The sequence below is a fragment of the Microtus pennsylvanicus genome, chromosome 14, assembly GCF_037038515.1.
Source record: "Microtus pennsylvanicus isolate mMicPen1 chromosome 14, mMicPen1.hap1, whole genome shotgun sequence".
In the NCBI taxonomy this organism is placed as follows: Eukaryota; Metazoa; Chordata; class Mammalia; order Rodentia; family Cricetidae; genus Microtus; species Microtus pennsylvanicus.
Window position 1 is genome coordinate 4483464 of NC_134592.1, and position 1153433 is coordinate 5636896.

Below are 1153433 nucleotides of genomic sequence, written 5' to 3' on the forward strand. Positions count from 1 at the left end.
CTGTCTCACCTATGTTAAGTTCTAGCTCTACCACTGCCACTCACAGTAAACAGATTATGCACAACAAATTGTTTATGCATGTAAACTATGAGATGCCAATACATAGGAAATTTTGGATGTTCTCCAGAATCAGACAGAGAAGGTTGGTTATAGCTCCTCATTTCCTTTCCCTGGTGATTTACATTACCAAGAATTTACATTACTGTGCAGTCCCATGTCTTCCATGGTTATCCTCACCACAAGGCAAGGTTCCACTGTCATATTTTCCAGAGTCATGTGAGGATCAGCTTACAAGTTTGCTCCTGAAATGGATGAACAGAGTAAAATTTTAATGAATTTGTTGAACCTAAAATATATCAGAACCAATACCTCTATTCTAATTTCAGGTTTTTACTTTTGACCAAGAATATCCAGAACAAATATGTCTCCATAGCAGTCACTGAGAGGAAGACAAACAGTAAAAAGGAACATCCCATTAGCAAGATTCCTGGGGCCATATGATAGCCCCGACAAGAGCTGTGTAAAATTCAGAAAAGTTTTAAGTGTTCCTGTCACAGCAAAGGAATTCTACTTAGTGTGATCCTATGCAAGTTCGGCCTCAGGAAGAAGCCATGTCCAGCTTTAGGACAGAGCTAATATCTAGAAACACATGTGTTTGTAGAGATTTTAAATTTTACATTGATCCTAAAGAGACATGAATGTGTAGAAACACAACGTTCTCTATGCCTGTGGTGGAAAAGAACTAAATAGTGTAGTGAATTCCTAACAAGGAAAATGTTTACACAGAGCTACATTAATGCTTCAATTTTTATAACTCTCATCAGTTTGTATGATGTCTTATATCTGCACTGAGTATTGTCTTCTGCCCAGGTCCAGCTCCAGATCCTGTTATGGCAGGAAATATGCAAATACGGCTTCTTTGTGCCCATAAAAACCAGTCCTGCCCTGACCCTGCAGCTCTGGCAGAGGAGACAAGCCCTGGATTCTCAAGTCCTCCCAGACAGGGTTCAGCATTCAATACAGGACACACACCATGGACTTAGGGCTCATATTGGTTTCCTTTGTCCTTATTTTAAAAGGTAATTCATAAAGATGAGATGCTGTGTGTTGTGTGGACATGAGAAAGAGAACAAAATGTCTTCTGTGTCAGTTTTCTAACTAGAATTATCTGTGTTTACAGGAGTCCAGTGTGAAGTGCATTTGCTGGAGTCTGGCGGACGCTTAGTGCAGCCTGGAAAGTCTCTGAAACTCTCCTGTGCAGCTTCTGGATTCAACTTTGGTGACTATGCAATGAGCTGGGTCCGGCAGGCTCCAGGAAAGGGGCTGGAATGGGTCGCAAAAATTAATCAAGGTGGTGGTACCACCAGGTATACCGATGCTGTGAAGGGCCGGTTCACAATCTCCAGAGACAATGCCAAGAACACTCTGTACCTGGAAATGAACAATCTGAGGTCTGAGGACACTGCCATGTATTACTGTGCCAACAGACACAGTGAGTGAAAGCTACTGTGAGCTCACACACAAACACCGCTGTGGGGAACACGTGACCAGCAGGGGGCGCTAAGAGCACTTAGAAATCAGGTTCACAGAAGACACTGTTCTGAGAAGCATAGAAGACTGGAATTCTCTGTGTCTGCACTGCCTCTCTATATCACACTTAGGGATTTTCTCTACAGGTATAGTGTGTAGTAATCCTTGAATGTCCAAATGATTATTCAAATTTCTGTTTCAAATTGCGTTGTATGTGTTTGTTTATTACAGTGTTTCTCGTTTCCCTTTAACTCTTTCTGTCTACCTGTCTCTCTCAAAGTCTCACTCTTTCTCTCTCACTCTCTCTTTCTCTCTCTCTCTCAATCTTTCTCCCTCACTTCTCTCCAGGTGTGTGTGTGTGTGTGTGTGTGTGTGTGTGTGTGTGTGTGTATGTGTGATGACATATGATGCACTTTTCTTACAATCTGCACCACTTGTTTTGACAAAAAAAAAATCTATCACTAGGCCTGGATCTCAATGTCTGGATAGTCTGGTTGTCCAGTGAGTCCCAGTTATTGTTCTATCTTCACATTCCTTATATGGAATATCTGGTCGGCTACCACACCCATTTCTCTTTTTTAGTTATGTATTCTGAGTACTGTGATCAGAACCCACTGACAGGTTCTTGTGTGGCAAAATCTTGAATTTCACAGCCCCATTATATTTGTTTTTTTTTAATTTAAGGATGTGCTTTTATCTAAATGACATGCAAATTATCACACAGCACAAAATTATCCATTTTAGTGATCAACATCACTTCCCGAAGAAGCCAAAGAAGATGGTAAACCCTAGAAGACACAGGCAGCTCATAAGCACATGTGATTCTAGAGGACCTTGTGCCTCCTGTTTATCTCCATGAGCATGACACTACCCACAAAGAAGTTTATAACTCTAATTAAAGCAGTGTATTTTGTTAGCTTTTAAGTGTCCTTTATTTCCCTAATTTTTATACACAAAGATGTCAGAATGACACTGGATATTCTTTTGATCTCTAGTCCTTGTGCACACTGATGAAACAATACAATACATTTGAAACACATTCTACAAATTGTAGAAATACATACAGTTTATTGTAGGGAAGCATACCTGCATGTCATAAGAACAGACGAGGACTAAAGATATCACTGAACAACTGGCATTTCAGTACCGCGTTTTGCTATTTGTAAGTTCTCTGAAACAGACACATTTTTCTGAGGGATGTTTTCTTATACTCATTTTTTTTTTATATTTTTTATTGAAAAAATTTCTGTCTCCTCCCCACCTCCCATTTCTCCCCTCCCCCACTTCTATACCCCTCTCCCACTCCTATATCCCTCCACCCACTCCTCTCCATCTCCCCCCAGTCCTCTCCCCCTCCCCCCACTCCTTTCTCCCTCCCTCTCCAGTCCAAAGAGCAGTCAGGGTTCCCTGCCCTGTGGGAAGTCTAAGGTCCTCCCCCCTCCATCGAGGTCTAGGAAGGTGAGCATCCAAACAGGTTAGGCTCCCACAAAGACAGTGCATGCCGTAGGATCAAAACCGAGTGCCATTGTCCTTGGCTTCTCATTATCCCTCATTGTTCGCCAGTTCAGAGAGTGAACATGAGCAAGGAAAACAGTGTATTTTTTAAAAAGTTCTCATTAAATGCTGTGATTAGCTCAATGGTCTATTTCTTTTTTGTTGTTGTTGTTTATTTATTTTTTAGTTGTTGAAAAAAATTTCCACCTACTCCCCATTTCCCATTTCCCTCCCACTCCTCCCACACATTGCCCCCTCCAACCAATCCCGTCCCCATCTTCCCACTCCTCTCCCCTCTCCCCACTTCTCTCCCCGGCCCAATCCATTCTCCCTCTCCCTCCAGACTGAAGAGCAGTCCAGTTTCCCAGCCCTGTGGGAAGTCCAAGGTCCTCCCACTTCTATCCAGGTCCAGGAAGGTGAGCTTCCAAAAAGGCTAGGCTCCCACAAAGCCAGCTCATGTATTAGGATCAAAACCTAGTTCAATTGTCCTTGGCTTCTCAGCAGCCCTCATTGTCCGCCATATTCAGAGAGTCTGGTTTTATCCCATGCTTTTTCAGTCACAGTCCAGTTGGCCTTGGTGAGCTCCCAATAGATCAGCCCCACCGTCTCAGTGGGTAGGTGCACCCCTTATGGTCCTGACTTCTTTGCTCATGTTCTCCCTCCTTCTGCTCCTCATTTGGACCTTAGGAGCTCAATCTGGTGCTCCAGTTTGTGTCTTTGTCTCCACCTCGATTCATCACCAGATAAAGGTTCTAAGGTGATATGCAAGATATTCATCAGTATTGCTATAGGATAGGGTCATTTCAGGTTCCCTATCCTCAGTTGCCCAAGGAACTAGCTGGGGACATCTCCCTGGACAGCTGCGAGCCCCACTAAAGTCAAGTCTCTTGCCAACGCTAAGGTGGGTCCCTTAATTAGGATATATATTTCTCTGCTCCCGAATCCACCCTTCCTTTATCCCAACCATCCCATTCCCCCAAGTTCCCCCCATCCTCCCCTTCTCAAGTTTCTCACCTCATTTCTCTTTAGCCCCATGCCACCTCACCCCCAAGGTCCTAGTTTTTGCCTGGATATCTTGTTTACTTCCTATACCCAGGCAGATGACTATATGTTTTTCTTTGGGTTTACCTTCTTATTTAGCTTCTCTAGGATCACAAATTATATGCTCAATGACCTTTATTTATGGCTAGAAACAAATTATGAGTGAGTACATCCCATGTTCATTTTTTTGGGTCTGAGATGCCTAACTCAGGATAGTGCTTTCTATTTCCATCAATTTGCATGGAAAACTCAAAATGTCATTGTTTTCTACCACTGAGTAGTATTCTAATATGCATATATTCCACACTTTCTTCATCCATTTTTCCATTGAAGGGCATCAGGATTGTTTACAGGTTCTGGCTATTGCAAATAATGTTGCTATGAACATAGTTGAACAAATGCTTTTGCCATATGATAGAGCATCTCATGGGTATATTCAAAAGAGTGGTATTACTGGATCCTGGGGTAGGTTGAACCCGAATTTCCTGAGAAACCGAAACACTGCTTTCCAAAGTGGTTGCACAAGTTTGTATTACCACCAGCAATAGATGAGTGTACCCCTTACTCCACAACCTCTCCAGCAAAGGCTGTCTTTGGTAGTTTTGATTTTAGTCATTCTGACAGATGTAAGATGGTATTTCAAAGTTGTTTTGATTTGCATTTCCCTGATCACTAAAAAGGTTGAGCATGACCTTAAGTGTCTTTTGGCCATCTGAGTTTTTAATGTTGAGAATTCTCTGTTCAGTTCAGTGCCCCATTTTTTAGTTGGGTTAATTAGCATTCTAAAGTCTAGTTTCTTGAGTTCTTTGTATATTTTGGAGATAAGACCTTTGTCTGTTGCAGTGTTGGTGAAGATCTCCCAGTCAGTAGGTTGTCTTTTTGTCTTAATGACAGTGTCCTTTGCTTTACAGAAGCTTCTCAGTTTCAGGAGGTCCCATTTATTCAAGGTTGCCCTTAATCTGTGCTGCTGGGAATATATGTAGGAAGTGATCCCCTGTGCCCATATGTGGTAGAGTACTTCCCACTTTCTCTTCTATCAGGTTCAGTGTGTTCAGACTGATATTGAGGTCTTTACTCTATTTGGACTTGAGTTTTGTGCGTAGTGATAGATATGGATCTATTTTCATTCTTCTACAGGTTGACAACCAGTTCTGCCAGCACCAAATGTTGAAGAGGCTTTCTTCCGTTGAATACTTTTAGCTCCATTATCAAAAATCAGGTCTTTATGGGTTTGTGGGTTAAAATCTGGGTCTTCTACTCAATTCCATTGGTCGACTTCTCTGTTTTTATGCCGATACCTAGCTGTTTTCAATACTGAAGTTCTGCAATAGAGTTTGAAGTCAGGGATGGTAATTCCCCCCAGAAGTTCCTTTGATTGTTTTGGCTATCCTGAGTTTTTTTGTTTTTCCATAAAATGTTGATTATTGTCCTCTCAAGATCGGTGAAGAATTTTGATGGGATTTTAAGGGGGTTTGCATTGAATCGATAAATTGCCCTTGGTAGAATTGCCATTTTTACTATGTTGATCCTCCCAATCCAAGAGCAAGGGAGTTCCTTCCATTTTTTGGTATCCTCCTCAATTTTTTTCTTCAAAGACTTAAAGTTCTTGTCAAAGACATCCTTCACTTCCTTGGTTAGAGTTACCCCAAGATATTTTATGCTATTTGTGGCTATTGTGAAAGGTGAGGCTTCTCTGATTTCCCTCTTTGCCTCCTTACCCTTTGTGTATAGGAGGTCAACAGATTTTTTTTGGAATTGATCTTGCATCTTGCCATGCTACTAAAGGTATTTGTCAGCTGTAGGAGTCCTTTGGTGGAGTTTTTTTTTTTTTTTTTTGTCGCTTAAATACATTATCGTATCATCTGCAAATAATGGAAGTTTAGCTTCTTTCTTCCAATTCGAATCTGTTTGAACACCTTATGTTGTCTTATTGCTATTGCTAGAACTTCAAGCACTATATTGAAGAGGTATGGAAAGAGTGGACATCCTTGCCGTGTTCCTGATTTTAATGGGATGGCTTTGAGTACCTCTCCATTTAATTTGATGTTAGCGATCGGTTTGCTATAAATAGCTGTTATTATAGTTCGGTATGACCCTTGTATCACTAATCTCTCCAAGACTTTTATCATAAAGGGATGTTGAATTTTGTCAAATGCTTTTTCAGCATCTAATGAAATGATCATATGGTTTTTTTCTTTCAGTTTATTTATATGATGGATTATATTGATAGATTTTCATATGTTGAACCAGACCTGCATCCCTGGGATAAAGCCTACTTGATCATAATGGATAATTTTTCTAATGTGTTCTTGGATTCGGTTTGCCAGTATTTTGTTGAGGAGTTTCACATTGTTGTACATGAGTGGGATTGGCCTGTAATTTTCTTTCTTGGTTAAATCTTTGTGTGGTTTTGGTATCAGGGTAACTGTAGCTTCATAAAAGGAATTTGGCAATGAGTTTTCTGTTTCTATATTGTGAAATACATTAAGGAATATAAGTATTAGGTCTTCTTGGAAGTTCTCATAGAATTGTGCATTGAAACCGTCTGGACCTGGGCTTTTTTTGGTAGGGAGGTTTTTTATAAGAACTTTTAATTCTTCACAACTAACAGGTCTATTTATATTGTTCACCTGGTCCTGGTTTACCTTTAGTATACGGTACTTATCTTTAAAAGTGTCCATTCCTTTTACATTTTCGAATTTTGTGGCATATATGCTTTTGTAGTAAGATCTAATGATTCTCTGAATTTACTCTCTCTCTGTAGTTATGTCCCCCTTTTCATTTCTGATCTTTTTAATTTGTGTATTTTCTCTCTGCCATTTGATTAGTTTGGATAGGGGTTTATCAATCTTGTTGATTTTCTCCAAGTACCAGCGTTTTGTTTCATTGCTTCTTTGAATTGTTTTCTGTGTTTCTATTTTGTTGATTTCAGCCCTCAGTTTGATTATTTCCAGTCTTCTACTCCTCCTAGGTGAGTCTGCTTCTTTTTTTTCTAGAGCTTTCTGGTGGACAGTGAAGTCTCCAATGTGTGCTTTCTCTGTTTTCTTTAAATGGGCACTTAGTACTATGGACTTTCCTCTTAGCACTGCTTTCATAGTGTCCCATAGGTTTCGTATGTTGAGTCTTTATTTTCATTAAATTTAAGAAAGACTTTAAATTCTTTCTTTATTTCTTCCTTGACCCAAGTGTGGTTCAGTAGTTGACTGTCCAGTTTCCATGAGTTTGTCAGCTTTCTGGGGGTAACAATGCTGTTGAATTCTAACTTTTAACCATGGTTATTCAATAAGACACAGGTGGTTACTAATATTTTTTGTAACTGTGTAATTTTGCTTTGTTACCAAGTATGTGGTCAATTTTCAAGAAGGTTCCATGAGCTGTAGAGAAGAACGTATATTCTTTCTTAATTGGGTGGAATGTTCTAGAGATATCTGTTAGGTCCATTTGATTCATTACCTCCTTTAATCCTCTTATTTTTCTATTAGGTTTCTTTCTGATTGACCTGTCCATTGGTGAGAGAGGAGTGTTGAAGTCTCCTACTATTAGTGTGTGCTGTTTGATGTGTGCTTTGAGGTCTAGTAATGTTTCATTTACATAAGTGGGTGCTTTTATATTAGGGGCATAGATATTCAGGATTGAGACATTTTCCTGATGAATTGTTCCTGTTATGAGTATAAAATGTCCCTCTTCATTTCTTCTGATTGATTTTATTTTGAAGTCAACTTTGTTAGAAATTACTATGGCCATACCTGGTTGTTTATTAGGTCCATTTGCTTGATAAACCTTTTCCAAGCCCTTTACTCTGAGTAGGTGCCTGTCTTTGTGGTTGAGGTGTGTTTCTTGTAAACATCAGAATGTTGGATCCTGTTTTCGTATCCAATCACTTAGCCTGTGCCTCTTTATAGGCGAGTTGTGTCCATTGATATTAAGTGATATTAATGACCAGTGGTTGTTAACTCTGGTATTTTTTCTTTTTTTTTTTTTGTGGTAGAGTTTGTGTGTTTCTCTTCTTCGAGTTGTGCTGGTGAAGGGTCATTAGATGTCTGAGTTATTGTGGGCATTGTTATTGTCATTGTTGGACTCCTTGGGTTGTGATGTTCCTTCTGTTACTTTCTGTAGGGCTAGATTTGTGGCTATATATTGTTTAAATTTGTTTTTATCCTGGGAAATTTTGTTTTCTCCATTTATAGTGAATGAAAGCTTGGCTGGGTATAGTAGTCTGGGCTTGCATCCATGGTCTCTTAGATTCTGAAGTACATCTATCCAGGACCTTCTGGCTTTCATGGTTTCCATATAGAAGTCAGGTGTAAGTCTGATAGGTTTTTCTTTATAAGTAACTTGACCTTTTTCTTTGCAGCTCTTAATATTCTTTCTTCATTCTGCATGTTTTGTGTTTTGATCATTATATAGCAAGGAGATTTTTTTTTTTGATCCAGTCTATTCGGTGTTTTGTATGCTTCTTGAACCTTCAAAGTAATATCTTTCTTTAGGTTGGGAAAGTTTTCTTCTATAATTTTATTAAATATATTTTCTGGACCATTGAGCTGTACTTCCTCTTCTTCTTCTACTCCTATTATTTTTAGGTTTGGTCTTTTTATTTTGTCCCAGATTTCCAGAATGTTTTGTGTTGAGAATTTGTTGGTTTTGTTGTTTTCTTAGATCAGTGTGTTTATTTGCTCTATGGTATCTTCAGTGTCTGAGATTTTCTCTTCTTTCTCTTGTAATCTGTTGGTAGTACTTGTCTCTGTAGTTCCTGTTTGTTTACCCAGATTTTTCATCTCCATCCTTCCCTGGTTTGTGTTTTCTTCATTACTTCCATTTCGTTCTTCAAGTCTTGAACCGTTTCCCTTACCTGTTTGACTGCTTTTTCTTGTTTGTCTTGGTTCTTGGGTATCTTTGAGAGATTTATTCATTTCCTCTACTTTTTTGTTTGTAATCTCTAATTTTTTATGGCAGTTTTTCACCTCCTGTTTAAGGTCCTCTATTATTTTCATATAATTCACTTTTGAGTCGATTTCTTCTAATTCTTCTGGTGTAGGGTGTACAATTCTTCTTATTTTGGGATCCCTGGATTCTGGTGATGTCATGTTGCCTTTCAGGTTGTTGGAAGAATTCTTGCATTGGCTCCTTCTCATCTCTTCCTTCAAATGGAGCCAGGAGAGGCCTGGTGTCTTGTTTCAGTCTTTGCTGTAACTGACTCTCTAGGTGTATCTCCTCAGCGTAGAAGCAGGAACCGTTCCTATCCAGATGGAACTCCTCAGCACTGAAACATGGATGACAGGTAGTCCAATGACCTTTGGACAAAAATGTGAATTTGTGGGTGGGAGAGGACGGGGTCGAGTAGAACACAGGAGACCCTGCAGAGCAAGGTGAAAGTGCCCATGCTCCCTTGCGGGGGCGGGGGGGTCGTTGAGGCCTGCCCTGTAGGCAGGCACTCACCGCTCTGGCTGTGTACCCTTAGTGAAGGAGCAGGAAACTGTTTCTGAGCAAAGGACCTTGCAGACAAGGCAGGCTTGGGGGGTGGTCCTGTGTAAGAAAGACAGCCCTGCAGCAGGAGCTGGGGGAGGGGGAGCTTGTGCTCTCTTCCGTGACAGTCTGCCCCTGGATAGCACACACTCACCAGTCCAGATAGAACTCCTCAGCACCTAAACATGTATGCCTGGTAGCCCAATGAGCCGGGGACAAAAGGAAGCTCAATGGTCTATTTCTTGTGTCGTTTATATGAGAACTTGATTCAAATGGTAATATTTTAAAATATATTTATCATTGTTATTAATAAATACTGCATTTGAAGCATCACTACCCCCTGTTAAACTTTATAACATGGTTTCTGTCATTCAAGAGAACAATTCAATTTTTCTTTCCAAGAAAACGTCCTTTCTCTCACTACTCTAAGTTTTGAATCAGAGGTTAACAGATAGCTCTGGGAATGCAGAGTTGAGAGGTGATGTCCTCATGAACACACCTTGTTCTGCCCTACATCTTCTGATTGGGATGCTTCACCTTGACCTGACACAGAGCAGAAAATAATGTTCAGGTTTTGAAGTGCATTGAAAGGTAAGGAATATGAGCAGTCATATCACCAAGCTTCATCTCCTATTAGTGACTGTTAGCCAAACCTGAGGAAATGGGATGAGAGGCTTCATATATGGCATAAAAGTGGTACTTGAAACTTGGATTAGATCTGATGTCTTCTAAGCCGCATCTTCATCTCCACATACACAGTGAAAAGACAGTTTATCCCATAATTAAATTTTGTGAATATGGAAAATATGACCATATAGTAATTTGGTAAAAAGAAAAGAGGTGCCATTAAAGGTGAGCCCTAATACAAAACTACATTACAAGTTTTCAAGACCAGAAATTGGTGATTGATTGAATGAAGTAAGTGGTAGTGTATTTAATAAACTATTCTTCATATCCTGGTGTGAATAATACTGAATTCTTTCCATGCCTTCCAATGCTTTCTCTGTACTCTAGTGTCTTTGCTACTCAATACCCTATACCACCAATCACAGTCTAAAGCTTGACATGTTTGCTGAAACTCTGAGAAAAGAATAAAAAAAATCAGAATTCTTTGGAGAGGGCTTTATTTAGACTTGACTCCAAGTCAAACTGTCAAATAGTGAAGTAGGGTGTATGATGATAAGGAAATCAACTCTTAATACACAGGGCTGTGTAGGTAATCTTAGACACCTCAAAACTGAGTCCTTGCAGTTGGCTCATCACATATCTCCTCCCATCATATTGTCACACACATGCCCCAAGTAGGCTGTGAGCTATGTCAGTGTAAAAAGAATAGATTTGTTCCATTAGAGAGGTGATATGGGATGTTGTGGATCCATCAAGTGTTGCCAACATCACTCAGGGAATTTGGAGCAGGGTGGGGGTTGACAAGAAGCACTAAAGGCAATATCATAGGATTTTGAACATGGAAGAAAATCAAGAATTCTATGGGGTTCAGCAAAATTAGTAATATCAAAAGTACAAGACAGTCCTGGGCACTGCACCAAAACATATACAAACTAACAAGAAGATGGTGGGTCTATAAAAAGGAAGATAGGTAAGTCATAGATGTCTTTATAATAACACTAAAGATCACATGCTCTTTTCTAGACTCCTGCATCAATGTTGGAACTGTTATTTCATCTTTAAAGAAATGTGAGGAGTCAATTTTTACCCCCTGACTTACAAATAAATGGGTGACCTTATGTATGAAAGTTTATCTTCCAGTTCTGTTATATCCTTTCCTGGGCTATGGGATAACATAGGCTGTGGGATCTCAAAGCTCTCTCAAACACATTCCTGACCACAGTTCAATCATATAGGGTAGTTGTCTACTGATGAGAGTATTGGATCTTCTCCTTTAACTGGTGACAACACCCCAAGGTGAGTGTTACAATTTCACACATATGTCAGTATAGAGGTTTTAATAGGAGATAATTAATAGTGACTATTTTTTTTCTTATACTCAGGTGTGTTGCCCCAGGTGAAGCTTCAGAAGACAAGACTTAGAATGACTAAGTTCTCACACTCATTGTCCCTCACCTGCACTGGGATTTGACAGCTCTAAGGGAGGACCTAGAGTTGGTGAGTTACATATTAGTGGTGGTGGTGGTGGAACTGGTTATATTCCATCCTTCAAGGGCTAACAGTTCATCATTAATGAAACATCTGAGAAACAGTTCTTCCTGAAACTCTACTCTGTGACCACTGAGAACACTTCCATGTGTTGTGAAAGAAATGTTGTGAGGGCCCTTCTGAGTGAGCACTGGCACAAAATTTCTTTCAGAGGAAATTATGACCAGGAGGGCACAATCAGTAGACAATAAAGCCAAGCATTCAAATTCAGAACAGACATGAGGAAAAAACTGGGGATTTTACTCTACTCTGTATTTCTCATTTTGGTTAAAACTGGTTAAAACAGAATATAATTGCAGCTTATGGCTGTGTGCATGCTTTCTCTCATGTGATAGACCATACTTAACAGAATTTGTGCACATACAGATGCATCAGGTTGTGCAGTCATGTTTGTCGTTGATGCTTCAGATGTGATAACTTACTGCTATGAAGAGGTCAGTTTAATTTTAAGGAAATGTTTCAGTGAGAAATTTGTATGTGCACCCAAAATTAAGAGAAATGTGGATAGAAAGCTGAGCATGGTTCCACCTAACACATCATGGCCAGAGATAAAAGATGCCCAAGTCTATGTCTGTGTTCTGATATATACAAATATCAAATACTCACACATTCATCATGCATCATAGACATCTGTGATCTAACTATGTATCTATCAATTACAAATATTTCATAACAGTTATGCACCTACCTGTCTACCATCTATCTATCTATCTATCTATCTATCTATCTATCTATCTATCATCTATCTATCTTATATCTATGTACCAACTGACATAAAATTAATCTGTCTATATTAACTGACTTAATTAGATGGGAGCAGAACTAAGTTTACTATGTAAAAACTGATGTTTCCATATGTTAGTAAACACATAAGAAGCATTGAATTATTGTTACTACAGTGTTAAAATTTTATCATTACCCTTTAATAGTTCCTGTTCTATATTTCTTCCCTGCGTGAAGGTTAAACTTAATTTTAGGGGACTTTTCAGCACACTCTACAAGTTGCTACTACTGAGCTTGGGCTGTACATTGAAGCTACAGAGACTTCCCTTCTGCATAAAATTGTAATGAATAATCTTGGTTTTCAACTTGAAAGAATTTGAAATTAAATAAAATGTTGTCTACTAGGAATTCCCGTAAGGAACTTTTTCCTTCTTTCTTATATTTTTTGTAAACTTCACACAGAGACTATTATTTATATCATGTTTATCCCTCCCTCTCCCATCTCCAATGGCAACTTCACCACAATCCTTCTATCATTCCTTGTGTCTTCTAGATCATATTATTTGAGAAAAGTCCTACTTAGATGAGTGTGGGCAGCACTGTTAGATAACAGATTAGATAAAAGCACACGAAAAAAGTTATCTAAGTTTTTATCTTTTTGTTTTCACTCCTAGCAAGTTCATCTATCCTTAACTGGAGCATTCATGTGCAGATATTAGAACCAGTGTCTTCAGGCTTTCAACATACAGTGAAAACAAGTAGTTTTCAAGGAATCCTGCAGGAGTTTGGAGTGAGATTGGAGCTGCTCAGGTACCTGAATTGTAGTCTGAACAATTACCAGATTCCCATCTTCTCCAATGTGAGACTCTACTTTTATACTACTCAGACCATATTCTCTAAGGAATTTCATTAATCACTTTTTATATGCCCTTTTCCACTACTTTAGAAAAACATGACTACATTAGAAAGCCCTGTGATCACCACTTACTATTTTTTCTTCTCATCAATCAAATGACAGTCATCCTCCTCTTCAGTTCTTTCTGTGTGTTTATGCTATTTTACTGCACATACAGGTAAATTCTTAAGTCAGTTCTATTCTGGATCATGATGTTTCTGCTCAATGTAGAGTCCATAAGATGATGAAAAATCAGAATTTCGTGCTTTCTGTAAGGTTATATTATTTCATACATGCATATGTACACACATACAAACACACACTTGCATCAATTTTATTACCCCATTCTTTCTACAATTAATATGAATGTCATTCCTATGTGTTACCTACAGTAAATATTTCTACTATGAATAAGAGATTGTGGACATATGAGACACTATTCAACATTCATTCATTTTCTACTTCTTGATTAAGGATGGTAGAAACCAACTCCTTTAAGTTCCTGTTGTACTGAGTCTCTGTCATGATGAACTGTGCTGTTGAAGTTTGACACAAAATAAATATGTTCTCCTTCTCATTGATTTTTTTCAGGAAATTTTATAACTACAAAAGGAAACAAATAAAATTTTCATTTGAGACTCTTAGGAGGGAGTGTTGCCTGTTTACCCTTAACAACGGCATAATCTACAAAGATAACAAGGTTGAAATTCAGCTTTGCACTTCTGTTCCATGGTGGTTTATATTATCAAGAATCAGAACAAAACCTTCATCTCCTACAAACTTTCTATACTGATCCTCAACTCAAGACACTCAAGTCCCCATGTATAAGCATGCCCTCCTCTTCACTACTTGCCATCATCTTGGTTCTGTCTTTTTTATTACCTCAGTTAACATAAAACTCAGGCATGGTGGCATTCCATTGCTTTTTAAGAAGTTTTATTACCCGGGTAGAAGTTTCTTCTGTTTGTGTGTTGTTTTCATTGTTTAATGAATAAAGAAACTGCCTTGGCCTAGTTGACAGGGTGGAACTTAGGAAGGTGGAGAAAACAAAACTGAATGCTAGGAGGAAGAAGGACAGATTCAGAGAAGCCATGGATCTTCTGATGGAGATGTACACCAGTTAGAATCTCAGAAGATGAGAGATCCTTTGTATTGCCTCCAGGCAAATATGGTTTCATGGATGAAGGCCTCTTGAAAGGTCACCATCAACACCCTCAAAAGCTTACTTCTTCCAACTGCTGACTGACAAAAACCTACAACACAGGATACACCATGAAAGACTTGATTAACAGTGCCCCCAATTAGCATGAAGCAGTATGGATAAATCTCTGCCCATATTTCTAAATATCATGTATATGTTCATTTACATTTAAAGGGGGATATGATATAGATATAAATAATTTGCATTGGTATGGATCTTGATTTATTGATACAATTTTAAGGTCAATTTTGTTATATGTATATTTCTGCTCTTGATTACAGTATTGTGATTATATAGTTCATTTAAAAATGTAATGTATAGGGGCCTGAGAGATGGCTCAGAGGGTAAGAGCATTACCTGCTCTTCCAAAGGTCCTGAGTTCAATTCCCAGCAACCACATGGTGGCTCACAACCATCTGTAAAGAGGTCTGGTGCCCTCTTCTGGCCTGCAGACATGCACACAGACAGAATATTATATACATAATAAATAAATAAATATTAAAAAAGTAATGTATATAAAAAGGTTAATAGATAATCTATAATAGTCATTTATAGTCATGTTTGTTAGATTTTCTAGAAGTATAGAGATACATTTCAGTTAGGTAAGTATTCTTCAAATCTTTCATAGACCTACAAAATATGACATTTAAATGTTTTAATAACTTAGGACTTTTCATGACAATGAGTGACATCTGCTCCTGGAAGCACCAAGTTGGTTCAAGAGGAAGATAGAAATAAAGGAGCTCCTTATGGAGTTGGTTAGACATTTCGGCAAGAATCTTCTCTTGCCTGAACTGTTAGACTGGACATGCAGTACCCACAAAAAAATGACTGCTGAACTTGACTAAAGGTGAGATGATCTTTTGGGGTTTCTGCTTCATGAAAGAGTCTGCAAGACATTTTGCAAGATACAGAAGAAAGTGACTAAACTGTCTTTAAAATCTCCTGCTTCATGAAAAAGTATGCTGGATATTATGGCTTGTAGGCTGAAGATGGATGCCCCAATGGTATAGAACTTTGAGTGACTGTGAAGGCAGCAAGATGCCTCTGTCAATTCTAGAGTTTTGTAAGTTGTTTATAATGCAATTCCAGTTTACATAGATAATATTATATCCTTATAAAGTCTTGATGGAGTTAAAGAATTTATAGCTTTCCTTAGTTACGATAAAACAAAAATTAGATAGAAATATTGTAGCTATAATTCTTGCTTGATAACTATTTTATTATATGTAATTTTACTATGTTGAACCTAAAGCCTTCCTTTTTATTTATTTTTTTATTTATTATTTTACTGAAAAAATTTCTGCCTCCTCCCCACCTCCCATCTCCCTCCCACTCCTCCCCCCTCCCCTTACTCCTTTCTCCCTCCCTCTCCTGTCCAAAGAGCAGTCAGGGTTCCCAGCCCCGTGGGAAGTCCAAGGTCCTCCCGCCTCCACCCAGGTCTAGGAAGGTGAGCATCCAAACAGGCTAGACCCACATTGGAGCACTGGACTGAGTTCCCAAGGTCCAAAGGAGGAGCAGAAGCAAGGAAGTCAGGACCGCAAAAGGTGCACCCACCCACTGAGACAGTGGGGCTGATCTATTGGGAGCTCACCAAGGCCAGCTGCACTGGGACTGAAAAAGCATGGGATAAAACCGGACTTGCTGAACATGGCAGACAATGAGGGCTGATGAGAAGCAAAGGACAATGGCACTGGGTTTTGATCTACTGCCTTCCTATTTGTTTAAACAAAAAAGGGAAAATGGTGTAAGAGTTCCTTCTGTTTACATGTTGCTTTCATTGGTTAATGAATAAAGAAACTGCCTTGGCCTAGTTGATAGGGTGGAACTTAGGTAGGTGGAGTAAACAGAACTTAATGCAGGGAGGAAAAAGGGCAGAGTCAGAAAAGCCATGGATCTTCTGCCGGAGATGTACGCTGGTTAGAATCTCTAAGGATGAGTACCTGTGCATTGCCTCCAGCCAATGTGGTTTCATGAACCAAGGCCTCATGAAAGGTTGCCATCAACACCCTCAAAATATTACCTCACCCAACTACTGACTGAGATATACCTAGTATACAGGATATACCATGAAAGACCTGATTAACAGTGCCCCCAATTAGCATAAAGAAGTATCGATAAATCTACATGCATATTCCCAAATATCATTTGTAAATGTTCTTTTACAATTACCCATGAATCTTCTGACATATCAACAATGCATTAATCATGCTTAGAAACATGATTTTGTTATATGCTACAAGATGAAGAGGAAGACAGTGAAGGATCGATAAAATATATTTAGATAGATAGACAGTGAGACTGGAATAAAGAGGTACAAAGACTCGTCCCTAGGTATGATGACTGCAATGTAAAAGGGAACAGTCTAAACCTAGTGTGATGCACCCCAATAACTTTTTTGGGTCTCCACTCAGATAAGTATCTGAAAAGCACTAAATGTTAGTGAGCTGCTTCCTCACAAGCTGGATCTTTAGATGAGTGGCAGGAATAAGGTGTCTCCACTAACACCAAAAAGAAGAATTCTGAGTCATTTCTTAAGCAGTATTTCTGATTCCTATGACCCTAATGCCATCTTAGATCCTCTGCTGGAAGTTACACAGTAGTAAAAGTGCATTTAGGACATGGCACACTATTTTCTCCGAACTACATGAATGCAGACTCATGATAAATATTCCCTTGTTTTGCTTCTAAAAGATTCCCTGGTTTTCCAGCATTGGAAATGCAGACTGGGCAAAGATAATGTTGCTGAGTATACAGTTATTTTCATCAAAGAAGCACAAGGCAAAAACCAGTCATTTGGAAGAAAAAATGCAAGCCCTGTGCTTTCTTTCATTCTGTCAGATATCTTCCCCAATTTAAAGCAGGCCTCAGGCTCAGGCTGAAAACCCAGGCCTATATCCTCCAGCAGAGAATTGTTGGCCTGGCACTGTTACTCTACCTGGTTACTTATCCTAGTTGTAATTATTTTGAGGATTCAGAAGAAGCACCTAGACATGTCATCTTCTACAGCATGCATGACTGATAGCTTGTCCCTAGATGCCACAGGTTCATCTGACAGAGATAGGACCTGTTCCTGTACATCCCTCATAGACCCTGTCTCTGACCTGCACTGTTTTGGGGTTCTCATACACCAGGTATAGTGTAAACTGATTCTGCAAGTCTCTGAAACTAGATCTAGAGTGAATGGAAGGAATATGAATTGGTAGAAGCAATGATTATAATTCAGCTCTCAAAGCCCATTTCAATACTAACAGGGACACCTCCAAGGCTAACCAAACAATCTGCAAACTGAAGGTGCAGCCCCTTTTTCTCTCTGCCAGTGTCAGTAATCCCTACAGAGACACTCGTGAGCAGCAGAGGGCTCTGAAGACAAATAGGGACATTGCAGAACCATTAGACAAATGTTTCAGAAGCTATGAAGTTCTGGAATATGCTGCACAAGCCAGTGATCTAGTGTTAGAACCTATGACTTCCTCATAACTAAGGAATTCTTCTAGCAGCCCCTGTCATATCTGTTATATTCTGATAAACTTGTTTTTATTGTTACACTAAACATCTGTTTTTTTTCCCACAAACCCTCTAAGCTAATCTTTTGTTTCTTGCTCTATACAAATCAGAACATGAGTTTTATATATATATATATATATATATATATATATATATATATATATATATATATTGTGTGTGTGTGCATGTGTGTGTGTGTGTGCGTGATTGTAGACACATGCATTTTAACAGAAGTCAGTAATTATGACAGTCATTGTAAGCTCAGTAAGGAAACTCAGAAATTTTAAATAATCTCTAATTTACCCACCTTATTTTTCACATGCAATAGACAAACCACAAATTCCCTGAATTAATGTGATTTTCCAAAATTAGATTGGAAAATGTATTATCCACAGTTTCCTATTTCTAAACATATAGGATTCAATAAAATTATACGGTGATTATTATTTTTGCAAAATTCAATTATTAAACATTTGCTGTTTGATAAAAAAATTTCCTTCCACTTGGAGTTCAATGTAATGATTTCTCTGTAGGTGTAGTGTGTGCCCTCAGACACAAAATTCTCAGCCACTTTTGTGCCCATTCTAGCTGATGTCAGCTGCTTTCCTGTACTCATCTCTCATAAGTCCTGGTCTCTGTGTTTTCTGTAGTCATGGATTGTTTGTCTCCAGGATTTCTGGTAAAAATTCCTGTTTCTTAAAACATGGGAATTTTATGTGTCTTTATTTACAACTTTGCGGACAAATGGATGGAGCTAGAAAACACCAATTTGAGTGAGGTAACCCAGACCCAGAATAACAATTATCACATGTACTCACTCATAAGTGTCTTTTAAATATAAAGCAAAGAAAACCAACCCACAAATCACAGTCCCAGAGAACATAAACAATAATGAGGATCTTAAGAGAGACATACATATATCTAATCTACATGTGAAGTAGAAAAATACATGATTTTCTGAGTAAATTGGCAGCATGGGGACATTGGGAGAAGGTTGAAGGGGAGAAGAGAGGCAAGGAGGGGAGCAGAGAAAAAATGTAGAGCTTAATAAAGATCAATAATTTTTTTTAAAAAAAGACGTTAGGTAACATCTTTTTTCCCCACTGTCTTGAAATTGAGGAGGTACTCAAGAACTTTTGATTAACTGTATTTTAATAAATATATGAGACATAAAAAAATATGCTTGTCATTCTCTCCCTCCCAGGATCCTACAACTATCCCATAGGTCTGGGATGCTACTCAGTACTGATGCTCCTCCTCAGCAACCTTGCCAGTATGGAATCCCCAAGCCTTTATCCATTGTTCAACCAAAGTCTTGTATTTCTGCCCCCAATCCCTCTTAATTTACACTTCCCAATTCATATCACAGACTTGCATGTACTCATTGTTTTTCTCACTAAGTCAACACACCAACATAATGACCTATCTTGCACGTATCACTCCCATAACCATTCCCTAAAAGATGCCACAAAGCCCCACTTGCCAGTAACCTGATGCTCTGTGTCTCTTCTCCCAGCCTCTCTCTGTCTGGAGTCTCTAAAGTTCTGCCTTCACAGTGCAGGGACACATCAGTTGCACAACCTAGCTAGAAAATCCAAGAGTAAATATGTTCCTCTTCTTGACCTCTGATCTCTTCTCAAAACACAGTTATCAGCCCATCTATTATCCTGGGCATGATCTACTGATTCACCTACACTCAAATTGCCCAGTGTCCTACTTTCTACCTGACAGATGACCCATGTATGCCTAAGAGAACATATGTGTTGACTTTGCAAATCCTTACTATTCCCTGGGCACCTCCACACGCACCATCAACCACCTCAGGTCTGTAGCTCCTCTCCTAGACCCCATATGTCAGCATTTGAGATGGTTCCATGCTGGATTTATTATCTAGGTACTTCAGTGTAGTTAGATATAAAGTGTGGATAAACCTTTATCACCATTTCTATTTCTAAAGGTTGCCTTGCCAACCCATTTCTTTCATATTTAGTAGTATCTTCCTTAAGCATTTTCTTTGTGGATTTATTTTCAAAACAATTCACTATTTAATGGGTACTATTCTTTGTTCATTTAGAGAAACTGCATACTCAAAATATATACAATTAAATATAATCACAGTGGCATCCTATTTCCCTTTCAGCTACCAATAATCATCCTCAAAATAAATGTTTCACAACTTATTGACTTCTGTAAGCCGAGTTGATGCTGCCCATGTGTGTATGCGAGTGTAGCCAGGCACCGTAGAATAAGAAACCTACTAATGATCACATTCACAAAAAGAAAGTGTCTCAGTTTTCAGGAAAGATCTATATCCAACAGATCATCAGTAAGAGTGAAGTCCTGAAAACTAATTTACACAATGGTTTTGACTGCCTTGGTCTTAGGTATGCTTACACAGAAAACAACTGCCTTTATGAGTTCATGATATGAGAGCCATGTCAAATACAGGATTCAGCAGTTAACAGTGCTCTTCTTTACGCTCAGCCTCTTACTTCTTTCCGTCTACTCTCCTCAGTGTTCTCTGGGTCTTGGAAGAATGTAGTGGGAACTGGAAACTGTTATGTCATAAACTATAACAAATATTGAGAAGGACACAGACTACCTGATTCTTTCATATCCAGAACCTAGATTTATTGTGTTAAGTGTTCTGGCATCTGCTTTATAGACCTTGTAACTAGAACGTGAGCCCTAGGAAAGGAAGACATCTTAAGTGAGGGGCAAAGAGAATGAAGCACAGGGTAATGTTGGTGCTGTTAAAGCAAAAGCTGGAAGTGATGATTGAAAGTTGATGAGTAGGAGGGAAACAAGAAAACTGCTTAAATAACAATAAGTTTTTCCTAAAACTTAATAAAAATTATGGTTTTGACAATTATTAGGTAAATGAAAACTATTCTAACACAAAATAAAGACAGTCATGAGTTGTCTCGAGTAATGAGGACAGAACGTATCACTGGAGTGGGCATTTAAAGGAATCAAAGAGAGAATGGAAAAAAGAGTATTTGATGCTAATGGAAATACGTTTCCTTAGCAAGTGCAAAGAAGGGAGAGAAAGAGTGACAAGGGATATCTCACTTCCAATTCTCCTATAGCATGAGGACAACATGATCTCAAAAATAAGTAAAATTCAGAAAATTCCCAAGTGTTCTTGCAACAAAGACTGAGTTATGCTAACAGCATCTGAATGTTGTGACCTTGTCAAAGAGCCACATCAGGGAGGATCCATTTCCATGCCAGAAAGTAGGAAAAACGGAGCTCCTGTTTTTGGCAGACATAATTTCATATTTGTACTAAGAGACCTGATCGCAAATATCCACATGTTCTGTGCACACACACATAAAGAAACTAACTGGAGTGCTGTGAATTCTTTCTTCACAAGGAAAATGAGAATCCAGAACTACAACTTTATTTCAAATTCTGTAACTGGCATCGTTGATTTTGATGCCTTATATCAGTTATGAGCACTGCCTTCTCTCAAGGCTCCAACACCAGAGCAACTAGAGCAGGAAGACATGCAAATGAGGGTTCTCTGTTCCAATGAAAACCAGCACTGCCCTGACCCTGTAGCTCAGACAGAGGAGCCCAGACCTGAGTTCCCTGGTCCTTCTAATCACAGATCACCACTGATCAGACACCATTCACCATGGACTTGGGGCTCAGTTGGCTTTTGCTTGCCATTGTTTTAAAAGGTAATGGAGACCAGATGCTGTTTGCATCTGTGTATATGAGGATGAAGAAAATTAGATTCTGTGAGAGTTTTCTAATCAGGAATCTCTTTGTTTGCAGGGGTCAAAAGTGAGGTTCAGCTTGTGCAGTCGGGAGGAGGCTTGGTGCCACCTGGAAAGTCCCTGAAACTCTCCTGTGTGGCCTCTGGATTCACCTTCAGTAATTATTGGATGAGCTGGGTCCGCCAGGCTCCAGGGAAGGCCCTGGAGTGGGTTGCATATATTTATGATAGTAATAGCATCTACTATGCTGACGCTGTGAAGGGCAGATTCACCATCTCCAGAGACAATGCCAAGAACACCCTATACCTGGAAATGGGCAGTCTGAAGTCTGAGGACACAGCCATGTATTATTGTGCAAGAGACACAGTGAGTGAAAGCTACTGTGAACTCACACACAAACCTCCATGCAAAGTGCTCAGGACCAGCAGGTGGCGCTGAGAGCACACAGAGCTCTGGGCCACAGAGAAGCCTTATCAGAGAGGCATAAAGAAATGGACTCCTCTGTGTCTGGGCTACATCCCCAAATACCATTCTAAGATTCTCTTTACAGTAATTTTTGAAGTGTTCACAGTTTTATTCAAATATCTATTTTCCATTGTGACATGCTTTTCTGTTTGTTTATTGTACTGTTTTTGCCCCTTGCTTCTTTTAGTCTCTCTTTTACTCTCCCTCACTTTCTCCTTCTGACACTGCTCTTCCTCTTTCTGCCTCCTCTCTCCCTCCCTTCCTCCCTCCCTCCACCCCCTGAACATGATGACCTATGATGTATTCCTCTATTAATCTGCAGTATATATTTGACACAGTTTTTAGAACTAGGCCTGAAAATTTGCCAACTGGCTTGACTGGTTGTCCAGTGAGTCCCAATGATAATGCTATCGACACATCCCTTAAATAGGACAATTTCTTGGCTGACAAACCCATTCATTTTGCAGTCATAAAGATCAAAGCTCAAAGTTAGATTCTATTCAGTTTTTCTTCTGTGGCAAGAAATTGAACTACAGAAGAGTTTTCATGGTTCTATTACCAGAATGCATTCTTACCAGAAGAAAATCATCAAGCAAGGCAGACGTAATTATGTATAGTAAAGTGTATCAGACACTTTTTTATTTATTTATTTTTTATTGAAAAAATTTCAGCCTCCTCCCTGCCTCCCATTTCCCTCCCCCTCCTCCCAATCCTCTCCCCCTCCTTCTTCCTCTCCCCTTCCCCCCTCCTCTCCCCCTTTCCCCACTTCATTCCTCCTCCCTCTTCAGTCTGAAGAGCAGTACAAATTCCCTGCCTTGTGGGAAGTCCAAGGTCCTCTCCCCTCCATCCAAGTCTAGGAAGGTGAGCATCCAAACAGGCTAGGCTCCCACAAAGCCAGTTCATGCAGTAGGATCAAAACCCAATGCCATTGTCCTTAACTTCTCATCAGCCCTCATTGTCTGCCATGTTCAGAGAGTCCGGTTTTATCCCATGCTTATTCAGTCCCAGTCCAGCTGGCCTTGGTGAGCTCCCAATAGATCAACCCCACTGTCTCCGTGGGTGGGTGCACCCCTCGTGGTCCTGACTTCCTTGCTCATGTTCTCCCTCCTTCTGTTCCTCATTTGAATCTTGGGAGCTCAGTCCGGTGCTCCAATGTGGGTCTCTGTCTCTATCTCCATCCATCACCAGATGAAGGTTTTATTGTGATATGTAAGGTATTCATCAGTATGGCTATAAAATAGGGTCATTTCAGGCTCACTCTCTTCAGTTGCCCGAGGAACTAGCAGGGGACATCTCCCTGGACAACTGCGAGCCCCTCTAGAGTCAAGTCTCTTGCCAACCCTAAAATGGCTCCCTTAATTATGATATATACTTCCCTGCTCCCATTTCCACCCTTCCTTTATCCCAACCATCCCATTCCCCCAAACTCCCCCCATCCTCCCCTTCTCACTTTTCTCTCCCCATTTCCTCTTACCCCCATCCCACCCCACCTCCAAGTTCCCAGTTTTTGCCCAGCAATCTTGTCTACTTCCCATATCCAGGGGGATGACTATATGTTTTTCTTTGGGTTTACCTTCTTATTTATCTTCTCTAGAATCACAAATGATAGGCTTAATGTCCTTTATTTATGGCTAAAAACCAATTATGAGTGAGTACATCCCATGTTCATCTTTTTGGGTCTGGGTTACCTCAGTCAGGATAGTGTTTTCTATTTCCATCCATTTGCATGCAAAATTAAGATGTCATTGTTTTTTACCTCTGAGTAGTACTCTAATATGGATATATTCCACACTTTCTTCATCCATTCTTACATTGAAGGGCATCTAGGTTGTTTCCAGGTTCTGGCTATTACAAATAATGCTGCTATGAACATAGTTGAACAAATGCTTTTGTCATATGATAGGGCATCTCTTGGGTATATTTCCAAGAATGGTATTACTGGGTCCAGGGGTAGGTTGATCCAGAATTTCCTGAGAAACCGAAACACTGATTTCCAAAGTGGTTGCACAAGTTTGCATTCCCACCAGCAATGGATGAGTGTACTGCTTACTCCACAACCCTCCAGCAAAGGCTATCATTGGTGCTTTTAATTTTAGCCATTCTGAGAGGTGTAAGATGGTATCTCAATGTTGTTTTGATTTGCATTTCCCTGATTGCTAAGGAGGTTGAGCATGACCTTAAGTGTCTTTTGGCCATTTTAACTTCTTCTGTTGAGAATTCTCTGTTCAGTTCAGTGCCCTATTTTTTAATTGGGTTAATTAGCCTTTTATGGTCTAGTTTCTTGAGATCTTTATATATTTTGGAGATCAGACCTTTGTCTGTTGCAGGGTTGGTGGAGATCTTCTTCCAGTCAGTGGGTTGCCTTTTTGCCTTAGTGACAGTGTCCTTTGCTTTACAGAAGCATCTTAGTTTCAGGAGGTCCCATTTATTCAATGTTGTCTTTAATCTGTGCTGCTGGGGTTATACCCATGCACAAAACTCAAGTCCAAAGGGATTAAAGACCTCAATATCAGTCTGAACATACTGAACCTGATAGAAGAGAAAGTGGGAAGTACTCTACAACATATGGGCACAAGAGACCACTTCCTACATATAACCCCACACAGCAGCAGGAAGTGGGACGTGGGGAGTAGGGGGGGAAGAGAGGCAGGGAGGGGGCAGAATTTTTTAATAAAAAAACAGTGATTATTTTTAAATATCATTTCTTTAAAAAAAGCTAGGCATATTCCTTTGTTTTTAAGGTGTTTGTCTAACATGTGTAAGGTATTTATTAAGGTCAAGAACCAAGTCCAAGTAAAAAAAGATCAGTATTGTAGACAGAAGGATATAATTTCCCAAATTAATAGACTTAAAAGAGGTGATCTCATGACTGCAGAGGGAAGGGCAATCACTAGAGTAGAAAGAGCTGTTGGAACAAGGTGGAGATGGAACAAGTTCACAGTGCATTACAAGAGTTTTGTTCTAGATTTACACAATAGCAGCTTAGGAACTTGACACACTTCAGCTCTTGACATAGTTCCATGACATGACATCCATGAATAGTTCTAAATATCTACAAACTATGAGTTCAATCCAGGAATAAGGATATGTTTGAATGAATGAAAAGCTCATTGCTGATACTGTGTCTGCATATGTGTATATTTGCATATGACTGTGGAGGCCACATGTTGATTCTCCTAATGTTGATTAGGAGAGTCTTCCTCAAATGCCCATTAACTTATTTTTTGACATAGGCTCTCACACTGAAATTGGAACTCATATGTTTAGATAGAATGGTTAGATATATGTTCCAAAGAGCCTCCTGTCACAATCTATTCACGATGAGACTATAAGGATAAACCATCATACCCAGGTTCTTAGTTAAGTACTGAGGATCAAACTGAGATACTCATATTGGGAAGCAAGCACCTTACTTCCTAGCCATCTCCTTAGTACTGGATATTATCATTATACATTGTATACGTTAATAAGAATACTGCAATCTATAAAAGAAATAAATGTATAATGACTTTAAAGGAGAAATATTTTGGTAATTATGGATTTTTAAACCATTTATTGCCTAGATGAAAATGAAAACCATGAGGCAATTCCCTTCAATGTCCTCAAAATTCTTCCAGTTAGGCAACTGGTCAATGTGTGAGAGATGAAGGACCTGGGAAGGAATGAAATAGAGAAAGAGTAATCAGAACATATTTTGTGAAAATATTTTCAATAAATAAATATTTTTTAAGACTCTTCATATGAATGTCAGGAATAGTGATGCATGCATTTAATCCAGTTACATGGGGGCAGCGGCTAGAAAAGATTTCATAGTTCAATATCAGCTTGGTCTACATACTGAGTCCAACCAAAAAAAACCGTGCCAGTCAAAGAAACATAAGAAAGAAAGTCAGCCCTCTACCAGTGCATATGTTTTTGGATGTACATTTAATGGGTGTCTGCATGTGTGTGTTTGTGTGTGTGTGTGTGTGTGTGTGTTTGATAATGTGTTTGTGTGTTGTGTTGGGATATGTGACTGTATTTATAAGTGTGACTGTATGTTTGACTGTGTTTGCCATGTCTGTCCTCTAAACAAAAGAATTTTAAATTATTCCAGACTATAATTTTTTAACTGATGAAAACCATGCCCAAAGACATCATGGGAAGGGAAGGTATAATATCATCTTAGCTCTCACAGATCATTATAGAGAAAAATCAAATTATGTAAGAAGGCAGGAAACTGGAAGTGGGGACTGAATCAAAAATCACACAAAAATAATGCTTACCAGCTTGCTCTCCATGGTTGTTCGGTATGCTTTCTTATAGAACCCAGCAACGCCTGTTCAGGAATGGTCCTTTCTAATCTGCCTAAGCCTTCCAAAATCAAATTTTTAATCAAGAAAATGCCCTACAGTCTTGCCTGATACTAATCTGTTGGAGGTATTTTCCCACCTCTTACATTCTTCCAGCCTCCCCTTCCTTAGTGTTCTCTGAGACTTGGAGGAACATGAATAATTCTGAAGTCTTTGATGTATTGATTGTGTTTATTAGATTTGTGCTCCAAACACCTTACCTTTGTTTGTAGCTGGGTTCTCAAGCCATGCACCATTAAGTATCGCATCACCCATTCCCAGGTAGGCTTTGCACTACTAGTTATAGATAAAATATTTTAAACTTATTGCTGCGTTGGTTGCTTTCCTGTTCTGTGAAATATTCCTAATAGGAAGCCACTGCAGAAACAAAGGGTCTATTTGACTGAAGATGGTAGGGGCACAGTCCATCATGACAGGAAGGCATGGCACACCTGACTTCTCACACTGCACCTGCATTCTGCAAGTAGAGAATAAATCAGAGAGAACTGGTGTATAAGAATTCAAGATGCACACCCAGTGACACAGTTCCTCCTGAGGCACCACCTCTCAAGCATTCCACAACATCTCTAAAGAACACCATCAGACAGAGAACAAAGTTTAAACATATGACCCATTGGAAGCAAGTCCACTTTCAAGTGACTACACATACTCAAATAGTGCATTTATTCAGTTGAAGTTTTGATATTATTTACATTACCTGAGCGAAATGTATTATAAATTATGAATTTTAAGCCATTCTTTGTATATATGAAAAACAATTTCCAAGAGTTCAATACTTAAATGCCTTTATAAATGGTCCTAAGACCTCTGCCTGTCATTATTTGGATCAGATGGATGCTGGGGAGACTCTCAGATGAGATGAGGGAAGGAAAACAGTGCTCAGAATACACTCTGTGGATAAAGAAACTACTTTCAGTGAAATTGAAACATTATATTTTAAAAATCTGTGGTTGACAATCAGGCACAGTACCACATACCTTTAATCTGGGCACTAGGAAGACAGAGGCAAAAGTATGTCTTAAAGTTCAAGACCAGCCTGGTCCACAGTGATTCCAGGCCAGACAGAATGGACCTGTTGAAAGTTCCATCCCTGGAACTATAAATGGAGATGTTTCTGAGTCTGGCTTTGGTGCTATGTGTCAGTTTGTGAGTGTGCATGTATGAGGGGGTGTGGTTGTATGTGTGTGATGGGATTTTGGACTGCAACTGTGTTTGTAACTATTCTTTGTAAGTGTGTGTATTGGGGTGTTACTTATCTGGGAGTGTGAATATGTGTGTGCCTGTGATTATGTGAATGCGAGTGCATGTGTGTTGGGATTGTGACTATATCTATAAGTATGAATTTTGGTATGTGTGTTTGTGTGTATTCAGATATTAGAACTTAACTGTAAGTGTTACTCTGTGGTGTGTGTGTGTGTGTGTGTGTGTTTTGGAATGTGGAACTGTATGTGTAAATGTGATTCTGTGTGGCTGTGGTTGCAGTTGTGCAGTCTATTACCTCTCTCACATCCACCCTCTCATCAGAAGCATTTTAGGCCCATGCTCCTCATATGTGAACTTCTGAGTCCTTCACACCATGTCCCAGGAACACCAAGTCCACCCAAATCAAGGTCTCACAGTCAGAAATCTGAAGTTTCAAAAAGCTTCCCAAGAGAGTGCTCATCTCTTCTCTGAATCAAGATAACTGTGCCATCGTCTATGAATATAAAATCCATCTGTGCTGTGTTTTTATTGATTGTCTCCCAAACTTTAGTACAATTTAGATTCCCCAGGTGCAGAAGGAAGCCACAATTAAGTGAAAGGGATTTATTGATATGTCATTCTAGGTCAAAATATAAGAAAATAATGAATAAAGGAAGGAAGTTTAAAAAAACAGAGACATTTGCAAGTCCAAGAGGAGCCTCAGGCTTGCATTGGCCTCAGTAGAGGGAACAAATTCATTGTCATCACCCCAAAATAATATTTTAGATACATTGGCTACAGTACATATCTGCTCCCATGGCCATGTCACATGCATGCAAGAGAGTGTACCTCATGGCAGTATGCAAAAAATGGCTGGAGACCTTGGGTAAGATGGCAGGGAAGCTGAGTGTCCAGGTGGTATTCTCATCTTGTGTTCCTTATGCAGTCCACAGGGAATATGGGGCAAGAAGCAGGTGTGGACCATACATAACAACAATGTGATATGGTAACAAGCTCAGCAAGACAAGAACAAATCCTAGTTATGATAACAGGGAAGGAAGCAGGAAATGTGCTTCAGTCACCCATGAAAAAGCAAGTTTGAAAACATGAGATGATATCTGACACTGGCCTTGGGTCTCAAAAATAAGTATCACAACCTACAATAGTAAAGAGCCTGACAATGTATGCACATTGGTTCAATAGTGCTGTGAATGTTTTGGGAATGACTAAATATTTCTTATTGAATTTAAGGCCCACTCCCCAAAACTTGAAATTATATCTGGTTCCAAGAACCAGACCAGTAACCCATGACATGGTAGATCATAAGCTCTAGGAGAGAATTTAGCACTATTATTCTGTTAAATGAACATTGTATTAAACAACCCCTTAAGAATTTAAAATTTATACTATATATCATTGCATTTCTACAGCTAAATCAAAACTTTGATTTTTGGAGGTATTGATTAATACAGAGACCTAAAACTAGTCCACATTTAGAGAATAGGAGGCCCTGAAGTCCTTAGTCTAAATGGGACATTTCAACCATTCCTTCACTTTCCAAGATTTGGGGATCAATAATAGAAGAGAAATAATAAAGAGCTTTAAGGGGAAGAATGGAGGGATGATGTCAGTGAAACAGTGTTTTCCAGGCATGGCAAGGCTGCCACAGTTGTGAACTTACAACAGCTGTAACTACATGGACAAGTCCATACTAGCTAACATTCCAGCATGGGATGTCTAACTCATGAACTCACAGCATCTGTAACTACATGCACAAGATCATACTAACCGCCATAGCATGGGATGTCTAACTCATGAACTCACAGCATCTGTAACTGCATTCACAGGATCATATGAGCCAATAACTTAGCATGGGATGTCTCAATCATGAAGTCACAGCAGCTGCAACTGCATGCACAAGATCACGCAAGACTGAGGGGCCACTGGCATGGCACGGGGATTTATCTCTAATGCATCTACTGGTTTTTGGGATTCTATCCTCTTTGGATGTACACCTTGCTCAGCCTAGATATGATAATGAGGGCTTTGGACCTTCCACAAGGCAATGGGCCTTGCCCTCTCTGAGGATTAGATGGGGGTAGGTTGGGAGGGTGTGTGGAGGTAATGGGAGCAGGGGAGGAAGTGGGAACTTGGATTAGTAGTTTTTTTTAAAAAACTAATAAATTTAAAAAACTAAATAAGTGAAGGACTCCACCAGTTCTTAGCTGGATGAGAAGATGGTGACAGATAAAGTTGCCTGCCAAGTTATTTGATATTTACCACTGTTCCTTAATCATTTGCTTTCTGAATTTATTGTTTCGAGCCCCAGTTATATAGTTTATATTATTTTCCTTTATTCATTAGGATCTCTACATGTGATATTATTTCATCCAGCTCCTCCTAAATCTGGCAAGCATGGGGCTGTATCAACCTTATACTTATTTAAGCACAGTAAGTGCTGCCCATGTGTGCATGTATGTGAACCCATGGACTGCAATATTGGAAGCATACCAGTGACCATACCCTCAAAAAAGAGGGACTATGTCCCTTGTCCAGAAAATACATTTCCACCTGCTCCTCTATAAGAAGTAGGGTCAAGAAATTATCAGACCTATCTATACCAGGCTGGTTTGGCCATAGTTAGGATTATACAGACAACAGCAGCCATTATGAGTCCATGAGTGTAATATCCATGACCTGTCCAGAAGACAGCATTTCACAGCACCTTTCCCTGTGTTCCACTCCTCACATTCTTCTCACATCCTCTTCACCAGTGTTCTCTGAGCCTTGGAGGAAGTTGAATAATTTTGAAAATATTATATCACACAACATATTGAAAATTGGGAAGGACATTTTCTGCCTTATTGAAAATCCAGATTGTGTGTTTGAGACTCTGTGTATGTGGTTTTCTGACTTCTGTTTTGTAGGCTCGGAAATAGAATGGAAGTCAAGACAGGAAAAGGCATTTTAAGTGAGGGACAAAAAGGAAGGAAATGACACAGGGTAGGACAGAGGTCTTAAATAAAATATTGGGTGTAATGAGAGAAAGGGGATGAGAGAGTAGAAAGCATGAGAATACAGGAAAATAAAAACAGTTGTCTGACAATACCAAACTGATGCCAAAGTTCGGTGTTTTGTTATAAAAACTTATTAAGTTCCTTCATTATGCTGATATAAATATGCAGAAATAAAAACTGACATAAGACAACATGAAAACAACCATGTGTTGCCTAGTATCAAGTTGGGAAAAAGAAAGGCACAGTGGGAAGTAGAAAGTGACCATAGGAAAAATTTCAGAATGCAAAAGATTACATGCTGCAAATATAAATATATCACCATAGCAATCACTGATATGAAGAATGACAAACACAAGGAATGTTTCATTTGCAAACTTCCAGTGATCATAGGACAGAATTTCTCAGAACTGAGGAAAAATCAGAAAAGTCTCAAGTGTTTCTGTCACAGAGAAGGAGTTTTACTCAGAGGCAGGTGTCACCCTACCCAAATTCCACCTCAGGAAGAAGCCATGTCCAGCAGAGACAAAGGGAAAGACAGAGATAATATCTAGAAACACAGCAGTGTGGAGCTTTTCAATTTCACATTGATCCTAAAGAGACATGACAGTGTGGAAACACAAAAATTTCTATGCATATGGTGAAAAGGGAACTAAGTACAGTGTAGTGAATCCCTAAGAAGGAAAATATTTACGCAGACCTACATTAATGCTTCAATTTCTGTAACTGTCATCGGTGTGTATGATGACTTATATCTGTGCAGAGTACTGCCTTCTGCCCAGGTCCAACTACAGAGCCTGCTATAGCAGGAAGATATGCAAATAAGACTTATTTGTTTCCATAAAAACTCGGCCTGTCCTGACCCTGTAGCTCTGGCAGAGGAGATCAGCCCTGGATTCCCAAATCCTCCTAGTCAGGGTTCAGCGCTGAACACAGGCCACTCACCATGGACTTAGGGCTTATACTGGTTTTCTCTGTCCTTATTTTAAAAGGTAATTCACAAAGATGAGATGTTGTGTGTTGTGTGTACATGAGAAAGAGAAAAAAATGTCTTTTGTGTCAGTTTTCTAACCAGAATTCTTTGTGTTTACAGGTGTACAGTGTGAGGTGCAGTTGCTGGAGTCTGGGGGAGACTTAGTGCAGCCTGGAAAGTCTCTGAAACTCTCCTGTGAAGCCTCTGGATTCACCTTCAGTAGTTATGCAATGAGCTGGGTCCGCCAGGCTCCAGGGAAGGGGCTGGAGTGGGTCGCAACTATTAGTAGTGGTGGTGGTAGCACCTGGTATACCGACGCTGTGAAGGGCCGGTTCACAATCTCCAGAGACAATGCCAAGAACACTCTGTACCTGGAAATGAGCAGTCTGAAGTCTGAGGACACAGCCATGTATTACTGTGCAAGAGGCACAGTGAGTGAATGCTACTGTGAGCTCAGACAACAACACCCCTGTGGGGAACACAGAACCAGCAGGGGGCGCTGAGAGCACTTAGCTATCTGGGTCACAGTAGAGCCTGCTCAGAGAAGTGTGGAAGACTGGACTTCTCTGTGTCTGTTTGTACTGCCTCTCCATATCACACTTAGGTATTTTCTCTACAGGTATAGTGTGTAGTAATCCTTGAATGCCCAAATGATTATTCAAATTTCTATTTTCAGTTGTGTTGTGTGTGTTTATTTATTATAGTGTTTCTCCTGTCTCCCTATCTCTGTCTATGTGTCAGTCTTTCTCGCTTTCCCCCTTTCTCTCTCTCTCTCTCTCTTTCTCTCTCTCTCTCTCTCTCTCTCTCTCTCTCTCTCTCTCTCTCTCTCTCTCTCTCTCTCTCTCTCTCTTTCTCTCTCACTCCTCTCCATGTATGTGTCGGGGGGGGGGGGCGCTGTTGACATATGATAAATTTTTCTAACAATCTGCAGCACTTATTGTGAGGCAAATTCTATCACTGGGCCTGGATTTCAATCACTAGATAGTCTAGTTCTCCAGATATTTCCAGTGATTGTTTATTTTCCATATTCCCTATATGGTACACCTTGTTGGCTGCCACACCCATTTCTTTTTTGTTATGGATTCTAAGTTCTGTGTTTAAAACCCACTGAAGCATTCTTATGTGGGAAAAACTTGATTTTACAGCCCCATTTTAGTTACTTTTAAAATTTAGGATGTGCTTTTACCTAAACAAAATGCAGATCATCACAGAGAGCAAAATGATCCTGTTTAGTGACCAGCATCAGTTCCTGAAGAAGCCAAAGAAGATTTTAATCCCGAGATGATGAAGGCAGCTCAGAGCCACATGTGAGTCTAGTGGACCCTGTTGCTATCTGTTTATCTCCGTGAGCACTACACTACCCACACAGAAGCATATATCCCTAATTAAAATAGTGTGTTTTTTTTAAAAAAAGTTCTCATTCAATGCTGTGATTTGGCTCAATGGTCTAGTTTTTGTCTAGTTTTTATGAGACCTTGATTCAAATGGTAATATTTCAAAATATATTCCTCACTTTGATTAATAAATACTGAGTTTTAAATATCAGTACTCCCTGTTAAAGGTTATAACAAGGTTTCTGTCATCCAAGAGAACAGTTCAGTTTTTCTTTCCAGGAAAAACCCTGTTCTCTCACTTCTCTAAGTTATGAGTCAGGAGGTTAACAAATAGCTCAGGAAACCCAGAGTTGAGAGGTGATGTCCTCATGAACACACATTATTCTTCCCTGCATCTTGTAATTGGGATGCTTCACCTTGACCAGTGAAAGTGGGCAGAAGAGGTTGAATAGAGCTAACATTTTTAATAACCACAGAGATTCTTAAACCAAAAAGAATTAGTTGCCTGTAACCAATGATATGAGTGCAATTTATCTAAAGAAAGACGGAGGCAAGTGTTATGTAAATAGAGGAGAAGGGATGCTTGTGCTGTAGAAATGGGAATGTAGTTCTACTAAGACATTATGAAAACTGCGGGGTCCTTCAGAGAATTACACAAAATGATGTTACCCAGAAATCTTACTTCTGGAGGAGCAGACAAAAGAAGCAGAGTTGTTGTAGGAAATCAGGAACGGATGGAGGAGAGAAAAGAAGATACTTGAGAGTAGGAAAGGACAGAGGGTTAAAGAAGTAAAAAAGAAGACAGGGGATAGTGGGATAGATGAATCAGTGTGATCACAGTACATTATGAATGAGCATGGTGATTTGTTTTTAAGTAAAATAAATAGCATAGATGGAAAAAAATATTTTCAGGTATCATATGATCTTAATATATATATCTGCCATTGTATGTGTCTTGGTGAAGGATTGTCTCTGTTGTTATATGTCTGTGTGTATATGTCTGAGTGTCTGTGTGTTTGCTTCAGAGATGTATACTTTCTCATCATCTATAAATAATTTACATTACAGAGGTGACCACAACATCATATGACCACAGAAACCCACTTTAAGATCAGGTGAGCAGAGAAGCTGGGATTCAAGGTTTGACTTCAGGCTCTGAGACTCTCTTACTCTGAGCAAGCTTGTGAAAACATTCCAGCTCCCATTCTTTATGATTCCAATGATTCACAAAGCACCAGAGGCAGAGAACACAGCTCAACAGAACCTGTCTTTCTCTTTTAGATGTGTGACAGACACTGTTACTCATATGTGCAGTCTGCTCTCATTTTCACCTTTTCATTCAGGTGTGGGAGTTGAACATGAGTAGTGAGATTCCAGCACATGCTGTGGTTCAACTACACAGTAGTCTTGAAAAGATCATGGAGTCCAGACTCAGAATAGGAATCACTAGCTGAGGGTGAAGTTTCTCTCTACTTCTCCTTGTATTCTTCGCTCTGTTTTCTTTGTTTGGTTTGATTTATCCTCTCAGCCCCAACATTCTCAAAATCTATGCTCTGTAAATTGATCCCTTTTCTTTGGGGGGTTTTGTTTTGTTTCTGTGTATTTGAGATAGTGTTTTTCTGTAGCTTTGGAGTCTGTTCTGGAACTAGCTCTTGTAAACCATGCTGGCCTCAAACTCATTGAGATCTGCCTGCCTCTGCCTCCCAAGTGCTAGGATTAAAGATGTGCACCACCACTGCCTTGCAGTAAATTGATCCTTTATAGAATCAGTTATAAGTGCTGGGTGTCAAGGAAGAAGTAATTTTGTTTGCTGGTGTATATGTCAGTAGTGGATAAATGCAGTTATCAAAAAATACTTTCTGTAGAAAAATGTGATGTTTTAAAAGGCTAGCTAGGCTTGTAGCTCTGTGGTGGAGTGCTTTGTGATCATGTGAAATGTCTTAAATTTACGAACCAAACTCACTTAAAAACAGGAATTAAGCACTTAGATAAATATCATTTGTTACTTTCATAGTCTTGAATGAGTCATTCTATGACTGGAAAAGGAATGGAAGTGCCCACAGTAAGAAGTGCAGGTAGAAAGCTGTGGAGAGGAAACAAGTCTACAGGAGTTCGTCTCTTGGCTTCCATGGCAAGCAGTTCATCCAAGGTCTACAGCATCCGTGGCACAGTTTTGAATAGCTACAAACCATGAATCCAATGCCAAGTAAAGACAATGTTCAAATGACTAGAAATACTAATTGGCTAGACTGTGTGTGCATAGTACATGGTTTGCCCATATATCAGGAGGTTAGAGAGGAGTTTGAGTATGTTTACCAGATGATTTATCTTATTATTGAGTAAGGATATCATAGTGAACCTGGAACACAAATACTCAGACAGAATCGTTGGCTGGCAAGACTTAGAGAATCTCCAGTCACAATGCCTGCAGTGCTGGAATATAGGATAGACCATCTCACCCAGATTCTAAGCTAAGTGTTGTGAATCAAGCAAAGATTTTAACACTGGGAGGCAGGTGCCTTACCACTGAGCCAACTTTTGAGCCTTGAATATCATCACTGTACATTGATAGAATTGTAATTTGTAAAAGCAAATATGTATATTGTATAATAATTTTTAAAAGAGAAAATGTATTGCTAATTATGAATTTTTAAACTATTAACTGTCTATATGGAAATAAATACTTCATGTACAAACCCTTATATGTCCTCATAAATGACTCTTAAAATTTGACTTTTTATAAAAATCTGGAATCGGGGAGATGGGCAGGATCTGCAAAAGAAGATAGAAAGTAAATAATTATCAGAATATATTGTGTTGAATGTTTTTCAAGAAAATTAATTCATTAATTATTGAAAACACTGCATTTGATGATAGGGCATGGTGAAATATAGTCTTAATCTATTCAGTTGGGAAATAGAAGCAAGATTCAGTCACCTGAAATAGAAAGGGAAACCTCCTGGCTTCCATTATCCTTTCAGGAACCTCCCCAAATGCAAAGTAGCCCTCAGGCTCAGAATGAAAGCCATGGCCTAGCTGAGAGGCCCATCTCCTTCTCACTGGAGCTCCAGCAAAGCATGGCTGTCCCGGTGCTGCTCCTCTGCCTCTTGACCTGTCCAACCTGTAAGTGTTTCATAGTTTCAGGAGAGAGAACCAGGTACATCATGTATGGAATATTTGACTGATGGTGATGTTGCTTTTCCCCAGGTGCACTGTCCCGGGTCCAGGTGAAGGAGTCAGTACCTGAACTGGTGCAGGCACCACAGCAGACCAAGTCTCTGTCTCTCACCTGCACTGTCTCTGTGTTCTCATTAACTAACTGTCATGAACACTGGTCCACCAGTCTCTAGAAAAGAGTCTGGAGTTAATAGGAATAATACAGGATAATGAAAACACTGATTATAATTCAGCTTTCAAATCTTAGATCACCATCAGCAGGACATCTCCAAAAGCCAAGTTTTCTTAAAACTGAACAGTCTGCAGACTGAGAATAAACCCATATACTACTCTCCCAGAGACACTGTGATGGAATTCTAGTGTGAACCTGTATAAAACCTTCCTACAGAGAGCTCAGGACCAGCTGGCAGTACTAAGGGCCAACAGAGACCCACCATTACAATATTCTTGATCTTAGTTTTTATTAATTTTTAATGCATCTGAATATTTTTGAAGTCCTTTTTTCCACTGCAATGTTTATTTTTCTACACAATTTGTGATCTCATATGAACAATATAGCAATAAACAGGGCAGACACAGCTATGCTGTGGGTACCAGGATCAATTTGGAAGAGATTCAGAGATCAATGGGATTGGAGTCCCTAGATTTGTAAGAGAACTTCAGTTAATTCTCCAGTTAGAGTAGAATTTAGGATTTTAGTAAGAGCCAACAGGTCATGCAGGAACACCCTGGTAGGACCTATAAACCATTAACCTTGATTTCCTTTATCTCTCTATCATCCTCACATGAAACTTGAATATCTATTTCATCGTTGATCTTTGCTATACTCTGTATTTATACCACGGAACTAAAGCAGCTAGAGATAGCAGCTGAGCTTCAGGAGCCTGCAGGATGTTCTTGGCTAACATCCTGTTTATGGTGTCCTTGAACCTCAAGTCCCTTTCTGGAAATGCTTTCAAATCACATTTTAATTTGTAGGTCTTAGGATCTATTCTGGTCTTATCAGGTCCCTGGTGTGTAATCAATTTTTTTGTGGCTAAAATAAAATACCCTACTTCTACCAAAGTATTCAAACACACTTTAAAAGTTTACAGAATTTTAATTTTATCATGTAGATATATTTCTCTCTTTATTGTTTCCTCCACTGACTTATTACTTACACTGGCGAATAGTTCTTTGGTCTGTGCAATGTTATCTGAGTCACAGATCCTTGATCTGAACATCAGATATCCCAATTTGTGGCATTCAGGGATTCGAGGAAAGGCTTGTACATTGTGGGCTATCCTCCATCACATTGTGGTATAGGACGTCTTTTGTTTATGTATTGCTTTCATTTGTTAATCAATAAAGAAATTACTTTGCCTGATAGGGCAGAACTTAGGTAGGTAAGAAGACAAAACTGAATTCTGGGAGGATGAAATCAGACAGAGAGCATGCCAGGTCAGACAAGCTAAACCTTTCCCTGTAAGCCACAACCTCGTGGTGAACACATTAATAGAAATGGGTTTAATCAAGATGTGAGATATAGCCAATAGGAGGCTGGAGCTAACGGCCAAGCAGTGTTTAAATTAATACAGTTTCTATGTGATTATTTTGGCTATAAGCCAGCCGGGCAGCAGGGACAAACAAGAAGCCACCCCCCTCCTTGTGGAAAGTCCAAGGCCCTCCCTAGTACATCTAGATTGAACAAGGCATACATCCAAAGAGAATAGAATTCCAAGAAGCCAGTACATGCAGTAGAGATGAATCCCAGTGTCACTATAAGTGGCCCCTCAGTCAGCCACAACTGTCACCCACATTCAGAAGGACTTGTTCCCATGGTCATTCACTCCCAGTCCAGTTGGAGCTGGTGAACTACCATTAGCGCAGGCAAACTATCTCAGTGAATGAACCTCTCATAGCATTGAATTCCTTGCTCATATTCTTACTCTTTCCACTCTTCAGCTGGATCTTGGGAGCGCAGTCCAGTGCTCCAAATGTGGGTCATTGCCTCTGTTTCCACCTGTTTTTGGATGAAGGTTCTCTTAAGTCCTCTCAGTAGTGGGGCAGGCTGTGTAGCAGGGTTCTACTGAGCTCACAGCCCTATGGTCCATATTCTATGTGTAATTAGCATTGAGCTTGCCCATGAATAAAAGTTGGAACAGAATTTTAAAAAGAAATCTATGGAGGTATTTTCAGAATACTACAATCTCTGATTACTAATGTATATCTTGATGTACATCAAAATAGTTGTCTTGTGAATAAACACTGGTAAAACCATTGTACTCTAAGATAGTAATACCTTCATTTCTCCCCGATGTTCCCACCAATATTACATCATAAAAGTTTACTAGTAAAAAAAAAAAAGTTAAAAAAAAAAAAAAAAAAAAAAAAAAAAAGTTTACTAGTCACTTTGAGGTTTATATACTGAAATATTTAAGTTTCTGGATGATTTTTCCTGGCTTTTTCCTCCTTAGAGGGATGCTAACTGAAAAATATATAATGGATTTTATGATTTTTATAATTTTCTATACTCATAGCTTGTTTGCCTTCAGCTTTCCTGGTCAAACACCTTTGTCTTCTATGGTGGGGAATCTATGGCATAAATGATCTTTGCTTTCCATTTTCTTGAAACACAGAAGATATTCAAGCAATGTTAATTAGATGTGCTTTTAAAAATTCATGAAATATAAAAATTCATGGTTGTTGTCATATGCCTCCTCTAGAGATCCTACAATTGTCACATAGGCCTAAGTGGCCCAGCAACATACCTCCTCCTCCTCCTAAGAACTCTTACTGATAGGAATCCCAAATCCTCATCAACTCTTCAACCAGTATCTTGTATTTCTCTTCCTGGTACCTCTTTATTGAGCAGTGCCCAAATAATAAGCACAGACTATCAAGGGTTCTCCATTTGTGTCACTAAGCCAGCACAACAATACAATGAATGATCATACACATTTTATTCTGTGCACATTTCCACTAAGGAATATTCTCAGGAATATATTCTCTCTCTCTCTCTCTCTCTCTCTCTCTCTCTCTCTCTCTCTCTCTCTTTCTCTCTCTCTCTCTCTCTCTCTCTCCCGTCCTCCCTCTCCCTCTCTGTCTGTCTCTCTGTGTGTATCTAGTTTTGTACTGTCCCAAGCTGAGTTTATTATCATGGTACTGCAGTGTAACACCTGTAATAATGTGTATTACACCTTCATTAGCATTATTTTTACTGAGGGTTGCCTAGACGACCCCCTGTATATGACATTTAGCAAAATCTTACTTAAGCATTTTTTTTTTTAGATTTCCTTTGCCTTTAAACCATTCAGTTATTAATCAGGTACTATTTTTCTTTATTTTAAAGAATTGTGTACTCTGCTTGTATACAACTAAATATGATCACACCTCTATGCTATTTCCCCTTCATGTCTCTTCAATATCCTCACCAATGTAAGTTTCTCGCCACTTCATGACATGTAGAAGGCCAGTTAATGTTGGCCATATGTACATATGTGTGGAGACAAACATTGCCACATGGGAAACTACCAATCACTATAGCTTCAAAAAAATGAAGAATTCTTCTTCTCCAGGAATTGTCTACATCCAACATCTCCTCAGTAAGTGGTAAAGTAAGTGAATAATCTCCCCTAGAATTTTAACTAGCTTGGTCTTATGTAGGGCTTAAACATGAAACAGCAGCCATTATGATTCATAAATGTGATTAACATGTCCAGTAGACAGGATTTTCCAGCTCTGTTCCCCATAGTCCACCTCTTACTTTCTTTCTGCCTCTTCTTTCTCCTCTTTCTCTGTATTCTCTGAGCATTGGAGGGATATGAATAGGACTAGAAAATTTATATTTCAAACAATATAATAAAGATTAGGGGAATTTTGGGCAAATTCAAAACCTAGATTATGTGTGTTTTGCGTTATGGCTTCAGTTTTGCAGATTTTGGAACTAGAATGGAAAACCTAGGAAGGGAAGACATCTTAAGTGAGAAACAAAGGGGATAAATGGAAGAGGAATATAGATGATGTGAAAGCAAAAGTGAGTTGTGCTGAGAGAAAGGGAATGAGTAAGAAGGAAACAACAGACTTAAAAAATATTAAAAACTTAAAAACAACAAGGTCATCCTAGATCTTATTCAAAAGCCCAGGTTAAGCTAATTATATTAATTGGAGAAATGAAAATGAAGCTAAGACAACATAAAGGGAGTCATGAGTTTCATGGTTTAAACAAGTGAGAAGATAACGGCAGAGCATTTAAAAGAATCAAAGAGAGAACATCAGGAAGCAGAAAAGTGAGTTTGATGAAAACAGAAATATGTCTACATAGTAACCACAAAGTGGTAGAGAGACAGTGACAAGACATGTCTTACTGTAAGTGTCCTGTTGCCTAAGGACAGCATTGTCTCAGACGTGAGAAAATTCAGAAAATTCCAAACTGTTCCCATCACAGTCGTGGAGTTCTGCAAACATTACCTGGAGAGTCAGACCCTATCCAGAAGACACACCAGGGTGAAGACATGTCCAGACCAGACAGAGGGACAGACTGAACTCATGTCACACAGACCTGAGTGGAACTACTTAATTATACATTTATACAAAGAAGACATGCCATCATGGAAAGAAAGCAAATTCTGTGCATATGCACAAAAAAGTACAAAACAAAGGGTGATGAATCCTTAATCAGGAAAGTATGAATACCAAACTTCAATAATGTGTTGATTTCAATAAATGTCATCATTCCAAAATACTTTTATTTGCTCTGAGAAATGCCTTCCTCTGAGATCCAACTCCAGGGCTTAGTATAGCAGGAAGACATGTAAATAAGTCTTTTCTTTGACCATGAAAACCAGACCTGCTGACCGTACAGCTGTGACAGTGGAGACTGGTCCTGGATTCCCAAGTCCTCCCATTCAGTGATCACCACTGAACACAGAACACTCATCATGGACTTGAGGCTCAGCTGGTTTTTCCTGGTAATTATGTTGAGAGTTATTTTATAGATATAAGATGATGTGTGTTGTTTGAACATGAGAAAGGAAAATGGCTCCTGCACAGTTTCATCACCAGATTTCTCTTTGCTTTCAGGTCTCCAGTGTGAGGTGCCCCTGTTGGAGCCTGGGGGAGAGTCCCTGTGACTCTCCTATGCAGACTCTAGATACACCTTCAATAACTACTGAATTAATGGGTCAGCCAGGACCCAGGGTTGGGGCTGGAGTGGTTAGCATGCATGAATGGTGGTAGTAGACAATCTACTCTGTTGATTCCATGAAGGGGCAATTCACCTTCTTCAGAGACCATTTCCAGATCACTCTGGGATCTGAGGACACTACCATATATTATTCAGCAAAGCACACAGTGAGTGAATATGACTGTGAGCTCCAATACAAACTTCACTGCAGAATCCTAAGGATCAGGAGGGGGTGCTAAAAAGCTCACAGAATTCTGGTTCACAGAAGAACCTCTTCAAAGAGACATAAAATCTGGACACCTCTGTGTCTTGTCTCCATCTTCACATAACATTCAGGATTCTCTCTACACGTGTAGCATATAGTAATTCTTGAAGTGTCTAAATGTTTATTCAAATTTCTTTTTTCTAGTGTGATATGTGTTTTTTTAATTATTTATTAAACTGTTTTCTTTCCCTCTCTCTACCTTCCTTTCCCCCCCATCTGTATATGTGTGTATTTGTGTACATTTAGATATGTGATTCATTCATCTATCAGCCTGCACCATATTTATAAAGAGAACTTCTATCGTGTGGCCTGGATCTAACAAAAGGCTAGACTGGTGGACCAGTAAGCCCCAGTGATTATTTCATCTGTGCATCCCCCAGATCAGATAAATTGGTTGCCATACAGCTCTTTTTTGCAGTCTTGGAAACCTGAAATCGTAGTTTAGATCTGAATCAACAGTTCTACTGTGGAATAATCTGAAGCACAGTGCTATTGTCCCAGTTCCCTTAAATTGGCTTTTTAAATTTATGATATGCTCTGATATGTACAAAATGCATATAATCACGCAAGGTATATGTGATTCTGTAGTGACCAGCAAAAGAAGCTGAAGAACCTGTAGACTGTAAATCCTATACTCAGGGCATCTCATAACCACACATGAGTCCCAAGGACCCTGTGACCTCTGTTTTTCTCCACTATCACTGCAGCATTCACAAGAAGCATATACAAATAATTTAAAATAAAACATTTATTTAAAAGTTTCTCATTCATTCCTGGGAGATAGCTCAATGGGAGAGTTCTGGTGTAATATATATGAAGCTTTTATTCAAAAAGTACCATTACTCAAGAGGGGTAAGTGTGTGTCCGCCTGGGAATGGAGTACAGGGCCCCTCCAACTCCTGCTGCAGGGGCTTCTCTGTTCCACACTATCCTGCCCCCCCATGTCTGCCCTCTTGTCTGCAAGGTCCCTGGCCCAGCAAGAGTTCCTGCTCCTGTACTGAGGAGACCCATCCTGAGGGGTAAGTTTGTGCTAAACTGGCCGGAAAGTTCCAGAAACAGAGTACAGGGCACCTCCAGCTCCTGCTGCAGGGGCTTCTTTGTTCCACATGACCCTGCCTCCCCCAAGTCCGCCCTTCTGTCTGCAAGGTCCTTGGCCCAGCGAGAGTCCCTGTTCTTGTACTGAGCAGATCCATCCAGAGGGGTAATTGTGTGCCCACCCAGCTGGATATTCCCAGGAACAGAGTACAGGCCCCCTCCACATACCTAAACATTTCCGGCCATTCAGCAGGATGTCTCCCAGGTTATGGGCATTCACATGTTACCCTATCTCATTTTTGGGGGGGGTTAACTATTTTTTTTTTTTGAGAAAAGGAAAAAAAACAAGTTCCTGCCTCCTCCCAGCCTCCCATTACCCTCCCACTCCTCCCAGGCTTCTCCCCCTCCCCCCACTACTTTCCCCCTCCCTCTTCAGTCCAAAGAGCAGTCAGGGTTCATGCCCTGTGGAAAGTCCAAGGTCCTCCCCCCTCAGTCCATATCTAAGAAGGTGAACATCCAAACTGGCTAGGCTCCCACAAAGCCAGAACATGAAGTAGGGTCAAAACCCCGTGCCTTTGTCCTTGGCGTCTCATCAGCCCTCATTGTTCGCCATGTTCAGAGATTCCAGTTTTATCCCATGCTTTTTCAGTCATAGTCCAGCTGGCCTTGGTGAGCTCCCAATAGATCAGCCCCACTGTCTCAGTGGGTGGGTGCACCCCTCGTGGTCCTGACTTCCTTGCTCATGTTCTCCCTCCTTCTGCTCCTCATTGGGACCTTGGGAGCTCAGTCCAGTGCTCCAGTGTGGGTTTCTGTCTCTATCTCCATCCATCAACAGATGAAAGTTCTATGGTGATATGCAAGATATTTGTCAGTATTGCTATAGGATAGGGTCATTTCAGGTTCCCTACCCTCAGCTGCCCAAGGAATTAAATGAGGACATCACCATGGGCTCCTGGGATCCACTCTAGGTTCAAGTCTCTTGCCAACCCTAAGGTGGCTCCCTTAATTAAGAATTGTGCTTCCGCGCTCCACTATGCAACCTTCCTTTATTCCAATCATCCTTTTTCCCCAAGTTCCCCCCATCCTCCCCATCTCTTTTTTCTCTCCCCATCTCCCCTTACCCCCATCCCACCCCACCGCCAGGATCCCAATTTTCTCCCCAGCAAGTGTCTACTTCCCATAGCCAAGAGGATAACTATAGGTTTTTCCTTGGGTTCACCTTATTTAGCTTCTTTAGGTTCACCAATTATAGACTCTGTGACCCTTATTTATGGCTAGAAACCAATTAGGAGTGAGTACATCCCATGTTCATTTTTTGGGGTCTGGGTTACCTCACTCAGGATAGTGTTTTCTATTTCCATCAATTTGCAGGCAAAATTCAAGAAGTCATGGTTTTTTACTGCAGCATAGAACTCTAATGTGTATATATTCCACACTTTCTTCATCCATACTTCCATTGAAGGACATTTAGGTTGTTTCCAGATTCTGGCTATTACAAATAATACTGCTATGAACATAGTTGAACAAATGCTTTTGTCATATGATAGGGCATCTCTTGGGTATATTTCCAAGAGTGGTATTGCTGGGTCCAGGGGTAGGATGATCCCGAATTTCCTGAGAAACTGAAACACTGATTTCCAAAGTGGTTGCACAAGATTGCATTCCCATCAGCAATGGATGAGGGTACCCCTTCCTCCACAGCCTCTCCAGCAAAGGCTATCATTGGAGTTTTTTATTTTACCCATTCTGACAGGTGTAAGATGATATCTCAAAGTTGTTTTGATTTGCATTTCCCTGATCCCTAAGGAGGTTGAACATGACCTTAAGTGTCTTTTGGACATTTGAACTTCTTCTATTGAGAATTCTCTGTTCAGTTCAGTGCCCCATTTTTTAATTGGGTTAATTAGCATTTTAAAGTCTAGTTTCTTGAGTTCTCTATATATTTTGGAGATCAGACCTTTGTCTGTTGTGGGGTTGGTGAAGATCTTCTCCCAGTCAGTAGGTTGCCTTTTTGTCTTAGTGACAGTGACCTTTGCTTTACAGAAGCTTCTCAGTTTTAGTAGGTCCCATTTATTCAATGTTGCCTTTAATGTCTGTGCTGCTGGGGTTATACATAGGAAGTGATCTCCTGTGCCCATCTGTTGTAGGATACTTCCCACGTTCTCTTCTATCAGGTTCAGTGTGTTTGGACTGATATTGAGGTCTTTAACCCATTTGGACTTGAGTTTTGTGCATGGTGATAGATATGTGTCTATTTCCATTCTTCTACAAGTTGACATCCAGTTGTGCCAGCACCATTTGTTGAAGATGCTTTCTTTCTTCCATTGTATACTTTTAGCTCCTTTATCAAAAATAAGGTGATCATAGGTTTGTGAGTTAAAATTCAGGTCTTCTATATGATTCCATTGGTCGACTTCTCCGTTTTTATGCCAGTACCACACTGTTTTCAATACTGTAGCTCTGTAATAGAGTTTGAAGTCAGGGATGGTAATGCCTCCAGAAGATCCTTTACTGTATAGGATTGTTTTGGCTATCCTGGGTTTTTTGTTTTTCCATATAAAGTTGATTATTGTCCTCTCAAGATCTGTGAAGAATTTTGATGGGACCTTGATGGGGATTGCATTGAATCTATAAATAGCCTTTGGTAGAATTGCAGTTTTTACTATGTTGATCCTCCCAATCCAAGAGCAAGGGAGGTCTTTCCATTTTCTGGTATCCTCATCAATTTCTTTCTTCAATGCCTTAAAGTTCTTGTCAAATAGATCTTTCACTTCCTTGGTTAGTTTACCCCCAAGATATTATATGCTGATTGTGGCTACCGTGAAAGGTGAAGCTTCTCTGATTTTCCTCTCTGGTTCCATATCCTTTGTGTATAAGAGGGCGACTGATTTTTTGGAGTTGATCTCATATCCTGCCACATTACTAAAGCTGTGTATCAGCTGTAAAAGTTCTTTGGTGGAGTTTTTGGGGTCGCTTATGTACACTATCATATCATCTGCAAATAACGAAAGTTTAACTTCTTCCTTTCCAATTCAAATCCCCTTGATCCACTTATGTTGTCTATTGCTATTGCTAGAACTTCAAGCACTATATTGAAGAGGTATGGCGAGAGTGGACAGCCTTGTCGTGTTCCTGATTTTAGTGGGATGGCTTTGAGTTTCTCTCCGTATAATTTGATGTTAGCTGTCGGCTTGCTGTATATAGCTTTTATCATATTTAGGTATGACTCTTGTATCCCTAATCTCTCCAATACTTTTATCATAAAGCGATGTTGAAATTTGTCAAATGCTTTTTCAGCATCTAATTAAATGATCATATGGTTTTTTCTTTCAGTTTATTTATATGATGGATTACATTGATAGATTTTCATATGTTGAACCATCCCTGCATCTCTGGGATGAAGCCTACTTGATCAAAATGGATATTTTTTCTAATGTGTTCTTGGATTCGGTTTGCCAGTATTTTGTTGAGGATTTTTGTGTCGATGTTCATGAGTGAGACTGGCCTGTAATTCTCTTTCCTGGTTGAGTCTTTGTGTGGTTTTCTTATCAGAGTAACTGTAGCTTCATAAAAGGAATTTGGTAATGACTCTTCTGTTTCTATATTGTGAAATACATTAAGGAGTGTAAGTATTAGGTCTTCCTGGATGATCTGGTAGAATTCTGCATTGAAACCATCTGGTCCTGGGCTTTTTTTGGTAGGGAGTTTTTTTGATAACCGCTTCTAATTCTTCGCGACTAACAGGTCTATTTAGATTGTTCACCTGGTCCTGGTTTAACTTTGGTATATGGTATTTATCTAAAAAAAAAGGTGTCCATTTCTTTTACATTTTCCAGTTTTGTAGCATACAGGCTTTTGTAGTAAGATCTAATGTTTCTCTGAATTTCCTCTGTGTCTGTGGTTATGTCCCCCTTTTCTTTTCTGATCTAATTAATTTGCAAATTCTCCCTCTGCCGTTTGATTAGTTTGGATAGGGGCTTATCAATCTTGTTGTTTTTCTCCAGAAACCAGCTTTTTGTTTCATTGAGTCTTTGGATTGTTTTCTCTGTTTCTATTTTGTTGATTTCAGCCCTCAGTTTGATTATTTCCAGTCTTCTACTCCTCCTAGGTGAGTCTGTTCAGAGGTTAGTATGGCCACATCTGCTTGTTTCTTATGTCCATTTGCATGATAAGCCTTTTCCCAACCCTTGACTCTGAGTAGGTGCCTGTCTTTGTGGTTGAGGTGTGTTTCTTGTAAACAGCGGAATGTTGGATCCTGTTTTCTTATCCAATCTCTTAGCCTGTACCTTTTTATAGGTGAGTTGAGTCCATTGACATTAAGTGATATTAATGACCAGTGGTTGTTAACTCCAGTCACATTTTTAGTCGTAGAGTTTGTGTGTTTCCCTTCTTTGAGTTGTGTTGGTGAAGGGTCTCTAGAAGTCTGAGTTATTGTGGTCATTGTTGGACACCTTGGTTAGTGATTTTCCTTCTATTACTTTCTGTAGGGCTGGATTTGTTGCTACGTATTGTTTAAATTTGTGTTTATCTTGTAATATTTTATTTTCTCCATTTATAGTGAACGAATGCTTTGCTGCATATAGTAGTCTGGGCTTGCATCCATGGTCTCTCAGTTTCTGCACTACATCTATCCAGGACCTTCTGGCTTTCATGGTTTCCATGGAGAAGTCAAGTGTAAGTCTGCTATGTTTACCTATAAAAGTAACTTGGCCTTTTTCCTTTGCAGCTCTTAATATTCTTTCTTTATTCTGTATGCTTTGTGTTTTGATTTCTTTATGGCTAGGGGATTTTTTTTTTGATCCAGCCTATTCGGTGTTCTGTATGCTTCTTGAACCTTCATAGGTATATCTTTCTTTAGGTTGGGAAAGTTCTCTTCTATAATTTTATTAGATATATTTTCTGGACCATTGAGCTGCAGTTCTTCTCCTTCTTCTACTCCTATTACTCTTAGGTTTGGTCTTTTTATTGTGTCCCAGATTTCCTGAATGTTTTGTGATAAGAGTTTGTTTGACTTGCTGTTTCCTTTGATCAGTGTGTTTATTTTCTCTATGGTATCTTCAGAATCTGAGATTCTCTCTTCTATCTCTTGTATTCTGTTGGTTATGCTTGTTTCTGTAGTCTCTGTTTGTTTACTTAAATTTTCCATGTCCAGCCGGCCCTCTGTTTTTTGTGTTTTCTTCTTTGCCTCCATTTCAGTTTTCAATTCTCGAACTGTTTCCATTATTTGTTTGATTGTTTTTCCTTGGTTTTCTAGGGTATCATTCACTGATTTATTCAATTCTTCAAACTTTCTGTTATATTCTCATCCATTTCTATAAGGGCGTTCTTTACTTGCTGTTTAAGGGCATCAATCACTTTCATGAAGTCAATCTTTTCTACTTCTTCTTTATTAAGGTGTTCATGTGTTCCTGTTGTGAGTGCGCTGGTTTCTGGTGACTTCATGTTGCTTTTCAGATTGTTTTGTGAATTCTTGCATTGGTGCCTGCCCATCTCTTCCTCCGAATGATCCCCTATGGATCTTCTTTTACAGGATCAGGTCTCCTTGCCTACTCATGTACCTTTCCAGTGACAGCTCTCCCCAGTGATGGCTCTCCTGGTGCCGAGATCAGATCTCCATACCCAATGATGGCTCTCCCCAATGCTGGCTCTCCTGGTTCTGAGATCAGGTCTCCTTGCTGGTTGGGTAGCTTGTAAACAAAGTGCCTACCTTGCTTGGTGCAGGCAGGCTATTGAAACAAAGGAACATCTGCCTGCTTGGTTGCCCTGAGGATTCGGACCCAGTGCCCAGACAGGCTGAGCTGGGTGATGTTATGTGCCCAAAGAGGGCAGGATGGCCGAAGTGGGGAGGGTTCTGTATGCAAGCTGGGTGGGATAAGAAGAAAGAGGCAGTATGCAGGGAGTAGAGGCCCTGCAGAGAGCCCAAGAAGGATAGGGGTTTGAGGAACTTCTGAGTTTCCTGTCCTGGGATGCTGCGGCAGGGTCAGAAACTCACCCCAATGTTGGCTCTCCTGGCACCGAGATTAGGTCTCCCACCCCATCTCATCTTGCCTCCAAGCATGGCTTTCCATCTACAGGGTCCTTAGATCCACCATCACAGTATGCTTCAGGGCAGAGGGCATCTGATAGCCAGCTCCATTGCTGAGGGGTGCTAAGGGAAGGCAGACCAAGACAATCCCAAAAGCACACAGTCAGTCACAGCATGGATTGGACCAAAACGTCATGACTCTCCTGCCTGCATTTGAAGGAAGACATGGGCAGGCACCAATGCAAGAGTTCCTCCAAGAAACTGAAAAGCAACAAGACCACACCAGAATCCATTGAACACGTAACAGGAAGACTTGAACACCCTATTCCAGAAGAAGTAGAAGAAATAGACTTTAAATGTAACATCATGAAAATAAAAGAAGCCCTTAAACAAGATGTGAAAAACTCCTTTAAAGAAATGGAAGAGAAGACAAACAAAAAGAAGAAATTAACAAATCCCTCAAAGATACCCAATAAAACGAAAAGGCTATCAAACAGGTAATGAAAACAGTTCAAAACTTGAAGAAAGAAATGGAGGCAATAAAGAAAACACAAACTGAGGGACGCCTGGATATGGAAAATCTTGGTAATCAAGAACTACGAAGTCAAATATATTCAACAGAATACAAAAGTTAGAAGAAAGAAATTCAAGAGCTGAAGATACTGTAGAGGAAATAAACTCACTGATCAAAGAAAGCAGCAAATCCAACAAATTCATAACACAAAATATCCAGGAAATCTGGGACACCATGAAAAGATCAAACCTAAGGATAATAGGGGTAGAAAAGGAGAATTATAGCTCAAAGGCCCAGAAAACATATTCAACAATATTATAGAAGAAAACTTTCCCAAAATAAAGAAGGATATTCCTATGAAGGGACAAAAAGCATAAAGAACACCAAATAGACTGGATCAAAAAGATTATAGGATAAACAATGATACCCAGCTTCTAAACTAAGTGCTGTGAATCAACCTAAGACTTTAATACTGGGGGGGGCAGATGCCTTACCAGTGAGCCAACTCTTGAGGCCTGAATATTATCACTGTACATTGATAAAAGAATTGTAATCTGTAAAACAAATATGTGTATTATACTATAATTTTAAAAGAGAAAAAGTATTACCATATATGGAGTTTTGAACCATTAACTGTCTATATGGAAATGCATGCCTCATGTCCAAACCCTTATATATCCTCATAAATGATGTTTAAAACTCTGACCTCTTAAAAAAAATCAGGAATTAGAGAGATGGGCAGGATCTGCAAAAGAAGATAGAAAGTAAATAATTATCAGAATATACTGTGTTGAAAGTTTCTCAAGAAAATAAATTAATTAATTATTGGCAACATTGTTTTTGATGGTTGGGCATGGTGAAATCCATTCAGTAGGGAAACAAAAGCAAAAGTCAGTCACCTGAAAAACAAACGGAAATCTCCTGGGCTTCCTTTATCCTTTCAGGAAACTCCCCCAATGCAAAGTAGCCCTCAGGCTCAGAATGAAAGCCATGGCCTAGCTGAGAAGCCCCATCTCCTCCTCAATGGAGCCTCCACCAAAGCATGGCTGTCCTGGTGCTGCTCCTCTGCCTCTTGACCTGTCCAACTTGTGAGTGTTTCAGTGTGTCAGGAAAGAGAACCAGGCACATCATGCATGTAATATTCAACTGATGGTGAAGTTGCTTTGCCCTAAGTGCACTGTCCCAGTTCCAAGTGAATGAGTTAGAACCTAACCTAGTACAGCCATCACAGCAGACCAAGACCCTGTCTCTCACCTGCACTGTCTTGTGTTCTCATTAATGAGCTGTCATGTACACTGGGTCCACCAGTCTCCAGGAAAGGGTCTGGAGATAATGGGAATAATATGATATAATGAAAACACAGATTATAATTCAGTTCTCAAATCTTAGATCACCATCAGCAGAACATCTACAAAAGCCAAGTTTTCTTAAAACTGAACAGTCCACAAACTGAGAACAAACCCATATACTACTCTACTGGAGACAATGTGATGGAAGTCCAGTGTGAACCTGTATAAAACCTTCCTACAGAGAGCTCAGGACCAGCTGGCAGTACTAAGGGCCAACAGAGATCGCCATTGCAATATTCTAGAATTTAGTTGGTACTAATTTTTAGTGCATCTGAATATTTTTGAAGTCATGTTTTCCACTGTAATATTTATTTTTCTACATAATTTGCAATCTCATCTGAACAAGATGGAGAGCAAAAAACAGGGCAGACATGATACTGTGTATACCAGGATCAATTTGGAAGACACTCACAGATTATTGGGAATGGGGTCCCTAGATTTGTAAGAGAGCTTCAGTTAATTCTCCAGTTAGAGCAGAATTTAGGATTTTAGTAAGAGCCAACAGATCATGCTGGAATACCCTGCTAGGACTTATATATCATTAACCATGATTTCGTCCATCTTTCTATCATCCTCACATGAAACATAAACATCAGTTTCATCATTGATTTAGTTATACTCTGGTACTTATACCATGGAACTTAAGCTTGATTTTACAAAGATGGTCATTTTCTGCAAAAACAAGAAAAGAACCCTGCCCCAACTCTTATGAACTTTTCTTACAACCTATAGTATTGTCATCTCTGTGCATGAGCTGTCATTTATGTTTATCATGAGGTTTCCCCTTCCCAAACATAGCACATCTGCTGGTTTTCATTCTGAGGTCAATACATCCTTGGAATATTCTGACTGATTTAACTCAGAAGTATTCTTTATTATCCATTGTCTTTATGCAGCTGCTGTTCTATTCTCATTAGCATTAAAAATGGAAGGTTAATAGAGCATTATGCAATCTATTTTGGCAGCGTTTATCATTACTTTCTGTTAGTTTGGCATATTCTTTATAGTTCAATTTGATCTTTCTATAACTGCCTGATTTGTAGGATTATGTGCTATACCTGTAATATATGCTACATTATAATAAGAATAAAACAGTTTCATTTTCTTAGAGACATATTCTGGACCATTGTCTGTATTTGTGCTGGTATACACATAATGGTCATAACTTCTAGCAAATGTGTGATACTGAATCAGTCTTTTGTGAACTCAAGGCAGTTGCCCATTGTGAATGTGAATAGTGAATATGTATCAATGGTGTGGTGTACCATACTTTAATCTTCCAAATTCAAACAAACAAACAAACAAACAAAAAAACCATCCACCTTCCAAATTTCATTCCTTTGAATATTCCTTGGGTTTCTTCCTGCAGGGAGTGGTGTTTGGTTTTAAAAAAGAACAAATACAGCATCTCCTTATAATTCCCTTGTCTTGTTGTCATGTAATGAAAAAGTCCTTTCTTAAATCTATACCAGAAGTTCTAAAGCCTGTAGTTTCTCTATCTCTACTTTTAAAAACCATTATTTAACCAATATAGATTTTTTTTTTAGTTAACCATTTTAAAGTTAGGGCCATTGGTTTCTATAAGAGTTTGCCAGTTTTTCTGTGTGTTTGGACCACCTGAATGTTCAGTGTCTGTTTTTTATAGTAATTAAAAGTATCCTTTCAAAAAGTATAAGTTGGTGTGTTGTCTGTTCTGAGATTGCATAAATGTTTATCTGGGTATTCCATTGTAAAAGATCACAACCCCATAGAGTCTCTACTATATCAGCCACATATGGCCTCAGTGTATCTCTCTGTCTTCCTGGACCTGGGCAATCAGCCTAACTCATGTTTGATTTATCTGAGAAAGGTTTCCAATTCTTAAGAACTTAATTCTGCATGCTATAGAGGCTAAATCAGATGCTAAGATTCTGTAGTAATAATAGTCACATCTGCCCCCGTGTCTAATAATCCTTCAAATATAAAGTTATTTATTTTTATTCTTAGCTTTTTTTCTGTGATCATTTATAAGTCTGCCAAAATGTACTTTTTTTCAATTTCCTGTTATAATTTTTGATTTTTCCTCTATGATTATTCTATCATTTAGAAAAGTACATTTTCATGACAGGAATTCAATTTTCTCATTTTCCTTGGGAGGCATGTTCTCCACAGTGACTGGGAATGACTAGACCACGTTTGACTTATGGTCTTGCAAGAAGCCCCTCTAAATTTTCCCAATGATAATGGGTTGCCTTATTTGTCTGTTTTTGCTCTACACTCATTGGTCCATTGTGAGCCTTTGCCATATTGTTTACATAACACAGAAGTTTGGGGGGGCATCTATTTGGGTAATTTCAAGACAAAACATTGTTTATAGGTATGTAATGTCTACAATCCCTTCTCGGGTGACCTGTTATACCACAGTTAAAGCATGTGGAATTTTGACATCTCCTCACAGTTTTGGAAATCACTCCTTCTACATAAGCCTCAGTGTTAAAGTCAAAGAACTCAACCTTGCCTATGTATAGCAACCATTTGTATATTAGTACTGATTTTAGCTTCAAGGATCCAAGTATCTTTTTGCATTGTAAATTATAATTTTTCAAAGCCAAAGATTCAATGAGTACTCATCTAGCTTCTGGATCTGCTACTTCTATTTGTACAGCTTTTGTTAATCTTTGCAAAAAGTCACTAAAGTTTTCTCTTGAGCCTTGTATAACACTAACATATGATTCAATTCTTTGTCCTTCTTTGTCCTAGTTCTTGCATCTTGTCCCAAGCAGTCAAGACTGATGCATGGCATAGGGACAATATGTATGCATTCTTTGCACCTTGGTATCTGGATCAGAATAAGGGCCCACACCAAGAATTTGATCTTATGATGTCTCAAAACTTATGACTCTACTACGACTGAGACTAGTTGAAGCCAATTATATGGAGTGACCTTATTTCTTGAAGCCCATGTCTTTACCAACTCCCTCACATATGAATAATATATATTATATCATAGTATGCCATATGATACTACTACTGGCTTAATATCGTTTAGATCATTTTAACATATAGGTTCCCATTTGCATTCTGTATGTCTTTTGGGTATGTAATATTTGCTGGCTTTTCAGAGTGGTAAGAGGATAAGTATCTACAACACTTGGTAAGTCATCTCTGATTTTAGAAGGACTGGCAATGCTAAATCTTTACTGTCATCTTTTGCCTGTATCTCTTCTCCTTGTTTATCAGTTACAACAAGTTTCTCAATCAGCTCAGATCTCTTTATCACTGTCACTTGTAAAGTCTGAAGCTCTTGATCTGTAAATATTTCTAATGATTTCATCAAATCAATTAATTTCTGGTTCTTATCATGTACACATGACAAGATTTTTTTTTAATTTTTTCATTAATGATATCTTCTTATTCTTAGAGATAATTTGGATGACATGTAAATAGCCTTCCAGAAGTGATGTTCCATCAGCTAGCTTGCCATAATTTATAACAGATTTTGATTGTCAATTTCAAAACTATGGATCCTTTCAGATAATCTCTCATTTTCTAAAGTTTCATAATCCATTAGCATGAACTTAATTTTTCCAGTCAAATTAAGGTTGCCATTTTCAATGGTATGAAACCTTTCAGCTAACCTCTCATTATCAGTTTGTAAAGACTGTACTATTTCTAAAATTTCACATTATTGACTCTGTTATCAAATGATTTCTTAAAAGATATAATATGGATTGTCAAACTGATAGCAGCTATGGGTGATAATGTATGTGTCCCAGGTATGTCATATATTCTCCTAGAATTGAATCAATAATATAAATGAAAAGGTTACTAAATTCCTTAATGGAGACCTGCATGGTGGTAATGTATTCCTTTAATCACAGCACTTAGGAGGCAGACATATGTTGATCCCTGTGAGTTTGGGGTCAACCCGGTCTATTAGACTTATGTCCAGGACAACAAGGGCTGATACACAGAAAAACTCTGTCTCAAAAAAGTGAAAAAAAAAATCCTAGGTGGGGATATTACCTGACATCATCTTAGGAATGGTTTACAAATTGCATAAAATTAAAAAAAATAGTTAGCAGATGACTTATCACTGTTAAAAACCTGTTTCAGATGATACTTTTAAGGTGTAATAATGATGTGGGCCAAGAAAATCTGTGGATTGTCCATGCAGAACTAAAATCCAAACTGAACAGAATTTTGTTAGATGCAAGCCATTGGAAGCCATTCAACAGTGGGGTATGGGACACAGGTGTCAGGCGAAACTGTGGTGGCCACATGGGAGCTGCATGTATGTGGGACTTAGAGCAAGTTATGGGGATCTGGGAGCCACAAGAAGTTCTGGGACAGTGCAGGTAACCATGTGGATGGCACATAGGTGGCAGCAAGGGTGGGTGCACCAGGAGAGGATGCTAAATTGGGATACATTATAGTTGGAAGTTCTAGTTCCTACCCCAAAACCTGATGGCTAGGTTTGGTTCCAATTCCTAGAGCTGGAATTCCAATCCCTGCTCTGGCCTGATGGCTAAAAAAACTCTGACAAATTGCTTTTTGATGAATTTGTAACCCAAATTTGAGCAGCAAATGTAACATGATTAATAAAACTCAGAGACAGAAATAGGGGTTATACCTGAAGGTAAGAAAAGCAAAGCATCCAGCTACTGGTTCTTACCTCTACCTCAGTCCAAAATGATGGTCATATTTCCAGGAATCTCAGAATGAGACAGAGTCTGAGAGCTGTCTCTTTCCACTATATAATCCTCTCTAGTGCTGAGATTAAGGGCGTGCACAACTACTGCTTGGTTTCTAAGGCAAGCTAGTGTGGCTGCTGGAATTAAAGGTGTGTGTCATTGCTGACTTCTCTGTAAGGCTGGCCATTTTGTTCATTTTTCATTTCTGAACCTCAGGTAAGATATAGTTATTAAAGTAGAAATGAAAGGCCACTACACCCTTCAATGGGAACATGGTTCTGCTAGACATTGGTTAATAATGTGTAGGATCTTCAGAGAATTAGAAACAAAGGCCATGTGATCAACAATAGATGAGTTGGGTGGAAATGGAGTAGGATTTTCATTTGGAAAAGATTTTTTTTGCATTTCCATGTTTATTTCTTGATACCACAGTTACACTATCTCTTAATCTAGATTCTCTGTCTGAAAGCCTGATCCTCATAAAGTCCCATAAAAACCAAACAATGAATGATGTTTCTACCTCTCACATTCCCACAGTCCTTATACTATGTGTCATTAGCGTGGAGCTTTTCCTTGAATGAAAGTGGGTACTTGAAATGAACCAGCTCAGCCAGGACACTAGGATTGATGGGACAGGGTCTCAGGAATAGGTGGGTAAGGAGTCAGTGAATGACAGATACAAGACTCAAAGGAATTGCATTTGAATGCAATTTTAATAGGCATAAGGCTCATTGTTTATACAGAAAAAAATGCTTAACAGCATGGATTCTTTTTCATATGATACAGATTATTCTTAGAATCATTATATCAGATACACAAGAATAGATTTTCATCAGACAGATGTTGCAGGGTTGGTCCTGCTAGACATGGCTTGTCATTAGTTTCGATATAAAACTTTATCTAGGTTATGAATTCAAAGCATTCTGAGCTGAGGGCAAGCAGTTGCTGTTAATAGTCAAATAGTCTACAGTCTTTTTATATTTCTGCAATCTATGCAGAAGAACTTCTTTTCTTCTCCTCCATGTTTTTAATTCCTTTTAAAACCTTCCCCCAAACCATTCTTGAGATATTACAGTTACTCTCTCTTCTTATATTTATTCAATCTTTGCTGAATCTGTCTTAATTCCTTAATTATGTTTGCATTTTGTCCTTTATTTACTAAGAACCATATTAAACCTGGAAACTTTTTTCTCTTGAATGTTATCCCATTGTCTTCCATTAGCATGATATACTCCTTTATGGAGCAATGGCTCATCAGTAGACTCTGGAAACATAAACATACAATATTTTTCCTTCCAGAAGAAATCAGACTGTATTCCTTAGAACATAAGCAGGTAATGCCAAAAGTTCAAGGGTTCCAATGCAGGAAGGATAGTACATGCACACTTTCTCTGCAGGTACTCTTCCTTGAAGATTGTGCCACATCTTACATGAGTGAGGAAGCAGACTCTGCAGGAGGTGGCATGACAAGAACCTAAGCTACATTAGTCAGAATGTTAAAAAGAAATTTACTGAGGTATTTTCAGCACACTACCATCTCTGCTTACTAATGCATATCTTGATGTACATTACAAGAGTTGTCTTGTAAGTAAACACTGGTAAAACATTCATTTCTCTCCTGAAATTCCCATCAATATTCCATCATACAATTTTTAAACCACTTTGAAGCTCATGTATTGAAATGTTTATGCTTCTGGATGAGTTTTCCTGGTCTTTTAGTGCTTAGAAAGAAGCTCACTGAAATTTTATAAAGGATTTTATAATTTTTTATAATTTTCTAATCTCATAGATTGTTTGTCTTCAGTCTTCCTGGTCAAACACCTTCAAGAGTGTGTAATCTAGGTTATGAAGCATTTTTGCTTCCTACTATCTTGAAACTTAGCAGATATTCAAGAAATTTTAATTAAATGTGCTTTTTACAAATTCATGAAACATAAAAGTTTATAGTTATTGTCCTTTTCTTGTTCCAGAGATCCTACAATTATCTCATAAGCCTGTAAGGCCCCATGAATACACCTGAACCTCTTAATCACTCTTACCAATAGGGAATTCCCAAATCCCCATTCACTGTCCAACCAGTATTTTGTATTTCTCTTCCTGGTCCCTCTTTATTGAGGCATCCCCAAATTTCAAGCACAGACTATCAAGGGCCCTCTACTTTTCTCACTAAGCCAGCAGATCAATACAATGAATGATCTTACAACTTTTACTCTGTGAACATCTCCACTGAGGAACATCATAAAGTCCCACTTGCCAGTGCCCCACTATTCTGTCTCAGGCCCTCTCTGCTAAGAGTCTCTATAGTTATATTTTCAGCAGTCATTCATCCTCAGTTGCCCCATGTGTCAAGGAAGTAGAAGTGGTAAATTTTCATTTCTTCCTGGCCCCCATGCTCTTCCTCAAACTCAGCCATCATCCTTTACCCTGCACATCTCCTGGTTTTCTACATTTTAAATACCCTCAATGTCCTGCTTACAGTGTATCTGTGGTCCTTAGATGGCTAAGGTAACCCATTTAGTGACCTAGCTATACTCATTGTACTCTTGCCATCTCCCTAAACATCATCCAGTGAGGAACACTGCCTATTTTGATCATTTTTAGAACCTAGATTATGTATTTGGTGATTAGCACTAAAAAAAAATGCCACTCACCATGGACTTGAGGCTTAATTTACTTTTTCTTGTCATTATTTTAAAAGGCAATTTATAGAGATGAGACAATGTGTCATGTGTGTGCATGAGAATGAAAAATGGATTTTGGTCAGTTTTATGATCAGATTTCTTTGTGCTTTTAAATGTCAAGTGAGAAGTGCAGTTGGTGGGGTCTTGGTATTCTTACTAAAGCCTAAGAAGCTCCTGAGACTCTGTGGATGCACCTTCAGTAACTATAATATGAGCTGGGTCTGCCCAGCATGAGGGAAGCAGCTGGAGTGGTTTTCATCCATTAAACGGTGGCAATAGTTCAACAACTACTATGCTAATGCCATGAAGATATAATTCACCATCTCCAGAGACAAGGACAAGAACACTCAGTACTTGGAAATAGGCAGTCTGAGGTCTGAGGACACAGCCATGTATTACTCTGCAAAATACACAGTGAATTCTACTGTGAGCTCAGATGCAAAAGTTCCTAAGAACCAGTAGGGGGCACTAAGGGCACATAGAGCTCTGGGTCACAGAAGAGCCTGTTGAGAGAAGCAAAAAGGGTGCTGTTCTCCAAATCACACTCAGGATACTCTCTACAGGTTTGGTGTGTAGCAATCCTTGAAGTGTCCAATTGTTTATTTAAATTTCTGTTTTTCATTTTGATAAATGTTTTTGTATTTATTTTATTCATATTTATTTTATAAAATCATATTGTATATGTATGATTTTGTTATGCTGTTTTTTCTTCTTCTTGCTCTTTCTTCCTCTAACCCCACTCCCATGTATGTGTGTATTTCTGTACATTTGGATATGTGATTCATTCATCTATCAATGTGCACCTTATTTTAAAGACAAGCTGTATCACATAGCCTTGTTGCCAGAGGCTGTTTGTTCATTTTCCAGTCTCTCAGACTTACAAAATAATCACACAGAAACTATATTATTTAAATCACTGCTTGGCCAGTCACTTAAGCATGTTGATAGTTAGCTCTTATATCTTTGGTTAATCAACATCTATTTACTTTATATTTTACCATGATGTGCATGCCCTACTGGCAAGTTTCTGGCTGGTGGCTCACATCTTTCTCCTCTCGCAGTTACATGGAGCCTCACTGACTCTGCCTAAGATCACTACATATAAAACTCTTCCAATCTGGTTATATTCTGTTAAGTCATAGGTCAAAAGCAACTCATTTATTAACCAATACAAACAAGATGTAGACAAAAGGATGTCCTGTACCATGGCCTGGATATCAAAAATGGTTAGACTAGTTTTAGTGAGTTCCAGTGATTATGCTGGCTCCATATCCCATGAATGGGAAAACTTGTTTGCTGATACACACCTCTTTTATTATCCTTGAAGACTTGAGCTCATAATTAAGATCCCAGTTGAATATTCTGCTTCAGCAAGTACCTGAACTGCAGAGCTAGTTCCCTTGCCCCATTTAAGTTGCTTTTTAAATATAGGGTGTATTCAGACATGAACAAAAGGAAAACTGTCATAAAGGGTGGAACTGGTTCTGTGGTGACCAGCATCAGATCAGAAAGAAACATAAGAAACTAGAGATTGTAAACCCTAGACTCAGGACAGTTCATAACCACATGTGAGTTCAGAGGATCCTGTGGCCCCTGTTTGTCTCCATGATCACTACACCATCCACACAGAATCACGTATGCACAACACAAAATAATGTATTTGCCTGGTGGTGCTGGCACACATCTTTAATTCCTGCACTCAGAAGGCAGAGACAGGCTGATCATTAAGTTTAAGGCCAGCATGGTCTGCAGAGCCAGTTCCAGGACAGCTAGAGAAACCCTGTCTTGAAAAAAACAACAAAAAGTATTTATTAAAAAAAATACTCATCTACTGTTGGGAGTTAATTTGATGGAAGAGTTCTTATGTAGTATAAATGCTGTTTTGATTCAAAAAATACATTTCAATTATTAATTCCTCATTTTGATTAATATATGCTGTGTTTGACTCACCACTACCCCCTGTTTAAGGTTAGGACATCTTTTCTCATGAAAAGTACTGTCTCATTTTCTTCTCAAGAGCAATTCATTTCAGTCGCTTCTCTGATATTTCAGTCCACAGAACAACACGTAGCTTAGGGAATATAGGGTCATCCAGAGTAGGATTCAGGAGAGGAAGAGTATTGGGATGTATCAATATTATCAAGCTAAATTATGAATGAACATGATTTTTTAAGTAAAATGAGTGACATTCAAATAACATGTTGATATACATATATCTGTTTGCTCTAGGATATATATCTTCGTGTAGGTTTCTCTCTGTTATTATTTGTCTGCATTTCTCTGTCTATGTCTGAGAGTTTGTGTGTTTGCTTAAGAGAGGCATATTTTCTCATACTATGTTAATACTTTGCATTACAGGGATTACCACAGGATCCTCTGACCACAGGGCCAAGGTAAGGTGTCAGGTGCCCTGGGAGACTTGGGGATTGACCACAGTCAGGGCCTCCCTTCCCATTACAAAGGCAAGAAACACAACCCACGTCCACTTTCTGCTTAAGATCCAAAGTGACAATCAGAACATCAGTGAGTGAGAGCACAACTCAGTAGCCCCTGCCTTCCTCAGTTCAGTGGGTTGCAGACAATGTGTTGTTCATGTGCACAGTCCATTGTTATATTTTACCGTTTCATTCAAGTGTGTGGTGTTGAATTAAATAGGGAGATTCCTGCATGTTCTATGAATCTTTACAGTACATGATGATTTCATATTTAATGTACTCTAGATTGTGGATGGGAGTCACAAGCTGGAAAGGAAGTTTCTTTCTCCTCGCCTCATTTTATTTCTTTGGTTTTATTTGTTCTTCCTACTCTACATTCTGGACATTGATGCTCAAAATATTGATCCTATACTTTTTTTCTGCTGTGTTATATGCAGTCATAAGTGCTGGTTATAAAGTAGAACTTAGAGTGGCTGGTTTTGTTTTGAGTGTTATAATCAAAACATTACTTTCTGATGAAAATGTGATGTTTTAAAGAATGGGAGGGCTTGGCTAGCTCTGAGTTATAGTGTTTGCATTCCATCTACAAGATATTAAGTTTAAGAACCTAGTTCAAATTAAAAAGAAAAATATCAGAATTATATACAAAAATATAATTCTCACATTAATACACTTAAAACAAGCAATATTATGACTGGAGAAGGAATGATAGTTCCTAGAGTAGGAAGGGCAGATGGAAGTTTTGGAGTGGGAATAAGTATGCAGTGAGTGAGAGGAGTTCTGCTCTTGCTTCCCATAACAATCATCTCTACTTAAGTCTGTAGCTCCCATGACTTGCTTCTAAATAACTATAAACAATGAGCTCAACACATGGAAAGGGAAATGTTTGAATGAAGGGAAACACTAATTATCACAGTGTATGTTTGCACATGTGTGTAGAGGCCACAAGTTGATTCTGGGTGTATTCTTCAGTCGACAGCTACCTATTTTTTGAGGGCCTCACATTAAACCTGAAGTTCAGGAGGGTCAGATAGAATGTTTGTATAGCAAGATCCAGAGAAGCTCCTTTCACTACCTCACCAGTTTTGACAATATAACGATAAATCTTCACCACCAGCTTAAGAGTTAAGTGCTGAAAATCAAATTGAAGCACTCAGTATGTGAGGCAGGCACCTTACTACTGAGTCATCACCTCAGCCCTGAATTGTAGCACTATCCGTTGTAAATATTAATAAAAATGTTGTAGACTATGAAACTAGCATATACATCATATAATAATTTTTAAAAGAAAGAGCATTGTCAATTCTGGGTTTTCAAACCATTTATTGTCAATATGAAAATGAATGTCACGAGTCTGGTCCCAAAATTGGCTGTAAAGGGTGAGCCCTTATTTCAAACAAAAAAAAAGGGGGGGGGGAATATAGAAGAACAGCTTACCAAAGAAACATAGGAAGAAAAAAATAATTTGACCTAACAAAATTATAACTTGTAAAATCAACATAGCTATGTAAACTTAATTACTGATTAAAAAAAATTGAACCACTTCTAGGATGTGAAATCTGACAAAATTTATACTTTACTGATATAAGGTATGAAAAGACAAATCACGGCACACAAACACACATTATTTGGGACTGTGTTTCTTTGTGTAGTCTTGCCTCTTCTAGAGCTAGGTCTATTGACCAGGATGGCCTTGAACTCACAGCAAACTGCTTCTAGCTTCCCTAGGGATGGGATTAAAGACTTGAGCTACCACCACTGTCAGTATTAAGGCATCTGTACTAGCACAACCTTGGAGTTCTGATAGGATACCTCCTCAATTGCAGCCACGACAGCACCTCCTCTGCACATTCACTATGTTCCCTTTTAAAAGAGGAGCCTGCCTACTTCACATTTCTCTTTGTCTCTGTCTGTCTGTCTGTTGCTCTCTCTCTCTCTCTCTCTCTCTCTCTCTCTCTCTCTCTCTCTCTCTCTCTCTCTCTCTCTCCTCCCTCTCTGCCTGTCTTTGTCTCTCCCCTTCTTCCTCTTTCTTTGTTTCACCCTGATTGCTCAGATATTAAGATTGTGCCAAAAACACCTAGTGCTATTTAATTTTTTAAGTAAAGCTTCAGTGAGTGTTTCAAAATTTATTGATTTTAGCATTTTCATTTCTATAAATGATCCACTGACTCCATTTAGATATATATAATAATAATTTATATGTTAACATTATCATAATATCACATTGAAAATATTTCATGTGTTGTTCATCATTCCATAGATGTAACTTTACAAGTTTTATGTTTTTCATAAGGTTTTCTTATCTTGAAATGTGTCAAGGTTTTATTATATTTATTAATTCTACTCTGGAATAAAAAAATTAAAAAAAACAAAATTGGCTGTAAACCATGCCTGTTATGGAGTTAGGCAGGTTGTGAAATAAGAAAGTCAAGGATAGAGATGAGGGAACAAAATAATAATCAGAATTTATTATATGAGAAAATATTTCAAAGTTTAAGAACTCTGTGTAAGATGTTTGGGAGTGAAGGTGCACACCATTGATTTAGTCACTAGGGAGAGAATAACATGGTTCAATACCAGCTTGGTCTACATAGTGAGACCAAGTCAACCAGAGTGGCCCTGTGAAAAAGACAGGAAGAAAGAAATTCCACCCCTCTGCTTATGAATAAGTATTTCTACATGTGGATGTGATAGTGGTGTAGGTGGTGGTGGTATGTTATGTGTGTGTCTATGTGTGCATGCATGTGTATGCATCTGTGTCAGTGTGTGTGTTTGGATGTGTAATTACATTTGTGACCATATCTGTAAGTGTGCTTCTGTGTGAGGGTGAATGTGTTTGTTGTGGAGTTTGGCTGTACCTAAAAATGTAACTGTATGTGTGACTATGGTTGCAGTTGTACACACTGTCACCATTTTCAACCCATTCTCTCATCAGAAAAAAATTAAACTGTCCATTCTGCGATTTTGATGTGATTAGCAACATGGAAATGAAATGGTTTGTGTAATCTTAAAGATTACAGACCATCATGGAGGAAAATTTGGATGTGAAATCAAGACAGAAACCTGAAAGTGGGAACTGAATCAGAGATGACAAATAAACTCAATTCATAGGCATGTTCTCTATGATTGTGCAGCCTGCTTCCTTATACAATGCATAAACACTACCTGCCCATGGATGGCAATGTCTATATCTGTCTGGACCCTCCTACATCAGTTATTAATCAAGACAATTAAATCACAGTCTTGCCTGCATATCAATATAATATAGGAATGTTTTTCCAAATAAGATTCTTTTTCCGTGATGACTTTAGTTTATATCATGTAAAAAGATTCTGACCACCACATAAGTGGACAGGCTGGTACTGTTAATTCTACATGACCCATTAAGGAAGTATCCATCTATCCACTTTAAATAATTAAACAAATGACTGAATAAACCCTTAAGAATAAGGATACACCTCTCAAATAGAAGATAATAATAAATAATGTGTGACTTTACCATGAATGAATTCCCTTTGCAAATGCTGTTTTCCCAGTGACTTCCTTCTTGAGAGTCTCATGGAAAAAGAGAAACCCAAGGAGTAAGAGAGTATGGAATATGGACACAAACTCTCTGTGGGAGTTTGAATGAAATTGGACCACATAATATCAAAGGGAGTGACACTCTTAAGATAGGTGGCATTACTGGAGTGGGCATGTCCTGATTGGAGGAAATGTGTCACTATGGAAGGTAGGCTTTGAGGTTTTCTATGCTCAGAATGCTGCCCAGTCTGTCTGTTAACTTCTTGTTCCTTGCAAGATGTTGGACTCTCAGGTATTCCTCCAGCACTATGACTTACTGCACGCAGCCATTCTTCCTGCCATGATGAGAATGGTCTGAACTTCTGGACTGCAAGAAAGTCCCCTAAATTATACGGTTTCCTTATAACAGTTGTGGTCATGGTGTCTTTTCACAGAAATGGAAACCTAACTTAGACAATATCTCTGAAGTAACTAAAGACAAAAAAATATTTGAAATAGTGGATTTATACCTATTTCCCCTATATAGTATACGAAATGTGCCTTTATTTCTGAGATACTCCTTTCCAGATTATTGTAAACACAATGAAAATATCAAACAAACCCAAGATGAAACAACTAAGCATCATGTCTGAAAAATATCTTTTTATAATCCTGAAGCATTCAAAGATGCAGGGAACATTGAACTCATACTGTATATGATGATCAATGTTTTCACAGGTTGGCTGTCTCCCTAAAGTGAAGAGCAGTTTTACCACAGCAACTCACAGTAAAAAGTGAAAAGACTATGCATAAGGAAATAATGAACACAAATTGTGACGTCTCTAATGCCATGTTAGACAGACATTTCCTGATCTTAAATGAACAGGTTAGTTCCACGTGTACACTTCTCTTCCCTGGTAATTTGCAATAATAAGACACAGGAAAAAACACTAGAAACTCTTGTTATCTGTACCTTAACTATCATTAAAGTCACAGGGTTTCCAATGTCCATATCTGCCTTCCAGTCCACTTCTTGTCATCACTTAATGTTCTCTGTCTTGTTATTACTTCAGTGAACATAACCCTCAAACCTGGCTGTATGCTTTTGCGTTTTCTGAAGTGTTATAAGTAGCTGAGCTTCCCATAACTTACCAAAGCAACAATCATATTTAGGAACCTGTGACTGGCTGCTTGCAGAAGAGAGTGACAAATATATATATATATATAAAAGAACAAGGATAGACTGACATAAATCATTAGGAATGAAAACTAGTGTCCAGATAGGATGTTCCTACGTGAGAAGGTAAAATCTGAACCTAATAAGATGGGACACAAATCAGTACTACAGATTTACTTACAGATAAACATGGGAAATCACATGTATGAAATGTGTGTAAGCTGCTTCCTCACAAGTTATTTCCTGAGAAGTTATAAAAATGAGACAACTCCACAGACACTAACAGAAAGAATTTTAAGAGGTTCCTTAAAGAGGATCTGATCACCAAAAGTACCAATACCACTTGAATTCTCTACTGGAAGTTAAAGAGATACATAAATCCATTGAGCACTTGATATCCTCCTTTGCCTGAACTGAATGAATTTGAACCAAGTTAATGTAAACACTTCCATGGTTTGCTTATAAGGCTTGTATTGTATGACTAAATATTTCCTGTTTTTCTGGGATTGGAAATCCAGACAGAATTACAGAAATGTTCCTGAGGTTCAATATTCAGTACCTCTAAGATGCACAAAGCAAATCTCAGTTTCCTGGAGGAGAAAATGGAAACATTGCCTGTGCTTCCTTTTATGCCCCCTGGGACCTCCCCCAATGCAAAGCAGTCCTCAAGCTCAGGATGAAATCCAAGACCAAGCTGAGAGGCCCCATCTCCTTCTGACTAGAGCCTCCAACACAGCATGGCTGTCCTGGTGCTGTGCCTCTGCCTGGTGACATTTCCAAGCTGTAAGTGCTTCAGGGTTTCAGGAAAGGGACCCAGGTTTTTCATCTATGGGTTCTATGACTGTTGGTGATGTTGCTTGTCCCTAGGTGTCCTGTCGCAGATACAGCTGAAGGAGTCAGGACCTGGCCTAGTGCAGCCATCACAGACCCTGTCGCTCACCTGCACTGTCTCTGGATTCTCATTAACCAGCTATGGTGTACACTGGGTCCGTCAACCTCCAGGAAAGGGTCTGGAGTGGATGGGGCAATATGGAGTGGTGGAGGCACAGATTATAATTCAGATCTCCAGTCCCGAATTACCATCACCAGGGACACCTCCAAGAGCCAAGTTTTCTTAAAACTGAACAGTCTGCAAACTGAGGACACAGCCATGTATTACTGTACCACAGTGAGAGAACTCCAGTGTGAGCCTGTACAAAAACCTCCATATGGAGACACTCACGACCAGTAGGGGGCGTTGGGGACCAACAGGGTCTCCCTAGACCAGTATGTGGTTGCTTAATAAGATAAGAAGTTCTAGACTATGCTGCATGAGAATATGTTTCAAAATTAGAATCTGTGTTTTCTTCTTCCATACACAAATAAGAAAAAATTCTCTTGAAGTGTCTCTTCACTGTCATAGTCTAATAAACTTCATATTTGTTCAAATAATATAACAAATAGCTGTCCCACAAGCCCTGTAAGCTAATAATCTGCTTCTTGCTATTAGACAGAATTACATATAACTTTGTATGTTTTACATACATACATACATACATACATACATACATACATACATACATATTCACACATTATCTTAGTATATTTTAAAGGAGTCAGCAGTTATGATACTTGTTGGATGTTAGGTTCAGTTATAAGCTAGAGAACTTTAAAAGAGCTGCAATTTGTCGTCTATGTTTTTGCACCTGTGATAGAGAAACCACAACTTCCCTAATTTAAAGTCATTTTCCAACAACACCCTGGAAACTGAAATACCCACAGTTTCCCTCTATACCAAGAAGGTCCCATAAAAGGATAGAATTGATTATTATTTTTGACAAATCGAATTTCATGTATTTGCACCTTGGTAAAAATTACCTTTCCCATCAGACTTACAAGCAGTGGTTCCTCAGGCAAAACAAATAGGTATTGTTTGTGGGTCAGTCTAACTTTAAAACTGACTTTCTCCATATTTGAAACAGGATGTGTTCTTATTAACTTTGGTCATCTTCCATATAACTTATTATTTGGGATAATCCTTCCCAACTACTGATTAATCTTCTCATTCTACACTGTCCAAACTATGATCAGACTTCACTATTTACTATTCCTAAAATGAGCGTCTTAGTTTCCACAGATTAAGTGGTCATTTTGTCCTCTTGATGCCTGGCTGTTCTGATACAAGGCCCTCCATGTTCATGCAGATTGGTTTGATATTTCAACTGTTGAGAACTGAGCTGCAGCAAACATTAAAGGAGAGGTTGCCACTGCTCATCTGTGCATTCGGGAAGCAGCTCAGAGGTTCAGAGGGCACACTGTTCTTGCAGGGAAACAGTTTCAATTTCTGGCACCTGCAATGTTAAGTCATACCTACCTGTGAGTCTGGAGAATCATGGTCTCTACTTGTCCCCATGCACACTACACTACTCACACAGAAACATACACACATAATTAAAAACAAAATATTTCATTTTTTCATCCACTCTTGAGAGTTAACCCAATGTGAGTGCTCCATAGCTTATATGAAGCTTTGATACATATAGAAAATTTCAAGAAGTAAAAGGTTAGGATGTTTAACTCCTCACATTTTTGTCTCATCAAAGAGATCAGTCTCAATTTTTTTTCTCAAATATAACTCATTTCTATCACTTGTCTGAAATTTGAGTCTAAAGATAGCACATAGCTCTAATGCCCCCATGAACAGACCTTTGCCTGCATGCCATCCTCTCCTTTGGTTCTTCCATCTTGACCAATGCATGTGGGCAGAGAAGGTTGCATGGAACAAGCATCTTTGATCAACATAAAAATGAAAGTTAAAGCCAAAATATAAGGTGCCTCTAACCAATAATTTAAGACCCATTTACTAAAGAAAAGAATTGAATCACAGAGTTATGAGAATGGAAAGTAATGGGCCCTGTGCCTTGGAAATGGGAACATGGTTCTGTCACATTACTGTAAAGGAGTTTGGACAAACTACAAAAATTTCATATGCAAGAACACATGCTCAACATTCTCACTTCTATGTGAGGATCAGAAGAAAATAACATTTTCAATTAAAATAGATTATTGCATTTTAATGAATATTTCCATATCCCACTGTTATACTGTCTCTCATTGCTGGACTCTCTACAAGTGAAGCCTGAGGTGTCACATCTCACAAACATGATTAATTGTGATTGTAGTTATCACATCCCTATAATTTTGAATTAATTGTTTTCAGTATGGCAATTGTCCATAAATAAAAGTGGGCACAGAAGTTACATTGGTTATATTTCTGTAAATTAATTTAATGAGTTAATGTGTTCATACAATAATTTGTGCATTCAAATATCAGCATCCTGCAAAGTTTTCAAGTGAGTGAACAGCTCTGAAAATATACTGTAAGACAGGAAAAAGAAAAATATCCGTGTTCCCTTGAAGCCCCTTTCATGATTGCCTCATCTCATTATTTTAGGGAACATGGGGTATTTTTATTTACAACAGTTACGCTCACTTGAGTAGTTCACTGCATTGCTCACTGGAACTGGCCTTTGTTGCACTTGGACAGACATTGATTGGTTTATTTTTTTCTAATTGAAGCAGACTCTCCTAGTCACTGTGTCCATTGTAGTTGATTATTCTTCTCCAGGTTCTCACATTCATCTTCTGTCTTAGGCACAAGGAATATCTCTTAAACAATATCTATTTATATCCATGGTATTGAAAATAAGCACAAAGCATGTATCTGATAAATTTATTTATTAATAAATTTAAAATAAATTTAACAGATACATGGAATACAAAAATTTTCATGTTGCTGTTGTTCCCCTGTGAGACATCCTCCAACTGCTCCATAAGCCTGGGCAACAGAGATAACATCTCTGTCTCTTTTTGACACCACTGTGAAATCCTAAAATTTTCATCTATTATCCACAACCTGGGGCACTCTGACATGAAGCCCTAGGATTTGTCATAATGCACAGAATTACTTGTATTCGGAATGAATTTTTGGATGTGGACATTGGGTCCTATTTGCAGGCTTTATCAGAGAAAACCATGCTGTAAATATTGGGCTGCAATTTGGTCAAGGTTAGGCACCAGTTCTTATGTTTTCCTGATTCTCAGAGAGTTTAGAGACAGTCAGTCCTGTTTATTCACATGAGGCAAAATTATCCAGAAAATTTGAAATATAATGTTTGGATTCTCATTGTTAAAATACATTCTAGTAAACATGCAATATATAACATTTTGTGGTTATAAATTTTGTAACTGCTACCCCTCACTTTTCTCAACAAGGAAGCTTCTGCATGTTTTAAGTTCAGATGATTTTAATGATTCTTGATTTGTAAAATAGACAAATTTGTGCAATTTACTATTTTATAAATTACGTATAGATTTTTCTGTAAATAGATCTTATACAATAACTGAAGAATCTGACCAGTTCACTACTGTTCCAGAAGATGATCCCAGAATAAGTGTCTGAGCCTGGTTCAGTTGAAGCAGACATGAAAATACATTTCATCAGTGGCTGGTATCCCCAAATATATGATATTCTTTTCCCACTTTAAATAATTTTATAACTATTTTTACTATGAACTTGTTAGAGTGAGTCATAGACTTTGTAAATTTATTCTTACTAGGTAAAAAATAAAATTATTGATATCACAAAGGATAGTAATTGATTAGAAGAAATCCAGGAATTGAAAAGTTGATTGATTAAAATTATAATTATGAATCTAACAGTAGTATAATTAAAAATATAATAAATTATTGGTTACATCTTAAAATTTTTAAACAAGCAAATGGTGCTATAATTTAATAACAAAATAAAAATTTGTACAGTTGACATTTATGAAGAAACCTCACTAGAGTATGATATAACCTATAACCAGAGAGATGTTCATAATGCATTTATTTTTCTTCTGCCTGTACTTTTAGTAATGGTCCTACACTTGAAACTTTATTTACCCTGTCCAACATTATGTTGTCACATATGTGTACTCTGTTGAGTGACTACACAGTTATTGTTTGGGGGATATCTCAGAATATAAGCTTACTCCATATATGAAGAACATAATATCATATTAACTGTGGTCAATATCCATACAGTTCATTGTTAGAATAATCTTTCCAATGTAACTGTTTACACATCTCAATCTACAGTGTGAAAGCCAGGGTCAACCTTCCCTCAGTGTTACTTAACCTGAAGTTAGTTTTCTCGGATTCAACATGATAAGAACTCCTTTTGTCTTCTTAGTGTCTGGCTTTCACTCAAACAGAGTCTTTCAGCTTCATTCAGCTCAATGTCATATTTAGGCTTTTGTAAACAGAACTGGAAAAAACATGACAGGAAAGACTTTGATTGTTCATCCAAGTACTGGAGAAACACATCCATGGTTCAGCGAACATACTGTTCTTGTAGAGGATCAGCTCCAGTTTCTGACAACCACAATTGGCAGCTCATAACCACCTGCAATTCTTGAGAACCTAGTAACATTTTTTGAATTCCATGAATACTGTTCTACCCATAATCAGCATTATTATGTTCATAAAGAAAAATATATGAGTTATCAAAAATTAAATATTTTCTTAAAACTTGCTTGAAGAGTTCTTGTGTAGCATATAAGGCCTTAATTCAAATGGTAATATTTAAAAAATATGTTCATTATTTTCAGTAATAAATATTGTGTTTGAATTATTACCCCCTGATAAAAGTTAGAATACTGTTAGTGACAACCAAGAGATGGGTTTCATTTATCTTGTCAAGAAAAATTTATTTTTATTATTTTTCTGAGATTTGAATCCAAAGAATAACATATAGCTTAGACATCACATGAATGAGAGGTGTTGTCCCCTTGCACAAAAATCTTCCTGGATTGGCTCTTTTATCTTGGCCAATCCATCTGGCTAGAAGAAATTGTATCAAGTCATCATATTGGGGAAGAGGTCACATCTTTATTTCCATAGAAAACAAAAAGTTATAGATTCACCTTCAGTATCTATAGGATGCATTGGATCTGCCAGGTTCCAGGGAAGGGACAGGAGTGTTGACATCCATTAACATTAGTAACAGGTATATATATTATGCTGATGCTCTAAAGAACAAATTCACCATGTCCACAGGCAATGCATATAACACCCTGTACCTGGAAATGAGCAGTCTGAGGTCTGAAGACACAGTAACATATAACTGTGCAAGAGACACAATAGGTAGATGCTACCGTGAGCTCAGACTAAAACTCCCTGCAGCAAATTAGGAAAAGAAGAGAGCTCCGGGAACACAGGGCTGGACTACTCTGGGTTCAGGCTGTGAATCCATATCACATTCAGGGATACTGTCTAGAGGGAGTGTGTATTAATCCTTGAAGTTTCCAAAGGTTGTATGTTGTTTCTTTATTTTCATTGAATTCCAGGAAGACTTTAATTTCTTTCTTTATTTCTTCCTTAATCCAGGTATGGTTCAGTAGTTGGCTGTTCAGTTTCCATGACTTTGTAGGCTTTCTGAGGGCAGCATTGTTGTTGAATTCTAACTTTAATCCATGGTGATCTGATAAGACACAGGTGGTTACTAATATTTTTTGTAACTGTGGATGTTTGCTTTGTTACCGACTATGTGGTCGATTTTCGAGAAGGTTCCATGAGCTGCAGAGAAGAAGGTATATTCTTTCCTATTTGGGTGGAATTTTCTATAGATGTTTGTTAAGTCCATTTGATTCATTACCTCCATTAATTCTCTTATTTCTCTGTTAGGTTTCTGTCTGATTGACCTGTCCATTGGTGAGAGAGGAGTGTTGAAGTCTCCTACTATTAGTGTGTGCGGTTTGATGGCTGCCTTGTATTTTAGCAATGTTTCTTTTATGTACGTGGGTGCTTTTATATTAGGGGCATAGATGTTCTGGATTGAGACTTCATCCTGAAGAATTGTTCCTCTTATGAATATAAAATGTCCCTCTCCATCTCTTCTGATTGATTTAAGTTTGAAGTCAACTTTGTTAGAGATTAGTATGGCCACACCTGCTTGTTTCTTTGGTCCATTTGCTTGATAGGCCATTTCCCAGCCCTTTACTCTGAGTAGGTGCCTGTCTTTGTGGTTGAGGTGTGTTTCTTGTAAACAGCAGAATGTTGGATCCTGTTTTCTTATCCAATCTCTAAGCCTGTGCCTTTTTATAGGTGAGTTGAGTCCATTGACATTAAGTGATATTAATGACCAGTGGTTGTTAACTCCAGTCATTTTTTTTTAGTCGTAGAGTTTGTGTGTTTCCCTTCTTTGATTTGTGTTGGTGAAGGGTCTCTAGATGTCTGAGTTATTGTGGTCATTGTTGGACTCCTTGGTTAGTGATTTTCCTTCAATTACTTTCTGTAAGGCTGGATTTGTGGCTGTGTATTGTTTAAATTTGTTTTTATCCTGGAAAATTTTATTTTCTCCATTTATAGTGAACGAAAGCTTGGCTGGGTACAGTAATCTGGGCTTGCATCCATGGTCTCTCAGTTTCTGCAGTACATCTATCCAGGACCTTCTGGCTTTCATGGTTTCCATGGAGAAGTCAGGTGTAAGTCTGATACGTTTACCTTTGTAAGTAATTTGGCCTTTTTCCTTTGCCGCTCTTAATATTTTTTCCTTATTCTTTATGCTTTGTGTTTTGATAATTATATGGCGAGGGGATGTTTTTTTTTGATCCAGCCTATTCGGTGTTCTGTATGTTTCTTGAACCTTCAAAGAAATATCTTTCTTTAGGTTGGGAAAGTTTTCTTATATAATTTTATTAAATATATTTTCTGGACCATTGAGCTGCACTTCTTCTCCTTCTTCTACTCCTCTTATTCTTTTTTTTTGGTTCCACTGTTCCATTTTATTTTATTTATTTATTTATTTTATTTTTAGATTTTTTTTACTTTATTTATTTATTAAAGATTTCTGTCTCTTCCCCGCCACCGCCTCCCATTTACCTCCCCGTCCCACAATTAAGTCCCCGCCCCAGTCCGAAAAGCAATCAGGGTTCCCTGTCTTGTGGGAAGTCCAAGGAACCCCTACCTCCATCCAGGTCTAGTAAGTTGAGCATCCAAACTGCCTAGGCTCCCACAAAGCCAGTGCGTGCAGTAGGATCAGAAACCCATTGCCATTGTTCTTGAGTTCTCAGTAGTCCTCATTGAAAAAGCATTTGACAAAATTCAACACCCCCTTATGATTAAAGTCTTGGAGAGATTAGGGATACAAGGGTCATACCTAAATATAATAAAAGCTATTTACAGTAAGCCATCAGCTAACATTAAATTAAATGGAGAATAACTCAAAGCCATCCCACTAAAATCAGGAACACGACAAGGATGTCCACTCTCTCCATACCTCTTCAATATAGAGCTTGAAGTTCTAGCAATAGCAATAAGACAACATAAAGTGATCAAGGGGATTCGTATCGGAAAAGAAGATGTTAAGCTCTCGTTATTTGCAGATGATATGATAGTATACATAAGCGACCCCAAAAACTCTACCAAATTTGGTAGAGTTTTTGGGGTTGCTTATGAACTCCTACAGCTGATAAACACCTTTAGTAATGTGGCAGGATACAAGATCAACTCCAAAAAATCAGTGGCCTTCCTATACACTAAGGATAAGGAAACAGAGAGGGAAATTAGAGAAGCATCACCTTTCACGATAGCCACAAATAGCATACTCCTATTATTCTTAGGTTTGGTCTTTTTATTGTGTCCCATATTTCCTGAATGTTTTGTGATGAGAGTTTGTTGGACTTTCTGTTTTCTTTGATCAGTGTGTTTATTTTCTCTATGGTATCTTCAGAATCTGAGAGTCTTTCTTCTATCTCTTGTATTCTGCTGGTTATGCTTGTTTCTGTAGTCTCTATTCGTTTACCTAGATTTTCCATGTCCAGCCAGCCCTCAGTTTGTGTTTTCTTCTTTGCCTCCATTTCAGTTTTCAAGTCTTGAACTGTTTCCATTATCTGTTTGATTGTTTTTCCTTTATTTTCTAGGGTATTATTCACTGATTTATTCAATTCTTCAAACTTTCTGTTATATTTCTCATCCATTTCTATAAGGCCGTTTTTTACATGCTGTTTAAGGGCGTCAATCACTTTCATGAAGTCAATCTTTTCTCCTTCTTGATTAAGGTGTTCATGTCCTTCCGTTGTGAGGTTGCTGGTTTCTGGTGGTTTCATGTTGCTTTTCAGCTTGTTGGGCGAATTCTTGCCTTGGCTTCTGCCCATCTCTTCTTCCAAATGCTCCCTTATGGATCTTCTTTTACCGGATCAGGTCTCCTTGCCTACCCAACGTGGCCCCCCCAATGTTGGCTCTCCTGGAGCCGAGAGATCAGGTCTCCGTGCCCAATGCTGGCTCTCCTGGTGCGGAGAGATCAGGCCTCCGTGCTGTTTGGGCGGCTGGCAAACAAAGTGCCTACCCTGCTTGGTGCAGGCAGGCCATAGAAACAAAGGAACTGCAGCCCGCTCGGGCGCCGCGAGGACTCGTATGCAGCGCCCAGACAGGCTGGGCTGGGCGATGCCACGCGCCGAAAGAGGGCTGTGGGGCCGAAGTGGGGAGGGCTCTGGACGGAAGCTGGGTGGGCCAGGAAGAAAGAGGCAGCACCCAGGGAGTAGAGGCCCTGCAGAGAGCCCAAGAAGGACAGGGGGCCAAGGAACCCCCGTGCTCCATGTCCCAGGCTGGCGCCACGGGCCAGAAACTCACCCCAAGGCTGGTTCTCCTGGCGCTGAGAGATTGTGCCTCCGTGCTGGTTGGGCAGCTCGCAAACAAAGCGCCTATCCCGCTTGGTGTAGGCAGGCCACAGAAACAAAGGAGCTGCAGCCCGCCCAGGCGCCCCGAGGACTCAGACTCAGTGGCCAGACAGGCTGGGCTGGGCGATGCCATGCGCCGAAAAGCGAATTCTTATCTTTTACAAATAATTTGCTTAGCAACTTTCTTTAGGGAATGCAAGGAAAAGGGAAACCCAATAAGCAAGAATGTGCAGAGTACAGACACAAACTATCTCTGAAGTAACCAAAGGCCAAGTTCTCCAATATAGTATGAGAGATACACATTTATTTATGTAATACTCCTTCCCAAATTTTTGTTAACACAATGAAAATATCAGATAAACCCAAAGAGGAAACATGCTGAGAATAATATCTGAAAAGTATTCTAAATTTCAGAGCAAAGAACATGTGAAACACAGTACTCATAGTGGAAGTGACCATCGGAGCTTGCACAAGATGGCTGAATCCCTAACGTTAAGACCTGTCTCTACCATTGCCACTCTAGTACAAAGATTATGCACACAGAAATAAGGGATTTAAAATGTGAGATCTCCAATCCCAAGTAGTACACAGACATTCTCTGAATGCTGATTCATCAGTGTGGGTCCAGCTCTGCACTTTATTTCCCCTATTGGTTGTATTACCAAGGCATGGATGAAAGCTCTACAAACTCTTGTCCTCTATTGTGATCCACAACTCAATGCATGGGGCTCCCCATATTACTATCTGCCTACTTCTCCACTTTTATAATGATTCAGCTTCTCTTCCTTATTTTTTACTTTAATTAACATAACTCTCAGGACTAGTTGTAAACAACTGTGCTTCCTGAAGTTTTATTGACAGCCAAATTTCCCATCCCTTATTAATGCAATTATTATGTATAGGAACCTGGGTTTTTCTGTATTACTGGCTAAAAAGAAAGATAAAAGTACATAGAGAAAGGTAGACTGACATAAATCAGGAGGTACTAAAACCAGTACCTTAATATTGTGTTCCCAAATCAGAAAGTGAATAGGTTGAGCCACATGATGTAGGAACCAAATAAGTCTCTTGGGTATCCTCTCAGATAAACACTTGAAATCACACATAATAATGTTAGTGAGCTTTATCTTCACAAGTTATCTTCTAGACATGTGATGAGAATAAGAATGATTTCATTGACACCAAGTGAATAAATTTTAAGTCATTCCTTAAAGTAGGGTTTCTGATAACTAAGAGGCCCAATTCCATACTAAATTCAGTGCTGCAATTTATAAAGATATACAACTGCATTTAGGTTATGGTACACTGTTCTGCCTGCACTGCATCAATGTGAACTCACTTAGTATAAAGACTCCTATGTTTAACTTGCCAGGTCTACACAGTGTGATTCATACTAATTCCCATTTGTCACGGTTTGGAAATACAAACAATAACAAGAAAATGTTCCTGAGTTCCCATATTCAAATACTCTAAGAAACATAAGACAAATCTCTTTCACCTGAGGGAAGTGGAAACCAAGTCCTGTGGTTTCTTTTATCCCCCGCCCCCAGGAGCATGTGCCAATGCAAAGCAGCCCTCAGGCTCACTATAAAAGCCCAGGCCTAGCTGAGAGGCCCCATCTCCTTCTCACTGGAGCTTCCAGTAAAGAATGGCTGTCCTGGTGCTACTCCTCTACCTGGTGACATTTCCAAGTTGTATGTGTTTCAGGGTTTCAGGAGAGGGACCCAGGCATGTCATCTATGTAATGTATGACTGATCGTGATATTGCTTGTCTCCAGGTGTCTTTTCCCAGGTACAGCTGAAGGAGACAGGACCTGGTCTGGTGCAGCCCTCACAGACCCTGTCTCTCACCTGCACTGTCTCTGGATTCTCATTAACCAGCTATGCTGTACACTGGGTTCGCCAGCCTCCAGGAAAGGGTCTGGAGTGGATGGGAGTAATATGGAATCATGGAGGCACAAAGTACAATTCAGCTCTCCAATCTCGAATCACCATCAGTAAGGACAACTCCAAGAATGAAGTCTTCTTAAAATTGAACAGTGTGCACACTGAAGACACAGCCATATATTACTGTGCCAGACACACAGTGAGGAAACTCCCATTTGAGCCTACACACACACACAAAAAAAAAAACCTCCTTGTAGAGACATCTGCGACCAGCAAAGGGCACTAAGGATGTACAGGGATTCCTCAAAACCAAAAGTAAGGTTCTCCTCAGAGGCTAAGTAAGGCTTCATGACTTCAAATTTTAATACCAGAACCTGTGGTTTGCTCTTCCAGCAAGCATATCCTGAGGCTCCTATTCTTTGTCTTATTATATTCAACCTTCTATGTGTGCAAACATGAGATCAAATTTTTTACATACTCTCTAAATTATCCAATTGCTTTTGATTAACAGAAAGAATGCATATAATTTAATATATTCTGTGCTGTTCTCTCTGTCTCTCTGTCTCTCTGTCTCTTTGTCTCTCTCTCTCTCTCTCTCTCTCTCTCTCTCTCTGTGTGTGTGTGTGTGTGTGTGTGTGTGTGTGAAATAATAATTCAAAAGGAGTCTGTAATTGCTACACTTGTTGACTTAAATTTCAATGTAAAACTTTGGAATTTTGAATATTTTGTAATTTATTCTCTTTGTTTTGGAACATGTGATGGAGAACCTGCAGCTTCTCTGTAAAATACACTTTCTAAGGGTAGATTTGAAAATGAAATATATGATATTTCCTTCTTCTAAACCAAGAAAACTTAAAAGATTACACTTTGTTATCATTTGTGAAAGGTTCTAATATTAACCATTGGCTTCTTGTTAAAATTAGTATGCACCATAATTTTCAAGAAATTATTCCTCAGTAGTTTTATTTGAATGCTCTTAGTGTACAAAATTCTCAGCTACTAGTGTGCACATCCTTACTGGTATAAGCTTCATTACTGCCTCCAACTGTCACCAGCCCTTTCCATAGCATCTGAGTTCTATGAAAACTGAGTTTCAGTTTGCAATTTGTTGATGCTTTTACTGGTAACAAAGATTCCTAGAGTTTCATGCTTCTCCTAAGCAACCTTACCTATAAAGTATTCCAAATTCCTATCCACTGTCCAACTACTATCTTGTATTTTTCTTCCCGGTCCTTCTTTATTGAGGAGTCCCCAAATAAAAAGCACAAACTATCAAGGGCCCTCCATCTACAAAATATTTATAAAAAACAACTTCTATCACTTTGCCTGAGTCTCACAAATGGCTAGACTGGTGAACCAGTGAGCCCCAGTGATTATCCCATCCCCACATCCCTCAGATAAGATAGGGATGTCTCTAGCATTCATAGAGACAGTACAGATTTAAAGGACTTCAATTTGTAGAGGTAGGAAGGCACTGCTGGTGAGCCAGCTGCTCATCAGGACATTGGTGTACAAGGCCTTTAATACAGTGATGGAATTTTAATACACCGCACTACTTTGAAAAGATTTTTTTAAATATGTTTTTGAGAACTAATACACATTTGCAATGTATCTTGGCCATACCCTCACTCAACTTTTTCTTCCCATTCCCTGTTCTTGGCCCTCCCAAAACATTTTGCTCCAAAATTCATGTCTTCATTTTATGACTCAACAAATCCAAACAGTATTAATCATAACCCCATTGGGGTGGACAAAGGCAAAAACCAATAGCTACACCTGCACGTAAAATGAATCTTGATCCCCTATCAGCCTTCACTGAATGCAGAGAGTTTATGACTGTTCACTCCTGAGAATAGACAACTGTGTGAGGGCTTCTCCACAGACAGAATGTCTATATCAAAACTTCCTCATCCCTCACTTCCGTACCCCTCCATATGCCTCCCACAAGGCACAAGTAACATCACTGAAGAGTGGATTGAAAGAATGAAAGTACCATAAAATGGGAAAGAGTTCTGTGGGATGGTTACCTCTGGACATCACATGGTCATTACACACATAAACTGTTTATGTTCATGTACAATATATCTACAAAACCTAGCGACTTAAATGGTCAAGCATGTAGAGGAGAGGGACAGCACACACCACACAAACCTGAGATGTTCCATATATTTTACTGAGATTATCATCCTTCAAAATTAAAACATATTCCAACATTTAAAAAATTAGAACACAGAAATGTTCAAAAATCAACAGTACAAAGGTCACAGTGCTATGAGGAAATCCACTATTGGTGTTTTGTCAGGGAGCATATGCTAAAACTGTCTTCTATACTTACATCAATATGTTAGTGCTTCTCTCAGCCTTGATCAGTGAAGTCTTTCTAAAGTGTGTGACATGTAAAGTATGTACCCATGACTGCCCTAATACTGAAAATAGGTGACTGTTGGATACTCACCCCAAACAAACATATTATGTATGTTCTGAAGACCAAGAAAGGTAGTAAGAGACTTCTGGAGGAATGTGATAGAGTTGGCTGTGGCCTTTTAGATCCAGTGTAGCCATAACAATTATGCACATATAACAGAAACAACTTGCTGCATATAGCCAGAAAAAAAGGAAATGGAAGGAAGTGATCAAAAAAAGGATGTGGGAGAGAGTGAGAGGGAAGAGGAGAGAGGAAATGAGGAAGCAGAAGTTTATCAGGAAAACGGAGATAGGAGAAGAAGGAAAGGAAAGAAGAGACATGAGAGGAGGAGGGGCCAGAAAGGGTCATCAGAAGTGAGTAGCAGATGCAAGAGGGTAGCAGGAATGACTGATTCATAGATTAGCTTTAAAAAGTGGTCCTTGGACTTCCCACAGGGAAGAGAACCCTGATCACTCTTTGGGCTGATGAGGGAGGGGGACTTGATTGGGGGAGGGGAGGGAAATGGGAGGCGGTGGTGGGGAAGAGACAGAAATCTTTAATAAATAAATACATTTTTAAAAAAATGATAAAAACGTTCTATTTTATCTAAATCTTCATAAAATTTCTGCTTTTGCAGTAAATTCCCTTTTCCTGTTTCAAATGAAATATTTTCCAGGTCCTTCCTCAAAAACGTGAAGGAAATTGCGCCATTCTAATGTTAAAATGCTGCTAGAGGCTCGCTTACAGGCTAGTTTGGTAGGTTCATTTTCTTCCAACTGAGGTTTGCTGTACCCAGATAATCATAGCTTTTATCTGCATGGAGACATTTCTAACTATCATAAGAATATAAAATATTGTACTTTCATTGTAAGAGGAGCCATTAACTAAACGTCTATGAGTCCACTAGGCATAACTGAATAAATGACTGAACAAACTCAAGTATAAGGATGCAGCTATCAAATAGAAGATAATTGTCAGTAATGGGCTGCTTTACTCTAAAGACATTCCATTTGAACACTTTTTACTTAGTGATTCCTTCTAGAGAGTTTCATGGAAAAGAGGACCCCTAGAAACATGAGAAAACAAAATGTGGACACGAATTCTGTCTGATATAACCAAAGGAAAAAAAATGAGTAAGGGATCATGTACCAGTTCTCCAAAATTGTATGAAAAATAAGTAATTATTCTTGTGAACTTTTGCAAGATCCAAAAACCACAATGAAAAATCAGACAAACCAAAGATGAGACACACTGTGCATAATGTCTAAAAATGTTCTATCAAACAGTGCATCCTGAACAAGGTTGACAAAGTACTAACAGGGGTGGATGTCCATCAGATGTGGCATAGGATGGCCATCTTCCCAGTGTTAAGACCTGTCTCCACCACAGCTACTCACAGTACAGAATATGCTCAGAGGAATAAGGAACACAACATATGCAATGTCCAAAGTGGAAGAATTGGTTGATATTCTCTGGGATTTACTGAACAGATTGTTTTGAGCTATTTTTTACCATTCCCTGATGGTTTACAGTACCATGGCATTGAGAAAGACCTGAATCCCTTTTCTCTACAGTGATCTTCACGACAAGACAATCAGTTCCCATTGTTCAAGCAAGTCCTCCTCTCTACTACTTGTCATCACTTAAAGTTCTCTGTCTTTTTATTGCTTCTGGTAACGTAACACTCTAGACTGGTTCCAATTAACTGCTTTTTACAAAGTGTCATGAAGAGCTGACCCTCCATTCCTCACCAATGCAACAATCATATTTAGGAACCTGATTTTGCAATGTGCTTCAAGTGGTAAAGAGGCAAAAAAGGAAATATAAAAGTACATAGTGACAGAGACACAGAAAATAGGAACTAAGAAATATCCAGGTATGGTGGCCCTGAATGCGCAGGTGAGTACTCTGAGACTTATGTGTATGACAATCAATCCCATGAATTGCCTCTCAGATAAAAACATGAAATAGCATGCACTAAATATTTGTGAGTTCCATTCTCACAAGTTGGAATTTCAAGGTGAGTGATTAAAAAAAATAACTTCAATGACAACAGAAAGGATTTTAAGTAGTTCCTTAATCCTGATTTCACATCAGGAAGAGGCTGAAGTGCATCTTATGACTCAATTCCATCTAAACACTCTGCTGGGATTTACAGGGATATGCACTGAGGATGTGGTATCCTCTGTTACCTGCACAGCGTGAATGTGGAGTCACTTAATGTTTTCCATCCAAGGTCTGCACAGTGTGAATCATAAAATTTCCGATTTATTTGCAAGTGGGAATCCAGTGTTACTGATTTTCTTTCACCAGGTCCTCTAAGAAACACAAGGGCAATTGTACAAAACCTGAGGAAAAATTGTAAACATTGCCCTGTGCTTTTTTTATCCTCTCAGGAACCTCCCTGAATGAAAAAGAAGCCCTCCTGCTCAGGCTAAATTTCAGGCCTAGATGAGTGGCCCAGTCTTTTTCTCACTAAAGCATCCAGTAGGGCATGCTTGTCCTGGTGCTATTCCTCTGCCTGGTGCCCTTTCCAAGCTGTGAGTGTTTCAGGGTTTCAGAAAAGAGACTCAGTCATGTCTTCTGTGGAATGACTGTACCATGATTATTGTACCTGTTCTCAGGTTCCTGTCTCAGAAGCAGCTGAAGGAGTAAGGAACTGGTCTAGTTCAGCCCTCACAGACCCCGTCCCTCACCTGAACTGTCAGTGGATTGTCATTAACCAGTTATGGTGTAAGATGTGTCTGTCATACTCCAGGAAATTGTCTGAAGTGGATGTGAAGAATATAGAGTGGTGGAAACACAAATTAAAATTCTGATCTCAAATCACAAGTTAACATCAGTAGAGACACCTCCTATTTCATGAATTCTAATTGTTCTTAAAGATAAAGAGCCTGAGTCAGCTATCAGAGGCAAAAGCTGAAGGATCAGAAAAGCAGAGTATTCAGCCACTAGAGAGTTCTCACCTCTATCAGTTCTCAGACCAAATTGGGAAGATCCTATCTCTGCAAAACCTCTGACTAAATGCTGTCTTTCCAATACTGCAGACTGCCTCTCAGAGTGAATCTTCAGACTCTATCTGAGCTCTTGCCTCCTCCTCTCTAATATTCCTCTCTCTGCCCATCCATGTCACTCCTGTGTCTCTTTCTTTTGTGCTGAAATTAAAGGCATATGATCTTAGGTGCTGGCATCAACTTTGTGTGAGCTGTGTTTCTAATTTGCACAGATTAATCTCTTGTAGCCCAAGATAGGTTTGCACTCACAGGGATTAGTCCACCTCTGTCTTCCTAGTTCTCAGATTAAATGTTTGTGCCAGCATTGCATAGCCTCTGTGGCTTACAAATGTCTTAGCTCTGCACCCTGATCTTCAGGATGCTTTACTTGTTAGATCACAAACAAAATATCAATCCACATCCAAGAACTTATGTTTTCATAAAACGAAACAATCTTCAAACTTCAGACATGTATTACTGTGCCAGCGAAACAGTGAGAGAACTCCAGGGTGAGCTTGGACAGAAACCTCTCTACTGGACCAGCATAGAATGTGGATAATGAACAGGTACTGCCAGAAACAGTGGTCATCTGGAATATGCAGCATTTGCAACTGTTTGATGTCAAACTTTTGGTTTTTGCCTTTTAAAATGGTAATCCTCTAGAGTACAGTTTACTTGTCCTATTTATCTTGCTTTTTAATTATACACTAATCATCCGTGTTCCCACACAATCCTGTAAATGTCTAATTTCTCCTTGTCAAACAAATCAACACATTATTTATGTCTATATCTATATTTATATCTATATCTATATAGATACACATAGATAGATAGACAGATAGACAGACAGATAGACAGATGATAGATAGATAGATAGATAGATAGATAGATAGATAGATAGATAGATAGATAGATGATAGATAGATAGATAGATAGATAGATAGATAGATAGATAGATAGATGATAGACAGATAGATAGACAGACAGATAGGAGTTTGAAATTATGAAACTTTGTAAAACAGCTTTGTAAGAATTTTGAATAATCTTTAATTCATCCTCTATTTTTTTGGGGGAGGGTTCGAGACAGGGTTTCTCTGTGGCTTTGGAGCCTGTCCTGGAACTAGCTCTGTAGACCAGGCTGGTCTCGAACTCACAGAGATCCACCTGCCTCTGCCTCCCGAGTGCTGGGATTAAAGGCGTGCGCCACCACCACCCAGCTATATACTGAATTTTCTTAATGCTAATGGGAAAGGAACAACAAAAGCAGAGACATGTTGGATAATAAAAATGTCTTCTGAACTAAAACAGCCAGTATATTTCAAGGATGTTGACCTCACAATGGAAACAAGGAGATGTGCTATGATGGGAAAGGGGTTTTGCTCTTGTTTCCACAGGAAAAGAAAAGCTGTGTATACCATAAAAGTTAATAAAGATTCAGTTTAAAAAAAGAGAAACCTCTTGAGAAAGAGAAATGGCAGCTCATCCACAGAGGTGATAATCATACAGGTGGTAAGAAAACATTATAAGGTTTGGGGCAGGATTCTGCTATTGTTTTTACAGGAAAATACACATCTTAAAAATTCAAGAGACCCTTGCTGTTTGGATGCTGACAGAAAGAAAAATAACTATCCAATAAGGATCATCGAGAAAAGGGAATATGACTTGTAAGGACAGGTGATCAAAACATAGACATTTAAGCACACACACACACACACATATGAATATATATATATATATATATATATATATATATATATCTGGCTTTGAAGTTGGAAATTGCTCTGTCCTTCTCTAAGTCCAAGCAAGTTATTAAAAGAAAAATTAAGAGTTTCTGTCTCATGTCAAGAACCATCTGGTAAGAGACAGAAAGAAGAAAGAATTTAGAGAAAGTTTTACCTTTCTTCACACCTATTTTTGTCTCTATCTTTGAATATATATGTCTGAATATGTCTACATAAATATTGTTTAAGTTTTCCACAATGAGCAAATGAATTTTCCTTCAGTAATCTTTGAAGTTTCCATGAAGAAGATGGGGTCCCACAACAACTCAACCTGGTTGATATGACGTCATGATGCTGATAGTACTACTATAAGACCTGCTTTGGGTACCAGCTGCTCAAGATGGCTCCAACTTGGTTAGATGAAGCGGTATACTTTTTTACAACATTCTGCCCAGAAATTCCAATATGAACCTCAAAAAAAAACCCTACTGAAAACTCAGAGACTATTTGCAGTTATACCAGACAGTAATCTTGGAACTTATCCATCATTTTACTTTCACAGGATCCCATAGAAAGTACATCACCTCTATGACAGCGGGAAGTAATTCTAGAAGACAACAGTCCCTTTCCCAACAAAGTTTGTTCTCCGGGTTAGGGACATCATTTAGCAGTTGATTATAAATAGAATAGGATTTGGGGTTGGGGAAAACATTTTTTAGACTAAGGGACCTCTTTGAAAAAAAGGGGGAAATTAAAAGGGATAATAGATTAGTGTGAGCTTACTCAGACTAATAATAATAGTGAGTAATAGAGTGAATACTTGTGAGCTATCATTTGTAGGCAAATTACATTGGTATAGATTCTTGTATATTGATACAAAACTAAATTATATTAAATATGTTCCTTTTTTTATCTGTAATATTTGTATATCTAGGTAAAGTTATTTTGTCATATTGTGTGCATGCATGGTTCTACCTCTGCTTAAAACATTTTTGTATACTGATACAATTTTAGGATATATTTATTATATTACAATGTACATTTCTACCGCAGATATTTTTGTAGATTGCTTACATTTGTGTGTAGAGCTTTTAAATTTCACATCGATCCAAGAGTCATGACAGTGTGGAAGCACATTTCCCATGCATATGGTGAAAAGAGAACTAAATATGTATGGTGAATTCCTAACAAGAAAAATGTGTACACAGAGCTACATTAATGCTTCAATTTCTATAACTGTCATCAGTGTGTATGATGTCTTATATCTGCTCTGTGTACTGCTTTCTGCCCAGGTCCAACTACAGAGTCTGTTATGGCAGGAAGATATGCAAATAAGTCTTCTTTGTGCTCATAAAAACCAGCCCTGTCTTGACCCTGCAGCTGTGGCAGAGGAGACAAGCCCTGGATTCTCAAGGCCTCCCAGTCAGGGTTCAGCACAGAACACAGGCCACACATCATGGCCTTAGGGCTCATATTGCTTTCCTTTGTCCTTATTTTAAAAGGTAATTCATAAAGATGTGACACTGTGTGTTGTGTGGACATAAGAGAAAAAAAGTCTTTTGTGTCAGTGTTCTAACTAGAATACTTTGTGTTCACAGGTGTCCAGTGTGAAGTGCAATTGCTGGAGTCTGGGGGAGAGTTAGTGCAACCTGGAAAGTCCCTGAAACTCTCCTGTGCAGCCTCTGGATTTACTTTTGGTGACTATGTCATGCAATGGGTCCGCCAGGCTCCAGGGAAGGGGCTGGAGTGGGTCGCATCCATTAGTGAGAGAGGTAGGAATATCTTCTATGCCAACGCTGTGAAGGGCCGGTTCACAATCTCCAGAGACAATACCAAGAACACTCTGTACCTGGAAATGAGCAGTCTGAAGTCTGAGGACACAGCCATGTATTACTGTGCAAGAGACACAGTGAGTGAATGCTACTGTGAGCTCAGACAAAAACACCACTGTGGAGAACACAGGACCAGCAGGGTGCGCTGAAAGTACTTAGAAATCAGAGTCAGAGAAGAGTCTGCTCAGAGAAACATGGAAGACCTGACATCTTTGTGTCTGCTCTGCCTCTCCATATTACACGTTAGTATTTTCTCTACAGATATAGTGTGAAGTAATCCTTGAAGGTCCAAATGTTAATTCGAATTTCTGTTTCCTGTGATGTGTGTGGTTATTTATTACAGTGTTTCTTCCTGTTACCCTTTATCTCTCTGTCTACCTGTCTCTGTCTCAATCTCTCTCCTCTCTCTCTCTCTCTCTCTCTCTCTCTCTCTCTCTCTCTCTCTCTCTCTTCTCTCTCTCTCTCTCTCTCTCTCTCTCTCTCTCTCTCTCTCTCTCTCTCTCTCTGTGTATGTGTGTGTGTGTGTGTGTATGTGTGTGTGTTGACATATGAAGCCTTTTTCTAACAATCTGTAACACTTATTTTGAGGCAAATTCTATCTGTGGGCCTGGATCTCAATGACTGGATTGTCTGATTTTTCAGTCATTCCCAGTGATTGTTCAATCTTCACATTCCCTATATGGTATACTTGGTTTGCTGCAACACCCACTTTTTTCTTTCTTTTATTCTTTCTTTTTTAGTTATGGATTCTGAGTTCTGTTTAGAACAACTGAAGGGTTCTTGTGTGTCAAAAACTTGATTTTCACAGCCCTTCTTCTAAATTTAGGATATACTTTACCTGAACAAAATGCAGATCATCATACTGAGCTAGAGTGATCCTTTCTTTTGAACTGAATCATTTCCTGAAGAAGATTGAAATCTTACATGACACAGGAAGCTCAAAACAACATATGACTCTGTGCCATCTGTTTGTCTCCATGAGCACTACACTACCCACACAGAAGTAAATGCCCCTAATTAAAAGAGTGTATTTTTAAAAAGTTCTCATCCAATTCTGTGATTTAGCCCAATGGTCTAGTTCTTGTGTAGTTTATATGAGACCTTGACTCAAATGGTAATTTGAGTTTTCAACAACAGTATTTATTATTCAATAGGAGAAGCCCCATCTCCTCTCACTGGAGCCTCCAGCAGAGCATGGCTGTCCTGGTGCTGCTCCTCTGCCTCATGACCTTTCCAACCTGGAAGTGTTTCAGGGTTTTAGGAGAGAGACCCAGGTTCACCATGTATGGAATATATAACTGATGATGATGTTGCTTGTCCCCAGGTGTACTGTACCAGGTCCAGGTGAAGGAGTCAGAACCTGACATGGTTCATGCATAACAGACCCAGACCCTGTCTCTCCCCTGCACTGCTCCTGTTATGTGCACTGGGTCCATCAGACTCCAAGATAGGGTCTGTAGTTAATGGAAATAATATGGTGTAATGAAAACACTGATTATAATTCTGTTTTCAAATCCTAAGTCACCAGCGGCAGGAACACCTCCTAGTACCAAGTTTCCTTAAAACTGAACAGTCTGAAAATAGAGGGCACAGCCATATATTACTCTACCAGAGACACAGTGATGGAACTCCTGTGTGAACCTGTAAAAACCTTCCTACAGAGACCTTGGGATGAGCAAGTGGTACTAAGGGCCAACAGAGACTCCACAGCACTAGCACAAATCATTTCAGAGTGCTGAATCAAAGCAGTTGCACAATCCTAAGAAGGAATGGCTTCTCTGTTTCTTAGCTTGCTATGTGCATCAAAGTCATGTTTCTCATTACACTAGTCTAGAATTTAGTCTGTCCTAATCTTTACTACATCTGAATATATTTGAAGTCCTGTTTTCTACTGTAATATTTATTTTTCTATATAACTTACAATCTCATCTGAACAAGATAGATAGCATCACACAGGTAGACATGGCTGTGCTGTACGCACCAGGCTCAATCTTGAAGAGACTCAAGGATCATTGGGAGTGGGGTCCCTAGATTCCCAACAGAGCTTCAGTTAATTCTCCATTTAGAGAAGAATTTAGAATTTCATTAAGAACCAACAGATCATGTAGGAATACCCTGGTATTTAACCTTGATTTCCTACCCTCCCTCCATCATCCTCACATAAAACATGAACATCAATTTCATCATTGATCCTGGCTATGCCCTGGTACTCAGACCATGGAAGTAATTAAGCTAGAGACAGTAGCTGAGACTAAGGAGCCTGTGGGAAGTTTCTGGCTGACACGCTGCTTAAGGTGGCCCTGAGCCTCATGTCCCTTTCTGAAAATGCTGTTAAACCAAAATGTAGTTTGTAGTTCTTAGAATCTATTCTGGTCTTCTCAGATTGCTAGTGTGTAATCAATTTGTTTTTGGCTAAAATAAAATACCCTAACTCTACCAAGGTATTTAAATATATTTTAAAAGTTTACAGGATTTTAATATCATCATGTAGATAAATTTTTCTCTCCATTGTTTCCTCCACAGAGTTCTCACTTACACAGATTCACTTGCAAATAACTATTGTGGTCTCTGCAGTGATATCTGAGTCATTGATTCTTGATCTGGATATCAGATGTTGCTGTGGGACAATGGTCTGTATCCTGTCAATTACATCTTAAATAAATGCTCATTGGCCAGAGCCAGGCAAGGAATATAGGCAGGACAACCAGACAGGAAGTAGAGGTGTATGAACGAGAACTGGAAATTTTGGGGAACTCAGCCACAGAAAAAGCAAGTTGTGACTGCCTCGCCAAATAAGGTACCAAACCACGTGACTAACATAGATATGAAATGAATAATGGGCTAATGTAAGTCATAATATTTAGTAAATAAGAAGTCTGAGCTACAATCCGTTTATAACTAATGTAGGCCAATGTGTGATTTTTTTAGGGGGTACTTTATGACTATGGGAACTGGGCAGGACAGAAAATCTCAGACAGCAGAATGGTGCCCAACATGTGAACAACTGCATCCACATAAAACCCGAGAGAGCTTGGGAAGTAATTCCAGACATAAATTAATAGAGTCAAGCGTGGCTTATTGATAGGAGCACTTTCTCTCGTGGGCTCTGCTTGCTAGAGGCAAGGCCTCTTATTTAAGAGTGCTTTAGCTGTAAAACCTTGCACCTGTTTTAAGAGGTCCTGCCATGAAATACTTAAATGATTTTGATGAAAATCTGACTGCATGCTTTTTGGTTTTTAGCCATATCAGGAAAAAATACACACCATTTTAAAATGCTGGCTTTCTGAGTCATCCTGCCAGTGCTAACTCTGACTCTTTCAGACACGAGGTTCAGCAATAGAGCATTAGAGTGTGGTTTTTGAGCACACTGTTGTAGCTTGCTTGCTGGCAAGGACCTTCAAATACCATAGAGCTGGGACATTAAACATGGCTACAGCCAGTACCTCTGCCATGAAGCTGGAATCTCAGAAAACTAAGGAATGATCTTGATCCAGCCATCAAAGCAACGGCTTTAATCCTCTCCATATTGCTTAGCAAATTAAAGATGCATGTGGTCAGAAAAAGAGAGATATACAGTAAAGATAGATTAAAAGACAAAAGCTCTAAATGAATTACAGTGTGTTTAAAAATATGTGCAGGCTTGGGAGAGAAAAGAACATGGTTAAATTCCTTAAAATAAAAAAAAGAAAAAAAGAGTAGTTGGACGTGGTGGTACACACCTTTAATCCCAACACTTGGGAGACAGACACAGGTAAACATTTTTGAGTTTAAGGTATGGCGGCACACACCTTTAATCTCAGCACCTGGGAGGCAGAGACAGGCAGATTTCTGTGGGTTCAAGGACAGCTTGGTCTACAGAGGAAGTTCCAGGACAGCCAAAGATACACAGAGAAATCCTGTCTCAAAAGCCAAAAATTAAAAAAATAAAATAAAATAAATAGATGTTAAAATAAAGCAGTTTAAAGATGAAAAATACACAGAGCTTCTGGATACTGTATGTTATTATGTTCTCCTTGAATTTCTGAGGAAGGAGCAACAGCTACTAAAAGATATTTGTTTATAAAGCCTGCTGAATTAATCCAAGACAGGTATTTTGAAAATATTCTGACTTCCAAATTGGAGTCAAAAGGCATGTTACTTTGGAGAAGAGGTTTTGTTTTTGTTTCCATAGGAAATGAGAGGCTGTGGATTCATTCTATATAAGAAAAATCAGATTTGATCAAGAAAGAACACCTGAGAAAATATTGGTAGGAACAGATGGCCCAGATGTCTGAGTTCTACATCCAGAACAGATTCCAGACTGCTGCCTGAGATGATTAAGCCTCATAAGATACTCCAGTCAGGACTTGATCATAATTCTAAATTTTCTTTAGGTCCCCATAAGAATATCAGCGTCCCCAAACAGCAGAAAATAGCCTGGAAAACTATGCCCACATTTCCCAAAAATGTACTATGAATATTTTTCTTTGTTTAGAATGTTGGTTACAAGTTGTTATGGATAACTGTAAGGAAAAAAGCTAAACAAAGGATATTAAATTCAGAGTTCTTGCTTTTTTTTAAAAAAAAAAGGGAAGTGCTTTTGTATTTGTGGAGATGAAGCCACATCTTCATCTCCACACATACAATGAAGAAACAGTTTATTCCATAATTGACAGGATCTCGTGTCAATTATATTTTAAATAAACGCTAACTGGCTAGTAGCCAGTCAGCGAGTATAGGTGGGACAACCAGACAGGAAGTAGAGGTGGGTGAATGAGAAAGGAAGATTCTGAGAAGAAGGAAGTTTTAGTCTGCAGACGTGACCCAGCCACAGAAGAAGCAAGATGTGACTGTCTCACCAAATAGAGTACAAAATCACATGGCTAATATAGACATGAAATGAATAATGGGCTAATATAAGTTATAACAGTTAATAAAAAGTCTGAGCTACTAGGCCAATTAGTTTATAGTTAATGTAGACATCTGTTATTTCTTTGGGACTTAAAAACTGCGGGAACTGGGAAGGACAGAAAACCTCGGACAAGATGCCCCAGCATGTGGCTTCTCTCAGATTCAGGGAAAGGCTTGTGCATTGGGAGCTATCCTCCATCACATTATTGGAACCTTCTGATTGATCTCATTGTAGAAGAACAAGCGGATATTCAAAACAAAGAGATAACATTTGTCAACTCAAATGTGATGAAAATAAGGATCTGTTGTTGGTCTGCTCACATTGTCATGGAGTCTACAGCATGGTACTCCTCCTCATTCTCTGGAACTTACATGTTCTCCATTCTCTCTACTAGGTATTCTTTTGGCATGGAGGAGGTGACATAGATACCCACTAGACCTGAACACATACATGGGTTCTAAAAAATTTGAAAAGTTATGTGTCTCAGAATTAAGCATCTCTCCACTGCAAAAAAAGCTATTGGAAGAAGGCAGAGATCAGCACTAACTATGTGTTTAAACACAGATATTTTGAATAAATTTATTAATATGTCCAGTTAGCAAAAAAGAAATGTAGTAGGTTCTTCTCTAAGAACTATGACCTCCCCAAGCCTGAGGGTTTATAGTATCAACCATGGATTCTTTCATGTAAATTAGGCTATTTTCAGCTTGATTCCTCAAACTGTGTGTAACGATGTCTTCAGTAAAATCATTCTTTCTCTATTTCTGGTAGGAAACTAGAGACACTGTCAATAACTTGTTTTGTTTGAGGAGCCTTTCCTAATGAGTAAACTCCCATTCCTGACACAGAGCAGGAAATAATGCACAGGTCTTGAAGTTCATTTAAAGATAAGGAATATGAGTAGTAAAGTTTCATCTCTATTAGTGACAGTTAGCCAAACTTGGGGAAATGGATGGGAGCCTTGATATGTGGCACAAATGTGATACTTGAAACTTGGACTAGATCCCATCTCTCCTGAGCCACATCTTCATCTCCACACATACAATGAAGAAACAGTTTATTCCATAATTGAATTTTGTGAGGATGGAGTACATGACTTTATAGTAGTTTGGATAAAGAGAAAGAGAGAGAGAAAGAGAGAGAGAGAGAAAGAGAGAGAGAGAGAAAGAGAGAGAGAGAGAGAGAGAGAGAGAGAGAGAGAGAGAGAGAGAGAGAGAGAGAGACCAGCAATGTGAGCCCTAATACAATACTCCATAACTGGTTCCCAGTACCAGTAATGGGTGTTTGGTTGAATCAAAGGGTAGTAAATACAATATACTATTCCTCGCATCCTGATGTGAAGAGTGAATTCCTTTCCTGTCCTCCAATGCTTTTCCTGGACTCTAGTGCCTGGCTATTCCATTCTCTATATCACCAATCACAATCTGAAGCTTGGTGTTTATGCTGAAACCCTGAGAAGCAGAATCAAATCCAAAATTCACTAGAGAAGGCTTTGCTTAGACTTGACTCCCAAGTCACACTGTCAAATAGTGAAGCAGGGATGTATGATGGTAAGGACATCATTTCTCAAATACACAGGGCTGCGTAGGTGATCTCAGACTCCTCACCCTGAGTCCTTGTAGTTGGCCCAGCACAAACCTCCTCCCATCTTGTTGTCACACACATGCTCTGTGTCGGCTGTGAGCTAGGTCATTGTGTAAAGAATGAATTGGTTCCATCAGAGAGGTGGTATGGGATGTTGAGAGTCTATCTAATTTCACCAGCATCACTCAGTAAAATTGGCGCAGGGTAGGTGTTGACCTTATATAACTAGAAGCACTAAGGGAAATGTGAACACATCATAGGATTTTTAATGTGAAAAAAATCAGGAATTCTGTACAGTTCAGTCAAATTAGTAATATCAAAAGTACAAGAGAATCCTGGGCACTGCCCTAGAGCAAATTCAGACTAACTACCAGACGGTGGGTCTATGAAAACGAAGATAGGTACAGTCATAGATGTATAATAACACTAAAGGGTTACTTTATAATAACACTAAAGACCACATGATCTTTTCTAGATTCATGCATCAATAATGTTGGGACAGTTATTTCATCTTGAAAGGAATGTGGGGAATAAATTTTCACCCCCTGACTTATAAAGAAAAGGCTGGCTTTCTGCATGGACATTTATCTTCCAGTTCTATTATATCCTTTACTGGGCTGTGGGATCTCATAGCTGTCTCACACACATTCCTGACCTAAGTGCGAAAAAGAGTGTTGTCTATCGATGAGGCTTTTGGGTCTTCTCTTATGACTGGTGACAACACCCCAAGGTGAGTGTTACCATTTTACATATATGTCATTATAGAGGTTTTAACAGCAGTTAATTGATAGTGGCTATATTTATTTATACGCAAGTGCATTGTCCCATGTGAAGCTTCAGGAGACAAGACCTAGACTGATTAACTCTCACACTAATTTTCCCTCAGCTGCATTGTCAATGGTTGGTTACTCTATCACTAGCCTGGGTCTGGTTTTGACAGCTCCAAAGAAGGTCCTAGAGTGGGTGAGTTATATTAGTAGTGGTTGGTGGTTGTGGCACCATTTATAGTCTTTTCTACAAGAACCAATGGTTCATAATTAGTGAAACATTTGAGAACCAGTTCTTCTGCAACTATACTCTGTGACCACTGAGGACACTGCTACGTATTGCTGTGAAAGATGCACAGTGAGGGCACTTCTGAGCCCAGGCACAAACCTTCTTGCCGAGAAACTTATGACCAGAAGGGCACAATCAGCAGACAACAAACCCAAGGATTCAAATTCAGAACAGACATGAAGAAAATACTGGGAATTTTCTCTAGACTTTATTCTCATATTGTTTGGAACCTGTTCACACAGAATATATTTGCAGGTAATGACTGTGTGCAAGCTCTATGAGATAGGATGAACTTCACAGAATGTGTGCACATACAGATGCATCAGAGTGTGCACTTACTTTTGCTGCTAATCCTTAGGTGTTATTACTTACTGACATTACAAGGTTTAATTTCAAGCAAATGTTTCAAAAAATATTATATGTGCATGCAATCTTAAGAGAAATATGGAAAGAAAGTTGAGTATGATTCCACAAAACACATCATGATCAGAAAGAAAAGATTCCCAAGTCTATGCCTGTGTACTGATTTATACAAATATCATCTATTCACATATTCATCATATATAATATACACATATGATTCAACTATGTATATACCATTCACAAATATAGTAGTATACTCATCCACAAATCAATAGCTATACCTGCAAATAAAATGTGTCTCCATCCACCAGAAGCCATCTATGATTGCAGAGAGGTCCATGACTGTTCACTGCTAAGAACAGACAATTGTGTGAGTGCTTGTCCACAGATAGAATGTCTATATCAAAGCTCCCACATCCCCCATTTCCCTACTTCTCCATATTCCCCCCACAAGGCACAAGGAAGATCACTGAAGAGTGGGTTGAAAGAATGGAAGTACCATAAAATGGGGAGGAGTTCTGTGATATGGTTACCTCTGGACACTGTATGGTCATTAGGCACATAAAATGTTATATGTTCCTGTAAAAGATATGTACAAAACCAAGGCAGTTAAATGGTCCAGCATGTAGAGGAGAGGGGCTGTAAATGCTACACGAAACTGAGATTCTGAATATTTTTACTGAGATAATCATATTTCAAAATTAAAATATTTTAAATAATTAGAACACAAAAATGTTCAAAAAATCAAAGTACATTTTTCTCTCCCCATCTTTCCTCACCCCCATCCCAGCCCACCACCAGGATCCCAAATTTCTCCCCGGCAATTTTGTCTACTTCCCTTAGCCAAGAGGATAACTATATGTTTTTCCTTGGGTTCACCTTCTTATTTAGGTTCTTTAGGTTCACCAATTGTAGACTCCGTGACCCTTATTTTTGGCTAGAAAACAATTATGAGTGAGTACATCCTGTGTTCATGTTTTTGAGTCTGGGTTACCTCACTCAGGATAGTGTTTTCTATTTCCATCCATTTGCATGCAAAATTCGAGAAGTCATTGTTTTTTACCACAGCATAGTACTCTAATGTGTATATATTCCACACTTTCTCCATTTATTCTTCCATTGAAGGGCATTTAGGTTGTTTCCAGGTTCCAGCTATAACAAAGAACATAGTTGAACAAATACTTTTGTCATATGATAGGACGTCTCTTGGGTATATTCCCAAGAGTGCTGGGTCCAGGGATAGGTTGATCCCGAATTCCCTGAAAAAACGAAACACTGATTTCCAAAGTGGTTGCACAAGATTGCATTCCCACCAGCAATGGATGAGGGTACCCCTTCCTCCACAGCCTCTCCAGCAAAGGCTATCATTAGTATTTTTTATTTTAGCCATTCTGACAGGTGTAAGATGATATCTCAAAGTTGTTTTGATTTGCATTTCCCTGATTGCTAAGGAGGTTGAGCATGACCTTAAGTGTCTTTTGGCCATTTGAACTTCTTCTGTTGAGAATTCTCTGTTCAGTTCAGTGCCCCATTTTTTAATTGGGTTAATTAGCATTTTAACTTGGGGAAACAGGATGATTGTGATAAAGGAAGGTTGGATAGGGGAGCACGGAAGCACAATTCTTAGTTAAGGGAGCCACCTTAGGGTTGGCAAGAGACTTGAACCTAGAGTGGCTCCCAGTAGCCCAAGGCAATGTCCCCAGTTAGTTCCTTGGGCAGCTGAGGATAGGGAACCTGAAATGACCCTATCCTATAGCAATACTGACGAATATCTTGCATATCACTATAGAACCTTCATCTGGTGATGGATGGAGATAGAGACAGAGACCCACACTGGAGCACTGGACTGAGCTCCCAAGGTCCCAATGAGGAGCGGAAGGAGGAAGAAGATGAGCAAGGAAGTCAGGACCACGAGGGGTGCACCCACCCACTGAGACAGTGGAGCTGATCTATTGGGAGCTCACCAAGGCCAGCTGGACTGTGACTGAAAAAGCATGGGATAAAACCGGACTCTCTGAACATGGCGAACAATGAGGGCTGATGAGAAGCCAAGGACAATGGCTCGGGGTTTTGATCCTACTTCACGTTCTGGCTTTGTGAGAACCTAGCCAGTTTGGATGTTCACCTTCCTAGACATGGAGGGAGGGGGGAGAACCTAGGACTTTCCACAGGGCAGGGAACCCTGACTGCTTTTGGACTGGAGAGGGAGGGGGAGAAGAGTGGGGGAGGGGGAGAAGGTTGGGAGGAGGGGGAGAGAAATAGGAGGCTGGGCGGAGGCGGAAACATTTTTTCCTTTTCTTAATAAAAAAAAAAAAAGAAGAAAAAAAAGAAAACTAAAAAAAAAATCAAAGGACAAAGGTCACAATACTATGAGGAAATATACTATTGGTGTTTTGCCAAGGAACATATACTAACACTGTCTTCTTTACTTTTACCAATATGTTAGTGCTTCTCTCAGCCTTGGTCAGTGAAGCACCTTCTGAAGTGTGTGATATGTAAAGCATGAACCCATGACTGCCCTAATACTGAAAATAAGTGACTGTTGAATACTCACCCCAAACAAACATATTATGTATGTTCTGAAGCTCAAGAAAGGTATCAAGGGACTGCTGGAGGAATGTGATAGAGTTGGCTCCTGCCTTTTAGATCCAGTGTAGCCATAACAATTATGCACATATAGAAGAAAAACATGTTGCAGACAAAGGAAATAAAAGAAAGTGATTGAAGAGAGGATGTGGGAGAGAGTGAGAAGAAAGAGGAGAGAGGAAATGAGGAAGCAGAAGTTTAGCAGGGAGGCAGGGAGGGCGGGGAGGAACAATAGGAAAGAAAAGACATGAGAGTAGGAGGGGCCAGAAATGGTCCTCAGAAGTGAGTAGCAGGGGAAAGATGGTAGTAGGAATGACTGATTCATAGATTAGCTTGAATAAGTTTAATTCTTTCTAAATTTTCATAAGAATTCTGCTTCTGCAGTAAATTCTTGAGTAAGAGGTCACATACCAGTTCTCCAGGATAATATGAAATATATGCAATTATTCCTGTGATCTTTCTCAAGATCCAAAATGCACAATGAAAAATCAGACAAACCAAAGATGAGACACACTGAACATAATGTCTGAAAATGTTCTTCTAACAAAGAGTGCATCCTGAACAAGGGAGACAAACCACTTACAGGGGTGGGTGCCCTTCATAGGCAGAGGATGGCGGGTTTTCCAGTGTTAAGATCTGTATCCACCTCTGCTACTCACATGCAGAGTATGCTCAGAGGAAAAAGAAACACAACATCTGGGGTGTCCAATATGAAAAAATTGGTGGATATTCTCTGGGATTTCCTAAACAGATTATTTTGAGCTATTCTCTGCCATTCCCTGTTGGCATGAGAAAAAAGCCCTAAATCCCCTTTCTCTATGGTGATCTTCACAGCACAACAAACAGCTCCCATTGTTCAAGCAAGTCCTCCTTTCCACTACTTGCCGTCACTTAGGTTTCTCATTCTTTTTATTGCTTCATGTAACATAACTCTGAATACTGGTCCCATGCAACTGCTTTTTATGAGATGTCTATCCCTCACCAATGCAGCAATCATATGTAGGAATCTGCATTTGCAATGTGCTTCAAATGGTAAAGAGTCAAGCAAGGAAATAAAAGTACATAGTGACAGAGACACAAACGAAGAGAGACTAGGAACTATCTTATCCAAGTGTGGTGTCCCTAAATTGGCAGGTGAATAATCTGAGACCACTTATGTGGATGGAAATCAATCCCAAGAATCTCCTCTCAGATAAAAAGTTAAAAATCATATGCACTAAATGTTTGTGAGTTGCCCTCTCACAAATTGGATTTTCTAGGTGAGTGATAAAAAATTAACTTCAATGACAACACAAAGGATTTCAAGTATCTCCTTAATCCTGATTTCACATCAGGAAGAGGCTGAAGTGCATCTTATGACTAATTTCCATCTAAACACTCTGCTGGGATTTACAGGGATATGCACTGAGGATGTGGTATCCTGTTGTCTGCACAGCATGAATGTGGAGTCACTTAATGTTTTCATCCAAAGTCTGCACAGTGTGAATCACACAACTTCCTATTTATATGCAAATGAGAATGCAGTGTCAGAAAAATGTTACTCATTTTTTATCTCCAGGTCCTCTAAGAAACTCAAGGGGAATTCTGAGAAACCCGAGGGAAAAGTGCCGGCATTGCCCAGTGCTTCCTTTTATCCTCTCAGGATCCTCCCTCAATGCACAACAGCCCTCCTACTCAGACTAAAAGCCCAGGCCTAGCTGAGAGGCCCCTTTCCTCTTCACTAGAGCATCCAGTAGGTGCTGCTCCTCTGCCTGGTGACCTCTCCACACTGTAAGTGTTTCAGGGTTTCAGGAATGAGACCTGGACATATCATCTGTGGGATGTATGAATCATGAAGGTTGTACTTATTCCCAGGTGCCCTGTCCCAGAGGCAGCTGAAGGAATAAGCCCCTGGTCTAGCACAGCCCTCACAGACGCTGTCCCTCATCTGAAATGTCTGGATTCTCATTAACCAGCTATGGTGTAAGCTGTGTCTGTCATCCTCCAGGAAAGTGTCTGAAGTGGATGTGAAGAATATGGAGTGGTGGAAGCACAAATTACATAGGTCTCCAATCCCAAGTCAAAATCAGCAGGGTCATTTGCTGTTGTACAAATTCTAGTTGTTCTTAGTGGTAAAAATCCTGGGTCAGCTATCAGGAGCAAAAACTAAGGATCAGAAAAGAAGAGTATTCAGTCAGTAGAGAGTTCTTATCTCTACCAATGCTCAGACCAAATGGGGAAGATTCTGTCTCTAAAAATCCTCTAACTGAATGCTGTCTATCCCAAATCTCAGACTGACTCTCAGACTGAATCCTCAGACTGCATCTGATTTTTGATCCTCCTCTCTTATATTCCTCTCTGCCCATTCAAGTCACTCCTGTGTCTGTTTCTCTTGTGCTGAGATTAAAGGCATATAATCCCAGGTGATGGGATCAACTTTGTATGAGCTCTGTTTCTAATTTACACAAATTCAATCTCTTGTCGGCCAAAGTAGATTTGCACTCACAGAGATCTGTCCATCTCTATCTTCCTAGTGATTTGGATTAAAGGTTTGTGCCAATACTGCCTGGCTTCTATGGCTAACTAGTGGCTTAGTCTGCACTCTGATCATCAGGAAACTTTATTTGTTAGATCACAAACAAAATATCACTACACCTCTGTAGCTATGTTTTCATAAAACTGAAAAATCTTCAACCTTCAGACACAGCCATGCATTACTGTGCCAGATACACAGTGAGAGAACTCCAGTGTGAGCTTGGACAGAATCCTCTCTACTCAGACCAGCAGGGGATGTGGAGGACCAACAGGTATTCCGAGAAACAGTGGTCATCTGGGATATGCTACATTTGCAACTGTTTGATGTCATAATTTTGCTTTATTTCTTTTATGCAAGAAAATCTTCTAGAGTACCCTTTACTTGTCATAGCCTATTAATCTTGCTTTTTCATTACACATTAAACATTTGTGTTCCCCCACAATCCTCTAAGATGTCTAATTGCTCCTTGTCGAACAAACCAGTTATATATCAGATATATATATATATATATATATATATATATATATATATATATATATATATATATAGAGAGAGAGAGAGAGAGAGAGAGACATACAGATAGACAGGAGTCTGAAATTATGAAATTTTTTAAGACAGCTTTGTAAGAATTTTGAATAATCTATAATTCATCCTCTTTATTTTGAAACTTATGATAGAGAAAACACAACTTCCTTGAATAGATGTTACTTTTCAAAGTTAGCTTAAAAATGAACTATCCACAGTTTCCTACTTCTAAACTAATAGGACCTTATAAAAGTGTACAGTTATTATAACTGTTACAGGATTATATTTTTGAACATTTGCACTTTGGTAGAAATTACCTTGCACATTGAAGTCCAAGCTAATGATTCCTTTACAGGCATATTGTGTGACTCAGACCACAAAATTCTCAGCCACACATATGTACATCCTTCAGACATCAGCTGTGGTCCCTGGTCCGTAACTCTAGCCCTTCCCACAGCAGCTGAGTTTTCTGATTTTCACGTTTTGTGTTTTTGTGAGTGCTTTTATTGCTCCCATAATTATTCCTCTGCAGTCTCTGGTGTTGATTTGTGTTTGGTGTTCTGACTTCTGTTTTGTAGACTTGGAACTAGAATGGAAGTAAAGACAGGAAAAGACATCTGAAGTGAAGTACAAAATGGAGAAAGCACAGGGTAATACAGAGGTTTTGAAAGGAAAAGTTGGGTGTAGTGAGAGAAAGGGGCTGAAGAGAGTAGAAAGCATGAGAATTTGGGAAAATAAAAACAAAGTCTTGTTAAAAAAACAAAATTGATCTAAAGGTTTTGTGTTTTATTACAAAATTGCATTAAATGTCCCCATTATATTGACTATATAAATATGCAGAAATAAAAACTGACCTAAGACAGCATGAAGACAGCCTTCTGTTGCCTGCTTTTGAGGTGGGAAAGGGAAAGTAAGAATGGGGAATAAAAAGTAATTATAGGGAGAAATTCAGAATGCAAACAATTGAGTGCATCAAATATAAACTTGTCTCCATAGCAACCACTGAGAGGAAGACAGACAGTAACAAGAGACATCACATTTACAAACTTCCTGAGGCTATAGGACAGCATCTCTAAGAACTGAGTAAAATTCTCCCTCCTTCTGCTCTTCAGCTGGACCTTGGGAGCTCAGTCCAGTGCTCCCATGTGGGTCTCTGTCTCCATCTGTCACCTGATGAAGGTTCTCTGGTGATATTCAAGATAGTCATCAGTCTGACTATGGGATCAGTAAGGACTGTGAGGGTTTGGTTCACCCACTGAGACAGTGTTCCTGAGCTAATGGGAGCTCACCAACTCCAGCTAGACTGGAAATGAACAAGCATGGGATCAACCTGGACCCTCTGAATGTGGTTGACAATTGGGGCAGACTGAGAGGCAAATGATAATGGCATTGGGATTTGTCTCTACTGCATGTACTGGCTTTTTGGGATCCTATTTTTTTTTTGGATACATACCTTCCTAAGCCTGGATGTAGGGGGGAGGACCTTGGACTTCCCATAGGGCAGGGTGCCTTACCCTCTATTAGGACTGAAGGGGGTGGGGAGAGGGTAAACCAGGGAACAGGAGGGAAGTGGGAGGAGGGGAGGTAGTGGGAATTTTGACTGGTATTATTTTTAAAGTAACAAAAAAAGAGAAAAAAAGAACTGAATAAAACTACCATCAGTGAATTCTCAAGTGTTCCTAAAACAGTGAAGGAGTTCTACTTAGAAGCAGGTAAGACTCACCTCAGGAAAAAGCCATGTCCAGCAGAGACAGAGGGACAGACAGAGCTAATATCTAGAAACACAGCTGTGTGTGGAGCATTTTATTTTCACATTGATCCTAAAGAGACATGACAGTGTGGAAACACAGCATTCCCTGTGCATATAGTGAAAAGGGAACTAAATATAGTGTGGTGTATCCCTAACAAGGAAAATGTGTACACAGAGTTACATTAATGCTTCAGTTTCTATTACTGTCATCAGTGTGTATGGTGTTTTATATATGCACTGAGTACTGCCTTCTGTCCAAGTCCAGCTACAGAGCATGCCATGGCAGGAAGGTATGCAAATAAGGCTTACTTGTGCCTATAAAATCCAGCCCTGCCCTGACCCTGCAGCTCTGGCACAGGAGACAAGCCCTGGATTCTCAAATCTTCCTAGTCAGGGTTCAGGATTGAAGACAGGACACTCACCATGGACTTAAGGCTCACATTTGTCTCGTTTGTTCTTATTTTAAAAGGTAATTCATAAAGATGGGATACTGTGTATTGTGTGGACATGAGAAAGAGAAAAAAAGTCTTCTGTTTCAGTTTTCTAACAAGAAATCTTTGTGTTTACAGGTGGACAGTGTGAGATGCAATTGGTGGAGTCTGGGGGAAGCTTAGTGCAGCCTGGAAAGACCCTGAAAATCTCCTGTGCAGCCTCTGGATTCACATTCAGTAGCTTCTGGATGAGCTGGATCCGCCAGGATCCAGGGAAGAAGCTGGAGTGGGTCGCAAACATTAATGAAGGTGGTGGTACCACCATCTATACTGACGCTGTGAAGGGCCGGTTCACAATCTCCAGAGACAATGCCAAGAACACTCTGTACCTGGAAATGAGCAGTCTGAAGTCTGAGGACACAGCCATGTATTACTGTGCTAAGACACAGTGAGTGAATGCTACAGTGAGCTCAGACAAAAACACCGCTGTGGGGAACACAGAACCAGCAGGGGGCGCTGAGAGCACTTAGAAATCTAGGTCACAGAAGATCCTGCTCAGAGAAGCATGGAAGACTGGACTTTTCTGTGTCTGCACTGCCTCTTCATATCACACTTGGGGATTTTCTCTACAGGTATAGTGTGTAGTAATCCTTGAATGCCCAAATGATTATTCAAATTTATATTTCCAGTTGTGTTGTGTGTGTTTATTATAGTGTTTCTCCTGTCTCCCTATCTCTGTCTATGTGTCAGTATTTCTCTCTTTTCCCCTTTCTCTCTCTCTCTCTCTCTCTCTCTCTCTCTCTCTCTCTCTCTCTCTCTCTCTCTCTCTCTATCTCTCTCTCTCACTCCTCTCCATGTATGTGTCTGGTGGGGGGGGGGCTGCTGACATATGATGAAATTTTCTAACAATCTGCACCACTTATTGTGAGACAAATTCTATCACTGGGCCTGGATTTCAATCACTAGATAGTCTAGTTCTCCAGATATTCCCAGTGATTGTTTATTCTCCATATTCCCAATAAGGTACACCTTGTTGGCTGCCACACCCATTTCTTTTTTTAGTTATGGATTCTGAGATCTGTGTTTAAAACCCACTGAAGCATTCTTATGTGGGAAAAACTTGATTTCCCAGCCCCATTTTAGTTACTTTTAAAATTTAGGATGTGCTTTTACCTAAACAAAATGCAGATCATCACAAAGAGCAAAATGATCCTGTTTAGTGACCAGCATCAGTTCCTGAAGAAGTCAAAGAAGATTTTAATCCCGAGAAGATGAAGGCAGCTCAGAGCCATATGTGAGTCTAGTGGACCCTGTTGCTATCTGTTTATCTCCGTGAGCACTACACTATCCACACAGAAGCATATATCCCTAATTATAATAGTATGTTTCTTAAAAAAAAAGTTCTCATTCAATGCTGTGATTTGGCCCAATGGTCTAGTTCTTGTCTAGTTTATATGAGACCTTGATTCAAATGGTAATATTTCCAAATGTATTTCTCATTTTGATTAATAAATACTGAGTTTTAAATATCAGTACGCCTTGTTAAAGGTTATAACAAGGTTTCCATCATCCAAGATAACCATTCAGTTTTTCTTAAGAAAAACTCCTTTCTCTCACTTCTCTAAGTTATGAGTCAAGAGGTTAACAGATAGCTCAGGAACTCAGAGTTGAGAGGTGATATCCTCATGAACACACACTATTCTTCCCTGCATCTTGTAATTGGGATGCTTCACCTTGACCAGTGAAAGTGGGCAGAAGAGGTTGAAAAGAGCTAACATTTTTAATAACCACAGAGATTCTTAAACCAAAAAGAATTAGTTGCCTGTAAGCAATGATATGAGTGCAATTTATCTAAAGAAAGACTGAGGCAAGTGTTATGTAAATAGAGGAGAAGGGATGCTTGTGTTGCAGAAATGGGAATGTAGTTCTACTAAGACATTATGGAAACTGTGGGGTCCCTCAGAGAATTACACAAAACAATGTGACCCAGAAATCTTACTTCTGGATGGGCAGACAAAAGAAGCAGAGTTGTTGTAGGAAATCAGGAAAGGATGGAGGAGAGAAAAGAAGATACTTGAGAGTAGGAAAGGACAGAGGATTAAAGAAGTAAAAAAGAAGACAGGGGATAGTGGGATAGATGAATCAGTGTGATCACAGTACATTATGAATGAGCATGGTGATTTGTTTTTAAGTAAAATAAATAGCATAGATGGAAAAAGAATATTTTCAGGTATCATATGATGCACTTGTATGTGTCTTTGTGAAGGATTGTCTCTCTTGTTATATGTCTCTGTGTATATATGTCTGAGTGTCTGTGTGTTTGCTTCAGAGATGTATACTTTCTAATCATCTATAAATAATTTACATTACAGAGGTGACCACAACATCATATGACCACAGAAACCTGCTTTACGATCAGGTGAGCAGCGAGGCTGGGATTCAAGGTTTGACTTCAGTCTTAGGGACTCTATTAATTTGAGTAAACTGCTGAAGACATTCCAGCTCCCATTCTTTATGATTCCAGTGATTCACAAAGCACCGGAGGCAGAGAACACAGCTCAACAGAACCTGTCTTTCTCTTTTAGATGTGTGACAGACACTGCTACTCATATGTGCAGTCTGCTCTCATTTTCACCTTTTCATTCAGGTGTGGGAATTGAACATGAGTAGTGAGATTCCAGCACATGCTGTGGTTCACTACACAGTAGTCTTGTTTTTTTTTTAATTGAGAAAAGGAGAAAAAAAAACAAGTTTCCACCTCCTCCCAGCCTTCTCCCCCTCCTCCCACCCTTCTCCCCCTCCCCCCACTCCTTTCCCCCTCCCTCTCCAGTCCAAAGAGCAGTCAGGGTTTTCTGCCCTGTGGTAAGTCCTAGGTCCTCCCCTCTCCGTCCATATCTAGGAAGGTGAACATCCAAACTGACTAGGCTCCCACAAAGCCAGCACATTACGTGGGATCAAAACCCCGTGACATTGTCCTTTGCATCTCATCAGCCCTCATTGTTCGCAATGTTCAGAGAGTCCAGTTTTATCCCATGCTTTTTCAGTCACAGTCCAGCTGGCCTTGGTGAGCTCCCAATAGATCAGCTCCACTGTCTCAGTGGGTGGGTGCACCCCTCGTGGTCCTGACTTCTTTGCTCATGTTCTCCCTCCTTCTGCTCCTCATTGGGACCTTGGGAGCTCAGTCCATTGCTCCAGTGTGGGTCTCTGTCTCTATCTCCATCCATCACCAGATGAAGGTTCTATGATGATATGCAAGATATTCGTCAGTGTTGCTCTAGGATAGGGTCATTTCAGGTTCCCTATGCCCTATCATATGCCAAAAGCATTTGTTCAACTATGTTCATAGTAGTATTATTTGTAATAGCCAGAACCTGGAAACAACCTAGATGCCCTTCAATGGAAGAATGGATGAAGAAAGTATGGAATATATACACATTAGAGTACTACGCTGCGGTAAAAAACAATGACTTCTCGAATTTTGCATGCAAATGGGTGGAAATAGAAAACACTATCCTGAGTGAGGTATCCCAGACCCAAAAAGATGAACATGGGATGTACTCACTCATAATTGGTTTCTAGCCATAAATAAGGGTCACGGAGTCTACAATAGGTGAATCTAAAGAAGCTAAGTAAGAAGGGGAACCCAAGGAAAAACATATAGTTATCCTCTTGGCTAAGGGAAGTAGACAAAATTGCCGGCGAGAAAATTGGGATCTTGGGGGTGGGGTGGGATGGGGGTAAGGGGAGATGGGGAGAGAAAAGTTAGAAGGGAAGGAAGTGGGGCCTTGGGGAAACAGGAGGATTGGGATAAAGGAAGGTTGGACAGGGGAGCACGGAACCACAATTCTTAATTAAGGGAGCCACTTTAGGGTTGGTAAGAGACCTGACCCTAGAGGGGCTCCCAGGTGCCCAAGTCGAGGTCCCCAGTTAGTTCCTTACACAATAGTCTTGAAAAGATCATGGAGTCCAGACTCAGAATAGGAATCACTAGCTGAGGGTGAAATTTCTCTATTCTTCTCCTTGTACTCTTCCCTTTGTTTTCTTTGTTTGGTTTGATTTATCCTCTCAGCCCCAACATTCTCAAAATCTATGCTCGGTAAATTGATCCCTTTTTTTGTGTTTTGTTTTATTTCTGTGTATTTGAGATAGGTTTTTTCTGTAGCTTTGGAGTCTGTTCTGGAACTAGCTCTTGTACACCATGCTGGCCTCAAACACACTGAGATCTGCCTGCCTCTGCCTCCCAAGTGCTAGGTTTAAGGTGTGCATCACCACTGCCTGGCAGTAAATTGATCCTTTACAGAATCAGTTATAAGTGCTCGGTGTCAACGAAGAAGTAATTTTGTTTGCTGGTGTATATGTTAGTAGTGCATAAAAGCAGTTATCAAAAATATTTTCTGCAGAAAAATGTGATGTTTTAAAAGGCTGAGCTAGGCTTGTAGCTCTGTGGTGGAGTGCTTTGTGATCATATGAAATGTCTTAAATTTACAAACCAAACTCACTTAAAAATAGGAATTAAGGCCGGGCGGTGGTGGCGCATGCCTTTAATCCCAGCATTCAGAAGGCAGAGGCAGGCGGATTTCTGTGAGTTCGAGGCCAGCCTGGTCTAGAAGAACTAGTTCCAGGACAGGAACCAAAAGCCATGGAGAAACCCTGTCGCGAAAAATAAAAAAAAAAATAGGAATTAAGCACTTAGACAAATATCATTTTTTCACTTTCATAGTCTTAAATGAGTCACTCTATGACTGGAAAAGAAATGGAAGTGCCCACAGTAAGAAGTGCAGGTAGAAAGCTGTAGAGAGGAAACAAGTCTACAGGAGTTCATCTCTTGGCTTCCATGGCAAGCAGTTCATCCAAGGTCTTCAGCATCTGTGGCACAGTTTTGAATAACTACAAACCATGAATCCAGTGCCAAGTAAGGACAATGTTCGAATGACTAGAAATGCTAATTGGCTAGACTGTGTGTGCATAGTACATGGTTTGCCCGTATATAAGGAGGCTAGAGTGGAGTTTGAGTATGTTTACCAGATGATTTATCTTATTTTTGAGTAAGGATATCACAGTGAACCTGGAGCACAAATACTCAGACAGAATCTTTGGCTGGCAAGACTTAGAGATTCTCCAGTCATAATGCCTCCAGTGCTAGGAATATAGGATAGACCATCACACATCTTTAAAAGATTTTTTTAAATCTTTTTTTTATTGAGAAAATGAGAAAAAAAACAAGTTTCCACCTCCTCCCAGCCTCCCATTTCCCTCCCCCTCCTCCCAACCTTCTCCCCCTCCTCCCAACCTTCTCCCCCTCCTCCCACCCTTCTCCCCCTCCCCCCACTCCTTTCCCCCCCTCCCTCTCCAGTCCAAAGAGCTGTCAGGGTTCCCTGCCCTGTGGAAAGTCCTAGGTCCTCCCCCCTCCGTCCATATCTAGGAAGGTGAACATCCAAACTGGCTAGGCTCCCACAAAGCCAGCACATTAAGTAGGATCAAAACCCCTTGCCATTGTCCTTGGCGTCTCATCAGCTCTCATTGTTCGCCATGTTCAGAGAGTCCAGTTTTATCCCATGCTTTTTCAGTCACAGTCCAGCTGGCCTTGGTGAGCTCCCAATAGATCAGCTCCACTGTCTCAGTGGGTGGGTGCACCCCTTGTGGTCCTGACTTCTTTGCTCATGTTCTCCCTCCTTCTGCTCCTCATTGGGACCTTGGGAGCTCAGTCCATTGCTCCAGTGTGGGTCTCTGTCTCTATCTCCATCCATCACCAGATGAAGGTTCTATGATGATATGCAAGATATTCGTCAGTATTGCTATAGGATAGGGTCATTTCAGGTTGCCTGTCCCCAGCTGCCCAAGGAATTAACTGGGGACCTCGGCTTGGGCACCTGGGAGCCATTCTAGGTTCAAATCTCTTGCCAACCCTAAGGTGGCTCCCTTAACTAAGAATTGTGCTTCTGTGCTCCCCTATCCAACCTTCCTTTATCCCAATCCTCCTTTTTCTCCAAGTTCCCCCATTCCTCCCCTTCTCCCTTTTCTCTCACCCAGATTCTAAGCTAAGTTTTGTGAATCAAGCAAAGATTTTAACACTGCGAGGCAGGTGCCTTACCACTGAGCCAACTTTTGAGCCCTGAATATTACTACTGTACATTGATAGAATTGTAATCTGTAAAAGCAAATATGTATATTGTATAATAATTTTTAAAAGAGAAATGTATTGCTAATTATGAATTTTTAAACCGTTAACTGTCTATATGGAAATGAATACTTCATGTACAAACTCTTATATGTCCTCATAAATGATTCGTAAAACTCTTGACTTTTTATGAAAATCTGGAATCAGGGAGATGGGCAGGATCTGCAAAAGAAGATAGAAAGTAGATACTTATCAGAATATATTGTGTTGAAAGTTTTTCAAGAAAATAAATTCATTAATTATTGAAAACACTGCATTTGATGATTGGGCATGGTGAAATAATAGTGTCAATCCATTCAGTTGGGAAACAGAAGCAAAATTCAGTCACCTGAAAAAGAAAGGGAAACCTTCTGGGCTTCCTTTATCCCTTCAGGAACCTCCCCAAATGCAAAGTAGCCCTCAGGCTCAGAATGAAAGCCATGCTCTAGCTGAGAAGCCCCATCTCCTTCTCACTGGAGCTCCAGTAAAGCATGGCTGTCCTGGTGCTGTTCCTCTGCCTTGTGACCTGTCCAACCTGTAAGTGTCTCAGAGTTTCAGGAGGGAGAACCAGGTACATCATGTATGGAATATTTGACTGATGGTGATGTTGCTTTTCCCCAGGTGCACTGTCCCGGGTCCAGGTGAAGAAGTCAGTACCTGAACTGGTGCAGGCACCACAGCAGACCAAGTCCCTGTCTCTCACCTGCACTGTCTCTGTGTTCTCATTAACAAGCTGTTGTGAACAGTGGTCCACCAGTCTCTAGAAAAGAGTCTGGAGTTAATAGGAATAATACAGGATAATGAAAACACTGATTCAGCTTTTAAATCCTAGTTCACCATCAGCAGAACATCTCCAAAAGCCAAGTTTTCTTAAAACTGTACAATCTGCAGACTGAGAATAAACCCATATACTACTCTCCCAGAGACACTGTGATGGAATTCTAGTGTGAACCTGTATAAAACCTTCTTACAGAGAGCTCAGGGCCAGCAGGCAGTACTAAGGGCCATCAGAGACCCACCATTACAATATTCTTGATCTTAGTTTTTATTAATTTTTAATGCATCTGAATATTTTTGAAGTCTTTTTTCCACTGCATTTTTTATACACAATTTCTGATCTCATCTGAACAATATAGCAACAAACAGGGTAGACACGGCTATGCTGTGGGTACCAGGATCAATTTGAAAGAGATTCAGAGATCAATGGGCGTGGGGTCCCTAGATTTGTAAGAGAGCTTCAGTTAATTCTCCAGTTAGAGTAGAATTTAGGATTTTAGTAAGAGCCAACAGATCATGCAGGAACACCCTGGTAGGACCTATAAACCATTAACCTTGATTTCCTTTATCTCTCTATCATCCTCACTTGAAACTTGAATATCTATTTCATCTTTGATCTTTGCTATACTCTGGTATTTATACCAAGGAACTAAAGCAGCTAGAGATAGCAGCTGAGCTTCAGCAGCCGGCAGGATGTTCTTGGCTAACATCCTGCTTACGGTGTCCTTGAACCTCAAGTCCCTTTCTGGAAATGCTTTCAAATCGCATTTTAATTTGTAGGTCTTAGGATCTATTCTGGTCTTCTCAGGTCCCTGGTGTGTAATCAATTTGTTTTTCGCTAAAATAAATTACCCTACTTCTACCAAGGTATTCAAACACACTTTAAAATTTTATAGAATTTTAATTTTATCATGTAGATATATTTCTCTCTTTATTGTTTCTTCCACTGACTTCTTACTTACACCGATTCACTGGCAAATAGTTCTGTGGTCTGTGCAATGTTATCTGAGTCACAGATCCTTGATCTGAATATCAGATATCCCTATTTGTGGCATTCAGGGATTCGAGGAAAGGCTTGTACATTGTGGGATATCCTCCATCACATTGTGGTATAGGAGGTCTTCTAGTTATGTATTGCTTTCATTTGTTAATCAATAAAGAAATTACTTTGTCTGATAGGGCAGAACTTAGGTAGGCGAGAAGACAAAACTGAATTCTGGGAGGATGAAATCGGATAGAGAGCAACCATAGAGATGCCAGGTCAGACAAACTAAACCTTTCCCAGTAAGCCACAATCTCGTGGTGAACACATTAATAGAAATGGGTTTAATCAAGATGTGAGAGTTAGCCAATAGGAGGCTAGAGCTAACAGCCAAGCTGTGTTTAAATTAATACAGTTTCTGTGTGATTATTTTGGGTATAAGCCAGCCGGGCAGCGGGGACAAACAAGAGGCCACCTCCCTCCCTGTGAAAAGTCCAAGGCCCTCCCTAGTACATCTAGATTGAACAAGGCATACATCCAAAAAGTATAGGATTCCAAGAAGCCAGTACATGCAGTAGAGACAAATCCCAGTGCCACTATCAGTGGCCCCTCTGCCTGCCACAACTGTCACCCACATTCAGAAGGACTTGTTCCTATGCTCATTCACTCCCAGTCCTGTTGGATTTGGTGAGCTCAGGCAAACTATCTCAGTGAATGAACCTCTCATAGCATTGAATTCCTTGCTCATATTTTTACTCTTTCCACTCTTCAGCTGGATCTTGGGAGCGCAGTCCAGAGCTCCAGTGTGGGTCATTGCCTCTGTTTCCATCTGTTTTTGGATGCGGGTTCTCTTAAGTCCTCTCAGTATTGGGGCAGGCTGTGTAGCAGGGTTCTACTGAGCTCACATCCCTATGGTCCATATTCTATGTGTAATTAGCATTGAGCTTGCCCATGAATAAAAGTTGAAACAGAATTTTAAAAAGAAATCTATGGAGGTATTTTCAGAATACTACAATCTCTGATTACTAATGTATATCTTGATGTACATCAAAATAGCTGTCTTGTGAGTAAACACTGGTGAAACCATTGTACTCTAAGATAGTAATACCTTCATTTCTCCCCTGATGTTTCCATCAATATTACATCATACAAGTTTACTAGTCACTTTGAGGTTTATATACTGAAATATTTAAGTTTCTGGATGATTTTTCCTGGCTTTTTCCTCCTTAGAGGGATGCTAACTGAAAAATGTATAATGGATTTTATAATTTTTATAATTTTCTATGCTCATAGCTTGTTTGCCTTCAGCTTTCCTGGTCAAATACCTGTGTCTTCTATGGTGGGGAACCTATGGTATGAATGATCTTTGCTTCCCACTATCTTGAAACACAGAAGATATTCAAGAAAAGTTAATTAGATGTGCTTTTAAAAATTCATAAAATATAAAAATTCATGGTTGTTGTCATATGCCTCCTCTAGAGATCCTACAATTGTCACATAGGCCTAAGTGGCCCAGCAACATACCTCCTCCTCCTCCTAAGAACTCTTACTGATGGGAATCCCAAATCCTCATCAACTCTTCAAATATTATCTTGTATTTCTCTTCCTGGTACCTCTTTATTGAGCAGAGCCCAAATAATAATCACAGACTATCAAGGGTCCTCAATTTGTGTCACTAAGCCAGCACAACAATACAGTGAATGATCGATACCCATTTTCTCCGTGCACATCTCCACTAAGGAATATTCTCAGAATTCGTCTCTCTCTCTCTCTCTCTCTCTCTCTCTCTCTCTCTCTCTCTCTCTCTCTCATCCTCCCTCTCTCTCCTCTCTTCTCTCTTTCTCTCTCTCTCTCTCTCCTTCGCTGTCTGTCTCTCTGTGTGTGTCTAGTTTTGTACTGTCCCAAGCTGAGTTTATTATCATGGTACTGCAGTGTAACACCTGTAATAATGTGTATTACATCTTCATTAGCATTATTTTTACTGAGGGTTGCCTTGACGACCCCCTGTATATGACATCCAGCAAAATCTTAAGCATTTTTTTGATAAATTTTTTTATTGATAAAAGGAGAATAAAAAAAAATTTCCACCTCCTCCAAGCCTCCCATTTCCCTCCCCCTCCTCCCAACCTTCTCCCCCTCCTCCCACCCTCCTTCCCCTCCCCCCACTCCTTTCCCCCTCCCTCTCCAGTCCAAAGAGCTGTCAGGGTTCCCTGCCCTGTGGAAAGTCCTAGGTCCTCCCCCCTCCGTCCATATCTAGGAAGGTGAACATCCAAACTGGCTAGGCTCCCACAAAGCCAGCACATTAAGTAGGATCAAAACCCCTTGCCATTGTCCTTGGCGTCTCATCAGCTCTCATTGTTCGCCATGTTCAGAGAGTCCAGTTTTATCCCATGCTTTTTCAGTCACAGTCCAGCTGGCCTTGGTGAGCTCCCAATAGATCAGCTCCACTGTCTCAGTGGGTGGGTGCACCCCTTGTGGTCCTGACTTCTTTGCTCATGTTCTCCCTCCTTCTGCTCCTCATTGGGACCTTGGGAGCTCAGTCCATTGCTCCAGTGTGGGTCTCTGTCTCTATCTCCATCCATCACCAGATGAAGGTTCTATGATGATATGCAAGATATTCGTCAGTATTGCTATAGGATAGGGTCATTTCAGGTTCCCTATCCTCAGCTGCATTTTTTTTGGAGATTTTCTTTGTCTTTAAACCATTCAGTTATTAAGCAGGTACGATTTTTCTTTATTTTAAAGAATTGTGTACTCTGCTTGTATACAATTAAATATGATCACACCTCTATGCTATTTCCCCTTCATGTCTCTTCAATATCCTCACCAATGTAAGTTTCTCACCACTTCATGACATGTAGAAGGTCAGTTAATGTTGGCCATATGTGCATATGTGTGGAGACAAACATTGCCACATAGGAAACTACCAATCACTATAGCTTCAAAAAAAAAAAAGAATTCTTCTTCTCCAGGAATTGTCTACATCCAAAATCTCCTCAGTAAGTGGTAAAATAAGTGAATAATCTCCCCTAGGGTTTTAACTAGTTTGGTCTTATGTAGGTCTTACACATGAAACAGCAGCCATTATGATTCATAAATGTGATTACCATGTCCAGTAGACAGGATTTTCCAGCTCTGTTCCCCATGGTCCACCTCTTACTTTCTTTCTGCCTCCTCTTTCTCCTCTTTCGCTGTATTCTCTGAGCATAGGAGGGATATGAATAGGACTAGAAAATTTATATTTCAAACAATATAATAAAGATTGGGGGAATTTGGGGTAAATTCAGAACCTAGATTATGTGTGTTTGGTGTTACAACTTCAGTTTTGCAGAATTTGGAACTAGAATTGAAACCATAGGAAGGGAAGACATCTTAAGTGAGAAACAAAGGGGATAAATGGAAGAGGAATATAGATGATGTGAAAGCAAAAGTGAGTTGTGCTGAGAGAAAGGGAATGAGTAGGAAGGAAACAACAGACTTAAAAAATGTTAAAAACTTAAAAAAAACAAGGTCTTTTTAAAAACCTAGATCTTATTCAAAAGCCCAGGTTAAGCTAATTATATTAATTGGAGAAATGAAAATGAAGCTAACACAACATAAAGGGAGTCATGAGTTGCCTGGTTTAAACAAGTGAGAAGATAATGGCAGAGCACTTAAAAGAATCAAAGAGAGAACATCAGGAAGCAGAAAAGTGAGTTTGATGAAAACAGAAATATGTCTACATAGTAACCACAAAGTGGTAGAGAGACAGTGACAAGACATGTCTTACTGTAAGTGTCCTGTTGCCTAAGGACAGCATTGTCTCAGAAGTGAGAAAATTCAGAAAATTCCAAACTGTTCCCATCACAGTCATAGAGTTCTGCAAACATTACCTGGAGGGTCAGACCCTATCCAGAAGACACACCAGGGAGAAGACATGTCCAGACCAGACAGTGGGACAGACTGAACTCATGTCACACAGACCTGAGTAGAACTACTTAATTATACATTTATACAAAGAAGACATGACATCATGCAAATTCTGTGCATATGCACAAAAGAGAACAAAACAAAGGGTGATGAATCCTTAATCAGGAAAGTATGAATACCAAACTACAATAATGTGTTGATTTCTATAAATGTCATCATTCCAAAATACTTTTATTTGCTCTGAGAAATGCCTTCCTCTGAGATCCAACTCCAGGGCTTAGTATAGCAGGAAGACATGTAAATAAGTCTTTTCTTTGACCATGAAAACCAGACCTGCTGACCATACAGCTGTGACAGTGGAGACTGGTCCTGGATTCCTAAGTTCCCCCATTCATTGATCACCACTGAACACAGAACACTCATCATGGACTTGAGGCTCAGCTGGTTTTTCCTGGTAATTATGTTGAGAGATATTTCATAGATATAAGATGATGTGTGTTGTTTGGACATGAGAAAGAAAAATGGCTCCTACATAGTTTCATCACCAGATTTCTCTTTGCTTTCAGGTCTCCAGTGTGAGGTGCCCCTGTAGGAGCCTGGGGGAGAGTCCCTGTGACTCTCCTATGCAGATTCTAGATTCACCTTCAATAACTACCGAATTAATGGGTCGGCCAGGACGCAGGATTGGGGCTGGAGTGGTTACCATTTATTAATTGTGGTAGTAGACAATCTACTCTGTTGATTCCATGAAGGGGCAATTCACCTTCTTCAGAGACAATTTCCAGATCACTCTGGGATCTGAGGACACTACCGTATATTATTCTGCAAAGCACACAGTGAGTGAATATGACTGTGAGCTCAAATACAAACTTCACTGCAGAATCCTAAGGATCAGGAGGGGGTGCTAAAAGCTCACAGAATTCTGGTTCACAGAAGAACCTCTTCAGAGAGACATAAAATCTAGACACCTCTATGTCTTGTCTCCATCTTCACATAACATTCAGGATTCTCTCTACAGGTGTAGCATATAGTAATTCTTGAAGTGTCTAAATGTTGGTTCAAATTTCTTTTTTCTACTGCAATATGTGTTTTTTAAATTATTTATTAAACTGTTTTCTTTCCCTCTCTCTACCTTCCTCCTTCCCCCCGTCTGTCTATGTGTGTATTTGCGTACATTTTGATATGTGATTCATTCATCTACCAGCCTGCACCATATTTATAAAGAGAACTTCTATCGTGTGGCCTGGATCTAACAAAAGGCTAGACTGGTGGACCAGTAAGCCCCAGTGATTATTCCACCTGTACATCCCCCAGATCAGATAATTTGGTTGCCATACAGCTCTTTTTTGCAGTCTTGGAAACCTGAAATCGTTGTTTAGATCTGAATCAACAGTCCTGCTGTGGAATAATCTGAAGCACAGTGCTATTGTCCCAGTTCCGTTAAAGTGGCTTTTTCAATTTAGGATATGCTCTGATATGTACAAAATGCATATAATCACACAAGGTAGATGTGATTCTGTAGTGACCAGCAAAATAAGCTGAAGAACCTGGAGACTGTAAATCCTAGACTCAGGGCATCTCATAACCACACATGAGTCCCAAGGACCCTGTGACCTCTGTTTTTCTCCACGATCACTGCAGCATTCACACAGAAGCATATACAAATAATTTAAAATAAAGCATTTATTTAAAAGTTTCTCATTCATTCCTGGGAGATAGCTCAATGGGAGAGTTCTGGTGTAGTATATATGAAGCTTTTATTCAAAAAGTACCATTACTCAAGAGGGGTAAGTGTGTGCCCGCCTGGGAATGGAGTACAGGGCCCCTCCAACTCCTGCTGCAGGGGCTTCTCTGTTCCACACTATCCTGCCCCCCCCACTCGTCTGCCCTCTTGTCTGCAAGGTCCCTGGCCCAGCAAGAGTTCCTGCTCCTGTACTGAGGAGACCCATCCTGAGGGGTAAGTTTGTGCCAAACTGGCCGGAAAGTTCCAGGAACAGAGTACAGGGCACCTCCATCTCCTGCTGCAGGAGCTTCTATGTTCCACATAACCCTCCCTCCCACAAGCCTACCCTTTTGTCTGCAAGGTCGTTGGCCCACAAGAGTCCCTGTTGCTACACTAAGAAGAGCCTTTCAGAGGGGTAAGCGTGTTCCTGCCTGGCCCACTGGTCCCTGGAACAGAATACAGGGCCCCTCCAGCTCCTGCTGCAGAGGCTTCTTTGTTCCACATGACCCTGCCTCCCCCAAGTCCGCCCTTCTGTCTGCAAGGTCCTTGGCCCAGAGAGAGTCCCTGTTCTTGTACTGAGCAGATCCATCCAGAGGGGTAATTGTGTACCCACCTGGCTGGATATTCCCAGGAACGGAGTACAGACCCCCTCCACACACCTAAACATTTCTGGCCATTCAGCAGGATGTCTCCCAGGCTACGGGCTTTCTCATGTTACCCTATCTCATTTTTTTTTTGGTTAACTATATTTTTTTATTATTGAGAAAAGGAAAAAAACAAGTTTCCGCCTCCTCCCAGCCTCCCATTTCCCTCCCACTCCTCCCACCCTTCTCCCACTAGCCAATACTCCTCTCCCCCTCCCTCTCCAGTCCAAAGAGCAGTCAGGGTTCCATGCCCTGTGGAAAGTCCAAAGTCCTCCCCCCCTCCGTTCATATCTAGGAAGGTGAACATCCAAACTGACCAGGCTCCCACAAAGCCAGAACTGGAAGTAGAATCAAAGCCCCGTGCCATTGTCCTTGGCTTCTCATCAGCCATCATTGTTCGCCATGTTCAGAGAGTCCGGTTTTATCCCATGCTTTTTCAGTCATAGTCCAGCTGGCCTTGGTGAGCTCCCAATAGATCAGCCCCACTGTCTCAGTGGGTGGGTGCACCCCTCGTGGTCCTGACTTTCTTGCTCATCTTCTCCCTCCTTCTGCTCCTCATTAGGACATTAAGAGCTCAGTCCAGTGCTCCAGTGTGGGTCTCTGTCTCTATCTCCATCCATCGCCAGATGAAGGTTCTATGGTGATATGCAAGATATTCGTCAGTATTGCTATAGGATAGGGTCATTTCAGGTTCCCTATCCTCAGCTGCTCAAGGAACTAACTGGGGACATCACCTTGGGATCCTGGGAGCCACTCTAGGTTCAAGTCTATGCCAACCCTAAGGTGTCTCCCTTAACTAAGAATTGTGCTTCCGTGATCCCCTATCCAACCTTCCTTTATTCCAATCATTCTTTTTCCCCAAGTTTCCCCCATCCTAGCCATCTCTTCTTTCTCTCACCATCTTCCCTTACCCCCATCCCACCCCACCAACGAGATCCCAATTTTCTCCCCAGCAAGTTTGTCTACTTCCCATAGCCAAGAGGATAACTGTATGTTTTTCCTTGGGTTCACCTTCTTATTTAGCTTCTTTAGGTTCACCAATTGTAGACTCCGTGACCCTTATTTATGACTAGAAACCAATTGTGAGTGAGTACATCCCATGTTCATCTTTTTGGGTCTGGGTTACCTCACTCAGTATAGTGTTTTCTATTTCTATCCATTTGCAGGCAAAATTCGAGAAGTCATTGTTTTTTTACCTCAGCATAGTACTCTAATGTGTATATATTCCACATTTTCTTCATCCATTCTTCCATTGAAGGGCATCTAGGTTGTTTCCAGATTCTGGCTATTACAAATAATACTGCTATGAACATAGTTGAACAAATGCTCTTGTCATATGATAGGGCATCTCTTGGGTATATTCCCAGGAGTGGTATTGCTGGGACCAGGGATAGGTTGATCCCGAATTTCCTGAGAAACCGAAACACTGATTTCCAAAATGGTTGCACAAGATTGCATTCCCCCCAGCAATGGATGAGGGTACCCTTCCTCCACCGCCTCTCCAGCAAAGGCTATCATAGGAGTTTTTGATTTTAGCCATTCTGACAGGTGTAAGATGATATCTCAAAGTTGTTTTGATTTGAAATTCCGTGATCGCTAAGGAGGTTGAATGTGACCTTAAGTGTCTTTTGGCCATTTGAACTTCTTCTGTTGAGAAGTCTCTCTTCAGTTCAGTGCCCCGTTTTTTAATTGGGTTAATTAGCATTTTAAAGTCTAGTTTCTTGAGTTCTCTATATATTTTGGAGATCAGACCTTTGTCTGTTGTGAGGTTGGTGAAGATCTTCTCCCAGTCAGTAGGTTGCCTTTTTGTCTTAGTGACTGTGTCCTTTGCTTTACAGAAGCTTCTCAGTTTTAGTAGGTCCCATTTATTCCATGTTGCCCTTAATGTCGGTGCTGCTGGGGTTATACATAGGAAGTGATCTCCTGTGCCCATCTGTTGTAGGGTACTTCCCACTTTCTCTTCTATCAGGTTCAGTGTGTTCGGACTGATATTGAGGTCTTTAATCCATTTGGACTTGAGTTTTGTGCATTGTGATAAATATGGGTCTATTTTCATTCTTCTACAAGTTGACATCCAGTTGTGCCAACACCATTTGTTGAAGATGCTTTCTTTCTTCCATTGTATACTTTTAGCTCCTTTATCGAAAATTAGGTGTTCATAGGTTTGTGGGTTAAAGTTCGGGTCTTCTGTATGATTCCATTGGTCGACTTCTCTGTTTTTATGCCAGTACCACACTGTTTTCATAACTGTAGTTCTGTAATAGAGTTTGATGTCAGGGATGGTAATGCCTCCAGAAGATGCTTTACTGTATAGGATTGTTTTGGCTAGCCTGGTTTTTTTTTCATATAAAGTTGATTATTGTCCTCTCCAGATCTGTGAAGAATTTTGATGGGATCTTGATGGGGATTGCATTGAATATATAAATTGCCTTTGGTAGAATTGCCATTTTTACTATGTTGATCCTCCCAATCCAAGAGCAGGGAGGTCCTTCCATTTTCTGGTATACTCCTCAGTTTCTTTCTTCAATGCCTTAAAGTTCTTGTCAAATAGATCTTTCACTTCCTTGGTTAGAGTTACCCCAAGATATTTTGTGCTGTTTGTGGCTATCGTGAAAGGTGAAGCTTCTCTGATTTCCCTCTCTGCTTCCATATCCTTTGTGTATAAGAGGGCGACTGATTTTTTGGAGTTGATCTTGTATCCTGGCACATTACTAAAGCTGCTTATCAGCTGTAAAATTTCTTTGGTGCAGTTTTGAGGGTCGCTTATGTACACTATCATATCATCTGCAAATAACGAAAGTTTAACTTCTTTCTTTCCAATTCGAATCCCCTTGATCCCCTTATGTTGTCTTATTGCTATTGCTAGAACTTCAAGCACTATATTGAAGAGGTATGGCGAGAGTGGACAGCCTTGTCGTGTTCCTGAGTTTAATGGGATGGCTTTGAGTTTCTCTCCATTTAATTTGATTAACATCAAAGCTGTCGGCTTGCTGTATATAGCTTTTATTATATTTAGGTATGACCCTTGTATCCCTAATCTCTCCAATACTTTTATCATAAAAGGATATTGAATTTTGTCATATGCTTTTTTCAGCATCTAACGAGATGATCATATGGTTTTTTCTTTCAGTTTATTTATATGATGGATTACATTGATAGATTTTCGTATGTTGAACCAGCCCTGCATCTCTCAGATGAAGCCTACTTGATCATAATGGATAATTTTTCTAATGTGTTCTTGGATTCGGTTTGCCAGTATTTTGTTGAGCATTATTGCATTGATGTTCATGAGTGAGATTGGTCTATAATTCTCTTTCTTGGTTGAGTCTTTGTGCGGTTTTGGTATCAGAGTAACTGTAGCTTCATAAAAGGAATTTGGAAGTGCCTCTTCTGTTTCTATATTGTGAAATACATTAAGGAGTATAGGTATTAGGTCTTCTTGGAAGTTCTGGTAGAATTCCGCATTGAAACCATCTGGTCCTGGGCTTTTTTTGGTAGGGAGGTTTTTGATAACCTCTTCTAATTCTCCGTGACTAACAGGTTTATTTAGATTGTTCACCTGGTCCTGATTTAACTTTGGTAAATGATATTTATCTAAGAAAGTATCCATTTCCTTTACATTTTCCAGTTTTGTGGTATATAGGCTTTTGTAGTAAGATCTAATGATTCTCTGAATTTCCTCTGTGTCTGTGGTTATGTCCCCCTTTTCATTTCAGATCTTATTAATTTGCAAATTCTCCCTCTGCCGTTTGATTAGTTTGGATAGGGGTTTCTCAATCAGGTTGATTTTCTCCAGGAACCAGCTTTTTGTTTCATTGAGTCTTTGGATTGTCCTCTGTGTTTCTATTTTGTTGATTTCAGCCCTCAGTTTGATTATTTCCAGTCTCCTACTCCTCCTAGGTGAGTCTGCTTCTTTTTTTTTCTATAGCTTTCAGGTGGGCTGTTAAGTCTCCAATGTGAGCTTTCTCTGTTTCCTACAAGTGGGCACTTAGTACTATGAACTTTCCTCTTAGGACTGCTTTCATAGTTTCCCATAAGTTTGAGTATGTTGTTTCTTTATTTTCATTGAATTCCAAGAAGACTTTAATTTCTTTCTTTATTTCTTCCTTAATCCAGGTATGGTTCAGTAGTTGGCTGTTCAGTTTCCATGAGTTTGTAGGCTTTCTGGGGGTAGCATTGTTGTTGAATTCTAACTTTAATCCATGGTGATCTGATAAGACACAGGTGGTTACTAATATTTTTTTGTAACTGTGGATGTTTGCTTTGTTACCGACTATGTGGTCGATTTTCGAGAAGGTTCCATGAGCTTCAGAGAAGAAGGTATATTCTTTCCTATTTGGGTGGAATGTTCTATAGATGTCTGTTAAGTCCATTTGCTTCATTACCTCCATTAATTCTCTTATTTCTCTGTTAGGTTTCTGTCTGATTGACCTGTCCATTGGTGAGAGAGGAGTGTTGAAGTCTCCTACTATTAGTGTGTGCGGTTTGATGGCTGCCTTGAATTTTAGCAATGTTTCTTTTATGTACGTGGGTGCTTTTATATTAGGGGCATAGATGTTCGGGATTGAGACTTTATCCTGATGAACTGTTCCTGTTATGAATATAAAATGCCCCTCTCCATCTCTTCTGATTGATTTAAGTTTGAAGTCAACTTTGTTAGAGATTAGTATGGCCACACCTGCTTGTTTCTTAGGTCCATTTGCTTGATAGGCCTTTTCCCAGCCCTTTACTCTGAGTAGGTGCCTGTCTTTGTGGTTGAGGTGTGTTTCTTGTAAACAGCAGAATGTTGGATCCTGTTTTCTTATCCAATCTCTTAGCCTGTGCCTTTTTATAGGTGAGTTGAGTCCATTGACATTAAGTGATATTAATGACCAGTGGTTGTTAACTCCGGTCATTTTTTTTTTTAGTCGTAGAGTTTGTGTGTTTCCCTTCTTTGATTTGTGTTGGTGAAGGGTCTCTAGATGTCTGAGTTATTGTGGTCATTGTTGGACTCCTTGGTTAGTGATTTTCCTTCAGTTACTTTCTGTAAAGCTGGATTTGTGGCTGCGTATTGTTTAAATTTGTTTTTATCCTGGAAAATTTTATTTTCTCCATTTATAGTGGACGAAAGCTTGGCTGGGTATAGTAATCTGGGCTTGCATCCATGGTCTCTCAGTTTCTGCAGTACATCTATCCAGGACCTTCTGGCTTTCATGGTTTCCATAGAGAAGTCAGGTGTAAGTCTGATAGGTTTACCTTTGTAAGTAATTTGGCCTTTTTCCTTTGCTGCTCTTAATATTTTTTCCTTATTCTGTATGCTTTGTGTTTTGATAATTATATGGCGAGGGGATGTTTTTTTTGATCCAGCCTATTCAGTGTTCTGTATGCTTCCTGCACCTTCATAGGTATATCTTTCTTTAGGTTGGGAAAGTTTTCTTCTATAATTTTATTAAATATATTTTCTGGACCATTGAGCTGCACTTCTTCTCCTTCTTCTACTCCTATTATTCTTAGGTTTGGTCCTTTTATTGTGTCCCATATTTCCTGAATGTTTTGTGATGAGAGTTTGTTGGACTTGCTGTTTTCTTTGATCATAGTGTTTATTTTCTCTATGGTATCTTCAGAATCTGAGAGTCTTTCTTCTATCTCTTGTATTCTGCTGGTTATGCTTGTTTCTGTAGTCTCTATTCGTTTACCTAGATTTTCCATGTCCAGCCGGCCCTCTGTTTGTGTTTTCTTCTTTGCCTCCATTTCAGTTTTCAAGTCTTGAACTGTTTCCATTATCTGTTTGATTGTTTTTCCTTGGTTTTCTAGGGTATCATTCACTGATTTATTCAATTCTTCAAACTTTCTGTTATATTTCTCATCCATTTCTATAAGGGCGTTTTTTACATGCTGTTTAAGGGCGTCAATCACTTTCATGAAGTCAGTTTTTTCTACTTCTTCTTGATTAAGGTGTTCATGTCCTCCTGTTGTGAGGTCGCTGGCTTCTGGTGGTTTCGTGTTGTTTTTCAGATTGTTGGGTGAATTCTTGCATTGGCGTCTCCCCATCTCTTCCTCCCAATATTCTCCTATGGATCTTCTTTTACAGGATCAGGTCTTCTTGCCGACTGATGTACCTTCCCAGTGATGTCACTCCCCAGTGATGTTTCTCCTGGAGTCCAGTTTGGATCTCCGAGCTGCTTGGTTAGCTCGCAAACAACAGGCCCACCCTGCTTGCTGCAGGCAGGCTATGGGGACAAAAGAGCTACCTAGCTCCCCTTTACCCTCCGCTTTGGGTTAGGACCCAAAGCCCAGGCAGGCAGAGCAGGGAGGCCTCTGCCACCAAGGAAGGGAGGGGGAGAGGGAGACAAGGGGTGGGGGGATCTGGATGTAAGCTGGATGGGATAGGAAGAGAGAGGAGGTACCAGGCAGTACAGCCCCCATAGGTTGATCAGGAAGTGTAGGCGGGCTGTTCCCGGGTGCTGCAGCACTCACTCACCACAATGATGTTTCACTAGGTGCCCTGATCGAAACTCCTTGCTGCTTGGTTCGCTCGCAAACAATGGGCCCACCCTGCTTGCTGCAGGCAGGCTATGGGGGCAAAGGAGCTTCCAAGCTCCCCTTTACCCTCCGCTTTGGGTTAGGGCCCAACGCCCAGGCAGCTAGGTATTTTTAAATGTAGGATATACTCTGATTTGAACAAAATGTAGATCATCACACAGGGAAGAATAGGCCATATGGGGGCCAGACTCAGATCCTGAAGAAGCAAAGAACCCTTAGGATTGTGTAATCCTAGACTATGACCAGAGACTCAGTAATATTCCCTACTTAGAGCACTGTGTTGTTTAATGTCAGAGCCAATAAGGGAATTAGTCACTGTTAGGGAACCATGAACACAGATTATCTATAGTCTGTATGTCATGTCATCATCACACAGACTGGGAAACAGACCTAGCCTTGAATCAACTGTAGTTCTAGTAACAAAATGTGTGTCGTGCTCCAGCACTGATATTGTGAGCTCAATGTATCTAGTGATACTCACTGAGCTTCAGTTAGTTGAAAATAGATCCTAACCCACTCATACATCACATGATTTCTTGGCTTCTTTCCTGTTTGTGTGTTAAAGTTCACCTTGTGGAATTCCAGCAGAGTTTAATGGGTGCAATGAGTTTTCTTTCCTACAAGTTTCTAAGAGTCTTATTTACACTATTGTTCAAAAATTATGGTGTATAACACCTCTGGCTAATTCTGAACTGAGGTTCTTTATCTAGAGCTCTGATGTATTCAGATTACAAAAGTCAGAAGAAAGCAATATTCTGAATAGCATGCTGGAATCATATAAAGTTTCATTATGAAAGAGTAGGTGGGCATTGGAAGCCAAGTGATTTTGTTTCTTCAATCAAAGCACAATGTCATCTGTGAAATGATCTAGATTTTTCAAGAAATCATGAACATTTTTTGCTTTTAATGATGGAATACCTGTGGCTGTAACACATTCGCATCCTGTGAGTTCTGAATAAATTGCAAGGAGAGGGCTGTGTATTCATAGGTTCAACCATTAGGCAAAGATCTGGAAGATGCAGGCATGAATCAAATCTTTTTTTTTTTTTTGATTTTTCGAGACAGGGTTTCTCTGTGGCTTTAGAGCCTGTCCTGGAACTCACTCTGTAGACCAGGCTGGTCTCGAACTCACAGAGATCCGCCTGCCTCTGCCTCCTGAGTGCTGGGATTAAAGGCGTGCACCACCACCGCCTGGCTCATGAAAAAAAATCTTATAGTCCATCATGTAGGTATATCAGTACATGAAATCATAGCAATAACCTGAAGGTGGGAACTGAATAGAAAACCATAAAGAACACTGTTTATTGGCCTGCACTCCCTGGTTGTTCAGCATACTTTCTTATACAAGTCAGGAACAAGTTCCCATGGATGCGACCACCCTGTGTGTCTAAACCCTTCCTCATCAATCATTCCTCAAGAAAATAACCCTGCATTCATTCATAAAGAACAACCTGGTGGAGGAGATTTTTTTCCAAATGAATTTCCTTCTTCTCTGATGACTGTAGCTTGTATTATGTTCATGGTATTCTAACAACACCACAAATGTACAAGCTGGTACTGCCATTATAACATGACCCATTAAGTGTGTCTCCATGTGTTCACCAGATATAAGTAAAAACAAATAACTGGTAAAAGACTTATGGATAAGAATTTACTTATCAAGTAGAATGTAATTATATGAACCAAATAAGTTTCTTGGGTATCCTCTCAAATAAAGACTTGAAATCACATTAATCATTATGTTAGTGAGCTTCTTCTTCACAAGTTATCTTCTAGACATGTGATGAGAATAAAAATGATTTCACTGACACCAAGTGAATAAATTTTAAGTTGTTCCTTAAAGTAGGGTTACTGATAAGTAAGAGGCCCAATTCCATACTAAATTCAGTGCTACAATTTACAGAGATATACAAATGCATTTAGGTTAGGGTACACTGTTCTGCCTTCACTGCATAAATGTGGACTCAGTGTAAACACTCCTATATTTGGCTTGCCAGGTCTTCACAGTGTGATTCATACTAATTCCCATTTGTCACGGTTTGGAAATACAAACAATAACAAGAAAATGTTCCTGAGTTCCTATATTCAAATACTCTAAGAAACATAAGACAAATCTCATTCACCTGAGGGAAGTGGAAATCAAGTCCTGTGCTTTCTTTTATCCCCTCAGGAGCATGTGTCAATGCAAAGCAGCCCTCAGATTCACTATAAAAGCCCAGGCCCAGCTGAGAGGCTCCATCTCCTTCTCTCTAGAGCTTCCAGCAATCATGGCTGTCCTGGTGCTGCTCCTCTGTCTGGTGACATTTCCAAGTTGTAAGTGTTTCAGGGTTTCAGGAGAGCAACCCAGGCATGTCATCTATATGATGTACGACTGATCGTGATGTTGTTTGTCTCCAGGTGTCTTTTCCCAGGTACAGCTGAAGGAGACAGGACCTGGTCTGGTGCAGCCTTCACAGACCCTTTCTCTCACCTGCACTGTCTCTGGATTCTCATTAACCAGCTATCATATACACTGGATTCGCCAGCCTCCAGGAAAGGGTCTGGTGTGGATGGGAGTAATATGGCATGATGGAGGCACAAAGTACAGTTCAGCTCTCCAATCTCGAATCACCATCAGTAAGGACAACTCCAAGAGTGAAGTCTTCTTAAAACTAAACAGTCTACACACTGAAGACACAGCCACATATTACTGTGCCAGAGACACAGTGAGGAAACTCCAATTTGAGCCCACACAAAAAAACAACCAGACATTTGGGACCAGCAGAGGGCACTATGAACCAACAGGGACTCCTGAGAAATAAAGGGTTCACTTTAGAGGCTAAGAATATCAGAAATATGCTACATGACATTGAATTTTAATATCAGAACCTATGGTTTCCTCTTCCAGCCAAGCATATTCTGAAGCCCCTCTCATTTTCATACTATATTCAACCTTCTATGTGATCATAGATCATTTTTTTCTACATACCCTCTAAGTTTTCTAATTGATTCTGATTACCATAAAGAATGGCTTCTAATTTAATATCATTTTGTTGTGGTGTGTGTGTGTGTGTGTGTGTGTGTGTGTGTGTGTGTGTGTGTGTTTGCCAATTGAGATTTCAAAAGGAGTCTGAAATTGTGACACTTGTTGACTTAAACTTCAATGAAAAGCTGGGGAATTTTGAATATTTTTAATTTATTCTCTTTGTTTTTGTGTGTGACAGAGAAACTGCAGCTTCTCTGTCAAATTCACTTTCCAAAGGTAGATTTAAAAATGAAATATACAATATTTTCTTCTTCTAAACCAAGAAAACTTAAAAGAGTATACTTGGTTATCATTTGGGAATAGTTCCAATTTTAAACATTTGCATCTCGTCAAAAATTAGTATGCACCTTAATTCTCAAGAACTTATTCCTCTGTATGCATATTTGCATGCTCTCAATGTACAAAATTCTCAGCCACCAGTGTGCACTTTCCATCTGGTGTAAGCTCCATTTCTGCTTCCAAATGTAATCATCCCTTCCCATAGCAACTAAGTTTTATGAAAACTGAGTTTCAGTTTGTGATTTGTTGCTGCTGTTATTGCTTACAAAGGCTCCCAGAGTTACTCTACTACTCTGACACTCTGTTGCAGATGATGAAGAGCATAGTGTCTCATGTGTGAGCTAGAAAAGTGTCTTTCAGAACAGCAATGTTGACTGTGGACTCCATCTTAATGGATAATCAACTTGAGGCAGCCTCCAAAAGGAAAAGAAGATGTCCTCATCTGAGGCTGATGCCTCTCTGGAAACTCTGGCACTGACACCAGTAGTCCAGGATTATGCTTAGAGAACAGATTGACTAGATTATTGGAATCCTAAAATGAGGACACATGACTTTGAACTGAACAACTCCACATGATGCTTAAAGAAAAGGATCCATTGTTCTGTTACCTTAACTCAAACCAAGGAGCAGCCAAAACCTGTCCTGGGAAACATGATTAACAGGGACAATCTTTTAAACAAAGTTATTGGATAAAATATGCTAACATCAAGAGCTCTAATTTCCAGTGACCTCAGTTTTTACCAAGAACATCATGGTGTGTTAGTGATATTCTAACACAATGTACAAATGGATGTTCCATAGACCATGCTGAAGTAAGAAAATGACTGTTCAAATAACTGAAGACAGAAATCCACCTCTAAAGTTTGGCAGAAGTATCAATAATGCATGGAGATACCCTTGGAATTTCTCCTCTTTATCATGCCCTCTCTTTGTTTACAGAATTACAATAAAAGAGGCACACAGACAACATGAGTGTAGAAACCTGGCACACACTATATCATCCAAAACACAAGATAGGGTTTATAGCATGTGTGTTTGATAGTGTGACAAAACTGGTACATGACATGGGTTCCTGTGATATTTTCCCTAATTCTGACATATGAACAAGTACCACCTTAGTGAGAAGTGTCAACTAAGTAAATGTAAATGATTATTTTACAAAACATGTGTAGATTTTCTTGTGAAATGATTATATAAAATAAGTCATGGACCCTGCCAGTTCACAGTCAGTCAGGCTAGTGGTCTCAGATAAATTGTATCATCCTTGTACAGACATGAAAGATGTTAAAATAAAATTCAAACGTGCCTGATAGCTTCAAATCTGACATTATATTTTCATACTTAAAATCAGATTATTAGCAGTTTTACTATTTAATTGTTTGAGTGATTAACAAACTTATTCATTATTTACTTATTTGTAAAATTAAACTTTTGAGACTGCTAAAGTATTCTAATTAATCAGGAGGATCCCATAAATTTGGTAAACTGTTGATCCACATTATCATAATGAAATTAAGAGTTTAATAATTATGTGATATACTTATTTTACACTTTAGATTTATAGTTTAAATAAAGTAACTCATAATCTAATAGTGCAAAATAGAAACAAGGATTTGAATTGACATTTAACATGAATCCTCAGTGCAGCACTGTATGAGTTAACACCACCAAAAATGTTTTGGTAATGGGTTCATTTTGTTCCTATCTACATTTATAGTACAATGAACTATTCTTTATTTTACTTAAATGAAGGTGAAATGTTTGTATTCTGACTGTGTTAAAGTCTGTGTTTCTCTGACAGTCATGGAAGATAAATAAGGGAGTTGTTCTCAAGACACAGGATCCATAGAAGATCCTTTCCCTAGAACTAGATGTGACTAGTGTTTTTGAGGAGCTCAGGTTCCATGAGAAGTGGAGGATGTGTTCAACACAAAAGTTACACTGTCAGGACCTATTGAAGAAAAAAAAATCAAAGATGTGGTTGACGCAAGTGTTATTGGACATTATCTAATTTTCAAGGACTTAAGTTTGTAATGGAAGGGAGTCATTGTTGGTGAACCAGATGTTCATAAGAACATTAGAGTTGGAGACCTTTAATGTTCTAAGGTGATGGATTTTACATGTTTGCAATGTATTTTGGTCATACCCTCATGCAAAACTTTCCTTCCTGTTTCCCTACCTCTGGCCAACCACATACAACTTCCTAACAAATCCAGGTCCTCTTTTTTACACAACCAATCTTGTTAATGCTGACTACATTCTTGTGTGTGTGGAGTCACCCAAATGACAATGGCAACCCGGAGTAGCCACATCCTCACATAAGATTACATCAGCAGCAACTGTTAAATGCAGAGACTATGACTGTTCAGTACTAAGAATAAACAACGATGTGAGTTTTTATTCACAGATAGAATCACTATATCAAAATTTATACATGATCTTCTTCCCTATCCCTCTATATACTTCCTACCTAGACACAAGAACATCACTAAAGAGTGGTTTGAAGCCAGGTGGTGGTGGTGCACTTCTTTAATTCCAGCACTTATCAGGCAGAGGCAGGCATATCTTTGTGAGTTCTAGGCCATCCTAGTCTACAAGAGGTAGTTCCAGGACAGGATCTAAATCTACAGAGAAACTCAGTCTCAAAAAAAAAAGTGAGTTAAAAGAAGTACCAAAGAATGGGGAGGAGTGCTTGGAGACTGTAATCTCTGGACATCACACACTTGAAATTACAATAGCTATAACTCTCCCTATAAGACATATGCAAAAACAAGCAAAATAAATGGTCTAGCAATTAGAGGAGAGGGGTCACTCATGCCCCACCAAACTAATATCTTCAATAATTTTTGTGAGCTAATTATGCCATGGGTTGTTTGATCCCATGGGAGACCTGCCCCTTTCTGAATAGAGACAATAGATGAATATTAGATGGAGGGATTGAAGGGATACTGAGGGATGAAATGAAAAGAGAGAGGGAAAACTGTTGTCAGTATGTAAAATAAATGTAAAAAATTAATAAAGGAACTAATTTTCACCACTTCCCATGTCACAAAATATAAAAAATTAAATTAATATTAAAACACTTTCAGTTACAACATAGAAATATTTTAAAATCTACAGTACAAAGGTCACATGACAATAGTTACTAGTTGTATTTTGCTAAACAGCATACACTTTAACTGTCTTCTAATTTTGTACCTATAGATCATTTATAGCTTGGACAGAGTAATTCTTTCTGAAGCATATGACTTCTATAGCAGTATCAATACCTGGGTAATAATAAGAATAAATGACTCTCACCACGTGTGTGTGTTTGTGTGTGTGTGTGTGTGTGTGTGTGTGTGTGTGTGTGTATGTGATGTACCAACTGGAGCCTAAGTAATATAGCCTCAGACAGTTGGAGGAATACTGTTGTGTTGGGCAAGGTCTAATAGATACAATTTATCTAATGCAATTATGCACATGGAGCAACAGCAAATTTCAGCATATTGCCAGAAAAAAATTAAAGGATGGAAGTGTTTGAAAAAATGATGTGGGAGTGAGAGAGAAGGAAGAGAAGAGAAAAGAAATAAAGAAGGATTGTTGTCAGGAAGACAGGAAAAGAAGAGAGGAAGAAAAGAATAAATGAGACATGAGAGAAGGAGAAGCAGGAAGGCTCATCAGGAATGAGAGGCAGAGGAAAGATGGAAGTAGGAAGGAATGATTCATGAAAACTTTTGGGTAAGCTTTAATCTAGCTTGATTGAGAGAGAATTCATAAACTGTCTTTCACAATAAATTCCCTTTGCCTGTTTCAAAGTAAATATTCTCCATCTCCTTAATAAAAAGATAAAGGAAATCGTGTCATTCCCATGTTTCTAAAATGTCACTCCAGGCAGGTTTGTTAGAGGCACTTTCTTTAAAATTGAGGTTCCCATTTTTCAGATGATTACTGCTTTAGCTACAATGAAAAATATCTCACCACCATAAATGTCTACAAACATTTCCTGTACCATTAAATGAGTGTCCACGGGTCCCCTACACATATGTAAATTATTAACTGAACAAGCACTTAAGTATAAGGCTTTACCTCTCAGATGGAAAATAATTATAAATAGTGTATTTTTAATTTGAACTCTTTCCCTGCGAAAGTAATGTTTTCTTAATGACTTCCTGGTTATTTTTCAACTATTTCCTCCAAGAAGCACAAGGCAAATATCAGTCACCTGAGGGAAAATTGTAACCCTTGCTCTGTTCTTACTTTTATTCTCTCAGGGACCTCCCCCAGTGCAAAGCAGTCCTTAGACTCAGGCTAAAAGCAAAAAGCCTAGCTGGAAAGTCCCATCCCCTTCTAACTAGAGCCTCCAGGATAGCATGGTTGTTGAGGAGCTGCTCCTCTGCCTGGTGATCTCTCAAATCTGTAAGTGTTTCAGGGTTTCAGGAAAGACATATAAAAGATTGTGTAAATGGGTTGATTAGCCTTTTACGGTCTAGTTTCTTGAGATCTTTATATATTTTGGAGATCAGACCTTTGTCAGTTGCGGGGTGGGTGAAGATCTTCTCCCAGTTAGTGGGTTGCCTTTGTGTCTTAGCGACAGTGAGCTCACCAAGGCCAGCTGGCCTGGGTCTGGAGAAGCCTGGGATAAAACCGGACTCTCTGAACATAGCGGACAATGAGGACTACTGAGAACTCAAGAACAATGGCAATGGGTTTCTGATCCTACTGCACGCACTGGCTTTGTGGGAGCCTACGCAGTTTGGATGCTCAACTTACTAGACCTGGATGGAGGTGGGGGTTCCTTGGACTTCCCACAGGACAGGGAACACTGATTGCTTTTCGGGCTGAGGGGGGGGGGACTTAATTGGGGGACGGGGAGGGAAATGGGAGGCGGTGGCGGGGAAGAGACAGAAATCTTTAATAAATAAATAAATTTAAAAAAAGATTGTATAAATGATGGTAATGTTGCTTTTCCCTGGGTTTCCTGTCCTAGGTTCAGCTGTCTCAGACACCGTCCCTCACCTGCACTGTTCCTGGATTCCCATTAACCAGCTATCATATACACTGTGTTTACCAGCTACCAGGAAAGGACCTGGAGTGCATGGGAGCAATATGGAGCAGAGGATGCACTGATTATAATTCAGGTCTTAGATTGCAAATCAACATCAGCAGGTCCAAATACAAGAGCCAGGATTCAAAAAAAATTGAACATTCTGCAAACTAAAGACACAACCGTGTATTACTGTGCCAGAGACACAGAGAGGGAACCCCAGTATGAACTCGCACAAACGCTCCCTTATAGAGACACTATGGTCACGCAGGGGGCAAGGAGGACCAGCATCTTTCTTGAGGACCACCAGTAAGGTTCATTTCAGAAGCAAGAAAACTCTGGACAATGCTACATCAGCATGAGTTTTAATGTCAGAACTTGTGGTTTCCTCTTTCAGCCAAGGATGTCATTTGAGCCCCCTCTCCACTGTCATATTCTATTCAATTGTCTATGTATGCACACATTAAAATAATTTTTTCTCACATGTCCTCTAAGCTATCCAATTGCTGCTGATTACCAGATACATTTGATGGAGAAACTACAATTTCACTTTCCAAAGGTAGATTTGAAACTGAAATATCCATTATTTCCTTCTTCTAAACAAAAAGAACTAAAGAAGTATACTTGGTTATCATTTGTGGAAAAAATGTTTTTAAACAATTGCATCTTGGCAAACTTAGCTTGCATTTCAAAGTCCAAATTAATTCTTCTGTAGATAAATTTGTGTGCTCTCAAGCTACAAAGTTCTCAGCCACCCATCTGCATATTTCATCTGGTGTCAGCACTATTCCTGGTTCCATCTCTCATCAGCCCTTTCCATAGACAGCTGAGTTCTATGCTTTTGTGTTTGTGATTTGTTGATGCTTTTGCTAACAAAGGCTCCCAGAGTTACACCTACTCTCTGTGGCTGATAATGAAGAGCCTGCTGTCTTATGTGTGAGCTAGAGAAGTGTCATTCAGAGACAGACATTCTCTGAGTCCTGACTTATCATGTTGGCTCCAGCTCCCCACTTCCCTTCCCCTGTGGTTTATTTTACCAATGCATGGAGGAAAGCTCTTGTTCCCTGTGGTGATCTATACCTCAAGGCACAGGATTCCTAATGATCCTGTCTTTCCTTTTTTTCAATTCTTGTCATGATTCAGCCTCTCTGACTTTTATTTTACCTTTGATAATATAACTCACAAGACTAGTTGCACAATATTTTGTAGTATGAAGTTTAGTTAACAACTAAAGTTGTTATCCCTTACCAATGCAATAATCATATTTAGGAATCTGGGTTCTTCTGTATTACATCCTAAAAAGAGAAACAGAAAGTATCCAGGGAAAGATAGACTGTCAAAAAAATTAGAGGTCCTAAAGCTTGTCTCCATATATGGTGTTCCCAAGTGAAAAGGCGAATAGGTTGATCTAAGTGAGCTGGGAACCAAATCATCTCTGGGGTCTCCTCTCATATAAACATACAAAATTACACATACTAAATATTAATGAGCTGATTCCTCACAAGTTATTTTCTAGATGGTGATGAGAATAAGAATGATTCCATTGACCAGAAGAGAATAAATTTTAAGTTGCTCATTAAGCAAGGTTTCTGATTAATAGGAGGCCCAATTCCATCCCAAATTCACTGCTGGAATTTATAGAGATGTACAAATGCATTTAGGACATGGTACCCTGTGCTGCCTGTATTATGTGAATGTGGGTTCGCTTAGTATAAACACTCCTAAGTTTATTTGCCAGGCCTGCACAGTGTGATTCATACTATTTCCTGTTTTTCAGGGTCTGGAAATCCAGACAATAACAAGGAAATATTCCAGAGTTTCCATTGCCAGTCCTCTAAGAAGCACAAAGTAAATCTCATTCGGCTGAGGAAAGTGGGGAAACCTTATGCTGTGTTCTTCACCAAAACCTCCACAAATACAAAGCATCCCTGAGGCATAGAATTTCAGGCTGGAATTCTTCGCATACCTGAGAAGCCCCATCTTTTTCTCACTAGAGCCTTTATCAGAGCATGGCGGCCCTGGTGCTGCTCCTCTGACTGTTGACCTTTCCAAGCTCTGAGTGTTTCAAGGTTTCAGGAGAGGGTCCCAGTCATTTCATATATGAGATGAATTACAGATGATAATATTGCTTGTTCTCAGATGCCCTGTCCCAAATGCAGATAAATGAGTCAGGACCTGGCCTGGTGCAACCTTCATAGAACCTGTCTCTCACTTGCCCAGGCTCTGGGTTCTCATTAACTATTTTTACTGTACACAGGTGCTGTAGGATATCCTATAGCCAGTAGTAACCCACCCACTGGGGCGTGGCCTCTTATGCTATTTATGCCAATGTGGAGCATGCATCCTGCCTCTTTTCTGGCTGTGGGATTCGTTTTATAATCTCCATTCAACCAGAGAATTATGATTTATGAGTCTACTCGTAAATCAATAACCATCTATTTCTCAGTTCTGAGGTAGGGTGGGATTTCTTTTAAGTGTCCTTCTTCATCTGTCACCCACGTTGATTCGGATGCCGCACCTACCATGTGGATAGCCTAATGGCATAGCTGGTATACGGCCCAAGAAGCCTCCCAAACCTGCCTACTTGGCTTGCTTTTACCTAAGAAGCTTTTTGTAGAACCCCACCACAGCAGAGCTTACTGCCTGTGGCAACTTGGAAGTTTCCCAAGCTGCACAAACAAATGCCGTGTTCCTTGGCGCAGTGCCGTGGAGCAGTTCCTTGCCATGTGGCGTCTTGTACAGGTTCTGCTTTCTGAAACCTGCCCATGAGTTTTGGGTTTCTTGCTCCATGTATGGAATTGACTTAATTGCTTTTAATTTGTCTAGCAAAGCATATTTCTCAATATTTAATAAGTACCAAGCCAGGAAACTGAAGGAGCTCAGAAACTAAAGTAGCTCAGGATCATTGCTATCACCACCATGACTCTCCAACCATGACATCTGCTGGACAATAAAGATCACAGTTTACTGGATCACATCAGAGGTGTTATGTGAGATAAAATGGAAAATTACGCTAATATAGACATTTTAATAACTTTTTGCTAATACTATGGTGTTTATTATGTGAGGATTATAGGGTTATGGTGATAGTTCAATGTATTGGGTATTGGGACTCGGGTTTTTTTTCTTCATATTCTATCACTAAGGAAGAATATGGCACCTTTAGGAACATACAGTTTTTACAGTTTAATAATTAACAGCTAATTAACAGAATTAATACCATCAGTATACAAAAGTTATCTGAAAAATTAATACTATTAGAAAGGATAACATTAATTTGACAGAAAAAAAAGAATCCATGTCAAAGGGTACTAAGAAGTTATCTGAAAGAATTCATACTGTTAAATTTGACAATCAAAATTTGTTGAAAAGTTATGCTAAGTTATCAGATAGAGTATCTCTCCAGGATGGCAATCTGCTTACTATTAAAGTTATGTCCTAGGATGAGATGCTATTTTTAAGCTTTCTTTCTTTCTTTCTTTCTTTCTTTCTTTCTTTCTTTCTTATTTATTTATGTAAACTTTCTACCTCCTACCATCCTCCCATTTCCCTTTCCCCTCCCCCCACTCCCCCTCTGTCTTCCTCTCCAGTCCTAAGAGAAGTCAGGATACCCTGGCCTATGGGAAGTCCAAGGCCCTCCCCCCTCCATCCAGGTCTAGGAAGGTTTTGATTCTACTGCATGTACTGGCTTTTTGGGAACCTAGTCTGTTTGGATGAGATGCTATTTTTAAATGGGAAACTTCATACCTTTCAATCACATGTGCAGAATGGGGGCCAGAGGCTAGGTCCCTCAATGAAATCACTAGAAATATATAGAGGCCAAGAGATTCAGGCTGTACAAAAGACAATAGTAAAAAGAATTAAATAATTGAGGAAATTATTGGAGCTGATGAACAGGGAAATAAGGCATTAGGACAGGATTCAACATTTCCAGCAGCTGTCACAGATGACTTATCCAGGGTTTTAGCTTCCTACCCTGTAATCTATTCTGACAAAGCATCAAGTTCTAAAGGCCCAAGAGGATCCAAGGAAGGAAGATGGATACTTGTAGGAATGAATGTTATAACAAAAATTAAGCAAGCTCTTGTAACTTATGGCTTGAATTCCACATTTGTTAAGGAGATGATAAAGACATGGTCTTCTAGCATCAAAGCAATGCCACATGCTTGGATTCAGTTAGTTTCAGCAGTCTTGGATGATGGTCCTCAATTAATGTTTAGAATTTATTTCAGAAAAGAAGCAAAAAGTATTGGAACAACAGGGAAAAGCAAAAGGCCTTGAGACTTTCCAAAATCAAATTCTTGGTGAAAGCACGTATGCTGACCCAGAGGTTCAAGCTCTTTATGATGAACAAAACTTTTGCCTATGTCACAAGGCAGTCTTAAATGCTTGGGACAGGATTCAAGAACCAAGAAAATAAATTAAATCATATACCAGGGTTAAACAGGGCCAGAGAGAACCCTTTACTGACTTTTTATAAAGATTAACTAAAGCTGTACAAATAGGAGTAATGTACCCAGATTCAAGACGAGTACTTATTGAATCTCTGGTTTTTGAAAATGTCAACTTAGAATGCAAAAAATATACTTGGGCCTTTAAAGGTTAAATCAGCACCAATGGATGAATGGATCCTGCATACAATGAATATTCAAACATTTGACTATAACACTGATTCTTGTGTAGGAGGAGCAATTTCCAAAGGAATAAGGAAACATCAGAATTTTAAATGTTTAAATTGTGGTAAAATAGGACATCTGAGAAGGAATTGTAGGCTAGGAATTCCTAGGAATAATATCTCCTCTGGGAATGGCAAGAATAAGATGACTCAGCCTTCATGTTTATGTAGAAGGTGTGGCAAAGACCAATGTTAGACCAATGAATGTGGATCAACAACAGAGAGACAAGGCAATCTGAATTACAACTAGGTGGAACCTCTGAGTTAGAAGCACAATAACCTTGAATGAACTAAATAACCTCAAACTCACCTACCTAAAGCAAAAGCCTGAGGATCCAAGTAAGTTCCAGTTCCCTTTATGGAAATAACTTGTGATTCCACCCAGTGAGTGGTTTGCCTTCAGAGTGTTTGGTCTAAAGCATGAGTCAAGGGCTTGAGCAGTGAATGTACCCAGTGGTTTTCAATGTGTATGTTAATGCAGTCCTTTTGTCTTACTCCTGCCTTTTGGGTCAGGAGTATATCAACCAGTTGGAAATTAAACATGGGCAAATTTCAGTACTCATTGAAATTCCCTCCAGATATTATCCTATATGGTTCTGCATTTTATTATTTCCATTCGTATCTTCCTATCCTTTACTATATTTCGAGGCTGACGCCCAACACTGCTCAGCCCCAAAATAATTACACAGAAACTTTATTAGTTAAATTGCTGCTTGGCTCATTAGCTGTAGCTTCCTTTTTATAGGTTAAATAACTTATGTGGAAAGTCATTGATCCTGAGAAGGCTTCAGCATGGATACTAGAAGAACAATGCAGCTAATGATGGCAGTTGAGCCTCAGGTATTTGTCCTACTCCCCAGGTAAGGCATCTTTGTGTCTCACCTCCCTTTTTAAGAAAGCTGTTGTATCTCTCTGTTGGTTGGAGTTTGCAGGATCTTCTGTGATATGTGTGGGAATAATTTCTCCTTTCATCTTTCTTTTATATAATTTTGCATATGCTTTTTCACTACAGACCACTGAATTTACCAGCACTAAAGAATTTTCCTTGTAACATAAATTCATTCTCTCCCTTAGGTTTTCTCTTTCACACACCTTCACTTCATATCTGTTCCCGTGAGGATGGACTGTGTAGTGTCTATGTAGGAACTGAAGGCTCAGGTCCTTAATCTAAACATAAAATCATATTTTAATAAACTATGATATACATTATTCATATCTTTGCTGAAGGTGATGGAACTTCTCAAGTTCAAAAAATGTATAATTTTGATATCTGTTCATTTGTAACAAAAATAATTAAAAAGGAAGGATGGAAAGAAAGAACGAAAGAAAGAAAGAAAGAAAGAAAGAAAGAAAGAAAGAAAGAAAGAAAGAAAAGCCTTGCTTTCTTCATTTTGAAAATAATCATAGATAGGGGAGGAAGAACTTGTAGCAGTTGTGAGTATCCAAAGAAATATTGACAGATTGGAGCAGAAGGAAGGAAAGTGAGAAGAACCTTCCTTAGAGTCTGTGTATCTCCTGGAGTTCTAGGAATTAGTTAAAGGAATTGTGCTCAAGGCACAGTAGCCAATGGAATTTAAATATACTATACTATTTTGAAAAGAATTTTTCATATTTTTAGGGAAGTCATATACAATTTCAAAGAATCTTGGCCATATTCTCACTGAACATTTTCCTTCCAGTGTCTTCCCCTTTGCCCTCCCAACACGTTTTCCTCCCAAATTCATGTTCTCTTTTTATAACTCAACAAATCCAAATAATATTGACCATATGCCCATGCATGTTTACAAAGACAAATAACCAGTAGCTACACCTGCAAATAAAATAAATCTCCATCCCCCAGCTTCTGTCATTGAATGCAGAGAGTCCATGACTGTTCACTGCTGAGAACAGACAACTGTGTGAGTGCTTGTCCACAGACAGAATGTCTACATCAAAACTCCCACATCCCCTACTTTCTTACTCCTCCATATTCCTCCCGCAAAGCACAAGGGACATCACTGAAGAGTGGGTTGAAAGAATAAAAGTACCATAAATGGGGAGGATTTCTGTGAGATGGTTACCTCTGGACATCACATGGTTATTACACACTAGAATTTTTATGGGTTCCTGTACAACATATGTACAAAACCAAGCCAATTAAATGGTCCATCATATAGAGGAGAAGGACTGTACATGCCACATCTACCTTCCTGAGATCGTCAATATATTTTACTGAAATAATCATGCTTCAAAATTAAAACATTTTCAACATTTTAAAAATTAGAACACAGAAATGTTCCAAAGTCAACAGTGCAAAGGTCACAGTGCTATAAGGAAACCTACTAATGGTGTTTGGCCAATGAGCATATGCTTATACTGTCTTCTATATTTGTACCAATACACTGGTGCTTCTCTAAGCCCTGGTCAGTGAAGCCTCTTTCTGAAGTGTATGACATGAAAGTATATAAACGTGACTGCTCTAATACTGAAAATAAGTTACCTCTGAATACTCACTGCAAAACAAACATATATATATATATATATATATATATATATATATATATATATATATATATTATGAAGGTCAAGAAAGGTAGCAAGGGACTGCTGGAGGAATGTGATAGAGTTGTTGCTGCCTTTTAGATCCAATGTAGCCATAACAATTATGCACATATAAAAGAAACAACATGCTGCATATAGTCAGAAAAAAAGGAAATGGAAAGAAGTATGGAAGAGAGGATGTTGGAGAGAGTGAGAGGGAAGAGGAGAGAGGAAGTAAGGAAGCAGAAGTTTAGCAGGGAAGCAGGGAGGGGGGAAAGGAAAGAAAGAAAGAAAGAAAGAAAGAAAGAAAGAAAGAAAGAAAGAAAGAAAGAAAGCAGGAAAGAAAGCAGAAAAGAAGGAAAGAAAGAAAGAAAGAAAGAAAGAAAGAAAGAAAGAAAGAAAGAAAGAAAGAAAGAAAGAAAGAAAGAAAGGAAGGAAGAGAAAAGGAGGAAGGAAGGAAGGAAGAAAAGAAGAGGAAAGAGGGTAGTAGGAATGACTGATTCATAGATTAGCTTGAATAAGTTTTATTCTGTCTAAATTTTCATAAAATTTCTGCATCAGCAATAATTTCTCTTTTCCTGTTTCAAATGAAATATTTTCCAATTCCTTCCTCAAAAATATAAAGAAAATTGCACCATTCCGATGTTGCTAAAACGCTGCTAAAGACTTGCCTACAGGCCAATCTAGTGGGAGCATTTTCTTCCAACTGAGGTTTATAATTTGCAGATTAATATAGCTTTTTCTACATTGAGAAAGGTCTAACTATCATTTGAATACAAAATATTGTACTGACATTGTAACAGGAACCATTAACTGAATATCCATGAGTCCACTAGACATTACCGAACAAATGACTAAAAAAACTCAAGTATCGAGATGCACCTCTCAAATATAAGATAATTGTGCTTAATGTGAAGCTTTACCCTAAAGACATTCCTATTGAACATTTTTTCTTAGTGATTTCTCCCGGAGAATTTCATGGAAAGAGAACCATTCAAAGCACGACAGAACAAAATGTGGACACAAACTCTGTCTGATGTAAGCAAAGAGCAAATTCTTGACTAAGTGGTCACATACCAGTTCTCCAGGATGGTATGAAAAATATGCAATTATTTCCCAAGACCTAAAAAGCACAATGAAAAATCAGACAAAGCAAAGATGAGACACACTGTGCATAATGTCTGAAAATGTTCTTCTAACAAACAGAGCATCCTGAACAAGTTCAGGAGAGCACTTATATTGGCAGGTGCCAATCAGAGCTTTCAGAAGATGGCAGGCTCCACAATGTTAAGACCTGTCTCCACCACGGCTACTCACAATACAGAATATGAACAGAGGGAAAAGGAGCACAATATATATGGTGTCCAATGTGAAAGAATTGGTGGATATTCTCTGGGATTTACTGACAGATTGTTTTGAGCTATTCTCTACCATTCCCTGATGATTTATATTAACAAGGCATGGAGAAAAGCCTTAAATCCCTTTTTTCTATGATGATATTCACCATAAGACAAACAGTTTCTATTGTTCAAGCACCTCCTCCTCTTCACTTCTTGTCATCACTTAGGGTTCTCTGTCTTCTTATTGCTTCAGGTAACACAAGGTTCAAGACTGGTCACATGCTACTGCTTTTTATGAGTTGTCATGAAGAGCTGACCCTCAATTCCTCACCAATGCAAAAATAATATTTATGAACCTGCTTTTGCAATGTGCTTCAAGTAGTAAATAAACAAGGAAGGAAATAAAAATGTACATAGTGATAGACACAAAGACAAACAGAAAACAGGAGCTAGGAAATATCCAGGTGTGATGTCCTTGAGACCACTTATGTGTATGAAAATCAATCCCTTGAATATCCTATCAGATAAAAAATTAAAATCACATGCATCAATGTTTGTGAGTTGCATCCACACAAGTTGGATTTTCTAGGTGAGCAATAAAAAAATTAACTTCAGTGACAACAGAAAGGATTTTAAGTAGTTCCTTAATCCTGATTTCACATCAGGTAGATGCTGAAGTGCATTATGACTAATTTCCATCTAAACACTCTGCTGGGATTTACAGGGATATGCACTGAGGATGTGGTATCCTCTGTTATCTGTACAGCATGAATGTGGAGTCACTTAATGTTTTCCATCCAAGATATGCACAGGGAAATCATACGATTTCCTATTTATATGCAAGTGGGAATCCAGTGTCAGAAAAATGTTATTCATTTTTTATCACCAGGTCCTCTAAGAAACGCAAGGACAAGGACAATTCTCAGAAACCTGAGGAAAAAGTTTAAACCGTGCCCTGTGCTTCCTTTTATCCTCACAGGAACTTCCCACAAAGCAAAGCAGCCATAAAGTCCAGGCCTACATGAGAGGCCCCATCTCTTTCTCACTAAAGCGTCCAGTAGAGCATGGTTGTCCTGGTGCTGCTCCTCTGCATGGTGCTCGTTTCAAGCTGTAAGTGTTTCAGGGTTTCAGAAAAGAGACCCAGTCATGTCATCTGTGGGATAACTGTACCATGATGATTGTACCTGTTCCCAGGTTCCCTGTCCCAGGTGCAGCTGAAGGAGTAAGGAACTGGTCTAGTTCAGCCCTCATAGACCCTTTCCCTCACCTGAACTATCTCAATCATTATAACTAGATTCTCATTATCCAGTCATGGGGTAAGCTGGATCTGTCAAACTCCAGCAAAATGTCTGAAGTAGATGTGAAGAATCTGGAGTGGTGGAAGCACAAATTAGAATTCTGATCTCAAATCCCAAGTCAACATCAGCAGGGACACCTCCCGTTGCACAAATTCTAATTGTACTTAATGATAAAGAGCCCGAGTCAGTTACCAGGGGCAAAAGCTGAAGGATCAGAAAAGCAGAGAATTCAGCCATAAATTCAGTCATAAAAAAAGGAAATGGAAAGAAGTATGGAGGAGAGGATGTTGGAGAGAGTGAGAGGGAAGAAGAGAGAGGAAATGAGGAAGTAGAAGTTTAGCAAGGAAGCACGGAGGGAAGGAGAAACGGGAGAAGGGAGGGAGGAAGGGAGGGACGGAGGGAGGGAGGGAAAGGAAGGAAGGAAGGAAGGAAGGAAGGAAGGAAGGAAGGAAGGAAGGAAGGAAGGAAGGAAGGAAGGAAGGAAGGAAGGAAGAGAGTAGGAGGAGACAGAAACAGTCATCAAAAGTGAGTAGAAGAGGAAAGAGGGTAGTAGGAATGACTAATTAATAGATTAGCTTGAATAAGTTTTATTCTGTCTAAATTTTCATAAAATTTCTGCTTCAGCAATAAGTTCTCTTTTTCTGTTTCAAATAAAATATTTTCCTGTTACTTCCTCAAAAATATAAAGAAAATTTCACCATTCCAATGTTGCTAAACTGCTGCTAGAGACTTGCCTACAGGCCAATCTATAGGAGCATTTTCTTCCAACTGAGGTTTGCCATTCCCAGATTATCATAGCTTTTTCTACACTGAGAAAGTTCTAACCATAATATGAATATAAAATATTGTACTGACATTGTAACAGAAAGCATTAACTGTACATCCATAAATCTAGGAGACGTGACTGAATAAATAACTTAGCAAACTCAAATATAGAGATAGATCTCTCAAATAGAACATAATTGTGACTAATGTGCAGCTTTACCCTAAATGCATTCCATTTGAATTTTTTTCTTAGCAATTTCTCCTGGAGAGTTTCATGGAAAGAAACCATTAGAAGCATGAGAGAACAAAATGTGGACACAAACTCTGTCTGATGTAAGCAAAGAAAAAAATTCTTGACTAAGTGGTCACATACCAGTTCTCCAGGATGGTATGAAAAATATGCAATTATTTCACAAGACCCAAAAAGCACAATGAAAAATCAGACAAAGCAAAGATGAGACACACTGTGCATAATGTCTGAAAATGTTCTTCTAACAAACAGAGCATCCTGAACAAGTTCAGGAGAGCACTTATATTGGCAGGTGCCAATCAGAGCTTTCAGAAGATGGCAGGCTCCACAATGTTAAGACCTGTCTCCACCACGGCTACTCACAATACAGAATATGAACAGAGGGAAAAGGAGCACAATATATGTGGTGTCCAATGTGAAAGAATTGGTGGATATTCTCTGGGATTTACTGAACGGATTGTTTTGAGCTATTCTCTACCATTCCCTGATGATTTACGTTACCAAAGCATTGAGAAAAGCCTTAATTCCCTTTTTTCTATGGTGATCTTCACCATAAGACAAACAGTTTCTATTGTTCAAGCAAGTCCTTCTCTACATTTCTTGTTAACATTTAGGGTTCTCTGTCTTCATATTGATTCAGGTAACATAACCTACCATGAAGACGGTTCCATGCAACTGCTTTTTATGAGGTTTCATGAAGAGGTTACCCTCAATTCCTCACCAATGCAACAATAATATTTAGGAACCTGCTTTTGCAATGTTCTTCAAGTAGTAAAGAGACAAGGAAGGAAATAAATACGTATATAGTGACAGAGACACAGACAAACAGAAAACAGGAACTAGGAAATATCCAGGTGTGATGTCCCTGAGACCACTTATGTGTATGAAAATTAATCCCTTGAATCTCCTATCAGATAAAAAAAATAAAATCACATGCACTAAATGTTTGTGAGTAGCATCCTCACAAGTGGAATTTTCTAGTGAGCAATTAAAAAAAATTAACTTCATTGACAACAGAAAGGATTTTAAGTAGTTCCTTAATCCTGCTTTCACATCAGGTAGAGGCTGATGTGAATTATGACTAAATTACATCTAAACACTCTGCTGGGATTTACAGGGATATGCACTGAGGATGTGGTATCCTCTGTTATCTGTACAGCATGAATGTGGAGTCACTTAATGTTTTCCATCCAAGATATGCACAGGGAAATCATATAATTTCCTATTTATATGCAAGTGGGAATCCAGTGTCAGAAAAATGTTACTCATTTTTTATTATCTGGTCCTCTAAGAAACACAAGGGCAATTCTCAGAAACATGAGGAAAAAGTTTAAACCATACCCTGTGCTTCCTTTTATCCTCTCAGAAACTTCCCACAATGCAAAGCAGCCATAATAGTCCAGGCCTACATGAGAGGCCCCATCTCTTTTTCACTAAAGCATCCAGTAGGCATGGTTATCCTGATGCTGTGCCTCTGTCTGGTGCCCTTTCCAAGCTGTGAAAGTTTCAGGGTTTCAGAAAAGAAACCCAGGCATGTCATCTGTGGGATGACTGTACCACGATTATTGTACCTGTTCCCAGGTTCCCTGTCCCAGGAGCAGCTGAAGGAGTAAGCACCTGGTCTAGTACAGCCCTCATAGAACCTGTCCCTCACCTGAACTGTCAGTGGATTGTCATTACCGAGTCATGATGTAAGCTGGGTCTGTCAACCTCCAGGAAAGTGTCGGAAGTGGATGTGAAGAATCTGGAGTGGTGGAAGCACAAATTATAATTCTGATCTCAAATCCCAAACCATCAGCAGGGACACCTCCTATTGCAAGAATTCTAATTGTACTTAACGAAAAAAATCCTGAGTCAGCTACCAGAGCCAAAAACTGATGGATCAGAAAAGCAGAGTATTCAGTCACTAGAGAGTTCTCACCTCTACCAATGCTCAGACCAAATGGGGAAGGTCCTGTTTCTATAAAGCCTCTGACTGAATGCTATCTCTCCAAAACCTCAGACTGCCTCTCGTACTGAAACCTCAGACTGGATCTGAGTTCTTGTATCCTCCTGTCTTTAATTCCTCTCTCTGCCCACCCATGTGAAACCAGTCCCTGCTACCCTAGTGCTGGGATTAAAGGCATATGATTCCAGGTGCTGGGATCACCTTTGTGTGAGCTCCATTTCTGTTTTACACAGATTCAATCTCTTGTATCACAGTGTAGTATTGCACCCACAGAGAACCATATAACTCTGTCTTCCTAGGGCAGAATTTACAGGTGTGTGCCACCATTGCCTGACATCTATGGCTATCTAGTGACTTGGTTCTACTACACTCTGGTCCTCAGGAAGCTTTATTTGTTAGATCACAAACAAAATATCACTACCCCTCCAAGAGCGATGTTTTCATAAAACTGAACAATCTGCAAACTTGGAACACAGCCATGAATTACTGTGCCAGAGGCACAATGAGAGAGAACTCCAGTGTGAGCTTGGACAGGAACCTCTCTACTCAGTCCAGCAGGGGATGCTGAGAACCAATGGGAACTCTGAATACCAGAGGTGGTGACTTCAGAAACTAGGAACTTCAGAAATATGCTTCAATCATACCTGTTTGGTGCCATAACCTTTGATTTTTCTTCTTTTACACAAATACTCTAGAGTACACTTTACTTGTCATAGCCTATTAATCTTGCTTTTTAATTACACACCAATCATCTGTGTTACAACACAATCCTTTAGGACGTTTAATTGCTTCTTGTTAGACAAAACAGCATATTCATTTTATATATTCCATATATACATTTCATCAAATATACATATATTTATAAATATATATAAATATACACACATATATAACATATATGTAATATTATATATATATAAAATCAGTAATGTGAATTGCAAAAGTTGTTGATTGCCAATTTTATAATACAGTTTAGTAATTTTGAGTAATCTTTCATTCATCCTCTTTATTTTTAAACTTGTGATAGAGAAACCACAACTGCCCTGTATTGATGTTAATTTCCAAAGTTACTTTAGAAAATGAACCATCACCATTTTTTTATTTTATTTTTTTATTTTATTTTTTATTTTTTTGGTTTTTTGAGACAGGGTTTCTCTGTGGCTTTGGAGCCTGTCCTGGAACTAGCTCTGTAGACCGGGCTGGTCTCGAACTCACAGAGATCCGCCTGCCTCTGCCTCCCGAGTGCTGGGATTAAAGGCGTGCGCCACCACCACCCGGCCCATCACCATTTTTTTTACTTTTAAACTAATAGGACCTTATAAAAGTATACAGTTGTTATAACTGTTGCAAAATTCTATTTGAACATTAGCATTTTGGTAAAAATTAGCTTGCACTTCGGAATCCAAGCAAATGATTCCTCTATAGGCATATTGTGCAACTCAGACCCACAAATTTCTCAGCCACAATTAAGCACATCCCAACAGACATCACCCCAGTTCCTGGTTCATATCTCTTTAGACTTTCTCATAGACAACTGAGTTCTGTGATTTTAAGTTTGTGCTTTTGTTGCTCCAAAAATTACTCCTCTGCACTCTCTGTTGTTGGAGACATGAAGAACGAGTGTCTCATGTTTGAGCTTGACAAGTGTCTTCAGAGGAGCCATGTTGGCTCCATGTTAATGGATCCCAGACTTGGAGCAGATTTATAAAGGAAAAGCGAATCTTTTCACCTGAGGCTGAGACTTCTCCAGAAATTCAGGCAATGACACCAAGAGTGTGTGATGAAGCTTTGGAGACCACATTGACTACACTCTTAGAATCCTGACAGCAGAACACATAACCGTGAATTGAATAACTCCACACAATGTTGAACTCAAAGATTCCATTTTTGTATTTTCCAGTGTCAGTGTGAGGATCACCTTACATGGTTGCTCCTGAAATGAATGAATAGGGTAAAAGTTTAATGAGTTTGTTGGACTTAAAATATATCAGGACCAATACCTCTAATCTAATCCCACGTTTTTACTCTTGACCTAGGTTATCCAGAACTTTTTATGGAGAGAGTACAAATATGAATTAAAAGATTTCACATATTCATAATAAGGTAAATAAATTATTAAACAAATAGGCACAGGCAAAAGTTTTCCTCTGGAGTAGAAAAGAAGTAACAATTGTTTATAGAAATGCTCTTGAATTTCTCTTCTCTTCAGTGTGTCCTCTGATTCGTTACAGATGATTTTAAAGAAGAGGGTACCTAAATTATACATACACATTATCTAACACCAGAATAACTGTTCCTGCAGCATGAGCCATGAAAGGGTGGGGAAATAATGGTATGTTTTTCCCCTAATTCTGATTGATGATGGAATATTGTCATCTTAGAACAAAGATGTGAAAAGATATTTTACAAATTATATATAGGATTATCTGCAAATAGATTTTTCATACATAATTGAAGGACCCCACCATTTCTTAGCTGGATGGGAAGATGGTCCCAGATAAAGTTGCCTACCGAATTATTTGATATTTACCAATATTCCTTAATCATTTGCTTTCTGGATTTTTGTTTTAAGCCTCAGCTATATAGTTTTTATTATTATTCTTTATTCCTTCTGTTTATGATCCCTACATGCAATGTTTTCCACCCAGCTTCTCCCACATCTTCTTACATTCGTCCCTACCAACCTTATACTTACTTAAGCACAGTTAGTGATGCTCATATCTACATGTATGTGAACCCAAGCACTGCAACATAGGAAACATACAAGTGACCATACTCTCAAAAAAGAGTGACTATATCACTTGTCCAGAAAAATATATTTCCAGCTGCTCCTCAGTAAGAAGTAGGACCAAGGAATTTCAGCCCTTTTTGGCTGACTTGGCCCTATTTGGGTTATACAGACAATAACAACCATTATGAGTTCATGATTGTGATATCCATGTCATATCCAGAAGACAGCATTTCACAGCACCCTTCCCTGGGCTCCACACCTTACAATCTTCCCGCATCCCCTTCATTAGTGTTCTTTGAGCCTTGGAGGAATTTGAATGATACTGGAAATCTTACGTCACACAACATATTGAAGATTGGGAAGGACAGTTTCTGGCTTATAGAGAATACAGATTGTGTGTTTGAGACTCTGTGTGTTTGGTGTTCTGGCATCTGCTGTGTAGGCTTGAAACTAGAATGACAGTCAAGACAGGAAAAGATCTCTTAAGTGAAGGATAAGAGGGAAAAACAATGGTTTTCAAAGAAAAAGCTGGGTGTATTGAGAAAAAGGGACTGAGTGGGTAGAAAGCAAAGCACGAGAGTTTGGGAAAATAAAAACAAAGCCTTCTGAAAATACAAAATTGATATAAAAGTTTTGTGTTTGGTTATAGACACTTGTTAAATGTCCCCATTATGATGAAAATATAAATACTCGGAAATAAAAGTGACCTAAGACAACATGAAGCCAGCCATGTGTTGCCTGGTATTGAGTTGGGATTGGCAGAGTGGGAAGAACAAAATAATCATAGGGAGAACTTCAGGATGCAAACAACTAAGTGCTGCAAATACAAATATGTCTCCACTGAGAGGAAGACAGACAGAACAATGAATGTATCATATGCCAAAGTCCATGGGGCATATAATAGCACCTCTCAGAACTGAGTAGAATTCAGAAAAGTTTCAAGTGTTCCTGTCAGGATTCACCTCAGGAAGAAGCCATGCCCAGCAGAGACAGAGGGACAGACAAAGCTTATATCTAGAAACACAGCTATGTGTGGAGCATTTCTATTTCACATTGATCCAAAAGAGACATGACAGTGTGGAAACACAACATTTTCTATGCATATAGTGAGAAGAGAACTAAATAAAATGTGGTGAATACGTTAACAAGGATATTATGTATACAGAGCTACATTAGTGCTTCATATTCTATAACTGTCATCAGTGTGTATGATGTCTTATATCTGCTCTGAGTACTGACTTCTGGCCAGGTACAACTACAGAGCCTGCTATGGCAGGAAGATATGCAAATAAGGCTTTTTTTGCTTATAAAAACCAGCCCTGTCTTGACCCTTCAGCTCTGGCAGAGGAGATCAGCCTTGGATTCCCAAGTACTCCCAGTCAGTGGTCAGCACTGAACAGGTCACTCACCATGGATTTAGGGCTCATATTGGTTTTCTTTGTCTTTATTTTAAAAGGTAATTCATAAAGATGAGATGCTGTTCATTGTGTGTCCATGGAAAAGAGAAATATATCTTCTATGTCAGTTTTCTAACCAGAATTGTGTGTGTTTACAGGTGTCCAGTGTGAGGTGCAATTGCTGGAGTCTGGGGGAGACTTAGTGCAGCCTGGAAAGTCCCTGAAACTCTTCTGTGCAGCCTCTGGATTCACCTTCAGTAGTCATGCAATGGCCTGGGTCCGCCAGGCTCCCAAGAAGGGGCTGGAGTGGGTGGCAACCATTATTTACGATGGTACTGTCACCTACTATCCCGACACTGTGAAGGGCCGGTTCACAATCTCCAGAGACAATGCCAAGAACACTCTGTACCTGCAAATGAGCAGTCTTAGGTCAGAGGACACAGCCGTGTATTACTGCACAAGAGACACAGTGAGTGAATGTTACTGTGAGCTCAGACAAAAACACCACTGTGGGGACATAGGACCAGGAGGGGGCGCTGAGAGCACTTAGAGATCTGGGTAACAGAAGAGCCTGCTCAGAGAAGCATGAAAGACTGGACTTCTTTGTGTCTGCACTGTCTCCTCTTATCACACTTAGAGATTTTTCTCTACAGGTATGGTTGTAGTAACCATTGAATGTTCTGGTTCCAGTTTTGAATTTATTTATTATAGTGTTTCTCCTTGTTTCCCTTTATCTCTTTCTATCTCCCTATTTCTGTCTATGTCTCATTCTCTCTCTCTCTCTCTCTCTCTCTCTCTCTCTCTCTCTCTCTCTCTCTCTCTCTCTCTGGGTGTGTGTGTGTGTGTGTGTGTGTGTGTGTGTGTGTGTGTGTGTGTGTATGCTGACATATAATGCATTTCTCTAACAATTTGTACCACTTGTTTTGAGACCATTTCTCTCACCTGGCCTGGATCTCAACGACTGTATAGTCTGGTTGTCCAATGAGTCCCAGTGATGGTTTTGTCTCCACATTCCCTGGTTGACATTCACACCCATTTATTTCTTTAATTAAGAATTTTGATTTCTGTGTTCAGAAACCACTGATGGGTTCTTGTGTGGTAAAAACTTGTTTTTCACAGTTCCATTATAGTTGCTTTTTAAACTGAGGATGTGCTTTTACCTGAACGAAATGCAGATCACCACACAGAGCAAAATGATCCTGTATAGTGATCAGCATCAGTTCCTGAAGAAGCCAAAGAAGAAGGTAAACCCTAGAAGAGTCAGGCATCTCAGAACCACATGTGAGTCTAGAGGACACTGGGCCATCTGTTTGTCTCCATGAGTACTACACTACCCATACAGAAGCATCAACCCCTAATTAAAACAGTGTATTTTTTAAAAATTTCTCATTCAATTCTGTGATTTATCCCAATGATATACTTCCTGTGTAGTTTACATGAGACCATGATTCAAATGGTAATATTTCAAAATATATTTATTATTTTGATTAATAAATACTGCATCTGAAACATCACTACTCCCTGTTAAAATTATAACAGAATTTCAGTCATCGAAGAGAACAGTTAAATTTTTTTTCTTTTCAAGAAAAACTCCTTTCTTCCACTTCTCTATGTTTTGAGTCAGGAAGTTAATAGATAACACTGGGAACCCAGTGCTGAGAGGTGATGTCATCATGAACACACATTGTTCTGCCCTCCATCCTCTCATTGGGATGCTTCACTTGACCAGTGGGCAAGAAGAGGATGCATAAAGCTGATATTTTTAATAACCACAGAAATGGATCTTAAACCCAAAAGAATTGGTTGCCTGTAACTAATGATATAAGTGCCATTTACCCAAGGAAAGAATAAAACCGAGTGTTATTTAATGGAGGAAAAGGAATGTCTGTGCTAGGGAAAGGGAATGTGGTTCAACTGAGACATTATAGAAACTGGGGGGGGGGCACTCAGAGAATCACACAAGGTGATGTGACCCTGCAATCTCACTTCTTGATGAACAGAAAAAGAAGCAGAGTTGGTGCAGAAAATCAGGAAAGAATGGAGGATAGAACAGAAAAGACATGAGAGCTGAGAGGCCAGAAGGGTAAAAGAAGTGAAAGAAAAAGGAGAAAAGGTAGTGGGATTAAAAAATGTAACCACGGTGCATTATAAATGAGCATGCTGACTTGTTTTTAAGAAGAATAAATAACAATATGAGGAAAAAGAATATTTTCAAATATCATATGAAGTTAATATATATATATATATATATATATATATATATATATATATATATATATATATAATATCCATCTGCCCTTGTAAGTGTGTTTTTGGAAAGGATTGTCTCTTTTGTATATTTCTTTGTGTGTATATGTCTGAGTGTTGTGTGCTTGCTTCAGTGATGCAAGCTTTCTCATCATCTATAAATAGTTTCCATTAGAGAGGTTACCATAGCATCATCTGATGACAGAAAGCTGCTCTGAGGTCAGGTGAGCAGCAAGGCTGGGATTCAAGGTTTGATTTCAGGCTCAGGGCCTCCCTTACGCTGAGCAAGATTCTGAAGACATTTCAGTTTCCATTCTTCCTGAAGAGCCCAATGATTCCCAAAGCATCAAAGGCAGAGAACACAGATCAACAGGACCTGTCTTCTTTAAGATGTGTGATAGACACTGTTACACATATGGGCAGTATGTTCTTATTTTTCTTTTCATTCAGGTGTGTGGTGTTGAACATGAGTAGTGAGATTCCAGCACAATCTGTGGTTCCACTACACAGTAGTCTTGAAAAGGTCATGGCGTCCAGAATGAGAATAGGAGTCACCAGCTGAGGGTGCGGTTTCCATACTTCGTGTTCTCTTCCTTCTGTTTTCTTTGTCTGTTTTGATTTATCCTCAGTACCCCAACATTCTCAAATCTATGCTCAGTAAATTGATCCTTCTGTTTGTTTGGTTTTGTTTTTGTGTATTTAAGATAGGATTTCTCTTTAGCTTTGGAGTCTATCCTGGAACTAGCTCTTATACACCACACTGGCTTCAAACTCACAGAGATCTGCCTGCCTCTGTCCCAAAGTGCTGGAATTAAAGGCATGTGCCACCACTGCCTGGCAGTAATTGATCCTTTGCAGAATCAGTTATAAGTGCTGGGTGTCAAGGAAAAAAAATTGTGGTTCCTGTTTTTTTGGTAGTGCATAAATGCAGTCATCAAAAATTATTTTCTATAGAAAAAAATGTGATGTTTTAAAAGACTGAGCTAGGCTTGTAGCTCTGTGATAGAGTTCTTTGTCACCATGTGAAAGATCTTGGTTTAAGAACCAAACTCACTTAAAAATAGGAATTAAGTGTAGGGATAAGTCCCGCCCCTTAGGGGGCGTGTTCGCCTCGGGCTAATGTCTGCCTATAAATTTGGCGAGCGTGCTCCGAGCTTCCTCTTCTACTTTCCTGGTCTCCGCGGGAACGGTGGTTCTGTAAGTCTATTTCTGCATTAAAACTATATATATATTTTTACAAACTGTCTGCATTCGTTTACGCCTCTACATTTTGGCGTCCAACGTCGGGCTATTTTGCCCTCGACTCAAGCGGGTAGCCCGCTAGCTAACACAGCACCCTCCTGGGTGCTGTTTTTCAGTTCGTGACTCCGGCCCCAGTGCCGAGTCCGAGACATACTCGGCCACACAGGCCCATTCTGCCTGCCTTGGCTAAGTTTTACAGCGGAACCCCACTGCCTGAATTAGCGGAAGCTTAAGTACCTGCGGTTTTGCAACAAAAGCTGCCACAGCGGCAGATTTGGTCTGACACAAAGTGACTTGGCAGGGCAGTGGTGGCGCACGCTTTTGATACCAGCACTTGGGAGGCAAGGGCAGGCGGATCTCTGTGAGTTTGAGGCCTGCCAGGCAGTGGTAGCACACGCCTTTAATCCCAGCACTTGGGAAGCAGAGGCAGACGGATCTCTGTGAGTTTGAGGCCTGCCAGGCAGTGGTAGCACACGCCTTTAATCCCAGCACTTGGGAGGCAGAGACAGGTGGATCTCTGTGAGTTCGAGGCCAGCCTGGTCTACAAGAGCTAGTTCTAGGACAGGCTCCAAAAACACAGAGACCAACAACTGGCAGGAACCGATCATTGCAGGTAAAAATTTTTTTTTTCTTTTATAAATAAAATGTCTGAACACATTACTGTTCAAGAATTTAACAGTTTTTTTAATTGTACCATGTGGGAGATTTTACAAGAGGTGTCTATCACGCCACCTCTATGGATCCTTCTGGGATTCGTAGTTTTCATTGGCACCAAATGGTTTGATAATAGAAATATGATAAAGTCTTTACGAGATGAATCCAGGATTCTTAAGGCAGAAATAGAACGCTTAAAAACAATTGAGAATGATAACAATCTTCTCAAGAATCAGTTTGAAGTTCTCCAGACTGATAACAATCTTCTCAAGAATCGGTTTGAAGTTCTCCAGACTGATAACAATCTTCTCAAGAATCAGTTTGAAGTTCTCCAGACTGATAACAATCTTCTCAAGAATCAGTTTGGAGTTCTCCAGACTGATAACAATCTTCTCGAGAATCGGTTTGAAGTTCTCCAGGCTGATAACAATCTTCTCAAGAATCAGTTTGAGGCTCTCCAGGCTGATGTTAAGGAGAAATTCATTACTATGGAAGAGGGAACAGCTGATCTGGATCGTAAGGTTCAGTCCCTCTCTGTAGGAACTGAAACATTAGTGGCTGATATTAAGGAGAAATTCATTACTATGGAAGAGGGAACAGCTGATTTGGACAATAAGATTCAATCCCTTTCTGTAGGAAATGAAACATTAACTGAGAGAATCAAAACTGCTGAATGTGACAATTGGATTTTGTCTAAAGCTTATGACAAATTGATGGAAAGAGTGTCAATACAAGAAGGCACAGTTTATGCCATAAAAATTATGTCCAAAGATAAGATGTTATCTCTAACGGACAAACTTCATACTTTAGAATCCTCAATGAAGGCTTTGGAACATAATTCTGGACAGGAGATTCAGACATTGCAGAAGGCAATAGTGAATAGAATTGAAAAGATTGAGGAATTTCTGAATTCTGATGAAGAAGAGCAAAGGGTAGAAGGGCAAATTTTAACTACATCTGTGGGTAAATCTCTCCGGGACAATTTCCACAAAGCTCTACCGACAGCTCTACCTGCCTTTCCAGTAATAACAACAGAGAAGGTGGTTGGTTCCAGAAACCCTAGGGTCATCAAGGAGGATACATGGGAGCCTGTCCGTATGAATGACCTCAAGGAAATTAAACAGGCTGTCATGACTTTTGGGATGCAAGCCTCTTTTGTTAAAGAGATGCTAAGATCTTGGGCCACGACAAACAGAGCAACCCCCTTGGACTGGCTCCAGCTGAGCTCTGCAGTACTTGAGAGTGGACCGCAATTGAAATGGCAATGCTTATTCAGGCAAGAGGCTAGACTCTTAGAACAGCAGGAAAAAGCAAAGGGAATTGACATTTCCCTAGATAAATTTCTAGGTGAAGGGCTCTTTTCCGACCCTCAGGAACAAGCTAATTTGGATGAAAACACACTCTCCATGTGTACTACAGCAGCCTTAAGGGCTTGGGACAGGGTACAAGACCCAGGACAGAGAATAGAATCATTTGTCAGAGTTAAACAGGGTCAGAGAGAACCCTTTAGTGACTTTTTACAAAGATTAACTAAGGCTGTACAAATAGGGATATCTGACCCAGAAGCAAGACGTATAATGATTGAGTCTTTGGCTTATGAAAATGCAAATGTGGAATGCAAAAGGATTTTGGGGCCTTTAAAGCTCAGATCAGCGCCTTTGGAAGAATGGGTCTTGCATACACTCAATGTTGATACATTTGATTATGGCACTGAAGCATGGGTAGAAGAAGCAATTTCCAATGGTAAAAGGAGACACCAGAATACCAAATGTTTTAATTGTGGCAAAATGGGTCATATGAAAAGGAATTGTAGACAACGGATTTTCAGAAATAATAATAATAATAATGCATCTTTCAGAAATAATAATAATAATGCATCTTCTAGAAATAACAGAAATAGGAGGACTCAGCCTTCAGGTTTATGTAGAAGATGTGGAAAAGGCAGACATTGGACGAATGAATGCAGGTCTACAAGAGATAGACAAGGCAACCTGATACAGTCGGGAAACGTGAGAGGGGGGGCCTCACAGGCCCCCATGGCAAACATGGTTCAGTCATATCCAGTTTCTGCAGAGAACGTGCCTCATCAGGACAATTAGGAAGCCCCATGCCTACTGTTACAAGCAATAATGATCAGAAAGATAAGTTACGTGTGTTTTGGCAAACTTCTATAAATGATCAAAGACCTAAACTGAGAGTGTGTGTAAATGGCATTTTTATTACTGGCCTGCTGGACACAGGTGCTGATGTAAGTATCATTACCCCAGAATCTTGGCATCCGTATTGGCCTCTTCAGAATGTAAATGTTCAGCTCCTGGGAATTGGAACCCTATCTCGAGTAAGGCAGAGCACGAGATGGGTTGAATGTATAGGGCCAGAGGGACAAATAGGAAAATTAAAGCCATATGTAGCCAATATCGCAATGAATTTATGGGGTCGTGACCTATTACAACAATGGAATACCGAAATTAACATTCCTGCTACTTCTAGAGCCTATAGTTCTGAGAATAATATTAAAAGATATTTCAAACGGAGAAAACCGGCCATTCGGGCTGTACAAGAACAAGCAATTGATGTCCCTTCAGAGATACCAACAGCCTTGCCTCTAAAATGGTTGACTGAGAAACCAATATGGACAAAGCAATGGCCTTTAGCTGAGGAAAAGTTACAGGCTTTAGAACAGCTGGTACAAGAACAATTAGATGCTGGACATATAGAAGAATCTACCAGCCCTTGGAATTCTCCTGTATTTGTGGTTAAGAAAAAATCAGGTAAATGGAGAATGGTGACAGATCTCAGGGCCATCAACAAGGTTATTCAACCTATGGGCCCTCTGCAATCTGGAATTCCTTTGCCCTCTTTATTACCAAAAGGATGGCCTCTCATAGTTATTGATTTAAAGGATTGTTTTTTCACTATACCTTTGCAAAAAGAAGATAGAGAAAAATTTGCCTTCACAGTGCCTACTTATAACAATTCTCAACCTTCGAGGAGGTACCACTGGACCGTTCTCCCCCAGGGTATGTTAAATAGCCCCTCCCTGTGCCAATATTTTGTGAACCAACCATTGCAAATAATACGCAAGAAATTTCCCAAATCTATAGTATACCATTACATGGACGACATCTTGTTATCCGATTCAAACATGGATACCTTGAACAGACTGTTTGAAGAAATAAAGATACTTTTACCTAAATGGGGATTGCAAATCGCTCCTGAAAAGATTCAGAAGGGAGATTCTGTTAATTATTTAGGTTATAAAATAGGTTTGCAAAAAATTAAGACACAAAAAGCACAAATTAGGAGAGATCGCCTACGGACTCTTAATGACTTTCAAAGACTGTTAGGAGACATTTCCAGTCTACGACCAGCTATTGGAATAACACCTGATCTAATAATTCATTTGAACAAAACCTTGGATGGTGATAAAGATTTAAACAGTCCCAGAGAATTAACAGCTGAAGCAGAAAAGGAACTGACAATGATTGAGGAAAAATTACAACAGGCACATGTGGACAGGGTGAATCCAGAGCTCGATTGTATTCTTGTCATACTACCATCAAAAATTTCTCCTACAGGAATTTTAATGCAGAGAGATGATATTATTTTGGAATGGATCTTTTTACCACATAAACCAAGTAAGAAACTGAAAACTTATGTGGAAAAAGTCTCTGAGTTAATTATAAAAGGCAAGCTGAGACTTCGTCAACTAGCAGGCATAGACCCAGCAGAAATTATAGTGCCCTTCACTGCTGATGAACTAAAGAAATTATGGGAAGATAATGAACCATGGCAAAGAGCTTGTGCTAATTTTTTGGGAGACATTAATAACAACTATCCAAAAAGCAAGCGGCTTAACTTCATAAAGAGAACTTCTTGGATTCTTCCTCGAATCGTCCGTGATGCTCCAATAACTGGAGCCCGTACATTCTATACTGATGCCAATAAATCAGGGAAGGCAGGTTACAAATCAGAAGACTTGGATAAGGTGGAACAAAGTCCGTATAATTCTGTCCAGAAGGCAGAATTATATGCCATTCTTATGGTGCTAAGGGATTTTAAAGAACCTATTAATATAGTTACAGATTCACAATACGCAGAAAGAGTTATTTTACATATTGAAACTGCTGAATTTATACCTGATGATACTGAACTAACCTCATTGTTTCTCCAGGTTCAAGATTTGATCAGAAACAGGCTTTGCCCTATGTACATAACACACATCCGATCCCATACGGGTCTGCCAGGTCCTCTAGCACAAGGTAATGCAGAAATTGATCAATTACTGATTGGTAGTGTGCTACAAGCCTCTGAATTTCATAAAAAACATCATGTTAATAGCAAAGGTTTGAAGAAAGAGTTTTCAATTACATGGCAACAAGCTAAGGAGATTGTAAAGAAATGCCCTACTTGCTCTTTCTATAACCAAACGCCACTGCCTGCAGGGGCTAATCCAAAGGGCACCCAAAGGAATGAAATCTGGCAGATGGATGTGTTCCACTTTGCAGAATTTGGCAAATTAAAATATGTTCATCACACCATTGACACTTATTCAGGCTTTCAGTGGGCAACTGCTTTAAGTTCAGAAAAAGCTGATTCAGTAATCACTCATTTATTAGAAGTCATGGCTATCATGGGTATACCTACACAAATAAAAACGGACAATGGTCCTGCTTATGTTTCTAGGAAAATGAAACGGTTTTTTGATTATTACAATATCAAGCATGTTACAGGTATACCATACAATCCTACAGGTCAAGCAGTCATAGAAAGATCAAATCGAACTATAAAAGATATGTTGAACAAACAGAAAGGGGTGGAAAACACCCCCAGAAATAGGCTACATAATGCTTCGTTAACCTTGAATTTTCTCAACGCTAATGAGAAGGGAACAACGGCTGCAGAAAGACATTGGATAATGGAAAAGTCTACTGAACTAAATCAACCAGTTTATTTCAAGGATGTGCTGACCTCACAATGGAAGCCAGGATATGTGCTACGTTGGGGAAGGGGTTTTGCTCTTATCTCCACAGGTGAGGAAAAATTGTGGATACCATCAAAATTAATAAAGGTTCGGTTTGAAGAAGAGAAGCCACTTGGAAAAGATAAATAACAATTCTTTCATAAGGATGGCGAACATACTGATGGTAAGAAATACAGATAGGTTTGGAGGCGGGGTTCTTTTCTTATCTCCACAGGAAAACACTCATCTTCAAAGAAATTAAGGAACCCTGAATATTTAATTACTGATGGATGGACACATTTTGTAAGTATTAATTTTTATTTATATATCTTATTAAACATTTCTTTATAAATATATAGAGCTGGTTTTGAAGTTGGACTCTGGCTCAGTCCTTCTCCAATTCCAAGCCTGTTAGTAAGAGAAAAACCCAGAGTTTCTGGAGTTTCTGTCTCATGTCAAGAGCCATGATATGGGACAGAAAGAAATATGAGTTTAGAAAACATCCTTGCTTTTCTTCATATCTATCATACTTTTCATTGAATATATATATCATGCCTTTTATTGAATATATATATGTATGTATATATATGTCTATATGATTAATGTTTAAGTTTTTCACAATGAACAATGAGTTTTTCCCGAAGTGACATTTGAAGTTTCCAGGAAGAAGATGGGGCCCCACAACAACAACTCTACCTGGTTGAGATGACGTCATGATACTGATAGCACTACTACAAGACCTGTTTTGGATACCAGCTGCACAAGACGATCCCAACTTGGTTAGCTGAAATGGTGCACATCTTGTACAACATTCTGGCCAGACCTCCACAAAATACTCAGAGACTATTTGCAATTTTAAAAGACATTGATCTTGAAATTTAACCATCATTTTACTTTCACAGGATCCCCCAGAAAGAACGTCGCCCCCATGACAGCTGGAAGTAATTCTAGAGGACGACGTCCCCTCTCCCAGTAAAGTTTACCCCTGGGTTTAGGGACATCATTTAGGGGTTGGGAGGTTGGGGGAGGAATTTTATAAGCTCAGGGATCATTTTGAAAAAAAAAAAAAGAGGGAATGATGGGATTATAGATTTATAATTGTGAGTTACTGCTTTTAGACAAATATATTGGTATCAATTCTTGTATATTGAAACAAAGTTAAATTATATTGACTATTGTATGCATGCATGTTTCTATGTCTGTTTAAAACATTTTTATATATTGACATATATTGTATTGATATATATATTGTATACATTTACCATATTGCGATGTACATTTCTACCTCTGATTAAGATACTTATATAATGTTTGTGCATTGATATATATTTACCATATTGCAATGTATATTTGTACAGTGTTTATATTTGGAGGTCATTATCCTCATTTGTTACACAGTTGTTTATTGTCTTTGTCTTTAAGTTAGATAGATATTGAGAATTATATAGATAAATAGTCATCTAAGTTTGTCATTTATAATCAGACTAATCAGGTTCTTTAGATATATAGAGATTATACTCAGTATAGATAGATAATCTTCAACCTCTTCAAAGAGCTGTAGAAAATGGCCTTTAATCTAACTCAGAGTTTCGTGATAGTGAGACACAATTGCTCCTGGCAACACCACTCCATTCCCGAGAGAATGTTGAGCACCAAAGACACTCCACCTGGAGCCTTTCTATTTGGCAGAACTGGCCTTTGGGCAAAGAAATGCCTATACCTCAACCACTGACACAGATACAGAGCGTGCATCAAAAGATAAAACAGGACTGTCATATCCTGCCAAGACAGGGTAAGATAGTTTTGAAAAGTTCCTTGCCTTTAATAATGGTATGTCAGTTATGTTAGGCTTTAGCCAAAATTGGTTGACTCAACATTGCAAACGAGACTTTGGGTGATTGCCCAGGTAGTCAGTTGTCTGTCAATTGTTGCACATTTTGGATATATCTCGTTTGTTGAGTAGTGTTTATTCCCTTCTCAGATCTTTGACTGAGTTGAAGATTATATAATTGTAGTTACTCTTTACATTATTTGGACTCCTTGAGATAGAATGTTTAGCAAAGCTTTTGTTCTCAATATTGTTTGTTATATTTAGTATTTGTTGTTATTGTATGTAGTTGTATTTGGTTTAGTTCTGTCTTATTTAGACAAAAAGGGGAGATGTAGGGATAAGTCCCGCCCCTTAGGGGGCGTGTTCGCCTCGGGCTAATGTCTGCCTATAAATTTGGCGAGCGTGCTCCGAGCTTCCTCTTCTACTTTCCTGGTCTCCGCGGGAACGGTGGTTCTGTAAGTCTATTTCTGCATTAAAACTATATATATATTTTTACAAACTGTCTGCATTCGTTTACGCCTCTACAATTAAGCACTTAGAAAAATATCATTTCTTGCTTTCATAGTCTTAAATGAGCCACTCTCATGGCTGGAAATTGAATGGAAGTTCCCAGAGTAGAAAATGCAGTTGGGAAGTTGTGGAGAAGGGATAAGTCTACAGGAGTTTATCTCTTGGGTTTTACAGCAAGCAGTTCATCAAGGTCTGCAATATCCAAGGCACAGGTCTAAATAAATACAAATTGTGAATCCCATGCAGAGTAAAGGCAATGTTTGGATGGCTGTAAATGTTAATTAGCTATACTGTGCATGCATAGTACATGGTATTTACATGTGTTTGAAGGCTAGAGTTGAATTTGTGTATATTTATCAGTTGTTTTCTATCTTAGTTTTGAGTTAGGATATCACAGTGAATGTGGAGCACAGATATGCAGATAGTGTCTTTGGAGGGACTCTGTGTGTGTCTGAGAATGAAGTTGGACAGCCTGTCATGTCTCCTACTTCCTTAATTTCATGAGAAAAAGTTTCAGTTCTGCTACCTTGTGATTTTTTAATGTAATCAACACTTTGAACAAAAACAACATGGGAATGAAAGGGTTTCTGTCATGTTAACTCTTACAATCCATCATGAGGAAAATCAGGACATCAAATCTAGATAGAACCTGAATGTGGGAACTGAGTCAGAAACTCTGATTTACCAGCCTGGTCTCCATGGTTGTTCAGTCTGCTTTCTTATACAAACCAGGAATACCTTATCATTGATGGCATCTTCAACACCAGCCTGGGGCTCTCTCACACCTGTCATTAAACAAGAAAATAATTCCCAAAGTCTTGCATGCAGACCAAAATGATGAAGGCATATTTCCTAGCTGATGTTCTTTGTTTCCTGTTGACTCTATTTTATATTATGTTGATGGAATTCTAAGTACAACACAAATGGACAGGCTGATATTGTCATGATGTGTCCCATTAAATGATTGCCATTTGTCCACCACATAGAAAAAATGACTTATGAAACTCTTAAGAATAAATATCCACCTCTCAAATAGAAGATAATAAAATATAATGTGTGACTTTACCATCAACTCATTCTTTTTGCAAATGACTTTTGCTTAGTAACTTCCTTCTAGGCAGATTCACAGGAAAGAAAAACCCAAGGAGCAAGAGAGTAGAGAATACAGATAGAAAGTATCTCTGAAGTTACCAAAGTCAAAAATACCTGAATAAGTAAACAAAAAGCAAGTTCTCAAATGTAGTGTCAGAAATGTATCTGTGATATCCTTTCCCAATTTTTGTAACCACAATGAAAATACCAGACAAACCCAAGATTAGACATAGTAAACATTTCTGAGAAATATTCTTTTAACCTCCCAAATATCATAAATAAGAAGAACACAACACTCATAGTGTTGTTTTTCAATCAGTATTTGCAAGGATGACTGTCTCATCTATCTTATGTTTTAGCTCCACCACTACCACTCACAGTAAACAGATTATGCACAACAAAATGAGGGGCATGAAATATGGGGTATAAATACATAGAAAATGGTGGATGTTTTCCAGGATCTGACAGGGCCGGTTGGTTACAGCTCCTCATTTCCCTTCCCTGGTGATTTACATTACCAAGGCATGTGAAAATAGCAGAAAAGTGCCTTATCCTCTATGGCTATCCCCACCACAAAGTTCAAGTATGTCCTCCTTCCATGTCTTGTTATCACTATATCGTTTTATTACTTCAGATCACTTAACCCTCAAGCCTGGCTGCATGCTACTTCTTTTCAAGGGGTGTTATGAACTGCTGGATTTCTCCGGTATCACCAATGCCATAATCACAAATCCTGGGTTCTTATATGCTACAACCTGAGGACAGAGAAAGTGAGATATAAAAATGCAAAGAGAAGATCAGACTGAAGTAAATAAAGATGTTCAGGGAAAAGTGCCCATGTACGGTGTTCCTAATTAGGAAGGTAAATAGTGTGAGCTTAATAAGATAGGGTCCAAGTCAGTAACTTGTGTTTTTTTTTTCCCAGATGAACACATGAGATCACATGTACAAAATTTTAGTAATCACAAGTTATCTTCTATATGAGGGACAAGAGTAAATTGTCTCGACTGACACCAAAATAATAAATTTTAATTTTTGTTAAGTAAGATTTCTAATGACTATGAGCTCAAATTACATCCTTAATCCACTTTATTAATTACCTGAGAAATTCAAATGCATCAAGTAATTGTACCCTGCTCCATGATCATTGAATGAATGTGGACTCACCATGAACATTCCTATCTTTTGCCTGTCATGTCTGCACAGTGTGACTCAAAAAATTTCTTATTTGTCAGGGATTAAAAACCCACCCAGAACCAGGAAAATATTCCTTAGCATCCATTTCCATTTCTACTAAGAAGCACAAAGAAAAAGTCAGTCATAAAGGAAAGGAAACTTTCTGGGCTTCCTTTATCCTCTCAGGAACTACCTCCAATGAAAAGCAGCCCTCGGGCCCAGAATGAAAGCCAAGACCTAGCTGAGAAGCCCCATCTCCCTTACACTGGAGCCTCCAGAAGAGCATGGGTGTCCTGGTGCTGCTTCTCTGCCTCTTGACCTTTCCAACCTGTAATTGTTTCAGGGTTTAAAGAGAGAGAACCAGGTATATCATGTATGGAATATTTAAATGATGGTGATATTGCTTTTCCCCAGGTGCACTGTCCCAGTTCCAGGTGAAGAAATCAGAAATTGATCTGGTGTAACAATCACAGACCCAGAACCTGTCTCTCACCTGCACTGTCTCTGTGTTTTCATTAACCAGCTATCATGTACACTGGGTCCACCAGTCTCCAAGATAGGGTCTGGAGTTAATGTGAATAATATGGTATAATGAAAACACTGATTATAATTCATTTCTCAAATCCTCGGTAACCATCAGCAGGAACACCTCCAAGAGGCAAGTTTTCTTAAGACTGAATTCTGAAAACTGACAACACAGTCATATATTACTCTACCAGAGACACGGTGACTGAACTCCAATGTGAACCTGGATGAAACCTTCCTACAGAGAACACGGGAACAGCAAGCAATAATAAGGGCCAACAGAGACTTGCCAGTCCTATGACAAGACTTTTCAGAGTCTTGAATTAAAGCAGGTGCTCAAGCCCATGAAGGGTTGTCTTCTCAGATTCTTGGCTTGCTCTGTGTATCAGAGATATTTTCTCATCACAATCTTAATGTATCTGAATATTTTTGAAGTTCTGTTTTCTTTGTAATGTTTATTTTTCTATACAGCTTGTGATCTCATATGAACAAGATAGAGGGCATCACACAGGGAAGACCTAGCTATGCTGTGGGCACTGGGATCAATCTTGAAGAGACTCAGGAGTCATTGAGATTGGGGTCCCTAGATTCACAACAGAGATTCAGTTAATGTTCTAGTTAGAGAAGAATTTAGGATTTTGGTTAGAGCCAACAGATCATGTGGGAATATCCTGGTAGGACAATTAACATTGATTTCCTACACTCTATCATCCTCACATGAACCATGAACATAAAATTTATCATTGATCCTGGCTATACTCTGGTACTTATAACATGGAAGCAAATAGCATCTCAGCTTCAGAAGCCTGCAGGAAGTTCTTGGCTAACACCCTGCTTAAGGTGTCCCTGAGTTTCATAACCCTTTCAGGAAATGCTGTCAAATTGCATTGTAATTTGTAGGTCTTAAATTTTATTCTGGTCTTCTCAGATTCCTGGTTTGTAATCAATTTGTTTTTGGCTAAAATAAATATGCTACCTCTACCAAGGTATTTAAACACACTTTAAAAGTTTACAAGATTTTAATTTCATCATGTAATACATTTCTTTCTCCCTTGTATTTTTCAAAAGAGTCCTTCCTTACACTGATTCAGTTGCAAATAATTTTGTGTCTCTTCAGTGATAATCTGAGTCACAGATCCTTGATCTGAATATCAGATGTCCCTGTTTGTGGCACCTGTATGATTTAGGGAAAGTCTTGTGTGTTGTGGGATATCCTCCAACACATTATTGGAACCTTCTGATTGTTCTCACTGGAGAAGACCAAGTGGGTATTCAAAGCAAAGAGAAAACTTTTGTCAACTCAAATATGATGAAAATAAGGATCTCTTGTTGGTCTGCTCACATTGTGATGGAGTTCTACAGAATAGGACTCCTCCTCATTCTCTGGGCTTTACATGTTTTCCACCCTCTCTACTGAGGTATTCTTTTGGCTTGGAGGAGGTGACATATATGCCTACTAGAGCTGAACTCATTAACTTTTTCTAAGAAATGTGAAAAATTATATGCCTCAGAAGTAAGCATCTCTTTACTGAAAAATAAGCTAATTGGATGAAGGCAGTGATCAGCACTAACTATGTGTTTAAACATAAATATTTAGAACAAATTTACTAATATGTCCAGTTAGCAAAATGGCTGAGTATGTTCTTTTCTAAGAACTATGACCTCCCCAAGCCTGAGGGTTTAGAGTATCAGCCATGGATTCTTTCATGTAAATTAAGCTATTTTCAGCTTGATTCCTCAAACTGTGTGTAATGATGTCTTCAGTGAAATCATCTTTTCTCTATTTCTGGTTGGAAGCCAGAGTCAATGTCAATGACTTGTTTTGTTTGTGGAGCCTTGAGCCTTTTCTAATGAGAAACCACTCATAAGGAGCCTTCTTATCCTTGACACAGAGTAGGAAATAATGCCCAGGTCTTGAAGTGCATTGAAAGGTAAAGAATATGAACACTCATATCACCAAGTTTTTCTTCTATTAGTTACTGTTAGGTGAATGGGATGGGAGCTTTAATATATGGTATAAAAGTGATACTTGAAACTTGGAATAGATTCAATGTCTCCTGAGCCACATCTTCATCTTCACATACACAATGAAGAAACATTTTATCCCGTAATTGAATTTCGTGAATATAGAGAATATGACCATATAGTTATTTGGTTAAAAAAAAAAGATGTGCTGTCAACATGAGCCCTAATACAAAAGTACATGGAAAGTTCCTAAGACAAGAAATCGGTGAATGTTTGAATGAAGAAAGTGGTAGTATATGGAATAAACTATTCCTCATATCCTGATGTAAAGAGTGAATTCCTTCCATGACCTCCAATGCTTCTCTGTATTCTAGTGCCTTTGCTACTCAATTCCCTATACCAGAAATCACAATCTAAAGCTTGACATTTATGCTGCAACTCTGAGAAATAGAATCAAAACCAAAATTCTCTAGAGAGAGCTTTGTTTAGACTTGACTCCAAGTCAAACTCTCAAATAGTGAAGTAGGGATGTATGATGGTAAGGACATCACCTCTACAAATACATAGGGCTGTGTAGGTGATCTCAGATCCCTCTCCCTGAGTTCTTACAGTTGGCTCATCACATATCTTCTCCCAAAATACTGTCACGCAGGTGCCCTGAGTAGGTTGTGAGCTATGTCAGCGTATAAAGAATGAATTGGTTCCATTAGAGAAGTGGTATGGGATGTTGAGTATCCATCAAGTGTCACCAACATCACTCAGGGAAATTGGAGCAGTGTGGGTGTGGACTTCTTATAACAAGAAGCACTACGAGCAATGTGAATACACCATAGCATTTTGAACATGGAAGGATATCAGGAATTCTATGGGGTTCCCCAAAATTAGTAATACCAAAAGTACGAGAGAATCCTTGGCACTGCCCTAAAACATATGCACACTAACTAGAAGATGGTGGGTCTATAAAAAGGAAGATAGGTACAGTCATAGATGTCTTTAAAATAACACTGCAGACCACACGCTCTTTTCTAGATTCATGAATCAATAATGTTAAGACAGTTATTTCATCTTGAAAGGAATGTTGGGAATCAATTTTTGCCTCCTAACATACAAAGAAATGGCTGACCTTATGCATGAAAATTTATCTTCTAAGCCGGGCGGTGGTGGTGCACGCCTTTAATCCCAGCACTCGGGAGGCAGAGGCAGGCGGATCTCTGTGAGTTCGAGGCCAGCCTGGTCTACAAGAGCTAGTTCCAGGACAGGCACCAAAGCTACAGAGAAATCCTGTCTCGAAAAACCAAAAGAAAAAAAAAAAGAAAATTTATCTTCTGTTATATCCTTTCCTGGACTATGGGATACCATAGGCTGTGGGATCTCATAGGTCTCTCACACACATTCCTGACCACTATGCAAACAAACAGGGTTCTTGTCTACTGATGAGACTATTGGATCTCCTCCTGTGACTGGTGACAATACCCCAAGGTGAGTGTTACTGAATGCTGGAAGGAAGGAGGGCAGAGTCAGAGAAGCCATGGATCCTCTGCCAGATATGTACATTGGTTAGAACCTCCAAGGATGAGAAACTGTGGATTGCCTTCAGCCAATATGGTTTCATGGACCAAGGCCTCATGAAAGGTTGCCATCAACACCCTCAAAAAATTACTTCACCCAACTGCTGACTGAGATAAACCTAGTATACAGGATATACCATGAAAGACCTGATTAACAGAGCCCCCAATTAGCATGAAGCAGTATGGATAAATCTACACCCATATTCCCAAATATCATTTATAAATGGTCTTTTATAATTACGCATGAACCTTCTGACATATCAACAATGCAATAATCATGCTTAGAAACATGATTTTGTTATGTGCTACAAGCTGAAGAGGAAGACAGCAAAGGATAGATAAAATATATTTAGATAGATAGACAGTGAGACTGGAATCAAGAGGAACAAAGACTAGTCCCTAGGTATGATGACTACAATGTATAGGGGAACATTCTGAACCTAGTGAGATGAACCCAAATAACTTCCTTGGGTCTCCACCCAGATAAGCATCTGAAAAGCACTAAATGTTAGTGAGCTGCTTCCTCACAAGCTGGATTTTTAGATGAGCAGCAAGAATAAGTTGATTCCACTGACACCAAAATTTTTCTGAGTCATTTCTTAAGCAGTATTCCTGATTCCCAAGGCTCTAATGCGTCTTACTTAGATCCTCTGCTAGAAGATACACAGTAGTAAAAGTGCATTTAGAACATGGCACACTAAGTACATGAATGCAGACTAATGATAAATATTCCCTTGTTTTGCTTCTAAAATGTTCCCTGGTTTTCCAGTATTGGAAATCCAGCAGAGATAATGTTGCCGAGTATACAGCTATTTTAATCAAAGAAGCACAAGACAAAAAACAGTCATTTGGAAGAAAAAAATGCAAGCCCTGTGTTTTCTTTCATTCTGTCAGAAATCTTCCCCAATTTAAAGCAGGCCTCAGGCTCAGGCTGAAAACCCAGGCCTAGATCCTCCAGCAGAGAATTGTTGCCCTGGCACTGTTACTCTACTTGGTTACTTATCCTAGTTGTAATTATTTTGAGGATTCAGAAGAGGCACCTAGACATGTCATCTTCTACAGCATGCATGACTGATAGTAATGTTGCTTGTCCCAAGATGCCACAGGTCCATCTGACGGAGATAGGACCTGTCCTTGTACATCCCTTATAAACCCCGTCTCTCACTTGCACTGCTTCTGGGTTCTCATAAACCAGGTATAGTGTAAACTGATTCTGCAAGTCTCTCGAAATAAGTCTGGAGTGAATGGAGGAAATATGAATTGGTGGAAGCACTAATTATGATTCAACTCTCAAAGCCCATTTCAATATTAACAAGGCCACCTTCAAGACATAAAACCAAACAATCTGCAAACAGACATCCCTACAGAGAAACTCGTGAACAGCAGAGGGCTCTGAGGACAAATAGGGACATTGCAGAACCATTAGCTGAATGCTTCAGGAGCTATGAAGTTCTGGAATATGCTGTAAAAGCCAGTGTTCTAGTGTGGGAACCTATGACTTCCTCATAACTAAGGAATTCTTCTAGCAACCCCTCTCATATCTGTTATATTCTGATAAAATTGTTTTAATTGTTACATTAAACATCTGTTTTTTTCCACAAACCCTCTAAGTTAATCTTTTGTTTCTTGCTCTATACAAATCAGAACATGAATTTTAAACATGTAAATATATATACATATATATGTGTGTGTGTGTGTATGTGTGCGTGTGAGTGTGTAATTGTAGATACATGTATTTTAACAGAAGTCAGTAATTATGACAGTCATTGTAAGTTCATTAAGGAAGCTCAGAAATTTTAAATAATCTCTAATTTACCCACCTTATTTTTCACATGCAATAGACAAACCACAAATTCCCTGAATCAATGTAATTTTCCAAAAATAGATTAGAAGATGTATTATCCAGTTTCCTATTTCTAAACACATAGGATTCCATAAAATTATATTGTCATTATCATTTTTGCAAAACTCACTTATTTTTTTCTCAAAATTTTTTTCATTGAGAAAAAAAAATTTCCGCCTCCTCCCAGCCTCCCACTCCTCCCCCCTCCCCTCTTCCTTTCCTCCTCCCCCCACTCCTCTCCCCCTAACTCCACTCCTCTCCCCCTCCCTCTCCAGTCTGAAGAGCAGTCAGGGTTCCCTGCCCAGTGGAAAGTCCAAAGTCCTCCCCCCTCCATCCTGGTCTAGGAAGGAGAACATCCATACTGGCTAGGCTCCCACAAAGCCAGGACATGAAGTAAGATCAAAACCCAGTGCCATTTTCCTTGGCTTCTCGGCAGCCCTCATTGTCCGCCATATTCAAAGAGTCCGGTTTTATCCCATGCTTTTTCAGTCACAGTCCAGCTGGCCTTGGTGAGCTCCAATAGATCAGCCCCACTGTCTCCGTGGGTGGGTGCACCCCTCGTGGTCCTGACTTCCTTGCTCATGTTCTCCCTCCTTCTGTTCCTCACTGGGACTTGGGAGCTCAATCCAGTGCTCCAGTGTGGGTCTCTGTCTCTATCTCCATCCATCGCCAGATGAAGGTTCTATGGTGATATGCAAAATATTCATCAGTATGGCTATGGGATAGGATCATTTCAGGTTCCCTATCCTCAGCTGCCCCAGGAACTAACTGGGGACCTCGCCTTGGGCACCTGGAAGCCCCTCTAGGTCTAAGTCTCTTACCAACCCTAAGATGGCTCCCTTAATTAAGATATGTTCTCCCCTGCTCCCCTATCCAACCTTCCTTTATCCCAATCATCCCGTTGCCCCAAGTTCTCCCCATCCTACCCTTCTCACTTTTCTCTCCCCATCTCCCCTTAAGATCCCAATTTTTGCCTGGCAATCTTGTCTACTTTCCATACCCAGGAGGATAGCTATATGCTTTTCTTTGGGTTCACCTTTTTATCTAGCTTCTTTAGGATAACAAATTATAGACTCACTGACCTTTATTTATGGCTAGAACCCAATTATGAGTGAGTATATCCCATGGATACCCAGACGCAAAACTCACTTATTAAACATTTGCTATTTGATAAAAAATTTCCTTCCACTTGGAGTCCAATGTAATGATTTCTCTGCAGGTGTAGTGTGTGCCCTCTGACTACAAAATTCTCAGCCACTTGTGTGCACATTCTAGCTGATGTCAGCTGCTTTCCTGTATTCATTTCTTATAAGTACATGGCATAAATAACTGAGTTCTATTATTTTTGCTGTGTTTGCTTTTGTTAGTGCTTTTGCTTTTTACAAAGTCTCCCAAAATTACAGCTCTGGAATTCTCTCTTGCTGTTGACTGGAAGGAACTGGTGTCACTTGTGTGACCTAGAGAAGTGTCATTCAGAGAAGATATGTTGCATAGGAACTCCATGTTAATAAGTCATATGCTTGGGGAAGACTGACAAAGGAAAAGAGAATCTATTCATCTGAGGCTGAGGATTCTCTGGTATATCAGTCTGTGACACTAATAGTGTGATGAAACTTTGGAGACCACTTTGATTACATTCTTAGAATACTGACGGAAGGACACATAACAGTGAATTCAATAACTGCACATTGAACACAAAGGTTCCACTGTCATATTTTCCAGGGTCAGTGTGAGGATCAGCTTACATAGTTGCTACTGAAATGGATGGACTGGGTAAAATTTTAATGAGTTAGTTAGACCTAGTCTATATCAGGACCAATAACTCTATTGTCACTATAAGGATTTTACTTTTGACCGAGAATACCCAGAACTTTTTTGGAGAGCTTACCAATATAAATGAAAAGGCTTCCCATATTCGCATTAAGGTAAATAAATCATTGAAACAAATAGGCACAGGCAAAGTTTTCCCTTTGTCATAGAAAAGAAGCAGCAAATGTTTATAGAGATGCCCTTGAAATTCTCTTCTCTTCATTATGTCCTCTGATTCATTGTAGATAATTTTAAAGAAAATGGGATACCTAAAAGACACATACGTATAATCTAACACCAGAATAACTGTTCCTGCAGAATGAGAACTGAAAGAGTATGACAAGAATGGTATGTTTCCCCCTAATTCTGAATGATGATGGGATAGTTTCATGATAGAAAACAGTACCATCTAACCAAATGTGGAAAAATATTTTATAAATTATGTATAGGATTGTCTGTAAATTGATTTTTTTAGAAATAAGTGAAGGACCCCTCCAGTTCTTTGTTAGATGGGAAGGTGTTTCCAGATAAAGATACCTACCAAGTTATTTGATATTTTCTAGTGTTCCTTAATTGGCTTCTGAATTTATTTTTTTTGAATCTCAGTTATACAGCTTTTACTATTTTTCTTTATTCTTTAGGATTCCTACATGTGATAGTTTTCCATCCAGCTCCTCCCTCATTTTAAAAACATGGGGCCCTACCGACCTTATTCTTATTTAGGCCCAGTTATTGTTGTTCATATCTGCATGTGCTTGAACCCTAGCCCTGCAACATAGGAAATATACCAGGGACCATGCCCTTTAAAAAGGGTGATTATATCCCTTGTCAAGAAAAATAAATTTCCAACTCCTCTCAGTAAGAAATAGGGCCAAGGAATTGTCAGCCCTATCTATACCATGGTTTTGGCTGTTTTGAATCTAGTTGGGTTCATAAAGAAAACAGCAGCCATTATGAATCCATGATTGAAATATCCATGACATGTCCAGAAGACAGCATTTCACAGCACTATTCCCTGTGTTCCACTCCTTATATTATTCCCACATCCTCTTCATCAGTAATGTCTGATCCTTGGAGGAACATGAATGATACTGGAAATCTTATATCACAAAATTATTGAAGATTGGGAAGGATAGTTTCTGCCTTATAGAGAAACCAGAATTTGTGTTTGATACTATGTGTGCTTGGTGCTCTGGCTTCTGTTTTGTAGGTTTAGAACTAGAATGGAAGTCAAGAGAGGAAAAAACATCTTAAGTGAAGGGTAAGAGGGGAAAAGTACAGGGTAATACAGGAGTTTTGAAAGGAAAAGTTGGGTGTAATGAGAGAAAGGGACTGCTGGGTAGAAAGCATGACAATTAGGGAAAATAAAAACAATGCCTTCTGAAAATACAAAATTGATGCAAAAGTTTTGTGTTCTCTTACAAAACTGCATTAAATGTCCCCATTGTGCTGACTATATAAATATACAGAAATAAAAACTGACCTAAGACAGCATGAAGACAGCCGTGTGTTGCCTGGTATCGAGATGGGAAAGGGAAAGGCAGAGTGGGGAGTAAAAAGTGATCATAGGAAGAATTTCAGGATGCAAACAATTTAGTGCTGCAAATATAAATATGTCCCCACAGCAACCACTGAGAGGAAGACAGACAGCAACAAGAACATTTTCCATGCATAATTTGAAAAGAGAACTAAATAAAGTGTGGTGAATCCCTAACAAGGAAAATGTGTACACAGAGCTACATTAGTGCTTCAATTTCTGTAATTGTCATCAGTGTGTATGGTGTTTTATATCTGCTCTGAGTACTGCCTTCTGCCCAGGTCCAACTACAGAGCCTGTTATGGCAGGAAGGTATGCAAATAAGGCTTCTTTGTGCCCATAAAATCCAGCCCTGTCCTGCGCCTGCAACTTTGGCAGAGGAGACAAGCCCTGGATTTCCAGGTCCTCCCAGTCAGGGTTCAGCACTGAACACAGGCCACTCACCATGGACTTATGGCTTATACTAGTTTCCTTTGTCCTTATTTTAGAAGGTAATTCATAAAGATGAGATGCTGTGTGTTGTGTGGACACGAGAAAGAGAAAAAATGTCTTTTGTGTACGTTTTTAACCAGAATTCCTTGTGTTCACAGGTGTCCAGTGTGAGGTGCAGTTGCTGGAGTCTGGGGGAGGCTTAGTGCAGCCTGGAAATTCCCTGAAACTCTCCTGTGCAGCCTCTGAATTCACCTTCAGTAATTATTACATGGTCTGGGTCCGCCAGGCTCCAGGGAAGGGGCTGGAGTGGGTCGCAGGTATTAATCCAAATGGTGATAGCGCTTGGTATACTGACGCTGTGAAGGGCCGGTTCACAATCTCCAGAGACAATGCCAAGAACACTCTGGATCTGGAAATGAGTAGTCTGAGTCAGAGGACACAGCCATATATTACTGTAGCAGACACAGTGAGTGAATATTACTGTGATCTCAGACAAAAACATCCTTGTGGGGAACATAGTTCCAGCAGGGGGTGCTGAGAGCACTTAGAAATCATAGTCACAGAAGATCCTGCTCAGAGAAGCATGGAAGACTGAACTTCTCTGTCTGCACTGCCTCTCCATACCACACTTTGGGATTTTCTCTGCAGGTATAGAGTGTAGTAATCCTTGAATGTCCAAATTATTATTCAAATTTCTGGTTCCAGCTGTGTTGTGTGTGTTTGTTTATTATAGTGTTTCTCCTTGTTTCCCTTTATCTCTCTCTGTCTCCCTAACTGTGTCGGTGTCACAGTCTCGATCACTCTCCCTCTTTCTCTCTCAATCTTTCTTCTGAGTGATAGGGTTAACAGATAGCTTTGGGAACCCAGAGATGAGAGGTGATGTCCTCATGAGCACACAGTGTTCTGCCCTCCATCCTCTCTTTGGGATGATTCACCTTGACCAGTGAAAGTGGAAAGAAGAGGATGCATCAATTTGACATTTTTAATAACCACAAAAATAGATCTTAAACTCAAAAGAATTAGTTGCCTGTAACTAGTTATATGAGTGCCACTTAACAAAGAAAGAATGAGACCATATTATGGGAATGGAGGAGAAGAGATGCCTGTGCTGTGGAAATGGCAATGTAGTCCCACTAAGACATTATAAAAACTGGGAGGTTCCTCAGTGAATTACACAAGATGATTGGTCTGTGCAATTTCACTTCTTGATAAGCTAAAAAAGAAGCAGAGTTGGTATAGGAAGGCAGGAAAGAAGGGAGAAGATAAAAGAGACATCACAGTCAGAGAGGACAGAAGGTTCAAAGGAGTGAGAGAAAAAGGAGAGACGGTAGTGGGATGAATCAATGTAATCGCAGTACATTATTAATAAGCATGGTTATTTGTTTTTAAGTAGAATGAATGACAAAGATGGGAAAAGAATATTTTCAAAAATCATATGAAGTTAATATACATGTATCCATCTGTCCTTGTAAGTGTGTTTTTTGTGAAGGATTGTCTCTGTTGTTGTATATCTGTCTGTGTGTGTGTATATGTGTGTGTGCTTGTTTCAGTGATGCATACTTTCTCATCATCTATAAAAAAAAGTTTACATCACAGAGGTCACCATAACATCATCACCACAGAAACCTGCTCTCAGCAACACTGGGATTCAAGGTTTGCCTTCAGGCTAAGGACCTCCATTACCCTGAGCAAGCCTCTGAAGCATTCCAATTCCCATTCTTCCTTAAGATCCCAGTGATTCCTAAAGCATCAAAGGCAGACAACACAGCTCAAGAGGACCTGTCTACATCTTTTAGATGTATGACAGACACTATTACTCACATGTGCAGTATGCTCTTATTTTTCTTTTAATTCATGTGTATGATGTTAAACATGAGTTGAGAGATTCCAGCACAATCTTTGTTTCAACTACACAGTAGTCTTGAAAAGGTAATGAGTCCAGAATGAGAATAGGAGTCACCAGCTAAGAGTGCAGTTTCCATACTTCTCCTTGTTCTCTTCCTTTTGTTTTCTTTGTTTGTTATGATTCATCCTCAATACCTCAATATTCTTGAAATCCATGCTTAGTAAATTGATCCTTTTGTTTTTTTGTTTTTTATTTTTTGTGAGATAGGGTTTCTCTATAGATTTGGAGCCTGTCCTGGAACTAGCTCTTGTACACCACACTGGCTTCAAACTCACAGAGATCTGCCTGCCTCTGCCTTCCAAGTGCTGGGATTAAGGGCATGTGCCACCACTGCCTGGCCATAATTTGATCCTATCAGTTATAACTGCTGGTTGTCAAGTAAAAGAATTTGTGGTTCCTGCTGTTTATATTAGCAGTGCATAAATGCAGTCATCAAAAAAATATTTTCTGTAGAAAAAATGTGATGTTTTAAAAGATTGAGCTAGGCTTGTAGCTCTGTGGTAGGGTGCTTTGTCACCATGTAAAAGATCTTAAGTTTAAGAACCAAACTCACTTTTAAAAAAGGAATTAAGCACTTAGAAAAATATCATTTCTCACTTTCATACTCTTAAATGAGCCACTCTCATGGCTGGGAATGGAATGGAAGTCTCCAGTGTAGGAAGTCACAGTTGGACAGTTATGGAGAGGGAACAAGTCTACAGGAGTTCTTCTCTTGGGAATCCATATCAAACAGTTCATCCAAGGTCTGCAACATCCTTGACACAGTTCTAAATAAATACAAATTGTGAATCCCATGCAGGGTAAAGGCAATGTTTGGATGGCTGTAAATGCTAATTGGCTAAACTGTATATGCATAGTATACATGGTTTTCACATGTGTTTGGAGGCTAGAGTTGTATTTGCATATGTTCACCAGTTGATTTTTATCTTATTTTGAGGACAGATATCACAGTGAATCTGGAGTACAAATATGCAGATAGAATCTTTGGATGACAAGACTTACAGTACCCCCAGTCACAATGCCTCCAGTAATGAGAATATAGGATATACCATAACACCCAACATCTAAGCAAAGAGTTGTGAATCAAGCTAAGATACTAATACTGGGAGGTAGGCACTGTACCACTGAGCCAACTCTTGAGCCCTGAATTTTATCACTATACATTTATAAGTGAAATGTAATCTGTCAAATCAAATATATATTGTATAATAATTTTTAATTATTTTAAATTAATACTCTTTAATATTGCCATTTTAAATATTAATAACATTTAAGATAGAAAATGTATTGCCAATTATGGATTTTTAAAGCATTAACTGTCTATCTGGAAATGAATGCCTCATGTCCAAACCCTAATATATCCTCATAAATGACCATTAAAACACTGACTTTTTATGGAATTCTGGAATTGTGGAGATAGGCAGGATCTGTAAAAGAAGAGAGAAAAGAAATAATTACCAGAATATATTGTATTGAAATTTTTCAAGAAAATAAATTCATTAATTATCGACAACACTGCATTTGATGTTTGAGCATGGTGAAACATAGTCTTAATCCATTCAGTAGGGAGACAGAAACAAAACTGTCTCTCATATCTTGGTCTATAAAGAAAGTCCAGGCCACCCAGATGACCTTGTCAAAAAAGAAGAAAGTCATTCCCTCTACCTGTATATTGGAGAGTGTTTCTGACTGTGGGTGTGTAAGATGGGTATAGGACTGTATCAGGAAGTGGGACTCTCATTCTCTCTGTATATGTCTGTGTCTGTGTATGTTGGAATGTGTGGCTGTATCTGGAAGGGGGACTCTGCGTGTGGCAAAGGATGAAGTTGGACAGCCTGTCATATCCTCTATTTATTCATGAAAATAATTTTTAATTGTCCTACCTTGTGATCTTTTAATGTGAAAGACACTGTGAACCTAAACAACTTGAGAATGAAAGGGTTTCTGTCATGTTAATGCTAACAATCCATCATGAGGAAAATCAGGACATTGAATCTAGATACGAACCTGAAGGCAGGAACTGAATCAGAAACTCTAATTTACCAGTTTGGTCTCATGGTTGTTCAGCCTGCTTTCTTATACAAACAAGGAAGAGCTTCTCATGGATGGCATATTCAACATCAGCATTGGCCCTCCCACATCAGTCATTAAACAAGAAAATGGCTCCCCCAATTTTGCCTAAAGACCAAAATTATAGAGGCATATTTTCCAGCTGAGTTTCTTTATTCCCTGATGACTCTATTTTGTATTATGTTGACGAAATTCTAACCACAACACAAATGGACAGGTTGGTATTGTCATGATAACATGGCCCATTAAATGAGTGCCATTTGCTTACCACATAAGAAAAAAAATGTAACCAAAGTAAAAAAAATATCTGAATAAATCAACCTATACCGTATAAAGTGCCCAAATGTAGTATCAGAAATGTTTCACTATTTTTGTGATAATCCTCCTCCCATTTTTGTAACCACAATGAGAATACCAGACAAACCCAAAATGAGATATGCTAAACATGTCTGAAAAATATTCTTCTAACTTCCTGAACATCATAAATAAAGAGAATACATCACTCATAGTCTTGGTTCCCCATGAGTATTTGCAAGGATGACTGCCTCACCTAGGTTAAGGTCTAGCTCCATCACTGCCACTCACAGTAAATATAGTGTGCACAACAAAATAATGGACATAAAATGTGAGGTACAAATACATAGGAAATGGTGGATGTTCTCCAAGATCTGACAGGGCAAGTTGGTAACAGCTGCTCATTTCCCTTACCTGGTGATTTATATTACCAAGGCAAAGGGGGAAGTCCTGCAGTTCATTGTCCTAAGTGGTTATTCTCACCACAAGGCAAACAGTTCCCACTGTTCAAGGATGTCATCCTTCCATGTCTTGTCATCACTCTCCCTTCTTATTACTTCAGACCACATAACCCTCAAGCCTGTCTAGATGATACTACTTTTCATGGGGTGTTATGAACTGCTAACTTTCTCATCCCTTGACAATGAAATAATCATAAAACCCGTGTTCTTTTGTGCTACAAAGTGAGGATAGAGAAAGTAAGGTATAAAAATACAAAGAGAAAAGCAGACTGCTGTAAATGAGTATGTTTAATGAAAAGTGCCCAGGTATGGTGTCCCTAATTAGGAAGGTAGTCTGAGCCTAATAAGACAGGATCCAAGTCAGTAACTTGCATTATTTCCAGATGAATACATGAGATCTCACGTACTAAATGTTAGTAATCACAGGTTATCTCCTTGATGAGGGAAAAGAATAATATGTCTGTACTGACACCTAAATAATAAATTTTAAGTTTTTATAAGTATGATTTCTGATCATTATGAGCCCAAATTCCATCCTAAATCCACTTTTTGAATTTTTAGAGACATTCAAATATATTGAGTAAGTGATACCTTGTTCTACCATCATTAAATGTGGACTCACCATAAATATTCCCATCTTTTGCCTGACATGTCTGCATAGGGTGACTCAAAATATTTCTTGTTTGTCAGGGATTAGAAACTCAATCAGAACCAGGAAAGTGTTCCTGAGTATCCATTTCCATTTCTACTAAGAAGCACAAAGCAAAAGTCAGTCAACTGAAAGGGAAATTAAAAGCTCCTTTGCTTCCTTTTATCCTCTCAGAAACTTTCCCCAATGCAATGCAGCCCTCAGGTTAAGGATGAAAGCCAAGGCCTAGCTGAGCAGACCCATCTCCTTCTTACTAGAGCTTTCAGCAAAGCATGGCTGTCCTGGTGCTGCTCCTCTACCTCATGACATTTCCAACATGTAAGTGTTTCAGAGTTTCAGGAGAGAGTACCAGCTACATCATGTATGTAATATTTGAATGATGGTGATTTTGTTTTTCCCGGGGCACTGTCCCAAGTCCATGTGAAGGGATCAGAACCTGACCTGGCTCAGCTATCACACACCCAGATCCTTTCTCCTGCCTGCACTGTCTCTGTGTTCTCCTTGACCAGCTCATGTACACTGGGTCCGCCAGTCTCCAGGAAATGGTCTGAGGTTAATGAGAATATGGTATAATGAGAACTCTGATTGTAACTCAGTTCTAAAAACCAAGGTCACCATCAGCAGGAACACCCCCAAGAGCCAAGATTTCTTAAATCTGAATAACTGCACGCTGAGAACACAGCCATATATTACTCTACCAGAGATGTAGTTATAGAACTGAAGTGTGGTCCTGTATAAAACCTTCTTACAGAAACCTGAGGACCAGCAGGCAGTACTAAGGGCCAACAGAGACTTACCATTATTATCGCAAGTTTTTTCTTGCTGAATCAATGCAGGTGAACAAGCCCAGGAATGATTGGCCTCTCAGTTTCTTGGCTTGCTCTGTGTATGAAAGATATTTTTCCCATTGTAATCTTTTATAACTTAGTGTGTATTAATTTTTAATGTATCTGAATATTTATGAAGTGCTGTTTCCATTGTAATATTTATTTTTCTACACAACTTCCAAACTCATCTGCACAAGATAGAGAGCATCATACATGGCAGACCTGGATATGCTGTGGGTACCAGGATCAGTCTTGAAGAGGCTAAGAGATCATTGAAACTATGGTCCCTAGTTTCACAACAGAGCTTCCATTAATTCTCCAGTTAGAGCAGTATTTAGGATTTTGGTAAGAGCCAATAGATCATGCAGGACTGGATAGACTGATAAACCATTAACCTGGATTTCCTCTACTCTCTCTATTATCCTCACACGAAACATGAACATCAGTTTCATCATTGATCCTGGTTATACTCTGGTACTTATACCATGGATCTAATGCAGCTAGAGACAGCAGCTGAGCTTCCGGAGTCTGCAGGAGGTTCTTGCTAACACACTGCTTAAGGTGTCCCTGAGTTTCATGTCCTTTTCTGGAAATGCTGTCAAGTCACAATGTAATTTGTAGGTCTTGAGATCTATTCTGGTCTTCTCAGGTTCCTGGCATGTAATCAATTTGTTTTTGGATAAAATAAAGTATCATATCTCTACCAAGGTATTTAAACACATTATTAAAGTTTATAGGATTTTAATTTCATCATGTAGATACAACTGTCTATTTGTTTGAGATGGGTTTCTTGTTTGCCACAGAAAGATGGATTCTATTTTGTTATCAAACCTGTTAGCCTGTGTCTCTTTATAGGTGAGTTGAGTCCATTTATATTAAGGTATATTAATGACCAGTGATTGCTACCTCCTCTTATTTTAGTTTTTATTCCTGGTGATGTTATTATGTGTGTGTTTCTCTTCTTTGGGACTTGTTTCTGTGAGATCATCTATTTTCTGTGTTTTTGTGGATGTAGCCAACTTCCTTGGGTTGATGTTTTTCTTTTGTAGGGTTCTGTTTGTGGCTAAGTATTAGTTAAATCTGGTTCTGTTGCAAAATATCTCGTTTGTCCCTCTATGGTGATTGAAAGTTTTGCTGGGTATAGTAGTCTGGGCTGGCATCCATTGTCTCTTAATATCTGCATAATACTTGACCAGGACCTTATGGGTTTTATTGCTTTCATTGAGAAGTCAGGTATAATTCTGATAGGTCTGGCTGTATATGCTACTTGGCCTTTTTCCTTTGAAGCTATTAATATTCTTTCTTTATTCTGCATGTTTGGTGTTTTGATTAATATGTGGCAAGATGATTTTTTTTGATCTATTCTATTTGGTGCTCTGAAACATTCTTATATCTTCATAGGCATGTCTTACTATAGGTTGGAAAAGTTTTCTTCTATGATATTGTTGAATATATTTTCTATGCTTTTAAGTTGGACTTCCTTTCCTTCTCCTTTAACTATTGTTCTTAGGTTTGTTCTTTTCATTGTATCACATGATTCCTGGATGGTTTTATATAAGCTTTTGTTAGATTTAACATTTTCTTTAACCAATGAGTCTGTTTCCTCTATTGTATCTTCATTTCTTAAGATTCATTCTTCCATCTTTTATAGTCTGCTGTTTATGCTTCCATTTGTGGTTCTTGATAAGTTTCTTATTATTTCTTTTTCTATAATTCCATTGGTTTGTGTTTTCTTTATTGTATATATTTCAGTTTTCAAGTCTTGAATAGTTTCTTTCATATGTTTGATAGCTTTTTCTTGGTTTTCTTTAAGAGATTTGTTGATGTCTTCCAATTTTTTTGTCTTTTATTCCATTGAGAGAATTGTTCATTTCCTTTTTAAGGACCTCAAATATTCTACTAAAGTTATTCAGAGGTCATTTTCTTTTGCTCTATCTACATTTGGTTGTTCAAGTCTTGCTGGTATAGGGCCACTACTTTTTACTAGTTTTTCTTTGTGATGTTGCATGAGTTCTTGTCTACCTCTCTTTTCCTCTGATTGATGTAATTGGGGCTACAACATTCTTTTTACTGAGGGTTGTCTTGACTACCCCCTGCATATCACATTTGGCAAAAGCTTCTTTAAACCATTTAGTTATTCAGTAGGTACTATTTTTCTTTCTTTTAAAGAACTGTATACTCTGGTTGTATACAGTTAAATATGATCACATCTCAATGCTATTTCCATTCAACTCACTTCCATATTCTCCCCTATGTAAGTTTCTCACCACTTCATGGCAAGTAGAAGGTCACTTAATGTTGGCCATATGTGCATGTGTATGGGCACAAGCACTGTAACATAGGAAACTACCAATGACTACAGTCTCAGATGAGAAGCATTCTTCCTCTCCAGGAATGGTCTACATCCAACAGTGCCTCAGTAAGAGGTAATGTCTGAAAATAATCTCCACTAGAGTTTTGGTAGACTTGGTCTTATGTAGGGCTTACACACAAAACAGCAACCATTATGAGTTCATGAATGCAATTACCATGTCACATCCAGTACACAGGATTTCCCAGCACTGCTGCCCATGCTCCACCTTTTATATTCTTCTGCCTCCTCTTCCTCTGTGTTTATTCAGCCTAGGAGGAACATGAAAGACACTAGAAATTCATGTGTCAAACAGTAGAATAGAGATTGATGGGAGAGGAACACTGCCTGTTTTGATCATTTTAGAACCTAGATTATGTGTTTGGTGTTCTCACTTCTGTTTTGTAGATTTTGGAACTGGAAAGAAAACCCTAGGAAGGGAAGACATCTTATGTTAGAAACAAAGAGTACCAAAGGAAGAGTGATAGTGATGATGTGAAAGCAAAAGTGAGCTGTGCTGAGAGAAAGGGGATGAGTAGGGAGGAAACAAGAGAATTTAAGAAAATGTTAACAACTGAAAAAAAGCAAGGTCATCCTAAAACTTAAGCAAAATCCCAGGATATGCTAATTATATTAATTGGATGAAATAAAAACCAGGCTAAAACAACATAAAAGCTGTCATGAGTTGCCTGGTGTAAACATGAAGAAGATAATGGTAGAAAATTTAAATGAATCAAATGAATTAAAATGAATAAAGATGCAGAATGTGAGTTTGATGAAAATAGAAATATGTAACTGCAAAGTGGTAGTGAAACAATGAGAAGACTTGTCTCATTTCTAAGTCTCCTCTTGCCTGCAAAGAGCATTGTCTCAGAAATAATTAAAACTGAGAAAATACCCAAGTATTCCCACAACAGACAAGGAACTCTGCAAAGATCACATTGCAGGTCTGACCCTATCTAAGAGACACATCAAAGAGTAGAAATGTCCAGCACAGACAACAGGAAAAGATGAGCTTGTGTATAGAAACAGAGATATGTGTGGAACTCCTTAGGTATACATTTATACAGAGGAGACATATATCATAGATATAAAGCAAATTCTGTGCAGTTGAACAAGAGAGAAAAATAGGTGATGAATCCTTAACCAGGAAAGGATGAATACTGAACTGCAATACTGTGTCAGTTTCTATAAATGTCATCATTGTCTTTGATGACAATTATCTGCTCTGAGAAATGCTTTCCCATGATACAACTCCAGTGCTTCCTATAGCAGGAAGACATGCAAATAAATCTTCTCTGTGGCTATGAAAAAGAGCAATGCCCTGATCCTGCAGCTCTGGCAAAGGAGCCCAGCTCTGAATTCCCAGGCCTTCCCATTCAGTAATTAGCACTAAAAACAGGCTACTCACCATGGACTTGAGGTTTAGTTCACTTTTTCTTGTCTTTATTTTAAAAGGTAATTTATAGAGATGAGAAGGTGTGTCATGTGTGTGCATGAGAATGAAAAATGGATTTTGGTCAGTTTTATGACCAGATTTCTCTGAGCTTTCAGGTGTCTAGTGAGAAGTGCAGTTGGTGGTGTCTTGGGGAGTCTTAGTAAAGCCTGAAAAGCTCCCGAGACTCTGAGGATGCACCTTCAGTAACTTTAACATGAACTGGGTGTGCCCAGCATGAGGGAAGGGCTGGAGTGGTTACCATGCATTAAGGGTGTTAGTAACTCTAACTACTATGCTGATGCCATGAAGATCTGATTCACCATCTCCAGAGACAAGGACAAGAACACTCTGTACCTATAAATAGGCAGTCTGAGGTCTGAGGACACAGCCATGTGTTACTGTGCAAAGTACACAGTTAGTGAATACTACTATGAGCTCAGATGCAAACCTCTCTGCAGTTTCCTAAGGACCATCAGTGGGCACTAAGTTCACACAGAGCTCTGGGTAAGAGTAGAGCCTATTGGGAGAGGCATAAAAGGCAGGACACATCTTTGTCTGTGCTGATTCTCCAAATCACAATCAGGAATTCTCTCTATAGGTGTGGTGTGTAGTAATTCTTAAAATGTCCAAATGTTTATTTAAATTTCAGTTTTGTAAATGTTTTCATATTTATTTTATTCAGCTTATTTTATAAATTTTTTCTATACATGTATGTATTTGTTATACTGTTTTTTCTTCCTCTCTCGCCCTTCCTCTAACCCTGCCCTCATATATATGTGTGTATTTGTGTACATTTTGATATGTGATTCATTCACCTATCAATCAGCACCTTATTTTAAAGACAAGTTGTATCAGATGGCCTTGTTGCCAGAGGCTGTTTGTTCATTTCCCAGCCTCTAAGCCTCCCAAAATAATCACACAGAAACTATATTATTTAAATTGCTGCTTGGCCAATCATTTAAGTGTATTGATAGTTATCTGTTATATCTTTGGTTAAGCAACTATTTCTATTTACATTTTACCACATTGCTCATGTCCTCCCTACTGACAAGATTTCAGCTGGTGGCTCATGTCTTTCTCCTTTGGCAGCTACATGGAGTCTCACTGACTCTGCCTACTCTTGATATCATCCTGGCTATATTCTGTTAAACCATTAGCCAATTGCACTTTCTTTATTAACCAATAAAAGCAACACATAGACAGAAAGCTTCCTACACAACTCATGGCCAGGCTATCACAAATGGCTAGAATGGTTGATCAGTGAGTCCCAGTGATTATGCTGTCTCCACATCCCATGAATGGGAAAACTTATTGGCTGCTGCACCGCTTTTTTTGTAGCCTTGCAGTCTTGAGCTCCTAGGTAAGATCCCAGTAGAAGAATCGGCTTCAGCAACAACCTGAACTGTAGAGCTATTTTTACTGCCCCATTTAAGTTGCATTTTAAATTTAGGGTGTACTCAGACATGATGAAATGAAAACTATCATACAAGGTAGAACTGATTCTGAGATCTGAAAAAAAAAAAACTAAAGAAATAGGAGATTGTAAACCCTAGATTCAGGGCAGTTCATAACCACATGCGAGTCCAGAGGATCCTGTGATCTCTTTTTGTCTCCATGATCACTACATCATACACACAGAATCACATATGCATAACTCAAAATAATGTATTTGTCTGGTGGTGGTGGTGCACATCTTTAATTCCAGCACTCAGAAGGCAGAGGCAGGTGGATCATTTGAGTTCAAGGCCAGCCTGGTCTGCAGAGCCAGTTTCAGGACAGCTAGGACTGTTACACAGAGAAACCCTTCCTTGAAAAAAACAACAGAAAGTATTTATTAAAAAAAATACTCATCTAGTGTTGGGAGTTAATTTGATAGAAGAGTTCTTGTGTAGTATAAATGCTGTTTTGATTCAAAATGAAACTTTTCAAAAATTAATTCCTCATTTTGATTAATAAATGTTGTGTTTGAATCATCACTACCCCCTGTTGAATGTTAGAACATCTTTTCTCATGTAAAGATCTGTCTCATTTTTCTTTCCAAGAACAATTCATTTCAATCATATTTTCTTAAACTATGTTAATAGTTAGCATTACTGAGGTTACCAGAGCATCCTCAGATCCCAGTGCCCAGCTCAGGTGTCAGGTGCACTGGGAGACTTGGAGGATTGACTTCACAGTCAGGGCCTCCCTTCCCATTATAAAGGCTCTAAACAAAACCCAGATCAACTCTCTGCTTCAGATTCAAAGTGACAATCAGAACACCAGTGATGGAGAGCACAACTCAGTAGCCCCTGCCTTCCTCAGTTCAGTGTGTTGGAGACAATGTGTTTTCATGTGCACAGTGCATTTTTAGTTTTTACCATTTCATTCAAGTATGTGGTGTTAAATATAAATAGGGAGATTCAGGCGTATTTCATGAATCTTTACAGTACATGATGATTTCATTATTTAATGTACTCTAGATTGTGTCTGGGAGCCACAAGCTGGGAAGGAAGTTTCTTTCCCCTGGCCTCATTTTATTTCTTTGTTTTTTTTTAATCTAAATTTGGACATTGATGCTCAAAATATTGATCCTATACTTTTTTTCTGCTGTGTTACATGCAGTCATAAGTGCTAGTTATCAAGCAGAACTTGGAGAGGCTGGTGTTTGTTTTTGAATATTATAATCAAAACATTATTTTTTGATGTAAAATGTGATATTTTAAAGAATGAATGGGCTAGGCTAGCTCTGAGTTATAGTATTTGCATTCCATCTACAAGATATTAAATTGAAGAACCAAGTTCAAACTAAAAAGAAAACTATCAGAAAGATATAATATCTCACATTAATACCCTTAAAACAAGCAATCTTATGACTAGAGTAGGAAGGGCAGATGGAAGTTTTGGAGTGGGAATATGCATGCAGTGAGTGAGAGGAGTGCTGCTCTTGCTTCCCATAACAATCAGCTCTACCTAGGTCTGCAGCATATATAACTTGTTTCTAAATCACTATAAACTATGAGCTCAACACATGGAAAGGGAAATGTTTGAATGAATGGGAACACTAATTATCACAGTGTATGTTCGCACATGGGTGTAGAGGCCACAAGTTCATTCTTGTGTATTCCTCAGTTGACATCTACCTTATTTTTGAGGGTCTCACACTAAACCTGAAGTTCAGGAGGGTAAGATAGAATGGTTGGATAGCTCCTTTCACTACCTCACCAGTTCTGAGACTATAAGGATAAATCATCACCACCAGATTCAGAGTTAAGTGCTGAAAATCAAACTGAAACACTCATTCTGTGAGAGAGGCACCTTACTCCTGAAAAAAATAATGATCAGAAATTATTATATTAAAAAATTATTTCAAAGTTTTAAGAACTCTGTATGAAATGGTTTGGAGTGAAGTTGCACACCTTTGATTCAGTCACCACATGATTCAATATCAGCTTGACCTACATAGTGAGACAAAGCCAACTAGAGCGACCCTGTGAAAAAGAGAGGAAGATAGAAATTCAGTCCCTCTGCTTATGAATAAGTATTTCTACATGTGGATGTGGTAGTGGGGATGGTGAGGGTGGTGTTGGTGGTAGTAGTGTGTCTATGTCTGTGCATGCTATGTATGCATCTGTGTCTGTGTGTGTAGTAATGAGGCAAGCAAACCTGCTTTTTGTTTCACCCGGCTCCTGCACAGCTAGCTTTACACCCGAAATAACAATACACAAATTGTATTTTTATAAATACTGCTTGGCCCATTAGCTCTAGCCTCTTACTGGCTACTTCTCATATCTTAGTTTACCCATTTCTATTAATTAATGAAGCCACGAAGTGGTGGCTTACCAGGAAGATTTTAACCTGCTTCTATCTCAGAGAGGAGATGTATAGCGTCTGCCTCACTGCCTTCTTCCTCCCAGCATTCTCTTCTGTCTTTCCCACCTACCTATGTTCTGACCTACCAGGCCAAACAGTTTTCTTTATTAATTAATCAATGAAACAACAGATAGATAGAAGACCCAGCTACATCATGTGTGTGTGTTTGGATGTGTAGTTATATTTGTGACCGTATATGTAAGAGTGATTCTGTGGGAGTGTGAATGTGTGTGTTGCGGAGTGTGGCTGTACCTAAAAGTGTCACTGTATATGTGCACACTGTCACAATTCTCAACCCATTTTTTCATCAGAAAAATTTTAAACTATCCAAGTCTGCTACCTATTGATGTGGTCAGCAACATGGAAAGGAAAGGGTTTGTGTAATCTTAAATATTACTGACCACCGTGACAAAAATTAGGACCTGAAATCAAGACAGACACTTGAAAGTGGAAACTGAATCAGAGATCACAAGTAAACTCAATTTATAGAATTGTTCTCCATGGTTATGTAACCTGCTGCCTTATACAATGCACAATCACCACCACTGTCTATGGATGGGAATGTCTACGTCTGTCTGAGTCCCCTTACATCAGTTATTAATCATACAAATATAATGTAGATATTCTTGCAAATAAGGTTCCTTTTTCCATGATGACCCTAGTTTATATCATGCAAAAAGATTCTGACAACCACACAATCAGACAGGCTTGTACTGTTAATTCTTCATGACCCATTAAGTGAGTATCTATCCACTTTACATAATTAAACAAATGACTGAATAAAGTTTTAAGAATAAGGATAAACCTCACAAATAGAAGATAATAATGAATAATATGTGATTTTACCATGAATGAATTCCCTTGGCAAATGCTGTTTTCCCAGTGACTTCCTTCTTGACAGTCTCATGGAACAAGAGAGACCCAAGAAGTAAGAGAGTATGGAATATGGACACTAACTCTCTGTGGGAGTTTGAATGAAATTGGACCACATAATATCAAAGGGAGTGACACTCTTAAGATGTGTGGCATTGGTGGAGTGGGCATGACCTGATTGGAGGAAATGTGTCACTGTGGAGGGTAGGCTTTGAGGTTTTCTTTGCTCAGGATACTGCACAGTCTGTCAGTTGACTTCTTGTTCCTTGCAAGATGTTGGACTCTCAGCTATTCCTCCAGCACCATGACTTACTGCACACAGCCATTTGTCCTGCCAGGATGAGAATGGTCTGAACTTCTAGAGCTGCAGCAAAGCCCCCTAAATTATACGGTTTCCTTATAATAGCTGTGGTCGTGGTGTCTTTTCACAGAAATGGAAAACTGACTTAGACAATATTTCTGAAGTAACTAAGGACAAAAAATATTTGAATAAGTGGATTTATGCCTACTTCCCCAATATAATATAAAAATAGGATTTATTTCTGAGATATTCCTTCCAAGATCATTGTAACTACAATGAAAATATGAAACAAACACAAAATGAAAAATACTAAAAATAATGTCTGAAAAAATCTTTCTATAACCCTGAAACATTAAAAATACAGGAACATTGAACCCATAATGTACATGATGATCAGTGCTTTCACAGAATGACTGTCTCCTTAAAGTGAAGAGCAATTTCTACCACAGCAACTCACAGTAAAAAGTGAAAAGACTATGCATAAAGAAATGATGAACATAAATTGTGATGTCTCTGATGCCAAATTAGACAGACATTTCCTGAGTCTTGAATGAACAGGTTGGGTCCAGCTCTGCACTTCTCTTCCCTGGTGATTTCTATTAACAAGACACAGGAAAAGACACTAGAAACTCTTGTTATCTATACCTTGATTATCATTCAAGTCACAGGGTTTTCCAAGTTCGTATCAGCCTTCCAGTCCACTTCCTGTCATCACTAAATGTTCTCTATCTTGTTATTAATTCAGTGAACATAACCCTTAAACCTCGCTGCATACTGTTGCTTTTTATAAACTGTTATGTGTAGCTGAGCTCCCATCACTTACCAAAGCAACAATCATGTTTAGGAACCTGTGATTGGCTATAAGCTTAGGAGAGTGACAGACAAAGATATAAAAGTACATGGATAGACTGACATAAATCAAGAGGAATGAAACCTGGTGTTCAGGTAGGATGTTCCTAAGTGAGAAGATGGAATCGGAGCCTAATAAGATGGAAACCAAATCAGTCCCAAAGATTTCCTTACAAATAACCGTGCGAAATCACATGTATGAGATGTGTGTGAGCTGCTTCCTCACAAGTTATTTCCTGAGAAGTTATAAGAATGAGACAACTCCACAGACACCAAGACAAAGAAATTTAAGGAGTTCCTGAAACGGGATTTCAGATAACCAAAAATACCAATACCGTTTAAATTCTCTATTGGAAGTTACAGAGATACATAAATCCATTGAGAACCTGCTATCTTCCTCTGCCTGCACTGAATGAATGTGGACCCAGTTAATGTAAACACTTCCATGTCTTGCTTCTAAGACCTGTATAGTATGACTCTTAATATTTCCTATTTATCTGGAATTGGAAATCCAGACAGCATTACAGAAATGTTCCTGAGGTTCAAAGCAAATTCAGTTTCCTGGAGGAGAAATTGGAAACTTTGCCTGTGCTTCGTTTTATGCCCCCTGGGACCTCCCCCAATGCAAAGCAGTCCTCAAGCTCAAGATGAAATCCAAGGCCAAGCTGAGAGGCCCCATCTCCTTCTGACTAGAGCCTCCAACACAGCATGGCTGTCCTGGTGCTGCTCCTCTGCCTGGTGACATTTCCAAGCTGTAAGTGCTTCAGGATTTCAGGAAAGGTATGCAGGTTTTTCATCTATGGGTTATTGACTGATGGTGATGTTGCTTGTCCCTAGGTGTCCTGTCGCAGATACAGCTGAAGGAGTCAGGACCTGGCTTAGTGCAACCATCACAGACCCTGTCTCTCACCTGCACTGTCTCTGGATTCTCATTAACGAACAATGTTGTACACTGGGTCCGCCAGCCTCCAGGAAAGGGTCTGGAGTGGATGGGAAGAATATGGAGTGATGGAAGCACAACTTATAATTCAGCTCTCCAGTCCCGAATCACCATCAGCAGGGACACCTCCAAGAGCCAAGTTTTCTTAAAACTAAACAGTCTGCAAACTGAGGACACAGCCATGTATTTCTGTGCCAGATACACAGTGAGAGAAAGCCAGTGTGAGCCTCCACAAAAACCTCCATATGGAGACATCACAACCAGCAGGGGGCATTGGAGAACAACAGGCTCGCCCAAGACCAGTATGTGGTTGCTTAATAAGATTAGTTCTAGACTATGCTGCATGAGAATATGTTTCAATATTAGAATCCTTGTTTTTCTCTTCCAAACCAAATAAGAAAACAAAATTCTCTAGAAGTCTCTCTTCACTGTGGTAGGCTAAAAAATTCCTATTTGTTCAAATACTGTAAGAAATAGCTTTCTCACAAGCACTGTAAGCTAACAATCTACTTCTTGTTATAGACAGAATGACATATAACTTTATATGTTTTACATACACACATATATGCATACATATCGACACATTTTCTTATATATGCAGATATTTTAAAGGAGTCAGCAGTTGTGACAATTGTTGCATGTTAGGTTCAGTTATAAGCTAGAGAATTTTAAAGAGCTTTATTTTGTCATCTTTGTTTTTGCACCTGTGATAGAGAAACCACTGCTTCCATAATTTGAAGTCATTTTCTCACAACATCCTGGAAACTGAAATATTCATAGTTTCCTTCTACAACAAGAAGGTCACATGAAAGGATAGAATCAATTATTGATTTTGACAGATCCTACTTCATGCATTTGCATCTTGTTAAAAATTAGCTTTCCCATCAGATATATAAGCAGTGGTTCCTCAGGCTAAATGAATAGTGATTGATTGGTGGTCTGTCTAACTTTAAAACTGCCTTTCTCCATATATGAAAACAGGATTGTGCTTATTAACTTTGGTCAACTTCCATATAACTCATTATTAGGAATAATTATTCCCAACTAACTCATTAATCTTCTCACTATACACTGTCCAAACCATGATCAGACTTCCATAAATTTACTTGGTTTTAGGTATGCCTTACACCAAAAGCAACAGCCATAAAGGGTTCATGATTATAAGAGCCAGGTCAAGTTGAGAATTCAGCAATTCACAGTGCATTTCCATATGCTCAATGTCTTAAATTCTTTCCACGTCTTCATTCTAAGTGTTCTCTGACACTTGGAAGAATGTACCTGGGACTACAAATCATTGTGTCAAAAAATATAACAAAGATTCAGAAGAACAAATATTGTCTGTTTCTGTAATAGTCAGAGCCTAGGTTCTATGTGTCAGGTGTTCTGGTGTCTGTTTTGTAGACCGTGTAACTAGAATGGGAATCCTAGGAAAGGAAAACATCCTAAGTGAGGGACAAGGAGAATGAAGAACAGGGTAATACTGGTGCTGTGAAAGCAAAAATTGGCTGTGTTGAGAGAAAGTTGAGAGTAGGAGGGAAACCAGAGAACTGATAAATAAGAAACAAGTTATCCTAAAACTTAATCAAATCCAAGTAAGGTTAATTACATTAAGTATGATAAATTGAATCTCATGTAACACAACTTAATGACACTCACGAGGTGCCTGGTGTAAAAGTCGAAGAAGATAATAGTGGAGTTGGAGGCTAAAGGAGACAAAGAGAAAACTCAAGACCAGGTGAACAATTTAAATAGACCTATAAGTTGTGAGGAAATAGAAGCTATCATAAAAAACCTCCCAACCAAAAGAAGCCCAGGACCAGATGGTTTTAATGCAGAATTCTTTCAGAACTTCCAAGAGCTAATACCTATACTCCTTAATGTGTTTCACACAATAGAAACAGAAGAGCCATTTCCAAACTCTTTTTATGAAGCTACAGTCACCCTGATACCAAAACCACACAAAGACTCAACCAAGAAAGAGAAATACAGACCAATCTCACTCATGAATATCTATGCAAAAATTCTCAATAAAATACTGGCAAACCGAATCCAAGAACACATCAAAAAATTTTCCGTTACAATCAAATAAGCTTCATCCTATAGATGCAGGACTGGTTCAACATATGAAAAATCTGTCAATGTAATCCATCATATAAATAAACTGAAATAATTTTATTTATTTCATAAATAAAATGAAAGGATCATTTTATTAGATCCTGAAAAAGCATTTGAGAAAATTCAACACCCCTTTATGATAAAGGTCTTGGAGAGAATAGGGATACAAGGATCATACCTAAATATAATAAAATCAATATACAGCAAGCCAACAGCTAAAATCAAATTAAATGGAGAGAAACTCAAAGCCATTCCAATATAATCAGGAACAAGACAAGGCTGTCTACTCTCTCCATATCTCTTCAACATAGTGCTTGAAGTTCTAGCAATAGCAATAAGACAACATAAAGAGATCAAGGGGATTCAAATCAGAAAGGAAGAAGTCAAACTTTCGTTATTTGCAGATGATATGATAATGTACATCAGTGACCACAAAAACTCTACCAAAGAACTCGTACAAATGATAAATACTTTCTGTGATGTTGCAGGATACAAGATCAACTTAAAAAAAAAAAACAGTAGTCCTCCTATACACAAAGGATAAAGAAGCAGAAAGGGAAATCAGAGAAACATCACATTTCACGATAGCCACACATAACATAAATTATCTTGGGGTAACACTAACCAAGAAAGTGAAAGATTTATTTGACAAGAACTTTAAGGCTTTGAAGAAAGAAATTGAAGAGGACGCCAGAAAATGGAAGGATTTCCTATGCTCTTGGATTGGGAGGATCAACATAGTAAAAATGGCAGTTCTACCAAAGGCAATTTATAAATTCAATGCAATCCCTATCAAAATCCAAACAAAATTCTTCACAGACCTTGAGAGAACAATAATCAACAAAAAACCCAGGATAGCCAAAACAATCCTATTCAATAAGGGTACTTCCAGAGGCATTACCATTCATGACTTCAAACTCTATTACAGAGCTACAGTGATAAAAATAGCTTGGTATTGGCATAAAAACAGAGATGTTGATCAATGGAATTGAATCAAAGACCCGGATATTAACCCACAAACCTATGAACACCTGATTTTTGACAGTGGAAATAAAAGAATACAATGGAAGAAAGAAAGAATCTTCAACAAATGGTGCTTGCATAAATGGATGTCAACCAGTAGAAGAATGAAAATAGATCCATATCTATCACTATGCACAAAACTCAAGTCAAAATGGATTAACGACCTCAATATAAATTCTACCACACTGAACCTGATAAGAGAAAGTGGGAAGCAGTCTGCAAAACATGGGTCCAGGAGACCACTTCCTCCATATAACACCAGTAGCACAGACAATAAGATCAATAATGAATAAATAGGACCTCCTGAAACTGAGAAGCTTCTGGAAAGCAAAGGACACTGTCGCTAAGACAAAAAGGCATTGTACTGTATGAGAGATCTTCACCAATCCCAAATAATACAAAGGTCCGATCTCCAAAATATATAAAGCACTCAATAAACTAGACATTAAAATTCTACATTGAGAAATTTCTAACCATCATACAAATATAAAATATTATACTTTCATTGTAACAGGAGCCATTAACTGAACATGAGTCAACTAGACATGACTAAATCAATGACTAAACAAATTCAAGTATAAGGATGTATCTATCAAATAGAAGATAATTGTGAGTAATGTGCAGCTTTACCCTGAAGGCATTCTGGTTGAACCTTTTTTTTTTCTTAGTGATTCCTCCAAGAGAGTTTCATGGAGGAGAGGACCCCTAAAAGCATGAGAAAACAAAATGTGGACACAATCTGTCTGATGTAACCAAATAAAAAATTATTGAGTAAGGGGTCACATACCAATTCTCCAAAATTGTATGGAAAATATGTAATTTTTCTTGTAATCTTTCACAAGATCCAAAAATCACAACAGTACCAAGGCATTGAAAAAGCCCTGAATCCCTTTTCTCTATGGTTATCTTCACCACAAGACTAATAGTTCCCATTGTTCTAGCATATCCTCCTCTCCACTACCTGTCATCACGTAGGGTTCTCTGTCTTTTTATTGCTTCAGGTAACATAACCCTCAAGACTGGTTCCATGCTACTGCTTTTTACGAGGTGTCATGAAGAGCTGGCCCTCCATTCCTCACCAATGGAACAGTCATATTTAGGAACCTGAGTTTTCCATGTGCTTCAAGTGGTAAAGAGACAAGGAAGGGAATATAAAAGTACATAGTGACATAGACGAACAGAAAGCAGGAACTAAGAAATATCCAGGTGTGGTGTCCCTGAGACCACTTATGTGTATGAAAATCAATCCCTTGAATCTCTTCTTAGATAAAAAATTAAAATCACATGCACGAAATGTTTTTGAGTTGCATTCTCAGAAGTTGGATTTTTCAAGATGAGTGATAAAAAATTAACTTCAATGACAACAGAAAGGATTTTAAGTAGTTTCTTAATCCTGATTTCCCATCAGGAAGAGGCTGAAGTGCATCTTATCTCTAAATTCCATCTAAACACTCTGCTGGGGTTTACAGGGATATGCACTGAGGATGTGGTATCCTCTGTTATCTGCACAGCATGAATGTAGAGTCACTTAATGTTTTCATCCAAGGTCTGCACAGTGTGAATCATACAATTTCCTCTTTATATGCAAGTGAGAATCCAGTGTCAGAAAATGTTACTCATTTTCTATCACCAGGTCCTCTAAGAAACACAAGGGCAATTCTAAGAAACCTGAGGAAATATTGTAAACCTTGCCCTGTGCTCTTTTATCCTTTCAGGAACCTCCCTCAAAGGTTATTTTTGTTATACACTATATACATTTCTACACTTATTTGAGGTACTGTGCATATGCACCTCATTTAATCATGTATTATAAATTCCTAGTAATTATAAATATTAATGAATTAATGGTAGCACTAATTATATAAATTCTAGAAATGAATTTTGTCTAACACAAGCATAAAGACAGTTATTTGCAACCTGGTGGAGAGATGAAGAGAGTAGTTAAAGGAATCACAGAGAATAGCGAAATGCAAACAAGTGAGGTTGCTGCAAACAGGATGTCTTCACAGCAAACACTGGGTGGCAGACATTGACAAGGAATGCCAGATCTGCAAGCCTCTGATGGCCTAGGCATACTGCTCTTTCAACAATGAGCAAAAATCAGAAAAGTCTCACATGTTCTAATCACAAAGAAGTAATTATGACAGAACATGTAGGATGGTCTGATCCTGTTCCAGAACCTCACCATGGAAGAGCCATGTCTAACCCAGAGAACCGTAAAAAAAAAAAAAAAAAAAAAAAAAAAAAAAAACTTGAGCTCGGGTATGGAAACAATTGAGGAGACATACTTGTAAACACAGCATATTCTGTGTACATGTACTAAGACAACTAAATGAAAGATTCTGAAGCATTAACATGGGAAAAGTGTACATGGGGTTGCCACCACTGCATAAATTTCTGTAACTGACATAATGGTCTTTGATGGCTCATATCTACTCTGAGAACTGCCCTCTGCCAAGTCAATTGCAGAGGTGGCAATAGGAAGAAGACATGCAAGTAGAAAACCTCTTTGTCCATAAAAATCAACCTTGCCCCCTCCCTATAGCTCTGGCAGAGGAGCTGACTCTTGGATTCCAAGATTCTCCCATTCAGTGATTAACACTCAACAGAGACTATCTTTATAAATTAGGGATCAACTTGGATTTCTTTTACTATTTTAAAGAACAATTTATGGAAATGTTATATTGTATGCCTGTTGGACATGAAAGAAGGAAAAATTGTTTTCAGTAACAGTTTTCTGACCAATATTCTCAGTGTTTGCAGGTTTTCAATGTTAGGAGGAGATGTTAGAGACTGGGAGAGAATTAGAACTGCCGGGAAAGTCCCTAAAACTCTCTCATGCAACCTCTGGATTCACCTTCTGTAGCTACAGAATGAACTGGGTCTCCAAAGCTCCAGGGAAGGGATTGAAGTGGGTCACACACATTAGTGGTAATAGTGATATAATCTACTATGCTGACACTTTGAAGTGTCAATTCACTATCTCCAAGGACAATGACAAGAACACTCTGTACCTGGAAATGAGCTGCCTGAGGACTGTGGACACAGTCTTGTATACAGTTCAAGATACACAGTGGGTGGATGTTACTGGGATCTCAGACACACACCTCCCTGCAGTGAATTCAGGACCAACAGAGGGCACTGAGAGCACATAGAGCCCTTGGCATACTGGAATGGACTCCTCTTTGTCTGGGCTGCTTCTCCATATCACATCCAGGTATTTTCTCTACAGGTGTAATGTATAGGAATACTTGAAGTGCACAAAGGTTTATTCATTCAAATTTATTGATTTAAATTTTAGTTTTCTGCAGAAATGTGAGTCTGTGTGTTTATTGTTTATTATAGTGTTTCTCTAGACCAATCTCTGTATTTGTATGTGACTGTGTGTGTATTTGTGTCTGTGACTGTGTCTGTCTGTGAACATGTTGTCATGAGATTTCTTCCTTTGGAAATATACATGATAATTTTGAAATGAATTCTGTCACTGGGCGTGGATCTCAACAACTGCCTAGACTGGTTAGCCAGTGAGTTCCAATGATAATACTGTTTCCACTTACCATATATTGGATTGCTAGCTGACTAATACATCTTCTGATTTTTGTAATTATGGAAAACTATACAAATTTCTTTGTTCTTGTGTGATTACAGTTTAAACCACAGAGCTTTTTCCAAAGCCCAATTTTAAATGTATTTTTTAAATTTAGTATATACTCTGACTTGAACAAAGTGCAGGGCATCCTACAGGGCAGGTAATTCAGTATGGAGAGCAGCATCAGATACTGAAAAAGAAAAAATCCCTGAAATTTTGGAATCGTAGACTCAGTACAGAAACTAAGTAAGACTGAATTAATCACCATGTGGGATTCAAGTTAGAACCAACAAATTAACCAGGCAGGGTCAGTAACACATGAAACCAGATGACCTTTACACTGCCCATTATCCTCATGCGAATTATGAAACCCACTGACCCAACTGTGCTGCTTCTAATGAAATGTGTGTGTAGCTCCAGCACTGAGGCTGTGAGCCGAAATTATCTAGTGACCCTCACTGAGCTTTAGTTATCAGCAAAGAGACCCTAACCTGCTTGTGGGTGGTATATCTTTTCTTTGCTTCTTTCCTATTTATCTGTTAGCATATAGATTGTGCATTTCCAGCATACTTTAATGGGTGTAATAAATTTTCTGTTAACATAATTATTCCTTTTCTTTCTCCTAGCTTCTTTGGGTCTAAGTGATATTTCTGTTCTGGGGAAATAACATGAACAGGGTTCTCTATTCATCTGTTCAACCATTACACAGAGATGTGAAAGGAGTAGGTACAAACCAGGGCAGTTTCTCCAAAGAGACTGTACTTTCTCTGTACTGCTCTGCCATTATCTGGTCCATCCACACATGTGAGGACAATGTTTCTAAGAAGGAATGGAGACTTTCATATCGTGCCCACAACAGCTTCACAGATTTCACAAGAGTATTAAATGACCAAGTAACTGAAAACTGTTATGTGGAAAGACTTATGCCTGGGACTTGCAATTTTTGTGATTTCTTCTCAATTTCCACCAGGTCTTATTCAAACAACTCTAAAATATTTGATGGTGGATGTCTTCTGAGAACCAAAGACAGAAGATCTTATAATTTGTGTACATTTGCAAAGTAGATGTGCCTACTTGTAGAGAAATGGACAGAACCTGATGGGGAGGGATGGAAGACTGAAATACTAAAGCAAATAAAAAGGAAAGTTTAGATAGGAGTTCCTGTCCTGCCTGCTCCCGCAGTTGTTCACTCCCCCCAAAATACACAGAGGCTTATATTACCTTGAACTATTTGGCCTATTAGCTTGTGCTTATTATTAAGTAGTTCTTTCATCTTAAATTAGACCATAATTCTTGTCTAAGATTAGCCACATGGTTTGGTACCTTTTCTCAGTAAGACCTTCTCATCTTGCTTCCTCTGCTTCTGCCTTGTGACTGTATCTCTGCCTTTCCTCTTCTAAGAATTTTCCTACTCTTTTTGTCCCACTTATCCCACAGTAATTCCCCTTTTCTCTTTTCAAATCAAGAACCCTGAATCTAATCTTCTTTTTAAAGCTTCTTCCTTACCACTATCCATAATAACTTGTAACAAGCACTCTAAACAATGATAAACATTCATAATCCAAATTTTGGTTACAGGTATAGTTTTCTAGGCTAATTCCTGAAGATTTAGGGCACTTACAAACTTATGGGGACCCGAGGAAAATATAGGATTATGGCCAAGTCTGGCCTGGAGTATTCTGTGAGGTTGGATCATTAGAGTCAGCAGTCTTGAAGGTATGCTGGATGTAAAACTCAGAGGAAATTACAACAAAGCTGCTCTAAATCATTGGATCATATGGGTTATCCACTCCTATTTTAGATTTTTCAGGAGCTTTTCTTGATCAAAACTTATTTGTCTTAAACTAGAATGCACCTACCAACTCTTGCACCCACCCTATCCAAGATAGGTCCCAAAAGCTGCCTGAACTGTTCACGAGACAAAGACCCTCATTATATGACTCATCTCCCTATCTTGATGCCCAATCCCTGAAAAATGGAGTCCCAGAATGTGTGCTTAACTCACATAAATCACAAATGTTTATCTCACTACAAATTTTCACTGATCATCTCAGTTCCTTCAAGCTTTCATTCACAGTATCCTAGTGAAAGAAAGGAGGCATCAGCAGGTTGTCATTTCACAAGAGTCTATGAAAAGCATGTATTTGACCAAAGTGAATGGTCCACGAATTTTGTGTTTCTAGTTTTCACATCTGTGAGTGATGAACTAAATTCAAGATATGTTTATTATTCTCATTTCCTGTGTGTTCCCAGAGATTCAGAGTCAAGGATAGAAACAAGTACCTGATGAAGAAGGAGGCTCCTGCTGTGACCATACTCTGAGTTCATGTGCTCCCAAATTATACCAGGGGATTCTACATGGTCTGAAAGCTTCAGTTTCAATATATTAACCAAATACAGGAACATTATGCAGGATCCACAACTACACTGGCAAGAACCATTGGGTTGTTACACTGAAGCCTCAAGTAAGTAGACTTTTCTCTGCTTTCAATTTGTCATTTTCCTAAAGAACAAACATGTTTGGAACACAGTTCCAACATTCTGTGCTGATATCCTCTACAGTAGCTCCTGTCTCCAGGTTCCTAGATTGCTTGATTACCTCTCCTAACTTCCTGTTATGATGAACAGAGATGTATAATTGTAGTCAAATAAAAAACTTTCCTTCCCAGGTTGTGTGTTTATAATATATCACAGCAACAGTAACCCATATTAAGACAGCTTATTCTCCTGCAGACATGGCAGGTAGTCTTTTTGGTAAAAGCCCAGGATCAGGGTCTTCTATCATATCTTCCCTGGTTACTTCATATCTGAAAATAGAAAGTGGTTCTCATTTTCAGTAACTTTATTAAATTACTTCTTGTTAAAAACTTCTGAGAGACAAAATGGAAAAAAAATGTATTGCATATGTGTTTCTTTTTCTTTCTTTCTTTCTTCTTCTTTTTTTTTTTTGGATTTTCAAGACAGGGATTCTCTGTAGCTTTTTGGTTCCTGTCCTGGAACCAGCTATTGTAGACCAGGCTGGCCTCAAACTCACAGATATCCGCCTGTCTCTGCCTCCCTAGTGCTGGGATTAAAGGGTGTGCCACCACCGCCCGGCCGCATATGTGTTTCCATAAGGAAAGTATGCATCCTTCAAGGTAAATGAGAGAGGGAGATGGGACCCTCGGTACTAGAAACCTTCCTGATGTAGGAGATGTTGGGGATAATTGAATGTTTCTATGCTTCTGAATTCATATATAAAGAAGTTCAGCAATGTGAGAAAGCAGTCCTTGGGACACAAGTGACCCAAAGAATTCCATGCCCACAGTTCTGTCTCTGCTTCAGTGTCACTGCAGAGTTTCACTCAATGAATGATAATGCCAATGAAGTTTATTCAGTACACAGTCACCAAATATGTTTGACACTCCATACAGAAACAAAGAAACAAATCTGAGTCTAGTGTGCGTTGAATGCAGGGTATGTTTAAGGTGACTTCATCTCATCAGTGAAAGAAGATCAGAATTGAAAAGTCAGGCTCATATCCAGTGATTAAGAGGGAGTAGTCTCACTGATTTGATGGGATGAAGACTCTGCCGAGATGATCAAGGCTCTCACTATAATGTGAGAACACTTTGTCATTTCTTGCTCTCGTAGAGAAAATGGTCATCACATCCTCACTGATAAACTTTGTAAAAAGCAGTATATTGCCTCTAATATCTGACATTTGAGAATTTAATGCAGATTTGTCTCACTGATAGATATTGGTGAATTTGATTATTCACTCATTCTATCTTTGAAAAGTCTCATGACTAGTAGAATTATTATAATCCCAAATCCATTTACAATATAAAGAAATGTGTCCCACAGTTCAGATTAGCACAATTATTTCATGGGACTCTCATATGGACATTTCAATGCATTTGTGTATTGGTTGGTTTTGTTTGCCCACTTGAAATGCCATATTCTGAAGTCTTTGAAAAATTTGAAGAATTCCAATCCATCTGAAACTAACATGACTATAAGTTTGACTATTATAGATGACTCTCTATTGACCCATATTTCTTAATTATACATTACATTATTCAATTCTCTATATGCTTTTCCTTTTCTTTCCCAATTCTATATGGAATCGACACTGTGACCCATTTAGAGGTCTTTTATATCCGTATCCGAATCTGACCTATTGTATATCTGTAATTCTTTACTTCAAGGAGCACTTCTTAAATAGCTAAGCACTTCTTATGAACTTAAGCTACGCCATTCCTAGGGGAAAATTGGCACTGCTCGCTTGCCCCGACCAGTCTAACATGGCGGAACTGGTCGCTGTCTCTAAGAGCCATGCTCACAGCCCCATTTTTAGCCACACAGCGTGTTTAAGTTACCATTAAGCAAGGTGTAGCGCTCTGACCAACACTGTGACCTATTTTAATGCTCCATAGCCGGACCTCCAGAGTCAGAAGTTTCACTGGCAGCAAAGCCCAGAAAGCCTGCATTTCAAAGCTGAGGCTTTTCTACTCCCTCTGAATCAGGAAAACATCTCTTAAAAGATCCATGCCTCTGCTTGCTTTGAGAAAGCAGAGCCAACTCAAGAAAATGCCACTACCTAACCATGCTTAACTCTGTCCTTTTGTGTCTAGGATTTCTTTTCAAGTTTTCTTAGATTTTACACACATTTAGTTTATCACATTGGCAGGGCAATTTGTTGGAGGATACCACTTTTCAAAATAACAAGCAAGTCAGCCTATGTCTACAGCTTCCATGAATTGCTTCTAAAGAGCTACAAAGTTCAAGACAGAGGTAGGGAAATGTTTGAATGAATGGAAACACTCATTGTCACAGTGTATGTTTGCACACGGTTGTGGACATCATAAGTTGAACCTGGGAGTATTCCTCAGTTGACATCTACCTTATTTGTTTTTTTTTTGTTTGTTTGTTTGTTTGTTTTTTTTTTTTTTGCTTTTTCGAGACAGGGTTTCTCTGTGGCTTTGGAGCCTGTCCTGGAACTAGCTGAGATCCGCCTGCCTCTGCCTCCCGAGTGCTGGGATTAAAGGCGTGCGCCACCATCGCCCGGCTACCTTATTTGTTGAGAGTCTCACACTGAACCAGGAGCTTGGAGATTCAGATAAGATAGTGGGATGGCGAGTCACAGAGAGTTTTCTGTCACCACCTCCCCAGTTATGGGAATGCAGGATAAACCATCACACCCAGCTTCATAGTGAAGTGCTTAGAATACAACTAAGGTACTCAAATTAGGAGGTAGGTGTATTAATCATGAGCTATATCATCAGTCCTGAATTTTGTTGCTATATTTTGTGCACATTAATAAAACATTTAAACTATAAGACAAATACATGCATTATATAATATTTTTCTATGATAAAATGTATTGTCAATTATACTTTTAAACCATTTGTTGTCTGTTCAAAAATGAATGCCATGAGGCTGACCTCTTAAATCACCATAAAACTCTGCCTTTTATGGGGTTGGGAAAGTTGGAAAAGAGGAAGGACCTGGGAAGTGATGAGGTTAGGAAATAACCTCATCTGTGTATACAGATGACCTTGAATTTCTCTTCTCTTCACTATGTCCTCTGATTTGTTATATATAATGTTAAAGAAAAGGGAATACCTAGAAGACACATATGTATAATCTAATACCAGAATAACTGTTCCTGCAGCATGTGCCCTGAAATGGTAGGGCAAGAATGAAGTTTTCCCCTGATTCTGACTGATGATGGAATATTGTCAGCTTAGAGTAACGTAACAGCTAACTAAATCTGAAAAGATATTTTATAAATCATGTATAGAATTATCTGCAAATGAATTTTTTATACATAATTGAAGGACCCCACCAGTTCTTAGCTGGATGGAAGATGGTCCCAGATAAAGTTGTCTACCAAATTATTTGATATTTACCAATATTCCTTAATCATTCACTTTCTGAATTTTTTAAGCCTCAGATATACAGTTTTTTTTACTAATTTTCTTTATTCTTTCTGTTTAGGATCTTTGTGTGGGATGTTTTCCACCCAGTTCCTCCCACATCTTCCAAACATGGGTCCATACCAACCTTATACTTCCTTAAGAAGCGATAGGGATGCCCATATCTGCATGTATGTAAACCCAAGGACTAAAACATAGGAAATATACCAGTGACTATAACCTTAAAAAATGACTATTTGCCTTGTCTTGAAAAATATATTTCCAACTGCTCCTCAATAAGAAATACAACCCAGGAATTTTTGGCCCCATCTGTACCAGGGTTTTGTCTGACTTGGTCCTATTTGGAATCAAAGAAATCTTGAGTGAAGGGCAAGAGGGAAAAAGCACAGGGTAATACAGGGGTTTTCAAAGGAAAAGTTGGGTGTAGTGAGCAAAATGGACTGAGTGGTTAGAAAGCAAAGCATGAGAATTTGAGAAAATAAAAACAAAGCCTTCTGAAAATACCAAATTGATGCAAAAGTTTTGCGTTTGGTTAGAAACACTTATTAAATGTTCCCATTATGATGAAAATATAAATATGGAGAAATAAAAAGGACCTAAGACAACATGAAGCCAGCCATGTATTGCCTGGTATTGAGTTGGGAAGGGCAGATTGGGGGATACAAAGTGATCATAGGGAGAACTTCAGGACATGAGCAGCTCAGTGCTGTAAATACAAATATGTATCCATAACAATCACTGAGAAGAAGACAGACAGAACAAGGAGTGTATCATTTGAAAAATTCCTTGGGGCATATGACAGCACCTCTCAGTATTGAGTAGAATTGAGAAAAGTTTTAAGTGATCCTATCAGGAATCACCTCAGGAAGAAACCATGTACAGCAGAGACAGAGGGACAGACAGAGCTAATATCTAGATACACAGCTGTGTGTTTAGCTTTTAAGCTTCACATTGATCCTAAAAAAACATGACAGTGTGGAAACATAACATTTTCCATGCATATGGGGAAAAGGGAACTAAATACAGTGTAGTGAATCCCTAACAAGGAAAATGTTTAGAGAGAGCTACATTAATACTTCAGTTTCCATAACTCTCACCTGTGTATATGATGTCTTATATCTGCTCTGATTCCTGCCTTCTGCCAGATCCAAATACAGAGTCTGCTATGGCAGGAAGATATGCAAATAAGGCTTCTTTTGCCCATTAAAACAAGCCTTGCCCTGACTCTGCAGCTCTGGCAGAGGAGAGCAGCCCTGGATTCACAAGTTCTCCCAGTCAACGGTCAGCACTGAACACAGACCACATACCATGGACTTAGGGCTCATATTGTTTTTCTCTGTTCTTATTTTAAAAGGTAAATCATAAATATGAGAGGCTGTGTGTTGTGCGGACATGAGAAAGAGAAAAAAATGTCTTCTATGTCAGTTTTCTAACCAGAATTCTTTGTGTTTACAGGTGTCCAGTGTGAGGTGCAGTTGCTGGAGTCTGGGGGAGACTTAGCGCAGCCTGGAAATTCCCTGAAACTCTCCTGTGCAGCCTCTGGATTCACCTTCAGTGATTATAACATGCACTGGGTCCGCCAGGCTCCAGGGAAGGGGCTGGAGTGGGTCGCATACATTAGTAGCGGTAGTAGCTACATCTACTATGCGGATGCTGTGAAGGGCCGGTTCACAATCTCCAGAGACAATGCAAAGAACACTCTGTACCTGGAAATGAGCAGTCTGAGGTTTGAGGACACAGCCATGTATTACTGTGCAAGAGACACAGTGAGTGAATGCTACTGTGAGCTCAGACACAAACCTCTATGTGGGGAACACAGGACCAGCAGGGGGCGATGAAAGCACTTAGAAATCTGGGTAACAGAAGAGCCTGCTCAGAGAAACATGGAAAAATGGACTCCTCTGTGTCTTCACTGCCTCTCCATATCACACTTAGTGATTTCCTCTACAGGTTTAGTGTGACGTAATCCTTGCATGCCCAAATGTTTATTTGAGTTTCTTTTTCCTGTTGTGTTGTGTGTGTTTATTTATTACAGTGTTTCTCCCTGTTTCCTTTTATCTCTCTATCTACCTGTCTCTGTCTCAGTCTCTCTCACTCTCCTTCTTTCTCTCTTACTACTCTCTGTATGTGTGTTTGTGTTTACATATGCAGCATTACTCTAAAAATATGCGAATTCTATCCAAGGGCCTGGATCTCAACGACTGGATTATCTGATTTTTCCAGTGAGCCCCAGTGATTGTTCAGTCTCCACATTCCTGATATGGTATACCTGGTTGGTTGCCACACACATTTCTTTTCTTTTCTTTTTTTAAGTTATGGATTCTGACTTCTGTGTTTAGAACCAAACGAAGGGTATTTGTGTGTCAAAATCTTGATTTTTCACAGCCCCATTATAGTTGCTTTGAAATTTAGGATGTACTTTTTCTGAACAAAATGCAGATCATCATACTGAGCTAAAGTGATCCTTTATTTTGACCTGCATCATTTCCTGAAGAAGCCAAAGAAGATTGAAACCCTAGATGACAGAGGGAGCTCAGAACCACATGTGAGTCTGGAGGACTCTGTGCCATCTTTTTGTCTCCATGAGCAATACACTACCCACACTGAAGTAAATGCCCCTAATTAAAACAGTATAATTTTAAAAAGTTCTCATCCAATTCTATGATTTAGACCAATGGTCTACTTCTTTTGTAGTTTATATGAGACCTTGATTCAAATGGTAATTTGAGGTTTCAACAACAGTATTTATTATTCAATAGGAGAAGCCTCATCTCCTTCTCACTGGAGCCTCCAGCAGAGCATGGCTGTCCTGGTGCTGCTCCTCTGCCTCATGACCTTTCCAACCTGGAAGTGTTTCAGGGTTTTAGGAGAGAGACCCAGGTTCACCATGTATGGAATATATAACTGATGATGATGTTGCCTGTCCCCAGGTGTACTGCCCCAGGTCCAGGTGAAGGAGTCAGATCCTGACATGGTTCATCCATAACAGACCCAGACCCTGTCTCTCACCTGCACTGTTCCTGTGTTCTCATTAACCAGCTGTCATATACACTGAGTTCATCAGACTCCAAGATAGGGTCTGGAGTTAATGGAAATAATATGGTATAATAAAAACACTAGTTATAATTCTGTTCTCAAATCCTAAGTCACCATCAGCAGGGTCACCTCCTAGTGCCAAGTTTCCTTAAAAGTGAACAGTCTGAAAAGAGGGCACAGCTGTATATTACTCTACCAGAGACACAGTGATGGAACTCTTGTGTGAACCTGTAAAAACCTTCCTACAGAGATCTTGAGATGAGCAAATGCTACTAAGGGCCAGCAGGGACTCCTGAGCACTAGCACAAATCATTTCAGATGCTGAATCAAAGCAGTTGCACAAGCCCATGAAGGGATGTCTTCTCTGTTTCTTGGCTTGCTATGTGCTGAATCAAAGTCATGTTTCTCATTGCACTAGTCTAGAATTTAGTCTGTACTAATCTTTAATAAATCTGAATATTTTTGAAGTCCTGTTTTCTACTGTGATATTTATTTTTCTATATAATTTGCAATCTCATCTGAACAAGATAGATAACATCACACAGGCAATTATAGCTGTGCTGTATGTACCAGGATCAATCATGAAGAGACTCGGGGATCATTGGGAGTGGGTTTCCTCAATTCACAACTGAGCTCCAGTTAATTCTCCAGTTAGAGCAGAATTTAGGATTTCAGTAAGAGTCAACAGATCATGTAGGAATACCTTGGTATTTAACCTTGATTTCCTCTACTCCCTCCATCATCCTCACATAAATTATGAACATCAATTTCAACATTGATCCTGGCTATGCTCTGGTACTCAGACCATGGAAGTAATGCAGCTAGAGACAGCAGCTGAGGTTCAGGAGCCTGTAGGAGGTTTCTAGATAAAACACTGCTTACGGTGTCCCTGAGCCTCATGTCTCTTTCTGAAAATGCTGTCAAATCAAAATTTCATTTGTAGGTCTTAGAATCTATTCTGATCTTCTCAGATTGCTAGTGAGTAATCAAATTGTTTTTGGCTGAAATAAAATACCCTACCTCTACCAAGGTATTTAAACCTATTTTAAAAGTTTACAGAATTTTAATTTTATCATGTAGATACATTTCTCTCTCCATTGTTTCCTTCATAGACTTCTTACTTACACAGATTCACTTGCAAATGAATTTTGTGGTTTCTGCAGTGATATCTGAGTCACAGATCCCTGATCTGAAAATCATATGTTGCTGTGGGACCATGGTCTGTATCCTGTTAATTATATTTTCAATAAATGCTGACTGACCAGTAGCCAGGCAGGAAGTATAGACAGGACAACCAGACAGAAAGTAGAGGTGAGTCAATGAAAACAGGAAAATTTTGGGAAGAAGGAAGTCCTAATCTGCAGTTTTGACCCAGCCACAGAAGAAGCAAGAAGTGACTGCCTCACCAAATAAGGTACAAAACCACATGACTAACATAGACATGAAATGTATAATGGGCTAATATAAGTTATAAGATTTAGTAAATAAAAAAATCTTAGTTACTAGGCCAGTTTATAAGTAATGTAGACCTATGTGTGATTTCTTTGGGACTTAATGACTGGAGGAACTGGGCAGGACAGAAAATCTCAGACAGCAGAATGGTGCCAGCAACATGTGCACAAGTGCATCCACATAGAGCCTGAGAGAGCTTGGGAGGAATTCTAGACACAAAATAATAGAGTCAAGCATGGCTTTTTGATAGCAGCACTTTCTCTAGTGGGCTCTGCATGCTAGAGGCAAGGCCTCTAATTTAAGAGTGTTTTAGCTGTAAAACCTGGCAGCTGTTTTAAGAGGTCCTGCCATGAAATACTTAAATGATTTTGATGAAAAGCTGACTGCATGCTTTTTGGTTCTTGCCACGACTTTAATCCTCTCCATATTGCTTAGCAAATTAAAGATGCATGTGGTCAGAAAAAGAGAGATATAAAGATAGACTCAAAGACAAAGAAAACCTCTAAATGGATTACAGTGTGTTTAAAAATATGTGCAAGCTTGGGAGAGAAAAGAACATGGTTAAATTACTTAAAATAAAAAAGAAAGAATAGTTGGATGTGATGGTACACACATTTAATCCCAACACTGAGGGTCTAGAGTATCAACCATGGATTCTTTCACGTAAATTAGGCTATTTTCAGCTTGATTCCTACAACTGGGTGTAATGATGTCTTCAGTAAAATCATCTTTTATCTATTTCTGGTAGGAAACTATGTTGAAATAGGAGCGGCGGGGCTGCGTCCCCGGCACCCGGCGGCCCCCATGGCTAGCTTTACTCGAAATAATTACACAGAAACTGTATTCTTTTAAACACCTCTTGGCCCATTTCTATCTAGCCTCTTCTAGGCTAGTTCTCGCACCTGGACTAGCCCATTTCTAATGATCTGCTGTAGCCCATGAGCCGGCTTACCAGGAATGATCTTAACCTGCATCTGTCTGGAGTGGGAGAATCATGGCGACTCCCTGACTCAGCTTCTTTCTCCCAGCATTCTGTTCTGTTTACTCCACCCACCTAAGGGTGGGCCTATCAAATGGGCCTAGCAGTTTCTTTATTGCTTAATCAATGAAATCAACAGATTGATATATGACACTCCCACATCAAAACTAGAATCAATGTCAATAACTTGTTTTGTTTGAGGAGCCTTCCTAATGAGTAAACTCCCATTCCTGACACAGAGCAATAAATAATGTGCAGGTTTTAAAGTTCATTTACAGGTAAGGAATATGAGTAGGCAAGCTTCTTGTCTATTAGTGACTGTTAGCCAAACTTGAGGAAATGGGATGAGAGCCTTGACATATGGCACAAATGTGATACCTGAAACTTGGACTAGATCCCATCTCTCATGAGCCACATCTTCACCTCCACATACACAATAAAGAAACAGTTTATTCCATAATTGAATTTTGTGAAGATGGAGTACATGACCTTATAGTAGTTTGGTTAGAGAGAGAGAGAGAGAGAGAGAGAGACAGAGACAGAGAGACAGAGAGACAGAGACAGAGAGACAGAGAGAGACAGAGAGAGACAGAGAGAGACAGAGAGAGGGGGGGGCATCAATGTGAGCCCTAATACAATACTCCATAACTGGTTCCCAGCACCAGTAATGGGTGTTTGGTTAAAGCAAAGGGTAGTAAATTCAATATACTATTCCTCACATGCTGATGTGAGGAGTGAATTCCTTTCCTCTCCTCCAATGCTTTCCCAGGACTCTAGTGCCTGGCTATTCCATTCTCTAAACCACCAATCGCAATCTGAAGCTTGGTGTTTATGCTGAAACCCTGAGAAGCAGAATCAAATCCAAAATTCACTAGAGAAGGCGTTGCTTAGGCTTGACTCCAAGTCATACTGTCAAATAGTGAAGCAGGGATGTATGATGGTAAGGACATCATTTCTGCAAATACACAGGGCTGTGTAGGTGATCTCATACTCCTCATTCTAAGTCCTTACAGTTGGCCCATCAGAAACCTCCTCCTATCATGTTGTCACACACGTGCCCTGCGGAGGCTGTGAGCTAGGTCACTGAATAAAGAATGAATTGGTTCCATTAGAAAGGTGGTATGGGATGTTGAGAGTCTATCTAGTTACACCAGCATCACTCAGTGAAATTGGAGGAGGATGGGTGTGGACCTCCTATAAAAAAAGCACTAAGGAAAATGTGAACACATCATAGAATTTTTAACATGAAAGGAAATCAGGAATTCTATAGAGTTCAGTAAAATTGGTAATATCAAAAGTACAAGAGAATCCTGGGCACTGCCCTAGAGCATATTCATAATAACTACCAGATGGTGGGTCTTTAAAAAAGAAGATAAATACAGTCATAGATGTATAGTAACACTAAATTGTTACTTTATAGTAGCACTAAAGACCACATGGTCTTTTCTAAACTCATATGCATCAGTAATGTTGGGACAGTTATTTCACCTTGAAAGGAATGTGGGGAATCAATTTTCACGCTCTGACTTATAAAGATAAGGCTGGTTTTCTGCATGAGCCTTTATCTTGCAGTTCTGTTATATCCTTTACTGGGCTGTGGGATCTCATAGCTGTCTCACACACATTCCTGACCTCTGTGCAAAAAGGAGTGTTGTCTATCAGTGAGGCTTTTTGGTCTTCTCCTGTGACTGGTGACAACATCCCAAGGTGAGTGTTACCATTTTACACATATCTCATTTTAGAGGTTTTAACAGGAGGTAATTGATAGTGGCTATATTTTTTTTTTTATCTTCAGGTATGTTGTCCCAAGTGAAGCTTCAGGAGACAAGACCTAGACTGATTAACTCACACAAATTTTTCCTCAGGTGCATTGTCAATAGTTGATTGCTCCATCACTAGCCTGTGCCTGGTTTTGACAGCTACAAGAAAGGTCCTAGATTGGATGAGTTATGTAAGTAATGGTTGGTGGTTGTGGCACCATTTATAGCCCTTCCTACAGGAGCCAACGTTTCATAATTAGTGAAACATCTGAGAACCAGTTCTTCCTGAAACAGTACTCAATGACCACTGAGGACACTACTTTGTATTTGTGTAAAAGATAAGCAGTGAGGGGACTTCTGTTTGAGCCCAGAAACAAACCTTCTTGCAGAGGAACTCATGATCAGAAGGGTACAATCAGCAGACAACAAACCCAAAGATTCAAATTCAGAACAGACATGAAGAAAATATAGGGAAATTTCTCTAGTCTTTATTTTCATATTGTTTGGGACCTATTCACACAGACTATATTTGCTAGTAATGGCTGTGTGCAAGCTCTATAAGATAGGATGTACTTAACAGAATGTGTGCACATACTGATGAATCAGACTGTGCAGTCATATTTGCCGCAGATGCTTAGATGTGATTACTTACTGACATTACGAAGTCAGTTTAATTTCAAGCAAATGTTTCAGTAAAAAATATTATATGCATCCAATCTTAAGAGAAATGTGGAAAGAAAGTTGAGCATGATTCCAAAAAACACGTCGTGATCAGAAAGAAAAGATTCCCAAGTCTATGATTTATACAAATATCATGTATTCACACATTCATCATATATAATTGACACCTATGATTCAACTATGTATATACCATTCACAAATATTTAGTAATATAGTCATCCACAAATCAATAGCTACACCTGCAAATAAAATGAATCTCCATCCACCAGCAGCCGTCATTGAATGCAGAGAGTCCATGACTGTTCACTGCTAAGAACAGACAATTGTGTGAGTGCTTGTCCACAGACAGAATGTCTACATCAAAACTCCCTCATCCCCCATTTCCCTACTCCTCCATATTCCCCCCACAAGGCACAAGGAAGATCACTGAAGAGTGGGTTGAAAGAATGAAAGTACCATAAAATGGGGAGGAGTTCTGTGATATGGTTACCTCTGGACACTATATGGTCATTAGGCACATAAACTGTTATGGGTTCCTGTACAAGATATGTACAAAACCAAGCCAGTTAAATGGTCTAGCATGTAGAGGAGAGGAACTGTACTTGCCCCACCCACATGAGTGATATCCTCAATATATTTTACTGAGCAAAACATGTTTTAAAAGTAAAACAAGTTTTAACATTTTTAAAAATTATAACACAGTTATGTTCAAAGATCAACATTACTATGAGGAAATCAGTTATTGGCTTTTATATACTAACACTGTCTCCTGTACTTGTACCAATAATTTAGTGCTTCTCTCAGCCTTGGTCATTGAAACTTTCTGAAGTGTGTGACATGTAAAGCATGAACCCACGACTGCCCTGATACTGAAAATAAGTGACTGTTGAATACTCACCCCCAAATATACCTATTATGTATGTTCTGAAGCCCAAGAAAGATAGCAAGAGACTGCTGGAGGAATTTGATAGACTTGGGTGCTGTCTTTTAGATACAATGTAGCCATTACAATTATGCACATATAGCAGAAACAACTTGCAACATGTAGCAAGAAACAAGGGAACTGAAGGAAGTGATGGAAGAAAGGATTTGTGAGAGAGTGAGAGGGATGAGGGAGAGGAAATGAGGAAGCAGAAGTTTAGAAAGAAGGCAGGGAAGGAGGGGAGGGACAAACAGAAAGAAAAGACATGAGGGTTGGAGTGGCCAGAAAAGGACAGAAATGAGTAGCAGAGTAAAGAGGGAAGTAGGAATGACTGATTTATAGATTAGCTTGAATAAGTGTTATTCTGTCTAAATCTACATAAAATTTCTGCTTCTGCAACAAATTCCATTTTCCTGTTTCAAATGCAATATTTTCCAGTTCCTTCCTCAATGATAAAAAAGAAATTGCGTCATTCCAATGTTGCTAAAATGACCCTAGAGACTTGCCTACAGGCCAATCTGGTGGGAGCATTTTCTTCCAAATGAGGTTTGAAGTTCCCAGATGATTATAGATTTTTCTACAAAGACAAATTCGAACCACCATACATACATAAAATATTGTGCAGTCGTGTAACAGGAGCCATTAACTGAACATCCATGAGTCCAGGAGACACGAGTGAATAAATGACTGGACAAACTCAAGTATAAGGATGTAGCTATCAAATAGAAGATAATTGTAAATAATTTGCAGTTTTACCCTGAAAGTACTCCTGTTGAACACTTTTTTTCTTAGTGATTCCTTCTAGAGAGTTTCATTAAAAAGGGGACCTCTTGAAGCATGAGAGAACAAAATGTGGACACAAACTCCGTCTGCTGTAACCAAAGAAAAAATTATTGAATGAAAGGTCACTTCTTTTTTTAAATTTTATTTATTTATTTATTAAAGATTTCTGTCTCTTCCCCGCCACCGCCTCCCATTTCCCTCCCCCTCCCCCAATAAAGCCCCCCTCCCTCGTCAGCCCAAAGAGCAATCAGGGTTCCCTGCCCTGTGGGAAGTCCAAGGACCACCCACCTGAATAAGGGGTCACTAGTACTCCAAAATCGTATGAAAAAATGTGCAATTATTCCTGTGATCTTTTGCAAGATCTAAAAAGCACACTGAAAAATCAGACAAAGCAAAAATGAGACACACTCAACATAATGTTTGAACAAGTTTGACAAAGCACTTACAGGGTGCCCTTCAGAGCTGGCACAGGATGGCTGGCTCCCCACCACTGATACTCACATAGAGAATATGCTCAGACAAAGAAGGGACACCACATATGGGGTGTGCAATGTGGAAGAATTGGTGGATATTTTCTGGGATTTACTGACAGAGTATTTGGAGCTAATCTCTGCCATTCCCTGATGATTTATATTACCAAGGCATAGAAAAAGCCCTGAATCCCCTTTTCTCTATGGTGATATTCACCATAAGACAAACAATTTCTGTTGTTCAAGCACCTCCTCCTCTTCACTTCTTATCATCACTTAGGGATCTCTGTCTTTTTATTGCTTCAGGTAACACAACCCTGAAGACTGTTAACATGCTACTGCCTTTTACAAGCTGTCATGAAGAGATGACCATCCACTCCTCATCAATATAACAATAATATGTTGAAACCTTGTTTTGCACTGTGATTTAACTGGTAAAGAGACAAGGATGGAAATGTAAAAGTACATAGTTACAGAGACAGAGAAAATAGGAACTAGTAAATATCCAGGTATGGTGTCCCTGAGTGGGACAGTGAATACTCTGAGACCACTTATGTGTATAAAAATCAATCCCTTGAATCTTCTATCAGATAAGAGATTAAAATCAAATGCCACTAGAAAATTCTTATCTCTACGAATGCTCAGACTAAATGGGGAAGATCCTGTCTGTACAAATGTTCTCACTGAATGCTGTCTCTCTGATACCTCAGACTGCCTCTCAGACTGAATCCTCAGACTGCATTGAGCTCTTGTCTCCTCCGGTCTTATATTACTTTCTCTGTCCAGCCATCTCACTCCTATCTCTACCTTCCTAGTGATGGAATTAAGGGCATATGATCCCAGGTGGTGGGATTGCCTCTGTGTGAACTCTTTCTGTTTTGCACAGATTCAATCTTTTGTACTAAGGATAGCATTGCACTCACAGAGATCCATCCACCTCTGTCTTCCTACTGCTGGATTTACAGGTGTTTACCACCATTGCCTGGCCTCTATGGCTAACTAGTGGCTTAGCAACGCAGTCTCATCTTCAGGAAGCTTTGTTTATAAGATCACAAACAAAATATCACTACAACTTTAAGAGCTATGTTTTCATAAAGCTGAACAATTTGCAAACTTAAAGACAGCCGTGTATTACTGTGCCAGAGACACAGTTAAAGAACTCCACTGTGAGCTTGGATAGAAACCTCTCTACTCAGACCAGCAGGGGATGCTGAGGACCAAGTACTCCCAGAAACAGTACTGGTCAGAACTTCAGAAACTAGGAAGTTCTGGAATATGTTGCATTTATACTTCTTTAATGCTATAACCCTTTTTTCCCTTTTACGCAAAGTAATCTTCTAGAGTACACTTTACCTGTAATAACCTATTAATCTTGCTGTATAATTACACACTAAACAACTTTCTTCCCCCACAATACTCTAAGATGTCTAATTGCTTCTTCTCAGACAAATCAGCACATTACTTATATATATTCCATATATACATATATAAATATATATGTACACATATATGTCATCAGGTGTCTGAAATTATGAAACTTGTTGACTGTAAATTTTGTAAGACAGCTTGGGAATTTTGAATAATCTTTAATTCATCCTGTTTCTTATTAAATATGTGGTAGAGAAACCACAACTTCCCTGAATTTATGTTAATTTCCACAGTTAGTTTAGAAAATGAGCCATCCACAGTTTTCTACTTCTAAACTAATAGGGCCTTATAAAAGGGTATAGTTGTTAAAATTGTTGAAAGATTCTACTTTTGAGCCTTTGCATTTTGGTAAAAATTAGCTCACACCTTGAAGCCCAAGCTAATGATTTCTCTATGGACATATTGCGTAACTCAGACCACAAAATTCTCAGCCAAAATGTGCACATCCCAGAAGACATCAGCTCCAGTCCCTGTTTCATCTCACTCAATCCCTTCCCATGGGCAACTGAGTTCTATGATTTTCACAGTTTGTTGGTACTTTTTTTGCTCTCAGAATTACTCCTCTGCACTCTCTGATATTGGTGACAGGAAAAGTCTAGTTTCTCATATGTGAGCTAGAGAAGTGTCTTCAGAGAAGCTGTGTTGGCTGTGGGCTCCATGTTAATGGATCATAAATGCGGGGCATGTTTAAAATGGAAAAGAGAATCTTTTCATTTGAGGCTAAGGCTCCTCTGGAAATTAGTGCATTGACACCAATAGTATATTGGTGTAGGAGGTTCTTCCGTTTATGTGTTTCATTTACTGGTTGAATAAAGAAACTGCCTTGGCCTTTTGATAGGGCCAGACTTGGGTAGGTGGAGTAGACACAACAGAATGCTGGGAAGAAGGATAGACAGGCAGACACTATGAATCTCCTTCCTGAAACGGACATAGGTTAGAATCTTGCCAGTAAGCCACAATCACATGACACAGATTTAATAAAAATGGGTTTATCAAGATGTGAGACTTAGCCAGTAAGAGGCTAGAGCTAATGGGCCATGCAGTGATTTAATTAATACAATTTCTGTGTGATTATTTTGGGGGTTAAGCTAGCCAGACAAGATGGAACAAAAGGGACCGAGCTCCCTGTTACAGTATGTGATGATGCCTTGGAGACCACATAGACCACATTCTTAGAATCCTGACAGCAGAACATATAACAGTGAATTGAATAACTCCACACTATGTTGAACCCAGAGGTTCCACTCTCATATTTTCCAGGATCAGTGTGAGGATCAGCTTACATGGTCGCTCCTGAAATGGATGAACAGGGTAAAACTTTTAATGAGTTTTTTGAACATAAAGTATATATAAAAATACATCTAATTTAATAACAAAGGTTTTACAGTTGAACAAAAATATCCAGAACATTTTATGGAGAGCCTACCAATATTAATTAAAAGACTTCACATATCCACACTAAGGTAAATTAATTATTGAACAAATAGGCACAGGCAAAGTTTTACCTCTGGAGTAGAAAAGAAGTAACAGTTGTTTATAGAGATGCCCTTGAAATTCTCTTCTCTTCAGTGTGTCCTCTGATTCGTTCTAGATAATTTATAGAAAAGGAGATACCTAGATGAGACCAGACTAACTGCTATTGCAGCATGAGCCCTGAAAGGGTAGGCAGGATTGATGTGTTTCCCCTAATTCTGAATGATGATGGGATAATGTCACCTTAGAGTAAAGTCATAACTAAACAAATTTGAAAAGCAATTTTACAAATCATGTATAGGATTATCTGCAAATAAGTTTCCCGAAACTGAGAAACCTCTTTAAAGCAAAGAACACAGTCAATAAGATAAAAAGGCAGCCTACTGAATGGGAAAAGATCTTCACCAACCCCTCTTCAGACAAAGGACTGATCTTCAAAATATATAAAGAACTCAAGAAATGAGACATTGAAATTTGAAATAACTAATTAAAAATGGGATACTAAACAGAGAATTCTCAACAGAAAATTTTCAAATGCCCAAAAGATACTTAATGGTATGTTCAACATTCTTAGCTATCAGGGAAATGCGAATCAAAACAATTCTGAGATATCGTCTTACACCTGTCAGAATGGGTAAGATAAAAAACACTAATGGTAGCTTATGCTGGAGAGAAAGTGGAGCAGGAAAACATTCATCCATTGCTGGTGGGAATGCAAAATTGTACAAACACTTGGGAAATCAGTATGGCAGTTTCTCAGAAAATTGGGAATCAACTTACCTAAGGATCCAGCAATACCACTCTTGGGCACATACCCAAAAGATGATCAATCATACTACAAAAACACTTGTTCAATTGTGTTTATGGGAGCAGACAGTGATAATATTTAGAAACACAGCTTTTCAATTTCACATTGATTCTAAAGAGTCGTGACAGTGTGGAAACACAGCATTTTCTATGCATATGGTGAAAAGCAAACTAAGTACAGTATAGTGAACCCTTAACAAGGAAAGTGTGTACATGGAGCTGAGTTAATGCTTCAGTTTCTATAACTGACTTATATCTGCTCTGAGTACTGCCTTCGGCCCAGTCAAACTATAGGGCCTGCTATAGCAGGAAGATATGCAAATAAGTCTTCTTTGTGCACATAAAAACTAGGCATGCCCTGACCTTGCAGTTCTGGCAGAGGAGAACAGCCCTAGATTCCTAAATCCTCCCAGTCAGGATTCAGCACTGAACACAGAACAGTCACCATGGACTTAGGGCTCATATTGTTTTTCTCTATCTTTATTTTAAAAGGTAATTCATAAAGATGAGATACTGTGTGTTGTGTGGACACGAGAAAGAGAAAAAATGTCTTTTGTGTCAGTTTTCTAACCAGAATTCTTTGTGTTTACAGGTGTTCATTGTGAGGTGCAGTTGCTGGAGTCTGGGGGAGACTTAGTGCAGCCTGGAAATTCCCTGAAACTCTCCTGTGCAGCCTCTGGATTCACCTTCAGTAGTTATGACATGAGCTGGGTCCGCCAGGCTCCTGGAAAGGGGCTGGAGTGGGTCGCATACATTAGCTATGGTGGTGGTAGCACCTGGTATACTGACGCTGTGAAGGGCCGGTTCACAATCTCCAGAGACAATGCCAAGAACACTCTGTACCTGCAAATGAGCAGTCTGAAGTCTGAGGACACAGCCATGTATTACTGTGCAAGAGACACAGTGAGTGAATGCTACTGTGAGCTCAGACAAAAACACCCCTGTGGGAAACACAGGACCAGCAGGGGGCGCTGAGATCATTTAGAAATCAGGATCAGAGAAGATCCTGCTCAAAGCATGGAAGACTGGACTTCTCTGTGTCTGCACTGCCTCTCCTTATCACTAATGTCCAAATGTTTATTCCAATTTCTTTTTCCTGTTGGTTTGTGTATGTTTATTTATTACAGTTTATTCTTGTTTCACTTAACTCTTTCTACCTGCCTCAGTGTCTCACTCTCCCTCTTTCTTTCTCTCTCACACTTTCACTCTATCTACTCTCTCTCTCTCTCTTTGTGTGTGTGCGTGTGTGTGTGCGTGTGTGTGTGCGTGTGTTTGTGTGTGTGCTGACATATGATGTTCAAGCCTCTGTCTTCCTCTTTTCAATGTGTGACAGACTCTGTTACTCATATGTGCAGTCTGCTGTCATTTTTCCTTTTTCATTCAGTTGTGTGAGTTGAACATGAGTAGTGAGATACCAGCACATGCTGTGGTTCAACTACACAGTAGTCTTGAAAAGATCATGGAGTCCACACTCAGAATAGGAGTCACTAGCTGAGGAAGAAGTTTCCGTTTACTTCTCCTTGTACTCTTCCTTCTGTTTTCTTCGTTTGGTTTGATTTATCCTTAATTTACCCCAACATTCTCGAGTTCCATGCTCAGTAGCTTTATCCATTACAGAATCAGTTATAAGTGGTTGGCATCATAAAAGAAGAGTTTGTGGTTCCTGGTGTTTATTTTAATAGTGTATAAATGCAGTCGTCCAAAATTATTCTCTGTAGGAAAAAAATGATATTTTTAAAAGATTGAACAAGGCTTCTGTGGTAGAGTGCTTTCTGATGATGTGAACGGTCTTATGTTTAAGAAATACACTCTCTTAGAAATAAGAATTAAGCACTTAGACAAATATTATTTCTCACTCTTTTAGACTTAAATATTTCACTCTCATGGCTGGAAAAAGAAAGAAAGTCCCCAGAGTAAGAAGTGAAACAAGTCTACAGGAGTTCATCTCTTGGGTTCCACAGCAAGCAGTTCATCCAAGGTCTGCAGCATCATGGCACAGTTGTAAATAACTATAAACCGTGAGTCCAATTTATGGTAAGGACAATGTTTGAATGGTTGTAAATGCTATTTGACTAGACTGAGTGAATAGTACATGGTATGCAAAGGTATCTGGATGCTAGAGTTGAGTTTGAGAATTTTTTTTAAAAAAAAACATTTTTTAATTAAAAATTTTCACCTCCTCCCACTTCCCTCTCCTTCCCTTACTCTCCCTCCCTCTCCAGTCCAAAGAGCAATCAGGGTTCCCTGCCCTGTGGGAAGTCCAAGGTCCTCCCCTCTAACCCAGGTCCAGGTAGGCGAGCATTCAAACAGACTAGGCTCCCACAAAGACCATCCATGGAATAGAATCAAAATCCAGTGCCATTGTCCTTGGCTTCTCAGTCAGCCCCCACCTTCAGCCACATTCAGAGAGTCTGGTTTGATTACATGCTCCATCGGTTCCAGTCCAGCTGGCCTTGGTGAGCCCCCATTAGATCAGTCCCACCATCTCAGTGAGTGGATGCACCCCTCATGGTCTTGACTTTCTTGGTCATGTTCTCTCTCCTTCTGCTCCTCATTTGGACCTTGGGAGCTCAGTCCAGTGCTCCAATGTGGGTCTCTGTCTCTATCTCCATCCATTGCCATGGCCAAATGAAGGTTCTATGGTGATATGCAAGATATTCATCAGTGTGGCTATAGGATAAGGCCAGTTCAGGCACCCTCTCCTCTACTGCCCAAGGAAAAAGCTGGGGACATCTCCTTGGGCACATGGGGACCCCTCTAGAGTCAAGTCTCTTGCCAACCCTAGAATGGTTCCCTTAATTAAGATATCTACTTCCCTGCTCCCACATCCACCCCTCCTCCATCCCAACCATCTCATTCCCCCATCTCTCCCCATCCTCCCCTTCTTCCTTCTCTCTCCTCATTTCCCCTTACCCCTACCCCTGCGCTACCCCCTTGCTTCCAACCCCTGCCTGGCAATCTTGTTCACTTCCAATATCCAGGAGGATAACTATATGTTTTTCTATGGGTTCACCTTCTTATTTAGCTTCTCTAGGATCATGAATTATAGGCTCAATGTCCATTATTTATGGCTAGAATCCACTTATTAGTAAGTACATACCATATTCATCTTTTTTGGGTCTGGGTTATCTCGCTCAGTAAAGTGTTACCTATTTCCATGTATTTGCATGCAAAATTCAAGATGTCATTGTTTTTTACTGCCGAGTAAAACTCTAAAGTGTATATGTGCCACACCTTCTTTATCCATTCTTCTATTGAGGGGCACCTAGGTTGTTTCCAGGTTCAGGCTATTACAAATAGTGCTGCTATGAACATAGTTGAACAAATGCTTTTATAGTATGATTGGGCATCTCTTGGGTATATTCCCAAGAGTGGAATTGCTGGGTCCTTAGGTAGGTTGACTCCCAGTTTCCTGAGAAACCGCCACATTGATTTCCAAAGTGGTTGCACAAGTTTGCAGTCGCACTAACAATGGATGAGTGTTCCGCTTACTCCACATCCTCTCCAGCATAAGCTATCATTGGTGTTTTTGATTTTTAGCTTTTCTGACTGGTGTAAGAGGGTATCTCAGAGTTGTTTTGATTTGTATTTCCCTGATCACTAAGGAGGTTGAGCATGACCTTAAGTGTCTTTTGGCCTTTTGAACTTCTGTTGAGAATTCTCTGTTCAGTTCAGTACCCCATTTTTAATTGGGGTAATTAGAGTTTTAATGTCTATTTTCTTGAGCTTTTTATATATTTTGAAGATCAGACCTTTGTCTGATGTGTGATTGGAGAAGATCTTCTCCCAATCAATAGGTTGCCTTTTTATCTTAATGACACTGTCCTTTGCTTTACAGAAGCTTCTCAGTTTCAGGAGGTTCCATTTATTCATTGTTATTCTTATTGTCTGTGTACTGGGGTTCTACATAGGAAGTGGTCTCCTGTGCCAATGTGTTGTAGACTACTTCCCACTTTCTCTTCTATCATGGAAACTGAACAGTCACCTACTGAAGTACCTCTGGGTCAGGAGAGAAATAAGAAAGAAATTAAAGTCTTCCTTGAATTCAATGAAAATAAAGACACGTCATACCCAAACCTATGAGACACTATGAAAGTAGTGCTAAGAAGAAAGTTCATAATACTAAGTACCCACATAAAGAAAACAGAGAAAGCTCACATCTGTCACCTAACAGCACACCTGAAAGCTCTAGAAAAAAAAAGAAACAGATTCACCCAGGAGGAGTAGAAGACTGGAAATCATCAAACTAAGGGCTGAAATCACCAAAATAAAAACACAGAAAACAATCCAAATCAATGAAACAAAAAGCTGGTTCCTGGAGAAAATCAACAAGATTGACAAACCCCTATCCAAACTAATTCAACGGCAGAGAGAGACCACACAAATTAACAAGATCAGAAATGAAAAGGAGGACATAACCACAGACACAGAGGAAATTCAGAGAATCATTAGATCTTATTACAAAAACCTGTATACCATATAATTGGAAAATGTGAAAGAAATGGACACTTTTTTAGATAAGTACCACATACCAAAATTAAATCAAGACCAGGTGAACAGTTTAAATAAACCTGTAAATCATGGGGAATTAGAAGCTGTCATCAGAAACCTCCCTACCAAAACAAGCCCTGGACCAGATGGTTTCAATGCAGAATTCTACCAGAACTTCCAAGAGGAGCTAATACCTATACTCCTTAATATGTTTCACAAAATCAAAACAGAAGAGCTATTGTCAAACTCCTTTTATGAAGCTATAATCACCCCGATACCAAAACCACACAAAGACTTAACCAAGAAAGTGAATTACAGACCAATCTCACTCATGAGTTTGAGAATGTTTATCAGTTGATTTCTTATTTTTGAGACAGGATCTCACAGTGAACCTGGACCACACATGCTCACAAGAATCATTGGATGACAAGTCTTAGACTACCTCCATTCACATCCTCTCCAGTGCTGGGAACATAGGATGAACCATCACACCCAGCTTCTAAGCTAAGTGTTGTGCCTCAAGCTAAGATACTAATACTGGGCGACAGGCGCATTACCACTGATTCAGCTCTTGATCCCTGGGTATTATAATGTACTATACATTGATAAAAAGACATGTAATTTGTAAAAGGAAATATGTGTATGGCACAATAATTTTTAAAAGAGAAAATGTATTGCCAATTATGGATTTTTAAACCATTAACAGTCTCTATGAAAATTATTGCCTTGAATCCAAACATTTTATCTCCTCATAAATAACCCTTAAAACTCTGACTTTTTATGTAATTCTGGAATTGTGGAGATGGGCAGGATCTGCAAAAGAAGAGGGAAGGGAAATTATCATCAGAATATGTGTGTTAAAAGTTTTTCATGAAAATAAGTTCATTAATTATCATAAACACTGCATTTGATGGTTGGGTGTAGTGAAACCAGTCTTAATCTATTCACTAGGGAGGCAGAGCAAGAAAATCTCTCATAGCTTGGTCCATATAGAGAGGCTACCTAGATGACCCTGTGAAAAAAAAAAGAAATTCATCTCCTCTATCTATGAATGTGAGAGTGTTTTTTTATGTGCGTGTGTAGGTTGGGTATCCATGGCACAGATCTAAATAACTACAAACCATGAATCCAATTCAGGGTAAGGACTGTAACTGGAAGTAGAACTCTCATTTGCTCTCTGTGGGTCTCTGTCTGTGTATGTTTTATTTATTTATTTATTTAAGATTCTGTCTCTTCCCTGACACCGCCTTCCATTTCCCTCCCCCTCCCCTAATCAAGTCTCCTCCCTAGTTAGCCCAAAGATCAATCAGGGTTCCCTGCCCTGTGGGAAGTCCAAAGACCTCTCACCTCCATCCAGGTCTAGTAAGGTGAGCATCCAAACTGCCTAGGCTCCCACAAAGCCAGTATGTGCAGTAGGATCAGAAACCCATTGCCATTTTTCTTGATTTGTCAGTAGTCCTCATTGTCCGCTATGTTCAGCGAGTCCAGTTTTATCCCAGGCTTTTTCAGACCCAGGCCAGCTGGCCTTAGTGAGTTCCCGATAGAACATCCCCATTGTCTCACTGTGTGGGTGCACCCCTCATGGTCCTGAGATCCTTGCTCGTGCTCTCTCTCCTTCTGCTCCTCATTTGAACCTTGAGATTTCTGTCTGGTGCTCCAGTGTGGGTCTCTGTCTCGGTCTCCTTTCATCGCCAGATGAAGGTTAATATTCAGGAGGATGCCTATATGTTTTTCTTTGGGTTCACCTTCTTATTTAGCTTCTCTAGGATCACGAATTATAGTCTCAATTTCCTTTATTTATGGCTAGAAACCAAATATGAGTGAGTACATCCCATGTTCCTCTTTTTGGGTCTGGCTTACCTCACTCAGGATAGTGTTTTCTATTTCCATCTATTTGTATGCAAAATTCAAGGAGTCATTGTTTTTTACTGCTAAGTAGTACTCTAATATGTATATATTCCATACTTTCCTCATCCATTTTTCCATTGAAGTGCATCTAGGTTGTTTCCAGGTTCTGGCTATTACAAACAATGCTGCTATGAACATAGTTAAGCATATACTTTTGTTATATGATAGGGCCTCTCTTGGGTATATTCCCAAGAGTGGTATTGCTGGGTTGTTAGGTAGGTTGATCCCGAATTTCCTGAGAAACCGCCACACTGCTTTCCAAAGTGGTTGCACAACTTTGCATTCCCACCAGCAATGGATGAGTGTACCCCTTTCTCCACAACCTCTCCAGCAAAGGCTATCATTGGTGTTTTTGATTTTAGCCATTCTGACAGGTGTAAGATGGTATCTTAAAAGTTGTCTTGATTCGCATTTCCCTGCTTGCTAAGGAAGTTGAGCATGACCTTAAGTGTCTTTTGGCCATTTGAACTTCTTCTGTTGAGAATTCTTTGTTCAGCTCAGTGACCCATTTTATAATTGGGTTGTTTAGCCTTTTATGGTGTAGTTTCTTGTGTTCTTTCTATATTTTGGAGATCAGACCTTTGTCAGTTGCGGGGTTGGTGAAGATCTTCTCCCAGTCAGTGGGTTGCCTTTCTGTCTTAGTGACAGTGTCCTTTGCTTTACAGAAGCTTCTCAGTCTCAAGAGGTCCCATTTATTCAATGAGGTCCTTATTGTCTGTGTTACTGGGGTTCTACATAGGAAGTGGTCTCTTGTGCCCATGTGTTGTAGAGTACTTCCCACTTTCTCTTCTATCAGGTTCATCTTCTCCAGATCTGTGAAGTATTTTGCTTGGATTTTGATGGGGATTGCATTGAATTTATAGATTGCTTTTGGTAGAATTGCCATTTTTACTATGTTGATCCTCCCAACCCAAGAGCAAGGGAGATGCTTGTCTGTGTACATTGCAGCAGTTATACATTTTAAATGTCCCTTACTGGTTCCCAGGTGTCCAAGAAGATGTCCCCACCTAGGTCCTTGGGCAGCAGAGGAGGGGGTGCTTGAACTGGCATTATCCCATAGCCACACTGATGAATATCTTGCATATCACCAAAGAACCTTCATCTGGCAATGGATGGAGATAGTGACAGAGAACCTTCAGCTTGTGATGGTTGGAGATAGAGACAGAGACCCACATTGGAGCACTGGACTGAGCTCCCAAGGTCCAGATGAAGACCAGAAGTAGGGAAAACATGAGCAAGGAAGTCAGGACCACGATGTGTGTATTCACTTACTGAGATGGTGGGACTGATCTAAAGGGAGCTCACCAAGGCCAGCTGGAATGGGACTGAACGAGCATGTGATCAAACCTGACAATGAGGGATGACTGAAAAGCCAATGATAAAGGCACTGGATTTTGATTCTGCTGCATGTACTGGCTTTTTGGGAGCCTAGTCTGTTTGGATTCTCACCTTCCTAAACCTGAATGGAGGGGGGGAGTGCCTTGGACTTCCCACAGGGCAGGCTACCCTGACTTTTCTTAGGACTGGAGAGGGAGGATTAGAGGGAACGCAGAGAGTAGGAGGGAAATGGGAGGAGGTGGAAATTTTTAATTAATAAAAGTTTTTTTAAAAAAAAGAAAAAATGTCCCTTACTTTCCTATTTTCATGAGAAGAATTTTCAGTTGCTCTACCTTGTGATCTATTAATGTGATCTACACTATGAACAAAACCAACATGTAAATGAAAGGGTTTCTGTCATCTTAACTCTCCCAATCCATCATAAGAAAAGTCAGGAAATTAAATCAAGGTAGGAATGTGAAGGTGGGAACTGAATTAGAAACCAGGAACTCTGTTTATCAGCTTGCTGTCCATGGTTGTTCAGCCTGCTTTCTTGAACAAACCAGGAATACCTTTTCATGGATGGCATCTTCAACATCATCATGAGGCCCTTCCACATCAGTCATTAAGTAAGAAAATTGCTCCCAAAGTCTTGCATTCAGACCAAAATGATGGAGCAATATTTTCTAGCTGAGGTTCTTTGTTTCTTAATGACTCTATTTTGTATTATGTTGATGAAATTCTAACAACAGCTCAAATGGAGAGATTGGTATAGTTGTGATAACATGGTCCATTATATGATTGCCATTTGTTCAACACATAGAAAAAAAAACTGATGAAATACTTAAGAATATTGATCCACCTGTCAAATGGTAGATAATTATAAATAATGTGTGACTTTACCATGAATTCATTCCCTTTGCAAATGACTTATTCTTAGTGACTTCCTTCTAGACAAATTCACAGAAAAGAGAATCCCAGGGAGCTGTAGAATACAGAATACAGATACAAACTCTCTCTGCAGTAACCAATGTCAAGAATTCCTCTATAAGTCGATCAATAACAAGTTCTCCAATGTAGTACAAGAAATGTATCTTTATTTCTGTGATATTCCTTTCCTGATTTTTCTAACCACAAAGAGAAACAGACAAACCCAAAATGAGACATAGTAAACATGTCTGAGACATATTCTTATAACTCTTGAACAACATGAATAAGAACACAACACCATAGTGTTGATTTCCCAACAGTATTTTCAAAGATGACTTTCTCATCTATGTTATGTTCTAGTTCCACCACAGCTAATCACAGTAAACAGATTATGCACGAAGAAATGAGGGACATAAAATGTGCGGTACCAATACATAGGAAATGGTGGCTGTCAGGATCTGACAGGGCTGATTGATTACAGTTCCTCATTTCCCTTCCCTGGTGATTTACATTACCAAGGCATGGGTAAAAGCCCAGCGGTTCCTTGTCCTCTATGGTTATCCCCACCACAAGGCAAACAGTTCCAACTGTTAAAGCATGCCCTCCCTCCATGTCTTGTTATCACTCTGCCTTTTTATTACTTCAGATCACATAACAATCAAGCTTGCCTGGATGCTACATCTGTTATTGAGATGTTATAAACTGCTGGCTTTCTTATCTCTTGCCAATGCAATAATCATAAAACCTGGGTTATTATGTGCTACAACATGTAGACAGAGAAAGAGAGAGATATAAACATACAAAGAGAAAAACAGACTGACATAAATAAAGATGTTCAAGGACAAATACCCATGTACAGTTTCCCTAATTAGGAAGGTAAATAGTCTGTGCCTAAAAAGATAGGACCCAAGTACGTCACTTAAGTTTTTTTTTTCAGTTTAATCTCAAGCAAATGTTTCAGCAAGAAATTTGTATGTGAACCCAAAATTAAGAAAAATGTGAATAGAAAGCTGAGCTTGGTTTCACATAACACATCATGACCAGAGAGAAAAGATGCCCAAGTCTATGCCTGTGTTCTGATATATACACATATGAAACACTCACACATTCATCATGTATCATAGACATCTGTTATCCAACTTTGTATCTACCATTTATAAATATTTACTAACACAGTCATCTACCTACCTTCCTATCATTTATCTATCACATATCTATCCATCAACTGACATGACATTCATCTGTCTATATTAACTGACTTAATAAGATGGGAGCAATACTAAGTTTGCTATCTAAAAACTGATGTTTCCATATGTCAGTAAACACATAAGAAACATTGAATTAGTCTTACTACAATGTTAAAATTTTATCATTACCCTTTAATAGTTCCTGTTCTACATTTCTTCCCTGCGTGAAGTTTAAACTGCATTTTAGGGGACTTTTCAGCATATTCTACAAGTTACTGCTACTGAGCTTGGGCTATACATTGAAGCTACAGAGACTTCCCTTCTGCGTAAAATTGTAATGATTAATCTTGGTTTTCAACTTGAAAGGATTTGAAATTAACTAAAATGTTGTCTAGTAGGAATTCCCGTGAGAAACTCTTTCCTTTTTTCTTACATTTTTGTAAACTCCACACAGAGACTATTGTTTATATCATGTTTATCCCTCCCTCTCCCATCTCCAATGGCAACTTCACCATAATCCTTCTATCATTCCTTGTGTCTTCTAGTTCATATTATTTGAGAAAAGTCCTACTTAGATGAGTGCGGGCAACACGGTTAGATAACAGACTAGATAAAAGCACATGAAAGAAAGGAATCTAACTTTTTATCTTTTTTTTCATTCCTGGGAAGTTCCTCTATCCTTAACTGCAGCATAAACACCCAGATATTAGAACCAGTGTCTTCAGGCTTCCAACATATAGTGAAAAACAATAGTTCTCGAGGAATTTTGCAGGATTTTGTCATGAGAGTAGAGCTGCTCAGGTACAACAGCATAATCTACAAAGATAACGAGGTTTAAATTTAGCTTTGCACTTCTGTTCCATGGTAGTATACATTATCAAGAATAAGAACAAAGAACTTCATCTCCTACAAACTTTCTGTACTGATCCTCAACTCAAGTCCCCATGAATAAGCATGTCCTCCTCTTCACTACTTGCCATCATCTCAGTTCTGTCTTTTTTATTACCTCAGTTAACATAAACCTCAGGCCTGGTGGCATGCTATTGCTTTTTATGAAGAGTTATTACCTGGTGTAGAAGTTTCTTCTGCTTGTTTGTTGTTTTCATTAGTTAATGAATAAAGAAACTGCCTTGGCCTAGTTGACAGGGTGGAACTTAGGAAGGTGGAGAAAACAAAACTGAATGCTGGGAGGAAGAAGGGCAGATTCAGAGAAGCCATGGATCTTCTGACAGAGACATACGCTGCTTAGAATCTCAGAAGATGAGAGATCCTTTGGATTGCTTTCAGGCAAATATGGTTTCATGGATGAAGGCCTCTTGAAAGGTCGCCATCAACACCCTCAAAAGCTTACTTCTTCCAACTGCTGACTGAGATAAACCTAGTACACAGGATACACCATGAAAGACGTGATTAACAGTGCCCCCAATTAGGATGAAGCAATATGGATAAATCTCTGCCCATATTTCCAAATATCATTTGTATGTTCATTAACATTTAAAGGCGGATATGATATAGATATAAATAATTTGCATTGGTATGGATCTTGATTTATTGGTACAATTTTAAGGTCAATTTTGTTATATGTATATTTCTGCTCCTGATTAAGATATTGTGATTGTATAGTTCATTTAAAAATGTAATGTATATAAAAATAGGTTAATAGATAATCTATAATAGTCATTTGAAGTCATGTTAGTTAGATTAATGAAAAAGTATGCTGGATATTATGGCCTGTAGGCTGAACACTGATGCCTAGATTGTAAAGAAGAACGTTGAATGACTGTGCAGGCAGCAAGATGTCTCTGTCAACTCTAGAGTTTTGGAAGTTGTTTATAATGCACTTCCAGCTTACACAGGTAATATTATATTCTTCTGAAGTCTTTGATGGAGTTAAAGAATTTATAGTTTCCTTAGTTATGATAAAACAAAAAGTAGATATAAATATTGTAGCTATAATTCTTGCTGGATAACTGTTTTGTTATATGTAATTTTACTATGTTAAAGTTAAAGCCTTCCTTTTTGTTTAAACAGAAAGGGGGAATGCTGTAAGAGTTCCTTCTGTTTGCATGTTGCTTTCATTGGTTAATGAATAAACAAACTGTCTTTGCCTAGTTGATAGGGTGGAACTTAGGTAGGTGGAGAAAACAGAACTGAATGGTGGCAGGAAGAAGGGCAGAGTCAGAGAGGCCAAGAATCCTCTGCCGGAGATGTACGCTGGTTAGAATCTCCAAAAATGAGTACCTGTGGATTGCCTCCAGCCAATGTTCTTTCATGGACCAAGGCCTCATGAAAGGTTGCCATCAACACCCTCAAAAAATTACTTCACCCAACTGCTGACTGAGATAAACCTAGTATACAGGATAAACCATGAAAGACCTGATTAACAGAGCCCCCCAATTAGCATGAAGCAGTATGGATAAATCTACACCCATATTCCCAAATATCATTTATAAATGGTCTTTTCCAATTACCCATGAATCTTCTGACATATCAACAATGCATTAATCATGCTTAGAAACATGATTTTGTTATGTGCTACAAGCTGAAGAGGAAGACAGGGAAGGATCGATAAAATATATTTAGATAGATAGACAGTGAGACTGGAATCAAGAGGAACAAAGACTAGTCCCTAGGTATGATGACTGCAATGTATAGGGGAACAGTCTGAACCTAGTGAGATGGACCCAAATAACTTCCTTCGGTCTCCACTCAGATAAGCACTAAATGTTCGTGAGCTGCTTCCTCGAAGCTGGATTTTTAGATGAGCAGCAAGAAGAAGTTGACTCCACTGACACCAAAAATATTCTGAGTCATTTCTTAAGCAGTATTTCTGATTCCCAAGGCTCTAATGCATCTTAGATCCTCTGCTGAAAGTTACACAGTAGTAAAAGTGCATTTAGGACATGGCAGACTATTTATAAATATTCCCTTGTTTTGCTTCTAAAAGGTTCCCTGTTTTCAAGCATTGGAAATCAAGACTGGGCAAAGATAATGTTGCTGAGTATGCTGCTATTTTCATCAAAGAAGCACAAGACAAAAACCAGTCATTAGGAGGAAAAAATGCAAGCCCTGTGCTTTCTTTTATTCTGTCAGAAATTTTCCCCAATTTAAAGCAGGCCTCAGGCTCAGGCTGAAAACCCAGGCCTAGATCCTCCAGCAGAGAATTGTTGCCCTGGCACTGTTACTCTACTTGGTTACTTATCCTAGTTTTAATTATTTTGAGGATTCAGAAGAGACACCTAGACATGTCATCTTCTACAGCATGCATGACTGATAGTAATGTTGCTTGTCCCCAGATGCCACAGGTTCATGTGACCGAGATAGGACCTGTCCTTGTACATCCCTCATAGACCCTGTCTCTCTCCTGCACTGTTTCTGGGTTCTCATAAACCAGGTATAGTGTAAACTGATTCTGCAAGTATCTGGAAATACATCTGGAGTGAATGGAGGAAATATGAATTGGTGGAAGCACTAATTATGATTCAGATCTCAAAGCCCATTTCAATATTAACAGGGCCACCTTCAAGACATAAAACCAAACAATCTGCAAACTGAAGGTGCAGCCCCCTATTTCTCTACAGAAATCCCTACAGAGACACTCGTGAACAGCAGAGGGCTCTGAAGACAAATAGGGACATTGCAGAACCATTAGATGAATGCTTCAGAAGCTATGAAGTTCTGGAATATGCTGTAAAAGCCAGTGTTCTAGTGTGGCAACCTATGACTTCCTCATAACTAAGGAATTCTTCTAGCAGCCCCTGTCATATCTGCTATATTCTGATAAAATTGTTTTAATTGTTACATTAAACATCTGCTTTTTTCCACAAACCCTCTAAGCTAATCTTTCATTTCTTGCCCTATACAAATTATAACATGAATTTTAAACATGTAAATATATATACACATATGTCTGTGTGTGTGCATGTGAGTGTGTGATTGTAGATACATGTATTTTAACAGAAGTCAGTAATTATGACAGTCATTGTAAGTTTATTAAGGAAGCTCAGAAATTTTAAATAATCTCTAATTCATCCACCTTATTTTTCACATGCAATAGACAAACCACAAATTCCCTGAATTAAGGTAATTTTCCAAAAATATATTAGAAAATGTATTATCCACAGTTTCCTATTTCTAAACACATAGGATTCCATAAAATGATACAGTCATTACCGTTTTGCAAAACTCAATCATTAAACATTTGCTATTTGATAAAAAAATTTCCTTCCACTTGGAGTCCAATGTAATGATTTCTCTGCAGGTATAGTGTGTGCCCTCAGACCAAAAAAATTCTCAGCCACCTGTGTGCACATTCTAGCTGATGTCAGCTGCTTTCCTGTATTCATTTCTCATAAGTACATGGCATAAATATCTGAGTTCTATGATTTTTGCTGTGTTTGCTTTTGTTAGTGCTTTTGCTGTTTACAAAGTCTCCCAAAATTATAGCTCTGGAATTCTCTCTTGCTGTTGACTGGAAGGAACTGGTGTCACTTGTGTGACTTAAAGAAGTGTCCTTCAGAAAAGACATGTTGGATAGGAACTCCATGTTAATAAGTCATATGCTTGGGGAAGACTGACAAAGGAAAAGAGAATCTATTCATCTGAGGCTGAGGATTCTCTGGAATATCAGGCTGTGACACTAATAGTGTGTGATGGAACTTTGGAGACCACATTGATTACATTCTTAGAATACTGACATAAGAACAAATAACAGTGAATTCAATAACTGCACATTGAACACAAAGGTTCCACTGTCATATTTTCCAGGGTCAGTGTGAGGATCAGCTTACATAGTTGCTACTGAAATGGATGGACTGGGTAAAATTTTAATGAGTTAGTTAGACCTAGTCTATATCCGGACTAATAACTCTCTTCTCATCATAAGGATTTTACTTTTGACCAAGAATACCCAGAACCTTTTTGGAGAGCTTACCAATATAAATGAAAAGGCTTCCCATATTCGCATTAAGGTAAATAAATCATTGAACAAATAGGCACAGGCAAAGTTTTCCCTTTGTCATAGAAAAGAAGCAGCAAATGTTTATAGAGATGCCCTTGAAATTCTCTTCTCTTCATTATGTCCTCTGATTCATTGTAGATAATTTTAAAGAAAACGGGATACCTAAAAGACACATATGTATAATCTAACACCAGAATAACTGTTCCTGCAGAATGAGAACTGAAAGAGTATGACAAGAATGGTATGTTTTCCCCCTGATTCTGAATGATGATGGGATAATTTCACATTATCCCACAGAGAACAGTAACAGCTAACCAAATGTGGAAAAATATTTTAAAATCATGTATAGGATTATCTGTAAATTGATTTTTTTTACAAATAAGTGAAGGACCCCTCCAGTTCTTTGTTAAATGGTAAGACGTTTCCAGATGAAGATGCAAAATAATTTATTTTTGATATTTGCTAGTGTTCTATAATTGGCTTCTGAATTTATTGTTTGAATCTCAGTTATACAGATTTTACTATTTTTCTTTATTCTTTAGGATTGCTACATGTGATAGTTTTCCATCTAGCTTCTCCCTCATTTTAGAAACATGGGGCCCTACCAACCTTATTCTTATTTAAGCCCAGTTATTGTTGTTCATATCTGCATGTGCTTGAACCCTAGCACTGCAACATAGGAAATATACCAGGGATCATACACTTTAAAAAGGGTGACTATATCCCTTGTTAAGAAAAATAAATTTCCAACTCCTCTCAATAAGAAATAAGGCCAAGGAATTATCAGCCCTATCTATACCATGGTTTTGGATGGTTTGAATCTAGTTGGGTTCAAATAGTAAACAGCAGCCATTATGAATCCATTACTGCAATATCCATGACATGTCCAGAAGACAGCATTTCACAGCACTCCTCCCTGTGTTCCACTCCTTATATTAGTCCCACATCCTCTTCATCAGTAGTGTCCGATCCTTGGAGGAACGTGAATGATACTGGAAATCTTATATCATACAATATATTGAAGGTTGGGAAGGACAGTTTCTGCCTTATAGAGAATCCAGAATTTGTGTTTGAGATTCTGTGTGCTGGGTGCTCTGGCTTCTGTTTTTAGGTTTAGAACTAGAATGGAAGTCAAGAGAGGAAAAAACATCTTAAGTGAAGGGTAAGAGTGAAAAAGTACAGGGTAATACAGGAGTTTTGAAAGGAAAAGTTGGGTGTAATGAGAGAAAGGGACTGCTGGGTAGAAAGCATGACAATTTGGGAAAATAAAAGCAATGCCTTCTGAAAATACAAAATTGATGCAAAAATTTTTGTGTTCTCTTACAAAACTGCATTAAATGTCCCCATTGTGCTGACTATATAAATATACAGAAATAAAAACTGACCTAAGACAGCATGAAGACAGCCGTGTGTTGCCTGGTATCGAGATGGGAAAGGGAAAGGCAGAGTGGGGAGTAAAAAGTGATCATAGGAAGAATTTCAGGATGCAAACAATTTAGTGCTGCAAATATAAATATGTCCCCACAGCCATCACTGAGAGGAAGACAGACAGCAACAAGAACATTTTCCATGCATAATTTGAAAAGAGAACTAAATAAAGTGTGGTGAATCCCTAACAAGGAAAATGTGTACACAGAGCTACATTAGTGCTTCAATTTCTGTAATTGTCATCAGTGTGTATGGTGTTTTATATCTGCTCTGAGTACCGCCTTCTGCCCAGGTCCAACTACAGAGCGTGTTATGGCAGGAAGATATGCAAATAAGGCTTCTTTGTGCCCATAAAATCCAGCGCTGTCCTGACCCTGCAGCTCTGGCAGAGGAGACAAGCCCTGGATTCCCAAGTCCTCCCAGTCAGGGTTCAGCACTGAACACAGGACACTCACCATGGACTTAGGGCTTATACTAGTTTCCTTTTTCCTTATTTTAAAAGGTAATTCATAAAGATGAGACGCTGTATGTTATGTGGACATGAGAAAGAGAAAAATGTCTTCTGTGTCAGGTTTCTAACCAGAATTCTTTGTGTTTACAGGAGTCCAGTGTGAGGTGCAGTTGCTGGAGTCTGGGGGAGACTTAGTGCAGCCTGGAAATTCCCTGAAACTCTCCTGTGCAGCCTCTGGATTCACCTTCAGTAGCTACTGGATGCACTGGGTCCGCCAGGCTCCAGGGAAGGGGCTGGAGTGGGTCGCAGGTATTAATCCAAATGGTGGTAGCACCTACTACACCGACGCTGTGAAGGGCCGGTTCACAATCTCCAGAGACAATGCCAAGAACACTCTGTACCTGGAAATGAGCAGTCTGAGGTCAGAGGACACAGCCATGTATTACTGTGCAACAGACACAGTGAGTGAAAGCTACTGTGAGCTCAGACAAAAACCTCCATGTGGGAAAACAGAAGCAGCAGGGGGCGCTGAGAGCACTTAGATATCTGGGTCACAGAAAATTCTGCTCAGAAAAGCATGGAAGACTGGACTTCTCTGTCTGCACTGCATCTCCATATCACACTTAGCCATTTTCTCTGCAGGTATAGTGTGTAGTAATCCTTGAATGTCAAGATTATTATTCAAATTTCTGGTTCCAGCTGTGTTGTGTGTGTTTATTTATTATAGTGTCTCCTTGTTTCCCTTTATCTCTCTCTGTCTCCCTAACTGTGTCGGTGTCACAGTCTCGATCACTCTCCCTCTTTTTCTCTCAATCTTTCTTCTAAGGGATAGGGTTAACAGATAGCTTTGGGAACCCAGAGATGAGAGGTGATGTCCTCATGAGCGCACAGTGCTCTGTCCTCCATCCTCTCTTTGGGATGATTCACCTTGACTAATGAAAGTGGAAAGAAGCGGATGAATAAAGCTGACATTTTTAATAACCACTGTAATGGATCTTAAACCCAAAAGTATTAGTTTCCTGTAACCAATGATATGAGTGTCATTTACCCAAGAAAGAATGAGACCATATTATTAGAATGTAGGAGAAGGGATGCCTGTGCTGTCGTAATGACAATGTGGTTTAAATAAGACATTATAAAAACGGGGGGTGGAGTCCTCAGAGAATTATGCAAGATTATGTGACTCTGCAGTCTCACTCCTTGATAAGCAGAAAAAGAAGCAGGGTTGGTATAGGAAGGCAGGAAAGAAGGGAGAAGAGAAAAGAAGGGACCTGACAGCAGGAGAGGACAAAAGGTTCAAAGGAGTGAGAGAAAGAGGAGAGAAGATAGTGAGAGAAATCAATGTAATTGCAATACATTTGTAATGAGCATCGTTATTTGTTTTTTAAGTAGAATGAATGACAAAGGTGTAAAAGAATATTTTCAAATATCATATGAAGTTAATATACATGTATCCATCTGCCCTTGTAAGTTTGTTGTTTGGAAGGATTGTCTCTGTTGTTGTATATCTGTCTGTGTGTATATGTGTGTGTGTGCTTGTTTCAGTGATGCATACTTTTTCATCATCTATGAACAGTTGACATTACAGAAGTTACCATAACATCATCACCACAAAAACCTGCTCTCAGCAACACTGGGATTCAAGGTTTGCCTTCAGGCTTAGGGCCTTTACTACCCTGAGCAAGCCTCTGAATACATTCCAGTTCCCATTCTTCCTTAAGATCCCTGTGATTCCCAAAGCATCAAAGGTAGAGAACACAGAACAAAAGGACCTGTCTACATCTTTTAGATGTGTGACACACTGTTACTCATATGTGCAGTCTGCTATTATTATACTTTTCATTCAGGTGTGTGGTGTTGAACAAGAGTAGTGAGATTCCAGCACATGCTGTGGTTCAACTACACAGTAGTCTTGGAAAGGTCATGGCGTCCAGAATGAGAATAGGAGTCACCAGCTCAGGGTGCAGTTTCCATACTGCTCCTTGTTCTCTTCCTCCTATTTTCTTTCTTTGTTTTGATTTATCCTCAATACCCCAATATTCTCAAAATCTATGCTTAGTAAATTTATCCTTTTTGGTTTTTTTTTTTTTTTTTTTTTTTTTTTTTGTATTCGAGATAGGATTTCTCCGTAGCTTAGGAGCCTCTCCTGGAACTAGCTCCTGTACACCACGCTGACTTAAAACTCACAGAGATCTGCCTGCCTCTGCCTTCCAAGTGCCTGGATTAAATGCATGTGCTACCACTGCATGGCCGTAAATTGATCCTTTACAGAATCAGTTATAACTGCTGGGTGTTAAGAAAGAAGAATTTGTGGTTCCTGCTGTTTATTTTAGTAGTGCATAAATGCAATCATCAAAAATTATTTTCTGTAGAAAAATGTGATGTTTTAAAAGATTGAGCTAGGCTTGTAGCTCTGTGGTAGAGAGCTTTGTCACCATGTAAAATGTCTGAATTTTAAGAACCAAAATCACTTAAAAATAGGAATTAAGCTCTTAGAAAAATATCATTTCTTGCTTTCATAGTCTTAAATGAGCCACTCTAATGGCTGGAAATGGAATGGAAGTCTCCAGAGTAGTAAATACAATTGGAAAGTTGTGGCGAAGTAACAATTCTACTGGAGTTCATCTTTTGGGTTCCGTATCAAGCAGTTCATCCAAGGTGTGCAACATCCATGACACAGTTCTAAATAAGTAAAAATTGTGAATCCCATGCAGAGTAAGGACAATGTTTGGATGGCTGTAAATGCTGTTTGGCTAGAATGTGTATGTATAGTACATGGTTCTCACATGTGTTTGGGGGCTAGAGTTGAATTTACGTATGTTCACCAGTTGATTTCTATCTTATTTTTGAGGAAGGGTATCACAGTGAATATGGAGCACAAATATGCAGATAGAATCTTTGGATGTCAAGACTTACAGTACCTCCAGTCACAATGCCCCCAGTGATGGGAACATAGGCTAAATCATAACCCCCAGCTTCTAAGCAAGGAGTTGTGAATCAAGCAAAGATACTAATACTTGGAGGCAGGCACTGTACCACTGAGACAACTCTTGAGCCCTGAATTCTATCACTATATATTGATAAATGAATTGTATTCTGTGGAATCAAATATGTGTATTATATATTTTAAAATTATTTTGAATTAATACTGTTTAATATTTTTAATATTAATAACATTTAAGAGAGAAAATATATTGCCAATTATGGATTTTTAAAGCATTAACTGTCTATCTGGAAATGAATGCCTCATGTCCAAACCCTAATATGTCCTCATAAATGACCATTAAAACTCTGACTATTTATGGAATTCTGGAATTGGAGAGATGGGCAGGATCTGCAAGAGAAGAGAGAGAAGAAATAATTACCAAAATATATTGTATTGAAATTTTTCAAGAAAATAAATTCATTAACTATTGACAACACTGCATTTGATCATTGGGCATGGAGAAAGATAGTCTTAATCCATTCAGTAGGGAGACAGAAACAATAATGTCTCTCATAGCTTGGTCTATAAAGAAAGTCCAGGTCACCCAGATGACCCTGTCAAAAAAGAAGAAAGTCATTCCCTCTACCTGTATATGGAAGTGTGTTTCTGACTGTGGGTGTAAAGTATGGGTATGGGACTGTATCTGGAAGTGGGACTCTCATTCTCTCTGTATGTGTCTCTGTGTATGTTGGAATGTGTGGCTGTGTCTGGAAGGGGGACTCTGTGAGTGGCTGAGGGTGAAGCTGGACAGCCTGTCATGTCTCCTATTTTCCTAATTTCATGAGATGAATTTTCAATTGTCCTACCTTATGATCTTTTAATGTGATCGACTCTATGAACAAAACCAACATGGGAATGAAAGGTTTTCTGTAATGTTAACTCTCACAATTCATTATGAGGAAAATCAGGACATTAAATGTAGATAGGAACCTGAAGGTGGTAACTGAATCAGAAATTCTGATTTACCAGCTTGGTCTCCATGTTTGTTCTGCCTGATTTCTTATACAAACCAGGAACACTTTCTCATGGATGGCCTCTTCAACATCAATATTGGCCCTCCATACCAGTCATTAAACAAAAAAAGGCTCCCATAGTTTTGCTTGAAGATCAAAATTATAGAGGCATATTTTGCAGCTGAGGTTCTTTATTCCATGATGACTCTATCTTGCATAATGTTGACGAAATTCTAACCACAACAAAAATGGACAGGTTGGTATTGTCATGATAACATGGCCCAATAAATGAGTGCCATTTGGTTACTGCATAAGAAAAAAATGACTAATGAACCATTTAAGAATAAGGATCTGACTCTCAAATATAAGATGATTATAAATAAAGTGTGACTTTACCATCAACTCATTCCTTTTACAAATGACTTTGCCTTAGTGATTTTATTCTAGACAGATTCACAGAAAAAAGAAGCTTGGGAATCAAGAGAGTACAGAATATAGATACACACTATCTCTGCAGTAACCAAAGTAAAAATACCTGAATAAATCAACCTATACCAAGTGCCCAAATGTAGTATCAAAAATGTTTCACTATTTTTGTGATAATCCTCCTCCCATTTTTGAAATCACAATGAGAATACCAGACAAACCCAAAATGAGATATGCTAAACATGTCTGAAAAATATTCTTCTAACTTCCTGGACATCAGGAATAATGAGAACACAGCATGTATAGTCTTGGTTCCCCATCAGTATTTACAAGGATGACTGCCTCACCTATGTTAAGGTATAGCTCCATTGCTACCACGCACAATAAACAGATTATGCACAACAAACTGAGAGACATAAAGTGTAGACTACCCATACGTAGAGATAACATATGGAGATCCCATGGTGTTGAGATCATTCCTTTGCCTGACGTGCAGTTGGTGATGATCATTTCTCATTCAGTAGGCTCCACAGTGACTCGGAATGACTAGACCATGTTCATCCTGGAACCTGTGAGAGGTCTTTCAAGGAGTTTACCAATGATAATAGTTTGACATTTTGTCTCTTTTTGTTCTACACTTATTGGTCCAGTGCTGATCTTTGACACACCTTCTGCATAACCTAGAAATCTGGAGCCTTCAATAGTGGTGAGTCCCAGAAGAAACATTATTTCTAGGAAATCCCAGTCTACAGTCCCTTTCCCAGATAGCCTATTCTACCATAGTTAAAGCATTTGGTATTTTGATGTCTCATTATACCTTTGGAAATCACTTCTTTTAACTAAGCCTCACTGTTATATTCAAAGGATTTAAGATTGTCTATTTGTAGGATCCATTTGACCGTTGGTGTTAATTTGACCTTTAGGGACCCAAGTAGGTTTTGCATTCTAAATTTGCATTTTCCAAAGCCAGAGATTCAATGTGGACTCATAAGGTTCTGGATCTGCTACACTTAATTGTACAATTTTAGTTAATCATTACAAAAGCAACTAAAGAGTTGTCTTGGGGCTTGTATAACCTTAGTATATGATTCAACACTTTTTCCTAGTTCTTAAATCTTGTTTAACCAGTCAAGGCTGTTGAATGACAGAGGGACAATATGTGTTCACTGGATATACTTTGACTACCTAGATCACCACAAGGGCCCTCACAAAGAATTTGATCTTAGGAGGCCTGAAAAACTTCTGAAACTGCCTTCTTGCCCACGACCTTAGCTTGTTCTCTCCAGTAACTCTTCTACTGATACTGGGGACCATGGTCTAGTACAGATGAGACTAGTTGAAGCCAATTACGTGGAGTAACCTTGTTTCTTGAAACCCATGTCTTTCCCAACTCTTTCACATATGATGAATGCATGCCACAAGATACTACTGCATGCCCAGTATCTTTCTGATCTTTGATATGTATAGGCTTCCACTTGCATTCTACCTGTCCTTTTGGGTATGTAATATTTGCTGTTTTTTCAGAAATAATAACAGGAAAATTGGCAAAAAAAAAAACATCTGTAAGTCATCTCTTACTCTGAGAGATACTGGTGATGCTACATCTTTGCTATTGTCTTTTGTCTGTTCCTCCTCTTCTTGTTTATCAGGTCTGACAAGTTCTTCAATTGATTGAAATCTTTTTATCATTGTCTTTTGTAAAGTCTGAATTTCTTGACCTGTGGCTATTTCTAAATATTTCCTCAAATCAATTAATCTCTGGTTCTCATCATGTACATATGATTCTAAGTTTTTAATTTTTTTCATTAATGACATTTTCTCACCCTTAGAGATTATTTGGATGGCAGATAGATATTCTTTCAGGAGTGTTGTTCTATCTGCCACCTTGATATGATTTTTTAACAGATTTTGATTGTCAATTTCAACAATATGAATCTTTTATATAATCCCTCAGTATCATTTTGTAAGGTTTCATTGCCCATTGATATGGGTTGAATTTTTGTCTGTCAAATTAAGATTATCATTCTAAATGGCATGAATCTTTTCCAATACCTTAGCATTACCAGTCTGTAGAGATTGCATGATTTCTAAAAGTTTCTCATTTTTGACTCTGTAATCAAACCATTTCTGTAAAGATATCATATGAATTACTAAACAGATGGGAGCTATGGGTAAGAATTATAAGTCCCAGGTAGGTCACATTCTTCTCCTAGAATTCTATCAAGAACAGAAATGAAAAGGTGACTAAATTACTGGATTGGGATCCAGGAAATGAGTGGGGCACATGTCTTTAATCCCAGCACTTGGAAGCCATATGTATGCAAATCTCTCTGAGTTTGAGGCCAGCCTGGTCTTAAAGAGCTAGTTCTAGAACAATAAGGAGTGTTACATGGAGAAACTCTGTCTTAAAAAAATAATTCTGAATTGGGATATTATCTTAGGAGAGGTTTACAAATAGCAAAAAATTGTGTTTAGCATATGATATATCTCTCTTAAAATCCCGGGTGGAATATTTAAGTTGTAATAACACTGGGACAGAAAAACTTGCAGATTTTCTAAGCAGAACTCAAAACCAAACTGAACAGAATTTTATTAAACATACACTGGTCAGGGCAGCTATAGAGAAGTTGCAAACATGTCGCAGGAGTCAGGGCAACCTATGGTGGCCAAAGGGGATGCATGTACGTGAAGCTGGGGAAAAGCTTCAGGATGCTGTGTAACACCTCAAGAAGCTGTGTGGATGCCCGATGGAGTGGCAGCAGGGACAGGGGCAGCAGGAGAAGAAGTTAAGTTAGGAGGATGGGAGCTGGGAGCACTAGTGCTTCTCCTAAATCCAGGTGGCTAGATTTGTGCTCTAACTCCTAGAGCTGGAATTCTATTCCCATCTCTGGCCTGAGCTGGTGCCCAAGAAGTCTCAGGCAAATAGTTCTTGGTGAATGTGTATCCCTAATGTTGGGCACCAAATGAAGCATGATATATAAACTCAGAGATAGAAATTGTGCTTAAACATGAAGGTCAGAAAAGCAAAACAGGCAGCCACTGGCTCTATTTCAGTCAGAAATTGTGAACCTGCCTCCAGCAAACTCAGAATGAGACTGAGACAGAAAACCGTCTCTTCCTGTCTTATAATTCTCTCTAGTTATGGGATTAAGTGTGTGCACCATTACTGTCCTTTTTCTATGGTAATCTACTTTGGCTATTGGGACTACAGGTGCATTTCATTGCTGCCTGTTCTGTAAGGCTAACACATGTATTACCCTTCTATTCCTCAGCCAAGATTTACTTATTAAAGTACAAATTAAATGCCACTACACCATTCAGTAGGAGCATAGTTCTGCTTGACATTGGTAATTAAAGACCTTCAGATAATTAGAAACAAAGACCATGTGGCCAGCAATATCTAAATGAGTAGTGTGCAAATGGGCTGGCATATTCATTTAAAATAGATTTTTTTATTCCGGTGTTCATTTCCTTATACCACCATGACACTGTCTCTACGTCTTCTCCCAGAAGCTCTCTCTCTGTCTCTGTTTCTCTCTCTCTCTCTCTCTCTCTCTCTCTCTCTCTCTCTCTCTCTCTCTCTCTCTTTCTGATTTTGTACTGGTGCCAAGCTGAATTTATTATCATGGTAAATGCAGTGTAGCACATGAAATAATGTGTATTACACCTTCATCATCATTCTTTTTACTGAGGGTTGTCTTGACTACTTCCTGCATATCACATTTAGCAAAAGCTTCTTTAAAACATTTAGTTATTCAGTAGGTACTATTTTTCTTTTTTAAAAAAAAAAGAATTGTATACTCTGTTTGTATATAGTTAAATATGATCACATCTCTATGCTATTTCCATTCAACTCCCTTCCATATCCTCCCCCATGTAAGTTTCTTACCACTCAACACTTCATGACATGGAGAAGGTCACTTAATGTTGGCCATATGTGTATGTGTATGGAGACAAGCACTGTAACATAGGAAACTGCCAATAACTACAGTCTTAGATGAGAAGCATTCTTCCTCTCCAGAAATGGTCTACATCCAACAGCTCCTCAATAAGAGGTAAAAATAATCTCCACTAGGGTTTTCGAAGACTTGGTCTTATACAGGGCTTACACACAAAACAGCAACCATTATGAGTTCATGAGTGTGATCACCATGTCACATCCAGTACACACTGTTTCACAGCACTGCTCCCCATGCGCCACCTTTATATTCTTTCTGCCTCCTCTTCCTCTGTTTTCATTCAGCCTAGGAGGATCATGAATGACACTAAAAATCTGTGTGTCGAACAGTAGAAAAAGATTGGTGGGGGAGGAAGACTGCCTGTTTTGATCATTTTTAGAATCTAGATTATGTGTTTGATGTTTTTGCTTCTGTTTTATAGATTTTGGAACTAGAATGAAAACCCTAGGAGGTAAAACATTTTATGGGAGAAATAAAGAGTACCAAAGGCAGAGTTATACTGGCGATGTGAAAGCAAAAGTGAGGTGTGCTGAGAGAAAGGGGATGAGTAGGGAGGAAACAAGAGAATTTAAGAAAATGTTAAAAACTGAAAAAAAGCAAGGTCATCCTAATACTTAATCAAAATCTCAGGATATGCTAATTATATTAATGGGATGAAATAAAAACCAGGCTCAAACAACCTAAAAGCAGTCATGGGTTGCCTGGTGTAAACATGAAGAAGATGGTAGAGAATTTAAATGAATCAAAGCGAGAACATTAGGATGCAAAAAGTGAGTTAGATGAAAATAGAACCATGTAACTGCAAAGTGGTAGTGAAACACTAACAAGACTTGTCTCATTTCTAAGTATCCTGTTGACTGGAAACAGTATTGTCTCAGAAATAATTAAAATTGAGAAAATTCCCAAGTATTCCCATAACAGACAAGGAGTTCTGCAAAGATCACATTGCAGGTCTGACCCTATCTAAGAGACACAAAATGGAGTAGAAATGTCCAGTCCAGACAACGGGAACCGATGAGCTTGTGTATAGAAACAGAGATATGTGTGGAACTCTTTAAATTTACATTTATATAAAGAAAAACTATATCATGGAATGAAAGCAGGTTCTGTTAATTTGCATAAAAGAAAACAGTAGGTGATGAATCCTTAACCAGGAAAGGAGGAATACTGAACTACAAAACTGTCAATTTCTGTAAATGTCATCATTGTCTTTGATTACTATTATCTGCCTTGAGAAATGCCTTCCTATAGCTGGAAGACATGGCAATAAGTCTTCTCTGTGCCCATGAACACAAGCACTATCCTGTAGCTCTGGCAAAGGAGCCCAGCCCTGAATTCCCAGGTCCTCCCATTCAGTAATTAGCACTAAAAACAGGCCACTCACCATGTACTTGAGGCTTAGTTCACTTTTTTGTCTTTATTTTAAAAGGTAATTCATAGACATGAGAAGGTGTGTCACGTGTGTGAATGAGAATGAAACAAAAATGGATTTTGGTCAGTTTTTTTATCAGATTTCTCTGCCCTTTCAGGTGTCTAGTAAGAAGTGCAGTTGGTGGAGTCTTGTGGAATTTTAGTAAAGCCTAAAAAGCTTCTGAGACTCTGTGGATGCACCTTCAGTAACTATAACATGAACAGGGTTCTGCCCAGAGACGGGTAAGGGGCTGGAGTGGTTTCCATGCTTTAGTGGTGGTAGTAGTTCCATCTACTATGCTGATGCCATGAAGATCTGATTCACCATCTTCAGAGACAAGGACAAGAACACTCTGTACCTGGAAATAGACAGTCTGAGGTCTGAGGACACAGCCATGTGTTACTGTGCAAAGTACACAGTTAGTGAATGCTACTATGAGCTCAGATGCAAACCTCCCTGTAGGTTCCTAAGAACCAGCAGGGGGCACTAAGTTCACACAGAGCTCTGGGTCACAGTAGAGCCTATTGGAAGAGGCAGAGAAAGCCATAGCATCTTTGATGTGCTGATTCTCCATATCACAATTAGCAATTCTCTCTACAGGTGTGGTGTGTAGTAATCCTTAAAGTGTCCAAATGTTTATTCAAATTTTTGTTTTTAAGTTCGGTAAGTGTTTTTGTAATTATTTTATTCATTTTTATTTTATAAAATTGTATTTATATATGAATATATTTCTTATACTGTTTTTTTTCCTCTCTCTCCCTTCCTTTAACCCTGCCCTTACATATATGTGTATTTGTATACATTTTGATATGTCATTCATTCACCTGTCAATCAGCACCTTATTTTAAGGACAAGTTGTATCAAATGGGCCTGTTGCTGAAGGCTGTTTGTTCTTTTTCTGGCCGCCCAGACTCCCAAAATAATCACTATCAAGCGTATTAGTAGGTACTTCTTATATCTTTAGTTAACCCATTTCTATTCATTTTATATTTTACCAAGATGCTATTCACAAGGTTCAAGCAGGTGGCTCATGTCTTTCTCGTCTGGCAGATACATGGAGTTTCACTCACTCTGCCTGCTCTCTCTCTCTCTCTCTCTCTCTCTCTCTCTCTCTCTCTCTCTCTCTCTCTCTCTTTCTTTACCATGAATGAATTCCCTTTTCAAATGCTGTTTTCCAAGTGACTTCCTTCTTGAGAGTCTCATGGAAAAAGAGAAACCGGAGAAGTAAGAGAGTATGGAATATGGACACTAACTCTCTGTGGGAGGTCCCACAGAATATAAAAGGGAGTGACACTTTTAAGATGTGTGGCATTGGAGGAGTGGACATGACCTGATTGGAGGAAATGTGTCACTGTGGAGGGTAGGCATTGAAGTTTTCTATGATCAGGATGCTGCCCACTCTGTCAGTTGAATTCTTGTTCATTGGAAGATATTAGACTCTCAGCTGTTCCTCCCACCATGATGCCATTCTTCCTGCCATGATGAGAATGGTCTGAACTTCTGGAGTTGCAGGAAAGCCCCCTAAATTATATGGTTTCCTTATAACATTTGTGATCATGGTGTCTTTTCGTAGAAATGGAAACATAACTTAGAAAATATCTCGGAAGTATCTAAGGACAAAAAATATTTGAATAAGTGGATTTATTATTTATAAATTTATAGTTCCCCAATACAGTATAAGAAATGTGCATTTATTTCTGAGATACTCCTTTCCAAATTATTGTAACCACGATGAAAATATCAAACAAACCCAAGATGAAATATACTAAGCATCATGTCTGAAAAACTTTTTTGGTAATCCTGAAGCATTAAAAATTACAGGGAACATTGGAAGATCAGGGCTTTCAAAGGATGGCTGTCTCCTTAAAGTGAAGAGCAGTCTCTACCACTGCAACTCAAAGTAAAAAGTGAAAATACAACGCACAAATAAATAATGGAAACAAATTGTGACGTCTCTAATGCCAAATTAGACAGTCATTCCCTGAGTCTTGAATGAACAGGTAGGTTCCAGCTCTGCACTTCTCTTCCTTAGTGATTTGCATAACAAGACACAGGAAAAGACACTCATTCAAGTCACAGGGTTCCCCATGTTCATATCTGCCTTCCAGTCCCTTCTTGTCATAACTTAATGTTCTCTGTCTTATTATTACTTCAGTGAACCTAACCCTCAAACCTGGCTACATGCTGTTACTCTGTATGAAATGTTATGGGTAGCTGAGCTTCCCATCACTTACCAAAGCAACAATAATATTTAGGAACCTGTAATTGGCTACAAGCTTAGGAGAGCGACAGACAAAGATTTAAAAGTACATGGATAGACTGAAATAAAACAAGAGGAATAAAAACTAGTGTCCAGTTAGGATGTTCCTAAGTGAGAAGGTGAAACCTGAGCATAATAAGATGGCACACAAATTAGTCCCACAGATTTTCTTACAGATAAACATGTGAAATGACATGTATGAATTGTATGTGAGCTGCTTCCTCACAAGTAATTTCCTGAGAAGTTATAAGAATAAGACAACTCTACAGACACCAAGAGAAAGAATTTTAAGTAGTTCCTTAAACAGGATTTCTGATCACCAAAAGTACCAATACCGTTTAAATTCTTTCCTAGAAGTTACAGAGATACATAAATATATTGAGAACCTGATATTCTCCTCTGCCTGCACTAAATTAATTTGGACCTAGTTAATGTAAACACTTCCATGTTTTGCTTCTAAAGCCTGTATGGTATGACTAATAATATTTCCTGTTTCTCTGCAATTGGAAATCCAGACAGCATCACGGAAATGTTTCTAAGGTTCAATATTCAGTACCTCTAAGACACACAAAGCAAATCTCAGTTTCCTGGAGGAGAAAATGGAAACATTGCCTGTGCTTCCTTTTATGCCCCCTGGGACCTCCCCCAATGCAAAGCAGTCCTCAAGCTCAGGATGAAATCCAAGACCAAGCTGAGAGGCCCCATCTCCTTCTGACTAGAGCCTCCAACACAGCATGGCTGTCCTGGTGCTGCTCCTCTGCCTGGTGACATTTCCAAGCTGTAAGTGCTTCAGGATTTCAGGAAAGGTATGCAGGTTTTTCATCTATGGGTTATATGACTGTTGGTGATGTTGCTTGTCCCTAGGTGTCCTGTCGCAGATACAGCTGAAGGAGTCAGGACCTGGCCTAGTGCAGCCATCACAGACCCTGTCGCTCACCTGCACTGTCTCTGGATTCTCATTAACCAGCTATGATATACACTGGGTCCGCCAGCCTCCAGGAAAGGGTCTGGAGTGGATGGGAGTAATATGGGCTAGTGGAAACACAAAGTACAATTCAGCTCTCCAGTCCCGAATCACCATCACCAGAGATACCTCCAAGAGCCAAGCTTTCTTAAAACTGAACAGTCTGCAAACTGAGGACACAGCCATGTATTTCTGTGCCAGAAACACAGTGAGGGAACTCCAGTTTGAGCCTGTATAAAAACCTCCATATGGAGACACTCATGACCAGCAGGGGGCGCGGGGGACCAAGAGGGTCTCCAAGACCAGTATGTGGTTGCTTAATTATATAAGAATTTCTAGACTGTGTTGCATGAGAATCTGTTTCAATACTAGAATGTGTGTTTTCCTTTTCCAAAAACAAATTGGAAAAAATAATCTCTAGAGTCCTCTCTTAACTGTCATAGTCTAGTAAACTTCCTATTTGTTCAAATACTATAACAAATAGCTTATAAGCTAACAATCTGCTTCTTGTTATTAGACAGAATGGCATATAACTTTATATGTTTTAATTACACATACATATATACATACATATTCACACATTTTCTTATATATGCAGATATTTTAAAGGATTCAGCAGACAATTGTTGAATGTTAGGTTCAGTTATCAGCTAGAGAACTTTAAAAGAGCTGTAATTTGTCCTCTTTGTTTTTGCAACTGTGATAGAGGAAACCACAGCTTCCCTATTTTAAAGTCATTTTCACACAACACCCTGGAAACTGAAATACCCATAGTTTCCTTGTACACCAAAAAGGTCCCATAAAACAATAGAATTGATTATTGCTTTCGACAGACCCCATTACATGCATTTGCATCTTAGTAAGAATTAATTTCCCATCAGACTTATAATCAGTGGTTTCTCGGGCTAAATGATTAGTTATTGTTTGGGGGTCTGTCTAACTTTAATACTGACTTTCTCAGTATATGAGAACAGGATGGGTTCTTATTATCTTTGGTCAACTTTCATATAACTCATTATTTGGGATAATCCTTCCCAACTAACTGATTAATCTTCTCACTGTCCAAGCCATGATCAAACTTCTCTAATTTTACTTTTCTAAGATGAGCTTCTTAAGTTGCAAGGGTAAGTGGTCATCTTGTCCTTTTGATGCCTGGCTATTACTGATACAAGGCCCTCCGTGTTCATGCAGATTGGTTTGATATTTCAACTGTTGAGAACTGAGCTGCAGCAAACATAACAGGGAAGGTTGCCACTGCTCATCTGTGCACTGTGGAAGCAGCTCAGAGGTTCAAAGAGGATACTGTTCTTGCAGGGAAATAGTTTCAATTTCAGGCACCCACAATGGTTAAGTCACACCTACCTGTGAGTCTGGAGAACCATGGTCTCTACTTGTCCCCATGCACACTACACTACTCACACAGAAACATACACACATAATTAAAAAACAAAATATTTCATTTTCTCATCCACTGTTGAGAGTTAACCCAATGTGAGTGCTCCATAGTTTATATGAAGCTTTCACACATATAGTAGATTTCAAAAAGTATTCCTCATGTGTATTAATGAATATTGTTTTTGAAATACCAGTACTCTTTGTAAAAAGGTTTGTACCTTTAGCACGTAACATTTTTGTCTCATTCAAGAGATCAGTCTCATTTTTTTCTCAGATATAACTCATTACTATCACTTGTCTAAAATTTGAGTCTAAGGATAGCACATAGCTCTAATGCCCTCGTGAACAGACATTTTCCTGCACGCCATCCTCTCCTTTGGTTCTTTCATCTTGGCCAGTGCATGTGGGCAGAGTATGTTTCATAGAACAAGCATCTTTGATCAACATAAAAATGAAAATTAAAGCCCAAAGGATAAGTTGCCTGTACTCAATAATTCAAGACCCATTTACTAAAGTAAAAAAAAGAAAGAAAGAAATCACAGTGCTATGAGGAGGGAGAGAAATGGGCCTTGGGCCCTGTAAAAGAGAACATGGTTCTGTTACTTTTCTGTAAAGGAAATTGGGCAAATCACAAAAATTTATTATATAAAAACATATGCCCAGCATTCTCACTGCTATGTGAGATCGAAGAAAATGACACTTTGAATTAAATTAGATTATTCCATTTCAATGATTATTTAGATTAAATTAATCTAATTAAATTAGATTATTCCATTTCAATGATTATTTAGATTAAATTAATCTAATTAAATTAGATTATTCCATTTCAATGATTATTTCCATATCCCATTATTATGCTTTCTTTTCACTGCTGGACTTCGATAAGTGAAGCCTGAAGTGTCAAATCTCACAGAAACGCCCACAATTAATTGTGATTGTAGCTATCACATTCCTATAAAAGTGGGCACAGAAGTTACATTGGTTATATTTCTGTAAATTGATTTATTGAGTTAATGTGGCCATATAATAATTTGTGCATTCCAATATCAGCATCCTGCAAAGTTTTCAAGTGAGTAACCATCTATGAAAATATTATACTGTAAAACCAAAAAAAGAAAATACTCATTGTTCCCTTGAATCTCCTTTCATGATTGCCTCAAAAGATTATTTTAGGGAACATGGGACATTTTTATTTACAACAGTTGTGCTCAGTTAATGAGTTTGCTGCATTGCTCACTGTCCACTGGTCTTTGTGGCACTTGGACAGACATTGACTGATTTTTTTTTCTAATTGAAGCAGACTCTCCTAGTCACTGTGTTCTCCATTCTAGTGGATTATTCTTCTCCAGGCTCTCACATTCATCCTCTGTCTTCAGGCATAAAAAAATCTCTCTTATACAATATCATTTTGTATTCCATGTTATTGAAAATAAACACAAGGCATGTATCTGTTAAATTTAATTATTAAATGAATTTAGCATACATGTAGAATATAAAAGTCTTCATATTGCTATTGTCCACCTGTGAGACAACCTCCAACTGCTCCATAAGCCTGGGCAACAGAGATAACAACATCTCTAAGTCTCTTTGCTGCAACTTACCAAGGGGAAATCCTGAAATCCCCACCTACTGTCCACAACTTATGGCACTCTGACATGAAGCCCTAGGATTTGTCTTAATACACAGACATACTTGTATTCTGAATGAATTGGAGGATGTGGACTCTGGGTCCTATTTGCAGACTTTATCAGAGAAGACCATGCTGTAAATACTGGCCTGCAATTTGGTCAAGGTTAGGCAACAGTTCTTATGTCTTCCTGAATATCAGGCAGTTTAGAGAAATTCCTGTTTATTCCCATGAGACAAAATTATCCAGAAAATTTGAAATATAATGTTTGGATTTTCATTGCTAAAATACATTCTGTTTTTATTAAATAAGCAAGATAAAACATTTTGTGGTTATAAATTTTGTAACTGCTACCCCCTCACTTTCCTCAACAAGGAAGCCTCTGCATCTTTTAAGTTAAGATGATTTTAATGATTCTTGATTTGTCACCTAAAATATATTTCAAACTGTTAATTTTTGCCATGTTCACTTTAATTTTATCATCTTCGTTTCTTCCATGTACATTAAAATAAAAACTTGTTCTTCTAACACCTTCACAGTGACTGCACCTGTAGCCGCTGCAGTTTCAGAAAGTGATTGTGACTGCACAGATACTAACCAGTCCATGCCTGAGTCAATCAGATCCAAACCTGCCACTTCCACAAAATGTAGTTTGTAACAAATTCTCTAATGTTCTGTTTCCCAATAAAGACTCAGAGGCCAGAAGGTGGGCTGGCAAATCTCTAGCTCAGAGAGTTGAGGAGCTGAAATTTCCTCTTCATCATCGTCTCAGAATTGAGAGCATCCTACTACTGCATCAACTCAAAAATGATGGGCACAGTCAAAGTCTCTTCCATCTTCCTGTGCATCTCTGTATCTGTGCAAATATAATTCAGTTCTCAAATCCTGAGTCACCATCAGCAGGGACACCTCAAAGAGACAAGTTTTCTTAAAATGCAGCACTCTGCAAACTGAGGACACAGACATGTATTACTGTGACCGACACAGTGAGGGAACCCAGTGTGAGCCTTCAGAAAGCCCTCTTCAGAGAAACTTGGAAACAGGACGGGATGCAAAGCACCAACAGGAATTCCAAGACCATTAGGGGTCACATCAGAAGTATGGAAGTTATAGACTGTGCTGGATCAACTCTTGCCTTAATTTTAAAATATGAGGTTTCTTCTTCCAGTCAAAAATCTAGCTGAGGTCCCTCTCATCTATTGAAGCCTATCAAGCTTCCTATTTGTTCGCAAGCTAGAACCAATGTATTATACCCACAAATCAATCATCTGAGCTATACATTTGCTTCTTCTTGTCAGACAGATTGACATATAATTTTATATGTGCCATGAATTTACATATACATTTCCGTTTAATTCCATTCAATACATTGTGTGTATGTATGTAAATGTGTATTTCAAAAAGAGACTGTAAGTTAGGATACTTGTTAAATATACATTCATTAAGTATGCTTTGGAATTTACAGTAATCTGTATTTTTTTGGAATTTTTTATAGATATGATGGAAAAATTATTTGTAGCCTGAATTAATGTTTCACAAGACATCTTGGAAATTTAATATTCATTGTTTTCTTTTTTCAAACCCACCAGGATGTAGAAGTATTCACTTCATTATCATTTCTGACAATTCACATTATTATGTATTTCCCTCTTCGTAAAATTTACATTTCACATCAAAATCCAAAGAATTGGTTCCTCTGCAGGTGTGTCCTGAACCCTCAGATCACAAAATTCTCAGCCTCCAGTGTGTATGTTTCACCAGATGTCAGCTCCAGTCCTTGTCCCCTCTATCATCAGTTTTTATCATAGACAGCTGCAGTGACACCAGCAGTGAGTGTTGAAGGTTTGGATAGATACAGAAGTGTCTAGATTCTTAGAATCCTGACATTAAAACTTATAACAATGAATTGCATAATTACACACAAAGCAGAAAACAGCTTATTCAGTTCATGTTACCCTGGGTCAGGCTGAGGATCAGAATTCATGCCTGCTGGGGATTAGATATGAGCAGGGAGAAAGTTTTAAACAATTCGGTTAGAACTAAAATATACCAAAGCCAATAACTAGAGCTTCTAATTCTAAGCATTTACACGATTATAAAAGTATCCATTACAGGACATTAAGATTCTAACACTATATCCCAAATTACTGCTCACATATCCATATTAGTGTCAGTAAATTAATAAACAAAAAGTAGAAGTATCTTACTCTTAAATACAAAAGAAAAATTAAGAGTACATGGAAAGTCCCTTGAATTAGTCTGCTCTTGACTGTCTATGGATTGTTCTAGGGAGTTATAAAGGAAACCATAGCTAGATGTTATGAGTGCAGAATCATGGAATGTGCTATCTCAAGGTCAGAAATACTGGAGTAGATATTCTTATAACATGTGTCCTTATAGTGTGTGACTAGAGCACATAGATTCTTATGCTGTTCTTTCCTTAATTCTGTCTGACAATCAATTTGGTGTCAATTGTAAAATAAATAAATTCATGCAAATAACTATTTTATAAATTATGTATAATTTTTTTTGTAAATAGGTCTTATACAAATAGCTGAAGAATCTGACCAGTTCCCTATTGGTCCAGAAGATGGTCCCATAATAATTGGCTGACCCTGGTTCAGTCAGAGCAGACATGAAAATACATTTCATCAGTGTCTGGTAGCCCCAAATAATATATATATATATATAATTTTCCCACTTTAAATCATTTTATAAATATTCATACTATAAACTTGTTTGAGTGACATTTTTTAATTTTTTTCTTACTAGGTAAAAAATAAAATTACTGATATCTGTAAAGTATTGTAATTGATTAGAAGAAATCCAGGAATGGAAAGGTGATTGATTAACATCATGGTTATGAATATAATAGTAGTATAATTTAAAATATAGTAAATTATTGTTTATATCTTAAAATTTTTAAATATATGCAAATGGTGCTATAATTTATTAATGTAAAATAAAAATTTGTACAGTTGATATTTATGAAGTAACCTCACTAGAGTATGATCTAACTGATAACCAGAGAGATGTTCATAATGTATTTATTTCTCTTCTGCCTGTATTTTTAGTAATGGTCTTATACTACTGTGTGGTTCTTGAAACTTTATTTACCATGTCCAACATTATCTTCTCACATATGTGTCCACTGTTAGTGATTACACCGTTATTGTTTTGGGGGATATCTCAGAAGATCAACTCACTCCATAGATGAACATATTATCATATTAACTGTGGTCAATATCCATACAGTTCATTGTTGGAATAATCTTCCCAATATAAATGTTTAGACATCTCAATCTACAGTGTGTAAGCCAGGGTCAACCTCCCCTCAGTGTTACTTATAACTGAGGGCAATCAGTTTTCTCAGATTCCACTTGATAAGAAGCCATTTTGTCTTCTTGGTGTCTGGCTTTCACTTAAACAGTGTCTTTCAGGTTCATTCAGATCAATGTTATATTTAGGCCTTTGAGAACAGAGCTAGAGAAAACATGACAGGAAAGGCTTTGATTGCTCATCCAAGTAGTGAAGAAACACTTCAGTGGTTCAGAGAACATACTGTTCATATAGAGGATCAGCTCCAGTTTCTGACACCAACAATTGATAGCCCTTCTGCAATTCTTGAGGACCCAGTACCCCTTTTTGACTTCCATGAACACTCTTCTACCCATAATCAGCACTATATTGTTCATACAGAAAAATATATGTTATCAAACATAAAATATTTTCTTAAAACTTGCTTAAAGAGTTCTTGCATATTATATAAGGCCTTGATTCAAATCGTAATATTTCAAAAACATGTTTATTATTTCATTAAAAAATATTGTGTTTGAATTATTACCCCCGGTTAAAGTTTAGAATACTGTTAGTGACATCCAAAAGATGGGTTTCATTTATTTTGTCAAGAAAACTTTATTTTTATCACTTGTCTGAGATGGGAATCCAAAGGATAACATATAGATTAGACATCACATGAGTGAGAGGTGTTGTCCTCTTGGGCAAACATCTTCCTGCTCTCAATCTGGAATGGGCCATTTATCTTGGCCAATGTGTTTGTGTAGAAGTGGTTGTATCAAGACAACATCTTGGGGGAGTGGTCACATCTTTATTTCTATAGAAAACAAAAAGTTATACATTCACCTTCAGTAGCTATAGAATTCATTGTGTTTGCCAGGTTCCAGGAAAGGGATTGGAATAGGTTATATCCATTAACATTAGTAGTAGGTATATCTAGTGTAGGAGGTCCTTTTGTCTATGTGTTGCTTTCATTAGTTGAATAAAGAAATTGTCTTGGCCTTTGAATAGGGCAGAACTTACATAGGCAGAGAAGACAGAACTGAATTCTGGGAGGAAGAAAGTAGAGATCTGCCAGGTCAGATATGCTAAATCCTTCCCCGGACAGGGATTGGAGTTTACAATCCAAATCAGCTGTTCCCTCCTCCACTGCCGCGAATCTCTCCTTAATATCAGACTGTACCTTTTCTAACTTTTGCTCGGTTGACAGAGTCATATTAGACAAAGATCTATTCTCTTCCTTGAGAACTTCAAACTCTTTCTTGAAAAGGTTGGTGTCAGTCTAAATTGTCTTTAAGCATTCACCCTCTGCCCTAAGAATCCTGGATTCATCCTGTAAGGACTTTATCATTTTTCTATTGTCTAACCATATCATAAAGAAAAGACCAAAAACGAGACAAATAGCAAGCCCTATAAATATCCAAGTCAGGGGTATATCATATGTATCCTGCAATATCTCAGCCATAGTACTATTAAAGAGGCTATAGAAGCCTTCAACGGTGATATTGTCAGACATTTTCAATAAAATCTGTATTTATTTTATTTATTTATTTATTTTTTAAGCAAAAGAAATTTTACCTGTAATGACCGTTGCCTGCCAGTAGGTGGCAAGGTGCACCTAAATCCACGTGGCCAGGAAAGTCAGAACCAGGGAAAAAATCCTGAAAAATATAAACTCCCAGACCATGTGCTGTGTGGGTTATGGCTACAGGAGGGCACTGCCCGAGGGGGTAAAGTGGCCACAAGGGCATACTCAGCTTGAGAGTGCGGTCCGTTTACTGGCTTGCTCACACCTTACTTCCGCCCTCATGGCGCAGGCAGTAATGGCTTGTAAGCCACGGTGCTGCGGGCAGAAACCAGCAGTCACCACCCAAAAGGCTCTGAGGTGGGGGCGGGTATCCGAAAAGCCTCACGTTTGGAGCCAAACTGTTGGGAAGTGGTCAATAGAATTAACCAGACTAGCTTTAATATAAAATATTCGGCTTTAATAAAGGGAAGAAAAGGGAAACTTACAAAGCCAGAGTTCCCGTGAAGCACAGGAAAACAAAGAGGGAAAACAAGCACACATTGATGGTTTTATAGACTATTTGGGGCCCTGGGGGAACACACCCCAAAAACAAGGTGATTGGTTGAGATTCCCCAACAAATTGTATTCAAAATCCTCGATTAAGCTAATTATATTAATTGGAGAAATGAAAACGAGGCTAGCACAACATAAAGGGAGTCATGAGTTGCCTGGTGTAAACAAGGGGGCTGATAATGGCTGAGTGTTTAAAAGAATCCAAGAGAGAACATCAAGAAGCAGAAGAGTGAGTTTGATGAAAACAGAAATGTGTCTACATAGTAACCACAAAGTGGTAGAGAGACAGTGACAAGACATGTCTTACTGTAAGTGTCCTGTTGCCTAAGGACAGCATTGTCTCAGACGTGAGAAAATTCAGAAAATTCTAAATTGTTCCCATCACAGTCGTGGAGTTCTGCAAACATTACCTGGAGGGTCAGACCCTATCCAGAAGACACACCAGGGAGAAGACATGTCCAGACCAGACAGAGGGACAGACTGAACTCATGTCACACAGACCTGAGTGGAACTACTTAATTATACATTTATACAAAGAAGACATGACATCATGGAAAGAAAGCAAATTCTGTGCATATGCACAAAAGAGAACAAAACAAAGGGTGATGAATCCTTAATCAGGAAAGTATGAATACAAAACTACAATAATGTGTTGGTTTCTATAAATGTCATCATTGATTTTGAATACTTGTATCTGCTCAGAGTAATGCCTTCCCCTGAGATCCAACTCCAGGGCTTAGTATAGTGATGTAGGTGGGTCTTCTTTCTAGCTGTTGCTTTCATTGGTTAATTAATAAAGAAAACTGCTTGGCCTGATAGGGCAGAATTTAGATAGGTGGAGTAGACCCAACAGAATGCTGGGAAGAAGGGAAGTGAGGCAGATGCTATAGCTCTCCTCTTCAAGATAGATGCAGGTTAAGATTCTTCTTGGTAAGGCACCACCTAGTGGTGCTATACTCATTAATAGAAATGGGTTAATCAAGATGTGAGAGTTAGCCAGTAAGAGGCTAGACCTAATGGGCCAAGCAGTGTTTAAAAGAATACAGTTTCCATGTAATTATTTCGGGGAAAGCTAGCCGTAGGCCTGTAGCTGAGCGGTGGGAAGCGGCCCGCAGCTCCATCTACAGTATAGCAAGAAGACATGCAAATAAGTCTTTTCTGTGACCATGAAAACCAGGCCTGCTAACCCTACAGTTCTGACAGTGGAGACCAGTCCTGGATTCCCAAGTCCCCCAATTCAGTGATCACCACTGAACACAGAACACTCACAAAGGACTTGAGGCTCAGTATGTTTTTCTTTGTCATTATGTTGAAAGGTAATTCATAGAGATAAGATGCTGTATTTTGTTTGGCCATGAGAAGAAAAAATGGCTCCTGGACAGTTTCATCACCAGATTTTTCTTTGCTTTCAGGTATCAAGTGTGAGGTGCCCCTGTTGGAGCCTGGGGGAGACTTAGTACAGCATTGAAGGTCCCTATGACTCTCCTATACAGACTCTAGATTCACCTTCAGTGACTAATGAATTAATGGGTTGGTCAGGACGGAGGGATGGGGCTGGAGTGGTAAGCATTTATTAATGGTGGTAGTAGTTCAATCTACTATGTTGATGCCATGAAGGACCAATTCACCCTCTTCAGAGATAATTTCCAGATCACTCTGTACCTGTCAATGAGCACTCTGGGTTCTGAGGACACTACCACATATTCCTCTGCAAAGCACACTGTGAGTGAATACTACTGCGAGCTCAAACACAAACCTCACTGCAGAATCCTAAGGACCAGGAATGGGTGATAAAAGCTCACAGAATTCAGGTTCACAGAACCTCTTCAGAGAGACATAAAATCTGGGCACCTCTACGTCTTGTCTCTCTCTTTACATAACATTCAGGATTCTCTCTACAGGTGTAGCATATAGTAATTTTTGAAGTGTCTGAATGTGTATTCAAATTTCTGTTTTCTAATGTGATATGTGTTTTTAAATTATTTATTAAACTGTTTTCTTCTCCCCTCTCTATCTTCCTCCCTCCCCCTCTCTGTGTATGTGTGTATTTGTATACATCTTGATATGTGATTTATTCATCTATCAGACTGCACCATATTTATAAAGACAACTTCTATCACCTGGCCTGGATCTAACAAAAGGCTAGACTGGTGGACCAGTAAGCCCCAGTGATTATTCCACCTGTGCATCCCCCAGATCAGATAATTTGGTTGCCATACAGCTCTTTTTTGCAGTCTTGGAAACCTGAAATCGTAGTTTAGATCTGAATCAACAGTCCTGCTGTGGAATAATCTGAAGCACAGAGCTATTGTCCCAGTTCCGTTAAAGTGGCTTTTTCAATTTAGGATATGCTCTGATATGTACAAAATGCAGATAATCACACAAGGTAGATGTGATTCTGTAGTGACCAGCAAAATAAGCTGAAGAACCTGTAGACTGTAAATCCTAGACTCAGGGCATCTCATAACCACACATGAGACCTCTGTTTTTCTCCATGATCACTGCAGTGTTCACACAGAAGTATATACAAATAACTTAAAATAAAGCATTTATTTAAAAGTTTCTCATCCATTCCTGGGAGATAGCTCAATGGGAAAGTTATGGTGTAGTATATGTGAAGCTTTTATTCAAAAACCATTAATCCAGAGGGGTAAGTGTGTGCTCTCCTGGAAATGGAGTACAGGGCCCCTCCAGCTCCTGCTACAGGGGCTTCTCTATTCCACACTATCCTGCCCCCCCACATCTGCCCTTTTGTTTGCGAGGTCCTTGGCCCAGCAAGAGTTCCTGCTCCTGTACAGAGGAGACACATCCTGAAGGTAAGTTTGTGCCTGACTATCCAAAAAGTTCCAGAAACAGATACAGGGCCCCTCCATCTCCTGCTGCAGGGGCTTCTTTGTTCCACATGACCCTGCCTCCTCCAAGTCCGCCCTTTTGTCTGCAAGGTCCTTGGCCCAGCAAAAGTTCCTGCGCTTGTACTGAGGAGATCCATCCAGAGGGGTAATTGTGTGCTCACCTGGCTAGACATTCCCAGGAACGAGTACAGGCCCCCTCTACATACCTAAATATTTCTGGCCATTCAGTGGGTTGTCTCCCAGGCTACTGACTTTCTCTAGTTATCCCATCTCATCTTGCCCCCAAGCACTCCTTTTCATCTACAAAATCCTTAGATCCACCATCACAGCCTGCTTCAGGACAGAGGGGATCTGAAAGCCAGCTCCAGTGCTGGGGGATACTAAGAGAGGGCAGACCAAGAAAATCCCCCAAGTACAGTCACTCACCACAAAGATTTGACAAAATGCCAAGACTCTCCTGGCTGCATTTGAAGGAAGAAATAGGCAGGCATCAATGCAAGAATTCCTCCAACAACCTGAAAAGGAACATGACAACACCAGAATCCATTGTACAAGCAACAGGAAAAGGTGATCACCCTATTCCAGAAGAAGTAGAAGAAATAGACTTTAGACATAACATCATGAAAATAATAGAGGCCTTTAAACAAAATGTGAAAAACTCCTTTAAAGAAATGGAAGAGAAGACAAAAAAAGTTAGAAGAAATTAATAAATCCCTCAAAGATACCCAAGAAAACACTATCAGACAGGTAATGAAAACCATTCAAGACTTGAAGAACAAAATGGAGGCAATAAAGAAAACACAAACCAAGGGACGCCTGGATATAGAAAATCTGGGAAAACAAAAAGGACCTACGAATTCAAGTATATTCAACAGAATACAAGGCCCTTAAAAAAGATGTGAAAAAATTCCTTTAAAGAAATGGAAGAGAAGACTAACAAAAAGTTAGAAAAAATTAATAAATGCCTCAAAGATACCCAAGATAACCAAGAAAAGGTTATCAAACAGGTAATGAAAACAGTTCAAGACTTGAAGAACGAAATGGAGGCAATAAAGAAAACACAAACCGGGGAATGCCTGGATATGGAAAAACTGAGTAAATGAACAGGAACTATGAAGGCATGTATATTAAACAGAATACAAGAGATAGAAGAAAGAATCTCAAGAGCTGAAGATACTATAGAGGAAATAAACTTACCGATCAAAGGAAACAGCAAATCCAACAAATTCTTAACACAAAACATCCAGGAAATCTGGGACACCATGAAAAGACCAAACCTAAGGATAATAGGGGTAGAAGAAGGAGAAGAATTACAGCCCAAAGGCCCAGAAAATATATTCAACAAAATTATAGAAAAAAAAAAACTTTCCCAACCTAAATAAGGATATTCCTATGAAAAGACAAGTAGCATACAGAACACCAAATGGACTGGATCAAAAAAAAAACTGGCCATATAATAGCCAAAACACAATTCATACAGAATAAGAAAAGAATATTAAGAGCTGCAAAGGAAGTGGTCAAGTAAGTTATAAAGCTAAACCTATCAGAATTATACCCGACTTCTTTATGGAAACCATGAAAGCCAGAAGGTCTTGAATAGATGTGCTGCAGACACTAAGAGACCATGGATGCGAGCCCAGACTACTATACCCAGCAAAGCTCGCATTCACCATTGATGGAGAAAATAAGATATTCCAGGACAAAAACAGATTTAAACAATATGTAGCCACAAACCCAGGCTTACAGAAAGTACTAGAAGGAAATCCAAATCTACGGAAGCCAATGACACCTGTAATAACACAGACATATGACAACCCTCCACCAGCACAATCCAAAGAAGGGAAACACAAACACTACCAACAAAAAAAAATTGACTGGAATTAACAACTGGTCATTAATATCCCTTAATATCAATGGACTCAATTCAGCTATAAAAAGGTACAGGCTAAGAGACTGGATACAAAAACAGGATAGAACATTCTACTGTTTACAAGAAACACACCTCAACAACAAAGACAGACACTACCTCAGAGTAAAGGTTTGGGAAAATGTTTTTCAATCAAAGGGACCTAAGAAACAAGCTGATGTGCTATCCTAATATCTAACAAAATTGGTTTCAAATTAAAATCAATAAGAAAAGTTGGAGAAGGATACTTTATACTCATAACATGAACAATTCTTTCGGATGAAGCACATTCCGGAATATCTGCGCCCTTAGGTTCCACTGTTATAATATCCAGGGTCAGTGTGAGGATTAGCTTACATGGTTGCTCCTGAGAAGGATGAACAGGATAAAGTTTTTAATGAGTTTTTGGACATAAAATATATCAGAACTAATACCTCTATTCTAATCCCAAGGATTTTACTTTTGAACAAGAATATCCAGAACATTTTATGCAGAGTCTACCAATATTAATTAAAAGACTTCATATAGTCACACTAAGGTAAATAAATTATTGAACAAATAGGCACATGCAAAGTTTTCCCTCTGGAGTAGAAAAGAAGTAGCAGTTCTTTATAGAGATGCCTTTGAAATTCTCTTCTCTTCAGTATGTCCTCTGATTTGTTCTAGATAATTTATAGAAAAGGAAATACCTATATGCGACCAGAATAACTGTTATTGCAGCATGAGCCCTGAAAGGGTAGGAAGGATTGATATGTGTTTCCCCTAATTCTGAATGATGATGGGATAATGTCACCTTAAAGTAACAACTAAACAAATTTGAAAAAAGAGATTTTACAAATCATGTATAGGATTATCTGCAAATAAATTTCCTGAAACTGAGAAGACTCTTTAACACAATGGACACAGTCAATAAGACAGAAAGGCAGCCTACTGAATGGAAAAACATCTTGACCAACCCCACTTAAGACAAAGAACTGATTTTCAATATATATCTCAAGAAATTAGACATTAAATTCAAAATAACCCAATTAAAAATTGGGTACTGAACTAAACAGAGAATTCTAAACAGAAGAATATCAAATGGCCAAAAGATATTTAAGGGAATGTTCAACATCCTTAGCTATCAGGTAAATGCAAATCAAAACAATTCTGAGATACTGTCTTACACCTATCATAATGATTAAGATTAAAAACACTAATGATAGCTTATGCTGGAGAGGATGTGGAGTAGAGGAACACTCATCCATTGCTGGTGGGAGTGCAAACTTATAAAACCATTTGGGAAATCAGTATGGTGGTTTCTTAGAAAATAGGGAATCACCATACCTCAGGATCCAGCAATACCACTCTTGGGCATATACCCAAAAGATGATCAATTGTACTACAAAAGCATTTGTTCACCTATGTTTATAGCAGCATTATTTGCAGTAGTCAGAACCTGCAAACAATCTAAATGCCGCTCACCTGAAGAATGGAAAAAGAAAATGTGGTAAGTTTACACATTAAAATACTACTCAATGGTAAAAAATCAATGGCATTTTGAATTTTGCATGCAAATGGATGGAATTAGAAAACACTATACTGAGTGAGGTAACCCAAATTCAAAAAGATGAATATAGTATGTACTCACTCATAAGTGGATACTAGCTATAAACAAAATACATTGAGCCTATAGTTCATGATCCTAGAGAGGCTAAATAATAAGGTAAGCACATAGAAAATATATATACCCACCTGGAAATTGGAAATGGACAGGATTGACTGTCAGGGTTGGGAGCATGTTGGTGGGGGTAGAGAGAGGGGAGGGTAGAATGAGAAGAGAAAGGGAGAGGTGGAGGGTAGAGCAGAACTTGCAGGAATGGAATGGTCGAGATGGAGGAAGACAAAGCAAAGATGAGAGCAAGGAAAGAGATATCGTAATTGAGGGAGCCATTATAGGGTTAGCAGAAACCTGAATCTAGAGAAATTCCAAGAAATCAAAAAGAATGACCCCCCTAGGACCCTGAACAATAGAGGAGTGTCCGAACTTCACTTGCCCTGTAGTCAGACTGCTGATTATGTTAAATATCACCATAGAGCTTTCATCCAGCAAATGATGTAGGCAGAGGCAGAGACCCACATTGGAGCACTAGACTGAGCTCCCAAGTACAGTTGAAGAGTGGAAGGAATAAGAATATGAGCAAGGTGGTCAAGATCATGATGGGTTCAACCATTGAAACAGTTTGCCTGAGCTGATGGGAGCTCACCAACTCCAGCTGAAATGGGAAGGAACAAGAATAGAACAAAACCAGTTCCACTGAATGGAGGTGACATTTGTAATACTGGGGAAGACTGAGGCATGGCACCAGGATATATCTCTACTACATATACTATTTTTTTTGGGATCCTATTCTCTTTGGGTGTATACCTTGCTCAGCCTAGATATGGTAGGGAGAGCCTTGGACCTTCCACAGGCAATATGCCTTGCGCTCTCTGAGGATTAGATGGGGGTAGGGTGGGAGGGTGTGTGGAGGTAATGGGAGCAGAGGAGGAAGTGGAAACTTGGATTGGTAGGTTTTTTTAAAAAAAACAAAACTAATAAATTTTTAAAAACTAAATAAGTGAAGGACTCCACCAGTTCTTAGTTGGATGGGAACATGGTCCCAGATAAAGCTGCCTGCCAATTTATTTGATATTTACCAGTGTTTCTTAATCATTTGCTTTCTGAATTTATTGTTTTGAACCTCAGTTATATAGTTTATATTATTTTCCAAATCTGGCAAGCATTGGGCCATATCAACCTTATACTTATTTAAGCACAGTAAGTGCTGCCCATATGTTCATGGATGTGAATCCATGGACTGCAATATTGGAAGCATACCAGTGACCATACCCTCAAAAAAGAGGGACTATGTCCCTTGTCCAGAAAATACATTTCCATCTGCTCCTCTGTAAGAAGTAGGGTCAAGGAATTATCAGCCCTATCTATACCAGGCTGGTTTGGCCCTAGTTAGGATTATACAGACAACAGCAGCCATTCTGAGTCCATGACTGTGATATCCATGACATGTCCAGAAGACAGCATTTCACAGCACCTGCGCTGTACTCCTTACATTCTTCCCACCTCTTCTTCATCTGCATTCTCTGAGCCTTGGAGGAACTTGAATGATTTTGAAAATCTTATATCACACAACATAGTGAAGTTTGGGAAGTACATTTTCTGCCTTATTGAAAATCTAGATTGTATGTTTGAGACTCTGTGTATATGGTTTTCTGACTTCTGTTTTGTAGGCTCGCAACTAGAATAGAAGGCAAGACAGGCAAGAGGGAAGGAAATGGCACAGGGTAGGACAAAGGTTTTAAATTAAATGTTGGATGTAATGAGAGAAGGGGGATGAGTGGGTAGAAAGCATGAGAATTCAGGAAAATAAAAACAGAGTCTTCTGACACTACCAAACAGATGCCAAAGTTTTGTGTTTTGTTATAAAAATTTATTAAATGCCCCCATTTTGCTGATATAAATATGCAGAAACAAAAATTGACATAAGACAACTGAAGACAGCCATGTGTTGCCTGGTATCAAGTCGGGAAAAAGAAAGGCACAGTGGGAAGTAGAAAGTGATCACAGGAAAAATTTCAGAATGCAAAAGATTAAGTGCTGCAAAATATAAATATATCTCCATAGCAATCACTGATAGGAAGAAAGAAAAACACAAGGAATGTCTCATTTGCAAACTTCCAGTGATCATAGGACAGAATTTCTCAGAACTGATGAAAAATAAAAAAAAGGCTCAAGTGTTCCTTTCACAGAAAAGGAGATTTTCTTAGAGACACGTGTCACCCTACCAAATTCCACCTCAGGAAGAAGCCATGTCCATCAGAGACAAAGGGAAAGACAGAGATAGTACCTAGAAACACAGCAGTGTGGAGATTTTCAATTTCACATTGATCCTAAAGAGACATGACAGTATGGAAACCCAACATTTTCTATGCATATGGTGAAAAGGGAACTAAGTGCAGTGAAGTGAATCCCTAAAAGGAAAATTTTACACAGAGCTACATTAATGCTTCAATTTTTGCAACTGTCATCAGTGTGTATGATGACTTATATCTGCGCAGAGTACTGCCTTCTGCCCAGGACCAAATACACAGCCTGCTTTAGCAGGAAGATATGCAAATAAGTATTCTTTCTGCCCATAAAAACTAGGCCTACCCTGACCCTGTAGCTCTGGAAAAGGAGACCAGGTTCAGCACTGAACACAGGCCACTCACCATGGACTTAGGGGTTATACTGGTTTTCTCTGTCTTTATTTTAAAAGGTAATTCATAAAGATGAGATACTGTGTGTTGTGTGAACATGAGAAAGAGAAAAAATGTCTTCTGTGTCAGTTTTCTAACCAGAATTCTTTGTGTTTCAGGTGTCCAGTGTGAGGTGCAGTTGCTGGAGTCCGGAGGAGACTTAGTGCAGCCTGGAAAGTCTCTAAAACTCTCCTGTGCAGCCTCTGGATTCACCTTCAGTAGTTATGCAATGAGCTGGGTCCGCCAGGCTCCAGGGAAGGGGCTGGAGTGGGTCGCATCCATTAGCAATGGTGGTGGTAGCACCTGGTATAACGACGCTGTGAAGGGCCGGTTCACAATCTCCAGAGACAATGCCAAGAACACTCTGTACCTGCAAATGAGCAGTCTGAAGTCTGAAGACACAGCCATGTATTACTGTGCAAGAGACACAGTGAGTGAATGTTACTGTGAGCTCAGACAAAAACACCTCTGTGGGAATCACAGGACCAGCAGGGGGCGCAGAAAGCATTTAGAAATCAGGGTCTTTTGGGAGAAGAATGGAAGACTGGACTTCTCTGTGTTTGCACTGCCTCTCCATATCACACTTAGTGATTTTCTCTACATGTATAATAGTAATGTAACAATGTAGTAATCCTTGAATGTCCAAATGTTTTTTTTCTAATTTCTTTTTTCTGTTGGGTTGTGTGTGTTTATTTATTATAGTATTTCTCCTTGTTTCCCTTTAACTCTGTCTACCTGTCTCACTCTTTCTCTCACTCTCATTTCTCTCTCTCTCTCTCTCTCTCTCTCTCTCTCTCTCTCTCTCTCTCTCTCTCTCTCTCACTTTCTTTCTAACTACTTTCCATTTCTGTGTGTGTGTGTTTGTGTGCTGACATATGATGCTCGACATAACCTGTCTTCACTTTACAGTCTGTGACACACACTGTTACTCATATGTGCAGACTGCTCTCATTTTTACTTTTTAATTCAGGTGTGTGAGTTGAACATGAATAGTGTGATTCCAGCACATGCTGTGGTTCAGCCACACAGTAGTCTTGAAAAGGCCATGGAGTCCTTACTCAGAATAGGGGTCATCAGCTGAGAGAGAAGTTTTCCTCTACTTATCCTTGTCCTCTTCCTTCTGTTTTCTTTGTTTGGTTTGATTTATCCTCAATACCCCAACATTCTTGAGATCCATGATCAGTAAATTGATCCTTTACAGAATCAGTTATAAGTGCTGGGCATCAAGGAAGAAGAATTTGCTGTTCTGGTGTATTTTTTAGTAGTGCATAAAAGCAGGCTTCAAAAAATATTTTCAGTAGAATAATGTGATGTTTTAAAAGATTGATCTAGACTTGAAGCTCTGTGGTAAAATGTGTTGCGACCATGTGAAATGTGTGAAGTTTAAGAACCAAACTCTCTTAAAAATAGGAATTAAGCACTTAGACAAATTTGATTTCTTACTTATAGAGACTTAAATGAGCCATTCTCATTGCTGGAAAAGGAATGGAAGTCCTCAGAATTGCAAATGCAGTTGTAAAGTTGTGGAGAAGAAACAAGTCTACAGGAGATCATCTCTTGACTTCCATAGCAAGCAGTTCATCCAAGGTCTGCAACATCCATGACATAGTTCTAAATAACTGTAAACCATGAGTCCCATGCAGGGTAAGGTCAATGTTTGAATGGCTTGAAAACCTAACTGTCTAGACTGTGTGTGCATTGTGTATGGTTTGCACATGTATCTGAAGGCAAGAGTTGAGATTGAGTGCGTTTATTGGTTCATTTCTACCTTATTTTTGAGACAGGATCTCACAGTAAACCTGGAGCACAAATGTGCAGATAGATTCTTGGGATGGCAAGTTTTAGAGAACCTCCAGTCACAGTCCCTTCCAGTGCTGGGAATATAGAATAAACTATCACACCCAGCTTCTAAGCTAAGTGTTGTGGATCAAGCTAAGATACTAATACTGGAAGGCAGGAATCTTACCACTGAACCAACTGTTGAGCACTAGATACTATTACTATACATTGATAAGAGAATTGTAATATGTAAAAGCAAATACATGTATTGTAAAATACTTTTTTTAAAAGAGAAAATGAATTGGCAGTTATGGATTTTTTAAACTATTAACTGTCTATATGAAAATGAGTGACCTAGTCCTCATAAATAACCCTTAAAAATTACCATTATGGAATTCTGGAAAGGAGAAATGGGTAGGATCTGCAAAAGAAGAGATAATATAAATAATTATCAGAATATATTGTATTGAAAGTTTTTCAAGGAAATAAATTCTTTAATTATCGACAACAGTGCATTTGATAGTAGGGCATGGTGAAATACAGTCTTAATACATTCAATAGAGAGACAGAAGCAAAATAATCTCTCATACCTTGGTCTATATGGAAAGTCCCCATAACCTAGATAGATGACCCTGTCAAAAATGAAAAAAAGTCATTCCTTCTAACAGGGAATGTGAAAGTGTTTCTGACTGTCGGTGTGAAGGATGGGTATGGAACTGTATATGGAAGTGGGAATCTCATTCTCTTTGTGTGTCTTTGTCTGTGTATGTGGGAATGTGTGGCTGAGGTTGCAGAGAGTTGAAATTGACTGATGAAACATTTAAGAATAAAGATCCACCTCTCAAGTAGAAGATAATTGTAAATAATATGTGACTTTACCATCAACTCATTCCTTTTGCAAATGACTTTTGCTTAGTGAATTCCTTCTAGACCCATTCACAGAAACAGAAACCCAGAAATTAAGTGAATACAGAATACAGACGCAAACAATCTCTGCAGTAGACAATTTCAAAAATATGTGAATAATAAGTTGACCTATACCAATTTTCCAAATGTAGTATCAGAAATGTGTCTTTATTTCTCTGATATTCCTTCCCTCATTTTTGTAACCTCAATGAGAATATCAGACAAACCCAAGATGAGACAAACTAAACATCTCTGAAAAAATATTCTTTTAAGTTACTGAACGTAGCGAATAAGGAGAACACAGCACTCATAGTGTTTGTTCCCCATCAGTATTTTTAAGGATGACTATCTGACCTATGTTAAGTTCTAGCTCCCCCAGTGCCACTCACAGTAAATATAATGTGCACAACAAATTGAGGAACATTAAATGTGGGATTCCAATAAAGAAAGTGGTGGATGTTCTTTGGGATCTGACAGGGCAGGTTGGTTACAGCTCCTGATTTCTCTTCCCTGGTGATTTATATTACTAAGGCATTGGACAAAGTTCTTCGGTCCCTTGTCCTCTATGGTAATCCTAAGCCCAAGGCAAGCAGGTCCCACTGTTCAAGTATACCTGATTCCATGTCTTGTCATCACATAGGTTTCTCTGTCTTTTTATTACTTCAGATCACATAACCCTTAAGCCTGGCTGGACGGTACTTCCTTTCATGAGGTGTTATGAACTGCTGGCTTCTCATCCATTAACAAATAATCATAAAACCTGGGTTCTTATGTGTTACAACCTGAGGACAGAGAAAAAGAAATATAAAAACACCAAGAGAAAAAAAGACTGATGTAAATAAAGATGTTCAAGGACAAGTTCCCAGGTATGGTGTCACTAATTAGAAAGGTAAATAGTCTGAGCCTAATAAGGTCAAATCCAAGTCAGTCACTTGTGTTTTTCCCCAATGAACACATGAGATCACACATACTAAATGTTAATAATCGCAAGTTATCTTATAGATGAGGGATAAGAATAAGATGCCTCTACTGACACCAAAATAAATAAATAAATTCTAAGTTTTCATAAGTATGATTTCTGATCACTATGAACCCCAATTCCATTCTAAATCCAATTTATGAATTTGCAGATACATTCAAATACATTGAGTAAGTTATACCGTTTTACCCTCATTGATAGGATGTGGACTCACCGTCCATTTCCATCTTTTCCTGGCAGATCTGCACAGTGTGACTAGAAAAATTTCTTGTTTATCAGGGATTGGAAACCCAGCCAGAACCATGAAAATGTTCCTGAGTATCCATTTCTATTTCTACTAAGAAGCAGAAAACAAATCTGAGTCACCTGCAGGCGAAACAGAAACCTCCTGTGCTTCCCTTTACACTCTCAGGAACCTCTCCCAATTCAAAGAATCCCTGGGATTCAAGTTAGAACCAATAAGGAAAGCAGGCAGGGTCAAAGACCCAAGAACACTGATGGCCTTCACTCTCACCTTCATCCTCACAAAATATGTGCACATCAGACACAGGTATAGAACTGATAATAAAATGTATGTGAACCTCTGTCATTGAGACTGTGAGACCAACGCTGCCAGTGTCACTCACTGATCTTCAGTTAGCTGCAGACAGTCCCTAATCTACTAAACAGATAGCATGCCTTTTGTTTTCTTCTTTAATACTTTTTGCTAATGTTACTCATATATTTCCTTAATTTAATGGGCCTAGGGAAATTTCTTTTATCGTGCTCATCCATTTTTTCCCTGTAAGCTCCTTCTTATGGCTTATTTATACTGCTTCTCAGCAAACATGATGTATAGTTCCTGATGTAAAATCTGAGACATATTCTTTATCTGCAACTCAGGTCTACTCATGCTTGGATTCTACAGGAACCTGGAATAACTAATGATTCCTCACTGTATTCTGGGATCCTATTGACAGTGTCACTGAGAAAGAACACATAAGCATTGGAAACCAGAGTATGTTATTTTTTTCAGTGAAAATATGATGACACCCAGGAACTGATCAAGGCATGCTCAGATTGTCTTGAACTTTTCTCACCTTGATGATGTCATAACTGAGCCTGGGGTGCTCTGGTGTTCTGTGAGCTCTGTCTGGAAAAATGGAAGGACAGGAGCTGTGTATTGATAGTTCAGCCATTAGGCAAAGCATTTGGAAGTTGCATACAGGTGACAAGACTCCTCCCACAAGCAATTGCATCTTCTCTGCACTGCCCTTCCAGAATCAGGTCCATATAATTCTGTGAGGACGTTGTCATGACCAACAGAAAGCCAAGACTTCTGTCATGGCTATGACAGCTCACAGTCACAGCAGGGCCTAGTTAATGACTCAATAACTAGAAAATGGTCCAGCCAGGATGATGCCTGAGACTGGTGACTGTTGTGATTGCCTCTTATTTCCAAGATACCTTGGTTAACTCTTTTTAAAACCTTTGTTAATGGATTTGTTCAGAGAACTAAACACCACAGGTCTTATACTTCCTATATAAATAAAAAGTAGATGTGGATCCTCAGAGGGAGAGACTGAGGCAACTGAGAGCATAGGGTGGAAGACAGTTACTCCAAGGTAAATAAAAAGTGAAGTCAACTATTACTAAATAACCGTGTTTGCAAAGAGAGTTCAATAACTATAATAACTAGGCTGAGTTGTCCATGAGGCATATGTTCCCATTACAGGCCCCATCTTCTTTACTTGACTCTGATGCCCCTGAGCTCAATTGTTGGTAAACTCAGTGCTAGAATGTGTTGATCCTTCCTGAGATGTTCATCTCAGGTCCTAGATTCCTAGATAGAAGAATCATCCACATAGTTTTATATCACAAAAGGATATGATGTATATGTTTACCTAAATGAAGATTCCAAGACTTTAATTTGCTGGTTTACAGATCTGTTAGTGATTAGCTATATTGTGAAAATTCCCTTCCACTTGGATGTCTTCTGTGCACCTACGGTTATACATCCAAGGACAGATATGTGTATGTGATGAAGGAGATTTCTGATGTGCACCTACGGTTATACATCCAAGGACAGATATGTGTATGTGATGAAGGAGATTTCTGATGTGCACCTACGGTTATACATCCAAGGACAGATATGTGTATGTGATGAAGGAGATTTCTGATGTGCACCTACGGTTATACATCCAAGGACAGATATGTGTATGTGATGAAGGAGATTTCTGATGTGCACCTACGGTTATACATCCAAGGACAGATATGTGTATGTGATGAAGGAGATTTCTGATGTGCACCTACGGTTATACATCCAAGGACAGATATGTGTATGTGATGAAGGAGATTTCTGATGTGCACCTACGGTTATACATCCAAGGACAGATATGTGTATGTGATGAAGGAGATTTCTGGTGTGGCCACACTCTGAGATCACGCTCTCCCCAAACTAGACCATGGGGTTCTACATGTTCTGAGAACACCAGGTTCAATATAGTCTTAGCCAACTATGTGTGGATATAAGAAATTTAAGACATGGCATAAAAAATTTCATCCTGATATTTCTCAAGGGGGCAATATGAGTTGCCCAAATATGGGAAGGAATACAGGAAAGCCTGTGGCTTCTCTCAATATCCAGAGAAGAGTTAGATAAAACACTGCTCTATGACTCAGGTTTTCTTCTTAAGAAAATTAATATTAGGGTGTTTTCAATAATTATAAACATGATTGTCTGATAACCAGTCTTCCTTGCTGAACTGCAAACACGTAACTCTGTTATCTAGGAGACATAATGGTATAAAAGAGCTTTAGGATGTTTACGTGTTGAATATTTACAGGACACAACAACATTAAGGGTAGATTTTCTTTTTTATTTATATTTTAAATAAAACAATTATCTTTTATCATTTTACATACCAGTCCCAGTTCCTACTCCCTTCCCATCTCTCATTTCCTCCAACTACACCCTACCACACCTTGTATCTACTCCTCAGAGAAGGTAAGGTACATTGCTTTGGGAAAGGTCCAAGCCTCCCTTCTATATCTAGACTGAGCAGAGTATCCATTCAAAGAGAATGGGTTACCAAAACCCCAGGAAAAACAGTCAGGATAAATTCTGGTGCCACTGTCAGTGGCCCTTCAGTCTCTTTCAACCATACAACTGTCGCCCACATTCAGGGTGTCTAGTTTGGACCTATACTGTTTCCTTCCTCTCTGGCTGAAGATGGTGAACTTCCATTAGCTCAGATAAACTGTTTCAGTGGGTGTTTCCATCATGGTCTTGATCTCTTTGCTCATATTCTCACTCCTCCCACTCTTCTACTGAACTTGGGGATCTCAGCCCATTGATTCATGGCAGGTTTCTTTCCCTGTCTCCATCAGTTGTTGGATGAAGGTTCTATGTTGTCATTTAAGATGTTCATCAGTCTGATTATAGTACAAGGCCAGTTTAGGCACCCTCTTCCCTATTGCTTAGTTTCTTATCTGGGGTCATCCTTGTAGATTCTTGAGAATTTTTCAAGTGTCAGGTTTCTTGCTAGCCCCATAATGGCTCCCTTAATGAAAATATCCCTTTCTTTGTTCTCATCTTTGTCCCTGCTCTATCTCAGATAGCCCATTTCCTCAAGTTCACCTCCCAGTTTCCTCTCTCTGTTCCTTTTCTCCTTCTACCATCGCTTTTCCCCAAAACCCCATGCTCCCAATTTTATCAGTCAGTCTTGTCTATTTTTCCTTTCCAGGAAGATCTATGTATGCTTTCCTTAGAGTTCACCTTGTTACTTAGCTTGTTTAGGATTATGAACTATAGGTATATTATCCTTTGAATTACAGCTACTATCCACTTCAACCTACCTCGGGACACAGAAATAACACTCTTGGGCATATACCCAATATGCTTACTAATACTACAAGGATATTTGTTCATTGGTGTTTTTGATTTTAGCCATTCTGACAGGTGTAAGATGATATCTCAAAGTTGTTTTGATTTGCATTTCCCTGATTGCTAAGGAGGTTGAGCATGACCTTAAGTGTCTTTGGGCCATTTGAACTTCTTGTGTTGAGAATTCTCTGTTTAGTTCAGTGCTCCATTTTTTAATTGGGTTAATTAGCATTTTAAAGTCTAGTTTCTTGAGTTCTCTATATATTTTGGAGATCAGACCTTTGTCTGTTGTGGGGTTGGTGAAGATCTTCTCTCAGTCAGTAGGTTGCCTTTGTGTCTTAGTGACAGTGTCATTTGCTTTACAGAAGCTTCTTAGTTTTAGTAGGTCCCATTTCTTCAATGTTGCCCTTAATGTCTGTGCTGTTGGGGTTACACATAGGAAGTCTCCTGTGCCCATCTGTTGTAGGGTACTTCCCACTTTCTATTCTGTCAGGTTCAGTGTGTTCGGACTGATATCGAGGTTTTTAATCCATTTGGACTTTAGTTTTGTGCATGGTGATAGATATGGGTCGATTTTCATTCATCTACAGGTTGACATCCAGTTGTGCCAGCACCATTTGTTGAAGATGCTTTCTTTCTTCCATTGTATACTTTAGCTCCTTTATTGAAAATGAGGTGTTCATAGGTTTGTGGGTTAAAATCCGGGTCTTCTATACAATTCCATTGGTTGACTTCTCTGTTTTTATGCCAGTACCACACTGTTTTCATTACTGTAGCTCTGTAATAGAGTTTGAAGTCAGGGATGGTAATGCCTCCAGAAGATCCTCTATTGTATAAGATTATTTTGGCTATCCTGGGTTTTTTGTTTTTCCATATAAAGTTGATTATTGTCTTTTCAAGATCTGTGAAGAATTTTGATGGGACCTTGATGGGGATTGCATTGAATCTATAAATTGCCTTTGGTAGAATTGCCATTTTTACTATGTGGATCCTCCCAATCCAAGAACAAGAGAGGTCCTTCATTTTCTGGTATCCTCCTCAATTTCTTTCTTCAATGCCTTAAAGTTCTTGTCAAATAGATCTTTCACTTCCTTGTTTAGAGTTACCCCAAGATATTTTATGCTGTTTGTGGCTATCGTGAATGGAGAAGCTTCTCTGATTTCCCTCTCTGCTTCCATATCCTTTGTGTATAAGAGGGCGACTAATTTTTTGTAGTTGATCTTGTATCCTGCCACATTGCTAAAGCTGTTTATCAGCTGTAAAAGTTCTTTGGTGGAGTTTTGTGGGTCGCTTATGTACACTATCATATCATCTGCAAATAACGAAAGTTTAACTTCTTCCTTTCCAATTCGAATCCCCTTGATCCCATTATGTTGTCTTATTGCTATTGCTAGAACTTCAAGCACTATATTGAAGAGGTATGGCGAGAGTGGACAGCCTTGTGGTGTTCCTGATTTTAGTGGGATGGCTTTGAATTTCTCTCCGTTTAATTTGATGTTAGCTGTCGGCTTGCTGTATATAGCTTTTATTATATTTAGGTATGACCCTTGTATCCCTAATCTCTCCAAGACTTTTATCATAAGTTGAATTTTGTCAAATGGTTTTCAGCATCTAATGAAATGATCATATGTTTTTTTTTTCTTTCAGGTTATTTATATGATGGATTACATTGATCGATTTTTATATGTTGAACCAGCCCTGCATTACTGGGATGAAGCCTACTTGATCATAATGGATAATTTTTCTAATGTGTTCTTGGATTCCGTTTGCCAGTATTTTGTTGAGGATTTTTGCGTCCATATTCATGAGTGAGATTGGCCTGTAATTCTCTTTCTTGATTGAGTCTTTGTGTGGTTTTGGTATCAGAGTAACTGTAGCTTCATAAAAGGAATTTGGCAATGACTCTTCTGTTTCTATATTGTGAAATACATTAAGGAATATAGGTATTAGGTCTTCTTGGAAGTTCTGGTAGAATTCCGCATTGAAACCATCTGGTTCTGGGCTTTTTTTTTTTGGTGGGGAGGTTTTTGATAACAGCTTCTAATTCTTCACGACTAACAAGTCTATTTAGATTGTTCACCTAGTCCTGGTTTAACTTTGGCATATGGTATTTATCTAAAATAGTGTCCATTTCTTTTACATTTTCCAGTTTTGTGGCATACAGGCTTTTGTAGTAAGATCTAACGATTCTCTGAATTTCCTCTGTGTCTGTGGTTAGGTCCCCCTTTTCATTTCTGATCCTATTGATTTGCATATTCTCTCTCTGCCATTTGATTAGTTTGGATAGGGGTTTATCAATCTTGTTGATTTTCTCCAGGAACCAGCTTTTTGTTTCATTGATTCTTTGGATTGTTTTCTGTGTTTCTATTTTGTTGATTTCAGCCCTCAGTTTGATTATTTCCAGTCTTCTACTCCTCCTAGGTGAGTCTGCTTCTTTTTTTTCTAGAGCTTTCGGGTGGGCTGTTAAATCTCCAATATGTGCTTTCTCTGTTTTAAGTGGGCACTTAGTGCTATGAACTTTCCTCTTAGGACTGCTTTCATAGTGTCCCATACGTTTGAGTAGGTTGTTTCTTTATTTTCATTGAATTCGAGGAAGACTTTAATTTCTTTCTTTCTTTATTCCTTGATCCAGGAGTGGTTCAGTAGTTGACTGTTCAGTTTCCATGAGTTTGTAGGCTTTCTGGGGGTAGCATTGTTGTTGAATTCTAACTTTAATCCATGGTGATCTGATAAGACACAGGAGGCTACGCTTATTTTTTTGTAACTGTGGAAGTTTGCTTTGTTACCAAGTATGTGGTCAATTTTCGAGAAGGTTCCATGAGTATATTCTTTCCTATTTGGGTGGAATTTTCTATAGATGTCTGTTAAGTCCATTTGATTCATTACCTCCATTAATTCTCTTATTTCTCTGTTAGGTTTCTGTCTGATTTACCTGTCCATTGGTGAGAGAGGAGTGTTGAAGTCTCCTACTATTAGTGTGTGCAGTTTGATGGCAGCCTTGAGTTTTAGTAATGTTTCTTTTACGTACGTGGGTGCTTTTATATTAGGGGCATAGATATTCAGGATTGAGACTTCATCCTGATGAATTGTTCCTGTTATGAGTATAAAATGTCTCTCTCCATCTCTTCTGATTTATTTAAGTTTGAAGTCAACTTTGTTAGAAATTAGTATGGCCACACCTGCTTGTTTCTTAGGTCCATTTGCTTAATAAACTATTTCCCATCCCTTTTTTCTGAGTAGGTGCCTGTCTTTGTGGTTAAGGTGTGTTTCTTGTAAACAGCAGAATGTTGGATCCTGTTTTCGTATCCAATCTCTTAGCCTGTGCCTTTTTATAGGTGAGTTGAGTCCTTTGACATTAAGTGATATTAATGACCAGTGGTTGTTAACTCCGGTCACTTTTTTAGTAGTAGAGTTTGTGTGTTTTCCTTCTTTGATTTGCACTGGTGAAGGGTCTCTAGATGTTTGAGTTATTGTGGTCATTGTTGGACTCCTTGGTTTGTGATTTTCCTTCTATTACTTCTGTATAGCTGGATTTGTGGCTACGTATTATTTAAATTTGTTTTTATCCTGAAAAATTTTGTTTTCTCCATTTATAGTGAACGAAAGCTTGGCTGGGTATAGTAGTCTGGGCTAGCATCCATGGTCTCTTAGTTTCTGCAGTACATCTATCCAGGACCTTCTGACTTTCATTGTTTCCATAGAGAAATCAGGTGTAAGTCTGATAGGTTTACCTTTATAAATAACTTGGCCTTTTTCCTTTGCAGCTCTTAATATTCTTTCTTTATTCTGTATGTTTTGTGTTTTGATTATTATATGGCGAGGAAATGTTTTTTTTTTTTTTGGTCCAGTCTATTCGGTGTTCTGTATGTTTCTTGAACCTTCAAAGAAATATCTTTCTTTAGGTTGGAAAAGTTTTCTTATATAATTTTATTAAATATATTTTCTGGACCGTTGAGCTTTACTTCTCCTTCTTCTATCCCAATTATTCTTAGGTTTGGTCTTTTTATTGTGTATCAGATTTCCTGAAAGTTTTGTGATGAGAATTTGTTGATTTTGCTGTTTTCTTTGATCAGTGTGTTTATTTTCTCTATGGTATCTTCAGTGTCTGAAATTCTTTCTTCTATCTTTTGTAATCTGTTGGTAGTACTTGTCTCTGTATAACCTGTTCGTTTACCCAGATTTTTCGACTCCATCCTTCCCTCGGTTTGTGTTTTCTTCATGACTTCCATTTCATTCTTCAAGTCTTGAACCGCTTTCCTTACCTGTTTGATTGCTTTTTCTTGTTTCTCTTGGTTTCCTTGGGTATCTTTGAGCGATTTATTCATTTCCTCTACCTTTTTGTTTGTGATCTCTAATTGTTTATGGCAGTTTTTCACCTCCTGTTTAAGGTCTTATATTATTTTCATATAATTCACTTTTGAGTCGATTTCTTCTAATTCTTCTGGAGTAGTGTGTACAATTCTTCTTATTTCGGGAATCCCTGGATTCTGGTGATGTCATGTTGCCTTTCAGGTTGTTGGAGGAATTCTTGCATTGGCGCCTTCCCATCTCTTCCTTCAAATGGAGCCAGGAGAGGCCTGGTGTCTTGGTCCAGTCTTTGCTGTGACTGACTCTCTGGGTGTGTCTCTTCAGTGTAGAAGCAGGAACCGTCCTGTCCAGATGGAACTCCTCAGCACCGAAACATGGAGGCCTGGTAGTCCAATGACCCGCGGACAAAAGGGAGAACTTGTGTGGCAGGGCAGGGACTAGTAGAAAACAGGACACCCTGTTGCAAAAGCTGAAGGTGCCCTGGCTCCCTTACCAGGGGTCCTTGAGGCCTGCCTGGTAGTCAGGCACTCACTGCTCTGTGTGGGTAGCCTTAGTGAAGGAGCTTAAAACTGTTTGTGAGCACTGGTCCTAGCATACAGCAGGGCAGTGTTGTGGGGTGGTGCTGGGGGGCTGGGTTGTGTGTAAGAAAGACAGCCCTGCAGAAGGAGCTGGGGGAGGGGGTTTATGCTCTTACGGGACAGTCCGCCTCTGGACAGCACACACTCACTCGTCCAGATGGAGGTCCTCAGCACCTAAACATGGACGCCTGTTAGTCCAATGACCCGTGAACAAAAGGGAGAACTTGGGAGACAGAGCGGGGACAAGTAGAACACAGGACACCCTGCCGCCAAAGCTGGAGGTGCGCGTGCTCCCTTTCGGGGGGGGGGGTCTCTGAGGCCTGCTCTATAGGCAGGTACTCACTGGTATGGGTGGGCAGCCCCAGTGTAGGAGCAGAAAACTGTTCCCAAGCAAAGGACCCAGCAGAAAACGCAGGCTTGGGGGGGGGGTCGTGTGCAAGAAAGACAGCCCTGCAGAAGAAGCTGGGGGAGGGGGGACTGTGCTCTCTTCCGGGACAATCCGGCCCTGGATAGCACACACTCACCCTTCCACAGCACCTCTCGTGTTTTCTTTTTCTTTTCTTTTTTTTTTTCATGCATGGTAGGTTTTTTTTTATTTATTTATTAAGGATTTCTGCCTCCTCCCCGCAACCGCCTCCCATTTCCCTCCCCCTCCCCCCGATCAAGTCACCCTCCCTCATCTGCTCGAAGAACAATCAGGGTTCCCTGACCTGTGGGAAGCCCAAGGACCGCCCACCTCTATCCAGGTCTCCTAAGGTGAGCATCCAAACTGCCTAGGCTCCCCCAAAGCCAGTACGTGCAGTAGGATCAAAAACCCACTGCGATTGTTCTTGAGTTCTCAGTATTCCTCATTGTCCTCTATGTTCAGCTAGTCCGGATTTATCCCATGCTTTTTCAGACCCAGGCCAGCTGGCCTTGGTGAGTTCCCGATAGAACATCCCCATTGTCTCAGCGTGTTTTCTTTTATATATTTATTTGTATGCTTTTTCAATACAGAACAATGAATTCACTAGCACAAAAGAATTTGCCTTTTAATATACATTCATTCTTTCCTATATGTTTTCTCTTTCATACATATTCACTTTATATCTGTTCCCATAAGGATGGGCTGTGTGGTCTCTACATAAGAATTATAGGCACAATTACTTAATCTGATCATTAAAATTATTTTTTAAAAAATATGATGTTTATTATTCATGTTTTTGCTGAAGGAGATGAATCTTCTCAAAGCAAAATACATTTAGTTTATATATGTATCCCTTGAAAAGAAAAAGATATGAAAAGAAGGAATGCAATAAGGAGAGAGAGAGAGAGAGAGAGAGAGAGAGAGAGAGAGAGAGAGAGAGAGAGAGAAAGCCTTGCTAGCTTCATTTGAGAAAACCACAGAAAAGAGAGGAAGAAGTTGGAGATTCTCTGAGTATCCAAATAAAGATTGACAGCCTCGAGTGAAAAGTAAAGCATGGACCCATGACTTCCTTATATACTGAAAATAAGTGACTGCTGAATACTCACCCCCAAAATATGCATATTATGTATGCTCTGAAGACCGAGAAAGGTAACAAGAGACTGCTGGAGGAATTTATAGACTTGGATGCTGTCTTTTAGATAAAATGTAGCCATTATATTTATGCACATATAGCAGAAACAACTTGCAACATGTAGCAAGAAACCAGGGAACTGAAGAAAGTGATGGAAGAAAGGATTTGTGAGAGAGTGAGAGGGATGAGGGGAGAGGAAATGAGGAAGGAAAAGTTTAGCAAGAAGGCAGGAAAGGAGGGAAGGAACAAACACAAAGAAAAGACATGTGATGTGGTAGTGTCATATATCAATCTGTTGATTTCATTGGTTAAGCAATAAAGAAACTGCTAGGCCCATTTGATAGGCCCACCCTTAGGTGGATGGAGTAAACAGAATGGAAGGCTGGGAGAAAGAAGCTGAGTCAGAGAGTCGCCATGATTCTCCCACTCCAGGCAGACGCACGTTAAGATCATTCCTGGTAAGCCAGCTGGTGGGCTACAGCAGATTATTAGAAATGGGCTAGTCCAGGTGCGAGAGCTAGCCTAGAAGAGGCTAGATAGAAATGGGCCAAGCGGTGTTTGAAAGAATACAGTTTCTGTGTAATTATTTCAGGGCATAACATAGAGCTAGCCATGTGGGTGGCCGGGTGCCGGGAACACAGCCCCGCCACTCCAACTACAACAGACATGAGGGTTGGAGTGGCCAGAAAAGGACAGAAGTGAGTAGCAGAATAAAGAGGGAAGTAGGAATGACTGATTCATAGATTAGCTTGAATAAGTTTTATTCTCTCTAAATCTACATAAAATTTCTTCTTCTGCAACAAATTCCATTTTCCTGTTTCAAATGAAATATTTTCCAGTTCTTTCCTCAATGATATAAAATAAATTGAATCATTTCATGTTCCTAAAATAGAGGGTTGCCTACAGGCCAATATGGTGGGAGCATTTTCTTCCAACTGAGGTTTGCAGTTCCTAGATAATCATAAATTTTTTCTACAATGATAAATTCTAACCACATGCAAACATAATATATTCTGCTGTCATTGAAACAGGGGCCATTACTGAACACCTATGAATCCAGGAGACATGAGTGAATAAATGACTGGACAAACTCAAGTATAAGGTTACAGCTATCAAATAGAAGATAATTGTGAGTAATGTGCAGCTTTACCCTGAAAGCATTCTGTTGAAGGCTTTTTCCTTAGTGTTTCTTTCTAGAGAGATTCACGGAGAAGGAATCTCTTGAAGCATAAGAGAACAAAATGTGGACATAAACTCGCTCTGATATAACAAAAGAAAAAAAATCCTGAATAAGGGGTCACATACTACTACTCCAAAATGGCATGAAAAATATGCAATTGTTCTTGTGATCTTTTCCAAGATAGTAAAAGCTCACTGAAAAATCAGACAAAGAAAAATGAGACACACTGAGCCTAATGTCTGAACAAGGTTGACAAAGCACTTATGGGGTGGGTGCCCTTCAGAGCTGGCACAGGATGGCAGGCTCCCCACCATTGCCACTTACAATGCAGAATATACTCAGAGGAATAAGGAACACCACATATGGGGTATTCAATGTGAAAGAATTGGTGGATATTCCCTGGGATTTACTGAACAGATTGTTTTGAGCTATTCTCTGCCATTCCCCAATGATTTATATTACCAAGGCATGGAGAAATGCCCTAAATCCCTTTTCTCTATGGTGATCTTCACCACAAGACAAACAGTTTTTGTTGTTCAAGCATGTCCTCCTCTCCACTTCTTGTCATCACTTAGGGTTCTCTGTCTTTTTATTGCTTCAGGTAACATAACCATGAAGACTGGTTCTATGTAAATGCTTTTTACAAGGTGTCATGAAGAGCTGCCTTTCCATCCCTCACCAAAACAACAATCATATTTAGGAACCTGCTTTTGCAATGGGTTTCAAGTGATAAGAAGACAAGGAAGTAAATTAAAAGGTACATAGTGTCAAAGACACAGGAAAACAAAAAATAAGAACTAAGAAATATCGAGGTGTGTTGTCCCTGAGACCACTTATGTGCATGAAAATCAATCCCTTGAATCTCTTCTCATATAAAAAAATTAAATAACATGCACTAAATGTTTGTGCATAGCGTCCTCACAAGTTGGATTTTCTAGGTGAATGATACAAAAAATCAACTGCAATGACAACAGAAAGGATTTTAAGTAGTTCCTTAATCCTGATTTCACATCATGAAGAGTGCATCTTATGACTAAATTCCATTTAACCACTCTGCTGGGATTTACAGGGATATGCAATGAGGATGTGGTATCCTCTGTTATCTGCACAGCATGAATGTGGAGTCACTTAAAGTTTTCCATCCAAGGTCTGCACAGTGTGAATCATACAATTTCCTATTTATATGCAAGTGGGAATCCACTGTCAGAAAAATGTTACTCATTTTCTATCACCAGGTCCTCTAAGAAACATAAGGGCAATTCTAAGAAACCTAAGGAAAATGTGTAAACCTTGCCCTGTGCTTTTTTTTATCCTCTCAGGAACCTCCCACAATGCAAAGCAGCCCTCATGCTCAGGCTGTAATTGCAGGCTTAGATGAGAAGCCCCATCTCCTTCTCAGTGAGGCCTCCAGTAGGGCATGGTTGTCCTGGTGCTGCTCCTCTGCATGGTGCCCCTTTTAAGCTGTAAGTGTTTCAGGGTTTCAGGAGAGGGACCCAGGCATGTCTTCTGTGGGATGACCGTACCATGATTATTGTACCTGTTCCCAGGTTCCCTGTCCCAGGTACAGCCCTCACAGACCCTGTCCTTCACCTGAACTGTCTGTGGATTGTCAATATCCAGTTATGGTGTAAGTTGGGTCTGTCAACCTCCAGGAAAGTGTCTGAAGTGAATGTGAAGAATCTGGAGTGGTGGAAGCACAAATTATAATTCTGATCTCAAATCCCAAGTCAACATTAGTAGAGACACCTCCTGTTGCATGAATTCTAATTGTTTTTAACGATAAAAATCCTGAGTTAGCTACCAGGGACAAAACCTGAAGCATCAGAAAAGCAGAGTATTCAGCAACTAGAGAGTTCTCACTTCTACCAATGCTCAGACCAAATGGGGAAGATCCTGTCTCTACAAAGCCTCTGACTAAATGCTGTCTCTCCAAAACCTCAGACTGCCTCTCAGAGTGAATCCTCAGACTGCACCTGAGTTCTTGTCTCCTCCTCTATAATATTCTTCTCTCTGCACATCCATGTCACTCCTGTGTCTGTTTCTCTGGTCCTGAAATTAAAGGCATATAATCTTAGGTGCTGGTATCAACTTTGTGTGATATCTTTTTCTAATTTGCACAGATTAATCTCATGTAGCCCAGAATAGGTTTTTACTCACAGAGATCCGTCCACCTCTATCTTCCTAGTTCTCAGATTAAATATTTGCCTAGCCTCTGTGGCTAACAAATGTCTTAGCTCTGCACTCTGATCCTCAGGATGCTTGTTAGATCATAAATAAAATATCATGCCACATCCAGTAGCTTATGTTTTTATAAAACTGAACAATTTTCAAACTTCAGACATGTCTTATTGTGCCAGAGGAACAGTGAAAGAACTCCAGTGTGAGCTTGGACAGAAACCTCTCTCCTCAGACCAGCATGCGATGTGGAGAATGAACAGGTACTCCCAGAAACAGTGGTCATCTGGAATATGCAGCATTTGCAACTGTTTGATGTCAAACGTTTATTTTTTGCCTTTTACACATGGTAATCCTCTAGAGTACACTTGACTTGTCCTATTCTATTAATCTTGTTTTTTAATTATACACTAATAAACTGTGTTCCCACACAATCCTCTAAGATGTATAATTGCTCCTTGTCAAACAAATCAGCACATTATTTATATCCATATCTATATTTATATCTATATCTCTATATAGATAGATAGATAGATAGATAGATAGATAGATAGATAGATAGATAGAAAAATAGATAGAATCTGAAATTATGACACTTTGTAAGACAGCTTTGTAAGAATTTTGAATAATCTTTAATTCATCCTCTTTATTTTTAACTTGTAATAAAGCACAAATTCCTTGAATTGATGTTACTTTTCAAAGTAGCTTAAAATATGAACCATCTACAGTTTCCTACCTGTAACTAATAGGATCTTGATAAAAAGTGTACAATTGTTATAATTGTTGTATGACTGTATTTTTGTACATTTGCATTTTCATAAAAATTAGCTTGCATATTGAAGTCCTAGCTAATGATTCCTCTATAGGCACATTGTGCAATCAGACCACAAAATTCTCATCCACAACTATGAACATCCCAGCAAAAATCAGCTCTGGTCCCTGGTCCATCTCTCTTCAGCCCTTCCCATAGACAACTGAATTCTATGATTTTCACAGATTGTCCTTTTGTTGGTGGGGTTTTTTTTTGCCTAAAAAGATTCCTAAATTTATTCCTCTGCATTCTTTGTTGTTGCTAACTGGAAGAAACTGGTGTCTTATGAGTGAGCTAGAAAAGTATCCTTCAGAGAAGTCATGTTGGCTAGGGACTCCATGTTAACAGGTCATATGCTTGGGGCAGGAAAAGAGAATCTATACATCTGAGGCTGAGGATTCTCTAGAATATCAGTCTGTGGCACTAATAGCGTGTGATGAAACTTTGGAGACCACGTTGATTACATTCTTAGAATACTGACGGAAGAACACATAACAGTGAATTAAACACCTACACACAAAGTTCCACTGTCATATTTTCCAGGGTCAGTGTAAGGAACAGCTTACATAGTTGCTACTGAAATGGATGGATGGACATAGTTAACATTTTATTTTTTATTATTTTTTATTGAAAAAATTTCTGCCTCATCCCTGCCTCCCATTTCCCTCCCTCTCCTCCCACTCTTCTCCCCCTGCCCCCACTCCTCTCCCCCTCCCTCTCCAGTCCAAAGAGCAGTCAGGGTTCCCTGCCCTGTGGAAAGTCCAAGGTCCTCCCCCCTCCATCCAGGTCTAGGAAGGTGAGCATCCAAACAGGCTAGGCTCCCACAAAGCCAGTGCATGCAATAGGATCAAAACCCAGTGCCATTGTTTTTGGCTTCTCATCAGCCCTCATTGTCTGTCATGTTCAGAGAGTCCGGTGTTATCCCATCCTTTTTCAGTCCCAGTCCCTCTGGCCTTGGTGAGCTCCCATTAGATCAGCCCCACTGTCTCAGTGGGTGGGTGCATCAGTCACGTTCCTGACTTCCTTGTTCATGTTCTCCCTCCTTCTGCTCCTCATTTGGGCCATGGGAGCTCAGTCCAGTGCTCCAATGTGGGTCTCTGTCTCTATCTCCATCCATCACCACATGAAGGTTCTATGGTAATATGCAAGATATTCATCAGTATGGCTATAGGATAGGACCATTTCAGGTTCCCTCTCCTCAACTGTCCAAGGAACTAGCTGGGGACATCTCTCTGGACCCCTGGGAACCCCTCTAGAGTCAAGTCTCTTGCCAACCCTAAGATGGCTCCCTTAATTAAGAAATATACCTCCCTGCTCCCATATCTATCCTTCCATTATCCCAACCATCCCATTCCCCCAAGCTCTCCCCATCCTCCCCTTCTCACTTTTCTCTCTCCAATTACCATTTCCCCCATTTCACCCCACCCCAAGTTCCCAATTTTTGCCCGGCAATCTTGTCTACTTTCCATATCCAGGTGGATAACTATGTTTTTCTTCAGATTCACCTTCTTATTTAGCTTCTTAAGGATCACAAATTATAGGCCCAATGTCCTTTATGGCTAGAAATCAATTATGAATGAGTACATACCATGTTCATCTTTTTGGGTCTGGAATCCCTCACTCAAGATAGTTTTCTATTTCCATCCATTTGCATGCAAAATTCAAGATGTCATTGTTTTTTACCACTGAGTAGTACTCTAATATGTATATATTCCACACTTTCTTCATCCATTCTTCCATTGAAGGGCATCTAGGTTGTTTCCAGGTTCTGGCTATTACAATAATGCTGTCATGAACATAGCTGAACAAATGCTTTTGTCATATGATAGGGCATCTCTTGGGTATATTCCCAAGAGTGGTATTGCTGGGTCCTGAGGTAGGCTGATCCCGAATTTCCGGAGAAACCACCACACTGATTTCCGAAGTGGTTGCACAAGTTTGCATTCTCACCAGCAATGGATGAGTGTGCCCCTTACTCTACAACCTCCCCAGCAGAGGTTATTATTGCTGTTTTTGATTTTAGCCATTCTGACAGGTGTAAGATGGTATCTCAAAGTTGTTTTGATTTGCATTTCCCTGATTGCTAAGGAGGTTGAACATGACCTTAAGTGTCTTTTGGCCATTTGAACTTCTTCTGTAAAGAATTCTCTGTTCAGTTCAGTGCCCCATTATTTAATTGGGTTAATTAACATTTTAAAGTCAAGTTTCTTAAGTTCTTTATATATTTTGTAGATCAGACATTTGTCTGTTGTGGGGTTGGTGAAGATCTTCTCCCAGTCAGTAGGTTGCCTTTTTGTCTTGGTGACAGTGTCCTTTGCTTTACAGAAGCTTCTCCATTTCAGGAGGTCCCATTTATTCAGTGTTGCCCTTAATGTCTGTGCTGCTGGGGTTACACCTAGGAAGCGATCTCCTGTGCTCATATCTTGTCCTTTTTCACAACATTTCACAGCACCCCTCCCTGTGTTCCACTCCTCATATACTTCCCATATCCTCTTGTTCAGCATTCTTTGAGCCTTGGAGGAACTTGAATGACACTGGAAATCTTATATCACACAACATATTGAAGATTGAAAAGGACAGTTTCTGCCTTATAGAGAATCCAGATTGTGTGTTTGAGACTCTGTGTTTTTTGTGCTCTGGCTTATGTTCTGTAGGCTTAGAACTGAATGGAAGTCAAGACAGGAAAAGACATCTTAAATGAAGAGTAAGAAGGAAAAAGCACAGGGTAATGAAGAGGTTTTGAAAGGAAATTTGGGTGTCAGGAGAGAAAGGGGATGAGTGGTTAGAAAGCATTAGAATTTGGGAAAATAAAAACAATGTCTTCTGAAAATACAAAATTGATGCAAAAGTTTTGTGTTTTGTTACAAAATGCATTAAATGTCTCCATTATGCTGACTATATAAATATACAGAAATAAAAACTGACCTAAGACAGCATGAAGACAGCCGTGTGTTCCCTGGTATCGAGATGGGAAAGGGAAAGGCAGAGTGGGGAGTAAATGTGATCATAGGAAGAATTTCAGGATGCAAACAATTTAGTGCTGCAAATATAAATATGTTCTTACAGAAATCACTGAGAGGAAGACAGTCAGCAACTAAAACATTTTCCATGCATATGGTGAAAAGAGAACTAAATAAAGTATGGTGAATCCCTAACAAGGGAAATGTGTACACAGAGCTACATTAATCCTTCATATTCTATAACTGTCATCAGTGTGCATGAAGTCTTATAACTGCTCTGAGTACTGCCTTCTGCCCAGGTCCAACTACAGAGCCTGTTATGGCAAGAAGATATGCAAATAAGTCTTCTCTGTGCCCATAAAATCCAGCCCTACCTTGACCCTGCAGTTCTGGCAGAAGAAAACAGCCCCTGGATTTCCAAGTCCTCCCAGTCAGGGTTCAGCAGTGAACACAGGTCACTCACCATGGACTTATGGCTCATATGGGTTTCTTTTATCCTTATTTTAAAAGGTAATTCATAAAGATGAGATGCTGTGTATTGTGTGGGTATGAGAAACAAAAAATATGTCTTCTGTGACAGTTTTCTAACCAGAATTCTTTGTGTTTCCAGGTGTCCAGTGTGAGGTTCAATTGCTGGAGTCTGGGGGAGACTTAGTGCAGCCTGGAACGTCCCTAAAACTCTCCTGTGCAGCCTCTGGATTCACCTTCAGTGATTATTACATGAACTGGGTCCGCCAGGCTCCAGGGAAGGGACTGGAGTGGGTTGCAAGGATTAATCCAAATGGTGGTAGCACCTGGTATACTGACGCTGTGAAGGGCCGGTTCACAATCTCCAGAGACAATGCCAAGAACACTCTGTACCTGGAAATGAGCAGTCTGAAGTCTGAGGACACAGCCATGTATTACTGTGCAAGAGGCACAGTGAGTGAATGCTACAGTGAGCTCAGACAAAAACATCCCTGTGGGGAACACAGAACCAGCAGGGGGCGCTAAGAGCATATAGATATCATAGTCACAGAAGAGCCTATTCAGAGAAGCATGGAAGACTGGACTTCTCTGTCTGCACTGCTTCTCCATACTACACTTAGGGATTTTCTCTAAGGTATAGTGTGTAATAATCCTTGAATGTCCAAATTATTATTTAAATTTGTGGTTCCAGTTGTGTTTTATGTTTTTATTTATTAAAGTGTTTCTCCCTGTTTCCCTTTATCCCTATCTCTTTTTTTTCTTTTTTAAAAAATATTTATTTATTTATTATGTATACAATATTCTGTCTCTGTGTAAGTTTGCAGGCCAGATCTCATTACAGATGGTTGTGAGCCACCGTGTGTTTGCTGGGAATTGAACTCAGGACCTTTGGAAGAGCAGGCAATGCTCTTAACCACTAAGCCATCTCTCCAGCCCCACAACATTCTTTTTTTATGCCTGTATCTTTTTTTGGTTATTTTATTTTATTTGATTTATTTATTAAGGATTTCTGCCTCCTCCCCGCAACCGCCTCCCATTTCCCTCCCCCTCCCCCGATCAAGTTACCCTCCCTCATCTGCTCGAAGAGCAATCAGGGTTCCCTGACCTGTGGGAAGCCCAAGGACCGCCCACCTCTATCCAGGTCTCCTAAGGTGAGCATCCAAACTGCCTAGGCTCCCCCAAAGCCAGTACGTGCAGTAGAATCAAAAACCCACTGCGATTGTTCCTGAGTTCTCAGTATTCCTCATTGTCCTCTATGTTCAGCTAGTCCGGATTTATCCCATGCTTTTTCAGACCCAGGCCAGCTGGCCTTGGTGAGTTCCCGATAGAACATCCCCATTGCCTAAGTGTGTGGGTGCACCCCTCGCGGTCCTGAGGTCCTTGCTTGTGCTCCGTCTCCTTCTGCTCCTGATTTGGACCTTGAGATTTCTGTCCCGTGCTCCTCTGTCTCTGTCTCCTTTCATCGCCTGATGAAGGTTAATATTCATGAGGATGCCTATGTGTTTGTCTTTGGGTTCACCTTCTTACTTAGCTTCTCTAGGAACATGCATTATAAGCTCATTGTCCTTTATTTATGGCTAGAAACCAAATATGAGTGAGTACATCCCATGTTCCTTTTTTGGGTCTGGCTTACCTCACTCAGGATAGTGTTTTCTATTTCCATCCATTTGTATGCAAAATTCAAGAAGTCCTTGTTTTTTACTGCTGAGTAATACTCTAATATGTATATATTCCATACTTTCTTCATCCATTCTTCCGTTGAAGGGCATCTAGGTTGTTTCCAGGTTCTGGCTATTACAAACAATGCTGCCATGAACATAGTTGAGCATATACTTTTGCTGTATGATAGGGCCTCTCTTGGTTATATTCCCAAGAGTGGTATTGCTGGATCCAGGGGTAGGTTGATTCCGAATTTCCTGAGAAACCTAAACACTGCTTTCCAGAGTGGTTGCACAAGTTTGCATTCCCACCAGCAAAGGGTGAGTATACCCCTTTCTCCACAACCTCTCCAGCAAAGGCTATCATTGGTGTTTTTTATTTTAGCCATTCTGACAGGTGTAAGATGGTATCTTAAAGTTGTCTACCAAAAGCAATCTATAGATTCAATGCAATCCCCATTAAAATCCCATCAAAATTCTTCACAGATCTGGAGAAGACAATAATCAACTTTATATGGAGGAACAAAAAACCCAGGATAGCCAGAACAATCTTATACAATAAAGGATTGTCTGGAGGCATTACCATCCCTGACTTCAAACTCTATTACAGAGCTACAGTATTGAAAACAGCCTGGTATTGGCATAAAAACAGAGAAGTCGACCAATGGAATCAAATAGAAGACCCTGACTTTAACCCACAAACCTATGAGCACCTGATTTTCGATAAAGGAGCTAAAAGTATACACTGGAAAAAAGACAGCATTTTCAACAAATTGTGCTGGCAAAACTGGATGTCATTCTGTAAAAGAATGAAAATAGATCCATATCTATCACCATGCACAAAACTCAAGTCCCAATGGATTAAAGACCTCAATATCAGTCCGAACACACTGAACCTGATAGAAGAGGAAGTGGGAAGTACCCTACAGCACATGGGCACAGGAGACCACTTCCTACGTATAACCACAGCAGCACAGACACTAAGGGCATCATTGAATAAATGGGACCTCCTGAGGATGAGAAGCTTCTGTAAAGCAAAGGACACTGTCACTAAGACAAAAAGGCAACCCACTTACTGGGAGAAGATTTTCACCAACCCCGCAACTGACAAAGGTCTGATCTCCAAAATATATAAAGAAATCAAGAAACTAGACCGTAAAAGGCTAATCAATCCAATTATAAAATGGGGCACTGAGCTGAACAGAGAATTCTCAACAGAAGAACTTCAAATGGCCAAAAGACACTTAAGGTCATGCTCAACTTCCCTAGCGATCAGGGAAATGCAAATCAAGACAACTTTAAGATACCATCTTACTCCCTATCTCTTTCTATGTCACAGTCTCTATCCCTCTCCCTCTTTACTCTCTTCCTCTATCTCTCTTACTTCTCTCCGTGTGTGTGTGTGTGTGTGTGTGTGTGTGTGTGTGATGACATAAGATGCATTTCATTAAAAATCTGCACCACTTGCTTTCAGACAGATTCTATCGCAGGGCCTGAATCTCAATGACTGAGTAGTCTGGTTGTTTACTGAATCCCAGTGATGGTTCTGACTCCACATTCCCTAAATGGTATATTGCTTGGCTGCTACACCCTTTTCTTTTTCTAGTTAGGTATTCTTAATTCTGTGTTCAGAAACCACTGAAAGGTTCTTGTGTGGCAAAAATTCATTTTTCACAGCCCCATTATAGTTGCTTTTTAAATTTAGGATGTGCTTTTACCTGAAGAAAATGCAGATCATCACATAGAGCAAAATGATCCTGTTCAGTGATCAGCATAAGTTCCTGATGAAGCCAAAGATGATTGTTAACCCTAGAAGATGAAGGCAGCTCAGAGCCACATGTGAGTCTAGAGGACCCTGTGGTATCTGTTTATCTTCATGAGCACTACACTACCCACACACAAACATATACCACTAATTAAAACAGTGTATTTTTTAAAAAGTTCTCATTCAATATTGTGATTTCGTCCAATGGTCTAGTTATTGTGTATTTTATATGAGACCTTGATTCAAATGGTAATATTTCAAAATATATTTATCATTTTTATTAAAAATACTGAGTAAAAACATCAGTACTCCACTTTAAAGTTAAAGGTTATAACAAGATTTCTGTCATCCATGAGAACAGTTTAAATTTTCCTTCCAAGAAAAACTCCTTTCTTTCACTTCTCTAAGACTTGAGTCAGGAAGTTAACAGATAGCTCTGGGAACCTAAAGTTGAGAGGTGATGTTCTCATGAACACATTGTTCTGCCCTCCATCTTCTGATTGAGATGCTTCACCTTGACCAGTGAAAGTGGGCAGAAGAGTTTGCGTAAAGCTAACATTTTTCATAACCACAGAAAAGGATCTTAAAACCAAAAGAATTAGTTGTCTGTAACCAATGATATGAGTGTCATTTACCCAAGGAAAGAATGAGACCAACTGCTATGGAAATGAAGAGGAAGGGACGCTTGTGCTGTGGAAAGAGGAATGTGGTTTTACTAAGACATTATGAAAACTGTGGAGCCCCTCAAAAAATTATACATCTGGATGAGCAGAAAACAGAAGCAGAGCTTGTGCAGTCAATCAGGAAAGGAGGGAGGAGAGAAAAGAAGAGACATGAGAATAGGAGAGGACAGAGTGTTAAAGAAGTGAGAGAAAGAGGAGAGAGGGTAGTGGGATACATCAGAGAATTTACCATATATTATGAATGAGCACGGTTATTTGTTTCTAAGTAGAATAAATAACATAGGTGGAAAAAGAATATTTTCAAGTATCATGTGATGCTTATATACATATAACTATCTGCCCTTGTTTGTGATTTTTTAAATCATAATTAAAGTTTTTATTTATTTTTTCATCCAAAAATTTAAATTTCTTCCCCTCCTCCCACTTCCCTCCCACTCCACCACTCACCCTCCTCCTTCACCCTCCCTCCTTAAGAGAGGGCATGGAACCCTGACCTGTGGGAAGTCCAAGTCCCTTCCCCCTACATCCAAGCCTAGAAAGCTTTGCATCCAAATAGACTAAGGTCCCCCCCCCAAAAAAAACAGTACATTCAGTAGAAACAAGTCCCAGTGCCTTTATCAATGACTTCTCAGTTAGGCCCCATTGTCAGCCACATTCAGAGATTCTGGTTTAATAGCATGCTCATTCAGTCCCAGTCCGGATTTGGTGAGTTACCATTAGAACAGGCACACCATCTCAGCGAATGGACCAACCCCTCGCAGTCCAGACTTCCTTGATCATCTTCTCTCTCCTTCTGCTCTTCAACTGGACCTTGGGAGCTCAGTCCATTGGTCTGATGAGGGTCTCTGTCTCTATCTCCGTCTGTCGCCGAACAAAGATTCTATGGTGATATTCAAGATAAACATCAGTGTGATAGTGAGGCCAGGCCAGTTCAGGCACCCTCTGATCTAGCTGGGGACATCCCTGTGGACACCTGGGATCCCCTCTAAAGCCAAGACTCTTGCCAACCCTAAAATGGCTCTTTTAATGTAGATATCTTTTCCTTGCTCCTATATGGGCCCTTCCTCCATCTCCACCCTCCCACTTCCCCAAGCTCTCTGTAGTTTTTCCTTTCTCCCTTCTTTCTCCCCCTCTCCCCTTCTCCCAACTCCATCCCCACCCCTACCCCTACCATCATGCCCCCAACTTTTGCCTGGCAATCTTGTTTGTTTCCAATTTCCAGGAGGATCTATGTATGTTTTTCTTTGGGTTTACCTTGTTATTGGGCTTCTCTAGGCTTGGGAACTATAGGCTTAATGTCCTTTGTTTACATCTAGAATCCATTAATGAGTGAGTACATCCCATGTTCATCTTCTTGGGTCTGGGTTATCTCACTCAGGATAGTGTTTTCTATTTCCATCCATTTGCATTCAAAATTCAAAACATCACTGTTTTTTACCACTGAGTAGTACTATAATATGTATATATTCCACACTTTCTTTATCCATTTTTCCATTGAGGAACATCTAGGTTGTTTCTAGTTTCTGGCAATTAAAAATAATGCTGCTATGAACATAGTTGAACAACTGCTTTTGTAGTATGATTGGGCATCTAATGGGTATATTCCCAAGAGTAGTATTGCTGGATCCTGAGGTAGATTGATTCCCAGAGATGCAAGACTGATTCACATATGAAAATCTATCAATGTAATCCATCATAGAAATAAACTGAAAGAAAAAAAACATATGTTCATTTCATTAGATGCTAAAAAAGCATTCAACAAAATTCAACACCCCTTTATGATAAAGGTCTTGGAGAGGTTAGGGATACCATAATCATATCTAAATTTAATAAAAGCAATATACAGCAAACCAATGGCTAATATCAAATTAAATGGAGAGAAACTCAAAACCATTCCACTAAAATCAGGAACAAGACAAGGCTGTCCACTCTCACCATATCTCTTCAACATAGTGCTTGAAGTTCTAGCAATAGCAATGAGACAACATAAGGAAATCAAGGGGATTTGAATCGGAAAGAAAGAAGTCAAACATTCGTTATTTGCAGATGATATGTTTGCATACATCAGTGACCGCAAAAACTCCTCCAAAGAACTCCTTCAGCAGATAAATACCTTCAGTGATGTGGCAGGATATAAGATCAAATCAAAAAAATCAGTAGCCCTTCTATACACAAAGGATAGAGAAGCAGAAAGGAAAATCAGGGTAACTTCAACTTTCACAATAGCCACAAATCACATAAAGTATCTTAGGGTTACACTAACCAAAGAAGTGAAAGATCTATTTGACAAGAACTTTAAGGCTTGAAGAAAGAAATTGAAGAGGACACCAGAAAATGGAAGAACCTCCCCTGCTCTTGGATGGTTAGGATCAACATAGTAAAAATGGCAGTTCTACGGAAGGCAATCTATAAATTCAATGCAATCCCTATCAAAATTCCAACAAAATTCTTCACAGACCTTGAGAGAAAAATAAATCAACTTTATATGAAACAAAAGCCCAGGATAGCCAAAAGAATCTTATATAATAAAGGAACTTCCAGAGGCATTACCATCCTTGATTCAAACTCTATTACAGACCTACAGTAATGCAAACAGCTTGGTATTGGCAAAAAAACAGAGATGTTGACAAATGGAAATGAATTGAAGACCCAGAATTTAACCCACAAACCTAGGAACACCTGATTTTCGACAAAGAAGCTAAAAGTATACAATGGAAGAAAGAATGCATCTTCAACAAATGGTGCTGATATAACTGGATGTCAACATGTAGAAGAATGAAAAAGAGATCCATATCTATCACTATGCACAAACTCAAGTTCAAATGGATTGAAGACCTCAATATTAATCTGACCACACTGAACCTGATAGAAGAGAAAGTGGAAAGTAGACTGCAACACATGAGCACAAGAGACCAATTCCTACATATAACCCTAGTAGCACAGACAATAAGGGCAACAGTGAATAAATGGGACCTTCTGAGACTGAGAAGCTTCTGTAAAGCAAAGGTTACTGTCATTAAGACAAAAAGGCATCCTATTGAATGGGAGAAGATCTTCACCAACCCTGCATCAGACAAACATCTGATCTCCAAAATATATAGAGAACTCATGAAACTGCACATGAAAATTCTAATTAACCCTATTAAAAATGGAGTACTGAACTGAAAAGAGAATTTTCAACAGAACAAATTCAAATGGCCAAAAGACACTTAAGGTCATGTTCAACCTCCTTAGCGATCAGGGAAATTCAAATAAAAACAACTTTGAGATGCCATCTTACACCTGTCCGAATGGCTAAATCAAAAACACCAATGATAGCCTTTGCTGGAGAGGATGTGGAGTAAGGGGTACACTAATCCATTGCTGGTGGGAATGCAAACTTGTGCAACCATTCTGGAAATCAGTGTGCCGGTTTCTCAGAAATATGTGTGTGTGTGTTTTTAGGAAGGATCGTCTCTGTTGTATATCTATCTGTGTTTATGTGTCTGAGTGACTGTGTGCTTGCTTCAGAGATGCATATTTTCTCATCATCTATAAATAATTTACATTAATGAGGTTACCAGAGCATCATCTGACCACAGAAACCTGTTCTGAAATCAGGTGAGCAGCGAGGCTGGGATACAAGTTTTACTTCAGACCCAGGGCCTCCTTTACCCTGATCAAGCTTCTGAGGCATTTCAGTTCCTTAATATCCCAGTGACCCTCAAAGCACCAGAGACAGAGAACCCAGCTCAAGGGACCTGTCTTTCTCTATTAGATTGCGGCAGACACTTTCACTCATATGTGCACTCTGCTCTCATAGAGGTGTGTGGTACTGAACATGAGTATTGAGATTCCGGCACATGCTGCATTTCAGCTACACAGTACTCTTGAAAGGATCATGGAGTTCAGACTCAGAATAGCAGTCACCAGCTGAGGGTGAAGTTTCCCTTTACTTCCTCTTATACTCTTCCTACTCTTCATTTGGTTTGATTTATCTTCTATACCCCTACATTCTCAAGAACCATGCTCAGTAAATTAATCCTTTTCTTTGTTTGGTTTTGTTTTGGTGTATTTGGAATAGGGTTTCTCTGAAGTCTCAGAGAACTAGCTCTTTCTACAGCATGCTGGCTTGAAACTCGCAGAAATCAGCCTGCCTCTGCCTCTCAAGTGCTGGGATTATAGGTTTGCGCCAACACTGCCCAGCAGTAAATTGATTCTTTACAGAATCAGGTATAAGTGCTGGATGTCAGGGAAGAAATAATTGTGTTTCCTGGTGTTTATTTTAGTAGTATATAAATGCAGTCATCAAAAATTATTTTCTGTAGAAAAATGGGATGTTTTATAAGATTGAGTTAGGCTTGTAACCTTGTCGTAGAGTGCTTTGTGATCATGTGAAAGGCCTTAAGTTTAAGAACCAAATTTACTTAATAATAGGAATTAAGCACTTAGACAAGTATCATTCTTATATTCATAGTCTTAAATGAGCAACTCTCTGGAAAAGGAATGGAAGTGCCCACAGTGAAAAGTGCAGTATTAAAGCTGTAGAGAGGAACCAAGTCTACAGGAGTTCATCTCTTGGATTCAATGGCAAACAGTTCATCCAAGGTCTACAGCATCCGTGGCACAGTTGTGAATAACTACAAACCATGAATCCAATGACAAGTAAGGACAATGTTAGAATGGCTAGAAATGCTAACTGGTTAGAGTGTGTGCACATATGTCAGGAGGCTAGAGTGGAGTTTGTATATGATTAGCAGTTGATTTCTATCTTATTCTTGAGTAAGGATGTCACAGTGAACCTGGAGCACAAATGCTCAGACAGAATCTTTGGCTGGCTAGACTTAGAGTACCTCCAGTCACAATGCCTCCAGTGCTGGGAATATAGGATAAACTATCACACCCAGCTTCTAAGCTGAGTGTTGTAAATTAAGCTAAGATTTTAATACTGGGAGGCAGGTGCCTTACCAATGAGCCAACTCTTGAGGCCTGAATATTATCACTGTACATTGATAAAAGATTTGTAATTTGTAAAAGAAAATGTGTATATTGTGTAATAATTTTAAAAGAGAAAATGTATTGCTAATATGATTTTTTAAACTGTTAACAGTCTATATGGAAATGAATACTTCATGTACAAACCCATGTCCTTATAAATGACTCTTAAAACTCTGACTTTTCATGAAAATCTGGAATTGAGGAGATGGGCAGGATCTGCAAAAGAAGATAGAAAGTAAATACTTATCAGAATATATTGTGTTGAAAGTTTTTCAAGGAAATAAATTCATTAATTATTGAAAACACTGCATTTGATGGTTGGGCATGGTGAAATAATAGTGTCAATCCATTCAGTTGGGAAACAGAAGCAAAAGTCAGTCACCTGAAAAAGAAAGGGAAAGCTCCTGGTTTCCTTTATCCTTTCAGGAACCTCCCAAAAATGCAATGTAGCCCTCAGGCTCAGAATGAAAGCCATAGACTAGCTGAGAAGCCCATCTCCTTCTCACTGGAGCTCCAGCAAAGCATGGCTGTCTTGATGCTGCTCCTCTGCCTCTTGACCTGTCCAACCTGTAAGTGTCTCAGAGTTTTAGGAGAGAGAACCAGGTACATCATGTATGGAATATTTGACTGATCGTAATGCTGCTTTTCCCCAGGTGCATTGTCCCTGTTCCAGGTGAAGAAGTCAGTACTTGAACTGGTGCAGCCATCACAGCATACCAAGACCCTGTCTCTCACCTGCACTGTCTCTGTGTTCTCATTAACCAGCTGTCATGAACACTGGGCCACCAGTCTCCAGGAAAGGGTCTGCAGTTAATTGAAATAAGATGGTATAATGAAAACACTGATTATAATTCAGCTTTCAAATCCTAGATCACCATCAGCAGAACATCTCCAAAAGCCAAGTTTTCTTAAAACAATGTGCAAACTGAGAACAAACACATATACTACTCTACCAGAGACACTGTTATAGAACTCCAGTGTGAACTTGTATAAACCTTCTTACAGAGAGCTCAGGGCCAGCACACAGTAGTACTAAGGGCTCACAGAGACTCACCGTTGTAATATTCTAGAACTTAATTTTTACTAATTTTTAATGCATCTTAATATTTTTGAAGTCCTGTTTACCACTGTAATGTTTATTTTTCTACACAATTAGTGATCTCATCTGAACAAGATAGCAACAAACAGGGCAGACATGACCATGCTGTGGGTACCAGGTTCAATTTGGAAGAGATTCAAAGATCAGTGGGAGTGGGGTCCTTAGATTTGTAACAGAGTTTCAGTTAATTCTCCAGTTAGAGTAGAATTTAGGAGTTTAGTAAGAGCCAACAGATCATGCAGGAATAACCTGGTAGGACCTACAATCCATTAACTTGATTTCCTTCATCTCTCTAACATCCTCACACGAAACATGAACATCTATTTCATAATTAATCTTTGCTATACTCTGGTACATATACCATGGAACTAAAGAATCTAGAGATAGCAGCTGAGCTTCAGGAGCCTGCAGGATGTCCTTGGCTAACATCCTGTCTAAGGTGTCCTTGAACCTCAAGTCCCTTTCTGGAAATGCTGTCAAATCACATTGTAAGTTGTATGTCTTAGGATCTATTCTGGTCTTCTCATATCCCTAGTGTGTAATAAATATGTTTTTGGCTAAAATAAAATACCCTACCTCTACCAAGGTACTAAAACACATTTAAAAGCTTACAGGATTTTAATTTTATCATGTAGATACATTTCTCTCTCTATTGTTTCCTCCACAGACTTCTTATTTACACTGATTTACTTGCGAATAAGTTTTGTGGTCTCTGCAATGATATCTGAATTACAGATCCTTGATCTGAATGTCAGATATCCCAGGTTGTGGCATTCAGGGATTTGGGGAAAGACTTGTATATTGTGGGCCATCCTCCATCACATTATGGTATAGGAGGTCCTTCTGTTTATGTATTGCTTTTATTGGTTAATCAATAAAGAAACTACTTGTACTGATCGTGTTGAACTTAGGTAGGCAGAGAAGAAAAATCTGAATTCTAGAGGGAAGAAAGCAGACAGAGAGCCACCATGGAGATGCCAGGTCAGACATGCTAAACCTTTGCTGGTAAGCCATGACCTTGTGAACACAGATTAATAGAAATGGGTTAAATCAAGATGTGAGAGTTAGCCAATAGGAGGCTAGAGCTAATGGCCAGGCAGTGTTTTAATTAATACAGTTTCTGTGTGATTATTTCAGTTGTAAGCCAGCCAGGAAGCAGGGACAAACAAGGGGATGCCACTCCCTTAATAGGAAAGACCAGTACCCTCCCTACTACATTTAGGTTGAGCAAGGTATACATCCAAAGAGAACATGCAGTAAAGACAAATCCCAGTGTCACTATCAGTGGCCCCTCAGTCTGCCACAACTGTCACCCACATTCAGAAGGACTAGTTCCCATGCTCATTCACTCCCAGTTTAGTTGGACTTGGTGAGCTACTATTAGCTCAGGCAAACTGTCTCAGTGGATGAACCCCTCATAGTATTGAATTCTTTGCTCTTACTCTTACTCCTTCCACTCTTCAGCTGGATCTTGGGAGCTCAGTCCAGTGCTCCCATGTGGGTCATTGCCTCTCTTTCCATCTGTTGTTGGACGAAGTTTCTCTTGGGTCCCCTCAGTATTGGAGCAGGCTGTGCAGTAGGGTTCCCAGAGCTCACAGCCCCATAGTCCTTATTCTATGTGTCATTAGCATTGAGCTTCTCTGTGAATAAAAGTGGGAACAGAATTTTAAAAAGAAATACTGTTGTATTTTCAGCATACTACAATCTCTGATAACTAATGTATATCTTGCATAACATCCCAATAGCTGTCTTGTGAGTAAACACTGGTGAAACCACTGTAGTAACACCATCATTTCTCCCCTGATGTTCCCACCAATATTACATCATACAATTTTACTAGTCACTTAGAGGTTTATATACTGAAACATTTAAGTTTTTGGATGTTTTCTCCTGACTTTTTCCTCCTTACAGGAATGCTAACTGAAAAATTTGTAATGAATTTTATAATTTTTATAATTTTCTATGCTTATAGCTTGTTTCCTTCAGCTTTCCTGGTCAAACACCCAGATGTTTTAATGTCTAATTTAAAAGCAAGATAAACAGACTATGACAAGTAAAGGGAACTCTAGAAGATTTCCTTGTGTAAAAGAAGAAAAAAAACAAAGGTTATGACATCAAACAGGTATAAATAAAGCATATTCCAGAACTTCCTAGTTTCTTAAGTTACCACCTTCTCTTCAGTATGTCCTGTGATTCATTCTAGATAATTTTAAAGAAAAGGGATACCTAAAAGATATATATATATATAATCTAACATGAGAATATCTGTTCCTGCAGCATGAATCCTGAAAGGGTAGGGCAAGAATGATATGTTTTCCTCCGAATACTGATTGATGATGGGATATTGTCACCTTAGGGTAAAGCCACAACTAATTGAATGTGAAAAGATATTGTACAAATCATGTATAGGATTATCTAAAAATATATGTTTTAGAAGTGAAGGATTCCACTCGTTCTTAGCTGGATGGGAAGATGGTCCCAGATAAAGTTGCCTACCAAGTTATTTGATATTTACCAATGTTCCTAAATCATTTGCTTTCTGAATTTTTGTTTTAAGTCTCAGCTATACAGTTTTAACAGATTTTTTTAATCTTTCTGTTTAGGATCCCTATGTGAAATGTTTTCCACCCAGCTCCTCCCACATCTTCCGAACATGCATCCCTACCAACCTTATACTTACTTAAGCACAGTTACTGATGTCCATATGTGAACCCAAGTATTGCAACATAGAAAACATACAAGTGACCATAACCTCAAAAAAAGAGTGACTATATCCCTGTCCAGAAAAATATATTTCCAACTGCTCCTCAGTGAGAAGAGTGACAAGGAGTTATCAGTCCTGTATTAGCAGGATTTGGCTTGCTTAAACCCAGGCGGGGTTATACAGACAACAGCAGCCATTATGAGTCCATGATTGTGATATCCATGAGATGTCCAGAAGACAGCATTTCACAGCACCTTTCCCTGGTTCCACTCCTCACATTCTTCCCTCCTCCCCTTCATCAGCGTTCTCTAAACCTTGGAGGAATTTGAATGGTGCTGGAAATTTTATATCACACAGCATATTGACGATTGGGAAGGACAGTTTCTGCCTTATAGAGAATCCAGATTATGTGTTTGAGACTCTGCGTGTTTGGTGTTCTGGCTTCTGTTATGTAAGCTTGGAACTAGAAGGGAAGTCAAGACAGGAAAAGACATGTTAAGTGAATGACAAGAGGGAAAAAGCACAGGGTAATACAGCGGTTTTCAAAGGAAAAGTTGGGTGTAGTGAGAAAAAGGGACTGAGTATGTAGAAAGCAAAGCATGAGAATTTGAGAACTAAAAACAAATCCTTCTGAAAACACAAAATTGATGCAAAAGTATTCTTTTTGGTTATAGACACTTATTAAATGCCCCCATTATAATTAAAATATAAATATACCTCAGAAAAAAACCATGTCCAACAGAAACAGAGGGACAGACAAAGCGTATATCTAAAAACACAGCTTATATCTAGAAACACAGCTATGAGTGGAGCTCTTCTATTTCACATTGACCCTAAAGAGATATGACAGTGTGGAAACACAACATTTTCTATGCATATAGTGAAAGGGAACTAAATAAAATGCAGTGAATCCCTAACAAAGAAACTATGTACAAAGAGCTACATTAATCCTTCAATTTCTATAACTGTCATCAGTATGTATCATGTCATATATCTTCTCTGAGTACTGCCTTCTGCCCAGGTCCAACTAGAGAGCTTGCTATGGCAGGAAGATATGCAAATAAGGCTTCTTTTGCTCATAAAACCCAGTCCTGTCCTGACCCTGCAGATCTGACAGAGGAGACCAGCCCTGGATTCCCACGTCTTCCTACTCAGAGGTCAGCACTGAACACAGGCCACTCACCATGGACTTAGGGCTCATTCTGGTTTTCTTTGTCCTTATTTTAAAAGGTAATTCATAAACATGAGATGGTATGTGTGGTGTGTACATGAGACAGAGAAAAAAATTTCTGTTTTCTAACCAGAATTCTTTGTGTTTACAGGTGTCCAGTGTGAAGTGCAGTTATTAGAGTCTGGGGGAGGCTTAGTGCAACCTGGAAAGTCCCTGAAACTCACCTGTGCAGCCTCTGGATTCACCTTTAGTAGTTACCCAATGAACTGGATCCGCCAGGCTCCCGGGAAGGGGCTGGAGTGGGTCACATCCATTAGTAGTGAGGGTGGTATCACGACCTATATTGACACTGTGAAGGGCCGGTTCACGATCTCCAGAGACAATGCCGAGAACACTCTGTACCTGGAAATGAGCAGTCTGAGGTCTGAGGACACAGCCATGTATTACTGTGTGTTAAGGCACAGTGAGTGAAAGCTACTGTGAGCTTAGACACAAACACCCCTGTGGGGCACACAGAACCAGCAGGGGGCACTGAGAGCACTTAGAAATAAGGGTCACAGAAGAGCCTTATTAGAGAAGCAGGGAAGACTGGACTACTCTCTGTCTGTACTGCCACTGAATATCACACTTAGGGATTTTCTCTACAAATATAGTGTGTAGTACTCTTTGAAGGTTCAAATGATTATTCAAATTTCTGTTTTCTGTTGTGTTGTGTGTGATGATTTATTATAGTGTTTCTCCCTGTTACCCTTTATCTCTCTGTCTACCTGTGTCTGTCTCAATCTCTCTTGCTCTCACTCTTTCTCTCTCACTACTCTCTCTCTCATTTGTGTGTGTGTGTGTGTTGATATATGAAGCATTTCTCAAACAATCTGCAATAATTGTTTAGAGGCAAATTCTATCACTGGCCCTGGATCTCAATGACTGAATAGTCTGATTTTCCAGTTATTATCAGTAATTGTTCAATCTCCACATTCCCTATATGGTATACCGGGTTGACTGCTACACCCATTTCTCTCTCTTTGTTTTTCTTTCTCCTTCTCTTTCTTTCTTTTCTTTCTTTTTAATTATGGATTCTGAGTTCTGTGTTTAGAACCAACTAAAGGGTTCTTGTGTGTCAAAAATTTGATTTTCACATCCCCATTATAGTTGCTTTTAAAATTTAGGATGTCTTTTACTGGAACAAAATGCAGATCATCACACTGAGTTCGAGTGATCCTGTCTTTTGACCTGTATCAGTTCCTGAAGAAGCCAAAGATGATTGAAACCCTAGAAGACGCAGGCAGCTCAGGACCATATGTGACTCTGGAGGACTCTGTGCCTTCTGTTTGTCTCCATGAGCACTACACTATCCACACAAAAGCATATACCCCTAATTAAAGCAGTGTATTTTTAAAAAGTTTTCATCCAATTCTGTGATTTAGCCCAATGGTCTGGTTCTTGTGTAGTTTATATGAGACCTTGATTCAAATGGTAATTTTTAATAATTATATTTCTCATATTGAATAATAAATACTGTTGTTGACTCCTCACCCTGTTAAAGGTTATGGTTTCTGTCATCCAAGAGAATAGTTTAATTTTGGTTTCCAAGAAAAACTTCTTTCTCTTACTTCTCTAAGTTCTGAGTCAGAAGGGTAACAGCTCTGGGAACCCAGAGTTGAGAGGTGATGTCCTCATGAGCACACACTGACTGCCCTCCATGCTCTGATTGGGATGCTTTACCTTGACCAGGGCATATGGGCAGAAGAGGTAGCATAAAGCCAGCATTTCTAACAACCACAGAAATGGATCTAAACCCAAGAATTAGTTGCCTGTAACCAAAGATATGAGTGCATTTACCCAAGGAAAGAATAAGACCAAGTGTTATGGGAATGAAGGAGAAGGGACAACTGTGCTATGAAATGGGAATGTGGTTCTGTTAAGACATTCCAAATACTCTGGGGTCCCTCAGAAAATTACACTAGATGCTGTGACCCTTCAATCTCACTCCCGGTAGAGCAGACAAAAGAAGGAGAGTTGGTGTGGGAAATCAGGAAAGAAGGGAGGAGAGAAAAGAAGAGACATGAGAGTAGGAGAGGACAGAATGGTCAAAGGAGTGAGAGAAAGAGGAGAGAGAGATTTGGGATAAATCAATGAATTCACTGTACTTTATAAATGAGCGTGGTGATTTGTTTTTAAGCAGAATGAATGACGTAGGTGGGAAAAGTTTCAAATAGCATAGGATGTTTATATACATATAGCCATCTGCTCTTGTATGTTTGTGGAAAGAATTGTCTTTGTTGTTGTGTATCTGTCTGTGTGTATATGTCTGTGAGTCTGAGTGCTGGCTTCAGAAATGCATACTTTCTCATCATCTATATATAGTTTACATTATAGAGGTTACCACAGCATCATCTGACCATAATGTGTGACTTTACCGTCGATTCATTCCCGTTGCAAATGACTTTTGCTTATCAGATGTTGCTGTGGAACAATGGTTTTATCCTGTCAACTACATTTTAAATAAATGCTGATTTTTCCAGTTACCAGGCAGCAAGTATAGGAAGGACAACCAGACAGGAAGTAGAGGTGGGTCAATGAGAACAAGAAAATTCTGGGAAGAAGGAAGTCCTAGTCTGCAGTCATGACCCAGCCACAAAAGAATCAAGACGTGACTGCCTCACAAAATAAGGTACCAAACCAAGTGACTTACATAGACATGATATGAACAATGGACTGATATAAGTTATAAGAGTTAAAAAGAAGTCTGAGCTACTAAGCCAATCAGTTTATAGTTAATGTAGACTTCTATGTGATTTCTTTGGGACTTAAAATATGTAGGAAATGGGCAGAACAGAAAACCTCAGACAAAAAGATGCCCCAGCTTGTGGCCCATGTAGGATTCAGGGAAAGGCTTGTGCATTGTGAGCTATCCTCGATCACATTATTGGAACCTTCTGATTGATATCACTGTAGAAGACCAAGTGGATATTCAAAGCAAAAAGATAACATTTGTCAACTCAAATGTGATGAAAATAAGGATCTGTTGTTGGTCTGTTCACAATGTCATGGAGTTCTACAGCATAGTATTCCGCCTCATTCTCTGGGTCTTACATGTTCTCCACCCTCTCTACAGAAGTATTCTTTTGACATGGAGAACGTGACATAGATGCCCACTAGACCAAAGCAAATTAATTTATTCTAAGCAATTGGAAAAGTTGTGTTTCTCAGAATTAAGCATAACTCTACTGAAAGAAAAGCTTATCCAATAAAGGCTAAGATCAGCACTAACTATGTGTTTAAACATAAATATTGAGAAAATATTTTCCAATATGTCCAGTTATCAAGATGACTATAATAGGTTCTTCTCTGAGAACTATGACCTCCCCAAGCCCGAGTGGTTAGAGTATCAGCCATGGATGCATTCCTATAAAATAGGCCATCTTCAGCTTGATTCCTCAAACTGTTTGTAATGATTTCTTCAGCAATATCATTTTTATCTATTTCTGGTAGGCAACTAGAGTCAATGTCAATAACTTGTTTTGTTTGAGGAGCCATGGGTCTTTCCTTATGAGTAAACGTCCATCCCTGACACAGAGCAAGAAATAATGCAGATGTCTTAAACTTCATTTAAAGGTAAGGAATATGAGTAGTCAAGCTTCATCTCTATTAGTGACTGTTAGCCAAACTTGAGGAAATGGGATGGGAGCCTTGACATATGGCACAAAAGTGATACTTGAAACTTTAACTTGATCCCACCTCTCCTGAATCACATCTTCATCTCCACACACACACAATGAAGAAACAGTTTAATTGAATTTTGTGAAGATGGAGTACATGACCATATAGTAGTTTGGTTAAAGAAAGAGAGGGGGGCATCAATGTGAGCCCTAATACAATTCTCCATGACTGGTTCCCAGTACCAGTAATAGGTGTTTGGTTGAAGCAAAAAGTAGTATATTCAATATGCTATTCCTCACATCCTGATGAGAGGAGTGAATTCCTTTTCTGTCCTCCAATGCTTTTTCTGGACTCTAGTGCCTGACTATTCTATTCTCTATACCACCAATCACAATCTGAAGTTTAGTGTTTATGCTGAAACTCTGAGAAGCAGATTCAAAACCAAAATTCACTAGAAAAGGATTTGCTTAGACTTGACTCCAAGTCAAACTGTCAAATAGTGAATCAGGGATGTATGATGATAAGGATATCATTTCTCAAATACACAGGGCTGCGTAGGTGATCTCAGACTCCTCATCCTGAGTCCTTGCTATTGGTCCATCACAAACCTCCTCCCATCATGTTGTCACACACATACCCTGCGTAGGCTGTGAACTAGGTCACTGAATAAAGAATAAATTGGTTCAAATAGAGAGATGGTATGGGATGTTGAGAGTCTATCTAGTTTCACCAGCATCACTCAGTAAAATTGGAGCAGGGTGGATGTGCACCTCCTATAACAAGAAGCACTAGGGGAAATGTGAACACATCATAGGATTTTTATCATGAAAGAAAATCAGGAATTCCGTAGGGTTCAGTCTAATTAGTAATATCAAAAGTACAAGAGAATCCTGGGCACTGCCCTGGAGCATATTCAGACTAACTACCAGATGGTGGGTCTTTAACTAGAAAGATAGGTACAGTCATAGATGTATAGTAACACTAAAGTGTTACTTTATAATATCACTAAAGACCACATGCATCAATAATGTTGAGACAGCTATTTCATCTTGAAAGGAATGTGGTGAGTCAATTTTCACCCCTGACTTATTAAAAAAAAAGGCTGAATTTGTGCATGGACATTTATCTTCCAGTTCTGTTATATCCTTTCATGGGTTGTGGGATCTCATAGCTGTCTCACACACATTCCTGACCTCAGTGCAAAAAGGAGTGTTGTCTATCAATGAGGCTATTGGGTCTTCTCCTGTGACTGGTGGCAATACCCCAAGGTGAGTATTACCATTTTGCCCATATGTCAGTATAGAGGTTTTAACAGCAGTTAATTTATAGAGGCTATATTTTCTTATACTCAAGTGTGTTGTCCCATGTGAAGCTTCAGGAGACAAGACCTAGACTGATGAAGCTCTCACACTCATTTTCTCTCAGCTGCATTGGCAATGGTTACTCCATCAGCAGCCTGGGCCTGGATTTGACAGCTCCAAAGAAGGTCCTAAAGTGGGTGAGTTATGTAAGTAGTGGTTGGTGGTTGTGGCACCAGTTATAGTCCTTCCTACAAGAGACAACATTTCATAATTAGTGAAACATCTGAGAACCAGGTATTCCTAAAACTATACTCTGTGACCACTGAGGACACTGCTATGTATTGCTGTGAAAGATACACAGTGAGGGAACTTCTGTGTGAGCCCAGGCAGAAAACTTCATTCAGAAGAACTCATGACCAGAAGGGCACAATCAGCTGACAACAATCGCAAGGATTCAAATTCAGAACAGAGATGAAGAAAATACTGGGTATTTTCTCTAGACTTTATTCTCATATCATTTGGGACTTCTTCACACAAAATATATTTGTAGGTAATGGCTGTGTGCAAGCTCTATGAGATAGGATGTACTTAACAAAAGGTGTGCCCCTACAGATGCATTGGAGTGTGCAGTCATGTTTGCCACTGATGCTTGACTTACTGACATTATGAAGTCATTTTAATTTCAAGCAACTATTTCAGTAAAATAATTTATATGTGCACCCAATCTTAACAAAAATGTGGAAAGAAAGTTGAGCATGATTCCACAAAACGCATCATGATCAGAAAGAAAAGAATCCCAAGTCTATGCCTGTGTACTGATTTATACAAATATCATCTATTCACACATTCATCATATATAATTGACACCTATGATTCAACTTTGTATATACCATTCACAAATATTTAGTAATATAGTCATCCACAAATCAATAGCAACACCTGCAAATAAAATGAATCTCCATCCACCAGCAGCCATCATTGAATGCAGAGAGTCCATGACTGTTCACTGCTGAGAATAGACAATTGTGTGAGTGCTTCTCCACAAATAGAATGTCTATGTCAAAACTCTTGCATACCCCACTTTCCTACCACTCCTTCTTCCTCCCACAAGCCTCAGGGACCACCACTGAAGAGTGGGTTGAAAGAATGAGCCATGTGGCTAACACAGATAAGAGGAATGGGTTGATATAAGTTATAAGAGTTAATAAGGAGCCTAAGTTAATGGGCCAAACAGTTTATAACTTATGGAAACTTCTGTGTGATTTTCTTTGGGAGTTACCATCTATGGGAAGTGGGCAGGACAGTAACCCCCAAAGAGCAGGCCCATCATGCTACACTCCGGTTCAAGATATAATCAGAAATAGGTTTTGGCCCATATACATAACACACAGCCAACCCCATTTAGGTCTCTACCAGGTCTTCTAGCACAAGGTCATGAAGAAATTGATTAATTATTAATTGGAAGCATGTTGAAGGCCTCAGAATTCCTTAAGAAACATCATGCCAATAGCAAATATTTTTTTAAAAAAAAAAGAGTTTTCTATTACATGGCAACAAACAAAGAAGATTATAAAGAGCTGTTTTACTTGCTCTTTCTATAACCAAAGACCTTTTTCTGCAGGGACTAACCCAATAGGTACCTAAAGGAATAAAATCTGGCAGATGGATGTTTTCCACTTTACATAATTTAGAAAATTAAAATATGCACACCACACCATTGACATTTATTCAGGTTTTCAGTGGGCAACTGGTTTGAGCTCAGAAAAGGTTGATTCAGTTATCACACCTTTATTTCAAATTAAGGATATTGTGGGTATACCTGCACAAATAAAGACAGAAAATGGTCCAGCTTATGTCTTTAAGAAAATGAAAGAGTTTTTTGCTTATTATAATATGAAGCATATTACGAGTATACCACACAATTCTACAGGTGATACAGTTGCAGAAAGATTAAATTGAACTATAAAGGATATGTTAAATAAACAGAAAGGAATGGAAAATACCCACCATGAATAGATTGCATAATGCTTTATTAATCTTTAATTTTCTTAACACTAATGAGAAAGGTACAACAGCAGCAAAGAAACATTGGATAATAGAAAAGTCTTCTGAATTAAATCATTCAGTGTATTTCAAGGATGTGTTGACCTCACAATGGAAACCAGGAGATGTGCTATATTGGGGATGGGGTTTTGCTCTTGTTTGCACAGGAGAAGAAAAACTATGAATGTTATCAAAATTAATAAATATTCAGTTTGAAAAAGAGAAAACTCTTGAGAAAGAGAGATGACAGCTCACCCACAGGAGTGACAATCATACAGGTGGTAATAAACCTCATAAGGTATGGGGCAGGGTTCTGCTCTTGTTTTTACAGGAAAATGCACATCTTCAAAAATTCAAGAGACCCTGGATGTTTGGATGCTGACAGAAGGAAAAATAGCTATCCAATAAGGATCATCAAGAAAAAGGAATATGACTTGTAAGGACAGGTGAGCAAAACATATCCATTTAAATATATATAATTATAAGTTCAAAAATATTCAGAGTTTCTGCCTCATGTCAAGAACCATCTGGTATTGGACAGAAAGAAGAAAGCATTTAGAAAAAGTAATTTTACCTTTCTTCATACCTATTTTTGACTGTATTGTACCTTTCGTTGAATATATATGTCTGTATATGTCTATATAAGTGTTGTTTAAGTTTTACACAATGAACAATGAATTTTCCTGAAGTAATCTTTGAAGTTTCTAGGAAGAAGATGGGGCACTACAACAACTCCACCTGATTGATATGACACCGTGATGCTAATAGTGCTATTATAAGACCTATTTGGGGTATCAGCTAGCTGCACAAGATGATTCCAACTTGGTTAGCTAAAATGCTGTACTTTTTTACAACGTTCTTCCCAGAACTCCAAGTAGAAACCTCAGAAAAAAATCCTACCAAATACTCAGAGACTATTTCCAATTATACCAGGCAGTAAACTTAGAAATTAACCACCATTTTACTTTCACAGGATCTCATAAAAACTACATCACATCCATGACAGCTCAAAGTAATTCTAGAAGACGACATCCCCTCTCCCAACAAAGTTTGTCCCCAGTGTTAGGGACATCATCTAGGGGTTAATTATAATTGGTATAGGGTTGGGGGTTGGGGAAAACATTTTGTAGATCAAGGGATCTCTTTGAAAAAAAGGGGATATTGGATGGGACAATAGATTACTCACTATTAGCAAGCTCACACTAATAATAAGAGTGAGTAATAGAGTGAATACTTGTGAGCTATTATTTATAGGCAAATTACATTGATATAGATTCTTTTATATTGATACAAACTTAAATTATATTGAAAATGTTCCTATTTTCATCTACAAAATTTGTATATGTAGGCAAAGTTATTTTGTTATATTGTATGCATGCATGCTACTACTTCTGCTTAAAACATTTTTGCATACTGATAAAATTTTAGGATATATTTATCATATTACAATGTACATTTCTACCTCCTGTCATGATACTTATACATTGCTTACATTTTTAGGTCATTGTCCTCATTTGCTGCACTGTTGTTTATTGTATAATATTCTAATATAAAGTCTTAGTCTTTCTGTTATATAGGCATTATAGATGAGTTTATCTATAATTCATCTATATATCAGTAATTATCTATGTTTGTCATACTTATAGTTAGAGTAATCAGGTTCTTTATATACATAGAGATTTTATTATGCATAAATAGGTAATCTTCAACTACTTCAAAGAACTGTAGAATAACATAGGGTTCTGTTTAAGAGAGACACTATTGCTCCTGGCAGCACCAATATAATTCCCAAAAGAATGTTGAGCATCAAAGACACTCCACTTGGAGCTTGTTTTCTTCTTGGCAAACCTGGCCTTTGTGCAAGGACTGCCCATGTATTGACCATATGCATGATGTCTGGACAGGACAAGCAGGATACAAAAAAGAAAAGACTGTCAAAACTTGGAAATACAGGGTAAGAAGGTTTTGAAAAATTTCTTGCCTCAGAAAATGGTCTGCCAGTTATTCTTGGCCTTAGCCAAAGTTCCTTGCTCCAACATTGAAAATGAGACTTTGGGTGATTGTCCAGGTAGCCATTTGTCTCTGTCACTTGTTACACAGTTTGAAAGTTGCTTAATTACACTTCCTTCTCTTTCTTGTAATATTTCCCTTCTCAGATCTTCAATGAGGTGGAAGACTACATAGTTGTAGAGACTTTTCTCTCATGACTTGGCCAAGTTATTTATTATACAAGACTTAAACTCAGCAGGATAGGATAATTATTGAAATATTTATCACATTTTTGTGACTTGATATATTTGTTCCTATTTTATATAATTTTGTATTAGGCTTAGAAAACAGGGAAATGCTGTAGGAATATCTAACAACAGTAGCCTTTATATTACTAGCTCGCTCTTATTTATACTATTTATGCCAATGTAAAGTGTGTTTGGCCTCTTTTCTGGCTGTGGAATTCATGCTCCTATCACATCAAAGGATTTTACTTTGATGAAGGTGTGATCCTAATCATAATCCACCTCAGAATGAAGCCTTGTCCAGCAAAGACAGAGGGACAAACAGAGAGAATATCTAGAAACACAGCTGTGTGTGGAGCTTTTCTATTTCACATTGATCCTAAAGAGACATAACAGTGTGAAAACACAACATTTTCAATGCATATGGTGAAAAGAGAACTAAAAGTGTGGTGAATCCCTAACAATAAAAATATATACACAGAGCTACATTAATGTTTCAAATTCTATAACTGTCATCAGTGGGTATAATGTCTTATATCTGCTCTGAGTACTGCCTTCTGCCCAGGTCCAATTACAGAGTCAGTTATGTCAGGAAGATATGCAAATAAATCTTTGTGCCCATAAAATCCAGCCCTGCCTTGACTTTGCAGCTCTGGCAGAGGAGACAAGCCCAGTCAAGGATCAGCATTGAACACAGGATACTTGCCATGGATTTGGGGCTCATATTGGTTTCCTTTGTCCTTACTTTGAAAGGTAATTCATAAATATGAGATGCTGTGTGTTGTTTGGACATGAGAAAGAGAAAAAAGTCTTCTGTGTCAGTTTTATAACTAGAATTCTTTGTGTTTACAGGTGTCCAGTGTGAGGTGCAATTGCTGGAGTCTGGGGGAGGCTTAGTGCAGCCTGGAAATTCCCTGAAACTCTCCTGTGCAGCCTCTGGATTCACCTTCAGTAACTACTGGATGATGTGGGTCCGCAAAGCTCCAGGGAAGGGGTTTGAGTGGATCGGATTCATTAATCCAGATGGTGGTAACACCTACTATACCGACGCTCTGAAGGGCCGATTCACAATCTCCAGAGACAATGCCAAGAACACTCTGTACCTGGAAATGAGCAGTCTGACGTCTGAGGACACAGCCATGTATTACTGTACAAGAGACACAGTGAGTGAATACTACTGTGAGCTCACACAAAAACACCCCGTGGGTAACACAGAACCAGCAGGGGGCGCAGAGAGCACTTAGATATCTGGGTCACAAAGAGCCTTCTTAGAGAAGCATAGAAGACTGAACTTTTCTGTGTCTGCACTGTCTCCTCTTATCACACTTAGAGATTTTCTCCACAGGTATGGTTTGTAGTAATCCTTGAATTTCCAAATGATTATTGAATTTTCTGTTTCCAGTTTTGTGTTTATTATAGTGTTTCTTATGGTTTCCCTCTATTTCCCTGTGTCTCCCTATTTCTGTCTCTCTCTCTCTCATCTCCATGTATGTGTGTGAGTGTGTGTATGTATGTGTGTATGCTGACATATGAAGCATTTCTCTAATAAACTGTAACACTTCTTGTTGTGGGGAGCTGCGGGTTGCATTCCGCCACCCAGCTCCCGCCATCGGCTAGCTTTACCTGAAATAACAACACACAAACACTGCTTGGCCCATTATATCTAGCCTCTTCTAGGCTAATTCTCACATATTAATTTAGCCCATATCTAATAATCTGTGTAGCACCACTAGGTGCGCTTACCGGGAAAGATTCAGCATGTCTGACCTGGCGGTTTGCTTCATCATCTCTGGCTCTGAGAGGAGCTGCATGATTTCTGAGCTCACTTCCTCTTCCTCCCAGCATTCTGTTCTGTTTACTCCTCCCACCTATGTTTTAACCTATGAGGGCCAAGCAGTTTCTTTATTGTAATTAACCAATGACCCTCCTCCATCAACTTGTTTTGAGACAAATTCTCTCACTGGGCCTGGTTCTCAATGACTGGATATTCTTTTTGTCCACTGAGTCCCAGTGATGGTTTTGTCTCCACATTCCCTATGTGGTATACTTGGTTGGCTGCTACTCTCTTTAATTAAGGATTTTGAGTTCTGTGTTCAGAACCCACTGTTGGGTTCTTATGTAGCAAAAACTTGTTTTTCACAGCCCCATTATAATTCCTTTTTAAATTGAAGATGTGCTTTTACCTGAACAAAATGCAGATCATCACACAGAGCAAAATGATCCTGTATAGCGATCCTTCCTCAGCATCATTTCCCTGGAGAAGCTAAAGTAGGCGGTAAACCCTAGATGAGTCAGGCAGCTCAGAACCACATGTGGGTCTTGTGGCCCCTGTGCCATCTGTTTGTCTCCATGAACACTACACCACACACAAAGAAGCATATACCCCAAATTAAAACAGTGTATTTTTAAAGAAGTTCTCATTCAGTGCTGTGATTTAGCCCAATGATCTAGTTTCTGTGTAGTTTATCTGAGACCTTGATTCAAATGGTAATATTTTTAAATATATTTCTCATCTTGATTAATAAATACTGCATTTAAAACATTACTACTCCCTGTTTAAAGGTTATAACATGGTTTCAGTTATCCAAGAGAACAGTTTAATTTTTTATTCTTTCCAAGAAAAACTCCTTTCTTCCACTTCTCTAAGTTTTGAGTCAAGAAGTTAATAGATGACACTGGGAACCCAGTGCTGAGAGGTGATGTCATCATGAACACACATTCATCTGCCCTCCATCCTCTGATTGGGATACTTTACCTTGAACAGTGCATGTGGGCAGAAGAGGTTGCATAAAGCTGATATGTTTAATAACCACAGAAATGGATCTTAAATCCAAAAGAATTAGTTGCCTGTAACTAATGATATGAGTGCCATTTACCCAAAAAATGAATGAAACCAAGTGTTATTGGAATGGAGGAAAAAGAATATCTGTGCTGTGGAAATGGGAATGTGGTTCTAGTGAGACATTATAAAAATTGAGGGGACACACATGGAATTACACAGGTGATGTGACCCTGCGATCTCATTTCAGGATGAGCAGAAAAAGAAACAGAGTTGGTGCAAAAAATCAGGTAAGGAGGGAAGAGAGCAAAGAAGATACATGAGAGTAGGAGAGGCCAGAAGGGTCAAAGGAGTGGGGGAAAGAGTAGAGAGTCAGTGGTATAGACCAATGTAATCACAATGCATTATCGATGAGAATGGTGAATTGTTATTAAGCAGAATGAATAACAATATGTGGAAAAAGAATATTTTCAAGTATCATATGAAGTTAATACACATATATCCATCTGCCCTTGTAAGTGTGTTGTTTGGAAGAATTGTCTCTGTTTTGTATATCTGTCTGTGTGTATATGTCTGAGTGTTGTGTGCTTGCTTCAGTGATGCAAACTTTCTCATCATCTATAAATAGTTTACATTTCAGAGGTTACCACAGCATCATCTGACCACAGAAACCTGCTCTGAGGTCAGGTGAGCAGCAAGGCTGGGATTCAAGGTTTGACTTCAGGCTCAGAGCCTCCCTTACCCTGAGCAAGCTTCTGAAGACATTCCAGTTCCCATTCTTCCTTAAGATTCCAGTGATTGCCAAAGCATCAAATGCAGAGAACACAGCTCAACAGGCCCTGTCTTCCTCTTTTAGATGTGTGACAGATACTGTTATTCATATGTGCAGTATGCGTATTTTTCTTTTAATTCAAGTGTGTGGTGTTGAACATGAGTAGTGAGATTCCAGCACAATCTGTGGTTCAACTACACAGTAGTCTTGAAAAGGTCATGGCGTCCAGAATGAGAATAGGAGTCACCAGCTGAGGGTGCGGTTTCCATACTTCGTGTTCTCTTCCTTCTGTTTTCTTTGTCTGTTTTGATTTATCCTCAATACCCCAACATTCTCAAATCTATGCTCAGTAAATTGATCCTTCTGTTTGTTTGTTTTGTTTTTGTATATTCAAGATTGGGTTTCTCTTTAGATTTGGAGCCTGTCCTGGAACTAGCTCTTGTATACCACACTGGCTTCAAACTCACAGAGATCTGCCTGCCTCTGCCTCCTGAGTGCTGGGATTAAAGACATGAGCCACCATTGCTTGGCAATAAGTTGATCCTTTACAGAATCAGTTATGAATGCTGGTGTCAAGGAAGAAGAATGTGTGGTTCCTGGTGTTGATTTTAGTAGTGTATAAATGCAGTCATTAAAAATCATTTTCTGTAGAAAAAAATGTGATGTTTTAAAATATTGAGCTAGGCTTGTAGCTCTGAGGTAGAGTGCTTTGTCACCATGTGAAAGATCTTAAGTTTAAGAACCACACTCACTTAAAAGTTGGAATTAAGCATTTAGAAAAATATAATTTCTTGCTTTCATAGTCTTAAATGAGCCACTCTCATGGCTGGAAATTTAATGGAAGTCCCTAGAGTAGGAAGTGCAGTTGGGAAGTTGTGGAGAAGGAACAAGTCTACAGGAGTTCATCTCTTGGGTTCCATAGCAAGCAGTTCATCCAAGGTCTGCAACATCCATGACCCAGTTCTAAATAATACAGAGCATAAATCCCATGCAGCATAAGGACAATGTTTGGATGGCTGTAAATGCTAATTGGGAAGACTGTGTATGCATAGTACATGGTTTTCACATGTGTCTGGAGGCTAGACATGAACATGAGTATGTTTACCAGTTGATTTCTATCTTATTTTTGAGAAAGGATATTACAGTGAACCTGGAGCCAAATTTGCAGATAGAACCTTTGGACAGCAAAACTTAGCGCACCTCCAGTCACAACGCCCACAGTTGTGTGAATATAGGATAAGCCACAACACCCAGCTTCTAAACAAAGAGTTATGAATCAAGCTAAGATACTAATACTGGGAGGCAGGCACTGTACCACTGAGCCAACTCTTGAGCCTGAATTTTATACCTTGAAAAATGAATTGTAATCTGTAAAGGCAAATATGTGTACAATAAGTTTTAATTATTTGTAATTAGTAATTTTTAATATTAATAGTTTTTAATATTAATAACTTATCAAGAGAAATTTTTGCCACTTATGGATTTTTAAATCATTAACTGTCTATTTAAAAATGAATGCCTTATGTCCAAACCCTTATATGTCCTCATAAACAACCCTTAAAATTCTGACTTTTTATGGAATTCTGGAATTGGGGAGAGGGGCAGGATCTGCCTAAGAAGAAAGGAAATAATTACCAGAATATATTGTGTCGAAATTTTTCAGTAAATAAATTTATTAATTATCAACAACACGGCATTTGATGGTTGAGCATGGTGAAACATAGTCTTAATCCATTCAGTAGGGAGACTGAAACAATATTGTCTCTCATAGCTTGGTCTGTAAAGAAAGTCCAGGACACCCAGATGACCCTGTCAAAAAAGAAGAAAGTCATTCCCTCTACCTGTATATGGGAGAGAGTTTCTGACTGTGGGTGTGTAGGATGGGTATAGGACTGTATCTGGAAGTGGGACTCTCATTCTCTCTGTATATGTCTCTGTCTGTGTATTTTGGAATGTGTGGTGGTATCTGGAAGGGGGACTCTGTGTGTGGCTGAGGAAGTTGTACAGCCTTCCACGTCTCTCACTTCCGTACTTTCATGAGAAGAGTTTTCAATTGTCCTACCTTGTGATCTATTAGTGTGATCAACACTATGAACAAAACCAACATGGGAATGAAAGGGTTTCTGACATGTTAACTCTTAGATCCATCAATTATTTTCTGGTTCTCATCATGTACATATAAGTACAAGTTTTTTATTTTAACTTTTAATTAAACTGCCTTAGAGCTTATTCGAATTATTAGTTTGTTTATTTGAATCTAATCCTTAGACATTATTTGAATTCCATGTAAATAGCCTTCCAGGATTGATGTCCTATCTACTAGCTTGTCCTAACTTTTAAATGAATTTGGTTATCAATCACAACAATATGAATCTTTTCAGACAATCTCTCCATAACATTTTTTAAGGTTTCATTACCCATTGACATGGATTGAATTTTTTGTCTGTCAAATTAAGGTTATCATACTAAATGGTATGAATCTTTTCTGTTAACTTCTCATTACCAGTCTGAAAATATTGTATGAATTCTAAGAGTTTCTCAGTCTTGACTCTGTTCTCAAACCAATTCTTTAAAGATAGATAGAAGCTATGAATAGGAATTATATGTCCCATGTAGATCACATACCTCTTCTAGAATTCATTCAGTAATAGAAACTAAAAGGTTATCTATCATATTACTGGATGGGTTGCCAGTAGTGGGTCACATGCCTTTAATCCCAGGTCTTGGGAGACAGTTGCAGGCAAATCTCTGTAAGTATGAGGCCAACCTGGTCTATAAGAGCTAGTTCTAGGACAGCTAAGAGTGTTGCAAAGAGAAACTCTGTCTCAAAAAATCCTGGATTGGTATATTCTCTGCAATTATTTTAGAAGAGGTTTACAAATTGCAAAAAATATTCTTAGCAGATGAACTACCTTGTTAAAACTCCTGGTTTACTTGAATCTTATAAGGTATAATAACAATGGGCCAGAAACCCTGTGGATTTTCTAAGCAGAATTCAAAACCAAACTGAACAGAATTTTATTAAACAGACCTTGGTCATGGAAGCCATGTTGTGCACAGGTCACATTAGTCAAGGAAAGTTGTTGTGGCAACAGCGAAGTTGGGTGCATTTAAGGCTCGGGGTAAGCCTCAGGACTGCACGAGCCACAGAAAGTTGTGGAACATCTCAGGAAGCCATGTTGATGTCCTATGTGGTAGCAGCAAGGACAGGGGCAGCAGGAGAAGATGTTAAGTCTGGAGGATTGAAACTGGGAGCACTAATGCTTGTCCCACACACACGTGGCTAGATTTATGTTCTAATCCCTAGAGTTGGTATTCCGATCCTAGGTCTGGCCTTAGCTAGTGGCTAAAAAGTCTCAGGAAAATAGCTGTATGATGAATTTGTACTCCTAAAGTTAGTCATCAAATGTAGCATGATTATTGAAACTCAAAGAGAAATATTGGGGTTAAATCTGAATGTCAGAAAAGCAAAACATCCAGCCACTGGCTCTTACTTCTATTTCAGTTTGAAATGGTGACTCTGCCTCTATGAATCTCAGAATGAGAATGAGGTTGAAAACTGTCTCCTCCATTTTATAATAGCTCTCGGATTAAGGGTGTGAACCACTATTGCCTGGTTTCTATGTCAAACTAGGGTGGCTAATGGGATTACAGGTGTTTGTCATTAATGCCTGGTGTGTAAGGATGGTCAGTGTAGCTGTTTTACTCTTCTGTTTCTCACCCAAGATTTACTTATTAAACTATAAATGAAACACCACTACACCTTTCGATGGGAAAATGCTTCTGCTATACATTTGTAAATAAGGCCATGTGATCAGCAATCTCTAAATGAGTAGTATGGAAATGGGCTGGCATTTTCATTTAAAATAGATGTTTTTATATTCCCGTGTTCATTTCCTGATACCACAGTGACACTGTCTCTCCAGCTGGATCCCCTGTCTGATAGACTGAGGTGTGAAGCCCCATAAAGGAACCCTCAATGAATGATGCTTCTACCTCTTACGCTGCCTGTTTTGGCCATATTCAGAATCTAAATTATGTGCGTTTGGTGTTATGGCTTCTGTTTTGCAGATTTTGGAACTAAAATGGAGACCCTAGGAAGGGAAGACATCTTAAGTGAGAAACAGAGAGGATCAATGTTAGAGGCACATAGATGATGGAAAGCAAAAGTGAAGTGTGCTGAGAGAAAGGGGATGGGTAGGAAAGAAACAAGAAAACTTAAAAAAAATGTTAAAATCTTAACAAGGAACAAATCCATCCTAAATCTTAATCAAAAGCCCAGGTTATGCTAATTATATTGACTGGAGAAATGAAAACTAGGCTAACTCAATATAAAAGCAGTCATGACTTCCCTGGTATAAGCAAGGAAGAAGATAATGGCAGAAAATTTAAATAAATCAATGAGAGAGCAAAATAGAAAATAGAAATATGTCTATATAGTAACCACAAATTGGTAGAGGGACAATAACTAGATATTTCTTATATTAAGTTTTCTGTTGCCTAAGGACAGCATTGTCTCAGAAGGAACAAAATTTGCAACTGTTCTCATTTCTGTCAAGGAGTTTTGCAAGCATCACTTGGGAGATCTGAAAAAGAGACACACCAGGGAGAAGGTATGTCCAGCTCAGACTATGGGAATGGCTGAGCTAATGTATAGAAACAGACATAGGTGTGAAACTACTTAATTATCCATTTATACAAATGAGACATGTATCATGAAAAGAAAACAAATTCTGTAGATATGCACAAAAGAGAGCAAAACAAAGGGTGTTGAATCCTTAACCAGGCAAGGGTGAATACCAAACTACAATACTGTGTCAATTTCTATAAATGTCATCATTGTCTTCGATGGCTTGTATCTGCTCTGAGAAATGCCTTCCACTGAGATCCAACTCCAAAGCTTAGTATAGCAGAAAGACATGCAAATGAGGCTTTTCTCTGACCATGATAAACAGCCCTGTTGACCTGGCAGCTCTTACACCAGAGACCAGTCATGGATTCCCAAGTCCCCCCATTCAGTGATCACCACTGAACACAGAACACTCATCACAGACTTTAGGCTCAGTTGGATTTCCTTGTAATTATGTTGAAAGGTAATTCACAGAGATAAGATGCTGTGTGTTGTTTGGCCATGAGAAAGAAAATATGACTCCTGGATAGTTTTATGACCAGATTTCTCTGTGCTTTCAGGTATCCAGTGTGAGCTGCCACTGGTAGAGTCTGGAGGAGACTTAGTATGATGGGGTGTAAACGACCGGCAAATAGGATTAATCGGGCTAGCATTAATATCAGCTTGATTAAGGGGAAGAAGGGGATAACTTACAAAACCAAGGTTCCAACGAAGAGCAGGAAACAGAAGGCAAGGTGGGGAGAACACCCGCAAGATTTATAAGTAAATATTAGCTCAAGGGGATCCCGCCCTTCAGGCAAGGTGATTGGTTGGGCTTCCCCTACATTCGTACAGCGTTGAAAGTCCCTGAGACTCTCCTGTGTGGACGCTAGATTCATGTTCCGTGATTGTGGATTAACTGGGTCTGTTAGGTGCCAGGGATGGGGCTGGAGTGGTTAGCATGCATTAATGGTGGTAGTAGTTCAATTTACTATGCTGAGGTCATGAAGGGCCAATTCACCATCTCCAGAGACAATGGCAAGTACTCTCTGTACCTGGAAATGAGCAGTCTGGAGTCTGAGGACACAATCGTATATTACTCTGCAAAGCACAAAGTGACTAAGGTGGGCTCAGAAACAAACCAACTTGCAGGGTCCAAAGGACCAGCAGGTGGCGCTAAAAGCACAAAGCTCTGGTTCACAGAAGAGCCTATTAAGAGAGGCATAAAAGGCTGAATGACCTCTGTGTCTTGGCTCCCTCTTCCCATCATATTCAGGGATTCTCTCTACATGTGTACTGTGTAGTAATTCTTTTTTTTGTTTGTTTGCTTGTTTTTACTTTAAATTTTATTTACTCTCCATGATTATTTTTTTTATTGAGAAAAGGGAAAAAAAAGTTTCCCCCTCCTCCCAGCCTCCCATTTCCCTCCCCCTCATCCCACCCTTTCCCCCATCCCCCCACTCCTCTCTCCCTCCCTCTCCAGTCCAAAGAGCAGTCAGGTTTCCCTGCCCTGTGGAAAGTCCAAGGTCCTCCCCCCTCCGTCCATGTCTAGGAAGGTGAACATCCAAACTGGCTAGGCTCCCACAAAGCCAGAATATGAAGTAGGATCAAAACCCCATGCCATTGTCCTTGGCTTCTCATCAGCCCTCATTGTTCGCCATGTTCAGAGAGTCCGGTTTTATCCCATGCTTTTTCAGTCACGGTCCAGCTGGCCTTGGTGAGCTCCCAATAGATCAGCTCCACTGTCTCAGTGAGTGGGTGCACCCCTCGTGGTCCTGACTTCCTTGCTCATGTTCTTCCTCCTTCCGCTCCTCATTGGGACCTTGGGAGCTCAGTTGTGGGTCTCTGTCTCTATCTCCATCCATCACCAGATGAAGGTTCTATGGTGATATGCAAGATATTCGTCAGTATTGCTATAGGATAGGGTCATTTCAGGTTCCCTATCCTCAGCTGCCCAAGGAACTAACTGGGGACATTGCCGTGGGTTCCTGGGAGCCACTCTAGATTCAAGTTTCTTGCCAGCCCTAAGGTGGCTCCCTTAACTAAGAATTGTGCTTCCGTGCTCCCCTATCCAGCCTTCCTTTATCCCAATCATCCTGTTTCCCCAAGATCCCCCCATTATCCCCTTCTCACTTTCCTCTCCCCATCTCTCCTGACCCCCAACCCATCCCACCTTCAAGATCCCACTTTCCTCCCCGGCAATTTTGTCTACTTCCCATAGCTAAGAGGATAACTATATGTTTTTCCTTGGGTTCACCTTCTTATTTAGCTTCTTTAGGTTCACCAATTGTAGACGCCGTGACCCTTATTTATGGCTAGAAACCAATTATGAGTGAGAACATCCCATGTTCATCTTTTGGGGTCTGGGTTACCTCACTCAGGATAGTGTTTTCTATTTCCATCCATTTGCATGTAAAATTTGAGAAGTCATTTTTTTTTACCGCAGCATACTAATCTACTGTGTACATATTCCACACTTTCTTCATCCATTCTTCCATTGAAGGACATCAAGGTTGTTTACAGGATCTGGCTATTACAAATAATACTGCTATGAACATAGTTGAACAAATGCTTTTGTCATATTATCGGGCATCTCTTGGGTATATTGCCAAGAGTGGTATGGCTGGGTCCAGGGGTAGGTTGATCCCGAATTTCCTGAAAACCGAAACACTGATTTCCAAAGTGGTTGCACAAGATTGCATTCCCATCAGCAAAGGATGAGTGTACCCCTTCCTCCACAGCCTCTCCAGCAAAGGCTATCATTGGTGTTTTTTATTTTAGCCATTCTGACAGGTGTAAGATGATATCTCAAAGTTGTTTTGATTTGCATTTCCCTGATTGCTAAGGAGGTTGAGGATGACCTTAAGTGTCTTTTAGCCATTTGAACTTCTTTTGTTGAGAATTCTCTGTTCAGTTCAGTGCCCCATTTTTTAATTGGATTAATTAGCATTTTAAAGTCTAGTTTCTTGAGTTCTCTATATATTTTGGAGATCAGACCTTCGTCTGTTGCGGGGTTGGTAAAGATCTTCTCCCAGTCAATAGGTTGCCTTTTTTTCTTAGTGACAGTGTCCTTTGCTTTACAGAAGCTTCTCAGTTTTAGTAGGTCCCATTTATTCAATGTTGCCCTTAATGTCTGTGCTGCTGGGGTTATACCTAGGAAGCGATCTCCTGTGCCCATCTGTTGTAGGGTACTTCCCACTTTCTCTTCTGTCAGGTTCAGTGTGTTCAGACTGATATTGAGGTCTTTAATACATTTGGACTTGTGTTTTGTGCATGGTGATAGATATGGATCTAATTTCATTCTTCTACAAGTTGACATCCAATTGTGCCAGCACCATTTGTTAAAGATGCTTTTTTTCTTCCTTTGTATACTTTTAGCTGCTTCATCAAAAATGAGGTGTTCATAGGTTTGTGGGTTAAAATCCGGGTCTTCTATAAGATTCCATTGGTCGACTTCTCTGTTTTTATGTTTCATTACTGTAGCTCTGTAATAGAGTTTGAAGTCAGGGATGGTAATGCCTCCAGAAGATCCTTTATTGTATAAGATTGTTTTGGCTATCCTGGGTTTTTTGTTTTTTCAAAAAAAGTTGATTATTGTCCTCTCCAGATCTGTGAAGAATTTTGATGGGATCTTGATGGGGATTGCATTGAATCTATAAATTGCCTTTGGTAGAATTGCCATTTTTACTATGTTGATCCTCCCAATCCAAGAGCAGGAGAGGTCCTTCCATTTTCTGGTATCCTCTTCAATTTCTTTCTTCAATGCCTTAAAGTTCTTGTCAAATAGATCTTTTACTTCCTTGGTTAGAGTTACCCCAAGATATTTTATGCTGTTTGTGGCTATAGTGAATGGTGAAGCTTCTCTGATTTCCCTCTCTGCTTCCATATCCTTTGTGTATAAGAGGGCGACTGATTTTTTGGAGTTGATCTTGTATCCTGCCACATTACTAAAGCTGTTTATCAGCTGTAAAAGTTCTTTGGTGGAGTTTTGGGGGTTGCTTATGTAGACTATTATATCATCTGCAAATAACGAAAGTTTAACTTCTTCCTTTCCAATTCGAATCCCCTTGATACCCTTATGTTGTCTTATTGCTATTGCTAGAACTTCAAGCACTATATTGAAAAGGTATGGCAAGAGTGGACAGCCTTGTCATGTTCCTGAGTTTAGTGGGATGGCTTTGAGTTTCTCTCTGTTTAATTTGATGTTAGCTGTCGGCTTGCTGTATTTTGCTTTTATTAAATTTAGGTATGACCCTTGTATCCCTAATCTCTCCAACATGTTTATCATAAAGGGATGTTGGATTTTGTCAAATGCTTTTTCAGCATCTAATGAAATGATCATATGGTTTTTTTTCTTTCAGTTTATTTATATGATGGATACATTGATAGATTTTCACATGTTGAACCAGCCCTGCATCTCTGAGATAAAGCCTACTTGATCATAATGGATAATTTTCCTAATGTGTTCTTGGATACGGTTAGCCAGTATTTTGTTGAGGATTTTTGCATCAATATTCATGATTGAGATTGGCCTGTTATTCTCTTTCTTGGTTGAATCTTTGTGCGGTTTTGGTATCAGAGTGACTTTAGCCTCATAAAAGGAATTTGGCAATGACTCCTCTGTTTCTATATTGTGAAATACATTAAGGAGTGTAGGTATTAGGTCTTCTTGGAAGTTCTGGTAGAATTCTGCATTGAAACCATCTGGTCCTGGGCTTTTTTTGGTAGGAAAGTTTTTGATAACAGCTTCTAATTCTGCGTGACTAACAGGTCTATTTAGGTCATTCACCTGGTCCTGGTTTAAGTTTGGTATACGGTATTTATCTAAAAAAGTGTCCATTTCTTTTACATTTTCCAGTTTTGTGGCATACAGGCTTTTGTAGTAAGATCTAAAGATTCTCTGAATTTCCTCTGTGTCTGTGGTTATGTCCCCCTTTTGATTTCTGATCCTATTATTTTGCATATTCTCTCTCTGCCATTTGATTACTTTGGATAGGGGTTTATCAATCTTGTTGATTTTCTCCAGGAACCAGCTTTTTGTTTCATTGATTCTTTGGATTGTTTTCTGTGTTTCTATTTTGTTGATTTCAGCCCTCAGTTTGATTATTTCCAGTCTTCTACTCCTCCTAGGTGAGTCTGCTTCTTTTTTTTCTAGAGCTTTCAGGTGGGCTGTTAATCTCCAATGTGTGCTTTTTCTATTTTCTTTAAGTGGGCACTTAGTGCTATGAACTTTCCTCTCAGGAATGCTTTCATAGTGTCCCATAAGTTTGAGTAGGTTGTTTCTTTATTTTCATTGAATTCGAGGAAGACTTTAATTTCTTTCTTTATTTCTTTCTTGATCCAGGTGTGGTTCAGTAGTTGACTGTTCAGTTTCCATGAGTTTGTAGGCTTTCTGGGGGTAGCATTGTTGTTGAATTCTAACTTTAATCCATGGTGATCTGATAAGACACAGGAGGTTACGAATATTTTTTTTGTAACTGTGGAAGTTTGCTTTGTTATTCAGTATGTGGTCAATTTTCGAGAAGGTTCCATGAGCTGCAAAGAAGAACGTATATTCTTTCCTATTTGGATGGAATGTTCTATAGGTGTCTGTTAAGTCCATTTGATTCATTACTTCCATTAATTCCTTTATTTCTCTGTTAGGTTTCTGTATGATTGACCAGTCCATTGGTGAGAGAGGAGTGTTGAAGTCTCCTACAATTAGTGTGTGCGGTTTGATGTCAACCTTGAGTTTTAGTAATGTTTCTTTTACATACGTGGGTGCTTTTATATTAGGGGCATAGATATTCAGGATTGAGACTTCATCCTGATGAATTGTTCCTGTTATGAGTATAAAATGTCTCTCTCCATCTCTTCCTTTATTGTATAGGATTGTTTGGGCTATTCTGGGTTTTTTGTTTCTCCATATGATGATTATTTTTCTTTCATGGTATGTGAAGAATTGTGTTGGGATTTTGGTAGGGATTACACTGAATCTAAAGATTGCTTTTAGTAGGATTGCCATTTTTATTATGTTGATTCTACCTATTCAAGAGCATGGGAGATTTTTCCATTTTCTGATATCTCCCCAATTTCTTTTTTCAAAGTCTTAAAGTCCTTGTCAAATAGATCTTTTACTTCATTTGTTAGTGATACCCCAAGATACTTTGTTGTGACTATTGTGAAAGGTGATGTTTCTCTGATTTCTTTATCTGCTTCTTTATCATTTGTATGTAGGAGTGCTACTGATTTTATTTTATTTTGAGTGGATCTTGTATCCTGCCATATGACTGAATCTATTTACCAGTTGTAGGAGTTCCCTGGTAGTGTTTTTGGGTCACTTATGTATACTATCTTATCTTCAGCAAATAATGAATGTTTGACTTCTTTCTCTCCAACTTGAATCGCTTTGATCCCCTTTAGTTGTCTTATTGCTGTAACCAGAACTTCAAGAACTATGCAGAATAGATATGGAGAGAGTGAACACCCTTGTCTCATTCCTGATTTTAGTGGAATTATTTTGAGTTTTTCTCCATTTAATTTGATGTTGGTTGTTGGCTTGCTGCATATTGCTTTTATTAAATTTAGATAACTTCCTTGTATTCCTGATCTAAGACCTTTATCATGAAGGGGTGTTGGATTTTGTCAAGTGCTTTTTTAGTATCTAATGAAACACTATGCTGAGTGAGGTAAGCCAGACCCAAAAAGAGGAACATGGGATGTTCTCACTCATATTTGGCTTCTAGCCATAAATAAAGGACATTGAGCCTATAATTCGTGATCCTAGAGAAGCTAAATAAGAAGGTGAGCCCAAAGAAAAACATATAGGCATCCTCCTGAATATTAACCTCATCAGGCGATGAAAGGAGACAGAGACAGAGACCCACATTGGAGCACAGGACTGAAATCTCAAGGTCCAAATTGGGAGCAGATAGAGAGAGAGCACGAGCAAGGAACTCAGAACCGTGAAGGCTGCACCCACACACTGAGACAATGGGGATGTTCTATCGGGAACTCACCAAGTCCAGCTGCCCTGGGTCTGAAAAAGCATGCGATAAAACCGGACTTGCTGAACATAGCAGACAATGAGGACTACTGAGAACTCAAGAACTATGGCAATGGGTTTTTGATCCTACTGCACGTACTGGCTTTGTGGGAGCCTAGGCAGTTTGGATGCTCACCTTACTAGACCTGGATGGAGGTGGGTAGTCCTTGGACTTCCCACAGGTCAGGGAACCCTGATTGCTTTTTGGGCTGAGGAGGGAGGGGGACTTGATTGGGGGAGGGGGGGAAATGGGAAGCGGTGGCGGGGAGGAGGCAGAAATCTTTAATAAATAATTAAAAAAATAAAGCTATAGTAGGAAGATCAAAAGAAAGAAAAAAGATCATATGTTTTTTTCTTTCAGTTTAGTTATATGATCAATTGTGTTGATATATTTTTGTATATTGAACCATCCCTGCATCTCTGGGAGGAAGCCAACTTGATCATGGTGTATAATTTTTTTGATGTGTTCTTGGATTTGGTTTGCTAGTAATTTATTGAGTAATTTTGCATCTGTGTTCATGAGTTAGTTTGGTCTGTAATTCTCTTTTTTGGTTGAGTCCTTGTGTGGTTTTATGCCAAGGTAACTGCAGCCTCATAAAAAGAGGTTGGCAATGTTTCTTTTGTTTATATTATGTGGAACACTTAAGGAGTATAGGTTTTAGCTCTTCTTTGAAGTTCTGGTAAAATTCTGCATTAAATCAATCCTGCCCTAGTTTTTTTTTTCCTCCTTTGGGAGGCTTTTGTTGAAAGCTTCTGTTTCCTCGCATTTTATACTTCTATTTTGATTGCTCACCAGGTTTGATTTAATTTTGGTATATGGTATCTATCATATTGTTCATTTCTTTTACATTTTCCAATTTTGTGGAGTACAGTTTAAGTAGTATGACCTAATGATAATCTGCTTTTCTTCAGTGTCTGTTGTTATGCCCCCACTTTTCATTTCTGATTTTATTAATTTGGGTGTTCTCTCTCTGCCTTTTTGATTCATTTGGATAAGCCTTTGTCTGCTTGTTGATTTTCTCAAAGAATCAGCTCTTTATCTCATTGATTCTTTGTATTTTCTTTGTTTCTGTTTTATTGACTTCAATCCTCAATTTGATTGTTTCCTGTCATATACTCATCCTGGTGAGTCTGCTTCATTTGTTCTAGAGCTTTCATGTGCACTGTTAAATCACTAGTGTGAGCTTTCTCGACTTTTCTTATGTGGGTACTTCCTGCTATGAACTTTTGTTTTAGCACTGCTATTATGTCCCAGAGTTTTGGGTGTTGTTCCTTTATTTTGCTTGAATTTTAAGAAGACTTTAATTTCTTTCTTGACCCAGGGGTAAATCAATATTTCACAGTTCAATTTCCTTGACTGTGTAGGCTTTCTAAGAGTAGTGTTGTTGTTAAATTCTAACTATAAACCATAGTGATTTGATAAGATACAGGGGGTTACTCCAATTTTTCCATATCTGTGGAGACTTGTTTCGTTACAAAGTATGGGGTTAGAGAAAGTTCTATGAGTATCTCAGAAGAAGTTATATTATTTTGTGTTTGGGGTGGAAAGTTCTGTATATGTCTGTTAAATCCATTTGAGTCTTGACATCTGTTAATTCTCTTATTTCTCTGTTAAGTTTCTCTTTGGTTGACATGTCCATTGGTGAGGGTAGAGTGTTTAAGTTTCCTTCTATTAGTGTATGAAGTTTAACATGAGATTTAAGCTTTAGTAATGTTTCTTTTACATAAGTAGTTGCTCTTGTATTAGGGGCAAAGATGTTCAAGATTAAAACTTCAGCTTAATGGATTATTCCTATTATGAGTATAAAGTGTCCTTCTGCATCTCTTCTGATTGACTTTAGTTTAAAATAAATTTTGTTAGATGATAGGATAGCTACATCCACATTTTCTTAGGACCAATTGATTGGAAAATATTTTCCCATAACTTTATTCTGAAGTAATGTCTGTCTTTGAGGTTTAGGTATGTTTCTTGGGCACAGAAGAAGGCTGGATCCTGTTTCCATATCTATTCTCTTAGCCTGTTTTTTTTTTATAGGAGAAACAACTTCATTGATATTAAGCAATATTAATGACCACTGGTTGTTAATTCCTGTTATTTTTAGGTCATAGTGTGTGTTTCCCTCCTTGTATTTTGCTGTTGGAGGTTTTCTGCTCCTGTGTTTTTGTGTGTGCAGTTAGCTTCCTTGGGCTGGGCTTTTCCTTCTAGTACTTTCTGTAGGGCTGGTTTTGTGAACAGATATTTTTTTTTAAATCTGGTTTTGTCATGGATATTTGTTTTCTCAACTGACTGTGATTGGAAGCTTTGCTGGGTAGAGTAGTCTGGGCTTGCATCCATGATGTAATAGTGTCTGCAATACATTTGCCCAGGACCTTCTGGCTTTCATGGTTTCCACCGTAAAGTTGGGTTAATTCCTATAGGTCTACCTTTAGATGATAATTGACCCTTTTCCTTTGCAGCTCTTAATATTGTTTCTTTATTCTATATGTTTTAAATTTTAATTATTATATGATGAAGGGAGTTTTTTTAAATCTTGTCTATTTGGTATTCTATAGGCTTGTTGTACCTTCATAGGGATATTTTTTTATGTTGGAAATATTTATTTCTATGATTTTGTTGAATATATTTTTGTGCCTTTACGTTGATGTTCTTCTCCTTCCTCTATCCATATTATTCTTAGATTTGGTCTTTTCATCATGTCCCAGATTTCCTGGATGGTTTGTGATAAGAGTTTCTGAGATTTACTGTTTTCTTTAACCAATGAATTGATTTTCTCTATTGTATCTTCAACAATTGAGATTCTTTCTTCCAACTCTTTTATTCTGTTGGTTATGCTTATCTCTGTAGTTTTTTGTCATTTCAGATTTTCTATATCCCAAATTCCCTCTGTTTGTCTTTTCTTTATTGTCTGTATTTCAGTCTTCAATCTTGAATTGTTTCGTTCCCTTCTTTTATTGCTGTTTCTTGGTTTTCTTGTGATTCTTTGAGTAATTTATTAATTTCTTCCAATTTTTTGTGTGTCTGTTTCTCCATTTCTTTAAGGGAATTTTTCATTTCCTCTTTAAAGGTCCCCATAATCTTCATAAAGTTACGTTTAAAATAATTTTCTTCTGCATCTTCTGGGTTAAGATGATCAAGTCTTCTTATTGTACGTCCACTGGGTTCTGGTGTTACAGTGTTGCTTTTTAGATTGTTGTAAAAATTCTTGCATTAATGCCTACCTACCTCTCCCTTTAATTGATACAGGCAATGTCTTTTCATCTTGGTCCAATACTTGCAGTGGCTGACTGCATCTTTGGGATTTTTTTTTGTCTGCTCTGTTCTGTCAATGTATGTGTGTCAGAGAGCCACTGGGGTCTCTCTTAGTCTGCTTTCCTGGTTTGCTTTTGGCCCACTCTGTGAAGTCACAGCTTGTGCTTTAGATTTCCTCTCTTTGTCCTTTCTGTGTAGTTGCAGCTTGTGTTTAAGCACCCTCTGATGTTGTGGGGTCAGTGGGTTGGAGTGTTTGTGGGTGAAGTTGGACTTGTATCTTTTATTGTCTGATGGATCACCTTTCCATGTGCAAGGTATTAAATGCAAGAAACAAGCCCAATTTAAAAAGAAAAAGATCAGAACTGTATAAAGAAAAATATCATTTCTCACATTAATACACTTAAAATATGCAATTTTATGGCTGGAGAAAGAATGACAACCCCTATGTTAGTAAGGGACGATGAAAGTTTTAGAGAGGAACAGGTATACAATGAGTCACAAGAGTCCTGTTCTTTTTGTTGTTGTTGTTGTTCTAAATTCAGCCTTTAATCCAATAAGAAAGTAGTTTATTACTCCTAACACATTTTTGCTACTATTACACAAATGAAAATAATTTTTCCAGGGTAGTTATTTTTATACTTCACAGGGTTCAAAGCCACATAAGACTGCTGATTGCACATACCCCCGTCCAAGGAGCATGCCTTGTACTTTCTAACACTGTAAAAAGCCAGTCAGTAGCCTCCCATGGCTAGAAACTGTCCTCTAAAATTATTTTACCTGTACCTCAAAGATATGGTTAGATGTGGTTTCAGTTACATATAATTCTAGGAAATTTTTTTCTTTTTTTTTATTGAGAAAAGGAAAAAAAAGTTTCTCCCTCCTCCCAGCCTCCCATTCCCCTCCCCCCACTCTTCTCCCCCTCCCCCCACTCCTCTCCCCCTCCCTCTCCAGTCCAAAGAGCAGTCAGGGTTCCCTGCCCTGTGGAAAGTCCAAGGTCCTCCCCCCTCTGTCCATGTCTAGGAAGGTGAACATCCAAACTGGCTAGGCTCCCACAAAGCCAAAACATGAAATAGGATCAAAACCCCGTGCCATTGTCCTTGGTTTCTCATCAGCCCTCATTGTTCACCATGTTCAGAGAGTCCGGTTTTATCCCATGCTTTTTCAGTCATAGTCCAGCTGGCCTTGGTGAGCTCCCAATAGATCAGCCCCACTGTCTCAGTGGGTCCTGTTCTTGCTTCCCAGAATAACAAGCCAGTCAGCCTAGGTCTACAGCTTCCATGACTTGCTTCTAAACAGCTACAAAGTTCATCACAGGGAAAAGGAAATATTTGAATGAATGGAAATGTTAATAGTCACAGTGTAGGTTTCCACATGGTTGTGGATGTCAGAAGTTGATCCTGAGTGTATTCCTCAGTTGACATCTACCTTATCTGTTGAGAGAGGGTCTCACACTGAACCTGGAGCTCAGAAGATAGAATGGTGGGATGGCAAGTCACAGAGAGTTTCCTGTCACCACCTCCCCAGTGCCTGGATTGAAGGTTGAATCATCACACCCAGCTTCATAGTCAAGTGCTGAGAATGCAACTAAGTTACTCATACAGGTAGGCAGGCTCAGTTCTGGATCTTGTTGCTATATTTTGTGGACATTAATAAAACATTTAAATTATAAGACAAATACAAGCATTATGTAATGGTTTTCGAAGATAAAATATATTATTAATTATTGATTTTTAAACCATTTATTGTCTATTTGAAAATGAAAGCCATGAGCCTAACCCCTAAAATCACCATAAAACTCCACTTGTTATAGAATTGGGCAGTTTGAGAAAGAGGAAGGACCTGGAAGAAATGAGGAAGTAAATAATAATCAGAAATTTTTCTATAAAAATATTTCAAACTTTAACAAAATCAGCATGAGATGCTCAGAAATGTAGTGCATACTTTTAATCCAGTCACTAGGGAAACAGTAGTAAGAGAACCTCTCATGGTTCAATATCAGCTTGGTCTATATAGTGAGTCCAAGCCAACCAGAGTGACCATGTCAAAAGACAGGAAGAAAAAAATCCAATCCCTCTGCCAGTAAACATGTTTCTACATGTGGAAGTGATTGTGTGTACATATGTGTGTGAGAGTGAGTGTTTGAATGTGTGAATATCAGAAAGTGTGACTACATGGAAGGTAATTGGATTGGTGACTGTGTCTGTAAGCGTGAGTCTGTGTGTATGATTGTCAGTGTGTGCGTTGGGGTATATGGCTACATCTAAAAGTGTAACTGTGTGTATATGATGGGGTTGAACGTTCACCATCCCTCCATCGATCCTTTCATCAGAACAATTTTAATTTGTCCCTGTCTGTTATCTACTGATGTGGTCAAAACCATGACAAAAGTAGAGCAGCAGCGACAAGGTTGTGTCATTTGTAAGTCTTTTATGGCCTGAGAACAGTATTGTCTCATAAATATGTAAAATTCAGAAAATTCCAAGGTGCTCCTGACATAAGGAAGGAGTTCTGCTAACCTCTCCCGGTAGGCACGACCGTGTCCAAGATCCACATTATGGAGAACCTATGTCTGTTCCAGAGACTGGGAAAGACAGAGTTCCTACACAGAAACACAACAGTGTGTGACTCTTTTAAATTGCATAGATATACTAAGGAGATACAACAGTTCAGACACACAGCATGTTCTGAACACCTGCATGAGAGAGAACCAAGTGTGGTGAATCCTTAGCTAGAAAAAGCTCACTTAGAGGATCTTTACTATGTCAGTCTCTGTAACTGTCGTCATGGTCTTTGATGCCTTATATCTGCTTGGAGCACTGCCTTCTGCCAAGGGCCCAACTCCAGAGCTTGCTACAGGAGGAAGACATGCAAATAAGGCTTCTCTGTGCCCATTAAAACCACCTCTGCCTTGACTCTGCAGGTCTGGCAGAGGAGTCCAGTTCTGGATTCCCAGGTTCTCCCATTCAGTGATCAGCATCCAACACAGATCACTCACCATGGACTTGTGGCTTATTTGGCTTTTCCTTGCTGTTATTTTAAGTGGTAATTAATGGAGACGAGATGCTATCTGTGTGTTGTGTGGACATGAAAAAGAAAACATAGCTTCAGTGACAGTCGTTTGATTAGCATTTTGTGTGTTTCTAGGTGTCCATTGTGAGGTGCAGCTGGTGGAGTCTGGAGGAGACTTAGTGCAGTCTGGAAAGTCCCTGAAACTCTCCTGTGCAGCCTCTGGATTCACTTTCAATAGTTATGAAATGAGCTGGGTCCGCGAGGCTCCCAGGAAGGGGCTGGAGTGGGTCGCATCCATTAGTGGTAGTGGTGGTAGCACCTGGTATAACGACGCTGTGAAGGGCCGGTTCACAATCTCCAGAGACAATGCCAAGAACACTCTGTACCTGGAAATAAGCAGTCTGAAGTCTGAAGACACAGCCATGTATTACTGTGCAAGAGACACAGTGAGTGAATGCTACTGTGAGCTCAGACAAAAACACCCCTGTGGGAAACAGAAGACCAGCAGGGGGAGCAGAGATCACTTAGAAATCAGTATCAAAGAAGATCCTGCTCAGAGAAGCATGGAAGACTGGACTTCTCTGTGTCTGCACTGCCTCTACATATAACGAATGTCCAAATGTTTATTCCAATTTCTTTTTCCTGTTGGTTTGTGTATGTTTATTTATTACAGTGTTTCTTCTTGTTTCCCTTTAACTCTTTCTAACTGTCTCAGTGTCTCTCCCTCTTTCTCTTTCTCACTTTCTCTCTAACTACTCTCTCTCTCTCTCTTTGTGTGTGTGCGTGTGTGTGTGTGTGTGTGTGTGTTTGTGTGTGTGCTGACATATGATATTCAAGCCTCTGTTTTCCTCTTTTCAATGTGTGGCAGACTCTGTTACTCATATGTACAGTCTTTACTCATTTTTCCTTTTTCATTCAGGTGTGTGAGTTGAACATGAGTAGTGAGATTCCAGCACATGCTGTGGTTCAACTACACAGTAGTCTTGAAAAGGTCATGGAGTCCAGACTCAGAATAGGAGTCACCAGCTGAGGGAGACGTTTCCGTTTACTTCTCCTTGTGGTCTTCCTTCTGTTTTCTTCGTTTGGTTTGATTTATCCTCAGTACCCCAACATTCTCGAGTTTCATGCTCAGTAGCTCCAATGTGGGTCTCTGTCTCTATCTCCATCCATCACCACTGCCAAATGAAGGTTCTATGGTGATATGCAAGATATTCGTCAGTGTGGCTATAGGATAAGGCCAGTTCAGGCACCCTCTCCTCTGCTGGCCAAAGAACAAGCTGGGGATATCTCCTTGGACACATGGGAATCCCTCTAGAGAAAAGTCTCTTGCCAACCATAAAATGGTTCGCTTAATTAAGATATCTACTTCCCTGCTCCCACATCCACCCCTCCTCCATCCCAACCATCCCATTCCCCCAAGCTCTCCCCATCCTCCCCTTCTTCCTTCTCTCTCCCCATCTCCCCTTACACCCACCCCAGCGCTACCCCCTTGCTCCCAACCCCTGCCTGGCAATCTTGTCCACTTCCAATATCCAGGAGAATAACTATATGTTTTTCTTTGGATTCACCTTCTTATTTAGCTTCTCTAGGATCATGAATTATAGGCTCAATGTCCATTATTTATGGCTAGAATCCACTTATGAGTGAGTACATACCATATTCATCTTTTTGGGTCTGGGTTATCTCACTCAGTAAAGTGTTACCTATTTCCATGTATTTGCATGCAAAATTCAAGATATCATTGTTTTTTACTGCTGAGTAAAACTCTAAAGTGTATATGTGCCACACCTTCTTTATCCATTCTTCTATTGAGGAGCACCTATGTTGTTTCCAGGTTCTGGCTATTACAAATAGTGCTGCTATGAACATAGTTGAGCATATACTTTTGTTGTATGATTGGGCATCTCTTGGGTATATTCCCAAGAATGGAATTTCTGGGTCCTTAGGTAGGTTGACTCCCAGTTTCCTGAGAAACCACCACACTGATTTCCAAAGTGGTTGCACAAGTTTGCATTCCCACCAACAATGGATGAGTGTTCCTCTTACTCTACATCCTCTCCAGCATAAGCTATCATTGGTGTTTTTGATTTTTAGCTATTATGACAGTTGTAAGATGGTATCTCAGAGTTGTTTTGATTTGTATTTCCCTGATCACTAAGGAGGTTGAGCATGACCTTAAGTGTCTTTTGGCCATTTGAACTTCTGTTGAGAATTCTCTGTTCAGTTCAGTACCCAATTTTTAATTGGGTTAATTAGAGTTTTAATGTCTAGTTTCTTGAGCTTTTTATATATTTTAGAGATCAGACCTTTGTCTGATGTGGGATTGGTGAAGATCTTCTTCCAATCAATAGGTTGCCTTTTTATCTTAATGACAGTGTCCTTTGCTTTACAGAAGCTTCTCAGTTTCAGGAGTTTCTATTTATTCATTGTTATTCTTATTGTCTGCGTTACTGGGGTTCTACGTAGGAAGTGGTCTCCTGTGCCCATGTGTTGTAGACTACTTCCCACTTTCTCTTCTATCATGGAAACTGAACAGTCACCTACAGAAGCACCTCTGGGTCAGTAGAGTAATAAGAAAGAAATTAAAGTCTTCCTTGAATTCAATGAAAATAAGGACACATCATACCCAAACCTATGGGACACTATGAAGGCAGTGCTAAGAGGAAAGTTCATAGCACTAAGTGCCCACATAAAGAAAACGGAGAAAGCTCGCATCAGTCACCTAATAGCACACCTGAAAGCTCTAGAAAAAAAAGAAACAGATTCACCCAGGAGGAGTAGAAGACTGGAAATTATCAAACTGAGGGCTGAAATCAACAAAATAGAAACACAAAAAACAATCCAAAGAATCAATGAAACAAAAAGCTGGTTCCTGAAGAAAATCAACAAGATTGACAAACCCCTATCCAAGCTAATCCAACGGCAGAGAGAGAACACGCAAATTAACAAGATCAGAAATGAAAAGGGGGACTTAACCACAGACACAGAGGAAGTTCAGAGAATCATTAGATCTTACTACAAAAAAACCTGTATGCCATATAATTGGAAAATGTGAAAGAAATGGACACTTTTTAAGATAAGTACAACATACCAAAATTAAATCAAGACTAGGTGAACAGTTAAAATAAACCTGTAAAAAGCGAGGAATTAGAAGTTGTCATCAGAAACCTCCCTACCAAAACAATCCCTGGACCAGATATTTTCAATGCGGAATGTGGAGCTAATACCTATACTCCTTAATGTGTTTCACAAAATAGAAACAGAAGAGCCATTTCCAAACTCCTTTTATGAAGCTACAATCATCCTGATACCAAAACCACACAAAGACTTAACCAAGAAAGAGAATTACAGACCAATCTCACTCATGAGTTTGAGAATGTTTATCAGTTGATTTCTATCTTATTTTTGAGACAGGGTCTCACAGTGAACCTGGACCACACATGCTCAGAAGAAACATTGGATGACAAGTCTTAGAGTACCTCCATTCACAGCCTCTCCAGTGCTGGGAATATAGGATGAACCATCACACCCAGCTTCTAAGCTAAGTGTTGAGCCTTAAGCTAAGATACTAATACTGGGCGGCAGGCGCATTACCATGGAGCCAGCTCTTGATCGCTGGATATTATCATTATACATTGATAAAAAGACTTGTAATTTGTAAAAGGAAATATGTGTATGGCATAATATTTTTTAAAAGGGAAAATGTATTGCCAGTTATGAATTTTTAAACCATTAACAGCCTCTATGAAAATTAATGCCTATAATCCAAACCTTTTATGCCCTCATAAATAACCCTTAAAACTCTGACTTTTTATGCAATTCTGGAATTGTGGAGATGGGCAGGATCTGCAAAAGAAGATGGAAGAGAAATTATCATTAGAATATGTTGTGTTAAAAGTTTTTCATGAAAATAAATTCATTAATTATCATGAACACTGCATTTGATGGTTGGGTGTAGTGAAACCAGTCTTAATCCATTCACTAGGGAGGCAGAGCAAGAAAATCTCTCATAGCTTGGTCTATATAGAGAGGCCACCTAGATGATCCTGTGGAAAAAAAAGAAATTTATCCCCTCTATCTGTGAAAGTGAGAGTGTTTCTTTCTGTGTGTGTAGGATGGGTATCCATGGCACAGTTGTAAATAACTACAAACCGTGAATCCAGTTCAGGGTAAGGACTGTAACTGGAAGTAGAACTCTCATTTGCTCTCTGTGAGTCTCTGTCTGTGTATGTTTAAATGTGTGTTTGTATCTGGAATGAGGACTCTGTGTGGCTGAGGTTGCAGTTGTACATTTTAAATGTCCCTTACTGGTTCCTAGGTGTCCAAGAAGATGTTCCCAGCTAGGTCCTTGGGCAGCAGAGGAGGGGGTGCTTGAACTGGCATTATCCCATAGCCACACTGATGAATATCTTGCATATCACCAGAGAACCTTCATCTGGCAATGGATGGAGATAGAGACAGAGAACCTTCAGTTGGCGATGGTTGGAGATAGAGACAGAGAACCACATTGGAGCACTGGATTGAGATCCCAAGGTCCAGGTGAAGAGCAGAAGGAGGGAGAACATAAGCGAGGAAGTCAGGACCACGATGTGTGTATCCACCCACTGACACAATGGGACTGATCTAATGGGAGCTCACCAAGGCCAGCTGGAATGGGACTGAACGAGCATGTGATCAAACCTGACTCTCTGAATGCGGCTGACAATGAGGGATGATTGAGAAGCCAATGATAAAGGCACTGGGTTTTGATTCTACTGTATATACTGGCTTTTGGGGAGCCTAGTCTGTTTGGATGCTCACCTTCCTAGACCTGGATGGAGGGAGGAGGGCCTTGGACTTCCCACAGGGCAGGACACCCTGACTTCTCTTAGGACTGGAGAGGGAGGAGGAGAGGGAGTGGGGAGAGTAGGAGGGAAATGGGAGGAGGGGAGGAGGTGGAAAATTTTAATTAATAAATAAATTTTAAAAAAAGAAAAAATGTCCCTTACTTTCCTATTTTCATGAGAAGAATTTTCAGTTGCTCTACCTTGTGATCTATTAATGTGATCTACACTATGAACAAAACCAACATGTGAATGAAAGGGTTTCTGTCATCTTAACTCTCACAATCCATCATAAGAAAAGTCAGGAAATTAAATCAAGGTAGGAACATGAAGGTGGGAACTGAATTAGAAACCAGGAACTCTGTTTATGCTTGCTGTCCATGGTTGTTCAGCCTGCTTTCTTAAACAAACCAGGAACACCTTTTCATGGATGGCATCTTCAACATCATCATGAGGTCCTTCCACATCAGTCATTAAGCAAGAAAATGGCTCCCAAAGTCTTGCATTCAGACCAAAATGATGGAGGCATATTTTCCAGCTGTGGTTCTTTGTTTCCTGATAAATTATAATTTTATCATTACAATTTAATAGTTCCTGGTCTATATTTTTTCTCTGTGTGAAGCTTAAACTGCATATTAGCAGACTTTTTAGCACACTCTACAAGTTACTACTACTGAGCTCGGGCTGTACATTGAAGCTACAGAGACTTCCCTTCTGCATAAAATTGTAATAATTAATCTCGGTTTTCAACTTGAAAGGATTTGAAATTAACTAAAATGTTGTCTACTAGGAATTCCCATGAGGAACTTTTTCCTTCTCTCTTATATTTTTTGTAAACTCCACACAAAGAATATTATTTATAACATGTCTATCCCTCCCTCTCCCATCTCCAATGCCAACTTCACCACAATCCTTCTATCATTCCTTGTGTCTCTTTGATCATATTATTGAAAAAAGTCCTACTTAGATGAATGTGGACAGCACTGTTAGATTTCAGACTAGATAAAAGCACATGAAAGAAATGAATCTAACTTTTTGTCTTTTGATTTTCACTCCAGACAAGTTCATTTATCCTTAACTGCAGCATTTATGCACAGATATTAGAACCAGTGTCTTCAGGCTTCGAACATACAATGAAAAACAGTAGTTCTTGAGGAATCCAGCAGGATTTTGTAGTGAGATTTGATCTGCTCAGGTAGTCTGAACAATTACCAGATTCCCATCTTCTCCAGTGTGAGACTCTACTTTTGTACCTCTCAGACCATATTCTTTATGAAATTTCATTAATCTCCTTTTATATATCCTTTCCACTACTTTAGAAAAACCTGAATACATTAGAAAGCCCTGTGATCATGACCTACCATTTTGTCATCTCATCAATCAAATGACAGTCGTCCTTCTCTTCAGTTCTTTCTGTGTGTTTATGTTATTTTACTGCACATACAGGTAAATCCTTAAGTCAGTTCCTATTCTGGATCATGAAATTTCTGCTCAATGTAGAGTCCATAAGATAACGAAAAATCAGAATTTCTTGCTTTCTGTAAGGTTATATTATTTTTTACATACATATGTACACACATACAAACACACACTTGCATCAATTTTATTACCACATTCTTTCTACGATCAATATGAATGTCATTCTTGTGTGTTACCTCTAGTAAATATTTCTACTATGAGTAAGAGATTGTGGACATCTGAGACACTATTCAACACTCATTCATCTTCTAGTTCATGATTAAGGATGGTAGAAACCAACTCCTTTAAATTCCTGTTATACTGACTCTCTGTCACCATGAACTGTGCTGTTGAAGTTTGACACAAAATAAATCTGTTCCCCTTCTCATTGATTTTCTCAGGAAATTTTAAACCACAAAAGGAAACAAGGAAAGGTGTCATTTGAGACTCTTAGGAGGGAGTGTTGCTTGTTTGCCCTTAACAACAGCATAATCTACAAAGAAAACAAGGTTTAAATTCAGCTTTGCACTTCTGTTCCATTGTGGTTTACATTATCAAGAATCAGAACAAAGACCTTCATCTCCTACAAACTTTCTATACTGATCCTCAACTCAAGGCACTCAAATCCCCATGTATAAGCATGTCCTCCTCTTCATTACATTCCATCATCTCTGTTCTGTCATTTTTATTACCTCAGTTAACATAAACCTCTAGCCTGGTGGCATGCTATTGCTTTTTATGAAGTGTTATTACCTGGTGTAGAAGTTTCTTCTGTTTGTGTGTTGTTTTCATTGGTTAATGAATAAAGAAACTGCCTTGGCCTAGATGACAGGGTGGAACTTAGGTAGGTGGAGAAAACAGAACTGAATGCTGGGAGGAAGAAGGGCAGATTCAGAGAAGCCATGGATCCTCTGCAAGAGATATACGCCAGTGAGAATCTCAGAAAATGAGAGAGCCTTTGGATTGCCTCCAGGCAAATATGGTTTCTTGAATGAAGGCCTCTTGAAAGGCTACCATCAACACCCTCAAAAATTTACTTCTTTCAACTGCTGACTGAGATAAACCTAGCACACAGGATACACCATGAAAGACCTTATTAAGAGTGCCCGCAATTAGCATGAAGCAGTATGGATAAATCTCTGCCCATATTTCCAAATATCATTTATATGTTCATTTACATTTAAAGGGGGATATTATATAGACATAAATAATTTGCATTGGTATGGATCTTGATTTATTGATACAATTTTAAGGTCAATTTTGTTATACGTATATTTCTGCTCCTGATTAAGATATCGTGATTGTATAGTTCAATTAAAAGATGTATATAAAAAATAGGTTAATAGATAATCTATAATAGTCATTTGTAGGCATGTTAGTTAGATTTTCTAGATGTATAGAGATACATTTCAGTTAGGTAAGTATTCTTCAAATCTTTCATAGACCTTCAAAATATGGCATTTAAGTGTTTTAATAACTTAAGACTTTTCTTGACAATGAGTCACATCTGTTCCTGGAACACCAAGCTACTTCAAGAGGAAGATAGACATCAAAGTGCTCCTTATAGAGTTGGTTAGTCATTTGGGCAAGAAACTGCTCTTGCCTGAACTGCTAGACTGAACATGCAATACCCACAGAAAAATGACTGCTGAACTTGACTAAAGGTGAATTGATCTTTTTGGGTTTCTGCTTCATGAAAGAGTCTGCAAGACATTTTGAAAGATACAGAAGAAAGTGACTGAACTGTCTTTAAAATCTCCTGCTTCGTGAAAAAGTCTGCTGGATATTATGGCCTGTAGGCTGAAGAGAATGCCCCAATGGTATAGAAGAACTTTGAGTGACTGTCCAGGCAGCAAGATGTCTCTGTCAACTCTAGAGTTTTGGAAGTTGTTTATAATTCACTTCCAGTTTATATAGGTAATATTATATCCTTCTGAAGTCTTTGATGGAGTTAAAGAATTTATAGCTTTCCTTAGTTATGATAAAACAAAAAGTAGATATAAATATTGTAGCTATAATTCTTGCTTGATAACTATTTTGTTATACGTAATTTTACCATGTTAAAGTTAAAGCCTTCCTTTTTGTTTAAATAGAAAAGGGTAAATGCTGTAGGAGTTCCTTCTGTTTGCGTGTTGCTTTCATTGGTTAATGAATAAAGAAACTGCCTTGGCCTAGTTGATAGGATAGAACTTAGGTAGGTGGAAAAAACAGAACTGAATGCTGGGAAGAAGAAGGGCAGATTCAGAGAAGCCATGGATCCTCTGCAGGAGATGTACTCTGATTAGAATCTCCAAGGATGAGACCTGTGGATTGCCTACACCCAATGTGGTTTCATGGACCAAGGTGTCACGAAAGGTTGCCATCAACACCCTCAAAAAATTCCTTCACCCATCTGCTGACTGAGATAAACCTAGTATACAGGATATACCATGAAACACCTGATTAACAGAGCCCCCAATTAGCATGAAGCAGTATGGATAAATCTACACCCATATTCCCAAATATCATTTATAAATGTTCTTTTACAATTACGCATGAACCTTTTGACATATCAACAACACAATAATTAAGCTTAGACACATGATTTTGTTATGTGCTACAAGCTGAAGAGGAAGACAGTGAAGGATAGATAAAATATATTTAGATAGATAGACAGTGAGACTGGAATCAAAAGGTACAAAGACTAGTCCCTAGGTATGATGACTACAATGTAAAGGAGAACAGTCTGACCCTAGTGAGATGGACCCAAATAACTTCCTTGGGTCTCCTCTCAAACATCTGAAAAGTACTAAATGTTAGTGAGCTGCTTCCTCACAAAGTGAATTTTTAGATGACTAATGAGGATAAAGTGTCTCCACTAATACCAAAAAGAATTTTGAGTCATTTCTTAAGCAGTATTTTTGATTCCCAAGGCTCTAATGCATCTTAAATCCTCTGCTGGTAGTTACACAGTTGTAAATATGCATTTAGGACATGGCACACTATTTTCCCTGCACTACATGAATGAAGACTCATTATAAATATTCCCTTGTTTTTCTTCTAAATGGTTCCCTGGTTTTTCAGACTTGGAAATCCAGACTGGGAAAAGATATTGTTTCTGAGTATACATTTATTTTTTTTAATTTATTTATTTATTAAGGATTTCTGCCTCCTCCCCGCAACCGCCTCCCATTTCCCTCCCCCTCCCCCGATCAAGTCACCCTCCCTCATCTGCTCGAAGAGCAATCAGGGTTCCCTGACCTGTGGGAAGCCCAAGGACATTTATTTTTATCAAAGAAGCATGTGACAAAAACAAGTCATTTGGATGAAAAAATACAAGCCCTGTGCTTTCTTTTATTCTGTCAGAAATCTTCCCCAATTCAAAGCAGCCCTCAGGCTCAGGCTGAAGTTCCAAGCCTAGATTCTCCAGCAGAGAATTGTTGGCCTGGACCGGTTCCGCTACCTGGATACTTATCCTAGCTGTAATTATTTCCAGGTTTCAGAAGAGGCACCTAGACATGTCATCTGTAGCATGCATGACTGATAGTAATGTAGCTTGTCCCCAGATACCATGCCACAGGTTCATCTGACTGAGAAAGGATGTGCCCTAGTGCATCTCTCATATCCACTGTCTCTCACCTGCACTGTTTCTGTGTTCTCATAACCCAGGTATAGTGTAAACTGATTCTTCATGTCTCTGGAAATAAGTCTGGAGTGGATGGAAGCAATATGAATTGGTAGAAGCACTGATTATAATTCAGCTCTCAAAGCCCATTTCAATATTAACAGGGATACTGCCAAGATTTAAAACTGAATAATCTGCAAACTGAAGACATAGCCCCCTATTTCTCTGCCCATGATATTATAAGCTTGAGCAGAAACCTCCTTACAGAAACACTCAGGAGCACCAGAGAGCTCTGAGGACAAATGGGGACATTGCAGGAACATTAGATGAGTGCTTCAGAAGTTATGAAGTTCTAGAATATGATGCACAAGCCAGTGTTCTAATGATGGAACCTACGACTTCCTCTTTTAACCAAGGAATTCTAGCAGCCCCTGTCATATCTGCATATCTGTTATATTATTATAAACTTGTTTTTATTGTTACATTAAGCATCTGTTTTTTCCACAGATTCTTTAAGCTAATCTTGTTTCTTGCTCTATACAAATCAGAACATGAAATATATATATATATATATATATATATATATATACATACATAATCACACACACACATACATGTGTGTGTATGTGTGTGTGTGTGTGATTGTAGATACATTCATTTTAACAGAAGTCAGTAATCGTGACAATCATTGTAAGTTCGGTAAGGAAACTCAGGAATTTTAAATAATCTCTAATTCATCAACCTTATTTTTCATATGCAATAGACAGGCCACAAATTCCCTGAATTAATGTGATTTTCCAAAATTATATTGGAAAATGTATTATCTACAGTTTTCTATTTCTAAACACATAGGATTCCATAAAATGGTACAGTCATTATCATTTTTCAAAATTCAATTTTTAAACATTTGCTTCTTGATAAAAATTTCCTTCCTCTTGGAGTCCAATGTAATGATTTCTCTGTAGGTGTAGTGTGTGCCCTCAGACCACAAAATTCTCAGCCATTTGTGTGCACATTCGAGCTGAAGTCAGCTGCTTTCCTGTATTCATCTCTCACTAATACTTCCCATAAACATCTGAGTTCTATGATTTTCACAGTGTGTGCTTTTGTTAGTGCTTTTGCTGTCTACAAAGTCTCCCAAAATTACAGCTCTGGAATTCTCTCTTGCTGTTGACTGGAAGGACCTGGTGTCACATTGTGTGAGCTAGAGAAGTGTTATTCAGAGAAACAGTATAGGCAATGGTCTCCCTGTTATTGGATCATGAACTTGAATCTAACACTATGTCCACAAGATTATCCATATGTGCATACTGACATAAGTAAATTATGGGATAAGCAGTAAGAAAAGAATCCTCCTCTGAAATAGAAAGTAAGTACCAATAGTACATGGATTCATTTGAACTTCTTTGCTCTCTGTATATCCCATGATTATATTTGATAGGAATAATTGAAATACCCCCAAGACAGAAGTCTCAATTTTCTCCTCAAGAGTAACTCATTTTTTAACATTTGCCTGAGGTGAGTCCATAAGATAACACTTAGATCAGGAAAAGAGAAGACAATTAATGTTTTCTTGGGTGAACATTTTACTGCCTTCCACCCTCAGATCCTAGGATCTTTCATTTTGGCCAAGGCATGTGGGCAGAAAAGGATGCATGTAATCAACATTTATAATCACCAAAGTAATCTAAATTAAATCCTAAATGATGAATTTCTTCTTAACCAATTGAAGGACTGTCATTGACTAAGGAAAAGAATGAGAACAAGTAATATGGGCATGGGAGAAAGGGTTCAATCTTCTCTATCAATGTGAAAATGGTTCAACAATGAAATTGTCAAATAATGTGTTGGATACTCAGGGAATTAAAATAAAGATTATGTTAATCAGCAGTCTCATGTCTGGGTGGGTAAACAAAAGAAATGACATTTTCATTTAAAATAAAGTTTTGTATTACGCTACATTTCCGGATACCACAGTCAAACTGTCTCCCACTGCTGGATTCACTGTCTAAAGGACTGAGGTATGAAGTCTCATGAAGAAACCTTCATTAAATGCTGATTCTAGCTTTCACATCCCTATGGTCCTTCTCTGATATGTCATCAATGTGGAGCTGGTCCATGAGTGAAAGTGGGCATCATAGATATGATGAGGAACTTCCTTCAACCAATAACCTTAGAGAGCCTGGACCTAGTTAGGTACCAAAAACCTTGAGTACCAAAAAATGTGGACCCTCCCATGCGTTCTCACTCTTGCTTTCCCTTCTCACCACACCTGGATGTTGAATTCCATTACTGTTCCCCATTGTGATCTTTGAGTTCTCCTTTAATTAAAGAACCCATTATTACACCTTATTTAAAGGAAGTGTGGGATTATTTGATCTTGCTCATTTCATTTCTTATGGCATGTTTCCCTTCTTCTGGCACCCATGAGGGAATATTTATTGGAACCCCCACCACACTCCTGGTTTGCCAGCCAAAGCACATTTCGTCCCTGCAGCCCACCTGTCACTGCCTAATAACTTGATATCCCCTGCTGCAGCATGCCATTTTTTTTCACATTGTGATATTTATGGTGTCACATTGGCCAGATGCACAGATTGGGGCTCATGGCTGATAGAAAATTTGGAGTATCTACCTTATTCTTGCCACCAAAATCGCTCTTTGTCTATGTAATCACTTTAATTGTCCTTAGTAGCTGCTCTTATTCTGTTAAACAAAGCATATTTGATTTGGGGAATTCATACCTTTTTAATATTTTTCCTTAAGAAAATGGTTTGATAACAGATTCAAGAATGAGGTACTTTTAGATATGATACACTCTTTACAGAGTAATAATGAACAGCTATCTAAAAAACTTAATACCTTTGGAAAGGAGAACATTAATTTGAAAGACAAAATTCAAACCATGTCACAAGGTGCTGATAAATTATCTGAAAGAATTCATAGTGTTGAATTTAACAATCAAAACTTGTTAAAAAGTTGTGATGGGTTAATGGATTGGGAATCTCTCCAGGAAGGCAATATGCACGCCATTTATATGTACAATGATGATACATTATCTTTAACAGAAAAATTTCATACTTTGGAATCATATGTGCAGAATAAAGACCAGAAGGTAAATGTACGAATGAGGGCACTAGAACCTTACACAGGACAGGTGATTCAGACTTTACAAAATGCAGTGGTAAAAAGATTTGAAACAATTGAGGAAATTATCAGAATTGAAGAAAAGGGCTAGAAGATAAAAATAGGACTTTGCCTCATCAATACATGTCAGAGTCCAGGATAACTTACCCAGAGTTTTAGTTAGTTGTCTGGTAATCTCCTCTGATAAACCATCTGGTACTAAATACCCTAGAGTATTCAAAGAATATAAGTAGCAATGCATAGGCATGAGCAATCTAAAGGAAATTAACTAAGAAATAGTATCTTATGGCTTGTAGCCATCATTTGTTAAGGAAATGGTGAAAATGTGGGCTTCAAGCCATCAGGCATCTCCACATGATTGGCTTCAATTAGTTTCAGTGGTCCTCAAAGACAGACTGTAGCTGCTATGGAAGTGTCACTGGAAAGAAGGGGCAAAACTTAGAACAAAAGGGAAAAGCAAAAGGATATGAGGCTTCACAAGATTCAAACTCTTGGTGAGGGCAATAACTCAAACCCACAGGACTGGGCTCTATATGATAAACACTCCTTGTACAAATGCCACATAGCAGTTTTAAATGCTTGGGATAGGATTCAGGAACTATAAAAAAATTGAATCATATACCATTAAACAGAGACAGACAAAACCCGTTAGTGACTTTTTACAAAGATCAATTCAGACTGTAGAAATAGGAGTAACAGACCCAGAAGCTAGATTAGTACTTATTCTATCTCTGGCTTTTGAAAATATCAACTTAGAATGCAAAAGGATACTTGGAGCTTTAAAGGTCAGATCTGCACCAATGGATGAATATATTTTGCATACAATGAATGCTGAGAATGAAATCTGGCAGATGGATGTGTTTCACTTCACAGAAATTGGAAAATTAAATATGTGCATCATCCCATTGACACTTATTCATGTTTTCAATGGGCAACTGCCTTGACTTGGAAAAGACTGATACATTAATCACACATTTATTAGAGGTTATGGTTCATGTAGACATATCTGCACAAATAAAGACTGATAATAATCCAGCATATATCTCTAAGAAAATGAAACATTTTCTTGCTTATTATAATATAAAACATATTACAGGTGGCTCACATCAAACTCTAAAGGATAAGTTAAATAAAGAGAAAGGAATGGAAAATATCCCCAGAAATAGATTGCATAAAGCTTTATTAACCTTGAACTTTTTTAATGCTAATGAAAAAGTAACAATGGCAGTAGAGGTACATTGGATAGAAGAAAAAAATTCTGAATTTTGTATGTCAAGGATATGTTGAACTCAGAATGGAAACCAGGAGATGTGCTATGTTGGGGAGGGGGTTTCACTCTTGTTTCCACACGATGTGAAAAAAATATAGATACCATCAAAATTAATAAAGATTTTATTTGAAAAGGAGAAACCTCTCGAGAAGGAGAAATGACATCTTATTTTTAGAGATGACAATCATACAACTCTTAAGAAAACATCATAAAGCTTGGAGTTATTTCTTACCTTTGTGGGAAAATATTCATCTTTAAAGAGTCAAGAGACCCTGGACAGCTAATGCCTAAAGAGGAAAAAATAACTATGCAGAAAGGATCACCAAGCAAAGAGAATTATAACTCATAAAGACAGGTCATCAGCATGGTCAGATTTCATTCTCTGTATATATATTATTCTCCTGGGTAGTATATATATATATATATATATATATATATATATATATATATATATATATATATAGAGAGAGAGAGAGAGAGAGAGAGAGAGAGAGACTCTTGTTTATTCCTTAATATTGTTTATGTTGATTGTAATTCTAATTTTTATACTTCATATCTGTTCTTTTTTTTAGATATAGGGTTTCTCTGTAGCTTTGGTGCCTGTCCTGGAACTAAATAGACCTGCCTCTGCATCCCAAGTGCTGGGATTAAAGGCGTGTACCACTACTGCCTGGCTTTATCTGTTCTTACTGCATATAGCTTTGCATTGGTTTTGGAACTCTTTTATTTAGTCAAAAGAGGGGGTGATAAGCAACCTTCTTCAGGAAATGGCCTTTGTGAGGCTCGACCATGTTTGGCATGGCCTTGGGAACCTAAAAGATATAGTTCCCCCCCTCTTTCTCTTGCTATTCCTATTCTCCACAGCTGGATGTTAAATTCAGTTCTTGTTCAATATTTTGATCTGTGAGATTCCCTTTAATTAAAGGCATAATCCCCTTATTATGCCATACTTGGAGCTAGTGTGGCATTATTCATATTGTGAATCTCCCTTCATCTGGCAGGTTCTGCTTCAAAGTTACATTAGTCAGATTTTTCAAAGAAAATTTATTGAGATATTGTGAGCATACAATAATCTCTGCAAGCAAGCAGGCCTTGAAAAGTTTCCAGGTAAGTAAACACCCATGAAACCACTACACTGTAAGATAATAAAGTGTTTATTGCTTCTCTGAAGTTTATATCAACATCCCCCATATGATTATATTAACCATTTTGAGGAATAGATACTCACAATATTTATGCTTTCTGGGTGAGTTTCCCTAAAGATGAGAGTCCCTAAAGTTATGCCTTTACTGTACAGGGACTTCTCAGTTGCACAACCTGGCTAGAAAATCCAAGTAGTAAATTTATTCCCCTTCTTGACCTCTGATCTCTTCTCAAAATGCAGCTATCACCCCTTCTATTACCCTGGACATGTTCTACTGATTCACCTACACTGAAATTGCACAGTGCCTTGGTTTCCACCTGACAGATGACCTATATATGCCTAAGAGAACCCCTGTATTTACCTTGCAAATCCTTACAATCCCTGGGCACCTCCACAAACACCATCAACCACCTCAGGTCTGTAGCTCCTCTCCTAGACCCCATATGTCAGCATCTTAGCTGGTGCCATGCTGGATTTATTATCAACGTACTTCAGTGTGGTTCGAAACAAAATGTGGATAAACCTTCATCACCATTTCTATTTCTAAAGTTTGCCTTGACTGCCCATTTTTTCATATTTAGTAATATCTTCCTTAAGCATTTTCTTTGTGGATTTATTTTTAAAACAATTCATCTATTCAATGGGTACTAGTCTTTCTTCATTTTGAGGAATTGCATACCTAAAATATATACAATTAAATATAATCACATTTGCACCCTATTTCCCTTTCAGCTACCCCTAATCATCCCCAAAATAAGTGTTGCACAACTTATTGACCTCTGTAAGCCGAGTTGATGCTGCCCATGTGTGTATGCATTTGTAGCCAGGAACCGTAGAATAAGAAACCTACTAATGATCACATTCTCAAAAAGAAAGTGTCTATGTTTTCAGGAAAGGTTTATATCCAACAGATCATCAGTGAGAGGGAAGGCCTGGAAATAATCTACACAATGGTTTTGACTGGCTTGGTCTCAGCTATGCTTACAGAGAGAACAACTGCCATTATAAGTTCATGATGTGAGAGCCAGGTCAAATCCAGAATTCAGCAATTAACAGTGCTCTTCTTTATGCTCAGCCTCTTACATTCTTTCCACTCCCTCTCCTCAGTGTTCTCTGAGACGTGGAAGAACGTAATTGGAATTGGAAAGTGTTATGTCATAAAATATAACAAATATTGAGAAGAACACAGACTACCTGATTCTTTCATATCCAGAACCTAGATTTGTTGTGTTAGGTGTTCTGGCATCTGCTTTATGGAACATGTAAGTAGAAGGGGAACCCTAGGAAAGGAAGACATCTTAAGTGAGGGGCAAGGAGAATGAAGCACAGGGTAATGTTGGTGCTGTTAAAGAAAAAACTGACAGTGATAATGGAAAGTTGGTGAATAGGATGGAAACCAGACAAATGGTTAAATAACAACAGGTTCATCCTAAAACTTAATCAAAATCTCAATTTGATAATTTATTATTAGGTAAATGAAAACTATTCTAACACAAAATAAAGACAATCATGAGTTTTCTGGGGTAATGATGACAGAAGATGACAGTGGAGTGGAGATTTTAAAGCAATCAAAGAGAGAACTTCAGAATGGAAAAAAGTGCATTTGATGCTAATGGATATAGGTCTGCTTAGCAAGTGCAAAGCAGCGGAGAGAAAGAGTGACAAGGGATACCTCACTTCCAATTCTCCTATAGCATGAGGACAGCATGGTATCAAAAATAAGTAAAATTCAGAAAATCCCCAAGTGTTCTTGCAACAGAGAGTGAGTTATGCTAACAGCATCTAAATGTTGTGACCTTGTCAAAGAGCCACATCAGGGAGAATCCATTTCCAGGCCAGAAAGTAGGAAAACTTGAGCTCCTATGCAGAAACAAACCTGTGTTTGGCATATTGAATTTCATATGTGTACTAAGGAAACCTGATAGTATATATCAGCATGTTCTGTGCACATGCACATAAAGGAAGTAACTGAAGTGTTGTGAATTTTTCACGAGGAAAATATGAATCCAAAACTACAATTCTATGTCAATTTCTATAACTAGCATCGTTGATTTTGATGCCTTATATCTGTTATGAGCACTGCCTTCCCTCAAGGCTTCATCTCTAGAGCAACTAGAGCAGAAAGACATGCAAATGAGGGTTTTCTGTTCCAATGAAAACCAGCACTGCCCTGACCCTGCAGCTCAGACAGAGGAGTCAAGAGCTGAATTTACCTGGTCCTCCCATTAGTGATCACCACTGATCAGAGACCATTCACCATGAACTTGGGACTCAATTGGCTTTTCCTTGTCATTGTTTTAAAAGGTAATTTATAGATATCGTATGCTGTGTGTATTTGTGTACATGAGGAAGAAGAAAATTGGATTCCGTGAGAGTTTTCTAATCAGGAATCTCTGTTTGCAGGTGTCCAGTGTGAGGTTCAGCTTGTGGAGTCAGGAGGAGGTTTGGTGCAACCTGGAAATTCCCTGAAACTCTCCTGTGTGGCCTCTGGATTCACCTTCAGTAACCACTGGATGAGCTGGGTCCGCCAGGCTCCAGGGAAGTCCCTGGAGTGGGTTGCATCTATTTATAATAGTAATAACATCTACTACACCGACGCTGTGAGGGGCCGATTCACCATTTCCAGAGACAATTCCAAGAACACACTATACCTGGAAATGGGTGGTTTGAAGTCAGAGGACACAGCCACATATTACTGTGCAAGAGACACAGTGAGTAAAAGCTACTGTGAACTCAGCCACAAACCTCCATGCAAAGTACTCAGGTCCAGCAGGTGGCGCTGAGAGCACACAGAGCTCTGGGCCACAGAGGATCCTGATCAGAGAGGCATAAAGGGATGGACTCCTCTGTGTCTGAGCTGCATCTCCCTATCACACTCTAAGATTCTCTCTACAGTAATCCTTGAAGTGTTCACAGTTTTAATCAAATATCTATTTTCCATTGTGACATGATTTTCTGTTTGTTTATTATACTAATCTTGCCGTCTGCTTCTTTTACTCTCTCTTTTACTCTCCCTCTCTTTCTCCTTCTGGCAGAAAAACGGTGCTCAGAATACACTCTGTGGATAAAGAAACTACTTTCAGTGAAATTAAAACATTATATTTTAAAAATCTGTGTTTGACAGTCAGGCACAGTGCCACATACCTTTAATTTGGGCACTAGGAAGACAGAGGCAAAAGTATGTCTTGAAGTTCAAGACCAGCCTGGTCCACAGTGATTCCAGGCCAGACAGAGTGGACCTGTTGAAAGTTCCATCCCCGGAACTATAAATGGAGATGTTTCTGAGTCTGGCTTTGGTGCTATGTGTCAGTTTGTGAGTGTGCATGTATGAGGGGGTGTGGTTGTATGTGTGTGATGGGATTTTGGACTGCAACTGTGTTTGTAACTATTCTTTGTAAGTGTGTGTATTGGGGTGTTACTTATCTGGGAGTGTGAATATGTGTGTGCCTGTGATTATGTGAATGCGAGTGCATGTGTGTTGGGATTGTGACTATATCTATAAGTATGAATTTTGGTATGTGTGTTTGTGTGTATTCAGATATTAGAACTTATCTGTAAGTGTTACTCTGTGGTTGTGTGTGTGTGTGTGTGTGTGTGTGTACGTGTGTTTTGGAATGTGGAACTGTATGTGTAAATGTGATTCTATGTGGCTATGGTTGCAGTTGTGTAGTCTATTACCTCTCCCACATCTACATCAGAAGCATTTTAGGCCAAAGCTCCTCATATGTGAATCTCTGAGTCCCTCACCATGTCCCAGGAACACCAAGTCCAGCCAAATCAAGGTTTCACAGTCAGACATCTGATGTTTCAAATAGCTTCCCAAGAGAGTGCTCATCTCTTCTCTGAATCAAGATAACTGCACCATGGTCTATAAATATAAAATCCATCTGTGCTGTGTTTTTATTGATTGTCTCCCAAACTTTAGTACAATTTAGATTCCTCGGGTGCAGAAGGAAACCACGATTAAGTGAAAGGAATTTATTGATATGTTATTCCAGGTCAAAATAATAAGAAAATAATGAATAAAGGAAGGAAGTTTAAAAACAAACAGAGACCCCTGCAAATCCAAGAGGAGCCTCAGGCTTGCAGTGGCCTCAGTAGTAGGAACAAATTCACTGTCATCACCCCAAAATAGTATTTTAGATACATTGACTACAGTACATATCTGCTCCCACGGCCTTCTCACATGCATTCCCGTAAGAGAGTGTAACTCATGGCAGTATGCCAAGAGTGTGTGGAGACCTTGTGTAATATGGCAGAGGAGCTGAGTGTCCAGGTGGTATTCTCACCTTATGTTCCTTATGCAGGGATGATGGGGCAAGAAGCAGGTGTGGACCACATATAACAACAATGTGATATGGTAACAAGCTCAGCAAGACAAGAACAAATCACAGTTATGATAACAAGGAAAAAAGCAGGAAATGTGCTTCAGTCACCTATGAGAAAGCAAGTTTGAAAACATGAGAGGATATCTGACACTGGCCTTGGGTCTCAAAAAAATATCACAACCTACAATAGTAAAGGGCCTGACAATGTATGCAGATTGGTTCAATAGTGCCGTGAATGTTACAGGAATGACTAAATACTTCTTATAGGATTTAAGGCCCACTCCCAAAAACTTGAAGTTATATCTGGTTCCAAGAACCAGACCAGGAACCCATGACATGGTACATCATAAGGCCTAGGAGATAATTTAGCACTATTATTCTGTTAAACGGACATTGTATTAAACAATCCCTTAAGAATTTAAAATTTATACTATATATCATTGCATTTCTTCAGCTAAGTCAAAACTCTGATTTATGGGGGTGTTGAAGAATACAGAGACCTAAAACTAGCCCACATTTAGAGAATAGGAGGCCCTGAAGTCCTCAGCATAAATGGGACATTTCAACCATTCCTTCACTTTCCAAGATTTGGGATCAATAATAGAAGAGAAGTAAAAAGAGATTTAGGAGGCAGAACTGAGGGATAATGTCAGTGAAACAGTGTTTTCCAGGCATGACAAGGCTGCCACACTCATGAACTCACAGCAGCTGTGACTACATGCACAAGTCCACACTAGCCAACATACCAGCATGAGGTGTCTAAATCATGAACTCACAACATCTGTAACTGCATTCACAGGATCATATGAGCCAACAACCAAGCATGGAATGTCTCAATCATGAAGTCACAGCAGCTGCAACTGCATGCACAAGATCACGCAAGACTGAGGGGCCACTGGCTTGTCACTGGGATTTATCTCTAGTGCATCTACTGTTTTTTTTTTTTGGATCCTATTCACTTTGGATGTACACCTTGCTCAGCCTAGATATGGTAATGAGGGACCTGGACCTTCCACAAGGCAATGTGCCTTACCCTCTCTGAGAATTAAATGGGAGTAAGGTAGGAGGGTTGTGGAGGTAATGGGAGCAGGGAAGGGTGTGGGAATTTGGATTGGTAGTGTTTTTTTTTTAAAAAAAATCTAATAAATTTAAACAAACTAAATAAGTGAAGGACTCCACCAGTTCTTAGTTGGATGGGAAGATGGTCCGAGATGAAGGCCTACCAAGTTATTTGATATTTACCAATGTTCCTAAATCATTTGCTTTATGAATTTATTGTTTTGAGCCTCAGTTATATAGTTTATTTTTTTCATTTATTCTTTAGGATCCCTACGTATGATATTATTTCATTCAGTGCCCCTCAAATCTGGCAAGCATGAGGGCCATATCAACCTTATACTATTTAAGCACAGTAAGTGCTGCCTATGTGTGCATGTATGTGAACCCATGGACTGCAATATTGGAAGCATACCAGTGACCATACCCCTTAAAAAGAGGGACTATATCCCTTGTCATGAAAATACTTTGCCATCTGCTCCTCTTTAAGAAGTAGGGCCAAGGAATTATCAGCTCATTCTATACCAGGGTTTTGGCTGGCTTGGCCCTAGCTAGGATTTTGCAGATAACAGATGCCATTATGAGTCAGTGATTGTAATATCCATGACACGTCCAGAAGACAGCATTTCACAGCACCCCTCCCTGTGCTCCACTCCTTACATTCCTCCCTCATCTTCTTCATCAGTGTTCTCTGAGCCTTGGAGAAAGTTGAATGACACTGGAAATCTTATATCACACAACATATTGAACATTGGGAAGGACATTTTTTGCCTTATTCAAAATCCATATTGTGTGTTTGAGACTCTGTGTATGTGGTTTTCTGACTTCTGTTTTGTAGGCTCAGCACTAGAATGGAAGTCAAGACAGGAAAAGACACTTTAAGTGAGGGACAAGAGGGAAGGAAATGATACAGGGTAAGACAGAGGTATTAATTGAAATCTTGGGTGTAATGACAGAAAGGGGATGAGTGAGTAGAAAGCATGAGAATTCAGGAAAATCAAAACACAGTCTTCTGACAATACCAAACTGATACCAAAGTTCTGTGTTTTGTTATAAAAATTTATTAGGTGTCCCCATTACGCCGATATAAATATGCAGAAACAAAAACTGACATAAGACAACATGAAGACAGCCATGTGTTGCCCGGGATCAAGTTGGAAAAAAGAAAGGCACAGTGGGAAGTAGAAAGTGACCATAGAAAAAATTTCAGGATGCAAAAGATTACATGCTGCAAAATATAAATATATCTCCATAGCAATCACTGATAGGAAGAAAGACAACCACAAAGAAGGTCTCATTTGGAAACTTCCTGGGGTCATAGGACAACATTTTCGAAACTGAGGAAAAATGAAAAAAGTCTCAAGTGTTCCTGTCACAGAGAAAGAGTTTCACTTAGAGACAGGTGTCACCCTATCCAAATTCCACCTCAGGAAGAAGTCATGTCCAGCAGAGACCAAGGGATAGACAGAGATAATATCTAGAAACACAGCAGTGTGGAGCTTTTCAATTTCACATTGACCCTAAAGAGACCTGACAGTGTGGAAACACAGCATTTTCTATGCATATGGTGAAAAGGGAACTAAGTACAGTATAGTGAATCCCTAAGAAGGAAAATGTGTACACGGAATTATGTTAATGCTTCAATTTCTATAACTGTTATCAGTGTGTATGATGACTTATATCTCCTCTGAGTACTGTGTTCTGCCTAGGTCCAAGTACAGAGCCTGCTGTAGCAGGAAGATATGCAAATAAGTCTTCTTTGCGCCCTTAAAAACTAGGCAGGCCCTGACCCTGCAGCTCTGACTGAGGAGACCAACCCTGGATTCCCAAGTGCCAGTCAGGGTTCAGCGCTGAACACAGGCCACTCACCATGGACTTAGGGCTTATACTGGTTTTCTCTGTCCTTATTTTAAAGGTAATTCATAAAGATGAGATGCTGTGTGTTTTGTGGACACGAGAAAGAGAAAAAATGTCTTCTGTGTCAGTTTTCTAACCAGAATTCTTTTTGTTTACAGGTGTCCAGTGTGAAGTGCAGTTGCTGGAGTCTGGGGGAGGCTTAGTGCAACCCGGAAAGTCCCTGAAACTCTCCTGTGCAGCTTCTGGATTCACCTTTGGTGACTATGCAATGAGCTGGGTCCGGCAGGCTCCAGGGAAGGGGCTGGAGTGGGTCGCATTGATTGGTTATGGTGGTGGTACCATCAGGTATACTGATGCTGTGAAGGGCCGGTTCACAGTCTCCAGAGACAATGCCAAGAACACTCTGTACCTGGAAATGAGCAGTCTTAGGTCAGAGGACACAGCCATGTATTACTGTGCAAGAGACACAGTGAGTGAATGCTACTGTGAGCTCAGGCAAAAACACCCCTGTGGTTAACACAGGACCAGCAGGCGGCGCTGAGAGCACTTGGAAATCTGGGTCACAGAAGAGCCTGCTCAGAGAAGCAATGGAAGACTGGACTTCTCAGTGTCTGCACAGCCCCTTCATATCCCATTTATGGATTTTCTCGACAGGTATAGTGTGTAGTAATCCTTGAGTCCAATTGTTTATTAAATTTTTGTTTCCTGTTGTAATGTGTGTGTTTATTTCTTATAGTGTTTCTCCCTGTTAACCCTTTATCCCTTTGTCTATTTCTGTTTCAGTCTCTTTCACTCTTCCTCTTTCTCTCACTACTCTCCGTGTGTGTGTGTGTGTGTGTGTGTGTGTGTGTGTGTGTGTGTGTGTGTGTGTGTGTGTGTGTATGTGTGTGTGTGTGTGTTGACATATGAAAAATTTCTCTAAATCTCTGCACCACTTGTATTGAGACAAATTCTATTGGTTGGCCTGGATCTCAACAAATGGATAGTCTAGTGAGTCCCAGTGATTGTTCAGTCTCCACATTCCCTATACTTTATACCCGGTTGACTGTCACACCCATTTCTTTCTTTCTTTATTTTGTTAGTTATGGAATCTGAGTTCTGTATTGAGAACCAGTTGAAGAGATCTTGTGTGTTAAAAACTTGATTTTCACAACCCCATTATTGTTTCTTTTCAATTTAGGATGTGCTTTTATCTGAACAAAATACATATCATCACACTGAGCTAAATCGATCCTGTCCTTTGACCTGCATTGGTTCCTGAGGAAGCCACAGAAGATTGTAAACCCTAGAAGACACAGGCAGCTCAGAACCACATGTGAGCCTAGACGACTTTGTGCCATCTCTTTGTATCCATGAGCACTACACTACCCACACAGAAGCTTAACCCCTAATTAAAACAGTGTATTTGTAAAAAAAAGTTCTCATCCAGTTCTGTGATTTAGCCCAATGGTCTAGTTCTGTGTAGTTTATATGAGACCTTCAATCAAATGGTAATTTTTAATAACTATATTTCTCACATTGAATAATAAATACTGTAGTTGCAACCTCACTACTCTCTATTAAAAGTCATAACATGGTTTCTGTCATATAACAGAACAGTTAAATTGTTTTTTCCAAGAAAAACTGCTTTCTCTCACTTCTCTAAGTTCTGAGTCAGGAGGTTAACAGATAGCTCTAGGAACCCAGAGTTGAGAGGTGATGTCCTCATGAGCACACATTGTTCTGCCCTCCATGCTCTGACTGGGATGCTTTACCTTGACCTGCGCATATGGGCAGAAGAGGTAGCACAAAGCTAACATGTCTAAGAACCACAGAAATGGATCTTAAACTTAAAAGAATTAGTTGCCTGTAACTAAAGAGTAGAGTCACTTGCAAACCCTAAAATGGCTCCCTTAATTAAGATATATACTTCCCTGCTCCCATATCGACCCTTCCTCCATCCCAAACACCCTATTCCCCCAAGCTCTCCACATCTTCCCCTTCTCACTTTTCTCTCCCCATCTTTCCTTATCCCCACCTCACCCCCACCCCGAAGCTCTCAATATTTGCCTGGCAACCATGTCTACTTCCGTTATCCGGGAGAATAACTATATGTTTTTCTTTGGGTTCACCTTCTTGTTTAGCTTCTCTAGGATCACGAATTATAGGCTCAATGTCCTTTATTTATGGCTAGAATCCAGTTATGAGTGAGTACATACAATTTTCATTATTTTGGGTCTGGGTTACCTCACTCAGGATAGTGTTTTCTATTTCCATCCATTTGCATGCAAAATTCAAGATGTCATTGTTTTTTACCACGGAGTAGTACTCTAATGCATATATATTACACACTTTTATTGTCCATTCTTCCATTGAGGGTCATCTAGGTTGTTTCCAGGTTCTGGCTATTTCAAATAATGCTGCTATGAACATAGTTGAACAAATACTTTGGTAATATGATAGGGTATTTCTTGGTATATTCCCAAGAGTGGTATTGCTGGATCCTGGGGTAGGTTGATCCCGAATCTCCTAAGAAACTGCCGTGCTGATTTCCAAAGTGGTTGCACAAGTTTACATTCCCACCAGCAATGGATGAGTGTTCTCCTTATACCACATTCTCTCCAGCAAATTCTATCATTAGTGTTTTTGATTTTAGCCATTCTGACAGGTGTAATATGGTATCTCAAAGTTGTATTGATTTTCATTTTCCTGATAGCTAAGGAGCTCGAGCAGGACCTTAAGTGTCTTTTGGCCATTTGAACTTCTTCTGTTTAAAATTCTCTGTTCAGTTCAATGCCCCACTTTTTAATTGGGTTAATTATGATTTTAAAGTCTAATTTCTTTAATTCTTTATATATTTTGGAGATCAGACCATTTTCTGTTGTGGTTTTGGTGAATTTTTTAATGTATTCTTAGACTCAGTTTGCCAGTATTTTATTGAGGATTTTTGCATCCATGTTCATGTGTGAGATTTTTCTGTAATTCTCTTTCTTGGTTGAGTCTTTGTGTGGTTTTGGTATCAGGGTAACTGTAGCTTCATAAAAAGAGTTTGGCAATGACTTCTGTTTCAATTATGTAAAACACATTAAGAAATACAGGTATCAGCTCTTTCTTAGATGTTCTGGTAAAATTCTGTATTAAAACCATCTGGTCCTGGGCTTTTTTTTGGTTGGGAGATTTTTGATGACAGCTTCTATTTCCTCACAACTTATAGGTCTATTTAGATTGTTCACCTGGTCTTGATTCAATTTTTTATATGTTATTTATCTAAAAACAAGTCCATTTCTTTTACATTTTCCAACTTTGTGGCATATAGGCCTTTGTAGTAAGACCTAATGATTGTCTGAATTTCCTTAGTGTCTGTTGTTATGTCCCCTTTTCATTTGCATGTTCTCTCTCTGCCTTTTGATTAATTTGGATAGGGGTTGGTCTACCCACTGAGACAGTGTGCCTGATCTAATGGGAGCTCACCAAATCCAGCTGGACCAGGACTGAACGAGTGTATGATCAAAATGGACTCTTTGAATGTGGCTGCCAATGGGGGAAGACTGAGAAGCCATTGATAATGGCACTGGGACCTGTTTCTACTGCATATACTTTTTTTGGGACCGTAGTCTATTTGGATGCACACTTTCCTTGGCCTGGATGGAGGGCTGGAGGGCCTTGGACTTCCAGTAGGGCAGGATATCCTGTCCTTTCTTAAGAAGGGAGGGGGAGGTAAGAGGGGCAGTAGGGGATTGGGAGGGGAATGGGAGGAGGGGAGGAAGTGTAAATTTTTGAATGGAAAAAAAAACTATGACTTGCCCAAGCATGATGGTTTAGAGTATTAGCCATGGATTCATTCCTGTAAATTAGGCCATTTTCAGCTTTATTTTTCAAACTGTGTGTAATGATGCCTTCAGCCATATCATCTTTTATGTATTTCTGGTAGGAACCTAGAGGCAATGTCAATTACTTGTTTTGTTTGAGGATCCTTGGGCTTTTCTTTATGAGCAACCTTCCATCCCTGACACAGAGAAAGAAATATTGCCCAGGTTGTGAAGTTTATTGAAAGGTAAGGAATATGAACAGTCCTATCATCAAGTTTCTTCTCTATTAGTGACTGTTAGCCAAACTTGAGGAAATTGTATGGGAGACTTGATTTATGACACAAAAGTGATACTTGAAACTTTTACTATATTTCACCTCTCCTGAGCCACATCTTCATCTCCACACATACACAATGAAGAAACAGTTTATCCCATAATTGAATTTTGTAAATATGGAGGACATGACCATATAGTAGCTTGGTTAAAAGAAAAGAGGGCCATCAATGTGAGTGTTGATATAAAACTTCATGACCGATTCCCAGGACCAGTAATGGGTGATTGGTTTAAACAAAAGGTATTATATTCAATAAACTATTCCTCATATCCTGATGCAAGGAGTGAATTCCTTTATTTCCTCCAATGCTTTTCCTGCACATTAGTCCCTGATTATTCTGTTCCCTATATCATCAATCACAACCTGAACATTGATGTTTATGCTGAAACCATGAGAAGCAGAATCAAAACTGGAATTCATTAGAGAGGGTTTTGTTTAGACTTGACCCCAAGTCAAACTGTCAAGTAGTGAAGTATGCATGTATGATGATGGCCCGACCTGTGTGAAACAAATTGGGGTCCCCGGTAACCTGAAAGAGAAAGGAATGGAGGGGAAAAAGACAGAAGTGGACAGCAAGTCTGTATTTCTGATCAAGCTGCCACCTTTATTTTTTTCTCAGGGGCAGTTATACATCAAACAAGCAGGGAAAGGTTAGGATGCTGGAACGCCAGGTCTGGAGGCAGCTCTAGCTGACAGAAAGACATTAAGGAGATACTGAGGGTAGGTGACCTTTAACTAACAAAGGGAAGTTTAATTAATTCTGAAGACTGGCATCTGCAGGTCTCACAGGGAGATAAGAAGAGAAAAGGTTCTTTCCTAGGCCTGGAACTTGCCCTACAGAGCCTTCTGAATAGCTTACTTAACTTGTGAACTTAAGATGGCTATAACCAAAATACAGATCTTTGCTTCTGGCATGATGGTAAGGGCATCACTCTGCAAGTATGCAGGACTGTGTAGGTGATCTCATACTCACTTTGAAGTCCTTGCAGTTGGCCCATAACAAACCTCCTCCCATCACATTGTCACACAAATGTTTTGAGTAGTGTAAGCTACACCAGTGTATAAAGAATGAATTGATTACATTAGAGAAATTGTACTGGATGCTGAAGGTCCTGTTAGTTTCATCAACATCACATAGGGAAGATGGAGCAGCATGGGATTGGTAGTCCCATAACAAAAAGCACTAAGGGAAATGAGAATATATCATAGGATTTTTAACATGGGAGAAAATCAGGAATTCTATGACTTTCAGTCAAATTAGGAATATCAAAAGTACAAGAGAATCCTCAGCAATGTTCCAGTGCATATGCAGACTAACAGGAAAATGGTGGGTCAATAAAAAGGAAGATAATTACAGTCATATATGTCTTTACAGTAACACTAAAGACCACATGCTCTTTTCTAGACTCACGCATCAATAATATTGCGACAGTTATTTCATCTTGAAAGAACTTGGGGAGTCAATTTTCACCCACTGACTTGTAAAAACATGCTGACTTCCTTCATGAAAATTTATCTTCCAGTTCTGATATATTCTTTCCTGGGTTGTGGGATCTCATAGATCTCTCACAGAAATTATTGACCTAAGTACAACAGGAGTGTTGTCTATTGATGAGACTGTTAGGTCTTCTCCTGGGACTGTAATACCAGTATACAAAGAAGTAAGGAGATATGTATTTTTAAGTAGAGACATTTTACCCTGAAGAGGATATTGGCATCATAAGTCAGATTTATCTTTGCTTGGTGATTCTTTCTGGATAGCTATCATTTCTTCGTTAAGCATCTAGATGTCTGAGATCTCTTGATTTTACAAAGATGGTCATTTTTCTGCAAAGACAAGAATACAACCTTGCCCCAACTCTTATGAGCTTTTCTTACAACCTGTAGTATTGTGATCTCTGTGGATGAGCTGTTATTTACATTTATCAAGAGGTTTCTCCTTCCCAAAAATAGCACATCAGCTGGTTTTCATTCTGAGGTCAATACATCGTTAGAATATTTTGACTGATTTAACTCAGAAGTTTTCTCTGTTATTCAATGTCTTTATGTAGCTGCTGTTCTATTCTCATTAGCATTAAAAATTCAAGGTTAATAGAGCATTATGCAATCTATTTTGGCAGTCTTTCTCATTACTTTCTGTTCATTTGACATATTATTTATAGTTCAATTTGATCATTCTATCACTGCCTGACTTGTAGGATTGTGTGCTATACCTGTAATATATGCTATATTATAATAATAATAAAAACTGTTCCATTTTCTTGAGCATTGTCTGTTTTTATTTGTGCTGGTATACACATGATGGACATAACTTCTAGCCAATGTGCGATACTGAATTAGCCTTTCTTGAACTCAAGAGAGTTGCCCATTGAAAATGTGAATAGGTATCAATGGTGTGGTATACCATACTTTAATTTTCCAAATTCTAAAAATAAAACACAACCACCTGCCAAATTTCATTCCTTTGAATACTCTTTGGGTTACTTCCTGCAAGAAGTGGTGTTTGGTTTAAAAAGTACAGCATCTCCTTATAATTCCCTTGTCTTGTTGCCATGTAATGAAAAAATCCTTTTTTAAAGCTTTACTCTAGAAATGACGGGGTTATTTTGTGAAATTCTGAGATGTTTAGCACATTTCCAATCAATAATTGATCTATTTCTGCATTACCTTGTGCTAGAGGAACTGGAGGATCCATGAATAATTTGATGTGTGTGTGTAATGAAGTCTATTCCTGATTAAATCTTGAGTTTGGATGAATACTAAAGTAAATTTTGTATCATCTGATATAAATTCAGGGGTTTCAATATGCAAAACGTCTCTTTCTGTGTATTGTGGATGAGTAACTATACTGAAAGTTTCTTAAAATCTTTTAGCACCATGAAAGTAGCATATAATTATTAGATTGGAAATGTCTCCTAGCATTTTTTGAAAGTAATAAAAAGTCTGTAATTGATCTCTCCTAAATTACAACTTTTATGATCTAATTTCCGGTAAACCTATTTTATAACCCAAATAATAATTAAATAATCTCTTTACATTTTTTTCAGGAGCAATGTGTAATCCTCAACAAGGTAAAATTTTGTTTACTTCTTCAAACATTCTTTCTAAAGTATCCACATATGAATCAGATATTAAAATGTCATCAATGTAGTGGTAAACTTAAGATTTAGGAAACAGATTACATATCTTTTCCAATGGATTACAACAAAATATTGGTATGGGGTAGGTCTATTTAACATTCCCTGTTGGAGAATCTACCACTGATATCTTTTAGCAGTCTGAGATTTATTATGAGTAGGCACAGCAAAGTCAAATATTTCTCTGTTTTTTTCTTGTAAAGATATAGTGAAGAAACAAACTTTTAAATCAATGACTATAAGAGGCCATCCTTTAGACAATAGGGAAGTCAAAGGAATTCCAGATTGAAGAGAGGCCATTGGTGGAATTACATTATTAAGAGATCTTAGATCTGTTACCATTCTCCATTTCCCAAATTTCTTTTTAACAGCACATACAAGAGAATTCCAAGGACTAGTTGATTCTTCAATATGCTGAAAATCTTATTGCTTCTATATCAGATGTTCTAAAGCCTGTAGTTTCTCTATTTTTAAAAGCCATTGTTTAACCGATATAGCTTTCTTCATTATTCATTTTAAAGTTAGGGCCATTGGGTTCTATGAGAGTTTGTCAGTTGTTCTGATTTTTGGACAGCATGAATGTTCGGTGTCTGTCTTTTATAGTAATTTATAATATCCTTCCAAAAAATAAGAGTTTGCTTGTGGTTTGTTCTGAGATCCATAAATGTTTATCTGGGTATTCCCTTGTTGTAAAAGATCACAACCCCTTAGCATCTCTACTATATTAGCCACATATGGTCTCAGCCTCTCTCTCGGTCCTCCTGGCCCTATGCAATCAGCCTAACTCATGTTTGTTTTATCTGAGAAAAGTTTCCAATTCTTAAGAATTGAACTCTGCCTTGTATTATAGAGGCTAATTCAGATACCAAGATTCTGTAGTAATTGTAGTCACATCTGTACCTGTGTCTAATAATCCTTCAAATTTAAAGTTATTTATTTGTATTCTTAGATTTTGTCAGTGATCATTTATGAAAGTTTGCCAAAATACATTTTTTCAATTTCCTGTTATAATTTTTGATTTTCCTCCATGATTATTCTATCATTTAGAAAAGTACATTTTTTTTATAAAAGAAATTGAATTATCTGATTTTTCTTGTGAGGCATGTTCTCTACAGTGACTGGGAATGACTAGACCACATTTTACCTGGGGGCTTGCAAGAAGCCCCTCAAAGAGTTTCCCAATGATAATCGGTTGCCATGTTTGTCTCTTTTTGCTCTACACTCATTGGTCCATTTGAGCCTTTTCCATATTGTTTACATAACACTGACATTTGGGGCCTTCTGTTTGTGTGATTCCAAGACAAAACATTGTTTCTAGGCATGTAATGTCTACAATCCCTTCTCAGATGGCCTGTTTTACCACAGTTAAAGCATTTGGAATTTGACATCTCTTCATAATTTTGGAAATCACTTCTTATACCTAAGCCTCAGTTTTAACATCATGGGATTCAACCTTGCCTATGTGTAGGATCCATTTGTACACTGGTACTAATTTTAACTTCAAGGATCCAAGTATCTTTTTGCATTGTAAAGTATCATTTTTCAAAGCCAAAGATTCAATGAGTACTCATCTAGCTTCTGGATCTCCTGCCCCTGTTTGTACAGCTTTCGTTAATCTTTCCAATAAATCACTAAAGTTTTCTCTTATGCCTTGTATAACATTAATATATGATTCAATTCTTTATCTTAGTTCTTGCATCTTGTCCCAAGCAGTCAAGACTGTGGTATAGCATAGGGATAATATGCGTGCATTCTTTGCACCTTGGCTATCTGGATCAGAATTAGGGCCATCACCAAGAATTTTATCTTATAAGGTCTCAAAATTTCTGACTCTATGATGTTCAATGACCTTAGCTTTCTCTCTAAAATAGCACTTCTCCTGAAGTTGTGGATCATGGTCTCGTAAAACTGAGACTAAATGAAGCCAATCATATGGAGTGATCTTATTTCTTGAAGCCCATGTCTTTACCAAGTCACATACATATGATTAATATATGCCATATGATACTACTGCTGGCTTAATATCTTTTAGATCATTTTAACATATAGGTTCCCATTTACAGTCTGTATGTCCTTTGGGTATGTAATATTTGATAGCTTTTCAGAGGTAGCAACAGGATATGTATCTACAACACTTGGTAAGTCATCTCTGACTATAAAGGGACTGGCAATGCTAAATCTTTACAGTCATCTTTTGCCTGTACTTCTTCTCCTTACTTATCAGTTCCAGCAAGTTCCTAAGTTGGTTCAGATACCTGTCTATTGTAAAGTCTAAAGCTCTTGATCTGTAAATATTTCTAATGATTTCTTCAAATCAATTAATTCCTAGTTCTCCTCATGTACACATGACAAAGTATTTTTTTAATTTTTCCATTAATGATATCTTCTTATCCTCAGAGATAATTTGGATGACATGGAAATAGCCTTCCAGAAGTGACGTTCCATCTGCTAGCTTGCCATAACTTTTTAACAGATTTTGATTGTCAGTTTAAAAACTATGGATTCTTTTAGATAATCTCTCATTTTCTAAAGTTTCATAATCCATTAGCATGAATTGAATTTTGCCAGTCAAATTAAGGTTGCCATTTTCAATGGTATAAATCCTTTTGGCTAACTTCTCATTATCAGTTTGTAAAGACTGTACTATTTCTAAAATTTCACATTATTGACTCTGTTTTCAAATGATTTCTTAAAAGATATAATATGAATTATCAAACTGATAGCAGCTATGGGGAACAATGTATGTGTCCCAGGTAGGTCACATACTCTCCTAGAATCCAATCAATAATATAACTGAAAACATTACTAAATTCCTGGATGGAGACCCAGGAGGTGGTCGTGTATTCCTGTAATTCCAGCACTTAGGAGGAAGACATATGTAGGTATCTGTGAGTTTGGGGTCAGCCTGGTCTATTAGACCTATGTCCAGGACAACAAGGGCTGATACACAGAGAAACTTTGTCTCAAAAAAATGCTAGGTGGGGATATTATCTGACATTATCTTAGGAATGGTTGACAAATTGAAAATAATAATAATAATAAATAGTTAGCAGATAACTTACCTCTGTTACAAGCCTGTTTTAGTTGATATTTTGAAGGTGTAATAATGATGTGGGTCAGAAAAATCTGTGGATTGTCCGTGCAGACCTCAAAACCAAATTGAACATAATTTTGTTAGACACCAGCCAGGGAAGCCATCCAACAGTGGTGTATGGGACACAGGAGTTTGGGGAAACTGAAGTGACCACATGGGAACTGCATGTATGTGGGACTGGGAACAAGCCATGGAAATCTGGGAGAGAAGTTCTGGGGCAGTGTAGGAAACCATGTGGATGGCATGTGTGTGGTAGCAAGGGCGAGTGCAGCAGGAGAGGAGGCTAAATTGGGACAGATTATAGCTGGGAGTGCTAGTGACACCCCCAAACCCCGATGGCAAGGTTGAGTTCCAATTCCTAGAGCTGGGATTCCAATCCCTGCTTTGGCTTGATGGATAAGAAGCCTCTAACAAATGGCTTTTTGGTGAATTTGTACCCCAAATTTGAGCACCAAATGTAACATGATTAATAAAAGTCAGAGACAGAAATAGGAATTAAACCTGAAGGTCAGAAAAGCAAAACAGCCAGCTACTGGCTCTTACTTCTACCTCAGTCCAAAATGATGATCCTGCCTCCAGGAATCCCAGAATGAGACAGAATCTGAGAACTGTCTCCTCCTTTTTTATATATAATTCTCTTTAGTTCTAGGATTAAGGGTATGTACAACTACTTCCTGGTTTCTAAGGCAAGCTAGAGTGGCTACTGGGATTAACGGCATGTGTCATTGCTAACTTGTCTGTAAGGCTGGCCACTGTGTTTGTTTTACTTTTCTGGTCCTCGGGTAAGGTATAGTTATTAAAGAACAAATGTAATGCCACTATACCTTCCAAAGGGAACATGGTTCTGCTACACATTGGTTAATAATGTGTAGGATCTTCAGAGAATTAGAAACAAAGGCCATGTGACCAGCAATAGATGTGTTGTGTGGAAATGGAGTAGGATTTTTATTTGAAATAGATATTAATTTTGCATTTCCATGTTTATTTCCTAATACCACAGTTACACTATCTCTCCATCTGTATTCTCTGACTGAAAGCCTGAGTCCCATAAAGTTCCATAAAGATCCCCTCAATGAATGGTGCTTCTACCTCTCACATTGCCACAGTCCTTATGCTATGTGTCATTAGCATGGAGATTTTCCTTGAATTAACGTGGGTACTTGCAATAAACCGGCCCAGCCAGGGCACTAGGATCAATGGAACAGGGTCTCAGGTGGGAAAGGAGTCAGTGAATGATACATACAAGACTCAAAGGAATTGCATCTGAATGCATTTTACTAGGCCTGAGGCTCATCCTTTATACAGAAAAACAATGTGTAGCAGCATGTATTATTTTTTCATGTGATACAGATTATTCTTAGAATCATTATATCAGATACATGAGATTAGGTTGTTCCTGGTATGAGTCTGCGATTGGTCATGCCAGACATGGCATGGCATTTGTTTTGATATAAATCTTTACCTAGATTATGATTTCATTGCATTTTGAGCTAAGGGCAAGCAGTCTGGGTTAATAGTCAAATAGTCTATTGTCTTTTTATAATTCCGCTATATATGCATAAGAACTTCTTTTCTTCTCCATGTTTTTAACTCCTTTTCAAACCTTCTTCAAAACCAATCTCAAGCCATTACAGGCATTTATCTCTCTCTTCTTATGCTTACCCCATCTTTCCTGATTCTGTCTCAATTCCTTAATTAAGTTGGCCTTTTGTTCTTTATTTACTAAGCACTACATTAAACCTGGAAACTTTTTTCTCTTGAATGTTAACCCATTGTCTTCCGTTAGTACCATATAATCCGGTATAGGGCAATGGATCATCAGTAAACTCTAGAAACATAAACATACTATATTTATTTCCAGGAGAAATCATACTGTATTCCTTAGGACATAAGCAGGTAATGCCAAAAGTTCAAGGGCTCCAGTGCAGGAAGAACAGCACACCTTCTCTGTGTGTACACTTCCTTGAAGATGGTGCCACATCTTACATGAGAAACCACCAAGACTCTGCAGGAGGTAGCATGACAGGAAGTGAAGTTACATTAGTCAGAATGTTAAAAAGAAATTTCCTGAGGTATTTTCAGCATACTACCATCTCTGCTTACTAATGTATATCTTGATGTACATTACAAGAGTTGTCTTGTGAGTAAACACTGGTAAAACATTCATTTCTCTCCTGAAATTCCCATCAATATTCCATCATACAATTTTTTTAGCCACTTTGAAGCTCATGTATTGAAATGTTTATGCTTTCTGGATGAGTTTTCCTGATCTTTTCTTCCCTAGAAAAATGCTCACTAAAATTTTATAATGGATTATATATTTTTTATAATTTTCTAATCTCAAGGATTGTTTGTCTTCAGTCTTCCTGGTCAAACACCTAAGTCTTCAAGGGTGTGGAATCTATGTTATGAAGTATCTTTGCTTCCCACTATCTTAAAACCCACAAGATACTCAAGAAATTTTAAGTAAATGTGCTTTTTACAAATTCATGAAACATAAAAGTTTTCCCCCTCCAGAGATCCTACAATTATCTCATAAGCCGGTAAGGCCCCATGTTTACACCTAAACCTCCTAAGCACTCTTAGCAATAGGGAATTCGCAAATCCCCATTCACTGTCTATCCAGTATTTTGTATTTCTCTTCCTGGTCCCTCTTTATTGAGGCATCCCCAAATTTCAAGTACAGACTATCAAGTGCCCTCTACTTTTCTCACTAAGCCAGCAGATCAATACAATGAATGATCTTACAATTTTTACTCTGTGAACATCTCCACCTAGGAACATCATAAAGCCCCACTTGCCAATGCCCCACTATTCTGTCTCAGGCCCTCTCTGCTAAGAGTCTCCATAGTTATATTTTCACCAGCCATTCATCCTTCAGTTGGCCCATGTGCTAAGAAAGTATGAGTAGTAAATTTTCATTTCCTCCTGGAGCCTGTGTTCTTCCCCAAACTCAGCCATCATCCTTTACCCTGCACATCTTCTGGTTTTCTACATTTCAAATATCTACCATGTCCTGATTTCAGTATATATGTCGTCACTAAATGGGTTACCTTATCCATCAAAAGACAAGACAAGATGGTACTCTTGCCATCTCCCTAATCATCATCCAGTGAGGAACACTGCCTGTTTTGATCATTTTTAGAACCTAGAATATGTTTTTGGTGATTAGCACTAAAAACAGGCCACTTACCATGGACCTGAGGCTTATTTCCTTTTCTTGTCATTATTTTAAAAAGTAATTTATAGAGATGAGATGGTGTGTCATGTGTGTGCATGAGAATGAAAAAATGGATTTTGGTCAGTTTTATGATCAGATTTCTCTGTGCTTTCAGGTGTCTAGTGAGAGGTGCAGTTGGTGGAGTCTTGGGGAATCTCAGGAAAGCCTGAAGAGCTCCTGAGACTCTGTGGATGCACCTTCAGTAACTATAACAGGAACTGGGTCTGCCCAGCACAAGGGAAGGGGCGGGAGTGGTTTTCATGCATTCAGGGTGGTAGTGGTTCCATCTACTATGCTGATGCCATGAAGATCTGATTCACCATCTCTAGAGACAAGGACAAGAACACTCTGTACCTGGAAATAGGCAGTCTGAGGTCTGAGGACACAGCCATGTGTTACTGTGCAAAGTGCACAGTTAGTGAATACTACTGTGAGCTCAGATGCAAACCTCCCTGCAGGAACCTAAGAACCAGCAGGGGGCGCTAAGAGCACACAGAGCTCTGAGTCACAGGAGAGCCTTTTGGAAGAGGCAAAAAGGGCCAGACACCTCTGTGTCTGTGCTTCTTCTCCAAATCACACTCGGGATACTCTCTACAGGTTTGGTGTGTAGCAATCCTTGAAGTGTCCAAGTGTTTATTTAAATTTCTGGTTTTCAGTTTTTGTATTTATTTTATTCATTTTTATTGTATAAAATGTATTTATAAAATTATATTTATATATGTATGTATTTGTTATACTGTTTTTTCTTCCTCTCTCTCCATCTAAACACGCCCCATGTATGTGTGTATTTCTGTACATTTTGATATGTGTTCATTCTTTTATCAATGCACCTTATTTTAAAAACAAGCTGTATCACATAGCCTTATTGCCAGAGGTTGTTTGTTCATTTGCTAGTCTCCCAGACTCCCAAAATAATCACGTAGAAACTATATTATTTAAATCACTGCTTGGCCAACCACTTAAGCATGTTGATCGTTAGCTCTTATATCCTTGGTTAACCTATTTGTTTACTTTAATTTTACCACGATGTTCATGCCCTACTGCCAAGATTTTGGCTGTTGGCTCACATTTCTCTCCTCTGGCAGCTACATGGAGTCTCACTAACTCTGCCTACTGTTGCTACATATGTATCTCTTCCAGTCTGGCTATACTCTGTTAAGCCATTGGCCAAAATAATCTTATTTATTATCAAATAAAAGCAACACATAGACAGAAGGCCTTCCTGCACCATGGCCTGGATATCACAAATGGTTAGACTAGTTTTTGTGAGTTCCAGTCATTATGGTGTCTCCACATCCCATGAATGAGAAAACTTGTGTATTCCTCAGTTGACTTATACCTTATTTTTTGAGGGTCTCACACTAAACCTGAAGTTCAGGAGGGTCAGATGGAATGGTTAGATAGCAAGATCCAGAGAAGCTCCTTTCAAAACCTCACCAGTTCTGAGAATATAAGGATAAATCATCACCACCAGCTTCACAGTTAAATGCTAAAAATCAAACTGAAACACTCATTCTGTGAGGCAGGCACCGTACTACTGAGCAGTCTCCTCTGGCCTGAATTGTAACACTATTTATTGTAAACATTAATAAAAATGTTATAAACTATAGAACAAACATATATTTCATAAAAAAATTTTAAATGAAAAAGTATTGTCAATTCTGGATTTTCAAACCATTTATTGTCAAAATGAAATGAATGTCATGAGTCTGGTCCCAAAATTGGCAGTAAAACTATGTTTTTTATGAAGGTGAGCAAGTTGTAAAAGAGGAAATACATGAGGGAAGAGAATAATGATCAGATTATTATATGAAAAAATAATTTCAAAGTTTAAAGAACTCTGTATGAGATGGTTGGGAGACAGTGACATGGTTCAGTATCAGCTTGGTCTACATTGTGAGACCAAGCCAACAAGAGTGGCCCTGTGAAAAAGACAGGAAGAAAGAAATTCAACCCCTCTGCTTATGAATAATTATTTCTACATGTGGATGTGGTGGTGGTGGTGGTGTGTGTCTGTGCGTGTGTGTGTGCATGCATGTGTATGTATCTGTGTCTGTATGTGTGTTTGAATGTGTAATTGTTATGCCCAAATCCTCGGGGTCCCCACAAAAGCCAAGAAAGGACACTGAGCCTTTATTTTAATCAAGTTTGCAAACTCTGTCTTTCCTAATGTCCAAGATATTGGAATGTCCAGAGAGCCTTGCACTCAATTAGAATAGGGGTTTTATAGCAATAGAGGTGGGGGAGATGGGCTTCTGAGGTTTAGGACCCCTGATTGGCTGACATTTGTGTAAAGGTGTCCTGGTGAGGTGCTCTGGCAGGTGGTTCTATCTACAGTGGTTGGAATGTCAGGCATTACCTTTGAATGGTCTGCCCTTGGGTGGGGGTTAGATTATCTCAGTTTGTGGTTCTTTCCTGCTAACAGGTATTTCTTCAGGGTAATCTACTGAGACTCGGACATCTTACTTAAATTTCTCAGTGGCTAGAGTCCCAGGTGATGTTGACTGGAAGAACTTCCTTTGGGTGACCTGTTCAGACTTCAATTAGCATGGCTTGCACCCACATAATTTTATTTGTGACCATATCTGTACATGCGATTCTCTGTGAGTGTGTGGTGCAGAGTGTGGCTGTACCTAAAAGTGTAACTGTATCTGTGATTATGGTTGCAGTTATACACACTGTCACCATTCTCAACCCATTCTTTCATCAGAAAAGTTTTAAACTATCCCAGTCTGCTACCTATGGATGTGGTCAGCAACATGGAAAGGAAAGGGTTTGTGTAATCTTAAATATTACAGACCAGCATGGAGGAAAATTAGGATGTGAAATCAAGATTGAAACCTGAAAGTGGGAACTTAATCAGAGATCACAAATAATCTCAATTCATAGACTTGCTCCCATGGTTGTACAACCTGCTTCCTTATACAATGCACAAACACCACCTGCCCATGGAAGGCAATGTCTATATCTGTCTGAGCCCACTTGCATCAGTTATCAATCATACAAATATAATGTAGGTATTTTTTTTTCAAATAAGGTTCATTTTTCCATGATGACCCTAGTTTTTATTGTGTAAAAAGATTCTGACCACCACAAAAGTGGACAGGCTGGTACTGTTAATTCTACATGACCCATTAAGTGAGCATCCATCTACCCACATTACATAATTAAACAAAAGACTGAATAAACCCTTAAAAATAAGGATACACCACTCAAATAGAAGATAATAGTGAATAATGTGTGACTTTACCATGAATGAATTCCCTTTTCAAATGCTGTTTTCCTAGTGACTTCCTTCTAGAGAGTCTCATGGAAAAAGAGAAACCCGAGGAATAAGAGAGTATGGGATATGGACACAAACTCTCTGTGGGAGTTTGAATGAAATTGTCCCACACAGTCTCAAAGAGAGTGACACTTTTCAGATATGTGGCATTGCTGGAGTAGGCACAGCCTGGTTGGAGGAAGTGTGTCACAGTGGAGGGTAGGCTTTGAGGCTTTCTATGCTCAGGGTGCTGCCCAGACTGTCAGCTGAGTTCTTGTTCCTTGCAAGTTGTTGGACTCTCAGCTATTCCTCCAGCATCATGACTTCCTGTACGCTGCCTTTCTTCCTGCCAGGAAGAGAATGGTCTGAACTTCTGTAGCTGCAGGAAAGTCCCCTAAATTATACAGTTTCCTTATAACGGTTGGAGTCATGGTGTCTTTTCACAGAAATAGAAACCTTAGACAATATCTCAGAATTAACTAAGGACAAAAAATATTTGAATAAGTGAATTTATACCTAGTTCCCCAATATAGCATAAGAAATGTGCATTTATTTCTAATATATTCCTTTCCAGATTATTGTAACCATAATGAAAATATCAAACAAACCCAAGATGAAACATACCAAGCATTATGTCTAAAAAAAACTTTTTATAGCCCTGAAGAAATAAAAAATACAGGGAACATTGAAATCATACCACATATGGTGATCAGGGCTTTCACAGGATGGCTGTCTCATTAAAGCGAAGAGCAGTTTTTACCACTGAAATTCACAGTAAAAAGTGAAAAGACTATGCATAAAGAAATAATGCAGACAAATTGTGATGTCTCTAATGCCAAGTTAGACAGACATTTCCTGAGTCGTGACTTTACAAGTTGGTTCTAGCTTTGTACTTCCCTTCCCTGTTGATTTGCATTAACAAGACACAGGAAAACACACTAGAAACTCTTGTTATCTCTGCCTTGACTATCATTCAAGTCACAGTGTTCCCCATGTTCATATCTGACTTCCAGTCCACTTCTTGTGATCACTTAAAGTTCTCTGTCTTGTTATTACCTCAGTGAACATAACCCTCACACCTGGCTACATGTTGTTGATTTTTATGAAGTGTTATGAGCATCCTATAACTTACCAAAGCAATTTAGGAAACTATAATTGACTACCTGCTGAGGAGAGTAACAGAGAAAGATATGAAATTTCATGCATAGACTAAAATAAATTAAGAGGAATGAAATCTAGTATACAGTTAGAATGTTCCTAAGTTAGAACGTGAAATCTGAGCCTAATAAGACGAGACCCAAATCAGTCCCACAGATTTCCTTACAGTTAAACATGTGAAATCACATGTATGAAATGTGTGTGAGCTGCTTCCACACAAGATATTTCCTGAGAAGTTATAAGAATGAGACAACTCCACAGACACCAAGCAAAAGAATTTTAAGTAGTTCCTTAAACAGGATTTCTGATCACCAGTATAGCAATACCAATTAAATTCTCTACTAGAAGTTACAGAGATAAATAAATCCATTAAGAATCTGGTATTTTCCTCTGCCTTCACAGAATGAATGTGTACCTCATTAATGCTTCCATGTTTTGCTTCTAAGGGGTGTACCATATAACTTTTAATGTTTCCTGTTTCTCTGGAATTGGAAATCCAGACAGCATCAAGGCAATGTTACTGAGATTCAATATTCAGTACCTCTAAGAAGCACAAAGCAAATCTCAGTTTCCTGGAGGAGAAATTGGAAACACTGCCTGTGCTTCCTTTATTGTCTCTGGGACCTCCCCCAATGCAAATCAGTCCTCAAGCTCAGGATGAAATCCAAGGCCAAGATGAGAGGCCCCATCTCCTTCTGACTAGAGCCTCCAACACAGCATGGCTGTCCTGGTGCTGCTCCTCTTCCTGGTGACATTTCCAAGTTGTAAGTGCTTCAGGATTTCAGGAAAGGTATGCAGGTTTTTCATCTATGGGTTATTGACTGATGGTGATGTTGCTTGTCCCTAGGTGTCCTGTCGCAGATACAGCTGAAGGAGTCAGGACCTGGCTTAGTGCAACCATCACAGACTCTGTCTCTCACCTGCACTGTCTCTGGATTCTCATTAACCAGCTATCATATGCACTGGGTCCGCCAACCTCCAGGAAAGGGTCTGGAGTGGATGGGAGCAATATGGAGTGGTGGAAGCACAACTTATAATTCAGCTCTTCAGTCCCGAATTACCATCACCAGGGACACCTCCAAGAGCCAAGTTTTCTTAAAACTGAACAGTCTGCAAACTGAGGACACAGCCATGTACTACTGTGCCAGAGACACAGTGAGAGAACTCCAGTGTGAGCCTGCACAAAAACCTCCATATGGAGACACTCACGACCAGCAGGGGGCGTTGGGGACCAACAGGGTCTCCGAAGAGCAGTATGTGGTTGCTTAATATGATAAGAAGTTCTAGACTATGCTGCATGAGAATATGCTTCAATATTAGAATCTGTGTTTTCCTCTCCAAACACATATAAAAAAATTCTCTAGAGGTGTCTCTTCCCTGTCATAGTCTAATAAACTTCCTATTTGTTCAAATACTATAACAAATAGCTTTTCTCCCAAACCCTGTAAGATAATAATCTGCTTCTTGTTGTAGATAGAATGACATATAACTTTACATGTTTTACACACACACACACACACATATGCATACATATTCACACATTTTCTTATATATGCAGATATTTTAAAGGAGTCAGCAGTTACGACGCTTGTTGGATGTTAGGTTCAGTTATAAGCTAGAGAACGTTAAAAGAGCTGTAATTTGTCCTCTTGGTTTTTCCACTAGTGATAGAGAAGTCACAGCTTCCCTTATTTAAAATCATTTTCACACAACTCCCTGGAAACTGAAATATCTGTGGTTTCCTTCTACACCAAGAAGATCCCATGAAAGGATAGAACTGATTATTGCTTTTGACAGATTCCATTTCATGCATTTGTATCTTGGTAAAAATTAGCTTTCCAATCAGACTTATAAGCAGTGCATCCTCAGGCTAAATGAAAAGTTATAGTTTCAGAGTCTGTCTAACTTTAATACTCACTTTCTCAGTATATGAAAATAGGATGGGTTCTTATTATCTTTGGTCAACTTTCATATAACTCATTATTTGGGATAATCCTTCCCAACTAACTGATTAATCTTCTCACTGTCCAAGCCATGATCAAACTTCTCTAATTTTACTTTTCTAAGATGAGCTTCTTAAGTTGCAAGGGTAAGTGGTCATCTTGTCCTTTTGATGCCTGGCTATTACTGATACAAGGCCCTCCGTGTTCATGCAGATTGGTTTGATATTTCAACTGTTGAGAACTGAGCTGCAGCAAACATAACAGGGAAGGTTGCCACTGCTCATCTGTGCACTGTGGAAGCAGCTCAGAGGTTCAAAGAGGATATTGCTCTTGCAGGGAAGTAGTTTCAATTTCAGGTACCCACAATGGTTAGGTCATACCTACCTGTAAGTCTGGAGAACTCGTGGTCTCTACTTGTCCCCATGCACACTACACTACTCACACAGAAACATACATACATAATTAAAAGCAAAATATTTCATTTTCTCCTCCACTGTTGAGAGTTAACCCAAAATGTGAGTGCTCCATAGTTTATATGAAGCTTTGATACATATAGAAAATTTCAAAAAGTAAAAAGTTAGGACCTTTAACTCCTAACATTTTTGCCTTATTCAAGAGATTAGTCTCATTTTTCTTCCCAAATATAACTCATTTCTATCACTTGTCTGAAATTTGATTCTAAGGATAGCACATAACTTTAATGCCCTCATGAACTGACATTTTCCAGCACGCCATCCTCTCCTTTGGTTCTTTCATCTTGGCCAGTGCATTGTGATTGTAGTGATCACATCCCTATAATTTTCACTTAATTCTTTTCAGTATGGCAACAGTCCATAAATAAAAGTGGGCACAGAAGTAACATTGGTTATTTTTCTGTTAATTAATTTATTAAATTAATGTGGCCAAATAATAATTTGTGCATTCAAATAACAGTCTCCTGCAAAGTTTTCAAGTGAGTAAACACCTATGAAAATATTATATTGTAAGACAGGAAAAAGAAAACTATTCATTATTCCCTTGAAGCCCCTTTCATGATTGCCTCATATGATTATTTTAGTTAACATGGGGCATCTTTACTTACAACAGTTATGCTCACTTCATGAGTTCACTGCATTGCTCCCTGGCCACTGGACTTTGTTGCAACTGAACAGACATTGACTCATTTTTTTCTAATTGAAGCAGACTCTCCGAGTCACTGTGTTTTCCATTCTAATGGATTATTTTTCTCCAAGCTCTCATATTTATCCTCTGTCTTCAGGCATAAGGAATATCTCTTATAGAATATCTTTTTGTATCCCATGGTATTGATAATAGCCACAAATCATGTATCTGTTACATTTATTTATTAGTAAATTTAAAATAAATTTAAAAGATACATGGAATATAAAAATCATTCATGTTGCTATTGTTCGCCTGCAAGACAACCTCCAACTGCTCCATAAGCCTGGGCAACAGAGATAACATCCTAAATCTCTTTGTTGCCGCTTACCAATGGGAAATCCTGAAATCCTCACTACTGTCCACAATCTGGGGCACTCTGACAAGAAGCCCTAGGATTTGGCATAATGCACAGGAATACTTGTATTCAGAATGAATTGTAAGGTGTGGACACTGTGTCCTATTTGCATATTTTATCAGAGAAGACCATGCTGTAAATATTGGGCTGAAATTTGGTCAAGGTTAGGCACCAGTTCTTACGTTTTTCTGATTCTCAGGCAGTTTAGAGACATTCCTGTTTATTCACATGATACAAAATTATCCAGAAAATTTGAAATATAATGTTTGAATTTTCATTGCTAAAATACATTCTGTTTTATTAAACAGGCAAGTTATAACATTTTGTGGTTATAAATTTTGTAACTGCTCCCCCTCACTTTTCTCAGTAAGGAAACTTCTGCATGTTTTAAGTTAAGATGATTTTAATGATTCTTGATTTGTCACCTGAAATGTATTTCAAACTGTTAATTTTTGCCATGTTCACTTTAATTTTATCATCTTCGTTTCTTCCATGTATACAAAAATAAAAACTTGTTCTTTTAACACCTTCACAGTGACTGCACCTGTAGTCGCTGCAGTTGCAGAAAAGTGATTGTGACTCCACAGTTACTAACCAGCCCATGCCTGAGTCAATCAGATCCAAACCTGCCACTTCCACAAAATGTAGTTTGTAACAAATTCTCTAATGTTCTATTTACCAATAAAGACTCAGAAGCCAGAAGCTGGGCTGGCAAATCTCTAGCTCAGAGAGTTGAGGAGCTGACAATTCCCCTTCATCATCGTCTCAGAATTGAGAGCATCCTACTACTGCATCAACTCAAAAATGATGGGCACAGTCAAAGTAACCTCTTCCATCTTCCTGTGCATCTCTGGATCTGTGCAAATATAATTCAGTTCTCAAATCCCGAGTCACCATCAGCAGGGACACCTCAAAGAGACAAGTTTTCTTCAAATATAATACTCTGTAAACTGAGGACACAGGCATGTATTACTGTGACTGACACAGTGAGGAAATCCAGTGTGAGCCTGCAGAAATCCCCTCTTCATAGAAACTTGAAAACAGGAGCGGATGCAAAGAACCAACAGGAAGTCCAAGACCATTCGGCATCACTTTAGAAATATGGAAGTTATAGACTATGCTGCACCAACTCTTGCTTTAATATTAAAATGTGAGGTTTCTTCTTTCAGTCAAAAAAGTCAAGAGGTTTTTCTCATCTGTTGAAGCCTATCAAGCTTCCTATTTGTTCCCAAGCTAGAACCAATGGATCGTACCCACAAATCAAATCATCTGAGCTATAAATTTGCTTCTTCTTGTCAGACAGATTGACATATAATTTTATATGTGCCACGAATTTACATATACATTTCCATTTAATTCCATTCAATACATTGTGTGTGTGTGTGTGTGTGTGTGTGTGTGTGTGTGTGTGTGTGTGTGTGTGTGTGTGTAAATGTGTATTTCAAAAGAAGTCTGTAAGTTAGGACACTTGTTAAATATAAGTTCATTAAGTATGCTTAAGATTTTACAGTAATCTGTAATTTTTTGGAATATTTCTTGTAGAAATGATGGAAAAACTATGTGTAGTCTGTATTAATGTTTCACAAGACATCTTGGAAATTTAATATTCATTGTTTTCTTATTCAAAACCACCTGGACGTAGAAGTATTCACCTCATTTCATTTCTGACAATTCACATTATTATGTATTTCTCTCTTGATAAAATTTACATTTCACATCAAAATACAAGGAACTGGTTCCTTTTCAAATGTGTCCTGAACCCTCAGATCACAAAATTCTCAGCCTCCAGTGTACATGTTTCACCAGATGTCAGCTCCAGTCCTTGTCCCCTCTATCATCAGTTTTTATCACAGACAGCTGCAGTGACACCAGCAGTGAATGTTGAAGGTTTGGATAGATACAGAAGTGTCTAGACTCTTAGAATCCTGACATTAGAACTTATAACAATGAATTGAATAATTAATAATGAATAATACAGAAAATAGATTATTCAGTCTCATGTTACCAAGGATCAGGCTGAGGATCAGAATTCATGACTGCCGGGGACTAGGTATGAGCAGGGAGAAACACTTAAACAATTTGGTTAGACCTAAAATATACCAAAACCAATAACTAGAAGTTCTAATTCTAAGCATTTAGATTTAGATTAAAAATATCCATGACATGTTATTAAAGTTCTAACATTATATCCAAAGAACTGTTTACATATTTATATTACTGTCAGTAAATTAATAAACAAAAAGTAGAAGCATCTTCCCCTTAAGTAAAACAGAAAAATTAAAAGTACATGGGAAGTTCCTTGAATCAGTCTGCTCTTGACTGTCTAGGGATTGTTCTAGGGAACCATAACTAGATGTTGTGAGTACAGAATCATGGCATGCACAATCTCAAGGTAAAAAACACTGAAGTAAGTATTTTTATAACGTGTCCTGATAGTGTGTGACTAGAGCACATAGATCCCTACACTGTTCTTTTCTTAATTCTGTCTGACCATCAATTTGATGTCAATTGTAAAATAGACAAATTTGTGGCAATAACTATTTTATAAATTATGTATATATTTTTCTGTAACTAGGTCTTATACAAATAACTGAAGAATCTCACCAGTTCCCTTTTGTTTCAGAAGATGGTTTCAGAATAAGTGGCTGAGCCTGGTTCAGTCACAGAAGACATGAAAAACATTTCTTCAGTGCCTGGAAGTCCCAAATATATTATGTTCTATTCCCACTTTAAATCATTTTATAACTATTCTTACTTTTCAGTTGTTTGAGAGATTTATAGATTTTGAAAAATTTTATTTGGTAAAAAGTAAAATCATTGACACAGAAGTGACAAGATTCTTTAAATCTTGATATTAGGACTTATAAGAATGAATAGAATTTTTTCCACACAAAGCAGAGAGCAGCTTATTCAGTTCATGTTACCCAGGGTCAGGCTGAGGATCAGAATTCATGACTGCTAGGGACTAGGTATGAGCAGGGAGAAGGTTTGAAATAATTTGGTTACCAAAAACAATATCTAGAGGTTCTAATTCTAAGTACTTACACTATGATATAAAAATCTATGACATGATATTAAGATTCTAACACTATATCTCAAAGTACTACTCATATTCATATCAGTGTAAGTAAATTAATAAACAAAAAGTGGAAGTATCCTCCTCTTAAGTACAACAGAAAAATGACAAGTACATGGGAAGTCCCTTGAATTAGTGTGCTCTTGACTGTCTAGGGATTGTTCTAGGGAGTTATAAAGGAAACATAACTAGATGTTATGAATGCAAAATCATGGCATGCACAGGCTCAAGGTCAAAAACACTGGAGTCTGTATTCTTATAACATGTGCCCTGATAGTGTGTGAGTAGGACACATAGATTCCTATGCTGTTCTTTCCTTAAGTCTGTCTGATCATCTATTTGGTGTCAATTGTAAAATAGACAAATTCATGCGAATAACTATTTTATAAATTATGTATAGATTTTTATGTAAATAGGTCACATACAAATAACTGAAGAATCTGGCCAGCTCCCTATTGGTCCAGAAGATTATCTCAGAATATGTGGCTGAGCCTGGTTCAGTCAGAACAGACATGAAAATACAATTCATCAGTGCCTTGGAGCCCCAAACATATTATGTTCTTTGCTCACTTTAAATCATTTTATAACTATTCTTTCTATAAACTTGTTTGAGTGAGTCAGAGACTTTGTAACTTTTTTTCTTACATGGTAAAAGATAAAATTATTGATATCTCTAAAGTATTGTAATTGATTAGAAAAAATCCAGAAACTGAAAAGTTGATTGATTAAAATCATAATTATGAACCTAATAGTAGTATAATTAGAAATAAAATAAATTATTATTTACATCTTAAAAATTTTAAATATAAGGAAATGGTGTTATAGTTAAATAACATAAAATAAAAATTATTAGAGCTGATATTTATGAAGGAACCACACTAGAGTTTTATAAGTTTGAACATCAGAGAGATGTTCATAATGCATTTATATCTCTTCTGCCTGTATTTTTAGTAATGGTCCTATACAACTGTATGGTGCTTGAAACTTTATTTACCCTGTCCAACCTTATATTCACATATATGTGTCCACTGTTGGTTGACTACACAGTTATTGTTTGGGGGATATCTCAGAAGATCAACTCATTCCATATATGAAGAACATAATATAATAATAACTGTGGCCAATATCCATACAGTTCATTGTTAGACATCTCAATCTACAGTGTGTAAGCCAGGGTCTATAGTAAGATGAGCTGCGTGGGCTGCATCACACCCAGCTTCCGGCCGCCCGGCTAGCTTACACCCGAAATAACCACATGGAAATTGTATTAATTTAAACACTGCCTGGCCCATTAGTTCTAGCCTCTTATGGGCTAACTCTTACATCTTGATTAACAAATTTCTATTAAACGTGTGTGTCACCATGTGACTGTGGCTTACAAGGAGAGATTCAGCATGTCTGACCTGGCAGCTGGCTCCATGGCAGTTCTCTCAGCCTGCCTTCTTCCCAGCATCCTGTTCTGTCTACTATGCCTACCTAAGGGCTGCCCTATCAAAAGGCCAAGGCAGTCACTTTATTTAAACAATGAAAGCAACAGAAATGCAGAAGGTCCTCCTACACCATTTCCCCTTTTTCTATTAAACAAAAAGGAAGGCTTTAACTTTAAATAAAATTACACATAGCAAAACAGTTCTCAAGCAAGAATTACAGTTACATTATTTATATCTATTTTATCTTTCATTATAACAAAGAAAATCTGTAACTATGACTATCTATTCTTCCACTCCATCAAAGACTATAAAAGGATATATTACCTAAGTAAACAGGAAGTACATTGTTAGCAGCTTCCAAAACTCTAGAAATGACAGAGACACCTCACTGCCTATACAGTCACCCAAAGTTCTTTTGTACCATAGGGACATCCATCTTCAGCATACAGGCCCATAGTATCCAACAGACATTTCCATGAAGCAGGAAATTCCAAATACAGATCAGTCACTTTCTTTTGTGTCCTGCAGAATGTCTCTCAGACTCTTTCATGAAACAGAAACCCTGAAGGAACATCTCACCCTTAGGCAAGTTCGTAGTCCTCTCTCTGTGGGTTCTTTGTGTTTAATTTATGCAACAGTCCAGGCAAGAGCAGTTTCTTGCCAAATGGCTATCAGACTCCATAAGGAGCCTCTTCGATGCCCATCGTCCTCTTGAAGTAACTTGGTGCTGCCAGGAACTGATATGTCTCACTGTCAAGGAAAGCCCTAAGTTATTAAAACATTTTAAATGCTATATTTTGTAGTCTTTGAAAGATATGAAGAATGCCTATCTAATTGAAATATATCTTTATATATCTACAAAATCTAACATGACTAGAAGCTTGACTATTATCAATGATTATCCATTAACAACCTATATTTCCTAATTGAACATTTTTGAATGAACTACACAATCACAATATCTTAATCAAGATCAGAAATACATATACATATAATGAAATTGACCTTAAACTTGTATCAATAAATCAAGATTCGCATCAATACAAATTATTCATATCTATATCATATCAAATGTAAAAGAACATTTATAAATAATATTTGGGAATATGGGCGTAGTTCTTTCTCTCCAAACTGCTTTGTGCTGTATGGGGGTGCTGTTATTTAGGTCTTTCACCGTGTAACCTGAGTGCTAGGTTCATCTCAGATGGCAATTGAGTGAAGTAATTATTTTTTTGCATTTCCTTTTTTTATTAAAAATTCCACCTCCTCCCCTCCTCCCATTTCCCTCCCCCATCACCCCACTTCCCATGCCCCTCCCTCTCCAGTCCAAAGAGCAGTCAGAGTTCCTGCCCTGTGGGAAGTGCAGGGTCCTCCCACCTCCATCCAGGTCTAGGAAGGTGAGCATCCCAACAGACAAGGTTCCCACAAAGCCAGTACATGCAGTAGGATCAAAACACAGTGCCATTGTCATTGGCTTCTCAGTCAGCACTCATTGTCTGCCACGTTAAGGGAGTCGGTTTGATCACATGCTCCATCAGTCCCAGTTCAGCTGGCCTTGGTGAGCTCCCATTAGATCAGCCCCAACGTCCCAGTGGGTGGGTGAACCCCTCGCGGTCCTGACTTCCCTGCTCATGTTTTCCCTCCTTCTGCTCCTCATTTGGACCTTGGGAGCTCAGTCCAGTGCTCCAATGTGGGTCTCTGTCTCTATCTCCATCCATCACCTGATGAAGATTCTATGGTGATATTCGAGATAATCATCAGTGTGATGGCGGGGAAAGGCCAGTTCAGGCACCCTCTCCTCTTCTGCCCAAGGACCTAGCTGAGGACATCCCCGTGGACTGAGCTCCCAAGGTCCAGTTGAAGAGCAAAAGGAGGGAGAAGGTAAGTAAGGAAGTCAGGTCCGCAAGAGGTTGGTCCACACACGGAGAGAGGGTGCCTGATCTAATGGGAGCTCACCAAATCCAGCTGGCCCAGGACTGAATGAGCATGTGGTCAAACCGAACTCTCTGAATGTGACTGCCAATTGAGGCAGACTGAGAAGACATTGATAATGGCACCGGGACCTGTTTCTACTGCATGTACTGGCTTTTGGGGACTTTAGTCTATTTGGATGCACACCTGGATGGAGCGGGGAGATCTTGGACCTCCCACAGGGCATGGTACCCTGCCCTCTCTTAAGGAGGGAAAAGGAGGGAGGAGGGTGAGTGGGGGAGTGGGAGGGGAATGGAAGGAGGAGAGGAACTGTAAATTTTTGAATGGAAAAATAAAAAATAAAGCAAAACCATAAACATTATCTTTGGCTTTTTATAGAACCTTGACAAATACCATTTTACAACTTTCTTCAATAGGAAATACAGATTTTCTTCATGAGCAGCCCTAAAAAACAAAATGGCAAATATAACCATTTTGTGCAATCACTTATTCTCTTTCATACTTACTATGATTTATAGCTGGAAATCTAATTCATGCTTAAATAAACAATAAAAGTCATGTAAATAAAAAAAATCTTAACGGTGCAAAACAAATTCATTTTCTGCAAATAGGAATGTGTCCCCATATCAAACGCAAAGCAACAGAGAAAGTGACCAACAGTAGCTCAGATGCTAGACTACATTAGCCTGGGGGCAGCATCATCTTAGAAATAAGGAAACGTCAGAAAATACCCACCTTTTCTCACCATGGGGAATGAGATATGGTAATATAATCTGTCAGCTGTGATCATGTCCACGAGCTACATCAGTGACAAGCCATTTCTAGTCCAGAAAGTGAGAAAGCTTGAGCTCCTATGTAGAAACACAGCTATGTGGTACTTTCAATATCATACTTGTACTAAGGAGAAATGACAGTATATATTAGCATGTTCTGTGCACACACACACACACACACACACACACACACACACACACAGAAGAGAACTAACTGGAGTGTGCTGAAGCCTTAACAAGGAAAATGTGAATCCAAAATTGCAATTTTGTGAGAAGTTCTATAACTGTCACTATGACCTTTGATGTGTGAGATATATTCTGAGCTCTGTATTCCCACAAAGGTCCAACTCCAGAGCCTGTTATAGCAGGAAGACATGTAAATAAGTCTTCTCAGTGCCCATGAAAACCAGATTTTTTTCTGACCTTTCAGCTCTGGCAGAGGACCCCAGATGTGAATTCACACGTCCTCCCATTCAGTGATTATTGCCGAAAAGAGGCCACTCATAATGGTCTTAAGACACAGCTTGTTTTTCATTGTCATTAAAAGGCAATTAGTGGAAACGAGGTGCTGTGTGTTATGTGAACATGAGAAAGAAATATTCGTTTAATATGACAGTTTTCTGACTAGAATTCTTTTTGTTTCCATGTGTCAAGTGTGAGGTGCAGATTAGAAGGAATCTTGACGCATCCTGGAGAGTCCGTTAAACTCACCTGTGCAGTCTCTGGATTCACCTAAAGTGATTATAACTTACACTGGATTCTAGGGAAGGGCTGGAGTGGGTCGCATACATTAGTAGTGGCAGATCTTACATTAAATGATCGAATGTCATGAAGAATCAATTCACCATATCCAGAAACAATTCCAAGAACAGTCAGTACCTGTAAGTGAACAATCTGAAGTATGAAGATACAGACATGTATTACTGTACCAGAGGCACATAAATATAGTACTGTGAGCTCAGGCACAGTGACCACAGTGTCATCAAGACCACCAGGGGGCGATGAGAGCACACAGATATTTGGGTCATGGAAGAGCCTGTTAGAGAGGCATAAAGGGTTGGACTCTGTTTATGGACTACTTCTTGATAGCACATTCAGTGATTCTTTTTAGAGGTGCAGTGTGTAGTAATCCTTAACGTGTCCAAATGTTTATTCAAATTTGTTTTCCTATGCTGTGTGTTTGGATTTTTTATTATATATATAGATATAGGTAGATAGATAGATAGATAGATGGATAGATAGATAGATATAGATAGATATAGATATATCTTCCTTCTTCTCTCTCTGTACCTCTATCTCAGTCCCTCTCAGTCTTTTTATATTTATATTTATGTGTTAATGTGTTTTTCTGCCCATGTTGACATAATATTTTTCTATCAACCTACACCTTATTTTTTGAGTTAAAAAATATTACTGCATCTGGATATCACTAACCGACTAGACTAGTTGGACAGTGTTCCACATTGATGACACTGTCTCGATATCCTAGAGGTAGGACTCCTTGTTGACTGCCTCACCTAGCTTCTTGCTTTTATAAACAACTAGGAATATAGGTCTCACTCAGGAATTGTTGTACGGTGAGAGCTAGAAATATGGAGCTACCCCCATAGCCTTTTAAGGGTAATTTTTTATAATATATGATACACTCTGATCAGACCAAATGTAAAGCATCAAATATGGAAGAAGTGATTCTGTATGGGGATCATGATCAGATTTTGGGTGTAAGCTAGTGGGGTGTTTAGGAGGACAAGCAGCCCACTCACTCCCTGTTATGGACCAACAAGTGGCCTCCTTGTTACAGGGCTGGATATTCATAAGTTCAGCCATTTGACAGAGCATCTGGAAGTTGCAGACAGGATATAAGTCTGCTCCTACAAAGCATTTTATTCTTCTCTGCACTGCCCTTCCAGCATCAGGTCCATGCAATTCTGTGAGGACTTTGTCCCTGAATAAAAGGAAGTTGAGACTTTAAACATCATGGCCACAATAGCTCACAACCACAGCATGACTAGTGAGTGACTCAGTAACTGGAAATGTGATCCAGCCAGGCTGATGCTAAGACTGGCCATTGTTTTTATTCTCTCTTATTTCCAATAAACCTTGGTTAATTCTTCCTAAATAAAATCTTTGTTAATGGGTATGTTCTGAGATCCACAGACCACAGTTCTTGTATGAACATAAAATAGATTAGCGTCCTTAAAGGGAGGAGACTGAGGGAGCTGAGAGCACTGGATTCCTACTCTAAAGTAAATGAAGAGAAGAGTCAAATATTACTAAATCCCCATGTTTCTACAAGAGGTCAAAAAAGAGGCAGAGTTGGCCATAAGTCCCACTTTTGTATCACAGACCTATTGCTTTTCTTGACTCTGTTCCCTCTCTGCTAAATTGTGGGTGAAAGGGGTCCCAGAATGTGTGTTTGTCACAAAGGTTTACCTGATTTGCTTCCTAGTAGTCATCTCAGTTGCCTCAGGCCCACTTCTCATATTGCCCTATTTGTAGATAGAAGAATCATTAACATATTTTCATGTCACAAAGGCTGTAGAATATATATTTCACCTAATTGACTAGTCCAAGAATTTATATCGATGAGTACAGATCTGTGTCTTGATGTTGGATTCCCCTTTGTATGCTGTGAATATATTTTATTACCATTAGTTAATAAAGAAACTATTTTGTCCTATGACATGGCAGAATAGAGCTAGGCAGGAAAACTAAACTGAATGCAAGGAAAAAGATGGCAGAGTCAGAAAGACGCCACAGCTGCCGAATGAGAAAAATGGTGGAACTTTTCCAATAAGCCACAGCCTCGTGGCAATACACAGATTAATAGAAATGGGACAAAAAATGCATTCAAGATACAGTATACTCTGCTGTCTGCACAGCATAAATGTGGACTCACTTAATGTTTTCAATCCAAGGATGACACATTGAGACGCACAATATTTCCAATCAGGGTTTGGAAATCCAGACAGAAACAGAAAAAAGAATGTCCTGAGTCAGCACTTGTGTTCTATAACAGACAATTTAGCCTAGGTCTGAAACACCCATAACCTGATTCAAAATAACTACAAACTATGAGTTCAACACAGAGAAAAGGAAATGTTTCAATGAATGGAAATTCTAATTACTGAGATTTTGTGTGCATATTCATGTGTTTGCACATGAATGTGGATGCCACAGATAGGTTCTGAGTGTCTTTCTCAATTGATTTCTACCTTATTTTGTGAGACAGGGTCTCACACTGAACCTGAAGCTCACGAGTTCAGATAGTATGGTGGGATGGCAAGTTTCTATAGTCTCCTGTCACTACATCCCCAATGTTAGGAATATAGAATAAATTATCACACCCTGTTGCGGGAGGTCCTCCCACTCCTCCAGCCTATCGCCGCTGAGATACCAGCCCCTTGGGGCGTGGTCTCTCTCCCTTTAAAAAAGCGGCCACTTCCCTCTCCTCTCTCTCTTCACTTCCTGCTCCGCCGGCGACTAGACTCCTGGTTGCGTCGCATAGAGGGCCGTTGCCTGGGACAGTGATCTGTAAGTTTTTTCCCCTTTAAATAAATATCACCCTATAAATCATAATCCCACATTGGTGTGGCATTGTTTGTGATTTACGCCTTCATTTTGGCGCCCAACGTGGTTTACATTTAAAGGGGGATATGATATAGATATGAATAATTTGCATTAGTATAGATTTTGCTTTATTGATAGAGATTTACGGTCAATTTTGTTATATGTATAAATGTTTCTGATGTAACTTTTACTTGATAACTGTTTTGTTATATGTAATTTTGCTATGTTAAAGTTAAAGCCTTTTTTTGTTTAAACCGAAAAAGGGGAAATGATGGAGGAAGGTCATTGGTTAAAATAAAAGAAGCTGCTTGGCTCTCATTGGTTAGGAGATAGGTGGGAGGAGTAAACAGAACAGAATGCCGGGAGGAAGAGGAAGTGAGCTCAGACCCGACAGCTCTCCTTTCGGGAGCAGACATGCTCCCGGCTCCTGGGCAGACACACGCGATGAAGCTCTGAACTAGAATCTTCCCGGTAAGACCGGTACTCACAGATTGTTAGAGATGGGTTGATTGGGATATCAGAATTAGCCAGTAAGGGCTGGAGCTAAGGGCCAAGCAGTGTTTAAATGAATACAGTGTCTGTGTAATTATTTCGGGGCATAAGCTAGCCGAGCCGGGCGGCTGGGGTATTGGGGACGCAGCCCTGCCGCCGCTCCCCATATTACTACAACACCCAGTGTCATCGTTAAGTACTGAGAACCAAACTGAGACACTCATAATTTATCCCTGAGCCATTTCCTCTATTCCAAATTATATCACTACACATTGTATACTTTAATAAAAATATGCAATCTATAAAATAAATATGTACATTATACATGCTAAAAGTATATTTTAGTCAGGGACATAACTACTTAAACTATATTGGCTTTTGGTTCAGGAACATACATAATATCTCATTATATATATACATATATATATAGTATATATGTATACTATATATATATGTATATAAAACACTGTATTTTTCCAAAAGTTTACAATGGTGGTTATATTTGAGAATTAAGGATTCTGTTTGCTAACTCTGTACTTCTACTTATTTTTATGTAGATATTACATATTAAGTAAACATTTATAAGCCCACCTGAAATATACAATTATATACTTTCTACATATCAATATTCAAAATGGAAACTAAAATAGGGGTAAAGATATTTGATCAAGTAGTGTTTAAAAACACATATTCAGAATGCTACATGGAGATAATTGACTTCTATTGAGGATATGTTAGCATAATGAGGATTTCATTAGTTAAAAGGGGACTCTCAGTAACCACATACTACTCCATGTAAATGTGATTGTACCTCTGGTATCCAAAGAATATGTTGAAGTTCTGATTGTGCTACAAGACTGTATTTCACCTTAAGACATATGAATTAACATGAGGGAAACTGAAGCTCAATTATTTTGGGCTGGAATGACGACAGAACTAAGGATGGCCTTGGAGTCACCAGAGACAGGTTTGTTAAAAAGAGGCTCCAGATATGTTAGACACTAGACAAACCATACATTTAGGTCATGTACTGTGTAGAAATAAAATTAAATTATTTTCATTGATTTATTGATTGTTTATTCATTTTACATTCCAAACATAGTTCTCCCACTCACAACCTTACCTTTCCCCCATTGTCTCCTCTCTCCCAAAGGATAAGGTTTCCAATAGGGAGTCAAAAAAGTCTTGAAGATTAAGTGGAGGCAGGAACAAACCCCTCTCCCTACATCAAGGCAGAGTGAGTCATCCCATCATAGGGAATGGGTTGCAAAAAGCTATGTTATCTACCGGGGATAGGTTCTAATTCTACTGCCAGGGGATTATCAAATAAACCAAATTAAACACTGTCTACCACATAAAAATGGCCATTTTTGTTCCATTGAGGCTCACCACTATCTGTCTAGAGTTCGTGAGTTACTAGGAGCTTGAATAGCTGTTTCTGTAGAATTCCTCACCGTGACGTTGAAACTCCCACCACACACACTCATATAATCCCTCTTCCATCTATTTGACTGGAATCCAATAGCTTGTCTTGGTTCTTGGCTGTGGATCTCTGCATCTTGTGTGGTCAGTTCTTCTGTATATATGCTGCTTTCATTGGCTAATGAATAAAACTGTTTCAGCCAGGAACCTGGAAGTATAGAGCTAGGCAGGAAAGCTAAACTGAATGATGTGAGAGGTCCTTCTGTATATGTGTTGTTTTTGTTGGTTAATTAATAAAGAAAATGCTTTGGGCCTATAGCACAGCTATTGGGGAACAGAGATAGGTAAAGGAAAACTAAATGAAATGCTGGGAGAAGGAAGGCAGAGGGTAAGAAGCCATTGAACTTTTGGAGACAGCCTTACTGAAACTTTTCTGGTAGGCCACCACCTCATGGTGATGCACAGATTACTAGAAATTGGTTAAATTAATATGTAAGAGTTAGCCAATAAGAAGTTGGAGCTAATGGAACAAGCAGTGATTTAATTAATACAGTTTTGTGTGATTATTTCAGGTCCAAGGTAGCCAGGCAGATGGGAACAAACAAGCTGCCTCCTTGCAACAACTGAATGCTGGAAGAAAGAAGGCAGAGTCAACAAGAAGCCATGTATCAGCCCACAGGAGACAGTTGACTCCTCTGGAGCCCACTGAAAATTTGCCAGTATGCCACAGGTCTCATGGTAAAATATATAATCATAGAAATGGGTTAATTTAAGATGTAAGAGCTAGCTAGAAATACACTTAAGGTATAGGCCAAACAGTATTGAAAATAATATAGTTTATGAGTGATTATTTTAAGTCTAGGCAGTCAGAAAGTGAACTAGCAGCCTTTGTCAACATGCATCTATTTTAGTCACTAACTGGATGAAGGCTGTATGATGACAGATGTTGTATTCATCAATCAGATTACAGAAGAAGGACAAGTTGGGCACTCTCTCCACTGTTGCTGAAGTCTTAGCTGGGATATTTCATGTATTTTAGGGAATTTTCCTAGCACCAGGTTTCTCCCTATCCCCATAGTGGCTCCCTCTATGAAGATATCTCATTTATTGTTCTTCTACTCAGACCCTCCCCCAACTCAACCATGCAGTTCCCTAATGTCTTCTTCCCCATCACATTTTTGCTACCACTGCTCTCATCTCCCATTTACCTATGATATCTCATACAATTCCTTTTTCCAAGACAACCCATGTATCCAGTAGCACAGAAACTGTAAACAAAAATTAATAAATGGGATCTCCCGAAATGGTAAAGCTTCTATAAGGCAAAGGACATGGTAAATAAGACAAAAAAAACAGCCTTCATAATGGGAAAGAATCTTTGACAACCCCACATCTGACAGTGTTAATCTACAGCATATATAATGAAGTCAAGAAACTAGAAATCAAATACTAAATAATCTTATTTAAAAATGGACTACCTATCTAAAAAGAGTACTCTCAACAGAAGAATCTGAAATGAATCAAAGTCATTTAAGGAATTGTTCAGCATTCTTAATCATCAGAAAATGCAAATAAAATCCCTGTGAGATACCATCTGTTACCTGTTAGAATGACTAATTTCAAAAATACTAATGATAGCTTATGTTGAAAAGGATATGGAGTAAGGAATCATGAATCCATTGCTGGTTGGAGTGCAAACTTAATCAGCCACTTTGGAAATCAGTATGGTAATTTATCAGAAAAGTTAGATCAATCAACCAAAAGACCCAGGTATACCACTCTTAGGAACACACCCAAAGGATGCTCAATCATACCACAAGGACACTTCTTCAGCGATGTTCATGTCAGCATTATTCAAAATAGCTAAAACTTGGAAAATACGTAGATGTCCCTCATACAAGGAATGAATAATGAAAATGTGGTATATTTATGCTATGGAGGATTACTAAGTAGAAAAAAATGACAACACAAAAATTTGCAGGCAAATACATGGAACTAAAAAAAAATCATACTAAATTAAGTAACCCTGACTCAGACAAATATGGTATTCATTCACTCATAAGTGGATACTATATGTAAAGGAAAGTATAATCACTACAATCCACAACTCCAGAGATTACTAGGTAACAAAGAGTACCCTAAGAGCAAATGATTTTGAAAAGACAAATCCATTGTCAATATGGAATTTTAAGCCTATATGAAAGTTAATGTCATTGAGCCAATCTCTTAACTGTCCTTAAAATTTTGATGGTAATAGAAATGGCAGCTTGAGAGAGAAGGAGGTTCCAAGAAAAGAAAGGAAAAATTATCAGAATAGATTGTATGAAAATATTATTATTCAAAATATTAGTTAAGGAATGAACTTTTAAAAAAACTTTATGTGATGGTCTGGAGTGTTGTACACACCTTTAATACAGTAACTGGAGAAGCAGTAATAAGAAAATCTCTCATAGTTTAATTCCAAATGGTCTAGACAGTGAGGGCAAGCCAACCACAGTGACCCTTAAAAAGAAAGGAGGAATGTTAGTTAACTGTTTTACCTGTGAATATGTGTTTCTGCAGTGGAGGATATGGTGTGTGTGTGTGTGTGTGTGTGTGTGTGTGTGTGTGTGTGTGTGTGTAGAGGTGTATAGATGCTGAAAAAGCATTTAACAAAATTCAACATCCCTTTATGATAAAAGTATTAGAGAGATTAGGGATACAACGGTCATACCTAAATTTAATAAAAGCTATATACAGCAAGCCGACAGCTAACATCAAATTAAATGGAGAGAAACTCAAAGCCATCCCATTAAACTCAGGAACACGACAAGGCTGTCCACTCTCGCCATACCTCTTCAATATAGTGCTTGAAGTTCTAGCAATAGCAATAAGACAACATAAGGGGATCAAAAGGATTCGAATTGGAAAGGAAGAAGTGAAACTTTCGTTATTTGCAGATGATATGATAGTGTACATAAGCGACCCCCAAAACTCCACCAAAGAACTTTTACAGCTGATAAACAGCTTTAGTAATGTGGCAGGATACAAGATCAACTCCAAAAAATCAGTCGCACTCTTATACACAAAGGATTTGGAAGCAGAGAGGGAAATCAGAGAAGCTTCACCTTTCACGATAGCCACAAACAGCATAAAATATCTTGGGGTAACTCTAACCAAGGAAGTGAAAGATCTATTTGACAAGAACTTTAAGGCATTGAAGAAAGAAACTGAGGAGTATACCAGAAAATGGAAGGACCTCCCTTGCTCTTGGATTGGGAGGATCAACATAGTAAAAATGGCAATTCTACCAAAGGCAATTTATAGATTCAATGCAATCCCCATCAAGGTCCCATCAAAATTCTTCGCAGATCTTGAGAGGACAATAATCAACTTTATATGGAAAAACAAAAAACCCAGGATAGCCAAAACAATCCTATACAATAAAGGATTGTCTGGAGGCATTACCATCCCTGACTTCAAACTCTATTACAGAGCTACAGTGATGAAAACAGTGTGGTACTGGCATAAAAACAGAGAAGTCGACCAATGGAATCTTATAGAAGACCCGAATTTTAACCCACAAACCTATGAACACCTCATTTTTGATAAAGGAGGCAAAAGTATACAATGGAAGAAAGAAAACATCTTCAACAAGAGGTGTATGTTTGGATGAGTGAGATATGTGTGTCTGTGATTGAAATTGGGCAAACTGTCACTGACTCCACATCCATCCTTTCATCAGAAGTAACTGAAATTATCCTAGTCTTCATTCTGTCCATGTCATACCATCATACCTAAGCAGCATGGGAAGGTAAAGGTTTCGGTTATCTTAAATCTCACAGTCCATCATGTAGGTATATCAGTACATGAAATCAGAACAGGAAACTTAACATAGGAACTGAATTGAAAACCATAAAGAACCCTGTTTATTGGCCTGCCTTCCCAGGTTGTTCAACATGTTTTCTTATACAAACCAGGAATGATTTCCCATGGATGGAACCACCCATCTGTCTAGATCCTCCCCATAAATCATTACTCAAGAAAATGAATGCCTAGTCATTCTTCTAGAACAACCTAATGGAGGAAATTTTTCCAAATGAAGTCCCTTATTCCCTGATGACTATAATTTGTATTATGTTCATAGAATTCTAACCACAACACAAATGTACAACCTGGTACTACCATTATAATATGATCCATTAAGTGACTCTCTGTGTGTATACTAGACATAAGTAAACACATAACTGATAGAAGACTTATGGGTAAGAATTTACCTATCAAGTAGAATATAATTATATGTAATGGGTGGATTTACCATGAATTCTTAACCTCTACAAATAATTTGCATGGTGCTTTCCTTTTTGGAAGGCATGGAAAACGAAAACCCAATGAACATGAAAGTGCAGACACAAACTATCTCTGAAGCAACCAAAGCCCAAATTCACCAATACAGTATGAGAGATGCGATACACATTTATTTATGTAATACTCCTTCCCAAGTTTTTGTTCACACAATGAAAATATCAGATAAACCTACAATGAAATATGCTGAGAATAATACCTGAAAAATATTCTAACATTCAGAGCAAAGAACATGTGAAACACAGTACTCATAGTGAAATTGACCATCGGAGCTTGCACAAGATGGCTGAATCCCTAATGTTAAGACCTGTCTGTACCACTGCCACTCTAGTACAAAGATTATGCACACACAAATAAGGGATTTAAAATGTGAGATATCCAATCCCAAGTAGTACACAGACATTCTCTAAATGCTGATTGATCAGTGTGGGTCCAGCTCTGCACTTTATTTCCCCTATGGGTTGTATTACCAAAACAAGGATAAAAGCTCTACAAACTCTTGTTCTCTATGGTAATCTACAACACAAGGCACAGGGTTCCAACATTCATAACTGCCTACTTTTCTACTTTTTGCAATGGTTCAGCTTCCCTTCCCTATTTTTCACTTTCATTAAAACATCTCTCAAGACTAGTTGCATACTACTGTGCCTCCTGAAGTTTAATTGACAGCCAAATTTCCCATTTCTTATAAATGCAATAATTATATATAAGAACATGGGTTTTCTGTATTACTGGCTAAAAAAAGAGATAAAAGTACATAGAGAAAGGTCGACTGACATATGTCAAGAGGTACTAAAACCAGTCCCTTGATACTATGTTCCAAAATGAGAAAGTGACTAGGTAGAGCCACACGAGGTAGGAACCAAATAAGTTTCTTGGGTATCCTCTCAGATAAACACTTGAAATCACAAATAATAATGTTAGTGAGCTTTATCTTCACAAGTTATCTTCCAGACAAGTGATGAGATAAGAATGATTTCACTGACACCAAGTGAATAAATTTTAAGTTGTTTCTTAAAGTAGGGTTACTGATAACTAAGAGACCCAATTCCATACTAAATTCAGTGCTGCAATTTATAGAGATATACAAATGCATTAGGTTATGGTACAGTGTTCTGCCTGCACTTCATAAATCTGGACTCACTTAGTGTAAACACTCCTATGTTTTGCTTGCCATGTCTACACAGTGTGATTCATACTAATTCCCACGTGTCAGGGTTTACAAATACAAAGAATAATAAAAATAATGTTCCTGAGTTATAATATTCATCCTCTAAGAAACATAAGTCAAATCTCATTCACCTGAGGGAAGTGGAAACCAAGTCCTGGGCTTTCTTTTATCCTCTCAGGAGCGTGTGCCAATGCAAAGCAGCCCTCAGGCTCACTATAAAAGCCCAGGCCCAGCTGAGAGGCCCCATCTCCTTCTCACTAGAGCTTCCAGCAAAGCATGGCTGTCCTGGTGCTGCTCCTCTGTCTGGTGACATTTCCAGGTTGTAAGTGTTTCAGGAGAGGGACCCAGGAATGCCATTTATAAGATGTATGACTACTGATCATGATGTTGCTTTTCTCCAGGTGTCTTTTCCCAGGTACAGCTGAAGGAGACAGGACCTGGCCTGGTGCAACCCTCACAGACCCTGTCTCTCACCTGCACTGTCTCTGGGTTCTCATTAACCAGCTATTATATACACTGGGTTCGCCATCCTCCAGGAAAGAATCTGGAGTGGATCGGATTAATAAGGAATAATGGAGACACAAAGTACAGTTCAGCTCTCCAATCTCGAATCACCATCAGTAGGGACACCTCCAAGAGTGAAGTCTTCTTAAAACTGAACAGTCTGCACACTGAAGACACAGCCATATATTACTGCGCCAGACACACAGTGAGGAAACTCCAATTTGAGCCTACACAAAAAAATACCTCCTTGTAGAGACATCTGTGACCAGCAGAGGGCACTAAGGATGAACAGGGATTCCTGAGAACCAAAAGTAATGTTCACTTCAGAGGCTGAGGCTTCATGACCTTGAGTTGTAATATCAGAACCTGTGGTTTGCTCTTCCAGCAAACATATCCTGAGGCCCCTCTTCTTTGTCTTATTATATTCAACCTTCTATGTGTGCAAACATGAGATCAATTTTTTTTACATACTCTCTAATTTATCCAGTTGCTTCTTACTAACAGAAAGAATGGCATATAATTTAATATATTCTGTGGTGTTCTCTCTGTCTTTGTCTTTCTCTCTTTGTTTGTGTGCATCTGTGTGAAATAATAATTCAAAAGGAGTCTGTAATTGTGACACTTATTGACGTAAATTCCAATATAAAGCTTGGGAATTTTGAATATTTTGTAATTTATTCTCTTTGGTTTTGAATATGTGATGGAGGAACTGCAGCTTCTCTGTAAAATACACTTTCCAAGGGTAGATTTGAAAATGAAATATACAATATTTCCTTCTTCTAAGCCAAGAAAACATAAAAGATTATACTTCGTTACCATCTGTGAAAGGTTCTAATATTAAACATATGAATCTTGTTAAAAATCAGTATGCACCTTAATTTTCAAGGTATTATTCCTCTGTAGGCATATTTTCATGGCCTTGATGTACAAAATTCTCAGCCACTAGTGTGCACATGCCTACTGGTATAAGCTTCATTACTGCCTCCAACTGTCACCAGCCCTTTCCATAGTATCTGAGTTCTATGAAAACTGAGTTTGTGTAGTGGGGAGCGGCAGGGCTGCATCCCACCACCCAGCTCCGGGCCACAGGCTAGCTTTACCCAAAATAACTACATGGAAACTGTATTCTTTTAAACACTGCTTGGCCCATTAGCTCTTGCCTCTTACTGACTAACTCTCACATCTTGCTTTAACCCATATTTAGTAATCTGTGGAGGACCACAAGGTGGTTGCTTACCAGGAAAGATCCTAACCTGCATCTGTCTCAGAGAGGAGAATCATGGCAACTGCTTTCACTGCCTTCTTCCTCCCAGCATTCTGTTCTGTTTACTCAGCCTACCTAATTTTCTGTCCTATGACGGCCAAGGCAGTTTCTTTATTAATTAACCAATGAAAGCAACAGATATACAGATGACCCTCCTCCATCAAGTTTGTTTGTGATTTGTTAATGCTTTTAGTGGTAACAAAGATTCCCAGGGTTACATGCTTCTCCTAAGCACCCTTACCTGTAAAGAATTCCAAATTCCCATCTACTGTTTAACCACTATCATGTATTTCTCTTCCTGGTCCCTCTTTATTGAGGGGTCTCCAAATAAAAAGCACAGACTATCAAGTGCACTCCATCTACAACATATTTTAAAAGACAGTTCTATCATCTGGCCTAGATCTCACGAATGGCTAGACTGGTGAACCAGTGAGCCCTAGTGATTATCCCATTCCCAGATCCCACAGATGGGATAAGTCTTTGGCTGCCACATAGCTCTTTTTGCAGTCTTGGAGACCTGAACATATAGTTTAGATCCCAGTGACCATTCATTCTTGCTATGGCAAGAACTTGAAGCACAGAGCTATTTTCACGGCTCCATTAAAGTTCTAAATTTAGGATATGCTCTGAAATCAACAAAATGCAAATCATCACACAAGGTAGGAGTGATTCTGTGGTGATCACCATAAGATTGGGGAGAAGCTAAAAAACCTAAATAATGTAAATCCTGGACTGAGGGCACCTCAAAACAACATGTAAGTCCAGAGGATCCTGGGACCTCTTGTTCTTTCTCCATGATCACTATACCAACCACACAGAAACATATACACGTAATTAAAAATAAAGCATTTATTTAAAAGTTTCTCATTCCTTGCTGGAACTTAGCTTAATGGGAGAGTTCTGGTGTCGTACATATGAAACCTTGATTCAAAACATACCATTTCAAGTGTGTATTCCTCATGTTGATTAATAAATACTGCATTTGATTCATCTATACTGTCTGTAAAAGGTTATGACACTTTTTTTAAAGACTGCTTTATTTTTTATGATTTATTTATCTCATTTTATGTGCATTGGTGTGAAGGTATCAGATCCCCTGGAACTGGATTTTCAGACAGTTGTGAGCTGCTATGTGGGTGCTGGGAATTGACCTGGGTTCTCTGGAAGAGCAGTCACTGTACTTAACTGCTGAGCCATTTCTCTAGCCCCTGGTTATGACACTTTTTTCTCATAAAAAAAACAGACTCATTTTTCTTCTCAGAAACAACCCTTTTCTTTCACTCATCCGAGGTCCTGTGGAATCAAACCTCAGGGAACACAGCATCATCTGGTGTAAGATGCAAATGACAAAGGGTACTAAGATACATTATCAAGGTATATTGTTAATGAGGTAGAATTTTTTAAGTTGAATGAGTGACATAGGCTAAAAGAAATGTTTTCAAATAACTTAAGATGTTAGCATACATATATCTGTTTCTCCAAGTATGTGTGTGTTTGTGTATCTTTCTCTCTGCTGCTATTTGTCTATTTTTCTCTGTTAATATGTTGAAGTTAGCACGTTTGCTTTATAGAAGCATATTTTCTCATACTATGCTAATAGTTTACATTACAGAATTTACCACAGCATCTTCTGACTACAGAGTTCCTCTCAGGTGTCAAGTGTCCTGGGAAACTGTGACTTGGGGGATTTCTTCAGGGTCAGGGCCTCATTTCACATTATAAAGGCTCTAAACACAGCCAACTCCACTTCATGCCTAAGGGTCAAAGTTACATTCAGAACACTAGTGGTTGAGAACTCAGATCAGGAGCCCCTGCCTTACTCATTTCAGTGTGTGGCAGATACCATGTTGCTTATGGACACAGTCCACTCTTATTTTTAGATTTAACTCAGGTGTGTGGTTTTCAAGATGAATAATGAAATTCCAGCAAGTGCTATGGGTTTTTACAGTAGATAATGATGTCATCATATCATTTGGTCCAGATTCTCGACAGATGACACAAGCTGTTTCTCTCTCTCTCTCTCTCTCTCTCTCTCTCTCTCTCTCTCTCTCTCTCTCTCTCTCTCTCTTTCTCTCTCTCATTCCTTTGATTTTATTTGTCCTTCATATCCTACGTTCTTGAGATTAATGCACAGAATATTGACCCTACATTTTTTCCCATCTAACATACAGTCAAAAGTGTTGACATCAAGAAGAATTTTGGGGAGGCTGGTGTTTGTTTTAGCAATGAATAACCAAATGCTGTGATAAAAATGTTATTTTCTGCAGTAAAATCATGTTTCAAAAGATAGGAGAGCTAAATCTATAGCTCTGGGTTATAGTGTTTGCTTTCCATGCGCAAGGTCTTAAATTAAAGAACCAAGAACAATTTGAAAAGAAAATATCATAACTGTATACAGAAAAATATATCTCACATTGATAGACTTAAAATAGGCAATCTTGTGACAGAATAAGGAATGACAATCCCTAGAGAAGGAAGGGCAGATGAAAGTGGTGGAGAGGGAACACGTATACAGTGAGTCACAAGAGTTTTCTTCCTTCTCATAACAATCAGCTCAATGTAGGTCTGCAGCTTCCATGTCTTGCTTTAAAGTTCAATACAGGAAAAGGGAAATGTTTGAATGAATGGAAACACTAATTGTCACAGTGTATGTTTGCCCATGGTTTTGGAGGTGAAAAGTAAATCATGATTGTATTCCTCAGTTGACATCTACCTTATTTGTTGAGAAAGGGTCTCACATTTAACCTGGAGCCCAGAGGTCAGATAGAATGGTGGGACAGCAAGTCACAGAGAGTTTCCTGCCACCACTTCCTTAGTGCTGGGAGTACAGAATAAAGCATCATACCCAGCTTGATAGTTAGGTACTAAGAACTTAACTGAGACAGTCTTACATGGAGGCAGGAAACTTAACACTGAGGCATCTCATCAGTCCTGAATTTTGTTGCTATATATTGTACACATTAATAAAAGCATTTTACACTATAAGACAAATGTATACATTATAGAATGATTTTATAAGATAAAATGTTGATGGAGGAAGGTCATTGGTTAAATAAAAAGAAGCTGCTTGGCTCTCATTGGTTAGGAGATAGGTGGGAGGAGTAAACAGAACAGAATGCCGGGAGGAAGAGGAAGTGAGGTCAGACTCCGCAGCTCTCCTCTCCGGAGCAGACGCAAGAGAGACGCCATGCTACCTGCTCCAGGGAAGACGCACGCTATGAAGCTCCGACCCAGGATGGACTTAGGCTAGAATCTTCCCGGTAAGACCGGTGCTATACAGATGATAAGAAATGGGCTAGTCCAGGTGGGAGAGTTAGCCTAGAAGATGCTAGGTAGAAATGAGCCAAGCAGTGTTTAAATGAATACAGTGTCTGCGTAATTATTTCGGGGCATAAGATAGCCGGGCAGGCGGCTGGGGTATTGGGGATGCAGCCCCGCCGCTCCTTATTACTACAAAATGTATTGTCAATTATGCATTTTTCCTTTTTATTTAATTTTTTTGAAAAACAAAACAATCTTTTTTTCATTATACATACCAATCCAAGTTCCCACTTTTTCCCCTCTCCCCTTCTCTCCACATGCCCTCCCACACCACCCTATCCAATCTTCAGAAAGGGTAAGGCACATTGATTTGTGGAAAGTCCTAGGCAGTCCTTATTAATATCTAGGGTTGAGCAAGGTATTATCCAAAGAGAATAGGTTACCCAAAATCCAGTACATGCACTAGGGATAAATTCCAGTGCACTGCCAGTGATCCTGCAGTCTGTCCCAGTCATGCAACTGTCAACCATATTCAGAGGGACTAGATTGGTCTTATGCTTGTTCCTCCCTAGTCCATAGGTGTTGGTGAACTCCCATTAGTTCAGGTAGACTGTTTTAGTGGGTGTACCCATTATGGTATTAAGCTCTTTGCTCATATTCTCATACCTATCTTTCTTCAACTGGACTTTGGGAGCTCAGTCCAGTGATATAATGCGGGTCTCTGCCTTTGCTTCATCAGTTACTGGATGAAGGTTCTGTGGTTATATTTAGGATATTCATTAGTCTGATTACCAGGCAAGTCAAGTTTGGGTTTTTTCTCCTCTATTGCTTAGGGTCTTATATGGGGTCATCCTTGTAGATTCCAAGGCATTTACCTAGAGCCAGGCTTCTTGGTAACTCTAAAATTGCTCCCTCAATGAAGATATCTCTTTCCTTGCTCTCAACTCTGTTCTTCCTCGTAATCAACTAACCCTTTGCCTCAAGTTATCCTCACCCCTCCCTTTCTCTACTCCTCTTCCCCTTCTATGCTCCCTTCTCCACTCAGCCCCATGCTCCCAATTTGTAAGGCATTCTTGTCTGTTTCCAACTTCCATGTGGACATAAACATTTTTTATTTGTTTGTTGGTTTGATTTTGGTTCACCTTATTATTTAGCTTTTCTAGGATTATGAACTATAGTTTCAATATCATTTGTATCCACTTATGAGTAAGTATATACCATATTCATCTTTTTGAGTCTGTGTTACCTCACTCAGGATAGTGTTTCATAATTCCATCCATTTGCATACAAAATTCAAGATGTCATTGTTTTTGACCACTGAGTAGTAATCTAATGTGTAAATGTGCCACATATTTTTTATCCATTCTTCAGTTGAGGGGCATCTAGTTTGTTTTCAGGTTCTGGCGATTACAAATAATGCTGCTATGAATATAGTTGAACAAATGCCTTTGTAGTATGATTGAGTATCATTTGGCTATATGTCCAAGAGTTATATTGCTGTATCCTGATGTAGGTTGTTTCCCAATTTTCCGAGAAACCACCATACTGATTTCCAAAGTGGTTGTAGAAATTTGCATTCCAACCAGCAATGCACAGTGTAAATCATACAATTTCCTATTTATATGCAAGTGAGAAACCAGTGTCAGAAAAATGTTACTCATTTTTTTTTATCTCTAGGTCCTCAAAGTAGCACAAGGGAAATTTTCAGAAACCCAAGGGAAAAGTGTAAACCTTGCCCTGTGCTTCCTTTTATCTTCTCAGGAACCTCCCTCAATGAAAAAGAAGCCCTCCTACTCAGGCTAAACTCCAGGCCTAGATGAGTGGCCCCATCTCTTTTTCACTAAAGCATCCAGTAGGGCATGGTTGTCCTAGGCTCCTCTGCCTTGTGAATTCTCCAAGCTGTCTTTCAGGGTTTCAGGAAAGAGACCCAATCATGTCATCTGTGGGATAACTGTACCATGATGAGTGTACCTGTTTCAAGGTTTCCTGTCCCATGTGCAGCTGTAGAAGTAAGCACTTGGTCTAGTACAACCCTCACAGACCACGTCCCTCACCTGAACTCTCTGTGGATTCTCATTAATCAGTTATGGTGTAAGCTGAATTTGCCAACTTTCATGAAAATGTCTGAAGTGGATGTGAAGAATCTGAAGTGGTGGAATCACAAATTATAATTCTGATCTCAAATCCCAAGTCAACCTCAGTAGAGACACCTCCCGTTTCATGAATTCTAATTGTTCTTAATGATAAAAAGATTGAGTCAGCTACCAGGGGCAAAAGCTGAAGGATCAGAAAAGCAGAGTATTCAGCCAGTAGAGAGTTCTTATCTCTACCAATGCTCAGACCAAATGGGGAAGATCCTGACTCTACAAATGTTCCGACTGAATGCTGTCTCTATGTAACCTCAGATTGCCTCTCAGACTGAATCCTCAAACTGCATCTGAGCTCTTGCCTTCTCTTGTCTTATATTCCTCTCTCAGCCCAATCTATCAATCCTGTCTCTGCACGACTAGTTGGGAATTAAAGGCATATGATCCCTGGTGCTGGGATCGCCTTTTGTGTGAGTTCTGCTTCTCTGTTGAACAGATTGCCCAGGGTAGCTTTGCACTCACAGAGATCCATCCAATTCTGTCTTCCTAGTGCTGGGATTAAAGGTTTGTGCCACCATTGCCTGGTCTCGATAGCTAACTAGTGACTTAGCTCAGCACTCTGAACTTCAAAAAGCTTTATTTGTAAAATTACAAAAAGTATCCCTACACCTCCAAGAACTATGTTTTCATAAAACTGAAAAATCTGCAGACTTCGAACACAGCCATGTATTGTTCTATCAGAAGAACAGAGATAGAATTCCAGTGTAAGCTTGGACAGAAACCTTTCTACTCAGAGCAGCAGAGGATTATGAGGAACCAACAGAACTCCCAATACCAGTGGTGGTCATTTAAGAAACTAGGAAGTTCAGGAATATTCTACATTTATACCTGTTTGATGATATGACCTTTGATTTTTTTCTTTTAGAGTAGGAAATCCTCTAGAGTAGGCTTTACTTGTCATAACATATTAATCCTATTTTTTTAATTATACACTAAACATCTGTGTTACCACACAATCCTCTAAAATGTCTAATTGCTCCTTGACAGACAAAAATAAACACATTAATTACATATATTCCATATATACATTTATATATATGTGTGTGTGTGTGTGTGTGTGTGTGTGTGTGTGTGTGTGTGTGTATCATCAGGAGTCAGAAATTATGAAATTTGATGATTGCAGAATTTGTCAGACAATTTAGGAGTTTCAATTAATCTTTAATTCATCCTCTTTATTTTTAAACTTGTGATAGAGAAACCATAATTTCCCTGAATTGATGTTAATTCTAAAGTTACCTTAGAAAATGAAACATCCACAATTTCCTATTTCTAAACTAATAGGACGTAATAAAAGTGTACAGTTTTTATAATTGCTATGGGATTCTATTTTTGAACATTATCATTTTGGTAAAAAATTAGCATGCTCTTTGAAATCCAAGCTAATAATTCCTCTATATTCATATTGTGCAACTCAGACCACAAAATTCTCAACTACAAATATGCACATCCCTGAAGACATCAGTCTAGTCCCTGGTTCATCTCTCTTCAGCCCTTCCCATAGACAATTGAGTTCTATGATTTTCACTGTTTGTGATTTCATTGGTGCTTCTGTTGCTCACAAAACTGCTCCTCTGCACTGTCTGATGTTGATTGGAAGAGCCTGGTGTTTCATGTGTGAAGTGTCCTTCAGAGAAGCCGTGTTGGCTGTGGACTCCATGTTAATGGACTGTAGGCTTGGGGCAGGTTTAAAAAGGAAAAAGAAACTTTTCATTTAAGACTGGGGCTTCTCCTGAAATTCAGGCATTGACACTAATCATGTGTGATGAAGTTTTGGAGACCAAATTGACTACATTCTTAGAATCTTTAACAGTGAATTAAATAATTGCACACAATGTTGAACTCAAAGGTTCCACTGTCATGTCTTCCAGGGTTAGTGTGAGAATCAGCGTACATGGTTGCTCCTGAAATGGATGGACAGGGTAAAATATGTAATGAGTTTGTTGGACCTAAAATATATTAGAACCAATAACTCTATTCTATTCCCAGGGATTTTACTTTAGAAGAAGTATATCAAGAACTCTTTATGGAAAGCCTAACTATATGAATTAAAAGACTTTAAATATTCACATTAAAGTAAATAAATTAATGAACAAATAGGCACAGTCAACATTTTCCCTCTGGTGTAGAAAAGAAGTAGCAATTGTTTATAGAGATGCCCTTGAAATTTACTTTTCTTCAGTATGTCTTCTGTTTTGTTTTAGATGATTTTAAAGAAAATGGGATACCTAGATGACACATATGTATAATCTAACACCGGAATAACTGTTATTGCAGCATCCGCCCAGAAATGGTAGGGGCAAGAATGATATTTCCTCTTAATTCTCATTGATGATGAGATATTGTCATCTTAGTATAAACTAAGTGTGAAAAATATTTTACAAATCATGTATAGGATTATCTGACAATAGATTTTTCATACGTAATTGAAGGACCCCACCAGTTCTTATTTGGATGGGACTATTGTCCCAGATAAAGTTGTCTACCAAGCTATTATTTGGATGAGAAGATGGTCCCAGACAAAGTTGCCAACCAAGTTATTTGATATTTACCAATATTCTTTATTCATTTGCTTTCTGAATTTTTGTTTTAAGCCTCAGCTATACAGTTGTTTACTAACTTTCTTTATTCTTTCTGTTTAGGATATCTACGTGTGATGTTTTCCATTCAACTCCTCACACATCTTCCAAACATGGGGTTCTACCAACCTCACACTTATTTTAGCACAGTTATTGCTGCCCATATCAGCATGTATGTGAACCCAAGCACTGCAATATAGAAAACATACCAGTGACCATACATTCAAAAATGTGTGAGTCAATACCTTGTCCAGGAAAATAAATTTCCAACTGCTCCTCAGTAAGAAGTAGGGACAATGAATTATCAGCCATATCTGTACCAGGGTTTGGGCTGACTTGACCATAGATAGCAGCCCTTATGAGTCCATGATTGTAATATCCATGACACGTCCAGAAGACAGCATTTCACAGCACCCCTCCCTGTGTTCCACTCTTTACATTCTTCCCTCATCTTCTTCCGCAGTGTTCTCTGAGCCTTGGTGGAACTTGAATGGTGCTGGAAATCTTATATCACACAACATATTGAAGATTGGGAAAGACAGATTCTGCCTTATAGAGAATATAGAATGTGTGTTTGAGACTGTTTATGTGGTGTTCTGGCTTTTGTTTTGTAGACTTGGAACTAGAAAGGAAGTAAAGACAGGAAAAGCATCTTAAAAATAGGGAAAAAGGATTGCATTGAATCTATAGATTGCTTATGCAATCCCCATCAAAATCCCATCAAAATTCTTCACAGACCTTGAGAGGACAATAATCAACTTTATATGGAAAAACAAAAAAACCCAGGGTAGCCAAACCAATCTTATACAATAAAGGAAAGTCTGGAGGCATTATCATCCCGGATTCAAACTTTATTACAGAGCTTCAGTATTGAAAACAGCTTGGTACTGGCATAAAAACAGAGAAGTAGATCAATGGAATCGAGTAGAAGACCCGGATGTTAACCTACAAACCTATGAGCACCTCATTTTTGATAAAGGAGCTAAAAGTATACAATAGAAGAAATAGAGCATCTTCAAAAAATGGTGCTGGCAGAACTGGTTGTCAACCTGTAGAAGAATGAAAATAGATCCATATCTATCACCATGTACAAAACTCAAGTCCAAATGGATTAAAGACCTCAATATCAGTCTGAACACACTGAACCTGATAGAAGAGAAAGTGGGAAGTACTCTACAACATATGGGCACAGGAGACCACTTCCTACATATAACCCCAGCAGCAAAGACATTAAGGGCAACATTGAATAAATGGGACCTCCTGAAATTAAGAAGCTTCTGTAAAGCAAAGGACACTGTCACTAAGACAAAAAGGCAACCCACTGACTGGGAGAAGATCTTCACCAACCCCACAACAGACAAATGTCTGATCTCCAAAATATATAAAGAACTCAAGAAACTGGATGTTAAAATGCTAATTAACCCAATTTAAAAAATGGGGCACTGAACTGAACAGAGAATTCTCAACAGAAGAAGTTCAAATGGCCAAAAGACACTTAAGGATTCCAACAACTAAGTGCTGCAAATACAAATATGTCTCCACAGCAATCACTGAGAGGAAAACAGACAATAACAAGAAACATCACATTTGCAAAATCCCTGAGTCTCTATGATAGCACCTCAGAACTGTGTAAAATTCAGAAAAGTTTCAAGTGTTCCTGTCACAGAGAAGGAGTTCTTCTTAGAGCCAGGTGTGACCCTAAGCAAGATTCACCTCAGAGAGAAGCCATGTTCAGTAGAAACTGACAAACAGAGTTAATATATAGAAACACAGCTGTGGAAGGAGATTTTAAATTTCACATTGATCCTAAAGAGACATGACAGTCTGGAAATACGACATTTTTTATGCATATGGTAAAAAAGGAACTATATACAGTGTACTGAATCCCTAACAAGGAAAATATGTACAGAGAGCTACATAATGCTTCAACTAATAACTGTCATCAGTGTCCATGATGTCTTATATCTCTGCTGTGTATTGCTTTCTGCCCAGGTCCAACTACAGAGCCTGCTATTGCAGGAAGATATCCAAATAAGACTCCTTTGAGCCCACAAAAACCAGTACTGTCCTGACCCTGCCGCTCTGGCAGAGGAAACCAGCCCTGGATTATCAGTCCTCCCATTCAGGGTTCATTATTCAATACAGGCCACTCATCCTGGACTTGTGGCTCATGTTGGTTTTCTTTGTCCTTATTTTAAAAGGTAATTCATAAATATGAGATGCTGTATGTTGTGTAGACAAGAGAAAGAGAAAAATTATCCTCTGCATCAGTTTTCTACCCTGAATTTTTTGTGTTTACAGGTGTCCAGTGTGAGGTGCAGTTTCAGGAGTCTGGGGGAGGTTTAGTGCAACCTGGAAAGTCCCTGAAACTCTCCTGTGCAGCCTCTGGATTCACCTTTGTTGACTATGAAATGAACTGTGTTCGCCAGGCTCCAGGGAAGGGGCTGGAGTGGGTCGTATACATTAATAAAGGTAGTACTAGCTACTATACTGACACTGTGAAGGGCCGGTTCACAATCTCCAGAGACAATGCCAAGAACACTCTGTACCTGGAAATGAACAGTCTGAAGTCTGAGGACACAGCCATGTATTACTGTGTTAGAGACACAGTGAGTGAATTCTACTGTGAGCTCAGACACAAACACCTCTGTGGGGAACACAGGACCAGCATGGGGCACTGAGAGCATTTGCTCACAGAAGATCCTGCTCAGAGAAACATGGAAGACTGGACTTCTCTGTGTCTGCACTTCCTCTCCATGTCACACATAGTGATTTTTCTCTACAGGTATAATGTGTAGTAATCCTTGAATGTCCAAATGTTTATTTGAATTTCTCTTTTATGTTGTGTTGTCTGTGTTAAATATTAAATTTTAATATTAAAAATCATTAATTGATGTTTTTGTTTATAATTAAACTCACAAAGCTTAAGATCTGCTTGTTGGTATGTGGGCAGGTTTGCTCAGTTTCATCATACATTTATTTCTTTTTTTATTACTTAAAAAAATACCAATCCCAATTCCCACTTCCTCCCCTCTTCCCATTCCCCTCCCTCACCCTCTACAGACCCTCCCCCACCCTTCCTACCCTAAGGGAGAGCCATGTACCCTGCCCTGTGTAAAGTTCAAGGCCCTCCCTACTACATCTAGGTCGAGCAACGTTTACATCCAAAGAGAAGAGGATTCCATGAAGCCGATAGGTGCAAATAGAGACACATCCCATTGTCACTATCTGTGGCCCCCTCAGTTGACCCTAGCTGTCAACCCCCTTCAGAGGGACTTGGTTGTTCTCATGCTCATTCACTCCCAGTCCAGTTGGAGTTGGTGAGCTCCCATTAGCTCAAGCAAACTGTCTCAGTGGATGACCCCCTCATGGTCTTGAATTCTTTGCTCATACTCTCATTCCTTCCACTCTTCAACTGGATCTTGGGAGATCAGTCCAATGCTTCAGTGTGGGTCATTGCCTCGGTTCCATCTATTGTTGGATGAAGGTTCTATAGTGATATTTAAGATAATTATCAGTCTGACTACAGGGTAAATTCAGTTCAGACACCCTCTCCTCTATTGCTTAGAGTCTTAGCTGGGGTCATCCCTGTGGGTTCTTGGGCATTTTTCTAGAACCAGATTTCTTGCTAACTCCATAATGGCTCCCTCAATCAATATATCTCTTTCCTTGCTCTCATATCTGTCCTTCCTTCATCTCGACTATCCTATTCCCTCAAGTTCTCCTTAACCCTCCCCTTCTCCCCTTCCTTCTAGCCCCCACCCCCATGCTCCCAAATTTTTGTCTGATTCCATTTTCCAGGTGGATCTATATACGTTTTTCTTTGGGTTCAACTTATTATTTAGTTTCTCTAGGATCCTGAACTATAGGCTCGTTGCCCTTTGTTTATGAATAGTATCAACTTATAAGTGAGTACATACCATATTCTTTTTGGGGGGTCTGTGTTACCTCTCTCAGGATAGTGTTTTCTAATTCTATCCATTTGCATGCAAAATTCAAGGTGTCATTTTTTTACTGCTGAGTAGTACTCTAATGTGTAGATTGCCACACTTTATCCATTCTTCGGTTGAGGAACATCTAGGTTGTTTCCAGGTTCTGGATATTACAAATAATGCTGCCATGAACATAGTTGAACAAAAGCTCTTGTAGTATGATTGGGCATCTTATGGATATATTCCCAAGAGTGGAGTTGCTGGATCCTGAGGTAGGTTGATTCCCAGTTTTCTGAAAAACTACCACACTGATTTCCAAAGTGGTTGCACAAGTTTGCATTCCCACCAGTAATGGATGAGTGTTCCCCTTACTCCACAACCTCTCCAGCATAAGCTACCATTAGTGGTTTTGATCTTAGCCATCCTGACAGGTGTAAGATGATATCTCAAAGTTGTTTTGATTTGCATTTCCCTGATGGCTAAGGAAGAAGAACACGTCCTTAATTATCGTATCATTTGGCCATTTGAAATTCTTCTGATGACAATTCTCTGTTTATTTCAGTACACCACTTTTTAATTGGGTTATTTAGAAATTTAATGTCTAATTTCTTGAGTTCTTTATATGTTTTGGAGATCAGTCCTTTGTCTGACTTGGGTTGGGAGTGATTTTTTTTCTCACTCAGTGGGCTGCCTTTTTGTCTTATTGAGTGTGTCCTTTGTTTTTCAGAAGCTTTTCAGTTTCAGGAGGTCCCATTTGTTTGTTGATGCTCTTATTATCTGTGTTACTTGGGTTATATTTAGGAAATGGTCTTCTGTGCCCATGCATTGAAGGTTACTTCCCACTTACTTCTTTATCAGGTTCAGTGTGATCGGATTTATATTGAGGTCTTTAATCCATTTGGACTTGAGTTTTGTGCATGGCGACAGATATGGATCTATTTTCATTCTTCTATAGGTTGACATCCCGTTATGCCAGCACCATTTGTTAAAGATGCTTTCTGTTTTCCATTGTATCTTTTAGGGCATTTTTATTAAAAATCAGGTGTTCGTAGGTGTGCTAATTAATTATCTGGGTATTCAGTTTGATTCCATTGGTCAACATCTCTGCTTTTATACCAATACCAAGCTGTTTTCATATGGTACCTCTGTAATACAGCTTGAAGTCTGGGATGGTAAGGTTTCTGGCAGTTCCTTTATTGTACAGGATTGTTTTGGATATCCTGGGCTTCTTGTTTTTCCATATGAAGTTGAGTATCATTCTCTCAAGGTCTGTGAAGAATTGTGTTGGGATTTTGATGGGGATTGCATTGAATCTCTAGATTGCCTTCATTAAAATTGTCATTTTTACTATATTGATCCTTCCTATTCAATAGCATGGAAGATCTTTCTATTTTCTAGTATCTTCTTAAATTTCTTTCTTCAAAGACATAAAGTTCTTGTCAAATAGGTCTTTCACTTCCTTGGTTAGTGTTACCCCAAGATATTTTATGTGATTTGTGGCTACTGTGAAGGGTGATGTTTCAGTGGTTTCCTTCTCATCTTCTTTATCCTTTGTATATAGGAGGGCTACTGATTTTTTTTGAGTTGATCTTATATTCTGCCACATCACTGAAGGTATTTATCAGCTGTAGGAGTTCTTTGGTAGAGTTTTTGGGGTCACTTATATAAACTATAATATCATCTGCAAAAGACAAAGTTTAACTTCTTCCTTTCTAATTTTAATCCCCTTGATCTCCTTGTGTTGTCTTATTGCTATTGCTAAAACCTCAAGAACTATGTTAAAGAGATATGGATAGGGCAGACAGCCTTGTCTTGTTCCTGATTTTAGTGGAATCACTTTGGGTTTCTCTCCACTTAATTTAATGTTAGCTGTCAGCTTGCTGTATATTGTTTTTATTATACTTAGATATGATCCTTGTATCCCTAATCTCTCCAAACCTTTACCATGAAGGGATGTTCAATTTTATCAAATGTTTTTTCTCATCCAATGAAATGATCATAAAGTTTTTTCTTTTAGTTTATTTAGATGGTAAATCACATTGATTGATTTTTGTTTATTGAACCAGCCCTGTATCTCTGGGTTGAAGCCTACTTGGTCATGATGGATGATTTTTTTTTGAAGTGTTCTTGGATTCGGCTTAACAGAATTTTATTGAGAATTTTTGCATCCATGTTCATGAGTGAGGCTGGTCTGTAATTCTCTTTCTTAGTTGAGTCTTTGTGCGGTTTTGGTATCAGGGTAACTGTAGCTTCATAAAAAGAGTTTGACATTAAGCCTTCTGTTTCTATTATGTGGAACACTTTGAGGAGTATAGGTATTAGCTCTTCTTGAAAGTTCTGGTAGAATTCAGCGCTAAAACCATCTGGCCCTGGGCTTCTTTTGGTTGGGAGGTTTTTGATGGCAGCTTCTATCTCCTTGCGACTTATAGATCTACGTAAATTGCTCACCTGGTCTTGATTTAATTTTGGTAGGTGGAATCTGCCTAAAATATGACCATTTCTTTTACATTTTCCAGTTTCGTGGAATACAGATTTTTGTAGTAGGACCTAATTATTCTCTGAATTTCTTCAGTGTCTGTTTTTATGTCCGCCTTTTCAGTTCTGATTTTGTTAATTTGGATGTTTTGTCTCTGCATTTTGTTTAGTTTGGATAAGGGTTTGTCAATCTTGTTAATTTTTTTCAAAGAACCAGCTCTTTCCTTCATTGATTCTTTGTATGTATTTTTTGTGTTTCTATTTTGTTGATTTCAGCCCTCAACATGATTATTTCCTGTCTTCTTCTCCTATTCAATGAGTCTGTTTCTTTTTTTCTAGAGCTTTTTGCTGTTAGGTCATTTTGCTGTTAGATCATTTTTCTGTTAGGTCATTAATGTGAGCTTTCTCCATTTTCCTCATGTGGCACTTAGTGCTATGAACTTTCCTCTTAGCACTCCTTTCATAGTGTCCCATAGGTTTGGATATGATGTACCTTCATTTTCATTGAATTCAAGGAAGATTTGAATTTCTTTCTTTATTTCTTCCTTGACCCAGGAGTGGTTCCGTAGTTGACTGTTCAGTTTCCATGAGTTTGTAAACTTTCTGGGATTAGGATTGTTGTTGAATTCTAACTGTATTCCATGGTGATCTGATAAAATACAGTGGATTACTTCAATTTTTGTATCTGTGGGAGTTTGCTTTGTTACAGAGAATGTCATCAATTTTAGAGAAAGTACCATGAGATGTTGAGAAGTAGGTATATTCTTTCCAGTTTGGATGGAATGTTCTATAGATGTCTGTTAAGTCCATTTGTTTCATTACATCTGTTAGTTCTCTTATTTCTCTGTCTGTTAAGTTTCTGTTTGTTTGACCTGTCCATTGTCGAGAGAGGAGTTTTGAAACCTCCTACTATTAGTTTGTGGGGTTTGATGTGCTTGTTCAACTTTTAGTAATGTTTCTTTTACATATGTGGGTGCTCTTGAATTAGGGTCGTAGGTATTCAGGATTGAGTCTTCATCTTGATGAATTGTTCCTGTTATGAGTATAAAATGTCCTTCTACATCTCTTCTGATTGATTTTAGTTTGAAACTAATTTTGTTAGATATTAGAATATCCACACCCACTTGTTTTTTAGGTCCATTTAATTGGAAAAACTTTTTCCGTCCCTTTACTGTGAGGTAATGTCTGTCTTTGAGGTTGAGGTGTGTTTCTTGTAAACAGCAGAATGCTGAATCCTATTTACATATCCATTCTCTTAGCCTGTGTCTTTTTATAGGAGAATTGAGACCATTGATATTAAGTGATATTAATGACCAGTGGTTGTAGCTACAGTTATCTTTCAGTAGTAATGTTTGTGTGTTTCACTTCTTTGGATTATGCTGGTGGGGATTTATCAGATGCCTGTGTTACTGTGGGTATAGTTAGCTTCCTTGGGCTATGGCTTTCCTTCTAGTACTTTCAGTAAGGCTGGGTTTGTGGATACGTATTGTTTTAAATCTGTTTCTCTCATTTGAATATTTTGTTTTCTCCATCAATTGTTGTAGTGAGGTGGTGAGCTGGCCTGCTTTTCATCCCATCCGGCTTCTGCACAGCTAGCTTTACACCGAAATAACAACACACAAATTGTATTCTATTAAACATTGCCTGGCCATTTGTATCTAGCCTCTTCTTGGCTAACTCTTACATATTTGTTTAACCCATATCTAGTAATTTATGTAGCACCATGAGGCGGTGCCTTACTGGGAAGATTCTAACCTACATCCATCTTGGGCCAGAGCTTCATCGTGTCTGCCTGAATCTGTTTCTTTCTCCCAGCATTCTGTTCTGTTTACTCTGCCCACCTAATTTTCTGTCCTATCAAAGGGCCAAGGCAGTTTCTTTATTAACAAATGAAATTAACACATAGACAGAAGATCCACCTACATCAAATGGTGAATGAAACCTTTGCTGGGTACAGTAGTCCGGGCTTGCATCCATAGTTTCTAGTGTCTGCAGCACATCTATCCAGGACCTTCTGGCTTTCATGGTTTCCATTCCATCGATTCACCATTCCATTCAGGTGTAACTCTGATAGGTTTTCCTTTATGTGTTACTTGACCTTTTTCTTTTGCAGGTCTTAATATTCTTTCTTTGTTCTGTATGGTTTGTGTTTTGATTATTATATGGTAAGGGGATAGCTTTTTTTTGATCCAGTCTATTTGGTGTTCTTCTGTAAGCTTCTTGTACCTTCATAGGTACATCCTTCTTTAGGTTGGGAAAGTTTTCTTTTATAATTTTATTGAATATATTTTCTGGGGCTTTGAGCAGAAATTCTTCTTCTACCCATATTTTTCTCACATTTGGTCTTTTCATGGTATCCCAGATTTCCTGAATGTTTTGTGTTAAGAATTTGTAGGATTTACTGTTTTCTTTGACCAATGAGTCTATTTTCTCAAGAGAATCTTCAGTGCCTGAGATTCTTTCTTCTATCTCTTATATTCTGTTGGTTACACTTGTCTCTGTAGTTCCTGTTCATTTACCCAGATTTTCCATTTCCAGAGTTCCCTCACTTTGTGTTTTATTTATTTATTTTTTCTTTATTAAAAAAGCCTCACATTTATTTCACTTTCTGACTCTGCACTTGTGCCTTCAACACTTTCACAACAATTTTCTGCTCCTCAATAAGGAAAGCCCGCTTGATCCTGTCACTGACACACTTGGCACACATCGAGCCACCATAGGCCCTGCTGACATGCTTCTTTGTCTTCGACAATCTCATTAGGACTTTTGGTCTCAACAGCACGAACCCCTTGGAGTCGACAGGAAAACTGAACTGAATAGTGTGGGAGGTCCTTCTATCTATGTGTTGTTTTTATTGGTTAATGAATAAAGGAACTGCTTTGGATCTACATTAGAGCTATTGGGGAACAGAGACAGGTGGAGGAAAACTAAGTGGAATGCTGGGAGAAGAAAGGCGAAGAGCGAGAAGCTCCCAGAGACAGACTTACTGAAACTTTGCTGGTAAGCCACCACCTCGTGGTGATGCACAGATTACTAGAAATGGGTTAACATGTAAGAGTTAGCCAATAAGAAGTTAGAGCTAATGGGACAAGCAGTGATTTAACTAATACAGTTTCTGTGTGATTATTTCAGGTCCAAGCTAGCCAGTAAGATGGGAACAAACAGCCTCCTTACAATTGAATGCTGGAAGAAAGAAGGCAGAGTCAACAAGAAGCCATGTATCAGCCCACAGGAGACAGTTGCCTCCACTGGAGCCCATCAAAAATTTGCCAGTAGGCCACAGGTCTCATGGTAAAATATATAATCATAGAAATGTGTTAATTTAAGATGTAAGAGCTAGCTAGAAATACACTTAAGGTATAGGCCAAACAATATTGAAAATAAAACAGTTTCTGAGTGATTATTTTGAGTCTGGGCAGTCAGAAAATGAACTAGCTGCCTCTGTCAACATGTATCTATTTTAGTTACTAACTGGATGAAGGCTGTATAACTGCAGATGTTGTATTCATCAATCAAATTATAGAAGAAGGTCATGTCAGTAACTCTCTCCACTGTTGCTGAGAGTCTTAGGTGGGTTATTTCATGTATTTGGTGGAATTTTCCTAGCATGAGGTTTTTCCCTATTCCCATAGTGGATCCCTCTACCAAGATATCTCATTTATTGTTTTCCTACTCAGACCCTGCCCCAACTCAACAATCCCTTTTCCTATTGTCTTCATCCCCCATCACCTTCCCGCCACCACTTGTCCCACCTCCCATTTACCCATGACATCTCATACAATTCCTTTTTCCAAGACAACCCATGTATCCAGTAGCACAGAAACTGTAAACAAAAATTAATAAATGGGATCTCCCGAAATGGTAAAGCTTCTATAAGGCAAAGGACATGGTAAATAAGACAAAAAAAAACAGCCTACAGAATGGGAAACAATCTTTGACAAATCCACTTCTGACAGAATGTTGATCTACAGCATATATAATGAAGTCAAGAAACTAGAAATCAAATACTAAATAATCCTATTTAAAAAAAATGGACTGCCGATCTAAAAAGAGTACTCTTAGCAGAAGAATCTCAAATAAATCAAAGACATTTAAGGAACTGTTTAGCATTCTTGATCATCGGGAAAATTCAAATAATATCACTGTGAGACATCATCTTATACCTGTCAGAATGGCTAATTTCAAAAATACTAATGATAGCTTATGTTGGAAAGTATATGGAATAAGGAATCACGCCTCCATTGCTGGTGGGAGTGCAAACTTAACCATCCACTTTGGAAATCAGTATGGTGATTTTTCAGAAAAGCTAGATAAATCAACCTAAAGACCTAGCTATAACACTCTTGGGAACACATCCAAAAGATGCTCAATCATACCATAAGGACATGTCTTCAGCAATGTTTGTGTCAGCATTATTCAAAATAGCTAAAACCTGGAAATGTCCCTAAACCAAGAAATGAATAAAGAAAATGTGGTATATTTATGCTATGGAGGATTACTAAGTGGAAAAAATGAAAACATGAAATTTGTGGGCAAATACATGGAACTAAAAGAATCATAACGAATTAAATAACCTAGACTCAGGCAAATATGGTATTCATTCACTCACAAGTGAATACTGTATGTAAAGCAAAGGATAATCAACACAATCCACAATTCCAGAGATACCAGGTAACAAAGAGTACCCTAAGAGCAAATGATTTTTAAAGCAGAAAATCTATTGTCATTATGGAATTTTAAACTTATATGAAAGTTAATGTCATTGAGCCAATCTCTTAACTGTCCTTAAAATTCTGATGGTAATGGAAATGGCAACTTGAGAGAGAAGAAGGTTCTAAAAAAAGATAAGTGAAGGAAACAATTATCAGAATATATTGTATGAAAATATTATTTTCCAAAATATTAATTAATGAATCATTTTTTAAAAAAATCTTCATGTGATGGTCTAGAGTGTTTTACATACCTTTAATCCAGTCACTAGGGAAGCAGTAATAAGAAATATCTCATAGTTTAATATCAGACTGTTCTAGATAGACAGTGAGTGAAAGTCAATCAGAGTGACCCTTAAGAAATGAGGAATGTTAGTTAACCCTTTTACCTGTGAATATGTGTTTCTGCATGTGGAGGATACGATGTGTGTGTGTGTGTGTGTGTGTGTGTGTGTGTGTGTGTGTGTAGGTGTATGTTTCGATGAATGACATATATGTGTCTGTGGTTCAAATTGGGCAAGTTGTCAGTGACTACACATCCATTCGTTCATCAGAAGTAATTGAAATTATTCCTACTTTTCATTCTGCACCTGTCATGACAATCATACCTAAGCAACATGGGAAGGAAAAGATTTATGTCATCCTAAAATCTTACAGTTCACCATGTAAGTATATCAGCACATGAAATCAGAGCAGGAACCTGAAGATGGAAACAGAATTGAAAACCACAAAGAACCCTGTTTATTGGCCTGCACTCCCTGGTTGTTCAGCGTGCTTTCTTAAACAAACCAGGGACAACTTCCCATGGTTGGCACCACCCCATCTGTCTAGACCCTCCACCATCAATTATTACTCAAAAAAAATGACCCTTCCAGAAGAACCTGATAGAGGAAATTTTTCCAAATGAAGTCCATTATTCCCTGAAGACTAAAATTTGTATTATGTTCATGGAATTCTAACCACACCACAAATATACAAGCTGGTACTGCCATTGTAACATGACCCATTAAGTGAGTATTCATGTGTCCTCCAGACATAAGTAAACAAATAACTGATAAAAGATTTATGAATAAGAATTTACCTATCAAGTAGAATATGATTATATATAATAAATGGTTTTACCATAATTTCTTAACCTTTACAAATAATTTGCTTAGTGACATTCTTTATGGAATGCATGGAAAAGGGAAACCCAATGAACAAGAATGTGCAGACACAAACTCTCTCTTAAACAATCAAAGGCCAAATTCTCCAATATAGTACAAGCGATGCACATTTATTTATATAATACTCCTTCCCAAATTTTTGTTAACACAATGAAAATATTAGATAAACCCATGATGAAACATGCAGGGAATAATATCTGAAAAGTATTCTAACTTTCAGAGCAAAGAACATGTGAAACACAGTACTCATAGTGAAATTGACCATCAGAGCTTGCACAAGATGGCTGAATCCCTAATGTTAAGACCTGTCTCTACCATTGCCAATGTAGTACAAAGATTATGCACACAGAAATAAGGGATTTAAAATGTGAAATATCCAATCCCAAGTAGTACACAGACATCCTCTAAATGCTGATTGATCAGTGTGGGTCCAGCTCTGCACTTTATTTCCCCTATGGTTTGTATTACCAAAGCAAGGATGAAAGCTTTACACATTCTTGTTCTCTATGGTGATCTACAACTCAAGGCACAGTGTAGTAATAAGGGCGGCGGGGCTGGGTCCCCAAAACACCCCAGCCGCCTGCCCTGCCCGGCTAGCTTATGCCCCGAAATAATTACACGGACACTGTATTCTTTTATAAACTGCTTGGCCCTTAGCTCTAGCCCTTACTGGCTAATTCTGATATCCCAATCAACCCATCTCTAACAATCTGTGAGCACCGGTCTTACCGGGAAGATTCTAGCCTAAGTCCATCCTGGGTGGGAGCTTCATAGCGTGCGTCTTCCCTGGAGCAGGTAGCATGGCGTCTCTCTGAAGGCGTCTGCTCTGGAGAGGAGAGCTGTCGAGTCTGAGCTCACTTCCTCTTCCTCCCGGCATTCTGTTCTGTTTACTCCACCCACCTAAGGGTGGGCCTATCCAATGGGCCTAGCAGTTTCTTTATTGCTTAACCAATGAAATCAACAGATTGATATATGACATTCCCCCATCACTTCCCCTTTTTCTGTTTAAACAAAAAAGAAAGGCTTTAACTTTAACATAGTAAAATTACATATAGCAAAACAGTTATCAAGCAAGAATTACAGTTACAATATTTATATCTATTTTATCTTTTATCATAACTAAGGAAAACTATAACTATCTATTCATTCTTCAACTCCAGCAAAGACTCCAGAAGGATATAATACTACCTAAGTAAACAAGAAATAAGAAAACTCTAGAAATGACAGAGACATCTCGCTGCCTGGACAGTCACCCAAAGTTCCTCTGTACCGTTGGGGCATCCATCTTCAGCCTACAGGCCCATGGTATCCAGCAGACATTTCCATAAAGCAGGAAAATTAAAAGTTAGTTCAGTCACTATTTGTTGTGTCCTGCAGAATGTCTCGCAGACTCTTTCATGAATCAGGAACCCCGAAAGATCATCTCACCTTAGGCAAGTTCAGTAGTCCTCTCTCTGCGGGTTCTCTGTGTTCAGTTTATGCAATAGTCCAGGCAAGAGCAGTTTCTTGCCCAAATGGCTATCAAACTCCATAAGGATCCTCTTCAATGCCCATCTTCTTCTTGAAGTAGATTGGTGCTGCCAGGAGCAGAGTGTCTCATTGTCATGAAAAGTCCTCAGTTATTAAAACATTAAATGTCCTATTCTATAATCTTTGAAAGACATGAAGAATGTCTATCTAAAATATATCTCTATATATCTAGAAAATCTAACCAACATAACTACAAGCTTTACAATTATCAATGCTATCAATAAAGCAAAATCTATACTAATGCAAATTATTCATGTCTATATCATATCCCCCTTTAAATGTAAAAGAACATTTATAAACCATTTTTGGGAACATGGGCGCAGTTTTTTCTCTCCAAACTGCTTCCTGCTGAATGGGGGCGTCGTTAATTAGGTCTTTCATGGTATAACCTGTGTGCCAGGTTCATCTCAGTTGGCAGTTGAGCGAAGCAATTTTCTGAAGATGTTCACAGCAACCCTTCAGGAGGACGTGGTCCATCATACCAAATCGGAATAGAAGAAATCCATAGAGTCTCATCCTCTGTGAAAACAAAGGAAGACTCTCTCCAAAGCATCAGATCCTTAGACCCAAATTCTGAAATCGTAATACCCTTATATCCATTCTGGTTTAGCTTGGCAGCCCATGTAATGAAATGTCTCTCTGTACTTAGCTCCTTCACAGTCAAAAATTTTAAAGAAAACACAATAATACAAAGAATCCAGACTCTCTGTGAATTTTTCATCTTTACGCGGCTTATTTTTACTCTATCACTTTACTTTATTCTGTCTCTTTAAAGACTTTACCTTTTTTTTTTAAACCATTAACTTTATTCTCTATATTCTTTTTCTTCTCTGTCCCAAGCCTACGTACATTCATCCAACAGTGTGACTCATTTAGTGGTCTGAATCTGTCCTATTGTGAATCTGCAATTTTTTACTATCCAGGAGCACTTTTGATTTGCGCCTTTAAATCACTAGGCGCTTAAGAATCTAAGCTGTGGCATTTCTAGGTTAACTTTTTGCTTTTTGAGCGTATATCTTTGACCTGGAATAACCCTGTAGACCAGGCTGTCCTCGAACTCTCAGAGATCCGCCTGTCTCTGCCTCCCAGGCATTGGGATTAAAGGCGTACACTACTACACCTTGAACTCACAGAGATCTGTTCGGCTCTGCCTTCTAGGCACTGGGATTAAAGGCGTGTGCTACCACACCTTGAAGTCACAGAGGTCTATCTCCCTCTGCCTCCCAAGTGTTGGGATTAAAGGTGTATACACACAACAACTCTCTTCCTTTTTTGTTTTTTGCTTTAAGAACTTTAACTTTCAGCTTGCATATATTTTTAACACACAGTAAATCATTTAAAATTTTGCTTTGTCTTTGACGCTCTCTTTACTGTATATCTCTCTTTTTCTGACCACAAGAGCCTTTAAATTACTGAGCAATATCAGTAGGACTAAAGGCGTGGCTTTGCCAGCTAGATCCAGTCCATTCCTTAGCTTTTCAGCCTCTTGGCTGAGGTACTGGCTGTAGCCATGTTTATAGCATTTCAAGGTCCCTGCCAGCCAGCAAGCTACAACAGACAACACTCAAGTCCTCTCTCTGTAGCCGGCCCTCCTGCCTCAAACAGTCAGAATTTGCCCTGGCAGGATGGCCCAGAAAGCCGGCATTTTTAAATGGCACAGCTTTTTTCCTGCTACGGCTGAAAACCGAAAAGCATGTGTTCAGCTTTTCATCAACACCGTTTAAGTGTTTCGTGGCAGGACCTCTTAATGAGCTGCAGGGATTTGCAGCTGAAGCTGAGTCAGGAAGCCTCTCTTAGATGAGGCGCTTGCTTGCCTCTGGCAAGCAGAGTAGACCCAAGAGATTGCCATAAGAAACATGCTTTACTCTATTCTTTTCCAAGCTTTCTCAGGCTTTCTGTGGACTCAGTTAGCCACACGTCTGGGCGTCATTTGTAGTAATAAGGGGCGCGGGGCTGGGTCCCCAAAACACCCCAGCCGCCTGCCCTGCCCGGCTAGCTTATGCCCCGAAATAATTACACGGACACTGTATTCTTTTATAAACTGCTTGGCCCTTAGCTCTAGCCCTTACTGGCTAATTCTGATATCCCAATCAACCCATCTCTAACAATCTGTGAGCACCGGTCTTACCGGGAAGATTCTAGCCTAAGTCCATCCTGGGTGGGAGCTTCATAGCGTGCGTCTTCCCTGGAGCAGGTAGCATGGCGTCTCTCTGAAGGCGTCTGCTCTGGAGAGGAGAGCTGTCGAGTCTGAGCTCACTTCCTCTTCCTCCCGGCATTCTGTTCTGTTTACTCCACCCACCTAAGGGTGGGCCTATCCAATGGGCCTAGCAGTTTCTTTATTGCTTAACCAATGAAATCAACAGATTGATATATGACATTCCCCCATCAGCACAGGGTTCCCCATATTCATATCTGCCTACTTCTCCACTTTCTGTAATGATTCAGCTTCCCTTTCCTATTTTTCACTTTCATTAACACAACTCTCAAGACTAGTTGCATACTATTGTGCTTCCTGAAGTTTTATTGACAGCCAAATTTCCCATCACTTATAAGGCAATAATTATATAAAGGAACATGGGTTTTTCTATATTACTGTCTAAAAAGAGAGATAAAGGTACACAGAGAATGGTAGACTGGCATAAGTCAAATGGTACTAAAACCAGTCCCTCAATACTGTGTCCCAAAATGAGAAAGTGAATAGGTTGAGCCACATGAGGTAGGAACCAAATAAGTCTCTTGGGTATCCTCTCAGATAAACACATGAAATCACTTGTAATAATGTTAGTGAGCTTAATCTACACAAGTTATCTTCTAGACAAGTGATGAGATAAGAATGATTTCACTGACACCAAGTGAATAAATTTTAAGTTGTTACTTAAAGTACGGTTACTGATAACTAAGAGGCCCAATTCTATATTAATTCAGTGCTACAATTTATAGATATATACAACTGCATTTAGGTTATGGTACACTGTTCTGCCTGCACTGCATCAATGTGAACTCACTTAGTATAAAGACTCCTATGTTTTACTTGCCAGGTCTACACAGTGTGATTCATACTAATTCCCATTTGTCACGGTTTGGAAATACAAACAATACAAGAAAATGTTCCTGAGTTCCCATTTTCAAATCCTCTAAGAATCATAAGACAAAACTAATTCATCTGAGAGAAGTGAAAACCAAGTCCTGTGCTTTCTTTTATCCCCTCAGGAGCGTGTGCCAATGCAAAGCAGCCCTCAGACTCACTATAAAAGCCCAGGCCTAGCTGAGAGGCCCCATCTCCTTCTCACTGGAGATTCCAGCAAAGCATGGCTGTCCTGGTGCTGCTCCTCTGCCTGGTGACATTTCCAAGTTGTAAGTGTTTCAGGGTTTCAGGAGAGGGACCCAGGCATGTCATCTATATGATGTATGACTGATCATGATGTTGCTTTTCTCCAGGTGTCTTTTCCCAGGTACAGCTGAAAGAGACAGGACCTGGCCTGGTGCAACCCTCACAGACCCTGTCTCTCACCTGCACTGTCTCTGGATTCTCATTAACCAGCTATGCTGTACACTGGGTTCGTCAGCCTCCAGGAAAGAATCTGGAGTGGATGGGAGTAATATGGGGTAGTGGAAGTACAAAGTACAGTTCAGCTTTCCAATCTCGAATCACCATCAGCAGGGACACCTCCAAGAGTGAAGTCTTCTTAAAACTGAACAGTCTGCACACTGAAGACACAGCCACATATTACTGTGCCAGACACACAGTGAAGAAACTCCAATTTGAGCCTACACAAAAAAAATACCTCCTTGTAGAGACATCTGTGACCAGCAGAGGGCACTAAGGATGAACAGGGATTCCTGAGAAACAAAAGTAAGATTCACCTCAGAGGCTAAGGCATCATGACCTTGAGTTTTAATATCAGAACTTGCGGTTTGCTCTTCCAGCAAGCATATCCTAAGGCCCCTCTCCTTTGTCTTATTATATTCAACCTTCTATGTGTGCAAACATGAGATCAAATTTTTTACATACTCTCTAAATTATCCAATTGCTTCTGATTAACAGAAAGAATGACATATAATTTAATATATTCCGTGCTGTTCTCTCTGTCTCTGTCTCTCTCTCTCTTTGTGTGTGTGTGTGTGTCTGTGTGAAATAATAATTCAAAAGGAGTCTGTAATTGTGACACTTGTTGACTTAAATTTCAATGTAAAGCTTTGGAATTTTGAATATTTTGTAATTTATTCTCTTTATTTTTGAACTTGTGATGGAGAAACTGCAGCTTCTCTGTAAAATACACTTTCCAAGGGTAGATTTGAAATGAAATATATGATATTTCCTTCTTCTAAACCAAGAAAACTTAAAAGATTACACTTGGTTATCATTTGTGATTGGTTCTAATATTTGCATCTTGTGAAAATTAGTATGCACCCTAATTTTCAAGAAATTATTCCTCAGTAGACATATTTTCATGCTCTCAATGTACAAAATTCTCAGCCACTAGTGTGCACATTTCTACTGGTATAAGCTTCATTACTGCCTCCAACTTTCACCAGATCTTTCCAGAGCATCTGAGTTCTATGAAAACTGAGTTTCAGTTTGTGATTTGTTGATGCTTTTACTGCTAACAAAGATTCCCAGAGTTACCTGCTTCTCCTAAGCACCCTTACCTATAAAGAATTCCAAATTCCTATCCACTGTCCAACTACTATCTTGTATTTCTCATCCTGGTCCCTCTTTATTGAGGAGTCCCAAATAAAAAGCACATCTACAAAATATTTATAAGAAACAACTTCTATCACCTTGCCTGGATCTCACAAATGGCTAGACTGGTAAACCAGTGAGCTCCAGTGATTATCCCATCCCCACATCCCTCAGATAAAATAGAGATGTCTCTAGCATTCATAAAGACAGTACAGATTTAAAGGACTTCAATTTGTGGGGCTAGGAAGGCACTGCTGGTGAGCCAGCTGCTCATCAGAACGTTGGTGTACAAGGCCTTTAATGTTCTACAGTGATGGACTTTTAATACACTACACTATTTTGAAAAGATTTTTTAAATATGTTTTTGAGAACTAATACGCATTTGCAATGTATCTTGGCCATATCCTCACTCAACTTTTTCATTCAATTCCTTCTCCTTGGCCCTCCCAAAACATTTTCCTCCAAAATTTATGTCTTCATTTTACGACTCAACCGATCCAAACAGTATTTATCATAAATTCGTTGGTGTGGACAAAGGCAAAAACCAATAGTTACACTTTCAAGTAAAATGAATCTCCATCCCCCATCAGCCATCACTGAATGCAGAGAGTTTACTACTGTTCACTGCTGAGAATCGACAACTGTGTGAGGGCTTCTCCACAGACAGAATGTCTAAATCAAAACTTCCGCATCCCTCACTTACGTACCTCTCCATATGCCTCCACACACAGCACAAGTAACATCACTGATGAGTGGGTTGAAAAAATGAAAGTACCATAAAATGGGAAAGAGTTTTGTGGGATGGTTACCTTTGGACATCACATGGTCATTACACACATAAACTGTTTATGTTCATGTAAAATATATCTACAAAACCTAGGGACTTAAATGGTCAAGCATGTAGAGGAGAGGGACAGTACACACCACACAAACCTAAGATCCTCCATATTTTTTTTACTGAGATAATCATACTTCAAAATTAAAACATATTTCAACATTTAAAAAGTTAGAACACAGAAATGTTAAAAAACCAACAGTACAAAGGTCACAGTGCAATGAGGCAATCCACTATTGGTGTTTTGTCAGGGAGCATATATTAAAACTGAATAAATGGGACCCACTGAAACTGAGAAGCTTCTGTAAAGCAAAGGACACTGTCACTAAGACAAAAAGGCAACCTACTGACTGGGAGATGATCTTCACCAACCCTGCAACAGACAATGGTCTGATCTCCAAAATATATAAAGAACTCAAGAAACTAGACTGTAAAATGCTAATTAACCCAGTTAAAAAATGAGGCACTGAACTGAACAGAGAATTCTTAACAGAAGAAGTTCAAATGGCCAAAAGACACTTAAGGTCATGCTCAACCTCCTTAGCGATCAGGGAAATGCAAATCAAAACAACTTTGAGATATCATCTTACACCTGTCAGAATGGCTAAAATAAAAAACACCAATGATAGCCTTTGCTGGAAAGGTTGTGGAGGAAGGGGTACCTTTATCCATTGCTGGTGTGAATGCAAACTTGTGCAACCCCTTTGGAAAGCAGTGGGGCGATTTCTCCGGAAATTTGGGATCAACCTACCCCTGGACCCAGCAATACCACTCTTGGGAATATACCCAAAAGATGCCCTATCATATGACAAAAGCATTTGTTCAACTATGTTCATAGCAGTATTATTTGTAATAGCCAGAACCTGGAAACAACCTAGATGTCCTTCAATGGAAGAATGGATGAAGAAAGTGTGGCACATCAACACAGTAGAGTACTACGCTGCCATAAAAAACAATGACTTCTCGAATTTTGCATGCAAATGGATAGAAATAGAAAACACTATCCTGAGTGAGGTAACCCAGACCCAAAAAGAGGATCATGGGATGTACTCACTCAAAATTGGTTTCTGGCCATAAATAAAGGTCACTGAATCTATAATTTGTGATCCTAAACAAGCTAAATAAGAAGGTGAACCCAAACAAAAACATATAGTTATTATCTCTGATATGGGAAATAGACAAGATTTCTGGGCAAAAAATTGGGATCTTGGGGATGGGGTGGGATAGGGGTAAGGGGAGAGAAAAGTGAGAAGGGGAGGAGGGGGGGAACTTGGGGAAAGGGGATGATTGGGGATAAAACAAGGTTGGATAGAGGAGCAGGGAATCACATAACTTAATTAAGGGAACCACCTTAGGGTTGGTAAGAGACTTGAACCTAAAATGGCTCCCAGGTGCCCACGGCAATGTCCCCAGTTAGTTTCTTGGGCAGCTGAGGATAGGGAACCTGAAATGACCCTATTCTATAGCCATACTGATGAATATCTTGCATATCACCATAGAACCTTCATCTGGCGATGGATGGAGATAGAGACAGAGACCCACACTGGAGCATCGGACTAAGCTCCCAAAGTCCCAATGAGGAGCAGAAGGAGAGAGAACATGAGCATGGAAGTCAGGACCACGAGAGGTGTACCCACCCACTGAGACAATGGGGCTGATCTATTGGGAGCTCACCAAGGCCAGCTGGACTGTGACTGAAAAAGCACGGGATAGAACCGGACTCTCTGAACATGGCGAACAATGAGGGCTGATGAGAAGCCAAGGACAATGGCATGGGGTTTTGATCCTACTTCATATTCTGGCTTTGTGGGAGCCTAGCCAGTTTGGATGTTCACCTTCCTAGACATGGACGGAGGGGGGAGGACCTTGGACTTTCCACAGGGCAGGGAAACCTGACTGCTCTTTGGACTGGAGAGGGAGGGAGAGAGGAGTGGGGGGATGGGGGAAAGGTTGGGATGAGGGGGAGGGAAATGGGAGGCTGGGAGGAGGGGGAAACTTTTTTTTCCCTTTCTCAATTAAAAATAATAATCATGGAGAGTAAATAAAATTTAAAGTAAAAACAAGCAAACAAACAAAAAAAAAAGAATTACTACACAGTACACATGTAGAGAGAATCCCTGAATATGTTGGGAAGAGGGAGTCAAGATACAGAGGTCATTCAGCCTTTTATGCCTCTCTTAATAGGCTCTTCTGTGAACCAGAGCTCTTTGTGCTTTTAGCGCCACCTGCTGGTCCTTTGGACCCTGCAAGTTGGTTTGTTTCTGAGCCCACCTTTGTGCTTTGCAGAGTAATATACGATTGTGTCCTCGGACTCCAGACTGCTCATTTCCAGGTACAGAGAGTACTTGCCATTGTCTCTGAAGATGGTGAATTGACCCTTCATGACCTCAGCATAGTAAATTGAACTACTACCACCATTAATGCATGCTAACCACTCCAGCCCCATCCCTGGCACCTAACAGACCCAGTTAATCCAGAATCACGGAACATGAATCTAGCGTCCACACAGGAGAGTCTCAGGGACTTTCAACGCTGTATGAATGTAGGGGAAGCCCAACCAATCACCTTGCCTGAAGGGCGGGATCCCCTTGAGCTAATATTTACTTATAAATCTTGCGGGTGTTCTCCCCACCTTGCCTTCTGTTTCCTGCTCTTCGTTGGAACCTTGGTTTTGTAAGTTATCCCCTTCTTCCCCTTAATCAAGCTGATATTAATGCTAGCCCGATTAATCCTATTTGCCGGTCGTTTACACCCCATCATACTAAGTCTCCTCCAGACTCTACCAGTGGCAGCTCACACTGGATACCTGAAAGCACAGAGAAATCTGGTCATAAAACTATCCAGGAGTCATATTTTCTTTCTCATGGCCAAACAACACACAGCATCTTATCTCTGTGAATTACCTTTCAACATAATTACAAGGAAATCCAACTGAGCCTAAAGTCTGTGATGAGTGTTCTGTGTTCAGTGGTGATCACTGAATGGGGGGACTTGGGAATCCATGACTGGTCTCTGGTGTAAGAGCTGCCAGGTCAACAGGGCTGTTTATCATGGTCAGAGAAAAGCCTCATTTGCATGAGGGGGAGAGGAGTAGGGGGAGGGGGAGAGAGGCAGGAGGAGGGCGAGGGAAATGGGAGGCTGGGAGGAGGCAGAAATTTTTTTTCAATAAATAAATAAATAAAAAACTGTCTTCTATACCTACACCAATATGTTAGTGTTTCTCTCAGCCTTGATCATGAAGCTTTTCTAAAGTGTGTGACATGTAAAGTATGTACCCATGACTGCCCTGATACTGAAAATAAGTGACTGCTGAATACTCACCCCCAAATATACCTATTATGTATGTTCTGAAGCCCAAGAAAGGTAGCCAGAGACTGACAGAGAAATGTGATAGAGTTGGGCTGCTGCCTCTTAGAAATGGTGTAGCCATAACAATTATACATATATAACAGAAACAACTTGCTGCATATAGCCAGAAACAAGGAAATGGAAGAACGTGGTGGAAGAAAGGATGTGGGAGAGAGTGAGAGGGAAGAGAAGAGAGGAAATGAGGAAGCAGAAGTTTAGCAGTGAGGCAGGGAGGGCAGGGAGGAACAAAAGGAAAGAAGAGACATGAGAGTAGGAGGGGCCACAAAGGGTCCTTAGAAGTGAGTAGCAGGAACAATCGCAGTGGGTTTTTGATCCTACTGCACGTGCTGGCTTTGGGGGAGCCTAGGCAGTTTGGATGCTCACCTTTGGAGACCTGGATAGAGGTGGGCGGTCCTTGGGCTTCCCACAGGTCAGGGAACCCAGATTGCTCTTCAAGCAGATGAGGGAGGGTGACTTGATCGGGGGAGGGGGAGGGAAATGGGAGGCGGATGAGGGGGGGAGGCAGAAATCCTTAATAAATAAATAAATAAAATAAAATAAAGAAAGAAAAAAAATAAAGAAAGCTAAAAATTCCAGAGACAGAACATAAAAAAAAAAAAATGAGTAGCAGGGGAAAGAGGGTAGTAGGAATGACTGATTCATAGATTAGCTTGAATAAGTTCTGTTCTATCTAAATCTTCATAAAATTTCTGCTTCTGCAGAAATTCCCTTTTCCTGTTTCAAATGAAATATTTTCCAGTTCCTTTCTCAAAAAATATAAAGGAAATCGCTCCATTCTAATGTTGTTAAAATGCTGCTAGAGGCTTGCCTAAAGGCCAATCTGGTGGGCACATTGTCTCCTAACTGAGGTTTGCCATGCCCAGATAATTATAGCCACTTTCTACATTGAGAAAATTATAACCATCATATGAATATAAAATATTGTACTCTGATTGTAACAGGAGCCATTAACTGAATGTCCATGAGTCCACTAGACATGACTGAATAAATGACTAAACAAACTCAAATATACGGATGCAACTCTCAAATAGAAGATAATTGTGAGTAATGTGCAGCTTTATCTTGAAAGCATTCCCATTGAACACTTTTTTCTCCTTAGTAGTTCCTTCCAATGGGTTTCATGGAGAAGGGGACACCTAGAAGCATGAGAAAACAAAATGTGGACACAAACTCGGATGTAACCAAAGAAAAAATTCTTGAGTAACGGGTAACATACCAGTTCTCCAAAATTGAATGAAAATATGTAATTATTCTTGTGATCTTTCACAAGATCCAAAAGCCACAATGAAATATCAGACAAACCAAGGATGAGACACACTGAGCGTAATGTCTAAGAATGTTCTAACAAACAGCGCATCCTGAAAAAAGTTGACAAAGCACTTCCAGGGGTGGATGTCCATCAGAGGTGGCACAGGATGGTGGGCTCCCCAGTGTTAAGATCTGTCTCCACCATGGCTACTACATATAGAATATGCTCAGAGGGACACAACTTATGCTGTGTCCAATGTGAAAGAATTGGTGGATATTCTCTGGGATTTACTGACAGATTGTTTTGAGCTATTCTCTGCCATTCCCTGATGATTTACATTACCAAGGCATTGAGAAAAGCTCTGAATCCTTTTCTCTATGGTGATCTTCACCATAAGGCAAATAGTTCCCATTGTTCAAGCAAGTCCTCCTGTCCACTTCTTATCATCACTTATGGTTCTCATCTTTTTGTTGCTTCAGGTAACATAACCCTCAAGACTGGTTCCATGCTACTACTTTTTATGAGGTGTCATGAAGAGCTGACCCTCCATCCCTCACCAATGCAACAATCATATTTAGAAACCTGCATTTGAAATGTGCTTCAAGTGGTAAAGAGACAAGGAAGGAAATATAAAAGTACGTAATGACAGGGACAAAGACAAGCAGAAATGAGGAAATAAGAATATCCAGGTATAGCGTCCCTGAGACAACTAATGTGTATGAAAATCAATCCCATGAATCTCCTCTCAAATAAAAAATTAAAATCACATGCAATAAATGTTTGTGAGTTGCATCCTCAAAAGTTGGATTTTCTAGATGAGTGATAAAAAATTAACTTCAATGACAACAGAAAGGATTTTAAGTAGTTCCTTAATCCTAATTTCACCTGAAGTGAATCTTATGATTAAATTACATCTAAACACTCTGCTGGGATTTACAGGGATATGCACTGAGGATGTGGTATCCTCTGTTATCTGCACAGCATGAATGTGGAGTCACCTAATGTTTTTTATCCAAGGTCTGCACAGTGTACATCATACAATTTCCTATTTATATGCAAGTGGAAATCCAGTGTCAGAAAAATGTTACCTTTTTTTTATCACCAGGTCCTCTAAGAAATACAAGGACAATTCTCAGAAACCTGAGAGAAAAGTGTAAACCTTACCCTGTGATTTTTTTTTTATTCTCTCGGGAACCTCCCTCAATGAAAAAGCACCCCTCCTGCTCAGGCTAAAAATCCAGGCTTAGACGAGTGTCCCTATCTCTTTCTCACTAAAGCATTTAGTAGGGAATGTTTGTCCTGATGCTGCTCCTCTGCATGGTGCCCTTTCCAAGCAGTAAGTGTTTCAGGGTTTCAGAAAAGAGACTTGGGCATCTCATCCGTGGGAAGCCTGTACCATGATTATTGTATCTGCTCCCAGGTTCCCTGACTCAGAAGCAGCTGAAGGAGTAAGCACCTGGTCTAGTTCAGCCCTCACAGACCCTGTCCCTCACCTGAACTGTCAGTGGATTGTCATTAACCAGTTATGGTGTAAGTTGGGTCTGTCAACCTCCAGGAAAGTGTCTGAAGTGGATATGAAGAATCTGGAGTGGTGGAAGCATACATTATAATTCTGATCTCAAATCCCAAGTCAACATCAGTAGAGACACCTCCTGTTTCATGAATTCTAATCATTCTTAATGATAAAAAGCCAGAGTCAGCTACCAGGGCAAAAGCTGAAGGATCAGAAAAGGAGAGTATTCAGCCATTATAGAGTTCTTACCTTTACCAATGCTCAGACCAAATGGGGAAGATCCTGTCTCTACAAATGTTCTGACTGAATGCTGTCTCTCCAAAACCTCAGACTGCCTCTCAGACTGAATCCTCAAACTGCACCTGAGCTCTTGTCTCCTCCTGTCTTATATTCCTCTCTCTGCCCATCCTGTCAAACCTGTCTCTGACTCCCTAGTCTTGGAATAAAGGCATATGATCCCAGATTCTGGGATCACCTTTGTGTGAGTTCTGCTTCTGTGCTGCACAGATTGTCCAGGGTAGCATTGCACTCACAGAGATCCATCCAATTCTGTCTTCCTAGTGCTGGGATTAAAGGTTTGTGCCACAATTGCCTGGCTTTTATAGCTAACTAGTGAACTTCAGGAAGTTTACTTGTAAAATCACAAACAAAATATCACTACACCTCCAAGAACTATGTTCTCATAAAACCGAAAAATCTGCAAACTTTGAACATAGCCATGTATTGTTCTGCCAGAGGAACAGAGAGAGAATTCCAATGTAAGCTTGGACAGAAACCTCTCTATTCAGACCAGCAGGGAGATGCTGAGGACCAGCAGGAACTCCCAATACCAGTGGTGGTCACTTAAAAAACTAAGAAGTTCAGGAATATGCTGCATTGATACCTGTTTGATGACATAACCTTTGTGTTTTTTTACACTAGGAAATCCTCTAGAGTAGGGTTTACTTGTCATAACCTATTAATCTTGTTTTTTTAATTACATACTAAACATCTGTGTTCCCACACAATCCTCTAAGATGTCTAATTGCTCCTTGTCAAACAAATTGGCAAATTATATCTATCTATCTATCTATCTATCTATCTAGGAGTCTGAAATTGTGACACTTTGTGAGAGCTATGTAAGAATAATCTTTCATTCATCCTCTTTACTTTTAAACTTGTGATAGAGAAACCACAACTGCCCTGAACTGATGTTAATTTCCAAAGTTACCTTAGCAAATGAAACATCCACACTTTCCTACTTTTAAACTAATAGGATATTATAAAAAGTGTACAGTTTTTATAATTGCTGCAGGATTCTATTTTTGAACATTATCATTTCGGTAAAAAATTATCTTGCTCTTCAAAATCCAAGCTAATGATTCCTCTATAGGCATATTGTGCGACTCAGACCACAAATTCTCAACCACAAATATGCACATCCCAGCAGACAAGAGCTCCAGTTCCTGGTTCATCTTTCTTCAGCCCTTCCCATAGACAACTGAGTTCTGTGATTTTCACAGTTTGTGCTTTTGTTGCTCTCAAAATTACTCCTCTGCACTCTCGGTTGTTGTCGACATGAAGAGTGGGTGTCTCATGTGTGAGCTAGTGAAGTGTCTTCAGAGAAGCCATGTTGTCTGTGGGCTCCATGTTAATGGATCATAGACTTGGGGCAGGTTTAAAAAGGAACAGAGAATCTTTTCACCTGAGGCTGAGGCTTCTCCTGAAATTCAGGCAGTGACACCAATAGTGTGTGATGAAGCTTTGGAGACCACATTGACTACATTCTTAGAATCCTGACAGCAGAACACATAACCGTGAATTGAACAACTCCACACTATGTTGAACTCAAAGGTTCCACTGTCATATTTTCCAGGGTCAGTGTATGAATCAGCTCACATGGCTGCTCCTAAAATGGATGAATAGGATAAAATTTTAATGAGTGTGTTCGACCTAAAATATACCAGAACCCATACCTTTATTCTAATCCCAAGGATTTTACTTTAGACCAAGTATATCAAGAACTTTTTATTGAGAGCCTACCTATATGAATTATAAAACTTCACATATTTACATTAAAGTAAATAAATTATTGAACAAATAGGCACAGCAAAGTTTTCCCTAGGAGTAGAAAAGAAGTAGCAATTGTTTATACAGATGACATTGAAATTTACTTCTCTTCAGTATGTCATCTGATTAGTTCTAGATAATTTTAAAGAAAGGGGAATACCTAGATGACACATATGTATAATCTAACACCAGAATAATTTTCTCCTTAATTCTGATTAATGATGGAATATTATCAGCTTAGAGTCAAGTAACAGCTAACAAAGTGTGAAAAGATATTTTACAAATCATGTATAGATTTACCTGAAAATTGATTTTTTAGAAGTTAAGTACCCCACCAGTTCTTAGTTGCATGGGAAGAAGGTCCCAGATAAATTTGCCTACCAACTTAATCATTTGCTTAATCAATATCCCTTAATCATTTGCTTTCAGAATTTTTGTTTTAAGCCTCAGCTATACAGCTTTTTATTACTAATTTTCTTTATTCTTTTTGTTTAATTCCTCCCATGTCTTCCAAACATGGCACTCTACCAACCTCATACTTATTTAAGAACAGTTATTGCTGCCCATATGAGCATGTATGTGAACCCATGCACTGAAATATAGGAAACATACCAGTGACCATACCCTCAAAAATGTGTGACTCAATACCTTGTCCAGAAAAATGCATTTCCAACTGCTCCTCAATAAGAAGTAGGGACAAGGAATTATCAGCCCTATCTGTACCAGGGTTTTGGCTAGCTTGGCCCTAGTTAGGATTATACAAACAACAGCAGCCATTATGAGTCCATGACTGTGATATCCATGACATGTCCAGAAGACAGCATTTCATAGAACCCTTCCTTGTGCTCCACTCCTTACATTCTTCCCACCTCCCCTTCATCAGTGTTCTCTGAGCCTTGGTGGAATTTGAATGGTACTGGGAATCTTATATCACACAACATATTGAAGATTGGGAAAGACAGTTTCTGCCTTATAGAGAATACAGATTGTGTGTCTGATACTCTGTTTATGTGGTGTTCTGGCTTTTGTTTTATAGACTTGGAACTAGAAAGAAAGTAAAGACAGGATAAGCATCTTAAAAATAGGGTAAGAGGGAAAAAGCACAGGGAAATACAGGGGTTTTGAAAAGAAAAATTGGGTGTAATGAGAGTAAGCAGCTCAGTGGGTAGAAAGCATGAGAATTTGGGAAAATAAAAACAAGGTCTTCTGAAAATACAAAATTGATCACAAAATGTTATGTTTTGTTGTAAAAAACTTACTGGAGCTGGGCAGTGGTGGCACACACCTTTAATCCCAGCATTCAGGAGGCAGAAGCAGGTGGATCTCTGTGAGTTCAAGGCCAGCCTGGTCTACAGGAGCTAGTTTCAGGTCAGGCTTTAAAACTAAAGTGAAATTCTATCTCAAAAAACAAAATAAATAAATAAACTTATTAAACACCCCCATTATGATGAACATACAAATACGAAAAAAAAAACTGACCTAAGACAACATGAAGATAGCCATGTGTTGCCTGTTATTGAGGTGGAAAAGACAGAGTAAGCATAGGGAGAACTTCAGGAAGCCAACAACTAAGTGCTGCAAATACAAATATGTCTCCAAAGCAATAACTGAGAGAAAGATAGATAGTAACAAGGAACATCTCATTTTCAAAATCCCTGGGGCCCTATGGCAGCACCTCTCAGAACTGCATGAAATTCAGAAAAGTCTCAAGTGTTCCTGTCACATAGAAGGAGTTCTTCCTAGAAGCAGGTGACCCTAAGTAAGAATCACCTCAGGAAGAAGCAATGTCCAGCAGAAACAGACAGACAGATCTAATATCTGGAAACACAGCTGTGTAAGGAGCTTTTAAATTTCACATTGATCCTAAAGAGACATGACAGTGTGGAAACATGGAATTTTCTGCGCATATAGTGAAAGGGGAAGAAAAAAACAGTGTGATGAATCACTACCAAGGAAAATATGTACATAGAGCTACGCTAATGTTTCAATACCTATAACTCTCATCAGTGTATACGGTGTCTTATATCTGCTCTGAGTACTGCCTTCTTCCCAGTCCCAACTATAGAGCCTGTTATGGCAGGAAGATATGCAAATAAGGCTTCTTTGTGCCCATAAATACCAGCCCTGTCCTTTCCCTGCAGCTCTGGCAGAGGAGACCAGCCCTGGATTCCCAAGTCCTCCCAGTCAGGGTTCAGCATTGAACACAGGCCACTCATCATGGCCTTTGGGCTCATATTGGTTTGCTTTGTCCTTATTTTAAAAGGTAATTCATAAAGATGAGAGGCTGTGTGTTGTGTGGACACGAGAAAGAGAAAAAAATGTGTTCTATGTCAGTTTTCTAACCAGAATTCTTTGTGTTTACAGGTGTCCAGTGTGAAGTGCAATTGCTGGAGTCTGGGGGAGAGTTAGTGCAACCTGGAAAGTCCCTGAAACTCTCCTGTGCAGCCTCTGGATTCTTTTTCAGTGATTATTACATGAGCTGGGTCCGCCAGGCTCCAGGGAAGGGGCTGGAGTGGGTCGCACGTATTAGTTATGGTGGTACAACCTACCATGCGGACGCTGTGAAGGGCAGGCTCACAATCTCCAGAGACAATGCCAAGAACACTCTGTACCTGGAAATGAGCAGTCTGAAGTCTGAGGACACAGCCGTGTATTACTGTGCAAGAGACACAATGAGTGAATGCTACTGTGAGCTCAGACAAAAACACCCCTGTGGGGAACAAAAAATCAGCAGGGGGCGCTGAGATCACATAGAAATCAGGGTCAAAGAAGAACCTGCTCAGAGAAGCATGGAAGACTGGACTTCTCTGTGTCTACTCTGCCTCTCCATATCACACTTAGGGATTTTCTCAACAGGTATAGTGTGTAGTAATCCTTGAATGTCCAAATGATTATTCTAATTTTTGTTTTTTGTTGTGTTGTGTGTGTGTTTATTTATTATAATGTTTCCCTTTATCTCTCTCTGTCTACCTACTTCTCTCTATCTCAGTCTCTCTCACTGTCTTTCTCTCTCATAATCTTTCTCTCTCACTACTCTATGTGTGTGTGTGTGTTTTATTGAAATATGTGTTTTACTGAAATTTCTCTAAAAATCTGCACACCGTGTTTTGAGACGAATTCTGGGCCTGGATCTCAATGACTGAATAGTCTCATTGTCCACTGAGTCCCAGTGATGGCTCTGTCTCCACATTCCCTATATGGTATACCTGGTTGACTGCCACACCCATTTCTTTCTTTTTTTAGTTGTGGATTCTGAGTTCTGTGTTTAGAATACACTGAAGGATTCTTGTGTGACAAAAACTTGATTTTCACAGCCCCAGTATAGTTGCTTTTAAATTTAGGACGTGCTTTTCATTGAAAAAAATAGAGATCATCACACAGGGCAAAAGTGATACCATGTAGTGACCAGCATCAGTTCCCGAAGAAGCCAAAGAAGATTGTAAACCATAGAAGATGCAGGCAGCTCAGAACCACGTGTGAGTCTAGAGGACCCTGTGCCCCCTGATTATCTCCATGAGTACTACACTACCCAGACAGAAGCTTATGCCCCTAATTTAAAACAATGTATTTTTTAAAAAGTTCTCATCCCATGCTGTGATTTAAACCGATATTCTAGTTCTTGTGTAGTTTATGTGAGACTGATTCAAATGGTAATATTTTTAAATTACATTTCTCATATTGAATAATAAATATGGTGTTTGAAAAATCACTATTGCCTGTTAAAGGTTATAACATGGTTTCTGTCAACCATGAGAACATTTTAATTATTCTTTCCAAGAAAGACTCATTTCTCTCAGATATCTAAGTTCTGAGTCAGGATGATAATAGATAGTTCAGGAAACCCACAGAGGAGAGATGTTGTCCTCATGAGCACGCATTGCTCTGCCCTGCATCCTCTGAAGGGGTTGCTTCACCTTGACCAGTGCATGTGGGAAGAAAAATGCATAAAACTAACATTTCTAACAACCAGAGAAATGGATCTTAAACCCAAAATAATTAGTTGCCTATAAACAATGAAATGAGTGCCATTTACCCACAGAAAGAATAAGACCAAGTGTTATGGGAGTGGAGGAGAAAGGGTGCCTGTGCTGTGGAAATGGGGATGTGGTTCTACTGAGACATTATGAAAACTGTGGGGTCCTTCAGAGAATTATACAAAACGTTGTGACCCAGCAATCTCACTTCTGGATGAGCATACAAAAGAAACAGAGTTGGTTCAGGAAAACAAAAAAAGGATAGAGAAGAGAAAAGAAGAGACATGAGAGTAGGAAAGGAGAGAAGGGTCAAAGGAGTGAGAGAAAGAGGAGCAAGGGCAGTGGGATGAATCAATGTAATCACAGTGCATTATAAATGAGCAAGGTGATTTGTTTTTAAGTAGAATGAATAACAAAGGTGGAAAAAATTTTCAAATAGCATAAGATGTTAAAATGCATATATCCATATGCCCTTGTATGTGTGTCTTTGTGAAGGATTGCCTATGTTTCATGTCTGTTTCATGTCTGAGTGTTTTCTGTGCTTGCTTCAGAGAAGCATACTTTCTCATCATCTATAAATAGTTTACATTGTAGAGGTTACCACAACACCGTCTGCCCACAGAAATCTGCTCTGAGGTCAGGTGAGCAACAAGGCTGGGATTCAAGATTTGACTTCAAGCTCAGGGCCTCCCTTACACTAAGCAAGCCTCTGAAGACATTCCAGTTCCCATTCTTCTTTAATTTCCCAGTGACTCTCAAAGCATCAGAGTCAGCTCAACAGCTTCTGTCTTCATCTTTTAGATGTGTGGCAGACACTGTTACTCATATGTGCAGTCTGCTCTCATTTTTACCTTTTCATTCAGGTGTGTGAGTTGAACATGAGTAGTGAGATTCCAGCACATGCTGTGGTTCAACTACACAGTAGTCTTGGAAAGGTCATGGAGTCCACACTCAGAATAGGAGTCACCAGCTGAAGGTAAAGTTTTCCTCTACTTCTCCTTGTCCTCTTCACTTTGTTTCTTTTGATTTATCCTCCCAACCCCATATTATTATGTTATCGACAATGGAGCATATGTACTGGCAATGTTTATGGTTTACAGACTAGTTCTGGCTTTTCCCTTTGGAAAGGTGTTGACTGACTTACTGAATTTTTCAAATGGTAGCCAAACTTCCTGGCGTTTCTATTGCTTTATATCTGCAGCACAGCATCTGCATCTGATCCTATCTCTGCCTCAGCCACTGCCTGCACCTCTGCAGCCACCACTGCTACTGCTGCGCTGCTGTTGCCATGGCTCAGTGGAGCTTTTGCCTCCCATAGCCATTGACTCAGTATGGAGTCATGTGCAGAGTTGATGTTGTTTTGACTAATTCTATGTCTTTTTATTTTACCAATAAAGACTCAGGAGCCCTGTGAGATACTCGAGTGAAAAACCTGCAGAGAAAGCAAGAAATCAACCAGGCGACTTTCTGCCAAAAGAATGCTGTCCTCTATACCATAAAAAACTCCTTCAACCTGATGTCCTTCCCTTCTACTTCATCTCCCTCCACACCCCCTCCTCTCTCTCTCCAACTTCCCCTCACTCTCCATAATTACTTTCACTCAATTGGTTTCTTGCTCTGCATATTGACATATGATTGATTTTATTTAAGTAACACAATCTTGGATTTTCAGTGTGGTCAAATATGCCACAACATTACACTCTTTTGTATAAATAAAAAGGAAATATTTTAAATGTACTATAGTCAAACTATTCACAATAATGGAGCTATTTTGCCAAGCATTCTAGAATGTGCATCTTAGTTGTATTTGTCAGTTTTAGTAGTAAGTATTTCAGAGTTCAAAGTTCTGTAAAATGTTTATGTCCGTTTCATATGAATGCAGGGATTTGAATGTCCTGGGTAGTTTGTAGGCAGGAACTGAACTTTTTGTACTGTTTGTCGTCTTAGAGACACTATCACAATCTAGGTGGATTCCTCATTGCAAAGCCCCATCATCTTCTTGGAGAACACAAAGGAACCCCCTGTTTACAAAGAGCCTGGTTGTAGAAGAGGTTGGAGGTGTGTTGTACCACATGAGCAATTTACTCTTTTCTCAGGTACATTTTCTCCTTTTTTGCATTAAGTATATTTTTATTGTGCTATACATTTTTCTCTGCTTTCCTCCCTTCCTCTCCACTACTCAGTGGTAAAAAACAATGACATCTTGAATTTTGCATGCTAAAGGATGGAAATAGAAAACACTATCCTGAGTGAGGTAACCCAGACCCAAAAAGATGAATATGGTATGTGCTCACTCATAAGGGGATTCTCGCCATAAATAAAGGACATTGAGCCTATAATTTGTGATCCTCGAGAAGCTAAATAAGAAGGTGAACCCAAAGAATAACATATAGTTATCCTCCTGGATATTGGAAGTAGACAAGATTGCCAGGCAAAAATTGGGAGCTTGGGGGTAGGGGTGGGGTGGGGGTCAGGGGTGATGGGAGGAAAAATGTGAGAAGGGGAGGATGGGGAGAGCTTGGGGGAATGGGATAGTTGGGATGGAGGAAGGGTGGATATGGGAGCAGGGAAGTAGATATCTTAATTAAGGGAGCCATTTTAGGGTTGGCAAAAGACTTGAATCTAGAGGGGTCCCCAGGAGTCCAGAGAGATGTCCCCAGCTAGTTCCTAGGGCAGCTGAGGAGAGGGAGCCTGAAATGGCCCTATCCTATAGCCATACTGATGAATATCTTGCATATCACCACAGAACCTTCATCTGTTGATGAATGGAGATAGAGACAGAGACCCTCATTGGAGCACTGCACTTCTCTCCCAGGGTCCAAATGAGGAGCAAAAGGAGGGAGAATATGAGCAAGGACGTCAGGACAGTGGGGGGTGCACCCACCCACTGAGACCGTGGGGCTGATCTAATGGGAGCTCACCAAGGCCAGATGGACTGGGACTGATGGAGCATGTGATCAAACTGGACTCTCTGAACGTGGTGGACAATGAGGGCTGACTGAGAAGCCAAGGACAATGGCACTGAGTTTTGATCCTACTGCATGTACTGGCTTTGTGAGAGCCTAGTCTGTTTGAATGCTCACCTTCCTAGACCTGGATGGAGGTGGGAGGACCTTGGACTCCCCACAGGGCAGGGAACCTTGACTGCTCTTTGGACAGGAGAGGGAGGGGGAGGGGAGTGGAGGGAAAAGGAGGGAAGGAAGGGAGGAGGTGGAAAATTTTAATTTAAAAAAAAAGATAAATTAGATACAAAACTTTAGACTTGCAAAGACAGGACAGAGGGTAAAATATTTTCCTTAATTTGCTAAATGTAAATAGACTAAATATTATAACTATAATTTTTGTTTGGTAACTGTTTTGTTGTAAATATTAATATATTGAAGTTACAAACTTCCTTTATACCTAAACAGTAAAGAGGAGATGATGTGGGATTTTTTTGTATAAATAAGTTGCTTTGGCTTATGGCAGGGCAGATTATAGCCAGGCTGGAAGGAATTTTGCTGTGGGAGCTCCTTTGGCCAATAGCCTTTAAGATACTAGCCCACTTGGACATGATCTCTTATACTATAAACACAGCTGTAAAGAGTGCACTTGCTCTCTTGTTTCCAGCTCTCTCTTCTGCCTCTTAGACTCTGTTCCTGCTCCTCATGCAGGCTGAGGGCTGTTGTCTAGGATGTTATCTGTGAGTCTCCCCTAAATAAATAACCTTTTATTATACATAATTCTGAACTAGTTTGGGATTATTTTGTAACTTCCATAATCATCTAGCACCCAAATGTGGGGACCAGTCCACAATTTTGGAATCAGTCCACCAGCTTTTTACTCTGTCCTCTTTATAGAGTAGATAGAGGATTCATCACCAGAGTTTCATGTCAAAAAATGCTATGAAATATATATTGAACTAAATAAAGAGTCAAAGAGTCTATGATCCTTGCATGCAAATATGTAAATTATTAACTACATTGTGATATTTTCCTTCCTATTTGGTGTTTTTTATACGCCAATGTTGTGGATCTAAGGATAAATACGTATGTGTGATGAAGAAGGAGACTCCTGGTGTGGCCATACTCTGAGGTCATGTCCTCCCCAAGGTACACCATAGGATCCTACATTGTCTGAAAATGTAGTGTTAGGCAACATTGTAAGGATAAACTTAAAATAAGACACGGCATGGGAAAATTTCACCCTGATATTTCCCAAGGGAGCAATTTGAAATGACAAAACTGTGAAAAGGCCTGTGGCCTCCCTAAACATCTAGAAAAGAATTACAGAAAATGGTGTTCCAATGACTCAGATTATCTTCTGATGAAAAATTATATCATGGTGCTTTCAATAATTGTACACATGATTGTATGAGAACTAGGCTTCATTGCTGAACTGGAAACATGTAACTGTCTTATCTAGGAGCCATAATGATATAAATGAGCCTTGGGATATTTGAGTCCTGAATTTTTTCAGGACACAACCACATTAAGGGTAGGTTTTCTTTTTTAATTTATTTTATATTTTAAAAAAAGAAAACAATCTTTTTCATACTAATCCAATTCCCACTCTCCCCTAATCCTATTCCCTCCACATACCCCCCATGCCACACCCACCCACTCCTCAGAAATGGTAAGGTACATTGCTTTGGGGAAGGTCCAAGACCCTCCCTAACATATAGAGGCTGGTCAATGTATCCATTCAAAGAGAATGGGTTCCCAAAAAGCCAAGAAATATGGATAAATCATGGTGACACTTTCAGTGGCCCTGCAGTCTGTTCCAGTCTTACCACTGTCACTCACATTCAGAGGGTCTTCTTTGGACCTATTCTATTTTCTTCCCTATCCAACTGGAGTTAGTTACCTCCCGTAGCTCAGGTTAACTGTTTCAGTGGGTGTCCCCATCATGGTCTTATCTCTTTGCTCATATTTTTACTCTTCCCACTTCTCAATTGGACTTTGGGAGCTCAGGCCAGTGTTCCACTGTATGTTTCTGCTTGTTTTCATCAGTTGTTGGATGAAGGTTCTATGTTGACATTTAAGATACTCATCAATCTGACTACAGGACAAGGCAATGTTGGGCACCTTTCTTCTCTCTTGCTTAGTGTCTTGGCTGGGGTCATCCTTGTGAAGTTCTGAGAATTTCTCTATTTCCAATTTCTTGCTAGTCCTATAATTGTTCCCTCAATCAAAATATCTCTTTCCTTGATCTTATCTCTGACATTCCTCCATCTTGGCTAACCCTTTCTCTCAAGTTCTCCTCCCTCTCCCCTTCTCCACTTCTTACCTTCTTCTTCCCTCTCTTCTCCACCCCATCCCATGCCCCCAATTTTATCAGGCAATCTTGTGTATTTACCCTTTTCAGGTGGATCTATGTATGTTTTTCTTACAGTTCACTTTGTTACTTAGTTTCTCTAGGATCGTGAACTATAGGCTTATTATCCTTTGCTTTACAGCTATTATCCACTTCAAATTAGCTCAGGAGACAGCAGTACCACTCTTGGGCATAAACCTTAAAGATGCTTAATTATACTACAAGAACATTTGTTCAACTATGTTCATAGCAGCATTATGTGTAAGAACCATATCCTGGAAATAACCTAGATGCCCCTCAACCCAAGAATGCAGAAAATTTACACTATGGAGTACTACTCAGTGGTTAAAAACAAACAAACAATGAAGTATTGAAATTTGCATGCAAATGGATGGAACTAGAAAAAACACCCTGAGTGAGGTTATCCAGATCCAGAAAGATGAACATGGTATGTACTCACTCATAAGTGTATAGAGGGTAGGTTTTCTTGAATTATTAGGTCATCGCTACAGTGACCACTATCTTTGCTGAGTAAAGCCTCCCTTTTGAGCTTATGTCAAGAAAATATACATATCAGGAAAATGCAAACAGGACCTCATTCTGCTCAGGAAAATCAGCCCAGTCTTGACCTGCAGCTCTGGAAGAGGATCCCAGTCTACGATTTCCAGGTCTGTCCATTCAGTGATAAACACTGAACATAGACCATTCAACATGGAATAGAGTATGAATTATGTTGTTCCTGTTGCTCTCTTACAAGGCAATTTAGGACAAAGAAGAGATGCTGAGTTTGTAATTGGATATGAATGAGAGGTAAGGTAGCCATGTTTAACAGTCAACTGAACAGAACTTTGGTATTTGCAGGTATCCTGTGAGAAGTGCAGATAGTAGAGCCTGGGAGAGAATTGTTGCATCCTGGAGCAACCTTGCAACTTTCCTAGATTCACCTTCAGTGATTACTATGTGCACTGGTTCTTCAGTGCTCCAGGGAAGGGACTAGAGTAGATCTCATACATGTAATAATGGTGTCTCAAAAAGCATACAAATTCTGTCAAAAACCAATTTGCGATATCTCGAGACAATTACATGAACATTCTATACCTCATAATAGATAGTCTGAAAGTTTATGATACAAACGAGTATTACTGTGTCAAAATGCACATTAAGGAGAATAAATATGAACCTAGACACAAACCTCCCTGCAGGGAGTCCTTATGAACAGAAAGGAGCAAGAAGAAAGCTAGCATGTCAAAGTGACACTGAACATGAGCAGAGGGACATGAAGGGCTACAATCCATATGACTGAGCTGTCCTTGTAAATCACACAGAAAATTTCTCTATAACTGTAGTTTCTAGACATATTTGAATTGTTCAAATACAAAAGAGTATTTTCAACTGTGATGTATATATTTAAATTTAGGTGTACTCAAAACCTGTATTTGATTCAAATGAAATGGAGACCATCACACAGGGAAGAACTGATTCTACTGTTTTCAATAGGATAAGATGTGAAATAATTTAGAAATCTAGATGCCCTTCAATGGAAGAATGGATGAAGAAAGTATGGAATATATACATATTAGAGTACTACTCAGCAATAAAAAACAATGACTTCTTGAATTTTGCATGCAAATGGACAGAAATAGAAAACACTATCCTGAGTGAGGTAAGCCAGACCCAAAAAGAGGAACATGGGATGTACTCACTCATAATTGGTTTCTAGCCATAAACAAAGGACATTGAGCCTATAATTCGTGATCCTAGAGAAGCTAAATAAGAAGGTGAACCCAAAGAAAAACATATAGTCATCCTCCTGGATATTAACCTTCATCAGGCGATGAAAGGAGACAGAGACAGAATCCTACATTGGAGCACTGGACTGAAATCCCAAGGTCCAAATCAGGGACAAAAGGAGAGAGAGCACGAGCAAGGAACTCAGGATCGCGAGGGGTGCACCCACACACTGAGACAATGGGGATGTTCTACCAGGAACTCAGCAAGGCCAGATGGGTCTGAAAAAACATGGGACAAAGCCGGACTCGCTGAACATAGAGGACGATGAGGACTGCTGAGAAGTCAAGAACAATGGCACTGGGTTTTGACCCTACTGCACATACTGGCTTTGTGGGAACCTAGGCTGTTTGGATGCTCACCTTACTAGATCTGGGAAGAGGTGGGAGGTCCTTGGACTACCCACAGGGCAGGGAACCCTGACTGCTCTTCAGTCTGATGAGAGAGGGGGAGTTGATTGGGGGAGGGGGAGGGAAATGGGAGGCGGTGGCCGGGAGGCAGAAATCTTTAATAAATAAATAAATAAATTTAAAAACAAAGAAATCTAACAAGTTGGATTCCTTAGACACAGGCCTGGTTTCTCATGTGCGAGCTAGACATGTATCCTTCCGGGAAGCCATGTTTCCTGTGGGCTTCATGTTAACTGAACATAGGCTTGGGGCAGGTTTAAAAAGTAATCGAGAATCTTTTCATGTGAGGCTGAGGAGTCTCCTGAAATTCAGGCATTAACACCAATAGTGTGTGACAAAGCTTTGGAGACCACATTGACTAAATTCTTACAATCCTGACAGCAGAACGCATAACCATGAATTGAATAACTGCAAACAATGTTGAACCCACAGGTTCCACTGTCATATTTCCAGGGTCACTGTGAGGATCAACCTCCATGGCTGCTCCTGAAATGGATGAGCAGAGTAAAATTCTTAATGAGTTTTGATGTGGGACAATGGTCTGTATTCTGTCAATTATATTTTAAATAAATGCTGATTATCCAGTAACCAGGCAGGAAGTATAGGCAGGACTACCAGGCAGGAAGTACAGGCAGGTTAATGAGAACAGGAGAATTTGGGGGAAAAGTCAGAGTCTGCAGTCCTGATGCAGCCATAGAACAAGCAAGATATGACTGCCTTGCCGAAAAAGGTACCAAGCAACATGGCTAACATAGACAACAATAATGGGCCCTTATAAGTTATAAGAGTTAATAAGAATCCTGGGCTAATGTGCGAGAGACAACAGAGGTTGTTATGCCTAAAATATATCAGAACCAACACCTCTATTCTATCCCCAAGGATTTTACCTTTGATGGAGAATATTCAGAACTTTTTTTGGAGTGTCTCCCAATATGAATAAAATAAAAGATTATGTGAATAAAAAATTCACATAATCACATAAAGGTAAATACATTATTGAACAAATAGTCACAAAGTTTTTTCTCTGGAGTAGAAGGAATGTAACAAATGTTTATAGAAACGCCCTTGAAATTCTCTTCTCTTCAATATGTCCTCTGTTTTGGTCTAGATAATTTTAAAGAAAAGGCGACCCTTAGATGACACATATGTATAATCTAACACCAGAATAATTGTTATTGCAGCATGAGTTCTTAAAATTTAGAGATAGAATGAAATGTTTTCCCCTAATTTGATTGACGATGGGATAATGTCACCTTAGAGCAAAGTAGCAACTAAACAAATATGAAAAGAGATTTTTACAAATAATGTATAGAATTATCTACAAATAGATTTTTTTGTTTAGAAATAACTGAGGACCCCACCAGTTCTTAGTTGGATGGGAAGATGGTCCCATATAAAGTTGCCTACCAAGTTATTTGATATTTACCAGTGTTCCTTAATCATTTCCTTTCTGAATTATTTTTTTAAATCTCAGCTATAAAGTTTATACTAATTTTCTTTATTCTTTAGGATCTCTACATGTGATATTTTCCCATCAAGCTCCTCCCACACATTCCAAAAATGGGGCCATAACAACCTTGCACTTTTATAAGCACAGTTAGTGCTGGCCATATCTGCATGGTGTGAACCCAAGCATTGCAACATAGGAAACATACTTGTGACCATACCCTCAAAAATGTGTGACTCAATGCCTTGTCCAGAAGAATATATTTCCAACCACTCTTCGGTAAGAGGTAGGGCCAAGGAATTATCAGCCCTATCTACCAGGTCTTTGGCTGGCTTGGCCCTAGTTAGGATTATACAGACAACAGCAGCCATTATGAGTCCATGGCTGTGATATCCATGTCATGTCCAGAAGACAGCATTTCACAGCACCCCTCCCTGTGCTCCATTCATTACATTCTTCCCTCTTCTTCAGTGTTCTCTGAGCCTTGGAGGAACTTGAATGATACTGGAAATATTTTTTAATTTATTTGATGTTTTAAAAATATACCAATTCTAGTTCCCACTCCCTCCCCTCCTACCTTTCCATCCACATAACCTCTCTATCCACCTCCATCTAATCCTCAGAGAGCGTAAGTCACACTGCCCTGTTTAAGGTCCAAGGCCCTCCCTACTTTATCTAGGCTGAGAAAGGTACACATTCCAAGAGAATAGGATCTCAAAAATCCAGTACATGCAGTAGGAATAAATCCTGGTGCCAGTGCCAGTGATCCAACAGTCTGCCCCAGCCATGCAATTGTCAACCACATTCAGAGGGACTAATTTGGTCCTATGCATGTTACTTCCCAGGCTGTCTGGAGTTGGTGAGCTCCTATTAGCTCAGGTAAGCTGTATCAGTGGGTGAACCCGTCATGGTCTTGACCTCTTTGCTTATATTCTCATTTCTTCCAATCTGCAATTGGAGTTTAGGAGCTCAGTGTAGTGCTCCAATATGAGTTTCAGCCTCTGTTTCCATCAGTTGCTGAAAGATTGTTCTATAGTGATATTTAAGATAATCATCAGTCTGACAAGAGGGCAAGTCAAGATCTGCCCCCCCCCTACTCTATTGCTTATGGTTTTAGGCATTATCATCCTTGTGGATCCCTGGGAATTTCTCAGGAGCCAGATTTCTGCTAGCCCTATAATGCCTCACTCAATCAAGGTATCTCTTTCCTTGCTCTCATATCTGTCCATCCTCCATCTTGACTATCCCATTCACTCAAGTTCTTCTCAAACCTCCTTTTCTCCCCTCTTCTTCCCCTTCTACCCTCCCTTCTTCCTCCACCCTCATGCTCCCAATTTTGTCAGGCGATCTTGTCTGTTTCCAATTTTGAGGTAAGTCTATATATATTTTTCTTTGACTTCACCTTATTACTTAGCTTGAATAGGATCGTGAACTATAGGCTCAATAGCCTTTAGTTATAGATAGTATCTACTTATGAGTGAATATATACTATATTCATAGTTTTGGGTCTGGGTTACCTCACTCGGAATAGTGTTTTCTAATTCAGTCCATTTGCATGCAAATTTACTGAGTAGTACTCTAACGTGTAAAATGTGCCACATTTTCTTTATCGATTCTTTGGTTGAGGGGCAACTAGTTAGTTTCCAGTTTCTAGCTATTAAATAATGCTGCTATGAAAATAGTTGAATAAATGCTTTTGTAGTATGATTGAACCTCTTTTGGGTATATGGCCAAGAGTGGTATTGCTGGATCCTGAGGTAGGTTGATTACCAATTTTTTGAGAAACCACCGTACTGATTTCCAAAGTGGTTATACAAGTTTGCATTCCCACTAGCAATAGATGAGTGTGCCCCTACTCCATATCCTCTCCAGCACAAACTATCATTAGTGTTTTTTATCTCAGCCATTCTTTCAAGTGTAATATGGTATATTAGAGTTCTTTTGATTTGCATTTCCCTGATGACTAGTGATGTTCAACATTCCTTAAGTATCTTTTGGCCATTTGAGATTCTTCTGTAGAGAATTCTCTGTTGAGTTCAGTACCTCATTTTTAATTGGGTTATTTAGAATTTTCATGTCTAATTTCTTGAGTTCTTTATATATTTTGTATACCAGTGCTTTGTCTGTTGTGGTATTGGTGACGATCATTTCCCAATTTTTGTCTTATTGACTGTGTTCTTTGCTTTACAGAAGCTTCTCAGTTTCAGGGGGTCCCATTTAAGTATTGTTGCTCTCAATATCTGTGCTACGATACTAGAAATCTTACATCATACAACATACGGAAGGTTGGGAAGGACAGTTTCTGCTTTATAGAGAATCGAGATTGTGTGTTTGAGACTCTGTATGTGGTGCTTTGTCTTCTGTTTTGTAGGCTTAGACCTAGAATGGAAGTAAAGACAGGAAAATTCATCTGATGTGAAGGACAAGAGGAAAAAAAGCACAGAGGAGTACAGAGTTTTTGAAAGGAAAAGTTGGGTGTATTGACAGAAAGGGGCTGAGAGGGTAGAAACCATGAAAATTTGGTAAAATAAAAACAAAGTCTCTTGAAAATACAAAATTGATGCCAAAATTTTGTGTTTTGGTATAAAAATTTATTCAATGTCCACAGTATGCTGACTATATAAATATGCAGAAATAAAAACTGGCCTAAGACAGCATGAAGACAGACCTATGTTTCCTGGTATTGAGGTGGGAAAATGAAAGGCAGAATGGGGAGTAATAATTGATCATAAGGAGAACTTCAGAATGGAAACAATTGAGTGCTGCAAATATAAATATGTCCCCAAAGCAATCACTGAGAGGAAGACAGACAGCAACAAGAAACATTTCATTTTCAAACTTTCTGGGGCTATAGGACAGCATCACCCAGAAGCGAGTAAAATTCAGAAAAGTCCCAAGTGTTGCTGTCATAGGGAAGGAGTTCTGCTGAGAAGCAAGAGTGACCCTAGCCAAGACACTCCCTAATAAAGAAGCCATTTCCAACACAGACTAAAGGACAGATTGATGGAGGAAGGTCATTGGCTAATAAAGGAACTGCCTTGGCCCTGTGGGTGGAGTAAACAGAACAGAATGCCGGGAGGAAGAGGAAGTGAGCTCAGACTCCACAGCTCTTCTCTCCAGAGCAGATGCCTCAGAAAGAGACACCATGCCCCACTCCCAGGCAGACACACGTGATGAAGCTCTGACCTAGAATCTTCCCAGTAAGACCGGTGCTCACAGATTATTAGAGATGGGTTGATTGGGATATCAGAATTAGCCAGTAAGGGCTAGAGCTAAGGGCCAAGCAGTGATTAAAAGAATACAGTGTCTGTGTAATTATTTTGGGGCATAAGCTAGACGGGCAGGTGGCTGGAGTGTTGGGGACGCAGCCCCGCCGCCGCTCCTATTATTACAACAGATAGAGATAATATCTAGAAACACAGCTGTGTGTGCAGCTTTTAAATTTCACATTGACTCTAAAGAGACATGACAGTTTGGAAACACAACATTCCTTGTGCATATGGTGAAAAGGGAACTAAATAGTGTGGAGATTCCCTAACAAGAAAAATGTGTACACAGAACTACGTTACTGCTTCAATTTCTATTACTGTCACCAGTGTATATGATGTCTTATATCTGCTCTGAGTACTGTTTTCTGCCCAGGTCCAACTACAGAGCCTGATATTGCAGGAAGATATGCAAAAAAGGCTTCTTTGTGCCCATAAATACCAGCCCTGCCCTGATCCTGCAGCTCTGGCAGAGGAGACCAGCCCTGGATTCCCAAATCCTCCCAGTCAGGGTTCAGCACTGAACACAGGTCAGTCATCATGGACTTAAGCCTCATACTGGTTTTCTTTGTCCTTATTTTAAAAGGTAATTCACAAAGATGAGATTCTGTGTATTATGTGTATATGAGAAAGAGGAAAAAATGTCTTCTATGTCAGTTTTCTAACCAGAATTCTTTGTGTTTACAGGTGTCCAGTGTGAGGTGCAGTTGTTGTAGTCTGGAGGAGGCTTAGTGCAGCCTGGAAAGTCCCTGAAACTCCCCTGTGCAGCCTCTGGATTCACCTTCAGTAGTTATTCAATGGGCTGGGTCCGCCAGGATCCTAGGAAGGGGCTGGAGTGGGTCGCATCCATTAGTGGTAGTGGTGGTAGCACCTACTATACCGACGCTGTGAAGGGCCGGTTCACAATCTCCAGGGACAACGCCAAGAACACTCTGTATCTGGAAATGAGCAGTCTGAGGACTGAGGACACAGCCATGTATTACTGTGCAAGAGACACAGTAAGTGAATGCTACTGTTAGCTCAGACAAAAACAGGGCTGTGGGGAACACAGGACCAGCAGGGGGCGCTGAGAGCACTTAGAAATCTGGGTCACACAAGAGCCTTCTCAAAGAAACAAGGAAGACTGGATTCTCTGTGTCTGTTCTGCCTCTCCATATCACATTTAAGAATTTACTCTACAAATATAGAGTGTAGTAATCTTTGAATGTCTAAATGGTTAATCGAATCTGTGTCCTGTTGTGGTGTGTGTGATTATTTACTACAGTGTTTCTCCCTGCTTCCCTTTATCTCTCTGCCTACCTATCTCTGTCTCGGTCTCTCTCACTCTCCTTCTTTCTCACTCTCTTTCTCTCTCATCGTGTGTGTGTGTGTGTGTGTGTGTGTGTGTGTGTGTGTGTGTGTGTGTGTGTGTGTGTGTGCTGACATATGATGCATTTCTTTAACAGTCTGCACCACTAGTTTTGAGTCAAATTGTATCACGGGGCCTTGAGCTCAAGGACTGAACAGTCTGGTTGTCCAGTGAGTCCCAGTCACTGTTCTGTCTCCATTTTCCCTGTATGGTATACCTGGTTGTCTGTCACACCCGTTGATTTTTTTTCTTCTTTTATTTCTTTCATTCTTTTTTTTTCTTTTTCTGTAATGAATTCTTCTTAGTTCTGTGTTTAAAACCCACTGAATGATTCTTTTGGGGCAAAAACTTGATTTTCACAGCCCTGTTATAGTTGCTTTTTAAATTTAGGGTGTGCTTTTACCTAAACAAAGTGCGGTTCATCTCAAAGAATAAAAGTGATCCTGTGTAGAGTCCAATATCATTCCCTGAAGATGACAAAGAAGATTGAAAATGCTAGAAGATGCAGGCAGCTCAGAACCACATGAGTCTAGAGGACCCTGTGCCACCTGTTTGTCTCCATGAATACGACACTACACCCACAGAAGCATATACGGCTAATTTAAAACTTCGTGTTTTTTAAAACATTCACATTCAATGCTGTGATTTAGCTCAAAGGTCTAGTTCTTGTGTTGTTTATATGAGGCCTTGATTCAAACGGTAATATTACAAAATTATATTTATCATATTTAATAATAAATACTGTGTTGGAAAACATCACTACTCCCTGTTGAAGATTATAATATGATTTTTGCCAACAAAGAGAACAGCTTATTTTTCAAGAAAAGCTTATTTCTCTCATTTCTCTAAGTTCTGAATCAGGATGTATACAGATGGCTCAGGGAACCCACAGTGGAGAGATGATGTACTCATGAGCACACAGTGTTCTGCTCTCCTTCCCCTTACTGGGATGCTTTACCTTGACTAGTGCATGTGAACAGAAGAGGTAGCATAAGGCTAACATTTCTAATAACAACAGAAATGGATCTTAAACCCAAAAGAATTAGTTGCACGTAACCAATGATATGAGTGCCATTTATCCAAGGGGAAAAAAATGAAACCGAGTGTTATGGTAGTGGAGGAAAAGGGATGCCTGTGCTGTGGAAATGGGAATATGGTTCTATTAAGACATTATGAAAACTGTGGGGTTCCTCAGTGAATTACACAAGAATATGTGACCCTGCAATAACATTCTGGATGAGCAGAAAAAGAAGTAGATTTGGTGCAGGAAAGAAGAGAGAAGAGAAAAGAAAAGACTTGAGTGTAGGAGAGACCAGAATGGTCAAAGGACTGAGAGAAAGAGGAGAGAGGGTAGTGGGATGCATCGATATAATCACAGCACATTATAACTGGATGTGGACATTTGTTTTTAAGTAGAATGAATGACATACATGGAAAATGAATATTAACAGGTTGTTAATATACAAATACCCATCTGCTCCTGTATGTGTGTTTTTGTAAAGGATTGCCTCTGTTGTTTTATGTCGCTGTGTGTATATATGTCTGGGTGCTTGCTTCAGAGATGCATACATTCTCATCATCTATAAATAGTTTACATTGTGGAGGTTACCACAGCAACGTCTCACCACAGACACCTGCTCTGAAGTCAGGTAAGAATGAGACTGGGATTCAGTGTTTGACTTCAGGCTTACGACATCCCTTACCATGAACAAAGTTCTGAAGACATTCCAGTTCCCATTCTTTTTTAAGATCTCAGTGATTCCCAAAGTACCAGAGGCAGAGAACACAGCTCAGCAGGACCTGTCTTCCTCTTTTAGATGTGTGGCAGACAATTTAACTCATATGTGCAGTCTGCTCTCATTTTTACCTTTTCATTCAGGTGTGTGAGTTGAACATGAGTAGTGAGATTCCAGCACATGCTGTGGTTCAACTACACAGTAGTCTTGAAAAGGTCATAGAGTCCAGACTCAAAATAGGAGTCACCAGCTGAGAGAGAAGTTTTCCTCTACTTCTCTTTGTCCTCTTCACTTTGTTTTCTTTGTTCCTTTTGATTTGTACTCCCAACCCCATATTACTATGTTATCCACAATGGAGCTAATGTACTGACAATATTTATGCTTTACAAACTAGTTCTCCTGGCTTTTCCCTTTGGAAAGGTGATGACTGAATTACTGAATTTTTCAAATGTTAGCCAAACTTCCTGGCGTTTCTATTGCTTTATATCTGCAGCACAGCATCTGCATCTGATCCTATCTCTTCCTCAGCCACTGCCTGCACCTCTGGTGAAGATGAGATCTTCACCAACCCTGAAACAGAAAAAGATCTGATCTCCAAAATATATAGAGAACTCAAGAAACTAGACTTTAAAATGCTAATTAACCTAATTAAAAAAATGGGACACTGAACTGAACAGAGAATTCTCAACAGAAGAAGTTCAAATGGCCAAAAGACACTTAAGGTCATGCTCAACCTCCTTAGCAATCAGGGAAATGCAAATCAAAACAACTTTGAGATATCATCTTACACCTGTCAGAATGGCTAAAATCAAAAACTCCAATGATAGCCTTTGCTGGAGAGGCTGTGGAGGAAGGGGTACCCTCATCCATTGCTGGTGCGAATGCAATCTTGTGGAACCACTGTGGAAATCAGTGTTTCAGTTTCTCAGGAAATCCGGGATCAACCTACCCCTGGACCCAGCAATACCACTCTTGGGAATATACCCAAGAGTTGCCCTATCATATGACAAAAACATTTGTTCATCCATGTTCATAGCAGTATTATTTGTAATAGCCAGAACCTGGAAACAACCTAGATGCCCTTCAATGGAAGAATGGATGAAGAAAGTGTGGAATATATACACATTAGAGTACAACGCTGCGGTAAAAACAATGACTTCTCGAATTTTGCATGCAAATGGATGGAAATAGAAAACACTATCCTGAGTGAGGTATCCCAGACCCAAAAAGATGAACATAGGATGTACTCACTCATAATTGGTTTCTAGCCATAAATGAAGGTCACAGAGACTACAATTGGTGAACCTAAAGAAGCTAAAAAGGAAGGTGAAACCAAGGAAAAACATATAGTTATCCCCTGGCTATGGGAAGTAGACAAAATTGCCAGGGAGAAAATTGGGATCTTGGGGGTGGAGTGGGATGAGGGTAAGGGGAGATGGGGAGAGAAAAGTGAGAAGGTGGGGGGGAACTTGGGGAAACAGGAGGAATTGGATAAAGGAAGGTTGGATAGGGGAGCACGGAAGCACAATTCTTAGTTAAGGGAGCCACCTTAGTGTTGGCAAGAGTCTCAAACCTAGAGTAGCTCCCAGGAGCCCATGGTAATGTCCCCAGATAGTCCCTTGGGCAGCTGAGGATAGGGAACCTGAAATGACCCTATCCTATAGCAATACTGACGAATATCTTGCATATCACCACAGAACCTTCATCTGGTGATGGATGGAGATAGAGACAGAGACCCACACTGGAGCACTGGACTGAGCTCCCAAGGTCCCAATGAGGTTCGGAAGGAGGGGAAGATGAGCAAGGAAGTCAGGACCACGAGGGGTGCACCCACCCACTGAGACAATGGGGCTGATCTATTGGGAGCTCACCAAGGACAGCTGGACTGTGACTGAAAAAGCATGGGATAAAACTGGACTCTCTGAACATGGCAAACAATGAGGGCTGATGAGAAGCCAAGGACAATGGCACGGGGTTTTGACCCTACTTCATGTTCTGGCTCTGTGGGAGCCTAGCCAGTTTGGATGTTCACCTTCCTAGACATGGACGGAGGGGGGCGGACCTTGGACTTTCCACTGGGCAGGGAACCCTGACTGCTCTATGGACTGGAGAGGGAGGGGGAGAGGCGTTTAGGGGAGGGGGAGAAGGGTGGGAGGAGGGGGAGGGAAATGGGAGGCTGGGAGGAGGCAGGTACTTTTTTTTCTTTTCTCAATAAAAAAATTAAAATAAATAAAAATTTAAAAAAATCTAAAAATCAATACAAAAAAAAAAAACTTGCACCGAGGCATCCAGTGCTCAGGTTGTGACACAAGCTCTGCCCACAGGTGAAACCCATCATGTCCACTGCTCATCAAGAAGGCTCTGAGGCCCTGAGAGGACTTTGAACAAGTTAGTATCACAGCGGGTATGACTGGAACTACCACTCTAAGAAAAGCAGTGGCCAGAACTCAGCCCGCGGATCCAGACTCTGCCTGGCTATGTGCTAAACCCAACCACTTACCTGCCCTTGAGTGTCTGCATTCCTTGGTAACTCAAGGGAAACATCTTCTCCACATTTCCAGTAACAAAAGCTCTTCCTTCCAGTTTGTGTTTTTGGTGTCATGGTGTCCCAGGGACTGTGGTGTGTCTGTTGTTCCTGCAGGCTTTACTGCATGTCAATGGCTCACACCTGGAGTCGCCTGCCCACAGTCATGGTGGTAGCAGCGGGCTGATCCTGCCTTCCTGTAGCGTCTCCCCTAGTAGAGTCCAGTAGCAATGTCTGGTGGTTCTTGGTGAGCTGTCCTGCTCTCCAGTCAGACAGAGTCTGTTTGCTGCATCTGAGCTCCACAACCTGGACAATCGGTGCATGTCTGCCTTTCAGCTTACCCTACTGATTCTCTTTAGTGATGTCGGCACTAACTTTTAAAAGAACTATTATATGGTATTGAAGCAGGACTGAGAACATTGCCTAGTAGTCTAGCATTTACCTGTCATGCACATGGCCCTTGGTTCAATAAACAGCAGTCAGTCACACAGTGCTAAAGTAGGTTTCATAGGTGGTATATTAATATAAATAGTTTGTGGACAAAGAATAGATACTCCACACACAAGTACTCCTGGGCACTGCCTGCCAGATAACCTGCAGAGTCCCTTGCTATTCCTACACTATGTCAAAGCTCAATCTGGCTTGCTTCTCTCTCTTTACTTGTAACGTGGTATGATCCACAGCTTCCCCTTTTCTGATGCAATGCATGTTCTTTGGTCTATCCTTCTATATATCCCTGTATGGGAAATCTCAGGACAGAAGGTATTTTCACAGTTTGCTTGGCAGATATTACTTAAGGACCCAGTTCTTCTATGGTTTAGGGGTGTCAGGGTCTGGGCCACTGTGAAAGCAGAGAACCTGATTTTTTTGCAATAATCGTACTGTAACAAAGTCTACCCCCCCCAAAGGCTCACATGCTTGGTGTTGTCTTTGGGTACATGGCTTGGCTTAGGAACAGATCTGCAGTAGAGATGCTGTTGCTTCTGATATGCTTTGACTCAGAGATGAAGGACTCAGGCCTCTGTGAGAGGCCATCCTGGTCAGTTCCTGCTGCTCTTGGGACTGAATCTTGATCTACAAGAGGGAACTCCTATTGGGATAGACAAACTTATCTCTCTCATACCACTTTGGTATCTGACAGGGCTCTTGGATGGGGTTTTCTTACTAATGCCTGGGGTGGGGACTTTGTGCCTCTCTCCAACTCAAATTTGTCCCACATATAGTCATTCAGTGTCCATGTTCCCAAATTGTCCAGAAAGGTTTAGTTCCCTCCTCCCCAATCTAGTATTTAATAGTAGCAGTCATACTCAGTATTTCCCTCAGCTAGGACTTGGTAGTAACACAGGCTAAGTGAATATAGAGATGTCAGATTTCAATTCTCTTTTCCAATTGTGGGCCAGGTGATCACACATCTCCTTTTGAGTCCTGGATTGGTGAGTGACTGTCTAGGCACTCAGTGACACAGAAGCCTAGTTTCAGAATCTATTTCTTCTGAGGGCTGATTTTATTTCTTTGAAGACTTTAGGCCTACACAGATGTCTGGTTGTCTTGGAGTCCTGTGCCTGCATTTTCCCACATGACTACTGTTTAAAAGTAGTTATGGAGGATTGTAATACCCGACACCAGGATTCTGAATTCTTATGGAGTGCAAGGGACACAGAACTCCTGTCCTGATGTGGCCTTGTGAAGGGGAGTATGGGGCCCACAAAGATTCTCTTAAGACATAGGAGACATAGATATTACAGATGAGAATTCATAGTTTAAAGCATCTTCAACAGGCTTGTCAAGAGTAGGAGTTAGGTATCATCTGGTGGTCAATTCTCTGACTTCACAGGTTGGTTTCAGCAACTGAGATGTCCTGGGAAATAGCATAAAACAAGCTTCACATCCTTGAAAGCTGTGTACCTAAACTGCTGAGTTGAACTCAGTCAAGAGACGCTCTTCTAAAAGGTTCTGCATATCTCTGCCTTTCTGTGCAGCAACTGGAGACAGTTGCTGAAACCTCAGAGATGACCTGGTAAGCCAAGCTTAGAGTAGGGGATGCACCAGCGCTTCCATGGGAATAGCTGGGAAATGTTAGTAGTGTCAGTGGCTTATTGGGAATTATTAACAAATTTACTTTCGGTTCAAGTGGCCATGTTTGAGGAGTAAATTGAAGATTCTTGAGGCTGCACTGTTGGAAACAAGGGGACATATTTTTAGAGACTAAGAGGGTACTTGGAGGACATGACACGCTTCAGCTCCTGCTTGCCCACTCCTCTTCTGTAGTATGGAAGCAGAGGAAAAACTATCAAAACATCTGTTTATGGCAGATTGATTTGGGACCATGGGTCAACAGAGAGCCCATTACAGGTGAGGGTTTGTGGCTGTGGATGAGACAGGGCTTGAATCACTGAGAAGACATGAGGATCTGGAAGACTAGAGTCTACGTGGGACAGAGGCACATGAGGAGCACAAATGGGGAGGCTCTTTCCAAACAGACTTGGCAGGGAGCCTGCTGTCTTTGAATGCCACAAGGACATGTTCACCGGAAGCTGGAAATGGAACAGTGATAGCGTTGGGTTAGTACTGAGTGTTTGAAGCCATCATGAAAACTCAGTCCCTTTATTTTCACCAGTAACTGCAGTCATCTACAATCCACCCCACAACATATTTGAACACTTGTGCTGTAGATATCAGAGGTCAGGGATTGGAACAGAACTGTATAAATATTTAACATTTTCTGTCTCTGTCCCTTTCCCTCCTCTCATCTCTCACCTTTCTCTGCCTGTTTTATGTCACTTAAACCTGAGAGTCCACTTGGTTGGGCGGTGCCAATTCTCTGGGTTTGTCTAGGCAGATCTTGCAAAGATGTATCTGGTCACAAGGAGACATCTGAGATCTGCTCTGTAGTCTGTGCTCTGTAATCTGCTGATGTGATCTGCCTTTGCGATCTGACTCCAAGGTGCTCTGACCAACCACGTGGTTGGGCCTGGGGTAGTAGTGTAGGGTGACTTGAGATGTTGGCTCTAGCAATCCCTAGTTGAGTAGATAACCCATCAATGTAGTGATATGTAGTGATGAGGAAAGCAGCTCTGCTTTTCATCCCACGTGGTTCCCACATGATTAGCTTTACACCCAAAATAACAACACACAAATTGTATTCATTTAAACACTGCCTGGCCCATTAACTCTAGCCTCTTACTGTCTAACTCTCAAATCTTGATTAACCCATTTCTATTAATGTGTTTAGCACCACGAGTTGGTGTTTTTCCAGAAAGATTCTAACCTATGTCCATGTTTGGCTGGAGCTTCATGGTGACTGCCTCACTTGGCTCTCTTTCTCCCAGCATTCTGTTCTTCTTCCCCGCCTACCTATGTTCTGACCTATCAGGTCAAGCAGTTTTCTTTATTAACCATTTAAAGTAACACATAGACAGATGACCCTCCTACATCAGTGCTTGTGCTTGGTGGGGTCATATGCCCACACAGGACATGGAAATCCAGCCTGGTGATATAGACCCTTAGAGTAATGATAAGGTAGTCATGAGTCTTGAGAGGCTTTTCCCAAATTGGTGACCAGTGATAGAGTACATAATCTCTTTCTCCATAATTCATGAGCAAGCATTCAGCTTCTGTTACTACAACCTGACACAGGTGCAGTCACTTCCTTCAGCACTCCTTAAAGAGCCACCAGGTGACATTAGGTGTAGTGATGCTGGTGGCCACATTGGGAAGCAGAGGTTTATTTATGAGCTCCGGTTGGTTAGTAGGATAGAGGCTGGTGTTGGGAAGGTACAATGTGGCCCCAGTCATTCTGAGGTGGATTATCTGCAGTGGATTATCTGCAGTGAAAGGAGATAAAAAAATTTTTGAGAGGAGGTAATTCAATAAAACCCAATGTTATCCTCAAATTTATAAGATAGCTGCTGCTGTTGAACTTACCTCTGTGACTATAGGTTTTGTCCATGTATCTGAGCCAGGGCTTTTCGGGGACACTGTGGTGATGTTAGTCTGTTCTCACTTTCTTTAATGAGCTTTTTGAAGGAACCAAGAGGCTGATTTTCCTTCTACAAAAATAAAAGATGTGAATGCACTAATGATAAACAAGGGGGAGGTGTGTGACATACTTCTTAGATATTCACAGCAAGGGTGGGTACTGCTATTCCCCACTGAGAACTGATCAGCCTGTGAGCCTGAAGAAATCCCAATGGCAAAGAATGGAATATACTGCCCCTCCCTTCTGCCTCCCCTCTTTGGGACCATACCATTTCCCAGCTCAGCCTATTTGGGCACTGGCACCAAGTCATGAGTGCAACCGGGTGGGCAGGAGTCCCTTTGTTTCGATGACCTGCCTGCAGCAAGCAAGGTAGGCCTTTTGTTTGCAAGCTGCCTGGCCAGCAAGGAGACCTGATCTCACTACCAGAAGATATGTCAGTGGGGTGAGTGAGTTGCTGACCTGCGGCAGCAGCCTGGAGACAGAGCCCAGATATTCCTCATTGCCCTATACTTCCTAGTCTTCCTGCGGGGGCTATTAACCCCAGATACTGCCTCTCTCTTCCTCTCCCAACCAGCTTGCATCCAGAAATCCCCTACCTTCTGCCTCCCCTCTTTGGGCCCATAAGAGCCCCCAACTCAGCCTGTTTGGGTGCTGGGACCAAGTTGAGTGCGACCAGGCCAGTGAGAGTACTAGTGTTTCAATAGCCTACCTGCAGCTAGGTAGGCCTTTTGTTTGCGAGCTCCCTGGCCAGCAGGAGACCTGATCCTATAAAAGAAGACCCATAGGGGAGCATTAGGAGGAAGAGATGGGCAGGGGCTAATGCAAGAATTCCTCCAACAATCTGAAAAACAACATGAAATCTCCAGAACCCAGCGAACTTACAACAGGAGGACTTGAACACCTTAATCAAGAAGAAGTAGAAAAAATTGACTTTATAAAAGTTATAGAGGCCCTTAAACAGGAGGTGAAAAACTCCATTAAAGAAATGGATGAGAAGAATAACAAAAAGTTTGAAGAATTGAGTAAATCCATGAATGATATCCTAGGAAACCAATGAACAACAATCAAACAGATAATGGAAACTGAAAAGGAGGCAAGGAAGAAAACACAAACCGAGGGAAGGCTGGAGATGGAAAATCTGGGTAAATGAACAGAAACAACAGAGACAAGTATGTAGTAATAGGAGCGGCGGCGGGGCTGCGTCCCCAAAACCCCAGACACCTGCCTGGCTAGCTTATGCCCCGAAATAATTACACAGACACTGTATTCATTTAAACACTGCTTTGGCCCATTCCTATCTAGCCTCTTCTAGGCTAATTCTCACATATTAATTTAGCCCATTTCTAATCATCTGTGTAGCGCCCCTAGGTGCGCTTACCGGGAAGATTCTAGCCTAAGTCCATCCTGGGTCGGAGCTTCATCACGTGCGTCTGCCTGGAGCAGGTATCATGGCGTCTCTCTGAAGGCGTCTGCTCTGGAGAGGAGAGCTGTCGAGTCTGACCTCACTTCCTCTTCCTCCCGGCATTCTGTTCTGTTTACTCCACCCACCTAAGGGTGGGTCAATCCAATGGGCCTAGCAGTTTCTTTATTGCTTAGCCAATGAAATTAACAGATTGATATATGACACTCCCACATCACAACAGAATACAAGAGATAGAAGAAAGAATCTCAGACACTGAAGCTACAATAGAGAAAATAAATGCACTGATCAAAGAAAACAGCAAATCCAACAAATCCTCATCTCAAAACATTCAGGAAATATCGGACAAAATAAAAAGAGCAAACCTAAGATAATAGGGGTAGAAGAAAGAGAAGAAGTACAACTCAACGGTCCAGAAAATATATTAAATAAAATTATAGAAGAAAACTTTCCCAAGCTAAAGAAAGATATTCCTATGAAGGTTCAAGAAACATACAGAACACCGAATAGACTGGATCAAAAAAACTCCCCTCGCCATATAATAATCAAAACACAAAGCATACAGAATAAAGAAAGAAGAATTAGAGCTGCAAAGAAAAAAGGTTAAGTAAGCTATAAAGGTAAACTTATCAGACTTACACCTGACTTCTCTATGGAAACAATGAAAGCCAGAAGGTCATGGATAGATGTACTGCAAAAAACAAAACACTCATGAACATCGATACAAAATTTCTAAAAAACAATACTGACAAACCGAATCCAAGAACACATTAGAAAAATTATACATTATGATCAAGTAGGCTTACTCCCAGAGATGCAGGGCTGGTTCAACATATGAAAATCTATCAATGTAATCCATCATATAAATAAACTGAATGAAATAAACCATATGATCATTTCATTAGATGCTGAAAAAATCATTTAACAAAATTCAACACCACTTTATGTTAAAGGTCTTGGAGAGATTAGGGATACAAGGGTCATACCTAAATATAATAAAAGCTATTTACAGAAGGCTGACAGCTAACATCAAATTAAATGGAGAGAAACTCAAAGCCATCCCACTAAATTCAGGAACAAGACAAGGCTGTCCATTCTCTCCATACCTTTTCAATATAATGCTTGAAGTTCCAGCAATAGCAATAAGACAACATAAGGGTATCAAGGGGATTCTACTTGGAAAGAAGAAGTTAAACTTTCATTATTTGCATATGATATGGTAATGTACATAAGCGACCCCAAAAACTCCAGCAAAGAACTCCTACAGCTGATAAACACCTTTAGTAACGTGGCAGGATACATGATAAACTCCAAAAAATCAGTTGCCCTCCTATACACTAAGGATAAGGATGCAGAGAGGGAATTCAGAGAAGCATCACCTTTCATCATAGCCACAAATAGCATAAAATATCTTGGGGTAACTCTAACCAAGGAAGTGAAAGACCTATTTCACAAGAACTTTAAGTCTTTGAAGAAATAAATTGAAGAGGATACCAGAAAATGGAAGGTTCTCCCTTGTTCTGGATTGGGAGGATCAACATAGTAAAAATGGCAATACTACCAAAGGCAATTTATAGATTCAATGCAATCCCCATCAAGGTCCCATCAAATCTTCACAGATCTTGAGAGGACAATATTCAACTTTATATGGAAGAACAAAAAACCCAGAATAGCCCAAACAATCTTATACAATAAAGGATCTTCTGGAGGCATTACCATCTCTGACTTCAAACTGTATTACAGAGCTACAGTATTGAAAGCAGCTTGGTATTGGCATAAAAACAGAGAAGTTGACCAATGGAATTGTATAGAAGACCCAGATTTTAAACCTCAATCTTATGAACACCTGATTTTCGATAAAGGAGCTAAAAGTATACAATGTAGAAAGAAAGTATCTTCAACAAATGGTGCTGGCATAACTGGATGTCAACCTGTAGAAGAATGAAAATAGATCCATATCTATCACCATGCACAAAACTCAAGTCCAAATCGATTAAAGACCTCAATATCAATCTGAACACAGTGAACCTGATAGAAGAGAAAGTGGGAAGTACTCTACAACATATGGAGATCGCTTCCTACAGCATCACAGACATTACAGGCATCATTGAATAAATGGGACCTCCTGAAACTGAGAAGCTTCTGTAAAGCAAAGGACACTGTCACTAAGACAAAAAGGCAACCTACTGACTGGGATAAAATCTTCACCAACCCTGCAACAGACAAAGGTCTGATCTCCAAAATATATAAAGAAATCAAGAATTAGACGTTAAAATGCTAATTAACCTAATTAAAAAATGGGACACTGAACTGAACAGAGAATTCTCAACAGAAGAAGTTCAAATGGCCAAAAGACACTTATGGTCATGTTCAAACACCTTAGCGATCAGGGAAATGCAAATCAAAACAACTTTGAGATACCATCTTACACCTGTAAGAATGGTTAAAATAAAAAACACCAATGATAGCCTTTGCTGGTGAGGTTGTGGATTAAGGGGTACACTCATTAATTGCTGGTGGGAATGCAAACTTGTGCAACCACTTCAGAAATCAGTGTGGCGGTTTCTCAGGAAATTCAGGATCAACTTACCCCAGGACCTATCAATACCACTCTTGGGAATGTACCCAAGAGATGCCCTATCATACAACAAAAGCATTTGTTCAACTATGTTCATAGCAGTATTATTTGTAATAGTCAGAACCTGGAAACAACCTAGATGCCCTTCCATGGAAGAATGGATGAAGAAAGTGTGGTAGTACTCAGCGGTAAAAAACAATGACATCTTGAATTTTGCATGCAAATGGATGGAAATAGAAAATACTATCCTGAGTGAGGTATCCCAGACCCAAAAAGATGAACATGGGATGTACTCACTCATAATTGGTTTCTAGCCGTAAATAAAGGACATTGAGCCTATAATTCGTGATCCTAGAGAAGCTAAGTAAGAAAGTGAATGCAAAGAAAAACATAGTTATCCACCTGGATATTGGTAGTAGACAAGATTGCCAGGCGAAAATTGGGAACTTGGGGGAGGGGTGGGATGGTGGTTATTGGAATAGGGGAGAGAAAAGTAAAAAAGGGAGGATGGGGAGAGCTTGGGGCAATGGATGGTTGTGATAAAGGAAGGGTGGATATGGGAGTAGGGTGGTATATTTCTTAATTAAGGGAGCCATCTTAGGGTCGGCAAGAGACCTGACTCTAGAGGGCTCTCGGGTGTCCATGGAGATGACCCCAGCTAGTTCCTTGGGCAGCTGAGGAGAGGGAACCTGGGGTGGCCCTATCCTATAGCCATACTGATAAATATCTTGCATATCACCGTGGAACCTTCATCTGGCGATGCATAGGGATAGAAACAGAGACCCACATTGGAGCACTGGACTGAGCTCCCAAGGCCCAAATGAGGAGCAGAAGGAGGGAGAACATGAGCAAGGAAGTCAGGACCTTGATTGATGCACCCACCCACTAAGACGGTGTGGCTGATCTTTTGGGAGCTCACCAAGGCCACCTGGACTGTGATTGAAAAAGCATGGGATAAAACCGGACTCTCTGAACATGGCAGACAATGAGGGCTGCTGAGAAGCCAAGGACAATGGCACTGGGTTTTGATCCTACTGCTTGCACTGGCTTTGTGGGAGCCTAAGCTATTTGAATGCTCACCTTACTAGACCTGGATGGAGTGGGGAGGACCTTGGACTTCCCACAGGTCAGGGAACCTTGACTGCTCTTTGGACTGGAGAGGGAGGGGGAGAGAAGTCTGGGGGAATGGGGGAAGAGAAATGGGAGGCGGGGAGGAGGCAGAAATTTTTCAAAAAAGAATGGAATATACTATGGGTTGGAGGTGACCAACTGGTAGAACTCAGACAAGGTAAGGGATAAATCATGTTCACAAGAGACTGAATTTATAAAATTTCTAGAGATCAGATATATGACAGATAGAACTCTCAGGTTGAAAGTTATTACCATAACAGGTCTCCTTCCAAGGAATGACCACATCTGAGGAAATATTGTACCACTGGGGACAGCCTTGAAAACATTGGCTTGGAAACAAGAGCAGCACCCAGAATGTACAGCATTGGAGAAAATCCATCATGTGGAAATCTCAACACTCTCAAGGAATATCCAAAAAGTTTAACCCATTATAAATACCTTATCTACAAACTCAAATGAAAATATTTTTGAATAATAAAAAAACCACTGTTAAAAGGCTAATTAATGTCCACAGTATTTACCCACAACATCAAAAAATGTGAGAAATAGGAGGCAAAATAAAAAGAGAATTTTAATTCTAGAAACAGACCCAGAGTAACATTGGTTACAAATACATTCAGATGACTGAAAATGTGTTCATGATATTTGTATGTCAGGAAATATCAGAAAGGATTGAGACTGTCCAGAGGAGACACTCTGGCTTCTTCTGCCTTTTCTCTCCCAGGTGAACTTGTAGATGTTGCTTTTGACCCTATTTCACCTCAACCTCAGCTAACATTTCCTGACTCACTCCTGCCACACCCAGTAACTGTTACCTAACTCCTCAAGTTGCCTGGGTAACCAGCAGGGCTGGGAGCCTGAAGAAGCCCTTTGTCCACTACCAGTGTCTCCCATGCCAGGCAGTAGCCACAACTGAGAGTTTTAGCCTAGCTTCATCCAGGATGTTATCTCTGAGCTGGGGCATGAGGCTGGTAGAAAGACCAGTGATCCCCAGGGCCCCACTCTTGCTGGTTGCACTCTGGGTGTTGGTCCTGGCTCCCAGCCAGGGTTTTCAAGGCCCTCCCACCTGGCGTTACATCTCATCGGAGGTGGTCATTCCTCGGAAGCAGATCTACCATGGTAAGGGATTTCAAGCACCAGGACGGCTCTCCTACAGCTTGCGTTTTAGGGGCCAGAGACATATCATCCACCTGCGAAGAAAGACACTTATTTGGCCCAGACACTTGCTGCTGACAACTCAAGATGACCAAGGAGCTTTACAGATGGATTACCCTTATTTTCCTGTAGATTGTTACTATATTGGCTACCTGGAGGGGATCCCTCAATCGACGGTCACTTTGGATACTTGCTATGGGGGCCTGGATGGGGTCATGATGTTGGATGACCTTGCCTATGAAATCAAACCCCTCAATGATTCACACAGGTTTGAGCACCTTATTTCACAGATAGTAGCTGATTCTGCTGCAGTGGGGTCTATGAACCAATGGAAGCACTTGGATCAGAGCACGGGCCCCTCTTTATCTAGACCAAATTCCAATGTGGCTCCCAGAATGTCTAGTAGAGACTACGCTTCACATCCAGCTGCTATAAAAGGTCATATGTTAGCAACCCTCAAGGTACATGTTGTAACCCAAAATGTTACAAGGACTACCCATTATTTGTTTTCACTAGCCAGTTTAATGGACAGCTATCTAAAGAACATTCATTTGCGGTACTATGTTTTTCTCTTTACTGTGTTTAACTACAGGGATCCAGTTGAGAGCATTTCATGGGGCACAAAAAGATGTGGTGCGTTTAACAAATACTATCAGGACAATTTTTATATGACATTTAGGCCTGATGATGCAAACATCATTAATCAACATGGGCCAACTGAAGAAGATGGAGATCCAGCAACGCATTCTGTATGTACTCAAGAAGGTTTAGGCTGTATTGGTAAAAATGACCGATACTATGTATTTGTGTCTGTTGTGTTAAGCAATCGTGTTGGGAGGAAACTGGGTCTCAATTTTGATGATGAGACTTACTGTTATTGCCAGAGAAGGGCCACCTGCATTATGTTCAGGAGTCCTCTGCTAACTGATACTTTCAGCAATTGTTCCCTTGCAGAGCTAAATGAAATACTCAGTACCCCCGGTAAGATGCCTTGCCTTTTCTATGACTATCACACTTATTATAATAGAACAATATCCTATGATTTTTGTGGAAACTACAAAATAGATAAAGGTGAGCAATGTGATTGTGGCTCATTTAAAGAATGTTATGCAAATTCCTGCTGTAAGCCAAACTGCAGATTCACACCAGGTAGCATTTGTGATAAAGAATCATGCTGTGTAAACTGCACCTACAGTCCTTCTGGGACACTTTGCAGAAGTATCCAGAACATATGTGATCTTCCCGAGTACTGTAATGGGAGTAAACTCACTTGCCCAACAGACTTTTATCTGCAAGATGGAACACCATGCTCAGAAGAGGGGTATTGCTATAAAGGAAACTGCACCGATCGCAATATACATTGCAAGGAAATCTTTGGTGTAAGTGCCCGCGCAGGAAGTAAAGGGTGCTATGACATCAATAAGGAAAGCTATAGATTTGGACATTGTTGGAGAAGACAAGAAAGCCTCATATTCACAGCTTGTGCCGATAAGGATAAGATGTGTGGAAGGTTGCAGTGTACGAATGTCACCTTCCTTCCACACTTGCAGGAACACGTTTCATTCCATCAGTCAGTTATTTCTGGGTTTTCCTGTTTTGGGCTCGATGAGCATCGAGCAACAGAATCAACAGATGTTGGACGTGTGAGATATGGTACTCCCTGTTCCCAAACTAATTTCTGTGATCGAGGATCTTGCAATGGATCTTTAGGTAAACTGGATTACGACTGCACCCCAGAAAAGTGCAATTTCAGAGGAGTATGCAATAACCATCGGAACTGCCATTGTCATGTGGGTTGGGACCCTCCAAACTGCATAGGAGATGGACCTGGAGGGAGTGTAGACAGTGGACCCCTTCCGCTTAAAATGCGCACGATAAGACAGAGACAACAACCAGTGGTATATTTAAGAATAATCTTTGGTCGTATTTATGTCTTCATAGGCTCACTCCTCTTTGGGGTGGCCTTTCGTGTAGCAATGATTAAGCTTATCAAGCCTGAAGACTTGCAAACTGCTTTATTTCGTGGGCATGGACATGGGCATACTCCTGGACCCAGTATGCCAAAGTAAAAATGAGTTAGCCTCCTGGATCCTGTAATATAAAGAGAATGAAAAGAAAATACATATGCCTTAAAGAGAAAAATAAAACCTCAATTCCACAGTTCTGAAGAGCTTGGGTCTATTTTTGGGAACACAGGAGGTGTTCGATTCTGATACCACCTGTCTTTGATAGGTTGCTGAGGCTCACACTGGAATACATCTTTCAAAATTACAAATTGGTGTCTTTTGTAATGTTGGTAAGTTGTTTGGAGCTGCACCTAGCTTGCTCCTTTGTTGGTCAGAGGAGACCTTGAGCCAGGAACCCTCTAGGTCCTGAACTTAGGTCTTTGGGCTAAGGATTAATGGGAGTTGTCTACATCTCGTTTAAGAACGTATCTAGGATGGTACTATAAAATGTGGTTCCTGAGCTCTGACCCTTTCCCACTCCTTATCACCATGTTGTCAGTGGTCCTCTCTCCTCCAGCTTGTGGATAGGATTTTCAGTGGCCGAGCTTAGAGGAATGGAGGGAGCAAGGCAGACTTGGGATCCAGGTGAGGAAGTTGTATAGGAGCCCAGAAGCATCATGCCATACGAAGCCAGGGAACTGATGTTTAGAACATCACCATTAACACAGATCTATGACTCACTAAGTGTACTACCCACCCCTTATGGACACAGACTTTCCAGGGCCCCACTGCCAGAACATTGCCGAGAACCCAGTCTGGTGGAAGGGTAATGCTGAGTCTCGGGAAGGAAGGTTCTGAGAGCACAGGGCAGATGCTGGTAGCCGTGCCAGAGAAGCAGCAGGTGGCTATTGAAGTCCAGGTGTCAGCCCATCATGAGGAGAATCCCTGATGGGTGAAACTTAGTTAGGCAAGGCCTGGAGACCAGAGTCTCCAGAATGTCTTTTTCTTCTGCTGTGCTTGCAAGTGTTTGCCGCTGCAGTCGTTCTCTGGTATCTGGCATGGTGGGAACGGCCGTGAGGAGATCTCCACTGCCTGCAATATAGTGTGTTTATCTCATGGGGACATCCCATCCTACTGGGCATTGCATGTGTTTGCCGCTGCAGTCATTCTCTGGTATCTGGCATGGTGTGAACGGCCGTGAGGAGATCTCCACTGCCTGCAATATAGTGTGTTTATCTCATGGGGACATCCCATCCTACTGGGCATTTTTACCAGTGGATTTTTATGAAGATGATCTCTTAATATCCTGTATTTTCTTATTGATAATTATGTTAGTTTAAATAGAGTTTAATGATAAAAGATAAAACAAAGAAATGTCACACAGCTAGAACACATGAGTTTCCTTGAGGAGCCAAAAAGGCTGTGTCTTGGTTTAATGTTTAAGAAAAACACATTGTCTTAGTAACTCGACTAGTTTAAATTCCACTAATCTTAAAATTGCAAGACTTGTTCACAGGTTTCAGAGAGCATTGAAGCTGAAACAATGCTTTGTAGAAAATTTAAAGTTAGACTAAGATGTTTTGGCAAATAGCTTCGAGGTGTAACCCTAGAAGGCAATCTAGAGTTTTATCAAGGCACACAGCTGAATGTGGAACTTATTACAATCAGGGAATAAGAACAGGGAAGCCCAATTATCATTAGTTGATATATTTTTTTGCTAGGATTGATGACCAAAGAGCATGATTAATTCTTTATATATTTTTGCCCTTAATTTCCTGATGTAAAAAAAAAACTATTGATGAGTAGGTATGCACCCTAGAGATCAAAAGTAGATTTGAATAATTCTTTTTCATATAAAAGTTTAGATTTGTGAGTTCTTTAAGATTTCTTCTAAGCTTACCTTTCAAAATAAGTAGTAAAGTGATTGGTCCTTTCATTGTAACTGCAAAATTCAGATTGCCAGTAAAAGAATATTTTGCTTGCTTACACACTGCTTATCTATAAGAAGTTGATTGGGTATGAATGTATGTGGGTTCTTGGGATAATTTGATTTGTTTTTTACTTGCAATACGTAAAATGTTAAATCATGTAAGGGCTATGAAAATGCTTTTTTTTTACTTTATTCATTATAACAATTCATTTGAATTGTTATAGACTGTATCCAGGCTTTGTCCTTAAGACTGATAACCACAGTCCTTTAGTGGGAAATCATCTGTCCTGGAATGTGTAGAGGTTTCCTTTACAGCTGTGAGAGCACCCCAGATGTTGACACAGTCCCCATTTACAGTTTCTAGGAGAAGTTGGACACTCAGTGGATTTGTGAGAATGAAGGGACCTGCCCTCCTTGCCTGCTTCACCCTACCGTCTGTTGCAAATTCGCAGAGATGTGGCATTTTATGTGTGTGGGATAAATAGCAGTCTTCTGTGAACTGCTAAGGTGCCTCCTGGAAACTTGGTGCCTGTGATCCCTAGAATGTCACCTCCTTCTTGAGAGGACTAGTGGAAAAAGCATTGCTGTGACATTTGGTCAGGGTTTATGCAGACAACTGGAAGTAGAAAGGGGGAGCTTTTGCTGGTCTGTGTTCCACCCCAGAGAAGAAGCAGCAGTGTCAAACTCACTTCCTTGAGTGATGAGTTTTCACTCCCTGAAAGACTCCAATGGTTTTCAGAAATCCTAAGCCTTCTGGTAAGAGCTCTGATCAGTAGGCTATGGTGTGAGTCCAGGAAACGTGGTGAATTGACTTCAGTTCCCTCTGGGGTAGCTCATCCCTGCTGCATTACAGAGCCGAGTCAGGTCTTACATGATGTATTAGTTTCATTTCTGCTGCTGTAATAGAACACAGTGATCCAAAGCAACTTTGTTTTTGTGGATGTACCCAGAAGAAGAGTCCATAACTGTGGTGAAGAAAGGTTCTATGGTTCAGCCGAAAAGTGTGGGATGGGTCTTTGCTGTTTTGACCACAACAGTATCAGCTTTTAGATACTGAAATGCTTTTTGGGAGTAAGCAACACTTTAATCATTCTCTACTTGTAGTGATATCTCATTTGTATTTTAATAATGCTTGCCTGAGTTCAGAGAGTAAAATAGCCCCTCTGATCAGGCTTGCAGATCAGGCAGTGCTGACACACACATTGAATCCCAGTAGACACACTAGTTTGCCACAGAAATCAGGTGATAGTGATGCATAACTAATCTTAGCACTAGAGTATAAGACAAGAGGATACAGCTTTCAGACACAGTCACATCTGAGATCCCTGGAGGCAGGATTGCCTTTTCAGACTGAGGTAGAGGTAAGAGCAGTGCCAGAGGCTGACTGTTTTGCTTTTTTTGTTGTTGTTGTTGTTTTTGTTTTTCGAGACAGGGTTTCTCTGTAGCTTTGGTGCCTGTCCTGGAACTAGCTCTTGTAGACCAGGCTGGCCTCGAACTCCCAGAGATCCGCCTGCCTCTGCCTCCCGAGTACTGAGATTAAAGTTGTGCGCCACCACCGCCCGGCTCTCCGAGATTTTATGAATTGTGCATCATTTCTTCTCTGCCACATCTCTTCCCAAATTGAAAGTTTAGCGGGGTGGGTTCTCGTCCTTCCTTTTGTTCCAGAGCAGAGCAGGCCTCCCCTTTGTGGTCCCTACCTCCTTAAAGCTACAGCCTCTCTTTCAGCACATGTGCTGGCTGTAACAATTAGCTTTCTCATTCTCTGTTCTTCCAAAACTGTGTAACTGTGTTCTTTCTATCCAGCTTGATATTTTTCACTGTTGGGCTGCCTAAGGTTTAGTGGTAATAACCTTGACCCAGACTCAATTTTACTTTATTTATTGTTGAAAACAGATTCTTTTACTATTCAACATCACCTTTTTACAGTTTCCCCTCCCTCTACTTCTTTCAGTTCTTCCTCCCCTACTCTCCCTTCCAGATCTACTCCCTTTCTGTCTCTCATTAGAAAAGAACAGGTTTCTAAGAGATAACAACCATACATGACAAAATAAAATATAAAAAGATAAAACAAAACCATGACATCGAGGCTGGATAAGATAAGCTGACAGAAATAAAAGAGACCAATAACTTTCACAAGAAGCAGAGACCCAATCATTCACAAACTCAAGAGTCCCATAATAATACTAAGCAGAAACCCTTATGTGCAAAGGATGTAGTTCAGGCTCATGTTGTTTGGTCAAATGTGAGGCCCCAGTCCTCAAACACCCCTATATCCAAGAGGCTGAAATGTAATATTGAGTTGGAAGTATCACTCCAAGCCTCCCAAGTGCTGGCCAATCCCACAGGGTATTTAGTATCACGCAGGAACAAGGAACATGTGGTTTCTGGATTTGCATGTGTGCTCCCTCTGTCTTTCCCTCAGCATGCTCTCCCAGTCACCCAGGAGTGTGCCGCTATTAAACATGAGTATTTAATTGGGCTTATCTGGTCTGATTGGGTTTCTTTGCACCAACAAAGATGCTTGTCTTAAGATGTTTTCCTAACAGATGGAGGTCCCCCGGGGGCAGCCTTTCCCACAGTCCTATGGCCACATGTTGGAAGCTCCCTTATCCCCTGAGCTCTCTGGCTAAAACTGGCTCCCAGGTTAGACCAGCAGTGTCTTGGTGAGCCCCCTTTTCTTATCCTTGCTACTAGGGTTTTAGGTGACTTGTTCCTGTTTACTTTTGTTGATTATCAGGCTTTTGTGAAAGACACGGTCTGCACCAAAAGCCTGATCCAAGCAGCGAAAGCTGAGACTTTCACTGATGTGGACTTTGTTTAGGGATGCATAACATTCAATTTTCACAGCCCCATTCTGACCCAAGAGCTATTTCAGCAGACATGCTTTAATAGACTTGAGCCACACAATTGGGCATAGACTTTTAAAATGGGTGCTTGCAATTCAAAGCCAGATTTGCTATCAACCCTGGAATGCCTCTTACAAAATACTTTTAAATTGAGGCTGTCTAACCTAAATTAACAATTTCCACCATTTTTAGATGTGCTCAGTTGACTCAGAGGACTTTGTTCTCCTGGTGTCCTCCAGTTCCTATGACCCTTGCACTCTTTCTGCCTACTCTTCCAAGGGTTTCCTGAACTCTGAGAGGAGGGATTTTAGGGAGACATCCATTTAGAGGTATGTGTTCCAAGGACTTTCTCTCTCTGTGTAATGTATGTCTGTAGGTCTCTGCATTGCTGTATCTGCTTGCATCTGCTTCAGGAGAAAGCTTCTCTGATGATGACTCAATAATGCACTGATCTATAAGTATAACAGAATATCATTATTTTATTGATACTTAAAAACTAGACCAGGGTATCTGGGCTACCTAGTCTCTAGTTTTTGGTCACCCAAGCAGTTTTGCTTATGGGTTCCATTTCATGGAGAGTTCCTTAAGTCAAATCAGACATTGCTTGACTATCCCACAATCTCTGTACCACCATTGTCCTAGCATATCTTGGAGGCAGGGCAGATTGTAGGTCAAAAGTTTTGTTACTGAGATGGTGTTTACATTTCTTCTTTGGTAGGTAGCCTGCAGAGTGCCTTCCCAAACCAACGACACAAGGACATAGGGGTGAATGCTTCGTGTAGACCCCAGTGTGAGTTCTCCATGTTCAGTTCGTTGTGTAGGTGCTGTCCTCAGCAACAAGGCCCAGTTGTTAATTTGCAGAGAGCAATCTAAGGTCTTGGTAACAGCCTGGGTGGTTGGGGAATTTCCATGGGACCCCTTTGACCAACAACCCAATTGAATGCAACCCAGAACTGGAAGCCTAAAGAGATGGCCAGTTGGGACTTTCTTCTCCTCCCCATTGTTAGGAGATTTTATTAGAATTACTTTCATTTTTTAAAAATTACTTATTTATTTTTATTGAAAAAATTTCTGCCTCCTCCCCACCTCCCATTTCCCTCCCCCTCCTCTCCCTCCTCTTCCCCTTCCCCCACTCATCTCCCCTGCCCCCCACTCCTTTCCCCCTCCCTCTCCAGACTGAAGAGCAGTCAGGGTTCCCTGCCCTGTGGGAAGTCCAATTACTTTCACATATTTTAAAGAAGTTTCCACCACACTAGGGTCTGACACCATCTCTCAAATGCCCCTCCATTCCTGCTGTCTCTCCCTGCATTCCCTCCCTCAACACTATCTCTTCCCTGCCCCACCTTATCTTCTCTTTCCTGTCCCCCTGCTCATCCCCAGTCCACCCTTAAAATCTATTTCCCCTCCCAGGGATATCAATATATCTCCCCTCATTCCCTCATCAAAACCTAGCCTCTCTTGGTCTACAGATCGATTCTTAGTTATTATTTATTTAATGGATAATATCCATGTGTAAGTGAATACATACTTTATTTATCTTTCTTGGTCTGGGTTATCTCCCTCAGATTTATTTTTTCTAGTTATATCCATTTACCTGTAAAAATTATGTTGTCAGTTTTTCAAGAGCTGAGTAATATTCCATTGTGTAAATGCGCCACGTTTCTTTTTTGATTCTTCTTTTGAGGGGCATCTATTTATTTTCAGTTTCTAGCTATTAAGAATAGAACAGCAATGAACATGGTTGAACAAGTGTCAAGTATGTAGTTGGAGGAAGCATTCTTTGGGCATACACCCAAAAGTGTTATAGCTGAATATTGAGGCAGATCAAGCCCTGCTTTTCTAAGGATTCACCATAGCTATATTGATTCCCAAAGTGCCTGTATAATTTTGCACTCCCACCAGCAATGGAGGTGTTCCCTTTGGTCCACACCCTCACTAACATGAGCTGTCACTTGTGTTATTGGTCTTATCTATTCTTCTTGATGTGAGATGGAATCTCAAAAGCAGTTTTGATTTGCATTTCCCTGAGGGCTAAGGATGTTAAACATTTCTTTTAGTGTTTCTCAGCCATTTGAGCTTCCTCTGTTGAGAATTCATTTACCTATACCTTTGTTAGAGGCTTGTTTGCCAGACTCCTAGTAGAAGTTAACCTTGTATATTCTTTTAGAAAACTTGAAAGATAGTAAAGATTGGACTCTCAGCTCCTTGGTGTCCAGAAAGTGCCTAACCTGCAGGTTCACTGAACTCATCCTGTTTCACCGACAGTCATCTAGGCTGATCCTCACCATGACGTGAGAAACATACTCATGGAACACTTAGTTTTACTGAGCTCCATGTGTATGCCCTGATCTCAGGAAACCAGTGCCATAGTCACCTTGGTATCCAAAACTTTTTTACATCCAGCTGGTATCAGTGTAACAGTTTCCAGAGAAGTCTCAGTCTCGTGTCTTCAGATTCAGTTTTCTTTTTGACAGCTGTATCAAATTGTTTATCAACACTGAGCCCACTACTAACACCACTTCTCTCAATTACACTGACCACATAGAAGATACACTCAACCTCTTACAGTGAGCAGCAACAGAGAGTGCCATACACGTGTTCCTGGGGCCATTGTAAACAAAAAAATAAACATTAACAAAAAAGCACAGACTATGAAAACCATGAAACTTAGTTGCCCATGCGAAAAGCTTATGAGAGTTGAAGGAAGAAATAGGATTGATGTCAGCTGGGATGTGAGTCAACCTTACTGAAGCCAACAGGGCACAAGGCATATGCCAAAGAAACACTGCTTTGGACTTTGGGGCCCAAACAAACTTTTGTCAACACACAGATATTCAAATGTGCAAAATTCAACGTCGTATGGATGTTTTTGCACTAAAACACCAAAAATGGGTCAGTTCCTTGCTTATGTATGGAATATGACATTGATGCAGGGAATCTGTTGCTTCCTCCTGAACTGAGGGCCAGCAAGTTTTAAAGTGCAGACCTTTGTTGAAAACAAGGCCTAGAAAAACCTAATTTTATTAGTTTGCAGTTTGAGCATACTTGCCCCTCCTCCAGTGTCTCTAGGTCCACCTCTCTCTTCTTGTCCACCCATATTTATGTGCTCTTCTCTTTAAAACATCTTGTCTTATGTGTGCTGCCCATATGTTCTTGGGTGTATGGTCACTGACTGGAGTGTGGTTGATCTACCTGAGTGACACTATTGAAAAAAAATCAACGTTTCCTCTTTCAGTGGATACCAATTGCTATTAGATGTTCTGCTCTGGGTGGAATTCTGCCCACATCTCCTCTCCATGCTGGGATTTTGCCTGGCCTGAGACTTACTCTTACATGTAGTTCCATCCGGTAGAAACAAATAGACACATTAGGTGCATCAAAGTGGAAAGGAATTTAAAATTGTAATTTAAAAATAGCCTTTTCTTTATTTTTGAGAATTTTAAGCTTATGCGAATGAAATTTAAGACGTTGCTGTGGCATTTGAATTTACTGGGATACACCAAACTTAGACTCAACTCAGTTGAGATGAAGTGAATTTATTCTCTGCTAGCAGAGAGACTTTAGCCTTAGAGCCAACACAGCACTTCATGTGGAAGGGGATGGGCAAAGGCAGTTTGAAAGGTGGACATCAGAAAGATGCACATTACAACTACCCATGGAACCATAGCTGGGCAGGAACACTCTTTTCTTCCCTCAGTTGTCTTTTCCTTTCCTCTCTACAGTAATAAAAAGACCATTTCCTCCCTTTCCCACAATGATAAGTAAGTTTTATCGAAGCAAAGGTAACTCTTAATACATCACAGCCTATTATCCAATTCTTGTCTTACCTTTGGGCCACTAAGATCTCCCAGGCACTCCACAGAAAAGGGTCAATGGCCCTTAAGGGATACCTTTCTCTTTTTTAAGTTTCTTTAGCCATCTCAGGGGAACTGTATAAATTATAACTCAGGTCTGAGCACTCTCATGACTGTGATAGTTCCATCAGGTTAGGGATATCTGTCCTGTCCCCACAACACAACTGCTCCAACTTATGACTGAGAAGGTTTTCATTGTAGATATGAGGAAGAGTTCAGCTGGAAGAATCCAGAAGAGTCCAGACTGAACTGCATCATGAGAGGAGAGATATAGAGAGAGAGCGAGGAAGAAGGGAAGAGAAGAGAGAGAGAAGAGAGCAAAAGACCAAAGAGGCCAAGAACAAGCCAAGAGGAGCCAAGAGATTAAATGCCCAAAATGTAAGGTTTTTTTTTTTATAGGAATGAGGATATGGGGGAAGGAAAGAGAAGCCCCTGGACTGGAGATGTTTGGGACAGGGTGTGGTAAGAAGAGCAGAGAAGAACACAGGTATTGAGTAAGCTGCTGACTAGTGTGAGCTTTGGTATGCCCATAGACATCTCAATCACTTCCTGAGATTCTCTGGGACCTGACCATATGTCCAACTGTACTGGGTCACCCCTATTTCTCTCTTCCAGCCTTCCCATACACCTTCTAACTTGTATCCTTCCAACTTTATGCCCTTTTCTTTTTTAAGCTAATTGAAATTTTCATAGAATAAGTGAAGTGAAGAGAGAGCAGGGGGAGCCACCACTCATTCTGTTGTGTAGTTTGAGACTATTGGGAAGGACTACCTGAACTCTTCTGAGTTTTTGTTTTTAAATAACAATTTTTTCATTTACTTTACATATTCACCACAGTTTCCTCTCCCTCCTCTCCTCCAAGTCCCCCTTCTCCCCCCCCCCCGCTTCCCATTTAATCCCCTCCCCTTCCACTCCTCCTCCATCAACATTCAGAAAGGTGCTGGCCTCCCATGGGCTTCACCAAAGAATAATACATCAAGTTTAAGGAGAAAGAAGCTCCTCCCCTTCTATCCAGGCTGGGTAAGGTAATCCAGTATGGAGAACAGGTTTCTAAAAGCCAGTTAAGCACCATGGAAAGGCCCTGATCTCACTACTAGGTGCCTTACAAAGACACCAATCTACACAACTGTCACACACACATGGAGAGTGTAGGTTGGTCCTGTGGATGCTCCCTGTTAGTCCAGTGTCCATAAGCCTCCTTGAGCTCAGCTCAGCTGTCTCTGTGGGTTCCCCCACCATGAACTCCTGACTTTTAAATCACTCCTCCCTTTTTTCAACAAGACTTCCAGAGCTCAGCCCAGTGCTTGGTTTTGGATTTCTGCATCTGCTTCCTTCAGTTACTGGATAGAGTATCTCTGATGACAAGCAGGGTAGTCACCAATATGATTACAGTAGATGTCCAGGTAAGGTACCCTCTCAACTCTTCCTAGGAATCTTAGCTGTTAACATTGTGAATTCCTGGGGTTTTCCCTGGTGCCAGGTTTCTCCCTAACATCAAAATTACCTCTGAACAAAACATCTCTTGAGTTACTCTCCTCAACCCTCCACTTCCCACCTCCAACCCACTTCCTGCCCCCAGGCCATCTAATCAGCTCCCTCAAGATCCCATCCCTCCATTCCCTCTCCTTATCCAAATTTACCCAAGAGATCCCTTCTGTTTCCTGTTTCCAGGGAATTCCATTCATCTCTCTTTGGTCCTTCCTTGTCATCTAGCCTCTGAGAGACTTTGAGAGACTTTCAATTGTAGGTTGGTTTCCTATACTTTACTCCTAAAATCCATTTATGAGTGAGTACATATGCTATTTGTCTTTCTGAGTCTGGGTAACCTCATTAAGAAATCTTTTTTTTTAGTTCTACCCTTTTGCCTGCAAATTTTATGATGCCCTTGTCTTTTGTAGCCAAGTAATACTCCATTGTGTAAATGTACCACATTTCCTGTATCTATTATTTGGTTGAGAGGCATCTAGGTTGTTTCCAGGTTCTGACTGTTAAAATTAAAGCTGCTATGAACATAATCAAGCAAGTGTCCTTGTGGTATGATTGAGAATCCTTTAGGTATATTCCCAATATTGCTATAGCTGGGTCTTGAGATAGATTGATTTCTTATTTTCTGAGAAACTGTCATATTGATTTCCAAAGTAACCATACAGGTTTGTACTACCACTAAGTAAATGTTCCCACTAATGGGAACATTTCTACACATCTCTACAACATAAGATGTCATCAGTGTTTTTGATGTTAGCCATGCTGACAGGTGCAAGACGATATTTCAGACTCGTTTTGATTTGCAGTTCCCTAATAACTAAGCATGTTGAGGAGTTACTTAAACATCTTTTAGTCATTTAATATTCTTCTGTTGAAAAAAATGTGTACCCCATTTTTAAATTGCTTTATCTGGTATTTTGATATTTAGTTTCTTGAGTTATTTATATATTTTGTAGTTCAACCCTCTGTCAGATGCAGAGTAGGTTAAGAACTTTTCCCATTCTGGAGGCTAATGTTTTGTCTTTTTGATAGTGGCCTTTGCCTTACAGAAGCTTTTCAGTGTCAAGAGGTCCCATTTATTAATTCTCGATCTCAGTGTCTGTCCTAGTGGTGTTATATTCAGGAAGTGGTCTCCTGTGCCAATGTATTCAAGGCTACATCCCACTTTATCTTCTATCAGATTCAGTGTAACTAGATTTTAATTTGATATTGGCTGTAGTCTTGCTGTATATTGCTTTTATTATGTTTAGATGTGTTTCTTGTATTCCTGATCTCGCTAAGACCTTTACCATGAAGAGATGTTGGATTTTGCCAAATGCTTTTTTAGCATCTAATAAGATGATCATGTGTTTTTTCTTTTAGTTTATTTATTATCACATTGACAGATTTGACAGATTTTCATATGTTAAATCATCCCTGCATCTCTGTGATTAAGCCTACTTGGTCATGGTGGATAATTTTTTTGATGTGTCCTTGTATTTGATTGGTCAATATTTTATTGAGTATTTTTTGCATCAATGTTTGTGAGTGAGATTGATCTGTAATTCTCTTTCTTTTTTGTCTTTGTTTAGTTTGTGTATCAGGGTAACTGTAGCCTCATAAAAAGAATTTGGTCATGTCCCTTCTGTTTCTATGACCCACGCTGCCACCCAAACCAACCAACCCCATCATATTCTCTTTCACCAACCATCAAACACATTAGTAACCCCTATACAAGTACTACCTACAAAAGTTGGAAGATCAGGAGAAAGACTGTTTCCTCAAGCTAAACTGTTCCAATCTCCTGGTCCCCAACCCAAGGGCAAATCCTATGCTCCACCCTCCCACCTCAGCTTCAGGAAGGCAAATGGGCCCTTCACCCACTCTGGTGGATGTCCACTGCTCTTGAGCTGTCCGCAGCAGCTGACCTATATGCAGGCTACACCAACATGCCTAACACCCATGGGTCTCTGTAACCTCTACAATCCACTATGCCACCCAGACTCACCAGTTCATCAGTCCCTTGGACAACCATTAATCACACATCAGCAGCTCCTATACAAGCACTATCTACTCCAGCTGAATGAGTAGCAATGCCTATAAGGCACCAGCACCACCTACACAACTTAGAAGACGTTTCCATTGGCACAGGTACAACCTACACCAATATGAAGAACAAACTCCATGGGCACAAATAAAGCAAACACAAGCTAGAAGAACTGGAGGATATGAAACATTTAGGCATCCAAACTCCTATTAACCTAAGCTGAGAAAACTCTGCTTGAACTGAGGACCAGTCAACTACCAGAAACCTTGTATATATAAGATATTCATCAGTCTGAAATAATGACTATCTTAAATATCACCATAGAACCTTCACCAAGCAACTGATGGAAACATCGGAGAACTGTACTGAGCTTGCAAAATCCAGTAGAAGGGTGGGAGGAATGAGAGCATGAGCAAAGAAGTAAAGGCTGTGATGGGTATGCCCACTGAAACAGTTTATGTTAGCTAGTGGAACTCACCACATCCAGCCAGACAGGGAAGGAATAAGCATCAGACCAAACTAGTCCTTCTGAATGTGGTTGACAGTTGCATGGCTGGGGCAGACTAAAGGGCCGGGAGCAGTGGCAGCAGGATTTATCCCTACTGCTTGTACTGGCTTTTTGGGAATATGTTCTAGTTGGATGTAAACCTTGATCTGCCTAGATATAGTATGGAGGGCCTTGAACCTTCCCCCAAAGCAATGTGCCTTACACTCTATGAGGAGTGGATTGGGGGTGGGTTAGGGGAGAAAGAGGGTTAGGATGGAAAAAGGGGAGGGAGTGAGAACTTGGATTATTATGTATAATGAAAAAAGATAGTTTGTTTTCTTTTAAATAAATAAATAACCCTAAAAAATGGAAAAGGAATAGAAATAGATGCATTGCAATCACTGTGCACAAAACTTAAGTACAAGTATGTTGTAATAGGAGCGGCAGGGCTGCGTCCCTGGCACCCCGGCTGCCTGCTAGCTTATGCCCCGAAATAATTACAAGGAAACTGTATTCCTTTAAACACTGTTTGGCCCATTATATCTAGCCTCTTCTCGGCTAACTCTCGTACCTGGACTAGCCCATTTCTAATGATGTATAGCACCGAGGTGCACTTACCGGGAAGATTCTAGCCTATGTCCATCCTGAGTTGGAGCTTCATCGCATGTGCCTCAGAGAGCAGAGCTATTACATCTACCCGGGAGAGGGGAGCATGGCATCTCTGCTCCAGAGAGCAGAGCTGTCGAGTCTGAGCTCACTTCCTCTTCCTCCCAGCATTCTGTTCTGTTTCCTCCACCCACCTATGTTTTAACTTATGAGGGCCAAGCAGTTTCTTTATTGCTTAACCAATGAAATCAACAGATTGATATATGACACTCCCACAGCACAAGTGGATCAAAGACCTCAACATAAATCGAATTACAGTGAACCTTATAGAACATAAAGTAGGAAGTAGTCCTGCATGCACTGGCATAGGAAACAACTTTCTGTATTGAATACTGATGGAGGAGGGTCATCTGTCTATTTGTTACTTTCATTGGTTAATAAAGCAACTGCCTTGGCCTTTGATAGGACAGAAAATTAGGTAGGTGGAGTAAACAGGACAGAATGCTGGGAAGAAGGGAAGTGAGGCAGACACTATAGCCCTCCTCTCCAAGATGGACGCAGGTTAAGATCCTTCCTGGTAAGCCACCACCTCATGGTATTACACAGATTATTACAAATGGGTTAATCAAGATGTGAGAATTAGCCAGTAAGAGGCTAGAGCTAATGGGCCAAGCAGTGTTTAAAAGAATACAGTTTCTGTGTAAATATTTTGGGTAAAGCTAGCTGGTGGCTGGGAGCTGGGAGGTGCGAAATGGCCTGCTGCTCCTTCCACAGAATACCAGTAGCACAGACACTGAGATTGACAATTAATAAATGGTACCTCCAGTAACTGAAAAGCTTCTGTAAGGCAAAGATACTGTCAATAAGACAAAATGTCACTCTATAGAATGGGAAAAAAAATCTTCACCAATCCCACATCCAGCAGAGGTCTGATCTCTAAAATATGTAATAAACCAAAGAAACTAGTCTTAAAAAAATCAAATGAATCAATTCAAAATACAGTTCAGTTCTAAACAGAGAATTCTCAACAGAAGAATCTTAAATGACTGGAACATGTTTAAGGAATTGCTCAACACCCTTAGTCAGCAGAGAAATACAAATCAAAATGAGTCTGAGATACCATCTTGAAAGTGTCAGAATAGCTAAGATCAAATGTACTAATGACACCTTATGTTGGAGATAATGCGGAGTAAGACGAACACTCCTCCACCGCTAGTGGAAGTGCAAACATCTATGACCACTTTGGAAGTCAGAATTTTCTGAACCAATCTAGCTCAAGTCCCAGATTTAACAACCTTGGACATATAACCAAAGGATGCTCAATCATACTACAAGGACACTTGCTCAACTATGTTCATAAAAGGTTTATTTGTAATATCTAGAACCTGAAAACAACCTAGATTCCCTTCAACTGAATAATAGATAAAGGAAATGTAGCACATTTACACTCAGATCTTAGAAAAAAAGTGACATCATGAAATTTGGAGGCAATTGGATTGAACTAGACAAAAATCATCCTAAGTGAGGTAACCCAGACCTATAAAGACAAACATGCTATGTACTCACTCATAAGTGAACATTACCTATAAATTAAATGACAACAAGGCTACAATCCCCAGCCCTGGAGAGGTGAGGTAACAAAGTGGGCCCAAACAAGGACATAGGAATTTTCCTGAGAAGGGGAAATAGAAGAGATCCCATGGGTAAGCTGAGGGTTGGGTGTTGTGGTGTATGGGGTATGGGAACATGAGTGATTGGGTTGGGTGAGTTGAAGAAGGGACAGAGGAGAAGAGCAATGGAAGAGATGTCTTGCTCAGGGGTGCCATCTCAGGGTTAAGGAAAAACCTGCTGCCATGGAAACTCCCAGGAATCCACACAGATAACCTGAGCTAAGACTCCTGGCAAAATGGGGAAAGTGCCTGAACTGACCTTTAATCAGGTTGCTGACTACCCATTGTCATCATTGAACCTCCATCCAGTAACTTATGGAAGAAGATGCAGAGGTCCACTGCCAAGTGTTAGGCCAAGCTTTAGGAATCCTGTGGAAGAGCAAAGAAGGGATTGTGACCCAGAAGCGTCAAGGTCTTGATGGGAATTGACAGAGACAGCTGACCTGAGTCTTGGGAGCTCAAAGAGTCTGAACTGACAGCTAGAGGGGTTGCATGTAACCACTTTAGGCCATCTTCTTATATGCAATAGTTATTTAGCTTGCTCTGTATATATGGCTCCTAGCGGTGGGATCAGGACCTGTCCTTGGTGATTAAGATGCTTTTGGGAACCAATTCCCCATGTTTGCTGCCTTGCCTACTCTTGATTCAGGTATCATGGGGAAAAGGATATTTTTGATGACAGCCATAAAAGACCTACATTTTTGAATAGAGATGGAGAAGTGGATGGGGGAGAGTTAGGGGAGGTGGGGGAACGGAACTGGAGGAGAAGAGGGAGGGAGAACTGTGATCAGAATCTAAAACAAATGAAAATTTTTAATTAATAAAACATAAAATAAAGATGTATTTATTATGTATACAGTGTTCTGCCTACATGTATATCTGCATGCCAGAAGAGGGCAACAGATCTCATTACAGATAATTGTGAGCTTCCTTGTAGTTGCTGGGAATTGAACTCAGGACCTCTGAGAGAACAGCCAGTGCTTTTAACCTCTGAAGCATCTCTCCAGCCCCACAGCAATACATCTTAATAAAAGTTTGGCTAGATACTCAGATGTCCTTTCCCTGTTGTTAGTGGTCACATCCAAAACTAACAAGGACAAGAATGATGTCTCTCTTCACTGCACACACACTCCAGCTTCAGATGCCTCTTTGGATCTACTTATCCTGATGAGCATGTCCTTGCTTTATTAACACAAAACCTTTGCAGAGAATGGCTTGGGAATGTGACCAACTGTTCTATGGGTGGCCACACATTACTGTAGCTGTGCTGCTCTCCACTAGAGGGCATTCGTCTGTGTCTGCACATGATCTGGGTAGTGTCAGTTATGAAGGAATTCTGCTGGCCTCTTGTCAGTAGCCACCACTAGGATTTTCAAACATCCTACAGTGTGTGAGACTCTCACCCCTTATTGTCTAAGGAATGAGAATTTCCTAGCACAATGTTTTAAAATTAGAAACACAGTCCAGTGCTTTCCTTCAACCTTCCCACCTGAGAAATTCCAAAGCACAAGGACACTCAGCCAGCCACCTGGTGATAAAGACAAGCAGAATAACCTTGCTCTTCTTGTAGTATCACCTTTTAATAACTAACCCCACAAAGGAAGTTTTTAACTTCTTTGTCTACCTTGCTGTTTCAGGGTATTGGAGGAAAAGTTCCTGGATAGCCTGTACTTGCAATAAAGAAGTTAAACCTTGCATTTTTCAGTCCAGTCTGCTCTCATTTCTGGTGGTTTCTCTCTGGGGGTCATGATCCGGCACAACATTTGGTGCATTGGCCAGGAACCCCCTCCAGGGATCCCACCCAGATGAGAGTCCGGCAATTCAGCTTATTAACGTCTGCCGGAAAGAGAGCTCTCTCTTTGTCTTTTGTCTTGTCTGGGTGGCTGTTTTGTTACTTTCATTTTTTTTTATTTATTTTTATTGATCTACTGATTTGGCATTTTGCAATTGGCAGGTTCTCTGGAATAGACATGTTCAGACAGTGAACCTGAACAGGAGAGGAATGCCTCATTCCCCATTTTTAGACAGGGGCCCACCCAGTCCTGGGTCATTTGTAGACAGAGACCCACCCAGTCCCGGATCATTTGCAGAAAGGGATCCATTTGCCAGTCCAGGGTCATTTATGGCCTCCTCAGAGGCGGCCGTTTGGTTTCAGATACCTCCTCTGGGAAGCGACCAGGAGCCTCTCCTGATCATTCAGTGGCCCATTAGGACTGTATCTGAGTATATCCACCCACCAAGGGAGGAAGCGCCACCTCGTGATTCATCGCAGGAACTTGTCAAAGCTTTCCTGTGTCTTGTGGTAATTTGTTGGTGTGTTTTCCATTTTTCTTAGCTTTTTTTCTTAAACCCTCCTCTTCAGTAATGGGAAATGCCCAGTCAACACCCTGAGCTTAACTATCACACACTGGCAGGATGTGAGGGACACTGCCAACAACCACAGTGCAACTGTCAAGAGAAAGAAGTGGGTCACCCTTTGTACAGATGAATGGCCCACATTCAATGTCGGGTGGCCAGCCGGTGGAACCTTTGATGCAGCAACCGACCGCCAAGTGGAGGAGCTAGTTTTCGGCCCCCATAGTGGCCATCCTGACCAAGTCCCTTATATTGTCACCTGGCAGGGGCTAATAGATAGAATAGGAGCCCCCCTCCCTTAGATTGTACCACTCTTAGTTCCACAGCAGACCCAAGTGTTGGCTGCTAAGACCAGGGCTCCTCCAGTAGGTACAAAGGAGAACAGAACAAAGCCTGCCACTGAATTCCAAGGAGAAACAGCGGAGACAAAGATTTTTCCACCACCCTATTTCCCCTCAGCGGTGCATCCCACTGTTCCTGTAGAAGAGGCCCCAGCCCTGCAGCTGTCAGGGGTGGAGGGAGGAGAGCCATTTGCACTATGTACCCATAGCAGGAGGGCAGGGACCCCACACCCAGACTCCACGGTGGCCCTTCCCCTCAGACCCGTCGGCCTTCCTGATGATTCAGGGAACCAACCCTTCCATTATTGGGCTTTTGCCACCAGTAACTGGAAGGCTCAGAATGCACCATTCTCCAAGGACCCATAGGATTTGATTAACCTGTTGGAGAACTATATTTTTTAACCATGCCCTGACGTGGGACGACTGCCAGCAGTTGTTGGGAGTTCTCTTCATGACTGAGGAAATAAACAGGATCCTAAAGAACGCCCGGAAGCTGGTCCCGGTACCTACAGGTGTCCCTCTAACAGACCCTGTGCTAGCTGCGGAAACCTTTCCAGCAACCCACCCTAACTGGGACTTTAACACGACAGACGATAAGCAGAGTTTCCGTATCTACCATCAGGCCCTGTTGGCTGGTCTAAAAGCAGCAGCACTCAAACCTACTAATATGGCAACAATTTATAATGTAAAGCAGGGGAAGGATGAGAGCCCGACTGGAGAGGTTGGTGGGGGCTTTTAAACAATACTCCCCCTACAACCCGGAGTCTGGGGAAGCGCAGCAGGCCATTATCTTAGCCTATGTCAATCAAGCAGCACCAGACATTGAGAGAAAATTACAGTCATTAGAAAGACTAGGAGAAAGAAGTATATGAGATTGAGTGGCAGTGGTGGAAAAGGTTTACAGTAAGAGAGAAACAGGACCAGAAAGAAGAGAGAAGAGAAAGAGAAGATCAAGAAAGGGAGGAAAAGAGAGACAAAAGGCAAGCGAGGAACCTAACCAAAGTATTGGATAGACAGCAAGTTCAGATGGAAAAGTACTCCTCACCACTGAGGCAGGAGGACAGCAGAGAAGAGAATCAGTGTAAGTACTGCAAGGACGAAGGACATTGGCTCAGAGAGTGCCCCAAAATAAGAAACAAAAGAGAAGCTTCTGCATGATTGGGAAGGAAACCAACCCCCATCCTTGCTGCCTCGGAGGAAGACAGTGACTAGGGGTGACAGGGTTTAGCCCCCTCCCCGAGCCTAGGGTAACCTTAAGAGTGGAGGGGAAACCTATCCAATTCATGGTGGATACAGGGGTGGAAAGTTCAGTACTTTTGACACCTGAGGGCCGCCTGTCTAGAAAACAGACCTGGGTGCAGGGTGCAACGGGCACCAAACCCTATAAATGAACTACCCAAAGAACAGTGGACTTGGGAGTGGGATGGGTAACCCCCTCATTCTTAGTCATTCCTGAATGTCCATATCCCTTGTTGGGACTTGACTTGCTCACCAAAATGAGAGTGCAGATCCATTTTACTGATGCAGGCGCACACATCAAACACCCAGATGGAAAGGCCGATGGAGTGTTTTTAACAACGCCTTTGGAGAAGGAGCACCGCCTCCATAAACAAAAATCTACCCCAACCTAGATATGGACACCTGGTTCCGAGAATTTCCAACAGCTGGGCAGAGATGGGGGAATGGGGTTGGCCAGACATCAGCCTTCAGTATATGTGGAACTGAAGGCTAATGCAGATCCTCTGAAAATTCGCCAGTACCCCATGACTCTAGAAGCCTAAAGGGGAATTACTCCCCACATGAAATGGCTTCTATGGAAGGGGATCTTGTGGTCTGTTCAGTCTGCATGGAACACGCCCCTCCTGTAAGTTAAGAAACCACACACCAAAGATTATGGAGCTGTTCAGGACCGCAGAGAAGTCAACAAAAGGGTAATGGATCTCCATCTCACTGTACCTACCCTTATACCTTGCTGAGTATGCGCCCACCAGAAAAGGGGTGGTATACAGTTCTTGATTTAAAAGATGCTTTCTTTAGTCTACCACTTGCCCTGAGCAGCCCCAAGTATTTTGCTTTTGAATGGCACTATCCAGACATTGGAGTAAGTAGACAGCTGACCTGGACGAGGCTACCACAAGAATTCAAGAACTCTTCTACCATATTTGATGAAGCTCTTCATGAGGATTTGAGTGAGTACCAATCTCTACACCCTCATGTCTCCCTTTTACAATATGTAGATGACATATTAATAGCCACCAGGTCAGCGGAAGAATGCCTAAGCAGAACCAGAGACCTTTTAACAGCTCTGGGAACATTAGACTAGCTGGTGTTAGCAAAGAAGGCCCAGATCTGCAGGAAGCAGGTGCCTTACCTCGGATATATACTAAAAGAAGGCAAGAGATTGCTGTCTGAAGCTAAAAGAGAGACTGTGTTAAAAAAAAAAAAATACCTGTACCTAAGACAGTGAGACAAGTCAGAGAATTTCTGGGCTCTGCAGGATTTTTCAGACTTTGGATTCCAGGGTACACTGAAATTGCTCGCCTTCTCTATGAGGCCACAAAGGAGAAAAATTTAACTTGGAACTCAGAGAGACGGATGGCTTTTAATACCATCAAGCAGAGACTGTTGGAGGCTCCACCCTAGGCCTCCTTGACCTCAATAAAGCCTTCATTTTATACGTGGATAAAAAGGGAATAGCAAAGGGAGTATTGACTCAGAACATTGGACTGTGGAAAAGGCCAGTTGCCTACTTATCTAAGAAACTGGACACTGTGACCTCTGGGTGGCCTCCATGCTTAGGCATCATTGCGGCCATGGCACTGCTGGTCAAAGATGCTGATAAGGTGACTTTGGGACAAAATCTTGAGGTATGTACCCCACATGCTTGGAATCTGTTTTAAAGCAGCCTCTTGAGAGGGGCTAAGTAATGCCAGAGTGACTCACTACCAAGTTCTTCTCTTAAACCCTAGCAGGATAACCTTTCAAACACCAACTACCCTGGACCCAGCTACTGTGCTGCCTGACCTAGAGGCTCTCCTCCATGACTGTGCTGAAATTCTAGCTCAGGCATATTACATTTGATCTGACCTCCGTGATATGCCATTAACACATGCAGAAGAAACTTGGTTCACTGATGGGAGCAGTTTCGTGAGAGACGGAAACAGCTATGCTGGGACTGCAGTGACAACAGCCCACGCGCTAATCTGGGCGGAGCCCCTGCCCACTGGTGCCTCAGTCCAGAAGGCTGAACTGGTAGCATTAACAAAAGCCTTGCGTGTAGGAAAAGACAAATGAATCAACGTTTACAAGGACAGCAGGTACGCATTTGCCACCTTGCACATCCATGGGGCGATTTACATGGAGAGGGGGCTGCTTACTGCAGAGGGAAAGACTATCAAAAAACAAACAAGAAATATTAGAATTGCTAAAAAAGCGCTCTGGCTTCCAAAGAAGCTAGCAGTAATGTCCCGGACACCAAAAGAGAACAAATGTTATCTCTAGGGGAAACAATCTAGCAGACCAAAAAGCAAAGGAGGCAGCTCTGATCACAACAGTGACTTTACCCTTACTAACTGATCCAGGTCCTCGTAGCTTGCCTCCCCAGCCGAACAATAATTCAAATGAAGAAATCTGGGCTGCCCAAATAGAGGGAGCCTATAAAAGAGATGGATGGTGGAGACTCCCAACAGAAAAGGTGCTCCTTCCAAAACTATCAGGGAAGCATCTACTCCAAAAATTTCACTGAACCTTCCACTTGGGAACCCGAAAGCTTAGAGTGGTGCAGGAAGGCCTGCAACCTGTGGTTACCCGCCTACTGGAGCGTGACCTCTTATACGATATATGTGGATGCAGAGCCTGTGACCACCCCTTTTATCCTTCCTCCTTTTTGCCAGCTGCTCGTTCGGATTGTTTGATTGAGGGATTTGATCTCTGTCCACCGTTCAAGCAGAAAATTCTGATTTGTGAGTTTACCCCTAAATAAATATCTATTTCTCACTTCTGAGCTAGTGTGGGATTTCTTTTAAATGTCCACTCATCACTTTGGTTCATTCTTCACTTGGTGCCCACGTGGATTTAAACTCCACGCCCACCAGGTGGACGGCCTGCTCATTTCACCGTCCAGACAGGCTTGCTTTTGCCTAAGCATTTTTTTTTTTGTAGAATCCCCTTCACAGCAGAGTTTGCTGTATGTGGTGACTTGGACACTTCTCAAGTGCACATACACAAGTCCTCTGTATTCCCAGGGCGGAGCGATTCCTTGTCATGTGGCAACTTGTGAAGCTCCCGGTTTTCTGCTCCCCGCCACTAGATTCTGGGTTTCTTGCTCCGTGTATGGAATTGATTTAATTGCTTTTAATTTGTTAAGCAACACATATTTCTCAGTATTTAGCCAGTACCAAGACGGAAACTAAAGCAGCCTAGGACCATTCCTATCACCAATGTCGGTTGCATTGCTTCTAGTCTAGATGGTATTTCAAGAGTTGTTTTGATTTGCATTTCCCAGATGGCTGTTGAACATGTCTTAAAGTGTCTTTTGGCCATGTGAGATTCTTTTGTTAAGAATTCTCTATTGAATTTTGTACCCCAATTTTAATTAGATTATTTGGAATTTTGATGTCTAATTTCTTGAGTTCTTTATATATTTTGGAGGTCAGTCCTTTGTCTGATGTGGGGTTGGTGAATATCTTTTTCCATTCAGTAGGTTGCCTTTTTGTCTTATTGACTGTGTCCTTTGTTTTACAGAAGGTTCTCAGTTTCAGGAGGTCCTATTTATTAATTGTTGCTCTTGGTGTCTGTGCTACTGGAGTTATATTTAAGAAGTGGACTCCCCTGACCACACATTGACAGCTATTTTCCACTTTCTCTTCTATCAGGTTCAGTGTGATTGGAATTATGTTGAGGCCTTAATGCCATTTGGACTTGAGTTTTGTGCATGGTGATTGATGTGATTGATATGGATCTATTTTCATTCTTCTACATGTGGACATCTGGTTATGCCCACACTGCTTATTGAAGACGCTTTTTTCTGTTGTTTATTTGTAGCTTCTTTGTCAAAATCAGGTGTTTTTAGGTGTGTGGATTACTGTCCGGGACTTCAGTTTGATTCCACTGGTCAACCTTTCAATTTTATGCCAATACCAAACTGTTTTCATTACTGTAGCACTATAGTACAGTACAGCTTGGTGTCAAAGATGGTGATGCCTCTGGAAGTTCCTTTATTGTACAGGATAGTTTTGGCTAACCTGGGGGTTTTTTTTTGTTTTTCCGTATGAAGTTGAGTATTTTTCTTTCAAGATTTGTGAAGAATTGTGTTGGGATTTTGATGGGGATTGCATTAAAACTATAGATTGCTTTGTGTAGTATTGATTTTTTTTTACTGTGTTGATTCTATATATCCCAGAGCATAGGAGATCTTTCCATTTTCTGGCATCTTCTTCAAGTTCTTTCTTTAAAGATGTAAAGTTCTTATTGAACAGTTCTTTCATTTCTTTGATTACTGTTATCCCAAGATATTTATGTTATTTGTGGCTATTGTGAATGGTGACGTTTCTCTGATTTCTTTCGCAACTTCTTTATCATTTGTTTTTATGAAGCTACTGATTTTTTTCATTTGATCTGTGTTCTGCCACATTGCAAAAGGTGTTTCCCAGCTGTAGAAGTTCACTAGTAGAGGTTTTGGGGTCACATATGTATACTCTCATATCATCTATAAGTGGCAAAAGTTTGACTCCTTCCTTTCCAATTTGATTCCCTTTGATCTCCTTTTCTTGTCTTATTGCTATAGTCAGAACTTCAAGAACTATGTTGAAGACATATGGAGAGAGTGGACAGCCTTGTCTTGTTCTGATTTTAGTGGAATCACTTTGAGTTTCTCTCCATTTAAGTTGATGTTGGCTATCAGCTGCGAGTTTTTCTTTTGTTTAGCTATGTCCCTTGCATCCTTCATCTCTCCAAGACCTTTATCATAAAGGGGTATTGGATTTGATCTAATACTTTGGAGGCATCTAATGAGGTGATCCTATTTTTTTCTTTCAGTTTCTTTATATGATAGATTACATTGATAGATTTTTTTTTTTATATGCTGAGCCTTTCTTGTATCTCTGGGATGGAGCCGACTAGATCTTGGTGGATAATTTTTTGACGTGTTCCCACATTCTGTTTGCCAGTGTTTTATTGAGTATTTTTGCATCTATGTTCGTGAGTAAAATTGGTCTGTAGTTCTCTTTCTTGGTTGATTCTAAGTGTGGTTTTGGTATCATGGTAACTGTAGCCTCATAAAAAGAGTTTTTCAATGTTCCTTCTGTTTCTATTATGTAGAACACTTTGAGAAATATAGATATTTGCTCTTCTTTGAAGTTTTGGTAGAATTCTTTACTGACACCATTGGGCTCTGTCCTTTTTTTCATTGTGAGGCTTTTGAAGACTGCTTCTATTTACTTGTAGGTTATAGGTCTACTTAAATTATTCACCTGGTCTTGATTTTATTTTGGTATGTGGTACCTATCCAGAAAATTGTCCATTTCTTTTACATTTCCAATTTTGTGGAATACAGGTTTATGAAGTATGATTTAATGATTCTCTGTATTTCCTCCATGTCTGTTGTTACATCACACCTTTCATTTCTTATTTTGTTAATTTGGATGTACTCTTGCTGCCATTTGATTAGTTTTGATAAGGGCTTGTATACCTTGTTGAATTTCTCAAAGAACCAGCTCTTTAATTCATTGATTCTGTGTATCTTTTCTTTTTTTTAATTGATTTCAGTACTCAATTTGATTTTTTTTTTGTCTTTAACTTCTTCTGGGTGAGTCTACTTCATTTGGTTCTAAAGTTTTCAAGTATGCTTTTAAGTCACTGATGCGAGCATTCTCCATTTTCTTTACGTAGGCACTTAGTGCTATGAACTTTCCTCTTAGCACTACTCTTAGCTACTAACAGGTCTATTTAGATTGTTCACCTGGTCCTGGTTTAACTTTGGTATATGGTATTTATCTAAAAAATGTCCATTTCTTTTACATTTTCCAGTTTTGTGGCATACAGGCTTTTGTAGTAAGATCTAATGATTCTCTGAATTTCCTCTGTGTCTGTGGTTTTGTCCCTCTTTTCATTTCTGATCTTATTAATTTGCATATTCTCTCTCTGCCGTTTGATTTGTTTGGATAGGGGTTTATCAATCTTGTTGATTTTCTCCAGGAACCATCTTTTTGTTTCATTGATTCTTTGGATTGTTTTCTGTGTTTCTATTTTGTTGATTTCAGCCCTCAGTTTGATTATTTCCAGTCTCCTACTCCTCCTAGGTGAGTCTGCTTCTTTTTTTTCTAGAGCTTTCAGGTGGGCTGTTAAGTCTCCAATGTGTGCTTTCTCTGTTTTCTTTATTTGGGCACCAGGACTGCTTTCATAGTGTCCCATAAGTTTGAGTAGGTTGTTTCTTTATTTTCATTGAATTCAAGGAAGACTTTAATTTCTTTCTTTATTTCTTCCTTGATCCAGGTGTGGTTCAGTAGTTGATTTTTCAGTTTCCATGAGTTTTTAGGCTTTCTGGGGGTAGCATTGTTGTGGAATTCTAACTTTAATCTATGGTTATCTGACAAGACACAGGAGGTTACGAATATTTTTTTGTAACTGTGGAAGTTTACTTTGTTACCAAGTATGTGGTCAATTTTTGAGAAGGTTCCATGAGCTGCAGAGAAGAAGGTATATTCTTTCCTATTTGGGTGGAATTTTCTATAGATGTTTGTTAAGTCCATTTGATTCATTACCTCCATTAATTCTCTTATTTCTCTGTTAGGTTTCTGTCTGATTGACCTGTCCATTTGTGAGATAGGAGTGTTGAAGTCTCCTACTATTAGTGTGTGCGGTTTGATCGCAGCCTTGAATTTTAGTAATGTTTCTTTTATGTACGTGGGTGCTTTTATATTAGAGGCATAGATATTCAGGATTTAGACTTCATCCTGATGAATTGTTCCTGTTATGAGTATAAAATGTCCCTCTCCATCTCTTCTGATTTATTTAAGTTTGAAGTCAACTTTGTTAGAAATTAGTGTGGCCACACCTGCTTGTTTCTTAGGTCCATTTGCTTGATAAACCTTTTCCCATCTTTTTACTCTGAGTAGGTGCCTGTCTTTGTGGTTAAAGTGTGTTTCTTGTAAACAGCAGAATGTTGGATCCTGTTTTCGTATCCAATCTCTTAACCTGTGCCTTTTTATAGGTGAGTTGAGCCCATTGACATTAAGTGATATTAATGACCAGTGGTTGTTAACTCCGGTCACTTTTTTAGTAGTAGAGTTTGTGTGTTTTTTTTCTTTGGGTTGTGCTGGTGAAGGGTTTCTAGATGTTTGAGTTATTGTGGTTATTGTTGGACTCCTTGGTTTGTGATTTTCCTTCTATTACTTACTGTAAGGCTGGATTTGTGGCTACGTATTGTTAAAATTTGTTTTTATCCTTGAAAATTTTGTTTTCTCCATTTATAGTGAACGAAAGCTTGGCTGGGTATAGTAGTCTGGGCTTGCATCCAAGGTCTCTTAGTTTCTGCAGTACATCTATCCAGGACCTTCTGGCTTTCATTGTTTCCATAGAGAAATCAGTTGTAAGTCTGATAGGTTTACCTTTATAAGTAACTTGGCCTTTTTCCTTTGCAGCTCTTAATATTCTTTCTTTATTCTGTATGTTTTGTGTTTTGATTATTATATGGTGAGGAGATGTTTTTTTTGGTCCAGTCTATTCGGTGTTCTGTATGCTTCTTGAACCTTCAAAGGAACATCCTTCTTTAGGTTGGGAAAGTTTCCTCTATAATTTTATTAAATATATTTTCTGGATCGTTAAGCTGTCTTTCTTCTCCTTCTTCTATCCCAATTATTCTTAGGTTTGGTCTTTTTATTGTCTCCTAGATTTCCTGAGTGTTTTGTGATGAGAATTTGTTGGCTTTGCTGTTTTCTTTGATCAGTGTGTTTATTTTCTCTATGGTATCTTCTGTGTCTGAAATTCTTTCTTCTATCTCTTGTAATCTGTTGATAGTACTTGTCTCTGTATTTCCTGTTCGTTTACCCGGATTTTCCATCTCCACCCTTCCCTCGGTTTGTGTTTTCTTCATTACTTCCATTTCATTCTTCATGTCTCGAACTGCTTCCCTTACCTGTTTGATTGCTTTTTCTTGTTTCTCTTGGTTTTCTTGGGTATCTTTGAGCGATTTATTCATTTCCTCTACCTTTTTGTTTGTGATCTCTAATTGTTTATGGCAGTTTTTCACCTCCTTTTTAAGGTCTTCTATTATTTTCATATAATTCACTTTTGAGTCGATTTCTTCTAATTCTTCTAGAATAGGGTGTACAATTCTTATTCAGGATCCCTGGATTCTGGTGATGTCATGTTGCCTTTCAGGTTGTTGGAGGAATTCTTTCCTTGGTGCCTTCCCATCTCTTCCTTCAAATGGAGCCAGAATAGGCCTGGTGTCTTGGTCCAGTCTTTGCTGTGACTGACTCTCTGGGTGTAACTCTTCAGTGTAGAAGCAGGAACCGTCCGGTCCAGATGGAACTCCTCAGCACCGAAACATAGACACCTGGTAGTCCAATGACCCTCGGACAAAAGGGAGAACTTGGGGGGCAGGGCGGGGACGAGTAGAACACAGGACACCCTGCCACAAAATCTGAAGGTTCCCGGGCTCCCTTTCGGGGGTCCTTGAGGCCTGCCCTGTAGGCAGGCACTCACCTCTCTGGGTGGGTAGCCTTAGTGTAGGAGCAGAAAACTATTCTTGAGCACTGGTTCTAGCATACAGCAGGGCAGGATTGGGGGGGGGTGCTGGGGGGCTGGGTTGTGCGTAAGAAAGACAGCCCTGCAGAAGGAGCTGGGGGAGGGGCGTTTGTGCTCTCTTCCAGGACAATCCGCCCCTGGATAGCACACACTTATCCGTCTAGATGGAACTCCTCAGTACCTAAACAGGGCCGCCTGGTAGCCCGATGATCCGGGGACAAAAGGAAAAACCCGCCAGGCGGTGCGAGATCCAGGAGAGCACAGGCACCCCTGGAGCACAAGCTGAAGGTGCCTGGGCTCCCTTTTGGGGGTCTTTGAGGCCTGCCAGGTAGGCAGGCACTCACCTCTCTGTGTGGGTAGCCTTAGTGTAGGAGCAGAAAACCAGTTTTCAATTCTTGAACTGTTTCCATTACCTTTTTGATCATTTTTTCTTGGTTTCCCAGGATATCATTTATGTATTTACTCATTTCTTCAAACTTTTTGTTATACTTCTCATCCATTTCTATAAGGGTGTTTTTTTTACATGCTGTTTAAGGGACTCTATTGATTTCATAAAGTCAATTTTTCCCACTTCTTCTGTGTTAGGGTGTTCAAGTCCTTCTGTTGTAAAATCATTGGGTTCTGGTGTTTTCATGTTGTTTTTCAGAATGTTGGGTAAATTCTTGCCTTGGTGCATGCCCATCTCCTCTATTGATGCTATCTAATGGGTCTTTTAAAACAGGATCAGGTTTCCCTGCTGGCCAGGGGCCCCACTTACAAAATGCCATCGCTCCATTTCCTGGCTCCCACCGAGGGCCAAGATCCCTCTCACCACTCAGAAGTGTCTTTGGGAACAGGACCAGGCTCCCCATTCGCTAGGGACCTTGCCAACAAAAGGGCTACCACTCTGCAGGCCAGCCACCAAAACAGAGAAACTCCCGCTGCCCTCTGCCCCGAGCTCCCGACCCAGCACTCAAACAGGCTAAACTGGGTGATCTGCAGCCCTGCGGAAGGGAGGGAGAATGAAGGAGGCCCCTGGGTGCAAGCTGGGACGGGCCAGGGAGAGAGAGGTCACAGCAGAGGAGGAGCAGCCCCAGCAGAGTGGGCCAGCCCTTGCAGACTAACCGGGAGGTCAAGGGGGTTGGGGAACGCCCCCGCTCCATTTCCTGTGTCCCGCCACGGGCCAAGAACACTCTCCCCACTCAGGAGGGTCTTCAGGGACAGGACCAGGCTCCCGGTTCGCCAATAAAAGGCCTACCACCCTGCAGGACAGGCCACAAAAGCTGTGACAGATGTGCAAGAACTGACCACAGGGCACCCTGCCTTTGTGAGAATTCTTCACGGAGGGAGGCATAAATAACATGACCCCTCCTTATAAGGTTTCCCTGGGTCAGGACCAGCTGGCCGTTGTTCAGTGACAGGGTCCTGAGGGGAAGGACTGAGATGAGAAAATAAAGAAGACAGGAAAGGTGTGTGTGTGTGTGTGTGTGTGTGTGTGTGTGTGTGTGTGTGTGTAATACTTAAAGGCTCAGACATGTTATTTTATTTAAAGGGAGGGTAATTGTCCAATGGGAAAAATGTGATCTGGGAAGGAGCAGTCATCTCCCTAGGGATTAAGACCCAGTTGGGGATCTTCTGGGGTAAACACACTGAGTGTGAAGTAGGAAGACCAAATTCCCAGCGCAGGGTCAGCTTCTCTGCTCACACAGCACCGGACAATCTGGCAATGGCAGATATTTTGATGGGGAAGAGAGCCATTAGCCCAATTAGCTTCTGAGAGAGAGAGAGAGAGAGAGAGAGAGAGAGAGAGTTTGGGAAATTAGGGTTAGAAATTTGAGCAGGTAAAATCTTATAGGCAGAAAAGAAGTGAAGGCAGGAGCAAAATAGAAAAGAGACTTCTGTCTTATTTGGGGTCTTATTGCTGTGAAGAGACACCATGACCATAGCAACTCTGTTAAAGGAAAAAATTTAATTGGGACTGACTTCCAGTTCAGAAGTTTAGGCCATTACCATCATGGCAGGAATCATAACAGCAAGCACGCAGACATGGTGCTGGAGAGGTAGCTGAGAGTTGTACATCTGTATCCACAGGCAGCAGAAAGTGGATGTCACATTACACCTGGTTTGAATATTTTAGATCTCAAAGCCCACCCACCCCCTAACGATGCACTTCCTCCATCACAGCCACACCTACTCCAACAAGACCACATCTCCTAATAGTGTTACTCGCTATGAGCCTCTGGGTGCCAGTTTCTTTCATTTCCTACTTGATATGGGAAGTAGATCTTTTGTCATCTCAACTCACGATGATGTTTGAGTTAGTGTTCACCCACCCCACAGGCACTTTTCACTAACTCTGCTTGGCTCCCTCTAGATGCCAGCAGCAAAACTGGGGGTGGGTTGGTTGGAGCGTTGGGTGGAGCTCTCCTCCTGGAGGAGCAGGTGTCTGGTTGTCATGTTAGACCACCTGCCAGCTCTCTGCTCTGGGCTTGTGAGTCTGGCTTTCCTTATATTCATATTTATGTCTTTCATACTCAAGTCCCTATCTAGGTGCCAACTGACCTGGGCCAGCAGGCTTTTTTTTTTCGTCCAGTGAAACGGTGCTGGGTGGGAGGACCAAGTATGACAAAATAAAGAAGACAGGTGAGTTGGGACCAGAAAGTCTTGCATAAGCTGATCGCTTAGACCAGCAAAGTTTGGTAAGAAGCACAGCAACTCACAAACAGCTTGCATGGTAAAATGGGACAGAATCAGCAGAAAGCTATTATGGAAGGAGAAAAAGTCATCAGGAAGTTAAGAAATGCGGGAAGCAAGCACAGGAAATCACAAGTGCCTCACAGACTATCCATACTTTGTCATTGGGACTGATAACCACAGTCCTTTAGTGGGAAATCATCTGTCCTGGACTGTGTAGAGGTTGCTTCTACAGCTCTGAGAGCACCCCAGATGTTGACACAGTCCCCATTTACAGTTTCTAGGAGAAGTTGGACACTCAGTGGATTTGTGAGAATGAAGGGACCTGCCCTCCTTGCCTGCTTCACCCTACCGTCTGTTGCAAATTCGCAGAGATGTGGCATTTTATGTGTGTGGGATAAATAGCAGTCTTCTGTGAACTGCTAAGGTGCCTCCTGGAAACTTGGTGCCTGTGATCCCTAGAATGTCACCTCCTTCTTGAGAGGACTAGTGGAAAAAGCATTGCTGTGACATTTGGTCAGGGTTTATGCAGACAACTGGAAGTAGAAAGGGGGAGCTTTTGCTGGTCTGTGTTCCACCCCAGAGAAGAAGCAGCAGTGTCAAACTCACTTCCTTGAGTGATGAGTTTTCACTCCCTGAAAGGCTCCAATGGTTTTCAGAAATCCTAAGCCTTCTGGTAAGAGCTCTGATCAGTAGGCTATGGTGTGAGTCCAGGAAACGTGGTGAATTGACTTCAGTTCCCTCTGGGGTAGCTCATCCCTGCTGCATTACAGAGCCGAGTCAGGTCTTACATGATGTATTAGTTTCATTTCTGCTGCTGTAATAGAACACAGTGATCCAAAGCAACTTTGTTTTTGTGTATGGAAGAGAGAAGCCATGGATCTTCTGCCTGAGACAGACACTGGTTAGAATCTTTGCCGGTAAGCCACAGTCATGTGTCGATACACAGATTAATAGAAATGAGTTAAACTAAGATGTAAAAATTAGCCAATAAGAAACTAGAGATAATGGGCCATCAGTGTTTTAATGAATATAGTTTCTGTGTGGTTATTTTAGGGGCTAAGCTAGCTGGGGCAGGGACAAACAAGGGGCCCCACTCCTTGTAACATATGGATCCAGAGGAAGAGTCCATAACTCTGGTGTAGAAAGGTCAGATGGTTCAGCTGAAAGTGTGTGATCCACCCTCCCTGCTTTTACCACAATAGAATCAGCTTTTGTCTGTGTTGAAATGTAACTTTTTGAAGAGAGCAACACTTATGTTTTCTCTTTCCTCAATTTGTAAGCTAATTGGCTGGGTTCTGGTCCTTCCTTTTGTTCCAGTACAGAGCAGGCCTCCCCTTCATGGTCCCTACCTCCTTAAAGCTACAGCCCCTTTCGGCACATGTGTTGGCCATAACACTTAGCTTTCTCATGCTCTGTTCTTCCCAAACTGTGTAACTTTGTGTTTCTTTCTATCCAGCTTGATCTTTGTCATTGAGGGTTCCATAAGGTTTAACAGCAATAACCAAGCCACAGACTCAATTTTCATTTAATTTTTTTTGTTGAAAACAGATTCTTTTCTTATTCAGCATCACTGTTTAGTTTCCTTCCTCTTTATTCCACCCAGTTCTTTTCCCCCTTACTATGACTTCCACATCCACTTTCTTTCTGGCTCTCATTAGAAAGAACAGGCTTATAAAAGACAACAACCATACATGACAAAATAAAATATAAACAGACTGTGCATGTCTCCTTTAGCATCTTCCTTGGTTCCTAGCTTCTCTGGGGTTGGGGACTGCTGGCTGGTTACCTTTTGTTTTACATCTAATGCTCATTTATGTGTGATTACATATCTTGTTTGTCTTTCTGGGTCTGTGTTAACTCACTCAGGATGATTTTTATCTAGTTCTGCAAATTTCATGATGTCATTGTTTGTAACTGCTGATTAATAATCCATTGTGTAAATGCACCACTTTTTTTATCTGCTCTTTGGGTAAGGGGCACTTAGTTTGTTTCCATATTCTGGCTACTCTGAATGATGCTGCTATGAACACAGTTGAGTAAATGTTTGTGGTATGAGTGTGTATCTCAGTCTATGACAAAGAGTGATATTGCTGGGTCTTTTTTATCAATTAATTAATTAACCAATTAACTTTAAAACAATATTTTCTTATTTTAAGTGCCAATCCTCGTTCTCACTCCCTGCCCTCCTCCTGGTCCCTCCCCACCTTCCTCCCACATTCCAACCCCATCTAGTCCTCAGAGAAACTCAACAAAGTCTAGCACACTGCATGAGGCAGGACCAAGTTCCTCCCCACAATATCTAGGCTGATCAAGGTATTCCTCCAAATAGAATGGGTTCCAAAAAGCCAATAAAAGCATCAGAGATAAATCTTGGTCTCACTGTCAGTGGCCCCACAGTCTGCCTCAGACACACAACTATCACCCACATTCAGAGAACCTGCTGAGGGCTGAGGGGACTGCAGAGCCAGTGGGAAATGTTCCTGCCACTAGGCCTTCTTTCTCCCATCCCATCCTGCCCCCAAGACTGCCTTTTTGTCTGCAAGGTCCTTAGAACCCTGCAAGAGACCTGGCTCCCATGCTGAGGGGAACCAGAGAGGTGAGCAATAGCCCAGACAGCCTGAAGTGCCACTCTCTGGGACAGTCCCAGTGTGGGAGGGACTGAATCCAGCCCCCTCCAATTCCCTAAGCTTTTCTGGCCATCCATCAGGGTGTGTTCCTGCTGCTGGCTTTTTTGTAATCCTACCTCACCCTCCCCCAAGCCCACCTTTTTGTTTGCAAGGTCGTTGGAACCCCCAACACAGTCTGCGTCAGGGATAAGGGGACCGGAGAGCCAGCAGGGAGTGTTCCTGCCACTGAGCCTTCTTTCTCCCATCCAACTCTGCACTCAAGTCCACATTTTCATCTGCAAGGTCCTAGGAACCCTGCAAGAGACACTGCTCCTGTGCGGAGGAGAACCAGAGAGGAAGAGATTGGTAGTTGCTAATGCAAGAATTCCTCCAACATCCTAAAAAGAAACAGTGTAACATCAGAACCCAGTGGGTACACAACAGGAAGACTTGAACATCCTAACCCAGAAGAAGTAGAATAAAATGACTTTAAACTTATTAACCTTATGAAAATGATGAAGACCTTTAAACAGGAAGTATAAAACTCCCTTAAAGAAATGGAAGAGAAGACAAACAAAAAGTTAGAAGAAATTAATAAATCCCTCAAAGATACCCAAGAAAACCAAGAAAACGCAATCAAACAGGCAGAGGAAACAGTTCAAGACTTGAAGACTGAAATGGTGGTAATAAGAAAACATAAACCGAAGGATGGATGGAATTGGAAAATCTGGGTAAAAGAACAAGAACTACAGAGACAGTTCCGTGGGACCCATCAGAGTATTTGGTGAGTGTGTTCTTGACCCGTGGCAGGAGCCTGGAAACAGAGCAGGGACATTCCCTGACTCCCTTCACTCCCCGGTCTTTCAGCAGGGGCTGCTCTCCTCTCTGCTGGGGCCTCTCTCTCCCTAACCCATCCCAGTTTGCACCCAGGTACCTCCTCCCTTCTTACTCCCTTCTGTGGGGCCACGGGATGCACCAGCTCAGCCTGTTTGGGTGCTGGGATGGGTGATGAGGGCAACGGGGCCAGCTGGAATTGCTTTGCTTCAATAGCCTGTCTGCAGCAAGCTAGCCCCATTGTTAACGATGTTCCTGGCCACCAAGGGAACCTGATCCTGTTCCATTAGATCCATAGAATAGTATTTGAAAGAAGAGATGGGCAGGCACCAAGGCAAGAATTCCTCCACCAAACTGAAAAAAAAACATGAAAACACCAGAACCAAGTGATCAGACAACAGAAGGCCTTGAATACCCTAATCCAGAAGAAGGGGAAAAATTGACATTATGAAAGTGATAGAGTCCCTTAAACAGCATGTAAAAAACGCCCTTATAGAAATGGATGAGAAGTATAACAAAAAGTTTGAAGAAATGAATAAATACATAAATGATACCATGGGAAACCAAGAAAAAACGATCAAATAGGTAATGGAAACAGTTTAAGAATTGAAAACTGAAATGGAGGCAAGGAAGAAAACACAAACCGAGGGCCAGCTGGATATGGAAAATCTAGGGCAAGGAACAGAGACTACAGAAACAAGCATAACTAATAGAATACAAAAGATAGAAGAATGTCAGACTATGAAGACACCATTGAGAAAATAAACGCACTGATCAAAGAAAACAGCAAATCCAACAAATTCTCATCACAAAATATTCAGGAAATATGGGACACAATAAAAACACCAAACCTAAGAATAATAGGGGTAGAAGAAGGAGAAGAATTATAGCTCGTAGGCCCAGAAAATTTATTTAACAAAATTATGGAAGAAAACTTTCCCAACATGAAGAAAGATATTCCTATGAATATTCAAGAAGCATACAGAACATCAAATAGACTGGATCATAAAAGAAAACATCCCCTTGGCATATAATAATCAAAACACAAAACATACAGATTAAAGAAAGAATATTAAGAGCTGCAAAGGAAAAAGGCCAAGTAACTTATAAAGGTAAACCGATCAGACTTACACCTGACTTCTCTATGGAAACCATGAAAGCCAGAAGGTCCTGGATAGAAGTACTGCAGACACTAGGGTCCATGGATGCAAGCCCAGACTACTATACCCAGCCAAGCTTTCGTTCACTATAAATGGAGAAAACAAAATATTCCAGGATAAGAAAAAAAATTAAACAATACGTAACCTCAAATCCAGCCTTATAGAAAGTAATAGAAGGAAAATCACAACCCAAGAAATCCAACATTGCCAACACTGCCTATAATAACTCAGACAACTAGAGACCCTTCACCAGCATAACTCAAAGAAGGGAAACACACAAACTCTACTACCAAAAAATAATAACTGGAGTCAACAACCACTGGTCATTAATATCACTTAATATCAACGGACTCAATTCACCTATAAAAAGGCACAGGCTAAGAGATTGGATACGAAAACAGGATCCAACATTCTGCTGTTTACAAGAAACATACCTCAACCACAAAGACAGGCACCTACTCAGAGTAAAGGGATGGGAAAAGGTTTATCAAGCAAATGGACCTAAGAAACAAGCAGGTGTGGCCACACTAATTTCTAACAAATCTGACTTCAAACTAAAATCAATCAGAAGAGATAGAGATGGTCATTTTATACTCATAACAAGAACAATTCATCAGGATGAAGTCTCAATCCTGAATATCTATGCCCCTAATATAAAAGCACCCACTTATGAAAAAGAAATATTACTAGAACTCAAGACAGACATCAAACCACACACACTAATAGTAGGAGACTTCAGCACACCTCTCTCACCAATGGACAGGTGAATCAGACAGAAACCTAATAGAGAAATAAGAGAATTAAAGGAGGTAATGAAGCAAATGGACTTAACAAACATCTATAGAAAATTCCACCCAAATAGGAAAGAATATACCTTCTTCTCTGCAGCTCATGGAACCTTCTCGAAAATCGACCACATAGTCGGTAACAAAGCAAACATCCACAGTTACAAAAAAATTGGAGTAACCACCTGTGTCTTATCGGATCACCATGGAGTAAAGTTAGAATTTAACAAAAATACCACCTCTGAAAGCATACAAACTCATGGAAACTGAACAGTCAACTACTGATCCATCCCTGGGTCAAGGAAGAAATAAAGAAATTAAAGTCTTCCTTGAATTCAACGAAAAGGAAGACACATCATACCCAAACCTGTGGGACTCTTTCGAAGCAGTGCTAAGAGGAAAGTTCATAGCACTAAGTGCCCACATAAAGAAAATGGAGAAAGCTCACATTAGAGACCTAACAGAACACCTGAAATCTCTAGAAAAAACAGAATCAGACTCAACCAGGAGGAATAGAAGACTGGAAATAATCAAACTGAGGGCTGAAATCAACAAAATAGAAACACAGTAAACAATTCAACGAATCAATGAAGCAAAGAGCTGGTTCTTTGACAAAATTAACAAGACTGACAAACCCCTATCCAAACTAATCAAAAGGCAGGAGAGAACATGCAAATTAACAAGATCAGAAACAAAAAGGGGTCATAATAAGAGACACTGAAGAAATTTAGAGATTCATTATGTCTTACTACAAAAGTATGTGCTCCATAAAATTGGAAAATGTAAAAGAAATGGACAATATTTTAGATAGATACCATATACCAAAATTAAATCAAGACTAGGTGAGCAATTTAAATGGACCTATAAGTCATGAGAAAATAGAAGCTGTCATCAAAAACCTCCCAACCAAATAAAGCCCAGGGCCAGATGCTTCTGGTGCAGAATTCTATGAGAACTTCTAAGGAGAGCTAATACTGATACTCTTTAATGTGTTCCACATAATAGAAACAGAAGGGTCATTGCCAAACTCTTTTAATTAAGCTACAGTTATGCCGGTACTAAAAGCACACAGAGACTTGACCAAGAAAGATAATTACAGACCAATCTCACTCATGAACATCGACGCAAAAATTCTCAATAAAATACCGGCAAATCGAATTCAAGAATACATCAAAAAAAATCATCCATCATGATCAAGTAGGCTTCATTCCAGAGATTCAGGGCTGGTTCAACATATGAAAATCAATCACTATAATCCATCATATAAATAAACTGAAAAAAATATGATCATTTCACTGGATGCAGAAAAAGTATTTGACAAAATTCAATACCCCTTCATGATAAAGGTCTTGGAGAGATTAGGGATACAAGGGTCATATCTAAATATAATAAAAACAATATACAGCAAGCTGACAGCTAACATCAAATTAAATGAAGAGAAACTCAAAGCGATTCCACTAAAATCAGAAACAATACAAGGCTTTCCACTCTTTCCATATTTCTTCACCATAGTTCTTGAAGTTTTAGCAATAAGACAACATAAGGAAATCATGGGGATTCAAATTAGAAGCAAAGAAGTTAAACTTTTATTATTTGCAGATGATATGATAGTGTATATAAGTTACCCCAAAAACTCTACCAGAGAACTCCTATTCTTTCAGTAAAGTGGCAGGATACAGTAGCAATTCAAAAAAATCAGTAGCCCTTGTATACACAAAGGATGAAGAAGCTGAGAAGGAAATAAGAGAAACATCACCTTTCACAATAGCCACAAATCACATAAAATATCTTGATTTAACACTAACAAAGGACGTGAAAGACTATCTGACAAGAACTTTAAGTTTTGAAGAAAGAAATTGAAGAAGATATCAGAAAATGGAAAGATCTCCCATGCTCTTGGATAGGAAGGATCAACATAGTAAAAATGGCAATCTTACTGAAGGCAGTCTATAGATTCAATGTAATTCCCTTTAAAATCCCAATGACCCTACCCTAGAGCAATACTGACGAATATATTGCATATCATCCTAGAACTCGCATCTGGCGATGGATGGAGATAGAGACAGAGACCCACACTGGAGCACTGGACTGAGCTCCCAAGGTCCCAATGAGGAGCAGAAAGAGTGAGAACATGAGCAAAGATGTCGGGACCACAAGGAGTGCACCCACCCACTGAGACAGTGGAGATGATCTACTGGGAGCTCACCATGGCCAGCTGGACTGTTACCAGAAAAAGCATGGGATAAAACTGGACTCTCGGAACATGGCGAACAATGAGGGCTGATGAGACGCCAAGGACATTGGCACGCGGTTTTGATCCTACGCAATGTGCTGGCTTGGTGGGAGCCTAGCCAGTCTGGATGTTCACCATCCTAGATATGGATGGAGGGGGGAGGACCTAGGACTTACCACAGGGCAGGGAACCCTGACAGCTCTTTGGACTGGAAAGGGAGGGGGAGAGGAGTGGGGGGAAGGGGAGAGGGGTAGGTGGAGGGGGAGAAGAGTGGGAGGAGGGGGAGAAGAGTGGGAGGAGGGGGAGGGAAATGGGAGGCTGGTGGGAGAAGGTGGAAATTTGTTTTTTTTTCTTTTCTTTATCCTCCTTTTATCAATAAAAAAATCTTAAGAAATGAAAAAAAAATAAAATAAAATCCCAACATGATTCTTCACAGACCTTGAAAGTGTGATACTCAGCTTCATATGGAAAATCAAGAAACCCAGAATGGCCAAAACAATCCTATAAAATAAAGGAACTGCCATAGCATTACCATCCCTGACATCAAGCTCTATTACAGAGCTACAGTGATGAAAACAGTGTGGTACTTGCATAAAAATAGAGACGTTGACCAATGGAATCAAATTGAAGAGCCGGATATTAATTCACACACTGATGAACACCTGATTTTTGACAAAGAAGGAAGAAAGATACAATGGAAAGCATCTTCAAAAAATGGTGCTGGCATAACTGGATGTCAGCACGCAGCAGAATGAAAATGGATCTGTACCTATCACCATGCACAAAACTCAAGTCCAAATGTATTAAAGACCTCACTATAAATCTGACCACACTGCACCTGATAGAGGAGAAAGTGGGAAGTAACCTTCAATGCATGGGCACAGGACACTGCTTCCTAAATATAACCCCAGCAGCACAGACAGTAAGAGCATCAATAAATAAATGGGACCTACTAAAACTGAGAAGCTTCTGTAAAGCAAAGGACACTGTCACTAAGACAAAAAGGCAACCTACTGACTGGGAGAAGATCTTCACCAACCCTGCAACAGACAAAGGTCTGATCTCCAAAATATATAGAGAACTCAAGAAACTCAACTTTAAAATGCTAATTAACCCAATTAAAAAATGGGGCACTGAACTGAACAGAGAATTCTCAACAGAAGAAGTTCAAATGGCCAAAAGACATTTAAGGTCATGCTCAACCTCCTTAGCGATCATGGAAATACAAATCAAAACAACTTTGAGATATCATCTTACACCTGTCAGAATAGCTAAAATCAAAAACTCCAATGATAGCCTTTGCTGCAGAGGCTGTGGAGGAAGGGGTACACTCATCCATTGCTGGTGGGAATGCAATCTTGTGCAACCACTTTGGAAAGCAGTGTTTCGGTTTCTCAGGAAATTCGGGATCAACCTACCTCTGGACCCAGCAATACCACTCTTGGGAATATACCCAAGAGATGCCCTATCATATGACAAGAGCATTTGTTCAACTATGTTCATAGCAGCATTATTTGTAATAGCCAGAACCTGGAAACAACCTAGATGCCCTTCAATGTAAAAATGGATGAAGAAAGTGTGGAATATATACATATTAGAGTACTACGCTGCGGTAAAAAATAATGACTTCTCGAATTTTGCTTGTAAATGGATGGAAATAGAAAACACTATACTGAGTGAGGTAACCCAGACCCAAAAAGATGAACATGGGATGTACTCACTCATATTTGGTTTCTAGACATAAATAAGGGTCACGGAGTCTACAATTGGTGAACCTAAAGAAGCTAAGAAAGAAGATAAACCCGAGGAAAAACATATAGTTATCCTCTTGGCTATGGGAAGTAGACAAAATTGCCGGGGAGAAAATTGGGATCTTGGGGATGGGGTGGATGGGGGTAAGGGGAGAGGGGGAGAGAAAAGGGAGAAGGGGAGGATAGGGGGAACTTGGGGGAAAAGGATGATTGGAATAAAGGAAGGTTGGATAGGGGAGCACGGAAGCACAATTTTTAGTTAAGGGAGCCACCTTAGGATTGGCAAGAGACTTGAACCTAGAGTTGCTCCCAGGAGCCCAAGGCGATGTCCCCAGTTAATTCCCTGGGCAGCTGAGGATAGGGAACCTGAAATGACCCTATCCTATAACAATGCTGACGAATATCTTGCATATCACCATAGAACCTTCATCTGGTGATGGATGGAGATAGAGACAGAGACCTACACTGGAGCGCACTGGACTGAGCTTCCAAGGTCCCAATGAGGAGCAGAAGGAGGGAGAACATGAGCAATGAAGTCAGGAAGGACCACGAGGGGTGCACCCACCCACTGAGACAGTGGGGCTGATCTATTTGCAGCTCACCAAAGCCAGCTGGACTATGACTGAAAAAGCATGGGATAAAACCGGAATCTCTGAACATGGCGAACAATGAGGGCTGATGAGAAGCCAAGGACGATGGCACGGGGTTTTGATCCTACTTCATGTTCTGGCTTTGTGGGAGCCTAGCCAGTTTGGATGTTCAACTTCCCAGATATGGACGGAGCGGGGAGGACCTTGGACTTTCCACAGGGCATGGAACCCTGACTGCTCTTTGGACTGGAAAGGGAGGGGGAGAGGATTGGGTGGAGGGGGAGAAGAATGGGAGGAGGGGGAGAAGGGTGGGAGGAGGGGGAGGGAAATGGGAGGCTGGGAGGAGGCAGAATTTTTTTCCTTTTTTTCAATAAAAAATATATATATAAAAAGAAAATAAAAGAACCTGAAGCCACATAAAAAGAAAATAATAAATATTATTGAACAGATAATACTGACAAGACAGTAACCAATCTTCCAAATATTCTTTAGACAATACCATTTTATTTTAAAGGTGACATTCTCTATTTGAATTCTAAGGAGATCAGTTACTTGGTATTCTGGTCTTGTTCAATATTGTTACATAGCCAAACACAGTAAGGTTTCTATATTTTTACTCAAACAAATCCTTTTCCTCATTAGGTACTTGTTTCTTTTATTATTTTTATATGTCATTAACTGTCTTTGTATAGCACTTTCTTATATTCAACCACAAATTTTAGGAATAATCAGCTCCTTTGATTTCTGAATATATGCTGCTGATAGTCATTTTTTTTATTTCCAAAGTTTCCAAAGGTATGCAACTTTAAAATTACTTAATAGACATTAATTAGCAACATTTGGATAATCATGAGTGGATGTGTGTCTTTAATACATGCTCTGAGTGTCTGTGGATGACATTTGGGGTATGTAATTCATTGAACACATTTTTATTATAAATGAAAAAGAAGCTAGTCATTAGTTAAGAGCATTTATGAGATTTTAAATGGTCTACATATTGTCCATCCTGGGTAAGAATAGTATCATGACCAATTGTGCACAGTAATTCTATTTTGTGTGGACATCGAAATTCCATTCCATAATAGCTCTGCCATAGCTGAAATATAAAACACGTACATTAAAATTGTGCATCATTTATTTCAGTTTCATTGTTTTTAGTTTTGTTTGAAAAAAATGTTTATTTTTTACTTAACCACTGGTTTCTCTTATTAAGCATGTCACTCCCTTCCGTGGTTCCAAAATTAAAATCTCAGAGTTGTTTTGATTTGCATTTCCATGATGACTAAAGATGTTGAGCATTTCCTTAATGTGTCTTTCACCTCTGTTTACATCTGCACTCCATTTTTAGTTGGATTATTTTATATTTGGATATTTAGTTTCTTGAGTTCTTATTTTATTTTGGATATCAGCCCTCTGTCAGATGTGGGATTGAAGACCTTTCTCCATTCTTCAGGCTGCCATTTTGTCCTAGTGACTGTGTCTTTTGCCTTACAGAGGCTATTAAGTTTGAGAAGGTTCCATTTATTAATTGTTAATCTCAGTGTCTGTGCTACTGGTGTTATATTTAGGAAGTGGTTTCCAGTGCCAATTTGTTCAAGGATGTTTACCACTTTCTCTTTTATCTTGTTCAGTGTAGTTGGGTTTATATTGATGCCTTTGATCCATTTGGACTTGAGTTTTGTGCATGGCGATAGATATGCATCTATATGCATTCTTCTATATATTGACATCCAGTTATGCCAGCACCATTTGTTAAAGATACTTTCTTTTTTCCATTTTATAATTTTAGTTTTTTTGACAACAATCAAGTATCCATAGGTGTGTGGATTAATACCAGGGCCTTCAATTTGATTCCATTGGCCCATCTGTCTATTTTTATCCCAATATCATGCTGTTTTCATTACAAGAGCTCTATAGTATAGCTCTAAGTCAATAATGGTGATGCCTCCAGAAGTTTCTTTGTTATAAAGAATTGTTTTGGCTATCCTTTTTACATATGAAGCCAAGTACTGTTCTTTCAAGGTCTGTGAACTACTGTGCTGGGATTTAAATAGATTGCATTGAATCTGTAGATTGTTTTTAGTAAGATTGCTATTTTTACTGTGTTGCTCATACCTACCCAAGAAAATAAAGGATCTTTCCATTAAAAAAAAAGAATTGAAAACTGAAATGGTAGCAAGAAAGAAAACACAAACTGAGGACCATCTGGATATGGAAAATCTATGTCAATGACCGTAAAAGGCTAATCAACCCAATTATAAAATGGGGCACAAGCTGATCAGTGAATTCTCAACAGAAGAAGTTCAAATGGCCAAAAGACACTTAAGATCATGCTCAACCTCCTTAGCGATCAGGGAAATGCAAATCAAGACAACTTTAAGATACCATCTTACACCTGTCAGAATAGCTAAAATAAAAAAACACCAATGATAGCCTTTGCTGGAGAGGTAGTGGAGAAAGGGGTACACTCATCCATTGCTGATGGGAATGCAAACTTGTGCAACCACTTTGGAAAGCAGTGTGGCGGTTTCTCAGGAAATTTGGGATCAACCTACCTCTGGACCCAGCAATACCACTCTTGGGAATATACCCAAGAGATGCCCTATCATACAACAAAAGCATATGCTCTACTATGTTCATAGCAGCATTATTTGTAATAGCCAGAACCTGGAAACAACCTAGATGCCCTTCAATGGAAGATTGGATGAAGAAAGTATGGAATATATACATATTAAAGTACTACTCAGCAGTAAAAAATAATGACTTCTTGAATTTTGCATGCAAATGGACGGAAATAGAAAACACTATCCTGAGTGAGGTAAGCCAGACCCAAAAAGAGTAACATGGGATGTACTCACTCATAATTGGTTTCTAGCCATAAATAAAGGACATTGAGCCTAAAATTAGTGATCCTAGAGAAGCTAAATAAGAAGGTGAACCCAAAGAAAAACATATAGGCATCCTCCTGAATATTAACCTTCATCAGGTGATGAAAGGAGACAGAGACCCACATTGGAGCACCAGACTGAAACCCCAAAGTCCAAATCAGGAGCAGAAGGAGAGAGAGCACAAGAAAGGAACTCAGGACCATGAGGGGTGCACCCACACACTGAGACAATGGGGATGTTCTATCGGGAACTCACCAAGGCCAGCTGGCCCGGGTCTGAAAAAGCATGGGATAAAACCAGACTCGCTGAACATAGTGGACAATGAGGACTACTGAGAACTCAAGAACAATGGTAATGGGTTTTTGATCCTACTGCACGTACTGGCTTTGTGGGAGCGTAGGCAGTTTGGATGCTCACCCTTACTAGACCTGGATGGAGGTGGGTGGTCCTTGGACTTCCCACAGGGCAGGGAACCCTGATTGCTCTTTGGGCTGAAGAGGGGGGGAGTTGGTTGGGGGAGGGGGAGGGAAATGGGAGGCAGTGGCGGGGAGGAGGCAGAAATATTTAATAAATAAATAAATAAAACTTAAAAAAAAGAAAAAGTCCTAAGGTGAACTTTCTATGGTCTGGTTTAAACCAATTAATGGGCTTCTTGGCCTCTAGATGGATGAACTTCAGACTCTACCTGCATATGGTGCTCCACATTCACACCAAAAGTCAATCCCATTATCCTCCTTGTGTGGTGATCCAGTGTTAACTTTATGTTGCTAGAACTACCTTTGCTGGGGTTGAGAATCATTAGGAAGAGCAGGAGCATGGTCAGAGCAGCAATCACTATGGCATGTCCCTCATTCCTACAGTAGTGGGGTGTGAGACAACTCCTGTTATTCCAGGAGGGAACCTGGGATGAACAGAGCCAAAGGGAATGAGATAGACTCCAGTCTAACGCTGCAGACAACTTTGCTTTATTTTTGTGTACTTTTGTATGTGGATGCAACAAAGAAGGCAGCGACTCTGGGAAGGTTATTTGACTTCAGAAAAACATGTGAATTCAAGTAAATTTAGCACATACTAAATACTAAAAGAGCAGACCTTTCACTGAAAATGATTGTCTGGAATGTACTACAGATTATATCTCAAGGAACATGAAAGCAAGACAAAAGGCTATATGCAGAGATAGGGTACACTGAAGATGAGTTCCCTTTGCGCAGGGCTCAAAGGGAACTTATAGAGTTGGCACATACTATGATTTTTTTATCTGAGGGCATTAGGGAAAAGGACAGTCAATTTCCATCTTTATTGTCTAGTCTTCTACTATATACTTTTTTTCTTCAACCTGTAAATCACAACAAAATCTTACAAGCAATATAAGAATTAAAATGTAGCTGCATATCCTTCCACCAGACTGGGTTCTCAGCAATGTTCTGTCAGTGGGGCCCTGGAAAGTCTGTTTCGATAAGGTGTGGGCAGTACACTTAGTGAGTCATGGATCTGTGTTAATGGTGATGTTCTAAACATCAGTTCCCTGGCTTCGTATGGCATGATGCTTCTGGGCTCCTATACAACTTCTTCACCTGGATCCCAAGTTTGCCTTGCTCCCTCCATTCCTCTAAGCTCGGCCACTGAAAATCCTATCCACAAGCTGGAGGAGAGAGGACCACTGACAACATGGTGATAAGGAGTGGGAAAGGGTCAGAGCTCAGGAACCACATTTTATAGTACCATCCTAGATACGTTCTTAAACGAGATGTAGACAACTCCCATTAATCCTTAGCCCAAAGACCTAAGTTCAGGACCTAGAGGGTTCCTGGCTCAAGGTCTCCTCTGACCAACAAAGGAGCAAGCTAGGTGCAGTTCCAAACAACTTACCAACATTACAAAAGACACCAATTTGTAATTTTGAAAGATGTATTCCAGTGTGAGCATCAGCAACCTATCAAAGACAGGTGGTATCAGAATTGAACACCTCCTGTGTTCCCAAAAAATAGACCCAGGCTCTTCAGAACTGTGGAATTGAGGTATTGCTTGTCTTCTTTCTGACATTTGTATTTTCTTTTCATTTCTCTTTATTTTACAGGATCCAGGAGGCTAACTCATTTTTACTTTGGCATACTGGGTCCAGGTGTATGATCATGCCCACGAAATAAAGCAGCTTGCAAGTCTTCATACTTGATAATCCTAGTAATTGCTACACGAAAGGCCACCCCAAAGAGGAGTGAGCCTATGAAGACATAAATACGACCAAAGACTATTCGTAAGTATACCACTGGTTCTTGGCTCTGTCTTATCATGCGCATTTTAAGCGGAAGGGGTCCACTGTCTACACTCCCTCCAGGTCCATCTCCTATGCAGTTTGGAGGGTCCCAACCCACATGACAATGGCAGTTCCGATGGTTATTGCATACTCCTCTGAAATTGCACTTTTCTGGGGTGCAGTCGTAATCCAGTTCAGCTAAAGATCCATTGCAAGACCCTCGATCACAGAAATTAGTTTGGGAACAGGGAGTACCATATCTCACACGTCCAACATCTGTTGATTCTGTTGCTCGATGCTCATCGAGCCCAAAACAGGAAAACCCAGAAATAACTGACTGATGGAATGAAACGTGTTCCTGCAAGTGTGGAAGGAAGGTGACATTCGTACACTGCAACCTTCCACACATCTTATCCTTATCAGCACAAGCTCTGAATATGAGGCTTTCTTTTGTTCTTTGACAATGTCCAAATCGATAGCTTTCCTTATTGATGTTATAGCACCTTTTATTTCCTGCGCGGGCACTTACACCGAAGACTTCCTTGCAATGTATATTGCGATCGGTGCAGTTTCCTTTATAGCAATACCCCTCTTCTGAGCATGGTGTTCCATCTTGCAGATAGAAGTCTGTTGGACAAGTGAGTTTACTCCCATTACAGTACTCGGGAAGATCACATATGTTCTGGATACTTCTGCAAAGTGTCCCAGAAGGACTGTAGGTGCAGTTTACACAGCATGGTTCTTTATCACAAATGCTACCTTTTGAAAATTTGCAGTTATTCTGACAGCACGGATTTGCATAACATGCCTTGTTTGAGCCACAGTCACATTCCTCACCTGTATCTATTTTGGAGTTTCCACAAACTCTATAGGTATGTGTTTCATTATAATAAGTAGTAAAGTCCGAGAAAAGACATTCCAACTCACCAGGAGTATTGAGTATTTCGTTTAACTCTGCTATGGAACAATTGCTGAAAGCATCTGTTAGCTGAGGAACCTTGAACATAATGCAGGTCGCTCTTCTCTGGCAAAAACAGTAAGTCTCATCATCAAGACTCACACCTATGTTCCTCGTAACACGATTGGTTACCACCATAGACATAAATATATAAGCTCGGCCATTTTTACCAATAAGGGTTAGGCCATTGGTACTACATACACCACGTGCAATTGGAGTAGCCTTGTCATCGCTGGGGCCCCAATCGTTAATTAAGCTTGATGCATCAGGCCTAAATCTCTGGTAAAAGTTTGACAAATAGTAATTATGAATTACCCCTCCCGGCATTGTGAAGTCATGTCTAAATGGATCTCCGTGGTTATACACAGATAAGAGCATAACATAGTAACGCAAATTAATGTTGGACATAAAAGTGTCCATTAAGCTGATTAGTGAAAACAAATATCTGGATGTCCTTTCAACAGTCCTGGCTATAACATGTACGGAATAGGTGGCTTGAAAATGGCCTTTTATAGCAGCTGGATGTGAAGCGTAGTCTCTACTAGACATTCTGGGAGCCACACTGGAGTTTGGTCTAGATAAAGAGGGGCCTGTGCTCTGGTCCAAGTGCTTCCATTCGTTCTTAGGCCCCACTGCAGCAGAATCAGCTACTATCTGTGAAATAAGGTGCTCAAACCTGTGTGAATCATTGAGGGGTTTGATTTCATAGGCAAGGTCATCCAACATCATGACCCCATCCAGGCCCCCATAGCAAGTATCCAAAGTGACCATCGATTGAGGGATCCCCTCCAGGTAGCCAATATAGTAACAATCTACAGGAAAATAAGGGTAATCCATCTGTAAAGCTCCTTGGTCATCTTGAGTTGTCAGCAGCAAGTGTCTGGGCCAAATAAGTGTCTTTCTTCGCAGGTGGATGATATGTCTCTGGCCCCTAAAACGCAAGCTGTAGGAGAGCCGTCCTGGTGCTTGAAATCCCTTACCATGGTAGATCTGCTTCCGAGGAATGACCACCTCCGATGAGATGTAACGCCAGGTGGGAGGGCCTTGAAAACACTGGCTGGGAACCAGGACCAACACCCAGAGTGCAACCAGCAAGAGTGGGGCCCTGGGGATCGCTGGTCTTTCTACCAGCCTCATGCCCCAGCTCAGAGATAACATCCTGGATGAAGCTAGGCTAAAACTCTCAGTTGTGGCTACTGCCTGGCATGGGAGACACTGGTAGTGGACAAAGGGCTTCTTCAGGCTCCCAGCCCTGCTGGTTACCCAGGCAACTTGAGGAGTTAGGTAACAGTTACTGGGTGTGGCAGGAGTGAGTCAGGAAATGTTAGCTGAGGTTGAGGTGAAATAGGGTCAAAAGCAACATCTACAAGTTCACCTGGGAGAGAAAAGGCAGAAGAAGCCAGAGTGTCTCCTCTGGACAGTCTCAATCCTTTCTGATATTTCCTGACATACAAAATCATGAACACATTTTTAGTCATCTGAATGTATTTGTAACCAATGTTACTCTGGGTCTGTTTCTAGAATTAAAATTTTCTTTTTATTTTGCCTTATATTTCTCACATATAAAGGTGAAGGTAAATACTGTGAATATTAGAATTTTAGCACTGATATTTTTGTTCTCCTAAACACATTTTATTTGAATTTATTGTTAAACTATTTACAAATGGCTTTAACTTTTGGGATATTACTTGAGGGTTTTGTGATTTTCACATGTTGAATTTTCTCAAATACTATATCTTCTGGATGCGGCTCCTGGTTCCAAGCCAGTGTTTTCAAGGCTGCCCCACATGGTGCTATATCTCATGGGAGTCTCAGAATAGTGTCTACAACGGTAAGGGATTTCAACATGACAGTTACAGCTGTAATGTTTCAGAACTATAGAATTTTTAAAAATTCCATCCTGTTGAACACTTTATCTCTGACCCTGTGTTAATTCCAGTTGTTACTCCCCTCCAACCCTTAATATATTTCTTTCCTGACCATTGAAATTTCTTCAAGCATGCAGGCTGATCTGTTTTCAGCAGGGATAGCAGTAGCCACCCTTGGTATAAATGTCTAAGAAGTATGCCACATACTTTCCCCAGGTTTATCATTAGTGCCTTCACATCTATTACTTTTGTAGAAGGAAAAGCAACCTCTGGGTTTCTTCCAAAAAGCTCATTGAGGAAAGTAGGAACAGACTAAAATCACTACAGTGTTCCTGACAAGCCCTGACTCAAAACATGACCAAAATCTGCAGCCACGTAAATAGATTGTACGGCAGCGGGAATCTTATTTATGAGCAAAACATTGGGTTTTAATGATTCACCTCCTCAGCCGGGCGATGGTGGCACACGCCTTTAATCCCAGCCCTCGGGAGGCAGAGGCAGGCGGATCTCTGTGAGTTCGAGACCAGCCTGGTCTACAGAGCTAGTTCCAGGACAGGCTCCAAAGCCACAGAGAAACCCTGTCTCGAAAAACAAAACCAAAAAAAAGGAATGGTTCACCTCCTCTGAAAAGTCTTTATCTCCTCTGCGTGTACGGGGGGGGGGGGGGGGGTCCTCTCTCTACAGGACCACTGGAGTCCTGTAGAGAATTGCACCTTCCCAGCTCACGCATCCAGCAGGAGGCCATAAATAAGCCTCTGCTTCCCCCTGTGGCCACCAACATCACTGCACCTAGTGACACCAGGTGGCTCTTAGCAGAGGGAGGGAGGAAGTGGCTGCCCTGTCATGAATTAGGGTGAAAGGGATCATGTGCTCTATCATTGGTCACAAATTTGGGGACACGGGCTTATACTGCAGTTTGGGAAAGGCTTCTCAAGGCTCATGACCACCTTATCATTACTCTGAGACTCCTCATATCACCAGGCTGGATTCCCAAGTCCTGTGTGGACATATGACCTCAGCGAGCACCAGGGGGAATTACAACTAAAGAGACGAGTGTTGATGGGGTATCTACACAAGTAGGGAGTGCCAGAGCCAGCGTCTCAAGCCACTCCACAGTCCAACTCCAGGCACAACCATGTGGGTTGGTCACAGCACCTTGGAGTCAGATGGCAAAGGCAGATCACATCAACAGACTACAGCGCACAGACTACAGAGCAGATCTCAGATGCCTCCTTGTGACCAGATTCATCTTTGCATGATTTGCCTAGACAGACCCAGAGAATTGGCTCCTACCCAGCCAAGTGGGCTCTCAGGTGCAGGTGACAAAAAACAGGCAGAGAAAGATGAGAGGTGAGAGAAGGGAGAAGGACAGAGACAGGAAATATTAAATCTTTACACAGTTCTGTCCCAATCCCCGACCTCTGATACCCACAAAACAAGTGTTCAAATATCACAATGTGGGGTGGGGCATAGATAAATGCAATTACTGGTGAAAATAAAGGGACTGAGGTCTGGAGTTTTCAAGATGGCTTCAAACACTCAGTACTGACCCAACCCTATCACTGTTCCATTTCCAGCTTTTGATGAACATGTCCTTGTGGCATTCAAAGACAGCAGGCTCCTTACCCAGTCTGTTTAGAAAGAGCCTCACCATTTGTGCTCCTCATGTGCCTCTGTCCCACGTAGACTCTAGTCTTCCAGATCCTCATGTCTTCTCAGTGATTCTGGCCCTGTCTGCTCCGTAGCCACAAACCCCCACCCGTAATGGGATCTCTGTTGACCCCTGGTCCCAAATCAATCTGCCTTAAGCAGGTGTTTTGATAGTTTTTCCTCTGTTTCCATACTATAGAAGGGAGTGGGCAAGCAGGAGCTGAGGCATGTCATATCACTCCAAGTACCTTCTCAGTCTCTAACAATATGCCCCCTTGTTTCCAACACTGCAGCCTCAAGAATCTTCAATTCACTCCTCAAACATGGCCGCTTGAGCTGAAATTAAATTAGTTAATTATTCCCAACAAGCCAATACACAACTAACATTTCCCAGCTATTCCCATGGAAGCACTGGTGCATCCCCTACTCTAAGCTTGGCTTACCAGGGCACCTCTGAGATTTCAGCAGTTGTCTTGTTTTTCAACCTGAAAAATCTCCAGCTGCTTAACAGAAAGGCAGAAATATGCAGAACCTTCTGGAAGAGCAGCTCTTGACTGAGTTCAGCAGGGCAGCTTAGGTACTCAGCTTCCTCTGGGCCCAGTTTCTGGCAGTTGCACTGGTCAGGCCTGGTGCTGTGCCCACTTAGCACTCCCACAGTGCCCACCCAGTCCAGAGCTGATAGAAGAGGCAGCAAGAACCTCTAGGCAGACAATGCAAGAGCTGCCTGCACCAGCGAGGTTCTCATTACACTGCAGTCCCATGGTCCAACCACTTTGTACCGGGTCTCCTCACAGCAGACCACAACCAATGCAGTTGTCAACCCTCAGGCAAGTCCCTCCTCAGCAATGCCAGTAGAACACATGCCTCTTGCCCCCACGCATTCCAACTCTCAAAAACAAACTCCCTCAAAGCTCCTTCACAGACACAACCAGATTACACAAAGCTTCCAGCAAAATGAAGCTAGCCCTATGCCACTTCCCAGGACATCCAAGCTACTGAAACCTACCTGTCAAGTCAGAGAACTGACCACCCAGATAATATTTATGCCTACTCATGAGGCATCTGTAGAAGAGGCTTTCTGGGATGTATTCTCACCTGAAGCATCTATATTTCCTAAGTCTTAGGAGCATCTTTATGGACATCATACTCCCCTTCACAATGCCACATCAGGAGAGGAGATCTGTGTCCCTTGCTCTCCACAAGAGGTCAGAATCCTGATGTCAACCATTACAATCCCCCAGAACTACTTTTAAACAGTAGTCATGGAATCCTCACTGTGGGAAAATGTAGGGCTAGGCTACAATACATCCAAGCATCTGTGAAGGCCTCAAGTCTTCAAGGAAACAAAATCAATCACCAGAAAAAGTAGATTCTGAAACAAGGCTTCTGCGCCACTTGTAGCCTAGACAGTCACTCACTAGTCCTGGGTAGGGAAAGCACTGAGAACGGCCCTTCTGCAGAGATAGAGAAGGTGAGCAGTCACTCACACCCAGACAGGGCTTCCTGACTGCCCTAAGCCTGTCTTGGGAACAGTAGCAATGGTCTCCAAATTTCCCATGTCCCATGAGGGCAGTGGGGCCCCGGCTGGAAGGAAAGCCCATGGAGCACAGGTGGGAAGCAGGTGAGTCAGTACGCTAAGCAGACTTCCAACCTATGCCCAGGGCCAGAAATGAAAGCCTTTCCAGAGACACCAGGACCCATCATTCCTGGTTGTTCCTAGCATCAGTTTCACAGGGGCCATTCCTACTCAGACCTTAAAAGGAGATGTGTGGTCACCAGGCCCACAATTGGGGAAGAGAACTGAAAGCTGACACCTCTGTGTTCACTTTGCCTGTGTTACCCCTGATGCCTCAGGTCCAAGCTGAGGATCTATACACAGCCACAGGGTAACTGCCACTATTAAATACCAGACTGGAGAGGAGGGAGCAACACCTTTAAGGACATTTTGGGAATATGGAATCTGAAAGATAGCACGTAGGACCAAATTAAGATGGAGAGAGACACGAAATCCACAACCCAGGCATTAGTAAGAAAACCCCATCCAAGAGCCCTGGAAGACACCAAAGTCAGGAGCCAACCAGGATCCCACTGGAGAGCTCTGAGTCCTTCATCTCTGAATCAGAACACATCAGAAGCAACAGCATCTCTACACAGATGTGTCCCTAAGCAAAGCCATGTACCCAAAGACAACACTAGTGATGCAGGACTTTGTGGTGAGTGTGTCACAGCAGGAGTATTGCAAAAAAGAAAGAGAGAGAGAGAGAGAGAGAGAGAGAGAGAGAGAGAGAGAGAGAGAGAGAGAGAGAAAGAGAGAGAGAGAGAGAGATTAGGCTCTCTGCTTACACAGTGGCACAGACTCTGATCCCTGTAAACCACTGTAGGGCTGGGTACTTGAGTACCATCTGCCAAGCAAGTTGTGAAAATAGACTCTGACCTGAGATCCCTCATAAAGGGGAATATAGAAAGATAGGACAAAGAGCATAATTCATTGCAACGGAAAAGGAAAAGCTGTAGATCACTCCAACTTACAAACGAGGGGAAGGGAAGCAAACCACACTGGGTTTTCACATAGTGTAGGAATAGCAGGGGACTCTGCAGGTTATCCAGCAGGTGGCGCCCAGTACATGAGTGGAGAGTGTATACACTTTTGTCTACAACCCACCTTGCATTTATATTATCAATGTAGCACTTGCCACCGAACCTAGCTTAACATTGTGTTGCTATCCCCCAAGCCAAGGGCCAGGTGTCTGCCAGGAGAATGCTCAAGTAGTAGACCACATTCTCAGTCCTACCTCAACACGATACAACAGTAATTTCAAGTTAATGTGGACATCACTACACAGAATTTGTGAGGGTGGCCTGAAAGGCAGAACTGCACCAGTTGTCCAGAATGTAGAGCTCAGAAGCAGCCAGCAGAACTTGTCTGACTAGAGAGCAGGACAGCTGGCCAAGAACTAGCAGGCATTGTTACTGTGCACACTGGAACCTCTCCTCCATCAGCAATGGAGCCCTAAGTGCACCTGCATAATAGTTACACAGCAGCATATCTGCAGCAGCCTCCAACAGAAACAGACAAATGCCCCTCCATGGAAGAACAAAGTCTGACACATTTGCTCGTGGGAAGCATAAAGAAGGCTTATGAGGGTAGAGCATCACACAGAGCAACACACTGGGATCAGCTTCATGCTGAGAAGGAACAAGGGAAAACAGAAAAATAAGTTCTTTCCATAGGATTCCCTCTCACTCACCCCTGACAATCCTAATGAGCAAAGTCTGAACACTCTGTTGAGGAGAGAAAGGAAAGCCTGTGCCCTGTGTTCCAGGGTCAGGTCCCTGCTGTCAGGCAGTGGGAAATACCAGGGTGACCCCCAGGAACAGAGGGTGACTAGGCAGGAGACCATTAGGGAAGAACTGTCATGACATCACATCAGTGCTGTGAAGGGAAGAATAAGAACTTGTAAGAGCAGACAGGGGCCGAAGGGCAGCAGATGCGCCACACAGGCAGACAGGGAGACAACGGGTCTGTAAAGCACAAAGTCTGGATTCTCTTGACATTGCTTGCAGCATCTGCCCTTTCTCTGCCCACATGTCAGGGTCTCAAGACATCATCACCATCTCCTCCAGGGGACAAGGCAGCATGTCAGTCATGAAGCCACTCAGAGACAGGTTTTTCCAGAAGTCCCTGTCATCTCTCCATCAGCAGCCTCCCCAGCACCATCCAGGAAGGATCGCATTGAGAGACTAAGTGATGTAGGAAGATACATCTGTGGCAGCACCAGGCCCTGCTTCCCAAGACTTCCTGCAGAGATACAATCACAGGACAGCAGGCTAGACTTCTGCTCTAGATGTCCCTTGAGTCTGCACTGCTGCCTGTGCTGCCACTGGACGCTAGTCCTGCAGATACCAAGGCCCTTCCACAGGCAGGGCTTTTTGTGAAGGGATCTTCTACTGTGTTACTACGGTAGCTACCACAGTGGTATAGCCAGCAGCAAAAACCCACTGGGAACCTATGGGCCCCAGCAGAGTCGTCAGCTCCAAAAACAGTGGACCTAGAGGAGCAGACACCTCAGAGTCAGTTTCTGATTCTGAACCACTGAGTCCCAGTGATTGATGGTAGCCCCCACATGGCATTTCTCACAAAACACAGAGTTCTCAAAGTACCCTATTATCTGCTCCCAACATCCCCTCTCTCAGAAGCCAGGGATTCCACCAGAAGCCACTTAGTTCTTCACCTGAACCAATATCCCCTTCCTATAGGAAGAGCTCTAGAGATCTTTCTGTAATACTTGGAAACATTCCAAACTAGGGTCAGACAGCCTTAAACAAATAGCCAGAAACCTTGATTTGGAAATCCTGATCTGGCACTCACAAGAGAAAGTACCTGCACCACAGTCTCATCGGGGGGGGGGGGTCACCAGGCACTTGGGAACTACAGGGTACGTGTGCTTGTTTTTACCTGGACCGTTGCAAGACTAATGGGAGCAGGTTCCTGAAGCTGGGACTGACTTCTGCATAGGAGCCTGTGGCCGTACAAAGGGCAGAAGGATCTCTCGGACTACTGATCTCCCAATAAAGGTCCTGTGCCCCACTCTTGGACCATCAGAGATCTGTTAAGGAATGAAATGCCTGAGGCTCCACACCCAGAGGCCCCGCCTTATCCTATTCTGTGGTGGGACTGCCCACTCTGAACTTGTCCTGCCTATGGCTACAGAAGACCAGGGAGACCATGCCAAAATCTCTCCCTCTGGCTCCTGATGGGAACTTGATTGGCCACTTTGGTTCCTTGGGAGATTACTACTTCTCTCCACGGATCCCTGTCCTGAGAAGCCCCTTGTAGAGCCCAGCACATACTCGTTGCCCCCTCTCCTTTCCCTTCATCTCTCCAGCCATAGAAGCACAGAAAAGGTGGGTTGAGCATGCACATCTGGACCATGAGGTGTGAGGTTGCGTCACTGTAAAGCTATAGTGTGTTTCTCACTAGGGCACTAATACCAACAGGTCCTGTATTTTCGCTGAACTGACCCCCAGGGCCTATGAACCATCCTGTCATTCCTCCAAATATGGCCCAGTGCTGACCACAGGACATCTCCCTGCCACATATCCCATCTGTCCTAGAGCCACAGGGCAGCTATGGGCAGAAAGCCATTACAGGAAGTGCAGAGGGCCCCTGGAGAGGTTTCAGACAAATGAACCATCACAATATGACAGGAGGAGAATTCTGTGTGAGCCTCCTTCTCTATGAATACCTTCCACATGGTTCAGATCAGTTCCAAAAGCCCTGGATCCCTTAACTACACTGGCTAGCCAGGAAGGATATGTGGGACCCTAAGCTGGGCCAGGGGTCTCAGCTTTGAGCCTATACAGCCACAGCAAGTAAGGGTTGATAGCCCCAGGCTCTGGTGTAACCATACTGTTAGTGCATCTATAAGAGTACCCATGGCATGATCAGACAGCTGGCCTCTATAGTGCCCCCACCTAACATGATACAACCCCACACAGAGACAGAGCCATTGTGCAGATCAGGAAACTTTGATCTTTGCAGAGAAGAACTCAGGGTTGAAGGATTCACACTATAAGGTAAAATAGACGCCAGGGGACACTGAATCCTACCAAAGTGAAGGAGCCGCAAGCCAAGAAGTTTCTGCTAGAGTCTTTACCATGGAGAGTTTGGGGAACTTGGCTCCACAGTGACACTCAGAGAGCCAGAAAAACACCTAGGCTTTCCTAGATGAACGAGGCTATCCAGGTAAGCAGATACCTCCTGGAGGCCTCAACACCTCACTCTCAATTCTAAGAGGACAGGAACAATCCAAGTAGGGACACGAGCCAAGATATACATACATACATACATACATACATACATACATACATACATACACACATACAATACATACACATACACACATACATGCACACATACAATACATACACATACACACATACATGCACACACAAAAAAAACCATATCACAACTGGAAAGGGAACCCTCTAGCCGTGCCCTCTCATGCTATCCCTCCCATAGTAGAGGACTAAGGACATCTCCTATCAATGTTACCCCCGGGGGACCCTGCTATGAAGACGCCTGGAAGCAGTCAACAGTGGAGGGAATTTGTGCCAGCCTGAGGCACTGTGGTTACTATAGTGGATATACACACAGTGTCACACATCACACATAAAACTTGCCCCAAGGACCCATTGCTCAGGTTGTGACACAAGCTCTGCCCACAGGTGAAACCCATCATGTCCACTGCTCATCAAGAAGGCTCTGAGGCCCTGAGAGGACTTTGAACAAGTTAGTATCACAGCGGGTATGACTGGAACTACCACTCTAAGAAAAGCAGTGGCCAGAACTCAGCCCGCGGATCCAGACTCTGCCTGGCTATGTGCTAAGCCCAACCACTTACCTGCCCTTGAGTGTCTGCATTCCTTGGTAACTTGGGGTTAGTAATCCTTACTCTGTCATCTTATTTCAGGATTCTCCATCAAAGCTCAACTTTCAGGGGAGATGCTACAGGCACACAGGATCAGCGGGCTCCTGCCACCATGATGCGGGCAGGTGACTCCAGGTGTGAGCCTGTAACGTGCAGTAAAGCCTTCAAGAGCAACAGACAGCCCACAGTCCCTGGGACACCATGACACCAAGGACCCAAACTGCCATCTGCTCCACATTGATAGCAACAAAAGCTCTACCTGGTCTGTCCTCCAGTCGGATCTAGAGGGGAAGCTCACAGCAATAGGCATGAGAATCAGTCCTATGGTGTCAGTACCAATCAGAAATCTTTTCAGAAAGGCTATATGAGTAGCTTTTCAGCAAGTGGCGGTCAAGGTGACGTCAGATCCATGGCTGGCACAAAGGCCCATACTGAAAGAATGCTGCAAAAATACCTGTGCCCCTTTGGACAGTGTACCCAGCCACTGTCATCCCCAAGGAAAGATTCTTCATTAGGTTCCACAATATAGTATACTCCACCTCATACCCACCTGGGACCCATTCACTGCAGACATTTGGAACCTGGCATAGCTCACCTCCAGACTTGTTTATAAGTCTACAATCCACCCAGTCAGTAAGCCTGAGTCCATCCCAGGAAGGTCTGGATCCTCCAACTATCACTGGTGACTCTGAGGATCTCTCATCTACCTCCAGCCATGGGCTCCTTATCCAGCAATGATCCCAGAAGATCTACTAGACTACAGCATCCAGTGTGTAGAGGTGCTACACACTCACAAACTTACACACCAGATGGGAGAGGAAGTGAGAGGAGAGAAAGAGAAAGAGGGGGGAGTAAGAAAGTCAAAACCAGCAATGATATACAAATTCAGAAATCCTCCCTGGAGTGGTAAGAGTCTCTTTTGTATACCAGTGAGATGGCTATTCTTGCATGCTTCCTGCCCATCCTTCTCCCTTGAGCTTTAAGAAGGCTGGAGGTGTTCTAACAGTGTCAGTATAACCTTGCAACTGCCCTACAAGGCCACCCCAAACATGGTCCTCCTGGAGTCTTCTGTTTGGTGGTTCTCCACTCCTCTGAAACCACATACATCCTTCCTTCCTTCCTTCCTTCTCTCCAGTCAAGACCCAGAGCTCTCCGTGCCATACTCAACCCCTGCTTGTACCAAGTCCCCTTTAGAGTTAAAAGGCAGTACCTTCTCTCACACTGCTCACCCTGATCTACAAGGGAGAAGCTACCAGAGGTTCCAGAAATTTCCTTGATGCCCAAAAGAAAATGATCCCAAACAATCACTGAAGCATGATTTATAAAAACTCAGGGACAAAAATTGGGGTTCAACCTGAAGACCAGAAAAGGTAAAGAAGCCAGACACTGGCTCTTACCTCATCCTCAGTCCGAAAATGGTGGACCAGTCTCCAGAAAGCTCAGAAAGAGATCATGACTGTGAGCTGTCTCCTCCTGTTTATAATCCTTTCTAGGGCTGGGATTTCTAACTGTCTGGTTACTATGGCAACTAGTGTGGCTACTAGTATTAAAGGTACATGGTTCTACTGTCAGCTTTGTTTTTATTTTTCATTTTTTATTATTATTTTATCTTATTACTTTAAAAATAGCAATCCAAATTTCCACTCCCCTCCACTTCTTCTCCTACATACGCTCCCCCCACCTCCTTCCAGTCATAAGAGAGGGCAAGGTACTCTGCCCTGTGGAAAGTCGAAAGCCCATCCCACTACATCTAGGTTGAGCAAGGTATACATCCAAAGAGAATATGATCCCAAAAACCCAGTACATGAAGTAGAGACAAATCCCAGTGCCACTGTCATTGGCCCCTCAGTCTGCCCCAACTGTGAGCCACATTCAAAGGGACTAGTTTGATCCCATGCTCATTCACTCACTCCCAGTCCAGTTGGAGTTGGTGAGCTCCTATTAGCTCAGGCTCAGTGGGTGAGCCCCTCATGGTCTTGACCTCCTTGCTCATATTCTCATTCCTTCTACTCTTCAACTGGACCTTGAGAGTTCAGTCCAGTGCTCCTATGTAGGTCCCTGCCTCTGTTTCATCTGTTGTTGGACAAAGGTTCTATGGTGGTATTTAAGATAATCATTAGTCTGACTACAGGGCAAGGCCAATTCAGACACCCTCTACTCTATTGCTTAGGGTCTTAGCTGGGGTCATCCTTGTGCATTCCTGGGAATTTTTCTAGAGCCAGGTTTCTTGCTAACCCCATAATGACTCCCTCAATCAGGATATCTCTTTCCTTGCTCTCATATCTGTCCTTCCTCCATTTCTACTATCCCATTCCCTCTTCTCCCCAACTCTCCTTCTCCCCTTTTCTTTCCCTTACCCCTTCTTTCTACCACCCGCCCCCATGTTCCAAATTATGTCAGGCAGTCTTGTCTGTTTTCAGTTTCCAGGTGGTCTATTTATGCTTTTCTTTGGGTTCACCTTATTACTTAGCTTTTCTAGGATAATGAAAGATAGGCTCAATGTTCTTTGTTATGGCTAGTATCCACTTATGAGTGAGTACATACCATATTCATTTTGGGGGGTCTGGGTTACCTCACTCAGGATAGTGTTTTCTAATTTCATCCATTTGCATGCAAAATTCAATATGCCATTGTTTTTTACTGCTGATCTGTAGATGTGCCACACTTTCTTTATTCATTCTTCAGTGGAGAGGCATCTAGGTAGTTTCCAGGTTCTGACTATTACAAATAATACTGCTATGAACATAGTTGAACTTGTATAGTATAATAGAGCATCTTTTGGGTATATGCCCAAGAGTGGTATTGCAGGATCCTGAAATAGGTTGATTGACAATTTTCTGAGAAACCACCACACTGATTTCCAAAGTGGTTGCACAAGTTTGCATTCCCACCAGCAATGGATGAGTGTTTTCCTTACTTCACATCCTCTCCATCATAAGCTATCATTAGTGTTTATGATCTTAGCCATTCTGACAGGTGTAAGATGGTATCTCAGAGTTGATTTGATTTGTATTTCCCTGATAGATAAGGAAGTTGAACATGTCCTTAAGTATCTTTTGACCATTTGAAATTCTCCTGTTGATAATTCTCTGTTTAGTTCAGTACACCATTTTTTGATTGGGTTATTTAGAATTTTAATGTCTAATTTCTTGAGTTCTATATGTATTATTTTGGAGATCAGTCCATTGTCTGATGTGAGGTTAATGAAGATCTTTTCCCATTCAGTAGGCTGCCTTTTTGTCTTATTGACCGTGTCCTTTGCTTTACATAAGCTTCTCAGTTTCAGGAGGTCCCATTTATTTATTGTTGTTCTTATTGTCTGTGTTACTGGGGTTATATTTAGGAAGTGGTCTCCTGTGCCCATGCATTGAAAGCTACTTCCCACTTTCTCTTCTATCAGGTTCCGTGTGGTCAGATTTATATTGAGGTCTTTAATACATTAGGACCTGAGTTTTATGCATGGCAATAGATATGGATCTATTTTCATTCTTCTACAGGTTGATATCCAGTTATTTCAGCACCATTTGTTGAAGATGCTTTATTTTTTCCATTGTATAATTTTAGCTTCTTTGTGAAAAATCAGGTGTTTATAGGTATCTGGGTCTTCAATTCAATTCAGTTGGTCAATGTCTCTGTTTTTAGGCCAATATCAAGCTATTTTGATTACTGTAGCTCTGTAATAGAACTTGATGTCAGGGATGGTAATGTCTCTGGAAGTTTCTTTATTGAACAGGATTATTTTTGGCTATCCTGGGTTTTTTGTTTTTCCATATAAAGTTGATATTGTTCTTTCAAAGTCTGTGAAAAATCTTGTTGGGACTTGGATGTGGATTGTAGTGAATCTGTAGATTGCTTTTGGTAGGACTGCCATTTTTACTATGTTGATCCTACCTGTCCAAGAGCATGGGAGATAGTTCTATTTTCTGGTATCTTCTTCAATTTCTTTCTTCAAAGACTTAAAGTTCTTGTCAAATAGGTCTTTCACTTCCTTGGTAAGTGCTAACCCAAGATATTTTATGTTATTTGTGGCTATTGTGAAAGGTGGTGTTTCTCTGATTTCCATCCCAGCTTCTTTATCCTTTGTGTATAGGAGGGCTACTGATTTTTTTTTTTGTAGTTGATCTTGTAACCTGTACCATCACTAAAGTTATTTATCAGCTGTAGGAGTTCTCAGGTAGAGTTTTTGGGATCAGTTATGTACCCTATCATATCATCTGCAAATAATGAAAGTTTGACTTCTTTCTTTCCACTTTGAATCCTCTTGATCTTCTTATGTAGTCTTATTGCTATTGCTAGAACTTCAAGCACTATGTTGAAGAGATATGGAGAGAGTGGATAGCCTTGTCTTGTTCCTGATTTTAGTGGAATTGCTTTGAGTTTTTCTCCATTTAATTTGATGCTAGCTGTTGGATTTTTGTATATTGCTTTTATATTTAAATATAATCCTTGTATTCATAATCTCTCCAAGGCCTTTATCATGAAGGGGTGTTGAATTTTGTCAAACACTTTTTCAACATCTAATGAAATGATCATATGGTTTTTATCTTTCAGTTTATTTATATGATGGATTACATTGATAGTTTTGCGTATGTTGAACCAGCCCTGCATCCCTGGGATGAAGCCTACTTGATCATAATGGATAATTTTTCTAATGTGTTCTTGGATTCGGTTTGCCAGTATTTTATTGAGAATTTTTGCGTCAATGTTCATGAGTGAGCGTAGTCTGTAATTCTCTTTCTTGGTTGAGTCTTTGTGCAGTTTTGGTGTCAGGGTAACTTTAGCCTCACAAAAAGAGTTTGGTAATAACCCTTCTGTTTCTATTATGTGGAACACATTAAGGAGTATAGGTATTAGCTCTTCTTGGAAGTTTTGGTAGAATTCTACACTAAAACCATCCTGCCCAAGCTTTTTTTGTTGGGGGGTTTTTGATGACAGCTATTTTCTTGCAGCTTATAGATCTATTTAAATTGCTCACCTGATCTTAATTTAATTCTGGTATATGGTACCTATCTAAAGAAATTTTTTCATTTCTTTTAAATTTTCCAATTTTGTGCAGTATAGGTTTTTGTAGGAAGATGTAATGATTATCTGAATTTCCTCAGTGTCTGTTATGTCACCCTTTTCATTTCTGACTTTGTTAGTTTGGATGCTCTCTCTCCTCTCTCTGCCTTTTGATTAGTTTGGATAAGGATTTGTCAATTTTGTTGATTTTCTCAAAGAACCAGTTCTTTGTTTTATTGAATCTTTGTACTGTTTGCTGTGTTTCTATTTTGTTGATTTCAGCCCTCAGTTTGATTATTTCCAGTCTTCTGCTTTTCCTTCGTGAGCCTGCTTCTTTTTTTTTCCTAGAGCTTTCAGGTGTGCCGTTAAGTTGCTAATGTGAGCTCTCTCCATTTTCTTTATGTGGGCACTTAGTGCTATGAACTTTACTCTTAGCGCTACTTTCATAGTGTCCCATAGATTTGGATATGTTGTGCCTTCATTTTCATTGAATTCAAGAAAGACTTTAATTTCTTTCTTTATTTCTTCCTTGACCCAAGGGTGGTCAGTAGTTGACTATTCAGTTTCCATGAGTTTGTAGGCTTTCTGGGGGTAGTATTGTTGCTAAATTCTAACTTTACTCCATGGTGATCTGATAAGACGCAGGAGGTTACTCCAATTTTTTTTTGTATCTGTGGATGTTTGCTTTGTTACCAAGTATGTCATCACTTTTAGAGAAGGTTCCATGAGGTGCTGAGAAGAAGGTATATTCTTTCCTATTTGGGTGGAAGGTTCTATAGATGTATGTTAAGTCCATTTGATTCATGACATCTATTAGATTCATAACATCATGTTTGATTCATGACATTCTCTTTTTTCTCTGTTAAGTTTCTGTATGGTTGACCTGTCCATTGTTGAGAGAGGAGTGTGGAAATCTCTTACTATTAATGTGTGGCACTTAATGTGTGATTTAAATTTCAGCAAGGTTTCTTTTACATATGTGTCTGCTTTTATATTAGGGACATAGATATTCAGGATTGAGACTTCATCTTGATTAATTGTTCCTGTTAAGAGTATAAAGTGTCCTTCTCCATCTCTTCTGATTGATTTTAGTCTGAAATCAATTTTGTTAGATATTAGTTTAGCCACACCCACTTGTTTCTTAGGTTCATTTGATTGGAAAACCTTCTCCCAACTCTTTACTTTGAGGTAGTGTCTGTCTTTGAGGATAAGGTGTGTTTCTTGTAAACAGCAGAATGCTGGACCCTGTTTTAGTATCCATTCTCTTAACCTGTGTCTTTTTTTCCGTTTATTTATTTATTAAAGATTTCTGTCTCTTCCCCGCCACCTCCTCCCATTTCCCTCCCCCTCCCCCAATCAAGTTCCCCTCCCTTGTCAGCCAATAGAGCTATCAGGCGATGAAAGGAGACAGAGACAGAGACCCAATTTGGAGCACCGGACAGAAATATCAAGGTCCAAATCAGGAGCAGAAGGAGAGAGAGTACGAGCATGGAACTCAGGACCGCGAGGGGTGCACCCACACACTGAGAACATGGGGATGTTCTATCGGGAACTCCCAAGGACCACCCACCTCCATCCAGGTCTAGTAAGGTGAGCATCCAAACTGCCTACGCTCCCACAAAGCCAGTACGTGCAGTAGGATCAAAAACCCATTGCCATTGTTCTTGAGTTCTCAGTAGTCCTCATTGTCCACTATGTTCAATGAGTCTGGTCTTATCCCAGGTTTTTTCAGACCCAGGCCGGCTGGCCTTGGTGAGTTCCCGATAGAACATCCCCATGTTCTCAGTGTGTGGGTGCACCCCTCGCGGTCCTGAGTTCCATGCTCGTACTCTCTCTCCTTCTGCTCCTGATTTGGACCTTGATATTTCTGTCCGGTGCTCCAAATTGGGTCTCTGTCTCTGTCTCCTTTCATCGCCTGATGGAGGTTAATATTCAGGAGGATGCCTATATGTTTTTCTTTGGGTTCTCCTTGTGCTGGCAAAACTGGATGTCAACCTGTAGAAGAATGAAAATAGATCCATATCTATCGCCATGCACAAAACTCAAGTCCAAATGGATCAAAGACCTCAATATTAGTCCGAACACACTGAACCTGATAGAAGAGAAAGTGGAAAGTACTCTACAACACATGGGCACAGGAGACCACTTCCTACGTATAACCCCAGCAGCACAGACACTAAGGGCATCATTGAATAAATGGGACCTCCTGAGACTGAAAAGCTTCTGTAAAGCAAAGGACACTGTCACTAAGATACAAAGGCAACCCACTGACTGGGAGAAGACCTTCACCAACCCCGCAACTGACAAAGGTCTGATCTCCAAAATATATAAAGAACTCAAGAAACTAGACGGTAAAAATCTAATCAACCCAATTATAAAATGGGGCACTGAGCTGAACAGAGAATTCTCAACAGAAGAAGTTCAAATGGCCAAAAGACTCTTTAGGTCATGCTCAACTTCCTTAGTGATCAGGGAAATGCAAATTAAGACAACTTAAAGATACCATCTTACAACTGTCAGAATGGCTAAAATAAAAAACACCAATGATAGCCTTTGCTGGAGAGGTTGTGGAGAAAGGGGTACACTCATCCATTGCTGGTGGGAATGCAAACTTGTGCAACCACTTTGGAAAGCAGTGTGGCAGTTTCTCAGGAAATTTGGGATCAACCTACCCCTGGGCCCAGCAATACCACTCTTGGGAATATACCCAAGAGGAGGCCTTATCATACAATAAAAGTATATGCTCTACTATGTTCTTAGCAGCATTGTTTGTAATAGCCAGAACCTGGAAACAACCTAGATGCCCTTCAATGAAAGAATGGATGAAGAAAGTATGGAATGTATACATATTAGAGTTCTACTCAGCAGTAAAAAACAAAGACTTCTTGAATTTTGCATACAAATGGATGGAAATAGAAAACACTATCCTGAGTGAGGTAAGCCAGACCCAAAAAGAGTAACATGGGATGTACTCACTCATATCTGGTTTCTAGCCATAAACAAAGGACATTGAGCCTATACTTAGTGATCCTAGAGAAGCTAAATAAGGAAAACCTGTGTCTTTTTATAGGTGAATTGAGTCCATTGTTATTATAAGATATTAATGACCAGTGCTTGTTAACTCCAGTTATTTTTTGGTGGTAGTGTTTGTGTGTTTCCCCTCTTTGGGTTATACTGATGAGGGGTTATCAGATATCTGTGCTATTGTGGGTGTAGTTAGCTTCCTTGGGTTGAGGTTTTCCTTCTATTACTTCCTGTAAGGCTGTTTGTGGATACGTATTCTTTAAATCTGTTTTTGTCATGGAATATCTTGTTTTCTCCATCGATGGTGAAAGAAAGCTTTGCTAGGTATAGTAGTCTAGGCTTGCATCCATGGTCACTTGGTGTTTGTAGCACATGTATCCAGGAACTTCTGGCTTTCATGGTTTCCATTGAGAAGTCAGGTGTAGTTCTGATTGATTTACCTATATGTTTCTTGACCTTTTTTCCTTTGCACCTCTTAATATTCTTTATTCTGTATGTTTTGTGTTTTGATTATTATATGGGTAGAGGATCGTATTTTGTTTTTTTGGGTTTTTTTTGGCTTTTTTTTTGATCCAGTCTATTTGGTGATCTATAAGCTTCTTGTACCTTCATAAGGATATCCTTCCTTAGGTTAGGAAAGTTTTCTTCTATAATTGTGTTAAATATATTTTTGTGTGCCTTTGAGCTGGAATTCTCCCTCTTCTACCCCTATTATTCTTAGGTTTGGTCTTTTCATGATGTCTAGATTTCCTGGATGTTTTGTGTTAAGAATTTGTTGGATTTAATGTTTTCTTTGACCAATGAGTCTATTTCCTCTATCGTATCTTCAGCACCTGAGATTCTTTCTTCTATCTCTTATAGTTCTGACTATCTCTGTAGTTCTGACTCATTTACCCAGATTTTCCATATCCAGAATTCCCTCGGTTTGTGTTTTATTACCTCTATTTCAATCTTCAAGTCTTGTAATGTTTCCTTCTCCTGTTTGATTGTTTTTTTTCTTTGTTTTCTTGGGTATCTTTGAGGGATTTATTAATTTCTTCCAACTTTTTGTTTGTCTTCTCTTCCATTTCTTTAACAGCGTTTTTCACTTCCTCTTTAAAGGTCTCTATAATTTTCATAAAGTTACGTTTAAAGTCATTTTCTTCTACTTCTTCTGGGTTAGGATGATCAAATCTTCCTGTTGTGTGCCCACTGGGTTCTGGTGTTACTCTGTTGCTTTTTAGGATGTTGGAGGAATTCTTGCATTGGCGCCTACCCATCTCTTCTTTCATATGAGCCTGACAGTGTCTTGGCATCTTGGTCCAATTCTTGCTGTGGCTGTCTGAGTACTTGAGAGTTTTTCTTGGTCTACCCTCTTTTAGGTCATCTCAGTTTTGGAGAAAGCTCACAGGTGATAAGGCAGGATTGGGGGCCAGGTGGGTTGGGGGATAGCCCAGCGACAGGAAAACTCCCTGTTAGCTGGCTAGAACAGACGAGGGAGTTGGGGAAAGGCCCCTGGGTTTTGTCCTTCTGGAGAGGTCCCAGAGAGTGGGGTATCCAGCTGTCCAGCCCTATGGCTGCTGACTCACCTCTTGGGTCACATCAGCACTAGAGCAAGATGTGTTCCCACTGTCAGGTTTGTAAGGCTGACCAGTGGGGTTGTTTTACTCTCTGATCTTCTAGCAAGCTTTATTTATTAAAATATAAATGAAATGCTACTACATTTCCCTTTTTGTCTAAAATTAAAAGGAAGCTATAACTAATACAAGAAAAACTATATACAATAAGTACAATAACTATATGCAATATATATGCAATAAATACATCAAAAATGTCTAGTCCATTGCATAAGCTGTAAGATAAAATAAACCCTTTTCTCATTATATTGCCTTTGGTCATAGTGTTTTATCACAGTAATAAGAACCTAAGACACACACTGTGTAAATGCCTATGCATCCTTATAAAAAAGAAGACATGATCTAATAATTATGTGCTCAATAACACTAGTATTCAAATACATTTTTCACATGTACAAACTTAAGGATTTTTTCCTTGAATCCAACTTCACTGGATAAGTTTTACATGAATATGCAATTATATTTATGAATTTGCTTGTATATTTGACACGTAAGACATATTTTATTGCTGTGTATAATACAGAATATTGACTGAAGATTATTCTGTTCCACCTAGATAGAAATCATAGGTTGACCAAAAACTTTTCAAGTTTTGATCTCTGGTAGCTTCCTTTTCACTCTTCATCTGTCAGTACACAACAGCAAACAGACAGACGCAGCAGCATGTAACACTCTGGAAAGCTGCAGTCTTCATGCAGGATTCAAGTATGAGGACTCTTATCTATAGCCAGTGTTATAACTTTCAGTCGGGGATTAGAGATCCTTGACCTTGAAGATGATGAACTCTTGTGTAAACCAATGGTCTACAGAATTTTATCAGCTTTGCCTTCTCTGCTTCCACTTCTCTTCTTCCAGCACTGCTGCTCTCAGACTGTTCAACTGTTGATTTCATTGTCAGTGGCTGCCTGCAGGACTAAAGATATCTGCCTCTGTTAAAAAAAAAAAAGGCTGAAGAATCCAAGGCACCAGAAGGCCATCCAGGACCGAGCACTGAGTGCAGCCAGAATCATGCATGTTCAAGCATCCCCTTCCACCTTTCTCAGTGGATGGGATATCCATGTAAGATCAAAGAGTAATCTGGATGGTGATTGGATTCAGGTGGGTGAGTACTGACCATGGACAGGTCCAAAGCCTTCACAGAGAGCAACTTCCAGGCTGTAAACCACAGGTTACCAGGGCTTTGTGCTAGGTTCTCTAGGATTGTGAATTATAGGCTGGTTTTTCTTTGCTTTATGTCTAAAAGCCACTTATGAGTGAGTGCATGTGGTAGTTTTCTTTCTGGATCTGGGTTACCTCACTCGATATGATGTTTTCTAGATCCATCCATTTGCCAGCAAATTTTAAGATATCATTGGTTTTTTTCTGCCATGTAGTACTCCATTGTGTAAATGTACCACATTTTCCTTATCCATTCTTTGGTCAAGGGGCATTTAGGTTGTTTCCAGGTTCTGGCTATGACAAATAATGCTGCTGTGAACATAGCTGAACACATGTCCTTATGGTATGATTGAGCATCCTTTGGATATATACCCAAAAGTGGTATTGATGGGTCCTGAGGTAGGTTGTTTTCTACTTTTCTGAGAAATCACCATACTGATATCCAAAGGGGCTGTACCAGGTTGCATATACACCAGCAATGCAGAAGTGTTCCCTTTACCCCACATTCTCTCTAACACAAGCTGTCATCAGTGTTTTTGATCTTGGACATTTTTACAGATGTAAGATGGAATCTCAGAGTTATCTAACCATCTTTCAAACCCATATCTCCACATCCCATAGGGGCACCCACAGCTCACCAACTGCTCTCAGCAGCTCTACAATGAACCTTCTCTGACTCATACGTAAGATGAATGTACAGAGTGACTTTTACACCTACCTGAATGTCTAGTCCTCAACAGAGCTCCAAGTCCCATTCAGAGTACTCAAGCCGAGAACTAGGTACTTGGGACAGAATGTGTTAAAGTGTGGAGTTGAATAAGCAAGGTAGGACAGGGTGAAACCTGTCAGAACAGAATCTGAAAGAATACGGTTAGGCAGGATAGGGTACCTGGAATAGGGTCCTAGAAGACTCCAGCCATGAGGCAGAGGCTGGGAGACCAACTCAACCCTAGCAAGTAGGCCCAGCTCTGGCCATCTCATTGTACAGATCCAGTTTCCTTACCTGGCTATTTCTAGGGCACTTGTCTACAACACTATAATGACTAATCCTGGTTATCAACTTGACACACTTGGAAGGATAAAAACCTCTATTAAGGAATTTCCTGCATCACATTAATCTAGGGGAATGTCTGTGGGCCTTTTCTTGACTGGTAACTAATGTAGGAAGGCCAAGCTCACTGTGGGTGGTACCATCCTTAGGCAGCTGGGCCTGGACCATATAAGAAATATAGCTGAGCAAGCCAGAGGCAGCAAGGCAAATAAGCAGCATTCCTCCATGATTTTTGTTTCATCTCTGCCTATGATTCTGTCCTGGCTTCCCTAAGTGATAGATTTTAAGTTATAAGATGAAATAAATCCTTTCTTCCCCAAGTTGCTTTTGGTTGTGATGTTTATCATAGCAACAGAGAAGCAAACAAGAACAACTATGTATTTTTCCTGGCACATGTCCCTAGTACGTAGAGCAGAAATCTTCAGACTTAGACCATGGATACTGTGGAAGAGGCACACAGAAAGCAGAAGTGTAGATAGGTGGATTTATTGTGTGGTGGTGATCCACACTAGCTCTGCACAGCTGAGAGGTGACAGAAAGGTCCAGAGCTTCCTCCTGGGATGTCATATCTTGTCACACTGCAGCCTACAAGGCATATTGTGCCACGGGAGGTGACTAAGACCCAAGCAGGCAATAGTCCTATTGTTTAGCTAGACCTCTGCAGTGAGTAGTAAAGAAAGCCTATGACTGCTCAAACTGTAGACTGGGAAGTCCTTAAATACATCTTCCACTCCCTTATCAGAAACTGAGGAACTCCAGCAGGAGCAGGTGTTCCCTGGAAGACCTGGGGCAGCCCTATGCCTCTCCTTTTAAGAGACCACCTAGATAGACTTGAGAGAAAAGAGATTCTGGGAAGTGATGGGGCTTGAGGGTCCAAGACCTAGAACTCCTCCACACAGCAGGACCCCAGCCAAGAGAGCAAGAAAGGCTGGCGCTCTACTGGCTCTCACTCTTGAGCGGGAAATCCTAGGCTATGGCCCACTCCCCCTCCAGCTCATCCCACCTTCCCATGTCACCAGGTCACCAAGTCAGACACCACCTTTCCTGTTCATCTACCCCACCTGTATCCCAGGTCCCCAGGCCACGGTCACCTCCCCTCCTGATCGTCCCGTACCATCTATGTCCCCAAGGTTCTTACTTACCAGAGTCTTATGCCTAGCTTGGAGCTACAAACCTCTATACTCCCTAGGCACCCACTGCTAACCTGTAGAGCCTAGCTCTGAACAAAGTCATATATGTAAAATAAAGACTCTTCCCTACCTTAGGATCTACACCACCCATTCCCCCCCGGGTCAGGAGAATACCACTGGCAAAGAACTTTATCTTAGAGCACTGAACTGCTCCCCTGTACCACCCAGAACAGCTAAGACCTCTTGCTGAGAACCAGAAGCTCTGGTGAAGACCAAGAGGGGACACATCCTCGCTGGGCGTGGGTGACACAGCACCAACAATGCTGCTCCTTCAGGACCATTGCCATGGCACGTTAGACTTTAATTTAGGTCACTTTCCTGTTGTACAAATCGGATCAGAAAGCAAAGGACAGCCTGAGTGCTTGACAGGCACCCAAGAGCACCTCAGAGGTATCCAGTCATGGATAAAGTACCTCTAGGGCTGCCCAGGGAGGGGCAGTGCCCCCCTCCACCATCACAGACCTTTCTCCATGGCTGATAAACAACTCAAATACAGGTGAGTGACAAATAGAGGTAGTCCCAGCTCACATCTGCTCCTGAACTTTAATAATTGTTTTGAGAAAAATCATTGCCCCCCACCTTACAGGAGAGATGACTGGCAGTTTGGGGGTTGGAATCTCCATACTCTGTGGCTAGTGTGAGGTTTGAGAGTCAAGGTCCCTGTGGTCTGTGGCTGGTACAAAGGTTTTGGCTGAGCAGAGAACCACAGTGCTAACTGGAACCACAGTGACTCATGGTTCAACAAAAACCTTCTGTTTGGAGTTTCCTAGGGGCAGCCTGGGAGCTTGAGAAAGCTGAGGGAGAAAAGAGTGGGTCTGAGAGGGAGGGTAAGGTTCTGGAGGGCAGGAGACAGTGCGGACGGAAAGAGAGCTACTGTGGACAGGTCCTGGGCTCCTAGGGCAGGAAAGCATGAGAAAACACAGGCAGCTGAAGGCGGCAGCACTCTGCCAAGGACTTGGGAGAGGATCCCAGGCCAGCGGTAGGCAGGTGAGATTTGCTAAGAATACAGGGTAGGCATGGCTTCCTCTCTCCTTTCTTTGCTCCTTCTCCTGTTTTCTTCTCTCTTTAAAGAGTCTCACTATGCTAGCTCACTCTAGCCTAAAAGATACCATCCTACAAGCATGCCCCGTTCAGCTGAGCTAAAGTGGAGGTCTCTCCAAACAGCTAAGTTTCTGGGGTTTGGAGCCCCCTAAGGACTCCAGGAGACTTTGGGCTGGGTTTTATTATGGCCCTAGATGTAGGGTTACCTCACTGTGTCTATGGTTACTTCGATGTCTGGGGTCAGGGGACCCTAGTCACCGTCTCCTCAGGTAAGTAACTCATCTGGGAACTGGGATTCCAAGTCAGGCTGTTGTGAAGGTTTTAGTTCAGGAGCAGAGGCAGAGCACAGGCTGTGTGGCTGGAACTTAGATGTCTGGGGTCAGGGGACCCTAGTCACCGTCTCCTCAGGTAAGTAACTCATCTGGGGACTGGGATTCCAAGTCAGGCTGTGGTGAAGGTTTTAGTACAGGAGCAGAGGCAGAGCAGAGGCTGTGTTACTTACTGGTACTTCGATGTCTGGGGTCAGGGAACCCTGGTCACCGTCTCCTCAGGTAAGCTCTCTGTTCACTCCCACCTTCTCTGGCTAAGTCTCTGGGGTCTCTAGATGATCTGTGTTAGTCCAGATTGGGGGTCAGGTTTTTGTTTGGGCAACCGTAGGGATCATGTCCCTGTGCAATGTTTTTGCTGTCTGGGGTCAGAGGACCCTAGTCACCCTCTCCTCGGGTAAGCTGGCTTTCTTTCTGCATCCTGCATTCTGAATCTGGGGAAGATATTCACAGATTTCCCCAAGTTGAGCCATCTGCAGATGTCTTTCTGTAAGGCTGGAGTCTTTGCTCCCAGGATAAGAGGCAGTCAGAGGCCTCAACCTGTGGGACAGTGGCAGTCATAGGAAATGTGGCTTGGGAGGAAGGATAGAGGTTTGTGTACACCCACTAGAGGGGCTTGTGACAGTGTGACTACTTTGATTACTGGGGCCAAGGAACCATGGTCACCGTCTCCTCAGGTGAGTCCTTCCAGCCCCTCTTTTCTACTCAACTCAGACAGATTTTGCTGCATTTGTGGGGGGAAATGAGTATATCTGAGTTTCAGGTCATGAAAACTAGGGACAACCTGGGAGTCAGGAAGGGTCTTCATGGGCCCTGGCTGACACAGGCAATCACCTTCAGCTCCCAGACTTTACAGCCAGGGGTCTATGGGGATCCCAGCCACTCTTGCCGCTAGAGTCCCCTTATCCCCACTATCCTTGTCCCTCACTGGGCTCCATCTGAGATGATATTGGGGCTGTTATCAAGAGCCGTTTATTGTCTGGGATCTTATCATGTTTGTCACAATGTGACAACTGGTTTGCTTACTGGGGCCAAGGGACTCTGGTCACTGTCTCTTCAGGTGAGTCCTACCTTTTCCCATTCTAAATGTACTTAGGGGGACTCTGAGCTATCCGGACCAAGACTCCCTATAAGTGGGTGCTGAGATTTAATCCCTTTGCCCCCAAATTGAGACAGACAGGTCTGGGTCAGGGCTCTCTCCCCACCGGTCTGTGGAAGTGTGAGGAAGGGTCTGCCAGAACTTGCAGTCTGGGCAGGCTTCCATCTAGGATTTATCAGACGCTGGTGTGAATTAGAGGCTGCCAGCTTCTGGTGCCAAGTCCAGAACCAGTGGTTATTTGGTTTCACAGAGGTGAGGCTGGAACATCGGTCACTTTGAAAACTAAAGAGAGGTCCAGGGACGTTTGCCCAGGCAAGGATTGGAGTAGGGGACAGTGACTTGAATGATTGATTTTTGTGGGGCACTGGGAGTCAACATAGTGCCTGAGTAGCCCGGGGGCCACTCTAGTCAGGCTCGGGGGGTTTTTGTGTGGTATGGATGGAAATCTCACCGTTGTGATTACTATGCTATGGGCTACTGGGGTCAAGGGACCCAAGTCACCGTCTCCTCAGGTAAGAATGGCCCTCTGGGCCTTCATTTTTAACCTTTGCCTATGAAGTTTTCTGAGCATTGCAGACTAGTCCTGGAGATTTATTCCTGAGGGAACATGGGTGGCTGGCTGGCAGAATGAAGCGGGGGACTCACTGCCTAGGGATCACAGAGCCTTTTGAATATTTCTAAACCTTTGAAAGACTATTAGGGAAGGACCTGTCTGATGGAGACCCTGGATGATGGGGTAGGGGACTTGAGAGTCTCATTTGTGTGAGATGCTGTAATGATCCATGGCTAGAAGAATAGTTTGAGATGTGGTAGGAGGCATTCAGTTTTTGGAATCACAGGGATGGCTGAGAAATGCGCTTCGGGACGGTGTCTGTGTGAACATTTGCGCATCGGCAAACTGCTCAGTGCAGGGAGAAGAGCCGAGCACTTTCCTTAGGCTTGTGAGGCATGTTCTGCACTTGACTGTTTAAAACTTTCTTTGTTGGAAAAAGAACTGTCTGAGTGAGTAAATCAAGCAAGGACGGCAGCTAGCCTTGGTCTTAGAGATTCACAGTGGGCTCATCTCAGGAAGGTAGCCGGGGAGCCTACAGAAGTCCAGCATTCCAAAGAAACACAAAAGTGTGCCTATGGAATATTAGAGGGTATCGTTTTTATCTTTAAAGTGGTTCCTGAGAAAAATAGCTAGAATACTATGACTTTATAATGTGAGAGATTTTTGAAGTATTCGTTTTTTTAAATGTCCAAGAATCAAAAATTCTAGTCACTCAATTTGAAGTAATGTTTGTCTGTAATTGGCATTGCCAAAAGTTCAGCAAAGGAAGGGGGGAATGAGGGTCTTTCATATCCTATTCAGAACTGACTTTTAATAATAATAAATTAAGTTTAAAATATTTTTAAATGAATTGAGCAAAGTTGAGTTGGAGTCAAGATGGCTGACGGGTCCAGGACACCTGCTGCAGCTCACAGGAAGCAGATCATGTGGCAAGGCTATTTTGGGAAGGAAAAACAAAGCCACTAGGTAAATTTCTAGCTGCGGTTTGAAGAAGTTTTGAAATGTTTTGCCCAGCCAGGCAGAACTGAAAGTCCAGACTGAGCAAAACAACACCTGGGTAATTTGCATTTCGAAAATAGGTTGGGAATTCAGCCGAAACTGGAAAGGCCCTCTTTCTTCTAACTTAGTAATCTTTCAGTTTTACCTTGTAAAGTTCTAGTTTTCACAAACTTAAATTTATCAGCTTCTAAGGTGTATTCATTTTCGAAGTTAGACTGAGTCAGAAACTGTGTAAGAAATTTCTAATGTATTTAGAAAATTTTTTGAAATTACTTAATTATTCTTCATATTATCATTATTGTTGATCTCAACTCAGTTCTTTTTCCAATACCCAAAGCACTTACAGTGGCTTTGTTCATGATTTTTTTAAGCTAGTTGGTTTTGCCTTTATGATTAAGAAAGACTTTGACTTTCTGGTAAAGATGGCTCCTTTGGCTCCCTAAGTCTTTTTCAAGACCTCTTCCTAAGTATTCATTTTAAGAGAAAGCATTTAAAAATGAATGCAGTTGGTGCCCGAGAGGACACTCGGTCAGATAGTGCAAAAGAAAGAAGGCATCTAAGTCAATCCACAACAGACATGGTCTCTTTGAACTCCTTCTGACCTGGCTTCTTGTTGAAGAACTGGCCAAAATTCTGAGACTGGGTTTCTGCTGGGCAGACCTGGACCTTGGGTCTCCCAGGACCACCCAGACCTGGGAATGTACAGTTTTTGTGGCTTCTGCCACTCATTCACCTGGCTGCCTATGGACCAGCCAGTCTCGATGGCCTTGAAGTACCAATTCCACTCAAAGACCCTGGACCTCCCCAAGACCAGGCATCCTAAACGGTAAGCCAGAGGCAGCCACCATTGTGGCTGCTGCTCTTAAAGCTTGTGTTTGATGACTGTTTCTGCTTGAGAGGGACTTAGTCTTCAGTCACTGCTTTAGGAGGAGAAAGAAACATTTGTGTGTCTTTTGAGTGCTATTGTCTGGGTCACTTACATTTAACTTTTCTTTTAAAAACCTGTAAAAGAAAAAGGTTATAGATTATGGGTCTCTGGTATTTTAAGGAAATCTTAGAGAAAGTTTATATGATCATCTGGAATTATTTCAGTTAAGTGTGTTACTTGGGTTACTAGTGCTGTCTCTGCCTCAGTTACACATGTGACTTTGAATTTTGGGTCAATACTGCCTTGTCTTAAGCCATAGATAAAATGGATGCCCAGGTGGTTGTTAATCATGGTTTTAATCTAGAAGGAACTTAAAGTGGAAGCTAATTGAGACCCAGTAAGAAAGTCCCAGGCTAATGCTAGGATTCTGGAGCAAAGGATGTTTTTAGTTTTTATAGAAAACATTACTACCTTCTTGATCTTCATCTCAAGATGGTCTAATGAATTTGAAGTTGCCGGTAAACATACTTCATGGTTGTTAAAGAATGGTATCAAAGAACAGTGCTTTGAAGCTAAGGTCAGTGTGAAAGGACAGGGATCAGAGTGTGGATACTCAGAATGAAGGCTGGACAGAAATGAGAACGACAGGTTGGCTGGGCTAAATCTCCTGGTCTTCAGGATCCCAGCCACAGTAAAGAGCTGTACAGAGAAGGCTGAACTAACAAAGCTGACTGAGCAGAATTCCATGAACAAGGTTGAGAGCCTGGTAAGCAAGGCTCTAGCAAACAAAGCTGGGCTGAGACAGATGACCTGAACCGGAAAAGGCTCAGCTTCTCTGAGCTCTTCTAAGATGTACCAAGCTGAGGTAATCATTCTGGGGCAAGCAAGCAAAGCTGGACTGGATGAGCTGGAGTGAGGTAGACTGCGCTGAGTTCAGATGAGCCGGGCTAGCTTAACTGAGATGAGTCAAACTGCATTAAGTGTGACTTAGCTGAGCTGGGGTGAGCTGATCTGATCTGGGGGTGAGCCGAGCTGAGCTGGGGTGAGCCGAGTTGAGCTGGGGTGAGCTGATCTGAGCTGGGGTGAGCCGAGCTGAGCTGGGGTGAGCTGAGCTGAGCTGGGGTGAGCTGATCTGATCTGGGGGTGAGCCGAGCTGAGCTGGGGTGAGCTGAGCTGGGGTGAGCTGAGCTGGGGTGAGCTGGGGTGAGCTGAGCTGAGCTGGGGTGAGCTGAGCTGAGCTGGGATGAGCTGGGGTGAGCCGAGCTGAGCTGGGGTGAGCTGATCTGAGCTGGGGTGAGCCGAGCTGAGCTGGGGTGAGCCGAGCTGAGCTGGGGTGAGCTGATCTGAGCTGGGGTGAGCCGAGCTGAGCTGGGGTGAGCTGAGCTGAGCTGGGGTGAGCTGATCTGATCTGGGGGTGAGCCGAGCTGAGCTGGGGTGAGCTGAGCTGGGGTGAGCTGGGGTGAGCTGAGCTGAGCTGGGGTGAGGTGGGGTGAGCTGAGCTGAGCTGGGGTGAGCCGAGCTGAGCTGGGGTGAGCTGAGCTGAGCTGGGGTGAGCCGAGTTGAGCTGGGGTGAGCTGAGCTGAGCTGGGGTGAGCTGAGCTGAGCTGAGCTGGGGTGAGCTGAGCTGAGCTGGGGTGAGCTGAGCTGGGATGAGCTGGGGTGAGCTGAGCCGAGCTGAGCTGGGGTGAGCCGAGCTGAGCTGGGGTGAGCTGAGCTGAGCTGGGATGAGCTGGGGTGAGCTGAGCTGAGCTGAGCTGGGGTGAGCTGAGCTGAGCTGGGGTGAGCTGAGCTGAGCTGAGCTGGGGTGAGCTGAGCTGAGCTGGGGTGAGCTGAACTGAGCTGGGATGAGCTGAGCTGAGCTGGGGTGAGCCGAGCTGAGCTGGGGTGAGCCGAGCTGAGCTGGGGTGAGCCGAGCTGAGCTGGGGTGAGCCGAGCTGAGCTGGGGTGAGCTGAGCTGAGCTGGGCTGAGCTGAGCTGAGCTGGGGTGATCTGAGCTGAGCTGGGATGAGCTGGGGTGAGCTGAGCTGAGCTGGGGTGAGCTGAGCTGAGCTGGGGTGATCTGAGCTGAGCTGAGCTGGGGTGAGCTGAACTGAGCTGGGGTGAGCTGGGGTGAGCTGAGCTGGGATGAGCTGGGGTGAGCTGAGCTGGGATGAGCTGGGGTGAGCTGAGCTGAGCTGGGGTGAGCTGAGCTGAGCTGGGGTGAGCTGAGCTGGGGTGAGCTGGGGTGAGCTGAGCTGAGCTGGGGTGATCTGAGCTGAGCTGAGCTGAGCTGGGGTGAGCTGAGCTGAGCTGAGCTGGGGTGAGCTGAACTGAGCTGGGGTGAGCTGGGCTGAGCTGAGCTGGGATGAGCTGGGGTGAGCTGAGCTGAGCTGGGGTGAGCTGAGCTGAGCTGGGGTGAGCTGGGCTGAGCTGAGCTGAGCTGGGGTGAGCTGAACCGAGCTGGGGTGAGCTGGGGTGAACTGGGGTGAGCTGAGCTGGGATGAGCTGAGCTGAGCTGGGGTGAGCTGGGCTGAGCTGAGCTGAGCTGAACTGAGCTGAACTGAGCTGGGGTGAGCTGGGGTGAGCTGAGCTGGGATGAGCTGGGGTGAGCTGAGCTGAGCTGGGGTGAGCTGAGCTGAGCTGAGCTGGGGTGAGCTGGGCTGAACTGAGCTGAGCTGGGGTGAGCTGAACTGAGCTGGGGTGAGCTGGGGTGAACTGGGGTGAGCTGAGCTGGGATGAGCTGGGGTGAGCTGAGCTGGGGTGAGCTGGGGTGAGCTGAGCTGAGCTGGGGTGAGCTGAGCTGAGCTGGGGTGAGCTGAGCTGGGGTGAGCCGAGCTGAGCTGGGGTGAGCCGAGCTGAGCTGGGGTGAGCTGAGCTGAGCTGGGGTGAGCTGAGCTGGGATGAGCTGGGGTGAGCTGAGCTGAGCTGGGGTGAGCTGAGCTGAGCTGGGGTGATCTGAGCTGAGCTGAGCTGGGGTGAGCTGAACTGAGCTGGGGTGAGCTGGGGTGAGCTGAGCTGGGATGAGCTGGGGTGAGCTGAGCTGGGATGAGCTGGGGTGAGCTGAGCTGAGCTGAGCTGGGGTGAGCTGAGCTGAGCTGGGGTGAGCTGAGCTGGGGTGAGCTGGGGTGAGCTGAGCTGAGCTGGGGTGATCTGAGCTGAGCTAAGCTGAGCTGGGGTGAGCTGAACTGAGCTGGGGTGAGCTGGGGTGAGCTGAGCTGGGATGAGCTGGGGTGAGCTGAGCTGAGCTGGGGTGAGCTGAGCTGAGCTGAGCTGGGGTGAGCTGGGCTGAGCTGAGCTGAGCTGGGGTGAGCTGAGCTGAGCTGGAGTGAGCCGAGCTGAGCTGGGGTGATCTGAGCTGAGCTGAGCTGGGGTGAGCTGAACTGAGCTGGGGTGAGCTGGGGTGAGCTGAGCTGGGATGAGCTGGGGTGAGCTGAGCTGGGATGAGCTGGGGTGAGCTGAGCTGAGCTGAGCTGGGGTGAGCTGAGCTGAGCTGGGGTGAGCTGAGCTGGGGTGAGCTGGGGTGAGCTGAGCTGAGCTGGGGTGATCTGAGCTGAGCTAAGCTGAGCTGGGGTGAGCTGAACTGAGCTGGGGTGAGCTGGGGTGAGCTGAGCTGGGGTGAGCTGGGCTGAGCTGAGCTGAGCTGGGGTGAGCTGAGCTGAGCTGGGGTGAGCCGAGCTGAGCTGGGGTGAGCTGAGCTGAGCTGGGGTGAGCTGAGCTGGGGTGAGCTGAGCTAGGATGAGCTGAGCTGAGCTGGGGTGAGCTGAGCTGAGCTGGGGTGAGCTGAGCTGAGCTGAGCTGGGGTGAGCTGGGGTGAGCTGTACTGGGGTGAGCTGAGCTGGGGTGAGCTGAGCTAGGATGAGCTGAGCTGAACTGGGGTAAGCTGAGCGGGGGTGAGCTGGGGTGAGCTGAGCTGAGCTGGAGTGAGCTGGGGTGAGCTGAGCTGAGATGAGCTGGGGTGAGCTGAGCTGAGCTGGGGTGAGCTGAGCTGAGCTGGGGTGAGCTGGGGTGAGCTGTACTGGGGTGAGCTGAGCTGGGGTGAGCTAAGCTGAGCTGGGGTGAGCTGAGCTGGGGGGAGCTGAGCTGAGGTGGGGTGAGCTGAGCTGGGGTGAGCTGAGCTGGGGTGAGCTGGGGTGAGCTGAGCTGAGCTGGGGTGAACTGAGCTGGGGTTAGCTGAGCTGAGCTGGGGTGAGCTGAGCTGAGCTGAGCTGAGCTGAGCTGGGGTGAGCTGAGCTGAGCTGGGGTGAGCTGAGCTGACCTGGGGTGAGCTGAGCTGAGCTGGGGTGAGCTGAGCTGGGGTGAGCTGGGTGAGCTGAGCTGGGGTGAGCTGGGGTGAGATGAGCTGGGGTGAGCTGAGCTGGGGTGAGCTGAGCTGAGCTGAGGTGAGCTGAGCTGGGGTGAGCTGAGCTGGGGTGAGATGAGCTGGGGTGAGATGAGCTGGGGTGAGATGAGCTGGGGTGAGATGAGCTGGGGTGAGCTGAGCTGGGATGAGCTGAGCTGGGGTGAGCTGGGTGAGCTGGGGTGAGCTGAGCTGGGGTGAACTGGGGTGAGCTGAGCTGGGGTGTGCTGGGGTGAGCTGAGCTGGGGTGAACTGAGGTGAGCTGAGCTGGGATGAACTGGGGTGAGCTGAGCTGGGGTGAGCTGAGCTGGGGTGAGCTGAGCTGGGGTGAGCTGAGCTGGGGTGAACTAGGGTGAACTGGAGTGAGCTGAGCTTGGGTAAACTGGGGTGAGCTGAGCTGGGGCGAACTGGGGTGAGCTGAGCTGGGGTGTGCTGAGCTCAGGTGAGCTAGTCTAACTGAGCTGGCATAAATTGGGATTAGCAGGGTTTACATGAGCTGGACTGAACTATGCTGAGCTGGACTGGCTGAGTTAGCCTGGGTTGAGCTTAGTTATATAGGACTGAGCTTAACTAGGCTGGTTGAACTGGACTAGACTGGTCTGACTAGGGCTAAACTGAATTAAACTAAGATCAGCCAGGCTGGGATGAACTAAAATGAGTTTAGACAGCTAAACTGGTATCGTAACCAGATCTGAGCTGGGACGAGATGTGCTGGCCAACAGGCCTGAGCTAAACTGGGCTGGCATGAGCTAGGCTTACCTTTGCTTGCATCAGCTTAACTAGGCTAGGCTGGGCTAGGCTGTAGTAGAATGAACTGAGCGGGGCTGAGCTGGGTTAATGTAAACTAAGCTGAACTTAGCTAGACTCAGGCTAGTTTAGTTAAGATAGCGTGAGTGAGCTGGGGTGAGCTGGGGTGAGCAGGAGTGAGATGGGGTGCGCTGGGGTGAGCTGGGGTGAGCGGGGGTGCGCTGGGGTGAGCTGGGGTGTGCTGGGCCTGAAATAGTTTAGCTAGACTGGGATGAGCAGGTCTGGGATGGAAAGAGTAAAGCTGGATTGAATGAGTTTCACCAGGTCTGGACCAGCTTGGCTAGGATTTTGTTCTGGGCAAACGTATGCCAAGGTGAAGTTTCAAGATGATTCCATGAGTTCCCCCATGATAACCCACCTTGCTCCTACCTGACACACCTTGTCTGCTTGGCTGGAGAGGTTTCAGAACAAGTAGCAATCTTGATTTTTACTACCGCGTGAACCAAGCAACCTGCTCTCCCAGTGTGAGGATTCGGTTTTGTGCGGTGATATGAAGCCTGAGCCCCTCCCCCACCACCTCTACCTCCTGATGGGATTCCTATTATTATGGAATGAGAAGGCTTCTCCCAGCTGCTGTCTCAGAGGAAAGCAGGGCAAGGCAGGGCCAAGCCTACCTGAGAAGCTGGGGACTAGGATTGTCCCTGAGAAACGGGGGTCAGGGTTCCTGGAGCTGGCTGGTGTTGGCTGACGGGCCAGATCCACCCACTCTAGGAGACATCTCTCCATGTCCATGAAGGCTTCCAATGTTCCAGCCATGTTGGCTCCATAGCTTTGTCCAGTAGGCCAGGCCCATCTACTACCATATCTAGCCCTGTCTGCCTTAAGAACACCAGCCACAGAGGCAGAGGAGTGTACAGATCGGACTGGCAGGGGACAAGAAGACAGACTCTCACTCCTCCATTTCTCTTTTTTTATCCCTCGCCGGTCCTCAGAGAGTAAATCCCCCCCGATTCTCTTCCCCCTCATCTCCTGCGAGAGCCCCCTGTCTGATGAGAATTTGGTGGCCATGGGCTGCCTGGCACGGGACTTCCTGCCCAGCTCCATTTCCTTCTCCTGGAACTACCAGAACAACTCTAAAATCAACCAGGGTGTCAGAACTTTCCCGACTATGAGGACAGGAGACAAGTATATAGCCACCTCGCAGGTCTTCCTGTCTCCCAAGAATGTCCTTGAGGGTTCAGATGAATACCTGGTCTGCAAAGCCCACCATGGTGAAAACAACAAAGATCTACATGTGCCCATACCAGGTAAGAACCAAGCTGTCCCGGTGGGGGCAGAGACCCAGGCATGGCCCAGGGGGAGCAGAGGGCTGGGGCTTAGGCCAAGCTGAACTCATACCTTGTCTTTTCACTCTAGTTGTCAAAGAGATAAACCCCAATGTAAGTGTGTTCATTCCACCACGGGATGCCTTCTATGGCCCTGCACCACGCAAGTCCAGACTCATCTGCGAGGCCTCCAACTTCAGTCCCAAACAAATCACAGTGTCCTGGCTACATGACGGGAAGCTTGTAAAGTCTGGCTTCACCACAGAGCCAGTGACTGCTGAAGACAAAGGATCTGGACCCCGAACCTTCAAGGTCATAAGCACATTAACCATCACTGAAAGCGACTGGCTGAACCTGAATGTGTACTCGTGCCGTGTGGATCACAGGGGTCTCACCTTCTGGAAGAATGTGTCCTCCTCATGCGCTGCCAGTGAGTACCATGTCCTAAACCCAGTGACTAGCCCTCCCAGATCAGGGCAACCCTCTTATAGGTATGGCTAATGCACCCTAACATGGCTCCTTGCTCCTTGAGCCTTGGCTTCAAGGGCCAAGACCAGTGTCTTCCCTTAAGCAGAGATTCGGAGGCTCAGTAAATCAGTCAGTACTATTTAGGGGACAGAAACTAAACTTTTCTCTGACTTCACAACTCGACAGTCACTGACACAATCTTCTCTTGACTGCAGGTCCATCCACAGACATCCTAGCCTTCCCCATTCCCCCCTCCTTTGTTGACATCTTCATCAACAAGTCTGCCAAGCTGACCTGCCTAGTCACCAACCTGGCAACCTATGACACCCTGAATATCTCCTGGGCTTCCCAAAATGGTGAACCACTGGAAACCAAGACCACACTCACTGAAAGCCACCCCAATGGCACCTTCAGTGCCAGGGGTGTGGCCAATGTTTGTGTGGAAGACTGGGATAGCAGGAAAGAGTTCGTGTGTACCGTGACCCACAGGGACCTGCCTTCACCACAGAAGAAAGTTATCTCAAAGCCCAGTGGTAGGTATTTCCCCTTTCCTTCCCTTCTAGTACCAGTGCCCTTCCTCTATCTCATGGGGATGGCAGGTCCCCTTCTACCCTTATCCTCACCACTGTCTCTGCTTACAGAGGCGGCCAAGCACCCACCTGCTGTGTACCTGCTGCCACCAGCCCGCGAGCAACTGATCCTGAGAGAGTCAGCCACAGTCACCTGCCTAGTGAAAGGCTTCTCTCCTGCAGACATCTTTGTGCAGTGGCTTCAGAGGGGTCAACCCTTGTCCCCAGACAAGTATGTGACCAGTGCCCCAATGCCAGAACCACAGGCCCCAGACCGTTACTTCACCCACAGCATCCTGACCGTGACAGAGGAGGAATGGAACTCCGGGGAAACCTACACCTGTGTTGTAGGCCACGAGGCCCTGCCACACATGGTGACCGAGAGGACCGTGGACAAGTCCACTGGTAAACCCACACTGTACAATGTATCCCTAATCATGTCTGACACAGGCAGCACCTGCTACTGACCACGCTAGCCCCTTACCAGGCAGGCTCTGGGGGTCTAGTTGCTCTGTGTTTGCGAACTAACCATGTCAGAGTAAGATGCTGCATTTTATAAAAATTAGAAATAAAAAAAAATCCATTCAAAAGTCACTGGTTTTGATTATGCAATGCTTTTGCCTGCTGAGGCAACAGCTATGTTGTGTTGTATTTGCCCTGCACACACCCTGCAGACTTTCCTCCACCTTGACCCTTCCTCTACCTTGCCAGTTGCCTCCTTCTGTGTGAACTCAAAAGGACTTACAATAGACAGAGTGTAAGCATGCCATCCCTCCAGCTATTTCTAGATATATGGCTGGAAGCTTTGCTACCCTGTTGAGTTCAGGCACATGTACAGACACACACACAGAGACATACATTTGCACACAGATATAGGCACACATGTGTGGACACATGCACAAATATGTATTCACTCATAAAAGTATACACAGATCCACCCTCACACTCAGGAACACATGCATGCACATGAGCACATGCACACATACTTGCATGGACACATACAAATATCTTCAGAAACATACAAATGGACATAGACACAGAGCCACACACAGAAACAGATACCAACACACACGGACATGTATACACCGAAACAAAATATAGACAAATATAAACAACTGAACCACGTAGGCACAAAGACATGCATGCACAGGCATGTACAGAAGCATCTAGCTAACTAAATGTCCATACTAACAACTGCACAGGCACGGCACACAAGTACACCTGGACTCTGACCAAGGCCATAATCTCCAGGGCTCAGGGCCCAGAGAGCCCACACTAGGCTGGGTCGCTGAAGCTTCTCGGGGAACTCAGTCTATGCTTAGGGGAGATAGCTCCAAGCAAAGAACATGCCTTCCTGTCCCAGCACCATAGGACAACCTTCTGACCACCTATGACAGATACAAGACTCTGTGCCCAGAGAGAGCACTTGGTGTTCAAATCCACCCAAAAGGCAGAAAGTTGCCCTTGACTGTGCCTCCATTAGTAGAACGCCTCAGGAGATCAATGGGAGAGTGCCTATCCCACTCACAAATACCCTGGCCCCAGTCCAGAATGCAGAAGACATAACGCAATTGTCCAGAAGAAGCTGAATCCCATCAGCATGGGTCATTGGAGTCCCTGTAAGGACCCAATAACACTGTCTCATTGGGCCAGCATCCTGGAAATTCTTCATGTTCTTAATAATTTGAGGCCTGGGCTTTAGCTATTCCCACTGACTCATCTTTACAGGGGTCAGAGACCCCAATAAATGCCCTGGTCCCACTGTCTCCCTCACTGTCTGTCCGTCTCTTGGTACCAAGACCTAGCATTGCTAGTAGGAGAAGGACAAGCCACCCACAGGAACTCTGCTCAAAGAGGAGCATGAGATGCTGAGGCTTTCAGGAAGTAAGGAAGGACAGTCTCAGGTGCCCCATGCTCTTCTTCCCAAAGCCTGGAGACAGAACCCTACACTAAATTTTCAGTCTAAGCAGTCCTGACGTTGCCACCCGCTCAGAGGAAGTCCAGAGCACACCAATGCCATTATGACAGGGTTCCTGACTCTGCCTTCATCCCATGTCCATGTGCTGTGCCTGTCTTGCTTGCCTCTGCTGCCCCAGTGCTCCCAGTATAAGGCCCCAAGTTGGTGCCTCCTTCACTTTGACCTATGCTGTGCCTCTGTCTAGCTTGAACTGTTAAGGGAACCAGTCAAAACTGGCTAAGACTCTCCAAACCTCAGGGAGTTGTTCAACCACCCCAAGGCTTGGCTTGACCCTCCCTCTGTGTGTCCCTTCACAGAGGGGGAGGTGAATGCTGAGGAGGAAGGCTTTGAGAACCTATGGACCACCGCCTCCACCTTCATCGTCCTATTTCTCCTGAGTCTCTTCTACAGCACCACTGTCACGCTGTTCAAGGTAGTGTGGTTGTAGGGCTGAGTACACAGGGCAGGGAGCCACCGGTTCTCATTGCCCATACCTCTGATCCCTAAAAATGGACAGCAATTTACACTGTCTCTGTCACCTGCAGGTGAAGTGACTCACAGCGCGGAAGGACATCAGAGACCAAGAAACCCTCCCGCAAGGGCATTACCTCTGGGCCTGGGGTGGGACTGCCTGTAGGACTAGTAAACTTATTCCTATCTTTCTTGTATCACCCTCCGGCTTGGAGCTCTGAGGTGGACTTCTGGGTCAAGGACTTTGTCAACCTGTGTACCCTGAAGCGGGGTCTGGACCACATACGGCTGTACTGACTACAGATGTTGTTGGAAATAAATACCTTATCTTGTGAACTCAGTTTATTGTTTTATTTTCAAACATGTCCTGAAGTGTTGACATGGCAAGGATTGTCTGGAGGGAGTTCGAGAACTGGCAATGGAATGGTCTGGCGGGACTTCAGGGAGAAAGAGGGAAAGGAGAGGTGGAAAAGGGGAAGGAGGGAGGGAAAGAGAGAAAGAGAGTGAGCTCTGACAGCAATGGTAGCACTCTGTCTTATACACCCTGATGGAAGAAAGGAAGCAGGGCAGAGAAAATCCCACGCCTGATCTCCCCCAAAGCGTTCGGAATCTGGAAACTAGCCTCCGGTTTGGGTCTGTGCTCTGGAGGCCAGCCCACCACATTGCACTGGTGCTGCTCCCAGCTATCACGATACTTTGGGTCTTATCCCAAAAGTTTGTGGTATGTTGGGTGTACCTTATGGGAGCTGACTGAGATAAACAGGATGTGTGTACCTCTCCTGCAATGCGCCAGGCCCTGGAGATCAGTCAATAACTCAGAACTCAAACTCTCTGTTTATGGTAACTGCTGGAAAGATATGAAGAAACAGGATAAAGGCCCTGCAGTCACTCAAGAAAGACAGATAAAGGCCTGGCCACAGAACAAGAGTAGAAAGAAGAGAGGTGTGGGTCATGGGCCTCAGCTCAGAGAGGAAAGACCTGCAAATACAAGATGAGGGCAGTGCAGGGTACTTCCTTGCTCATGGTGTGAACAGCTGGTGAAGCCCACAGACATAGGAAGTCCAGGCTAACTGCAGGAAGAGGAAGGCCTGGGAGCAGAGCCGGAGAGAGAACAGCAGGTCCTGGGAGAAAACTATGTAGATAACAAGCTCCTAAAGAGACATTAAATGAGTCTGGGATAGCACCTCGATGATGGCCCCTGAGCTGGGATTCACGTGGGTAGCTGCAGGGCACAGAGAACAGCAAGCTTTTGAGAAGCCACTGTAGAAATGTCAGGGCTCATCACCAAATTCCAGATCTATTTGAGGCATTGTCACCTCAGCATCCTGCCTCTCAGACCAGCATCTGTGTTAGTTTCCTTGGGCTGCTGGGGGAACGTGCCACACGTAGACTCTTGAGCAACAGAATTCTGTTCTTTCCCAGTTCTAGAGGCAAGGAGTCTGGGCTACAGCAAGCTGGGATCCTCTGTGCCACAGGGAGAGCTTATCACAGACTTCTAGCTCTGAGATCATAGTGGGTGATCTAGTTGACAGGAGCTCATGCTGGATCATCAAACCCAGCAGAATGGCGTTCTTGAAACATGGCAGTAGGTGCACAGGCATATACATGGAGAAAGAAGCAGGAAAGTGAGACAGTGACTGGGGTGTTGGTGCCAAGAGACAAGGGTCGGCCAAAGGCCATGACTTCAGAGCTAGAAGTCTCTGACAGACGCTCTGTGGCACAGAGGTTCCCAGCTTGCTGTAGCCCAGACTCCTGGCCTCTAGAACTGGGAAAGAACAGAACTCTGTGCTCAAGAGTCTACGTGTGGCACGTTCCCCCAGCAGCCCAAGGAAACTAATACAGATGCTGGTATGAGAGGCAGGATGCTGAGGTGACAATGCCTCAAATAGATCTGGAATTTGGTGATGAGCCCTGACATCCCCACAGTGGATGCTGGAATTCCAGGCTTAGAATTTCAGCAAGGAAATCTGCTAGAGGGCACAATTTATCCCACATAGTCTGCCCCTATGTATCCTCCACACGTCTCTGGAAAATGGGAAGTGGAACACTGAAAATATATGACATACCAGACCTGAGAAGGAAGAGTAGCCCAGAGAGACCCAAAGCATGCTCTGCTCAGGTGCTCTAGGCTACTTGAGAGGTTCTGAGGATGTAGAAGGTTAGTTGTTCCTGTCAAGGTCGTGGGAGAATTATATCCAGGAGGGATAGGGCCACTGGTGTTTGGAAGAGGAGGGGGTAGGTCTCTTCCCAAGAAAGCTGAGGAAGGTTCAGAAAAGAGATGATGGCGGGAGAGAGATGGACACTCCTGAGACTGGCCAGAGGGCTTCAAAGCCCTTCTTCCCAGCCTACCTGGGACTGAGTCATGTTTATGAATATGGCATGGTGTCACCATTGTTTCCAGTCCCATGTCCTCAGGACTCCCCTGTCTGTCTCACAGAATCTCCCAACGACCCTCAAGTGTTCCTCCTCATCTCAGAGTGTGAATTCTCAAAGAAAAACCAGTCGGTGAGCCTGGCCTGCTTGGTAATTGGAAACCATCCACTGGAAGTCAGCTGGGACTCAACCGCGAAGTACACGACTAAGAGGACCTTCCCCCTCAAAAAGAATGATAAAAATTACACGATGAGTAGCCAGCTCTCTTTGTGGACCTCAGAACTCAACAGCACCCACACTTGCTGCATAAAAAACAACTCCGAACTTGCTATTGAAAGGACTTTCCAATTGCCTAGTGAGTATCCCTGAACCATGCAGAAAGATCTTATGGGGCTTCCCACAGCTATGCTCAAAGACTAATTGAAGCAAGACCCCCACCTGTGCTCAAGGAGCACCTCCCTTGGTCCCTCCCTTTCTTTACTCTTCCCCCATCCCTCTCCTCCCTGGGGACTCTGTACTAAAAGTGCAAGGAGGCAGCTGGGCGAGCAAAGGCAATGGCTGAGCACAGAGCTCTCCACACTAGTACCCTTCCATCCTGCGGCCTCCCCTTTTGCTGCTTACCACTCCCCTGGGTACCTCAGGAAACCCTGTTTTCTCACTTTTACTTTTTGTCCATCATTTCTTTGATTCCAGGAAAATGGATTGCTCAATCCTCGCAGAAAACTACTTTACCTCCCCCAGTGGAAGTCACCAAAGCTACTAACACCAGAAGGGACACAGTGGGTAAGAAGTCCAGTGCACTTCATCCCAACTCATCTGTTCAATCTTACACCTCCTCCTCAGGGAAACTCTCCATGACCCCTACTCTGAGCTGTCAATGTACATCCTAGGTAGAAAGGGTGACTAAAATGGCTTTTGTGCCTGTTGCAATCCAGGCCCCAGCAGGTACCAACAGATGCCACCACCTAACCCTGTGAATGCATCATCCCTTTTTGAGATAAAGATGAGCTAATGCTAAACAGATGAAGGACCAGTACAAGGGTCTACCTGCCCATAGACCTGAGCTCTGTGTATCTGAACCAAACTGTGAGCTTCTCATGGACTCTGAAGGCATATGACCAGACAGACAACAGAACTTCTCTGAGATACATAAGAATCCCATTAGCGGGCCAGGGGACCATCACACCTAGACTCCAGGACTTTCTTAGCCCCACAGGCTTCCCTCATCTCCTCCTAACTCTACTGTCTCACTGTATCAATTCCTGACTGGGCTAGCCCTAAGTCTCACCCTTATTCATTTGCCACCTCAAGAAAAATGGCCTAACTAGAAGTTCTGTTTGTAGAAACTCAAGGTTTGTGATTCTCCCCAGCCTGAATTCCTATGTAGGTGGTCAGCCTGCCGTGTACTGAGAATAAGCCCAGGTCCCCATGTAACAAAGTCAAAAGACAACATGTAGATTTACAGAAATATTTACAAATCATACATACAAGTTTAAAATGAGAAAATATCTTAAAAGATTATCTATCAAAAATGTTCAATGTCACTAGTTATCAGATAAACTCAAGTCAAAACTAAAGCGAGCTGTCACCTGACACATGTAAGAATGTCTGACGAACTTCACCCTGGGGGGGGGGCGGTGCTGCCCCAAGTCACATGACCTTCAAAGTGTAAAGCTAAAGCTACTGTGCAATCCAGAAATTCTGCTTCTGAGTGTAAGCTCAAAAGACAGATTTCAGCAGTTGCCCTTACTCCTCTGTTCAGTGTAGTGCGATCAACTCAAGGGCCCATCAGTGGGTGGATAAAAGAAATATTTGAGACTCTCTTCTACTGAAGAAAGAAATCCTGTCATTTGCTGTGTAAATATGGGGAAAGTCCTGTCTCCAACTATAAATAAGCTGAAAGAAGAGCTAAGAAGGGAAAGGCAGAAAGAGGAGGAAAGAGGCCTTGTGTTGTAATTGACCCTGGACTTCTGCAGATTTGTAGCTTAGTGGTTTATTAGCTGTATGAACCTGAAAATACAGGTCTAAGTTTTAGAAGAATGTTCTTGAACAATGAGAAACTTGTGACCCCTAGGAACATCCAACAGGGCCTACTGGGTCTCTGCTAGAACAAGAACTAGAAGATCCACAGAGAAAGCATGAAAGGCATATTTATGGAAAGAAGGGCTCTCTTAGGACCTCCAAAGCCAGTGCCACTTCCAGAACTGAAAGACAGGTTCCCTCACCTTTCAGGCTAAGGGAGGATCTGAGGGCTCTGTGGGAAAGGCCAGAGCAGTCTCCACAGCTCCAGGGTGACCGTAGCCTGAGCACATGTATCTCATAAGTACAGGAGAAGGAATGTTTCACCCCCATCCACAAATTCACTGGCAATGCCCACCACCACAGCACACACACACACAGGGAGAGAGAGAGGGGGGGGGGGGGGGATCACCAGGTTGCAAGATAGAAAGCCTAGGATTAGTCTGGCCTTCAAAATACAAAATGTTGGCCATGGAGAGTAGACAAGGCACCAACTAAACAAAGCCTGGGTCTATTCGGGAGGCACTGGGTGTTCCTAGACACTGAACTAGAAAAGGGACCAGGAGAAGCAATGTCTTCAGCATAGGCCTTTACTTACCAAGCCCTTGGGTCCCAAGCAGAGGCAACTTTGTGACCCAGGTGAAAACTCTCCCCACCCCACCTTAAGGCTGTCCAATGCCCCTCCTACCCATATGTTCTCCTTCCTCCAACAGTGCTCAGGCCATCGCTGTAGTCAGATAAGAAAAGAGGGTGTCTCCATCCTCTCAAAAGTTTCTAGATACTTCCAGGTCAAGTGTGACAAGATAATACACCTCTTACCACTTCTCCTTGCAGAGGCACCCAGTTACCCCTCTGTGAACTTTCTGGCCACATCCACCTATCCTGAGATGTCATCGTGGCTCATGTGTGAGGTTTCCGGCTTCTTCCCCCAAGACATCAATCTAATATGGCTGAGGTTCCAGAGTAAAATAGACACTTCGTACTTTGCCACTGCCCAACCCACCCGAGAGCCTGGGGGCAACACGTTCCAGATCTGGAGTGTCTTGAGAATACCAGTCACTCTAAACTCTTCACTTGACACCTACACATGCGTGGTGGAACATGTGGCCTCACGGACCAAGCTCAATGCCAGCAAAAGGCTGGGCATAAGTGGTAAGTCACAACTGGGTAAGAATGACAAGCAAGTCCAGCACTGGGTGCCTGTGATAAAGAAATATTCCTGTTTGGGGAGGAGAGGTCTGCACTGTCTGCAGAAAAGGGACATGTGCTTATCTGTTTCAGTTCAGAAGAAAGAGCTGCACAACACTTCCTCCTCCCTACAGCTCTTACATTCTTTCTGCCCCTTCCTCCATGGTGTTCACTGAACCCTGGAGAAAGTGATGCAAGTGTTTACCTACTTTCTTGGGCTACTTTCCACAGCAGCTTGACCAAGTATGAATCTCCCCAGTAACCACTACTGCTCACTGTGTAGTGAAACTTCCCTCCATAAGTGAGGTTGATAGTACTAGTTGTCTGTAGACATAAATGCAAATGCTTGCTATCCGGTTTTACAAGTTTGTGGCATCCATTTAACAAACAATAGCAGTTGCTTCTCTACTGGAGCCTATGACCTCCCCAGCCATGAGTCATTTCCCTGGCTTCTGATACCAAACATGAATCTCCTACTATAGAGCAGAGCTTAAATCCAACAGGAAAGAAGTAGGTTGCACCCATAACTGTCATGCCACTATTGCACCAGTAGGCAGATCTTAGATGGCATAGTCAAGAACAACTGCTGACCTATATAACATCTTCCAGCACTGCAAAGGCTAGCCAGAAGGTAGACAGCTTCTACCTCAGTCCTAGCCTCTTTTCTCTGTCATGCAGCCAAAGTTTATGGAGTCATTAGCAGTAGGAATTTGCCATCTAGCTCTGGCATGGAACTAACATCAGTGATGTTAGCCTTTGTGGTTTATGGCTTCTCAAGGGCATCTCTCATTAATGATTAATAAAGAGGTAGCCCACCCCAGCACTGGGACTTTCATTCAATGAACTCTAGATTTTGGGAGTTCCATGTGCCTTCCATGTCTAAACTCTGTGACTCCTCTTAATGACTCATTGTTTTCTTCTATCAACCTTCTATCAAGGTTGTAAGGTAGGTGGAAGTATCATTGACTCTGGCTGTTCTCAGTCACTTTCTTCCTAACAATGTTTGTAAAATTATTGCCCCTCTTATTGCCAATTCTCTATGAGTGCCTATATATAAAACACTGTGTTGGGTGAAACCCTTACTGGTGGCTTTTCCCACTGCATTCTTATATAGAAGGCCCATGACAGCATTCACAGAGGCTAGAACACACTTACATTCCTCACTGAGAGGCATAGACTTTTATGAAGTCCACCTGACAACCCCATATGGTACAAATAGATGTACATATTTGCCCATTATGCATCCATCATGTATAGATGTCAAATCAGGAACAGACCTCACCAGTTTGTGGAGCATGCAGAAGGTCAGAATATTTCAAGAGTATGCCAGAAGCTTTCATTGTTTTCTAGCCTTCAAAATTCACAAGCACAGAATTTGGCTTTTTTTTTCCTTTTTTTTTCTTTCTTTCTTTCTTTATTTATTTATTAAGGATTTCTGCCTCCCCCCCTCATCCGCCTCCCATTTCCCTCCCCCTCCCCCGATCAAGTCACCCTCCCTCATCTGCTCGAAGAGCAATCTGGGTTCCCTGACCTGTGGGAAGCCCAAGGACCGCCCAACTCTATTTTGTGAACGTTTTTCTCTGGAAACTTTAGCTTAACACAAATTTTGCCATATTTTTTTAGCGACTTGTACAATTCCCACTTTCTGCTCCCCCCTTTTTAATATCCTCCCAAATGTTTTAGCACCTCACAAACCATACTTACTCATTTTTCTGAATCATTCAGGTCTACCAGAGTCTCGCCTAACTCTTAAAGTTCGTATGCCATAATGGAGCTCAGCAAAGTCACGGAAGCCTAATACCTGAGTTAATCCCTGTTGAGTCAACCCCCCTTCTTAACATTTCAATAAACTCACTCTTACCACTTCAATGAATTGGGCATTAAACGATATTTCTCATGTGTTTAGTTTCTACAGCAAGGACTTTAAATTGTCTTTGAGTCCTGTCTGACATATATGTAGACCTCAGTCAGTAATAACCAAGAATCCCTAATGTGCAAGTCTATTCTGCTTTTATCCCAGGAAAGGCTGTTTAGCACAGGTCTAATATGTTTCTCACTCCCTTACTGTGTGGCTATTTCCTTTGAATTTAAAACATTCCCTCTTGGAGGGAGCTAGATATTGATGGAATGGTTTTCCATGTATCACCTCGGATAAATGCAACCTTTGTCTCAAGGAAGGATGAATAGTTCAGTTTCTCGATTTTCCACTTTGTGCCACTGATCCTGTCCTCCCTCGTGCACTTTGCCTCCAGGCTACGAATCTTTCCCCCTTCACTGTCTTATTTTCTTCATGGGTTCCAAGTTTTCAGATCTCTTTAGCAGAGATCTAATCTGTACTGTCTTTCCTTTAGCCCCTGCCAGCTCTAAGTAACAGCAAGCCAGCATCTCATCATATTCTTTTCTCTGTTTTTCCTTCAAAATCAGAGACCAAAGTGGAAGGCAGCATCGGTGTGTCTTTTTTTCCATTGTATTCTTTCTTTACACAATCAAGATTTTCTAGAGGCAGTCAGCTTAGCCATAGTCACACGTCTTACCTCACACGGCCAAGACCATGCAACATGCACCACAATCAGCTTGCCATGCCATTCCAGGAGTTACAAAATGTCCTCTAGTCTAGCATCCATTTGAGTAAAACCACACACTGTAGACCCAGTTCAAGAATGCATATCACCTCACACCATGTAAAAGACGATGATCAGCCAAGAGTTCCTCCAAAAATGTTCCACTCTTGGACAACCCAGATTTGGTGACAGGAGCTCCTGTCACCCCCAGAAGAGAGAAAACACCAACTGCTGCAACAGGAAACGTGCCATCCCACACCACAAAGATGTTATGTCTTTGATACCTTAGATCTGGAAGCAGTCATTTATCTCATTCCTCTCTCTCATCTGCTGGAGAGCCTACAGGACCATGACTCAGGGTTGCTGTAAACTTCACATATGCTGGGGCTGGAAGCATCCAGACAGGCTTCACCTGCAAGCCCCTAAGTATGAGTATGGTAGGGATAGAGCAGGCTGTGGAGGCATCTGCAGGCATCTTCATATGCAGTCAAGTTGTGCCCTCAACATATCAATTTTAGGTAAGCCCTGTTTTCAGTGTGGCCTTCAGAGCCTGGGCCCAGATCAGCTATACTCCCCACTTAGGGCTTGACACAGTACATCCACAACCCCCTACAAAGGGACACAAAATTAAATAACAGGGTGGGCCTACAGCAACCAGATAAGACCATGCCAGGCCCAGGCAAGCTGCCAGCCTGCCAGCCTTGGCTCTAGCCCTTGAAAGCCTGGTCTGTTGTCTATGCCTCAGGATCTCGGGGTCCTAGCAGTGAGAAAGTCCTGAAAAGGCCACTCTTATTGTCTGGCTGCACTGTATTGACTGAGGAAAGAAACTACACCCCACTGCCTCTCATGGGCCAACCTCCTGCCAGGTGAGGGAGTCTAGAACTATTCCCCTGGTGTAGAAGCCTCATGACTGCTAAAAGGGGCCTGCCCCCAAATCAGTCTCTTCTTTTCTCCTGTGGCATTCCCCCCCCCAAGCACACTAAGGTGATCCCTCACTTGCCTCCCTCAGGATCTCTCTGAAGACCTTGACAGGTTACCCTTAGTTCTAGGGTTAGACCAGCATCAGTACCCTGCTGCACACACTCACAGAGCATGCTTGGGAAGCCCAGGCGTGCTCTGTGGTCCTCCTCATTAGAAAAGGCCACCCCAAGCATACCTCTCTATGTCCTCTCCCACTTCCCCTCATCCTGCCCTTTGGTCTGTCCCTATGCCATGCTTTCCACGTCATGAGACAGCTACATCCGCCTAAGTCCCACACAACAGTCCTGTCACCCCGGCTCCGGAGCACTGCAGTGTTCTTACTCTGACACCAGCACCTCTTAGCTCTCCACCAATGCCTCTGTGAATCCCGTTCTGCCCCTCCCACCCTTCCATCACTCTGCGGCCAAGGCAATCTCTTAAACATTGTGTGTCTGCATAGATATGGAAGGACATTTGATTAGGCACTCAGGTCATGGCAAAAGAAATGTACCAAGTAAACTTTTAACATCACAATTTTATTTAAAATTACTAGTGAGCCAAGGAACCAAAAAAGCTCAGGGAGACTGCATTCCCAGGTAAGGAGAGAGGGCTCCTTCATTCTGTCCTACTAGGCACAGACAGGCAGAACTACGGACCATATGAAAGAGGACATCAAAAAATCGACCAAAACTTTAATGAATACCTTAACTGGCAAGAGGAATAAGAACACAGAAAAGTCCAAGATTCTGAGCTAATCACCACTCACCCAACCTCCCACATAGGAGGACACCGTTAGCAAATAGACCCTGGGAGCAGAGCTTGGGAGTAGCCGATTGCCAGTCTTGCACCAGCTCCAAGGCCTGCTAATGTAACAGACTGACTCTATCCCAAAGCACCTAGAGCCAGCAAACCCAGTTCAGTTCCCAGTTCCAAAGAGCAGGCCTTCTCTGCCTGATGGAGGAGGGGATGTGCACCTCTGTTTCACCCCTAGACTCTGAAATTCCCGTGTATACAATATCTAGCATGTAATCAGCAATTATAAGATACAAAGTGATTGATAACCAAGACAAAAACAGTACATAGAATTAGACCTTGGAAGTATGAATTATTAGAACATTCATAGTTTTCTTTAGAATATTAAATCCCAGACCTTTGAGGGTGTGACAGAACTCAACCTCTCCCTCTGGAAAGTCTTCTCTGAGCACTTTTTGTCCACAGTAGGCCCCAGAGAGATTCTACTATTGGAGAACCCTCTCACCCAGCCACCTGCCACTATTTCTCACTTACATGAGTTCTTCCCATGATTCTAGGACTCCACTGCCTCCTGGCAGAGTCAGACAGCCCTCCCAGGAGCTCTCCTGTTCTTGCCCTGGCCTAAGACCTTTCTATGCTGAATGACCATCATTGTCCACCGTCTGGTTGGCTCACTTACCTCTGTATTCAGTTGCCTCGTACTGCATGTGGCAAAGAAAGTTGCTTTTTCTATGTTCTCAGTAGAGTGTAGTTACAGTAAGACATGATCACCAAATAAATGAAATGAGCAAACACAAGCAACCATTTTACTTTCTCTTATCTGTGGGAACTGTCCCAAGGCCTCCAGTGGATGTCTGAAGCCATCGGTGTTGTCAAGCTCTGTGTTGCTTCAGCAGTCAGCCTGTGGCTGAGGTGGGTCCTGACTGACAACAGACAGGCATGCAGGCAGCTTGAAGGGCAGACAAAGTGGGGGCTGCCATTCCAGGCAGAGCAAGAGCCCATCCCACTGCTCCAAACCGTAATTCAAAACAAGTGACTGCTCAATGTCATGTTCTCCAACCATAGGTAATTGAAACTGGAAACTATGGGTAAAGGAGACTGCTGAGTGATTCTTATGCTAAGATTCAGTGGTCTATAATGCTCACATGATTTCAGTACTTACCGCCGTTATCTGGTGAAATGACTTCAGGCCAGCCCATCCACAGACACCGCAGTGACTCTGCCTAGTACTTATAGAGTGGACAACCCAGGCAGCCCTGTGACCCACCTGCCTTGGTCTTTCACACCTTGAGTTGGGTTGTGCTCTCTATGGAAGTGCATTTTCCTAGATCTGCACACCAGCCGTCACTCTGTCTGGTCTTGGACCACTCTTCAGTCTCCAGCTGGGATTTCCATACAAACGTTTAGTTATGACAGTACCTTCCTTAACATCTTCTGTTCCCTCCTATTACCCTTAGGGTTAGGTTACCATGACTAGGATGCTTTCAGATCTCTGCCTCCACCCGCCAAGGCTCAGAGGCCCCTTCTGACTCCCAGGATAATGCTCTTTCCTAATGTTTGCACCATGCACACTATTTTTCTTTGAGCGACACTCCTCCTTCTCTGCCTCTTTCACGTCACATGAGAAGGCCTCTGCTGGGCAGCCTGCCTCCTCTGGCCACCATTTCTAGGTCTTCTGAAGTAGCAACCCATCTCCTGCACCATTCAGGTGGCAGAGGCTTGCATTCACATCAGGTTTAGATTCAGATCTGCCTAATCTCACACAGACGAATCTATGAGTGAGACTCTAGGAACCAGCAGGCTATAGCGAAAGGTAGGGTGGAAGGGCCCTGTGGGGCAAAACAGTTAGCAGGCACCTTTGAGGGAAGGTGGTAAGTCCTGGTGAGGAAGGATATACAAGCAAAATGTTGCTGCTGGGAAGGACAGCTGTAGCCTCAGCTTCGGTGAACAGGAGAGCTGGTTAATAAGGAGTGGACCTGTTGCTGCATGGAGGCCTTCTCATGTGCACTATTTCTTCCCCAGGCATGCCCAACACCTTCCCCGACTTGTGCATCAGGGATGAGCAAACCGACAGCTACCTGGACATAGATGAGGAGAATGGCCTGTGGTCCACACTGTGCACCTTCGTGGCTCTCTTCCTGCTCACACTGCTCTACAGTGGCTTTGTCACTTTCATCAAGGTGGGCCTCCTAACCCCTCCCTCTCCACCATCTCTGGTGGAAGTGTGGAAGGTGCTCTTGCAGAGACATCCTGAAACCCGTCAGCATTTCTGGAGTGGCTGGGATGGGGTAGGGGATATACCTATAATGGGGGTGGGAGGGCATGGTCACTGTCCAGCTTCTGGGTCCTATTCTAGCTCCTGGGCCCTGCTCTGTTTCTCAGACCAAAGCCCCTATATGACCCCAAGGTTCTCTGGCAGGTGAAATAGACCAGGACAGCAGCATCCTGCAACTAAAGAAATAAAGTGCTTTCCCTCAGCATGAAGCCCACAAAGAGGATGTCTTCTACACAGAGAAGCTCCAGGCTATCCTCCCAACCCCCTGCTCTCCACCCAGCCTCTCAGACACAAAATGACTGACATCCTTGGCTATAGGCAAAGCAGGTGACATGCTGCACGAGTCCTACTCCCGATATCCTCTCCCTCCTGTCAAGCCCCCATCCTCACATGAACATGCATGGTGCACTCCACCTGCCTCCTGCTTTTTTGTTTCCATGGTCTGGATAAACTCAGGTCACAGCACATAGGATCTGAGGCAAACAGTGGAAGGAAAGGTCACTCAGGAGGGGTGTCAAGGACACACTGAGTAAAACTGTTTAGTGAATTTAGGCATTCCCCTCCCACCCTAAACACACAATTGAATTCACACATATACATAAGCATGGATGCACACACATGCATATGTTCACATCACAGTACCTCAAACACAATATATACACACACACACACATACACACACATATGCATACATGTATATACCTACTCACATGCACACAGACTCACATCAGGGCCTTAGATGGCAGAAATGATAACTGTGGTCATTTGAATAAGAATGGCCCCTACAGGCTCATATAGTTGAATGTTTAGTCCCCAAGAAGTGGAACTCTTTGATAGAATTCGGAGGATTCAAAAGCTCATGTCAGGCCCAGTGTCTATCTATCTCTCTGCCTATGGATCAGGATATAGACTCTCAGATGTTTCTCCAGCACCATGTTTGCCCACTGTGATGACAATGAACTAACCTCTGAAACTGTAAAGCAGCCCCAATTAAATGCTTCTTTTATAAGAGTTGACCTGGTCATGGTGTCTTTTTACAGCAATGGAACAGTGACTAAGACAGAATCTATTCCATATGCCAATCCATGTGTTTTGGCTCCTCATCTTACTACCTGTACAAGACCCTGAATCCCTGTATTTCCAGTTCCTCCATCACAAACATTGAAAGTACACAGCTATCTAAACTGAGGTGGGAGGGTCAATGTGAAAGGGACTCAACAAAGAGGTTGGTATTAGACAATATGTGGGAAATGCCACCTTCTTGTTACCTGCTGTGGACTGATTGTGTCCCCTAAATTCATGCTGATATCCTTCCCTCAGTGTATCAGAAGGTAATGAGACCATGAAGACAGAGTCCTCTTAATTGGGATTAGTGTCTTCATCAAACAACTCAGGAGACCCTTTGCCCAGACACAGTGAAGCAGAGCTATCCATAAACATGGAAATCAGTACTATAATACCTGGAAACTTCTGGAACCTTTGTCTCAGACCTCCTGCCTCAGAATTAGAAGTATATTTCTGCTATTTATGATCCTTCGGTTCAAGGTATATTTCTGTATACCTTAATGTGCACCCAAGCACACTAAGGCATCAGCCAATATCCTTAGGTGTGATGATGAGTCTAAATGAGACCTGACTCATTCTTTTTTCATGTTCTATTATTTATTTATTTTATATCCTAACCACGGCCTCTCCTCCCTCCTCTAGTCCCATTCCCTTCCCCCACCTCCCCTTCGCCACCTCTTCAGTCCTTTTCTCCACTGTTTCTGTTCAGAAAGCGAGAGGCCTCCCCTGGGCATAAGATGGCGTATCAAGTTGCACTAAGCATAAGCACATCCCCTTGGATTTAGGCTGGGCAAGGAAATCCATTATGAGGAATAAGTTCCCAAGAGGCAACCAAAACACTAGGAACAATCCCTGCTCCTATTGTTGGAGTCCCACAAATAGATCAAGCTATACAACTGTCACATATATGTAGTAGGTTTAGGTCGATCCAGCGCAGGGCCCTGGTTGTTGGCTCAGACTCTATAAGCCACTTGGGATTTGTTGTTTCTGTGGATTTTCTTGTGGTATTTTTGACCTTGCTAGCACCTAAAATCCCTCCACCTTCTCTTCAGCAGGATTCCCCAAGCTCAGCCTAACATTTGTTGGAGGTCTCTGCATCTGTTCCCATCCGTTACTGAATAAAGGCTCTCTACTGACAACTGGAGTAGTCTCAAGTCTGACCACAGGAGACTGCCAGTTCAGCCTACATATCCACTATTGCTAAAAGTCTTAGCTGGAATCACCCTTGTAGATTCATGGGAGTTTCACTTGACTTTTCTACCTGACTCTTAAAAGTGCCTGCCTCTTTCCAGTCATCTCTTTTACTACTCTCTCCCTCCACCCACCCCTAAACAGATTCCTCAAGTTCCCATCCCCACACCCTCAGTCCACCCAGGAGATCTCCGCTATTCCCCTTCCCAAAGAGATGGATGTGTCCCCCACCTTGGGCCTTCCTTACTACCTCGTCTCTCTGTGTCTGTGGATTGGAACGAGGTTATCCTTCACTATCCATTTGTGAGTGAGTGCATACCACGCTTGTCCTTCTGGATCTGGGTTGCCTCACTCCCACTAGCAATGGAGGAGTGTTCCCCTTACTTCACATCCTCTCCAGTGTAAACTGTCATTTGTGTTTTCGATCCTTGCCATTTTGACAGATATAAGATAGAATCTCAATATAGTTTTGATTTGTATTTCCCTGATGGCTGAGGATGTTGAACATTGAAGTGTTTCTCTGCCATTTGAGATTCTTCTGTTGAGAATTCTCTGTTTAGTTCTATAACACATTTTAATTGGATTATTTGGTTTTTTAATATGTAGTTTCTTTTTTCTCTTTTTTATTTTTTATTTATTTTTATATTATTTAATTAAAAATTTCCACCTCCTCCCATTTTCCTCCCACTCCCCCATCCCTTTTCCCCTCCCTCTCCAGTCCAAAGAGCAGTCAGAGTTCCCTGCCCTGTGGGAAGTCCAAGGTCCTCCCCCTCCATCCAGTACTAGGAAGGTGAGCAATGTGTAGTTTCTTTAGTTCTTTATATATTTTAGAAAGAAGCCTTCTGTTGAAAGTGGGGTTGGTGAACATCTTTTCCCATTCTGTAAACTATCGTTTTATTCTATTGACAGTATTCTTTGGCTTACAGAAGCTTTTCGGTTTCATGAGGTCCTATTATTAATTGTCAATCTCAGTGTCTGTGCTATACTGGTATTCTATTTAGGAAATTGTCTACCATGCCAATGTGTTCAAGGCTATTCCCCACTTTCTCTTCTATCAGGTTCAGTGTAACTGGATTTATATTGAGTTTTTTGATTCATTTGGACTTAAGTTTTGTCTAGGGTGATAGATATGGATTCATTTACATTCTTCTACATGCCAGCACTCAATTATGCCAGCACCATTTGTTGAATATGCTTTCTTTTCTCCGTTGTATAGTTTTGGCTTCTTTGTCAATAATCAGTTGCCCATAGGTATATGGATTTATGTCTGGGTTTTCAATTCATTTCCATTCATTAATGTGTATGTTTTTATGCCAATACCATGCTGTTTCTATTAGTATAATCTGTAGTAGAGCTTGAAATGAGGGATGGTTCTTTTATTGTACAGGATTGTTTTAGCTCTTCTGGCTTTTTTGTTTTTGTTTTTTCATATGAAGTTGAGTATTGTTTTTTCAATGTCTATAAAGAATTGTGTTGGATTTTGATGGGGATATTATGAATCTGTAGATTGCTTTTGGTAAGATGGACATTTTTACTATGTGAATCTACCAATCCATGAGCATAGGGGATCTTTCCATCTTCTGATATTTTCTCTAATTTCTTTCTTCAAAAGCTTGAAGTTCTTGTCATACAGATCTTTCACTTGCTTTGTTAGAATTACCCCCAGGATAGTCTATATTGTTTGTGGCTATTGTGAAGGGTGTTTGTTTCCTTGATTTCTTTCTCAGCCCTTTTATCACTTGTATATAAGAGAGTTACTGATTTTTTTTTTAGAAAATTTTTATACAGCTACTTCACTAAAGGTGTATTAGATGCAGGAGTTCCCTGATAGAATTTTTGGGGTCACTTATGTATACTATCATGTCATCTGAAAATAGTGATACTTTAACTTCTTCTTTTCCAATTTGTATTACCTTGATCTCCTTTTGTTGTCTTATTGCTCTAGCTAGAACTTTGGGTATTATAGTGACTAGATATGGGGAGAGTGGACAGACTTATCTTGTTCCTGATTTTAATGAAATTGCTTTGAGTTTCTCTCCATTTAATTTGATGTTGGTTGTTAAGTTGCTGTATATTACTTTTATCATATTTAGGTATGTTCCTTATATCCCTGATCTCTCCAAGACTTATATCATAAAGGGGTGTTGGATTTTATCAAAGGTTCTTTTGGCATCTAATGAGATGATCATGTGAGGTTTTTTTTTCTTTCAGTTTGTTTATATGGTAGATTACATTGTTAGATTTTCTTATATTGAACCATTCCTACATCTCTGGGATGAAGCCTACTTGATCATGGTGGATGATATTTTTAATGTGTTCTTGATTTTGGTTTTCCAGTATTGAGTATTTTTGCACCATGTTCATGAGGGAAATTGGTCTGTAATTCTCTTTCTTGCTGAGTCTTTGCGTGGATCTTTAATCCAGGTCATCGTGGATTAAAGTTGGAGTTCAACAACAGCCCAAACTACAGAGTGAGAGAAGAGGAGAGGAAGCTTTGGTCAGGATATAAAATAAATTAATTAATTTTTAAAAGATAACAGAGGGTTATTCAATTTTTTTGTAAGTGTTAAGACTTGCTTTGTGTCCAAGTTATGTGGTCAGTTTTGGAGAAGGTTTCATGAAGTACTGAGATGAAGGTATATTCTTTTGTGTTAGGATAAAACTTTCTGTAGATAGGTTAGTTCAATTTGAGCCATAATATCTTTTAGTTCTTATATTTCTTGTTTAGTTTCCATCTGGATAACCTGTCCATTCGTGAGAGTAGAGTGGTGAAGTCTCCCACTATTAATGTGTGGAGTTTGATATGTGATTTAAGCTTCAGCAATGTTTCTTCTACAAATGTAGGTGCCCTGGTATTTGAGACATAGATGTTCTGAATTGAGACATCATCTTGGTAGATTTGCCCTTTGATTAATATGAAATATTCTTCTCCATCTCTTTTAATTAATTTTGGTTTGAAGCTTATTTTGTTAAATATTAGGATAGCTATACCAGCTTGCTTCTTAGGTCCATTTGATTGGAAAATCTTTTTCCAACCCTTTACTCTGATGTAATATGTCTGTCTTTGATTTGAGGTGTGTTTCTTTTATGCAGCAGAAGGATGAATTCTGTCTTGTGCCAATTCTTTTATCCTGTGTTTTTATATTGGTGAATTGAGTCCTTTGGTACTGAAAGATATTAATGACCAGTGATTGTTAATTCTTGTTATTTTTGTTGGTGTTGTTTTGTTGGTGGTGGTGGTGTTGGTGGTGCTAGTAATGGTGGTGGTGGTGGTGGTGGTGTGTGTGTGTGTGTGTGTGTGTGTGTGTGTGTGTGTTGTTTCTTTGGGTTTTGCTGGTGTGGGATTATCTGTTGCTTGTGTTTTCATGGATGTATCTAACTTCCTTGGGTTGGAGTTTTCCATTTAGTACCTTCTGTGGAGCTAGATTTGTAAATAGATACTGATTAAGTTTTGATTCTTCATGAAATATCTTGTTTTCTCCATCTATAGTAATTGACAGTTTTGCTGGATATAGTAGTCTGGAATGACATCTATGATATCTTAGAGTCTGTAAGATCATTTACAGACTTTTATGGCTTTTAGAGTCTCCTTTGAGAAGAGATCTTGACTCATTTCTTACATCAACAGATGATGACGTAAGATGATGGGAAGGATCACAATTTCAGCCAGATTCTCCCACCACCAACACCCTTAACCTATCCTCTGCCATGGGAGGAACAGGAGCAAGGGTCCTTTATGGAACAATACCTTCCTATGACCATTCTTGCTATTCCTCTCACTGGCTCCTTTGGCACCCGTACACACAGATCACATCTCAATGTACTGTGGTCTCACATTCCACATGTTGGCCTTGGCGTCAACTTCATGTTTTCTGCTCAAACCATTAAAAGTGGGGTACCTATATGTGCTTTAACCATGGCCCTCAGAGATACTCTTGTCCTAGATCTTGAGGTTATGGACCTGAGACCTACTGTAGATGTGATTGACTAAAGGACCTTGAGGTGAGGGTTCCAAGTGGCCATGAGTGTGATCACAAGAGTCTTCATGGCAGACTGTAGGAGACATGGTACCACATGATGTGATATCAAAGCCAGAGGCTGTGTTGTTGGTTATGAGGATGGACCAAGAAGACACAGACCATGGAATATAGTACCAGAGGTGAGTGGGGACCTACAACTCTCTCTCTCTCTCTTTCTCTCTCTCTCTCTCTCTCTCTCTCTCTCTCTCTCTCTCTCTCTCTCTCTCTGTCTGTCTCTCTCTCTCTCTCTCTCTCTCTCTCTCTCTCTCTCTCTCTCTCTCTCCCTGTCTCTCTCTCCATTCCTGACTCCCTCCTCCCTATTGTCCTATCCCAGCCTTCTAGGTATTCAGGCTCCTGTTAATGCCCACAGTACTCCTCTTTCTCTTCTCTGTCCCTCTTCATCATCTCAGTAGATTCCACTTGCTTTCTTCAGTCTATACAGATAGCTGCAAACCTGTGTCCTCCAAGGCCACCAGCTTCCTGTGAATGTCATGATGGCAGGTCATTATTGGAACTCAGGACATTGAATCTGCCTCTATCCTGGATCCTTTTATGCACTTTTGACACAAGTTAAAGTCATCTGAGAAAAGAGGACCTCAATTTAAAAAAATGTCTCCACAAGATCAGGCTATAATTCCTATAAGGAATTTTCTTAATTAGTGACTGATGTGAAAGGACCCAGTCTACTGTGAAAGGTGCTAGCCTTGGGCTGGTAGTCATGGGTTCTAGAAGAAAGCAGGCTGAACAAGCCATGAGAGGCAAGTCAGTACTCAGCATCCTCCATGGCCTCTGCATCAGCTCCTGCCTCCATGTTCCTGCCCTGCTTGAACTCCTGTCCTGGCTCCCTTCATTAATGGGATACAAAGTGGAAGTATAAGCCTAATAAACCCTTCCTTTCCCAATTTGCTTTTGGTCACAGTGTTTCATCACAGCAATAGGAACCCCAACTAAGACATAACCCAACCCCAGATTTTCCTCTACCTGCTCTTGGGGTACACATAGCACATATAGCCCTTATTATTCCCAAGCATCCATAATCCCATGGTAAGCATTATGTTATCCCCAGTTCTATGAAACCAACTGACTGCCCTAAGTTCAGCAGAGCTCTTGTCCCACTCTTCCTGTGAGCATTCTATTCTGATCCCAGGTTTCCACAAGTATTTAACATATACTCTTGACAGGGAGATCTGTGATGCTCCTAAAATGTTTATGGGTTAAAATCACAAGTACACCTTCCCCCATTCCGACCATAGACATGCCAAATCTCTTCTACTTGATTCTATGAGGATATTCTTCTCTGTGATCCAGCAGCAACAATCAGCTACCAAGCCATCCAACAAGACTCCAGAGACTTCCACCCAAGACCTTGCTCTCCCTAGAGCATTGTCCATTCTCTCATAGGCTGCCATGGAGGACACCAGCCTCCTGATCTGTACATGCCCCATGGGTCAACATGGTCCTTTCAAAGTACCCATCTGTTAAGGCGACTCACTGCATAGACAGAAATTAAATCCTTCAGCCCAGTGGCCTAGGGACCTGAGTAACTTTTAAATTACAGGTCCTGCTTACCTCGTAAGGCCCCCACACTTTAAGAATCAGCACCCACACCACCTCCCTTTACAATGTGTCAGCGACCTCTTTATCCCTGGGCATTACCTCTGACACTGCTCCTTCTGTCATTTGTCTATCTGCTTCCTACTCTGGCTCCATGACCCAGAGGGCAAGGGGTACACATCCAAACTCAGGAAAACCAGAGAGATGGATGAATGAATAAATGACACAATGAATGAGCAAACTAGTGACATTAAGGGAAGGATGCACTGGCTTCAGAGCTGCCCTGAAACTACCCCGTTCAACCTTCTAGAGTAAGCCATTAAAATAATAGCAGTCACCACTCCCACTGTCCCCAAGCCATGGTGCAATGGTTCCCAGTTTCCTTTCTGATTTTGTGCCTCAACAGAGCCAATAGGTCCCAAATGGAATGTGGGTTGCCAAAACCCAAAGCCCAAGTCCCAAGACCTCTCCTGAGAGTCTATGTTGTTTGGTTCCTTACAACTTTTCTCAAACTAGGAGACCTAATGAAAAGCACACAGTGATGCTCATGGTTCTGGTCCAACATAAAGAGCCAAGGTTTGAGGAGCACAGTCCTAGCCCTGTCATGGGAGCTCATACACTTGTACCCAGAACATGCCTCCCATTCTCCTCATGCCTCCCCTTCCTTGTTTCAGGAGTTTCAGTTTAGACTACATTGCAGAAATCTATCCACTGAAGCCATGTGATAGGCTTGTGATCTCTTGGTCCCCTTCAGACCAGTGGGTTGACACCATTCCCACCACCAAAGCCACAAGCAATAAATCATTCCTATCTCCGAACTTCAAAGCTCACTCCTACCAACAGCCTCCTCACAGGCAGCTTCTAATTAGAACATCTGTTTCCAGCTGTGATAAAACAGGTGACAAACAGGACATACTCCTACCCACACTGAAAACAAAGCCTCCTCCTGCCACCTGCCTGGGACCCAGCAGACCCCTCTCTCAGTTTGCAGACTAGTGTCTAAATGGCAAACAGACTGAGAAAGAAATTAGGAAAATAATACCTTCCAAATTTGCCTCAAAAGTATCTTAAGATAACTCTAACCAAGTAAGTAAAAGTTTTACATGATAAAAACTTTAAGACATTGAAGAAGGAAATTGAAGAAGATAACAGAAGATGGAAAGATCTTTATAATAGATCAGTAGGATTAATACAGTAAAATAATCATCCTACCAAAAACAATCTACAAATTCCATTCACTCCCCATCAAAATTCCAAGATAATTCTTTACAGCAATTAAAATTGAAAGGATAGCTAAAACAATAATGAAAACAAATGAATAGTTCAAGGTGCAATAATCCCCAACTTCAAATTGCGCTACAGAGCTAGAGTAATGAAAACAACATGACACTGGCATTAAAAACAGACGCACTGATCAATGGAATCAAACCAAAAACCCAGACATAACTCCACACACCAAGAACACCTGACTTTTGATAAATAGGCCAGAAATGCACACTGGGAAAAAGAACGGCATCTTCAATAACTGGTTGAAGATCCATCTTCAACTGGATGTGTGCATATACAATAATCCAAATAGGACCATATTTATCTCCCCACACAAAACAAAACTTGGAAAGGATCAAAGACCTCAACATAAAACCAGATACACTGAACCTGATAGAAGAGAAAATGGGGAACAGCCTTAAACTCATTGGCACTGAAAAATACTTTATGAACAGAATACCATTAGCACAGGCACTAAGATCAATAAATGGGACCTCATGAAACTAAATATTTTGTATGACAAAGGACAGCATCGTGTGGACAAAGTGACAGCCTGCAGAATAGGAAAAGAGTTTTACCAACTACATACCTGATAAAGGGATGATACATAAAATATGCAAAGTACTGAAAACACTAGACATCAAGAAAACAAGTGACCCCATTAAAAACTAGGCTACAGATCTAAACAAAATAGTCTCAAAACAGGAAACTCAGATGGCTGAGAAACCCATAACAAAATGTTCAACATTCTTGACCATCAGGGAAATGCACATCAAACTACTTTGAAATTTCATCTTATATCTGTCAGAATGGCTAATATCAATAAAACAAATGACAGTTCATGCTGGCAAGGCTGTGGGGTAAGGGGTACAGTTATCCATTGCAGATAGAAATGCAAACTTATACAACCACTGTGGAAATCAGTGCAGTAGTTCCTCAGGAAGATGGGACTCAATCTACCTCAAAATTCAGCTACTCTTGGGCGAAAGATGCTTCATCCTACAACAGAGACACTTACTCAATTATGTTTATTGTTGTTCTATTAATAATCGCCAGAAACTGGAAACAACCTAGATGTTATTCAACAGAAGTATGGATGAAGAAAATGTGTTAAAATTTTCTTTAAAGAAAATTTTCTTTCTTTTAGTCATTAAAATGAACAAAATAATAAAACTGTCAGGTAAATGGATGGAACTAGAGAAAATCATCCTGAGTGGATATAACCCAGACCCAGAAAGACAAATGGTATGTGTTTACTTGCATGTGGATATTAGGTATTAAGTCCATGATAACCAAGCTACAATCTGTAGAACCATAGAGGTTAGAGTTAGGGACTGTGGGGACAGATCTTGTTATGAAAGAGAAATAGAATGAATCATTATGGATGGATGGGGAGGTGGAATGGAAAGATCAAGTGAGGAGGGGAAAGGGAAGGGGCACTAAGGGGAGAATAAGGGGAAAGAGAGCTAAAATTAAAGTCCATTTGAGGGGTAGTATGGAAACTTAATACAGTTGTAGAAGTTTCCTAAAATATATACATATATGAAGGCAGATATAAATGAAATTTCCCAATAATGGAGGAGACAGAGTCCCAGTTGGCAATCTTTTGTCTCCAAATAAAGCCTTCGGTACTGGTATTAGGTTACATCTAATTGGGTTGTTGGCTAAAAGCCCCCCTCCAAAAAAAAAACAGGCTGTTGCCAAGACTATAGTTTGCTCTCTGCAAACTGACAGCAAGACTCCATTGCTGAACACAATACCTATAGACACAACACATCGTGTAAAATGGAGAAGTTGAGCTGGTGCCTACATAGAGCCTTCACCCCTACATCCTAGCATTTTTGGTACAGGAAGGTACTCACACACTACCATAAGAGAAACATAAACACCAACCCTGCTTCAAATCTTTAATCTATAATTAGGTCCAGCCTACAAGATATGCTAAGGCAATGGTGACACCAAGTTTGTGAAGTAATCAGTGTCTGATTTGACTTTAGGCCCACTCCACTGTATGAAACCCATACACAACACTGCTTGGGTGACTAAGAATTTGAGAACAGATAGCCCAGAGACCTAGTGTAAAACCGAATGGTGCTATTCTAAAAAGGGGGGGGGGAGATAAAAAAGGATAAAAGAAAAGAAAAAAGCAGTAAAATGACTCCTAATGACATTCTGCTATACTCATAGATCAGTGCCTTGTTAAGACACAATCAGAGAAGCTTCCTCTTGCAGCAGATGGGAACAAATACAGAGACCCACTGCCTGACATTACACAAAGAGTGAGATACTTTGGAGTATTCGGCCCTAAATGGGATGTCTCCATCAAATCCCTTCCCTCGGGGCTCAGGGAAGCCTGCAAAGGGGCGGCAGAAATTGTGTAAGAGCCAGAGGGGACAGAGGACACCAAGAAAACAAGACTCTCTTAATCAACACAATCAATGCACATGAACTCAGAGTCTGAGGCAGCAGCACAGAGCCTACAAATGTCTGCATCAGGTCCTCTGCAGATGTGCTGTGGCTTCCAGTTTAGTGTTTGGATGGGATTAATGAGTGTGTAAACAAGTAGGTTTCTATTTCTTGTACCTGCTCTTGGGCTCTTTTCCTTTCTTTGTTTTGTCCAATTCCAATGTGCTAGCTTTTGGGTTATCTTATATTTTATTTTGTTAGTTTTTAAAAAGCATTTAGCACATTTGTTATCTAGACCAGTGGCTGAACAATGATCAGGCCCTCTAGACTGGCCAATTTCACAACCAAGATTAACTACCACTTAGTTCAAGTGGTGGGTATCAGAAAAACACAATGAAGGAAACAAACTTGACCTTAAAGGAAGCAATTTTCATGGTAGACCATTTCCAGCAAAGTAAAAAGCCAGAAAATAAAGCATGTGGGGGCTCTTGTACCACAAATCACTACAGGGACATCAGGTACCAAGCATCCATCCGAGTGTCAAATGGACATTCACACGTAACACCATGCATGTGCTCCTGGACACAGTGGCTCAAGTGGGGTTGGGTGAGAACAATGAAACACAGGCAGGTGCTCCACAAAGCTTGGTGGAGCTGCTTGAGGAATTGGAAGAGCCGAGGTGTTTATGACTTTTCCTCTTGAAGGACCTCCTTCATGGGGCAGGAGAGGAGCAGTCTAGGTAGATGGAGCAGGAAGTGAGGTCTGTGACAGAAATATTCTTCATAAGGAAGTGGAGCAATAGGAGGATCAGCAAGAGAAGCAATGGGCCCAAAGAAATGAGGAAGTTAGGACAGCAACAGGGACCAGACATGTCCTAAGACAGAAACCACCCTGGAGCGATGTGGGGAGAAGTCTGAAAACAGTCTTGAACTGGATGTCCCTGGAAAGTGTGCTTTCCTAGGAAAAGGTTTAGTTCAGTTGCTCAGCAGGATCTATGAAGCCATCCTGATGGAAAACCCAAAAGAACATGGAAAAGCATTCAAAAAGACAACGATTCTCAAATGTTTAAAACTAACAAAAACAATTTAAAGATATTATCAAAGAAAAACAAGTTACTAAAAAAATGTACATCCAACTACACTCACAGCATACATAAATCAGGCTTGTTACAATGAATCATAAGTTCACAGAAAAAATGTAGTTTTTATAAAGATGCCAGATGTTGGCTTCTGTTAAGGGCACACAGGAAACATGAGCCCTTCCTATTGAAGAACAGGAAACCTGGAAATGTATTTTTAAATTCTGTTTGGTGAAATAGCCCAGCAACCCTACTACAGTAGACCCTGAGTAATGAATGCAGCATAGCCAAAGCACAAAACAGCCTCAAATAGTCTTTATGAATATGCTCAAGGACCTTAAGAAGACATGAATGAAATCTATGAATGAAATCTATGAAAACAGAAACAAACATAAAATAATGAAAAAATGTTTAAGATATGAAGTGGAAATTGAATCACTAAAGAAAGTCCAAACAGGGCCAAAACCAGGAGGCAGGAGCTGATGCAAAAGCCATAGAGGAGTTGCTGCTTACTGACAGCTGTGCCCTGAATGCCATGGGAGTAACCAAACATTTCTCCAAAAGACTGAAATTATCTCTGATGCTATGGACTGGACCAGGAACCCATAACTAGATAGGTCATAGACCCTGGTAAGGAATTTAGCATATTATTTTGTTAGATGTACATTATATTAAACAGTTGAACCAAAGAAAAGCTGAAAACCAGTGAGGCAAACTTTAAACTCTGCCTCTTCATGTCTGATGTCAAAGCAGTCTTCAGATCTCCAGCTCCCGTCAGATTTGTTGACTGTAACACACATCTTTCTCTTGGGCTGATTCTACTTTCCATCAGCAGCTTTCCCCAGTAGGCATCCCACAGCTCTGGCATCTCCAAAAATTTTGGAGGATCTCCAAAGCATTCCAGGCTTCAACTTCACAGCTTTATGCAACGACCTCACTAGGCCTCCATTTGGGGACAACACTGGCACACGTCTGTCCTCATTGGCTTTGCTTAGTCATGGAGGCAAATTCCAGAACCCCTTTCTTCTATTCTAAACTCTAAAACCGGAACCATGCGGCTGAAGCTGCCGAGGTCTGCTGCTTGCTGGAACTGAAACATAGCCCCTTTGTTTAGTTACATTTTCACCAGCTTTCTGTTTTCTATGGTTACCTTCACTGCCTAAGCTTGGCTGTCCTGGAAATTGCTCTGTAGATCAGGCACACCTCAAACTCAGAGAGATCCACCTGCCTCTGGAGTGCTAGAATTAAACTCTATGCTTTTCCTTAATTTCCTGTTCACAACTTAGAAACTTAGCTGGGTGGGACCTTGTCCTGAGGTCACCACTCCCTTTATTCCATTTCTTAATCTGTTTATCTCCTTGAACACAGGACTTGGCTCTGTTCTATTTCCTCATGCTCCTTTTCTCCTCAAATTATACATTTTGTAATTTACACAGCTCACCTTGCCTCTTTCTTTAAATAGTCATTAGAGTCACCATACATCAGAGTCTGTAATAGGCTGTTTTGAGATTTCCTCCACCAAGGGAATTAATCCAAAACTCTTCACTTTGGCCTCAGGCAGACTTTTCAGACAAGGACAAAAAGCAGACACACTCTTCACCTAAATATCACAAGAAAGATCTCTAGGCAACATACTAAAATTCTTCTCTGAAACCTCTTGATCCTGGCACCCACAATCCATCATCTTTCGTACTCCTACTGCCTTAGCCAATTGAGTTTCATTTCAAGCATTTAACTGCTTTTCTAATCCATAGTCCCAAGATCCACATTCCTTCCAACAAAAGCACCATCAGGCCTACCACAGCAGCACACCACTCTCCATACCAATTTCTGTCTTACTTAGGGTTTCTATCACTGCAAAGAGACACCATGACAATCGCAACAAAGGAAAACACTTAATTGGGATGACTCACTGTAATGAGTCTTTCTTTGTCCCACCAGCCAGATCTCAAATAATAACACATAGACTTCTTATTAATTATGAAAGTTGGGCCTTTTACCTTAAGATTGTTTTTTAGCTAACCCTTATGATTTAAGTTAACCCGTATTTTTATTAACCTATGTTCTACGACATGGCTTTTACCTCTATCCCATTCTGTGTCTCTGACTAGTTCCACATCTGGCTGGCTTCTCTTGCACACTCTGATTGTCTCCTCTTCCTCCCTCAACCCAGAAGTCCCTCCTGTCTCTCCTGTCTAGCTATTTGCCATTTAGCTTTTTGTTACACCAATCACAGGCACATATCTTCACACAATGTACAAATATCCTACAACATCTCCCCTTTCTGTCTAAATAAAAAGGAAAGGTTTTAACTCTAACACAGTAAAACTATATAAAACAAGAACAATTATCAACTAAGAATTACACTTACGATATCCAGTCTATTTGCATTTGGCAAATTTGGAGAAAGTACTGTATTATTTATCCTATCTTGGTGAATCTAAAGTTTTATACCTAACTCACTTTTTATCAAAACTTTTATTACCACCATAAAAAATATTTTCTCAACCTTAAAACATCTTAGATAAACAACTTAAGTTGTTAATTTCTCAAGCTTATAAACTTTATATCACTTATGTAATTTTTTCTGAATTTGGTGCAAGGAAGATTGTAATTATAATTATCTCATCTTCAACTCCTTCAGAGACCTAAGAAGGATGTAACATTACCTGAGTAAACAGGAAGTCCAGAGTAAACAACTTCCAAAACTATAGAAATCAAGAGGTATCTGACTGCCTAGACAATCACCCAAGGTTCATCTATAACTTTGGGGCATATATCTTTGGCCCACAGGCCTAGAATATCTGTTGTACATTTTTGTGAAACAGGAATTTTGAAGGACTATGTTACTTTGTCTTGGCAAAGTTTGGCAGCTCCCTTCTCATCCAATTTGTATATCATACTGGCAGCAGTCAAAGCAAGGTCAGCTAATTGTACAAATGGTAGCATTTCCATGTCAAAAGCAAACTCCTATGGAGGTTTTTTTCTATGTCCATTACCCTTTTGTGAAGTAAATTGGAACTGTCAGGAACATATGTGTCTCTCACTGCATTGGAAAACATCTTAAATACCATATTCTGTAGATTCCCGAAGTGTTTGAACACTATTTAAAACATATCTGTTTGACCATGAAAACATACCAAAAATGACTATAAGTTTGATTGTTACAGATGACTATTAACCTTTCTTTATTAGCCTAAATAACATTCAGTACTAAAACTTTTCATTACACTTTAAAATGAGCTGCATAGATACACTACCTTAAGAGTAGAGACATATACATTATAACAAAAAGAACTTTAAATTTATAACAATATACAAAAATCCATACCAATGTAAAATACTTGAGACTACTGATTATTGAAATATATACCCAACAATTCACCCTTTTATTCCTTCATTTCTTTACTATATCTCCCCTTTTTCTCTTCAGGAAGAGATCCCTGAATCTAATCTCCTTTGTTCAGCTTTTTTCCTAACCATGACCAATAAAAACTTGCAACCAACTCCAAAATGATGACAAGCATCCACTAAATAACTGAAAACCAACCACCTCTACCTCTTGGGAATGTGGGTATCATGTTCTCTAGACTATTTCCTGTTGTCTCGTGGTGACAGCATCTTTAGGGAACGCTTAGAAAATTGGGATAATGGTCAAGTCCTAGAAAAGCTAGCTGTATTATTTTTTGTTTAATCTCTGTATGATGGGAAAGTGTAGAGCTTATCTGAAGTCTTGGCTAGATAGCTTGTGAGGCTGGACCATCTCAGCTAGCAGCTAGAAGTTGTTCTGGATTCAGAATTTTAAAGAAACTGCAATGGAGGCATTCTGAGAGGCTGGATCACCTCGGCCACTTGTCTTCATTGGTCTGTGTTCTTTTTTCTGAAAACACAATTTTTTTCTCTGATATTTTTACTACTTTATAAATAATAGGAATCAAAATTTCCACTTCCTCCCCTCCTCCCACTTTCCTCCCGCTCCTCCACGCACCCTCTCCCCCTCCCCCTCCAGTCCTAAGAGAGGGCAGAGTACCCTGTCCTGTGGGAAGTCCAAGGCCCTCCCTGCTCCATCTAGGCTTAGGAAGGTATACATCCAAATAGACTAGGATCCCAAAAAGCCAGTACATACAGTAGAGACAAATCCCAGTGCCATTATCTTTGGCTTCTCTGTCTTCTCCAATTGTCAGTCACATTCCAGAGGGTCCAGTTTGATCCCATGCTTATTCAGTTCCAGTCCAATTGGCTTTGGTGAGCTCACATTAGTTCAGGCACACTGTCTCAGTGGGTGAAACAACCCCTTGTGGTCCTGACTTCCTTGGTCATATTCTGCCTCCTTATGCTCTTCAACTGGACCTTGGGAGCTCAGTCCAGTACTCCCATGTGGGTCTCTGTCTCTGTCTCCATCTTTCACCGGACAAAGGTTCTATGGTGATATTCAAGATAGTCATCAGTCTGACTACGGGACAAGGCCAGTTCAAGCACTGTCACCTCCACTGCCAAGGGTCCTAGCTAGGGACATCCCTGTGAACATCTGGGATGCTCTCTAAAGTCAAGCCTATTGCCAATCCCACATTGCCTTTCTTAATTAAGATATCTGCATCCTGCTCCCATATCTATCCTTCTTCCATCTCAACCATCCTATTCCCCCAAGTTCTCCCCAATGTTTCCCTTCTCCCTTCTCTCTCCTCCCTCTCCTTCTCACAGCTTCACCCCCATCCCCATGCTCCCAACTTTTGCCTGGTGATCTTGTCTGCTTCCAATTGTCAGGAGGATCTATATATGTTTTTCTTTGGGTTCACCTTATTACTTAGGTTCTCTAGGATTGCAAATTATAGGCTCAATGTCCATTGTTTATGGCTAGAATCCACTAATGAGTACACACCATATTCGTATTTTTGGGTCTAGGTTATCTCACTTAGAATAGTGTTTTCTACTTCCATCGATTTTCATGCAAAATTCATGATGTCATTGTTTTTTTACTGATGAGTAGTACTCAATGTGTACTCAAATATGTAGTATTTTATTGAGAATATTTGCATCTATTTTCATGAGTGAGTTTGGTCTGTAATTATCTTTCTTGGTTGAGTCTTTGTGTGGTTTTGGTATCAGGGCAACTATAGCTTAATTAAAAGAGTTTGGCAGTGACTCTTCTGTTTCTATGATGTTGAACACATTAAAGAGTATAGCTATTAGCACTGCTGGGAAGGTCTGGTAGAATTCTGCACTAAAACAATCTGGTCCTGGGCTTTTTTTGGTCGAAAGGTTTTTGACAATAGCTTCTATTTCCTCATGACTACAAGGTCTATTTAAATTGCTCACCTGGTCTTGATTTAATTTTGGTATATGATATTTATCTAAAAAAAATGTCCATTATTTTACATTTTCCAATTTTGTGGAGTTCAGGTTTTTGTAGTAAGACCTAATGATTCTCTGAATTTCCTAAGTGTCTGTTGTTATATCCCCCTTTTCATTTCTGATTTTGTTAATTTGCGTGTTCTCTCTCTGCCATTTGATTAGTTTGGATAGGAGTTTGTCAATCTTGTTAATTTTCTCAAAGAACCAGCTTTTTGTTTCATTGATTCTTTGGATTGTTTTTTGTGTTTCTATTTTGTTTATTTCAGCCCTCAGTTTGATTATTTCCAGTCTTCTACTCCTCCTGGGTGCTTCTTTTTTTCTAGAGCTTTCAGGTATGATCTTAAATCTCTAATGTGAGCTTTTTCCATTTTCTTTATGTGGGCACTTAGTGCTATGAACTTTCCTCTTAGCACTGCTTTCATAGTGTCCTCTAGGTTTGGATATGTTATGCCTTTATTTTCATTGACTTCAAGGAAGACTTTAATTTCTTTATTTCTTCCTTGACCCAGGAGTGGTTCAGTAGTTGACTGTTCCGTTTCCATGAGTTTGTAGGCTTTCTGGGGGTGAAATTGTTGTTAAGTTCTAGCTTTACTCCATGGTGATCTGAGAAGACACAGGTGGTTACTAAATTTTTTTTGTCTGCGAATGCTTGCTTTGATCACAGAGTATGTGATCAATTTTCTTTTTTTTATGTACATACAATTTATTTTTATGTACATATGATTTATTTTTTTAATTTTTTTCCATTCAAAACTTTACACTTCCTCCCCTTCTCCCATTCCACTCCCACTCCCCCACTTACCCTCCTCCCTTCCCCTCCCTCCTTAGAGAGGGCAGGGAACCTTGCCCTGTGGGGAAGTCTGAGACCCTCCCCTCTACTTCCAGGCCTAGAAAGTTTTGCATCCAAATAGACTAGGGTCCCAAAAAGCCAGTACATGCAGTAGAAACAAGTCCCAGTGCCTTTATCAATGGCTTCTCAGTCAGCACCCAATGCCAGCCACATTCAGATAGTCCAGTTTGATCGCATGCTCATTCAGTCCCAATCCAGCTGGATTTGATGAGCTCCCATTAGAACAGGCACACTGTCTCAGTGGGTTGTAGTGATGAGGCAAGTAGGCCTGCTTTTTGTCCCACCCGGCTCCTGCATGGCTAGCTTAGCTCCGGAAATAATAACACAGAAACTGTATTCTTTTAAACACTGCTTGGCCCATTATATCTAGCCTCTTCTTGGCTAACTCTCATATCTTCATTAACCCATTTCTAATAATCTGTGTAGCACCACAAGATGGTGGCTTACCAGGAAAGATTCAGCATGTCTGACCTGGCAGCTGGCTCCATCCCATCTCACCTCACTTCCCTTCTTCCCAGCATTCTGTTCTGTCTACTCCACCCACCTAATTTTCTGCCCTATTAAAAGGCCAAGGCAGTCTCTTTATTAACCAATGAAAGTAACACATAGACAGATGACCCCTCCCACATCAGTGGGTGGACTAAGCCCTTGCAGTCTAGACTTCCTTGCTCATTTTCTCCCTCCTTCTGCTCCTCATTGGGACCTTGGGAGCTCAGTCCAGTGCTCCAGTGTGGGTCTCTGTCTCTATCTCCATCCTTCACCAGATGAAGATTCTATGGTGATATTCGAGATAATCATCACTGTGATAGTGGGGCAAGGCCAGTTCGGGAACCCTCTGCTCTGCTGCCCAAGGACCTAGCTGGGAACATCCTGTGGACACCTGGGATCCCCTCTAGAGCAAAGTCTCTTGCCAAACCTAAAATGGCTCCCTTAAAGTACATATCCTCTTCCCTGCTCCTGTATCCACCCTTCCTCCATCTCCACCCTTCCACATCCCCAAGCTCTCTCCAGTCTTTCCTTTCTCCCTTCTCTCTCATCCTTTCCCTTTCCCCAAATCCTACCTCCACCCCTACCCCTTCTCCCATGCTCCCAACTTTTGCTCAGCAATCTTGTTTGCTTCCAGTTTCCAGGAGAATCTATATGTTTTTCTTTGGGTTCACCTTGTTATTTGGCTTTTCTGGGCTTGCAAACTATATACTTAATTCCTTTGTTTATGGCTAGAGCCCACTAATGAGTGAGTACAAAACATATTCATCTTTTTGGGTCTGGGTTATCTCACTCAGGATAGTGTTTTCTATTTCGATCCATTTCCATGCAAAATTCAAAATGTCATTATTTTTTTACTGCTGAGTAGTACTCTAATGTGTATATATTCCACACTTTCTTTATCCATTCTTCCATTGAGGTGCATCTAGGTTGTTTCCAGGATCTGGCTATTACAAATCAAATAATGCTGCTATGAACATAGTTGAACAAATGCTTTTGTAGTATGATTGGGCATCTCTTGGGTATATTCCCAAGAGTGGTATTGCTGGATAGTGAGGTAGATTGATTCCCGATTTCCTGAGAAACTGCCACACTGCTTTCCAAAGTGGTTGCACAAGTTTGCATTCCCACCAGCAATGGATAAGTGTACCCCTTACTCCACAGCCTCTCCAGCAAAGGCTATTGTTGGTGTTTTTGATTTTAGCTGTTCTGACAGGTGTAAGATGGTATCTCAAAGTTGTTTTGATTTGCATTTCCCTGATCACTAAGGAGGTTGAACTTGACCTTAAGTGTCTTTTGGCCATTTGTATTTCATCTGCTGAGAATTCTCTTTTCAGGTCAGTACCCCATTTTTTAATTGGGTTAATTAGAATTTTCATGTCCAGTTTCTTGAGTTCTTTACATATTTTGGAGATCAGACCTTTGTCTGATGCTGGGTTGGTGAAGATCTCCCATTCAGTAGGATGCCTTTTTTTCTTAATGACAGTGTCCTTTGCTTTACAGAAGCTTCTCAGTTTCAGTAGGTCCCATTTATTCACTGTTGCTCTTGTTGTCTGTGCTGCGGGGGTTATACATAGGAGGTGGTCCCCTGTGCTCATGTGTTGCAGTCTACTTCCCACTTTCTCATGTATCAGGTTCAGTATGGTCGGATTTATATTGAGGTCTTTAATCCATTTGGACTTGGGTTTTGTGCATGGTAATAGATATGGATCTATTTTCATTCTTCTACATGTTGACATCCAGTTATGCCATCACCATTTGTTGAAGATGCTCTCTTTCTTCCATTGTATACCCTAGCTCCCTTGTCAAAAATCAGGTGTTCATAGGTTTGTGAATTACTATCCAGGTTTTCAATTCGATTCCATTGGTCAATGTCTCTGTTTTTATGACAATACCAAGCTGTTTTCATTACTGTGACTCTGTAATAGAATTTGAAGTCAGGGATGATAATGCCTCTGGAAGTTCCTTTATTGTATAGGATTGTTTTGGCTATCCTGGGTTTTTTGTTTTTCCATATAAAGTTGATTATTGTTCTCTCAAGGTCTGTGAAGAACTTTGTTGGGATTTTGATAGGGATTGCATTGAATTTATAGATTACATTTAGTAGAACTGCCATTTTTACAATGTTGATCCTACCCATCCAAGAACATGGGAGATCCTTGATGGGGATTGCATTGACTCTATAAATTGCCTTTGGTAGAATTGCCATTTTTACTATGTTGATCCTCCCAATCCAAGAGCAAGGGAGATCCTACCATTTTCTGGTATCCTCTTCAGTTTCTTTCTTCAAAGCCTTAAAGTTCAAGATCAAATAGATCTTTCACTTCCTTGGTTAGTGTAACCCCAAGATACTTTACACTATTTGTGGCTATTTGTCATAGGTGAAGTTTCTCTGATTTCCCTCTCTGCTTCTACTTCCCTTGTGTATGGAAGGGCTACTGATTTTTTTTAATTGATCTTGTATCCTGCCACATCACTGAAGGTATTTATCAGCTGTAGGAATTCTTTGGTAGAGTTTCTGGGGTCACTGATGTACACAATCATATCATCTGCAAATAATGAAAGTTAGACTTCTTCCTCTCCGATTCTAATCCCCTTGATCTCCTTATGTTGTCTTATTGCTATTGCTAGAACTTCAAGCACTATGTTAAAGAGATATGGTGAGAGTGGACAGCCTTGTCTTGTTCCTGATTTTAGTGGAATGGCTTTGAGTTTCTCTCCATTTAATTTGATATTAGCTGTTGGTTTGTTGTATATTGTTTTTATTACATTTAGATATGATCCTTGTATCCCTAACCTCTCCAAGACCTTTATCATAAAGGAATTTTGAATTTTGTCAAATTCTTTTTCAGCATCTAATGAAACAATCATATGGTTTTTTTTCCTTCAGTTTGTTTATATGATGGATTACATTGATAGATTTTCATATGTCAAACTAGCCCTGCATCTCTGGGATGAAGCCTACTTGATTGTAATGGATTTTTTTATGTGTTCTTGGATTCTGTTTGCCAGTATTTTATTGAAAATTTTTGCATCAATGTTCATGAGTGAGATTGGTCTCCATTTTCTTTATGTGGGCACTTAGTGCTATGATCTTCCTCTTAGCACTGTTTTCATAATGTCCCATAGGTTTGGGTTTGTTGTGTCTTTATTTTCATTGAATTCAAGGAAGACTTTCATTTCTTTATTTATTTCTTCCCTGACCCAGGGGTGGTTCAGTAGTTGACTGTTCAGTTTCCATGAGTTTGTAGGCTTTCTGGGGATAGAATTATTGTTAAATTCTAACTTTATTCCATGGTAATCTGATAAGACACAGGTGTGTTACTAAAATTTTTTTGTATCTGTGGAAGTTTGCTTTGTTACCGAGTATGTGATCAATTTTTGAGAAGGTTCCATGAGATGCTGAAAATAATGTATATTCTTTCCTATTTGGGTGGAATGTTCTATAGATGTCCTTTAAGTCCATTTGATTCATAACCTCCATTAGTTCTCTTATTTCTCTGTTAGGTTTCTGTCTGGTTGACCTGTCCATTGGTGAGAGAGGAGTGTTGAAGTCTTGTACTATTAGTGTGTGCTTTGAGTTCTAATAAAGTTTCTTTGGTGCTTTTATATTAGGGGCATAGATATTCAGGATTGAGACTTCATCTTGATGAATTGTTCTTGTTATGAGTATAAAGTATCCTACCTTATCTCTTCTAACTGATTTTAATTTGAAATCAATTTTGTTAGATATTAGGATAGCCACACCCACTTGTTTCTTAGGTCTGTTTGATTGAAAAACCTTTTCCCAACCCTTTACTCTGAGGTAGTGTCTTTGTGGTTGAGGTGTGTTTCTTGTAAACAGCAGAATGTTGGGTCCTGTTTTCGTATCCATTCTCTTAACCTGTGTTTTTTATAAGTGAATTGAGCCATTGACATTAATGACCAGTGATTGTTAACTCCGGTTATTTTTTCGGTGGTAGTGTTTGCGTGCTTCCCTTCTTTTAGTTGTGTTGGTGGAGTCTTGCCAGATGTCTGTGCTATTTTGGGTGTTGATGACTTCCTTGGGTTGAAGTTTTCCTCCCAGTACTTTCTGTAAGGCTGGGTTTGTGAATAGGTATTGTTTAAATCTGTTTTTGTCATGAAATATCTTGCTGTCTCCATCAATAGTGAAAGAAGCTTTGCTGGGTATAGTAGTCTGGGCTTGCAAACATGGTCTCTTAGTGTCTGCAGCACATCTATCCAAGACCTTCCGGCTTTCATCATTTCCATTGAGAAGTCAGGTGTAATTCTGATAGTTTTACTTTTATATGTTACTTGACCTTTTTTTTGCGGCTTTCAATATTCTTTCTTTATTCTGTATGTTTTGTGTTTTGATTATTATATGGCAAGGGGATTTTTTTTTTGATCCAGTCTATTTGGTGTTCTGTAAACTTCTTGTACCTTCATAAGAATACCTTCTTTACATTGGGAACGTTTTCTTCTATAATTTTGTTGAATATATTTTCTGGGCCCTTGAGCTGTAATTCTTCTCCTTCTGCTACCCCTATTATTCTTAGGTTTGGTCTTTTCATGGTGTCCCAGATTTTCTTGATATTTTGTGTTAAGAATTTGTTGGATTTGATGTTTTCTTTAATCAATGAGTCTATTTTCTCTATTGTATCCTCAGCACCTGAAATTCTTTCTTCTATCTCTTATATTCTGTTGGTTATACTTGACTCTGTGCTTCCTGTTTGTTTACCCAGATTTTCCATATCCAGCCATCTCTCAGTTTGTGTTTTCTTCATTACCTCCCTTCAGTTTTCAAGTCTTGATCTGTTTCCTTTACCTATTTGATTGCTTTTTCTTCATTTTCCCAAGTATCTTTGAGGGATTTATTAATTTTTTCTAACTTTTTGCTTGTGTTCTTTCTCATTTCTTTAAGGGAGTTTTTACTTCCTGTTTAAGGGTCTTGATCATTTTCATAAGGTTATGTTTAAAGTCCATTTCTTCTTCTTCTTCTGGGTTAGGGTGTTCAAGTCTTCCTGTTGCGTGTTCACTGGATTCTGGTGTTATCGTGTTGCTTTTCAGGTTTTTAGAGGAATTCTTGCATTTGTGCCTTCCCATCTCTTCCTTCAAATGTGGCCAGCAGATTCATAGCGTCTTGGCTCAATCTTTGCTGTGGCTGACTGCTTACTTGGGAGTTTTTCTTTGTCTGCTCCCAGCACTAGAGCTGGTTCTCATCTCTGCCCTGAATCAGGCTGAGTTGGGGGATCCAAGGACCTTCCAGATGAAAAGGGGTGCTTGGGGCAGGCTGGAATGTGGTAAAGAGCGCCAGCAGCTGGGAAACACTCCACTGGATGGCCAGAAAAGCTTAGGGAGTTGGAGGGGGCCTGTACTCAGTTTCCTGGGACCATTCGGACACATGGCCACTCACTCACCTGTCTGGATCTTCTCAGCACAGGAGCAGGAAAACACAAATTTTTAAAGTATGGATATATGCAAAACACAAGTATGGAATAAGTATGTACAAGTCAGTCAAAGATGTTTTATATTTGGGCAGGCGAAAGACATCTATTAACTTTATAAGTCTGTTTGGACTATGTAGCCAAACTTCTGTCCATGTCATATGAAAGGGTGGCATGTAATAATAAGTTGTGAGGAATCTGTGGCCAACAAGTTTTATCATGTCTCTATTCAGCCTCAGAGCTGTTCCCATAATAGAGGGATCAGCACATATGTCACCTGTCTGGTAGATTTTCTTTGTTTCTTTTTTCATGCCTATAGCCAAAATTTTAAGGAGGTCTCCCACAATCAAATCTGACCCTCATTAATTTTGAGGAGAATCTTTATATTTTGTTCCCTGTGGAAACAAAGGCATAACCTCTTCCCCAATGCAACATATTTTATGACTTCCATTTTGAAGTTAAGACATTTCTAAAATATATAGGTGAGTTTAATTTAGCAGTTTCCATAATACAACATCTCTCAGAAGATATTGTTTTTATACATTAGCATTTAAAAAAATCAACGTCAGCAAAATGCCAACAAAATCTAGATACTCTGCGCATTTCCCTTCTTTATGTGGCTTATTCTTTTTATATTACTTTATTTTATCTTTATAGACTTTAATATTTTTAAACTATTTATTTTTTCTATAAATGTCTATATCCATTCTTTTCTTTCGTTAGCATCTAAGCACATTTTTAAACATACAGTACCTTTTTAGAAGATTTGTATGTCTCAACGTGGCTTTACTAAATACCTGCATGGTGCAGAGAGGTCCTCCCTGCAACACCTGCAGTGCCCTCTGACTGCTTGAGACAAATCTGTAATTGCCATATAGGCCACCACACAGCTTAGCTTAGTGCAAGAACTGGCAACTGGTTCTATCCCACATGCAGCAACCAGTAGTGTATCTCTGTATGCTAAGTGCTGGCAAGCCTGAGAGACTTACAGGACTAGGAAGCCACAACTGACTTTTAAAGCTTGACCCTTCACTTAGGCTTGTTTTTAGCTAGCTCTTATACCTTATCACATATTTTCATGAATCTACATTCTACCATGTGGCTTTTACCTCTATCCTATTCTGTGTGCCTCACTAGTCCCATGTCGGACTGGCATCTCTCATATACCTTTGTTAGGGGCCATTTCGGGCCTCTCCTCTCTCACAGGGCCTTGAAGTAAAAACCTTGAGACAGAAAACGTAAAGTTAACTAAAACATTGTGTGCTAATCTTAGAGACTCAAGGTCCAGAAAGCATCATAGAATGCCCCCATTATTCCTTGCTTATCGCTAACAGCAGGTTCTCTAACCACTGACCTTGCAAGTACCCGGCTTAGCTGCCTAGCTGCCTAGCTGCCAAATCCCTTCCCCCTTCTTCCTTCCTCCTTTCCCCCTGCCCAAGTTCCCCACTGGAGGAGTATTTAAGATTAAAAACTTGCTTCAATAAACGAGACCTTGACAAAAGAATCTTGCTTGGTCTCCTTCCCCTCTCTCACCCATGTTCTTTCAGATAGTGCCTCTTCAGGACTCTGGAATAACTGAACCTGCTGGGCAGGTCATACCTTAATTATTTCCTCTTCCTCTCTCTGTCTGGAAATTCTGCCTGTCTCTTCTACCTATTACTGTCCATTCAGCTGTTTATTACAAAGATTAGGATTGTGATATCGCAGGAACCCATCTTTACACATGAACTATCCTACAATAGCTCACTTACAATTCAGTCATGGCAGGAAGCATGACAGTGTGCAGAAAGAAATGGTGCTGGAACTGAGAATTCTACAGCTTGATCCCAAGGCAACAGGAAGAGGTGTGAGACACTGGATGATATATTGAGTATATATGTGACTTCAAAGCCTGCCTCCACAGCAACCAACTTCCTCCAATAAGATCACACCTACTCCAACAAGGCCATATCTCCTAATAGTGCCACTCCCTCCCTTAGTAGCCACTTTATTTCAAACCACCACACAACCTTAATGTCCCTCTGCCAAAGAATGGATAGAGAAATGTGATACATTTACACAATAGAGCATTGTTCAGCTGTGAAAAACAAAGACATCATGAAATTTGCAGGCAAATGGTTGGAACTAGAAAAAAATCATTCTGAGTGATGTCCCCCATACTCAGAAAGACAAACATGGTATGTACTTATACATAAATGAATATCAGGTATAAAGTAAAAGATAATCTTTATACTGTCCAGAGACCCAGAGAGGCTAAGTAACAAGGGGGGACAAAAGGTTCTTCCTGGGAAGAGGAAATAGAATAATTTCACAGGCTGATTGGAATAGGTAGGGTTGGTAACAGGAGGAATTAAGGGGAGGAAGACTTGAATTAGGGGACTTTGGGGGGAAGGTGATAACCTAATACAATGGAAACTCCGGGGAATCTAGAGTAACCCTAGCAAAGACTACTAGTAATGGGAGACACAAAGTTCCATCTTCTGTGACAAGGAAGGCCTCAAGTAGAGGGATTGGGACACCAACCCAGACACAAAATCTTTGTCCTACAATTTGTCCTGCCAGCAGAGTATGCTGGGATTAGAGTCTGGGACAGTCCTCATCAAAGAGACCAGAGGACTTCATCTAGCAACTGATAGGAATAGATGTACAGTACCACAGCCAAACATGCAGAGCTTGGGGAGTCTTGCAGAGGAGTGGGAGGAAGGATTGGAGGAATTAGAGGGTTCAGAGACACCATGAGAACATGGCCCATGGAATCAACTGACCAGGACTCATAAGGGATTTCAGAGATCAGAGAGCCTGTAGAGGTCTGACCTGGGCATAAAGATATTTTGTTTGTTATCTACTGACTCTTACATCTACCTCAGTCAGAAACGGCAATTCTGCCTCCAGGAATCTCAGAATGAGATTGTGTCTATGAGCTGTTTCCTCCCATTTTATACTCCTCTCTAGTACTGGGATTAGAGGTGTGCACCACTGAGATTAAAGGCATGTACTACCCATTTATATGGCAAACTAGTACGGCTACTAGGATTAAAGGTGTGTGTTACCACCTTGTCTGCAAGACTGACCAGTGGGGCTGTTTTACTCTCTGATCTTTAGGCAAACGTTATTTATTAAAATACAAATAAAATATCACTACATTTCCCCTTTTTGTCTAAAGTTAAAAAAAGATTATAAAGAATATAAGAAAACTATATTCAATAAGTACAATGACTATATACAATATATACAGGCAATAAATACATCAACAATGTCTAGTCCATTTGTATTTGACAAATACAGAGAAAATACTTTGTATCTATCTTATCTTGATGAGTCCAAAGTCTTGTACCTAACTTACTTTCTATCATAACTTGTTTTCTGCATCTGATTAATCAAGGAAAATTATAACTATCTAGTTTTCAAATAACTCAGGGATCTGAGAAGGAAATAATATTAACTGAGTAAGCAGGAAGTATGAGAAAGTGACTTCCAAAAAATGTGAGAAATGACATAAACAACAGGATTCCTAGACATCACCCAAAGTTCCTCTGAAACATTGGGGCATCCACCTTTGGTCTATAGACCTAGAATATTTGACAGAATTTCTGTTAAGCAGGGTTTTTGAAGGACTGTCCCACCTTGTCTGGGCAAGGTTTGGCAGTCACTTTCTTTTGTGCTGTGCTTGTCCCACTAAGACAGCACACTGTCAGCAGTTGGGACAAGGGCACTTTCTTACCCAGTGGCTTACTTTTTTCACAAAGAAAGCAAATTCTATGTGGAGTTTCTTTGATGCCCATTATCTTCTCTGAAATAGATTGGTGCTGCCAGGAGCAGATATGTCTCATTGTCATTAATAAAAAAGGAAAAAAATCTATGCTATTAAAACCTATTAAATGCCATATTCTGTAGACTCTAAAGTATTTGAAGATGACCTGTCTGTTTAAAATATGTCTGTCTGACCTTGAAAACATACCTAATGTGACTACAAGTTCAATTATAATAGGTGATTAACTACTAACCTGCATTTTCTTGTTATCCTAAACAATTGGTAATAAAATTTTCAAGGACTAGAAATTTGCAGTACATTATTAAATGAGTTACATAGGCACAATACCGTGAATAAGAATAAAAATGTATGCACAGTATGTTCTAACAAAATTAATCTCAAATTTATATCAATACACAAAATTTGTATACAATATATGAAAGTCCAATCCAATGTAAAACATTTCAAACTAGTAGTTGCTTTTTTAAAGTAGATTTAATAATAGACCTTTTATCTTATTATATCTATATTCTCCCATTTTCATTTCAGAGTATATTCAATAATATATCCTTTTATCCTATCGTATCTATAGCCCCTTTTTTCTTTTTATTAATTTTTTTATTATTAAAAATTTCCACCTCTTCCCTGCCTCCCTTTTCCCTCCCCCTCTTCCTACACCCTACCCCCCACTCCCATCCCCCTCCCTCTCCAGTCTGAAGAGCAGTCAGGGTTCCCTGCCCTGTGGGAAGTCCAAGGTCCTCCCCCCTCCATCCAGGTCTAGGAAGGTGATGCCCTTCAATGGAAGAATGGATGAAGAAAGTGTTGAATATATACATATTAGAGTACTACTCAGCAGTAAAAAACAATGACATCTTGAATTTTGCTTGCAAATGGATGGAAATAGAAAACACTATCCTGAGTGAGGTAACACAGACCCAAAAAGATGAACATGGGATGTACTCATTCATAATTGGTTTTTAGCCATAAATAAAGGATATTTAGCCTATAATTCGCGATCCTAGAGAAGCTAAATAAGAAGGTGAACCCAAAGAAAAATATATAGTTATCCTCCTGGATATTGGAAGTAGACAAGATTACTGGGCAAAAATTGGAAACTGGCTTCTTGAATTTACATGCAAATGGACAGAAATAGAAAACACTATCCTGAGTGAGGTAAGCCAGACCCAAAAAGAGGAACATGGGATGTACTCACTCATAATTGGTTTCTAGCCATAAATAAAGGACATGCGCCTATAATTCGTGATCCTAGAGAAGCTAATTAAGAAGGTGAACCCAAAGAAAAACATGTAAACATCCTCCTGAATATTAACTTTAATCAGGCGATGAAAGGAGACAGAGACCCACATTGGAGCACCGGACTGAAAGCCCAAGGTCCAAATCAGGAGCAGAAGGAGAGAGAGCACGAGCAAGGAACTCAGGACTGCGAGGGGTGCACCCACACACTGAGACAATGGGGATGTTCTAGTGCGAACTCACCAAGGCCAGCTGGACGGGGTCTGAAAAAGCATGGGATAAAACCGGACTCGCTGAACATAGCGGACAATGAGGACTACTGAGAACTCAAGAACAATGGTAATGGGTTTTTGATCCTACTGCACGTACTGGCTTTGTGGGAGCGTAGGCAGTTTGGATGCTCACCTTACTAGACCTGGATGGAGGTCTGTGGACCTTGGACTTCCCACACGTCAGGGAACCCTGATTGCTCTTTGGGCTGACGAGGGAGGAGGACTTGGTTGGAGGAGGGGGAGGGAAATGGGAGGCGGTGGCGGGGAGGAGGCAGAAATCTTAAATAAATAAATAAGTAAGTAAGTAAGTAAATGGAAAAACTGTCCATCAACATTATTATAATTGGACAGGGGGTTCAAACTTTATGTTCCTTTTTATTTTCTTCATAGATATCATAGAACAAGGAATAAACTAGTATTCTGTTGGAAAAAAACATATGTGTATATGTTTCTTCTGTCAGACTATGCATTTGTTATAAAATGTGACACAGTAAAATCAATAAAAAAAAGCAAAGAAATAATTGGGGGTGGGGAGGGATGGGAGAAAGGGGAGATGGGGAGAGACAAGTGAGAAAGGGAGGATAGGGAGAGCTTGGGGGATTGTGATGGTTGAGATAAAGGAAGGATGGATATGGGAGCAGGGAAGTGTATATCTTAATTAAGGGAGCCATTTTAGGGTTGGCAAGAGTCTTGACTCTAGAGGGGTTCCCAGGGGTCCAGAGAGATGTCCCCAGCTAGGTCCTTGAGCAGCTGAGGAGAGAGAGCCTGAAATGGCCCGATCCTATAGCCATACTAATGAATATCTTGCATATCACCATAGAACCTTCATCTGGCGATGGATGGAGATAGAGACAGAGACCCACACTGGAGCAATGGACTGAGATCCCAAGGTCCAAATGAGGAACAGAAGGAGGGAGAACATGAGCAAGGAAGTCAGGACCGTGAGGGGGGAACCCACCCACTGAGACAGTGGAGCTGATCTATTGGGAGCTCACCAAGGCCAGCTGGACTGGGACTGAAAATGCATGGCATAAAACTGGACTCTCTGAACATGGCGGACAATGAGGGCTGCTGAAAAGCCAAGGACAATGGCACTGGGTTTTGATCCTACTGCATGTACTGACTTTGTAGAAGCCTAGCCTGTTTGGATGCTCACCTCCCTTTTTTTCTTTTTAAAACAAAAACTTTGCTTTGTTTAGCTTTTATCTTATTACCAATAATGACTTGTAATTATGCCCCCAAACAATAACAAATAACCATAATCCATTGAATGACCAAAACAACCCACCCTACCTCTTGGGAATGTGGATGTTGTATTCTTAAATTTACTTCCTGCTGTCTGGGGCCATGTTACCTTTAGGGGATCCTAAAAAGAAAATTTGGGTTAATTACAAAGTCCTGGGAGAGGTAGCTAGATCAGTTTTTGTCCAGTCTATGCATAATGGGAAAGTGCAGGGCTTGTCTCAAATCCTGACTTCTGTAGTCTGTGAGGCTGGATCATCTCAACACGCCACCTTGAAATTATTCTCAGCAGTCTGTCATCCAAAGCCGATCCTTAGGTGGTGTTTGCAGCTTAGTGGTGTTATCATCTTCCTGGAGGGGTCATCACTGTGGGGCTGTCCAGATGTAATGTGTGAAAGAAGAATAAATGTAGAAAAATGAAACTTGGTAAAGAGATAAATAAATGCCTCTTGTTCTAAATTCTCAGGGCTATACTTAGGTCCCAAATACCTGAGTACAGTCCCACCAGTCTGGAAAAAAGACTTTTAATAGACTAGAACTGTGTCTGGTGTTCCTCTCTGGTGGGCTACCTTGTAACAAGGCGAAGATCTGCTGTTAGCCTACCTGATTCCTGCTTCCCTAGCTGAAGAGCTCATGTTTAAGATGTTTCCATTATATTAGTATTCCATACAACCCCTCAGATGGTCCTTAGTTTTAGCCCATATTCATTTTTAACAGCTGAATAATATTCCATTGTATAAATGTACCACACTTCCTTGATCTACTCATCTGATGACAAACATCTAGACTCTTTCCAGTGTGTGACTATCATGAATAGAGCAACAATTAACATGATTGAGCAAGTGTCTCTGTAGTTGATGTGGGAGTTTTTATAGACATGACACAGAGGGTGGAGACACAGTAGGACCAGTGTGGGGAATAGCATGGATTCAGTTTGGCAATGGTGAATGAGTAGGGTGAGGAACATTCTGGGGAAGCTTGGGGGTACAGTAAGAAAAATATGGGGACAGAGTGTGAAAAAGACAAACAACTGTGGGCAGCACCGAAACAAGATGGAGACAGCATGGACAAGCAGGTTCACACTGTGGTGGTGGCATGATAGACCAGGGGCAGCAAATACACTGGGGCAAGGTGAGGATGGCGTGATACAAAGAGGGTCACAGTTCAGGGAAGCTACCAAGGCGGTAGAGGGAACACAAGAAACGTAAGAGGACACTACGGGGGCAATAGGGTAACATAAGACATCACAGGGACAGTGGGGGAGCTGTGCCGACCTTGAAGAGTGTGACCGTGGCACTGTAGCACACGCTGATCAGGAAGAGGGTGATGAAGATGATGATGGTCGTCCAGAGCCCGTCCAGCTCCCCGTCCAGGGCCTCAGCACAGCTGTCGTCCAGTTCCAGCTCTGGACAGAGAAGGGCAGTCAGTGTTTATTCCAACAAGGGAAAACTGGAGACAATTTCCTGTGTGGAAGGTGGGGCATCAGAGAGGCACAAGAGAAAGGACAAGCTAAGCTTGGCTGGTGGACCTGTCCTAGGGTCAGCTCTGCTTTCTGCCCTCTATGGGCTAGCAGCTCTTTGCCTAACTGCTCTTGCTTAGTCCTTGGGTTCAATAGAAACGCTGAACTGATGATGTGACCTAGATTGTCCAGGAGTCCTCCCCGTATATCTTATCCCTCAGTTCTGGGTCTGTTTGGCCTAGGTGAGGGCCTAAAGCCAAGCAGAAAGTGGATCTACAGCCTACCTGACCCTCTGCCTACCCCTTGGCAACCAAGTTCAGAGGGCCACAGTGATGACAGAGCTTGGGCCTGGTGATGCCTTGACTTCAGTGAAGGTCCATGTAAGGAAGAAGGCCTGTCATCTGTGTAAGGTAGAAGGACAGGCCTTCAGGGACATATTGGTACTCAGATACTGTGTGTATAGAGATGGGTGAAGGTACCTTCAGAAGCTGATAACTGTGTCTGACTATGATGGCCCAAATGTGGATATTGAGGTGGCAGTTGGGGATATGGTAACACCCTACAGGGGTGGCTGTTATGTGAGGTGCCTCTGTGAAGACCTAGGCAGGAACACCCGTGTACACCTCTGAGAACAGGTATTATACGGACTGAGTGATAGTAAGTACACTGGTTCTAATGGGTCAGGCTAAACACCTATGTGGATATCTGGTAGACCCTCTTCTAGGGCAGCCAGAACACTGGCCTCAGTTCCTCTGGAGCACAAGAATGAGTGTCTGGTAGATAGGCAGTGTCCACACACATAGACAGCCCTAGCCCATATACCAGAGAGATGAGGCAGAGTGGGCTGTGCTGAATGGATTGGGCTTAATGGTTTGTTATATGGCTAGGCTAGATGCACCCTGCAGTCACAGGGGCGCTGTTGGGCAGAGAAAAAGGACAAGGACAGACAGAAAGAGTCAGAATTTATACATTCCTTGTGTTCGTTTCCTTAGGAGATTACTGGGGGGGGGGGGGGGCTTGTTCAGCCTTAGCACTTCAGCTGGCTATAGGCAGAGCAGGGGAGAAAGCCCCTTTGTACCAAACCTCTCCCTCTATTGAGGGATGACCTCAGACCAGGCCAGATAGACACAAATGTTCTGAGTCTGATGATATGGACTTGGACACTAACTAGACCCCCCCAGCCATTGGCCTAGGCACATAGGTGTAATATTACCACAGAAGAACCAAGACACTTTCACTGGGTCCCAGGGCAGTGCTGGGTGATTTATTCATGTGGAGGAAAGAAATACACAGGAATTAGTAGCCCTAGGTGTAACATGGAGGGCCTGCTTGTTGGGGTTTCTGTCCCACCCAATACCCCACAGCCAGCAAGCCCCAAAGAAAATCACACAAAGATCTCTGTAAATTATTAAACTGATTGGCCCATTAGCTCAGGCTTCTTGTTAACTCTTGTAGTTTATATTAACCCATTGTTCTTATCTACGTTAGCCACATGGCTTGGTACCTTTCTCAGCCAGGTAGATTACATCTTGCTTCTTCCATGGTCTGGGCAGGACTGGGAGGAATGGGCTTCTTCCTTCCCAGAATTCTCCTGTTCTCATTGCCCTGGCTCTACTTCCTATCTGGTTGACCCGCCTATACTTCCTGCCTGGCCAATCAGCATTTATTTAAAACATGATTGACAGAATACAGACAATTCTCCTGCACCACCTAGGAATTGGAGGATTTACTGAGTGCTGCACTCATTAATCCACTGTCTGGGAGAGGGTCTTCTACATGTGGTGGTTGTGCATGATCTCGTGTACTACAGAGCAAGTAAAAACATTTCCCTCCTGCCTCCTGCTCTTGTCCACAGTAAGGTTTCTGTAGAGGAAGAAGGACCCAACAGAGTCCATGAGCAGTGGGATGTTCCTGTAGTTCTGCTCTGGTTTCCATGGCTACGTAACTGCGTATCAATGTCTCTGAGATTAAAGTCCACGATCATGAAGGTGAAAATGAGTTTGATCTTGGTCATCTGTTCCTTGGGTGGAGGCATGGTGTATTCCTGAAGCATCTGAGCCTTTCCTGTGAGGAGAGAAGTCAGAACAGAAGTCACTGCCAAAGTAAAAAGCTTTGCCAAGCTCAGTACCCTGTCCATGGCAGCCCCCATATAGTCCACCTCCCCTAGATCCCACCTTTAAGTTTCAGTGAGAACTGGAAAGGGTCCACTGTTGATCTTGAACTTGAATTCCTTACCTCTCAGCCAGTCTTGGCACAGGATAAGGAGGGTGCTGACCACATGGAAGGTGTTGTCATATTGCTCTTCCCAGACCTGCATCTGAGCCATGTGCACATCATAAACCAGCAGAATTGGCTACCACCGTACATGCAATCTTAAGGGTCAGGGAGATCAAGAATGTGTCCTTGGACTTTGGGGGAATGATGAAGATAAATGCCCTCCCCTTAGTTCAAGAGTTGGTGAGGAGAGATGGATATGGGTCAGGACTTAGGCCACCCCCAAGCATGGGGGTACTCTTCTTCATCCTGAATCTGGGCAGCAAGGTTAAGTGATTCATCTGGACACATGGGATACTTGAAGAGCCTGGCTTCAGAAACTCAGATATGGTCTAAGGAAGAGTGGGCATTAATGAGGTCTGTAAGAAAGAAGACAGCAAGAGGAACTTACCCCGGTTTGAATTCAAGTCAACCTGAACACACTAAATAATTTGATCATTTATAAGGTGACTATTAATTGGCATGTCTTACTTATCTTTAACAGTTTACAATTATAAGTTTTTATAAGATTAAGAGTTTAAAATTTTATCTCTGTTAAATTTGTGCCTTAAAAATAATGATTTCTGAATTGAAGCTTCTTTTAGTGTCAAAATAAAACTTTTAACTCATAAACACAGATTAAAGAGACTGGGAAAATTCCTGATCCTTTTATAGTAAACCATTACAGAATATAACAATTTTTATATGACTTAGTTTATTAAAATAGCTTAAGTTTAACAAAGTTAGCAAAGACAAAGAGGCTAGACATATGTCCTTAAGCTTGAGTAGACCTTATGTAAGGAGAAACATTCTCTGAGCCAGTCACTCTCAACCTTCCTAATGCTGTGACCCTTCAACACAGTTCCCCACGTTGTGGTAACCTTTCAACCATAACGTCATTCTCGTTGCTGTTTCACAACTGCAATTTTGCCACTGATATGAACTGCAATACAAGCATCCAACATGCAGGTGGTCCTAGGCTACCCCTCAACTTCCAAACAGTCATGAGCCATAGGTTGAGATGCTGCTCCAAGCCCTTTGCCATATTGCTTAGGCCATTGTCTTGCTACATCATAAGATAGAAACATCCCAGTTTCTAGTGTTTAGTGTTTGATTCTCATACTGTGGCCTGAATTTCTAAACTTTTATTTTTAAATTCATATATTAATAATGTAAAAACATTTTATAAACCTAAAAAGTCCCATAGCCTTATGAATTTAAATAACTTCAAGTTGTTCCTTTAAAATATCCAGTTTTTGCATGTCAGCATGTGACAAAGATCCATTCCTATTGCCATTCACTAAGCTCAAGTCCTAATGGATCAAAGACCTCAATATAAATCCAACCACACGGAACTTCATAGATGTGAAGGTGGGAAGTAGCCTTCAATGCATGGGCACAGGAGACCACTTCCTAAATATAACGCCAGTAGCACAGATACTGAGAGTAACAATAAATAAATGGAACCTCCTGAAACTGACAAGCTTCTAAAAGGCAAAGGATACAGTCAATAAGACAGAACAGCAGCTAACTAAATAGGAAAAAGATCTTCACCAAACTTACATCAGACAGAGAAATTATCTCCAAAATACGTAAAGAGCTCAAGAAACTAGACATAAAAAAAAGAAAGAAACTAGACATCAAAATACCAAATAATCCTATTAAAATGGGGTACAGCTCTAAACAGAGAATTCTTAACAAAAGAATTTCAAATGGCCAAAAGACTCTTAAGGAATTGTTCAACTTAGCCTTCAGGGAAATGCATATCAAAACAACTCTGAGATACCATCTTACACCTGTCAGAATGACTAAGATCAGAAACACCAATGATAGCTTATGTTGGAGAGGATGTGAAGTAAGTGGAACACTTATCCATTGCTGGTGGGAATGCAAATTTGTACAGTCACTTTGGAAATCAGTGTGGCAGAAAATTTTCTCAGAAAATTGGGAATCAATATACCTCAAGATACAGCAATACCACCCTTGGGTATATACTCAAAGGACACACATTCATACCAAAAGGACATTTGCTCAGCTATGCTCACAGTAGCATTATTCGTAATAACCAGAACCTGAAAACAACCTAGATGTCCCTCAACCAAAGAATGGATGAAGAAAATGTGGCACATTTACACAATGGAGTGCTACTCAGTGGTTAAATACAATGACCGTGTGCCTGATCTAATGGGAGCTCACCAAATCCAGCTGGACCGGAACTGAACAAGCATGTGATCAAACCGGACTCTTTGAATGTGGCTGCCAATGGAGGCGGGCTGAGAAACCATCAATAATGGCACTGGGACCTGTTTCTACTGCACGTACTTGGACTTCCCACAGGGCAGGGTACCCTGCCCTCTCTTAAGGAGGGAGGGGAAGAGAGGAGGGGGAGTGGGGGAGTGGAAGGGGAATGGGAGGAGGGGAGGAAGTGTAAATTTTCGAATGGAAAAATAATAAAAAAGAAAAAGAAATTTGCATGCAAATGAATGGAATCAGAAAAAAAACATCCTGAGTGAGGTAACCCAGACTCAGAAAGACAAACATGGTGTGTACTCACTCGTAAGTGGATATTAGATATAAAGCAAAGGATAACCAGCCTACAGTCCACAACCCCAGAGAAACTATGAAACAAGAAGGAGTCTAAGAAAGACAAACATGGATCCCTTGGGAAGGGGAAATAGACAATATCTCCTGAGTAAAGAATTGGGGCAGGGCAAGGATGGAAGAAGGGGAAAGGGGAGAAGGGGAGGGGGGAGCAGAACATGGGGGATGGGGATGGCCTAGTTGGGAGGACAGAGAGGGAGAGCAAGGAAAGAGATATCATGATAGAGGGATCCATTATGGGGTTAGCAAGAAACTTGGCACTAGGAAAATTCCCAGAAATCTACAAGGATGACCCCAGCTAAGACCCTAAGCAATAGTGAGAGGGTGCCCGAACTGGTCTTCCCCTGAAATCAGATTGATGACTACCTTAACTGTCATCATAGAACCTTCATCCAGGAAATGATGGAAGCAGATGCAGAGACCCACAGCTAAGCTCTGGGTCAAGCTTCCAATGTCCAGTCAAAGAGAAGGAAGAGCGATAATAAGAGCAAAGGGCTCAAGACCATGATGCAGAAACCCACAGAAACAGCTGACCCAAGCTAGTGGGAGCTCACTGACTCTGGACTAACAGCTGGAGAGCCTGCATAGGACTGAACTAGGCCCTCCGAATGTGGGGGACAATTGTGTGGCTTGGGCAGTTTGTGGGACCACTGGCAGTGGGGCCAGTATTTATGGTACATGAACTGGCTGGAGCCCATTCCCTTGGGCTCCTTGCTCAGCCTAGATACGGGGGTGGGGGGTGTCCTGATTCTGCCCCAATGCGTGTGGCAGACTTTGTTGACTCCCCATGGGAGACCTCACTCTTTCTGAGAATGGATGGGTTGCGTGGATGGTGCAGGGAGCGGGAGGAAAGGAGGGAGAGGGAACTGGGATTGGTATGTAAAATAAAAAAAAGATTGCTTTTTAAACATAAAATAAAATATAATATGCAAGTTCTCAGCTACTGCTTCAGCTTCCTGCCTCCTTACATGCTGCCATGTTCTCTGCCATGATGGTCATGAACTCTAACCCTCTGAAACTGTCAACCCGAAATAAATGTTTTATGTTACGTTTGTCATCGTGTCTTATCACAGCAATGGAAAAGTAACTAAGACAGTATCCGGCCTGATTGGTGGCACCTGTTCTCAGAACCCACAGGTTCTTCACAAACTCATATCTATCTGGAGTTGGCTCTAAGCTAAGGAGAGTAAACAAATCCCACTCCTAGACTCTTGACTCTGATTCCACAGAGGAATCACAATGCCCAGGGGACCTCAGCCTGTCTGCTACTTTAATTCTTAAAATTGACCTTAGCCCTCATTGAATCTTCCTCCTTGATTCCTGAGGAATCAAGCACAGCTGTCATGCACCTTCCCAGCATGGGCAGCCCTGGCCTGGCCTGCCCTGACTTGACCTCTGCAGGGTATTTTTCCAAAGGGGAACCTAATGAGCTCAGCTCTTTAGTAGAAGTTCCGCTACTGCCTCTTCTCTTACCCCTGACCCCACACTGATCCCTGCTTTCTCCTACTTGGTGCCAGTGTCTCTACACCCAGGGAAGTCTCTCTTTCTAGGAATCCTGGGCCCTCAAATTAGAGCGTACCACTACTTCAGCCCCAGGACCGTGTGGGCCCACTTCCTCTCCCTAACCTGTACCTTGCCTTCTGACACATGCCTCTTGGGTCCTACCTAAGTAAGCATCCCTTCCTCTTCTCCTTGGAGTTCACTGCCCCATGCACCCCACACTGCTGTAGCGAGTTTATTCCTCCTGATTCATGTCTCAATGATGCCTCTGCTCTCTGATCAACAGTTCATATCATTCCTTTGCAAAAGCCATTCCTAGGGACTTTACCTGCCCAGGTCCCCTTGAAGTTTATCCAAAGGTCCCTCTTGGCAACCAGCACAGGGTTTTTTGTAGCCATGCCATCCTGCATGTGAGCACGGGTCTCTAACTCCTTCTATGCATCATCTGATTTACATTGTGTGCTCTACCCACCTGTCATTAGCCCCTTCTCTTCCCTAACACAGATTGGTTTGGGTTCCCCTAAGAAAGCACTGTCTGGGGAGAAGGACAGGAAGACATTGCCACCATGTTTGGGCTTCAATCTGAATAAGAAACCTCCCTCTCCAGGAAAGTAATGAGGGAAATGATGAAGGCAGCGTTAATAATATCAGCCAGCCCAGGAACCCAAGGAGTCTGTGAACACAGAGCAGCAGGTAATGGCCAGGCTTCCTGCTTTCTCCCCTGGGTCTCAAGGGTACTACTTCATCCACCCCCACCCATCCTCGTGAAGCAACCTCAGCCAGATCTGTACTCCCCTCACCCCCTGACAAGAAACCCCTAAAGAAAGGGGAACTTCAGGTAGTGCCTTGTGCCACCCAGTTTCAATCCTGTTCTTAGTCTGTACAGAGATGGCTGTGAGGTGGCATTTTTACCTTTGTGACAATTGGGTTCAACTCCAAGGAGGACAGAACCCAGAGTTAAGCTTCTGGGAGCCATGGGACAAAACAAGAAAAGAGGGAATCACCTTCCTATTTCCCTCACATAAGTGACATCAACAGGAAAAGGACGGTGCAAATGGAGAGGACCATGAGACTTGGGCCAGCAGAGGATGTCTCCAGAACTGAACAACCAATAAGCCATGGAGGAGTGGGAAGAGGTTGAGATGCCAGACACTATGGAAGAGATTCATGGGCTGCACAGGTAAGACGACAACCTGAAGAGTGTTTACCAGACAGGGTCCAGTGATCCCATGGGCTGGAGCACAGGCCCCCGGACCTGAAACACACACACACACACACGGGACAACAACCAGAGTTGGATACATCAGCAGACCTATGAGATGAACTTAGTCTGTCCAGAAGCTGGTAGTACCAAATCAAATCAGCTGAGTCAACAGAGCATGGGAGCCAGAGAAACAAGTTCTCTGCAGCAGAAACCTACAAGGCTGACAATGGTGAGTTGATAGGGGAAAGAAGGCATGGGGGAATCCAAAACTCATCCAAGAGGGATTCTAAGCCTACCAGGGAATCCAGAAAAGACAGTGGACTCTCCAGGGTTAGGGAATCAAGCTCAGCATTGAAGAGATAAGACAAGGAGTGGGGCCAAACCAGAACTGAAAGAAGCCAAGACTGGCAGGAAGAAGTCTAAGGAACTCCAAGAACCAGGCAGGAAGCTACAGGTAGGTTGTGGAGAGTGGGCATTTGAGAAGCCCAAGGCAGACCCAAGAGAACAGGGGAACTGGGGCGTTTAAGATTTCAAGGTGCCAGGCTGGACAGCTGCAGGAGGGCTAGAGCAGGTGGAAGCCTAGGGGGGTTGCTGAACAGTTGCATGGGAGCTGGGGTAGCTGAGAATATGGCAAGAAAGGCTGAACAGGGGAACTGGGCCAAAAAAAGAATATAGGAATCTGACTAAAAAGCTGCAGCAGGTCTGGGGAAAGTGGGCATGTGGGAGACCAAACTGAGGAACTAAAGGGGAACTGGGATAGATGAGAGTGTGGATTACCAGTGTGAGACCTGCAGGAAAGTTAGGCAGGTGGGAGTGTGGGGGTCCAACCTGAGAAACTAGAGGGAAGCTGAAGCAGGATGCAGCATGGAGAACCAGACTGAACATCTCTGGATCGCAAGGAGGTAGGGATTCTAGAGTCACAGAGGCCTTGAAAGCTCAGGAAGCAAGACAACACCTGTAGCAGAAGTGATGTAAAGTGTAGGCTGAGCAGCTCTGGGGATCTAGGGAAGGTGGGAGTGTGGGGACCAGCTGAGCACTTCTAGGGATGCTAGGGAAGGTGGGGGTGTGGGGTTCAAATGTGAGCAGTTCTGAAAAAGCTAGGGAAGGTGAGAGTGTAGGGGCCAGCTGAGAGGTTCTTGGGGAGCTATGGAAGGTGGGGACAAGCTGAGCAGTTCTTGGGGATCTAGGGAAGATGGGGACCCGCTGAGCAGTTCTGGGGTGCTGGGGAAGGTAGGAACCAGCTGAGCATCTCTGGGTGCTAGGAAAGGTGGAGACCAGCTGAGCAGTTCTGGGGGTGCTAGGGAAGGTGGGGACCAGAATGAGCATCTCTGGGGGTGCTGGGAAGGTGGGGACCAGCTGAGCAGTTCTGGGAGTGCTAGGGAAGGTAGGGACCAGCTGAGCAGCTCTGGGGGTGCTAGGGAAGGTGGGGACCAGATGAGCAATTCTGGAGGTGCTAGGGATGGTAGGGACCAGCTGAGCAGTTCTGGGGGTACTAGGGAAGGCGGGGACCAGCTGAGCAGTTTTGGCAGTGCTAGGGAAGGTGGGGACCAGCTGAGCAGTTCTGGGGGTGCTAGGAAAGGTGGGGACCAGCTGAGCAGCTCTGGGGGTGCTAGGGAAGGTGGGGACCAGAATGAGCATCTCTGGGGTGCTAGGGAAGATGGGGAACAGAATGAGCATCTCTGGGGGTGCTGGGAAGGTGGGGACCAGATGAGCAGTTCTGGGGATGCTAGAAAAGGTGGGGACCAGATGAGCAGTTCTGAGGATGCTAGGGAAGGTGGGGACCAACTGAGCAGCTCTGGGAGTGCTAGGGAAGGTGGAGACCAACTGAGCAGTTCTGGGGGTGCTGGGAAGGTGGGGACCAGCTGAGCAGTTCTGGGGGTGCTAGAGAAGATGGGGACCAGCTGAGCAGCTCTGGGAGTGCTAGGGAAAGTCGGGACCAGCTGAACAGTTCTGGGGGTGCTAGGGAAGGTGGGGACCAGATGAGCAATTCTGGGGGTGCTAGGGATGGTAGGGACCAGCTGAGCAGTTCTGGGGGTGCTAGGGAAGGTGGGAACCAGCTGAGCAGTTTTGGCAGTGCTAGGGAAGGTGGGGACCAGCTGAGCAGTTCTGGGGGTGCTAGGGAAGGTGGGGACCAGCTGAGCAGTTCTGGCAGTGCTAGGGAAGGTGGGGACCAGCTGAGCAGCTCTGGGGGTGCTAGGGAAGGTAGTGACCATCTGAGCAGCTCTGGGGGTGCTAAGGAAAGTGGGGACCAGCTGAACAGTTCTGGGGATGCTAGGGAAGGTGGGGACCAGAATGAGCATCTCTGGGGTGCTAGGGAAGATGGGGAACAGAATGAGCATCTCTGGGGGTGCTGGGAAGGTGGGGACCAGATGAGCAGTTCTGGAGATGCTAGAGAAGGTGGGGACCAGATGAGCAGTTCTGAGGATGCTAGGGAAGGTGGGGACCAGCTGAACAGCTCTGGGAGTGCTAGGGAAGGTGGAGACCAGCTGAGCAGTTCTGGGGGTGCTGGGAAGGTGGGGACCAGCTGAGCAGCTCTGGGAGTGCTAGGGAAAGTCGGGACCAGCTGAACTGTTCTGGGGGTGCTAGGGAAGGTGGGGACCAGATGAGCAATTCTGGGGGTGCTAGGGATGGTAGGGACCAGCTGAGCAGTTCTGGGGGTGCTAGGGAAGGTGGGAACCAGCTGAGCAGTTTTGGCAGTGCTAGGGAAGGTGGGGACCAGCTAAGCAGTTCTGGGGGTGCTAGGGAAGGTGGGGACCATCTGAGCAGTTCTGGGAGTGCTAGGGAAGGTGGGGACCAGCTGAGCAGTTCTGGCAGTGCTAGGGAAGGTGGGGACCAGCTGAGCAGCTCTGGGGGTGCTAGGGAAGGTAGTGACCATCTGAGCAGCTCTGGGGGTGCTAGGGAAGGTGAGAACCAGCTGAAGAGTTCTTGGCGAGCTAGGGAAGGTGGGGACCTGCTGAGCATCTCTGGCGGTGCTAGGGAAGGCAGGGACCAGCCGAGCAGTTCTGGGGGAGCTAGGGAAGGTGGGGACCAGATGAGCAGCTCTGGGGATGCTAGGGAAGGTGGGGACCAGCTGAGCAGTTCTGGCAGTGCTAGGGAAGGTGGGGACCAGCTGAGCAGCTCTGGGGGTGCTAGGGAAGGTAGTGACCATCTGAGCAGCTCTGGGGTGCTAGGGAAGGTGGGAACCAGCTGAAGAGTTCTTGGCGAGCTAGGGAAGGTGGGGACCAGCTGAGCAGCTCTGAGGGTGCTAGGGAAGGCAGGGACCAGCCGAGCAGTTCTGGGGGTGCTAGGGAAGGTGGGAACCAGCTGAGCAGTTCTGAGGGTACTAGGGAAGGTGGGGACCAGCTGAGCAACTCTGTAGGTGCTAGGGAAGTTGGGGACCAGCTGAGCAGCTCTGGGTGTACTAGGGATTGTAGGGACCAGCTGAGCCGTTCTGGGGGTGCTAGGGAAGGTGGGGACCAGCTGAGCATCTCTGGCCGTGCTAGGGAAGGCAGGGACCAGCCGAGCAGTTCTGGGGGTGCTAGGGAAGGTGGGGACCAGCTGAGCAGCTCTGAGGGTGCTAGGGAATGTGGGACCAGCTGAGCAGTTCTGGCAGTGATAGGGAAGATGGGGACCAGCTGAGCAGTTCTGGGGGTGCTAGGGAAGGTGGGAGTTTAGGACCAGGCTGAGTAGCTACAAGGAGATGGGGACACTGGGCATTACAGGACAGAGGAGGCACATGGAAGTAGTTTTGGGGATCAAGTTACGGGGAGGTGGGGCAAGTGAGGGTACAGGGGTCTGGCTGAACAGCTACAATGGAGCTAGAGCTGGTGGGTGTGTGGGATGTCAGGTTGAACAGCCACGGGTGATCTGAGGCAGCTGGGAAAGTGGGGAACCAGGATGAGCTCTTCCAGGGATCCAGAGTAGGCGAGAATTCTGGAGAGTCAAGGAATCCTCAGGAGCTCATGAAATCAAAGTAAGCACCTACGAGAGAGCTGTGGTAGGTGACGATGGAAGGCATGGGCTAGGATACTGCAGGGGGCTGATGTGGATGGCAATGTGAAGGAGCAGTCGGAGAAGCCCCAGAGGAGCTGGGCTGTGAGATGGAGAGGGTCGCAGGTTATAGGATACCATACTGAGCAGTTACCAGTGAGCTGAGACCAAGTGAGGGACTGGAGACGAGGCTGAGCAATTACTACAGGACAGCTGGGAGCGGTAGGAGTTAGGGCGTCGGGCTGAGTACCTAAAAGTGACTGAAGACGGTGGGACTGAGGTTCTGGGGCAGATGAAGTGTGAGAAAGTGAACTCACTAGCTGTATGGAAAGCAGGGCAAGTGGTTGTGTGGGGACCCAGCCTGAGTGGCCACAGTGTACTGAGGCAGGTGGTAGTGCTGGGGCACCAGATCAACCAAGGAAATCAGTAGGTCTAGCAGGGGCAACCAGGAATTCTCCGGGCAGGGTGAAAGAGGCCTGGACGGACCTTTGTTAGAAGTGAGACTATTCAGGCAGCAGTGATAGCTGAGGGGTTGGGGATGAGGTGAGATGCGGAAATTTAAAACAGCTGAGAGGGGACCTGGTCATCTTACCTTTCCTGCTACATCAGCTCCCCTGTTGCTGGTCTGCACCTCATTTTGAGACATGCCCTCTGGCAAGAAGATAGTGAGAGCTGGGTTCAGATAGGGGGCCATGTGCAAGAACTAGAGAGAAGAGGAAAGGGGAGGAAAAGGAGAGAGGGAAAGTGCTCAGGGCTTGCCTGAACTCACAGACGGGGTCAGCGTGGCTGCAGAGAGAACCAGTAGTGAGGGGCAAGAAAAACCTTGACTGAGTAGGGACCTGAGCAGGGAAAGTGACCAAGGCTAACACTCTCAAAAGAGCCTTATAGGCTGCACTTCTGGAACACAGGTCAAGAAGGTCAAGCATGCCCCAGTGGTTAGGTATCCAGAGAATTGGATGCAGAGCAGTGGGGTGCATTTCAGGGTCTGAGCAGTGGGTGCCAGCAGCTATGATGCAAACAAGGATGCCAGGAGTCCAGTTAGCCCTGGAGCTGAGAGAAGGAGACTAGGGCTGGAGGAACACAAGCCTGACACCCAGTTCCCTCGTGAATGGTGCACATCCTACACTAAAGGGCCCAAGGCTTCTAGAAGAAAAGGGACTTCGCTGGGATATGGGAGACACTGGCACCATGTAAGGGAAGCCAGGGATGAGTGTGGCATTAGGAGTAAGAGAAGAGGCAGTAGGGGAACTAGAGCTGAGCTCTTTAGGCCCCCTCCAGGAGGACTACCCTGCAGAGGACAAGCGTGGATGCCTCCAGGGAAGTTAGTCAGGCCAGGGCTGCCCATGCAGGGAAGGCGCATGACAGCTGTGCTGGGTATGGACCTCGGGAATCAAGGAGGGAGATTCAAGGAGGGCTGAATTCAAGTTGGAGCCCAGAGCACAAGTTTAGGAATCAAAGTAGCAGGCAGATTGAGGAAGAGTCCCCTGGGCATTGTGTCAGCATGGAATCAGAGTAAGAATCTAGGAGTGGGATTTGTTCACCCTCCTTAACTCAAAAACAACACCAGAAGGCACAGCCTACATGGCTAGGACTAGGAATCTGGTTCTGTGAAGAGCTCATGGGACCTGACACCACAACAAATACATACATACATACACACATACACACACACACACACACACACACACACACACACACACACACACACACTTACATACATACAATACAGAGAAGGAACAAGGGAACAAGACAACAGATGCCAACATGGCAGGGCAGGCAGAACTGGGAAGGGAATGCGGGCTCCACTGAGGGAAGACTTGAACAATGTGTCCAGCTTCAAGACACAAGTACAAGAGACTATAGAGCTGGACATAGAAAACACAAGGGAGCGCTCGTCCACCAGCCTTCTGAAAATATCCTGGGGATAGAGCTGGGCTCAGTTCTACTGGTCAGGCTGATCTGGTGATCCTGGGGTAAGCAGGGTCTAAGTTGAGACAGCTGGAACAATCAAGGTGGCCATATGATGCCCATATATCCCAGGTGCTAGATCCTACGTGCTCTTTGCAGAAGCCTGGGGTTCTTGTAGGATCAAGGACAGAGTGCTTGGATCCAGCCATGTCTGACAAGCTCACACATCCTCCTCTCTTGCAGTCTCAACAACAGCCCCATCTGTCTATCCACTGGCTCCTGCATGTCCAACTGGCTCCACAGTGACCCTGGGATGCCTGGTCAAGGGCTATTTCCCTGAGCCGGCGACCGTAACCTGGAACCCTGGAACCCTGGCCAGCAGCGTGCGCACCTTCCCATCGGTCCTGCATTCTGGGTTCTACTCCCACAGCAGCTCAGTGACTGTGTCCTCCAGCATGTGGCCCAGCCAGACTGTCACCTGCAACGTCGCCCACCCAGCCAGCCGCACCAATCTGAGCAAGAAAATTGGTGAGAGGGGGACCGAGGGAGATAAAGGTTAACTGAGAGGTCAGACTGGGGTCAACCTCGTCTACAACAATCAAGCTGGACAGACGGTGGCAGGGAGGCAACACCAAGCAGGGGAACAGGGTTCCTTTGTGTCTACCTCCTGGAGGCCTCTGTTCATGTTCCTCACACTCAGAGAGTGATCTTCTGAGAAGGCTACCGATATTTCACATCAAGGACGCAGGTCTCAAACTACCGATCCGTATCATATCCAGGAACAGCTTGGCCTCTGCCCACACTAGGGCCGTCCTTCCCCTCCCCAGATTGGTGTCTCTCACTCTGACTCTATTAATGCCTGGTCTTTTCTCTGCAGATCCCATAACCCCACCACGCCCCCCGTGCCCACGTAAGTCATTTAAGTCTCCTTCTTTAGTCTCATGAAAAGACTGTCACAAATAGTCACACATTGGAGGCCCAGTTTTTGATCCATCCTGTTTCTCCTCATAGCTAACATCGGCGGACCCTCTGTCTTCATCTTCCCTCCAAAGCCCAAAGAGACACTCCTGATCACCCTGATCCCCAAGGTCACATGTGTAGTGGTGGATGTGAGCGAGGAAGAACCAGATGTCCAGTTCAAGTGGTTTGTGAACAATGTTGAAGTGTACACTGCTCAGACACAGCCTCCTGAGGTGCTGAGCAACGCTACCCTCCGTGTGGTCAGTGTCCTCCCCATCCAGCACAATGACTGGCTGAGTGGCAAGGAGTTCAAATGCAAGGTCAACAACAAAGGCCTCCCAGGCCCCACTGAGAGAACCATCACAAAATCCAAAGGTGGGACCTGTAGACAAAGTGGACGGGAGCTGTGATGGGTGTAAGAATGAACGCTTGTGTGGACAGCCCTCCACTTTGTCCTTAATTTGTTGTGCCTTCTCACTCCGCAGGGCAACCCAGGGTACCTCAAGTGTACGCCATACCTCCACCTCGAGAACAAATGTCCAAGAAGAAGGTTAGTCTGACCTGCATGGTCACAGACTTCTTCCCTGAAGCCATCAGCGTGGAGTGGGAAAGGAACGGGCAGCTGGAAGAGAACTTCAGGAACACCCCACCCATTCTGGACTCAGATGGGTCCTACTTCCTCTACAGCAAGCTCACTGTGGACACAAGCATCTGGTCGCAAGGAGAAACTTTTACCTGTTCTGTGGTACACGAGGCTCTGCATAACCATCACACCCAGAAGAACCTCTCCCGCTCCCCCGGTAAATGAGCTCAAACACCCAGCCAGACACCGGGTCCTACAAGACACTGTTACCAGCCCTACCCCCTAATCCTGTAAATAAAGCACCCAGAGATACCCTGGGACCCTCTGAGATTATCCTGGTTCTTTACACAGCAAATAGATCATGACATGCCTCAGCCACAGGCTGTGGGGTCTGACCAGGGTCCGAGGCCTAAGTTAGCATCAACGAAAGAAAGGAGATCTTACACTGCCAGACCCAGAGCATGCCAGTGTGCCTGTCCTTGCCAGAGATCATCCCTCACTGGGTAGGAAGGTTGGCCCAAGGGACTGTCTCCATACCCTCCCTCCATCCTCTGCTCTGTGATGGGACTGGAGACACCCCTAGAAAACATCCAAAGAAAGGAATACAAGAAGTGCACCTCACCTCAACACAAGCCCCACCCTCATCTGTCTGCCCTTCTCTCTATCATGACCCCCTACTGTGACTGAGGAGGCCTCTGTAAGCACTGCAGGAGCAAGCAGGAACACTGACAGAAAGGAAGACTCCTGCTGTCCATACATGGAGCCAGACAAACTCTGACAGACCTCAGAGATAGGGATGACCACTCCTGACTACATCCCATATGACATTCGCTTACACCTGCGTTCCAAGAGGAACATCTGAGACCAGGGTCACTGAGACCTGTGTCCCTGGATGTCATCAAGGAAGTGACTATTTAAATACCCACATATAGGCTGAGACCACAGCCATTAAAACCAGCCCCCTGAACATCATACAACCCACATGGCTTCTCCACCTCCAATCATACACACACACACACACACACACACACACACACAAGCAATATCTCACATTTGTATGTGTGATATTTGGGCCAGTGCTGATGAAATACCTCCCATGAGCACCTGAATCCTTTGCCCTAGCACACAGAAAAGTACCCCCAGACACAGTCTGACCCTCTATCCTCAAGCCCCTATTTTCATCCCACACAGTTAACACTCTCCTTGGTTCACTTCCCAAATGTGGAGCTTCTAGAAAGCTCAGGCATCACCAAACACAGGCCCTGCCCTCAATCTGGCCCTCTAGTCTTGGTTACCATGGGACAAACAGGTAGAGACAGGCTACAAAGTCTCTACCTACAGAGGTCATAAGCCCTGATTCAGCCCAGCCAGCCCAGTACTAAGTGGTGGGGTAGACAAAAAGGGTCCTTCATAGTCCAGGCCACCATCAGACCTGTTGTTTCTGGCTGGGCCCAGGTTTTAAGATGGAACACTCGGAGGAACTTGGGCTGCTGGCCCAGAGGGAGGGTCTGTTGGCCCAGTCCCAATGGCTCTTTCTCCTCTACCTCCATGCAAACTCAGCTGCCACATAGGGAATCACTCCCTTGTTGGGACAAACACTGATTGCCTCTTTCTGTGCAGAGCTGGTTCTGGATGAAAGTTGTCCTGAGGCCCAGGATGGGGAGCTGGACGGGCTCTGGACGACCATCAGCATCTTCATCACCCTCTTCCTGCTCAGCGTGTGCTACAGTGCCACGGTCACACTCTTCAAGGTCGGCACAGCTCCCCCAGCACCTCCACAATAGCTACACTATGCACAAACTATCCCCATGATGAGTCGTGCTGCCCCTGCCTATCCCATACTGTCTCAAGGTTTCTCCCACACTGTCAAATGTCATCTTCCACAGTCATATTCTGTCCTCATACCACCTCTCACTGTCCCTCTCTTGTTCTATGTTATACCCGCATTGTCCATGTTGTCCCTAATTTGTCTTGATGCTTCTCTGTGTTATCACCTACCCTATCTGTCATCTCCAATACTATCTGCACACTGTTTCTATGTCGTTCCCTACTCTACTAAACCTGGTCCTCGCCAGATCCCTGTGTTATCCCTACAATTCCCCTTACTATAGCGATACACCATCTCAAAACTATACGCAGACTGTACCCTAAAATCTCACCATTTTATTCTCACTCCAGCTGTATGTCACCCCAAGATTGGAAGCTGGCCCTGTCTCACTGTTCAGGATGGAGGGGACTAAAGTCACACAGTTCATCTCATTTTTGCATCCCACAGGTGAAGTGGATCGTCTCCTCGGTGGTGGAAGTGAAGCAGACAGTTGGCCGTGACTATCGGAACATGATTGGACAGGGCGCCTAGATAACCTCTCAGAGGTACTCAGAGCTCGCTAGGCCCTCTAGGACCAAGTCCATTCAGCTGAACAGGCCAAATTGCCTTCTCATCTCAGCATCCTTTGATCTTATGGCTCTGACTCTTCTACCAACCTCCCTTTCACATTTGGAGGACCACAAGAAGAGAAGACTCTTCCCCAGACTATAGCCAACAGCACCCAAGTGACACCACCACAGCCATTGCCAGACTAACGGATTGGGCCATAAGTTCCTTTTACAGGGTGTCTGGCCCTTGACTGGGCACTCTCCCAGGAGGGCTGTGTTACCTGCATCCATTAGATGCAAACGAGCTTTAGAACCAACCGTGTCTACACAGTCCTCTCAAAAACAGTGTTTCCTGAGAGAAGGGGATGTTTCCATATGCCACTGAAGCTGAGAAGCCAGGGACACCACTGCCCAAAGGGAAATCTGGGAAGGGCTGTTGAAGGTCTGATGGCTTTCTCACCATCAGTGTCCTGCCAGGTTTTTCCTGACACTTAAGTGAACTCTTGCTTTTTGGAATGGAGGGGCAGAACCCCCCCTAAGATGGGGCTCCTTATGAAGACCTCTTCCTGCCACCTATGCAGCATGCTAAATTCTCAGATGCAAAATCCAATCAGAGACACTGCTGACGCCACAGCCTGAAGAAGAGGACACTGTTACCTCACTGCGTGACCCAGCTATATTCCAGAGCCACTCAGAGGGGGACCTGAGCCTCACAGCCTCTGTTGAGCCCTAGCAGGAACCAGTACAGAGGCCACTGAGCACGGGCTGATTAACCCAGAAGGACCTCCAGAAAAAGGGCCTGATAGTCAGATCTGAGTCAGGCCATCGGGTGGTCTAGGAGCAACAGGGGGAAAAGGGAAAGGATGCTAGAAAAACCAGGCCAGACTGTGTCCTTCCTGCAGCCTGCCATCCAGACCAGGCCACTCACTGCAGAAAATACCAGTTAGAGTAGACTTCTAGGGCGAGAAGCCACGCCTGGGGTACTGAAGCTGACTAGCCACTGTCACTGGAGAGACACCATGACTGTTTCCTCGTTTCATATAAAGGCCAATGCCAGTTCAAAGTCTCCAACAAAGACAAGGGAGAAAATGGGAAGGAAAAGGGAAGATGCCCAGCTCTTTGGGGATTCCCAAGAGATGTTCATGATGCGAAGCTTAGCTTTGCCAGCTTTTTTTCTTTAAATTTTTTAGAGCCCATTTATGTCTTTAAGGTCTCTTTCCATCTTTTTAATAACAATAAAACATCCTCCAACTTTGTATGACTCACTCTGTTCTTCCTGTGTGGACCAACCCCACTGTCCTTGTACCAAAAAACACACCCCAAAGCCTCACCCACCCAGCATTCTGTTCCCAGACTCAAGTCTCCTCCAATTATCTCACAATCAGGTAGGGATGCTGTGCAAGTGGGAATCATCCTGTATCTACAGGATGTGGTGCCAGGAGGGAGGGGCGGTCAGGAAGAAGAGAGCTAATATCTATATGTGGAGCAGATGCTGCAGCTTGGGGGTGGATTGTAGACTGATGACTTGCAGTGGAGAAGACAGTCTGGTGAAGGTGGCCCCACCCCCACTGGTAGAGAGTGACAGCCTTCCTAAGGGAGAGCAAGTGAGGGGGAAAGAAAGGCAGGGGTCTGTAGTGTCTGTCAGAGCAGGCTGCTTTGACAGCATTCCCAAGGTGGAGTTTTTGCAGCTGGAACATCCTAAGACACAGGTTTGACTGTTAGAAACCACTTGGGTCTATATAGGCCCTGGTAGGGGATTGTGAGAAAGACTCAGGGCTGGACTAGTCAGAATAGGAGCCCCACCAGTGCAGCTACAGTGGCTGTATACACCAGGCTGACCAATGCAGTTGCAGCTTCTGCTATTGTGATAGATGTGTCCTATGCGGGTCTGAGAAGTACCAGATTCCTGTCGGTGGCATTTCTGCTATGGGAGCCACACATTGGCAGGTGGCAAAGTGTGGCATTTGACTCGTAGCCAGTACCTACTGTACAGTGAGCTTCAGGGAATCTGGGATGGGCCCAGACATGCTAAGCAGCTGGACTAAAGCAGTATGCTTGGGACACAGAGCCATAGTTACTGAGCAGTGGGACCTGGAGTCCAAGGGAAAGGCTCTGTCCTAGACCTTCAAAAGATAACTGGGTCCTCCATCTATCTCAGGGCCAGAATATGACCACACCTACCTCCCTCTAAAGCAAACAAGACAGAAGATTAAGATCTTTGAGTTCAGAGAACATTTAGGCTTCAGAGACACTGGCAGGCACGCACCTCTCCTGAGGCCCTATGGTAAAAGCAGGCCTCTCCCTTCTGACTTTTGAGGACCTTTGGACAATCCTAGCAGAGTGAAAAAATAAGTATAGTCAGGCCAGTAACCGGTCCCCGACAGCTGAGAAAGCTGACCTGAAAGAGACATGTTCATTTCTCCAGGGCACCTGGGCTAGGTTCCTGTGTTGTTTTACATCACCCAGCTTCAATACCAGCTTCTGTATTAGTTTCCATAGGCTGCCAGGACAGATCATGGCTTGAATAGCAGAGATCCATTCTCTGCCTGCCCTGGAAAACAGGCATTTGGAATATGGCATCAGAGGTTAGAATTCTCCATGCTGCGGGGAGAATCAGCTCTGCGCACTGCAGTGATGGCACTCAGTCATCCCTTCCTTGTCGTGTAGAAGCAACGCACTAGCCACTGACTAAATTTTACAGCCTCCTCCCCATGTGTGCATCTGCGTACCAACTGCCCCTTTTAAGGTATCTACCCTGATCCAGTGACAAACTCAGTATCCAAATGTAGTCATGTACTAGTGTCCTCAGCTTGGGACTTCTACACTTATTGCTATGACAGAATACATGACAAAAAACAAGAAGCTTTGGCTCACAGTTTGCAAGAAGTCAATCCATCATGGTGAGGAAGACACAGAGATGGGAAGCTCTGTGGAGGCTGGAGCATGCAGCTGTTTCTTGTTGCTTGGTGCAACCAGGAATCTGAGAACCTAGGTTAGAACCAGGGCTAAGCAAAAACACATTATCCCTAACCACATGGCCCCATAGCTGCCAGGCTTCGGACAAACTGGCAAGAAATATCTATTGTAGCAAGTAGATATGACCCTTCAGCCAATCAAAAGCAAGTTCCTTTAGCACTCATACCTGCTCCTCTTGACACGCCTGGATTCTGGCTCCCAACATTCTTTCTCATGGCAGGGTATTATCCTGGCTCTTAACATACAAGTGAAATTCAGAAACTGCCCAGGGACGGAGGTAGCCCCAAGTAACCTACTTCCTCCGTTAGGCCCTCCATCACCACCTCCCAATGATGTCATCATATTCTGAATCCATCCACAACAAGCTGACCCCCTGGTTAGTTCAGAGCTCTCAAGGTCTAGCCATCTCTGGCAAGCCCTGCATAGACAGGAGAAATGCCATCACTTAATCCAGTCAAGGTGACAGCCAAATGAACCATCTCATCAGAGAAGGAAGAATCTCGTTACAAGTTCACAATATCAGCTCCTGCCTCGGTTTCCATCCTGCTGGCTTGTCCCAGGTATATCAAACTTATCAACCACATATTCGGCCCAACTGTGTGGCCAGTCCCTTAAGTCTTCAGCTCCTCCCCCATTCCATCTGTAACCGGGTCTCTGTCTGTCTATAAAATCATCCTTCTGGAGTTGGAGCTTTATTCTGTGTGTCACCCATCTGTCTGTCGTCTGTCCTCCCCCTGTTGTCTGCGTGCCCATCACCCCATTTCATCGTCCTCTATCTCTGCCGTCTATGTTCATATCTATCCTCTATCATCCATCATCCGCCACTTGTTCTGCTTCTCTGAAGAACTTGGGTACTCATCTCTGGGATTCTGAAAAAGTCTAAACTTGATGTGGTTTCAGTCATAGTGTCTGGACACATTTGTTTCAAGTGAAATGCTGGCTTTTTTGTTTGTTTTGGAGGTAGACTCTTGTGTATTCCAGGCTGCCATCTGACTTGTGTAGTCAAAAAAGACTGAACTTCTGATTCACCTGCCTTCACCTCTGCAGTACTGGGATGACAGGCTTACATTCTCCACACCTGGTTTACGTGATGACAGGGATGAAAGCCAGGGCTCTCTACAGCTAGGCATGCACTGCACCAACCAAGCTACATCCCCAGCCCAGGACCAACATTTTGCTAACATCTGTCTGAGTCAGCATTAGCAGGGCAAATGTGATAACAAGGGGTGCCAAGACTCTCTCCAACACAGGCTGTTCCCACCCATATGTTCTGGGATCCAGAACAAAGAATCAAGTCGTTTCTAGAATGTGCAAACAAAACAGTCATGTAGACCAACACCATGCCTGCTCTCGTGTACATACTAGCTGAGGCTGGGGTCCTTCTCCTATAGGCAGCATAGCTAAACCCTGAGTGAACAGTGCAGAAACTTCACTAGTGTGAGCATGCACTTGGGGAGCTATAGCCTGCTTTCCCAGGTCCAGCATGTTCTCTATGCCCTATGGCCTGACTCTGCCTTTGTCAATGGCTGCCTTGGGCTACTTGACTATAAGGTCTCTCCCATTCCTGATGTGGTTACTTTTTCACCCACTTGGTCACTTTCTCTCATGAATGATCTGCGGCATATTTTTCTAAAGATAGAAAAGTGTGCATAGGCCACACAGAGAGGCCACACACTCGGAGCTTGAGTTCAATGAGTACACATACTGTCTGCATGATTACCCTATGTCACACCACATCTTGACTGCCCACCTGGCCCCGAATGCACATGTGTATTAGGTCATAAGACTGGTTAGGAGTCAGGGACACAGTATGACTTTACCATAAGTGCACAGAAGTAGAATAGGCCCATAGGAACATTGACCAGGGGACATTTCTGCTCTCAGAGCTCAGGTTCCTTTGGGAGATGAACATCCATGGTCATTGAGTGGAAGAGGCTAACACAGTGGTGAGCTATGTGGGGTAGAGAGGGGGAAGTCATAGAGGAGAAGGAGGGTGTTATGCTAGAGGTGATGGAATAAACACAGGAAGGTGGTACAATGAGGAACCTGTGTGTAAAAAGATTGAGGCACAGGCACTGTACTGGGCCAGGATGATCAGTACTGAGCCTGAGAGGAAGGATGCTAGAAAGACAGCAGACACATGTTCCTGTAAGGTCGTGTGTGACTGACTGTGTCATGTATGGCCCTTCTGCTATGGCCACTGCATGATGCCACACTAATGTCTCTATGTATGTCCTGAGACGATCTTCATGCGGCTGGCACATGCATTTGTCACATGACCATTTCAAGCCTACCAATGATGGTCCTGGTGCTGCAGTTAATGTTTGTGACATGTGATAGTTGCCAGGCTGTAGAAGCATGCAGATGTGTCATATGCCAGTTCCTGTTTAGATAGGTATGGGTGTCGCCTTTGTGCCTAGCTAACACAAGTATTCTTTCCCCTTTTAGCATTATTGGTTGGGAGCTGTGATCATAGGAAGGCAGTGGAAAGAGGCCTGTGGCCTGATGTGGAGGAGGAGGCTCAGGATTCTAGGCTATCACAGAGCCCGGTCTCCTAATGGCCTTGGGGCTGTAGCCCCTGAGCAAGCAGTTCTGAAGAGATAGCAAAGTATAGGGGTTGGAAAGGGACCAGTGCTGAGCTAAGAGTGTGTCAGCATGGAAGAAGGCAAGTTGTGTTAAGCAGACCACAGTGACTCAGTTCAGCCTAGAGGTAACACTAAGACAGTTTTGGATAGGCTGACCTGGGTCTTGCTATGAGGCTGTGCCTCCCAAAGCTGGAACCATTACTCTGTGCTCTTCAGACAGCCTTGACCTGGGGCTCCCATCCTCTAGCTGCGCCTATGCTAACAGCTCTGAGCGTGGCTGAACTGTGCTGTATCATTAGAGGCCGGTCTCAGTGTGTCCTCACCCTACAGAGACAAGTCCTTCTTATGGGCCTACAAAATAGAGCTTGTAGCCTTTAATCCTGGCACTCAGGAGGTGGAGACAGGAGGCTCTCTATGAGTTCAAGATCATCCTGGTCTACAGAATGAGTTCCAGAACATCCAGGGCTGCATAGAGAGACCCTATCTCAATAAACAAAAAAAAGAATACAGCTTGCTGCTTTGTGAACTAGCCTGAGTCATATGACATAGGCCTTGGCAGTGGGGCTTTGTGGAGTCCACAGCCACTGTTCCTCCAGATAAATGTGACTAGATACTTTCCCCTCCCCAAGTCCTTCCAGATCTTCTCCCCTTCCTACCCACCCAACTTAAAGTTATTTCTCAAAAACAGACAGAAACCCAATACAACAAAACCCACAAAACCAAAAGGGGGAAAAAACAACAGCAGCAAACTGTAACCAAATAAAAGCGCACACACACACACACACACACACACACACACACACTAAAAAAAGGAAAGAAAATAAACCTTTGGAGTTTTGGGGAAGGAGTAGATTTGATGTTGTTCAACTGCCGGTGAACATGAGGCCTGTCCTGGAGTGGTTGATACATGCAGGGCCGCTATATTGGGGAAAACTGATTGTTGCTCTTCTCTAGGTATGTGACAGTTCAGTTGTTGACCTTTACCCTGGTGGCTAGGTTTTCATTCATTCATTCATCTTTTTTACTATCAGTACTGTTTATTAGTATGATCATAAATGATTTCTGGTGTGATGGAGGAAGGTCATTGGTTAAATAAAAAGAAACTGCTTGGCCCTCATTGGTTAGAAGATAGGTGGGAAGAGTAAACAGAACAGAACGCTGGGAGGAAGAGGAAGTGAGCTCAGACTCCACAGCTCTCCTCTCGGGAGCAGACGCCTCAGAGAGACGCCATGCCCCAGCTCCGACACAGGATGGACTTAGGCTAGAATCTTCCCGGTAAGACCGGTGCTCACAGATTATTAGAGATGGGTTGATCGGGATATCAGAATTAGCCAGTAAGGGCTAGAGCTAAAGGGCCAAGCAGTGATTAAAAGAATACAGTTTCCGTGTAATTATCTCTGGTAAAGCTAGCCGTGGGGGCGGCCGGGTGCCGGGGATGCAGCCCCACCGCTCCTTATTTCAACAAATGGCGCCCGACGTGGTAGCAACAATTTCTCGGGTCTACTCTGCTTGCCAGAGGCAAGCAAGCGCCTCATCTAAGAGAGGCTTCCTGACTCAGCTTTAGCTGCAAAGCCTGCAGCTCATTAAGAGATCCTGCCACGAAACACTTAAACGGTGTTGACGAAAAGCTGAACACATGCTTTTTGGTTTTCAGCCAAAGCAGGAAAAAAAAGCTGCGCCATTTAAAAATGCCAGCTTTCTGGGCCATCCTGCCAGGGCAAACTCTGTTTGAGGCAGGAGGGCCGGCTACCAAGAGAGGACTTGAGTGTTCTTTGTTGTAGCTCGCTTGCTGGCAGGGACCTTGAAACGCCATAGAGTTGTGGCAGTAAACATGGCTACAGCCAGTACCTCAGCCATGAGGATGGAAAGCTAAGGAATGGGCTGGATCCAGCCGTCAAAGCCACACCTTTAGTCCTACTGAGATTGCTTGGTAAATTAAAGACTCATGTGGTCAGAAAAAGAGAGATATACAGTAAAGAGAGATTCAAAGACAAAGAAAATTTCTGAATGGTTTAAAGTGTGTTAAAAATATATGCAGACTAAAAGTTAAAATTCTTAAAGTAAAAAAAAGGAAGAGAGTTGTTGTGTGTGGTAGTACACACCTTTAATCGCAACACTTGGAGGGCAGAGGGAAATTGACCTCTGTGACTTCAAGGTGTGGTAGTACACACCTTTAATCCCAGTGCCTAAAAGGCAGAGACAAACAGATCTCTGTGAGTTCAAGGTGTAGTAGCAAACACCTTTAATCCCAATGCCTGGGAGGCAGAGACAGGCAAATCTCTGAGAGTTCAAAGACAGCCTGGTCTACAGAGTTATTCCAGTCCAAAGATATACGCTCAGAAAGCAAAAAGTTAACCTAGGAATGTGACAGCTTAGATTCTTAAGCGCCTAGTGATTTAAAGGCGCAAATCAAAAGTGCTCCTGGATAGTAAAAAATTGCAGATTCACAATAGGACAGATTCAGACCACTAAATGAGTCACACTGTTGGATGAATGTACATAGGCTTGGGAGAGAGAAGAAAAAGAATATAGAAAATAAAGTTAATGTTTAAAAAAAAAGGTAAAGTCTTTAAAGAGACAGAATAAAGTAAAGTGATAGAGTAAAAATAAGCCACGTAAAAATGGAAAATTCACAGAGAGTCTGGATTATGTACATTGTGTTTTCTTTAAAATTTTTGACTGTGAAGGAGCTAAGTACAGAGAGACATTTCATTATATGGGCTGCCAAGTGGAACCAGAACAGATATCATGAGGGTATGATTTCAGAATTTGGATCTAAGGATATGATACTTTGGAAAAGAGATTCTTCTTTTGTTTTCACAGAGGATCAGACCTTGTGGATTGCATTTATCCCGATATGGTATGATAGACCACGACCTCCCGAAAAGTTGCTTGTGAACACCCTCAAGAAATTACTTCACTCAACTGCCAACTGAGATAAACCTGGCACACAGGTTACACCCTAAATGATCTGATTAACAGCGCCCCCATTCAGCAGGAAGCAGTTTGGAGAGAAAAAACTGCGCCCATGTTCCCAAAATATTGTTTATAAATGTTCTTTTACATTTAAAGGGGGACATGATATAGATATAAATAATTTGCATTAGTATAGATTTTGCTTTATTGATAGAGATTTAAGGTCAATTTTGTTATATGTATAAGTGTTTCTGATTTTGATTAAGGTATTGTGATTGTGTAGTTCATTTAAATATGTACTGTATAATTAAGAAATATAGGTTGTTAATGGATAATCATCGATAATAGTAAAGCTTATAGTCATGTTAGTTAGATTTTCTAGATATATAGAGATATATTTTTGATAGACATTCTTCATGTCTTTCAAAGATTACAGAATAGGACATTTAATGTTTTAATAACTTAGGACTTTTCATGACAATGAGACACTCTGCTCCTGGCAGCACCAATCTACTTCAAGAGGAAGATGGGCATCAAAGAGGCACCTTATGGAGTTTGATAGCCATTTGGGCAAGAAACTGTTTTTGCCTGGACTATTGCATAAACTGGACACACAGAACCCGCAGAGAGAGGACTACTGAACTTGCCTAAAGGTGAGATGATCTTTCGGGGTTCCTGATTCATGAAAGAGTCTGCGAGACATTCTGCAGGACACAACAGATAGTGACTGAACTGACTTTGAATTTTCCTGCTTTATGGAAATGTCTGCTGGATACCATGGGCCTGAAGGCTGAAGATGGATGCCCCAATGGTACAGAGGAACTTTGGGTGACTGTCCAGGCAGCGTGATGTCTCTGTCATTTCTAGAGTTTTAAAAATTGCTTTTTTCTTGTTTGCTTATGTAGTATTGTATCTTTCTGGAGTCTTTGATGGAGTTAAGAATAGTTAGTTATAGTTATAGTTTTCCTTAGTTATGATAAAGATTATTGTAACTTTTACTTGATAACTGTTTTGTTATATGTAATTTTGCTATGTTAAAGTTAAAGCCTTTTTTTTTTGTTTGTTTGTTTGTTTAAACCGAAAAAGGGGAAATGATGGAGGAAGGTCATTGGTTAAATAAAAAGAAACTGCTTGGCCCTCATTGGTTAGAAGATAGGTGGGAGGAGTAAACAGAACAGAACACTGGGAGGAAGAGGAAGTGAGCTCAGACTCCACAGCTCTCCTCTCGGGAGCAGACGCCTCAGAGAGACGCCATGCCCCAGCTCCGACACAGGATGGACTTAGGCTAGAATCTTCCCAGTAAGACCGGTGCTCACAGATTATTAGAGATGGGTTGATCGGGATATCAGAATTAGCCAGTAAGGGCTAGAGCTAAAGGGCCAAGCAGTGATTAAATGAATACAGTTTGTGTGTTGTTATTTCGGGGCAAAAGCTAGTCGAGCAGGCGGCTGGGGTGTTGGGGACGCAGCCCCGCTGCCCTTATTACTACACTGGTGACCAAATTCTCATGTGCCTCTGTAAGTTAATGCAATGAAAGAGTAATTTGATTGTACAATCTTTAGGCTATCACAAAATAATGATTCTCCAGAATTCATTTAAATTGTCCTTTGTTTGCCCAATAACAGATGAAATTTGTGTTTTTAAATATTTCTGAACATACCAGCAGTCTTATGTAACAGGAAGCTGCTAATTTATCTCCAAAAGAAAATTTGCCATAAACTTAAAATATCAGAAAAAGTCTGTAATGACTGATTATTATTCACAATAACTTTTCAGGGTATAAGGAGATTTTCCATTCGTTTTTTTTAAAAAAGTATTATAAAATAAAGTATTATGCAATAAAACAAAAGCTGTCACTTTGGAGTTGAAGAAGACAAACCGACAGAAGAGCCCAAGAGAAGGCACAAGAATCAGAGACCCACATATTCTCACCCTAGGAATCCTAGAGAAACACTGAACTGAAAGTCATAATATATATGCAGAGGAACTGGTTCCTACCTGTGCAGGCCCTGTGCATTCAGCCTCAGTCTCTGAGTTCATATGAGCTGACCTCATGCTGACAGAGAGTCTTTCCTCAGTGTCCTTTCCCTATGGCTCTTACATTCTTTATACCTCCTCTTCTAGGGGTGCCCTGAGCTCTGAGAGGAGGGATTTAATGGAGACATCCCATTTAGGGTAGAATGTTCCAAGGTATCTCATTCGCTGTGTAATGCCTGGCTGTGGGTCTCTGCATCTATTCCCATCTTCTGCAGGAGCAAGCTTCTCTGATGATGACTGAATAAGACACTGATCTGTGAGTCTAGCATTGACACAGGATTCCCCTCTGTATGCTATGAGCATGTTTTATTACCATTGGTCATTAAAGAAGCTATTTGGCCAATGGCTTAGTAGAGTAAAGCCAGGTGGGAAATCTGAAGAGAGATATAAAGTAAGTGGAGTCAAAGAGACACCATGTAGCTGTCCAAGAAGAAAGATGTCCATGGGACCCTTACCAGTAAGCCACAGCCTTGTGTCGGTACACAGATTGATAGAAATGGGTTAATTTAAGATATAAGAGCTAGTTAAAAATATACCTAAGCTACTGGCCAAATAGTGTAATTAATATAGTTTCTGTGTGATTATTTGGGCTGGGCAGCTGGGAAATGAACAAGCAGTCTCTGCCTACATAGCAGAATATCATTAGAAGTCAATTTATCACTACAATTTCCCCTCTTTTGTAGACCAGTATTTTTTGGTTTTCTTCTATGTCCCTGGGCTATCTTGGTCACCCAAGCCTTATCAGATAGGGGTTACATCTTGTGGAATAGGCTTAAGTCAGATAAGTTTTTGGTTGGTTCTTCCCACAAGCTTTGTAACACCATTGCCCTAGCATATCTTACAGGCAGGACACCATTGTAGATCAAGGGTTTGTGACTGGTTTGTGCTTATCTTTCCCTTTTAATGGTGTGCATAGTCCCTTCCTGTACCAAAGACACGGGAACACAGGTGTGAAGGCTCTAGGTAAGTACCAGCTCAACTTCTCCATGTTCAATATAGTATTGTGTTCATCAACGGGGTCTTGCTATCCATTTGTAGAGAGCAACCTATACTCTTGACAACAACCTAGGTTGTTTGGGGATTCCCATGGGGCTCCTTTGGCCAACTACTCAATTAGATATAATCCAATCCTGGTACTGGGCGCTTCATTGAGTAAGAAATGGCCTGTCTCCCCCATTATTTGGTAATTTCATTTCAAGGACCTTCATACATGCATATATTTTAGGAAAGTTATACTGCATTAGATTTCCATAATATCCCTCAAGTGTCCCTCAATTTTAACTATCTCTCCCTGTATTTCCTCCCACAAACCCCTCTTTCCTCTCTCTCTCCCTCCCAACTTGATCCTTCCATTCTCACCAATGCTCTTCCATCCATATCTACTTTATTTCTCTTTCCTAACAAGATTTATCTGTTCCCTCTGTCCAGTGGTTCTCCGTCTTCCTAATGTATACAGTGGGTACTCGTAAGTGGAAGGATCCACCTGGAGACAGAGAGAGGAACAATGTCTCAGTTCTTCAGATCATCAGAAATATGTGCTTTCTGGTTGCCTTAGGTGATCCCTGTAAAAGAGCCATTTACTACCCCCGAAGGGGTCATGACCCTCAGGTTGAGAACTACTGCTCTAGTTCCTTGCTCTATACCTACCTTTTGTGGTTCTGTGGGTTGTAGTTTGGTAACCATTGCCTTAACAGTTAATATCCACAATATAAACAAAAACATATTGTATTTGTTTTTCTGGTCTGGGATACCTCACCCAGGATGATTTTTTTCTAGTTCCATCCATTTGCCTGCAAATTTCATGATGTCAATTTTTAACAGCTGAGTAATAATACATTGTGTAAATGTACCACGTTTTCTTTATTCTTTTGTTAAGGAACATCTAGGTTTTTTTCCAAATTTCTTGCTCTTATGAATAGAACAGAAAAAGAACATGGTTGAGCAAGTGTCCTTGGGGTAGGAAGAATCATCCTTTGGGTATGTGGCAAAGAGTGGTATAGCTAGATCTTGAGGTAGATCAATTGCAGTCTTCCTGAGGAAGCACAACACTTATTTCATAGTGACTGTATGAGTTTGCACTCCTGCCAAAAATGGATGAATATTCCCATTACTCCATATCCTCCCCAGTATGAAATGTCATTTGTTCTGTTGATTTTAACCACTGACAGGTTTAGATTGAATCACAAAGTAGTTTTGATTTGTATTTCCCTGGCTAAAACACTGAACATTTAAGTGTTTCTCATCCATTTAAGGTTTCTGTATTGAGAATTCTCTGTTTAGAGCTGCTCACCACTTTTTACTTGGGTTGTTTTCTTGTTATCTCGTTTCTTGAGTTCTTTATATATTTTGGATATCAGTCCTCTATCTAATATGTAGTTGGTAAAAGCTGTGTACCATTTCTTAGGCTGCTGCTTCACCTGAATGATGTTGTCCTTTGCTGTGCAGAAGCATCTCAGTTCCATGAGGTCCCATTTCTTGATTGCTGATCTTAGTGCCTGAGTTAATGCATGTTAATGATGTTCTGTTCAGAAAGTCTTCTTCTGTGCCAGTGAGTTCTAGGTTATTTTGCACTTTCTCTTCTATCAGGCTCAGTGTATCTGGCTTTGTTGGGGTATTTGGTTCATTTTGAGTTGAGTTTTGTGTTGGGTGGTAAGTATGGATCATTATTCTCCATGCTGCCACCCAGTGTGACCAACACCATTTGTTGAAGATGCTGTCTTCTGGCCTCTTTATCAAACATCAGGTGCCCATAAGTATATGAACTTATGTATGAATTTTCAATTTGATTCTATTGATTAATGTATCTGTTTTTGTGCCGATAGCATACTTTTTATTACTATAGCAATGTAGTACAACTTGAAATCAAGGATTGTGATACTTCCACCAGTTCTTTTATTATTCAGTGTTGTTTTAGTTGTCCTGGGTTCTTAATTTTCATATGAAGTGAATCCTTTCAAGATCTGTGAAGATTTTGTGTTGGAATTTTGACAAAAATTATATGAAGTGTGTAGATAACATTTGGTAGGGTGGCCATTTTTACTCTGTTACTACTACCAGTCCGTGATCATAGAAGCTCTTTCCATTTTCTGAAATCTTCTTCAATTTCTTTCTTCAGTAACCAGACATTTCCATCACACAAATTCTGGTGGTTTGAAAGAAAATGCCCCCAAAGGGAGCCTCCAACCTGGGCAGAGTTCTTCTGCTCAACCACAGGCCACTTTGACCAGAAGACCAGAGAGGAAACAGAAACCGAGGAACAAACACTCATCCAACAAAGACAAACTCAGAAATCAGCACCTAGATCAACCCAAACCTAGATGTCTAGGTGCCAGTGAACACAATCACCAAAAGTCAAGGCAATATGTCACTGCCTAGAGTGCACTTATCCTACTATTGCAAGCCCTAAATATTTCATCCCCGCTGAAGCACAAGAAAATGAGCTTAAAACCAAATTTATAAAGAAGATGCAGATCTTTAAGGAGGAAATGAATAGATTCCCTTAAAGAAATAGAGGAAAAGACAAATCAAAAATTGGAGGTAATCAATAAATCCCTTAAAGAAAGCCAAGAAAAAAAAGAAAGCAACAGGAAATGAATAAAACTGTTCAAGGCCTGGAAATGGAAAAGGACATAATTGTTTTGAAACACAAATTAAGGGGATTCTGGAAGTAAAAAGTTTAGATAAGTGAACAATAACTACAAACATAGGCATCACCAAGAAAATACAAGAGATGGAAGAAGGAATCCTAGGCATTGAAGATACAATAGAAAAAAATAGATACATCAGTAAAATAAAATGTTAAATCTAAAAATATCCAGAGACAAAGCATACAGCAAATCTGAAACACCATAAAAAGACAAAATCTAAGAATAATAGGAATGGGAGGAGAGGAATTTCAGTTCAAAGGGCCAGAAAATAGTTTCAGAAAAACCATAAAATTTTCCTAACGTAAAGAAGGACATGACTACAAAGATACAAGAAGCTTACAGAACACCAGACAGATTAGACCAGAAAAGAGAGTCCCCTTGCCACATAATAATCAAAACACTAAACATACAGAACAAAGAAAGAATATTAAAAGCTGCAAGGGAAAAAGACCAAGTAGAATATAAAAACAGACCTATTAGAATTACACCTGACTTCTCCAGGGAGACTGTAAAACCCAGAAGGGCCTGGAAAGATGGCTGCAAACTCTAATTTAACACAGATGTCATTCCAGAGTACTACACCCAACAAAACTTTCAATCGCCATAGAATATTTCGGTAAGTATTCCATAATATAGTCAAATTAAATGATATCTATCTATAAATCCAGCCCTACAGAAGGTACTAGAAGGAAAATTCCAATCCGTGAAAACACAGGAAATAATCTCATACCAGCAAAACCAAAAGAAGGGAAGAAAACACACACACCAACTACAACAGCAGCAGCAACAACAAAAGAGAAATTAACAGTCATTGGTCATTGCTCTCTCTCAATATCAATGGACTCAATTTCCCAATAAAAAGACACAGACTAACAGAATGGATTTGAAAACAGGATTTAACCTCCTGCTGCATACAAGAAACATACCTTAGCATCAAAGATAGACATTACCTCAGAGTAAAAGACTGGAAAAAGATGTTCCAAGCAAATAGACCTAAGAAGCAAGCTGGTATAATCATTTTATTATCTAACAAAATAGACTTCAAACCAAAATTACTAAAAAAAATGGGTCTGGACACTTCATACTCAGCAAATAAAACATCCATCAAAAATTCATTTCAATTCTTAACATCTACATTCCAAATGCAAGGGCACCCATGTTTGTGAAAAAATTAATAAGGCTTACATCATACCATTAACCCTCACACTTTGATGTGGGAGACTTCAATACCCTATGCTCACCAACAGAGATGTCATCCAGACAAAAGCTAAACAGAGAAATATTGGAGTTAACAGATGTTATAAAACAAATGGACCTAACAGATGTCTATAGAACAGTTCACCCAAACACAAAAGAATTTACTTTCTTCTCAGCACCTCATGAAACTTTCTCCAAAATTGGTCATATATGTGGTCAAAAAAGCAAGTTTCAACAGATACAAGAAAATTGAAATAACCTCCTGAATCCTGTAAGACTGCCATGGATTAAAGCCGGATTTCATGTACACTATCATATCATCTGCAAATAATGAAAGTTTAACTTCTTCCTTTCCAATTCGAATCCCTTTGATCCCCTTATGTTGTCTTATTGCTATTGCTAAAATTTCAAGCACTATATTGAAAAGGTATGGAGAGAGTGGACAGCCTTGCATATCACCTTAGAACCTACATCTGGTGATGGATCGAGATAGAGACAGAGACCCAAATTGGAGCACCGGACTGAGCTCTTAAGATCCAAATGAGGAGCAGAAGGAGGGAGAACATGAGCAAGGAAGTCAGGACCACGAGGGGTGCACCCACCCACTGTGACAGTGGAACTGATCTATTGGGAGCTCACCAAGGCCAGCGGGACTGGGACTGAATAAGCATGGGATGAAACCAGACTTTCTGAACATGGCGGACAATGAAGGCTGATGAGAAGCCAAGGACAATGGCACTAGGTTTTGATCCTAACATATGAACTGGCTTTGTGGGAGCCTAGCCTGTTTGGATGTTCACCTTCCTGGACCTGGATAGAAGTGGGAGGACCTTGGACTTCCCTCAGGGCAGGGAATCTGGACTGCACTTCATTCTCGAGAGGGAGGGGGAATGGAGTGGGGGGGAGGGGGAGAAGGGTAGGGGAATGGGGGGAAGGAAATGGGAAATGGGGAGGAGACAGAAATTTTTTTTGCAACAACTAAAAAAAATAAAATAAACAAAAAAATAAAAATAAAAAAAGCTGAATTTCAACAACAGAAAACCTAAAAACTCATAGAAAATGAAAAACTCTTTACTGAATAACCACTGAGTCAGAGATTAAATAAAGACTTCGTAGAACTCAATGAAAATGAATGTAAAACATACCCAAACTTATGGGAAGTGGTGATAAAATGAAAGTTCAAAGCACTAAGTGTATCATAGAAAAAATGGAGAGATCTCATACTAGCAACTTAACAGCACACCTGAAGGTTCTAGACCAAAAAGAAGTAAGCACACACCAAGCAGAGGAGATGGCAATAAATAATCAAACTGAGGGCTTAAATCAATGAAACAGAAACAAAAAGAACAAAGAATCAATGAAACAAAGAGTTGATTCTTTGAGAAAGACAACAAGATAGACAAGCCCTTATCCAAACTAACTAAATGACACAGAGAATAGCCAAATTAACAAAATCAGAAGCAACAGGGGTACATAGCAACAAACACCAAGGAAATCCAAAAAATTATCAGGTCATACTGCTTTTAATTTTTAATTTTTCATACTAGCCCTAGTTCTTCCTTCCTCCCCTCCTCCTACCACCTCACCTTTTCCCATTCTACCCCCATCCACTCCTGAAATGGGATAAGGCCTCCCTTGGGGAGTCACAAAGTCTGGTACACCAAGTTGAGATGGGACCAAGCCCCTCCACCTTGTATCAAGTCTGAGCAAGGTATCCCACAAAAGTGGAAAATCTAAAAGAAAACATGGATAATTTTCTCAATAGATAGCCCTTACCAAATTTAAATCAAGATCAGATAAACAAGTTAAATAAAGCTATAACCCCTATAATAAAATAAAGCAGTCATTAAAAGTCTTCAAACCAAAATAAACCCGGGGCCAGGCAGTTTTAGAATAGAATTCCGTAGTGGCATTTCAATTGTATTTTAGTAAATAATGACTGCCTGAAGATCTGAGAGTAAAACAGTACCACTGGACAGTCTTACAGACCAGATTATGGTAACATGTACCTTTAATCCCAGTAGCCACTAGTTGCCATAGAAATAGGGTGGTGCATGTCTTTAATCTCAGTGTTGCACGCCTTTAATCCCAGCCCTAGAAAGGAATATAAGACGGGAGGAGACAGGTCTCAGAGACAGTCTCATTCCGAGATTCCTGGAGGCCGGATAGCCATTTTGGACTGATGTCGAGGTAAGAATTGGCTGTTTTGCTTTTCGGGTATTCAGGTTAAACCCCAGTTTCTGGCCCTGAGTTTTTATTAATTGTGCTTCAGAATTCTACCAGACTTTCAAAGGAGAGTTAACCACAATACTCCTCAAATTATTCCACAAAAAATAGAAACAGAAAAAACAATAATTTTGTGAAGCCACAGTCACCTGGATTCCAAAATCACACAAAGATTCAGCAAAGGAAAAAAAAACTACAGACCAATTCCCCTTTTGAACTTTGGTGCAAAAATACTCAACAAATTTTCACAAACCAAACCCAAAAAACACAACGTAAAGGTAATCCACCATGATCAAGTAGCTTCATCCCAGAGATGCACGGATGGTTCAACATATGAAAATCAGTCAATGTAATTCATCATATAAACAAACTAAAAGAAAAAAACACATGATCGTCTCATCAAATGCTGAAAAACCTTTGACAAAACTCAATATCCCTTCATGATAAAAGTCTTAGAGAGATCAGGGATACAAGAAATATACCTAAACATAAGAAAGACTATTTAGAGCAAGCCTACAGCCAACATCTAACCGAATGGAGAGGCAGTCAAAGCGATTCCACTAAAATCAGGAACAAGACAAAGCTGCCTATTCTCTCCATACCTATTCAGTATAGTACTTGTAGTTCTAACTAGAGCGTCTAAATAACAAAAGGAGATCAATGGAATACAAATTGGAAAGGAAGAAGTCAAAGTACTGATATTTGCAGATGCTGTGAGAGTATATGAAATCTGAACTGTTCCATCTCTGTTCCTGGTCTCAGCCAGACATGAAGGGCCTGATGGTGTGCACTGGGAAGAGGCCCTCCTTGTATGCCTGCCCCCCTTAGTACTAAAGTTGACTAGGCTGAAACAGAACCTGTGACCCTTGAGGACAGTGGTCATGCAGCCTCCCTAACCTTCTGTCTGTCCCCCTGGTAACCAAGCTTAGAGAGTCAGAGTGATGGCAGAGTCTCTGTCTGGTGGTTCCTGGACTCCATAAAGGGTCTACAGTGGGAAATGAGCCGGACAACTGGCTATAAAGGATCAATGATTGTAAGGAGTGGAAGAATAGGCCTGCAGGTCCAGGAATAGACTGAACCTCTCTAAGTCTATTTCTACTGTCAGGAGATGAGTGCAGAAACTGTAGCACAAATAATAAGAGACAAATATTGGTGTTCAACCATATCAGAAAAGCAAAGTATCCAACCACTAGAGTAGAGACATCTTTTACCTCTACCAAATCTTCAGACCAAAAGGACAAGAGCCTGTCTCCAGGAATTCTCAGACTCCACACTCCACACACCACGCTCCTCTGAATTCCAGTCTCTTCCCCTTTATATTCCTTTCTCTCTGCCCAGCCATATCACTCCTGTCTCCAACTCCCTAGTGCTGGGATTAAAGTGTGTGACTTCCAAACACTAAGATTAAAGATGTGAACCACCACCACATGAATATGTTTCTCGATTCATCTTATGTGCCACATGGTAGCATTAAATTCACGGAGTTTTGTCTGCCTCTGTCTCCTGAGTCCTGGGATTAAAGGTGTGTGCTACCATTCCCTGGCTTGTATGACTAAGTAGTATGGCTGCTTTGCCCTCTGATCTTCAGAAAAGCTTTACTTATTAAAACAGAAATAACATGCCACTATATTTGCCCTTTTGTCTAAAATAAAAAAGAAAGCTGTAACTAATATAGGAAAATATATTCAATAAGTACAATAACTATATGCATTATATACAGGTACTAAATACATCATCAATGTCTAGTTCATTTGTATTTGACAAATTCAGAGAAAATATTTCATTTCTATCCTATCTTGGTGAGTCCAAAGTCTTGTACCTAATTTACTTTCTATCATAACTTGCTTTCTGCATCTGGTAAACAAGGAAAATTTTATAACTATCTAAACTTCAACTCCCTCAATGACCAAAGAAGGAAATAATATTAACTGAGAAATCAGGAATTGCGAGCAAGAAGAGACTTCCAAAAAAATGTGAGAAATGACAGAAAAGGATAGCTGCCTGGACAGTACCCAAAGTTCCTCTGCAACATTGGGCCATCTATCTTCGGCCTACAGGTCTAGCATATCCAACAGACTTTTCTGTGAAGCAGGATATTCAAAAGGGCTGTCCCTCCTTATCTTTCTTTCTTTTTTTTATTTTATTTTATTTTTTTAATAAAAATTTCTGCCTCCTCCCCACCTCCCTTTTCCCTCCCCCTCCCCCTACTCCCCATGTCCCACTCCCCTCCTCCTCCCTCTCCAGTCCAAAGAGCAGTCAGGGTTCCCTGCCCTGTGAGGAGTCCAAGGTCCTCCTCCCTCCATCCAGTTCTAGGAAGGTGAGCATCCAAACAGGCTAGGCTCCCACAAAGCCAGTACATGCAGTAGGATCAAAACCCAGTGCCATTGTCCTTGGCTTCTCAGCAGCCCTCATTGTCCACCATATTCAGAGAGTCGCTTTTATCCCATGCTTTTTCAGTCACAGTCCAGCTGGCCTTGGTGAGCTCCCAATAGATCAGCCCCACTGTCTCAGTGGGTGGGTGCCCCCCTCGCAGTCTTGACTTCCTTGCTTATGTTCTCCCTCCTTCTGTTCCTCATTTGGACCTTGGAAGCTCAGTCCATTGCTCCAATGTAGGTCTCTGTCTCTATCTCCATCCATCGCCAGATGAAGGTTCTATGGTGATATGCAAGATATTCATTAGTATGGCTATAGGATCAGGCCTTTTCAGGCTCTCTCTCCTCAGCTGCCCAAGGACCTAGTTGGGGACATCTCTCTGGACCCCTGGGAGCCCCTCTAGAGTAAAGGCTCTTGCCAACCCTAAAATGGCTCCCTTAATTAAGATATATACTTCCCTGTTTCCATATCCATCCTTCCATTATCCCAACCATCCCATTCCCCCAAGCTCTCCCCATCCTCCCCTTCTCACTTGTCTCTCCCCATCTCCCCTTTCCCCCATCCCACCCCACCCCCCAGTTCCCATTTTTTACCCAGCAATCTTGTCTACTTCCAATATCCAGGAGGATAACTATATGTTTTTCTTTGGGTTCACCTTCTTATTTAGCTTCTCTAGGATCACAAATTATAGGCTCAATGTCCTATATTTATGGCTAGAAACCAATTATGAGTGAGTACATCCCATGTTCATCTTTTTGGGTCTGGGTTACCTCACTCAGGATAGTGTTTTCTATTTCCATCCATTTGCATGCAAAATTCAAGATGTCATTGTTTTTTACCACTGAGTAGTACTCTAATATGTATATATTCCACACTTTTTTCATCCATTCTTCCATGGAAGGGCATCTAGGTTGTTTCCAGGTTCTGGCTATTACAAATAATGCTGCTATGAACATAGTTGAACAAATACTTTTGTAGTATGATAGGGCATCGCTTGGGTATATTCCCAAGAGTGGTATTGCTGGGTCCAGGGGTAGGTTGATCCCAAATTTCCTGAGAAACCGCCACACTGCTTTCCATAGTGGTTGCACAAGTTTGCATTCCCACCAGCCTACAGTTTCTCTATTGTTAAATGCCATTGTGCAACCCATACAGGTTGTCTGTCAATCATTTTAAAGGAGAGATATTGGTGCCTTTGAAAGATCAGCGGTTGTTGTGCCCTATCCTTGTACAGCATGAATGGTCAGTAACTGTTCTTGTAAAACCTTCTAGTATTTTTGGCAAAAAAAGCATATATTAATTTATGGTTTGTTTCTAAGATTGCAAAAATGTTAATCTGAGTGTTCCATTGCTGTAACAAATCATGTTGCTACAAATCATTACTATGTTAGCCACATATGATTTTTTCTTTTCTATATTTTTATTAGATTTCTCTTTAAAAAATAGCAATCCAAATTCCCACTCCATCCCCTCTACATACCCCTCCATACCACCCCCCTAATGCTAAGAGAAGGTAAGGCACTTTGTTTTGTGGAAGGCCCAAAGCCCTCCCTACTTCATCTAGACTGAGCAAGGTATATATACAAAGAGAATACAATTCCAAAAAGCCAGTTCATGAAGTAGAAATAAATCCCAGTGACATTGCCAGTGGCCCCTCAGTCTACCCCAGCTATACAACTGACAGCCACATTCAGAGGGACTAGTTTGGTCCTATGCTTGTTCCTTCTTAATCCATCTGGAGTTGGTGAGCTCCTATTAACTCAGGCAAACTGTTTCAGTGGATGAACCCTTCATGGTCTTGACCTCTTTGCAGATATTCTCATTCCTTCTACTCTTCAACTGGACCTTGGAAGCTCAGTCCAGTGCTCTGATGTGGTTCTCTGCCTGTTTCCATCTGTTGTTGGACAAAGGTTCTATGGTGATATTTAAAATAATCATCAGTCTGACTACAGGGCAAGGCCAGTTTGTGCACCCTTTTCTCTATTGCTTAGGGTCTTAGCTGGGGTCATCCTTGTGGCTTTCTGGGAATTTCTCTGGGGACAAGTTTTTGCTAACCCTATAATGGCTTCCTCAATCAAGATATCTCTTTCCTTGCTCTCATATCTGTCTTTCCTCCATCTCAACTAAGTCATTCCCTCAAGTTCTCCTTAACCCTCCCCTTTCCCCTGGTCTTCCACTTCTCCCCTTCCTTCTGCTCCCTACCCCCATGCTCCCAATTTTGTCAGGCAATCTTGTGTGTTTCCAATTTCCAGGTGAGTCTATATATGTTTTTCTTTGGGTTCACCTTATTACTTAGCTTCTCTAGGATCATGAACTATAGGCTCAATGTCCTTTGTTTATAGCTAGTATCTACTTATAAGTGAGTACATACCATATTTATTTTTTGGATCTGGGTTACCTCACTCAGGATTATGTTTTATAATTCTATCCATTTGCATGCAAAATTCAAGATGCCATTGTTTTTTACCACTGAGTAGTACTCTAATGTGTAGATTGTCACACTTTCTTTATCCATTCTTCAGTTGAGGGACATCTAGGTTGTTTCCAGGTTCTGGCTATTATAAATAATGGGCTATGAACATAGTTGAGCAAATGCTTTTGTAGTATGATTGAGCATTTTTTGGGTATATTCCCAAAAGTGGTAGTGCAGGATCCTGAGGTAGGTTGATTCACAATATTCTGAGAAGCCACCATACTGATCTCCAAAGTGTTTGTACAAATTTGCATTCCCACCAACCATGGATGAGTGTTCCTCTTACTCCACATCCTCTCCAGCATAAGTTATCATTAGTGTTTTTGATCTTAGTCATTCTGATAGGTGTAAGATGGTATCTCAGAGTTGTTTTGATTGGTATTTCCCTGATATCTAAGGAAGTTGAACATGTCTGAAAGTATCTTTTGGCCATTTGAAATTCTTCTGTTGATAATTCTCTGTTTAGTTCAGTACAACACTTTTTAATTGGGTTATTTAGAATTTTAATGTCTAATTTCTTGAGTTCATTTTATATATATTTGGAGATCAGTCCTCTGTCTGATGTAGAGTTGAAAAAGATCTTTTCCCATTCAGTAGGCTGCCTCTTTTTCTTATTGACTGTGTCCTTTGCTTCACAGAAGCTTCTCCGTTTCAGGAGGTCCCATTTATTTATTGTTGCTCTTAGTGTCCCAATTTTGTGTCAAATACAACACAACTTCTGCATCTAAGGCTCTAGGATTCCTTTCAGAAGAGGGCCTGGCAAAACTGCAGAAGCCAAATAATCAAAAAGTTTATTGTGAGATTGTGTCTGCTAACAGAGGCAGAAGTTATAATCATATAATGTCAACTACATGATGGCCTAAATGCACAGGAAAAGGATCAATAAACATGACTGTTTATTGTCACAACCGCACACCAACAACTAGAGGCGAATGAAGAATGCTGAGAGCGGGGGAAAGGGTCTTCACTAGGGAAAGCAAAAGCACTGGTTATTGAGGACTAAATAGTCAGTCCTGAAAAAGTTTACCTACAAGTAACATTGTCTAGAATGAGTAGGTTGTACTTATGAATTTAGCAAGGTATACATATATTTATATATATACACATATACACAGCTCACATACATCCACACTCATAAACAAATAATGGAAAAGATGTCTCGAATTTGAAAGATATCACAGGGTGGCATCTGAATGAATGTGCAGGGAGGCAAAAGAAGAGGAATTATATTATAATATCAACAAATAGAATAAATACTTAAAATTAATGTGATTATTTGACACAAAATTGGGACAAACTATAATCCTTTTTAAGGGGACCTTGTTTGCCTTAATTGAAACATTTTACATTTCAATTTTTGTTCAAACCTCTGGAAATTACCTCTCCTATCCAAGTATCATCATGGTCATGAGATTCAATGTTAATTATATCTTAGATCCATTTCTCCAAAGGTGCTGACCTTGGCATTAATAGCCTAATTGTCCTTTTGCATTGAGAAATAACATTTTGAAAAGTCAGAGATTCAATTATTATTGGTCTAGCTTCTGAATTTGGTATCATTCTATTTACAACTGATGTCAATCTTTGTAAGAAATCCTTGAAGGTTTCTTTTGGGCCCTGTATGACTTTAGTAAATAATTCAATCTTATTTTCTATTTCTTCAGTTTGGTCCCAAGCATTCAAAATTGCTGCATGGCATAAGCCAGCATGTGACCACCATATAGATATTGTCTTTCTACAGTAGTATAATTTTCTTCTCCAGTAATTTGATCTTAGGAGATTTCCATACCTCTAGCTTTACTCCATTGTTCAATAGTCTTAGCCTCTTCTCTGAACCATCTATTCCATTGTAGTTGTGAAACGGGCTCTAAAACAGTTTTAACCAACTGTATCCAGTATTTAGGGATAATTCTATTACAAACTGACCACAAGTTTAACATTTACTTCACAAAAGGTGAATGCATGCTGTATGAGACTATTCCTTCCTTGAATCTCCTTAAATCTAACATTGGCACAGGAGACCATTCAGTTCTTGCTCTATCATTTGACAAATCCTGTAAGGTTACTGGATATATTAAGGTTAGTTGTTTGAAAACCTTAGGCTGTTCCTCTCTATTCTTATAATGCAATGTTAAAATTGGTTCTCCATTAAATTATTCTGTCTGGATTTGAATACCTCTATGATCTATTTTATTAAGTTTTTTGATAAACAAAAATGATAATGCTGATAATATTTACAATTGACATATAAATCCCATCTAAATTAGTTATCCTTTCATTCAATCATTCCATTTTCAAACTGTCTAGCATATTGTCATACAAAGAACCAAATCCCTCCATTGTACTGGTTTTTCTAATTTTTAACATAGGAAAAAACTCTCTTTTAAATAATTCCTCCCTTTAAGAATTCTCGGTTGTCTTAACAAAACCACCAACGATGTTGATGAAGATGTGAGATTTATTATTGCTGATGAGATTTCAAAGGGGATACTTAGTTTGGCAGCAGCCCAAGAGGAAGGTTCAGGGAGAGCCCACCAGGAGACAGAAAGAAAAGTATGACAGTGATTCTGGCTGTGTGGAGCTCTGGCCTATGCTGGTGGCTATAAAGACACAGGCAAACAACTTTTTCGTGAATTTGTACCCCAAATGTTGGGCACCAAATATAGTACAAATAATAAAAACCCAGAGACAGATATTGGAGCGTAAGGTGAAGATCAGAAAAGCAAAGCATCCAACAACTAGAGACCTTTTACCGCTATCAAATCTTCAGACTGACAGTGTTTCGGTTTCTCAGGAAATTCGGGATCAACCTACCCCTGGACCCAGCAATACCACTCTTGGGAATTTACCCAAGAGATGCTCTATCACATGTCAAAAGCATTTGTTCAACTATGTTCATAGCAGTATTATTTGTAATAGCCAGAACCTGGAAACAACCTAGATGCCCTTCAATGGAAGAATGGATGAAGAAAGTATGGAATATATACACACTAGAGTACTACGCTGCGGTAAAAAACAATGACTTCTCGAATTTTGCATGCAAATGGATGGAAATAGGAAACACTATCCTGAGTGAGGTATCCCAGACCCAAAAAGATGAACATGGGATGTACTCACTCATAATTGGTTTCTAGCCATAAATAGGGTTCACGGAGTCTACAATAGGCGAATCTAATGAAGCTAAGTAAGAAGGTGAACCCAAGGAAAAACATATAGTTATCCTCTTGGATAAGGGAAGTAGACAAAATTGCCGGGGAGAAAAGTGGGATCTTGGGGGTGGGGTGGGATGGGGGTTAGGGGAGATGGGGAGAGAAAAGGTAGAAGGGAAGGAGGGGGGACTTGGGGAAACAGGAGGATCGGGATAAAGGAAGGTTGGATAGGGGAGCACGGAACCACAATTCTTAGTTAAGGGACCCACTTTAGGGTGGGCAGGAGACTTGACCCTAGAGGGGCTCCCAGGTGCCCAAGCTGAGGTCCCCAGTTAGTTCCCTGGGCAGCTGAGGATAGGGAACCTGAAATGACCCTACCCTAGAGCAATACTGACGAATATATTGCATATCATCCTAGAACTTGCATCTGGCGATGGATGGAGATAGAGACAGAGACCCACACTGGAGCACTGGACTGAGCTCCCAAGGTCCCAATGAGGAGCAGAAGGAGTGAGAACATGAGCAAAGATGTCGGGACCTCGAGGAGTGCACCCACCCACTGAGACAGTGGAGATGATCTACTGGGAGCTCACCAAGGCCAGCTGGACTGTTACCAGAAAAAGCATGGGATAAAACTGGACTCTCGGAACATGGCGAACAATGAGGGCTGATGAGACGCCAAGGACAATGGCACGCGGTTTTGATCCTACGCAATGTGCTGGCTTGGTGGGAGCCTAGCCAGTCTGGATGTTCACCTTCCTAGATATGGATGGAGGGGGGAGGACCTAGGACTTACCACAGGGCAGGGAACCCTGACAGCTCTTTGGACTGGAAAGGGAGGGGGAGAGGAGTGGGGGGAAGGGGAGAGGGGTGGGAGGAGGGGGAGAAGAGTGGGAGGAGGGGGAGAAGAGTGGGAGGAGGGGGAGGGAAATGGGAGGCTTGTGGGAGGAGGTGGAAATTTGTTTTTTTTTTCTTTTCTTTATCCTCCTTTTATCAATAAAAAATTAAAAAAAAATCTTCAGACTGAAAGGGCAAGATCCTGTCTCCTCAAACTCCACACTTCAGTGAGTTCCTGTCTCTTCCCCTTTATATTCCTTTCCCTGCCCAGCCATATCATTCATGTCTCAACCTCTCTAGTACTGGGATTAAAAGTGTGTGATTCCCAAACACTGAGATTAAAGAAGTGAACCACCACCACCTGGATGGATCTTGTGCAGCCCAGGGTAGTGTAACAGAAGGAGCAGGCTGCTTGTCATTCCTGCTACCCTGACTAGCTTACACCTGAAATAATCACATGGAAATTATATTAATTAAATCACTGCCTGGCCCGTTATCTCTAGCATCTTATTAGCTAACTCTCACATCTTGATTTAACCCATTTCTAATAATCTGCATGTATATCACCACGAGGTCATGGCTTACCAGGAAAGATTCAGCATGTCTGACCTGGTGTCTCCATAGCGGCTCTCTGCCTCTGCCTCTTCCTCCCAGCATTCAGTTCTGTCTTCTCTTCTCCACCTACCTAAGTTCTGCCCTATCAGGCCAAGCAGTTTCTTTATTGATTAACCAATGAAAGCAACATATAAACAGAAGGGCCTCTTACACCAGGGTAGCCTTGAACTCACAGAGATCCATCTGCCTCTGTCTCCTGAGTCCTGGGAATAAAGGTGTGCTGACTAGTGTGGCTGCTTTTCCCTCTGATCTTCAGAAAAGCTCTTTTATTAAAACAGAAATAATATACTACTTACTATAGGAAACCCTTAGAAAATGACAGTTGTGTCTCTTTCAGATGACCCACATGTAGATGTCAAGTAGGAATCTATGAGTGAACCTGGTATTGTCCAGCTGTTAGGTGTGTGCATGTGTGTGCACACGAGTGTGTGTGCAGGTACTGTATATACTTAATGATGCTCAACAAGCTGGCTTGTGTGGATCTGGCCTGAGCATTCATGTGGTTATTCAACAATTGTTGCTCTTCCCAGGGCTGCATCTGTGTCATGTGCACTTCCATATCATCTACATATCAGCTAACTGGACTCCTGGGTCACCCTGGCTCACATCCAACACCACACATGTTCTTAGTGGTCAGTAAGATCATGAATACATCCTTGGACTTTTTGGGGGGAAGAAGATAGGTAGCCCACTTGGGATTTCAGAAGCTGGTGAGGAGAGATGAGACAGGAACTGGGCTACCCCCACAAGTGGAGAGATGCATGGAACCCTCATCATTCTCCTGGGGCCAGAGAGCAAAGCATAGTAACTCATCTGAATGTTCAGGATACTTGTGAGTATTGTGCTCAGAGCTTCTGGGCTCTGCAGAGAGAAAGCTTGGTGTTACTGGTGTATGAAGGAGACAAGGCACCAAGCTCAGGAGAGAAGAGTTTGACACTGGCATAGGCTCAGAATAGACCCCTCATGGTATTATCCTTGATAGGTCAAGACCTCCTTCCATCTCTGTGTCCAAGGTACAGAACATGAGCATTTGGCCAAAAGGATTACTCCTTGAGCAGATAGGGAATGAGCTTCAGGAGAGACAGAAGGGAGTCCTTGCTTCCTTAGGCTTAGTACTCTTCGCTAGCTGACAGGATGAGTCAAGCATCACTTCCAGGGGACCCTTGTTTCTCCTGACTATCCTCTCACTAATTTTCTTGTCCACTTTGATCTGCTGGCTGGGTGGTTACATTGCAGGTGACAGTCTAGCTGGGCTGGTGTAGGAGGCAGAGAGGTTATTGTGCTTAAATGTAAGCACTAGGTAAAATAGGATTGTTAAACATGTGGGGTTGTCTCTTCAAAGGGGAGATTGTATAAGTTGTTTGTCACCCAGAAGGCTGGAAGTGGAGGTAGCAAGTAGTCTAGTGACCTTAGTGCTGTCTATATGACTAAGACAACATCAGATCCTTAACCCCCCCCCAAGACCCTCAAGATGTCACTTGTAGCCAATCTATAGGACCCATCTTTATGGAAGATGTCACTTGTACTTTACAAAGACTTTCAATGCAGTCATGCCTTAAGCTCTGTTGTGCACATGTAATTGATTTAATTATCACCAGGAAACTTTTTTCCAAATTATACTGTGCTTAAATATGCCTAAAACAAACAACCCTGTATCAGACCCTCAAAGTTTAAGCCAACAATGGCTACTGAATTGTGTTGAACTGAACTTCCTCTTGCCTCACACACATTGACACTCCACTGTCCTGGTGTTTTCAGAGACCCCCACAGACCAGATGCTGGTGGGCACATTCATTGAGTAGCTGAGTGAGTAGAGCCTGGATGAAAAGGTCACTGGACATACCTCCAGAGCTTCAGGACATGGTCACTGACCAGGCAACCAAAGGTCACTGCAGAGCCAAATGTGTCCCCATACTAGGGCTCAGGTATAAGACAGATTGCACCATAGTACTTGATACAAGAAAAGGAGAGTGTGTAATCATGCTGCCAGATATGGCTGAGCACAGGCACTTGGAAACTCTCAGTCCTCACCCAGACTTCCCAGGACCCTAGCCTTCTGCAAATACCAAGCAGCGTCCAGAACTGGACTCACAGGTACTACATGCACACCTGACTAGTTCTACCTGCTTCAACTTCATTATTTTTAACCTATGGATCACCAGGCTAGGCCAACTCTGTGGCATTCTAAGCCCATCCCATCCCTAGTCCATGTCCAGAAGCTGCTGGAGTGGCTGTCCAGGAAGGCAGTCCACAGACCACTCTGATGCCTTTCCCTCCTGTGCTGCATGGTTTCAGAGATGATCAGTGTCAGTATCCAATGGCCAACCACAGGCAGCTTAGCTCAGGGGCCTCCAGACCCTTCCCCATCTTTGCCTGGCTTTGGCTCTTGCTATTTTTTAGGTTCCTTGTCTCACTCTGACCTGTTAGTCCCTTACTTGACTACTGGTTTCTGTCTCAGGAACCCTGAGTTCTCAACAATTCCAAACACCCAGCCCTGGCTTTTTCTAAAGGCTGTGTCTTCTCAAGTTGTCTCTGAGACAATCAGCACCCTCTCCGGTGTATGGACCCACATCCTACCCTCATACAGCCCTCCAGAAGCCTCCTCTTCAGCCCATGCCCTCCCTAGCCACCCCAAGCTCCTAAATATGTGTTCTAGGTCTCAGCCTTGGAACTCAAAACTCTTGGACCTGCTTCTGCTTGCTACAGTTTTCCAGCATGGGAACCCCTGACCTGTCCTGTCCTCCCAAGCCAACACCTGCTTCTTGTTCTCTGCAGAGCAGTCTTCCTGATGAGGTCCTCCTAATCTCCTGGCTCTCCACCTTTCTCTTCCCCTTCTCAAGACTTTCTGCCTTCTTTTGCCTTGTATAATGTCAGAGTCACTAAGTCCAGAGAAATGCCAACTAGTCCCAGGCCTTCAGAATGGGGTGGACACTCACTCCCTTGGGATAGGCAGTCCCTTGACCCCTGTGACCCTATTCCCCTTCCTTCAGTCCCAGGACACTACTGGCCTCTCTTTCCCCCTCCCTGTATCCTACCTCCTCCTGCCTCTGCCCAAACCCTAAATGAGCTCCTTCTTCTACTCTGTGGGATGGCCTATACATCGCACTGTTACAGCAGGTTTGAGCCCCCCGTTCCATATCCTCATGCCAGATCTCTGGCATCAGAAATGAAACCCCTGATTCCACAACTATAACCCACCAAGTTCCTTTGGCAGTGCCAGTGTTAGGGACTCTCTGGACAAGGTGACCAGGTCCCCTCTTAATTTATTCAAGGGTTCCTCCTGAATCCCAGTAAGGCTTTTCTCTGTAGCCAAGATTTCTACTTCTAGAAAAATCAACCAGAGCCCCGAGCCTCTTCTTTTTACCATTCAATTTGTACTTCATACTCTGTCACAGCCCTCAGTCTCTTTCCTGTGCCTCGGCTTATCTGAGTTCTCTTGAGATAGCACTAGCTGGAGACAGGTACATGGAGATACGGTCACAAAAGCTGGACTTAGGTCAGACCCGAATAAGAGGCCCAGGTACTCTCCAATGAGGTGGTCAGGAAAGAGTGGGCATAAACAGTCAGCCGCAACCAGACCAGGGAGCCTGGAAGGCCCAGGTGCACAGAGCAGAGGGTGCACAGTCTGGCTTGCCCCTGAATCTCAAGTGTACCACCTCACCCACCCCCACACATCCACATGAAGTAATCTCAGTCAGATTTTGGACTCTCCCTCACCCCCAAACATAGAAACCCCCAAAATAAAGGGGAACTTCAGGAAATGCCTTAAGCCACCCACTGTCAATCCTGTTCTTAGTCATGCATGGGGTGGAAGTGGGTGGCATTCACATCTCTGGGACAAGGGCTGTGACTCTGGGAAAAACAAGAGAAAACCAAAACGGCTTCCACAAGAGTGGGTCCAGCAGAGACTGGGGCCATCAGTGGCCCTTCTAGCTTTCTGAGTCATCATATCACAGCAGACTTGGAAGGACTTGACAGATCAGCCCCGACAGAGGAAGTCTGTGTGTTGAAGAGTAAAGGTTCCTGCCTGCAGCCTGATGTCAACCAAGCAGACTCTGGGAAGCCCATGGAGAGAAGTACAGGCAACTAAAGCCACGTACACCCACAGAAGGACTGGCCACATCAAACCTCAAAGAGTCGGGCAGGAGGATATATCAGAAAGTCTGAAGGATGGATTTGACCTGGACTACAGGTTGATCGAGCCAAGGCAGCTAAGCCAATGAATAAAGGAGCTCCAAAGGAGTGAGTGTTGATGCAGAGACCTGCGGTAAGTAGAGGAGGCAGGTGACGTCCAGGAGCTCATCTGGGAATGCCTTTAAGCCTGCTGGGAAAAGATGGGAGAGAAAGTAGGTACTCTGAGGTCCAATGGTCAATCACAGCATTCAAGAGTCACACCAGGAGTAAGGCCAAGAGAAGAAAAGACATGTAGAGAGAAGCTCAAGGAGCTCAAAGAACCAGGCAGGACAGCTTCAGGTGAGCAGTGGATAACAGAGTGCTGGAGGAGCCAAAGCAAGAACAAGAGGTCGCAGAAACCAGCAGAGCAGCTTCATGGGGCTCAGGTAAGTAAGAGTCTGGCTGGACAGAGAAACCCCAGCTGTCATGGGGCTGAGGGGTGTGCAAGCATAGGTCACCAAGCTGAACTGCACAAAGGGTCTAAGGTAAACGGGAATGTTAGGGGTCTAAGGCTGAACAGCTTACACAGGGCTAGGTAGACAGGAGGGTTAGAGGGGGTCAGGTCATCACCAGGAGCACAAGATGCCAAGCTGGGCAGATAAAGCTAACCTGGGGCAGGCAGCCATATTGGGGACCAAACTGAGCAGATAGAGAAGAATTGGGACAGGTGTAGTTAAAGATGGGGGACACAGGCTGGCCAGCACATGTCAACGGAGACTGATAGAAGTGCTGGGGTTCGGGGAATTCCAAGAAGCTCAGTGGACCGGACTGAGGTACACATGGAAATTAGGACAAATGGAGTACTAGGAACTCGGTTCGTCTCCCAGGACCTTAGGGAATCAGGCTGATTGGCAAAGGGGAACTGAGGCACATGGCAGAGCTATGAGGAGGCACAGGGAAGTCCCAGGATTCGGAGATCAGTCCTATCAGCTACAGAGGAACTGGAAAAGGGAAGGATGGTGAACCAGGCTAAGCATCACAGGGAAGCTGAGAGATGTTGGGCTATCTGGGTAACCACAGGAATTTGGGACTGAGACAAAAAAAATGAAGATGGCCCAGAAGTAGGTGGGAATGCTGGGTGCCTAGGGTAGTATCAAGAGCTTAGGAAACGAGGTTGAGTAGCTACAGGGGAGCTGAGGCAGGAGGATATGCAGACGGATCCAGAAGGAGCAGCTACAGGGGAGCTGAGGCAGGAGGATGTGCACGGAGCCAGAAGGAGCAGCTACAGAGAAGCTGGGGCAGGAGGATGTTCAGGGAGGCAGAAGAAGCAGCTACAGGGGAGCTGGGGCAGGAGGATGTGCAGGGAGCCAGAAGAAGCAGCTACAGGGGAGCTGGGGCAGGAGGATGTGCAGGGAGCCAGAAGAAGCAGCTACAGGGGAGCTGGGGCAGGAGGATGTGCAGGGAGCCAGAAAGAGCAGCTACAGGGGAGCTGAGGCAGGAGGATGTGCAGGGAGCCAAAAGGAGCAGGTACAGGGGAGCTGAGGCAGGAGGATGTGCAGGAATCCAGGCAGAGCAGCAAAAGGAGAGCTGAGGCAGAAGGATATTCAGGGAGTCAGGAGGGCAGCTACAGGGAAGCTGAGGCAGGAGGATGTGCAGGGAGCCAGAAGGAGCAGCTACAGCTAAGCTGAGGCAGGAGGATGTGCAGGGAGCCAGGCAGGGCAGCTACAGGGGAGCTGAGGCAGGAGGATGCTCAGGGATCCAGGCAGAGCAGCTACAGCTAAGCTGAGGCAGGAGGATGTGCAGGGAGCCAGAAGGAGCAGCTACAGGGGAGCTGAGGCAGGAGGATGTGCAGGGAGCCAGAAGGAGCAGCTACAGGAGAGCTGAGGCAGGAGGATGTGCAGGGAGCCAGAAAGAGCAGATACAGCTAAGCTGAGGCAGGGGGATGTGCAGGGAGCCAGAAAGAGCAGATACAGCTAAGCTGAGGCAGGGGGATGTGCAGGGAGCCAGAAAGAGCAGATACAGCTAAGCTGAGGCAGGGGGATGTGCAGGGAGCCAGAAGGAGCAGCTACAGGGGAGCTGAGGCAGGAGGATGCTCAGGGATCCAGGCAGAGCAGTTACAGAGAAGCTGAGGCAGGAGGATGTGCAGGGAGCCAACAAAGCAGCTACAGGGGAGCTGAGGCAGGAGGATGTGCAGGGAGCCAGGCAGAGCAGCAACAGGAGAGCTGAGGCAGGAAGATATTCAGGGAGCCAGCAGGGCAGTTACAGCTAAGCTGAGGCCGGAGGTGTGCAGGGGTCCAGGCACAGCAGCTACAGGGGAGCTGAGGCAGGAGGATGTGCAGGGAGCCAGAAGGAGCAGCTACAGGGAAGCTGAGGCAGGAGGATGCTCAGGGATCCAGGCAGAGCAGTTACAGAGAAGCTGAGGCAGGAGGATGTGCAGGGAGCCAGAAGAAGCAGCTACAGGGGAGCTGGGGCAGGAGGATGTGCAGGGAGCCAGCAAAGCAGCTACAGGGGAGCTGAGGCAGGAGGATGTGCAGGGAGCCAGGCAGAGCAGCTACAGCTAAGCTGAGGCAGGAGGATGTGCAGGGAGCCAGAAGGAGCAGCTACAGCTGAGCTGAGGCAGGAGGATGTGCAGGGAGCCAGAAAGAGCAGCTACAGAGAAGCTGAGGCAGGAGGATGTGCAGGGAGCCAGGCAGGGCAGCTACAGGGGAGCTGAGCAGGAGGATGTGCAGGGAGCCAGAAGGAGCAGCTACAGCTGAGCTGAGGCAGGAGGATGTGCAGGGAGCCAGCAAAGCAGCTACAGGGGAGCTGAGGCAGGAGGATGTGCAGGGAGCCAGAAGGAGCAGCTACAGCTGAGCTGAGGCAGGAGGATGTGCAGGGAGCCAGGCAGGGCAACTACAGGGAAGCTGAGGCAGGAGGATGTGCAGGAATCCAGGCAGAGCAGCTACAGGGGAGCTGAGGCAGGAGGATGTGCAGGGAGCCAGAAGGAGCAGCTACAGGGGAGCTGAGGCAGGAGGATGTGCAGGGAGCCAGCAGGGCAGCTAACAGGGGAGCTGAGGCAGGAGGTTGTTCAGCACGCCAGGCAGAGCAGCTACAGGGGAGCTGAGGTCAGTGGTATTGTTGTATCCAGGCTGAGCAGCTGCATGGAAGCTGGAGTTAACAGGGATATAGGAGACCAGGCTGAGCAGCTAAAGAGGACCTGGAGTAGGTGAAAATGTGGGAAGTCAGGCTGAGCAGCTACAGGGCATCTGAGATAGGTGGGAGTGTCGGGTCCCAGGATGAGAAACTACAGACAGATAAGAATATGGGAAAACAGACTGGGCAGTTACAGGAGAGGAGTTCTGGAAGATTAAAGAAGCCTGTAAGCATAGCAAGTAGGAAAACAGACTACAGCAGAGCTAAGGCAGGTGAGGGTGTGGGGGCATGGGCTGAGCAGGTACTGGGGGGCTGAGGTGGGTGAGGGAGTGGGAGCATGGGCTGAGCAGGTACTGGGGGGCTGAGGTGGGTGAGGGTGTGGGGGCATGGGCTGAGCAGGTACTGGGGGGCTGAGGTGGGTGAGGGAGTGGGAGCATGGGCTGAGCAGGTACTGGGGGGCTGAGGTGGGTGAGGGTGTGGGGGCATGGGCTGAGCAGGTACTGGGGGGCTGAGGTGGGTGAGGGTGTGGGGGCATGGGCTGAGCAGGTACTGGGGGGCTGAGGTGGGTGAGGGTGTGGGGCATGGGCTGAGCAGGTACTGGGGGGCTGAGGTGGGTGAGGGAGTGGGGGCATGGGCTGAGCAGGTACTGGGGGGCTGAGGTGGGTGAGGGTGTGGGGGCATGGGCTGAGCAGGTACTGGGGGGCTGAGGTGGGTGAGGGTGTGGGGGCATGGGCTGAGCAGGTACTGGGGGGCTGAGGTGGGTGAGGGTGTGGGGGCATGGGCTGAGCAGGTACTGGGGGGCTGAGGTGGGTGAAGGTGGGGTCATGAGCTCAGCAGGTACTGGGAAGCTGGGGCAAATGAGGGTGTGGGACATGGGCTGAGTAGGTCCTGAGGATCTGATGCCAGTGAGGGTGGGGGCATGGGCTGAGCAGGTACTGGGAGTCGGTGCAGGTGAGGGTGGGGGCATGAGCTGAGCAGGTACCTGGGGGCTGAGGTGGGTGAGGGTGGAGGCATGGGCTGAGCAGGTACTGGGGGGCTGAGGTGGGTGAGGGTGGGAGCATGGGCTGAGCAGGTACTGGGGGTTGAGGTGGGTGAGGGTGGGAGCATGGGCTGAGCAGGTACTGGGGGGCTGAAGTAGGTGAGGGTGGGGGCATGGGCTGAGCAGGTACTGGGGGGCTGAGGTGGGTGAGGGTGGGAGCATGGGCTGAGCTGGTACTGGGGAGCTGAGATAGGTGAGAGTATAAGATATTCCAGCTGTTAAACAAAGGGAAACCAGACAGGTGAGAATGTGGGGGAGCAGACTGAGGAGCCTCCCAGACCACCCTAGCAGGACCTGTATACTGCCAGGAGCTATATTAACTGCCCGTAACAATCACTCTGCTGGGTACCAAGGGCAGGGTTTGAGGCTGCGTTGAAATGGTAGGCAATGGACTGTTTGTGGGACCCCTGGCAGTGGGACCAGGATCAACCTTGGTGTATGAGCTGCCTTTTTGGACCCCATTCCATTTGGTGGAATGCCTTACTCAGCCTCGATGCAGGGGAGAGTGTCTTGGTTCTGCCTCAACTGACTGTCCCATGCTTTGTTAACTCCCCATGGGAGGCATTACCCTTTCTGAGGAGAGGATAGGGGGTGGCTTGGGGAGAGGTGAAGGGAAGTGAGGAGAGAGAAAGGAGCGGAGGGAGGGGAAAATGTGGTTTGCATGTAAAATGAATAAAAAATTTAAAAAAAGAAAAAGAAAAGGTAGGCAAGGTAAAAGACCAATGACAGAGGGGAGGGCTCAACTATCCTTACTTCACACTGAGAGTGAGAAAAGGAGAAACTAGGAAGGGTAAAAAGCCCAGAGGTGAAGGCTGGAGCTGATCCAACTGTCTGCTGTGATGGGGACAGGCCTGAAGGTATGTTGGCTGGTGAAATCAGGGAGGTTGATCCAACAGAACAAAGAGGGCCTAGTAGAGCAAGAAAATTCTGGAACTGGAATCAGTAGAAGCCTGCAAGGCCCACAGAGTCCAGGAGATCATAAGAGAGAGAAGAGGGCAGAACAGGAAACTCCTTGAGAGAGAGGAGGTACCCCTAGGGGCTCAGGAAGCAAGCCCAGTGCAGGCGATATTGGGGCTAGGGGAAGGCTGGATAGGCAGCAGGCAGTCCCAAGAGCATAGAGGGCAAGAGGCAGACAGGAAAGTGGATCAGGTCTAACAGGGCCACCTGAGATACTCAGGACAGAGAAAACTAAAGGAGCACTGCGTGCAGAAAGAGCTGCACTGATGAAGGCAGCAAGAACAGCTAAAGGCTTAGAGATAACCAGTCCTGGGGGTGGAGGAGTTAGAAAGGGCCTCTGGCCAAGCAAGAACCCAGATAGGCAAGGGTCCTAGGGCTGGCATTACCAAAGGATTTGAATGGACTGCAGTTCTCGAGTCAGGGATGCTAGCTATGATCCTGGGGGGTTATGGAAGCAGGAAAACCAAACCTGTGCCAACAACATACATACCAGGGTCAGCTTACAGAAGAAAGAGAGGGTGACGTCTAGAACCTGGAAAGGGGATGTCAGAGCTAAGATGTAGGAGAGACCAGCAAAGCTCTGGAGATAACAGGAGGAACCAAGGATAGAGAGGACAGTGGTTCTGGCCAGCTTCATGAAGAATGGGGACGTTTTCCAACTTCAAAGGCTGAAGGATGCTGACAAAGGAAAGGGACTTCTCTAGGATCTGGCAACACAAGTACCATGCAAAGGGAAAACCCAGGACAGTGTGAAGAACAAGACTGGAAGAGATGGAAAGCCAAGACTGAGCTCACCAGGGTCTCGTCAGTATGACTACATGGCAGGGAGGTAGCAAGGTGCTGGCCAGTCAGGACAGGACAGGACAGAGCTGCCCGCACTGAGAACCTGTAAGGTGGGAATGTTGGTGGTGAACTGTAAGAGCTGAAAGGAAGGCAAGAGGAGGGGATATGGTACAAAGCAGTGGCCAAGAGTACGCATTTAGGAGCCTAGACTGACTTGAGAGGGGATAGGTAGAGAAGGTTGTGGATGGGCAAGATGCGGGTCCAGACCCAGGAGTAGAGAGAGAGTGCTAACCCTACTTAGTTCAAAGTCAACTAGAGAAGACACCATCTGCACAGCAAAGCTATGGCCAGAGCTCTGGGACTGTGGAGAGTTCAGGGAACCTAGGAACATGGGCCATCAGTCAACCACCAACCCACCAAGGCAGGAGCAAGCAGCCTAGGAGTTGGCAAGAGCCAACATGGTTGGATAGGCAATACCAAGAAGGGGCTACAGACTGCAAGACTGTGCTGGCTTCAGTTTGTCATTCAATATTGCCCTGATTGTATGAAGCCATATGGCCTAGGCATAAGAGACCAAAGAGTGGGAGCCTACAGTAGACAGCTGGTATAGCAGTTTTCTGAAAGTGTGTTAGGAATGGGTCTGTGCTCAAAGTACCTCAGGCCTGACCTAACCTGGTGATCCTGACATTCACCAAGCCAATTCTTGGATATTGCCTACACCATATAGAGAACCAGAGCCTTGGTAGGGGTGAAAGAAGAGGCCTTCTAGAGGCTTGGGTCAGCCATGTCTGACAGCATGACTACATAGACCCCTTTTCTTGCAGCCACAACAACAGCTCCATCTGTCTATCCACTGGCTCCTGCATGTGGAGGCCCAACTGGCTCCACAGTGACCCTGGGATGCCTGGTCAAGGGCTATTTCCCTGAGCCGGCGACTGTAACCTGGAACTCTGGAAGCCTGACCAGCGGTGTGCACATCTTCCCATCAGTCCTGGATTCTGGGCTCTACTCCCTCAGCAGCTCAGTGACTGTGCCCTCCAGCATGTGGCCCAGCCAGGCCATCACCTGCAATGTCGCCCACCCGGCCAGCAGCACCAAGGTGGACAAGAAAATTGGTGAGAGAACGAGCAGGGGAAGAGTGGTTCAGGCTTAAGACATTTGCCTACCTAGACCAATCCAGGTTGGGCAGCCATCACCAGGGAGCGGACATCAGCTCAGGGTAGCAGGAGATCCTGTCTGTGTTCCCTTTTTTGCATCTTGGTGCCTTCTCATCTCCAAACTCCAGTAACACTCAGTCTTCTCTCTGCAGGGCATGGGACAGACCCTTGCAAGCCTTGCACATGTCCAGGTAAGTCTACAGGCCATTTACTCCAGCCCTGTATATAAGTGACCTAAGTAGTGTCCATATTCAAGAATGGTCCAGGTATTGGCCTATTTCCATCTTTCTTCTTCATCTACAGGCCCAGAAATATCATCTGTCTTCATCTTCCCACCAAAGCTCAAGGATGTACTCACAATCACTCTGGAACCCAAGATCACATGTGTTGTGGTAGACATTAGTCAGGATGATCCCGAGGTCCAGTTCAGCTGGTTTGTAGATGGCAAGGAAGTACACGATGTTCAGAAACAGCCCCGGGAGCCGCAGTTCAACAGCACCTTCCGAGAAGTCAGTGTCCTCCCCATCTTACACCAGGACTGGCTAAATGGCAAGGAGTTCAAATGCAGGGTCAACAGGGAAGACTTCCCTGCCCCCATCGAAAAAACCATCTCCAAAACTATGGGTGAGAATTGCAAAGTGGATGATGTAGTAGCAGCAATACATGAACAGACTTCTACCCTGTCAGTGACCTCTGTGCTGACTATTTATTCTCTGTACCCACAGGGCAACTTCGCGTTCCGCAGGTATACACCATGCCCCCACCCAAGGAGCAGCTGACCAAGAATCAAGTCAGTCTCACCTGCATGATAACTGGTTTCTACCCTGCAGACATTGATGTAGAATGGAAGAGGAATGGACAACCAGAGAAGAACTACAAGAACACCCCACCCGTCTTGGACACAAATGAGTCTTTCTTCCTCTACAGCAAGTTCGATGTGAAAAAGAGTGATTGGGAGAGTGGAGATACTTTCGTCTGCTCTGTGGTACATGAGGCCCTGCACAACCACCACACAGAGAAGAATCTCTCCTACACTCCTGGTAAATGAGCCCAGTGTCTTGTGAGCCCTCTGGTCCTAAGGGATGCTGATACCCACCTCCACCCCTTCACTGTGTAAATAAAGCACCCAGCACTGCCCTGGGACCCTGCAAAAATGTTCTGGTTCTTTCTGACACATAGAATATTCCTACGTCATGGGCTGTGGCAACTCCAGGGTTTGAGGTCTTGAATTAACACTAGGGAGAAAAAATGTGAGCCTGTACTGCCAGACTCAGCACTCTTGAATTTGCCTGGCCTGAAAAGAACCTATTCCTCACTGGAAAGGCTTATCCTTAGGCAGGGTCTCTCACTTGCCCTCCCTCTAACTAGCAGTTCATCTGTTCTGGGCCCAGAGATGCACCTAAGACACCCACGAAGAAAGGGACACACAAACCCCATCTCCTCAGTCTGTCCTTGCCTCCCTCCCTGTCCAAGGATATCTCTGAGTGCACTGAAAAAATATATGTGGTCATAGGCATTCAGACAGACCCTGGTTGTACCTCTGCTCTATCCAGGAAGCTTTGCAGGGGCTAGGTCTTGCCATATGTTGAGAACAAAGGTATCTCTCGCTGCCCATGAGAGAGACTGTCAGATGTTCACATGAATCCAGACCTATTAGAACCAATCTGCTGGCAACACCCAGCCCACAAGGCCCATACGTGTACACACACACACACACACACACACATGCACACACAACTGGGCCCTCATGTGGGCATCTCGCACAATACTCAAAGTTCAAAGGGAATCAGGTCTTTTCACATGGCCCTCCTCAGCATACACAAGAGGGTTGACTGAGACAGATACAACATTTCTCTGCCGAAGATGCCCACACCCTCCTCTTACACACAAAAATCCTCTCAAGCCCAGTCTGTTCCTGGACCTCAGGCCTACCTCACGCAACTATTCCAAAGCTGTATAACACAGTTCACTTCCCAGTGTGGACTTTGTCTGAAGTCCAGGCAGCACCAGGCACAGACTCTGCCATCACTCTGGCATTCTGGACTTAGTCACCAGAGGACAAACAAAAGACCAGGCAAGCTACACAGTCACTACCCACAAGAGTCGCAGGCTCTGACTAGCCTAGCCAGTCCCAGAACTGAGGAGTTGAGCAAACAGAATGGTCTCCTACACAGTCCAGGCCATCAGATCTAGTGTGTCTGCCTGAGCCCAGAAACAAAAGTGGAACACTTTTGGGAACTGAGGTTTCTGGTCCAAAGAGAGCAGACATAAAGCTGGCCCCAGGAAGGGTCTGCTGGCCCAGCCCAGCTGGCCCTTTCTCCTCTGCCTCCATGCGGATCCACTTGCCACATAGGGAATCCCTCCCAGTTACACCCTGTTGGGACGAACACTGACTGCCCTTCTCTGTCCAGAGCTGGAACTGGACGACAACTGTGCTGAGGCCCTGGACGGGGAGCTGGACGGGCTCTGGACGACCATCACGATCTTCATCACCCTCTTCCTGCTCAGCGTGTGCTACAGTGCCACGGTCACACTCTTCAAGGTCAGCCGCACCTTCCGTCCCCACAGTGTCCATACTGTCCTCACACTGCTTCCAATCCGTCCCCATGCTGTCCCCATACTGTCCCATGTCACCTCTCCATGTTCCCAGCTTGTCCTCTTGCTGTCTCTACTCTGTCCCCCCCCCCCCCAGTGCCCCATGGCTTTGCTTGCTGCCCCATGTTGTCACACTGCTTCCATGGCACGGTCCCTCACACTATCCCTGTGATGTCCTAGGCCCCACGCTGTCCCGTGCTATTTGTCACTTGTTACACGCTTGCAATGCTGTCTACCCTGCTGTGTTGACGCAGACTCCACAATGTCCGGTGCCATCTCCACGATGCACCAAACTATCTCGGTTCTGTCCTATGCTGTCCCCATGCTGCCCCACATTGTCCCTTGCTAGCCACTGTGCTTTTCCATGTCGATGTCTGTACGTTCATGCTACCCTTACTGTCTCATACTAACCCCGTTATCTCCCAAAATTGTCCGCACACTGAACCCTGCTGCCCCATAATGTTCCCGTGCTGTCCCCAGCCCTGTCCCTACACCAGTGCTACAATGACCCTCTTAATTCTTGTGTTGCTCCCACACTGCCCTGTGCTATTTCCCATGGTGTCCCACGCTGCTGTATCTTGGGCTGTCCCTACACTCACCTATAATGTATCATGTACCCTGTCCTGTCCTTCCGCCACACCCCACTCTCTCACCGTTCTCCCTACTCAGTGTCTACATTGTCTGCACACTGCCCATGTTGTATCCTCAGCCTGGCCCCATGCTGTCCAAAACTCTATTCCATACTATTCCCACACTGTATCCCCGACATACACCCCCTTCTATCCCCTCTGGTCCCCATGCTGTCCTCCAGACTCCAACATGGTTTGAGAGGAGCTCCAGCAGTGGGTACTCGCCTACCTGTATAGAGGGGACTTCAGGTGAGATAGTCCTTGGTTTACCCACAGGATAGAGTGCAGGCCTGACCTTTGTCTTCCCCATCCTGCCCCACAGGTAAAGTGGATCTTCTCCTCAGTGATGGGACTGAAGCAGACACTGGCTCCTGACTACAAGAACATGATCGGACAAGGGCCTTAGGCCATCTCCTATAATGGGCAGAGGGTTTCCTGGGTCCAGAAGGATCCTGTCCACCATGTCAATCAGCCTAACTCAGATCACACTGCCCACACATGCTTCACTATCCTCTAACCCTGAGACCCAGCCACCCTCAGTTCTTCCCTCGTTGGAGGACCATGTGAAGAGTATATTCTGTCCCAGGAAACAGCCAACAGGACCTAAAACACCATCACAGCAGCAGCCAAGATACTGGATGGGGCCAGAAGGGCCATAGTTTCCTCAACAGTGTATCCAGACAGTTGGCACAGAAGAAGAGACAAGTGCCCACACTGTCTGTGTCCAACTGGAAAGGGACCAACCTTGGAGCCAGCCATGTTCAAATTATCCTCTAAAACACAGGGATTCCTGACAGAAGAGGCAGTTTTCAAATCCCCAAGAGTAGACATCTTTCAACCAAGCCAGGAGGACCAAGGCGACCATGACCCAGATGAAGCTCACTGGAGTTATTCCAGTGGCCTTTGCATCGCCTATGTCTAGCCAGGCTCCTTTTGACCTATTCCATGAACGCTGGGATAAGGAAAAGGCCTGTGTTTCTCAGGGTCTTGGAACCTGAGAGCCTTCCAAAGATTGGGTTCCTTGTGTGGATCCCTCTTCTGGACACTGGTTCAACATACTGGATTCTCATACCCTGACCCCACAGCCTTGAGACCCGGACACTGCCCCCTCTCTGAATATCTCAACTACACTCTGGACACCTAGCAGAAGAGGGCCTGGACTTCATGGCTTCTGTGTGGCTGTGGCAGGAACAGGCACAGAGGACACTGTTCAGGGACTGGGTGACCAGCAAGGGCCTCCTGGAGAGGGGCCTGATGAGCAGGTTCCAATCAGGCCAGAAGAAAGAAGGCAAAGAGCAATCGTGTCGAGGGACACGGAAAAGATTAATGGTACAGCAGGCTCATACTCCAGGCCTGGTACCTGCTCAGGACACTTACAGCAGTTAATAAGAGTTGGAGGAGAAGCCCAAGGAATTGTCATGGCCTGAAGCACTATCTACTGATGTGTGGAGTAGATCTACAGAGGCCCAATGCCTGCTTCTCCATCATTTCTCAGCCAATGAAGACACAGTGGGTACCTGCCATTCCATGACTGGGAGGAAGTTCTCAGAGGGCTTGGGGCTTTGGCTTTATCTGATTTCCTGGAGATCCTTGATACATCTAAGATCTCTCTCTAGTTTGATTTTGTTTGTTCGGTTTTGTTTTTGTTTTTTGACAATAAAACATTCTTTAGAAATTCTACAAGCACTGTGTTCTTCCTATGTGGACCGGCCCTGACATTCAGGAACAAGGTACAATTAGGCAGCCCAGTGACCCATGCAGGCCCCTCTACCTCTCTCCTGGTCATGTGTTCTCCCAGGCTTCCCCTAGTGGGCCCTTCACTGCTGGGTTTAGCTCTACCACCTCAAACCACGAGGCCCTCAGCCTTTCCTCACTACAAGTAGCTTCTTCCCAGCCTGAGGCTAGCCTGAAGCCCAGGGTGTCCCCCAAGCTGGCCAGGCAAAGCCTCCAAACCAGACACACAAACTGAGAAGCATGTGGCCTTCAGTGACATTGAGCTGCTATGGACTCAGCAAAGGACAGGGATTCATTCAGCTGCCTCCATACCTGATGTTTATTGTCTCAAGTCCTAGTAGAAGCCCCAGACCAGGTGTTGACAGGGTGGGTTCTCAGCAGGGCTCTGCTTGGCTTCTCCTCCGTGTTCTCACAGGCCATCCGTGTGTGTGTGTTTGTGTGTGTTTGTGTGTGTGTGTGTCCCCATCTCTCCTCATAAGTGCACAGTCAGGCTGGAGGAGGCACACCCTAACCCGCACTATAACTTCCCTGTTTAAGAACCTGTCTGTGCCAGGCAATGGTGGTGCACGCCTTTGATCCCAGCACTCATGAGGCAGAGGCAGGCAGATCTCTTTGAGTTTGAGGCCAGCCTGGTCTACAAAGCAAGTTCCAGGACAGCCAGAGCAGCTATACAGAGACACCCTTTCTCGAGAAAAGAAAAAGAAAAGATCCTGTCTGCAAACATAGGCACAGTCTAAGTCCTAGGGACCTATATATCGACTGGTAAATCTGTTGAGGACAGAATCTAGCCCATGATAGCTTGCCCAATGGCCCCTAAAAGTTCATATCTTTTCTACATACAATGTCCCCTATGCTGATATCCCAACGTCTCACCCATCCAGCGCTCAGCTATATTCCAAATATCCTCCAAATGTCTGCTAGTTAGGGAAGGGTGAGATGTGGATGAGACACTTTCGGGGTCAGTTTCAGACCATAGCTGTCAGGATGGAGGTCAAGGCAGTAGGCACAGAGCAGATATTTACACCATGATCAGCTGAGCATATGCTCGGGTTCAAAGGCAGATTGTAGACGGAGCTCGTGCTGTGGAGAAGATGGTCCATGGTAATCCTCTCCCACTAGCTCAGTGATAACACCCTTTCTATAGGCTGCCCAGTGTCTCGGTGCTGCGTGAGTCTGCATCCCACCACAGCTGGATTCTGTCTTCACATGGAGAGCAGGAGACCCAGACAGACTCCATGGCCTGACGCATCCCTGTAGAGGGATATCTGGGCCCAGGAAGATGTTTCTGAAATATAAGGGTTAGCATCCATGGAAAGAGAAGATACACAATCAAAGACCTCCTTAGTTGACACCCCAAGAGTCTGTGCCAGGTGCTGGCTGGGCAGTGAGTTCTCAGGTGGAATTTGGTAGCCGACATGTCCTAAGGCATATCCTTGATGGTTAGAGACTGTTCTTATCTATATAAGCTCTAGCTGTGGCTACACGAGGGAGCTCAGCTGGGTTGGACTGGTCAGGAGAGGATCTTTTCAGCACAGCTACAGTCGGTGCAGAATCCAAACTGGCCTATGCCACCACAGCGTATGGTGCTGGGCAAGACTTGAGGAGCAGCAGATTCCCGAGAATGGCTGCCATGGAAACCGTAGGGAGGTGGGCAGAGGAGGCAGTGAATCTGTGCCTCATGCACAGAGAGATGCAGGGACCTGGGCTTCGGTCATGTACACTGGACAACTGATGAAAAGCTCTGCGCTAGGGACACAGAACTGGGAGTGAAGGCAATGGAACCTGGAGCACCAAGAGGACAGCTCTGCCTTAGCCCTGAGGAAAACAGTTTAATCCTCCACAGACTTTCTGCTTTATGTGACCAAACCAACCTCCCTACAAAGTAAGGGAGATAAGTCATAGAGATTTTTATTTTAGAGACCATTTGGGCCTGGGATAATTTTGCTACTCTGATATATATAGTGAATTAAAACTTCCATTTTGTCTCATAGCTCAAGTGTACAATCCACCACTGCAAGCATCTTAGTTTCATTTCTGTTGCTGTGTTAAAACAGAAGCGGTCGCAGCTTTATTCAGCCTGCAGTTTGAGGTTGCAGTCTGTTGCTGTGATCAGGGAAAGCAGGAGCTTGAGGCAGCTAGTCACATCCACAGTCGAGAACAGAGAGAGTGGACGCATGCTCACTCGGTGACACATGAAGTTAGGAAGAAAATGTGGTGGGGATAGAAGAGGAAGTATGGGATGGATTTTATCAAACAGTATATGTATGTGTGAAATCCTCAAACAGTGAAGAAAAATAATGCAGGAATAACTCAGCAGGCAAAGGCACCATGCATGAAGTGTGATGGTGAAAACCTGTGTGTTGAAAATCCAGGAACTGAACTTGGTCACCAGGACACATGTGGTAGAAGTAAAAACAATCAAATTATTCCCCAAAGTTACCCTCCTACCTCCATATGTACACCATGGCATGTGCACACACAAAGAGAAACACAAACATGCATGGACACACTCAACACAAACACAACACACATATAAAAACATACATACACACACTCATGCACACACATACATAGACACACATAAACACACATGCATTTTTTTAAGGACTACATCCTATATCTATCTTTCTGCAGGTACTTGTGCTCACACTCCTGTCTTTGCCAAACAGCATATTTTCCTCATCTCTACATTCTGCTTTCTGCTTTCAGTGTAACTCTGGCTATGAAAGTGAGTCACAAACATGCCCAACCTCAGTGTGATACTGACTTGAAATTTCCTCCACCAAACAAATTACTTCTTCCCTCTGAACATAGTCAGAGGCTTTTCGAGAATGTAACACAGATCTCCAGGTCAGTCTTGATGGAAACTTGTCCCCTTCGCAACCTCATGAGCTGGATCCTTGCTGTCTACAGTCCCTTTTTAATGTTTGCCTGCACTGGGCTTTCTCTTCCTGTAACATCCACGTAAGTTATCCTTAAAGGTGCCCCCATCTTTTCCTCTGTGCACAAATCCATCCATCTTACTTTTTAAGTTCCTAGACTGGGTATATTCTGAGAAAGCATTTGTTTACAGTCAGAGAATTATATATTTCCCATAACTCCTTCTGCTCTGGTTATTGATGTCATTGGTCCTTAACTTGTGTTTAGCCCTTTATAATGACCAAACCCCCCCCCAAATTCTTTCATTCTCATTCTCTCTCTGACTCTCTCTCTCTCTCTCTCTCTCTCTCTCTCTCTCTCTCTCTCTCTCTCTCTTTCTCTCTCTCTCTCTCTCCTCCCCATTCTTTGGGGGGGAGAAGGAAGAAGAGAGAGAAAGAAGGAGGGAGGAAGAGAGAGGAAGAAAGAGAGGTGTATAGGAGTCTGTGAAGGCCAGAAAGGGCATGTGATCCCTTGAAGCTGGAGTTACAGAAGGTTGTGAACCCCCTGGCATGGGTACTGAGAACCTGAGAACAAGACTCAGGTCTTCTACAAGAGCAACATGTGCTCTTAACTGTTGAGCCATTTCTCCAGCACCCCGATTTTTCTTTTGAGGCCTTGTATGTCATCCAGAATAAACTCAGTCAATACATATTCAATGCAACCCAGCACGGACAGAACAACCAAGTTAGAGACTTGGAGGACTGAGCATCCTTCCAGCTGGGCACTGGGATCTGGTTTCTGCTAGGTGAGAGACTCCATCTTCAAAATGAAGAAATCGAGTCTGCTAGGCCCTAGAGTAGGCCTGAGCCCTGGCTTTCGGTGTGGGCAAGCGTGTGTCCTGTTTGTTACCACAGCTAGAAACAGATGCTTCTGCTGAGAAGCTGCCTGTGAGGAGGCTGTTGATACAGACGAGTTGTGAAGCGTGGTAACCACCACAACCCACATGACAGGCTGTTACAGACTGTGGCTTTGGTGCCGGGAAAGGCATCCACCACCAGTCCTACAGAGGCTCCAGTGCAGCAAGGCCATCACATGCCTGGAGCAGATGGATTTCAATCAACACTTCTATGACACAAGAAGGGACTCATGCGGCAGCATTCCCTTGTGTTGCTGTCAAGATGGGGAACTCACGCAGCAAGACTACGGCTGTGTTTGAGAACCTTGGCACCAGAAGGGTTTGCTAAAGGAGTATCACAGCATCATTGTACACTTTTATCTTCTAGCTGGAGAAAACCTCCAATACAGACTCTCAGGACAAACTAGGCAGCTTCCATCCCCAAGACAGGCCATGAGTCTCCAGGGTTGCCCAGAGCTGTGTTATGGGGTCTCTGATGGGAAAAAAAAACCAAACCAGAAAGCCAGAGGTGACTCAGGTCAAGCAGAGCAATGGCCATAATCCCTCCAGGAAGACTTCTCCAATAGGCTGAGATAGGCAGGCTTAGGGAAAGGTGTCATCCAGGGTCTCAAATGGTTTTGTAAGCCTTGAGACATTTGTTGAGCAGCATGGTCATTTGTCTACTCATTGTTTCAGGTGTTTTTAGTGTGTGTGTGTGTGTGTGTGTGTGTGTGTGTGTGTGTGTGTACACGCACGCGCCCTGGGGAGCACATGCCACTGAACGCAGAAAAATCAGAGGAACTGCAAGAGTCAGTCCTCTCTACCATGTAAGTCCTAGTTATTAAACTCCAGTCATGGAGCTTGGCATCCTTACCTACTAAGCCATCTCACTGGCCCACTCTTACATTCATCCATTTATCTGGCTCTCCAGAGGCCAGTGTGTGCCCTTTGTCCTCCAATCCCTAGAGCCAGAACAGGAAGCGAATTGATACTGATGGACACACAAGAGAAGAAATAGTGCCAGAGATGATGCCAGGGCACAGAGAGACTGCCAGTACCAGGCAAAGGGTGAAACTCTGAGGACTGTCTTGGGAGTACTAGGGGATCAAGCAAGGCCTCTGGGGTAGCAGAGATCCAGCACTCCAGGCCAAGTGACCCTAGAGAGGTTTAATTTTTCTCTGCCATGACAAATGGATTCTTAGAAAGGACTATACCGACATGTGGGGCTAATGCGGAGCTGTGGTCAGCAGTTGGGGTTTGAAGTTGGGAGCCTCCATGGGAAGCCTGTGGGAAGGTGGACAATGCTATGGAAAGACTGGAGTCCTGCCGTAGAGGGCACTGGGATATGCTGGTCAGCTTGAAGGGTGATGGTCACTGCTAGGTCACAGATGCTCACAGGGCCTTACAGATCTGGTGTATCCGTGGCAGGGAGGAGAGGCTGTCAAGAAGGTACCCCAAAGCCCTCTGGGAGCTTTTGCTCTGTACCGCTTTCTGAGAGTCTCTCAGTTGGTACCCTGAAGCTTGCCAGGAACACAGACTTTTCCTGGGGGAGAGGCATTCCGCTGCTGCCAAGGGTCCCAGAATTTTTACTTTCTTATTTGAATTATTTCCCCTGAATAGCAAATAAAGTTCCCCTTGTTTTCCCTTCAATATCTTTCCACTCAATTCATGTAGGGTGGTGGACAAGAAACCAAGATAGGAAAAATTATCACTTCAATATAGTCCCAACTGCACACCCCAAGTAACCTACTTCCTCCGTTAGGCCCTCCATCACCACTTCCCAATGATGTCATCATATTCTGAATCCATCCACAGCAAGCTGACCCCCTGGTTAGTTCAGAGCTCTCAAGGTCTAAGCATCTCTGGCAAGCCCTGCATAGACAGGAGAAATGCCATCGCTTAATCCAGTCAAGGTGACAGCCAAATGAACCATCTCATCAGAGAAGGAAGAATCTCGTTACAAGTTCACAATATCAGCTCCTGCCTCGGTTTCCATCCTGCTGGCTTGTCCCAGGTATATCAAACTTATCAACCACGTATCGGCCCAACTGTGTGGCCAGTCCCTTAAGTCTTCAGCTCCTCCCCCATTCCGTCTGTAACCGGGTCTCTGTCTGTCTATAAAATCATCCTTCTGGAGTTGGAGCTTTATTCTGTGTGTCACCCATCTGTCTGTTGTCTGTCCTCCCCCTGTTGTCTGCATGCCCATCACCCCATTTCATCGTCCTCTATCTCTACCGTCTATGTTTATATCCACTATCCTCTATCATCCATCATCCGCCACTTGTTCTGCTTCTCTGAAGAACTTGAGTACTCATCTCTGGGACTCTGAAAGATGAAAAAGCCTATTGTGGTATCAGACAGGCATGATGATTGGACTGTGCTTGTTTGTAAGTTTGCTTCACGGGGGGACCAGCATTTGGATGGTGACTGTTTTAGTCAGTTATACCAGGGAAAACTGTGGTAACAAGGACTGCCTGGAGAAAAGTCTCCTTCTAGCAAGCTCGTCTCCACTAAGTTCTCTGTCTACTGTGATGTGTTATCTCTGGGACTTGGGTCCAAAGAACAGGTTATTTCTGGAACATGATTGGCCTGTGTCACACTCTGTCTTGGATGTCCACCTAGTCCCTAATCCACATATGACCCTGGTCAGAAGGTTCATTAGGAATCAGGGACCTGATGTTACTTTATAAGGGACCAGGAGCTTGATAGACTCACAGACATGGAGCTGGGGATCTTCATGTTGCCAATGTTCAGTTTTCATGGGGATAATGGACACCCATGATCATTGCATAGAAAAAATGCACAGAGAGTTATAATGTCAGAGGGCACTGAGTCCAGAAGGGAGTGTGGCCTAGGTATCACACAGATAAGAGAAACAGATGAGATTTTTAAAAAACACCTGGCAAGTCCTGTGCCCCTCAAAGCTCCCCAGGCCCTCTGCCCAATCATGTTCTTATAATTGGAAGTGGTCATCTGTTTCCTCTCCACCAGCATAGAAAAGGTCCGCTTCGCCTGCCGGGCAGGGTACATGAGATCACTGACCAAGCCCTTTCATTCTGTGAACTGACCATAGATAGCTCTGCTATTTCTATGAATTAACCAGAGATAGCGCCTGCCGGGCAGATGGTGTGGTGACCAGGGAGAAGATGGAGGTGGGGAATACAGGGATAGAGTGAGGTACAGCAAAGGAACATCATGGTGTAACGGAGCTTCAGTGTGAGGACAGAACGTGAGCAGAGTGTGAAAAAGAGTGAGAACAACTTGGAGGTCAGCGTCTGTAGCATGGGACAACAGGGATGTAGGGACGTGTGAGCACATGGTGGAGACATGAGGACAGCAAGTGAACGTCAAAGCTACTGGAGGACAGTGGCTCTCAACCTTCCTAATGCTTTGACCCTTTAATACAGTTCCATATGCTCTGGTGATCCCCAACCATAAAACTATCCCACTGATGCTTCATAACTGTAATTTTGCTACTGCTATGCATTGCAATTTAAATATCTGATATGCAGGATATCTGATATGTGACCCCCCCCCCCAAGGGCCATGACCTACAGGTTGAGAACCACTGCTCTAGGGGCTTACAGGGGACGCCATGTGGACGCACGAAGACAGTATGGGAACACTATGGAAGCAGCATGATGGCGATGTTATGATGGCCTGAGGCTGGTGTGGGGTCTTGTGAGGACATGGAGGGGCAGCAGGATACACAGCATAGGACATCATGGGACATTGGGTGAGATGGATGGAACAGTGTGGGACAGACGGGAAGCAGTGCAGGGAAAAAGTGGCTGACCTTGAAGAGTGTGACCGTGGCACTGTAGCACACGCTGAGCAGGAAGAGGGTGATGAAGATCGTGATGGTCGTCCAGAGCCCGTCCAGCTCCCCGTCCAGGGCCTCAGCACAGCTGTCGTCCAGTTCCAGCTCTGTATAGGGAGGGACAGTCAGTGTTCGTTCCAATGAGTTGGGACGGGGCAAGTCCTTATATGGCAGGTGGGTCAACAGGGAGCCTCAGGAGAAAGCACCGGCTGGACCAGGCCAGCAGACACTCCCTGTGGTCACCTTTCTGTCTTCTCTAGGCCAGCAGCCAAAGATCCCCCAACTGCTCCAGTCCAGACACAGCAGACCTGACGGCCACCGGGACTGTGTAGCGGCCCCTGCCTATCTGCTCCACCCCTCCGTTCTGAGACTGTCTGGGCTGAGTCCGGGCCCCTGACCCCTGACCCTCGCTGCCTGTTCTCATGTCCAGAAAGCCAAAGTGATGGCAGAGCCTGTGACTGGTGATGCCTGGGTTTCAGAGAAAGTCCACACTGGGGAGTGAACCAGGACACTCAAACATGTGGGGAGGGGGTTATTGCTGGAGTCCAGCTCCAGCGGGGTTCTGAGCCACAGGATGGAGATGTGAGGTTTTAGAAAATGAAGACACTGGCCACTGGTTGTCTTTTAAACCGATGGCATCAAATAACCCATTTTTATTTATACAAATAAACATGAGCAGTTTCGATGTGTTCCTCTTTAATCATTTTCCAAGAATCATTATCATTTACCCATTTTGGTTTTTGTCTTCCCCACTCCCTTGACATCACTGATCTTTACCCCATTCCGTTAACTTTTATATTGCAAGCCAAATGATTACATCTAGCCAGGCACATGTTATTCATACTATGCCATAGCCAGCAACAGACACGTGGTTACAAAAAAGGGATTCAAGCCTTATGATTAGTCCTTAACAATGTGAAACTTTTTATATTTTTATAATCAGCTGAGTGGATGCTGCCAAACCTAGGATATTATTTTCAAGTATAAGCTAATTTATCCCTGTATATCACTTTTATGTGGACAACAGTTATAATTCTATTCTTTATAAATTCTCAAAATGGTCATCATTACCTAACTCTAACTTTTGGGACCAAAGTTCTATTCTTCCTAGCAGTTTCTACGTGTACTTTTTACTTCCAAGGAAACTTGGAGTTTCCATTCATGTCCTGGCCCCAGAGACATGTCTGACCTTTCATTTCCTCTACCTTTTTCTTGTGTGTCCCCAGAAGTTCTTAATGCCATCTTGTAAGAAACTGTTCGCCATTGACCTGAGCTAGTGTCAGATATCACTGACACTGGATATCTGGAGAACCTGCATAGGCCCCAGCTAGGCCCTCTGAATGTGAGTGACAGTTCTATGACTTGGGAAGTCTGTGGGGCCACTAGCAGTGGGACCAGCATTTATCCCTCGTGCGCGAACTGACTTTTTTGGAGCCCATCCGCTACGGAGGGAAACCTTGCTCAGTCTTGATATGGGGGGAAAGGGCTTGGCCCTGCCTCAACTTGATATACCAGACTTTGCTGATTCCCCATGGGAGGCTTTATCCTTTCTGAGGATGGATGGGGGTTAAGTGGGGGGAAAAGTGGGGGGAAGCTGGAGGAGGGGAGGGAGGGGGAACTGTGGTTGGTATGTAAAATGGGAAAAAAATTAAAGAAAAAAGAAGAAGAAGAAGAAGAAGAAGAAGAAGAAGAAGAAGAAGAAGAAGAAGAAGAAGAAGAAGAAGAAGAAGAAAAGAAAATGTCTTCCAAGTTCTTAAGTTCTTTTGGATATTGTTATCTCTTTTTTAGAATAGTTAAGTAAACAGAATCATTCACCTTAGTGAGTTTCCTCTGCTTAGTCTGGATGACTACAAAGGCAGCCAGGGGAGACCAGAGAAACGGGTTCCTTCGAATGACTGTAGGGAGGCTTAATTTCTTTGTAGAAACTTTTAGAAAAATTATCAACTTTTTGTTCCCAGTAAACTCAGCTACAATCACACACCTGCCAAGGCAAAACTAAGAATACTCACAAGAGTAAGAACAGCGAAAGTTAAAGAGGCCTGAGCCCATGGGCCCCCTAAGATCTGCTCACAGGTCTACAGCATCAGTTCCACAGGTCCTTACCCAAGCGGTGTGCTGTGGTGCTGGTGTGGATGCAGCTGTATCTGTCTCAGCTGACCCATACGTGAACATCGAAGAGGAGGAGCCTAAGAGCGGGCCTGATATCCTGCTGGGTCTGAGTGCTATACAGGGTGCTCATATGAGTGTGGAAGGCTGTGTAGTGCTCGTGCACACTAGGGTGTTCATACGAGTGTGGAAGGCTGTGTAGTGCTCATGCACACTAGGGTGCTCATACGAGTGTGGAAGGCTGTGTAGTGCTCGTGCACACTAGGGTGCTCATACGAGTGTGGAAGGCTGTGTAGTGCTCATGCACACTAGGGTGTTCATACGAGTGTGGAAGGCTGTGTAGTGCTCGTGCACACTAGGGTGTTCATACGAGTGTGGAAGGCTGTGTAGTGCTCGTGCACACTAGGGTGTTCATACGAGTGTGGAAGGCTGTGTAGTGCTCGTGCACACTAGGGTGTTCATACGAGTGTGGAAGGCTGTGTAGTGCTCGTGCACACTAGGGTGCTCATCTGAGTGTGGAAGGCTGTGTAGTGCTCGTGCACACTAGGGTGTTCATACGAGTGTGGAAGGCTGTGTAGTGCTCGTGCACACTAGGGTGTTCATACGAGTGTGGAAGTCTGTGTAGTGCTCGTGCACACTAGGGTGCTCATCTGAGTGTGGAAGGCTGTGTAGTGCTCGTGCACACTAGGGTGTTCATACGAGTGTGGAAGGCTGTGTAGTGCTCGTGCACACTAGGGTGTTCATACGAGTGTGGAAGGCTGTGTAGTGCTCGTGCACACTAGGGTGCTCATACGAGTGTGGAAGGCTGTGTAGTGCTCGTGCACACTAGGGTGTTCATACGAGTGTGGAAGGCTGTGTAGTGCTCGTGCACACTAGGGTGTTCATACGAGTGTGGAAGGCTGTGTAGTGCTCGTGCACACTAGGGTGCTCATACGAGTGTGGAAGGCTGTGTAGTGCTCGTGCACACTAGGGTGTTCATACGAGTGTGGAAGGCTGTGTAGTGCTCGTGCACACTAGGGTGTTCATACGAGTGTGGAAGGCTGTGTAGTGCTCGTGCACACTAGGGTGTTCATACGAGTGTGGAAGGCTGTGTAGTGCTCGTGCACACTAGGGTGCTCATCTGAGTGTGGAAGGCTGTGTAGTGCTCGTGCACACTAGGGTGCTCATACGAGTGTGGAAGGCTGTGTAGTGCTCGTGCACACTGGGGTGTTCATCTGAGTGTGGAAGGCTGTGTAGTGCTCGTGCACACTAGGGTGTTCATACGAGTGTGGAAGGCTGTGTAGTGCTCGTGCACACTAGGGTGTTCATACGAGTGTGGAAAGCTGTGTAGTGCTCGTGCACACTAGGGTGTTCATACGAGTGTGGAAGGCTGTGTAGTGCTCGTGCACACTAGGGTGCTCATATGAGTGTGGAAGGCTTGTGTAGTGCTCGTGCACACTACTGTACACGCCTGTGCAGGTGCCATGTGGGCTGAGTGACAGTCATCAGGCAGGTTCTAATGCGTCTAAATTCTACATGCATGTGAGTATCTGTACAGTTTCTCCCTTAAGGCGACCTCAATCCTTTTGAGGCCAAAGATTGAGTATACTCTGCATGGGGAATGTCCCAAGAGGTAGACGACCTAGCCCAAGTCAGGCAGAGCTGACTGTGTTGGGTGTGTTGTTTAAAGGCTAGTCTGTATGTGCATGGCTAGACATGCCTCTTCAAGATCACAGAAGAAAAAGAAGACTTGATCAGAAGGGGGACAAAGACAGACTGACAGTTGCAAGGTTAATGTGTTCCTTCTCTTGAGGGATTGCAAAAGGGATCCTGTCACAGTGTTCAGTAGCAGCCAAGTGGAGAGAGGGCCTAAGAAGCAATTGGCTAAAGTCAAGCTCCTTCCCCTGTGAGAGATGACTTTGGCATGGCCAGGAAGACCCATATGCTCTAAGCAATGGCAGACATCAATGTCCCCTAGGACGCAAGGGTGAGCACTGCCTTCATTTATCTGGGAAAAAAAGAGCGGGTCTTCTCTGTGTGGTAGTTGTATAGAGCCTGTAGGACCATAGAGTAAACAGTTCCCTTTTGCTGCCTGTTCTTGTCCACAGGAGCTTGCTGTGCAAGTGCCTAGGATGAGATAGGTGTTCTTAAAGTTTCTGATCTAGTTTTCCATTGCTGTACCACAGGTGGAAGCCCATGTAGATCAGACTGAACTTGTTCTTAGTTATCCATTCCTATTGGGTGGAGGCATGGTCTAAGCTTCCAGCACAAGGCCAGCCCCCTATGAGGACAGGCGACATGTGTGTCACTGTCAAGGTAGAGAGCAGCCTACTCCAGGCTCTGCCTGCATGCCCGTGACACTCCACACAGTCCCATCTTTGGGTTTAGAGATGGTTTTTCTCCATGGGAGCTGGAAGGCCCCGTTGTTGGTCCTGTACTTGAACTCCTCACCCTCCAGCCAGTCCTGATGCAAACTGAGGACACTAACCACACAGAAGGTGCTGTTGTCCCACTCCTCTGGGGGCTGTCTGGGCTATAACTGGAATGGACCTTGGAGTCATCTGGGTTAGTGTGCACCGCCACACACATGATCCTGGGAGTCAGGGAGAGTACAAGTGCATTCTTGTGCTTTAGGGGGAAGATGATGATCCTGCCAGGAGACCAGGAGTTGGTGAGGGGAGGAGCTGGGTCAGCACCTGGGCCACCTTCTGATGTAGTGTGACTCAGGACACTAGTCATCTTCCTGGAGCTGAGATCAAGGCCTAGCAACTCACCTAAACTTCGGCACAGGTTTGAGCCCATGGTCTCTGAGTCCTACAGAAAAAAATTAAAAAAAAGCTAAATGGTACTGGGATCTGGAGGAGAGAAAGCACCAAAGTACGGAGATGAACATTTAATTCTACTGTGTGCTCAGGTCAAGCTGCTTCTGAATGATGCTGGCGGGTCAAGACCCATGTCCACATCTGCGTCCAAGATATGAGACAAGGACACCCAGCCCAGAAAACTATTCTCCAAATAGAAGCGCCATGAGCAAAGACAGACACACAGAAATTCCTGTGCTTTGGACTGAAGTCCCCTCTCGGGACACAGCTGCTTATCCTGGCTGATCTAGGAAAGAGAATGGCATAAGCCTGACCTCCGATTAACCTTCCCTCTGCAGGACATCCTCTCAGCAATTTTCTTGCTGGCCAGATGTGTTACACAGCAGGTAGCAGTTTGGCTGGTTCAGGTAGCGGGCATAATTACTGAGATAGTGACGGAGTATAGCTTGAACTATATATAAGACAGAAGAAAAGCGGCACATACCACTAGACAGGGCTCCAGAATTCCAAGACATGGTTACTGGCTCAGGGAAGTAACCCTTGACCAAGCAACCCAGGTCACTATAGGAACCGGGGAATAGACGGATAGGGCCATAGTTCTGACTGGAGAAAAAAAAAGAGGAATGAGTGAGCATGCTGTCTCACCTAGAGAAGCCCTTTTCTCCATTCGGCCCTGTGTTTTCTAGGATGGAATGTACCCCAGCTCTTCATGAGCCTGGCCAGTCTCTATTCCCTCTAACGCTGGCCCCTATTCTCAGTCACAGAGCCTTGCTATACCCCCAAACCCTTACCCTGGCAGCATCTGCTCTGGTCCCCATGGGCTCTCTTCTTCCCAGTATAGGGTTAACTATCCTGAGTACTCCTCTTGTTCCCTGTTTCCTGTGAGACCCCAGAATCAGAATTCTGGTTCATGATCCCGAAATGAAACCCGTGTCGCTTCAGTCCCAGAGACCCTTTCTGCTCTCTTCATTTAGCTAAGAGCCAGTTCTGGACCTTTGCCATGCTTCTCGGTGCTGCCGCATAATCCACTCCTCGTAAGCACAGCCAGAGGCCTGAGCCCTTTCCCTTCCCCATCTAATCTGCACTCTGCCCTCCCACTCTGGTCTTCGTTTTCCTCCCTGAGACACGGATACTTTCAGGATCTCCTGGAGAGAGGGAATGGCAGAGATTACCACCTAGGCTGAGTGAAAGACTTCTCCAGTGAGATGATCAGGAGAGAGTGGACATAATCACTCAGCCCCAGCCAATCCAGGAACTCTAGGTTGTGACAGCCAGGCTTCACACCTTCTTCTATGGGTCTCAAGAGTATCACCTCACCTGCCCCTACATGAGGTAACCTAGACCATATCTGGACTCCCCCTTGTCTCTCCCTAACCCAAACACTGAAACCACCAGAAGAAAGAGGAACTTCAGGAAGCGTCCCGTGTCACCCAGTTTCAATCCTGTTCTTAGTCTGTACTAGGTTGGGAGAAGCGTGGCATTCACACCTCTGGGTCAAGGACTGTGAATCCTGGAGAAACAAGACAGCGCTCAGAGCTGGACTGCTAGTAACCCAGACCCAAAGCAAGAAGCGTAGCAGTCATCTTCGTGAGTCCCAACATGAGAATATGATCAGCAGAGAAGGCTAGAGCTGGAGAAAGCCACAGCCTAGCAGACAGCAGATCAAAGGAGGATGGAAAGGAGTCGACAGACTAGCCCCGACAGAGGGGCCTATCTGTAGCTAAAGGAAGGTGTCTGTCTGCAGGCCGGTGTCAACCAGACAGTCTCCGGGGATTCCATGGACAGAAGCACAGACCATGAAAGCTGTGCACACCCACAGACCACCAGAGTATGCCTCAGGGAGTTGATAGGATAGACCCAGAAACCTGGGGGATGGACTTGACCTGGCCTGGAGGCTGATGGAGCCAGGGCAGCTGAACCAGCAGAGAAAAGGGAATCCAGGGCAGCAATGGGAGGACAGAGAGTTGGTGAAGAGGGAGCGGGGAGGTATGAGGGCTCATCTGGGAAGGCTGATACACCTGTTGGAGAGAGCTAGAGTAAGAGTGGATGCCCTAGGGTGCAGGAATCAAGACCAGCATTGGAGAGCAGATTCCAGGAGTGAAGACGAAAGAAGGTAAGTTGGGCAGGAGGAAGCCTGCCAGAGGAGCTCAGGGACCAGGGAGGAAGCCTGCCAGAGGATCCCAGGGACCAGGGAGGAAGCCTGCCAGAGGATTCCAGGGACATGGTAGGAAGCCTGCCAGAGGATCCCAGGGACTAGGCAGTATAGCTTCAAGAAAGCTCTGGAGGGTGAGGCAAATGAGGAGTCATTATAGCTCCAAATACTCAGAGGACCTGGCAGACCAGTTACAGGGAATCTGGGGCTGGTGGGAGTCAAGAAGACCAAGTCAAGCAGCTATAGGTGAGATGGATGTGGAGGAGATACGGGAATCTAGGTGAGGAGCTACAGAAGGGTGGGAGCTGTGTCAAGTGAGGTTAATAGGCATCCAGGACAACCCCAGGGACCAGGAAAAGCTTCGCAGGAGGCTCAGAACAGGTAGAGTTGGGAGGGCAGACTGAACATCTATAGGATACTGTGACAATTGCTGGAATTTGGGTACCAGAGCCGTACTAGGAGCTTAGGGGATCAGTCAAAGCAGCTACAAGGGAACTGGGGAGGGTTGCATAACTGGAGGGGGCTGAAGATGTGAGGACCAAATTGTCCAGCTACAGAAGGCATGGAGCAAGAGTACTTCATTCCTCAAGACCAGGGCAGAGCAGTAACTGAAGGGCTACAGAAGATGAAAGGACTGGGGTCTAGGGTAGCCTGGAGACCAAGCCAGGCAGTTTAAAAGGAGAGTGTAGTGAATAACACTGGTGTAAAGGGGACCCAGATGAGCAGCTACAGGAGATCTAAAGTAGATGAAAGCTGAACAAGGCAACCCCGGGAGCTGTGGGATCAGGCTGGGCAGCTATGAGGTAGCTGGTGGGCATATGGGGGGATGGAGCAAGTGGAGGTGAGGGATACCAGGCTGAACAGCTACAGGTGCCACCTGGGACAGGCAGAATAAGAGCAGGGTAGCTCCAGAAGCTGCGGGGACAAGGCTGGGCAACTATAGGGAGCTGGGGCAAGTGGGAGTGACTAGGCAGCTACCGAGGAACTGGAGCTGGTAGCAGAGGAGAGGCCAGCAGGCTAAACAGCTACTGGAAAGCTGAGGTTAGTGGAGGAGTAGAGGGGGCCAAGCTTAGCAACTGCAGGGTGTCAGAAACAGAGGAGAAGGTTAAGTAATCCCAAGAATTGTGGGAACCAGATCTAACAATTGTAGGGGAGATTGGGAAGGTGGGGATGTGAGGAACCAGACCTAGCTACTGTGTGGGAGGTGGGGCAGGTGGGAGTGTGAGGTACTAGACCTGCTGTGGGGAAGCTGGGATAGGTGGGGGTGGGAGGGACCAGACCTAGCTACTGTGGGGAAGCTGGGGCAGGTGGAGGTATGAGGTACTAGACCTGCTGTGGGGAAGCTGGGGTAGATGGGGGTGGGAGGGAACAGTCCTAGCTACTATATGCGGGTTGGGGCAAGTGAGGGTGTGATTGGCCAGACCTAGATGCTATGAGACAGCTGAAGCAGGTCGGGGTGCGAGGGACCTGACCTAGCAGCTTTGGAGGAGCTGGGGCAGGTGGGGGTGCGAGGGACCTGACCTAGCAGCTTTGGGGGAGCTGTAGCAGGTAGGGGTGCGGGGACCAGAACTAGCCACTGTGGGGGAGCTGGAGCAGGTAGGGGTGCGAGACACCAAATCTGGCAGCTTTTGGGGAGCTGGGGCAGGTAGGGGTATGAGGAGCCAGGTCTAGCAGCTTGGGGGGAGCTGGAGCAGGAGGGGTGTGAGGAACCAGACCTAGCTATTATGGGGGAGCTGAGGCAGGTGGGGGTGCGAGGAACCTGACCTAGCTACTGTAGGGCAACTGGAGCAGGTAGGGGTGTGAGAAGCCAGATCTAGCAGCTTTGGAGGAGTTGGGGCAGGTAGGGGTGTGAGGGACCTGACCTAGCAGTTTTGGGGGAGCTGGGGCAGGTAGGGGTGCGAGGGACCTGACCTAGAAGCTTTGGGGGAGCTGGAGCAGGTGGGAGTGCGGGGGACCAGACCTAGCTACTATGGGGGAGCTGGGGCAGGTAGGGGTGTGAGGGACCTGACCTAGAAGCTTTGGGGGAGCTGGAGCAGGTAGGGGTGCGAGGAACCAGACCTAGCTACTGTGGGGGAGCTTTAGCAGGTAGGGGTGCGAGAGACCTGACCTAGCAGCTTTGGGGGAGCTGGAGCAGGTGGAGGTGTGAGGGACCAGACCTAGCTACTGTAGGGCAACTGGAGCAGGTAGGGGTGTGAGAAGCCAGATCTAGCAGCTTTGGAGGAGTTGGGGCAGGTAGGGGTGCGAGGGACCTGACCTAGCAGTTTTGGGGGAGCTGGGGCAGGTAGGGGTGCGAGGGATCTGACCTAGCAGTTATGGGGGAGCTGGGGCAAGATGGGGTGCGAGGGACCTGATCTAGCAGTTTTGGGGGAGCTGGGGCAGGTAGGGGTGTGAGGGACCTGACCTAGAAGCTTTCGGGGAGCTGGAGCAGGTAGGGGTGCGAGGGACCAGACCTAGCAGCTTTGGGGGAGCTGGAGCAGGTAGGGGTGCGAGAGACCTGACCTAGCAGCTTTGGGGGAGCTGGAGCAGGTGGGGGTGTGAGGGACCTGACCTAGCTACTGCAGTGCAACTGGAGCAGGTAGGGGTGTGAGAAGCCAGATCTAGCAGCTTTGGAGGAGTTGGGGCAGGTAGGGGTGCGAGGGACCTGACCTAGCAGTTTTGGGGGAGCTGGGGCAGGTAGGGGTGCGAGGGATCTGACCTAGCAGTTATGGGGGAGCTGGGGCAAGATGGGGTGCGAGGGACCTGACCTAGAAGCTTTCGGGGAGCTGAAGCAGGTGGGAGTGCGGGGGACCAGACCTAGCTACTGTGGGGGAGCTGGGGCAGGTAGGGGTGTGAGGGACCTGACCTAGAAGCTTTCGGGGAGCTGGAGCAGGTAGGGGTGCGAGGAACCAGACCTAGCTACTGTGGGGGAGCTTTAGCAGGTAGGGGTGCGAGGGACCAGACCTAGCTACTGTGGGGGAGCTGGAGCAGGTAGGGGTGCGAGGGACCAGACCTAGCTACTGTGGGGGAGCTTTAGCAGGTAGGGTTGCAGGGGACCATAGCTAGCTACTCTGGGGTAACTGGAGCAGGTAGGGGTATGAGGAGCCAGATCTAGCAGCTTTGGAGGAGCTGGATCAGGTAAGGGTATGAGGAGTCAGGTCTAGCAGCTTGGGGGGAGCTGGGGCAGGTAGGGGTATGAGGAGCCAGGTCTAGCAGCTTGGGGGGAGCTGGAGCAGGAGGGGTGTGAGGAACCAGACCTAGCTATTATGGGGGAGCTGAGGCAGGTGGGGGTGCGAGGAACCTGACCTAGCTACTGTAGGGCAACTGGAGCAGGTAGGGGTGTGAGAAGCCAGATCTAGCAGCTTTGGAGGAGTTGGGGCAGGTAGGGGTGTGAGGGACCTGACCTAGCAGTTTTGGGGGAGCTGGGGCAGGTAGGGGTGCGAGGGACCTGACCTAGAAGCTTTGGGGGAGCTGGAGCAGGTGGGAGTGCGGGGGACCAGACCTAGCTACTATGGGGGAGCTGGGGCAGGTAGGGGTGTGAGGGACCTGACCTAGAAGCTTTGGGGGAGCTGGAGCAGGTAGGGGTGCGAGGAACCAGACCTAGCTACTGTGGGGGAGCTTTAGCAGGTAGGGGTGCGAGAGACCTGACCTAGCAGCTTTGGGGGAGCTGGAGCAGGTGGAGGTGTGAGGGACCAGACCTAGCTACTGTAGGGCAACTGGAGCAGGTAGGGGTGTGAGAAGCCAGATCTAGCAGCTTTGGAGGAGTTGGGGCAGGTAGGGGTGCGAGGGACCTGACCTAGCAGTTTTGGGGGAGCTGGGGCAGGTAGGGGTGCGAGGGATCTGACCTAGCAGTTATGGGGGAGCTGGGGCAAGATGGGGTGCGAGGGACCTGACCTAGCAGTTTTGGGGGAGCTGGGGCAGGTAGGGGTGTGAGGGACCTGACCTAGAAGCTTTCGGGGAGCTGGAGCAGGTAGGGGTGCGAGGGACCAGACCTAGCAGCTTTGGGGGAGCTGGAGCAGGTAGGGGTGCGAGAGACCTGACCTAGCAGCTTTGGGGGAGCTGGAGCAGGTGGGGGTGTGAGGGACCTGACCTAGCTACTGCAGTGCAACTGGAGCAGGTAGGGGTGTGAGAAGCCAGATCTAGCAGCTTTGGAGGAGTTGGGGCAGGTAGGGGTGCGAGGGACCTGACCTAGCAGTTTTGGGGGAGCTGGGGCAGGTAGGGGTGCGAGGGATCTGACCTAGCAGTTATGGGGGAGCTGGGGCAAGATGGGGTGCGAGGGACCTGACCTAGAAGCTTTCGGGGAGCTGAAGCAGGTGGGAGTGCGGGGGACCAGACCTAGCTACTGTGGGGGAGCTGGGGCAGGTAGGGGTGTGAGGGACCTGACCTAGAAGCTTTCGGGGAGCTGGAGCAGGTAGGGGTGCGAGGAACCAGACCTAGCTACTGTGGGGGAGCTTTAGCAGGTAGGGGTGCGAGGGACCAGACCTAGCTACTGTGGGGGAGCTGGAGCAGGTAGGGGTGCGAGGGACCAGACCTAGCTACTGTGGGGGAGCTTTAGCAGGTAGGGTTGCAGGGGACCATAGCTAGCTACTCTGGGGTAACTGGAGCAGGTAGGGGTATGAGGAGCCAGATCTAGCAGCTTTGGAGGAGCTGGATCAGGTAAGGGTATGAGGAGTCAGGTCTAGCAGCTTGGGGGGAGCTGGGGCAGGTAGGGGTGCGGGGGACCAGAGCTAGCTACTGTGGAAGAGCTGGGGCAGGTAGGGGTGTGAGAGACCTAACCTAGAAGCTTTGGGGGAGCTGGAGCAGGTAGGGGTGCGAGGGACCAGACCTAGCTACTGTGGGGGAGCTTGAGCAGGTAGGGGTGTGAGGGACCAGACCTAGCTACTGTGGGGGAGCTGGAGCAGGTAGGGGTGCGAGGGACCAGACCTAGCTACTGTGGGGGAGCTTTAGCAGGTAGGGTTGCAGGGGACCATAGCTAGCTACTCTGGGGTAACTGGAGCAGGTAGGGGTATGAGGAGCCAGATCTAGCAGCTTTGGAGGAGCTGGATCAGGTAAGGGTATGAGGAGTCAGGTCTAGCAGCTTGGGGGAAGCTGGAACAAATGGGGGTGCAGAGGACCAGACCTTGCTACTGTTGGGGAGCTGGGGCAGGTGGGGGTGCGGGGGACCAGACCTAGCAGCTTTGGGGGAGCTGGAGCAGGTGGCGGTGCAGGGTACCAGACCTAGCTACTGTGGGGCAGCTGAAGCAAGTAGGGGTGCGGGGGACCAGACCTAGCTACTGTGTGGGAGCTGGGGCAGGTAGGGGTGCGAGGAGCCAGAAATAGCAGTTTTGGGGGAGCTGTAGCGGATGGGGGTGCATGGGGCTGCGGAAGACCAGGCCTAGCTACTGTGGGGGAGCTGGCGAAGGTGGGGTGTGAGGGAACAAACCTGGCAGCTATGTGTGAGCTGGGGCAGATAAGTGTCTGAGGAACCAGATCTATCAAATTTTGGGGTACTAGATCAGGTGGAGGTTTGAGGGATCAGTCCTAGTTACTGTGGGGGAGCATGGACAGGTGGGGGTATGAGTGACTAGACCTAGCTATTATGGGGAAACTGGGGCAGGTAGGGGTGTGAGGGACAGACCTAGCTACTATAGGGCAGCTGGAGTAGGTGGGGGTGCAAGGGAGCAGACCTAGCTACTGTGGGGGGGGGGCTGGGGCAGGTAGGGGTGTGAGGGACCAGATAGAGCAACTGTGGGGGAGCTTGGCAGATAGGATTATAATGGACTAAGGAACTTTTGGGGAGCTGGATCAGGTGGAGATTTGAGGGACAGACCTAGCTGCTATAGGGCAGCTGGAGTAGGTGGGGGTGCAAGGGAACAGACCTAGCTACTGTGGGGAGCTGGGGCAGGTGAGGGTTGAGGGAACAAACCTGGCAACTATGGGTGAGCTGGGGCGGGTAGGGGTGTGAGGGGCCAGACCTGACCTGCCTGGGACAGATGGGGGTGTGATGAACCAGACCTAGATGCTATGGGGAGCTGGGTCAGGTGGATGGTTGAGGGACTAGACCTAGATGTTATGGAAGAGCTGGGGCAGACATGTGTGAGGGACAAGACCTAGCCACTGTAAGTTCAGGCAACTACACTGAGAAGCTTTAGTGGGGCTGGGACAGGTGGGGGTGTAAAGGACCAGATGTGGCTGCTTTGGGGGAACTGGGGTAGTGGGAGTGTGAGGGATCAGACCTGGGAGTTATGGGAGAGCTGTAGCAGGTTGGGGTATGAAGGACAAGACCAAGCAACTACAATGGGTTAAGGAAAGTGAGATGTGGGAGACTGGATAAGCAGCCACAGAGTGGCTGGAGTAGTTGAGAATTTGGGGTACTGGGCCAAACAGTTACAGGAAAGCTGCGCCTTATGGGCATTTCAGGCTGACCGCTACAGCACACATCCTTGTGAGAGGAAGCAGGTCAAGCTGCTTCCAAGGAGTAAGGACTGGTGATGGTGTGGGGGAATGAGCCAAGCAGTTACTGGAGAGCTGGCTGAGAGGAGTATGGGGTACAAGGTCAAACAGCTCCAGGAGATCTGGAGGGCTGGACTGAGAAGCTACAGTGTCTGGAGTAGGTAGAGTTGATGATGATCCAGAGAAACCCAGATCAAGCACTAGGATAACTCTGAAGCAGATAGGAGTGAGGGAAGGTATCAAATTCAGGGTCCCAGAGCAGCTCCAGGAGTCTAGGGCACCGGGACAGAGCTGCAAGAGCTCTGGGAGAGGTGGGAATGTTGGGGCCCAGAGAAGTTCCAGTAGTTCTGGGGATCAAGCCGAGCAATTGCAGGGGAACTAGAGCTGGGAGGGTGTCAACGACTAGACCGAGTAGCTACAGGAGTGTTGGAGAAGATAGAGTATGAAAGACTCAGAAGAAGCTACTGAGGAGCTGGGTTGGTGTGGGGCTGGGGGAGCCAGGTCCAGTATATATAAGGCTAGAGTCTTGTGAGTCTGTGGGTTACAGTTCTAGTATCAGAGGTCCTCGCTGTGATCCTGGGAGCTTACGGCAGCATAAAATGGAGGGGGGGGAAGGAGGAGGGTCAGACCTATTATGGCAGAATGAGTTGTGCCCAGAGTTGACCCACAGAAGAAAGGTAAGGTAACTATCGAAGCTTGAGTAGGGGATTGCAGAAGGTGGGGTTCAAAGAAGGTAGAGAGAAGACCAAAAGGCTGCTGGGAATAAGAAGAATGAATCATATCATTTGCGTGTGGTTTTGTTCAACAAAAACAAAGGCGGGGAAGAAAGATACAAAACTAAATTCTCTTTTGCAACCCAGACTCATTGTTCAATACGAGTTTGAAACATACAATAAGAAATATGCTATTAAAAAGAAAAGAAGAATGAATAAGAATCAGAAGGCATAGTAGCCTATCCAACTATTTCAAGGGCCACTGGGAAAAGAAAGGAACTTTTCTGGGGTCTGGCAGTATTAGCACTCTCGGGTGCCTTTCCCCCACACCACCTCCATCCACTCTAGACTCCCCATAGGAGGCCTCACCCTAAAAAGATCTTTAAGGTCAGAGTCCAGGATCTAGAACTGGAAGCTGCTAGCCTTACTTGACTCAGAGAAACTCAAGAATACACAGTCTTCAGAGCAAATCTAAGGCCAGGCTCTCTCCAAATATCTGAGCCCACCTGTGTCAGACAAGCTCACACATACCCCCTCTCTTGCAGCCACAACAACAGCCCCATCTGTCTATCCACTGGCTCCTGCATGTGGAGGCCCAACTGGCTCCACAGTGACCCTGGGATGCCTGGTCAAGGGCTATTTCCCTGAGCCGGCGACTGTAACCTGGAACTCTGGAAGCCTGACCAGTGGTGTGCACAACTTCCCATCAGTCCTGCATTCTGGGCTCTACTCCCTCAGCAGCTCAGTGACTGTGTCCTCCAGCATGTGGCCCAGTCAGACCGTCACCTGCAATGTCGCCCACCCGGCCAGCAGCACCAAGGTGGACAAGAAAATTGGTGAGAGAACAAGCAGGGGAGGAGTGGTTTGCTAGAGGTGGGTCTTAAGCCATCTGCATACCTAGACCAACCAAGCTGGGCAGCCATTGCCAGGGAAGGGACCACAGCCCAGAACAAGGGGAGATCCTGTCTCTGCCTCTCTCCCGTCCAACCCAAGGAGTGATCCCCTGGCCCTCAGGTCTCAACCCACCAAGGATCATTTCTAGAAGCAACTTGGCCTAACCCCATGCCAGGAATAAGCATTCCCCTCCCTGGCTTGGTGTATTCTCTCCTCCAAAACCAGTAACATCCAGCCTTTTCTCTGCAGAAAATGGAAGTGATCCGTGTCTTAACTGTCCTAAGTGCAAGTGTCCAGGTAAGTCACTAGGCCTTGTGCTCTAGCCCTAGAAGGATGGCAAGTGCACTGAGTGACCCTACATTGGAAGGTGACGCAGGTACTGACCCATTTCCATCTCTTATCCAGCTCCTGATCTCTTGGGTGGACCATCCGCCTTCATCTTCCCCCCAAAGCCCAAGGATGTGCTCATGATGTCCATGGAGCCCAAGATCACATGTGTGGTGGTGGACGTGAGTGAGGAAGAACCAGATGTCCAGTTCAGCTGGTTTGTGAACAATAAAGAAGAGAAAACAGCTCAGACACAGCCCCGTGAGCAGCAGTACAACAGTACCTTCCGCGTGGTCAGTGTTCTCCGCATCCAGCACAATGACTGGTTGAATGGCAAGGAGTTCAAATGCAAGGTCAAAAACAATGCCCTCCCAAGCCCCATCGAGAAAACCATCTCGAAACCCAAAGGTGCGTTACATCGTGTTAGTGAGGCAGGTGTGTGATATATTCAGAGAACAAGGTCTGAGATGGACAGTTCTCCTCTTGAATAACCTCTTTGTTTACTTCTAACTCCTCAGGGCAAGTCCGAATGCCACAGGTCTATACCTTTCCTCCACCTGCGGAGCAGATGACCAAGAAAGAGGTCAGTGTGACCTGCTTAGTCGCAGGCTTCCTCCCTGAGGACATCCATGTAGAGTGGCAGAGCAACGGGAAGGAAGAGCAGAACTACAGGAACACCCCACCTGTCTTAGACTCTGAAGGCTCTTACTTCATGTACAGCAAGCTCACTGTGCCAAAGAGCAGGTGGGATCGGGGAGATAGCTTCAACTGCTTCGTACTACATGAGGCTCTGCACAACCGCCAGACGACGAAGTCCATCTCCCGGTCTCAGGGTAAATGAGCTCAGCACCCGGAAAGCTCTTAGGTCCTGAGGGACACTGGCACCCTTCTCCACCCTTCCCTTATATAAATAAAGCACCCAGTACTGCCCTGGGACCCTGTGAAGCTGTGGTTCTTTCCAGGATATAGAGGCTAGGTCGTGCGCTGTGAGATCTGGCCAGGGTCAGAGGCCTGAGTTGTCTATAAGAAAAGAATGAGGTTTCCGCACTTCCAGACCCAGAGCTCATGAGTTTCCCTGACCTGGGGTGCCAGGGCCTAGCCTTAGACAGTGCCTCTTCCTTGCCTTCCCACTAGCCAGCAGCTTCTAGACAGAGAAATATACCTAGGAAACCCCCAAGGAAGAAAACACACAAACTTCTCCTCCCTCAGTCTATTCTTGAGCCCTTCCCCCACTTCCATATCTAGGGGTTTCTCTGAGTACACTGCAGAGGCAAGCAATGGCGCTGGGCATGCCAAAGACTCTGCCATCGCTCCACTCAACTCAGGAAGCTTTGCACGGGCTAGGTCTGCACACCCATAGGACACTGGCCACCCAGTGCACACTCACGCCTATGCCCTGAGAGAGAGACTACTAGACACCCACATGCATGCTGAACCCTGACCCATCGAAACCAGGCTGCTGCACATCACCCAGTCTGTATGGCGTATTACACACAGGCACATGCGCAGGGTACACATAAGACATTGGGACCTTATCTGTGTGCCCTGCACAACACCTACACCCAGAAATGCATCACGATACCCCCAACCACCACCTTACAGTCCACATTTGTGCCCCCACAAACAACCACAACTCTCCTCTTCTGAAGGCTCCCGCATTCTATGCTAAACCCAAGTCCTCTGGAGACAAATCTGTCCCTGGTACCTCAAGGTCATGTTTCAATCCCACACAAATTATACAGCCCACAGCCATAATGGTCTGAGTTGCTTCACATTGTGGCGCTTTCCAGGCATGACCAGGCACAGGCTCTATTGGTGACCAGGGGACAAGCAAAGGTTTAGGCAGGCTATAGAGCCACTGCCCACTGTGGTCACAGCCCCTACTCCTCCCGCCACTTCCTCCTGCACTGAGGAATGAAGGATGAGGCAAAAGCCTTTGCACAACCCAGGCTACTGTTAGGTCCATTGTGTCTGGCAAATCTCAAGGCAGTTGAAGGGAACTGAGATTGAGAGCTGGCCCCAGGGAGGGTCTGCTGGCCCAGCCCAGCTGGTCCTTTCTCCTCTGCCTCCATGCAGACCCACTTGCCACATAGGGAATCCCTCCCAGCCACACCTTGCTGGGACGGACACTGACTGCCCTTCTCTGTCCAGAGCTGGAACTGGACGACAGCTGTGCTGAGGCCCTGGACGGGGAGCTGGACGGGCTCTGGACGACCATCACCATCTTCATCACCCTCTTCCTGCTCAGCGTGTGCTACAGTGCCACGGTCACACTCTTCAAGGTCGGCACAGCTCCCCCACTGTCCCCTGTGATGTCCTACGCTGCTCCCATACTGTCCCCACACTCCTCCTCTGATGGCATATGATGTTTCTTTGCTGTCCGTACTCTGTCCCACCATTCCCACCATTCCCTGCCCCACGTTGTTCTCTGTGACCCCCCCATAGTGTCCCATGCTGTCTGTCATTCTGTCTGTCGTGACATCCTGTGTGATCCTCGTGCCATCCCCATACTGTCTTTCGACACACCTTGTATTCCACACTACTCCTCAACAATATCCCTTATTGTCCCAAGCAATATCACACTACCCCCTTAATGATGTCCCCATTAAACTCACCAAGGCCCAGTGTAAACTTCACTGTCCCAGTCTCAACCCCCACAGTGTCTCCACACTGTCTGCTATGTATCCTAGCCTGATATGTCTCCTACCTGTATGAAAGGAACTGCAGGAGGGAGGGGCCTCTGTCTCACCCATGGGATTGAAGGGCCCGAGCTTGGGTGTGGTCTCTGACTTACTCTCACCTCCCCACAGGTAAAGTGGATCTTCTCCTCAGTGGTGGAACTGAAGCAAGCAATCTCCCCTGACTACAGAAATATGATTGGGCAGGGGGCCTAGGCCACTTTCTCTGAGATGATCAGGGTTTCTTAGGCCCTGCACAACCCCATCCATCTTACTATGGAAGCTAATATGGAGCCCACACTGCCCTCTGACGTCACCACCCTCTGACCCTACGATGCTCTGAATCAGCACTCTCAATTGTTGACCCTTCGGAGGACCATGTGGACAGCAGGCTTTGTCCCAGATCTGGGCAACACCCCCACAGCAGTTGCCAGATAACTAACTGGTTGGAGCCAGAAGAACCATCTCCCTTCAAACTGGCACCAGGGGATCTGAGACCTCAGAATGTTTGCCCAGGAGGAGTTGGGAGCCCCATTGCCTGAGCCCAGCTGTGCTGGAGACCAGCCTTGGAGCTATCCTTGCTCACACCATCCTCTGAAGAGGGTTTTCCCAGAAAGGAGAAAGTTTTTAAACCCTTGAAAGGAGATATGTGTTAAGAAGACGAGGGTCACCACAGCCCAAAAGAGACCACTGAATGTCGGTATTCTTGTGCCCACTATGCTTGGGCAGCTTCCTTCCTGGCACTTCTGTGAACCTTAGGCCAAGGAAAGGGCCTGTGTCTCTCAAACTGTTGGGACGTGCCTGCTGGAGATAAGAGTAGTTGCACGGGCCCCTGTTCCTGCTACTCACTCAAAATGCTGGATTCTCAGATGCAGGATCCAACCCACAGACACCATTGACAACAAAACCTTGAGATAAGGCCACTGCCACCTCCATCGAGATCCCATCCACACTCTGGGGAGACGCTCAGAAGGACTGCATCGCGAAGCCTTAGCAGGGATGAGTGCAGAGGCCACTGAGTATTGGCTGGGTGAACATCCAGAAAAACCCTCCAGGAAAGGGCCCTGGTGAGAATATTGCTATCAGCACCCCTCACCAAAAAAGAAGGCTGCCAATGAGCAACAGGGAAAAGATGTGAAGGGCTGACTGGAAGCAAGCCACAGTGCGGCAGACCTGCCCTGCCGGCCTGGCCTCCAGACTGGACCACTTACAGCAATGAACACCAGTCAGGCAGGAGCTGGGGTACCAGGGCTGTTGTTGTGGCCAGGGGACAGTAGCCCTGTGTCTATTTCTCCATCACCTCTCAGGGCCAGTTGAGACGTCAGAGTCTCCAGACAGGATGAGAGTGTGGGCATCTGCCCTTCTGTGACTGGCAGGAAATGCTTAGAGAACTTGGACCTTTAACAGCTTCTTCCTTCTGGAGACTATAAATGCCTTTAAGGTCTCTGTGTGTGCAAGTGTGTGTGTGTGTTGCTGTTGTTTAGGTATTTTCAACAATAAAACATTCTTCTAATAATCTGTATCTCACTGTGCCCTTCTTGTATGGGTCAGCCCTGACATTCAGAAACTAAGCAAGATGCCCAGACCAGTGAGCCAGCCATGCAGGCCCCTCTACCTCCCACCTGGTCCTGTGTCCTCCAGGGCCTCCCTCAGCGAGTCACTCACAGCTGGACTCCAGTCCTGCCACCCAGAATCACCAAAAGCCTGGGCACTTCCTCCCTACAGATAGTTTCTTCCACGCTGGAGACTGCCCTGCTCCCATGGGCGGGCTGGGAAGCAGGGCCCAAGCCCAGGGGACGACCCCCAGGCTGGCCAGGCAAAGCCTCCTACACCAGCTGAGAAGCATGTGGCTTTCAGTGACTTTGAGCTGCTATGGATTCAGCAAAGGACAGGGATTCATTCAGCTGCCTCCATAATTGTCTGATGTTTATTGTCTCACTGGTAGAAGTCCCAGACCAGGGTGGGTTCTCAGCAGGGCTCTGCTTGCCTTGTAGATGCCTTCTTTTCTGTGTATCCCCACAGGCTGCAAACATAGGCACAGTTTGAGGTCCTGGTGGCTTAAATGCCAAACTGGTGAATCTGCTGGGGACAGAATTTAGCCTTTAACAATGACCTTAAGGTCCCTAAAATTCATAGTCTTCCTACATACAATGCCACTCCCCCTCTATGCCAACATGCCAAAACCTAAGCCAACCAGTAGTGAGCTCTATCCCAAGTCTCCTCCAAAGGTCTATTAGTCAGACTGTGTGGGATTCAGTCTGGGGTCAGATTTAACCCACACAGGCTGTGGCTACCAAGAGGAGGAGCAGGAGAGGCACAGGGGAGAGGCGTATACCACAATGAGCTGGGCAACCCTAAAATTCAGGGGTAGGGTAGTAATGTGTGATAGAGAAGACCGTCCAGTCTTCTGGACTCCAGCTCCCACTGACCAATGAGACCAGTGAGATCCGGCCCACTCTTCCTCCTGGGTCTGGTCCTGCTTCTCTAGTTGTTGTTCCCTAGAGCAAGTGTTGGTCTCCAGGGGCTTCACCTTCTTTTTTAATTTTTAACTGTTTATTTGCTCCATGCGTATGTGAGTGTGCCTGAGCGTATGTCTGTGTGCCTTGTGTGTGCAGGAGCACATGGAAGTGAGAAGAGGCATCAGCTATCCTGGAACTGGAATCACAGATGGTTGTGAGCCACCATGTAGGTGACGGGAATTGAATCTGTGTTCTCTGCAAGAGCAGTAAAAGCTCTTAACCACTGCTGAGCCATTTCTCTAGCCCTGCTTCAACTTCTTATTGGGAGATGATCCCAAACCAAAGCTGACCACGTGGTCTCAGGAAGTGCAGACGTCCTACCTCCAAGCCCCTCCCTCACTTCTGCATATGTACTGACCCTGCATCGTCCTCCACCACCTCCTGGCACCCCACAGCACTCTGGACTCCACCCAGGGTCCCCTACCCCATGAAGTGTCCTAGCCTCCTGAGCCCTAACACCTCCATCAGCACTAAACATATAGACAGAAACACTACAATCACTGGACATGCCTTCCGAACCTCCAGCTCTGAGACCAACTGGTTTCAGGCTGAGTTTCACTGGTTGTTTCCCTGATGCTATCTGAGTTACTCCCTGACCTCTGTGGTATGATATCCAAGGTGTGTATTCTGTGGTGTGACATGTATGTGTGGCGTTCATACTATGATAATCACATGTTTATGTGTGAGAGAGAGATCCCCACATGACGTCTCTGGTGGACATCTATGGTATAGCCTTTATGACATGCATGTGGAACTTCTATAGAGGACATCAATTACAGTTCCTAACAGGTACAGCCTAGAGGAGACAGAATTCCTGTGCTAGCCAGGCACAGAGGTAGTAGCCATGACTGACCATACAGAAACTGACACTTGACCTACTTACAATCTACCACAACCTGAGAACCGTCATGTGACACAAATACCGATTATAGCCCAGGTCAATCGCCTGCATGAGAAGTAACATATGCATACGTATGATATGCGCACACATAAATTACATGAAGACTGTCTCAGAACACAGAGAGACATGTCCACATGGGCATCACGGTGTGGTATCATATAATAACCACAGCACAGGAACCATACATGACACAGTCACATAAGTCCTTACAAGAAGATAAATGCTGACTAATTCCCAGCACCGCTCCCCTTGGATGCAGTGCCCATGCCTCAGGCTTTGCACACACCGATCCTTCATTGTTCTCCCTCCTGTGTTTACTTCACGGCCTCCAGCCTATCACCTGCCTTCTCTTCTATGACTGCCCTCACCCTACCCAGCAAGCACCCCACTAATCCACTCAGTGACCATGGATGTCCACCTTCCAGTGAAGTTTGAGCTCTGTAGACAGGAATGTCCCCTCTAGATCATGTTCCTGCAGGTCCATACAACTGCTGGGCACTTACGATAAAGTCACACCAGTTTCCTCATCCCTAACTGGCCTTCTAATCTGGCACAGATATGTGCTGGGAACTAAGTGGCTGTTCCAGGTAGGATGTGACACGGGCCAGTTGGGCAGAGCAAGAGGTCCATATGTTTACTTGAACTCCAAGTCTGCCACGCACGCATACACACATATGCACACATGCATACGCACACGCACTCACACATACACACATGTGCGCGCGCACACACACGCGCACGCATCACATAGCCACAGGATCTTTTCCTGCAGCAGGCTGAAGATACCCCATAGAGAGAGACCAAGTGGTGGAACTCCACCATAAGTGTGAGGCCACAGGGCTCAGAGAACATGGCGGACTTAGGGAACCCATCCCCTGCTCCCCAAGCACATACTCATCCTAGTACCAGCTCCTTTGCTGTTCACTCCATGCTCAGGCATTCTGGTCTTAGAAGGAAGAGCTCCGCCTCAACCAGGATGTGCATGAGAGCAGCCACAGTGTGAGCCCACGTGGTTCTGTCCTTTGGCCGCAAAGTGTCACATTCCAGAAAGTACTTGTCCCTTTGACCTAGACCCCAGAAAAGAGACCAAACACTGTGATAGACACAGAGATGAATGAGAACACACCGATACTTTGTTTCCTGCAGAGCTTGTTGACACACTCATCCCTGGCAAAACTTTGAAACAGATGTCATCAAAATACTAGTCCTAGTTATAAGTATATATTTAGAAATGTATGTAAATATTTGTGTTAGACAACAATTAAAGAAAAAGAAATAGAGGCAATGTTGGATGAGAGGAAAGGGAAGTGGGAAATGATATCATTATATGTAGTAGTAGGGAGCGGCGGCGGGGTTGCGTCCCCAAACACCCCAGCCGCCTGCCCGGCTCGGCTAGCTTATGCCCCGAAATAATTACACGGAAACTGTATTCTTTTAAACACTGCTTGGCCTTTAGCTCTAGCCCTTACTGGCTAATTCTGATATCCCTATCAACCCATCTCTAACAATCTGTGAGCACCGGTCTTACCGGGAAGATTCTAGCCTAAGTCCATCCTGGGTCGGAGCTTCATAGCGTGCATCTTCCCTGGAGCGGGGAGGATGGCGTCTGCTCCCGAGAGGAGAGCTGTCGAGTCTGACCTCACTTCCTCTTCCTCCCGGCATTCTGTTCTGTTTACTCCACCCACCTAAGGGTGGGCCTATTCAATGGGCCTAGCAGTTTCTTTATTGCTTAGCCAATGAAATCAACAGATTGATATATGACACTCCCACATCAATTATATTTTAATCTCAAAAAAATAAACATATGTTTTAATTCTACTCCTGGGCTAGGGATATAGTTCAATTGGTAGAGGCCTTGTATAGCATGAGGGAAGCCCTGGGTTTGATCCCCATTACATAATACGCCAGGTGTGGTGACGCATACCTGTAATCCCAATACTTCACAGGAATACACAGGAGGGTCGGAAGTTTGGGGTCATTTTTGGCTGCATAGAACATTAGAGACCAGCCCTATCTTTTTTTTTAAAAAAAAAAGGTTAATCATAATCCTGATCTTTCACTTGAAGTAAATTTATCCAGTTATTGTACCTGATGTGTACTGTGTTTTAGGGTTCCAGAGATAAGTACCCAAGACCCTCCAGAGAAGCACAGCTAGTGAGAGATGATGGGTAATACATGACAGAGTTAGAAAACAATAGAAGGAATAGGTAAGTAGATGACAAGGGATAGCAGATAATAGACAGAATTTTTATGGTTCATCTTGATTGAACTAAGTGATATGGCGGTGTCTGTGAAGGAATTTCCAGAGGTGGCTAAGTATTGAGAGCTCTGAATAACAGTGGATCAAAGCCTTGGTGGAGTCAGAATGTGGCGGCGTTGTGGAGAAGTAGGGAACAGTAGGAAGAGGGCCAGATGAAAGAAGCAGGGTCACATTATATCCGACCCTGGACTCTATTCCCTTTATCTCTGCTTCCCATCTGTCAAGAAATAAATAGCCTCTTCCACACACTTCCACTGCTATGATGTTTGACTGAGCACATGAGGCCAAACAAAAATAATTCTTTGCTCCCTTAAGCTGTTTCTTTGAGGTATCTTGTTACAGTGATACAAGCACATCTCACAAACCCAGCTTTACTGGAAATCCCTTCAACCAACTGGATGAGACTGGCCACATGACACCTTACTGTAGGCAGAAATTTCTGTCCCATCAGACAGCTCCCAAATAACCACACAGAGATTATTATTGATCATAAATGCTTGGCTGGTAGCTTAGACTTGCTACTAGCTAGCTCTTACAACTTAAATTAACCCATTATCTTAATATACATGCTGCTAAGTGGCTCATAGCTTGTTACATCATCTTCTACACATTCTACTCCTTCTGTGTCTGGCTGGTGACTCTGTCCTTCTTCTTCCCAGCATTCTTTCAGTCTGTCTCTTTCTGCCTAGCTATTGGCCAGTTAGGTCTTCATTAAACCAATGAAAGCAATACATTTTCATAAAGTGCACAAAAGATTATTACACAATATTTCCCCCTTTTGTCTAATTAAAAATGAAGGTTTTAACTTTAACATAGTAAAACTATACACAACAAAAATAGTTATCAAGCAAGAATTACAGTTACAATATCCAGTCCATTTGCATCTGGAAAACTTCAAGAAAATATTATCTGTCTTATCTTTGTGAATTAAGGTTTTATACCTAATTTAACTTTAATCATAACTAAAGAAAACTATATGCTTAACTATTTACTCTTTAACTCCATCAAAGACCCCATAAGGATGCAATTTTACCTAACAACAAGAACATCTGGCTTCCTGGACAGTAACCCAAAATTCTTCTGCAACATTGGGGCATCTGTCTTTGGCCTACAGACCTAGAATATCTGACAGTGTTTTCTGTGAAGCAGTAGGGCTTTTTCCTTTGATTTTTATTATAAATTTTTGAAGTTTATATTAAGCTATACATTTTTCTCTGCTCACCACCCTTCCTCTGCCCTCCACTTCAACTCACTTCCATGGTCCACATGCTCCCAATTTACTGAGGAGATCTTGTCTTTTTCTCCTTCCCTTGTACATTAGATCCATATATGTCTCTCTTAGGGTTCTCTTTGTAATCTAGATTCTTGGTGATTGTGTAGACTGCTTTTATTTTTTTTGCTTTATGTCTAAGACCCACTAATGAGTGAGTATGTATGATATCTGTCTTCCTGGGTCTGGGTTGCCTCACCCAATATGCTGTTTTCTAGATCCATCCATTTGCCCACAAATTTCAAGATTTCATTTTTTTCTGCTGTGTAGTACTCTATTGTGTAAATGCGCCACATTGTCCTTATCCATTCTTCAGTCAAGGGGCATTTAGGTTGTTTCAAGGTTCTGACTATGACAAACAATGTTGCTATGAACATAGTTGAGCACATGTCCTTGTGGTGTGATTGAACATTCTTTGGGTATATACCCAAAAGTGGTATGGCTGGGTCTTGAGAAATGATGTCTCATAATTTCCTGAGAAATCACCATACTGACATCCAAAGGGGCTGTATCATATTCATATTTGGTGAATATGCTTTCTTTTTCCATTGTATGTCTTTTGCTTCTTTGTCAAAAATCAGGTGTTTGTAGGTGTCTGGATTGATACCTGGGTCTTCGATTTCATTCCATTGGTCCTCCTGTCTGTTTTTATGCCATTTTCAGTACTGTAGTTCTGTAGTGGAGTTTGAAGTCTGGGATTGTGATGCCTCCAGAAGATCCATTTTTGTACAGAATTGTTTTGGTTATCTTGGGTTTTTTGTTTTTCCATATAAAGTTGAGTATTGTTCTTTTGAGGTCTGTGAAGAATTTTACGGAGATTTTGATGGGAATGGCATTGAATCTATAGATTGCTTTTGGTAAGATTGCCATTTTTACTTTTTAAATTTTACCTAACCAAGAACATGGGCGATCTTTCCATTTTCTGGTGTATTCTTCGATTTCTTTCTTCAAAGATTTAGCCAGGTGGTGATGGTGCACTCCTTTAATCCCAGCACTTGGGAGGAAAAGGCAAGCAGATGTCTGTGAGTTTGAGGCCAACCTGGTCTACAAGAGTTAGTTCCAGGATAGGCTCCAAATCTACAGAAAAAAAAACCCTGTCTCAAAAAACCAAATAGAAGAAGAGAAGAAGGAGAAAGAGGAGGAGGAGGAGGAGGAGGGGGAGGAGGAGGAGGAGGAGGAGGAGGAGGAGGAGGAGGAGGAGGAGGAGGAGAAAGAGAAGGAGAAGAAGAAGAAGAAGAAGAAGAAGAAGAAGAAGAAGAAGAAGAAGAAGAAGAAGAAGAAGAAGAAGAAGAAGAAGAAGAAAAAGAAGAAGAAAGGATATGAAGTTCATGTCATACAGGTCTTCTACTTGTTTCGTTAGAGTTACTCCAAGATATTTTATGTTATTTGTGGCTATTGTGAAGAGTGATGTTTCTCTGATTTCTTTCACAGCCCATTTATCATTTGTTTAAAGGAGGGCTACTATTTGTTTTAGTTAATCTTGTATCCTGCTACATTGCTGAAGGTGTTTATGAGTTGCAGAAGTTTCTTGGTAGAATTTTTGGGATCTGTCATATCATCAGCAAATAGTGACAGTTTGACTTCTTCTTTTCTGATTTGTAGCCCCTTGATCTACTTTTGTTGTCTTATTGCTCTACCTAGAACCTCAAGTACTGTATTGAATAGATGTGGAGAGAGTGGAAAGCCTTGTCTTGTACCTGATTTCAGTAAGACCACTTCGAATTTCTCTCCATTTAGTTTGATGTCAGCTGTTGGCTTGCTGTATATTGACTTTATTATGTTTAGGTATGTTCCTTGTATCCCTGCTCTCTCTAAGACCTTTATCGTGAAAGGATGTTGTATTTTGTTGAAGTCTCCCACTATTTGTGTGTGGGGATTAATGTGTGATTTAAGCTTTAGTAGTATTTCTTAGGCATATGAGAGTGCCCTTGTATTTAGGGCATAGATGTTCAGTATTTGATGGATTTTTTCCTATGACTAATATGAAATGTTCTTTGTCTCTTTTGATTGATTTTAGTTTGAAGTCTATTTTGTTAGACATTAGGATAGCTACACCAGCTTGTTTCTCAGGTCCATTTGATTGGAAAATTCTTTTTCCAACCCTTTACTCTGAGGTGACATCAGTCTTTGAGGTTGAGCTATATTTCTTGTATGCATCAGAAGGATGGATTCTGTTTTCATAATCAGTTTGTTAGCCTTTGCCTTTTTATAGGTGAGTTGAGTCCATTTATATTAAGGGATATTAAGTGATTGCTTGTTCCTGTAATTTTAGTTGTCATTGTTAGTGATGTTATTTTGTGATTTTCCCTTCTTTGGCATTTGCTGCTGTTAGATCATTTATTGTCTGTGTTTTGAGAGTTATAGCTAACTTCCTTGGGTTGAAGTTTTCATTCTAGTACTTTGTGTAGGACTGGGTTTGTGGCTAGGTAGTGGTTAAATCTGGTTCTGTCATGGAATATCTTATTTTGTCTGTCTATGGTGACTGAAAGTTTTGCTGGGTCTAGTAGTCTGGGCTGGCATTTGTGGTGTCTTAATGTCTGCATGATGCTTGACCAGGATCTTCTGGCTTTCACTGTTTTCGTTGAAGAGTCAGGTATAATTCTGATAGGTCTGCCTGTATATGTTACTTGGTTTTTCTTTTCCCCCTTTATAGTTCTTAATATCCTTTTTTCATTCTGTATGTTTAGTGTTTTGATTATTATGTGGTAAGGAAACTTTCTTTTTTTGGTCCAGTCTATTTGGTGTTCTGTAAGCTTCTTGTATCTTCATATGAATATCTTTCTTTAGGTTGGGAAAGTTTTCTTCTATGATTTTGTTGAATATATTTTCTATGCTTTTGAGCTGTACTTCTTCTCTTTCTTCTATTCCTATTATTCTTAAGCTTGGTCTTTTCAAGATTTATCCATATTTCCTGGATATTTTGTGTTAAGTTTTTGTTAGATTTAATGTTGTCCTTGACTATGAGTCTATTTCCTCTATTGTATTTTCAGCGCTTGAAATTCTCTTTTCCATATTCTTCTGTCTATGCTTGCATTTGTGGTTCCTGATCATTTTCTCATAATTTCTATTTATAAAATTCCTCTGTTTGTGTTTTCTTTACTGTCTCTGTTCTGGTTTCAAGTCTTGAATCATTTCTTTCATCTGTTTGATTGCTTTTTCTTGATTTTCATTAGGAATTTGATGATTTCTTCCAATTTTTTGTCTTTTTCTCCATTTCTTTGAGGGAATTTTTTATTTCCTCTTTAAGGACCTCAAACATTCTCCTAAAGTTATTTTTTAGGTCATTTTCTTCTGCTTCATCTACATTTGGGTTTTCAAGTCTATATTTCATCTATATTTGGGTTTTCAAAAACTAGGGCCACTAGTTTTTGTTGGTATTGTATTGCTCTTCGTGGTGTTGAGTGTGTTCTTACCTTGTCTACCCATCTTTTCCTCTGATTGGTGTAGTTGGAGCTGTGTCTCTGGTGATCAATCTTCCAGGTGCCCGTAGATCCAAGGCTCAGATGGTTACTCCTCATGGTGTAGTAAGGTCCATGGTCACTAGGTGTTCCTAGAGGTCACTCAGCACTCCCTAGGGTTGCTCTGCAATCCTGGGGGTCATTTGCACCTGCTTGGGGCTGCTCCTGCTAAGGTTGCTGCCTTGGGCCTGCTCCAGCAGAGATCACTAGCTCAGGCCTGCTCCAGTGGAGGTTGCTGAGTTGGGCCTGCTCCCTCAGAGGTTGCTGATTCATCCCCAGTCCCACAGAGGTCTCTGGCTCAGGCCTGCTCCCTCCACAGTGGCTCCATTTGTACCTGCTCCTGTGGAGGTTGTTGCCTTGGATCTTCTCTGGCTGAGGTCGCTGGCTCAGACCTGTTCCCACATGTCTCTGGCCTGGGATTGCTCCCTCAAAGGTCCCTGACTCATGCCCAGTCCCGCAGAGGTCTCTGTCTCGGGCCTGTTCCAGCAGAGGTCTCTGGCTCAGGCCTGCTCCCTCTGCAGTGGCTCCCTTATTATAAGAGGCTTTATAAGTCCATTTGGACTGTATAATCAAACTGTAATATAACCTTTATCTATGCCATATGTAAGGATGGCACATAATAATAAGTCATGAAGACTCTGTAGCCAACAAGATTTATCATATTTTATCTCATCTCAGCACTGTTCCCAAGTCAAAGGATCAGCTTACATGTTACCTGATCTGTAGTCTTTTTTGGCTTCCTCCCTATGTCTGTAGCCAAGATACTCAGGAGATCTACCCTGGTCAAATCTGATCTTTATTAATCAGAAAGGAATCTATAACCTTTTGTTTCCTGTGTAAATACAAGTATAACCTCTCACCCAATGCAATACATTTTTTACTTACATTTTGAAGTTAAGACATTTTTTAAATATATAGGTTGGTTTAATTTAGCAGTTTCCATAATCAAATGTCTTTCGGCAACTTTTATTTGTTCATCGGCAATCAAAAAATTTAAAGGCACACAATAATACAGGACCCAGACTCCCTTCATACTTTCCGTCTTTATATACCTCTTTTCCTTTACGTTACTTTACTCTTTCTTTAAAGATTTTCCTTTATTATTTTTAAGCTACTTTTTTCTATGACTGTCTGTACCCTTTTTCTTTTCTTTCATAAGCCTACACACATTGTTGAACACTATAATTATTTAGAGGGGTTTTTTTTCCATCTGAACCTGCTTTGCTGTGTATTTGTAACCTCTTCTGTCTGTATGAGCAAAACCTTAAACCAAGCAACTTAGCTCATGAGACTGTGGCGCCTCAAGCACGTGGGCTGTAGCTGGGAGATGAGTCTCTGTACTGCAGCCAGCATGAGAGACACAAACCAGGAAGCCACATTTGGCTCTGTTTTTTGTGTGTTTAGAAACTTTTTAAGCTTGTTCAGGTTTTATGTGGATATATGTGGCCAGACACTGGGCACCACATGTGGGTGGAAGTTTTGTCCCACCGGTCAGCTCCCAAATAACCACCCAGAGACGTATTATTAATTATAAATGCTCAGCCAATGAGATTCTCAAAATCCAGTCATAGAGAGGGAGGAGTGAGAATACGAGCAAAGAAGTCAAGCCCATGATGGGGACACCCACAGAAACAGCTGACCTGAGCTAGTAGGGCCCACCAACTCTGGCCTGACAGTGAAAGAACCAACACGGGACCAAAGTGGGCCCTCTGAGTGTGGTGGCAGTTGTACGGCTGGGGCAGACTGTGGGCTCATACATGGATTGCACTTCCACCAGTCACAGCCCTACGTGTATACTGCCTTTGGTTCCACCGATCACAAGCCTTGCAGAAGCATGGATCATGAGTCTCAAATAGGTAGAGCTTTCTTTCTGATAATAACCATGTTTTTCAAGTCACCAGGGAATATGTTCTTCTTCCTCCCTGACCTTGAGAGCTGTTATCTACAGGTGAAGGCTCCTGGAGGTCATAGCTGAAATGCAGTTTTCCAGCAGTGGTGCAGCATGTAGCCATGGTAGCTAGAACAAGGCCTCCTGTGGCTTCAGCAGCAGCCATGATTGCAGTATTCTTTGCAGCTCAAATATGGCTTCCCCTAGACTCTGAAGTATTCAAAGCAGCAGGAATCCCATGATGATAATCCTACAGGTCTCTAAAAGATATAACATTACCTGATATAGAAAACAGTCAACCGTAGTACATTAAAAGGTCAAATCAGCCTGGCCCCCAACAGCTCATTCTACATGAAGAAAGCGTGAACAATAGAGTATTCCCAATGAAGACCTGTCATTAAATTTACACACCTTAGACCTGTCTGGCCCATCCAGGGACAGATCTGCCCCAATCACTGGAATGAAGGAGCCACCTATGAGGGTGACTGAAGGGGGACTGGATCCCGGGGGCACCATGACCCAGGAGATGGGGTGAAGGTGAGAGCAGGGCACAGGCATTAAATGCACCTTGCTGATGGGGCCACTGTGGGCACTATTGGGGCAGAAAGGGAGTGATCACCCTGTGGACAGGAAGGGGTGGGGCAAGGATGACTCTTGGAGGCCAGAGGAGAGTCACAACGGAGTCTTCCCCAGGAATGAGACAGGGTTCCTAGTGGGGCCTATGGCTTTAGAAGCTGTAGCTGCCTCCTCTCCTTCCAGGGGGTCACCCACTGACACCAAAAATAGAACTCTTGCGGTACCCAGAACCAGCAGCCCAGTCCATCCTGGGTGTCAGGTAAGAATCAGGTCCAGACATGCTGGACACAAAGGTTCTTGTCCCTCATGCTCCCAGAGAAGTAAAGACTTTCCCACTGTTCAGGGCACGCCACAGACAGCAGCACCTGATCCAGCTGGAACAGAGGCTCCTTACGCCTGTATTTTCCCTCAGAACCGTGATTCCTTCCAGGAAGCTCTGAATTTACCCCTCAGACTCTCACCCATGTCTGTTAGAAGGCTGAGGGCCAGACCCATAACCTCAGACAGACACTATATCTAAAAAAGACAAGGTCAGGCAAAGCCCCAGTTCCCTCGGATCTCACCCCAGTCCCCCAAAGATCCTAACTGCATCTGACCATACTGGGTCAGCTCCTAGCCTGTCTGGCCCTGCCATTGTGAGTAGCTCTCTGATATCTTCCAAACATGACTGAACACCCTGTAGAAGCCAGGCTTGTCAAATCCTAAGTCCCGTGGTACCTTGCACTGGGGCCATTGACCTTGGGCATCTAAGGTCAAAGGGACAGAACTCTGATCTCCTCCCCCAAATCTCTGTTTCTCTCTCAAACCTCAACACTCATAAGCTGAGTTGGTGGCTCCTATAGTTTGGCCATTGTTTTCATGGAAGTCCTAGGAACCATAGGAATGCAGAGATACCAAAGTGTAGAGGGAAGGTCTGTACCCAGAAGATGAGCTTGCTCTGCACAGATCAGTAAAGCACCAACTACAGCCAAACAGACATTGCTAGTACCCTAGGGAAGCTGCCAAGCCGAAGCCCAGCTTTCCACGTGGTCTTTCCTCTCTTCCCGCCCCACAATGCAGACATAGGCCTGGAAGAGACACTGCTTCTGCACAGCTCCACGAAACTCAGTCTCAGCCCAGACGTCCTCTAGCCTTCCTGATCCTTTGCCAGAGAGGCAGGTAGAGGACCCAGCTAAGGACAGCCACTTGTGAGGGAGCGCCAGGGAAGGCCACTCTCATTAGTGTGTCAGCTCCAGAGCTGAGGCGCGAACCAGGGTGTCACTGTCTGAGGCCCCGTGTGTCAGGCTGTTCCTTTCTGTGCCTCATTCACCACTCGTAAAGTGGCTACCACCCTCCCCTTGGAGTGCTGCCAAAGGAACAGAAAGGGCAATGGCTAGAGCCCAGTCCCTCCTCAGGACAGTGGCGCTCCAAGGACACAGGCATGGTGACTGTAAGCACAAGGCACCCAGATAAGAGCTGCGCAGTGGAGCCCTGGGACCAGACAACAGAGAGGAGCATGCAGGTGTGTCTCCTAGAAAGAGGCCTCACCTGAGACCCCACTCTCCCTTAGTCAACTTCCCAAGAACAGAGTAAAAAGGGGAACTTCCAGGGCTGCTGAGGTCGGGGGTTCCCACCCCACTTTTAGCTGAGGGCACTGAGGCAGAGCCTCCCCTAGTACCAGCGTATGGGCATGAATATAATAATGGTTACCAAGGAGTCGTCTGAGAGCCTGTACATGAGGACAGCCTGGCCAGCCACAGCCACCTTCCAGAGGACCTCAGGTATTACAGCCCCGGGGAGCCTAAGTAGCAGAGATAAACAGGTTACAGGGTCACGGATGGGGAAGGGGACACCTGGGCTGCCTTCCAACATAGACTGAGTCTCTTGGTCATTGAATGTTCTTTAGCTATAACTTCCCTGTGTCAGAAACACAAATATTAGAAACGGCTACAGCTATCCACAAAGACAAGGGACCATGACTCTCAACCAGACAGGGGTGAACCAAGAGAAACTAAAGCTGTCAAGAGAAGCTCAAAAACCCCAAAATAGACTGGACATGAATCTGCCTGCAAGCCACCAGGACAAGAATGTCACCCAGAGGCAGCAAACGATGGCAAGGAATTGTCCTGCAATGAGCTAACTACAAAGAGGACAGAGTCCACAGCTGGGCTGGGCTGGGCTGGGCTGGGCTGGGAAGAACTGGGCTGGGTTGAGTGGGGCTAAACTTTTCTGAGCTGGGCTGGGCTGGGTTGGGCTGGGCTGGGATGGGCTGGGATGGGCTGGGCTGGGAAGAACTGGGCTGGGTTGAATGGAGCTAAACTTTTCTGAGCTGGGCTGGGCTGGATTGGGCTGGAATGAGCTGTGCAAAGTGAACTGGACTGGAATGCACTGGATTTAACTAGTTTAGGCTGGCCTGGACTGGAGTATACCTAGCAAGCTTAAACTAGAGTAGGCTTAGATGATCTGAATGAGACTAGGCTAGACTGGACTGAACTGGCTAAGCAGAGCTGGGCTGAACTGGTTGAACGAGGCTAAGCTAAACTGAATTGGGTTGGGATGGGCTAGGTTGAACTGGGTTTGGTTAGGCTGGGTTGGGATAGATGACTGGGCTGTGAGCTTAGCTGGTTGGGGCTGGGCTAAACTGATTTGGGCTGTGCTGGGCTTGGCTCAACTGGTCTAAGCAGGGCTGAGCTAAACAAGGCTGAACTAGACTGGGCTAGGCTGGGCTGAGCTAGGCTGGGCTGGGAAGAACTGGGCTGGGTTGAGTGGAGCTAAACTTTTCTGGGCTGGGCTGGGCTGGGCTGGGCTGGGCTGGGCTGGGCTGGGCTGGGGCTGGGCTGGGCTGGCTGGGCTGGGCTGGGCTGGGCTGGGTTGAGTGGGGCTAAGCTTTTCTGACCTGGGCTGAGCTGAGCTGGGCTGGGCTGGGCTGGGCTGGGCTGGGCAGAACTGGGCTGGGAAGAACTGGGCTGGGTTGAGTGGGGCTAAGCTTTTCTGGGCTGGGCTGGGCTGGGCTGGGCTGGGAAGAACTGGGCTGGGTTGAGTGGGGCTAAGCTTTTCTGAGCTGGGCTGGGCTGGGTTGGGCTGGGATGAGCCATGTAAAGTGAACTAGACTGGGATGCACTGGATTTAACTAGTTTAGGCTGGCCTGGACTGGAGTATACCTAGCAAGCTTAAACTAGAGTAGGCTTAGATGATCTGAATGAGACTAGGCTAGACTGGACTGAACTGGCTAAGCAGAGCTGGGCTGAACTAGTTGAACGAGGCTAAGCTAAACTGAATTGGGTTGGGATGGGCTAGGTTGAACTGGGTTTGGTTAGGCTGGGTTGGGATAGATGACTGGGCTGTGGGCTTAGCTGGGTTGGGCTGGGCTAAGCTGATTTGGGCTGTGCTAGGCTTGGCTCAACTGGTCTAAGCAGGGCTGAGCTAAACAAGGCTGAACTAGACTGGGCTGGGCTGGGCTGGGCTGGGCTGGGCTGGGCTGGGCTGGGCTGGGCTGGGCTAAGCTAGTCAGGGCTGGGCTGAGCTTGGCTTTACTGAGCTAACTGGGTTATATTCTGCTGTTATGGGTTGGTCTGGACTGGACTAGGCTAGGATGAGCTGGGCTAGCCTGAACTACATGGGGTATACTCATCTGAGATGGGCTGGTCTGGCTAGGTAAGACTGGACTGGGCTAGGCTGAGCTGGACTGACCTGGGGTAGCCTATGCTGAGCTGACCCAGGCTGAATCAGACTGGGATGTGCTGGGCTATTCTGGACTGGGCTGAACTGGGCTGAGCTGAGCTGAGATGGTCTAGGTCTGCCTATATAAAACTGGACTCAGCTAGGCTGAGCAGACTGATCTGGGCTAAACTGAGCTGAGCTAGACCAGACTGGGTTGGGCTGGGTTAAATTAGGAGGGATTTGGCTAGGCTGGGTTTGGCTAAACTGGTCTGAGCTGGGTTGAGTGGACTATGCTGAGCTGGACTGTGCCAGTACTGGCTGGAGGGGCCTGGATTAGGCTGAGCAAACTTAAACTAGGGTCGGCTGACTGATCTGATTCAAACTAAGTCAACTGGGCTGAGCTGGGCTAAATGGGGCTGCCCTGGGCTGGTATGAGCTGGTCTGAGCTGGGTTGCACTAGCCTGAGCTGAGCTAGGGTAGGCTGAGCTGAGCTGGGCTGGTCTCAGCAGGACTATGCTAAGCTAACCAGAGCTGGGCTGGGCTGTACTAGGTTGGACTGGGCTTGAGTGAATTGGCCTTAGCTTGGCTGAGCTAAACTGAGCTGAAATGGTCTAGGTTGATTTTAGCTGGGCTGAGCAGGGCTAAAACTAAGCTCAACTAGGCCAGACTTGGCTGGGATGCCTTAAAGTAGGAGGGACTTGGTTAGGTTTGGTTAGATTAGACTGGCCTGAGCTAGGTTGATCTGGGCTGAGCTGAGCTTGAGATGAGCTAGGCTGATCTGGGCTGAGCTGGACTGAGCTGGACTGAGCTGGACTGAGTTGGGCTGAGCTAGACTGAGCTAGACTGAGCTGCACTGAGCTGGACTGAGCTGGGCTGAGCTTGAACTGAGCTAGGCTGAGCTAGGTTGATCTGGGCTGAGCTGGACTGAGCTGGAATGAGCTGGACTGAGTTGGGTTGAGTTGGGCTGAGCTAGGTTGATCTGGGCTGAGCTGGAATGAGCTAGACTGAGCTGGACTAACTTGGGTTGAATAGGGCTGAGCTAGGATGAACTAGGTTGAGCTGGGTTGAGCTAGGTTGAACTAGGTTAAGCTAGTCTGAGCTGGACTGGGCTGAGCTGGACTGGGCTGAGCTGAGCTGGGCTGAGCTGGAATGAGCTGAGCTGAGCTGGACTGAGCTGGACTGAGCTGAGCTGAGCTATACTGAGCTAAGTTGAGGTAGGCAAGGCTGGACTGGAATGGCTAAAATGGCCTGAGCTGGGCTAAGTAAGCTAAGTAGGGCTGCCCTGCACTAAGCAGCACTGAACTGGGCTGGGCTGGGCTGAGTTCAGTTGGCCTAGGCTGAGCTATCTTGGGTAGACTGGGTTGAGCTGCACTGAGGTAGTCTGGTCTGAGCTAGGCTGACCTAGGCTAAGCTGGGCTGGGCTGGGCTGGGCTGGGCTGGGCTGGGCTGGGCTGGGCTGGGCTGGGCTGGACTGGACTGGATTGATCTAGACTTAACTTAGCTGGACCTGGTTGAGCTGGACTGTGCCTGGCTGAGCTGGGTTACACTAGACTGAACTTAGTTGGGCTGGACTGGGCTGGGTTGGATGGGCTGAGCTGAGCTGAGCTATTCTAGTCTTGTCTAAGGTAGGCTGGGCTGGGCTAGGGTGGCCTAAGCAAGGCTGGACTGTACTGATCTGGCCTAAACTGAGCTTAGCTGAAAAAGTCTAGGCAAGGTTGGGCTGAGCTAGGCTGAGTTGGGCTGATCTGGGCTGAGACAGATTGGGTAGACTAGCCTAAAATGGGCTGGGTTGACCTAGGTTGAATGTGCTGGACTGAGTTGGATTGAATGACCCTGAGGTAGGTTGGTTTGGACTGGCTTGGGCTGAGCTAAGTTAGTTTGTGTGGGCTGAGTGGGGCTGAGTAGGGCTGGGCCAGGATGAGCTGGGCTAAACTGGGCTTAACTGATATAGGCTGAACTTAGCAGAGGTGAGCTTGGCTTAGACTTCCAAAGACGGCTGAGCTATGCTAGGCTGAGCTGAGCTATGTTGAACTGAACTTGAATGAGCTGAGCTAGGCTGGACTGGGCTGAATCTGTTGGGCCTGACTGAGCTGTGCTGAGCTAGGCTGAACTGGACAGTACTGAGCTGAACTAGACTGAGCTAGACTGAGCTGGACTGAGTTGAACTGGGTGGAGTTAAACGGTGCTGGTCTAGGCTGTACTGAGCTCTGCCAGGTTGGGGGGGCGGGGTGTTGATCTGAGCTGGGATAGGCTGGGATAAACTAGCCTGGGATGCACTAAACTGGACTGAGCTGGAATTGGCCAAGCTAGGGTGACATGAGCCGAGCTAAGCTAAATTGTTCTGGACCGGACCAAACTGCTATGGGTCTGTTGGTCTGGTTGAACTTTCTCATGCTAAACTGAACTGGGTTTACGATAGAGTGCTCGAAATCCCTTAAGGGTGTTTTGACTGTCCTCCAAGAAAGTTGCCCTGTTGTGGTCAGCTAGACTGGGTAGGTAGAGTCAAGCAGGCTTAATGGTATCCTTTGCTTTCTGGGGGCCTGGCACAGCTGAGCTGGGCCCCTGGTTCAGGAGAATATCATAGACACGTATGCACATTAGAGCAATCAGGCAGCCATCGAGGTGGCGTCTGGTGTGGTTTTGCTCTCTCTCTATGTGCTGTCGGGTCCACAGGGGTCATCTGGGAGGCAGAAGGCTACACAGGTTAGGATATGGTAAACGGGAATCACGGCAAAGCACTTGTGTCTCTGAGAGGCTGAGACCAACAGCCTAGGGAGCAAGAATCTCACAGCTCTGTCTTCCATATGCCCCAAAACAGAATTAATGTGACTCACTGAGGAACTTGTGGTCCTGGGAAGGCTTTGACTCTCCAGTCCCCAGGAGTGGGGACAGAAGGGATAATCTGGCAATTCATTAGATTTCTGGATCCCCAAGCTCTATGGGGTACCTGTTCCTTGGACTTCAACCTAAGGGACAGCCTGGTCCCTCTGTCGATATCACCAAGCACACCTTGAAGCTACTCCATCCTGCAACCCTAATGCCTTCCCATCCCAGTCTGCCACCCAGATCTACTGCTTCATCTATGGCCATATCCTAGATGATGTCACTAAATGATGATGGCTAAATTTTTATATAATTCCCCAATCAAGAAAGAGGACAATTGCCACTTACTGCAAAGCTCAAGTCCAGCCCTCCTGTGCTAAGCCAGCGAGGGGCAATGTGTGAGAAAACCCTGGCAGGGTGTAAAGTATCAGGGGCTCCCTGAGTCTGAGCTTGGGCTCAGAGAACAAAGATAGGACCCATGAGGATTCTGATTATCTGTCTCCCAGACTGGAACAGGGTCCCCAGAGCCCTGCTCCTGTCACAAACACCCTAATCAGTCCCCCAGCCTGCCAGAATGCAGTGGTCTGAGGCCAGTCTAACCTAGATCCTGTCTGTCTCACAGTCTCTGTCCAGAACCCTTTTGTCTATGTCTTGAAGCCCTGTAAGTCAGATTCTGCCTTCGTGACGCGGGGCTGCCTGGTAAAGGACTACTTCCCTGGCCCGGTGACTGTGACCTGGTCTCCAAACTCCCCGAACATAAGCACCGTGAACTTCCCTGCCGCGGGCTCTGAACTCAGGGTCACCACCAGCCTAGTGACCACCTGGAGCAAGTCAGTCAAGAACTTCACTTGTCAGGTGATACATACCCCATCCAGATTCAACGAGAGTAAGGTGATCAGAGGTAAGCAGGGCTGGGCTGGCTACAGTCACAGCAGGAACCTGCGACAGGAGGACACTCGGGGGCCTGGGTTGAGGCCTGCGGGAGCACAAGGCTGGGGAGATACTCACAACCCACTGCCTCTTCCCTAGTGCCACCTGCCAATATCACCAAGCCCATCCTGAAGCTGCTCCATTCATCCTGTGACCCCACTGCCTTCCACTCCACCGTCCAGCTTTACTGCTTCATCTATGGCCACATCCCAGGTGATGCCACCGTCACCTGGCTAAAAGATGGACAGAAGATGCTTAATGCATTTCCACGTGAAGTCCTAATCAAGAAGGAGGGCAAGCTAGCCTCTAGCTACAGTGAACTCAACATCACCCAGGATCAATGGATGTCTGAGAGCACCTTCACCTGCCAGGTCACCTCCCAAGATGAGAACTATAATGCCTCTGCCCAGAAGTGCTCAGGTAGGCCCTCACATACCTGATGCCCAGACCTCAGAGTTCTAAGGAAAAGGTAAGGTCTTACACAGCCCTTCCTACCCCACAGAGTATGCGCCACGTGGCGTGAACACCTACCTGATCCCACCCAGCCCCCTGGACCTGTATGTACTTAAGACTCCCAAGCTTACCTGCCTGGTGGTGGACCTGGAAAGCAAGGAGAATGCCACTGTGACATGGATCCAAGAGCATGGGACGTCTGTGGGCTCAGCAGTCCAGAGTTCCATCAGGCACAAAAACGCAACAATTAGCATCACCTCCACCATCCCAGTGGACGCCAACGACTGGATTGAAGGCAAAGGCTATAAGTGCAAAGTGAGCCACCCTCACCTGCCCAAGCCCATTGTGCGGTCCATCTCCAAGGCCCCGGGTAAGCACAGGAGATGGAGAGTGGGCTAGTGCTCCCTCATGGCCAGAGAGGCTAGAACCTGGCTAACTAATGTGTCTGTCCACAGGCCAGCGCTCGGCCCCAGAGGTGTACGTGTTCCCACCACCAGAGAAGGAGAACAAGGACAAACTCACACTCACCTGTCTGATCCAGAACTTTTTCCCTGAGGACATCTCAGTACAGTGGCTGAATGATGGGGTGCTGATCTCAGCTGCCCAGTACAGAACCACAGCACCCCTGAAGTCCAATGGCCCTCGTCAAGGCTTCTTCATCTTCAGCCGCCTAGAGGTCTCCAAGACACACTGGGAACAGAATAAAAAATTTACCTGCAAAGTGATCCATGAGGCACTGAAAAAACCTAGGACTCTGGAGGAAACAATATCCAAGATCCCTGGTAAATGATGCTTCCCTCCATCCTTCCCAGGGCTCCGTGTGGCTGTGGTGGGGAATGTGGACCGCAGACCTCTGCCCACTGTTGTAACAGCCAGGAAGCCACCCCCAATAAACACTCAGTGTCTGCTTAGAGCCCTGGGTGCCTGTTCTTGGGGAGGGCAAGTTGTGGGCGAAGTGTCTTGGCATAGAGGAAGGGGCACGTTAGAGAGGGCTAAGAGTAAAGCACATCTGCCTGCGCCGGGCGTTTGACAAGTAGGATGTCACAGGGGTTCAGCTTAGGCTTCCCTGGTCCTTCCTGCCCTTCATGTGCATCACGCCCATGAAAGGGATCCAGACAGACAGAGAGGAGGCCTCTGCACCCACCCCTCAGTCTTGCAAGTTTCTGCTCCCCAGGTATTTCTGGATACTAGAACTGAATACTAGAACCCCTTCAGGCAGAGAAACAGCCAAAGCCAGCATCTTAGAAGGCAGGACTCCACATGGCCCTCTGCACTCAGCCGTTGAGGCTGAGCCCACAGCCCTGACCGCCTGCCCTGCCATATAGTCATAGCAGGCTTGGATCAGGACCTGGTGCCCTCGTCTTACTGCCCAACCTCGCTCCAACTTGGACTCTTCCCAAGGACTGGAATAGGCTGCCAGCCTCACGCAGTCAGGTGCACTCTCACGTTTCCACAGACGTGCAGCCACACACACTCACGTCTGACTCCACAGCATCGCCTACATCACACACTTGCAGGCACCTGACGCAGCAAAACACCTCACCCGTGCCCACATGGCTGCACTGGGCTTCCCACTGCTACCTGCTGACTCAGGCCACTCTCAATCCTTTTATACGCTTGAGCCGTTAAGTCCAAGATAGAAGTAGGGCTCCTGCTAGAGAGCCCAGTGTCTTCCACATGCCCTCCTCCTGTGCCTCAGCCTCCCAGACCACTCTTCTCTGTCTGCTATAACCCTAAGACAGGTACACACACTCACCACAGGTAGTTTTTAATTTAATTCATTGCTCCCTGGTTTATCAATAGCCCAAAGCAAGCTATATATCCATCCCAAGCCCAGAAGAAAAAGGAGGCCAGAACCAGAAGACATCCACACCCATCCCAGGCCCAACCACCAGCACATATGGCTCACACACCTGAGAGCAGAGGTTCCCATCATACACACAGTCATGCCCACAATGGAGCCCATACACACTCACCACATCCAGAGATGAGTGTCCAGACATTGTGTCTAAGATACCTCTGAGGCCCACCAATCGCAGAGTCAGTCAGCACCTCAGGGCTGCTTCTAGACCAATGCCTGACCATGAGAGACAAAGGAAGGTGGAGGCCTGAGCTGTGGGAGACCAGAGACAGGAAGATTGGCTGTATGGTAGTTGGTCAGAATAGCAAATGAGACAACAGGGAGACTCGGGCAAGAGTAGAGAGTCCCACAGGCCTGGGTTCAGAGCCCTTCCGGGATGGCCCTGGGCACTCTCTGGAGGACAGGTTCGCAGGATGGACAGAGGCATCCTGTGGCCAGAAGAGAAGCTAAGCTGATGGTGGTGGGTATCAGGCACTGCAGGAACTGGTGTAGGAAGAGGGGATGAGTAGTCAGGGTCAGGGGAGAAAAGAAGGCAGCTGGCATATAGAGGTGGCCAGAGACTCTGAGCAGTCCCAGAGCAGCCATTCTGGCTTCACCAGGACTACCAGTGTGGGCTCTCCCCCTCTCCACTGTCACCTGGAATCTGGGGAAATTGACTGGCTGGTCCCCTCAGAGCTAGACCTCCAGGACCTCTGTGCAGAAGAGGCTGAGAGCAAGGAGCTGGAAGAGCTGTGGACCAGCACCTACATCTTCATCACCCTGTTCCTGCTCAGCGTGAGCTATGGGGCCACTGTCACCCTCCTCAAGGTGGGGTCCTGCACCTCAGTGGGTGGGGCCTGGGAGGGCTAGGCCAAGCTACAGAGCCATCCTCATATGCACCTTTTCCCCAGGTGAAGTGGGTCTCCTCCACACCGATGCAGGGGACACCCCAGACCCCCCACGACTATGCCAACATCCTCCAGACCAGGGCCTAGGCACAACACCAGCTCCCATGTGAGTCCACGGCCATGTGTCTCTGAGCTCCTGCTATACACTGGGTGATAGGAAGGGGCAGAAACCCCCAAAAGGACCAGATATGGGGACCAGCAACTGATATAACAGCATTCAGAAAGTTCCAGATCAAGGCCTTTTGGGCTGTCCCACACAGAGATACTTTGAGACAAACTTTGGAAGAACATCTGTTCCCTCATCAATTTGACCTGAGTTTTAGGATGGATGCTGATCGCCTTGGCTCACCTCAGATCCATTTTGACTGAATAACCACAAAAACACAAGGTCCCAGAACCAAGAGTCCCTACTAGGCCCCTACCTAGAGCCCAGAGTCAAAGCTGGGGCATTCAGAATTAACCCATAACAAGTCCGGGCCCTCAATCCCCAGAAGTCATCCTGCCCCACTGCCACCAAACAACCCAGCCTTTCCCTACAGTCCTCTGTCCCTGGAGACTAAAGAGACAGATGGGCATTCAGGATGAGGCAGCAAAACTAAAAAGAGCTCTTCAGACCTGTGGGCTAGGCAGAGTTTTACTGTAAGAAAAGGAGCGTCCCACAGGGCAGCGGCAGAGCCAGCAGTCCTGCTTTGTCTCTGGATTTTTTAGTAAAGTTCTTTCCCATAACTCCTTGAGAGCACTTTGAGAAGGTGTCTGAAGCCACCATTGGGGTGATGGGTACCAAAGACACGGACAAGGACTAGAGGGTGAGAAGCGTGGGGATCAACCAGCCCCCTCTGTGGGATCCAAGGTTTCTGGCCCAGTCTCCACCCAGTCCACCATCCCGCTGGCCTCCAGCACAGACTTGCTTCCCACTTCTTCTGCTGAAATTAAGGGCAAAGCCTGGGGCGCTAATGGTGGAAGCAGAGGTGGACCCCTGGGGACCTGGGTGCAGGTCACTCTCCAGGACCATAACCTGTCCACCCACTAAGTACAGGCCGACAGGCCAGATCCTCACCCTGGAGGGCCTGAGCAAGGACACACACGTACACAAGAGTCATTCAAACTTAATTTTCCATCCTTGGGACATGAACTCACATTACAAAAAACTGGATTCTCTCATATGCAGTGATGGATCAGGAACCAATAAAAAGGAAGAAGTCTTCGTGGAAAGGAAAAGTCAGTAGTCAATGACTTGCAGAAAATGCTTCAAGGATGAGAACATGTCTAGTAAGGATGCTAGGGTGGGCGTGGCCCTGCTGGGCCCTGGGTGAAAGCATGAGAAAAACTATTACGACCATTTTGAGGGTCAGTTGGCAGAACACCCTTGTCATCATAAGTGGTGGGGGTCTCACAAAAGATCTAGAGCTTTATTAATAAAAAAGCCCAGAGACAAATAGATACTTGGGTTCAACCTGAAGGTCAGAAAAGCAAAGCAGTCAGCCACTGGCTCTTACCTCGACCTCAGTCCAAAATGGCGATGCTGCCTCCAGGAATCTCATAGTGAGACTGGGACTGAGAGCTGTATCCTCCCGTTTTATCATCCTCTCTAGTTCTGGGATTAAGGGCATGCACCACTACTGCCTGGTTTCTATGGCAAGCTAGTGTGGCTACTGGGATTAAAGGTGTATGTCATTGTGGTACTGGGTTTAAAGTGTGTGTGTCATTGCTGACTGTAATGCTGTAAGGCTGGCCTTTGTGGCTGTTTTACTTTTCTGATCCTCAGAAAAGCTTCATTTATAAAAATACAAAAGAAATCCCACTACAGAGATCCACACTGAAAGAGAGCCCAAGATCAGCACCATGGGACTTGGGGAAACTGAGCTGTGGATAAGACTGCCATGACCAGACCACAGCCTCCAGGTGTCTGAGCCCTCTCCTATGCTGTGGTCGGGCTTCTATGGGCTTTGGAGTACTCAGGGAAGGCAAGGATGGCAAAGGCACAGAGGGCCACCTCTACTGGGTGCAGAAGACCCAGGACGGGAGGGTGACTGGTCTGACTGGAAGAGAGGCACTGCTCGGGGTGCATCTCAAGCCCCATCCCTGGCCAGCTCACAATAACATTGTGCATTTGTGCTGAGGGACGCGCCATCACTCACATTCACGTGAATGTCAGACACAGTGGCAGAGATTGCACAGACCCTCTCAGATGCACAGAGTCAGGTACCAGGCACATGCTTGTGCACGTGAACATGCACACACACCACACACACACCACTCTAAAACACAGATCTGCTCGGTCTCATGCTCAGGCACACACTGTCTTGGGAAGACAAGGCCTAGCCCACACGCTTCTCCTGCCAGAGACTCCTAAGCCCTACCCACTTCTAAGCTGAGGCCTAGGTGCCCCTCTTCCCCAGCCGCTCATTCCTGAAGGCAGAGTGTCTTTTAATGACCATCTCTCCAAGCCATGAGACCCCACAAACACAGGGAGCAAAGGCTCAGTTTATGGGGCACAACGTGGCAGGAATTGTCACATAGGAGCAAATCCCACCTGGAAAGAAGGAGAATCCACAGAGAGCTGGACTCAGTCCAGACAACCAGGCTAGTAAACCTGGCTTCGGCATACCATGGACCAAAAGTCTATCTTCTCCTCTCTATTCCCTTATCAGTCCACCATTCAGGGGTTGGGAAGTCCCCAGAAGACGTGATCCCATATAGGAATCCATAAGTGTGGCCTTTAGTGAATGGTTCTTCACACAGTGACAGAGGTGACTATCTCAAGATGAGGTCATCAAGGACTAGACTCGTGGACTTTCACCCAGTGGCAAGAGTCATAAAGACGGGGAGAAGCAGGCCTGTGTCCTCCAAAGTCAAAATGTGAAGAGTGAAAGATGGCAACCAAGTCAGAAGCGCTGTGTCCAACACTGCCCAAGCTGTGGTCAGAAGCACTGTGTCCAACACTGCCCAGGCTGTGGTCAGAAGCACTGTGTCCAACACTGCCCAGGCTGTGGTCAGAAGCACTGTGTCCAACACTGCCCAGGCTGTGATCAGAAGCACTGTGTCCAACACTGCCCAAGCTGTGGTCAGAAGCACTGTGTCCAACACTGCCCAGGCTGTGGTCAGAAGCACTGTGTCCAACACTGCCCAGGCTGTGGTCAGAAGCACTGTGTCCAACACTGCCCAGGCTGTGGTCAGAAGCACTGTGTCCAACACTGCCCAGGCTGTGATCAGAAGCACTGTGTCCAACACTGCCCAGGCTGTGGTCAGAAGCACTGTGTCCAACACTGCCCAGGCTGTGGTCAGAAGCACTGTGTCCAACACTGCCCAGGCTGTGATCAGAAGCACTGTGTCCAATACTACCCAGGCTGTGGTCAGAAGCACTGTGTCCAACACTGCCCAGGCTGTGGTCAGAAGCACTGTGTCCAACACTGCCCAGGCTGTGGAAGGCTCATAAGGGATGGCCTAAGAGCTGTCACCACGGTCCACATGCAGCCACTGTGACCCCACACAGAAAGCATCTCTATGGGACCTCAGCTGTGGCTGCACCTCATTAGCCATGGATGGACGCTGTGTCTGAATCCCCTGTCCCCATTTACATGCTCCTTCGTCTTGATGACACACTGTAGCCAGCTACACCATGTTGGGATGATGTCTTAGGAGAATGTCATGTGACTAAGACTGGCAAACCCTAAGACCAAAAGGAGGTGACTGGGTCATGAGAGCAGCCTCATGGCAGGACATATGACCCTCAGTGACCCTCTGCGGACTAGGAAGCAGCTTTGACCAGACTGACCACAACAGCCCCCTGCTTCTCCCCTCCAACTTTGAACCGAGAGATGAACACTTACTGACTAAGCTGCTTGGCCTGTGGTATTCTGTAACAGTCACACAAATGACTAAGACAGGCAGCCACAATGTCCCCCATGTTGATGGTTCCAGCTCATCCCTAGACTAATGACAGAACCTCCAGAGTCTCTTTGATACAGGCTGTGTATCCTCCCAGAGGGCACCCAGGAGCATACTTCCTCCCCTCTCCATCTCCTAAACTCCCTTGACTGGCCTCCCAGCTAAGGGGACTTCAATTTGCTCCATGGTTTCCAAGTCTGATCCAACAGCCTCTCCTCTGTGAAGTATCTATTCAAGACCCCAGAAAAAGTTAACTTCCCCAACTCAGCACCTAGCACCGTTAACATGACCCCATCACACATGCTGACATATAACTTTCCCCCTCCAGATGGGGCCATTCCTGAGCAAAGACTGTCTGGTGTCTGGTGTGGGGCTCCAGAGTCCTGTCATAACATAAATAAGGCACAATGACAGAGGCAGCCTAAGAGGGAGAAATTGTGGGAGGAGACAGAAGGGTGTGTAGAGGACTGAGTGACGGGTGGAACCCTACCCTGACAATCTCTGAGAGGCCCTGTAGGGCAAAGGCCCATCCTGGGAAAGTTGATTCAGGGCTGCAAGGGTTGTGAATGGAGGTAGCACTAAACTCTGACCTGCTGACCTCCGTGTTGGCCCTCAGCCTGAGCATCTACGTTCTCAAGGAACCAGCCATGCGGGCAGCTGCAGCTCATGATGAGCCATTGCAGACACATGCCCCACCCTGATGTCAACCCTGTGACCTCAAAGATCTTCTCAGAAGCCTCCTTGGCTTAGGGACCTCTCTGGGGTAGCCTAGTTCCTCTGGCTCCCTGACAACACGCTCTTGGGTCTCCCCTTTCTCTTTAATTGTCCTCTCTCCCTCTCTATCTCTGTCTCAGGGTCTCTGAGCAACTAGATGTTTATTTCATTCCCTGTCATGCATCTCAGACCCCAACCTACCCCTATGGCCAGGCGTGTGCAGTCCTGGCCCCACCAAGGCCCATGTGGTCAGACACACCTGTCTCCACCACAGCCAGACCACAGGCCAGACATGACGTGGAGGCAAGCGGCCACAATGTGGAGGTGGAACAGGAAGTGGGAGAGGGACCCCATCTAGGGGCCAGACACACAGTCATGCAGCCCCCTCAGCTCCTAGCCTGGCCCGTCTGGCAACGACACAGAGAGAACAGGGGATGCTGAGGACACAGCTTCCAGCCAAGGCCTTTCCTAGTCCCAGGCTCCCTCCCTTAGGGCAGATGGCCTATAGCCATGAGGATGGACATTCAGTGTGGGACCACCTGGTTAAGGGAGGCCTGGCTGTTCCACTGTGGAGGACACTCAACAACCTTGAGCAGGTGGGTCCCGGTAGGGTCTGGACTCCTCTGCTCACTGGCACACTGGGGAGTCTCAACCAGGCCAGGCCTGAAAACATAGAGTAGAGAAGCATTAGCAAGAAGGAGAAGGAGATTCAAAGAGCAAGAGACAGGGGAATACAGGACATGACCACAGGTACAAGGATCTGTCATGGGCTGAGATGCAGAAAACAGAAAACTCGATGAAACCCAACTTCCTGGAAAGCAGCAGCAAGAGACTTACAGGCTAGACTGGGGCAAGGATTAGAAGACAATAGCAAGGGATTGGGGTGACTCGAGCATCTGTGGCCGGGCTGATCCAGGTTTAGCTGAGCTGAATTAGGCTGACCTGGGATGAGGAGGAACAAGGTACGACAAATTGGGCTGACTCAGCTAGTCTAGAACGGGCTGAACTGAACTGGGCTAGTTTGAACTGGACTGGTATGAGCTGACTGAGATGGCCTGAGCCAGGCTAAGATGAGATGGGCTGTAGTGGACTAAGATGGGGCAAAATGGGCTGACTTGGTGACTGGGCTAATCTAGAATGAGATGAGCTGAGACAGACTGGTCTGAACTGGACAGGACCGAGCTAGACTAGGCTACTCTGGAATGAGATGAGCTGAGACAGACTGGTCTGAACTGGACAGGACTGAGCTAGACTAGGCTACTCTGGAATGGGATGAGCTGAGCTAAACTGGTCTCAACTGGACTGGACTGAGCTAGACTAGGCTACTCTGGAATGGGATGAGCTGAGCTAACTGGTTTGAACTGGACTGGACTGAGCTAGACTGGGCTAAGCTGGGCAGAGCTGGGCTAACTTAAAATGGAATAGACCAGTCTGAATTGGGATGAGCTAAGCTAGCCTGGGTTAGTAGGCAAACTAGACTGAGCTGGGCTGAGCTGGGCTACCCCAGGCTGAGTTTGGCTGGCATGAGCTGGGCTGGATTATACTAGGATGGGGTGAGCTCTGTTAGACTGGGCTAGGTGGGCTATTCTGGACTGAGATGGGATACAGTAGGCTTAGTTGGACTGTCTAAGCTAGTCTAGAATGGACTGAGCTGGGCTTGGAGTGGTCTGAACTGGTTGAGCTTATCTGACAGGCCTGGGCTAGGCTGAGTTGAGTTGAGCAAGGTTAGAGTGGACTGGTTGAACTAGCCTAGGCTGAGCTGAGTTGATTGGAACAGACCTAGTCTGAAATGGGCTTGCTGAAATGAACTGAGCTAAACTGGATTGGGTGGGATTAGCTAAAATAGGCTGAGCTGGGCTATGCTGGGATAAGTTAAGAAGAGCTGAGCAATGCTAAGCAGGATGGGGTGGGATGGAGGAGGATGGGTGGGTGGGGTGGGATGGGGCAGGATGGGATTAGATGAGATGTGATGAGATGGGGTGGGATGGGATAGGTGGGGTGGGTGAGGTGGGTGTGATGAGATTGGATGGGGTGGGATGGGGTGGATGGGGTGGGATGGGATAGGTGGGGTGGGTGAGGTGGGTGTGATGAGATTGGATGGGGTGGGATGGGTGGGTGGGGTGGGATGGGATAGGTGGGGTGGGTGAGGTGGGTGTGATGAGATTGGATGGGATGGGATTGGATAGGATGGGGTAGGATAGGATGGGATGAGACACAATGGTATAGAGAGGAATGGGGTGGGCTAGGGTGGGTAGGATAGGGTGGGATGGAATGGACTAAGCTAAACTAAACTAAACTGGTCTGATCTGGCCTGAGCTAGACTATCCAAGGCTGAGCTGGCCTGGAACAAGCTAGACTCATCTGCGAAACAGACTGAGCTGGGCTAGGCAGGACTGGCTGGCCTGGGCTGGCTGGGCTGGGTTGGGTTGTGCTGAGCTAATATAATCTAGACTGGACTGGCCCAACTTGACTGGAACAGCCTGGACTGGGCTGGGCTGAGCTAGGCTGGAATGGGCTGAGCTGGAGTGGGCTGGAATGGGCTGGAATGGGCTGGAATGGGCTGGGATAGGCTGAGTTGGGCTGACTGAGTTACTGGGCTGGGATAAACTGAACTGGACTAGCTAAACTAGGCTGGAATGGTCTGCTGAGCTAGGCTGAGCTAAACTGGATGGGATAGGGTAGGGTGGGATGAGATTGGATGGGTGGGATTAGGTGGGGTGAGCTAGGCTGGAATAGGCTGGGTGAGCTAAACAGAGCTGGGATAGGCTGGGATAGGATGGAATGGGCTGAGCTGGGATGAGGTGACCTGAGCTGTGGTGAGCTGAGCTATACTGGGGTGAGCTGAGCTGAGCTGGGGTGAGCTAAACTGTACTAGGGTGAGCTGGGGTGAGCTGAGCTATACTAGGGTGAGCTGAGCTGTACTAGGGTGAGCTGAGCTATACTGGGGTGAGCTGAGCTATACTGGGGTGAGCTGAGCTGCACTAGGGTGAGCTGGGGTGAGCTGAGCTATACTGGGGTGAGCTGAGCTGAGCTGGGGTGAGCTGAGCTATACTGGGGTGAGCTGAGCTGGGGTGAGCTAAACTGTACTAGGGTGAGCTGAGCTGGGGTGAGCTGAGCTGGGGTGAGCTGAGCTATACTAGGGTGAGCTGAGCTATACTAGGGTGAGCTGAGCTATACTGGGGTGAGCTGAGATATACTGGGGTAAGCTGAGCTATACTGGGGTGAGCTGAGCTATACTGGGGTGAGGCTGAGCTGAGCTGGGGTGAGCTGAGCTATACTGGGGTGAGCTGAACTATACTGGGGTGAGCTGAACTATACTGGGGTGAGCTGAACTATACTGGGGTGAGCTGAGCTGGGATAAACTAGCCCGAAACAAGCTGAGCAGAGCTGGATGAAGCTAGACTGGGCTGAACGGGTCTAGCTGGGCTGAGATGAATGAGCTAGAACGAGCTGGGCTGGGCTGGGCTAGAATAAACTAAGCTGGGATGATCCAGGCTAGACTGGATGAGCTAGGCTGGAATAGGCTAGCTGAGCTAGACTAGGGTAGGCTGAGCTAGAATGAGCTGGGTTGGGGTGAGCTGAGCTGGAATAAACTTAACTAGGCTGAAATAGATTGAGCTGAGATAGGCTAAAGTTGGTTGGGCTAAGCTGACCAAGCTAGGCTGGAATGGCTAGCTGAGCTGGTCTGGGCCAGGATGAGCTGAGCTAGGCTAGGCTGGGTATAGCTAAACTAGTCTAGACTGGGCTGGGATAAACAAGGTTGAGCTTACCTAGGCTGGGCTGACTTAGACAGGGTTGCACAGAGCTAGGTTAGACTGGGCTGCCTGAGCTGGCCTAAGATGGGCTGAGTTGAGATGAACTGAACTAGGCCAGGATGGACTTACTGAACTGGGCTGAGCTAGGCTGAACTGGGCTGTACTGAGTTAAGCTAGAATAGATTGAATGATCTTGCTGGGTTGGGCTAAACTGAGCTGAGCTAGGATGGGTTGGAATAGGATGGGACAGGCTGAGCTGAGCTCCGCTGATTCGGTCTTATTGGGCTGAGCTTGCTAAACTGGGTTTATCTGGGTTCAGTTGGTCTTGCTGAGTTGAGCTGGTCTAGATGATTTGTCTGCGCTGGCCAGAATATGGGCAAAGTTAGGTGGGATTAGGCTAAACTGTGCTTGGCTGGTTAAGATAGGCTAATATAAATTAGGCCGGCTGAGCTGGGCTGGGTTGAGCTGAGATGGGCTGGGTTAAGTTGAGCTGTGTTGAGTTGGGCTGGGTTGGGTTTGGTTGGTCTGGGTTAAGCTGGGTTGAACTGAGCTAGGCTGGGCTGCACTGGGCTTGGCTATGAGCAGGACTGGGATGAGTTAGCCTTGCTGGACTTGTTCACAGTTCTAGTCTGAACTCTGCTGGGTTGTTAAGCTCTGTACTGAGGTAACTGGAAAACTGGACTAAATGTAGACCAACCCTTGTTTCATGAGTCCAGCCTGTTGCCTCTGTTTGTTTTGTATGAATGGGGACCATGCAACTCAGTGTCCATCTCTCATGTCCTCTTCTCCTTCCCCTATTGCCTGGTGGAAATTCAAATGTGTCTGCAAATAGTGCCTACACTGCATCTGGTCTTAAGGGTCTACTGTTTGTTAGATGGATGGGTGGGGTTCATGGAGTAGTGCGTTATAGGTCAGAAGCCCTGACAAGGCAAGTGTAGGATGAAAACACAAACAAAATGGCCTTCTCCTCCCCAGTGAACTTTCAAGTTAGGTCTTCCCTGACCACTCCTGTCCTGTGCTGACCGAGCTGCAATCTTAGGTTGTCCATCCCTGCCCCGGCCCACCAGTTATGATCCTTCAGCTCCTGGGACTGAGAGCACAGCTGTGACCACTGCCCAAACAGGAGTGAGGTTCAGAAACCTGGAGCGCTAGGTTGCCCAGTAGCGTAGTCATGTTTATAAAGACACTTAGAGTACGTATAAAGTCCTGCTCAAGGCATTTGGCCAGGTCCTTATGTTCAAACTCTCTGCAGCCAGATCAGTACCAACTGCAGGCACATGACACAGCAGCCATGTGATACTGAGCTAGAAGAGAAAAGTGGCCAGGCAGTGGTGGCGCACGCCTTTAATCCCAGCACTCAGGAGGCAGAGGCAGGCAGATCTCTGTGAGTTCGAGGCCAGCCTAGTCTACAAGAGCTAGTTCCAGGACAGGCTCCAAAGCTACAGATTAAACCCTATTTCAAAAAAATATAAATAAATAATAAATAAATAAGAAGAGACAGGCATGGTCCTTCCCCCAAAAACTCTCAAGATAGGCAGACAAAGACTACTATCTCACTCATGTTGTATGTTCCAGAGCCCAAGAGATCTCCCACCATCTACCCACTGAGCCTCCCACGATCTATGTCCAAGGACCCAGTGATAGTCGGCTGCCTGATTCAGGATTATTTCCCATCTGGAAGTATGGAAGTGACCTGGAGTAAGAGTGGAGACAATGTGACAACCATAAACTTCCCACCTGTCCTGGTCTCCGAGGGCCGATACACCATGAGCAGCCGGTTGACCCTACCATCTGCCCAGTGCCTAGATGACGAATCTGTGACATGCTCCGTGAAACACGACTCTGACCCCGCCAAAGATGTGAAAGTGCCCTGCACAATTGGTGAGGAAGTCATCTGGGGTGGGATAAGTGCTACCCTAACCTGGTATCTGGACCCATGTGCCCCATCAGGGAACCTTGGATGCCTCCAGAGCAGCCTTTCTGGCTAGTCCATGGAGGGAGCATGGATAGGCCAGGAGGAGCTGAGGTCCAAGATGTCCAGAGAAGAGAAAAGGGAAGGAGAATGGAGGAATATGCTGATTTGTTAAAATCTCTCTGTTACGGATATTGTAGGTGACTGTCCCCCAGATTGCAGCAAACCCCGCCTGACACTTCAACGGCCATCTCTTGAGGACCTGCTCATGGGTTCAGAGGCCAGCCTCACATGTACAGTGAGGGGCGTGAAAAAGGACGAGAAACCCGTTTTCACCTGGCAGCCCAGCACTGGGAAGGACGCAGTGACGAAGGAACCCGTGCTGGACGCCTGCGGCTGCTACAGTGTGTCCAGCGTCCTGCCTGGCTGTGCTGAGCGCTGGAACAATGGGGAGAAGTTCACATGCACAGTTAAACTCCCCAGCCAGTCTGACACCCTAACTGCCACAGTTTTCAAAGACTCAAGTAAGCCCAGATGCACCCTGGGACGTCTTATGACATCGCAGGCTTACATGCTGCCTCCTCCCTCTAACACATTTGCTCACCTGCTCCCACCCTTATCTCACGAGGGAAACTGAGGCTATCTGAGGGACTTCCCAGAATGGGAGGGCAGGGGGAATCATAGATCTCCTTCTCTGAGCCATCATCTCTTCTCTCTGTCTTCCAGACCCCTTGCCACCCCAGGTCCACCTGCTGCCGCCGCCGTCGGAGGAGCTGGCCCTGAATGAGCTGGTGTCCCTGACATGTCTGGTGCGAGGATTCAGGCCTGAAGATGTGCTGGTGCGTTGGCTGCATGGAAACCAGGAGCTGTCTCGTGAAAACTACCTGGTGTGGGAACCCAAGAAGGAAACAGGCGAGGGTGCCACCACCTATGCAGTGACAAGCGTGCTGCGTGTGCCAGCTGAAGCATGGAAACAGGGCGACAACTACTCCTGCATGATTGGCCACGAGGCTTTGCCCATGGGCTTCACCCAGAAGAACATCGACCGTCACTCGGGTAAACCCACCCAAGTCAATGTGACTGTGATCACGTCAGAGGCAGATGGCGTCTGCTACTGAGCCACCCTGCCTGCCCCTATTCCTTAAATAAACTCTGTGCTCATCCAAAGTATTCCTGCACTTCCATCCAGTGCCTGTCCATCGTATCATCCTCGGATGATAGAACACTGGGAGGGGTCAGGGCCCAGGGAGGGAGGACCACCCGCCACCTGAGCCTCTGAGGCCTCAGGGCTTCGAAGACTCTTCACACCTAGAATATATGTGTATGCATGTACATGTATCAGTGAGTACTTATGGATGTGTGTCCAGGTGCCTTTGTGTGTTCCTGCGTGTGACAAGTGAATTCATGTGTGCCTATGAGTACATAATAGGTACATGTATGGGTATGAGTGAACATGTGTACACCTATAAGTGTGAGTATATCTGTGTCCCGGTGAGCATGTGTGTGCCTATGTATACCTATGAGTATGCATGAGTCTGTCTGTGTATGTTCATGTTTATGTGCGTGCTTGTGAGTGTGTGTACCTGCCATGTAAGTGTGCAGTGAATGGGAGGGGAGGATAAGCTGGAGATGAAATCCAAGGTGAACAGAGTGAACCAAGACAGGAAAAGCTCGGGGAAGAGTCCCAAGGGCAGTAGTTTGCTACAGAACTACTCCGAATGGTGGGTGGTGAAGCTGTGTATTGAACTGCAGCTTCTGACTCTGGCAAAAAAGGGGTAGAAGGGGCAAGAGAGTAGCAAGATCAAGGCTGGTACCATCTGGTGGTCACAGCAGGAATGGTGAAGGGATGGGAGGCTGAATAATTCAAGGGGTGCTTGAAAAGGAAGATGCCACCCACCCTCAGTGCAACAGCCCTGAATGCAGACATGCACAGCCATGCAGGGTGACTCATGGGAAAGAGCTATGATGCGGTGCAGACAGCCCTCAGCAGCACTCTGCTCTGTGTGCATGCACATGGGCATACGTGTGCACACACACTTACATTTGCACACACACACACAGACCTGAACCCTGCCGGAGGAGGAAGTTCACACCCCACACCCAGCTTATGGAAAGCAAGGGGAGTCCCCTCCCAATCTCCCAATAGAATTCCTAGGCCCAACCCTGAGAAACTACACACAGCTCATAGACAAGGCCATAGGACCCTCCTAGGTGGCCTCTGCACCCTGCCTGCCCTTCCCACCCTGAGCCCAAATATAACAAACCACAAACAGGGTACTGGAGCAGGAGCACACCATAGGGACCTCTCCCACATGGACACCCCCGGCACACAAAGTTCTACAACCAGGTATACCTGGCACCAGGATGCCCACAAGAGGGCAGTGGGGCCCCTGCACCTGTGTCACAGGCCTTCAGAACCTCTGCAGGGAGCCAGTTTCTAACAACTTCCCTCTGCTCTCAGAGCTACAGGGGAGGAAAGACCCATACACACCCTGAACACTCTCCCCCTCGGAAGTCCAGTTCCCTGAGAAAAGCAAGAGCAGCAGACATACTTGGGAAACCTGACCCAGAAGCCACCTATGGTCAACCACCTATGGAGTCCAAGGCCTGGCCCATAACAGGGAATTCTAGTAAGAAAGAGGCAATAGGTGAAGGACTGAGACCACAAGGGAGAGCAGGCACTCAGGAGAGAGGGTGGGCGGGTGGGTGAGTAGGTGGATGGGTGGGTGGGTGGATATACAGATGAATGGATGGAATGATGAATGGACTGATGGATGGTAGAGTGAGAAAGATAAGATTGTCTATATCAGCATATGACAAATGGTTCCCACTTCCACTTAACATGGAAGCTCTGTGCACTGGGACCCTGAGGACAGCAGGGTTGTCTGAGCTGGACACCTTTATCCCCTTATCCGTCTATTGACAACTCCCCCAGCCTTCAAGTCACAATTCTTGATAATTCAGCAGAGTCCTCTGGTTGCATGTCCAGCCTCTGGTATGCCAACCTCATGCCCAGAAACTGTGTTGGGTGGTATCTTTTTAAGGGTGTCTGGTTTTGTCCAACCTCCATACCCAGGCCAACATCAGCCTAAGAACTGGGGCTTAGTGAGAGGTCATTAAATATCTAGCTAGAGCTAAGACCCAAGTGGCCTTGGGCTCAAACTCTTGTTGGAGTCACAAAGACAGCAATAACCCTCTTGCCATGCCAGTTCTCTAATTAAGGTCGCCTGAGAGAGGACCTGAGAGAGTTGTCTTGGGGACATCTCAAGAACTGCAAGGATTCCAGCCCCTTACCTGAGACCCTGCCTCCTCATCCTCCCTGAGCAAACCTCTGCCCAGTTCTAAGGAACTTTCACTACCACATCCCCAAAGCACAAGGAATAGAAAGGGGAGCCTTAGGCCTGGATCCCCATCCCCATGGGTTTGGGTCTATAAGATCATCTATGTCTTACAGAACGTCAAGATCCACTTCCCTGTGTGATGCTGGACCCGTCCCAGGACATCCTGGAGGAAGAGACGCCTGGCGCCAGTCTATGGCCCACCACTGTGACCTTCCTCACCCTCTTCCTACTGAGCCTGTTCTACAGCACAGCACTCACTGTCACAACTGTGCGAGCCCCGTTTGGCAGCAAAGAAGTCCCCCAGTACTGATCAGAAGCCAGCCACAGGTGGCAGTCATGAAGATGGTGGGTTGTGGGGGTTCTGGGGTGCATTCAGGATATGCCTGTCCTCTCCACATGTGGCCTTGCAAACCTTCACAGACATTAAGGGAATGGGAGCAAAGGATGACAGCCCTCCCTGGATTTAATCCAGTCTTCCACAAGCCAGGGCTGAGACAGAGGCAAAAGTGAAGACATAGCCCAACTCCAGAATGACATAGCCCAACTCCAGGATGACATAGCCCAACTCCAGGATGACATAGCCCAACTCCAGGATGACATAGCCCAACTCCAGGATGACATAGCCCAACCCCAGGATGACATAGCCCAACTCCAGGATGACATAGCCCAACCCCAGGATGACATAGCCCAACTCCAGGATGACATAGCCCAACCCCAGGATGACATAGCCCAACCCCAGGATGACATAGCCCAACTCCAGGATGACATAGCCCAAACCCAGGATGACATAGCCCAACTCCAGGATGACATAGCCCAACCCCAGGATGACATAGCCCAACCCCAGGATGACATAGCCCAACTCCAGGATGATATAGCCCAACTCCAGGATGACATAGCGCAACCCCAGGATGACATAGCCCAACTCCAGGATGACATAGCCCAACCCCAGGATGACATAGCCCAACTCCAGGATGACATAGCCCAACCCCAGGATGACATAACCCAACTCCAGGATGATATAGCCCAACTCCAGGATGACATAGCCCAACTCCAGGATGACATAGCCCAAACCCAGGATGACATAGCCCAACTCCAGGATGACATAGCCCAACCCCAGGATGACATAGCCCAACCCCAGGATGACATAGCCCAACTCCAGGATGACATAGCCCAACTCCAGGATGACATAGCCCAACTCCAGGATGACATAGCCAAAACCTAGTATCTCCTCTGGCTGATCACTCTTGTCTTTGCAGGGACGATGCATGGAGAAGGTCCTCTACATTCAGAGCCAAGACTTGTGTGACAATTGCCCACCCACCCCCACTCACATACTTTCCTGAGCAATAAACTGATGCAAAAAGGCACAACTTCTTACTCTCAAAGACAAAAATTAACAAAGAATGGCAGAGGATCGGGGAAAGTATGGTGATACCAGACTAGAGTGTGCTTACATCATAGAATGCAGGGATGTCGGGCATGGTAGACCCAGGGTGCCCTAAGTCTAGTATCTGAGACATAACATGGAATTCTGTGTGACTGAATCCGAGTGCTTAACACTGGCTTCATCAAGGGGTGGTATGTGTAGCCTTTTCAGACATGATGCCAGGTCATCAAGCTTCGTTTCTGGGCCTGATTTCTAAACATTTGATCAGGTACTTTTCACCACAGGTAGACAATGAACACCAAACCCTGGTCTTGGTTGCAGACCCTGATCACTGAGCACTGATTTTGGAAGCTGAACCCTGATCCTGATTAAGAACTCCAGCCATGATCATGAGGCCCTGGTTGTGACCACTAATTCCATGTCAAGATGACTCATTCTAATCACTAATCCTTGGTTCTGATAACTGATTCTTGGTTCTAATCACTGAGCCCGGGTCCTGATCCCTGATCCCTGGTCCAGATCATCTAGCCGAGTAGAGATCACTGAATCCTAGTCCAGATCATGAATCCTGCTCCTAATCACTGGGTCTGGTCCTCATTACTGAATCCCAGTCATGACTACTGATCACTACTCTTCATCATTAATGTCTAATCTGACCGTAATCACTGGCCCATGATACTGGTCCCTGGGTCCTGTGCTGATCACTGATTCCTAATCCATATCAATAAGACCCTGTTCCTAAACACTGTTCACGAGTCTATATCACCAGATCCAGTCCTGATCACTGGATCTTAGACATGGAAACTGGTTCCTGGTACTCATAACTGAACCCTAGTCCTCATCACCCAGCCCTGGTACTCATCTCTCAGCCCTGGTCCTCATCACTGACTATTGGTCATTATCACACAGGACTGGTACTCATCACTCATCCCTGGTTCTCATCATTCAATCCTGGTGCTCATCACAGACAACTCATCATTATCACTCAGCGCTGGTCCTCATCACTCAGCCCTGGTCCTCATCCCAAACAATTAGTCATTATCACTCAACCCTGGTTCTCACCTATCAGCCCTGGTCCTCATCACCGAACCTTCGTCATCATCACTGATCTGTGGTTAGCATCACAGAGCGCTGCTCTCAAGCAGAGTGCTTGGGTTATGACCAACAGAATGAAGAAAAGAAGAAAACTGGGCCCAGGTTCTGCTCACTGGTTTCTGGATCTGTTTACTAGATCATGGTCATGGTCCTAGGAATTTGACATTAGTCCACATCACTAAGCTCTGGTCTGCGCAAAGGGCCAAGGCTGGAATAACTGGACCGTGGTACTGATCAATGGACCCCCACATAGGCAGTGGGCCCTGTACATGACACTGACTTCTAAGTCTGAACTCTAGCCCCAATTTCTGCTTACAAACACTGGTCCTGCACCCCAGTCCTCAACTCACATGTGTTTGTCTGAGGCCCAAAGACACAGTGGACTTTACAAGAAGTCCCTTTTCCATTCTAAGCCTCATTCTCATTAAGAAAATACCTGCAGGGTCAGAGGGAAGATTCCAGAGGCCCTCAACACTGTCCACTCATGGGCTGCAGTGAGACAGTGACCCCTTTGCTCATCTGTCTTTCCCAGTCTCAGAAGGAGGGAAGGGGAACAAAGCAAGCCCAGGCCAGATGAGCTGGAACCTTTGGTCTGGGGTCTCGAGATCTGGGGTCAGCACTGTGGAGCAGGGTTACAGCACAGGTGTGGGGGCAGGGATGGGATGGGCATGTTTGTAACACTTGTTTTTCTTTCTTCTGAAGTCTCTGTTGTCGATCACCTGCCGAAACACTCAAAATAGCTCAGAGAACTGAGGCTAGCTGAGTCATCATGAGCCCAGCTCAGCCCAGGTGGCCCAAACCAGAACTACTGTTCTGAGAATCACACTCCAACTAGACATGGCCAGGTGGCCCTGGGGTCTGGGGCCTGGACGAGGGGTTGGAGCCAGAGGAGCCCTGCCAGGGACTGAGGAGGCCCCAACCCCCAGCACTCAAGGCCAGGCAGGGCCATCCACAGCCAGGCCTTAGTGAGGCCATGTTCTGCCAGGATGAGAACGAGTCCAGTTAAGATCAACTATGGTCTGCCCAGGGTCACACTGAGTCCAGCAGTGCCAGCCAAGGTCGACCAAGACCAGCTGAGGTCAGCCAGAATCAGGCCAGGGTCACACAGGCTGTTCTGTTGGACTAGGGTAGTCCAGTGAGCAGGGCCTGGTGATGCAGAATGGAGAGTGTGCGTTCACCAGGCAGGCAGGCCCCTCACTGCCCTGTGTTCCCTGAGTGTTTCCAGACTGCAGTAGGCTGTAGACGATGGGCACAGTGCCCCAGACTCGTGATAAACATGCAGAAGGCTGCAAGGACAAGAACTTGTCTGCAGGTGGATAACAAGCTGTACCAGAGGTCTGCAGACCCCAGGGAAAACCCGCGTTAGGGACAAACTGTAGGATCAAGGCTGAACTGAGCCTCAGGGTTGAGGCAGGACAGAAGCAATCTGCAGGACCCTGGAGGCCATGCGGGCAATGGGCAGGATGGAGTCCAGACAGACGAACGAGGGGACAGTGAGATGGAACACCGTGAACCATGTCAACAGTGGGAACTGAGCCAGACGAAAGCCTCTGGGAAACTCTGGGCTTCTCTGCCTCTGGATGTCTTAATGCATACACCAGGTGATCAGGTGACAGCTCAGTGGGGCCATTACCACCGTAGTGTTAGGCGTCCTCCTGTTCATGGGGCTCAGGTGAGGGGGGCTGCACCTTTCCTTAGAGGCTGTGTATGGTAAGTTCTCAGCATGCATTTCCTGACATGATGTTAATGATCCCATGTGTCCCACAATCTCAACTCTCTTTGATAAATTTATGGGGTGACACGTTATTTAGGGATGAACTACGTGCCAATCTGTGCCTCATGGAGGTGCTGGGCAGGTGGTGTTCTTACATATCCACCAAGGTGTGTGCCATCCTCTGTCTTCAACATGGAGGCAAAGGCCATTAGCAGAGTGAAATTCCTCAGGGAAAGGGACATTCTGAGAAGGCCACAATTTCACACACTGTGGAGAGATTTGAAGTGGGGGCACAGTTTGACACTGGGACAAAGACAATGGGAGAGACAGAGAGAATGAGACAGAGCAGAGACACACAGGGACCAAGAAGGGGACACAGAGGGACAGAGAGAATGAGACAGAACAGAGACACAAAGAAGAGAAACAAAGGAAAGAAGAGATGCAGAGACTGGGGTGAAAAAGACAGGGACAGAGAGAGACAGTTGCAGATGAGAGAGACAGACATAAGAAGGGAGAGACAAGAAGAGACAGACAGGCACAGACAGACAGACAGCAATGGCGCCCAGCCAGCACTCAGATGCAGGCCCGGGCACACACTCTCAGGGAAGGCCATGCACACACAGAGCCATGCACGAGCAGTCCTCAGACTCAGACCCACAGCACTCGCACCCGGTCCATGCAGACACAGACACAGCACCTGCCTGCCTGCTACAAACCTCAAGCCCATCTTCCCGCTCCCTCTCCCCCAGGCCCACAGTGGCTCACTGAGGGACGCTCAGCCCGGACACTTCTTATGGGGCTTACTAAACAGCCTGAGCATCCGAGGTCACAGTCACTGCCACTTGCTGGCCCTGGACTCCATGTCATGTGTCACAGGGGATCGTATGAGAGCTGGGAACATAGCCTGTGGTCAGGGTGGTCTAAGGGACGGGCTCCTATCAGGATTTGTCCAGACAAAGCCCAGACACAAGGACACAGACGGTGGTGGGACAGTGCAGGTGGTTCTGATAGATTCGTGGCCAGTCCTGGTCAGAGCACAAGGAAATGGTGGCTGAGGGACATCACACCTGCTGGCCTGGCCTGTCTTCTCCACCCGAGGTCACAGGCACCTTCCCAGTGCTCTGCTTTGCTCCTGGTAACAAGGTCTGCAGGAACAAAATAAGAACCTACAAAGAAACAGAACCAGTCAGATTCCAGCCTCCGGGGATAAGGAAGGATGAATAAAGGCAGAGGACTCGTTTGAGGCCTGATACCCCACACAATGAACAGCTCACCCAGCCAGTGAGCAGGGTGTAGCCTTAGTACACAGGGAGGAGAAGGAACCACAGAGGTCCTTGGGCTCCTTCTACCCTGGTCCAGGAGCAGCAGGCTGTTCAGGGACACAAGCCAGGTTAAGGTAATGAGACAGGGGCATGAGAAAGCTTTGGAATGACATGGTGTGAGCCAAAGCTGTGCTCTATTCAGCCTGGGTGTGTGGCAGCTACCTCATAGATCAGACACTGAGAGCCCATGCCAGGAACAGGGTCATCAGGGCTGAATGGTGGTAGGGTATGAGGAGGTGGAGGAGCTTTGTCCCCATTTGTCAATGTATTTGCACATGAACTTCATGGAGAAAGATCTAAGAACCAGAGCTGGCTCTCACCTGCCCTCATTCAGTTTCCCACATGTGTTGTGTGTGTGTGTGTGTGTGTGTGTGTGTGTGTGTGTGTGTGTGTGTGTGTGTGAGAGAGAGAGAGAGAGAGAGAGAGACAGAGACAGAGACAGAGACAGAGACAGAGACAGACAGAAAGAGAGAGAGACAGAGAGACAGAGAGACTGTGTGTGTGAGTGTGTGTGTGTGTATGTGAGAGAGAGAGACTGTGTGTGTGAGTGTGAGTGTGTGTGTGTGTGTGTGTGTGTGTGTGTGTGTGTGTGTGTGTTCCAGCACCTCGTCCACAGGCTCTCACACTGGAAAACCCATATGTAAGGCTTGGGCTGTGGGGTGGTGGCTGGGACCCCAGTGTCAGAGGATGTGCAGAGTAGACAGTGCTCAGAGTGCAGGTGGGGACAGGCCTGCAGTGTTCCTCCACGATGGGACAGGCGGGCATAGGTACTGAAGCCCCTCTTCCATCCATAGGCTCAACTCATCCCTGGCTCTGGTGAGGCCACAACTGACACACTGCTCCAGTACTATGGATCTCGTCAGCAGGAGAGATCCTTGACGGCAAGATGGAGTTCTTTAGCTCTGCATCCAAAGTAGGAAAGAACTTCAGCCATTAGAATATTCTAGTTATGATGGACAACCAAGTACAAAGGCAAAAGGCTACTTCATTGTGGGCTCCTCAGTGGTCTCCCTGAGCAACAAAATGTAGGCTTTAAAGTTTCATTTAATAACTCAGGTCTTTTTTTTTTCATTTTAGAGACATGCTCTATCCATGTAGACCTGGCTGGCCCAGAACTCCCTATGTAGACCAGGAAGGCTTCAATTTTATGGAAATCGTCCTGTCTGTGCCCTCCTGGGTGCTAGGTTAAAAGCATGTGCCACTGCCCCCAACCTAACTCATTTCCTCAGGGAGCTACATTTTCCTCCCCATCACATGCTTAGTTCAAATTCATTTATAACTGTTAGTTAGCGTACAAAGTCATGAATTCCCATAAGGCTTCCTATTGGATCCCTAGCTTTGGCCAACACAACCTTGACCCTCTGCTCTCTCAAATTCCCCATGTTCCACATAATCTTTAAACTAAAAATCCCAAGTGATCTACTATACCCTCAAATTAATCTTTTTTCTTTTGTTGAAGGTCTGTAGGTTGAATGCAGCTGTTTCATGCAGCCTGCACTCTGGTTGAGCCTCCTGACACCCAGCACTTCCCCATCCCCACACCCCCCTCATGCCTGATTTAACCCATGTCCCCTCATGTGTTTTATCTTTCTCCTCAGTCTGAGATATTACTTCCAGAATCCTCTGAAGAGCTGGCTAGTGTCACAAACACCTTTAATCTGTTTTTGTTTTGGAAAGTTTTAACTTCTCCTTGAATTTAATAGTTTTTCTGGGTATAATACTCTGGGTTTAGAGTTGTGCTCATTCAGAATCTGGAATATGGCCTTGAAAGTGTCCTTTGAGGGACTGGAAAGATGACTCAGTAGTTGAGAGCACCTGTTGCTCTTGCAGAGGACTTGGACTTGACTCCTTGTACCCACATGGCAGTTAACAACCAACTGTAGCTCAGCTCAGGAGGATTCTAGGCCCTTCTCTGACAGCCATCTTGAAAGTTCAGTGCAGCAGGTCTTGGTGATGCAGAAAGAAGAATGGATGTCCCTGCCAGGCTGGGCTCCACAGGGGCCAGGACCACAGTACATAGGGCCTCCCCCATTGCTGCCCAGTTACAGTTGGTTCTAGACCATGGGGACAGTCCTCAGGACACATAGAAGGTTCTGGTCTCATACCCAATGAAACTGAGGTCCAGGAAAGAAGAGTGAACGAGTCCCCAAAAGGGACACACATGGAAAATGTGACACAGAGACACTGAGAGACAGAGACGGTGAGAGAACAAAGAGGTATTGAGAAAAAGAACACTGAGAAAGAGAGAAACAGTGAACCACTGACACAAAAGGGGGACACTTGGACACACGTAGAGAGAGAGATGAGGTGAGGGGGATCAGACACTAGAGATACAAAAAGAGACTGAGAGACACTGAAAAAGACAGCAGAGACACTGAGTGATATGGAAACAGCAGAGTCAGAGGGACAGCAATGGCGTCCAGCCAGCACTCAGATGCAGGCCCGGGCGCACACTCTCAGGTGAAGGCCATGCACACACAGAGCCATGCACGAGCAGTTCTCAGACTCAGACCCACAGCACTCACACCCGGTCCATGCAGACACAGACACAGCACCTGCCTGCCTGCTCCAAACCTCAAGTCCATCTTCCCTCTCCCTCTCCTCCAGGCCCACAGTGGCTCACTGAGGATAGCTCAGCCTGGACAATTCTTATGGGGCTTAGTAAACAGCCTAAGCATCCAAGGTCACAGTCACTGCCACTTGCTGGCCCTGTCATGTGTCACAGGGGATCGTCTGAGAGCTGGGAACATAGCCTGTGGTCAGGGTGGTCTAAAGGTTGGGCTCCTATTTGTCCAGATGAAGCCCAGACACAAGGACACAGACAGTGTGAGTCTGAGAAATTCAAGGCCAGTCCTGATCAGAGCACAAGGAAATGGTGGCTGAGGGACATTACACCTGTTGGGCCTGGGCTGTCTTCTCTGCCCAGGCCATAGGTACCTTCCCAGTTTTCTGCTTTACTCCTGGAGAAAAAAAAAAAGTCTGCAGGAACAAATATAAGAACCTACAAAGAGACAGAACCAGTCAGATTCCAGCCTCTGGGGATAAGGAAGGACAAATAAAGGCAGAGGATTCAGTTGGGGCCTGAGATCCCACACAAGGAACAGCTCACCCAGCCAGTGAGCAGGGTATAGCCTTAGTACACAGGGAGGAGAAGGAACCACAGAGGTCCTTGGGCTCCTTCTACCCTGGTCCAGGAGCAGCAGGCTGTTCAGGGGCACAGGCCAGGTTAAGGTAGTGAGACAGGGGCAGGAGAGAGCGTTGGAACGACATGGTGTTAGCCAGGGCTATGCTCCTCTTAGCCTGGGTGTGTGGCTGCTGCCTCATGGAGAAGACACCCAGAGCCCAGGGCAGGAACCGGGTCATCAGGGCTGAAGAGTGGCAGGTGGAAGGGTCTGAGGAGATGGAAGGGCTTTGTCCCCATTTGTCATGGACACAGATCGAAGAACCAGACCTGGCTCCTACCTGCCCTCGGTCAGTGTCTCCCGTGTGTGTGTGTGTGTGTGTGTGTGTGTGTGTGTGTGTGTCTTCCCACACCTCATCTCACAGGTCTCTCACACTGGAAAACCCATCTGAAAGGCTAGAATTTTGGGGTGGAGGCCCAGGATCAGGGTCTGGGACCGTTGATGCCATATCCTGCACAGTACAGAGAGTGCTCTTAGTGCAGGTGTGGACAGCTCTGCAGTGTTCCTCACGATGGGATATAGGCGCTCCAGTACTGTGAAACCTAGTCAACAGGAAAAAGTTCCTAACAAGGCAAGATGGATTTTTCTAAACTCTGCATCCAAAATGAGGAGATCTTCAGTAATAAGCAATATCTAGTTATGATGGACAAGCCAGAACAAAGGCCATAGACTGCCTCATTGTGGGCATCTCAGTGGTCTCCCTGAGCAATAACATGTAGGCTTTAAAGTTTCATTGAGTAACCCAGGTCTTTCTTTTTTTGTTTTCTTTTTAGAGACAGGTTTTCACTGTGTAGACCTGGCTGTCCCAGAACTCCCTATATAGATTAGGGAGGCTTCAATTCTATAAAGATTCTCCCACCTCTTCCTCCTGGGTGCAAGAACTAAAAGCAGATACCATAACAGCAAACCTAACCCATTTTTTCTGAGAGCTACATTATTCCCCAGCTTATATTTAATTAAAATTTCCTTATAAAGGTCACTTAGCTTACAAAGTATTGAACTCCCACAAGGCTTCCTTTTGGATCCCTAGCTTTGGCCAACACAACTTTGACCCTCTGTTCTCTCCAGTTCCCCATGTTCCACACAATTTTTAAACTGAAAATCCCATGTGGTCTACTATTCCTTCAAATTAATCTTTTTTCTTTTGTTGAAGGTCTGTAGGTTGAATGCAGCTGTTTCATGCAGCCTGCACTCTGGTTGAGCCTCCTGACACCCAGCACTTCCCCATCCCCACACCCCCCTCATGCCTGATATAACCCATGTCCCCTCATGTGTTTTTATCTTTCTCCTCAGTCTGAGGTATTACTTCCAGAATCCTCTGAAGAGCTGGCTAGTGTCACAAACACCTTTAATCTGTTTTTGTTTTGGAAAGTTTTAACTTCTCCTTGAATTTAATAGTTTTTCTGGGTATAATACTCTGGGTTTAGAGTTGTGCTCATTCAGAATCTGGAATATGTCTTTCCAGGCATCTGGCCTTGAAAGTGTCCTTTGAGGGACTGGAGAGATGACTCAGGAGTTGAGAGCACCTGTTGCTCTTGCAGAGGACTTGGACTTGACTCCTTGTACCCACATGGCAGCTAAAAACCATCTGTAGCTCCAACTCAGGAATATTCTAGACCCTTCTGTGGCAGCCATCTTGAAAGTTCAATGCAGAAAGAAGAATGGATGTCCCTGCCAGGCTGGGCTCCACAGGGGCCAGGACCACAGTACACAGGGCCTCCCCTATTGCTGCCCAGTCACAGATGGTTCTAGACCATGGGGACAGACCTCGGGACACATAGAAGGTTCAGGTCTCACACCCAATGAAACTGAGGTCCAGGAAAGAAGAGTGAACCAGTCCCAGAAAGAGACACACATGGAAAATGTGACACAGAAGTCCTGAGAGAGATAGAAAGATAGAGACACAGAGGAAGACAGAAACACGGAGCCATTGAAAGAGATAGGGAGACACAGGACAGAGATGAGGTGAGGGAGACACAGAGACATTACAGTTACAGAAAGACAGAATAGGGGACACTGAGGGAGACAGCAGAGGCAGAGACAATGAGCAACAGAGATGGGAACAAGGAGGCAGAGAATGAGAGACAGGGGACCAGGGACCTTAAGACATGGAGAAGCACTCTGTGTTTGAACAGAGAGACACAGAGACACAGACTCAGATGGAAAGAGGAACTGGGAGAGGTGAGAACAAGGAGACAGAGACCCTGAGACAGAAAGACAGAAGGATGTATAGAGACAGACAGGGGACCATGGTACAAAGAGATAGTGACTTTGACAAAAATGCAGTGATAAGGATGAGCATCCAACAGGAAAGGGGAGACACAGAGTCTAGAGGTCAAAGATATAGGCACATGGAGAGACAGGTGCAGATGAGAGAGACAGACATAAGAAGGGACAGACAAGAAGAGACAGACAGACACAGTCAGAGAGACAGCAATGGCGCCCAGCCAGCACTCAGATGCAGGCCCGGGCACACACTCTCAGGTGAAGGCCATGCACACACAGAGCCATGCACGAGCAGTCCTCAGACTCAGACCCACAGCACTCACACCCGGTCCATGCAGACACAGACACAGCACCTGCCTGCTTGCTCCAAACATCAAGCCCATCTTCCCGCTCCCTCTCCTCCAGGCCCACAGTGGCTCACTGAGGGACGCTCAGCCTGGACACTTCCCATGGTATGTAGTGACATCATGGGCTCAGGGTTCATAGTCTCCATCACTTGCTGGCCCTGGACCCCATGCCATGCTTCAGGAAAATAGGTCAGAGCACGGCACATGGCCTCTGCCTGGTATGGCCTGGTGAACAGGCTTCACCATGTCCTGGCCAGGTAAGGCCCAAACATAAAGCTGCAGAAGATGATGGGCAGAGCTCAGCTGAGACAGAGCTGCCAGTTTTGTTCAGAAACAGGAATTGCTGCTCCAGGGACTTAACATCCCGGGTCTGCTTCCCACTCTCCTTAAGAGTGTTGGCACACAACTCACCCTGCACCAAGTTCCCTGTAATTTACTGTTCAGGGCATGCCTCTGGATATCAGAGACACACAGAGACTGGTAATATTCTGGAAAGGACTGGCCAGATATCTATGTAGACCCAGGGAATAGAGGGGAAGGGGAAGTATGAGGGGGCCTCATCCCGGGAATCTGGATCCCAGCCCTCAGGACAGCCTGTGAGAAGCACATGCAGGGGGATATGCTTCAGGACACTGATGGGCACATGGGGGGGGGGGGAGGTCACAGCACTAGAGGCCTACAGGGTTGAGGATGTGGCAGGGGTCATGTTGGGGTCCTCCTACTCTGGTCCAGGAGCAGCTGGCAAGGCAGGGGCACAGGACAGGGTAAGGCAGTGAGACAGGACATGAGAGATCTCTGAGACCACATGGTGTGAGGCTGGGCTGTGCTCTGACTGATCCCTGGTGTGTAGCAGCTGCCTAATGGAGAAGACACCAAGTGTCCATGCAGAAGAAAAAAGTAATCAGTGCTGAGGGGACACACGGTCTGAGGTGGGGGTGGGGCATTTACCCCATTCAAAAGAAACGATTAAGCATGTTTGGACACACATCTAAGGACCAGGCCTTGCTCCCACCGAACTTGGTCAATGTACCGTGGGTGTGTTTGTTGTGTGTATGTGTGTGGTGTGTGTATGTGTTTGTGTGTGTGTATGTGTGTGTGGTGTGTATGTGTGTGTGTGTATGTGTGTGTGTGTGTTGTCTGTGTGTGTGTCTTCCAGCACCTCACCCCACAGTTCTCTCACACTGGAAGACCCATTGAAAGGCTTGTGCTCTGAGATGGGGGCCCAGGATTTGATCCTATGACTCTTGGTGTCAGAACATGTGCAGAACAGAGAGCAGCACTCAGAGTGGAGGTGGGGACAAGCTCTGCAGTGTCCCACATGATGGGACAGGCTGAGACAGACCTTGAAGTCCTTTGTCCATCCAAAGAACCAACCCATAATGGCCTTGCTCATGGTCCCAGCGGGGGCCACACAGCCAGTGTCAGCCAAACCATTATCATGAACTGCTTGCTGGGGCTCTGTGGGCTACATGCCTCCTTGTCACTCTCAGTGACTCCCCCAGTTCTCACAGCCCTGTCCTAATCCACCAGTGTCCTCAGTGGGCAACCAAGCCAGGCACAGGGAGTGCAGGATGTGGTAGCCTCACAGACGGGCACACCCAGCCCTCTTGATGTTTATACACATGTGTGTACAAGCATGTTCACACCCACTGCAGTCCCCCATCTCTCCAGGGCCAGCATCCTCCTCCTTGGTGGCTCACTCCCACGTCTAGCCTTTCCCTCAGACCAGAACCCTGTAGACCATCCTTTCTCAGGGAGCTCATGTAGCCACCAGGCCTGATACTGCTGGCTACCGCTGCTGTCCCCATGGCTGCTAGAGGTGTTGGGCCACCATGAGCCCAGACTGGAGCACACAGATTGCCCGGGGTCTACAGAGTCCAGACACTGAAGGGACTGGCCAGAGGTCTATGTAGACCTGGATGTCACTTGACCAAGGCCTCTTTTCACAGGATGTTATTTCAGGAAAGCTCACACAGTGAGATTTTATTCTGTTTTTTTCCTCTTTGCCTGCTAACAGGAATCCTTCTAGCTAGAATGTCCTTTCTCTGCCTGTTGGCTGTGGAGAGAGATCCTGGAGGTATGTTCCTGGAGAGTGCCGCCCATCTTGACCAGCTTCAGTTAAGGAGACCCAGGGAGAGAGACAGAGAGAAGGAGACCCAGGGAGAGAGACAGAGAGGAGACCCAGGGAGAGAGACAGAGAGAAGGAGACCCAGGGAGAGACACAGAGAGAAGGAGACCCAGGGAGAGACACAGAGAGAAGGAGACCCAGGGAGAGAGGCAGAGAGAAGGAGACCCAGGGAGAGAGACAGAGAGAAGGAGACCCAGGGAGAGAGGCAGAGAGAAGGAGACCCAGGGAGAGAGACAGAGAGAAGGAGACCCAGGGAGAGACACAGAGAGAAGGAGACCCAGGGAGAGACACAGAGAGAAGGAGACCCAGGGAGAGAGACAGAAGAGCCAGTGACACATCAAGGCAGTAAGAGAACCTGATCTACTGGAGCCAAGGGCTGGGGAGAGGTAAATGTGGAAACAGCAGAGCAAAAGACAGGGAGTGAGAGATGTGGATGGAGGTAGAGAAAGAGATGAGAGGCAGAGACAGACAAGAGGGGGACATGGGCGTAGGCAGAGAGACACCTAAAGGACAGAGTGATGGAGAGGCAGAGAAGGAATCAGTGACAAGGAGAGACGAGAATACAGGACTGAGAAAGAGATAATGAAAGGCAGCTAGGGAGACAGCGAGAGGTGTGCACAGGTAGAGAAAATGGTAGAAGCAGAATGAAGAATAGGAAGAAAACGAATGAAAGAGAGAGACAGGGAGACAGGGAGAGACTTGAACAACTAGATAAAGACAGTAAGAAAAAAGACCAAGGCCAAGGGGGCAGAGATGGAGACAGGGAGAGAGAAATGGAGCAAAGAGAGACAGAGACAGACAGAGATGGGGAGAGACAGAGACCAGGAGACTGATGGACAGGCAGAAAGAGGTACAAGACAGAGAAGAGACCCATGGAGAGGGGCTGAGACAGTGGCAGAGAGAAGAGAGACAGAGACAGACAAAGATGGGGGAGATGCCTGAAGTGGCTCTCACCTAGAGAAGGGGACACAGGCAGACAGTACAGAGAAAGAGGGGAGCAAGATGGTGGCAGAGAGACCTCTGATGGAACTGACAGAGAGGGAGGCAGACAGAGGCAGACTCTCTCCAACTGAGGGAGACAGACTGAACAGAGAATCCCACTCAGAGGGAGACAGAGGCTGAGACAGGGAGAGGCAGACATGGCCAGAGATGGAGACAGATGGTAAGCCTGTGGGACAGGATCAGACACCATCTTAGAGGAGCCAGGGACAAGCCAGGGGGGTGACAGGCTGGTGTGCAGTGTCCACCCCACAGTACAGGCCAGAGATGGAGACAGATGGTGAGCCTGTGGGACAGGATCAGACACCATCTTAGAGGAGCCAGGGACAAGCCAGGGGGGTGACAGGCTGGTGTGCAGTGTCCACCCCACAGTCTACATGGCCACAGGCTGGCTCCTTGCCTGCCAAGCCTATCTGTGGAGGGATTGGAGGTGGGAGCTGGGCTCAGGCAGGCTAGGGTCTTTCCAGTGGGGTGTCCAGTGACTGTGCTGAGGGTCAATCTGCTCGCTGTCCCTTCCCTTCATGTTTTGGGTAGGACCTGAACAGTGACTGTTGGATTTCTCCATGATGGCAAAGCCTGTGATGAGTGTTGGACCAAGGGATAGTTCTTTCACATGGACTAGGGCCTGCAATCTGGGGTTTCTGGGTTCAGATACCAGCACCTGACACACTTAGGGCCTGCTCCCAACATCGTTCCCCTCCCCCACACCTGCCGAGTTACTCATTCTGTGCAGACTTGGTTCTCAAGGGCACATGCAAATGCATGTTTGTTCCATACAGAAAAACATGTTTCTCACTTTCTGAAGTAGTTTCCAGAAATAGTGGCAATGACCCCCCCCCACCTGCAGCTGCGGTATCACCCCATCCTGACCAGGATGGCCCAACCTTGGGGATGGGGGCTGCAGGGGCTGTGGATTTCATGACCCCTACAATGACATGGAACTTAGTGTTTCCCACCTTAATAGCACTGCTGTAATGTGAGCTCACAGTGGGGCATGAGTTCAGGCAGGCAAAGAGAAAAGTCCCAACAGCAGCAGGGAAGTGGGAGAGAGATGGCCTGGAGGTAAGCTCCAGATCTTGGGATCACCCAGGACCACAGCGACAGGACCACATGGACACTGCGCACCAGCCTGTCACCCCCCTGGCTTGTCCCTGGTTCCTCTAAGATGGTGTCTGATCCTGTCCCACAGGCTCACCATCTGTCTCCATCTCTGGCCTGTACTGTGGGGTGGACACTGCACACCAGCCTGTCACCCCCCTGGCTTGTCCCTGGCTCCTCTAAGATGGTGTCTGATCCTGTCCCACAGGCTTACCATCTGTCTCCATCTCTGGCCATGTCTGCCTCTCCCTGTCTCAGCCTCTGTCTCCCTCTGAGTGGGATTCTCTGTTCAGTCTGTCTCCCTCAGTTGGAGAGAGTCTGCCTCTGTCTGCCTCCCTCTCTGTCAGTTCCATCAGAGGTCTCTCTGCCACCATCTTGCTCCCCTCTTTCTCTGTACTGTCTGCCTGTGTCCCCTTCTCTAGGTGAGAGCCACTTCAGGCATCTCCCCCATCTCTGTCTGTCTCTGTCTCTCTTCTCTCTGCCACTGTCTCAGCCCCTCTCCATGGGTCTCTTCTCTGTCTTGTACCTCTTTCTGCCTGTCCATCAGTCTCCTGGTCTCTGTCTCTCCCCATCTCTGTCTGTCTCTGTCTCTCTTTGCTCCATTTCTCTCTCCCTGTCTCCATCTCTGCCCCCTTGGCCTTGGTCTTTTTTCTTACTGTCTTTATCTAGTTGTTCAAGTCTCTCCCTGTCTCCCTGTCTCTCTCTTTCATTCGTTTTCTTCCTATTCTTCATTCTGCTTCTACCATTTTCTCTACCTGTGCACACCTCTCGCTGTCTCCCTAGCTGCCTTTCATTATCTCTTTCTCAGTCCTGTATTCTCGTCTCTCCTTGTCACTGATTCCTTCTCTGCCTCTCCATCACTCTGTCCTTTAGGTGTCTCTCTGCCTACGCCCATGTCCCCCTCTTGTCTGTCTCTGCCTCTCATCTCTTTCTCTACCTCCATCCACATCTCTCACTCCCTGTCTTTTGCTCTGCTGTTTCCACATTTACCTCTCCCCAGCCCTTGGCTCCAGTAGATCAGGTTCTCTTACTGCCTTGATGTGTCACTGGCTCTTCTGTCTCTCTTCCTGGGTCTCCTTCTCTCTGTGTCTCTCCCTGGGTCTCCTTCTCTCTGTGTCTCTCCCTGGGTCTCCTTCTCTCTGTCTCTCTCCCTGGGTCTCCTTCTCTCTGTCTCTCTCCCTGAGTCTCCTTCTCTCTGTCTCTCTCCCTGGGTCTCCTTCTCTCTGTGTCTTTCCCTGGGTCTCCTTAACTGGAACTGGCCAAGATGGGCGGCACTGCTCCAGGAACATACCTCCAGGATCTCTCTCCACAGCCAACAGGCAGAGAAAGGACATTCTCGCTAGAAGGATTCCTGTTAGCAGGCAAAGAGGAAAAAACAGAATAAAATCTCACTGTGTGAGCTTTCCTGAAATAACATCCTGTGAAAAGAGGCCTTGGTCAAGTGACATCCAGGTCTACATAGACCTCTGGCCAGTCCCTTCAGTGTCTGGACTCTGTAGACCCCAGGCAATCTGTGTACTCCAGTCTGGGCTCATGGTGGCCCAACACCTCTAGCAGCCATGGGGACAGCAGCGGTAGCCACCAGTATCAGGCCTGGTGGCTACATGAGCTCCCTGAGAAAGGATGGTCTACAGGGTTCTGGTCTGAGGGAAAGGCTAGAAGTGGGAGTGAGCCACCAAAGAGGAGGATGCTGGCCCTGGAGAGATGGGGGACTGCAGTGGGTGTGAACATGCTTGTACACACATGTGTATAAACATCAAGAGGGCTGGGTGTGCCCGTCTGTGAGGCTACCACATCCTGCACTCCCTGTGCCTGGCTTGGTTGCCCACTGAGGACACTGGTGGATTAGGACAGGGCCTGTGAGAACTGGGGGAGTCACTGAGAGTGACAAGGTGGCATGTAGCCCACAGAGCCCCAGCAAGCAGTTCATGATAATGGTTTGGCTGACACTGGCTGTGTGGCCCCCGCTGGGACCATGAGCAAGGCCATTATGGGTTGGTTCTTTGGATGGACAAAGGACTTCAAGGTCTGTCTCAGCCTGTCCCATCATGTGGGACACTGCAGAGCTTGTCCCCACCTCCACTCTGAGTGCTGCTCTCTGTTCTGACACCAAGACTCACAGAATCCAATCCTGGGTCCCCACCTCAGAGGACAAGCCTTTCAATGGATCTTCCAGTGTGAGAGAACTGTGGAATGAGGTGCTGGAAGACACACACACACCACACACACATACACACACACACACACCACACACATACACACACACAAACACCCCCACGGTACATTGACCAAGTTCAGTGGGAGCAAGGCCTGGTTCTTAGATCTGTGTCCAAACATGCTTAATCGTTTCTTATGAATGGGGTAAATGCCCCACCCCCACCTCAAACCGTGTGCACTCAGCATTGATCACTTTTTTCTTCTGCATGGACACTTTGTGTCTTCTCTATTAGGCAGCTGCCACACACCAGGGATCAGTCAGAGCACAGCCTCATACCATGTGGTCTCAGAGATCTCTCATGTCCTGTCTCACTGCCTTACCCTGTCCTGTGCCCCTGCCTTGCCAGCTGCTCCTGGACCAGAGTAGGAGGACCCCAACAGGACCCCTGCCCACATCCTCAACCCTGTAGGCCTCTAGCGCTGTGACCCCCCTGTGCCCATCAGTGTCCTGAAGCATATCCCCCTGCATGTGCTTCTCACAGGCTGTCCTGAGGGCTGGGATCCAGATTCCCGGGATGAGGCCCTCTCATACTTCCCCTTCCCCTCTATTCCCTGGGTCTACATAGATATCAGGCCAGTCCCTTCCAGAATATTACCAGTCTCTGTGTGTCTCTGACATCCAGAGGCATGCCCTGAACAGTAAATTACAGGGAACTTGGTGCAGGGTGAGTTGTGTGCCAACACTCTTAAGGAGAGTGGGAAGCAGACCCGGGATGTTAAGTCCCTGGAGCAGCAATTCCTGTTTGTGAACAAAACTGGCAGCTCTGTCTCAGCTGAGCTCTGCCCACCATCTTCTGCAGCTTTATGTTTGGGCCTTACCTGGCCAGGACATGGTGAAGCCTGTTCACCAGGCCATACCAAGCAGAGGCCATGTGCTGTGCTCTGACATATTTTCCTGAAGCATGGCATGGGGTCCAGGGCCAGCAAGTGATGGAGACTATGAACCCTGAGCCCATGCTGTCACTACATACCATGGGAAGTGTCCAGGCTGAGCGTCCCTCAGTGAGCCACTGTGGGCCTGGAGGAGAGGGAGCGGGAAGATGGGCTTGAGGTTTGGAGCAGGCAGGCAGGTGCTGTGTCTGTGTCTGCATGGACCGGGTGTGAGTGCTGTGGGTCTGAGTCTGAGGACTGCTCGTGCATGGCTCTGTGTGTGCATGGCCTTCACCTGAGAGTGTGTGCCCGGGCCTGCATCTGAGTGCTGGCTGGACACCATTGCTGTCTCTCTGACTGTGCCTGTCTGTCTCTTCTTGTCTGTCCCTTCTTATGTCTGTCTCTCTCATCTGCACCTGTCTCTCCATGTGCCTATATCTTTGACCTCTAGACTCTGTGTCTCCCCTTTCCTGTTGGATGCTCATTCTTATCACTGCATTTTTGTCAAAGTCACTATCTCTTTGTACCATGGTCCCCTGTCTGTCTCTGTACATCCTTCTGTCTTTCTGTCTCAGGGTCTCTGTCTCCTTGTTCTCACCTCTCCCAGTTCCTCTTTCCATCTTTGTCTGTGTCTCTGTGTCTCTCTCTTCAAACACAGAGTGTTTCTCCATGTCTTAAAGTCCCTGATCCCCTGTCTCTCATCCTTTTGCCTCATTGTTCCGATGTCTGTTGCTCACTGTCTCTGTCTCTGCTGTCTTTCTCAGTGTCTCCTAGTCTGTCTTTCTGTAACTGTAATGTCTCTGTTTCTCCCTCACCTCATCTCTGTCCTGTGTCTCCCCATATCTTTCAATGGCTCCCTGTTTCTGTCTTCCTCTGTGTCTCTATCTTTCTATCTCTCTCAGGACTTCTTTGTCACATTTTCCATGTGTGTCCATTTCTGGGACTGGTTCACTCTTCATTTCTGGACCTCAGTTTCATTGGGTATGAGACGAGAATCTTCTATGTGTCCCAAGGACTATCCCTATGGTCTATGCCTGTAACTAGGCAGCAATGGGGGGGCGGAGCCTGTGTAGTGTAGTCCTGGCCCCTGTGCAGGCCATACTGGCAGGGACATCCATTCTTCATCTACATCAGCAGGGCATGCTGCACTGACCTTTCATAATGACTGCCAGAGAAAGGCCTAGAATCCCCCTGAGCTGGAGCTACAGTTGGTTGTTAGCTGCCATTTGGGTACAAGGAATCAATTCCAAGTCCTCTGCAAGAGCAACAAGTGTTCTCAACTACTGATCATCTCTCCAGTCCCTCAAAGGACACTTTCAAGGCCAGATGCCTGGAAAGACATATTCCAGATTCTGAAAGAGAACAACCCTAAACCCAGAGTATTATACCCAGAAAAACTATTAAATTCAAGGAGAAGTTAAAACTTTCCACAACAAAAACAGATTAAAGATGTTTGTGACACTAGCCAGCTTTACAGAGGATTCTGGAAGTAATATCTCAGACTGAGGAGAAAGATAAAACACATGAGGGGACATGGGTTAAATCAGGCAAAGGAGAGGTGGGGATGGGGAAGTGCTGGGTGTCAGGAGGCTCAACCAGAGTGCAGGCTGCATGAAACAGCTGCATTCAACCTACAGACCTTCAACAAAAGAAGAAAGATTAATTTGAGGGGATAGTATACCACATTGGATTTTCAGTTTAAAGATTGTGTGGAACATGGGGAACTGGAGAGAGCAGAGTGTCAAGGTTGTGTTGGCCAAAGCTGGGAATCCAATAGGAAGCCTAATCGGAATTCACTATTTTGTAAATTACCTAACAGTTATAAGGAAAGTTTAATTAAGTATGTGATGGGGGAAGGATGTAGCTCTCAGAAGAAATGGTTTAGGTTTGCTGTTATGGTACCTGCTTTTAGTTCTTGCACCCACTGGGAAGAGGTGGGAGAATCTCTATAGAGTTGACGCCTTCCTAATCTATATAGGGAGTTCTCAGACAGCCAGGTCTACCTAGGGAGAATCTGTCTCTAAAAAGAAAGTAAAAAAGAAAGACCTGGGTTATTCAATGAAATTTTAAAGCCTACATGTTAATGATCAGAGAGACCACTGAGAAGCCCACAACGAAGCAGTCTATTGCCTTTGTTCTGGCTTGTCCATCATAACTAGATATTGCTTATTACTGAAGATCTGCTTATTTTAGATGCAGAGGTTAGAAAAATCCATTTGCCTGGCTAGCAACTCTTTCCTGCTGACGAAGTTTCATAGTAATGGAGCGCCTATGTCAGCGCTTATGGACCTGGGAGACATCAGCGGTGTCCCGTAGAGTCAGCTATGGGTTAAGTCTGTGAATGGACAAAGGACATCAACACATGTTTCAGCCTGTTCCATTGTGAGGAACACTGCAGAGCTGTCCCCACCTGCACTCAGAGCACTCTCTGTCCTGCACAGGATATGACACCAAGGGTCCCAGACCCTGATCCTGGGCCTCCACCCCAGAGCCCTAGCCTTTCAGATGGGTCTTCCAGTGTAAGAGAACTGTGGGGTGAGGTGTGGAAACACACACACAAGTAGGACACTGACTGAGGGCAGGAGCGAACTGATTCTATGATTATTTTGGACAAAACCTCTGCATCTCCTCAATTCCTTCCACCTGCCACTCCTCAGCCCTGATGACCCTGTTCCTTGCCTGGACTCTCAGTGTCGTCTCTATGAGGCAGCTGCCACACACCCAGGCTGAAAGGAGCACAGCCCTGGCTAAAACAATGTGGTCCCAAAGCTATCTCCTGCCCCTGCCTCACTACTTAACCTCGCCTGTGACCCTGAACAGCCTGCTGCTCCAGGACCAGGGTAGAAGGAGCCCAAAGACCCCTGTGGTTCCTTCTCCTCCCTGTGTACTAAGGCTACACCCTGCTCACTGGCTGGATAAGCTGTTTCTTGTGTGGGATCTCAGGCCCCAGCTGAGTCCTCTGCCTTCATTCATCCTTCCTTATACCCGGAGGCTGGAATCTGACTGCTCCTGTTTCTTTCTAGGTTCTTATTTTGTTCCTGCAGACGTTGTTGTCAGGAGTAAAGCAGAGCACTGGGAAGATGCCTGTGACCTCGGGTGGAGAAGACAGGCCAGGCCAGCAGGTGTGATGTCCCTCAGCCACCATTTCCTGTGCTCAGGACTGGCCATGAATCTATCAGAACCACCTGCACTGTCCCACCACTGTCTGTGTCCTTGTGTCTGGGCTTCGTCTGGACAAATCCTGATAGGAGCCCGTCCCTTAGACCACCCTGACCACAGGCTATGTTCCCAGCTCTCAGGCGATCCCCTGTGACACATGACATGGAGTCCAGGGCCAGCAAGTGGCAGTGACTGTGACCTCGGATGCTCAGGCTGTTTACTAAGCCCCATAAGAAGTGTCCGGGCTGAGCGTCCCTCAGTGAGCCACTGTGGGTCTGGGGGAGAGGGAGCGGGAAGATGGGCTTGAGGTTTGGAGCAGGCAGGCAGGTGCTGTGTCTGTGTCTGCATGGACCGGGTGTGAGTGCTGTGGGTCTGAGTCTGAGGACTGCTCGTGCATGGCTCTGTGTGTGCATGGCCTTCACCTGAGAGTGTGTGCCTGGGCCTGCATCTGAGTGCTGGCTGGACGCCATTGTGGTGCCTTTCTCCTGTGTCTGTCTGTCTCCTTCTTGTCTCTCCCTTCCTAATGTCTGACTCTCTGTCTCTCCCTGTCCCTCTCTCTTTTCCCTGTAGTCTCTGTGTCTCTCCATTCTTGTTGTTTCTTCTCCTTTCCATCACTGCATCTTTTCAGTGTCTCTGTGTGCCTCCTGCTCCCTTATATGTCCCTGTGCTTCCTTCTGTCTTTCTTCCTCAGGGTCTCTGTCTCCTTGTTCTCATCTTTACTGGTGCTCTTTCTGTCTGTATCTGTGTCTCAGTGTCCCTTTGTACATACATGGAGGTTTCTCTCCATATCCTAAAGTCCCTGGTCCCCTGTCTCTCAGTCTCTGCCTCATTGTTCCCATCTCTGTTGCTCACTGTCTCTGTCTCTACTGTCTCTCTCAGTGTCTCCTATTCTGTCTTTCTGTAACTGTAATGTCTCTGTGTCTCCCTCACCTCATCTCTGTCCTGTGTCTCCCTATCTTTTTCAATGGCTCTGTGTTTCTTTCTTCCTCGGTGTCTCTATCTTTCTATCTCTCTCAGGACTTCTGTGTCACATTTTCCATGTGTGTCCCTTTCCGGGACTGGTTCACTCTTCCTTCCTGGACCTCAGTTTCATTGGGTATGAGACCAGAACCTTCTATGTGTCCCGAGGACTGTCCGAATGATCTAGAACCATCTGTAACTGGGCAGCAATGGGGGGGGCGCCTGAGTAGTGTGGTCCTGGCTCCTGTGGAGCCCAGCCTGGCAGGGATATCCATTCTTCATCCTGCATCAGCAGGCCCTGCTGTGCTGACCATTCCAGATGGCTGCCAGAGAAGGGCCTAGAATCCTCCTGAGCAGGAGCTACAGATGGTTGTTAGCTGCCATGTGGGTACAGGGAATCAATTCCAAGTCCTCTGCAAGAGCAACGGGTGCTCTCAACTACTGATCATCTCTCCAGTCCCTCAAAGGACACTTTCAAGGCCAGATGCCTGGAAAGACATATTCCAGATTCTGAAAGAGCACAACTCTAAACCCAGAGTATTATACCCAGAAAAACTATTAAATTCAAGGAGAAGTTAAAACTTTCCACAACAAAACAGATTAAAGGTGTTTGTGACACTAGCCAGCTTTACAGAGGATTCTGGAAGTAATATCTCAGACTTAAGAGAAAGATAAAAACACATGAGGGGACATGGGTTAAATCAGGCATGAGGGGGATGTGGGGATGGGGAAGTGCTGGGTGTCAGGAGGCTCAACCAGAGTGCAGGCTGCATGAAAACCCTGCATTCAACCTACAAACCTTCAACAAAAGAAAAAAGATTAATATGAGGGGATAGCCAGTCACACGGGATTTTCAGCTTAAAGATTGTGTGGAACATGGAGAACTGAAGAGAGCAGAGGGTCAAGGCAGGGTTGGCCATAGCTAGGGATCCAATAGGAAGCCTAATCGGAATTCACTATTTGTTAGCTAAGTGACATTTACAAAGTAATTTGAACTAAGCATGTGATGGGGGAACAATGTAGCTCTCAGAAGAAATGAGTTAGGTTAGGGACAGTGGCATATGCTCTTAATTCTAGCACCGAGGAGGCACAGGCAGGAGGATTTCCATAGAATTGAAGCCTTTCTGGTCTATATAGGGAGTTCAGGGCCAGCCAGGTCTACTGGAGAGAGCCTGTCTCTAAAATGAAAAAAAAAGGCCTGAGTTATTAAATGAAACTTTAAAGCATACATGTTATTTCTCAGGGAGACCACTGAGGAGCCCACAATGAAGTAGCCTGTTGCCTTTGAACTTGGTTGTCCATCTTTATTAGATTACTCTAATGGCTGAAGATTTTCCTACTTTGGATGCAGAGCTTAAGAACTCCTTCTTGCTGGGTAGGATCTCTCCTGATGACAAGATTCCATAGTACTGGAGCACTGTTTCAGTTGTTCTAGGAATGAAGACATCAGTGGCCTCAAACAAATCCTCTGCCTTTATTCATCCTTCCTTATCCCCAGAGGCTGGAATCTGACTGCTCCTGTTTCTTTCTAGGTTCTTGTATTTGTTCCTGTAGACCTTGTTACCAGGAGCAAAGCAGAGCACTGGGAAGATGCCTGTGACCTCGGGTGGAGAAGGCAGGCCAGGCCAGCAGGTGTGATGTCCCTCAGCCACCATTTCCTTGTGCTCTGACCAGGACTGGCCATGAATCTATCAGAACCACCTGCACTGTCCCACCACCGTCTGTGTCCTTGTGTCTGGGTTTCATCTGGACAAATCCTGATAGGAGCCTGTCCCTTAGACCACCCTGACCACAGGCTATGTTCCCAGCTCTCATACGATCACCTGTGACACATGACATGGAGTCCAGGGCCAGCAAGTGGCAGTGACTGTGACCTCGGATGCTCAGGCTGTTTAGTAAGCCCCATAAGAAGTGTCCAGGCTGAGCATCCCTCAGTGAGCCACTGTGGGTCTGGAGGAGAGGGAGAGGTAAGATGGGCTTGAGGTTTGTAGCAGGCAGGCAGGTGCTGTGTCTGTGTCTGCATGGACCGGGTGCGAGTGCTGTGGGTCTGAGTCTGAGGACTGCTCGTGCATGGCTCTGTGTGTGCATGGCCTTCCCTGAGAGTGTGTGCCCTGGCCTGCATCTGAGTGCTGGCTGGGCGCCATTGCTGTCTGTCTGTCTGTGCCTGTCTGTCTCTTCTTGTCTCTCCCTTCTTATGTCTGTCTCTCTCATCTGCAACTGTCTCTCTCTGTCCCTGTCTTTTTCACCCCCGTCTCTGCATCTCTTCTTTCCTTTGTTTCTCTTCTCTATCTGTGTCTCTGCTCTGTCTCATTCTCTCTGTCTCTCCCATTGTCTTTTTCCCTATGTCAAACTGTGCCCCCACTTCAAATCTCTCCACAGTGTGTGAAATTGTGGCCTTCTCAGAATGTCCCTTTCCCTGAGGAATTTCACTCTGCCAATGGCCTTTGCCTCCATGTTGAAGACAGAGGATGACACACACCGTGGTGGATATGTAAGAACACCACCTGCCGAGCACCTCCATGAGGCACAGATTGGCACGTAGTTCATCCCTAAATAACGTGTCACCCCATAAATTTATCAAAGAGAGTTGAGATTATGGGACACATGGGATCATTAACATCATATCAGGAAATGCATGCTGAGAACTTACCATACACAGCCTCTAAGGAAAGGTGCAGCCCCCCTCACCTGAGCCCCATGAACAGGAGGACACCTAACACTACGGTGGCAATGGCCCCACTGAGCTGTCACCTGATCACCTGGTGTATGCATTAAGACATCCAGAGGCAGAGAAGCCCAGAGTTTCCCAGAGGCTTTCGTCTGGCTCAGTTCCCACTGTTGACATGGTTCACGGTGTTCCATCTCACTGTCCCCTCGTTCGTCTGTCTGGACTCCATCCTGCCCACTGCCCACATGGCCTCCAGGGTCCTGCAGATTGCTTCTGTCCTGCCTCAACCCTGAGGCTCAGTTCAGCTGTGATCCTACAGTTTGTCCCTAACGCGGGTTTTCCCTGGGGTCTGCAGACCTCTGGTTCAGCTTGTTATCCACCTGCAGACAAGTTCTTGTCCTTGCAGCCTTCTGCACGTTTATCACGAGTCTGGGGCACTGTGCCCATCGTCTACAACCTACTTCAGTCTGGAAACACTCAGGGAGCACAGGGCAGTGAGGGGCCTGCCTGCCTGGTGAACGCACACTCTCCATTCTGCATCACCAGGCCCTGCTCACTGGACTACCCTAGTCCAACAGAACAGCCCGTGTGACCCTGGCCTGATGCTGGCTGACCTCAGCTGGTCTTGGTCGACCTTGGCTGGCACTGCTGGACTCAGTGTGACCCTGGGCAGACCATAGTTGATCTTAACTGGACTCGTTCTCATCCTGGCAGAACATGGCCTCACTAAGGCCTGGCTGTGGATGGCCCTGCCTGGCCTTGAGTGCTGGGGGTTGGGGCCTCCTCAGTCCCTGGCAGGGCTCCTCTGGCTCCAACCCCTCGTCCAGGCCCTAGACCCCAGGGCCACCTGGCCATGTCTAGTTGGAGTGTGATTCTCAGAACAGTAGTTCTGGTTTGGGCCACCTGGGCTGAGCTGGGCTCATGATGACTCAGCTAGCCTCAGTTCTCTGAGCTATTTTGAGTGTTTCAGCAGGTGATCGACAACATAGACTTCAGAAGAAAGAAAAACAAGTGTCACAAACATGCCCATCCCTGCCCCCACACCTGTGCTGCAACCCTGCTCCACAGTGCTGACCCCAGATCTCGAGACCCCAGACCAAAGGTTCCAGCTCATCTGGCCTGGGCTTGCTTTGTTCCCCTTCCCTCTTTCTGAGACTGGGAAAGACGGATGAGCAAAGGGGTCACTGTCTCACTGTAGCCCATGAGTGAACAGTGTTCCCTCTGACCCTGCAGGTATCTTCTTAATGAGAATGAGGCTTAGAATGGAAAAGGGACTTCTTGTAAAGTCCACTGTGTCCTTGGGCCTCAGACAAACACATGTGAGCTGAGGACCGGGGTGCAGGACCAGTGTTTGTAAGCAAAAATTGGGGTTAGAGTTTAGACTTAGAAGTCAGTACCATGTACAGGGTCCACTGCCTACGTGAGGGCCCATTGATCAGTACCAGGGTCCAGTTATTAGATCCTAGGCCCAGTGTCCAGGGCCAGAGCTCAGTGATGTGTACCAAACCCAAAAGCCAAATGATCAGGACCAAGACCTAGTCACCAGGATTAAGATCCAGGTTTCATAACCAAAACCTAGTTACCAGAACAAGAAACCATTGATCAGAATGGGGGCCTGGTGGTCAGAGCTGGCACACTGCTCTAATCCAGAGCTCAGTGATGAAGCTCAGGATTCAGTAGTCAAAACCTGGATTCAGTAGTCAAGACCCTGGCACAATGATCAGAACCAGGCCTCAGTGATTAGGACCAGAGTCCATTGGCTATGCATAAAACTCAGCAATGGTGACCAGGGTCAAATTACCACCACCAGAAACCAGTGACCACAACTTGGACCCAGTTATCAGAACCTGGACCTGTTGATCAGAACTCAAATACACTGCTCAGGATCAGAGGTCAGTGGCAAGAACCAAGGCTTTCCAGTGATGAAAACAAGGGATCAGTGATCAAAACCAAGGCTCAGTGATGAGGACCAGGGATAAGTGATCATATCGAAGGCTCAGTGATGAGGACCAGGGCTCAGTGTTGAAGACCAGGGATAAGAGATTATAACCAGTGCTCAGTGATGAGGACCAGGGCTCAGTGTAGAAGACCAGGGCTCAGTGATCAGGATCAGAGCTCAGTGATCAGGACCAGGGCTCAGTCATGAGGACCAGGGCTCAGTGATGAAGACCAGGGCTCAGTAAAGAGGACCAGGGCTCAGTGATCAGGATCAGAGCTCAGTAATGAAGACCAGGGCTCAGTGGTCAGGATCAGAGCTCAGTGATCAGGACCAGGGCTCAGTGATCAGGACCAGGGCTCAGTGATCAGGACCAGGGCTCAGTGATGAGGACCAGGGCTCAGTGATGTGGATCAGAGCTCAGTGACAAGGACCAGGCCTCAGTGATCAGGACCAGGACTCAATGATAAGAACCAAGGGTCAACAGTCAGGATCAGGGCCAGTAAGTACAACCAGGGCCCAGTGACCACAACCAAAAACCAGTAACCAAAACTAGAAACCTGTGACCAGGACTAGAACCAGGACACAGTGATCAGTGGCAATACTCAGTGACTATGCCCAAGGCCACCTGAGCTGCTTACCAGGACTCAGTGATTAGAATCAGGACACAGTGATCAGAACCTCTTCCAGTGATCAGAACCAGGCCTAAGTGCCAAGGACCATGGTTTAGTCATCGTGACAGTACCTCTCAGAGAAATGCCAGCCAGGCCAGGCAGTGGTAGTGCATGCCTTTAATCCCAGCACTCGGGAGGCAGAGGCAGGCGGATCTCTGTGAGTTCAAGGCCAGCCTGGTCTACAAGAGCTAGTTCCAGGACAGGAACCAAAAAGCTACGGAGAAACCCTGTCTTGAAAAATCCAAAAAAAAAAAAAAAGAAAGAAATGCCAGCCAGGCCTAACCTGGCTCACCTCTGAGACCAGGCAAGATGGTTGTGTTTGGAGTCGTGTGACTACATATTCTCTATCTATGCTCCTCTGGCTCCACCACTGTCTTCCCTGTCTCTGTCCACTCAACCAAATCTCTGTCTCTCACTGTCTCTGTCTTTCTCACTACCTGTGTCCCTGTCCCTTCATTGTGTCTTTCATTATCTCTGCCTCCCTGTTTCAGTATCTCTGTGTCCTCTCGTCTACGTCTGTATCTCTCAGAATTTATTTCTTTGTCCATCTCTGTCCCCTCACCCGGTCTCTGTCTCTCTCAGTGCCTGTCCCCTCCTCATCTCTGTCTTTCTTGGTGTCTTTGTGTTCCCTGATGTCTTTTTTGAGATGGGGAGGGTGTTAAGTAGAGGATTATAGGACAGCGAGTGTAAGTGTATATGTGTGTGTTATGTACACATATGTCTATGTGAGTGTATGTATGTATGTGTGTGTTATGAGTATGTGCATATCTATGGGGTGACCTTTAAGGGCCCTTGTGCCCTTGTCATGTCTCTCTCCTCATCCTTGATGTGTCCACTTGTGTTGTCTTGCTCCTGAGCCCACTTCTCCCTCAGGTCCCCTCATTTGTCTGATTCTAGGCAGTAGTCCTAAGGTCGGGTAGAGAGAGTCAACACTGCTGTCTTTCCCTAGTTGTCCCCTTCAGAAACAGTCCCAAGCCCTCAGGGACTGCCAAGATCCCACCACACTGTGTCTGTGTCTCTGCCAGACAAGGAAACCAACATAGGTCAGGGTACACTCACACATGCAGAGAGAGAGAGAGAGAGAGAGAGAGAGAGAGAGAGAGAGAGAGAGAGAGAGAGAGAGAGAGAGAGAGAGAGCGCAACAGGCACACAAGACAAACATACAAAATATGGGCACACACAAAACATGGTCACACAGAGACACAGTACAACTGACAAATACATACAGACATGAACATACTCAGACAGACACCTGGACACACAGGCATACCAAAATACACACACAGGAATACAGACACACTTGGACACATAGACACATGTGTGTGTGACACAGAAACACAGACACACTCACATAGGCAGAACCACACTTCCCTAATATGTACCCTTCCACTATGGCCCCTTGTATCATGACTCTGCTTCCTCCTTCAGTCTTACGCTAGACCACATTGGCCTGTCCCTTCCAGCCATGTCACTATCCAATCACTGTAGGTGTCAGGACTGCCAAGAGGATGGACAGAGACCTTGTTCTTGGGATGAGAATGTGAGAGCTTTCTGGGAGCCCCTTCACACACCTGTGCAGTCCTACACACCTCTGCAAGGCCATACCTGCCCTCACATAGGCTCACTGTGCACAGCCATGCGTCCTCTCCAGACTCACTGCTCATCCTGGACCCAGCTACTCAGATGCATGTGAGTGCACACCAGCCTCTGCACAGAGACACACACACAGAGGAGGCACAGGCTTTGATCCCTAGAGTCAGAGGGAACTCAAGGAGTGACAGCTCTAGGCTCTCTGTCCAGAGTGCCCTAAACCTAAACAGTGCAGCTGGTTCCGGCATAGGCCATGGCTGCAGCACAGAACACAGGGACAGAGGCACACAATGAGAGTCAACGTGGGTCATCCTAACAAGAACACTTGGCCAAAGTGAAGGTATCATGTGTGTATACGTTGAGTGTCTTCAGTAGACTGGGGTCTAACTCAGGATTGGTCCAGATGCAGGCAACACAGCCGGCCTAGGTCACACTCAGGCTGAGCGTCAGGGCTGCCAGGACCTTCCCTGCATTCCAGTTCCTGACCAGTGCAAAGGCCACAAGCTGAGCTGGCCACGACCCTCACTGTTCCCACCCCACCCCCACCCAGTTCAGCCTCAGCAGACCCTGTACTGTGGGCCACAGCTCTACCCCACACCCCACACACAACACAAACACCATTTGCAAATATTTCTAAAAATGCTGAGAACAGGAACCACAGAGCAGGTGGGGGACTAGAGTGGAAAGCCCCATTCACCCATGGGACTGAGACTCAGGGACCCAGAACCATGGGGATATTTGCATTATGGGGGGGGGAGGTTGACCCTGGATCAGTGAGCCCAGGGAGTTCCTGATCAATCATTCCCATCATGTCAATCACCCACCCCCCAAAAAATGGCCAGACCTAGGCTATGGCTCCGTTCCAATGACCAGGTCTAAGGACAAGTCACAGAGGTCTATGCATCAGACTGCCCAGATGGATTGCAGAGCCAGAGGGAGCCCTGGTCAGGAAAGCCAGATGGCTTAGAGAAGGGCTGTCTCTCCATCTGCTGCCCCTTTAGCTCCTCAGAGTCCACCCTGCCACTTCATAGTCCTTGCTGTCACTGTCGTGCCCAGACCCAGCCAACCTGGGTATCTCTGTAATAGAACCACAGAAGCAGTCCCAAGTCTCAGGACCCACAGCTACTCCCACTACAGGCCTCCCTGATCTCAACTCAAACTTCTGGGAACCTCAAGAACCTCTGTGAGACCCCATTCTGCTTACAGAGGTTACATCAGGCCCTCCTCCCACCAGCCAAGACCACACACAGGCAAGGTGACATGTGTGAGAGGCATTTCATGTCTGGGATACATCCTGGGGAACCCTGGCCAGGGTCTTGGTGAGCAACCCAGCCTGTGTCCCTGGAGGAGACCCTGTGCCTCTGTCCACCTACCCAGGTAGGCCTAAGCTTGGTATGATGCAAGATCCCTGGAAGGACCTAAAGGGTAGCCAGGTGATAGGGTCAAGGATGCTCCTTCCAACACATGAAGTCTTCCACCAACACAGTAAGGCCGACACACAAACATAGGCAGATGCCCAGATACACAGACATGCACAAAGGACATGCAGACACAAAGACGTGCACAGACACAGGAACACACATACAAACACACAGATACAAGCAGACAAATATATACAACGGCTCATAGATACATAGACATACAAGACACACAGAGAGACAGACATACACAGACAGATACACACAGAGCACAGACACATGTACATACAGACAAATGCACACAGGGGCTCACTGATGCACACACAGAGAGAGACACACAACACACACACTGACACACAAAGATATACAAGCAGACACAAAGACTTAAAGACATACATGTTGAGCACAACATACAGAGAGACACACAAACACACAATAGGGGCACAGAGACACACACACGCGCGCACACACACACACACAGTCAGGCCTTCAACTCCCAACTGGACACGCACAGGAATAGACACAGAACAGTCACCCAGACGAACCTAACAGCTGGGAAGTGCAGGCCTACGTGTCACACAACACACTCTGGCATTCACACACAGGTGTGCTCACAAACCCCACACACAGATCACATTAGCCACACACAGCGCTGCACTGCCCCACAGTCAAACACAGCTCCAGCACCTGGCACATGCCAGCTACACGGGACGCAGACATGGCCCATGTGCTATAAGCAATGGCGGCCAAGGTGCACACATCATGCACATTCACGCACACTCACACACACTCACACACACTCACTAACAAACACTCAACCTTGATAGCAGCCTGCAGTCCTGGCTGAGGCTCCACTCTGTCTAATTTAGTGGGCACCCCCAGAACTGGGCCTGGACCCCTTACCCTCATACTCCCTCCTTACCTCTTCCTGTATATTGCTCAGCTATGGCCCCTTCCCACTCCTAGCCTGCCACCCTAGGGGCGTTCCCACACCTCACCACATATTCCCCTGCTCTTGGCATGAGGTCCTGGACAGGCTCTGTACCCTCTGTACCTGCCACTGCCTTCCCCCTTGTAACCCTCTCCTCCAGACAAGGGCTGCAGGGGTCAGTGATGCTAAGTCATCCCCTCACCCCAGCCTGGACCAAACAGCTACTAGGAAGGACAGCCTCTGACCCCAGTGTGGCCCAGGGCAGCCATGATGGGAGGACAGCCCCTGACCCTGGCCTAGGACAACTGTTGTGGAGAAGCAGCCCTTTAACCCAGGATAACTGCTGTGGGGAGGTAGCCCCTAACCCCTGCCCACAGCTACTGGGAGAAGGCAGGCCCCGGCCCCAGCTTGGCCCAGGTCTGCTGCTTAGGCATACAACCCCTGACTCCAGTTCCAAAAATATGCAGAGGCTGCATCCCCTGGCTTCAAGAACTGAACAAATGTCCCTCCTTTCCCTCACCAGAAAGAAGCTCTACAAGCCCACTGGGCCCCACTCCTGGGGCCCACGAAGGCCAGCAGCGTCTTGAGGCCAGCAGCCTGTAGAAGTAGCAACCAGCTATGCACCTTGACGTGGGGCCTCAAGGACTGTAAAATCCCGGCTACCATGGAGCTACACATGCATGCACACCTCTCCTGTGGACCTAGGCAGAAAAAAAAAAGAAGGGGCTGGGACACCCCACAGTCCTGGGGCACCCCGACCTCACCTGAGCCCTCAGAGCCCAGAGAAGCCCAGGCACCTAGCTCTGGCACAAGCTCCTGCTCTGATCTGTTTCCCCTCACATGGTTTGGGACAATTGTAGTTATGCCTTGCATTTTTCTTCCTTGGCAACGTTAGCTTCTAGTGCACTCTCCTGCACAGCATGCTGTGAACTCACATGCTCTGAGGAAACTTTGTTAGGGCCAAAGTGGAAATGGGGACGCAGCTCGATGCTGAAGCACGCTTGCCTCATGAGCTAGAGCATGGTAGCTCACAGAAAGCCCTAGGTTCCCTTGCAACACAAACACACACATACACAAAAAAAATTAATTTAAGAACATCTGAGAGACGCCAGAGAGAAAGCTTAAGGGTTAAGAGCACTGGCAGCTTTTCAGAAGACCGGGGTTCAATTCTCAGCCCCCACATGGTAGCTCACAGCCTTCTGTAACTCCAGTTTTAGGGTACCCGATGCCCTCTTTGGCTCCACAGAATCCTCCATGAATTTTTTGTTTTAATTTTTATTCTGCTGGCAGAAGCAAAGGTTATTAGAGTCTAAAACATGGTGGAGCAAGGTAGAAAGGACTGAGTGATCCAGGGTCCAGGGAACAGCCCTCTCCCTACCATCCTGCCCTGAAAGCTAAGGGCTCCCTCTAGGGGACTGGATGGGAGTCAAAGCGAACAGACATTGGAAGAAGAAGCTAGACATAAATGGGATATGGAACTAGAGACTGGGGGTGTTGATAAACAGGCCAGAGAGCCCATACTGGGCAGGCCAGGAACATCACCTAACCCCTACCCTCATCAGCTTTATCTGGAGCAGGATGCTGTCTGACCAGTGCAAACCCCTCCCCTGGCTCCCTTGTGTCCATGCTTGACACCAGCTCTCCTGAGGCCTCATAGCCTCAAGGGAAACACACAATCACAGGCCAGGATGGCCTGGCAGCGTCCCAGGAGGTGAGAATAGAGCAACTTCCATCCAGGGCGCTGGACTCCACAGTTACACTGTGATCAGGCAGGGGTATGCTCCCCAACCCTGGGCAGGCTCTTGCCACCCACCCTGGATCCCATTCAGAAACTGGAAGAACCTGCCTGCTGACAGTCCTTTGGTCCCTTGCTAGATGGATATTCCAGAGAAGAGATGAAGGATTGGAGCCCCATTTCCTGTGGTTCTTCAGGAGGGGGTCCCAGGGTCTGCCTGCCCTGCTGGCATAGCAGACCACAGTGCCTTAGCCTTGCCTTGAACGTCTAACTTCACTTCAACTGCAGGGGACCCTTCCTATAAAGGTGTCATATACAGAGGGCTAGGGACGGGACTAGGGACACCAAGTCCACGGAGGACAGCACTGCTGGGCAGAGTCTGAAGACATAGACACACCTGCTGGACTTCTTGTGGATTATTTATGAGCCGAGGTTTCCAACCTAGGCAACAGAAGAGCAGTTCACAGGTGGACCTGTGACGTTGGCATGGTCAAAGGGAATCTCAGGACAGTAGACATGTGTGCCTCTCAAGAAGAACAAACGACAACATACTCATAAGGGTGGCCAAGTGGATTCAGCGTGCCTGATCCCCACGCACAGGGGCTCACAGATAAGGATCGCAGAAGCAAGGCTGAGCAAGCTCCCACAGACCCGAGTACCTCACACCTGTGTCCCGATGTCACAGACAGCACGGTCCTCCCAGCCACACCATTTACTACTGAATGCCCATGTGGCCTGCAAAACCAGGCTTCCCTCCCAGGGCAGCAACTGAGGCAGCTCCACCTCCCACCCTGAGTCCCCACAGGGCTGCCCAAATTAGGTAGGTAGCTGAGGAGGCTCCCCAGGCCTCGTCTCAACCCCTCATTTAGTGTCCCAGGTCCACCAACTCAGAGATGTCCAAGTGCTAGCCTCAGAATAAGCTCAGCCCTCCGTGGCTCAGAGCAAAGGTTCAGACTGTGCCAAGTGCCCAGCTCAACCAGAGAACCATCCAGACTGAGTCTATTTCCAGGCAGGAGGAGAGCCTAACCTGGTATCCACAGTGACCACTATAGTGAGATTTCGTACCCCCACCCCCACCCAACCCAGCAGCCCCACATACTCTGCTGCCCCCGTGTGACCACTGGCAGCAACTGCACCCACAGCACACATCTCCCTGGGGATGATGGGGGAGCGAGGTTTCCTCAGGGTGTGAAGGACTGCCTGCCCCATATAGCTAGGGTCTAAAGGTGTGCGCTCATATCTAGTAATTTTAGGAGGAAGTACATGTCCCACCTAGTTAGGGTAGGGGGGCATGTGCCCTATTCTTGGTGGTCTTATCCCCTGCTTCAGGAGCACACCTCCAGGCCCGTGACCCCAATGTACTTGTCCCAGCATCTTCTGAGCTGTTGACTTCCTGAGGCCTGTTGGGACTCCCGTGCCAACCTAGTTCTAGAGATGTGGTCAGGCCTAGCCATGGGGCTGGTCAAGGCACAGGTGGACCAGTGATGCCTCAGCCCCGGGTATACCTGCTGAGTCCCCAAAGTGACCATAGCGCAGGACTCGTGTGCCCCCTGGTGGCCACATGAGTCACTGCATGCCAGATTCAGATACTGGTTCCACCCACTCAGCCAGGTGTGTTTTCAGTACAGGTGACGTAAAACATGCACAGATAGGGTGCACATGCGAATGCCCACATGTGTCCATGTCTACACACCTGCATCCCTAATCATGGCCCCTGCGGCCCCCGCTAACTGTTCACATATCACACATGATGGTATGACGTTGATAAATGTAGACATCGGTGGAAATAGTGTGATCGAGAGCCCAAGTTTTTGGCTTCGTGCCGAGTAGAACTTGTAATTGACCAAACTGAAGTCAGTTTGGAAGCAGGTCACCACTGTTGACAGGATCTGACAGTTCTGGGGTGTTTAGCGTTCACGCTGACCTCACATGACTCTGAGCCCGGACTAGGATCCACCAGCCCACTGTGGTCAGATTGTGTCCTCCCAGCCCATCAGCTCCCAACCTGCATCGCAAGGATGCTCTCAGGAGCCAGTCTCTGCTGCCACCATGTGGCCATTGGTGGCATTATCTCTGCAGCACACGGGAGGTTCCTGTCAGGGCAGATGGGGAGGGACCGGCTAGCTAGCTAAGGCAGTGGTTCTCAACCTGTGGGTTGCGATCCCTTTGGGGTCAAATGACCCTTTCTCAGGGGTCACATACCAGATATCCTGCATATTAAACATTTACATCATGATTCAAAATAGTAGCAAAATTACAGTTATGAAGTCGCAACAAAAGTAATTTTATGGTTGGGTGTCACCACAACACGAAAAATTGCGTTAAACGGTCCCAGCATCAGGAAGGCTGAGAAGCACTGAGCTAGGGTGAATAGGGATACATGCCTGGGTTTTAGTGAGGTTGAGAGCTCAGACTTGTACTGCAGTTTAGGAGAGAGTCCAAGGCTCACGCCCTCTTCGTGGTTACCCCAAGACTGCGCATGGCCATATGTACAATGCACTAACAACAGGACAAAAGTCCCAAGTCAGAGTCCTGGGCCGTCTCAGATTCCCGCATTCCACACAGATGCATGGGGACATGCCAGACAGAGGGAGGGAGGAGAGAGAGGAGGGGGAGAGGGAGGGAGAGGAAAGAGAAAGGAGGGGGAGAACATCCAGGGAAGCAGCTCCAGCCACCCCCACCTGAACCTGTCTCTAAGACCTGTGGGGTTCCTAGGGCTGGCGATCCCTTGCAATCTGGTGCCTGGCACTAGGGAAGCATGGTTCCGGCCAGTCCTGGGGCTGGCTAGTGCCTTTTGGGGTCAGGTACAATTAGCACAGTTGCCTAAGCACCTGGTACACCTGCTGAGTCGCCACTAAGACCATAATGCATAGCTCAGGTGCCCCCTGGTGGACAAATGCATAATTGCATACTGTGCCAAACCAGATTCAAAAATCGGCACCACCCACCATTTGAAGGGGTCAAACCCAGAAACCTACTGCAGTAGAAGCGTGTGCGTGTGTGTTTTTCTTTTTTATGTTTGTCTTGTTTTATTCTGGTTTGTTTACCTGTTTGTTTTCTAAAGAGAGAGAGGAGCTGTGAAGTTGGGTGGGTGAGGAAGCAGGAGATGAGGAGGGGAAATCATGATCAGAATATATTGTATAAAAAATATATTTTCAATAAACAAATAAGAATTGGCCCCACCTACCCAGTCAGGTGAACCCTCGGGTACAGGTGAAAAAAAAACATAAACAGTGTTCGTGTGTGTGTGTGTGTGTGTGTGTGTGTGTGTGTGTTTACACACATGAGTCTCTAATTCTCCCCACTAAGGCCCCACACAACTATTCACATTACCGCCGCTGGGTGGGTCATGGATGTCAGTCTGGGAGAGGGTCACCACTGAGTCTGGAGCCTAAGTGTGGCAGTTCTGGGATAGTTAAGAGTTGAGAATGGGCCAAGTGAGGATGGACCCTGGGCTCACAGGCTACGCTGAGCTCCACAGTGTCTACTGGGATCACAGTGCTCCCTGCCAGCCCGGCTTCTGCTAACCTGCTTGAGACTGGAGCCTGCGTGAGCGAGGCTGTACTGACCCCATGTGGCCACTGGTAGAACTGCACTCACTTCCCACAGGAAACTTGTTAAGGCAGGTTGGGGAGGGGCCATTTTCTCAAAGCAGGTGGGGTCAGTAGTTCTTCTCCCTAGTGTAGAAGAGGACACATGACCTGTGTAGTTGGGCGGCTACGGTAGGAAAGAGCATATGCCCGGTCTATCTAGAGGTGGAGGAAAAGTGTGTGCCCTGTACTTGGTAAGGATGCAGGTTTACACGCCCAGAAGTCATGTCCCTGTCACTGTAATGCCCAGGCTCTGTCCACGGCCTTGAGCATGCTAGACTCCACACTCCATGTGGGAGGGCTTTTGACTGAAGTGAAGGGGTGTTCACGAAATTTTGACAGGATTAAGGAACACTGAGGACCAGTGTCTCCAGCCAACCCCACCGGTACTTTCTTGTAGGCCGTTCAGTTTCTGAACCTGATGAGAAACCCAGTGTCTAGCAATAAGGGAGTATGATCAGTCCCTGCCCTGGACCTGCGGGTCAGATCACACCCAATACACCTGCTGAGTCTCCTCAATGACCACATTGCAGACCTCATGCGCCCCCTGGTGGCTATATGCATCACTGCATGCTCTGCCAAGCCAAGTTCAAAGAATTGGCTCCAACCAAGCACGTCCTGGTGACATAAACACGCCTATGGTGTGTGTGTGAGTGTGTGAGTGTGTGTGTGTCTGTGTGTGTGTCTGTGTGTGTGTGAGTGTGTGTGTGTGTCTGTGTGTGTGTCTGTGTGTGTGTCTGTGTGTGTGTCTGTGTGTGTCTGTGTATGTGTGTGAGTGTGTGAGTGTGTGTCTGTGTGTCTGTGTGTGTCTGTGTGTGTGTCTGTGTGTGTGTCTGTGTCTGTGTGTCTGTGTGTGTCTGTGTGTGTCTGTGTGTGTGTCTGTGTGTGTCTGTGTGTGTCTGTGTGTGTGTCTGTGTGTCTGTGTGTGTCTGTGTGTGTGTCTGTGTGTGTGTCTGTGTGTCTGTGTGTGTCTGTGTGTGTGTCTGTGTGTGTCTGTGTGTGTGTCTGTGTGTGTGTGTCTGTGTGTGTGTCTGTGTCTGTGTGTCTGTGTGTGTCTGTGTGTGTGTCTGTGTGTGTCTGTGTGTGTGTGTGTCTGTGTGTGTGTGTCTGTGTGTGTCTGTGTGTCTGTGTGTGTCTGTGTGTGTCTGTGTGTGTCTGTGTGTGTGTGTCTGTGTGTGTCTGTGTGTGTGTCTGTGTGTGTGTGTCTGTGTGTGTCTGTGTGTCTGTGTGTGTGTGTCTGTGTGTGTCTGTGTGTGTGTCTGTGTGTGTCTGTGTGTCTGTGTGTGTGTCTGTGTCTGTGTGTCTGTGTGTGTCTGTGTCTGTGTGTGTGTGTCTGTGTCTGTGTCTGTGTGTGTCTGTGTCTGTGTGTCTGTGTGTGTGTGTGTGTGTGTGTGTGTGTGTGTGTGTGTGTTTGCACACCGGCATCTCTAATCCTCCCCACTGAAGCCCCCACACACTGTTCACATTATCACAAGCGGTTTAGGTCATGGATACAGATGAACACTGGTAGAAATAGGGTGACGGGTTCCAGAGTTTATTTGATGGTTTCACAGTCTCACTCTAGGCGAGGACTCTGAATTGGGATCAGTCTGAGAGCAAGGGAGTCACCACTGAGTCTAGAGCCAAGGTGTGGCCGTTCTGGGATGTTTAGGGTTGAGTCTGCACTTGGTGAGAAGTGATCCTGTTTTAGGGTAGACTCCCCCCATGGTCAGGACATAACCTTCCAGGACCAACCAAGCACCTGTCTGACGTCTGCAGGAGCAGAGCTATGCTGCCACCGTGTGGCCACTGGAGCACTATGCCCACTGCTCACAGAAGGGGCTGTGAGAAGTGGAGGGTGGAAGCAAACGCCCTGTCTACTCGAGGCAGGAGAGGACACAAGTCCTCTTAGCGATCAAGTCGGGGACACGGACTCATATGCTGTTTGGGGAGGTTCACGCCCCCCTTATGGTCATCCCCTGGCTGTGTGTATAGTGTGTGCCCCATCTATCCAAGAAGGTAAGGGGTGTGTGCCCCATACTTGGCGGTCAGGTCAGGGCTGCAGGTTTATACCAAAGTTTGGGAAGGACACCCTGAGGTTTGTGTACCCCTTGTGGTAGTCCCGAGGCTCTGTGCATAGTATGCACAGTTACTGGCAGCAGATCCCAAGGCCAGAGTCAGGCCCCTAGAAGGTGGGCTTCCATTTCCCAGGTGGACACATGGCCACACCGAGAGTAAAAATGGTTTATGACTGAGGTGAGAGAGTGTTGGTGGGGTGTCTACAGAATTAGGGTGCACCCTCCTACCTGCACTTGTATCTCCAGTACTTGTTGGGTTTCTGAGACCTAGTGAGACTCTTGCCAACCCTGTGAGCTGGTCAGGGTCATCAGGTCAGACTGGCTTGTGCGCCTGCCAGGTCTCACGAACATGGTGCTTGGATGCCCCCTACTGTCCAGTCAAGGTCCTTCCGCAACTCCAAAAGCAACAGAGGCAGACCCCATGGGACACAGGCACATGCGGATGTCAAAGGTGTCTATCGTCACCTTCCCCTTTGAGACAAGGTCTCTTTGTTGTTCATGGCTGCATACGCCAGGATAGTAGGGATGCACTTCCGGGGATCCTGTCTTTATATTGGGAGGTTACAGACACAGGTTACCACACCCAGCTCTGTGGAGGTTCTGAGGATTTCAAACTCAGATCTGCACACTTGTTAGGCAAGCACTTTACCCCTGAGGCCCCTGTGCCTTTGTAGTTGTAGGTTTTAATTATAAAGTCACTCTGGGGTAGGATGGTTCTTGTTTCAGCACATGAATCTCTTCTGTGTGATTAATTTAAGCCATTGGTTTTTGTTGTCAGTACCAGGGTCTTGTGTCTTAGTTCTCATTGTGGGTTTTTCTTGTTCATGGCATTTTCTATTTCCTTCCTGTGTTGATCCTGCTTTCCATAAGATATGGATAGATAGATAGATAGATAGATAGATAGATAGATAGATAGATAGATAGATAGATAGATAGATAATAGATGATAGATAGATAGGTAGATAGATAGATAATAGATGATAGATAGATAGATAGATAGATAGATAGATAGATAGATAGATAGAAAAATAGATAGATAGATAGATAGATAGATAGATAGATAGATAGATAGATAGATAGATAGATAGATAGATAGAAAAATAGATAGACTTGATTTGATTTTGTTTTGTTTTTTGAGACAGGGTTTCTCTGTAGCTTTAGAGCCTGTCCTGGAACTAGCCCTTGTAGACCAGGCTGGTCTCGAACTCATGGAGATCCGCCTGCCTCTGCCTCCAAAGTGCTGAGATTAAAGGTGTGTGCCACCACCGCCTGGCAATATTTGATTTTTTGAGACAGAATTTCTCTGTGTAGTCCTGGCTGCCCTGGAACTCACTCTGTAGACCAGGCTGGCCTTGAACTCACAGAGATCTGCCTGCTTCTGCCTCCTGAGTCAGCACTCAAGATTAAAGGCATGTGTCACCACAGCCCAACTTCTGGTTTCAAATATTATACTTTGTCATTTTATAGTGATTGCTCTGGAGGCATTCAACTCATTTATGGAATTTATTGATCCTATCATCCTTCCAACAAGACTTATATATAGCCCAATCTAAGTCTCCACAGAACCCCACTCTTGCCCAATCATGTTGATATTCTCTGTTGTAGTTCTGGGTCCTACACCCTATGGTGTTTGCCATCATACCCTTTCTCCAACAAGTAGCTGCTCACTTGGCTTCTTGCATTCCCTACAGCAGCTACCAGGTCTCTGCCTGGGACAATGTCCTTAGACTGTTCCCAGTCAGGAGTTGATGGAGAGACTGGCCCGGGCCCAGGCAGGTCAAGGCATCTCAACTTTGGGGTCATTAGTCTTGTCAGGGTCCTGTCAACACTGGCAGGCAAGTAGCCGGCAGTGGCCAAATGGCAGTGCTTGGGCGCCCTCTGGTGGCCGCTCTGCATCACTGCATCTCTGTCAGCCCCACCCACCAGACCCAAGCCCGTTTGCCCCTCTCTACCCACTGCTGAGTCTTACCCAATGTCTGTCGCCCCTCAGGGGCATGGCCTCTACTCCTAGAACTCACCTGGGCAAGCTCCTGAGGTCCATTCCTTAAACTGGGGAGGGAACACTGAGCCTACAAGCCCTCCTCCACCACAGCCAGATGCCTCAGAATGTGACCGAGAGGTCTCTGAAATTTGCCCTGCCCCTGAAATACTGCACCACTGGCTGAGTCCCAGAAGGTTTCTCTCCTGCAGCCGGAGTCCAAACAGTCCAAAGAGGGCATCATCTACAACACTCCTGAATCATGAAAGCATTCCTCTTGATCTCGATCGCAAATGGCAAGTAAAATTCTTTCCACGTCAAATTTCCACGATGAAACCGAATTCGCACAGTACTCACCCACAGAAAAGGGTGACCTCATGGTTTCCTCTGCCATTATGACTATCGGTTTTATTAATTTCACCTAATCAAATTTTCATAGCACTGATTGTACCAAGAGCCTTTAGTTTCCATGCCAAGCTTTGCTCAGCACAAACGTTTCCAAGTGCAGCTTACTGACTGGTGAAATGTGTTTATTCTTTTACCTATAATATTCCAAACTCATTGAGTAGGGCTGAAGTCTTATTAAAGCCAGTCTTGCTGGGAGTAGGGGGGCGAGCCTATGGGACGCTGTGGCAGAAGGAGCCCACGCTTGAGGGCAGCCTGGGCTACACAGTGAGATCCGGTCAAGACACAAACAGGCTCTGGCAGATGCAAACATTTTTGAGTCTTTCGCTCAAACATGAAGGTTGAACAAGCGCACTCACCAGTGTTCTCCCCAAAAATCCCACCAAGACAGAATCTGCTAACAACGCCGGATGCTTCTCTGCCCCTCCCTTGAGGTTGCCCCACATCCCAGTGCTCCCGGTATGCCCCAACTCTCAGATGGGGAAACAGACATGGGGCTATTAGGTCATACAGTATGGATATCACAGCCAAAATATGAACCCAAGTAAGTGCCTGTGACCAATAACTAAACTGACAAGGTCCAGAGAAAAGAGAAAGAGACACAATAGCAAAATCTGGAACCAATCCTGGAGATGCGGTAAGTTCAAGCCTAAAGATAAGGCAGCACTGGGCGGACCTGGGGTTAAATACAAGGCAACCAGATTCACATTGCCACTCCAGGAAGGTTCAGAGCCAGAGGCAGAAGGGCAGCCATACAGTGAGCGGGGACAGGGAGTTCTCTGTCTAGATCTGTACCCCATTTTTAATTGGATTATTTGGTATTTTGGTTTCTTGAGTTCTTTGTATATTTTGGAGATCAGCCCTCTGTAAGACATGGGGTTGGTGAAGATCTTTTCCCAATAGAAACCCATTTCTATTAGTTTTTATTTTACCATGAGGCTTGTGGCTTACCAGCAAGGTTCCAGCTATCTGTTCCCAGCAGCAGCTACATGGCGTCTCTCAACTTCTCCCTCTTTCTCCCAGCATTCAGTTTAGCACACACACCCACCTCTGCTCTGCCTTATCAGAGGCCAAGGCAGATTCTTTATTCATTAACCAATAAAAGCAACACATATACAGAAGGACCTCCCACATCAAAGATGCTTTCTTTTTTCCATTTTGTATTTTTAGCTTCTTTGTCAAAATTCAGGTGTTCATAGGTGGGTTAATATCAAATTAATATCAATTTGATTCTATTGGTCCATCTTCCTGTTTTTATGATAATATCAAGCTGTTTTCATTACTGTAGCTCTATAATAGAGTATGAAGTTTGATGGTGATGCCTCAAGATGGTTTGTTTTTTGTTTTTATCGTACAGGGTTGTTTTGGCTATCCAGGGTTTTTTGTTTCTGCATATGCAAGTTAGTATTGTTCTTTTTGAGGTCTGTGAAGAGTTGTGCTGAGATTTTGATGGAGATTTCATTGAATCTGTAGATTGCTTTTGGTAGGATTGCCATTTTACTATGTTAATCCTACCTATCCAAGAGCATGGGAGATCTTTCCATTTTCTGATATCTTCTTTAATTTCTTTCTTCAAAGATTTAAAGTTCTCATCGTACAAGTCTTTCACTTGTTTGGTTAGAGTTACTCCAAGATATTTTATGCTACTTGTAGCTATTGTGAAGGGTGATATTTCTCTGATTTCTTTCTCAGCCCATTTATCATCTGTATATAGGAGGGCTAATATTTTTTTAAGTTAATCTTGTGTCCTGCTACTGAAGGTGTCTATCAACTGTTGGTGTTCCCTGGTAGAATTCTTGGGGTCACTTATATATACTATCATATCATCAGCAAATGGCAAAAGTTTGACTTCTTCCTTTCCAATTTGTATCCCCTTGATCTGCTTTTGTTGTCTTATTGCTCTAGCTATAACTCAAGTACTGTATTGAATAGATATGGAGAGAGTGGACAGCCTTGTCTTGTTCCTGATTTTAGTGGAATCACTTTGAGTTCCTCTCCATTTAGTTTGATGTTGGCTGTAGGCTTACTGTATCTTGCCTTTATTATGTTTAGGAATGGTCCTTGAATCCCTGATCTATCCAGACCTTTATCATGAACATGTGTTGGATTTTCAGAGTTTCTCTGTGACAACTCTGGCTGTTCTGGATCTCATTTTATAGACCAGGCTAGCCTTGAACTTACAGAGCTTCGCCTGTCCCTGCCTCCCATGTGCTGGGATTAAAGGCATGTACCACCATGCCTAGCAGAAAGGGGTTTTCAGCGTTAAAGATTTAAGTGGGAAATGGGGGATTATGGGACTGGGAAGAGAAGATAAAGATTGGGTTGGCCAAAGCTAGGGATAGGTGAAGAAGTCTTATGGGAATTCTCTGCTTTGTAAGCTAACTAACATCCTGGAACTAGCTCTGTAGACCAGGCTGGCCTCAAAATCACAGAGATCAACCTGTCTCTGCCTCCCGAATGCTGGAATTAAAGGTGTGCACCACCACCACTTGGCCACATCTGGCTTCTTACATGGATGTTAGGGATCAGAACCCAGGTGTTCTCTCTCTCTCTCTCTCTCTCTCTCTCTCTCTCTCTCTCTCTCTCTCTCTCTCTCTCTCTCTCCAGACTGCCACATGCAGCGCCTCATTTGGATGTGTCTGGAGTCCTGGAAGCTTGACTACCCTACGTTCTCCTACAAATGGACCTTGAGAGCTTGTTTGGAGGTTCTAGCAGGGGAGCGCAGTTACTCTAAACCCTTGACCGAAGACAGGTCCTCCTCTATTCGGGGAAGGTCGTCCTCTTCGACTGAGCGCACAGTTTCGGGAGGGACGCACATGGATCGGTAAGGGAGGAAGGGGACCCCCGCCTAGCCAGCCAGATCAGCCGAATCAACCCTGGCGATCAATGGGGTGAGAGATGTCGCAGCCAGATCGTCCTCACATCCCCAGGTTCTCATATCTACATGGCTCACACTTTGCCAACTGAACCATTTTCCCAACTCTGTGTCCCACTTTGTATAATAAATAACCGTGCACTGGCTTTCATAGTGCCAGAAGATGCTTTGTAGGCTGCTGCAGGAGAAAGACATCAATGACTTTATCCAGCCAGTACATTCTTCAGTATTGGCCTGTGCAGAAAGGTGTGCCCCTTGGTGCAACAGTGCAAAGACTATTATGGGATGACTGACTGTTCTATGACCGGATTTGAGGCCTGCTCCATAGCAGAGTTTCGTATGTGGTACTGTAGTCCTGTTGGGGAAAGTGATAGGCCCTAGGGTATAACCTGCTGTTGTTATTTTGCTCAACACTCATGCTTTAAAATTGCCTGCTAAAACCTTACTTTTGTCCCCATAGACCTGAGCTGCTCTCAGCCTTGAGCAAAGTCGCCTCCTTCTGCAGAGGACAGCAGTCAGTGGCAAGAAGTACAGCTGGTCAGAGTACGAAAACAAGGAGACCAAGTGCTCAGCCCTAAACAGGACATCTGTAGCATCGTCCCCATCATCTAGGTTCAGGGGACATCGGGGAAGAGAACGCAGAAAGAAAGAGCCAGAGGATGGGAAGAAGGGTGTGAAATCCTTCTGGACAGAACACAGCCATTGCATTAGAGAACCCATAGCAGCTGTCGTTACCTGTGCAAGATCAACCTTACCAAAATCTCAGCAGAGGTGCACAGATCATTTCCAAGACTCACCTCGTACTAAGGAGCTATTGGCAGTGGATAGTTGCTAGGGAAGGGGGGAAAAATCATTGTTTTTTGAGGATGTAGCTACTGTTAGTCTCCAGCTTCAGTGGATGCCCTATACCCATGCACATGCAAGCAGCATTACGGGATTTAGTGAGTTATCAAAAGAAAAAAAAGGCATAAATACTGGAGGGAAGAGGCATGCTGGGAGGGTTATGGGCTATGGGAGAGTTGCAAAAGGAGAATGGAGGGTTATATGATCATATTTCATTGTAGGCATGCATGAAATTCTCAAAAATAAAGGAATATAAAAAAAGAAAAGGGGTGTTTTCCCAGATGCCTCTGACCTTGGAGAAGAACTTCCACCCACAGACCGACTTCGTTCTTCACCCCCATGTCTGGAATATGCCACGTGGTTCACCGGAGCTGGTATTTACGTGTCTGGATTTCAGTCTCATCAGCATAGGAAGGAAAGGAGGAAGCCACTGGAACTGCTTACGGTAGCCACAGAGTGTCAGCACAGATTAAGGCAAGAAAGGCATTTGAAAAAGAAGTCTAGGGCTGGAGAGATGGCTCAGTGGTAAAGAGCATTGCCTGCTCTTCCAAAGGTCCTGAGTTCAGTTCTCAGCAACCACATGGTCTGGTGCCCTTTTCTGGCCTGCAGACATACACACAGACAGAACACTGTATACATAATAAATAAATAAATAAATATTTTTTAAAAAAAGTCTAAGCAAGTCCTTCCCATAATCCCTCTGGCCTCGGCAGGGATTAAACTTGGTGTGCATAAGGAACAGTGAGTGCGCAGGGCAAGTCCAGCCCCCTCGTCACAAACCAGGAGAGGGGCTCCCCGTCCTCCTGAGCACTGGGTGCAGAAGTACAGGAGGAAGTTAGGAGGAAGGTCTCATGGCAGCAAGCTACCATGGGGCTGTCAACCCTGAGGAACAACAGCCGGAGGGGCAGTGAGAGTACTAAGCATTTCCCTCCACAAGGGTCAAAGGACCCCAGGGCTGTGGGGGGCAGAAAGAGTGTAAGAGTCAAAGAAAGGGGTCAGGTATTGTAAAAAGCTGTCTTCCAGGCATGGCTGCCAAACTCATGGTATCTGTAATCGCCGGCACAACACCTATCCAAAACTGAACCTACCAACATCCCCCGCATTGTTGAGGCCTCATGAGGCCCCCACTCTTTCTGAGTATCTGCAGACCGTGAACGACTGCTGGAGAAGGCAGAGACATTTGTGGAGGTGTAGCTATGGGTAAGGATCATGCTCTGAAAGTCCCTCACCCAGACGCCTCTAAACTCACCAGGTCATACCCCCTAAAACAGTCATGAGAAGCAGAAGAGGGACTAGCTGAGAAAAGGGAGGTGATTACTGGGGCTGGAAGGAATGGGAACAAACACCATCAAAGAACATCGCAGAGCCATCAAAGAACATCGCAGACAAAAACGCTGCAATGAAACCCGTTACTACACATATAGTTAACATATGCTAATAAAAAAACTTTTTAAAAGAACAAAACTTGCCGGCCTCAAAAAATTCAATGGTGACTTACAAAAGAATTTATTTTCAAACTAAAACTGCATTTCTCAAACCGACAATGAAAGTGCGATGGGAAATGCCGCCAACCAAGAGGCCATAGAGAGGGAGGTGGACTGGAGGACAGATGGAGAAAACACAAAATCAGAGGTAAAAATAGGCTTGGCTACATCACAACTTCCAACGAGAGTGAATGTGAGCTAAGCTTGCCTTTCCAGCAGAGATTTCCATGGGGGATTTAAATAGCAAGCCCATATCCACACCGTGTCCTCGGCTCGGGTGAACTAGCACACAGCCCCTTCACAGGTCTGGAGAGCCGGAGGACTGGCTGCTCTGCTCCTGGCCGGCTGGTGAGCAGTACCTGCTCCCTGTGTCCCCACTCAGTGAAGGGAAGAACTCCTGCAACCTCTCTCCCTGTGGGGGCTGTAATCCCACCGCAAGGCTACACGCTCTGTCTCGCCCAACCCCTGTCAGCTCCAGCGCATGCCCCATCCCCAAACACTGCAGCACTAGGTCAGGATTGACCCTCTGCCAAGGAACGCTGAACTAGAACTAGAATGTTCAAATCAGGACTGTTCTGGAAAAAATCTAGAAATGATGAAGGTCGATTTGAAAGGTGTGGAATGACCACGCAGTAGGTGGGTTGATTTGATGTCTTGATTAGATTTTTTTTTCGTATGTCAACCTGACACCAGCTGGAGCTATCTGGGAAAAGAAACTTCAGTTGAGAAATACTGTCATCATATTTCTTGGTCTGTTGGGCGTGTTCTTGATTAGTGATTGATATGGGATGGCCCAAGTCACTGTGGGTGATGCCACCCCTGGGCGGGTGCTCCTGGGTACTGTAAGAAAGCAAACTGAGCAAGCCAGAAGAGCACGCCAGAAAGCAGTGTTCCACTGTGGCTTCTGATTAGCTCCTGCCTGCTGGTTTCTGCTTTGAGTTCCTGCCCTCGAGGCACAAATGTGGCCTGAGAGTTTAAAGGGAACTAAGCTCCTTCCTCTTAAGTTTGGTCATGGGGTTTCATCACAGCAGCAGAAACCCTAACCAAGATACTTGACTTGATTTGGCTTGTTTTGGTTTGGAACAGGGTCTTACTGGATATCCCAGACTGCCATAAACTCACGATCCTCTGCCACAACTTCCTGGTGTTGGAATTGTAGGCTTGTGCCACTATACCTGGCCCACATGATAGATTTTGGTTGGTTGGTTGGTTGGTTGGTTGGTTGGTCAGTTGATTTAAGATAAGATCTCATTATGTAGCCCTGGCTGGCCTGGAACTCACTATGTAGACTGGCCTGGTCTCAGTCCACTCTCTGCCCCCTGATCACTGGGATTGCAGACATGAGCCACCACACCTGGCCCTGATCACTGGGATTGCAGACATGAGCCACCTCACCTGGCCCTGATCACTGGGATTGCAGACATGAGCCACCACACCTGGCCCTGATCACTGGGATTGCAGACATGAGCCACCACACCTGGCCCTGATCACTGGGATAGAAGACATGAGCCACCACACCTGGCCCTGATCACTGGGATTGCAGACACATGCCACCACACCTGGTCCTGATCACTGGGATTGCAGACATGAGCCACCTCACCTGGTCCTGATCACTGGGATTGCAGACATGAGCCACCACACCTGGCCCTGATCACTGGGATTGCAGAAATGAGCCACCACACCTGGCCCTGATCACTGGGATTGCAGACATGAGCCACCACACCTGGTCCTGATCACTGGGATTGCAGACATGAGCCACCTCACCTGGTCCTGATCACTGGGATAGAAGACATGAGCCACCACACCTGGTCCTGATCACTGGGATTGCAGAAATGAGCCATCACACCTGGTCCTGATCACTGGGATTGCAGACATGAGCCACCTCACCTGGCCCTGATCACTGGGATTGCAGACATGAGCCACCACACCTGGTCCTGATCACTGGGATTGCAGACACATGCCATCACACCTGGCCCTGATCACTGGGATTGCAGACATGAGCCATCACACCTGGCCCTGATCACTGGGATTGCAGACATGAGCCACCACACCTGGTCCTGATCACTGGGATTGCAGACATGAGCCACCACACCTGGCCCTGATCACTGGGATTGCAGACATGAGCCACCACACCTGGTCCTGATCACTGGGATTGCAGACATGAGCCACCACACCTGGTCCTGATCACTGGGATTGCAGACATGAGCCACCACACCTGGCCCTGATCACTGGGATTGCAGACATGAGCCACCACACCTGGTCCTGATCACTGGGATTGCAGACACATGCCATCACACCTGGCCCTGATCACTGGGATTGCAGACATGAGCCACCACACCTAGCCCTGATCACTGGGATTGCAGACATGAGCCACCACACCTGGTCCTGATCACTGGGATTGCAGACACGAGACACCACACCTGGTCCTGATCACTGGGATTGCAGACATGAGCCACCACACCTGGCCCTGATCACTGGGATTGCAGACATGAGCCACCACACCTGGTCCTGATCACTGGGATTGCAGACATGAGCCACCACACCTGGTCCTGATCACTGGGATTGCAGACACATGCCATCACACCTGGCCCTGATCACTGGGATTGCAGACATGAGCCACCACACCTGGCCCTGATCACTGGGATTGCAGACACATGCCATCACACCTGGCCCTGATCACTGGGATTGCAGACACATGCCATCACACCTGGCCCTGATCACTGGGATTGCAGACATGAGCCACCACACCTGGTCCTGATCACTGGGATTGCAGACATGAGCCACCACACCTGGTCCTGATCCCTGGGATTGCAGACATGAGCCACCACACCTGGCCCTGATCACTGGGATTGCAGACATGAGCCATCACACCTGGCCCTGATCACTGGGATTGCAGACATGAGCCACCACACCTGGCCCTGATCACTGGGATTGCAGAAATGAGCCACCACACCTGGCCCTGATCACTGGGATTGCAGACATGAGCCACCACACCTGGCCCTGATCACTGGGATTGCAGACATGAGCCACCACACCTGGTCCTGATCACTGGGATTGCAGACACATGCCATCACACCTGGTCCTGATCACTGGGATTGCAGACATGAGCCATCACACCTGGCCCTGATCACTGGGATTGCAGACATGAGCCACCTCACCTGGTCCTGATCACTGGGATTGCAGACACATGCCATCACACCTGGCCCTGATCACTGGGATTGCAGACATGAGCCACCACACCTGGCCCTGATCACTGGGATTGCAGACATGAGCCACCACACCTGGCCCTGATCACTGGGATTGCAGACATGAGCCACCACACCTGGCCCTGATCACTGGGATTGCAGACATGAGCCACCACACCTGGCCCTGATCACTGGGATTGCAGACACATGCCACCACACCTGGCCCTGATCACTGGGATTGCAGACATGAGCCATCACACCTGGCCCTGATCACTGGGATTGCAGACATGAGCCACCACACCTGGTCCTGATCACTGGGATAGAAGACATGAGCCACCACACCTGGCCCTGATCACTGGGATTGCAGACATGAGCCATCACACCTGGTCCTGATCACTGGGATTGCAGACATGAGCCACCACACCTGGTCCTGATCACTGGGATTGCAGACATGTGCCACCACACCTGGCCCTGATCACTGGGATTGCAGACATGAGCCACCACACCTGGCACATGATAGATTTTTAACCAATGCTCAGAATAAATAAACAAAATGCCACAATGTGGAAAGTCTTAATAAAATATGTAGTAAAAAGTAAGCCACAGGGATTTTGTAAAATTAAAAAATATACATTTCACAAATACATATAGATTCAATAACAGCAGCCAAGCTTTGTGGCACACATCTGTAATTCCACTTCAGGATGGAGATTTAGAAGAATTGCTGCAAGTTCGAGTCCAGTCAAGGATACATAGTGAGAGACTGTCTCCCTCAGAAAAATCTAAATTAAAAATAATCAAGTATGGACTGGAGAGATGGCTCTGTGGTTAAGAGCACTGCCTGCTCTTCCAGAGGACCCGGGTTCAATTCCCAGCAACCACATGGCAGCTCACAGCTGTCTCTAACTCCAGTTCTAGGGAATCTGACACCCTCACACAGATATATAATCAGGCAAAATACATAAGATAGGTAAGTCTGTTGTAATATGGGTGGCGGCGGCGGGGCTACGTCCCCAAAACCCCAGGCCGCCTGCCCGGCTAGCTTATGCCCCGAAATAATTACACAGACACTGTTCATTTAAACACTGCTCTGGCACATTCCTATCTAGCCTCTTCTAGGCTAACTCTCGCACCTGGACTAGCCCATTTCTTATCATCTGTATAGCACCGGTCTTACCGGGAAGATTCTAGCCTAAGTCCATCCTGGGTCGGAGCTTCATAGCGTGCGTCTTCCCTGGAGCAGGTAGCATGGCGTCTCTCTTGTGTCTGCTCCGGAGAGGAGAGGTGTCGAGTCTGACCTCACTTCCTCTTCCTCCCGGCATTCTGTTCTGTTTACTCCTCCCACCTATCTCCTAACCAATGAGAGCCAAGCAGCTTCTTTTATTTTAACCAATGACCTTCCTCCATCATAAGTCATTTAAAAAATAAAAACAAATAAGTAAATTGTATCGAAAGAAACCCTAAGAAACACGGTTGAAGGCTCAGGGTGTCAGTGAGCAGAGTGGGAGGGGCCTGTTCCTACAGTCAGCTCTTGTTTTGGGTGGAGAGAACCTGTTATGTTATAAAAAGCAGCACATTAAATATGTGAAGCAGCTTGCCCACCACAGTCCCAAAAATGACTGTGCCTCTAGGCCTTTACTAAGACCCACTGAAGCAAGGAGTGGTGACAAATATGAGCCCTGGAACAAATATGGTGAGGCTGAAGCAGGAGAACCTGCGAGTCGAGCCTACGGCGATAAACAGCAAGATCCTGTCTTAAAATAACAGCCAAAAAATCCATTTACAGGGGCTGGAGAGGGCTGGAGAGATGGCTCAGTGGTTAAGAGCACTTTCTGCCCTTCCAGTGGTCCTGAGTTCAATTCACAGCAACCACATGGTGGCTCACAACCATCTGTACTGAGATCTGGTGTCCTCTTCTGGGAAGCATACATGGAAGGAATGTTGTATACATAATAGATGATAGATGATAGATAGATAGATAGATAGATAGATAGATAGATAGATAGATAGATACAGATAGATAGATAGATAGATAGATAGATAGATAGATAGATAAATCTTTTTTAAAAATCTATTTAAAGAAAAGAAAACTGTTGCAGAATACAGACAGAGTTCCTTCAAACCCTACAAAACAATAATGAGCCAGGCGCTGGTGGCACACACCGTTAATCCCAGCACTTGGGAGGCAGAGGCAGGCAGATCTCTATGGGTTCAAGGCCAGCCTGCTCTACAGAGTAAGTCCCAGGACAGCCGAGGCTACCCAGAGAAACCATGTCTAAAAAAGGGGGGGGGGGAATAATAATAATAAAGTAGGAAAACAGAATTGGAAAGGAATTCAAGGAAAGGGATATTCCCAAAAAAGAGTGAGCCCCTCAGCCCCACATATAGTCAGGGAAAGGGTGATGGATCCAGACTGCAGAGCCTGGCTGGCAGCCACTGCTACTACTCTGCCAAGGCCAGGCATGGCTGAGGACCTGAGAGCTGAGATGCCCACGTCACTGAGAACACTGGTCCAAGTGAGCAAGGCACAGCAGCCTGTGCTTCCAAAAGCTGGCTGACGACCCCAGGATGGCCCCTTTCTTTGCTATTCCTGGTCACAGGGCACACAAAAAGTAAACGCTTTCCCTGAGGGGAGCACACATCTAAGTTCTGAACAACAGAGGTAATGCGTTTTGAAAGTGAAATTTCCTGCAGAGGATCATGGGGAACAGCATGGTTGGCCACTGATGGGCTTTGGGAACTGATTGACTCCTGAGGGCTCTGACCTCAGAGATGAAAGACTTACAATTTGATAGTCTCATTGGAAGTGGTAGACACTGGGCAGAGGAGCCCACTTGAAGGAAGTAGGTCTTTGAAGGGGTGATGTGGGAGTGTCATATATCAATCTGTTGATTTCATTGGTTAAGCAATAAAGAAACTGCTAGGCCCATTTGATAGGCCCACCCTTAGGTGGGTGGAGTAAACAGAACGGAAGGCTGGGAGAAAGAAGCTGAGTCAGGGAGTCTCCATGGTTCTTCCACTCCAGGTAGATGCAGGTTAAGATCATTCCTGGTAAGCCAGCTCGTGGGCTACAGCAGATTATTAGAAATGGGCTAGTCCAGGTGCGAGAGCTAGCCCAGAAGAGGCTAGATAGAAACGGGCCAAGCGGTGTTTAAAAGAATACAGTTTCCATGTAATTATTTCGGGGCATAAGCTAAAGCTAGCCATGTGGGCGGCTGGGTGCCAGGGACGCAGCCCCGCCGCTCCTACTACTACAAAGAGGTCTCTGTCCCCACACACCTGCCTGGCTGCCATGAGGTGTTTAGCCTCCTTCACCACACACTCCTGCCGTCCTAACATTGCCTTCCCTCAGGCCCAAAACAACAGAGCCAGCTATAGACTAAAACCTCTGAACCTATGAGACAAAATAAATCTCTACTTTACATTGTTCCTGAGATCTGTCTGTGAAGAAAACCTGCCTAGCACGGGAGAGTGGGCATGTGTGAGCATGTGTAAGGATGTGTGGGCATGTGTAGTCACATGTCTAAAGCCAGCCTCCGGCCTGGCACAGGAGAGTGAGCATGTGTGAGCGTGTGTGAGCAACATGTCCAAAGCCAGCCTCCAAGCACCCCACAAAGAAATCCTACCAGGGGGCTGGAGAGATGGCTCAGTGGTTAAGAGCACTGCCTGCTCTTCCAAAGGTCCTGAGTTCAATTCCCAGCAACCACATGGTGGCTCACAACTATCTGTAATGAGGTCTGATACCCTCTTCTGGCCTGCAAGCATACATGCAGACAGAATAAACACTATATACATAATAAATAAATAAATCTTTTTTAAAAAAAATCCTACCAGGGTCTTTTCCAACCTCTTCGGCCCTCTCTCTAGCTACAGCCTAAGGAAGCAGCTGGAGTCCTAAAAGCATAACTTACACCAAGGAAAACGGTATGGACAGGAGGACCTTGGGTCCAGAAGAAGTGGCAGCCTGGACCACCTGGCAGACTTGCAGCAGAGACATGAACTCCACTGGCTGGAGCACATACTCTCTCTGTGACCATCTGCACTGCTGTCACAACATGCTCCAGGCTAGGGAATTTATCAACACAAAGCTTACCTCGTGTTTCTAAAAACTGGAGGTCCAAGGTCAAGATGACAGCAAGTTGTGTGTGGTGAGAGTTGACCTCCGCTGCCAAGATGGTGCCTGCAGCATTCTCCCACTGGGTCATCAGAGGTGAACAATGGTGAACTCTCCACTTCAAACCCTTTTAAGGGCAGACCCTTCAACTAGGTCACATTGGGTTTAAGGGACAACACAGATTTTGGAAGGACACAGACTGTCAAGCTGTACAGTTGCCCTGAGTTTTCTATCCCAGTGGGTCAACCATGCCAACCCCAGTCCAAGTAAGCATAGAGTTCACTCAAATCAACCATGACACCAGAGGGAATCTCAAGAAAACTGGAGACTTATCACATGGAGGAGGTGGCTTCTGGGTCCTTGTGCTGGCTAGTTTTATGTCAACTTGACACAAGGTAAAATTATGAGAAGGGAACCTCAATTAAGAAAATACCGCCATAAGATCAGGCTATAGGCATGCCTGTAGGGCATTTTCTTAGTGATTGATCATGGAAGGACCAGCCCATTGTGAGTGGTGCCATCCCTAGGCTGGTGGTCCTGGTTCTATAAGAAAGCAGGCTGAGCAAGTCATGAAGATCAAGCCAGTAAGCAGCCTCCCTCCATGGCCTCTGCATCGGCTCCTGCCTCCAGGTTCCTGCCCTGTTTAAGTTCCTGTCCTGAATTCTTCAGTGATGAACAGCAATGAGGAAGCCTAATAAACCTCTTCCTCCCCAGGTTGCTTTGGTCACGGTGTCTAATCAGGGCAATAATGACCTACTAAGACAGCCCTGTAAGGCCGGTCCTGACCAGGCCTCCTCACTCCTGAGGAGTCCTAGCCTTTGCCTCCCTCCTGCACTCTGACGTGTTCCTCCCCACTGACCCACTGTTCTTTCTGCACCCATCCAAAGCCTGTGCATCTTGATGGATCCAGCACCGGGAACATTCCTGCCACCAGAGAATTCCCACATACCTGCAGGCTTGGCACACACCTGCCCCACTCAGACTGAGCCAAGGATAGCCCTCCTTGCCCACCTCTGGTTGAGGAATCCTTTGCGTTTATTTTCTTCTCTTGTTTTCACAAGTGAAGTTACTCGTGTCTTACCATGGGGGTAGTGTCTGCTCCTCTCTTTATCCTAGGCTATTAGCAAAGGGGTTCCTAGGAGGCAGGGCAAGCCATCTGAATGAGGAGAGAGTAGAGTTTTCTGGCGCTATTGGTTGGTATCTTTCATGGTTTCTTCGCTCTCGGGAATCTGACCATAGGAAGTTTCACCTATTAAGATGAACGGGCTTGATTTTGATGAATTACAGTTTTATTTTTCTTTCTTTTTTCTTTTTTTTTGTGGGGGGGTGTTTTGTTTTGCTTTTTTTTGCTTTTTGTTCTTTGTTTTGTTTTGCTTTTTCGAGACAGAGTTTCTCTGTGTAGCTTTGGAACCTGTCCTGGAACTCACTCTGTAGACCAGGCTGGCCTAAAACTCACAGAGATCCGCCTGCCTCTGCTGAGTGCTGGGATTAAAGGTGCGCGCCACCACCACCCGGCCAGGTTCATTGCTTTGAGGCCACTGTTCTACAGCAGATGTGAGTGTGCTTGGGAGTGGAGGATGAAGAGTCACAGGTCCAGGCTGTCCCCTGTGCTGGGACCAAACTGGTAAGGACAGTCTGGCCCTATCCCATCATCACTCCAAATAGTATCACAATAAACAAAGATCACATGGGCATTCCTAAGCATCCCTCCTTCCTCAGAAGCCCTAGCTTGGGAGCCAATGGGACCCAAGGCCTGAACTAGCCCTAGGACAGCCTCTATCTATACCTTTTTGCTCTGCTCCCATGCTTGGTCGTGCCTGGGACTTGACTTTGAGAGCTTGCCACAGTGTCATGGTGGCAGAGAAAACATTGTCTCCTGGTCCCAAGATCAGCATCCCCAGCTCAACGGGCAGCATATCATAGCCTGACGATATTGTTTCCTCTTGGCCCGGTCCAAGGGAGGCAGTAAGGACCTGGCAGATGCTGCCCAACACAGCTCACCACAGCCCACCTCCTCTGTCACTAGCTAGTGTGGCATGGACAGAACTGAGGTCTTCGAGGCTTGCCCAGGCCTTGGCACACCAGAACACAGTCCTCGCCGCTGCCCTCACCCCTTACCAAAGCCTGGCTAGGGAAAGGTAGAGCCAAGAGTCATAATGCACACAACCCTCTCACCTGTGCCAGAAAGGGGCTTAGATAGGGTTGGTCTACAGCTTTGCCGAAAGGAGAAAAACACCAGCCCTACCTTTTTTTTTTTTTTTTTTTTTTTTTTTGGTTTTTCGAGACAGGGTTTCTCTGTAGCTTTGGAGCCTGTCCTGGAACTAGCTCTGTAGACCAGGTTGGTCTCGAACTCACAGAGATCCGCCTGCCTCTGCCTCCCGAGTGCTGGGATTAAAGGCGTGCGCCACCATCGCCCGGCCTACCTTTTTTTTTTTTTTTTTTTTTTTGGTTTTTCGAGACAGGGTTTCTCTGTGGTTTTGGAGCCTGTCCTGGAACTAGCTCTTGTAGACCAGGCTGGTCTCGAACTCACAGAGATCCGCCTGCCTCTGCCTCCCGAGTGCTGGGATTAAAGGCGTGCGCCACCACCGCCCGGCTCGGCCTACCTTTTTTTAAATGGGGCTAAAGATTAGCTCAGTTGGTAGAGAGCTTGCCCATCACGCATGAAGCCTGGGTTTCATACAGCACTGCTTTTTTAAAAAGGGTGGTGGGCACGGTGTTCATGCCTATAATCCCAGCTCTGGGAAGGTAGGGGCAGAGGATCCAGAGTTCAAGGCCATCATCCTCAGCTTCATAGTGAATTCAAGGCCAGCCTGGGAGACATGAGACCTGTCTCAATAAATAAGCAAACAAACTGTACAAGTCAAGAAGGTGGTACCTATATTCTCAGCTGCTCAGGAGGCTGGGGCAGGAAAGGCACTGGAACCCGGAAGTTTGGGGACAATCTATGCAAAAATATGAGATTCTCATCTTAAAACCTAATAGTTAGACCAGGCGGTGGTGACACACATCTTTAATCCCATCACTTGGGAAACAGAGGTAGGCAGATCTCTGTGAGTTCAAGGCTAGCCTGGGCCAGCCTGGACTGAAGAGTGAGTTCCAGGACAGCCAAGGCTACACAGAGAAACCCTGTCTCAGAAAACCAAAAGAGAAAAAACAAAACAATACTAATAGTTGGGAAAGCTAAGAGGGGTTCTGTGTACTTGCTACTCTTGTGGAGAACCGGAGTCCATTTCCCAGCACCTGGCTGTGGGAACAAGTCTTGAGCACCATGAGGTTAGGCTCCAGGTCTGCAGACCTGTGTGGACTCTGGCTAGGATCTCAGATCTCGGAAAGGTCAGGCTCCCTACAGCAATGCTGCTGTCTCCCGGAACAGTACAAGTTGAGCACACAGCAGGTCCCATGCTGGGACGTGGGAATAGGTGGTAATGTATCAGACGGGGACTTCTCTGACCCTTAAGTGAGTCTTGCTCCATGAGTTAGAAACATCACGTGACCTTGCCCGGGAGGAGGGGAACAGCATGAACATGCTCTTGATGACATCAGGGATGGGTCAGCCCCTTGGAAGGACACAGCACCTGGGCACAGCCTTGATGCCCATTTCTCTTTCTCCGCTCCCCACAAATGGGCTGAGAGCCGCCTGTCTGCACTGTCTGCATCCTGAATCGTTTGCCCACGAGCTCAGAGAGCATTTCCCTCCCCAGACCCCACAGGCACGTCCAGCATCCTACCCACCACGCCCTCCAGTACCCTCCAGTGCCCAGCCACCCGTCCTCTCCCTCCTTGGGCCTCCTTTGCTGGTTGATTCATTTGTCTAAAGTACTCTGGAGGCTTAGCCTTTGACCTGTGACTTCTTGTATGTCATACAATCTCAGAATCCCCTCCTTCAGGATCCTCACAGTGAGCACACCCTGACCCTCCATTCCTCCAAAGCCCATCTGAGGGCTAGAGCCTAGAGCCTAGGCAGAGCCCTCCAGACCAGTTCACCTCACAGGGAGTGGCCCCCAAGTCTGTTTACTACCTGCCTCCCTGCCCTTTTGAAGACATCAGCTTCCTTACCCAACGTTCACCTGAAGTGTTCAGTGGGTGCCCCATGACTACAGCTATCCCACACACACACGGTACCTTTCCCAGATCTAATCACATAACCCACAGCTTACATCCCTGGGACATTTGCTGTTTGAGGGCCCATGTCCTAAGAACTAGCTCTGCACAATGCCTCTCCCAGACGCCCATCATACCCAGTCTTCTTGAGGTTCTTGGGTCAAGGTCAGCCACCTAGCACCGGGATTTATTAACCAAGAATGAATTGAGGAGCACAAGGGGACCCCTAGCTCCCCGCTCCACAAGCCACCTCAAGAAGTTAGGGAGGGAATGGCTAGATTCAGGTTGATGTAAACACTGGGACCAGACAGATAGGATGGCCCTGGCTTCAGCAAGGGAAGGACACAAGCAGCAGCCCAGACACTCAGATTTACAGATCACCTCTTGAGCCTCATCTATTGTGCTCCCCATCCAAGACAGCTGAGAGCCAAAGACAGGCAGGGTCTGCCACTAACTGAGGAACTCTTGGAGGCTATGCCAGGGGTGCTTACAGGCCACTCTCCTTACTGTAGGCCTCCACTCTCTAGGCTCATGCTTGGGTTGCCGTGTCGTGGGAGTGTGGAACCCAGAGCCAACTTCAGGGTGCTCATCAGGCACTGCGGGATATAGTCAGAGGTGGGGACAAGGCCCAGCATGGAAGGCAAAAAGAGAGGCACTGGCCACACTCCACCAGGTGAGGGGTGTAGCCATGGGCCCTCCCTGTGCCCCTGAAGAGCTGTCTCCAAGGACAGCTGCTTGCAAAACAGGTGACTCTCAAAATCCAGACTCAGAGAAGCAACTCTCTGGGTAGGGAAGGGACATCCAGAGATGGGCACAGGGATGGAGCTACCCTACCGTGCACAGCTGGATCCACGCCCCTCTACAACAGGTCAGACTGGACAGCAGCCACCCTGCTCTGGATCACAAGGATGCAGATGTGAGCACTGGGCAATGCAGTGAACACGGGCCTGGCAGGTCATGGGTCTGCATGGTGCTGCAGGTGCCAGGCCTGGAAGATATGTAACCATTACCCCTCACAGATAAGGCCCTTCAAACACCCTTGCTGAAGACCCCTGCCACAACGAGACCCTCCCAGTCCCAGTGAATTCAGGGTGGAGGTCAGGGAGAGATCGCCTGCAGACAGACGGTCAAGGTCTGTGCACTTGGCCAGGGCACTGCGGGACTGGCCAGTGTCTGGGGCAGGGCCAGGCTGGGGTGATATGAGGCCAGACCGCTCTTCTGGCTGAGGCTGCACGCAGCTTCAACTTAGGAACGAAGCTGGCACCTGATCCCGTTTGATACTGGCAGTTATGAGCCCAAGTCACCCACAGGCAGATAGTTTGTACAGGAAGAGAAGAAGTATAGGACACTTCTGAACCCGAGCTGGGAAGGACAGGGACATAAGGCCTGGACAACTGTAGAGACTGAGGAATAGGGAGAGGGAGGTCAGGATACCTCAGGAAGAGCAGTCTGTAGGGGCAGGCGCAGTGAGGAGGGAGAAGAGTGTCTCTGACACAGGGCCACAGTGGACCCCACCCTGGAACTACTAAGAATCACCTGAAGAGACCCCAGAAATGCCTGCTTGCTCCAGAAGTACCTGGCTGCCCCGGGGTGCCCGACACTCACCCGTCCTTGCCACTCTGCCCAGTTGTTAGGCAGGGGACTCGTGAAACAGGAAGAACAGCCAGGCTTTGGGTACAAAACTGTAAACACAAGTCTTTAAAATGACAGAGGCCGCCCTGGCCCCAAACTCCGAGCCAGGGGCCCCTACCATAGGTCCAGATCTCCTGGAACATTGCCCTCCCTTCCCACCCTGGCAGCCCAGCGGGGGTTGAGGCATCTATCTCCGCTCGGGACCAGGCCTCACCCGCTGCCCTGTGCATCGAGGTGAGCCAGTGGCATGGAAGCTGAGGGTCCGCGGTCCGAGAGATTCCTGAGATGAAGAAGCAGACGCGCCCCGGAACCCCAGGCACTCACTGCACAGGTACTCACAGCACCTGTCCCTAATGGGAGCCTGCCCCATCCCATCCCATGCAAACCGCGCAGCTAGTCCAGCGTCTGTGCAGCCCGTGGGGCCCTGTCACGTGTCCAACGCATCACGAGTGGGTGAGGGTCCGTGGGGGCGCACTGGAGGACCATGCAGTGGTGGAGGCGGCGGCACCGAGTTGCGCTGGGAAGGAGGCGGCTGCAGCTCAAGCGCAAGTGCAGGTGGTGGAAAGTCACGAACCTGACGACGGTACTCAAGGAACGTGCAGGCCTTAGTGGCCAATGCCACCACGTTCTTGCCCACGAAGATGGCTGAGACTCGGCTATCTCGGAAGAGTGCCATGTTGGCGGCACGAGCTAGCACGGCCACCACGTTGACAGTGGCGAGGCTGAGCACCGGGTACAACATCATCTTCTGTGGTGCAATGTGCTCCCCTTGCATGCTGACCTCGCTGAGCGCCACGCAGGGCAGCACCAGCAGCAGCATGTAGCAATAGAAAAAGGTGAGGCCTTCGGCCCACAGAGGCAGCCCGGTGCGCGGTGGCTCCCAGAGGTTGGCCTGCATGTCCAGCAGATCCAGCAAATCTAAAGCCACCCAGAAGAGGCGGCCACGAAGGTCCTCGCGCTTTCGGAAGGTGCGCACATACTCCATGCGATCTAGTGCCACGAGCAACAAGAACAGGCCTGGCACGCACACTGACAGCAGCAGTGTCAGTGCCTTGCGAGCCACCGGGTCGGCCGCTCCACGACGCGCCGCCTTGTAGTTCTGAAAGATGAAATAGAGTTTGATCTCCAGCACGAAGATATAGAGGAACCAGAGGATCATAGCGTAGCCACGCTTGGCAGTGCGCACCTCGGCACCCACCCACACGGCCACGTAGCGCAACACCAACAGGAAGCACACATCGCCTACCAACACAATTATGCACACGCCGATCTTGCGCGGGCCCTGATTCTGCTCCACCAGGTATGCGTCCATGACTGCCATACTTCCCATGATCACCAGCGTGGTCAGGCACACGTGGCGCCGGTCAGGAGGCGGCAGCACCATGGTCAGCGGCCCGGGCTCGGCCCTGGCGCGCAGTCCTCACACAAAGCGGGACGAGGTCCTGCTGTGTCCCAGAGAAGCAGCGAAAGCAACGCTCAACCCTCCGGCATGGCGCCGCGCATCCTGGTGCGGGGGGTTTGTCCAGCTGCCTGGAGTGTGCTGCCGCTCCCAGCCGGCGAGTTCGGAACCTGAGAAAGACCAGATATAAGTCAGATTGTGCGGCAGAGTGGCACGGAGGCTAGGGTTGGCAGGGCGCACGCCAGCCTTCCCAGGCCTGGCTATTTCCTGCGTGTGGTGCTGTCCCCACGCCCGGTGCAGGAGGCCTCCTTGGACGCACGCACGCGCCGCTGCTAGCACCCGAGACCTGGAGCCCCGGAACGGGGCCTCCAGAGGGCGCTGCAGCCCCACCTGAGGGACCGATATCATTCCCGCCACCGCCAGGAAGGAAATGGAACGGAAGTGGTTCCCCCCACACCCCGGCCGCCACTCTAAAAGCACTGGTGATTTGTCACGGCTGGACCCAAACCTCCGTCTCTCCTGGCTCTGACACCCTGGACCACAACGCCCGGACCGGCGGCTTTAGGCCACTTCTTTTGGAAGGTTCTGGGCATTTTGAGGTAGCTGTGCTGTACTAGGCGCACAAGGAGAGTTGGAAACCCAGATCCCACCCTGGAGACAAGGCACTGAGCAAGTTTTTCAATCCTAGATGGACCGTCATCCAAAACCTGAGATACCCACCCTCCAAGTCCCTCGTACTTTCCTACGACTGCCTTGTACCCCACCACCCCCCTTTCCTCTACCCACAGCTCAATCTCTCCCCTTCCTGTGGCTATCTAGGGCAAAGCAGATCATTATCTTCCCTGACCCACCACCGCTAGCCCTCGCTCCGGAGAAGCCTCTGGAGAAGCGCTCTTCTCCTGGCCACACCTCCTATCTGAATCAGCACACTTCCAGTTCCTCTGATGGGCTTCTGCTGCTGGCTCCCCTCCACCTTCAGGACCAACCTCAGGAATGCTGTGGCAAGACCCTCTCTTCGCAAGTCCCTAAGACTGGCTGTCATGTCTGTGGTACCCAGAATGTGGGTACTGATATCTGGGCCTGTTCACACTCCTGGCAGCCTTCACCCACCCAGGCAAAAGTCACTTCCAATCAGGGCTCTCCTCTCCAGCCTCCTCAACACCTGGCATGAGGACTCTGTTTACTGTCCTGTCTAGACAAAGACATAAAATTTATTGTCACCCGTGACAGTGATGTATTCCACCACAGTCCATGGTCCCTTCCTCTTCTCAGTTCTTGCCCCTTCTGTTCACCCCCTTGGGTTCTCAAAGCTACACCACAGCTTTACTAAAGTGTTTAGGGAGTCATCTGCCACACCAGGGCAAGGATCCACACACTCCAGTTTCTCAGGTACATACTCCATTTTCACGCCCACTGGTGGCACAGGCTGGCCCCACTCCTGATCACCTGGGACTCCATTGGCTACAGACTAACACTGAGAATTCCCTTCCTCTTAGTGATTGTCCAGGCCAAGTAGTCTCTGCTGGCTGTTCCTTTCTCCCCATCATTTTCACGCCATCACTCCTTGCTCAGTCACTGTCAAATGCCAAACGCCACGAGCAAAAGGCTTTAAACCCCTAGGAGTGCCCTGGCCTCCAGAAAGCCAAAACCCAAGCCTGTCGTCCCCTCCCCCACACGCTGTCCTAGCCATGTTCCAGGGACCAAGCCCAGGTCCACCTGCCCTGGGTCTCTCATGCCAAGCCCTAATGTCCATCTCTACCAAATCTGCCCACTGCTCTAACATCACACACAAATTCAGGGCCTCCAAGCTCCAAAATGCCTGCCTCTCCCTCAGGTTTGCACAGACCCCCTACTCGCTTGGTACCTCCAAAAGAGAGGCTGAGGCAAGGAAGGATCCTCCCTCCCTCCTCGACTCCGGTGAGGAGGGTCAAGCGGCTCCCAGCAGGTTGCGTCTCAGTTTATCTTTCCCCACTAAAGGTTTCCCCAGTGATGCCTGGGCCTGGTTCGGCCGCCATGCAGCTGCCCCTGCCCATCCCACGGCCTGCAGCCTGGGGGCGGGAATAGCACAGGCCCAGCTGGCAGCCGCTGCTGCTGCCGCTGCCTCTGCAGCCGCCGCCTACCGCCCAGCTCTGCCGACCCGCTCGGACCAGCAGCCCGCCTCTGCTGCCCCGCCGTTCGCATCCCACGCCTACCGGGCCGGCCAGATGCAGCGCGCCGGCCGGCCCCGCCGAGCCTCAGCGCGGGGCCCAGGCGCTTGGTGCTGCGCTCCGCCCCTCCGCCGCGGGCACCGCCTCCGGTCGAGGCCCCGCCTTGCGCCCCTGGGACGCTCAGACCCTAGCCAAGAGAGGACCCGGGTCCTAGGGCCGTTGCGTAGTACGGGTTGCCATGACGACAGTTCTGCGCAGCTCCTGCGCCCATGACAGGTGTCACAAGGTGCCAGACAATCTGGCATCCACTTCAGACCCCCGTGGTCTATCCTCTTGGCCTCTCAACACACGCAAAAAAAAAAAAATCGTCAGACAGGTCTCCTCAGTCCTCTTCACACCCTGAAATTCCTCTGTAGCCCTTCAATCTCAGACCCTGACGGCCACTAAAGTGATTCTGCTCACCTACAACAGGCAGACCGCTGGCCAGACGTGGGGGCGGGGCTGATTTATACCTCTTGGCCAGACCTCACCCGAAGCCCACAAGGACACCCTTGTCAGGGCCTAGATCTTAGCTCTATAGTTGTATACCCTGTGGGAGACTCTCAGTCAGTATGAGGATGGGAGTGCCTCAAAGAGAGCTAGCTTGGCGCCGACTTGACCTAACTCCGTGTCCTGTCCTCGCTGAGCGCCCTATTCCTAACCTGCTATGCTGATAGCAGGGTTCCCCTGTCACTAGAGGTGGATAACAAGGAGGCTTACTGGTTACCTACCCTTTCCATGCCCCCCCATCCCCTGAGCTGCAGTGTCCCTCTGGCAAGCATTGAGGATGGAGCTGAAGGGACTTAGGAGCAGGGCTTCCTCAGCACCTGTCAGCACCCTAAACAAGACACTGGGTACACTGGTGGCCAGTTCTGAGTAAGTGGTGAATTCTGTTCTGGTGACTAATCTGTGGCCCTCCCTTGGCCCTGGGAAGCTAGAATAGCAAGCCATGGTGGGCCCAGGGTGGGGGGAGAGGGCAGTTCCAAGATGCCCATCAGTAGAGAAAAGTAGGGAAGAGTAGTAATAAGGAGTATTAATAGCAACCAACCCTCTCATTCCTCCTAAGTTGTGCAATGGGAACCCAAAGCTCGCCTTTGCCCAGCAAGAGGCCCTACATCTTGCAATGAATGATTTGTATCTCCTCAGCCTCAGGGATCAGAGGGCTGGACATCAAGGCCACGCCAGACCCAGCATGGAGAGAGGAGGTAGCAGTTCAGCCTGGGACCTGGGAGTAACACATCCTGCCAGCACCACCACCCTATCCCGTCCAAGGTTGGGAGAGGGGTACTGGGAGGAGAGGGATAGGCAGCCCGTGTCAGTCCTGTCTGGTCTGTTTCTTGCTGCTTCGCTCTCCTACTTCCTCTTAGCCATAGCTAACCCAACCCTCACCTAAGACCTGTAAGCTTGTCTCAGCGTCCTGGAACCTACGGCCAGATGATCTAATGCAGGGAAAGGGACTGACTCACAGCTGTGTTCATAGTCAGGACCACAAAGAGACATCACCCTGGACCACATGAGTAGCCCAGAGTCTTAACAAAAGTCCTTAAGAGAAAAGCTAGAGGATCAGCTCAGAGGGATGAGAAGAGGCCTCATCAGCAGCTCTGAAGGAAGAAGGGCCCAGGAGGCCAGGGTCATGGACTTCTCTAGAAGGTGCTTACATCAGCACATGGACTCTTACACAGCCTCAGAAAGAAGCAGCCTTGATTCTAGCCTACTGAGGCTTGGGCCTATACCACACACAAGTCAATTGTGTTTCTTCAAGTGGTTTGTTACGGCCACAGTGAGAAATCAATACAATTTCTGACCACAGCAACTCTACACAAGTAAATCCAGAGATCTTCACGGTGTCGTCCATAAGTAAGAGGAAGTCAAAGTCAGCACTGTGGCCATCGTTCCGGCTACTCAGGGCTGGATGGAACAGCCCTGAGTACGGTGTGCGCTCAGGGCTCAAGGCCAGTATCTTACGGCGAAAATTAACTGAAAATGCACATAGGCCCCTAATGTAAACGCAAAGTTGGGAAACTTTCAGAAGTTAAAAATCAAAAGAAAAGCCTTACAACCTGGGACAAAAATAAACAGATTCTTAGACATGAAACAAAAGCACCGTTCATCAAAGGTAAATTGGGATTTGGGTAAAACTTGAGGCAGAGAGATAGCCTAGCCCAGGCAAGGCCCTAGGTTCATCCTTCAATACTCACAGAAAAAATACAAATGAACTGCATAAAAATCTACAGCCTTCTGTCTGAACTGGAAGTGTGTGTGGCTAAGTGAACCAGAGTGACGTTAGCATCAGTGAAGTCCCCTGTCAACCACCAGAACCAACAGAGAGGGGACATTGCTCTCCAAAAGTTACTATTAAGAGAATTAGGGGGCTGGAGAAATGCCTCAGTGGTTAAGAGCATTGCCTACTCTTCCAAAGGTCCTGAGTTCAATTCCCAGCAACCACATGGTGGCTCACAACCATCTTTAATGGAGTCTGGTGCCCTCTTCTGGCCTTCAGGCATACATGCAGAAAGAATATTGTATAAATAATAAATAAATAAATATTTTTTTAAAAAAAAAGAGAATTAAAAGGTCAGCCAGGGGGTGATGGTGCATGCCTTTAATCCCAGCACTAGGGAGGCAGAAGCAGGGAGATCTCTGTGAGTTCAAGGCCAGTCAGGGCCAAGTTCCAAGACAACCAGAGTACACAGATGGACAAAAAAACAAAGAGGGAGGGAGGGAGAGAGAGAGAGAGAATTAAAAAGTGAAGAATGGTAACGCACATCCATAATCTCCGCACTCAGGAGAGGGAGGCACAGGACGGCTCAGTTCAAGACCAGGCTGAGATCCACCCTTCTGAAAAAGAACCCAGACAGTGAGAGAGGGAACGTATTTGCAAATCATGTATCCGACAAAAGACCTCAACAAAAACAAGGAATTCTCATGCTCACTTGGCTTGCAGCTTTTTTTTTTTCAGCTTTATGGTGGTGGGAAATTGATCCATGTTCACAGGAACCATACTTCAGATGCCTATGACCCTGTCCCACGCTGGGCAGCTCAGAACTGCAGCAGGTGTGGGCCTCGGTGTCCGCATCACGTCTACGGTGCACTGTGCTGCGGGCTGTGGCACACTACTAGGTCAGCACATGCAGTTTTCAACTCATGATGCATGTATCATGGATTTGGATTTGATCGCATTGAAAAGAGAGGATCATCTTATTTGGGGGGTTTGGTTTTGTTTTTCAAGACAGGGTTTCTCTGTGTGTGGCCCTGGCTGTCCTGGAACTCACTCTATAAATCAGGCTGGCCTCAAACTCACAGAGATCCACCTGCCTCTGTCTCCCGAGGGCTGGAATCTCAGCAGTAAGGAGCCAGGCACAGGGGTGCACATCTTTAATGCAGGCACTTGGGAGGCAGAACCAAGAGAGTTCCTGTGAGTCTGACACCAGCCTGGTTAACAGTGAGTTCCATGACAGCCAAGGCTACATAGTGAGACCCCATCACAGGAAGACAAACAACCCAACCTAAAAAATGGGCAGGAACTATGGACATGGCTTGCTAGAGCACCTGCCCAGCACGAGGAGGCGCTGGGTTCAATTCAGTATTCTCTACCTCCACCACCAAAATCAAGAGATCTAAACCGGGTGGTGGTGGCAATGGTGGTGATGGTGGCGATGGTGGCGCACGCCTTTAATCCCAGCACTCGGGAGGCAGAGGCAGGCAGATCTCTGTGAGTTTGAGACCATCCTGCTCTACAAGAGCTAGTTCCAGAACAGACTCCAAAGCTACAGAGAAACCCTGTCTCAAAGAAATAATAATAATAATAATAATAATAAACCCACCAGGTGGTGGTGGTGGCAGTGCATACCTTTGATCTCAGCACTTGGGTGGCAGAAGCAGGTGGATCTCTGTGAGTTCAAAGACAGCCAGGGCTAAATAGAGAAACCCTGTTTCAAAAATAATAATAATAATAATAATGATAATAATATTATAATAATAATAAATCTAGCAGGAACCCACCGCGTGTATTTGCCTGCTTGGTCTGGTGTGGCTATGCATCCTTCTGCCCAAGTAAAACTTTTTGCCTTGTTGAAATACTTAGGGTTGCCGGGCGGTGGTGGCGCATGCCTTTAATCCCAGCACTCGGGAGGCAGAGGCAGGCGGATCTCTGTGAGTTCGAGACCAGCCTGGTCTACAAGAGCTAGTTCCAGGACAGACTCCAAAACCACAGAGAAACCCTGTCTCGAAAAACCACAAAAAAAAAAAAAGAAAGTGAAATACTTAGGGTTGGCTGATCATTTTCTTAGAACCCTGGACCTATTTCTTTTCTTTTTTTTTTTACTATTTATTTATTATATATACAATATTCTGTCTGCATGTATGCCTGAAGGCCAGAAGAGGGCACAAGACCTCATTACAGATGGTTGTGAGCCACCATGTGGTTGCTGGGAATTGAACTCAGGACCTTTGGAAGAACAGGCCATGATCTTAACCTCTGAGCCATCTCTCCAGCCCCCCTGGACCTATTTCTAACATAAATACAGGGCCATGGAGCCTTTATTTTTTTTTTGGCAGATCCAGCATTTAATCCAAGTGGGTGTTACAATATTTGCATTATTGACTGTGTAATAATGATTGAGAAAAATGTTCAACTTACATTTACAAAGGAGTATTAAGGGAGTTCAGAAATTCTCTTAAATAATCTATTGGGATGTTTGAAAAATAATTTACTCTTGCAGAAGTTTAAGCTGTCGATATTCAGCATGTGCCTCTTGAGAAACACATGTATGTGTGTGCATGTATGCTAACTACATATATACATGTTACTGAAGTAGATATGTATCTATACATATGAATAAACATTTTGCTTATAGAGAAAAAAAAAAACACAGGGCCATGTACCACCTAAAACCCTGTGAGCCAAAATAAGCCTTCCTCCCCTTAAGCTCTCAGTTATTCACTTCAATAACAGTCACAAACCAACTGACAGTTTTGGGGGTTATATGTAGCTGGGACTTACATCGGACAGTCAGTTACAAACAGACTGAGAAAGATAATCATAACAAAAACAGATTCTCTTCATAATTCACGTTTTAAAACAAGTATACGGAAAAATTGACAACAAGGGAATAGACAAAGCAGTCTCCTGTAAACTCTTGCCAAAAAAAAGCACAAGTCATGTCAAAGTAGACTTCTGAAGATGATGACCAGGAATATGTGAGTGTCCTACACCTCCTGCACCCAGACACAGACACAAAGTAGACTTCTGAAGATGATGACCAGGAAGATGTGAGTGTCCTACACCTCCTGCACCCAGACACAGACACAGACACAGAGTAGACTTCTGAAGATGATGACCAGGAAGATGTGAGTGTCCTACACCTCCTGCACCCAGACACAGACACAAAGTAGACTTCTGAAGATGATGACCAGGAAGATGTGAGTGTCCTACACCTCCTGCACCCAGACACAGACACAAAGTAGACTTCTGAAGATGATGACCAGGAAGATGTGAGTGTCCTACACCTCCTGCACCCAGACACAGACACAGACACAAAGTAGACTTCTGAAGATGATGACCAGGAATATGTGAGTGTCCTACACCTCCTGCACCCAGACACAGACACAAAGTAGACTTCTGAAGATGATGACCAGGAAGATGTGAGTGTCCTACACCTCCTGCACCCAGACACAGACACAAAGTAGACTTCTGAAGATGATGGCCAGGAAGATGTGAGTGTCCTACACCTCCTGCACCCAGACACAGACACAGAGTAGACTTCTGAAGATGATGACCAGGAAGATGTGAGTGTCCTACACCTCCTGCACCCAGACACAGACACAAAGTAGACTTCTGAAGATGATGACCAGGAATATGTGAGTGTCCTACACCTCCTGCACCCAGACACAGACACAAAGTAGACTTCTGAAGATGATGACCAGGAAGATGTGAGTGTCCTACACCTCCTGTACCCAGACACAGACACAGACACAAAGTAGACTTCTGAAGATGATGACCAGGAATATGTGAGTGTCCTACACCTCCTGCACCCAGACACAGACACAGACACAAAGTAGACTTCTGAAGATGATGACCAGGAAGATGTGAGTGTCCTACACCTCCTGCACCCAGACACAGACACAGACACAAAGTAGACTTCTGAAGATGATGGCCAGGAAGATGTGAGACTTCTGAAGATGATGGCCAGGAATATGTGAGTGTCCTACACCTCCTGCACCCAGACACAGACACAAAGAGAATTCTGAAGATGATGACCAGGAAGATGTGAGACTTCTGAAGATGATGACCAGGAAGATGTGAGTGTCCTACACCTCCTGTACCCAGACACAGACACAAAGTAGACTTCTGAAGATGATGGCCAGGAAGATGTGAGTGTCCTACACCTCCTGCACCCAGACACAGACACAAAGTAGACTTCTGAAGATGATGGCCAGGAAGATGTGAGTGTCCTACACCTCCTGCACCCAGACACAGACACAGACACAAAGTAGACTTCTGAAGATGACCAGGAAGATGTGAGTGTCCTACACCTCCTGCACCCAGACACAGACACAAAGTAGACTTCTGAAGATGATGGCCAGGAAGATGTGAGTGTCCTACCCCTCCTGCACCCAGACACAGACACAGACACAGAGTAGACTTCTGAAGATGATGGCCAGGAAGATGTGAGTGTCCTACACCTCCTGCACCCAGACACAGACACAAAGTAGACTTCTGAAGATGATGGCCAGGAAGATGTGAGTGTCCTACACCTCCTGCACCCAGACACAGACACAGACACAAAGTAGACTTCTGAAGATGATGACCAGGAAGATGTGAGTGTCCTACACCTCCTGTACCCAGACACAGACACAGACACAAAGTAGACTTCTGAAGATGACCAGGAAGATGTGAGTGTCCTACACCTCCTGCACCCAGACACAGACACAAAGTAGACTTCTGAAGATGATGACCAGGAAGATGTGAGTGTCCTACACCTCCTGCACCCAGACACAGACACAGAGTAGACTTCTGAAGATGATGACCAGGAAGATGTGAGTGTCCTACACCTCCTGTACCCAGACACAGACACAGACACAAAGTAGACTTCTGAAGATGACCAGGAAGATGTGAGTGTCCTACACCTCCTGCACCCAGACACAGACAGAGTAGACTTCTGAAGATGATGACCAGGAAGATGTGAGACTTCTGAAGATGATGGCCAGGAAGATGTGAGTGTCCTACACCTCCTGTACCCAGACACAGACACAGACACAAAGTAGACTTCTGAAGATGATGGCCAGGAAGATGTGAGTGTCCTACACCTCCTGCACCCAGACACAGACACAAAGTAGACTTCTGAAGATGATGACCAGGAAGATGTGAGTGTCCTACACTCTCCTGTACCCAGACACAGACACAGACACAAAGTAGACTTCTGAAGATGATGACCAGGAAGATGTGAGTGTCCTACACTCTCCTGTACCCAGACACAGACACAAAGTAGACTTCTGAAGATGATGACCAGGAAGATGTGAGTGTCCTACACCTCCTGTACCCAGACACAGACACAAAGAGAATTTGGAAAGAGAAAGTTTCAGCAGGGGCTTAAGGAAGCACACGTGTCAGGGTTGCAGAGCTGCTGTGGCCAGCGGGACTAGTGGTTCCGCTGATCACTGTGTTGAGCATCTGCTGGGGACTCACAGCAGTGTAAGAAGCACTGTAGAGAAAAAATAGGGCACAACAGCCGGTGACAAACCCCTGTGTGAATGACTGGGACTGAGCAGGGGGTTTGAATGCAGTGTACAAATTAGCCAGGGGCGCTGGATCTGTGGTGTTTCCCTAACATTGACGGTCATGCTGTCATTACATCTTGGTGAGTCCTCTGATGTTGCGGGAGCTCCTTCCGCTCCTTCAGCCAATAGCTGCTGAGATACCAGCCCATTGGGGTGTGGTCTCTCTCCCTTTAAAAAAGCGGCCACTTCCCTCTCCTGCTCTCTCTCTGGCTTCCGGCTCTGACTAGGCTCCTTTCCTGACTGTACAGAGGGCTGTTGTCTGGGACGGTGATCTGTAAGTTTTCCCCTTTAAATAAATAACCATTCTATTAATCATAATTCCAAACTGGTGTGGGTTTGTGACTTACGCCTTCACTCTGACTACAGGAATAGTCTCTTAGGTGGTCATGGTAATGAGCTTCATGCCTACAATGTCATTTTTATTTATTAATTGTATGTGTTTGTGTGTGCATGAGTCTTCACGTACCGTGTGTAAGGGCCTTCCATGGAAGTCAGAGGATGTCAGACGCCCTGATATTTGAGTTATAGGTGGTTATGAGCTGTGTCATGTGGATGCTTGAAACTGAACCTGCATCTTTTGCAAGAGCAGTAAGTGCTCTTGACCATCGGGTCTTCTCTCCAGTCCCAAGCTTTATTCTTTTTTAAAGTGTGAGCTACACAGCAGATTCAATGCAATGCCCAGCAAAATTCTTCAAAGACCTCAAAAGAACTGTACTCAGCTTCATATGGAAAAGCAAAAAACCCAGGACAGACAGCCAAAACAATCCTGTACAATAAAAGAACTTCTGGAGGCATCACAATCCCTGACTTCAAACTCTACCACAAAGCTACTACAAAGCTACAGTACTGAAAACAGCCTAGTTTTGGACAGGAGAACCAATGGAACCGAATAGAAGACCCGGATATCAATCCACACATCTTCAAACACCTGATTTCTGACAAAGAAGCAAAAAATATTAAATAGAAAAAAGAAAGCATATTTAACAAGTGGTGCTGGTATAACTAGATATCAACATGTAGAAGAATGAAAATAGATCCATACCTATCACCATGCACAAAACTCAAGTCCAGATGGATCAAAGACCTCAACATAAAGCCAGCCACACTGAACCTCATAGAAGAGAAAGCGGGAAGTACACTTGAACGCATTGGCACAGGTTCCTAAATATAACCCCTTCTTAAAGATGACCTGGATTTGGTTCCCAGCACCTACACTTGTTGTAGTTCACAATAGTCCATAATTCTAGTTCTGGGGGGAGGGGGAGCTGATGCGCTCTTCTGACCTCCATGTGCACCAGGCCTGCATATTGTGCGCATTCATACTCACAGAGAAAACACACACACATACAAAAGTTAATCTGAAGCAGCAGCAGCAATCCAGAGCTGGGAAATGGCTCAGTGGTTAAGATCACTGATGCTCTTACAGAGAACCAGGGTTCAGTTCCTAGTACCCACAAGGTGACTAAAAGCCTTGTATCTCCGGTTCTAGGGTCTCTGACATGCTTTTCTAGCCACCACAAACACTGCATGCATGTGGTACACAGGCACACATGTAAGCAAAGCATCCAAACACTTAAAATATTTATTTAATTTTATAAATGAAATTTATTAGTCTTGCAGGTGATATAATCAACTGAAGATAGGCTTTTGGAATTAATAAGAGAGTGTAGTAAGCTCACTTATCCTCAGTCAATATGCAGAAGTCAGTCATGCTCTGCAATATTCAGCAAACGTGGTGTTAAGACAGAGACAAAGAGAGGAGGAGAGTTAATAACACTTCAAACCAAATATGCATGAATAAACCCTACCAAACAAGACAAATTCTCCATCTAAGGATCCATGAAATATCAATGAAGAGATGTCTTCAGAAGTTGGAAGAATCAAAATTATGGAAACATGGAATCTCTTGCCTTATACCAACTTGTTGTTGTTGTTGTTGTTGTTTTGGCTTGGAAGTATTGTTTGTTTGCTTGTTTGAGGTTTTTTGGGTTTTTTATATTTTTGAGGGGATAAGTTGTTGTTTTTATTGTTTTTGTTGAGACAGGCTCTCTCTCTCTCTACATGGCCCCGGCTGTCCTGGAACTCACTCTGTAGACCAGGCAGGCCTTAAACTCACAGAGATCTGCCTGCCTCTACTTCCCGAGTACTGGGATTAAAGGTATGCACCACCACGCCTAGCCAACCTTTTTCTAATATTACTCACTCTGAAATGTCCATGGGATTGCTTTCAGGAGAAAGAGACCTAAGTTAGAGCACGTAATTTACAAAACGACAGGCAAGATGAACAAGAGTAAGAATAAGGAGCTCAGCAGCAAGCCAGTCATGGAGGCGCAGGCCTGCAATCCCAGCACCAGAAGGCTGGCACAGGAAGCTCAGAGTTCACGGCCAGTCTGTGCTACCCCATCTTGAACCAACAAAGAAGAATCCAGTGTAGTCACACACACCTACAATCCCAGGACTTGGAAGATGGAGGCAAACGGACCAAAAATTCAAGAATTCAAGGTCAGCAAATTCCCAGGAACCTAGGTATAAAAGTGGCTAGAGTCCATCTACCTGGCCAGTATTTAAGCTTGCTTCAAATTTGGCTTTAAAAAAAAGAAGAATTCAAGGTCATGCCTGTGGGGGAAGGTGCCTACCACCAACCTTGATTAGCTGAATTTGATCCAGAGAATCTAACAGTGGAAGGAGGGAACTGGCTGCTCTAAGTTGTCCTCTGACCTGCACACACATGCTGTTGTCTTAGGGTTCCCACTGCTGTGAAGAGACACCACGGGACGGAAACTCTTATAAAGAAAACATTTAAGAAGGGCAGTGGTGGCCGGGCGGTGGTGGCGCACGCCTTTAATCCCAGCACTTGGGAGGCAGAGGCAGGCGGATCTCTGTGAGTTCGAGACCAGCCTGGTCTACAAGAACTAGTTCCAGGACAGGCTCCAAAACCACAGAGAAACCCTGTCTCTAAAAACCAAAAAAACAAAAAAAAAAACCAAAGAAGGGCAGTGGTGGCTCACACCTTTAATCCCAGAACTGGGAAGGCAGAGGCAGGCGGATCTCTGTGAGTTCAAGGCCAGCTGGTCTAAAGAGCAAGTTCCAAGACATCTAGAGCTGTTACACTGTCTCAAAAATAAAAAAGAGCCAGGCAGTGGTAGCGCATGCCTTTAATCCTAGGCAGAGGCAGGAAAATAGCTGTGAGTTCGAGGTCAGTCCAGGCCCAGCAGTGCCATGGCCGGGTCGAACACCTACATCGATAGCCTCATGGCAGATGGGACCTGTCAGGACGCAGCCATCATAGGCTACAAGGACTCGCCCTCCGACTGGGCCGCTGTCCCCCGGGAAGACCTTCGTTAGCTTTATGCCAGCTGATGTTGGTGTCCTGGAAGGCAAAGACGGATCAAGTTTTTTCGTGAATGGGTTGACACTTGGGGGCCAGAAATGTTCTGTGATCTGGGACTCACTGCTGAGGACGGGCAATTTACAATAGATCTTCATACAAAGAGCACCGGAGGAGCCCCCACCTTCAATGTCACTGTTACCATGACTGCCAAGACGCTAGTCCTGTTGATGGGCAAAGAAGGTATCCATGGTGGTTTAATCAACAAGAAATGTTATGAAATGGCCTCCCACCTGCGGCATTCCCAGTACTGACCTCATTTGTCCCCTCCCCCATCGCTCCCTTGAGCTTTTGCACCCTTTCTTTCCATACACACACATACCATTATTTTGGGGGACATTACCCCATTTCTCTTTTTTTTTTTTTTTTTTTTACAGATTCATCCTTTTATTAGCCATGGTATCAAAGAGCCTAGTCGAAAAGACCAAAGCCCATGTCGTCATCAGACTCCTCGGATTCTTCCTTCTTTGCTTCCACTTTCTTCTCCTCAGCTGGGGCAGCAGCGGTGGAGGGGGCAGGACCGCCTGCTGGTGCGGCTCCGGCTGCTGGAGCAGGCCCACCAGCCCCTACATTGCAGATGAGGCTCCCAATGTTGACATTGGCCAGGGCCTTTGCAAACAAGCCAGGCCAGAAAGCTTCAACATTGACACCAGCTGCTTTAATGAGGGCATTGATCTTATCCTCCGTGACCGTCGTGGAGGATGAGGGCGGAGTAGATGCAGGCGAGCTCAGAGACGGAGGCCATGATGCGGACTGCCGGCACTGTGCTAGTCGCCGGATGAAGTGAGGGCCTCACCCCAACGCGGCCTTAGCTTCCTCGGAAGAACCGAGCACCTTGGCGGCAGCAGAGGAAAAGCACCCCATTTCTCTTATTGCTACCAAGACCACATGGGCTATGGGCTAGGGCTGGACAGACAGATACCTCCCCTTACCCATACCCCCTCCTGTGTGTGTTTGGGGGAAAAAAATTGTTTTTTGTTTTTTTCTGAATAAAAAAGATTCTACTAACAAAAAACAAAAAAAAAGAAATTAAGAAAGGAAGGAAGGAAAGAAGAAAGAGAAAGAAAGGAAAAGAAAAGAAAAACTCAAAGAACGGGGCTGGAACTAGTTCAAAGAGTAAGGCCGTGTTCAGATCAACGGCACCTCCTTAGAGCCAGACACTGTGCCATGTATCTGAACTCCCAGAGCTAGGGAGGGCAGAGACAGGGCTCACAGCCCGCCAATCTCACCAAAATCACTAGCTCCGGTTTCAAGAAAAGACCCTGTCTCAATAACTAAAGGAGAGAGGCCAGAGAGATGGTTCAGCGGTAAAGAGCTGTTAAGAGGGCTTGCGTTCAACTCCCAGCACTCACATGGGGCTCACAACTCTCTGTAACTGGAGTCCCAGGGGATCTGATACCTTCTTCTGGTATGCAGATGTGCATGTAGACAAAACACCCATAAAGATAAAAAAAATCATAAAAACAAAACAAAGTAGAAAGTGATGATAAACACACCACACAGAGACAGACACAATAAAAACAGATATGACAGTGGGGAGTTGTGGTGCACACCTTTATTCCCAGCATTAGACGGGCAGAGGCCAGCCTGGTTTATAGAACAAGTTCCAGGACAGTCAGGACTACACAGAGAAACCCTGTCAGAAAGGAGGAGGAGGAAGAAGAAGATCTGACCAGTCCTTTGCTGAAGAAAAGAGCCAGCGCTACAGAGCTTGCCCAGTGAGTAAAGTGTGGTACAAACATGAAGGCCAGGGTTTGGAGCCCAGAACATACATAAAAGTTAGGTGGGCATGCTGGCCTTGCCTGTAATCCCAGCATGGGGGAGGTAGAGACAGAGGAACCCTGGAGCAAGCTGTCTAGCCAGACTAGCCAAAAATAGGCAAACTCTGAGTTCAGCAACAGACTCTCCCTCAACATAGAAGAGGACGAGTGAGTAGGGGAGGTAATCACATGTGCATATGCCTACATATGCATGTGTGCACGCCCCATGCACACAAGTGCCTACAGACATATAAACATGCATATACACATGTACCACACACATGTGTACATACGCATAAAGTAAAACCAGAAAGCTAAGCAAGTACTCGACTTCAGCAATCAAAGAAACACATGAGACAGAATGACCACTTAACATTCAGGGGCCTACAGAAGCTGAAGCAGATGAATGGAATAAGGGACCCCAATAAGAGCTCAAAGGCATTGGGCTGCAACTGTCACCCTGACAAGAGATTATAGACCTCATGTCCACGGACCTGATCTGACTGTACAGCCAAGTCACTGCTCCAGAGCAGGACTTTCTCCGGCTTCAGAGAACCAGAGCTAGCTTGGGCGTTGGTCTCTGAGAAACAGAGAAATCGGTACACACATCTCACTGGACATGTGCTTCAGTGAGAACAACACTCACAAAGTGAATCTCTTAAAACGTCGCAGAGCAGGCAGGGTGGGGAAACACAAGGAAGGACTCGTGTTAGCTGCAGGTACAGTTTCTGAAGTGAGTGCTAAGGCAGCCCAGAGTGCCACAGGGAATTCTCCGGGGAGGGGGTGACACTGAAAGGCATCCGGGGGTGGGGTGTTTTGAGACAGAGTCTCGTTGTGTCTCATCCAGACCTGGCTGGCCTGGAACTCAGTATATAGACTGAGCTAGCTTAGACTCACAGAGATCCACGTGCCTCAGCATCATGAGTACTGGAATTAAAAGTCTGTACCATCACACTTGGTTACCTTAGTTGTCGGGGAAGGTAACATAGGGATGTACAGCCCGTCAAACACCTCCTGCACAGCTCGAGAACTCAGGGTTCCAACACTAAGCACACTCTCATTCGGTTACCTCTTCAACAAACTAGAGTGGCAGCCATTGCGGTGATAAGAAAGCAAATTCCAGGCACAAGCCAAAGCAGATCAGGGAGCCCAGGTGAGACACCCAATCAAACTAAAGCTTGAAAGTTAGACCCTGAATTCTTTCTATAAGAAAGTGCAAGCCGGGCGGTGGTGGCGCACGCCTTTAATCCCAGCACTCGGGAGGCAGAGGCAGGCGGATCTCTGTGAGTTCGAGACCAGCCTGGTCTACAAGAGCTAGTTCCAGGACAGACTCCAAAACCACAGAGAAACCCTGTCTCGAAAAACCAAAAAAAAAAAAAAAAAAAAACCAAAGAAAGTGCAGTTGTTTATTTTTTTAATATATATATTTATTTATTATGTATACAATATTCTGTCTGTGTGTATGTCTGCAGGCCAGAAGAGGGCACCAGACCTCATTACAGATGGTTGTGAGCCACCATGTGGTTGCTGGGAATTGAACTCAGGACCTTTGGAAGAGCAGGCAGTGCTCTTAACCTCTGAGCCATCTCTCCAGCCCCAAGTGCAGTTGTTTAAAGAAGTAAACCAAGGGTTTGTGTCTTTCACTTATTTCCAACCGTAATTATTATTTTTTCTTTTGAGACATGTTCTCATGTATCCCAAACTGGCTCCAACCTGCTATGTAGCCTAAGGATGACCTTTAACTTCTGAGTGCTGGAATTACAGGCACGTGCCACCACTCAGTTTATCAAGTACTGGGAACAGAACTCGGGACATACACGCTAGGCAAGAGCTCTACCAGCTGAGTTACACCCCCAACTCCACAATTCACTTCCTAGGACAGCTGAGAAATTCCTGTTGTTTGACCCAAACAAATCAACAGAACGATTAGGTCTTTCTTTTGCTGGTCTGTGTGTGTTTGTGTGCTCATGTGCACAGGTAGAGGTCTGAGATCAACACCAGGTATATTTCAGTTTGCTTCTCCACCTTATTTCTTGAAACAGGGTCTCACTGAACCTGGAGCTCTCCAATTCACTAGACTGGCTGATTAGCAAGTACCCAGGATCCTCTTGTCTCATTTCTAGTACCTGCTTCATAAGCAAATAACTCCAAACCCAGATTCTTACATGGATTCGGAGGATCTGAACTCAGATCCTCATGTTTGCATGACAAGCCCTTTACTCACTGAGCTATCTCCCCAACCCTCTTTTTGACCAAAGGATGTCACAGGAAAGTACTGAGATACACATAGAAAATATTGTGAACAGAGAAAGCTCAGAGACGTCCAGGAGCCATGGAGCAGCAGCTAACGATCGCTGCTTTGTCCCTTAGGTGTATGGGGGTGAGAGGTGACACTGACTTATCTAGTTCCAGGCTCCCTGGTTCCCATCCCAAGGCTTCAGAGGCCTGACAATTATCCCTACAGTATCATCACATGGTCCCTAAGGTACAGTGGTGATGCACAGGCAGAGTGGTCAAGGGGAAGCAGGGCTGCAGATAGACCACACAGGAAACGAGTCTGGCCCACACCCTCTCTGAGATCAATAAATCTCCCCTGACTGCCAGGCACTGTGGTACTGTGGCTTGCACGTCCTTTCTCTTAGGATGAGTATGAGGGGACCACCATTCCAAGGCTAATCTAATAATCACTTCCTGTTTGTACAACCTCAGGTGACTCCCCTTCCTGTCCCTGTGACCTCATTTTTCTAGCTACTGCTTGTGGGAGACCTGAGGCTCAGGCCTCACACTTAGATCTTGGCTTTATCACTCCCAGCAGGGTCCCACCCACACCAGGGTTCTCAGCAATTCTCTGGTCCCAAACTCAATTTGAAAAGCTTGACTACCCACCATGTACCCAACTTGAATGTCATGGTGAGAGCTGACTGCGCATACCCTTAGCTTATTCAACTCTCAGACCAGGACAGTTCATGACCAGGACACCAGACCCCATTCCTAGATCAACCAGAACCCATGTAGTTCCCCAGGCAGGCCTCACCTTCCTTTTGCTAGACCCCAGAATCTCTCCAAGTCAGAAGGGGCCATTCAAAATAAAGAGCAGGCCTAGGCCCACTATGCTGGGTTCTCCTTTACCACCTTCCCCTCATGCAAGGCACTCACCACTCCAAACAAGTGCTGCTGTCCTCATCCCGAACCCACCCTCCGCAGGCTTCTCACAGGGTCTCAGCACACCACAGCCTCCCTCTGCCCAGCACCCTGCACAGCACTCCCAGCTCCCTCCAGCCCACCTGCCCCACTGCATAGCGACTGTTCCCAGGTTTACACTGTGGGCTCTCCACTCTGACCCCACCCTGACCCGACCCCATCAAAGAGTACCTAGTGATTTTTGGCCAAATGGCTAAGGGGAGAGATAAATATGGCCGGAGAATGAGAGAACCATGCAAAGGGTAAAGATGTCCCCAAACCCCGACCCCGGGCAACTAATACCCTAAGAACAGGGACAGCTCTGAGCCCAGAGTGATGGCAGTGTCTAAAACCAGCCAACAACTTTAAGAGCAGTGCCACCAGCTGTCAGAGAAGGGGCTGCTGGGCAGACAACTCCCTGCTTCAGGCTGCGCTCCTTCAGGAAGGGTCTTCCTGCCATTCGAAGGTTTGTAGCCCGTACCTTTTGCTCATTTGCAGAAAAAATTATTGGGTACTTAGAATAGGGACTTACAGCTCAACACAGCCAAACATTCTCTACCGTCATGCTCTTGGTGTTGGTTCCCTCAACCCCACAACCTCTGTGCACCGTGTCTCCAGGTATGGTCATCAAGTCTCATGCCTTGTGGGACCTCCCTGCAGGTGACTCTCAAGCTTTGTCCTGTAGGGACTCTGGGCTCAGAGCTGTCCCTGTTCTTAGGGTATTGGGGGGGGGGGATCTGAGAGGAGTGAAGGGAGAGGAACCTGTGGTTGTGATGTAATATATGAGAGAAAAATTTAAAGGGGGGAGAGGAAGGAAGGGAGTCAGTAATGGGGGAACTGGGAGCTGTGCTGATTGGTGTAAATGGACTCCTCTGTTAACATGTCCTACACCCCTCCTGGCTATGTAACCAGGCTGCTTAGCTTCCTCTGGTTAACTGGGAGACATCTAAGATACCCCCTGATGCTACATTATGTCTAGCAAAAGGCTTTCTCAGAATAGTCTTTTATCTATTTGAGATTTGTACCTATCTGGGATTTGAGATTCATGCCACGCACAGGGGCAGCAGTGAAAACAGAACAGAGGTAGCAGGTGATGGGTGCTAGACTCGGACCATCACTAGAAGAGGTCTTGGAATTACCAAGTCTAAGGGTCTCAACACCCAAGGGTTAGGAACTGTAATGCTACCTTGCATTACCTGCTGCTACCACTGCTTCAAAGTTGAGTTTCACCAATTGTTGCATGTTGACATGGCAGTAAAAAGCCAGAACAAGATTCCTCTAACCCAAGCAGCTGGAGCTGTCAGTCGCTGGCTCCTAAGGTCAGGACCCATGCACCTCTAGTTCCCAGGGCTTTGGGATACAAGCTTGAGTGCATCAGTCCATCAGGTTTCTGTACTCATGAGCCAAGGGTTCCTAATTATAGACCTACTCACCTACAGATTTCCATGGAATAAAATGACTTCAGCTAGCTGCCAAGGGCCCATGATTAAACAGGAGCCACCTATCCCTGAGTTTCTCTCCTAAATGACCTGACATCTCAGCCAAGGCTGACACAACAGGACACAGATGCTCAGTGTCACACAGGTATACATAGTCCTGACCCATTTGCCCAGGTTGACTGACCCACACATGAAGGACAAAGGTATATATAGATAGCATCATCATGGGACGGTGCTGTCTGGAGTTGATATTTCTTTATAAGGCAAGGCTGATAAACCCAGAAAACTGATGTGACATGCAGGTTATGAGTCTAAAGTCAATGTTCAATAGGACCTCGGCAGAGACCTTTCCAGCACCTGCACCTCCCCTTGTTCTAGCATGAATTATGTGAATGAAATTATTGTGTAAGTCTTTTCTGGTCAATTTATGTCTGGGTTTGTCTTCTGGTACCAGGTACATCATCAATCTTGCCTTATTATTTTATGGCCTTGTTAAATGTCACACCAAAACACAAGTTTTTTTGTTTTCGTTTCTCTTTTTTGGCTGAGACAGGGTTTCTCTGTGTAACATCCCTGACTACTTAGGAACTTGTCTGTAGAGCAGCCTGGCCTAAAACTCAGGAACCTGCCTGCCTCTGCCTCCCCAACACTGGGACTAATGGCGTGCTCCGCAGCTCATCTAGCTTCAAGGCCGATTTACTACTCAGGCTTGCATCATTCTTGGCTCTCACAGCATCGAGGGGGTTTCTGTTTCCTATAGTTAAACAGCTGGCTACTGCCAGGTCTTCTGTGCATGTAGCACTGATTCTCTGGGAGAGGCCCAGAAATGGTCCCTCTGATCCAATGAGAGCAGCGTCCCAGCACCCACTTCCGGCCGGCCCTTAGCAAAAGCCTCCTCCCCATTCAACTGGTTGCCATGATGGCTTCCTCAATTCCTGTCTTACTTTCAGCTGCCTTTTTTCCCCCCGTTTATTTATTAAAGATTTCTGTCTCTTCCCTGCCACCTCCTCCCATTTCCCTCCCCCTCTCCCAATCAAGTTCCCCTCCCTTGTCAGCCCATAGAGCCTATCAGGGTTCCCTGCCCAGTGGGAAGTCCAAGGACCACCCACCTCCATCCAGGTCTAGTAAGGTGAGCATCCAAACTGCCTAGGCTCCCACAAAGCCAGTACGTGCAGTAGGATCAAAAACCCACTGCCATTGTTCTTGAGTTCTCAGTAGTCCTCATTGTCCGCTATGTTCAGCAAGTCCGGTTTTATCCCAGGTTTTTTCAGACCCAGGCCAGCTGGCCTTGGTGTGTTCCCAATAGAACATCCCCATTGTCTCAGTGTGTGGGTGCACCCCTTGAGGTCCTGAGTTCCTTGCTCGTGCTCTCCCTCCTTCTGCTCCTGATTTGGACCTTGAGATTTCTGTCCAGTGCTCCAAATTGGGTCTCTGTCTCCTTTCAACGCCTGATGAAGGCTAATATTCAGGAGGATGCCTATATGTTTTTCTTTGGGTTCTCCTTATTTAGCTTCTCTAGGATCACTAATTATAGGCTCAATGTCCTTTGTTTATATCTAGAAACCAAGTATGAGTGAGTACATCCCATTGTTCCTCTTTTTGGGTCTGGCTTACCTCACTCAGGATAGTGTTTTCTATTTCCATCCATTTGTATGCAAAATTCAAGAAGTCCTTGTTTTTTACTGCTGAGTAGTACTCTAATATGTATACATTCCATACTTTTTTTTTTTTTTTTGGTTTTTCGAGACAGGGTTTCTCTGTGGTTTTGGAGCCTGTCCTGGAACTAGCTCTTGTAGACCAGGCTGGTCTCGAACTCAGAGATCCGCCTGCCTCTGCCTCCCAAGTGCTGGGATTAAAGGCGTGCGCCACCACCGCCCGGCCATTCCATACTTTCTTCATCCATTCTTCCATTGAAGGGCATCTAGGTTGTTTCCAGGTTCTGGCTCTTTGATTTAATTGTAGTGGGGCAATCTGCTCTCAGTGTTGCACGCCGGTCCCCAGCATCCGCCAGCGCCGTCCGCTTTTTTTTTTTTTTAAGATTTATTTTCTATGTACATTGAGGTTTAGTCCACATGTCTGTGTGAGAATGTTGGATCCCCTGGACCTGAAGATACAGCTGTGAGCTGCCATGTGTATGCTGGGAATTGAACCTGGGTCCTTTGGAAGAGCAGCCAGTGCTCTGAACCACTGAGTCATCTCTTCAGTCTCCAGCTGTCTTGATATCCTGTTGCTCATCTCTATACCAAACATTTACAAATGTAGTTGACACTCCCAGACCAAACTGCCTCTCCCACCAACCGCCCCAACCAAGATGGAGATGGAGTCCTGTTTCACACAAGATAAAGTGTTTCACCACTGATCTGCATCCTATTGTGTGGTCTTTAACGAACAGTTCTTAGCTTTGATAAGAGCTGAAACCACCAAAGTTCCCCTCACAGTCAGCAGAATTTGGTGTCAGGAAACCACCCCTGGTATTCCCCATGGCCTCAAGCAGGGAGTGCTTGTTTTTGCATATTAGGTTCCCTTGGGTGGGAACCCAAGAAACAGACAGCATGTCCTCACTGGTCTCAGAACAGGGCCTCACTGTCCACCGGCTGGCCAGAGCTTTAGTCCTTGTGCCAGGCATTAGATTCTCCTGACCTTGATCAGGTTGAGGTGTTAGAGACAATAAGATCGCCCTTCCCAAAGTCAGGGGGCCCATAAGGCCTCATCTGTCAGGCTGCAGGTGGACCCTGGAGTGCCATGTGTCATCAATGGTGCGAGCTCACCCTAGGACCTCAGGGCCCACCAAGACAGTTGTATTTGGTTTTATTCTTACTTGGCTGTGTGGGAGCGCAGGACAAAGAACAGTGAGACCACAAATGTGCATATTTTGAGTCCTTATGTGTGGAAAAGCTGATACTGAGGTCCTTGCCAAGTGACAAGTCCTGACAACCTGACCAAGGATGGGGCCCATGGTTGAGCTTTCGACATGCTCTTTTGTTTTGCGAGGCAGGGTTTCTCAGTGGAAGTCCTAGCTGCCCTGGAACCAGCTCTTGTAGTAGACCAGGCTGGCCTTGAGCTCACAGAGATCCACCTGCCTCCGCCTCTGAGTTCTGGGATTAAAGGTGTGCAACACCACCACTTGGCCAACATGCTTTCTTTCACACGGCCCACAGACCCGAGACCCAGGGAAGACAAAGCAGACACGATGTGGGATTCTACTGGAACTGATTAACTCCGCAGAGCAAATGGAGAAGTGACAGCTAGTAGCACTGGATCTGCATTTTGGGTTTTTATTAGTTTTCTTTTTTTTCGAGACAGGGCTTCTCTGTGTAGTTAGTCCTGGCTGCCCTGGAACTCACTCTGTAGACCACGCTGGCCTCAAACTCACTGAGATCCGCCTGTCTTTGCCTCCTGAGTGCTGGGATTAAAGGTGTGCACCACCATTGTCCAGCTGCATTTAGATTTTTTAAGGTCAAGCTCCAAAGGGCCACTGGAAGTCCTACAGCAGGGCAGTTTTCAGAGGCAGGGAGCATAACTGGACTTGTTTATAGCTCATATCACCGTCACAAGGAGCCAACTTCCCATGTGTCCTGGACCAGAGCTGGAACCCACAGGTGGAAGCAGCAAGAAGAGGTAAGCAAGTGTTAGCACGGACAGGGGCTGCAGGCCAGGAGGGACAGCAGAGGCTCAGCAACAGGCAGGAGGTTCCAGAGACTCTAGGAGCTACGTCATGAAAGTTAGGAAGGACCTGTTAGACACTGGTCCTCTAGAAACATGCTAGGAACAGTCACTGGAACAAACAGCATGGTGCCCTGCCTCAGGGCCAGAGAGCACCTGTATCAGAACTGTCACCCTAACCATACGACACTAGGCAAGCAGGAGAACCCCATGAGAGAATGTTCTAGCAGAGGGTCCAGGGTGCCCAGAGTTGGATAGTGGCCTCAGGCCTGAGTTAGCAGGAGACTAGAGGTTGCCTAGTGGGACCTACCACCTGCCCAGTGTCTGGTCAGTATTTGGAGCTAGGGATAGGAAGGAAGGCAGGGTTAGAAACCACGGGACCAGCTTGGGCCCACCGGCTAGAAGCCTGGGCTAGGAGAGAGCCATCCCACCAGGCTGTGGGCACGTCCTGGACACAGGCTGCTTTGTGAGACCTGAGCTTGCCCAGTGCCCAGCAGCCTTCAGAACAAAGGCCTTCTGTCTGTACTGCAGCTTCCCTCCTCTTCTCTCCCCGGCAGAGCCCCAGGGCTCCCATCCAGCTCCCCACACACAGCAGGCACATCCACGGCCCAGCACAGGAGGAGGCTCTGCTGCAGGAGGTGTACAGCTAGAGTCGGAGAAACCAGAGCTGCTCCACTCGGGGGAGACCCGGTGCTTCCTGCACTGTGCAGCACGTGATTCCAGCCTGGGGCCCACCATGCCCCATGCAGAGCCCAGTATCAAAAGAGGGGGAAATTAAAGGGCAATGGCAGAGGGCAACAACCTGGTGTCCCCAGAGACAGCTCTACCATGTATATATAGGTCCCCTCCAAACTGCTCTGGAGGACCAGCCCATGGTGACTCCAAAACTGTAGGCAACAGGGCCTGGACCTCTGCTCCAATGCCAGCCCCAGTCTGCTCCTCTGAGACTCTACAAAGACCTCTACACAGGTGGGCACACCTTGGGGCCTTCAGTGTCCAGGAACCATAATCCAAATCAAGCCAGGCAGAGCACCAGCCAGCCTGGCCAGCTCCTGCTGACACTGGCTCTGTAGCTGGTGCAGCACCTTTTTCAGACCGGCCTCCTGGGTGCTCAGGGTCCTGATCATCTCAGCTGCCTGTAGGCCTTGAGGTCCTGGTGACTGATCCTTACTTCTCACCAGCCGATGGGGTCTCTGGGGCTGGGTAGGGTCACTGGATGGCTCCCAGGATACCTGCAGGGCAATCAACTCCTGTTTGACAGCCTCCTGCAAGGCCCTCCTTGTGGTGCTCCACTCTGGCCCCTGACCTAGGCCTCCAACCTGCATGAGAGAAGACACACAGGCTCCTGAGCCAAGGGCAGCTCTGTTCTCAGGAGAACAGGTCCAGGTGCACCCAAAAACCCTGCAGCTCCAGAGCTGCAAGGCAAGGCATTAGTCCATGCATCATCCCACCATACAAAGCCAGGCCACCCATGACCCGTACAAAAGGCCTGGCTTGTCCAAAAATCTTTTACCCTCACAAAGCACCTGAAGCCCATGCCAGCAGCAGCTGGGACACAGGGACCCAAAACTCAGAGAATCAAGATCCTTAACCTCCAGGGCTCCTCACTCAGGACAGCTGATTGTAGGACCGCTGGGTAGTTTCTAGCCTACCATGTCCCTCAAGGGTCTTCAGAACACAAGGAAGATTCCTGGGGACACCCGCTACTCCAGGATTTGGGGCAGCATCCCCCACCACCCTGTTTCACCCTCTCCTTCCTACTGCTATCTAGGAGAGGAATACCTGAGTGGGACTGACCCAGGGGGCATAGGGTACTACCTCTAATCCCTCAAGGCAATCCCTAGCCAAAGACCCTGTGGGCAGCAGGTCTAAGTGAAGGTCACACTGATGAGGCCACTAACCCCCACTCCAAAGACCCCAGAGAGTCACCTTGAGTCCTGGGTGCTCTGCTGAATGGGCTCTGCCCTCACAGTTCTATATATATATAAAATTCAGGATAAAATCTACTACCACTCCTGGGGTATTAGCTGCTGTGAGGAAGAGACCTCTGGCCCAACCACAGGCTCACGGTCTGCGGCATGCCAGCCTCACTAGGACGGAGAGTTGGAGGAAAAACAGTGGTTGCTCCCGATCTTCAAGGAGACTATGGAAGAGCTAAGGGGAGCCTGCCTGCAGCTGACATTAAAAGGAGAACTGATGGATGCAGCAGTGAGCGGCATATGCTACCAGGAACTGCTGGGGAGGAGCAGAGTGGCCGACCAACCGGCAATGCGCATGGAATGGGAGCACCAGGGCAGGCAGTTCTGCACAGGCTGCCTACCTCTCTGTGGGAGTTCCCGGAGAAAATCTCAAGGTGACAGTGAAGGATAGTGGGGTTTCTTCCCTGCAACCCCTGCTTTTGGAATTTGCTGTCCAAGTATATCACCATCAAATTTAATCCAAATAAGTAGGGTAATTGATCCAGAGACTTTGTCGAATGGTTAACCAAGACCTCCCACTAAAAGAGCCAGTCCAGACAGAAAAAAGGAGGCAGAGCCGGAGCGTAGGTTGGGAAGAGTGGGCAAAGTAGCTGCCTAGGAGCTCACCTGGGCTTCCCATGCCGCCCTCCGGGGCTCAGCCACTTCCCGTAGCTCCTCATGCAGGGCCTGCAACTCTTGTTTTACCAACTCCAGCTCACCAAGCCCACGTTCAGAAATCATGGGCAGAACTGTGGGCTGTGAGGTCACAGCAGGAGTCTCCGACAAGCAGGCATCCAGAACTGTATCCTGCAGAGACCCCAGTGAGATGGTCAGGGACAAACACAGGTTTCAAGTGGGGACAGAGGACGCAGAGGTTGATGGGGCAGAGCATTCCCAGATCGCACTGCAGACAGGGCAGCTTCTGACTCCCTGGCTACTTCTCTGGCATTCAGGGAAACACAAAAACCAGACCTCTGGGAGAACCAGAGGCAAGGACCAGCAATATGAGGCTCCCACTGAGTACAGCAGATATCCTGAGCAGAAGCATCCTTTAGAGCCCTCGTCTCCATCTTCAAGGAGGGATGATCTTCCAAACTCTACTATCAATGAGCCTGGGACTCCTGGCCAGCGCCAGGAAGGGTTGAGACAGCAGGGAAGACGTCCTCACCATCCACTGCCAGAAGACCAGCTCACACTGCCGCCACTCCAGAGCTGCCCCCAGGCGTACGTTCTCACTCTCCAGCGCCTGCAGAAGCTAGAGAGGAAGACACAGACTGCTGGGCCAGACTGCTCCCTGACCATCTCCCGAGCCAAGCTCTAGTCCAGGGGCCTTTGACCAGAGTGCTCTGCCCAACATTCCACCGACTAGAGGCCGTCCCAAAGGCCGCATAGATGGGAAGACCTAAGACCGGGGAGCCTGCTGGGCCATGTATCTTTGGGAACAAACCCCCAAGGAAAGGAAGAGTTGATAGGTGATGGGGATTTGTGCATAGGGCAGGGGCATGGGACAGAGTTGAGGCATGCATAAGAGGGAAGGGCAGGGTCAGGTCAGAAGATAACCACGGCCCACCCTCAGCAGAGCAAAGCCTGCTAGTCCTGCACTAACAGCTGCGCCTCAGAGACAGTTCAATCTTGGGCTCGAGAAGAGGCAAAGAAGGGAGCTGGACCTGGAAGAAGAGGTCACCCAGCCCAAGTTCCAGCTCGGCTGCAATACATGCCCAATGCCAACAGGCAGCCAACCACTCAGGAGGTCTACAGTCCAGCCCCTAAGTGGTGACCAATGCTGGACCTCTCCCGTGAACCTCAGAGATAAGCTGACCAAAAGGAAGAAGCCAGTAATGATGGACAGGGCCCTAGAAAGACAGGCAGGAAGGTGGGGGAGGGAGGGCAAGTGGAGAGAACTGGATATCCTGGGAGAAGCTGGGGATGGGGCCAGCACTGACACTCTTCCCAGCCTCAGACAGAAGGCACTGTCTGCCTGAGGCCACGTTATCACTGGGTCTCATTCATGGCCTGCTATCCTCCAGGTCTGTGCTAAGATTTAGGTCCATCAAGACCTTCAGGAGGGGCCCCCTGCCGAGGGCAGCCATGGTTGGGAAGAATCAAATGGCCCCTGGGCAACAAGACAGGACTGAGGCCTACAAATCAGCACTTATGCACAGATCTACCCCAGAAGACTTCCCCAGAGACCCTGAGAGTCTAGGCTCTGAAGAGCAGCTCTCCCCACTCACTCGGCCTTTAAACACCTCCAGATACATCAGTCAGGCAGAGCTAGCCGCCCATTTCAGACCGAGATCAGTGTTCCTCCAAGCCAGCCGTCCCCTCCTGGACACCACATCCCTCCAACCTGGACCTTGCCTGGCCAAATAACAGGCACACACAACACCTAGTCTTCCTTCCTGGACAGGTGTGCAATCAACGGGACAGGGAGAATCCTAAGGGACACACGGATCACCCACCATAGCAAATGACAGTGACTTTGGCAAATACCCAGAGACACAGACGTCAAAGCCTAACACCAACCCAGGTATTCCCCAGTAGACCACACCCTATCAAGGGCAGCAGCCACTCCAGCACCCTACCAACTCTCACCTGCTGACTGCTCTCTGGGTCTCTGAGCATCTCTGTTTCAGCAACAGAAAGATGGTCAAGGTTCCGCTGGCTGTGACATCCACGGGTGTACAGGTGGATCTGCAACAAGCAATGTACCCAGGCTGGGGAGCCACTCCCCAACAAGACCTCCCTTAGCTGGATACAGACACCTTCGAGACCACTCATAGCCAGAAGGACAGAGCTGGGCTAAAGGCAGCTCCGTAATGCTGGGGGTGTGGGCTGCAGAGGAGGGGCACTAGACAATTTCACTGAGGGCTTCCACACCTTGCTCACCAGGACAGAGGTAAGGCAGGGTCCTGCTCTACTTATAAAGGGGAGACCTAACCTATAGGCCAGAGCTGGGGGAAGTCCAGCAGTCCAGTGAGCCAACAGTGATGACAGAGCTGGACCACAGGGAAAGGTAGCCTGGGGCACAGGGCAAATGGGCCCAGTGTGAGGAGCCATAGGGTTGGACTACCTTGCTGAGCAGGGTACACTGTTCCTGCTGACTGGAGATCAGGCGTCGCCACCTAAACCGCAGCTTTCCCATCAGCCATTCCACTAGTCGGAGATCCACCGGACTCTCTGTTTCCACACGGGGTGCAAGAGGACCAGGGATGGCCAGGGCCTCACACTAGAGAGGGAACAAGAGTCAGCCCTGCTATACACCCCATCTCGTGCTAAAGGAAGGACCAGGAAGAGGAGGTGCGCTACGAGCATAGAATCAGTCCGCTCTAGTCTCAGCTGGGAAGCCAGATGAGGACCGCACCAAGGGTACCATATGACTTGGGACCACAGAGAAATCCAGGGTTTCTGGCCAAAGTTCAGCTCAAACACCCTCACTACATACTCACCTCACGCTGGGGCAGCTGATCACCCAACTGCACACGGGTCTGGGCAAGCAGCTGCTCAAGGAAGGGTCCTCGTGCCAGAAGCCAAGACAGGGCCAGCAGCAGTTCCCGGCTTCTCTGAGAACTGCCCTCAGGAAACTGTACCAGTGCAGACCTGGGGTAGCCCTGGGAGTCCAGTGCTGACTTCACCACACGGGCTTGAGCCTCTGGAGTAGGAAATCACCAGCTTAGGGGGTGCCAACCTGGAGGTGTCACCTGGGTCCTTCTGGGAAACTGGGAGCCAGCTGATTGGACAAAGGAGGCCCAGGGGGAAGGATTTCTGTGAATGACTGGTTCAGGGTCTAGTCAGTCTCAGAGCCACTGCTAGTCAGGTGAGCGAGGGAAAAGGTAGTAGAAAGAGAGGCTTAAGGAAGTGGGCGGGGCAGTGCTGGCAGAGAGAGGGGAAGGGACAGGTGTCTGCAGAAAGGGGGCGTTGAAGTTGAATACAGAAGGGTAGACAAAAGAGGAGCTTTAAAGGTGCGGGACTTACCGAGCTGAGCTGAGCGAGGTCGACCGAGTTGGGGGAGTGGAAATAAGGGCCCTGGGGCGTGGCTTTCTGAGAGGGCAGGGCTTACCTGGAGCAAGGTCGGTCAAGGTATCTTTAGCAGCAAGCGGTGAGAGCACGCGTAAGAGAAGCTGCCAGAGCACTGGAGCCTGCAGCGAAGGAGTTTGTAGACAGCGGGTGTCAAGTCTCACCAACGTCGGCCCAGGACAACGCCTTCCCCGACCCCGGCCGCCTACCCTGATAGCCTCACCGCCTCTGGACGGTCAAACTTCGCGCGGCGGAAGATTTCAGGGCTGGGCCCAGCGGGCAGGGACCGACTCAACGCAGCGATAGCTTCAGGAAGGGCCCTGGCCGCCCCTTCCACCCGGTGCCTCCGCCGCCCCATGCAGCCAGCACCAGGCAGCCTCGGATCGCCCGCCCGGGCAAGTCGGACCCAGCGACCAATCAGAGCTCGGGCTGGGACCCGCCCTCTGCGCCCAGGCCCAATGAGCGGTGACCGGCGTTTGAATGCCTACCAGTCTGTCGCGTAGGCAGGCACTTCCGGGGTCTGGGCGGGGCCGCGGGTTTGCCAGCTCCGCGGACTTTGGAACACACCAATCAGCACCTCTGGTTCCCAACCTCCAGGCGGCTCCCGCGCAGGTAGCGCGCGGCCGGACGGCGCGCATGCGCCCGAGTGTCCCCTGGAGGCGCGTGGAAAGGAGTACGGCTCCACCCAAACACGGAGGGAGTGTCTCTGCGGAGCCGTCCAGGAGCTCGCCGCCAGGGGGCGCCAGGGACCCGCGAGGAGAAGCCGAGCCCGGGGAACCGGGTGGGGAGTTCCAGGGGCCACGTCGCCAGGAGTCTTTTGAGAAAGCCGTCCTCCCTCTCCTGTACAATCCCAGACCTCCTTGTCCCCATTTTCATCCTTCCTCCAGCCACTAGAAGACTAGTTTTTGAGGAAAATTCTCCACTTTAGAAAAGGGTGCGGCCATCTCCTTTAGAGTTGAACTTAGTTTCGCGCACTACAGTGTCAATCCTGGTAAGCCCTGAGAACCCTGCGAGGAAACATGTAGACGTACACAGCAGCTACATGACAACGGCAGAATGAACCCAGACTCCAACCTGATGAGCGGGTTAAGACGCCGCACCACAAGCGGGCAGCAATTATGCTCAGCAATGGGCATGAGGCTGGTACGTGGCCACAGCCTTTACCAGAACACTCTCTGTGGGAAGCCGGGGACGAAAGACCACTTCAAATGTTCCAGTGCGTGCAGAGGAGGGCCGGACAAAGGCCAGATGCTGCCTACGGGGATCCGGGGATCTGCAGGCGACGGAAGACCGGGCGAATTGTGGGGGCGGGGCCTGTACGCTTGAGCGGGCACAAGCTAAGCTTTGTGTGCTCGTTGTCACCAGAAATAGCTGGGACTGTGCACAGTACTGTGTGCGCTCTCCAACTCAATAAAGCCGGGAAAGAGGGAGAGGGTGCGATGTGTAAGAGGAAACTGAGGTGAGAGGGAAGGGCAACGGACCCTAGGCACCTGCCACCTTAACCGCAGCTACAGAATGGCCACTCCCTCCGGAAGTGCGGGACTGTCGGCCCACCTCGATCTTAACCTTCCGTGTGCTCCTGCTCCGCATTTTACCCCTCCCCGCCCCCGCATATGACTTCTTGCTGCAGACTTTCCTCTGCTCATCTGGTGCCTTGGGCCATTCTGCTTCAGGTGTCCTTCTTCCTGGGCCCTTGCCAAGCAGCTAGGGCTGCTGGTGCCAGATAGCCAAGCCCAGCTAGACCCTACTTGCTCCTACCGCCCTGGGTCTAGGACCCTGCTTCTGCACAGGCTTGTGCATACCGTCACACTTCACAGCGCCCTGAAACCTTAAGCTCAAAGATCTTGGCTACTGTGCCAAGGAACTCCTGATGCACCCCTAAGGAGCCCTTTGTCTCTCGAGGCCTCTTTGCAATACTATGCTCTTGCCCCACCTGACCTGCTCGTTCCTACAGGCCTCAGGTTGCTGGGAATTCGCTCCAAGTCTGCCCGCGTTGGGAGACATGGAACTGGGTGCAGGGGGCTGGGATTATGAGGAAGGCAGGGTCCTCGAAGGTGGGAGAAAACAGGGGAAACGGAGCTTCTGTCCTTCACCCATGCCTTTTCCAGGTCCTCTGCAGATGTTGGACACCCAAGACCTGGAGGTCTGTCCCAACGCCCATACCCCTCCCAGCTGGAAACTCTTAAGATTTCAGGTTTAGCCGGGGCCATGGTGGCACATGCCTTTAATCCAAGCACTCTGGAGGCAGAGGCAGGCAGTCGGATCTCAAGACCAACCTGGTCTACAGAGGGAGTTCCAGGACTGGCTCCATAGCTACTGAGAAACCCTGTCTCAAACAAAAACAAAACTCAGGTTGACCTATTCTGCTCATACTGCTATAACCTAAAGCACTATGACATCTACCCGTTGGGATTCCAGAATCACCCAGTAAAACACACACACACACACACACACACACACACACGGCCACAACAGCCTATCAGGCTCATTCTTTGTGGCCTTGTTAAGTTCAAAAGAGTCTTGAAAGGCCAGTGGCATGGGGGAAGCGGAAGCTGAGAGTTGCCAGGCTCTACATAAGTTTCCAGAAAACCCTTCCTACTGCCACAGAGCCGGCCCTCAAATCCCGTTAGAGCACCGAGTCACCCGGAGAGTTCCTGGGCAGGGGGGAAGCGCAGATGTGGATGTGGTATCTGTTGAGCAGCTGCAGAACATCCACAAGGGTGCACTTCTGGGGACAGGGTGGGGTTACAGGAAGTGGAAATGGAATAGGCAAGAAGTCCGCACAACTCCCACGAAAGAATCTCAGAAAGGGAACCATATCAGCTCCCACTGATTCACCCTCTGAACTGTGGCCAGCCCCACCCACTCCCAGGCTCCATGTTCCTGCTGACCCTGTTGGCCAGGGCCTCACCCCAGGCCAGAACCACTAAGGAACTTTATGGATTCTGAAGTCCTGCCCCGAAGTGGCACTCCCCCAGAGGGTAATGGGCAGCAATGTCTACAACAGCAGGAAAAATCAGTGTCCTGTATTCGGCCTGGGGCTGAGGCTCCCCGCAGCTTCCCTCCAGCACACACTGGTAGACAAACACACGGGTCTTCCAAAAGATCAGGTTTATTAAGGGCATGAAAGGCTACTGAGAGCCCCCGCTGTCCAAGGTTAAGGCCTGGCATGTGCCTGGGCGGGTAGGGAGGGTTTCCACAACCTGTAAGGAGAGACAGAGACGAACATGAGTGCATGTCCAAATTTCGTTACTCCACCAGTGCTGACCTCATCCTGTAGACAGGCGGACTGGGTGGGATTGGAGATGGGGCTGTACCTGGATCTACTTGAAAGTGTGGCTCTCGGCTCCACCTCTCCCAAAGCCTGAAAACAAAGCAAAAAAACAGAAAACGAGATTAATAGGTTGGGGAAGGGGGTCAGTTGGGGTGAGAGGCCTGTTAGGGAGGAGGCCCAGCAACATACCTTTGGGCCCAAACATGGCTGAGTAGCAGGGATGGTTGCAGTAGGGCTTGCCTTCATGCTGTAAGGAGAAGAACATGAGGGGATGCCTTCACCCCAGCTCCTATGCCCCCCCTTCGTTCCTCCCTCTGCCCCCTAGCAGTCCCTTACCTCGGCATGGCTCCCAGAGGTCAATGTCTTTCCACATTTCTCACACTTCAGGCAGGGGCGATGCCAGTCCTTGCCTAGTGATGTCACTCGCTCAGCTGCAAGAGCACAAACCCACTGAGACCCTGGGGTCCCTTCGGCTGCACAACACATACGCGCTTCATTCCCTCAGTGTGGTAGGTACCCCACCCTGGGTCCTCAGACTGCCCTGAGCTCCATAGAGGGGCACCTCCTATAGCACAAGCCAGAAGGGTCCTCCTACGGGAGGGATTTTTCTTTTTCTTTCTCTCTCTCTCTCTCTCTCTCTCTCTCTCTCTCTCTGGTATTTTGAGACAGGGTTTCTCTGTGTAACAGCCCTGGCTGTCCTGGAACTTGCTTTGTAGACCAGGCTAGTCTTGAATTCACAGAGCTCTTCCTGCCTCTGCCTCCCAAGTGCTGGGATCAAAGGTGTGGGCCACACCACCTCAGTTCATTGGTGGGACATTTTCAAGCGCTACCACAGGGATGTGACCCCCTGAGGGCTTATAGGGCTGGAGCGGAGCCCTACAGACTTGAGGGACACAGCGGCGGGATGGATTTGGGGAGCAGGTCTAGAGAGTCTAAGGCTAGGTCGCGAATGGGTTAAGTCCTCTGACCTCTGCGCTGGTGGCTGGATAAATGAACCTGGGCGCGCCCTTCTCTACAACAGGGACAAGGGGACTTGACTTAAACACCCTCTTGTGGGAGCCCTGGGGCGCGCGAAGAGCAAGAAAACCAGCACCCCAGAGATTGCACTCCCGGACGTGGTTTTCCGTGTCTGTTTCTACTTAGGGTTGGGAGGGGCCGCCCCTGTCCCGCGTTCCTTCCTTTCCCGCGGGGACCCCGCCCAGGACACGCAGAGAGAAGGCGGGAGAGACAGACCAGAGGGATCCAGAGGCGAGGATCACAGAGAAGGGGAGACCCAAAAGCATGGGAGTCATGGAGATCTGGAGACCCAGAGGCAAGGAGGCTAGAAAACCGACCCAAAAGCATAAGACAAGTGGGCATAGATATCGGTTCCGTTTGATACCAAGTTGTCCCACCCTCACGCCGCAGGCAAGGTTCGTGGGTTCGATCCAAGGCGATTCCCAGAACTCTAGGCGGCACTGCCGCCCACCTGCACAACCCCAGAACTATCCGCCTCCAGGCTACGCTTCCGCGTACCGCCTGCACTGCGCCCGCGGGCATGTAGAGAAAGGCTGGGACACCCAAGCACGCTCACCGAAATACACCTCCTTGTCGCACTTGGGACACTTCGGCATGGCGGAGCTGAGTCCTACACAAGTGGCTGCAACTAGAAGGAAGTAGGTAGTAAGCTCTGGACTGGGTGGCGTCCGCCTGGTCCGCGCTTTTCAGGGACCCCACGGCCCTGCCCTTTAAGGCCCCGCCCCTGCCCCGCCCCGCCCCCTGAGTCCCGGACTTGGACCCCTGGGATCTCTGATCCTAATCAACTGGCCAAGAATGGTCATCTGGTCCATGCTCGCCTCTGGCAGGACAAACTGGCCAAGTGCCATGCAGGGGCGCCGAGTCTTCTGGGGACCCTCTGAGGAGTCAGGCAGCTTCCGCGGGCCCAGGCCCCGCCCCCTGCCTGGGGCAGGGCAAGTGTGCAGTGCTGAGCAAGGAACCTTAGGTCCTTCCCTCAAATGATGAAGCGCCCTATCAGGACCACCTTGAGCCTTGCACCAGAGAGAGCTTGCAGGAGCCCCGGAGGGCACAGGAAACTTCCGAAGTTCAGATAAAGCCTGGTGAGGTGCGATTGTCCTTTCCTACTAGGACTGGTGAGACCAATCTGGTCTCTAGGGTGAGACCCTGTTTTAAAACACACAGACAAAAATAAATAAAAGTAAAATAAAATGCAAACAGATGCAAATTATCATTCAAGGGTTCTGCACCTATTTTTAACCTGCCGTCTCCCAGAAAGAAAGTTGAGGGCATTGAGAGTGTCTCGGCCTTGTAGCCCAGCCCCTCCCAGACTTCCCCAGATCTAACCCATGCAGACACCAGGAGGTCCACCTGGGTTATAGGCAAATAAATAGCCTGACCTTTGCCAGGCGACTGGACTGCGGCCACAATTTCACCAGGGGAATTCAGAAGAGGAGACTCCCATCCAGAAAAGCCCTTCCTGCCACAGGGACAACAGAATCTAAACTTGAGGACCCACCAACTTGAGGTTGGAGACTAGAGGTCAGGTCAAAACAAGGAATGCAGGCCAGGCCACACCCAGGTCGCTTCCCTGATCCCTGGAGGTACAATCAAAGAAGAACGGTCAGTCCTTATCTCCGGGAGAAGCTGCTGTGCTCAGCAGTCCGAGTCCACCGCCCAGCTAAGTAGGCTGTTGAGCCGTGACTGGTACCAGGTAGAGACTTGCAGACCAGTGTGCTCACCACAGGCAGGCCTTCACCGGGGTTGGGCTCTAACCATTGCCTAACTCTCTGACGCTGTGATTGCTGTTAGCTAGGCATTCAGCTCCCATCCTTCATCTCCCTGCTCTGCGGAACTTCCTACCTGTTCCCTAACACGTGGACCTCCTTACACATACTGTTTTCAGAGCCCTCTCCTCTTGACACACTCCTCTCAAAACAAGACCTCATCTCAGGGCCGGATCTGGGGTACGGCATCTCACTGGCTGGGGTGCAGGTCAGAGCTCTCAGCTGTGACATCACTGTGTGGCACCATGTGTCTAACCCAAAGGCCACACTTCAGCGACTACCCACAGACTCGAACTCCTCTCCCCCAGAACACTCCTCCCAGGGACCCTAACTTGAGGGCACAGTTTTGCTCCAAGCTGGCTGGCGCTCCACAAATGCCCAGCTCCACAAAGGCTTTCTGAAGCTCTTTACTACCAGGCTGTGGGGGGTCTACAGTGGGGGGTCTAGAGTGGGGTTCTAGAGCGGGGGGTTCTAGAGCAGAGATGCACAGTCTCTCCAAGGATAGATTCCTATTCCCAGCCTACCAATACTTAAGATGAACCAAGAGGGCTGGGTTGGCATTCCTGAGTAGTTTCTGGACTTAAGGTCACCAGTTCAACCCTCCCCTAGCCATTTCTTGTAGTCCTTCAGTCCTTCTGTTGAAAAAGGTCCAAACTGCTATAGCCCCGGACCTAGTCTACAGAGGAGGAGAGGAGGGGATGAGGGTGGGGGTGTGCAGCTGCTCTGGAAGCGGAGAGCTGAGCAAATCCTTGGTAAAACAGAGAGGCCAGGGGAGGACTAGAACCATCTGGAAGGGTGGTGTCTCTGCCGTCACAGATTTTGGGGCCTGGCCACACACAGAGCACACTATCTCACTGTCCATGGAGTGCCAGGGGCATGCACTGGGTGGAGGCACAGGGCACCTGGCAGGTTGCCTGCCTCTAGTGGGGGTGTGTGCCAGAGGCAGAGTCCTTGGATACATATGCACAACCTGGGGCCTGGGGCGGGGGATGGCCTTTGGGATGGCTCTAGGGTCATGTGTGGTCTCAGAACAAATGGCTGTCCATGTTTCTATCCAGCTGCACCCAGGGACTCCTTGACAGTCCCTTCCCAGGTCTCGCTCAAGAGACGCTTGCTAAGGCAGGTCAGTCAATAACCCTGGCCACGCTCCTTCCATCCACTGCCCCACCCAGAGATAGCTCCTTCCTGGATTCAGGCCCTACCCTGCACTAGGGAACCCTCACAAAAAAACAGAATGAGTCTTCTTGGCCTTCCCTACTGTTGTTTTCTGTTTCCATGGGCACAGGAGGTGTGCCAAGGCAGGGCCCAAGGACTGATATCTTCTTTGTTGGTACATAGCAGTTTTCCCAGACATTCGCTTCAGACACATCCAACAAATATATACACAAGCTGGTACAGCTCCACAGGCTGAAGCAAGTATTCACCTCTTTGATGTCCTGCTTGACAGAGTGAGATCTTGTCAAGAAAGAAAGAAAAGGAAGGGAGGAAGGAAAAAGAGAACAAAAGAAAAAGCCAGGGATGCTAGGCTGTGGTGGCACACACATTTAATCCCAGCACTTAGGAGACAGACGCAGGGGCGTCTCTGTGAGTTCAAGGCCAGCCACAAATATAAACAAACAAACCAAAAAAAAAACCAGCAAGGGATGGAGTGATTGATAAGTAAGGAAAAACCATCTTTGTTTACTTAGTCCCTCAAAAACCATAGCTACCTTGGAAACACATTGGAGATTTCTATGACCTTGACCATGGCCCAGATGTATTAAACAGAATACTTAATGTTAACAAACTTAATATAAACTAAAATAACTGAAGAATGTATAAGTAAAACTAATTGTTCATAATTGTCTGAAATAATTACTATGTTTTGTCAGAAACAAATGTTTCAAGGTTACTTTGACTCTCACCTAACTTTGATATGAGTTATGGCTTTGGTGGGTTTTTGCTTTTACTGGCTCTATCCCAGGAGGGCACACACTTTTAATCCCAGCACTTGGGAGGCAGAGGCAGGTGGATCTCTGTGAGTTTGAGGTCAGCCTAGTCTACAGAGTGAGTTCCAGGACAGCTAGTGCTATAAGAGAAACCCTGTCTCGAGGAGAAAAAAAAGAAGAGGAGAAGGGGAAAGAGAGAAAGAAGGAAAGAAAGAAAGAAAGAAAGAAAGAAAGAAAGAAAGAAAGAAAGAAAGAGAAAAAAGGCTCTACTAGGTCCCCACCCCTGTCCCCCACCCACACCCCCAGCTGTACCAAAAGACTTCGAGGCATGAGTCTGCTCTTAGCCTGAGAACCTTTTCAGCATTTGAAGGTAGAAACAAGAGGATCAGGAATTTAAAGTCAGCCTCAGCTACATAAAACATTTAAGGCCAGCCTGGGCTAAATGGCTAAATGAGACCCTGACTCAAAAAAACAAACAGACAAAAAAAAATGACAAAACATACGCTGCACACTGACACACACATATACACCACACCTCTCTCTCTCTCTCTCTCTCTCTCTCTCTCTCTCTCTCTCTCTCATACACACACACACACACACACAGAGAGAGAGAGAGAGAGAGAGAGAGAGAGAGAGAGAGAGAGAGAGAGAGCACTTTCAAAGTTCAAAGCTCGCTCCCCTGGTGTCAGCAATGTTCCCCTGCTGCTGCTCCTCTCTAGAACACTAGCCTTAGCCCTCAACCCAGCTCTTGGCTGAGGCTCAGCTGGTGCCCAAGTCCTCCTCGCCTTCCTGAGGCCCAACCCCACACTCACCTGCTTCCTCCGATTCCAGGCTATTCCTGGAGGAGGACAAGTGACCAGGACTACTGGGTCAATGGAGGCCTGAGGTGCTCCGCATGCACGAGCACTCACAGGGCACACAATGAGCTCCCCACTGCTTGTACCAGGGCAACCCAGAGGGTGAGGGGAGAGGAGAATTCATATGTCTGCCCAAGCCTTCTCTGCACACACCCATGCGCCCTCCACTGGCCAGGACACCACGCCCTGAGGCCAGCCAGAGAAGGTAGGTGTGGGCCCTGTGGGCTGATGACCACTGAGGAATCTCAATACCCGCTCCATCAAGAAACTCAGTGACTCAGGGAAGAGCCTCTTGGTGTGGCAAACACTACCCTCATCTCCTGGCTCTGCTGGAACCTGACCGAGGATGTAACCACATGTGGCGATGTTCATTCAAGGGCTGGAGGCCACCCGAGCCTGGCCTATGTCCTCAGCTCTCAGGTGCACAGACCACCCGCACACACTTCAGAGACCATCTGAGCACAGTCAGAGAAGCACGGGCCTCCCTAGGGCCCGCCCTCCCTCTCCCTTCCCTCAGACCAGTTGAGGACATTTACAAGTTCCCAGGGCCTATTTTCAGCAGCTTGCCTCAAGGGACCCCCGTCTGGCATAAGATCTGGCCCTAGGGTGGGCCTGCTGCGATGGCTAGCCAGTGAGAGGGGGTTGAACATGGCCCTTCCTCTGACTCTCAGGCCTAGGTGGTCAGCAGTTAGTTTCCTCCTTTTCCAGAAGTAACGTGGCAAGGCTGGGAGGTAGGTGGTACAAAGTATGGTTCCTTAACTACCTTTCTCTCAGTAGGACTGCACTGCTGACCTAGACCCCATCATCTGGTCGGGTAGGGTACCCCGAACCCTGCCTCTCTTGCAGTTGTGCCCTGTGCCCATTGACTGATTCCTGGAACCAAAGCCCAGGCAGAACTGCCTGGAATTTCCCAATTCCCAGCACAGCAGCAGAGGAGGCCTTGTTTATGGCCTGGAGCTCACCCTCACAGCCAGTCTGGCCCCGGGGAAAAGGGCCGCTCACACCCAGCACCCTGGGCTTTGGCTGGCCTGCACTGCACCCACTGATACTGGCACTAGCACATGGTGATCTTTTTGATTCCCTGCACACAGGTTTCTGCCAGCAGCCAGTGAGCAGAACCAGCTATGCCAGACCCTGAGATAAATGGGATCTGTAGGGAACCAGGAGCTCGAGGAAGACTCGAGTAGAGGGGTACCCAGGACTGATGCAGAAGTTACTGGCCCAGGAGACACAAGGTGAGGCAGGAGGGAGGATGCTGGGGATCTGGAATGGTGGCCAGAGGATCTAAGACTAAGTAGGGAGAGAGAGAGAGAGAGAGAGAGAGAGAGAGACAGACAGAGAGAGAGAGACAGAGAGACAGAGAGACATAGGCTGTGCATCCCACAAAGAAGTTGGGCTGAGCATACCAGTAGGGGCCCAGAGAGGGGCTGGGAGGGCCTGGTCGGAGAAGGCTGCAAGGTTAGAAAGGTGGGTGGTGGTAGAGTGTGTCAGAGGAACTCCTAGAATACAGCTAAACTGTGCAGAGCAGCTAGGCTGTGAGGCTCCTTGTGAGGTCCTGGAGAATTTGGAATGAGGTGAGGTGGTCAGACGGGCGTCTAGAGTCATCTCCCAGTCTGGATGTTCATTTGGGAGATAAATGCTCAAGGCACTCTCGTAGAGAAAGGTGGATGCCAGACACAAAAGCTTCCGTTCTCTCTCCTCCATTGTGGGCGCATCGGAAACCGGTGCCACTGACGCGACCTGGCAATGCAGTGGACACCGCCTGGCAACAAGGCCCAGACAAACAGTCGCAGCGCCGCCGCGTTTCCACGACAACTCCTTGGAAACAAACACCATGCAGCGTCATCTTCCCCAGCAGGAAAAGGCCAGATCCTGCCCCGCCCATCTGATGCACAGCAAAGCTGGCCGCAGGGCGGGGATTGATCTGCCCTGGGAAGACCCTTTGCCTTAGTTGCCCAGCCAGGGGAATCCCCTTCTTTCCTTCAAAGGTCCCGCCCAGGATTGGGGACAGGGAGGGGGGAGGGAGCCCCGCCCGCCCGGGAGCCCCGCCCGCCCCGCCCCCTCTGTTTCCACCAGGCTGAGCTGGTTGAAGTCTTCCTGCTCTGGAAGGCGGACAATTTATCGTTCCCTTTACCCCCACACATCGCCAAACCAGGAAGAACATTAGCTGCCCTGCTCAATCCAAAATGTGCCTGCAGCCAAGCAGCGGCTACTTGATGGGAGAGGCCAAGGGGTGTGGGGGAGGAGTTCCAGAGCCCAATACCTGTTGGACCTCCCCTTGGTTGGGGGTGGGGGAGAGGACACACTTCCAGACACCGGAGCCAATCCATGTTCTGTGGCCAGGGACATGACTTTCCCCATAGGACAGTAGGCCTGGACATAGCCACACCAGGGTCAATGGCCTAGAGGGCTGGACAAAAGGCCAGGGACAAACCTAAAAAGGCTTCGTGCTCCGTGGCAGTGACCAGATCTGGGAGCTACTTTGGGTGAGGCTTGGATTGCATATGGAGCAGGACTAGATGGGGCCAATCAGAGCTGTTTCCCAAAGCACCAAGCTGAAATACAGGGGCGCCGTCTAGTGGTCATTCGGGGAAAAAACAAGTGGAGGGAAGGACACACCCACTGTCTAAGAAGGGGTTCCAGTTCCAGATCCTGGGCCAGGAAGACAGGATTCACTACACGCCCAGTCACATGAATCCCGAGACCCTCTCCTAGCCGACCTTCCTCATTCTGTTCCTCGTCCACCCACTAGAGACCAAAGTGGTCAAAAAGGAAATGGCCATAGCTGACCCTTCTCAGCCCAATCCTAGCCTATTCTCCACTTCCGCTCTCACCAGCTTTCCAAGATCCACACAAGACCTTTCTGGTCACGGGTCTCCAGGTCCTATCACACGGCTTCTGCTTGTGTACATACAGCAAAGGCTGCAGTGCTTGGAGCTGTGTCCCAGGGTCCCGGCTGCATCCCCAGGTATATACCACACCTCTGCATGTCTCAGAACTGTCTTCCGTGGATCTCATCTGTACTTTATCGGCTCTCCTTGTCTAAGGCACTGCCTCACCTCTGCCCAGAGCAGCCCCTCCCTGCTTCCCACCCATTTCAGTGTTGGTGCTGATGCCTAAATCAGTCTCCCCAGTTCAGAAACGCTCTGGATCCCATCCCCACCAGTACTGGGCCCAGGAGTACAAGGGGACACTGTCTTGGGTTCACACCCACCCCACACACAAGACACTGGCTCCTGAAATCCTCAAACCAAACCATTTATTGACAGCAAAGGTCTCCGTAGCTGTGAACCACGTGAGGGGTAGGTAGGGAATAGTGTGGGAACCAGCAGCGGGCTCCTTGCAGGGGTGCTGCCACCCCAGGAATGCTGTGAGCTCATGCCATCACGGGCAAGCAGAGCATAAATAATACTGGTGGGCAGGTGTGGGCATAGGGATAGCATAGGACAGCCACCTCGGAGAGCTATCAGGGACATGGGGACACGGACAGAGAGAATACTGGGCACAGGGACACAGGACACATGGACTATGGAGGCACACAGACACAAAGGGGACAGTGGGTAGCATAGGACATGCCGAGGTAACACACAAAGAAATAGGGCTATTCTGGAGACTACCCAGGAGGCTTCCTCCTCCACCACTTAGGCCCTGGGGTTTGCAGGCAAGACACACTGAGGCAGGACTAGGCAGCAGGTCACTTTCCCTCAGGGCCAAGTAAGGGATCCTGAGGACAGCATTTGCAGGTCTAAGGCTGAACTGTGCCTTCAGGGTCCTTGTCATAGATATAGCTGCCCACAGCACCGGTATTCACTCCTGTGAAGAAAAGTGGCTGGAGTGGATGAGCAGGAACAAACAGGGATCCGGGGAAGGAAAGAGGTCCCCGCGTCCTCCACCCTCACTACACTCACCCTTGGGTCCAAAGAGAATTCCATAGCAAGGCTTGTGGCAGTAGGGCTGGCCGTCATGCTGTGGGCAGCATAGAGAGAGTGCTGAGCACGGACCCCACCCCATACTTCCCAGACGCAGTGAGACCTTCATAATGTAGGAGTCGCCTCCCTGAGGTCTTGGGCTTTAGAGTTCCGGCGCCTGCCCTCTCCCTTTGACAGGGACAGCAGAGCTCCAAGGAGAGCAGCAGGTCTGCCCTCTAGTGGCCAGAGCGCAGTCCACAGAGCCTGGGGCAATCCCTTGTTTCCTGTACCCATCCCCACTCTACCAGTTCCGGAATCCCCAGTCCAGTATTCTCTTCCCCCCTGTCCCCTCCTTAAGACCTGTTTGGCTCCTGCATCGCAACTGCACCCCTTACCTCAGCATGCCCGCCGGGAGTCAGCGTCTTGGAGCAGCGCTCACAGCGCAAGCAGGGCCGGTGCCAATCCTTGCCCAGAGAGGTCACCTTCTCGGCTGGAAGGGAGGAGGACGGTCATGGTGGCAACCCCTACTCTGAGGCACAGTTTCCCTGGATCAGGAGACTGGGCAGTCACTTACCAAAGTACACCCTTTTGTTGCATCGAGGACACATGTTGGGTTCCCCCGTGAATGTAGTGACACTAGAGGCTGGAAGGGAGAAGTTAGGTCAGGGTGGACCTTGGCCACCCATACCTGACCCCCACCCAGAGCCTATCTCACCTTTGCTGGGACCTTTGGGCGGTCCGCTGGTCTTCCTCTCCTCTGTTCGCACCACAGGGACCTCGATGGGGCCAGTGACCTGAGGGCCCTCAGCCAGGGGCTTCTCATAGATGTAGGAACCAGCACCCCCTATATTCACGCCTGTAGGTGGCAAGCATGCCAGCAGGAGGCTAAGGATCGGAGGCCTTGACACCCCTTATCCCTTACACAGAACTCCTCCCAAGGCTGCTTCAAGTCTTTCCAGGTTAGGGGTGGCACAAGGGAGGGGGAGGTAAGAGCAGATGACACCCCTACCCCACCCAGCACCCACAGGAGCTGCCCCTGGCTGAGACCCTGCTTACCTTTGGGTCCAAACAGTGTGGCATAGCAGGGCTTGTGGCAGAAGGGCTTCCCATCATGCTCAGCGTGACCCCCCGGGGTCAGTGTCTTGTTGCAGCGCTCGCATTTGAGACAGAACTTGTGCCAGTCCTTGCCCAGGGAGCTCACCTTCTCGGCTGTGGGTTGTAGGAGGTCAGGGCCGCATTCCTGTTCCTCTTCTTGTAGTCCAGAAGCCCACATCCCTCCATCTCACACCACCTGGTGATATCATGCCCCACTCCCACCCCACCCATGGTGGCTCCATGACTAGGCTACTGTTAACAGAGACTTGTCCATCAGCCATCCTGGAGTCTTTTTCTCCTTGTTCAAGCCTAAGTGGTTTAACCCCTATCGACTGCACCTGTTTCTACCTGCTCCTTCCTCAAAACACCTGCCTCACACTCATAGTGCCTCTCCTCACACCTGTGCCCCTCCCCCAAAGCCCAGGCGAGCCAGGAAAGCCCCAGTACTGAGACGACACCCCTTGCTCTTCAGCACCTGGTGAGGGACCAGCAGTCCTGGTTGCTGCAGAGCCCTATTTGGCTTCCTTCTCCTAAGCCTGAGATCTCTCCCTCCACCCTCTGCCTCCAGCTGCCAGTTTGGCGCCAAAGGTTTGTGATCAGCAGCTGAGGATTGTGAGCATGCTCCCCGCACCACCTCCACAGCTAAGACTGCTGAGCCACATCCCAATGGACGGAAGCTTGGGCCTCCCCAAGGGAGTAAGGCAGGAAACGGGTGGAGAAGTGGGCAGGAAGGGCCTGAGCTGAGAGCAGAGCCAGAATTCCAAAGGGAAGGGGCCAGGCCGGAGCAGAGCGGCCGCGGGGGAGGCGGGAGGGGTGTTATGCTTGCTTGGCTCTGGCACTGTACTCAGGATAGAGGAAAAAAACCTCTCCAGCCCTCCTTTCTCAAGAGTGGTCTAGTGGTCCCTTTGGGGCCAAGCCTCCTCTGGACAACCTTGGCAAATACTAGGGAGCGCAGCCTACTCTGAGAGTCCCACCCCACCCCCAGGAGGTGCTGCTGCTGGGCAGCAAGCCTGGATCCACCATGCGGCCAAGTCTGGCTCTCCACAGCCCTAACTTGCTGTGCATGGACAGGATAGGGCATCCTCCAGGAACCCCCAGACCCTTGCCCTGAACAGTATCACTTAGTTCCCTTGTGATTCTAAGACACAAATGAGCCGGGCGGTGGTGGCGCACGCCTTTAATCCCAGCACTCGGGAGGCAGAGGCAGGCGGATCTCTGTGAGTTCGAGACCAGCCTGGTCTACAAGAGCTAGTTCCAGGACAGGCTCCAAAACCACAGAGAAACCCTGTCTCGAAAAACCAAAAAACAAAAAAAGACATAAATGATCCAGAACCCTGCTCTGTCCAGAACAGGCAAGAGCGACCTGGATAGAAGCAGGCTTGGCTCCCATGCCTGCTTGGCATCCTCTCTCAGTGCAGTGATAAGGAGGTTGTTGGGAGTTGGGATGGCCATCAGTGGCTGTAGCAGCTGCTGCCCATGGCTGCCAAAACCACTCTGCTCTGGCCAGCTCTGGGATTCTGGCCACGTGGGGGCAGGGAACTGACCCTCAGACCCACTGGTTGGGTCGATGTCCCCATTACAGACATAAATTGGGAATGCGGCATTGATTGAGCCTAACAGCTTGGGAGGGGAAGGTCTCCTACCTGGTCACATGTTCTAGAGGGCAACCTGGGGTCCCTATGGCCTAAAGTCTACTCAGATGTGGACAGCTGGAGCACAGCCTAGCTGGGTGGAAAGAGCAGCATTCTGGACCCCTCACCTCTCCATAGGACAAAGGCCAACTGACTGAGGAGCCTTTGTTTTCTGCATAGAGCCAGAGGCGCCCAAGCAGGCAGAAAGCTTTTTCCGGGTGGCCTGCTGGCCAAGGCCCCAGAGAGCCCAGAGCTTGCCTGACCAGAGGCAGAGTCATGAAGAATGGCCCTGAGGACTGTCCTCACCCTGAGATTTGTCCGACATCCCTTGGTAGGAAAAGGACTGAAATCAGACATTCTGTCCCTCCCCTCCAGGAGGCAACAGGAAACCCCTGGCTCCAGGCCACCCAGAACAACTCCAAGCCAAATCCTGTCCCTCCCCTCTGGGAACAAACAAAAGTGGCCTCTCCTCTCCTCCGGTCAGCTTTAGAAGTCCACTGACCTGGACACTCACGACTGTTCTGAGATGGTCATAGAAGGGGACCCTGTCTTTTCAGGCCCGAAGTCTTACTCTGTTCTGGCCCTGAGTCTTATCTTTTGGTGGGCTGCTACTCAAGAAAAGTTGTTCAGCCTGGAGCATAGCCCCTGGAGGTTAGCAGTTCAGGGAACAGGGGATGCCTGATAAAGGTGACCGCCTTCAGAGGCCACCTTAGCAGGAACCAAACATTCCTGCATACTAATACCTTTTTCCCTGATGGCCTAGAGCTCCAAGAGCCCAGGGTCCCAGTCTCTCAAGCTCGTGGAGACCTACGTGTCACCAGTGCCCCACCCCGCCCGGGTGAAACTGCCGAGGCAAATGGCCAAGAAAGGGAGCAAGCTGAGGCATGTAAGAGGCAGAGGCTGAGGTCGCCCCCGCTTGGACTGAATCCGGAATCCCGGCGGAACCCAGACCTGGTACAGCGGTCTGGGCAGAGGTCGGAGTGAGGACTGGGGTCACTCACTACTCTGGGTCACACTACTGGATCCACGTGTCGTCTAGTAGGCAGCAACAGTGTGAGGCGGAGATGCCGGGACCCAGGGAATCTTATCGGACCTGTCCCAGGCGTCCGACTTCGTTGGATCCCTCCCCAAATAGTGCCGCTAAAGAAGGGCCATGAGCCGAACACGCGGCTGGCGAGGAGGGCGCTCCCGTCCTGGCAGACCAGGACTTTGCGTACCTCGCCCAAAGCCTACGGGTCGCTTCCTAACCCACCAGACGCCACAGCCTCTCCAGGATCCCAAGTGGCTTCCCTTGCCCGGCGCAGCCCCACCTTCGAGCCTTCGGCCGCACCCATGTGGGCAGCGTGGCGAGCTTAGCTACCGGCTGCGCATCCCACGGACCATGGCTGCGCACCCGGATCCATATACACAACGGGGTGTGGCTCTACGCCAGGGGACCGGAGGCGAAGGCGGACGGCGGGAGGATACTCACCGAAGTACACGGTCTTGTCACACTTGGGACACTTGGAGGCCATGGTCCCTGTGCTCGGTAGGTCCGCGCCCTCCACCCGAACTGGTCTCTGCGCCGCCGCCCGCGTCTGCCCCGCCCGCCTCCGGATGTCAATTGGCTCCGAGACCTGGGCGGGGCCTCAGGAGCCCGTCCCCCAAGACGCCCGCAGCAAAGCACACGGCAGGCGGGGCGCACCTGCCAGGGTCGGAGGGGCCGGGCCTGGCGCCCCCTACCCCACAGTGAAGTGGTGTCTACAGGGATCGCCCGCAGTTTCCATGACAACATCGTGGCCTCTAGCTGAAGAACAGACTTGGGGTTTCCAGCCCCAGGCCCCGACCCCCCTTGTCTGGCTCATGTAAGGAGTGGGTGCAAGAAGCCCGCGGGATGCCCCCTCCTCCTGCCTCCCGGGCGCCGCCTCCCTTTGTTGCCTCGTTTCCATAGCAACGGCCTGGGCGAACAGAAGCACGAAGCCTTGGATTCCGGGCGGGGCGCCGCGGTCCTGTCTGTGGTGCTGAAGGAGGGGCGGGAGAGGCTCACTAGTAAGCTGCCACCACTTCCAAAAACAGCCTAAGAAACTACTGGGATGAGTGGGGGCGGGGTGGAAACAGGCAGTGCTGGCTCTGAGGAGGCAGCAGGTGCATTTGTGCCTTAAGGTTCCTCCCCAGTTCTATCCTAGGAGAAGCAGGGTACCTGTGGGTTTCCTCTAACACCCCCAGGTGTAAGAGAGCCCCAAGCCCATGACTGCTGCTGGTCTTCCTCAGGCCAGGGTCTCTGACTCCCAGAATTCTGTCCCCTATGCATTTTGTAGGGTGGTACAACTAGAAATCCTGCCTGCTAGATCCTGCCTACCACCTTGCTAGTCCTCAGAAACAATCCCCCTTCCCATTTCTTCTTACCACTAGGGGCTTCCCAGTAGGGCCTCTCCTACTTTTTGATTCCATCCTGTAACTCCTGGATATAGGAACCGAAAAGAGGACCCAGGAACCCACAGACCTCTCTCTGAGCCTTTTGACCAAACCTGGGCATTGAGTCTGGGAAACAAACACCCTTTATGTGCCAGACCCTGATGACCTGACCCAGTATGGGCAACTGACTCCAGAAACACCACTCCCACTGTCTTCACTGCTGGGCTGGACACTCATATTTCATTTCTCTTCCAGCCCAAGGACTGGGAGTCAAGTGGTCTCAGGTGATCCCTGGTTTACTACTATTGTTCCATGTAATGGCCTCTCCCCTTCCTTGCACACATATCCTGAAGCTACTGCCATTTCCATGGTGACAACAGCTCAGAAACATGTGCTGCCCCCCCTCCAAGCCTGATTGACCAGCCTGACCAGCTCCCCCTGGGCACCTCTGGACACATGCCAGCCAAGGAAAGAGGCAGGTTTAGGAGGCCTCCCAGTGCCTTCCTGGACAGGATCCCTCCATTCATAGCCAGATTCCTGTTCAGGCTGGACTCCCAACTCAAGCATTCATTGTCTTTCCCAGCTCCCCATCTCAGGAGTCCTGCGGAACCTAGCTAACAGCTTGCTTAACCACCCACCCAATATTTGCAGTGAAAGACAGGGCTAACTGGGCTAGGCTCAGGTAGTCTTCTAAAAAGGCCTCAAGTGTGCCCAGCCCTGATGAAAGTGGATAGGAACAGGGCCCCTCCAAAAGAATGGCACGTAATACTGGCTAGATGCCCAGGGTGAGAAGGGGATCCAGCAAGGAGTGGGGGTGCATGGTGCTGTCTTGTGTCTGGCAAGAAGGCACATGGGCCAATGACAAAAACAGTGGCCTTGGCCTGCACATCTGAGGCTGTGAGGGCAACAGGACAGCATGAGCGGCTGTGAGGGCAAGAGGGCAGTAACAGGACAGCATGAGCGGGGACAGAAAGGCACCTCTGAACACACACCAGCCAAGGGAAGGGGTAGGTACTGGGCTCCACAGTGCCTTCCTGGACATGACACCTTCATTCATAGCCAGGTTCTGTTCAGACAGGACACAGGTGCCCTGTGCCAAACCATCTTACTGTACCTTCTTGTCCTCCATGCAGTATGGAAGACAGCAGGATGTGGAGCAGGTTACGTTTTTTTCCCGGCAAGAAACAAAATATCTTGGAAATTATATTTTCATGTGTCCTGCCCTCAGAACAGGGTCACGGATCTACTTATAGGAAACCCATGGCTGGGTTGGGACAGTTAGGCCCTAGGCATGGCAAGGCCTGGGATGAAGGTTCTAAGACATGACTTGGGCAGGTATGCGGGCTGTTTTTAGATCAGGTCTTCAAGTCAGTGCCAGTCCCTCAGGTCATGAGTGCCTGACCCTCACAGAATGTCCTCTGCCCATTTTCTCCGTCAAATAGGGCTTCAGGATAAAGCCCACCAGCCTATGTTCACTTCCCATTCTTTGCCTTGGCTTTGATCTCCCAGCAGCCAGAGGTGGACACACAACCCGACACACTGGCTTTGGTGCTGTAGTGGGCACTGGCGGAGGCACTGAGGTGAGTCAAGGGCCTGAGGACAAGGGAACTACATCAGAAGGGGCTTGAGCCGAGAGCCATGCTCCCAGCAGACTCCCACATGGGAAAAGGACTCAGAGAAGGCCCTTGAAGACTGGACAGTCCTGGAGCAGTACCGGACAAGATGGAGACCAAGACCAACTGGGGGAAGAAGCTAAATGACCCTAGGAAGACAGGGCACATGTCACAGCCCCGTCCCAGACACCTGGCCTGTCACCCTGATAAGCCCCATCCCAGGCTCAGGAAAGCAAAGATACCACTCCTATCTATACCAAGTGGGAACGTAAGTGGTTTCTATTTTAATCCCCCATCTGAGATTTCCACATATCATAGGCGCCTGAGTAGGGCAGGAGAAGCAGGAGGCAGAGGCCAAAATTCCCCACCGCTCCCAGGGAGGGGCTGGCTGACCCTTTTCTTGACCAGCTGAGGCAGCAGCCTGAGGGGTGATGGTTTGTAGAGCCAGCCCTCCTTCCTCCAGTGGCTGGCCAGGCCTGCACCTGTCTCTAGGCGGAGATAAGATTTCTGAGTAGAAATCTGAGTAAATACTTGAGAAAAGCACACCTGCTCGGGCAGCCCAGCTTAGGGCAGCAGGCCTGACAGCTGGGGCACAGTGGGTGGCCCCGAACCTCAAGGTTTGTGCCAAGTCAACCTGGGTAAACCCCGGTTGGAAAAGTTGTAAGGCCTCAGGTGGGGTCCGCTCCCATTGCGGCACGTGAGTCAGTTTTAGCACAACATCAAGAGTGGAGGTGCTAACCAGTCAGCCCCTTGCTTCCCCTCTGGGAAGGGCAGCGGGCACTGGAGCAAACACCCGCAGAAACAGGTCTCGAAGCAGTACACTCCAGACTGAGTGACCCCAGCACTGAGCTGAGCAGCATTTGGCTGACCTGTAGCTATTGCCCATCTTCCTGGGCCTGACCATGTACCTGCCAAGAGGGGCAGGGTGGCTTCAAGGCCCTAAACCAGGAGAGCGACTTGGAACAAAGAACACAGAAGGGCTTGCTGGGGTTTTCCTTTTTATGAGATTTTTTTCATTGTTTTTGTTTAATATGAAAATTACTTGAAAAGACAAGGGACCAACCCTGCCAGGCAGCTTGGCCGCTGCTGGCCTCACCAATCCTAACATTCCAGGTGTAAGTTACAGAACTCAAGTTCATCTACAAAAAAAGTAATAAAAATAAAATTTAAAATGGCACCTTCAACAGAACACAACAAAACCTTAAAGCCCACCCCGGTGAGAAGCCCTGTAGCAGCACAGGGCCCGGGCATTCCTCATCTCTGCTCCAGCCAGAAAGTAAACACAAAGCTAAAAAAGACTCCTGGGTGTCTTGGAATAAGTTAGACCACACTTCTCCCCCCATGTCCACCAGAGGAGCAGTTTCTCTGCATGTGAGGGCAGGAGTTGGGGCACTACGGAAACAGAGGGTGGGGTGGGCAGCAGTCTGGTGGGGGAGGGAGGCCGCCTGGCCTCTGATGGAGGGCCCAGGCATGCCGCGCGGCACTGTGGGGGGCTGCCTAGTCCTCAATAACAATGGGCTCATCGTTGACTGGTGCAGGTGGGGGTGGCCGCAGCGGCAAGGCCTGGCTCTGGCGCAGGGCAATGGGTTTGTAGGGCCGGCGGGCAGCACGCTTGGTTTCTGAGGATGAGAGCAGCTTGCGGATTTTCCTGCGGGAAGAGGTGAGCCAGTAAAAACCAGAAGGTGGTAGCCGAAGACTCCCATCCCGTCCCAGGAAAGGCTCCAACCTGGTCTCCTCTGTGGCCATGTAAAATACATCGTCTGGGGCATCAATCCAGTTCATTCGCCGCCGTTTGACAGGAGGCAGGGAGCCACCACGGATGAGGCGCACTTTGGTGGGGTAGGACTTCCCGTTAAGCAGGAGATTCCGACTTGGTCCCTGTGTTGAACAAGAGGTGGATATGAACACAGCAAGATAGTGCCCGGCCTTACTTTACACATCTCAGCCCAAGAGCCCCACTTCCTGGACCTCAAGGTTCCACAGTAAGGCACCCAGCCCAGGTAGGGAGCTCCTGGGGAGTTGTTCAGGCCTCAGTGTTCTGGGGCTAGGCTCCCTGTTAGCCTGGTCAGGCTGGGGAAGAGGGACTACCTGGGCCACTTCCCCATCACCCCAGGGATACGTTCACACACAGAAGTGTGCCAAGTCTCTTGTTACCCACTCTTACCATGTGCCTGGTCTGTCCATGGTTTGCCAGACCTGATGAAAAAGAACACAGAGTGAGACCAGAGCAGGGGAAGCATGTTCAGCACCCACTAGTGCAGACCATTAGGATGGAGGTGAGGGATGATCCTTCCGAGGCCACCCCCTCTAGCCAAAGCCCACACCCAAGGGGCCTGTAAGAGCTTCTCAGCTAGCCCAGATGGTCCCATAGCTTTGCCAACCCTGAGGGCCACCTGGCCAGCAGAAGATGTAGCAGTTTGGCTCCTTCCTGTGAGACGGCTACCCCACTCCAGCAGGATAGGTAAAGTCTAGTGTATACCAAGCAACAGCCTGCAGAGCCGTGTGTGCATCATCAGCCCTCTCCCTTCATGGGGCAGTCACTGTCTGCCGGTTGCTCACATGCTAAAAGCAGTTATTCTGACTCCAATAGATGTTTGTAGGCTGAGGGCCTAAAAATGAACTGAGATGCCAATAGCATGAGACTGAGAGGCACAATCTAGGCTCTGTCAGCAGGAACCCAGATGGGTCCACCCCAGGAACCACTGCCTCCTACATCTGCTGGCACAGGTCTCTGAATGGCCTGGTCCCAAGCTGAGGACAAGACAGGACTCCTCTACTAGGCCTAGCCAGTGCCACTGAACCCATGGCAATCTGTCAATCATCAAACACTCTTATTAGATTTTCAGACTGAGTCTAAACATATTATCTCAGTTACCTGGGACCAGAGATCCTCCTATCTTTAGATTCCAAAGGTGGGGATTACAGGTGTGGCCCGTCTCTTAAGAAGTGAGAGCCTGTCCTATCTCCTCTACCCTATTCTGGCACCCTGGATCCAGCCTCTCCCCCTGCAAGTTCATTTAGCTGTCAGGCACCCCAACTTCCTGGTCTACAGTACCCAGGCAGAGATGACCTGCTCATGGCACCTGTTGGGACCCCAACCCTGTGCCCACATAAAGCCCTACTACAAAAGCTACTTACCCAGGTAAGTGCCTGCCAGAGTGATGAGGTGGCAGAGAGAGAAGATACACACTAGAGTTAGAGTGAGCGGCATGCACATGGCAGCTAAGCCGCAAGGCAGAGCAGCAGGCAGCATGGGGCGGGGGTTAGTGAGTTAAGACCTAGGGTGCCCAGAGTTCTCATCCACCCTGCTTACGGAAGGCTGAATCCTGAGGCCTACCACCACAGCACCACAGGGTGGGGCCAGTCCATGGCTCCTAGGCTAGATCTAGTACTGAGACCTGGTCTTACAGTTTCACGACACTCACTTCTCTTGTGGCCTGAGCTGCCTAGACCACTCACAGAGCCAGCAAGTCCCCACCAGGTCCTGGTTGGGTCCCCACTGCAAGACATACCTGTATAATGGACTTTGAGAAATTCAGTGGAAGTGCCCAGTTCTTTATAGAGGCCAGAAGCAAGGTCTGGGAAAGCTATGCCTGAACCCCTGGTTTGAAGTGCAGTAACATGCCAATCCCACAGCCAGACAAAAGGGATATATCTTCCTGGGTGCATGACAGTTGGCAAGCTTCCAAAACAACCTCGAGGGGGAGTGTCCTGAGGTACAACTGGATAGTCACTGCCTACTCTTATCCCCCAGGCTCTTGTCCTGACAGCTTGGGAGGGGCCTGAGTGGGCCCATGCTCCTTGGCTAGTTTTTCCTGGCTACCCACGGGTCCAGCCTTAAACACTAACCCCCACACTGACATCAGACTTGGTGTTATTCCTCAGGTCCAGAGCAGGCTCATTTCCCACAGTCCTTTCCCCATCAGGAGAATCTCAGCTAACCATCAGCAGATACAAAGATCATATGTAGCCCAGCCACCAACCCATCCCTACTATCCCCATCAGGCAGGGCACACAAAAACTGCAGGTAGCACTAGCGGCCCTACAAGCAAGGCTGAAGGCATGCGAGCAGTCACAGCGCGACAGCAGTGGGGGCACCAGGGCCCTCATGCAAGGACAGTCCACTCAGGGCTCAGGCCAAGGCTAGAGACCCAGGGCTCATGGGCCCTCTACCAAGTTCTAAGTCTACAAGAGCACAGGAGTGTGGGCTGTGGCCTGGGTCTGTGTGGGCTGCCCCTGTACGTGCCCTGAGCCTCCCAGTCTGCTGGTAGACAGCACACACAGGCATCACGACAGGACTCGGCCATGGCACCCCACCAGCGGCCGCCCCAGGCCTTACCCCTACTGGGCATCAAGAGGCGCTTCTTCATGTTGCCTGGCAGTGCCCAGGGACAGGAGAGAGAGGGAGAGAAAACACCATCAACTAAGCCAGTTGAATAAGGGTCATGTGGAGGTCCAGGGCTAGTCCCACAGCCCCCTGTAGGCTTGACCTCCTTACAGGGCCAGCCCTGGCTTGGCCTCTTCACAGGGACAGTCCTGCAGCTCACACTCACCATCCACCCCATTGTGCTGTTCATAGCTCCTCTTGCCCAGGATGGTGGGGGAGCCATTGTTGATGACAGGGGCTGACTTGGCAGGGGTCAGACTGCTGAGCACACTGGACGAACTCTTCACAGGGTCAGGCTTAGGGGGTCGGGGATGGGTCTCTGTGAGCATGAAAGAGGCAAGGGCATTAGAAACAGCAGTGTAAGAGGCTCCATGCATGCAGTAATAATACCTTCCACCCTGAAGCCCCACTGACTAGGCTGGAAAGAAGCGGTCACTGTCTACCAGAGCAGCCTGAAGCTGGGGATCAAAATAGCAGCAGGGCTACCTAGGATATCTTCAGGAGGGATGACAGCCAAGCAGAGCCCAGCTGGGTAAGTGCTAAGAGCTTACAAGATCCAGACACAGCCCATAAACATAGCAACCCCATCAGACAGCCTTCACATCCAGGCCACCAGGTCTGAAGGCAGAAAACTGGCTACTGGCCAGACACTGAGCTGCCTGGCTGGCTGAGCAAGAATCTACCCCACAGAAGGCGGATCCTAGCACTGACCACATCCTCCTACAGAACAAGGGCAAGGCTGGCCCTGGGGCCTAGGACCCCGGATAGGGAGCAAAGCCAAAGACACTTGTGTCTGCAATGAACACACTTAGCTCATGGTTCTGGAATGTCCTTTCTAGAAGTACTGCTACCTCCATGCTGGAGGACTGACTCACACCCACTTAAACACTGCAAACAAGTGAACCCAAGTGTCTGGCTTGACCTCAGAATGTGCCATTTCTAAATGGTCAGTAGCACTGCTTAGAGATCTCAACAGTGTCCAGATCAACACAAGCAAGGCACTACCCCTGCAAGGCTGCTAGTCAGAAGAGCACCTTGACCACCAGGGGCTCAAAAAGGCCTGCAGTGTTGTCTGATCGTTGGGGAAAGGCATCCCTGCAGTCAACCCTGTCTTGGTAGACTTATAGGTTGGGTTACACCTGGCATAAACCCTAGTCAGAAGTCAGGTGTGGTGGTGCACTCCTTTAATCCTAATACTTGGGAAACAAAGGCAGGAATCTCTGTGAGCTTGAGGTCAGCCTGGTCTACAGAGTGACTTCTGGGGCATCCATGGCTACACAGAGAAACTCTGTTTCAAATAGGACACAGGGCTACTGGGTATGCCAGAGATTAGAAACAAAGTGCCTGGGACTCAGGACCAATACAGGGACAGAAAGTAGCACTGTTCTCTGTGGGTATTCCTGAGCCTGGCACAGTGCAACTTAGCCCAAAAGGGTAGTTCTGGTGATCACACAGAGTTTCCGAGATGGGCTGCTAGGATTAGAGTTAGAAAGCTGTGTGCACCCCTCCGCCAGCTTACCAAGGTACCGGAGTACAGCCTCCAGGGGCTTCCGCGCTACCTGCTTCAGCACCAGTGGGCTCTGGGACGCTTCGGGCAGCCGTGCCGTGCCTACAGGAGGACGAGGTAGAGTGAAGGACTATACTCCCCAAGAATCAGGGCCCTGACCTTTACCCCAACCTAGACACTCAGCTTGGTTGTGGTTTCCGCTGGCACCAAGAAAGGGAATAGGGGTGACTCACATTCAGCCTTGATTGCTGCACTGTTGATGGGCATGTAGGGGTGGCGTGCGGCATGCCATGGCCGTAGGATCTCACGGCATAAGCGCCGGGCAATGCGTGTCAACTTGGTAGTATGCAGGTAGAAGGCCTGCCTTGTCTTCATGGCAAACTTGGGGCTCCCACTGCTCCGGGCTGGGATGCCATGGGGACTCTGTGAAATGGGGCACACCACCCCAACACAGCACCGTGACTGGAGGCCAAAGACCTGAGGCCTACATGCAGCAGCTGACAGTTATGGCATGTCCCACTTACCATGTTATTGCGGTTTGGTCCCGGCCTCTCTCCATCTAACCGGGTTGGCATTTTCAAGCCACCATATTTCTTCCAATATGTCCAACAAGATGCGCAGAGGCGACACTGCATGTTAGGGGGACCCCAAGAATACCACTGGTAAGACTGTGTGGCTACGGACAACAAAGTTGGAAATAGACGGATTCTTAAGCAGAACCAACGGTGCAGAGAGCATCCCAGTGTCCCCACCACCACCACCATCCCACCCACTGGCCCAGGGCCAAAGCAGGTCCACTTTACATTCCCGCAGAAGACTTCCAACCCCCCCCCCCCCACTGTAGCCCCGTTATGGTGAGTCATTCCAGTTCTGGGCACAGGGGCCTTCAGGGGCCCCATGAGCGCCATAACCACGTAGTAGCATTCCCGTGGCCCTTGCTGCCCATGGTGGGTGCCAGGTACAGCACTTACTGTAACAGCTCTCGCAGGCCCGGCCGGCCCCGGGGCTCTGGCCTGGTGTCCCTGTGCCATTCACTACACTGGCCTTGACACTGTTGACGCTGATCTGGTTTGGATTTGGCTTGTTACTGATGGAGGAGAAGGATCAGTCACAGGTGCCCTGGGGTGTCTGTATCCCAACAGACATCCCTGTACCCCTGGTCTGTTGTATTGTGGCTGCCATACTCCATGCCCCAATATGCTGAGCACTGAACCCAGCTTGACTCCAGGGTCAAAAGAATTTGAATCCTCATCCCTCCTCCCCAGCTAAGAAGCTCATGAAAAGGGTGACGGAGGTTCCCTGACTTAGCTCAGGAGGCCACTGACCCCAATGGATCCTAAGAGTCCCACACCCACTGCCCATCTACCATTGGCCCCCAGGAAAATAAGAATGAACTTACTAGTTGGGAATATAAACCTGCTTTAACTTGCTCTCTGCTTCAGCTGCTTTCAAACGTTTCTTAAAACAAAACAAAGGGTTAGGGAGGTCACCAGGCTGGCCAAGGCAGCAGGGAGACCACAGGGAGGGGGACACCATTGTTTTTCCATCACTGGCTCCCTTGGAAAAGACTTGTGAAAATTTTGCATGTCCACCCTCCTGGCCAACCTAGGACTAGGAAGTGGGGGTGTCAGGCTGGCTAGGGTTCAATAATGTCCCTTCCCCCCAGTCTCTGAGTCCTCTAGGGACCGTGGCTCCTTCCTCTTTGCTCCAGCGCTTAGGGAAGGTATGAACACATTAATGTGACTATATGGGGACTGTGGGGAAGGACGAGGTAGATGTGGTGTGGGAGGGTGGGATGGCCCACCTGCTGGACGTATCTGTCGGTGGTCTTCCACATGTAGTAATACTCAATGATGCTGGTGAGCGATTTCCATGGGAGCTGGGGGAGAAGGCGACATCATGGGTAGCAGAAACAGGACTACTGCCCACAGAGGTAAGGAGTAGGGTAGCAGACACAAGGGCAGTGCTGGAATATCAATTCTGGTCCCCCACTAATGACACAACAACAATCCCCCTCCCCTGCTTGTTAACAACAGGAAGTGGGTGGCTGACCTTCCCTTGAAAACTCAGGCTAGACCCTGACAAGAACTTGGTTCTGTCCTTACTAAGGACCAGGCATGAAAAGGACAGGACCGGCAGACCTTGTTGTCTTCCCTTCGACCCCATCACGAGACAAAAGCAGGTCCTGACGACTGGGTCGCCATTCTCAGTGCTCTGCTCTAGTGCTCTTTGTCCTCTGAGCACAAGAGGGTCCAAAACGAGACGAGAGGCCCTTGTGCTACCCACAGCCAATGCTGTGCTTCTCCTTGGCGGGAAAGCCAGCTGTGCTGCTTCTCTACAGCTTCTTACAGATTCTTTATCCTTCCCCTTAGTATTTTGCTCAATGTTGAGGGCTGGGGTGGACTTTATCTTTCAGCACACAGTAGTGTGTCAGAGCCCCTTGACCCTGCTCCTCTTCCATTGCTTCCTGGGCCACAAGCCAAGTGACTGAAATCTTTTCACCTCAAGCTACTGTTTAAAAAAATGGCAGTTGTAATTTCAAAGGGCTCAATGGGTTGTTTTTGGCAGTGGTGGGGATCAAATCCAGGGTATCGCCCATGTAATCAAGCATTATACCACTGAGTTATACCCCAAGACTAGGGCTTTGGTCTTTACAGCCTAGCCTGGTAGTTAGAAATGTCATCTGTTTCTTTAGTATTTATCAGCTCAGCTTTATTTGCATGAACAATTGGCCGAGAGCAGACTCATGAAAGTGTGTTTTGTGGCATGGGGTTTGTCTGTTCTGTGGACAATCAATCCTGTTTCTGTATCTGGTTCACTTGATCCTCTGGCCAGTAGGCCTCGCTCTCCAGCAGGTGGCTCTGCAACCCTTTCTTTTGCGTCTCGGACAGACTCAGTTTATCTGCAGAATGGAGTCTAGAAATGTGCCAATTCTCCAGGGCTGTCCACCCATTGGGGAGCAACCATGTCTAGCCCTCCCTCAAATGCTGCCAGCTCTGTTCTAATTGCTGTTTTCTTTCTATCCCATTCTTCTAACTACTTTTTGTCTAAAAAGGTTATGCTTACTTTATTTATTATTTTTTGTTTTGAAGACAGGGTTTCTCTGTATAACAGCTCTGGCTTTTCTAGGACTCACTCTGTAGACCAGGCTGGCCTTGAACTCACAAAGATCTGCTTGTCTCTGCGTCCCAAGTGCTGAGATTAAAGGCGTGTGCCACCACCGCCCAGCTGTCTAGCGGAGACTGTGTTCTGTGGGCCTCCTGAGGCTACGCCTTCTGGCTGTCGGCCCTTCAAACCTCCTGTCCATGCCTACGCCAGCACTCTGCATGCTCCTGGCTCTCCCACCCTGGTCTGGACTTGCTGCTGCTGAGTTTGTTGGTTTTGTAGCAGGTTCTCTCTGTTACCCAGGCTGGTCTCAAACTCATAATTCTCCTGTCTCAGCCTTCTGAATGCTGGGATTATAGAAATATTTCAACATGCTTAGCCTTGCTATTATTCTGACAGTGCTCCCAATGGACAACAGAGTCCACTCACTACAACCTCAAGGCTGTAGAGGTGGCCCAGCTGACTCACTTCCTTCCCCAGAGTGTCTGCAGGCTTTCAATCAAGTTTAGCACTATTCAATCCTTTGGGGAGTTGGGGACTCTGAGGGCTTCGGCCACTCAGTAAAGACCCTGAAGTCTTTACTGTGATTTACACAGGAGCGAGGCTCAACTTAGTTAAGAACAAAACAAGTTCAAGCAGTTGTGAGGATGGATCTGGTAAGTCTTGAGGATGCCCCCAAGGGAAGCTCCTACACAGTAGAATCCTAGCTCCACAGTGAGTGCCTATGCCCAGACTGAAAGGGCAGGGGCCTGGACAGGCACAGTCATCTTCCTTGGTGAGAGATGGGGCCTGGCTAGCCACTACCACAGCCTCAAGCACTTACAAAATCTTGTTGAATGTCTGTGAAATCCTTCCCATATTTTTCCAGAGCTTCCTCGAAAAGGTTGGCTTCTGATGCTGACCACTCCTCCATCTCATCCCTGCAGAGCACCGGCCCCCCCTGCGGCACGAGGGCTGAGATGGCCTTGGAGATGTCGTAGATGTTCTTGTGCAGCGTGTCCATAGCATGGAACTGTAAGACAGCAGGGCTCCCTGGGTCCAGGCTGTCCCCAGGCCCTAAGGAGTATCTTCCTCAACCTGGGATATGACCCCCCACTCTTTCAGGTCTCAAGGTAACAATCTAGTGGCTGCCAAGGCCCCTGGGTGGGAAATCCTCCCTAACTCCCTTGGCATATGTTAAGACAAATCTAAGGTGTACCAGAAGATACCGAAGTCCTCAGTTTCCTTGCTAGGACCCTCTATGCCTCTGCGGCTGTTGGACCCCAGAAGAAAGCAGGGGAAGTGGCAGTGACCCACTCACCAGGGTGATGTCTCGGGAGGCTGCTGCGGCACTCATGTGCAGGCTAGGCTGCCGCACGGAGCTGCTGCAATCCAGGGCCCGTGCAAAGGTGCCCACGGAGCTGGGGAGAGGGAGATTCACTAACCACCAGAGCTGGAGGGATTGCCTCCACCAGGCAAGTCAGTGAGGGCCAGGACCCAAGTGGCACACCCACCAAAGGGTCTCTGGGGCTCAGTTGTAGAGGAGGCCAGGTAGAAGCTGCATGAGCAATTTGGTGGCATCTGAGTTCCCATGTGCAAATGAGTCAGGGTAAAGAACATACAAAAAGTGCCTCGATGCTGATTAGGAGAATTCTCCATCTCCACTGTGTCTGCTGGAGATCTCTCTAAGGGGAGCTGCCTCAGACCTGGGAATGCCAACCCTCACCATCTGTGGCAAAGGTAGACAGGGCTCCTCCTGGGCCATGCTGGAATTCACTTGGGCTTCAACTGCCCTGTGGGCTCAGCACTGGTTCTCTAGGTCCAACTCCTTCATTCAAGCAGCCTCCAGCCACCCACTCAGACAGCTGGGAACTCTTTAGCTAGATCCTAGCCTAGTCCTGGGAGAAGCGCCTGCCTATGGTGGAGATAAACCTCAGGGCACACAGTAAGAACAGAGGCCCAGACATACAGGTACACTTGGCATGGGGATCTGCAAGAACCCAGGGACGTTTGCAGCCATAAAAGGTTGCATCCATACTCAGGAAAGGTCTGAGCAGGAAACAAGGGTGAGACCATGGACTTCATGTTGGATGTACAAATTAAGGCTCCATGTCCCCAAGACCCACCACCATGCTACAGGCAACAACTTGCTTACCACCCCTGGTTATTGGACTCACCGGGCCACTACAAGGAACTGGTCAATCTGCTTATCCACAAGTGGATTGTGGGCTTCCCACACCTTGGTCTCCAGTTTTGACTGATCACGGCCATCCTCCTCACCTATGGGAAACAAGCATTAGAGCAGCAAAGGCTGTGGGAAACACTCCAGAGTGAAACAAAAAAGTCTGTTTGTTCCCCAGGCCGCACGGTATCACTTTTCCCCAGGTGATGGGAAGTGCTGACTGGGGGGTGGGGCAGTACATACACCCATACACGTAACCTACACGGCACTTTGGCCCGGGAGGGCTTGTACACCCTATACATACCCAACACCCAAGGCTGGGCATGACCTGGGGAAGGGAGGGATCTGTTACTCTGGGAGTTATGGGACAATTAGTGAAGAAATAACTGTAATCGCCGGGCGGTGGTGGCACATGCCTTTAATCCCAGCACTTGGGAGGCAGAGGCAGGCGGATCTCTGTGAGTTCGAGACCAGCCTGGTCTACAAGAGCTAGTTCCAGGACAGGCTCCAAAACCACAGAGAAACTCTGTCTCGAAAAACCAAAAAAAAAAAAAAACAAAACAAACCGAAATAACTGTAATCATGAAGAGCACACAGCAGCACTGAGAGTCTGAAGAACTGTATCATGAGCCGGGCGAGGCCTGACTCTAGGGAGATGCCCCAAGGAGAAATCCCACAATCATCCATTGTCTGACTCTCCAGCCAAGGACTACATTCATAATTTAATGAAGGTATCAGGCTTCGGAATTTGCATCAGATCCAATCAATTCCCCTTTGGTCCTTGGCATCAATGCACCATGTGTCCATGAACAGCTATTACTTGAGTCCCTGCAGGGTACTGGGTTCCAAGTCAGGGCACGGAGCAAGCTCTCTAATAAAAGGACTGGATGTCTCCAAGGAGGTATTTCTGGTCCTCTTAAAGGGTTACTATCTCTAGGCCCTAAATCCAGGGCAGGGCAGATCACAGAGGATGAGGGTACTGAGTCAGAAGCCCACCACTGCACTTCTGTGGGCAAGACCATGGACTTCACAGCCCAGTATGGACCACGGTAAGGATTGAGGAGCTTGTATCATTATCAGGTTCTCTGGCAGTCACGGTCCACCGCTGGATTCTATAACCTTTAGTCTATGCAGGCCTAGTACAGGGGCATTTCCTCAGTGTTGTGGGTAGGTTTCTCTCTTGGTGTGGACTGCACTCAATCCCTTCACCTGGAGTCACAGTGTATAATGCTTAGTATTCCCAGGTTCCAAAAACCAAGACACTGGTCAAAGCAAATGATTTGCAACTGTCTGAAACTGAGAGCAAAGAACACCAGAGGATTCCCACCTACACTGCTCCTTTGAAATTTCCAACATAGTTAATGGAGGCAGGTATTCAATTTCATATTCAAATTCAAAGAGGGACTGTGGGTGGGGATGGAGAGATGGCTCAGCAGTTAAGAGCATGTATTGCTCTTCCAGAAGACCCAATTTCAAGTCCCAGAACCCGAATTTCCAGTACCCATGTCTAGCAGCTCACAAACACCTCTGATCTCTGTGGGCACCCCTGACACATGGCATACACACACATGAATAAAAGTGTATTTTTAAGAAAGACATCATGGGAAGCAACTGCCTTTGGGTCAAGAGGCTACAGAGGAGTACTAGGAGGGAAGAGGCCACGGTGGCAGGCCATTCCTCTGGGGCCCTGAAGTGGCTCTCTTAGGGATGGATTCTCCTAGCACTCACCAATGAGCCAACAAATGCCTGGGACTCATGGAGCTGCTGGATTCTAAAGAACAGATGCTCCAATCGAGGTCCTCTAACCTTTGAGACCTCGCCAAGTTTCTGGTCCCTGTGTAATCTAAGCTCAGTAGATTTCACAGGCAAGGCCTCTGTTACTTTCCTCCATCTCTTCCCCTGGCCAGGCTAAGAAAGCAGATACTGTGGCTTCAGCCCAGGAGGCTGGACATGGTTCAGGACTGCTTATAGAGCCTCAGAGCTGGGGCTGTTTGGGGAAGAAGCTGAACTGAGGCCAGCACAGGCAGCAGCTGGCTGGCTCTGGCTAAGAGGCTGTGCATGGGCATCAGGATGCCTAAGTGTCAGAAACTCAACCATGAGACAGAAGTCAACAAAGCAGTCTACTGAACATAGAACTCAAGAGGGAAGCACCCTTGTACCCAGAGAGCCAGCTGTTTGATAAGCCAGGTGCCACCCAGCTGCCACCCAACTGGGCTTAGCACCACATTCTGAGATTAATAAGCACAGAAAACAAAGAATAAAAAGCACCAAAGGCAAAGAGAAGGACATGCAAAATGACGTGAACATGTGCTGACTAGGGCCAAGTACTCTAAGGCAGCAATGCACTGTACTAGCACAGCCTCAGAGACTACGTACTACTCTCTTAAATTGAGCTAACAGTTAGATGGGATATGGAACCTCTGACAGGCTATTGGGACAGAGCCTGAGCGCTTTATTAGGGGACAAAGGCCAGGGTCTTGAGCTCATCAGATCATTCTTCTAAGGCTGCTGAAGGAAGATGTGGGGGGACCTGCAAGTCTCAGATGCTATGTCAGAGTTGGTGGGTGTCAATCTGCTCTGGCGGTGGTAAAATCACTTCTGACCAAACCTGAGAAACTGAGTTTGATCTCTGTGACCCACCATTGGAGGACAGAACCTACTCTTGCAGGATGTCCTCTGACCACCAAACCCCTAAATACAGATTAATGAATAAATAAATGTGATTTTACACCACCCCAAAAAGGAGGTGGTGTTGAGATGGTTCAGTATGCAAAAGTGCTTGTAGCCAAGCCTGACAATTTGAATTCAATCTCTAGAACCCACATGCTAGAAAGAGGTGACTCCTACACGTTCTTCTCTGACCTCCACAAGCACACTAAGAACCTGAACTAATCCTGGGTCTCACAGGATAGGTCTTCTGCCCTCTACACACCACACACAAATGTAAAAACTACAATGGTGTGGTGGCTGCCTCAGTATCCTCAGCGCTTTCAAGGCTGAAGCAAGAGGGCAGCAAGTTCAAGGTCAGTTTGGGCTATGTAAAATAAGTGAGACTCTGTCTCGAAACAACGGGGAATGAATTAGGGCTGGGGAAATGGTTTGCTGGTTAACAACACTGACTGCTCTTCAAGGGAACCTGGGTTCAACTGCTGGCACCCACAGAGCAGCTCACAACTGCTGTAACTCCAGCCAGAGATCCAACACCTTCTTCTGACTCCATGGGCACTGTACAAAAGTGTTGCACCAATACACTTGCAAGCAAAATATCCACACACATGAAATATAAATAAATACGACGAATGGGGCTGGGGGTGTGGCATGTGGCAGAGCAGCTGCCTAGCAGAAACAATATAAAATCAAAGTCATAATGAATCGCCGAAGAGAAATCCCAGATCACGAAGCTAAAGGGGTTCAACAGGTGGCTCTTGGGTTTGAGATTTGCTTCTGGATTCCAATGTCCCCTAGGAAGGAGGTGTTGAAAGAGCCGAAGTCAAGGTTACCGAGGTTCCAGCTACAGGTACTACTTCCAGCTTCCTCCCTCCTGGCCCAGCCTGAACCTCACCTTCTTTTAGCAAGTCGGTGATGTCAGCCTGGTACCGATTTCCTACTCGGATTTCCCCTTTATCAGCCAGGAGGGTCTTCTGCTGTGGGTCGTAGACTAGAGAATAGAAGAAGAAATCCTGAAAAACACCACACAAGACAGGAGTCAGGTGAGTCTCTACCTCCAGCTGCTCTCAACAAGCCCGTTCAGTTCTGACAGTGTATGGGTGTGTGTCCTGCCTGCCCATGACCCTGGGCGCAGAAGCTCCCACAGCAACAGAAATGAGGTAAGAACTGGGAGGGAGGGCTGGAGAAATGCATTGCCTACTCTTCCAAATGTCCTGAGTTCAATTCCCAGCAACCACATGGTGGCTCACAACCATCTAAAATGAGATCTGATGCCCTCTTCTGGCCTGCAGGCAGACATACAGACAGAATACTGTATACATAATAAAAAAAAAAAAAACTCTGGGAGGGAACCTCCTCAAACTGCTGCTGCAGAAGGTGCCTGTCTGGTTAGGAACTAAGAGGTTTTTATTATTATTATTATTTTGTTGTTGTTGTTTTTTCAAGACCGAGTTTCTCTGTGGTTTTGGAGCCTGTCCTTGAACTAGCTCTTGTAGACCAGGCTGGTCTCGAAATCAGAGATCCGCCTGCCTCTGCCTCCCGAGTGTTGGGATTAAAGGCGTGCGCCACCACCGCCCGGCTGGAACTAAGAGTTTTTGAGTCACATGCCAAGGTCACCAGGCATAGCCCCCTCACAAAAGGCACCGTCTTTCTGTCACAGTAACAATTTTAATTCAGCTTATAAAGGCCGGGCATAGTGGGCATCCTAGCACTTGAGAGGCAGACCCAAGCTCTGTGAGTTCACAGCCAGCCTGGTCTATACAGTGAGTTCCAGAACAGTCAGGAGTATATAATAACCTATCTCAAATACCACCAGCAGCTTGTGCGGGGGATGGGGACATAATTCAATTTATGAGAGCAACAAAAACCAAGGTACCTAGGAATAAATCCTACAGGCTGCAGGCAGGCAAGCACAGAGGTGCACCAAGCACAGAGCTGGACACCATACCAGGCTGCAGCTTTCCATGGAGGACTGAGCTCAGTGCCTGGTCACCAGGCAGAAACTCACACTACAACCCGTTTCAACCTTTCCCTGCCTCAGGCTTTAGTCCCACTGCTCCAGTCTCATTCCTCATAGGCGCATGGTGCTGGTTCTGAGTAGGAGTCTCCTGCCATCAACTCCTCCCCATCTGACTCTCAGTGCTTCCAGTGATCTCGAGTTCCTGACCTGCACCTGTGCACTCTGCCCCCCCCCACACCTGTTGCCCAGCTCTTCCACAGCTCTTGGGCTGCTGGTCCTCATCTTTACATTCCATCCCATGACTAGCAATTCCTTTGCCTCCTTTCCTAGCTCCTATTCTAAATCCTGCTACCACTCTGAAAATGACTTCTTTCAACTACTGTATTGGGGCGTTGACGGCTGCTGTTGTGATCCAGCTGCCCTCACTCCCCCTGACTGACAGCGGAACTTCCTTGTGGTCTGTAATTGACAAGGATGTTTGTGTTCTTTCTGGCCAGTAGGGCTCCACAGAAGGTGTAGAGGTATAAAAGGTTGCTGGGCAAGATAAAGGTTGCTGTTCTTCCACCTGAAAAGCCTCCCTGTGTCAATCCTAGCACCCCCCACCAGTCTTGGTATCCAGGTTGCGCTGGCTGCAGCAAGTGGAGGTCCCATCGAGATCTGGAAAGTGGGAATATGTGAAGGGGATTGCTCCAGCCACCAGCTAAATTGAGGAGCGTATTGGGGAAGGTAAAGTTTTTATTTTTCATCCCCAGAGATAACTCTGAGGGACATCCTCCAAAAGATAAGCAAGTATAAAGAAGCGGGAGGGTGAATTGAAAGGCCTCAGAAAGTAACTGAAACTCTTAAAGCAACAAGGCACGGAAATAACAAGGAAGACAGCCAAAGATTTTGTACAGGAGGGGATTTAAATGTTCCAGGTTGGGAACAAGCCAAATCAGATTAAAAGGAGTATGTGTGTCTTCATCCCCAGAGATGCTCTGAGGGATGACCTCTGGCAGCAGGCAGTAAAGAGGAGGCAGGAAGGTGAATTGAGGGCCTCAAAAGATAGAATGTATAGAGATATGTTATTGTGTTGTGTTGTCTTTTGTGTTCTGGGCTGGAGAAAGACATTTCATTCTGGGAACTGCTAAGAAAGGTATTTTGACTTTAAATATGGGATTTGATGCTTTGGAAAAGAGTTTCTGCTTTTGTCTCCACAGAGGATGAGAACCTGTGGATTCACTGCAAATTTACACGGTCTGGATCACCAAGACCCCCTGAAATGTTGATGTAAAATACCCCCAAGAATGCAGCACCCCTGCTCATCAGGAAGTAGCCAGACAGGTTGACGATGCCCAAATTCCCTAAAAGATTGTTAAAGTGGGGCCCCTTCAATGGTTCCAGAGCAGAAGCAGCAAGCCTGCTTCCCTGAGTTCTGCTCCACTCCATGCAGCAGTTTGGATCCAGAGTGAGTGCAGCTGGGGCCAGAAGGCAGCTGGAGCAGAGCTTTGCCACCACAGCTACTGCTGCCAGACTTGCTCTCTCACAGACTGTGCATACGGCCGAGACTGTCAACCAGCAGGCTGAAAGAGCAATGCTTTAGACATTCAAATACTCTTAATGGACATATTCACTTGGGCATATTGACCTTAAACCAACAAGTAGCTCTGGTTCAGGAGCAAGTGGACTATCTTTGGACTTTTCAACAGTTAATCATGTTATGTGTGTTACTCATGGCACTGTATTGCATGCTTCTGCTACTGTTATGGAACTCAACCATCATATGAGAGGGGTTTGGAATGCTGCTTTTGTTAATTTTACCACCCAGTTAGTGCATGCTAGATGGTTGCAGCGCTGGTCTGGCTCGTTGGCGCTGTCAGTCCTGGGGATACTTGGTTTAGGGCTATGTGTCTGGGTAGTCACGGATGGGTAATACTTTGGGGGCAGGATGTTACCTAAGACGGAATATTAGAGGGCTATTTCCCATGACAGGCAAGGTATTATAAAATGGGGTTAAGTTGTGATCCAGCTGCCTTCACTCCCCCTGACTGGCAGCAGAACTTCCTTGTGGTCTGTAATTGACAAGGATGTTTGTGTTCTTTCTGGCCAGTGAGTCTCCACAGAAGGAGAAGAGGTATAAAAGGTTGCTGGGCAAAATAAAGGTTGTGCTGGCTGCAGCAGGTTGCTTTTCTAAAGGGTCCAGCCCACCCAGTGGACAGTGTTGCTCTCCAGACCTGTCACTGTCCAACCCTATACCACTTCTCTGAATTACAAAAAGCATAGCCTGTTTCATGCTAAGTCTCACTAGTAGGAAAGTCTGGGTGGTCTGACCATACTAGGCATCCCTTTCATTGGCTCTTCTCTGTGGTAGGGGCTGCTCTTTTTGGTGGGTTCCTGTTTCTTTTTTTGGTTTTCTGAGACAGGGAACTTACTCTGTAGACCAGGCTGGCCTCGAACTCACAGAGATTCACCTGCCTCTCTGCCTTCCAAGTGCTGGAATTAAAGGTGTGCACCACCACTGTCCAGCAGAGTCCATTTCTTGAGACTTTGCCTGTGAGGGCTGAGGCCTAGGCAAAGTATGATTCTCAGAGACTACTGGTAGTTATGCCTGGTAAGCCACAGGTATGGGGTGGGGGTGGGGGGCTGGTTTCAGACACACACAGCAGTGAGGTGCCCAGCCAGAACCTGCTCCTCTCATCACTCAGGTATTGCATGTTTCCTAAACATCTAAATGGAAAACAGTATCAAAGAACACATGGGCTTTACCACCTGGAACCCTGCCTAGGCTGTCTGTGTGCCACCCTACTACTGGGTCTGCTACTGTGTGAGCCATATTACCACTGGTCTTTGGCTCACAAACGCTTGTGACTGTTCCCATCCTGCAGTCACCCTTCTCCACAGCTGCCAGCAGGAGTCTTTCCAAAGTCCTCTCTGCCCAGGAGAAACATTCCCAGCAGCAACCACAGCCTCTTCCGTAGGCCCTGCCTGCCTGGAGGACTGTTGGTGCACATCTCATGGCTGCTCAGATTCCCAGTCCTGGAAAAATTCAAGAAGTCTCACCAGAACACGTCCATGGCTGCTCAGACTAGTGGCCCTGCAGGGGCTCATGCAGCAACAGCTGAACCACCATGTCAAACTATTTCTGGGCTCTGCATGGCAGGAATGGGGCTATGGCTAAGAACATGGGGTAGCATCCCTACAGAGTAGGTTCACAGTGAGCACTGCATTTAGTCTAGCCCTGTGTAAGGGTGTGAGCTGAGCTCAGGCCATATTCTGCCATTCTGGTACTTTGAAACTTCAATGGCACTCCCTGGAGGCATATGGTAATGGGGCCCTATCTAGGCCAGCCTGAGCTGGCTGTACATGGGAGCCTCAGGCCACAAGGCTCAAGCTGAAGTAGTAGAACCCTAGAGGCTGGAACGCAGGGAGGATATGGTGGTGGAGGTGATGTTGGTGGTAGAGGTGGTGGTGGTGGTGGAGGTGATGGTGGCAGAGGTGGTGATGGTGGAGGTGGTGGTGGAGGAGGTGGTGGTGGTGGAGGAGGTGGTGGTGGTGGAGGTGGTGATGGTGGTGGTGGTGGTGGAGGAGGTGGTGGTGGAGGAGGTGGTGGTGGAGGAAGAGGATGAGGTGGTGGTGGTGGTGGTGGTGGAGGTGGTGGTGGTGGTGGTGGAGGTGATGATCATGGAGGAGGTGATGGAGGAGGAGGTGATGGTGGAGGTGGAGATGGAGGTGATGATGGAGGAGGAGGTGATGGTGGAGGTGGTGGAGGTGATGGTGGAGGCGGTGGAGGTGGTGGAGGAGGTGATGGTGGAGGTGGTGGAGGAGGTGATGGTGGTGGAGGAGGTAATGGTGATGTGACCGTGGCGTTGTTGTGAAACAGGACACACCTGCTGCTTATCTGACTATGAGTGTCCCTTTCACAGGCCACACCCTCTGAGTAACTGACATGCCAGCCATCTAGCCTCAGAAACCTGACCTTCCTACAACTCAGGGACTTTGTTTCTCCAGAGACACTAGTTTCTCAGGTGTGTGTGTGTGTGTGTGTGTGTGTGTAGGGTGTGTGTGGGGGGGGATCTAATGAGTAATGCCCAACTATGTGCAGAGTGACCCTACATTAAGAACTTCTTGCCCCAAAGGCAGCAGCCCTGAGGTCACTTAGACTAGACAGAGATGTCCTGTGTAGTCTTCTGTTTCCTATGTCATACCCACAAAGGTTTGTTTTTTTTTTTTTACAAGCACCCAGGTAGGAGAAAAAATGGCTCTTGTCCCTGGAACCTTGGCTAGGAAGGCAGAAGTGCTCACCAGTTCCAACCATTTATTCCTCCAGAGTTGAGACCTCCACACAGGAGTCATCCTGAAGGAATGCCTATGAACACCTGAAAAGACCAATAGGATCCAGACGCACTTCTTTGAATCTTGCTCATAGGGTGCTGTGGGTAAGGGAAGGAACTGTGGTACCATTAAAAGGCAGGCATCATGGTGCCAGACCAGAAGACAGTAGGATGGGTCTTACCTCACGCTCCAGGTAGGACTTGAGTGATTCAGTCTCATTGAGCAGGGTAACACTGCATTTGCCCCTGGAAGAGAAGAACAGGTAAGAGGAGGAAGGGCAGGCAGCAGGACACCAGGTAGGGGCCCCAAGAAGTACCTGATATGGGTGGCAGGCAGTGACTCCAACTGCCGAGAGAGGAACAGTTCCCGATGCCGCAGCTGATGCTTAAGTTTCTCAGGCAGGTCCACCATCTCTGGGTTCTCTACCTCTTCCTCCACTTCCCCTAGAGGACAAAGAGATCCTTTCAGTCATCCCTGAAGATGGCAGCTGAGAGCCCTGGCTCCCCAAGCTAGCTCTCCCTGGTACAGGGCACCAAGCACAGGAGGGCCACTTTCCTGCCTAGCATATCTCCTGCCCATTTCAAGGTGGCTCAGGAGCTCTGGGCAGGTTCCCACAGATACCCTGGAACCCTGGAATATAGGGCTCAGCATCAGGATAGGAGGAGGAGGACAGTGTTCAAACTGGCCTCAGAAGCAGCAGGCAGAGAGAGGCAGGAAAAACATGGGCACACTACATGTTCAGGACAGGAGGTTTCATCTACCAGCCTGAGGCCGGATGGCCCTGCACAAAACACAGTAGATTTTCTGCACTAGCAGGACAACCCCTTGAGGCCTGGGCTATAGCCAAGACCGGGCTACAGACTGAACACAGGGAACCCCAGCCCTCAGCCGGCTGGCAGGGCATACGGGGATGGGCATGCAGGCAGCCCATCCAGGATATATCCACTTGTGCGACGCCCGCCCCAGCCCAGGGACAGACGCGAGGACACCCTCCTTGCAAAGGTCGGCTCTTACCTTCCTCGCCGGTGTCCGCCCCCGGTCCGGCTCTATAGCAGACTGACAGGGCTACATAACAGACAGACAGCGCCCAGATGGCAGGTTAGGGCCAGTGCCAGCGCTTGCTCCCTGCCCAGGGCCCGGACCGAGGAGACATGGGGGCCACAGGCCTCCCAGTAGAGGACAAATACCACCCAGCCAACGACTACCTGTGTCTCCTGACTGCTCCAACATTCAGGCCACCCACCCAAGACCCATTCTTCTTCCAACTACTGCCTAAGACCTTTTATGAGTGTAACTCTTGCCTGCCCCAACAAGAACACTCACACACATTCCACCAATCAGGTCCTAGCTCCTACCTAATGGCAAGTACAGGAGCCAGAGGCTTCCAGACAAGATTGCCCAGAGAAGGGCAAGAAAACCACAGGACAGCAAGTGGAGTGACTACTGGGAAAAGCCCAGGCTATACCAAACATCAGGTGGTTTGGCTATTGTCCACTACCCTGTATCAACAAAATACTCCTTTATCTATCCCAGATCCCCAAATTGGGGAGTATGGAATAGTGTGCACAATGAAAGCCCAGGCATGCCTAATGTGTCCAGCAGGGGGAGAGTCCTGCCAACACCCACAGCTCCAAAAGCCTGCCAGACATGGCTGCTCTCTGTTGCCCCCCTGTGGTGACTGCAGGGTATTCTGGCACTTTTGGGAGGGGAATCCCTAGCTTTAGGCACTTTAGATGGAGGCCAGGGCTGGGAGATTTGTTCTCAGTATGACTGGGCCCCAGGAGCCTGGGGCATCTCCATTGAGCTATTTTCCTACCAAACAAGGCAGGCAGGTCTGTTCAGAGCAGCTCCTGCCCAGAAGACAGGAGCTATGCACACACATCATCTAGAAACTGAGATGTCATAGTCACATAGGTTGGCTTTTGTGCACACTGTGCATTATATAGTACACAGGGATCATAGCCACACCCTCACTGTAGGGCCTGTGGGCTGCATCAACGCCAGGTTCCAGGCACAGTCCCCCACAGACCTGACAGGCACCCTTATCTCTTCTAGCCCTGGAGCAGAACCAGACCCCATCACAGCTACCATGCACAGCCTCTGGCTCCAGCTCTCCCTAGAGATCTTTCAAAGGACATCTGAATGCAGATAAGGTAGTCCCAACCCATATTCTAAGCAACCCCATCCCCCGCCCAGAAGCACCAGCTCTGGGCTCCCCCCATGCTACCTCCAGTCTCTCTCCTATGCCCTAACTTTGCTCTAAAGGGTACTGGGTAGACGCCAGGCCACACTTCCCTCTGTGGACATCTGGGAGGGGTTCCTCCTATGGATGCACCACAAGCTACAGGGTCTGTTTTCCCATCTGAGGGCAGTGCTTGGGCTAGATACCCTGGTAGGGTACCAACTGGGAAGCCAGAGGCTCCTGGACCACAAGGCAGGCCACTCTCTGGGTCTCCTGTGTAATGTCCCCCCTCCCCCCGCACTGTAGAACCAGCTGTGTGGGCCCTGGCTACAGGAGGCTCTATGTAATCAGGAGGCAGTCCCAGGGAATGGGGCACTTGGACAGGCCAAGAAGTCAGCCAGCAGACCCTAGTACCCTTGATGCCTGCCTCCTTGGCTTGATGAAGCTCAGAGGAGGCCTGGCCAGAGATGCCCCATGCAGCTTTTCTGGGAGCACAATGTGGAGGCTCTGTAGACTCCCTCATTCTGGAAGGCCCTCCACACTGAGGTAAACCTCCTGAGACTCTGAGTCTTCACACCATACACCCTCCTTCAGAGAGACAGCAGCACCTCGGGGCATCTAGACAGCAGAAGTTCTGACTGCAGTGGTCCTTAAAGTAGGTCACTCCTTCTAGCAGCCCATTTCCCTCTCCTGTGGACACATGATGACTCCAACTTTACTGCAGACTTGAAACCCACATCCGCAGGCTACAATCATGCCTAACATTAACACAGCATGAAGCTTATGCACCTATAGGCCAGAGCATAGGCTTTGAGGTCAGAGGTCAAGGGAGCCTGACTTTGTATCCAAAAGGGCTCCAGAGATGGTCCAAGATGAGAGCTGCATTTTCATTTGAGAAGCAAAAACAAAGGGCCATAATGCTGTGCTATCATGTCCCTCAGGGATGCCTACAGGATGACAAGAACTGCATAGCTAACCCTGCTCTAAAGTCAGCTCTAGCTCCTCCTTGCTCCTCCCTAACCTAGTCCCAGAGCTGGGGAGGACAGCTAGTGCTAGACACCCTGTCTCTCAAACACTCCTGCTTGGGGTAGGTTTCCAGGGTTCCCATCTGACTGGCTGTCACCATAAGGATATTCTGGTTCCTTCAACCCTACTCCCACCAGTTAGAAGTGAGGATGATGGAGTATGGGCACAGGTGTGTGCGCGTGCACGCGCATGCACAAGTGCTACAAGTGGGCTTGAGCCCTTTACCCAGCAACCAAGAGTCAGGAACAATACCTATTGAACTACTGATGGAAAAGTACCCTCCTGGGTGGACAGCCCAGGCAACTCGGCTCCTCCCCTGCTTGGAGAAAGCACTCACAGTAACCACAGCCTTACGGTTCCCAGGCTCAGGCAGAAGCCCTGGATTAAGGGCTCAGCAGCTGTCCAACATTCACACAGACCTGCTCCAGTCAGGATTCTTAAGCACAAAACATCAGTAGTCTATGTGGGTCTGTTTCAGTGAGATGTCAGACCTTAAGCATGAGGACCAGGTCAAGGTCCCAGTAGGGAGGAAAAGCACCCTTGGACCATGCTTATTAGACTTGGGCTTGAGTTCCCTTGAGCAAGGAGGAAGGTCTTTGATTCTGAAAATATTACTGAAAACACAGTCATCTTCCAGTGAAAGGAAAAATAAAAGGAAAATAAGCTATCTCAAGGGCCAGACAGTCACTACACCCAGTACCTTCCTTATTATCTGTCCCACGGGTCTGAGCCAGGTGCCAGGTATACCAACATCTGTGCATGGGCAAGAAGCACAAAGAGGAATGCTGCACCCTAGTCCATGGTAAGCAGGATCTGAGAGGATGATGCACTAACACAGGGCAATAAAGGTGTCACCAGAATCCAGCTACAGACAGGACAGCAAAGAGCAGGCCAGCAGAACGGCCTCAGTGAGGCCAGGACCCAAGAGTAGGCACTGAAGGGGACAGGTACATCACCCCAGGGGAAAGGCTGAGACTCACTTGCATGCTTGTCGGCCAGGGCGATGAGGCTGCTGGATATGTCTCGCCTTCTGTAGAAACACACCACCTTGGCCTCCACATTCCCGTTGGCTGTCTGTAACGGCAAGGCAGAGATAGCTGAGCAATGCAGACCCCAAAAGGGACCTCAAGACAAGACCAAGTCTCCCAAACAGAAACGTTCAGAAGAAAATGACAGATCTCCAATACCTAAGTCCAGGTGTGGGGCCCCAAGGAGTGAACTGAGGACAGCCATAGCTCTGACACACCCAAAGTCAGGTAAATGTGACCAAACGGGAATGGACACTAGACACATAGAATGATTGCCCCACCCAATGACCTGGGCTTACGAGAGTCCACATTGCCAGTCAGGGGCTCCACCAAGACAGTGGCGGCCTTGCCTGATTTACCAGAAATCCTAAGGACAGCCCTGCTACAGACTGCAGTCTCCCTCCTTCCATTCTAGGTCAGGCTTCAACACTGTCACAGCGCTGCTAGCAGCAGAGACTCAGTCTACCACTTGGACCCACATGACCAACAGGAACCAGCAAGGTAAGGCCTTGAGTCAACTGCATGCCTCCACCTGGGCTGCTGTAACACTCCGCATGGTAGCCTTAACAGAGAATACTATATAACTAGCCAGGGCTCACACAGATGCTAAATAATGCAGGGCATGTCTGTAATCTCAGCACTTGAGAGGCAAGGGCAGGCACTCTTCTGTGTGTTGAAAACCAGCCTGGTGAATTCCAGGCAAGTCAGGACTATACAGTGAGGCCACGTCTGAAAACTAATATTAATAATAAAGGTGCTATGTTGCGAGGTTATAACCTGGCTAATGGAGATGTATATATTACTATGCTCTACACAAGGTGTCTGTCTCCTCACTCCTGTTTATCCACCCTGTTCACTTACTTGTATTGGCATGGTCTGTGGTCAACTGCTATATCTAGAGCCATCATCCAGGAGAACTCTATCCCTCCTGTGCTCAGGTCAATCTTCTACGGCCACTGGGGTCTCCCTGGTTGGCTCTTGTATCTGACAAACCTCACCGTGGTGAAGCAGCTCATAGTCTGAAGCATCAACACTCAACAGTGAGTCCTGCAGTGACAATAGCCGCACCCCAAGATAGCCACTTGGGCTGACTTCCACAGGTTCTGACAGTTACTGTAGGCCAGAGCTCACTTTGGATTCAGCCCAATACTATCATACAACTCCCAATTCGGTATTTTAATGCTGTTCCACATTCATACCCTGACTTTATTCTTTTTCTGTCGCTAAGCTGTTGCTTTGCTAGAGTACCTTAAGGGAGAAAAGAACTTAGCCTGGCTCCTGGTTCCATATTACAGCAGCCTCAGGCTCCATATTACAGCAGCCTCAGGCTCCATATTACAGCCTCCATGACAGCAGCCTCAGGTTCCATATTACAGCCTCCATGACAGCAGCCTCAGGCTCCATATTACAGCCCTCCATGACAGCAGCCTCAGGCTCCATATTACAGCCCTCCATGACAGCAGCCTCAGGCTCCATATTACAGCCCTCCATGACAGCAGCCTCAGGTTCCATATTACAGCCTCCATGACAGCAGCCTCAGGCTCCATATTACAGCCCTCCATGACAGCAGCCTCAGGCTCCATATTACAGCCCTCCATGACAGCAGCCTCAGGCTCCATATTACAGCAGCCTCAGGCTCCATATTACAGCCCTCATAGCTCCATATTACAGCCCTCCATGACAGCAGCCTCAGGCTCCATATTACAGCCCTCCATGACAGCAGCCTCAGGCTCCATATTACAGCCCTCCATGACAGCAGCCTCAGGCTCCATATTACAGCCCTCCATGACAGCAGCCTCAGGCTCCATATTACAGCAGCCTCAGGCTCCATATTACAGCCCTCATAGCTCCATATTACAGCCCTCCATGACAGCAGCCTCAGGCTCCATATTACAGCCCTCCATGACAGCAGCCTCAGGCTCCATATTACAGCCCTCCATGACAGCAGCCTCAGGCTCCATATTACAGCAGCCTCAGGCTCCATATTACAGCCCTCATAGCTCCATATTACAGCCCTCCATGACAGCAGCCTCAGGCTCCATATTACAGCCCTCCATGACAGCAGCCTCAGGCTCCATATTACAGCCCTCCATGACAGCAGCCTCAGGCTCCATATTACAGCCCTCCATGACAGCAGCCTCAGGCTCCATATTACAGCCCTCCATGACAGCAGCCTCAGGCTCCATATTACAGCCCTCCATGACAGCAGCCTCAGGCTCCATATTACAGCCCTCATAGTTCCATATTACAGCCCTCCATGACAGCAGCCTCAGGCTCCATATTACAGCCCTCCATGACAGCAGCCTCAGGCTCCATATTACAGCCCTCATAGTTCCATATTACAGCCCTCCATGACAGCAGCCTCAGGCTCCTTCCTCTCCATTCCTCAAATCCACGTTCATTTACATTTACTTAGCTTCCCACTCAACTGTGTATCGTGGAATCCCCTCAACAGCTTACAAGTGGGGTCTAGGAACAAATGTCCAGCTCTGATCATTGGAGACACTTCCACATCATCTTCATGGGTGACTTAAGCCGGGATAACTCTTAGTACACCCAGGATGACGGCCTGGACACAGGGTTAGTATGACTTTCCTTCTGCATGGACATGGAGAATGCAAAGTGCAGATGTGTGCTCATGCGATCTGCTTTCTCTCTAAATTTAGAGTTTGGTGTTTTGTTTGTTTTTGTTTTTTTTTTTCTTTTGGTTGGGGTTTTTATTTGTGACACGGTCTCACTATGTAGCCCTAATTTGACTTGAACTTACTATGTAGACCAGGCTGGTTTCAAATTCAGAGTTCCACTGCCCCTGTCTCCAAAGTCCTGAGATTAAAGACATCTACATCCACCACCCAAAGCCCTCTCTCTCATGTTCTAAATGACAAAACACACCCAAGAAGACCCTCCGTTCGGTCCTTATTCCTTAGATCACGTGTTGGGCGACTGGTTTCCTTAATTCCTTCTACATAGGTGTTGGATTTTGAGATTGTCTCTGGTTTTCTGATTTGTGTCACTATTCTTGTTCTACTTCCTAGAAAGTATCCTCAATTGTCACCAATCTTCCTTTTCTGTTTTCACTTCTAGAAGTTTGTGCTCATTTTGGGAGCTTATCTCACTTTGTCCCTGGTCAAGTGCCCATACTTGGTCCTTTCTCCTCCTTCCTGAGGTCCTGGACTGTCCCCTACACTAGCAGTTCCTTTTCAGCTTAGCTCCATGTTCATGTATGCACTAATGTTGCACAGCCTCTGGAGGCCAGGAGTTTCTTATCATTAAAGGTACTACTTGCCTTTCCTCTGTAACAGGGTCCTGAAGCAATTGCACATGTGTTGAGCATGCTAGCTGTGGATGGCAGCCAGGGATATCAGGCAAGTCATACTGCCTTTTTAACTTCATGTGTTGAGGGGTGAGGCCTAGAGTACCTCTCACAGACTATGGAGACCATAGGTATGTATGGTCTACCATAGAGGTTCATACCATCCCATAGAGATCCAAGGCCAAGGCCAAAACAGAAGCCCAGATAGGAGCCCCATCCTTCTTTTTTTTTTCTTCCCGAGACAGGGTTTCTCTGTGGCTTTGGAGCCTGTCCTGGAACTAGCTCTTGTAGACCAGGCTGGCCTCGACTGGAACTCACAGAGATCCACCTGCCTCTGCCTCCCAAGTGCTGGGATTAAAGGCATGCGCCACTACCTCCTGGCAGAAGCCCCATCCTTGTGACACTGAGAGACAGCAATGCTAGTCTACAACTGGGAATCTGAGCCTGCCAGCCAAGCTCACAACTCCCTACTATATGACTTGTTCTCTGCACTTGGCTTTGAGTTAGGGGAGACTTATGCCAGAATCTCACTTGAAATTTTGGGGTTGACACAGCTACATATATGCTGAGCCAAGGGATACCCTCCAGCTGCTGCTCACTGCAGGATACAGGGGACACAAACAGCCACAGACGTGGCTCACTCACTGCAGCTGGGTTACTCCTCTACAACCTGTGTGCTCATGTTCAAGCCTGTGCAACTGAAATGAGTAAATGAGAGCCTGCTGGTCCAAACTGAGAGCTCCAGCCACCCAACCTACGGCCCTGCCTATTGCCAACTGTAACCAGGGCCAAACATAGGGTACCTGTCTGGACTCTGATCCCTGTAAAGTTCAACAGAGGAAACACTAGTGCTCACCTATGCCATGGCAGGCCTCAGGTCTCCAGAAGCGGCCCATATGCTCTGACCAATTCATCTTCCCAACATCTCCCCAGGTGCACATATGCACACACAAACACACAGCATAAGGCCTTACACCACACAGTATGAGCAACATGGGTCCCAAGGAGCTGGCAGCCCAACCCTAGAAGCTGGGGCTACACCTAGGCTTCCATCAAGAGCCACCTGCAGAGCCAAGTCAGGCTCAACAGGGCCACCTGTGGGACAGCATCCAACCTTGCCCTCCCTGTCCCATTTGATCCCAAGAATCCCACACCACTATTCTAGCAAGACTGAAGTCTAGGAAAGCAACTGGTCTATGGTATTCAGGAAGGCTACAGAACTGGGCAGTGGTAGCACACACATTTCATTCCAGCACTCAGGAGGCAGAGGCAGAGGCAGAGCCTGGTCTACAGAGCGAATTCCAGGATGGGCTCATGGCTACTGAGAAACCCTGCCTCAAAAAACAAAAAACAAACAAACAACAACAATAACAAAAAGGCTATGGAGGCCTCAGGGCCACCCAGTCTGGCAGAAAAGAGTATGTTTTCAGGGACACGGTTCTGGGAAATCTGTCATGTCCTCTGCTTTGCCTTGCATTGGAGGAGGCAGAGCAGGAACATGCCTATCTACCAGCACCCTAGGGAAAAAAAGTCTCTAATCATATGTCAACTTGTTCATTTTCCACACTCGTAGCCTCCACCCTAGGTTGTCTGTGGATATCCCAGGGTTCCAGTAATGAAACAACCATGTCCTCAGACCAAGGATTAAGTATCTGCCAAGGATTCACAACATCCCAGCAAACACAAACCATGGTAGAATAAGCAACTGGGGTAAGACACCAAAGGACCCCCAGAAAATAAATATTGCATGCACCCTCGTGATGGTAATGGGCAGAGCAGACAACGCTAATGTTCAAGGTAGTCCTGTGGCCAGGAAGCCACCTAGGCTAACAGAAATGGGAGGAGGAAGAGAAGGGAGTGCGAGTGTGTATAGGTGGAACCAAGAGCACCAAGGCCACTGCCCTTGGTCTGTGACTGGTCTCCAGAATCATCCACCATCCTCTGAGTTCTGGGCGTGCTCAAGCCCACAAGGGCACCTGCTACAGACAGACTGATATGTGCTGAGAGATGGGGTAGGGGAACTAGCAACACCTCAAGGCTGCCCTGAGCTTGTCTTCAAGAAACCTAGATATGGGCTAGAGAAATGGCACAGTGGTTAAGAGAACTGGCTGCTCTTCCAGAGGATTCAGGTTTGGTTCCCAGTAACAACATGACAGCTCACAATCATCTATAACTCCATCTAATTCTAGGGAATCCAAAACCCTCTTCTGGTCTCCTCAGGCACAGATATACATGTAGACAAAACACCCATACACATAAAATTAAAAAAAGAAAAAAAAAATCAGAAGCCTAGACATAGCCATAGGACTCTCCTGAAGGGTCATCAAAATTTAGGCAACAAGACCCTGACCACCCACATCAGGGAAGGCTCCACTTCTCCCTACCAGGGTCGGGCAGTAGCATTACTGTGTCGAGCTCTTACCTTATTGAGTTCTTCAATCCTGCGGATCAGGTATGGGTTGCTGGAGGAGTTCTCAAAGTAGACATAGTCTGCAAACAGAGAAGTCATTACTCATAGCACCAAGTCTCTTAGTCATTCCCACCATTCTTAGAACCCACAGAGAACTGACTGGGAACCTCAAGGAGACCCTCTAAGCCCTAGCCCCACACTGTGTTAGGGGTGGAAGGCTGGGGTTGGAGGAAGCAAAGTCCTACACCATCAGAGCAGTGAACAGGTTGGGCCACATCACAGCTGTCAATGGGTTAGAGAAGGGCTGTCCTGGGAGGAGTCTGCAGCCCTCAAACATCCTTCAGGAGCACAGGCCTTAGTGGGAAGCCTGTGAGGCCTGACTACAGCTTTCCCCAGAAAGCCCAACCCCTGCTCAAAACTACTGGACATCTTTCCAAGTAGCTGCTGCAGGCAAGAACAGTGTGTCTACCTTTCACCACCAAAGGCCCGGCTCAAAGATAGACACAAAGACTTTGAAAGCTGGCAGAGTCAGCCTGGACAGCTTAGATGACCCCACTACCACAATGCTCCAAGAATCCCAGTGCGGACAACATACTGCCATATGTTGGATTGTCATACTGCCAGGCCAGTGGAACCCCCTCCTTAGCTGAACTGACTAGAAGGTTACTCCTGTTGAAATGGCAAGAGTTAGCAACTGCAGTTCCCTGCTCCCAAGCAGGCACACATACACACTCGCAGGCCTGTCACCATATTGCTTCCTGAGCCTGTGCCACCTGCCAGTGGTAAGCCACATCCTTAGAACTCCAGCAGCTAGTACTCAGAGACATTCACACCAGGATGAAGGGTCTCCAGGGAAAAGCAAGGCCCGAGAGAAGGAAAGAGTACAGGATTGGAGAAAGTCTCTGGGCTTAGATTTTGGACCCTCCTGAGGCCCACCTTGCGAAAACACCCTGATGAACTTCATCATTGTGGATAATTTCTTAATAAAACTAGTTTTTGTTTGTTTTTTAAAGCACTGATGGTTCAGTGGTAGAATTCTTGCCCACCACACAGGAGGCCTCAGGTTTGATTCCCAGTCAATGCAGAAATACACTTTGAGCCAGGAGGTGGTGGTGCACGCCTTTAATCCCAGTACTCGGAAGGCAGAGGCAGGTGGACCTCTGTGAGTTCGAGGCTAGACTGGTCTACAGAGCAAGTTTCAGACAGCCAGAGCTATATGGAAAAATCCTATTTCAAATTTATTTTTTATAAAAGGAAAAAAGGCATCCATAATCTAAACTTTCATGATTACAAATTATAGCAAATTAAGCCCCTAACACAAAATTATTTATACTTGACCAAAAACTGGAATAAAATAAAATGTTTCCCAAGTAGAGAAGAGGCAAACAAGCAGAGCACCCTGGGATGACACGAGAGGCAGGTACTGAGGTAGCTCATCTCAGAGAAGCACAAGCACACACATCCAAGAACTAGGGCCGGGCACTGGTATGGGGATGGGTGGTGCCATGACAGGAGGGCTTGTTCACAGACAGGTTCACGTGCTACATCTGTGAAAGCAGTAGCTGAACTGCACACCTTTTCCAAACCTCAGAGGAGCCTGTCCAACAAGAATGAAGTATGCTAAGTGCACACTATACATTACTAAGAAAATAAAGAAGACTCTAATAAAAACAAAAACCAATGTGAACTTAGACAAGAAAAAAATTAAAGAAAATGTTTGATACCCAGTTACACATACACACACACACACCATGAAAAGGTCTGGATGATAAAACTACAAACAGTATGTGGACTGGAGAGATGGCTCGGTGATTAGTATGTAAAGTTCAACATCCACATAGAGTGACTGACAAACGCGTGTAAATCCAGCTCAGGGAGCCGATGCCCTCTAATGGCCTCCACAGGTACTTGCACTTATGCACATACCCAACACATGGGCATATAATTGAACGGTAGGTACTGTAAGATGTGTCCTTGAACTACAACAGAGACTGGCACACATCTGCAGAGGTCCCGACAGCAGAATCTAGGCATGGAGGTTAGGTCTGAACTGAGTGCAATACACAGTAGGCACAACCAAACTTCCAAACGTTTAACTGATGAAATTACAAAGTACAGACCAATTAACGAGAAAACAAGTGGTTTGAGTGTGACAACAGCTCAGGGTTATTGTGCTACTCATGCTCACGGCAATGCTGCCAAGGCTCAGACCTTGTAACTTTGGAAACAGTCTCTCAACAGGGTTGCAAACATGGGCTCTGTATGCAGATACTGATCTGAACAGATGCACTTGCTGTGGAGCTCACCATGTTCTTTTTAGGGGCCTGTTCTCCCAGGCTGTCCACAGCCCTGGAATGTCTCCTTCCCAGACCCTGGCCATGCCAAACAGGCCCCCTTTAGGGGGCAGAGACTGAGTGATGAAGACGAACATATGACTAACCTGCCGTAACAGTCCTAGTTCCAAAGCCCATCTCCGTGTGTGTCTCCAGTCATTGGTAACCACATGCTGGCCTGCACACCTTCCTCTTCTGAGACCCAGCTATGGCTGGTGCAGAGAAAGTAACTGTCCAAGAGAGCTGCCATCTCATGAGCCTTTCTAGGAAGTACTGGTCCTGCCAGCAGTCTTGGGGAGTAGCCTGCTCTGCATAGCGAGGATCATAGTGCTGCCGAGGTGAGGACTCCCCAGCACAGACACGGGCTCCCGCCAGAGTGGCAACATGAGCTAGGAAATATTCCTGACCAGACCTTCCCATTTTATTTCCCCCTAGAAAGAGTGAACTTAATACAGATAAGCTCCTCCAATAAGTGCTTCGCAGCCTCGAGTGGAGTACTTTACAATAAATTAATAGCATTACCAGACATGCAGTAAAAACTAATTCTGAAAGTCATTCATTGCATTAATATTGGTCGTTAAAAGTGGACTGTCTTGTTTGGGAATCTTCCACTCTGGTCCAAGTGTAAGTACTGTCAGCTACCATGCTGAGCTGTGCATTGAGCTAGATCACAACCTTAGCCTTCTGCTTCTGACAATGTCCGCAGGACCGTGGCCTACCAAGCCTTTGCCGTCAGAAGCATGCTATCTGTGGCACTGGCTCAATAAAGAGTGGTTGCCTTTCTGGCTCTTGTGTTTTTTTTTTTTTTAAACCAAGTTTCTTCATTTATCTAGTCCCGCCAGTTTCTGTTCCATGCATCCTGCCTGTCATACATCTTAGCGATTCCTCTCCCGTCTGCACCATCAGTACTTTCCCAACTTCTCCCAGCTCACAGACTGTTCCACAGGTTTACACATCCTTAGCTGGCCAAGGACGAAGGAGCTCACTAAGGCTGACCTCCCCACTACCACCACCACAAACACACACCGGGCTCATTGCAAGCCTATTTCCTTCAGACCCTGCTCTGGAAGCTCTACGGCTAGTTCAAGTGCTCAGCTTCTCCATTCACGTCTTTCGGATCACTCAGAGATCTGTCTGCCTGCCTCTGCCTCCCAAGTGCTGGGATTAAAGGCCGAGCTGCCACCACCAGCCGGATCCTGATTTTCTGAGGAGGCTGACTTGGTGTGAGAGTCTCCCTTTAAATTTTCTAACTGTACTGACCATTCTGCTTCCTCAAGCTGAAGCCACTGTAACACCAACACACACTTCACTCCTCCCACATGGTACCAGCTGGATATTGAGTACAGTGATCAAAGACTGATGGCCTTAAAACCACCACTAGGCTCCCAATTCAATTCACACAAGCCTATCCACAGCACACATGCACTGAAGACGGTGTCTGTGGGACCTACAGTCATGTGGAGCACACATAAAAGCTACTGCTACTGTTAACAAAGGAAATACGTATTTGGTCTCTAGCCCCTCTTCCTGGCACATGGCTCCTAAAAACCCTGGGACCTTCAGAGAGATAAGAGCGTCCTTTTCATGTGCTACTACAAGATATGGAGTGTCTCCAAAGGACCACACCCAGAGAACCTGGTCCCCAGCTTGGCAGTGTTGGGGTAGAACAGAGCAGATCTTCAGGCCACAGCAGGCAAGCCCCTGGAGGGAAGGGAGGGCTTGGGTTCCTTCCCTGTTTGGTTTTCTTGTAATATTCCATGTCACCAGGAGATGCTCAGTTTTGTACCACCTTGCATTTCTACCCACTCTATTCTGTCACAGGCCTAATGGCAAGGACAAAAGACAGAGACTGAAACCTCAGACTGTAAACCAAGATAAACCTTTCTTCCTTGTAAAGTAGTAGTCTCAAACTATGACAATAAAAAGTTGACTAACACAGAACACCGGGAGATTGTCATACTGGACAGGACACGGTGGGTTGGTTACACTGGAGGCTTTCCAAAGTGCCCAGCACATCACAGGACACTGTGGGAAGGTTATACCGGAGGTTCTCCACTGCCCAGCACATCACAGGACACCATGGGAAGGTTATACCGGAGGTTCTCCACTGCACAGCACATCACAGGAAACCGTGGGAAGGTTATACCGGAGGTTCTCCACTGCCCAGCACATCACAGGACACTGTGGGAAGGTTATACCGGAGGTTCTCCACTGCCCAGGACAGAGCTAACCACAGAAAGACCAGGCAGGATCAGAGGGTTCAGACTGTGGCTCTTCATCTGTATGCTTCCTTGTGTCCTTTGTAATGAGCCAACAAACACTGTGATTGCTCACTGTAAGCTGCTCCAACCAATTAAATGAACCTGAACAGTATAGTGGGGGGCCTAACCCAAAGCTGCTGAGCCAGGAGCACAGGCCACAACCAGGGGCGCACACTGGTCTGGAGGGGTGGAGCCTCAGCTACAAGGTCTGTGTTGTCTTCAGGAAGATGGCATCAGAGCTCTATTTAGTCACAACATAAGCAGCCAGTGATCCATACAGACCTGTATGGCTGCTATTCTAAGAGCCCAATACCACCATGCTTGATGGCAGAGACACAGTGCTCTACTGTGCCTAAGGAGGAAAAGTTTACTGGTTGTAACTCAGAATCTGCCACAGAACATACATACATTAGCTTTATGGTGGCCATGTTCCAATAAAACTTTATTTATGGGCAAAGTAATTTAAATTTCATATAATCTTCTCATGTCATGAAGTATTCTTGTGACTTTTTTTCTCAACCACATAAAAATGTAAATGCCATTCTTAGCTCATGAGTCACACAGATCTAGGCAGGGTAGTTTGCCAATGTAGTTTGCCAGTCTCCAAGAGGCCCTGCCATGAGCCACGGTCATCTGAATCTCACCAACTTGCTTGCTTGGTAGAGATCAACAAGCCAGGGCCAGCAACTAAGAGCACTTGCAGCCAAACTGACAACCTGAGTTCAATACCCCAGAACCCACATGGTCGAAAGAAAGAAGAGACTCCCTAAATTGTCCACATGTGTGTTATGTGGATATTCCTCTCAACACACACTCGAGAGCGCACGCACACTTGTGTGTAAATAAATGTAAAAATTAAAAAAAAAACAACAAGATGCCAGGTAGTGATGGTGCAGGCCTTTAATCCTAGTACTCCAGAGGCAGGCAAATCTCTGTGAGTTAGAGGCCAGCCTGCTCTACAGAGCGAGTTCCAGGACAGCCAGGGCTACACAGAGAAATCCTGTCTTGAAAAACAAAACAAAACAAACAAACAAAAAACAAGAATCAGGTGTAGTGGTGCACATCTTCAATCCCAATGCTCATGAAGCAGAAGCAGGAGGATCTCTGGGAGGTTGAGGCCAGCCTGTTCTAACTAATTCACTAGTTATATTGAATTCCAGAACATTCAGAGACCTTGCGGGGGGGGGGGGGGGGGGGATCAACAAGCCAATTGTACACTTTTTAAGGGAAAACCCAGAAACCAGGACAGTCGGTACTATTCTGTAAAACAACCGAGTTGGAGGAGTCACCAGCGACTTCCTACACTGCAGGAAAGCTTGCGATCTAGACACGCATTGGCAAAGACTAACGGACGACAGTGAGCAACAGAACAGCAGCAGCCTCACTTCTTACCAGGCTGCCAAGATGACCCAGTGGGAGAACTGGACACTTACATGCAAATCTTAACCCTCACACAGAAACTAATGAGAAGGATACTAAAGTCAAATTCAAATGTTTAAAGATTCTATAATAAAAAAGGGTAACTACCTCATGATCTTGGATCCTAGATACACAGAACACACAACTTCAGTCTTCTGAAAAGGGTCTGAAATTCGAAATATAAACCAACTCTTGGGACTAGGATACAGCACTTGTCCAGTATAAGCAGGCTCTTGGTTAGCTTCCACACCACAAAATAATACATAAATAATCATCACACAGCTCACAACAGTAAGCACACAATCCAATTTTAAAACCAGGGAAATGCCTGGCATAGAGGTGCACACTTTTAATCCAGTACTGGGGAGGCAGAGACAGGTGCACGACTCTCTGACTCCAAGCCCAGCCTGGCCAATAGAGTCTATGTCAAAAAACAAAACAAAAATAACCAAACAAAAAACGAAAATCAGGGCTGGGTGGTGGTGGCGCACGCCTTTAATCCCAGCACTTGGGAGGCAGAGGCAGGCGGATCTCTGTGAGTTCGAGACCAGCCTGGTCTACAAGAGCTAGTTCCAGGACAGGCTCCAAAACCACAGAGAAACCCTGTCTTGAAAAACCAAAAAAAAAAAAAAAAAAAACCCGAAAATCAAACGCAGGCAGCTGAACATGGTAACCATACCTTATTCCATGCAGCAGAGGCATGATGAGCATCAGTTCACAGGCAACCTGGGCTAACAGCAAGAGTCCATCTCAAAGAGCCAAACAATCAAAACTGCCAGGGATGGGAGCCACCTACCACTAGGGAGTTCAAATTAAAACAGGAACGATGCTAGGTGCGGGCTTTTAATTCCAGTGCTCGGGAGGCAGAGGCAGGGGGATCTCTGTGAGTTCGAGGCCAGCCTGGCCTACAGAGCTAGTTCCAGGACAGGCTCCAAAGCTACAGAGAAACCCTATCTGGGAAAAATAAAAAAGCAAAATAACAGTAAAGGGCATCCTGCACACCTGCCAAAAAGCAGAGAAGACACGCATGTGCAGAGGGAAGGTTGAACTTTTGGGGGAGAGGGGTTTGAACTGAACTCTTGCTTACAGCACCTTGGAACGTCACCTGCCAGATTCTCAAGAGGTCAGCCATCCAACTCACAACTGCACAACTGTATATTTTTATCCAGGAGAAATGAGAACCCATGTTCACTGTTTATCACCTCGGAAATGCATTGGTGGATACAAGCTGACACACTGGGGAGGACACCACTCAGTCGAAGAAAGCCAATCTCAGATAATACTAATTCCCACATGCAGAGTGTCTGGTGAAGAAGCCATCTTAAAGAATGGTTCCATCTATGCGACACTGGGGTACAAGGCACAGGAGTAGTTGAGAGAGAACGGAGACTCCTCAACCAAGGATACCAGGAAACATGTAGGATTATGGGAATGTTTGAAGGTCCATAGTGACATCTGTCAAAAGTACAGACCTAACATTACAGTTCGAACTTACAGTCCTAGCACTTAGATAGAAGGCTGGGGCAAGAGGGCAGGGTAAGCCCAGGAGTTTAAGGGCTGCTGGTCTGGCTAACATGGCTGCTACCTTACCCCCGGGCATAGCCCACTTCTACAACTCCCACTACAGATGCAGACTTGGGGAAAAGCCAAGACTTCTGGGGTCTTCCCTGAAACATGTGCTGTGAAAAAGAGCCAGGCAGGACCCAGAAGCTTCAAAAGGGCTCCTCAAAATAGCGCTGTGCTAGGGAAGACCAGAGACACTAGGATATTGCACAGGCTCACAGTACAGGCATCCCCTTGAAGCTTGGAGTTTTTAACCATGGAAACATCTTAGTAAAAACCTTCAACTGAAAATAAAAACTGCTGGAACTGAAGCTATAGTCCAGTGGTCTAGTTTCACAAGAACTTAGGTTTGATCCCCCAGTATTGCACATTCAATTTAAAAACAAACAGCTGGGTGGTGGTTGTGGTGGTGGAGCACGCCTTTAATCCCAGCACTCAGGAGGCAGAGGCAGGAGGATCTCTGTGAGTTTGAGGCCAGCCTAGTCTATAGAGTGAGTGCCAGGACAGGCTCCAAAGCTACACAGAGAAACCCTGACTCAAAAAACAAAACAAAACCAAAAAAAAAAAAAAAAACCCACAAAGAAAACATAACCAGGCCAGGCGGTGGTGGCACACATCTTTGATTCCAGCACTCTGGAGACAGAGGTACTCTGAGTTTGAGGCCAGCCAGCCTGGACTACAGAGTTCCAGGACAGTCAGGGCTATACAGAGAAACCCTGTCTCAAAAAACCAAAACAAGTAACAAGAAACATAGAAGCAGAGCACAAAACTATGCCTAACACCATGATTAAATACGAATGATTTAAATGAAAACCCCAAGGTAGGAAACCAAGAGGCTGGCTTTGGGCACATGAAACACCATACCAAAGCAGGACACAAGGCCAGCTGTAATGTGGCTGTGGCCTGCAGGCTGCTGCTTCCTGTCATCTTCCACAAGCACAGTAAAATAGAAACAAAAGCCACTTAAGAGTAAAGGAGTTAATTTCTTGCAATAAAAGAAAAATACTGCAGGGGAATGGCAGCAGCCCTTTAGCTACAGGAAAAAGGCTCCACATACAAGCAGCCATGAGGTGGAGACTCGAGTGATTGCTGCTCTTCTGGCCAGTGATGCCACCTGGTTTTATAATAGATGCACAGGTAAGAAACCCCTCAGCCATCAGAGGCTGGTTCAGGAAGGTCCTGGCTCTTGGGCACTGACTGGCAGGAACTATTCAGCAAGTCCACTTCTTGAGAAAGCAGCAGTTCATGATCCTTCCCTCCTGACCACCTGACCCAAGTGGTCTGCTGCCTTCTGTAACCTCACCTATACCTGATCCTGCCTAGCCCACCCTCACAAGGCCCCCAGAGAGCATGCTAAGAACATAGGATGCCCAAACAGTTGACAACATTTGGGACATACTTGCACTAGGGGTCTTGGCTGTTTTTCTGGAATTTAAACCTGATTGGGCATCTTGTAGTTTTTGGTGCATGTGCCAAGAGAAAAGAGGGGAGCAGGGGGAGATTCCCCAAGCTGGGTCCCCACCAGCACTGCCTAGGACAAGGCAGACTTCCCAGAGGGTCAAACTCTAGACAACAAAACCAGACTGAACCAAAGCCTGCTCAGAGAGCCACTATGTGTCCTCTCATCTGGGGGCTTGAGAGTCTGGCAAGCAGTGACTGAGGCAGGAAGCCAATAGCCAACACCCAGAGTCTCATCCCAAGGCCCTGCTGGGATTCACAGGGTGGCACTAGAGTTCCCTATCCAGAAAGCAGGGAACGACGAAGTTCCTTTTACAGGTGCTAGCCCTTGGCCTGCCATGGACACCCTCAGGGTTAGCTCTGGAGACTAGCTCACTGCAAAAGCACTCCTGGCAACATAGCTGGTGCCCAGAACACGCATGGCGGCACAAAGGAATACTGACCTATCCCTGCTCCTTAGCCACATCCATACTGGCCTGGCATAGAAGCTCAGGGCCCAGCCACCCAGCCTTATGGGACCTCAGACAGGCCAGGGTACCAGGTACACCCTGGGTGTACAGCCACAGAACACAGGATGAAAACAGATGGATGCCTATCCTTTTCATGGGGAAACCAAGGCACATTAAGAACCGAGTCAGAAGCCAGGTCTTCTTCATCAGCCTGTTAGGACCCTGGCTGGAGCTCTCTGTTGGGATTACTGGGCCAGGCAGGCGTGGGTAGGGCCCTTAGGAATGGGAAGGTGGGCATAAGCACCTGGGCCAAGGACCCAGGGCCCTTCAGCCCGCCTTCCTCATTCTCACCACTTTCCCCCATCTGAGTCAGATGCAGGAGTCCAGGTCTCCTCTCTCTTGCTAGTCATTCATTTCTTCAGCATATGACATGTCATCATGAGCCAGAAATCACAGCAAGGAAGAAATGTGAACTGGGTGGGAAGGGGTGGCTGGGGACCAGGATGATGGGAGCCTTTCACAGGTGAAGGAGAACTTTCAGAACGAGGGAACTAGAAGTAAGAATCCCAATCGGCAGGAACCATGGGCCTCATGTTGGGCAGGAAAGGGGTCTGAAGGCAAAAATGGTCCACAGGGCAGAGCAAGGCCCAGCAACTGGAAGAGGGCCACCAGAGGAGCCAGAAGCAGAGCAGTTAGTCTCTGCCCCTGAAGGCAGGGCAGTAAGCAGGGAGGATCCAGTGCTCTGGCCCTCTTCCTTTGGGACTGGCAAGGCAGAAGCTTCAATGAGGACCAGCCCTTCCTCACTGGGCCCCAACACTCTAGGCTGTGCCCTGTGGCAGGACTAGCCAGGAAGCAAAGGTGTGAGGCCAGGATTCCCTGGAAGGGCAGAAGAGCCAGGGCTCCTGCAGTGGGTGGACCTGGGCTGGCTGGGTCCTGCTGGTGTAAGATGGGTCATGCGGGGCAGTGGTAATGGGTGCTTCTGGGTGGTCTCCCACTCCATCACACGCTCACAGCAGAGACCAATTTTACTAGTGGGAGAGATAGCAGCAGAGACCCATCCACATTTATGCTGTGACCCCAGGAAGGGTCTCCAAGTCCAGAGAGGAAGCAGAAGGCTATGGGATGAGATGACTGTTAAGGATCAGCATGGGCCATATGTGTGCAAGGCCATCTCAGAGTGTCCCCATCACACACAAACGGGGAAAGGGCCACCTTGGAACCAACAACAGGGGGACCAGCGCCAGCAGCAGGCCCCCAGGACTCCAACTTAGTGGGGACCTCTGCCCTCCCAAAGGCTAGTGGTAAAGTGTCTCCTTGTCGGGCTAGGGTGAGCAGCAGGCTGAGAAAAGTTTGGGGTGACTCAGACCTGCACTTGGGATGAAGGTCCCCTGCTGTAGCCAACCCTCCCCCCCAGGAATCCCTTCTGAGGAAAGCCCCTCGGCCACGCTCGAGGGGCTCGTAGACCGGCTTGTGGTCCCTGCAAACAGGACTCCCAGTGCCTGCACACCTAGCCCGCCCTGCATGGCCCCTGAGGACACCGCTCGCCCCCTAGACCCCCAAACTCCTGTTCGCGGGACGGCAGCCAGAGCTCCAGAGGCACGTGCTCCGGCTCTGGGACTCCGGCCCGGACCCAGGCCCAGGCCTCGCGCCGCCGGGCCCGCCGGCCACCGAGATGCCCTGGCCACTCGCCGCTACTCCGCCCGCGTCCCGCGGGCCACCCCCGGCCCCCAACAGGTGGGCACAGCCCCCTCCCAGAGCCGCTCGTCCCCCGCGCGCGCGCTCCGGCCCCGGCGGCCCAGGGGCCATTTTGGGCCGGGACGAGCACCGGAGACCAGAACCGAGCCTCGCGGGCGGGGCGCGAGCGCGACGGGGGCGGGACGGGGGGGAGGGGCGCGGGCCGCGCGCGAGGGCGGCGTGGGGGAGGCGCGGAGGCCGCGGCGGGGCCGAGAGGCGCGGGCGGCGGGCCCGCGGCGCATAAAGGCCGTGGCGGGGCCTTACCTCCGACCCTGTACATGTTGGCGGCCATGTCCGGGCCGGCGGCGGGGCCGCGGGGCGCGGGGCGCGGGACGCGGGCGCGGGCGGCGGGCCGGGCGCGGGCCGGGGCGGGGGCGGGCGCGGGGGCGCCGGCGGGCGGTTTAAAGGGACCGCGCTGCTCCGCCGCCGCCGCCGCCGCCGCCTCCGAGGCCGCCGAGGCCGCGCAGGGACGGGAGGGCCGCGGCGCGGGCGGGAGAGGAAGAGGAGGAGCGGCCGCGGGCGGCGGGGAGGGGCCTCGGGCGCCGCCGCCCACCGCGCGGGCCGTTATCCGACCCCGCGCCGAGCCTGCCCGCGCGCCCCTTGCGGAGTGGTCTTTCTGAGCCCTTCGCTCTCCGGGTCCTCGACTTCCCCGGGTAGCCCTCCTGCGACCCCTCCAGCCTGTCCGTCAGCATCCCGGGGTGGCCCTCTGGAACCCACGCCCGTCTGGCCCTGGCATCTCGGGGTGGCCCTCCCGCATCCTCTCTTGAGTGGTCCTCAGCATCCCCGCGTGGCCCTGTCACCTGGCCCCCAGTATCCCGGAGAGGCCTTCCATCTACTCTTCCTGGAAGCCTCCGCTTGAGTGGCCCTTGGCATCCCCGGAGGCCCAAGCCTTGCATCCCCAGCACTCCTTCAACTCTCCAAAGTGGCCCCAGGCATCACCGATGGTCTCCTGAGACCCCTCCGGTGTGGTACTTGGCATCCTCCAGTATCTCTAACGTCCATGAATCTTGGAGCTCAGCACCCATTGAATGCATCTCCCGAGCCCCATGCCCACTTAACCTTCGGCATCCCCCCGCCCAGGTGACCCTCCAGAGAGTACCCTCCCAATTGGCCCTCACCATACCTGGGTGACCTGTCGAGGTGGGCCCTCCTAAGGCTCCCTGGGAGTTTCAAAGTGCCTTTGGGTCCTTTTGTGTGAGTCCTTTCCTGCATCCCTCATAGGGATACTCCGATTCCTGGGGGGAGAGGTCTTTAGTTTGGCCATCCTTGTACATCCTAACTATCCTCCCATGAGGCAGGCATGTTCCCGAACTGCCAAGGCCTTGGTGGGCCTCCCTTCTCCCTTCAGCTGAAACTGGGATCACATAAGCCTCCAGCCAACACCTCTACTCCCCACCCCACTCCCACACCAGGCAGGGCTGCAGTGCTAAGAAGGAGGCCTCTGTGGAGGAAGCCACCTCTTGGTAGCATCCAGAAGCATTTATGACTATGGGTTTGCCTTCGTGCTCAGCTAAGGTCTATGGAGAGTGGGGTACTTAGACAAAACCCCAAGGGTAGAGGATAAAAGGTGGTGCCCCTGATGGAATCCTGTCGGGCGGTGAGGAAGAGCTGAGTGGGGCTCTGGTTGAGTCTGAGCACTGTGGGTTACTTTGGTAGAGAAAGTCAATGGCTGTCAAAAGTTGGTGTCCTTTTTAGGTGTATCCTTGTGGAACATGGCAAATGGAGCTCAGGAAAGCACTGTAGACCCTTCTGTGAGGTTTAGGTGGTAAGAGGGTCAGGGCTGACAGTACTGTACATTACTAGGCAGGAAATTGCATGACACTTGGACCCAAGCTAGGAAGGGTCTCAAGGCCTATGCCACCTCCTGTGTGCTGAGAGGAAACACCGGAAAGAAGTAGATATGGGTCAGGAACTAGAACCACACAAACCTGCTGACAAGGTCTGGGAGAAGGTGGGCGGGGGACAGATGAACCAGGTGCTTGCATTCTGTATGCCACTGGAAAGGGTTAGAGAGAAGGGAAGGTGAGAGGGCTGGTCTACCACGGGCCTACCTCTAGTGTACACTACCTGACAAACTGGCCAACAGAAGAACTACCATAGGGCCTAGCATGGTGGCACATGGCTTTGACCAAAGCACTCAAGAGACAGAGGTTCAAAGCCAGCCTCAACTACGTAGTGAATTCAAGGACGGCCAGGTCTATATAGACCCTGTTTCAAAAAAAAAAAAAAAAAAAACCCGGGCAGTGGTAGCATATGCCTTTAATCCCAGCACTTGGAAGGTAGAGGCAGACGGATTTCTGAGGCCAGTCTGGTGTACAGAATGAGTTCCAGGACAGTAGGACTACACAGAAAAGTCCTGTCTTGAAAAACCAGGGAAAAAAAAAACAAACAAGCAAACATAAAACCCTAACAACAAAAAATTGCTGCCAAGTTGTGGTGGCAGTGCACACCTTTAATTCCAGCACTAGGGAGGCAGAGGCAGGCAAAGCTCTGAGTTCAAGGCCAGTCTGGTCCAGGGCTACACAAATAATCTCTGTCTTGGAAAACCAGGCAACAAAAGGAAAAGAAAAAACTACAAATGAAAAAGTCAGGCAGTGGTGCATGCCTTTAATCCTAGTACTGAGAGGCAGAGGCAGGTGGATCTGAGTCCAAGGCCAGCCTGGTCTACAGAGCAAGTTCTAAGATAGCCAGGGTTATACAGAGAAACCCTCTCTAAATAAATAAATAAATAACAAAAAAAAAACACGAAAACCCACAAAACTATCAAATAACCTCCCAGTCGTGATAGTTGAGAGGGCATAGGACTGGCATACTCTGAAGCATCTCCACTTGCCTCCACTCCAGAGGTAGGTAACCAGAACATAGGTGGTCACGGATGGCTTCTGAAGGAGCTCTCCAGAGCTGAGGATGTTCCTTCCCAGTGGAGTGCTATGTGCCTCAGAAGGCAGCTCAACTCACTGCCTTGCTACAGGCTTGAGAAGGTAAACCACCTAGCTCAGAGGCAAAAGGGACTAAGGAGAATGGATCCAGTTGGTAGCAGAGCCACTAGACAGAGAAGTGTTGCCTGTACAGTGAGGAAGGCTGGCTTAGGAAGTGGCAAGGTGAGCCCATCAGGTGATTTGATAAGAATGCCTTTCACAAGGGAGGCACAGAGCAGGTGAGAATCCAGCAGAAAAGAAAGTGCAATCGAAAGAAGAGAAGAATCCCTCACAGGGGTGCTCTGCCTTCTAGGTCCTAGCAATGTGGAGGCAATAGAGGCATCAGGTGCTTGGTGACAGAATGAGGGGAAGACTGTATGTGTCACAGCATGCCTCGGAGGCAAACTGTTGAACTAGTAAGAGGAGTAAGGTTTCCCATCACTTCAGGAGAAGACAAAACTATCAAAACCATCAATGGAACCCATTCAACTGACTTTCTGAGTACCTCTTTGATGCTATAAACAATGTCAGACACTAGCGGTTCACACAGTCTCTCTGCCTTGGGAAGTTTATCACATAGCAGGAGTGGAGAGAGAAGCAGAAGGTAATGCCATGTGATAAGTGGTCTGAAGGCAGTGAAGGCACAATAGTGAGAAGACACCATTATCTCGTGAGAGGTCAGGGAAAGAGGCATGTGAGGGTCCTCTGCAGGTGAGCAAAGGTCTAGAGATGGGTCCATGGGGCCAAATCCCATTCCAGGACTTTCTGGTGTTGTGGGATTTGGGGTTTTGCCTCAGGGTTCTCTGGTGACCTGCACTCATCTGTTAAAAGCAATGCCTAAAGTTGCTGCGGATGAAGGAGGGGTAAAGCTCAGCCTATGGCACCTAGTCCTAGAGGCAGGAAACCAGAAGTGTTCAGTTAGTTAAGCTGCAGGAAAGCCCCCCTGAAGCCTGAGCAGGAGAGGTCCGTGGCAGGTTCCAGCACATGAGTGCAGCCCCAGTCATCTGAGGCCTGTCTTATGTGTTACTGAACTTTAAAGATTACTGAACCACTTTTCAGAAAAAATATCACAGACAAGGACATAAAGCTAAGCAAACAAAAGAGGAGCACTGTGTGTCGTGATGCTCGCCTTTGATCCCAACGCTCTGTGAGTTTAAAGCCAGCCTGGTCTACACAGTAAGTTCTGGGACAGCCAGTGCTGTGTACAGAGACAGAGACTCTGGTTCAAACCTCCCCCCTCCTTCCGTGGTCTTAGCTGACTGTGGCGAAGAAAACTGGCTTGAGCCTCCTGGACAAGCTGTGTTTGCTGGGGTCGGAGACCTGGAGAGGTGGGCTTCACAAGCTTTCTGGAACCCAGAGAATCCTGAGTGAGTTCCAGATGTCAGATTTGCACATTGTTTGGTTTTGGCTTTGCTTTACTGTGGTTATACTTATGCCCTGGTTCTTCACTATTGGAATAAGAAAGTATTTAACATAACAGGAGCCCACAATTAAGAAACTTTGGGTTTTTAAAGAGAACTTTTATTTTAAAGTGTTGAAATTTTTAAAAAAAATTATTTATTTATTATGTACACAATATTCTGTCTGTATGTATGCCTGAAGGCCAGAAGAGGGCACCAGCTCTCATTACAGATGGTTATGAGCCACCATGTGGTTGCTGGGAATTGAACTCAGGACCTTTGGAAGAGCAGGCAATGCTCTTAACCACTGAGTCATCTCTCCAGCCCAAATGTTGAAATTTTTAAAGATTGTGGGACTTTCAAAGTTATATATATATTTTTTTGGGGGGGGGGGAGGTTTTCGAGACAGAGTTTCTCTGTAGCTTTGGAGCCTGTCCAAAGCTACTAGCTCTTGTAGACCAGGCTGGCCTTGAACTCACGGAGATCCACCTGCCTCTGCCTCCCGAGTGCTGGGATTAAAGGTGTGCACCACCACTGCCCGGCTAGTTGTATGTACACTAACATGATCTTGAGGACAAACAAGAAAGATGTTTTGTGTTGTATTTGTGTGTCAACTTGACAAGGGGTCAATTGTGGAATTTTTGGGTTTTTTTGTCTTTGTTTTCAATTTGACCCAAACAACTAGAGTCATCTGGGAAGAACCTCCATTGAGGAATTGCTTCATCAGATTAGCCTGTGGGCATGGCTTTAATGAGTGATGTGTGAGGGCCCAGCTCACTCTGGGTAGGGTCATCCCTGGAGGTGGTCCTGGCTTGTACAAGGAAACAAAGAGCCAGCTACTAAGCAGCATTCCACCATCATCTCTGTTTCGGCTCGCGCCTTCAGGGTCCTGCTTTGAGTTCCTGCCCTGGCTTTCTTTCTTTAACATGGGCTGTAGGATGATGTAAACCCTTTCTTCCTTCCTCCTCCCCCACAAAAATAGAAAATTGACCTTTTTTTTTCCTAGCAGCACTCAAAGCATAGAGAAATAGTTCTTAAGAAGAAAATATAACCCACAGTTTTTTACCCAGACAGATTTTCTTGCATATATAAAGTTCTCGAGAAAACATTTCCAGACATACAAGAACAGGAAAAAGTTCTTTAAAAATTCAAGTGGGGCCAGGCAATGGTGGCACACGCCTTTAATCCCAGCACTCGGGAGGCAGAGGCAGGTGGATCTCTGTGAGTTCGAGGCCAGCCTGGTCTACAGAGCTAGTTCCAGGACAGGAACCAAAAAGCTGCGGAGAAACCCTGTCTCGAAAATTAAAAAAAAAAAAATTCAAGTGGGGGGGCTGGAGAGATGGCTCAGAGGGTAAGAGCACTGGCTGCTCTTCCAGAGGTCCCGAGTTCAATTCCCAGCAACCACATGGTGGCTCACAAACATCTGTACTGAGACCTTGTGCCTTCCTTGCCAGCAGTACATTGGATGCTTAATAAATAAATCTTTAAAAAAATAAAAATAAAAATTCAAGTGGCCAAAAGTGGGCAGAGGAAAGACCAGGGAGTCTCAACCCTACACAAAGAACTAAAGAGAACTATGGAATGCTGAGAGTAAGAGACATACTCTTCCCCAGGGAGGGGCACACCGTTTCATTATCTGATACCAAATAGCCAGTCCTGAAAACACAGATACATGCCACATTATACAGACTGAGTAGGTTATACTTAGAAATATGTATGTGTGTGTATACATATATATGCATGTAACAACAATCAATGCAAAAAAGAGGTCATGAATCTGAGAGAAAATAAGGTGGGATATGGGAGGGTTTGGAGGGAGGAGAGGGGAGGAGGAAATGATATAATTATAATATGAAAAAGAAAACAACTGGACAGGCGTGGTGATCCACACTGTAATCCCAGCACTTGAGAGGTAGAGACAGGACAGAACATGAACTACATAGTCTAAGGCCAGCCTGGGTTATATGAGACCCTATCTAAAATAAAGAACTTAGTGGGGCAATGGTGGCACACGCCTTTGATCCCAGCACACGGGAGGCCGAGGCAGATGGACCTCTGTGAGTTCAAGGCCAGCCTGGTCTACAGAGTGAGTTCCAGGACAGCCAGGGCTACAAAGAGAAACCTTGCCTCAAAAAACCAAAAAATAAAATACAAATAAAAACTCAGGGACCTGGAGAGAAGGCTCAGCACTTGCTGCTGTTTCAGGAGACCATGGCTCAGTTCCCAGCACCCATGTAGCTGTTACAGCTGTCTGCTCCGGGGATCTGACGCTCCCTTCTGGCTGCCTTGGCCACTTCAGTCCATGGTACACATATGCAGGCACTGTACACATAGTATAAAAGAAATAAAACTTAGAAGCTGACCTTAATTTCAGCTAATTAAAAAATACAAAAGTATGCAGATGGCCCAAGTTCTGGAGTAAGCTGATTATAGGAGGGCAGGGCAAGGGCTGGGGAGTTGGAATGGGAGGTAAATATAATGGGTCTTGGGGCTGGAGAGATGGCTCAGTGGTTAAGAGCAGTGACTGCTCTTCCAGAGGACCCAGGTTCAACTCCCAACAGCCACATGGCAGCTCACAACTGTCTGTAACTCTAGTTGCAGGGGACCTGACACCCATGGGAAAAACACCAACATGTATATAATGAAAATAAATAAATTTTTAAAAGTATATATAATGGGTCTTGCTTGCATGAACTGGCTGAGGAAAAGCCAGGGCAGAGGAGAGGAAGACCATGGCACTCATTACCAAACCAAAAAATCAGTGCTGTCTACATTGAAAAACAGGTGGTACTCATCCCTTATTGCAGGGTCTCACTGTGTAGCTCAGGCTAGCCTCAATGTGCACCAGTCTTCCTGCCGCCACCTTGAGTGCTCGGGTTGCAAGCATGCACCATCACCCCTGCCATCTTACCGTCTTTCCACTGGGCTTTCCCAGCTTGCGTAGTTTCACTTCTTTCTCTTTAATGTTTTTCATGTGTGGCAGAAGCTGCATGCTTCAGAGCCCCATCATTTCACTCCCTCGGATGCCCCAGAAATAGCTGGGGCGACCTGATGTGAACAGTCCTCACTTGAGCAATCAAACTGTTTTGTTTTAAAAGAAAACCTTGGTTAATTCTAAGCAGGTGTTTTTGTAAACCAATGAAGTAATCTCTTAGGTAATGGCACAGCCGGCTGTGAACTACAGCTTCAAAGGGCCCCAGCAGCCCTGCACTGAAAAAGTCAGCTGCTGTAGGCCTCTGTCTGTTCCAGGTATCCAGACTGGGCTGCTTGGCTGTGCGTGTCAGTTTGACACAAGCTAGAGTCACCAGAGAGGAAGGAACCTCAGATGAGGAAAGGCCTCCATGAGATCCAGCTCTAAGGCATTTTCTCATTTAGTGATCAATGGGGGAGGGCCCAGCCCATGGTCCTAGTTTCTAGAAGAATAAGAAGGCTGAGCAGGTCATGAGGAGCAAACCAGTAGGCAACCCCCCTCCATGGCCTCTGCCTCCAGGATCCTGCCCTGTTTGAGTTCCTGTTCTAACTTCCTTCAGTGATGAACAGCAATGCTGAAGTGTAAGCCAAACAAACCCTTTTCCTCCCCAGTTTGCTTTTCCGTCATGTTTTGTCACAGCATTAGAAACCCTAAGTCACAGAGTGTCCTCTGCAACCCACTCAGAGCAAGGGTATCAAGCTGAGACAGGGGCTGAGTGTCCAGTGAGATCCCGTGGCTATGGCTAGTTCAAGAAAACTTGAGCCTGCTCTGTTGGGGGAGTTTTTGCCCAACCTGACCTGCATCCCCTTGACTAAGGTGCTAGAGACCTTTCCCCGCAAGACCTTTCTGCTCCTTCTAAGATTAGCCAACCTGTCTGTGCAAACCCCTAATCACCCCATCTCCTCAGAGCTCCCCACTACCTATACCCTTCTCTGGCGCAAGTTTTTCCCAGTAGAGCACTGGACCCAGAACCTGGCCACGTGATTGTGGGGAGCTGTCCTATAGACCTCAGCAGCACCTAGCCCTCTACCCATAGGGGCCAAAGGCATCGAGAGAAGATGCCCTGCTCCCCTCCCAACAGGGGGATCCTTGTGCATATGCTGATGGAGCAAAGGAAATCAAGTTTACTAAGTCTGACCTTAAAACTGGGAGGTTTTCCAGGTCCTCTGGGCGGGCCCAGAGTAGTCTTAAGGGTCCTTAACCATAGGAGCTGAAAGAGGCGGCAAGAGTGGTGAACACTGAGCCAGTGCTGCGCCTAACTTACCCCGGGCAGCTGGGAAAGTGAGCTGCAGCTCCCTGGAGCCTCATGAGGAACACAAATGCCTCCATCCTGATCCTCATGTAGTGAGGCCCGCTGCAGAGACTACAGAACTTAGTGCATCTGTCCTCTTAGCGCACTGAACCTGTGGCCACCAGCTGTAGCAGCCCCTGGAAACTATGCCCTGCCCCAGTGTTTGGGCAGCGGTGCTCTCACTGGCACTGCCGACAGTCCCAGTACCAGGCTGCATTCCTTGCTCAATTCCCTGGTGCTCTAAATGATTTGGCTTGTGTTGTTGTGATGGGAGAGATCCTAAGAGAAGCTGACCATCTCAGATTCCATCTGGCTGCAGACTCAGGAGGTGCCCAGGCAAACGCACAAGACCCGGAGGAGCCCTGCCAACCCTCAGCCGTGAGCGGAAGTCAAGTAACATGGAGTCCTTTAAAGCCACTCGGAGCTGAATTGCACATAGCACCAGGCACTGCTGTGGTGACCTTTGACCCTAGCCCGCCACATGCTGTGCCCCAAGTCAAGGTGGTGGGAGGGTTACAACGTGCCCAGGGCCCTGTCCAGACTCTTTAGCACTATCCCTGCCCTAGTCCATGTGGCACCGTATTCTGCCTTCCCTTTATCCTTTGTACCCTGAAAAATGTAGAGGCCTCTTGGATGGACAAAAATTACACCAAGGAGCCGGGCGGTGGTGGCACACACCTTTAATCCCAGCACTCGGGAGGCAGAGGCAGGCAGATCTCTGTGAGTTTGAGGCCAGCCTGGTCTACAAGAGCTAGTTCCAGGACAGGAACCAAAAATCTACAGAGAAACCCTGTCTCGAAAATTAAAAAAAAAAATTATACCAAGGGTCAACTGGGAAGGGATACCCAGTAGGGTGATGAAGGCAGACTTCCTGGAGGAGAAGGGATTTCATGGAGTCTTATGAAGGGAGGGAAGCAGGGGCAGAGACTTCAAGTCAGCAGGCAGGGACCCAGTGTGGAGCCTGGTAAGTCTGTGTTTCAGCAATGGACTCTGGCCAGGGGCAGCTGGTGCTGCACTAGCAAGCGGGCTGATTCCCTCACGGTTAGCGCACAGTTCTGACTCATGCCCATACTTGAACCCAGGATCTATCACTTCCTCTTGACTCAAAATTCCTTGTGCCCAGCCTTACGCACACAGAAGCCCAGGCCACTGCTACCAGTCTGTGGTGACCCCCTATAAATACTCTGACAGACTGGGGTTACCATACTTTTACTGCCTCTCCTCCAGCTTGATGTCCCCCAAATGTGTCTTGTGTTACCACCCCAGTCCCAACCCCTCTGCAGGGCCTCCAACCTCAAGACAAAGTGAGATACAGGGCTCCTTATGTTACCCCAAACACACTGCCTTCCTAGCCTGTCCAACTCCAAAGTTCACTGTCTGGAATGGTCAGTTACCTGGAAGTCTGCCTATGTCTAGAACCTCACTAGGTCCCTCTCATAGTATCTCCAAGGTCACACATCCCTTTTGATCTTGAAGCTAGATCCTGGAGTCTCAGATTGTTCATGACATGAAAACCCTACTGGAGGAACTGGACATGGTAGGGATCTCACACCTCCTCGGGCAGCTGCTCAATGAGGCCGGCTAAGCAGTCGGTGGTCTGTGTGGCAATCTAACCTCCTGAGAGGCCCACAAATGCTGGTCACCATTATGCCCCACAGAGCAGGGGCTCTTTCGGAAAGTTACTCTGTCCGACTCTCCCTTCCATGGCTCTCCTGTAGTTAGTTCCCAACCAGGTTCCCAGGAGGGGCAGCTCTCCTGAGTTCTGAGACCTTTGTACTAACCTGTTTGCCCTTTGTGGGTGGGTCACTCCCACAGAGGGCACAAGGGATATGGAAATCATGTGGTGACAAAGAAAGGCACTGGACAACAGACACTGGGCTAAGCAGGGATCCTTCTTAGGAGGGTGGTGACTTTGAGGTCTGGGGCTCGAAATTCTCCTCGCTCTGCCAGAGGGGAGTGGCCCTGGCCAAGAAGCTCTGGAAGGTGTTGCGGTACATGGTGGAATGTTGCGGATGAGGGAGGAGTACATCCCTGTCCACACCCTCAGACACCAGCTTGGCCACCATCTGCTCAATATCCTGCGGGTGATCAACCATGGTTTCAGGGACCTGGTTGGGCGAGGTTGGGGCAGACCCAGTCAATGGGGAGGGTACAGTCGGCTGGACCGGGAGGTGCAGGCCCAGTATGTCTCTAGATGGGGCCTTGGCCGTGTTTGCTCTGTCCTGAGCATGCAGCATGGCCAGACGTCTGCGCTCGTCGATGCTGATATTCCAGCGACTACCTGGGCGCCTGCGCGCTGGAGGCTCACACACCTGTGGGGACAGAGCGCACGATCACCTCCAAACTCAGTTTCTCACGTCTGAGCTAGGTCTCCAGCTCCTATTGTCTTACTCTAAAACCCAGGCTGGCCTGACCCCCTCACTGTGCTTCAGGGAGAGCTGCTAGTGGGGAAGGCAGTACGCTCTTACAGTCCACACTGGCTTACCTGAGCACTTCATGGGCCCCCTCAGGTGTTCATGGGTACTGTTACATCTGTCCCTGGACTATGCAGACATTACAGTGGTTCTGGCAAAGTACTCCAAAGTGGAGGGTGCGGTTGGGCCAGAGGCATTACAAAGCTAGCTAACCTGTTGGTGCCCCCCCCCAAAAAATCAGCTCTCAAAGATCAACCCTAGGCATCCTTCCTCCCTAAGAGCCCTAGAAAGTGATCTTAAAGGCTGAGTTCGGTTACAAACTGACAAAAATAACAAAGTCTATAAAGAGATTTCGGAGGAAAACTAACACTCTGAACACACAAGAACAAAGTTTTAAAGACAGGTATGAGGGTCATCAGTCCCACCACACAGGAGATTGGAAGGGGTGACTTGTGAGAAAGCTGGCGCAGGCTGTAGGTAAAGCCCTCATATAACAGCCACAGGATGCCCCTGCCGTGGTGGGTGGTCTGTGGAAGTCCCTCCAGACTGCCCACTTAGGGGCACACCTAGCTACCTTCTGGATGGAAAAGGAGCAGGATGAGACACCAAGTGAAGGACCTCCTTACTCAAGAAACCTTGAAAGAATTAATGCATAACAATCCAGTGGTTCCATTTCTGGGGACCGACCCGGAAGAATTTAAAGCCAGGACTTGGAAAGATGTGTGAACACCCATGTCCACAGCAGCTTCATTCGCTCAGTCAAAACACGGACGCAATTCGAGTGCCATGGAGGGTGGCTCTACCCAGACAATGCAACATTACTGACTCAACAGAAAGGAAGGAAGGGAGGGAGGGAGGGCAGGCACTTGGGGCTAGATACCTAGCTCAGCAGTTAAGAGTGTGTTCTGCTCTTGCAGAGGACCTAGGTTCAGTTCTAGCACTCACCTCAGGCATCTCACAACTGCCTGTAATGCCAATTCAAAGAGATTGCACACCGTTCGGCTTCTGTGGCCACCTGCATGCACATGGTGCACATAAATTCACACTTTTTTTTTTTTTTGGTTTATCAAGACAGGGTTTCTCTGTGAAACAGCCCTTGCTGTTCTGGAACTCACTCTGTAGACCAGGCTGGCCTCAAACTCACAGAGATTTACTTACCTCTGCCTTCTGAGTGCTGGGATTAAAGGCACACACCACCACCTGGCATAAATTTTTAAAAATTAAAAATGTTTCAATTAAAAAAGTTGACACTCAGGGCCTGGAGAGATGGCTCAGTGGTTAAGAGCACTGCCTGCTCTTCCAAAGGTCCTGAGTTCACATGGTGGCTCACAACCATCTGTAATGAGATCTCGTGCCCTCTTCTGGCCTGCAGGCAGACGTGATATTGTATACATAATAAATAAATTAAAAAAATTTGACACATGCTGTTGTGTGGTTGACTGTGAAACAGCAGCCACCAAATCACACGTTCCATAGCTTCTACGACCCTGCTAGTCTAGGAATAGTCAAATTCAAACTCACTGAGACAGAAAGTAGAGCAGAGCCTCTGGGGACTGGGGGTGGAACAGGAGATACTGACAGTGGAAGAGACCTGGAAATCTGTCTCACAACAAGGGTATATTCAGTAAGAGGCTAGATGGGCTCCATGATAGAACGCACCATTAGCATGTGCATGACCAAAGGTGATGTTCATGTCCTTGGATCCATCTCTAGAATCCGCACCAACACACACACACACACACACACACACACACACACACACACACACACACAGTAGCTTTGATGACAAAAAATGAGGGAAAAAAGTGAACATTTGACTCCAAGGCATGTACTGGGAGAAGGTACAGAGAAACACAGGAGACCATAAGCCAAGAAGGGTCCCCCTGAAGGTCCTCCCGCAACCCTCAGAAGCCAGGCTTCCAGATGTGTGTCCCACCAAATCCATAGGCCAAGGTTTCCCCTTCAAGGTGCTGGACAAGGAGGAAAGAGATCCACAGAGCTCACTCACACCCCATGCATTCAAACAGAGGGAAAGGCAACTTCTGTGAACCAAGCAGTAGGCCCTCTCCAGACCTGAATCTGTGAGAGACTTGGACTTGGTCTGGACCTGCCAGACCCTAGAATTGAGAAGCAGCACTCCATACTGCCTAAGCTACTGTGGTTTGTTATGGAAGCCCCAACTGACGGTAGTCCAAGAAGGATAACATCAACGTTTCTGATTCTGTCTCTTTAGAGACCTCTGTATTCGGAAGTGTACGACAATACATTCCTGTTGTTTAAATCGGGGGAAAAAAAAGGGGTGGAAGTCCACAGGCCCTCATCCCATCCTGCAGCCTACTTTACTCTGTTTTCCCTAGCCTACTCCATACAAGTTCCTTCTGTTGAAAAGCAGGGGCCTGTAGTCACTGAAAGCCAGATGCCTACCTGATCATGCCACAGCAAAGTCAGCTGCTAACAAAGGCTATCTGAACACCTGCACATGCAAAGTCGCCAGTATCACAAGCCCAAGGTGAAGAGCAGGACGGAGCTACTAGCTAGCTGAGAGAGAAGAGAGATCCCAGGTCTCCACTATCACTGTGGCCTCTGGATGTAGGGTACAGGCAACAAATGAAACAAGAGCAGAAGCACGTGGAGGTGGCCATCCAGAGGACAAGAATGACCCTGGGTATGGAGAGGAAGACTCGGTGAGACGGATATTCAGTGGGAAGCTGGTCTCCAGCTATTCCTGTTCTTAAGCCACTTTGTGGGGGCTGCACCCCTCTTGTAGCACTATGCCGGCACAGTAGCTCCGGTTCTGCTGGAGATACTGGCCAAGGATGGATGTGCTCCTCACGTGACACATAGACATGAGGCCACGTGCTAGGCTCATTGTATTGATGCAGCAACCTCAGGAAAGGCAGGATCAGAAGACCTTAGAGAGTGAGAGGCACACACTGGACAATCAACCCACGTCTGACCAAGAAATGAGAAAACATGGGTTCAGGGTTCCTTTGGAGAGACTCATCACACAGCTTCGCCGCCACAGTACTAACTGATTGATAGAGGATCGAAAGCACAGAGTGCACACATTCTGTCCCCAGAGACAGAGCAAACAGCCTTAGCAGAATACATTATGCTGATATTTCAGAACACTGGCAAGAAGAAAAAGATCTTCAGTTTTTTGGAAATGAAGCTGGAAAGATGGCTCAGTGGTTAAGAGCACTTGGGTTCAGTTCCCAGCACCCACACAGCGACTCACACCTGTCTCTTAATTCCAGTTCCCGGACATCCAAAGCTTTCTTCTGGTTTTATGCAGGTAAAAATTCATACATACAAAATATAATATATACAAATAATAAATAATTAATAAATATAAAATATAATACCTATAAATTCATACATATAAAATACATAAATCTTAAAAAACTTTCAAAAATAAAAATGCCACAGGGGTGGTGCTATATAGAGATGCCTAGCAACGCACAGGAAAACCAGAGCAGGGGCTGGAGAGATGGCTCAGAGGTTAAGAGCATTGCCTGCTCTTCCAAAGGTCCTGAGTTCAATTCCCAGCAACCACATGGTGGTTCAAACCATCTGCAATGGGGTCTGGTGCCCTCTTCTGGCCTGCAGGCATACGTACAGACAAAATATTGTATACATAATAAATAAATAAATATTTAAAAAAAAAAAAAAAGGAAAACCAGAGCAAGTACAGAGAATCAGACATCTACATGATCTATGGTGTTACACAGTAGCACTGGAAGCTGGCAGGGAGAGAGCTGCAAAGGCCTGGAAAAAAATTCTCTCCTAGAATTTTTACCTAACCAAAGTGCTATGCAAGTGTGCAAAGTCATTTCCATACCTTTGAGGTTTTGGTTGCTTTTTGTTTGGTTGGTTTTTTGTTTTTCAAGACAGGGTTTCTCTGTAGCTTTGGAGCCTGTCCTGGAACTAGCTCTTGTAGACCAGGCTGACCTCAAATCACCTCTGAGTCTTTAAAGCCCAAAAACTTCAATAGGCACCCACAGACACATGCATACATACGCAAACATGAGCACATGCAGGCACACACACAAATAGGCACACATAAGCAAAACCAGTGTAATATACCTCTTCGGGAATATGGGCAAAGAGAACAGGAGGGAGGTAGAGCACCAGGCCCCAATTTATATGACAGAACAGCAGCAGTCTCTGGAGTGCAGGAGTGGGGGGAGCAGTATTAACTTCATGTGTGCATGTGAACACGTGTACATGTGTACAGTATTAACTTCATGTGTACACATTAACATGTGCACATGCGTGCAGTATTGACTTCATGTGTACAAGTGAACACGTGTACATGTGTACAGTATTAACTTCACGTGTGCATGTGAACGCGTGTACATGTGTACAGTATTAACTTCATGTGTGCATGTGAATGCGTGTACATGTGTACAGTATTAACTTCATGTGTACATGTGTACACGTGTACAGAATTAACTTCATGTGTACATTCTGCAAACGCTGCTGGCGAGACCATCAGCAAGAGAGCCGACAGCAAGGCTTTGGGTCACCGCCCAACAGCACACGCAAATGTTTTATGGACAGTAACGTGAAAATTTAAAACTAAAGATTAAAGTAACTAACATAGGAGAATATGCTCAGAGCTCTTACCCACGTTCTCACCAAACAGGTGGAACATTCACACAAGTTGGACATGATCTAGGCCACAAACAAAATGGATCTGCACCAGGCCCCTGGAACTCATAACTATGAGGCCACAGAACAATATGACTGAAATTACCGCCCAGAGATAACATACTCCTATCGAAATGGCATCCCTTTCTAAGTCAACATGTGAGGACAAAGAAAGTTGAGGAGACTGAAATGTATATTTATTTAGATAGAACATGAGAGCAAGATCCACCAGAGTGCCAGAGTGTGAGCAGAACTGCCCTCTGAGGACAATGTGCAGCTTAAATCCACTGTCGGAAAAAAGCTCCTTAATCCTGACACTGTGAGTTCCAGGCGAGCCTAGTCTACACAGCAAGGAAGGACAGCCAGGAAGCTAGGGCTACATAGCTTCTGTCTCAAAAGTCAAAGAAGAAAAAGAGGAGAAGGAAAACATTCTAAACTCATATACTCTGGCTAAACAATTACATACTTAAGAATTTAACCGGAGTCACACCTTTAACACAGCACTCAGGAGGCAGAGGCATGTGGATCTCTGAGTTCTGGGACAGCTAGGACTACACAGAGAAACCCTGTTTCAGAAACTAAACAAAACCAAAGCAACAAAACAAAATAACCCAAGAATTTAACCTAGGGGCTGGAGAGATGGCTCAGCAATGAAGAGCATTGCTGTCCTTGCAGAGAACTCAGGCTCCATTCCCAGCACCCTTACTTGTTTCCACTGTCTATAACTAACTACAATTCCAGGGGACCCATGCCCTCCTCTGAGCTGGAGGGCACCAGACATACATGTGGTGCACAGATATACATGCAGTCAAAACATCCAAACGCATAAGATAAAAATAAAAAATGATTAAAAATGACATTAGGAAAGACAAGTAAATGAAGTTAAAAGAAGAAAATAGTGGATAATATTCACAAACAGGTTCTTGGAAAAACCACTTTCTGTATGCGTTCACTGGTCCCAGGCACAGCCACTGACATCACGTCTACCAATGTACTCACGCTCAGTGTTCACTTAGGTGAGTTTTGTTTGTCTGGGAACTGAAAGCCAGACTTCACTCACTTTTTTTTATCTCCATGTTTGATGTGTGGTGCGTGGGATCAAACACAGGACCTTGTGTGTACCAGGCAAACGTTCTACCAGTGGCTACATCTTCAGGCCACTATTCCTTGTAAAAATAAAAGAGGGGGGGGATGGAGAGATAGTTCAATGGTTAAGAACACTGGCTGCTCTTCCAGAGGTCCTGAGTTCAAGTCCCAGCAACCACATGGTGGCTCACAACCATCTGTAATGAGATCTGGTGCCCTCTTCTGGCATGCGGGCATACATGGAGGCAGAATGTTGTATACATAATAAACAAATAAATCTAAAAAAAACAAAAAAAGAAAAGAGTGTCTGCTTGCCTGTATGTCTGTGCTGGTGGATGCCAGAGAGGATATCAAAACTCTTGGAACTGGAGTTATAAAGGGTACATGTGGTTGCTGGGAACTAAACCCAGGTCTACTGCAACAGCAGCAAGTGCTCTTAACTACCAAGCTGTCTCTCCAGACCCGTACCATGCAACTTTTAAGATAGTTTTCTCATTGCTGTTGTTTTGTGGATAGAATTTTTGGCACGTAGCCTAGGCTGGCCCTGAACTCACAATCCTGCCACAGCATCCATCCAAGTGCTGGGATTACAGGTAGGGGCCGCTATGTTGGCTCTTCAGTTTCAGTGATGTAAATATTATAAACATTTCTTCCCGGCTGTCATAGAACAATTCCCACCTCTGCTTACACGATACTTTCTAAATCTGCTGGGTTTTTCCTTCATGATGTTTGAATTGAGAAAAGCATTTCTCATTTGGGATTCTAAATACAGATTCTTCCAAAGCAGTTTTCAGTTTAAGTTCAGTGTGTCTGCCATGTGTGCTCAAAGGCAGGGCTGTATTCTACTACCCTGTAAATGGCCAGCAACCACTCCAATACCGCTTGTTGAAAAACTTACTTCTTGTACTGAGAACTCAAGAACAATGGCAATGGGTTTTTGATCCTACTGCACATACTGGCTTTGTGGGAGCCTAGGCAGTTTGGTTGCTCACCTTACTAGACCTGGATGGAGGTGGGCGGTCCTTGGACTTCCCACAGGGCAGGGAACCCTGATCGCTCTTTGGGCTGACGAGGGAGGGGGAGTTGATTGGGGGAGGGGGAGGGAAATGGGAGGCGGTGGCGGGGAAGAGACAGAAATCTTTAATAAATAAATAAATAAATAAAACTTGCTTCTGCTTTGAAATTCCATGGTAAGCAGAAAGTAAGCCCCTAGAGTTACTCAGAGGTCAAGTTCTCAGCATTTGTCCTGGTGGCGGTACGTCTATCCAACTCCTGATCCACATCATCTTTTTGTGTTAGGGTTTAGGCCCAATAAAGCCTTGTTCTTTTCTTTTCGAGTGCTGCACAGCTTCTTTTCAATGTAAAGCCTTGAAATACCTTTGCCTTTCAAACTTTATGTTAATGGACATATCAGCAATAGATTGCCTACATTTGCTTTTTTTTTTTTTTTGGTTTTTCGAGACAGGGCTTCTCTGTAGCTTTGGAGCCTGTCCTGGAGCTAGTTCTGTAGACCAGGCTGGCCTCGAACTCAAAGATCCACCTGCCTCTGCCTCTGGAGTGCTGAGATTCAAGGCGTGTGCCACCGCCTCCCATTTCCCTCCCCCTCCCCCAATCAACTCCCCCTCCCTCGTCAGCCCAAAGAGCAGTCAGGGTTTCCTGCACCTCCTTCCAGGTCTAGTAAGGTGAGCAACCAAACTGCCTAGGCTCCCACAAAGTCAGTATGTGCAGTAGGATCAAAACCTAGTGCCATTATTCTTGAGTTCTCAACAGTCCTCATTGTCTGCTATGTTCAGCGAGCCAGAGATTTTTTTTAACTGGGCATAAAATTAAAAGTAGACCGCTGGGCTGGAGAGGTGGCTCAGTAGTTAAGAGTGTTTACTACTCTCCCAAAGGACCTGTGTTAGGTTCCCAGTACCTATATGGCAGCTCACAACTCCCTGCACTTCCAGTTCCAGGGAAATATTACACCCTCTTCTGGCCTCTATGGGCTCCTGCATGCATGTGGTACACGGACTCATACAGGCTCACGTATATTCACATAAAAATAATTTTTTTTAAGTTGACTGTTGATTTATTCCTATCAACACATCTGAGCTACTCTTCTCTATAAGGATCAGCAGCAGCAATGGGTAAGGTGGCCTCTGTTGTGTCTGCCTCATTGTTTCTCAGATCATCTCTGGCATTCTGTACTTCCACCATGATAATACAAGGTAGATGGTCCTTCTGTTCATCCTGCTTGGGTTTCTCTGTAGCTTTGGAGCCTGTCCAGGAACTGGCTCTTGTAGACCAGGCTGGCCTCGACTCATAGAGATATGCCTGCCTCTGCCTCCCGAGTGCTGGGATCAAAGCATGCGCCACCACCTCCCGGCTTGTTTGTTCTTTGAGATGGGGTTTCTCAAAGTGTAAAATAGCTACCACTATCTTGCTCTATAGACCAGGCTGGCCTCAAACTCAGAGGTCTGCCTGCCTCTGCCTCCTGAGTATTGGGATTAAAGGTGTGCTCCACTACTGCCTGGCCAAGGGCCCTACAGACATTTAAATTACTGTACATGACAGTCAGCCTCTAGAATAGTCATACCCAGTGTCAACCAGCTCCTGGTGATCATACATACTACTATTACCTGCAACCCTCTCTCTCACAGAAAGTAAGAATGACTAATGTGGCCTCTTCCACAAAAACAGAGGAACTGGGACATGACTCTCAGGCTAGAATGTAAACATCTTAGCAGCTTCTACCCTGTTCCCTTTCCACCCTCTCACTGGGGGAAGCCAGTGCCGGGCTGCCTTCCTGGGGCAACTCAGCTACCCTGTGGAGATCTCATCCTGTGGCAAGGGCCTACAGGCTCCCAACAACCCCTCTTTACTGTCTACCACTGACTTCTGTGGATGGGAGCCACTGTACAGTTTCCATTCTGTTTTCAGAGGACTGTGGTTGACTGAACCCTTGACTGTACCTCCTGGACCAAGTCAGAGTCCCCTAAGCAAAGCACCTACCCTACAGGCATGGTGATACACAGTTATAATTCCTGCACTCCTGAGGTAGAGGCAAGAGGATCAAGAGTTCAAGGTTATCATCGGCTTAAATAGCAAGTTCAAAACCAGCCTAGGCTACATGAGACCTTGTTTCAAAAACCCCAAACCAATGGCCCTCCCCATAGGAATACCACTTAATTATTTTGGGACAGACTGGCAGGTTTAAAACATTTTATGTGAGTCAGCAGTGGTAACCCATGCCTTTAATCCCTTTAATCACAGGTGGATCTCTGTGAGTTCAAGGCCAGCCTGGTCTACAGAGTGAGTTCCAGGACAGTCAAGGCTACACAACACTGTGAAGCATTGTCTTGAAAAACCAAAACCTCGGGCGGTGGTGGCGCACGCCTTTAATCCCAGCACTCGGGAGGCAGACGCATGCGGATCTCTGTGAGTTCGAGACCAGCCTGGTCTACAGAGCTAGTTCCAGGACAGGCTCCAAAACCACAGAGAAACCCTGTCTCGAAAAAAAAACACACACACACACACACAAAAAAAAAACCAGAAAAACCAAAACCAACCAAACAAACGAAAATCATCTCTGTCCACACAGTAATAGGATCTGGTTCCACAGGAGATCTTGGTATTATCTGGCAAAACTTTTCAGTATTCCTTGAAAAAGATAATCTGAAGGACCTTGTAATTTCTGTTGCTACAGTGAATGGCAACTTTTCATGATATTTCCTGGTTTAGTGTATTGAAACAAGGAAATTATAATAGTCATATAACTAACCTTCACCTTTTATTTTTTAAGCTGGTGTATATGTGTATGTAGATTTTCCAGACAGACAATATATTGTTGCCAATAGTGATTGTTTTCTTCCTACTTGGCTATTTAAGCTACCTTTTCCTCTTGACTATGGCAAAGCATTATGAATCTCCGAGGTTGAAGCTAGCCCAGCTATTCTTAATTTTTTCATATGCACTTAGCTGCAAGACAAGAGAAATGTAGGGATTATTATTATTATTTTGCTTTGTTTTGACTGGCCTGAAGTCTCCGTGTAGAGTAGCCTGGCCTTGAACTCAAGAGAGATCTGCCTGCCTTTGCTTTCCACGTGCTGGGAAGTTGAGCACCACCGTGCCTAGCTACATGTAGCATTCATGGTTAGTGACATGCTGAATGAAGAGATGCCTTGGAGAGAACCCACCAAATCTGACATTGTTCTCCAGGAACACACTCTTTGAAATCCTTTGGGGGAAGGGTGGGTAAAATTCATCTCAAGCAGGTTTTGCAAATTTCCTGAGTTTACTGCTGTCATAAAAAGTGAAGACTATCTTCCCTTGCTGATCCTGTCAGCTGTTGTGGCTATAGAGGCTACTGACTTCTGAACACCATGCTGTGTTCAGATTCCAGAAGACTCTTTTTCACTAACTAGGACAAACACTGGGTCGCGGCAGGAGGCTGACTTTGCATGTCCGCTGCTCCTTAGCTGGCCACTCAGTTTCAGAGTGGGGTGAGGTAAGGAGGTGTCCTCCTGCCGGCTCCTCCCTAGTGTTCAGAGCACACTGGGCAGATCCTCAGAAAGTACTGCGCTGTGGCTGGATGCCTGAGGACCCCTCTGCCAGGAAGGCTTTCTCCAACCCTTGCCTCAGGCCAAAGGTGCCTGAGTTCTATGAGGTATCATGTGTGGCATTGTGGCTGAAGACAACTTGCAGAGAAGCGAGGAACAAAGGACTTTTGTTAGCCAGGTCAGGAGTTCTGTGGGAGGTAACGTGAGACACAGCCAGCGAGGGAAGAACTAGGGAGAGCATAATCTATACCAAGGGAGAGAACCTGACACGGGGCAGGGTTAGGGAAGGCAGCCTGGGCATCCTTCAAGGTCACTAGCAGGGCCTGAGAACTGCGGAAGGAAGAGACAGAGGAACTTCAAATTGGAGCTGGTCCCAAAAGGAGCCAAGGTGCAGCAGACATTGAAGGGACTCACTGTCCCCAACCTGGATCCTGGGGTCCCATCAGCCACAGGATTCTGTTCTTCCCCATTACCTCACCATACAGAATCCCTGCAGCTGGCCCTCTTCCTGAGCAAATCTCACCCAAGAGACACTTCAGTGGCTCCCCAATCTAGCATGCCCTGTGGAGACACTGGCCTCATGAAAGCTGAGGGGTCTACTGGTTGGCACCATAAAGGTCAGGTCTGAGCACCTGTCACCTTGCAGGGGCCTCAAAGCACTGGGTCCTGAAGGACATGCTGAGGAAGTCAAAAGTAGTCATGCTGGTGACTTTGGGACCCCTCTTTTTCGTTGTTGCTCGTTTTTTGAAAGTGTTTTGCCATGTAGCTCAACCAGGCCTTCCACTTGTGATCCTCCTCAGTGTGTGAACCATGACACCAAGCTTGGGAGCCTGCGTTCCTTATCTGACTGACCTTTTATCTCAGCGCTTACACAAGTAGACAGACACACTTCAGTGCCTGGCTCCGTGGCTGGCTATACGAACCACGCACTGCTAGCTTGAGCTTGGCCAGTCTTGCCTGATGTGGTCTGGCTTTGAATTCTTTCTCAGTAGAAACTATACCCACAGGTAGTATGACACCCTCTGCTCAGGGAGTGTCCTAGGGGTCTGCACAGTTGGGCCTATTTCTCCTACCCACAATTCAGTGCTTGCTATCTGATGACGGTTGAGGCTGTCACAAATACAGCTGCCATGTACATTCCAGTGATAACCAATGTCTATCCAGAGGACACTTCCTTGCTGTGGGACCTCATTCTCCCTCCCACTTAGTGATACTCCCTTGTCCAGGGTTGAGGGACATTGGGGAGGGTTGAGATGGCTTCCTGACCTCAGAGGAAGCTAAAGGGTTTCAAGTCTACCCCCAAGCCTAGTCAGAGTGGTTGGAGAAAGACAGCCCTGGAAATAGAAACTGCATGTTTCTGTCAGTCCCATTCAGTCCTCCCCTCTTGTCCCAGAGGTCTTCCTGGCCCTTCCCAATCAGTTCATCTAAAAGTCTGGGTTTTTGGAAGAGCCTCCTACTGCTTACCCAGTCTTGGGTCTGCAGGTCCTCTTGAGGATTGCTCTTGGTATCTGGCTGGCTGGAAGTTGCTGAAGGCCCGTGTGGAGGGGACTGGTGCCCTTGCTCTTGAGCAAGCTGCCACTGTAGCGTCTTCCTTTGGGGGCGCTGCTGCCTACCGTCCATCTCTACCAACAGCTGGCTGCAGTGCGCACTTCTAGGGTTCTGGCTGCCACAAGCTCTCCTAGGGCCACCTTGTAGACAGTGACTACTCCTTGCCAAATAGCGGAGCCCCTCACGTGAGTTTCTCAGCTCCTGCGGCCACTGCTTTCCACACCAGCAGTTCCCCCAGGGACATCAGTAGCTCAGTAGAAGTACATGCTTTTGTTTTCTGCTCTCACTGGTAGGGAGTGATTGCCTGCTGTCCTGACAGGCTTTCAATCCTGCCCTCAGCCCGCCTCCCTTCTGTCACTTTGATGGACCTAACCACACAGGGCAGAGCCTGAACTCGGTTTCTCTCCCTCTCCGCGGGCCTGAACCGTGGAATTCAGTTGAGGGAAAGGAGTAAGATGTGGATAATTGGGTCACCCACTCCCACGCAGGAGCAGAGCTTGTCCAGGGGGTTCCTGAGTGGGCTCAGTGGGCACCAGGAAGGGAGAGGTCCGGAGGATCCCGGACAAATGAGGAAGGCTTAATGGGATCCAGTTGACAACGAATCAGCCGGTGGGGTAGGGCTCAGAAGGATCTGCATCGGGAGTGGAGGGTCATGGGCTGCAAGGTCTCAATTGGGTCCAGATAAATGGGGCAGCCTAGTACAGCGGCAGTAACCTCAGACTAATGAGAAGCCGACTCTGGAACCTACTTGACTACAAAAACCTAAGGAAGAGAAACGGACTTCCGTCCTACAGACCCCGCCCTCCGTTGTTGTTTCCGCCCCTCGTTGCTTGCGCCCCAGCGCGCTCCAGTCGCGTGGTCCTGATACATTGAAAGAAATCACACCAGTGGGCGGCCTGAGCGCCGTCAGTTTATTAGTGTCGCTTCAGCACCTTGAAATCGTCCACATGGTCGCATGGGACAGATCAGCATCTGCTCCCAAAAAGCTATTTACATGAATCCTTTCCATTAAAAACAACAAACTAGCAACACATACACACACCCTAGAAATCAGTCACAACGCGCTGGACCGTCTTCAAAAGTGGACGGAGTCATCTTCACGCAAGGCCGTCAGCCTCTGCTGGCCCCTCTCCAGGACACAGCAGTCTCCAGAGGCGTGGGGGTTTGGAGAGCAAGTGAGGGTCCAGTACCCTGGCTCAGGGAAGAAGTGCTGGGACATTTTTATAAGGAATTCATTTGAGATGGAGGCTAGAGGCAGATGTGAGGCCTTCAGGGTAAGGCTAGGACAAGCCATTGCACAGGAACCGAGGGCCAGCCCCTCCTTTCCCAGCTCTGGTACCATACAGTGATACCCAGCTGCATACTCAGAGGGTAGTGGCACGGACTAACTTGAAGGTAGAGGCAGCGTCCCCAACTGACAGGAATGAGACCTTCCCATCCACACAGGCTGTGTGGCCAGGCCTAAGAGAAACCAGTGCTGACAGACAGTGACCTAAGACTGGGAGGCTCTAAGGGCCTCAGGGCTAAGGCCTGTGGGACACACACACACACACACACACACACACACACTGCTGTTCTCACCTGACACCTGTCAGGGGGCTTTGGTGTCTAGTCATCCTTCAATGGGACAAAAGTACTTCTCTATGAATCCTCATTACAGCTCCACGAGGTAGGCAAGGAAAATGGACATGTCTCTTTAACCAAAGGGGAAACTGAGGCTCAGGGGATTACTGCTATAGTGGTGGGTGCAGGGTACTCAGGCTTTACTGACTTGGACTTGTATAAAGTCAGATCTCTGGAACCAATCAAGAATGCATGGAAAGAGAAAGAATTCTCCAGAAAGGGGCTGCCCTCAGGCATGAGCTTGAAACCCTGGCCCCAAGGCCTCTAGGCCTAATCTTTTGTAGCAAGGCTGACTTTGGGAGGAAACTCCAGGGGTAGGTCAGCCGGGCTCTGCTCTTAAGCTTTAAGGATCACAGAGGCCTGACTCTGTAACAGATCTTTCCAGAGCACTCTTCACCAGGGGTTCCACTGTCACTGAGCCCTGAACCCAGGGATCTAGGGCCCAACCCAGATCCCAGCAGCAGTCCAGGGCCTTGCCCTGGACAAATAGACTCTTTTCAGCAAGGTGAGGCGGGGAAGTAAGTGAATAGAAAATGAGCCATTTTTTCATCCCAGGAAAGGTGAGGAGTTCTCAAACTCAGCCTGCCCTATTCTTGGTAATTTTCTGAGCATTCTCTTAGAAGTTCTCAAGGCTAAGACACCACCAGGGTGCCTGGGAGTGCCAGTTTCCAAGGGGGCAGGCACTCTTCCATCCGACACTTCAGGGAGAAAATTAGGACTGAGGCTGTGAACCCCTTCATGAATCTGGTGGGGCATGTACAGTCAGGATGATCCTTGCTGCAGGCCAGCACATCCCTCTCCTGCTGAGCAGGAAAGTGGTGGAGGCTAGAGCTGCCAAGAATGGATCCATGTGGCTTTGAGGAGCATGGATGGGATAGATCCTTGGATAGCCTTTGTAGTTAGACCAGCCTGCTGGAGCCTTCACTGGCCTCACTGTGTGTGTGCGCATGTGTACACACGCACACACACACACACATACACACACACACACACACATACACACACACACACCTCCAGTTGCCTGTTTCCAGTTCACAACCTTGATTTTCAACTCAGACTCCACATAACCAGTCCTAGATGTTCCTGTCCAGCAGGCAGAATAGAGGTGTAAGGGCATGGTAGCCAGGTCTCAGACCCCAGCAGTGTCTCTCATTCCAAGATAGACAATGGGAAATTTGCAAGGACCACCTATCTGAGCAGCAGAATCTGCAGAAGCCTAGCAGTGCCTCTGGAACTGCAGCCAGAGGGGCAGGGGTAGGTATGTAGCTCCTGCTGGCTCTCCACCCAAGGGGACTTCACAAAAAAACATCTGCTTGGCAGCTACATCGTCAAATGTATGAGAGCATCAGAAAGATCCGCTACTATAAAACCTCCGCCATAAGGCTGGAGTTTTTTGGGAACCACGCATGGAGTGCCAGGGGCCACCATCCCATGCTAGGAGACCAAATATGCTCTTTACCCTCAGCTTTTGGCCAGACTGTACCCTGCTCCCTGCTCCCCAGGAAAGCAGAATCCTGACTTCAGGAACAGACAGGACACAAAGGCAAGAACACTTCTCGCGTGTAGTTCTGGGGTTTCACAAGACCAGAGCTCACCTCTCTTCTTACCAGCCTTTCCACTGCCCACATATTCTGGTTAATAAGCAGAGCAAAGTTACTCAGTGGCCCACAGGGAGCTTGTTAGCTTCCCCTTAATTTCTGGGCTATGAGCACATTCATACTTAAGACTGTTTCTTTGTGTTTGTAAGAGTCTGTCTCTGTAGTAACCACATGTTAACAGAAACACAGCTGTCCCTCCATCAATGGCTGACACAGAGCAGGGCACGGGCCCCTGTATCGTCCTGTGCCAGCCCTTCCGTGGGTGGGGCTAGAAGGTGGCCTTGGAGTGTCCAAAGATGCAGATGGGGAAGTGCTTCACGTGGGAAGACCACTGGGCAGCCAGCTGGAAGAACTTGACATCGCTGCATTCCACGCCATCGATGAGGACTGTGGGAGAGGACACCTCACCATCTGCCTGCCTGGCGAGGCAACCACCTGGGACGGTGGGCTGCTACCAGGGGTAGGGTAATCCATGCTTACCAGGCCCTTTCTACCACCTGCCCTCCCAGGACTCACTACCATAGTGGGTTCACTTCCCAAGGGACTAGTGGCAAAGACAGTCTAAGCCATATTTCAGCCAGGCATGACTCATGTATGTCACCTCCACCTCACAGGGTCTTACTTAATACAACTGCATTTCCAGAGAGCCTGAGGAAGACTCAAGGACCCAAAACTCACTGAGGCCCAAGAGTCCTCACTCTGAGTGCACTGCTTACAGAAGAGCCTCTGGAAGACACTGATATACAAACTAATCTTTAAAATGAAGAAAGGAAGGGCCGGGAATATGGTTCAATGGTAGAATTATCTGCCTAGTATGTATGAGACCCTAGGTTCACTCTCTAACAACCCTCTACCATATCTTCATCAATAAAAACACAGAAAAGGTTGAAACATTATTTGAACTTGAAAGGCTGTTAGATGTATGCAAGTTCCTTATCAAAATGTGTTCCAAGTGTGAATCTGTAAGCATGCCTTTCATAGAACAACCAGTTCCTGTGCTGGGTTTGAGAAGCCACCCATCTGTTTTGCTCTGCATTCACATTATACAGGAAGAACCTAAAAGGATCTGGGTTCCCCCAGCACCCTGTGGAGTCCCCGGGCCCCATGCTCACCCCGAAGCATGTTCTGTTGGTGCTTAGCTGTGCAGATCAGCCGACTGATGCCTTCGATGCACTGGCTTTTAGATTCCACATCTTTGTCCTTAGTTTTCTTGGGCAAAAACATCACTGGAAAGAAAAGAGCCCTGCTGTTGATTCACTGCTCCTTCAGGGCCAAGCTGGTCAGAGCCCCAGCAGCAGGCAGGATGGGAGAACAGTAGCCATGGGGACTTGGCTGGCCCCTGCTCACCTGGGATTCAGTTTCTTGCTGTGACCACATACAGCACCCTCCTGCCTGATACTCCACCTGAAGCCAGAAGCTACCCAGAACCTCATTATCCTCACAGCTCAGGATAGCCACAACTCAGGGGCCACAGCTGTCAAAGCATGTCTGACTGCCAACCCCTTCTGAAGTGAGGTGTGTGCTCATGACAATGAATTTACCAGGAACTTGCTAAGGGTTGGGAATGATATCCCCATCACCAATAGTTACCACAGAGACCCCTCTCCCATTGTCCCTGCTCAGTACATTCCCACCTCACCCTTCTTGTTCTTCTCCTTGGTGACCACGGTCATGGACATGGTGGGTGTGGCTGCAGCCTCGCCACTGCTGGGCAACCTGCTGACCTGGAGGGACCGGAAAGTGCACTTGAGCGTATTTTTGGTGGTGGGGAGGTCCTTCTTCTCGGCATCTCTCTTCCTGTCCGCAGGCTGCGCTGCTGTCCAGTAGTCCACCTGCAGCCCCATGAGCTCAGCGCCGGTGCCCTGGCTGTGGAAGGCAGAGGGAAGTACTCACACTCATGATGTCACTGTGCCACTGTAGGCAAGGAGGTGTGGCTAGCGTCTTACCTACTAACTTGCTGGCCAGTGCCGGGGAACTATGAGAAGCTCTGCAGAGCTGACTGCCCACTTGTCTTTCGGGATAATAGTGTTAGTGCCTGTGGCCCTGGCAAAACTGCCACTCTCCTGGGGCCTAGATAATAGGTTCATCAGAGGTGGAGTGGCTGGTGACATCAGGTGGCTAGACGAGCTCTGACAAAGAGCCAGCAACCTCAGTGAACCTTAAGGCCATGCTCACCATGGACCCCAAAACTCCCCAGTTTCAACTTGGTTGTCTTGAGTTCTGCTCAAGACTCAGATGGCTTGGTAGGACTCAGTTTACCTGTATGGGGCCTAAGGAGCTGTCACCTGCATTTCCTCCCTCAGTTCCTCTTTTAACGGCCCACCCTGTGCTAAGGGACTTTCAGGCTCAGTGACTCCCATCCTTAGGAGTACTCACTGAAAACATCAATTACCTCCTACACTGCTCCTACAGTTGCTCTACAGCAAACTGGACCCAGACCAAAGGATCCCTCACAGGAACTCCACCACTCCTTCACCAAGTCCGCCCATATTGCTGACAAGACGGTAACACGAAGGGTGGATGTCACGATAGAGAGCCATGTTGTTTACCTTGGGGAGGACAGGCCTCCGCTTACTGAAGGGGAGGAGGGTGGAGTAGGTGAGGCCTCCTTGGCCGCAGGAGATGTAGACACAGACGGTGGGGTAGAAGAGAGCACACTGGAGCCTGAGGGGGCTGCGTCATCCGAGTCTCCTTTAGGGAGGAGTCACAGGTCAGTGGTCAGACCGCCTTCTGGTCTGGCCCCACAGCTAGCTGGAGCCTGGACTAGGGCTAGAGAGGCAGCTCTCGGGACAAGTAAAATAGGCAGAGTAGCTTGTGTGGAGGGCAGAGTATTATCTCTATTGGCTGGGAGAACTGCCTCGTTTGTCTTGTTCTGAGGCTTTGTGATAGGAAAATCAGTAGAAACGTGCTGGTCCGTAAGTCCAGAGAGACCTCCAATTCAGAGGGCTATCTGAGCAGTTCTCAGAGAGGGATGAAATTACCTGATGTGGCTGAAGATGGTTCCACAATTCCAACCTTCACAACCTGGGAAGTAATAGATGCTGGCTAGAGGCAAGTGGGGAGGTTGAGTAGTCCCACAGCTCTGCTTAGGCACCGCCTTGGGGCTTATCTAAGAGGTTTCCAAGTCCCTGCTGCTGCCCAGAACAGGAAACAGGTCCCAGCGTCCTCCCATCTATGGAGCACGGCCCAGCTCTGGGCAGTGGCAAATCCCATGTGCATGTGACTGGCCAGTCCTGACATCCATCAGAGTCAGGTGCTGGCAGGAGAAATACAGATGCAGAAGCAGGAGCTGCTTCACAGTACTATATGGGGCAAGGGGAGAGTGCTTCAGGCTTGAACGTCCCAGCACAGTGGCCAGTAGCCATATGATGCTGTATCAATTCAGAGTGAATTACAATATCAAATTCAGTCTCGGCCATGTCAGGTACCCATAGGCACTTCTGTCACTACAGAAAGCGCCCTGAACAGAATGCTATGGAGATAGCTGTGGCTGCCTGGAATCAAGTTTTATGTTGCTCTAGAGGTCTCATAGCAGGACAACCTCGCTAGAGATGAAAAAAGGCTGTGAAAACAGAACTGGGGGTGAGTCTAAAACTCCACATTCGGTTATGTCTAGCCTATGCCAGGAGGCTCAGCCTTATCTTGCAGACAAGGCTGAGCCTCCTTGTCTGTGTTGAGTTGACAGCCTGATACATCTCTCCCAGAAAAGGGACATATACTCCCATGTATCCACTATGGGAACCCAAAGCTCCCAGACCAAAAACTGCAGGAAGGAAGCAGGGGGTTATATGGCAAGGAATTAAGCAGCCCTCGCTGGCTCACACGGTGAGGAAGGTTCTTGTGTATAAGGTAATATAAAAGCACTCTATTTTGATAGGAGCCTTGGCAGGCTCAGGTTTCCAGTGAATGAAGCTGGTGATACTCACCCCAACAAAGGGAATGAACCTCTGAGAGGATTCTTCATCAGGGCTGGGAGCAAAAACAGACAGTTAGACTCCCTGGTGGAATACCCCAATCTCAGCTGTCCTTCAGCCCAGGGGCCCAGCCGACTCATCCCTAACCCCTACCCACCATGGCCCTCAGCCTTTTCACCTGCCCACAGGTACTCTTTGTCACTACAGAAAGGCCCCTGGATGACTTGGCTAATACTTGGATTTTTTTCCCCATATGTCAATATAATGATAAGCAGAGGATTCCTGCACTCCTGCAAGGAAGTTGGTGTGTAGTCCTGCGACCGGGGAGAGAACACTAGAGCTAGTGACCCTTGAGGGAAATTGTTTTTATAACAGGTGCCTGCTCAGTCCTGTCCATCTGCCTGTTTCCAGGCCTACCAAGCCAATTCCCTGCCATGTGCATGCCCCATGGAATCCAGAACTGGGCCTTCTCCAGTGACTGGGTTGCCCTTCCCAAAACCAGTACATGGAGGTTTCCTCCTGAGTCTAGGTGAAGTCAGTCATCTCTAGAGGCTACAGCTTTGGCTAAGGTGCTGAAGTGGAGAACTAGGTTCTAATAGTAACATCTAAGTGTAGCCTGAGGCTTGAGCAGGGTTGGGACAAGTCTGAGTAGCTGACTGAATGAGATACTGTCTGCATAGCATTTGGTAAAACAGTAGCTTGTCCTGGAAGTCATGGCCCATGCGCCATTAAGATACCAAGGGTTTGAGGTCAGGAGCTGACATGAAGAATGCTGTCCTCCTTCCATGCACTGCCCACTTGGGCTAGCTATGCGGTGAATCTCTGAGGAGGCTCAGCTTAGAGCATATTGTTCCACTAGCAGTCCGACTGTGTCCTGCATTTTTTGGAAGGCCTGACAGCAGGGCTAGTCCTATTTCTTTCATGCCCTTCCTGCCTGCCTTCCCACAGTGATTCCCTGATCTGAAGAGCATTTTAGCAACTGAAGTTACTTCTGCATGGTTCTCTCAACTCTACCTTGATTCCTCACACTGGTATTGGATGTCAGTGCATCTGTTTCAGAGATGTCCATGTCATCAGGCCAAGTATGGAGAAGCCTAAGATGGACGGGCTTCTCCCTATGTCTAGGCTTCAGGGTGTCCCTCAGGTGTTGCACTGCAGCAGGTACTGCCTAACACAGTTTTCAGTGACATATCTTCGTGGGAAACAGAACTTGGGTGGTGTCTAGGACAGTGATCTGTAAGTTTTCCCCTTAAATAAATAACCTTTTTATTATTCATAATTCTGAACTGGTGCGGGATTATTTTGTGACTTATATCATCAAAGGAGGGCAGTTTTGACAAGAGAAATCTCATCTCCCTTGTTTATTCCAAATGACTTGACTCCTAACCCCAATCTGTCATACTCTTTTCTGTCCACTTCATATAACACCTCAGGCCCCAAAAGCTCTAAAAATCAGACAAGCATAATCGTTCCCAGTGTGGAGGTCTGTGACCCACTGGGCTACCCATGCTCTGTGGGCCCTCTAGGACCATGGCAGAGCAGCCTCTTATCTGTGGTCTACTCTAAGATATTTGGGAACAGAGCAGGGCTGACAAGGCCATGTGTGACAAGACACAAGAGACACTGCAACATGGAGAAGCTACCAGAACTCAAAGCCAAGCTGTATCTGGGACCATGCAGACAGAACCAGCATAGGTACAGCAATTATGACACCAGTGCCATATTGCATCCTGGGCCATGCAGACAGCACCAGCATGGGTGCAACAGCAGTGACACTAGCTGGCTAACCAAGAGCCTGGATGCAGAGGCAGCCAGGCCTGCAGCACAGGTACACAGGAAGTCAAGTGGTTGGCAGTCTAAGAACCATGCCCTTGATCTGTTCTCAAGACCGCCATGATGCCAAAGACAGAGTGTAGGCCCAAGGACCAGAACAGGGGCCTTGGAGCATGTGTCGTCCCAGTATGACCTGAGGACTCAGCTGCCATCAGAGGACAGGCTCCATCCCAGCTTCGGGTAAGAGGCAGGCAAGAGCAGGTATACCCTGCCAGAGTTCAACATGGAAGGCCAAGCAACATGGGTCTCCACTGGTTCCTGGCTGGTACCCGTGCCTACCTATTGCCGGTGTCACTACTGTATTATAGGCAGAGGAAGGTCTGGGGGATAGAGAGCGTCTCCTCAAGCCTGGTTTTTTACTAGATATAAGAACAGCACAGGAGAGCATGCTGCAGGCTCCTCCTGTCACAGCCGGTGGCACAGGCCAAGCCTCAAGGCAGGAGAGAGGATGAAGGCTGGTCTTTCTCTAACTTGGGGGGTGAGCTTGTTTAGCAGGGCAAACTGGTATTCAAGGACCCTCCTCTGTGTTCTGCTGGTTTGGATAAAGGGTAGCACTACCAGCAATGAGGACCCTGGACCCATGATTCTGTCCTGGGCACTTTTCCCAGGACAAATACCTTGAGGCAAGTGTGGCAGACAGAGGGTAGGACCCTCTCAGCAACGAAAAGGGTAGCTCTGAGGGTACCTGAGAGTAGTCAAGTTTTCAGAGGGTGAAACCTTCTTAGGGAAGAAAAGCACTTTGTCCCTACTTAGGGTCCTCAAAAGCCTGGCTACCTCCCCAAAGAAACTAGAAAAACCCTTTCTGTGGCTCTGGCATCCCTGGGAGCTGACTTTATAGTGCAGAAAGTGGCTAAGGCACCTGCCATACTATGCCAGCTCCTTGACCTCCTACCTCCACACTCTTAAATTTAGGACCAACACTGGTAGTGCCACACCCTTCTGAGGCTGTGTGTGGTCAGATTACTGCTACTGTGAAGTGTGAGGGGCAAAGCTGGCACGGGGAGTCCAGACGCCAGCACCACGCTGGGTCTAACAAGAGGCTTCAGAAGCACAAACTCCTTGAGGTTGGTTCTGTGGGCTAAGGAACCCATGTGCAGTTCTCCCAAGAAAAGGGTTCATTCCTGCTCCTCAAGGAACAGGAATGCTGCCTGGGCATCAGAGGAGAGGCACTTGGGCAATGATCCTGCTAAACAAGCCCTAAAGACCAGCCTAGAGACAGATAAGGGTATAGGCCAGAGAGATGTACCTCAGGGTAAAGTCAAAGTGAAAGTGTTTTTTCCTTTTTGGGAAGGCCACCAAGAGAGAAAACACACATTAGGACTCCCTGGAGCAGCAACAAGTCCTCCACACACTAAGGCAGGAGCAGAATGGCTCCTGGTGGTCTGGCTGAATCTTTACCCACCTGGATCTGGAGCAGCAGCTGAGAGGGGATGAGGGTTCCTAGAGGATCTGGCCCTGCTACCAGGCAGTCTTTGAGTTTGGGGAACGTATTGTGTGGCACATGCAATTTAAAGAGATTTGTTGTCATTGGCGGCAGGGTCTACCCCTCCTGAGCAGGGTGCTGGGCTCACGTTAGACACCAAAGAGGTTTCCTTAGGTTCTGTGCACTTAACTCTTCTAGAAGGGTAGTGTGGTAGTTTGAAAGAAAATGGCAGCCAAAGAAAGTGTCATTATTAGGAGGTGTGGCCTTATTGGAAGAAATGTGTCAATGTAGAGGTGGGCTTATAGGTCTCATACATGCTCAAGCCACACCCAATGCTTCAGATCACTTCCTATGGCCTCTGGATCAGCTACTCCTCCAGCCGTATGTCGGCCTGTACACTGCCATGTCCTACCATGATGATAATGGACTGAACCTCTGAACTATAAGCCACCCAATTAAATGTTTTCTTTTATAAGAGTTGCCATGGTCACAGTGTCTTTTCACAGAAAAAACAAAACAAAAAACAAAAAAAAACCCTAACTAAGACAAGCAGATTGTTCAAAGGTCTGAGCCAAGAAAAGTGTGTTCAGTTCCCTAAGATCCAGTGTTGAGGAGGCCCTGCCCAGGGCCCCTCAGCTTCTTGGGAGGAAGGATCTAGATCCAGGCCAAGACCCACTCTGTCCAGTCCTTCACACACAACTCCTGAGCGCTGCCCAACTCTGGGTAGATGGGAACATGATCTGACTGTTCACTCAGAGGCCAAAGTAGGGTCAGGGGACCTGTGGGGAAGGAGCCATGTGGCCAGAACATGACCAGATATGAGGACTATAAGAACAAGTGCCTTCTAGTACATCATTGAGGATATTAACAAGCACAAAAGTAAAGGCTCTGAAAATCCAACCCGGCATTCTGACCCGATACGAATTTACTGTAGGTTCATGCTAAGCAAGCACACTCAGGTTTTTTTTTTTATACTGGCCCCTTGAGTCTATCCCATAGCCTATAAGAAGCAGAGGGGCCCCAGCCCTGGTCCACCATGTTACCTCTTCTGCTTGTAGGTCAGCATAGCCTCGGCGATGGGGAGCTGGTGAGCACAGTTGGCTCCCGAGATGTACTGGGTGATGCGTGACACGATGTCTGGTGTGTCCTGCACTGCACAAGGCAGAGGCAGCAAAGAGTCAGCATGGTGAATAGGTGGGATCTGCTGGGGTCTGGGCTGTGTCCCAGGCACTATACTCTGGCTCTTCTCTATCTCTGCTTTCTGCTAGCTGCCTCTGGCTCAAGTGCCCACCCACAATGGTCCCAGGTAGGGTCATCATGGTTTCTGCTCAAATCCTGAGGCTGGTTCTGGAGTTCCTGACTGCCCCTTCCCAATGTCATGCCACATGGCAAGGCTAAAAACTCAGGCTGGGTGAGGGAAGCCCTATAACACCCCCTCCTGTCCCACAGCATACCCTGAGAAATAGGGTCTCTATGATGGGAAGTCCCCAGGAGAAGGGGCCTTTTCTCCAAAGCAAGGACCGTAGATGCATGGGGCAGCCCCCCCACCCCCCCAACACAGTGCCCAGGCCTCACCACTGCTCTGGGCTTCCAGCTTGTTGAATAGGTCTCTCCAGGCCAGATCCTGGAAGAAGTTGTTGTAGCGGTAGTCCACAGAGCCCAGGTACCTGGCCACAGGATGGGAGCCTGGGAGCCCCAGAAAATCCATCACCACATGGAGTTGCTCAACTCCAGACAACCCAGCTGTCCTGAGCCCTCTGCTGTAAGCCTGCCAAGGGAGTTATGACAAAGTCCCCACTGACTGTTGCTCTACCAGGGAAGGCAAATGAGATGGACAAAAGCCAGCCAAGACAAGAGCCCCAGGTGAGGTGCTGCTTTTAAATTTCACTACTGGTGAACAAATGTGTTTTATAGAACTCCAAATGGCTACTGGAATTCAAGTGCACAGGGTCATAACCTATAAAGACTGCTTTGTATTTCTGGTGACCACTAGTTTGCCAGGTAACACATTCTACACGACTAGGACATTTGTCAAAGAGAAGAACAGAAAGTGACAGTAGACTTAGGTCTTACTATATAACCTGGTTCCAGGCTGATCTGAACTTGTGATTCTTAGCTTCCAAGTGCTAGGGTAGCAGGCATAATACTATGTCTGGCACACACGACTTTTCAATATAGTGAGAATAACTGTGAATTTTTATTTTATTTTTTTAAACTTTTAATGATTTATTTAACTTTATTTTATGTGCATTGGTGTGAAGGTGTCAGATCTTGTGGAACTGCATTTTCAGGCAGTTGTGAGCTGCCATGTGGGTGCTGGGAATTGAACCCGGGTCCTCTGGAAGAACAATCAGTGCTCTTAACCGCTGAGCCATATCTCCAGCCCCAACTGTGAATTTTTAAACAATAGAAGTATGTCATATTGGTACCTCTACCCTAACCAGGCTGTGTCCCTGTCTCTGAGGTCTTTCAGGTTTAGTCACAGGTGGCCAGTAGTCCAAGGTCCCTCACCCAGTGGGATGATGAGGAAGCGCATGTAGCCAAGCCAGTCAGGCGTCTTGTGAGACAGCTGCTCCACGAAGAGCCGCAGGATGGCACTGAGGTAATGCTGTGCTCCCGCCACAGCGATCTTCACAGGGGTTGGTGGCTGAGAATTGCAGTTGCAGCTGCGATCCCAAGAGGGTGGGGCAGAGAGGGACAGATGCCTCACTGTCTCTGGCCCAGGATCACCCTGCTGAGCTCCAGGGAGCCATTGCCCCTAAAGCGCAGGAACTATCAAACCCAGGATGCCCCACCAAAAGGGAGATGGGAAGCTGAATGTCTGCCTGGATCTGCCTGGGCCAGGAAACTGCTCCAGACCTCTGCTGGGGTCACTGTAAAGGGAAGCCGTCTACCAGAGAAGGCCAAATGAACTTCAAGATACCCACTGGGGATCAGAATAGAGCTGTGGGGAGTTTATGGGCAGCACATCTGGAACCATCATGATTCTCAGGATCAAATATCCCGTCTCTAAGAAGCAGGCAGGGTTGGGTAAGGAAGGATGGCAGACTCACTATCGCTGTATCCGAGAGACAATGGTGCTGAAGGCAGCTTGCACGTCAGCAGCAGAGCATGTGCATACCACAGGGAGGGTATGCTTCTGTAGGACATCCGAGAGGAACTAAAAGGGACAGGCTGACAATGACCTTGGCGTAGCACCTGGTAGTCCCTATCCATCCCTCACCACAGGTCCCAAAGGTCCATAGGAACAGCTGATCATCAGCATCCCTACTCCCCCAGCATGACTGCTGTTCTTCAAGGTCATATGAAACCTTGATTTCACAGCAGACAGGGCACACAGCTATACCCCTTACCTGTCCCTGCCAGTCAGAGGTGTTGACAAGAATAATATTCTCGGGGAGTTGGTCATCAGAGATGAGGATGTGGTTCAGTTGGTCATACACAGTTTTCCTGGGAATCTAGAGACAGTGAGGTGTCTACACAAGGAGATGCAGTACCCAGGCCTTTCAACTTCCAGCCCTGGGCCTCAATATTCCATACCCTAAAGCAGGCATAAACACTGGAAGCAAGTAAGGAAATACCTAACATGGGGGTTCCTTAGTCTGGAGTGGCAACACTTTGGGTGCTCTGATTCAGAGAGATCAATAAGATGGCTAAAACCAGCCCCAGGGTAAACAGGCTTCCTGACAAGAAGACTTATGACTGTCTTCCTATCTGCATGGAATTTCATAGTAAACATAGTAAACCTTCCAGGTTTGCCAGTTCTCAGGGCCCCTAGGCTTCTCTATTCTGCCTGTCACTTGGAGCATCCTTCCTCAGCTCCCACCCTAACCTGCAGCTGGCTCCTCGTGTCTGGACAGCGCTCATTGTCCAGGCTGTTGGCCCGCTCATTCTGTGGTCGAGCTGGCTGCCGTTCCTTCAGGGATGTGCTCCGGCCCCGGCGGCCGGCTGGCTTTGCCTCTGACCTGCTAGAGACCAGGAAAGGCATAAAACATCTGGAGTGGTAGGCCAAATGCTCACTGCAGGCTGCAAACTGAAGTGTCCCACAACAGCTGTCACACCTCCACCCAGCAGACCCTGATACGATACTGCAATTGTCCCCGCACCATGAACCCTCAGCAGTTTCATTTCCAAGAACAGCAGAATGGAAGTAGGTGGCACCCTCTGGGCATACTGGCCTTAGGGTTGCAAGCCAGCAGATGGCCAGAGACAGACTGGGTAGGGGACCCACATGTAGTTTCTGGAGTTGGCCAAAATAGCTGGCTTCCCATAGCCCCTCCCAAAGGGGTACACAGTCCCTCAGCACAGGCCCACACCTGGTGGAAGGGATGACAAGTGACTCAGTCTTGGTGATTCTCCCACTGGGTGGCAGCTTCTCAGTGAAGACATCCAGGAGAGAGGTCTCAGTCTCTGGACTGTCATCAGGTTGCCCTGATGGCTCTCGGGGGGCTGGTGAACTCTGATGGATTGAGAAGGAGCCATATGCACTCACCCTGCCAGAAACATTTACCATGCTTCTCCTATGTATGTGCTCTTGGTTTAAGGTAAGGCTCTGGGCTTCCTCTGACCTAAGGTCTTGCTGAGGCACAGGCACATGGAGGCAAGAGGAGAGGTACTTCTCTCCCACAAGTAGCTCCTGGTCCAACTATTACTAAGAGATAAGGACCAAACTTGCTGGAAACACCAACTACCCTGCACCATATCTGAGAGACTCCATGCGGGCCTGGGTCTGACAGCAAGGCTAGGAACACAGTCATCCACTGAGCTGCACAGTCATCCCTGAGGGTGGTGCACACACTTTCAGAGTATATGAACACAAAGCCCTCCATGTGGTGTTCACGTTCGGCTGCACATGGTGGATGTTCCCCATGACTGCTTACAAGGGCTACCGTGTCAGAGATGCTGTCACTTGGCTGCTGGCCTCCCAGAGATCTCATCTTCTCAGGTACATCAGCCTGCAGATGACGAGACAGGAATTGGGCTGTGCTGTAGAACAGGATGTCTACTTCTGGATAGGAGGAAGCCTAGGGAGACTAGCTGGGAATTTCACAGACTTCTAGCTCAGGATTATATTAGAAGAGTCATCTTTTACTGGGTGGCACTCTGAGCCCAGGACACATCACAGCCCAGCTAGGTACATGCTGGCTAGGCATTCAGGACACAGGGGCAGAAAGGAAGAGAAGACCCAGCCTGGTCTAAGGGTCTCACCACTGCACAGCATGGCCCTACTCACCGGGCTTGGAGGCTCTCTGTGGCTCCGGGCACTGTGGATGCTCCCTATCTCTGTCTGTGAGCTGGAGTGTGACAGGCCTTCAAAATATGGCCTGGATAAAGAAGGAATAGATGTTATTTCCCATGATCCCCAATACACTGAAAATGAGGTTCAACCCACCGCACACAGAAGGGAAGGCGGCACAGAACTCAACAGCAGAGCAGAGCTACACCCAGAGGCTCCAGTGTGGAAGAGCTGTGTGACTACACACCCACTGCTGAGGGAACCCTGCACACATGGGGGGATGCTGGAGCGATTCAACTCTAGCTGGGCACAGCTCCTGCACTGGCTATGAAGTCAGCTGCAGAAAGTGTGTATTCCAGGGCTGGCGAGATGGCTCCTTGGGTAAAGGCACCTGCTGCCAAGCCTAAACACCTGAGTTTGATCCTTGGGACACACATAGTGTGAACCCTAGCAATTTGTCCTCTGACCTCCACACTCAGGCTGTGGCACACATGTCCCCTCCCATAATAAAATTTAAATGTAAAAAAAAAAAAAACAAACCCGTCTGCTTGTGTTCACCCAAGTTGGGGCTGCCAAAAACACAAGGAGATTGGGTGTCAGCACAGAATATCTCATGTTCCTAACGAGGGTTGGGCCTGATGAGAACCTTGATATCTGTAGTCAGATAACAGAAACCAGAAGAACATTCTCAACAGCATAAAGGTACCATGGGCAAGTCCAGAACATCTAAAGCCATTCTCGACACAGTCTACTCCAGTCCAGAACATCTAAAGCCGTTCTCGACACAGTCAGTCTACTCCAGTCCAGAACATCTAAAGCCATTCTCGACACAGTCAGTCTACTCCAGTCCAGAACATCTAAAGCCGTTCTCGACACAGTCAGTCTACTCCAGTCCAGAACATCTAAAGCCATTCTCGACACAGTCAGTCTACTCCAGTCCAGAACATCTAAAGCCGTTCTCGACACAGTCAGTCTACTCCAGTCCAGAACATCTAAAGCCGTTCTCGACACAGTCAGTCTACTCCAGTCCAGAACATCTAAAGCCGTTCTCGACACAGTCAGTCTACTCCAGTCCAGAACATCTAAAGCCATTCTCGACACAGTCAGTCTACTCCAGTCCAGAACATCTAAAGCCGTTCTCGACACAGTCAGTCTACTCCAGTCCAGAACATCTAAAGCCATTCTCGACACAGTCAGTCTACTCCAGTCCAGAACATCTAAAGCCGTTCTCGACACAGTCAGTCTACTCCAGTCCAGAACATCTAAAGCCATTCTCGACACAGTCAGTCTACTCCAGTCCAGAACATCTAAAGCCGTTCTCGACACAGTCAGTCTACTCCAGTCCAGAACATCTAAAGCCGTTCTCGACACAGTCAGTCTACTCCAGTCCAGAACATCTAAAGCCGTTCTCGACACAGTCAGTCTACTCCAGTCCAGAACATCTAAAGCCATTCTCGACACAGTCAGTCTACTCCAGTCCAGAACATCTAAAGCCGTTCTCGACACAGTCAGTCTACTCCAGTCCAGAACATCTAAAGCCGTTCTCGACACAGTCAGTCTACTCCAGTCCAGAACATCTAAAGCCGTTCTCGACACAGTCAGTCTACTCCAGTCCAGAACATCTAAAGCCATTCTCGACACAGTCAGTCTACTCCAGTCCAGAACATCTAAAGCCGTTCTCGACACAGTCAGTCTACTCCAGTCCAGAACATCTAAAGCCGTTCTCGACACAGTCAGTCTACTCCAGTCCAGAACATCTAAAGCCATTCTCGACACAGTCTACTCCAGTCCAGAACATCTAAAGCCATTCTCGACACAGTCAGTCTACTCCAGTCCAGAACATCTAAAGCCATTCTCGACACAGTCAGTCTACTCCAGTCCAGAACATCTAAAGCCGTTCTCGACACAGTCAGTCTACTCCAGTCCAGAACATCTAAAGCCATTCTCGACACAGTCAGTCTACTCCAGTCCAGAACATCTAAAGCCGTTCTCGACACAGTCAGTCTACTCCAGTCCAGAACATCTAAAGCCATTCTCGACACAGTCAGTCTACTCCAGTCCAGAACATCTAAAGCCGTTCTCGACACAGTCAGTCTACTCCAGTCCAGAACATCTAAAGCCATTCTCGACACAGTCAGTCTACTCCAGTCCAGAACATCTAAAGCCGTTCTCGACACAGTCAGTCTACTCCAGTCCAGAACATCTAAAGCCGTTCTCGACACAGTCAGTCTACTCCAGTCCAGAACATCTAAAGCCATTCTCGACACAGTCAGTCTACTCCAGTCCAGAACATCTAAAGCCGTTCTCGACACAGTCAGTCTACTCCAGTCCAGAACATCTAAAGCCGTTCTCGACACAGTCAGTCTACTCCAGTCCAGAACATCTAAAGCCGTTCTCGACACAGTCAGTCTACTCCAGTCCAGAACATCTAAAGCCGTTCTCGACACAGTCAGTCTACTCCAGACCAACACAGATGACTTGACACCCCTTAGGCCACAATAGACCAAGCCTGACAAAGCCATTTCAAACCAATCCAACATAGCCATTAGACCACTAATGGCTACTCTAGACCAGCCGGGCCAACTCTTGCCAATCCAGACCAACCTGGACCAATGTATCTGACTTCAGCATATCAAGTGTGAGTGAAGAAATAGGAGATAAGGAAAACAGAAAACCAAGAGATGTTAAAAAAAAGTCATGCAAAAATACCAGACAGTATACCTGCACAGCCATATGGGTGATGAAGCTATACAGAAATCTAGAGATGTAGGGTGTCACTTATGCATGGCCACCCGGGATCATGGCCCCAAAGTGATCACATATCACCCCAAAACTACAGGTATCCATCATAGTTAATGTCATGGGGCTCAAGAAGATCCAGACTCTCTGGGAAGACCCAGTGTAATCCCATAAGTCACTACAGACATGAGGCAGAAGGACCAGTGTTGAGCACAAGGGGGGCTGAAGTGGAAGAGAACAAGGAACACTGGCTTGCTTGATCTAAAGGGCATTCCCCATGACAGCAGTTCAACATGCTGACCTGAGCCCAGTAAGTCATAGGCAGAAAAAGAAGCCAAGGCCTGAGGATGCCACCTCAGAATGGGCAGCATAATAGATCTTGGAGTTTATTTATTTAATGAACAACGTCTCACTCTATAGCCCAAACTGCCCTTAAACTCAGTAATCCTCCTGCTTCAGTCTCCCAAATGCCAAGACTACAGGCATAACCAATCAAGCCCAGCAGTAACGAATGATTATTCATTACTGAGAATTATGGTTAATTAATTACAAGACACAAGAAACCCAATTTTTTTGTGTTTCTCTCTACTGTCCAGATTAGAAACTTAAAAAGTGAAGGGTCTTTAACTTTTTAGAACTTCCTGAGTCTCCCTGTTCTCAGTCGCTACACCAAGACCTAAATCTATAAACTACCTGTCCTGAGGCTAAGCCTCTCCAGGTCCCACCAGTCCACAGCACATGTGTGTGTACTGGCCTGCTTTCCTTCTTTTCTTTCTGCCCTAGGTCAGGCTGGTCAGCTGTCCTCCCAGCAAAACTAAAGAGGGGCACTGTTGCCTATATAGTAGTCTCCTGCAGTTTCCAGTATACCTCAAACTTGAGGACAGTAGGGGCACCTTGGGGCCATTCATTCTTCTGCAGCCTGCCTCAAGGACCAAGTTGTGGCGTCACAGAAAACCTTCCAGCTTCAATTCTTTCCCAGATGCTCCCCTCCCCACCTCCAGATGGTTATGATGTTCACCATGCAAGCATCGTGGTCTATTAACATGGTTACTACTCACCCCGAGAAATACTCCGCCTGAGCTCCAATGGGTCAGAAGCAGTTACACCCTCCCACACAAAGGTTTTTTCTTCTGGTCATCGGGGAAAGCTACCTGGCTTTGTTCCCCACTATAACCTTGGACTTACCCCATATTGCCTCCTCTCAGGATGTCTCTGCTGGTCTACCCTAAGAGAACTGTGCAAGCCTATGGTGTCCCAGGGTCAAATATGGGTCACAATCACAGGGCAACTCAAACCAACCAAGATCATTCCAGAACAATAGTGTCAGGCCATTTGGAATTCCTTCTAGACTCAAGCTTATTAGAAGTAACAATTTCAACCTGGCGTGGCTTACCTAAGCTTGGGCTTGGGGGTGCTAAGGACACTGTCATCATCGTCCATGTCAGGGCCACTGTCGCTGGGGTTCTCCACATCCAGAGTGTCATAGAGAAGATCCAGGTCCTCCTCCACCTCAGGAACATGTTCTGCAGGGTCTTGCTCCGAATCTAAGACCTACAGCAATGCTGACATGTATGACAGCCCCCACAGGGCCTGTGCCACTGCTTGGTTAGTAGTCGAAGGCAAACAAAGGGGGATGTGCAGCAACAAGACCAGGAGGACAAACAGTGAAACAAAAGAACACTTGACTGCCAAAACATCCTATTTTGTTGGCTTTCTTCTCTCTCTCTCTCTCTCTCTCTCTCTCTCTCTGTGTGTGTGTGTGTGTGTGTGTGTGTTCGTGTTCACAGGACAGAGGCTGATGTCAAATATCTTCCTCTTAAGCTAGACACAGTGGTGCACACCTTTGATCTGAGCACTCAGGAGGTGAAAGTAAGAATCTCTTGAGTTCGAGGCCAGCCTGATTTGTAGAGTGAATTCCCGGAGGGCCAGAGCTATACAGAGAAACTTTGACTTAAAAGAAAAAAACAAAACAAAACAATGCACACAAATAAACAAAAATCCCTCTATCTCTTTGTGCCTCATTTTTGAGATTGAGCTTCCCACTGAAACTGCAGCTTGCTGTTGGCTACACTAGCTGGACAACCAGCGCCAGCAATTCTCCTGTCTCTACTTACCCAAGCACTGTGGTTACAGGTGTACATAGCCATATCAACTTTTAAGAAATGCTGGTGAAGCCAGGTGGTGGTCGTGCATTCCTCTGAGCCCAGCACTTGGGAGGCAGAGACAGGAGAATCTTGTGAGTTCAAGGCCAGCCTAGCTTAAAGAGCCAGAGTGGAGCCAACAGGCAGGGCTACAGAGTTGGTCCTAGCCATGACCACTTAGTGTTTTTTTTTTAAGTGCTGTTGGTCAGAAAATGATACAAATACACAATAAAAAATGGATTCAGATGAAAAAGACCTCTAAAAGGCTCACATTATTAGATAAATGTATATGGGTTTATGAGAAGAAAGAATACAGAAAGCCATAGATTAAAGGAGTAAAGATAGTATAAGAAATATTAAAAAGTAATAGAGTAAAAGAAATAAGCCATGTAAAGATGGAATATACAGAGAGAGTCTGGATTATGTATATTATTGTGTTTTCTTTAAATTTTTAATTGCTGAAAAACATTTGATTCTGGGGGCTGCTAAGCTAAACCAACATAAATATTTCACTTCAAAATTTGAGTCTAAGGATATGCTACTTTGGAAAAGAGGTTTTGCTTTTGTTTCTACAGAGAATAGGAACCTGTGGATTCCAGGCTAATATGGTTTGATAAAACAAGATCCCCCACAAAGGTCTCCATGAATCCTAAAAATATTTCATCCAACAAACAGCAGGAAGCAGTTGGGAGAAAACTATGCCTAAATTCCCAAAATGATTGCTTATAAATGTTTGTTTTCATTTAAAGGAGGATATGATAAAGAAATGAATATTTTGCATTGGTATAGATCTCGGTCTATTGATACAAACTTAAGGTAGATTTATTACACTGTGTATATGTATTTCTGTTCTTTTTTTTTGTGTGTGTGTGTTTTGTATTTCTGTTCTTGTTTAAGGTATTATGTGCAGCTCATTAAAAATATAATGCATAATTAAGAAATACAGATTAATAGATAGTCATCTGTAACAATCAAACTTTTAAATACATTAGTTAGGTTTTCTAGAAATACAGAGATATATTTAAGTTAGATAGATAATCTTCAGCACTTCAAAGACCTACAGAATATGGCATTTTAAAAGGTTTTAAGAACTTAGACTTTTCTCAACAACGAGACATGTCTGCTTCTGGTTACACCAATTACATCAGAGAGGTTGGTGGGCACTGAAGAAACGCATTATGGAATTTGCCTTTAATGTGACAAGGCTAGCCATTTGGGCAAGAAACTGCTCTTGCCTGGACTGTTTGATGGTACGCTGTATGAATTGGACATGCAGGACCCACAGAAAAGTGACTGTTGGACTTTCCAAAAGATGGGATGGTCCTTCAGGGTTCCTGCTACATAGAAGAAACTGCTAGACATTCTGTAGTACACAGGAGACAGCAACTGATGATATTCTGCCATTACAAGGCAGAACAGATCTTCAAATTTCCTGTTTCATGGAAAAGTCTGCAAGATACTATGGACCCACATGCTGAAGATGGATGGCCTAATATTACAGAAGAACTCTGGGTGACTGTCCAGACAGTGAGATGTCTCTGTCAATTCTAGAGTTTTGGAAGTTGCTTATAATGTATTTCCTGTTAAGTTAGGAAATATTATATCCTTCTGGGATCTTTGATGGAGTTAAAGAGAGACAGCTGTAGTTTTGCTTAGTTATAATAAAAGATAAATTAGATATAAAATTTTAGACTCACAAAGAAATACTGTTAACTGTAATTCTTACTTAATAACTGTTTTGCTATATGTAATTTTACTATGTTAAAATCAAAACCTTCCTTTTCAATTAGACAGAAAAGGGGAGATGATATGGGATGCCCTTCTGTATATGTGTTGCTTTTCTCAGCTAATGAGTAAAGCTATTTAGACTAATGGCTTAGTAGAGTAAGGAAAATCTGAACAGAGATAGAAAGAAAAAGTAGGCGGAGTCAAAAAGACACCATGTAGCTGCTGAAGAAGAAAGATGCCTGCCAGAATATTACCAGTAGGTCACAGCTTCGTGGTAATGCACAGATGAATAGAAATAGGTTAATTTAAGATGTAAAAGCTAGCTAGGAATATGACTGGGACATCAGCCAAACAATGTTGTAATTAACATAGTTTCTGTGTGATTATTAGATCGGGAGACCAGGGCGCAGTCTCTGTTTACAAAATGCAAGTGGGAAGATGATATAAAATCAAAAAGAACTAGATCTTAAAGATTTGGAAAAGTCCCAGCTAGACCAGGCTGTAGAGTGAAAGTAGGAACTGGAGAGATGGCTCTGTAGTTTATAGTGTGTATTGCTCTTACAGAGAACCAGAGTTCAGCTCCCAGCACCCAAGTCAGGCAGCTCACGACTCTGTAACTCCAGCTCAAGGAACCCAATGCCCTTTTCTGTCCTTTGTGGACACTGCAGTCATGTGCACAAATACCCACACAGATATGCACACATGCACACAACTAAAAATAAAGCATTGTTTAAGATTAAGCATGTTAGGCCACAAGAAGTTTGAAAAGAGCAATATGCATAGAGGGAGCGAGGACCCACTCAACAGAATGACATGAGACAATTCAAAGATGCTTCCATGTTGAGGTCCTGAGGGCAGTATGGTTTCAAGTGGTTGCTCCTGAGGCACAGAGCTATTGTCTTCACAGGGTCCATGTGTGGTCAGGCTGCAGGAATGGCCCCTTAGACAGCATAGGAAGCCAATGTGTATGGCAACTATAAGTGCTAACTCTTCAAAGTTTGTAAAAAATATGGCCATTTCAAATTGGTTGTTACAGGATGTGCTGTCCCAGGCAGAGGCCCGAGATGGAAGCAGGGCCATGTCTAAAAACCCTCTCCAGGGAAATACAGAGAAGTGATGGCAGTGGGGTGCTCTGAGAGGCAGAACTACAGTCTCTAGTCATAATGCCTGCTCAAGCGCTATAAGGCACATAGCTGCTATCTGAGACAGTGTAGGGTGCACTCAGGGACACTGTGGGGTGCAATGCCAGGTCCTAGAGCCCTGGCTCCAAATCAATGTGTCCTGAGGGCAGAGTATTGAACCAAAGAAGGGTTTTCTAGCCTTAAGACTGAATGTTTGGGAAATGGGAAGACAGTTCAGCAGTTCAGAGCACTGGCTGCCCTTACAGAGGAATGGTGTTTAGTTCCCAACAGCACCCACATGGCAGTTCACAACCATCTGTAACTCACACACACACACACAAAAATAAAGTATAAGAACTGTGCCCTGCTGAGTTGTGGACTTACTTGGGAGCAGTTACCTACTCCCCCTTTCTCCTTTTAGAACAAAGTGCCTGCCTTGTGCTGGTCTCATAACTTCCTTTGGTTTCATGCTCACGCCTGGACAAGTACTGGTACAGACAGCAGTCAGACACCAAGAATCTGAGTTGACGCTACAGTGAAGTCAGATTTTAAAGGCTATTGGGACAAAATGAAAATATTTTCTGTGTGGGAAGAAAATGAATTTTGAGGTCTCGGGGAAGAATGTTTTGCTCTGAAAATTTGCATCCCCCTAAACTTTTTTCTGTGTAGACCATGCTATTCTCCTGAGAGCTGGGATTAAAGGCATGCGCCACCACTGCCTAGCTTCCCTAAAATTCGTATGTTGAAACCTAACCTTCAAAGTGGTTCAGTAAGAGGCCTTTGGTCTTGTGCTGCTCCCATCCACTGTGTGAGGATGTGAAGATGCAGCACTGTCTATGAAGATCGAGCCCTCTCCAGATAAGAATCTGCCAGCACCTTTGGCCTTTCAGTCTCCAACTATGAGCAGCATCCTTTGGACGTACACACACGCAACTCACCTGCCATTTTCTTTTTGGTTTTTCAAGACAGGGTTTCTCTGTCTATCTCTGACTGTCCTGGAACTCACTCTGTAGACCAGGCTGGCCTTGAACTCATAGAGACGCACCTGCCTTTGCCTCCCTGAGTGCTGGGATTAAAGGTGAGCACCACCACCGCCTGGCACCATTTTCTTTTTTAATTATTATTATTTTATGTGTATAGGTGTTTTGCCTGTATGTATGTCTGTCAATCACATGTATGTCTGGTGTTGGTAGAGGCCAGAAGGGGGCACTGGATCCTACGGAAGTTTTTAAGTTGTCATGTGTGTGCTAGAAATTGAACTTAGATCTTCGAGAAGAGCAGTTAGCCAGTGCTCTTTTCTGCTGAACTGTTGTCTCTCCAGCCCCTGTATTTTGGTTACAAAGATCAACAAGTTTAGTTCTAGCACAATAATGCCAGTTTAAGATAATCAGCAGCTCCACACAGGTGCAGGCACACTCTAGGACTGCTATGTGGTTTGTGAGTTGGACAGTGTCTGTGCATAGTTCCTAGTAACTGGGGGTGCAAAGACAAGAGATGTAGTTCTGGCTAGATGGTCTTCTCCTCATGTGAAAGGGAACAGCACAGAACAGATATGGAACAGATCACATGGCTTGATAACCTGCAAATGTGGGAGATTATTCCTATGAAAAGATAAACGTTCTTTCCCTGACCAGTGTCCATGATATTGGCTAAACCTTCCAGTTTAGGTTGAGGCTCAGAAGCCAGAACAGAAGTTGAGACTCAGCCCTATTGCTTTGGTGAACATGAAACTCTATGGTCAAGATCCAACTTCCTCCACGTGCAAGTCTGCATGGTCGTAGGCCAGGTGGCTTCCCTGTGATGTGTACACTTTCAGCTAGGCTGTGTTTGTCTCACTATGAGTTGCAAGCTTCAGGATTTAGAGCCTAGAGGCTATTCCACTGAAACAGGCTGGTGATGTTTTAGAGTGGATACTGGCCCTACAGAAAACTCTATGGCTAAGAGCCACCTTCAATACCTGCACACGTGAAGAGCAACTGTTAGATGTTGGTGCTAGAGCTGAATTGGGACCCTGCTGCTATAAGTTGTGGCCCTTGCACACATGGACGTAGAGGGTGTGTGCACACTTTGAGGATTAAACATTCAAGTGTCCCCTCTCTACTGTGGGGCCAGACTCTTGACTCTGTTTTATGATTTTTCTTTTGATTATGAACAAACTCAATACCTAAGACTGGAGATTAGAGAAAATCTAAAACACCAAAGATTTGTGGCATGTTGACTACAGAACAGGCTGTACATGGCAGGAACTGGGGTAGGAAAACTCTGCACCTTCCATTTACTTTCTCTACAAACCTGAAACTGCTCCCCAAAAGAGTCTATTTATAAGAACCAATGATTAGACCTCTGCTAGTCCTCCTACAGGCGCACCATGACTTGGGAGTTCAACAGAAACCAGTAGGTGAGCCTGGTTCTTTGCCGGCCTCTCAACAGCTGCCATCCAGGCTGGCAGGCAGAGGGCAACACCACACAGATCTGGCCTAGAGCTTCACTGGAGCACATTTTACCCAGCAGGACACCAGGGCACTTCAGCAGCTATGCAAAGTCCTGCCTGACCCACTCACCTCCTCTGACACTTTAAACCTGCGCAGTAGCGCCACCACTTTCTGCTTGAAGTTCTGTTGCTGAAAGACAAGAAGTACAAGAATCCCACATTAGGAGTGATAGGGGAGGGAGGCCACATTCCTGAGACATAGCAAGGAATTGCACTCTGGACTCAATAATGAGGGACAGGAGAGATAGAGCTCATAGCTATGAAAGTGTGAACTGGGTATAAATACAGCCACGAGCCCAATTTTAATGTCTGAAAGCACAAACTGAGGTCAGATTGAGAAACATGGGGGGAAGGGGGTAATCCACACCCACTAAGGAGCAACCAGGGAAGGGCACAGGGTGGCTCTGCAGTTCTAGAAGTTTCTGCAGGTCTTTCAGGCTCTCTAACACCTTCCCACAGCTCCAACTCCCAGAAAGGGCCCTGACCTCGTATTCAGAAAGAGACTGCCACCCTGTGGGAGAGCACAGGATTGATGAGACAATGGGACCTGTACACTAAGAGTTCGGTGAAGCTGCTCACACTGTTGGCTGTAGTGCCTCTGCTCCAGCCATTGTCCTCCAGGTACTCTCAGCCACCCTTATAGAGCTGACCCTAACAGGGAGGGTGCTTCCTGCACGGTCCCTCAGGCTGGCCCATGAGCTCCAGATGGTGCTGCCTGTATTCAGGGGAGATCCAGTTTGTATCCAGAGCGGCTTCTGCACTGTGGCTACTGTCTGCCCACAATCTCCTTTTCACATCTATTAAAGGCTGACAGTGCTGTACCTGGTCAGTACTGGTAAGAGGCTACCAATTCAGCCAGTCTTGCAGGCTAGTTCTGAACTCTAAGGTGTTCCAGGGCCCACAGATGGTCACTGTACAGGCTGAGAATGGGCTGAAGCCTATCCCAAGTTTTCTCCCATGGAAGAAGCTTAACTCCAAGTCTCTGTGTTGGCAGACAGCCCCTGCCCCACCCCCAAAAAGAAATTGATCCCACTCATGGTGAGTCTGAGTACTGTGTGATGGGGAAAATAGATCTCCAGGGCTCCAAGGCCATGTAAAGTTGGCGTGGGGCATGAGAGAATGGCAGCCAGAAGACAACCCTGTCTGGCTTATGTTCATTTGGACTGACAACAGTCAGGTGCTAGCTGACAGAATTCTGGCCTGAGGGCAAGTGGGAACTGTAAGAATCTTCTGGGTCATGTGTCATGTGAGGCTAAAGTCCTTGGGAGAAGCTGTCTGCCCTCTTGCTCACAGTCACCCATGAGCCTCCCAGCCATTGCCCACCCTCCTCACCCTTCCCCAGTGTTAGTAAAACTAGTTTCCACCGACCCTGGTCATGGACGTCGTTCTTACTATCGAGCGCCGCTGCTTCTTGGGTTTTCCCACATCAAAGTCATCCTCATCAAGATCCTGTGTAGACATGCACAATGCCTGAGGCCACAGCGCCTGCACAGCAGGCCCACCCCATGACACTGCGACTGAGGCCATCACTTGGCAGTCAGTTCCTAACACTCTGAAGCCCTGCAGGGCAGCCTACGGACATCTCCTAGCCCCAGGGAGGAAGCAATCAGGTGCCACACATCAATTCCCTTCCCTTCTCATCCCATGTGGCACTTGAGACCCACAGACCTCATACGGCCTAGCACAGGGAAGTCACCTTCAGTCCCAAGTCTCTTATCTACGGAGGTAGAAGGGGGAGCTGTCAGGGTGCCTCTCCCACCTTAGGCTCAAACTGTTACCTGCCCTTGTACAGCATCATCACTGGCTTCCTGTTCAGAGGAAAAGCTCTCATACTCCTCCTCAGAGTAGTTATCTGTAGAATGAGCACACAGAAGGAAGAGTACCTTTAGATTCCACCTGATGCCATGGCAATGAGTTGGCAACAGAATGTCCCCCGGGAGCAGAGGAGAGCTGTAAAGAGACAGCCCCTGGTAGACCAGGGAAACTTGGGACACCAGAGCTGTAGCCCTGAGCACCAAGAGCCTAAGGACAGCAGGACACATGGGTATGGGGTTGGTGGAGCAAGAGAACAGTGCAAATACAGTGACCCCAGTTGTGATGGCAGCAAGAGATGATGGTTGCTGAGCATCTGCCCCACACCAGATCCCAGGTGTTCAGAGCACCAAAGGTACTGCACAACAAACCCCCACGACACCTACATATTGTAGGTACACAGAACTTGTGATTGAACTTCAACAGCACACATGACTTTCCCCAAAAGGTTCTAATTAGAGAGAAATTCAAGAGACACTGCTGGGCGGTAGTGGCACACACTTTTAATCTCGGGAGGCAGAGACAGGTGGATCTCTGTGAATTTGAGGCCAGCCTGGTCTACAAGACCTAGTTCCAGGACAGGCTCCAAAGCTACAAAGAAACCTTGATTTGAAAAAAACAAAACAAAGAGAGAGAGAGAGAGAGAGAGAGAGAGAGAGAGAGAGAGAGAGAGAGACATATCATATCCTATCCTAGGACAACCACACTTAGGACAGCCCTCCTACACATGTGGGCAGGAAATGGCATGAGCAGAGCAAGGCAGAGGAAGAAGGCACAGTGACTTACCTGTGGACTTGGCCTTGGGGCCAGCCTGCATTGCACTATCCTCATGGTCGATGGGCTGGCTGGACAGGGAGACGATCCAGATCTCAGCCACCTTGACAGAGGCCTCTTTGATGCTGCTGCAGAGGCTTAGCACCTGGCCACCCTCAGAAGGGTGCTGCATCACCTGGGGGGCATGGTTCTAGACATCAGGAGGGCTACCACCCCAGAAAGCTCCAATATTCAGGAGCAGCACACACCTAGAAGGAGGCTGCACAGGAAACCAGAAGAAGCCCAGGGACCAAGAAGATTGGCTGAGTGTGGAGGTCAGTGGCAGGCTTGTTATTTCTCTGACATAGGAGTGTATCTTTAGACCACCCAATTCTAGCATCCCTGCTGTCCCTTGAAAGTCACTCAAATAGTTCCTGGCTCCCACTCACCTCTATCTAATGTTCATGTCTGGGAACCTCAGTAGCAGGTACAATGTGAGACTGGGGGTCACCCAACACTGGAAAACTAGATGTCTAAGTTGTGTTTATAGAAGCCAAGATAGAATAGATACAAACATGGGCCATGTCTTTAATGGCATAAAAAGCCCACCAGGCCTGACTCACTGGAGTGCCAGTGAATAAACTGGATAACTGCTATAACAAAGTCAGGAACCTAGCAAGGACAGGTGGCAGACCTGTCCCTGAAGACCCTTTGCACGTGCAAAGCTGCTTTGGGGTCATCTAATCAGACCCAAATGTTAAAATTTTATAGAATTAAAAAAATTAGTACCTGGAGCCAGCAAGATGTCTCAGCAGATAAAGGTATTGTTGCCATACAATGACCTGAGTTCAATCTCTAGTAGCCACATGGTAGAAGGAGAAAATCTATTGCCACAAATTGTCCTCTGACCTCCATACTCATCTCTTTCCCTCTCTCTCTCTCATACACACACACACACACACACACACACACACACACACACACAAAATATATAGCAAATCTTTAAAATTGGGAACTGATTTAGGATGACAATCAGTGAAGAAAATAAATTTTAAGGACACTTACATTTATTTTTACCAACATTTCAGAAACCAGGAAGGCAGGCCAACAGCTCCATGCCAAATACTGGGGCCTTCATGTGCCGAGTGCACATAGGAGACACATGGAAGAAAACCTCTCTTACCTGATTCTATAGATGCACTAAGTGCTTGTCCCCTCCCCCAAGAGTGACCTCAGATTTGAGAACAGCAATTTCAGAAACTAATATCTAGTTAGGAAGCTAACCCCTTGCGGCACCAGTCAGTGTTGGAACACAGGACATGGGTTGAGGGACACCCAGGCTTGTGTGAAACGGGATGGGGGACGGGGAGAGTGCATGAGTGTGCATGAGCCAAGATAAAGGTGGATTCTCTTTACCTAGAAAACCCGCTCTCTGGCCTCCTCTACTGCAGCAATTTTACCTTCGGGATGGTCATTTTGGCACAGCCTAGGAAACTGAAGGAAAAGCCTTTGTCCAGGAGGATAAGGAAGTTCCAAGTGACTGGATTGGGTGCTTAGGCCAGAGGAGAGGAAGAGGAAGGGGAACCTGAATGCACAAGTGGCTGAGTAGACGCTGGCAGCCCAAACAGCGTGGGTAGTTCAGGTTGGGGACAGTGCCAACCTCAGGTGGCCACCAACACTTGCCCCAGACACTAAAAGGAAATCCAAAAGATGAAAGCTCTATGACCTAGGGATAGAGTGGCCAATGCTGAGCTGCCCCTTCTCCCAGGTCATTCCTATAGCTAATAAGAGTCCAGCTGTTCAGTTTGGCGGCTTCATCTGCCTAGAAGCCCATGTCATCTCTTCAGTCTCCCCAGAATACAGGGCCTCCAAGAGACATGCAAATCTGCAGCTGTTGTCCTTCTGTTTCCTACTGCTCATCTGAGCTGCTAGGGCGGAGTGAAGGCTAAGGGGGCCCCAGGAGGAGTGCAAGCACTCTTCTGGGAAGTGGAGTACACCTGGCTACAGGTACAGGAGTAGCCACACTGTGCAGCCTGTGCAGCATAGGGCTGAGGACTTGGGAAGTATTCACAGAGAGGCGCTCTCCCATTACAGTGGAGCCCAACCGTGTGGATTCTCTGACGACTTGGAAAATGGTCTATCAGACACATAAAAGAAATCTGTTCAGAGTTCTGGAACCCTGGACACCAGCCCAGAAACCTACCTCAGCCATGTTGATAGAGCCTGCAGCCAATGTTTTATAGCCGAGGATTGTTCTGTTCTTGTATCGCTTTCTGCGCTGTAGCATGATCTGGAGCTTGTTGCCTTCTCTCTTCAGGAAGTGGGGGTACTATAGACACAGGTAAGCTTGTTTGAGGCCTGGTGCAGCATAGCACAATAGACCACCCCGAGGAACACCTGCTGACACTGTTAAGGCCTTGCAGTGTCCTGGTCCTTACAGCCCTTCAGCAGCCCACCCTCAGGAATCTGCAGTATCAGTGAGGCTACCTTCTGCTTAGTGTCAGGGGTTCCATTTCCACACTAATGGAACTTATCTGCTAAACTATTTGGGACGGGTTTACATGTTTAGGGACATCTGAAGAGATCCTGGCAGCCTGTCAGTACACAACTTCCCACATGGTCCTAAGCCTCTGGTACCCTCCCAAATGTGGGAGTAGCTGGGTGCCTTCTGCAGCTGACCTTGTGCACCCCTTGGCTAAACTGCCAGGCAACATTCCCGTCTGCTGTAGGTTACCATGCCTAGGACCTGCACTTGTGAGAAGGGGCTTCACTCGGTGAAAGCAGTTCCCACAGGATTCTCAGAGCTCACAACCAGAGCCTGGTGTACATTCTGGAGGCAGGGTCTCCAAGTAGGCTGGTCATTCATACACATTTCTCAGAAGCCATAGGGGCCATATACTTGACACGGGTGTGTTTGGTGAAATTATATTTCAATAAACTGGATTCTCTGCAGTAGTGCACAATACCCAGAAGCAGATGGTCTGGGCTGACAGTCTACATTCTCCACAAGGCACTCAAAGGACTCTGAATTTAAGACACTGAGTTTTCTGAGTTTCTACATAGTCCTGCCAATCTTTGCTAAGCAAGAAAATAAAATAACCCTACTTGATAATATATTTGATCCTTGTCATGCTTAATATTGACTGTGACCTTGAAGGATCTAGAATCGCCGGGAAGACAAGTCCCACCTAGGGTGCTCCAGTCAGGAGTATCTAGACTAGGCTATCCTTTCAATGCACCTATGAGGGATTATCTAGATTAGGTTAACTGAAGTGGAAAAACCCACTCTAAATATAGGTAGTTCCTCGGGTTCTAGGCTGGAGGAAACGAGCTGAATATCAGCAATCACTGCTCCCTGATTCCTGACTGTGGGAGCAATGTTACCAGCTACCTCAAGCTCCTGCACAGCCTGGACTTTCCCCCCATGATGAACTGCACCTGAAACCATGAGCCAATAGAAACCTTCCTTAAGTTTACTTCTTACCAGGTATTTTGTCACAGCTATGAAACAGCTAACACAGACCTCATTATCCATTTTGTTTATTACGAGAGGGGGTGGGGAGAGAATAAGATTTTCTAATTTTTTTTCCTTTTTTTAATTGATATTTATTGAGCTCTACATTTTTCTCTGCTCCCCTCCCTGTCTCTCCCCTCCCCCCTTCAATCCTCCTTCAAGGTCCCCATGCTCCCAATTTACTCAGGAGATCTTATCTTTTTATACTTTCTATATTATATCTAGGTGAGTCTCTCTTAGTGTCCGCATTGTTGTCTAAATTCTCTGGGATTGTGGTTTGTAGGCTGGCTTTCTTTGCTTTATATTTAAAAACCACTTATGAGTGGGTACATGTGATAATTGTCTTTCTGTGTCTGGGTTACCTCACTCAAAATAATGTTTTCTAGTTCCATCCATTTTCCTGCAAAATTCAAGCTGTTCTTGTTTTTTTCTGCTGTGTAGTACTCCATTGTGTAAATGTACCACATTTTTCTTATCCATTCTTCGATCGAGTGGCATTTAGGTTGTTTCCAGGTTCTGGCTATGACAAACAAAGCTGCTATGAACATGGTTGAGCACATGTCCTTGTGGCACGATTGAGCATCCTTTGGATATATACCCAAAAGTGGTATTATTGGATTTTCTAATTGTTTAAGAATAAACCTTGGCCAGGCAATAGTGGCACAAGCCTTTAATCCTAGCACTTGGGAGGCAAAGACATGTAAATCTCAGTGAGTTGGAGGCCAGCCTGGTTTACAGAGCGAGTTCTAGGACAGCCAGGGCTGTTACACAAAGAAACACTGTCTTGGGGGAGGAGGGGAAAAAAGAATAAACCTTGATCAAGAGAAGATTAAAGTAAGAAAGGGCACAAGTAACTCTGACAAGGGTATGGTCAACATCCAGGACACTGAGAAGGGTGTATCCATCACTCAGAGAACTGATGAGGAGACATGTCCCTCACCCCCAAGGAATTAACCAGGGTATGTCTATCACTCTGAGCTCTGCCAGGAACTGAGTCCATCGCCTCCAGGGCACTGAACAGAGTTGCCATCACCCTGCACACCAAGAAGGAAGAGTTCATTATCAGAAGCACTGCAAGCGAGGGTCATCATTATGCAGGTGTCAGACTCACCTGGAGAGAGAAGGTCAGCGCCAGGTCTGTCTCCACCTGTCCACTGGGAGGCAGCACAATCTCATGCGATCTCAAGACGCGTTTGGAGCCCTGGAAGGAAACACCCTTCTGATCTAGAGCATGTTAAAGTGAACCAGCTTAGAACATCCTCATACCAACACTCTGAACTAGCATAAAGAAGGCTCGAAGCATGGGGATGGGGTGTATGGGTATGAGTAGGAATATTTGTCTGGACCCTGAAAACCTGATTTCACTGCTGGTTCTGCCCAGGAGATGGAAGGGGAAAACCAAGAACAGCTACTTCCTAAGCAACAGTCATCAAAGCTCAGCACAGGGCACTGATGGCCTCTGTAAGGACAAGGCACAGCTATGGGTGTGTGAGCCAACAAGGTACGCCACTTAAAACACATACTGTCACAGGGACAGGAAGGACAGCAGATGTTTAAGACATATTCAGACTGCGCAGGTGACATAAGGGCAAAGGCGCACAAAGCCAAACGAGTGGAGACTTGCCTGCCTGCTTAGATGCCAAGAGCCCATAGCACCTCAAGGGAGAAGTGGTCTCCTACATCTTTACCATAAACAGAAGCCAGGCCTCCTTGAACTCCAAGCACACATCTCAGGGAAAAATGAAAGAGTCCTGCATGGATGAGAGGGTTCTGTGTGACAGAGGAGACCCTGAATGACAGATGAAAGTCTTACCGAGCACAACTGTTACAACAGGTCTAGGATGTGTCCAATGCCACAGGTAGTATGTGTGGGGTCAAACATGAGCTACTCCATCCGGGCGATGATAGCACATGCCTTTAATCTCAGCACTTGGGAGGCAGAGACAGGCGTATCTCTGTGAGTTCAAAGTCAGCCTGGTCTACAGAATGAGTTCTAGAACAGGCCCCAAAGCTACAGAGAAACCCTGTCTTGAAAAACCAAACAACAACCAACCAACCCCCTGAAAAACAAGATACGGGCTACTTCAGCAGGACCCAGGTGCTCCTGGAGGAGGGTCACAGGTCAGCAGCACACAGGTGTCCTCCTCACCCAGGCACATACAGGCCTGCTTGGTATGAGGTTGCCTGACACTTGCCCTGCATATGTCAGTAGAGGGCCACCAGGAGCTCCATCTGAGCAGCCAGGAATCAAAATCCACATTCTGCCTCCTGAGAGTGGACCTGGAACCTGCAGTCTTCAACATAGCAAAGGCAGCCAAAGGGCTAGTGGATGTGGATGCATCCGGAGGGCCAGTGAGGCTCTCCCCAAGAAGGGTGGGATCCAAGCCTATCCAGTTACAAGCTGCTCAAGGAACTCATGAGGAGTGGACAAAACACTGGGGTAGGTTCTAGTCCAGAAAGCCCCTTGTCCTGTCTCCTCTTCCTGTTCTTGTTCAAGCCTGTCACCCTGGGAGAGGCATGAAAGAAAGCTCTGGGTGGGTGGCTCAGTGTAGGGTAGGGTCTTTGAGAACGGTCCAGGGACCATGTGAGAGTGAGGCTGGCCACACTTGTGGGTGAGTGCTGAGGGCTTACCTGCATCTTGACAGCGATCACCACAGACAGGAGCTCCTTCTCCAGCTCCCGGAGCACTGCAAGTTTCTTTAGGGTCAGGCTACACAACCTGCAAGACACAGGACAGCCTTGTAGCATGCTTCCTATTATGCTGGCCAGTTGCCCAGAAAGCTGCGGGTCTGGCCCTGTTTCAGCTACTTTGGGCATCTCTGTGAGGGTCACAAACCAGGAGGGGCTGGATGGAAAGGTCAGAGAAAATACATCTGAATGCCAAGCATGTGAAACTGAAGAACAGGGAGTTTTCCAAAGGCCAGGGTGCTGGCACCAACAGGACAGCTCTTAGCTGTGGGAAGACAGTTTTCCCTCCCAGGATGGCTGCCCATCCCATGCTGTCACCTCCATGAAGACAGTTTTCCCTCCCAGGATGGCTGCCTATCCCATGCTGTCACCTCCATGAAGGCGTGAACTCACCTCAACATTCTGCTCTAAGGCTTCCAACCTACATGAAGACAACTGCTGCCTACTAAGGGGAGTCTGCTGACATGCCCAGGATCCACTGCAGCTGTGCAAGCATTTGCCAACCAGTGAGCACATAGCCTTCTGCAGAACTCTTTATGTCTGACTCCTTCCCAAGTAAGTGCACACCTTCCTGGAGTTACCTGTGTCACCCACACCTGTGCACACATTCTAACACACTAATACATATATACATGAGCCCCTGAAACAACCTCTTGAAGACAAATAGGCCCCCCAAAGGTGTGGGAATTGCACACCTGCCTTGGCACTTTTCAGAAACCTCCACAGCCATCTATAAATACTGATAGCTTTTCTACCTAAATCCTGCTCTATGACACTTGTCCAATGGGGCAGCACAATAAACATGCAGCTGTCTAAATTAAAATGGCACTGATACCAGGTGTGGTAGCTCACACCTTTAATCCCAGCACTTGGGGGGCAGAGGCAGGCGGAACTCTTTGAGTTTAGCTTGATCCACACAGCAAGTTCCAGACCAGTCAGGGATACACAGAGAGATCCTGTCTCAAACAAACTAATAGCACTGCTTCACATTCAAGACAAACACGTCCTTAGAAGTCTAGGTTGGGCCCCAAATGGTAGGTCTGAAATTCTGCTTCCACACTTGAGCTACCACAGGTCCTCAACGTGACAATGAAATAGCAAGAAGACAAGAGGCACAGTGCTGGAGCTTGGCTTCCTCTCACATGAAAGCAACATGTGCTGTCCTGGTGCCTGAAAACTATGTGTGAGGAAAGTGCTCCCTCAGCTGCCCTTGCTACCCTGGCCACAAGAGATGTCAAAAAGCTATCTGTGTCACAGGAAGTGTCAATCACTTTCATGGAAAAAAACAGTGATCCACTTAAGAAGGAACTCTCTCTATCTCAGCTTTATGACAAGGACCCTATTCTACTCTTCTGTGTTTAAGATGGGACCCCACTGGTCTTCACTGACAGGGTGACTAAGACGAGGCTGTCTGCACTGTACCACGTTCAGATAAGAGAAGGGACAGGCAAGGGTCTCCCTCACAGGATGTGCCCTGACTCAACATCAGGAGCTGCAACCTGGAGGCAAACACAAGTATCCCAGGCAGTCTGATGCTGGAAAGCCAGGAGAAGCTCAGCCATAGGTGGGTGGGAGTGTATTTCAACACCTATGGTCACCAGACAGAGCAAGATCAGCTCCTAATGGACCACCAAGGTCACCAGATAAGCTGTACATGCAACTCTGGGAACCTGAAGGACTTCGTCTCACTATCTGGGAAACTATACAAATGAAAACTTACAAGCTATCTCTTTCTGGAATTTTCTATGTAACATTTTCATACCACAGCAGAACTTGGAAAACTGAACTATGGGAAACAAAACCGCAGTTGAGAGGTGGCTGATCTCACACCTTCTTTCCTCCTCTCTCTCTCTCTCTCTCTCTCTCTCTCTCTCTCTCTCTCTCTCTCTCCCCGCCCTTCTTCTGAAGAGGTAACTATTGCTTCCCCCATTCTCCCCCCCCATCTATCTCTTCACTCCATAATCCCCCTACCCATTAAATAAACTCTATACCCAAGCTCTCTCCACATGGCGTATGTCTATCTCCCACCTTATGCAGTCTCCCACCCGCCAGGGTCGCGCCACCGAGCATCTTTCAACTGTGATAGCAAGGCAACTGGAAAGCACCACAGTTACCTGGGAAATGGCTCTGAGGAGACAGAGTCTCTCAAAGGAAACTAGGAAGTGTCAGGAATGGAATAAAAATGAAGACAACATGTCAAAATTTGTATGAGCATCAATGCTTCTGCTGTAAGAAAAATTTCCAATGAGTACACTAAGCTGCACAAAAAAACTAAGAACAAGGAGAGATACAGACAGAGAGAGAGAGAGAGAGAGAGAGAGAGAGAGAGAGAGAGAGAGAGAGAGAGAAGAGCAAACTGAACACAGAGAAAGCATTAGGAAGGAAACAATAAAGATAAAATCAGAAACAACTTGAAAATAGAGAAAATAAAAACCAGATGCTAGTCCTTTGTGAAGACTGAAAAAAATTTATAAGACCTCCAGTCAAACCAAGATAAAAAGAAGACAGAAAATTCTCTTTATCGGGAATAAAAGTGCGCTAGCGATCTCAGATGTTCACTCCACAGCAGACAAAACCACCCTTACTGCTGCCACCCTCCAAGCTTATCAAGCTGAAACTGGTAGTGTTAGCAAAGCCAATGAAACACAAATGCTCTGAAGAAGAAAACACTGGCAAATTCAGAGGCGTGGAGCAGCGGTTGCCGAGCATGCGTGAGGCCTGGGATTCCATCCAGAACACAGGAAATGCAAGCGGAAGACAGGGGGAAACAAAGAAATCTACATACCATCTCTAGAAAACACACGAGAAAGGAATGCCTCAACTCAGGAGATCATCATTGCCTTTCTATCAACAGCAGACAAAAACAGCCCAAAAATAAATTTACAAAAGCTGGGTTTGGTCGCTGGCACTCACCCACAGTCCCAGCACTCAGGAGGCTGAGATAAGGTGATCTGGGCCACACAGTAAGACCTTGTTGAAAGAAGATCCAGGGTGAGGAGCAGGAGAGAGGAAGGGACTAGGGAAAGAATACTACAGTCTTGTCATGAACATAGATGGAAGGCTCTTCTGCAGGTTATTTGCAAGATAAATCTACCAAAACAAAGATATTCATTATTATACACGCCCAAGTGGAGATTTGTTCTAGGAATAAAATGCCAATTCAGCATTTGAAAACAATTTTAATGGACTATTTCAGCAAGCTAAATAAGGAGAAAAAAACAACAAAACAAAAAACCCACATGTACTCTCAATCAAAATACTGTGGTTTGGTTCAGTTTCCTCCTGGAGTCATGCATTAAAAGCTTGGTGCCTGTGCCACTATTGGGTGGTAGAACATGTGAGGAGGAGGACTCAGTGGAGGAAGGACCACGGGACCCAGCCTCCTGGGTTTGTTTTGATTTTGTTGCTGGCTATCACGTGAGTAGCTTTCATTACACCTGTGTTACCATCATGACGGCCACTCTACCACAGACTAAAAGCAATCTCTGTAACTTGGAGCCCTCTAAGTTGGTTCCTTGGATGTTTGCTATCATGCCAGAAGTCAACTGACACAGAAAGCTGGCACCAAGTGAGGTTGCTGTGGCAACAACTGAAGATGTGGGGAGTCCCTTGGGCTGTGCAGGAGGAATGTGGTAGTTTACAGAAGGCTGGAAAGACTCCAGCTCACTGGGCAATTCTGACATTCACCCTAAAAACTCCCAGCAAGCCAGGAAGAGAAGGAACCCCTCAGTCTGCACTGTCACAGCAGAAGCAGAGCCTGTTCCCCTTCAAACAGAATGGAGGCTGGCCTGACTGCTCGCACCTGTGTTTCACGAAGCTGGCTCCTGCCCAGGTCAACATACAAGGCAAGGTGACCGAAGACACAGGGTCAGAAAAGTAAAAAACAAAACCACCACTGTCTGCAGACAGCAGGATTGTAAATGGAGAAATCTAAGGAACGTAGGAAGAGTGACGACAAGCTCCTAGGGCACAGGTTTAGAAGGGTGACTATAAAAAGCACCCATGAGCCACATCTTGCTCCCAGTAGACAATTGGAAGTCAAGTATTCAAAAACATTCATTTATACTACTTCCAAATAAAGAAAATATTTAAATCCAAAGTAAATGCAGGCCTGTATGCTAGAAACTCCAAATGCTGGGCTGACAAGATGTCTCAGTGGGTAAAGGCACTCGCTGCACAAATCTGGCAACTGAGTATGATGTCTGGAACCCACATAAAAGCAGCAGGAAAGAACTGACTTCACAAAAGTGTCCTCCGACCTCAATGCATGCATCTGGCCCGGTTATTTACATAAATACATTAATAATAATAAATAAAAGTTAAAAGGAAGCTTTGAATACTGATGAAGAGATCAACAACATTAGGAAACTGAGAGCCAGGCTACGGGCTATGTGTCAGTCTTCCCCAAACTAGTCTATCGATTTAGTACTATTTCAGTGAGATCACAAGAAGGGTTGTGTGGCTCAAGATCAACATGCTGATTTTAACTCTCACATGTGAAGGAGCTAGTACATCTAGAACACCTCTGAAGAAAGGGAAATAGTCTAGTTTTCCTGCCCTAACATCAAACCTGCACACAATGTGATGCCCACAGAAGGGGAAGCAGAGGTGAGTGGTCAGAAAAAGGATTATGAATTGGAGTCCACCAAAATTTAGGACTCTGGCTGAAATGGTGGCCCACACTTTTAAGACAAGCACTTTGGAGACAAAGGCAAGCATCTCTCTATAAATCTGAGTCCAGCCTGGTCTACATACTGAATTTCAGGCTAGCTAAAGCTACATAGTGAGAACCTGTCTGAAACAAAAAAAGACTTTCTTCTGCAAAAATCACTGTTACAAGACAGACTTTGGAAATGGAGAGCTGGCTCAGCTGGCAAAGTGCTTGCCATGCAAACATGGGCATCTGAGTTCCATCCTCAAGCTCCATGTAAAATGTAATGCCCGTAATCTCAGCACTGTAGAGGCAGAGAAGAATTTCAGGGGTTCTGTAGTCCAGAACAACTGGTATACTCCAGAATCAGTGAGAAATCAATCACACACACATATGTATGTATGTATGTACATTATGTATTTATTTAGATAGAGAGAGAGACTGGGGAGATGGCTCACTGATAGCTTCACTAGCTTCTCTGATACCCTCTTTGGGTATCTGTGGGCACAAGCCACACAGGTGGTACACAGACACACATACAGGCAAAACATCCGTAACACATAAAATAAAACATAAACAAAAAATAAAGAAGTGAGCGAAGTGTTGGAACAGGACCTTCCGCTGGGATGCAGCCCCAGACGACGCCCAGCATCACTAGGCACTGGTGAGACTACAGCAGAGCTGCTCACAAAGAGAACAAACACCAGCATCAGGCACCGGCCAGAAGGAAGAGCAACTGGAAATCAGTCTGTAAGTTTCCATGAAGCCACACACAGCTCTCAACACAGCACTCAGACCTTGGAATTTAGCCAGGGAAAATGAGTCTGTTCACACCAAGATCTACACATGAACACTCACAATGGCTCTGTTCAGCAACCCGGATGTCCTTCCTACAAATATTCAGAAACCACAGTCAAAGGTCAACAGTTAAGAGCATTTGTTGCTTTCCAGAGGACCCAGACTTGATTCTCAGCATCTGCAAAGTGGCTTACAATCATCTGTAACTCCACCCCAGAGGGTGTTAGAAACACCCTCTCTGGCCTCTCTGGGTGTCACGCATACATGCAAACAAAACACCATAACATAAAATGAAAACAAAAACAACTTTAAGGTATGTTTTAAGCTGGGCAGTGGTGACACATGCCTTTAATTCGAGCACTCAGGAAGCAGAGGCAGGAGGATCTCTGTGAATACAAAGTGAGTTCCATGACAGTCAAGGCTACACAGAGAAGCCTTGTCTCAAAAAACAAACAAACAAAAAATAATATATATGTTTTAAAGAAAGAATTGCAAAGTCTGTTATGGTTAACTATAGGGACAGGGCACCTCTGGGTCATCATGATGGACAACAGAGCCTAGTGTCAGGAAGGTAGCACTGTAACCATCCATTCTGAAACATATACAACTGGTGGCATTGGTGGGCCTATGGTCCATTCTAAAGAGGCATCAGGATTCAATCAGACAGGGGAGCAAGATGCTAACACATGGCACTTAGGAATAAAGACAATCCTGAGAGAAGATGTGTCAGTGAGGAGACGTGCATTTAAAGGCAATGCGGTTCCCCTGACAGGTGGCACACGTTCACATCTGAAAGTGATCTGCAAGTATCGAGTGTTACCATCTCCTCTTTTACTGCATCCATTCAATGTGTGTGAGTAAAGAAGCAGCTCAGGGGCTGGAGAGATGCTGGAGAGGGTTCGGGGAACCCCAGAACCCATACAATGTGAGAGTGACAGGCACCCAGTGTTCTTGAGGCAGAGACAGAGGATCCCTGGAACAAATGGGATAGCTGCAGTAATCAAAGTGGTGAGATTTGGGTTCAGATAAGACACTGTGCCTGAATATGTCAGATGAAGAGTGATCATGGGGACACCAACATAACCTCTGGCTTCTACATGCATTTGCACAAACATACATGCAAAAACCACATGTGAGAGGAAGGTAGCAGGGTGGGGGCGGTGGTTGCAGCAGCAGTAGCCAGAACAAAGTTCAAGGTCAGACTGGATCACAGTGTGAGATCCTGTCTAAAAGAACTAAAACAAAACAAAACAAAACAAAACAACAAAAAAAAAAGAATCGGCATGGTGCCCAATCCTACAGAGCTTTCTTTGGTTTCAGGAATAGTGTGAGGTAGCAGGAGTCAGAGCAGCCTGCACCAACACGAGCTAGCAGGTGTTCTCTGCAAAAGAGTAGGGGGTTTTCTTGGAGACAAAGCTCACACTAGCCCTGCGCTCATTACAGCTTTTCCCGTTGTCCTGAGGAGGTGGTGCATATGCTAAAAATCTGCTCTATTCTTACTCTGAGGGTTGCCTCCCATGCTAGCTAGATCGTGGTTTCCCTCTTGTGGGAAGCTAGTTAAAGGTATGAACTGGTCAGCTCTGGGGAAATCTATGCATGGGTGTCATTTTTGGTGGCAGGTCCCTTTGCTTACTTCCTCCCTACCCAAGGACAGAACCCAACTTGAACCTAGAAGTGGAAGTCAGAACCAAGAAAGAAATACCACATGGCCATCCCTGCAACAGAGACACCTGCCATGCCACATATCAAAGAAGGAAGCATAGCTAACTCAGCACTTCATTTTTGGCTTCCAGATACCACCAAGGTTGGCCTGGGTAGGCATGCTACCTACAGCATGAGACACAGTCCACTGTTGGTTGGGCTGGACCTTGATCTAATCTGACCACATCATGAAGGCAATGCTGGCTAGGGAGGCTGTGGAGTAGTAAGGGATGTCTGTTGTCTCCTCTCACTCCTAAGGTGAAAGACCTAGGAGTCAAGGAGGTGGAGACCTGTGAGGGGGCTCGTAAGGGACCTGACTGCAGCACCATTCTTTCTGCCGGGTGAAGATACAAAAAGATGGCTAATGATCCCAACCACACTGATCTTGGATATGTAAGTCTAGGAGGGTGAGGACTGGTTCTAAGCCTCCACCTATAGCGATCATCTAACATTAAAAACACTGACAGCCCCTCAGCAGACACAGACCAACTTGTCTTGAAAGCAGCATATTTATTTCATATACATTCTAGAACTACCTTGCCAGAACTTAAAAGAAATATGAATAATTTTATGAGAACAAACTTCATGTAGGGACAAGTGACACTTATTGACCCTGAGTCTTGGCTTCTCTGCTTCAGGCCTCAGATGTCTCCCCTAAGTCTTTTCTCTTCTGTGTGCATCCCAACCGAGGCATGCTCAGTAAACTGGTCCACCACTGAACTCTGCCCTCAGCCCTTTTTATTTTATATCACTAAGTTGCCTGGGCAGGCTATGAACTTTCAATCCTCCTACTTCAGCCTCCTGAGTACCTGGATTTACAGACATGCTTCATCCTGCTTTGTTGTCAGCAGGTAAACCTCTTGAGTTTGAGGCCAGACAGGGATACACAGAGAAACTCTGTCTCAAAAAACTAAATACATAAACCAATGAGGTTGCCTGATTTTGTGTCTCACTGCACTGTCCCATAATTCCAGAGTAGTTTTGATAAGAACTGGAGAGATAGCTTGGTGGTTAAGAGCATGTCCTGCATAATCCTAAGGACTAGAGTTCAGATCCTGGCATGTGTATAAACAAGCTGGGCATACACGTGGCTATAAATAGCATGTGTGTAAACATGTTATGCACATGGGTATAACAGTGTGTGTATATAAAAATGTTATATACATGTATAAACAAGCTGAGCAACACATGGATATAAACAGCATGTGTATAAACATGTTATATATACATATGCATAAACAGCACGTGTATAAACAAGCCTGTAACCCTAGCCTTGAAAAGCTGATGCTTTCTTCAGGTCTCCACAATGCAAGGGCACGTGCACCCACACAAACATGTGCATACACTGAGACAGGGAGGGAGGGAAGGAGGGAGGGCGAATGGACAGTTGAAAATAGCTCTCTTCTGGCTTCAAACTACAACTTCTGATGTCTGCCGGTGTGCTGATGCCACACTGCCTGGAATTTTCTGCAGGGAGACTACAAACTTTGTTAGGAATTGGAAAACAAATTATATGAGTTTCTCCACAGACAGACACACATGTATACACATACAGATACATACAGACACACACATACATACAGATATACACACACACACCAAGAGCTGGGGAGATGTTTCAGTCTTTAAGAGAACATACTGCTTTTGTAGAGTTCCCAGCACCCACACAGTGTGACTTACAACTGCTTATAACTTGGGCTCCATAAGACCCGGTAATAACTTCTGGCTTTTGTAGGAACTTGCACTCACATGCACATACCCACACAGGAATAAGACAAATACACATAATTTAAAACCAAATTTAAAATTTTTATTTATATATAGGGGCAAACACATATGTCACAAAGTACATGTGGATGAGTCAAAGGAAACTTCCAGGAGTCAGTTCTCTTTCCATCACTGAAGTCCCAGGGATTAAGCTCAGGTCAGCAGGCTTGGTAGCAGGTCCCCGTGCCCACTCAGCCATCTCACTGGCCCTATTTCTTTGGTCTTAAAGACACATTCAAAGCTCAGCAGATGCTTTTCCTCAACCTACAGTTGACTAAAACACCTATGACCAGTGTTCCAGATTATTATACACACACACACACGCACGCACACACACACGCACGCGCGCACACACACACACACACACACACACACACACGCACGCACACACGCACGTGCACACACACACACGCACGCACGCATCTTGAGGATGACACTCAGGATCTTATAACACGTACACTGAAGATAAGGCGTACTGCATTTTTACTGAGACCTACCACATAAGGTCAAGAGTGGAATTTTCCACCTGAGGCATCATGATGCTCAAAATACTTTGGACTCTGGAATATTTTGGACTTTGGATTATGGATTTTTCAACTGATAATTCACATTTTTCTGAAAAATTATCAAACTTTCATACTTACTGACAATGCTATTGCTTGATATTTTGGTTTTTGCTTTTAGTCAGGGTCTCATATGCCAACTGGCTGGCCTGGAACTCTCTCTGTAGACCTGCTTCTATCTCCCGAGTGTTGGGATTAAAGGTATGTTACATTATATTTAGCTAGTACTGTTGTTTTTGTTTATTGTGTATGGTGTATGTGTATACATGTTTATGAGTGTGCACACATACATAGAGAGGCCATAGATCAACACCAGCTATCTTTGACTGTCTTCCGCTTCATTTTTTTAAAAAAGATTTTTATTTATTTATTTATTATGTATACAGTGTTCCACCTGCATGTATGCCTGCAGGCCAGAAGAGGGGATCAGACCTCATTACAGATGGTTGTGAGCCACCATGTGGTTGTTGGGAATTGAACTCAGGACCTCTGGAAGGGCAGTCAGTGCTCTTAACCTCTGAGCCATCTCTCCAGCCCCCGCAGTCAATACTCTAAACTACTAAGCCATTTCTCCAACCCCCCTCACCTTTTATTTTGAGTTACTGCATCTGGAGCTCATCAATTCTTCAGGTTCATCCAACTATGTGTCAGAATGCTCTATGAATAGTATAGATAGATCACATTTGTTTATCTGGCATCTGTCTGTGGCACGCAAGACTCTTAGCTGCTGTGAATGTCATGGTTATGCTTTAATTTTTTTAAGAAATGGAACTGCTAGATCACAGAGTAATTATAGGCTTAATTCTGAGCCATGTGCATACATCTTCCACAGCAGCTGCCTGCTGTTTACAATCCCTCCAACAGTACGTACACAGGGCTTGAATGTAACATCAATGAATATCTCTGTGGGGCTGGAGAAACAGCTCAGTGGTTAAGAACATGAGCTGCACAGGGTAGTGGTGCACATCTTTAATCCCAGCACTAGGGAGGCACAAGCAGGAAGATCTCTGTGAGTTCAAGGCTAGCTTGGTCTACAAAGCAAGTTCCACTACAACCAGGGCTGTTATACAGAGAAATTCTGTCCCCCCAGCCAAAATAGAATAGAAAGGGGGAGCATGAGCTGTTCTACTGTGCCTGATTTTGGTTACCCACTTCAAGTGCCCATATCAAGATGTTCACACCCGCCTGGAACGCCTGCTCCAGAGGATCTGATGCTCTCTTCTAGCCTCCATGAGCACCTGTGTGCACACGTGGCATTCGCTTACACAGATGCACACAAATGCATATAAATGAAAGTAAAAACTATTTTTTTTAAAAAAAAAAAGAAAGCCTCTTGTGAAGAGGATTGGTCTATAGCTGTCTTCCATACACAGGACACTACAGCCACAGAGATAGTGAGGCTCTTGCCCAACAGCCCACTTTCACCCACCTTCAGTGTAAGGACACATAGCCTCCACTCACCACACTACCATTCACAAGGTAACTCGGGGCAGAAAGGGAGCAGAGGACATACACATGCATATACACGCACACCTCATTGGCCACTCTAAAAGAAAAGGTTCCACAGGCCTAAACAGTGTCCTGACCACCAGGGACCACCCCAGGTCCTTGTTGCCCTTGCCTCCACATCTTTTTTTTTAAATATTTATTTATTTATTATGTATACAATATTCTGTCTGTGTATATGTCTGCAGGCCAGAAGAGGGCACCAGACCTCTTTACAGATGGTTGTGAGCCACCATGTGGTTGCTGGGAATTGAACTCATGACCTTTGGAAGAGCAGGCAATGCTCTTAACCACTGAGCCATCTCTCCAGCCCCCTCCTCCACATCTTTTGGAAGCCCATTGGCCCTCCCCTGCCCTCTGCCCAGTCTGTACCAGAGAGGGTTCTGACCTGGGGCTCCACATCACTGCAGTCAGATTCCCTACTCTCCCTGGGGCTCTACTGTCCAGTATCAGTAACAGAAGACAATGGACAGAGGCCTTGGGGAGAGACCTGGTATCTGTCAGAGACATTCCCAAGAATATGCTAGAAGGGGTGAGCAGATATAGAAGGCTCATCCATTTCTCGATCATCTGTGAGGGCTGAATACAGAATAAATGAGGGCCTGGCCCATGACCCTTGAAGATGAGGCAAGCAGTGTGGCAGAATGGCATGGGCAGGCTCCAGAGATGCTCTCAGTCTACATGGCGCAGGGAGCAAACACCTGGGCTGATCCTCATACAGTAAAATACCAAGTCTTTCAGATATGTGGTCACCCCAGGTTAAGTAAGGGAACACTGCTTTAGGTGACAGTTGAAAGGTCAGCATAGAAAACGAAGACCTTAGAAAAAGAACAAACCAAATAGAGAAACGAAGGGCAAGGCAAGTAGGGCCATCACCTCAGGAGCTGGGTAGTGCAGGTGGTTTGTAGATGTCACACCTGTTGCTGTGACTCTAAACGTTCTACCCACACCAGGAGCTCCTGAGATGAGCAGCTCAGGTATGTGAACACAAAGCACACGCATACCCACTGGCTAGGAAGAAGACGTCAGGCAGCAGCTAGAGAAGGCACCATACAAAGGAGGCTCTTCACATCCCTGCCACCACTGCAGTGACCCAGAACCTGCATACTACCACTCAGCAGCCCCTCTGTCACCCTCCCCTTCCCTACAGCCTGAACTCTCACGAGTGAGTACTTAACAGAATATACAGACCAGGATCTCCTCCATTGAAGTATACTCAGGCAATGTCACTACCAGAGAATGTCCTGGCCCAGAGCAGGTGACAACTGGCCACTATGCACCACCCTAATAGCACTATGGAAACTAAAGGCATAAATGTACTTTATGGATTTCTGAAACCACACTAGCATCTTGGCTGGACTTCTAAAAACACTGATTTCCACCCTTTTCCTTCAGGCATGTGATGGCACACAAAAGGTTACGACCTCTGCCTCACAAAGGACTAAATCTGGGGGCCCCAAACCTGCTGACCATGTTTGTTGGAGGAAAAATTGAAGGACCTTTTGTTCCAGGCACAGCCCCCTCTCACATGCCTGTCCACGTGGGAGCTGGGCCAGCGGTGATGGCTGGCCATTTGTCTCTCATGCCCTGCAGGCAGAGAAATACCACATGCCAGAACCCTGGAGGCCAGGCAGGGTGGTGCCTACTCCTGCTCAGGTCCAAGTGTCAAGGCCACATATGCAGCTCTGCCAAGTTCTCACTGCAGTGAGCATCTGAGAGACTTGTTGGAAGGCATACTGTGCACAGTCTTGGAGGAGCAGGGTCTACGAGAGGCTCCAGGTTCATTCACTGTACTTTGAGTATCTGCTAACCTCTTTGAACCAGAAATGTACCTCTGTGGCCGAGAGCAGCTGCCAGTCCTCACTGGCTGAGCTCAGTCTTCTCCAGTGCCTAGCCCTTATCTGGACATGGGTGCTCCTGCGTAATGAGGAGAGGAGTCCTGGGGTGCCTTCTCAATGTCCCCACTGGCCAGCACTCAGGGCTAGGACAACTACTATAGAGGCAAGGGTCAATGGACTGGGACTAGGTCTGATACCCAACCACGGGACCTCTACAGTATCTCCACCTCCCCATCCCCTCAGTGGCCAGCCCAAACAAAAAGGGTAGTAGAGAGGGAGGTCACTCAGTCCTGGGACCAGGGAAAAGCAGACAGCACAGTCAACAGAGAGGACCCATTTGTGTAATGTCTGCTGAGAGTGCAGGGAATCCTCCAAGGGGCTCTGTGAGAGGGTCTAGGAACACACACAGAACTTAACTTGGGGCTGCACTCACCAGGCACTCCATCATCCCACTAGGAGCCATTGGCATCACCATGCTGGAACCTGCCATGGGAAGAGTCTATCCGCAGATCTGCATGGCCTGGTCTTCCAGCCCTATGACCCAAAGGCCCCAAAGGCCCCCCCTTCTCCCATTATAGCCCAGGAGTCCCAGGTACACGTGTGCTATGCACCCAACAGATGAGAGAAGGGGAACCCTCTCTACTCTGCTCCTGTCTCCTGTGTCACATGCATTATGCGGCTGTGAGGGTGTGAGAGCTGATGGGAACTGTTGACCTGACTGGACTGAGATGCCTAGGAAACCATTAGAGCAGAGCTCTGGTGTGTCTGTGACGGCATTTCCAGGGACAACTAAATCATGAGCTCACCGACCTAATCAGTGAACCACTGACAGGTTCAAACCTGGAACAGATTATTGGAAGATGATGGGGCTCTGGAAGTTGAGGCATGGTTGATGTTTCAAAAGCGGTCACCCTGGAGAGTCTATCTTGATTCTGGCCCTTTCTTGTTTACCATGAGGTAAATAATTTTCTTCTACCATGCTTTTCTATCTTTATGTTCTGCTTCCCCACAAGTTTAAAAGTCAGCAATCATGAACTGAAACTTGAAAACAAGTTTCCTCCTTAAAAATATTTCTGTCGGCCAGGCCGTGGTGGCGCACGCCTTTAATCCCAGCACTCAGGAGGCAGAGGCAGGTGAATCCCTTTGAGTTCGAGGCCAGCCTGGTCTACAAGAGCTAGTTCTAGGACAGCTGGGATTGTTACACAGGGGAACCCTGTCTCGAAAAACAAAAAATAAAAAAATAAATGTTTCTGTCGGGGCTGGAGAGATGGCTCAGCAGTTAAGAGCATTGCCTGCTCTTCCAAAGGTCCTGAGTTCAATTCCCGGCAACCACATGGTGGCTCACAACCATCTGTAATGAGGTCTGGTGCCCTCTTCTGGCCTGCAGACATATACAAAGACAGAATATTGTATACATAATAAATAAATAAACATTAAAAAAATGTTTCTGTCTTGGGACATTGGTGGTGCACGCCTTTAATACTAGCACTTGGGAGGTAGAAACAAGAGGATCTTTGTGAGTTCAAGGCCAGCCTGATCTACAGAGTGAGTTCCAGGTCATCCAGAGCTACATAGAGAAACCCTGTCTTGAAAATCCAAGGAAAAAATGTTTCTGTCAAATATCTGCCACAGTGGCAGAGTTAACACAGGCAGAGCCACCTGTGCTCAACTTCAACTAAGAAGGTGAGAGTCTGGGAGCCACCAGCCCTGGGAACATCTAGGCCTCTAGACTTAAATGCCAATACCTTTTACCTCCCGTCCTGTCCCTCACACAGTGGTTCACAGGACAGAGGGTGAAGCCAGGTCCCAGTACTAAGGACTATTAGGAGTTCAAGGCCAAGCTCAACTACATATTTAGTTTCAGGCCAGACCGAACTAAGTGACAGCCTGTCTCAAAATCAAACAAAAAGAATGGGACACACTCTGGGTAGGTGCCGATGGATTCACTTTTCCTGTGCCTTCAACCTTGTGACAGATAATCTCCATTATCAACTTGACTGACTTTGAAAAACACCTAAAAGACTAGTATCCTTCTAGAATATGAGGGTGCTGAGAGCAGAAAGACACACCCAGAGTGCAGGGGCACCATACACAGCTGGAAGCAGATGGAATAAAGAAGGAAAAGGAGATAGCCTGTAGCCAAGGCAAGGCATGCTCTTTATTTCCTGCTGAGGTAAACAGCTGTGCTCTACCAAGGATTGGAACCTCTGAAACTGAATAAAATAAACCCCTCGTCCCTTAAACTGCTGCTCTCAGGTTCTGACTAATTCAAATGATCAGCTCTCTAAGGAGAACCTAGGTGTGTCCCGGGCTGTTTTACCAATCCCTCCACAGTTGGCTGGCACTAGTAGAGGCAGGGCACAATGATAGTTTCCACAAGGCCTGACCAGCCCTCTCAGTTGACTACAGTGCATTGTTCCACACTGTAACTACCAATGCGGTGCCATATGGGAACACTGCCAATGAGGCAGGATCCTTACCTAAGACAGACCCAGCACCTACTGGGTATAAGACACCTCTAGAGGACACAGTGGCGGGGGGGGGGCATCTCCAGTTATCTGATGACACAAGTGCACACCAAGGTCCCTGGGGGTAAGAGACAAGCCTCAAAGGTACAAGTAGGGGGGCAAGAAGCAAACTAAGCCTTAAGAACAGGGAAAGCTGTGCATGTGCATGTGTGTATGTGTGTGTGCGTGTGTGTCTTCCAGTCATTTTCTAGGAGTCATGGGTCAACAGAGGGAAGGAACTGCAATGCTGCCCTGCCCACAGGTGTGGGGTGTGGCACTGGACCAGAAGGCAACAGAACAGTGCACATACCCCAGGCATCCCGTCCCCTGAAGATAAGGGGAATGGTGGAGTGGAACCATGAGATTGCCTTGGATCTCTTCCTGATTCTATAGCAAAGACATTTGGGACAGACATTGTTATGAATTAGAACTGCTTCTAATTGAACCTCTGGGAAAGGGGTAAACTGCTGGATGGAGTGAGTCACTATGCAGTAGAGGACTCACACACTAGAATTCACCCAACATGCTCAGACTCCAGGAACCTGGGAGAAAAATGCTGGGCCATAACTTCCCACGTGTCTGTCCTAGGCTGAGCCATGAGGCCTCACGTGGAGGGAAGTACTGGAGACCCTACAACCAACCAGGGTTCAGCTAGGCCCTATACCCCCTGCACCTCTAGCCTCAGCTGTTATAGCCACAGAGCAGGGTCCATACAGTAAGAGCTTCACAGCAAATGAAGCTCTGGGCTTCCTTTTAGGGAGGCTCCAATGCCCAGCTGCCTCCTCATAACCTCTACTCAGGCCACACAGGCAAATCCTGAATGTGCTGGAATTAGGGTACATTAGGGCCTCCCACTAGCCATGCCCATAGAGCCAAGAGTCTCACATCACAGAGTCAGCTAGCAAAGCCACCTGTGCTAAGGATGTGGAGAACAATGACCACGCATTATAAAGCATAGCCCATGGGGACAGATAAAACAACTGCACACAAACAGCTGGACACCAGAGCTCAGAGGGTAAAATATGCAGCCTCACAGACAGATGGCCTGACTGGGATCAATGCTGGTGCAGGCCTCGAAGCAGCCCAGAAATCAGAGGGAGCGACCAAGCGGTCTCCATCCAGGAGGAGATTGAGCAGCAAAGGGAAAATGTTTGAACCAGAACAAGGAAAGCCATGTTCATATGCCACAGAGTCCCAAGGAGAATAAAACTATTATCAGTAATAAATCCTATCTATTCAGACTGAAAGGAAAGCTCTTCAGAATAACAGAGACGATACATTAGCCACATGGAACAAGGGGCAAATTTATTACAAGTGTCTCAAAACCATAAAAAGGTAAGTCGGAAGGCCAAGTACAAGAGGGAAACAGACACACAGCCTCCACTCACAAGACTAAAGGATATGCTCCAGGAAAAATAAAGTCACTCCAGCAGGCAGGAGTGGGAGGCACCAGCGAGCAAAGTCAGGGAACTGTTCTGTGCAGTGGCCGCAGCACAAAGACCTGCTGAGGAGACATGAAGGCAGCTGAGCCAACACAAGGAATCTGCCTGTCAGGGTTCACTCTCTTAGAGAACAGGAAGAGGTGCTGGTCCTTAAGAGCTAAGCTTCATATTTTAATGGAATTTAAAAAAGATAAGTGACTTAGAAACCCAATTTCTTTTTATCTCTTAAGATTTATTTATTTTATTTCATGTCTGATTGTTCTGCCTGCATATATGTATGTGTACCACATGCATGCCCTGTACTTCATGTCCAGAAGAGGATGTCAGATCTCCTGCGAATGGAGTTACAGATGGTTTTGAGGTGCCATGTGGGTGCTGGGAACTGAGCGTGAGTCCTCTGTAAGTACTCTTAACCACTGAGCCACCTCTCCGGTTCCTAGAAACCTAATTTTTTAAAACAGTAAATCGATTTTGGTAAACATTCAATTATTTTTCAGGAGAAAATGAGAAAAAACTATCAAGGAAAAACAAAGTATAAAATAACAAAAAATAAATGCAAGTATATCAGTGACCATACATATAGGCTATACATGTCAGTTAAAAGCTAGTCCAAGGCCTGTGAAATGGTTCAGTGAGTAAAGACCACCAAGCCTGCTGCTTGAGTTCCATCTCCAGGGATGATACGGTAGACACAACCAACTCTTTCAAGTTGTCCTCTGACCTCACACATACTATAGTACATACATACAATTAACAAATGTGGAAAAATAATTGCAGAGAAACTCAGCAATTAAGAGTACTGCCTACTCTTCCAGAGGACCCAGGTTCAATTCCCAGGACCCTAATGGCAGCTCACAACTATCTGTAATTATAGTTCCAGGTGATCTGACACCTTCACACAGACATATGCAGACAAAACACAAATGCACATGAATTTAAAAAAAAATGCGGAGAGGGCTGAACCAGTAGTTTAATAGTAAACAGCATATAGTACTCTCGCAGAGGACCAGAGTTTGGTTCCAGCTCAGTCTCCTAGAACTCCAGTTCCAAGAGACTGACACCCTCTTCTGGCCCCTGCTGGCACCCATACTCACAAGCACATAGACAGAGACACACGGGGGGGGGGTGCACACAGACACACAGAATTATTTTAATATCTTAAAAAAAACCCGCCTAGGTGTCTGAAAATTTAAGAGCACAGTCTAGACCCCATGCGCAGATGACAGCAGAGTCTAGCTGTAAGGAGAAGACCCCGTGCGCAGATGACAGCAGAGTCTAGCTGTAAGGGGAAGACCCCGTGCGCAGATGACAGCAGAGTCTAGCTGTAAGGAGAAGACCCCGTGCACAGATGACAGCAGAGTCTAGCTGTAAGGAGAAGACCCCGTGTGTAGGTGACAGCAGAGTCTAGCTGTAAGGAGACCCCGTGCACAGATGACAGCAGAGTCTAGCTGTAAGGAGAAGACCCCGTGTGTAGATGACAGCAGAGTCTAGCTGTAAGGAGAAGACCCCGTGTGCAGATGACAGCAGAGTCTAGCTGTAAGGAGAAGACCCCGTGTGTAGATGACAGCAGAGTCTAGCTGTAAGGAGAAGACCCCGTGTGCAGATGACAGCAGAGTCTAGCTGTAAGGAGAAGACCCCGTGTGTAGATGACACAGAGTCTAGCTGTAAGGAGACCCCGTGCACAGATGACAGCAGAGTCTAGCTGTAAGGAGAAGACCCCGTGTGCAGATGACAGCAGAGTCTAGCTGTAAGGGGAAGACCCCGTGCACAGATGACAGCAGAGTCTAGCTGTAAGGAGAAGACCCCGTGTGTAGATGACAGCAGAGTCTAGCTGTAAGGAGAAGACCCCGTGCACAGATGACAGCAGAGTCTAGCTGTAAGGAGAAGACCCCGTGTGCAGATGACAGCAGAGTCTAGCTGTAAGGAGACCCCGTGCAGAGATGACAGCAGAGTCTAGCTGTAAGGAGAAGACCCCGTGCACAGATGACAGCAGAGTCTAGCTGTAAGGAGACCCCGTGCACAGATGACAGCAGAGTCTAGCTGTAAGGAGAAGACCCCGTGTGTAGATGACAGCAGAGTCTAGCTGTAAGGAGACCCCGTGTGTAGATGACAGCAGAGTCTAGCTGTAAGGAGAAGACCCCGTGCACAGATGACAGCAGAGTCTAGCTGTAAGGGGAAGACCCCGTGTGTAGATGACAGCAGAGTCTAGCTGTAAGGAGAAGACCCCGTGCACAGATGACAGCAGAGTCTAGCTGTAAGGGGAAGACCCCGTGTGTAGATGACAGCAGAGTCTAGCTGTAAGGGGAAGACCCCGTGCAGAGATGACAGCAGAGTCTAGCTGTAAGGAGAAGACCCCGTGCGCAGATGACAGCAGAGTCTAGCTGTAAGGGGAAGACCCCGTGCACAGATGACAGCAGAGTCTAGCTGTAAGGGGAAGACCCCGTGTGTAGATGACAGCAGAGTCTAGCTGTAAGGAGACCCCGTGCAGAGATGACAGCAGAGTCTAGCTGTAAGGAGAAGACCCCGTGCACAGATGACAGCAGAGTCTAGCTGTAAGGAGACCCCGTGCGCAGATGACAGCAGAGTCTAGCTGTAAGGAGAAGACCCCGTGCACAGATGACAGCAGAGTCTAGCTGTAAGGGGAAGACCCCGTGCACAGATGACAGCAGAGTCTAGCTGTAAGGAGAAGACCCCGTGCACAGATGACAGCAGAGTCTAGCTGTAAGGGGAAGACCCCGTGTGTAGATGACAGCAGAGTCTAGCTGTAAGGAGAAGACCCCGTGCACAGATGACAGCAGAGTCTAGCTGTAAGGGGAAGACCCCGTGTGTAGATGACAGCAGAGTCTAGCTGTAAGGAGAAGACCCCGTGTGTAGATGACAGCAGAGTCTAGCTGTAAGGAGAAGACCCCGTGCACAGATGACAGCAGAGTCTAGCTGTAAGGAGAAGACCCCGTGTGTAGATGACAGCAGAGTCTAGCTGTAAGGAGAAGACCCCGTGTGCAGATGACAGCAGAGTCTAGCTGTAAGGAGAAGACCCCGTGTGTAGATGACAGCAGAGTCTAGCTGTAAGGAGAAGACCCCGTGCACAGATGACAGCAGAGTCTAGCTGTAAGGGGAAGACCCCGTGCACAGATGACAGCAGAGTCTAGCTGTAAGGAGAAGACCCCGTGCACAGATGACAGCAGAGTCTAGCTGTAAGGGGAAGACCCCGTGCACAGATGACAGCAGAGTCTAGCTGTAAGGAGAAGACCCCGTGCACAGATGACAGCAGAGTCTAGCTGTAAGGGGAAGACCCCGTGTGTAGATGACAGCAGAGTCTAGCTGTAAGGGGAAGACCCCGTGTGTAGATGACAGCAGAGTCTAGCTGTAAGGAGAAGACCCCGTGTGTAGATGACAGCAGAGTCTAGCTGTAAGGAGAAGACCCCGTGCACAGATGACAGCAGAGTCTAGCTGTAAGGGGAAGACCCCGTGTGTAGATGACAGCAGAGTCTAGCTGTAAGGAGACCCCGTGCAGAGATGACAGCAGAGTCTAGCTGTAAGGAGAAGACCCCGTGCACAGATGACAGCAGAGTCTAGCTGTAAGGGGAAGACCCCGTGCACAGATGACAGCAGAGTCTAGCTGTAAGGGGAAGACCCCGTGTGCAGATGACAGCAGAGTCTAGCTGTAAGGAGAAGACCCCGTGTGTAGATGACAGCAGAGTCTAGCTGTAAGGAGAAGACCCCGTGCACAGATGACAGCAGAGTCTAGCTGTAAGGAGAAGACCCCGTGCACAGATGACAGCAGAGTCTAGCTGTAAGGGGAAGACCCCGTGTGTAGATGACAGCAGAGTCTAGCTGTAAGGAGAAGACCCCGTGTGTAGATGACAGCAGAGTCTAGCTGTAAGGAGAAGACCCCGTGCACAGATGACAGCAGAGTCTAGCTGTAAGGGGAAGACCCCGTGTGTAGATGACAGCAGAGTCTAGCTGTAAGGAGACCCCGTGCAGAGATGACAGCAGAGTCTAGCTGTAAGGAGAAGACCCCGTGCACAGATGACAGCAGAGTCTAGCTGTAAGGGGAAGACCCCGTGCACAGATGACAGCAGAGTCTAGCTGTAAGGGGAAGACCCCGTGCAGAGATGACAGCAGAGTCTAGCTGTAAGGGGAAGACCCCGTGCGCAGATGACAGCAGAGTCTAGCTGTAAGGGGAAGAGTGGTGGTCAAAGTAAAGAACACAAGAAGAAAGATAAAGAAAGGAATAAAGAAAGGACTTTAGGAAACTGAGACAAGGTCGGTCCTGCAGATCTCAGAACCATCTTGAAGACTGGATTTGTGAGGTTTGAGTGGGCCCAACTACATCCCAAGGTAGGCCTGGGACACACGCACAAGATGCCCAGAGGAAGAGAGCTGAGCCTGGAGAGCCCTGGGGCCGGTGCTGCCATGCAGCCTGTTGCTGTAGCATACGCAAATGCCCGGAAGGAACAAGTGTGGAATGGTGATGCCTTTCCTATGCAGTACCACTGTAGCAACAGTTCCCAAGTCTCATTGCCCTTCACAGCGTCCTATCTTTGTTCCTTCCCACAAATCTCCTGGGCGTCTCTAGGCTCCAGCTAGCCTCCCAATTCTCTATTGCAATCACCCTGCAGGTGTGACTGCACCCTTGATGGAGAGCTTAGCAGTCTCCCTTCCATGAGACAAGGTACAACACAGCAATGTTAGACATGGAACATCAGGGTGATTTTATCTTCAGATGATTTTATTCAGTTTTATTTCTCTGCATTTTCTCCCTTAATTACCTCTGTTTTCTTGTATCCCTACTTTTCCTTCACAGGCTGGGAACGAACCAATCTCAGGTACACTAGGCAAGTGCACTACACCTACCTGGGCCACACTTCGGAGACCCAAAAGATGACTTTTAGAGACTGGAATCTCTGTACTTGGTGAGCTCGGTTAACAGAACTGCAGCTCTGGAGTGAACTTCCCAAGTGTTAATCCTGGTTGTCCCCAAGACTGACCTGACTCAGCTCTTGTGAGAAGCTCTGTGGATGGTTGTACGTCATTTGACTAACAACACAGCAACCCTCAAAATGCCCAGGACTCTAGCCCCTGACTTTACCATTGTAAGCTAGGAGACTGAGCTCAAACGTTGGCCAGCTTGGTACCCAGGATAGAGGCAGTAGACAGGTAACTGTATATAGTCTGGCCTTGGTTCTGGGGCTTTTGTCCAGGTGTTATGCTGGACACACAGGACCTGAGAGAAGCCAGAAGAGGAAAGGCTGAAGGTTATGCCATAGTGACAGAGACATCTGTACCCAATATGGTCAGCTATATCCAGGAACCCCATAAACGACAAGCTTATCCCAAGCTAGTCCTCCACTTGGATTACTTGCTCTTGGACAGTGATGCACTGTGCCCAACACCTGACAGTTGGATTGAACATCTTGCTGAGGACCAATTACAGCCAACCCTGGCTACCGATGGCCCAGATGCAGTGTTCCACCTTATTGTCTCCTTCTGCCACATGAGAATGCAGGTGGAGAAACTGAAGTGATGCCTGAAGCTCCCAACTGCATGCCTGTGGATCCAACTCTGCCTGAAGCCAGTCAGCTCTATATCAACAGAAGCAATGATGCCCATCTCTATTCATTATCCTTAATGCAACTAGAAGACGCTAAAAAAGAAATTCATAAGGAACTCTCGTATCCAATCAGACATACTTTTTTTTTAAAAAAAAAATCCGAACAAAGTCAACTTTATTGGGACACCCAGTTACGTTGTCTTCCCTGCACTGAGGGCAATCCATCTTCCTAGAAAGGTGTGGAGGAATCACAGTCACTGTCCTAACAGGGAGCCTCCAAACACATCCCACCTAGCAAGGCAGCCTGGGCTTCTATTTTAAGCGCAGAACATGTGTGATTTTGATGACCCAGGAGCAGAACCCCTCCACATATCCTTGAGCAGTGTCAGAGCACAGAATTCCCCAGTTGGTAGTGCAGCTGTTCCTGTCGGCCTGCCAGACCCCTGCCTCAGGCCTCTGTGTAGGTGGTGATCACACGGCTGGTAACAAGGCCAAGGCAGTGTTCCATAAGGGCAGCTGGAATGTCTACATTGAGTGGGGGTGTCCACACACGGGTCTGTTCTCCAGGAGTTACTACTACCCTTTCTTAGGGAAAAGGTATTTTCCAGGAAACAAAACAGGAATTAGTGAAAGAAAAGTGAGAATGACTATAAGGCTGCATCTCAAGTCATAGAAGGCCAGACGCTTGGAGAAGGGCTGGGTCCCCTTCATCCTCCAGGACCTTGGCCTCAAAAACTAGTTTATGGGCCATGGGAAGAGGTTCCTTCATCTTCTTGTGTACATGACTGTGGGCAGACTCTCCATCATCCAGAGCCACTCTTCCTCAGTGCAGGGAGTTCCCCCAAAGCAGCCTTCAAAATACCTCTCAGGTCCTGGTTATCTGGAAGTCAGGGTCCTGAAAAGAAACCTTTACAAGCCAGAGGCCTGAGCCTGTAAGGGCCCAGCTTTCCATCTGCAGATGTCCCACTGGTAATTAAAGAAGTATCTAAATGCTCCCGTGACATTCCAGAGATGAGCCAAAGTGTATGGAGCAGCTGTCCAGTCTCCCATGCTCTCTGGGTGTGTGCATCAACTCCTCCTACCCCAGCAGATAGTCTCAGATCCCACCCAAGGCATAACTACGCAGGACGCTGTCAGTGGGCAGATGCCAGCTCTGGTCTCTACACTATCACCAGGAATTGAACTCAGGATGCCTGGAAGAGCAGCCAATGCTCTTAACCTCTGAGCCATCTCTCCAGTCTCCTCTTTTTTGTTTTTCAAAGGGTAAAAATCCATCAGTTGTGCTGAAGGGAGGCATTTGGTGGTCCAAACAGTAAGTTCAGGGGCTGAAGCAATGTCTTCATCAGTTAAGAGCACTGGCTGCTTCTTCCAGAAGACCCAGGTTCCATCCCTAGCACCCACAAGATGGCTGACAACTGTTCTTAACTCCAGTTCCAGGGGATATGACGCCCTCTTCTGGTTCACAACAGTACTGCATACATGTGGTGCACAGACATTAAGGCAAGGCGCGCGCGCACACACACGCACAAAACAGGCAGTTTAGAAAAGCTAGACAGCTCAGTGGGTAAGGGCACCTCCTGCCAAGCCTCACGGCCTGAGTTTGATTACCTGCATAATAGAAAGAGAGAACTGATTTCCAAAACTGCCATGTAAGTACCCACATACATATATATACATATATACACACACAATAAATAAATAAATAAATATAAAAAATTATATTTTATTCAACAAGGTCTCCCTATGTAGCTCTGGTTATCCTGGGATTCCCTATGTAGACCAGGCCGGTTTTGAACCTACAGAGACCTGCCTGCCTCTACTTCTCCAGTACTGGGATTAAAGTGCCACCATGCCCAGAAAGTGTGAAGGAAAAAAATAAGACAAAAGGAGTCCAGAGTCGGGCCTGAAACCAGCAGAGCTAAGGGAATGGCAGCCCCCCACTATGTAAGGAAGCAAAGGTCAGAGCGGCATGCAAGCAAGCAAGAGGGGGCCACAGCTGATTATGACCAAGGCCAGATGGGTGAAAAAGAGTCCACGTCAGTCCACCTGGACACTCAATTCACGGAAGCCTAAACCAAAGCTCCCCGGCCAGGCCTAGCAAGGGCCTACCCCAGACTCAGTCAAGTCTCTCCCCAGCACAAGAGAGCCTCTGGCCTCCAGGCACTCACCTGCCAGCAAGACATCTTCCAAAGGCACTGGCCAGCTTTTTACTGTCCTGGCAAAGGCTGAAGGTGTCCACTGTACTGCTCACCTTGGTGGCCAACTCAGCATATGTGCACAACCTTGCCAAAAGCTGTTGCAGGAAGTACATGCCAGATAGACAGAACTATGGACCTTTCAGAAAGATGGACAAGGGATCTAACAGTTGTCTGGGGACTGTCAGACTCAGATTCTCCTGCTATGATAATGTAGTTTCGTCTGCCTAAGGTAAGATGTCAGAGGACAGAAGTAGAAGGTGTTGCAGTGAGAAGGGTGCATGGGGATCCAAACCTATCCTGCCTAGACACTCCATCCTAATGACTAGGAGTTCACTGTGGCCTGTGTGCATCCATGCCAGACATAAATGCAGGAAGAACCTGACACCTTGGAGACAGGATCCATTCTGAAAATGGCGCCTCTGGGGCTGGGCCACAGGGTGAGTTCTACAAGACCTTGGTACTTGACAAGGAGTGTATGTTGTAGGGGAGTACCCTCAATCCTGACAGGGTGGTGAGGAGAGGCTAGTGGGATAGTAGGAACAAACCACCACATCTGTGAGCACCAGAAGGGAGAAGATCAGCATGGTCTCTGGTATCTTGCACTGCCCATCTCTAAATCTCACAGATTTAGGCACCTCTGCTTAGCAGACATCTGCACCTCAAGAGACGACTCAGGAGACTCAGGGCCACAGCTTCAGTCCTGAGGCTCCTGCCTCCCTGCACAGGCTCTTGAGACGCTGGGAGCACTGCCTGAAAGTTCCAGGACTGCTGCTTGGAGTTCTATTCTCAGAGGCCATGTGCAGCACTTGCCATCCCTAGAAGCCTATACAAAGCCCATCTTTGCTCTAGAATACCCACCTTCAAAGCAGAGAGAACTCAGCCCTAGATACATTCACATACTATGTTTAGGTCACTGTAGGTGACCAGGTACTCGTGGAGAGGAGCCAGCAGCTCACACACATTATTAGTGGAAACACCTTGTGTGGAGAGCTGTGTCTCCTGAGCACCAGTGGTTCCCAAAGAGATTGGCAGCCCTGGAGTTTGAGTCTAGAATGAGCAAGGCAGACCCTGAGCACAGGCCCTGGGCCTTCCTACCCATGTCCCCTCTCATCTGCACCTGAGGGCATACACACAAACACACAGCCACTTCTATTGTTTTGGCTATGCCACCTGAAGCCAGGGCCCTAAAGATTCCCTCCAAATGATGGAGTTCTACCACCTGCATAAATCCACCATGGCATCAAACAAGACCCCAGTGAATGAAGCAGCAGACCTCACTCTAGAATGTCCTCCCACTCTCGATCCTGCCTCACCAAACCTTCCTGAGACCCAAGAAAAGAGTGGATGGCTATGTGACAATAGCAATGACCTTGAACTGCAAAGCACCTTGGCCCTGCCTAGTTCTCAGGTCATGAATAGTCAGTCAATGATGCCCAGCATCCAAGGCAGTGCAAGCCACAGCTTTTGCATGAAGCCACTTGGGGGAAATGAAGATGTCACAGCACTAAGTTCCACAGGGAGAGTCAGCCTGTTTGGATAAGAGCATTCCACACAATATCCCACACCAGGACAGAGAAGTGGCCACAGACAACTTTGCCTGCCTGTGTCCTAAAAGCAGTGCCTGAGTAGAGTGGGCAGATCAGAGCCATGCAGACTCCAGCCATGTGCCACGCCTATTCTGAATCCACAGGGCTTCTCCAAGGGGCAGTCTTCCCCATCTTCCCACTGAGCTATGTTATGGAGATGCCAAGCCCACAGCCTTTCCAACTCAAGTCAGCCTCTCCAGTGCCTTCCTCCTCCAAAAGAGTCCACTCTTGAACCTCACACACTCCTCTGTCCACTTCACCCACTCAAATCCATCTCCAGCTAAACTTAAATCAATTCAGGCTTCCAAGCAGCACTACTTTCCCAAGCAAACCTTCAAAAATAATCTAGAGTCTTCCCCTTACTCAAAGAAAAGTCCACATTCTTTAGCATGCCATCTTGGTCAATTACAACACTCAATAAGTTACTTTCTTGAAACAGACCTGGTCTGGACTGAGGAAGACAGACATGATGCCGATAAAAAGAGCTAAGCCTGCAGCAAGGAGGGAGAAGAGGTCTAGAAGGACTATGCTAGCACATGAACACATCAGGCAATTGCCAAAGAGGTACACGGCTTGCTAGCCATCATACCTCCTTATTCATCTGCTGACATGAAAGACTGGCATGTCCACACGTCCACCCAGTACTGCAGAAGTAAGTGGGGAGCACATTGAGGAGGCAACAATCAAAGAGAAAAGGGCTGAGAACCTCCCAGAACTAAAAACCATGAATCCACAAGTCCTTCGACCTTAATAGGGGTCAGCATAAAAGCATACACGCCGGGCTGGAGAGATGGCTCAGTGGTTAAGAGCGTTGTCTGCTCTTCCAAAGGTCCTGAGTTCAATTCCCAGCAACCACATGGTGGCTCACAACCATCTGTAATGGGGTCTGGTGCCCTCTTCTGGCCTGCAGGCATACATACAGATAGACTACTGTATACATAACAAACAAACAAACAAATAAATAAATAAATATTTAAAAAAAAAAAAAAAGCATACACGCCATAGCATATCATCAGATAAGCTGTCACAACAAGAAAGTGACCACAAAGCCAGTCAACACACTGCCTTCCAATGAGTCATGGCTGCCTGACAGCTGCCTCCTGAACAGCAAGACCAGAGGCTACAGTCAGTGGCCACCCTGAGGGAGATGCTACCCCTGGAGCCAGCACCAGGCCCTAGGGGACAATAAAAAGACAAGACACCATTGGCTAAAAGAGCACTTCATAGTTATCATATCTTCCTCGGAGGAAAGCCTCAGGACGTCTTTCTAGTGCAGGGAGGAAGTGCGAGATACAGAGGGCAAGTGCTACAAGCAGTCTAAAGCTATCAGGCAACACAGACAGCATCACCAGGCTTAAGGGGACTGGAAGTTCACTGCGGCAGCAGCATGTGCAAACGAAGGGCTGGGGCTAAAGAGCTCTGCAAGTTGTATCACTTCAGAGAAAGGTACAAATGACTAAAATATAACACAAGGATGCAGCTCAAGTTCACAGAGCTAACCAGGAAAAAAGTAACAGCAAATTTTACTATTAACGAGGGAGGGGAATTCAGTGCCAAAACAAGGTGAAGCAAAAGAGAAAAGAAGTGCAGGATGATACAAAGCACAAAATAAAATAGATATGAATACAGTATTGCCAACTTAGGTGAATAAAAATAGACTGGATGATTCATTTAAATAAAGGAATATCAGAATGTCAGATTGGGTGAATACTAAATTTAAACAGGCACTGAATAACCAGTTATACCTCACACATAAGGCTTTGTGACAGTTTAAAGAAAAAGGGGGTGGTTACCCGCTGGAGATGTAGCTGAGTTGGCAATGTGTGCCTAACATGCATAAAACCCTGAGTTTGGTTACTAGCCAACACAGAAACCAGGCGTGGTGGACATGCTTGTAATCCCAGCACTTGGGATGTGAAGGTAGGAGGCTCATCCACTGCTACATTCTGAGTTTTAGATACATGAAGACCTGTCTCAAAAAGAAAGAGAAAAAAGAAAAAAAAAAGAAAAGAAGAAAGCTTGGCTTTTGTGGGTTTTGTTTTGTTTTTGTTTTCCAAGACAGGGTTTCTTTGTAGCTTTGGAGCCTGTCCTGGAACTAGCTCTTGTAGACCACTCTGGCCTAGAACACTCAGATATGCGCCTGCTTCTGCCTCCCTAAGCCTCCAAGTGCTGGGATTAAAGACACCACCTGGCTTGGCTTTTGTTTTGTTTTGAAAGTAGAGCTATTGAGATGCATCAATGGGTAAAGGTGCTTGCCTCAAAGTCTGAAGACCCAAGTCACTCCCTGAGTCACATAGGATGGAAGGAGAAAACTGACTCCTGCGAGTCCTGGATCTCTGAGTTCGAGGCCAGCCTGATCTACAAAGCAAATTTCAGGACAGCCAGGGCTAGAGTGAAACCCTGTCTCAAAAACCAAACAAAAAAACTTACAATGGCAGTTTAGGACCCACAGTCCACATCAGCTGGGTGCCAGATATAGAGCTCAGTGGTAGAGCACTAAGTTCTTCATATCTGAACAGCAAGCACAGGGGAAACCCTGGACACTACCCATCCCAAAGGAGAGTCTAAGGGAAAGTTACCGCACTGTCCAGGACCACTGGGAGTATGGAAGCTGTGCCCTTACCTTAAACTGGAGCAACAAAAGATGAGTTTCATTGAGATGTCCACAATATGAACATTAAGGAACGAGTCTGACGCAGACACACATGACTTGTCAGCAGAACCCACACATTCCTCAGGATGCATCACAGACCTCAGCCAATGCAACACACATGCCTGAGAAGCAGCTCAGGCCATTCTCTGACAACCACATGCAGCTCAGAAGATCGCATGGGCATTTCAGAGCCTTTCTGTCGTCACAGTCACAACCCAGTCGGTGGCAAACCAGATTTAACACACATTCATATCCTGGAGATTTCTAAGACAGAACAGAGAAACAACTAAAACAGTGGGCTTTACCAAAATCAAAAGTCCTGCTCATCCAAAAACACCAGAGCTGAGCACGCAGACATATCTGTGGTCCTGGCCACTCAGGAGGCTCACCTGAGCACCACAGTTTGGAGGTCAGTTTGGGCAGAGTGTGAAACCATTCTCCAGCGAAATCACAAAGCACACCCGTAATAAGAGCGGCAAACCCCAGAGCAGAAACACTGGCAAAGAGCATCCACTTTCACTGCATGAAGGACTCCTCAACTCAATGAGGAAGACATATCCTTCCCAGTAAAACCAGGACACAACCTCCACTTCAGACATGTGACAGCACATGGGGAAACCTTGACTCTATCCATCTCCGAGGAGAGTCTAAGGGAAATTTACCACACTGTCCAGGACCACTGGGAGAGCGGAAGATTGTGCCCTCCCTCCCTGTACCTTAAACTGAAGGCTTCTCTTTCTTTCTTTCTTCCTTTCTTTTTTTGATCTTGGTTTTTCGAGACAGGTTTCTCTGTAGCTTTGGAGCCTGTCTTGTAACTAGTTCTGTAGACCAGGCTGGCCTCAAACTCACAGAGATCCGCCTGCCTCTGCCTCCCGAGTGTTGGGATTAAAGGCGTGTGCCACCACTGCCCGGCAAGGTTTCTTAAACTAAAGCCCTATGACAAAAATCACCAAATGATAGCCTCAAACTCCAAAGAAGCCAATGTCTAAAATGAGGGTTCATTCTTACAAGGGAGTATTATGTACCAACAGAAAGGAAAGTCGGCTGACAAAAAAGCATGAATGCATCAAAGAGTCTCACTCTATCCACAGAGCCCTCTGGGGAGATGGTACTGCCTGGGAATGCAGAGCTGGCAGCATCAGGAATGACAAAGAAGGATGGAGGCTCCGTTCCTTGCTGGAAGGACAGAGATGTCTGTGCCTTCCACAAACATACATATACAATGGTGTGCACTCTGGACAGCAACTGTTGTCCACACACCAAGTGAGCCAGCTCTTGGCCTAGAAGTCAGTGGCGGTAAGAAAAAGACACAGGTGCACAAAGCTTGGAAGTGAGTTAATGTCAAAAAGAAAAGAATTTGAGTGAAAGAACAAAGGTTCAAAGACCTTTGGTAAAGGTAAAGACCCTGCTGAAGAGTGGAAGGAGAACATACCTAGGAACGGAAAACTCTGGAATCCCAGCAGTATGGTAGGGCAGACACTGACTGTCCCTAGCAGCATGGTGTACCAGGCTGTTGAGGCAAGGTAAACTTGGCAACACGGCCGGGACAGCACTGAGTATCAGGAGTTGGATCCTCCCTCCCATGAGCTTCAGGATGCCTAGTACCCAGCTTCCCCCAGGACAGAGAGCTATCTCACTACCTCCCAGGGAAGGAGAATTGAAAATCTACCCACGTCAAAGTAAGGGGGATGGATTCTGTCCCCACCCCACCACCCCACACTCCAGGCCAACTCTGAGGGACACACACAATTAAAAGAGGATTTCAACAGTTTTAGGTGGGCAAAGATTACTATCCCCCGTAGAAACTGCTGAGACTCAAGTAGGGGGAAAATGAGAAAGAAAAATTGGCAAAAGACATGAATAGGAATTCCTCTAACAGGGAAGTACAAATGGTCTAGATTCATAATCAGAGAAATTCAAACTAAAACCACAACACTGTTTCACACCCACCAGCTTGGCAAGAATGTAAGGCAGTGAGGATTCTCGCCCTAGCACTGGGGCTGGAGTTGGCACAGCTGCTTTAGGAAGCAACTGAATAGTAACACTAAGCGAACACACACCCACACCTCTGAAAGTCCTCCTACTCGGTAAAACACATTCAAGTAGGTCCTGCCTGCCACAGGGACAGGCATGCACGCGGGCAATAGGTAAGAAAACCTCCTCTGCAATGGCAATGGCAGATTTGTAACTGGGCAAAAACCTGGCAATATCCCTTAGCAGAAGCCCAGGTGTCATCATTCCAAGGGAATACTATGCAGCAGTGATGCTTCAGCAGCCACCGGCACAGATGCAGCTCCCAGAACTGGAGACTTGACCAAAGCCAGGGTGAAGAGTGAAAAGAACTCAGGGAACACGATCACGTCCTGTTTGCAGCACCCAGAAGAGCAGCACTGCACAAAGGTGATATGACGGTATGTGCCAAGGGTACATGCACAGGAGGTATATGCATCAGCAGAGCAGAGGTCAAACAGCACACAGGACAGAGATCAGGCAGCACTGTACTGAGACTACATGCTTTTTACACACATGGAGTGGTCCTCAGCACTCCAGAAAAAGTCTCTCATCTCTGACCGGGCCAAAACCCAGAACACCCCAACATCTGCTGCTGCTCACCCAAGATGCCCCATCCTTCCCTGTATGCAAGCCTTTCCTGACGCTGCTATCCCCTACAGAAAAGGGGTATTCTAGGAGTATGCAAAAACAGAGACCAGAGAAGGCAGGATGGAGCATGCCTAGAATCCCTGTACACAGGAGGCAGACAGAGGCAGGAGGACAGAGTTCAAGGCCACCTAGGCTACAAAACAAAGTTAAGGCCATCTATGACTTCAAAGCAAAACCCTGTCTCAAAAAACAGTCCACCTGGCCAGGCTCTGGTCGTGCATATCTTTAATCCCAGCACTTGGGAGGCAGAGGCAGGCGAGTTCAAGGCCAGACTGGTCTACAGAGTGAGCTCTATGACAGCCAGAGCTACACACAGAGAAGCCCTATCTCGAAAAACAAAACATTACCAGCTACCTTTAGAGGGACAATGAAATGGTCTCTGTCCCCTTCCTTACCAGGGTTAGACATCTGTCTTAGGTGAGTGTGACATGTACCTGTAACCGTAGTTCTAACTATAAAATAAGCTGAGGGATGGAGGGGAGGTGGATCACAAGAGCTTAAGAGTTCAAGAACAGCTTCAGCAACATAATGAGATTCAGTAGCAGAAAAAGGAAGAAAGAAAAGGGGAAGAGAGGAGGGAATGAGAGAGACCCCCTTGGCTCTCATTTAAGGAACTCAGGGGCTGCTAAAAGGGCCAGTGTGAAGCGGGGTGCTCAAGATAATGATATAAAGAAGCAGAACTAGAGTGGGAGGGTCCAGCTCCCCCCACCCCTCCCGGCTTTGGTAGTTTGGGAAATGCTCCCAGTGAGGCAAATGCCGACCCTCAGGTCTCAGCACTCCAGATGCAACACAGGTCTAGGAATTGCGTTCAGTATCCATCCTTTCTTTCCCAAAGGCACAGCCAAAAGGGAAAAGTCACTATCTGAACCCCAACACCACACTCAGGGGCCTGCTGAAAGAGTCGGCAGAGTGAGAGCCACAGGCCAACCTGAAGCTCACCTGCAAGTGAAGTACCTTCTCTCCACAGGGTTTCTCTACTCAGGGGCACACCGTCCAGGTTCTGTACCTGGAAGGCTCTTTGGGGACAAGCCCACTTTCCCTGTCTCCCCAGAGGAAAGCCTGTAGCGTCTTCAGCCTGGTGTCTGGATTTCCTTTTCCCTCACTAACTGAGGCTCCTGAGTAGGATCCAAGTCAAGAAGAAATCACCAAAGTTTCAAGCTGGGCAAGTGGAATGAGAAGCTGTAGGTCCACATAAAGATAGGTGTCCACAGCGCCCGCCCGGTGGGTAAATCTTGCCTGGTCCTTACCACGGAGCGAGTGGAAGGTCGCCTACCCAAGAGAGGGAGGCCAGGCTTCGGCAAGCGTAAAATTAACAAGCTCCAAGCAAAGAGTAGAAAGGACTCCGGAGCTCTCTCCACAGCTCCCGGCACAAGGCCGACAGGTGAAGAGAGAACAGACCCGACCCGCAGGGCACAGGGGAGGCAACCGTGGAGTGAGCCTCAGGCCCAGGCCTCTGGGGTGTGACAGTGCCGCTGCACATCGGAGGAGAGCGGGAGCACTAGCCGAGAGCTCGACCGCCCGAGGTGTCTGCGGTCCGCTGCGCGCAGCCCCGCCCGAGACGCAGGTGTCAAGGTGCGGGCACAGCACTGGCCCCCGAGCCGCAGGCCCGCTGCCCCGCCCCAGCCCTCGCCTTGCTGTGGCCCGCGCGCGCTCGGGGGCGCGGGGTCCTGGCCCGCGGGCAGGTGCGCGCGGACAAAGCGCAGCGCGGGGGCGTACCTGGGCACACAGCTGGGGCTGGAGCCGTCCACCTCCCAGGTGGCGAACAGGTTCATGGGCACGGGGGTGTTGAGTGCTCCGGGCGCGCCGGGCAGGCCGAGTCGGCCCCGCTCGGCCATGGCGCCGGCCCCGCCGTCCCTCGGCGGCCTGGGGCTGCGCCGGGCCGCGGGAGCGCGGCGGGCGGGCGGGCCGGGCGCGCGGAGGGCGGCGGCGCGGTCACATGGCGCCGGCGGCCGGGCGGTAGTCGGGCAGGCCCGCGGGCGGTGTCCGGACTGTGCCCGTACCCCGCCCCCTACCTCTTCGCGCTGCCTATTGGTCGGCAGGGCAGGGCTCTCGCGTCACACCCAATCACTGCCTACCGGAAGTGAGGCGCGCGCCTAAGGGCGTCTCTGGCGCCCAGCCGCGGGAGTGAGCGCGCGCGCCTGCGCAAAGGCTCTGCCCTCCCAGGGACCCAAGGCTATCGATGCGATGGCTACCGGAGAGGCCAGGTCAGCGAGCCTTCAGGCTCCCTGCCGCGGGCCGTGGGCTCGGGCACGTGCCCATGTATCCTGGTGTCTTCTGTCCCTTACCATCCTGTGTGTCTCCTGTAGGACCCCAAGGCCTCCGGGATCCTCTAGTACTCCGTAGGCCCCACCCACTCTTATCCCTTGAGGAGTTTCAGCTACCATCTGTCCTCCCTTGCTGCCCCCCTGCAGCAACCTCCTCCCATTCAGCCTCCTCCTACATTTAGCAGTGCTTATTTATTGACTTTTACGTTTTTCTCAAGAACATCAGAACAAATAATGTGGAACAGGGTGCTTTCTGCCTTGTTCACAGTGATGTGATAACTCGGGCCAATAGGAGCTGTGTGTAAAGGGGGGGCAATCAGACTGCCCCCAGGGCAGGGGACACCAGCAGGCATGACTTTGGGAAGGCTGTCTAGGGCTCAGGAAGAGGCTCCGTCCCTCCCTCTTTTTTTTTTTTTTTTTTTTGGCTGTCTTTGGTCAAAGTCAACAAATTTAGGAAAAAGCTTTTCTGGCATGTCTTGTTTCTTTGTATCCACAGCTTTACAAAATTGCCTTTCTCCTTCTGGGTCCCATGTCTTATTATCTACAAGTAATTTTATTGAAACAATTCTAACCCAAGCCAATTTGACCTGGCTGTCCCTCCTTGCCCTTCGGGTTTACCCCAGCAACCCCGCTTTCTGCTTTTCTTCCCTGGAAGGCCCTGTGGGGGTGGTCCTTCCCTTGTTGTGACACCCCACCCCCTGCCGGCAACATTTGGTGCTCCTCTGCCAGAGGCAGCCTTCTGCTGTAACTCCTTCAGGACGGGAGCTGCAGACAGCTGCAACTGCTTAAAGCCAGAGTCCCACTTTGAAGAGAACAAGGGGACCTGTGTTTTCCTCATGTTCCCCACTCATTGGGGTGGTGAAACAAAGTCCAGAGGGTCTGTCAGTCTGTGGCCAGCTGAGATGAATATTGTCTGACAATGCAGCCCTACTGGGGCCAGTAATGAGGCTTGTACCTAGGAAACCACAGGCTGTGTTCACTGAGATTCAGCAGCCTTGGTGGACAGGCTGCCTTTGATTGGAAGCAAAGGACAAGCATCCACTGACCTCAGCAATTGGCATACATTGCTGGGCACAGACCAAGGGTGCATTTGAAGGCAGAAGAATGGGCTGCCTGATGAGTTGTGTCTGTGTGCACCAGGCAGGCATTGCAGCCAGGGTCAAGGGAGGAAATGAGGGTGACCAAGCTGTGCACACTGGGGCCTGGCACCGGTGGCCTTGGTTGAGCTGTGCCATCTTGTACTAGACACCATTGTAGGTTCTAAATGAATGTGACATATCTGCCTATTCTCATTGTAAAGGGGAGGAAAGTGAGATGCATGCAACTCTGTACTTTCTGAGGGGAAGCATCAAAGTGTGTGTGTGTGTGTGGTGGCTGTCTGTTAAGGTCATGGGGACATGTTAGTGATGACCAGTGTATGTTTTCCCAGTGAATAGATAGCAGTTTGAATCTGTTTCACCAAACCTCTGCATTTGAAAGTAATGCTGTGTCCGTTTTGTAAACTGTAGGTCCCAAAATAAGTTCCTCTTCCTGTAAACTGGGGTTGATGTGATTCCCGCCCTTCCACATCTGGAGTGTTTTCCTACAATTTATCCTGAAAAATGGGAACAGAATTCAGGATGAACTTCTGTGGACAACTGAGGTGGCTGGTCATGGGGAGAAAGCCCAAGGAGAGTGTCCTCCAGTGCCCTGTAGCCCTAAATGAGCACACATAACCCACTGTTAAGGCCAGACAACATATTGCATGCTCGCCAGCAAATCATTTGTTTGTCAACAGTGAAATAAATTTTTGGGTTCTTTAAAGGACCTTGGGTAGTGGCAGGAAGTAGAGGTTCCTACAGGCACACAGATTGTCACTGGGTTTCCCTCAGCCTGCACATTGAACCTCACAACCTCATAACTGGTGCCCTGGACCATGGATTCCTTGGGATCTACTGATCTGTTTAGTGTGGGTTAAAATGATGAAAACCTGGCATGAGGATGTGATACAGCGTGAGGAACTGCAGACATGGCATGGCCCATGCCCAAAGAAGTTCCTTCAGAGTCTAGGGACCTTGGGATGTGTCTAGGGCACAGGAACCACAGGAACCCTGACCATACTAGGCATTCACTAGACTTGTGTCCATGGATTTAGTGAGCACTGGTGGGCACTGAGCCTTCTGCTGTCTTCTGGTCCACCCTCCTTTACACTGTTAACTTTGGGCTCCAGTGTTGTAGATTATTTTAAGATATGTTCCATTTGTTTATGCTGTGGACATTTGTTTTAATGATGCAAAGATGTTTTACATTCTTTTCTGTTGCATCTGTTTAACTCTGTGAGGTAGTGGTACTTTGCCAGTTTAAAACACCTGATGGTCTAATAAAGAGCTGAATGTCTCTTGCAAGACAAGAGAGAGAATGGGAGGGGCTGGCAGGCAGAGAGAATAAATAGAAGGAAAAAAAGGGAGAAGAAGGAGCAGGATAGAAAAGGAGGAGGGGGCCATTAGAGGCCAGCCACCCAGCTACATAGAGAAAGAGTTGGACAGTGGTGGCGCACACCTTTAATCCTAGCACTCAGGAGGCAGAGGCAGGTGGATCTCTGTGAGTTTGAGGCCAGCCTGGTTTACAAGAGCTAGTTCCAGAACAGGCTCCAAAACTACAGAGAAACTCCATCTCAAAAAACGAAAAAAAAAAGAAAGAAAGAAAAGAAAAGAAATAGAGAAAGATAAAAGCCTGGATGCAAAAGGTAGACAAGGATAATTTAAGAAAAACTGACAAGAAACAAGTCAACCTAAGGCTGACCATTTAAAAGAAAGAAGACTCCATGTATGATTTATTTGGGAGCTGGGTGGTGGGTCTCCCCAAAAAGCCAAAAGAGCAAAAAGAGTAAGACAACAAACAACACTTCAGTCCATCGGGTGTGTTCCAAAGGCCTGGGGAGCCCATGTTTCTGTGACAGCTTCGTTCATATTCTGCATCCCTGCATGGTTAAGTCCCTGTCAACCTTGTTTGTCAGGGACAGGGCTACAAACTTGGCCAAGCTACTATCAAGGAGGCAGGAACAGAAACTTCACACACAGAAGACACCCTGGTCACGTGGAGTGTGGGTCATGGAAGCTTTTGGGGAAAGGAATGTTCTGTCTGGGAACCTTGGTAGCCTTCAGAAGCCAAGTGGGGTGTTAGGAGAGGCTGTGGGCAGGAAGGCTCGTGGCAGAGCACCAGACACTGGGTCATTCCGAGCCGAGCAATGTTGCGGACATGATCCGTAGGAGTGGAACAGAACCACAGATGTTATCGAGGAAACAGATTCTCCTGTAGTATTCCTAGTCTTATTAATAGAAGACTTCAAAAGGAGACTCAAACAATTTTATTAGCATTTAAAAGAAAACACGGTACGGGTTAGGTAAAAATCCTGACAGCCACCAGGAAAAGGTGAGAAAACATGCTTTCTAAGTTAGTCATGGAATAGAAATAGCTTACTCAAAAAGGAACAATGGAGGCTGAAGGATGGGCTCAGCTAGAAGAGCATTTGCTGTTCTTGCAGAGAACAGGAGTTCAGTTCCCAACATCCATGTCCAGCTTCATGGAGATCCAACACAGTCTACTTGCCTCTGCACACCCACACAAAATAAAATTAATCTCAAAAGAAGAAAAGGAACGTCCAATGGAAATGAGCTAATGAGCAAAAACCTGGGCACTCACTGTATGGCCTTTTATAGCACACACCTCTTTTGCTCGTTGTATTTCCCGAATTTGTCTCCAACATACTTTATTCCTTACATGATGCCAGGTAAAGAAAGGTTCCTAGTCTTCCTCTGTGACTTCTTTCGTGTTTTTGTTGTTATTAGTGTTTGTTTTTGAGACAGGGTTTCTCTATGTAGCCTTGGCTGGTCTGAACTCTACGTAGAATGGGTTGACCTTGAACTAAGTCACAGAGATCTGTCTGCACCTGCCTCCTCAGTGCTGGGATTAAAGGCCTGTGCCTCCATGCCTAGCCAATCTGTTAATCTTGATGTAGCTATTTAGTCCCTATTCTCCTACCAAATAACATTTGGAACAAGAACTGTTTGTAGTTGGAGAAGTGTCCTTGGGAAACCACCAAAAAGTTCAAAGTTTACAAGCCCCTGCTGTAACTCCATTTTCTGATTTATCTTATGTCTTACCTAGTTAGGCAAGAGCCTGAGCTTTATACATTAATATGGCCTGTGGGTCTTCTATGTCGATGCCCTGCTAGGGGGTTGGCATGGAGCAGAACATAAACCACTAATGCTGACAGCAGTCGGAACTGCTACCGGGAGCTACCTCACAGGGCCACAGAGTTGGAAAGCTCAGAAATGCTCTCATTGCCAGGCAGTGGTGGTACACACCTTTAATCCCAGCACTCAGGAGGCAAAGACAAGCAGAACTCTGTGAGTTCAAGGCCAGACTGGTCTAAAAAAGCTAGTTCCAGAACAGACACCAAAGCTACAGAGAAACCCCATCTGGAAAAACCAAAACAGAAAAAAAAAGAAATGCTCTCAACAACTCATTCAATAAGTTATTACCAAGTTGGTGTCAAGTCTTAGAGATGCAAGAATGGACTGCTTGCCCTGGAGGGGTGGACATTCTTCCTGAGCTAGGACACAGTCTGCATATGAAAAGGTTATGGTCTCAGATACTGTGCTGATGTGGGATTCCCCTCTGTATGCTGTGAATATGTTTTATTGTCATTGGCTAATAAGGAAGCTGCTTTCGGCCAATGGCTTAACAGAGTAAAACCAGGTGGGAAATTCAAACAGAGATGTAGAGAGAGTAGGTGGAGTCAAGGAGATGCCATGTAGCCTCTGAAGGAGACAAACACCTGGAAATCTTACCTGTAAAGCACGAGCCTCTTGGTAACATACAAAATAATAGAAACTGGTTAATTTAAGATGTAAGCGCTAGCTAGGAATACGCTAGAGTCATTGACCAAGCAGTGTTGCAATTAATATAGTTTCTGTGTGATTATTTCGGGTCTGGGTGGTGGGAACCAGCCAGAAGCAGAAGAGCGGGAGGTCATGGATGAGTTTGGATTGAGGGCTGAGGACGGTGTGGAATTCCATAGGGAAGGGCAGTATTAGCTAGGCTCTAGAAGGTCTAGTGTCCCTGAAGATTTACCTCAGGCCTCCCTCTGCCATAGCAGCTCTAAAGCCACATTAGCCCAAAGTAGATGCAGTCCAAGAGCACAAATGTTCCCAGCCTGGCCACCATTGGATGGCTGAAAGACCCAAGTCAGACAGCTCAAAAGGAAAAAGCCCACAGTGCCCCAGCAGGGGTAGCCCACAGTGCCCCAGCAAGGGTGGCGTGTGCCTCTAATCCCAGCACTCAGGAGGCAGAGTCAGGCAATAGAGGTCAGCCCAATCTGCAGAGCAAGTTCCAGGACAGCAGAGCTACACAGAGAAACCCTGTCTAGAAAAAAAAAAAGAAAGAAAGAAAAAGAAAAAAAAACCCAGAAAAATAAAACGCCAGCAGAAGACAGTTATTTCACAGTATGGGACCGACAGGTTCTCCCTCCCAGTTTATAGCTGCTTGCTACTTCCTTCATTTTTTTTCTTTTCTTTCTTTTTTTGGAAAGCCTGGTTCTGCATTCTGCTAGTTCTGCTTACCAGCTCATGTCTTTACAAACTGCATTTATGTCTGAGCTCTCTGCCAGACCCAAGTTCATCTTGAGCATGATGGTTCTAGTGTTTGTATGTGGGCTTTTGGGAATTCCTGCATTTAGATCACATGATCTTTATGACGTGTTGCCTTCTTTTTTGTTGGTTTTGATTTTGGTTTTTCTTTTTAAAAAAATATTATGTATACAGTGTTCTGCCTGCATGTGTGCCTATACACCATAAGAGGGCACCAGTTCTCATTACAGATGGTTGTAAGCCACCATGTGGTTGCTGAGAATTGAACTCAGGACCTCTGGAAGAGCAGGCAATGCTCTTAACCTCTGAGCCATCTTTCCAGGCCCTTTGATTTTGGTTTTTCAAAAATTTTTTTTGGTATAGCACTGGCTATCCTGGAACTCTGTACACCAAGCTGGCCTTGAACTCATTGAGATCTGCCTGCCTCTGCCTCCCAAGTACTAGGATTAAAGGCATGGCCACCATGGCCTAGTGTGTCGCCTTGTTTTGTGGGAGTTTGTTGGTAAACAATAGATAAGTTTCTGAACACCACACGTGAAGAGAGAGGCAAATGCAGTTTGCCCTAGGTATCGAAGGCCCACAGTGAAATGAAAGGAACAGTTCTTCAGGTGGGGCTCCTAATCGGTGGAAGTTGACAGTAAAGCTAACCATAACATTCCCAGTTCCCTTCATCATGAACTGAGATGAGAGGTGTGAAACAGAGAGGCCAGCAGCAGTACTGCTGTCACTTGGAAGAAAAAGGCATATTCCAATGTGTCTGACAGAATGTCAGTAACTAAAACTTCAAGGTCTGAAAAAAGACATTGAACGAACCTACTGACTGAGCAGCGCATGGTTGTTGTATAGTGAGAACAACAAAAACAACTGAAAATAGAAAGTTTGATCCTACTTGGCAAAAAAGTGCAAAAACTGTCATGTGTACATGACAATATCAATACATGATTATGCATGTCAAAGACATCTTTCAAAAATATTGGTGCACAGTAATTTTTTTTTATTTGGTTTTTCGAGGCAGGGTTTCTCTGTAGCTTTGGTGCCTGTCCCAGAACTAGCTCTTGTAGACCAGGCTGGCCTCGAACTCACAGAGATCCACCTGCCTCTGCCTCCCGAGTGCTGGGATTAAAGGCGTGCGCCACCACCGCCCGGCTGGTGCACAGTAATTTAAGCTACAAAAAAAAAATAGCCAGGCGGTGGTGGCTCCCAGCACTCAGGAGGCAGAAGCAGGTGGATCTCTGTGAGTTTGAGGTCAGCCTGGTCTACAAGAGCTAGTTCCAGGACACAGGACAGGCTCCAAAGCCACAGAAAAACCCTGTCTCAAAAAAAAAAAAATCCCATAAATTGCTGAGCACTATGAGATTACCTCTGTGTGCTGGGAATTCAGTCGATTCCTATGTTTTCCTTTCTGTTTATCTGTCTTTCATGGGTTTTTTTTTCTACAGTAAATATATTGAGAAGGGAAATAAAAATGTTCTGTGTCAAACCAGTTGTGGATTTTGGTGGTGCACACCTTTAATCCCATCACTGCAGAGGCAGCAGAGGTCAGATCCCTGTGATTTCGAGACCAGCCTGTCTATATAGAAAGCTCCAAGCTAACCAGGATTACATCATGAGACCCTATCTCAGAAAAATAAAAATATGTTTGGTGTTAGATAAATCAAGACAGACTGTGGCTGACTGACCCAGGCAACAGGCGCCTTTTGGCTAGAGTTGCATGACTTGTGGAAAAATAAGTAAAGGGCAACCTCAGCACTTCCCCCTTTACAAGCTAAGGACCATCTCTTATAGGGATAGATATTTATTTGGTAGGTAATATCCTTATAGCCATGGGAAACCATACAAGTCCATAGACCAATGTAAAAAAAAAGTGTTAAAATATTCACAAAGACTAAAATAGGTTTTTGTTTTCTTTGTAAAGGGAGATGCACATTTTGATTGCCTGCTTGATACAGGTGAATGCTGACTAAAGGCTATCCTGCTGGATCTCAATTCACTGAGAGGCAGGCACCCCCTTCTGGCCTATTCTGCTCAGGAGTGTGGGCTCCCTCACCTTGCACCTGAAGATGGAATCTAGAGCTGCCCTCTTCTGGTTGGCAGCGGTCTTGGGAGTCTGCCTGGGCACGTGTTGTGTGGTATTGCAGAGGGAGAGCTGGTGGGAAGGAACGTCTGTTAACGGAGAAATGTCAGGTTGGCTATGACATTTACCCACCCTGGGCATGAGGTGTCCAGCAAAGGGGAGTGCTCAGTGTTGCTCTGCAGGGACAGTCATAATACGTGATAGTGTGAAACATCAGGGATTAAAGCTCATGAGCAGTGTGACAAAGAGGAATCATCTTATTTCATGTCTTTTTTTTTCTTTTGGTTTTTTTGAGACAGGGTTTCTGTTTAGTCCTGGCTGTCCTGTAACTCACTCTGTAGACCAGGCTGGCCTTGAACTCACAGAGATCTACCTGCCTCTGCCTCCAGCAAGCTCGGATTAAAGATGTGAAATAACACCATGCCTGTCAACCTACTGACCACAGTTAACCTAGGCTTATGACTCGGGGTCGGGGGGAATCGGAGAGTCCTTTGAGTCTAAATTTTAATGCTCCTCAGTGTTTCTTGCAATAGATATACTGATGCTATAATCAAGTACATAGATGAAATATGGGAAAATACCAAGGTCCTACTACCATACAGAGAACAGTCAATGACATTAACAAAAGACGTAATACTACTGACAACACACAGTATTGAATCCCTGTCACCAGAATAGGTGAAAGTATAGCTTCTTTTCTGCAGGGTGATTTTATTTTTCTAAAGTTTTATAGTTAACAATGATCCTGGCAATCTGAAAGCAACAATTTTTAACAGGGTCTCAAGTACCTTAGGTCTCAAACTCTGTATGTAACTGAGGCTGACATTAAACCCATGGTCCTCCAACCCCACCTTCTCAATGACTGGGATTGCAGTTCTGAGCCAGTATTTTTACTTAACACTTTTACATTGAGCACGGGGATTTAACAGGAATTGGGGACTTTCAGATTTCCATAGGCCAGACGGAGTAGGTTGTATCCCGGAGCAAGCAGAGGTGTGGGGGTAACTCTGAAGTAAAAGCATCCAGGCCATTTTTAGGAGGGTATCTCTCTTGGGTCTTCTGGAATACTGCATTTTCCCCTTCCTTCCTTCCTTCCTTCCTTCCTTCCTTCCTTCCTTCCTTCCTTTTCTGTAGACAGGGTCTCTCTACTGGCTGTCCTGGACCTTCTGAAGCCTTCAGTGTCAAGCTGATTGAGAATCCCTCTGCTGGTTGGGATCCCTTGGGGGCGATTATGTAGCACTCCAGACCCTTCAAACCCTTCGTTTGCCATTTTGACTTTAAAATTTATTATTGTGTGTATGGTGTTTGAGAGGGTACACACGTGTGTGTGTGGGGGGGTCAAAGAACAACTTTGCGAAGTCAGTTATCTCCGTCCATCTTTACCTGAGTTCCTGGGATGGAACTCATACAGTCAGACAGACTTGTTTCCAAGCGCCTTTTCTTGCTTAGCTAACCCTTTCTTTGCGGTTTCAAGGAGATTCTCTTTCAAGTTCTTTAAAAAATCCTGTTGAAGCTGGGCCATGGTGGCGAGTACCATGACAGCCTGGGCCGTTACACAGAGAAACCCTGTTGCGAAAAATAAAACAACAACAACAAAAAAACCCCAAAAATTCCTGTTGCTATTTCATTTGGGATTATACTGGTTTTGCAAGCTGGTAAGAAGTTTGCGTGTTTGCATGCTTTCTCTTAACCCAGAAAGGGCGCTTTCTAATTTAATATGAGTCCTGTGATGTTCGGCAGCCTAACTTTGGAGTTTCCTGACTGTGGCAGAAGATTTTGGCAAGTTTGGCACAAGATTTGCTAAACTCCCAAGGATTGCTGGGTATGGCCGAGATAGTGAGCCGCACCTGCAGATCCGGAGGGCTGTGCATAAGTTCCACTCTGGCAGAGCTCACCACCCTACCCAAAGCTATCGTTGTCAGGAACAGGGAGTGCTAGAGATAACTTAGCGTTGAGGGGACCAAGCGTCCACCTTACCAGGGTGCAGCGGAGTCAGAGAGAACACTCCCTGGGACCTCTCATAACTCGGCCCCGCCCGCAGTTCTTGGTCCAGCCTTAGGGCGTGCTTACGCCCCAGGCTCCTCCCACGACGTCGATCCTCCAGGCCCCTCCCACAGTCCATTGTCCCTACCAAAGCAGCCCCACCACGACCCTGGGCCAGGCCTTGGAAGCTCTCAAGCACTGCCCACAAGCCCTTCCCACTACTTTGTTTCCAGAATCCCTGTTTTCAGACGGTTCGCTCCCCTTAGGCCCCGCCCACGGCCCTCTTGACGGCGGTCCCGCCTTCAAGCTCCTCCCATACCTCTTGGGGCTCTTCCCAGGCCCCGCCCACAGTGCTATCCGGGCCCCGTCACGCTAAGCCCCGCCCCTGCTACAGGCTCCTCCCACAGTTCTGACTCTTCTTAGGCTCCTCCCACGGCCCTTGTCTGGTCCTGGGCGGCGCTAACCGATTCAGTCCCGCCCTCCTAGCCGAACCGCAAGTCCCCTCTGCCGGCTGGTGGTCCGCCAGGCCTGTAAGGGCTCCCGACTTGGATGTTCCCTCCAGGCGGACCGTGAGGTTGGCGGTTCGGTCCCACTGTCCCGACGCGTTCCGAGTTCCTTTCTTGGTCTCGCGGCTCAGCCGTTGGAGGCGGCGAGGCTGAGACGCGCGTGGCGAATCTGCCACGACGAATCGGCGGGCGTGGCGCCGGCGACCTCGCGAGAGTGCGGCTCAGACGGAGGCGGTGAGACGGGGCTTGCGGTCTAAGGGCCGCGGGCGGAGAGCGGGCAGCGGAGCTGCGGGGGGCCGGGAGGGCCCCGCGGCTCCACCATGACGGGCCGCGTATGCCGCGGGTGCGGCGGCACGGATATCGAGTTTGACGCGGCACGCGGCGATGCAGTGTGCACGGGCTGCGGCTCGGTGCTCGAGGACAACATCATCGTGTCCGAGGTGCAGTTCGTGGAGAACAGTGGCGGCGGCTCGTCGGCGGTCGGCCAGTTCGTGTCGCTGGACGGTAGGTCCTGCTGCGCGGGGAAACGGGAGCGGGCAGGGCTGACTGTGCCAAATGAGTGAGAAGTCGAGGCAAGCGGAGAAACTGAAGCAGATCGTCCTGCCAAGAGCAGTCAGGCAGGGAAACTGAGGCAGGGTCCAGCCAGCAACTTGCAGGCAATCTCCCGCTGTATCCCGTACACTGACGTGAGTTCCGTGAACCTCCCGGTCCAAGCGTCGCGGTCTGGTTCAACCGAGGCCGTCAGGCAGGGTCCCGGAATCTGGTAGGCTCGGTTTTCAGGCTCGCATCTGATGCACGTTCCGTTTTCCCGGTTGGCCACTCTGACAGGTGTGCATTGCCCTAAGGGCTTAGAAGAAGATATGCCCTACCTCAATTCTTTGCCTAGTCCTTATTATTGTAGGGTTGTTTCCTAACCGTTGAGTGAGGAGAGTCTGTGGTGAATTTTACTTCTAAGTCCTTCTTTGTATATATGATTCACCGAGCAGAAGTTACTCATCTTGACCAAAGGTTTTACATTTTGAAACACTCCAATTGGTCGTTTTCTTTGATTGTTCTTTTGCCATGAATCTAAAATGTCTTTGTTTGAGTCACTACATTTGTATTCTAAAAGTTATTGTTTACATTGTAATGTAGTTTTGTTTTTATTTTCTGTATACTGGGGATCTAATCCAGGGCCACTGGCATACTAAGCACTCCCCAATCCTATGCCAGTGGAAGCCTGGGCCACATTTTGAGTTGTGCCTTGTGGAAAATGATGATGTTCCTTTCTTGCTTGAATGTGGAGGTCGTTTTCCACACAGTTTGCTGAAAGGTTTTTTTTTCTTTACATGGAATTACCATTGTACCTTCAGCAGAGCACTCCATGCAGTCATGTGGGTCTGATTCTGGGTTCTGTTTTGCATCCATCCTTACATTTTGTTTACATTTTAATGTCTTGAGATCAGATATTGTGAGCCATCCAGCTTTTGTCTTCCTTTTAGAATAGTAGATTTGTAGTCACTTTCCCTTCTGTTCCCTTCTGTTGTAGAGTAATTGTGTGTGTGTGTGTGTGTGTGTGTGTGTGTTTGGTTCAGGGACTAGAACCCAGTTTTGCTCATGTTAATCAAGTTCAATGTGCTCTGCCATTGAACTTAATCAGTAGTGCATGCAGGCATTGAGCTTGCAGTTCTCCTGCTTCAGCCTCCTAAGTAGTTGGAATTATGAGCCTGTACTACCAGACCTCACTTCTTTTTGTGTTTTGAGACAAGGTAGACTATGTAGACTGACTGGCCCAGACTTTCAGTATTCTCTCTGCCTCAGCCTCTCAAGTGCTGGGATTACAAGCGTGCACCATCAGGCCCCGTATGGCTGATCCTGTGTGTGTGTGAACATATATGTATGTACAGGCGTGCATGCATGTGTGGGTGCTTGAGTGAGGAGACCCAAAGTTGGCATCAGGTACCTTCCTTGATAAGTGTACACTTTATTAAGGCAAGGTCTTTTGCTGAACTGGTTACTGTAGCCAGTTTGCCCTAGGATTCATTCCCTCTCAGCTTCCCAAGTCTAGGTGATAGGTGGCTGCCATACCAGACCAACTTCTATGTGAGTTCTGGGGTCTGCATTTTAGTCATGCTTGCACAACAAGCAGTTAATCCACTGAGCAATCTTCCCAACTCCTGTGGCAGATTCTTGAGTCTGCTGTGAGTTCCAGAAGTAAGTTCACTTGGGGTATTATCCTTTCGACATGCTTGTGGATTTAAGTCTCTGTTTACTTGGGATATTGGTCTGTAGTTTAATGCCTTGGGTGTCCAAGTAATACACTCCTGAAACAAGTGAGCAATGTCCTGTTTCTTTCTGGAAGGGACTATGTCCAATGGACTCTTGCTTTTTTCTTTCCTAGTTTCACTGTGTAACAAGTGGTCTACCACTGAGCTTTATCCCCAGCCCATGAGCCCATCTCCTACATGCCTGTAAGATGTCTCTTTTCCTTGGATGTTAGTGTTGTGTCTGTGTTTCCCTTTGTTTTTCTTGCTGGTTTATCAGTTTTGTTGTTATTTCCAAAAAGCGTTGACTTGGTTTTGAACTTTCCTTTCTGCCTTTCCCTGTGGTATATTTCACCTGCTACACAGGTTCTTATTCTTTGTAGGTGACTTCCCAAAGGTGTCTTCAGGACTGCTGTGACAGTGGTTCTACTGCATTGTTTACACTCCTAAATAGCTGCCAAAATGTTAATGCCTATTGGAGTGTTAACAACAGTAATAACAGATCACTGTGGGAACAGATGTCTAGGGCTCTCCATGGGAAGGCATTTTCCTAGGTGCACCCATGGCTTGGTAACAATGTGTTATGCTAACTGTGCCCTCATAACATTAGGAAAAATAGTGTGGAGCCAGGGTAGAGTGAGGTCTTACCATGCATCCTGGAGATCATGCTCCAAAGTCTTAAGTGAAACTCAGTTGGGCTCTTAGGTGGCATCTCCAGGGAGAAGCACTCCAGCAACAAGCCGTGGATGCCCTGGGGAATGCACTGTGGGGTCATGAATTTTTTTTTTCCAAGACAGGGTTTCTCTGTAGCTTTGGAGCCTGTCCTGGAACTAGCTCTTGTAGACCAGGCTGGCCTCAAACTCACAGAGATCTGCCTGCCTCTGCCTCTCGAGTGCTGGGATTAAAGATGTGTACCACCACCACCGGCTGGAGTCATGAATTCTTAACCTTAGTAGAAGGTGCAAGTTATACAAGAGGGAGGTGTCAGCTGCTTTGAACAGCCATCTTTCACATGACTACCTGTATACTCCACTCCCAAAATCAGCATGATAACACAGGCAGGAAACAGACTTGTCCCATTTCCTGCCCTCATAGGTCCCTGGTGCTCCTTGCTCATCTTGGTCTTCCTCTAGCTTCAGTGTAAAGCTGTTTCTTCATTGGTGGCTGTCTTGTAGGTTCTAAAACATCTGTCTCTTTTCTAGATATCTTTGCCTACAGTAAGTTAAGCTGCACACTTCACAGTTTACTCTAGAATATGTGCTTAATACACTAAAGTGAGTGATGAGGGTCCCGCAACAGGAGGTTCCTGGTTATGGAAACTTACCACCCTATACTCGTGATTAGATTTCAGAGACTTTTTCAAGAAGCCTGTGCCAAGGGAAGTACTGGGCATCATGACTTCAGGTTCACATCCCAAATACAAGGCAGTGGGTAGCTGGAGAAGTTGGAATTTGAGCCATACCATGAGAGTCTGGGCTTACCTTTAATGAGTAAGGATGATAGGGCAAAGCAGGGTTTCCCATAATACACACTTCCCAGCATGTACCATATCCTCTGAGGCTCCTTTGTAGTGAATGGTGACCCTTGTGCTTCATATCCTTCCCAACACTTGGGACTATTCTCAGAATGCTCGTTGCAGAGAGAGCTCCTGCACCAAGCCACCTGTGGCTCTTGCCTCCTCAGGGTTCATCCTCTCCTGTCCTGGGAGCAGTGAACCTTGTTAGTAGGCTGAATGTACTCCCCAAGGTTCCAATAATCAGACTTGCTTATGCTGTTTGGGGTAGAACCCAGGGCCTTATGTGCGAGCAGGTACTCCCAGCCCACTAATCAGAACTTAACATTTTTATTACATTTATTTATGTGTATATGTGCTTGCCACTCTGCGTGTGTGTGTAGAATTCAAAGACTGACTTACGGAAGTTGGTTCTCTCCACCATCTAGGTTCTTAGCTATCTTAACTTGGACAGCAGGCTCCTTTAGCTGCTGAGCCGTCTCACCTGCAGAGAACCTTTTCTTAGTTTTGTTTTGTTTTTCAAGACAGGGTTTTTCTGTGTAGCTTTCCTGGAACTTGCTCTATGGATCAGAATGACAGATCTATTGATCTGCCTGCCTCTGCCTCCTGAGTGCTGGGATTATAGGAGTGGTGGCTTTTTTTTAAGGGGGGGGGTCTTGCTCTGTAGCCCAGGCTGGTCTCAAAGTTTCTATCTAGCCTTCTATATCAAATCAGCACAGTTGTAAAGACTTTCTATTCTGGAAACCTAGGTCTAATCCAGCATATGAGGGTGACATTGTCTGTTCCAAAGTACCTCCAGTCTGTTTATACCCATGTTGTCTTGGGTTCAACCCTCTCTGTTCTTTGCTAAGCAGAGGCTCATCCGCAAGAGACCTGTGATTGTATATTTCTTCTTCATTGTCCACGAGGGGGCAGACTCTGCCAAGCCCATCTATGCTGTACTTTCAGCCTGTATTTTTTGTTACAGAAACTTGTGGAAAGTACCAAATGTCCGCTGGGCATAGTAGTGCACATCTATAGTCTGAGTGCTTACGAGGCTAGGTTCTAGATCAGCCTTTGCTCTATAGTGAAACTTTGTCTGGAAGAAAGGAAAGAAAAGCAAAACACCCAATGTTTTTAGAAGTAGAGCACATCTGAAATTTGAAGATCTAGGCAAATTTGTAGTTGGCAGTTCCATCAAGAGGTCATATTTGGCCTTTCTTCTTTCATACTTGAGGAAGCCTGAGTCAGCCAGCACCTTAACCTAATGTGACATTTGCTGAGTAAGTGCTTTTCATACCACATTTCCTCTTGTTGCACACATGTGGAGGGGTGGCAGGAACAAGAATCAGAAGGTGACTCCTAGAGTCACTAAAAGTAGAACAGCCCAGGCAGAAGTGTGGGGGTCCCAGTGTGGGAGGTGGACTGTGCCTGTGGAAGTGGCAGTGATTAGTGACTTTGCAGTGTGCTCTGTGGAGCTGGAGTGAAGAAGTGCAATGATTGCAGTAAGCATTCATCTCAAGTGGAATGGGGATGGGGGAATAAAGGGAATGAGGTAAGGTCTTGCTGTGTATCTCACATTGGCCTGCAGCTCCTGATCCATGTACTTTTTTTGGGGGGGTGGGGTTCGAGACAGGGTTTCTCTGTAGCTTTGGAGCCTGTCCTGGAACTAGCTCTTGCAGACCAGGCTGGCCTCAAACTCGCAGAGATCCACCTGCCTCTGTCTCCTGAGTGCTGGGATTAAAGGTGTGCACCACCACTGCCTAGAGCCACTATTCTTTTTTTTTAAAACAGGTTTGTTTATTTATTTATTATGAATACAACATTCTGTCTCCAGAGGAGGGCGCCAGATCTCAGTACAGATGGTTGTGAGCTACTATGTGGTTGCTGGGAATTGAACTCAGGACCTCTGGAAGAGCAGCCAGTGCTCTTAACCACTGAGCCATCTCTCCAGCCCCACTATTCTTTTTAAATGTAATTTAAGTTTTGGTTTTTAGGATCTTATTTTATTTATTTATTCTAAATTATGTGTGCATTTGTGTGTGGGTATGTACACATTAGTGCAGGTGCCCACAGTGGCCAGGGCTGTTGGCTTTCCCTGAAACTGGAGTCATATATAGGTGGTTGAGAACTACTTGACTGGGAACCTATCTTAATCCTCTTTTATAGCAGTACTTGATCTTAACTGCTGAGCCATCTCTCCAGATCCCATGATTGACTTGTATTAAAAGTACATATCTACTTTAATTAGAGCAACAGAATGTGTTTTCTTTTTTAAAAAAAATATTTATTTATTTATTTATTTATTTATTATGTATATAATATTCTGTCTGCGTGTATGCCTGAAGGCCAGAAGAGGGCACCAGACCCCATTACAGATGGTTGTGAACCACCATGTGGTTGCTGGGAATTGAACTCAGGACCTTTGGAAGAGCAGGCAGTGCTCTTAACCTCTGAGCCATCTCTCCAGCCCCATGTGTTTTCTTGATATTTTTTAAAATTACATTTATTTGCTGGGCAGTGGTGGTACATGCCTTTAATCCCAACACTCGGGAGGCAGAGGCAGGCGGATCTCTGTGAGTTCGAGGCCACCCTGGTCTACAAGAGCTAGTTCCAGGACAGTCTCCAAAGCCACAGAGAAACCCTGTCTCAAAAAACCAAAAAAAAAAAAAAAGAAAAAGAAAAAAGAAATTACATTTATTTATGGGAGGTGTCATGTGCATGTGTGGAGAAGTCAACTTGTAGAATCAGTTCTTTCCTTCTTCTGTGGGCTCCAGTTATCAAATGTGGAGATAAGAGCTCTTAGCTACTCAGTCATTTCATCAGTTCCTATTTTTTTCTCATGTAAAGGTTTGGGATGCCTCTGGTCAAGGCCAACATCTGTTTGCCAAGCAGAACAAAGTCTTCTACTTAGCCTGCTGCTCTTCCTGTTAGAATGCTAGGTTCTCCTTTGTTCACAGTCAGTGAAAGGGGCATCGAGGCTTCTTTCCTAGGCTCTGGCTAACCTCTGTTTTTTATGTTTTCAGGTGCTGGCAAAACCCCAAGCCTAGGTGGTGGCTTCCATGTGAACTTGGGAAAGGAGTCAAGAGCACAGACCCTACAGAATGGTATTGCCCACTTCAACATTGCTGGCCATGGGTGGGACGGGGGGGAGGTGGAACAGGGTACTAGGGTGAGGTAAAAGCAGATGAGTCCTCAGTTGTTGCTTCTGTTTTGGAGCACCCACTCTGCCCTACCCCACATCTTACCCTGTTGTGTGCTACTTTTTGCTACTCTCATAGGCCAGGTCCTGTAGCACTCTGGTAAGTGTGCTCCCGCTCCCTCTTGGAAACATTTTGCAGAACTTACTAGTCTTCCCTAATGAAGGGCCCCCAGATGGTGCCGGCCTATAGTTGTTTGTTCCTGGTTTCCAGAAGATAGACATAGAACCAGCAAATTTATAGCCATATCACTGGCAGAAGTGACAATTCATTGTTTTATAAAAGCATCAATAATTCATAAGCTGAGCAGGCAGTGGTGGCGCACGCCTCTAATCCTAGCACTTGGGAGGCAGAGGCAGGCAGATCTCTGTGAGTTCGAGACCAGCCTGGTCTACAAGAGCTAGTTCCAGGACAGGCTCCAAAGCTATAGACAAACCCTGTCTAGAAAAAGCAAACAACAACAACAAAAAAGCATCAGTTCACAACTAAGAAGAGAAATGTCCATTCTGATCTTTTACTTGTTTTTAATTAGGTTGTTTGCCTTTATTGAATTTAAAAAGTTCTTTATATATTTTAGCTATAGTGTTTATTGTTTTGTTTTTTTGATACTGGGTCTCTATGTAGCCATACCTGTCCTTACCTTAGACCTTAGACGAGGCTGGCCTTGAACTCACAGAGATTTGCCTATCTCTGCCTCCCAAATTCTGGGATTAAGGACATGCACCAATAAACGTGGTTTTAGCTACAAATCTATAAAAAAATAAATACATACACTTTCACAATTTTTTTTTTATTATTTTTGTTTTGTTTTTTGAGACAGGGTTCCTTTGTAGCTTTGGAGCCCCCTGGAACTTGCTCTGTAGACCAGGCTGGCCTCAAACACAAAGAGATCAACCTGTCTCTGCCTTCTGAGTTCTGGGATTAAAAGTATGTGCAACCACTACCCGGTGTGTGCACATGCACACGCGCGTACACACACACACACACACACACACACACACACACACGTACTATTTATTTATTTATTTGTGTGTGTGTGTGTGTGTGTGCGCGCGCGCGCGCGCGCTTACCATAGCATATTTATGGACAACTTGCAGGAAATGGTTCTCTTTCTTCCACCATGTAAATTCTGGGGATTGAACTCAGATCATCCATTTTGGCAGCAAGTACCTTTACCCACTGAGCCATCTTATCATCTTCCTGTGACTCTTTTTTTAAATTAATTAATTAATTTATTTATTTATTAAAGATTTCTGTCTCTTCCCCGCCACCGTCTCCCATTTCCCTCCCCCTCCCCCAGTCAAGTCCCCCTCCCTCGTCAGCCCAAAGAGCAATCAGGGTTCCCTGCCCTGTGAGAAGTCCAAGGACCACCCACCTCTATCCAGGTCTAGTAAGGTGAGCATCCAAACTGCCTAGGCTCCCACAAAGCCAGTACGTGCAGTAGGATCAAAAACCCACTGCCATTGTTCTTGAGTTCTCAGTAGTCCTCATTGTCCGCTATGTTCAGCGAGTCCAGTTTTATCCCAGGCTTTTTCAGACCCAGGCCAGCTGGCCTTGGTGAGTTCCCGATAGAACATCCCCATTGTCTCAGTGTGTGGGTGCACCCCTCGCAGTCCTGAGTTCCTTGCTCGTGCTTCCTATGACTCTTACCATATATATGTTACAGAAAAATTTCTCGTGTTCCATGAGCTGTCTTTTCACTACTTTTCCTTATCTCATTATCTGATGGTATAAAATAAAAGATTTATTTTATCTATTTATATTTTATAATTTATTTAACTTTATTTTATGTGCATTGGTGTATTGGTGTGAAGGTTTCAGATGCGCTGAAACTGGATTTACAGACAGTTGTGAGCTGCCATGTGGGTGCTGGGAATTGAACCCTGGTTCTCTGGAAAAGCAGCCAGTGCTCTTAACCACTGAGTCATCTCTCCAACACCAAGAAAATTGATTTTAAAATGTTTATGGGTGTTTTATCTGCATGCATGTTTGTGCACCATGCATGTGTCTGGTGCTCTGGAAGGCCAGAAGAGGGTTTCAGATCTGGAACTGGAGTTAAAGATGTTTGTGAGCCACCATGTAGATACTAGGAACTCTGCAAAAGCATTAACCACTTTTTTTTAAGATTTATTTACTTATTATATATACTGTATTCTGCACCAGATCTCATTACAGATGGTTGTGAGTCACCATGTGGTTGCTGGGAATTGAACTCAGGACCTTTGGAAGAACAGGCAGTGCTCCTAACCTCTGAGCCATCTCTCCAGCCCGCATTAGCCACTTTTAACAGCTGAGCCATCTTTCCAGCTCCTTGGTGCTGTCATTTGAGGCACATTTTCTTTTTTCATTCTGATGGTGTCCAGCTTATTTTATGCCCTTATCTTGTTAGTCCCTGATTCTTAGGGGTCTGGGGAGACAGCTCAATGGGTAAAGTGCTTGCTGTATAAGTATAAGGTCCTGACTTAGGGTCCCCAGTTGAGCATATAAAAGGCTGAGCATGGTGATGTGAACCTGCCACCCAGGCACTGAAGAAACACCTTATCAAAAAGATAAGGAGCTGAGTGTTAGAGGACTTGCCCTGTGTCTATCTCTGGCCTTCACAGGTGTTATCACTGGTGTGAATGTGCAGGCTCACACCCCAAACTATGATTATATCTTCTGCTGTCTGGGGTTGGTCATCTGGCTTGCTTGTTGTGTTTTGAGGTTGTTCCTTGTAAGAGTCTGGGTCCAGCTTCCATTTTATGTGTGCATATCCAGTGTTTCTGTGGAAAACCAGTTGGCACCCTCCTTGTTGAGAATCATTTCCAGGCCCTCTGTTTTGTTCTGCTGGGCTGTATGGATTTTGTTTATTAGGTTTGTGATGAATTTGATATTGGGAGGTGTATATACCTTTTAGAATTCTTTCTTGGAAGTGCTGTGTCGATTATTCTGAGTTGCTATGTTGCTTGTTTCCCTCCCCTTTCCTTCCTGCTTTTTCTTTTTTGAGACAGAGTCTGTCATTTTTCCTTAGTTGTTCTATAAATTTATACTTATAAGTCTAGAAAGACTCAGTAGTCAAATATTGGGGTGAAAACCTAATATAGATCAAAGTAGGGGTGGAGGAATGACCAGTTGACCTTCGCTCCGCACTTCCTAGACCAAAAGGGATGAAGCCGTTGAATCTCCAAGTCCCTCCTCATTCCTTCTTGTACTTCTCTATCCATATCCTGGTTCCTCCATGTTCTCTATGACCAATTTTGTCAACTAGTCGCTGGCTCTGCCCAGGATTCGATGTTAACTTTATCAATACAATCTTGGGTTGTTACAGTGTGATCAAATATCCTGCAGTAAGAGTCTTGTGTATCACAGACTGGCCTAAAGTTCACAATCCCCCTGCCTCACCCAGTGCTGGGCTTGTAAGGCCTGTACCACCACATGCCTTGAATTTCAGTAGGAATTTTAGAGTCTGTGTTCAGTTTCTGCCAGGAAATCAGCTGGGGTTTGGAGAGGATTGTCTTAATCTGTAGATTGTTGTGGGGAGTATGGTTATTTGAATCGTCCTAAGTCTTATGGGATTAACTTTTCATTAATTTGAGTTTTTAGAGTTTCAGATTTGGATTTATTTTGTTAACTTTCCAATGGAAAAACTGCCCAGATTCTGGTTGGGGTTACATTGAATCTGTAGATCAAATTATAGGAGTTTGCTATGTTGATCTTAAAATGTAAACTTGTAAAGTTTCTTATTTTAGCAACCACACAGGCTCTGAGCAGACATTATTGGTCCTTGCTTGCCACCTTTATTCTTACTTATTCTCAAAACTTTGCTGTATTATTTTCGTATGTTGCTGGGCTCCCCAAAACTGCTGAGGCTAGGTAGGCTTGACTCATTGCTGATCTCGGTGTAAAAGGGTCAGTGTTTTGCTTATAGGAATGATGTCATTGAGTATGTCATTTGTGGTTTTGTATCTACTACAGTGATCATATGGATTCTGTTTGTTTGTGGTGTGCTGGCAAGCCCTTGCCTGGGAGTGTAGAGTTTGAGAATAGGTCTAAACTTGAGCAGGTGACCCTAAAGACTACTATCTTAGCTACATTGTGGAATTTTCCAAACACTAGCTAGCTAGTGGGTGGCAGGCTTAAACTCAGTGTAGTCTTCTGTTACTGTGGGTTTCTGGGCCCAAAGTAGCCTTTGCTCTGCCTCTCTCTGGTGTGCTACTACTGTATGCTGATAAGACTAGCTGATAATTGGCAGTTGGTCAGGTGTTGGCCATGCCCTGAAATGGGCTATTGTTATTGTTGGCTGTGAGTAGTGTCCTAGCCCTTAGTTCTTATCAAAGAATCAGAGAAACCAGTATTTAACATTTTGTGGATGAATTGGAAGTTGCCTATAGTGTCAGATTAGGGTCCTGAAGATGCTAGTGGGACAGTTCTTGCCATCCACGTCCTCTCCATATCCTAGGGTATATCTTGTGTCCGGAGGGCCCTCTCTATTCCTGGTGCCCACCAGGTCAGCAGCTCTCCCACAGATCTATACCACTGGACTTTTGGGATGCCTTTGCTCTGTTTGTAACTGGAGATGCTGAGTCTCCTGTCTGCAGTGCAGTGCACATACAGACACAGGTCCTGGCTACAGTGCTTCTGCAGTCCCTAGAAGGACCTGGTGCCCTCAAAATCTCCTGTAGTGTGCCTGACTTTGTCATTTCTCCTCCTTTTGCCGGTGTGCAGGGGACAGATCACTAGGCTGTTAGTCTGGCCAAGCAGCTGGCTCTTGGAGGAAAGCCTGACCAAGGGTTGTTCAGGGCTGGATTAGGCAGAGAGGCCATTCTGGGAAGGATCAGGCAGATGGCTTGAGTCTTGTGCTCTTAGGACAAAGGAAGTGCTTGGCACATAGTTGTGGGAGACTCATTCCTGCCAAACACTCCAGGCCTCAAGGAATCTCCAGAAGAGGCATAGCCACTGTGGATGTACTGCTCCAAAGTGAAATGTGGTGCATGAGGAACGGGCTTTTCTGTTTTGTGGGGTTTTTTGTTTGGTTTGGTTTGGTTTTTGGTTTTTCAAGACAGGGTTTCCCTGTGTAACAGTTCTAGCTGTCCTGGAACTAGCTCTTGTAGACCAGTCTGGCCTTAGACTCACAGAGATTCACCTGCCTCTGCCTCCCAAGTTCTGCGATTAAAGGTGTGCGCCACACTGCCTGGCTAATAATACATTCTGTTTTGTATCAATATTATCACCTTGCAATAATTCTTTTTAAAAAATATTTATTCATGTATTTTATGTATATGAGTGCTCTGCCTTCATGCACATCAGCACCCATTACAGATGGTTGTGAGCCGCCTGATGTGGTTGTGCGAATTGAACTCAGGACCTCTGGAAGAGCAGTCAAGTGCTTTTAACTGCTGCACTATCTCTCCAGCCCCTTGGGTTTTTTTGTTCTGTTTTTGTTGTTTGTTTTTTTAAAGATTTATTTATATAGTGTTCTGCCTGCACACCAGAAGAGGGCGCCAGATCTCATTATAGATGGTTGTGAGCCACCATGTGCTTGTGGGAATTGAACTCAGGACATCTGGAAGAGCAGCCACTCTCTTAACCTCTGAGCCATTTCTCCAGCCTAACGAATAGGGTTTTATGACATGTGAAAAATTAGGAAACCAATATTTTGGTGTTCGTAATGAAAATTGATTAGAATGTTCAAACTGAGTTAAAAAAAACTTAGGACAAAGGATATCTATCTATCTATCTATCTATCTATCTCTCTATCTATCTATCATTTTTGAATTACCAAATATTGAACCTAAGGCCTTGTGTGTTCTAAGCAATTTCTCTACCACTGAGCTCCATCTCCAACCCTCATTTTACTTAAACAAACAAACTTATTTCATGTGCTTGCATGTGTGTCTGTGTACCATGTGGGTGCTGGAAATCAAATTTGGGTTGTATGGAAGAACAGCCAATATTCTTAGCCACTAAGCCATCTTTCCAGCCTAGTTTTACTTTTTTTTAAAAAAAAATCTATGACAGGGTTTCTTTTTCTTGGCTCTCCTAGAACTTGCTTTGTAGACCAGGCTGGTCTCGAACTCACAGAGATCCGCCTGCCTCTGCCTCCCGAGTGCTGGGATTAAAGGTGCGCCACCACCGCCCATCCTATTTTATTTTTTAAGAGAGGGTCTCACCAAGTTTCTCTGGCTGGCTTTGAACTCATTGGATAGCCTAGGCTGGTTCTTTTTGTTCATTTGTTCAAGACAGGGTCTTTAGTGCTGACTATCCTAGAAATCACTATGTAGACCAAGCTGGCTTCAAACTGACAGAGATTTGCTTGCCTCTGCTAAGATTAAAGGCATGAGCCATCATACCTGGCCCAGGCTGGTCTTGAAATTGTGATCCTCTTCCCTCAATCTCTCAAGTAGATTGTGTCTACACTAACAGTCTTTGCTCCAGTCTTAAATTGTAAAGTGCTCTTGTGATGCATGATTTTAAGTTGAGACTTGTGACTGGAGGTCATTCTGGATTCCATCCTAGGACGGCGCCACATCCACCACTTGGGGAGCCAACTGCAGCTGAACCAGCACTGCCTGGACACAGCCTTCAACTTCTTCAAGATGGCTGTAAGCAAGCATCTGACCCGAGGACGGAAAATGGCCCATGTGATTGCTGCCTGCCTCTACTTGGTTTGCCGAACTGAAGGCACACCTCATATCCTTTGTTATGGAAGCCCCTCTTGGTTCTTGAGTGATGATTCAAATGTTGATTTAGAAGTTGCAGGAGTTTGGCTTTGCTGTTACCATCAATTTCTTTTTTTTTTGATTTATTTATTTATTGTGTATACAGTGTTTTGTCTGTCTGTTTGCTTGCTGGCCAGAAGAGGGCACCAGATCTCATTACAGATGGTTGTGAGCCACCATGCAGTTGCTGGGAATTGAACTCAGGACCTCTGGAAGAGCAGTCAGTGCTCTTAACCTCTGAGCCATCTCTCCAGCCCCCCATCAATTCCTTTATTGGATGTCTGGTCCCAGCTGATGCTGGTCTCTAAGCTGCTGTCTTAGTTAGGTCTTAGTGTTTCTATTGCTGTGAAGAGACACCATGACCTAAAGGAAAACATTTAATTGGGGATGGCTTACAGGTTCAGATGTTTAGTCCATTACCATCATGGCAGGAAGCTTGGTGGCAAATAGGCAGACATGGTGTTTGAAAGGTAGCTGGGAGTTCTATATCTGGATCAGTAGGCATCAGAGAGAGAGTGTGTGTGTGCCCTGGGCCTGCTTGAGCTTCTGAAACCTCAAAGCTCACCCCCAGTGACATAGTTCCTCCAGCAAGGCCACACCTCCAGAAATGCCACTCCCTGAATCTGTGGGGGCCATTTTCATTCAAACTACCTCAGCTGCCATGGTGGGTGTAGTCAGGCTAAACCATTAAGTCCCTGCCACTTTTGGATGGCAGAGGACAGCTCATGACTCCCCCCTCCCCCCTTTTGCAGCTTTGTTTCTTGAGGTTTCAGGTCTAATTCTCCTGTGCTCTTCCACTCTAATTCCTGAGCTCTGTCGGCAGCACATATGTCAGGAATTCCATCTTTTGTCCTGCAGAGTCTTCTGTCAGTAACTCCAGCTTCCTCTAGTGCTTTCTACTATACATTGCTGTCATATATGTACTGCTTATAGTGACTTTTTTCCATCATTTCAGGGACCTTGGTGTGCTGCTGTCCCTCCCTCTGGCTGCCCCGCACCTTGAACTTGTTAGGTCAGTTGGTTTCTATTTTGTTTACTCTGCCTGCCCCATCAGGCTTTTAAGTAATCTTTGTTTCCTGTTCATCCATCTATTTACCCTTTTGGTTAGAGACAGTTCCTAGACTTTATCTTTTAACCCAGTCCTTTTATTTTTTTGATGTGTGTGTGTGTGTGTGTATGTGTGTGTCAGGGAGGTGTGGCACACGTGCTTCAGGGCATATTGGGATGAAGTGAACCATTTGTAGAGTCAGTTCTCTTCCTCTACCGTGTAAGTCCAGGAATCAAATTCAAGTTGTCAGGTTTGGTGGCAAGTACCTTTCCCCACTGAGTTATCGCCTTGTCCTCTTCACTTGCATTTTTGAGTCAGGATCGTTCACTGAAGTTACTTTCCTGTCATCTGTGCTTTGCTCTGCAGAGCAGCAGATGACCTTGGGAATAGAAGAGCAGTGGTGCCTGGCTTTCCTACTTCAGCTGGCACAGCTGTCCTTGGCAGGAGGGAGAATCTCTGTCAGACTATGAGCAGGTGATTAAACTGTGCTTGGGCTGCTGTCCCCAGAGCCATCAGGATTCTAGGCTGCACAGATGTCCTTAGAAGCCCAGAACTTGAAGTGTGATGGTAGTTGCCTTGGCAGGTGACTGTGTCATCTTCAGGACCATCTCAAAGTATCAGTGCTATGCATAAAGTGGGTATCAGCATGGACAGTATGCACCAGTGATAGATAGGGAGCAAGACAGCAGATGTTAGTATGTAGACAGTAGGGTTCTGGGTTGTTGGGCATCAATACTGTGTAGATGGCAGACTCAGTCTTGTTAGTAGGGAGTGGGGAGTTGCTCATCCTGATTGCAGATGGAGTTCAGGCTTGCTTGCTGCATTCTTAGTGCCTTTGCCTGACGTAGCATCCTGAGAGCTCCTTCTCTGGAAGTGCTGTGGTTGGGCTGAGAAGAACCTTACTGAATGGCACTGTGCAGGGAACAGTCATTTAGAGCAAGAGGGCCCAGGAGATGTGAGAAGTGGACTATGGTGAGTGCTAGGCTAGTTTTTCTTCGTCATCTCTTGGGGTCTTGTAATGGCAGTATTAGTTGGGTGGTTTCCCACTGATCCATTCATCTGCTGTTATGAACACAGATCTTTTTGTCAGATTGCACATAGAGGGGCCATTTCTCTTGTTGCTGTCTTTGGATATCTATAGAAACATTTCATATATGAGGCTGTATAAACAAATTTCATAGCTGGGCCTGGAGATACAGGCTTGTAATCTCAGCTTCAGGAGGCTGAGGCAAGAGGATCTCAAGTTCAAGGTCAGCCTGAACTGAGCATGAGTTCAAGAACAGTCTGGGTGTCTTAGTCAGGGTTTCTACTACTGTGACCAAACGCTATGACCAAAAAGCAAGTTGGGAGCTGGGCAATGGTGGCGCACGCCTTTAATCCCAGCACTCGGGAGGCAGAAGCGGGCGGACCTCTGTGAGTTTGAGGCCAGCCTGTCCAAAGAGCAAGTTTCAAGGCAGCTAGGGCTATTACACAGAGAAACCCTGTCTCAAAAAACCAACAGGGGCAGGAGGGTGAGTTGGGGAGGAAAGGGTTTATTTGGCTCACACTTCTTCACATCACTATTCATCATTGAAGGAAGTCAGGACAGGAACTCAGCAGGGCAGGATTCTAGAGGCAGGAGCTGATGCGGAGGCCGTGGAGGGGGTGCTGCTTACTGGCTTGCTTCCCATGACTTGCTTAGCCTAGTTTCTCACCCAGGACCAACAGCCCAAGGATGATGGTACCACCTGCCATGGGCTAGGCCCTCCCCTATTGTCACTAATTGAGAAAGTGCCTCACAGCTGGATCTGGATTCTCACATCTGAGGCTCCTTCCTCTCTGATGAGTCTAGTGTGTGTCAAGTTGACACACAAAATCAGAGAGTACACAGGGTAACTTGGACCTTGCATGTAGCTCAAATGTGAACTATAGGGAATAGGCTAGGGCTTTAGCTTAGTGGTAGAGAGCTGTATGTGCCCGGTCCTAGATTCAAGCCTCCATGCTAAAAGGAAGAGAGCAAGGAATAGAAAGAAAAAATAAATTCCATTTTGCTCTAGTTCTGCTTCATTTATTTAAATCTCTAAACTTGAACCCTATGGAGAATCTCAGTTTAAATCAGATCTTGTCTGTTAATGTTCTTCCACTAAGCACAGCCAGTCAGAGGTCGTGGTTGGCCATTAGCCTGTTCTGTTTACAGAGAAACTGACTCTGACCTCCAACACTGACTGCCTTGGCACTCTAAGACTGTCAGAACTATGGATGGCCTGAGGGAGTCTCACAGGCCTCCCTAGCCCTCCTGAAAGTCCCACCTCTAGCAGCTTTTCGTTTCCCACTCTGCTGTGTTTATTTCTCCTTAACAACTGGAGCCGGAGTCTGGCTGAGCACAAGTATCACCTGTCAGGATGTGATAGACCCAGATGGGGTCACAAAGTGGTCCCACCCCTTGGAATTTGGGGTTCTTGCATGCCTTGTCCAGACCTCGTCTCTTCTCTTGACTTAAGAAACTCCAGCATCCACGTTAGAGGTAGAGGGGCTAGGAGGACATAGTGCCTCTAGTCACTATTTGGAGGACCTGCATAGACTTCCCAGCAGCTGGATGATTTTTCCTACCAAGAAAAACAGTCACTTTGGTTGAAAGTTGAATTCTAGTATCTTTAAAATTATATAAAATATAAATTATATAAAATCATTCACAATAAAGTTATGGCAGAAATTTTATATAATTTTAAATGATTTTCAAACACAACAGAGTTGAAGTAATTGAACTCTCCCATGAACAGCCACCCTCTCCTCCCATCAGCTTTCTGTCATTTATTTATTTATTTATTTATTTATTTATTTATTTATTTATTTATTTATTGTGTGTACAATATTCTTTCTGTGTGTATGCCTGAAGGCCAGAAGAGGGCACCAGACCTCATTACAGATGGTTGTAAGCCACCATGTGGTTGCTGGGAATTGAACTCAGGACCTTTGGAAGAGCAGGCAGTGCTCTTAACTGCTGAGCCATCTCTCCAGCCCCCATGTCCTTTAGCATCTTATTTTTGACACAGTTCAAAGCAAGCAGTAGGGCTCAGCACACTCCACTGCCCCAGTCTTGCCGATAGACAAGATTAGATCTGGAGGTAAAATTGACATAAAATAAAATGAGTAGATCTTCCTTTACTAGTTGGTAAGTTCTGAGCAGTCTATACACCTCTTTGTCTGCCTACACCCCTTCAGTCAGACCCTGCCTCTCCAGCCCCTAAAGGCTGCCATCATTCTCTGTCCTTCAACTGTAGACTTGCTGTCTTATTCTGGGATGTACTTTTTTTTTTTTAATTTAATTTTATTTTTTTCAAGACAGTGGCTTTTGGAGCTGGATGTACTTTAAATATAGGCACATGGCCTAAGCTCTTTGCTCTGAGCTTTTTGTTACTTGGCAACCTTTGTATTTGTTATGTTGCTTCCCCACTATAGTCACTGTATTTATAAGACAGTATTTAGCCTTCTGTTGATGGATCCCTGCGTTGGTCCCAGTATGAGGCTATTTTGGGTTTTTTTGGTTGTTTTTTTTTTTTTTTACAAAAGGAAATTTATTTCAAAAGCATAAGGGAACATTTACATTTAAACAAGGGAATAAACAGGTGTCTTGAAGAAGAAAAAACATATTTATGGCATGAAGATTTTCATTCAAATCTCTGAAGCAAAAGAACAGTAAGTTATGCACTATTGCCTAGGCAAGGGAAAGGGAACAAAGGGAAGAGGGAGGAATGCAGTGAGCTCTGCATCAGACATGAGGTCAAGTTATTTCTGTTGACTTTACAAATACACTCAGACAAGAGAAAGGAAAAATTACACCATGTTCAAAATTATATTGCTGTAGTCCAATTCATTTTTGTACTCAAAATGGTGTTAGACCATGGCTGATGTATCTGAGGTCCATACTAGATGGTCAGTTTTCAACTGGCAATCCCATGTTCCTACATCTGTTCAGATTCCAAGGGAGCCTAGGTTCAGCTCAATCATGTGGAATGTTCAGAGATTATTGCCAGCACTCCATAGTCAAGCTGACCAACTTGTTGTGCTCACTTGTATCATCTAGATGTCTAGAATATTTTCTCCATAAATTATATGCAGTAATTCTCACAAAGGGGTTTTGCTTTTTTCCCAGTGTAGAAGTAATGGTAACGAGGACACCTGTGTAGAAATCGAAACCTCAAAACAAAACAAAAAAACCCAACAAACAACAAAACTACTAGCAATGGCATCTGGATATTTGATTTGAATAGCAAATTTAGGGAAGGAAGATTAACTGGAACAAAAATATATGAAACATTCAAATGAAAAACAAAGGGTCTGAGCCACTAAAAATGTCCACGATATGAGGCACTCCACAAACCTCCCATCTGTTGTTTTAATCTAAAGACTACTGGCTAACTTATACAATAATCTGATTAATAACCTGAGAAGTTAAATTTTGAAAGTGGCAAAAGCAAACGGAGTGAGCATCTCTTATTTAATGATAGTATGTCATCAAGTCACTTTCCTGGGTAGCCCTGGTTAAGTTTCCAAACCCTAAATTATACTATCCATCCTGTGAGAACCTGTATGTACACCAGATCTGGCTATATTTCACCAACAAGGTCTTGTCTCTGAAAATACGACCTCTGTTTTCAGTTTTAAACAATTTTAATCATGTAAGTATGACTGACTCAAATTCCTCCCTACTGGATTGAAAACCTGGATACCAAGTTAGTAATGGATTCATTTCAGCCTCAAAAGGATAATCACTGTGTCAGATGACCCATTCCTAGAATTTAAATTGTGATTTGTTGTACACTCAAGTTCCATGGCACGCACATATACACACACAACATATGCTTATGTTTATATGTATATTATGCACATGTACTCCTATTCAAATAAGACCCTGTGTTCAAAAGCTGTATCCCCAAAAATGGAGAACAGTGAAGGAAGCAATGCAAAACTTACTGCTTCCTAAAAACCTAATATCACTTGTACACTGTAAGAAGTGTTTAATTTCTACGAGTCTTAGTAGGAATGCTACACACTGCCTAGCAGCTTCATTAGCATTACTCTTCTCCATGTATTGGGCAAAAAACTGGAACAGACTGGGGAGGAAAATAAGTAACCTTTCAAAAGTGATTGGCTTTACCAGATCACGAGCTAGACTGAAATTTTTCATTAGATTCAGTTCTTAATAACAAATTATGAAGATGTTTAAAAGCAAGATTCACAAAATGAAATCTAATAATGAGGCTATTTTGAAAAGAAGTCAAAGCTGCAGATAAAGCATCCAAAAATATTGTTGTGGTTTTACCTTGGACACAACCATGGACTGTTACAAAAGTAGATCATACATACAAAGGTGGAAAGAACATTACGTTTTCAGCTGAAGGCAGCAGTCCTGTTAAAGGGACATCCCCGGCAATCCAATGAGTAGTAGATTTAAGAATATTAAGCTCATGACAATGCTGAAGAATGTGATGTTGCACTCAGTAGAGTCTTCCTCGACTACGATTTCCTCGTGTTCCCCAACCACGGCCTCCTCTACTTCCCCTGAAGGCTCCTCTCTGCTCATAATATGAGGCTATTTTGAATGAATTTCCTGTGAGCATGCTTATGCACGTCTTTTGTGGGTGAATGATTTTGTCTCAAGTAAATACATCAGACTGGAATAGCTGGGTTAGAGGTGGGCCTGTACTTTGTCTTATAAGAAACCTGCAAACTGTCCCCATAGACTGTGCCCTGTCAGTCTGTGGATAGTGTAGGGGCTAAAGGTGTCTATACCCTTGTTAACATTTGGTGTTACGAGTGCCCTGGATAGGTTTTTATGATCCCTCCGTGCAGTAGAATTTTTTTTTCATGTGTGCATGAGCTGTTTATCTCTCTTTATGAAGTTTTTACTCACAAGCTTTGCCCATGTTTTGGTTTCTATGTTATTCTTATAAAATTATGTATATTTAAAAATCTATTATTTGTGTATCTCTGTGTATGTATACAGGCATGTGTATCACATGGACATTGTGGAGGTCAGAAGACAACTTTAAGAAGTCACTTTCCTTCTTTTACCATGGGTTCCTAAGGTCACACTCAGGTTTTCAGGTTTGCATAGCACATGTCTTTACTAGCTATACCATCTAAACTCCTTCCCCCTTATCTTCTAGAGATGAACTGTTTCTCCCAGGCTGGCCCTGAACTAGAGTTTAAGTGATCTTGCTTCAGACCCCTAGGTGTTGGAACTATGTGTGACAACTACCTTTCTTTGCTTTGTTTGTTTTCGTTTGTCTGAGATGAGGTCTCTATGTGGCCCTGGCTGTCCTGGGTCAAGCTAGACCATGCTGGCCTTGAACTCACAGAGGTCCACCTGCCTCTACCTCCCAAGTGCTAGGATTAAAGGCATGTGCTACCATGCCTGGCCTGCCTATTAATTTTTATTTTATTAAAAATTGTTTTGAGATTTATTTTCATTGTATGTGCATTCTGCCTCCTAGGTGCTGAGATTAAAGGTGTTGAATCACCACCACCTGGCAACAGCAAGTGCTTTTAGCCACTGAGCCATCTCTGCAGCCTGTATAATTTTTTTACTGTGTAGCACTGCGAATGGATGCAGTGCCTTGCACATGTTAAACACAGTTTACTACTGGACTGCACCTATAACCAGTAGCTTAACTTCACTGACAAGTGACTTGTTTTTATTCTGTCTGTGTGCCATCTGAGTTTGGACTCATCTGAGATCTGTTCTTAGTGCTGATTACTCTCATACTCACGCAAGGGTAGATCTCACATCAGAGTCCCACTGGCAATGCTTGGTGTAGGTACTCACTGCCTTTCTGTAACATCTGTGTCTGTCCTTTAGGAGTTGCCCTGCTGACTCAGAATGGTGATTGGAAGTCCCCAGTCTGTGCCTAAGGAATAGAGCTGAGGTGTGGTCGTCCATTTCTATGCTGTCTGAACAGAAGATATTGTACAGTAGACATCTGAAGCTCCTGTTTCTGGTTTCCCTGACCCTTTTCCCCACTCCCTCTTGTAACTTTCTGTCCTTAAAGTAGATTCCCAGCGGTCTCCCTCAGGGACTGGTTAGTTCCATCAGGGCCTTTTCCTCCCTGGTCAGATGATGAGCTTGGATCTGACAAATGAAGACCAGCTCTCTGGGTATATAACCCTGGTAGCTTCCATGCAAACACTCCTTAACTCTGGCTGCAGACATGCTCCTTGACCTCAGCGACCTGCTCCAGGTAGATCACTTTCCTTAAGTCTTTCTGCCCTGAGGGCTTTGCAGGGTCACAGCCTATGTTTCCTACACCTGCTGCCTGTGGTTATAGGCAGCCTTTGTGTTCAGGGTGGTGAAGCTTGTGTTGCCAGAGCTTGGGGCCTCAGTAGGAGAAGGCAGGCCACAGTCACAGTATTATCCAGGGCCTGGTGGCTCAGACTTAGAATCACTTGAGAGCCCCTTGTGAAACTCAGTCTAAGGCAAAGAAAGTTCTTTTCTTAAAGGGAATATTGGATCCCATTGCATGTATTTCAAACTCTGCAAAACTTTCATAAGTAGCTGGGCAGTGTTGGTGCCCGTCTTAATCCCAGCACTCGGGAGGCAGAGGCAGGTGGATCTTTGTGAGTTCGAGACCAGCCTGGTCTACAAGAGCTAGTTCCAGGACAGGAACCAAAAATCTACAGAGAAACCCTGTCTCAAAACCAAACAAAAAAACAAAACAAAACAAAAAAACAACCTTCGTAAGTTTGTTACGTAAGCTATTTAGGGTCATTAGCTTTCTAGATTCAGATAAAGTGTTTTTTGTTGCATTGCTTGTTTCTGTTTGTTTTTTAAGAGTAGGTCTCATGTAGCCCTAGCAAGCCTGGAACTCAGAGGTCTGCCTGCCTCTGCAGTGCTGGGATTAAAGTCATGTGGCACAATGGTCAGTGCACTGTTCACTTCTAAGTAACTGAACATTATGAGAAGATGCACCTAGGCACCTTCAAAGGCAGTGAAGGAAAAAGGGACATGGAGAACTGCCCCATTGATGGCACTTTGGGCGGCAGTTGGCTAAAAACTAACTGAAGTCTTCAGATCTCTCCCTGAGGTCCACAGTGACACTACAAACCAGGAAGTAGAATGAATGACCACAAGTTCACCCTGAATGGAAACCCTGATTTGGATGACCCCAGGGGTCCTAAGAGCCCATAGGCCAGGGTACTGCTCCTGGTTGCTAATCCCTCAGTACCTCTGACTAACAGAGTTCAGTCAGATGGTGCCTTGTATTTTTGTCCTCCCAGCTGTCTTTATAAATGGCATCTCTCAGCAGCTATTACTGAAATTTTTTTGGGGTCAAGCTAAAAATAACCTTTTGGAATTGTGATAATCCATTGACTCCACCTTTGAATGCATTGTGCTCAGTTCAGAGCATGGCCACATGACTGTTTCCACCCTCCCAGAAAAGATGGGGGCCATGGCCAGGCAGCACCAGAAGTAGCTTGGACACCTCTTAGAGGAAAACAGGTGCACCAGTCATCTTTGGCTTCACAGCTTTGGAAAGGGGAAAACAGCCCAGACTGTCAGGCTAGGTGGCACGCCACCAGGAAAGGCTGAGGTTGGGCCAGCTGTATAGTCTGGGTGGCACAGACTACTCTTCTTGGTAGGGCCATGCTGGTTAAATGGACGGGAGACCATACACGGCTGTCCTTGCCCCGGAGCATCCACAGTATGTTCTTTTGTTCCTCCAAGACATCCCTGGGGCCAGACCTCGTCTGACCTTAAGACAAGACACTTTTGCTTATCTCTGGGTAGGGCTCATGCCTATGTCAGTAAAGGCCTCTGGTGAAACTGACTGCTTTGAAGAGAGGAGTCAGCGTAGAACTGGCAGAGACCCTGAATTTAAAGCCTCACTTTTTCCTGATTCACATACATACCAAAGGCAGATAGCCACAATAGGAGAATGAATTGTTAATGTGATGACGTCTAGCAGTACCTACCAATATTAGTATGCCTAGAAGCCAGGTGTAGTGGTATACACTTGTAGTCCCAGATGCTTAAAAACTATCTCTAGAAAGTTCTTTAGGAGATTTTTTTTCTTTTAGATTTATTTGTATGAGCATTTGCCTACATGTATGTGTGTGGACCACCTGTGTCCCTGGTACCCACAAAGGCCAGAAGAAGGTGTTGGATCCTCTGGAACTGGAGTTAGAGATAGGTGTGAGCCACCATGTGGGTGCTGGGAACCAAACCCAAGGCCTCTACATGGGAAGCAAGTGCTCTATATCACCGAGCCATCTCTTGGAAAGTGTGAAAACTTTGAATTTACACTTGGAAGTCTATTCAATCTCTTTCTGTAGCATTCATGTTTCATCATCAAACATATCCATCTGGAACCCAAGGTTAAAATAGTGAAGGAGTTTGAGGTGGGTAGATGGAAGTCGGGGCCAGCCTCGGCCACAACACTAGAGTGGGGACCTGGATGTCCGTGGGAACCTGAGAGGATGCTGCAGGAACAGAGTACTGCTATGGGAGCACACTTATTTGCATACTTGAACACAAACTATATATTATATGACCTATGCATGTTTACATACCATATATGAATACCCTCATAGGCCATGTAGTCATGCATACCATAGTTTTCTAGATGACCCTTGAAACCGCAGGAAGGTAGAATTACTTCAGAAAGTGCTCTCTGAGCTACCAGTCCTCATGAAGACCTCAGGAAGATACCCGTATCCAGCCAGGGTGGAAGGTGACCCTGGCCTTCTCAATTGGGTTGACTCAACTAAGTTAACAAATCACAAACTCTCTCCCCCCAGTCCTGCATGTAATGAAGACCCCATTGTGTATCATCCCTTAGACTTTGTCTCCTGACATATGTCAACATCTGGGGGTATCTGCATGCCAGGAAAAGGGGCTTAGCAGAGGGCTCACAGGTTAGGCTCAGTTAGGTGATGGAGTTCGTTCAGGAAGCCAGAGGCAGAAGGCTAGACCAGTCATATCTATAAGACACAGCCTGGCATGAGTGCAGTGGGGCTTTCAGGGAGCTGAGGATGGGAGGAAACTCTACGGTTGGGTAGGCCTGAGTATCCCAGGCTAGTCCATGCAGTGCTGCGCTGAGGTACTGAACTGCACATTAGGGGTCTGTACACTGGCTAAACCTTTGCTTTCCTGACAACTGATAGTGTTCCAGCCACTCCAGCCTTTGGTACAGCCTTTCCAGAATGGAATTGTTCCCACTGCTTACTTCCTCTGGCAAAGAAGAGCAGGTGGCCAATAGGCCACATGGCAGATAAGGACTTGAGGTGAGGGTAGTGGAGGAAACATTTGAAATTCGAGCAAGGAAACTGAGATCTCTGGGACTGTAAGGTAAGAGGAAGAGTAGCTATTGTGTTGTGTACCAGTCTTGTGTTGGTTCAGAACTTAAGCATAACTCTGTACTGTGTTACCTACCATACTCTTAGCGGGTATCCTCAAAGAACTTTTCTAAGCAGCCACTGACAAGATTAAGGGCAGCCAAATAGGAGGAAAGCTGGCGCTCCTGATGTGGAAACCAGCAGAGAGGCGTGGAATGGATTTTCCACAGTCCAGCAAGGGGCTGTGGCAATGGGTTCTTTGAAGATACTTTAAGAAAACAGCAGCTGAGCCGGGTGTGGTGGTGCTTGCCTTTACCCAGCACTCAGGAAGCAGAGGCAGATGGTTCTCTGAGTTCCAGGTCAGCCTGGTCTACAGAGCAAGTTCTAGGACAGCCAGGACTACGCAGAGAAACCCTGTTTGAAAATCAGAACAAGAACCAAAACAAACAAAACAAAACAAAAACCCCACACACAAATTGTTAAAAAAGAAAAAAGCAAATGTTTTCTTGAATACCAGTGTATTCCTAGCTGTGTTCTTTTTGCACAGGTGAATGTGTACGTGCTGGGGAAGACGTTCCTGCTCTTGGCGAGGGAGCTCTGCATCAACGCACCGGCTATAGGTAGGCTGAGCTCAGACAATACCACCTCTGGAAACTAACATGCTAAGGTGCTCAGAGTAGAGGGTTGTCAGGCCGAAGTACAGAACCCCAAAGCGAAGGAATTTCTCCTAAAGGTTGTGGGAAATACAGGCAGTAGGGTTTTATTTCTGGTGCAGACTCAAAGCTTCCCATCAATGCCTATCAGATGTGGCTCAGGACCAAAGGGAATAGTATAACACTTCACATTGGGAACCTATTGGATACCTTGAGAAAGGCAGGGGCCTCCTAACAATTGAGGGATGAAGTTCCAGGAGCAGGTACCCTCTAGCCATGGCTCTTCTCATATGCAAGGATGGGGTTTTCATGGTTTCTTAAGTATCAACTCACAGTAAAGAGGTACTACTGGGAGCTAGAGCCAGAGGGTCTGGGAGGGTAGATTTGAGGCCCAGCAGGGCCAGGGTTCTGATGTTAGGCACACTAGCCTACGACACATACTCTCTCCCTAGATAACATTGCCCTGCTAGTGGGCCTTTGAAGGTCAGGTGCTTTTTCAGGGCAAAACAACTATAAGGGAGGCCTGAACCTGGGCCTAGGGATCCTTCTTACCCACATAGCACCCCACAGCAGACAGCACAGCATACAGCCTAATCCTTAAGTTTGACCTCTGCAGTAGAACCTTGAGGTACTTTAACAAACACAATCACCCAGACATGTTGTCTTCTGCAGAATTCTAGAGACAGCCCTTGAGAGGAAGACAGTTCAGATGCCACACAGGCATAGGTGGGCTCTCCTAAGATAGGGTTTGATTTTAACAGCTCTGCACTTCATACAGACAGGATGAGAAAGAGAATGCCCCAGTTAATATTTCCTACAGTCACTTATTTACATGTGACTCTTATTCCGTGAAACCTTTATTATGAAAATTCACTTAAATAGGATGGAACTATTTTAAGTGACTTTTCAGCCACTTGTGGCTTGAATGCAAGGCCTTAAAGTAAGCCGGAGCTGCTTAGAATCCAAAAGAGTGGGAGGAGAATCCAAGGGTCCTGAAGCTTGGGTGCCACTGGGTAGGGACCTGGGACTACCTTGGACGTCTGTCCTCCATCTGTGGAATATCATCTCAGGGTCAAGGGACATGTATAATTCTGTTCCTAAGATCAGTTCCTAAAGATCTGTAAAGAGAAGTCATCTGTTTCAGACTCGGGCTGATATGGTAAGCCAAACCTTTAATGGTATCAGTAAGGCAGTAGGCAGTGTCCTGCACCTCCACTGCACTTACTGGGTAGACTCCATGGAGGAAGAGCCTAATGGCAAGTCCACCCCAACCCCTACACCTCAGGCATAGAAGATGAGCTCTGGAATCTGTCCACCCTGGACTCCAGTCCCATTGGTACTGTCCGAGGAGCACTGGAACTGGAAGGCTACCTTTCCACACTGTACTTCTGTCATTCCTTCCTGCCCAAAGTAGCTGAGCTCACTGCCATCCAGGACAGCACTGGCAGTGTAGAAGGTGTCCTGCTCCACCTGGACTGGATGCTCAAACCAGACTGGGAATGTGTTGCTGGATCCATCTGAAACAAACTTGGTGAGATTCTGAGCTAGGACCATCCCTAGCCGTTTGAGTTCAATCTTCACACTGTACTCAGCCTTCCCAGAACTGGACCCATATAAGCCCAGTCCGGCAATGAACACCCTTCTGTCCACTGCAAACTGGATGCTGTCACAGCGCCCACGATATCTCCACTGGTTGCTTCGGTAGGCAGAAGACTGGAAGCGGTGACACCTCTGTGGAGCAAGGCCCTTCCTTTTGGTCAGGGGAAAGTCGAGAATTGGCTTGTTGGCAGCTGTGTACCAAAGGAAGATATTGTGGGTCTCCTCTAAGGTCAGGATATCTGACTGGGCAGCACCGTTGGCAAACTCCTCTAGAGTCATAGTTGGAATTCGGACTAGATAGAGGGCTCTTCCCAAAACATGCCTCTTGTTGTGAGGGGTGACCGGGAGGCCCTGTCTCTTGCACTCTGCCTCAGCCCAGTTCAGGACCGCCTCGAAGACCACAGCCTCTTTGGTATTGAGGGCCTCCCTGGTCACAATGATCTCCAGGGTCTGCCGGTCAATTTCACAGAAGCCTTCAGACTTCAAAGCCATCTCAGCCTGTGCATCAATGACTTCCCAGCAGCGCTGGGTCAGTTCAGGCTCCTCAAACAGTCGGCTCTGGGATAGCAGGACACAGGCATTTTTGGCTTCCAGGCTTGTCTCCAGAAAGTTGACACAGGCCTTGGCTAATGCAGGTACAATGTACTTCTTAGCAGCATACAGAGTGGCGAGCACTGTGTCCGCCTCCAGATCAATCTCATCGCTGTACATGTACCTGGGTAAGGCAGGGACTCTTCTGGGGAGCTGCAAGGGCTGGCCTCAGAGAGGAACTCATGGGCTCCCATGCACAACCTCTTGGGTTGTAGGAAACATGTAGGGGACAACTGGAAGGTAACCACCCCATCCTTCCAGCCCCACAGTAGAGCACTTACTTTAACAAGACCAGGAAGGCGGCAGGCTCGACGTCAGGAATGTGGATTTCTGATTTGACTTCTGCAAGGTCCCCATAGAACATGGCATAGAAGACAGAGCTGCCGACAGCCAAGACGTACTGTGAATAAAAGAAAAGTCACTTGAGCTACAGGGTTGTTAAGAAGGCTGGGGATATTGCGTCTAGCCAGACCCCACCAGGGGACAGAGCTGCGCCCCTACCCACCTTGTGGGCGGGCACGCGCCTGGCTGCCCCTAAGGCCCCCACGATGAAGTGGACGTCAGCCATCAGTTCGTTGTTGAACATGAGCGCATTCCTGTAAAGGGGAGAGGCACACGGGCTGGAACAGCGCGCGCCCGGGCTCTTTCCAGAGCCCGGGGGCGGGCGACAGCTCACCTCTCGCGCAGCGTCGGGTGGAAGGACTGCCAGTTGGGGCTCTCGGGATTGTTGTTGTCTGGCGCGGGCGGCGCGGGCAAGGGTGGCAGTGGGGCGGGCGCCAGGCGGGGCGGGCAGCAAAGGCTGACCTTTCTGCCCACGGCCGCACCCGCCGCGTTGCTGTTGGCGATGTCGGTGGCAGTAGCTGCAGAGGCGCCGGCGGGCGGGTACAGTTCTGAGGCCATCTTCGTTCCAGCCGGGGCCACCTCCACACTGGTCGGCGCTGCGCTGCGCGCCTTCGCACCGCGCCGGGGCCTGGGCAGTGGCTCTGCGAGCACCAGCAGGGAGGTTAGGCACTGTGCCACCCGCCCATGCAGGCAGGCCAGCGGCAGCAGCATGGGGCCACGCCGGCCCTGCCTGCCGCCCACCCTCTCGCACCCCTCACCCCGCACCGAGCCCGCGGCCCGGCCGCAGGGGGCGCCGTCCCGCCCCTACCCTGTGCGGCGCTGGCGTCCCTCGTCACTGTGCGTCATGACGCAGCTCACGCCGAGGCCCCTCCTCCGGTAGAGTGCCGAAGCCCCGCCCGGTGTACAGGTTTGTGCTATAGTTAGTTGTTCACAGCAGCTCGACTTTAGTAAAGGAACCTGACACAGCTAGCTTTCCTCATGGAAGAAATGAGTCTCCGAAACAAGACTTGAGCTCCTTTTTTGTCTCTTTAGCGGAACATAAAATCAAAGACAATACATATTACATGTAGTGTGTCAGAATTTTTCTTTTTTAAATCAGGACTTTATATAGCCCAGGGTGGCCTCAAACTCGCTTTGTAGGTCCTCCTTTATAAGTTGATTATTCTACTGTGCTGCATTTTGTTTGCCAGTTCATCCAACTGATGGGTGAACACCCAAGTGGGTTACATAGCACAACTATTGTTGTGCAATTATCAGATCCTCATTGTAATTCTTTATGTCTTTACCTAGAAATGAGATGGTTGAAACAAATGGTCATCCTTCATTTACTTTTTAAAAATATTTTTATTTTATGTGTATAGATGTTTTGTTTACATGAGTCTCTGTGTACCACATGTGTGTCCAGTGTTTGCAAAGGCCAGAAGAATGTATTGAATCCCTTGAAACTGGAGATAACTGGTCGTGAACTATGAGATGTGGATATTGGGAACCGAACCCAGTCTTTTGTAAGAGCAATGAGTTCTCCTAACCATTGAGTCATAGCCAGTCCTTCAGAAGTTTTTTATGGTGGTTGATTTTGTTTTCTTGTTTTGTTTGATTCTTTTGAGACAAAGTTGTTTCTTCTTCTTCTTCTTCTTCTTCTTCTTCTTCTTCTTCTTCTTCTTCTTCTTTTTGTTTGTATGTTTGTTTGTTTGTTTTGTTTTATTTTCAAGACAAGGTTTCTTTGTAGCTTTAGAGCCTGTCCTGGAACTGCAGTCAGGTTATCTAGACTTTTTCCTTTTTTTTTCTTTAAAAAAACTGTTTATTATTTAGAGACGAGGTCTTGCTATGTTTCCCAGGCATGCTTCAACTGACCGTCCTTGTACTGAAGCCTCTTTAGCAGCTTGGATTATTGGCATTTGGTACCATGTACACTATCCTTTTTATTTAGGGAAGGTGCATGGAGGAGTGGGGAGTCTAGAATGTTGAGACAGAATTTTACTCTGTAGATCAGGTTGGCCTGAAACTTAAAGAAATTCACCTGCCTCTGCCTTCTGGGTGGTGGGATTAAAGACCTGCACCACTACTCCAGGCCTGAGAACATTTTAAAAAATCAAGTCTATTCGTTGCTGTATTCACAAGGCCTGAAACATATCAATTATGTGTGTGTATACATACACAATATATGTAATATATATATATGTATGTATGTGTGTATATTAAAATTTCTCTCTTATCGTTGGGTACATGCTTTTAATCCCAGCATTCAGAAGGCAGAGGCAGATAGATCTTTAAGGCTAACCAGGTCTGCAGAATGAATTTCAGGACAACCAGGGTTACACAGAGAAACCCTGTCTCAAAAAACCCAAGACTGTTGAATTTTTACTAAAGATACCTGCTAGGATTCTCAACGATTTAGCACAACCTAGGGACACTGGTACCCAACATAGCCAGGTGGTTACTGTGGAATGTGACTTGAATCTATCCAGTCCTAGGTTTCAGACTGCTTCCGGGCCTTCTTCACTGCCCTTTTAAACTCTTGCTATCTCCTTCTGGTTTTTTGTTTGTTGGTTGGTTGGTTGGCCAGTTGGTTTTTTTTTTTTTTTTCTGGCTTTTCGAGACAGGGTTTCTCTGTGGTTTTGGAGCCTGTCCTGGAACTAGCTCTTGTAGACCAGGCTGGTCTCGAACTCAGAGATCCGCCTGCCTCTGCCTCCCAAGTGCTGGGATTAAAGGCGTGCGCCACCACCGCCCGGCTGCCAGTTGGTTTTTTTAAATTTTTTTTTGTTGAAAAAATTTCCGCCTCCTCCCCGCCTCCCACTCCTCTCCCCCTCCTCTCACTCCTCTCCTCCTCCCCCCCACTCCTCTTCCCCCTCTCCCCACTTCTCTCCCCCTCCCCCCATTCCATTCCCCCTCCCTCTCGAGTCTGAAGAGCAGTCCTGCCCTATGGGAAGTCCAAGGTCCTCCCCCCTCCATCCAGGTCCAGGAAGGTGAGCATCCAAACAGGCTAGGCTCCCCCAAAGCCAGTTCATGCAGTAGGATCGAAACCTAGTGCCTTTGTCCTTGGCTTCTCATCAGCCTTCATTGTCCTCCATGCTCAGAGAGTCCGGTTTTATCCCATGCTTTTTCAGTTCCAGTCCAGCTGGCCTTGGTGAGCTCCCAATAGATCAGCCCCACTGTCACAGTGCACCTCTCATGGTCCTGACTTCCTTGTTCATGTTCTCCCTTCTTCTGCTCCTCATTTGGACCTTGGGAGCTCAGTCCGGTGCTCCAATGTGGGTCTCTGTCTCTATCAAATGGAGTCTCTGTGTTGTTTAGGGTGGCCTCAAATTCTTTTTCTCTCCATCCATCTCCCAAGTTGCTTGGGTTACAGGTAAAAGACACTGTACTCAGCTTTCTTTTCTGAGTCTTCGTGTGAACTGGACTGGATCCTTGTATGTATGGTCTCATGGAGTCACTTGGTAAAGGTCAGTTTGCCTGGAAGGATGGGCTAGGTATCAGTCAGTAGCTGAGGCCCTTTGCCCTCCTATTTGAAAGATGAGGTGAACTGAATGATTCTCTCCCTCCCAGTTTCTCTAAGACCTCTGTGAGCCTCCCTGGTCCTCCTCCATTATTATCTGCTAGCGTTCTCTAAGCTGCCTGCTTCTCAGCCCTGAGCATAAGTGGTTCTTCCTGGACAAGTCCCAGGATCTCCTCTGTCCCTAGGTCGTGTCTTTGCACTAATGGTATGGTAATAATGAACTGAATTTTGACTTGGTTTTACCCGCTTGTCCCATTCATGGGCTCCATAAATTTTTGACTGAAACTTTAGTATCTAGCAGAGTGCCAGGCACTTAGGAAAAGAAACAACTGTGAACATGTGTGTACTTGTGTGCCCACTGTGTTCATTTTGCTAGATACTGAGCTGACACAGCCACTCAGGAAATTCAGAAGGTGGTGTGTGTGTAAAGAGCCCACACCTGTCCTGCTCTTTGACCTCTCGTCACCCTCTGAGAGAAGGTGGAAGTTGTACCCCACCCCTATTGCCATACATGCCCAGATTTGTGTCCTGTGAAGCCAGCAGTTCTCTGGCTGTAGTAAACACAGCTGCATAGCTAAGGTCAAAGAGGCTGTGCTTCAGGGAAGGGGACCTTAGAGAGCCTGTGTACATGGAGAAGTGGGTAGAGTCACCCAGTTGCAGGGTGTTGCTTAGTGCTGTGTGTACATATCTACATACACACTAAGGTGTTGTGTCTCCTATACAGACCCATGCTTGTACATTCCACGTTTTGCTCATCTACTGGAATTTGGGGAGAAGAACCATGAAGTATCCATGACAGCCCTGAGGCTTCTACAGAGAATGAAGAGGGATTGGATGCACACAGGGCGGCGCCCCTCTGGCCTCTGTGGAGCAGGTACAGAATTGGCCATATGCCTCTAGGAGGACAGCTTAGTCTAGCACTTGGGTAGCATTTTCTCTCCTGATGCTTGATGAGCGCATGCATGCATGTGTGTGGGAGGGTGCTAGCAGTCAAATTTAGGGTCCTATGCATAGTAGGTAAGTTGAACCCTAGTCATCTATTTTGAGCCTTAAACAGTCAAGCCCATGACTTGCTTATGGTTCCAGAGTCCACCTTACATAAGAGCTGTGTCCTTTGACCTGACCTTCATGGTTCTTACTTCTTAAGGACTCTGGCACTTTTTCCCTTGTTGGCTTCTGCAGGTTCTGAGATGAGAGACAGGACTTCAGAGGATGAAATGACCGTTGGTAGCTCTTGTGCCACTCTATGTTGTCCACTCATGACACAATGTTGCCACTCTCAGCATGGTTAGTGAGATGACCTCTCGGCTGAGACACTGAGTCTTTGCTAGCCAGCAGCATAGTTGTTCTGGCTGCACCTGTAAGATCTTCAGGTGGTGACTGTGGCCTAGACCAAGAATCCCCTGCTGGGGAAGAGCTCCAGGCCAGCAGGGGCCTGTTCCTTCTGTAGCCTCCACCTTCCTACCTCTTTGCCATGCCAGGTACCACTTATGCACCCATTAGGGCAATGCTACCTGAGCCTGCTTGTATCTGAGACCTGATTTCCACATTTACTCTAAAGATTCTTGGGCCCCGTGCTTACCATTACCATAATTCACACTTGTCAGATGGTGTCTTGAGCCTCGTGCCCCAGCCTTTTCCAGCTTTACTACATTCTCAGAATCCTCTACTCCCATCCTAACCAGGGGTTTCACATACATTACTTCAAAGTTAGTTTTCATGTTTTGAGGAGTTATAAATATTATTGCATTTTCTGTTTTTCTTATTAAAAGTAGAATGTAGTACAGCTTTAACCCAAATAAGAGTGGGACTCTTATTGCCATAGAGTGTCTGCATCTCAGGTCTGTTTAGAGAAGGCAAACACGTGTCCCACTCACAGTTGTTCAGAGTTCAGGGAGAATTTTGTTTGCTTTCATGTCTGTGTGAGTTTTCTGGTGATCTCGTTTCTTTCCTAGCACTTTTGGTTGCAGCCAGAATGCATGACTTCCGGAGAACCGTCAAAGAAGTCATCAGTGTGGTCAAAGTGTGTGAGTCCACACTACGGAAGAGGTAAGCATTCTAGTTCACAGTGTGATGGCTACTGCGCCCATCTCTGTATCGGAGCTGCTACTGCCTGGGTTACTCTGCCCTTTGGAAGTACCTAGCTTCCCATCCTAATGTCTCCTGAGATTAGTAGGCTGTAATTAAAGAGGCTTCCCATCCCACTGATTAGAAGTGGACAGCAAAGCTGCTTTGGAAGCACTAGAGGCTTCCTCTTCCCATTTGGTTTGTTTCATTCTGGGCTTTGAGAGCCTGCGTGACTTCTTTTTTTTTTTTAAATATTTATTTATTTATTATGTATACAATATTCTTTCTGTGTGAAGGCCAGAAGAGGGCACCAGACCTCATTACAGATGGTTTTGAGCCACCATGTGGTTGCTGGGAATTGAACTCAGGACCTTTGGAAGAGCAGGCAATGCTCTTAACCGCTGAGCCATCTCTCCAGCCCCTGGCTGCGTGACTTCTTGCTAGAGTTAGTTAAACCTCACCATATCTGTCATGGGCCACAGACTCTGTGCACAGCTTTCAACAGGTTGCTCCCAGCTCATGTGGATAACCTGAGCAAGATGAACATGCCAAGGAATTGCTAGGAAGCTTGTCATTGCTGATATACATATCACAGATTTCAACACTTGTTGACCATTTCTGCTGAGAGCATCTGCTGGAAGCAAATTGAAAATCATTTTAAGTATTTTGCCTCTAATACCTTTAAAATTACTTTTTAAAAGTTATTACATTTATTTATTTGTGTGTGTGTGTGCACATGCATGTACACATATGCCACTGCACACAATGAGATCAGAGGACAATGTGGGAGAGGTCAGTTCTATCCTTCTATGTTGTTACTAGGGATTGAACTCAAGTCATCAGACTTGGCCGTAGCAATTTTATATGCTGAGCCAGGCTCACATATTATTTTTTTCTAAGACAGGTCTCTCTCTTTGTAATCCGGCCTACCTGGAACTCACAGAGATCCTTATGTCTCAACTTCCCAACTGCTAAGATAAAGGCTTGTGCCACACCCAGCCTCTTTTTTTTTTAAATTAAAACATTTTAAAAATGTAGTAGTGTGTATGTGTGCATATTCATGTGGAGGTCAGAAGACAAACTGACAGAACTGTTTCTCCTTCTGTGGGGGTGCCAGGGCTCAAATCACATCATCAGACTCGGCAGCTAATATCTTAAGTGTTGATCCATCTTGTTAAGCTAATTTTATTTTATTAAAAATTGAGTGACATCACCCTTCACTGGCTCTGGAAGAGATGGTCCTGCCTCTTGCTGGCCACTGTAACAGAAGAACTGTCCCCACCCCTCATGGGAGAGCTGGTCCCACACTTGTGAGAGATGGCCCCACTCCTCACCACGGTTGTAGGAGAGCTAGCCCTAATGGTGTGACCATAGAAAAGCTGACTTCACCTTACCTAAGGCAGTGGGGGAGGTACCAGCAGCCCGGGCTAACCAAATCAGCTAGCACCCAGACCTACAGCCAGGGCTTTGAGTTGGCTACCTCAACATCTACTGCGTCTATGACCTGCCAGAGTGTGTGAAGGGACTGGTCCTGTGTGAGCATAGTTGCAAGATCTCCATGACTTGAGGCAACAGTAGGGTATCAGAGAGGAATTTTGCAAGAGTCCAGTATTGATTGTGTACCAGGAGCCAGAGGCCCTAGTCAGACCAACAACTCATTGCAATGAATATTTGCAAGTAAAGCTGAGTAACAAAAGGGTTTGTGGTGTGACACACCACAGCTTCCAGTGCCACTGAGATGAATGAAGAGGTGCTGAAGAGTCAGGAAAGATGAAGGAACAAAGTGGGCTTTTGTTTGTTTGATTTGGTTTTAATTTTTAAAATTTTCTTTGGGGGGGATGCTGCGGGGATGAGGGACAGATATGGAGGGACTGAGAAATGAGTGGGGTTGGGATGCATGATGTGAAATTTCCAAAGAATCAATAAAAAGTTATGTTAAAAAATTGTAAGTGCATGCCTTTTATCCCAGCACTTGGGAGGCAGAGGCAGGTATCTCTGAATTTGAGAACAGCATGGTATATATAGAGAGTTCCAGGACAGCCAAAGCTACACACAAATAAAAGCCCTGCCTCAAAAAATAAACAAACAAACAAAAAATAAATAAAAATGTAGCCAAGCACTTCTATAACTCCTGCTCTAGGTACCTCGAGACAGAAGGATCAAGAGTTCAAGACATTCTCAGCTACATGACAATTCAAAGCCAGCCTGGGCTCCTTGAGACTCATTGTTTTAATAAAAAAAAAAAAAACACAAAAGAAAGTAAACAAATGTTAGCCAACAGTATGTGCTCATACTCGGTACTTGGAGGTGAGGCCTGAAGATGGAGAGATCAAGATGGCACAGCAAGTCAAGGCATTGCCTTTGCTGCCAAAGCTGACATCCTAAGTTCAGTCCCCAGGACCCACATAGTAGGAGAGAACTGAGTCCACAAGTTGTCCCCTGACCTCCACTTGTGTATTGTGGCATGTATGCATGCTTGTGTACGTGAGCACCCTCCCTACGTAAATGAACTAAACATTTTTAGTTTAAAGAAATGCAGAAAAGTTGGTAAGATTTAAATTGTGTTGGCTTCCCAGAAGAGTCGTGATCTGCTGATGGGTGGGTAGGCCTCCTTCCTTGGAGACTCTTCCACCAGAACCAGGGGTGGGCACGTGGACGTAGCGAGAGTGCCATGGGCTTTTCTCTGCTTTTCTGTCTTAGGCTCACAGAATTTGAAGACACTCCAACTAGTCAGCTCACCATTGATGAGTTTATGAAGATTGACCTTGAAGAGGAATGTGACCCTCCTTCGTACACAGCTGGACAGAGGAAGCTGCGCATGAAGCAGGTGGCTCCATACCCGTTACACTTGAGCTTTTTAGGAAGATTTGCTTTCTAACATTCCCATATCTGTTGGACTCTCCGGGCTGCTAACTTGGGTCTTCTTGGGCCTTGAGAACGAGTCTTAGAGATGTGCCATGTGTAGAGCCTCCAAGCACATTGGGGCTCATGATGAGCTTTTCGTTCCTGGCCCATTGAGCCCGTCCCCACAGCCAAGCTTTGTTTCTGGTTTATTCCTTGTCCTCTAAGGCAGCCACCACTGTAGCCAGACTTCCTTTCATTATCGCTGAGGTTGTGACTGTGCTCATACTAGGACTGCAGTCAGCAGGGAGGTCAGAGGGTCAGAGCTGGGTTGCAGCTGAGTTTTGGGTAACTCAAGGATACATTCTGCACATTGGACAGACCTGAGCCTTCTGGTCAAGTTGGCTTTCTAAATACTGCTTCTAAATACCTAAATGGCTTTCTAAATACCTATATGCCTGTTCGAAAGGAGAGGGCAGGTCTACAGCTCCATTCTGACCACCCCACAGCCTTGTCAACAATGAGGCCTTGGGCTTTGACTCTTTACCAAAGACCCCTTTGTCTTTCAGCTGGAACAGGTCCTGTCAAAAAAGCTAGAAGAAGTCGAAGGTAACTAACCAGTTCTCACGTGTGTGCTCTTTTTTTGGTAGAAAATCACTGTGCTTATTTTTTGCTCTTAACTTGTTACTCTAGGTGAAATATCCAGTTACCAGGATGCTATTGAAATTGAGCTAGAAAACAGCCGGCCAAAGGCAAAAGGGGCTCTTGCCAACTTGTCAAAGGATGGTGAGTCCTCCCTGCCATTAAGGGCCTTGAGGGCCCTAGGCCAGCAGCCCTGACCTGCCCTACTCACTGGTACTTGACCCCACCCCAGTCTGCTTGTCATTCCCTGCACTGAAGCACAGAATCACAAATCAAGTTACTGCCAGGACACTCTTCTCCTGTCTTCTCCATCTGTCCACAGCCCTGCATGTTTGGCACTGGGAGCCCTGCTGGCCATTTGAGCTATTTGTAAGGCCATGGCTCTTACTCATGCCCCTGTGCTGTCTGCCCCTGTTGAACACATATCTCCGTGTGGACTTTTCAGAACTGCTGTAACCGTTTGTGTTGCTAGATAGTTCTCTTCTGGGCTGTTCAGAATAAAGGTATATATGTCTGCTTCCTTCCTTGGGACGTAGTCTGGTGAAGCTACTCTGGGCATCCCTCTGATTGCTCGGCTGTGCTCTCTGCCCATCATGCTGGCACTGTGCTAACGTGTTGTGTCATGCCAGGCAAGTGTGATGTCCTTTGTGCTTCCCCGCAGTGTTTGCTTATGTCCCGTGTCCACATTAGTATCACCTAGCCACCCTTCTCAACCCCTGGTCTGCCTCACTTGTCAGCTTGGGGAAAGCTGCTGAGCTTGTCTTTCTGTCCTGTTTGGGCTTTGCTCCTGTGTTAGCACCACACTGGTGCCTTCTGTGTGGCTGTTACAAGCAGTCTCTTTCCTCCCTGACTTCTGTGTGCAGTGTGAGCTCTCTTGTCACTCATACTAGTTTTCAGTCATTTTGTCATTAGATTTTCCAAGTACTTGATTCTGTCATCTACACATAGTGATTCTAGTGCTGTTCTCTACCAGCTCTCAATTTCTTTCTTGAGGCTGCCTGGCCCTGCAGCATCTAGCTGATCTTGGTGACGGCAGTATATCCTCACTCCAGCTCCCATGGACTAGTACATGCACTAAGCAAGTTGTTCCCTTACCTGTCATGGTGAGTAAATGCCTACTCATTGCTATCAAGAGTTTTCCTAGCTCCCTGCAAATGAGAGTTTCAGAAGATTACAGTATCTGTGGAGACCACAAGGGTTCTTACAGTGGGTGAATGTCATCCAGTGTCCTGACTGTCACACCATTGAGTTCTCTGGTTCCTGGAAGGCAACACTGGGGCCTCAGTGGCCGCTGCACTTGTTCCCATCCAAGGCTTTGGTCCTGTCTGCTCACAGAGTTGTTTGCTGCTTTTGATTTCTCTGTGTAGTGATTTTCTTTGTGATCTTTTCTTAACTTGGATAGTCTCATTTTCTAGCTGTCCTTTGCATGTACGTAGCCTGCTGCCTACTGTTTACTAGGTCTCTTACTCCTGCCTGGCTTCGTCCTTCCTTCTCGTTTTACTCCACCTTCCAGGTCACCTGCCTGACTTCTCTGTTCTGAGTCTGCTGACTGGGGCACTGTATTTGGGGCACTGAACTTCAGTGAGAATTGTCATGTTTGCAGTTTCTTAGCCTCCTCTCTTCCACATGTGAGGGAGCTATGGAAATTCTGGGGGTAAGGTGTGTTCTGACATGGTTACTAACTGCTGCTTGTATTGTGCAGTAATCAGGATGTATTGCTGGTATGTTCCTACTTGGTACTTCTTAAGCATGACGTATCCATAGACACTGCAGGGAGGCACCTTGTGTCATGGGCACAGAGGTGAGATGACATGTCCCACTTTCACTATTAATAGATATTGAGAACCTGCCACGTGGTGGCTCTTCTTCAGAGCTCTGGTCTTCCCTCACTGTGAGTTTCCCCAGTGGCTCTCTTATATACAGAGAGATGGCTGCTGCCTTGCTGTGATTCCTAAGACTTATCTTCTACCAGGGCACTTAGCCTGTCCTTTGGGGCACACATAGGCCTTTGTGTCACTAAGTCTCTGCTTGTCCTCCTCTTTCACTTTATGTCTACCTGGAGAACTTCTCCAACACAGCAGAAACCGTGTTTGGTGGCCTGATTCAATCTGGAGCATCCTTTTTCCTTTAGTGGTTTGAAGTAAGCATTTTTGGTAGCGTTTTCTTGGTTAGCTGTTTTTCCTCCTGTCTTTTGTGTAATTTTTTTATTACTTTTTTTCAAACTTTATCTGTTCCTTTCACACACATCCTGGTTTTGGAGCACAGCAAAAAGCCACTGGACACAGGCAGGGTATTCTGGGTCAGATTGTACAGGCTGGGGGCAGAGGTGTGACTTTCAGATCAAATATTAGAATGTATAATGCAAATGCTAGAGACTGTGTTTGGTTCTAAAGTGCCTTTAATTTTTGAGCTTTGCCTATGGACATGTGTGGTGTAGGGAGAAGCCAGCACCTCAGTCACTGAGACTCTAGACCTGTCACCGCTTCTGTCATTGTGTGCTTTGTAAGGCAATCCCACCCTTCTCGCCTACTCCAGGTTACCAATGGCTGCTTTCTGTCATTGAATTGATAGTCTTTTCTAGGCTTTTGTACATAACCCTTTTTTTATTGATTTTTATTGAACTCTACATTTTTTTTCTGCTCCCTTCCCTGCCTCTCCCCTCCCCTTCAACCCTCTCCCAAGGTCCCCATGTTTCCAATTTACTCAGGAGATTTGTCTTTTTCTAGTACCCATGTAGATCAGATCTTAGGGTCCTCACTGTTGCCTAGGTTCTCTGGGACTGTGATTTGTGGGCTGATTTTCTTTGCTTTATGTTTAAAAACCACTAATGAGTGAGTACATGTGATAATTGTCTTTCTGTGTCTGGGTTACTTCACTCAAAGTGATGTTTTCTAGCTCCATCCATGTGCCTGCAGAATTCAAGATGTCGTTATTTTTTTTTCCTGTGTAGTACTCAATTGTGTAAATGTACCACATTTTCTTTATCCATTCTTTGGTCAAGGGCCATTTAGGTTGTTTCCAGATTCTGGTTATGACAAACAATGCTGCTATGACATAGTTGAACACATGTCCTTGTGGCACAATTGAGCATCCTTTGGATATATACTCAAAAGTGGTATTGCTGTGTCTTAACGAAGGTTGTTTCCTAATTTTCTGAGAAATCGCCACACTGACATCCAAAGGGGCTGTACCAGCTTACATTCCCTCCAGCAATGCAGAAGTGTTCCCTTTTCCCCACAACCTCTCCAGCATAAGTTGTCATCAGTGTTTTTGATCTTGGCCATTCTTTCAGGTGTAAGATGGAATCTCAGAGTTGGGTTTTTGTTGTTGTTGTTGTTGTTTTTTGTTTTTTGGGGGGTTTTTCGAGACAGGGTTTCTCTGTAGCTTTGGAGCCTGTCCTGGAACTCCCTTTGTAGACTAGGCTGGCCTCTAACCCACAGAGATCCGCCTGCCTCTGCCTCCCGAGTGCTGGGATTAAAGGCGTGCGCCACCACCGCCCGGCACTCAGAGTTGTTTTGATTTGCTTTTCTCTCATGAGTAAGGATGTTGAACATTTCCTTAAGTGTCTTTCAGCCATTTTAGATTCCTCTGTTGAGAGTTTTCTGTTAAAGTCTGTACTCAATTTTTTTTATTGGATTATATGATCTTTGGGTGTCCAATTTCTTGAGTTCTTTGTATATTTTGGACCTCTGTCTGATGTGGGGTAAGTGACAATCTTTTCCCATTCTGTAAGTTGTCATTTTGTCTTGTTGACCGTGTCCTTTGCTTTATAGAAGCTTTTCAATTTCAGGAGGTCCCATTTATTAATTGTTTCTCTCAGTGTCTGTGCTGCTGGGGTTATATTTAGGAAGTGGTCTCCTGTGCCAATGTGTTCAAGTGTATTTCCCACTTTCTCTTCTATAAGGTTCAGTGTGGCTGGCTTTATGTTGAGGTCTTTGATCCATTTGGACCTGAGTTTTGTGCATGGTGCTAGATATGGATCTATTTTCATTCTTCTACATGTTGATATCCAGTTATGCCAGCACCATTTGTTAAATATGCTTTCTTTTTTCCATTCGATATTTTTTGCTTCTTTGTAAAAAATCAGGTGTTTGAAGGTGTGTGGATTAATATCCGGGTCTTCTATTTGGTTCCATTGGTCCTCCTGTCTGCTTTTATGCCAATACCAGGCTGTTTTCAGTACTGTAGCTCTGTAGTAGAGTTTGAAGTCAGGGACTGTGATGCCTCCAGAAGTTCTTTTATTGTACAAGATTGTTTTGGCTATGTTGGGTTTTTTGCTTTTCCATGTGAAGTTGAGTACTGTTCTTTCGAGGTCTGTGAAGAATTTTGCTGGGATTTTGATGGGCATTGCATTGAATCTGTAGATTGCTTTTGGTAAGATTGCCATTTTTACTATGTTAATTCTGTCTATCTAAGAGCCTGTGAGATCTTTCCACTTTCTGGTGTCTTCGTCAATTTCTTTCTTTTTATAAATTTTTATGATTTATTTATCTTTATTTTATGTGCATTGGTGTGAAGGTGTCAGATCCCCTGTAACTGGATTTTCAGACAGTTGTGAGATGCTGGAAATTGAACCCGGGTCCTCTGGAAGAGCAGTCAGTGCTCTTAACTGCTGAGCCATTTCTCCAGCCCCTTCAATTTCTGTCTTCAACAATTTAAAGTTCTTGCCATACAGGTCTTCCACTTGTTTGGTTAGAGTTACTCCAAGATACTTTATGCTGTTTGTGGCTGTTGTGAAGGGTGATGTTTCTCTGATTTCTTTGTCAGCCCATTTATCATCTGTTTGTACGTAAGTCTTTTATAGACATAGTGTGTGCCCTTGTCTTTCCTCAGCATTACTTTTGTGTTGCCCACTGATAGCATGGTCCTTGTGTTGTGTAGTTGCTGTAAGTGCAGTGAAGTGCTTACCATTCCTGTTGAGTGCATTCGGGTTAGTTCCAGATAAACCTGTAGGCAGTCCCTGTTGATATTGATCTCCCTTCTATTGGGCAGAGTGGAATTGCTGGGTCTGGGAGGTGGTGTTGGCAAAAAATGTGCACAGCAGTCACCACTATTCTTCCACTGTCAACATGCATGAGGCCAGTACCTCTGTCTTCTCTCCATCCTCTCTGATGAGGTCACCAACGTGAGTTTTCAGCAGACTGAAACCATAGAGTACAGCTCTCATGTTCTGATTGGTCTAGCTGGAGTGTCTTTCAGGACTCCATGGCTGAGCAGTCTCCTGCTGTTGTGCCCCTCATGTGCTCTATACTGGCAGGTCTTTTTACTTGGGTTCTGTGTTTTCGGAGCACTGGCGCTCTTCACATGTTCTAGACTGTCCTTGCAGACATTATCTAAGAAGAAGCTACGGCTCACCTTTGTCTTGACAGTGTCTTTCACAGGACAGACATTATAATTCTTTTTTTAAAAAATCATAATTATTTCAAAATCTTTTAATCTATGTTTCATGGGTTCTGCCTTAGTGTTGTTGAAGGTATCTTTGCCTAAACCTAGATCACAAACTTTATCTTTCCTGAATGTTCTTACGCTCTCAGATACCACATTTAAGTCCGCTTTTGCACAGAGCATGAGGAATCAGCCAGGCCATTCTTGCCCGTGGGCAACCAGCACCATTTGCTGGCAGGACCATGCTTTCTCTGTTGCACAAAAAGGCATGCTTTTTGGTAGTTTTTGTATTCTTGGTTATTTTGCAGCTTTGCAAAAAATGTTTCTGTTACAAAAGTGGGCTCTCTCTGGCTTTCTGCCTGGTTGACAGGTGGTGTGCGAATCGTATGTCCCTAGGCTCCGGTGAGGACGCCACATCCAGCCCATTCTGTGAGGAAGACACGGAGGATGAAGAGCTGGAGGCTGCTGCCAGCCACATGAACAAGGACTTTTATCGAGAGCTCCTGGGGGGTGATGACAGCTCGGAAGCAGCACAAGATCCTGATGGGGGCAGCAGGCCCCTCGCCCTGGAGTCCTTACTTGGCCCATTGCCCACAGCAGCCAGCCTGGGCATCTCCGATTCCATCCGAGAGTGCATCTCCTCCCCAAGTGGCGACCCCAGTGAGTGCCCTGGGACAGGGAAAGTTTATAGTCTGAAGGGTCCCTGCTGTGGATTGGACCATAATTACGGGCTTGGGTGAGGCACTGCTAGGCCCCTGCACAATAGTCAACAGTCCCTGGGTGCGCTAGTTTCATTTATCTTGCTGTGGTGAATATCCTGTCAAAAGCAACTGTTGGGAACAGTTGTGACTTACAATTCCAGGTTATCCTTGATCATTTCAGGGAAGTCAAGGCAGGAACTCAAACAGCTAATCACATCACATCCATACTCAGTAGCAAAAAGGAAAAAAACAAAAACCAAACACATCGTTGCTTGGTTTGCGCCTATCTAGCTTTCTCCTGTCTTTCCTAGTTTAGGACCCCCTGCCTGGGGAATGCCGCCACCACAATGAACTGTGTCTTTCTACATCAATTAACAATCAAGACAGTGCCCCCACAGACTTGCCCACAGGCACACCTGATAAAGATGTTGCTTCAGTTGAGACTCAGGTGACTCTAAATTGTGTGACAAGATGTCATCTAAAACTAACCATCACACAGGGTAAAGATCTGGGTATGTGCCAGCTGGCCTTGTAATCTGACTTTGCTCTCCTGACCAGGTGAAGATTTGACCTTTGCTAGAGGGTAGGGCTATATGAGGGGTAGACCTAAGTTGGGGAGGCAAAATGCTTCACCTGTGGACCAAGTATGTAGAGGACAGTTGAGTGTCTGCTTTGAGGGGGCAGGTAATTTAGAGCAATACGAAGGGACTTGTCAACCTGAGCATAGGGAACCCAGAGCAGAAAAGCAAGGGAAGTGGAGCAGACTTCAGAGAGCCTCGAGGGGTGGGTGGTCTGACCACTAATGAATTACCCCAGGGTTTCAGCCTTAAGAGCTGTGTGGGCCATTAGGTGGGTGAAAGTGGGGGTGGTGAAAGGGTTGCCTGGCGTCTAGAAGAGGAAGATACTGGATTCCACCTTAGACCTTCTAGCAGCTCGTTACCTAGTCCTTGAGCTTAATTTTCTTGTTGAGGACGCAGGAAATATTCCCTGTGCCTGTTTTCTTTCTTCTTCTTTTCCTCCTCCTCCTCTTTCTTCTTCTTCTTCTTTCTAGACAGGGTTTCTCTTTTCTCTGTGTAACAAACAGTTCTGGCTGTCCTGGAACTCACTCTGTAGACCAGGCCAGCCTCGAACTCAGAGATCCACCTGCTTCTGCTTCTTGAGTGCTGGGATTAAAGATGTGCTCCACCACCTCTTGGCCTTTTTTTTTTTTTCTAATTTTTTTTCTTGATGGGCAAGTGTTAAGGTGACATTCTCTCAAAGGAGGTTCTTGCAGCCCCTTTGCCCCAGCCCTTAGTCCCTGAGTCCCAAGCATCCCCATGGTGAGCAGCATCTGCTAGGGCAGCCTGTGTGACACTGATGGGGTTCTTCTCTCTAGAAGACACTTCGGGAGACGGGGAGCTGGACCTCAGTGGCATCGATGACCTTGAAATTGACAGAGTAAGCCCCTCCACCCCCTGTTCCCTTTGTCCCCAGTAGTTGAGAGTTATGGAGGGTAAAGTGTGGTTGAACTAGGTTCCAGGCCTGTTATTCACCTTTAGCCTCTCTGAGCTTTGTGGCTTTCTCAGACATTCTGTGATAGGTGAGTGGTCTCAAGTTGTAGTGCCTATGATTCAGACATGACCCTTGGACTCTCTCCTCCAAGCTCCGTTCCAAAGCAGCCTCAGTTGTCATGTGCCCTTCCTCTGAAACCTCAAACAACCCAACCAAGACCATGTTGGGAAGGCCCTGAGCTCTGCATCTGGCCTTGGCTCCCATTGCATCACAAATATATTGCATATCTTTAATCCCCAAATCCCAGGGGCCCCAGACTATACCCTAACACTTGGCTATGTATCTTAGAGATCTAACAAGGCCTAGGAACTACGAATACTGGCTTATGACTGCAGGGTAAACTTGGCAGAGGAGGACAAAGGACTGACAGGTTTCTTTGAAGGAAGGCTTTCCCACATCCTTTCTTTAGCAATTTAAGCATATAAATAGGAAGCTAGTTGCTGAGAGATCTTGGCATATGTCAGAACTCAACCTCAAAGATCTGAAGCCGCTTTACTGTGCTTCCCACAGTACATCTTGAACGAGTCAGAAGCCCGGGTAAAAGCTGAGTTGTGGATGCGTGAGAATGCTGAGTACCTGCGGGAGCAGAGGGGTAAGTACACATCCAAGAACTCTCCCCAGGTCCCAGGATATGTCCCTTGCTGAGGCCCACTGTTTTTTCATCTTACAGAGAAAGAAGCAAGAATAGCAAAGGAAAAGGAGCTTGGTATCTATAAGGAGCACAAGGTGGGTACCTCTTGACAGGACTGCCTAACTCAGCCTTAGGGTTGGCTAACAGGAGGAAACTATTTGGGGAACACCTCTCCCCTGTGTCCATAGGAGCCTGACTGGGACAGGCAGTGGAAGCCATAGGACCCACATCCCTGGCTGCCAGGTTATTATTATTGCTTGTTCCATCATAGATGGTTGGACCATGGAGCTTTACAGTGAGATATCCTGCGCAAGAGCTAAGGAGACCAAAGTGAGATGTAGGACTGGACTCAGATTGTTTCATGGGCTTCAGGTCCTTGTTGAGGACACGAGAGTCCCTATATTCTTTGATAACAGGTGGACAGTCTTGGTAACTTGGCTCAGCTGCTCCCTTTGGGGTTTCAGCCTCCCAAGTGTAAGTTGTTGAACGTTTTAGGAGCCAAGTGAGAAGATGTGATGCTGGCAAAACCCGAGGTCCAGGGTGGGGGCTCAGAGAATGAGTGGTACTTGCCTCAAAGGAAGACTAGAGACTTGGCAGGGAAGTGGGTCCCAAAACTCCATGCTAACAGGCATCATGTTCCATGCTGTATGAGGTACTTTCCTTTTCTGTAGACAAGAAAGACTTTGCTAGGAAGCATAGATATGCAGGAACTGGGGTAACCAGTGTCAGAGCTGGGAGCTGCCAAGATACAGGAGAGATCCAAGCCAATTTTCTGTGCCTGTCCAGATGGGCAACAGCTGTGGCTCAAGGGTAGATGGCAGGTATGAAGCTAGCATATGACATGAATTTTTTTTGTGTGTGTGTGTTTCATTCAGCCCAAGAAGTCTTGCAAACGCCGGGAGCCAATCCTGGCCAGCACAGCTGGGGAGGCTATTGAAAAGATGCTGGAACAGAAGAAAATCTCCAGCAAGATCAACTACAGTGTGTTGCGGGACCTTAACAGCAAGGGTGGGGGCAGCCCATCCAGAGACGACACACAGCCCCCAGAGCGTGCCAGCACCAAGAAGTTGTCACGAAGGAAAAGAACAGCTAGCAGGAGTAGTGCTGACCCTGGGACAAGCATGGGGAAGAGGTACTATTCTTCCCCTTTGGACTGGGTGTCTGCCTGGAAAGAAGCCAGCAGAGGACTAGGCTCCCATCTTGGCTGTTGTTTGCAGCCAGAGCTTCAGGAGCCACACTTGTCCCACTGTCTGCTGAGTGCTAACAAGCCCATCTGATCCAGATGTGGGTGTCCTGACCCCCCACCCTTACTTCTGGGTCCCAGAGTTAAGAGGCTTCTGGCAGCAGCAGGATCTACTCCATCTCCAGAAAGCAGTTGGACACTTAGTGCTAATGGGTTCTTCCAGCCCTCCCATACCCACACCCCTTCTGTACTTCTGAGGCTGCACCATTGGCTCTGTTGAGAGAGAGGATGCAGGCACAGTGACATCTCTGGTGGAGGCAGGGATCCAGTCAAGGGCCTCAGCATGGTGGGTCAGTGTTCCTCTGGAGCTTGACAAGGGGGTATTTAAGGGTGGCTGCGTGTGGTCTTCTTTACTCTTGGGTGGTAGCTGCCAACTTTCCCTTGTCTCTAGAGATAGGCTGGATATCCAGTGTGGACCATCCACCTGCCAAAACTGTTAGGTGCTGCCTGTTCAGTCTCCATGTTTGAATTAGCCATAGCTTTTCCAAGGAGGAAAGTCAGGCTTGCTTTCTTCTATCTTAGTGGAGCAGACATCCTTTGTATGTCTCTGTTGTGTTTCTTCCCCTTTGCTGTTGGTGGAGTTTTGTTTTCTTCCTTAATAATATAAAGCTATTATAGTACCCAGGAGGGTGAGGCAGGAGGATGGTGAATTCAAGCCCAGCCATGGCTATAGTGGTTAAGAGATACCCAAGTTCAGTTTCCAGCCCCCATTTCAGGCAGCTTCTGTAACTCCAGGGGATCTGTATTCTCTTCTGACCTCCACAGGTAACCATACAAACACAATATCACTTTACACGCATGCACGCACAAGCGCTCATGCGTGCGCACACACACCCACGCACACGTGATAGGTAGGAAGGTAGATGTAAGTCTTAGAGAGAGAGAGAGAAAGAAGCATACCAGGTGTGGCACACACCTTTACTCTTCACACTTAGGAGGCAGAGGCCGATGAATCTCTTGAGTTCAAGGCCAGCATTTTCTATATAGCAAATTCCAGGCCAGTTAGGCTGTGTGGTGAGACCATGTTTCAAGAAGAGGAGGAAAAGGAGAAGAGGGAGGAAGGCAAGAAAGCAATACCAAACTAGCAGTCGTGTGCCAGTCCACTTAGTCTGGCCATTTTACGGCTTTTGAGGTTGGTAGCATTGTTCATAAAGTTCTTTTCTGTGCCCAGATTGTGGAGGGGAGTTGGGAGGTAGAGGCAGGCGGATCTCTGTGAGTTCGAGGCCAGCCTGGTCTACAAGAGCTAGTTTCAGGACAGGCTCCAAAGCCACAGAGAAACTCTGTCTCAAAAAAACAAAGCAAGCAAACAAACAAACAAACAAGGTCTTACTATGTACGTGAACTTTTAATCCTCCTGTTTCCTCCTCGTGAGTGCTAGAATTATACGTGTGTACCATCACTCCAGGCTTTAATACCTTTGTGTTTGCATTTTTTATATCATAAGTCTGATCCAGCTGGAACTTAGTTTGGCAAAAGGAGTAAGATAAAAGCCACACTCAGATTTCTGGGTGGATGCTGTAGATAGGGTCAGTCTGTAAGAAGCCCATCCTACAGTTGGCTCAGGTGACCCAAGTCTCCTATTGCCAAGCTGATGGTTACTTTACTTTGTACAGCCCGGCAGTGTTTGGTTGGCCTAATTCTTGAGAACACTTTTGTACATGGCCTGTTATTTTGTCTGTAAACTGAGAATGAGATGTCTAGGCCAGGCCTCTTCTCACTCTCACCACTTTGTTTGGCACAGGGGATGTCCTTATAAGCTCCCCTTGCCCCATTGGTACAGTTGTACCACCTTAGTTCCCAGGCCCTGATGTGGCTGCCTCTATAGGATCTTTCTGTGATTCCTTCCAGCTGCTTCTGTATATAGGCATGTACTTAATTTCCCTCTGTTGTTACGTTTCAGAACCCATAGGGGGTCCCTTATTGCTTCAAGGCCTTCCTTTGACCCCTTGGTGCCTTGTGTTGTCTGTTCTATTCCCGTCAGTGTTAGCTATACTGAAAACTGAGTCAGTGCTTTAGGTAGGATTTTCTCAACTGCCCTTTCCAGTCTCTTTGTATGGTCACACAACCTCTCTCTTTGAGATTACTAAGTAGAGAACTGTGGACTGAATTCCCATTGCAGCTCTTACTAGGTCAGATAGGGCAGGAACCAGGGCTTGGTCCTGCCTTGACCACCCAGAGGCATTCTCAGTTCTGCTTATTGTGGCCTGTATCACTACCTTTGTCTAGCTCTAGCTAGAAATGGGTACAGGAGTCTGATGACTGAGCACTCACAGGTCCAAGTTGAAGTTCAACTAGGCTACTACTGTCAGTGCTGGGAGAATCTTGTGCTAATGTAGTGACTAAGGTATCCTTTGTGGTCATGGCCAGGAGAAGCTAGAGTCAGAGTTTGTGAATATTTAATATCTTGAGGAGTTATAAAGGCCTCAAGGCTAGGGTACCCACACCACTGCACTCATGTCTCTGCCCTTACTCAGCATAGCCAGTTCAGACAGTTGTGTCAGGGAAAAAGAAAAGACCACAGGGCTCCAGAATCTCAGCTTTTTTTAATAGCTATGACAAACTGTCTAAGACAACCCTTTCTCAGGAGCAGTCTGGCAGGTGAGGTTGGTGTAGCACTCAGCATCTACCTCTAGGAAGGCGTTACCCTAATGGATCCAGTGCTCCAGGCTTACACAAAGCCTCTTGGCGTTCCCAGGTTAGACTCAAGCAGGCTTCAGCTCAGTAGAGTCAGTACCCAGACCCCACATATAACCCCCGCCTGCTCTGTGTGTAGGACATGGGGTGTTTATGAAAATGGAGCATCTATGGTCAAGACTGAAAGATTGACGGCAGCCTGTGGCTGATAAGGGATTGTTACAGGATCTGAAGCTTTGATCTGTGTAAGGCGTGCTGCACTTATTCTCTAGGCAGTCACAGGCCCCTCTAAGGCTTGGCCGGCTGCTTTGAGTGTACATGGGGCTTTAAAAGGCCACTAACTCCTGTAAGAAGGCTTCAGCTCTCTGGCTAAGGTATTCTCTGCCATCTGCCTACTACGAGATTTTCTTTTCAGTGTTATCAGAATATCCAGTCATAGCTGGGCAGGACTGGGCCTCAAAGGGCCCAGCACAGAGCATGATTCAAGGCCGTTTTTTTTGTTTGTTTGTTTTTGTTTTTGAGACAGGATTTCTCTGTAGCTTTGGAGCCTATCCTGGAACTCACTCTTTAGACCAGGCTGGTCTCAAACTCACAGAGATCCACCTGCCTCTGTCTCCCGAGTGCTGGGATTAAAGGCATGCGCCACCACCACCCAGCTTATGATTTACCTATTTACATAGTTGCGCCCTGGAAGAAAGGAGTCTTGAGCCTCCCTTGCCCAGAGCCCATTTACACTGACCTAGATGGCACTGTGCCTGTCTTCCTCTGGAATGGGTGACCCATTTTCCTTTGTTTCTTTTCTTTCTTTCTTTCTTTCTTTTTTTTTTTTAGATTTATTTATTATGTATACAGTGTTCTTTCTGCAGGCCAGAAGAGGGCACCAGATCTCATTACAGATGGTTGTGAGCTACCATGTGGTTGTTGGGAATTGAACTCAGGACCTCTGGAAGAGCAGCCTATGCTCTTAACCTCTGAGTCATCTCTCCAGGCCCCTCCCCCCTTTCTGTTCCTTGTGGACGTGATGTCTAAGGTACCTTTGTGTTTGGAAGTCCTAGGGACATTGAAGGCAGGCCCAAGATGGAGGTACTGCTGGTAAAAGTGAAGTGGTGGTTCTGTGAGGCAGGTGGGGGCAGGTGTAGGTTTGTCCACCTCTTTCTCTTCTTCATAACTGTCTATCCCTCTTCCTCATTTTCCCTGGGTACAGATTGACCAGGAAAGGTGTAATGGACTCTTGCACATAGTCACTGCTCCTGGCCTCACATATCTGTCCAAAGGGGTAGAAAGATAGTCCAGTGCCTTGACCTTGGGGTGCCTACTACATAGCCAAAAAGGGAGGCACCTGGTGAGTCTTCCAATTCTGGGGGTGTCAGGGTTTCTCTGTGTAGCCCTGGCTGTCCTAGAATTCACTCTGTAGACCAGGCTGGCCTCAAACTCCGAGTGCTGGTATTAAAGGCATGCCCTGCTACCATCCAGCTGGAACTTGCTTTTTTATATTGTGTTTATATATCTCCCATCAATGACAGAGTGATGGCAGGCATTGATTAATGCAAGACAGCAGGTCAAACACAGTAACAGTGGTGTTCCTGGTAGTAAAACTGAGGAACAGGTGAGACCTAAGGTCAGAAGGAAGCCTAAGGATAGGAAGAGAGACTCGGGTAAGACCAGTGCGATAGTAGCAAAGGTAGTGAAAGTTGTGTGTCTCTGGAAAGGTATACCTGTGGAGTAACAAGGCTGGGCTCCAGAGTGCAGCTGGACCTGCCATGAGACCATGCATTTGCCTGGTCAAGGGCCTCAGTCCTGCTAGTCAGTGATGGTCAGCAGGCAGGTATGAACTGAGGCTATAGACTATGAGCCCTCCTGGACAGGGCCTCAGTCTCTGCGTGGTACACACACAGACACACACACGCATTCACCCTCTCTCTCTCCCACATCTACCTGAACTGAAACTGCTTTTATACTTTCAGGTTGAGGCCTCTGGTGTCTACACAGCCAGCTAAGAAGGCAGCTGTGGGAGAGGTATGTTGTCCTGCACAGCTGGGACAGGGCCTCGGGAACTCAAGTTGCTATCAGACTTGGCAGGGCGAGGCCCAATTGGTTTCTGCACCAGTGCTGGCCTGGCTCCAGCAGAGAATCCTAAAGCTCAGGGTATGAGAATCCTAAAGCTCACGAAGTGAGCAGGCAACGGTACAGGCAAGCTCTGTGCCTGCTGCTCTGGGATTGAGGGTAAGCTAACTGCCACTGTGGACTAATGTGGGCAGAGGCTAGATTGCATGCCACAGGGCCCTCCTTTCCTCAGTTGATAACAGCTTTTGGGGAAAGGAGGGCTGGAACTTCATAGCCCCAGGAAGCCAGAAGGAACTAGTGGGTACTAGGGGGCAGACTGATCCTCTGGCCAGCTCAGATGTGGGGCAGGAGCTCTGAAGAGAAAGCCTGAGGGTCCCTTACAGTCAGGAGGGCAGCACATACTCTGCTTCTGTCCCAGAGACAGGCCTTCTCTTTCCAGGCCTTGCTTTTAAGTTCCCCTGCCCTGGGAACTGAACCAATCAAGCCATCAGCTGTCTTGGTGGAGAGTGGCCCTGTGTCCTACCATCCTGACGAGGATGCAGATGAGGAGGATGCTGAAGAAGAGGATGGAGAGCCTTGCGTCAGTGCTCTGCAGATGATGGGTGGCAATGGTGGGTAGGGCCACACGGCTATGGGCACACTACAAGAACTTTGAGGGGGCATCCAGAGAAATAAAGATATAGCCATTCACCCAAGTTATTTCCAAATATGAGCCTATGGCTACAAACTAAAGTCCTCTCTCAAAGAAGGGAACTAGGACACTTAGAATTGTCCATATTGATCTGAGACTTTTGAGTATGCTAGAAGGAGCTAGACAAAGGCTGGAAGGCCAGCTCCACAGGGAAGGTTAAGCATCTACTGTGAAGATGAGGATTCTGGGTGTGTTAGAAGTCAGAAGTGGGGACTGTTCTACCAGTAGAGAAATGTCTGGGTTGGCCATACTGTTTACAGTGCCCAGGAAGGAGCCAAAGCCCCCACACAGGGCACATACCAGTCTACCAGCCCCAAAGATTTCTGGGAGTATATTGAAATGGTGGGCCTTCAGGTGGTGGGACCTGTGAGATAAGGCAATGGAGTTGGGGCTGGGAGCTGGGAACGTGAAGGTGGGTGTCCACGTCAACAGAGGACTGCCTGGACTTTGACAGCTGTCCTCTGTGTTTTACAGATTACGGCTGTGATGGTGACGAGGATGATGGCTACTAAGTAGAACTCAAGGCAGCATCCTGGTGCTGGACTCCAAGTGTATCTGTGGGGGTCAGATGGGCCCTGGGGCACGGCTCACAGGCATGATTTCTGGACTCAACCAGTCAAGCACTGCCCCACTTGATTTGAAGCTCTCTTTCCATGGCCACATTGGGGGCCCCATCATACTGTTGGGAATCATGTTTTGAGCAATGTAAGGAATATTTTCCAACAAGGGAAACCAGCTGTGTGTTTATGTGTAATGAAACATGGTCAGAGAACAGCCTGGTCATGCTTTTACCCTACTAGTCAGTGATTCTCCAGAAATCCTCAGGCAGGCTCTGTGTGTTCCTGTCATAAGGAGATCAAAACATAAAGGGGCTTTACTTAGGAAGTAGAACCTTGGTCTTAGCTTGCTGCCAGTGTTCTGCCCGCCCTTCACACCCTGGACGGATAGGTGTTGGGCAGAAGATGTGTGGCAGTTACTGCTGTATGGTTAGCAGCCATAGTCTGGAGCCTCTGCCTTTTACTACAGCCGCAGCTTCCTGTGGAGGCGGACATGAGCTCTGCCATCTCTGAAGTCTGTTCACTGTCTGGAGCCACCAGGAGCATTACAGGCCTCAGCCTTTCGCATAGGACTCATCAAGTTCATCAGCAGCACTCAGAAAGCGGAAACCTGGAGACCATATGCATTTGCTAATGTCCAGCACAACCTATGTGGAGTTCTGTCAAGAAGGCCCGCAAGCTGTTTCCTCACAAGAAAGCTCAGGACTATATCCTCAGTGCACTTAACTCGGGTCTCCCTTTCCTAGATGCAGCCCTGGATGTGAGTCCCTGGGCGGAGTACTGGTCTCTGTTTCAAATCAAGAGGTGGGGACCAGGTTGAGATGATGAGGTGTGGGGGTGCTTCTGATGAAAGTAGATGGGTGGGACAGATATGGAGTGGAGAAGATCGCAAAATACTTTTGGATTTTGGAGTATGGAATTATGGAATCAAGGATCCTTCCTAGGGTGGGGGCCAACTTCACAAGAGTGAGGTCCGAACCATGGGAGGGAGCCATGACACTGGTCCAGAGTATTTTTAGGGTGATTGTATACTTACATGTGACAGGATTTATCTATGGCATGGAGAGAGTACAGGGATGAGGGGTGGCTGGTAAGGACTGCAGGAATAGGGCTGGAGAGTAGCTCGGAGGTTAAGAGCACTGGCTGCTCTTCCAGAGGTCCTGAGTTCAATTCCAGCAACCACATGGTGGCTCACAGCCATCTATAATGAGACCCTCTTCTGGTGTGCAGGCATACTTGGAGGCAGAATGTTGTATACATAATAAATCCTAAAAAAAAAAAAAGGAAGAAGAACTTCAGGAATAGAAACAAGTACCCTGGAACAGGAGCTGAGGCCTCTCCCCAGCTGTGCCTTTTTTCTTGTGAGACAGCAAGAAGGGTGTTGTCAAGGCTGAACAATGGCCAAGAGCCAGTTTGGAGTAATTGAGTCCCACACTACTAAGGAGAGGGTTGAAGAAAGTCAGGACAGAGGGAGGGGGACAGTGAAAACTGTCTCTAGAAGATGGGTGAGTAACATAGTGGGAGGTCCTGAAATGGTTGAGACCCAGGTACTGAGGAGTAAGTCCCAGTGGGGGGCATCCGTGAAGTGGGCAAGGGTACCTCTGGGCTGCGGCCAGGGCCTTGTGTGAGCTGCCACCAGCAGTAGTATAAGGCTCAAGGAGGCATTGGGTCTGTATGACCCTGTTCTGCATACACTTGTCCATTTCTCTGCTCTTTTCTGACTTGAGATTACCACATTATCCCTTTGCCTCGGTCTTCCCAGAGTGCAGAGCAGTGCCTTAGGTAGTCTTCTGGGACAGAACCAGGCCTCACCACATTGAACCTTAGAAGAGGGAGTCCATTGGATTCTAGACTGCATTCTAGACTGGGATCCTGTCTGGTCTACACATTTGAGTGCTGATTAGACAGGAAGTCCTACTTTATCTGCCTCTTTTATCCTCTCCTATTGCCTTTCTGCCAGCAGGGGGGGGGGAGTGTAGGGGAGGCAGCCTGAACTGAGGAACCTCGTACTTGGTGGTTACCACCGTCCTTTGCAAGCTGGTGATCACCAGCGCAAGACAGTATCACTTAGCAAGATGCCTGATAACCGAGCACATCTGAGCTTAGCAGAATGTGTGCTTGTCTTTAGAGGTCATGGGACTGCTTGTAGGAGTGGGGCCACAGAGTGAGAGAAGTCAGCAGTGGAGGGCAGGGTGGCGCTCCCACTTGGAGTTCTTCCATCCAGAGCTATTGGGCCCAGGAGGAGCTTGTGCAGCCTACCCTGGACCCCAGTTTCCTATCCAGCTGCTTTTCCCAACTGTATACCTACTGGAGCAGGAGTGAAATAAGCCCTGTGGAAGGTGGAGAGTGAGCTCTGACCATGTCACCTCCCTTGGTCATAATCTTGGCACCTGTCCCAGGACCCAGGGGACATGCGCACCTTGCCCTTGCTCCAGCCACAGTAGGAGTCCATTCCTCTCCCACACATAATTTGGCCATGGGCTCAGCTAAATGGATATTTGCCACCCTCTGATTTTTGCCTCTGTGCTTAAAGTAGCTATCACCAGATGCTTGGCTAGATGATAGGGACCCTACAGGAAACCCCAGAGGCCAAAGAAGCAGGGCCTTATGGGTGTTGCTAATGCAGGAGTGGGGTGCATGCATCTTAGGAGCACCTGTTAGACCCAGCATTCCTCCTTGTCCTCCCTTCTTAGAGGCATAGGATAGGGACTAAGTGAAAAAAGGGGGCCTGAGACTGGCTTTGTACCCTCTACAGGCTGCTGCCTGCATGGTGGATAACTCAGGTTCTAATTGATCTCTGCTCAGCAATTTAGGCTGAGTTAGAAGCACTGACCCATGGTGTTATAGACAGTAACTGGAACTGGGTCAAGGGTGGCTTCTTTTTGTTGGTAGTATGGTTCTGGGTTTGGGTTTTTTGTTGTTGTTGCTATTTGTTTTTGTGGAATTTTTGTTGTTGGTGGGGTTTTTTTTGTTTTTGTTTTTTTTTATTTTGAGGCAGTGCTGTCCTGGAACTCGCTCTGTAGACCAGGCTAGCCTCAGACTCAGAAATCTGCCTGCCTCTGCCTCCTGAGTGCTGGGAGTAAAGGCGTGAGCCAACACCGCCCAGCAGGGTGGTTTCTTGAGAGTTCTTCCAGTCTAGGGAAGGCCTTGATTTAGAAAAGAGATCACTGGCTTACTGGAACCAGAGCATGATGGAGGCCACCAGCCCTGCAGGCCCACAACCCCTCCGCAACCCTTGCAAGCTCTGGGCACACCCTAACTGGAATTGAATATCCTAAGTCAGTGTAGACAGGGGTATCTGACTTCATTTGCCCCTCCTTGAAGCATATATAGTCTCTGAAGCCTTGGATGTAACACTTTTCAGGCAAGCCTGTGATAGTGACTGAAATTTTGGGCCCCTTCTAGCCACAGAGGAAGCTCTGATCATTGGAGCAAAACACCTGCTTGACTTCCCCCTAGTCCAACCCATTTCTGTTACTCTGCTGAGGTGGAGGGACCAAGTTTCTCCATACCCCAAGAGTAAGAGGTCCCCTGATGGCTGTACCCAGGGTGGTGATGTACGCAATACAGGTTGGTGTTGTATATGGCAATGGTGATGTCTGTTGAGAGTGTCCCTATCATTACCTTCTGAAGCTCCCTTCCTGTCCTCTCTGCACCTTCTGCAGCCTCCAAGAGTACAGGGGCCTAGCCAAGGACAACAGGCTTACTCCAAGAAAGCCTTGGGAGCACTTTGGAGGAGGTAGCCTCCTTCTTGAGGTGCTGTAAGTTTACTTATCCCTGTCAGGACTGGGCTCCCCACATGAACTATAAGGTTGTGTGCTTTGCCCTGGAGATAGGCAAGCATGAGTTTGATCACTCATGAGAGTGTGTACTTCCTTGAGATGGTAGTTACCTAGCCGCCTCTGGTGGTCTTGAGCTAGGTGGAGTTATTCAGTACCATTGCTTTGTGGAGCCACAGACCAGAACACACAGTCCCCAAGCCCTTCGCTTACACTGCCCTGACCCAGTAAACCCCAGATGGGGGTGGGGAAACAGCAAGACAAGTGAGGTAGAAGCACATGTCAGGCCAGCTGGGCAGAAGTAGGGGGCACAGTAAGTGGAGGAGAAGCCAGACACTTAGTAGACTGAGCCTCAGAGATCCAGGACCTGAAGGTACATATCTGTTTGCTGGTCAATTGAAGTACTGTACTTGTCCACAAGCATACTGATTGGCTTGAGCTGCCCCCTCTGGTGGCTGCTTGCAGCACTGTTTCTTGAAGGACTTTGCTGGATATAACTTTTAGCCATCAAAGCTGACCTGGGTTTTTTCACTGCTTGGGTGAAACAGTTGACTGACCCTCTCATTGAACCCACCCCCTACTCTGCAATCCAACAAATAGTGGTGCCTCAGAACCTGAGCTTAGGGGACTGGCAGGGATGTGGGCTGGCACACAGCTCCTGAAGCAGCACACCTCCAAGGCCTCCTTAGACTTAAGGTACTGATTGTACAGCCAGCACCCTCTTGCCCTCATCTGTCCCATTCACAGGACTCAGTCACTCTGCAAAAGTGCCTTGACCTTTTGGGGGACCCTGGGGTATCAACTCAGCTTTAGGTAAAGTGGTTGGGATGGGGGAGGTGCTGTCCTAGTCTGAGTAAACTATGCAGGTAAGGGTCTCCAGCCCAAAAGGGGTTTCAGGAAGAACTCTTAGGCAGTGGGGGGTGGGGGAGTCTCTCAGCCTCTGCATGTTACTGAGCTCTATTAGGTGGGCCACTGTTTCCTTGGTGATCAGAACCTGTGTTTATACTCTGAGCTACATGCCTGGAGAGATGGCTGGTCCCTAGGGTGCTTGGGCTGTAACAGGCTGAAAAGGGGTAAAGTCAGGTTCCAAGCTGTACTTGGCGCCTGAGGTCTACCCAGAACTTCAAGGGGCTGTGGGCAGTAGTAATGGGCAGACTTGATGGTTTTCCTGTTGGGAGAGGAACCTAAATCGGGAGAGCTATTGTACCCAAACAATGGACCTGGCTAAGACCCATGAGAGCAGTCGCCCCAAGCTGGTGGGACCCAACCCATTTCAACCATCACTCACTTTCACCCCTCAACCTGACCTTGGGTCTAGCCTGTCCTGAACCTCATTCTGCCAAACTCTTGGTTCCTGCCATCCCAGCTGACCCTGAATGAGGAGGAGCATGGATGTGCTCCCAAAACATCTACAAAGGGTTTTAATGCATAATGCACCTTGCATCCCAGCCCAATGAAAGCAGCCCAGTGGAGAGGGTGTTACTGGCACCTGGGCAGCAAAGCTGAGCTCCCAGGCCAGCCCTGCTGCTCAGACAGAGGTCTCGAGGCCCAGGAGGTCCCAGCTTGGGCAAAGGTTGGGGAAGTCTATAGAGAGTAGGTCTAGTCAGCCTGGTGAGCTGGAGGCAGTGTCCACTGTGCCATATGGTGTAACTCTTTTCCCCAATATGAAGGTCGTGAATAGCAATCAGCCAGACACCTGCTCAGCAGAGCCTGGGAGATTATGGCCTGCCTGATGACACAGTGGATGGTGGTTAAACAGAATCTGCATGCTGTCTTGAGTGCCTGTGTTCAGAAGTGGCATAGGCTTGCTGAGGTGACGTTCATCACCTTTAAGCACTCAACAAAGGAGCATTTGCTGAGCCCGAGAGGACTGGTGATTTCCACTGCTTTGAGCTACCTCTAATTCCTGGGGATCCAGGCACCACTGCTCTCATTACCTGCAGACAGGTTCACTCCATAGGAGACAGTGTACTCCAACTGGAAGTAAAAATGAGCAACAGGCCAGGCGATGGTGGCGCACAACTTTAACCCCAGCAGGCAGATCTCTGTGAGTTTGAGGCCAGCCTGGTCTACAGAGTGAGCTCCAGCACGGCCAGGGCTACACAGAGAAACCCTGTCTCAAAAAACAACAAAAAAAGTAATGGAAAGCAGGTTCATCAGGTGTCCCCTGTGTCAGCAACACACACTCTCACTTGAGTGACAGTGTCCCTCAGCCAAGAGGCCACACCCCGAGGCCCCAGGAACTTCATCTCCCACAGGACTTTGACCAGAATAGTCACTCCAACCACACAAACACAAAAAGGCTCAAAATATTTCTCAGTCATTTGTGAGTTATTCACTGAGCAAACTCTGGCAGTGCCTCGAGTAAAGCCAGTGGCACAGCAGGGAACAGTCAGGCCTCTCCTTCAGGCTGTTTGTGGGAGAGATTAGCACACAATTGTATCTGTCCATTGACACCCGAGGGGTGGCAAAGTGCTAGAAGCTGAGATAGGATCAATTTAAGTTCAGGGCCAACATAGGCTATAGGATGAGACTTTGCAGAGGCCAGCAGAGGAGCAGTGAAGCCATGCTGGACACCTAGGCAGGACCTGAGTAGAATAGCATGCTGGTCTTCCTCTATTCCAAAAACGGCTGTGGCTGGTGGGAACGGAATGGACCTGGAGGGCTGGAGGAGCACAGGATATGAGGTGGAAGAAGACAGGGACTACTCCGACAGAAGGCTCACGGGGATGTGCGGGGAAATGGGTTCTGGTAGAGGTCTCTGGACAGAAGAATCTAGGATGATGAGGTGGAGTCAGGCTCAGCAGCCTGTGGAGGGCTTCTGGGGGACATCCCTGGCAGGTGGGCCCCCAGACAAACTGCTGCTCAAGAACAAGATTTCCCGGCCCATTGGCAGTGACTCCGATTGAGAAGTTGGATTGGGGGCATTGTTGCAGGCTCGGGCTGCACACAGGCTGTCCAGGCTGGAGGAACGCGGGTATTGTCGCAGGCTCGGGCTGCACACAGGCTGTCCAGGCTGGAGGAACGCGGGTATTGTCGCAAGCTCGGGCTGCACACAGGCTGTCCAGGCTGGAGGAACGTGGGGTTACACTCCTGTCCTAGTTTGCTTCCTCTTGCTGTGAGTTTTAAAATTTTTTCATTAGATTTATTTTATGTGAGAGTGTTTTGCCTGGTATATGTATGCTTGGTGCCTGCTGAGGTCAGGAAAGGGTATCAGATAACTGAACACGAGTTCAGATTGCTGTGAACCACATGGGTGCCCAAGAGCGAACCAAGTCCTCTGTAAGAGCAAGAACTGCTGAGCCATCTCTCCGGTCTGTTGCTGTCATTTTAAAATGCTGAGCAAACCCACCTTAGAAAGAGGGAAAGGGTTCATGTGGCTTACATGTCCTGATCACAGTTCATCACTGAAGGAAGTCATGAGGGAACACTGCTTACCATTTTGCTCTCCAAAGTTTGTTCAGCTTGCTTGCTTAGACAACCCAGTACCATTTTCCCAGAGATGCCACGGCCCACAGTAGGTTGGGCCTTTCCACATCAAACATCAATCAAGAAAATGCCCTAACAGACATGCTCACAGGCCAAACCTGTGACAGCAGTTCCTCAGTGAAGTCAAATGATTTGTGTCACATTAACTAACCATCACACCTCCACTCAGGATCAGCAGGCAGAGACAGAAAGCCCTGAGGGCTGGATTACAGATCTCACAGGCAAAGGAGAGAGCAGTGTTTCCCTGTAAGCAAGAGCCCACCCAGACAGCCTTTCCTTCCCCCCTTTTTCACCAGCCTTCTGTATGTAAGGGCCAAGGGCACTCTGGTGTCCTCGACTCCAGCTCCCATCTTTACACACAGCAGATCTTGGAATGTACTAGTAAAGGGTGCACTGTGGTGAAGGTGGAGGGTCAGTTTTTCCCAGCGGGGGTGGAAGGAGGGTAACATACCTCAGGGTTCTGCTAGCAGTCCACTAATGCTCAGAGACAAGCCCATGAAATGCAGGCACTCAGGGTGGAAAGGGACTTGGAGAGCCTTCCTGAGGCCCTAGAGTGGGAAATGTATACGAGTTGCACTGGCACATCTTCCCAGAGCCATGCCCAAACAGGGCACAGTCTTGAGTATCTGGAAGAGGCAGGTCTCCACATACTTGGGGCCTGGGTGGCAACAGAGAGCATGTAAGGGTAAGAGTGATGAAGACATAGGGTGTGGGGAGGTGTAGGCAGGACCCATGACAAGGAACGGCATGGGTATGCTGTATCTGTGTATAAGAGGTGCACAGAGATTGGGGTGTCACTTTTTGCAGAGTGGAGCAACTCAGCAGAGGCAAGCTCATGGCCCAGAAGCAGAGGTGTGCCCTGTTGTGAGGCTCTTGGAGAAGAAGCCAGCTTGTTTTGAGACCTAATGGCTAGGCACAAGTGCTGTGAAGGTAGGCAGAAGGACATAGGGCCAAGGCGTCCTCATGCTGGGCGCTGGGTGAGTCACCACTGACCCGACGTCCTGGCGCCAAGGTGGGGGAGCAGGCCACTTTTACAGCAGGAAGCCATGAAGGCTGATAAAGGGCAGGGTTGGAAGCCAAGGGCTTCCCACTTCCTGAAGACTGAGTGGTAGGGCCAGGAGACCTGCAGGCATCTGCCTTTGCAGGCCCAGGTGTCCACAGCCTGGCCTGGATGGCTCACAAAACAAGACACATTTGTCCCATGGCTTGTCTAACTGCACCTTTGGACAGCGTAGCAAGAAATGACCTTGCAGGTACACAGTATCTCACGCAACTGCTTGGAGAAGGGCCTTTGAGGCGGGGGAAGCGTGCTGAAGGTGAGCAATGCTAGGCCAAGATGCAAAGAAGACTGGAACAGGTGTATCAGCCTAAGCAGGCTACATCAGGAGTGCACAGGCACCCAGGAGATGGGGCACTCCCGGAAAGACACACTCACTGAGTCTTTGATGTGACTCCAGATGATGCTTACTGAGAGCCTCCCCCAAAAGCCTGTGTTGGTGTCCCAGTGCCTCCCAATGAGTGCAGCACTCTGCCATGCTATGGTGACGGCCACTCAACCTGTCCACCATCAGAGCCACAGAGGGACTGCTTAGCCTGACCCTGGCGTCAGCAGGGCCACACACCTGACTGTCTTCCAGGCACTACAGTCTTAGTCACTTGCACCCAACTCCTGGGGCCCTAGCAAGTGGTCACCACATACATGGGCATGCTCCCTCACAGGGCTGGCCTCGCCAGGGCTGCCAACAAAATGGTCTCAAACAGTGCAAGAAGTAGTGCAGATGGGCTAAGGGCGTCTCATCAAGCCCACTGGCACTCTGACAGCCTTGTGCCACTCCCGTGTGCCACCCTTTCCCCATTTCCCCAACGCCTGGCTCTTCCCTGACCCTAGTCTACATTGCTGCTGCTGCTGCATCTCTTCTGTAAAAAGCCTTCCTTACTCTCTTTGACCAGAGCTGAGGGCTTCAGCAGTCTTTGCGGGTCCCTCTGTCTCCACCCGCTGCATTCTGCCCTCCCCAGTTTAGGGTTGGGGTAGGGGGAAAACCTACCAGTAGGCCTGAACCTGTTGGGGGAGGGGCCGCTTGGTCATGGAGCCGAAGCAGGAAGTGCTGTGAGCAGTACAGTGCCAAGGGAAGCAGACCCTTCCCTGCGCCATCTGCCCAGGGTCTGCCAAGACTGGAAATGACATGGGCCATCTCACTCTGACCAGGAACAGAGAGGTCTGTCTCACTTTCCACAGACTTACAGACTTTGCCCCTGCTCCTGCCAGTTCCTGTCTTTCCCCCATGGCTCTGTCATTCTGACAGCTACAACAGATGCCTGCCTCATACTTAAACTAATCACAGCTCTGTGGGCTCCCGCAGAGCCGCCCCAGGTTAGGGTGGGGACTTAGGGACTTGGAAAAAGGCAGTCTCAACTTTCCTCCTCTCTGGAATTGGCTCTAGTGTGAACTATCCAGGCCTCCGGAGCTGGAGACCCAAGGAGTTTTCCAGATATGGTCCCAGAGGGTGCACAACGTCTATCTGTTGGATAATCCTCAATGTCACCAGTAGGAGGAATCTGGCCTGGCTTATGATATGTCCGTATCTTCACATTGAGGGTAAAGGGCAAGACAAAGGGGGTGTCTGTCTGGAGCAGATAGATGTACCCCTGCTGTGCGCATATCAGTGGAGTCGCTGCAGCATGCACAGCCAGCCTGGTTAGACGATACTTACATGCCTGCCACGCAGGCACCCATGCCACCCAAAATAATGTGAGGGAAGCGTAGCCCTGCGAGGACGTTTCCCAGCACCAACACGGATTACTTTTGAGGCTTTGGGTGAGCCACCATGTGGTTGCTGGGAATTGAACTCAGGACCTCTGGAAGAACAATCAGTGCTCTTAACCTCTGAGCCATCTCTCCAGCCCCACTTCAGAGGCTTTGGGAGGAAAAAAAATCAAAACGTCCCACCAGCTCTCAAGAGCCACACAGGACCGCTGCTAAGCGGTCTTAGGCAGCACCGGAGGAGTAGCGCGGAGCTGCCGTAGGGGCGGAGCCAGAAGGGGCGGTTCGGAGCTGTGAGCTGTGCCTGGCTCTGTTGCGCCGCGCGCTCCCGAGATTGGTCTGAAAGCGGGGCTCGCCGACTCCCATTGGTCCCCAGCCAGCCACCCACGCGCAGGCCTCCGCGAGCCTTGGGCTTCTCGCCGCGCTCGGCTTCTCTGGGTTACGGTGGAGGTGCACGGAGAGGACGAACGCGCGCGCCGCTCCGCGTCCTACTGGGCCCGGCGTGCAGGGTCTTATCAGCGCAGGCAGCTGGCGGTCTGTCTCCGCACGAGCTCCCCAGCCCAATTCAATGGCCATTGTCCGCCGGCCCCTTTGTTCAGGAGGCGGCCACTTCCTGCAGGACCGAGCAGGGTGCGGGTGGCAGGAAACCAAGATTCGGAGGCCAGCCTGGCCTGGGGTCCTGTCTCGGGGGCTCGTCTCCGTTCGAGGCCTGTTGGGTAGATGAGAGAGCCGGAATGTCTCCTGGAGAAGCGGTTGTGGGGGCTGGGTTTGTGAGATCAGATCCTATAGAGCTGGGGGAGGGGCCGAGGAAGGTCCCCAGACTGCGGTGCCCTTTCCAGGTCTGTGCCTCCTCCTGATGCCGGCCACAGGGTCACCGGCTCAGAGAAGAACCGCCATTTTGGATGAAACTCATGTCTGGACGTGTAAACTCCGTTCCCATTGCCTCCCCTCAAGAATAATCATTGGGACTCAACTGTGCCATGGACTGTGTGAGTCCTCTTGTTGCTCACCTGAGCATTGTGGGAATCCACCCTCTCTGGTCCACAGTCCACCGGTCCACCGCGGTGCTTACCCAGCTACCCAGGACCACCTAATATAGAGCAAAACAGTTCTTGCCCTCCCCGGTCAAAAACCGGGGTCTCATGCTGATACTATAGATGCTGATACTACAAGGAGTTGGCAATAAAAGGCTTAGGCAAGTGGGCAGAGCTGCCCAGAGTACCTGAACCTGTCCTGGATGCTAGGACATCACAAACTAAGTGGCTGGGGCTATCAGGCTGCCCTGGGTCGAGAACAGATTCCCTGCACTCTCCTCAGTGCAGAGTGGGGCCAAGAATGTTCGAGGTGTGTTGATGGGCATCCAACCAGCTCCTTGCCTCTTGGGCATGTCTTGTCTGTTGAGTCTTCTCTAGCTATGATGTGAAGTTTGTGCTGACGAAAGAAGGCATGGGCGGACAGCATCCCACATGACAGAGCCTAGTGGCCCTTCGAAAGCAGCAGGCGCTCTCAGAGGCAGGGGTCCTCTAGGGATGGAAGCCCGTGAGCAGCCAGAGGTCACAAGGTCTGGGAGAGGAAAGCAGTTAGGCCTGAGCTCGAACCTTCTGTGTTCCTTCAAGTTAAGTCAAGATGTGCATTTAGGAAAGGGTAGGGCAAGCCCTTGGAAATGGGAGTGGCAGTAGCATGACAGGGGACCACAGTCAGCCCAGAAGAGGCTGGAAGCATCATTTCTGAGAATTGGGAAGAAAGGGAGGACTGGGCTGGAGAGATGACTCAGGGGTTGAGCACTGACTGCTCTTCCAGAGGTCCTGAGTTCAATTCCCAGCATGGTGGTTCACAACCATCTATAATAATAATAAAAAAAATCTGGTGCCCTCTTCCAGTGTGCAGGTATGTGTTCCGGCAGAACACTGTATACATAATAAATAAATTTTTAAAAAAAGGAAGAAAGGAAGGGCTATGTGAGGTTCCAGAGGCCCTAAGAGATAGGTGGTCAGGTAGAACTGGCCCGACAGGGACAATAGGCTAGAAGTGAGCAGCATGGGTCCCTTACCCTCCTGCAGACTACACTACATTAGAAACAGACCTGGAAAGGCAGCCTGGTGGACTGAAGACTGAACCAGGACAGTGGTCTCCTGGAGCACATTGGTATGTCGGGATGTAAGGTGTGCTGCCCAGTGTCAGCTGTAGGCTGGAAGAACCAGGTACCCTGACATGCTCCGTCTTCACAGTTCCGGTCTGAAAAGACTCCACTTCATGGCCCCAGCTTTCCCGAGGCTGTACTCACTATACCTAGGTCTCCCAGGGCTACATGCCACTCATAGTGATTTGACCCTTCATGGGATCCTACCTGGCTGCCACTGTTCACCCTTCCCATGTCGAGGGATGTCCACACCCCTATGACCCTCCTTATTCTCTCTCACGCAGACAGTGGCTAGTCCTCATCACAGGGCCCCATCCAAAGAACAGTGGCCTTATCACGACCAGGAGCCACTGGCCTCTCTTCTCTGGTCCCTGGTAATCTATCTGCATCTCCCTACTGGTTCCATGCAGCGCTTGGCACTTGAATCTAGGCTTCCAGTAGGAAGCTCCCATGTCCTCTGTTAGCCCAGGTGATGGTGGTGCTGAGATGGGACCCAAAGCCCAAGAGGGCAGGGGCTGCAGGGAAAGAGGGCTGGGGGTGAGGAGGGGCTCTGGGGCCATCTTTTTCTGGGAGGTCTAAGCATGAGTCACCCCTTAAGACCCAGGCACAAATGCAGGAAACTGCCATTCTATGGAACTATTTTCTCTCACAGAGGGAAAGCCCGTCACACGCAGGCATTGTTCGCGACCAGGGCTTTCCGGGTGGGCTCCTGCAGAAACCAGGAGGCTAGGGCCCTGGGCTGAACTGCTTCCCTTTGAGACCCAGGGGCGCCTGGAGGTTAAGAATGTGGGGCCCTGGTCCAGCCACTAGTCTGAGGTGACAGGAGCACGTCCACAAGAGGGGTACTCTAGGGGGGTGGGGGCTAGATCAGCCAGGCATTTTGCTTCTTACACATGGGAGTGGAGGTCAGGAGTGAAGGGGAAGCAAGGGCTGACCGCTGTCCCCCATACCATGTAGCTCGTCCAGCAGCTGCCCACTCCAGCAAGTCTTGCGGACCCCAGCCCTCTGATTACTTTGGTTCTGAGTCAGTATATGCCCTGTGGCAAGAGGTGGCCCTGTAATGGCTGGGGGTCGGGGTTGAGCACAAAGGTGGAGAGGGGCAGGGTAGGGTAGTGTCACCTGGTCCTCAGATGCTCACCTGCGACTGAGGACTGCACTTCCTGACAGAGGGCCTAAGACACAAGGCCCTTCATAGGAAGTTGGGGATGCTGGCGCCCCCTGTCAACACCCTTAGGACAGTGCAGTATAGAAGTAGCAAGTGAGGCAAATGGGCTGGTCCCTTGCCCCCACACCTCTTCTCTGGCTGGACATGCTCTGGAGTGTCTGGGCAGCCCAGCAGGGTGAGGGAGCAATCTTTTTGAGTTTTATGCCCCAAGCTTCACTTGCAGCCCAGATCCTGGCCAGTTGTCTGCAGTATTCACACTATCCTTGCCCATCTGCGGACTCTCCGACGCTGGCTAGGGGGAGCCGGGACGGCCTTGGTTGCAGGTCAAAGATGTCAGTAGCACAACAGCTCTGCTCATTTTCAGCACCATACACAGACTCACAGGCTTGACCTAACTTGTGCAGGCCTGTATATGGGCACACATACTCTTAGACCACTCGGTGTCACCACATTTCCTCGGACAGAGCAACAGAGCCAATGAGGGCAGGTGAGAACTGTCCACAGCCTGACAGCATGCAGGGAGGCCTGAGGCTCCTGGTTCCCCATCTACACCACAGCTGTCTCCTGGAGACCCAGTCTACAGTGGCATGTGGGGAGATCAACTCACAGGAACAGGCGGTCACTGGACAGAGCCCAGTCCTAGTGAAGAAAGCAGGAGCATGTCCTGGGGCCTGGAGGGGCCTGAAAGGGATCCTGGGGCAGCAGCATGCATTAGAAGATTAGACATCTAGGGAAAGATCCAACATGAGAGGTGGCCCTGAGGAGTGACTCAGAGCTATACCTGCCCAAAGAGAGCCTCCTGGCACAGATTAGGAGAATGGGGGCAGCCATGAAGTCCCACGGATTTGATGGGGAGGCCTTAGCAGCCTCACCGTACCTCTAGAGGGGCCACGAACAAAGGCCGTGAGATATGTTGTTCATGCCCCTTTCTGGCCACCTCTCCCTACATCTCTCTGAACAGTTCCCCCACTCACCTCTGACACAGAACCCACCCTGCCACACACATCTCACATCCTCAATGTTGCAATGGGAGTAAAATACATAAAATACATTTACCATCTTAACCATTTTAAATGATTCTTAGTTGAAGAGGTAACACATGCCCAGCAAAGTCAAAGGAGTGTTCTCTGTGTATAGTAAAGAGCACAGCTGAGGCCTCCTTCAGTTGCTTCCCCACTGGTGATGAGGTCTGTGTGGTGTATACCTATTATCCCAGCACTTGAATTTGGAAGTCTGAGGCAGGAGGATTGGTGAAAGTTCAAGGCTAACTTTGAGAGGTTTTTTTCTTAAAGTACACCCAACATTTACTGTTGTAATCATTTCTTTTTAGTTCTTGTTTTAAGACAGTGTCTTGTGGCAGATGGGGGCTTTGAACTCCTGCCTCCTCCACCCCTTCAGTGCTGGGGTTACAGGCTCCATTGTAACCACTTTGTTGTTTGTTTTCAAGACAGGGTTTCTCTGTGTATCACTGGCAGTCTTGAAACTCCCTTTGTAGACCAGGCTGGCCTGAACTCACGGAGATCTGCTGCTTCTGTCTCCCAAGTGCTGGGATTAAAGGTTAGTGCCACCATGGCTGGCCATTGTAGCAATTGTATTAAGTGTATAGTCCAGTGGCATTAAGCTCGCTGTCATTATGCTCATTCCAGAACATTGCCATCATCCCAAAGTAAAATCTTGTCCCCACTATGCAACTCCCCAACTCCTCCCAGGCACCCATTCTATCTCCTGCATCTGTGAGTCTGACCACTCCAGAACCTCACGAGTGGAAGCACATGGTTCTTCTGACTGGTTTACTTTAGGCTCATCATTTGTAGCATGTGCCACAGTTTCCTCTTATGGCTTAGCAACAATCCATAGCATGGCAGAGTATACATCTGTATATTCATTCATCTATCCACATCATATTCATTTTTTTTTTTTTGGTTTTTCGAGACAGGCTTTGGAGTCTGCCCTGGAACTAGCTCTGTAGACCAGGCTGGCCCTTGAACTCACAGAGATCCACCTGCCTCTGCCTCCCAAGTGCTGGAATTAAAGGCGTGTGCCACCACCGCCTAGCTCCACAGTGCTAGGCTGCTGCTTCTTCTTCTTCTTCTTCTTCTTCTTCTTCTTCTTCTTCTTCTTCTTCTTCTTCTTCTTCTTCTTCTTCTTCTTCTTCTTCTTCTTCTTCTTCTCCTTCTCCTCCTCCTCCTCCTCCTCCTCCTCCTCCTCCTCCTCTTCCTCTTCCTCCTTCCTTCCTTCTTCCTTCTTCTTTTTGGACAAGTTTTCTCTGTGTAGCCCTGGCTAACCTGGAACTCGCTCTGCAGTTCAGTTCAGGCTGGCCTTGAACTCAGAGATTCACTTGCCTCTGCCTCACAAGTGCTGGGATTAAAGCTGTGCGCCACCACTGGCCCGACAAGACCTCGCATTTTCATGAAGTCCATCTGACTGCTTCCCTTTGGCTGTCACTAACAAGCTGAACGTCACGAGTCTCTGCCCCCTTTTTTCCCCCTTGGAGTTTTAAACTTTGGTTCTTATATCCAAGCCTCTGATCCATTTGAATTAATTTTGTGTTTGGTACCTGGCAAGGCTCCAACTCCATTCTTTTGCTGTAGACACCCATGTCCCCTGAGATGCCTCACAGAGAGGCCCAAACCCAATCTCCACCCCACAGCAAAACGCCACAACCTGCTTTTGCTCGTCTGGCCTCCTTCCAGCTGCTTGGGCCAGAAAACCTGGGCAATATCCTGACTCTGTGCCCTCTCCTTTTAACTGCACAGAAGCCTGCCACAACTCTCCACAGAGCCTGGCAGAGAATATACACGCATGCCCAAGATGTGCTCGGGATGGCTGAGGTCACAGCTGCTAGTGTGGAACCTGTTCCTCTGGAAATCTATTCTGAGGGGCTAAAGAGAAGGTTCCGTGGGCAAAGCACTTGCTACACAAGCGTGAGGACCTGCATTCAGATCCCAGCACCCAAAAAAGACCAGGGTGCATGTCTGTAATCTCAGCCCTTGGGGAGGTAGACAGAGGGAGAGGAAGATGCCCGACAACTATGAGCGGCATGTATATTCATACGCACAGCGTGTATGATGTTGGCCGCAGGGGTGCTGGTGTCATCACATAGACGACAACTATTGAGAGTCAGTTCTTGCCTACTGTGACGTGGGTTCGGAGATTTAGCTCAGGTCATCAGGCTTGCAGCATCGAACAGTGAACAACTTTCTCTGCTCCGAGTCCAGTGTGGTGACTCACAGCAGTAATCCCAACACTTGAGAGGCCGCAGTCAGGTGATGTGGGGTTGGGCTACACAGCAAGACCCTCAAAATCACTGAGAAGTGCAGGTGGGGTGGAGTCTGATTTGGAAAAAAACCAAATGCAGAAAAAGACAGACATGTAGAGAACTTCACTAGCCTTAGCCCCACCCACCGGGGCCAACACTGCTTTGTCTCTCTCTATCCTAGAAGTCACTTTGACTTTGGCCTATATCCCCAGCTCCTTGGCAACTCTAGCCTAGCCGCCCCAAGCAAATACACAGGCACTTGGAAGGTCTGGCCAACACAGCACGCAGGCTCTTGTTCAGCACAAGGGAAGCAGGCAGAAGTGAGTCCCACAAAGGCCTCAGCGGCCTACAGGTGGCTGGAAATAGCCCCTGGAGATCATCAGACGGCAAACAACCCTAGTGCTGGAAGAAGCTAATCCCAGCTAGGGTTTTGTACCCGACTACAGACACCCCAACAAGGGGTGCTAGGTGTGACTTCTGCTTGGAATGGGGGTGGCATGAGAGAGCTGAGGGTGAATATTTCTCCCAGATCTGTCTGCTCTGCCACAGCTGACACAGAAAGATAGGGGCAGGGCCTCAGCTCTGTCAGGTTACTGGAAATAAAAGGCCTTTGTGTTCCAGAGTTACCTGGTCTCCAAGCCTTGACATAGTCCTTCCAGCCACTCTGTCTCTTAGAATCCTCACACTGTATGGGATTCGCACGTCTCCAGAGCTATAGGCTGCCTGTCACCCCATTAGAAAAACACAGAACCCTGGTAGAAGCCAGCACCTACCTAAACATATCCAGGTGATGGAAACTGTCCAAGAGCAGCTCCCATCCTCAAGCCAGCAGTGGGCAGACCATCTGTGTCCTACAGCTCCCTGGGCACAGGACATGTCCTACTGTGTGCCCGCTTTGTGTTCACATTGGGGCTTAAAGTGGCAAAGAGAACTTTGTATTTGTGGCTGCTTCAAGACCCTGAGGTGAGAGTGGCCTCAGTTACCAGGGGCCCCAGATGTGACTGTATTGTCCTGAGAAGCTGGGAACACAAGGGTTAGAGTGCAGAGACCAGGGGCAGAAATGGAAGGGAGGACACATACTACATACCACAGTGTGGGCCTTTTTGGGACCTGAAGGCACAAGCCTGGAGACACCTGAACCTTGGCCAGGGGCATCCCGAGATGACCTTGTAGAAGTCTGTCTTGCGGAAAGCCAGCAGATGTAAGGACATGACACTGGCTCATGATCTTGTGTCTTGTGCTATCTGCACTGTCTGGGCATGCGCTCAATGGGAGCTTTGGAACTCTTGGAAGAGGCTTGCCAGACTCAGAGGTGGCTTCTCTTGTCTTGGGACACAGGTGGCATGGTGTCTTCTCATGTTCCCTCTCTTGACAAACCCCTCTTTATCCAGGCTCCTGCATGGATGACTATGACCACTCATCTATCAGCACCACTCTTGACCCTAGCCAAAATCCCGTGGACAGATGTGTTTCTTGCTCCTCCACATAGGTAACCATTTGCTGTGACCCAGGGATCTCAGAAACCCTAGCCACCTCAGTCTATGCTAACAGGAGAAAGTGATTTCCCCACCAGGAGTGACAGAAGGCTCTGTGGAGTTGCAGGGCAGGCCCAGGTGGCCAGGGTGGGTGCCCCCAGCCAGTGACACTAGGTCCTCTAACTTCCACCTTTGCCTGAACTGCTGGTGACACCGGTGAGTCTGTGACTGATCCTCACACACTCTAGGGAGGACCATCTGCAAGGAGGCCTCTGAAGCAGGAAGACACCTTTGGCTGGGGCCGGCTTCTAGAGGGACTCCTGGTTGGTGGTCACTCAGCGCTCCAGGGCGCTTTGTGGACAGGCTAATGCTGGAAAGGACAGTGCTTTCTTTAGGAGAGGTAGGTGTGTGTGTGTGTGTGTGTGTGTGTGTGTGTGTGTGTTGGCTAGTCTTCAAGAATGGCTCCTGTGAACCATGTATTCCATAATGTGAATTCCCCTCCCCTTGAGTCTGGAGGGGCCTGGGACTTTGGCTCCGTCTAGATTGACATTGCGATGGAGTAGGTCTGAAGCCCTGGCTGGCTGGGAGAATGTGTGCAGTGTGGTAAGGATCAGAATGGCATCTGTGAAGAGCAACCGTCAGAGACAAGTTTCACTTTCTCTCAAACCGACGGGGTCACGGGGTCGGGGGAGCAAAGGGGGCAGTCAAGGCCACGTCAAGCCTCTGCCTGGGCTGGGGCCCTTCCTCTGGCCTTCCTTCCCCAGTCTTTTCTCTGCTGACTTTTTCTGAGATAAGTCTTCCTACTGTCCCCAGTGACGGCCCTGGTTCCCAAGGCTTGGGGAGAGGGGGGTTGTTACTAACCAGGGACAGACAGGCACCCACTCGGCTCATCTACCGCGTGATCCCCTTTGATTCCTACCCGTTGGAGGCTTCATGTACCATGAAGCTCTCCTCTATCCTACCCAGTTCTCATCCCCCTTTATGCAGGCTTGGAGACCAGTCTGACAGCTCTTCCTTTGCGCACTGCACTCTGCAGGTGCTACCTGGGCACGGCGGCCCGCCCTCCGGCCCGCCCTCCGCGCGAACTGGGCATGCCCAGAAGTGCGTAGACAAACCCGACAGCTCTGGTTTGCGGAAGACTCTCCCCTACGCCATCCATGGAGCGCATCGAGGGGGTGACCGTGGGTCTCTGTTCCCGCTCGCCCTACCTGCGGCCTCTCACGCTGCATTACCGCCAGGTGATCCGCCCTGCGCGCGTATTTCCGCGCTCACTCCCTCCAAGGCCCCCAACCCGCCACAGGCCCGCAATGCGATCCCGCCCCCCAGGGTTAGGCTCCGCCCCCCGGGCTCACGCCTCTGCCCCGAGTGGGTTCTCTGAGCACGAGCTCCGCCCCTCTGCTGTCCTGACCGCCGGTTTTCAGACTCTAGTCAACCCGGAATGACCAGGGAAGGACATTCGAGGATAACCTCTCTTCCCTCTAAGGCAGATTGACTGACCTTCCATTTCTGACCGCCCATCGATGCTTTTATGCAGTTGGACCTATTGATTACCCTGGATATCGGGGCAGGAAGGACTCTGGGAAAAGAAGCCCACCTTGGGATGGGAGACACCCTCCTTTGCGCCTTCCTTTCAGCTCCTCCTTCAAGCCTTAGCGGAAAAGCTTCTGCCTCCCAGAAACCTCCCAGCTCGCTCAACCTTTCCCAGCTTTCAGAGCAACAGGGACAGTAGATAGCTGTCTCACTTGGCCCACAGAAAACATTTGTTGAGCTTAGTCGCTGCCATCTCTCTCTTCTCTCGCCCTGTGATCTTCCAGCGAGGTGGTCCTTTTCCTCTACTCAGCATGGCCCTGTCTAACAGACCTCTGCTTTTGGCACACTGCCTGTTTCCGTTCTCTGTGCTGTCCGATACACACCACTTTCCTGACCTAATCAATGTAACCTTGCCAGGGGTTTCAGCCCAGGTCAAACGACCCAGGGCTTGGTGTGTGCCCAGCACCCCACCCCCAAACCTCCCTGTTACACCTGTCCCTCTCACCAGCGTGGTGGCTTCCAGCCTTGAAGAGCCTCTTGGCCCTCTCGTGTTTGCTCTGCACGGGTACCCCCCACCCATCCACCCAAGGGCATAGAATTCCTCTCCCAGGGTGCAGCCAAGGGCAGTACAGGCTTGGGGGGGGGGAGTAGTTGGGTTCAGTTAAGTGACATGGGAGTCACTTTCCTTTTACTTTTCACTGGCTGGTGACATGGGATGGGCATTGTAGCTGTTCGCATCCAGGCCCTGGGGCTCTGGTGGGCAGTTGGTGGGAGCAGGGTAGTTCCGGCTAGTTTTGCAGTGACTAGTGACAGCGGTGCTTCCCTCACTTCCTGGGAAGTGCTGTGGGGTGGTTGTGCAGACTTGGCTGGCAGCCCACCGGCACATTCACATTTCCGCTGATGGCATTGGTAACCAGAGCTCAGCTGAGCAGCAGCAGCAGCAGCAGCAGTGGTACTCAGGGCTGGGGGCTGGGTAGCATTTCCTCAGGAGCTGAGGGATACTGAGGCTGGGCCATGAGTAGGGAACTGCAGCCTTTACCTGACTGCTGCTCCCGGCCAAAAGAGGTCTGGTAGACAGTGAGACCAAAAGCAGCGGCCCAGTGGCCCAACGCAGCAGATGTCCACCGCTACATTCTAGGCCTGTTTCTCTCTCCCGGCACCAGTGTCAGCTTCTCTGGCTCCCCCACGGCTCTAACAAAATGTTTGACCTTGAGTCAGTAGGGTCCTTTGGAGTGAGACTTTCCAAGGAGAAGCTGTGGGGGTAGGCAAGACCGACTGACTGCGTGCAGCCTGGGCGAGTAGCCTTCTTTGGAGCCTGCCTGGGTGGCTGGCTGTCAGGCAGGCCTGGGCTCGCCTCGTGGGGTGGTGCTTCAACGGCCTCCCGGGCAGCCTGACCTGCCTAGGACATTGGCTCTCTTCTCCCCCTGGAAACCAGGCTGCTGCCACCCGCCCAGGATCTCTCTGCCTGCAGGCTCAAGTCAGTCTTTCTGATTCGGACTCTCACCCGTGAGGCTCTCCCACGGTAGCAGTACCCTTCTCTACCTGTAGGCCAAGAGGAGGAAGCCCTTGTGGCTGTTCCTCAGCATCCTCCCTCTTTGTTGCCGGGCCACACTCTGGCTCTGAGACCCAGGCCCCTGTCTATTTTGCAACTTGGATGGAGCCCCAGCATGTGTGGAGGGCTGGCTAGGGCTCAATGAATGACCCAAAGGTGGGCTAAGCAGACGGGTTAGGGGTCTCCAGACCCCAAACAGCCTGTCTTACCAAGTGACATCTTGATGATGGAATGGTGGGGCCTTCCTAACCTTGTATACAGAGCACCGTTGACATCCATTCTGGCTGCACTATACTGCCTGCCCCAGATGCAGGATCCACAGGACTATGGGATGTGTAAGAGATAGCCTGAGCCTGAAGCAGGGTGGAGCAAGTAGCCACCGTCCATCTGATATCACCAGCCCCACAACTGCAGTGTAAACTGTCCATTGGCCCAAGGGAGCTTCAGCAGTGAACAGCTGACTTTGGTTCTGCCCATCTGGGATCCTCCCTGCCCTGCCTAAGGGTGTCACATCTGCCCTTCCTGGATCCTCCTAGTTCCTTCCCACGCTTGGTGGCAGCATAGGTCTCTGTAGTACTTTGTGCTCATGAAATGCCTTTCCTGCCCTTTGCCCAGGGTTTCTTCCTTATCCTTCCCAGAACACCAGGCTATCCTGACCTCTGAGGAAAGCTCTCCCCACCCCCCCCTCCCCCGCTGCACGGCCCCATTCCTGATGGCTATAGGCAGGCGTCGGGCCTCCCTACTGGGGTCTGTCTGGCCCATGTGCCTCCATCTGTTGCTGGCAGCCATTCACCCTACCCTGTCTCTTTCAGAATGGTGTCCAGAAGTCCTGGGACTTCTTGAAGACACATGACAGGTAAGAGGGGCTGGCCTGGTCATTACGGAACCCCCCAGTTTCTGCTCTCCTTGGTGCCTTCAAACACCCCCACACACCTCAACCTAGTCTCTGGTTCTCATGTCCCTGAGGTCTGGTGGCTAAGTCATGTCGTAGCTGGGGACACCAGGCCCCTGGTGGCAGGCTTGCCCTTCTAGGGCTGAAGAGATCTGCTGATCTTACTCCTCAGGATCCAGAGGATGGGCTAATGTGGTTTGAGGGGTGTGACAGTTGGGAAACTGACCAGCAGGGGCCTCCACTTTCCCAGCTGCCCAATACATTGTCTCCCCCTGCCCCTATTCTGTAAACTGGAACTTAACAGGTCAGGCCCCCTGGCCTGACTGTGTGACCTTCCTATATGAGCACTGGACTGGCTGTGTGTCCCATCTGAGCATTGGACTGACTGTGTGTCCTATCTGAGCGTTGGACTGACTGTGTGTCCCATCTAAGCAAGGTACCACCTTTTCTGTATTGTCAAGGAAAGAGAGGAGGCACCATAGGAACAGGAGGATGGGAAGTGGGGCTCTGGAGAGAGGGGAGCAAGTCCTTACTGAGCTCTGTTCTCCTGTGCAGTGTGGCCATTCTCATGTTCAACTCCTCCCGGAGAAGCCTGGTGTTAGTGAAGCAGTTCCGGCCAGGTGAGACCAGCTGGCTGGGCAGGGGTTGGGAAGGCGGAATTACACTGTGCTTTCAGGCCCTTGATCCTGACCGTCTGAATGCTGAAGCTGTGGTGGCTTTAGGGGAAACTGAGGCTCCGCAAGAGGTGCTTGGCCCAGAATAGATTACCCTGAGGTGAGCACCATATGACTGTCCTTCCTCCCATACCAGCTGTATATGCAGGCGAGGTGGAACGCCTCTTCCCAGGGTCTCTGGCAGCTGTGAACGGGGACCAGCCCCAAGAACTCCAGCCAGCACTGCCTGGCTCAGTGGGAGTCATGGTGGAACTCTGTGCTGGCATCGTGGACCAGCCTGGGCTCTCACTGGAAGAAATAGCCTGCAAGGAGGCTTGGGAAGAATGTGGCTATCACCTGAACCCCACCGATCTGCGCCAAATTGCCACGTACATGTAAGGAGGCTTGGCAAGGATGGGGGCTACCAAGTGGTGTAAGGGATAAGACAGGCTGCCAGCGAGTGGGTGAGAACCCTGTCTCTGAGGGTGTACAAGCATGGGACTGGAAGAGGGTTGATGGACCATGCCTCAGCTCCCAGGCTAGGGTGCTTTGGGACTGGTTCTGGAGCATGTTCAACCCTGTGCCCCTACCCTGCAGTCCCAGACATGTGGGGTTGGGCTCCGGGTGGCAGCTGCTGCCGACAGATGCCCCACTTCCTGTAGGATTAAGCACCGGGCGCTGGGGGTGGGGTGAGTCACAGCTCTGTTCTCAGCCGGTGGCTCAGGAATGAGAGGGAAGGACAAGTCCCGAGGAGGGGAGGGAGGAGGGAACTACCCCCTACTGAAGACCAGGTGCCAGGGGCCTTCAGGCTTCCCTCAGGCAGCCAACCAGGACTACCTTCCTCAAATGAGAAGCCACTTCTTGCCTCAGGATGTTGTGTGGATCCTTGACAGCTGAGCTCTTAGGGCAGAAAGAGGGTCTTATGGTGCCTGTCACCCCAAAAGGTTGAACACCACCTTCTGACCACCTTTACAGGGGCCTGAGTCCATCTTCATCCATGAAGGACTAGAGTCCTTGTCCCCTCTCTTCTGGCACACTCTACACAGCTAGGGCTGAACCTCACCCTGTAGCACCTAGCTGTGGCTGGACCATGTTGGATCCAGTGTTGACCATCTTGCCTCTGAAGGGTTGGTCTGTCCCCTTTTCTTTGTCCCCTCCATGTGGACAGCCAGTGATGCCTGGATCCTTCAACTTCCAACATGGCAGTGTTTAGGACAAGGGAATCTAAGGAACCTGATCTTCATAGGAGTTTGGCTAGTGTGTGGAGCTGACAGGGATGGAAGGCAGGAAGGAAGTTAGCTTTGGGGGTGGGGATGGGGGTGGGGGTCCTGGCAGATGTTTGAGGACAAGGGAACCTTGTCTTGAGAGGTTTCATAGGCAGGGCCTCTGGACTGTGTCTTGACTGAAGGTACTAGAGAGCCAGGGACAGTTCCGGACAGTGATTGTTCTGCTCAGACTTATATTTTGAAGAGGAGGGTGTGGCTGTGAGGAAGCATGACTGAGGGTAAGGCTAAGTAAAAGTCAGAACATCTGTCTCTATGGGCCTTACTGGGACGGAATAGACCAGAGCCTACCCATGGTTCCCTGCCCAAGACCAGAAGTAAGCCAGTTCACTCCCTTGGTAGCCATACATGACTAGACCCAGGGGAGGAAGCTAAGGGGTTTCCCTATTGTTGCTTTGTTGTGTGAATGACATTAGAGTCTGCTAAGGCTGGAGGCAGCCTCTGGCCTGACCAGGCCACAGGCTGGAGCTGGCTCCCTCATAAGGTAGGGAAACTGAGGCTGGAGGCTACACAGATTGGCTGATTCCAATCATAGGTATAAGCCATGACTACCAGGAAAATGGACCATCAGGTAGGGGTCTGTGGGGATAAAGGGATATCTGGGCATGGTCAGTCTTGGGGGGGGGTGTCCTCCTCTTGGGGGTTGGCATCCTTGAGTATTTCCCAGTTCTGCTCCTGCCTCCATGAAGTGTCCTGCTGAGAGTTCCCACCTCTACCTGTCTGGAACTGTGCTGGATCTGTCTTTATGCAAAGAGGCCTGTGAACCCCACCACCACACCCAGTCCCTGGTTTCTCTCTCCATGGCTCCCCAGCCAATCAGGAGCCCCTGATGTAGGTCGGGCTGACTTGGGTCTTAACAGAAGTCAGAGGTCCTAGGTACTCAGCAGGAGTCGTGGGCAGGGAGGGGCCTAGGGAACAGAGTCTAAGGGGCTATCACAGATTCTAGTTCTACTTGCTTAGGACCTCATGGCTTCTGCATATCTAGTCTCCAGCCAGGGTCCTTGATCTTCCACGCAGGGTCTCAAAAGCTGCACCCAGGGCTGCCAGCCATATCCACGGTCCATCCAGGTGCAAAGATAGCAGACTTCAACTCCTGTGGCTGTGGGGTAGAGGCCACTTCCTGAATGGCTGTTGCCCTGGAACCCTCTCAGATCTCAGTGATGCCTGCAAGCTCCTGCCATTTACCCCCTTACAACACAGCAGCTTGTTCTGATCTCTGTTAGCAGAGAGTTTCAGACTTCCTCAGATTTTGAGCTTGAAGCTGTCTTGTGTGTTCACTCCATTAGGCCAGGCCTACGCAGGTATCTCTTGGGATGAATTCAGTCAGGTAGCCAAGCAGGTTGCTGGGTTCATGTTCTTTGTAAGATGCCTCTGACATTTTTGTTTCCCCCTAAATGTCAGTTATCATATTCGTCTTGACAGTTTTGATGGCCGGCAAGCCTAGCCATTTGGTGACTGAGCCACCTCCAGCCCACTTATCAAATTTGTCTTTAAGATCATTTCAGTGCTCTTTGCATTGGCATGAGACCCCTCCTCTGTCATATGATAGCCTAGTGACAGAAGGCATGCCCAACATGCATCGGGTGCCCCCGCTCTAGAGGCATAAATGACATGGATGCACCCACCAGGAGTGGTATTTGGGAAGGGTGAAGCCACTCAGAGTTCTGCCCATCAGAAAGCCAGAGAAAGAAGCATGGAAGTAGGGTGGCTGGCAGGGTCACTGTGGTGTCTCAGCTTTCCCTGTTCTACCCGGCAGGTCTGGAGTAGGACTGACGAGCTCCAGGCAGACCACGTTCTATGCAGAGGTGACAGATGCCCAGCGAAGTGGGCCTGATGGAGGCCTGGCTGAGGAAGGAGAACTCATCGAGGTCGTACATCTGAACTTGGATGATGCCCAGGCCTTCGCAGACAACCCCAGTATCCCCAAGACTCTCGGTGTTATCTTTGCTATTTCTTGGTTCTTTAGCCAGGTGGTTCCCCACCTGAGTCTCCAATGAGACCCTGGGACTGGACAGGCTGATCCCACCCACTTGTCCTTGTGCTCTGCACACTCAATAAAGCCTGTATAATTTTCATTGATGGCCACTGGCCTTTAGCACAGTGACCTGGGTGAGGAGCAGTGTCTTGAGGGGTAGCAAAACCTCATCATCTCCTTACAAATCCCTCTGTTCCTCCTCAGACTGTGCAAGTGGATGCTCTGGGAGGCAGGGGGCTGTAGGTGGGCTGGTGCAACAAGCCTGGGATACTGTCAGGTGGAGTAGCCAACTCAGGAGGGGACCAGGGGGCCACCATTCACTGTGCACAACGTGAGTTGTATCTGCAGTAGAGACTGAGCCTGGCCTCAGTTGAGAGGAAATGGGCACAGTGCTGCCCATTCCAAAGAGTGTGTACTGCCTGATCTGGGCAGATACAGGGTCCCTGCCATGCCTGGGCTCAAACTGCACTGCCACTGTCCAGGAACTTACTGCCAGGGATACTCTGTATCTGGTGTTTCCAGTGCCCTCTCTGTGACTTATGGGCCATGTGACCTCACTTGGCCTGCAGGACATAAGTAATGTCTGCAGTCATCTTAGTGTGGGTGGCCTGGTCTTGCGTGGAACTGCCTTAGGAATGTGACGGTTTACCGTGCTGCTGTCCTTGCTCTGTGGCCTGAGGTTGGGGCTACATGAGAGGCATGCAGGTGCACAGAGTCTTCCTCCAGGTTCACAGGGTGCCTAACATGGACAGAGGGCATGCTGTCCCACCTAGCCAGCTGCTTGGACCACAGGCACATACATAGCCCCCCCCCCAACTGCGAAAGGTACATCTAAGGGTTCTGTAAGTTGGCTTGTCTTGAGAGTCAGCATCTTCTATGACATCCTAGGGGGTGGGGGTCAGCCAAGGTCATGGCCCTGGCAGGATACCCCCTTCCCCTCTCTAACTCATTACAATGAAGCTCAGGTAATGACCTGTCTGTGAGCATGTCCTGGGGCTCTGTGTCCCAGTGTCCCCTTGTATGAGGCCAGGAGCTGAAGTGCTGGAATCCTAATTGTAGACATTAAGATAGGGATGCTGAGGTGGGTGAGGGGCCCTTTGTCTTCTTATAGCCCCCTGTCCTGCCCTGGAGGATGGAGGGCACTGGCTTCACCCCGCCCCTATGCCCCAGGTGGGTGTGACATTGAGGCACCACCCTGAGAAGGTTGTGACTATGGACTGCTCAGATAGCACCACCTGTATGCAAATGTTTGTAGCAATTTAGGTGGGGCCCAGCCAGACAAGCAGCCACAGGAGCTAAATACAAGGGGGTGGGGGGCATAGTGACCCAGGTTCACCCTGATGGTCCCAGGAGTATATCCAGCCACGGCCATGCCTGATGCCCACCATCAGAATCCTGTGATCCTCAGGATTGCCCTTGGATGTTCGCTCTCTAAGGGGCAGAGTAGGGGAGGGCTCTGGCAGTCTGGAGGATGGGTTAGGAGTCAGGGCACCTGGACTTGGGTAAAGTCCAGTCCCTCACTCTGATCCGCAGGCTAGCGGGCAGGTCAGCCGGCACCATTGCTGCCTCTAATGGAGCTGGCATTGATTTCCCAGCTTGGGGTGGGGGGACTGTAACCGGAAACTCCCCTCCCTGGGCGCTATATTTAGCATCACAGGACATAGGCGGAAGCATAGCTCACTCCCAAGCCCAGCCAACTCTGTCCAAATCCTGGGTTGCCTCATCCTTCAGCCAGCTCCTGAGGCCCCTGTCTGTCTCTCCAGCTCAAGCTAAGCACCCATTCAAAACATGCCCAGACCCTAGTGCTAGGGATCTCGGAGAGAGCCACCAGGTGGGAGGCCAAAGGGTATCATGCCCAACGGGTGATGAAGGCCTTCCTGAACAGGCAGAGCAGCTGACCCTGCAGGGTCAGGTCAGGGTTCCCTAAGTATGCTGGGAGCGGCATGAAGGCAAGCGTAAGGTTTTTAGGGTATGTGAGGGAACAGTTCTCCACACGCAGGTTCGCTGCCCTTGGCAATTCTGCCCGAGGGCTGCAGAAATCTGTGTGGGGAGGGGACTTCAGTGCAAGTGACCACCTTTCATACCTTCAGCATCTCCTGGTCACTCTCAGGTAAGGTTGTGGCACCCAGACATCAGGAAGAGGAGGTCAGGAGGTCGTCACCACTATGGTGATGACACCTGGTCATGGCAGGTGTCACCCAGGTATTGAATATCCTACCTAATATTCACCAGCTGTTCTTCTAACCAAGGAGACCCAGGTCTCACTCACAAAGGGCCTGGATAGATGGGGGTGGGGGAGAGCTAATCCACATCTCCCTGCTTCCCAAGGCATGTTGTGTTCCTATAAAGTGAGTCCTGTGTCTTAGCCTGATGAGGCACACAGGGATGGGCTGCAGGGCTGTCCCTGGGTTCTAGTTCATGCTGAACTCCCTCTCTTTACCCCTGCACTGCCTAGATACCCTAGATATTGCCCTGGACACCTGTGCCTCTCAACAGCACCATGGCATCTCCCTGACCTCCCCTTGCGTCCTCCATGCCACAACCAGGAATCCTGTTGAGAATGTAAGTCGTATGGGATACAGCCCAGCCAGGCTCTCTGTGACTCCCACTGGTGTCTGCGTGAAGTCTGCAGCATTGCCATCCACTCTGGTTTGGGTATTTGGTCCCCACAAGCCCTTGTCAGGTTCTTTTCGGCCGCAGGACATTGGCATGTCATTCCTTCTCCTCACCTTGCTGCCCCACCATCTGGGTCTCATGGCAATGGCAGGGGGTGGGGGGTGGAGGCACTTGGTTTTACACTCTTATGGTTTGCTGGTCACAATTTATGTCTAAACTTTCATCCACCTTTAGACAGAGAGGTCCCTGTAGCTAGGCCAGGGCTGTGGCTGCCTAGCTCACAGCCTGGCTGGGTGCCCCAGAGAGATGGTGAACACAGGCAAACTGGAAGCTAAGGCTCCTGTGTCCCCTGTGGCCTCCAGGTCAGAGGGAAGATGAGGATGAATCTGCAAAGGGAGTGTCTCTTGAAGGACGCAAACATCAGGAAGATTCTTAACACGCTCCAGTCCCCTTATTTGGTGGGGGTCTCTGTGTAGCCAGGCCTGGCTAATGTCTCCCCCCGCCACACTAGCCTACCTGCCTGTCGGCTCCCTGGGCTCAGGTTGGGGTGGGAGCACTGCCAGTATGGGGGATGCTGGCCCATCCTTTCAGGCCTGCTGCGTCTGCAAATCTTGGAGAGAGCCGTTAGATAGTGGCCGGGCAGGTGAACTGGAGCTTGGCTCCCTGTGTGGGCTGCCAGGCAATGTCCAGGAAGGAGGCTACTACCCCTGGCCCGCTTCTACTGCGCCTCTGGTTCACCTGTATCAGAACTTCCCCCTCCCTCAGGAAGTCCTCTGGCAGTGACTTGGTCCAGTAGGGGAAACTTGGGAGAGCAGCCTTGGAGAGAGGCCAACCCAGCTGTTGTGGGGTTTTGAAGGGCAGGGATTTCTAATCACTAGGGTTACCATTGACACTGGAAAGGGCTCCGCTGAGTGGAATAGAGGCGGTTTGTGGACTAGGAACCCTTGATATTGACATGTGGAGGAGGTGCTCACCTAGGTACAGGCTCAAGAGATGGTACTGGAGGGGTGGGATACCTAGGCCCTGTGACCTAGACTCCCAAACTGCTGGAAAATCCTCTTTGGGTAGCTCTCTTGACATGGACCACTGTCTTTCTTCTCGTTTCCTTCCCCCCAAATTTGGACCTCTGGCGGTCGAGTTCTTGAAGATAAGAGTCTGACGATGTCCACCTTCACCTCAGCTCCGAGCTGGAAACAGCCTGCAGAAAGGACATTTGTTGACTGACTACTCAACCTGTGCGCTTGGAGGAGGGGAGGGCTGGGCGTCGGAGGGGAGCAGCGCCCCCTGTAGCCGGCATGGAGGCGATAGGAGGCTGAGGGGCCGAGGAGATTCCTCGGGGAAGGGGACGCATCAGGAGTTGGGCTTACTCGGGTCCCACTCGCCCTGAATGGGGGCAAAATCCTCATGCGTTCAGCAGGCAGCATCTCCTTTGGGACCAAGAGCAGAGCGAGACTGGCTGCGCTCTGATGGGTGGGGACCATGATGGTGACCTCAGGGGGCGCCCCACTCCTAGGCTGCTAACCCGAGCGTGAATTCTGGAGCAGAAAAGGCCACACCTCAGCGAGCCTGGGCACAGGAGAAGCCACAGCTCGGTGGACCCGCGCCCCGCCGAGCGGCGCGCAGACCGCGCCCTCGCCTCCTTTAAAGCCCAGGGAGCCCCCAGCACCCCCCCATAGCCCCACCCCACGGCGAGGCCCCGCCCCCTCATGAATATGCAGGTGCGCGGGTGACGAATGGGCGAGCGAGCTGTCAGTCTCGTCCCGAACTTGTTGGCTGCGGTGCCTGGAGCGCGGGCGCGCAGAGCCGAGGCCGGGTCCCGCCGCCGCCGCCGTCGCCGCCGCCGCCGGGTGGGAGCCGGGCCGGCCGCCGGAGCGCGGCCGCAGAGAGCCGTAGCCGCCGCCTCCCCTGCACGCCCGCCGCGCAGCCCGCGCGCACTGCTCGACCCCGCCCGCGCCGCCTGTGCGGCCGCTGCCGCCTGTGCGCCGCCGGGCTCGGAGGACGGGCGGGCACTGGAGGCCGGCGCGGCGGCCGTAGCGGGCGCGGGCGGCGGCGGCGGCGGCGGCGGCGGGGCCGCGGGCGGGGTCGAGGCGGCGATGCGGGCACGCGGCTGGGGGCGCCTGCCTGGGCGGCTGCTACTACTGCTGCTTCTGTGCGTGCAGGTGAGCGGGGCGCGCGGCGGCGACGGGCGCGGACGGGGCGCACCGGGCCGCTCCTCGGGGCCGGGCGACGCGCGAGCGGCCGCCCGAATCCCTAGGAACTGCGCGAGAGTGGGGGCGGGGCGGAGGCTCGACGACCCCGGCCCGTGCCTCCCTGCACTCTCCGCTGCCTTATTTTTAGGCGGCGCGGCCCATGGGCTATTTCGAGCTGCAGCTGAGCGCTCTGCGGAACGTGAACGGGGAGCTGCTGAGCGGCGCCTGCTGTGACGGTGACGGCCGGACGACGCGCGCGGGGGGCTGCGGCCGCGACGAGTGCGACACGTACGTGCGCGTGTGCCTTAAGGAGTACCAGGCCAAGGTGACGCCCACGGGGCCCTGCAGCTACGGCTACGGCGCCACGCCCGTGCTGGGTGGCAACTCCTTCTACCTGCCGCCGGCGGGCGCTGCGGGGGACCGAGCGCGGGCGCGGTCTCGGACCGGCGGCCACCAGGACCCGGGGCTCGTCGTCATTCCCTTTCAGTTCGCCTGGCCGGTACGTGCGCCCCTCCCCCGCACTCAGCTTCCCTGCGCGCCTCTGCGCCCGCCGCGGTCCCTTCAGCACCTGCGGCCGCGCGGGTGCGGGCGGCGCGCGCCCAGACGGGGCGGGGCCGGCAGGGGGCGCCGCGCAACGGGCGGGCCTGGGGTGCGTGCTATTGCGGACAGGTTCGCGCCTAGCCACGTGGGCGCGCGGGGTACCCAGGGGTGGGGGCGAAGGACTTGGGGTCGCGGCGAGGCGGGGTGGCCAGGGTCTGCGTGCTCGGCTGTCTTCGGAGTGTGCCTACGTTGTCTTGCGCGTGTCTGTGCGTGGGGAGGTGCGAGGCGCCTGCGGCCCGGCAGGCTGCGCAGGCATGTGCGCTGCGCGTGCTGGGGCTGGTCTGGGGCAGGCCCTGGCGGAGCCGTCCGGGCCCGCGGCCAGCCTGCTCCTGCCCTGCAGTTTCCTGGATGCCCGGGGGCGCGGACAGGCGCCTGGGTCCTGCGCAGGGATGACCTGATGTGTGTGTTGGCAAAAGCTGCTACAGATGGAAAGACCACCCCTCCCAAAGGGAAGAGACACTAACTAGGCTTCAAGTTGTAGCCCTCTGTGGCACCGCTGTTTGTGGATGTTTTATTTTGCTTGTTAGTTTCAGCTTAGGGGTGGCCAGGTCAGGCAGGAACCCAAGCCTGGGCATGCTAAGAAGGGTGTTGGGGATCCAGCAACAGGGGGAGACAGGCCCCGTGCCTGTGGCAGAAAGGCCTGGGAGCCGGGAGCCTTATGGTGCTTGCTTTTGTTCACTTTCTGGTCCCAGCTCATACTCTTACCTGATTATCTGCAGATATGGAATTAGGTAGGGGCAGCGAATGTGGACATAGCTTGGAGAACCAGGTCAAGAACAACTGGCGTGGGTCGAGCTGCAGATCTGTGACTAGGGAATGGAGTGGGAGCTTTCCTGGGTGTTCAGCTACCAAGAGCCATGGGACGTGGTCCTGAAAGAGACTTGGAGCTGGAGGCCAGCACTGCCCTTTCTCTGAGCCCTGGACATCCCTTTCATCCGAGGCCACCCAGCGTGTGCCTCCATCTTTATCTTTTCCTGGGCTCCTGCTCCATGTGCAGGGCATCCTCCATTCCCATGCCTAGTCAGGTATCCTTGACCCTGGGGGCTCGTGCTAGGAAATGTGTCCCTGAAATGAAAAAGGCACGGGCAGGCATGGGAAGGGCTCTAGGCAGTTACTATTGCCCTGCCCCCTCGCCCCCACAGCAGCACAGCAGGCAGGTCTGAGCAGGGCCGACAGCCTGTCATCTGCACTTGGGCCCAAGCCAGCGTGGCTCCAAATCGCTACCTGAGGATGTGTTTTCTGCTCGAGTTGGCAGTAGTGGGTGTGGGGGCAGGGAGGGCCTGGAGGAATGTGGCGGGCCAACGCGTGTCCCTTGTGGCTCTTTGCCCTGCTGTCCAGCCGGTTGGTGTGGTACGGGATGGGACAGGCCCTTGCCTTCTTTGGAGTCTGGGTACCTGGTGTTGAGGACATTTTAACTTCCTTCATTCTGTCCCCAGCTGGTTCCCTCAAATGCCCGAGGAGTGGGCAGGTTTCTACCCTGGATGGAGGGTTGGGGTTAAAGGGTATCCCATGTTTGGGGGACAGCTCTGGTTCTCCTTCTTCCCTCTCGCTGCATGACCTGATGCCAGGCATGGAGGTGGTGCCGTGATGCCAGTTCCTTGGTATTTCCGCTCTTCAGCAACAGCCCCGAGGCCATGCTGTTTGGTTTGCCACAAGTTCAGCTCTGTCCTGTAAGCCAGGGTGCATTTGGATCCTGGGAACAGCAAGGGCCAGCTGGGAACCGGGTTCCTTGGTGTCAGGAGGCCCTCGTGGAGAGATGGGCCGGTGTGGAATTGAATGGGAGCAAGCACCGGCGTCTCACAGGTCCCCCTCTTTCCTGGGTGTACCTGCAGTGTGTACCTGCGGTGGCGCCTCTTTGAGTGGATTCTTAGATGTGGAGAGGTGCAGCAACCCCCATCAGGTTGTGCGTGCTGTAGATGGCCCCGGGAGATGTGTTTTCCCTGGAGTGGCTCTGGTGCCTGCCTATACCTAGCAGCGGGGAGGCCGTGTTCACCACATATGCTTGAACTCTGTGGGTTGAGCAGGTGGCAGTAGAAGGTTCTGAGAGGATGGTGAGCTTTCCTTGGGGGTCTGGTGGATGGCCCTTCCAGGAAGACTGATGAGGAGCAAGGTGGTTGCTGGCCTGTATGGTGGGTCTCTGCTCGTGAAGGCTGCCGGCCTTCTGCCTGACTACCTTGCCTTTTGAGCCCAGGGGTGTGACCTGTTCCAGTCTGCTTCCTTGGTAGCAGACCAGTGATGTATGCACTGTCACATCTACCAGCTGGAAGACTGGCAGCATGGGAGAGTGTGGGCTCCATGGCCCATCTGGGGTCATGCGTGAACGTGAGGTGGGGTCTGTGGCTCAGAAGTGCTGAGATGGTAGTAGTTCTATAACCTGGCTCCCCCTCCCTTGAGATGGATGGGATGCCTTTTTTTGACTGGGACTCCTGAAGCTAGACGAGGCTGTAGGATGCCCAGCCTGTTTTCTTCTGAAGTTTCCAATGCGGCTCTGTCCTGCCCAAGTCCTTCCTCTCCTACTACTGGCTGCCCAGCACACGGCCAAATGTGTACTAGATGTGTGAGGGCCGTGATGTACTTGAGGGTGGTAAGACAAGGTGATCAGATGAAGTCTGCCCCACTAGGATGGAGGCATGGAGGTTGTTGGGAATAGTCAGAACCGAGGGTACCGGAGCAGGTCTGGTGTTGTGGACACAGGGCCTGGCCCCATCTGACGCAGGTGGGCTGTTCTGGAATCTGTGTCTTGCGTGTATACTAAAGGTCCATGCTGCCCTCCGTGTCTTCTGGAGCTGGGATGGACGCTGGCCTCTCACTATATCCATTCTAAGTCCCATCACCTCCTATATCATCCCCGTGAGACCCAGAATCCTCCTTGAGTGGAGCTAAGAGCAGGTGGTTCTTTGTTCTATACCCGACCTTGCCCCTTGTGGGTTGGGCAGTCTTGTTCAAGGCTGCATAGTACACCCTGAAGTAGGGCTCTCAGCCAGCAACGTGGGGGCCAGGAGGCGGAAAGAGCTAACTTGGCCAGTGGAGGATTTAGACGTGGAAATGGATGGGGCCTTTGGTCCTGGGCCCACAGGAGTGGTTGGAAAACAGGCCTATACTGTGATGGATGGAGGAGGATGGATACTGTGCAGCTGGGTTGGCAGGAAAGGCACTGTGGTTTTCAGGAGTCCTTGTGCTATCTGGATGGAATGGGAAGTGGGCTGGGCCAGAGAGAGGTCCTGGGGGAGCCCAGCAAGGGCTTGAGCTGGAGGTAGTTGGGTATGAGGAGATAAGGGACTTTAGTTCCAACATCGAGAAAGAATTCTTATTAGCAGACCGAAGGCTTGAACTGGCCCCTGTTCACACGCCCCATCCTGCCCCTGCGCTAGCTGCGATCCCAGATGACTATGAGGAGTGAGTGGACTCACTGACTTTGCCCTCTTCACAGTGGAGCCTGGGGCCTCCAGCAGTGGGCGGGTGGGCACCGGTGGTAAGGCCTTGGCTGCAGTCTGATGGTGTTGAAGCTCTGGCATGAGGTGGCCTACTGTCTCTTCCTGTGATCCTGAGACCTGGAAGAGGTTGTCCCGCAACTCCTTGGGTGACAATGGTGACAGAGGCTTAGGCTTCTCCAAAAAAAGCTCTGATTTTAGGAAATATGGCTGTGCTTTGGGCGTCTGTCACTGCCAGCAAGTGCTCTGTCAGGGGCCCAATTTGGATGCTGGGTAGAACAAGCCTTGTACCTTGCTATGGGGTACGGCACAGCTGGTCTCAGGCCTACCTTTCCTGTGTTTCTCTGCTGACCTCTTAGCTCTGCCTGAGGGCTAGGTGAGGGGCTTGCAGTCAGGCTTGGAGCTTGACCAGACGGTGATGGACTGCGACCGTGGGCATGGCAGGTGGCCCAGGAGGAGCGGCCTAGAAGGAGGGGTCTGGATTTTCTCTCTGCTTCTAGAGAACCTGGGCAGGTGGTAGCTCTCTGTCTTTCCCATAGCCCCCCAGCCTTCCCAGCCCCCACTCACTCTGAGGCCCCGAGCTCCCACAGGCTTCCAGCCCAGGCGCTGTTGTTCCTCTGTCAACCGCAGGGTTTGACTTCCCAGGCAGGGATGCACACTGCCATTTGTAGTGAGGGATGCGGTGCTACAGGCTGGGGGAAGGGAAGAGCTGGGGGGGGGCACTGTGGCAGGTGGGGAGAAGCCAAAGGTGCCGCCAGCCTGCTGGCTCAGGTTCTCCCTGGATGACTTCCTGCCATGCAGGTGTAGGGAGCCCAGCTGGCGGGCGATGGGCCCTCTTGGGTGGCGGGCTGGCTGTGTCCCTGCGGGAGCAGGTAACTGGAGCCCTGGGCTCAGGCTGAGGTGGTGGTAACCCTACCTGTGTGGCTGGCGTGGGTTTCCTGGGAGTGCTCCTGGTGCATCTGAAACCCAGGTGTGTGCAGGGAATCCAGACCCAGGCTTTTCTGTCTGCCTTGTGGCTAGAGCCTCTAGTTGGTGGGCCTGACCTGTAGCAGTGATGACAGTGATCTCAGGCCCAGCCTGGTCTCACCCTCTCTCAGCCCATCATCTCCTCCCTCCTACCCAGGAGCAGAATAAACCTGTTAGCCTCTGTTTTGAGGGAATCAGTGACCATTCCGCAGTGGGGTCTGTGGTGCCCTGTGCTATGGCCCTGCCTGTTCCATATTCCTTGCTGCCTTGCCTCCCTTCCTTTCAGCCCCCTTCCTGGCCCTCATTCTTCTTCCTTGCCGTGCTTCCTCCCTTGGGTTGTATTTCTCTTGGGGCTGTATGACCTGGCCTGCCGCTTACTTTCTCTGGCTCCATCTGTAGGCAATGTCTGCACTGTGCTCTGCACTCGAATGAGTAGGTGGGTAGAGGAAACTGAAGGAACGGGGTAGGGAAGGCCTGGGAAGGGGCTGGGAGCCCAGCTTGGCACCAGGGAACTAGACGTGGATAAATGGTGGCCCTGAGGATGGCTTTCCAGGCAGCTAGGGTTGTGTGCTGGAGTGAAGGGAGAAGGCTCTGCATCCTGGCGGAGGAGAATAGCGCTTGGGGGTTCTTAGGCTTCTGTGGATAGGACTGGGAGGCCCTGTGGTAGCCGAGAGACCAGTGGAAAGAGCAGTTAGGATGGGAGTCACAGTGGGAATGGGGAAGGGAGTTTAACGGGAACTTAAGGGATAACATTGAAAAACTGGTAGTGGCTTCGCGGAACCAAGGAGATTTCTGGGGGGAACCAGTGGCACTCTGATTTTGGCCATGCTCACAGTGGCATGGTCCCTATGTCTACGGACAGGTGCTCAGAGGAGGTGCCAGAGTAGGAAGGGAAGGTGCCCATGCTGAGGTGCCAGCAGACAGGGAACAGGACAGGTTCTCCTGTCTGTCCAGTAGGCTGGGTCTGGCAGGCTGAATGGGGAGTTTTAGAAAGCCCAGGGCCTAGACCAGGTTAGGTGGGGGGCTCCAGTGTGTCTGAGGGGAGGGTCTGGGAGCCAAGGAATGACCAATGGGATTCTCGGCCATCCAGAAAAACATGAATTTCCTCAGCATAGCCTGGCTGCAGAGGAAGGGTTGCCCGAGGGACAAGGCATGGTGGGCTCAGGCCACTCTCTCACAGGGGCAGGTCTTCTGTTGCCAAGGTGACAGCTAACAGCAGCAGTCATCATCGTGGCCTGGGGCAGGAGGGACAGATTGTGGGGCTGCCCATGATTATGGGGCTGAGGCTGAACCCAGCACAGCATCTCTTGAGCCTCAGTATCTCCCCATCTCTGTCCTGGGGTGATAGTTATGGGTCTCACTGAATGCACTCCACCGATTTTGTTGCTGGGCCTTTGGGTAAGCTCTTCCATGTGCCTGGTGAGAGGACTGTTACGTACTGTCTCTCAAATGGGCTTGTAATACACAGGACCACGTATTTCCAATCTCAGGGCAGACGTCAGTGATGCATTCTCAATGGGAGTGCTCTCGCCACAGGTGCTTGAACCCCTCCCTTCACCCTTTGCTGACTTCAGGAGCTTGCACGGGTGGGGCTGAGCTGGGCTGTGGGGGCCCAAGATCAAGGAGCCAAAGGTTCCTGAGAGGTGCAGCCAGGAAGACTCTTCTGCCTTTCAGCTGGGATATCTGGGATCTGTAGGGGAGATGAGCTAGCAGCATTGGTGGATGGGGATAGGGATGGAAGGGAACCACAGAGCCATGGGACAAGGTCCTCTGCTAAGCCTGAGCAGCCCAGAGCCTCATGGGTCTGGGGTGTGCACCCTGCCCCCAGAACTGCAGCAGGTGGGAAGGAGCCTCAGGCACCTGACCAGTTACCCTTATGTCTGCAGCGTTCTTTCACCCTCATCGTGGAGGCCTGGGACTGGGACAATGACACCACTCCAGATGGTGAGTGTGCCCTGTACTGGGGGGAGTGGGTAGGTGGAGGGAAGCTGTCAGCAAGACTTTCCCCAAGATGCTGGGAAACTGGTCCGCTGGTCCAGAGTGCCTGTGGCCAGGCCTGTGCTTCTCTGTCTGTTGGAGGCAATGGCTCATACAATGGTTTTGGTGTAAGGAGCTCTTTGTATTTGTGGCTTTGCAGAGCTGTGTGTACAGTCCCTTTATTCCCGGTATCTTCAGTGCCCATCTCTTGGTGCCCATGTTGGTAGACACAGTGGAATGGGATAGCCTCAAATGCTTCTCTGCGTTTGTGGCGACTGTCCCGTGACGGTGTGTGTGTGTGTGTGTGGTGGGGGTCATCTCAGACCTTTAGTGATGAGGTAGAGATTGTCTATGGACAGATAGGGAAGCATCTCAGGCTGAGAGTAAACAGACTGCAAAGGCCCAGAGGCAGGATTTGAAGATCTGGGTGGAGTTCCTGCGGTTGGGGGGACGAGGGGATCAGATCAAGCAGACTTCGGGGCCAGTGAGGATGCTGTCCTCTTGCTGGGGATGGATTGTTCAGGCTGCAATGTGGACAGAGTCTGCAAGGCCGAAGACCTTGAGGCTGTGTGTATCAAGACAAGGAGGCTGAAACAGGCATCTTGAGGGGCTAAGGGACTCTGGCTGTTCTCGAATGTGGAGGCACAGGGTGACTGATGGCTTGGACCTGCGGTTATGGTCAAATGTACCCCTTGAGACCTTCCACAGCAATGCATGATGATCTGGATGAAACCCAGGCCCACCAGGGATGTTGCCAAGGCTATGAGAACAGGGAGATCAGGAGCTCAGGGTCAGCCAAGGCCCAAGGAAGGCAACCAGGGGCCATGACAAGCATAGAGCAGTGGGCCCGCTAAGAGAGCTCTAGTTTAGGGCACTGAGTACCCAGCTGGACCTGTACTAATGAAACGGGGAAAAGTGGAACAGGAGCGCTGTGTGAGCCGCTGCCATAGAAATCCCAGGTAACAGTGAAGGTGCTCTCTAGCCTGCTCAGGGAGTGCTTCCGTGCACTGGGAGGTCCAACTGCGAGGCAGGTCAGGACCTGTGAATGGGTTCCAGAATCCTGTTTAAGATGGATCACTAGGGTGTTTCTGGAAGCTGGATGCAGTACAGGAAGGAAGAGAGAATGGTAACCCATGACTGGTGTGGTACTCAGTGGGTTTGGGAAGCTTAGGGCTTGCAGCCCTTCTGACCCTATCTTTGTGATGGTAGAACAGGAGTGCTAGTTTCCTGAGCCCTTGGTTAGAGCTTCTGGCCCAGCCTTCCCGTGGGGGCCTGGACAGTGCCTCCACTGCCCTCTGTTCCTGGCTCCTGCAGGGGTGGCAGCCTTCCTCTGCTTGGCTGCCCCATTGCCCCTAAAGCTGCCTGGTAGGCCTATGCTGTGTTCCTGGGGACTGACGGGTAGCCAGTGCTGCTGGCTGACTCTGCTGCTCCCAAAGAGGAGCTGCTGATTGAGCGGGTGTCCCACGCCGGCATGATCAACCCTGAGGACCGCTGGAAGAGCCTGCACTTCAGCGGCCACGTGGCCCATCTGGAGCTGCAGATCCGAGTACGCTGTGACGAAAACTACTACAGCGCCACCTGCAACAAGTTCTGCCGGCCCCGCAACGACTTCTTCGGCCACTACACCTGCGACCAGTATGGAAACAAGGCCTGCATGGATGGCTGGATGGGCAAGGAGTGCAAAGAAGGTGAGGGTCTCGCCCCGTGTGGGGCGGAAGTGGGCATGCACGGGGCCAGCATGACTGGCTGCAGCTGTGCCTCTCTCTCTCTCTGCCCCTCTCTTCCAGCCGTGTGTAAACAAGGGTGTAATTTGCTCCACGGGGGATGCACCGTGCCTGGGGAGTGCAGGTGAGCATCACGCCTGCCCTTCTTTACCCGAGCTGCTGTTGAGCCTGCAGCAGCTGGGGCACCCTACAGGCATTAGCGGGCCATGGAGTATGGTGCTTCGTGTAGGAAGTCAGATACTATGGAGCGGAACTAGAACCCTGCCCTTACGGAGCTTGTAGCCATGAAGGGGGCAGTGTTGTCCTGAGCATGTGATATGTAGAGTGACATTTTCTCCATAGGGCAGCTAGAAGGGGACAACAGAGGATGGTCAGGTGGTCCCACCACCAGACGGCAAAGGTGTATGTGTGGATGGACATGGCGTGCCAGTGAGAGAGACTGACACAGCTCTGCAGAGGGAGGGCTGCAGGCTTAGGAGGAGACCACACAGCCACCGTGTGGGGAAGAACCTCATAGGTCCCAGTGAGGAAGAAGATGCACGGGAGGCCACAACGGGAGATGGCTGGGAAAGCGGCGTGGACATGCTCAGGGGCTGGGATTTGGTGGAGGGGTCAGAGGACGACTGGGGTGGAGAAGGACCTGCAAATCTGCTAGCTTGAGCTACTGAACAGTGCAGCTGTGGTGGCTGAGGTAGGGATGGCTGTGGGGGAGGCAGGCCAGTGTGTGTAAAAAAGGGTGTTTTGGACAGGGCAGGGTGGCCCTTTATTCCCAGCTCTCAGGAGTCAGAGACAGGTGAGTTCGAGGTTAGCCTGGTCTACAGAGTAAGTTCCAGGACAGCCAGAGATGCCAATCAAAAAAAAAAGGCGGGGGTGGGGGGTGGGTTCTGCATAGGCCTGGCCTTAAGGCAGTAGAGTGTGGATTCCAGGTTATACTTACAGCCCAGTGGTCAGGTGGAGGGGAGAGGCTGAAATGTAGACAGGCACTGGCAAGGGGTCTGACAAGGGACTTAGAGACAAAGGGAGGCCATAGGGGTCCTGCAGCTTCGACAGTAGAAGCCCTCTGAGGCTTATGAAGCAGTGTGGGGGTAAGGAGGTCAAATTAGAGGGCAGAGAGTAGAGCAAAAGTTGGCATTCTCAGGTGTTGAGTTGGGGAGGTGGTCCAGGGTGTTGGAGGATGTAGGAAAAGAGGGCGATGAGGAGCTCTCAGACTGGTGGAGCCAAGGTAGTAGGCCTGCCCGGGCCCTCCTGCTGTCCTGGTCTCATCCCTGGCTACCTCTGAGGGATGGGTATTCGTCATGTGCCATTCAGATGAGGGCAGTGAAGCGCGTGGAGTTAAGGGACTTATGCAGGCCTATGCTGTCTAGCCTGGACAAGATGGCCAGGGGGTGGGGAGTCGAGATGGACTGGGGAGGGGCGTGGTGGCGTTGGCTTGGGTGGTGATGTGAATAGCAGCCAGGCTGGTCCCAGGAGAAAAAGATGGATGTGCAGTGGAGTGTCCCCCAGCGTCACTTGTGTGCGCTGTGCTTTCAGTGTTAGCAAGATTTAAGGCAGTGTGCAGAGCACCTGGCCCAGCATGGGCCCGTACCTCTCTCTAGGAACTTCATCCTAGGAGGGAGGTAGGGTGGGATGGGCGGCAGAAATTGTCCGTGGGGATAGCTCTCTGCCTGGTGTAGTCTTTTCCAGCCTGTCTCTGAGCAGTGTGCTGGAGTTGGGCATGAGTTCTAGGCAGATGTGGCCTGCTGGTGGTAGACATAGGAGCCTGCCCTCAACCCCACACCCACTCCTTGGCCCAAGGTGAGTTATATTACCTCAGTGGCTGTACCAGCATCCTTGTGTGGTCATTGCTGGGTGGGAGGACATGAAAGATAAGCCAGTTTCCCTACAATGCAGAAAGGCTGTGGGTAGCACACAGACAGACACACTGGGATAGAAAGCCAGGGTAGGGGCAGTAGGTGAGTGCCCAGGGAGAGGCCAGAGGGTGAGGCCAAATGGCCTCCTGCTGTCCAGGGCTCAGGTTTCAGCAGAGGACACCCCTCCCCAACCGGATGCTACTGCGGAGATGGCTGCGCTTTCCTGCCACCCTCCCCAGGCCCTGGAACTGCTGGCAGGAAAGCCACAAGGTGGGGTCTGGTGTGGGATGGCCCGCCCAGGGTGGAGAACTTGCCCTTGGGACTCCACAGGGTCTGGGCTCTGAACTGGCTGTGGTGCTCCCTGGTGGATGACCCAAGGCTGGTCAGCCCCACCCTGCCCTCCAACTCCCCATATCACCTGGAGAGAGGATTCCAAGTAGAGATGGGTGGCCTACAGTGAACCTGCCTTGGACATTCTGGGCTGGGTCCTGGAGCCAGCCTCAGTTTCCCTCTGTGAGCCTGGGTGAGCTGAGCTGATAACTGCTTGTGTGCGTGGCTCCAGGGCAGCTCAGGAAGGGCTGTGGTTTTTCCTTCTATAAAAATAGCTCCTGTGGCGGGTGTCAGCGTGGAAGTGACGTGGCCTCCACGTCATTCCTGCCCCACAGGACCTTAGCCTTCAAGGAAGGAGCCCCCAGAGTCTTGCCCAGGGCCTAGAGGGCAGCCTACTGGAGTCTGTCCTGTCACCTGCTGGCCACCTACTTACATCCTGAGGGTCTGCCCTAGAGGGAACCTAACCACAGTATGGGCAGAGTCAGATCTTAAGATTCTGGCCTCATCTGAGATCTTCAGCTCCACACTTTGGACTCTACCCTGCTCAGTGTGGCCCCGCCATAGGGCTGGCTAGGCAACCCATGGGTTGGACTTTCCTGGGAATAAGAGAAACCTGTACCCTTGAGTACCAGTGAAGATATGGGCATCACTAAGATCACACAGCCCTTGGACCAGGGTGGCCACGACCTCTCCTGATGTCACCTCATCCTTCTCAGACCCTGGTTGCTTCTGTGGCCCCAGCAGCACCTAGTGAGCAGGACCTGGCACTATATCCCTGGGCCTCCCCCGGCTGGGCCTTCCTTCCCGGCGCCTGCTTGTGGGGCCTGGCCCAGGGTTGAGTCCTAGAATAGCTCAGGGAGGAATGACGGAGGAATGACGGGACAGCTGGGCTGACCGTCTCGGCCAGTGGCCGGGAATGCCCGTGATGGTGAGGTTGGCCGGCGGGCCGTAACTCCTGCTTGGCTCAGGACTGTTCTGTAAGGCCGAGGCCCAGTGGGGGTGGCCGGCACTTCTGTGCTTGCCTCCCAAACTCATCTGCCTAGCTGATAGCTTCACTGCTCGGTCCTCCAGGTGCAGCTATGGCTGGCAGGGCAAGTTCTGTGACGAGTGTGTCCCCTACCCTGGCTGCGTGCATGGCAGCTGTGTGGAGCCCTGGCACTGTGACTGTGAGACCAACTGGGGTGGCCTGCTCTGTGACAAAGGTAGATGGTGGGCAGTGGGCAGGACCAGGCCTTAAGCTCTGAAGCTGGGCCCGTTCCTGAGAGCCCTACCCTTGTGCCCAGACCTGAACTACTGTGGCAGCCACCACCCCTGTGTCAATGGGGGTACCTGTATCAACGCTGAGCCTGACCAATACCTCTGCGCCTGCCCAGACGGCTACTTGGGCAAGAACTGCGAGCGGGGTACGTTGGAATGCTGTTCCTCAGGGAGCCTAGCTGAGCGGACTGTGCCCTCGTGAACTCTGGGTCTTGTGGGCTTGGGTGTGGTGGGTACCACGCTGCTTACACTCTGACTCTGCAGCTGAGCATGCCTGTGCCTCCAACCCGTGTGCCAACGGGGGCTCTTGCCATGAAGTGCCGTCTGGCTTTGAATGTCACTGTCCGTCAGGCTGGAGTGGACCCACCTGTGCACTTGGTGAGTGTCTGGGGACTCCACTTAGAAAGTGGGCAGCACCCAAGGGGTTGGGATGGAGTGGTTGAATCCACTGTACTGTGGACACTGGCCAAACGACAACAGGTTCCTGCTCTTTTACGTGGGACCAAGCTTCCCTACTGCGGGCTGAGTCCCCACAGGCTATGCTCCTACTCATTGGCCATGCCACCATACCCCATACCCACAGTCCAGCATCTACACTAACTGGACATGATCCCACATTCACTGCCCATTCTATGCCCATTCACTGTGCCCTCCCACTTGGTGGCCATGCCCCTACATATCTCTCTCTCTCTCTCTCTCTCTCTCTCTCTTTCTCTCTCTCTCTCCCTGTCTTTTACCCCTACAGACATTGATGAGTGTGCCTCTAATCCATGTGCAGCAGGCGGCACCTGTGTGGATCAGGTGGACGGCTTTGAGTGCATCTGCCCAGAGCAGTGGGTGGGGGCTACTTGCCAACTGGGTAAGGGCTCCCTGGGGGCCGTCTATGCATGAACTGTGTGCTGTGCATGTGGCGGCTGCTGCTGGTACTGCTAGGGCTGCGGGTGCCAGGTGCAGGGCACAGTGGGTAAGTGGGGCCTGAGCCCCACAGCTCCCCTTGTCTCATTCACAGACGCCAATGAGTGTGAAGGGAAGCCGTGCCTTAATGCTTTTTCTTGCAAAAACCTGATTGGCGGCTATTACTGTGATTGCCTCCCGGGCTGGAAGGGCATCAACTGCCACATCAGTCAGTATGGGTGGGTGGCACAGTGGGTGGGGCTGGGGTGCACAGAGGGCCCCTCTGACCCTGCCACGTGCCTTTCTGTCCCTAGACATCAACGATTGTCATGGGCAGTGTCAGCACGGTGGCACCTGCAAGGTAAGGAGGCTGCCGTACGCCCCGCCGAGACTGGGAAGGGCGGAATGTGGCCGGGGAGGAACGGGGTGGGGGCGCATGAAGCTCAGCTGCCCACGGTTCTGTCCACGCACCTAGGACCTGGTGAATGGGTACCAGTGTGTATGCCCACGGGGCTTCGGAGGCCGGCACTGCGAACTAGAGTACGACACGTGTGCCAGCAGCCCCTGCCGCCGGGGTGGCATCTGCGAGGACCTGGTGGATGGCTTCCGCTGTCACTGCCCACGGGGCCTCTCTGGGCCGTTCTGTGAGGTAGTGACCTGGAGGGGCTTCGGTGGGAGCTACCTCATGGTGTGCAGGGAGTGTCGCCCACGCTGTCCTCAGAAGGCAGGCTGGGAGGGGGCTCACAGCATCACCAAAGTCAGACTCGTCCTTTGTCGCAGTCTCATGTGCTTTGCTCTCACTAATGGGACCACACAAGGAAGCGGCCTGAAGGAAGGTCCCCAAAGGTAGAATCAAGGATTTGATTATGTGGAGTCATCATGGTCAAGCGTGGGCCTAGGAAGGACTGGGTGCCTTTCTCCTATTGGGTGATCTTTCTCGTCCTGAGCTATACATGGTTTTGCTCTGACCTTTGTGAAAAGAAGTCCTTCTCAGTGGACTTCTTAGGGGGCCGTGGCAGTGGCCTGGCTTCAGGTCCAGGGAGCATGGTGGTACCAGCTGTGGGAAGGACCTCTCTTGGCTCTGAGGGCAGCCTGGCAACATGGGGGTCAGAAGCTGGTCTTCCTGCCAGCAGGAGGAGCCAAGGCCGGATGCTGCCTGTGGGAGGCAGAGGAAGCTTGGCTGCTGTGGAGGCGAGGGCGGCAGGAGGGGGCTGGAGGCCCACAGGTGTTTCCGTCCAGCTGATGGTGCTTGACCGTTCTCGGGTGGGCGGGAACTTCAAGCTCGGCCTGGCACTGTCTGGTGTGAGGCTGAGGCCTGGTTGTCCACACTGAAAAGAGCTTCCGTCTAGAGCTGAACTCTGACAGTTGGACACCCTCCTTTACCTCTAGGCGGATGTGGATCTCTGTGAGCCAAGCCCCTGCCTCAATGGTGCTCGCTGCTACAACCTCGAGGGTGACTACTACTGTGCCTGCCCAGAAGACTTTGGTGGAAAGAACTGCTCGGTGCCCAGGGAGACATGCCCTGGCGGGGCATGCAGAGGTGTGGGATGCAGCCCCAGGCGGGGTGGGACCCAGGCGGAGCTGGATCTGATCCCTGCCCATCTCCTTCCCACAGTGATTGATGGCTGCGGGTTCGAGGTAGGGTCCAGGGCGCATGGTGTGGCGCCCTCTGGCATCTGTGGCCCTCACGGGCACTGTGTCAGCCTACCCGGGGGAAACTTCTCCTGCATCTGTGACAGCGGCTTCACAGGCACCTACTGCCATGAGAGTGAGTGGTATGCAGAGTTGGTGGGGTGGGGCAAGCTGGCCAGCCACAGGGACAGCTCACCATCCTCTCCCACAGACATTGACGACTGCATGGGCCAGCCCTGCCGCAATGGGGGCACGTGCATTGATGAAGTGGACTCCTTCCGCTGCTTCTGCCCCAGTGGCTGGGAAGGCGAACTCTGTGACATCAGTGAGTGTGCACTCCTGCCCGCCTGCCTTCCCCGGACTGCCCCACTGGCTAAGGCCTGGCTCCACCCCTATGACCTACTCAGCATTATATGCATGGGTCTGAAGTCATGGGGTGGAATCCCAGGCTCCCACGTGCTTGGGCCCAGCTCTTGCTCTTCTCCGTGAAGCCCTCCCCAGCGCCGGTGACCCCTGCTGACCGGCGTCCTCCCCCCAGATCCCAACGACTGCCTTCCCGACCCCTGCCACAGCCGCGGCCGCTGCTATGACCTGGTCAACGACTTCTACTGTGCCTGCGACGACGGCTGGAAGGGCAAGACCTGCCACTCCCGTGAGTACCTGGGTCCCTGCAGATGAGTGGAGGGGGGTGCCCGCCAGGACCCTGCTGTGGTCAATGTGACCCGCCCACTGAGCAGGACCCTGCTGTGGTCAGTGTGACCCGCCCACTGAGCAGCCCTGTGCTTGCAGGCGAGTTCCAGTGTGACGCCTATACTTGCAGCAATGGTGGCACGTGTTACGACAGTGGTGACACCTTCCGTTGCGCCTGCCCTCCAGGCTGGAAGGGGAGCACCTGCACCATTGGTGAGGTTCCTACCCAGCCCGGCACGACCTGGGGGTGGGCCCTAGGCTGCCTGTCTGACCTGTCTCGGGGTCCTCCCAGGCGTCACAAGAAGCCCTTTCTCCCTCCTCGCAGCCAAGAACAGCAGCTGTTTGCCCAATCCCTGTGTGAATGGAGGCACCTGTGTGGGCAGTGGCGACTCTTTCTCCTGTATTTGCCGGGATGGCTGGGAGGGCCGCACCTGCACTCACAGTGAGCTGGAGGGGTTTCAGGTGGGGGAGGCCGGTGGGTCCTTCTTGGCTTCACCCAGCTCCTCATCCCTTCTCACAGCTGCCTGGAAGGCATACCCCTCCACCTGTCCACCTCACCCATTCACACTCAGACCTGCTCTGCCATTCTTAAGTCAGCCCCAACCCCAGATCTACAAAGTCCATGTACCTCCCCTGACCTGCCACTGTGCAGTCTGGGGCTCATGCTGAGAAATAGGTCCCATTCCAACTATAGGGCCCCCTCCTGGTGGCTTGCCCGGGGCTTCTGAACCTTCTTGGCACTTCTCTGCTGGCCTTGCCAGGCTGGCATGGACAGGGTAGTGTCTACCCATGAGCCTCAGACACACAGATGTGCAGATGTGTACTGGGCACACGTGTGCTGAACTAACCACCGTGTCTTTCCCCTCAAATGCAGACACCAATGACTGCAACCCTCTGCCCTGGTGAGTGGCAGCCTGGAGGCTGGTGGGGGAGGGGTGCAGGGCCCATAATGGGGATCCCCTTATGACCATCCTCTCCCCTGCAGCTACAACGGAGGCATCTGTGTTGATGGTGTCAACTGGTTCCGCTGCGAGTGTGCACCTGGCTTTGCAGGCCCTGACTGCCGAATCAGTAAGAGGTCTAGGTGGATAGAAGGAGTGGGCTGGGGGGATCTATCTTGGGGCCCCTCCAGCCAGCCTCGGTATCAAGAGCTGGGAGACATGAACGTCCTTATCCTGATAGACTACGCGGCCACAGCCCTGTCCTGTGGGTTCCTAGCTCCTCCCTGAAGAGCTGATTGTACCTTGGGAGGAGGAGTATGGGCTACTACAGGCTGGAATGTTCATGCTCACTCTTGACTGTGAGGATGTTTCTGTGGGTGTGGCCACCTCTCAGAGTGGAGCACAGAGGCAGATGGAGGAGGGTGAGGGCTGCGGGTTAGAAGGCTTCAGACTGGCAGAATGACAATGACTGTGGGTCAGGTAGCCTGAGGCTCCCTCATCCTGGTCCCTGTGTGGAGTGCTAGCCTGCCCTGGGAAACACATAGCTACTTTCCCTGCAGACATTGATGAGTGCCAGTCCTCGCCCTGTGCTTACGGAGCCACATGTGTGGACGAGATCAATGGGTACCGCTGCAACTGCCCACCAGGTCGTTCTGGCCCTAGGTGCCAGGAAGGTAGGCCGGCTGTCACTGTGGTGGTCAGGGCATGGACCTTTCTCCAGTGCTCGGATACTCTGTCCAGCCTCCTCCTTCTCACCACAGTGGTCATAGTCAGGAGGCCCTGCTGGTCCCGGGGCATGCCCTTCCCACATGGCAGTTCCTGGACGGAAGACTGCAACAGCTGCCGCTGTCTGGACGGCCACCGGGACTGTAGCAAGGTGGGCCAGCCCCTCACCCACCCCTCTTGCTCTCTGACCTATCAAGAGGCTGCGGCAGGAGTGGGGGTGTAGGCAGATAAGGGGCATCCTAGGGGGATAAACTGGGGGCGGGTCTTGGGCCTACCTCTCTCTCTGTACACTTAGGGAATTTGAGGCCCATCCCAGGCTCTGCCTAGCTCTTTCTGCTTAGACAGAAAGTCATTTCTGGGGTGGAGTTTTGTCTGCCTCCCTAAGGCCCCTGAGTGGTGGAGACACTGGAGACGCACTGACTCAACTGTATCGTACGTTCATGAGCTGCCTGTACCTGCCTGTGGTTCCACATTCCCATGTGTCTTTCCCAGGTGTGGTGTGGATGGAAACCTTGTCTGCTGTCTGGCCAGCCCAATGCTCTGAGTGCCCAGTGCCCACCAGGGCAGCAGTGCCAGGAGAAGGCCCTGGGTCAATGTTTGCAGCCACCCTGTGAGAACTGGGGGGAGTGTGCAGCTGAGGAACCCCCACTACCCAGCACCCCCTGCCTGCCACGGACCACCCATTTGGACAACAATTGTGCACGCCTCACACTGCACTTTAACCATGACCAAGTACCTAAGGTAAGTGGTGCTGGGGGACCCAGGATTCCAGAACTTACCTCGAGAGTGATCACTTTGTCATAGCTCAGCTCCCTTAAGTTCAGAACCCACGATGCCCATCCTGTCAACCCCTGTTTTTCCCCTAAGCTCCTACCACTACCTACAGATAAGACTGGGGTGGGGAGCCCCCACCAGCAGACAGATGAGTGACCTCAGATCTTGGCCCCAGGGCTCTGCTAACCTATTGCTTGTCTTCCCAGGGTACCACCGTGGGCGCCATCTGCTCTGGAATCCGAGCCCTGCCTGCCACGAGGGCGGTGGCACGCGACCGCCTCCTGTTGCTGCTCTGTGACCGTGCGTCCTCAGGGACCAGTGCTGTGGAGGTGGCTGTGGTGAGTGTGTCTGGAGACCTGTCCTGAGCAGGCCTCTAAGCCCTCAGTGGCTGTGACACTCTGGCGTTTGTTTTGTGGGACAGTGGCAAGTGTGAGGAGAAGAGGCGTTTACGTGGCAGAATGGAGACAAGGAGCAGGGGAACTGAGGAAGGACCCAGATCTGGCATCCCCTGGGCACCTCTGCAGCTGAGTGGGGCCAGGCAGGGAAGTGCATCTGCTTGGACAGCAGCAGACAGTCAGGGTCAGAGCTATAGGAGAGAAGAGCACCAGGGTGTAGAAGTGGTTCGTGGTCGGACGGTCCACGGGCTCAGCTGCTTGAAGGAAAGGCATCAGGAATGTGAGATGGGATTCTCTTAGGAGAAATGCACAGGGAGTTTGTCTAGGTGAGGCAGTGCAGACTGCGTGGTATGGAAGGCAGGGTTGGACAAAGGCCTTGACAGGCCCAGAGCAGAGGCAGAATGAGAAGATGAGCACTAGACAAGTGGGAAATAGTTTCAGAAGTGGCTTGATCAGTGACCTCCAGGGTTTGTTTTGCCTGGCTTCCGAAGCTGCAGACATTGGCTCTGGGGTAGGATCCCTGGTTTGTGGAAGGAGGCTGGAGAGGATGCTCTGGAGCTATCCCTGAAAGAAGCATCTTGAGATGGCAGGGGTGCTTGTTAGCCAAGGGGAGGGTGAGGCAGGAGATCAGAGTAGCCTTGTGGCATGTGGTGGTGAAGGGGCACAGTATTCAGGGAGAGAGGATAAAAGACAGGCCTTGGGTATAGGTTGGGTGCCAGGGTGGGTGTGCAGCACACAGGTAGAGGTAGAGGTGTGCAGTGCACAGGTAGAGGTAGAGGTGTGCAGTGCACAGGTAGAGGTAGAGGTGTGCAGTGCACAGGTAGAGGTGTGCGGTGCACAGGTAGAGGTAGAGGTGTGCAGTGCACAGGTAGAGGTGTGCAGCGCACAGGTAGAGGTAGAGGTGTGCAGTGCACAGGTAGAGGTAGAGGTGTGCAGCGCACAGGTAGAGGTGTGCAGCGCACAGGTAGAGGTAGAGGTGTGCAGTGCACAGGTAGAGGTGTGCAGTGCACAGGTAGAGGTGTGCAGCGCACAGGTAGTGGTAGAGGTGTGCAGTGCACAGGTAGAGGTAGAGGTGTGCAGTGCACAGGTAGAGGTGTGCAGTGCACAGGTAGAGGTGTGCAGCGCACAGGTAGTGGTAGAGGTGTGCAGTGCACAGGTAGAGGTAGAGGTGTGCAGTGCACAGGTAGAGGTGTGCAGTGCACAGGTAGAGGTGTGCAGTGCACAGGTAGAGGTGTGCAGCGCACAGGTAGTGGTAGAGGTGTGCAGTGCACAGGTAGAGGTGTGCAGCGCACAGGTAGAGGTAGAGGTGTGCAGCGCACAGGTAGAGGTAGAGGTGTGCAGTGCACAGGTAGAGGTGTGCAGCGCACAGGTAGAGGTAGAGGTGTGCAGTGCACAGGTAGAGGTGTGCAGCACACAGGTAGAGGTAGAGGTGTGCAGCACACAGGTAGAGGTAGAGGTGTGCAGTGCACAGGTAGAGGTGTGCAGCGCACAGGTAGAGGTAGAGGTGTGCAGCACACAGGTAGAGGTAGAGGTGTGCGGTGCACAGGTAGAGGTGTGCAGCGCACAGGTAGAGGTAGAGGTGTGCAGTGCACAGGCAGAGGTGTGCGGCGCACAGGTGGAGGTAGAGATGTGCGGCGCACAGGTAGAGGTAGAGGTGTGCAGCACACAGGTAGAGGTAGAGGTGTGCAGTGCACAGGTAGAGGTGTGCGGTGCACAGGTAGAGGTAGGGGTGTGCAGCACAGGTAGAGGTAGAGGTGTGCAGTGCACAGGTAGAGGTGTGCGGTGCACAGGTAGAGGTAGAGGTGTGCAGTGCACAGGTAGAGGTGTGCGGCGCACAGGTGGAGGTAGAGATGTGCAGCGCACAGGTGGAGGTAGAGGTGTGCAGCACACAGGTAGAGGTAGAGGTGTGCAGTGCACAGGTAGAGGTGTGCGGTGCACAGGTAGAGGTAGGGGTGTGCAGCACAGGTAGAGGTAGAGGTGTGCAGTGCACAGGTAGAGGTGTGCGGTGCACAGGTAGAGGTGTGCGGCGCACAGGTAGAGGTAGAGGTGTGCAGTGCACAGGTAGAGGTGTGCAGCGCACAGGTAGAGGTAGGGGTGTGCAGCACAGGTAGAGGTAGAGGTGTGCAGTGCACAGGTAGAGGTGTGCGGCGCACAGGTAGAGGTAGAGGTGTGCAGTGCACAGGTAGAGGTGTGCAGCGCACAGGTAGAGATAGAGGTGTGGTGGTCTCCTTGCCATGTGTGGCTTCGCACACATTCAGTCCTCCCTATGGCAGCCCTCTGTGCATCTGGCTGGGAACTGGTCAGGGTTTGGGCAGTGGCCATGGCAGGTGCCCAGGAGAATACCTTTGGGCTCTCCCCAGTGTCATTCTCCGCTACAGTCTTTCAGCCCTGCAAGGGACCTGCCTGACAGCAGCCTGATCCAGAGCACAGCCCATGCCATCGTGGCTGCCATCACTCAGCGAGGGAACAGCTCACTGCTGCTGGCTGTCACCGAGGTCAAAGTGGAAACAGTTGTTTTGGGAGGCTCTTCCACAGGTGAGCTGGGGAAATGGGGGCTCCCAGACTCCAGGCCAGTGGGAATCTGCCAGGTAGACACTTCTCAGGGATGAGGTACCTGCTGCCATCCAGTTCCATTCTAGAAACCAAACTGTAGGGACACTGGGGTGCTTACTGCCTCTCCTTCCACCTAGGTCTGTTGGTACCTGTTCTGTGCAGTGTGTTCAGTGTGCTGTGGCTTGCCTGCGTTGTTATCTGCGTGTGGTGGACACGAAAACGCAGGAAAGAGCGTGAGAGGAGCCGGCTACCGCGGGATGAGAGTGCCAACAACCAGTGGGCCCCGCTCAATCCCATCCGCAACCCCATTGAGCGGCCAGGCAGCAGTGGTCTGGGCACTGGGGGCCACAAGGATGTACTCTATCAGTGCAAGAACTTCACACCGCCACCCCGCAGGGCAGGCGAGGCACTGCCCGGGCCAGCTGGCCACGGGGCTGTTGGGGAGGACGAGGAGGATGAGGAGTTGGGCCGTGGAGATGGGGACTCTCCGGAGGCAGAGAAGTTCCTCTCACACAAATTCACCAAAGACCCCAGCTGCTCCCTGGGAAGGCCAGCCTGCTGGGCTCCAGGGCCCAAAGTGGACAACCGTGCGGTCAGAAGCACCAAGGATGTACACTGTGCTGGCAGGGAGTAGGCCAGCTGCCAGTCTGACACCCAGAACCCTCGCCGGCACCACGATGCCTGCCGGACCATAGGAGGCCAAGGCCGTGTGCATAGTTTCTTTATTTTGTGTAAAAAACAAAACCAAAAACAAAAAACAAATGTTTATTTTTTACGTTTCTTTAACCTTGTATAAATTATTCAATGGCTGTCAGGCAGAAAACAACGGAGTATTCTCGGATCATTGCTATTTTTGTACCGTTTCTGTGTCCGCACGCACTGTGGCAGGAGAGCAGGGCGTGTTTGTGTTCTCACCAAATCGTATAATGTTTGTTACCACAGGCTGTCGCTGTTTACAGAATCTTCTCTTTTATTCCTCATTTGGGTTTCTCTCTGGCTTGAGGCCCAAAAGCCCACAAGATCTGTGGGTTGGGCTGTGGCTCTCAGTGAGATCTGTGGCTTTCAGTGTGACCCATGGCTCTCGGTGGGACCTGTGGCTGACAGTACGGCCTGAGGCTGTCAGCGGGACTGTGGCTGTTGTCTTAGCTGTAGCTCTCAGTGGGACCTGTGGCTGTCAGTGGCACCTGTGGCAATTGGCCTGGCCTATGGATGTCAGTGGGACCTGTGGCTGTTAGAAACACCTATGGCCATTGGCTTGTGGTCATGACACTCATGGCTGTCAGTGGCTGCTGGGCTGGCCTGTGGCTGTCAGTGGGACCTGTGGTGGCCCGTGTGATGCTGGTTACCATAGCTGTTGGTGGTGCCTGTGGTTTCGTCAATAGGGTTGGGGGTCACTGGTGTGGCCTAAGGCTGGCAAGCAAACCTGGCCCATGCCTTGGCTAGCCCCTCCAGCCTGCCGTCCTTGCTTCCTCCTGCCCAGAACTCTCCAGAGATCTCCAACTGTGCTTTCAGAAGTGCCCTTCCCAACTGCTCGGTCTCCCTCCCGGGATGGCGGCAGTATTGAAGCTTGTGACAAGTGCCTTCACACAGACCCCTCCCAGCTGTCAGCGTTTGCCGTGGGCACCAGGCCACTGCCCACCTGCCGGCCCTGGCCACCCTCCTTGTGAAAGTGCATTTCTGTAAATATGTACATATTAAATGAATCACTCTGTATATTTGATTTAATAACTTAAACGTTTTGGCCTCCCTGTTCTTTGGGTGATGTTCCTTTTTTCTGCTTATAGTTGGGGCACAGGGAGAGGTGGGGCATGATGTGAGTGTTGGGCCATATTAATGTGGGATCTTGGAGGTCAGATGGTCCTGCCCTCAGTGCATCAAACATTGCTGGAGTCCTATAGTAGTTGACACCTGTTTAGTGGTACTCTCCTGGGGGTAGGGTATGGAAAGCGTGGGTGCCTGGCCTCCAGCCTCTAAACATGGAGAAGACTTTATGAAATAGGAGACTGCTCTCAGTGATGAGCTCACAAGGTCTAAGAAACCCCAGGTAAAGTTTGAGAGAAGGAAGCCCAAGGAAGCTGTAGACTTCTGGCCAGTGTCCTCTCATCTTCATAGCTCATGTAGGAACAAGGGAACTAGCTGTGGTGGCCTCAGGGCTGAGTGTGGGAAGCCAACCCTGGGGCCACCTGCCAGTTTATAATTCATGCATAAGCCATTTACCCCTCTGAGGGACAGAGGCTGGCACAAAGTAAAGAGAAAAGCCAGATTTCAGAGCTGTGAGGAGCAGAAAGATTGCTTAGTTCTGGAGAGGGAGGCCTCACCCTGCTCTTTGCTGGGTAAACAAACTAGCCTGGCTACTGCTCGCTGTTTTCCCAGGATACCTTGTGCCATTCCTCTGTACTGCAGTGCACATGATGAGCGTCTCCATGGTGCCTGCTTTGTCTTCCCACCATCTTCAAAGCACTTCTAGGCTGGCAGTAATAGATGTGAAGGCACTGGGGAGTCCAGATGAAAGGCTACCCTGAGGGGTCATGGTCTGCCTCATGACTTGGTAAGACACGAGGCTTACACTCCTACCATTGTGCTGGCTAAAAAGTCCCCCAGGCTTCAAGTTTCTTCTTAAATGATAATACTTGAAGTCCTCAAGTACATAGTAGAAATATAGACTGCCCTTATCCTAGTATTCTATCTACCTAGCTCATAAATGACTTTTCAGAGTCATTGAGCAGACTACAGCCAAGAAACCCAGGCCCACAGAAAAACTGGCCCTGTGATCAGCAGCCTGAAGGACAGACTGCAGAGGCACCCGCGTGCACCATGCATGGGTTCTCGGCCATCAGCCACAGTGAGGCTGCTCATCGTGCTCAGAGACGATGGCTCAGAAGTACTGACAGGTCAGAAAACTTGTGACAGCTTTATGGGCTTGGAAAAGAATCGAACCTATAGAAATGAACCCTAGATGAAACCCTTCAGGTGAGTTCAGCAGATACTGCAGAACTAGATCCTCAGAAGTCCAGGGGTCGGGGAGAGACCAGTGGGCAAAGTGCTTGCTGCATAAGCATGAGGAATTGAGTTCCATTGCTAGTGCCCCACAAAGAGCCAGGTGTGGTGGCACATGCTTGTAATCTCAGCCCTGGGGGGACAGAAAGATCCATGGGCCTTCCTGGCCAGCCAGTTTAGACTACTTTGCAAGTTCTGGGCCAAGAGACCGTGCCTCAAACTAAAGGTGGATGGCTTCTGAGAAATGACACGCAAGGTTGACCTCCATTCTGTGTATTCACAAACCCATGTGCGCGCGCAAACACGCCATCTCCCTCCACATGAACACGAGCACGGATACACAGTCCACATGCAGCTCGGGGACAAAGGATGGAAATGGCATCGGCGGCCAAGGGCCCTGGGAAGAGGACCTGTGGTGGCAGTCCTGGTCCCAGGAGAGCCCCGTCAGTCTCAGGAGGAGCAGGAGGCTGTGTGTCTCCCCTGCTGAGTCATTCCTAAAGGGTTTGCATGTCATGCTCACAACTGCTTGACTGGTGCCAGGGAAGGCTCCATAGAGCAGAGGGGGCTCACAGGACGAAGTCTACCTCATGCCTGCCCAAGGTAAGGTGCTCCTGGAAGCTAAAGAGGAAGTGGCGTGCATGCTGTGTGTGTATCAACTGCATGATCAGAGCTGGGCATCCGTAGAGGTCCACATGTGCACGTGTGTTTCCTCCTTCCTAGTCTGCAGTCCAGTGTCCCAAACACATTTCAGATTCCAGATTCCTGCTTAGGCCTGGCTTGGTCAGTAGCTGAGAGTTGGCCTCCACTCAGGTAACCTGGTACCCAGCACGGATGGGGACAGACTGGCTACAGCCAGCTCATGCTGATAGCTATACTATACTGAAGTGGCCCAGGCCCAGATCTTCTGGCTCACTCCTGATTCTTGGTCTGGAGTCCCTGCTGGGTTCTAAGTTCCCTTAGCTTCTGGTGCTGGCCCATCTTAACATGGCCACTGACTATAGGGGAATAACCAGGGCCAGGCTGTGTTCCTATGGCCGCCCTGCGCCTACAATAGGCCATTCCCTCTGGAGAGCTGAATAATTAGCTCTGTAGTGGCTGATTCCTCAGCATGCCCAGCCAAGGGGAAACTGACTGGTGCCCAGCTATCTGCTGTGCACTGTCACCCTGAGGTTGGTACCGCCTGGGTTTTCCCTGACTGAGGAGAAACCGGTGGCCCTCTCTGGAACTGTCACAGCCTCCAAGCTGACCGTTTGACTGGGGACAGTGCTCCTATTTCCCTACCTACAGATGGAGAAAGGCAAAAATCTGGGACTGGATTGTGGCCCTGCTGCAGATCTACCAGCTCTCTACCCCAAAGCCAGCTTGTTGCCAGGAGCCTGCTGTGGCCTGTGCAACTGGGAAGCTATAGGCCCCTCCTCTCTCCTATCCTACATATTAGTAGTACTGGGAACATGGGGAAGACAGCGTTGATCCTTGGGCAAGATGGGGGAAGGCATGCTCCATGGTCCCACGTCAGGCAGATGCCCTGGAGCTGACCCACAGTCTGTCTGTACCTCACCTTTTAGACCTGCTTCCAAGTGGGGTCTGGAGGCTATATGTCCTGGCAGGGTATGACCCTCTTTCACCCTTAGAAACCAAATGCTGTGCAGTTAAGAGAAGATGGCTGTGGTCAGAACGGCCACCAGGAAGGGACACATGAGCCAGGCACAGTGTAGAAGTAGGTGTGGGGCCAGGCAGCTGAACACACGATTACTTTGAGGGGCTAGGGACTTCCTGTGTCCTAGCAGGTGTGTTCTGTGTGGCTCCAGGGTTAAGGGCCTGGATCCTGAGGTGGATAGCAAAACCCCAGAGGAGTTCCTGACTGGGGTGTAGGCAGTATAGGTGCTCCCCTCCGCAGCTGAGGACATACAGCCTCATCCTTTCCCCCCACAGTTTCTAGGTGGAGTTTCCCAATGGCTGGCACTGCAGTCTAGACAGCAGGGGCAGGGCCTGAAGCCCAACACCTGAAACATAATCCCCCTTGGAGCCGGGGTCAAACTGCCCTTATACTCCCCCACCGTCAGAACAGGGAGTGGTGTCAGGATCCTGGATCCTGGGCACATCCCAGCTGCCATCCTGACCCAGGGAACCAAGTCCTGGTTGGTAGGCTGATGTGGGAGGAGGACAGCTCCGAGGTGGTGAATCTATGCCTCTCGCGCTTACTCTCACATCGCCATGAGCAGCTGGCAGGCCGCCCTCCTGGCTGCTGCTTTGGCGCGTGCCCCCAGGGACTGCACCAGTTGACTCTGCTTGGCGACAGCCCTGACTGCTGTATCTCCAAAGAAACCAGCCTCAGGGAGCAATGAGGAGAATCTACGTGGGAACCTAGTCCCAGGGTGGCTGGGCCCACTAACCCCTGAGGGCCTAGCTGTAGGCAGCTGGCTTGGCCCTGTAGTGGCTTCAGGGTGGACCTCATCTCTTCTAAATGCATCTGGGCTCACATCTCCCCATCAGCCCCTGGCCTAAGTCATCCAAGGGGTCCAGGTCAGCAGGGTCCTGGAGACTCAGGTTGAGAGCATCTGGGACTTGGGTTATGCCAGTAGACAACGGAGACACAGAAGGCGTGAGGTAGAGGTCTGCCCTGCAATGTCCTTCCTGGCTTCTGGCCCCTGAGGACTCAGAAGCTCGTGGCAGAGGTGGCTAGGGTACAGCCCAGGGAAGAGATGCCCCAAGGGATGTGCTCTCTGAGGAAGGCAGCAGGCAGGGAGTGAGCAGTACTAAACAGGGGCTATTCAAGGGGCTGGAGGCTAGAAAAAACCCAAGGTTCCTCTAGGAGGGGCTGCTTGGCTGTGCGGCACATGGGCTCACCCATCAGATTAAGGGCTTAGTTTTTAACTGGTGTTAGCCCAGAAAAGAAGAGTCTGCCTACAAGTAGTTCATGGAAGAGAGAATCCAGGATGGAGAGGCTAATTTAAAACAGGCCTAGAGGCTGGTCATGGTGTTTCACACCTTTAATCCCAGCTCTTGAGAAGCAGAGGCACAGGATCTCTGTGAGTTCAATGCCAGCCCGGTCTACAGAGTGAATTCCAGGACAGCCAGGGTTACACACAATGAGACCCTGTCTCAAAACCAAACATCCCCCACCCCACCCCCCCAAATTAAATAAAATAATGAAAACAGGCCTAGAGGCTACCAAGAGAACTCTGGTGTGGTGGCATCCATCCCATGTCACTGTTTCTGTGGATGACCCAGATCACTCTCTGGCTATCAGCAAGTTTACAGGTGCCCTGGGATTCCCCAATCTGAAGACTAGAAAGGATATGGAGCCCCAATTAAAAAAAAAAAAAACTGAGCAAGGACCTGGCCTAAAGAGCACTCGGCTTAGAAAGAACCGTCCTCAGGTGGGTGGACTCATGGTGAAGCCTGTGGAGGCAGCATACCCAACCCATGGGCCACCAGGAATGTGTCCCAAACCACCACTTAACCCCAGCACCCAAATCTCCTCTCGGAGAATGATTGTCACCTGCAGTCAAAGTGACCCTCAGGCTCCCCAACCCTTCCTGCCTCTTCCTAGTTCCTTGCCGCCTTCAGGAGAATGTTGTATCTAAAGACCATCGTCATCTCAATCTAAGTATCAAAGAAATGCACAGTGGAGAAGCCAGTGAGCAGCTTCAGTAGCTGATCTCTCACCAAGCAGGAGAGAGGAACCCAATGGCCAGGCCCAGACCCACATGAACTCCCTGCAGATGCTCCCAGCTGGGACCAGGGACCCATATCTATGCACTATGGAGAAGGGTTTGGTAAAGTAATATGTGTGTGTATACACACACACACACACACACACACACACACACACACACACACACACACATGGTCTTACCACATAGCCTCAGCTGGCCTGAAACTTATTATGTGGACCAGGCCAGCCTCGAACTCTTAGAGATCCACTTGCCTCTGCCTCTATAGCGCTGAGGGCCACACCTGGCTGTAAAATGATATTTAGAAGACAATCAAACAATTCAGTGGCTATGCACATGCAACGCACACTGCGTGGCCTGGAAGAGCCCAGCATAGGTGGTAAATCTATGAGGAAAATGAATGCCTAACTGTGAACTTCTGGCTGGTGCCAAATAAGTAAGTGCTGTGTGGTTATTTTGTTTGTTTGTTTGTTTACTCTTATGAATGCCCAGCCTTAGCTTGGCTTGTTTCTAGCCAGCTTTTGTTAAATTATCCTGTCTACATTTTGCCTTTGGGCTTTTACCTTTCTCTATTCTGTATACCTTTCTTTCCTTCTTACGCCGCAGCTGGCTTTGTGACTGGGTGGCTGGGCCCTAGCATCCTCCTCTCCTTTTCCTTTTCTTACTCCCCCTCTTCTCAGGTCTAGATTTTTCCTAACATTTATCCTCTCTGCCTGCCAGCTCCGCCCATTTCTCACTCCTCCCTAGCTATTGGCCGTTCAGCTCTTTATCAGACCATCAGGTGTTAGGCAAGCAAAGTATCATAGTTTCACAGAGCTAAACAAATGCAACATAAAAGAATGCAACACTTCTTTGCATCATTGAACAAATGTTCCACAGCATAAACGAATGTAACACATCTTAAAAACTAAATTCCACAACAATGCTGTCTCACCACATTTCAAATAATGACTCAAACCCTCTCGTCTATGGCTCCTGGTACCCACGGTCCACCATGGCCTGAAGATAGTAAGTGGAAAACTTCAGAAAAGAACAACTGCTAAGTTTTAGACAGCTTCTATCACAGTGCATCCTTACAGTGGTTCAACGCTGTTACTGCTGTCCTTAATCCTGAGTGTGCCTGACAAGTTAAACTTTGTCATCGATACAGAGGTGTAAGACATCTGCACTGCAATCAATACTGTCTACAGTTGCTGGTGTCTTGGAAGATGTTCCTGCAAACAAGGAGGACACTGTGTATCCAGAAGTGGAATAAACGGGAAAGAGGAATGAAGATATATGGTCACGCTTCAGGGTGGCTAAGTTGTGCTTAGTGAAAGCAGCCAGGGAGAAGGGCTGTGCAGGCAAGGATTCCTTTGTGCTGGTTTACTTTTGCCAACGTGACAGGAAATGGAGTCACACAGACTAGAATCAACCTCTACTGAGGAACTGCCTCCATCAGATTGGCCTGGGGGGATGTTGGTGGGTGGGGTATTTTCTTGATTGACGTTGATGTGGGAAGGCCCAGCGCAATGTGGACAGAGCCACCCCTGGGTAGGTTGTCCTGAGACATATAATAAAGCAGGCTGAGCTAGGCAGTAGTGGCACATGCCTTTAATCCCAGCACTCGGAGACAAGAGACAGGCAGATCTCTGTGGTCTACAGAGCGAGTTCCAGGACAGACTCCAAAGCTACACAGAGAAACCCTGTCTCGAATAACCAAACAAACAAAACAACAAAAAAAAAAGAAAGAAAGAAAGAAAGAAAGAAAGAAAGAAAGAAAGAAAGAAAAGCAAGCAAGCAGTTGAGCCGAGCACGCCAGTAAGTAATATTACTATAGAGTATTCTATGCTCTGCTTCAGTTCCTGCCTCCAAGTTACTACCCTGAGTTCTTGCCCTGGCCTCCCCCATGGTGATTACAACTTGTAAGCCAAATAAAGCCTTTCTTCCCCAAGGCTGGTTTAATCAGTGTTTTATCACAGCATCAGAGAAGCAAACTACACAACAACCTGCAGCAAGAAGCAGACTAGACGGTCCTTTAAGAACTGCTGGGGGGCCGGGCGGTGGTGGCGCACGCCTTTAATCCCAGCACTAGAGAAGCAGAGGCAGGCGGATCTCTGGGAGTTCCAGGCCAGCCTGGTCTACAAGAGCTAGTTCTGGGACAGGCACCAAAGCCACAGAGAAACCCTGTCACGAAAAACCAAAAAAAAAAAAAAAAAAAAGAACTGCTGGGGGGCCGGGCGGTGGTGGCACATGCCTTTAATCCCAGCACTAGAGAAGCAGAGGCAGGCGGATCTCTGGGAGTTCCAGGCCAGCCTGGTCTACAAGAGCTAGTTCTGGGACAGGCACCAAAGCCACAGAGAAACCCTGTCACGAAAAACCAAAAAAAAAAAAAAAAAAAAAAAAGAACTGCTGGGGGGCCGGGCGGTGGTGGCACATGCCTTTAATCCCAGCACTATAGAGAAGCAGAGGCAGGCGGATCTCTGGGAGTTCCAGGCCAGCCTGGTCTACAAGAGCTAGTTCTGGGGCAGGCACCAAAGCTACAGAGAAACCCTGTCTCGAAAAACAAAAAAACAACAACAAAAAAAAAGAACTGCTGGGGGTGATGTGTAAAGATAAGAAGTAAAAGAATAATGACAGGTGGTAAGGGTGGAGACAGTAGCAGGGAATAGTAACTGGGTACAAGATTTCCTTTTCAGGCAGGGTGTGTGTGTGTGTGTGTGTGTGTGTGTGTGTGTGTGTGTGTGTGAGCTCTTCTATAATCGAGGGTATTGCTCAACTCTGTGAACACACGACAAACCTAGCAGATTTACACTTCATGCAGGCAAAAGGCTGGCATCTGCACATCCCCAAAGCTGTTACAATCAAACTCACGGCACAGCTTCCCTTGACGCCGTCTGAATCGGGTGTGCTGGCTCACACCTGTAATCTCAGCACTCTGGCTGCGTAGGCAGGAGGATGGCTGCAAATCCAAGGCCAGCAAGAGCTACATAGTGAGTTTCAGGCCCAAACAAACACCCCACCACCACCAAACCTGGCGCCAAACAGTAACAACAAGCTATTTGAACATGGCATAGGCCTCCGTAAGTTTATATGAAGATAAAACCATAAATACAGAAAACCACAGTCAGATATTAAAATTATTTTTTTCACAAACCACCTGCACATAATTTTCTTTTATCATTTCCTGGCAATCTACTTGTACAGCAGGGCTTAAATCATCTAGCAAGAGCAGAGGCATGTAAAACTTCATTTCTTCTCGCTTTTGTATTAACTTCCAGAAAGAAAAAGAATAGGGGTATTGACAGCAGGAGAGGCGTCCATGTGTCATGAGGGGCCAGAGTCCCAGGTAGCCACACTAGAGCCTCTAGGCTGCCATGTGGCACTTGGGGACCTCAGAGTGGCTCTGGCCCCTCATGACACCCCTCTGCTGTCTGATACTCTTCTGAACAGCCTTCAGGTCCCTGTGACACTTAAGAAGACCGTGCTGGGCAACGAAGGATCCCTTTCTCTTAGCATTCAGCCAACAGAAACGTGAGCTGTGTGTAGCTGAGGAACCTGAAGGTAATCATCCCAAGAGTCCATGGGTCTGGGGAACAGAAACGTCCTGGTGACACTGTTTCTCTGGGACATTCCTGCTGTCAGAAGTGGGGCTTCTCTTAAGGAGTAGAGCGCGTGTGCGCGTGCATGCATGCGTGCATGTGTGTACGTTTATACACACAAATTGCCTGCACATGTTTCTTTTTCCAAAGCTATTTTGATTTTAAAAATGTTTATTTAAGCCAGGCGGCGATAACGCATGCCTTTAATCCCAGCACTCAGGAGGCAGAGGCAGGAGGATCTGAGTTTGAGGCCAGCCTGCTCTACAGAGTGAGTTTCAGAACAGCAAGGACTACACAGAGAAATCGCTCTCAAAAAGTGCTTATTTATTTTATGTGGATGGATGTTTTCCCTGCACATGTCTGTGTATGTGCACGCCTGGTGTCTGAGGAGGCCAGAAGAGAATACTGAATCCCCTAGGACTGAAGTTAAGATGTGAGCTCCCATATGGGTGCTGGGAGTTGAACCCAAGTCCTCTGGGAGAGCAGCCAGTGTTCTTAACCACTCAGCCCCCTCTTCAGCCCTGAATTACATTTTTTTATGTTGTTGTTTTGTTTTGTTTTTCAAGACAGGGTTTCTCTGTGTAGCCCTGGATATCCTGGAACTCACTCTGTAGACCAGGCTGACCTTGAATTTACAGAGATCTGCTTGTCTCTGCCTCCCAAGTACTGGGATTAAGGTCACATGCCACCATACCCAGCTTCCCCCTTTTATAATTAGATTTTTTTTGTGGTAGTTTTTGGTTAACCCTAAAGTCCATGATCCATTCTTAGTTTTGTCTGTGACAAACAGTGGCTTGCCTGTTAGTGTGTCTTTTGTTGAATACCCCTTTTCCACCCAATTGACTTTACACATCAGTGTTTCCCCTCTGTGCCAGAACCACGTGGTTTTGATGACCTCAGCTTTACTGTAAGTTTTGGAATTGGTTTTTTGTTCCTTAGGGTTGTTCTGGCCATTCTAGATCCTTTACATCGCTATGTGAGTATTCAGGTCAACTTGCCATTCTCTATTCCTAATAAACAACTGACACTTTACATTTTTTTCTAACAGATTTATTTACCTTATTTTATGTGTATGAGTGTTTTGCCTGCATGGGTGTATGCACGCTATATCTGTTCTGAGGTCAAGAGAGGGCACTGGGTCCCCTGGAACTGGAAATATAGATGGTTGGGAGCCACGCTGGAGGTGCTGGGAACTGGAGAACAGAAGCATTCTTAACCACTGACCTGTTCCTCCAACTCCTTGTCGTTCTTTTTAATTTTCAATTAAATAATTGAATTCCAATATTTCAATTAAATAATCATGTTTCATAAGAAGCCGCAGCAAAGCCTAAGTCCTCAGTGGAGGTGTCTCGTGCAGTTCTCGGGCCTCTCAAGCCTAAGCCTGGCATCTACCATGGAGGCTTCGTCTCAGCGCAGCTCTCAGGCCTCCTTAAAGCCAGGACTCAAACTGTCAAAAGTTATCACTTGGGCTTCACTTGTGGACCAGTGTTTGCAGCTTGTCTCCTGGCCTGCATTTGTGAATTTCCATGACATTTCATCTTGAGTGTCGAGTCAGTCAGCCAATCCTGGGTCAGCGCGTTATCACAGCCCCCCCCCCCCCACACACACAGGATAACTTCACTGTTATCCCTCGAGTCACACTCTCCACCCCTTCATCTGACCCTCATAACCATTAATTCTTTCTTCATCTGCTATTGGCTGGGCACGAAGTACCTACCCTGAATGGCTGGTGTGGTCCAGCTGTGAGCTGACTGGCTCATGGGTGGGCTAAGGAACTGGAGAGCTCATACTGGAGCCGTCAGGAGCTGGGGCGGCTGGAGGACGTGAGTCACAGGGGTGTGCATCTGCAGAGGACATTTGTCCCTGCCTGCCCCCTCAGCTTCCTGGCTGACAGGAGACTGGCTTTCCTTTGCCACATGCCCTTTCTATGTTGCTGCTAAAAAGCAACAGAGCCCCGCACGGGTGGAAACCTCTGGAATTCTGAGCCAAATTCCTCCTATAAGTCACAGTGACAGTTTCTATAATCTTGTCATTTTAGAGATACGTTAAATTATACAATAAAATACCTTTGAGATTGGCTATCTTCCCTGAGTCCTTAATAATCACCAAGTTACTGCACACAACAGCATGTCCCTTCTTCACTTCTGAATATTATGCCATTATGTGGCATAATATTCAAACAAACTGAGGTTTGTTTAGCTGTTAAAGGACACGAATTATTTCCTCCTCCAGACACTTACAAATAAAGCACCTGTCTACCCCGAGCAGACGTCTGTGTGAGTGTGCTTTCTCCCTGCTCGGGATCAAAGGTCCAAGAGCAGAAACGCTGGGGTGGAAGGTGAGTGTACCCTTACGTTTTCCTTTAGATTTGTAAGATTTATTTTTAGGATAGCTTTAGGGTCGCAGTAAAATTAAACTGAAAGTAGACTTCCTGTAGACTCCCTGACCCCTCAGGCTCTGGCACCTTCCATGCCCAGAGGCTCCTTTTCAGTGATAGACACCAGCTGTGTCATTCTGGACCACTTCCAGTTCTGGTCCCCAGGGTGCCCCTCTTCACTCCAGAAGTCACTGATTTCATGAGTGTTTTCTGCTTTCACCAGGATATCATGTTGGGTAGCCACAGGGTCTAGTCTCTTCAGACTGTCTTCTACTTAGTCAAATACATTTCCCTCCCCCCATGTCTTTCCATGGAAGGATGGTTCGTTTCTTTCTAGTAGGGTGTACGCGCTGCCCCCTGGACCACGCTTAATCCATTACACTGTAGGACTACCTCAGCTGCTTTCAGGTTCTCGTAATTAAAAACTGGTGGCTATAACCATTCATGTTTGGGGTGTGGGTGAACATGTGTTTGGGAGTCAGCTGCCTCATTCTCCAAAAGCATGTACCCCAAGTTTCACCAGCAGCAGTGATAGGAGCCCAGGATCCTTCCACATGCTGCTTGCCACCTGTCTTCTTCATACAAGCATCTGCCGAGGTCTTTGGACAATTTCTTTGTTATTATTGAGTGTGTGTGTGTGTGTGTGTGAGAGAGAGAGAGAGAGAGAGAGAGAGAGAGAGAGAGAGAGAGAGAGAGAGAGAGAGAGAGAGTCATGTATTTCAGGCAACAATTCTTTATCAAACACGGCTTTTGCATACACCATCCCACCATCTGCCTTGTCTTCCCATGCTCTTAACACTGCCTTTCCCAGAGCAGGAGGCTCTAGGTTTAATGAAGGTGTTTTCTTGGCATTTGTGGTAGCTTGAATGAGAATGGCCCTCAAAGGCTCGTATGTTTGAATTCTTGATCTCCATCTGGTAGAACTATTTGGGAAGGATTAGGAGGTGTGGCCTTGTTGGAGGAGGTGTGTCCTGGGAGCAGGCTTTGAGGTTTCAAAGGACTCCCATCATCCCCAGTGTGCTCTCTCTGCCCACTACTTACAGATTCGGATGTGAGCTCTCAGCTGTTCCTGCTGCCCTGCCTTTGCTCAGCCACCATGGACTCTAAACTCTGAAGCCATAGGCTAATTAAATGCTTCTTTCATAAGGTGTGTTAGTCATGGTGTTTTGAGACTAAGACAGCCCTTCTTCTGTTTGATGCTTTCTGAGCTTCCTGGAGGTGTGACCTCTTATTTGACATTGATTTGGGGCAAACTCTCAGTTATTATTGCATCAGATATTTCCTCTGCTTCTTCCTTTATTCCTCTGTCTGTTTCTCACGTGTGGGTGTTACACTTTTGGGGCGATTAAAGTTCCTGGATGTTTTATTGAGTTCTTTTCCTCTCTCTCTGTCTTAGTTAGGGTTTCTATTGCTGCAATGAAAACACCATGACCAAAAAAGCAAGTTGTGGAGGAAAGGGTTTATATGGCTTACACTTCCATATTGCTCTTCATTACTGAAGGAAGTCAGGACAGGAACCTAAGCGGGGCAGGATTCTAGAGGCAGGAACTGATGCGCGGTTATGGAGGAGTGCTGCTTACAGGCTTGCTCCTCAAGGCTTGCTCAACCTATTTTCTTAAGAACCCAGGACCACCAGCCCAGGGATGGCACCACCCACCATGGGCTGGACCCTCCCCATTGATCACTAATTGAGAAAATGCCTTACAGCTGGATCTCATGGAGGCCTTTCCTCAGCTGAGACTCCTTCCTCTCCAACGACTCTAACTTGTGTCAAGTTGGTACACAAAACCAGCCAGTTCTCTTACATTTATTTATTTGTTCTTCTTTCACTGTCTTCCTCTGTGTGTGTGTGTGTGTGTGTGTGTGTGTGTGTGTGTGTGTGTGTGTGTGTGTACATGTAAGGAAGCCAGAGGATAACTTGGGGAAATTGGTTCCTTCTCTCTACTATGTGGGTCCCAGGGATGGAACTGAGGTTATCGGGGTTTGTGGTGAGCTCTTTCACTGAGCCGTATCACAGGACCTCTCCTCTCCTCTCCTCTCCTCTCCTCTCCTCTCCTCTCCTCTCCTCCCCTCCCCTCCCCTCCTCTCCTCTCCTCTCCTCCCCTCCCCTCCCCTCCCCTCCCCTCCTCTCCTCCCCTCTCCTCTCCTCTTCCCCTTTCCCTCTCTCCAGACCCCCATCCTGCTGTTTAGCCCAGTATGGCCAGAACTCTGGATCCCCCTGCCTCGGTGTCTCAAGCACTGGGGTGACTGGTACAACCACACATACCTCTTTTCAGTTTCTAGTGTCACGACCCTGAGCTCAGAGAACCTTTGCTCAGCTGTGTTTGACCACTGCACAGAGGCTCCTGTCTGATTCTCCAGCACTTCTGTCACCCTTGACTAGGGTTCTGAGGCTGCCTCTGCCTCTGCAGACTTTGCTTTGCCTTTTGACATGCTTGTCAGTCTTGCTCAAAGTTGGCCATGATGAACAGGTAAGAGCAAGTGCGGTTAAGTGACCTTGGCTTTGGTGACTAACATTTTAGCCTATGATCCTGGGCTGGGGGCCGAATTGGTCCTTCTCTCCTGTTACCTAGTTGGCAGCTGCCTCCTGAGGGAACTGCCAGGAAGGCCCAATGCTCTGGGCTTTGTAAATGGCTCCTTTCCCTCCCCCCACAGGGGTCTACAACAATGATTCCCTCCACCCCCAACATCACAAACTGTGATAACCTGGTGAATCTCAAGAGAAAAAAAAATCATGAAAATGGGGTCTCCTTGTAGGTCCCAGGAATAACCTGGCTGGGAACTGTTTGGGGGAGCTGCTGGCAACCTGCTTCCCCATTGCCATGGTCTGAAGCCTCTGCTCCTGGAGTCCTGATTTTCAGGGTCCATCTCTCCGACTCTGGGACCGTGGTTTTGCTTCTTTCTGGTCAGTGCCTTGCTGCTGGTAGGAGGAAGTTCCTGTTTGGCTTTGTGAGAAGCGTCTGGTTGATTTCCTGAGAGGCTGAAGCTCCTGCTGGGATCTTGTGGGCCAGCATTCTGCACACATCAACCCGAGTGTCTCCTGAGCCGTGAGTGAGCTTTGGTCAGTACTTCTCTTGGACTCTCGTGCTTTCTCCCAGCAATGCCTGCTGTCATCAATTCTAAAATCAGCTTGCTCATTTTCAATTATAAAGTGACGCTTGTTCATTGGGGAGAATTGTGAAAAGACAGAAAAGTACAGAAACTGTTCTGAATGTTGGGGGTGGAACTCTCATCCCACCACACAGAAAGAAGAGCAGTTGGCACAGGCTTCCCCGATGCTTGGTTCTCTGTCCTCTATACGTGCATTTGTTACCATGCAAAGTCACATGGCGTAGATCACGCAGTCCCACCCTTCGCCGAATGCTCGGCTCACGCTTTGTGGTTCCCATTGACAGGCAGAGCACATCCGCCACGTCCTCACTGTGCATGCTGAGCCCACTGCTGTCACGGGCATGGGGCGCTCCCAGTTCCACTTCTTTCTCAGCATTGACCCCTCACCAACCTCGTGTCCTCAGCCTTGCTAGCTCCTCTTCTTGTTTCTGCTTTTGAGAAACAGCCTGGGTTTGGTTGATGGTGGAGGTGGGGACTGAGTCATCTGGCCAATTTGCTGTTTAAATTCCTAGACACTAAATTGCTGGGTTGCAGGTCACAGAGCATTTAGAATCCGTGCTGTCAAATGCTTCCAAAAATGTTTTCTAATTTGCATACAGCAGAGCCCAGTTCTTCAGCCAGTCACTCAGAACCCATCACAGGAGAGTTCCCAGACATGGAAGCCTCCTACACCTACCCCCCCCGGCAGTCCTGTGGGAGCCTAAGCATCAACAGGGCTGGGCATCAGCAGGGCTGGGCATCAGCAGGGCCGAGCATCAACAGGGCATCAACAGGGCTGGGCATCAGCAGGGCTGAACAGTGCCAGGAAAGTGGCCCCGTGTGCCCTGAGTGCAGCCAGTTGTAGGCAGACACACTAGTGCTGGGATGACTGGCAAGCCTGGAGACCACGGAGTCCCTCTTCCCTTCACGCTGCCGGCCTGCCCATTCTTGCCCCGCTGACTTTCACAGCGAGGTGGCCTTTGGCCCTGTCAACATGGACCACGTGAGACTTTGCTTCTCACTGTAACGGCCACACAACAGGAATTTCGCATGCCTCAGTCCACTTCAGTAGCCAGCCTACATCTGGGAGCCCCAGTTCCACTCAGCCCTGAGGGGCACGGAGCTGGGGAAGTGGGTTGGCAAATCAGTCAGGCCCTGCCCTCAGAGTATTCCATCTTGGTTTGATGATACCACTTTCTCTTCTCTCCACTCCTCCTCTTCTAACCCTCACCTTCTCCAGAAATAACAAAATTCTCCAATGGTTTTCCACACTATTTAAGTCCTCCGGGAGTCCTGTGTTAGCCTGAAGACCCCTACTTCTGTCCTCCTTAGCTCCTGCAGCTCTGGCAGAGCAACACAAGCGTCTCTGCGCCACCTCTCCAGTCCTCACTATCCGTCTTTCCACAGCCATTCCTCCTGTGTGCAAAGTGTGTCCCACTGTGGGTTAGATCCGCATTCCTCTACTAAGGTTGCCACTGGAAAAGTATCTGCATGTGTACTTTGGAGAAATATCTGTTGGCCATTTTTATTTCATTATTTTGAGTCTCATTAAATAGTCCTGACAGGTCTGGAATGCATTCTGTAGACCAGGCTGGCCTTGAACTCACAGAGATCCACTTGGCTCTGTCTCCAAGAGCTGGGATTAAAGGTGTGCACCACCACATCCAGTTTAGCCATTTAGAAACCCAAGATTTATTTATTCTTTATATAATGTATACAAGTTTTTATCTGCATGTTTGTCTGTGTACCGTGTGTGTGTGTGTGTGTGTGTGTGTGTGTGTGTGTGGTCCAGTGCCTGAGGCCAGAAGAGGATGTTGGCTATCCTGGAACTGGATTGAGTTCTGAGAAGTGAACCCAGATCCTCTGCAGGAGCAGCAAGTGTTCTGCTGAACCACCTCTCTAGCTCCTGGCCTTTTATCGTTGAGTTGTATGGTATACACACAGTTATGGATATAGGTTCTTTATCAGACTTGACTATTTCTCCCATTTTGTGAGCTGGTATTCTTCAGTGAAAATCAACAGACCATAAATGTGTAGGATTATTTCCAGACTCTTAATTCTAGTCCATTGATCTATATTTGACAAGGATCACATTGTATTTGATGACTATAATTTACTATAGTAAAATTTGTGTATGTGTGTGGTATGCATGTATATGTGTGTGTGTGCACATATTTGCACATGCATACAGAGGCCAGAGGAAGACATTCGGTGTCTTCCTCAATTGCTCTCCACCTTACTTTTTGAGGCAAGGTCTCTAACTGATCCCGGAGCTCCCAGTTTGGCTAGACTGATAGCCAGCGAGCTCTAAACCTCACCTGCCTCCCTGTTCCTGGGATTACAGTTGCATGCTGCCATGTCCAGATTTTTACATGGATGCTAGATACCCAAACTCAGTCTTCATGTGTGCAGGGCAGGCACTTTACCAACCGAGTCATTTTCCAGCCCCTAGCATAGGAAGTTTTAAAGTCAGAAAGCTGTTTCATTTTTCATTTTGCATATTTTGGTCACTTTCATATGAATTTTAGGATCAGTGGCTAATTTATATAGGAATCAAAACAAATAAAAAGAGCCAGCGGGGAACTGTTGGACTGCACTGCCGATGAATGCAGGTGGGTGTTCATGCTGCCTCATCAGTACTGACCTGTCAATCCGTGAACGTGGGTCCCTTCCCGCCCACCTCTTCCTTGGCCTCTGCTGTGTGGCAAAACTTTTCATGGGGAAATGCTACACACATTTCTATTCACCTCAGATAGGGAACCCACAAAGTATGGTTACCATCAAAGCTCAACTTGGGGAACCACGGGTTTTCGCGGGGTGACTTACAGAAATATAGGTAATGATGTTTCTTACATGAGCAGAAATGATACAAAGATCGCTACATCACCGAAGCACACCCCAGCATGGGTGACAGCTCACAACCTGGAGCACAGTACAGAGCCTGCAGGTGGCTCAACAGGCTGAATGCCCTTTCCATGTCCCTCAGCGGGTCCACACCTCTTCCAGGCAGCTCTGCTGGTTTCTGCTTCCTCTGGGCAGCCTGCTGTGGTCTGAGAGTCTTCTTTTCAGCTTTGCTTCACTTAAATCTACGGGGAACTCTCAGCTTTTATTGGTTACTATGGTAGGGAAGGGCCCTAGTGATTCTGATCAATTTTAGGAACTTCCTGAAGCTTTTTTGAGTTGTTGCCCTTTCTGCTTAAGGGACTTCCCTGCAAGTTGGAATGTTTCAGTATCTGAGGAAACTATTATATAACAACCGCCTCTTCCGTCAATGTGTAATTCTCTGTATGTGTATGTTCCTGCCTAAAGGGTCCAGGCTTCGGACTGGGATATGACACGTCCACTGAAATTTGTTATGAAGTTCTGGGGTACACCCACTAGATTTAAGAAGTGGGGAACTGGGTTCATCTGATGGTGGGAGACAGTGCAAAGCCAAGAGTGTGGACCTGGGTATGGGAGACTGCACTCCTTTCTGAAACCCTAGCCCGGGTCGGGTGATGATTGAGGACGAGGGCTTAGGCACCTTCAGATGCTCCCAGGGCTCACCTGAGGCCCATGGCCGCTTCTGCTGTTGACCAGTATGTCTGTGGGGTTGCGGTGGTTCTTGCACTGGACTGCCTTGGGGTTTCTGACTGGGTCTGGCTGGTGCTTGCTCACATGCCGCCAGCCCCTGCGAGCACCAAAGCAGCAGCTGCTTGGCTGTCCTTCCAATGCGTCTTTTTCACGAGGCTGGTCACAAGATTGGTTCCCATTCACGGGAGGTGAAATGGCTTGTGACTGGTCATTTCTGAGGGACAGCTGAAGCCCTATTCTTATGAAAAGCATGGTACTCTTCATTTCCATCCTCCTTGTCTTAGCCTGGGCCCTTCTGTCCTGATAGCAGTCACGGGCCACTGGGAGGCCAGGTGTTAGGCCCTATTGAAGCCTAACTGCTCCAGTGTGTGCAGCCAGAAGTGACTGCAGACACTCATGAGCTAGGTTCGGGCTGGTCGTGGTTGCAGATGGCTGGGCTCCTGGAACCCACAGCATGCAGTGGTGAGGCAGCGACCTAAATGATCATCCAGTGCACCTGACATGCCATGAAGCTGGTGATGAGAGCCCAGGACAGTGACAGAGCCCAGCTGGCTCTGCTGAGCTGCGCCGAGTATCCAGAAGTACAGTGATGCCATCGGGGTCTCGAACGCTTAGCTTGAGGCATGCCTGGTGCAGGAATGCTCCTGTAGTCACTGTAGCTCAAGGCTGCTGAGCTCCTGTGCCCCAGAGGCACATGCAGGAGGGAGGCAGATTGATCACACACACACACACACACACCTTCCCCAGTCCCTTGGGAGAGTTGGGGTACTGACTGGCATAGTGGGATTCCAGAATTGTGAGAGCCAGAGGGAGGCATCAAAACTGCTGCCTCCCTAGCCCCCAGCCTGCCCTGGCTTGTCAGACGACCTCATGATGACCTCACCTGATGCAGTTGCTTTGCAAGCAGGTGCTGCTGATCCTCCCCACACTTCCTCACTGCCACCCTCACTGCTTTCAAACCTGCAATTAGCATCAGATCCCAGCATGTCCCAGGGGGATAAGTACAAACCTAGTTCTGGAAAAGAAGCCTTCCACATCAAAAGTTTTGCAAGGCTTGCCATTTATAGGGTTAGAAGATGGGGCTGCGTGGGAGGGAAGAAGGAACACGTGGGCTCGGGGCCCTTCTGTGCAGGAGTGCTCTCTCTCTCTCTTTCTCTCCCTTCCTCCCTCCTTTTCTCTCCTTCCTTCCCTCCTTCTCTCTCTCTCTCTCTCTCTCTCTCTCTCTCTCTCTCTCTCTCTCTCTCTCTCTCTCTCTCTCCTCACCCAATGTTTTAGCTAGAGTTACCAGAAGTGTTGCCATCTTGGTTGCCAGTGACCTCCATGGGTGAGTTGCTAGGGATGCAGGGTTGCTATGGCCATTGGAGAAGGCTGTCAGAAGCAGAAGAGAGGAGTCAGCCCAGCTTTGCTCCAAGAGGATTCCAGAGACACTGAGGAACATGCAGGGGTGTGGACGCCTGACATTCTGACAGCTAGGTAGCTGTCCTTCAGGTGGGAACCAACAGGAGTGGCGAGAGCTTGGGTATGGGCTATTCCCCAAAGGCTTATGAATTGCGAGACTGGTTCTCAGGGGCCATGTTAAGAAGTGGGGCTCAGTGGGAGGTCTTAGGTAATTTGGGATATGCCCTGTGAAGGGGTTGTCGCAGTTCTCATACGGTTCCAGTCTCTCACTATGGCTTTCTGTCTGATGATGTGATCTCCTCTCCTTTCCCATTCCATGTCCCATTGCCCCCATGACACAGTACACCAAGTGAACCCTCACTAGAGGCCCAGTCAATGGCACTGCCTGACCCTGGACTTTCAGTTTCTGTCCTGGCTTCATTTCTGTTGCTGTGATAAAATACCAGACAAAAAGAAACTTGGGAGAGAAGCTTTTCCTTCAGCATCTAGTCCCTTGCACAGCCCGTCACTGTGGGGAAGTCAAGGCAGCTTGTCACGTCTGGAGTCAGGAGCAGAGAGAGAACAAAAGCATGCGTGCCCACTGCTCAGCTCAGGGTTTCTTCTCTGTAGTAATCCAGGGTATGACGCCACTCACTTTCAGCTCATCATCCCTATATCATCGACACAACCAGACAGCTGCCAGACACTCTCATGGAAAACCTGAGCTAGACCCTCTTCCCAGGTGACCAGCACATGAGGCTGCAGAGACGGCTCAGCAGTTAAGAACACCAGCTGCTCTTTCAGAGGGCCCAGGTTTGATTCCCAGCACCCACATGTCTCACAACTGTTTGTAACTCCAGTCCCAGGGCATCTCACTGCCTCTTCTGGCCTCTGTGGGCACCAGGCACAACAAGAGAAAAAGTTTAATTGGAAGAGAACATTTTGAGTGGCAAGCAAATAAATAAAGCCTGGTTCAAACAGATAATTTTTCTAGAAACATATTACAATTAAAAATCATAATTTTATGACAACAGATGTATGAAGCTACCTAAAAATATAAGCATACCAATTAAGCAGGTCATTTGCAAAGAGCAATCCCATAAAACTCATCAGACCAGACAATCTCACATGGATGTTGCATATTCTTATGGTATTTATTTTTAAATGGTGTGTGTGTCTGCGTGTTCATGTGTGTGTGCAAGTGTGCCTGAGTGTGTAGGTGCCCACAGAGGCCAGAAGAAGGCTCTGGTTGCTCAGAAGCTAGGTGGTTATGAGCCTTCTGACTCGGGCAATGGGAGATGAACTCGGGTCCTCTGTGGGAACAGAAACCTACTCATAACCACTGAGCCATCTCTCTGGCTCCCAGAATGTTGTACATTGTAAAGGATGGCTAACCTTATCACAGTATGGAGTGTTACTATTTAGAATACACAGCAGTAAGGAGCTCTGCATAGTTTAAGCTTTTTTTTGATAGGGTCTCTCTGTATTGTCCTTGCTGTCCTGGAACTCACTGTGTGGACCAGGCTGGCTTTGAACTCACAGAGATCCATCATCCACTGTCTCCAGAGTGCCTTGATTAAAGGCATGTGCCATCACACTCAGCTTTTAAAGTATTTCTTGATAAATATTGATTAAAACTTTTAAAATGTAGAGCAATGAGGAGCAGAAGGAGGGAGAACATGAGCAAAGAAGTCGGGACCACGAGGGGTGCACCCACCCACTGAGACAGTGGAGCTGATCTATTGGGAGCTAACCAAGGCCAGCTGGACTGTGACTGAAAAAGCATGGGATAAAACTGGACTCTCTGAACATGGCGAACAATGAGGGCTGATGAGACGCAAAGGACAATGGCACGGGGTTATGATCCTACGTAATGTGCTGGCTTTGTGGGAGCCTAGCCAGTTTGGATGTTCACCTTCCTAGATATGGACGGAGAGGGGAGGACCTAGGACTTACCACAGGGCAGAAAACCCTGACTGCTCTTTGGACTGGAGAGGGAGGGGGAAAGGAGTGGGGGGAGGGGGGGAAGGGTGGGAGGATGGGGAGAAGGGTGGGAGGAGGGGGAGGGAAACGGGAGGCTGGGAAGAGGTGGAAACTTGTTTTTTTTTTCTCCTTTTCTCAATAAAAAAAAAAGAAAAAAATGTAGAGCAATACTATACAACTTTGCATTGATTAACCTCAATGCAAAAATATGAAATAACATAGGAGGAAGCAGGATCAAGTAACATGGGAGAGAAATCACCCCCGGGGAGCGTGGACGAGTGGGGACAGCCCCCAGGAGTGTGAACGAGTAGGAACAGCCCCCAGGAGTGTGGACGAGTAGGAACAGCCCCCAGGAGTGTGGACAAGTGGGGACAGCTCCCAGGAGAGAAGGACACTGCTTCACTAAAAGAAAATATGCTTGGGGCTGGAGAGATGGCTCAGTGGTTAAGGGCACTGACTGCTCTTCCAGAGGTCCTGAGTTCAATTCCCAGCAACCACATGGTGGCTCACAACCATCTGTAATGAGATCTGACGCCCTCCTCTTGGCGTGTGGGCATATATGGAGGCAGAATGTTGTATACATAATAAATAAATAAATCTTTTTTAAAAAAAGAAAATATGCTTAAAGAGATGTTTGAAAACTTCTGACATATGTGTTCTTTTGCATGAGGTCAAATGGAGAAACATTAATATTTCTGAACATCGCTACAGTGTCAGGAAGGCGTAAATGTGTCCCTGAACCGTTTAAGGGTCCGTGGCTGTCTCAGTCTCCTTACCTGCAAGCATTCAGGGTGCACACTCCGTGCAAGGATCTTCAACACCGTCAGAACACGGCACACAACTGCTCTGGTCCTCAGATCCCACTCAAGAGCTATCAGATTCCCCAGCGCCACCTTGTACAAGCAAGGACCTGCCCGGGATCCCTCCTGTGCCAGATGTCCCTTTGCCATCGCTGCCTTCTAGCTGGACAAATTATTTTTTTCTATAATTTTGTATCTTTGTTTACTATAAGCAGATGAATGTTTTGCCTTGCATGTATGTATGTTCCTCAGATGTGTGCCTGGTCCCTGTGGAGGTCAGGAGAGGGTATCAGATCTCCCTAGAATAGGAGTGACAGGCAGCTGTGAGCCACTGTGTGGGGAGCTGAGAGTTGAACTCAGGTCTTCTGCAGGGGCTGCCAGTGCTCTTAACCACTGAGCCACCTCTCCAGCCTCCGGACAAATTCTATGTGTTTACTTGACTTTTGTGTCCTTGATGCTTGAAAAGCGTCAGATGCTTCCAAGAGTGTTCTTCAGTTTGGATTGGTCTAAAGCTTTGTCATTAGTGGATCCAGGGCAGATGTCTTCGTTAAGTATTCTCAGGTGGGAAACTGTGTTCCTGGTGTAGCTTAGCATGAGACACATGATTGCCACGTGTCCCACTCAGATAAGCTCTCTCCCATCTGCTGTCTTGCCTACCTAGGATTCTGTAAGAGCTTTTCACACTGTGTGGGTGCCTCATCCCCATAAAATGTTTTTAACTCTTTGATCAATATGTATGTAAGAGCTTTTATTACAGGTTGGTTTTGTGGTTGTTTTGTGCTAGGAACTGAACACAGGTCCTCTGGATGAGGAGTCAGTGCTCTTAGCCACTGAGCCACCTCCACAGCACTTGGGAGGCAGAGGCAGGAGGATCTCTGAGTCTGAGGCCAGCCTGGTCTACAGATCGAGTTCCAGGACAGCCAGGGCTACACAGAGAAACCCTGTCTTTAAAAACCCAAGAGCATTTCTATTTAATGAATTCTGATTCTTAGCTCTGGTCTTGCTGACAGTGCCTTTAATCTCAGCACTCAGGAACAGAAAGGTGAGCTGCTGTGTATACAAGGCCCAGGCTGGCCTTGGCCTTCCTCCTAACTCAACCTCCACGATGGTGAGACCACAGTGTGCACGACCACACACAGTCCCATTTAGTCTTGCTGTTTGAGATAGGATCTCACTAAGGAGCCCTAGCTGTCCTGGAACTCGCTGTGTAGACCAGAGAGACCCGCCCGTCTCTGCCTCCCAAGTGCTCGGCATGTGCCTCTCACTGGGCTTCCATTAGTCTGACTGTGTGGTTCCCCTTCCCTACTGGGGTCTCCTGTCCATGTGCTCTTTGTAGCTCTTAAACATCTCATATCTTTAGATATACTTGTAATGGATCATTTGCTGCTCAGTTTTGCTAATTCTGTCTCAGTTCTCATTGGCCCGGGGTGCTGCGTTATGCCAACTTGCGTCAGTCCTGAGACAAGCTAGCTAGCACCCAGTCCAGGGGGCCTCTGAGAGGCTGGGGTGCTGATACACAGTCTCTCTTTCCCCTGTTTGGAAATTCCCACAGTCACCACTGTGTGTGTCCGAGTATGCCAGCGAGCGTAGGGTACTCCTGCTGGGTGGATGTCTGCGGTGCCAAGCCCATGCAGGAACAGGACTCTCTCGCCTATTCCTCAGCTTCCTGGCAAAGGGCCTCTGATGACTAGGTATTGTGTTGGCGTGCTCATGAGCACAGCCCGGGCTCCAGATGCGGTCTTGCTGCCCAGGCTGGCTTCTTAGGTTTTATGAGGGTGGGTATAGGATTTGGCCCTTTCTGAGCATGACTGTTATTCCCAACCAGCTCTCACCTGGCTGCTGAAGATTCCCCAGTCAGGGCCACGGTGAACGGTATTGTGTGGTGGGCAGTTCCTCCCCTTCGCCCTCTGTCTGCTGGGCTCTGTGGAGGGGTGCCACACACAGGCTTCTGTGGAGGGGTGCCACTCAAGGCTTCTGTGGGGGGTGCCATGCACAGGCTTCTGTAGGGGGTGCCACGCAAGGCTTCTGTAGGGGGGTGCCACACACAGGTTTCTGTAGGGAGGTGCCCCACAAGGCTTCTGGGGGGGTGCCACTCAAGGCTGCTGTGTGTGGAGTGCCATGCACAGGCTTCTGTAGAGGGTGCCACATACAGGCTTCTGTGGGGGGAGCACTATACACAGGCTTCTGTGCAAGGGCGCTACACCTAGGCTTTTACAAAGCTCTTGCTAATTCTAGATAGAGCCCTTCTTTACCACTTTTACTACTAGGAATTTTGCTCTGACTTCCAGTGTCTTCCATTAGGACACCAGAAATAAATAATAAAAAAAAACTGTGTTGACACAGGCCTTGTGCTCCATTGTCTAGCCTGTAAGTGACCTCCTGACACACCTGGCCAAGTCCCCGTTCTTATGGCAGGATGGTCAGCATGCACTCTGGGTGGCTAGCACCCACATGCATTCTCCACAGAATCCTCTCTCTCGCCATGACCCAGACATCGACAGGGGAAATGCACCTGCTGTTGTCACTGTTACTTAATATTCATGCGGCTGGAAAAGGGAAAGAAGTGAGTGTCACAAAAAGCAGGGAGGGGCTGAGCATGGTGGCGCGTGCCCCTAGCACACAGCAGACAAAGGCAGGAGTATCTCCACAAGTTTGAAGCCAGCCTGGTCTACATAATAAATAAACTTCAGGGCAGCCAGAACTACATAGAGAAACCCTGTACCAAACAAACCCACTAAATAAACAAATGAAAAAGCAGGAAGGAGATGCACTATCATTCTTTGCAGAAAATCCAATTAAATCCCTGCAAAGCACAAGAAGCACTGAGGGTCTGTTACAGATACAACGCAGTTCTGTACCGGGACGAGAGCAGTGCATCATTAACAAAGACACAGGAGGATTCAGGAGCAAGAGTGACAACAGAAAAGGGGAAACCCAAGTAGACGTGGTTCTACATTCTGAACCCCACAACAGTGGGGTGTGGAGACAGGTGAACCCCAAAATTTGCTGACTGGCGGGTAGGCCAGTTGATGAATGTCAGGTCCAGTGAGAGACCCTGCCTCAAAAGATAAGGACTCCACATGCACACGCACATACTCACCACACACACATCACATACTTACCACATACACATCACATCACACACATCACACATTCATCACATACATCACATACATCACACACATCACACACATCACATACACATCACACACATCCCACATTCACCACACGCACATCACAATACATCACGCACATCACATACATCACACATTCATCATGCATCACACACACATCACACACATATCACACATGCATCACATACATCACACACATCACATACATCACACATACATCACACACATTACACACGTGCATCACACACATCACACACCACATACATCACACATACATCACACATACATCACACACATATCACACATGCATCACATACATCACACACATCACATATACATTACACATCCCACATACATCATCACGTACACATCACACATACATCACACACATCACACATACATCACACACATCACACATACATCACACACATCACACATATAGCACACACATATCACATACATTGCACATACATCATACACACATCACACACACACCACATACACACAATACAAAAGAAGAAAAAAATAAAGACATAAATTGAGGGAAAAAAGGTAAAAATAAAAATAGTGCACAGCTAAAAATCTTAAAAGCTTATTTTAAGTCTCAGGAAAAAAAACAAATGACAAAATCCAGGGCAGAGAGGAGACAGTTAGAGCCATGAGAACAGTAACTGCAGACAACATGTTAGAAACAACTGCACACAGACACATTTGAAAACTTGGGCAAAGTACAGAGTCAATGAAAATTAAAAACACTGAACTTGGAGCCCGTCGTGGTGGCACACACCTATAATCCTGGTATTTGGGAGACTGAGGCAGGAGAATTTCTATGAGTTTAGGGGCAGCTTGGGCTACACAGTGATTTCAAACTACATTGTAAAACCCCATCTTAAAATACAGGGTAAAAAGATGCCGAAATTAGGACAAGAAGTATACAGAGTTTAACAATCATTTAAGATGCTAAGTTAGAAGGGAACTCGCTCCCACCACACAGGTGCACACACAGACACTTACAGACACGCACACTTACACTCAGCATGTCTTACAACCAGCCCTGCAGGGGTTGCTTACCAAGCCCCCGTCAGCACATCAACTCTTCCACGGGGGAGAGCAGAACCCGCTTTACAAAGCCAGCCCAGAGCCAGGAGGACACGGCAACACTGCCAACCAGTCTATGGCTGTTTGAAAAAGCTCAGACTTGGGCTGGAGAGATGGCACAGTGGTTAAGAGCATTGGTGCCCTCCCAGACGTCCTGGGTTGAGGTCCCAGTGATGCTGACAGGCGCTGCACATCATCCAGGGGGTCTGTCAGCTCTGGTCTCCGTGGGCACCTGCACTCAACTCATGTGCACACACACAATTAAAAATAATAAAATAAACCTTAAAAAATAACATAGCAACTAACCGGATTCAAGAAGGAAAGTAACAAAACTATTGCACCAATGAAGAATAAAACATTTGATGACATAATCCATACATGGTACTTTGAAAGGGACCCTGGATAATAAGAAATGGAGAGAATGTTTCCATGGAACGAACTTGTGGCCAGCAGCACAGGGAGGAGTACATGGATCCTACATTCAGTGCTCAGCATCATTTTGGACGTCCTGGCCCATGCAACAAGGCAAGAAGAAGAAATCAGGAGTTTAGGAACCAGGAAGGAAGACAAAGTTGCACACTGTGTTTACTGATCTTGTAGTTACTGTGCCAGCTTCCACAGTTCCCGAGCGACCAGCAGATCACCCACCTAATGCAGCATCAGTGAGGCTGTTAAATTCAAAAAAGTCAACCAACTTTAATGCACTAAAATTCATACGAAACTAAAACATGTGATACTGTTTCCAGAAAGACCACAAACGTAAAATATTCAGGAATCAAGCTTAAAATCCAGTCATTGATGTAAAACCAAAACAAACAACCAAAAATCTCTGTCCAGGCCCACGGCGGAGGGCTGGAACAGACAGCACCTTTCTGCCTCCTCAGAGAATTGGCCAGATTGCCAGGATACACTCTAGGCTGCATTGCCTTAGCCAAGTGTGCTGGCTTCTCTGCTCAAATTCCTGTGGCTTTGGAGGCCTGGAAGAAGGGCTGAGCAGCAGACTTGGGAACAAGAAAACTTCTGGTCCCACGGGTCTGCCTTTGACCCAAGATGCCTCATTGGAGTGATTGGTCCTACAGCCTGGTGCTCCCATGGCTGGGTTCAACCATTTCCACCTGAGCTGCAAAGACCCAGCCACTTCCAGGTCGTTCCTAGGCTGTCCCTGCCATGGGGCTTTGAAACTAAGTGAACAGCATGTCCCTGACTTGCATACTGGGTCACAGGCCAATGGGCTGTGTTGGGGCCTCTGTCCAGCCCTCTGTGGCCTGAGTTCCTGAGATACCAGGTGGTGATCAGGCCTACCTGAGTTCTTCCCAGCCTGTCAGGTGGGGAATTCAAGGCGTGCTGTGGCATGCCTTCTGCCTTGTTCAGAAAGGTGCTCAGCTTTGCACGCATGTGTGCGCATGTGCATGCATGTGTGTGTGCGCGTGAGTGTGTGCGTGCGTGAATGTGTGTGTTTGGGGGACAGTCAGTAAGGCCAGCTCTTCCCTAGGCAGGAAAGGAATGGCCTGTCTTCAGCTTCCAAAAGGTTCTTCCTTCCCACCGAATCTCTTGGCCCTGGATATAAGTATGTGGCACAATGGCTGTCACTTAACCTCTCTGGGGGTGCTGTATCCCACCACAGGGCCCTGACACAGCTCTCATTCTGCAGACTTTCAGCAAGGACTTCCCTGCCGTGCTTTGGGGACATAGAGGATTTTTCCTGAGCTTGAAGATGGGACATAAAGATAGTGAGGAGTCAGAGAACGAGGGTAAGACAGACAGAGAGACGAGGGTAAGACAGAGAGACGAGGGTAAGACAGAGAGACGAGGGTAAGACAGAGAGACGAGGGTAAGACAGACAGAGAGACGAGGGTAAGACAGAGAGACGAGGGTAAGACAGAGAGATGAGGGTAAGACAGAGAGATAAGGGTAAGACAGAGAGACGAGGGTAAGACAGAGAGACAAGTGTAAGATAGAGAAAGATGAGGGTAAGACAGAGAGACGAGGGCAAGACAGACAGAGAGATGAGGGTAAGACAGAGAGACGAGGGCAAGACAGACAGACAGACGAGGGTAAGATAGAGAGACGAGGGTAAGACAGACAGACAGACGAGGGTAAGATAGAGAGATGAGGGTAAGACAGAGAGATGAGGGTAAGACAGAGAGATGAGGGTAAGACAGACAGACAGACGAGGGTAAGACAGACAGAGAGACGAGGGCAAGACAGAGAGATGAGGGTAAGACAGACAGAGAGATGAGGGTAAGACAGACAGAGAGATGAGGGTAAGACAGACAGAGAGATGAGGGTAAGACAGACAGAGAGATGAGGGTAAGACAGACAGAGAGATGAGGGTAAGACAGACAGAGAGATGAGGGTAAGACAGAGAGATGAGGGTAAGACAGACAGAGAGATGAGGGTAAGACAGACAGACAGACGAGGGTAAGACAGAGAGATGAGGGTAAGACAGACAGAGAGATGAGGGTAAGACAGACAGACAGACGAGGGTAAGACAGAGAGATGAGGGTAAGACAGACAGAGAGATGAGGGTAAGACAGACAGAGAGATGAGGGTAAGACAGACAGAGAGATGAGGGTAAGACAGAGAGATGAGGGTAAGACAGACAGAGAGATGAGGGTAAGACAGACAGACAGACGAGGGTAAGACAGAGAGATGAGGGTAAGACAGACAGAGAGATGAGGGTAAGACAGACAGACAGACGAGGGTAAGACAGAGAGATGAGGGTAAGACAGACAGACAGACGAGGGTAAGACAGACAGAGAGACGAGGGCAAGACAGAGAGATGAGGGTAAGACAGACAGAGAGATGAGGGTAAGACAGACAGAGAGATGAGGGTAAGACAGACAGAGAGATGAGGGTAAGACAGACAGAGAGATGAGGGTAAGACAGACAGAGAGATGAGGGTAAGACAGACAGACAGACGAGGGTAAGACAGACAGAGAGATGAGGGTAAGACAGAGAGATGAGGGTAAGACAGACAGAGAGATGAGGGTAAGACAGACAGAGAGATGAGGGTAAGACAGACAGAGAGATGAGGGTAAGACAGACAGAGAGATGAGGGTAAGACAGACAGACAGACGAGGGTAAGACAGACAGAGAGATGAGGGTAAGACAGAGAGATGAGGGTACGACAGACAGACGAGGGTAAGACAGAGAGACGAGGGTTTCTATGCTGTTTTACACACCTGGGCTGTGGGTAGTGAGGAGGTGTGGAGCTCGAGCATGGAGTTTGGGGGCACTTGGAGGAAGGTCATATGGGGTGCAGACAGTCTTAGGCTTGAATTCTGGAGTGAGGCAGCCCCTGGGAGGGCATGGTGAGACCAGTGCTCCAGCGAGGCTGTGGCAAGCAGGCTCCAAAGTGGAAGAGGGATTGAGAAGGTGGCGAACATTCAGGAGGAGGAAGCAGTCAGGAGGAGGCTGGAGATAAAGGTATGAGCATGGCCAGCACAAGGTAGGAGCCAGAGCTGAGGCCTAGCAGGGCGTCTACGGGAGGTGGCCCAGGAGAGAAGCTGCTGCAGGAAGAGAAGGATGAGGGGGAGGAAGACTCTCTGGGGGTCCAGGAGGCCACAGAGACATGGATGAGGACTGTGCCCATGTAAGACCAGCAGGGTGGAGAGGGGCCCCGTGTAGGTGGAGGAGACAGAGGCTGTAAGTCTGTCCGAAGACAGGTCTGCAGCTCACAGAGACAGATTCCCAACAACTGTCTAAGCAGCCCCTTCATCCCAAATGCTAGCACAGTCTGGGACAGCCAGTGAGGGCCGGAGCCCAGCCACACCTGCCCCTTTCTTACACTTTGATGACAGGTCCCACCTCTGTTTAAGCCGATGTGGAAGACTGGGTATGAGAGGACAATTAGCCAAGAGTCAGGCAGGAAGGCACACGGGAACTTAGTTCCCCCAAGAGTTCACAGAGGAGCCTGAAGAAGAGACCATGACAGGAAGGACCCCGGTGACTGTCGGAACACATGAAAGGATACACCTGCGGGCAAATGCCTGTAAAGAAGAGCCATGCTGACGGCAGGGTTGCAGCAGCTGCCGTGTCCACTCACTGCAGGCTTCCTGGGGCCATGGACGGTGCAGAGCCGGGCTTCTAGAAAGCAGCTCCAACTGCAGAGGCCTGAGGCCTTGGGTCCTTCCTTCCTGAATTGTCACCAGCACACTCAATGCCCACGGGGGAAGAGACTCCTCGGGGGCAGGACTCTGAGTTAGTGGGCATGCTGTTACTTTTCTTGAGGTGAGACCCTTTCAGGATGCTGGCTGCTTGGATGCACACAGCTGGCCACCATCACACTCAATGCTCAGCAAGGTGGATCGCTCACCAGAACAGACACAAAGTCACAGAGAAGCACAAAGTGCAGGGGTTCATGATCATTATTTTTCCAGGAAATTTAAGTTTCAAAATAAAACCATCATTTTAAAAGCCAGTCAACAAACTAAGAGGGTATCTGTGATGGTTTTGTGTGTGTGTGTGTGTGTGCGCGCGTGCATGCATGTGTGCATACATGCATGTGTTCGTACATGTGTGTGTGCATGTGTGTGCGCACGTGTGTGAGTGTGCATGTGTGTGAAGGTTCACCTTTCACCAGCATCAGTAGATGTACTTCAAGAGACTCCAGAGCTGGCATGGTATCCCATGCCCTTAATCCCAGCACTCAGGAGATAGAGGCAGGAGATCAGTTCACAGTCATTCTTGAAATCATAGTGAGTTTGAAGCCAGCCTGGGCTGCGAGAGACCCAGCCTTGAAAACAAACAACCGTTATTCTAGAGACTGGCTTCCGTGGCTTCGTGTGCAATGAACAGTGACCACTGTAGACCACTGAAGGACTGTGGAAACACCCAACATGCAATAGCAGACGATTGTTCTCGCAGACAACATCCATCCCGAAGCCAGGAGGTCACAGAATGCTTGCATTTTGGTCAAGGTGATCATTCCAAACCTCAGATCCCATCTTATTCTGATACCTCCATGGCTCCCTGTTGCCTCCCGAAGTTGCTGAAACCCAGGCCCCACCCTGCACCCCATTTTCTACCTGCGGATTCCATACATTTTCCTGGGGCCCACCCTTGTTCCTCTTTATTCTCTGCCTTGAATGCCAACCCAGAGGCCACACCCTATGTGTGCTTCCTGCCTCTCCCTCCTCTGTGCCCGCCTATGCCCATGCTGCCTGTTAAAGGGTCCCTCTGAGGAGTATTGATCTGTTCAGTGCTGCACCTGAGCCTATAGGCAGATGGGTCGTGCAACAGCCAACTTGTGGGAAGGAGGGACAGCTGGGAGCCCAGCTCACCAGTGTTCCTACAGCAGAGCCCTCAGGCCCATCGAGTGAATAATGGAGGCTCTGGAGGGGTTTGTGAGCACATGGGATGAGGATCACACTCCTAAAATATGCCTCTTCAATCACCAAGCTTCCTAAGTGGCTCCCAACACCTGCCACTCTGGCCTGCTTCCCTACAGCCTGTGTCCCCCTGCGGGAACCTCTGAGTTCCTAGGCTATGCGCACGAGCTACCTACACCTCCTTCCCTCAGAACTGCAGAGAACTTGGCTGGATTCTCTCTACTCAGCAGTGACCTTAGTCGGTCAATTGGTGGCTTTCGATCGCCACCAGCTGTAGCTGCCACCTGGCTCTAGACACCCCAAGCGTTTGGGGATCAGCCCCTGAAGCCTAGGCCAGCCTAGCCACTCTTCTGAGGATCTCAGTCCGTTGCATCATGATAGGTAGCCATGACTTTGCTGGCCAGGACCTGGAGCATGAATTGAATTTGGAGTTATAGCCATCGGAGGGTATCTTGGCAGGGGCTCCAGTCCTTACTGAAGGGATCCTCCTCCTCTTCAGCTTTCAGCAGCGCACCACAGGCCTGAGACAGCCCACGAGCCCTTTCCAACAGCACCCCAGCTTCGCCAGGTATGCACTCGGCCGGGGGCGGACCCTGGAGCGCAGTCGGTTGGGCCCGCCAGAACAAGCTCAAGGACTGAGCTCACAAAGGCGCATTCCGCCGCACCCCTCCTCCCCGCCCCAAGCTGTCGGTGTCCCGCCTGCCTCTCTGGGCCCCTCCTCCCTCTTGTTGGGGGTGTGTCGCGATCAGGGTCCCCTCCTCTCTGCCCTGCCCCCAACCTAGGCGCACCTGGCGGGTGGCGCGCAGGCGCACGCTTGTCCGACCCCCTTGCTGGAATCTGCCTGTGGCCCTGTCCCACTCCCCCTACTCCATCCTGTCAGAGACCTCGCGGGACCTGGATGGCTCAAGGGCTCAGTCGCCACACAGTCTTTCCATTTTCTGTGAAACTCTCTGCATCTAGTGGTCTCTTCCAGGCTCCCTTCTCCCTGTCTGTGAGCCCTTGTGCCCTTCTCACCCCTAACCTGGGAACCAAAGGACCCTGTGGAGTTGCTCTCCTCTTCTGAGTTTCCACAAGAAGACATTCTGTTGTGAATGGAGAACACAAGACTCTGACACTCGGTGGTCAGGCAGAAATTGGCAGTAATGATTGCCCAGTAGTGATGGGTACCCACTTGGCAAGTAGCCCACAGAAGAAACCAGGACCACCTAGGCCCAGCCCTCCAAGGCTCCAGGCAATGCCAGGTGGCTCCGTGTCTGCCAGTAAAGCGGAGTCGGGCCATTCAGAAGGATGAAGCAGTCCTAGGCCCACCTCAAGCACAAGTGTGGAAATGGGATGCTTATTACTGTCATTCTAACCAGCACATGGGGACACTGAAACAAGAGAACACTCTAGATGCCCGCGCATCTCAGGAGGTCCCATAACCTCTGGGGATCACCTCTGGGGAGTCTGAAACTACTGCCCTAGCCTTCCTGATGCCCCTCCTTCTTGTTAGTCTATCCCAGGTTCCAGAATTGGTTGTTGAGGGCGAATGGAGCCAACAGGCACACTACCATCCGGCTCACAGGGACTACTCGAGACCCGGGGCTAGAAGGGTCTCGGATCTACTTGTCTAGCTCAACCCGGCCCAGCACCAGGCTAAATACTACGTAGTAAGGGATTATTGCTGGTGTTAGAACCCCTGGGTAGATTCAGAACCGGCAGCTCCAGGAGGCTGGGGAGCTGAGCTAGCCCCGCCCCTAGCTTACTTCTGGGTCAGGCTGGCAGGGTTGGGGCGTGGCCCGCTAGTTGAGTTGGCCGGGATCAAAGGGCGGAAAGCGGGCCTCCGCCCTCGCCCACTGAGACAGGAATCCGTGGCCCCGGGGGACAGAATCTTCAGGCACATTCCAGGTGCCCCGGGCCTAGCAGGCGAGGGTGGGGCGGAGCTGGAGTGACGAGACTGGCATCACGGAGCGTGGGAACGACCGTGCTACCAGCGCTCAGCCCCAGCTGCCTGGGAGGCAGGCAGCCTTTGCCAGGCCCAGTCGGCGGCCTTGCCCCTCTGGTTGCTAAAGGGGCCCCATATTGCTAGACCGCAGTAGGGAGAACTTGAAGTTCAATAGGCATTCCTATGCTGGCAGGGCTACAGTAGGGAGAGGGTGGGCATTCTACAGAGCATGGATACAGGGTCCTGGTACACTAGGACCTGCTCAGAGGTGCCCACAGACAAATTGTTGCCAGCATAAAGGTGATTGCATGAAAGCAACGTCCTTACAGCCCCCTGAGCACTCGAGAGGTCTTCTAGTCAAGTCTTGCAAACCCTCCTCCTCCCTGTAGACCGCAGCCTTGAAGCCCCTGCTGGATGGTCCCAGGACCCAAGTGTGACTTACCACCACCATCACCTTCACCACCACCACCATTTTGCAGGTAGGAAACAGGACCAGGAGAGGTCAGTAGGCATTCTGACTCACACAACAAGCTGGAGGAAAACAGCAAGTTCAAGGTGGACTTGAAAAAAATCTTAGAGACCCAAATCTTCCACTCCTAAGTTCCCTTTCACTGCCATGTGTCCTGGGCGGGAGAATGGGATCACAATACTACCTCCCTGAGTTTGTGATGCAGGAGACCAGAGCCCTTTCTGACTCTAGGGACAAGGTACCCAACCTTGTCTCTGGATCTGGGCGCCCCCTGGTGGCACAGTGTTGACTTAGATTGTAGGTCTGCTTTCCCTGGACCTGTCCATGTGCGGTGGAAGGTGGATGGATGAATGAGCACGTGTACGAATGCCCACACTCTCTGCTGGACACCCTCTGCCCTCAGAGCCCAGAGCATCATGGCGGAGCAATTGAGCAGGTGCTGAGGAGTCTAGGAAAGGGGACTCGGTTAGGGGGTTCCTGTGGGCCTTAGCTTTGCTCCCAGAAGCTGAGACTAACGCAGTTATCAGGCACTGTCCAGATCTAGGAACCGTCCTGACATGGAAATAAAACCTTTTGCACAGATAGGGAGACAGAGACACAGACCATTTGGTAAAGTATCCATGGTAGCTGCCATTCAAGCCCAGGGTCTTGAGGTAAGAGGTGGGCTGGCCCTGCCCGTGGTTTTCCTTGGTGACTGGGTGAGGTTTAGTAACCCTCACCTGGCATAGATGGATGCCCTGTTCAGTGAGCGCAGGGGCTCCGAGGAGGCTGGCCCAGGAGAAGGGAAAAGGTTTGTGAACATCTCTTCAGGGCCCTCCACCCGCAATTCAAGCCGCCTATGCAAACGTGCTCAGAGGGTCTCCAATGAGACCAATGACGTGACGGGCAGAGTTGGATTCCGAGGAGGGAGAGAGTCAAGGCTGCTTCCTGGACCTGGTTGGGGTTAAGGGAGTCAGGCTTATCTTATCCCATCAGAGCCCCTTAGCAGGCTCTTCTTTCTTTGGGAGGGGATGGAGAGCCGGTCCCTTGGCGAGTCAGTCTGGAATCTCACCTCTTCTTGGTCTTGTCCTGCTCTCCCCTTGCTGCAGATCGGTGAGACTGGAGTCGTCAGTCTCCAAGGTCACGAAGAACTCGTTTCCTTGTAAACCCTATGTTGGGAATGTTGGGAGAGGTGCATCTTGGTGAGAAAGTGTTACATCTGGATTTCTGAATCTGCGAAGTGGGAACAATAGCAATCCGTATTTCGTGGGGTTACTGGGCAAATACTACTTAGGCAAGGGCTTTGCACGCTCGTGGCAGTTCTGCCTAGATACCTAGCTGCGGTCTGCCAGTCGCGCGCATGCAGGAACCGCAGGAAGCCAGAGCGGGAAGCGCAGGAAGCCAGAGCGGGTCACGCAGGTTCGCTCCAGACGGCGAAGGCGGAGGCAAGGCTCTGCCCCTACCTGCTGAGGCTCGCTCCAGGGATGCGGACTCCCCCGCTGCCGCCTCGGCAGGCCCCGGCGCGCTCCACTCCCCGCAGGGTGTGGGTGGGATTGGGCTCTGGCCCCAGGCTGCCAGACAGCGGCCAAGAACCTGCCCACGGGGCGGAGGAGACGGGGAGGTACCAAGCCGGGGACCTAATGCGTGTCGAGCAGGGAGGAAGTGCGGGAGGGTCGTGGAGCGGACTGTGAAATTCCCAGTGAGAGGGGACTGAACTGTGAGTTCCAGCTCAAAGGGCGGCATGGGGAGGTGGGAGTGAGTGAGTTAAGGTCTCACTGGATCCGGGCCAGAAGAGGCAGTACATTTCAGTTCCGGGACGGGAAAGAAAGTGTCCCTAACAGCGGAAGCCTGAAGAGTTCTTTTTATCTTCAAGAAAAAAATTATCCAGATTATCCAGGTCTGCGTGGGTCTGGGGGTTGGGGATGTTGTGATAGGGGAGCACTGACGTACTGGGTACAGAAGCAAATTTTGGAAGCCGGGTGAGCAGGTGTGGGGTGGGGGCTGGCACAGCTCGCTTCCGGCCCGCACAAAAGTGCTCCGTACCGCGCTTCCTGAGGCCCGCACAGGCTTGGGAAACTAGATGGGCCAAGCGGGAACCCTCGGCTAGTCCATGGGGAGATGCAAGGACTGTCATAGCCACTAGGTGGCAGGCTGGCAGGCCATGGTTGGAAATCTAAACAGATTAATTCCTCTGTCCTTCTGCACCACACCAGCCTCTTGGGATCACAAATGAGGACACAGAGAGTGCTCTGTGGCCAAGGAGCTTCCTGGAGTTGGCGAGGCTGAGTAGCCGACTAGGAGAACAGTTAGTTAATGGAAGGCTCTCTGTGTTGTGTCATCAGGCTGAACTGGTCTGGAAAGACCTTTCTTCTTTATTGCCCCAAGTTCAAACAGTTCCGTCAGAATGCTTGCACCTAAGGCTTCAAGACTGAGTTCAGAGTGCCCTTGGCAGGGTCCTTTGGAATCATCCTCCGAGCGTGTGATGTTGGGGATCAAGAGAAGCTAAGACCGCTGAGCACTCCCACACCCACGTGGCTGCAGGGCTGATGGTGGTGTCTGCGGTGGACTTGCAGAGACTGAGTGGCCAGAGGAAACTGAGATGAGACTACGCTGACTCAGCAGAGCCTCCAAGGAGTGCTGGTGCTGGCCAACAAGCAGGACTTGGTAGAGCAAAGGCCGTCTGCCCAAGAGCTGGCTGCTGCGGTGCTCACTTGTGTACAGGGATGCAGAGCTGTGGGTGGGCAGAATCTTCAATCAGACCTGGAGCGGCTGTGTGAAATGACCCTCTAGAGGAGAAGGCCAGGAGCAACGGTGACCCTGGGACCTCCATTCCTATTAGGGGTCAGCACATGTGGATAAACAGGCAGGGTCTGTGACCACCCAGTCTAAGTGCTGGACCTGTCCTCCTGAAAGAACTGGGGTCACATAAGGGAGGGGAAGGAAGATGAGGTGTCCTCACAGCTCTTTCTTGTCCCCACCAGGGAAGTAGGAGTTACTAGATGAGAGATGTACATGCAAATGATCTGATCTCTTCTCCTCCACCCTGATCCTCCTTTTCCTCCTCCTCCATGCTGGTTCTCCTTTTCCTCCTCCTCCACCTTGGTCCTCTGTTTCCTCCTTCCCACCCTGGTCCTCCGTTTCCTCCTCCCCACCCTAGTCCTCCTTTTCCTCCTCCTCCCTGCTGGTCCTCCTTTTCTTCCTCTTCCACTGGTCCTCCTTTTCCTCCTCCTCCATGCTGATCCTCCTTTTTCTCCTCCTCCACCCTGGTCCTTCTTTTCTTCCTCTTCCACCCTGGTCCTCCTTTTCCTCTTCCTTCACGCTGGTGCTCCTTTTCCTCCTTACACTAGTCCTCCTTTCCCTCCTCCACTCTGGTTCTCCATTTCTTCTTCCTCCATCCTGGTCCTCCTTTTCCTCCTCCTCTACCCTGGTCCTCCGTTTCCTTCTCTGGTATTTTGTTTTGATTCCCCACCCCCCCAGGATTTGGTGAAGGCATACAGAAAGTTGTTCAGAAGCCGGGCAGTGGTGGCACACATCTTTAATCCCAGCAGTCAGGAGGCAGAGGCAGGTGGATCTCTGTGAGTTTGAGGCCATCCTGGTCTACAGAGCTAGTTCCAGGATCCAAAGATACAGAGAAACTCTGTCTTGAAAAAACAAACAAGAAAGAAAGAAAAAAAGAAAGTTGCTCAGAAGCCAGGCCTGGTGGCTCATGGCTTTAATCTCAGGGAGGTAGAGGCAGGTAGATCTCTGTGAGTTTGAGGCCAGCTTGGTCTACACAGTGAATTCCAGGACAGCTAGGGTTATATGGTGAGACTCTGTCTTTAAAGAAATAGTTATTTGAATGAGAGATCTCTGCCCTTTCCCCACTGTGGTGTGTTGGGGGAGGGCATGGTAGTGATGGGTGTCTGCCCGGCGGCTCTCCTAGGAACCCAGTCACCATAGTCTTCATTTGGTGCCTGTGTGAAAGCGCCAGAAACCCTCTGCAATTTTCATAAGCTTTGTGACCTCCATATTATTGATGTGCATTAGCATTTTCCTGTAAGTTATTAAAGTTGGATTCTAGCTCTGAAGACAACACCGAGTATACAGGCAGAGTGGTGAGTGCTCCCCGGATGCTCACCCTCCTTGTCCCCAGGGGAAGATGGAAGCTGAAGAAGCTGGCAAGTCTGGACCAAAGAAGAGCTGGCTCGTGGGTGGCCCAGGAAGAAGTGGCATAAGACCAGAGCTCCCCGAGCAGGGGTTGTAGGTATCTCAGCCAGTCAAAGGTCTTTGGGGGCTAAACACTGATTGAGAGGCTACATCCCCCAGCAGGGCCTGTTAGGCTTCAGGAATCTCACTGAGCATGCTCAAACAACCATGCCCGGCAGCCACTCCTATGGATGGGATGTGTCTCCTTGTTCAGGTACTAGGGCTTGTCAGGAGAGTGGACCAAGAGGTGACCCTGGGGGATGGGGCAGGAAGCCCAGAGCAGAGTGACTGAATATCCCTGTACCGGTGGGAAAGGTTTGAACAGAGGTTGTCCAGTCCCTTCTGGCAGCCTTCCTGGCCTTTTTGGACACATAAGCCAGGAGTTCTGACACTCCCAGGGGTCTAGAACATACCAGCTTGGGTTTGGGAGAATTTTTGTCACCATGGCCTGAGAGAATTTCTGGTTGAGGTCTCTGGTGTCTCTATACCAAGAAACTATACTAGCCTTGCATGGTGGCATATGTCTATAATGCCACTGGGAGGTAGAATCAGGAAGATCCTGAGTTCAAAGCCTGCCTGGGCTGCATAGCAAGACCCTCGCTCAAACAAGTGAACAAACAGACTCCCACCTACCTCAGGCAGAGCCCTCCATACCTCAAGCTATTTGCCATTTACTAGGGAGAGGGCAAACCAGTATGCCTCTTGCCCCCTCTTTCATGCTGGTTTCCAAGGTTCAGCAGTGAACATTAGCCAAAGTGGCCTAGATTCAAAGTGGGTGCTGCCAGCTACCTGCCTCATTTTCTTCAGCCTGGCAGCACCCCCTGAGCCTAACTCACTGCTGCTTGGGGAGCACAAAGTCCTACACAGATGAATGAACTCATCCATGTCAGGGCCCCAGGTACATCCAATGCACTTGGGCATGATCCTGCCCCTCTCCTGCTGCTGCTGCTGCTGCTGCTGTTGGGGAGTAGTGTGGGAAACAAGGCCTAGAGCCCAGAAGGTTGGACAGCTGTTGAGGTCTGGAGGGTTGTCAGGCCTGCGTCCTTAGGAAGCCTCCACTCCCTCCTGACTCTCTCCCAGCTTTGCTTGCTGAGGAGTGGCGGAGTGAGAGCAGAGGCCTTGTTTAGCACCAGACGCTGGGGTTGCCTTGGGGTTTAATAAAGACAGATGGACGGGTGGGTGGATGGAGAGAAGGGGTAATAAATATAGGGAGATGTAGGTGGGCAAATAAGAAGGGAGGATAAATATGTGGCTAGAAGGATGCAGGGAGGGTAGCTGGATGGATGTAGACAGGGATGAGTGGCAGGGTAGAAGGAGGGACAGAGAGGGGGATAGAGAGGGAGAGAGATGGGCAGAAAATAGATGGAGGGACAGAGGAGGGTGGATGGTGGAGAGAGGGGTGAGCGGTGTGCAGAGGGACAGATGGGCTGATGGAGAAGGGCTGGAGGGTGGGCATTGTAAGTGGGTAACTACAGAATACGAGTGATCACACTGCACGGTTCTGCCTGGGCATGCGGTCACACTGCACGGTCCTGCATGGGCATGTGATACTGCACGGTCCTGCATGGGCATGTCACACTGCACGGTCCTGCACGGGCATGCGGTCACACTGCACGGTCCTGCACGGGCATGCGGTCACACTGCATGGTCCTGCACGGGCATGCGGTCACACTGCACGGTCCTGCACGGGCATGCGGTCACACTGCACGGTCCTGCACGGGCATGCGGTCACACTGCACGGTCCTGAATGGGCATGTGACACTGCACAGTCCTGCATGGGCATGTGACACTGCACAATCCTGCATGGGCATGTGACACTGCACAGTCCTGCACGGGCATGGGGTCACACTGCACGGTCCTGCATGGGCATGTGACACTGCATGGTCCTGCATGGGCATGTGATACTGCACAATCCTGCATGGGCATGTGACATTGCACAGTCCTGCATGGGCATGTGACACTGCACAGTCCTGCATGGGCGTGTGGTCACATTGCATGGTCCTGTGCGGGCATGTGACACTGCACGGTCCTGCCCGGGCATGCGGTCACTACACGGTCCTGCATGGGCACGTGATACTGCACGGTTCTGCCTGGCCATGCGGTCACACAGCACGGTCCTGCCCGGGCATGTGGTCACACTGCATGGCCCTGCACGGGCATGGGGTCATACTGCACGGTCCTGCATGGGCATGTGATACTGCACGGTCCTGCATGGGCATGTGGTCACACTGCATGGTCCTGCATGGGCATGTGACACTGCACGGTCCTGCATGGGCATGTGATACTGCACGGTCCTGCACGGGCATGTGGTCATACTGCATGGTCCTGCATGGGCATGTGACACTGCACGGTCCTGCACGGGCATGTGGTCACACTGCACGGTCCTGCACAGGCATGGGGTCATACTGCACGGTCCTGCATGGGCATGTGATACTGCACGGTCCTGCACGGGCGTGTGGTCATACTGCATGGTCCTGCATGGGCATGTGACACTGCATGGTCCTGCATGGGCATGTGGTCACACTACATGGTCCTGCACAGGCATGCGGTCACACTGCACGGTCCTGCATGGGCATGTGGTCACACTGCATGGTCCTGCATGGGCATGAGGTCACACACCCTGCACGGTCCTGCACGGGCATGTGACACTGCATGGTCCTGCACAGGCATGCGGTCACACTGCATGGCCCTGTTACCATTGCTTCATGTTTGAAGACACAGACACACTACTGAATAAGTCATAATAAATGTAAAGCATGGCGAACAGGATCACAGCATACACACTGCAGACTTGTGACCACAGCAGACTGGAGCATTGAGAAACAGCTCCAAACCCTGTGCAGCGAGGACAGCGCCTCAGGACTTGGAAGTGTGGTCTCTGCCTTAGGCCACAAGGGCTGGTGTGGGGGAGGGCTAGCAACTGAATACATGCCTACTGCATTTATTCAGCTCTGGATGCCTGAAAGGGCTGAACTGCACTATTTAGATTATGCTTTAATCTTTGAAAATCACTTATAGGTCAAAGAAGTAGGTTAGGTCCCAAGAATGTTGAAAAACAAAGATAAAAATCAAGAGTTAAAAACAACTCCTTGAAATAAAATGTAGTAGAGATTGGTGTTGTGATTGAAGATTTAAAAGATAATAAGCCACAGTAACAGAGGATGAACCATTTATCAGATAAAGGGTGTTATCAGGATATGTAAAGAACTCTCAGAACTCAACAATAAACAACCCAATTTTAAAATAGGCTAAAGTTCTGAACAAACACAGCACAGAAGAGAATACACGGGTGAGAAGTGACAGGAAGACATCATCACTTACCATCAAGCCAACGCAGATGGGAACCCCAGGTTTTCCAACTGCACACCCACTAGAATGGCTAAGCCGTTACTAACCAAGCCAACAGACATGTCACATGCAGACAAACGTGCAGCAAAGAGTGCACAAATACTGCTGGGGAGACTACGACGCCTCTGTGAAAGAGCACGGAACTGTTTGTCACCCTTTACTACCCAAAGGTTGTGCTGAAAACCTCATAGCAGTTAACCCATCCAAGCTGGAAGCTACCTTTGCAACTGGCCAGTAGCTGAATGCTCACAGCGGGGGAGGGGGCGGGGGAGAGGGAGGTATGCTAACAGCTCACAGCCATAGGCAGATCTCAAATGCAGTTCTCTTACACAAGAAGCCAGAGCCAACAGGCTTTTGGAAAGGCAAAGCCAGAGAGAAGAAAAAAATGGCTGGGGCTAGGGAAGCACTGAGCACATAGAAGGGCTTGGGGCCTGTAGAACTCTTCCAGCTGTGGTAGGGAAGGCACAGCATGTCACCATTAGATCTGTAGACATGAGTATTGGAGGGCGTACCAATAAAATAATGCAAGACAACCGGCCGCGAGAGGACTTCGCGCGGTATGCACCTGCTGCCAAACCTGGGCACCACTTTTGATGGAAGGAGAGAACTGCCTCCTGCAAGTGGTCCTCGGACCTCTTGACAAGCTCCGTGGCATGCACACACACACAATAAATAAATAAATAAATAAATAAATAAATAAATAAATAAATAAATGCAAAATTGTTTTTGTTTTATTTTTTAGCAAAAAGAAATACCAAAGAAAGGTATTAGTGTATACAACTGTATATCCCCATTGTAGAACGCAGATGAACATGTCAGAAACTAGAGAAACAGGTCTCCCAGAAAAACAGAACACCTCAACAGTTCTCTATCAAACAGACAGAAGTAAAAGTTCCTGGACCCAATTTGGGGACTGGAAGGGCCTGTTTTGTAAGTGGGAGATTCAGCAGACAGGAACCTCACAGTGTGCCGGACTCAGAACCAAGTGCAGCCCTCTGGCAAGAAGGTGGTTTGACCAGCGAGCAGCCCTGAGAGGTGGCATAGCTGGGAGGAGCACCCACAGCCCGCCCAGCTAAGCACCCATTTACTCTGTCCCCAGGGAGACAGCCTAAGGAAATAAGACAGCTTAACTCAAGTCACAGGCACAGGGCAGCAAGGACAGCAAGGGCAGCCCAGGTCTGTGTTCTGAGCACCGTGTACATACACTCCCAGTTGGACTGGAGACACAGGGGGCTTCTGCAGGCGGCTGTGCTGTGGGTGTGAGTGACAGGTATATGTCTGTTTATGCTCACATGTGCATCCGTCACCGTCTTGATGTTGTGGGCAAGTGAGGAAGCAGCTGGGGTCCTAATGGGAGTCAGGGAGGAAGGTGTGACTTTGGAATGCATGGCTTACTCACCGGAAGGAAGCCTCAGAGCCTGGCTATCTGTAGGGGAGGGGGCCGGAAGCAGAGGTGGCTCACCTGTTCAGTTTTCCTTCTTGGTGGGAGATGCATCCTTTGCTGCCTCAAAGCCCATGTGTCCCTGAAGTAAGGATTGCTTCACAAGCCAATGGTACAAGGCTGGGGGCTTCTTGTAGGACAGAGAGCTGAGTTCATCAACGCCAGAAGCTGCCGTGGTTGGGGTACTTGGTGACTTCAGCCCTAGCCCTCCCCTGCTAGTTACAGGTGAGGGGACCCCACAAGACAGCAGACAACAAGCTGGTGTGATCCCCAGTCTTTGGGAGCTAAGGTGGCTACAGCCCCAACAACCTACTTCTGGTGAGTACAGAGAGGTTGCGCCACTGGGGTGTTTTTCTTATGGGCTGTCTCAAGTGTCTGTATGTCTTAGATAGTGTCATGGGCATGTGGTGTAGAGAAGAGCCCAGACCACAGCACTACAGCAGGGCAACCCTAGGCCTTGTAGTTCCCCAGCCCAGGTCACTTCTGCTTTCACTGGCAAAGGAAGAGAAAGGGACACTGTCCCAGGTTTGCTGGGCCTTCCCCTCTCTGTGTTCCTACGGCTGTTTTGGTCTCAACTGCTAGCCTAGGTTCCCCAGCTTTGTGGATTCCTCTGACTGGGTGTGGTAAGGAGGCAGGACGTGATGTAAGCACCTCCTGAGTCTCATCGTCTTACCTGGGTCATCAGACTTTGTGCCAGCCATCAACAGCCATTGGGCTTCACACCCAACACTGCGGACATTTGGGGTACTGGGCTGTGCTGGGCATTCAGCAGCACTCCTGGTCTCCACCCAATACCAGCGGCACCTCCGCTTGTCGGCTCTCCAGAGATGTTCCCTTGGTGGTGGAGGTGATGGTGGTCACCCCATGCTGGGTGTAGGCCACCAGCTGTGTTCTCAGGTGAGGGTTGGATGGCTATGGTGTTGGGGGATGGAGGGAAGTTCCCAGGGCATAGAGGGACCGGCTGAAGAAGTTCTGGCTGTCCATGCCTCCGGTTTTTGAATTCTTGTCTGCCTCAGGCCTTTGGCGTGACCGATACCCAGATGACACAGAAATTGAATCTTCAATCCGGAGTGTGGCCAGATTACTCCACTGACAGAGAGATGCTGAAGGCTTTCTCTGTGTGCTGATTGGGTAAACAGGAGTGGGCCCACACTCTGGTGTGTACTTCTGCATTTCAGTACAGGCTTCAAGCTGACTCATAGGAGAGACCCTTGGAGCAGGCAGTCCCAACGACTGGGAGTGGCCTTTGTGTTAGGGTTCTTTCTGCCCCAGGGGACCTTTAGGCAGTTCCTGGAACTCAGGGGACCTTTAAGCAGTTCCCAGAAGCTGCTGAGAATGGATTTGTGCTGGACCAGAGCACAGAGGCCAGAGATGGGCTTTAGTGGAAAGGGCAGTGGTCTTTCCAGCAGCGAAGTAAGAATATGTGTCTCGCCTGGCCTGGCACATAGATAGATGACCACTGATTAGGCCTCTTTTTGGGGGCTGGTCATTGAAATGTGCTCTGCTCACTCCTCCCTGAGTCCAGGGAGCTGTCCTGCCAGGCACCCACTAGCTCCAAAAAGATTTTGATCTCAGGCTGGGGTGCCACAGAGTGCCCCGAAGGCTGACTTCAGGAGCGTCCTTGCAGTTACTCCTTCTACCAGAGAGCACGAAGGATGGTCAAGAGATGGAATTAGGGACAGAAAAGATACGTGGAGGAAAGTGGAGATGAGGGAGCCATGGAGCCAGGGCTCTAGTCCTGAAGGAGACTTCCTGTTGCCTCCAGTCCTCCCAAGGGCTTGTATCCAGCAGATGGGAACTGAGATCCACAGCTATGGGCCCTGGGCTATAACTGTTACTTCCAGTTCCCAAGGTCAGGCTGACTCCTTCGCAAAACAGAGAAAAGGAGAAAGTCGAGAGCAGGGCCCATGAGAGGCATGGACACGGGGTGACCAGAAGATGTCGGAGGTCAAGTGTGATGGTAGTATAGGGGGAGAAAGAGCAAGTGCCAGGCAGGGCCGCAGCCTAGGCTGGGGTATTCCTCCTTTTCCAGCTAAGAACCTAGCTGGTCCTTACCCTCCAGTTCTCATAGCCAGCCCCGGCTTTGCGGGTGTGAAATTGGGTTCTGGACCCTGACTGGGCCAACCTGAAATCTTCTTGGGTTTTTCCAGAGGTGGAGGGTGAGGGACAGTTCCAGTTTCCCGCACCGAGGAGGGTACTTGGCCAGGATGCTGCTTCTAAGATGCCCTAAGGCAGGTTCCCACACCCAGTTCCAGCTGCCATAATCCTTCTGAGTGTCCTGGGCTCTGCAGCTGACTTGGAGCTCCTTCTCCTGCTCAGACCCCTGCCCCGGGAGAGTGCGTGCTTGGACGCAGGCAGTAGGGTTCCAATACCTCTCTAGCTTTGCAGTAGCCCTCCATGGCCGGCCTCCGATTCTTCCTCTGGCCCCTCCCTCTCCATTGATCCTCTGACCACTCTGTTGGAGCCAGCAGAGGAGCTTCTGAGTGATTCCCACTAACTCAAAGGGAAGGGGTCTTACTATCCTCTCCTCCCTCCTTGACTGACACTTGCAACACAGCTTCTAAGGCCAGAACTCAAAGCTGTCTTTGATCCTGAGATAAAGACCCGGGGTTGGTTTCTGAGGGTCTTGGAAGCTACCAGGTCAGCCCTGGGGAGAAACCCTCTGTGGGTTAGGTGCAGCTGCCAGAGTTTTCAGGGATAGCGCAGCCTGGGCCCAGCTGGGACACAGCCAATGTTGTCGAAAGCACAGTAGCTTGTGATCAGAGTTGGAGTGTGCCCTTCTCAAAGGAAGCAGGGCGTTGAGAATTGGCAAGCCCTTGGGGTTGACACGTCTCTAAAGCGCCTTTCCTTCCCCTTCCTCTTCTGTTTTGGGCGGGTCCCTTCAACATTTCCCTTGCTGAGAAAGGAGGCCTCTTGTCCTCTTGTGTATGAGAGGGCCAACTCCACAGAAAACTCCACTTCCCTTTGCCCCTCAGCATCAGTAAGGCCCAAAAGGTGGAAAAAGCAAGGGCAGAACCGTTCTCGAAGGGACAGATGATGCCAAGAGCAAGGCAGAGGTGCTGAGGCCCGACCTTGGGGACTCCCATCTCTGTTGTGGGATCAGATGCCCTGTTAGCTCACAACAAACCCAACAGACAGCCAGGCGTCTGGAAACAGATGAACACGGTGACAAACCTAAGAGACCGACACAGCTTGTCAAATGTGGGGCAACTCTAGTGTCATCAAATAGTGGCTGCTGGAGCTGGAGCTGGATCAGCAGCTGCCAGCAATGACTGCTCTTGCAGAGGACCTGGGTTCGATTCCCAGCATCCACACTGTGGCCCATGGCCTCCCGAACTCCAGTTCCAGAAGATCCATCTGTCACTTCGGTTCCAGGAGATCCAATGTCCTCTTCTAACCTGTGGGTACCAGGAATGCACATGGTACACAGACATACATGAAAGCAAAACACTCAGATCAACAAAAAAGGAGGAGGAGGACTGAGAAGGACTGTCTGACAAGAATAGACTAAGGATGTAAAAATCCATAAATCCCGCACTCCTGTTAAGAGGCTGTCCTGCCTGGTTTTATGTCAGCTTGACACAGACTTGAGAAAACACCTCCATAAGATCCAGCTGCAAAGCATTTTTTTAATTAGTGATTGATGGGCGAGGGGCCAGGCCATTATGGGTGGTGCCATTCCTGGGCTGGTGGTCCTGGGTTCTATAAGGAAGCAGGCTGAACAAGCCACGAGGAACACGCCAGGAAAGAACCCTCCTCCTTTGGCCTCTGCACCAGCTCCTGCCTCCAGGATCTTGCTCTGCTTGAGTTCCTGTCCTGACTTCCTTCGATGATGGACTACCATGTGGAAGAGCAAGCCAAATACACCAACCTGCTTTCGGGTCATGCTGTTTTATCCCAGCAATAGAAATCCTAACAAAGACAGAAGCCTCAGGGGAGAAGTGGCCATGTGTCCATTCGTGGATGACTCGTGTTCATCTATAGATGGCAGATAAGCAGCGTGTGTTCATCTTATTGTGGAATGATACCCAGCCATAAGGAAGAAGTATTCAGATACCTGCTCTAGCTGGGTGAATCCAGAAGACAGCGTAATGAACAACATGAGCAAGGCGCACAGGGCAAATAGTGTCTGGTGCTATTGACATTGAGGTCCCTAGATCGGTGACCTTATAGACTCAGAAAGTTGAATAATGGTGGCCACCACTGGGTAGGGTGATGTCTTAGTTAGGGTTATATTGCTGTGGAGAGACACCATGACTACAGCAACTCTTATAAATAAAACATTTAATTAGGGTGGCTCCCTTACAGTTTCAGAGGTTCGGTCCGTTCTCATCATGGCGGGGAGCATGGCAGCTGGGAGTGTGAGAGCACACAGGCAGAGAGGTGCTGGAGTAGTAGCTGAGAGTGTGACATCTTGCAGGCTCTAGCTGGTATCCTGAGCACAGGAAACTTCAAAGCCCACCCCCACAGTGACTTACTGCCCCCCCGAAAGACTATACCCACTCCAACAAAGCCACATCTCCTAATAATGCCACTCCCTATGAGATTATGAGCTCCAATTACATCCACACTTATCACAGGTGGTGTTACTGAATGCAGACTTTCAGCTTTACAAGGTGAAAAAGTTCTGGAGATGACAGTGGATACTGGGAAGCGCTCATTAAAGAGTGGTCAGATGGACTGGGCAGTGGTGGCTCACACCTTTAACCCCAGGACTCACAGAGGCAGGCGGATCTCTGTGAGTTCAAGGCCTCCCTGGACTACACAAGATTGAATCTGTCTTAAGAGAAACAGAGCTCACACAAAGGTGATTCCAGCACTTGGGATCACACGCCTTTAACCCCAACACGAGGGAGGTAGAGACGGAAGCTATGTGGTGGGCAGAGAAAGGGATATAAGGGTAAGAGGCAAGCGTTCAGTGGAGTCTGAGGTCGGTGGAGGGCATTGCAGGATCACCATTTCCGTCTGAAGATTTGGTAGAGGTGAAAGGTCTCTCTAGTGGTTGGCTGCTTTGTTTTTCTGATCTTCAGGTTGAGCCCCAGTGTCTGTCTCTGGATTCTTTTTTTTTTTTTTAAATATTTATTTATTTATTATGTATACAATGTTCTGTGTGTATCCCTGCAGGCCAGGAAAGGGCACCAGACCCCATTACAGATGGTTGGGAGCCACCATGTGGTTGCTGGGAATTGAACTCAGGACCTTTGGAAGAGCAGGCAATGCTCTTAACCACTGAGCCATCTCTCCAGCCCTGTCTCTGGATTCTTATTATTCGTGCTTCAATATAAAACAAACAACAACAGAGGTCAAATGGCCATTTTATAATGAGCTTCAGCTGTGTTAAAGTTAAATGCTGAGATCTGTGTGCTTTGCCATGCCAAGAACTCTGGGGAAGGCAGGCAAGAGCGCAGTTGACCCCAATTCACAAGAATGCATAACATGAGAAGGATGCTGATGGCCACCTACAGAGTCAGAGAAGACAGCTGTCCCTCCTTGCGGGGAGCGGAAGGCGGAGCTTCCAGGAAAGATGATCAGGTCGCAGGAAGCCACGTCTACTTGTGCCTCAGCCCCCAAAACCTTTTGCCCTCCAAGGAGGGGTCTGGTGTGTGTGGGGGGCAGTGGTGTCGTGGTCAGGGGACCAGGGACGACCTTGCTTGTGTCCTAGATTCCTGGGGTGGGGGGGTCACAGCCCAGGAACAGCTGCTTTCAGGAAGTTAAGATGAACTCTGTCTTTGCACCTGCGCGTCAGCTGCCTGCCCCACAACCCCGAGGGCCAGCTTTCTAGGGACTGTACTTCCACCCACACAGATATGCAAATGTCTGTTAGAGATAGGGTAAAAGAGAGAGGCCTCCAGTCACACAGCCTTGAAGCCTGGCATGGGTGGGTGGGTGGGTGGGCAGGGAGTAAGAAGGACTCCTATCCTTAGAGTCTCCCAGGGATGTGCTGTCTGGGTCGTCACCTTTCTAACTGCTCCCTAGACCAGAGCCAGCTTTGCCTTTGCTAAGGAAAGAACCAAGACTGGGGACACTGGGGACACTGGGGACTGACAAGGGGTGGGGTCGATACCCCCAAGCCGAGAGCCAGCCTTTCGGGTGGAGGCTGGTTAAGTTTGTGGTGGGTCACAACAGCTGCCATCTGGCATTTTCCAGAGAAAACAGGCTGCATTTGGATGTGAGAGGTATGAGCCCACCAGCCCGGGCAGCCCACAGGGTAGGACGTTGCTCCTGCAATGCGACTTGCTTATTCTCTGGTTTTCATGGGGTCCTCATGAGGAAAACCACTTGCAGAGCTACTGGGTGAGGGCTTTGTCCTGAAGTAAAGGCTAGTTTCTCAAACAGAGCTAGAGTGGAGGTTACCCCTGCAGGGCTCTGCCCCCAGATGGTGGGGTACTTGCAGGGCAGCAGATGGGTGCTGTAACACAGGGCAGTGTGTCCGATCAGTGCTCTCCTGGCATAGGAGCGCCCAATGTCAGACCCAAGAAAGGAACTGGCTATGTGCCCTGCCCTGTCTGACTGAGGAGCAGGCCATTTTAGCATCCATCTCTGGGCAAAGGTGAGGTCTAGCTGAGGGTATCATGAGAGCAAGATCAGACTGGTCTGGAACTGTTTCCTGTCATCCCAACCCCTTGTCATCGCAGTGATGAAACTCTTATGCTCAGCCTGTGTTGTGGTTAGGGGAGTTTCAGAGTGAGCATGCTCAGACCCCCACTACTTCCTGAAACTTCTCAACTGGGCCTGTAGAGGGGTGCTCAGTGCTGCCTTAGGACGGGCCTACTCAGTGCTGCCTCGGGACAGGCTTGGGTAAGTCAGTGGGTTCTAGGTCTGGGGAGTGAGCCTGGGGTGGGGGGTAGCCCCTCCACCACGGTGTCTGAGAAAGATGTGCTTTGACGTACAATCGTGGGGCTTGGCCCGGAGTCTTTAACCAAGGTCTATCCCCAAGGGAACTCAGGGCACCATACCCTCCCACGATAGGGCACACGGATAATAGCATACGTCATACTGCCCATGCCCTGATCTACCTGGATCCTTCTGGAAGATCTGTATCCCAATTGTAGGTACAGACAAGAGTGGAGGACTGGACTTCCTCTAACAGGGAACCGAGGGCCACAAGGGCCTTGGGGACATCCTGGGCAGTATGGTTGGTAGGGTGAAGGGGTCCTCTTTCTAGGAGCTGCCTAGGTTTGGAGGCAGGTTCTGAGGAGCCATGAACAGGACAGTGAGGGCTCAGCTGGGATAGGCAGTAGTTTGTCTGGACACGGGTGAGATCCTGGGACCAGCCACTAGCAGACTGTTGAGGCCAGGCATTTAGAGTGCCCGGTTGAGGGGATCTTGTAACTTCTACTGGATTTGTGAGGCCACCTGGGCAGATTAATGAGGTGTTCGGGTAAGCCACCGAGGACTGGAGGGTGAGGCGAAGAGTTAGTTGTTCTGGTCTTGCTAACAAGGGCACATGCGCAGTCACACAGGGGGTGAGGATAGAGATAGATTCCCAGGGGAAGGTGGGTGGGACTTGCTGGCACAGTGCTCAGTTTAGACATTAGTCAAATTGAAATGCACGCTAAACATTGGCTTTTTTTTTTTAACATATCAAATTGGGAAGCATGGTGTGGGGGATGGGCCACCAGCTTTGTATGATGTTTGGTTTATGCTAGCAATTTAACCTCCTGCCCAAAGGGCATTCTGAATTTGAGGATGGAAATGAGGTTGAAGATACAAAAATGAGGTTAATTTTTTTTTGCCTTCTTCTGTGTGTGTGTGTGTGTGTGGTTTCCATGTGTGTGGACATATATGCACATGACTGTGCAGGCCAGAGACTGATGTCTAAAATCATCCTCAACTGCTCTTCCACCTTCCTCACGGAGGCAGGGTCAAGCCCAGAGTCTGCAGATACAGCTGGTCTTGCTAGCTGGTTTGCTCTGGGGATCTCATCTCTGTCTTCTAAGGACAGACTTGCAGGAGGACTGTCGCACCCACCAGATATCTATGTGGGTTCTGGGAATCCAAATAAAGGTTGGACCTATATTCGACAAGCACTTTTGCCACTGAGCTGTCTCCCTGGGAGAGTTTGGTAGGAGGATGGAAAAGGGAAAGCCTGCAGCAAAGAAATGGGGCACAGCATGCTGGTGACTCCATGGGACAGCCCAGTGGCCCTCAGTTACAGTCCACCTCACACGTCCCAAATAGAACAGACGGGTAGAAGCAGCAAGTGGCAGAGACAAGGATGTGCTTCCTTCGTACTTTCCTGTCCACTTGCAAAGCTCCATAACCCAAAGGTGGCCAATGTGCTTCAGAAGCCTGGAGGGACAGTCATCCGTGCAGGCAGAGTACAGGCTCCAGGGTGTGGACATCACAGGTGACATGTTGCCCGTGCATACCCTGGGGACTCCCAGCACGCCTCTTCCCAGAAGGTAGGTCTACTTAAGCTGCAGGGGCTGCGTGGGATACGAAAGCCTCTGGAGGAGGCTGGAGATAGGAAAGTGGAAGTGGGAAGGATGATGAGAGCTAGGAGGCCAGGAGGAAGGTGTGGTTTGAAGACAGGCTGGATAGCATCAGCGTTAGCGTGAGTGTAGATAAGGGGAAGTCGAGGTGTGGCTAGAACTCAGGGGAGATAGAAAGGGACATCCAGGTGACATGGGCCCATTCATCGCCTGGCCTGCTGGCTACAATATAAGGAACACATCAGGGTCATCATGCTGGCTGTGTTACAGACTCTTGATGGGTGTCAGCCCATTACAGGTCCCTCTGAGGGACCAAGGAGGGGGAGTGAGTCCACCAGGTTCAGGCAGACATCATGAGCATGGTAAACTATGCGGGCATGTCATTGTGGATGCTGTGGACCTTGTGCATAAGATAGACCATCTTCTGCTAGATTCTCAGGTTTGAGAGCACACTGTTGCTGAGTCCTGATGAAAGTCTGCCATGCTCTTCTCCCATCAGGGGTCAGCCATTCCCAACTAGCTTACAGATGAAATACAGCCCTAAAGATGATCCAGGATGTCAAGAGAAAAAATCCCTACCCACAGCCAGGCTAGACCCCCATAGCAAGCAGAGAGGGCAGTGTCTACTTCTTGAAGTAGACAGACACCGGGATCCTTCTTTCTCTAGTCTTTCATGTTAGCACTCAGCTGGGGTTCATAAGAGGGCCTGGCCCAGCCACTCTCTCTGAGAGAACCGTGGAGCACGGAACTATTGAGCCATGCCCCTCCCATGGAAGAAATAGCCCAGGTATTGCAAGATGTCCACAACAACTGATCTAGTTAGGTTAGGGATCCTCAGATGATAGGCAGGAAAGGGGCCCTGAGTGTCCTGAGACAGGAAGACTGAGAACAGAAAGGGAAATAGCATGTAGCCTAGCAGGATAGGAAGGGGCAACCCCAAGCCATGATGTGCTCAGAGAGCACAAGACAATGCCTGGAGCGCAAGGCCAAGAACCGTGTTAGGGCTGGGGGTACCCAAAGCCAGCAGTGGTGAGAGGCCGCACCATAGTATGTCCCGGTGCTGGCTGCTCCTTCCTGGGACTCACAGTTGACCTTCTTTGATGTGGGTGTTGATGCCCTGGGATTTAGGGACGTGACCCAGATGTGGATTTCAGAGCCTGTGTTTCTGGTGCACGCCTTCAATCCCAGCACTTGGGAGGCAGAGGCAGGCGGATCTCTGTGAGTTCGAGACCAGCCTGGTCTACAAGAGCTAGTTCCAGGACAGGCTCCAAAAACACAGAGAAACCCTAGTTGAAAAAGCAACAACAACAACAACAACAAAAAAAACAAAACAGAGCCTGTGTTTCCCTGTTTAGGGTGAGCAGACAGGTCCTACGGTACCACCCTATCTTCCTGGCCAAGCTCTGCTTACAGGTGACAGGGACTTGTCCTACAGTTGAGGCTGTCTCCTCCACCAGCGCATCCTCGCCGCAGGAGGGATGTGTCTGTCACGTTTTCTTTTGAGCCTTCACTTCCTCTGACTTCTGAAAAGTGGCTGAAAATAGAACAGCATCCTCTTCCTCATCCTCAGGGCTGCCAGGTGCATAGAATAAACATGGTGCAGCCTTGCAGGGGACAGACCTGGCCTTCTAGGCTGGCTTTGCTGGCTTTCCAGAACTCTAATCCTAGTTGCAAAGGAAGGCAGGTGCCACGTGGCCCCCACTGCTCTGACTCTGGGGCATCAGGCTCGGGGCCATGTAACCACATACCCATTCACTAGAAAGAGGCCACCTTCGGAAGGAGAGGGCAGCTGCTCAGGTACCTGGGTAGGTGATCCTGAGAGGAGTGATACATCAGACAAGGTAACACCCCAGATGGGTGGTGCCCAGGCGAGGTGATGTCTCCCCTCTGCACTCCAGGACTCACTGGATCCCTTCAGCCCTGGCCCACGCTGCTATCATCAATATCTGGGGATTCCTTAAGTGCATCTCAATTCTCCCTCGCCCTGGAACTCCAGTTTTGGGAGTAGCCAGAGAGCCTCAAATCTCTAACGAGAGTTAGGATGAACCTCTATACATAGTGCTCACCTAAGGCGGCTTCTGCCACACACCTGAAATTCGGGTAAAGGTCTTACTGACCCTTGGCTGGGTCCTCAAACTGTGCCTCACAGGGAGCTGGCCTGAGACCCAGAGGGACAGACAGACAGATATCTGTCCTGTGCTCAGCAGGTGAAGGTTTGTTGGGTGGACGCAAGGAGCCTGCTGAGGACAGTGCCTGGCAATGGCTCTTCCTGGCCTTGCCTCTCTGTAATGGTGCTGAGGGGTGACTTCAGACTTCTCCAGAGGATGGGGAACTTCTGTAATCTCAGCTGAATGGTTTGGCTTCTTGCTATTTCCAGTTTTCAGAAACAGTTGAGAAGGAAGCAGGGAAGGCTCCAGGGCTTGGTGTGGATGCCTCTGAGCTCACTTGGGCTGGCTTCCAGAGAATTTCAATAGAGAATTCCAATGGGCATTCCTGAAGACCCAAAGTACTTTGGGCAGATAGTGTGATTATCTGTCTGGCTGAGGGGCAGCGATGGTCTGTATTGTGGAAGCAGGTAGGTAGGTGGGCAGGCAGGCTGGATCCAGTGAGGAACTCCTCGAGGCCCAGCCCCCGCCCTTCGTCTGCAGGTCTGGGGAACACAAGGGTTTTTGACAGACCTGAGTTGTCCCTTGGCTTTGTGGGCTCTGGATGAGGGTTCCCTAACGCTTCCCTCTCAGGAAGATGCCCTGAGAGTCTCCTATTGAAACCTCTTCACCTGGGGCACATTGGGCCGATCAGCCAGGGCAGGAAAGGACCTGCTGGATTGCCCAGTCTACAGCTCTGTGTGATGATGGCAGCTTCCCAGAGGGTCCTAGAGGGGTCCTTGTCCCCTTTATGTAGGTGATGAGCTTAAATATAGATTTTGGGTCATCAGAGAAAATCAGAGAAAAAAATTCCTTAGGAAGAATTTTAACAAGTTGGAAGTTAAGCTTTTATTTATTTATGTATTTATGTATTTATTTATTTATTTGAGACAGGGTTTCTCTGTAGCTTTGGAGCCTGTCCTGGAATTGGCTCTTGCAGACCAGGCTGGCCTCGAACTCACAGAGATCCGCCTGCCTCTGCCTCCCGAGTGCTGGGATTGAAAGTTAAGCTTTCTTAAGGTTGTTGGATGTGGGATTTCTTTTAAGCATCCTTCTACATTTGTAAGACTTCCTACAACAGTTGGAAACTGACTACCAAATTGGGCTCTAAAATATTTGTGCCCACTGACCATTCCACCGTGTAGCTTCAGGTCACCATGTCTTCAGTCTCCAGAACTGAACCTGATACGGAGAAAAAAACAAAACAAAACAAAAAGCAAAAACCCTCTTTCTCATGTTTATTTTTGTATTTCTTGTCCTTTTAGGAGCTTTTGCTAATTTTCCTGTGGAAGCTCACGTGCCGCCTAGCTTTGCCAATGATGACAAACAACAGTTCTAGCTATGGTACCCAGGGTGATGCGCTCATGTGCACTGGCTTCCCTGGCGCTGGCTCTCTCTACTGGGCCACCTCTTGTTGACCGTGGGGTGCACTAGAGTCTTTGTGGAATGAGTCAACCGTGTGATTTAATCTGAAGAGCTGGGATTACAGGCATGCAGCACCGTGCCTGGATGGATGGTTTGGTGTGTGTGTGTGTGAGTGTGTGTGTGTGTTTGCTGCATTTTTACCTAAATCCATTTCAACTTGCCTTTCTCCAGGTTCTTTTAAGCCACCTTCATAAGGGGCACAAAGCCCACATTGGATCCACCATGAGATCAGAGCCCACCAGGGCAGCAGGTGAGACAGTCTTGTTTGACTTTAACACATAAAAAGGTCACAGGAAGTCCTCTGTGGTACAGCTGGTCTCATCATTCAAAAATCAACATGCAGATTTCTATACTAAAAACTGACTCAGAAATGCTCCATCAAGAGCCCAAGACGGGCGGTGGTGCACGCCTTTAGTCCCAGCACTCAGGAGGCAGAGGCAGGCAGGTCTCTGAATTCGAGGCCAGCCTGGTCTATAGAGTAAGTTCCAGGACAGCCAGAGCTACACAAAGAAACCTTGCCTTGCTAAAACAACAAAAAACCCTCAAGGTGCAGGTGTGTGGTGGTGGTGCACACCTTTAATCTCAGTACTTGGGAGGCAGAGGCAGGTGGATCTCTGAATTCCAGGCCAGCCTGCTCTGTGAGCGAGTTTCAGGACAGCCAGGGATACACAGAAAAACCTGTACTCAAGATGCAATTGACTGGGGATGTGACTCAGCTGGGTAAAGTGTTTGTTGAACATGCATGAAGCCTTGTGTTCAATCTCCACTATCACATAAAACCATGTAAGTGGTACATGCTAAATAGTACACGTAAAGCCAGCCTGGTCCAGAGGCTATCTCAATCAATCAATCAATCAATCTGTCACCTGGTCCAGAGGCTATCTCAATCAATCAATCAATCAATCAATCCATCTGTCACCTGGTCCAGAGGCTATCTCAATCAATCAATCAATCAATCAATCAATCAGTCAGTCAGTCCTTCAATACATAGAACTCAAGACTCACTTCATAAATTGTTTTGACAAGTGCTAGAAAAAAGCCAAGTACAGGAGTGGGGGGACATTTGGTACTCTGAATGTCTACTCCCTGTACTAATAAAAACTCAGAGGAGAAATTGGGCTCAACCTACAGACCCACAAAGCCAAGCAGCCAGCCACTGGCTCTTATCTCTATCTCAGTTCAAAATGGCGATCCTGCCTCCAGGAATTTCAGAATGAGACTGTGTCTGAGAGCTGTCTCCTTCCACTTTATAATCCTTTCTAGGGCTGAAATTAAAGGCATGCACCACCTGGTTTCTATGGTAACTAGTGTGGCTGGGGGGGGGAATTAAAGGTGTGTGTCACCACTGCCTGGTCTGTAAGGCTGACCAGTGGGGCTATTTCACTCTCTGATCTTCAGGCAAGCTTTAGTTATTAAAATACAAATGAAATGCCACTACAGCTTCCTATGAGAGTGACCAGTGGTGAATCATGAGCCGTCTGCTAGCCCAAGAGAGCCATCAGGAAGTCTCAGTAAGCAGTTGACAAGGAGCTTCCCATGCCCTTCCCTGATGCCACTGTCCTGTTTACCAAGGCCATATCAAGGGGTGTGGGTGTATGAGACAGGGTGTAGGGTCCAGTAGAGAAGACCTATAGGCTTCTGTGGGCCTGAGCTGGTGGCAGGGGACGGAGCCACACCAGGGAATCTGTGATTGGACAGTGCAGTGTTGAGAAAGGCCAGGGCCCGGGTTGGCCCCAGATTGCATTTACTGTAGGTTTCAGTAAGACTGCACGGTATGCGGGTAGGGGTGGGGACAGAGATGGAGTGTCTAAACAGAAGGACAGGAGGACCGAGGGGTGCCTGAAGCAGGGAATGGGAACAGATCGCACGCATGGCTGAGGGTACTTTCCCAGCGGTCAGAGAGCTGTCCAGGTAAGGAGTACTCTAAAGACCTGTGGCCCATCCCTCACTGCCTGCTGGCCACACACAGGTTCTGATGCCAAGATTTGGCACTGGGGTTCAAGGCGGCTCACCCTCTTTGGAACCTCAATTTCAGTTTCTCCATCTCTGTGTGCTGAATAAGGGCACCCAGACTGGGAGAGGACAGCATCTCATGCCCACTGTCAAGAAGGAATTTAAAAAAGACGGATGCTGGCTAGCCCTGAGCTCTGCGGGTGGGAATGCAAAACAGAGCAGACACTGTGGGAAGTAGCACAGGGTTCCTCAGGAGGAAACAGAATGGCCACGTGACCCAGGCCAGCTTGCTTTAGAGCTTACTCAAAAGGGATAACGGGCAGAAATCCGAGTACAGCCATGCTCACAGAAGCACTGCTTATAGTAGTCCTCTGGTGGTGAGCAGCCTAGTGTCCAGACACAAGAGAGGTAGCAAAGTGTGTGTGTGTGTGTGTGTGTGTGTGTGTGTGTGTGTGTAACAGGCTTGCATTTGCCAGCATGCACATGTGAAGATCAGAGAACGACTTTCAGGAGTTGCTTCTGTCCTTCTGCTGCGGGATCCTGGGGTCAAACTCAGGCCATCAGGTTCACCTGCTGAGTCCCCTCTCCATGCCCACCGCCTTCTAGTAGCTTACTTGTCCTTGGTATGATAAATCTCCCTGGGGAGTTTCCGCAGACTCCCATCCACCTTGTCATTTCTGTCCCACAGGGAACACCACGCTGGGGGTCCTCTCCTCTGAGACCTGCCACACATCCTATGAGGAGAGCAGAGTGGTCCTGGTGGTGGTGTACAGTGCCGTGTGCATGCTGGGCCTACCGGCCAACTGCCTGACGGCGTGGCTGACGCTGCTGCAGGTGCTGCAGAGGAACGTGGTGGCCGTCTACCTGTTCTGCCTGTCCCTCTGCGAGCTGCTCTACATTAGCACGTTGCCGCTTTGGATCATCTACATCCAGAACAAGCACAGCTGGAACCTGGGCCCGCAGGCCTGCAAAGTGACCGCTTACATCTTCTTCTGCAACATCTACATCAGCATCCTTTTGCTGTGCTGCATTTCCTGCGACCGCTACATGGCGGTGGTCTACGCACTGGAAAGCCGAGGCCACCGCCAGCAGAAGACTGCCTTCTTCATCTCTGCCTGTGTGTTTGTTCTTGTTGGGCTCGTTAACTACCCTGTGTTCGACATCACGTTGGAGAAGAACTCCTGCTTCGAGCCCCAGAGGATGAGCAGCAGGATAGCCAGCTACCACTACGTGCGTTTCACCTTCGGCTTTGTCGTCCCTCTTGGGATGATCACGTTCACCAACCACCAGATTTTCAAGAGCATCAAGCTGAGCACGAGCCTGAGCGCAGCCCAGAAAGCGAGGGTGAAGCACTCCACCATCGCGGTCGTCACCATCTTCCTGGTCTGCTTCGCCCCTTACCACCTGGTGCTTCTCATCAAAGCTGCCGGCTTTTCCTACTACCAAGCAGACGGGGCTGCCGTGTGTGACTTTGAAGGCAGACTGTACACAGTCTCTGTGATGTTTCTGTGTCTGTCCACAGTTAACAGTGTGGCCGACCCCATCATCTATGTGCTAATTACAGACCATTCTCGGCAAGAGGTGTCCAGGATCCACACAGGGTGGAAAAAGTGGTCCACAAAGACAGATGTTATAGACTTAAAGGACTCCGAGGAGGCACACTCACCCACAGCAACCCCCTACACCTTCCCCAAGCCTGTGTATCCTCCAGGGTCACAGCTGGATGAGCTGGGCTTACAGTGCTCCCCAGAAAGACTGTCTGAGGAATTCTGCTAAACGCATTATACTCAGTGGAGGATGCTAAGCCTTGAAACCAGCACCAGCCACGTATCTGTGGTCCTTTGAGCCACCATCTAGGGTGTCCGCAGCACTGTAGATTCCTTTCTGGAAGGCATACTGCTGATCTTTCTTCCTAAGGCCACTCCACTCTGTAAATATCTGTTCCTTGGATGTCCAGAACCTCCGGGCTCTCCTGTATGGGAAGTGGCAGTGTTCTGAGAGCAGCAATCATACCTGCAGGCTGCTGGGGACTCAGGGAGCACCAGGGACTCAGGGAGCACGTGGCTGGCAGGAGAGCTCGTCATCAGCAGCTTGCTCTGCAGGGCTCCCGACAGCCATCAGCAGGGTACTTGGCAGAGCCCTGGACAATGACTTTATTTTCTATCCGTCTCCTGCATTGTCCAGTGGCTACGGCGGTGTATGTTGGTGCTTTCCACAGAGGGAAGACATGGCCTGCATCCAGGGTTACCATCATGGTACCTAGAGCTGTGACACAGCCAAAGAGCCACAGGGCAAGAGGAATCCAACCCCAGGGCTCCCATTGGGAGTTGATTCTATGTTGACATAATTGTTTATTACAGGAGCCATGGGGCATGGTGGCCATTTACTCTAGCTCCTGGTAGCCCCATATATCCTTGCTAGGGACCCCTCTGCCATCTACATTAGAAGTGCTAGTGGGTACCCCAGAAAGAGATTGGCATAGCTGCTACCTGATAAGGAGGTGTCTGGCATCTGACATGCCTTTCTTTACCTTGCAGCTTCTGACCTTGGTGCCACAGGGGGAGTGGGCTGGGGCTCCTGAAAAAGCAAGTCAGGGGCAAGGCTCTCTGCCCCACTGGATCGGAGACGGAGACCTCAGGGCTCTGAGTCAAATCCCAGCTGCTCCATAAAGAGCCTCGTCTCAGTTCAGTCAGACCCATGCTTTTGTTGGTTACGCATTGCCAGACTAAGCCCCTCCCAGAGGAGACTCCTGCCGTACACGGAGGGCAAGGGCTAGAGACAATGAGCGCAGCAGGCTTTGGGGTCAGCCCTCGTCTCGTGAGGTTCAGTTAGACCCATGCTTTTATTGGTTACCTCACCAGGTTACTCGCTGCTGGACTGGGCCCCTCCCCGAGGAGACTCCTGACGTACACGGAGGGCAAGGGCTAGAGACTGTGAGCGCAGCAGGCTTTGGGGCCAGCTCCTCTGAAGCCCACACGTTACAGAAACTCCACAGAGACAGATGAACGACATCGGCGGTTACCTTTCGCTCTTCGTTGGAAGAAGTATTGTCAAAACTTGAGAATAAGAACACACAAAAAAAAGAAGTTGAACCTAACTTCCTTTTTCTATTTTTGATTACCTTTTATTGTTTTGAGACACGGTTCCTTGCAGCTCACCAAGGAACAGAAGATGACCTATTCTCTTGATTCTCTTGTCACGCCCTCCCAAGGGGCTGGGATCACAAGCACACAGCAGCAGCTTCTAACTTCCTCTTTAGTGGTTTTCTGTTTGTTCGCTTGTGTGTGTGTGTGTGTGTGTGTGTACATCTGCAACCTGTATGGAGGTCAAAGGTTAACACTGATATCTTCCTGGATTGCTTTCCACTATTTATTGAGGCAGAGTCTCACGCTGACCCCAGAGCTCACTAGTTAGCTAGGTAATTAGTTGGCTATACTAGTTAGCTAGGTAATTAGTTGGCTATACTAGTTAGCCTGCTTGCTCCAGGAACCCCATCTCTGCCTTGCGAGCAGAGATGCAGTGCAGACAGTCCACCATGCTTGCCCTCGCACCTCAGCTTTTTGTTTTTGTTTATGTTCTTGAGACAGGATTTCTCTGTGTAGCCCCAGCTGTACTGGAACTCTCTCTGTAGACCAGGCTGCCCTCAAACTCACAGAGATCCACCTTCTTCTGCCTCCTCAGTGCTGGGACAGCTTCTCTGTGGGTGCTGGGGTCCCAACTCTGGTCCTCATCTGTGAAGCAAACAGTTTATGAACTGTTCCCAGCCTCTCTGTTTCCTTTTTAAAGCGTGGTAACGGCGAAGGGCAGGCAGGTGGAGCAGGCCTGGGGACCTCACAGTTTGTAGTACCCTAGGGAAAGTGAAGCTGAACCGTCTCTCATTTCCATGGCCACCCAAAGCACAGCATGACTGAGGATGGATGCCTGCTTTCTCTGACACACTGATCTGCCCTCTCTCTGGGCGCTCCATCCTTCCTCCACAGGCCCTAGATGCCCTTTCTAGAAGCTTCTTCCCGCCTTAGCCCCTCTCCTCTCTTCAGGCTTAAGGCTCTGACATCACCCCTAGGCCATCCTCTCCAGCACCCCAGAGAAACGGTATCATTGGAATCCTCCATGGATCATGTGGGCTGGCCTGAGCAGTCTCTGAGGGAAAGGCAGGTGACCAGAGGCCCCAGCAATTCCCGAGTGGCTTCTACCTGTTTGGTTCCTTCTTCTCATCACGACCCCGAGGTCAGGAAAAATACACGTGGATTGGGAGGGGCTAAACTAAGAAAATAAAAATGGAGTTTATTTTACTTTTAACAAAAGCACATGTTCTTGAATAACTAGGAGGATAAAAGATTCCAGAAAATGTTCCCACTGGAGACACCCTGGCTACCGGCTATGTGGGTGATTGCCCATATCATCTACCTTAGGAATTTCCCAGTAGACCCATGGCAACCTCTTCGACCAGGCTGGGAATCCCCACTTTTGTATAAGCAAGCACGTGTGTGTGAGTAACTGAATACAGACATTTTATCTTTTACCACTGAGATAAATCCCCAACTGGGAATCCCCACTTTTCAGGGAAGCAACTGAAGTTGACAGCGAGGGAGGCTGGAGACAGATAGTGGATGGGCCAAGAGGGCAACCTTGAGGAGCCTGGAGTGGGCGTGTCTCTGAAGGTTCCTGTGGGTGATGCCCCTGCACAGACCAACGGGCTTGGGCTCCCTCAGCTTGGAGACAAAAACTATCAGGAAGGGTGGTGCTTACCCAAAGGGGCAGTAACCAGCACAACCTTCTGCCTTCCATGGACCTGGTCCTTACAGGAATGCACCAGGTTGCAAGCCAAGCGCCTGTTTCATGCTAAGCTGTGGAGTACCTGGCTCTACCTTCTCAACAGTTGGGACAGCACCAAAGCCCTGGCCCTGCTGACGTGTGCAGTGGACAGCTGAAGAGGTGGTGGGAGGGGCTGGTGGGGAGTACGTGCTCAACCCAACCCCCTAACCTTTGACTAGTGCTCTTTCCAAAGGTCAAGTCAGGGCTTTGTTGTCACTGACCACAAACTTTTCAAACATCATCTTGTCGCGGAAACTTCCTGAGTTAGCTTGGGGTTAATAAGAACCTAGTGAGTGTGTCAGATACTCACTTCTTCCATCCTTCCAGCCGTATCCATTGTGCACACATTTGCTCGCTCACTATTCACACACAAACACACTCACTCACTGATTCACCCCTCCTCCCCTCCTCCGCGTCTCACACACCAACTCTCTCTCCATTCCTCTCTTTCCTGCTCACTCTTTCCCTTGTTCAACTCCCCTCGATCTCCTGCACACCTCTCCTCTCCCTTCTCCCCTTTCCTCCTTCCTCTGGTCTATGAACTCCACAAAGATCCCAGCCATCCAGTAGTGAGGGAGGTGGGCCATGGTGACGCTCATCACAGAGAAGGAATGGACAATGGGGAGTATCTTAGGGTTGTTGAAGTAAAACACCATGGCCGAAAGTAACTTGGGGAGGAAAGGGTTTGTTTCAGCTTACATTTCCTGATCACGGTCTATCATGAAGGGAAGTCAGGGCAGGAACCTAGAGGTAGAACTTGAAGCAGAGGCCATGGAGACAAGCTTCTTACTGTCTTCCTCTTATTCACCCATGTTCGTTCTTCCTTCCTTCCTTCCTTCCTTCCTTCCTTCCTTCCTTCCTTCCTCTCTTTCTTTCTTCCTTCTTTCTTCCATCCATCCAACTATCTATCTATCTATCTATCTATCTATCTATCTATCTATCTATCATCTATCTATTGCTTTTTCCAGACAGGGTTTTTTGTATGTAGCCTTGGTTGTCCTGAAACTTGCTTTGTAAACCAGGCTGGCCTTAAACTCAAAGACTTTCCTGCCTCTACCTCCCAAGACCTGAGATTAAAGGCATACGACATGATGTCTGGCAGCTCCTTAGGGTCAGCAGACAGAAGCTGCAATCTGTAGGGGGCCAAGGCCACACCTTGTGCTGGCAACAGAATTTGGTAATGTGTAAGCCTCCCACTTACTGGTTTTGAAGACATGAAGAGGTCATGGAGCAGCTGAGGCTTGGTACTGTTAGGTCTAGAGTCCCCAAAGAGAGGCCTGGACAGGCTATTGGTGAAGATGCAGGCCAGGTGCAGAAGAAACCCCATTTTGGAGATGCCAGCACTATAGGATGACCTCTAAGGGCAGCAGTAGATGTGGACTGGAGCTGACCTGAGCCTAGGAGGTTTGTGTCCTGTGGCAAACCTAGAATACTGTGAGTCTCAGAAGCCTGACGCAGATCTTTATGCTGTTGGACTTTGGTTCTGTTTTGAATATAATCGTGTCCTGGTTTTCTTTCTTTGAGTAAGAGAGTGTTTAACTGCTTCATCATCATCATGATCTTCTTCCTATCATCATCACCATCATCATCACTATCATCACCATCACTAACATAACCATCACCATCATCACCATCATCATCATCATTATCACCATCATTACAATCACCACCACCACCATCATCATCATCACAATCATCATCACCATCATTATCACAACCATCACCATCATCACCATCATCATCACCATCATCATCATCACCATCATCATCGTCACCATCATCATCACCATCATTATCACAACCATCACCATCATCATCATCACCATCACCATCATCATCATCATCATCACCATCATCATCATCGTCACCATCATCATCACCATCATTATCACAACCATCACCATCATCATCACCATCATCCTATTGAAATGGGGTTTCTCTGTGTAGTTCTGGCTATCCTGGAAGTTACTATGTAGACCAGGCTGACCTAGAACTCAGTCCCTGCCTTCAGAGTGGAGGGATTAAAGGCATGATCTACCGTGCCCTCCTATTTAACTTATTTTTATTTTACAGGAGCCACAGTTTAGAGATTTTGAAGTTTTAAGGAGACTTCAGAATTTTACAGAGACTTTGGAGTTTTAGAGAGTTTGTAGATATTTTAGAGAGCTTAAACTTCGAAAGGGATTTTGGCTGTTTTAAAGAGACTGAACTGTTAAAGACACCGATGTTAACATGCCATCCTAGGGACAAGCGAGAAAGGAAAGGTTTAGTTGAATAATATTTGCCTGTGGATAAGTCTGAGGTGCATTTTCTCGACTGATGATTGATGTGGGGCAGCCCAGTTTACCGTGGGTAGTGTCACCCCTGGGCTGGTGGTCCTGGTGTTATTGAGAAAGTAGGTTGAGCAAACTGTGAAGAACAAGCCGGTAGGCATGCTTCATGGTCTTCACAACAGCTCCTGCCTTGAGGTCCTGTTCTCATTTCACTTGATAATGGACTGCAAGTTATCAGATGAAATAAACCTTTTCCTTCCCAAGTTTTCTTTGGTCTTGCAGCTTTATCAAAGCAATAGAAACCCTAAGGCACCAGTCCTGCCAGAGCCACCAGGGGGCAGCATTACCAAGCCAGAGCAGGTGCTGTCAGCATGAAAACAACACTGAAGGTCCTGACCCACACCAATGTCTTTTCTTCCTGTGACAATCCTTTGAAACATTCTCTAAACAGCTACCTGCTTTAGGTACCATGCAGTCATGGAGTCTTGCTTTACTAATGATTTTCTGCATACAAATATATTATTTGATTTATTATTATTATTTTGCCTCGGCATAGTGTGGAACCCCTGACAATTCCCTTGCCTCAGTCTCTTGAATGCTGGGTTTACAGGTGTGAGCCTCCATACCTGGCTTTAAAATTTGCTTTATAAAATTTATTTAACTGGGGTAGTGCACGTGGCATGTATGCGGAAGTCAGAGGAGAACCCCAAGTGTGCCTGACCTTTGCTTTGCTTGAGACAAGTTCTCTTTTTTTCCACTGTGTACACCAGACTAGAAAGTCTCCCTCCCAGCCTTCCTCCCTGGCACGGGAGCATCGCGATCACAGATGCCCTGCCATATCAGGTTTTCCATGGTTTGGGGATCCAAACGTAGGTCATCACACTTGTATAGTAAGTACTCTACCCATAAACCCATCTCCCAAGCCCCTACAATTCAGCCTTGATTGAACTGTAACTGAGTGTATGTATACAGGTCCTGGCGGAGATTCCCTGCTGGATATGACTCTAGGGACTAGGTCAGTGGGCTGAAAACCTTCACCTCCCAGAACTTACCCTTCTGTGCTAGTGCAAACTCCATGCTCCTCTCTCTCCTTGGGTCTCATAGGATTTGTGGCAGGTTCTTCCCAAGGCTCATACCTGGCACTGTTCTCCAGTCCTGCCCTCATCCAGTGACCACTCTTCTGCCCTCTGCAGATCAGTTGCTTTTACCCACATTTGTATTTCCAGATCATAGAAAAGCTCCATGCAGGTTGCACAGGTGCGGACAGCTCCGAACACCTACATCAACTTTACCGCATTTGTCCTGATATCACTCTCCCTTCCCCATCCCCTCATGGCTATTTCGTTTTCGTGAACCATCAGAGAAAAAGAGGCAAGCAACATGCTGCTTCTAAGACCTCTAAGAGTACCTTGAGGGCTGGGAGTGGTGGTGCACACCTTTAATCCTAGCTCTCGGGAGGAAGAGACAGGCAGATCTCTGTGAGTTTGAAGCTAGCCTGGGCTACAGAGAGCATTCCAGGACAGCCAGGGCTGCACAGAGAAACCCTGACTCAAAAAAGGAAAAAAAAAAGGACTTTGAAGCTGGGCTGTAGTGGCGCACGCCTTTAATCCCAGCACTTGGGAAGCAGAGGCAGATGGATCTCTGTGAGTTTGAGGCCAACCTGGTCTACAAAAGCTAGTTCCGGGCAGACCCACGGTGCAGACGCAGCGGATGCGGAGCAGACACGAACTTATACTTTTTGATAGTCCAAGCTTGAAATAGTGAAGCCCACACTGAGAGCAGATCATCCCACTACAACTAATTCAAGTAGGTGTTTTGGTGGCTGGCCTGCAGAGTGGTAGGCCTTTTGTTGGTGAGGTCCCTGGCGAACGGGGAGCTTTGTCCTGTCCCTGAAGACCCTCCTGAGTGGTGAGAGTGTTCTTGACCCTGGGTGGGACCCAGGAAACGGAGCAGGGGCATTCCCCGACCCCTTTGACTCCTCAGTCAGCCTGCGGGGGCTGCTCCCCTCTGCTGGGGCTGCTCCTCTTCTGCTGTGACATCTCTCTCCCTGTCCCATCCCAGCTTACCCCAGAGGCTTCCTTCCTTCCCCCTCCCTTCTGCGGGGCCGCGGGATCACCCAGTTCAGCCTGTTTGGGAGCTGGGTCGGGTGCGTGGGGCAGAGGGCAGCAGGAGTGTCTTTGTTTTGGTGGCTGGCCTGCAGAGTGATAGGCCTTTTGTTGGCGAGGTCCCTGACGAACGGGGAGCCTGGTCCTGTTCCTGTAGACCCTCCTGAGTGGTGAGAGGGATCTTGGCCCGCGGCGGGAACCAGGAAACAGAGCGGGGGCATTCTGTAAGCAGGGCCCCTGGCCAGCAGGAAAATCTGATCCTGTTTTAGAAGACCCACTAGATAGTATCGGTAGGAGGAGATGGGCAGGTGCCAAGGAAAGAATTCACCCAACAATCTGAAAAACAACATGAAAACACCAGAACCCAATGATCTTACAACAGAAGGACTTGAACACCCTAGCACAGAAGAAGTGGAAAAAATTGACTTTATGAAAGCAATAGAGTCCCTCAAACAACATGTAAAAAATGCCCTTATAGAAATAGATGAGAAGTATAACAAAATGTTTGAAGAAATGAGTAAATACGTAAATGATACCCTGGGAAACCAAGAAAAAACGATCAAACAGGTTATGGAAACAGTTCAAGAATTGAAAACTGAAATGGAAGCAAGGAAGAAAACACAAACTGAGGACTGCTGGATATGGAAAATCTAGGTCAACGAACAGAGACTACAAAAACAAGCATAATCAATAGAATACAAGAGATAGAAGAGAGAATCTCAGATTCTGAGGACACCATAGAGAAAATAAACGCACTGATCAAAGAAAACAGCAAAGCCAACAAATTCTCATCACAAAACATTCAGGAAATATGGGACACAATAAAAAGACCAAACCTAAGAATAATAGGGATAGAAGAAGGAGAAGAGTCACAGCTCAAAGACCCAGAAAGTATATTTAACAAAATTATGGAAGAAAACTTTCCCAACATAAAGAAAGATATTCCTTTGAATATTCAAGAAGCATACAGAACACCAAATAGACTGGATCAAAAAAAATATTCCCTCGACATATAATAATCAAAACACAAAACATACAGATTAAAGAAAGAATATTAAGAGCTGCAAAGGAAAAAGGTCAAGTAACTTATAAAGGTAAACCGATCAGACTTACACCTGACTTCTCTATGGAAACCATGAAAGCCAGGAGGTCCTGGATAGAGGTACTGCAGAAGCTAAGAGACCATGGATGCAAGCCCAAACTACTATACCCAGCCAAGCTATCGATGGAGAAAACAAAACAGTCCAGGATAAGAACAAATTCAAACAATACGTAGCCACAAATCCAGCCTTACAGAAAGTAATAGAAGGAAAATCACAACCCAAGAAATCCAACATTGCCAACACTGCCTACAATAACTCAGGCATCTAGCAACCCTTCACCAGCACAACTCAAAGAAGGAAGACACACAAACTCTACTACCAAAAACAATAAGAATAACCGGAGTAAACAACCACTGGTCGTTAATATCACTTAATATTAATGGACTGAATTCACCTATAAAAAGGCACAGGCTAAGAGATTGGATATGAAAACAGGATCCAACATTCTGCTGTTTACAAGAAACACATCTCAACCACAAAGACAGGCATTTACTCAGAGTAAAGGGTTGGGAAAAGGTTTTTCAAGCAAATGGACCTAAGAAACAAGCAGGCGTGGCCATACTAATTTCTAACAAAACTGACTTCAAACTAAAATCAATCAGAAGAGATCAAGATGGACATTTTATACTCATAACAGGAACAGTTCATCAGGATGAAGTCTCAATCCTGAATATCTATGCCCCTAATATAAAAGCACCCACTTATGTAAAAGAAATATTACTAGAACTCAAGGCAGACATCAAACCACACACACTAGTAGTAGGAGACTTCAACACACCTCTCTCACCAATGGACAGGTCAATCAGACAGAAACCTAATAGAGAACTAAGAGAATTATTGGAGGTAATGAAGCAAATGGACTTAACAGACATCTATAGAACACTCCACCCAAATAGGAAAGAATATACCTTCTTCTCTACAGCTCATGGAACCTTCTTGAAAATTGGCCACATACTCGGTAACAAAGGAAACCTCCACAGATACAAAAAAATATCAGTGTCCACCTGTGTCTTATCAGATCACCACGGATTAAAGTTAGAAGGCAACAACAATGCTACTCCCAGAAAGCCGACAAACTCATCGAAACTGAACAGTCAACTACTGAACCACACCTGGGCCAAGGAAGAAATTAAGAAAGAAATTAAAGTCTTCCTTGAAATTAATGAAAATAAAGAGACAACATACTCAAACTTATGGGACACAATTAAAGCAGTGCTAAGAGGAAAGTTCATAGCACTAAGTGCCCACTTAAAGAAAACGGAGAAAGCATACATTGGAGACTTAACAGCACACCTGAAAGCTCTAGGAAAAAAAAAAGAAGCAGACACGCCCAGGAGGAGTAGAATACTGGAAATAATTAAATTGAGGGCTGAAATCAACAAAATAGAAACACAGAAAACAATCCAAAGAATCAATGAAACAAAAAGTTGGTTCTTGGAGAAAATCAACAAGATCGACAAACCCCTATCCAAACTAATTAAACGACAGAGAGAGAACACGCAAATAAATAAGATCAGAAATGAAAAGGGGGACATAACCACAGACACAGAGGAAATTCAGAGAATCATTAGATCTTACTACAAAAGCCTGTATGCCACAAAACTGGAAAATGCAAACGAAATGGACATTTTTTTTAGATAAGTACCATATACTAAAGTTAAACCAAGACCAGGTGAACAATCTAAATAGACCTGTTAGTTGCAAAGAATTAGAAGCTGTTATCAAAAACCTCTCTACCAAAAAAAGCCCAGGACCAGATGGTTTCAATGCAGAATTCTACCACAACTTCCAAGAAGAGCTAATACCTATACTCCTTAAGGTATTTCACAATATAGAATCAGAAGAGTTGTTGCCAAATTCCTTTTATGAAGCTACAGTCACCCTGATATCAAAACCTCACAAAGACTTAACCAAGAAAGAGAATTACAGGCCAATCTCACTCATGAACATCGACGCAAAAATTCTCAGTAAAATACTGGCAAACCGAATCCAAGAACACATTAGAAAAATTATCCATTATGATCAAGTAGGCTTCATCCCAGAGATGCAGGGCTGGTTCAACATACACAAATCTATCAATGTAATCCACCATATAAATAAACTGAAAGAAAAAAAACCATATGATCATTTCATTAGATGCTGAAAAATCATTCGACAAAATTCAACACCCCTTTATGATAAAGGTCTTGGAGAGATTAGGGATACAAGGGTCATACCTAAATATAATAAAAGCTATTTACAGCAAGCCAACAGCCAACATTAAATTAAACGGAGAAAAACTGAAGCCATCCCACTAAAATCAAGAACACAACAAGGCTGTCCACTCTCTCAATACTTCTTCAATATAATGCTTGAAGTTCTAGCAATAGCAATAAGACAACATAAGGGGATCAAGGGGGATTCGTATTGGAAAGGAAGAAGTTAAACTTTTGTTATTTGCAGATGATATGATAGTATACATAAGCGACCCCAAAAACTCTACCAAAGAACTCCTACAGCTGATAAACACCTTTAGTAATGTGGCAGGATACAAGATCAACTCCAAAAAATCAGTTGCCTTCCTATACACTAAGGATAAGGAAGCAGAGAGGGAAATCAGAGAAACATCACTTTTCACGATAGCCACAAATAGCATAAAATATCTTGGGGTAACTCTGACCACGTAAGTGAAAGATCTATTTGACAAGAACTTTAAGTCTTTGAAGAAAGAAATTGAAGAGGACACCAGAAAATGGAAGGATCTCCCTTGCTCTTGGATTAGGAGGATCAACATAGTAAAAATGGCAATTCTATCAAAGGCAATCTATAGATTCAATGCAATCCCCATCAAAATCCCACCAAAATTCTTCACAGACCTTGAGAAGACAATAATCAACTTTATATGAAAAACCAAAAAACCCAGGATAGCCAAAAAAATCTTATACAATAAAGGATCGTCTGGAGGCATTACCATCCCTGACTTCAAACTCTATTACAGAGCTACAGTATTGAAAACAGCTTGGTATTGGCATAAAAACAGAGTAGTTGACCAATGGAATCAAATAGAAGACCCGGACTTTAACACACAAACCTATGAACACCTGATTTTCAATAAAGGAGCTAAAAGTATACAATGGAAAAAAGAGAGCATCTTCAACAAATTGTGCTGGCAAAACTGGATGTCAATCTGTAGAAGAATGAAAATAGATCCATATCTATCACCGTGCACAAAACTCAAGTCCAAATGGATTAAAGACCTCAATATCAGTCTGAACACACTGAACCTGATAGAAGAGAAAGTGGGAAGTACTCTACAACACATGGGCACAGGAGACCACTTTCTACGTATAACCCCAGCAGCACAGACATTAAGGGCATCATTGAATAAATGGGACCTCCTGAGACTGAGAAGCTTCTTTAAAGCAAAGGACACTGTCACTAAGACAAAAAGGCAACCCACTGACTGAGAGAAGATCTTCACCAATCCCGCAACTGACAAAGGTCTGATCTCCAAAATATATAAAGAACTCAAGAAACTAGACTGTAAAAGGCTAATCAACTCAGTTATAAAATGGGGCACTGAGCTGAACAGAGAATTCTCAACAGAAGAAGTTCAAATGGCCAAAAGACACTTTAAGGTCATGCTCAACTTCCTTAGCGATCAGGGAAATGCAAATCAAGACAACTTTAAGATACCATCTTACACCTGTCAGAATGGTTAAAATAAAAAACACCAATGATAGCCTTTGCTGGAGAGGTTGTGGAGTAAGGGGTACACTCATCCACTGCTGGTGGGAATGCAAACTTGTGCAACCACTTTGGAAAGCAGTGTGGTGGTTTCTCAGGAAATTCAGGATCAACCTACTTCTGGACCCAGCAATATCACTCTTGGGAATATACCCAAGAGATGCCCTATCATACAACAAAAGTATATGCTCAACTATCTTCATAGCAGCATTGTTTGTAATAGCCAGAACCTGGAAACAACCTAGATGCCCTTCAATGGAAGAATGGATAAAGAAAGTATGGAATATATACATATAAGAGTACTACTCAGCAGTAAAAAACAATGACTTCTTGAATTTTGCATGCAAATGGATGGAAATAGAAAACACTATCCTGAGTGAGGTAAGCCAGACCCAAAAAGAGAAACATGGGATGTATTCACTCATAATTGGTTTCTAGCCATAAATAAAGGACATTGAGACCATAATTCGTGATCCTAGAGAAGCTAAATAAGAAGGTGAACCCAAAGAAAAAAATATAGTCATCCTCCTGGATATTAACCTTCATCAGGCGATGAAAGGAGACAGAGACAGAGACCCACACTGGAGCACCAGACTGAAACCCCAAGGTCCAAATCAGGAGCAGAAGGAGAGAGAGCACGAGCAAGGAACTCAGGACCGTGAGGGGTGCACCCACACACTGAGACAATGGGGATGTTCTATCAGGAACTCACCAAGGCCAGCTGGCCTGGGTCTGAAAAAGCATGGGATAAAACTGGACTCGCTGAACATAGCGGACAATGAGGACTGCTGAGAAGTCAAGAACAATGGCACTGGGTTTAGATCCTACTGCACATACTGGGCTTTGGGGGAGCCTAGGCTGTTTGGATGTTCACCTTACTAGACCTGGAAGGAAGTGGGAGGTCCTTGGACTCCCCACAGGGCAGGGAACCCTGACTGCTCTTCGGGCTGAAGAGAGAGGGTAGTTGATTGGGGGAGGGGGAGGGAAATGGGAGGCAGTGGCAGGGAGGAGACAGAAATCTTTAATAAACAAACAAACAAACAAACAAATAAATAAATAAGCTAGTTCCAGGACAGGCTCCAAAACTACAAAGAGACCCTGTCTCATAAAAAAAAAAAGTACTCTGAAAGTAAATGATACTCAGTAACCACATTCAAACTTAATAATCAGGAAAAAAGGGTGTCCATAGAGCTCCTGGCAATATCTCCGTCTTTAGTGTTGCAGGTTTCCTGTGACTTCCACACTTCTAGTGATGTTTTAAAGCCACGGTACCAATGGACTTAGAGTGATGACAGCTGTCGCTTGGGTGAGGTGAGTCATCTAAGATTTCACTGTCAGGTTAATCAGGAAACTTTGGCACTCATTAACTAATGTTCTTATTAAGCAGTTTCTAGGAAGAATCTGGGTGGTGATTCTTTGTGCTCTAACAAATAAAGTTTGCCTGAAGGTCAGAGTGCAGAGCTAGCCATTAGTTAACCGTAGTTAGTGGTCTGGAGGCTGGGCAGAGAGAGGAATATAAGGAGGGAGGAGACAGGAGCTCGGCCCTTTATTGGTTGAAGAGTTAGCAAGGTAAGTGTTGGCTGTGGCTTGCTCCTTTGTCTCTCTGATCTTTTAGCACTTACCCCAATATCTGGCTCTGAGTTTTTGTTATCAAGACCAAGTAGAACTTATTCAACGAATCTTGAGGTCAGGGCTCCCCCTCTGCCTCCTGCATCCATGATGCCCACTATTGTCTATATCTAATCAGACTCACCTGAGGTTCTGCCACCTGTGCTTTCATTGGGTGTCTATGCTTCTGGTCTAACCTGGCATTACCTCCCTTCCCACATACAATGCTGGGCTTTCTCAGCTGTAGACTGGGTGTTTATTCTCAAGAGGAATGGTCTTTTCAATAAGGAAATGGGTAGAGACCTTAATCTGGGCTCTAGTGTGCCTCCCTTCCCACGGTAGTATCATTTCCATAGCAGCAATGTACTTGGATATATTTCTATATCTTTCTGTATTAAAACTGAGACTTTGTTCTAACATCTTCAACCTAAATCCAACAATCCAAATGAGTTCAACCTTTTTCCTTTCCTCATCTTTGACTATGTGGTGGTTTGAATAAAAATGGTCCCCATGGGCTCATATTTTTGAATACTACTCACCCAGGAGTGGACACTATTTGTAATGATTAGAAAGATTAGGAGAGGTGGCCTTGTTGGAGGAAGTGTGCTACTGGGAGAGAGCTTTGAGGTTTCAGAAGCCCATGTCAAGCCTAGTGTTTTTCAGCCTGCAAATCAGGATATACTTCTCAGCTACTGCTCTGATACCATGTATGTGGCCATGCTCCCTGCCATAATGATAATGGACTAAGCCTCTGAAATTGTAAGCAAGCTCAATTAAATGATTTCTTTATATGAGTTGTCTTAGTTTGGGTTTCTGTTGCTGTTAAGAGACACCAAGACCACAGCAACTCTGACTTAAGGACTCAGAGGTCTGGTCCATTATCACCATAGCAGGACATGGCAGCATTCAGGCAGATATGGTTCTGGAGTAAGAACTGACAGTTCTATATCTTGATCAGCAGGCAACAGAAAGTGAACTGTGACCTTCACTGGGTATAACTTGAGCATATGAGACCTCAAAGCCCTTCCCCACAGTGACATACTTCCTCCAACAAGGTCACACAATACTGCAACAAGACCATACCTCCTAACAGTGCCACTCCCTTTCTTTCAAACCAACACATAACTTGCCTGGACATGGTGTCTCCTAACAACAATAGAATAGTAACTAAGGCAGAAGTTGGTATCAGGAGTGGGGTCTTGCATTTAGCATCAGGCTTTCCTTTAAACTTTTCATCTCCTTGAATACAGACTTAACTCCATTATACTACCTGATGCTTCTTTTCTCCTCAAACTGTACATTTTGTATGTCTTTTTGTCTAGCTTTCTCCTTTTCTTTTTTAATTAATTAATTTATTTATTATGTATACAATAGTCTGCCTCCATGTATGCCCACAGGCCAGAAGAGGGCGCCAGATCTCATTACAGATGGTTGTGAGTCACCATGTGGTTGCTGGGAATTGAACTCAGGACCTCTGGAAGAGCAGCCAATGCTTTTAACCACTGAGCCATCTCTCCAGCCCTAGCTTTCTCCTTCTCATTATAGATCTGCGTAATTAGAGTGATTACTAATAACCACATAACATGACCAATATGAGGCTGATTTGAAATCTCTTCTGCCAAGATCATTAATCTAAAACTCTTGAGTTTAGACTCAGGTAGAATTTTTGAACAAGAAAACAGCCACATTCTTTTTCAAAATATCAGAAGAATTGTATCTAGGCTGCTTACTAATCTTCAACCCCATAGAAGGCCTGAGAAGGGAGATAATATTACTTGAGTAGGCAGGAAGTGCAATCAAGCAGCATCCAAAATGTGCAGTAGATGACAGAGACAACTGGCTACTTGAGCAATCACCCAAAGTCTCATTTGCAATGTTGAAGCAACCAACTTTGGCTTAGGCCTAAATTAACTGACAGACCATTTTCAAGGGCAGGAAAATTTTCAAAACTATTGTCTTACCTTGTCTTGGCAAGATTTGACAGTCTTTTTTTTTGTATCCTACTTGTCCAGTTTGGACATTGTGTACTTTGTCAGTGGTTGAGTTTTGCCAAGAAGAAAACAAACTCCAAGTGGAGTGTCTTTGGTGCTCAACACTCTCTCGGGAATAGATTGGTGTTGCCAGGAGCAATCATGTCAACAGAATCTTAAGTTATTTAAATGCTATGGTCTACAGATCTTTGAAGTGGCTGAAGGTTACCTATCTACAATTTCTATGTATCTAAAGAACCTAATTAGTCTGACTAAAAGTATAACAAATATGAATGACTATTGACCTATAATATTTAATACCTATATAACTTAAAGACTAAGACTTCATATCAGAATATTAAACAATCTTTAAACAACTGTGCAGTAAAGGAGGACAATGACCTCAAAATGTAAACAATGTATAAATAACTTGATTAGAGGTAGAAATAGAAATATATAATGCAATGTGATAAATATGTCCTAAAATTGTATCAATATACAAAATGTCTTAAACAGAGGTAGAAACATGCATGCATACAATCTGACAAAATAACTTTGTATAGGTGTACAATATTGTAAACAGAGATAGGAGCATATTCAATATAACAAATATCATTTGAACTTGTATCAATATATAAAAATCTATACCAATGTAAGTTGTCCATAAATAATAGCTCACAAGTATACACTCTATTTACTCATTATTATTATTATTGTGAGAAAGTTCATACTAATCTGTCTATTGTCCCATTCAATTTTCCCTCTTTTTTTAAGATCTCTGGGCCTACATAATTTCCACCCCAATCCCCAACCATATATGAGCAATAATCAACCCCGAGATGATGTCCCTAATCCTGAGGACAAACTTTGTTGGGAAAGGAGACGTCTTCTAGAGTTGCTTCCAGCTGTCATAGGGGCAATGTTTTTTATATGGACTCTTGTAAAAGTAAAATGATGGTTAAGTTTCAAGATTACTGTCTGGTGCAAATAGTCTCTGAGTATTTGGTAGGGTTTTCCTGAGTTTCTTATTTGGAGTTCTGAGCAGAATGTTTTAAGAAGGTGCACCATGTCAGCTAACCAAGTTGGAATCATCTCGAGCAGCTGGTACCCAAAACAAGTCTTTTAGTAGCACTATCAGCATCATGACGTCCTATCAACCGGGTGGAGTCATTGTTGCGGGGCCCCATCTTCTTCCTGGAAGCTTCAAAGATTACTGCAGGAAAATCGACTGTTCATTGTGGAAAACTGAAACGTTATTCATATAGACACATATTCAACAAAAGACACAAGATCAGCAAAGTGGGCATGGAGAAAAGTAAAATATTTCCTTAAAATCTATCTTCTCTCTGTCCCATACCAGATGGTTCCTGACATGAGACAGAAATTCTGAATTTTTCTTTTAACAACATACTTGGATTTAGAGAAGGATAGCCATTGTCCAGCTCCAAAGCCAGCTCTTATTTTTAAGTAGAGATGTATATACATGTCCAGATTTTACCATGCAGATAATACAGATATTTTACCATGCAGATAATACAGCATCAAAAGTCAGATTTCTCTTTGCTTGTTGATCCTCTCTGGATAGCTATCTTTTTATTTTTAGGCATCTAGATTCCAAGGTCTCTCAACTCTTTGAAGATGAATATTTTGCTGCAAAGACAAGAATAGAACTCTGCCCCAACCCTTATGAGGTTTTCTTACCACCTGTATGGTTGTCACCTCTGTGGATGAGCTGTCATTTCTCAAGAGGTTTCTCTTTTTCAAACCGAACCTTTATTAATTTTGATGGTATCCATAGTTTTTCTTCTCTTGTGGAAACAAGAGCCAAATCCCTTCCCCAACATAGCACATCTCCTGGTTTCCATTGGGAGGTCAACACATCCTTGAAATATACTGGTTGATTCAATTTAGAAGACTTTTCTGTTATCCCTTTCTCATTAGTGTTAAGAAAACTCAAGGTTAATAAAACATTATGCAATCTATTTCTGGGGGTATTTTACATCTCTTTTCTGTTTGTTTAGTATATTCTTTATAGTTTGATTTGATCTTTCTATAACTGTCTGACCTGTAGGATTATTTGGTATACCTGTAATATGCTTTATATATATATTTTTAAGTTATTTATTTATTAAAGATTTCTGTCTCTTCCCCGCCACTGCCTCCCATTTCCCTCCCCCTCCCCCAATTAAGTGCCCCCCCTCCTCAGCCCAAAAAGCAATCAGGGTTCCCTGTCCTGTGGGAAGTCCAAGGAACCCCCACCTCCATCCAGGTCTAGCAAGGTGAGCATCCAAACTGCCTAGGCTCCCACAAAGCCAGTGCGTGCAGTAGGATCAGAAACCCATTGCCATTGTTCTTGAGTTCTCAGTAGTCCTCATTGTCCACTATGTTCAGCGAGTCCGGTTTTATCCCAGGCTTTTCCAGACCCAGGCCAGCTGGCCTTGGTAAGTTCCCCGTAGAACATCCCCATTGTCTCAGTGTGTGAGTGCACCCCTTGCGGTCCTGAGTTCCTTGCTCGTGCTCTCTCTCTCTCCTTCTTATGCTTTATATTGTAATAAGCAAAAAACAGTTTAATTTTCTTAGAGACATATGCTGGACCATTGTCTGTCTTTATTTGTGCAGGTATACCCATGATGGCCATAATTTCTAATAAACGTGTAATTGCTAAATCAGCCTTTTCTGAGCTCAAGGCAGTTGCCCCATTGAAAACCTGAATAAGTGTCAATAGTGTGGTGTACATATTTTAAGTTTCCAAATTCTGTAAAGTGGAACACACCCATGTGCAAGATTTCATTCCTTTGAGTACCCTTTGGGTTACTCCCTGCAGGTAATGGTGTTTGGTTATATAAAGAGCAAGTAGGACATCTCTTTATAGTCTCCTTAGCTTGTTGCCACATAATAGAAAACTCTTTCTTTAAACCCTTGCTGTTGACATGATGTTTCTTATGAAATTCTGAAGCCTTCAGCACACTTCCAATCAATAATCAATCAATTTCTGCATTACCTGTGCTAGAGCATCTGGCAGACCCATATGGGATTGCATGTGTGTTATGTATATGGGACAAAGCCTATTCCTGATTATGTCTTGTACCTGGATGAATAATGAAGTCAATTCTGTATCATCTGGTATAAATTCAACAGTTTCAATATGCAAGACAACTCTTTCTGCATATTGTGAATCAGTAACTATATTGAGAGTTTCTTTAAAATCCCTTAGTACCATTAGAATAGCATATAATTCTGCCTTCTGGACAGAATTATAAAGGCTTTGTTCCACCTTAATCAATTCTTCTAATATGTAACCTGCTTTCCCTGATTTATTTGCATCAGTATAAAATGTACGGGCTCCAGTTATTGGTGCATCACATACAATTCAGCGAAGAATCCAAGTAGTTCTCTTTACAAGGTTAAGTCTATCACTTTTGGGATAATTGTTATTAATTTCTCCCAAGAAATTAGCACAAGCTCTTTACCAAGGTTCATTGTCTTCCCATAATTTTTAAAAATATTTATTTATTTATTATGTGTACAATATTCTGTCTGTGTGTATGTCTGAAGGCCAGAAGAAGGCACCAGACCTCATTACAGATAGTTGTGAACCACCATGTGGTTGCTGGGAATTGAATTCAGGACCCTTGGAAGAGCGGGCAATGCTCTTAACCTCTGAGTCATCTCTCCAGCCCCTTCCCATAATTTTTTAATTTCATCAGCAGTAAAAGGAACTATACTCTCTGCTGGGTCTAAACCTGCTAGTTGACTCTGTGTAAGTCATTCCGTGGTCTGGCAATGTACTGATGAGGCTAAATCCTGTCCTTGTACCTTCTGTCCCTGCTCATCAATTTCAATAAATTCCTCAATCTTTTCAAATCTTTTTCTTACTGCGTTTTGTAAAGTCTGAATCTCCTGTCCAGTGTTCTGTTCTAATGCCCTCACTGAGGATTCCAAGGTATGAAACTTGTCCAGTAAAGATAACGTCTCATCCTTGGACATAATTTTGCTTGTGTCCATATTACCTTGCTGGAGAGATATCTTATCCATTAATCTATCATAACTTTTCAACAGATTCCAATAGTTAATTCAACAGCAAAAATTCTTTCAGATATTTTTGTCAAATTGGTGTTCCCTCTCCACAGTATTGAACCATTTTTAATGAGATAATATTGAAAACAAAACTAATTCCTAGAATAAAATAAAGGGATGTAGAAGGATACTTGCATAAGTCTTGCAAAATATCTTCCACAGCATAAGCAAAATAATTATTGAGCTCTTGGATGTTATCAGTCATTTTTTTTGAAGTTTCTCAGATCTTACCGGTCTTAAGGTAATTACAATGAATCGGAATAGGTGTAATGATCATTATTGGCCAGAAGGTGTCGCAGTTTCAGCTACATGGCCAAGAGATTACTTAGGTACTGAGAAATATGCTTTGTTTAACAAATTAAGAGCAGTGCTCCTCTGTCTCTGTCTCCTTTCATCTCCTGATGAAGGTTAATATTCATGAGGATGCCAATCGCAGTGGGTTTTTGATCCTACTGCACGTACTGGCTTTGGGGGAGCCTAGGCAGTTTGGATGCTCACCTTAGGAGACCTGGATAGAGGTGGGCGGTCCTTGGGCTTCCCACAGGTCAGAGAACCCTGATTGCTCTTCGAGCACGTGAGGGAGGGGGATTTGATCGGGGGAGGGGGAGGGAAATGGGAGGCGGTTGCGGGGAGGAGGCAGAAATCCTTAATAAATAAATAAATTTAAAAAAAAACAAATTAAGAGCAGTTATTAAGGCGATCAAATGATTCCAAGAGTTGGGACCCAGGATAAATTGAAAGCCCAAAGTTTTCCATCAGTGTGAGTTGCAGACTGTGTGCACCACGGGGATCGTAAATTGAATGGGCTGGCGTGTAGTGCACAGAGAGGCAGCGTGTGGGTTTGAGCTGGGGAGTGCTGAGCAGCCGCCTGCTTCATCTGAGGGCTTGCTAGAGCCGCCAGCAAGAGATTTCAGTGCCCAATGGGCCATGCGACTGGCGGACCGATTCAAAAAAGTGTGGACTGGTCCCCACGTTCAGGTGCCAGATGATGGCAGAAGATACAAAATAATCCCACAGTAGTTCAGAATTACGTATAATAAAGAGTTATTTATTTAGGGGAGACTCACAGATCACTGTCCTAGATCACAGTCCTCTGCATGAACAGGGGACAGGAACAGAGTCTAGCAGTTGGAAGTGAGAACTGGAAGCAAGAGAGTGAGTGCAAGCTTTATAGCTGCATTTATAATATAAGAGACCATGCAAAAGTAGGCTGGTATCTTAAAGGCCACTGGCCAAAGGAGCTCCCACAGCAAACCTGGAGGCAGGAGCTGATGCACAGGCTGTGGAGGGATGCTGCTTACTGGCTTGCTCAGTCTGCTTTCTTATAGAAGCCAAGGCCACCAGCCCAAGGATGGCACCACCCACCCTGGGCTGCCCCACCCCCTTACTGATAATGAATTAAAAAGATGTCTTACAGCTGAATCTCATGGAGGCTCCTTCCTCTCTGATGACTCCTGCTTGTGTCAAGTTGGCACACAAAACCAGCCAGTACAACTAGCACAGCATTCATAGAGCTCTGCCTAGCTGTGGGTGCAGTGTGACCAGTTCCCTCAGGCTCCAGTGCTGAGACTGCCTTGACAGGACCGGCAAATGAGATAAGGCTATCCTTTTTTTCTTGTCTTTTTTTTTTTTTATTTTATAGTAACAACAGTAAACGAAACCAAGATAGTTGCCATACAGAATAATGGTTTTCATTATGACTTTTTAAAATATTTGCTTCGTTTGGCAGCACAGTTAGTGCATGTCATCGCATGCCTGTGGAGGTCAGAGGGCAACTCATGAGAATTAGTTCTATCCTGTCAGCATATGGGTTTCATGACTCAAACTCAGACCATCAAGTGCAGGGAACCAGGGAGTTGCCCTGGCCTAGCTGCTTTGAGAGGCACACAGACCCTTTCCTTCTTAATTATACAAAAAGGGGGAAATGGAATGGGAAATCTGTTGCAGGTCTGCTAGCCAATGGGAAGGAGCAGTTTGGTCCAGTAGGTGGGAAGTATGTGACCCAAAGACAAGGTGGAGCAGAGGGATGGGAGAGAGCCGCGGCAGTGGTGGAGCAACTTCCAAGGGCACCAAGCACAAACATGGTGTACTTACAGACATGCAAGCAAAATTCATACACAAATAAAATAATCTTAATATTAAAAAAATTCTTAGGTGGTGGTGGTGTACACCTTTAATCCCAGCACTCAGGAAGCAAAGGCAGGCAGATCTCTGTGAGTTCGAGACCAGGCTGGTCTACAGAGCTAGTTCCAGGAAAGTCAGGGCTGTTATACAGAGAAGCCCTATCTTTAGAAACAAAATAAAACAAACAAAACAAAACCCCAACCTCTTTATATTGGGTGTGGTGGTGTTACAGCCCTTGGGAGACAGAGGCAGTGCATCTCTGTTAATTCGAAGCCAGCCCAGTCTACATAGCAAGTACCAGGTCAGCTAGGACTACATAGTGAGACACTGCCTCACAAACAAACAATCCCACCGAACCAACCAACCAAAACCCTTTTGACAAAATAAGTATAGCAAAAACATTCTTTTAAATTTTTTATTTGTATAGAAGTTTTACCTGCATGCATGTCTGCACCATTTTCATGCCTGGTTGTGAATCACCATGTGGATGTTAGAAATCAAATCCTGATCCTCTGGAAGAACAGCCATCTCTCCAGCACCCACAAAAATGTTGTTGTTGAGTCAGGGTCCCACTATGTGGCCCTGGCTGTCCTGGAACTCTTGATACAGATTCACAGAAATCTACTGGCCTCTGCCTCTTGAGTGCTAGGATTAAAATCCTGAACTTCCATTTCAGGCTACCTTATGAACCTTTTAGATTATATCCTTTAAACAAGGTAACTTCAAAAGCCACCACAATTACGTACAGCTGTTAAAATGCTCAAGTAGGCCTCTCTTGAGGCGCGCGCACGCACGCGCACACACACACACACATCTTTGGGTGTGCACTCCCTCCCCAATCTAGCTTCACAGATTGCTGAAATCTTCCAGCAGTGTACATTAAGATCCTGGGCAGAGCTCCTCAGGCTGCGATGCTGAGTTTACCTCTCGTTGCCAGTAACATCTGCAAACATACTGAGATCCTCCCTTCCTCTGTCGTCCAGTTCCTCGCAGAACGCAAATGTCCCTCTGAGGGCTTGCAGTGGAGAGATCTTGAAGCAGCTGTGCCTTCCAGCCTTGCTCTCCTTGGCTGAGGCCCTGCCAAATGCCTCAGTTTCATTCAGGGATCAACTCAACTAGTTTCCTTTGGCTCGGGGATTAAGAGCATTTGCTGTTCTGACAGAGGACCTGGGTGTGGTTCTCAGCGTGCACCTGATACACATTCATACCTGCAGGCCAACACTGACGCACACAAAAGAAGTAAATAAAATAATAGTGATTTAAAAGGAAAAGCATAGTCTAAATTTAGAAGGCACTCCTTTCCAGCTGATTAAGAAAGGGAAAGTACGCCCAAGAATTTGGAGTGGGTGAGTGAGCAGAGGATAGCGCCCACAGAACATAGGGTAACGTTGAATAGGACATTCATATGTTTTCTCGTTTGGCATTGGTTTTTCTCTCATTATTAGCCCGGGTGGGGAAGTTTCCGGTCTTTCCCCGCGAATAAGCTTGTTTCATGCCTTAATGTGGCATCTTCCCTTCAGCCAGCACTAGACAGACACTCGGCACCCACTCAGCACCTCTAATCAACGGCGTTGGGGCTTGGTGTCCTCTTTCAAGCGTACGAGAGTACGCTAACAGGACATTATACTT

At 45.0% G+C, this 1153433-nt stretch overlaps 14 protein-coding genes, 4 long non-coding RNA genes, 1 other non-coding gene, 2 pseudogenes and 6 gene segments (V, D, J or C); 17 read left to right on the plus strand and 10 right to left on the minus strand.

The window, feature by feature from the left end:
• Positions 1–65772: 65772 nt before the first annotated feature.
• LOC142835079 (uncharacterized) lies at positions 65773–66239 on the plus strand. Its single transcript, XR_012907738.1, has 2 exons — positions 65773–65853; positions 65938–66239. It is a non-coding gene; the product is annotated as an uncharacterized LOC142835079 (long non-coding RNA).
• Positions 66240–170621: 104382 nt separating this feature from the next.
• LOC142835329 (uncharacterized) lies at positions 170622–181073 on the plus strand. Its single transcript, XR_012907784.1, has 3 exons — positions 170622–170730; positions 170830–171090; positions 181031–181073. It is a non-coding gene; the product is annotated as an uncharacterized LOC142835329 (long non-coding RNA).
• A 102325-nt stretch (positions 181074–283398) lies between these two features.
• Positions 283399–803944, minus strand: Tedc1 (tubulin epsilon and delta complex 1). 3 transcript variants are annotated; one of them, XR_012907782.1, is made up of 9 exons: positions 803651–803925; positions 803471–803549; positions 802860–803062; positions 802484–802639; positions 802006–802104; positions 800582–800668; positions 800041–800220; positions 797219–798774; positions 283399–283458 (listed from the first exon to the last, which is right to left on the minus strand). XR_012907782.1 is itself a non-coding variant. In XM_075948835.1 (8 exons), exons 1-8 carry the CDS (start codon positions 803783–803785, stop codon positions 798445–798447), a joined length of 1269 nt encoding a protein of 422 aa, XP_075804950.1. In that variant the 5' UTR covers positions 803786–803925; the 3' UTR covers positions 795849–798444. The 3 variants fall into 3 exon arrangements, 2 of the variants coding, with proteins under 2 accessions (XP_075804950.1, XP_075804951.1); XM_075948835.1 differs by lacking the exon at positions 283399–283458 and having other exon boundaries at positions 795849–798774; XM_075948836.1 differs by lacking the exon at positions 283399–283458 and having other exon boundaries at positions 797030–798687; positions 803651–803944.
• LOC142835324 (Ig mu chain C region-like) lies at positions 296589–545025 on the plus strand. The segment is given in 9 exon segments: positions 296589–296649; positions 296742–297040; positions 531944–531995; positions 540892–541206; positions 541316–541654; positions 541908–542225; positions 542334–542666; positions 544536–544651; positions 544764–545025. Coding segments are annotated over 9 exon segments (1827 nt in total).
• On the plus strand, positions 429037–429549 carry LOC142835330 (uncharacterized). Its single transcript, XR_012907785.1, has 2 exons — positions 429037–429146; positions 429248–429549. It is a non-coding gene; the product is annotated as an uncharacterized LOC142835330 (long non-coding RNA).
• Positions 458721–461003, plus strand: LOC142835190 (disintegrin and metalloproteinase domain-containing protein 21-like). The gene has a single exon (XM_075948505.1). The coding sequence runs from the start codon at positions 458721–458723 to the stop codon at positions 461001–461003; it is 2283 nt and encodes a 760-aa protein (XP_075804620.1).
• LOC142835323 (disintegrin and metalloproteinase domain-containing protein 21-like) lies at positions 504745–517790 on the minus strand. 5 transcript variants are annotated; one of them, XM_075948831.1, is made up of 3 exons: positions 517619–517790; positions 514937–517054; positions 504745–514529 (listed from the first exon to the last, which is right to left on the minus strand). In XM_075948831.1, exon 3 carries the CDS (start codon positions 508118–508120, stop codon positions 505850–505852), a length of 2271 nt encoding a protein of 756 aa, XP_075804946.1. In that variant the 5' UTR covers positions 508121–514529; positions 514937–517054; positions 517619–517790; the 3' UTR covers positions 504745–505849. The 5 variants fall into 5 exon arrangements, with proteins under 5 accessions (XP_075804946.1, XP_075804945.1, XP_075804948.1 ...); XM_075948830.1 differs by having other exon boundaries at positions 504745–510816; positions 510924–514529; positions 514937–517790; XM_075948833.1 differs by lacking the exon at positions 514937–517054 and having other exon boundaries at positions 504745–510816; positions 517507–517790.
• Positions 532002–710570, plus strand: LOC142835326 (Ig alpha chain C region-like). The segment is given in 4 exon segments: positions 532002–532378; positions 709064–709369; positions 709601–709924; positions 710127–710570. Coding segments are annotated over 3 exon segments (975 nt in total).
• LOC142835212 (Ig gamma-2C chain C region-like) lies at positions 591992–604795 on the plus strand. The segment is given in 6 exon segments: positions 591992–592030; positions 597192–597276; positions 603168–603452; positions 603802–603834; positions 603936–604259; positions 604370–604795. Coding segments are annotated over 6 exon segments (1089 nt in total).
• LOC142835327 (Ig gamma-1 chain C region secreted form-like) lies at positions 644723–646209 on the plus strand. The segment is given in 4 exon segments: positions 644723–645013; positions 645208–645246; positions 645359–645679; positions 645781–646209. Coding segments are annotated over 4 exon segments (756 nt in total).
• LOC142835213 (Ig gamma-2A chain C region, A allele-like) lies at positions 668888–673933 on the plus strand. The segment is given in 5 exon segments: positions 668888–668984; positions 672313–672603; positions 672911–672958; positions 673067–673396; positions 673507–673933. Coding segments are annotated over 5 exon segments (1089 nt in total).
• On the plus strand, positions 671835–671958 carry LOC142835412 (small nucleolar RNA SNORA40). The gene has a single exon (XR_012907843.1). It is a non-coding gene; the product is annotated as a small nucleolar RNA SNORA40 (small nucleolar RNA).
• Positions 690195–699218, plus strand: LOC142834841 (immunoglobulin heavy constant epsilon-like). The segment is given in 7 exon segments: positions 690195–690298; positions 695623–695901; positions 696030–696350; positions 696433–696753; positions 696839–697165; positions 698918–699051; positions 699135–699218. Coding segments are annotated over 7 exon segments (1563 nt in total).
• On the minus strand, positions 771546–776375 carry Tmem121 (transmembrane protein 121). Of its 3 annotated transcripts, XM_075948222.1 has the most exons (3): positions 775925–776235; positions 773908–774230; positions 771546–773760 (listed from the first exon to the last, which is right to left on the minus strand). In XM_075948222.1, exons 2-3 carry the CDS (start codon positions 774043–774045, stop codon positions 773089–773091), a joined length of 810 nt encoding a protein of 269 aa, XP_075804337.1. In that variant the 5' UTR covers positions 774046–774230; positions 775925–776235; the 3' UTR covers positions 771546–773088. The 3 variants fall into 3 exon arrangements, with proteins under 3 accessions (XP_075804337.1, XP_075804336.1, XP_075804335.1); XM_075948221.1 differs by lacking the exon at positions 775925–776235 and adding an exon at positions 776253–776375 and having other exon boundaries at positions 771547–774230; XM_075948220.1 differs by having other exon boundaries at positions 771547–774230.
• On the plus strand, positions 787245–787765 carry LOC142834640 (profilin-1 pseudogene; annotated as a pseudogene).
• On the minus strand, positions 787767–788265 carry LOC142834641 (large ribosomal subunit protein P1 pseudogene; annotated as a pseudogene).
• Positions 803945–806523: 2579 nt separating the features above from the next.
• Positions 806524–808434, minus strand: LOC142834678 (cysteine-rich protein 1). The gene is made up of 5 exons (XM_075947502.1): positions 808275–808434; positions 807038–807132; positions 806891–806948; positions 806745–806791; positions 806524–806630 (listed from the first exon to the last, which is right to left on the minus strand). The coding sequence occupies exons 1-4, from the start codon at positions 808312–808314 to the stop codon at positions 806751–806753; spliced, it is 234 nt and encodes a 77-aa protein (XP_075803617.1). The 5' UTR covers positions 808315–808434; the 3' UTR covers positions 806524–806630; positions 806745–806750.
• A 7074-nt stretch (positions 808435–815508) lies between these two features.
• On the minus strand, positions 815509–820521 carry LOC142834922 (cysteine-rich protein 2). Its single transcript, XM_075947904.1, has 7 exons — positions 820372–820521; positions 817231–817383; positions 816890–817030; positions 816749–816817; positions 816570–816664; positions 816175–816232; positions 815509–816079 (listed from the first exon to the last, which is right to left on the minus strand). Exons 1-7 carry the CDS (start codon positions 820412–820414, stop codon positions 816012–816014), a joined length of 627 nt encoding a protein of 208 aa, XP_075804019.1. The 5' UTR covers positions 820415–820521; the 3' UTR covers positions 815509–816011.
• A 3371-nt stretch (positions 820522–823892) lies between these two features.
• Positions 823893–865336, minus strand: Mta1 (metastasis associated 1). Of its 6 annotated transcripts, none has more exons than XM_075947265.1 (22): positions 865305–865336; positions 852977–853044; positions 847194–847287; positions 844020–844070; positions 843322–843448; positions 843187–843250; positions 837625–837747; positions 834063–834160; positions 833207–833306; positions 832730–832918; positions 830606–830680; positions 830201–830259; positions 829773–829888; positions 829326–829477; positions 829035–829224; positions 828814–828903; positions 827461–827613; positions 827247–827282; positions 826046–826057; positions 825072–825103; positions 824634–824785; positions 823893–824555 (listed from the first exon to the last, which is right to left on the minus strand). In XM_075947265.1, exons 5-22 carry the CDS (start codon positions 843414–843416, stop codon positions 824405–824407), a joined length of 1887 nt encoding a protein of 628 aa, XP_075803380.1. In that variant the 5' UTR covers positions 843417–843448; positions 844020–844070; positions 847194–847287; positions 852977–853044; positions 865305–865336; the 3' UTR covers positions 823893–824404. The 6 variants fall into 6 exon arrangements, with proteins under 6 accessions (XP_075803380.1, XP_075803374.1, XP_075803379.1 ...); XM_075947259.1 differs by lacking the exon at positions 865305–865336 and adding an exon at positions 864982–865075; XM_075947264.1 differs by lacking the exon at positions 865305–865336 and adding an exon at positions 864446–864815.
• Positions 865337–874597: 9261 nt separating this feature from the next.
• Positions 874598–887236, minus strand: Tex22 (testis expressed 22). Its single transcript, XM_075948256.1, has 2 exons — positions 886920–887236; positions 874598–875073 (listed from the first exon to the last, which is right to left on the minus strand). Exons 1-2 carry the CDS (start codon positions 887073–887075, stop codon positions 874657–874659), a joined length of 573 nt encoding a protein of 190 aa, XP_075804371.1. The 5' UTR covers positions 887076–887236; the 3' UTR covers positions 874598–874656.
• Positions 887237–887893: 657 nt separating this feature from the next.
• Positions 887894–955011, minus strand: Pacs2 (phosphofurin acidic cluster sorting protein 2). 7 transcript variants are annotated; one of them, XM_075948395.1, is made up of 25 exons: positions 954759–955011; positions 921561–921648; positions 920041–920130; positions 917619–917744; positions 915449–915611; positions 914629–914702; positions 914219–914299; positions 912921–912980; positions 906763–906920; positions 902628–902718; positions 902275–902349; positions 901711–901853; positions 901227–901362; positions 900748–900852; positions 900448–900554; positions 899906–900060; positions 898970–899080; positions 898438–898546; positions 897218–897250; positions 894151–894193; positions 893206–893248; positions 892774–892915; positions 891864–892090; positions 891337–891450; positions 887894–890611 (listed from the first exon to the last, which is right to left on the minus strand). In XM_075948395.1, the coding sequence occupies exons 1-25, from the start codon at positions 954875–954877 to the stop codon at positions 890493–890495; spliced, it is 2712 nt and encodes a 903-aa protein (XP_075804510.1). In that variant the 5' UTR covers positions 954878–955011; the 3' UTR covers positions 887894–890492. The 7 variants fall into 7 exon arrangements, with proteins under 7 accessions (XP_075804510.1, XP_075804504.1, XP_075804503.1 ...); XM_075948389.1 differs by having other exon boundaries at positions 914243–914299; positions 954759–954988; XM_075948388.1 differs by having other exon boundaries at positions 901227–901359; positions 954759–954986.
• Positions 955012–965481: 10470 nt separating this feature from the next.
• Positions 965482–1022769, plus strand: Brf1 (BRF1 general transcription factor IIIB subunit). Of its 4 annotated transcripts, none has more exons than XM_075947462.1 (18): positions 965482–966003; positions 972261–972411; positions 978930–979078; positions 987369–987400; positions 991042–991114; positions 997900–998049; positions 999131–999224; positions 1001943–1002069; positions 1002653–1002692; positions 1002777–1002869; positions 1008507–1008770; positions 1010187–1010248; positions 1010873–1010954; positions 1011033–1011088; positions 1011869–1012125; positions 1016835–1016886; positions 1017374–1017545; positions 1018100–1022768. In XM_075947462.1, the coding sequence occupies exons 1-18, from the start codon at positions 965820–965822 to the stop codon at positions 1018135–1018137; spliced, it is 2076 nt and encodes a 691-aa protein (XP_075803577.1). In that variant the 5' UTR covers positions 965482–965819; the 3' UTR covers positions 1018138–1022768. The 4 variants fall into 4 exon arrangements, with proteins under 4 accessions (XP_075803577.1, XP_075803574.1, XP_075803573.1 ...); XM_075947459.1 differs by having other exon boundaries at positions 965483–966003; positions 972261–972341; positions 978930–979103; positions 1010190–1010248; positions 1018100–1022766; XM_075947458.1 differs by having other exon boundaries at positions 965485–966003; positions 972261–972341; positions 978930–979103; positions 1018100–1022764.
• Positions 979112–987356, plus strand: LOC142834662 (uncharacterized). The gene is made up of 3 exons (XR_012907661.1): positions 979112–980144; positions 986167–986267; positions 987022–987356. It is a non-coding gene; the product is annotated as an uncharacterized LOC142834662 (long non-coding RNA).
• On the minus strand, positions 991987–994390 carry Btbd6 (BTB domain containing 6). Its single transcript, XM_075947463.1, has 4 exons — positions 994014–994390; positions 993843–993933; positions 993619–993737; positions 991987–993461 (listed from the first exon to the last, which is right to left on the minus strand). Exons 1-4 carry the CDS (start codon positions 994388–994390, stop codon positions 992429–992431), a joined length of 1620 nt encoding a protein of 539 aa, XP_075803578.1. The 3' UTR covers positions 991987–992428.
• A 14567-nt stretch (positions 1022770–1037336) lies between the features above and the next one.
• Positions 1037337–1044235, plus strand: Nudt14 (nudix hydrolase 14). Its single transcript, XM_075948087.1, has 5 exons — positions 1037337–1037488; positions 1040145–1040188; positions 1040780–1040844; positions 1041035–1041272; positions 1043917–1044235. Exons 1-5 carry the CDS (start codon positions 1037408–1037410, stop codon positions 1044155–1044157), a joined length of 669 nt encoding a protein of 222 aa, XP_075804202.1. The 5' UTR covers positions 1037337–1037407; the 3' UTR covers positions 1044158–1044235.
• Positions 1044236–1048548: 4313 nt separating this feature from the next.
• On the plus strand, positions 1048549–1071393 carry Jag2 (jagged canonical Notch ligand 2). 2 transcript variants are annotated; one of them, XM_075947610.1, is made up of 26 exons: positions 1048549–1048910; positions 1049089–1049439; positions 1055824–1055881; positions 1057351–1057602; positions 1057702–1057762; positions 1060890–1061020; positions 1061102–1061221; positions 1061340–1061453; positions 1061821–1061934; positions 1062085–1062198; positions 1062284–1062330; positions 1062445–1062618; positions 1063359–1063509; positions 1063585–1063737; positions 1063813–1063926; positions 1064140–1064253; positions 1064391–1064504; positions 1064617–1064733; positions 1065166–1065193; positions 1065277–1065362; positions 1065793–1065906; positions 1065994–1066109; positions 1066451–1066699; positions 1066939–1067070; positions 1069506–1069662; positions 1069818–1071393. In XM_075947610.1, the coding sequence occupies exons 1-26, from the start codon at positions 1048845–1048847 to the stop codon at positions 1070312–1070314; spliced, it is 3744 nt and encodes a 1247-aa protein (XP_075803725.1). In that variant the 5' UTR covers positions 1048549–1048844; the 3' UTR covers positions 1070315–1071393. The 2 variants fall into 2 exon arrangements, with proteins under 2 accessions (XP_075803725.1, XP_075803724.1); XM_075947609.1 differs by lacking the exon at positions 1062085–1062198 and having other exon boundaries at positions 1048706–1048910.
• A 49367-nt stretch (positions 1071394–1120760) lies between these two features.
• On the plus strand, positions 1120761–1132936 carry Gpr132 (G protein-coupled receptor 132). Its single transcript, XM_075948122.1, has 3 exons — positions 1120761–1120844; positions 1126222–1126300; positions 1128692–1132936. Exons 2-3 carry the CDS (start codon positions 1126273–1126275, stop codon positions 1129777–1129779), a joined length of 1116 nt encoding a protein of 371 aa, XP_075804237.1. The 5' UTR covers positions 1120761–1120844; positions 1126222–1126272; the 3' UTR covers positions 1129780–1132936.
• The last annotated feature ends 20497 nt before the right edge of the window (positions 1132937–1153433 follow it).

Bases quoted from the DNA above. Each gene is read 5' to 3' on its own strand.
- LOC142835190 (XM_075948505.1), top strand. From the start codon at position 458,721: ATGTTATCTCTGAGCTGGGGCATGAGGCTGGTAGAAAGACCAGTGATC.
- LOC142835323 (XM_075948831.1), bottom strand. From the start codon at position 508,120: ATGTTATCTCTGAGCTGGGGCATGAGGCTGGTAGAAAGACCAGCGATC.
- Tmem121 (XM_075948221.1), bottom strand. From the start codon at position 774,045: ATGGTGCTGCCGCCTCCTGACCGGCGCCACGTGTGCCTGACCACGCTG.
- Tedc1 (XM_075948835.1), bottom strand. From the start codon at position 803,785: ATGGGGCGGCGGAGGCACCGGGTGGAAGGGGCGGCCAGGGCCCTTCCT. The intron at 802,640-802,859 runs GTGAGTATGTAG...TTCCCTCTCTAG, and splicing joins ATCAGCTGCCCCAGCGTGAG to TGTGAGGCCCTGGCCATCCC. The intron at 800,221-800,581 runs GTGAGGACGTCT...GGGTCTCTGCAG, and splicing joins TGGTCTTCTGGCAGTGGATG to GATACAGTTCTGGATGCCTG.
- LOC142834678 (XM_075947502.1), bottom strand. From the start codon at position 808,314: ATGCCGAAGTGTCCCAAGTGCGACAAGGAGGTGTATTTCG. The intron at 807,133-808,274 runs GTGAGCGTGCTT...GTGCTCTTGCAG, and splicing joins CGACAAGGAGGTGTATTTCG to CTGAGCGAGTGACATCACTA. The intron at 806,792-806,890 runs GTATGTTGCTGG...CTTTGTTTTCAG, and splicing joins AGCCATGTTTGGGCCCAAAG to GCTTTGGGAGAGGTGGAGCC.
- LOC142834922 (XM_075947904.1), bottom strand. From the start codon at position 820,414: ATGGCCTCCAAGTGTCCCAAGTGTGACAAGACCGTGTACTTCG. The intron at 816,818-816,889 runs GTGAGATAGGCT...TCTCCCTTCCAG, and splicing joins GCCCAAAGGTCCCAGCAAAG to CCTCTAGTGTCACTACATTC. The intron at 816,080-816,174 runs GTGAGTGTAGTG...TTTTCTTCACAG, and splicing joins AATTCTCTTTGGACCCAAGG to GAGTGAATACCGGTGCTGTG.
- Mta1 (XM_075947259.1), bottom strand. From the start codon at position 865,054: ATGCCAAGGGCCACTCAAGCGGAGGCTTCCAGGAAGAGTAGATGGAAG. The intron at 843,449-844,019 runs GTAAGAGCCGAC...TTTGTCCTCTAG, and splicing joins GGCGGACACCGGCGAGGAAG to GGGAAGTGGAGGAAGAGGTA. The intron at 830,681-832,729 runs GTAAGTGCTTGA...CTTCTCCCCCAG, and splicing joins CAGACATTCAACAAGATTTT to CTCCCATGGAAATCGCTCAC.
- Tex22 (XM_075948256.1), bottom strand. From the start codon at position 887,075: ATGGACGGTAGGCAGCAGCGCCCCCAAAGGAAGACGCTACAGTGGCAG. The intron at 875,074-886,919 runs GTAAGCAGTAGG...CTGTCCCCACAG, and splicing joins ACCTGCAGACCCAAGACTGG to GTGTGTGAGCCTCCAGCGCG.
- Pacs2 (XM_075948395.1), bottom strand. From the start codon at position 954,877: ATGGCCGAGCGGGGCCGACTCGGCCTGCCCGGCGCGCCCGGAGCACTC. The intron at 917,745-920,040 runs GTGAGTCTGACA...CTGTGTCTATAG, and splicing joins CGCTGACCTTCTCTCTCCAG to TACCCCCACTTCCTGAAGAG. The intron at 899,081-899,905 runs GTGAGGGACCTT...TGGGGCTCCCAG, and splicing joins CTTCCTCATCATCCCACTGG to GCTCCCATCCTGTGGCCAGG.
- Brf1 (XM_075947462.1), top strand. From the start codon at position 965,820: ATGACGGGCCGCGTATGCCGCGGGTGCGGCGGCACGGATATCGAGTTT. The intron at 1,002,870-1,008,506 runs GTGAGTCCTCCC...GTATGTCCCTAG, and splicing joins TGCCAACTTGTCAAAGGATG to GCTCCGGTGAGGACGCCACA. The intron at 1,016,887-1,017,373 runs GTATGTTGTCCT...TTCTCTTTCCAG, and splicing joins AGAAGGCAGCTGTGGGAGAG to GCCTTGCTTTTAAGTTCCCC.
- Btbd6 (XM_075947463.1), bottom strand. From the start codon at position 994,390: ATGCTGCTGCCGCTGGCCTGCCTGCATGGGCGGGTGGCACAGTGCCTA. The intron at 993,934-994,013 runs GTGAGCTGTCGC...TCCCCTTTACAG, and splicing joins CACCCGACGCTGCGCGAGAG to GAATGCGCTCATGTTCAACA. The intron at 993,738-993,842 runs GTGGGTAGGGGC...TTTTATTCACAG, and splicing joins GGCGCGTGCCCGCCCACAAG to TACGTCTTGGCTGTCGGCAG.
- Nudt14 (XM_075948087.1), top strand. From the start codon at position 1,037,408: ATGGAGCGCATCGAGGGGGTGACCGTGGGTCTCTGTTCCCGCTCGCCC. The intron at 1,040,189-1,040,779 runs GTAAGAGGGGCT...TCTCCTGTGCAG, and splicing joins TTCTTGAAGACACATGACAG to TGTGGCCATTCTCATGTTCA. The intron at 1,040,845-1,041,034 runs GTGAGACCAGCT...CTCCCATACCAG, and splicing joins AGTGAAGCAGTTCCGGCCAG to CTGTATATGCAGGCGAGGTG.
- Jag2 (XM_075947610.1), top strand. From the start codon at position 1,048,845: ATGCGGGCACGCGGCTGGGGGCGCCTGCCTGGGCGGCTGCTACTACTG. The intron at 1,063,738-1,063,812 runs GTGAGTGGTATG...CCTCTCCCACAG, and splicing joins AGGCACCTACTGCCATGAGA to ACATTGACGACTGCATGGGC. The intron at 1,063,927-1,064,139 runs GTGAGTGTGCAC...TCCTCCCCCCAG, and splicing joins AGGCGAACTCTGTGACATCA to ATCCCAACGACTGCCTTCCC.
- Gpr132 (XM_075948122.1), top strand. From the start codon at position 1,126,273: ATGAGATCAGAGCCCACCAGGGCAGCAG. The intron at 1,126,301-1,128,691 runs GTGAGACAGTCT...TCTGTCCCACAG, and splicing joins AGAGCCCACCAGGGCAGCAG to GGAACACCACGCTGGGGGTC.